At 31.3% G+C, this 1144138-nt stretch overlaps 56 protein-coding genes, 1 long non-coding RNA gene and 1 other non-coding gene across 81 annotated transcripts; 39 read left to right on the top strand and 19 right to left on the bottom strand.

Annotated features, from left to right (window-relative positions):
• The first annotated feature begins 113118 nt into the window (after nt 1-113118).
• On the top strand, nt 113119-153829 carry LOC129917246 (polycomb group protein Psc). Its single transcript, XM_055997666.1, has 5 exons — nt 113119-114277; nt 120917-121851; nt 131923-132013; nt 148094-148297; nt 149811-153829. The coding sequence occupies exons 1-5, from the start codon at nt 114255-114257 to the stop codon at nt 153652-153654; spliced, it is 5097 nt and encodes a 1698-aa protein (XP_055853641.1). The 5' UTR covers nt 113119-114254; the 3' UTR covers nt 153655-153829.
• Nucleotides 153830-272457: 118628 nt separating this feature from the next.
• On the bottom strand, nt 272458-275735 carry LOC129907033 (uncharacterized). Its single transcript, XM_055983072.1, has 2 exons — nt 275609-275735; nt 272458-273431 (listed from the first exon to the last, which is right to left on the bottom strand). Exons 1-2 carry the CDS (start codon nt 275610-275612, stop codon nt 272578-272580), a joined length of 858 nt encoding a protein of 285 aa, XP_055839047.1. The 5' UTR covers nt 275613-275735; the 3' UTR covers nt 272458-272577.
• A 3848-nt stretch (nt 275736-279583) lies between these two features.
• Nucleotides 279584-280570, bottom strand: LOC129912022 (uncharacterized). Its single transcript, XM_055990106.1, has 2 exons — nt 280567-280570; nt 279584-280452 (listed from the first exon to the last, which is right to left on the bottom strand). The coding sequence occupies exons 1-2, from the start codon at nt 280568-280570 to the stop codon at nt 279584-279586; spliced, it is 873 nt and encodes a 290-aa protein (XP_055846081.1).
• A 1412-nt stretch (nt 280571-281982) lies between these two features.
• On the bottom strand, nt 281983-283095 carry LOC129905756 (uncharacterized). The gene is made up of 2 exons (XM_055981316.1): nt 282985-283095; nt 281983-282917 (listed from the first exon to the last, which is right to left on the bottom strand). The coding sequence occupies exons 1-2, from the start codon at nt 282995-282997 to the stop codon at nt 282055-282057; spliced, it is 876 nt and encodes a 291-aa protein (XP_055837291.1). The 5' UTR covers nt 282998-283095; the 3' UTR covers nt 281983-282054.
• Nucleotides 283096-285951: 2856 nt separating this feature from the next.
• On the bottom strand, nt 285952-286951 carry LOC129905913 (uncharacterized). The gene is made up of 2 exons (XM_055981543.1): nt 286898-286951; nt 285952-286831 (listed from the first exon to the last, which is right to left on the bottom strand). Exons 1-2 carry the CDS (start codon nt 286908-286910, stop codon nt 285969-285971), a joined length of 876 nt encoding a protein of 291 aa, XP_055837518.1. The 5' UTR covers nt 286911-286951; the 3' UTR covers nt 285952-285968.
• A 3514-nt stretch (nt 286952-290465) lies between these two features.
• Nucleotides 290466-291394, top strand: LOC129912011 (uncharacterized). The gene is made up of 2 exons (XM_055990095.1): nt 290466-290469; nt 290529-291394. The coding sequence occupies exons 1-2, from the start codon at nt 290466-290468 to the stop codon at nt 291392-291394; spliced, it is 870 nt and encodes a 289-aa protein (XP_055846070.1).
• A 4470-nt stretch (nt 291395-295864) lies between these two features.
• Nucleotides 295865-297104, top strand: LOC129921410 (uncharacterized). Its single transcript, XM_056003219.1, has 2 exons — nt 295865-296017; nt 296085-297104. Exons 1-2 carry the CDS (start codon nt 296014-296016, stop codon nt 297023-297025), a joined length of 945 nt encoding a protein of 314 aa, XP_055859194.1. The 5' UTR covers nt 295865-296013; the 3' UTR covers nt 297026-297104.
• A 2301-nt stretch (nt 297105-299405) lies between these two features.
• On the top strand, nt 299406-301052 carry LOC129921412 (natterin-1-like). 2 transcript variants are annotated; one of them, XM_056003222.1, is made up of 2 exons: nt 299406-299556; nt 300426-301052. In XM_056003222.1, the coding sequence occupies exons 1-2, from the start codon at nt 299553-299555 to the stop codon at nt 300926-300928; spliced, it is 507 nt and encodes a 168-aa protein (XP_055859197.1). In that variant the 5' UTR covers nt 299406-299552; the 3' UTR covers nt 300929-301052. The 2 variants fall into 2 exon arrangements, with proteins under 2 accessions (XP_055859197.1, XP_055859196.1); XM_056003221.1 differs by lacking the exon at nt 299406-299556 and adding an exon at nt 299855-300217.
• A 2903-nt stretch (nt 301053-303955) lies between these two features.
• On the bottom strand, nt 303956-305350 carry LOC129921411 (uncharacterized). Its single transcript, XM_056003220.1, has 2 exons — nt 304694-305350; nt 303956-304617 (listed from the first exon to the last, which is right to left on the bottom strand). The coding sequence occupies exons 1-2, from the start codon at nt 305310-305312 to the stop codon at nt 304535-304537; spliced, it is 702 nt and encodes a 233-aa protein (XP_055859195.1). The 5' UTR covers nt 305313-305350; the 3' UTR covers nt 303956-304534.
• Nucleotides 305351-318864: 13514 nt separating this feature from the next.
• LOC129921409 (uncharacterized) lies at nt 318865-324187 on the top strand. Of its 2 annotated transcripts, XM_056003217.1 has the most exons (4): nt 318865-319086; nt 319494-319538; nt 322002-322541; nt 323020-324187. In XM_056003217.1, the coding sequence occupies exons 1-4, from the start codon at nt 319083-319085 to the stop codon at nt 324042-324044; spliced, it is 1614 nt and encodes a 537-aa protein (XP_055859192.1). In that variant the 5' UTR covers nt 318865-319082; the 3' UTR covers nt 324045-324187. The 2 variants fall into 2 exon arrangements, with proteins under 2 accessions (XP_055859192.1, XP_055859193.1); XM_056003218.1 differs by lacking the exon at nt 319494-319538 and having other exon boundaries at nt 318867-319086.
• A 4300-nt stretch (nt 324188-328487) lies between these two features.
• Nucleotides 328488-348962, top strand: LOC129921043 (multidrug resistance protein homolog 49-like). 4 transcript variants are annotated; one of them, XM_056002670.1, is made up of 11 exons: nt 328488-329236; nt 344302-344405; nt 344469-344529; nt 344612-344805; nt 344863-345007; nt 345319-345419; nt 345493-347107; nt 347155-347418; nt 347472-347917; nt 347974-348136; nt 348193-348962. In XM_056002670.1, the coding sequence occupies exons 2-11, from the start codon at nt 344302-344304 to the stop codon at nt 348934-348936; spliced, it is 3837 nt and encodes a 1278-aa protein (XP_055858645.1). In that variant the 5' UTR covers nt 328488-329236; the 3' UTR covers nt 348937-348962. The 4 variants fall into 4 exon arrangements, with proteins under 4 accessions (XP_055858645.1, XP_055858646.1, XP_055858644.1 ...); XM_056002671.1 differs by lacking the exon at nt 328488-329236 and adding an exon at nt 337860-338412; XM_056002669.1 differs by lacking the exon at nt 328488-329236 and adding an exon at nt 337860-339113.
• Nucleotides 331486-336702, top strand: LOC129912000 (uncharacterized). Its single transcript, XM_055990087.1, has one exon. The coding sequence runs from the start codon at nt 331486-331488 to the stop codon at nt 336700-336702; it is 5217 nt and encodes a 1738-aa protein (XP_055846062.1).
• Nucleotides 348963-384235: 35273 nt separating the features above from the next.
• LOC129918717 (multidrug resistance protein homolog 49) lies at nt 384236-409002 on the top strand. Its single transcript, XM_055999420.1, has 10 exons — nt 384236-384657; nt 401109-401510; nt 401569-401762; nt 401827-401971; nt 405077-405177; nt 405247-406903; nt 407141-407407; nt 407465-407910; nt 407971-408133; nt 408199-409002. Exons 2-10 carry the CDS (start codon nt 401340-401342, stop codon nt 408946-408948), a joined length of 3894 nt encoding a protein of 1297 aa, XP_055855395.1. The 5' UTR covers nt 384236-384657; nt 401109-401339; the 3' UTR covers nt 408949-409002.
• Nucleotides 409003-413548: 4546 nt separating this feature from the next.
• On the bottom strand, nt 413549-936363 carry LOC129921111 (pre-mRNA splicing regulator USH1G). Of its 4 annotated transcripts, XM_056002794.1 has the most exons (6): nt 567729-568501; nt 542866-542935; nt 415034-415177; nt 414747-414968; nt 413774-414685; nt 413549-413716 (listed from the first exon to the last, which is right to left on the bottom strand). In XM_056002794.1, the coding sequence occupies exons 3-6, from the start codon at nt 415099-415101 to the stop codon at nt 413551-413553; spliced, it is 1368 nt and encodes a 455-aa protein (XP_055858769.1). In that variant the 5' UTR covers nt 415102-415177; nt 542866-542935; nt 567729-568501; the 3' UTR covers nt 413549-413550. The 4 variants fall into 4 exon arrangements, with proteins under 4 accessions (XP_055858769.1, XP_055858768.1, XP_055858767.1 ...); XM_056002793.1 differs by lacking the exons at nt 542866-542935; nt 567729-568501 and adding an exon at nt 936071-936363; XM_056002792.1 differs by lacking the exon at nt 542866-542935.
• Nucleotides 418177-419466, top strand: LOC129921123 (uncharacterized). The gene is made up of 4 exons (XM_056002810.1): nt 418177-418463; nt 418541-418617; nt 419005-419170; nt 419254-419466. Exons 1-4 carry the CDS (start codon nt 418298-418300, stop codon nt 419424-419426), a joined length of 582 nt encoding a protein of 193 aa, XP_055858785.1. The 5' UTR covers nt 418177-418297; the 3' UTR covers nt 419427-419466.
• On the top strand, nt 421580-422617 carry LOC129921133 (uncharacterized). The gene is made up of 4 exons (XM_056002821.1): nt 421580-421821; nt 421900-421988; nt 422198-422357; nt 422419-422617. Exons 1-4 carry the CDS (start codon nt 421650-421652, stop codon nt 422511-422513), a joined length of 516 nt encoding a protein of 171 aa, XP_055858796.1. The 5' UTR covers nt 421580-421649; the 3' UTR covers nt 422514-422617.
• On the top strand, nt 425417-426565 carry LOC129921132 (uncharacterized). The gene is made up of 4 exons (XM_056002820.1): nt 425417-425664; nt 425733-425821; nt 426034-426193; nt 426258-426565. The coding sequence occupies exons 1-4, from the start codon at nt 425490-425492 to the stop codon at nt 426350-426352; spliced, it is 519 nt and encodes a 172-aa protein (XP_055858795.1). The 5' UTR covers nt 425417-425489; the 3' UTR covers nt 426353-426565.
• Nucleotides 429696-431608, top strand: LOC129921136 (uncharacterized). Its single transcript, XM_056002825.1, has 4 exons — nt 429696-430348; nt 430408-430467; nt 430688-430847; nt 430921-431608. Exons 1-4 carry the CDS (start codon nt 430211-430213, stop codon nt 431025-431027), a joined length of 465 nt encoding a protein of 154 aa, XP_055858800.1. The 5' UTR covers nt 429696-430210; the 3' UTR covers nt 431028-431608.
• Nucleotides 436892-438048, top strand: LOC129921137 (uncharacterized). Its single transcript, XM_056002826.1, has 4 exons — nt 436892-437072; nt 437131-437190; nt 437399-437558; nt 437616-438048. The coding sequence occupies exons 1-4, from the start codon at nt 436941-436943 to the stop codon at nt 437720-437722; spliced, it is 459 nt and encodes a 152-aa protein (XP_055858801.1). The 5' UTR covers nt 436892-436940; the 3' UTR covers nt 437723-438048.
• Nucleotides 455232-456655, bottom strand: LOC129921130 (uncharacterized). The gene is made up of 4 exons (XM_056002818.1): nt 456337-456655; nt 456185-456273; nt 455884-456034; nt 455232-455514 (listed from the first exon to the last, which is right to left on the bottom strand). Exons 1-4 carry the CDS (start codon nt 456542-456544, stop codon nt 455420-455422), a joined length of 543 nt encoding a protein of 180 aa, XP_055858793.1. The 5' UTR covers nt 456545-456655; the 3' UTR covers nt 455232-455419.
• On the top strand, nt 464483-465570 carry LOC129921120 (uncharacterized). The gene is made up of 4 exons (XM_056002807.1): nt 464483-464821; nt 464885-464970; nt 465068-465218; nt 465292-465570. The coding sequence occupies exons 1-4, from the start codon at nt 464626-464628 to the stop codon at nt 465468-465470; spliced, it is 612 nt and encodes a 203-aa protein (XP_055858782.1). The 5' UTR covers nt 464483-464625; the 3' UTR covers nt 465471-465570.
• LOC129921125 (uncharacterized) lies at nt 470344-471707 on the top strand. Its single transcript, XM_056002813.1, has 4 exons — nt 470344-470660; nt 470720-470805; nt 471205-471355; nt 471417-471707. Exons 1-4 carry the CDS (start codon nt 470480-470482, stop codon nt 471569-471571), a joined length of 573 nt encoding a protein of 190 aa, XP_055858788.1. The 5' UTR covers nt 470344-470479; the 3' UTR covers nt 471572-471707.
• Nucleotides 474203-476666, top strand: LOC129921117 (uncharacterized). Its single transcript, XM_056002802.1, has 4 exons — nt 474203-475075; nt 475146-475231; nt 475858-476008; nt 476070-476666. The coding sequence occupies exons 1-4, from the start codon at nt 474784-474786 to the stop codon at nt 476300-476302; spliced, it is 762 nt and encodes a 253-aa protein (XP_055858777.1). The 5' UTR covers nt 474203-474783; the 3' UTR covers nt 476303-476666.
• On the top strand, nt 480715-484510 carry LOC129921129 (uncharacterized). Its single transcript, XM_056002817.1, has 4 exons — nt 480715-481033; nt 481102-481187; nt 484081-484231; nt 484304-484510. The coding sequence occupies exons 1-4, from the start codon at nt 480862-480864 to the stop codon at nt 484444-484446; spliced, it is 552 nt and encodes a 183-aa protein (XP_055858792.1). The 5' UTR covers nt 480715-480861; the 3' UTR covers nt 484447-484510.
• Nucleotides 487507-492249, top strand: LOC129921119 (uncharacterized). 2 transcript variants are annotated; one of them, XM_056002806.1, is made up of 4 exons: nt 487507-487619; nt 491280-491538; nt 491641-491806; nt 491873-492249. In XM_056002806.1, the coding sequence occupies exons 2-4, from the start codon at nt 491293-491295 to the stop codon at nt 492082-492084; spliced, it is 624 nt and encodes a 207-aa protein (XP_055858781.1). In that variant the 5' UTR covers nt 487507-487619; nt 491280-491292; the 3' UTR covers nt 492085-492249. The 2 variants fall into 2 exon arrangements, with proteins under 2 accessions (XP_055858781.1, XP_055858780.1); XM_056002805.1 differs by lacking the exon at nt 487507-487619 and adding an exon at nt 487686-487808.
• LOC129921121 (uncharacterized) lies at nt 495061-497373 on the top strand. 2 transcript variants are annotated; one of them, XM_056002808.1, is made up of 5 exons: nt 495061-495271; nt 496197-496384; nt 496451-496545; nt 496607-496769; nt 496836-497373. In XM_056002808.1, the coding sequence occupies exons 2-5, from the start codon at nt 496225-496227 to the stop codon at nt 497027-497029; spliced, it is 612 nt and encodes a 203-aa protein (XP_055858783.1). In that variant the 5' UTR covers nt 495061-495271; nt 496197-496224; the 3' UTR covers nt 497030-497373. The 2 variants fall into 2 exon arrangements, with proteins under 2 accessions (XP_055858783.1, XP_055858784.1); XM_056002809.1 differs by lacking the exon at nt 495061-495271 and having other exon boundaries at nt 496166-496384.
• On the top strand, nt 500960-501561 carry LOC129921138 (uncharacterized). The gene is made up of 3 exons (XM_056002827.1): nt 500960-501048; nt 501112-501280; nt 501354-501561. Exons 1-3 carry the CDS (start codon nt 501031-501033, stop codon nt 501527-501529), a joined length of 363 nt encoding a protein of 120 aa, XP_055858802.1. The 5' UTR covers nt 500960-501030; the 3' UTR covers nt 501530-501561.
• Nucleotides 503264-504328, top strand: LOC129921131 (uncharacterized). Its single transcript, XM_056002819.1, has 4 exons — nt 503264-503452; nt 503596-503690; nt 503755-503914; nt 503983-504328. The coding sequence occupies exons 1-4, from the start codon at nt 503311-503313 to the stop codon at nt 504111-504113; spliced, it is 528 nt and encodes a 175-aa protein (XP_055858794.1). The 5' UTR covers nt 503264-503310; the 3' UTR covers nt 504114-504328.
• On the top strand, nt 505288-506682 carry LOC129921134 (uncharacterized). Of its 2 annotated transcripts, none has more exons than XM_056002822.1 (5): nt 505288-505474; nt 505807-505981; nt 506166-506260; nt 506332-506491; nt 506564-506682. In XM_056002822.1, the coding sequence occupies exons 2-5, from the start codon at nt 505840-505842 to the stop codon at nt 506659-506661; spliced, it is 495 nt and encodes a 164-aa protein (XP_055858797.1). In that variant the 5' UTR covers nt 505288-505474; nt 505807-505839; the 3' UTR covers nt 506662-506682. The 2 variants fall into 2 exon arrangements, with proteins under 2 accessions (XP_055858797.1, XP_055858798.1); XM_056002823.1 differs by having other exon boundaries at nt 505288-505749.
• On the top strand, nt 520656-532876 carry LOC129921127 (uncharacterized). 4 transcript variants are annotated; one of them, XR_008773458.1, is made up of 6 exons: nt 520656-520820; nt 520881-520975; nt 521040-521199; nt 523918-524238; nt 532355-532584; nt 532793-532876. XR_008773458.1 is itself a non-coding variant. In XM_056002815.1 (4 exons), exons 1-4 carry the CDS (start codon nt 520670-520672, stop codon nt 521422-521424), a joined length of 561 nt encoding a protein of 186 aa, XP_055858790.1. In that variant the 5' UTR covers nt 520656-520669; the 3' UTR covers nt 521425-521428. The 4 variants fall into 4 exon arrangements, 1 of the variants encoding a protein (XP_055858790.1); XR_008773460.1 differs by lacking the exons at nt 520656-520820; nt 520881-520975; nt 521040-521199 and adding exons at nt 523283-523475; nt 523534-523628; nt 523697-523856; XM_056002815.1 differs by lacking the exons at nt 523918-524238; nt 532355-532584; nt 532793-532876 and adding an exon at nt 521270-521428.
• LOC129921135 (uncharacterized) lies at nt 538295-541732 on the top strand. Of its 2 annotated transcripts, none has more exons than XR_008773461.1 (4): nt 538295-538385; nt 541012-541229; nt 541310-541460; nt 541525-541732. XR_008773461.1 is itself a non-coding variant. In XM_056002824.1 (4 exons), exons 1-4 carry the CDS (start codon nt 539094-539096, stop codon nt 541614-541616), a joined length of 468 nt encoding a protein of 155 aa, XP_055858799.1. In that variant the 5' UTR covers nt 538981-539093; the 3' UTR covers nt 541617-541732. The 2 variants fall into 2 exon arrangements, 1 of the variants encoding a protein (XP_055858799.1); XM_056002824.1 differs by lacking the exon at nt 538295-538385 and adding an exon at nt 538981-539100.
• Nucleotides 545240-550721, top strand: LOC129921118 (uncharacterized). 2 transcript variants are annotated; one of them, XM_056002803.1, is made up of 5 exons: nt 545240-545594; nt 545657-545890; nt 545957-546042; nt 550136-550307; nt 550379-550721. In XM_056002803.1, exons 2-5 carry the CDS (start codon nt 545698-545700, stop codon nt 550576-550578), a joined length of 651 nt encoding a protein of 216 aa, XP_055858778.1. In that variant the 5' UTR covers nt 545240-545594; nt 545657-545697; the 3' UTR covers nt 550579-550721. The 2 variants fall into 2 exon arrangements, with proteins under 2 accessions (XP_055858778.1, XP_055858779.1); XM_056002804.1 differs by having other exon boundaries at nt 545240-545890; nt 550379-550480; nt 550547-550721.
• LOC129921128 (uncharacterized) lies at nt 555788-561814 on the top strand. Its single transcript, XM_056002816.1, has 4 exons — nt 555788-556239; nt 556299-556372; nt 561321-561474; nt 561537-561814. Exons 1-4 carry the CDS (start codon nt 556050-556052, stop codon nt 561674-561676), a joined length of 558 nt encoding a protein of 185 aa, XP_055858791.1. The 5' UTR covers nt 555788-556049; the 3' UTR covers nt 561677-561814.
• Nucleotides 573557-575190, top strand: LOC129921139 (uncharacterized). The gene is made up of 3 exons (XM_056002828.1): nt 573557-573641; nt 574658-574820; nt 574896-575190. Exons 1-3 carry the CDS (start codon nt 573618-573620, stop codon nt 575036-575038), a joined length of 330 nt encoding a protein of 109 aa, XP_055858803.1. The 5' UTR covers nt 573557-573617; the 3' UTR covers nt 575039-575190.
• On the top strand, nt 581899-582958 carry LOC129921126 (uncharacterized). The gene is made up of 4 exons (XM_056002814.1): nt 581899-582363; nt 582428-582501; nt 582567-582729; nt 582797-582958. Exons 1-4 carry the CDS (start codon nt 582183-582185, stop codon nt 582937-582939), a joined length of 561 nt encoding a protein of 186 aa, XP_055858789.1. The 5' UTR covers nt 581899-582182; the 3' UTR covers nt 582940-582958.
• On the top strand, nt 586922-590738 carry LOC129921142 (uncharacterized). Its single transcript, XR_008773462.1, has 2 exons — nt 586922-587431; nt 590578-590738. It is a non-coding gene; the product is annotated as an uncharacterized LOC129921142 (long non-coding RNA).
• LOC129921115 (DCN1-like protein 3) lies at nt 590991-594255 on the top strand. The gene is made up of 4 exons (XM_056002799.1): nt 590991-591283; nt 591337-591465; nt 593206-593548; nt 593605-594255. Exons 1-4 carry the CDS (start codon nt 591130-591132, stop codon nt 593996-593998), a joined length of 1020 nt encoding a protein of 339 aa, XP_055858774.1. The 5' UTR covers nt 590991-591129; the 3' UTR covers nt 593999-594255.
• On the top strand, nt 601085-602729 carry LOC129921110 (uncharacterized). Its single transcript, XM_056002791.1, has 2 exons — nt 601085-602493; nt 602556-602729. Exons 1-2 carry the CDS (start codon nt 601128-601130, stop codon nt 602633-602635), a joined length of 1446 nt encoding a protein of 481 aa, XP_055858766.1. The 5' UTR covers nt 601085-601127; the 3' UTR covers nt 602636-602729.
• LOC129921124 (uncharacterized) lies at nt 604811-607398 on the top strand. The gene is made up of 5 exons (XM_056002811.1): nt 604811-604925; nt 605003-605228; nt 605336-605421; nt 606869-607025; nt 607095-607398. Exons 2-5 carry the CDS (start codon nt 605030-605032, stop codon nt 607226-607228), a joined length of 576 nt encoding a protein of 191 aa, XP_055858786.1. The 5' UTR covers nt 604811-604925; nt 605003-605029; the 3' UTR covers nt 607229-607398.
• Nucleotides 610757-644437, bottom strand: LOC129921107 (protein dopey-1 homolog). Of its 2 annotated transcripts, XM_056002785.1 has the most exons (14): nt 644005-644437; nt 629849-630118; nt 624746-624927; nt 623757-624684; nt 623385-623692; nt 623002-623329; nt 622048-622876; nt 621161-621269; nt 619111-621103; nt 616522-619054; nt 616268-616463; nt 616116-616154; nt 611120-611423; nt 610757-611052 (listed from the first exon to the last, which is right to left on the bottom strand). In XM_056002785.1, exons 2-14 carry the CDS (start codon nt 629999-630001, stop codon nt 610831-610833), a joined length of 8124 nt encoding a protein of 2707 aa, XP_055858760.1. In that variant the 5' UTR covers nt 630002-630118; nt 644005-644437; the 3' UTR covers nt 610757-610830. The 2 variants fall into 2 exon arrangements, with proteins under 2 accessions (XP_055858760.1, XP_055858761.1); XM_056002786.1 differs by lacking the exon at nt 616116-616154.
• On the top strand, nt 647055-655472 carry LOC129921106 (small subunit processome component 20 homolog). The gene is made up of 3 exons (XM_056002784.1): nt 647055-647185; nt 647251-654930; nt 654991-655472. The coding sequence occupies exons 1-3, from the start codon at nt 647144-647146 to the stop codon at nt 655411-655413; spliced, it is 8145 nt and encodes a 2714-aa protein (XP_055858759.1). The 5' UTR covers nt 647055-647143; the 3' UTR covers nt 655414-655472.
• On the bottom strand, nt 658030-668383 carry LOC129921108 (ubiquitin carboxyl-terminal hydrolase 38). The gene is made up of 5 exons (XM_056002787.1): nt 667497-668383; nt 662506-663215; nt 662287-662439; nt 659598-659776; nt 658030-659526 (listed from the first exon to the last, which is right to left on the bottom strand). The coding sequence occupies exons 1-5, from the start codon at nt 667597-667599 to the stop codon at nt 658302-658304; spliced, it is 2370 nt and encodes a 789-aa protein (XP_055858762.1). The 5' UTR covers nt 667600-668383; the 3' UTR covers nt 658030-658301.
• On the top strand, nt 677568-687589 carry LOC129921112 (uncharacterized). 2 transcript variants are annotated; one of them, XM_056002797.1, is made up of 4 exons: nt 677568-678257; nt 684002-684749; nt 684813-685077; nt 687260-687589. In XM_056002797.1, the coding sequence occupies exons 1-4, from the start codon at nt 678149-678151 to the stop codon at nt 687512-687514; spliced, it is 1377 nt and encodes a 458-aa protein (XP_055858772.1). In that variant the 5' UTR covers nt 677568-678148; the 3' UTR covers nt 687515-687589. The 2 variants fall into 2 exon arrangements, with proteins under 2 accessions (XP_055858772.1, XP_055858771.1); XM_056002796.1 differs by having other exon boundaries at nt 683984-684749.
• LOC129921109 (ras-specific guanine nucleotide-releasing factor RalGPS1) lies at nt 695583-749307 on the top strand. 3 transcript variants are annotated; one of them, XM_056002789.1, is made up of 8 exons: nt 695583-696143; nt 742171-742332; nt 742403-742743; nt 744340-744661; nt 744721-745172; nt 745229-745429; nt 745964-746071; nt 748246-749307. In XM_056002789.1, exons 2-8 carry the CDS (start codon nt 742273-742275, stop codon nt 748859-748861), a joined length of 2100 nt encoding a protein of 699 aa, XP_055858764.1. In that variant the 5' UTR covers nt 695583-696143; nt 742171-742272; the 3' UTR covers nt 748862-749307. The 3 variants fall into 3 exon arrangements, with proteins under 3 accessions (XP_055858764.1, XP_055858763.1, XP_055858765.1); XM_056002788.1 differs by having other exon boundaries at nt 695584-696143; nt 742400-742743; XM_056002790.1 differs by lacking the exon at nt 745964-746071 and having other exon boundaries at nt 695586-696143; nt 742400-742743.
• Nucleotides 757279-769529, bottom strand: LOC129921114 (uncharacterized). The gene is made up of 2 exons (XM_056002798.1): nt 769344-769529; nt 757279-759046 (listed from the first exon to the last, which is right to left on the bottom strand). The coding sequence occupies exons 1-2, from the start codon at nt 769365-769367 to the stop codon at nt 757751-757753; spliced, it is 1320 nt and encodes a 439-aa protein (XP_055858773.1). The 5' UTR covers nt 769368-769529; the 3' UTR covers nt 757279-757750.
• Nucleotides 803464-810617, bottom strand: LOC129921116 (uncharacterized). The gene is made up of 2 exons (XM_056002801.1): nt 810503-810617; nt 803464-804640 (listed from the first exon to the last, which is right to left on the bottom strand). The coding sequence occupies exons 1-2, from the start codon at nt 810521-810523 to the stop codon at nt 803807-803809; spliced, it is 855 nt and encodes a 284-aa protein (XP_055858776.1). The 5' UTR covers nt 810524-810617; the 3' UTR covers nt 803464-803806.
• Nucleotides 836871-841212, bottom strand: LOC129921141 (uncharacterized). Its single transcript, XM_056002829.1, has 3 exons — nt 841099-841212; nt 840833-840897; nt 836871-837150 (listed from the first exon to the last, which is right to left on the bottom strand). The coding sequence occupies exons 1-3, from the start codon at nt 841117-841119 to the stop codon at nt 836925-836927; spliced, it is 312 nt and encodes a 103-aa protein (XP_055858804.1). The 5' UTR covers nt 841120-841212; the 3' UTR covers nt 836871-836924.
• A 4213-nt stretch (nt 936364-940576) lies between the features above and the next one.
• LOC129921343 (uncharacterized) lies at nt 940577-941315 on the top strand. Its single transcript, XM_056003142.1, has one exon. It carries the CDS (start codon nt 940940-940942, stop codon nt 941249-941251), a length of 312 nt encoding a protein of 103 aa, XP_055859117.1. The 5' UTR covers nt 940577-940939; the 3' UTR covers nt 941252-941315.
• Nucleotides 941316-941674: 359 nt separating this feature from the next.
• On the bottom strand, nt 941675-942827 carry LOC129921342 (transmembrane protein 208). The gene is made up of 4 exons (XM_056003141.1): nt 942780-942827; nt 942525-942677; nt 942319-942455; nt 941675-942250 (listed from the first exon to the last, which is right to left on the bottom strand). Exons 1-4 carry the CDS (start codon nt 942783-942785, stop codon nt 942031-942033), a joined length of 516 nt encoding a protein of 171 aa, XP_055859116.1. The 5' UTR covers nt 942786-942827; the 3' UTR covers nt 941675-942030.
• Nucleotides 942828-951540: 8713 nt separating this feature from the next.
• On the bottom strand, nt 951541-952548 carry LOC129905152 (peroxisomal membrane protein 11B). Its single transcript, XM_055980554.1, has 3 exons — nt 952350-952548; nt 952177-952292; nt 951541-952117 (listed from the first exon to the last, which is right to left on the bottom strand). The coding sequence occupies exons 1-3, from the start codon at nt 952403-952405 to the stop codon at nt 951561-951563; spliced, it is 729 nt and encodes a 242-aa protein (XP_055836529.1). The 5' UTR covers nt 952406-952548; the 3' UTR covers nt 951541-951560.
• A 2670-nt stretch (nt 952549-955218) lies between these two features.
• Nucleotides 955219-959704, top strand: LOC129921311 (palmitoyltransferase ZDHHC3). Its single transcript, XM_056003099.1, has 5 exons — nt 955219-955479; nt 955553-955738; nt 955797-956018; nt 958951-959163; nt 959228-959704. The coding sequence occupies exons 1-5, from the start codon at nt 955390-955392 to the stop codon at nt 959384-959386; spliced, it is 870 nt and encodes a 289-aa protein (XP_055859074.1). The 5' UTR covers nt 955219-955389; the 3' UTR covers nt 959387-959704.
• Nucleotides 959705-966545: 6841 nt separating this feature from the next.
• LOC129911993 (titin-like) lies at nt 966546-1029318 on the top strand. The gene is made up of 15 exons (XM_055990082.1): nt 966546-967423; nt 979552-979756; nt 990954-991245; nt 991325-991809; nt 991875-991966; nt 995250-995462; nt 995523-1011293; nt 1017961-1018659; nt 1018721-1019503; nt 1019595-1020305; nt 1020365-1020537; nt 1020828-1020912; nt 1027719-1029024; nt 1029087-1029219; nt 1029301-1029318. Exons 1-15 carry the CDS (start codon nt 967399-967401, stop codon nt 1029316-1029318), a joined length of 20991 nt encoding a protein of 6996 aa, XP_055846057.1. The 5' UTR covers nt 966546-967398.
• A 3537-nt stretch (nt 1029319-1032855) lies between these two features.
• Nucleotides 1032856-1081937, top strand: LOC129907314 (myosin light chain kinase, smooth muscle-like). Of its 3 annotated transcripts, none has more exons than XM_055983436.1 (13): nt 1032856-1032945; nt 1043779-1043947; nt 1056687-1056732; nt 1056797-1058056; nt 1061380-1061704; nt 1069631-1069954; nt 1077218-1077492; nt 1077555-1077754; nt 1077819-1078098; nt 1078166-1078507; nt 1080140-1080419; nt 1080528-1081422; nt 1081484-1081937. In XM_055983436.1, the coding sequence occupies exons 1-13, from the start codon at nt 1032871-1032873 to the stop codon at nt 1081747-1081749; spliced, it is 4737 nt and encodes a 1578-aa protein (XP_055839411.1). In that variant the 5' UTR covers nt 1032856-1032870; the 3' UTR covers nt 1081750-1081937. The 3 variants fall into 3 exon arrangements, with proteins under 3 accessions (XP_055839411.1, XP_055839412.1, XP_055839413.1); XM_055983437.1 differs by lacking the exon at nt 1032856-1032945 and adding an exon at nt 1043635-1043718; XM_055983438.1 differs by lacking the exons at nt 1032856-1032945; nt 1043779-1043947; nt 1056687-1056732; nt 1056797-1058056; nt 1061380-1061704 and adding an exon at nt 1061925-1062069 and having other exon boundaries at nt 1081484-1081935.
• On the bottom strand, nt 1044198-1044735 carry LOC129907316 (uncharacterized). Its single transcript, XM_055983442.1, has 2 exons — nt 1044501-1044735; nt 1044198-1044429 (listed from the first exon to the last, which is right to left on the bottom strand). Exons 1-2 carry the CDS (start codon nt 1044654-1044656, stop codon nt 1044283-1044285), a joined length of 303 nt encoding a protein of 100 aa, XP_055839417.1. The 5' UTR covers nt 1044657-1044735; the 3' UTR covers nt 1044198-1044282.
• On the bottom strand, nt 1047421-1054406 carry LOC129907315 (uncharacterized). The gene is made up of 3 exons (XM_055983441.1): nt 1053931-1054406; nt 1053660-1053859; nt 1047421-1048502 (listed from the first exon to the last, which is right to left on the bottom strand). The coding sequence occupies exons 1-3, from the start codon at nt 1054056-1054058 to the stop codon at nt 1047478-1047480; spliced, it is 1353 nt and encodes a 450-aa protein (XP_055839416.1). The 5' UTR covers nt 1054059-1054406; the 3' UTR covers nt 1047421-1047477.
• A 4846-nt stretch (nt 1081938-1086783) lies between the features above and the next one.
• On the bottom strand, nt 1086784-1101693 carry LOC129906205 (probable cytochrome P450 4aa1). Its single transcript, XM_055981879.1, has 5 exons — nt 1101632-1101693; nt 1092554-1092725; nt 1092113-1092490; nt 1091976-1092045; nt 1086784-1087854 (listed from the first exon to the last, which is right to left on the bottom strand). The coding sequence occupies exons 1-5, from the start codon at nt 1101647-1101649 to the stop codon at nt 1086975-1086977; spliced, it is 1518 nt and encodes a 505-aa protein (XP_055837854.1). The 5' UTR covers nt 1101650-1101693; the 3' UTR covers nt 1086784-1086974.
• A 9630-nt stretch (nt 1101694-1111323) lies between these two features.
• Nucleotides 1111324-1143471, bottom strand: LOC129905927 (putative fatty acyl-CoA reductase CG5065). Of its 2 annotated transcripts, XM_055981555.1 has the most exons (10): nt 1143187-1143471; nt 1133544-1133751; nt 1133404-1133482; nt 1132915-1133340; nt 1128035-1128118; nt 1124301-1124412; nt 1123997-1124236; nt 1123805-1123936; nt 1123617-1123745; nt 1123394-1123554 (listed from the first exon to the last, which is right to left on the bottom strand). In XM_055981555.1, exons 2-10 carry the CDS (start codon nt 1133739-1133741, stop codon nt 1123455-1123457), a joined length of 1500 nt encoding a protein of 499 aa, XP_055837530.1. In that variant the 5' UTR covers nt 1133742-1133751; nt 1143187-1143471; the 3' UTR covers nt 1123394-1123454. The 2 variants fall into 2 exon arrangements, with proteins under 2 accessions (XP_055837529.1, XP_055837530.1); XM_055981554.1 differs by lacking the exons at nt 1123394-1123554; nt 1123617-1123745; nt 1123805-1123936; ... (1 more) ...; nt 1124301-1124412; nt 1128035-1128118 and adding exons at nt 1111324-1111556; nt 1112715-1112840; nt 1112907-1113038; nt 1113208-1113447; nt 1118689-1118887 and having other exon boundaries at nt 1143187-1143439.
• Nucleotides 1125980-1126061, bottom strand: Trnas-uga (transfer RNA serine (anticodon UGA)). The gene has a single exon. It is a non-coding gene; the product is annotated as a tRNA-Ser (tRNA).
• Nucleotides 1143472-1144138: the final 667 nt, after the last annotated feature.

Below are 1144138 nucleotides of genomic sequence, written 5' to 3'. Positions count from 1 at the left end.
GTACATAACAAATCACTTATATGACTTTTATGTACAAAAGCACAGTACAAAATCCCGGCCACACGCATTTACACATACATTCAAAGATGTTTCAATGTATTGTTCAAGTATTTCATTTAAAATAGAAACAACAAAACTATGTAGCTTGAAGTCTAGTATAAAGCTGAACTGAAAAACGATGCAACGAAAGAAAAAAAAAAAAACAAGAAATTAAATACTTCAAGGGAAACATGAACACATTTTTGTTCGTTTGTTTTTCATTTCCAAAAAGGGATGGCATTCCGACCGAGTCGAGTTGAATTCGGATTGAACGTAGTACCTACCAACAATTTTGGTGCGGTGGTAACCTTTTGGGTCTGGTTTGGCTTTGGCAAAATTGTATTTCGAATTTTGTATCTGGCTAAAGTGAACTCGAACTCTTTCTCTTCTATGGTCTCTACAGTTTCTACACTTTGCAACTTTGCTTTTGCTTTAGTTGGCATTTTTTTTGTATGTATTCCCTTTTCCCTTGTGGCATCTGGCAATGGGATTGGGGTTCGTTCAGTTCGTCGTCGGATGAACGACAAACATCCTATTTGCACCGCTGAGTTGCTGGTTGCTGCTGTTTTGCCTTGTTTCTGTGTTCTGCTTTGTGTTATGTTGCTGCTGCCGTTATCGTTCTTCTTTTTGTTGTTGTTGTTGCGTTGCCGTCAGTCATTATCATCATCGTCATCATCATCATCGCTATGTTTTCTGTTTCGTGTGTTTGGTATTCATTTCATGATATAACTATGTATCTGCAGTTCTCTTTTTGTACCTATGTTTGTTTGTATGTGGATTGTGTAGATACATTTTGTTCGTAGTTCCTCTTGCATCTGTACTTTCTGGTGTATTCTACGTTTGTACATAAAACCAAATGGGGTTGTTATTGCTTTTTGCTTGCCCACTCGTGTCGTCCGGGCTAGCTGAGTTGGTATGTATTCAATCCGTTGTGCCATGGTACTCTTGGATCTGTTTTATTATTAAATTTATGTACTCTATCATTGTCGCTGCTTCTTCCTTCTCCGTTTCCTTCCCGCTCGACCAAACAGAGATCTTTATATGGAACTTGATTATGGTTTCGTTTATATACTTTAGCTTGGCAGACGTTTTATGTTAATGTGTAGATTGTTTGGTTTGGTTTTGGTTCGTTTTTGTAGCTCTAACTCTACCTTACCTGCATGCTAACACATTTTGTGACGTAGACGAAGGCATCAAGATTTGCGCTTCAGAGGTTTGCCAATAGATGGAGTTTAATCCGCAATTATTATTTACAACTGGAATTAAGATAGAGAGAAATTGCCGGTTAACGAAAGATGTCGGAAGTCGCATAGGAAAATATAAAGGAGATAATGATGATGTTTTGTGGAGATTGACATTTTGAGGATGGAAACATGGATGTTTTAGTATCTACCTGCATTAAAGGGATTTAAAGTTTAAAACACCCAATTAAAACGTTGTATAGGATGGATTTATACAAATGGAAATTAATACCTACTTTTTGGAAGAAAAAAGGATTGTAATCAAAATTCCAATTAAATTGTGATAATTGTGGTTAAAGTAGGTAAGGCAGTTTGGATAGGTAGTAGGAAGGTATAATAAAGGAGAAAGTAGAACAACTGAAATAGGTACTTTCTATAATTGGACAAGAAATGGTATAGGATAGATATTGGAGGTCTGATTTAGCTTATAGTGTGGGTAGAAGATTTTTTAATCATGGCAACAAATTTTGCAATAGGTATTTGAAATAGGTAGGAATCGGTTTCTTCCTTGGTAGATTTTGTATGGGATAATGGAAAGGACCTAGTTCCATATTCAGGAAAGTACTTATAAGATTTTGACCAACTTCTAATTGGAGTGGTTTACCTTATCTACATACCTGTTATTTTGTTAGAAATTCAAATTACCTATAGAACTGGTTCTCTGAGGAAAAAACAATTGATCAACTTGTCATAGGTATGTACCTATCTATTTTATTTTAACTCCTACACTTAGGGCTTTATTTTCTGTCTTATAGCGCTCATAACTTAAAAGGCTCATAAGCAGGGATAGGATTTTGTGGAATTTGCCTTTTTTTCTTGCTTGATCGTACGACATTATAGATTAAAAACAAACACGTTTCACGTCGCCCTAGTGCCAAATATATGTATTTTATTTTGCCTTTTCTTTCGTTATTGCCTTTTTTTGCCTTTTCTCTTGTTATTGCCTTTTTTTGTCTTTTCCTATGTTTTTTATCTTTTTAGTGTCTTAAAGGTAATGCCTACACCAGGGATGGGACTTTGCTGCAATTGCAGTAGATCTACTGCATTTTCTACAAGAAACAAATCTACTGCCTTTAAATAAAATCTACTGCACATTTTGTTTTACAAAAAAAAAAAATTATCAGCCTATTGTGAATTTCATGTGAACAAGATTTCACCCGAAAAAATTGAATTTTACTTTTATCTATTATGAGTTCCGTGAAAAAAGTTGTCGACGTTCGGAAAACTCCCCGTATTTTTTACCGACTTCCAAAAAGGAGGAGGTATTCAATTCGTCTGTATTTTTTGTTTGTTTGTTATGCAGTGGCGTACGTTGAGTCGCCGGGGCCCCGGGGTAAGACCCTTTGATATTTGGGGGCCCATTAGTTACAAAAAAAAATTACGTATACGCCACACGTTTTTTTTTGAATGGCTTATTTATTTTTAGGTTTATTTTATGTCGTTTTCAATTGGTTTCACTCAAAAATTCACTTATTTGTGAAATTTGAAATGTCCAATATTGCTATTATTTTTTTTTTTTCAAACGAAAAAATTATAAAAATTATAAATCTGAAGACGACGGGAGAAGAAAATGGTATAAAAAATCATTCCACTGGTACCCATTAAGGTACCAGTGGAAGCATTACCATTAAGGTACCCATTTTAATCTTATTATTAATTTTAATTTTAATTTAATTTTAATTTTTGAATGACAACAAAAAAAGAATGATTGAGTATTTTTTTATGTTGACATTTCAGTGTTCATTTATTAGTGCTTCTGATTTTGAATCGAGAAGATTCAGTTTTGTCCATAATAAAACACTTTCAGAAGGCTTCTGAATGATTCCGGATATTCTGAAGTAATAAATACATATTTTATTTTCCATCATCAAACATAATTTTTTTTGATTTTGGGGCCCCTGAAAAATTATTTTTAGAGCCTCAAAATTAAGTGCTTAGAGGCCTTTAAAATATAATATAATTTTTTTGGAGCCAAGAATTAACAGGTATTGGGGCCAACGTAATGTTTTTATTTTGAGCCCTGATGTATTTATGTTGGGGCCCCTGAATTTATATTTAATTTTCCATTTGATTGTTTTGAACCACTTTTGAAGATCCTCAAATAATATTTTTTTGCTTTTTTGGGGCCCCTTATGTATTATTTGTGGTGGCAAAGATTTTTCAAGTAATATTTTTTGGGGCCCTAAGAAAAAATTATAATTTTTCTTTTAAAAAACCAGTTTATTTTTTTTTTGGGGACCCTGGGGTAACTTTTTTTTAAATCAATATACATATATTGCGTGGCTACCAATGCACTGAATGACATAATTTGTCTCCTGGTTACTTCGTAACTCAATTTATGCTAACAGTTTCCTTCTCTGCATTGTCTCCAGTGGGGGCCCTGGGGTCGGTCGGGGGCCCCGGGGAACCGCCCCGCTTGCCCCAAGGGAGTGTACGCCCCTGTTGTTATGTTTGTTACCTCATAACTATGGACTGAGTAAACTAATTTTGATGATTCTTTTTGTATTAGAAAGCTGGGGCCTGCAGTGTGCCCCATTTCAATTTTGTACAGTTCTGGCTATAAAAACTATGAGAAAAACCATAAAAGCCAGTTTTTAACCATGGAAGTCGGTTTTGTTTTTTTGATAAAAATGATTATTTCAGGTAATGTGCGAGGCAGTGTTGCCAGAGCCGGCTATTTATCGCCAAACAAGCTCCTTGAACATTTCACTAGCTACTTAAAATTTTGATTTCCGATTTATCGGAATTTGGCTCTTTTAATTTTGAACATGGCGACTTAAGGCTCCTTTGAAATCAAAGCATTTAACAACAAAAATCCATTAGAGATGTGAACAGAGATAAGCAATTTGCATACATTTTTCATTATTAACTATTACTAATTTATTTTCATGAGCATAAAAACCAGAATATACAAATATCAACAAAATGAAAAAAAAAATTGTACTTGAGGTCTGATATCCAAATTTTTTCTGAAAATTAAAAAAAAAAAAAACTGCTGGTATGCGTTTTTTAGGCCATATTTTAAAAAGGCTATTTTTGGCTCCAAGATTTTTCAAAATCGGCTTCTTGCTTCTTAAATATTCTGGCAACACTCTGCAAGGTAGTCGGCAGATCTCTTCTCACTTAAAGTTTTTTGGCGAACAAAGAACTTGTTTTGCCGTTTTTAAAATTCCATGCCAACAAAAATGTTTCGTGTGGAAAATTTAGACGTGAATCTGATGTAAAAATATTATCAGCATATCAGCCAAAACCACGAATCTGCAAAATTGTAGTTTTGAGAAAAACGGCTTCAAAGTTTTGGAAATTCATGCAATCTTATGGGAACTCGTGCTACGGAAATTGATATTTTAGGCTTTTAGGCAACAGATGGATTATTGGGGTCGAAGCAGTGGATAGAGGGACCGATAACAAGTTTAATGACTCATTAAAGTGAAAATGTCCAAAAATGCAGATTCGCGGTTTTGGCTTTTTGCCGACGATATTATTTATATTATTTGTTTGATCGTTATTCTGAATGCAGTCAATCTCATTCTAATACGTAACGTGTATTTTTACGTATAATTAATACAACAATGCATACATTTTTGTTTTGCTCCGTTTTTGTTATATTTTCTAAAAAGAAATGAATGTTTAGTTTTTGTTATTTTTTATGAAATTCTAAAAATATAAAAATCTACTGCGATAAAAATGAATCTACTGCGTTATTTGTTTAAATCTACTTCGACATTTTTTTCAAAAAGTCCCATCCCTGGCCTACACACAAAACACTCAAATATACAAACAAAAAGCTAACTTACTCAGTATATTACTTGCTCAATATATCTATTCTATATTAAAAATTCACTAATTACCCCACACAAACAAAATTCGAATGAATAGATCTAGCTAAGCAACTTGTTTGTCTGCTATTGCTACCATTTATTGTCTTCTACGTTCTATTGCGCGGCCGACAACCGACACGTATCAGAGTTCAAAAGCTAACTTACTCAATTTACAATACTCGATTTGAAGAAGTTCTCCAGATTTTGGACATAATCAAGAGAGATTTGGAAGCTGCGAAAGGGGCAGTCGCAAAAGATGTTTTTGAGAAATACAGATCAATGTCGAGTTCTTTAATTGGGGTCCAGTCGTCTCTACAGATTTTAGCTCCTTTAGAGCACTCTTAAGGGACAATCGCAGGCGCTTGTTAACTGAAAATTAAAAAAAAACTCATGATTGTTCAAAATTACTGCAATTAATTTTTATATTTCATTCTTTTCTCAATAAATGCCTTTTTATGCCTTTTTGGGAGTTTTATTTTGCCTTTTTTTAAGTTTTTAGGTCCACAAGATCCTATCCCTGCTCATAAGCTTATTCACCATACTATTCATACAACTTAAAAGTCATACAACTTAAAAGTGGTAGCAAATCTTATAATTATTATTTTAAATTTCATTAAAAACAGTTTAAAAAAACTTTAATTTTTAACATTTTTGTCATGAATGTAAAAATGAAGTAAGCATTTATAAACACATATGATTCCGTTAGAAAGGTTTCCAAAAGCATTCCCTGACATGTAAATAACTCTAAAAATGAAATTCAAATGGCTTAAAAACACATTAAAGTCAATTATTTTCAAGTAAATATTTCTTTTCTTAACACCACTTATACACAATATTCTTTATAAATTTGTACATCTCTTACAAAAAAAAAATAAATTCTATTATTATTTAAACATTAATAAAAGTTGTCTCAAGAAAAATGACGCATCGTACCAAAATTTCTTCAACTGTCAATATTTTAATCTAGCATACAAAGTGAGCTGCAAGCTGTTGATATTATACAGATTAATCATTCTACACCTATTTTTATGGATAAATAAATTAAATGTAGGTTTTTAGTTATTTTAAGTTTCATTTATGAGTAGAGTAGGTACATCAATTAACCGTCATTCAGGGAACGCTTGTTTTGGGGTATAGGTATTTATATTAAAATTTTATTGTATGATCAAAAATCGAGATCACTACAATACAATCTCAAAAATGTTACGTTTTACTTTGTGCCATAAATACCTAATACAAATAAATTAAGGTCAAAACGTAATTTCCGGGAACGTCATTTCTAGAAACGTCATTTTCGGGAACGCTTTTAGAATCTGAATAAATAAAGTGAACATTTTGGAGCATGAAATTTTTATCATAAAACAAAGTTGATTTTATTTAAATTCGGCCCTCGAAATTTCCCACCTCCATGATTTTGACCAATAAACTTTATATTTCTTTAGTTCATACTTCGCTATGTTTATATGAAATTATTAATCGAAAAATTTCGATAAATAATATTTATATTATTATCATTTGAGACAAAGGACTAACGAAATTGGTATCAAATGAAAGGTGACGATAAGCACATTACATGGGTAAAATATTTTCAAACTCGTTAGTGGGGTTTTGGAGATATTTGAGTTTGAAGTTTCGGGTTTCACAATCAAGATTTCAGCTATTTTTTGCGAACAATTAATCGTAGAATGCATAATAATGGATGTACACTAATAATATTGGTATCAAATGAAAGGTATTCCTCTTGTCTATAAATTTGTATTAAAAATCTTTTTCTATGTTAAAAAAAAATAATACATATTAGGTATTTACTTCTCAAAAGGTGATTTTTTTAAGCGATGCCTTTGGCACATCGAAATATCAAAATATTCAATCGTAACATGTACTTTTTTTGCAATTTTAAAATAGCTTAATGTGTTACCTTTAATTCTATATATAAAACAGTTCTATAAATCATACAAAAACCTTATAATAAGAAAAATACACAAAAATGCGCTGAAATATGCCTATTAAATAATAAAAATAGAAACTATAGTTCAGTCAATGGGGAAAAATCCGAAAAAAGTTATGACGTCAGCTAAGTTTGAATGCAGTATTGAAGAGGGGTTTATCCCAAATACAAATCTCAGTTTGCATATTGTTTGGTCTTGTTGGGCGTCGGCCATTTTGAAAAACCCATTAGTCTCAATATCTCGAGAACAACTGGTCGGACAGAAAACTTGCAGGGAATTTTTAGATTTAGTGCTTATCGTTACTTTTCATTTGACACCAATTTCGTTAGTGCACACACTGGGCCAAAGCTCCATAGAAAAATGCGTTCTAAATTTTAATGACAGTCAAAAATCCTATAACGTTGTTAATCCTTAGGTCCGGAGCACACTTATGCGTTTCTTGAACCCCTATATGAAAAAGGAATCACACACAAGTGCCATGACGCTGCGGGAATCTACTGTTACATGTAACTTCTCGTGCGTTGACGCAGCGGTTTTTAAAGGAACTTGCGAGGTTTTTTCCCTCAAGAATGACCTGAGATGCCACAACGTCACCGCACAAGCGTGCGCATACTCAATTTTAAATGTGATTAATATAAAATACCTAATAATAAATACATTTTTGAACTAAGGGTGGACTCACGAAAAAAGTGATGTAATTTGGTACTGAAAAAGAAATCACCTTACACTTAACATTTTATATTTGTTGTTACTTTTGAAAAAAAGTTTGGATAGATTATACTAAGCATGTAGCTTTTCTAGTTGCTCATATGGGAAACTAAAAAAAATAAATGGTTTTTGTACTTGAAAAAATATTTGTATTTTGTGGTTTTTCAGGTGAAATAAAACAAATAAACTAGAGTCAATCAAGTTAGAATTCCAAGTCAAATAAAAAATATGTGAGGCGCAGTCCCCAGGCCAGTGGATTTACTTTTTCTAAATTATAAATTAAAAAGGTCACTGTGGCGTATGTGTACTATTATTTATTTTATTTTTTCAGGTGAACAAAAAATAATGTTTCTATAATATTAAACTAAGAGTAGGATATCGAAAATAAAAGTTGGGCTATCTTGGGCTTACCTTGGGCAAACAAACCACGGTTTTAAACTAACGGTTTTTTTTTGGAATAAAGAAAAAAAGTTGGGCTATCCTGGGCTTACATTGGACAAACAAACCATGGTGCAAAACCAAGAATTCTTACTCTAAATAAAAAAATCCTATCCTAGGCTACCCTTGGGCAATCGAGCCAAGCAGGTTTGAAAAAAAAATTTGCATTTAGACTATCTATACCTATTGAAACAATAAAATTTTAAAGACTGAATTATAATATTATTATTTTTTTGATGAAACTAAAATTTTAAAATCTGAAAAACAAAAATTTAAATTACAAGTGCATGAAGTTTATTTTGACACTAGATGGCGCCCCAAGAGGCTTAAAGTTTTTTTCGCATTTGAAATAGGTACACATGTGCTGACTTATGAGACCATTTTTTTAGATATAGACTTACATAAATCAAAATTTTTTTATAAGGTTCTTGTCTACATTTAACAACGTTTTGAAAAAGGTATAAATCATTTTTCTAGAACCAGGGTTTTAGTCATGACATGCATGTTTTTTTTTAGGTAAGCACATGAAATAGCATGAAAAATAAAATGCAACCCAAAAGAACATGCATTTTGATTTAAGTCTATATCTAAAAAAAATGGCCTCATAAGTCAATACATACCTATTTCAAATGCGAAAAAACTTTAACCCTCTTGGGGCGCCATCTAGTGTCAAAATAAAAATCTGAAAAATTAGAGGAACGCCCTAAGGTACCTACCTTATTCCCGCTGTTCAAAATTTTATTATTTTGTGGTTGTATTTCTTCCCTTATTATTCAAATAAAAACGCCATTTTTATTTAAAATTTGCCAATATGTATATTTCGAGGTTCATACCTCATCTTCAGGGCTTAAAATATTTATTTAATAAGCGTTTTTAATATATAATTATAAACATATACAATAAAAAATAATTAACCTATTATAAAACTATATTTTTTGTTATAATATACAAATTATTTCTTCGGCTGAACTTGATTCAAAAATAACGAACGCCCTAAGGTACCTATTTTAGGCAGAAAACCTTATTTCCTAATTATTGAGTCTTTGGATAAATGTATTTGCATGGTACCAATAAAATCCAAGGCTCCTTTTTATTTTCAAGATTTTTCGCCATTTATTTGGGATTTAGGTATCTTTACTTAAACCTTCAATACTTTCTGTCATAATAATTCATGATGGTGGCAAGTGGCAAGAGGCAACTGGCAGTTAGATAATTTCACACTAATGCGCAATTATTATGTCAACGGAGAGTAATAAATTTCCCTTTTGTTTCAAAATTTATAGGTATGCAAAGTCTTTTTTTAAACTTACAGATTCCCCTGTAAGGTTACCCACTTTTCTCAATGGAAAAAAATGAAAAAAAAAAAAAACAATTCTCATAAATATTTATCTCTCGAATGTTATTACTTTTTTTCATAATTTTTTGCCAAACAATTTATGGCGGTTTTGAAATATACAATCTGACAAAGTGTTATGTTTATATGCTCTTTTCGTCTGTTCAAATAAATATTTATTCCTACAAAAGCTATAAACCAAACCAGAAAACGTTCACAGTTCAACATTGAATTTGCTTCTTTTTTTTTTGTTACATTATGTAGCTACAAGGGCAACACTTTGGTTCATCTGAAATCTCATAAAATCAATTTTATAGACTTGCGGTGTTTGGTGGGGAAAATGGCGCAGTAAAGAGAAGTGCGAAGAAGAAGTCTATTTTACAAAATCCCATTTAATGTGCAAAAAATGTTTTACGAAGGAATTTTCATCTATTTTTAATCGCAGACTTCGGTCGGTCGTTGTCGTCATCGCCTTTAAAATGGAAAATAAAATAAGCTTCTTGTACAATTACGTGTATAGATGTTTATAGAAGGTATAATTTTATTTAGACACGCAAGACCCAATCTATGTCAACACAAGGAATTAAATTCAACGTGGGGAACCACCCCTGCACCTTTTTGAAAGCCGCTTTTGCCTTTACACATATACAAAATTGCTTTCAACTGTAATTGGACAAAATTGTCCAATGTGTTTTCTCATGCTTGACATTATTTTTATTGTTTGTTGAATTTCTGTTGCTTGGATTTAATTGGTAGAACTGTTTTTTTTTATTCCGTCATTCTACTTCCCTTACTTTTACTTGAGTTTTATTTATTTTTTGTTTTGTTGTTTTTTTAAGTTTCATTAAAAAATACAACGGCAACGGCTGGCTGGTGCACGTTAAGTTTTGTTTTTGTTTCACATGGAATTGAGGTTCAATAAAATGGTTTTCTTATTGAATTACGTTTGAAAATAAAAATAAAAAAAATATTTCTCAGCGGGAGGTCTTTTGTGAAATGAAGCATAGAAACGCAAACCCAGAAAAAAGTTGTGTTGGTAACTCGAAAGCTTCCCACCAGCATAAATAAAATTAAAAAATAAAAAACAATTTTCTTACATAGCAATCACAGATCAAGCAAAGTTCACAATTAAATTTCTTTTCTTGTCTTAATTGGTCTGCACTGCATGCTTTTCGGAAATTCGGGGATATTTTCTTATTTTATATTTTTGTACAAGATATTATTAAACAGGTATCAGCTATAAGCAGTGGCATAACCAGCCATTTAGAGGAATGTACCGAACATATTCTGAAAGTGTCCCCAAATCTGCGATTCAATTCTGAGACTCGAATATGCGACTCAAGTCTGATTTGAGTTGCCGACTTGAGTCGCCAACTTTAGTCACCCACTTTAGTCGCCAATTTTAGTAACCGATTTTAGTCGCCGACTTTAGTAGAAGACTTAAGTCGCCGACAATAGTCAACGACTGATTTGAGTTGCCGACTTGATTGATTTGAGTTGCCGACTTGAGTCGCCAACTTTAGTCACCCACTTTAGTCGCCAATTTTAGTAACCGATTTTAGTCGCCGATTTTAGTCGCCGACTTTTGTCGTCGACTTAAGTCGCCGATTTTAGTCGTCGACCTTAGTCGTTGACTTTAGTCGAAGACTTTTGTGGAAGACTTTTGTCGTCGACTTTAGTCGAAGACTTTAGTCGTCGCCTTTAGACGTCGCCTTTAGTCGTCGCCTTTAGTCGCCGATTTTAGTCGCCGACTTTTGTCGTCGACTTAAGTCGCCGACTTTAGTCGCCGATTTTAGTCGTCGACTTTTGTCGTCGACTTTAGTCGTCGACTTTAGCCGTCGACTTTAGTCGTCGACTTAAGTCGTCGACTTTAGTCGTCGACTTTAGTCGTCGACTTTAGTCGAAGACTTTTGTCGTCGACTTTAGTCGTCGACTTTAGCCGTCGACTTTAGTCGTCGACTTTTGTCATCGACTTTTGTCGTCGACTTTTGTCGAAGACTTTAGTCGTCGACTTTAGTCGCCGATTTTAGTCGTCGACCTTAGTCGTTGACTTTAGTCGAAGACTTTTGTGGAAGACTTTTGTCGTCGACTTTAGTCGAAGACTTTTGTCGTCGACTTTAGTCGTCGACTTTAGTCGTCGACTTTTGTCGTCGACTTTAGTCGTCGACTTTTGTCGTCAACTTTTGTCGTCAACTTTTGTCGAAGACTTTTGTCGAAGAGTTTTGTCGAAGGTTTTAGTCGTCGACTTTAGTCGAAGACTTTAGTCGTTGCCTTTAGTCGTCGCCTTTAGTCGTCGCCTTTTGTCGTCGCCGTTAGTAGTCGCCTTTAGTCGTCGACTTTTGTCGTCGACTTTTGTCGTCGACTTTTGTCACCGATTTTTGTCACCGACTTTTGTCACCGACTTTTGTCACCGACTTTTGTCGTTGAATTTTGTCGTCGACTTTTGTCGAAGACTTTTATCGTCAACTTTTGTCGTCGACTTTAGTCGTTGACTTTTGTCGTCGACTTTTAGTCGAAGACTTTTGTCGTCAAATTTTGTCGTCGACTTTTGTCGTCGACTTTTGTCGAAGACTTTTGTCGAAGACTTTTGTCGTCGACTTTAGTCGTCGACTTTAGTCGTCGACTTTTTTCGAAGACTTTTGTCGTCGACTTTAGTCGTCGACTTTAGTCGTCGACTTTAGTCGTCGACTTTAGTCGTCGACTTTAGTCGTCGACTTTAGTCGTCGACTTTAGTCGTCGACTTTAGTCGTCGACTTTAGTCGTCGACTTTTGTCGTCGACTTTTGTCGTCGACTTTTGTCGTCGACTTTTGTCAAACACTTTTGTGGTCGACTTTTGTCGTCGACTTTTGTGGTCGACTTTTGTCGTCGACTTTTGTCGTCGACTTTTGTCGTCGACTTTTGTCGTCGACTTTTGTCGTCGACTTTTGTCGTCGACTTTTGTCGTCGACTTTTGTCGTCGACTTTTGTCGTCGACTTTTGTCGTCGACTTTTGTCGTCGACTTTTGTCACCGATTTTTGTCACCGACTTTTGTCACCGACTTTTGTCACCGACTTTTGTCACGACTTTTGTCACCGACTTTTGTCACCGACTTTTGTCGTCGACTTTTGTCGAAGACTTTTGTCGTCGACTTTTGTCGTCGACTTTTGTCGTCGACTTTAGTCGTTGGCTTTTGTCGTCGACTTTTGTCGTCGACTTTTGTCACCGATTTTTGTCACCGACTTTTGTCACCGACTTTTGTCGTCGACTTTTGTCGTCGACTTTTGTCGTCGACTTTTGTCGTCGACTTTTGTCGTCGACTTTTGTCGTCGACTTTTGTCGTCGACTTTTGTCGTCGACTTTTGTCACCGATTTTTGTCACCGACTTTTTTCACCGACTTTTGTCACCGACTTTTGTCACCGACTTTTGTCGTCGACTTTTGTCGTCGACTTTTGTCGTCGACTTTTGTCGTCGACTTTTGTCGTCGACTTTTGTCGTCTACTTTTGTCACCGACTTTTTTCACCGACTTTTGTCACCGACTTTTGTCACCGACTTTTGTCACCGACTTTTGTCGTCGACTTTTGTCGTCGACTTTTGTCGTCGACTTTTGTCGTCGACTTTTGTCGTCGACTTTTGTCACCGACTTTTGTCACCGATTTTTGTCACCGACTTTTTTCACCGACTTTTGTCGTCGACTTTTGTCGTCGACTTTTGTCGTCGACTTTTGTCACCGACTTTTGTCACCGATTTTTGTCACCGACTTTTTTCACCGACTTTTGTCACCGACTTTTGTCGTCGGCTTTTGTCGTCGACTTTTGTCGTCGACTTTAGTCGCCGATTTTAGTCGTCGACCTTAGTCGTTGACTTTAGTCGAAGACTTTTGTGGAAGACTTTTGTCGTCGACTTTAGTCGTCGACTTTAGTCGTCGACTTTTGTCGTCGACTTTAGTCGTCGACTTTTGTCGTCAACTTTTGTCGAAGACTTTTGTCGAAGAGTTTTGTCGAAGGTTTTAGTCGTCGACTTTAGTCGAAGACTTTAGTCGTTGCCTTTAGTCGTCGCCTTTAGTCGTCGCCTTTTGTCGTCGCCGTTAGTAGTCGCCTTTAGTCGTCGACTTTAGTCGTCGACTTTTGTCGTCGACTTTTGTCGTCGACTTTTGTCACCGATTTTTGTCACCGACTTTTGTCACCGACTTTTGTCACCGACTTTTGTCACCGACTTTTGTCACCGACTTTTGTCGTCGACTTTTGTCGTCGACTTTTGTCGTCGACTTTTGTCGTCGACTTTTGTCACCGACTTTTGTCACCGATTTTTGTCACCGACTTTTTTCACCGACTTTTGTCACCGACTTTTGTCGTCGACTTTTGTCGTCGACTTTTGTCGTCGACTTTTGTCACCGATTTTTGTCACCGACTTTTTTCACCGACTTTTGTCACCGACTTTTGTCACCGACTTTTGTCGTCGACTTTTGTCGTCGACTTTTGTCGTCTACTTTTGTCACCGACTTTTTTCACCGACTTTTGTCACCGACTTTTGTCACCGACTTTTGTCACCGACTTTTGTCGTCGACTTTTGTCGTCGACTTTTGTCGTCGACTTTTGTCGTCGACTTTTGTCGTCGACTTTTGCCGTCGACTTTTGTCACCGACTTTTGTCACCGATTTTTGTCACCGACTTTTTTCACCGACTTTTGTCACCGACTTTTGTCGTCGACTTTTGTCGTCGACTTTTGTCGTCGACTTTTGTCACCAACTTTTGTCACCGATTTTTGTCACCGACTTTTTTCACCGACTTTTGTCGTCGACTTTTGTCGTCGATTTTTGTCGTCGACTTTTGTCGTCGTCGACTTTTGTCACCGACTTTTGTCACCGATTTTTGTCACCGACTTTTTTCACCGACTTTTGTCACCGACTTTTGTCGTCGACTTTTGTCATCGACTTTTGTCGTCGACTTTTGTCACCGACTTTTGTCACCGATTTTTGTCACCGACTTTTTTCACCGACTTTTGTCACCGACTTTTGTCGTCGGCTTTTGTCGTCGACTTTTGTCGTCGACTTTTGTCGTAGACTTTTGTCGTCCACTTTTGTCGTCGACTTTTGTCATCGACTTTTGTCATCGAATTTTGTCGTCGACTTTTGTCGTCGACTTTTGTAGTCGACTTTTGTCGTCGACTTTTTCGTCGACTTTTGTCATCGACTTTTGTCATCGACTTTTGTCGTCGACTTTTGTCGTCGACTTTTGTCGTCGACTTTTGTCGTCGACTTTTGTCGTCGACTTTTGTCATCGACTTTTGTCGTCGACTTTAGTCGTCGACTTTAGTCGTCGACTTTAGTCGTCGACTTTAGTCGTCGACTTTTGTCGTCGACTTTAGTCGTCGACTTTAGTCGTCGACTTTAGTCGTCGACTTTTGTCGTCGACTTTTGTCGTCGACTTTTGTCGTCGACTTTTGTCGTCGACTTTTGTCGTCGACTTTAGTCGTCGACATTAGTCGTCGACTTTTGTCGTCGACATTAGTCGTCGACTTTTGTCGTCGACTTTAGTCGAAGACTTTTGACGTCGACTTTTGTCGTCTACTTTAGTCGTCGACTTTTGTCGTCGGCTTTAGTCGTCGACTTTTGTCGTCGACTTTTGTCGTCGACTTTTGTCGTCGACTTTAGTCGTCGACTTTTGTCGTCGACTTTTGTCATCGACTTTTGTCGTCGACTTTAGTCGTCGACTTTAGTCGTCGACTTTTGTCGTCGACTTTTGTCCTCGACTTTTGTCGTCGACTTTTGTCGTCGACTTTAGTCGTCGACTTTTGTCGTCGACTTTTGTCGAAGACTTTTGTCGTCGACTTTTGTCGTCGACTTTTGTCGTCGACTTTTGTCGTCGACTTTTGTCGTCGACTTTTGTCGTCGACTTTTGTCGTCGACTTTTGTCGTCGACTTTTGTCGTCGACTTTAGTCGTCGACTTTTGTCGTCGACTTTTGTCGTCGACTTTTGTCGTCGACTTTTGTCGTCGACTTTTGTCGTCGACTTTTGTCGTCGACTTTTGTCGTCGACTTTTGTCGTCGACTTTTGTCGTCGACTTTTGTCGTCGACTTTTCTCGTCGACTTTTCTCGTCGACTTTTGTCGTCGACTTTTGTCGTCGACTTTTGTCGTCGACTTTTGGCGTCGACTTTTGTCATCGACTTTTGTCGTCGACTTTTGTCGTCGACTTTTGTCTTCGACTTTTGTCGTCGACTTTTGTCGTCGACTTTTGTCGTCGACTTTTGTCGTCGACTTTTGTCGTCGATTTTGTCGTCGACTTTTGTCGTCGACTTTTGTCGTCGACTTTTGTCGTCGACTTTTGTCGTCGACTTTTGTCGTCGACTTTTGTCGTCGACTTTTGTCGTCGACTTTTGGCGTCGACTTTTGTCATTGACTTTTGTCGTCGACTTTTGTCGTCGACTTTTGTCGTCGACTTTTGTCGTCGACTTTTGTCGTCGACTTTTGTCGTCGACTTTTGTCGTCGACTTTTGTCGTCGACTTTTGTCGTCGACTTTTGTCGTCGACTTTTGTCGTCGACTTTAGTCGTCGACTTTTGTCGTCGACTTTTGTCGTCGACTTTAGTCGAAGACTTTTGACGTCGACTTTTGTCGTCTACTTTAGTCGTCGACTTTTGTCGTCGGCTTTAGTCGTCGACTTTAGTCGAAGACTTTAGTCGTCGACTTTTGTCGTCGACTTTTGTCGTCAACTTTTGTCGTCGACTTTTGTCGTCGACTTTGGTCGTCGACTTTTGTCGTCGACTTTTGTCGTCGACTTTTGTCGTCGTCGACTTTTGTCATCGACTTTAGTTGTCGACTTTAGTCGTCGACTTTAGTCGTCGACTTTTGTCGTCGACTTTTGTCGTCGACTTTTGTCGTCGACTTTTGTCGTCGACTTTTGTCATCGACTTTTGTCGTCGACTTTTGTCGTCGACTTTTGTCGTCGACTTTTGTCGTCGACTTTTGTCGTCGACTTTTGTCGTCGACTTTTGTCGTCGACTTTTGTCGTCGACTTTTGTCGTCGACTTTTGTCATCGACTTTTGTCGTCGACTTTAGTCGAAGACTTTAGTCGTCGACTTTAGTCGTCGACTTTAGTCGTCGACTTTAGTCGTCGACTTTAGTCGTCGACTTTAGTCGTCGACTTTTGTCGTCGACTTTTGTCGTCGACTTTTGTCGTCGACTTTTGTCGTCGACTTTAGTCGAAGACTTTTGACGTCGACTTTTGTCGTCTACTTTAGTCGTCGACTTTTGTCGTCGGCTTTAGTCGTCGACTTTTGTCGTCGACTTTTGTCGTCGACTTTAGTCGTCGACTTTTGTGACTTTAGTCGTCGACTTTAGTCGTCGACTTTTGTCGTCGACTTTAGTCGTCGACTTTAGTCGTCGACTTTTGTCGTCGACTTTTGTCGTCGACTTTTGTCGTCGACTTTTGTCGTCGACTTTTGTCGTCGACTTTTGTCGTCGACTTTAGTCGTCGACTTTTGTCGTCGACTTTTGTCGTCGACTTTAGTCGAAGACTTTTGACGTCGACTTTTGTCGTCTACTTTAGTCGTCGACTTTTGTCGTCGGCTTTAGTCGTTGACTTTAGTCGAAGACTTTAGTCGTCGACTTTTGTCGTCGACTTTTGTCGTCAACTTTTGTCGTCGACTTTTGTCGTCGACTTTTGTCGTCGACTTTTGTCGTCGACTTTTGTCGTCGTCTTTTGTCGTCGACTTTTGTCGTCGACTTTTGTCGTCGTCGACTTTTGTCGTCGACTTTTGTCATCGACTTTTGTCATCGACTTTAGTTGTCGACTTTAGTCGTCGACTTTAGTCGAAGACTTTAGTCGTCGACTTTTGTCGTCGACTTTTGTCGTCGACTTTTGTCGTCGACTTTTGTCATCGACTTTTGTCGTCGACTTTTGTCGTCGACTTTTGTCGTCGACTTTTGTCGTCGACTTTTGTCGTCGACTTTTGTCATCGACTTTTGTCGTCGACTTTAGTCGTCGACTTTTGTCGTCGACTTTTGTCGTCGACTTTTGTCGTCGACTTTTGTCATCGACTTTTGTCGTCGACTTTTGTCGTCGACTTTTGTCGTCGACTTTTGTCGTCGACTTTTGTCGTCGACTTTTGTCGTCGACTTTTGTCGTCGACTTTTGTCGTCGACTTTTGTCGTCGACTTTTGTCGTCGACTTTTGTCGTCGACTTTTGTCGTCGACTTTAGTCGTCGACTTTAGTCGTCGACTTTAGTCGTCGACTTAAGTCGTCGACTTTAGTCGTCGACTTTAGTCGTCGACTTTTGTCGTCGACTTTAGTCGTCGACTTTTGTCGTCGACTTTAGTCGTCGACTTTTGTCGTCGACTTTAGTCGTCGACTTTTGTCGTCGACTTTTGTCGTCGACTTTTGTCGTCGACTTTTGTCGTCGACTTTTGTCGTCGACTTTTGTCGTCGACTTTTGTCGTCGACTTTTGTCGTCGACTTTAGTCGAAGACTTTTGACGTCGACTTTTGTCGTCTACTTTAGTCGTCGACTTTTGTCGTCGGCTTTAGTCGTCGACTTTAGTCGAAGACTTTAGTCGTCGGCTTTAGTCGTCGACTTTAGTCGAAGACTTTAGTCGTCGACTTTTGTCGTCAACTTTTGTCGTCGACTTTAGTCGTCGACTTTTGTCGTCGACTTTTGTCGTCAACTTTTGTCGTCGACTTTTGTCGTCGACTTTTGTCGTCGACTTTTGTCGTCGACTTTAGTCGAAGACTTTAGTCGAAGAGTTTAGTCGAAGACTTTAGTCCAAGACTTTAGTCCAAGACTTTAGTCCAAGACTTTAGTCCAAGACTTTAGTCCAAGACTTTAGTCCAAGACTTTAGTCGAAGACCTTAGTCGAAAACTTTAGTCGAAGACTTTAGTCGAAGTCTTTATTCGTAGACTTTAGTCGAAGACTTTAGTTGCAGATTTGAATTGCAGATTTGACTCTCATAGTCGAAATTGAAATCACGTCTATTTCTTTAATTTGCTATCATGGTTTCTGAGCAATTTTTGCTTCTGAAATGTTTCATAAAAAAAAAATCACCTCAATAGCGGTTATGTATAATGTCATATAGTAAATATACAATCCTACGCATTTGTAAGGTTTCACGTCTCGATATAAAAATGGAACTAATTTGAATTTATTTGTTAGCCACAATGTCCATGTCGTCCTTCTATTGAATAAAAACCCTTTAACCCCATCACACATAGATACTCTTTTTTAACCCTTAAAAAATGTCCTTTTATTCACATATGGGTAATTAGATTTAAGCATTACATATGACTTCGTAATTATTTGGCATAATATTTTAATAAAATCATTTCATGACTGCTTGTTTACATTTAAACATCCCAAAATTCCGCATCCATGTAATCATAATCTTTTCATAACGATACCATCGTTAAACTTATTTTGTGCGACCGAGTCCTTTTTTTTTTTGTCAGCCTTTTGTTTTACAATGTGTACTTTTTAACACTCCACAGAGTCCAAGCAATTAAAACCGTCTACCAAATGGAGATCTCGCAGGTATGTGTGATAGGTTTTCTGTACTCATATGAAGCTGTACAATTACAATAACTCCATATATGACGGGTGACCTACCCCCAAGAGAGTTTCCAAAGTGATTGCTTTGGTTCTTTTTAAGTGGACATAAAGCGCTCACACACAAGGAACTGTCAATGATGGCCAACAAGGGAACAACGCTGCCAACAACAACAAAAAAAAAACAACAACAATACAAAAAAAAAAGAAAGATTGAAACGATTTTAATGAATCACGTGTCATCCGCACACTCACACAACAAATTGCCATGTGAGAGAATATAATAGGGTGCCAACTACTCTCTCTCTATACACCACACCAAACTACATTGAGTAGTGATTTAGGTTTTGAACACAAACCCCAATCGGAAGAACTGTCTATACATCAGAATGAGAGCAGTCTATATATATAGTTCACCCCCCTCTCGAATTGATTAACCTTTTTGCAGTCAAAAGAGCTGCCACAATCTTAACAGAACGACGACAGTCCAGTTGATGTAATATGAATGAGGGTGAATTTTACCAGTTCAATAAAAGTTCAAGTTTTAGGAATAAATCAATGAAATGGAAGTAAAGGGCTCTTCGAGTTCACGAAATATTGAACTTTTTCACCCTTTATCACTTTAAAAATTTGGAATAGAAAGTCGCGATACTGTGAAACAAGTTTAGCCCGGCTCTTTTCTGTGGAGTTTGATTCCAGTTGCTTGCAACCAAAGCCATTTAAGATAAATTGAGTGAAATTGTAAAAAAAATGCGTAATTTTTGTCGCTAAAAGGTCGCAAAAGACGAGTCTATTGTGAAACATGTGAATGGAAGCTTAGCCTAGCTCTTTTCTGTGAAGTTGCATTTCAGTTGCTTGCAACCAATTTTTTAGACAAAACCATTTGAGTGAAATTACAAAAAAAGCGTCTTTTTTGTCGCTAAAAAGTCGCTAAAGACGAGTCTATTGTGAAACATGGTTATGGGGACTAAGTCTATCTCTTTTCTTTGAAATTGCATTCCAGTTGCTTGCAACCAATTTTTTTGGCAAAGCCATTTGAGGTAGAGTGAGTGAAATTACAAAAAAGCGTAATTTTTGTCGCTAAAAGGTCGCTTAAGACGAGTTTATTAAGAAAAATGTTTATGGGAGTTTAGCCTTGCTCTTTTCTGTGGAGTTGCATTCCAGTTGCTTGCAACCAATTTTTTAGATAAAGCGATTTAAGGTAGATTGAGTGAAATTACAAAAAAAACGTTATTTTTGTCGCTAAAAGGTCGCTAAAGACGAGTTTTTTTTTTAACATGGTTACGGAGGCTAACCCTGGCTCTTTTCTATGAAATTGCATTCCAGTGGCCTTCTAACAGTTACTAAGGGAAAGCTATTTGAGGTAGATTGAGTGAAAGTACAAAAAAGCGTCATTTTTATCGCTAAAAGGTCGCTTTTTAGGTAAACTTTTATTCTATTGGTGAAATTCTCCCTTACAGAAGGGCGTTAACGTCTCTACAGATTTCCAGCTCCTATATATTCAGCCACACGGCCACAGAGAGTGCAAATGACTTGAGCTCTGTGGCATGATATCAGTTTCGACCATGGTTTCAGATTACCAGGGAAAGTTTGATTCAAAATTTTTGGGGGGTTCAGGGTTTTTATAGCTGTGGGCGGTTGATGGCTGAAGACAAATACTTCACTGCACAAAACATTTCTGAGCAACAGTAATGTGCATCAACTGAAAACAAAAACTCCTTGCCCGCCCTCACAACTTTGAGATTTGAGTGTTATTAAGTTTGAGAAAGATTTATTTCTAAAAGAATTCTCAAAGTTGTTAAGTTTTTACAAAAGCAAGAAAAAAAAAATAAAATTAAGTGGGTGGCAAAAGGAAATGAAGAAGAAAGCAATAAACTACTATTTATTCTTTAATTACTTGAAAGTTGAAACAAAAGTTAAGAAAAAAATAAAAACGAGAAAGAAAAACTATGAAAGGTTAAAAGTTATGTTAATTAAGGCGAACAAATGAACCACAAAAGACCACCATGAGACTTTTTGTGGTTGTACAATGATAAAATGAAGTCAACCGCAAGAGAAGAGTTTTTTTAAAAATTCAAATTTATTCATTTAAATTCGAGTGGAAGAGAATTTTATCATAAATGGAAATCACAATCACTTCCAGTCTTATTTGGTTTCATTAGATAAGACTAAATAGGGTAAGAGGAGATATCAGAAAATTGAAGAACAAAATTTTATTGGTTAATTTAACTCGACTTAATGAGGACATTGATTTATGGAGGACTTTGATGTTTATCGATAAAGTTTTTATAAAAGTTATTAAAGTTTCTGCGTAAAGACCGGTGATGTTCCGTGAGACTTAAGCTCAGTCGGAAAAATCACAGGGGAACGATAGAAAGAAAATGGAAATACATAACTCTTACACTTTTTCCTTCCAGAAAAAGAGTGGAAGTGATTGAATTCAAGTGATTTTGGAATTGTTTGAGTTTGATATTAGACACAAATTTTATTTTCTCCCACAATGGAAAATTAAAATTGGTCAAAACATAAAAGTCTGATTTCTAGCACCTTCAACCTTTGGCCGCCATTTTGGATTTTAGTTCTAGTAAAATATTTTGTTTCTATTGGTGGTCGAAAAAATGTTTTCAGACAATAAAAAAAAAAATGTTAGCTCTCATGATTTTTGAGTAATTGAATTTTCCGCCAAAATAAGTTAGCGGACAAAATTTGAATTGATTGAAAACAATAGGTTTGACTGACCTACAAAATTTGAAGCTTTTTAATTCCACAAACTTAGTTTTTTATAGTATCAGATTTTTTGTTATTCAAAATTTCGCTAAAATAAGACTAAAGTTAGCGGAGGAAAATAAGAAAATTATTATTTTTTTGACGTCCAAAATTATTGTAGCTAATTAAATGCTTATTAGTTGCGCAAGAATTAATTTTGAAGCTCCACCCTGTCATTTTTTATTTTAACTTAAAGTTTCAGAAGTACACTTTAGGTTTGATCATGCCAGATTAGTGGAAACTTTAATTTTTTTAAGTTTTTTCTTTTGCCATTAATTGTAGCTTTTAGGGCCATTTCAGCAAATAATTTATGATGTTCAGCATAAACTCTAATTCTCTATTTTTTCCTCTGCTTAAACTGTCACATAATGATTTAAGTTGAACTTAAGTGCTTATGTTTCGATTCAGCAAATGGCTCTTAAATACATAATTTTTGATACTAACCCCAATTTTGTAACTTAGACTATTTTTAAAATATTCAAGATTTTGTTTAAAAATATTCAAAAATTTAAAAATGGAATTTAAAACGCATTTAGGTACCTATAACAGATAGCTTACATCAACCTATAACAAATAACATAGAAAGTTTTATTGTTAACAGATCCTTAACCTGAGTTATTTTTTAAGGTCAGTATACTGAAAATTTAAATTGAATACAATATAAAATTTTTTAAGTATAAGACTTATCAAATTTAGCATCTGATGAATTATGTAAAAATACTATCTTTAATTTTATATATAAAAAGTGAAGATAGTCCCATCTGTTTGGGAGTTTTTTGAAAACAGTGAAAAAAAAACAGATTGTTTTTAGAAGTTTGAGTGAGTGTCGGCACTATTTAGCTTTATCTAGTCGAGCTGAAATTTGAACATTTTATGGGGTTTCCCCGAAAAGAATTCGACAAACAAAAATGTCTATGAGAATTGAGGTCACCCTAATCAGTATGTGTCATTGGTGAATAATTAAATAAAAATGTTTTTCTTTTCTAAGAAATTTGGTTTGAAATTAATAGTGGAGTAACTAAAGCTCAAAAATTGGCAATATTTGGGAACCCGGCCGAACAGCTTAGATTTTGATGATATTTTTTTCCAAACGTCGGTAATTAAAAATACTTTAAGGTCTATAGATTAAAAATTGCCGGTGTTGCCGTGTAGATTTTTTAAATTTAATTGAAGAATTTTGTGAAAAAAAAACATTTTTCTTTTCAAAAATGTTTCTTAAATTTCATAAATTAATTGATGCCAAAAGATTGTCTAGGAAATTCAAGGAAAAAAATATAGAGGAGTGATGGACAATCTTCTATCGTTCAAGAGATAGATGCAATTTTCTTATCAATTGACTTCAAACACAAAAAAAAATATTTGAACACAACGTCAACACCTACAATATTTAAATATACATTTTTAAAAAGCTAGAATCTTAGTCACATTTTTAAAATTAAAATTAAGTTAATTGAATGAAGGGCTTTTGAAAGAATGGTAATTGAACTAAGATTTTTGAAAAAAAAAAAAATTATTGACAAAATTTTAACATGTCGTTTTAAAACTTTTTCGTAATATAAAATGCATTTATTTTTCAAATTTTTTAGGCCACATTTATTATGATTTGAAATTATAAAAGGAAATGTCAATATGCGTTACAGTTAATGAAAAAAATTAAAAAGTATTTCATTTTCGAAGAACTTTTTTTAATAGAAGTTTTGAAAAAAAAATTAACTTATTTCTTTTTTAAAGTTCAACATTTAAATATAAAGTCATTTTTATCTATCCAATAGCCCTTATTGTTGAAAGTTAAATAGCAAAAGTTTAAAGTTCTTATTTGATAAAATCTTTGAGAAAATCAATGCAAAAATTCAGTTTTTATCAAAAAAACCCTTGAAATTGAAGTAATTTTTAATTTTTTTTTTTCAAAAGTGTGATATATATTACCTTTTTTGCTTCTAAATTCAACTAATAATATTTATGGCCAAAATTTTTTTAAAAATAAATTCATATTTTATTAGAAAAAGTTTGGAAAAGTCATTTAAAATTTTTTTTAATAACATTTTTTTTTAATTCTGAGTTTGAGGACCATTTTTTCAAAAACTCTTAATTAAATTTAGTGGATTTAAATTTAAGAGATACGAATGAGCTTCTGGCTTTTTAAAAATATATTTTAAAATATAGTAGGTGTTGCCGTTGTTTTCAAAATATTTTTTTTTGTGTTTGAAGTCAGATTGTGAGAAAATTGCATTTATCGCTTAAACGATGGAAAATTGTCCCTTACTCCTTTATATTTTTTTCCCTTAAATTACCTAGAGAATCTTTTGCTATAATTTGTTTTATGAAATTTAAGCAAAAAATATGGTTTTGTTAAAAAAAAAATTTTATTTTAATTTTAAAAAGCAATGCCACTCTTTATCAACAATAATATTATTGTTTCAAAAATAAACAAACATTTTCATTCGCTTCAATTTCAAATATTAAATTTCACAACCTCTCGATCATTTTCGATCACGTGTTTTTACCTCAAACTCCATTTCAAGAACATTCAAAATAAATATGTCGATTCTAGTTTAAGAGCTTTTGTGGAAGCTTTCGGATGTTTCGGAACTCATCGAAAGATGGCGCTGTTCTTATTAAGGGTTCGTTTGCATCTGTCGTATTTATTTGGTTTAGTAAAACATTAATTCTCAGTGTTCTTTTGTCCCAAAAACAAATCATTTCTTGACTTCCAACTCTTTTAATTAATTTAACGATATATTAACTTTGATCTTCATTTTCAAAATGCTTTAAAATCTTCTTAAAAAAAAAAAAACATATGCCGGTGTTTAAGCCATCAAAGCTAACCAAATATTCCCTTCCAATTATCCAAACTTCACTTCTTTATTATAAGTACGACCATTCAATATTCTGGCGCCCAATATCTCTTATTTATCTCACCACACAACAAAAACAACAACAACAACACAAACTGTCAACTTGAATGTTACGTTCACATATTTATCATGTGACATGCATTGAATTAAATAAATCACAATATCGTGTCAATTGGCTCAATAGTTGGACAGCATTTACGAAATTTATATTTCATACCTACATTATACTCGTACCTATCCATTGGATTGGATATACTTGTTTTATTTTTTTTTTCACTTCATGCGTTTGACTTGTCATCCCTGGTGCTGGTGCAGTACATCCTAATAAACATGGTCATAAATAACGTTGTTGTCCCAAGCATGCCATTGGGACACATATAAACAGCATATAACCAGTTTTTGGGGAAAATATTTACCTCTATAAAAAAAAATAACGATGACGATGGCAATGTCTGTTTTGGCGGCGATAGCGCGGACTTGATACGTGTACACTGTACACAGTACATGTTGGTATATATAATTATTATATTTGCTGTTATTCTGTTTCCAACTTCAAACAGATTATTCGAGATTCGAGAGCCTACAGCAATTTTATGTAATGAGAGAAAGAATTATGTGCGTGCTGTAAGCTGGTAATCCTATGCAGAAGTAACAGGCTTTAACACAACAAACTGTTGCCCTCTCCAAATCTAGTCTCCGCATCAGTATCACAAGACCGCAGCCAGATTGGATGCGAGTTTGATATTTCTATGGTAGGGGTAAAATAATTGTTGGTACACAGATATAACTTTTTTTATGTGTTTAACTTGCGATATTGAAACTTTAGAGTGGAACGTATGGGTTCGTTAAATAATGATTATTTGTATTTCTTATCCAAAAACCATGCAAGCGAAGTGAAATTTTGCATTAAAGTTTTATGGACTACAAGAGGAACGCTGTGTTAAAGCTATCTTAACGCTATGTTAAGTCTCAATTAAACCAAACATAACTCACAAGTATTTTCTTTAATACATTTTTTAATTACCGGACCTTGAATGTTTCAAGATTAACTCGAAATTTGAGTCTTCGGGCATATTTGCATTATATTTTTAACTCGGAGCTAACTCAGAGTTAAGTTAGCGTTAAGTCAAGAAATAAGGTGATTTAACTCTGAAATTTAACGGAGCAACACCTTTGACAGATGTGAGCTCAGAATTGATTGAAATGAAGTAAACTGCTACAAACCACTAGAAAACCGATTGTAAATAGACTCGGGAGAATCACCTAACTCCCCGATAAAACAGATTTAACACAGAGTTAACACTAGTGATGGGAACTATCGAATGATTTGAACTATCGATAGTTAGTAACTGAATGATTTGAACTATCGAATAGTTGATTCATTGAATTATTCATTTATTCATTCGAATAAAAACTATCGAATAAAACTATCGAATAAAAACTATCGAACAAACTATCGAATAAACTATCGAATAAACTATCGAATAAAAACTATCGTATAAAAAAACTATTCAAATAAAAAAAACTATCACTTAACAAAACTATTCAAATAAAAAAACTATCGCTTAAGAAAACTATTCAAATGAAAAAACTATCGAATGAAAATAGTAACTAATTGAATGAACGAATGAATGATTTAAAACTATCGAATGAATGAATATTATACAACTATCGATAGTTTGATAGTTTTTATTCGATAGTTCCCATCACTATAGTTAACACTTTCCTGCACCTTAAAAATGTATCATGATTAAACTTTCTTAAAATTTTAAGCAAGTCCATACAACCCACTTGTATCCCTATATTCTTAATTTTTTGTATGTAATTTTTGCTGTAACTGATTAATTTATTGTCGACCAAGAAAAGTTGTTAATTTCTATTGACATTCGATATGGAATGAGATACTTTTTGTTGCGATAAATTTTCGTGCCACACGAATTAATCAACAATGGTATTTTTTTTTTGCACAAAAGGGACACGTGAGTTATATTATTGTATGTGAGTGTTTGTGTGTGCGCGCGTGTATTTTGTTGAAGTTGAAGGAGATTTATTCTTGTTCTTGTTGTTGATCGATAAATTAATTGAAAAATTACTTGTTACATACGTACGGTACACTGTATACAAATGGGTAAGTAACTATACATTGGGGAATATTAAAAAAAAAGAAAAGGTTTTTAATTTATATTTATTGCGTGACAATTCGTCGAGTGACATAGTGTGAATAATGTTCATACATGATGTTTAATATTACAAGGTAATTTGGTTTAATTACATGCAAAAACTATAAGAAAAGGTGTAAATATTCAGCACAGAGCATGTACACTGAACTATTGCTCTTTATCTCTGATACGTTCTAAGATTGAAACTTCAAAAAGAAAATTAATGTTTGCCAAAGAATGGAAGCAATTTTTTTTCCAACAGATTTCAAAGTAGGATTGGAAAAAGTATTTTCCGGAAACTTTGCAAAAGTATTCAGCGTGATGATGGAGTAACATCTCCGAAACGCGTTGCAAATACGAACATTTAAAAAGTTGTAAGGTTAAAATTAACAATAAATACGTAAGTACTTATAATTACACGGTGTAACACTTAAAATATACGTGGGCGGAGACCTATCAGGTTTTGTAGAGCTAGTCGCACTGATTACGAAACGGTATTTTAAAATCCCCTAACACCCCCAAAATCTGGAGTTACGGGCAAAAAACGGTTTTTTTGACCTTCACCCATTGAAAAAATTCTAGCTTCGTCGATTTTTTTACAGTTTCTGATAGAAGATAAATATACCTTTTCAACAATGTATAAAACATGTAACTCGGTTAAGCCACTTAGAATTTATAAGCTGTCAAAGTTCAAAAATTACATTTTTTTCGTCATTTGCCCAAATTTGGCATCAATTTAAAGTATATGTTTTCAAAACAACATGCTATTTAAAAAATATATTCTAAAACAATATCTATTTCCCAATCAATCGAGGTATTTTTTTATGAAAGTCACTTCAAAATTGGCTTAGAAATATAACTTGGGCGTCAGGATTTGATAACGGGTTTTTGTAGAGGACCTCAATACAAAAATTTTTTTCTTTGGGAGGGGGTCTATCTCTCCCCGTTTAGGTTGGAGGGGCGTTTTTCTAAAAAAAAAATTATCAAAATAAAAAAAAATTATTAAAAAACAACGGCAAGACTTACAGTAATAAATTATACCATTTCCGAAAGGCAAAATTGTACATTTGATTCTAATTTTTAAATCAATATAATATACCTAACCAATAGTTTTTGAAATAATCGATTTCAAAGTTAAAAACAGGCGAAAAACATTTTTTAAAACTCATTTTATACTATTTTTGTCCAGACTGTGAATTTTAGTAAAAAAAAAAATTACTCACACAGAAAACTGCCTCAATTGATTCCTCAATAGAAGTTCGGGCTTACTTTACAACTTCTAGTAAGTTACTTAAATACTGCTAAAAAAAACTTAACCGATGATCTTTCTATAAGTAAAGGGAAGTTTGATGTTTTTACAGCTTCTATCATAGCTGAAAGACCGTAAAATCTTTCTTGGCAACGAAGCTTAAAAGAAATTATTAAGTTTTGTATTTGTTTTTTGGTTTTGACACTGAATAATCTAGCTCGGACATCCATGGTTCGTATGAGTATGTTATTAGAAGTCATAAAGTTTTCGATTTTATGAGTGAAGATCCTAGGATGACCTAGTGGGTAGAGTGGTGCACTGACAACAAGCAGATACGAAGTTCGATAAATAGGTATACTACGTATAAAATACTTTTAAAATTATTATTAATAGAAAAACAAATTAAAAGATAAAATACATGATATAAAAAAAAATAAAAAAAAAAATAAAATAATTGAAAAAGAAAATTTTATTTCTCTGTTGGTTCCATAATTTAGATAAGGCTTGTATTAAAGAGCATTACAAGCTTTTTCAAGGCTATCCCTTAAACCTCAAAGCTTCAGTTTAGCTTCGGTAAGGCTTTGTTCAAGCTTCTGATAGACATTATAAGGTCAAACTTACAAATGGTTACGTTCTCTTTTTTTCTTGCCCAACAACCTTACTAAAGTTAAACAGAAACCTAAATGTAGCTTCGGTAATTCCTTTATCGAAGCTGAAATGTTAGTTAGGCTCCTGATGCAATTAGGTAGTTTAACTTTCGAGTTTAATTTCTCATTTGATCTATACCTATATGCTAAGAATGGACGATTCTTAGTTTCGAGTTGAATGAATACCATTAAAATCGCCACCTACAAACAAATGCACATCTTAGAATGTTTTCGCCAATGCTTGGGAAGTAGGTTGTGGAAGTCACGGCTGATCATCTAACACCCAATTTGGATAGCATAATGTACTGACAATATACTTCATGCCTTTCCCTACATCAACGTTATCACCATTTTTAGGGACTGGACGATACCTTGGTCCATTCCTTAATAAAACATCTTGTCTTAACGTCTTCCATCTCAAAATGGCTAATGTTATTTTTTCCAACGTTCCAAATGGCGACTTTCAAGTTATGATTAATTTCATTCATTAATTTGCTATAGCCCTCGGAAACCTGTTAGCTTCAAATAACCAAAAAAAAAAGTAAAATTTAAAGTTTACTATCGGCCTCGTCTTGGAAATGTCATACTTTTTTTCAGGACCTAAAGACCTATGAAAATATTTCTATCAAGATGACCAAAGTTCTGACTATGACAAAGGCTTGTCCATTCAAATAAGTACTTTCATAAATTTAGACAAAGTTTTTTTTATAAAAAATTGTTTTTTACCTTCATTTACCCTGATTTCCCAACAGAGTAGGAAAGTATACCTTTGTCAAAAATCAACTTCATACCTTAACTTAATGCAATTTGCAACAAAGTGAGGTATCCTACTTCATTCATAAATTTACTGAAAATACAAAAAAAAACTCCGACATCGTTATTACTTACGAAGCCGGAAGGTAATCATGTACACGGCCATAACTCAATTAGACATTTCCAATTAGCGTGTGCGCTCTCAGTACAACTCTTCCTGCAATTTTACCGCTATATAAAAGCCAAAAGCCACAAAAGATTCACTCCACCATTCTACAACATCATCATGATGATGATGAGGATAATAATGATGATGATAATATTGCCTTCTCTAACAATTGGATCTAAATGGAAATTTTAATTACCTCAAGAGTTTTTAAGCTGACGATGACGATAGAAAACGCGGTGTGGTTATATATACTGACTGCATCAGCTGTGGTGCGGCGCGACGCGGTTGCGGTATATCGCAAAGTAAAACTTTCGCGTGACATTAAGAAATACCCTCACGAGACCTTGTCAAAAGGCACAATATCTGCTGTACCACCTCCTTCGCATCCTTTTCTGGAGAAAGTCCTAGGGCATTTTTTCAAACCGCAGACCAAAATAAATATTAATTTCCTGTGCGCCAAAGTGTCCTGTGCTTTCTTAAAGAGCAATAAATTAAGTGGAAAATTTAAATGACGCCAATTATGATTACAACGCGAAAAAATACAAGAAAGAAAAAAGCTTTTTTTTCTGTTGTTAGTCCACCCTTTTGCGGACGAAGCGAAGGTCCTGTGTAAAGAGAAATTGTTTTTTTTTTTTATAAAACGAAATCATGCAGCTTTAAAAAAAGGAATAAGGATAGCTTTAATGTTCGCACAAAAAAAATGAGAAAAAAAAAACAACAAATACCATCAAAATCCCTGGATATTTGGCCCCCAATTTCTTTTTTTTTTATTCTATTTTATATTTATTTCACAAAAATTCCCAACGGAGCACAAAATTGGAATAAAAATCCATTTGAAATGTGTGACAGACAAGGAAAGGGGGTAATCCGTGTTCCATATGTGATGTGTGCTCTGCAAATGGCAGGCATATTATAACATAGATATATCCCTGTCCTCCCATCTATCTATCTATCTGTGATGCTGGTTATTCGGAAATGTCTTCCGAGTCGTTTGACTTGAAGTACATACTCGCATTCGAGTGAAAGGCGACAATTTGAATCCTTTTTTTTTTTTCTTCTGTAATACGAGTTGAGTATAAGCTATTTGCATGCTTCTCTTCCGTCTGTCGATAAAACTCTAAAAAAAAAATAAGAAGAAAAATGTATAAAAACGTGGGCGATAAAATCCAATCCGATTTGGTGGACACGTTGCAGCAATAATACGAAAAACCAAATGGCCATGCTATTTCTCCAAAAACACAGTGTTGTTATACATTTTTTTTTTAATAAAGAAATAATCAAATCTTTGAAAAAAAATCATTAGGGAAAATATTGATAACTTGAAGTGGGAACTAAGTACTGTTGATTAACTGTTAATATTAACAAACTCTCTTTTTTTTTCTCTAAAATATGTAATATGTAGTTTTATTGCTTATCTTTTTAGATGGAATATTTTGTGAAAGGACATAAGTCGTAAGTCGTTCTAAAAAAAATGAAAGAAATAAAAAAATAGTTGATTCAATAACTCAAATCAACTATTTTTTTTACTTCTTTAATTTTTGTAATTGATTTAACAGGTTTTTTCGATTTCTAAAAAAACAGGTAAAAACGACCTACAAGGTTATGAAGTTTACCCGTCGATATTTTAATTTGAAATAATATATTTCAGCACTGTGTAGATGAAACTCGAAATTAGGTGTAATTTCGTTCAGTGTAATTTCACCTTCAAAAAAAAGTTGACATCCCAAATAAGAACATTTTTGATTTTTCTTAAACAAATAGTGCTGCAGCGGCATCAAAAACACATTCATTTACAATGTTATCATTTCGCCAAATTCCATTTAAATTTTAAAAGCACACAAAACAAAATTTATTTCGTTCTTGTAAAGTATTAGTTAGGGTATCTGCCAAGAATGAAGTGATTTCTTATTAAATTTATGTCAATTCTTACTAAAATTAAAAGATTAAGAAAAAATAAAAGAGTGTATACTTTAATTTAAAAAGATTCTTTTCTTTTCCCAACTAACAATTTTACTTCCACAAGGTTAGGATCTTTAATTTCTTGCAGCTAATATCTCTACAGGGCTTGTATTTAGTTTGTGAATCGAAAATTCAAACTTCCGAGGCTTAACTTTCGTTAACCGCTTCCTAGAAACCTAGTGCAAGTGGAATTTAAAAATTTCTACAAGCATTAATGAAAACATTTCGTTTAAATTTCAATATGGCCACATGAAATTCTATTGTAGAAGCTCAAGAAATAAAAGCCAATAACTGACTTCTTTTAAATGGCTTTGCAAAAGAAATTGTATTAGAACTGCTTACAAAATCTTTATGAATGCTATGTAATTTTTTGTATCCAATTCGAAAATTATTAGACTCAAGAATGACTTAGGTAGGTTTTTTAGTATGGTAGAAGTACCTACAACTTATACAATTGCCTTAAATGCATTTATTATTATAGTTCTATATTACCAAAATTATGTCAATAGTATATGAGTCGTGATATTCATTAAAAAAAAAATTACGTTGAATTTCAAATAAGCCGCAGGTAAACGGTTTTTTCCTTTTTAAACAAATATTCCACAAAATAAATGTGTTATAGTTACTCCATTCTAATATTTGAATTAAAAAGTTGTTGAATCATTGTTTTTGATTGAAAATTATGTTTAATATCACTTTCAAATATAACGACTTACATAATTGTATGTTTTGCATCTCTGTGTGAGAAAAAAAGAAGTTCAATTTCCGGCGCATGCGCGAAAAGCTTTTAGTTTTATATGTTTGCCTTAGCGAAGTTAAGGGATATTTATTTATATTTGTAGAAGTCCTTTAAGTACAAGGAAAGCATTGTAAAAAGCATTTAATTTTATAAGTTTGCCTAAGCGAAGTTAGGCTCCCTAATTGTATTTCTAGAAGCCCTGTGAAAGTGAGTACAAGCTAAATTTTTTAAACTGTCAGGCAAACTCATGAGAATAAGAAATATTTGGATAAGTGCCATTATGGTGACCATTTTTGGTTTTTTTATTCATTGTTATAAAAAAATAAATGAAAAAGTAAATCTTTTCATATCGGTAATTGGTTTAAAATAGTGATATTAAAAATGGTTTACTGACAAATTCGGAGTTCATATTCAAGTAAGTGGAGAAGAAAGGAAAACAAGATTTTAATCTTCTCCACTTATTGAAATATAAAATAGTGATGGACATTTTAGATTTCTTATCTAAGTTCAAAACAAGGTTAATTCTCTAATTTTTAAGAAAAAGCCAAAAGCCCAAAAAAATTAAAGATTTTTTTTCTTCTTCGAAAATGGGGTTTGACGGCATCCGGGTGAAACCTCTAAAGTCTAAAAAAACCGAATTTTTCAGATATTCCAGAAAAAATTGTTCTTGAGTAACAAGTTATTCTCTTTCATCTTCTCAATAATGACATGGTTTGACAATCAGTATATAATATTATTTAGTCTTTATTAAATAATTTTTTACAAGATAAAAAAAAAAACAGAAAATAACCAAAAATAATAATTTTGAAAAAAAAAACACAAATGGTCACCATATTCTTTAAGATAGTGCAACTCATCAGGAAGTTAAATCGAAGCCCTTAGGAAGCTCTGGTTTCAACTAGTCCAATTTTGAAACCTGAGTAGATCGATGGGTAAGGTACCGGACTATCAATCAGGATGTACGAGGTTCAAATCCAGCAAAATGCGTCAAGTAAGTAAGAAGTTTTTTTCTCAATATAATTGTGTTTGGAAATTTAATTTCAGAAGCAAAACTTGTCTGGATCGAAAACAAAGAAGAAAATGAAGAAATAAAATGTAATAGGTACTAAAAAAAAAAAAAATAAAATGAAAAAAAATATTTTTTTTCTTTATTCTATTTGGGATATACCTCGTTTAGACTTTCACAATCCTTCGACAAGTCTACTCAGAGCTTCTAAATAAAAATAAAAGAATGCAACAATAATACACATTTTCAAATTTCAAATGTTGGTTGTTTCTATAAGGCATTAAAGACATGTTATGAGTCTCTCCAATCAACTTGCATATGACTCTTCTAAGGCCTATCAAGCTTCTCGGGTGGGCCAGATGGGCTTCTCTATGGTCGTATACAAGCAATATTTCTAAAATCGAAACAGCTTCGTTAGACCCTTGTGGAAGTAAAATTGTTAGTTGGGTTGGCATACCTATATTTTTCACCGTAGATGCTTTTTTATGTCCAATAAATTACGAAGATTTTTCCGCTTATTTTAAGACGGCACTTTTCTTCGCAAAATACCATACAGAAACCCGCTTTTTATATCATACACATTTGTTTTCAGCATGTCTTTTTTCTCCGTGTAGAAAATAGAGTAGGAAATTAAATACTACTTGTACTCTCGACAAGCTTTACAGATGCAATTGTTGCTCGTAAAACATTATAGAAGCAAAATTGTTAGTAGGGCTAATGAGGTATGACTGAAACGTATCTTCTTCATCTCACTAAAAGAAGTGATTTGAATTGAAATAAAAGTGTGCAAAACCACAGCTTGGAAAAATTCTCTGCAGGTGGAATAGATTGTTTAGCATTGACATTGAAATGATTTTACTATATATCACTTTTTTGAACGTCGTTGGAACCGCAAAAAAAAAATAATTTTTATGTATAAATAGGTATACAAATTTTCCAAAAATTTTCAAAAAAAATTGGTATGTCATATTAAGAAATTGTTTATTTAAGCCAAAACCTCAAATTTCAAAAGTACATACATATATTTTATTTATCGAACAATTTTTGCGAAATCTTTTTTCTTCAAAAATATTTTCATTCAAATCGGTTAAGACGTCTACGAAAAAGTCCGAAATTAAGAAAATAGTTCTACGAATCACAGGTATTTTATCTCAAAATTAGTTAGTAAAAGATTTTTTTTTATCAAAATCATTAGAACCCTTCATTTTGATAATTTGAAATAAAATTTCAATTCCATCTCTAAGGAATCTTCAAAAGAATAATTCTTCAAAAGCTTATAACAACTAAATTTTAAGAAAATCGCTTCATTACTTTGTTTTTTTTTTTTTGAACAAATCAAAGATTGAAAACTCGGTTTAAAATTCGGAGATATTGACTAAATATCGATGTCATAATGGACATGGATAAAATACATAAATTGAAGGTCTATCTTCAACTAATTATAAGATAATATAAATATAATATAATTATATAACTAGACAAAAACCTAATTACCTACGTTAACGGCTAAAAATTGATAATCATAATAGCTTTTGAAGTTATACTTCTTATGGGAGGGTGGGTATGAAAATTTACTTTTTGACAAGAATGTCAAAGGGATTATGACGCGATCACCCTGGGTAGCAGGGCTGTCGTTTCAGCTTTAGAGTAGGCAGTACTTTAGTATTTAAAAATGCAGTACGCCGCGCCGCAGTACGGCAAACATAAAACACACAACACAGTTACATGTTTCATGTGGCAAGTTGCATGTGGCAAGTTGCATGTGGCAAGTTGCATGTGGCAAGTTGTATGTGGCAAGTTGCATGTTGTAATTTCCATGTGGCAAGTTGCCAGGGTTGCAAAAAGCTCACATTTTAGCTCAGCTCCCTAGGTACCATAGCTTAGCTCATTTGAGCTGAGCTGAAAGTGAGCTGAGCTGAAAGTGAGAGCCCCAACTTCCAACGCCTATATCTCGGAATTTTGAAGAAAATGAAAAAAAAAATGTTTAATGCCAAAAGGTAGCGGGGACTCTGACCTACATTTAAGTACAACTCTCATGCCTGTAGGTCCACGCGCGGGAGAACTTAAAAGTAAAAAAAAAAATAGGCACGATTCTGAAAAAATAGGCATGATGTGGCGGTTTACCATGGAAGGCGATTTTTTAAAAATCTGACAATGTGCAAAGCGTAGGCCCATGACACAAGCTATCATTTGGCATCACTCCCAAAAATTGCTCTCAAGCGGTTTGGCTTCCAGGAGCGTTCAAAGATTCGGGGATTTTTCGAAAAAAAAAATTTGCCCCAACTTTCAAACGCGATTTTCTCGGAATTTTGAAAAAGTCGAAAAACCGGATTGTACCGGAATTTTTTTATATGATAAAAAATGAAATATTTTACTAAAAAAATAGAAATATATTTACTATTAAAAAAACCAAGAGAAAAGATCACGAAAAATTATCTGTTTTATTTATAAAAATATCCATGTGTTAAAATAATTCCATTAATAACTAGAACCAAACATCTTAAGCTATGGTGTTTTATAAAAGTTTAAAATATCTTCATATTTCATTATACTTTCCAAATAAAAATCAATGTATCCTCTCACCCATCACAGCTCAGCTCAGCTCACTTTACCTTAGCTCACCCAACAGCTCAGCTCACCCCACCGACAGCTCAGCTCACCCAACAGCTCAGCTCAACCTTCAGCTCAGCTCACTTTCAGCTCAGCTCAAATGAGCTGAGCTATGGTACATAGCTCAAAATTTGAGCTGAGCTGTGAGCTGAGCTCAGCTCACTTTTGAGCTTTGTAGCAACCCTGCAAGTTCCATATTGCTACTACTAGTGCTGAAGCACACACAATTCTCATAAAATTACCATATCGCACATTTTATGCGCAATTCATTTACTTTCGTTAAGCATATACCGTACGTTCTGAACCGCACAACATGAGTAAATTTCACAGAATAAATTGAAAACTACATGGACTCAAGGAGGATGAAAGAATTAATTTATTGTTCACTTGATAAAAATGTAAAAAAAACGAAGTGTGGATTAATTAATTTAATAAAAGAAATTAAAAATATCAAATGAAATTCATTTACATATACTGAATGAGAAGTATAACTTCAGTCGCGTGTACATGTGTACACACACTCTTTTTTTTTTTTTAAATAAAAAAGCCCACGAATTTGCAAAATCGAAATTGAGAGTAAAAGGATTGTCAGCAGCTTTATATTAAAGCTGAAGTACAGCTAAAAAATCAACAAAAGAGTAGGTTAGGCATAGTGGTGCCATAGTCATCAAAAGTCTATACCTAAACTTCTTCCTATTTTTTTTTTCCATCATTATTAATAGCGATCCCGATTTTAAGCCTTCTATTAATAAAACTTTATATTTTTTTTTCTTATTTTTGAATATTTATAGTGGCTGCTGGCAACCCTTTTGTAGTCACGTACAATTCGTTTGCATTTTTTATAACCAAGAAAGCTATCATAATACCAATTTTGAGCCTTATACATAGTCAGTTTCTTCTAAGAAATCTTCCTGTCTAAAAGTCGGCCACTGTGGTGTATACGTAACATTTTTTTTTAAGAAAAACTAAATGTAAAATTCCTGATATTGAAAAATTCTCCTAACCAATTGACTGTTTTTTGATATTTATCAAGTGTACACATGTATGTAAAAATCACAGAGCCAGACAACTAGATTGAAAAAAAGTTTAAAAAACTGTAGGATATGCTAACTAAATTGCACAATTGCTCATGAAAACCATTCAAAATATAAAATTTTAATAAAGTTAATAATGTTAATGTCTTAGAATTTTCAAGAACTGCCTTGATACAGAAATATTCTATTATCTCATTGTTTTCTGTGTTTTCCAATATAACAACACTGCCATCTTCTGCTTTAAGATTGAATTTTAAGTTTTTCTGCACAGTGATTGGGACAACATGTCCTTGGTTTATGTTAAACATTGTATGCAGAAGGCAGTAGCAAACTGTACCAAAAAAAGAGAAAGACACCCTTTCGGAAGAGGCAATCCTGGGTTTATATGAAGATGAAGAACCGTCTGCGGTGTTAGTGGCAGATCTAATAATCCCACAGAAACTGCATCTCTCAACAGGTGTATCGTTGTGTGTATACACAGAAAAGGTGTGGGCACAATAATGCCGAAGGAAGAGGTAGAATCAAGACAGCATAGCGACAGCTACAAACCGGAGCAACCTCCTCTTTCCCTATCTTCCTATCCTCCTCTCTATGTATAAAGGTATGTGTAGTGTATCACAATGTTCTTTTTATACAATCTCATCTCGTTCCTCCCGACTCGAGTGTGGCATTGTTCTCCGATTTGTCGACGTCATGTTTGGTCCTATTGTGGCAGCGCGCTGGGTTGGCTCAGCGCTAACAAATCCTTTTTCATCATCATCATCGTGTCGTTTCGTCTTAGCGGTGGGGTTTTAGGGTGTCAACTCTCTCTGAAAACCAAAAGCATTCTATCTCTCCCTGAAAAAATAAAAATATAAAACAACCAAAAAGGTAAGGTACGAACACGAACTACACGAGAACGTAAACTTTTTTGGTATGGATTTAATGAAGTTTCCTCGGGCACTTTTGTGTGAGAGTTCATAAGATGAGACAGATGGAATTCACCAGGACTTACGTTTTACGGATTGTCGACGTTCGGTCGTTTACTGTTTTGTTTTCTCTGACGACAACCTAGAGAGAAATTGCGGAGTTCGAGTTACAATTTCATTCACTTTTGGTACATTGTCCTTGGTCCTTTCACCAGGTATATCCTATACCTTTCTAACTATAGAACACAACGATGGGTGATATATCCATGTCGTCGTCTATTTTTATTTCTTTTATATTTTTGTTGCTTATCCTTGGTAAAAATGTACTGAATTGAGCAATATACCTAGGAGACGTAATGGTCTCCGGCTTTTAAAAAATTCGTCCTGGAATGAGCTTAAAACATTTATTTATTATTTTCATTTGCCATCAGTTTCATTGCCAGACACATTTATGCTGTTGAATTCTACCGCCGTGGTTCATGGAATTCTTTAGCGAAGGATTGTTAATGGAGTCCTCGCGCGCATTCATAATCAAAATAAACCACTCTCTGAGTGCTATACTAAGAATTTTTTTTTTTTTTTAATATAAAAATAATTTCCAGCTTAAACATTAAAACGGCTCTAGGGTACATAGTTGGTGTATAAATGATTCCTTTGTGTTTTAATTATTTCGATGTTAAATAAAGTGCGGAGTGAATAAAGGTATACTGCTTCTAGTTGCGTTGGAGTGTAAGCAACGCAAATAAATTTTATTTGTACTATGAAATTGTACATAGGTACCAATACCACATAGAACCGCAGAACGAAGCACACTAATTGAAATCGTCGAAGAAAGGAGAAGGAGTTAGATCTATGTTCCTTTAAAATTCATTTATAATTCTGTCAACTGTGAAGGTGATTCATCTTAAATGTATAACACAAAGAGTGAAACGGGATTTAATTTGTCTTTCATTCAAGGTTTGCTTTAGGCAAATAGGACCGCTAAAAGCTACATAGTTTATCGTGATGAGGAATTCAACACTATGATTTTTGTAAGGTGACTTTAATTTTTATTAAACTATCACTTATTACAGTCAACATTTAACTTGTTTCCTTCTGTTCGTGAATATAAAAAGCCATTTTTAAATTTTTACAATGGGCAAAAAGTATAAAAATAATTTATTGAAAACAATCATGTTCATCAAAAAAAAAACAAGAATTTTTATCTTCTCAGGTCATTAATTCCATTTTTTTCCCTAACAACCTATACAAAATTTTATACCATCTGAAAGCTTATTGTCTTAGCTAAAAATAAATATATCGATCAGGTCTATGAGACATCTACAAAAAGAGCTAGAATTTTTTGAACTCGATCAAATTTCATTAAAAAAAGCAAAAAAAATCAATAAATTTTTTTGTTTGACAACCTATAAAAAATATATACCATGTGAAAGCTTATTATTTCACCTTTCATATGACGTATCAATCTCATCTCAGATGCCTACAAGAGAAGTTAGAATTTTTTAAAGTCAACCATGTCGAATTTCCAGACTGAGATTACGGTACTTCCCACTGTACGGGGGGCAACAGATCTCCACTGGTGTTTTGAGGTTTTTCGCAAGTTTCTTGATTTAACATTGTGTAGCTTGTAGTTAGTCTACCGTTATGTGTGATATACCAAATGGTAGGTAATTGGATCAGGATGCTTACAAACGTTTAATAAAACTTCTATCAGCTCTTGGTTAAAAGTTATAACCTGTTGAATTTTAAAATTTTATTTTACCTTTATCCCAAAATTGTTTTTACGAAAATGATTGAAACTTCGCACACATATAGTCGTAGTTATGGTCTATCATTACTCCATATACTTTATTCCTGTATTTATTAAAAAAAAAAGATAAAAATAAAAAACGATGAAAATCGGTTAAAAACGGTCAAAAACCGTGTTTTTTTTAAAACTTGTTTCTTCTGTTATTCATTCAAAACTCATCAAACGATTCAAAGTTTTTGCACATGTATGCCAAAACCTACATGTCCTATAAGTTTGAGATTTTTTGAACGATCCAAAAAAAAGCTAAAAATCAAAAATTACCCAAAAATACCCCTAAAAAACAAGGTGTTTTTTAAAAATTCATATTTCGAAACGCAGAGTGTTGGAAAAAAAATCCATATCAGACGCCTAATTTTTTTTTCTCTCATCTTACACCTGGCATCTTTAGAATTGTCAAAAAAAATTTCTTTACCCACAATCATCATTTTGTCATGGCCCCAACACGTGTACAACGTTCAAACAAAACGTTATAGCTTAGTTTTAAAATTTTTTTGAATTTTTTCTTAAATGCAGTTATTCTTAAATTAATCACATCTGTCTTTAGCAAAAAAAATCAATTCTCTACAATTTCGAGTTTAGATTTTAGCTCAAATTTCATTTCCGTTTTACCCCTGTTTACCCTATTAAATGACGGAATTTTTAAAAATCCTTCATTTGGATTAAACTTTAGGTTATTATCTTTCAAATAAGCTATAGAAGATTTTTGTATCTCTAATAGTTTATTTTTAATTTTGAATTGAAATTTTTTGCCGCACTGCAAAAGTGCGAGAGTTTAACGTTAGAAAATGGCGTCACTTTTTTGTGGTGGCTGCCATGGTTCATCGATTTATAAGACGTTATCATGTCAAAAAATTTGATAATAACAGCCTATCAAATTAACATTTTTCAGTGACAAAAGTCGTCCAACAATTAAAATATCCATTTTCATATTTGATCATATCATTTTGACATTTTTTAATTTTGACAATTAAAATATCAATGTTGACTAGATTTTAAGTTTTAGTTTATTATAATGAAACCTATTTCTTTCCTTTTCATTTTTTATTATTTTTATTATTTTAAGTATTTTCTTTATTATTTCAAAAAATTACTGAAAGTGAATATTCTTTACAAAATAGTTGTGATATTATTTTTTCTATTATATAGGTGATATAATTGTTTTGTTATTTTCTCCCAAACTGTGTGAAGTAAAATCTTATTGACGATCAAATATTCTTTACTTCGAAAAAACACAAAGCGCCTTTAAATTAGTACACATTAAGAATTTTTTATTTAATATTTTTCAATAATTTGGAATGAGAAATTGATATGAAAAAATGATACTAAAATATTAAAAAAAAAAATCCAAAATGTGACATTTAAATATCATCTTGATAATAAAAATATTGTTTTAACATTTTAAATATCATAAAACACATTTTATAGAGCATTTTTGGCTGATATTTAAAAAATGTTAAATTGATATTGGTTTTTTTTTCAGTGTATATTTTTTGTGTATGATATTAGGAATTGAATGTTTAACGCTTAGTAATCAAAAGGAAAAATGGTTGTTTCAACATAATTTTACTCCATTCACCAAAGAAAAACGTTATTTTAACTAAATGCAAAAGAAGTTATGACAAAAACAATGGGCGTCTGTAAAACCAATTTGCGGACGAAAATTTTACTAGAGGTATGGTAAAGAGCAATTTTTTAAGAGCAGTGATTGCAGTGAGAAGAATATAAAAAAAAAACAGCTATTAATAGCTGCTATAAAATCACTCTTGAAATAACAGTTAAAGCCTCAAATGAATCTTTAAATTACTTCCTGATTTGAAATATGATTGAAAATATGGAATACAATACCGCTATTCAAATCACTAGATATGAAGAACAAAATGCTAAGCAGTGATTTTAAAGAGATTAGATCATTTCCTGAAAAAAAAGCAATGAAGTTCGAAATAACAGAGAGCAGTTTTGCTTATAAAATGAGTGAAATCTTTGGGAGCATCTAAAGTTTTTACTATTCTCCCTGTTCACTTGATCGCTTCAAGTTTATCATTGTAAATATAGAAAAAACAGAACTCATCAAATAAGATTGGTTTGCATTTTTGTTAGGCTGAGCACTGAGCACTAAGCAGCTATGTTGAAGAGCAATCGCAACTATTCACTTTTCACTACTCAGTGGAGGAGCAGAGTAATTGATAGCTGCTATCGCAATAGCAGTTTCAGCTCTAAATTTTATATGACAACGCCAAAAGAAAACATTGATGGAAAATCTGGGAGTTTTTGAATGCAATCAGTTTTCATAAAAAACAGCAATCTTTCGATTGGCATAGCTTAAGTTTAAATTTTGGTTTTTATGTGTCGATAAAAAATTTGTTTAGAATTGCATAAAATTTATTTGTGTGAAATTTTGTTTAAAAATATTTTTATTAAGATACAAAAATTTATTTCAAAAAAAAAATAACGTTAGTTCAAATTTTTGAAAATCCAAAAGACGTTGTCTTAAAGAGCTAAACTTGCATTTTGTTATAAAAAAAAGTAGAAGTCGTTTTTGAGAAAGTGAAACTCTTGGTACCTATGTACCAACAAAAATAGACCCAAAACCCCTTCCGAAAAGTTGTTAATAAACGCTTTACATTATTATACAAACGATGTATTGAATGATATTTTGTTCAAACAGTTGTAAATTTCGTACTAAACATTTAAACTTTAAAGTGATAGATGGTCGCGGTGGCGTATGAGTAATATTTTTTTAACATATTTTTTTTTTTTGGCTAAGAAAATTGTTACTTTTGGTAAACAAATAATCAAATTAGCTGATGTTTGCTCCTGCAGAAACCATACACAATTTCGTTGACGATGCGTCAATTTACCACTCGTGTCATGACGCGGCGGCGCGCGCGGCGTTGCTAGGAGTCTGCGAATCAAACAAACGCATGTGTGCACCAGACCTAAGGGTTTTGCTGTTGCTATAAAAGCATCGGAGCGTTTTGTCGACTTTTTTCTCAATTTTAATTAATGATCTTCCCTGAAAAAGGTCTTTAAAAACCGAAGTATGACGACCCCTTCCCACTCTTTGATCGTTAGTCACAATAAGTTTGCAGTTTCAAATAATAATAAACATCCTGACTTCTCTCATTAAAATTCAACAAAAAGCTATACAAACGCCAGATTTCTGCGCATATTCCAAAAATCAATTGCAAAAAGCAAAGAAATAACTTCTGCTTCTCTGACCAACCCCCAGTAGCTATCAAACTCCATTGCATGCATTCCCACACAATTAGTTCGATTAAATTTTCAAAATAATCAATTTCGTCCTTGTGTCGAAAAGCCACCCGAACAATCGGAAACGCTAAGGGCATTTTGCGCGCCAGATCATTGATTCCTCTCCATCTCCACCATCGCAATCACCAGCACACAAAATAATCTCACAAAACTGCAATCGCTTCCTGTACCTTTTGTTTGCCAGAGAGCTCAAGCCGCGTCAATATCTATACGTGGAAATAAATCACAAATCAATGTGGGCCCGTTTGTTCTCACGTTTCTTACCAGAAACAGCAGCAGCAACCAGCAACAGACTTAAAAAAAATACAAAAGAAGAAAAACGCACACACTTTGCTCCAAACAAACCATCATCATCATCGGCAGCAACAGAGAATTGAGTATTGCCAATATACGAAGAACCTCTATATCCAGCACGAAATCACCAAAAACACCAACCATACCAGCCCATCCTATGGCCATATAACTGCAAAAGCCTTCGATCCACCATACATATACCGACGACTCTTGCGACCACATTGCACATTTGGGGGGAATCGAAGGAAACTCTCGACTAGAGTATCGGTCTCTTCGGCATCGCAGGCAGGCAGCAGAACACCACTTCGAGCATAATAATGTCCATAATCACCTGTTTTTGCTTAGTTCGATGTGGTAATGGTAATAAAAGCGCCCTGCACTGCGAAATCTTTTAGCGATTCAACAGTTGTTCTGTCTGACTCTTGCTGTGCTCTCTCACGTTTTTGTCCAAAGCGTAAGCGACCTTATGTACCTCTATCTGCAGTCTATACCTATTCTCTGATTCCCTGAAATCCGTTGACGTGAAGTTGCAGCCTTTTTTTTCCTGAGTTGCGTTTTTATTTTTTCGTTCAGTAAATTCACTGTATGTCGTTATGGAGGAGTATTGGAATCACGAAAGAAAGGGATCTTTCTCGAAAGTTTGTACTGAGAAGTTCCCTGGGGAAACTTCGTAAGAACTTAAAAGCTGCGAAAACTTTGTGGGGATGAAATTAATTACAAAAATGAGGTTAGAATTGTTTACAAGAGATGGCGCTGCCCAGCAAATATATAGAAATTGAATTTTTAAAGAAAAAAAAATATTTCTTACCCGCTGCACCACAGTCGTTTGGCGAGAAAATTTGACCGCACCATGCACCGCTATCGTTGAAGCAGAGCACAGTGAAATATCAATTTTTGAACATGGTGTGGCGGAATAGTATTTTTTGAACAAGTTCCGACAGTGGTTCGGCAGAATAGAAATTTGTCATCTCGTAGTGCGGCTATGGTGCGGCTGTAGTAAGGCGGTGCTAAGGTGGAATAGAAATTTTTGATCATGGTGCAGCTCTGGTGTGGCGGTGGTAAGGTGGAATAGAAAATTGGTGACCATGGTGTGGCTGTTCTACGGCAGAAGTGCGTCGGAATAATAATTTTTGAACATGGTGCAGCTGTGGTTCGACGGTGGTGCGGTGGAAAAGAAATGTTAATAGTAATTTTTGAACGTGGTGCGGCTGTGTTTTTTTGCGGTGGTGGTGCGGCGGAATAGAAATTTTTGATCACGGTAAGGCTGTGGTGCGGTGGTGGTGCGGCGGAATAGAATTGTTTGGTCATGACTACTGTGGTGCGGCTGTTGTTTGGCGGTGATGCGGCGGAATAGACATTTTTGAACATGGTGGGGCTATGGTGCAGCGGCGGTGGTTCGGCTCTCAAAAAGCCGTGCGGTGATGCTGCTGCGGTGGTTCGGTGGAGTTTCATTTTTAATCAGGCTGATTAAAAAGAAAGTTAAGGCTGATGGAATGAATATCACCCTCATGAGCAGATCCCTGCGACTTTATGATACATTAGACACTCTTGAGTTTTTTTTTTTTTATTTTTTGCAAATCCCTTTCTTCCTCTGCTCCTTGTATTGCTTTCGCTATCGCAAAATTCATTTTTATTCACACTGGATGGCGCTGCGCTGACGTGCCGAACTAGCACCAGTAAGAGCCGACATCGACATGAATATTGGGGCTTGGGATTGGAAAAGAAAAAAATAAATTTTAAAAAACAAAACAAAAAGCCGTGACTATTAAGTTCCTGGACGGGTCGGCCGGCATCGGCATGGTTTGGCTCGCCTTGCCAGTGTACAACAGTGTAGTCTGTGTTGTGGTGCACTTTGCAATTTTTCTTCATTTTTATGGGCTGCGGTCGCCCCTGCCATTCCGATTCAGCCGGCTTATAATGAAAGCCCGCGCGACGTCCGTCGTCGTTTACCAATTAAATTGCCGCAGTTAATGTGATGCCAGATTGGGCACTGTATTGCTGCCTGGTTCGTTTAATATTGTAAATGACTCGATGTGGTGGATGATGAACGCCAAACTGTGGGTTGCTGGCCATGGAATAGTGCTAAGAGGCAGTAGGGGCTGCACTTGGTTTGTGGCTTTTTATTGTTGAGCTAATTAAATCGCATGCGATGCACATGCACAAAGAGAGAGGGTGTTTGTTGCTGTTTTTTCGTTTTTTTTTTCCAACAACATTGGGCTAAACTCTTGGCCCGAGGGCTTACTTGGATTTGTTCCATCACGACCTGTTGCTCAGCGTTCAAACGGAAAGTGTAATTTGAGATGGTTTTGGCGGCATTAGTTTTGTCGATGTAGAGGGGTTTTGGCAAAGTCGTTTAAAAACTTTTGCAACTAAAAAACTTTATATCTGCAAAGAGCAGGGCTAGAGTCGAGGAAATATGGTGTCAACTTATTTGGCTACCAACATCAGCAGAGCGGCCCCCAGAGACAAAAGAGGAGAGATTAGGTATACATAGCATCTGGGGATACACAACATTACATCGCCTTTCTGAATGCAAATACTTCTGGCGGTGGCGAGAAGAATTTTTGAATTCCAAGCGTCTATATGAAAACGGTGGCAGACAATTAATGTAATCCATTGCCATTTCGCCGCCAGATGGGGTCGTCGTCTAAGTCAGAGAGTAGAGATAGCTATAGTAGATTATACCTCTAGTTCGAGTTTATGGAACATAAGTTGTATAGAAGAGTAGATAGAGGTTCTGGGAGTCTGGACGGACACAGCACCGCCACCGGACGGATGAGCAGCAACAAGGGATTAAAAGTCTAAGTTATGTCGGTTGTAGCCATCTCGGATTATGCCATTTTCGTGTTTTGGCCGACGGCGACGGCCACGTTGTTGTTCGCAACTAAATTTATGGCGACTGATGGCAACCAGAAATATCTATATGCTACTAAAATTTGTCTATGTATATTTGGTATTTGTTCTTCTCTGCAGCGACTGGGGGTAATTTATTTGAAATAGCTTTTTCTTTGTAATTGTAATTTATATCCGGATTGCAAGGATATATGGAATTAGTCCAGTGGATAACGGATTTTGTATTTCATTTGTAGCCAAGTGGGTTAGGAGATAGTCGTAATGGTTTTTTTTTTGTTTTGTTTTGTTTAGAAAATGGATTTTTCAAATTAGAATTATGGCCAATTCCGTCCAAGAGAGTATCGCTTAGGGAAATCTCATCGTCATTTTTGTTTTTTTTTTTTCTGACGAAGGTTGGAGTGGGTCAAAGAGACATATAAGGAAGCACATTACCAAACATTCAGTGATGAAACAGGGGTGAATTTTATGTTTATATTTACATTGTTTTTTAATATTTGATTCGACTTTGCCAATAATTTCGTATTGAGCAATTTAGTTCATTTGAGTGATCGATCATTTTAATTCAAATCATTCTACTATACTTGTTCCTTCAATATTAATCCAGTCAAATAAGGATTTCACCTCGGAATGAATGCTAATAGAAATATTTTTGCTCAATACCTTCGTTTTGGCATTCTATAACATACCTCAAAAGTCTAGAAAAATCTCATGTCCGCAAGTCGCGATTTTCAGAGTCAAAGCGCGAAATGTAGATTTTCAAAATTAGCAAAAATAGACGATGGTAATAGGTATATACACATATGATACATGATATCAAGTTATTTTTTAATTCTGATTCCAAAAAATCTAAAATTAAGGCAATCTGACGTCTCTGAAAAAAGTTATATCTGTTTTTTTATCTAAAAACCGATATTATTATAACAGTTGCAAACTTACTACCGAAAAACCCTTAAAAGTTATGGTAGAAGAATCAAATTTTGCTGAAGGTATTCATATCCATTATCATTAAGAATCAAAACAATGCAATGAAAAAACCATTCATATCTATGACAAAATAGTATTTTTTGAGAAAAGGGGAAATTTTGGGATATGCACTAAAAAACATCCTGGTACAATCTTGGAATTAGTGCTAATAGGCTAATTTTTTTGTTTCTATGTTTGTTTGGATATTCTATAACTTATGTCAAAAATCTAAAAAAATGTCATGTCCGCAAGTCCTAATTTTGCAGGTTAAACTAAGTTCGGTGTAGATTTAAAAAAATTAATAAGAAAAGTTTAAATTTGTATATGTATACCAAGAAATTGTAACGGAGTTACGCGCGACAGAGTTACGGCCGTCAAAGTTACGCGAAACCGAAGTTACGAAAAACTAGAGTTACGAATTCTAAAGTTATGTTAAGCTATGACATGTGATTTTTGGGTTGGCAACAATTGCGAGGAACGATATGGAATTATGGAAATACAAACAAGAGATTAACATTTTTCTCATTGGTAAGAACTAAATGAGATAAGCGAAAATGGGTGTTATTTAATCTTGTAAAATTTTGATTGGATAGGTATAGATATACATTATATGGTTTTGTTTTTGTGAGAAGATCGCAAAAACGTTGAAATAGAAAAAAAAACTTATGTAAGTTTGGGGGACATAATTCAAATTAACTTCTTATTTGTCCAACTAATATTGCACCTACGTATTTTTTTTTCTATTAATTTATATAATTAATCATATCGTATTTTGTAATACCCACTTTGTATTATCCATACCTATCCAATCAAAATTTTCCAAGATTAAATAACACCCATTTTCGCTTAACTCATTTAGTTCTGGGCAATGAGAAAAATGTTAATCTCTTCTTTATATTTCCATAATTCCATATCGTTCCTCGCAATTGTTGCCAACCCAAATTTCACATGTCATAGCTTAACATAACTTTAGAATTCGTAACTCTAGTTTTTCGTAACTTCGGTTTCGCGTAACTTTGATGCTCGTAACTCTGGTATTCGTAACTTCGTCGGTTTCCCGTATACCAACATAAGCGACATGATTTAAAGGTATTTTTTAACACTTATTCCAACAAAATTCACAAACAAGTCAACCTGACCATCCCTGAAAAGTAATGCACCTTATTCATGCTGATCTGACACAAATATCTGAATTGTTGTTTTTCAGTTTTTTAAAATCTGTACTTTATCTTCAAACCAGGAAAATTTTTTAGATTTTTTGGCATCAGCATTAAAAAATACCTCGAAGTCATGTATCATATGTGTACCTATACAATACCATTGTCTATTATTGCTAATTTTGAAAATCTCCATTTCGCGCTTTGACCTTGAAAATCGCAACTTGCGGACATGAGATTTTTCTAGACTTTTGAGGTATGTTATAGAATGCCAAAACGAAGGTATTGAGCAAAAAAAATTTCTATCAGCATTCATTCCGAGGTTTACCCCTTTTTTCACCTTATTTAACTGTATTATTAAAAAAAATAAACAAAATATTTTCCTGAAAATAGAAAAAAATCTTAACTTCTTAATTTTATTTTTTATATTTTCGAAATTTTGACGTCTCTTACTTTGGTTGACACTTTGTGGTGGAATCAAACAAAAATAATCTCAATAATTATAGTTTATTAAAAGAAAATTTACTGTGCAAACCAAAAATTTGTAGCTTGCATGGTTTTTGAGTAATTTAATTTTCCGCTAAAATATAAAATTATTAAAAACAATTGTTAAAATTATAATTTTTTTCATATTTAAAATTGTATCTAATAAAATGCGAAAAACTAAATTTTATAGCTCCCCAGTCGTATTTTATATCAATCTTAAGTTTATAAAGTGCAATTCAGTTTGCTCAAGGCAGTGTGGAGACATTTTGAAATGAATAACTTTTTCAATTTTTTTCTTTTGCCAGTAGGTAATTGTAGCTATTCAAAACAAATTTTTTGATAAAAACCACAATTTTGTAGCTCAAACATTGATTTAAATATTCACAGTCTATTTAAAAGAGTAAGGTCATAAATATGCTTTCAAAATAAAAAAAAAAGGGAAATTCAAACATTTTTTTTTTTTTTTGCAGATGAAACAAAGAAAATCTAGATTTTTTACACTGAGGGAAAAAAGCAAAGTAAAATGTAATATGTTCAACGTTGATTTAACTTTGAATTAAAACTAACATGAAGCATCTTTAAATTAAAATTGAAACAAAGTACCTACCTAAGAATTTTTTTTTATTTTTGTCGGACTTCAGCTTTTGTTGCATTTTATCACCCCAATTTTCAACAGTGAGATAGTAAGTTGATAAAGCATTCGCCTAGTGACAAAAAAATTCTAGGGTCAATCCCCAGTGGCCGCCAATTTTCATTTTTTTTTTGTGAATTGATAATTTTGTTTTTAAAGTTGAAACAACTTTGATTTAAAAATATTTTATAACGGCAAACCACTTTAAACTAACAATGTTCTACTTTGATTTTAAAATTTTCGTCTTCAACGCAAAATCATACCGAAAAATATTTGAATCAACGTGGTTTTTTTTTTATTTTAAGTTGTTTTTCCTTCAGTGTAGCTCGATTAGTTTTCTTGTTATTCAAGATTCCGCTAAAATAAAAGGAAAACTTCATATTAATGGTCAAAATTTTCAAAAAAGTTGCATTTTGTTTGTATCTTTTGCAAAACAAAATTTGATGCTCAAATCCAACAATAGGATGTATTAAAATTATATAGGTATATTAAATTTATTTCAATTACAATTAAATAATGGTTGTAACTTGTAAGCCATCTCAAAATTGAGTTAGGTACTCTTTAATTCATTAAGAAGTATCAAATAAATTCAAGAAATTAACATATTATTATATCAAAATCGTTCTAGCCGATTCTGATGGAAAACATGTTTTAAAATTGGGCTTTAGAAGTGCCCAGAATTTTAAAATTTGTTTGCTTATAAAAATAAAATCTTTAAAAATGCATGAAAAACGATATACAGTTGCGAAAGAAATATATATTAGAAATATATAGAGGATAGAAGGAGGATAGAATTGGGATTTTTTCAGAAATAGAATAACTAACTTTGCAGAAAAAAAATCGGCTAAGTCGTTCTCGAAAATACCAAGCCTTCACAAACAACTTTTTATTATTATATTCAGATTATATTGTTATCGTTTTGTGTTAAACATTAACGAGACTGATGTGTGATCACCAACCATTACACAAATGTAAACGGACCGTTTTGTAGAAAAATGTGAAAGTCTCTACGAAAACTTTTGGTCAAATTTGTTTCAAGATTTCAAGGAACGGTCCTTATTTAGAACATTTTATTTTGACGTGATAACGTCTTATAAATCGATGAACCATGGCAGCCACCACAAAAAAGTGACGCCATTTTCTAACGTTACACTCTCGCACTTTCGCAGTGCGGCAAAACATTTCAATTCAAAATTAAAAATAAACTATTAGAGATACAAAAATCTTCTATAGCTTATTTGAAAGATAATAACCTAAAGTTTAATCCAAATAAAGGATTTTTAAAAATTTCGTCATTTAATAGGGTAAACAGGGGTAAAACGGAAAGATGAAATTTGAGCTAAAATCTAAACTAAATCTAATCTAATAGATGAGATTAATTTAAGAATAACTGCATTTAAGGAAAAATTCTAAAAAAATTTTGAAACTAAGCTATAACGTTTTGTTTGAACATTGTACACGTGTTGGGGCTATGACAAAATGATGATTTTGGGTAAAGGAATTTTTTTTTTTTTGAAAATTCTAAAGATGCCAGGTGAAAGATGAGGGAAAATAATTAGGCGTCTGATACGGATTTTTATCCAACACTCTGCGTTTCAAAATATGAATTTTTAAAAAACACCTTGTTTTTTAGGGGTATTTTTGGGTAATTTTTGATTTTTAGCTTTTTTTTTTGGAGCGTTCAAAAAATCTCAAACTTATAGAACATGTAGGTTTCTTGGCCTTATGCATACGTGTGCAAAAACTTTAAATCGTTTAGTGGGTTTTGACTGAATAACGGAAGAAACAAGTTTTTAAAAAACACGTTTTTTGACCGTTTTTAACCGATTTTCATCATTTTGTATTTTTATCTTTTTTTCTTTAATAGATACAGGAATAAAGTATATGGAGTAATGATACACCATAACTACGACTATATGTGTGCGAAGTTTCAATCATTTTCGTAAACACAATTTTGAGATAAAGGTAAAACAAAATTTTAGAACTCAACAGGTTATAAGGTTTATTAAAGTTTTGTAAGCATCCTGATACAATTAGCTTTCATCTGGTATATCACACATAACGGTAGACTAACTACAAACTACACAATGTTAAATCAAGAAACTTGCGAAAAACCTTAAAACACCAGTGGAGATCTGTTGCCCCCCGAACAGTGGGAAGTACCGTAATGTCAGTCTGGAAATTCGACATGGTTGACTTTAAAAAATTCTAACTTCTCTTGTAGGCATCTTTGAAATAAGATTGATACGTCATATGAAAGGTGAAATAATAAGCTTTCACATGGTATATATTTTTTATAGGTTGTCAAACAAAAAAATTGATTACATAGCATTAGAACATAAAAATAAATGTTTTTTTTTTTTTTTGCTTTTTTAATGAAATTTGATCGAGTTCAAAAAATTCTAGCTCTTTTCTTGTAGATGTCTCATAGACCTGATCGATATATATATTTATATGAGCTAAGACAATAAGCTTTCAGATGGTATAAAATTTTTAATAGGTTGTTAGGGAAAAAATGGAATTAATGACGTGAGAAGATAAAAATTCATGTTTTCTTTGCTTTTATTTGATGAAAATGATTGTTTTCAATAAATTATTTTTATACTTTTTGCGAATTGAAAAAAATTTTAAAATGGTTTTGTTCTTAAGAAGAAATACTTGGCTTTTAAAATGCATAATTTTTTTTGTAAGCTTTTAAAATAAAAAAAATTAATATAATGAGAAAATAAAAAAGGTATTTTTTTTGTAGCTTTTCCTTGTAAATTATGATTGTTTGAAAAAAGTAAACGCTTCAATTGACTCATTTTTAACAAAAGCACACAACCTATTTTCTGACGACGTTATCACTTAAAATCATCGTCCGTAAACCGGCTTTACAGACAACCTCTTTTTAAACACGCTTTTATAGCGTCATTTATTAAATGTACTTGCCTCAAAAACTCAAAGCTAATTTAACCATGTAAAATTTAAGTTTATTTTTAAATGCATTGCTAATAAGGAAAGGTTTTATTTCAATAACTTTCAACCATTTAGCATTATCACAGTTTTCTATTGAAAAAAAAACTTTCCTCATTACTACTATTCTATAGCCTTAAAAAGCCCTCTTCATCATTTTATGCCGATTAAAAACATTGATAAATGATAAAGCTTAAACTTTTAAACATTTTCAAACACTTGCCAACAATTAAGTAATAACAATAGAGCTCGCTCCGCTATAAAACACATGAGATACTTGAACATTTATGAATAATAGTCCTCGATCAACCCCTAAAAAAAACACCCTATATTTCTGTTCTTTCGTTGCCTACCAATTTCTATTTTCAGCTTCAACACATAACTTACCAACATAACTTATTTCAAAACCCCCACAAAGCTTTATAATATATAAAAGCAGCATCAAGGATGAGTCTAATTGAAGTATCACTTCAAATTGTAATAATGTCCTTAATGCCAGTATACGTTTTTTAACCATTGCTGTTTGCTGATATGGGGATGGCAATTTCGGCCTCACACAAACTACAATGGTCTAGAGGCTAGGAAATTCGTTATTTTAAGTGAATGCCATAAATTCTATTGCAAAATTCCTTTTAGTTTAATGGAAAACAATGTTATTTACACACACACACTTGTAAAAAGTCTCCTTTTTCAATGCCAAAAAAAATAACTCCACAAACTGTTTGTGTGTGTGTGTTTTTTTTTTTACAAATAAAATTTTAAGGGATGTAATTTTAGAGATTAAATTTTAAACCTCTATCCTATTGAATTCGATTTTCAAGAGCTTTTCAAGAGCCTTCATTCGATAAAGCATATGGAAATACCCTTTTTTCCACTCGATATCTTCTAGCTCTCTTCTCCTTCTCCTTTTTCTTTCTGGCTTTCAACTCGACTGATTCTGATGATGATTGAATGAATGAATGAAGTGCGAAAATACCCAATGAAACGATTTTACGATTTTGAGGCTATATCAATTTGTATCCAATTCGCACCTCAATTGTTTATAAATAATTGAATAATATCATCGTATTCGAAATAGGGGAGGACGGGGTAATTTAGGAATTAAATTTGAGCTCCCCTCTTAACAGGCTACAAAATTCTACCGAACCATCAACTTTATACCCACAAATCTAATCAGGTTCAAAAGCAGCTCATTCGATTATGCGAAATTCCTCTCAAAAAACATTTCGGATGAACGGACGGACGTCGAATGGACCGAAGCACGGACAACCGGCGGCGATGATATTTTAGTTCAGGTGGGGTTCACCCACGTTCAGGTCGACAAGCTCACGTTCGTCGTCGTCTTCGTTATCGTCCCCCGCATTTATGTTTTTCAAAAACCAAATAAACAGCAAAAACATGAGGTTTGCATATTTATTATCGCGTTAGCATAAACAATGAGCTGCTTGCTGCTATCCGGAGAGGTATTATAGAGAGAATATTATAAAACCCATAGCCCTGGCACTGGCACAGAGCACAGCAGCGATGGTGGTCTTGAAAATTTCAAATTCGCTTGAATAATTCACAAAATATCTGAAATTTTTCGGCGCCAAAAGAACCGTTCATTTGTTGGTTTGGTGTTCGCTATATCGGTTTCGTTTCGGCCTCGGTCAGTTCTCAGTTCTATTCCAGTTCTGGGGTTGGGATACTTTTTTGTGTAGCTTTAATGTGAAGACCTTTTTTTAGTTCTAAAGTTGACCGTGCGCTTTCACAGCGTTGAGTGCATTTTAAAATTCAACATCGCAGTTGTAGGTAGCTTTTTTATATACAGATGTGTTGGGTATAACATTCGCAACATATTTTTCTGTCTTCTGGGCTTCGTACACATAGCTGCGATATCCACCAAGCTTTGTAGGAAAAGATAGATCTCTGTACGTGTACGTGGTCCCGCTTCTGGAGTTAACAAAAAAATATAAAAAATCGTTAGCACGTGACGTATATGAAGTATCAGTAGATAATACCAAGTATCTATTCCACCTAAATACTTATGTATTCACACAGAGTTTTGTGTGGATACACGTCGCACATCATAGCAGGTATTAACTCTCGAAATGAAGGCGGTGTGTAGTAGAGGAGTGGATATGGTAGGTAGGCATAAGGCAACCCCTTTGGTTTTGGTGTTGTTTATAGAGCTATAGGCATAGTTATTTAGTATTATAATGAAATAGCAATCTATTTTGTTGGTGAATTTCACCAGTTAGAAATAAAGGAAAAATTAATAAGTAATCAGTTAGTTACTGCTGTTTCAATAGAAAAATTGTAAAATAATGCATTAATTTTTGCTGTTTGATGCAATTCATGAAAAGAATTCGTGTCAGAAAATGTTCCGAACATGCCCAAAACATGTCACGAGCATTAACGCGACACAACGCGAAACGATGCGACACAACGCGACACAACGCGACCCAACTCGACACAATGCGACATGACGCTACTCAACGCATAAAACGTGATTCGCGTAAAAAGTGTAAGAACTTATCTATAAATGTTTAATTTATCATCAAAACCATAAATAAAATGAACCATTGGCTTTTTGGGACCAAATGCAGATTTTACTGTCTCTTCGAAAAAACACCCTTTCACCAAAAATTTTTTTATACAAACTCTTTATTCTTGCTTTCTATCCCAAAATCAATGTTTTTACCAAATTTCATTAGGGTGACCCATCATTTTTGTTTTCACTCAAAAAAACACCCTTTTAACCATGATATTTTTAAAGACACTCTAGATTCTTGTTTCTTATTTTAAAATTAACATAATTGCTAAATTTCAATAGGGTACCACTAATATTACCTACTCTAGTTATACCTACACTTTTTCAAATATATCCATATTTTCTTTACTTCTAACAAAACACCCTTTCACATAAAAAAAAAATTATAGACTTACATTATTCGTAATTTCCATTGGAAAGAGAACATATTTAATGAATTTCGTAAGGGTACCATTTATACCATTGATTTTATCGGACTTATCGCGGATTTTTCCCTAATTCCCAAAAAAAACACCCTTTAACCTAAAATATTTGTATAGACTTTTTGGGTTCTTGGTTTCTGTTATAAATGAAACATTTTTACCAAATTTGGTACTAATTCCGAATTTCATCATTTCTTTAAAAAAAAAAAAACACCCATTCAATCAAGATAATTGTGTACACTTTTTAGATTCTTAATTCTTATACCAACCAAAACATTTACACCAAGTTTTAAAAATTAATAAAATTTAAGTCAGCTGTTATGATACCTTCCTCACACACAACTTAACCCATCAAAAAAACACCCTTTCACCAAAAATAATTTTAAGAACTTTATGAATCCTTTGTCCCTGCTTTATCTAAAACCTTCATCCCTAATTTCATCAGTGTAGCATGTTTTTCCCATGGGTTTCGGTTATATTTTACCTGTTGAAGTCAAAAAACAAGCATTCTTGTTTTCAATCGGCTATACCTTTTTTTAGAGCAATCGTATTGACTTTATTTTTATGTCATGCGAATCAGCGTCAAAAAATATCTTGAAAACATGTGTCATATGATGATATTCGACAGACAATTATTTTCAGTATATTTTTGACCTCCCTCTTGTCCGCGAAAAAACATCCTTCCACCCAACTTTTTTTTATAGACTTTTTCTGTACTTGGTTCTTATCCCAAAAGCAAACTTTTTGCCAAGTTTCATGAGTGTAATAATTTTTTTTCTTTTAAATGCCTATTTTACCTGTACTATTAAGTAAAGAGTGTTCTTTAAATTCATGTATCGCATGTTTAAAAGCTTTTCTTAGCCCACATTTATATCGCATTCCATATAATTGAACCATATTAGAATTTCAAAAACGATCCTAAACTTCTGAGTTATTTAATTATTTTCGAAAAACTTCGTGTCGTTCTTATTGATGGTAAAATTCACCTCTCATCTCTTCTCCGGTTCTTGATGAGAATTCGATTGAAAAATGACCTCTAGACGGGTGTTCAAATTCTCATAAAGGGAAATACATAAATACATACATACATACATATAATGCATGTACAAATACCGAATGTCTGTGCATGGCTTAGCTAAACTGAAAAAGCTGTTTGTATTGGCTCTTGAAAGAGGATAACAATTTGAAGTGTTTTGAGAGGATATAGTATTTTATCGGACAAAGGACTTTAATTATGACAAGCTAATCAGCTGGACTCTTCGTTTTACGTCTGCCAACAAGATTAAAGTATTGTCAGTCGCTCGGAATGTTATTAGTTTAGTTATCTGGCGGGCAAAATAGACCGTTTCTGTTTTGATCTTTTCTCTAAATGGTAAATTGTATCACATCAAACGAAAAGAATAGAATATGTATGTGTTTCTTATACATACATATGGAAGAAAATACTGCAAAGAGTCCCAGAATGAAGAATGGACTTAGTTGTATTTATTTTGTATTGCACAAAAAACGTTTTTGTATGTTCCTTAGTCTGAACCGAAGACGTGTTTCGTTTGTTATTTTTAAAGTAATTATTTATTCAAAGCACATACTCGCCATTTACATTGCATTGCAAGAAAACTTTGCATACAGAGTTTTGCCTTCTTTTACACTCCTTAGGGTATTTTGTCGTATAAGAGTGTCTGGAGATTGCACATTTCTTGGATCTTAGTTTTTAGCTTTGGCTTTTTTACTTTTTCTTCATTTGTAATAAAATATTTAGACAAATGTGTGAAACAACGAATGAAACATGCAAAACTTTGTTGGTTAAACAGGTTTTAAATATTGTAGGAGATTAGATATAACATAGAAAGATACTTTTGTTAGATACCTATTCACTTGGAGAATGGGATTTTATAAGAAATTGTTAGGAAATAAAGTTTCTTTAGTTTTGACAAACTTTAAATTGGGTTTAAAGTTAGTTGTTATGTGAAGATATTCAAATGGTTGAAGCAAAAATGTTTTACTGTTCCGAGTTATAGAACAAGTGTTTTAAGAAACTTTTTTGGGAATTATTGTTTTCGGTATAACACTGTTCTAGTTTTTGAACGGTCAGAAATGCATTTAAATTTACCGGACTTATACAAATTTATTTTATAAATTAAAATTTACTGCTTGATAGGATGATTTTTGAAAGAGGAGTTATTTAAAATTAAGAACTAATTTAAAAAAATTGTCTGTATATTTTTTCGTGAGGTTGCTTTGCATCAAAACTTTTGACAGGAAATATTTTCTGCTACCTTAAGCTTTATTGAATGTTCTACCTTACACACTTCTTAAAAAAGCAGGGTAAGGTATCGCACATCATATTTTTAGTTTCAATTATTAAAACTAGATAATTAGTAAGGTTGACCATCTTTAACCAAAACATGAAAGTGAAAATATGAAAAAATCAAGCATTAATTTAAAAAACCATAATTGAAATAATTTGCTCAAAAAAATTTCGTGTTAGTTGCTAAATAGTGCTAAAAAAATTGAAATTTAAAGTTACTGATATTTTTTAATATATTTAAAAAAAATATTTTTTACTACAGTGTCATGCCCATTACAAAAATATGTCACACCCAATTTCACAACAATTTTGAATTGTTATAGAACCACATCTTTTTTATTAATTTCTCTGATATATACATATCCTTACCTAATTAAATCTCCTTTCACATTGAAAACGGTGTTCACGACTTTTTATTCAAAAATTGAAAATTGGGCCCTGTATAGTTATATAAAAATATTTTGTATTGTTTTAATTTTGTAAAATTTATTCTTTTAATTTTCTTAAATAAAAGATATTTTTTTAAATCATTGAAAAGATAACATGCGGAGCCGTAGTGTGAAGCAGTAGAGTGGGAGAGTTGTGATCCCATCCGAGATCATGATTATCGACGCTTCGATAATGGAGAAGAAGAAGATTGAAAAGATAAATAGTTATCGCAGCATTTAAAACATAAACAATTTAAAGATAAAAACAAAAAAATAAATATTTCATAAAAATTAATAATCCAGTCAAATAAAGGTTTCACCTCGGAATGAATGCTAATAGAAATTTTTTTTGCTCAATACCTTCGTTTCGGCATTCTATAACATACCTCAAAAGTCTAGAAAAATCTCATGTTCGCAAGTTGCGATTTTCAAGGTCAAAGCGTGAAATGGAGATTTTCAAAATTAACAATAATAGACAATGGTATTATATACACATATGATACATGACTTCGAGGTATTTTTTAATGCTGATAAAAAATCTAAAATTAAGACAATCTGACGTCTCTAAAAAAAGTTATACGGGTCAAAATCATGGAGGTGGAAAATTTGATGTCCAGGCATTTTCTTAAATCAAAATAACATTTATTTAAAGTTTTTTTCTCATTTACCAATTAAAATAGTAGGCACGCATCTACGAATATATTTGTTTCGGTTAGAAAAGTTTAAATTTCTTTTTTATGTCCATAACTAGAAAACTGATATTCAAATGACTTAAAAACACATTTAAGTCAATTATTTTTAAGTATTTCTTTTCTAAATACTACATATACACAATACTTTTTATAAATTGGTACATCTCTTACAAAAAAATTAAGTTTTGTTATTTTTTATACATTAATAAAAGTTGTCCCAAGAAAAATGACGCATAAAACCAACATTTCTTAATGTATCAATATTTTAATCATCTAACGTACAAAATGTGCTGCAAGCAGTTTTTAAATTTGATTTTATATAGATTTATCATTCCACTTTCCACGCTTATTTTTATAGATAAATACATAAAATGTATGTAAGAAGCTAGTTTTAGTTTAATTTTTAAGTAGCGTACATCAATTAACCGTCATTCCGGGAACGCTTGTTTTGGGGTATAGTTAGATTAAAGTTTTAATTTTTTGGTGATATTATGATCGAAAATCGAGGCCACTGCAATATAATCTCAAAAATATTTCGTTTAACTTTGTGACATAAAAAATAAAAATAAATTAAGTTCAAAACGTCATTTCCGGGAACGCTTTTAGAATCTGAATAAATAATGCAGTCTAACACTCATAATTTTGCATTTTTTGGGTATTTTTACTCAGCAATCTATCTAATTATGGCTGTAATATACACTTTTATCAAAAAAGTTACAAGAAAACAAAAGAAAAAATTACTTATGGCCTAAGTGTTTCGGAGGTGCATAAAAGCATTTTTTTTTTGTAGAAATCGGTCTCTGTCTTAAGAAATAAAGTTATATTTAATTAATTTAGGATCTACTACCTTAATATAATAGTGTATCATTCACATTGATACTATTTCTAGACCCCTAAAGTCGTTTTGAAGAGATTACCACCATTTCGAGGAACGTTTTTCTAGTACTAATTTTTGGGGTTTTGCGGTAAAGTGGAAAATATACATTTTTGTGCTCTGCCCGTTCATGAACCGACAAATTATGGCTAAAGCGAACATTTGAGCATGAAATTTTTATCTTAAAACAAAGTTGATTTTTTAAGAATTCGGTCATCGAAATTTCCCACCTCCATGATTTTGACAAATACCTGTTTTTCATCTGTCGACCCATATTATTATAACAGTTGCAAACTTTCTACCGAAAAACCCTTAAAATTTTGGTAGAGGAACCAAATTTTGTATGAAGGTTTTTATATCCATTATCATTAGGAATCAAAACAATGCAATGCAAAAAGCATTCATATCTATGAGAAAATGATATTTTTTGAGAAAAGGGGAAATTTTGTTATAAGCACTAAAAAAAACCTTCTACTTTATTTGACTGTATTATAAATAATAAACCAAATTTAAAAGGAGTTCTTTTTGAGATTAGCAAAATTATTGATCACATTCAAAATCGATGCCTTTAAGGATGTCAATTTCGATTGACATTAGCGACAAACTTGTCAATCCTGAATCATTTTAGTTCTGATTTCGTTTTTTTTATTCTTATTAACAGAAGAAACGTTTTCAAATTTCAACATTTGGAAATTCATCTTCAATTTTATTTGTTTTTAAAAATTATAAAGTTCAAGTTTTTTTTCATTTTCGTGTCAAGAATTCTTTTGAATTCAGACATTCAGCGTAGTTCATTTCCGTTCAAATCTTCAGTGTAAAATTTCGCAAAAGATTTGCACTTTTATTTTAAGTCTTCTGAATTCAGTTTTTTTTTTGGCTAATCTTCGTATGCAAACCAAGTCTCTGTTTCAAATAAAATATGGGAGGAAAGGTTTCAATTTAGAATCTGTCTTTTCCAGTCAGAATTACTGGGGGTCCAGAGCCATCAAAAAAAGCCTGTCTCGTCTTTTAAGAAGGTTTTTATATTAGGAATCGTTTTTTTTTTTTTGTCTCGCTGATGAATAAAAGTTATCAAAATTGTCGCTGAGACCAATAGTCCAGTAATTCTAGGTTTTATCTGCGGAAAAATTCTTACTGAGCTGAATTTTGGTATACACCTTCAGTACGGCGTTGTAATGAAGATGTGAAAAATCGATATCGATATCGCGCCGCCGGCGTTAGAAGTTATAGAGGGCAAAAGGTCACGAAAATCAGTTTTTCGCATATATCTCGCGACCTGTTGCTCGGAGGACAATAGGGGTCTATAGAAAAACTGTTTGTCATACAATTATCTATAAATATTGCCTTATGCATTTTTCTGTAAAAGTTGATCAACATGAGACATGATCGGGTGTATACCTACTATCAACGCTAATTGAAGAATATTTTGCCATTGTGACATCTTTTACAATAATCTCATAAAGGTCCTAACTACATTTTTCATACTTCTGAGTTATAGAGGGAAACACTAAATCCAATACTGCAATTAGCATATAAAAATGGGAAAATTAAAAAAAAATATTTGGATTTTTCTGACTTATTTAAAAAATAAATCAGAATAAATCAGAATTTTGCAAAAAATCAAAATCGAAAATTTTGTAGTTAGGACCTTTACGAGATTATGGGCAGAATAGTTCTCAAAACCTGTCTTCCCATGGCATGGAATAAACTCATTACAGATATTTGGGTGATTGCGGGGCCCTAGATACGGAGCCACTGGGCCCATGTGGTAAAGAGGGGTCTGCCTACTTAATAGCTTCTTAAAGGAGAATGAAACACTTTGAAGAAGCTAAATAAAGAAGAGCCTAATAAGTGATGTTCCTCAAAGTTACACCCTTATCTATGCCATAACTTAAAAATAAATTTGTTTCCTTATGCTTGATGACACAAAATTCAAACATGTAGGTAATGTCACTTATAAACTCATAATCATTATTTCTATTCAACTTAAGGAACCTTTGTCAACACCTGAAATTAATATTATGGAAGAAATCCATTAGAAATATTTGCCAATCTTTTCCATTATGATTAATTATTATCCTATACAATATCTATTGTTAAGAAAATGCAAATAAACATGTAGATCTTCAGTAAACAATCAATTATCAGTTAGGATGAAAAATTAACAACTCAATTTCCAAACAACTACTTTTCATTCAAACCTCGGGCATGTCTAAATTTGGACATTTGAATTAATCCATGTTGGAATTGCAGATTGGTACATCATGACCACCATATTGTATATGGTCACTCATTTGATTCATTCACACATTCAACTTTCCTTTTACACTCCTCATCATCACAATTCACTTCCAAAAACTACTGACTCAACTGAAATCATTAACACAAATCCATTAATCATATTGCTGTCAATTCGTGCCATTACCACGCCTACCTCCAGGGAATTGATTTATTTCTTCCTTTTTTATTTTTATTTGGTATTGGTATATTAAAAGTGGATTAAAGAAGGTGGATGGATTTTCAGTTTTTTTTTTTTTTGTATTTGGGTATTGGGTACTCACTGAAAATACCAAAAAAAAAAAGAGAAACCTTTTCAAAAATTCATTTATTGCCGGCGGCATTGTAGCAGAAGTAAATTCGTCGTCGGCGGCAGCCAGTATGTATTAATGAGTATCCAATTGCTATGTGGATCAGTGAACACTGTGCGAGCTTCATGGTCTACATAAAAAGGGGGAAACTTTGTCTCAACTCCAGTTAAAAGAATGAAAGGAGTGTACAATTTTTTTGTATTTCTTTTAACCCAGTTAATAGGGAGAAAAAAAGGGGAAATCATTTTTATCTGGACTTCTTTTTTGTTGAAATAAATTAGGGAGGACAACGAATTCAGTAAATTTGATGGGGAAGGTTGTAAAGTCATTTATTGCCTCAAAGTTATTGTAACTCTTTTGAAATGAGGTGTTACGCCGCTATTATTCAGCTTACTTTTAATCATTAAGTCGCTTAAGGTATATTCTTCTGTGATTTTGAAGAATAGCGAAAAATGACAAATCAGAGCACAGTTCATTGAATTCCTACTTCAGAAGCCATTAAAAAGTGCTCGTAGAATATTAATTAATTACCAGTTTATCATAAACGGAAGCCAGACAGCCTTGCCTAACTGTAACTTTCGAGTTCAAAATTTGCATAGCATAATCCTTGTAACAAAACTTGCGATATTTTATCGAATTGGTCGTTAACTTCTAGCAAATACATTTTCGAAACAAAACACCAAACCTCCACAAAAGTTTAATAGGTAAGTCAACAACATTAAATACACAAATAATGTGCTAAAAAACAACATCCGTAGGTATAATTTATCCTCGCTTTTAAATTATCAACCCCTCATTCCTCGATAGAAAAAAAAAAATAAATAAAGTTCCCTATAGACCAAGGACCCCAGAGCAAAAGTTTTTGATGGCAGACAAATGTCATTATTAATTTAATGCACTGGACTTATCCATAATGCATTCGATGAGTTTATGTGAACATTAAGTGTGTTTTATAATGCAGTTATACGTTGCGTATATATTCCAATATACGGCAATACCCAGATAATAACTAAGGGTTCGACGGCAGAGTTTCAGATTCCGCATTTTCATGAAACCCAAAATCGATTTCTATACGTATAGCTTGCAGCACTCATCCATATACCAATATCATCCATCCAAGATATATAAACGCTAATATAACCGAATTATGCGTTAATAGCATAAGTCATATAACCTGGCTGGGTTATATCGTTTTTATATACATTTTGGTTTATTGATTAAGTTCATTATGTCTGCTAACATAAAATGATGCCCTAATGCCTTGTCATAACTCATACAGCTCATATAGGGAAATTTGCAGAATGGTTATGTCAGAGGATTAATAGATGACAGTTACCTATCATAAAACAGGTATCTACTCGTAAGCGTATAATATTTTGTATGATTTAGAGATCATAATATGGAGGCAGAAAAGAAATAGAAAACTTTTAGGGCACTTTACTGGTCGACAGTTAAAAATGATAATATTATTTATTTTTATCTTTGAAATTGAATGAAATTTCATCAAAATGAACTCAATATTTTAAACTTAGAAATAAGGCAACATTCGCGTTTTTCAAAATTTGAGGCGTTAGGAACAATAACACGGTGTAACACTCAAAATACACGCGGGCGGAGACCTATCAGGTTTTGTAGAGCTAGTCGCACTGATTACGAAACGGTATTTGAAAATCCGCTAACACCCCCAAAATCTGGAGTTACGGGCAAAAAACGGTTTTTTGGACCTTCACCCATTGGAAAAATTCTAGCTTCGACAATTTTTTACCCCTTTTCGATGAAGTGTATTAAGTACTTACAATTAAGCACAAATTGTGGAATCAAAAGAATTAAATCTTAGAAATTACCTACAACTTATTAATAATATTGATTTTTAAGTTTATTTAAACCACTAAAGCAAACGGACAAAATCTGAAATGATTAAAAAAAATTAAGTTTGGCTAAATTCTGCTAAAATAAGACTAAGTTTAGCCGACGAAAAAATGAAAGTTCTATTTTGTATGTCCAAACTTGCAGCTCAAATATACTTTCCTAGAGGTTTTTGGGTTGTTGAGCTCGAATCCGCAATCAAAAAAAGTCTATTAGCCTTTGTTCTTGAAATATTACCGTTATAATATGCAAAAAAAGGTTTTTTTTTATAACGGTTATATTTCAATAACGGAGGCTAATAGAATCTTTCTGATTGCGGATTCGAGTTCAGCAACCCAAAAACCTCTAGAAAAGTATATTTTTGTTCTTGTGGCAAAAAAAAAGTTCAATTTTGTTGACCAGTGCTATCAATCAATTGTTGATAAATATTGAAATTTAATATTTATTTAAAACCTAATTGATCTCAAAATCAGTCAACTTTTCAATAATATTTATCAATTTTATTTCAATTGTGGATGGTAAGCATTAATAGAAATGATCAAAACATTACAAAATTGAGTTATAAGACATCGAATTTCAATATTTATCAATCATCATTTGATAGCTGACAGTCGCAACAAGAGAGACAGACAATTTTCAAGAAAGTCATTTTTAAACTGCTTTAAATTAAATAAATTAATTATTAAGTGGAATCACAATTGCACCGGTCGCCAGAGCCCATTCAAAAAATGAGTAACAAAAGGCTATGTGAAATGAAGATGACAAACCCCAAATGCTATTTTTTTTTTTTTCAAACCTGCCTAGTTTTTTGTTATAACTTTTGAACTAAGGGTGGGCTAACGAAAAAAAAGTGATGTAAATTGTTGGAATTAGCATGGGTAATTGAGAAAAAAGTGTAAAAAGGACAATTTTTACACTAAAAAAAAATTTTTAATTTTTAAGAGGTTGGTAATTTAAAGAAAATTTTTACTTGCGATATTGGTAATATATATTAACTATGCAATTCGTAAAAAAAAAAAAGTTGAGATAACATTTTTCCATGATATTACGATGGTAGAGAAGTGGGTCCCGGAAGTCCATCTGTCTGTCTGTATAAGGAGCTACAGCCTAAACGGATGGACCGATTAATGTCAAACTTGGTATGTAGCGTTATTTGGCGACTCTCCAGAGGGTTTTTTGTAATTAATTTTTTTGGACAAAAAATAACGGTACTTGTCATGTACCGATTTGCTCAAAAACGGCTCCAACGATTTTTTCAAATGTTAGTTTTAAGACAAGGTTTATCTTCTAATGAAAAATTTTTTTTTTTTTAAATCATTATTAACGGTACCTGCCATAGAACAGTTTTTTTTTTTCAAATCCGATTATCTCCGAAACTGCTTATTCGATATCAAAGAAACTTTTTGTGAAGAAGTATTTGTATAGTTTAAATATAATCAAAAACAAAATTTCGAAAAAAATTATTTTTGGATTTTAAAAAAAATTTTGAAAATTTTTGTTTGAAAAATCAAATTTTCGAAAACGGGACATTGAATTTTTTTGAAATTATGTTTTTATATGTTGATTAGTGATTTCTATAAAATGGCATACCAATTTTATATTAAAACTTTTTTTCCAAAAAATTATTTATAAAAAATTAGTTTTTTAAAAAACGGCTCTAACGATTTTTTTCTAAAAATGCATCTTAATACAGGGTGTCCCAAAAGTAATGGATCAAACGAAATATGCTGATAGGCCAACTTTAGGGCTCTCAGAATTTGGTAACTTGTTCATCCCAAATCCTTAAGGTTTTCAATTTAATGCAGTTTTTGTGAAATTTCGAAAAACCCCGACTTGGCAACAGTATTTTGCTTCCTCCGCTCATAATTGATTTTTGTTTTTTACAATTTCATACTTTTATTTCAGAATAACACCTTGAAAAAAATTTGTATGGTGTGACACTGGTATATTGCTTTAAAAACTTGCCGTGTTATTGCAGTTTTCAAAAATGTATAAAAGTTTTTAAAGTTGAAGTTAGAACTAAAGATATTACAATTTAAATGCAACAAAACAGAGCAAAATAACAAAGAAAAATAAACACATTTTCTCGGCTGTTTGTTTATTTCTTTTTGAATAAAAACCTCGTTTTTTTTTGTTATTTTGCTCTGAAAACGCCTGTTTTTTTTGCATTCAAATTGTAATAACTTCCAGTGTCACACCACACAAATTTTATTCGGGATGATGCTCTGAAATAAAACTACGAAGTTGAGTTTTTATAAAACATGGAACTGTTAATTAATTTGCAGCAAAATGGCATATGAAATAAAAAATATTTTGATAAATTAATTATTTCTTATTATTTGGCAATGTTTTAGTGAAAGAATTGTAAAAAACAAAAATCAATTATGAGCGGTGGAAACAAAATACTGTTGCCAAGTCGGGATTTTTCGAAATTTCACAAAAACTGCATTAAATCGAAAACCGTAAGGATTTGGGATGAACAAGTTATCAAATTCAGAGAGCCCTAAAGTTGGCCTATCAGCATATTTCGTTTGATCCATTACTTTTGGGACACCCTGCATATCAATCAAAACTGCATACTTGTTTTGGAGGGCAATTTGATTTCAGATTTTATTTTATTTTTTTAAAAAACAAATTTTATGTTTTTTCCAAATTTCTATGTAAAACGTCTTAAAAATGTTAGCAACTTTAACAATAAGAGCAAGTTCGTGCGACGCAGTCGTGCATTTTTTTTTTTTTTTTTTTGTGTCGTGTATAAAAACTAATTTTTCCATAATTTTTTAACTAAGCGTAGGATAGCGAAAATAAAAGTTGGGCTATCCTGGGCTTACCTTGGGCAAACAAATCACAGTAGAAACCCAACAAATTTGTACACTGAATTTTTAAGGTGAAAAAAAAATAATTCCGTTAGATATAATTTGTGAACTAACGGTGGGCTAGCGAAAAAAAAAATCTTGGTATATCCTGGACTAACCTTGGGCAATTAAACCAGGCAGTAACATTACTTCTGAAATACAATTCAACACTACTTTCTGATACTTGTAATTGCTCAAAAACTTCTTGTTTATGCTGATGATAATAGTTTGTTTCTTGCCCTGTGCTTTATAGACCGTCAATATCATACAAAAACTGCTAAATTAATATGATTTTCGGTCGAGTGGCCAAACGTTTAATTTTTCTTTAGTAGTATAAAGCTAAATCAAAACAAAAACTTGAGCTCTACCTATTACGAATTTCATTGCAAATTTTCATTTAAAAAGCTACCTAATTACCTACCTACATTATTGTCCTCTCCGCTCATTAAGAATTAAAATGAAAAACAATTAACATCTAAATTACAATTAATTCATCAACATTAAGACATCATCCCTCTGTTGGTATAAATTACTATCCAAAAAAAAAAAAGTAAAAAGGTTCTATCCTTCATCATTAATTAATAAATTTTCATACCTGTCTGCCACTTATGCCATAATTATCTCTTCGGCTTCAATAATCACTGTCATCATTTGTCAATCACGTCAAAGTGTTTGGTTCAGCGGCAGGCGGCGGCGGCATCTGCCATCACATCCACTCCAAGCGCGTCAAAATATTTACATGTTATTTTTGTATATTTTTTTTGTTTAAAAAAGAGCAAAAAAAGGAAGCCAATCAAACCTACACCGGGACAGGTAACACAGACAAAAAAAAAACTGGCCATCCGCCAGCAAGTTATCCCATTAAAGGCTGGCAGTGCTGAGATGTGTGTACATAAAAAAATGGGAATGAAAAAAAAAAAAAAAAGACAAAGATTACCACATCATCATCACTGATGACTTCACCTTTGGTCGAATGGACAAAAGTCGTCTTCGTCCTTTATTTTCCTCTCCCTCTGTCCCTTCTTTATATGGCAACACACAACACACACACACACTCTCTTCAACACTCAACAAGTGAGGCACGTTCCATTTGAATTCAAAGTCCAACGCCAAACCATCAACCATCAACTAGCAAAAAAGCAAAACAACAACAACAAAAAAAAAAATCCTACCTAACTGTTTACGTTTATACCTATCTTCTCTTCTCTCCTCTGGCTCTCCCTTTATCACACCCACTCACAATCACAATTATTTATATTAATCCACCTCTCTTTCGGTGTTGTGTTGTTTATCTCGATTTTGTTGGATGGATTTTTGTTTTGTCCTTGGCAATCCTTTTCGCATCTATTTACACAAAACATCCACAAAACAATGGGATCATCCCGTTTTGCTCTCCCACCGACCGTTTCGTTTCAACAAACAAACACAACAACTCACTCCCGATGAGAGGAGAGAGCTGTCGAGGACCTTTTGTGTTATGAACATGGTTTTTATTTTTTTCTTCTCTTGGTGTTGCAGAGCGAAAAACCCCACATTTCTCCCACTCTCACTCAAGACCCCCACTCACCCACATTCTCTCCAAACCCGAAACTCCCACACTCAGAGCAGAGAGTCACCGTGTTATAAATAGGTATTGCGAAGGATAACGTGCTCTTTAATATTAAAGTTGTATCCCCGCATTTTGGCGGGTATACTAGCTATACCGTGAGTCCTCGAGGCTAAAAGGGGGGAGTTATAATGGGGAGCTTATGTGCTTTGGTTTTTGTTCTCGAAAAAACAGAAAACCGTCGTCGTCCTCGCTGTTTCAGCACAAAAAACGACGAGAACGACACGGAGCATAGAGCAGAGGAGTAAACTTAAATAAAACATTTCGGCTGAAGTGAAGAGAATGTGTGGTATGAGTATGGGATGGAGTTGAAGTTGGAGTATGAAGATGGGGGAGCGAAATACAGCAGACAGCAAAAAAACGAATAAATCGCATGTTTAACAATGCTCCACCTACCTCTACACTCGATGCCAAGACCGACTCTGACGCATTTGTGTGCTGCATAAAAAGGGAGCCTGTTTGGAGCTAAAAGGTGCGAGCTTCCGCTGCAAGAACATTTTGAATGCCTTACTCGTTTCTCTCTTTTAAGCCCCCCAACAACAGTTTTTTTTTGTTTTTTTTTTTTTTTGAAACTTTACAAGAAGAATAAGGAAAAAAAAAGTGCATTAGCAGAAAAAGAAGAAGAAGAGAGTGTAATGTGATTGAATTTATACACATTCACCGAAAGGTACAAAGAACAAGAACAAACACTTGTTAGCGCATTAATGCGCGTTGTTTGCGGGGATTTAAAGGACTTGTAGATTATAAAAACGACAAGAGTAATAGATATAGAAAGAAAGAGAGAGAGAGAGTGAATTTTTATGAAGGCTCTTTTGCTTATTGCATTTTTAAGTTTTAACAAACTCCTTGGGAATTTTTGATTTTATTTTTCTTGTTTTCTTTCTAAATAGGCGCCAAGTTCCTTAAAAAGGCACAAAGGTAGAATAAAAATAAGGAAAAAAAAAAAGTGAAAAAGATTTATCTTTTTGAAGATTGTAAATCATCGATTTATGTGTCCTTTTTCATAAATCATGACAGATTGTGATGGCTGTGCGTAACTACATACGAAAATATAATGTGAATGGTAAACGGACAGGGCATTTAAAAGAGATGATGATTTATTGGACTACTGCTGGTTTTAAAGTGGCCACTGTCATGCATTTTTATAATTTTTGTTTTTTTTTTTCATTTTTACAAAATAAATGTCAAGGCGTGGAAAAGATTGGTTTTCAATTGAAATTGGGATGTTTGCATGTTGGCATTCGGTAAATGTAAATTGGTGAATTGTTTGCGTTTTTGTTTTTCTTTTGGGTTGCAATAGCAGAGATAGAAATTTATGCACATTTTGACAGTTTTAACGAATTTAAGAGGAAAATAAATCTCTTAGCCGAAATATAAGTGCTTTGCTTAGGCTCAACGTTAGTGCTCATAAGTTGGATGATTTTGTACCCATCTAAGACGCATAATAAACAGATCCAAAAAATTGCTTCTTATTGTTAGAAATGGCTGTCAGGAAAACGACTGGCAAACTTAAACCACTTATTGGTCCGTTGTGAATTGTGATACCATGATCTTGCAAGGAACTTCCTCTCTTAAATTGAAACAGTTGGAGCTTTTTAAAGCGATGAAGGTTGAAGATGTCAGTATTAATTCGGTCACTTGTAACTTGTATCTCCTAAAAAGTATTTTTCCAAATATTATTCACTTCTACAGGAAGGAGCAGGACAAGAGCAAAGAAGGTGTTTGATTGTTTCTTCTTGTTCTTCGTGAAAAAAAACTTCTGCAGAAGTCGTTTGAGACTACGCCTTGTCTTACGGCTTGTCTACCTATGAGACAGTGTCCAGTAAGGACCGGAAACCTATTCCTTGCAGGATAGGAAAAAGTTAAATTTAAAACCGTATTATCTTTTATGTTGCCTGGGTAGGTATACTGAATGCATGTCTTTGAAGACATTACCTATTAACTTTTAAAACTGCATTTTTATTGGTTATGTGAAGTTGGCACCCCCAAATGCAAATTTTTTTTTCAAACCTATATGGTTCGATTGCCCAAGGTTAGCCCAGGATAGCCCAAGATTTTTTTTCGTTAGCCCACCCTTAGTTTTAAAATTATAACGGAATTATTTTTTTTCACCTCAAAAATCACAAAAAAAAACTTTTTTTTATTCTGTGAAAAAATTGTTGGTTTTGCACTGTGGTTCGATTGCCCAACGTTAGCCCAGGATAGCCCAACTTTTTTTTTCTTGATTGCACTATTTTTTCAGAAGATACAACAAAAAACTTTTTTTCATATCAGAAACCGAAAAAATTTAAATTTCTTTTCCTGTGAAAAAATCCTTAGTTTAAAACCGTGGTTTGTTTGCCCAAGGTTAGCCCAGGATAGCCCAACTTTTATTTTTGCTATCGTAAGCTTAGTTTAAAAATTATAGAAGAATTAGTTTTTATTCACCACACCAAAAAAAAAAAGTACGTATACACCTCAGTGACCCTTTTTTAATTTATAATTAAGAACAATTAAATTCACTGGTGTTTGCATTGCGCCTCAAATGTTTTTAATTTGAATTAACATTTTTACTTGATTGAATGTAGTCCATATAACATTCGTGTTAAGAAGCTTAAGTTGACATTTAACATTAAAAGCCACAACAAACGAATAATTTTTCATGTCTCAAAATCAATTTTTTGTTTTGTTTGCCATATAAGTACCTAGAAAAGCTACATGCTTAGTAAAAAATAGTCAAACGTATTTCAAAAGTAACAACAAATATGAAATGGTGTAAAGTGATTGCTTTTTCAGAACACGAAAAAACACTTTTTTCAAAGTACCAACTTCTTAAAAATCAAAAATTTTATTTTTTCAGTGTAAAATGTATCCTTTTTTCATTTTTCCTCAATTAACCATTCTAATTCCAACTAAATACATCACTTTTTTTCGTTAGCCCACCCTCAGTTTAAAAGTTATAACAAAAAACTTTTTTCAAAGTACCAACTTCTTAAAAATCAAACATTTTTTTTTTTCAGTATAAAATTTATCCTTTTTTCATTTTTCCTCAATTAACCATTCTAATTCCAACTAATTACATCACTTTTTTTCGTTAGCCCACCCTCAGTTTAAAAGTTATAACAAAAAACTTTTTTCAAAGTACCAACTTCTTAAAAATCAAACATTTTTTTTTTCAGTATAAAATTTATTCTTTTTTCATTTTTCCTCAATTAACCATTCTAATTCCAACTAATTACATCACTTTTTTTCGTTAGCCCACCCTCAGTTTAAAAGTTATAACAAAAAACTTTTTTCAAAGTACCAACTTCTTAAAAATAAAACATTTTTTTTTTCAGTGTAAAATTTATCCTTTTTTCATTTTTCCTCAATTAACCATTCTAACTTCAACTAATTACATCACTTTTTTTCGTTAGCCCACCCTCAGTTTAAAAGTTATAACAAAAAACTTTTTTCAAAGTACCAACTTCTTAAAAATCAAACACTTTTTTTTTCAGTGTAAAATGTATCCTTTTTTCATTTTTCCTCAATTAACCATTCTAATTCAAACTAATTACATCACTTTTTTTCGTTAGCCCACCCTCAGTTTAAAAGTTATAACAAAAAACTTTTTTCAAAGTACCAACTTCTTAAAAATCAAACATTTTTTTTTTCAGTGTAAAATTTATCCTTTTTTCATTTTTCCTCAATTAACCATTCTAACTCCAACTAATTACATCACTTTTTTTCGTTAGCCCACCCTCAGTTTAAAAGTTATAACAAAAAACTTTTTTCAAAGTACCAACTTCTTAAAAATCAAACATTTTTTTTTTTCAGTGTAAAATTTATCCTTTTTTCATTTTTCCTCAATTAACCATTCTAATTCCAACTAATTACATCACATTTATTCGTTAGCCCACCCTCAGTTTAAAAGTTATAACAAAAAACTTTTTTCAAAGTACCAACTTCTTAAAAATCAAACACTTTTTTTTTCAGTGTAAAATTTATCCTTTTTTCATTTTTCCTCAATTAACCATTCTAATTTCAACTAATTACATCACTTTTTTTCGTTAGCCCACCCTCAGTTTAAAAGTTATAACAAAAAACTTTTTTCAAAGTACCAACTTCTTAAAAATCAAACATTTTTTTTTTCAGTGTAAAATGTATCCTTTTTTTATTTTTCCTCAATTAACCATTCTAATTCCAACTAATTACATCACTTTTTTTCGTTATCCCACCCTCAGTTTAAAAGTTATAACAAAAAACTTTTTTCAAAGTACCAACTTCTTAAAAAAAAAAAAAAAAAATTTTCAGTGTAGCTCGAGTTCCTGATAATCTTCCAAAATACCCTCCGTTTAAGAAATATTCAAAAATCAATTTTTTTACAGCAACGTTCATACAAAATATCAAACTGCAATAAGGTTTGTCCACCTCGAGAAATTAACAAAAAATATGTAGTCGTTTGCTGGCCCTACGTTTACGAAATCATGCACTGAACAACAAAAGTTACGCATACACCTCAGTGTATATATGTATATAAAATATGTATCATCAAACAAAATAATAAAATAATGTACTAAACAATTTTGTTTTTTGAAAAAAATTAATTTTTGGGGATCTTTTGAAATATTCAGTCCATACACTGTTCAGTGCATTATTTCGTAAACGTACATATTTTTTGTTAATTTCTCGAGGTGGACAAACCTTATTGCCGTTTGATATTTTGTATGAACGTGGCTGTAAAAAAATTGATTTTTGAATATTTCTTAAACGGAGGGTATTTTGGAAGATTATCAGGAACTCGAGCTACACTGAAAATTTTTTTTTTTTATTTTTAAGAAGTTGGTACTTTGAAAAAAGTTTTTTGTTATAACTTTTAAACTGAGGGTGGGCTAACGAAAAAAAGTGATGTAATTAGTTGGAATTAGAATGGTTAATTGAGGAAAAATGAAAAAAGGATACATTTTACACTGAAAAAAAAAAAAAATGTTTGATTTTTAAGAAGTTGGTACTTTGAAAAAAGTTTTTTGTTATAACTTTTAAACTGAGGGTGGGCTAACGAAAAAAAGTGATGAAATTAGTTGGAATTAGAATAGTTAATTGAGGAAAAATGAAAAAATTATAAATTTTACACTGAAAAAAAGTGTTTGATTTTTAAGAAGTTGGTACTTTGAAAAAAGTTTTTTGTTATAACTTTTAAACTGAGGGTGGGCTAACGAAAAAAAGTGATGTAATTAGTTGAAATTAGAATGGTTAATTGAGGAAAAATGAAAAAAGGATAAATTTTACACTGAAAAAAAAGTGTTTGATTTTTAAGAAGTTGGTACTTTGAAAAAAGTTTTTTGTTATAACTTTTAAACTGAGGGTGGGCTAACGAAAAAAAGTGATGTAATTAGTTGAAATTAGAATGGTTAATTGAGGAAAAATGAAAAAAGGATAAATTTTACACTGAAAAAAAAGTGTTTGATTTTTAAGAAGTTGGTACTTTGAAAAAAGTTTTTTGTTATAACTTTTAAACTGAGGGTGGGCTTACGAAAAAAAGTGATGTAATTAGTTGAAATTAGAATGGTTAATTGAGGAAAAATGAAAAAAGGATAAATTTTACACTGAAAAAAAAAATGTTTGATTTTTAAGAAGTTGGTACTTTGAAAAAAGTTTTTTGTTATAACTTTTAAACTGTGGGTGGGCTAACGAAAAAAAGTGATGTAATTAGTTGGAATTAGAATGGTTAATTGAGGAAAAATGAAAAAAGGATACATTTTACACTGAAAAAAAAAATGTTTGATTTTTAAGAAGTTGGTACTTTGAAAAAAGTTTTTTGTTATAACTTTTAAACTGAGGGTGGGCTAACGAAAAAAAGTGATGTAATTAGTTTGAATTAGAATGGTTAATTGAGGAAAAATGAAAAAAGGATACATTTTACACTGAAAAAAAAAATGTTTGATTTTTAAGAAGCTGGTACTTTGAAAAAAGTTTTTTGTTATAACTTTTAAACTGAGGGTGGGCTAACGAAAAAAAGTGATGTAATTAGTTTGAATTAGAATGGTTAATTGAGGAAAAATGAAAAAAGGATAAATTTTACACTGAAAAAAAAGTGTTTGATTTTTAAGAAGTTGGTACTTTGAAAAAAGTTTTTTGTTATAACTTTTAAACTGAGGGTGGGCTAACGAATAAATGTGATGTAATTAGTTGGAATTAGAATGGTTAATTGAGGAAAAATGAAAAAAGGATAAATTTTACACTGAAAAAAAAATGTTTGATTTTTAAGAAGTTGGTACTTTGAAAAAAGTTTTTTGTTATAACTTTTAAACTGAGGGTGGGCTAACGAAAAAAAGTGATGTAATTAGTTGGAGTTAGAATGGTTAATTGAGGAAAAATGAAAAAAGGATAAATTTTACACTGAAAAAAAAATGTTTTATTTTTAAGAAGTTGGTACTTTGAAAAAAGTTTTTTGTTATAACTCTTAAACTGAGGGTGGGCTAACGAAAAAAAGTGATGTAATTAGTTGGAATTAGAATGGTTAATTGAGGAAAAATGAAAAAAGGATAAATTTTATACTGAAAAAAAAAAATGTTTATTTTTAAGAAGTTGGTACTTTGAAAAAAGTTTTTTGTTATAACTTTTAAACTGAGGGTGGGCTAACGAAAAAAAGTGATGTATGTATTTAGTTGGAATTAGAATGGTTAATTGAGGAAAAATGAAAAAAGGATACATTTTACACTGAAAAAATAAAATTTTTGATTTTTAAGAAGTTGGTACTTTGAAAAAAGTGTTTTTTCGTGTTCTGAAAAAGCAATCACTTTACACCATTTCATATTTGTTGTTACTTTTGAAATACGTTTGGATATTTTTTACTAAGCATGTAGCTTTTCTAGGTACTTATATGGCAAACAAAACAAAAAATTGATTTTGAGACTTGAAAAATTATTCGTTTGTTGTGGCTTTTAATGTTAAATGTCAACTTAAGCTTCTTAACACGAATGTTATATGGACTACATTCAATCAAGTAAAAATGTTAATTCAAATTAAAAACATTTGAGGCGCAATGCAAACACCAGTGAATTTAATTGTTTTTAATTATAAATTAAAAAAGGGTCACTGAGGTGTATACGTACTTTTTTTTTTTTGTGTGGTGAATAAAAACTAATTCTTCTATAATTTTTAAACTAAGCTTACGATAGCAAAAATAAAAGTTGGGCTATCCTGGGCTAACCTTGGGCAAACAAACCACGGTTTTAAACTAAGGATTTTTTCACAGGAAAAAAAATTTAAATTTTTTCGGTTTCTGATATGAAAAAAAGTTTTTTGTTGTATCTTCTGAAAAAATAGTGCAATCAAGAAAAAAAAAGTTGGGCTATCCTGGGCTAACGTTGGGCAATCGAACCACAGTGCAAAACCAACAATTTTTTCACAGAATAAAAAAAAGTTTTTTTTTTGTGATTTTTGAGGTGAAAAAAAATAATTCCGTTATAATTTTAAAACTAAGGGTGGGCTAACGAAAAAAAATCTTGGGCTATCCTGGGCTAACCTTGGGCAATCGAACCATATAGGTTTGAAAAAAAAATTTGCATTTGGGGGTGCCAACTTCACATAGCCATTTTTATTGCACATCAACTTTGAGTGGCTCCTTTACAGTCTGCAAAAATTGCACCCTGACTATTTTCTTTCTTGTGGTAAGCGTCTCAAGATAGCGCAGCACTGCAATCCATTGTTGTCTCAACCAACAAGCTTCTCCAGTTGATTGAGATTGCTAAGTTGATTGAGGTCCCCTTTCACTTGCGTGTACCACATAAGACGAGGACTACTGCGCCGTCTTTCTGGGTTGGAGTAAACATTTTCCGGGCCGAAACAGAGCATTGTCACCCATGCTTCCACATACGAGAGAAACTCTGAAGCAGATGCTAGGTACAGCCTCATCCTGCAAATGAGGGATATTTTGGAAAGAGGTGGTATAGCTACCGTGCGTATTCGCACAGTGGGGCAGCCCCATATAGTGTTGTGATATAAAGGTTATTTTTTAAACTAAAGTTATGGGAAAAAAAGATCACGTGTTCTAAACTTAACAGTAAAATTGATAAGATAAGCATATTTGTTTTGTTCAAAGAATTTGATTTATCTTTAGTCATGCGGTTGAAGTTGAGAGTTTAAGAGCAAAAATTCAGTTTTTAATAAGTATAAAAAAAGGTGTTCTTTTGTTTTTTACTTGCGATATAGGTACTATATGAGTAATTCCATGTGAAAAGAATATACGAAAAATACCTATGTCATAAAATCTTTTTGTGTCATTTTTTACCGGTTCTTAGCTCAAAATATGAACTTCTGTATATAAATAATCCCCCAAAAAAATTAGCAAGTGAGTAGAATGAAATAATTCCCTAAGGCCCAATTTATTCACAGTCCATTAAATTTAAAGTCGCCATTTAAAATGGGAAATTTTAAAATTCGTATGTGATTTGACAGATTTTAAATTTTTAATGGCAACTTTAAATATAATGGAGAGTGAATAAATTGGACATAAGTCACTCAATTTTTGAGAGTAAAAAAAAACATGATCTTAAATTTTCTTTTTTGCATATTTCTTGCGACTTTATACATAATTGAATGAATGTGTTTTTGCATTTGTAGGGTGATATTTAGACCTTTCCAAAAAATGAAATTAGTCCATTCTAAGCTGATCTATTACAAGAAAGGTGAAAAACACATTTTATTTTTTTTCTAAAAACCCATTTTTTAATTTTTTTTTTCAAAACTGTTTTTGAAGTAAAAAATTATGATCTTTTCAATAAAAATAGTTTCGTGATGATTTTTTCACTTTTAAGCTGTTTTTTTGCAATTTTTTATTTTGATGATTCAAATTTTTACATAAAACGATAATGAGGCTCGGCACGAGTACGATAACTTAGGCGACAAGAATTGATAACGGTATTTTGTAGAGAAGTTCAATACAATTATTTTTTACTGTGGAAGAGGGGGGTCTATCTCCCCTCGTTTAGGCGGGAGGGGCGATTTTCTAAAATATGACGTAAAATACTAAAAAAATTATTAAAAATCAACGGCAATACTTACAGTTATAATTGATATCTTTCTGAAAAGCCAGAATTGTACACTTAATTCCAGTTTTTAAATCAAATTATTTCAATTAATTTTTCTCGAAATAATCAGCTTCAAAGTCAAATTTGGGGAAAAAAGTTAAAAAAAAAAACACATTAAATACTATTTTTGCCAAGACTGTCATTTTAAATATGAAATTAATCAATGAAATTAACTGCCTCAATCAATTTCTTATCAAATACTGAAAACCAGATGCTTCTATACCTTCTAGTTTTTGAGAAAATTGAAAATAAGAAAATTATCTTTTTATCAGGTTTGTATTTTTTAGCTGTTTTCGTGTTTACACAAACATAATGCATGCAAGCAGTATGCCCCCTTGCAATCCCCGGCTTGGACTCACTATTATAGGATTTTGGGTGGGTGCAAGTTATTGTATTTTTTTGAAAAATCAAATTTTCGAAAACGGGACATTGAATTTTTTTGAAATTTTGTTTTTAGATGTTGATTTGTGATTTCTACAAAATGACATACCAATTTTATTTTAAAACTTTTTTTTTTTAATTATTTATAAAAAATTATTTTTTTTAAAAACGGCTCTAACGATTTTGAAATTTTTTTTCTAAAAATGCACCTTAATATATCAAATAAAACTGCGTACTTGTTTTGTGGGGCGATTTGATTTCAGATATTGTTTTATTTTTTTGAAAAATGAATTTTATTTTTTTTTTTATTTGTTTTTTGTTTTTATATACCTACATTTCCCAAGTTTCTATATAAAAAGTCTTAAAAACTTAAGCAACTTGAACTCTAAGAGCAAGTTCCTGCGACCAATTAAATAAAAAATTCTCGCATAGAAAAAAGTACGTAAATTACTATTCTTCTTAATTTCTTATATTTAAAAATTGAATGAGAAAATAATGGATTTTTTGAAACGCAAGTTTTTTCTAAAAATCTTCTGTTTAGGCAAATATTTAGCAAGTCTTAAAATGGAGAAAGCATGACAAGTAATTGCTTTATAAGCCAATATAAACACCTTTGCTAAATATTTGTCAAAAAAAAATATTTTTAATGAGATTTTGAACTTAAAAAAACGATTTTTTTTAAAGAAAGTGCTTTTTTGTTTTTATTAAAATGAATTACAAAATCATTCTTTTTTGACAATCATGCACTGATTACGTATAAACAATTTTATTTTTTTTTTTAAGTGTTTTTTTTTTTTAATTTATTATAAGAAGTTTTGTGAAACAGGGTGATTTGTTATATAAAGTTAGAGTTATTAAAATATTTTTTAATTTAATTTATTATTAATTTTTTTCCAATTAAAATTAATTCGGCTATAAGGTTTTTTTCAAAAAAGTCCATCCTTACAAAGCAAATTTGAAAAAAAAAAAAAATAACTTGAACATCAAATTTAACAATTTTTTCAAAGTTTTGACTTTTAAATTTTATTTCACAAAAAGTATTCGCGAAAACTACTTAAATCGAAAAACATTTGAAAGTTTTTTTTTGAAAGCTATTGCACAGTATTCTAGATCTTTTTCTTGATTTTATGCATTTTTTTTTATTTAAGGCTAAGTTTTCAGAAAATTGCCCCTCCCACCGACCGGAACGAGGGGTTATACAGCCCCCTTCCCTTACAATTTTTTTCTAAGGTTAAACTGAAGAACTATTTCCTAAAATAAAGTTCACTTTAAAAAAAAAAAAAATAATTCAAAATTATAGGTTTTTTTCAAATATATTAATATTTTGTCCCCTTACGTAATTTCCTGGAGAAAAATAAAAATTTTAATGGAAAAAAGTTCATAAAATTTAAGAAGACTGTTAACTTTAGTTAAAAAACCAAATAAAGTGACAAAATATGTCTTATTATTAGTAGAAGTAATTAATATCACAAATCGACCTATTCTGCCCCACTGTGCGTCGGTTGCTGGCCAAAAGTACTAAAAAGCTAATTTTTGGTGAAAAAAATTAACTCCGCAACTTTTTGTTAGAAAAGTCATAAAGTCCAAAATAAGTAAAGTTTTGTTTTTCACTACTTCGCTCAATTTTTCAATAGAAATTCTGCAAATAGCTATACACTAAGGGAAAAATAAATTGAACTACTTTGACTTATGTGATTTTAAGATACGAAACCATAAAAAATTACCCTTTTTTCCTCGTTTATTTTAAAATGTTCATCTTCTACCCAAAATTTATAGTTAAATCAATGTAGTTATCATTGATTTTACGTTGTTTTATGGTGGCTTTTCCGTCAGTGGTGTACCTCCTTGCATCAACATTTCTTCACTTCATTTATCATTTCATTCAATTTTTTTTTGCAATGTTCAGCAACACTCTCAATGGTTTAGAAAAATATTTCAAAACAAAACATTTTACGCACGTCTTCAGACCAAAACCATAAAATGATAAATTGATGATAACACTTAGTTCAAACACAACATTATACTATTGGAAGATATTGTTTTTTTTTTTCATTCTGACAAAAGAAAGGCATCTGTTTTGTAGATAGTCTCAAAAAGTATAGACACAAAATGTTAATGAATCGTGAAAATATGTTGCCAACCCTTCTAAACAAAACTTTTCTTCAAAGATCGAAATCTTTTTTCTGTGGGTCTTTTCAAATTTGTATGGCACATGGCACAAATCAGCTCTATAAGATGCCGAGATATGTAACATATAGAGAGTCAAATAGATGCCTAGTAGATATATGTATTTTCGTATAGATTCAAAGAACTTGTGTGACTTGGCTTGTGTTTTATTCACATACGACTCCTAAATCCTAAATAAACAAAGAGCTCTCTACACAAAGCTGCATCAGCAGTAGAATAGGTTTGGTTTATCCAATATAATTATACGTGGTGCTATGATGTGGGAGAAACGAAACGAAACGAACGGAGCGGAGGTGTATAATTATTTGCGGTGAATGTTTGTTATGGCACATTTTCTACACACATAACTACACATACAACGATGACGACCGGACGTACACAATGGATGTAAAGGACAACTGATGGTTGTTGTATAGGGGGCGAGCGTTAAATTGAAATTAGTCAAATTACCACCAACATAACAACCAAAAACTGCCTTAATGTGTAATTTGTGAAACGATAAGAACGTTAAAGAAGTCAAAATATGTAAGTTGAGTATACCTACATAATTTCCTGGATAGAAAGTTAACGTGGGTATAGGTTAAAGTGAAATGTGGCATTCAGCCGCCCACTATTGGACACGAGAAAAGGAAAAACCTTTTGTCAATATGCTTTCTTTGTCCTTTATGAGCAACAATAAATTGATTTTATATTGTTTTATCATTGGAAGATCGAAGATAATAAAGAAAGAGAGTTCAGAACTGGAACAAATAAAGTAGGTATAAGGAGTTATCAGTTATATTAGGGATATATTCTTAATCAAAGCTTTTTGTTGATTTGCTTTGGCGTAAAGTTTTTTGTCAATTAAAAACACACTGAACGATTTGTTTTCGTGTCAATTTTGATCATTTAGTTAAGGAGAACTCAAAAATTACTATTCGTGTACTGATAAAGAAATCACTCACACACCATCTTATATTTTTTGTTACTTTTGAAAAAAGTTTGGATAAATTATACTAAGCATGTAGCTCTTCTAGGTGCTCATTAGGGCAACCCAAAAAATCAATAACTTTGACACTTCAAAAGATATTTGTATTTTGAGGTTTTTAAGGTGAAATAAATCAAATCAACTTAAGGTTGTTAAGAATTCTTAGTGAAATAAATAACATTTGAGGCGCAGTGCCCAGACCAGTGGATATACTTTTTCTAAATTATAAATTTTAAAAGGTCACTGCGGTGTATGCGTACTATTTTTTTTTTCAAAAAAATTAATGAAAAAAGGCCAACTGGCCTTTGTAACCATCTAAAGTTGGGATGACAATTGGGCAAACAAACCACAACCACGATTTAAAACTAACGATATTTTCACACGAAAAAAAAAATTTCTTTTTTCTGTTGCTAAAATGAAAAAAAAAAAAAAATTTATCTTTTGAAAAAATGGTGGAATTTAGTTAAAAAATGTTGTGAAAAGTCAACGATTCTTACACTGAAGAAAATAAAATAATTTTTTGTGTGGTTCTTGAGGTGAAAAAAATTAAATTCGTTATAATTTTAGATCTAAGCCTCGGACACGAACGGATTGACTAATACTAATGATGAGGGCCCATTTCACACATAGTTTGCGATTACTATATAAGTGATTTATAAGAAAAAAAAAGATGCAACTTGCAATAACAATCAAACATGGCATTGGAGAATGCGAAAAATGTGGGTGTTGCAATTCTGTCTGTCTGTCTGTACCTATGTATACGGCCCAGGCTACAGCCCAAAATAATGTACTGTATGGAAAATAATTTTGACTATTCATTTTTTGGGTGTCAAAAATTTTTGAAAAAAAAAATTTGTTCCAATTCAAATTCTGATCGGTTAATATCTTCTGCCTCCGGTTTGGCCTTGAAACTTGAAAAAAAAAAAGTTTTAAAAATTGTATTTTTAGAGAAAAAAAATTGACCACACTTATGCCTTATCTTTTTCTATAATAGCTTTAGACAACTGAGCTAAAAATTAAGTAGAAAAAAAATTTGTTCAAATTGGGTAAGGCTTCTGGTGTTTTGAAAATTGTCGAAATAATACAAAATTCCTATACCTATTTACGATGTTTTATGGACCATTTGGTAAATTATTATTTTTACCATAAATGAAGTTAACGATGTTTACACAATCAGTGAAAGTCATGAACTCGATTTCAAAATCTGTCGGTCAAGTTGGCTTTGACTATTTCGCGACCCTAGAACAACAAGATTCTAAGTACCTACACCTAAGTGTGTTTTGAGAAAAACGCTTCTGAATATTCAAACACCTTCATACCGTCACTGTGTATAAAAAGTTTAACTTTTTGTTTATAATTCGATGAGTTAAATATTTAAGGTTAAAACACTAATAAAAACACATTTTTAACCCTTAAATTTGACTTTAAAAAACCATATAGGACTTCGTCGCTCAACGATGAGACAGTTAAATTGAGAACAATAAGGTTCTATGTACACTGTACATTGTACAGTTTTTATTCTTGTGACCTTAGTTGTTCGATATTGAAGAGTTGGAATGCGTTGAAATAAAAAGATTGAGATAAGTTTTTTATGGGTTGGGGTCGAAATTCTGTATGGGCCAAAATTCGGATTCCAAAATTCTGTATTCCAAAATTCTGTATTTTAAAATTCTGTAAATTCAAAATTCTGTATTTTAAAATTCTGTAAATTCAAAATTCTGTATTCTAAAATTCTGTAAACACAAAATTCTGGATTTCAAAATTCTGTATTCCAAAATTCTGTACTCCAAAATTCTGTAAATGATAAAAGAAAAATTGTTTTGATAATGAAAAAAGTGCGCACTTTTTTTATTATCAAAACAATTTTTCTTTTATCATTTACAGAATTTTAGAGCACAGATTTTTGATATTTTATATGCAGAACATTGAAACAGTTTGCGTTCGACAGCTTAAGTTAAGTATTATGAGTTGATCGTGATATAAAATGAATTCAGAAAAATGGAAAATATTAAATTATTAAAACCTAATAAAGGAAAGGATAAATTGTGTGTCGATGGTTTTATGTTTAATAATGAAGAAAGAACAATTTACAAAAAAAAAGTGCATGACAACTCCATTCGAATTTTGTCGAAAAAAAATGAATTTTTTGAGAAAAATGAAATTCAAGCCAGCAGAACATGAAAATCTCGGAAAACTTATCGGAAAATGGAGCGCTTAATTCAAATAAGTCGACCATTCAATTATTTATGTACAATTTTTTCGAAAAAGTGGAATTTTTTGAAAAAAAAATCAAATTCAAGTTGGTAGAGCATGAATTTGTATGGAAAATGAAAATATTTTTTTTAATGTAAAATTTTTTCGAAAATTGGGTACTTAACTCAAAGCACTTAATTATTCAAGATAATTTAAAAAAAAAAAAAAAAATTTTCGACGATCTCAGAAAAAAAGCACTTGATATAATTTTGGGGTACTTGCTCTTCTTACTTGAGGGACATGTTTTAATGTAGAGATTTAGAATTACAGAATTTTTAAAAGCAGAATAATGAATTTGCAGAATTTTGAAAAACAGAATAATAGAAAAGCAGAATAATGGAATACAGAATTATGTTCATACAGAATTTTTTCTTCAGATACAGAATTTTGCTCAAACAGAATTTTGGAATACAGAATAACGACCCGTTCCCGTTTTTTATTTGTGTTTAAGAGCGGTGGATTACTGCAATTATTTATAGTTTTGATAATAAATTCTATTTCAAAATAATAAACACAGTCTTATTGCTCAGCATTGAATTTTTTCGTCTAAACATATGTAACAAAGTTCTAACTGCAACATTGTTTTGCAGTTGGAACCCTATTGCTCACAAACCAAATCGAAAAAGAGGCATATAGAACTCTGTATCTCTGGATATTTTGTGAAACAGAGTTCCAAGTGGAAGTTAGAAGTTATTGTTAAAATCTCAAATGAAAATTGTGTACATAGAACTCTGTAACCCAGGTTATCTTCGATAAGTTTCGAAGAGATATAACAAAATATATACCGGGATTCGAAAGAGCATCACGATTTTACCTAGATTTGATATATAACTCATTTTTTCAAAATTGTCAGTTAGAACCTTGTTGTTCTAAGGTCGCGATTTATCATTGTGTTTGCCACACATTGGTGCATTTGGTGCTTAAGGATGTCAAAAATCATTTGCACGGACATTTCTTGACGAAAAGTCGTGGACACTGAAGCATATTGATATGAGAATTATGAAAAATCTTGCAACTTTTATTTTTTCAAAAATGGTGATTCCAAAATAGCGGACAGAATAAGCGTTATTAGAATTTTCTTTTTTAAAACTGTACATAAGCTAGAAATTTAACTAAATTAGACCTTTTTTCTGCTTTTTCTTGGATTTTTTGTCTAAGTTTACAGGGTGCAGGTATTTCAATTTTTTTTTTGAAAAATTGTTGTTAAAATGTTAGAAATTTTTACATGTAGGTAAAAATTGTTTTTTTATATATAAGCTAAAACGGTTTTATATTGTAAAAACTACCTACTTTTCTCACAAAAATATAAATAGCGTACTTACCTACTTTTTACTAATAGTACATTTTTTCAAAAATAGTTTTGGAAATAGGTTTAAAAAAAATGTTGTTTTCCTCTTAAATTTTTGTTTTATCTTTTAATTTTTCAATTGTTAACAAATTCAAAGGTACTTTGAGGTACAAGAGGCAGCACATGCCATCCAGTCTTGCATTATATTTATTTTCCAAATATAGCTTGATGCAGCCTACAGGCTGATTGACTAAAGTCAAACACAGATTCGCACAATTAAATAATTGAAGTGGTAGGGACTACCACCCCAACAGAACTTGCGGAGTGTAACAAAAACAAGTTAACTAAAATTGATTAAACCATGAAGAAAATATATCCACCGTTTAAGATTGTATCTGTACCTTATACTTCAGTCAGCAGCAATCAGCAAACCATCTCTCAGACCGATAAACACAATACGTAATGAAAACCATGCCTCTTTAAAACTTTTCCATAATCATAATTTAAACTCTCCCCCAACAAAGTAAAACAAGTAAAACAGAACAAAATAATTAAGGAAGGTTTTTGCCGCTGGCTTTTTGTTATAGGCCTAAAATTAAATTAAATTAGATTTTTAAAGGAAATAGGATAAAACAAAGCTCCCTTTCATTCATGCAATCTGTGTTTAGCTTTTTTGACCTCGATTTGGCTCCTTTTGTTTTCCAGTTTAAAGTTTACATTGTCCTTGTCCCGGTTAAAATTAAGCGTTTTCTTGTAGGTACCTTTATACTCCTATTTTGTAAAGGCTCCTAAGTTTTTTTTGGTTTTCGGTTTTAATTTTATTTTGTTGGTTAAATTAATTAAATGAGGCTTGCTTTTTAATTTTTTGTTCAGAAACTAACAAAATGTACAAGTTACAAGTTAGAACCACATCCTTCAGAAAAGGCATAGAATTTAAATGGACTGCCGAACTTTTACCTTTACCTTCATTATTTATGTGCCCTCGCCTTCACCGGAAACATAACACATGAGTTATGAACTTTTAAACAATCCTGTGTCAGATGTTTATAAATTTATAACTCAAAAACAACAAGGTCATGCATAGATACATTTGACCAAGCAGACAATTATGTTCAACACAATAAATTATATAGAAAAAGATTTAAAGTCTAAAACTTTCCAAAATTTAATCTAGATGCCTTTCTCAATTGAATGCCAAAATCTACCTACCTACTCTGCTTTTGCCTACTAACTACTACGTCTGCTGGTCTTCCTTTCAACATTATTTCACTTCGTTGCTGTAGATATTTCCATTATTCAATCCAAGCGAGCTTAACTTAGCATAACAAAAGCCCTTGGGAATCTGCAGATGTAAATTTTGTAGAAGAGGAACAAATTAAAGAGAAATTCATGAATTAAAAACAGAAAAAAAAAATAGATTTCCTAAAAGCATTTGGGGCTTTTTTTTCGTATAAAGTTCATAGGTAGGTAGTATCTCTATCTCTGAAAATTCATTTTTGAATCGTGGTAGGTAAAGTATCTATCTACTCAGCTCTGAACTACAAAAAAAATGTGAGTTAACTTTCAACTTTTATGTATAAAAACTGCGCATAACCATTTTCTATAGATCTGCTCTGAGTAATATAATCTTTTTTTTTTTATTTTGTACCTATTCACTGGTAAACTGGTACACAAACTTTATATGCTCTCTCATCGAAAGAATCAGAGGAGAATGCCAGAAATGAGTGATAACTAGAGACTATTTATCTACTTCTTCTCTTTTTTTGAATTTGCATTCTACACTTTATATTCTGTGCAATCGAAATTTGAAACGAAACAAAAGCGACCCTTTTTTTCTCTGGCTCTGAATGTGTACCTATACAAAGTACGAACGTAGCTCTGAGCTAAAGCCTGAAACCTACCAACAACAAACTCAAAATAACAGGAGAATAAATAAATCCGAAGGTAAGTAAGCAGGGACTCGTTTGTGAAGAAGTACTTAAACCAACTTTCACATCAGTGCTGTTGATTTCTTATTGATACAATTGTAGTTTTCTCGAATCTTGTACTATTTTAAATCATTTTTAATCGAAAAAGGAAGAAAGTACTAGATTATTGGTAGTTACTAAATGCCTGAATTAGGTTTAAGAAATTTTAAAAGATTTGTTCTCAGTTTTTTAACAAATTTTTTGAAGAAACTTAGTAGTACTAAATCTACTACTATTTAAAGTACTTTTAAAAAAGACAGCACTGATTTATATCCATTTAAATGCTTGAATTTTATTTTTTTTTTTTCTTCTTTAAGTAGGTAAAGATACTTTATACATAAGGTACTTTAAGCAGAAATTTGTTGGAAACTGGAACATGTCGTTAGATATTTATATACATACATAAATGCATACATAGAAGCAGGTAATACACTACCATAGAGCTAGAGCTCTCATAGTTGTACTACCTTTTTTATCTATATCATCCCTCGGCTCGGCTCTAGCTTAGCTATATATGAAAGTATCTACTAATTGTGGGAACAAATTGGAGTGCGAGGTTTAGAAAAAAAATCGAGAGACCTAATTCCTGTTGCTTCCTAGGTAACTGCTGACGACGACTAGGACCGTCGACGATGATGATGACGTTGGACAATAGGAATATAGGTAGCTTAGATCCAGATTTTTTTTTTTAGAAGAGTGAGTAAGACCATCAGACGACTACGAACAACGGTTATGTATCTTTTATCTCGACGATGCTGCTGTGCTGTGTTGTGGGAATACCGAACCGATTTATGGCAGACAATGTGTGTGTGTTTTTTTTTTTCATTTTAACTTGTCATTTTAAAAAGCGGAATGTCATTTGGACGAGAACAACGACGTAGTTATATTCTGAGCTGGGGATTTGTGGGTTGATTTATGTTAGGTAGGTTTATATTGGATGGGAGGTTGATGGCATTTTATACTAAATGAAAAAAAAAGAGGAACGGAATGCATAATAGCTTTTTTTTTTGTTGTTGGTTACTTATTTCTTTTTTCTCAATAAAAGCTTTAAAATTCTTTCGTGTATAGGCATTTGAAAAAGGGTTTTATAGGTATACTGGAGTTTAGAGCATACATGTTGGTTATAGGTATAAGTCGACTTTTATATAAAACTTGTCTTTTGTCCTCAATTGCTACCTCTACCTATCCTGGTATGGTAACTATGACTGAAAATCTTTGAAGTGGATAGTACCTAACGTTCCATTCTTTACATTTACTATAACTCCTACGAGGTTATGTTTTGAAAACATGCTGCAAGTGAGCAGCATGGTTTTGCTCCCTTTGGAGTATGGATCATTTCCTGAGGGTAACTAGGTACATGTTGTGTTGGCACTATTATCTACAGGGATTAATTTGACTTTTCTTTGTCATTTTGTTTGGGAATGTACCTATTTAGAAGAATTTTTTTTTATATTGACTTTACAGTAGGTAGATACTTTTGTGCATAGAAATAGCTTTTTACTAAATTTGTCGCTTCTTTGAACCACAAAGTTCATCACATTGAATTTCTTTACTTAAAAAATCACAAGCAACGAATTCGGCTCCGCGAAATTAGGCCCCAGGAAATAAGGCCCCAATAAAAAAATGAAATAAAGCCCCAAAAAAATACACACAAAACAACAACAACGAAATTTCTTAAATTTTGGGGTATTATTTCATTTTTTGGGGCCTTGTTTCATTTTGTTTTTGAGGAATAATTTCAGTACGAAATAAAGCCCCCATGAAATTAGACCCCAACACTTGTTTTGGGGCTTACTTTCATTTTATTTTAAAAACAATTTGGGGCTTTATTTCATTTTTCATAATTTAAATAAAAATGCTATACTAAATTATCTTTAAAAAAAACTGTTGTAAAATTCCGCTTATGAAGGACCCACAATTGGCAAAGTACCGCATATTGTGGACTTGTGGACGATTTTTAAGCTATTCTGTTACTTACTAATGCTTTTCAATGTAAAGATATTGCTGCAAACCAACAGGGAGTAACAGAAAAGCTGCAAGAAATTGAAAGGCATTAGTTTGCAGCACGATCTTAACATTGAAAAGCATTATTAAATAACAAAATAGCTGAAAAAATCGCGCGATTTGCGCGATGCCTTACCATGTTAAGACCGTGTAGTAAACCATCAGGGAGTAACAGAATAGCTGCAAGAAATCGCTCGATTTCTGGTTTGCAGTACGATGTTTACATTGGAAAGCATGAGAAAGTAACAGAATAGCTGAAAAATCGCGCGATTTTTTCAGCTAATCTGTTACTTTCTAATGCCTTTCAATGTAAAGATCGTACAGTAAACCATCATGGATCATTGAAAAAAGCATTAATAAGTAACAGAATAACCGAAAAAAAAACACAACAACAGTTTGAAACATCCTTGAGGAACAATTTTAAAAGCTCCGTCCATAAAGATGGTTCTGTTGGTTTGGGGTGATATTTCATTACCAAAAATAAATTAATTATGAAAAAGAAAAATTGGGGTCTTATTTCATTTTTCTAAAAAAGTTCAAACCAAGTTGGGACTTTATTTCATTTATTTTTGGGGCATTTTTTCATTTCCATGGGGCCTTGTTTCATTGGGGCATATTTTCATTATGAAAAAATAACCCAAATTTGGGGCCTAATTTCATTTTTTCTTTTGGGGCCTTATTTCCTGGGGCCTAACTTCGCGGAGCCACGAATTCTTCCTGCATCTGAAGAGTGGATAACACAAAAAAAGGCTTAAGCTATAAGACACCAATTTTGTGGGTGCCTATTGTTTCGCCCTTTTTACTTCGATTTCTGTTATTTCGTTTTTGACACAATTGTTTTTAATTATTTCGCCATCCTTTATTTGGTTTTTCGTTTACTTCGTATTTTAATCACTTCGCCCAACTATAACTTCGCCTTGTGTCTTCTTGATTTTTATTTAGTTCGCATTTTCATTACAAGTCCAATGAGTTGTTTCGCCATTCGCCAAGGTTCATTTCGCTTTTAGTTTATTTTAGCATCTGGTTATTCCGTCTTCAGTTTCGTGGATTGTTTTGGGTTTTGAAGACTTTTGGATTAAAGCTAAGCAAATCGTTTTAATATAAGAGATCTGTTACCTTAAATTGTAACGAATTCGTTGTTTTTTTATTTTTCGGGCATTTTTAAAATTAACAGGCACTAAAAATGACGCGAATTATTCGCCACCATTTGTTTCGCCATTTTTTTGTGGATGTTAATAGCCTAAGGGCGTTAAAATTCGCGCGAATTTTAACGCCCTTTCCCTTAGGCTATTAACATCCACAAAAAAATGGGCGAAACAATTGGTGGCGAAATAATAAAAGTCCAAGTGAACTAAAGGCGACTTAATTCCAAAACGAAATAATGAAAAAACGAAGTAATCAATAACAAAATAAACTAAAAACGAAGTCATAAGAAAACGGAGTATAAGTTTGTCGAAATAAGGAAAAACGAAATAAATAAAAAACTAAACAACAAAAATACGAAACAATAAAATAGCGAATCGACTAAGACGAAACAACCAAAAACCGAAATAAGAAAAGCGAAACAAACTATACACCAATTTTGTACAAAAAAAAATTTTAACTTGGTAGGTAGGTACTTTCCTTAATTATAATCACTTCAACCAATTTTTCGGGGTCTCCCAAAAGATTTCTTTTTTTTTTTGCTGCCTTAACTGAAAAAAATCTAAAACGGCCTTCAATTGAATGATAAAAATCTTTAAAGATTTTCTAGGTACCTATCTAATGAAATTTACGTGAGCTATGATAGGTATACCGAGATAGCCATAGCTCAAAAAGGAAACCTACTTAATTGAGTGAATTTGATCATTTTCTCTTCTTTAGTTTGAAACAATCATATTATGGAGAAATTACTCCTCGTCCTAGGCCAATCCATTTTAACTTTTAGGGCATTTTGACGCTTGTTATTAAGTATAGTTACCTATCTTATGTTGAGGAAGCAATCTTTTGTTTTCTTGAAACTAAGTGGGTTGAGACCCATGCTCATGATAAAGTTGATGTTTCAGAAGTGTCACGAAAAACTAAATAAATGTAGCTTATTTGAGGCTATGAGAACAATAGTGGCTTACCCTCCCTTTTTTTTAAATAAGTTTTTCATAAAAAATAGGTCTTTTAATATATCTATTTTTATAAAAAAATAGATTAATGCAGCTAGCTACACTCAAAACTAGATGGAACTCAAAAACGTGTTGTTTTAAAAAAAACCCTGTGTCTTAAATCTCTCGTTGCTCAAAACTGAATTATACATAGACAAAGACGGTAACAGATAAGACGATAGTACGCGTCCTCTCCGTTACCGTCTCTATCTGGAAATATTTTGGCTACGTTTTATTAGTTTTCGTGAAACTTCTGGAAAACCAACTTTATCATGAGCCCTTGAGACATACCAAGTTTCCAAAAAAAAAGAAGGCTTCCTCAACGAGATATACTGGAAACAAGCGTCAATATGTCCTCTCCGTTACTTTGGAATGGCAAGTAAATACATTTTTTATCATTTCTTAGATCGATATAATTATTGTGATGTCACATCATTGACAAAACTTACCGTACCGGTCAAAATAAACAAACAAATGGACCAATGCACAATGCTCTTATTTTAAGCACACAACTTGTTTTTATATATAAACAAGTAAAACCAAAATTAAAAAAAACTTTAAAGTTCCTTTTCAAAAAATTTAATTTATGATTTACTCGTACATATATTAATTCTATAAGTCAAAAAAGACCGTTCTATATTTACTAATGATTTTCGAAAAAAAAAACTTTTTACCTCAAAAGACAGACCTACGGCGATTTTTGAAAAAAAAAAAAACCAAAATGTCCTGTTATTTATGGTTCTAAAAACTTAGTTCCAAAATCCCTTCTGAACAAACAAACAAACAAATTTAAAATGAACTTACCCATCCTTTTAGGTTCTAGGTTTTAGCTCCTTGTACAGAGAGACGGGCTGACTGACAGACAGATACATGTTTGATACATCGATGTTTTCTAGGCCGATATTTTTAGCGTCAATTTTTTTTAAATATTTTTTTTTTTTTGGAAGTCTGAAAAGTGAGATAAGAGCTTAAGCTCATTTTTATTGCATAAGACCCAATGTCTTTAAATATTAAGCCCTATTCTTAATGAAAACTTCTGGTGCGTTTGGAAGAAGGGTTCCTAATCAAAAAGTTTAGGAAAATGTTGCGCTTTTTTCGCTTTTTAATTACACTGGTTTGCAAAATTTAACTTTTTTTTTCTCCTTCAAATAATTTTTTGATGTTATGAAAGATTAGACTTTCCTGAATCTAAATATGGTTTCAGAAAAATTCTATCAGGTACCATTTTTGTAAAAATGATTTTTTAAAAATGTGGGTAGTTTCTAAAAAATCAACCATTTAGATTTATTTGAACTCGTGCAAAATTTAAACTATTTGTAGCATTGAGCTCAAATTTGGAGGACTTATTCCTTGTAATATGGCCTATCAATTGACACCAAATATGTCCTTTTACATTAATGTTTACTCATATTTTAAAATACTGATTTATAAAAAAAGCAGAAATATCGAAATCACTTTTTAGTAAATCCAACATGAACAAAAACACCTTAATTAAGGAAAATGTAAAATATCACCGCCCATTATATTTAAAAAGTCAAATATGTAAAGAAAACCATAATAAAATACATTAAACAAAATTTGTACGTGTTTTGTAATTTTATATACTATTTATCTATTTAGAAATATCTTATTTGTAATAAACCATTCGATAAACTGCCTTGTAAAGCTTCAGATTTGTTTTTCCTAGAAACAAAAGTATATTTTTCTTATAGTTTTTGATGTGCTGAGTTAGAATCCGAAGTCAAAAAATCACGTGAGGATTTTAAGATATTCGCATTAAAGTATCACAAAATCAAGTTTTTTCTTAGAAAATCTCAATAAAAACTACTATATCTCACAAACCAGAGCTGACCGAAATTTTTTGAGTTCGGATTCAAAATCAGCACACTAAAGTCTATTAGAAAAGTATATTTTTGTTCTAGGGAGAAAGATATATTAATTTTTAGAGATTAGTTTTTTTTTATGATAAGATATGCCAAGCCTACTAAACTTACTTAAATTAAGATATCTCGGAGAAGAAAAGAGATATTGAGAAGATTGAAACTGAATTTGAAAGAAAAAAATAAGTTCTTTTATAAACCGTAACAATTTTAATTGAAAAATATTACATTATGCCAAAATATTTCTTCGAAAACAGCAAAAAAATGGGTTTTTGAGATTTACTAACGGGAATATCTAAAAAAAACGTGACATGCTAGATCAATTCTGACTTCGGATTCGGAATCAGCATACAAAAATCCTTTAGAAAAGTATAGTTTTATTTAAAGGAGGATTTTCTTGCAGACCAGTGTTATTATAATTCTATTTGATACGGGAACAGAATTTAAAAAAAGATGAATGATATTTTTTGAATTTTCGGTTGGGAGCCCTTCTTCCGAACACATTGCCCTGGGATTTTTCATTCAGAAAAGCGCTTATTAAGTATGCCACTGTTCTGAAAAAAAAAAAAAAATGATTTTACCAAGAATATGAAATATGAATGGCTGAAACCCATTAAAAAAAAAAAAAAAACTCAAAATCCAACCAGGCTACCATGATGGCTCTAACGGCCTCTATTAAAATTAATTAATTTCCGTATTTTTAAGCATTTCTATTGTAATGGGCGAATCCAAACTAAGTTTATATTTCGTTGCTGGATATAACGTCAATTTAGATTTTGTTCCGATATTTTTTTGTTTTTTTTGTTAGTGTTTCGATAAGTTTATATCAACTTAGCGAAACGAATCAAATTGCAAAAATAATAGAGCAACAAAATCAACTCTACTTGTACCTAGGGTTGCCAACCGTACTCTAAAAAAGAGTATTGTACTCTATTTCACGTATGTGTACTCTATAATCTATAACTCTGATAGAGTACGTCAAAATACTCTTTTTTTTACTTAAGGCTGAGTGTACCACCACATAAACATAAGCATTTTAACGTTTACAAATTGGTGGATAACTTTCATATTTCTAAAGATAGAATTGAATGAAAAAAAGAACGAGGCTTAAAATATTCGACCTTATAATTTCTAAATTTGAACAATTGTAATTTAGAGAGTACAAAAAACTATAATTTTTGTCGTTGTTTTAGAACGACCTATTTGTTTTGTGTTTGTTTCTAAATTTTTTACTAAAATTTTAATTTTTTTTTATTCAAATTTTGTTCTCTATTTTACTTTGTTTTGTTAAGACATTAAAATATTCGATTTTTTCTTGTAAAATATCAAGGTATTTAAAATTGAGTTAACCTTCTTATATATTTTTATTTCGATGAATTATATTGATAACTGCAAAAATTGTAAGCCATATTCAATCTGTTCTTGCCACTTCAGCATTCACTGAGAGAGTATTTTCGGTCTTGAATATGAAGTGGCGAGAGGAGAGGAATAGGGTTTCGTTGAAATTGATCAAAAATGAGCTCTTAATGTATATGAATTTTGAATTTGAACGTTTAGTCATACACATATTTTAAAAACAACAAAAAATTGTTATGTACTGTAAGAAGCAAAAAAAAAAAATACATTTTCAAGACTTGAAATAAATGGTACTCTTCTTTTTTCAAATGTACTCTTTTTTTCGTCTCTGAAACCAAATATACTCTATTCCTTGTTAAAAAAAGTTGGCAACCCTACTTGTACCTAACTCCACACTTGTGGACTTGTAGGTACCTATATTATTAAGGTTGGCGTAAATCCATTATGACCTTATGTTCTGAAGTGCTATATGTTACGGTGTTGCATAAGTAAAAAAAAAATGGTTTTCGCAAATGTGCATATTTTTATTCATGTCTGTTGAAACATCAAGCTGGGGCCAATTACAATGGACGAATTTGGTTGAAAGTTCCTACTTTAGCATAACACTCGATGAGGGAAGGTCGACGAGTGAGACTTATATGATTTATTTTAAAAACTGTAGATATAAGGCGTGTTTTTTTGGCATCGCTATCTGCAGCCAAATTCGATTTCCCAAAAAAACGTATCCGCAGTTGCCCATCCGCAACTGTCTAGCTGTCAGATAATAATACAAAAACAAAAAACTCGAATTTTTTTCAAGATTACTTTTTGAGTAGTTTTTACGCATAAACTAAACTAAACTAAAAATGAATTTTCCTGATTTTCTATTTGTACATCCATCTGCATTTGTACAAAGTTTGATTTTTTATTTTGATTTTGCTTTCGGATAAGTTTTTGACATATTGGGGTATGTTCGTAGATTTGGGGCCAGTCGTCGTTCATGAAATTGAAGTTTTATAAGTGGCCCGTTTATATGCAGGGTCGAAAGATCGAAATTGAAATTCGTATGTGAAATGTGGAAGGCTTGTTTTAATTTTAACAATATTTGTATAAATAACTATTACTTAACTACAATGGCCATTTTTTGCAAAAAGTGGGAAATTTACAAAATACATTTTTTTTCTTTCTAAAAAAATTTGTTTGACCTCTAGAAATAAGTTTTCTGAATCATTGTTTTTAATTTAATGTATAAATATTTAACTTATGTCGTTTTTTAATTATTGCTTTTGAAATTTGTGTGAAAAATCTCAGATTTGTTTTGGTAAATAGTAGATGAAATCTAGTTTTGTATCTAATTGTTCGCGTAATGTGTTTATATAAACTTAACTTTTTAAAATAAAACAATAACAGATGTTCAGCAAATGTCAAACAGAGAAGTGTGTTTGAAGTGCTTGTACCTATGTGTGAATCTTGATAAAAATCGGTAAATATCAAATAAATGGCGCTAGAAAGAAAAAAAATTACTTTTATAAATCCCTCTTTTTGCAAAAAGTGGCAGTTGTAGTTATACCTTAAATCTCGCAAATAGAAAACGACATTACAGAAGAAAAATATTAAACACCGTAAAACAATTATGTGCGACTTGTTCCTTGATTTTATTTCACTAAAAAGCAGTTAAAGATTAGAGTAGGTTAAGTTTCCATCAACGGTAAATATGTATATAAATGAAATGTAGAAATAATTTTATGTTGGCGTTCCAATATTAATTCAAAATAAACTTAAATAAAAGAACGCACTTTAAGTGCGTTGCAGATTGCACTCTGCGAACATAGCTTCGAGACACTTGATTTATCCGATTATCCGAAATTTTCTCCGATCGAGTATCGATACTCGAAAAAAAATGTCACTTTCTTATCCGCAGCCAGATTTAAGTTTTAGTTTTATCCGCAGCTGGGTGTTGTATTTGTAATACATGGAAGCTCCCACTGCAGATACGGATAGTTGTGCCAAAAAAACACGCCAATAGAGTTATAAAAGCCTCGAATAGAGAGACCAAAAAGCTACTAGTACAGATCCAACTCCTTAGTTTGTTAAACTGTGTAGGTACTCTTGGTTCTTTGCTTGATATTATCTCTTTAGAAACTAGATATATTTATGTACATATGTTACGATCCTCCTACGACATTTCTAGGTTAACTAGATAGCCAAACCCATCAGGTTTATCAATCCAGTGGCCACAAAAAAAATCTAAAAATATGCGTATATGTATTTTGCATTTAAAAGACCAATTTGCCGACTCAAAAATAACGACGACGTAATTAATTTTCCACATAACCGTAACAGTTTCTTTTATCTCGATGAACGGTAACCGATTTAACAAATTCCAGGCAGGGATTTATTCTACCCAACAAGCCTCCAATATTATGCCTCTGACTACCAAAGGAGTGGCATGACACTTTTAATTCAACTAAAAGTGTTGCATGTGCTGTGCAGTGCACTGCATCGCGGCCTAACTTTTTTTTATCGTAAAACCTACCAAACAGCCAAAACCAAACCACCAGCAGTATACCAAAAAACCATTTATCAATGACATATAAATTTACATAAAACGATTTCAAGACGCAGATAAGCTCTATGCCAAGGATTAAAGTCTTGCTCTGGCACTCTCTTTTTTTTTTCTTACACGCGTTTAATCAGATTCAAAGACTAAAGCTGAATGCATGAAGCTGAAAATTCAAAAGAAGGACTGACTGCGTAGTATAGATAAAACAAGAACAACAGAACCACCCAGAAATACAACTATCTATAAGGTTGATATAAGAACCCTATAAGACTGTTTATGTAAATACATAAAACCAATCAGTTTTCTCTAATTTTAAAATCGAACTCATCGTATCGTATTGTCATTGAACAATATTCGATTGGAGAGATGTCATTGAAATTGAGAATTTCTCTCTCTCTCTCTCAAAAATGGCACAGCTGTTAAGGTTGTTTAGCTTGCAGAAGAGCTGCTATAACCAAAAACGAGGTTTCTCGCATAGTAGGTAATTTGATATCAACAAATTTATCACGCAAGGGAAATAACGGGAACACAGTGAATGTACGCACACACAATCAAGACAGGGTCGGGAGCATATATAATTACATAAAAATGAATTGATAAATGCAAAAAAAAAATACACAAAGAAGTGTTATACGAAGTATAGAAAGGTATTATAGGTAGAGGAAGAAATGGTATATAGAAGACCGAAGAACGACAGACGAAGTAGAGCGAAAAAATGATGAAGAAAAAAACTTCGAAATATTTGCCAGCTACCATACGATTAATCGCTGATTACATACGAACATTTTAAAATTACTCTCAACTCGCTCCGAGTTTATTGAGAGAATTCTCTCTGCGTGCATTGCGCAGTGCAGTAGCAGAAATATTCCAATACTTTATCTAAAGCATTAATTCCCCTTTTTCACTAAAAGAAACTGAAGGCAAACGGGCCTTTGTTTTGTTTTTTTTTTTTTTTTTTTTGGAATTCATTAATTTCCTTATCTTTTTTGGAACGTTCCATTCCAGCATATAGTTCGTCATAAAAGTTGTTCGATATTTTCGCATTTCGCACATTGAAACTAACAAAAAAAAGATCCAATTGCCTACTGCTTCTGCAAGCTACTATTAAAAACCTTGCTATTATAGCTGACTATAGCTGATATGTGAGGATTGACGATTTGAGCGCATGCTAGTAGCTGACGTCACGACAGATGTTACGGCGAGATAGTTTTTGTTATTGGATTTTTTTTTTTTTTTTAAATTTTTCTCTTTGCTTATTTCGTTCTTCGTCATTCGTTTCGTATGGTTCTTGCTTTGGTTCTTGTTACATCACATTTTTCGTGTGTGATTGTGATATGATGACGATGAGTTCCTGCTGTGTGAATTTAAATTGTTTAATGGTTTTTTTTTTTGGTTAGGTATGATATTTTTTTTTCTTTGTTTATTTGGTTTTTATTTATTGATGATGATTGTCGAAACGCGATGTCAGCATGAGAGCAATAACTACGCTGGTTGGTAGAAAAATAGTTGATAGCTCTGGAGTTAAATTATTAATAACTTTTTTCAACTTTGTTTCGTTTTCTTCGAAACCTATTACCTCGAAAAGAGGTTATTAACAGATACCTACCAAAATATCTAACTCCTTAGTTTCGCCTATACTAAACGAACAATGGATTTGCAAAAGTTTTTAGCCCCGGAAGCATAGATTTCATTAGAATCACCATAATGCTATTATTATACCATAACTTCACAGGTAAGGCAGGTAACCTATACCTTTATCCAACATTCTATTAGGTATAGTAAAGGAAAAACTTTTAGATAGCACTCGGCAAAGTTTTTAGATTCGTGTGTTTTGTTGCTGCAGTATAGAATTTGAGTAAATAAACTTTTTGTTATTTTTTCTATGATGAAAACAAAAGTTCGTCCTGTGATTTGTTTTGAAAGGATTTTATCCGACAACAGAAACAGACAACAATAATAAATTAAATTTTACATTAAAAGAGTTTATATGCTTTGTTTCCTACGGGTCATGCGGTAGTTGTAGTCACAATGAGCAAATAACTTTAAAAACCAAATTTAATAACACCTTGCAATTTTCTATGCCAATATTGTATCACGAAGAAACGAAAATGTAATTACATGAATATGTATAATACTAGTGCTTAAGCTGCTATTGCGATAGCTGCTTTCAATCACTCTGCTTTTCCACTGAGCAGAGAACAGCTGTGATTGCTCTTCAATATAGCTGCTCACTGCTCAGTTTTCAACATTAAAAAATCCAACCCAATCAAATATGCTGTGTTATTTCTTTTGTTTATATAAAATGAATATGAAGCGATCAAGTGAACAGAGAGAACAATAGAAATGTTCTATAGCATTAAGGATTTCATTGTTTTTTTTAAGCAAAACTGCTATCTGTTCTTTGTAACGTCACTGCTCTTCTCAGAAATTGTTCTTGGGTTATAAAAAACTCCACAGCTTTTTAGTGAGCACTTTGTTCTTCATATCTAATGATTTAATTAGCTATGAAAAAGGCAGAGATGCAGAGAGAAGTTTACCATGATGATGACGAAACAGAGAAGTTCAATTTGAAATACATTATATTTTTTATTATAAAAATTCAAAAATTGTCTATTTCTTTTTATGTTTTTTTTTTTTTTTGTATCTCACAGTTTCAATCATATTTAAAATCAGGAAGACATTTAAAGAATAATTTAATAATATTTAAAGAATGATTAAATAGCAGCTATTTAAACTGCTCTTTTTATACGCTGCTCACTGCTATCACTGCTCTTTAAAAATCGCTCTTTAGTACACCCCTTTATAATACCTTACTGTATATGTATATTAAGGCTTTTTTTTCGACAGATGCCTCAAGAAACAAAGTTAAGAAATTTCTTCAATATTCGTAGATCTGAAACACTGTATGGCTATACGGTTTCGATGAAAGCAATTTTCACTCGCGAATAAAGAGTTTGAAATTCCAACTTGTTTTTAAACTCAGCGATGAAAGCGATTTCAAGCGGTACTGAAAACGATATAAAAAACTTAATGCAATATCAAGCCCAACGTGGTTCCCAGAAACCACGTTAATCAAAAGAATTCACTTTAGCAATTACTCGCTTGAAATCGCTTTTTCGCGCTAGTATAAATCGCTTTCATCGCAACCCTAAGGATCAGTTTTTCCTGACTTAACTTAAAGTTAATTGTAAATCCTACAAATTTATTTGAACTAGTCATGCAAGCCCAACTAAGAAATTACTAATATATTTAAATTGAAAATAAACCAATTCAAATTTAAGTCATAAAATAGTAGGTATACCTAATCTTATTAAAAAAATTTAAAATTTAATCTGTTAGCTACCATAGAAAAACTGGGCATAAGTCAACAATGAAGCTCGAGTAAATTTAAATTCTGTAAAATCACTAAAGGAGGTTGACTTAAAAATCTTGAAATTTTGTGTTGGATTCTTTCTGCTATTTAAGCTTTTTTTTTATTGTGAAATGAACTGATTAATCGGGCTATGTGAAGTTGGCACCCCCAAATGGTAATTTTTTTTTAAACCTGCCTGGTTTGATTGCCCAAGGTAAACTCAGGATAGCCAAAGATTTGTTTGCTTTACATCATCCTTAGTTCGAAAATTGTAACGGAATTGTTTCACTTCAAAAATCACAAAAAAATATTTTATTTATTCAGTGTAAAAATTGTTGGTTTTGCACTGTGGTTCGTTAGCCCAGGATAGTTCAATTTTTTTTTCTTTATTCTACTATTTTATACAAAAGAAACAACAAGCCCGAGATAGCCCAACTTTTATTTTCGTTATACTACCCTTAAAAAAAAAAAAAAATAGTACGCATACACCTCAGTGACCTTTTTAATTCATTATTCAGAAAAAGTAAAATTTCTACACGCGTTTTGTTGATGTTTGCCCATTTTTTTTCAACTAGAATATTATCATCAAATTATTTATGAATTAGTAGAGTAACTAAAGCAAATTATTAGGGAACCCGGCCGAACAGCTCTGATTTTGACGATTTTTTTTTTTTTCAAACGTAGGTAATTAAAAATACTTTAAAGTCTATAGATTAAAAATTGCCGGTGTTGCCGTATTGTTTTTTAAAATTAAAATTAAATTTTTTTTTAACAAAACCATTTTTTTTTTGCTTAAATTTCATAAAACAAATGATAGCAAAAGATTCTCTAGGTAATTTAAGGAAAACATATAAAAGGCGGTAAGGGACAATCTTCCATCGTTTAAGCGATAAATGCAATTTTCTAACATTCTGACCTCAAACACAAAAAAAATATTTTGAAAACAACGGCAACACCTACAATATTTTAAAATACATTTTTAAAAAGCCAGAAGCTCATTCTTATCTCTTAAATTTAAATCCACTAAATTTAATCAAGACTTTTTGAAAGAATGGTCCTCAAACTCAGAATTAAACAAAAAAAAATGTTATTAGAAAAATTTTAAATGACTTTTTTCCAAACTTTTTCTAATAAAATATGAATTTATTTAAAACAAATTTTTGGCCATAAATAGCAAAAAAGGTAAAATATATCACACTTTTGAAAAAAAAAATGAAAAATTACTTCAATTTCAATGGTTTTTTTTATTAAAACTGAATTTTTGCATTGAAATAATTAATTTTCTCAAAGACTGTGGTAAATAGGAACTTTAAATTTTTGCTATTTAACTTTCAACAGTAAGGGTTATTAAATGAATAAAAAATAATTTTATGTTTAGATGTTGAACTTTAAAAAAAAAAAAAATAAGTTGCATTTTTTTTCAAAACTTTTATTAAAAAAAATTCTTCGAAAATGAAATACTTTTTACTTTTGTTCATAAAACGTAATACATATTGACGTTTCCTTTAATAATTTGAAATCATAATAAATGCGGCCAAAAAAATTTGAAAAAAAAATGCATTTTATATTGCGACCAAGTTTAAAAAACGACATTTTCAAATTTTTTTCAATAATTTTTTTTTTTTTCAAAAATCTGAGTTCAATTACCATTCTTTCAAAAGCCGTTCATTCAATTAACTTAATTTTAATTTTACATATATGACTAAGCTTCTAGCTTTGGAAAAATGTATATTTTCATATTGTAGGTGTTGCCGTTGTGTTCAAATATTTTTTTTTTGTGTTTGAAGTCAATTAATAAGAAAATTGCATCTATCGCTTGAACTATGGAAGATTGTCCCTCACTCCCACATATTTTTTTTCCTTGAATTTCCTAGACAATCTTTTGGCATCAATTAATTTATGAAATTTAAGAAAAATTTTTGAAAAAAAATTGTTTTTGTTCACAAAAATCTTCAATTAAATTTAAAAAATCAAAACGGCAACACCGGCAATTTTTAATCTATAAACTTTAAAGTATTTTTAATTACCGACGTTTGAAAAAAAAGATCATCAAAATCTAAGCTGTTCGGCCGGGTTCCCTAATATTGCCAATTTTTGAACTTTAGTTACTCCACTAAATGTTCTCTGGCATTTTGAATGTATAAGAGTGCTACGCGATGTTCATGGTTGTCAGTTAACAATTGATAAATTGATAAAAGTTAAAAATCAATATTTAATGAATTAATTCAAAGAAGTTTGGGTTCTTAAGAATGAGGATAATGCTGATAAAAATTAATATATGTATAATTGACATATGACCAGTTGCTGAAAAAGTTAAGATTTCAAACATCCTTGCATTCTTTAAATCAATCTTCTTCCATCTGATCATATTATTTCGTTTTAATAATATTTGAGGAGTGAGTGACTTTTCAAAAGAGTAGATATAAAAATAAAATTTTATTTAATTAATTGTATCCACAAAACTGATCATTTAAGCCCAAACATCAATAATGATCAATATGATCAAATAAATAAACTAATAAAAAAATACTTTTTGTTGTTTCGAAAATCGAAGGACTACAACCAAAATTGTTGGATAAATTTGATGTTTTTATGTAGATATATAACTTGAACTATTTTTATCAAGCGTTGGAATGTCGAGAGCAGAACCCTTTTTAAAAAGCCAATCCTCATTTAATGATAGGTATTTCAGCTAACGATTTTTTTTACCTATACTATACTGTATTTATTATTCCGATTGATTTTATTTGCTTAAATTTCCAACAGTTCTGGAATTTCTGTTAGCAAAAATGGATTCATTTGTTCACTATGTTCTATGGTATAGCAGGTACACTGCTACATTTAAAAATCGATTAGCTGTACGACCGTACCTCAAAAACAAAACAAAAATGAACAAAAAATACCAACAGCCTCTCCTTTTCATGTAAAAAAAAAAGCTTTTCAATTTTATATGTAGGTACATGCAAGTATCTACCTGTCTATTTATCTAACAGATTCAAACATAATACAAAAAAATGAAACACCAACATGTTGAATGTAGGAATCCTTTAGCAGGATGTATTTTGTAGATAGATAGGTATAAGCAATATTCTATTCCCAATTCCCATGAGTTCATAATAAAATAATTATTTAGGTCAGCAAAACCAATACACACAGAATCAAATCATTCGGAATTAAATGAATTTAGGTTAAAGGTACTTTCACATAACCGAAGGACATTGACCTGATTTGAAGTGGATTTGGATTAACATGGATACACACATAATAATATACTAATAACGAGAAACATATTAGGGAGATATGGAGAACTGAAAATCATCTTTTGTTTCGTTTCGTATACAAATAATACTTCATACGAGATTTCGTTATTTCATCTTTCATAGTTTTCGTTTCGAAAATTCTCAAAAAGAACTATATACGAGGCAAAAAATAAGAGAGTAACAAAAGTGGCAAGTGTAGGTAATATGGCTCACTACTATCAAATAAGTTCAAACCAAGATTATGCTATTTTTTTTTTTTCAAACCTGTCTGATTCGATTTTCCAAGATAAGCCCAGGATAGCCCAATATTTTTATTGTTAGCCCACCCTTAGTTCAAAAATTATGACCAAAAAACTTTTTTTTTCAAATTACCAACCTTTGGTTTTATTTTTTTAAGTGTAAAAATTGTTCCTTTTACACTTTTTCTCAATCAACCATGGTAACTCCAATAAATTGCATCACTGTTTTTAATAAGTTCACCCTTACTTCAAAAAAAAAACACTGAAAAAAAACTAATTTTTATTTTAAAGAGGTTGGTTATTGGAAAAACATTTTTTTATCATAATTTTTGAACTAAGGGTGGGCTAACTAAAAAAAGCGATGTTATTTGTTGGAATTACCATGGTTAGTTGAGAAAGGTTAAAAAAGTAGTATTCGTGTAAAAAAAGAAATCACCCCACACATCATTTTATATTATTTTTTTTTTGTGGTTTTTAAGGTGAAATAAAACAAGTCAACTTAAATTTCTTTACAAGAATGTTATATGAACTGCATTCAATAAGAATTCTAAGTAAAATAAATAAAGAACCGCAGTGCCCACACCAGTGGATTTATTTTTTTTCTAAATTCTAAATTGAAAAGGTCACTGTGGTGTATACGTACTGCTTTTTTTTTTAAGTTAAATAAAATATAAAGCTTCTATAATTTTTAAAGTAAGGGTAAGATAGCGAAAATAAAAGTTGGGCTACCCTGGGCTTACCTTGGGCAAACAAAAATGAAAGGTAATTGCATCAGGATGCTCATAAAAGTTTAATAAAATTTCTATCTGCTCTTGGTCAAAAGTTATAACCTGTTGAATTCTAAAATTTTATTTTACCGTTATCTCAAAATTGTGTTCACAAAAATAATTGAAACTTCGCACACATATAGTCGTAGTAATGGTCTATCATTACTCCATATACTTTATTCCTGTATCTATTAAAGAAAAAAAGATAAAAATAAAAAACGATGAAAATCGATTAAAAACGGTCAAAAAACGTGTTTTTTAGAAACTTGTTTCTTCCGTTATTCAGTCAAAACTCACTAAACGATTAAAAATTCTTGCACATAAAGCCAAAACCAGAGATACCCAAAGGAGATGGGAAACTTTCGTACGTTTTACCCCCCAAAACCCATTTGTTTATTTCGTGTTGTTGTAATCTCTTTTGTATTCGTGAATAAATGTGAAAAAACACACATAGTGTAGCCACGGTGTTTTTACGCACACCTAAGCAAAAATGTACAATTTTTCACGCATACTTAGCCAAAAATGTATATTTTTCACGCATACTTATCCAAAAATATCTACCGCAGCTTATAGGCAAACCCGTATGAAGTCAGAAGTTTCTCATCTCTTTTGGGTATCTCTGGCCAAAACCTACATGTCCTATAAGTTTGAGATTTTTTGAATGCTCAAAAAAAAAGCTAAAAATCAAGAACTACCCAAAAATACCCCTAAAAACAAGGTGTTTTTCAAAAATTCATATATTTTTTATTTTTAATTATTTTTATTTTAAGTGGAGTGACTGAATATAATTCAATATAAGTTCAAGTGACCTCAACTCCAAAAATGTATAAAGCGTTTCGCCCAGGTACGACAGTGGGCTCATCAGTTAGATCTGTCGTACCCTTACTAAGACGCCTTATTTTGGTCGATGTTTACCGACACTATATAAAACTCACAGCATGAATATACTGTGAATTATAATATTCTAAGTGAATTTGTTTAAATTCAGACACTTAGAAAATGTATGCCCCTGGTCAGGCTTATATAATAACGAAGAAAAAAAAAATAACAAAAATAATAAAAATTATTAAAATTATTTTTATTTTAAGTGGAGTGATTGAATGTATAGCTTAGTTTCAAAATTTTTTAGAATTTTTTCTTAAATGCAGTTATTCTTAAATTAATCTCACCTATCTATAGGAAAAAAAATTAATTCTCTACGACTTCGCGTTTAGATTTTAGCCCAAATTTCATCTTTCCGTTTTACCGTTTTTTTTTTTAAATCCTTCATTTGGATTAAGCTTAAGGTTATTATCTTTCAAATAAGCTATAGAAGATTTTTGTATCTCTAATTACACTGGTCAACAAAATTTAACTTTTTTTTTGCCACAAGAACCAAAATATACTTTTCTAGTAGTTTTTGAGGTGCTGAATCCGAATCTGAAGTCAGAAAAATTTGATTGGCCTTCGTTTTTGAAATATTACCGTTAGAAAATGTCAAAAAAACGTAATTTTGGCTGTTTTCGAGGTTTTGTTTTTATGTGGGGCAATTCATTAAAAACAAATTTGTAACGGTTATTATAAGAACATATATTCTTCTTTCAAAAACTGTTTAAATTTTCTCGATATCTCTTTTATTGCTCGAGATATCTTAAGTTTCATTTAATAAGTCAAAGAGAAACTAAACTTAATCTAAAGTTTAAGTCACTGGTCACAGAATTTTTGCCACAAGAACCAAAATATACTTTTCTGAAGGTTTTCGAGTTGCTGAACTCAAATCCGCAATCGGAAAAATTCTATTAGCCTCCGTTCTTGAAATATAACCGTTAAAAAAAAACCCTTTTTTGCATTTTATAACGGTAATATTTTAAGAACGAAGGCTAATAGAATTTTTCTGATTGTGGATTCGAGTTCAGCAACCCAAAAACCTTCAGAAAAGTATATTTTGATTCTTGTGGCAAAAAAAGTGTAATTTGGTTGGCCAGTGTTGTTCCTGATTCAAAGACCGCTACTTAAATTTTAAATATCTCGGGCTATAAAAGAGATATCGGAAAGATTAAAACATTTTTTGAAAGAATAAAACTAGCTCTTAAAAGCACTGTTACAAATTTATTCACAATTAATTACTCCACATAAAAACATAACCTCGAAAACAGCCAAAATTACGTTTTTTGACATTTTCTAACGGTTATATTTCAAAAATGAAGGCCAATCAAATTTTTCTGACTTCAGATTCGACTACAGCACCCCAAAAACTACTAGAAAAGTATATTTTTGTTCTTGTGGCAAAAACCTTGTTGACCAGTGTTATAGTTTATTTTTAATTTTGAATTGAAATTTTTTGCCGCACTGCGAAAGTGCGAGAGTGTAACGTTAGAAAATGGCGTCACTTTTTTGTGGTGGCTGCCATGGTTCATCGATTTATAAGACGTTATCACGTCAAAAAAAAAATTGTAAACATATCTATACACAATCAGTAATACCAAAATGCATGCGACGACGACGGTAGCCAAATAACTAACTTCAAAAACAAAAACGAAAGAAACAAAATAAACAAAGACACCACGATTATCACGATTATGTGGTATGCGACAATTGTCAACCTCATCCTACAAGAAAAGTAGAATTTAAGTTATCATACAATTTTTACTTTTAATTGCATTACAGTTCACAGTGTTACAGTGTTAAAGAATTACCCATAAATTTCAATTGTGACAAAATTGTCTACCTTGCGATAGGTTCTCCTGCCGTGTTCCGACCAGAATTGTCTCCTCATTGTGGGGCATAAAGATTTCCATTCGGACCCCAGAGAGTTTTCCTTCGAGTTTCCCGTCCAGGAAATTGGAGATTGGACGTAGGTTCTCCTAGTGAGTTCCTATAAGAATCCTCTCCAGGTTGTATGCTGGGAACATAGGATCCCATAGACTTCTCCCTCGAGTTTCTCGTTGGACATAGGTTTTCCTGCCGTGTTCCGATCAGAACGTTTTCCGCATTGTGGTTTGTGGGGACATTTGGATCCAACAGAATTTTACTTCGAGTTTTTTGTCCAAAATAATTGTCATAATTTAGAATTTTGGAACCTCAACACGTACGACAAAAAAAATTGTGGTCCGCAATAAAAATTTAACATCGATGAAAAACTCCGGTTCAGGCCATGCATTCAATTCAACCAAGGCTAAATAACACAAAAACTCTTTCATTTCATAGGCTCGAGAGTTGCAATTAATTTTATCAGTTTTAAGGTCGGCCACGCACCTAACAATTTGTTTTCATGGGTGCGTGTGCATTTTATTGAAAACATGCGAGAATTCTTGCATGAATGACGTTAGATGCAGCTGTCTGAAAATAGATACTAATGATAATGAACAATACTGAACCTATTTATCTTTGACTGAACTGCTTTTGTTTGATAATGTGGTTTAAATATTCGCCAAAATGTTTTTGTTTCAAATAATGTCAATAATTTGTAAATTTGTGTATTTAGATCTTCCCCAAGAATCTGAGATAAACAAACCTGGAGTAGATTATATTTACACTAAAACAGTTTTCTTATTCGTCAGCACGTGTCTCGTGTAATAAAAATATCGATTTCCTTGAGTGTTGCCTGTGTAAAGAAGACCAATGCAAACTTCAATTAATGAAAGTATCTACAAGAAATTTTACATTATTATTGACTAATTCAATTTGACACGTGCCCTTATAAAGGCCGGTTGAACTTCTTGGTCTTGGTCAATTTTCTATTTGAAAACTTATATTCACGCCACTGCTTCGGAGTCAAGCTCATGATATCCGTTAAAAATAATGATAATGTTTACAGTCCATTAAAAGAATTATTTTTTTTGAAAAATTAGATACATATACTTAGCACAGTTCTGCCTTAATGTGGAATTATAAAAAGTCAATTTTATGGGGGATGGCGAAGAAATTTACGGAACTAATCTAGACAAATGATGATGAAAGCTGTAAGCTTCAGATTATAATCATAAAAAAGTTATATACCTATATTTTTTAATAGAAAATCTAATCGCAAAGCTGACTTGATGACACTATATTTAGGAATTTTAATTGTTCGTTAAAGTCGTGGTACACCTCTTAAATAAGTTTATGTTAGCCAGGCTGATGAAGAAGTTTCATTGTTTTGATAGAAGATAAAATAAATAGATATTTATAATTTTGAAATTCAGTTGCTCATGGTATAGGGAACCTAACACTTTTTACAGATATGTCTAAGACATTACGAAACTGTACATACTCGAATTTTGATTCTTACAGTGGCTAGTGATAACATTTGACATAAATGTTTCATTTGTCAGGCAGTGGATAAAATTGGCATCAAAAGGTGATATCGTACCAATTTTTTTTTATATGTTCTTGAAAACTGAAATCTTTCAACACTGAGACATGGCTCGATCCACCATTTTGAATCAAAAACGAAACAAACAAGTTAATTGCATAAAATTACTCGGTACTAGCACATTTTACGAAACAAACAATTGTGTAAGGCTGTTCCTGTTAGAATATAAAATAAAGAAAATAAAAAGAATATCGTTGCTATGCAGCCAAAATGAACTAAGTCAAAAAACATAGTTTTGAGTAAATCGATTTTTAAGATTATTTCTCTTGTGAAAATTCAATGTTAACTGTTATTTGTCAGATAATCACTTTAAACACAAAGTCAACATTTTGACATTAGTTTCCAAAAACTTTTTTGGTGTTTGAATAACAAAAATGATAATTATGTGAACAAAAGTAGAAAAAGCCATGACTTAGTGCCTTTTACCTGTAATGATTTGCAATTATTTGTTCGTAATGAATACTTTTCTGGCATATAAAGTTAAAGGAAACAACATTATAGCACAAAAGTAAAGACAAAATCTCAATTATACCTAGTTAAATCAGAAATTTTACAACGTAGAAGAATTAAAAACAAGTAACTATTAAAAGAAGGCTTTAAAAATGGAAGCAATTTAAAATAATCTCTTTCGTCTAATAATCTAGTTCTGGAAGAAAATCTTTTGTCTAACATTGTGGTAATAATGAAAACCAAGAATGAAAAATTTCAGGAATAACACCTTTCTTACAAATAAGGCGTTCAGAATAATAAATTGTGAAGTCCACTTCTCTATACATAAGTCAGATTTTTAAAGGTCTTTAAAATTAAGGGTTCTATATAAAATAATATACAAGAAAGAAATCTGTGAAACCTTTATTTCAAAAGTTCCTTTAGTTCTTGAGAAAAGGCTTTTCAAAGTTCAAAACAATGCACAAATTTCAAATGGACTTAACCCATTATTACTCTGAATACCTCATATATCAATCAGGTCTTTCTCTTAGTTGTGCTTATTTAAGAGGTTCGGTGTACCCTGTACAGTCTTGGCCATTTTTTTACCGGCAGATAATTAGGAACAGGGTTTCTCCCTCTTCGAAAATTCTTAAAAACGTTCAAGTTTCGAAAATTGTGGTCAAATTCATATTAAGTTTGAAGTATTCCCGGTTTATTTTTTTCGTATCGAAAACATTTAATTTGAAGCCAGTTAAGAACGAGAATTCTAATTCATTTTTAAAAGGTTATTAAGATTCATATAGAAAATTCAAGTCGTCTTTACTCGCTGATAAACTTACAATTTGTATTAATCTATTTACATTTGACCGCTTTTTCTTACATTTACCTCACAAGATACTTTGTAAGTCATTTTTCAAATTTAAAAATGTTGTTTTGAAGACAGGAAAAATGCACTAAGTCTTATTAATGCTTTCTCTTGCTATAAACTGGTACTGATTTAATTTTTCTTGCGTTACAGGTAAAAAGCACTAAGTCAACTTAGTGCGTTGTGCCTGTATTAAAGTTATTTTTTCTGACTTCGTGCAAAAATATACCTACCTCAAATAATTCGCCAAATATTTCTTAGTGTGGTATTTTACTAGATCGATATCATCATTCTGAACCGTTTTGCATTTAAATCTAAAAATCCTTAAAATATGACTTAGTGCGTTTTGGCAGCATACCGACGATATGGCCGGCATCCTTTAGAGTCCCTGTTTCATTACATTACAAATTATACAAATTGAGTATTATCCAAGGTCATATTTTACCACTAGATAAGGTACATTTAGGTAGTTCTACTGCTGTTGAGACCTGAGAAATATTTACTTGAGAGAATGACCATGACATTTTTAACTGTTAAATACATGACTTTTTACCAGTTTTAAATTATTTTGGCAGCAATCTTGACACGCACCCCCTTTTGTTATATATCTATAAAAAGGTTAAGAATTATTCTATCTATAGCCAGATTTCTGGTGGTGGCAGCATTTTTAACTCTTGAATAATATGACATTTTACCAGTTTTAAATTATTTTGGCAAACATCATGACACGCAAGCCTTTAAGTTATACATCTATAAAAAGGTAAAGATTTACTCTATCTACTGCTATTTACCTAATTTATTAAAATCGAAAGTAGGGTTCAAAAACTATAGCTTAATAAAAACAAAAGTTTTACCACAAAAATTTCGTTTATTTCAGAAACGACATAAGTCCATAAACAAAAAATACCAAGACTGGAAACTCGGGGGTCAACCTGACGTTTGCCTACAAGCTGCGTGGTGTGGTGAATGTCGTGAACTTATCGTTGTGTTCGTGTCAAATGTGTGGTGAATGTCGTGAATCTATAAATGTGTGCGTGTTAACGTCATTTACCAACGTGGTGGCTTTCACATATATTCACAGACAGCACTGTACACAAAAGGGTTTCGGGGGGAAAGACGTACGAAATTTTCCAGTCTTGGTATTTTTTGTTTATGCATAAGTCCACCGACTTTAAAGGCTTAAAAACCCGCAAAGACTTAAAAAAAAGTTTATATTTTAAAGGTTTCTAAATGCATCTTAGGCTAGATTATAACTCGGCATACTCTAAATTTGAAGTGTTGTGGAATTTTGAGTAAAAAACAGTTTTTTGTTGCTCCTGAAAAGTTTATGCTCATGGACTTATGTCGTATCTGAAATAAACGATTCAAATGTGAAATTGTGCTGGGATGCTTTTCCAATCATTTCTTTCGGAACTGTGAGGTGGTTGCACGCAGAACGGCAGGCAAGAGCTCTGGTTGATCAGCAGGTTTTATTTGGGCCCTGGTTGGTGGATGGTGGCACATCTTGTTTTGTTCTGGTTTCTCATCGCTTGCTTATATTACTTTTTCGTATGACTGGATGTGAATTATAAAAGTCAGAAAAACTAAATGTATCATTTTACTTAATAGTTTTGTTTCTATTAGGTAAAAGGGAATATATATGTATATAGTAAAGCATGTTACGCTTCGTTACACCATCTCGATTAAACTTTTGTAAGCTGAATATAATTGTTGATCCATATTGGCCACGTGGTCCATATAATTACCTACCTATCACGCTTTTATTCTAAACTAGGGTAGGAAATATAGGAAGGGAGTTTTTTTTACATTACATTATAGGTATAAATATAGGCAGATAAGTATATACATAAATACTTTAAACTAGATTTAAAAAGTACTCTTTTAATGTACCTACATAAATTGGTACATAAGGATTTTAGTTTTTTAACCAATTGTGCTTGTGTATACCTGCTATACTACCTACCTAGGTACCATGGCTTTAAAAAAAATTCTTCTCCAAATAGCAAACCACCCTTTCCAACTTATGTTTAAAAAGCAAATGGCAAAAGCTCTAAAAAGCTTTTCCAATCTCTTCCCAAGGACATGCTTTTAATTGGAACATGCCAGATTCCGTTATAGGTATGTACTTAGGTACCAACTGGTTATAAAATTATGGAACTAATATACCTACCTACCTACCTAATACGCTATACCTACCTACTCTCGGCACTTCAATTAAAAATAACCCCTTGATTATGAACCTATTTTAATTAGGTAAGTTCCTACTCATTTGGTTCTCGTGCATCGTGCTCCAAGTAGGTAGGTAAGCACTTAAACTTACGCATATAAAATTACATACCTAAATCCTCGGATTGTTATGTACCTATACATAGGTAACGATGAGATCTCAAATGTCAGATCTCACTTCATCTCGTTTGTGTTTACTTTCACATAATTTGTCAAATCCTTAAAAAAAAAAAGTAAATAAGCTGCTTACATACATACATACACACTTATATACTTCTTTAGGAATAATAAAAGAAAAATAAATAGTGAGCATATTTTATAACGGAAGATGAGATAAGTAAAAAAAAAAACAACAAAAATTAAAGAAATACATATACAAATCTATCACATATCTAACACAAGCAATGTCATAAATTATTTACTTACCTTTCTGCTTTGCTTTTCCTATATTTTTTTCAACACAATTGCAGTTAAGATCGAGTTAAAGTAGGTAATTATTAATATAGGTACAAAGAGTAAAATCTAATTTCAATTTTTTCTCAATTTTTAACCACAAACATAAAAATATAGATACACTATGAACACATAAGAGAAAAGAAAAATAAAGAAGAAAAATACATAAGTGGCACTAATTCATTGGCAGCAGCAAGCAAATAAAAAGAAAAACACATACCTAAGAAAAAAAAAGTTAAAATAAAACAAACAACACAACCACCATCCACCACCCCCTCACATATTATCATACTTTCAAATATAAACGAAAAACAAGAACACAACACATGAGAGATGAAAAACAAAAAAAAAAATAAAAAAAAAAGTGTTGAATTGCAGCTTGTTGAGAATTGAGATTTGTGGACGGGAGATGCGACGAGATGACTTTCTCAAGAGCACTTTATTTCTCTCACTCAGTTTCAACATTTTTCATTTCGTTCCTATCTAAATATACAAACAACAGAAATACAAAAAATATGGTTCTCCAAATAATGTTTATATATAAGAAAAAAAAAATGTATATAATTTCTATATACTTTTTGTCTCTCCTATATATTTTCTTGCTCTCTTTTACATTAGTTTTCTTCTCTAGTCAGTCAATTTACCTTTTGGACTCATTCGTTGATTTAGTTCAGTTTTGACATTCGCAGCGATAAGTCGATAAAGTAGCGTTTTCAACACTATTTATCAACGAATTTCTGTTTTCTAATTTTTCATATTCTTATTTATTTTATCCATTTAACCGGAATTATTTATGAATTAAAACAAAAAAAAAAACAGTTAATTCAGTTTAAGAGAAAAAGTAAATAAATTAAGATTTTATTTTAATCGCTCTCTTTAAAATAAAAACTTAACCTAACTTCTGAACATCCGTGTTTTAATAAAAAACCGAAAAAAAAGCGGTGATATGTTAAAAATTAGAGTGGGATAGTGTTTCTCTTTTATATATTTTTTTGGTGTCATTCGTTTTGTGTGAGCGGGAGAGCGAATAGATAAACCCCCTCCCCTTCGAAGCGAAGTATAGTAGAAAAGATCAATGAACGATTATGAGAGAGAATTCATAAGAGTGAGAAAGAGAAGCAACATTACCGACAGCTGGTAAATAAGATTTTTGCCGCCGTAGTAGCTTCCATCGTGTTCTTATATACTTTTTCTTATGTACATAGTTTTTTTGATTCATATAATGAGCTTAACCAGACGACCGTTAATATTCGCTCTGACATTAAACGACCAACTGTCGTACGGTTAAGTTGGTATCGCTCTTGAATTTTCGATAAAAACGTCGCATGAATACAAAATAAAGAGAAGAGAGAGAGAATTCACTTTTTTAATTTAAAAAGAAGCCATCTAATCATTTTTGTGCCGGTTCTCTATATCTCTAACAACGTTGGTTTGTGTGTATGTTTATTATATTATTCTGTATGTGAAGAGGATTAAATTTTCATACATTTTGCCTTTGCGTTGTTATTCGCTGGATAAATTACCGTCGCGTTTAATTTTAAGGCCATCGCGCATATAAAAGATAAAAATAATTGAAAAAAATAATGAGTGATTAAGTTAAGAGAATTTTTAATTACTCAGTGAAAGTGAAAAAAAAAAGTTTTTTTGAAGTGAACAAAAAATTTTTTTTTAAGAAAATAATTAAAATTTTCTCTTTAAATAAAAAGTTGTTGCCCCTCGTTGATCGTTCCCCTTCTCTCAAATGTGGATTATTAGGTACCCCCCATCGAGATTTTTTCTACTCCGTATGGACCCCCAAATGCTTAGATAAATTCAGAGTGGATTAAATGATTTATCAAGCAGACCAAAGGTATTTTTTCTTTTATTCATCTTGGGTTGTTTTTTTTCTATCTTTTCCTTTTTGTTTTTCTTTTTCTCCCTTCCTAAAAAAAAAATAATTGCCTTGGTTTTAATTTTTTCCAAAAAATCCCTTTCTATTTATTTCCCTTTCACTGATTCAGGGTTTTTTTTGTTTGGTTGGCCTCACGGGTCGTACTGTGTCGGTCGTACAGATGTTTATTGTCACACACAGAAGTTTTTGTTGTTGTTTCTCTTTTTTTTTCTCAAATTGTACCTACTATGGTTTATTTTTCTTTCTTTCATATCTCTTCTACTTTGGGCTAATGCACATTATGTAGTTTTTTTTGTTGTGTTTACTACAAAATATAGCGCCCGAATCGTATTGAGTTTTTCATTTTATGTTTTTCTTTTTTTTCTTTTTGTTTAAAGTGATTAAGTTGGCATGCGTGCCATACTGTTTTGGGACACTGTATGACAATTCTAGTGTCATTTCTATGTACATTTCACAGACAGCCATGTTGGATTTATTGTCAATTGTGTGACAGGTGTGTTAAACAGGGTGATAAATTAAACTGGTTGATGTAATTATACTTTGAATAGTATATAGAATTTGCCGGTTTATTGTTTAGGAATGAAATAAAAGTACATTATCCGGCAATGGGACCCTTTTTTATGTTTCTTTATGTGAAAAAAGCAGGGATGAAGAGTGGTGGATTTATTGCAAAATTTTGTACATAAAATCGTATGAGTACCTAAACTTATATTGCAATTTGTGATTTATTGCGATATTTTATGCACATTCGCTGTATTCAATTACAATAACCCATGTGTGCAAAATGTGCTTTAATGATACTTTAAAAAGGCTTATTTGAATATTTGATTATACATATTATGTAGGTAGGCTAATGGTGTAGGATCGTTACCGGATATATTATCATACGACAAGCTGTCACTTAGCCGGCTTTTGTGTTCACTTTCAGTAAATTTATCAATAAAAAACTCTATCACTGAAGTGATAGAAGTGATAATCTTTTTAAGAACTTCATCAATGCGTTTTCATTATTGTGACAGAAATATGTTTAAAATATGGCATTGTTTTGTCCCCTCGATTTCCGAATAAAAAAATTACTTGCCGGACAGACTGTTATATTATTATTAAAATCGCGAATGTGTTTCCCCCCTAAAAGTGTTTACTTAATTGAACGTCATTGTTCAGTAAAAAATGTGACATTTCATAACTAGACGTGTTCAAATACATGTCTTTAAAAAAAAATGATAACTAGACGTGTTCAAATACATGTCTTAAAAAAACAAATGATTTTCCGTCGGCATAATAGTTTTCGTTAATGGTGTAGTTTATTTTTTAGATTTTTATCTCGTAATTCTATAAAACTTTTTCGAATTAATAAATTGACACATATAACTTTTCATATTTTTTTACAAATTTTGAATAACACTGCTAAAGAATAAACAATATTGTAAAAAAAAATAAGTTCTGCTACAGTGTCACTTTATGGATTTTAGAACCCGTTTAAAATATGTGAAATCTTTTTGCCAAATTTCCAATGCCAAATATAATGGGGGAATCCAAACATGTCCGCGGATTTCGATGGTTGGGAGGGTTAAGACAACACTGCACCAACATCAGGAGTGAACTTGAGATGATAATATGTAGTTCGTCAAAAATGATTTTGGTCTGATTTATGATTTTGTTTGCAAGCATGGTTAATGCCACGTTTCGTAAGCAGTTCGCGTCCCTGGAACTTAACATTCCCTCGTTCCCAATCCAAACACTATCTTTTTCAATTTCTTCTGCCCCTTCAACGTGTTTAAATAAATAGGTGGACTCCTTTGTAGTTCAATGTGAACCGTCAAAGTTGTCAAATGCACTTTTATTTCGATGGGCACGCTGTCAAAAAGTCACTCGTTTTGTTATTAATGCAATATAAAATTTTATTGGTAGCTAAAACAAACAATCACGAACAAGATTAATGTTTCTCACAAACCTTTAAAAAAAGCATTGTGACATTACTATTACCTGCATATTCATCATTTTATGCGAAGATGATTTGATCTCATGTATGTTTTGGTGATAAAAATTTACCTACTCATAAATAAAACTTGTTGATACTTTTTAATTTATGCAAAAAAGAACAAAGCAAATCACCTATGTATGTATTAGATACCTGCCTATTTACCCATAATGTGTGTTGATATTGAATTAAAAAACCGGTCTTCACTGAGTAAAGTATTGGAAAAAAAAGAACCACCCTAATATTTATTTGTATTTGAAAGCAAAAAGATAAAACAATATAGGTATGTATGTATTTTCCATCTCCTTTGAGTAATCAAAACAAAATAGGCAAACAAAAACTTAAGTGTTGAAGATTCCTATGACAACAGAAGAAATCGATAATTGTTTCTATTGACAGATTAGGTATGTCAATGTGATTTTATTTTGGTGTTCATTCCGACAGACGAGAGTTTGTAAGATAATTAGGTACTAAAAATGATAAAATTGGACATGTGCTGAATTTCTAAAAATAGCACGTAGGTATACAAATAAGTACCTAATATCTTGTAGGTAAGGCAGTGTTGCGAAACTTAGAAAAAAAAGAATGTACGCACAGAAAGTAGGTAATACTTTGTATTATTTGTTTATGTGAACATTTAAAATCCTTACTTAAAAAATTATCTTATTTTCAAAATAAGTTCATAATAATTTTCAATCTAACTGTAAGCTAGAAAAAAAGTCTAAAAGTGATAGTGAGTTCGCCGGATAACATGTGTACTTATAAACCACCCTATCGTTCTAATAAACATGGTGGTGATACTAGAAAATAAAAGTTTTTTTTTTAGTAGCGCCACCTTGTTTTGAATAGCAAATGGATATCTCACTTAATTTAAACAGTTTGAAAATTCCGATTGGAAGCTTATTAGAATTGGACTAATTGATTGAATTGAAAGATAAGCGAAAGGGTAAATCTACTTACTTCCAAACAAAAGCCTGCTATCCAACGAGGTAAACTTGATTTGGGAAGGTAGTAAAAAAGGCGTTGGATTTACTTTCCAGTGTCCAAAGGAACACACCTAACATTGTTCTGTATTTTAGTATTCAGGTGAATGAACTCGCCCAAACAAACTTGTTCTACATCGTCTAAAGTTGGTATTTTTTCTTCTCTTTCTTGAAAAGAAAAAAACAAGTACTTATGTATGTATTCGTTAAATCAGAACCCTTTTTTTTAACAAACTCCACATCGCAATGTCAGATCTGTTTGTGATGCAAATTAGTAGGTAATGCATGTTTAGGGGCACCATCATTACCAAGATTAAAGCTTAGGGATGCTAAGGTTCTTCTGAACACTACATAGGAGTTGCCATTCAAGTCCAATTTCATAGAAGATTAAGTGATATTTAAGTCTTCATCATTGAAACAAACACTTCCAACGTAAAAATCTGAACTACCTTATCAACTTACTTTAAGTGTTAACCACGAAACTGTCTTCTTAGATCGGACACTTAAGAGGCACTTAACCAATTGGCCCTTAGGAATGGTTTCACAGACAATACTTAAGTTGGTCTAGTCGTCAAGGTAGTTCACATTGTTACATATTAAGGTGTCACTTAAGTTATGCACACTGTCTTGCCATCACTAAACTTAAAGTTCGCTTTCAAACCGGCTCTTGTCCTAGTTTAAAGTTAAATGAAGATCATTAATAAGAATGTATGCTTTACAATTTGAAAACTGGTGTCGTACATTAATGTAACTATTATGTCAATTATTGAAAGACGATCAATTTTAACAAGCTTAAGAAGCAACATGATAATGGGTGTTCTGTCAAACTTTGTCTTTTATATTTTTAACCCCAAAAGATAAAAGAAAACCTTCCAAGACACAAATTGCAAATTTAATTAACCATAAAAGTCTGCTTGGTTAAATGACAACAAACTTTACAACAAGTCGATAAATGTTGAAACTTTCTCTAAACAAGTTGTAGACATATTCCTTCCACGTTCAAAGAATACAAAAACTATCAATTTAAACGTATCCGTACAGACATTGAACCTGCCCATAGAAAAACAATTAACTATTTACCATGCTTCGTCACTATATCCTAAAACTATTTTCCACCACCACCAACATTACCACTTTCTATACTCAAAACTAACTACATTCCAATATGTAAGTTGTAAGGTATATATACATAGAAGCAATTAATGACCACTTAACTGATTGGTTTTAGGACAAATTAGGTATGTATCCATTCTGTTAATTAGCTATTTGATGTGGGTAAATTGGGCCCACAACCCACAATAGTTTACGATGAGAATGCAATATTACTGTGTATTTGTTAAGGAAAAGAGAAAAGGAAATGCGTGCTTTTGAGAGAGAGGGGGTTGATAAATAATGACCAGTCATTGGCAGGTGGACATGGGAATTACTTTTTTTTTTTGTAGGTTTTATGAAGGTACAGTTTCAAAAATTAGCTCAATAAAGTTATGTATGTTAATAATAAAAGAGAACATTGCAAGCAATAAAAGTATTCTTGTTCCCACATACATAAATCACTGGCCAGTATTGGAAAGTAATGTGCCACTTGCCATTCTAATTAATGTATATTTTCTTACCGTCTAAGACAAAAGGGCTTATTTCACGTCGACACTTAAGTTATGGTAAGGTAGGTCTCATTCTGACACAAGTGTCAGTTTAACGGTCACTAATAAACTTAAGTGTGCATTATTGATAAAAAATAAAAAACTGCCTTATCGACCCAAAAATTGTTGTCTGTGAAAACGGCGTTTACTAAAAAAGACTGTGACACTGACTTTCGGCTAACTAATCTAATAAAAGCCACTTACTTGGCTGTAAAAAATATCCATTAAGATTCAGCTTCTTTGCCAAAATATGAAGGGATGAAAACCTTCCATACAAATCTGAACCGTTTCACTAGAAATTTTTGTTTAGTAAAATGAACACTACCTTACGATCAATTTACAAACATTTTGAGCCAAATAAGTCACACTAATGGCTAATATTAGCTGCGTTCCTTTGGAAATATTTATCTACTTTTTAGTACTTAAAGCTGCTTTGAACTACTTTTTCAGTATAGCAAAGTAGTTCAAAGTAGTTTTAAGTACTAAAAAGTAGATAAATATTTCCAAAGGAACGCAGCTATTAGTGAACATCACATATTAAAATAATATACTGCCTTACCGACACTAATTTTGATATTTGGATGTGAGACAAAATCTTATGGTCAAGACTTAAAGTAGGGGAGATAAGGCAGTGTGTATTTTGACATTGAACGTGACATATATAAGTTTCCAATATCCCGCACTTAAGTAACATTTACTCGAATGTGAAACATGCCCATAAATAACACGAAGATAAGGCAGCGTTTATTTTAAGCATTTTTGCAGTTCCGAAGTCGAATAAGTAACTCCATTATTGAGTAAACTAAACACTGCCTTACCATTCTTTACTTAAATGTTGAGAGTAGTGAGTGGCTCATACCAATACCATCCCAAAATTATGCAATGGCTGTAAAAATGTCAATACCATTACACAAGTACTATGAATTGGCTCTTATTCCTATCAAAAAATACCATATTTCACATTGGATGAAATAAATAGATTTCAATGACCGGACTATTTAAAACCCATATAAATGGGATCAAGTAGTATATAAGAAAGCCAATATTGAGGGATTAGTTCCTTTATTAGTTTCCTCATGAAAAATACCTAAAAACCAACAAACAAAGTTATTCCCATCCTGTAAAAATATACTTTTATGTGAAAAAAATCCTTGAGAATTCTACACTAAAGGCATCACCATGCACTTGAAGCACCTTTAAAGATGTTAAAAATAATAAACTCTCTCATATTTAATATTTTATTATTTCATTTGAGCTCAATTCTCAGATGAATTTCCCAGGTAGAAGGAAATACAAAAAAAAAAAAAAAAAATACAATTGTTAAGAATTGCGCTTATTGAAATTGTGTTGCACCCTAAACTAATTAAATAGCGGCGGCAAGCTACATACCTACTTTTTTTCCTCTATTAATTCTCACCATGAAATGTGCGTGCATGGCATTCCATCATTGGAAAACATAAAAATTGACAACAATAACTGTAGATTGGGATAGTGTCCTGTGTGTCAAATGATGCCATATAGTAGCATTCGTATAGGTAGTTCGCAAGGCTCAAGGATTAGAAGGGCATCAAACAGCCAACCCCTGGTGACATATCAAACTTAATGATAAAAAGAGAAAGAAACATAGGTGAGAGCTGAAAAGACATTAAGAAGGGTCGCGAAGACAACTGACATTGACACACACAAAACTTCCTTTTTTTTTTCGTTTTGTGTTCATCCTTGGTAATGTGTACGTACGATTTTACCAATTTCCTTTTCTTTTATTTCTTTTATTTTTTTTTTGCTATGCGACTGTTGTTCAGGGTTTTGTGTTCTTTTGTTTGTTGCATTGCGTTAAGCTAGACTATGTGCCTAGGATTTGACACGGTTGAATGCATCATTTAACTCTTATCTTGCCCCCCTCTATTGCATGTTTTTTCATTTGTTCATTGTAACATTTTTTTCCTTCTAGGAACATTATTAATTTCCTTTTTGTTGTTGTTTTTTTTTTTAGGTTGCATGAAGCGAAGATGTCGCCAATGCCATTGCCAGGAGGTACAACCATAATGGCGCCAACTGAAACTCCATCACATTCCATGCCAACAACAACAGTTGCGGCATCTGTCACTTATAATAAGCAAATAAACACAAATACAATGACGACAGACAAGAAGATGAAGACAACTCAAGAACATAAAGAACATAATAAAAAAGACAAAAAACAACAACAACAGTCACAGTCACACAAACGACAAAATCAACAACCTCAACCGGTTGTAGAGAAGAGTTGTAGTGACATCACCATGAGTAATAATAATAAAATAAACCAAGATGACTTTTTAACAATCAAAGACAATAAAGAACCATCTTCAACTGATTGGCCTCCACAATTATGTACATCATCATCTTCTTCGTCATCATCTTCATCATCATCATCGTCGTCTTCCTCGTCATCATCATCATCATCTTCATCATCGTCGTCATCATCTTCATCATCGTCATCTTCTTCATCGTCGGTATCTTCATCGGCAACAACAGCTAAATGTGATAGTAGTAATATAGTTGAAATCAAAACCGAATGTACTGAAGAAGTTGTAATTGACAGTTTAGATTCTTCTTCAAAACAAACAGAACCACAAATAACAAGTAGTGACACTACATTACCCATGACTGAAAAGACGATAACACCCGTGATAGTTGACAGCAGTATGAGTGGCAGTGATTCAGCTGCTGCTGCTAATTCTGTTGCTGCAGATGATGCAGTATCTGCCGCATCTAATAATAACCAAGAGGAGGAGACTGAAAAGAATGAAGATGATGATGAGGATTCGGAGAATTTTGGCAAACCCCGACGGCTATTGCTAACCGATCTCAATTCACATATCATATGCAATTTATGTCATGGATATTTGATAGATGCGACGACTATTGTCGAGTGTTTACATTCATGTGAGTATAAAAAAAATTCGAAAAAAATCGATCCCAAAAACCTAAAACAAATTCCTAAACAAACAAACCTTCCATTTCCAACCCAAAAGCAAATGTCATAGAATTAATGGCGGATATGTATTCGATGTTTCTTGCCTGCCATACGATACCCGCTATGTATTTGACAGCATCAATACGAAAAGGGATTTCCCCACCCATCGTGTCGTTAAAATTTATACGAACTCGAAATACAAATGAATACATTCAGAGCCCCAGAATAATCCAGAGTTCTTATTCACAGGCGAGCGAGGGTAAAAGATTAAAATGTAATAAAACTTTTAGCGACTTCTTCTTGGGTGTTATTGATTCGAATTACATCAGTTTTTCTTGAAGGAAAAACAATAAAATGAATATAAAAAAGACAACAGGGTACCATATAAGAAGTTGTAATGAGAAAAAGTGTATGTAGGTATTTCGAATGGAATGTGAATGATATCCTCTTAGAAATTCATATGAGTATTAATGTGTACTTATACTTTCATAATTTACATATTTTGTTAATAATTTATATCAAACTTTTGTATTAAGAGTTCTGTTTGATTTTTTATTATAATTCATATAAGAAATGTAACTTTGAAATGACAGATGAGGATATTTTTTGCTGTCATTTTGAAATCATTCTGAATTATGATAATTATTTAAATTATGTAAAAATGCCAATTGGATAAAATTACTTCACATAAAGTTTACTCTTTATATTTTAAATTTTATAGCAAATTATCAATTTTTTCAGTTAAGTAAACGAACAGAGCTGACAGATTTGAAGCTATCAAATAAACATGCTTCGATAGTGGTGTTAACAAACAGAACTACATAAACGCAAAACGATACATAAAACGACGGTGTTCACATTAGACTCAGTCATCCGACTTATTTTGACGTTTCTTTATTGCTTTCTCATGATGAGACAGAGACAGCGAAAAATGAGGTAGAAACGCATATAAAGTCTACAAAACTTGTTTTCAAGTTAAGTCCAATCTAGTCAATATAGTTGGTGATGTCGGTAACATTATTTGGTACTTCACTTTTCAAGTGAATGAACTCGTTTAGTTGGGGATTGGTTAATTTGAACTGCGCTACTGGTTTGAATTAAACGTCAAGTGGTGACAGATGACAGATCGATCCGCCATTTTATATTCGTTTTCGTAATCTGTTGGTCTGTTTGAGTACTGTCTACAAAAATATTTCTATTCACAGTTCACATATTGAAAAAGTTCCACAAAATTGGTGAAACGTTAAGAATGAGAACTGCCTTATCATAAAATTAATAAAATTTACTTACAAAAATCAAGAAATAATCTTTAATTACGTTTGATAAGAAGTATTGACTGTTGATAAATTTTATATCAGGATGACTTCATGTCTCGTCTATTCCCTTTTATAAAATTTCAGAGCTAACACTGATAATTATTTTAACGTAAGCAATAAAAAGTTCAATAAAACACGCCTTGTAATTATTTTTCTTCTCGATTAAGACATTGCTTATAATTAATTCTTAAGGTTAAGTGTGGCCTTTGCGAAATAGATTGGGATTTAATGTGGTGATAAAGAAGGTGAAAGCAAAATGGTCATTAGGAGTTAATCACACTGATTACCAAATCGGAAAATGTTCTCAGATTTTCTTTTATTCGTTTTGCGAAGAAGGGAAATATCGTCGATAATACAGTTTAGTGTTTTTAATTTATAATATATACAAAGTTTCAACATTACAAGCGCCATTGTTGTTGTTTGATACCGTGGAACTTAAGTGGCCGACATTTTAAACTTAAGTCATACTTTTCATTTAGAGCACTACATTACCTTTAATATACTTCAGTATGCAGCTGGTCCTAAATGTCATAGTGACAGCACTCGTGAATCAATTTCAGTAAATGGCAAGCTGGTTTCCTTTATCGATAATAGAATCGAAGGGAATGTCGATAGAGAAGCGGATTCGGTAAAAGGCAAGAATGATTGAATTTTAAAGACAGATAATGTAGGTAATAAAACAAACCAGTGATAAAAAGAAATCATTTAGTTTTATTAAATTCAGAACTACTTTGTATAACAAACGATGCATAGAACTGATGGTTTAAAGGTAAGGTAGTGCTCAGAACCATGGAAATAAGGCCACCTTATACTAGGTGTGATGATTCAATATTTCTTCAAAGCAATTACTGATTCCCTTTCTTTTTGTTTTTTCGTTGTATACAAAAATGTTAATACAATATAACTTTTAGTTTTTGTTTTCAAAATCTGCTAAAAAAGTTTTTCAAACATATCTGATTATAGTTCCTCTTACCAAAAGGTCCTTTAGCTCAATAACTTTGTCTAGGTTTCATGATAGTACAACACATTACCAAAAAAAAAAAACTGTAAAAAGGGAACCAAAACTTTCCACATAGAGAGAGAGTTACATAAAATCCAGAACAGAACCTCTTGACTTTTTGAAAAGCCATAAATTATACCCACATTTTAACACAATGCTCTCTCGGTTCATATTTGCATATCTCTTCAGAAAAACTCTGTTTGAATATTTCAACATTATAATATGTTTCGTTCCCTCTTAATACGACGATGACGGTGTGGCAGCAACGGTCTACACTTGGTCGAAAATTTTTGAAATTCAAATATGAGTATAAAAAAGAGAGTGAGAGAAACGAGCAAAAATGAGAGAGAAAGAGTGAAAACTTGAATATCTTTTCCAAAAGTTTTTTTTTTCTTCTTTTTTAAAGTTCCTGGTTTTCCTGAGTTGTCAGAGAAAAGAAGGATAGTCCCCGGATCTTACTCAGTCCTCACATGAAGGTTCCTCCTTGATTTATTATTCCAGCAGAAATCCCCCCCAAAAACATCATCTATAAAATGTATGTCTGTGCACTACCTCTATACCTACCTGATACCAGGTTCATATATATCAAATTAAGCCCAACACAGAGAAATAGGAAATTCATTGCCAATTCCATTTGCTTCGTTGCACTTGAATTGAAAATTTCCAAAATTGCAGTTGTGTATGGTTCACAAAATAATGAGTACACTATACACACACAAATACACACATAGAAATATACACATACAAACATAAAAGATAGGGATACAAAAACGAACTCAATTGCTCTCTAGCTGTGCGGGTATATTGTTTGTTATATTTTGTCCATTGTTCAAATCCGGACGTTTGTCAGACAGAACAGAAAATTCTTAAGGTAAGCCTACACTTTTTTGTATTTATTTATTTATTTTTTTTTTTTTTTTGTGTATATTTTTTTCTGCAATGTGGAACGAGTAAACTTTTGGGTTTTTTAAAAATTTTTTTTTTTTTTCATTCTTTACGTCAATCTACTTTAGCGTCCTTTTTAAAAGGATGATTATCTAAAAAATAAAACTTTCTAATGGATACCTCCATCTATTCACAACTCTCTGTGATGGAGGTACGAGTATTGCCCTTGAAAACCGTCCCGTTGCTAGAAAATAGGAAAGAAAAAAAAAATTATACATAAAACTTCAGCTTTATATTTTCTCCCTTTCTGCTGTGTGATGGTATAATATGAATTCTGTCGTAAATGACACAGCAGGCTTGAAACGGGAGAAAAGGCAAAAAAAAAAAAAAAATAGACGCCCCAATATCATCAGGCTAAGGCACGGCACGGCACAGCGACATCAGTAGCAACCAGGCCGGGCAAACAGCAGCGGCATGGCACCATCAGAATAAATATATAACATCCCTTTTCAAACTACTATACCTACACAATTCCAGTACCCAGGGGTGTTGGATAGCGTTCTCTGATGATGGTTGTTGGCATGGGGTTGTTGTTCTCTTTTCATCATCCCAACACTCCCCTCTCTCTCTCACGTCTCTCTCCTCACCATAACCATTCCATTATTCAGAAAACACCATCACCACCACCTCCTCCACTTTCCCTGTCCCTGCTCCTGTCATTCTGTTGCTGGCATTGACATTAAAGCAGAACTGCTACGATAAGGCCTAGTGGCTTTCCAATTTTAGGGGATGAACTCCATTAAAGTCGTGTCGGTTATTCATGGTGTTCTGTGTATCCTATGTGTTATTGCTGCACAGCCGTTTTGCTCCTCTCATAGAGCTTATCATCATCCGACGGGTTGTTGGCTGGCTGGTTCTGGTGATTGTGAATTTTCGGGCAACATTGTGAATTTGAACTTCATTGGGCCACTGGAGTTTTTTGATGTTTTCTTTTTTATTTCAGTTTTTTTTTCTATCCACATGCGGGGGCTTTATTACACAGGCATATCTGTTTTGTCTTCTTGAGGCTTCTTTTTTTTGTTTTTTTGCTTCTTTTCGTTAAAATTTCCTTTGTGGAACTTACTTACCAGTTGTTACAATGAAGCAAAAAATATAACCAACAAGTCTCAGTATCAAACAAAAAAAAGAGGCTAACAAAGGATTGCGGAAGTAAAAAAGGAAAACGACGGTTTAGCTTTATCGCGGTTTTTCCCTTTTAAGCCCTTTGTGGTTTTTGTCGGTTAAAATGTTCCCCCAACGCACATCATAATATACATAAAATATACAATTGTTTTTAATATTCCTTACGGCGGCAACCGCCCGCCACACACAAGAAAAGTCTGTTTCTGTTGCGCGTTTTCAACGAAATTTGTTTGATATAATTTAAATGCCAACCTTAACTACTTTACCATACCACTCTACCCATACCTCCAATTTACTTATATAAATCACGTAACAGGGTTTTTCTCGTCTTATAGGTACACTTTCACACAAATTTTAAAAGGACTAATTTTTTTTATTATTTGTTTTCCCCTTTTTGGCCCCAAGTGCTGTTACTGCTGCTGTTTTAAATTTTTGGAAAGTTATTTTTTTATGTGCGAATTTGTGCGCATTATTTATGTAGTATATTTACTCCTCATGCGATGCGAGACAAGAAGGAATTTTTGAATGCGTGTCTAGCTGGGAAGTTTTTTACCTACTCAAACCATCTTTTTCCTTGAGAAACACACTCTTTCGTTTAGAGGATGATATTTTTTGTTTGAATGGATAAAGTAGGAGAGAACACAACTTTACCGACAATGACACAAAAAACAAAAAGAAAACGACGACGACGACGACAACACGATGAACGACGCCAGATCGAAAGAAAAAAAACATAGTTTGAAGTTTGTTCTGAGTATATACGACCCCCCATAACGCCTAAACTTTGTGTGTGTTGTGTCAGATGGCGGGGGGTGTGCGTTTAACGATAGGAAAAGTAGAAAAGTGAAGCTGTAAAGTGCCAAAGCATCTAAAACTTTTCTACTACCACTTGTCTTCTTTTACAAATTTCACTCTCTCTTACTCTTTTGTCCCTAGAATTTTGTGTATTTTTTTTGTTTGGAGCGATTTTCCTATTCGGTGTCAGAATTGTCGTCAACACAAAAAAAAAAAAAAAAAAAAAAACATCCTCTAGAAGAACCCTCTTGTTGTGAACATTCCGATAGCATAAGTTTTTAGAAAAACCCCCTACTGAGAAAAGTCGATTTTTAGTGTGCCCAGTTTTTTGTCGAGTATATGCCTTTTATGTTTATCAAGTTGTTTGACATTTTCTAATTTGTCATTTTCAACACAAACATCTACAAAATTAGAAAAAGTAAAGAAACGACGAAAGTGACTTCAAAGAACTCAAAGGAATAAGTCTGTAATTGTTGCTCAACTGTCAAAAAACTTTTTTCCACTCACAAACACTTTTTTTTTGACATTTGGTTGATCAAGGACGAGAATTTTAGCTTTTTATGGCCAACTCAAATGCAGTTTTTTTCTTCATCAGTCAATTTGACGTTTAAACTGTTTATTTCCAAAATGGGTTTCAATACAAATTATAACAGAAACGTCAAATTAACATTTGACTTTTTGACAGAATTCCTAAGATCGCATGGCAAACAGATCTATTACAAAAATCTAGTGCATTGTAGGTAAAGTAGTGTTACGAGCCATACAAATCCTTGATTTACATACAATTTGTAAATATTTTGTACTTCAGTTGAAAAGGCCGAATTAGAGGTAAGGCAGTGTGATTTGTTCTGATGACAGCATAACAAACGCATCTATCATAAAATCTGATAATTTGTAGGTAAAGAAGTGTTGTGAGCTATACAAACCTTTATTTAACGTACATTTGTTAGTATTTTGTAGTTCACTCCTATTTTGAGCCACTAACATAAATGTAGGCAAGGTAGTGCGATAAGCATTTACAATTATCATTGATTTAATATTTGTTAGCTCGAATTCATGAATGCAGTGATGCTTTGCATCGAGTAGAAAACCCAAAATATCCGTGACACAGACTAAATTCTTTGTAGGTAAGGTAGTGTGTTCGGGTAAGACTGTTTTCAGTCAAAAAAGTGTAGTGCATTTATGAACTTGGGTTTTTTTAAAATTGAGCACTTATTTTGTATCACAGAGCTGATGCATTGTAGGTAAGGTAGTGTTTTGACATTTGCGCTATGACGTGCATATTTTTGACGTTTAAGAACTCTTCTTTGCACAGAATATCTAAGATGGTCACACTAATCATACTCATCAAGTGCAAAAAGCGATGAAAACTTCTTTCATGTCTATCGCCTGATTTCCCATACTCCCGTGTTATCTTCCTCCTTTTGCTCTTGCAGCTTTTTTTGGTACTGAAAACTTTTCGTTTGCATATTTACACAAAGAGAATTCATGACTGCATCGACCGACACGATGACGACGGACTATGATTACCGACAACGATGACGACGACGACGATGACTACAAAGTTGATGACGGCTACTTCAAAAACAAACCATAAACCATAAGGAAAAGCAGAGAAAACACTAAAAGAAAATACAGAGGAAAAACATGAACACAAAATCAAATTGAAACTTTGATGTAACCAATCACAAGACCAATAAACCTTTGCCTATATTCATTCCTTCCGTCCTCCTGTATATAAATATTTGCAGACATTGCATTTTGCAGTCTGGGATGTGAGTAACTAACTAATTCCAATGGTGACAACCACAAATGTCCAATGTTTTTGACCACCCTAAATTATACCAACATCTCGTGAGAGGGTGTATTTACATTTATATAGAATTTGAGAGAATTGAATTGGCAATTTTACTTTGGTCTCCATGTGCCGGAAGTTAATGAAATTCATGCAACGCGCAAGCAATGTAGGGTTAGGTTATATCTACTACTTGTTAGTCATTCATTAACTGAGTGTAGATGCAACGCAGGGTTCCCATCACACCATTGCACAATAATGACCCAAACGACTGACCGGGCCACCAGTAGTCGATAATGTCATCCAATTTTCAACTTCACCACAGTGTGTATGCTTTATAAAGCGTACACCATACTACTTCTATTCTATTGTAGTATTGGTGTGAGTAAACAACGGCTATTCAAGTGATGAATTAACTTGGAATATACCTATGCTCCCGGGGACTAAGGACAAAAACCACACGTAGCCATCCATATACACATATAGAGGCAAAAGTTCAAACTTCCATTTCCAAACAAACACCCACCACATTCAGAATACCTAACCTGAAAGCACACTCTCAGGCGGCAGCAGTATAGACACCTAACTATATAAACATTGGTATGTGTATATAGCATGGACCACCGGGACAATTAATCACTCGACAAGTAATCGGCTTAAATGGAAATTAGCTCCACAGGCAGTCCGCTGGTTGCTTTAAGCTAGCCTGGCTCTTGCTCTCTCTATAGAATAACACAGCTATACAACACCATTCAGCAATAACCATTATACCAACAGTTCTCTCTGGGCCCAGGGAACCAGAGAACATACATAGATTCGTTCGTCCTCTTTAATGAGACGACTGGTAAATGGTGGTATGAGAGAGCGGGGGCCTTGGAGACTCTCGAGTCCGTCAGAAGTTCAAGTTTGAGTGGTGTTTTTGTAATCAGAACCTGTTTAGGCAGCCCCATGACTGTCAATTGTATAATTGTGTGTATGTGTGTGTTTGTGCTTTCGTAACGTTCCGTTGCGTTGACGACACACTACCAGCAGCAGCAGAATTGCTCTGGTGAAAATGGTACAGCCGTTGTGTCGGTGGCGGCGGCGGTTGCAAAACTGCAGGGGTGGGTTAGGTGTGATATGTAAAATTTACAAAAAGCTGGGCGCGGCATCTCATTTACGATATTATAATACCTACTCTACTGATGCTCGTCCATATTGTTTGGAATTATAAAGCTCAGCTTGATTCTAGGAATTTTAATTTGTGTTGGTGTCACAAATGGAAAATATGCTGTTATATTATTATGCTTGGGCATGGAATGCGAATGTCAAATATACATATCTACTAGTTCAAAAATAAAAATAAAATATATAAACCCAAGACCAGTCTTAAAAGAGGGATGATGACAATGTGATTTAAATCGTTTTTAAATGGCAACCAGCTGTTTTTCGAATTAATTAATCGTGTGTTTTTTTTTGTGTTTTTGCCTTTTGTTTGTTTAGAGCATGTTCAGGAATTGTTGGAATTATATTGACCAACAACTCTGGTAAATTGATAATGGGTTTGGTAATTATAAAGTTTTTTTGGGGGTTAAATTGGTCTTTACATATCGATTGTTTACTAATTTGAGGTAATAGGTATGTACTACATCTTTAACATTAAAATGTTTGAGGATGACATTTAAGGGTCCGTTTCACATTGAAAACTTAAAACAAGGGATGGTAATGTAGTGCGCATTTTTACCAAAAAGTGTCACTTTCAAAGTTTCGCATTTCGATTAAGTTACATTTAACAGTCCATTATTGGAGGATTACATAAGTGACACTTTCTATTTGTAAACAGACCTTTAATGTGTCAAATTTTGTCACTACTTTATCACCTTATTTCTGAGTGCCAAACTTTTGTTTGGGCCACACTGTAATCTTACCATAACTTTACATCACTTACTTACTTGCATCAGATCTGTTTGTGGCGAAAAGAAGCGTGTGACAGTTGAAAGAAGCGTGTTCATATTTCTGAAACGTAGAATATTTTCCTTTTTTTTTTTTGAAAAGGTCTGCGTTACGTTGCGTTATATCAATGTAATGATACAAATACATAACTTACTTGCAAAAGATCGGTATGTGTCACAAATTAGTAGGTAGGTACTGCTTAATTCTATTAGACAGATAAAAAAGGCGTGTTCATGTTTCTGAAATGTAAAATATTTTATTTTTTTATTTTTGTGTTCCGTTACGTAATAAAAAAATGATGCATTGTTTTTTTAAGCTGAGACACAATCACACTTTACGTTGTTACGTTGAGAAACATTGAAATTAAAATCTTCTATCAAATAAAAAAAGTTATGTCTGACAACATGAAATATGTCAGATGGTGTCTTTAGCTGCGTTCCTTTGGAAATATTTATCTACTTTTTAATACTTAAAACTACTTTGATCTACTTTGTTATACTGAAAAAGTAGTTCAAAGCAGCTTTAAGTACTAAAAAGTAGATAAATATTTCCAAAGGAACGCAGCTTTTATTACGTTGCCTTACGTTTGACAGGACATAATATTAATGAACAAGTTTGCAACTCTAAATTTGACAGGAATATAAATAATAAAGTTTTCTGTTTTTTTTTGAAATAGTTTTATGATCTGTTTGTTAAAAAATTCAAAATTAGCTCAACCGATATAAAAACTACATTAACCACGTGTCAAACTAAACACGGTTAGTTTGACAGTTGACAGAATTTTTACATAGAAAAATAAACAAAGAGTAACATTGATACTGGACCTAATGGTATAAAGCATTTACCTAACATAAACAAAAAAAAATATATCCGTTGACAGCTGTCACTCACTGTCAAATCACTCTGACATTTATTCAAATTTTATGTAGGGGTGGCTATTTAAACAAATAACCCTGATTACTCATTTCGATGGCGTTGATGGTGAATTCCTAAATGCATTACTATATTATCATAACAAACTGACCTGTCATAAAATACTGATGCATTGTAGATAATGTTGTAAATTCAGTTTGACAGATAATATGTTTCAATGTTGCCAAATATGTTAAATTAAAATTTTCTTTATTTTTTTCAGTTTGCCATAGTTGCATTATGCAACATTTACGAACGGAACAATACTGCCCACGATGTGAAATGATGATTAACACTGCCAAACCAAATATAAAGTAAGTATTAAAATGATAAAAACCATCCCATTTTTTTTGTTTCTTTCTTTTTAACTAGAAAATGTCAAATAAATTCAAAAGCTTGAAAACCAGTAGGTACTTGTTAAAAAATAAGATCCTCTTGATAAAAAAAACGAAATTGCTATCTATCCCTTGGGACATAATAAATTCCACAAGTTTAACCCAACTGTCAACAACACCAGTGATTTACCTCAAACCATTTCATTTAATACTTAAAAAATCCTCCTCCTTATGTAGGTGTGTTTGTTTAATTTTTTTCCCCACATCTGGCAATGCTGTCAAGTGACATTTGTCCTCTCTTCTGAGGTTAATACCGCCATTTAAATATAAAATCGATTGATAGCTTAGGTAGAGGTAAGGTAGAGGTAGGTGCTTCACAAAAAAATTCCTCTATAATCTCAACACGTTTGTATATAGACGTCATAGGCACTTATATGCATATAAAAACCTCTGGAATGAATGAAAAAATAAAGAAAGAAAAAAAAAAATTCTAGAAGGGTTATAATGGGAATGAATAAAAAAATAAATATAAATGTAAATGGGTACATAATCCTACCTTCTCTCTACATCGAGAGTCTGTCCTCGATTTTTTTTTCTATTCTATCCTCATTATACGTAGCTTACATATTTTTATAAGGATTGTTTTTTTTTTTCTTATTTAGTCTACCCATGTTTTTTTCTTAAAGGTTGGAGTTGAGTCAGATAGAATCTTGAATACAAAAAAAAAATCTCGTTGGTTCCAAAAAATGGTCACCGAGATGAATTTAATGACTCCCCCGGGCGATATACACAAAAATAAGAACTCAAGACGATTTTCGAGAGGTCTTTCCATGTTCCTATAGTAACACACAACGTGTATAAGCCATCGAAGAGAGCAAAAAAAAAAAAAAAAATAACAGATATTTTCCACCCCATTTTGTTTCCGATTTCAGTCTTGGGGCTATAAAAACCGTTTATCAGCCCATGGACACAAACAACGGAAGTCCAATCCGAACAAGAAACTTAGAGTAGGTAGGTATAAGAAGAAGGTAGTTGGTCTTTCTTCTTATTCTCGTGTCTTGTTGTGATATCTCAGATTGGTAATCGAATTCCTTATGTGATGTGCGGTCAGGACGCAAGTAAATCTAATTTTTGGTCCTTTTGTGTGTATTACCTTATACAACATGCTCTTTGGTATAACCTAACTCAAGACAACATAACGAAGGAAAAAATAGCTTTTATTTTTTTAGACCAACTTGTTTAGGGCCAAAAGGACAAGTGGGTAAAAACAAGTCGTTAAAAGATCGAAATATACAATAAGAAAAAAGATGGGGAAGAGAGGAACATGTCTGGGACTGGCTTTAAATGCCATTATTTTGGTCTCGCGTATCCTTGCTCCTTAGAGATAACAACCCTGGTTATAGAAAAGAAGGTAGAAAAAAAGTTGTTTTGTGATAAATAAGAAACTAAAGACATGACGAGAATGGCAATTCATTCAAGAGGAACTAAATGTTAAGAAAAGAAATAAGATAAAACAACAAAAAAGAAACAGAGTCGAAAATCTCAATATATGTATTTATCATGGAAGGGTGCGTTCGGAAAGCATTTGTTGCTTGATTGAGAACCCCCAAGGCTGCTTCAAGGCATGCGTTTCAAACGACTCAAAGACTGGAGAATGAAAGATAGATAGAAAAAAAAAGAAACAAAATTAAACAGAAAGGGAAAAATTCATTCGATTTGATTTGTCGTGCACATTATTATTATCACCCCAGGTCTTCTGGAATATCAGAATCAGGAACAGGAACAACACAACAACACGATGCCAACATCAGGAAAATCTGCGGTACGTGGTTCAGAGATAAACGAGAGGGTGCAATATACGAACGATACTTATATAGGGTGCTATATAAACGCACCAACAATATGAGACTACGGCAGCGGCGGCGGTGATGTTTAATGGATGTGCGACAATTTCCGGGGTTTATTTTTTTGCTTTTACTCAGGATCAAGCAATTTCAGAAATAGATTGCAAAAATACACCTAACACACAGGAACACGCCCAAACTCCTCGTTATAAAGATTTTCTGCTTCGATAAGCGCGTTTATGTTTGGCAAGCAAAAAAAAAAACGCAAACAAAAAAAGGGGAGCCTAATGTATGTTTCAAGTGTGTGATATACTGGAATGAAGATGAAAAAATCATAAAAATAAAATAAAAAATATAAAAAAAAAATAGATTGTATAGAATAGAGTGAACGTTATAATAAAAAAAAGGGCACCGACAACAATTAGAATGGAGTGCGAACAATAAACACATAACCTAAAGTTATTCACACTTTCCTGGACTGACGCAGACCCAGACTCATTCTCGCAGACTCTTTTTCTTTTTATTATTTTGACCTGACTTCATATCATTTCGGATGTATGTAAAAGAGCTGCTATACAAAAGGAGGTATGTAGACTCGTTCGCATCTACAAGAGCAAACCGCTAAGTGCTAATTAAACCGTTTTCAAATGGAATAGCAAACAAATTAGAAGGCGAGTGTCTGTAGAGAGGTATAACCAGAGAACAAACCAACCGACCCAAATGTTGGTTCGCTTGTGCTTGTTCGCTCGCAGTTCTGGGAATTCATTTCTTTGCACCAGAGCGTGTTGTATAGTAGGTATACGATACGATATACGAAGATTTTCAAACATTATGTGTGTGTTTTGTTGTTGTATAAGTCTGTTAGTTTGATGGCTACACAAACAGCCAGTAATAAAATGCTCACGAAGCACAAAAAGGTAGACAACAAAAAAAAAAAAACGAATATTTTGAAACAGAGGAATATGGTAAAGTGTTGCCAATGAAGAAGAAGTTTAAAAATTTGAAGTTTCCTTTAGAGTCTGACAGTTCTTTTAATTAAAAATTTTTTGACAGTTCTTTAATTTTTCCGTTGTCATTTCTTCCCTTTCAGATTTCTTTTACTTTTGTAGGTATATTTCTTCCAAAGTTGTATGCTTAAACTAGAAATCAAACAGTTATTTTGTTTGACAGTTCTTGTATTTGACAGTTCATCTATTTGGCAGTTCTTCTAGCTGACAGTTTTTATATCTAAGAGTTCTTCTATCTAACAGTTCTTCTTTGTAAGATTTCTTCTATCAGTTTGACAGTTCTTCTATCTTAGACTTCTTCTATCAGTTCTGACACTTCTTCTGTGTGACAGTACTGCCATTTGACAGTTTTTCTATCTGAAAGTTGTTTTATCTTAGAGTTCTTCTATCTGACAGTTCTTCTATTAAAAAGTTCTTCTATCAGTTCTTCTTTCTGACAGTTGTTCCATTTACGGATCTGCCTGCAAATATGAACAAATTTTTGCGTACACATTGACACTTAGTTTACAATGATATGCTCTTCTGACCTACTTAATTAACTGATCGGTCGCAGAGCGGTGTTTTGAGTGGATATGATAACTATTTTTTTAACACTACCTTATCTGCAATGCATCAAACCTGAATCTGATTGTCATGCAAATTTACTGTATTAAGATTGTAACTGTTTGAAATTTAAATTAGTTGCAATCATATTTTTGAAACGTCAAATTGCATACGAAAACGTTGCATCGGAGTTTGCTGACTTTCTTAAAGAAGTAAAAAATCCAAAAACAAACAGATCTTTTGAAAACAGCAAAGTAGTGTTGCCATCTTTCGTTTATCATTGAAATTTGACAGTTGTGTTTACTATCTACAAACGTTAAACAGTTTTACTGACTAGAAATACTAAAAAACTAACGGCAACACTAAATATATTAAGATGATGACGCGACGAAGAGAAACATACATATATAAAGCAAACTTGTGAAATTTCCGAAAAAGAAAAAAAAAAAAAGAAAAAAAGTAGCTCCAAAATGGGAAGTACCCAGAGAGGAGTGAGGAGAAATAGAGAAGAAGAAGGGTCGAAATGTGTGAGAGATGGAGGAACGAAGGTTGATAAAATAAACTAAAAAAGCATACACAAAACCAAGCCATCAGTAGTGGCAAGCATCAGAAACATAGCCACACCGACAAACACGAACCTGAAACGGTGTGGTAGTGCCTTGTGTCATGTTGGTCGGTGTGTGCCGTGTCGCCGCCGAATGCCGATGTTTTGTGTATATGCTATTGGGAATTTAAAATGCGCGTCTGGTTCTCGTTTGTCTTGTTTGCTTGTCAGTCAAAGCCAGGGCTTAACCTATGGCCGCCGGAACCATATCAGGCTCTGAAGTCTGAACCGCCTGATGGCAAAAAGCAATCGAACAACGATGACTATGACGACGGTATAAAAGAGAACACAGCAAAAAGGTAGTGACGGCGGCGACGAATGGTCTTGGTTGGTTGGAGAATACATTATTCTGTGTTGTTCGCTTCATTGGGGAGTAGCACAACCAGCACCACCTGAGCACGTTTTTGATGGCGGTGGGTCGTCCGCTTTTCAGCTCCACCATTGATATTGGTTGAAGCATGATATTCGTTGTTTTTTTGTTGTGTTACACTCCGCCTGTTTCAGATTCTCGCTCTGTTCATTTCAAAAATTTCAATCTTCCGCCGCTGCTGTTGCCGCCAGTCGCGAAGAGACGATGTAAACATTAATGCCCGCGTTAGCGATGCTCTTTTATGTGTGCAGAGCTTTAATGATTCCAAGGGCGACAGGTCTGTCATTAAATTGAAATGAATCGAGAGATTTTGTTTTTTTTTTGCGGTGACGGAATGATGTGTTTGTGTGTGTGTGTTGTGGCGTGTACAAGAAAACGTCACTATGCGGTGTCATAATTCCCCGGTCTTATTAAGATGTCATTATATGCCGACGGCACGACCGACAACGACAAGACACTACCAGCACACCACCACACCATTATTTTTCTGGTGAAAGATGAGAGAATCATTTGTCATTTCTCAGTTCGTGTATACTCTGTGATGAGCTTAACCCACCTTTTTTGTGTTATCTGTGTTTTCTCATCTCGTTTTGTCTCGTTTTTTTGTTGTCGTCATCATCATCTTCATCCTAAGAATCGTAATGAAAATCCTTCCAGGACTTGATTTATGAATAACATTTCTTCTTTTTCTTTTGTTTGTTCTTTTTCCTTTTTTTCTTCTACATTTTTCTTTCATTTATTTCTTTATCCATTCAGGTATAGTCCTTGAATTTCCCGCTTTATTTTTACGTCAAAATAAAAGAGAGATCCATATGATTTCTATATTTACAAGAAAATTGTGTCCCAAAAGTGTCGTGTCCTTTTTCATCTTTTTTTGAAAATGTATACCTTCAGGAAGAAGATTCTTCTATTTCTAAGGATTAAATAATTCCTTTAGATTGTAGGAGGAATTCCCAACGAACCATAAAAGAAAGATTCGAGTATTTAATGGGAATACAAAAACTGAGAGAGATATCATAATAATCCAAAGTAAATGATGAATCCTTATAAATTTCTTCTATGTATTTTCTTTCGTTATTGTTGTTGGTAGATACATTTTCATATCGCACTGGGACTATCGTTGTTGGTTCAATGAATTCTCTCCTTAGAAAAAAAACCGAAATCATGATAACGAGTATTGATTTTGGGTATTCCCTTTTTTTTTTGTTGTGGAAGATAAAATTTATTCCACAAAAGGACTATATCCAACTGCTTTGTGCTAAGTTTTTCTTAATATAATTTTCCCAAATACAGAGGGATGATCATATAGAATACTGATGGTCGGCCTTTTTAGGTATTAAGTATACCTATCTACTTTTTTGGAGTGGATTGATTGGCAGGAAGTACATTATGTAGACAACAACAACCAACAGTGCGCCATCCAGTATGCTTTTTGCAATATTAATGACGTTTTATTGTCTGGCTGTGTCGTCATTGAGAATTTTGCTTGTCAAATTCAATTGACAGATTGTTAGGAATTTCCCAATAAATTTTTTGGGGCAAGTTTTGTTTTTTCTTCTTGTCTTTTTTTATTGAGAAGAAAAAATATGGACTTTGCTAGCTTTAATGGTATTTTTGTTGGAAAGTTTTTTTTTGTACATAATTAACTTAATGGAGGGATGGGAATTTCTTCAACTTGAAGGGGATTTAATGGTATAAAAAAAAGTTTCTTGGTTCGATTGGCCCTTGAAATTCTTCTCTTGTCTGAGGAGATTGTTTTTTGTTAGGTGGCGTTGCGAAAAAGAAAATACTTTGTGTTTAATTTCATTTTTATTTTTTTTTTTTTAGAAATCTGACCCTAAGCTGGTTGCATAGAAATAAGGGTGGTAAACTTTTTTTAATTAAATTAAAAAAAAAATGTGAAAGACAACAGAATTCCTTAACGTCAAATAATGGACATTATAGCTAGATGTTGCTTTTTTATGGATTGCTGAACTACCTTACCATAAGACACATTTAACGACATTTAGGGGACCAGCATTGAAAACTGCGCATTACATTTTCATTTCTAAATTTTAAAGTTGGCCCTGAAACTGACCCTTATTTAAGTACTTAACGTCAGAAAATGTGTTTATCTCGCGTCACTGCCTTACCTGCAATGTTTAATTATACTATCGAGTTGATTTTATATCATTCGTGACATCACACTCTGAATTTCTTTCATTATATCACAAATTATAACACTGAAACAAACATATCACAAAATAATATTTACTGTGATATATCATAAATTTCACTTGCACATGCAACTTGATACTCATATCACAACAAGTATCAGTCTAATCAGGCTATCAAGTTAATTTAATATCATTTGCTGTATAAAACACCGAGTTTCATTCACTATATCACAAATTATAACACTTTAATGAGCATATCACAAAATTACCGCCACTTTAGTTAATATTCGTTGTGATATATCATAAAACATATTTGGCTACAAAAAAAACTCCAAGAATATGATCAGAATTAGGAATAAGTACAAATAAGTTTAGAATAAACATTCTATAAAGGTATCACAGGCTTGAAATTGAAAATTCTGTTCTTAGAATCACACCGAGTTTTCCGTAGTTTCTCTTCAAAAGGTACTCTTAGTTAGTAGCGAAAAGATTTTCCAGTGTGTTTGGTCACCTTGTGTCAAAAAGTGCCACTGTAAACAATATCACAAAAATAAACTTTGGTATCACGATTAATATTCTAAACTGTGTGCTAGAAATTTTGAGAAAAAAGTTATTGTGTGATGTTTACAATATTGAAGGTGTTATCACATAGAATATCACAAAAAAAAACTGATCATAGACAAATTAACTGATAAATATCACAAGGAAGCTGTAATGATAATTTTAAACTAAGTTTGTGTGTGTGTGATATGTATGGTCAGCAAAGCAAATATTTGTTTCTATAATTAAGGATATCTGTGGACCCTCAGATGACCAGTATATGTATCACAAAAATTATCACACGAATTTCCGCTTCTATAACAACTAATTCGATTACAACACACATCGGAAATAGTGTTTTGCATTTCAAAAATGACCATTCAATATCAAACTGACCGGAAACGGATTTTGTTGAAATTGTAATAAATTTCGAAATAACGAAATAATATCCTGGGTAAACCTACCAATCATAACCTATTTCCTGTGTCCGAAAGTTTTCTTCAAAATCGAAGTTTATATAGTACATAAAACCAACAACACCTTCTTATTCTTAGAAGTTTCTTTGGAATATAAAGATCTTATTTGCTAAACATCCTTTTATGGAATTCAAAAACTTATATAAATCCTGCCTTCCTTATATATGTACCCTATTTGATGCATTTTCCTTGGCTAAAGCCAATACTTTTCTTGATTGGCTTTCGTTATATGAAATTTTCTTCAAGAAAGAAGTTCAAAACAGGAAAAGTGGTCAATTTCCTTCTAAGAAAAAGAAGAAGAAGAAAAAAAACTTTATCCATAAGTCTTCTTCACACAATTTGACCATAATTCGACCAATATGTCGAATGTGAAAAACTTGTCTAAGGCAACTTTCTTTAGAGGGAAGGTAAATTCTTATGAAAACTTTCGAAGGAAGTCGTTCGTCGTCGTTGTGTTGTGATGTATATGTTCACTCCCACTTAATATTAATTTTGTATTTTCCATCAAAAAACTTAACACACACAACTTTTGTATACACATAGTTAAAAGATTGTTATCGTTGGAAGAAAATCGTTTGTATAATGTAATTTAGTTCGTTCGAGATATATTTTATAAAGATTCTGGTATATTTATACCCTTAAGGCAAAATTTAATTTCTTCTAGAGAGGATGGCATGTCAAATTGATGTCCAATTACCTATAAGCAAAAGGCATACTTAAGTATAAACTTTTTGACAACAAAGTTATAAGGGTTATAAGAGATTATCAGCTCTATAGCAACCTGTGTGTGTTTAAGAAGATATCACACAAGAAACTCTACCTTCATACCCTATTCCCATATATGTACTGTGCATGGTTTGGGTAAATGTTTTTAATATAGTTTTTGTTTGAATTTCTATATATGTTTTAGAGAACTTTAAAGATTATGTGTTTATGTGGACATGCGTCATTATCGAATTTATAACTGACCGGAAGGTATAAACTTAATTTCATGCTATTCTTGTATAAGTAGTTTGGGGGGTTTCTCTAATTTTTGATAAAATATAGGGAGAGAAACATGAATAAGAAAGTGTAAAGATTCCTGTCAACGACAAGAAAAGGAATTTTTCGGAAAGTTATTTAGAGAAGAAGCTGTATATGTCCACACAACCAAACAACAAGGGTGTGATAGAAAGAAATAAGGGATTTCTACAAGGATATCTTGAAGAAAATTTTTAGTAAGGGTCAGTCAGTAAGAAGTATTTAAAGCCTGGAAGGATTTTAAATATAAAAAGAGAACATTAAAAAGAGGCTTTACATTCATTTTATTCTTATAAGATAGTAAATACCTAGGGTCTTTATATATATTTATTTTTAATTCCAAAGTACAGTCTGTGTCCGATGGGCATTGGATTGGATTTCCTTTTGTTCATTTAGCACATTTCTTAGCAATTAGAGGTATGTGTTTTGTGAATACCTACGTATAACTGTCCTTAAGAATAGAAATTTTATGAAAAGGTTTCTTCTCTTAATCATATCCTTTTCTTTCTTTGGTCTATTGAAATGGAAATGTTCGTGGCCTTACTGAATTCCAATTAGATAGTTTTCGAACTTGCCTTCTTCATTTTTGAATCACTATTTAATCGATGAAAAAATGTGAAGGATTTCTTAATTATCTTTTATTTCTTCCTTCAAGAAGAAGAGCTTTTTAAGTTCTTAAACTAAATTTCTCTTAATATCCAAATGAAAAGTTATCAGTTTCTAGAAATAACAAAACTGTATTACCTTTATTTTAACCTTCCAATAAATTTTTTACCACTTTTACGTCTACGGAAACCAAGATCTAAAATCAGAATACTTTATTGATCATATGTTTAACATGAATACACTTTTTCTAAATTTAAAGCTTATCATTTACCAGTTTAACAGTCAAAATAAGATAAATATATGATAAGGTAGTGCACATGTTTATCATAATTTTCACTTACTATTTACTCAAAAAAGTACGAAGTATTACAAGGAATAATTCTTAGAGGATTTTACATCTAATAAGCGTTTATTATTTCGCGTATGAAGAAAGTGTAGAATTTCGTAAACTTTCCAGCCAGGTAGAAGAGGAACCAAATTCAATTACGATCGTCATTTCCACTAGGAATCTGATTTCTTAAAAAAATGTGGACTATTTTCCTTTTTTCCACAAATTTCCATGAAACACTACTTTACCGACAAGACATTAGTTTATTCCACTTTAAGATTTGTAAATATTTATAGCTCAACACACTACTTTACCTGCAATTGCCTCGAATTTGTGCATAACATATGCTTTTAGTTTAATTTAATAATTCCACATTTCACAGCCAATAAAATGGTTGAAAATGGTACGGCAGTTCAATTTTTTTTCCAAAAAGGTGTCACTTAAATTTAAAAAAAGTCACTTAAGTGTCACTTACTTGTAAGTAAAACTAACCTTTAAGAAATTCTAATGCTGATGATACTTATAATTGTAAGAGGGTAAAGTAGTTCAAACATGTGAAGTCTTTCTTATGTCTTCCAATTTATCCACTAATTGATTCCTAGCTCCAATTTCACTGTCAAAACTTTAGTCGAAGACTGGCAACGCAGTTTGAACATTTAATTTGCACCTACCGGACTATAAAACTGCTCATATATGATACTTTCCACTTAAGTATCTATCTTTCTTGAAACTTTCAAAAGACGTTGGCATTCAGACTTACAAAGTTCTCATTTTAAAAACAATGCAAGCAATTTGAAAAATTCATCAGTCTTTCTATGAGACTTCAGGTTAAAACTGGAAAGTCTTAAATGTTTAATTTAATTAACTTAACATTCCTTTTTCGAGTAATCATTTATTTATCACATCATTTGCTCAAGAGGCGGAAGAAATCTGTTCCTTGTAACTTATTCTTCATGTATGCAAGTCAAAGAAATCTTCCACAAATGGTGTTTACTCTAAGTAGCTTTCCCTGTCTCTGTCGGTATATATTGTATGTAGGTAACTAGCTATAAACACCTTAGACGTAAAAAAGTCTAAAGACACCTTGATACATGTGATGAAAATGTCTTATTATCCCCCAACTCCTCAATCAACCTTTCCAACAAGACCAACATATGTGTGCATCCGACTTTCATCACCTCAAGGCAAATGTAAGACACAGAAGTCGTCGTTCGTCTCTAGAAAGTGGAAATGCTTGTGTCACCACATAATCGCTCTGTCTCTAACCTTTTGACATCACATTCAATTAAAAATTACATAACGCCATCAAGAGTTCATCCTTTATATCAAGTGGTTTACTCTGAATCTTACAAAAAACAAAAAGCAAAAAAAGAACTCCCCTTTTGTGCTAATTCATTTCTTCACGACAACGACGTAAATGTCGTCGTCTACGGCGATGTGTAGACTTCTTTTACAGTCATCTAGGAAGATATTTAACTGCCATACAAGATGTCATCCCACAAGTTACTTTATTTTTTTTATCATCCTTCTTCTTATTATGTCTTAATATAATGCAACACAGTCCTTGTCGTCGTGATTTTACTTTTTTTTTTTTAAGGCCTACACACATTTGCTGTCTTATTAGCCGCTGAATACAAAAATACTTACATATAATAAAACATAAAAAGAAGGATTTCTTTTTTGTTTTTTTTTTTTTAATAAATAAAACCTTCAGATTATCTCACATTTACTCTTCTTTTAAGGAATTTAAACGAACATTTCCATGAATATACAAAACAACGAGCTCATATCTACATACATTCCAAATTCCAACCCCTTTTTTTTTTCATTTATATAAAATTGTGGGTATAGAAGGTAGAGATAGACAACAACAAACATAAAAACGAAATAAAAGCAAAAAATCCTGTAAAAAATGTCAACAATTTCATTCAGCACGCTGAGATTTAATTTCACCAACAAAAAACGGTACAGAAAAGAGGAAAAAACGGCAAAAATTATTTCATCTTCACACAGGAAGTCTCTATACACCGAAAGAGAGAGAGAGAATGAATATGGTTGGAGGGACACACTGTACAAACTCCAAAGTGCTAGCTAACCATGATGATGTCGGTAACGACGATGGCGATGAAACGTAGGGGAATGGGGGGTTAAAGTGGGTTTTATGTATATTATATGTTTGGCTGTGTGATGTAGGCGGGTAATGTGTGTAGATACTAGATAGTCGTCACATGCTGCTTCAGAATTTCCTTTTTTTTTTTCTTCTTGTGTGTGCATTTTCCATTCATCGGCATCATCATCGTCATGACGTTTCTTTTGCTGCTAATGCTTACGTATTACAGTGAAAAACTGTACACAAGGAAAAAAGAAAAAAAAAAACCTTACAAAAACCCGCGCACCCCAGGGAATCGTTAAAGAACTTTTACTCAGAAGTCAGCAAAACTCAAATAGAATGAACAAAAACAGAACAGAACCCAACTGAACGCACCACCACCACTCTTCTGGAACTCTGAATCTTCATTCCTCCTTCTTCTTTAACAAACACTCCCTTCTTTGCCTACTTAACTTAGTTGCCTGTGCCCTCTATATTCTTCCTTATGTACCTCTACCTATTCCTTTTACTTTGGGTTTGATGGGTTTTTTGTTTGTCCCAATCCGGAATATACACAAAAATTATGGGAAAACTTCTTCTTCTTCAAAATGCTTATGGTGCTTCTCTATGGTTTTGCCTGCCTGTTTACTGCCGCTGCTAGCAGCTACCCATTTCTCTATTTAATTTAATTCCCGTATCTATTTTCGGGATCAGCAGTTTGCTTTCCATCCATCTTCTCTTGTTGCCTTGGTATTTTTGTTTTTTTTTTTTTGTTGTTGTTGGTTCTAAAAAATTCTAATATCTCTTCTTCCTTTCAGCTGTATCTTCACTTGACAGAATAAACAAACAATAATTCCGCCGCCCGTCGGCAAATTAAAGAAATAACGTAGAAGAAGAAGAAAGATGAAGAAATAAACAATATTTCTTCTTCATTTTCTTCTTGGTTGATTCTTCTTCCTTTTGGCATTCGTTCATTTTATCGTAACGTAACAATTTTACAACATCGCACAGCTGTTGTTTATAGATTGTTCTTCGTCTTCTTTTTCATCTTCTATATTACTTCCACACTACTGATTTCTTCTTTTTTGCTGAATTTTTGTTTTCATCATCTTTTTCTTCTTCTTCGTTTGCATGCGGTGTCTTCTTATAAACTTTTTTTTTTGTTGTTTCTTATGCTTTGTTGTTTAATTCGTCACGATACAGATTTTTAGATAAGAAGTTTTGAAAGAATAATAATAATATGATGACGTGCTGTGCTTACGAAAAAGAAGAAGAAGTAAAGGAAAAAGAGAGAAAGAGATGAAGAAATATCAAAAAGAGAAATCGTGATAAATGTGCTCTACTATTTTTATTTTTGAACAAAAATCCAAAAGGAATAAAAAGAAATAAAAGAAAAAGAAAAAAAAAAAACTCTCCTTCCATTCTGTTCGTTGGTAGGAACCACACGCATGCTTCGCTATTATGTACTTCACCTCCAGTTACCAAGTTCCATAGTATGAACTTTTTGTTGTACTTTGTACATATTCTTTTTTTCATTTTCTTTGGCGTTGGAGTGTACATAATTCATATTGGAGCAGGGTGTAGATTGAGTGCAACAACAGCAACAGCAGGGGTGGGTGTGTTCGTGAAGTATGAAAACACATAATTATCATTCTCAAAGAGAACGAAGAATTAACACACAACAACAAAACAGAGAAAAATTATTTTCCGTGTTTGGTTGTATTATGTACACCTCTCTAGTCTCTACCTTACCTACAGTGAGTTGAATATTATTATTTTTTTTTTTTTTTATATTCGTATTTTTAATACGAAATAGTTGAAAAGAGATTCCGTTTCGCCCTCATTTTCTTCCTGCTATAATAAAAAATGCAGCAACACAATGTTTTCTGGTTGCTGCTGCTGCTGCTTCGGTTTTAAGCTGCTGCTTCATGGTTTCACTTCTTTGTGTTGTGTTGTGCCATGTGAAGAAATATTATGCTGTAATTATAGAGTGTGTGGCGATGGTGTGGTGGAGGATTTTGTTTAAGGGTTAATGCATCTATTATTAATTTTTTATGTTCTTCTTTTTGGTTCAGGCGGGAGGATATAGGTTGTGTTAAAGTATAATTTTTTTTTTTGAAATTTAATTCCATATAAAGTATGTGCCTTCTTACGAACAAAAGGAATATGGCATCGGAGTATGGGCGCCATTTTTTTGTTTATACATAATTCCATGACATTTTTCATGCATCCGTTAGGTAGGTAGGTATGCAGTTGGTTTTTTTATACCTATTTTAAACATAAAACGATGAAAATGTGGAATATAATTTATTTTAAACACACACACAATTTAGGTAGGTACGTGGCTAATGTCAATGTCATGCATTTGTCAAAATATAAAAAATAATTAAAGAATGTCAAATTGATTGTTAGCTTGAAAAATGACAGCTCGATAAAATGAAAATTTACCTAAAATAGATAAGACAAAAACAAAATGAAAATTTAAGCGCCCGCCGGTAAAGGAATTATTTATATACCTAAAAGTTGAGGAATTTCATCGTTTTTATCTAGTTATTTGCTTATTTTGACGTTTACATAAAGTAGGTGCGGGTAATAAGGCCCGTCGGCTATTAAGGCCTTAGTTATAGAGATGTAACTAAGACTAATTTATTAATGGCAGTTGAAAAAATTGGTTGCTTCATTATGGCTCAATCGCTGCCATCAGCGGAACGTCGTTCATTGAGAGCCGGTTTGGAAAAAAAAGAAATCCTCCTAATAATCCATAGTTTGAATTGCATTAGGTACATATTTCCCGCTTTAACAACGTTTCTTGCATTAAAAATTTATTATTCCAATGATTTAAATTCTCCTTACGCATGATTTTTGCGTACAATAGGCAAACGAATTTCAAAATAAAAAGAGTTCAACTCCCAAAGACAAAAACTTTGACAAGTTTATTCAATGTTTAACAAAATTTTATACGAACACGAACCTAAGTAAAGAATTCATTTATTTGTTTTTAAATATTGCAAACAGACTACAGGATAACCAAAAATATATCACTTTTGTCCGCAAGAAACAAGTTAATTTCATGAATGTATGAATATTTAAAAACAACATTTCTATAAAAGTTTTCTGACTGAAAATGTATCACCCTATGAATAAATGCATGTATTTTGCAAATGGCTGCAACTGTCAGTTTTGTTTTGACATTGATGAAACAAACAGATGCAGAATGCATACAACCAACGCCTTGAAAGCCGAATTCGAATTGTCAAAACAAAATTGACAGTCGCGGCCATTTGCAAAAATCCTTTGACATTTTCAAAATCATCGAAAACTTACAGTCAAAATAAAATTGACAGTCGCGGCCATTTGTAAAATGCATTGACTTCTTCAAAATAATCCAAAATTGATAGTCAAAACAGAATTGACAGTGGCGGCCACTTGTAAAAGCCTTTGATAACTTCAAAATCATAGAAAGCTGAAATGTCAAAACTAAAATGAAAATGTCAAGCATTTGTTAACCAAATTAAAATATATCCGTGCAGTTAGAAAAATTATGATTCACATATAAAATCTTTTTGTTTACATAGACTGTCAAATAGTAGCTTTTCTTAAACTTTTCATTTTTAAAGACTCATTTTAGATGACAAAATACAAAAAATAAAAATTCAAACACAGAACTTCAATTGCGATGACATTTTACTTTACACATTGTGTCATCACTCATACAACTTACGGCAGAAGCCAATGAAGTGATGAAGAATTGAGCTATATTCATCTGTCAAAGACAGATACTTGGTCCGAACAATGTAAACAAATATATTGTTGGCCATTATTTAAAGAAATATGGTAAAAAGAATGACCCACTCGACCAAAATACAAACACTTTAATATTGAAGTGCCCATTCTGTTACTCCTTGTGTCTGCTGTAGGTTTGTTGTTATTATTTCTCTTCTTCGGCTTCTCTTTTATCATACATATACCCACCACTCAATTAAGGCAATCATCCATCATTTAATAACGAACATAAAAAAAAAAAAGATGAAGAAGAAAGATCCACAATGCATATAAAAAAAGAAATCCAAGATCGACTGCAAGAGAGAGGACCAATCTGTGGGTCTTCTTAAGTCCGTTCACATTTCACACACAACAAAAAAATACACATTTTTATGTATCGAACTCTCGAAACGAACGACCCACACTTGAGTTGATTTTCATGCGTGATGATGCTAGCTGTATTATATCCCTTCTTTATATATTTTTTTGTTCGTTTTAATTTTCAACTGCTGATGGAAATATCTTGTCGCCTTTGACAACCATAACACACAATGAAGATTAAATCACTTGGGGGTCACTAACTTTAAATCATCTTAAAACTGAAACATACTGCTGTTCGTTTAATGATTAAAATATAGGGTTTTCTTCTTTTTATACTGATTGTGTGTGTTCAATTTAATCTAACTTTATGTGTGATTTTCTATTTATTTCCAGACCTGATACGACGTTACAAGCGATTGTCTACAAATTGGTACCGGAATTATATGAAAAGGAACTCAAACGAAAACGTGCCTTCTATAAAAATCGGCCTGAAGATGCTGCAATAGCAACACCCGAACAGAGGGGTGAAGATACCGAACATTTGATATTCAGTCCAAAGGAGTATATGTCGTTGTCATTGGAATATGCTGACATAGAGTAAGTTTATATCACACATAAATTATATATGCTTCTATAAGACACCTATAATACATTTTCTATTGATTCCTTCTTCTCTTTCTACAAAGTGTATATATTTTGACAGACAGATCTTTGAACTGTCAGTATTATTATCTTTCAATGTTAACACACAAACTCAACTATATAAATACAAATGTTTTTGTACACATTTGTGGGTGGTTGTGTAAACTCTGTGGGATAATCCTGTGATATCCCACAGAAGATTAAAATGAAAAAGCAAAAGTCTCCTCTTTACTCGAAAAGAGGGAATCCGGAATAAATGCCGTCGTTCGTTGTACAAAATACAGTAATGTTTATTTGACGTAAAGCCTCTTTTCGTCGTTAGTTGTAGAAATAAACAAAGTTTTAAGTAAATAGTTTTCCATCAAATCTGTATGAGAGTGGTTTAATGAAAAGAGTTATGTACCTACTTTGATGGTTAAATCGGTAGAAATTCCTTTTTTGTGTGTGCTCCCTGTTTTGAAGGTGACATCTTTAATATATTTCTCAATTAAACTTGGGTTTTTGTATGTCAACTGTCAAACAAGTTATAACGGAAGCGAAAGTAATGAATCCATTATTTTTTGAAATATTTTTCGTTAGTGAAAATTTGTTCTCTATTAAACTTTTCTAAATGAAAATGTATCACCCTATGATTAAAAGCATGTGTTTTGCAAATGGCTGCAACTGTCTATTTTATTTTGACATTTGTTGAACAAACAGATGCAGAATAAATGACGGCAAAGACTCGAAAGCCGAATTGTCAAAATATATTGACAATAGGGGGGTTCACATTGACTAACTTACCGGACAGACCAGCCGCCGTTTGGTCTGATCTGATGCTGTTTTGATAGTGTGAACACCCATCCGACGACCTGTCCGGTTTGCCGGATGGTTTTCAAAAAATTTTGATTTTTTGGTGGTCGGACGGACATGTTAGTCAATTGAACGACATGTCTGTCCGGCAGACAGTGATAATCCATTCTCTTGAATTTGAGAGCAGAATAGGTGAAAGATACATTAAAAATAAGATGAAAAATGGGTTTTGATGAAAATTGTCTGATGAGTGTGAACGAAAAATATAATTCAGCCATCAGGCAAAATGACAATCGGTCTGTCCGGTAAGTTGGTCAATGTGAACCCCCCTAATCGCGGCCATTTGCAAAATTCTTTGACATCTTCCAAATCATCGGAAGCTCAAATGTCAAAACTTAATTGACAATGGCGGCCATTTACAAAATGCCGAAATGATCAAGAGTTGAAATGTCAAAACTAAATTGACATTCGCGGCCATTTGCAATATTTTCATATCTTCCGACAGGGTGATACATTTTTATTCAAAAATTTTTAAAAAACAAAATAATTTAAACATTTTATTTAAAAAATTAAAAATTATAGAAATTAGTTAATGTACGCAAAACCTCTCTTTTCTCACTTGCTTACCATTTTCAAGGTCTAATTTCGAATTTTCTTCTTCTTTTTTTCCTTCCAGTGAACACGTCAATATAAACGACGAAATGATGACATCACTTCTAAAGCCTAAATACCTTCAATGTCCTGCGATATTTACTGTAAATCATTTAAAGAAATTCGTCTATGGTAAATTTGACATCGATACAAGTCTATTCAGCATTGATATCATGTACAAAGTGAAGACAATAGTTCTTCTCGATCATTATACATTAATGGATGTTGCTTACATCTACACATGGAAGCGTGATGCTCCAATGAGATTTTACTTTAGAGTAAAACAAAGACTAAGAAGGATCAAACCGAAAGTGAAAGTCAATAACCAACCTGCAAAACAAATTATACCAGTAGAACCGAAGGTAGAATTACCAACACCTGTGGTTGAGAAATTGACTGTTAATTTGCCACCTGTTGGTATGACAGTAATTCACAATAAACCAAGTCCGAGTCCTACCCCAATGTCAGATCTATTGAAAATTGTATCTGAAATTAAGGAAGAAATTGACAAAAGTCCAATTAAAGAGACTCCATCGGCGGTTGTAGAAAAGCAAATGCAGCTCGTACCTTTTAAAGAACCACCAGCTCCTTTGAAAGAAATACAAATTCCTGTCAAAGATTCCACACCTGAGAGTGAACCTCAAAAGACTAATAAACTTAAAATAACTCTTGTGAGTAAGCCCAGTAAACAATCCAAATCACTTGCATCTCCAAGCAGTGAATCGTCAGGAAAGAGTTTGAGTAGTAAATCTCACAAACAGAAGGACATCTCACCCCCAGAGAAAGACGAACGAAAAGTCGAGAATATTAAACTAAAAATAGACTTGTCTAAGCAAAATAGTGTTACCATCATTAACATGTCTGATCCTAATCGAAAAGAAATTGTTAAGCCTGTGAAGCCAGAAAAAGAATGGAAAGTCAAGAATAAAAAGGACAAAAGTTTGAGTACTGCTGCCAAGGCTCTAAGGGATTTTAGAAAAGGCCGTGCTTCATCGCCTTTGACAGTTCCACCATTGACAATAAAAGCTGGAAGAGTCAGTCCAGCCAGTTCAAAGCCCACAAAATCTCCCAAGTCCCCCAAATCTCCAAAATCCCCTAAATCACCAAAATCCCCAAAATCATCGAAATCTCCCAGATACCCTAAATCTCCCACTCCACCTCCAGTCAACGAATTTGAAGATCCACAATCACAATTTTTAAAGTCATTCGCCCTAACACCGAAAAAAGATCTTCCACCATCTCCACCCAAAAAGGAAGTGAAAAAACTAGAACCCTTAACATTGACCTTTTCACCAGTTCCACCAAAGCCCGTTGTGCCTTTTCCACCTGTTACCACCCTAATGGGTCCTCCTTTAAATCTACCAACAAAACGAAAGAGCAAGGATGTAATTAAGAGCGCATCAAAGAAGCAAAAGTGCGTCTTCGAACCAACTCTTACTCCAGACAATTTCAAAATTAAGTTGCCTTTGCTACCGCCTGCTGAACCTCAAAAGAAGGATGAAAAGATCACAAAACCAAAAGATAAAGATGCTGCCCGCAAGAAGGAAAGCGAAAAAGCCGATGAGAAACTAATGCCACCACCAGTTAGTGTTGCGCCAATGTCAATAACTCTATCACCTCCAAAGTTAGTTGTCCCTAACAATCTTCCTCCACCGCCTGCACCAGCTGTTGCACCACCACCAAAGAATGGCATGAAACCACCAAGTGAACCAGTAAAAAAGCCTAATAAGCTTCCTGTCAAATTTGCACCTCCCGGTTCTCTAACACCACATCCAATGAATGGTCCACATAAAGCTTCTCCTGGAAGTCGAACGCCAGTTGCTAAGCGTTTCCAACCCATTCTACCCAAAGGAGGTAGACCAAATCCATTTGCAAACATTCCCAACGACATGAATAAGATTCTTAAAGATGCTGGCACTGAAATCAAATCAATTCCATCCAATGAAGGTTCAAAGAAAAAGATTTATGGCCCAAAAACAACGGTGATGGGATCACCACAGCCTGCGGGTAATAAGACCCCATCACCGGTGGTAGGTAATACAACTCCGAATGCTGGGAAAAATGGAAATATTTCAAACTACCTTAACTTTGCTCTATTCAATGCGAGTAAATCACGAGGAAATGAAGTTCCTCCAGGCTGTCGCACTCCAATGTATACTCCGAATTCGCCTATCTACTCCCCGAATTCGCCACAATATGTGCCCAACTACAATATTCCAACACAACCCACCTATAAATATACTCCAAAACCAAATTCGAGTTCGAATTACTTGCAAAGTGTCCTAGGCGGAAATAATAACCAAATGTCTAGTCTGTTCCCAGCGCCACCTACCAAAAAGCCTGAACTTGGTGGTAGTAATAGTTCTTCGCCGCCCGCCCAAAACACATCTCCACAAAAAATGGATGATAGCATATTAGAGAAGCACCTAAAACGAAACTATCCATTTTCGAAAAGTCCCAGTCCTGTCGAGGATCCCCCTGAGAAGCAGCTGAAAGTGAAATCTCTGCTTAATTCCTGCAATATCAGTATTCCATCTTCACTGTCAATCACAATAACCCGTGAAGATGGTGAAATGCCTGCCAATAGTTCATTCAATTCAAAGCTCAAAAGTCCTGTGAATAATTACATTGAAATCTTAAAGATTCCCGATACTCCAGTTGGACCAGAAAATGATATCAAACAACAACAACAACAAAGGCAACAACAACAACAACAATCTCAACCACAGCCAATTAAACAGCCTCCTCCTCCTCAGCAACCACAAAATATCAATCAATCGCTGACCATTCACAGTATTATGAATCCCAAGTCACCACAAGGTGTCAGAAGTACCATGTCATCGAAAACTACCACCACTCCAACAATGACAATGACAATAACATCCGCTCCAAAGCAACTTCCACCCTTGAATCCGATTGAAAAGAAGAATCAAAAAGTTGTTTCGAGTACGACATCACCTGGAGATGGTAAAAAGACTCCAAGTCCTGATAAACGTTCAAGTGGATCGGCTCCAAATTCGGCGGAAAAGAGATCTGGCTCCGAGTCTGGTTCGCCCAAAAGTTCAACGGAATATCCAACTTCAAAGAAATTCCGTCACATTTTACCGCGAACTACTCCAGACCAAAAGGCTACGGAAATGTTGAGTCAATTTCTACAAAATAACCCCCTGCCTGCACCGGTTAACCAAAAGAATTTGCCTAAAAAGCAGTCAACAATGAAGAAATCTCCTACCCCGCCGAATGTTAATATGTCCCCAATGAACGGTAACACTGCGAAGAAATCGCCTCCATTGAATCTTGGAGTTAAGGTTTCATCTCCAAATACTTCACCAGTAAACCTGCCCACTAACAACAGTGCTGCCAAGAGTAAGAGCTCTCCTAAGGTGCAACAACAACCCTTAGGTCCAGAGTTCCCTCTTTTGTCGGTGAAAAAGTTGCCACAACAAATTCCAAATATTGTCATGCCACCTTTAGGAGTCCCACAGCCCTCTCAAGCTGATCTAAACAAGTTCATCAATGAAACAATGCTCCGGGCGAAAGCTCAAACTGCAGCTCATCAGAACGGTTCGAATATCGGACACAATGTTGCTCCTTCAAATATATTCTTCCCCTATCAACAACCCCAATATGCTTCGATATACAGCTACCCACAGGCCTACATCATGGAGCACTTTTCACGAATGCGTCGGGCTGGAAATGAAGCCCTCGAACAATACATGCAAAAGCTAAAGAATATGGATTCTAAGAATGGCGAAATTTTTGTGACAATGGACGAACAAAAAAGTCCCTCATCCTCCTCGACCAAGTCCACCCCTGTTGTCTCAAATCCCAACACTGAGTCTAGAGCCTCATCCAAATATGAATGTTAATGGAATATAATTCCTTTATTTTCTCCCAGAGCCTCCCTACGATTCCAAAACTAAAAACGTTCCTTTCACCTTTAAAATTTTTTGTTGTAATGTAAAATAAATCCAGGGCCGTCCTGGGCCCGCCTTTGTAAATAATTAAAATTAAGAGTAAGAAGAAATAAGACCACATAAAAGAATGATAATTTTAAGCTTAATTAAAAAAAATAATAAAAAAAAAAACAGACAATGAATTATTAAAAACAAAACAAAAAAAATGCCATTTAAATAATTAGTTAATTTTTTATTTTCACTTGTTAAATTAGTTTTTAAACAAAATATAATTTTTATTTAAATATAAATGTTTTATTTGCCTGACAAATAAATAAAAACAAAAAAAAAATACTAACTTATGTTAAAATAAAAATAATAATAAATTATTATTAAGTTACAGCTTTTTAAAAGATTAAGTAAGATTAAAGTAGTATTTTAGTAGATACACTCGTCGTATATTATTATGCAGTATGCTTATAGTAGTTATTGTGTTCAAACACGGTTTTTCTATATTTTTTATGTCACAATATTGTGTGTTTAATTTTTTTTTTTATTGTTTTTTGTTATTTAAAAAAATATAAATATTACTAAATAAGTGTATATAAATTATAAGTTATTATTATAATATTAGCACTCTTTTTCTAAATTATTATTTATATTAATAAGTAAGCGAACAAAAAATAAAATAGTGTAAAAAAATTAATTTTTAAGATGTGTATAAGCTTTTGTGTATAAGTATCTCTCTTTACATAATAATTATATGTTTACAATGAAATAAACAAAAAATATTTTTTATCGAAAAAATTTATGAAATCAAAAATTCACTTGTATTTTTTTTTCTTGCTTCGTTGTTTTCCAAATGGGAAGTTGATTCATGGATATTTCTTTTCAGTTGAAAATAAAAATGGTAAGTAATGGATGTTCAATAAATGGAAGGAATTCAGTAATGTAATCGAAAAAAAAAAAAACTTTGAAATATGAGAGAGACGGGTTGTTTATGAAAATGTAAGTATCTTTTCGTAGTTATTTAGATGGGACAGGTGCCGACCGATCACGTAGCCCGAGTGTATCCCTTTTAGGGTGGGTCAAAATATTCGTATCCAAACCAATGCTCACTGGTTTCAATAGTTTTCTTATGACCCGTATGCATTGCGATTTGGATACGAATATCTTCTAAACGGTTAAAGCAATCAATTTGATGCCAAGGAATTTTTTGTAGAACGATTAAGCCCCTACAAGAATATATCTTGCTAAATTGAAAATAATGAATTTTCAGTGAACTGGAAGATTTTTAAAAATATAAAATGTTTTTATAATTTTTTTTAACTTTGACCTCGAATATCTTTAGAATGGTTAGATTAATGAAAAAAGTTAATAAGATCTTTTTTGTGGAGCAATCAATTTCCAACAAGAATATGTCTTGCGCGTTTGATTATTATAATTTTTCAATTTGTTACAAAATTAAGAACAAAAAACGAATTTTTAAAGATTTTCTCGATTTTTTGACCTCAAATATCTATTCAACGGTTAGATAAACGAAAAAAGTGTATAAGGCCTTTTTTTGTAGAGCGTTCAATTTCCTACAAGAATTTGAAAAGAAATTTGCTAAAAAGTCAAATTAATAAAAAAAAATATTTTTTTTTAATAGAAGCTTGATGTAAAAATGGAAAATTGCAAAGCGGAGGACCTTCCCATTATAAAGAGCTCATATTTTTAGTGTATATTCTAGAGGTGTCTAGCAATCGATTTTTCTAAGTACAAAATCAAAAAAAAAGAATTTCGATTTTTTTCACCCACCTTAATCCCCATCCCCATACAAATGTAATAAGATGTTACAACTTCTGCCGTTTTAACCAGTCAGAGAAAAATTTTACCGATTTTTACTATGAAAATAGTTAAAAATTACTATTTTTTTCTCTGTGAGATAGTGAATATAATGGATTTAGATTTATTTTTGACATTTCAATTTCTTTACATCCAGATGTATTTTTTAAACTAGTGAATAATATGGCCGTTATTAGGGGAGGTATGGATAATTGGATACCTCCTTATGGTTTGTAACGATTTCTTTAAAAGCAAAAAAAGTATCACTGACCTTGATACAAAATTAAAAATTCTGGAGTATTTTTTAATATTTTTTGGGTTACATATAGGTCTACAAAAGAAATGTATTAAAATTTAAAACATAACAAATATTAATTTTTTTTTCCTTAATACAAAATATCTAAATTAAAATTTAATATTTGTATTTGAAGAATATTTTTTAATACAATTGTATTACTTTTAAATAAAAATTTTATTAAAAAAATAAATTTTACATATGTATAACAATTTTATAACAAATGTACTGTATTTTAACTATTGCATATTAAAATTTAATTTTTTTATATTAAAATTCGCATAGGTAGTAGGTATTAATTTCTAATAATAATTCTATTAAAAGATAATACAAAACTATTTCAATTCAATTTCAAATGTATTGAAAGTTAATAAAATTGTATTCTTTTTCCAAAATTCATTACTCAAAATTATTTATTCATCATATCATAAATAATATAATAATGGTGATATTATTATTGTCACGTGAAATCTTCTTGCCGATCAAACTTCGTCTGCAATTAACGAATAAACACAAAGCGCCTTCAAATTAGTAAAAATTTACAATTTTTGTTTTTAAAAATGGTACTTTTTCAGGTGACGGTATTCCTCAAACCAGAGACCAGAAATAACAGTCAACCTTTATTTTCAATCGGTTTCTCTCTGAGAGTTACCACAGTACTTTAAATAGTTTCGGTTAAGGTTTGAGATTTATTTTAAAAAATCAAAAATAAAGGTTATCGGTTGAGATTTATTTTTTATTTTTTTAAATATCTCTCAATGGTTGAGATTTTTACAAAAAAATAAATGGAAAATGTCAACCCTTAACCGTTTTCGCTGAAAATAAATCAAAAATGGTCAATTCAAAGGAAAATGTCGAATATGTCAAGAATGTCTTTATATTGCAAAAATAAATATGAAAAGGATGTTTTTTCTAAGTTTATGTATTAAATAATGTATGAACTAAATAGACTCTCAAAGTTCTTTAGACCCAAGATTATATCTCTTTTCGTTTTCTCCCGCCCAACTTCAAACGGCTATATCTCGCAATTTTGAAAAAAAATGAAAAAAAAGGTAGCGGACTCTAACCTACATTTGGGTACAACTCCCATCCCTGTAGGTGCACGCGTTCTCAAACCGGGAGAACTTTTAGGTCAAACAAAAAAGTTAAGCCCGATTCGGAAAAAATAGGCATGATGTGGCGGTTTAACATGGAAGATGATTTTTTAAAAACCTGACAATGTGCAAAGAGTAGGCCCATGACACAAGCTATCATTTGGAATCACTCCCAAAAATTGCTCTCAAGCGGCTTAGCTTCCAGGAGCGTTCAAAGATTCGGGGATTTTTCGAAAAAAAATTTTACCCCAACTTTCAAACGCGATTTTCTCGGAATTTTGAAAAAAAATCGAGAAACCGGATTATACCACTATCGGGTAGCTGAGAATATAAGCTTTCATATGGCACCACTCCCATGTCTCTAGGAATTGATACATTTGCAGATGAGATTTATTTTTTTCTCTCAGCGATAAATCTCACTGGTTGACCGAAAAATAACAAAATACAAAATAAAGGTTTCTCTCTGACCTTGACCGAAATTTTTCTTTTTTAAAAATAAAGGTTATTTTATGACCTTTATTGAAAATGGTGACAAATAAGAGTTATTAAGGAACCTTTCAAAAGGTTGAGATTTATTTCTGATCTCTGCGCTTAAACCATGAATACATTTTTTTTCTTTTTTTTTTTTTTAAATGGCTACTAGTGTCGTTTACGTTTTTAATTCAATATGATTAAAATTTAAAATTCTTGTATTAAAAAAAAGAAGAATTTTAATCGTGCAATTATGGCCATATTACAATTTAATACTTTTTATATTAGTTTTAAATAAATTTGTATTATATTTTAATGCAATGATACTAAAATGTAATACAACAATATTAAAATATAATACAGCGGCATTAAAATTCAATACAAAATTGGAATTTAATACCTCCGGGTTAATTTTTAATATTTATGTATAATAAACTTAGGTAATACTTAAATATTTAAAAATTTTACAATATAGATTAAAAATAATTTTAATATTTCGAAAGTAAAGTAATTAATTCAGCCTAAATAGTCGACTCTGTAGAAAATATTTTAGTTTGGCAATAATTGTGAGGCAAAACAAACTTTTTTTCGATCCTTCAAACTTATTGATCGGTCGATACTTACTCATTGTAGTGAAGCACTTTCATACATTTTTAATACTGATTCTTTTTAGTTATATATCGTAATATCGTTCATTCTTTTTTTGAGCTCTAAACAACATCTTCATAAATTTCAGAATTGAAGATCCTTTCTTTTCGGAATTTTAACAAAATAAATTTCAAAATTGTTTCCGACCTTAGAAGCTTCTTTCAATATTCCAGTAACATTTACACTTCAATTCTGTTAATAATAATAAAATCTGTTAACTTATATCCATTGGAGGATTGCAGCGGAGTTTATTGAAACCGACCTCCACAAACTTTTGAATCAATATTTAATCCTAAGGTTGAATTTCAAAAATCATATTTAAGTGCTAGGAATAGGTACTGAATCCGTTACTATCCTTTCAACATCTGGAGTCAAAAACCCGCAAGAAATGAAGGAAGTTGACTCGGTAAATTTGTGCTTATTCCAACTATAAATCAAGTTGATTAATTTATTCAAGTTTACAAATTTCAAAAACTATAACGTAATCTCTTAAAAGCACGAATTTTATTCATTATGAACTAACAGATAACCACTTTCGACTCACTTTGTGATTTTGGAGTTATCTGCAATAAAGACCTTAGAAATTAAACCTGTCCTTACTGAAGAATGTTGAATTTTTGGTCAAAACAGAACCAAACGTCACTCTAAATCCTTGTTTGTTAGGATTCTAATTACTTGAATAAAAAGCAATAAATTGTCACCTATGAATGTAAGGCTTGAGCTTGAACTCATATAGGTAACATTGGATCAGTTCTACAGGCCCATGTCCACATCATGTCAACTCTAGAACTACAAAAAAAGAGTTTATTCAAATTTTTGAACTCAAATCACCATCAGTGAAGTCTAGTTTTAGTTGTTTATAAGTTGTTTAAAATTATAGGTACTTATACACAAAATATTTCTTCAATTTCACTTTTATAGAAGAAACCTTAAATAAATTTTCTAATTTTTTTCAACCCTACTACAAATAGGTACTCTTTTGATCTTAAATTGGTTGAGAACGGTGATAAATCAAAGACACAAAACAACTTATATCTGAGTTTTCTCTGCGGTGGTTTGCAGTTAACCCTTAAAAGTAATCATCTATTTCATTCTTATAATCATCACATTTATTTGCCTCGGAGATTCATCTCAACAAGATATACTCATATACAAAAATGTATCCTTCTTTAACCTTTATCAAATTACCATTACAATAAAAAACGTTCCATGAAAAAAAACCTGTGTATAAATTATAGGCATTTTTTTTTTGCATAGATTCTCACAGAAAGGGATCGCGCTTATTTAGCTCTCTCGCGAAATTCCATTGAATATACCGATTTTTTTTTGTACGTCGCATACCTTCATTACAACATTTTTCTTTGAACTTATCTATACAACAGTGGCGACTCGGCGGCGCAACGTATCAATTCCCCAAACAGGAACAAAAAAAAAAAATATCATTAATTATCAAGCGTAGTTAATTGGTTTAAATATTTCACCACGACGAACCTCAAATAGAGATAAACCCTTCCAAAACCGTTACACACAGCCATTGTAAAGCGATAAAAATTCAAGTGTTTTCTTAAGCTTTCTATTTTTTGCGTACAAATTGCTGTTCCCTTTTTCGGATGTATAAAAGCAAACTGGACAAAACCATTATAACAAAAATTCCGGTCTCGTATTTTATTTGTTTTTGCCTTTCACTATACCAAAACGAATGAAAAAAAAAATCGTTCGTCCTTTTTTAATTTTTTTTTTCATTTCAAAAACAATAAAAAAACATAAAAATTCATGAGAGGATTTCAACAAAATCCGCTAACAACCCTTCGGAGAGCAATTTCATTAAAAAAAAATAGCTCCCGTTTGACTTGAGGATACTATATAGAGGTTCTCTTTTATACACATTTTCACAACGTTCAACATGAACATAACAAATTCAAGAAAATAAAATAATAAAACACGTAAAAGCGAAAAACCCGTTGAAAGGTGTAGAAAATAGGTAAGCACTCACTAGGACGACGTGGGGTTGAACAAACCAAACCGCACACCGTTCACAAGAATTTCCCGCAATACAACCCCATAAGTCCGAATCCAAACCCGAACCCATTGCCAACAAAACAGAATTTCGATATATAGGATGTCGATTGCTCAACAACGATAACGAACGGACAGGAATAAGGACTTTTGAGGACGAGGACGCGAGTATACGACAAAACAAACACAACTTGAACACTCTCCACACTTGCCAAGTATTCGAAGAACCACTCTTTACATATCCATCACTTATGTGGAACAATAATCCACGCTATGGACAATTGCCCATGGCACCGTTTTCGTTTCGTTACGTTTCTGACAGCCCCGTCTCCTGTTTTAACCATGTACCTACCACCTACCTACGAGTATGTTTGCTTTAGACATATTGTTCAATATCCTCAAACTCCCTCACACCTCCACACAACTCATACTAAAGTGTCATGTGAGGGTGGAAATGAAAGGAAAAACCCTTTGAAAAAATAACATCATAATAAGGACATGACCGGCGACCGACGACGGATGGAGAAGAAAGGACGAATAAAAAGTAAACGAATATAATTTAACATAAATATGACAGGTAATCATTCAATTAAATTGCTCAGCTCAGAGCTCCGAGAGTTGATGGTGCTTGCTTACTGCTCATAATCTTGCTTTTGGTGTCGTCGTCGGTTCTTGTACCTACGGAATTGAAGCAGGTCAATCTGCTTCCAGTTTTTTTCTTCTTCTACTGCTTCTTATATAGTTCGTTTCGTTCTTTTTGTTTTGAAGAAATCCATCATCCCGGCCTACTCTCGGTCTCGGTTGTATCTGACGTTAAGCGCCCACGTTTGTCGAGTTCGGTTTACCACTTAAGGATTTCTCTTTTTCTCAATCTTCATCTCCATTTTCATCTTTTTCTTATAAATGTAGATGCTGGCTGTTCTCCATGCCGACTTGGATCCCTAACGCAATATTTGAGTAGGATTTATATGCCCACCATACTCACTCTTCGGCTTCTTTTGGGTTTGCCAGCTGAACCGGCTTAAGACGCAACTTTTGTGGATGGTCGTTCTGTATTATGGGTAGGTATCCTATTCCCATTCTCCATTCTTGAGGCCAAATGCCCAACATTTTGTGGCCAGAGAGATTTTCATTTTATTCGTTGTTGGTCGTTGTTGGACGATGTCGTTGTGTCGTCGTAATCATCATCGTTGTCGTCCAGATTACACCACAAGAAGTAAAACGTATAGCAACAACAACAAAAATTATCCCCCTCAAGACAAGAAGGCAAAACCGGAACAGAAGTTATTATGCATGCATAAAAGGAGAAGTCGGCATAAGGTGACAAGACCACTAGACAGGGCCGCACTTATACATTTTCGAAAGCTTAAAAATTATATGCAGGCAAAAGGTCTCAGTTCTTATGACTGCCCTTAAATGTTTCTTGCTTTATTGAACTAAGCTTGTTAACAGGTAAAAAAACGACTTTTTAGTATTCTATAACATTTTGGCAAATCTACAGCCATATTTCAAAAATTTTAACTGACCCCAAAAACTTTAAAAGTACCACTGTAACCCGGCCGTTTCGTATAATGTTTTGTGTGTTAACCAGCGGATGAAAAATACGCTTTCAGCAATACCTCATTTGTCAAAATATGATAAGTAGTGTAGAAGTTAGAAGAGAACAGATGAACATACAGAAAAGACGTCAACTAAAAAAAAATTAAAAATGTTCGTGAAAATCAAAATGAAATTTTCGAGACTATTACTGTACTGTGATTTTTGGCTATTTCGTTAAATACTTAACCATTTTTAACGAAATGAACTTAAAAAAATATTTAAAAAAAAACAAAAAGTTTTTCAATTTAAAAACTAAATTCAAATTTTTATTTAAAAATATCTTTTTAAAAAGGATGAATGAATTGTTTTGATACATGTTTTTATGTGATTGTAAATGTTTTCTTAATTCATTAATGGCATGCTATTTTTTTTGGAATATTTTTATATAAAAAGCCTATTAAAAAAAACGGCTCTAATGTTTAATTTTTTTTTTTTTTTTTAATACTTTGTTATATAAAAAATTATTTATTTTTATTTCTTAAAGCTTTAATTACATTCTAAAAGTAAATAAAAATATTCTTTAATGAATTTTTATAAAGAAATGTACAATATTCTAAGCAAACTGTACTTTACAGGAACGAAGTTATTGTACTTGTATCTTGAAAAATTAGAAAAAATTAGAAAAAATTAAAAAAAATAATAATAAAGAAGCAAATACAAACAAGTTTCAAAAATTATTATAAAAAACTTGCTTTGAAAAAGATAATTTTTCAAAAAAACAAAAAATGTTTTTTTTTTTTTGTTTTTAATTAAAAAATGTGTTTTTTGAAAATTGTACTTCCTTTTTACTGAACGCATAAAAAGAGCTTTTGTATAAGAGTTTTTTACGAGTAAGTCAAAAATGAAGAAAATGATTCTATGTTAGGTACCGTTAATAACGGTTCAAAAAATATTTGTTTTCTTTAAAGATTTTGATTTTAAAATCATCATCTTTTACGCGAAATCATTTAAAAAAAAATAACTAAAGTATAAAAAAAATAACAAGTGCTTTTAGTAGATTTTAAGTTATTTTTTACCTTCATGATGTGTTATTACGTGGTCTGTTTTAACGAGAGAAAGAGGTTTAGCGAAAGTTCTGAAGTGGTGCACAGTGGATCGAAAAGATAAAACAGTGGACATCGAGCTATAACTTTTTAATTAATGGATGAATTTGAATTATTTTTCACAAATTTTTTTTTTTTTTTTTTTGAATTTCAAGGATTTGAATAAATGAGAAATTGTTATTAATTTTACCTTATACAAATTGTACAGTCATTCAGTATAGATCTGGAAATTGGAGATTTACAGATCCCAACTCATTTTTTAATTGTACAATTGTATAAACAGATTTACTACATCGAAATTACTGAACAATAACAAATTGGATTATATCGAAATTAGAGCTTTTTTTTTTTAACTAATCAGTTAACCACAATCATCATCATCTTTGATTTTTAGTTATTTTTCTGATAAGTAATTTTTACTAATTAAGACCAAGAAACAAAGAGAAGACACGACTTTTGTGTGGTTATTTTTCATTTTTTTTCCCTCAGTTTTATTATAGTATAAGAAGAGGTAACTGTGGCGTATACGTAATATTTTTTTCTATAGAAAAACTTAAACAACGAATATTAATTTTTTTGACTGACGAATTGATTTTTTGTACTTACATAGGTACATTCTGAAATGCTTAAAGGTTAGTAACGGACAATTAGAATTTTAAAAGTAGGTGCTGGATGTGAATGTTTTTTTTTTTTCTAATATATTAAGTGGTTGGCTTTCGTGTGATTAATTTTTTGTGTTATTATAAACCGTGTTTTATTGGCAACTCAGTACTTAGCTCAGTTAAATTTTGCACGGGAAACAACAACAAAGGATTGCTAAGGATAAACAAAAGTTTTTAATTTGTTGGTTTACAGAGAAAATTTGTTTCTAAACTTATACATTGTTGGGATTATTAATAATAAACAAAAGTAGTCGTTTGTTGTTGCAGCATGAAATGTTTACTCAGTAAAATACTGAGTACCCATAAAACACTGCTATGGTACATACATATAAATAGTTTTGTTAAATCTTGAGATTAAAACGAATAAACATATCAAGTATACAATTTTTTAAACCCATATGAAATTTTTATAGTACAGGTAAAATATGCATTTCAACGTTTTTACCAAATTTCATTAGGGTGACCCATCATTTTTGTTTTCACTAAGAAAAACACCCTTTTAACCATGATATTCTTATAGATACCTTAGATACCTTGTTTTTAATCTCAAAAGTAACATAATTGCTGAATTTCAATATGGTACCACTAGTATTACTTTAGTATTACACACTTTTTCAAATATACCCATTTTTTCTCCACACCTTAAAAAAAAAAACACCCTTTCACATAAAAAAAAGTATGAACTTATTTTATTCGTAATTCCCATAGGATAAACAACATTTTTAATAAATTTCGTAAGGGTAACTTTTAAACCATTGATTTTATCGGACTTATCGCGGATTTTCCTTATTTCCCAAAAAAACACCCTTTCACCTAAAATATACTTGTATAGACTGCTTAGATTCTTGGTTTCTGTTATAAATGAAACATATATGTACCGATTTTCGTTGATGTAACATTGTTGTTCCAGTTTTTATGGTACTAATGCCAAATTTCATGATTTCTTAAAAAAAAGACACCCTTTCACTCAACATAATTTTGTAGACTCTTGTAAGAAACGAAACTTATTCATCAAGTTTAAAAAATTAATAAAATATATGTCAAATGTTACGATACCTTTCTCACACATAACTCAACCCATCAAAAAAACACCCTTTCATCAAAAATGTTTTTAGAAATTGTATGAATTCAAAAATTCAAAATTTGTCCGCGAAAAAAAAACACAATTGCACCCAATTTTTTCTTATACATTTTTTTTTTCTACTTGGTTCTTATCCGAAAAGCAAACTTTTTGCCAAGTTTCACAAGTGTAACAATTTTTTTTATTTGTTGTTTTAGCCCTGATTTTTCAATCGCCAGTTAGACTATCACAAGAATAAATGTCATTATAAAAAAATCTTTTATTCCTAGGAATAAGCTCTATCTGAGGTTTATCTGACTATTGAAAATTTAGCCCTTAATGTACTATTTTACCTGTACTATTATGAATCTTTGTTAGAACAAACATTAGATTTTCATAAAGTGATTGGAATCAATAACCAGCCTATCTAGGTCACGCCTATTAATTGCCATACCATCAAGTCCGGTCCAGATGACAAAAAAACTGCTCCAACACTGCAGCTTCAAGTTTCAATGAGACATCCACTTTGGATTTGAATGAAAAAGTAAGTTTTCCACTTTTGCCTATTTTGGAAATGAGAAGAAGATTCATCCGCTCTCAAGTGCGATGATGCTGCTGCTGCTGCTGCTGTTCGACTATATCCATTCATTCGACTAAAAATTCGCAGACAGAAAAGTTTTGCGTTTATCTGACTGGTCCACTGCAGCGCGTCACCACAACCGTATCGAGGCTTTGTAAATCTGTTTTTTTTTTCCTCGTTTTGTTTTAATGCATGACAGCGTTGTCTCTTCGGACAAGTGATGTGTTACGAGTTCCCTATAGCAGCTACTGAAAAACTGATGCGAAATCTCGGTTGCATTTCGTTGGATCTTGAACGACCACAATTCATACACTTTTCTGTTCAATGGTGCACATTCTAGGTTCTATAAAAGAGTCTCTTTTCTGGTTTTCCTCTGTGTGTATAGAATGGATGCAAGTATAAATTTGAAACTTAAAGACGAGGTGGGAGATCAAAGCTATTTTCCATTTATCATTAATCTTGGCTACCGGCTTTTGTATAGAGTATCCATATATTTAAGATAGACACCATAGATACTGCGTAAGGGTGGAAGCAGCAAAATTCAAAGTGAGGAGTAATTAAAACCATCATATTCTATATGGCAGATTGCGTGTTGGAATGGCGCCCGGGCAGACATTCATATACAATTAAACACAAATAATGTCGAAATACAGAAAGAGAGTAGAGAGTGTTTTAATGGAGAAAGTGTGCAAATACAGTGTGTGAAGTGAATTAAGAGGGCGTGATGTATCATCTTTTATAGATACAAAGATACAAAATCCTTATTAATAAATAGCAACTCCATATAACAATCCTTCTTCTATGTGCCTATCTCTCTAACTGTTTATTAGCACGCCAGGCTTAATTAAATTTTGTGTAATAATAAAGATAGATAGATAGTTGATAATATTAATAAATTGTTTTGTAAAGAAATTCTATTTCTTCAATACAAATACCGTCGTTAGCTGACGGGGGGTACTTTTTTAGGGTAGAAATGTTGGCAATGTCCTGGGGGAACTACCCCAAAACAACGACCATCACCGTAGAGTCCGTAGTTTCTCCATTTGTTCATATATCTATACCAACGAGTCTTGTCTTGAATATTTAATTCCTCATGTCGAAAAGAACATTTTCTCTATTAAAACCTTCTTGCGTTTATATATAAAAAGCAATTCGTAGACCAAAAACAAGTTCTTGATGATGTCGAAGCTCGAAAGAACGCCAAAGTGAGTGAATTCAGCAGTATTCTATGCGGCTTTGGGTTTTATCTTCAAAGTGTAACCGGGCATAGAGCTGTGTCCGCATGGGGTAAGTTATAAGAGGTCTTTTTGCAGAAAAACAGATATAAATTCAAACAAAACTGTGAAATAGAACACGACCGATGGATTTGCTGCTGCTGTTTTGTTTGTGTGCGTTGGTGAAATTATTATTTGCTCGAGTAGGTATTTATGTAGGTAGATGGTATAGAAATACATAACTTTTAGTTTGCTAGTTGTATTTATATACTTTATGTCAAAACAATTGTTTGTATCTTTTGGTTCGTGGTTAATTTATAAGCACATAAAACAACTTTATATATGCGAATGTGGTATGGGAAATTTTGAATTTGCAAAAGCTATGATATGATGAAACTTGTAGCTATGTATTTTAATGAAGGCAGCACCACGGTTACGACTTATAGGTTATGTCATGGTACATTTAAAGCTGGGTATAAAGATACATCTTTCTCTTCTTTTTTTATATGGAGATAAATTCAAGCTTTTAATTTAATGAATGCACACGAATGCGTATAATGTGAAGAATAGATGATGCTTCTCTTTATACAGATTCTATATAGAGTTACAGATGGGGACACAAACGCTGTTAACAGCAGGCTTTTAGCTTTATGAAAGTACGAATGTGTAATTAAATAGCTTTTTCAAAAGAAATAAATATCATGGCGTTAAGAATATCATATGTACTGTGTATATATGAACCTAGCTATTATAATGTGGGGTAGTAATGGAACAGCAGGGTTGATGTGATAGAAATTAAGTCGAGTGGGGGTCGTTTTTGAAATGGGAAAAAACATAATGTACCCAGAGTTTATGTATGTTGGTATATACTTTCCTGAGGACAAAGTGAAATATAATTTTCAAAGTTTTTTTTTTTTTTTTGTAAGAGAATAAAGAATTCATGTTTCTTTTTGGGGTTATTGCTTTCTGTATGCGTAGGTATATGTACCATAGTTTTTGGTAGACTTTGTAGAGATGGTGATTGGTAGCTTTTGAAGTTAATTTATTTGAAAGCATTTTATAAGTTGTTAGATAGTTGTTGGCAACAAATGTGAAAAGAGTAGGTACAATTACATTGTTTCACTTGAGTATGTTTTCTTTTATGTACAAAAAATAAAGAAGAGTTTAGCTTAGCTGCTCACATGAAACTTTAAGAACAAGAAATTCTACAATAATGAAATAATGATGAATGTTTTTTTTTCGCTAACACAAAGGCATTAACAATAGGTAAGACCGAAGATAGCAGACTCAAATTTTACTTATTATTTTTTTTTTAATTACCGAACGTTTAAAAAAAAAGATCATCAAAATCAGAGCTGTTTGGCCGGGTTCCCTAATATTGACATTTTTTGAGCTTTAGTTACTCTACTATTTAACTGAAAACAAAATAAGCTTGAGAATTGTTTTGCAAGATCAGAAAAATAGATTTTGCGTCCCAAAATAAAGTTCAGTGCTCAGCTCTTTTATTTGGAATCAAGCTGGGCGATGCAATTATTGGTGGTTTATCGATATATTTTTTAGTTTACAAAATAGATATTAAATGTAATAAGAGATAACATGCAAAATTATTAAGTTTCAGCCATTAAAAAAGTAAGTATTTATTTCGCCATTTTTCTTATACACTCGTCCCATTGTTGCAGTGCAACACACTATCTAAAGCCGTGTTATCCTAGCTTTAGTCTTAAGATACTGATTTATTTTAAAAGATACATACTATTTTTTTTTTAAGTTCAAGTTATTTTTTCTTCATCCAATCGCCCTTATTGTTGAAAGTAAAATATATATATTTCAATTCACAGTCTTGGTAAAAATAGTATTTAATGTGTTTTTTTTTAACTTTTTTCCCCAAATTTTGACTTTGAAGTTGATTATTTCGAGAAAAATTAATGAAATAATTTGATTTAAAAACTAGAATTAAGTGTACAATTCTGGCTTTTGAAAAAGGTATCATTCATAACGGTTAGTGTTGCCGTTGTTTTTTAATATTTTTTTTTGTATTCTACGTCATATTTTAGAAAATTGCCCCTCCCACCTAAACGGGGGAAGATAGACTCCCCCTCCCATAGTAAATAAAATGCACGACTGGGGTCGCACGTACTTGCTCTTGCAGTTCAAAGCACTTTTATGTTAGTCTACTTGTAGATTTTAAAGGCTGGATCTAAATTTAAAAAAAATTGATATTGGGGAAGAGCCGACATTTAGGGCAAAATTTTGTTAAATGAAAAAAAATTTTTTTTTGTTATTTGACTTTTTTGAGAAAAAATAAAAATGCAGTTTTATTGCCATTGCTTTGAATATTACGTATACAAAGTTTAATCAAAATCGTTAGAGCCGTTTTCGAGAAATTCGTAATATCGTATTTTTTTGTATGGGAGGTATACGTTCTAAACGAGATATAAAAAAAAAACAAAAAAAACCAACTTTCAGAATTACATAAAAATCATCTGTACCAAATTTGAAGAAAATCCATCCACCCGTTTAGGCTGTGGAAATGTGTACAGATGGACGCACAGACGCACGGACGGAATTGCGGGACCCACTTTTTTGGAATTCTCCATCATCGTAATGTTGGTTTTGATTAAAACCTCAATTTTTTTTTTCGACACGAAACCAATACTTGCCCTATAGAGCAAGTAAAAATGATTGTATTGAACTCCTCTACAAAATACCGTTACCAATTCTTGTCGCCTAAGTTATCGTACTCGTGCCTTGTCTTTTACTTCCATACATATTTTTTCCTTAAATTACCTAGAGAATCTTTTGGTATAATTTATTTTATGAAATTTAAGCAAACAAAATGGTCAATCACTATCGCTCTCTGATGTCCTATCGTTCAAGTCTACACTTACTGGTAAATTATTGAAAGTTAGATGTTAGTCAAAGTCTGGGTCCACCTCAGAAATACGGAAGCTTTTGGAATGTACAAATAAATGAATCTGAATTAGTCAATTAATACATCAATTTGTCAATCATTGAATTAGTGGTGGAGGACTTTCCACAGCGATTTAGCCTGTGCAGACGACAGATTTTATATGATAATCTTAAACATACTCGTACTTTAAGAAATTTTGTTAATTACCGTTTGAAGGTTGATTTCAGTAAGGTTCGAGTACGGCAGCAATTTAAGGCAATAGTTCAGCTTTATATGTTTTTATTTTATAGTAACTTGTAAAACAGTTCTTGTCTAATCCAAGTTTAATGACAGGCTTGACTGCATAATTAAAGTCATATCTAATTCTTGAGGAGAATATAAACAACAACTAATCATTTTGATTGCATACCTAAGTTCTTTTCCACTATTTTGCGAATATTTTAAATCATGTTTTTACTGATGAAATTCAGCCTTAAAAAATTAAATAATTCATTTTTTTAGAATTTAAACAAAAATCATAAAAATCGGCCTGACCGATTTCGTACAACTTAGCTTTAGACTTATAGACTTATTTCGCACATTTTTCACTTTTTTATAGTAGGTACATAGGGAAAATAACAAATCAATAATTTGTAATTCAAACAATTTTCTTTTCTTTTTTGTATTCATGAGTGAATTCATTTAAAAAAAAAGTTTTATGTAAACAACATTTTATCATAAGGTTGGGTTAAAAAGTATTAGAATGACCGTTTAACAACTGTAAGTTATTGCGACCTAACTTTTTTCTTTTATGAAATAATCTATGAGCCACTGTACAATTATTTGTGATCCATTAGATACAAAAATAAGTTTCTTTTTTTTGAACCACCCTGTCAATAAAAAAAATGTATCTATATTATACTTAAAATCCTTCATATAAGCACATGTCATTACAAATTACTAATACCTATACATTTGTGAAAACCTGTTTCATATAAGAACGTGCCAGACGATACTCTTTCAACTGACCGATGTTTCTAACCCTTTTGTATAGCCTTCTATAATACACATGGGCAGAAACAGTATTAAATTTCAATAATAAAAATAAATTCCGAAACCGGACCCTCAAACTTTAAAACCAGCAAAGACTTTACAATTGTTCTCTGCGTTGCGTGGGTCAAAGATCGCCTCAGCATCACATTCACATTATGCAACTAGATGGCACACTCTAAAAAGGGTCCATTCATCGCAGTTTCTTTTAAAATCATATCAACAAAATACATAGTTCTATGATGACCAGATGACCACCCCTTTTTTTCTAACCTTAATTATCTGGCTATGGGCCGATACCGAGATAAAGGTGTTCAATGTTCATATAAACCTATAGAATGGAAATAAAAATTCTTGTGTAACCAGTTTATCAAGTTTCGTTAATATTATAGGAGTGCAACATAATTTTGCATATAAATTTATTGAAGGAATTGTAAATCAAATTGCTTCATCAAATTTTGTGTTAAAAACTTTTTTTAGTTTACGCATCGATGCGAAAGGTAATCAGACGCAATGTGAACGGTGACACAAAACATTCACGACGGAATAAGTCAAATACAATGTGCGAAATCGTATTTCCTTTAAAGAAAAAAAAAATCAAAAGAAAAGAATTAAAAGAATAAAAGTGTAAAAAAGTCCAACTAACCATTTTTCAAAAATCAATCTACAACTTCTTGAAGAATCTTGCAATCTGCCTCCCCAATAAAGGTAATAGAAAAGCATGTTTTAAAAAAAAATTTAACTTATTTTCCTACATCGGACAAAGGCTTTTAAATGGTTCTCCAAGCAATAAAAAAGTTGAGACCAGATGGTGTTTTGTATTCAAAATCAATTGCAATCGATATTGAAAAGCATTTTTACAGTATCATACCCAAACCCCTTTTACTTTCACCCAAATAAAAGAGATACATATTTTTATCTCGTCTGGAGGTGTTATAAATTAAATCAAAATTTGTATGCAAATTGAATAAAAATGTGCATATTTTATTTAAATTGCGTGGAAGATGGGGTTTTTATTAAATTTATTTAATATTAAAACAAAACATTATTTTTTAGGAGAAATTAAAAGCTGTTTCACTAAATTGTAAAACGGGTATCTACTGGCTTTTGTGGTTCAAATAGTTTAAACAAAATTTGAGAAAGTTTATTATACATTTATAAAGATTTCTTTTAAAATACGTACTATAGGTACGGTGACCATATTTCTAGAAGCGAAACCCGGGACGAATAAAAAATTTGTTGGATCGTTTTGAAAATATTGATTTTTCAAAAAAAAAAAAAATCCAACAGAGTTTTTTGACTTTGGAGACTTAGAAACATTTTCGTTTTGCTTCAGCAGCGTACTAGGCTTAATGCTTTTATCCGATAATCATTTTTATCAAAAAAAAAAAAAAAAAAAAAACAAAACAAAACCGACTTGGTTCGAAACTGGGTTTTATGGTTTTGTCATAGATCCTTTAACTGAACTGGACGAAATTGAAATGGGACCACACTGCATGCACCTGCTTTCCAATACAAAATTTATCAAAATTGGTTCACTCAGTCCAAAGTTATAAGGTAACAAACATTTTCCACAATTTTCCGTACAAAGTATTTAAAATTTTGAATACAAAAATCAGAGAATTTGCAAATACGGGACAGTCACGGGACAGATAACAAAATACGGGACACTTATACGTCCCGGGTTTCCTAAATAAAAACCCGGGACAAGCTGCAGAAATACGGGACAGTCCCGGGACGGATGGTCACCGTAACTATAGGGCAAGTTTAGGATTCGTAAGAAAAGTAATTTTGGAAAATGCCAAAAAAGTGGGCTCCACAATTCTGTCACAATTCAAACAACAGCCCAAACCACCGAGACGATGTGCTTCAAAACGGTATTTTGCTTCAAACCTGGTAGTTAAGAGAGCTAGTTGAAATTTTTATTTTAGGACCAAAATTGAGGTTTTACTATTTTTGAATTATATTTTTTGACTATTTTTCTAACGATACCTGCCACCGTTTTCTCGATTTCTGACTTTCTCGTAAATGGTTTCACCGATAACGTTTTAATTTCCTAAATTTTAAATTAATTTAAAAAAAAAAAAAAAAATTTTTTTGGGATTAAAAATAAAGGAATACAAAATTTTTCAGAACAAATGCATGAATTTTCCTAAAATTAAGTTTTTATGTCCGAATTTATATTTTTTTCAGATCGTAAATTCCAAATTTTAAAATTATGGAAAATGTTTGAAAATTTTGTACAGTTTGTATAAATTGATTGTAGTGATAATATTATAAGTAATTAAAAAAAAAATATTTAAAAAATTGTTTTTAAAATTAAACAATTTTAAAAGGTGTTTTTTTTAATTTTAAAAACAATAGGTACATCGTTTGGAGATTAAAACAATTTTAAAAGGTGTTTTTTTAATCTCCAAACGATGTACCTATGTATGCTGTGTTTGATTTCTTGTATTAACAAAGAATTTTTTTTTGATTTTTTTGAAGCGTAGAAAAATAATATTTTATACAAAAATTACTTTTTTTAAAAAAAGTCTACGAAAATTAAAAAAAAATCAATAATTTCTTTTTATGCAAAAAATTATTTTTTTTTTAAAGCGCTTCCAAAAAATTAAAAAAAAAAATCAAAAATTCTTTGTTAATACAAAAAGTCACACAGCATACATCGTTTGAAGATAAAAACAATTTTAAAAGGTGTTTTTGTTATTTTAAAAACAATTCTTTATATATTTTTTTTACATTTATTGTAATACCTATTATTACTAAAATCAAATTAACCCTAAAATCAACTTCTACCATAAAAGCAAGTTCGTGCGACCAAGTCGAGCATTTTATTTTCTGTTCCTGCGTTTACATGAAAAAAGTGAAGAAAAAAATCCAGCTAAAATTCAACTAAAATTCGGCGCAATCTGAAAACTAGGCTTTAGGATAAAAATCAATTTTTTAACAGAAATACGTTTGAGATTTTGAAAACATTAAATTTGGAAAGTTTGGTAAATAACTGCATTTAGTTCCTAATATATTTTTTAATCAAGAAAAATCCATAGGTACGTGTTTAATGTTCAAAATCATGTTATAAAATTTTGTAATAAATTTCAAGTAAAAACATTCAAAACTGCTTGAATAGTTCTGCGCGACGCTTTGAACAAGGCACGTACTTAAAGTCTCTGCAGAGATGCCATTTCGCGATATTTTTTGTAACAAATTTTGAAATTACCCCATATTTAAAACAAATATTTAAAAAAGCAATTATATTTTTTTCAACTTGTAGGTACAGTGGCCTTGTAGTTTTAGAATTCATTCTTAATCTGTTAAAACGAAAATGGGCATTTTAACGTTCGGTGTGTGCCTTAGTAAAATTTGAAGTTAACCCCCAGTTAACTCTTCTATTTTCTTTAGTTAACTCTGGATCAATCGATCCCATTCTTTTATCAAATTTATTAGATTTAACATTCTTCGTAACCATCACCTAAGAAACTTTCCAGTTGTGAATTTAATCCCTTTTAATTTATTAAAATCAATGATATGAATATACATATTCCAAATCTCCTTTCATCGATGATGGAAAAAGATATTAACTAGAATTTTTTAAGTTTTCTTCGTAAACTGCAAGTGGTTTTTATTTCATATATCTATCTACAATAACCACATAATGATATGGTAGGTTGTTCGACGATTTATCTTATTTTTCCTCTTTTCGTATTTGTATTTGTATCTTCTTTACCAAAGTATCAATTATAACGAATGTAGCCAATAGAAATCGAAACCTATTATTATCTATCTATATCCAGCCAAGGTTCTTCCCTGCTCGAAACCCAAACAAATACATGTACATAAACTAAAACATTAATCTCTAGATTCTATATCATGTGGTAAATGTGTACAAATGTTGCATGTAGTGCACAAAACAAGCCTCCATGCCAATGCCTGGATTATATAGCTTCAGTACATCGTCTTGCGACCCCCAATGTAGTTATAGTTTTATTCTAGGAAAAAATTCCTACTTTTATACAATTTATTTTGTTTCTTCAAAGAGAAAAGAATTAATGTGTAACGCCTTGGACATGTACATAGATATCAACATGTCCTTCGGCACTTAATCTCTTTTTTTGAATCGTTTCCAATTTTTTTTTGTTTGTTCTTTTTATTTTGTTTTCTTTTTTTGTTTCTGTCTTGTTTCTTATAAAACGGAGATTCTTACAGACTAATGGTTCCTTATATTTATTGTCACTTTCAGCCCAGAGCATCAACCATGGCAACTGGCAAGGAAACCCATAGCAAGGCCTTTTAGTCATCATCATTGTTGCACAGCGGGTGATATCCCATATTAGGTTTCCAATTCCAGCATCCAGATTCAGTCCCTCGCTCACTCACACACCACACTGCATGCGTTTAACATTTGTTTATATCTTGTTGCCTTCTCAAATCCCAATATAAATTTTTTCGACTAAGCCGCACGAACTTGCTTTGTTGTCGAAAAGATCAATTGAGGATCAATTTGGAATTTAATCTCAAACAAAATTTATACAACAAAACTGTTAAGGAAGATCCAAATTTCGTTCTACAAAAACCGTTTGAATTACGACTGCCGTAAATAGTACCTTTTGCATTAAGATTAAGAAAAATAACATCAAACTAAAATAATGTAATAATAATACCGAAACCAGTTTTAGTTTTTTTTTTTTGAATAATTTAATTTGTAACATTTCCGTACATACAAGAGCGTTCGTTAAGAATGAAGTTCCTAAGTGGACAAAACTATATTTCAAAATAATTTTTATTTTAACGCTAGATGGCGCCACAAGAGGGTTAAAGTTTTTTCTCATTTGAAATAGGTAATAGGTATATGTTGACTTATTAATTATTTTTTAGATATAGCCATAAAGTAAAAATGTTTGCTGAGTTTCTTGTCCAAAAAATGGTAACCAAGTTTGAAGCAAATCGAGCAGCGAAAAAATGTCCATATTAGCACCTTTCTTCAAATCTTACCATTTTTGTGATCCCATGATAAAATTTTCGTCTTTATACTCCTTGTGACAGAGAATCGTTTGATAAATTACTAATTTTCAATAATGTGTATATGCGTGGGTAATTTCAATAATCGCTTTTACAGCAGAGGTACAAGTGAGAATTTGACGATTTTCAGGTGAACCTTTTTAAAGTGTTGAGAAACGTGGGATTTGAGTGAAAGATTCCAAATGCACTCTCAGTAAAATTGAAGATATGTGGGTTCCAAAATTCGAATAAAGTATATCGACTTTATAGATAAAATGCTAATTGCATTCTTTATTCTTGGTTCTGATAAATCGACAAAATATTTTAAGCGATATTTTAAAGAACGATAAACTCATGGAGGTGGAACATTTTGAGGACCGAATTATCAAAAATTCAAATTATTATCATATGATATAGATTGCAATTTCATCTTAAAGGCCCAGTCATATAATGCCAAGTCCAACTTAAGACACGTACACATGTAGGTATATAGAATGAGAAAAATCAGCTAAGGCTCTTAAATCATTGAACGGTTTGTCTTTTTGTACCAGAGGTCTGGGGTTCGAATGCCATGTTCCAATACTCTATTTCTATACCTGTACCTCTATACTCCAGAGCAAAAATAGAACAAATTTGTAAAAATTAGTTTGGAGTAGAATTTAACCCAAAATCAAAGAACATAAGTTAAAAAATTGAAAGTTCAAAACTTACCGATTACACTGGTCAACAAAATTTTACTTTTTTTTTGCCACAAGAACCAAAGTATACTTTTCTAGTAGTTTTTGGGGTGCTGAATCCGAATCTGAAGTCAGAAAAATTTGATTGGCCTCCGTTTTTGAAATATTACTGTTATAAAATGATACAAAAATTAATTTTGGCTGTTTTCGATGTTCTGTTTTTATGTGGGGTAATTCATTGAAAACAAATTTGTAACGGTGATTATAAGAACAGATATTCTTTTTTCAAAAACTGTTTAAATTTTCCCGATATATCTTTTATTGCTCGAGATATCTTAAATTTCAGTTAATAAGCCAAAGAGAAACTAAACTTAATCTAAAGTTTAAGTCACTGGTCACACAATTTTTGCCACAAGAGCCAAAATATACTTTTCGGAAGGTTTTTGGGTTGCTGAACTCGAATCCGCAGTCAAAAAAATTCTTTTAGCCTCCGTTCTTGAAATATAACCGTTTAAAAAAAAAACCTTTTTTCTGCATTTTATAACGGTAATGTTTCAAGAACGAAGGCTAATAGAATTTTTCTGACTGCGGATTCGAATTCAGCATCAAAAAAACCTTCAGAAAAGTATATTTTGGTTCTTGTGACAAAAAAAGTTTAGTTTGGTTGGCCAGTGGCTGTTTCTGAGTCAAAGACCGCAACTTAAATTTTAAATATCTCGGGCAGCAAAAGAGATATCGGAATTATTTAAACATTTTTTGAAAGAAGAAGAGTAAGTTATTATAGGCACCGTTACAAATTTTTTCATTAGGAATTACCCCACATAAAACCATAACCTAGAAAATAGCCTAAATGACGTTTTTTGGCATTTTCTAACGGTAATATTTCAAAAACGGAGGCCAATAAAAAATTTCTGACTTCAGATTCGAGTTCAACACATCCAAAACTACTAGAAAATTATATTTTGGTTCTTGTGGCAAAAACCTTGTTGACCAGTGTTATTAGCTTTTTATTTTTTTTTTAAATGTTACCAAAAATAAAGAAAAAGATCTGATTTTTGAAGTGAAAACTTCTTTAGTATCGTAGTGATTTGAAACAAGATGAAACGAAAAAGCGACACGAAATTCAATTGATCATAACTTTTTTGTTTTAATAGATAGATGAATGAAATTTATACCGTAGATATGTAATTAAATAAAGTATGATTGTGCAATTTCAATTAATTTCATATTCAAAATTCTGAGACAAACGGTGAAAAGATGTTCTTTTTCTAAACACGTTATATCTTTTGATCTAGAGCACATAACAAATTTATTTAACTTTAATACGCATTCTGATAATATTACCTTTCATTTAATATATCACACATAACGATACGTGCTCTAAAAGTTATATAATCTTAAATTGAAGAACTTGAAAAGTACCTCAAAACACCTGTGAAGATTTGTTGCCGATGACCAGCCAGCATTAGAGGAAGTACAGTAATCTCAGTTTGAAATTTCGACATGGTTGGCTTTAAAAAATTCTTACTTTTTTGTAGGCATGGTTAAAATATGATTGAAGCGTCATATAAAAGGTGAAATAATAATGATATGAAATTTATTATAGGTTGTCTTTTAAAAAATGGATTTAATGGCGTTAGAAGAGAAAAGAGATTGATTGGTTTGCTTTTTTTATGAAAACTAGGTAATTGGGTTAAAAAAAATTCTAGCTCTTTTTGTAGATGTTGTATAGACAAAGACATGGTCGATATAAATATTTTGAGCTGAAACAATAAGCTTTCAGATGGTATACAATTTATTGTAGGTTGTTATATAAAAAAAGTGATGGAATAAAAAAAAAGTTATATTTTTTTCGATTTTTTTTAAATGATTTTTAAGGTTTCACTTCAACTTTTTTTTTAAGTAGTAAATTGAAGTCATTTTTTAATAAAAAATAAAATGATTCATAATATGCAAGGATTTAATCTGCAATCGGCTTAGTAACCAAATAGGAAGTAATTTAGTAATAAATATTAAATCAATTTTTTAACTTTTTTTCTTTGATTTTAAGTTAGAATTTTAGTCCAAACTAATTTTTAAATTTTTAACCAACAAATTTTAATAGAATATCTTATTTTCTATTAAAAGTAAATCATTTTATAGTTGGGCTTGGTTTTCGAGTTCAATAACAAAAAAAAAAAAAATTGAAAACCAACCAGTGTTACCGTTTTCTCAGAAATGCACCAATGGAGCATTGGCTGAAGAATAGATATTTTTATGGCATTTCTATCTTTTTGATTTTTTTTTTTCTTTTTCCAAACAACATATATCTATTATTGAAGTCTTTTAGGTGAATTGAATTTTGAGAGAAGAAAATTAAAAAATTTAGGTGTTCTTTTCTGTGTTTTGAACAGTTCAAAAGTGTATTCAATTTCTTTCATACTTTGAAAATCAGCAAATAACTATCCATAAATTAAATTTTCACATTCTAAATTTTGTCGATGGCGAGTGCCGGACATCTGACCATTTTAATTTTAAACTATACACGAGATGGACAGCCGACAGGACTGAACCGTATCCATCTTGTAATTTTAAACTAAAAACTAAAAGGGTTGAAAAATATTTACCATGATAGCCTTTGAACTTGTTCAACCCTTATACAAAAACTAAAACTACGTCTTTTCTTTTATACAAAAACAGGAATACCTTATTCAGCATCCCAAAAGTGAGGTGTGTCGCATGGACCAATGAAATTTTAAGATAAGATCAAAACTGGCCGCACATTTTGTATAAAGGACAAATTTGTATAAGAGTATCTAACCCTTAAAGTTAAGGTCCTATAAGGTCACGAGTTACGAGCATCAGATAGAGAATAAAAGTTTCTTCTGAAACACCATCATTGCATGGACCATTCTTCTCTCCAATGCTGATGAAATCAAAATTGTACTTTTGGATGACTTTTTTACTTCTGAATTTGAAATAAAAGTTACTTTGTATGACCTATGCAGGACCTTAGTATAAAGGGTTTTTTTTTAGGTGAACCTTAAAATAAAAGTATCTATTTCAATCTTAACGGGGTAAATGTTCAAGATTTGAATGGCCTTTGTAGACTTTATTTTTTTTTAAGGTAAATTAATGATAAAACAAAAATGTGTCCATGTTGGCTCAATTGAAGTTTCTATTGTAGATAAAGGTGATTAAAAGAAAAAAATCGTCGATAACCAAGCCCATTTAGTTGATAGTAGACAATTAGTAGAAATGTCCTTTACTTCCCCAGAAAAAAAAAAAAACAACAGTATCGTGACGGAAATAATTTGTAACGTTTGATTAAAGTGGTGAATTTGCATTCATTAATTTTAAGACATACGTGGTATCTGCGTGGGTGGTTGTTTATTCATGACCGATTACAAGGCTTATACGTGCGTGTTAATTGTAAGAAACTTGAGAATGTCACAAAGATTTAAGAAATAAGGGTTAGCTGAATGGGGCTTTATGGTTATTTTGGTTTTCTTAAATTAAAAACTAATCAATTATCTTGATTAAGTCCTGATTATGTAAATATAAATCTCTCTGCTTAAAAAAATAGAGGGTTTTTCAAAAGAACTGCCCGTATGAATCTTTGAAATTTGGACCGACTTTATTTTTTTTTGCGTTCACTAAGAAGAAGTTACACAAACTAAGGCAGAGTTACCAGTTTTGCTTTTTACTGTACAGTGTTGGCCAAAAATATTGAGCATATCAAATAAAATGCTTTTTTGGATATATATATCTGCTTATTGGAAGCGTGGACTTGTTTCGGGTTCCGTTTTTTTTTTTTTCAAAATTAGTCGTTACTCGTTCAGCATGCACTCGCATGTCGCGATTAGTTTGAAGTAGAGCTGTAGCAAATCGTATGTATTCGTTACTAAAATGCGGGTATTCACTTCAGTAACGAGTAACAAAACGTTACTTTCTAAACAGTATCGTTACTCGTATGTTTCGTTACTGGGTACTGAAGTAACGAAAGATACGTAACGTACGAGATACCAAACATACGAGTAACGACGCGATTCCAGTTTCAATACTAAATCCGATGTAAGAGATACGAAATGAAGTGATACACTCAATTTTTCGCATTTCGCATCTCGTGTCGATATCGTAACTATAGTCAGAATGCTTACAGCAGATAATTATCGGAGTTTACTTTTGTCTCGATTAAAACAGTAGCGCCAAGGTTCAATAATCATTGTGTTATCGATAATTTATACAGAAATATCAAAAGACACGTTTTTGTATTTTCTCTATTTGGCCGAAATATGTATATCCACGAGGCAACCAATCTGTTTATGGCCTTGGTGTTAATGGTATTGATATTTAGCTTAAGAATGTACAAAAGTTTTTTGGTTTTTCAAAAAATTAATTTATTTTCCGTGCAAAATTTTCAACACAAAAAAAGCAGAGAAAACGAGGTTTGAAAATCACTCTCAAATGAAAAAATAAATGAAAAATTGTTCGACATGGTTGTATTGAAGTGTTAATATTTCGAGATCTGAGCGTTGCACTTTTGAAATAAAGGTCTCTAAAGAATTGTGATAAGATTACTGAAAGAATATAAACAAAAAATTACCAAAGTTTGGTCGAAAAATTTGGAAAAAAATCAAAAAAGTTTCCACGTTTGATTAACAAAAAAAACGAAAAAAATTCAATATAGCTACCTTTAAACTCTTATAACATGAGAATGCCGCAGCTAATTTTAATGTTTATGACCTTAATATGTAGCTTAGAATATAGAAATTGTTTTTGGTTTTTTTCAAAAAAAAAATTTATACATCCTTATACCAATGTACGAAACATACTTAAAATACCAAACATACGAAACGTATCAAATACATGAAATATACGAAATGTACGAAACACACGAAGCATGAGAAAGTAACGAAACATGCGAAACACACGAAACATACGAAATATGCAAAAAATGCGAAACATACGAAAGTAACGAGTAACGATATTATTGAAAGCTTTATCTATTTGTTCTTTTCTTAACCACAATAGCTCAGAAAAAGTTTTTAATTCATTTAAATCAATTTTTTATTTAAAAATTATTTTTTTTTTAATTCACTCAGTTTGTTTATTTTTTTTTTAATTACTTTCAGTAGCCTTTTTTATGACATAAAACTTATTTTTTTTTATGAAAATAAACTGGGCTTTAATAAAAAGGACAAAAAATTAATACTCATTAACGTGTTTTTTTGACTTAAATAATATGAAAGTGTAAAAAACAACTTAAAAAACGAAGAAAATTGTGTTTGATGCAAAATTGTGGAAAAACGGTTGTCCGCAGAAAAAAAAGTTTTGAGCCAAACTTAAACTGTAATAAATTCTTGATTGGTTGTAAAAAAAATCTTTCAAATCAAACTTAGTTTGGCAAAGATAAGGCCAGATAAAGGACAAGAGAGCAAAAATCATAAAAACCGTGGTAACTCGAAAACGGGACGAAAACTAGAAAATTACCTCTTAAGTTTTTCGACTTCAAATGACCTCAGGAATCCATGGTTTTCATTTGGGGGGTGACTGTGGGACACCCTGTATAAATAATTGAATGTATAAATACATAAATAAAATCAAATGATTAAATGACTATAATTAAATAATTAAATAGTTAAACAATTAAATAATAAAAAAAAAAAGACTTAAGGAATCTAAATTAATGATGTATGAATTTTTTTGGAAATAAAATTTTGTATCTATCTCTCTATCAATTAAATAATTAATAATTAAATAATAAGTTAAATAATTAAACAATAATTAATGAAAAAAACTTTTTATTAGAAGAGTAAATGTTGTTACCATAAAAGCATTTGTCAATGTAAACACGATGACGAATCAGTAAAATCGTAAGCCGTTAATGGATGCAAGAAAGCTGACAGCTGTCATTTAAGAAGTTCAGAAACTTAACTTATTAAAATATTAAAGGCCACAGATGACAGAAGTGTAATAGGGTTTCTTGAGTCATAAAACTATATTTTTTTTATTTAAAAAGCAGTATAAGTTAAGCGAGGTGGTTGCCAAAAGAAATTTAATTTTCAACCATTGCAAAAAAAAAAACTAAAAAATAGTTAGTACCCAAATAGATTTTATAATATAAGATGTTGTATTTGAAAGTTGTATAAATCCATTTTTTTTATGTTTCGAGATATTTAAGGGTTTTTGTTTTAATTTTTTTTTTAAGTTAAGATAAATGTAAGGGAATTCAGGTGATGCATTTCAGAATATTAACATATTAAATTCTTAAATGTTATTAAATGGACCACTTTCCTTAATAATAAAAATTATAACAAATAAATACTTTACTTAAATATAAGTCTATATTTTTTTTATAGAAGTTGTTTTACTAACTGAATTTTTAAGTGTTAGATGTAAAATTAAATCAAAAACAACTAAGTTATTTTAATAAATAATCAAGTTTATTAGGAACTGATTTATTTATTTAGTTAAAAAAAAAATTAAAATTAGACCTCTTTAAAAAAAAAAAACTCATTTTTTTTCCAAAAGGGGACTTACACCACTTAAAAAAAAAAAAAAAAAAAAAAAAAATGGCTCAAAACCTAAAAATGATAGGTTTTCATTAAAAAATCAAATTAAATAAACCCGTACCTAAACATACGATTTTGAAAATTGATTCTCGTGAAAATTTTACAGAACCGAAATGGAGTAAAGTAGGGTTGCCAAAAGTCTTTAAAAAACTTGTAGTAACCGTTGGTATCTTAGTTTATTACTTTGAAATTTTGACGGTAGGGGAGAGTGGGGCTAAATGTAACAGGGGTAAGAATTAACAGCTAAAAAAAGCGATGTTCCTTTCAATATTAAGAAACGCGTAAAGGAGAAAAATGCTCAATTTTTGCATATCTATCGGCACATTTTCTTCAGGTTAAGATTAGAGGACAGGGTAAGAATTTACACTAGTGGTGTCCAAAAAATGCATGTTTGTAACTTTTTTTTTTAATTTTATTTTTGGTCTACCTCTTTATCCGAAAAATATAGAGTGCTAAGTGTTTTTTTGTTATATGCAACTGTGTTTTGGCTCAAATTGCGTGTATATGTTATGTCTATATCAGTTTCGCCTTTTTTTTAAATTAATTTTGTTTGAAAAATTTCATGCTGGGGCTAGTTGTAACATTTTTCCGGGGCAAGTTGTACCATGTAAAAACCTACCTATACTGAAAAATTGTTTACCTAATATAATTAACAACCCTGGATATGAATGCTTGTAATTGAATTTGTATTTATTTTGAAATTGGAAACACTTTTTGAACCACCACTTGAATTCATAAAGCTTATAAAACAATTTATGAATTCAAATAACTTTAATTTAAGACTACTGTCAAATTTTCTCTGGAAATCTTGGATGTGCTCCACTTTTTTTTTTTAATTTGCACCAAAATTTCATGACTGAGGTTTGTTTTTATTGTTATTAATTAAAAATAAATAAATACAAACAAATAAAGGTATTTTTCTCTTATTTTTAGTTCTTGGTACAACCTACCCCGGTATGTGTTACACTTTGCCCCGTATGTGGGGTAAGTTGAAACAACACGATTTTTTTTTTGGAAGCTTTATTTTTCAACATTACCGTTATGTTTTGCTAAATTTTTATGATGTATCTTGGAGCTAAAACATGGGTCTTTAATTTAAAAAAGGTCTGGTTGACCCACTTTCAAATTTGTAGGAGAACCATCGATTTTAGAAAAAAGTGTTACATTTGGCCCCACTCTCCCCTATCATAGTTAGGCTCTAAATATATCTTTATATATATAGTATAAATATACTCATTATGTTTTATTTGTTTTTCCTAAAAATGAATCCTAATTTTCAATTTATTAATACAATTTATTCATTTGGATAAATAGTTTTTATTTTATTTCAAATCTCCCTTGGGTATGACCTTATTGCCCAGACCAACTTTATATTTTACTACCCTCTTCTTGCTGCTTGCTGCTTTTCAACTCAATTTAAAATATCTTATAAAATTTTGTTAATACTAAACAATCTGCATTGCCAATGTACATTTATCATCTGTTCCATTCCTTCATTTTCTATAGAAAATTTGAATTTTTAATTAAATTTTTTTCGCATGAAATCAGTTCGTGACTTTTTTATTAAAAATTATTTGGACTTCAAATACCTACCACATACAATTTAAAAATCAAAACCGCATCACATTTGTCCATAACGAAGTACCTACCTAACATTTCCTCCAAAGTTTTAACCTTAAATTCAACCATCAAAATCATACCTATTGAATTTAAAGTACGTGCGGTTTTCAGCTTTATTAAGACTGACAATAAACTTGCAACTCGGGGATAAATATAAGCAATCGATTTTTGTCTTGTTTAAAATTGCAATACTGTTGCCCAATGGCAAACTGAATATAGTTATGTAAAACAAACAAATCAATGCATCCATACAAAGCCTATATCCAGAGATTCCAAAAATGTTTACATTAAATAAACAACACATTCCAAATGCATATTGTATGGAGTCATAAATAGGGGAGAAAGGGTGAAATCAAATCCAACAACAATAACTTCAACATTTTCAATAATAATCACACTTTGCAACACAAAAAAAAATTATCAAAAAAAGACACACAGGTGAATTTAAGGACATCCATATGTGTACTTATGTATTGAAAATAATTATGAAACTAAATACCGTTGTCAATAAAAAAAAAAGCCTACAACAACAACAAAAGCAAGGACATACGATACACTCGTACGCATATCCATTTTAATGTCGAAAAATAAAAAATTAACCAACGAGGAAAAAATTCTCAATTAATTCAGTTCACTCTACCAGCACTGATAGAGCCCCAGGATAGCGGATAGCGAGCGAATATTTTCAACACGTATGGGGTCGGGTCGTCCGTGACGTTGCCGATCCCTTTCCGATTGCCCTTCCTTTTTATATTTATTCTACGCTCAGACACAGTGAGTGCCCTAGGGTTGATATTTCGCTTGTTGGTTTTTTTTTTTTTTGAATCTGTTTTGTTTGTATCAAAAATCTATTTCCATCATTCAGAGTTGAAAGGACAGAATGCGATAAGTTTTTTTTTGTCGAGTTTGGGTGGACCTTTTATCCTCTGGTTTATTTATATAATTTTTTTTTCTATATTTCGTCTTCAACATTACTTCTGAAGGATAAATATTGTATTCGACGAAAATTTTCCTGTAATCTTGAAAACTTCATCAATCTTAAATTTATGCGGAAATGAATGGATTTCTTTTTGGGAGGGATATATAGTGAAGAAGAAAGGGAATTTCTTTTATTCGGTGAAGAAATGTTGAATGGCCATTACTCGAACTTTTTGAAATTTCTATTGATGTAAACAAAATTTAAATAAGAGCGGCAAGGGTATACATTTCATTTTGTAGTTTTGGGTTTTGGTTGGTGTATATGGTATCCCAATCCCAGTTTTTTGTTTTCACTTTTTTAAAAATATTCAAAGAAATATAATTGAGTTCAGTGAACAATTTAAAATTCATTTCGTTTTCTTTTGTTTGTAAATTGAGAAAGTTATTGAAAGATTTTTGTGGGTCAAAGGATTCGCTCGTTAAGAAATTACGCCGTTAGGAATAAGACGCTTAATGAAGATACAAGCAATAAATCCCATTCTTTAATTTAAATGTTTCTTATTTCCATGAGAAACCAGCACAAATTCATTAACTTATGAGAAGATTAACCGAGTATTTCAAGAATCCAATCCAGTTAACTGAATTGATTTTTTACACAAAAGTTTAAATCAATAAAGTGTGGATTGTTCAAGGTCAGCAAAGAAAAACTAATATGTTTATATTAAATTTTGTATTATTTTGTTATTATTTTTAATTTTAAGCACGGATTTTTCAATCGTCAGTTAGACTATCAGAGGAATAAATGTCAATATAAAAAAAAAACTTTTATTCGTAGGAATAAACCTTAACTGGGGTTTATCTAGCTATTGAAAGAAATTGGCTCTTTAGAATAAATAGCTATATTTTGTTTTATATGATTGAAATCACTCAGGCAGCGAATTTTTACTTTTTTTTTCATTAAAAAAAATATGTTATCCGTTTTTGGTTTTTTTGGAATCTACCTTAAAAATGTATTTTCCTTCAGAACAATTCGCACGTATCTTACCCGAACAAGAAGTTGCCAAGGGAAACCAAATCATTTTAATACAAAAATACATACCTTACCTCTTATCACACCCGTGACAATAGAAAAAATCTTTTCTTTTTTTTTTTCTAATAAATAAGTTGGCATATTTTTCTTTGCACATTTTAAAGAATTACAAATGTTGAGAATTGAGGTGGAGAAATCTAAAAAAGGTTAATTTTTAATTTTAATTAATTTTTTTCGAAATCCATCATTGATACCACACAAAACCCCGTTTTTTAATGTTTTTAGCTTTATACTGACGTGAAACTCGATTTCAAAGAAATAGAAACAACATTTTCTAAAAAAAAAACTTGAATTTTTAAAATATTTTTCTTTTTTTTCTTTAAGATACCAACTTTTCAAAAAAAGTGTTTTGACAATTTAATTTAATTAAACCATTAATATTCAGTTGAAGTAAAAATAAAATAAAATAAAATAAAATAAAATAAAATAAAATAAAATAAAATAAAATAAAATAAAATAAAATAAAATAAAATAAAATAAAATAAAATAAAATAAAATAAAATAAAATAAAATAAAATAAAATAAAATAAAATAAAATAAAATAAAATAAAATAAAATAAAATAAAATAAAATAAAATAAAATAAAATAAAATAAAATAAAATAAAATAAAATAAAATAAAATAAAATAAAATAAAATAAAATAAAATAAAATAAAATAAAATAAAATAAAATAAACGACTGGGTCGCACAAACATGTTCTAAAAGTTCAAATTGCTAAAATTTTTAAACCTTTTTATATACCTACCAATTTGATTTATGTAAATAAAAAAAAATAAAAAAACGTGAAGATTTTTTTTTGTGAGATGCATTTTGAGAAAAAAAACTTCAAAATCGTTAGAGCCGTTTAAAAAAAAAAACTTTTTTTTTAAATAGTAATTTTTTGAAAAAACAAAATTACTTAAATTAAGTTGGTATGTCATTAAATAGGAACTAATACAACATCTAACACCAAAATTTCAGAAAATTTGATTTTTCAAAAAAAAAAAAAAAATTAAATTAAATTAAATCCAAAAATTATTTTACGAATTATCATACGAATATTTATTATTTTTTTTTATTCAAAAATTATTTAAAAAAAAATTATTTATTTGTTTTTAAATGAATCTTAATAAAAAAAATAATTTTTTTGAGGAGCAAATTTCATTTTTGTTTTTTGTATTATTTGATTTTTGTTATTTTTTTTGCTTAGACAAATTATAATTTGATTTAATTTTATTGATTGATTGATTTAACGTTATTCTTAATTTGTCAATAGGTATGTTTTAGAATATTAATTTTTTTAGGATGAAGCCAAGCATCAATCTTTCTTCTTTAAGTTCATTCCATGGTAACATTTTTCGAGGTTGCGGCTTCAGGAAGCTGCATCAAATTGTTTGATTAATTTAATTATTTCATAACGTTTTTTAAAATTTAATTTTTATTCAAGTTCAAAAAGTTGATTCAAAAGAAAATTAAAGTCAGTTTTTTTTTGGCTGGAAATTACTTTTTTTTCAGGAATAACGAGTTGGGATAAATTCTTTGAACGATTTGTTTATGGAACGTAAACTTTAAAATTGGTTGACTTACACATGAGTGTTTTCATAAAAAAAAATTTATTCTGCCAGTTCTCATGAAAGCACTGCAAAAGTTAATATTTTCTTGAAATAGGGCAGCTGAAAAATTTTGTTGAAAGAACACTCCATTTGTACCTATATAGGAATAATTATTCATTGATTATAATTTATAAGGAAAATTAGTTAAGGATAAAAACATCACGTTTTTAAACTTGGCAACCCTGACTCCCTAAGATTTATAGGACGGCAACCTTATCACGTTTTTGTTATAGTTATTAAGGTGGTTATTGATTTTATTATTACAAGGACTACAAATTTAGTGAATATAAACAGTAGAAACTTAAGAAAGGCTTTTCCATTCCCCGCACTAACACTAAGACTATGACTTCTGACTTTTGAGTAGAAAATATTCAAATTTACAAAACAACTGCGAACAAGCTGCAAAGTAAAATATCGTGAATGTATCTATGTCTATGCCTGATAATTTCAATAAAAACCCTTACCAACAGAACAAGAAGAAAGTTATACTAAAACCTACCAACATTTAAATTTCGGCCATTTTGCGAAAATTAGTTTGCAACATGAAAGCTATTATTATTAGTTAACTACCCTTGTTACATCAAAGATTTTCCTTCCATTTCGTGAGTCTTTCTAAATATTACCATCCATAGCCAAGTCAAATTTAATATGGACAGAATAAAGCCTTTTACAATGTACTAGGTATTTTCTTTGGATCTAAGTTTTCGCGCGCACTTAAGGGAGGGTTAAAATTTTGTACCCTTGTTATAATAATGAATAACAAGAGAACGAGAGATTTCATTACAAGATACTACTGTAGCAATGGACATTGATTTTGAAAAGCAAAGAGGTATAACGACCGTAATGGCATTAATATTTGAGTTGAGTAGGGTTTTTTAGGAAAATATACTTGAGAAGGAGTAGATGAAGTCGCCATTCATTTATTCTACAGGATGAAGAACAATAATTTCTAATTTCTGTTCCTTCTTGTCAGTATGTCCGAATAGGAAGATTTGAAGGCAGCCTACCCTTTATTCTTACTTCGGGCATTATTCAATAAAATTTTCTGCGTTTTGTACAAGATTTTAATATCCCGAATATATCAAAAAATTACTTTAATTTCCGTTAGTCAACGAAGAATATTCATTGGATACAGCGAATTCCAAATCCTTAGACCTTCAAAGCAGGGATTATTATCTACAACTCAAAGCAAAACAAATATCTACAAAAATAGGTATAATTTGATACCGATGTTCAGTTGACATATTTGACAATACAAAAAATAGATCAAAAAAATGAAAGAAATGCTTGACAGTTAATATGAAACTTATTTCTTCAATTCTTGTTCTGTTTAAAAATTAAGTGAAAGCATAAAAGTGCCCTCCAGTGACTGGTATAAACTGGTCTAAAATTAAAACGCTTTGATAATAGGACACAAACATTATTTTCAGGTGGTTATTTTTGTGTGTTTAAGTTTTTTTTTTTTAAATAGTACTTCATTGGTATAAACTGATTGGTATAAAACGGTCACAACAAAAAGCTTATAGACGTGTTAACATTCAGCAAAAGCGATTAGATTTTTTTTTGCTTACAAAGATTTTGTGATGTAAACCACAAATGTATATTATTTGTGAGCATATCTAGTAGATACACGAGTCCTTAACTGGTATAAATTAAAGTACGTCAAAAATTATTTATTTAAATCACAAGAAATGGATGACTTTTGTTCAAGCACTTAATATGAAAAATTAAGGCTATTCATTAAGCAAAATCGAATTAGGAATGTTTTTTCGCTGATTGGTATAAACTGGTCTAATAAAAAATATTATTTTTTAAACGCATGACATGAACACTCAGTAAGTAAGCTTGGAGTTTTTCAACGCTTTCATACTGTAGACTACCTTTTAACATATTTAGACCATTTATAAAAAAAAATTAAACTAGTCTAAAAGAAAGAGATTTTGCTATAAACTTATGATTTAATTTAAAATAAAACTTGTACAATTTATACCACTAACCATATAGCTAACTGGTATAAATGAATGATATTCGTTTAACACGAGTGTTAACTCAGCAAACTTTGAAAAAAAAAAAAATGTAATTATAAAATAAACTCGAGTTTTTTTTTAAATACTGATTGGTATAAAATGTTCTAACTGGACTTAACTAAAAAGAGGGAGCCTTATGTTTCAACTGGAGTTAAAAGAATATTACTTTTTCAGTAATTTGTAATCCTCGTTCGTCCTCAAAGGACACTTATCCATCATGTTCTTAATGAAAAATGTCCACCATTTAAAAACATGAGCTATTTCATATAACTCGTGGCCGTGGATTTATTTTTTTTTTTTGTTAACTTTTTTTATTGCTTAAACCAAAGCCAGACAAGAATATAAATGAAATACTTTTTCTTTGAAATGTCCGAAACCTTAAACAAAAAAAAAAAAAAATAACTCACAACACAACACTCGCAGATCGCCTGCTGACAAAAGGTATATCTTCACCAGCGACATCAACGTTAATTAGCCAACTCCGTGGATGAAACAAAGTCAAAGGACAACAAAGAGAAAATATCTTCTTCTTCTTCTTCAAAAGCACAAAAAAGGCTCTGTACAGGAAGGATTTTCTAATTTCCTTCGGAATGGGATTTACCTTTAAAATCCAATGTATACTTACAAAATTTTAATTAAAGAGAAGAATGAAACCTATAGATATCTTTACAACGTGCACGACGATTTAAAGTTAAAGTAAAGAAAAGACCGAAGAGCGTCTCAAATCGTGTCTCTAAATAACAATTTTCTCATCAAATGGGGTGAATCTATTCAATTTGCTATCCTGACGAATCACCCAATCAATTCTCCAAAATCGCTACATCGCACATCATCCTCCGTACCCTCAAGGCAAAGGACCGTCATCATAATCTCTCGAACAAGAAGAAAGCTAAAGTCAACTTTAAAGGATACCAAAAAGGGTCTCTTTAAAGAGACAAGACCCAAAGCTACACACGAGTTATACCCACTCACCGCCCCCGATTCCAATTCCAAACATCGAAGAACTTCTGCTTTTTCGAAAGGAATGTAGTATATAAATTAAAAGACCGGTATTCGAGCTCCTTAAAGGCTTCATTTCACGGCTCCTTTGGCATAGCAAAAAGAAAGTATTAAAAAAAAAAATCATCCTGAAACTACCATCCAGCCGAACCATCATACCCAACCCATCCGTCCAACAACGGAATGGAGCACAAAAACGACGAAACAATTTATGTGATTGATTCCCCCCACGTGTCATGTCCCTTTATCCCTATTCCCCGTGACAGGTCCTGGGTACATAATAAAAAAAAGGGTCCTTTTTTCTGCTATAACATTGAGTAGACAATCTGGTATACAGGTTGGCTGGTTGCCACAGTTCGTTCGCAGCGCCACCAAACGATTCATGTGGAAGTCTAGAAGTATCCCATAGAGAGCGTCATTCGGTCTTCGTTGAATCTGAACGGTGTGATGGGTCTGGGGCCCAGGGATTGCGAGATTGGCGTCGGGAGATGGGTAAAGCAGGGAGGAAAATGGGATAACTTTAGCTTCGGTAAGGATTCCAAAAAAGGACACAGAGCGGATCCAATGAAAACAAAAATATGGAGCAATAACTCAAGGTGAACTGTGTGACTGACGCTTCGCTTGTGTGGTGTTTGTTGGACGCGTTTGGTTGGTTTCGCCGCTGGTTGCTCTGACTACACTAATGCTGGCTGATGGGTGAGCAGCGGTGAGAGAATATCATATAGTGGAAGAAAACCATTCACTATAATGACAGCGTGAAAGCAAAAGACGACGAAGACAACGGAACAAGGATCTACCATCTACCTGCTGCTGGTTGGAAATCCTTTAAATGATGATAGTAGAAAACTGTTCCTGGAGTCCTGGGATGGTTCTGGGTATATTCTGGCTTCTACTCGGTTCGGTCTTCGTTCTGGGATGTGAAGTACTTTTTCATAGTACATTCTCTTTGATTGTTGATGCTTCAACTAACTGTGAATGCTGCAAGTGCGGCTGGTTTAACGTTTTAACGTGTTACGTGTTAGAGAGTGAGAATGAGAATGAGAACGGTAGCCATTTATTTATCGCTTAAGCTGCGTCCGTATCCGTGTGTGTATTATTTCCTGGTGCCTTCTTCTTGTTGATTGCTCTTTTTTCCGCAGGACTTTCGAGTGTCCTTATGCATTACACATATCACGTTCACGATTCACAACTCACGATTCACAAGTTTGAAAATCATTCTCTATGCCTGGCTTCACAATTCTCTCTCTCTCATTCTCATCACATGTGAAAATGTATAACGCTGTGTGATACGAGATGAACCAGTACAAAACGTTTATGTCTACATTTTTATAGAAATCACCGCAGGCGAAAGGGACAAACGTGATGTTTTTATTTTGATTTATTTCACATTTGAATTGATGTGAAATGCATTGCTTTGTCTTTTATATGACTTTGTTTGAGGGGGAGAGGAAAGGGCTTGTGTAGAATATAGGGAAGGCTGTGTTGAGTGGGTGGATATATTTTTTTCCCCCAAAGGTGGGGTTGGTGTTGGGATAATTGAAATCCTAGCATGAATAAGTTTATTGTGTAGGGAGATAGAGAGATAAATAAACACACAAAAAAAAGAGAGAACAATTTTCAAAATGGATTAGCAATGAGCTCTTGGGGCTAAATTTTCAATCCCATGGGTCTTTTTCCTTTTTTAATTCTTTTTTTTTTCAGTTTTTGTGGATGACAAATGTTTTGTTTGTTTAGGTTGCTTTTTGTTGATAGATAGGGAGGACGAGAGATGAGAATAATATTCTGAATTAAGTGTCTTGTAAAATGTTTGACTGGTGATTTGGTTTAGAGAGATACATATACTCGTATCACATTAGTCGGAAAAGCACTTTGTTAGATTTTGGCACTCAAATTACATGTTAAATGAAATGGAATTGGGGACTTTATATTTTTCAAACCCTTATACTCATGTAGAAGATGTCGCATTTTGTAGATTTAGGTACCGTCACAATGCCTTATTCTTTCGTGTGGAAAATATTTCAATGTTTTTTTTTTTTTTTCTGTTGCATGTAGAACAAATTTCTGTGCTTAGAAATTTCAATCATCAGATTTTCGAAAGGTCCAAAACATGTATCTAAGAATCAATGCTGGAAATATCGGAAAAGCATCCGAACTAGAGCTGAGGCTGCTATTGCGATAGCTCTTTTCAATCACTCTGCTCTTTCACAGAGCAGTGAACAGTAACAATGTCCACTGCTCTGTCCTCAGCAAAAATCGAAAACAATTTAATTTGCTGTGTTCTTTGTTGTCTTCTACTATTAACGATGAAAAATATAAACCAATCGAGTGAACAGAGAGAAAAGTAAAAATGTTCAATGCTCTTATAGAGATTTCACTGCTTTTAAAATCAAAGCTGCTCTCTGTTCTTTGTATAAATTCACTGCTCTTTTTCTCGGCTTCTTTAGATTGCATTTCGTTTTTGTGAGCATTCGGTTCCTCATATTCAATAATTTGACCAACGATAAAAAAACAAAGATGTTGAGAAAAGTTTGCTGTCCTGATGACAAAACAGAGAGGTTCAATTTGAAATACCATTGTTTCAGTGCAGTGCCTAATTTCTTATTAAAAATTGAGAATAAGGTAACTTCTTCTTTACTTATTTTTGATTCCATGTTTTCAATTATATTTCAAATTAGGGAGAAATTTAAAGATTTAATGTCCTGCTTTAACTACTATTAAAAGAATGATTAAATGGTAGCTTTTAATAGCTGCTTTGATTATGTGCTGCTCACTGCTATCACTAATCTATAAAATTCGCTCTTTATCACAGGTAATTTATATCCTGATACAGACAACAAACCTGGAGCATCAAGTTGGCCATTGATAAGTTGATGGAGAAAAACTTAATCATTTAAGCCTTTGATGAAATGTTTGGATTTGGAGTAGAATAATCCGATGATCAAACAAAGGAGAGCCTTAAGAGAGAAACGAATGAAATTATATTGTGTTGATTCAATACGATTCTCATGGATTTCGTAGAAGGCTGTGTCCAGTGTCCATACTTGTGAGGCGTTTTCGAGATAGAGATGAGGGTACGTAGCAATTTAATAAAGAGTTACTTAACCCTTTCGAACCCAAGCTATGAACATCAATATTAAAAAATGTTTTTTCAGTATTATCGTGTCAAAAACATCACAACTAAGATATATGTATTTCAAAAAGTTATGTTCCAAAATAATAAATAGCAAAACTAATGTGTTACTCTCATGTTACATGTAAGTAACATACACTGCCTATGACCACAAAAAAAAAAAAACGGACAACTGAGAAAATAACTTTTTATGCAACAATAATGTATACTACTTCTTCTAAGCCAAAAACCAAAACTTTCTGGATTAACATTTTTTATATCTTTTTTTCAAAATTATGACCGGTAATATAAAAAAAAATTTTTTTGCAAAAAAAAAATAAAGATTTCAGTCCCTTTCTCGATAAAAAAAAAATCATGTGTGCAATTAACACGTGGTACGAGTGAAACCTTAAAAATTATTTTTCTTGCAAAAAAATAAAATAGAAAAAATCTACCTATTTTTATTCTATCACCTTCAAATCCATGTTTTTTATATGATAACCTATATAAATTTTATATCATCTTAAAGCTTGTTGTCTTAGCTCAAAATATATATATCGATCAGTTCTATGACACATCTACAAAAAGAGCTAGAATTTTTTGAACTCGATCAATTTCCATAAAAAAAGCGAAAAAACACGTGTATTTATCTTCTCACGCTATTAAATGCATTTTTTACCTATATATATCGATCAAGTCTATGAGACATCTACAAAAAGAGCTAGAATTTTATAAACTCGATAAAATTTCATCCAAAAAGCAAAAAAAAACATTTATTTTTATGTTCTCATGCTATTAAATCATTTTTTTGTATGACAACCTATAAAAAGTTTTATACCATGTGAAAGCTTATTGTTTCACCTTGTATAATGATGCATAAATCTTATTTCAAAGATGTCTACAAGAGAAGTTAGAATTTTTGAAGTTATACTTCTTATGGGAGGGTGGGTATGAAAATTTACTTTTTGACAAGAATGTCAAAGGGATTATGACGCGATCACCCTGGGTAGCAGGGCTGTCGTTTCACCTTTAGAGTAGGCAGTACTTTAGTATTTAAAAATGCAGTACGCCGTAGTACGGCAAACATAAAACACACAACACGTTGCAAGTTACATGTTTCATGTGGCAAGTTGCATGTGGCAAGTCGTATGTGGCAAGTTGCATGTGGCAAGTTGTATGTGGCAAGTTGTGTGTGGCAAGTTGCATGTGGCAAGTTGCGTGTGGCAAGTTGGATGTGGTAATTTCCATGTGGCAAGTTGCCAGGGTTGCAAAAAGCTCACATTTCAGCTCAGCTCACAGCTCAAATTTGAGCTAGGTACCATAGCTAAGCTCATATGAGCTGAGCTGAAAGTGAGCTGAGCTGAAAGTGAGCGCCCCAACTTCCAACGCCTATATCTCGGAATTTTGAAAAAAATGAAAAAAAATTTTTTGATGCCAAAAGGTAGCGAGGACTCTAACCTACATTTGGGTACAACTCCCATCCCTGTAGGTGCACGCGTTCTCAAACCGGGTGAACTTAAAGGTAAAAAAAAAGTTAAGCCCCATTCTGAAAAAATAGGTATGATGTGGCGGTTTAACATGGAAGATGATTTTTTAAAAATCTGAGAATGTGCAAAGCGTAGGCCCATGACACAAGCTATCATTGGGTATCACTCCCAAAAATTGCTCTCAAGCGGTTTAGCTTCCAGGAGTATTCAAAGATTCGGGGATTTTTCGAAAAAAAATTTTACCCCAACTTTCAAACGCGATTTTCTCGGAATTTTGAAAAAAATCGAAAAACCGGATTATACCACTATCGGCTAGCTGAGAATATAAGCTTTCGTATGGCACCACTACCCTGTCTCTAGATCAAAGCGTTCCAACGCCTATATCGCGGAATTTTGAAGAAAATGAAAATACAATTTTTTGATGCCAAAAGGTAGAGGGGACTTTAACCTACATTTGGGTGCAATTCCCATCCCTGTAGGCCCACGCGCTCTCAAACCGGGAGAACTTAAAAGTAAAAAAAAAAATAGGCACGATTCTGAAAAAAATAGGCATGATGTGGCGGTTTAACATGGAAGGCGATTTTTTAAAAATCTGACAATGTGCAAAGCGTAGGCCCATGACACAAGCTATCATTTGGCATCACTCCCAAAAATTGCTCTCAAGCGGTTTAGCTTCCAGGAGCGTTCAAAGATTCGGGGATTTTTCGAAAAAAAATTTTACCCCAACTTTCAAACGCGATTTTCTCGGAATTTTGAAAAACCGGATTATACCACTATCGGCTAGCTGAGAATATAAGCTTTCATATGGCACCACTCCCCTGTCTCTAGATCAAAGCGTTCCAACGACTATATCGCGGAATTTTGAAGAAAATTAAAATAAAATTTTTGATGCCAAAAGATAGCGGGGACTCTAACCTACATTTGGGTACAACTCCCATTCCTGTAGGTCCACGCGTTCTCAAACCGGGAGAACTTAAAAGTAAAAAAAAAAATAGGCACGATTCTGAAAAAATAGGTATGATGTGGCGGTTTAACATGGAAGATGATTTTTTTAAAAATCTGAGAATGTGCAAAGCGTAGGCCCATGACACAAGCTATCATTGGACATCACTCCCAAAAATTGCTCTCAAGCGGTTTAGCTTCCAGGAGCGTTCAAAGATTCGGGGATTTTTCGAAAAAAAATTTTACCCCAACTTTCAAACGCGATTTTCTCGGAATTTTGAAAAAAATCGAAAAACCGGATTATACCACTATCGGCTAGCTGAGAATATAAGCTTTCATATGGCACCACTCCCCTGTCTCTAGATCAAAGCGTTCCAACGTCTATATCGCGGAATTTTGAAGAAAATTAAAATAAAATTTTTGATGCCAAAAGATAGCGGGGACTCTAACCTACATTTGGGTACAACTCCCATTCCTGTAGGTCCACGCGTTCTCAAACCGGGAGAACTTAAAAGTAAAAAAAAATAGGCGCGATTCTGAAAAAAAAGGCATGATGTGGTGGTTTAACATGGAAGGCGATTTTTTTTAAATCTGATAATGTGCAAAGCGTAGGCCCATGACACAAGCTATCATTTGGCATCACTCCCAAAAATTGCTCTAAAGCGGTTTAGCTTCCAGGAGCGTTTAAAGATTCGGGAATTTTTCGAAAAAAAAAATTTACCCCAACTTTCAACACCGATTTTCTCGGAATTTTGAAAAAAGTCGAAAAACCGGATTCTACCGGAATTTTTTTTTATGATAAAAAAAAAAATATTTTACTAAAAAAATAGAAATATATTTACTATCAAAAACACCAAGAGAAAAGATCACGAAAAATTATCTGTCTTATTTATAAAAATATCTATGTGTTAAAATAATTCCATTAATAACTAGAACCAAACATCTTAAGCTATGGTGTTATATAAAAGTTTAAAATATCTTCATATTTCATTATACTTTCCAAATAAAAATCAATGTATCCTCTCACCCATCACAGCTCAGCTCAGCTCACTTTACCTTAGCTCACCCAACAGCTCAGCTCAACCATCAGCTCAGCTCACTTTCAGCTCAGCTCAAATGAGTTAACCATAATAGTACGTTCTGAACCGCACAACATGAGTAAAGTTCACAGATTAAATTGAAAACTACATGGACGCAAGGAGGATGAAAGAATTAATTTATTGTTCACTTGATAAAAATGTAAAAAACGAAGTGTGGATTAATTAATTTAATAATAGAAATTAAAAATATCAAATGAAATTCATTTATATATGTATACTGAATGAGAAGTATAACTTCAGTCGAGTGTACATGTGTACACACACTCTTTTTTTAAAGTCAACCATGTCGAATTTCCAGACTGAGATTACGGTACTTCCTACACTGGTAGCTGGTCATGGTCATCGCCAACAGATCTCCACAGGTGTTTTGAGGTATTTTTAAATTTTTTTTCAATTTAAGATTGTGTAACTCGTAGAGCACGAAACGTTATGTGTGATATATCAAATAAAAGGTTATGTTATCAGCATGCGTATTATAGTTAAATCAAATTTCTATGTGCACTAGATCAAAAGATATAACGTGTGTTGGAAAAGAACATCTTTTTACCGTTATCTCCGAATTTTGAATATGAAATTAATTGAAATTTCTTACAATTATAATTTATTTAATTACCTATCTACAGTACAAATTTCATTCGTCTATCTATTAAAACAAAAAAGTTATAACAAGTTGAAGTCGTGTCGCGTTTTCGTTTCATCTTGTTTCAAATCACTACGATACTAAAGAAGTTTTCACTTCAAAAAAATTAAAAGTATGATATTTGACTAACTTTTTGTACTAATCCAGCAACAAGGCATTATTACCAAGCCATCGAAACCTAAAAAATTATTTAATGGAATATTTTTTACGAATTTTTAAAGATGTGTTACATGAGAGTAACGCTGGCTGGTACCGAAAGGGTTAAGGATCATAAAATTCCTTTAGATACCTATACTATTTAATAAAATAAAATTAACAATATGATTTATGTGTTCGGTGAATTCTAAATTGGATCAAAGATAAACATCAAAGTTCTGAATTTGAACACACGACGAAGTTTGTATTGCTAGATGCATTTTAGTCAAAAGTATTCGGATTTCGTTTCCTAGTTCCGGATATTGTCCGAAATTTTACTGGGTTAAGGCCATTTTAAAAGAAGATGGTTGTGGCTAGATTTTATTTTCTTTAAAATCGTTATATCATTAGCAAAAATAATAATATCACTTTGCCATCTAACGCAATGGGCAGGACAACGTCTACCGGGTCAGCTAGTGAAATATAAATGATATTTGTTTTACTTATGAAGAACAATTTTTGGTTTTGGAGAAGAAAAGGGTAATAACATTTCAATATATCTTGTAATAAAAAAAAAGATGTATGGCGTATACGTACTTTTTTCAAAATAAAAAAAAATTTTAATCAAAAATTGTTGGGTACAGCAGAAATATTAAAACTACAACTAAAAAGATTCAAATTAATGTAAAACATGCATTTAAAAGCATTAAAACTTAAAAAACAAAAAAAAAAACACATCAACAAAAAAATATTTCTAGTTGCTTTTATTTTTTGTTTTCTTTTTGTTTTGAATGGATACAAATTTGAATTAAATTAGAAAACAAGGGTATTGTGTAGAATACTGTCACAAGTTCCCCCAATCGTCATACATTATCGTGCCAAAACTAATTTGTTACATTGAATGAAACTGTTAAGGATTTGCATATAATTAGTTTTAAGTCATAAGTGGGTTGGATTGGTTTATAAATGGTTGATTAACCAGAATTATGCTTGCGTGTTAATTGTAAGCGAACCTAACCAAAGATTTAACATACCAGCTTACAAGGATAAGGGATTTGTCATTTTCTTTCCAAGAAAAGAAACAACATTGGGTCATTTAAAAGGACTGAGAAAATACATTGTTCATCATTAAGAAAAAATTCTCATGAATTCTGACTAAATTGAAGCTCATTAAGAGGATAAATTGGGGCTCTAAGTTGTGAAATGAAATGTCATTAAGTATCAAAATCATAACCCATGAAATGGAATAAATAAAAATAATGATTGTAATGAAAATAAAATTAAATAGAAAAAAAACATAAATTTGAATTCATCAAAGAGAGGAAATCCATCTTAAACACATAATTCCCTCGTTTGCAATTCTTCTACCTACGACTTGTCTACCATCATGTTCAATTTCCCCAAAATCCTTACTTCAACATCCGCTATTCTACACAAGGTAGGTATCATATTACGCCCTCTATCATCATCATCATCAATGAATGGTAGCTCTCGAATATAAAAGGTATCCTTGGAAACCGTTTGAAGCACGTTTTAAGTAGTTGCTCCAATTAAATTCATATAGCTTCCAACTAACGACGCTAATTTTATATTATTTAATCGCCATCCATCGCCACGATTCACCAGAAGTAACTTCTTCTCTCTATAAAAAACGAAGAACAAAAAGTAATCCAATGCAATTACAAGACACAAACAACAAAAAAGAAAACAAAAAAAAAACCCAAAGAACAAAAAAGGATCCGATCCAAAACACAAAGAAAGTTAAAAAAGTAAACGTAGTGTAGGTAACTTCCAAAGAAGATGAAAAATGCTTAGTGTTCCGTCCGGCAAAGAAAAATATTTGAAAAGGATATTAAGTTTGCTTGAATAACGGCCACTGAATTGAGGCACTAAAAAAAATGGGCAACAAAAAAAAAAACGAAACAAACAAAAAGAAAAACCAATAAAACTGAAAATAAACTGCAAGCTGGACGCGGGATGTTGGGATCAGCATCTTTTCTCGCTCCCCGCTTCGCTTGGTTGCCCGCGTTCAGCGTTCTGGTTCAGTGTTTAAGCCCCTTCCAGTTTCTCCAGCATCTGGATGTACATACAAATGAAGCACAGGTTCAAGTACGAAGTTGATTTATTAGATTCCCGAACACGAACGCGACTTTGCCGGTTTTTTGTTTTTTTGTTGGTTATTTCCATTTTTTTTCCTGATCCGCGTCCACTCCACCAAGGCTTTACAATCCACACTTGGAAAAGGACAGAGGACGGTAGACCGACTGCTTCTGTATTCACCTTTACGTTTACACTGATTATTATTCAGTTAGTTACCGGCGGAAGGTGTGGACGTAGGCGCGCGAGCCAGCGTTCACTTCATTTCGCGTTTAGCGATGAGAGTTGAGTTGGGTGGGTGTCGGGTGGCAATTTTAACCTCATTAGTGGTGGAAAAATTGATTCATAGAAAGCTCTGTGGGTGTTGAAGGCAGAGGTGGCGGTGAAGGCGGTTGTGGCGGCGACGACTTGGTCATCAAAAAAGTGGCTTCAGATGGCTATGACGGCGCGACCGACACATCGACGACTGTAAGGTTTCAATTTTCTCTCATAATGTTTGGTTAGGAAGAGTTTTTTTTTTTCGTTTCTGTTTTTTTTTTGTTATCTGCATCGCATTATGCGGTCACGAGTTGGTAAGTAGGTAATTGGAAAATTGAATTTTTATTAAAAACTTTTCAAAAGATAGATTTGTTAGGATTGTGTCTACGTTTTGTTTGAAAAGAATGAGTGGTTTTTCATTTCAACAAGGAAAGAGCTTTAATTTAAATAGGATTTTAATTAAGGAATTGTTTGAAGGAATTTTGTTTAAGAATCTTTTTATTTTGAATCCAATAAATGGAATAATAAATTTGAAAGAAATAGAATCGCGCATAAAAAAATTTTTTTTGGGGGGAGAAAACTTTTAAAAACAAATTGTTTAATATCCACCAAAATTACAATTACGTTTATTTTACAAAGTATTTTACATGAGATGGCGTCCGACTTTGTATAGTTATATAAATTTGTTTTGAAGTTTGACATCTAGTATTTTTTAGTTCAAAGGTACAGGGATTGTACCTTTGCCAGCTTACGCAGTGGCATTCTTTTGAACTAAATTTGCATGTGTGCGTGATTAATGGAATTTTCAAAGTAAAAAAAGCTAAAATAGACACTTTTTCAACAATTTATATTAAAAATACTGTGAGCAAAAATATATATTTTTTTTTTGAAACTGATTTGAAATATAATGAAAAAAAATAATAAAAATATATTGTGGATGCTTTGACTGCCCCTTCCTCAAAAACAGAATGCAAATATTGGTTTATTAAAATCAAATTTTTAGTGTGTAAATAAAAAATATATTTTTTTTTGGCAAACTGGTTGCATGAACAACTTTATTAACTTCTCATTAAAAAATACAAAAACATTTTAAAAAATAATCACGCTTTGCCCCACGACTAAAATGCTAAAAAAGTGCATTTTGACACCTTTCCTTCAAATTAACCGTTCAAACTAACTTCAAATTAAATTTTAAAAATTTTATTGGATTCTACTAATTTCACTTTATTATTTTCTTTTTGTTTCATCTAAAAACACTTATAAACGGTAAAGTTATTCTAAGAAGAGTGAGTAAAAAAACATGAAATTACAACAAATTAACGAAGCTTTTTTTCTAATAAAAAAAAAAAAAAAAAAAAATCTGTTACACGTATACTGCATGAAAACACATTTGATCATTATAAAAAATAAGATTATCTTATAAACTGCTAAAGTTAGACAACAATTAGTCAACCATCTTCCATTAAAATGCTATGGAAACCCCCCCTTAAGCTACATGCAGTTAGAAAGAAGGCAAAACTATTACAGACTAGTTTTCAACTAAAAGAGAAAGCAGGGGTGGAATCGGCTATTATAATTTGTGATCGGTGATAGTCACTAGAACCTGCGAAAATCATATTTCTCAAAGCAAATTGGTCTTATGTGATTACCACCGATCACAAATCACAATAGCCGATTCCACCCCAGGTTTTTTCGTTTAGGTGATGCTAGATTCAACGAAAACAATCGACCCAGGTATAACGTTGAAAACAGAGTTTTCCACTCCTGAAGAAATATACAGGACATCATTCATAATCAAAGTGCCAGAGTTACACAAGGAACGGAAAAGATAGGAATATTCTTCTCCAACATCCTCACATCAGTCCAAGACCACCACACTGATATTGCGAGAATCCAACTAAGATCCAGAATCTAAAAAGAAATACTAAAGCATATATTGCAAAACCACTTAAATCAACCTCAAATTATGGAATAGGTATAGTCAAAATCAAGGTAGGTCAAATTCCGGTTTATACAGCCGTTTCCATTGGAATATTGATGCGCAAAAGGAACATACTTAGCCAGAGGAATAATCTGTAACTTAGTATACCAATCAAAACTTAAAACTTCATAATTTGGCATTAAAAAACATACAGTTCACGAAAAAAGGGTTAGACGTTAGAACCAGAAGAATTTTCAGATGTGGGTGACTATCGCGAAAAATTGTTGATATTTTTTTAATAGATGAACGAAAAACACAAAAATTTAATAATAATTATGTTATTATAAAATTAATTGATTACTTAAAAGCTTTTTGAATTCCGCGCTCGTTTTGTTTTGAAGCCAATTGCCAATTATCAAATTGCAATTGAAATAAACCCAAGTACCCGTTTATGGTAAAATTATCAAAGATTTCGAGAATAAAGGTAAAATGTGGTTTTATTTAAAGTGCATCGAAGAATTTGATGTCATCACTTAAATTGAAGTCTGGAAATAGTTTACAAGTTGGTGTTCAGAAATTTTGATTAGCTTACATACATGATGCAAGTGGACAAAATATTGATTATGATTTTAAAGAAAAAATGAGGAAATTGAAAAATAAAAAAAAAAATTATTTGAAAAATGAAATATCTGATAAAATTATTCGATAAGTAATCAATTGAAGGAATTTTCTGCATGACTCAATTTTTTATTAAAATTCACAGTCTGGACAAAAATAGAACTTAATGAGTTTTTAAAAAAAAATTTTCGACTATTTTTAACTTTGAAATCGATTATTTCAAAAAGTATTAGTTAAAATATATTGATTTTAAAATAAGAATTAAATTTACAATTCTTCCCTTCGTAAATGGTATCACTTATAACTGTAAGTGTTGCCGTTGTTTTTTAATAAGTTTTTTTTTATTTTAATAATTTTTTTTTAGAAAATTGCTCCTCCTTCCTAAAGGGGGGGAGGCGGACATAGAAACCCTTCCCATTGTAAAAATGATTGTATTGAACTACTCTATAAAAAAAACGTTATCAAATCCTGGTGCCCAAGTTATCGTACTACGTGACAAAATAACAATTTTGTTCGGTGCCTAAACGTTCGAATTTCTGTATCTTGGTTGAAATCGTTAACATTATTTTTCTATAAGCCAATTTTGAACAGATTTTTATAAAAAATACCTCGTTTGATTTGGATATAAATATTATTTTAGAATGTATTTTTAAAACAGCAACAGTTGTTGTGAAAATGTATACTTTAATTTGATGTCGAAGTTGGGTAAATGACGAAAAAAAATGGAATTTTTGAACTTTGACAGCTTATAAATTCTAGGTGGTTTATTCGAGTCATACATGTTTTATACATTGTTGAAAAGGTATATTTATCTTCTATCAGAAACTGTAAAAAAAATTTGAAAATGGGTAAAAATTTAACGAAGCTAGATTTTTTTCAATGGGTGAAGGTCAAAAAAACAATTTTTTGTCCCTAACTCCAGATTTTGGAGGTGTTAGGGACTTTTTAAACACAGTTTGTAATCAGTGCGACTAGCTCTCCGCCCGCGTATATTTTGAAACCTCATTTTTTTAACACCGTGTAATAAGAGAAATTATATAAAAAAAATTTAAGACTAAACTTAAATATTTTCATATGTTTTTTTTTTTTTTTTGTATAGTAATAATTTTACTAATTGGATTTTTTTAAGTGTTAAAAGTAAAACTAAATTAAAAACAACTTATTTTAATAAATAGTCAAGTTTATCAGAAACTGATTTATTTATTTAGTTAAAAAAATTAAATTAAAATAAGACTTCTTTAAAAAAAAATAATAATGATGCTGTTTTTGGGGCTTGTGATTAATAAGAAACATCTTTCTACTTTGACCACTAACTCATTTTTTCCAAAATAAGACTTTATACCGCTTAAACAAAACGGCTTGCATATTTAATTTTATTCTCTTAATCTCTTCTTGTTAATGCATTTTAACATTAACTTTGGTCTAATTTAACTGCATTATTCAAATTGTTATTCTAAAAATGTTCCTTAATTTAAAATGTTATGCATCAATTTACTTATCGTTTAAAATTTAATTAGAAGGTATTCCCATGCACATTAAAAAGAAGACTTTTTAATCTCAGCTTAACTATTCTCAAACTTATTTCATAATTTCCACGCGTTCTCTAATAAATAACAAATATTAGCTCCCTTTCGTTTTCATTGTACGTATCTACATATTCCTACACTATACCTATCAAATGTAAATTAGTTTCAATTAAAGTAAATTTCTATTACACAGGCACGTAGCCAGGATTTCGTTTCGGGGGGGGCTTGGTTCAAAATCTTGTGAACAATTTTGTTATAATTTAAAGACTGCTTACATACTACATGCTAAATGTAATAAAAACAGTAGATAACACTGGTCAACAAAATTAAACTTTTTTTTTGTTACAGAAACCAAGGTATACTTTTCTATAGGATTTTGGTGTGCTGAGCTCAAATCCGAAGTCAAAAAAATTCTATCACATCATGTTTTTGAGATAATCCCGTTAAAAAATCGAAAATGCCGCTTTTTACCAGTTTTCGAGATTATTTCTTAGCTTTTGGTTATTTGTTTTAAATAAATTTGTAAAAGTTTCTAGTAGAACTAAATCTTGTCTTTCTAAATCCGTTTAAATCCTTTAAAAATCTCTTATCTTCTTTGAGAAATCTGAAATTGAAATCAACGTGTTTGGTATATCTCATGTTTATTTACTTTTAGTAGCGAATCTCGAAAAGTTCTTTGTCAATCGCTTTCAAATTTTGACACAACGTTCCATTTAGAATCTTGCAAGTTCCAAGTATAGAAAAGTATATCTTGGTGTCTGTAACAAAAACCTTGTTGACCAGTGTAATCAACATGATTTTTTTTGTTCATAAACCATCCCAGAAAGTTGCTATGACGATTCTTAATTTCAAATTATGAATAGTGTTTTTTCATGCAAAACTCATTTTCAGGAAATCCGATTGTCTTGGTTTTAGTTCCATGAGATTCATCATCGACAAATCGACATGCTGTTTTCTTGTTTTAATGCAAAATACACATGAGACATGATGGACTAAGATAAGAACCCACAGTCATTATGTGGATCTGTTGATAACATTAAAAATTTCCATTTGGATGGCTCTTAAATTCGGATGTATTAGATGTGAAATACTTGCAGAGTCTAGTCATCTTAGTCCAAAATAAAGTGCACTAACACTGCACTTCCTTAAATAAGGATGATTTCAGAAAAAAAAAACGATACCATATGATTGAATTTTCTTCCACAATACGAAAAGGTTAAGTTCAAAACGGTATAAATACTGCCTTCTGTACGTAAAATGCACTTGAAAACGCATACTTTAAGTGCATATTGTGGCAAGATGGATTCATAAAAAACATTCATAAACCAGAAATTTTGGTAAAAGTAATTTTCATATTATTATAGTTTTGCGTCTATTGAAGATAACTTTTTGTTTGAAACGGCATTTTAAAGCTTAAGAATAGTTATTTTTGAATAAATATTAAAAAATTACGTATTACCCTGAATCATAAACAATTTTCGAAATTGCTGCACAAGGAGTACCGCTTTCGAGTTGGTTTAAGATTTATTTTGTTGAAAAATATCTATATTTAATATTTGGTAAGTATAAGCCTCCTACATATCTATAATAGCCAAGGTTCTGGAGCCAGTCAATGAGTCAAAAGCCATGAAAAATAACCAAAATTACCAGTTTTTCAAAATTTCAAATTCAGGTAAAATTAGTAGGTACATGATTTTTTAATATTAATTAAAAAATTTATAATTTCAAGCTTTGGATTTGCTTCCTTACAGTCTTAGAGAACATCCCTACAAAGTTTGAGCAAAATCTAAAATGAGACGGCAATTCCGATTGACGCTTGCATACGGAATGACAGTTAACGGTCCATAAAAACTGTTCTAATCGAGAGCGGTGAAATTTTTTTTTTAACTTTCTTACTTGACCTTTTAGTAATGCAGCCCTATACTCGTTTTTCAGATGAATTTACTTTCCCTGTATTCCGAGATTTTACAAATTTTATGTTTAATTTGACTCGACTAAGGTACTAACTATGTTTTTAAAAATTGAAATTTGGCACGAGCCCCCGCCTACTTAATGTATTAATAATAGGTAAAAGTAGTAGTACCTACTTATATGTTTTAGACATAAGATGTATTCTTTATTACGACTGGGCTGAATTGGACAAAAAACGCAGTCGGGGCTAAGCAATTTACTTGTTAAATACAAGATTCCTCAACCTAGGGGCTAATTTGAGGCCAGCTTAGCCCCTCGGCTTAACTAAGGCCAAGGGGTTGAGTTTTTGTTGTATTTAAAATGTAAATTGCTTAGCCCCGACTGTGTTTTTTGTAAAATTTAACCCAGTCGTAGTAAAAAACACACCTATTAAAAGAAATTGCTTTTTAGTCCTTTTTATAAAAAAGGACGAAGAACATTATTAAAATTTGTATATTTTGAAAATTATTTCGTGGGGGGCTTCAGCCCCCCCCCCTGGCTACGTGCCTGCTATTACATATATCGGTTGAGCTGAGCATGTGCGATATCTTGATACAAATGTAGAAACAAATTTCAAAACAAGATAAAGTAAAAGACACAAAATATATACGTAACGTAGAACACGAAGAGGTATAAAGTTTACTCCCTTCAAAAATAAGTTTTTAAGTTATCGTTTGCATATTCTTACAACTTGCGAGTCTCTATATAGTTTTGTTGTAAGAGAGACTCTTTTTTTCCTTATAGAATTCAAGTTCCTTGGAAATATTTGAAGATATTCATTTAGATGGGGTGAAAATTATTTGTGAGTCATGCGGATTAGCATAATTGAAAGTTGAATGTCTAGTTTGTTGTACCACGAGGCTTTTCTTAAGAATCAACCCTCTTATTATTATTTTTGTTATGAAAGAAGAAAGAATTTATGTAATTTATTCTCATTATATGATAGAATTCTGTCAAATACACGGTGTAACTTCAAAAAATGTCACATTACTTGTTTTAACAAATCAAAAAAAGTAGGTTCAAGTTAGGATTTCTGAAATTTTTTTTTACTGTACCCAATCTATTCAAGTTCAGAGCAACAATCAAAAGTTGCGTCTAAAATAATAGGTATCCCATCCTCTCTGGACAGTTTTAAGATCAAATAATTGATGACCGAACCAAGATGCCAAGATCACCTTTTACCTCAACCCTTTAAGATTTTTTTTTTTCTCCCTGGGTCATTTGCTTGAAAATACCTTCGTTGAAATAGCATAAACGAGTTAAAAGACACGTGTTCAAGCAGCCTCTTTTAAAGGTATTCCTCTCTGAGGATGGACCATTAAAGATCGGATCAGATTTTTGACCTTGATAGGAGCATATCCCATCAAAGGGATACGGTATATTTTAATTGGTTACTCTGAAACTGGATATATTTAGCTATTTTAACAACTTTATTTTGAACCAGAGTTTAGATCAGATCTATAGATATTGGGGTGAAAGGGTTTTGTTCAAGATTTTTTTTATAGTCATTTAGGTCTCGGGACTAAGCGGAACTAGGTAAAAGGGAAAATTATTTCTTCCAGTTTGTGGACTATTTAACACAAATTCGAAAAATTAAAGCTTTAAATTCTCTGGAACTGTTTTTATGTTATCATTTTTATATCATACCTTGATGGTATTCAACAACTTCAATCACTTTTTTTTTTAAACAAAAACTCTTCAAGGTGAATGAATTTTGTATGTACCAGAAACTGAAAAGAAGACATTATTGATGTCACTGTAAATTTAAGTGCTGTATCATCAATAAAAACAAGAGTGAAACCATACGAAGAATTTTTGAATTGAAGTGAAAGTATATATCACTTGATGTTACAAAAGCAACACTTAGTAAAATTGATTTTTTCATTTCGATTATGTAAAAAGACTCCAAGTGCGAAAAATATTAATAATTTATAGCGATGCAACAAATATGTACTGTACAAGTATGTATATGAAGTGGGGATTGTTCTTCAATGATATACATTTTAATAATGCAGAGGTACGTTACGCTTTTGGCGGCTGCTGTAAGCTGAAAAAAAGTTGAAACAAGATTGAATATTTATCACTGAAACATCAACAGTTTGTGTTTAAGGTTTATTCTTTTTTAAATACCATAGGTTTTGTTATTGAAATAAAAACCAATATTTCCACCATTAGTCTAGTCACTTCTTGGGAAAAAAACGGCTTGGTAATAATGCAAATGAACCAAGAAAGCTACATTTTTGATATCTACGTAGGTGGTGCTTAGAAAACCTTAATTTGAAGTTTTCGACCAAGATTTCCTATGAGCGTCTTTCGCCATTTTTAAAAAAAGTATAAAATTTGATTTTTGACAATAATTCGATATTAGGCAAGTTATGAAAATTTTCTTTTTCTTTTTTCATGTTCTACAATATGTTTTTACATTTTTTCACGTATCATAGATCTTTATCGAGATATCGATCAAAATTTTTGTTAGAACGGCTCAGACCATTCCGTACTTCAAATTTAATTGAAATCGTTAGAGCAGTTTTCGAAAAAATATAAAAAAATAGTTTTTAAAAAATAAGCAAAAATCATCTCTACCAAGTTTCAAGCAAAACCCTCTAAACGTTTGGGCCTTAGCTCGATGAACAGATGGACGCACAGACCCACAACCACTTTTTTGATTTTCTTCATTATCGTAATGTTGGTTTGGATTAAACCCTCGAAATTCTTTATTGACACGAATCCAATACACTTTACCCTATTTTGTAATTTTTTTAGGAATTGTTCGATTTATACTTAAAGTAGGTAATAAGTAGGTAATTGTTCCATTTTTTTCTGAAATGCTAAAATTTTAACTTTTCACCCATTTTAAAGGCTTAGTTTATTATGGGTGTCTTATATTTGAGGGATATTACGTCATTAAGTTTCAATCTCCGGGAATGGCCAAAATCAATTGAAAAAAGAGTATGTACGTACTTTCACCAAAAATAACGGTACTTGTCATATACCGATTTTAGTAAAATTGAAATTACTCAAAAACGGCTACAACGATTTTGTTTAAAAAATTTAAATGTAAGTTCAAAGACAAGGTCTATCTTCTAATACAAATTTTTTCTTTGAAAATCATTATTAACGGTACCTGCCATAGAACGGTTTTTTCAAATCCGATTATCTCCGAAAGTGCTTATTCGATTTCAACAAAAAATTTTGTAAAGAAGCATTTATATGATTTTAGTGTGAGCCAAAAATAAAATTTTAAAAAAAATAATTTTTGGATTTTTAAAAAAAATTTGAAATTTTTTTTTTGAAAAACCAAATTTTCGAAAACGGGACATTGAATTTTTTTGAAATTTTGTTTTTAGATGTTGATTAGTGATTTCTACAAAATGGCGTACCAATTTTATTTTAAAACTTTTTTCCAAAAAATTATTTATAAAAAATTAGTTTTTTAAAAAACGGCTCTAAAAACGCATGTTAATATATCAATCAAAACTGCATACTTGTTTTGGAGGGCAATTTGATTTCAGATATTATTTTATTTAAAAAAAAAACGAATTTTATTTTATTTTATTTTTTTTTTTTTGTTGTACCCAAAAATTAAGCAACTTGAACTCTAAGAGCAAGTTCGTGCGACCCAGTCGTGCATTTTATTTATCTTACCATTTCCAATTAGTCAATTAAATTACTTTATAGTTTTTAGTGCGTGATAAAAGCGTATTTTTAGTTTTTTAAACTATTTGTTACTTTTTGGTCTTATCATATTATGCTTCGACACCCCAGTGCCCCTCCCCAGAGTCTGGACCACCAAAATATTGTGTTGCCATTCGAATTAAATATATGTAAAATTTTCAGTTCGATACGATAAGTGAAAGAATTTCAAAATTTAGTTCCAAGATTTTATTACATTGTTAGTTAGTTAGCTAATTAGTTAGTTAGTTACAAGCGAAGCTAATAAAAGCGTCTTAAAAACAAAATTATGTTATATTATAATAGCTCCAATTTGATTAAATATTAAATTATTCACAAAAATTATATCGAATATTTATTTTATTAGTCTTAATTTAACCATCCAAACACTTTTACTAAGCTTTCCAAAATAAACTTGCTAAAGAATGTAAAACCCTTAAATACCCAATTGTAACCTATTTAAAGGTAAATTAAATAGTCTATTACCATAAAAATAAAATCATAATAATTTCCCAACAAAGAAAACCTTAAATTACTATAAAATGAGTCCCAATTTGACCTAAAAATCAACAATAAGACTAATAAAAAAAAAAGTCAATTTCCTCATTGACTTTTCAAATGCTCCCAGCTCCCCTCTCCTAATACAAAGTCCCTCCAACAGAACAACGACATCCACAGCTATTGATTTGAATATTATTCGAAGGGAAGCCAATTGGATTTGAAATTGTAAGAGTTAATGAAGTTAGTACTTCACAAACACATAGTCTCGGGATGTATTTCACGACGTGTTATTTTGTACCTTTCAAAATTGACATTGTCGTTCCATCGATAGATAGAAATTTGTTTTCAGAAGAAGGAGAGGAAGGAGAAAAAGTTTATTTGAAGGGTGTCTTTGCAAGAATAAGATGATAATATCATAATATTTTTGCTAGAGGATGGAGAATATAAAGTTAGTCCCGCGCGATTTTCTTCATTTGTCGTCAATGTTATGTAGATTTGTCAATGAACATTGAACAGATTTCATTGAAACTTTACAGGTAGACCCTCCGGCAGAAAGCAATCAAAGCAAGTAGACACCTTGGATTTCGCATGATAATTTGATAATACTTTGAGATAATTTTATAGGTATCAAGGAGTGTTTTTGTAGAGCTTTAAATCTTTAACTTAAATCTTTAAATCGGGTTGGGGTCAAAATCCCGGAAACCCAAAATCCTGTAAGCCCAGAATCCCGAATGGAATTCCGAAATCCCGGAAAATTGTTATTTAATTTGCGTTTTATTTTTTATTTTTCTGTTTTATTTTCGGGGTTTTGGACTTTCTGGATTTTGGGTTTTCGTGATTTTGGTTTTTCGGCATTCTGGGTTTTCGAGATTTTGGATTTTCGAGATTTTGGGTTTTCGGGATTTTGGGTTTTCGGGATTCTGGGTTTTCGAGATTTTGGATTTTCGAGATTTTGGATTTTCGCGATTTTAGGTTTTCGGGATTCTGGGTTTTCGAGATTTTGGATTTTCGAGTTCTTTAAGTTTTCGGGATTCTGGGTTTTCGATATTTTGGTTTTTCGGGATTCTGGGTTTTCGAGATTTTGGATTTTCCAGATTCTGGGTTTTCGGGATTTTGGTTTTTCCTGATTCTGGGTTTTTGAGATTTTGGATTTGCGAGATTCTGGGTTTTCGGGATTCTGGATATTAAAAATTCTGAATTTTCGGGATTCTGATTGTATACGTCTCCTCTTGAAATCTTTAGCTGTTAACATTTTGTGTCTGAACGTATTTTTGTTTTTTTGTTAATTGCCATGTTGCAAGTCTTGAACACTCAAGCTTACTTTACTTCTTTAACCTTATCTAATAATAAACACATTTACCCACATGAATTTTTAAGTACCCAGACAAACTTATTCCAAAAAAAAGTGTCTGCCTTTAAATCTGTGTAAATAAATAATAAATGTACCCAACAACATGTGCCTTTAATCTGCTGGTCGATCTGATAAATCCAATGACGACAACATCTACAACTTTGGCCACCCTTGTCTAATTCTAATAAATTAAATGCATTCATTCGGCTCTTGCATTTATCGTATCTATATAAACAAATACTTCAAAAGTGCATTTTATTTATTACAACAAGGACCAAAGACACGTGCGAACCCCCTCGCAACCAAACACCTTCAATATTTGCTTAAAAAGATGGAAATCTCGCAGATGAAATAAAAATCCCAACACTTTAGCTACGTCGTCGTTTGGTCGGTCTTCTATCCCCTTTTATCAGATTGCAGAATGCTGGTACAAAAGATGGGCTAAGCTGCATAGAAAGTATACAAATACCAGAAAAAGGGGTTGAAACTTTTGAATTCATTAGTTCCGATGGCGTTGTTTCCTTCAGAATTTGTATGTATTTGGGTATTTCCTAATTTTCATTCAAAAAAAAAAAGTTGAAAGCGAACACACAAAACCGCAAAAACCACAGAAAGACAAATTTTCCGGTTGCCACATCGACGGAATGATAAATTGTCATTATTATGTCGCCGCCCGCAAAAAGGAAACGAAAAGCGTCAAAAATTTGATTATCGACTTGGCATTCAATAAACTCAAATATAACCAAAACCGAGAGAACCGAAGCCAAAAACCGATTGTTTGATAGATTGACTAACGAGTTGGTTGGCAGTTGTTGAGTTTTTGTTGTTCGGTCAGGATGACTTTCGCTTTCCTAAATTTTTTTTGTTTGGTTTGTTATTGAATTTGAAGGACACCAAGGAATTTCTTCATACACACGAGTAAATTCACTCGTATTCATGAAGCATATTCTTGTTTTTTGGATCCCACTTAGAGAGAGCTCTCGAAAAGCGACAAAATGCTCCCATAGTCTTTCTTTCTTTTCATGTGTGTGCCGCATAGCACTCTGTTGCCGTGACTTAACTTTTTTGCTTACTCAGCTACTCTCTGTTGTAAGCCCAAATATATTTTGTAAAGGAGGAACCTCTCCTTTTATGTGTGTATCTACGGTTCGGCTGACATGTTTACACAAATGACTTTGGAAAATCAGCTTGACTCCCCTAATTGCTGCGACAAGGCTAAGGGCATTACGTTGCAAGGAAAAACTTTTTTTTGACGGTCGTGTCGTATAGAAGTAGAGAACACATATACCTTAGGTGGGTACTCGAACTCCAAGCTATATTTGTGTATATGGTTGAATTTGTTTCAGGATACTGTGTGTTGTGTATAGGGTGTTGTCATGTTTTGATGGAGGACAACGATGTTGTAAACAAATATAAATGAGCTGTAGCTCTAGCTACCTTAAGTTTAAGTAGGTATGTGCCTTTCGTATACCAAAACCAATGATGATGATGGTTATATGGTGGTAGCGGCAGGAAACGTTGGTAGACAGTATAGGTACAAAATATGCGACCCTATACTACTGTACCGACCACTTATAGTCAAACCAACGTTGATTATATCCAATTATAGTCGTAAATCTATGCGACTACTTCATATCCTAGATGAGGGTGGTATTTTCAATATATGAAAGGCAATTTTACAAAGGTGAATTTTACCAGTAATGTATAGAGAAAGTTGAATAAATCCTTCAAAATTGATCTAGTAGATATTGGTTTAGTGTAAAAAAAATAGAGATTTTATTCTAAACCTACATTAAAATAGAAGGAATTAAAACAAGCGGTTTCAGCCATCCGTTCATGTGGGTCAACCGTCCAAAAGAGTGCAAATAATTTTTATGGAATTCTGAAAGTTGTTTTTTTCTACAATACATTTTATTCGAAAACGGCTTTAACAATTTTGATAAAAAAACAAATGTAAGTTTTTGGTAAGTTCTATCTTTTGATGAAAAAAGTGATTTTCGAAAACCGTAAAAAATGGCACCTCCCATAAAACCATTTTTTTTTTCTTTTTGAAGTGAAAACTTCTTTAGTATCGTAGTGATTTGAAACAAGATGAAACGAAAACGCGACACGACTTCAACTTGTTATAACTTTTTTGTTTTAATAGATAGATGAATGAAATTTGTACTGTAGATAGGTAATTAAATAAATTAAAATTGTACAAAATTTCAAATAATTTCATATTCAAAATTCGGAGATAACGCTAAAAAGATGTTCTTTTCCAACACACGTTATATCTTTTGATATAGTGCACATAAAAATTTGATTTAACTTTAATAGGCATGCTGATAACATAACCTTTTATTTGATATATCACACATAACAATACGTGCTCTACAAGTTACACAATCTTAAATTGAAAAAATTGAAACATACCTCAAAACACCTGTGGAGATCTGTTGGCGATGACCAGCTCCCAGTGTAGGAAGTACCGTAATCTCAGTCTGGAAATTCGACATGGTTGACTTTAAAAAATTCTAACTTCTCTTGTAGACATCTTTGAAATAAGATTTAAGTATCATTATACAAGGTGAAACAATAAGCTTTCACATGGTATAAAATTTTTTATAGGTTGTCAAACAAAAAAATTGAATTAATAGCATGAGAACATAAAAATAAATGTTTTTTTTTGCTTTTTTTGATGAAATTTCATCGAGTTTAAAAAATTCTACCTCTTTTTGTAGATGTCTCATAGACTTGATCGATATATATATTTTGAGCTAAGACAATAAGCTTTCAGATGGCGTAGGTTGTTAAAGGTTGTTAGGAAAGAAAATGGATTAAATAGCGTGAGAAGATAAAAATACGGGTTTTTTCGCTTTTTTTGATGGAAATTGATCGAGTTCAAAAAATTCTAGCTCTTTTTGTAGATGTCTGATAGACCTGATCGATATATATATTTTGAGTTTAGACAATAAGCTTTCAGATGATATAAAATTTATATAGGTTGTCACATAAAAAACATGGATTTGAAGGTGATAGAATAAAAATAGGTAGATTTTTTCTATTTTGTTTTTTTTTTTTTTGCGAGAAAAATGATTTTTTAAGGTTTCACTTCTACCACGTGTGAATTGCACACATGATTTTTTTTTTTTTAAATTCTGACCTTCTTCCAAACGACTTAATTGTTAAATTTTTACCTTTTTGTTTTAAACCTAATACAGTTTTTTTTCAATTTTTTAAATTCAGGTATTGGTATATAATTGCTACAAAATGGCAAGCCAACTTTATATTTTTTTCTATCAAAAATTGTAACGCGTTAAATAACACCGGCAAACAAAAAAGTGTCGTGTGTAACGAACCCCCGACTAACAAATTTGCTTCTATAAAGCTTTACAGGTGTTAATGTAGCTCCTGTAAAGCTGTATACAAGGGATATTGTTTGTTGGGCCTACTTATACATTTTAATACGCCGCACAGTGGGGCGATCCATATGGCAATGTTGGAAACAATTCAAAAAATAAAACAAAAGATATCGGTGTTTTTTGTTATTTTTCCGTTATATAACATTCCTATGCATCAAAACCACACTCATTTTATTTTGGTGCATGATTTCTCACTCTAAAACGAGCACTTGAAATTGCCACATTAGTTGTATTTTAATTGTGTTGTAAAAAAATTAACAAAAAGGTTTAATGTTCAACTAGCTGCCATTTTTGTTTAAATAACAGTATAATTCTGATTAAACATGGAATCGAAAGATTCGGTTGTATATTTTATCATTTAAATAAAAAAAATTTAAATCAATGAATTATTTTGCTCTATTTTGTATTAAATGTAGAGTGTTTAAAAATGTTAGTTTGGAAATTAAGTTATTTTCTAAAAACTTTAGCTTAAAGTTAGTTTCCACACACTTCCACATCGAGATTTTAGTATTTTCATATGCCTTGACTTATTATCTGTGGAATTCTAAAAAGAAAGGGTGCTCATATGTGCTCCATTTTTTGTTTTAGTTTTTTAAAGTACATCCTCAGTATATTTTAAAAGGCTTATTTTTTGATCCAGGTTTATTAGGAAGGTCCTTATTTTTGAGATATATAATTTTTTGCTCCCATAATCTCATATGGTTGAAAAAAAAATAAGAATTTACATTCCTCAATTAAAGTTCCTGACTTAATTCTTACCCGTTTTTTCAAGGAACTGAAGTTTCTTATGGGAACAGTATGGTATTTTAGTCCTTGCCCTGAATAGTAAACTTTAAAATCTAGCGTAATATTGCATACTTTACCATAGCACTACAAACAAATAGATTTGCTCACTTCCACATTAATTTCATCCAAAAAAAAAATTAAAATAAAAAACGTTGAAAAAATGGTCAACAACTTTGAAGCAAAATAAATATTTTTCCCCTTTATTCGGTGAAAATCATTTTAGAAATAGAAATTTTTGCACACTAACATAAATCAATCTCACCTGCAAGAACTATAAGTTTCAGATTTTTTGCAAGCTTTCAAGAAATCCTAAAAAAAAAATACCACTCAAAAATACTCCTACAAAATAGCTGTTTTTCAAAAATTCACGTTCTACGACAAACCGTTGTAAAAAAATAATTTGTTTTCTTACCATGTCATTTTACCCCTATTTACCCTATCTAATGATTGAATTTTTAGAAATCCTTTCTCAGTGTTCACTTTCAGGATATAAACTTTTAAATAAACTATATTAAATTTTGTCTTTTGGCGTCATATGAAATAAGATGAAACTCCAATCTATACCACATAGCTAACGGCAAGTGGAACGTGAGGAAGAGTCATCCTTTTTCGTATTTGCAGCACGGGTTCATCGATTTATAACATTTTACCACGTCACAAATATAATTCAGCCAACTAAATTTCGCAAATGAATTAATTAAAACTTTTGGGGTATCTTGCCCCATTGTGCACCGGCTGTAGGTAAAGGTTCAAGTTGAGTGAAATAAAATGCTAAACAAATATCATTTTTTACCGACTCCCAAAAAGGAGCAGGTATTCAATTTTGTATTTTTTTTTTTTTTTTTTTTTATGTCGACCACTTTGGACTGAGTGAACCAATTTTGATAATTCTTTTTGAATTGGAAAGCTTGTGCTGAAGCTTGATGCGTTTCAAATTTGCCGAGTTCTGGCTATAGAATCTATGAGAAAATCATAAAACCCAGTTTCGATCCATTTGATTAAAATGATTATTGGTGGTATTTTGAACCTTTATTTTTGATAAAGTATTTTTTGGTCACTATACACTGAGCTTAGTTTTCTTTTTCGGCAAGGCATTTCAAAGAATGTCCTCTTTTTACTATAGTATTAATTTATTTTCGGAAAATCGAAAATAAAAAAAATACTTTTCTTTAAGAACAACTTTTTTTAAGAATTTACATACGTGACTTGTAACTGGGCATTGAGGGCAGTTGATGAATTAAATTTCCACTTTCCATTGATTTGTAATAAATATAAAGTGTAATGGATTAAACATATTTTACGAAATTTGGCTAGGATAGGTACCATCTATAGATTTTTGTCAAGAATCTACATCAACTTGTTGTTTCACCCTCAAGAAAACACCCTTTTGTATAAGATATTCTTATGGACTTTTTATAAGTAAGTAAGTACATATGTAAAGAAATTCATTTATTTACCTACAATTTACAATATTTTTTACAAAAGATATAAGCTTTGACTTTTAATATTCATAGTTCATATTCTAAAAGTAACATTACTAAATTTCTGTAGAGTACCATTTTTGTAACTAATATCTTCCAATAATTCCATAGTTTTGCTTCATATAGAAAAAAAAAAAAAAAAACACCCATTCTCCAAAACCATTATTTAATTCGCGATTCTCATTAAAAATGCAACATTTTAAATAAGGTTACTAATGTATTGATTTTTAAAGAATGATCTCTGATTTCCCGAAAACCACTTTTTCAAAAAAATATTATAGTACAGAAGTCCATTCTTGGTTTCCGTGTTAAATGGAGCATTTTTACTAGTATTCATTGGGGTAAACATTTTTTCATTGCTACTAATTCTGAATTTCATTTTTTCTTTATGAATAAAGTGGTCTCTAACTTTTCTAAGGCTAAAGGTTCAGCATTGAATAGTTTATTCTCAATAAAAACCCACTTGTTTCTTATGGATGCCATTGTCCGAACTGGACCAAATTGAAATGGGATCACACTAGAAGTACCAGCTTTCAATTAAAAAAGAATCATCAGGCATACAAAAAAAATACAGTCAAATTGAGAACCTGCTCTTTTTTCAAGTTGGTTAAAAATAGTGTGTCATATTCATTATGTTTTGTTAATATTCACCTCCCCTCTCTAATTATACTTTTATAAACTCTTTTCTTCTTCTCTCCTATCGCAGATTTAAACTTTTTCCTAACTTAATGAGGTAAATTTGAAACAAATGCGTTTTTTAGGAATAAATAGTTTTTGTTGATTTAAATAATTTTAACAAATTTGAATTTGAAAGTTACAAATTAAAATAATGAAAAATGAAAGAAAGAATTTTTAAAATTTTAAAAAGATAACCCACAAGATTTTTTTTATTTTAAAGCATTTTTTCTAAAAGTCTTTCCTATTGTCTAAACGGGAGGGTATAGACCTTTTCTCCAATATAGTTTGTTCTTCTTTTGACCTAAAAAAATTGTATTTTTCTCTAACCATCATATAAATAGCTATGTATCTCCTTCAAAAAAGTTTTTTATTTTAATAAATATAAAAGATCCAAAATTAAAAGGAATAAAAAATTCGACATCGAAGCTTTTTCTGAAGGAAAATCCTTCATTAACTCGACTAATATTTTAAAGGCACAATTTATGAAAATTTCTTAATTTTACCATCTGACTCTATTCGAACTTAAGAACTTTCGAGAACTTCTATTGTTCAGTAACGTAAAATTTCTTTGGCAATCGGATACAAAATTGAAATTGTATTGAATTATACTTCTCAAGGAGAAACGAGTGTTTTTCGCAGCTAAAAGTATAATTTTACTTTTCTGCTTTACAGTACTGGAGAAATTCCCAAAAAAATTCGTTCAAGCCCTTATCGAAGCAGTACAAGCTCATGAATTAATAAATAGTGTTCATTATGAGGAAGTGTGTGGTGCACTCTTCACCATATCCATATAGGTATACATTTGTAGGTAGTAGGCACAGACTGCACTTTGTATATTGAAATCGAAAATGTGGTTCACAATTTCCGAATGCAATCTACATTCCACATCAAAATTACGGCCTTTGAGTAAAGATACAAAACCATCTTCCATCCTTGTAAGTATATGTATTTCATACAAATTACACATCCTTGCTTCGAAATAAATTTATCTTTACTCTATATATTGAATGGGAGAGAGGTTGGATAATTGATTTTATTGAGCATTGACACTGCCAGTTATGCTATGTAGAATCAATGTTTTTCCTGAAAAAAAAAAAAATGAAAACAGGCTTTAAGAAATGGATATAAAATAGTCTCCAGTAAGAAAAAATTATAAAAATTTAATTTCACACTTAATTATCCTGGAAACTATAGAACATTTTATTCCTTCCCTTTAAACAAACAAAAAAGTTAAAAGTTCATCCTAAACCGCAGGGAAAAACCTTCTGCCTAAATAGTTTCTTAGCAAATCATAACTTTTGCAAAAGAAAACTTTAATCTTCTCCAATCAAAAAAATGAAAATCTTCTCCAAAGCGGACTGTTCGTCGTCAGTGGGTTTTATACATAATTTGCACAAATTTATTTTGAAAAGTTTTCCAAGCTTTTTATTTTTATTTTTTTTAATAGAAACATTTTCAGTGTGATGTAAATAAAGCATGAAACAAAGTCCATTTGATCCGTTTAGAATCCAAACGTCAATATTGCTTCCTTTAGCCCTAACACGAACTTAAATGTAATTACTATGGTAAAGAACCTTATTAATATGGCATCCTTTTTATAGTAGTATACAACGAAGCTCCTTGTTGTCGTCCTTGTTTTTGCTTGTCTTTTTCTTTTTCAATCTCATTAAAATGAAAACAAAAAAAAAAAAAACAAGCAAAATAAAACTTGTTGGACGAATAAAATTTTACGGAAAGAGCAAAAATATTGCCAGAAAAAAAAAGATATCTACCTACATTTTGTTGTTCCATAAAATTCCATTAATTCCTTTTGCTAAAAGGCGAGATCTGAGATGGCTTATAATTAAAAAATATAATTTTCAAGTTTAAATTGAATATTAATCCATTTTTAACGCCAAAAAAAAGGATGTTGTTCCTGTCGATGATGTTGTGTTGAAGTAATGAATGGAAAATAATGTTTATAAGGACAAATATGTACATAACATATACATAGGTGTAGGTAGGTGCGATACTGAAAATAAAATATGCCATTGAACACATGAACAGGTAAACAAAATAAATATAATTATTCATAGATACAGAGCAGGTAGACAGAACAAACCACATAGAAATGTAGGTACATAAAATTTAAAGAGTGAATTTTATTGATTTTATACAATTCATATTTTTTTTTCTCTCTGCTTGATTTTGATTGAATTGAATTGAATAGCGATATACCACTTTAAAATGTACCCAAATAATTTTGATGAAAAATAAAATATGTAGACTAGTAACATTTTACATAAATATCAATATTTAAGGCTTTAAAAAAAATAACACAAAAAAGTTGTTTTAAATGTAAACTAGTGTTATTATTAAATTATTAAACATTAAACGATGCAATCCTTGTTTATGTGGTTATATTTTAAAAAACCATCAACAAAAAAAAACCTAATAATTCATTTTAAAGTTATGTATTTTTCGTTTATTTAAAAATTAAATATTGTTTAGAGAAGGTTTAAAGGAGCACTGGTGTATTAATTTTCTACCTTACAAATTAAATTATTCCCTGTTGTCACACAAATTTGAAAATTTGTATATATTTTGAAAACGAAATTCATACGTTAGTGGAGTAACTAAAGCTCAAAAGTTGGCAATATTAGGGAACCCAGCCGAACAGCTTAGATTTTGATGATCTTTTTTTTCAAACGTCGGTAATTAAAAAAAATTTAAAGTCTATAGATTTAAAATTGCCGGTTTTGCCGTTTTGATTTTTTAAATTTAATTGAAGATTTTTGTGAACAAAAACAAATTTTTTTCAAAAATTTTTCTTAAATTTCATAAATTAATTGATGCCAAAAGATTGTCTAGGAAATTCGAGGAAAAAAAATATATGGGAGAGAGGGATAATCTTGCATAGTTCAAGCGATAGATGCAATTTTCTTATTAATTAACTTCAAACACAAAAAAAATGTTTGAACACAACAGCAACACCTACAATATTCAAATATACATTTTTTAAAAGCTAGAAGCTTAGTCATATATGTAAAATTAAAATTAAGTTAATTGAATGAACGGCTTTTGAAAGAATGGTAATTTAACACAGATTTTTGAAAAAAAAAATTATTGAAAAAATTTTAACATGTCGTTTTTTAAACTTGGTCGTAATATAAAATGCATTTATTTTTAAATTTTTTTGGCCGCATTTATTATGATTTCAAATTATAAAATGAAATGTCAATATGTATTACGGTTTATGAAAAAATTAAAAAGTATTTCATTTTCGAAGAACTTTTTTTAATAAAAGTTTTGAAAAAATATGTAACTTATTTTTTTTTTAAAGTTAAACATCTAAACATAAAATTATTTTTTATTCATTTAATAACCCTTACTGTTGAAAGTTGAAAAGCAAAAATTTAAAGTTCCTATTTACCATAGTCTTTTAGAAAATTAATTATTTCAATGCAAAAATTTAGTTTTAATAAAAAAAAAAACCATTGAAATTGAAGTAATTTTTCATTTTTTTTTTTTCAAAAGTGTGATATATTTTACCTTTTTTGCTTCGAAATTCAACTGATAATATTTATGGCTAAACATTTTTTTTAAATAAATTCATATTTTATTAGAAAAAGTTTGGAAAAAAATCATTTTAAATTTTTCTAATAACATTTTTTTTTTAATTCTGAGTTTGAGGACCATTTTTTTCAAAAAGTATTGATTAAATTTAGTGGATTTAAATTTAAGAGATAAGAATGAGCTTCTGGCTTTTTAAAAATGTATTTTAAAATATTGTAGGTGTTGCCGTTGTTTTCAAAATATTTTTTTTGTGTTTGAGGTCAGAATGTTAGAAAATTGCATTTATCGCTTAAACGATGGAAGATTGTCCGTTACTGCCTTTTATATATTTTCCTTAAATTACCTAGAGAATCTTTTGCTATCATTTGTTTTATGAAATTTAAGCAAAAAAAATGGTTTTGTTAAAAAAAAAATTAATTTTAATTTTAAAAAACAATACGGCAACACCGGCAATTTTTAATCTATATATTTTTAATTACCTACGTTTGAAAAAAAAATCGTCAAATCATAATTTGCTTTAGTTACTCTACTACGTTTTGGGGGATTTATATTTTTTATCCTCTATATTGACTTGAAACATAAGCACGTTTTTTGAGAAATATACCTACCGATATTAATTGGTTGATTGAGGAGTAAGTTAAATTTTTATTTTACTGCTGTCATTTTTAATTGCTTAAATTGAGGCTAATTGATGAATAAAAGAAAGAAAAATAAAAAAAACCATCGTTAAGTTTGTTTTTTACCCTTAATTACAAATCTTAAAATTAGATTCAAAATAGTGGAATGAAATCAAATGGCAAAATTGAGCACTGACCGGAAAAATTTGTAAAGCTTGTTACACTGATACTGATTACAAAATAATATACATATATTTACAAATCCTGTAACATTTCAAAAGCAGCTTTCAAATAAAAACAAATCATCAAAAATGGTTGCCCCGATCGAAAGTTCTGAGGTTATAAACATATAAAAATAAAATTTGGGGCTGAGTCGCACGAACTTGTTTGTAAGTTAAAAGTTGCTTTTGGAATATTAAAGCTTTTTTAAAAAATCATAACAGATTTTTTTTATTAGAAGCAACTACAAAAAAATACCGTTAATAACGATCCAGTTAAAATAAAATAGCCGAAATGAGAATCTCTCCGTTTTCAAGAATGGGTGAAATTTTGACAAAGCTAGGTATTTTGCAAATAATGAAAATCCAAAAAAACGTTTTTGGCGATAAGTCTAGATTTTGAGGGTGCTACGGAGTTTTTTTTTTAATTTCTTTGCATTGAAATCGTCTTCGAAGCTCGTTATAAGGTTATTGTGCTAAATTGTACTTGATTGTATTACCTATGTTTTTATTTAACAAAAAGCAGGTAGGTAGCGTAGTAAAGCAAATAACAGTTCAAGGATATAAATGAAAAGGTTATATTATATTATTATTATTACATAGGTTAGGTATATGTATTATTTCGAACCCATTTCCGACGAACGTGTCCTTTTTTATAAATTTTATTTTTGTATACCTACATATAGGCAAGGTAAGGTATATTGTAAATTATATTGTAGCCCCTCATTAAAAAGAGATTATAAAAAATATATAAAATGCAAGTCATTCAAAGGATCAGACATCAGAGTAAAGTTACACAATTATGATTTGGTTGAATGAAATATTTTTTATGGACATGTGGAAAAACTTTTCGTTTTATTTTGTGTAGCATTGAAAGGATGTTGATATACATATCTGCATAGCTATGCATTGGTGTCATAAAATGAGTGGACCCTTAAATATTATTGGATTATTAATTTTTTTTTAAAATGGCTTAAGAAGAAAAGTAACAGACTTAAAATTAACAAAAACAATTTTAAGGGGTAAATATGTATTTAAGGGTTTAAGCAATACAGCTATTAAATAAATTGCACGACTGGGGTCGCACGTACTTGCTCTTATGGTAAAAGTTAGTCTAATGTTAAAGCTTTTCATTCATAAAAATAAAGGAAAATTTAAAATTTGATATTTTCACGGAATTTCATAAGTGGTGAAAAAAAAAATAAAATCTGATTTTATAAATAATTAAATACCGTTTTATATGATCTTTTACAAAAAAATAAGTATGCCATTTTATTTCTTGTATAAAAAAGAATTTTCAGAAAAAAATTTTCGAAAATCGTTAGAGCGGTTTTTTTTTTAAATAATTTTTTATATATACAAATTTTCTAGCATTTTTCAAAAAAAAACTTCGTATGCCATTTCGAAGAAATAATTAATTTACACCTAAAAACGGAATTTCAAAATTTTTCACCGAACCGTTTTCAAAAAATTGAATTTTCAAAAAAAAATTTTGAAATATTTTTTAAAAATCCAAAAATGTGTTTATGGAAAAATTAAAATTTTTTTTTTAAAATAATTGCTTAAACTTTTCTGTATAAAAATTTTGGTCGAAATCTGTTTTGTAGCTTACGAGAAATTCATAAATCAAAAACACGGTTCTATGGCAGGTACAGTTAATAACTGTAGAAAAAATATTTTTTTTATTTCCAAAGAAAGCTTCTATGTGCTTTACTACACACAAAAAATTTAATCAAAATCGTTAGAGCCGTTTTTGAAAAAAACTAACTTTTGTATTTTCGTTACATGACAGGTACCGTTAGTTTTGGTCCTAAAAAAAAAATTTCAACTTCTCCTCTAGGGAATCACCAAAAACTGTTAACTACCAAGTTTGAAGAAAATAGCTATAGTAGTTTAGGCTGTAGCTCGAGGTTCTTACAGACAGACAGACAGACAGAATTGCCGGACCCACTTTTTTGGCATTCTCCATCATCGTAATGTCATGTAAAATTGTTATCTCGAGTTCGATTTTTTTTACGAATCCTAAACTTGCCCTATAGTACCTATATCGCAACTAAAAATTATAGAATCATAGAATATAGAAAAAATTGTTAAAGTACAAACAAGTAGTTTCAAAAATAGCTTCCATTAAACTTACGAAATTCTGATCATGCGTTCTGATTTCGACAAAATTAAAGAATTGTATAGAAACTACTTTTAGACTTTATGTTTCCATTATTTGGTCTCATTGACCATTAATTTATTATTGTTACAAAGTTACAATCATTATCGGGCATCACATCAGCGCACAGCAAAGGTATTCGTATTGTCCGTCCATCGTTGTCCACTAATTTTTTGGTTCTATCCGAACGAATCTCAAGCAAAGGGAAAGTAATAATTATAACGTTGAATCTCTATAAGCCTCCCACTTTGCCATTATTTCTTTGATGATTTCTAACTAGAAAATTAACAAGGGTGGGAGGACAGAAACTAATCCCATTGCAAGGGGGTGATTTAGTTCGCTCATATATTCAATTGAAAATCTATTATTTAAGACTGGCCAAGTAATTTTTTTTTATTTCGTTTGAAAGGGTGCTTGAACGTGACCAAACAAAAATGGCTTCGTAGGAAGGTTGAAATATAAAAAAAAAATCATTATGGAAGTTTAACAACAAAAAAAAAAAAATGGAGTACCGTTTGCAAAAAGTTGTATCTATATTATGTATGTATTTCGTTTAATGAATAACACGCGCCAGATACTCATTCATGTGTATTGCATATTTTATCTAATGATAACACTTTCACTTTACCAATATTAAAGAAACCCTTTAAAACCCTTTAAAAAGATACAAAAAGATAAATTTTGACACGAAAGCCTTAGCATTTTTTAGTATTTTTTGAGCATTAAAACTTCAAAATAGATAAAAATGTAAACTTATTATTATCATTTTAATATTTTAATTTATTAATTATGAACGTTTTCGTTATCTTCAGATTACGATAACAATTCCCTAGATAAATAAATTAGTTGTATGAGTATAAGAAGTTTGAATTTTAATCTATTTTATTGAAACTCATACAGTTGGAGAACGTAGTTTTTATGTATAAATAATTTCTTAAACCTTTAGAAGTAATTTAGTAGTAATTTACTGTAGGCACCTAAACCTACATCAGGCTTAAAGATTACTTAGACCAAATTTCCATTTTTAAAATTTTATAAATCGATATCGACTTCTTTTGGGACAATTTGTTTGCCCCACTCTATCCTCCATTAAAAATGATTATTAAAACGAGAAAAGTGTTTATACATGAATTTTTCACAAAATGTTCTTCTTAGTGGGGCAGCTTAGCAACAAAATCGTGCACTTTTTGATAAAAGCATGATATTAACATCATTGGTAGTACTCAATATAAGAGTTATTTTGAGATATTGGGCCACCTTGTATTTCATCCGGAAGGGTAGATACAAGAGTTTTTCTGTGTTGCACTCGCTTAGTTGCATATCATAGTATAGGTAATGAAACATTAACATTATGATTTTGAGGTATTTTTTAACGCTCGATCGAATAAAATTAGTACCAAAATGTCTGGACCATCATGTAAAAAGTTATTGGACTCTTTATGAATAGTCTTTTACTTAAAGAGCAAGAATCAGAATATTACCAATCGCTCTTTGAAAAAGTGGTAGGCTGATAAGATTTTGTATGGACGTTTCATAAACCATAGAAAAAAACAATAAAATATGTGCATCAAAATATCTCGGGTTAAAAGGTGTCTTTTTTAGCGAGAAAGAACACTTTTAAAATGTTACCATTGCACCACATGGAAAATGTATACATTTTTTTGAACTGCATATAGATGTCATAAACTGGGTTTTATGGTTTTAGTTTCTATAGCCCGAACAGAACGAAATTGAAATGGGTCCACACTGCAGGCAATACAAAACAAAATTATCAAAATTGGTTCACCCAGTTAAAAGTTATGTGAAAACAAACATAAACAAAAAATACAAACGAATTGATTGCCTCCTTGTTTTTGGAAGTCGTTCAAAAACTGTTTTAGAAAATGGTAAGATCACTAGTTAATCCCTTTGACATTCTTGTCAAAAACAAAATTTTTCCTCTGTACAAATGCTGGAAAAGAAAACTTCAAAATGAAAATTATGAAAATACGAATCGTGACCCATTTCTGTTATTTTCTATCGTTTTTTTTTTTTTTTTTTAAACTCCCTTCGTTTACATTCTTCGGGCTTCAAGGTTTAAAGTACCTATGTAAAAGCGTACAAAACAAACTCAAAGCATTGTAACTTTTAACCTACATTCCTTGTTGTTTTTTTTATCTTTGATTTCCAGACAAAAAAATAACACAAAAGTTCAAAATTACGGTCCTTTATCGCATATCATTGACATGGTAGCGTAAAAAACTATGTTTTACGTACAAAAAAAAATTAAATCAAAGCATTTAATACGGTCTTTATGATACAGTGAAGCGTATCTTCGAAATGATAACCTATGCGTTTGAGTCAAACGAAAACGAGAGACCCACAAACGGGTTGTGTTTGTTACTTTGTCCTTTGCACTACTATACGAGTATAAAATCGTTTCACTATTTACGAGTTTTGTTTGTGTTCTATGAAACCTTTGTTGATACCAACCTTTTGGTTCAAAATTCAAAGAAAATCATATCCCTTTTTAGTCACACAGAATTCAGAAGGTATTATAACCTACCAACTCAAAATTTTACAAATAAAGGAGTTACCACATAGAGAAAAAGCTTCTGAAGCTCCAAGAATACTCCAATTATAGAAGAGAGAAAAAAAAATAATATAAAACATTGAAAAGAAAAATAACTGAACAGAAACGCACATAACAATAGAAAAAGGTAAGTGGAACGAAGCCTATTGTTCTGACAAGTTGTCGACAATACCTACAAAACTTTCGTTCTCTAGGAGGTATATTTTATGGGAAGGTATAAATAGTACCTAGATAATGTGCAACTTGGATAACATGTTATGCCATTTCAATTCTAGTTTCAGTTTCCATGACAATTTTCATTCTATACCTTAACCTCAGTTTCAGTGATAATGTTTTCGAGAATAATTATTCTCTTGTGCTTGCTTATGATGATGGGGTACGTGCTTGTCTAGCCTGGTTTTCGGTAGAGGCATTGTATCTTTAACTTAAGGGGATAAAGTGAATAGCCTTCACGTGCTCATGTTGAATATAACTTTACTCTCTTATTGAGTTGAGACCCTCTAACCCTTGAAATAGTCTCATCATAACCTAGGAATTGCTTCCATTTAATTTAGATGACAATAATGATTTGTGTATCTTTCGTCATAGTTTAGCACGTTTATCTAATTGGACATTCTTTTCCACTTGGATGGACCTGATAATTATTATTTTGTATCTTGGAAATAGTCTCATGTGTGTGCTGGATGTCAGAAATCTGTCTATAAATATTGATTCTGAGAAGCTGCTATAAGCAGGGTTCGGACGTTATTTGTATAGGGGAGAAGATCGGTTTAGTTTATTTTGTCGTTAAGTTTATGTTTCTTCATTTAAGTTTTTTAAAGTTTTTAAAATGACTCAAGTTTCACAAAATCTGATCTTTGATAATATTCCAACAGACCTCACAAAAAACATCGGGCTTATCACTTTTACAGACGCCTTTTTTATATCTCTTCAAGACCTGTTAGGTTTCCGAACCCTGTTGATAAACTCTTTACATAATAATTCGTCACCCCCAAAGACTCTTCGACTGGTGTAAGCTAAAGGCGATCGTTAAATTCATTGGCACTTCTCTTCTCTCAAAAAATTATGTTTATTCTTTAGCACTTGAAAACGCATTTCCAAATGCGGTCGTGTCGGAGTCCGACCATTTCGTTGCTTCCTATCGTCGTCGGCCAAGCCGTTACTTCAAGTGGATTTGGTATTTTTATATTTGTTTCGTTCGATAAGTGTTTTTTTTTTGTTTTCTTTCTTTTTTTTTTTATTTAACGACAAAAATTTATTAGTGCTCCGTTGAAATATGACTAAAGCCATAAACGTGACCCTAGCTCATGATGTACGAATGAACATATAAATGTATAGGTATATATGAGCAACGCACGGTGACGATGGTGATGTTTTGTGCGCCACAATTATTGGTTACGGATCGAATTCAATGAGATTCAATTTAGAGATACATTATTATGGTTTCCTCCCTGAGTGATTGGAATTGGAATTCTAACTTTGGATAAGAGGGAAGCATTCGAGTGCGATGATGATGATGATGACGTTGAAGATGATGATAATGATGATGATGGTAATAATAAAATGAGTGTATGGCAACCATCATCAGAAATTGAATATACAACAGAGATGGTTAGTAATTAATAGAATATTTTTTGACTCAAAGTGAGCCCACCATGAGTTTATAATTAAAAAAATTAAGAGTTTTGTTTATAAGCGGAATTGTTTATGTTTGAAATAGATTGTTAAATTCTAAATGTTCGATTGTTTATGTTTATATTTAACTTGGCGATACCATTGTTTTTTTTTTCTAATAATTAATGTTTGTCGAATTATATTTCCCTTAGTTAAAAAAACATAAAATATCTACTCCTCAAAAACTCAAGCTTAAATTGCTCAAACCATCAAGGCAACAGAGTCCGAATGGAGTTCCGCACAATGACAACAAATTACTTGTTCGCCAAACCACAGTCGCACTTCCTTCGAAAGTAACTTTTTCGCAGTATAGGTAAGTAATTTTTCGCCAATCGGAGGTGTTTCGGGAGTGATTTGACACTCACAAAAAGATTTTTCTTTAAAAATTCAATTTGCATTTTTACTCGGGATCATAGCCGAGCCGAGCGTTTTCAATATTCTTATCATAAATTTTATTCTTATAAGTTATAACAACTTTATTTCATCTAACACATTATTGCGGAAAGACTATTTTTGATTTCAAACTTTCTGATTACCTAAGTCATTTTGGAAATATTCTGTGCGTGTTTTCGGCGTTTCAGACAAAACGTTCGTTCTTGTTGATTCTCATGAATTTGAATACCTAAAATGACCTTAAGCCTACAGTAAAAAATCTATTTAGTATCAAAAAGGTCACATAAATAAGTTAAATGTCTCTTATACGAACGTAGGGGAGAAGGGGGTACATTTGACATTTAGCTTTTAAAGGTCTGTATTTTCGGAAATTGTTAATGTTTTCCAATGTTTTGTTTTGTACATGATTTATTGACTATTAAAGATTATACTAACAGTAAATTTTGTTTACTTTACAACATTTAAAAAAATAATATTTTCTAAAAAAAAAGAAAGGGGTACATTTGACAATAGTGGACGTGTGCATTATATTTTTTAAACTATCAGCGGATCTTGCTCGTCTATTGTTTAATTAGAAAAAAAAATTGGTCTTAAACAATCTACTAAACAATATAACGATAACAAATTAAATCAAAAAATTCATTTTCTAAAAAGAAGAAGAAAAACAAAAAACCATAAAATATTTCAAAAAATCCCTCCATTTAAATCTAAATCAAAATTAATCGATGTCGATTTATTTTTTAATAATTTATTTAATATACAATTCCCCAAAATCAACGTAAAACTGTGCCCACATTGCAAAAGTCAAAGGTGCCCCGAAGAAGCCTCATAACTGTTTTTCTTTTTATATTTCAATAGCTAATACTATTTTTTTACAAAACTGGTTTTAATTTACTTAACTTTAAGCAAAGAGCTATCAAAATATTGATTCACTATTAAAAAAAAAATTGCATTAGGTTCTGAAATCGCTTACATGTTACATACCGGTGGTCAAAAATTAGATCAGATATACAGAAAACACGAAAACACATGGTACTCCGCGAAGAGTTAATGAAAGACTGCGAAATTTCACAAAATTTCTTTAAATCGAATTAAGCTTCATTCTTCATCCAAACTTTTGTTTATTAAGGACACGATCATACCGAAAAACGCAAAGTCACACGTGGTAGAACTGAAACCTTAAAAAATCATTTTTCTTGCAAAAAAAATGAAAAAATCTACCTATTTTTATTCTTTCACCTTCAAATCCATGTTTTTTATATGACAACCTATATAAATTTTATATCATCTGAAAGCTTATTGTCTAAGCTCAAAATATATACATATATCGATCAGGTCTATGAGACATCTACAAAAAGAGCTAGAATTTTTTAAACTCGATGAAATTTCATCAAAAAAAGCAAAAAAACATTTATTTTTATATGTTCTCATGCTATTAATTCAATTTTTTGTTTGACATCCTATAAAAAATTTTATACCATGTGAAAGCTTATTGTTTCACCTTGTATAATGATGCATAAATCTTATTTCAAAGATGTCTACAAGAGAAGTTAGAATTTTTTAAAGTCAACCATGTCGAATTTCCAGACTGAGATTACGGTACTTCCTACACTGGTAGCTGGTCATCGCCAACAGATCTCCACAGGTGTTTTGAGTATTTTTCAATTTTTTCAATTTAAGATTGTGTAACTTGTAGAGCACGTACCGTTATGTGTGATATATCAAATAAAAGGTTATGTTATCAGCATGCGTATTAAAGTTAAATCAAATTTGTATGTGCACTAGATCAAAAGATATAACGTGTGTTGGAAAAGAACATCTTTTTTATGAAATTAATTGAAATTTTGTACAATTATTATTTATTTAATTACCTATCTACAGTACGATTTCATTCATCTATCTATTAAAACAAAAAAGTTATAACAAGTTGAAGTCGTGTCGCGTTTTCGTTTTATCTTGTTTCAAATCACTACGATACTAAAGAAGTTTTCACTTCAAAATGTCTCTAAGAGTACATTACCTATCTAAGAAGATTTATGTTTAAGTAGTATGTAAAAATTTGTCTTCTCAAGAACCGTTTTTGAATTGCTAAATCCGTACATTTATTTGCTAATAAGATAGCGTTGATTAAACATACAAATTATATTATACAAATTATTCCATTGGCTGTGTAACACGCAGATTGAATTAATCAAAAGACTCAACTAATGTCTATCTATCTACATATTTATTGATTTATGAACAGCTTATGCATTCCATCTCTCCTCTTATCAATCACTCACACTCCCATTCCCGCAGCCATCAAGTGTATTTTAACATTCAATTTGTCTGCGTTTTCTTTGTCTGTCTCTGTTATATCTGTCGTTCAGTTTAACTTTTCACAAAGTATCAGATCATTTGAAATAATCACAGTCATTTCCAACCGTTACCGATACCATCTCGCCGAAATAAATGATATATTTATAAACTGAGATTCCCTTAACTTGTCATTGCCATAAGATTTCCAACCAAGAAATACAAAATAGAAAAGAAAAGAAAAAACCTCACACATGTTGCCCGATATCGTTATAGTAACCGCTTGCTGCGCCCTCTTCCGTCTTAATGTTACCATTCCATCATCTATCTGTACTATCTGTCAACCCTTGAGATATCCACGCTATCTGAAGGTTTACATCTTCTATGTGAATTCTTGCGGAAAAATATCATTCAGTCAAGAAAATACATTTTTTGTGTGGAAATTGTTCGTTTTTTTTATTTCTTGTAAATTTCTTGAAAATTTCTTTTTTGTCTTTTGTGGTACATATTTCCATTTCCTAAGCGACACAAAATGCTGATTATATCGATTTTTATTTCGACAGTTTATCTATTTCTCGTTGTGTGTCTGTCGTCTTTGGGAATTTTAAATTTTAAAGCCAAAAAAAAAAAAGAAGAAGCCGAAACAGACAGAGAAGAGCTGGAAGCTTTCACTTTTTCTCGACGAGTTATTAAGTGACAGTCATTAGCTGGAGTTGGAGTGGCAACATTGATAGTAATCTGTTCAACGTACCACAACGAAACAAACTCGAGGCATACCTACATATCGAAAATTTATGTTCTGTGCTGCGGAGAGAGATAATAGCAGCAACTTGGTCTTGTGGTGGGCTGAAAGTTGATAATACTTAGGAATGAAGTGATGGGGCTGGGCAGGGTGATAGATGACAATAGATAACCCTTTATAACCCCGCTCACACAACCTTTGGCACCATATCATAATGTAGAAGGTATTGATGTGTACAAATGTAACATGTTGTGTATGGAAACAGTTATTATTATCTGCTGCTGTTACTGCTACTTTTCGAAACAGCTAAGCTAATAACTTTAGCGTTACACACTCATTAAATCATTTAACGAGTTTCAGAGTGTGTAGTTGAGTATACTCGTAGTAGGTTAGGTAGCTTTGTGGTTTGGTTTTGTCTTCGCACAAATTTAAATAGGTGGATAGATATGCCTTGAAAATGGTAGGTATTTTGCAAATTTTCAGTTATGTTTAACATTTTCAAGCTGTTGTTATGGGGTTTTCTTTGCTGATTATGGTTTTTAAAACTTACGCTAAGCTGGTGGTAAACCAGAGGATATGGTCAGGCATTTATAAGAGGTTTATTATTATGCTGGTAGAAGGTTAAGCGTAAACATAGTTGAAGCACATTGAGTAAAGTTTAAAATCTTATGAGGATTATTTCATTTCATGTTGTGGCATTCTGTTCAAAAGAGTACAGATATGGATAATGGAAAGGTCTGTTATCTGAAGTTAATGTAGGTACCTATGTACATAATTTTCTAGTTCAACTACTGGTTGGTTGACAAATTTAATCCTATTTAAAACTATAGTTGTTGACATAGCTATCTAACATATCTATAAGAGTTGTTATGAGAAAAAATTATAAGACAAATCAAATCAGGCATGCTTTAAGTCTACATTGAAAGTTTGTAGATTAATGTTCCTATATAGAGACTATTTTGGTCAATTTGATTTTAAATGCAAATTCTTATTTCCTTTTTTTTCAACGTTTCGTCGCTATTTACAACTTCTTCAGGTTTTTTAAGTGAAAACTTCTTTAGTATCGTAGTGATTTTAAACAAGATGAAACGAAAAAGTGACACGAAAAATCAATTCATTATAACTTTTTTGTTGTAATAGATAGATGAATGAAATTAATACTGTAGATAAGTAATACAATAAACTATAATTGGACAAAATTTCAATCAACTTCATATTCAAAATCCTGAGATAACGGTGAAAATATAATATTTTACTAAACACGTTATATCTTTTGATCAAGAGCACATACAAATTTGATTTAAAGTTAATACGCATGCCGATAATATTACCTTTCATTTGATATATCACACATAACGGTACGTGTTCTACAAGTTACACAATTGTAAATTGAAAAACTTGAGAAGTTCATCAAAACACTTGTTGAGATCTGTTGCCGATGACCAGTCACCAGTGTAGGAAGTACCTTAATCTCAGTTTGAAATTTCGACATGGTTAACTTTAAAAAATTCTTACTTTTTTTGTAGGCATCATAGAAATATGAATGAAGCCTCATTTAAAAGATCAAATAATAAAATTGATGATAATATAAAATTTATCATAAATTGCACGACTGGGGTCGCACGTACTTGCTCTTATGGTAAAAGTTACTCTAATGTTAAAGTTTTTTATTGAACAAAATTAGGGAAAATTTGACATTTTCACGGAATTTCGTTAGTGGTACAAAAAAAATAAAATCCGTTTTTATAAATAATAAAATACCGTTTTAAATGATCTTTTACAAAAACAAAGTATGCCATTTTATTTCTAGTATAAAAAGGAATTTTTAGAAAAAAATTTTCGAAAATCGTTAGAGCCGTTTTTAAAAAAAAATAATTTTTTATATATAAAAATTTTCTAACATTTTTCAAAAAAAAAGTTGATATGCAATTTTGAATAAATAATTAATTTACACATAAAAACAAAATTTCAAATTTTTTCACCAACTCGTTTCCAAAAAATTGATTTTTCAAAAAAAAATTTTGAAATATTTTTTAAAAATCCAAAAATGTGTTTTTTGAAAAATTTTAAATTTTTTTAAATAATGATTGATTTAACGTTTCTGTATTAAAAATTTTGTCGAAATCTGTTATGTCGTTTATGAGAAATTCATAAATCAAAAAAACCGTTCTATGGCAGGTACCGTTGATAACGGTACAAAAAATATTTTTTTTATTGTCAAAGAAGGCTCTTATCTGTAACAGTAAGCAGAAAAATTTTAATCAAAATCGTTAGAGCCGTTTTTGAAATAAATCAACTTTTCTGTTTCCGTTATATGACAGGTACCGTTAGTTTTGGTCCTAAAAAAAAAACTTCAATTTCTCCTCTAGGGAATCACTCAAAACTGTTAACTACCAAGTTTAAAGAAAATTCTTACAGACAGACGGACAGACAGACAGAATTGCCGGACCCACTTTTTTGGCATTCTCCATCATCGTAATGTCATGTAAAATTGTTATCTCGAGTTCGATTTTTTTTATGAATCCTAAACTTGCCCTATAGTACCTATATCGCAAGTAAAAATGGATTTAATGGTGTTAGAAGAGAAAAAAGAATGATTTTTTTGCTTTTTTGAGAAAACTGATCGGATTCAAAAAATTCTAGCTCTTTTTGTAGATGTTGTACCTATAGACATGGTCGATAAAAATATTTCGAGCTGAACAATAAGCTTTCGGATGATACAAAATTTATTGTAAGTTGTCATAAAAAATGAATTTAAAGGTGATAAAACAAAAAGAGTTAGATATTTTTGGTTTTTTTTTCAAGAAAAAATATTTTTTAAGGTTTCACTTCTACCGCATGTGAAATGCACACATGATTTTTTTTTCATTGAGCTTTAGCTTAACATTATGAAAGATTTTTCGTAAAAGTAGATCACTTATCAGAAAGTTAAATGTGAGTGTTGTAGATAGTTGAAAGATGGACGGCTTTTTCTGTAGGTAATTGAGAAGAAGAATGCCAAAAGATTTTTCTATATGAGGTCTAATTTAGCCAGAAATTTTAAAGAGCCAAAGAACCAAAGTCAAAAAAACTTACAATATTAATACTAAAATTTTTAACAAAATTTTGTTGGTATTTCTTGGTTCTTTGAACTGAAGTCCTAAACGTAACGTAATGTAAACGTTAGAGGGCGACAAAGTTTCCAAATTTCGATTTTTCAAGTTTAGACATTAAATAAATATGGTAAATCTTGAATGAAATGTTTTTATCACATGCACAGCACATCCAAATTTACAAGTTGTTTAATGCCACTCCCCAGAAAATATTTTTTTTCCTTTTTAACCCTTTTGGAAATTATTCGATTGCAATAGGTCGGATAGAAAAGTTGTACTGACAACAAATAATGTGCAGATTAAAAATTTGAATATTTCATGCATTAGGGTTGACTCCATAAGATTACTACACAAAAGGATGAAAAAATCATTTATTAGTAATTAAAGCAAATTCTTAGGGAACCCGGCCGTACAGCTCTGATTCAGATGTTAATTTTTTTTCAAACTTCAGTAGCTAAAAATACTATAATACGAGTTGTGCAAAGCTTCAGCTAATAACTCAAATTTTTGTTTTTCAGAGTTTAAAGAAATATGGACTAGGGGTTGGGGTACCACAAGGTAGTGTTGTAGATCCAATTTTGTATCTATTGTTTACACGCGGAATAATTCAAATAAATGACGTTTTGCGTGGTGTGGCGATTTCGGTGTGGTGACCGTTTGAAAATCGCAATATAATTCTTACTAGCAACTAGCTGCAATACGCAGCTTAACTTCGAGAAAGATTTATTGGCTGATAAGTTCAAAACTAAGTTACTAGATACATTTGGGGTAAGAGATGACTAAGTGCCTAAGAATTTTACACATGTGTAAGCACACGTTTTACGGCCGCCCGTTCTTGAAACCTTTGCAGATTTCAACAACTACTACAGTAGGTACTTAAAAAAAGAGTAAGGACTGAAGAAACCATAAGAGTAGCAAAGAATTTACGAATGACAATACGCAGAAGAGACCACCGATCCCATCCTACATTTTCAATCTGAAAAACTGATGATATTCGCCAGGTGAATTGTGTTCAAATGCGGAAGCTCATTTTAGAGCTGAATTTTACGTGAAATTTAAATCCCCAAAATCCATGAAACAAATCTCTATTTTTTTCGCAAGTGTAAAAGTAAACACAACCTCCCCCAAAAAAATGGCAAAATGTATTTCAGTTTTATGAGAAAAAATCATGTTATTATCGAAAAACCATTTATTTTCTTCAAAATCTTGAGTCTTTTCCCATAGGTAATTCCTATATATCACATACCTCATACCATGTATGTATTTGTTCTTATTTTCAAACAAGGGTTGACAGAGGAGGAACACTACGGAAAATGATATTTTCAAATAACTCCAAAATACCTTTAAAAAAGGTTACCCTTTTCTTCAGAAATTGGTTTAGCTATAGGTACTCTACATAAACTTATTACCTTATTGGATCTATTTAATTATTAATTTAAAATATCTTTGGGAATAGTTATCCAAAAAAAATAGGAATTTCCTAAGACAAGACTCTGAAAACCTGAAAACTGAATGATTTCAACTGAGAATTGAAAAAATAAAGTGGAATTACAATTTGAGATAAGTGCCTTTTAAGGCTAGACGGATACCTACCTTTTTTTTTTTTTTATTATATCGGGTCAATATTGTATACCTACTTACTTTAGCTCTTTAAAGAAAAGTAGTTAATAAGGGTTAAATTTAAGACGGTAAGTAATTTGTATAAAAACGCCTCTTCCGAAAAATTGAACTTAGGTTTTTTGTTCTCGTCCAAATTCCAAAATCAACATTTAGAAATATTTCTTTCTCAATGTTGGATTCAATTCACTTTATTAAATCAATAATGCAAATAATTTGAACAAAAATTAACTAGTTAAGTGGTTGAATGTCCTTCCCATTTAACATCTAGTAAAATTAGGGAAAGAGTAAGGTTGAAAACAACACTTGTTCGAACATTCCCACCAATACTCTTAACTCTTGTATTGTTCAAAAATGTTCATTGACTTTAACAATTTTAGGGGTCAAAACATACCTTCTGGTCACTGGCGTTTCACTCAAAGACAGGTACATAATTTTCTACTACAAATTTATCCTAAAAACACTTTGTCCGAACAACACGAAACTTTATGTTCTTCTCAAGTTACATTTCTTCTTCTTCCACTTCATAACTCAAACCATCAAAAAGCTTTAAAACTTCTTAGAATTTATACAAAACTTAAATTGCCTTGTCCTTCTTCTATACATACTTCTTAAGTTGTTATAAATATCCTTAAGATGTTGTTGACTTTTGATTTCCCATACTCTTTCAAGATTTTCAAATCGTCTAAACTTTCTTGTTTAAATAGGTTCACAAAGTTTCTTAAAACGTATGGGGGCCTTATTACCTACCTTTATATCTGCTGCTGCTGACCAAAAACTTTCTCAGTATGTCGTCTCTGACCTTTACCTAATAAATTGTTCCAAGTCCTTCCTTCGTTCTTGGGTAGCTGTTTGAGCCCAAACCCAATCTATTAATAATAATTGGCAAGAAAATATACCTCAAGCTGTTCGATATGCGTTCGATAAGAAATATTTTTGGTTCATTGCTTTTACAAATTAACCCCAAGTATTCGGTCCATTAAAGCTGTCGCAAGCAAACAACATAATAATTCTATTGCTTGTTACACAACGTGTCTTGGTGTCGGAGAGAGGTATTAATAATAATTACTCTATCAGGAAAAGCTCTTAATGAAACCAAAATGCTTCAAATCTCCTACTTTTCCTTCTACATTTTTTTGTGCAAAAAGGATTGAATGAACAACCCTAAAGATATGTCGTCTGTCGTCTTCTATTTAAATTTGAATTCCACAACCAAAATGCATCCAATCCCTTTCGCGGTAAAGCTTATATTCTTCGCAGCTATTCATTCACTCATTAAAAAATATGAAAATCAAATTACAAAATCATAAGAATTTGCATTATTTATCCAATTTCGAAGGAAAGGAAACCCTCTTTTTGCCAACTTCGAATTATTGCACACAGCACAGAGAGTGAACGATGATGACGGTCCTTTTTTATCTGAGGCTGAAACTGTCTCTACCTTCCTCACTCACTCACTCGCGTGTTCCTATCTTCGTCAAATGAAGCCATCTAGTTTCCAAGCAAATAATGTGGAATAACAAGGATGTTCTAACCTTGTAAGGCAACACGACGACGAATGATTACGATGACGGCGAGAATACCTACTCTACTGCAGGCAAGCACAAAAAACTTGAAAATGGGAAAAATGCAAAAGCAAAGTAAAGTAGAAAAAAAAAAAAAATTGAACCCTTCAGCGACCTTCTGCTTCCATCCGTTTCGGCTGGGACGTTTTTTGCAACGTGTTCGCAAATTAAACCTTTAAAAAAAGGACCCTCTTCCGATACATATTTCTCCGAACGAACGAGAACGACCATCGAGAAACGAGGGTATACTCTTTTTTTTTTTATCATCGTCTTCTTTGTAAACCCCAGTGAAAGATACCTATGAAAAAAAAAGTGAAAAGGGAGCATGCAACTGATGTATACACTTTCTGGGCTGCAACCAATCTCAATGACGGACGATGTTCAGTTCAGTTCATCTCTCATCCTCAATATCCACATCCATTTCCATTCATTGCATTGCATCGTATCGTGTTCAAGTGAAACTCCACTCAGTCGGGCGAACGAACAAAAAAGTAAAGCTGTTAAGAGGGAGCCCTGCGTTACTCCACTCCTCTTCTCTTCACTCATCTCTTCAACTAGCTGCTGCTTGCTCATCGGTCTCGGGTCTCGGCACCTTCGTATTTGTCCAGAAGAAACACAGAGAAATCCCACTCTGCTCTTTATGTAAGCAGCGTTGATTGATGCCGTGCCGGTTGCCAGTGCCGTGGTGCGTTTACACCATAAAGCCAACAGAGGGGGTTGGTATTTGGTATGTACTCGTACTCGTACTACCTACATGCCTCTGTCGAAAGTATGAAAGCTTCAACTTTTGAAGGAACAAAAAGCGAATGAAAAGTCGAAAACATACGACGAAACAACAAACTCGCTCGCAGGCAAACAGTTGGTGGTGCGTGTCGGTAAATACATGTTCTCGTCATAGTCGTATATGGCCCTGGCTTTTATGTACTTAATGCTCTCTGCTATTTATACATAAAAACATAACTCCCTTGCCCTGGTACGGGTACCTGGTATTTTGTATGTGTTATAATAGAGCTTCCTGATAGAACCGATGTTATGTGAGAGCGTCGCTAGTGTACTCTCAGAGCTCACTCACAATAAAATGATTGTACACTGCAAAAGAAGAGCAAAAGCGAATAGGAATAAAAAGCATTTACTAAAAACTGTGTGATATAGCGAATGGTGGTGGAAGAAAAAAGGCGACATGCAGAATGCGATACAAACAACGAACGAGAACGAGAAACGACATGGACAACATCGACAACGACAACGTCGTTCGTCGTCGTTGTCGTCCATATCATCCATCGCGGCGGATGGATTATTTCGACATTGTGTGTGGCTGTGGCGGTGTTTGCTCGTTTTTTCTTTTTGCTCTCTGCTTTTTTTGTATCAAGTATTTTCTTGTTGTTGTTGTATTTCTTTTTTAATATCGTTTTTTATGTATATACCGCGCAGTTGCTGCTGCTGCTTCTGCATTCCTCTCTTGGTATATATTTTCTATCTGTTTTCTGCTGATGCGGGATTTTGTAGTATAAGCTGTGTGATGTAGCTCTTGCTGTTTTGTTTGCCATGTTGTGTGCTGTGCTGTGTGCCGTGCCACACATAGTAATTGAACACGCTCGAAGGGTAGAAGAGTCGGTATACTTGGAAAGAATGAGTTCTTGTTTGTTTGTAGTTTGAGAGTTGTACGTGATGGTTGAACTTTATTTCTTTTTATTAATTTTTTATTATTTTTGTTATTTTTACTTCGTTATTTGGTTTCTTTGAAACAAAACAAATTTACTATACCTACATCAGAAGCTGAAAAAGTGGAAATATGTGTTTTTTTCAATCATTTTGAAGAAAATTTATGATTTTGATTTTATTTTTAAAAGAAATGACACAGTTAGAACTCGAAAAAGTCAAGCGGCAGTTGTAAGAATTCTAATTTTTTATTTAAAAAGTTATCAAATCGTGCTTTACTTCTCCTGACTATCGTTTTTAACAACAATTATTGCTGTAACAACAGCTAATTCCAAACATCAAAGAAAATGTCTAGAGTTGTTATTTTCTGAAAATAAAAAAAAAAACAAATTTTCATTCAAAAAAATGTTTGTATTTTGTGTGTTTTTAAGGTAAAATAAAACAAATCAGCTTAAGCTTCTTAACATTAATGATGTAGGGACTACGTTCAATCAAGTAAGAATTCAAAATCAAATAAAAAACCCACACCAGTGGATTTACCTTTTCTAAATTATGAAATAAAAATTGTCACTGTGGCGTATACGTACTATTTTTTTTTTGGTGAATAAAAAATAATATTTCTATAATTTTTAAACTAATGGTAGGATAGTGAAAATAAAAGTTGTGCTATCCTGGGGCTGACCTTGGGCACACAAACTACGGTTTTAAAAATAACGATTTTTTCACAATATAATACAAATCATAATTTTTTCGGTTTCTGATATGAAAAAAGTTTTTTATTGAATCTTTTGAAAAAATGGTGGAATAATGGAAAAAAAGTTGAGCTATCCTGGGCTTACGTTGGTCAAACGAACCACAGTGCAAAACCAACAATTTTTACACTGAATAAAAAAAAATTTTTTGTGATTTTTGGGATGAAAAAAATAACAATTCCGTTATAATTTTAGACCTAAGATTGGGCCCTATTTCAAAAACTACAAGTTACAAGCACAAAGATCACGACTTCAAATTTGTACAATGGAATTCTGTTTCACAAAGTACAAATAAGATATTCACAAATTTTTGATTATTAAAAACAAAATATAACTTATTTTTGAAAACAACAAGTTTTAGTAGGAGATCCCGCCATAGGACGACCTACCCTCATCGTTATACCAGTTGAGAGTTTTATTTTCTGAAAGCTAGTGTCTAAGGTAATAAATTGCACATGGGTTGCCTGGCGATATCCTGTCAAGGCATAGGGTTGCCAGGCCTTAAAGTTTATTTTTCATTATTTTTGAATACGCCACCCTGCTTATACCCAAAGCCAAAGAGTTGTAAAAAAAATATTATGTCACAGGAAATTTAATTTGAAAATTTTAATTTTCAGGATTTTTTAAAATTAAAAGTTTGAGTAGGGTAAACAAAGGCGAATTTAGAAAAAATGCAAAAATCTATTTTCTAAACAAAACGTGATAGAAATAAAATTGAAATTGGATTCGATAGATATTATAAAAATATAAAAGCCACACATACAACAAAAAAATGTAAAAAATCTACAACTCGAGATATAGTCTTTTTAATGTCATGATACTCCAATTCGATATTTGAGAAATAATTCACCAAAAATCTGCACGAAAGGTATTTGAAATAATGTTTATGTTATTAGAGAGCATGAATAAAATAACTTGACACGTATCTGCCAAATTTTTGATTTGACTTAGTTTTTGGTTCCTGTGTATTTTTGAAGAATTACAGATTTTTACAATTCAATTCACTGTTTCGGTGTTATTCTTCAAAAATACACAGGAACCAAAAACTAAGTCAAATCAAAAATTTGGCAGATACGTGTCAAGTTATTTTATTTATGCTCTCTAATAACATAAACATTATTTCAAATACCTTTCGTGCTGATTTTTGGTGAATTATTTCTCAAACATCAAATTTCACGGTTTTGACTTTTAAACGTCCATATCTCGAGTAGCAGATTTTTTACATTTTTGGTTTGTATGTGTGACTTATATAATTTAACAATATCTATCGATTCCAGTATCAATCTTTTTTCTACCACTCTTTGTTAAGGAAATAGCTTTTTGACCTTTCTTTAAATTTACCTCAGTTTCCCCTTCTTAAATGTCAAATTTCTAAAAATCCTGAATATTCAAATTTTTAAATTTAATTTTCTCTGACATAAATTTTTTTTACACCTCTAACACTTACCATATAAGCAGGGTGGCGTTGTCAAAAAAACTCAAAATATGAACTTTAAAGCGTGGCAACCCTATGCCTTGACAGGATGTCGCCAGGCAACCCATGTGCAAACTGTTTCTTTAGACACTACTTTTAGGAAAATATAGCTTTCAACTGGTATAATGAGGTGGACAGGTCGTCCCATGACGGGATTTTTTCCTTTAATATGTTGAAATATGAAAATAAGCACCTTTTCAAAAAATCCCCTCGCAAAAACGGTAAGTTAAATTAAAAATTTGACAGACACGTGTCAAGTTATTTTATTTTTCCTAACTTATCACATAAAAATTATTTAAAAAATCTTTCATTCTGATTTTTGGTGAATTATTTCTCAAATATCGAATTGGAGTATCATGACTCTAAAAAGACTATATCTCGCGTTGTAGATTTTTTACATTTTTTATTTGTATGTGTGGCTTTCATATATTTATAATATCTATCGATTCCAATTTCAATTTTATTTTTATCACGTTTTGTTTAGATAATAGATTTTTGCCCTTTTTCTAAATTTACCTTTGTTTACCCTACTCAAACTTCAAATTTTAAAAAATCCTGAAAATTAAAATTTTTAAATTAAATTTGCTATGACATTATATTTTTTTATAACTCTTAGGCTTGCCATTTAAGCAGGGTTGCATTTTCAAAAATTTGCAAAAATGAACTTTAAGGCCTGGCAACCCTATGCCTTGACAGGATATCGCTTGGCAACCCATGTGCAATTTATTTCCTAAGACACTAGCTTTCAGAAAATATAACTCTCAACTGGTATAACGATGAGGGTAGGTCGTCCTATGGCCGGATCTTAGACTATTTGTACAATTACCGTTTCACTAATTTTGTTTTTTTTTTGTTCTTGTTAACAACAAGTTTCTCTCACAAACTTGTAGATCTCGTTATAGTCTAAGCGGTGACCGTTGAGGTTAAACGACAGAGGTTAAAATTGGTTTTAAATGAAAAACAAGTTGATATTGAATATGATAAAATAGGATTGCCACTTTTAAAACTGGAGCTCTTATGAGGCAACGCTATTTTGAACGGAAAATTGTCAAATAAATAATACTGTCATATCTTTGTAGTTTGATCAAAAAAGAACATTTTTTAAATGCCAAACAAAATTCTAAATAGTGAGGGAAATTAATAAAATAATAAAATAATAAAAAAATATTTATTGCAATGAAAAAAATTTGCATTAAAAAACAAAAAATTATTGCAACTGAAAAATATTTTCCTTAAAAAATATTTGTTGGAGATAAAAAAAAATCATGTGTGCAATTAACACGTGATAGAAGTGAAACCTTAAAAATCATTTTTCTTGCAAAAAAAAATAAAATAGAAAAATCTACCTATTTTTATTCTATCACCTTCAAATCCATGTTTTTTATATGACAACCTATATAAATTTTATATCATCTGAAAGCTTGTTGTCTTAGCTCAAAATATATATATCGATCAGGTCTATGAGACAACTACAAAAAGAGCTAGAATTTTTTGAACTCGATGAAATTTCATCAAAAATAGCGAAAAAAGACGTATTTTTATCTTCTCACGCTATTAAATCCATTTTCTTCCCTTACAACCTATAACAACCTACACCATCTGAAAGCTTATTGTCTTAGCTCAAAATATATATATATATCAAGTCTATGAGACATCTACAAAAAGAGCTAGAATTTTTTAAACTCGATGAAATTTCATCAAAAATAGCAAAAAAAACATTTATTTTTATATTCTCATGCTATTAATTCAATTTTTTTGTTTGACAACCTATAAAAAATTTTATACCATGTGAAAGCTTATTGTTTCACCTTGAATAATGATGCATAAATCTTATTTCAAAGATGTCTACAAGAGAAGTTAGATTTTTTAAATACAACCATGTCGAATTTCCAGACTGAGATTACGGTACTTCCTACACTGGTAGCTGGTCATCGCCAACAGATCTCCACAGGTGTTTTGAAGTATGTTTCAATTTTTTCAATTTAAGATTGTGTAACTTGTAGAGCACGTACCGTTATGTGTGATATATCAAATAAAAGGTTATAGTATCAGCATGCGTATTAAAGTTAAATGAAATTTTTATGTGCACTAGATCAAAAGATATAACGTGTGTTGGAAAAGAACATCTATTTACCGTTATCTCCGAATTTTGAATATAAAATTAATTGAAATTTTGTACAATTACAATTTATTTAATTACCTATCTACAGTACAAATTTCATTCATCTATCTATTAAAACAAAAAAGTTATAACAATTTGAAGTCGTGTCGCGTTTTCGTTTCATCTTGTTTCAAATCACTACGATACTAAAGAAGTTTTCACTTCAAAAATTTTTCTTTAATGCAATTTTTTTTCAGTTCCAACACTTATTTTTTTTAGTGAATTTTTTTTTTTTATTTCAAATGCATTTTTTTTTAAATAAATGTTTTTAAAACCCTGAATAATAATAACATAGCTTTTCTAAAAATAATAATAATGGCTTTCGGCGTACCGCCATTTTTAACACTTTAATCACTCTAAATACGCTTTATACAAATTTGTACTAAAAATGACAATTTTCACAAAACTTGTTATTTTTTTTTTTTTGTTTGGTAAAACAGAAACCCACAAGAAACTTGAAAGCTCACTAATTTGTTACTTGTAAAATACAAGTTTCGGAGAAACATAAAACTAATTTTTTTTTTACAAATTAAAAATTGAAAATTACAAGTACAATTTTGTGATCACAAAAAAACTGGTGAAACAAAATTTATCGATTTTTTCACAAATATTATGAAAATTACTTATAATTAAAAATTTCTAAATTAATGAAAAAGGGCCCTATGCTAACCTTGGGCAATTGAACCAGCCAGATTTGAAAAAAGTTAGCATTTTGGGGTGCCAACTTCACATAGCAATCGTTCTTTTTCGACTGTTTTTCCAAAATCCTCCTTCAGCATCGGCTTGAGTGCTCTAAGAGCAGATTACACTATAAATCACAGTCTGAATCAGCAGGTGCCACTCTAACTTCTTAAAACCTCGGATTCCACTATCACCTCTGCATCCCTTATCCTTTAAAAATTTGGATAAATACTCCGTACACCAGATTACTACTTTGTTCTAACTCAAACACAACTCGATTTGTACTGGATTTTATATGGTATCTTATATGGATGTATTTCTGAAAGAACCAGATGTGAATTATAAGACAAAAAAATCCAGTTAAAATTTTGATTTTAACTCTCTGAATTATCTTGAACCTTAAATTCAATGTGGATTGTTCTTCAATATACAAAGATCAAATAATTTATTGATTTTCAATGTAAAACTCCCAAGTATACCTCCGATCATCATTCTTTCACTTCTTCCCCAAAATAACACCACATAAACCAATTTCCTTATAGAATCAGTTGTTGTTGGTTCTTTTTCTAGCCCAGGGGCGATATAAGTAAAGTATATGAATGTTAAAGAGAGCTCTGTGTGCCAAAGTGAAGCCCCTTTTTTGGAATCACATTAGCTAGTTGCTTTTGCTCTGTATGTTACCATTTACTTGTTGTTGTTGTTATCCTTCACAGAAAACCCTGCTGCTGCTATATCGTACGTAAAAACTTCAACTTCTCATCCTCGTCATCAACCATCCATCCTTTTGCCATTGCTACTAGATTAAAACCTTCTGACTGAGTCCTCTTTTTTCTGTCTTTCTTTCAACAAAAATTGAGAACTCATTTCATTAGTTTTTTTTTTTTGCTTCACGATTTTCTTCATTCCTTTTTTTTGCTGATATTTACTAACTATAGTAGATGAGTTTTTGAGGTTCTTTGTTGTTGGTTTCTGAGTTTGAAATTTCTCTTCACAAACAAAAATCCAAAATTTTCTAAAAATTCCTATTGTTTTCGGTTTCGGTTCGTTGGACTATTTTTGCGTGTATAGTCTTGCTTTTGCTCCTGGTGCGTGTGCAAACCCAATCTCTAAGGACACAAAAGGAACAAATGCGACACAACAACCAACCAAACAACAACAACTATCACTTTATTATTATTTTACCCCTGTTTTTTGCTCCAAATAAATAGAAAAACTGCAAAAAAGAAATAAAAATTTGGATAAGGGTTGCACACAACCACATACGAAGGACTCTAGAGACTCCTTTAGGACAAAAAAAAATAAAAATTCAAATTTTTTTTTTTTTTTGGAAATGGAATTTTTAATATAAAACCGAAAAAACCACCACCAGCAGGGGCTCAAGAGCAGTCTTTTTGGCATTTTTTTTTTATATCCTTCCTCATGTCCTGGTTGTTATATCAAAAGTACATAAAAGGTACGAGTATATAAAATTTTTTGAATTTTTCTAGAGGGTTGTTTTTCTCGAAAGGCCTTCGGCTTTTACCGGATATATGATATCATGTACTCCAGCCCGAAAGCCGTCGGTATATAGACGAGGTTTGCTATAATTGATTGGTATATATGACACGTTCGTTCTTTTTGAATTTTTTTTTTCGTTTCTGTTCCTTTTGAATGAATCTGAAGGCTTGAAGGATGAGGCTTGAGTGGAGAAGAATTGTACATGAGTTGCTTTTTTGTACATAAATCCTATGCCTCGAAGGACCCAAGAGTGGAAAAACTTCATTTCCATGGTTAAATATATTCGTTTTTGCATTTTCATTTTCATTCCACTTAGTAGGAAAGTAGATATACCTAAGGGTTGGGGAGGGGGGTTGTTGTAGAGTAGATGAGGGATTTTCTTTTTCATTCAACTCGACTTCCCTTTGCTAATGGGAAATTTCTGTTTACACGGACAATGTGTGTCCGGATAGACGAGAGACGAACGACGACCCGACGGTGATGACGAGAATGAGAATAAAGGACGAGAGGAGGAAAGAAGGATATCATACAGACTGGTAACCTAAGCTCCAAGGGTGGATTTTCAATTTTGGCCATAGAATAGATAGATAGAAAATATTCATTGTCCTGGGGATGATATAGATAGAAAAGGAAAAACTTCAATAAAGTAAACTGGGAACTGGACCTCTCGTCTGCAACGACGGCGACTCCGAAAAAATTTAAATTCTGACGAATGGATGTGGATTTGGTATGTAATTTAGAAAAGCAACGTTCGACGATGATTTGCTTGCTTGCTTGCAAAGGGCGATATGATGAAGAAACTTGCTACTGACAACGTTTGTCTGTGTCTGTTGCCTGCTATTGCTATGCCGTCGGCAACAGATGGTGTGTCATTTTGTGTTGCGTTGTTGTTGTTTTTAATGTTTTTAAATGTGTTTACTTTGCATATTGGTTCCGGAGAGAGAAGATACAGGACGATGTGTGTATGGATATCTGTTTTTTTTTTTTTGTCTTTCTTCTTTTTTTAATATATATTTTTTTGAAGGTGGATGATGCATACAAATAAGGACATTACCTAAGTTTTTTTTTTTTTTTTGTAAATATGCAATAGCATTATAGGTGGGTATTAATGGATTAGGACGGCCAGAGCCAGCGGCTCTGTCCAATATTAAATGTACATTAGAAAAAGGTGGTGGTAATTTTGTTTTTGTTTTTATTTTTTATGTGTGGATGTGTAAATTTGAACAGGCATAAGGATATAAAGATGTATAGATACGAAAGATGTGAGATTTGGTTGGCTTAATGAGATAAAAAAGTTAGGATAGGATAGAAACATTTTTTTGTTTTTAGGAAATAACTACCCATATTTATTTGTGTGTATGTTAAATAATTTGGTTTTCTTGTGGGAAGGGTTATAGAGGAAAAAGTTTATAGAAAATAATTTTAATTTCAATGGAGAGCTTTATGAAAGCTTCAACATTTTTTTTTATAGAAATTAGGTATTAAGTGTTCATAGAGAAGGTAATCTCAAGATAGTCCACCTTTTTTTCGCTAGCCCACCCTATGTTCTAAAATTATAACGAGTTTATTTTTTTTGTTTTCACCTCAAAAACCACAAAAAATATTTTTTTTTGTTCAGTGTAAAAATTGTTGATTTTTAATTTTGGTTCATTTGCCCCAAAGTTATCCCAGACTAAACCACCATTTTATTTCGTCAACCCAACTTTAGTTGATAACAAAGACCAACAAGTTTCATTAATTAAAAAAAATAGTACGCATACACCACAGTGACCCTTTTAGTTTATATTTTGGAAAAAGTAAATCCATGTTATGCACTGCAATAAATGTTATTTATTTGATTTAGAATTCTTACTTGATTGAATGTAGTCCATATATAACATTCCTGTTAAAAAGCTTGTTTTAATTTCACCTTTAAAACCACAAAATACAAATTTTTTTCAAGTGTAAAAATCATTGATATTTTTGTTTTGCCATATGAACACCTAGAAAAGCTACATGCTTAGTACCTATAATCTATCGAAACTTTTTTCAAAAGTAGGTATCATGACAAAAAACTTTTTTTAAATTACTTTTTAAAAATCAAAATTAGTTTTTTTCAGTGTATGAATTGTTATTTTTACACTTTTTCTCAATTGACCATGGTAATTCCAATTACATTTGAGACACCTGTGGATTGACTTTTTCCAAACTATAAATTTAGAAAAAAGGTCACTGTGGTGTATGCGTACTATTTTTTTTTTTTTTTTCTAAAAATTTAATGATACTATTTTTCTTTTGTAACCAACTAAACTATAGTTGGGATGATAAAAATAAATGGTAGTTTTAGCATGATATTACCTAGGAAAACGAACCAAAGTGATAAATCAACGATTTTTACACTGAACAAAAAAAAATTCTTTTCTTTTAAATTCGTCCCTTAGGTGGACTAACGAAAAAAAGTTGAGCTATCCTGGACTAACTGTGGTGTATGGTAAATCGAACCAGGTGAAAAGCGTCAGGCCATATTTTTATGATAATTGATTTCTTTTATTTTTCTTCCTTTCGAGTAGCTCAAAAACTTTTAAAATCACGAAAAAAATTAGTTAAGGAAATTGATTTTTTCATACAATTCTTAAATAATATCTCGAGAACGGATTAGAAGCATGAAAATCCGAGGAAGTCATGCCATTTTATGTTGATTCTGATTATTCCAGTAGATGGCGCTGTGTGCATTAATCTGGAATAGAAGCCACGTTACAGAGGGATTTTAAGCAATCCTTTCACACATTGGATGATTCATTGCTTGCTACAAAAATCAAAATAAATTGCGTGAACGAGCAATTCTTGCAGCAAAAAAACTACAAAATCAAAAGCTGGGCCTATTAAATTCCATCAATTTAATTAACTTTAAAAAAAATTATGACGAAGCAAACTGAAAATAAATACATACCTAATAGGTACATTGTGTAAAAAAAAATTGTGTTCCTTCTAACACCTTATTTCACGCGTGTTTTCATATTTTACATCCAACTTTACAACACCCACAATAGCATTTTAATTACCAAGGTACACAAGCACAAGCCCATACAGAATAGTTTAGATATCTACAAATCTAAAATCTTCAAATTTATCTACCTGCTCTTGTACAAATTCCATTTCGAAACAATAACAAAAACGTCATCACATCTACCAACCTATCTACTAACCTAACCCCTATGTGTCATATTTCTAAAGGATTGAAATTAAGAAGGATGACCGCTTGTCAGATCAATTTTCACCTCTTTCTGATTGATCCGCATCCTGAGGGAATATTTATTTATTTACATTTCTATATTTCATCCCAGTGCATCATATCCATCTACCATCCATCCATATCAATTCTCAGGATGGATAAAAAAAAATGGGCGAAAACATATAGACATCATTATCCCGTTTCAACAATTGACACTTTGTCCACCTACAAAACTGCATAGGTACATGTATGTAGGTTCCCATAGGAAATCAGCCATCAACAACTGTGCAGGTGGCCAATTTTAATCCTTTTATGCGAATTAGTTACTAGAAATCTGAATTTGTTATGGATGGCTGGATATAGATGTAAGTGTGCCTGTTGGCTATTATCAATTATAGTGAAACATATCAAGATGATGAAAACGTAAATGTGGACAGATTTACCTTTATTTCAATAGATAGATTTAACAGTATTATAAGTTTTAGTTAATACCTATTTGTTTTCAGAAAAAAAAACTTTTAAATAGAGATTTGAGCCCAACGAATTTAACAAAAAATAAAGTTCGTTCGCTAAAAAAAAAAAAACACTTCATTCCAATCTCGCTTGCTCTTGATAGATTTAATTTTTCCCGCTTTCGCACAGCTTAAGGCTAGGCGCACACATGCGATTTTAGTCGCGCGATTATTCAGTCGCAAAAATGGATCACAAGGAATTTAATGCCTGTGAACACACATGCTTCCCGCGATTAAAAATTTGAATATTGTGTCTAAAGTCATTGAAATTCTTCTCATCTAATTTGCGACTGAATAATCGCGCGATCGAAATCGCATGTGTGCGCCTAGCCTAAGAGATATATGTTTGTCGATTCCTCGGTAGAGGCAGTAGTTAACCCTGAACTCATGTTTATCGCTTCTAAACTAACAAGCCTTAGACTAAGATGTCACTTAAATGCCAGGCTTGCCCAGAAGGCTCTGAATTTTGAAAATAGACGATTCACTTTAATTTGGAACCAATTAGAGTCAGTTGGGGTAAGTGCGCGCACTTTTCACTTTAAGGCGAGATTGTGAAGATTCTGTAAGAGATATCAGCATAATTTTTTTTTAGATTTGATAAACCTATACTTTCGGAACAAGAAAACACAGAAAAAAACGTTTTTTAGTTTAAATATTTCATATGATTAAAAACAAAAACCAAATGAAGTCGAAGTGCGCACTCTTTCCCCAAAGTCAGGTTAAGATCGCGCAAAATCTTGGGTAAGAGCGCGCACATAATTTTAATAGGAATCTTGACAGTTTACGGCAACTAAATGTCTAAAAACTTAATGTTATACTTAGTTAAACAAAACTTTATTTCAAAACTTTCAAGTTTTCACTAAAATGAATGAAAATGTTAATGAAAAAACAAATTAAGTTCAAATACAAAAACTTAAACTTTATTTATAAAACAAAACAAACAAAAAAATATTTCGAATTAAATTAGAAGATTACGGCCTTTCTCATTGAATTAGAGTCATGTAAAAACTTTTAGTACTAAGTTGGGTAAAAAAGTAATATTTTCTTTAAAACTGATGCAGCTGAGTTAAAATTGTTGAATGCATTTGATAGCAAGGGTATTTAAGGTTCCGTAACAAAAGAAAAAAATGAGAAAAATTAAGATTTGTAGTCACGGCACATGAAAAACCGTCACAGGGTGACCATTTCGACCAGAGCGCGCACTGCTTATTTCTCGAGTTGTGTCCAAAAAAAATTAAAACGAAAAATGAGGAAATCAGCGCTTAGTAAGGCGTCAATAAGTGACAATCTTTGCGAGTGTGTTCCCAGCTTCATTTTATTTTAAAAGAGGGTTAAAAAAAACCCGGCTAAAAACAAAAAAAAAAGTTGTGCTGGAAAAGTGGGTGGCGTCGGTGTGGCAGCGTTAGATACCGAGAGTAGCATATATTTTTGAAAAGTGCATATTTATATTTGATTTTAGTCAAAAATTTGTTGAACTTAGTTTTATTTTATTATAAATTTGATAAATAAAAAAAAAGTACCTTTGTGGGTAAAATCGCGGAGCCCTTTTGTGGGTAAGAGCGCGCACTTTTCCCCATATTAAATTTTTCTTTTTTTAATCTGATTTACAGTACAGAGAATTTTGAAACTTGAATCTTGAGATACGAAGGCTGTTATTCATGAATTCCAAAAAAGGAAGGCTCTGATTTAATTAGAAACATTTTTTGTTTGTTTTGTTTTATAAATAAAGTTTAAGTTTTTGTATTTGAACTTAATTTGTTTTTTTCTTAAATATTTTCATTCATTTTAGTGAAAACTTGGAACTTGGAACATTTTATTTTTGTGTTTTCTTGTTCCCAAAATATAGGTTTATCAAATGTTAAAGTGAAAAGTGCGCGCACTTACCCCAACCGACTCTATCTACAAGGTCCTTTACTTTTATTATACCACGATACAATTAGGTACCTTATTACTGAGCGCCAATTCCTTGTTCATGTTATTCGCCTTTGGAAATCCCTGCCTATTGCTATGAGAAGTGTTAGAAGCACAAGAAGATTTAAATGCTTACTTTTTAACTACAATGGTCGGAGCTTGAAGAAGACAATTTGGCCATATTTATGGGAAGATAATACAGTATTTACTGTGCTTTTCGCTTCTGGAACAAACTTGATCAAATTTTTACGGAGCTTTAACAGTTCCTTATCGTTTTACGCTCGCGGATCATTGAAATAGAAATTTGTGGGAATGTTATCCATAAAACTTTGTTTTTGAATGAAAGAAGCATACCAATATGCTCCTTTGAGGATTCAATTTTTGTTTTATGAGGTAAATACTGTATTATCTTCCCATAAATATGGCCAAATTGTCTTCTTCGAGCTCAATGCGAAAGGCACTTTTGCTAACAAAGTTTTTGATATAAGAATGGCATTTCGAAATCCAGACTTTTTGGAGTCAATCCGCGATTTATAGTGAATTCCTCAAAATGCGTCTGTTTTTTTTTTTTTGTTTTAGTGCATTTTTTAATTTTTTTACCATTCATGGTAAATTTTGCGAAGTATAATTATGTTTTTGTGTTTTCATATTTGGTAATTTATAGTTTATCGGGATAAATTCAGTTCTCCACAGATTTTTTAATAGACACACCAATATTCTTACTTTCAACAGAAGATGCACCAATTTTAATGTTAAGTCCTGCCGTTTTGCCCACTTTTTTACAAATCGGAGCCTTAACAAGTCTGTCAGTTTTATACGTGCTTGAAACACGTAAAATGCATTACCTTACCTTACCATCATTGAAAAAGAACGTTTGTCAAAATACTTTTTTCCCTCAGAAATTAGCACTTTTTATACAAAAAATGCAGCCTCGAAGCATAATACCAACTATATGACTGACATTGACCATCATGAGATTCACCATAATATACTTATTAAATAACTGTCAACTTTCTTATTTTATTTGTAACCATTACAGATTTTTCTCATCAGTTAGAAAAATGTTCATTTTGCCAAAATACTTTTTCCTACCATTGTAGATAAAATCGCAACAAAAACATTACTGTTAAAAAAGAGCTAAGTTTTCCTGTATTTTGAAATTACGCTGGCACAAAAAGTATTGAGATGTAAAAGTGTACCAAGTTAAAGTTTGGTTTCGAATTTGTATCATTAAAATTTTGATAGTTTACTTGGCAGTTGTTCAAATACATAACTTAAAAAAAAATTTACTGTTACAAATTTGAAACCAAACTTTAACTTTTTGTGCCAGCATAATTTAAACTCAGGAGAAGTTAAATTGCATGACTTGGGTCGCACGTACTTGCTCTTATGGTAAACAAAATTACGGAAAATGCAAAATTTGATATTTTTATCGAATTTTAAATTGTTCTTTTTTTTATAATAGGTAATTGACTAAAGACCGTTTTAAATGATCGTATACACAAAACCAAGTATGCCGTTTGATTTAATGTATAAAAAAGAAAATCCTTAGAGCGGTTTTTTTTTTTAAGTTATTTCTTATAGGTAGGTACCTACAGGGGCGGATCCAGGATTTTTTTCTCGGGGGGCACAAGGGACGGATTGGCAAAAAAATCAGCAATAGCAATAAGAAAAAAAGTGAAGTATCATACGACTGACTGAAAAGCAGCGAATTTTAACGACACGCACAGTGCGGTATTTTGGTCTAAGACCTGCCCAATATTATTTGGGCACATTATCCACATCAAATAGGTACCAAATGAAAAAAAAGTTATTCGGAAGAAAAAAATTTTCATTTTTTACAGTAAAAGCCACTTAAGTGCCTACCCACTTACCTCCCGATTAGCCGGGAGAAAAAAAATATAAAAAATCATAAAATGCACGTACAATCTTGTGCGTAAGTAATCTATACTTTATTTTATTTTTTGACTCAAGTTGTTTCATTAAATAGTTTTTGAGTAATTAAGTTTTAAAGATGAAATTTAGAAAAAAATGTTTTCGTTTTTCAAATGATTTTGTATAAAATTTTGCAATATAATGGACATATTTTACCATTATTTAATGACATAGTAGTTTTTAGTCAAATACTAAAGACTTCATTCCAATAAATATTAAAGTTCCTAAGAATAACAAAAAAAAAAACTGAAGCAAATTTTTTTCCCGAGAAACCCAGTTTATTTTTTTTTTTAATTTTTGTATTTGCATTAAAATTTTTGTATATCTCAAGAATATTGTGTCCTACAATTTGAGTCTATTGGATCAATTGACAAGTTATTAGTATTTAAATACTTAACTTACGAACGTTTTAGTCCAGAGTACAAAACTTTAAATCGTTCTCCCTACAACTAATGTTTTCAAAGCCGGTGCTCATAACTTTAAAACTACTGCACCGATTCTTTTGAAATTTGGAACAATATTTCTTTACATATGTATTTTTAAAGGTATCAATATATATATTTTTAAAGGTATCAAGGGTCGCTTTTGAGGAGTTTTTTTCAAGGGGTCTTTATTTTCGGGGTGCAAACCTTGGCAAACTCTTGAAATGCAAGATTTGTTTACATATCCAGTAGTTCAATAATATATATGTAAGTTATGCAATATTGTGGAGTGTTGCGCTAATTTAAAAACACTAATGTTAAATAAAAAAAAAAAAAAACAACGAAAAAAGTGCAAATTTTTTAAGTGTACAACAACTCCTCCGTATGAAAAAATAGAGTTGCATACAATTACATTTTTTTGTAGAATACCATTCATACCTTGATTTTCAATGTCCATAACAAAATTTTTCACCAAAATCACTTTGAAGTTGAAAAAAAAAACACTTAGAAAATTCATTTTTTTTAAATCGAAAAAAAAAATTCGTGTTTACCCAACAAATAGTCGTTTATTTATTTGTGAGGTGGAGCTTTTCATGGGAAAGAGATGCAACAAACAATAAAATTCGCATTTTCAAACAGAAATAGACAAGAGTTTCACTCAAGTTCTCTCTTCTGTTATTATTCATATATTTTAACTACTCTTAAAATTTGATTTGCTTTAAGTATGAACCAGTTCTGAGTGGGGCCGTTGGGTACCTATATAAAATTTTTCTTACATTTTTCCAAAAAAAAGTTGGTATGCCATTTTGAAGAATTAATTATTAATTTACATATAAATAACGAAATTTCAAAATTTTTCACCAACCCGTTTTCAAAAAATTGATTTTTCAAAAAAAAAACTTTTTAATATTTTTTAAAAATCGAAAACTGTGTTTTTTGAATATTTTCTAAAATTTTAATATTACGTTTACATAAACGCGTTTTCATATAAATTTTCGTTGAAATCGAGTTGATATTGTACGAGATATTCAGAATTAAAAAAAAACTTTCTTTGGCAGGTACCGTTAAAAACGGTCAATGTATCGGTGTACCTACCTTACTCCACACCCCGAGAGTGGATTTGGACGTGTTTTCATTTGCTTCTGGGGGGTAATATGGAAGGCCAAATTACCCACGTGGGCCATATTTGCATCACTTACTCTTTTAAAAGTTATCTTTCACTTTCAAAATTAAAAATATTCTTTACCTCGATGTGTAAGAAGATTGCTACTGCTGTGGCCTCTTAGACTATAACGCTCGACATTCGTAACGAGTCGGTACGCGTTATGGATCATTTGAATATTGCATCGGGAAGGAACCTGAACCATAGTTGCATTCCCGACGGTAAATCAGCAAAATCAATACAGGTGAAACTCCTACTAAATTTCCTAACTAGAACGAAATTTTAATGAAATTTTTTAAAAGCATGTGGATAGGCAGATGAGTTGTGTAGATGTTGATGCATTTTGCTGATTCCTTTCCTATCATATTGATTTGATTATCAAAATGGTATCAACGTTCTGTTAAGTAAAATTTAAAAAAAAATGTCTATCTTTCGGTTATAAACTTCAATTTTTTGCTTTATTAAATCAAGGCGATATAATTTTTCATTATTTTCAAAAATTTCATCATTTACATGCGTTTTAGAATATTTGAATACTTTTTATGAGCAACGTTCTGTTAAGTAAACTAAAAAAAATGTCCTGCCAAATAATCATTTTGTTAAAAAAATCTAGGTTGAATTTTTCTTGAATTTTCTGTAAAACATCTTGATTGTCTTGGATTTGATTTTCAGTTTGCAGTTTATTTTTAGAAAGTTTAATCCTTCAATTTTACTAATTTAGTCTAACATAAAACTAGGTATTTAAAAAAGGGTTTTTCAAATTTCCATCTTAAAATCATTAAAAATTGAAAATTTAAATTTACTTCTTGGAATTCATAAAAAACCTTCAAAAGCGAAATATAAAAAATACAGGCTAGCGTACCTACCCACCTACCTTTCCATCACTATCCATAAGTATACAGTAACTACAAACACGGGTGGATTAAAAGCCTATCGAATATCAACTTGTTTTGTATATATACATACATACCCTACATTTTTAATTGAAAAAAAAAAAAAAAAATTAAAAGAACACAAAAAATACAACAAAAGAAATACCAAGTCCAGCCCCTTGAGAGCCAATTAATATTCAAGAGTTTCTTGACTCCACCTTTTTTTCGATTTCTTTTCAACTTTTTTTTTTTGTAGGTTTTTCATTTTTGTATATTCCCTTTTGTTCTTTGAAGAGTAAATGAAATGGAATGGAGTTTGTCGTATGTGTTTTGATTGTGTTTGTTGTACTCTTCAGTTAATCCAGGTGGCAGCACCCGTTTATCGATTTTATTTAATTTTACTCAACAGAACGTTGGAAGAATTTCATTTAATTAAAAAAATTTTAGAAAATATTAAGATTTGTATTGTGTTATATTAATTTTTAGTTAAATTTAAGACTAAGCTATAGGAAAATGTAATAATTTGTTTGAGAAATGTTTATTTTTTGACTTTTTAAAACAAAAATCGGAAAGTTAAAAAATAAATTTACTTAACAGAACTTTGACAATGCATCATTATTCCCGTCGCATTTCGGGTTTCTTCGGTAAAGAGAAGCTTCGATGTTCGATCAAGGTTCAAACACGAGAACTAGCTGAAAATCACTTTAGGTAGAATAAATACATAACCTCGTAAGTCGTAACATAGTTGTAACCAGAAAAAGTCGATTAGTAAGGTGGTAGGTAAGTGAAGTAGGTAAGACCCCTCTTTATCAATGAGCCCGGGCCCAGTGCCCCGACCTCACCAGGAGCCCCAAATTGCTGAAACATCACTTCGCCACTATTTGTCTATTTTCGATTGAAAAGTCTGAATTCAGAAGACTTACCTACCTGCAAGAAAACTGAAAATCTTTTGCTAAATTTTACACTGAAGATGTGAACGTAGATGAACTAGGTACATGCTGAATGCCTAAATTTTAAAGAATACTTGAAAATATGTCGACACGAAAATAAAAACAAATAAAATTGAAGGAAAAATAGTATCTACCAGAGTTATGCGCGACAAAGTTATGCTCGTCAAAGTTATGAAAAAAATTTCGAAAATCCAGAGCTATGAACACCAAAGCTATGAAACGTGGTTTTTGGGTTGGCAACCATTAAATACGGGATGAATGTACCAAAAAGCTAGAGCGTGTAGGTTGAGTCAAGACAAGAACAAATTTGTATGGAACGGGGGTCTTTTTCATAACATAACTTTGTCCAGAGTTATGTATTCATTACTCCGATACTATTTTGCCTTCAATTTTGTTTATTTAAAAAAAATTTTTAAAGTTCTCTAGAATGTTGTCAAATTTTTATTTTCGTGTTTTACATTCAAATTAACACGCACACATTCTACACTTCTCTTGAGTTGAATAAGCGCAAACATTTTTTAAGGTATGTTGTCCATAGGAGTTTATACCATTGGGGCAAGCGAAGCGGTGGCCCTGGGCTCCCGACCGACATGCCAGAGCCCCGAGTGGAGACAATGCAAAGAAGTCAACTATTATAAAAGTAACGAAGCAAAAATATAAGATATTTTACATGAATCACTTCGGACACAAGATAGACAAATTATATACTTCATTGTATTGGTAGCCAGCCAATACTACCTCAGGGCCCCAAAAAAAATCACTTTTTTGAAAGAAAAAATGTTACTTGAATAATCTTAGTGACCAACAAATGATACATCAGGGGCTCCCAAAAAAAATGTAGGGCGTAGCGTATCCGTTTACGTAGGGTGTCCATTTGGGACCTTACTAAAAAGAGAACATTTTACTCTCGAACCTTTAAAAAAAGAGGACTTAAGCGGCCCATAGATACCACACTTGTGTGCGCACTTGTGTCGGTGTGCGGAAATGTGTGATGTGTGTGGGCTGGATTGGACACCCATTTTCGGTGTGAGACAAGGAGCGAGTAAAATCAAAAGATTTTGATTTTTCTGTGTCGGTGTCTCAATCGGTGTGATGTCGCACACAATTACTATGTTGTTGCATATAAATTGTTGTTGAGTGCGAAGCGTTGGAGGTTTTTTTTCAATAAAATCGTGTTTGCAAATACTGCTGATTTTTCCTCTTTGAGATCTCTTGTGTGTACAATTTGGTGTGGCGTGTGTGGCGAAATGCAACACCGTTTTCAGTGCACCGGTGTGCACACAAGTGTGGTGTCTATGGGCCGCTTTAGAAGAAAAAAAAAGAGAACAAAAAAAAGAGCAATTGATAAGAAAAACCAAAAGCCAACGTAACATAAGCAGTACAAATTTAACACAAGATTATACTTATCAAACAGGAATTACGTTAAAAAATGATCAAAAATTTGTTTTTTTTTTTCCATATTCTTAGTTATTGTAAATCTTTTGAATGGATGTTTAACTTCTCTAGAGAAGTAAACTTTGGAATAACTTCACAAGTCTCTTTTTTGGAATATTTGGTTTTTAAAAAAACTTAACATAGACCTAAACCTCGCAACCACGCAATATCTATTCGTGAGTGGAGTCGAGGAGGGTACTAATTAGTATATTATATTTGCATAAATATATTCTAAGTTGTCTGAATCAACTTTTTAACGAGCCACAATTTATTTAAATTGTTGAAAATCACCTAGATAAATACTTTTTTATTTGTTCTTATTTTCAACATCAAAGGGGCCCCCAATATCAAAGGAGCCCAAAAATTTAGTCTTGCCACGGGGCCCAGGCAACTCAACGTATGTACGTCTCTAATGTTGTCCATTTTGTCCTAACATTGAGCTTTACTGTATCATTTGATGATGCTTACCGTTTGATTGTAATGTTGAGAAAACAAATTAGAAAGAATAATTAAAAAATTACCGCTATTTTTTTTTTTCTTTCTCTCTTGCTTAGTTATGGAAAAATACAGTTCCTTTCAGAGGCGTACGTTAACTTGCCGGGGCCCCGGGGTAAGACTAAATTTTGGGGCCCCTTTGATATAGAAAATAAGAACAAGTAAAGAAGTACGTAATGGCCCTACTTTTTTTTTGGGCTCCTGATGTATAATTTTTTGTTCACTAAGATTATTCAAGAAAAATTTTTTTGTGGCCCTTATAACATTTTTTTTTTAAATGAAAAATTATGTGGCTGACTACCAATTCATTATGCATTGCAATGAATATAATTTGTCTCTCTTGTGTCCGAAGTGATTCATGTCAAATATCTTATCTTTTTGCTTCGTTAGTTTTATAATAAGTTGCCTTCTCTGCATTGTCTCCAGTCGGGGCCCTAATATGTCGGGGGCCCCGGGGCACCGCCCCTCTTGCCCCAATGGTGTGTACGCCCTTGGTTCCTTTTGCGTCAACAGTCAACTGAATGGACACACGGTCGATTCGTTCAAGGTCATTATCTTCATTGGTTATGAAAGTTTTGTGGTGATTGATATACTAAATCAAAAGTTGAAGTGTTCTTAATGAAATTTGTTTGTTTAATTAAAATTAAAAAAAAAAAAAAAAAGTTAGAAGATGAAAAACTACAAATAGTGTCGAAAGAGTTAAAATTGATTTGTTAAAATAACAAGGACTGACTGGACATGCTTCAGCTCCCAAAATTGATCAGAGTTTAAGTGTTGTTTATTCGTATCTCAAAAATAAAAGTTCCTACGGGAAAAATATGAAAGGAGATAAAAAAACGGCAACGACAGTAGTTGATGGACGAGCAATTTTGAGATGTGCTTTCAATTCGTGTGACACTGCGGAAAAAATTAAGCAATAAGCTGGTGTTACTGCAAGTTTTTCAACAGTCTGCAGAGTAATAAACAGCGCGGATCATTTAAAACGATTAAAACTACAAAAGAAACCACCAGCCACCACTAAATGAGCAACGAAAAGGTATTCGTTTAGAATTTTCTAGACTCCATATGAGTTGGAAAAATGAGTGGCGCAACGTGGTTTTTTGTGATGAAGAAAAGTTCAATTTCGATGGCCCCGATGGCATTAATTTTATTACTTTCATGATGTGAAAAAGGAAGAACGATTTTAATCGCGAAATCATAGTCGAAAAGGTGGATTCATGGTATGGGGAGTAGTTACCTCCTATGGGACTGTTGATCTTGAGTTTAAAACGTCAAAAATGAATGCAATTTGTACGTACAAAGGAATTTTGGAAAGAAATTTTCCTAAATTTTTGGATATTTTTGGACCCATTGTAAAAGGTGGATACAGGATCAGAATGTGCAATTCCTTCAATGGTCGCCATACTTACTCGACCTGAACCTTATAGAAAATGTATGGGGATTATCGGTACGAAAAGTGTAAAAGTCTGGGTGTCGGATTGAGAACAGAGAATAACTTATTACAGCCATTAAATTTCGCTGGACTACTTAAAGAGCCTAGGTATATGGTTTCTATGATTTCATGCCAGACCGTATTTATGATGTAATAAAAAATAATGGTGGCAGTACGAGTACCCGCTACTAGAAAAAACCAATACAAAAATATTTAAAGAAAAACTTGTTTCATTTCATTCCATAAGGTTTTATTTCCAATTTTAGTTGTGTCAGTTGAAGGAAAAAAAACTGCATTTTTCCATATAAAACGCTTTGCAAGAGAACAAGCAATAAGTAGCTGTACTTTTTGCGTTATTCCTTTTTTTTCTTGATTTGTTGTCACAAGCTCACAAGCAAACGGTAAGCATCTTCAAATTTGTGTGCTTATTTAGTTGAAACGGAGTGTTTATGGAACTGTAGTTTTTTGTACTTTGTTTTGTTTTATGCTCGCCTTTTGGCTAGAAATTTTTAAGTCTGTTTGAATTTTTCGTTGCAGAAACAAGTTTTTTTTGAAGTGAAAACTTCTTTAGTATCGTAGTGATTTGAAACACCATGAAACGAAAAAGCGACAGGAACAATCAATTGATTATAACTTGTTTGTTTTAAAAGATAGATGAATGATATTTATACTGTAGTTAGGTAATAAAATAAACTATAATTGTACAAAATGTTAATTAATTTCATATTCAAAATCTTGAGATAACGGTGAAAAGATGATCTTTTTCTAAACACGTTATATCTTTTGATCTAGAGCACATACAAATTTGAATTAACTTTAATATGCATGATAATAATATCACGTTTCATTTGATATATCACACATAGCGATACGTGCTTTAGAAGACACACAATCTTAATTTGAAAAACTTCAAAATTACCACAAAACACCTGTGGAAATTTGTTGCCGATGACCAGCGACCAGTGTCAGTGTAGGAAGTACCGTAATCTCAGTTTGAAATTTCTACATGGTTGGCTTTGAAAAATTCTTACTTTTTTTGTAGGCATCGTAGAAATATGATTGAAGTATCATATAAAAGGTGTAATAATAAGCTTTCAGATCATATAAAATTTATTTTAAGTTGTCATAAAAAAATGGATTTAATGATGTTAGCAAAAAAAAAAATATTGTTTTTGTTGAAAATGGTTGTTTTGAATAAATTATTTTTATAGGTACTTTTTGCGCATTGCAAAAATTTAAGAAGGTGCATTTTTTTCAAGGAAAATGATTTTTTAAGGTTTCACTTCTACCACGTGTGAATTCCACACATGATTATTTTTAATATTCCTACCTACCAATTTTGTTAAGTTAGTAAGCGTTTTGAGGAATGATGGGTGTGATTTTTCATTTCCTATAAAACTGCTAAATTGTTAATTAATAAAAGAAAATCAATAAAAGAATCAAAAGTGGTCATTAAATTGATAAAACAACGGTGTTTTATTTGAAATATCAAGAGTCTACACCTAGATCTACGTTGTTTCGGTTGTGAATCCATTTAAACGTATTTCGCGTAGGTATGTCCAGCAAAAATACCTACTTCTACTAGATACCATTTAACAAGTCTGATATCAGAAATATCTATTTAGGCTTTTGCGCATTTAAAATACGTAACTATTTGTTATTCGATATCTTATCTTCTTTACCTATTCTTTTTTCTCAAATAGGGATTGGATTTTTCAAATATCTATTTAAAACTATCCAATTAACTTGAGGGGAATGAGGAATTCAAAAGAAACTTGAAAACATATAAAATAAAAAAAAAAATGCAACAACACGATAAACACACACACATTAGTATTATATACGTTGATATATACATCGGGTATCACTGCTATCTACCTGATATTATTTGTAAATACTGAGATTGGAGAAGTGTTTCATGAATCTTCTTTCATCTTCTCATTCTCTCATTATATATTGCATGTGTTGGTGTCTTATATTCTCAAAAATAAAATAAAATCAAATGAGAGAGTGCGTTTGTGTTTATGTGGTGGTTAAAAATTGTTGGAATGGTAATGTAGATGTATTGTGTATTGCGCGTAAGAAAAAAAAACACAGAATGAAATTGTATGGTATGGAAGAGCGTAGAGGAATCATGATAAAGAAACACTAAAAAGAATAAAAAAAAACTTTAAAATGAGTATCAGTGCCAGTATGGGTACATAAATACATACCAACATACATTTTTATAGTGTAACTACTGCGAATAAATCAGGGAGAAAACGGAAGTTTGGAAATATTCGATGCTCTTGGCAACTTAGGTAGGTACTGGAGGACATATGTTTTTCATAATTCAATTCGTTTTTGTGACCTTCCTTCTTCCTTTTCTATCTAGCTGTGGATATGACACTAGTAGTCATGAAACAGACCGGAAATACCCAATTTCAGAGGGTATCTCTGCCCAATTTGGGTATGTCTGAAACAGACAGTCGTCTTTGGTCTTCCATTCCAGCCATTTAGATTCCATCCTCTAAACTTACTTCCCTAGCCTCTGTTAAATAGGAAACAATAATAGCAGGTTATTAGATACAAAACTTGAATAACTTCCATTTTAACGAACCTATCTTAAAGCATTTATACTACTTTTTCGTTCGAATTATCAGGCATCCATCAGGGCCGACGGTCAAAACCAAAGGGTTTTGGGGGGTAAAACGTACGAAAGTTTCCGATCTCTTTCTGGGTATCTTTGATTCTGCCTTTCTTTTTTGGATTTTTAAGGCCTCTTTTACCTACCTACTTGCTCTCATTAAAAGACATCAACATTGGAAGGTAAATACTTTTAGTTCTTATAATGTAGGTTTTCAGTTTCCAAATTATTTATCTTCTAAATAAATAACAAAATTCCCGCCAACCTAATTCAAAACAATAGAGATAAAAAGGTGTACCTTCCTTTATTCTTTTCAGTATGGAACATTATGAAAAGAAACACTAGATCACAATATTTATTTCATTGGTTAACGGATATCCAATCAGTGAGTAACTAATGAAAGACCATGCAAAAGCCAGAAAGAAAAAGGGGAAAACTTACGGCAGGCATATGTATAACATAACAGCTGTGTACAAAGCATAGCAGAAGACTTTGTATATAACTGGCAAGATTTGTATGTGTTGTATATTGAGAGTTGTATTGTGAATTTCTTATCCATGTATTTTTTAAAATTTCTCACAGTTTTTTCTCCCCAGGAATATTTTTGAAGCGGAACAATGAGGCTATAAAATTTGATATGAAAAATTCTTGTTTGTTTGCTGCTTCATTGTTTTTCAATAATTTAATAAATTGTCGGTACCTATCAATAACTTAGGTGGCTTGTTACCATCATAGTTAGCAGTTATAGCACTAATATATTTTCAAGCTTTCAAGCTTTATTATAACAAAAACATTTCGTCAATTTTTGTTCTTCAATTTATTCATTTTATAGATATTTTATTTTTTCATTTTTTATCGGTCCGCTATATTTTAAGTTTCAATTCAGAATTGGTCCATTTTGCTTCTTGTGAAGGTTGCTACATAATTATAATGTATAAATGTGTTTTGTTCGCAGTAAATAGTTCAACTAATTTACGTTAGATGGCAGTGGTTGAAACTAGTGCTTTTTAAATAAAAACAAACGTTTTTTGATAAAAAAAAAATTGTGTATTTTCGTAGGTAGGTATTATTATTTAAGAAAATTGGCTAATCTAAAAAAAATAACCAAAAAAAAAATAAAAATAGGTAGATACCGTTAACTTCAGATTTATTTTAGAGGTTAAAGAATAGTTTTTTTTTAAGGAAATTTTTGACGAAAAAACTCTTACTCGAAGACCAATAGCTATGTGAAGTTGGCACCCCTAAATGCTAATTTTTATTTCAAACCTGCCTGTTTCAATTGTCCAAGGTTAGCAGAGGATAGCCCAAGATTTTTCATTACTTTTTTTTTTAGAAAAAACAAAAAAAAAATATAGTACGCATACACCACAGTGACCCTTTTAATTTATAATTTGGAAAAAGTACCTGAATCCGTTGGTCTGTTCACTGTATCTCAAATGTAGTTGAATTACCATGGTTAATTAAGAAAAAAGTGTAAAAAGGATATTTTTTTTAAACTGAAAAATAAACAAATTTTGATTTTTAAAAGGTTTATAATTGAATCGTTTATTTTCAAAACATGATAAGTCCACTTTTTTTCAAAATTCGTTTTTTTAACTGAATATGTTCTTGGGGGATAATCACACCTGCCTTCAAAATATGAAGCATATCTACTCAGTCTATATTCGATTTTACAGCTAAGCGAAACATATGTCGTTTTCGATTGGAATCACTCAAGGATTCACTCATTCTGAAATCCAAAAAAACAGTTTGAATCGTTTCCACTCAATTCTGAAATTTTATATCAGTATTGGTGAATAATCAAATAAAAACTTTTTGCTTTTCTACTAGAAAATTTGGTTTGACTTTTAATTATTTAAATATTTTGATTTTAGTGAATTCTGTTTTGAAATCAAGAAGAGAATTTTTGTTCTGAGAAGCGTTCTGCCTGTCAAACTCGGGCGAATAAAACACTTTCAGACGGCTTTTGAATGATTCCGGACGCTTCCGGAGAGCCAATCGAAAACGCCAATAATAAAAGTCCCGGACTTGTAATTTTTTGAAAATAAACAGCAACTTTTTTATGAGTAATCAAGGGGCACGGTAGTGCCCAGCCAAGTTCTCTAGCAACTTTGGCACTACACCCTTATTTACAGGAAACAACTCAGGCCATTTTCGACCCCCCTCTAACTTCCACACCAAAGATGCTAGAAATTTCAAACTCACTACATTTGTTGAGCTCGTAAAAACCAAACTCCTCACAAAATTTCAGCCTCCTACGATGAGTAGTTTCTGAGATATAGGGCTTCAAAAATCGCAAAAACCGTAACTGACTCACTGACTCACTGACAGATCATCAAAATTATGGAGAACTTCCCGATATCGTAGAAACTTGAAATTTTACACGGTGATAGGACTTGTGGTGTATACAAAGGAAAAAATCGAAAATTTGAGATTTTCAATTCAGGGGGCGTGGCATCCGCCCATTTCCGCTGAATTTTCATCATATATTATAGAGCACTTCTGATTATCGTAGAATCTTGAAATTTGGTAGAATATTAGAGCTGGTAGTTAATACAAAGGAAAAAAATTAAAACTTGAGAATTTCAGCCAGGGGGCGTGGCAACCGCCCATTTGCGCTGAATTTTCATAAATTATTATAGAGCACTTCTGATTGTCGTAGAATCTTGAAATTTGGTAGAATAGTAGAGCTAGTAGTTTATACAAAGGAAAAAATTTAAAACTTGAGAATTTCGGCCAGGGGGCGTGGCAACCGCCCATTTCCGCTGAATTTTCATAAATTATTATTGAGCACTTTTGATTGTCGTAGAATCTTGAAATTTGGTAGAATGGTAGAGCTGGTAGTTTATACAAAGGAAAAAATTTAAAATTTGAGAATTTCAGCCAGGGGGCGTGGCAACCGCCCATTTCCGCTGAATTTTCATAAATTATTATAGAGCACTTCTGATTGTCGTAGAATCTTGAAATTTGGTAGAATAGTAGAGCTGGTAGTTCATACAAAGGAAAAAATTTAAAACTTGAGAATTTCAGCCAGGGGGCGTGGCAACCGCCCATTTTCGCTGAGTTTTCATAAATTATTATAGAGCACTTCTGACTGTCGTAGAATCTTGAAATTTGGTAGAATGGTAGAGCTGGTAGTTTATACAAAGGGAAAAATTTAAAATTTGAGAATTTCAGCCAGGGGGCGTGGCAACCGCCCATTTCCGCTGAATTTTCATAAATTATTATAGAGCACTTCTGATTGTCGTAGAATCTTGAAATTTGGTAGAATAGTAGAGCTGGTAGTTCATACAAAGGAAAAAATTTAAAACTTGAGAATTTCAGCCAGGGGGCGTGGCAACCGCCCATTTTCGCTGAGTTTTCATAAATTATTATAGAGCACTTCTGACTGTCGTAGAATCTTGAAATTTGGTAGAATGGTAGAGCTGGTAGTTTATACAAAGGAAAAAAATTTAAATTTGAGTATTTCAGCCAGGGGGCGTGGCAACCGGCATTCCCGCTGAATTTTCATTAAATATTATAGAGCACTTCTGATTGTCGTAGAATCTTGAAATTTGGTAGAATGGTGGAGCTGGTAGTTTACACAAAGGAAAAAATTTAAAGTTTGAGAATTTCAGGCAGGGGGCGTGGCAACCACCCATTTTCACTGAATTTTCATCAAATATAGAGATTTTATATTCTACAGCCATACCTTGGAAAAAGTAGTGAAATCACAACAAAAACATTACTGTTAAAAAAAGAGCCAAGTTCTCCTGTGTTGAAATTATGCTGGCACAAAAAGTACTGAGATGTAAAAGTGTACCAAGTTCTAAAGTTTGGGTTCAAATTCGTATCAATAAAATTTTGATTGTTTACTTGGCAATTTTTGAAATAACTTTAAAAATCGATAATTAAGAAAAATTGTCAAGAGAACAATCAAAATTTTATTGATACGAATTTGAACCCAAACTTTAGAACTTGGTACACTTTTACATCTCAGTACTTTTTGTGCCAGCATAATTTCAACACAGGAGAACTTGGCTCTTTTTTTAACAGTAATGTTTTTGTTGTGATTTCAATATACAAAGTGCAGTCTGTGCCTACTACCTACAAATGTATACCTATATGGATATGGTGAAGAGTGCACCACATACTTCCTCATAATGAACACTATTTATTAATTCATGAGCTTGTGTTGCTTCGATAAGGGCTTAAAAGATTTTTTTGTGAATTTCTCCAGTAGGTACTGTAAAGCAGAAAAGTAAAATTATACTTTTTTTTAGCTGCGAAAAACACTCGTTTCTCCTTGAGAAGTATAATTCAATACAATTTCAATTTTGTATCCGATTGCCAAAGAAATTTTACGTTACTGAACAATAGCATCAACTCTCGGAAGTTTGAATAGAGATAGAGTCAGATGGTAAAATTAAGAAGTCGAGTTAATGAAGGATTTTCCTTCAAAGGCCTCAGAAAAAGCTTCGATGTCGAATTTTTTGTTCCTTTTAATTTTGGATCTTTTATATTTATTAAAATAAATAACTTTTTGGAGGGAGATACATAACTATTTATATGATGGTTAGAGAAAAATCAAATCACAACAAAAACATTACTGTTACAAAAGGACCCAAGTTCTCCTATGTTGAAATTATGCTGGCACAAAAAGTACTGAGATGTAAAAGTGTACCAAGTTCTAAAGTTTGGGTTCAAATTCGTATCAATAAAATTTTGATTGTTCTCTTGACAATTTTTCTTTTAATTACCGATTTTTAAAGTTATTTCAAAAATTGCCAAGTAAACAATCAAAATTTTATTGATACGAATTTGAACCCAAACTTTAGAACTTGGTACACTTTTACATCTCAGTACTTTTTGTGCCAGCATAATTTCAACATAGGAGAACTTGGGTCCTTTTTTAACAGTAATGTTTTTGTTGTGATTGACTACACATAAAGAAGCTGACTGGCTCAAAATCTTAAGTTGAAAGCGTCTTTCAAGTAACTACTCGAAACATTATATTCTATTCCAAAACGCAATTGTTTGATAGACTAAGGCTTTAAATCCAAAATCGTTTTTATTTTTTATCTTTTGAACTATATCGGTCCAAAAAGTAAATGGGTAGGTAGGTACTAAACGATATTCTGTAGCTAGGTAAAAGTTCTACAAAATATATTTTTTATACATTTTGCTACACTTAACCCTTTCGAACCCAAGCTGTGAAAATCAATATTAAAAAATGTTTTTTCGGTATTAACGGGTCAAAAACATCACAACTAAGAAATATGAATAGCAAAAAGTAGTTTTTCAAAATAATAAATAGCAAAACTAATGTGTTTTTCTCATGTTACATGTAAGTAACATGCACTCTGCCTATGACCACCAAAAAAAGTCGGAGAACTGAGAAAATAACTTTTTATGAAACTATAATGTATGCTACTTCTTCTAAGCAAAAAAACAAAACACTTTCTGCATTAACATTTTTTATATCTTTTTTTCAAAATTATGACCATAAATAAAAAAAATTTTTCTTGCAAAAAAAAAAAAATGTGAATTTCAGTTTGTCATAATTTTTGAACGAAAAAAAAGTGATGGGAATTTTTTGGAATTGTTTGTAGGGTGGTTAGTTGAGAAAGGTTTAAAAATACTATTCGTGTACCCATAGCCGTAGCTAGGATTTCATTTCGGGGGGGGTTAGCTCAGACCAAACAAAATTTTTTTTTAGAAATCACAATACTTTGTATCAACTAGGTATATGTAACTGCAGTCGATACTAAATCCCGCTAAATCAAATAGTCATTTGAACTGTGTAGAAGCGAAAAATTTGCCAATATCCTTTTTAAGTATTTTTTAGGAGAGGAATTCGCAGTTAAAAGTTTAAAAAAGCCCTGCTTACGGTAAACGAATTTAAAAATGGCCGAATATTCAGCGGCATCTCTAGTTTTGTAGGTACAAAGAGTGATAAGTTGGTTGATATAAATTGCGAGCGTTAGCGAGCGTTAGCGAGCAAGAAAATTTTTTTTAAGAAACAAATTTATAACCATTGGCTTTATAAAAAAAATTATTTCGTACAATTTAATATATAAAACATTGAAAAATTGACTTTTTCTTGCACTGAAATTTTGTAGCAGAAAATTGACAGGTACAAGTACATTCTATCTAATGAGTTCTAAATGAAATTAGCAATACTTAAAAACAAAAATTTTAAATAATCAAAGTTGTTTCACATGAGCTAATTACACTGGTCAACAAGGTTTTTGTTACAGAAACCAGGGTATACTTTTCTATAGGCTGAGCTCGAATCCGAAGTCAGAAAAATTCTATCTTATCACGTTTTGGAGATATTCCCGTTAGAAAATCAAAATGCCGATTTTTACCAGTTTTCAAAGTTATTTTTTAGCGTTTACTTATTTTTTTTTTAATTAAATTTGTAACAGTTTCTAAAAGAATTGTGTCAAAATTTGAAAGCGATTGGTACAGAACTTTTCGATATTTGCTATTAAAAGCAAATAAATGTGAGATGCCCCAAACACTTTGATTTCAAGTTATGATTTCTCGAGGAAGAAAATAGATATTTAAAAGATCTAAACGGATTTAGAGAGACAAAACCTAATTTTTTTAGAAACTGTTACAAATTCAATTTTAAAAAAAATAAGTAAACGCTAAAAAATAACCCTGAAAACTGGTAAAAAGCGGCATTTTCGATTTTCTAACGGAAATATATCAAAAACGTGATGTGATCGAATAAGTCCGTCTTTGGATTCGTGTTCGGCCACCGAAACCCTTTGAAAAAGCATAGTTTAGTCCCGGCACCAAAAACCCTGCATAAGTACTTGTGGTATTTAAAGGGTTCTTAAAAGAGCATTTTAAGGTGTTAACATAGTGCTTAAGGAAATGGTCAAAGAGATAAAAACTCTTTGTAATGGACTAAACAATTTTTGTTTTCCTTTATACAAACTTCATCGACAGCTTCTGCAACGATGCAAAATTGGTAGTGATTTTAAGGGAGATTTTCATATAGGTAATCAAATCACTAAAATACAAAAACAAATCATTTAGTGCTGCATATATTAGACTTGTATATGTTTATAATATAGGTATCCTTTGATTTTCTGAAAAAAAATTTCGGGGGGGGTTAAACACCCAAAACCCCCCCCTAAATACGGCTATGCGTGTACCTACTGAAAAAGAAATCACCTCACTTTAAGAAGTAATACAAAAATTTAAAATTATAATAATAATAAGTTGTATAAGTAATCCAGCAATACACGATACAATACAATACACAATAATGAAAAACACTATCCTAAACCATTTTATATTAGTTGTTACTTTTTGAAAAAAAAAAAATTGGATAGATTATACTAAGTATAAGTATAGCTTTATCTAGTTGATCATATCTATTGCAAACCACAAAAAAAAAAAAACTATAATTTTTACACAGCAAAAAAATTTTTTCATTTCGTAGTTTTTAGGGTGAAATAAAACAAATCAAATAAAGCTTCTTAACAGGAATGTTATATGGACTACATTTAATCAAGTAAGAATTCTAAGTCAAAATAACACTCGATTAACTTTTCTTTATTAAAAAGGTCACTGTGGCGTATGCGTACTTTTTTTTCTAATAAATGAAACAACTATAATTTTGATGATGAAAATGAATGGTGGTTAACAAGGCTAACCTTGGACAAACGAACCACAGTAATAAATAAATGATTTTTACACCGAACAAAAAAAAAAACATTTTTTGTGTTTTTTGAGGTGAATACAAAATAATGCTTCTATAATTTTTAAACTAAGGAAGGGACAGCGATAATAAAAGTTGGACTATCCTGGGCTAACCTTTTTTGACAGGAAAAAAAAAATCATAATTTCCTCGGTTTCTGATATGAAAAAAAAAAGTTTTTTACTGTATCTTTTGAAAAAAAATTAAAAAAATGGTGCAGTAAAAAAAAAGTTGCACTATTCTGTGCTAATCTTTCGAACCACTCAGATTTGAAAAAAAAAAAAAAAAATAGTCAGTGCTCATCGATTTTCATACATACCTGCCAAACTTTCTAAACGACTTAACCCTTTTATACCCAACGAAAAGATAATTCTGTCTCTGACAAATGACAAAGAATAATGTAAACACCATAAACTTTTCGCAAATCCTTAAATCTTTTTTTGAACAGCTTCTGCTCATTTTTTTAAATAAATTATCTTTTATACTTTTATAACCACGTGACTCAATACCAGTGTTTTTATGTCCATAAAAAGTATATCTAATCTTAAAAATTATATTTATCTTCTACTCCCTGTGCATGTTATAACTCATCAACTAGAAACCAGTCTAAAAAAAAACAAAAGCTTATATGAAAAAAGATAATTTTATTTATTCTATAATAAATTAAATACATAGTTCAAGAGTCAAATTTAATAAAAATTGTTATCTTCTGCACGAACTCAAGTTGACTTATAAATTAAAGTCACTTCAACTTGAGTCAAGTGTAGTTGAAAAAAATTATCAAAAGTATTGCAAATATTAAAAAAACACTATTTTATATAAAAAAAAACATTAATTTTATTAATTAAATAAACTGGTTTAAAAATTTACACATCTTTTTACTCCTTAATATCTCCACAACTCAACTTCATCTCTCCACTTTACATTATAATCTAATTTCTGACCAAAACTTCATAGTCATGAATTCGGACCTCCTGACCACCGAAAGGAATATACAAGCAATGGTGAGATGGTTGAATCTTTCCAGGTGTCAAACTTCCACAATGATGTCCACGTCCAATGTACAATGGCTCACCATCAGAAGTACGCCCACAAATAACAGCTCCAGGTGCAACACTTTCACCTGAACCATGCATCCATCCGTATCCATAACCAGTCAATAGCTCAAAGTCATATTTGACATGTTCTTGTCCACCCCATGCAACATAGGCACATCCCTTGCTAGGCACAACTTTGGCAGGTAACAAATCGCCCTCATGGTAAGCACGTCCAACATAGATGGCGTCACCATCGGCATCTTGACCAGCATGAACTGTTCCGGGAACAACATAGCTTCCCGAGGCGGAAACCCATGTTTCTGGTTGAACCAAAACTTCGTAGTGGTCTAATTTGTGCTCCCGTCCACCGTATGGAATGTACAGGCAACCGTGAGAAGGATGCACCTTACCGGGGGTAAGACTGCCTTCCCAATGACCACGGCCAATGTAGAGTGGTTCACCGCATGAGGTTGGTCCAACAGTGACGGCATGTGGAGGTACTGAACCACAGCTTGATGGCAACCAAACGTAATGGGTTCCTGTTAGGACCTCAACGTCGTGCTTGTTGATTTCTTCACCTCCCCAGGCAACATAGGCCTGACTTTTGTTTGGTACTACTTTGGCTGGCAAAAGATCACCATTGTGGTAGGCACGACCTACAAAGATCGCATCACCATCACTGTCATGACCGGCTTGGACGGCCATTGGAGGTACTCCAGAGTAAACATTTGTTGGGACCCAGTTGGCACCTGGAAATAAAAAAAAAGCAAAAATTAAAAAATTGTTATTTACTTTAACGTTAAGTTTGTCGTTAAATATAAATGTTTCGTTGAATTTCGTTGAAATTTCACCCTCCTCAAAACTCCCATATGTAAACAAACTGTCTCAAAATGTGTTTCCAACTTAAATCTTCCATTTTGTAAACAGATTCTAAGGGTGCAAACAGAATTCCTAATCTAGAGATGGGCAAACGACAAAAATCAATCGATAACAATCGATATATTCCAAAATGCATGCAACTGTTTTGAAACTTTTGAAATCAGTAAAATTCAAGTTGGAAAGTGGTTTAGGTTGTATTGTAAGTACTGCAATCAATATAGGAAATCATAAAAAAGTGGAGGGCTTGACATATTTAAGCTTTCTGAGTCATCATCAATCATAAACAATATTGAAAAATCGATAAACAAAAAATTGTTATTCAATTAAAATATCCGTATACCTGTCCTGATAAATTTTTGTTATCGCAAGTTCTAAGAAAACAAACTTATCGATATAGAAAATAACAAATTGGTCGACGTGATAATGATAATGTTTTTATTTTTTTTTTATTGTTTTATCAGTTTCTAATCAACGAAAATAAGTTAAATTACTTTGTTTGTATCAATTTATCTACTATTTTTTTGTTGCTATTAATAAACAAAATGGATTATTATTTATAAATTTATTTATTTAATCACGTTTAAATGCAATGGGCAATGCCGATATGACAGTATGACACCTGCTGTGCAACAATTATCTACTTTTTTTTTTTTTTGGATTATTACAGGTTTTCCTAGAACTTTATTCTACTTTTAGCTTTATGATTTAAAACAAACTTTGGATTTTGTTGATAAGATAAAATATAAAATACTATTTGCTAAAACAAACAAAACTACTTATTCACTTTTTTGATCGCAACGAGTTCATGGAAGAGATAACCTATAAAAATGTAAGTCAACCTATTTTTAGATTTTTTCAACCATCAAAGTGTGTCAGTTTTCATTTGAAAACAGTAATTTCACTGCATTTGCAAGTGAATAAGAAATTATATCTTCCAGTCTTGTTACCTGACTGTTCGATAAATCTAAAAAAATAAATATCGGTGAAAGCGTCTTGCTGGTCCGCTGGTTACAAGCCATTCAACATTACATTAAATTGATCTTGGTGCCCTTTAGAGGAAAGCGTCAGAAAATAAAAAATTTATGAAAAAAAAAAAATGTATTTCACATAAAATTGTTATGTGATGTTCATTCTAGATTCTACTGCTACATCATACATCACAAAACAATGTCATATTTTCTAGATTTTTAATAAAAATGACCCACCTAGGTACACTGGACCCCTTAATAGAAATCGTAGAATCAAACAGAATAAGAAGTTTTTGTAAATACTATTCTTAGTTTGTCTGGCAGCACCGACAAGCAACTTCAAGCCATTATTTGTAATTTGACAGGTCAAAAATTTGACATTTCATAAAGTAGACCCCATACTATTTTTTTTTTTAAATTTTTTGACAAAACACTAGGTATACAAAAATTAAAGAAAGCAGTTAATGTATGCAAGTTCAGTTTTTTCGGAATTAAAACTTAAATTATAAATAAACCCAAAACGGCATACATAGCACTCGGTTAAAATGGCATACCAAGTGTGACAAAAATTATAAAACTAATAAATTTGATATTTCGAAAATGAAGTATTCCGAAAAAGGTCGAAGAAGCACAAAAAAATTAAAGTTGGTAATTATCATAAAATTGCAAACAACTTATGACATTTTGATTGATTTGAAAATCAACACATGAACAATTTTTTAGTTTTATAATAAATTTTCCAAAAATGCATTAAAAGAACACAACAAATTAAAAAGAAACACTTTTTTTCGAAGAAAACATTTATAATTATTCTTAAGAATTACTTTTTATCTGAAACTACTTGGTATGTGTATGTATATGAACTTAGAGCTTATTTTTCAAGATTGAGATTCTTTGCTAAGGACTTTCAACCCTCAAATAATAAATTGTACACTGGTACAGGATCTTGTTTTCTGTTTCCTGCGCTTAATATCGAATGTGTCACTCAGTGTATTTTTTCGGTAAGGATTAGTTACTTTTTTTATAACAACTAATTTTTAACACTTTTTAAAAAATTATAGAACTTTCACTATACTTACTCATTTTAATTTGTTATAATTTATAGTTTTTTTAAGAACTAAATGAATAAATAAATATTCAACGAATATGAATCCGTTACTTAATGAGAAAAGACGAAGACTAAAATTATTGTCATAATACCTGTTGGTTTTATTTAACCAAAGAAGTGATAACTCTGATAACAATACAAATGTAAAAAGTGTTCGAGTATATTCTACACTGTGACAGGTTGTATACCTTACCTATTTTTGTTATTTTGTACCTTGTACATTATGTGAAGAGCAAAAATATAGCCGGTGACAAATAAAACTTTTTTATCTTATCAACAAAAAAAAAAAAAAACTCCTCAGTTATGTGATAAAGGTTGTTTTTTTTTTTTTTCTATTTTAATAATTTGCCATAGACATACACGTAAGTCATACCCTTACCAAGAAACTGTCATAATAGTTGTTATCGATAAATTTATTTAGACATAGTATAATTTTGTAAAAAAGTACGTAGGTTCTGTAATTTTATTACCTGATTTTATTCCGAGAATTGATAGTATGATTAAAAATATGGCCAATCAATTTTCTAAAAGGCTTAAAGGAAATTTTTTTATTTATTTAAATTTAGATTTCCATTTTGACATTGTAATCGATTTTATGAGAAATCGATAGATTACACAAAAATGACCGATGGTGGATCTTATTTACAAGTAGGTATGTAGGCACTTATGTATTTGTTTACTTATTTTTTCGTGGTAAAAGTTTAAAAGGGGATTTTTATAGTTAATCTCTAAAAGTTGATAAGTTTTGTTTTTATTTTTATTTTCGATTTATCAAAAGGAAACGTATTTTATTTTATTATCTTAACTCAAGGTCTACTTAAAATGTCTATTTCAAAGAATTTGAGTTGTTTGTTGAAATTAATGAATTGGCACGTAATAATATTTGTCTTTTCACGTGGAGTTTCAGACAGAAAATCTGTTGCGCCAATTATTCAGTTAGACGATCACTGCTCTGTTGTAAAGAACACTTATTATAATTACGCATTTTGGATTACCAGACCACACATTGCCATTTACTAAACCCGAAACGAAGAATTTACCTCTCTTGTAGTTGAGGAATAACCATTTAATGTGTTTTAGAAATAATTAATATTTAAAAAAATGTAATATAAACAATTTCTAAAATCATCTTCAGTTTTAAAAAAAGTGGATTGTTTTTTTTTTGGTTCCAAAACTATCAATCAGTTGGCTATAAAACGCTGATTATAGCTTCAATTTTTCTATTTGATGATTCACCAGCCCGACTGGGGATTTTTTTAGGAAATAACGCTACCACGCTTGGTTTAAGATAGTAATCTATATTGTGGATTATCTTCTTTCGTAATTTGACAATTTTTCGCATTGACTTAACCATGAAATATGAGACTCATCGTTGAACATAATTTTTTTCGTTTTTAATAAAACAGCCTGTTAAACCTTCTGAGCAAAATACCTAGCTATTATTTGCAGGTACTGGTATGATATGAAGCGTTGTATGAATTGTTTTCATGATATTAAATATTTACAGTTTAACCGAATTTTTAAGGAAAACAGTTCAAAACTATTTATAATTTATCGATATTTTGTAAGAAAATATTGAAAATTAAGTTGTGTCGGGTTAGTATTAAGATAGCGTCTTGAAACTTGGAGAATATTTTTTTGTATTTTTTTGAAACTTTTGAGCATGTAGTGAAAGGAGAATGGTAATTTTGGCCCTGAGACCAATAACGATGAGTCATATCTCATTGGAAAGGTATTTTTGCGTAGGTCAATTGTTTATATGGCGCCAAGACTCAATTCGCTGTGGGAAAAAAGTTATAGCCATATTTATGTAAAACACAGTAAAAATAGGTAATAGACGGAGAGGCGACCGCCGAATTACTTAGCTCATACGGATAGAGTGTAAAATTGGTGTCAAATGAGAGATAAGTTTATAAAGAAAATGAAAAAAATAGGGTTACCGCTTTTAAAATGGGAACTTCTATGTGGCAACCCTGAAATAATGGTATATTGCATATCTTTGTAGTATGATCAAATAAGACCATTTTTGAAATGCCAAACGAAAACTTAAATAGTGAAAAAATTAATAAAATAATATAAGAAATGTTGGCCTACAAATATGGCAACCCTATTAACGTTAAAAAAAAAAAACAAAAATCAAAAAAAAACAAAAAATATTTTTTGAACCACAGAGTACAATTTTGTTTCTACTAAAAAGGTAAAGTCTATACCAATCTTTAGCTGACAAATAGACGAGTTAGTACTCGGCAACCCTACACAAATATTAAGAAAAACAATTTTTTTTTACAAAAATGTATGGAATAGTTAAATTAAAAAGATAACATATGATGTCACACATTTTGACTGTTAAATAATATTTTTAGTATGTATTTCTTAGCATTTGAAGTTCCCATTTTAAAAGCGGTAACCCTATTATTTCATTTTCTTTATCAACTTATCTCTCATTTGACACCAATTTTACACTCTATCCGTATGAGCTAAGTAACTCGGCGGTCCCCTCTCCGTCTATTACCTATTTTTACTGTGTTTTACATATATGGCTATAACTTTTTTCCCACAGCGAATTGAGTCTTGGCGCCATATAAACAATTGATCTACGCCAAAATACCTTTCCAATGAGATATGACTCATCATTATTGGTCTCAGGGCCAGCTCCCATACAAAAATTACCATTGTCCTTTACAAACACATTTTAGAAATTTTGATTTTTTTTGTATTTTGAAAGCTAAATTTTGAGCCAACTTGCATTTACATTTTATATTTTGAATATTTCCAAAAGTGTTGAGATACAAAATTGGGTCCTACGCCAAAAAAAAACTACAATTGCTGTCAGAAAAAAAAATAAATAAAATAAAAACCGTATTTTTTCAAAATTAATCCACTCTCCGAGCAAACCGGAAACGCATTTTTTATTCAAAATTTCCCATAGGATCTACAAAATTGATTTTGCACTACAAATGAGCATTTAACTTGCTACAATTTCAGAGATCAGTTTTTCTTTGATTCCTCCATAAAGGATCCACCAAAGTAAGGGATGTAATAATTTAAACTTAGCAAGTTCTCTTGTAGGATAATTTTATGGGTTTTCGATTTAAAGCCACAGCTTATCTGGTTCTAAGGTTTCGAACATTCTACTCAGACTATGAACTCTTCGAAGTATCCAAGTGGTAATAGTAAAGCTGACCTTAAAGTACGATTGCGGATTTGAATTCTTACTTCTGTCAACTCATTAAAAAAGCACTTCGTTGTGTTCGTCCTTTTATTTTACAAATATGTCCCACTTTTATAATTTATTTATAATTTCAAATCCAATAAAATCGTAGGTCTCCAAAATGTTTACTACATTTTTACATTTGTTTCGTTAGCTAGATACACAGAAACAACAAACTTTTGAATTCGTTCTAAGAACGCATAAGGCTATTAAACTGCATACTCACTTTTTGGTTAAACCTACCTCCACTTCCAAAATTTGTGGGCCCTCGGTCTAATAGCATAAAAGTTGATGAAGACTCAAAAACTCTTTCATTGGCAGGAAAACAAGACGGAAGATTGCAAAAAATTGCTAAAAGTATGTGATTATTTTTATTGAATGAAAGAAAACTATAACTGTTAGAACCAATAAAAAGTATGCTACAGTGTTTTTTGTTTTTCCACTTAAAAAAGTATATTTACAGGAAAATGTATTCCATCTGTTACACAGACCAGTTTGAAAAACATTTACCTACAATTTGGAATTTTTAATGGGATGTTTTTCTTTTGTAGCATAAAACCATTAAAAATCATGAAAGAAACTATACAAACTTTTCGTAAAGCTGTACAACTTTGTTTACTAATTAAAATTAAACTTTCATCCCAAATATGCATCGAAAAAACGAATATTTTCTAAAATGTGAGATCTCAGTAATCAAATTTTTATTAATAATTTTTATTTGGTACTTATTGGTAATTAATTTCTCTTAACAAGCATTTCGTAGTCCTTTATCTTGACCTCCTTCCCACCATAAGCAATATATAGTCGATATTCTCCAGGGTGAACTTTCCCTGGAGTCAACGATCCATGATGATAACCACGTCCAACATACACCTTCTCACCATTTCGTGTGTGTCCAGTTGATACAGCTCCAATGGGAATATTATTTCCTGAATGTACACCACCAACCCAACTGTAACCATCACCAACCAATACCTCAAACTCATCTTTGAATATATCATGACCATCATGACTAACATAAACACTTCCCGCATCGGGAACAAACTTGGCTGGAAGGTTCTCACCTTCATGGTAAGCTCGACCAACATAGATTGTAGATTTATTGGTATCGTGCCCGGCAACAACTGCATTCGGCGGAACGTGATGTAAAGTTCCCGGCACCCAAACATGTGATGGTTCGCGAATCAACACCTCATAAGATTCCAAACGTTGTTCATCTCCACCAAAGGGAATATACAAGCAATGATGGGTGGGATGAATTTTACCGACCGTCTCACTTCCTTCCCACATGCCACGTCCAACATAGAGCGGCTCTCCATCGACAGTGTTACCTGCACGGACAGCATTTTGTGGAATGGTGTCGATAGGGCAACTTATAAATCTATAGTCCTCGCCAACTAGGATTTCATAGTGAGTCTTTGTGATTTCACGACCACCCCAGCTGACATAAGCACAACGTTTGTTGGGCACCACTTTGGCTGGCAAATTGTCACCTTCGTGAAAGGCACGACCAACATAGATTGATGAACCATCAGCATCGTATCCTCCGAGGACAGCAAATGGGGGAATTGGTGAGTCTGGTGTTGAGTGAATCCAATGGTGTTCTGTAATAGGAAACAAAAATAGAATGTGACTTCAGTTTCAGAACTTGTTTATCACTTAAAAGAATGTTGACCAATTGAAAATATTTGTGAGTGTTTTTGAAGTTTTTTACTTACCCATTTTTTGTTTGAGTTTTAAGGCTTTCTTATTTTTATCAGTCCTTGAAACCTTTTTATTGTATAACCTTAACGGTGTCTGGCGAATAACTATAAAATTCATTCAAAATGAAGCTAGATATAAAGCTAAAATTTTGAACATTATACAAGTGAAGAAATACGCTGATAAGCCCAGAGATAGCTGATTGTTTACCTATTTGAATGACAAATCAAAGAATGGATGAGCAAAAATGTGAACACGACTCATTAAGGTATGATTATTTACATTTGAAGGCAAAGTTATAGATAAAAACTTGAATAATTTTTTTTTGAGAATTGATATCGAAACTTTAAAATAACTCATCATAAGTCTTTAGACTTTGATGGAAAGCTATAAGATAAGACGAACCTAAATTTCCAAGAAGTCAGTCAAAAAACGCAATGAAAGAGTTTGTCAACTTGGCAACACCCAATTATCACAATTTTTTCTTTAAGTTGTGATTATTTAACTTTACAATAAATTGCTAGAAACCAATCTGAATCGCTATGTTGGCATATGAGTATGTCACTATGTCGCTAGATTATACTTTTCTAAAGGTTTTTCGTATGTTGAACTTGAATCCGAAGTCAGAAAAATTCTATCACATCACGTTCTTGAGATATTACCGTTAGAAAATTAAAAATATTATTTTTAACAGTTTTTGAGGTTATGTCCTTTTGCGTGATAATTTGTTATAATTAAATTTGTGGCGGTTGCTCAAAGAACTTAACTTCTTCTTTCAAAATCTGTTTAAATCTTTTTAATATCTCTTTTCCTCTCTGAGAAATCCTTAGTTGAATTCAACATGTTTGGTGCATATTCTCTATGCAAAAAAATCTTATGTTCGTTTGGGTTTCATGGCAAATCTCAAAAATTTCCTCACCTATAAACTTACCAAAAAACTTAAAGGAATGCAAATAGAATATTATGTCAAAATTTGAAAGTGATCATGAAAACCATTAGAAAAGTAAACTCTCACTTTTATAAAAAAAACTTTTTGATTAGTGAAATCGAATAGGGCAGAAAAAATGAACGGACTTAAATTTGAATATCTGAACATTTAAAAATGATATCAGTTTAATTGAAACGCAGTTAAAAAAAAAATATATTTCTTCTAAAAATATGAGGGAGAGTACGTAAAAGTACGTTTTTTTCATAACTAATTAAGCTCGCAAAAACGAATAGCTCGATAAAAGATTTTAAAAAAGCTTTTTTCTTACTAACCCCAAGGGTCTTACCCCAAGGAACATTCCTGCATCAAAAAATCTGGAGTGCAAGACACTTCGAGTAGTGTCGTGTTCAAACGACCCGTGTCTTTCCTATGGGCCCTTTTTCAAAAATTCGAACTATCGATGTCTTCATTTAAATTAAGTAAGTAAAACCAATTAACTTTTATTCTTTTTTATTTATTTATAAAATATAATTATTATCTATAGAAACTAAGGAAAGGAAATAAGTAAGGTTTTTATTTATCTCTTGGCAAGCACTTCGTATTCCTTCAGCTTGACTTCCTTTCCACCATATGGTATAAAGAGGCGGTATACTCCAGGATGAACTTTCCCCGGAGTTTGTGAACCATGGTGATAGCCACGTCCCACGTAAACCTTCTGACCGTCCAAAGTGTGTCCGGTTGCTACAGCTCCCATTGGAATATTTTCTCCCGAATGTACACCATACACCCAAGTATAACCTTCACCAACCAAATATTCAAACTCAGTTTTGTATATGTCTTTTCCATCCCGACTGACGTAAACACTTCCCGTATCAGGAATAATCTTAGCTGGAAGAGTCTCCCCTTCATGATGAGCACGACCCACATAGATTGTGTGACCTTTTTCTTCCCCAGCTACAACTGCATTTGGTGGAACTTGTTCAATAGTTCCAGGCACCCAAACGTGTGTTGGTTCACGAATAAGGACCTCATAAGTTTCTAATTTTTCTTCTTCTCCATCAAAAGGAATAAACAAGCAAGTATTGGGAGGATGAATTTTACCAACTGTCTCGTTTCCTTCCCAAATGCCACGTCCAATGTAGAGAGGTTCTCCATCAGCGCTGTTGCCAGTCCGGACAGAATTAAGAGGTATACTATTAAGAGAGGGTTTAATAAATCTGTAGTTCTCGCCAACTAGAATTTCATAGTCGGTCTTTCTTATTTCACGACCTCCCCAACTGATATAAGCACAGTTTTTACTGGGAACGACTTTGGCTGGAAAATTAGAACCTTCGTGGAAGGCACGACCAACATAGATTGGTGAACCGTCAAGATCTTTTCCACCGACAACAGCCAAAGGAGGAACTGCTGAGTCTGATGTCGAAGAAATCCATTTGTGCACTAAAAAAAATTATAACAAAGGTCTGATTAAAACCTTTTATCTTTGAAAGATTGCTGCTTTTCTTACCTATTTTGTTCATTTTGCTAAGTGTTTTTAGTTTCCCCTCACTTTCTTATTATCAATTCTGAAAGCCTCTTATTCTGTAACCTCTTCAACCGATGTCTAACGTATAACTATGAAATTAATCGAAAAACTCTTCGATATAAAGCTAAAAGTCTGTACATTTTTATCATTGAAATGAGCTGATAAGCTCAGCGATATGATTTTCTATTTTATTATTTATTTCTTTAGCTGATTTGAGGTGTTATTGATATTTGAAGGCCAATTTAGATGCCAAGCCAAAATTGGAATTATTTTCGTGAATTTATTATCGGAACCACAAAGTCATATTTTTGTTTAAGGGAACGACATTTCTGAGAAATGCTTTTTGCTTTAAACGATAACGAAAAAAAGAAATGGAGTTCTTTGAAATGACGTAACAAGTTTTTGCTTTTTTTTAAAGAAATTTGAGGTGTTTCCTGATCAGCCGCCTCTATTAACAATATGCGTAATAGTAGTTATTTTAATAGCCATTTGGTCTGTGTTCCGATCGAATTTCATGTATTGAAGCAGGGTTGTAAAAAAATCATTTTCTTAATGCGTTTTTTAATAAAAATTAAAAAAAATTGAAAAAAAATTATTACAACTGAAAAATATTTGCATTAAAAAAAAATATTTACTGCACATTAAAAAAATTTGATGAAAAAAAAATGTTATTGCAACTGAAAAATATTTGGATTGAATATAAAATTTTTATTGTAAATAATATTTTGCATTAAAAATTTTTTTTTTTAATTCAATGCAATATTTAGTATCGAACTTAATATAAGGCCAAATTCTAAGAAATTTGACGAATAGAAAAAAAAATATTCAATGCACACATTTTGCATTGACTTTTTTTTCAATGTAGAAAATTTTGTATATGCAATACATTTTTTTAATGCAAAATATTTTTATTTACAATACAAATTTTATTTTCAATGCAAATATTTTTCAGTTGCAAGAACATTTTTTTTTTTAATGCAATTTTTTTATATGCAAATATGAAACATTTTTTTAATACAAATATTTTTCAGTTGCAATACAATTTTTTATGTTGCAATATTTTTTTTAATGCAAAAATTCGAAGAAACACGTTTGTTCATTTCAAAAAAGTAATAGAATATGTATGTTTTCTGTATCAAAATGTTTATCAATTGAAAGATTGTAAATCGTCAATTGAACTTTATTCATGTTTTTTTAATTAATTTTGTTGAGTATTTATGTTTCCCTTCACTATGGCATGTGCGTTTTATCATTGAAATGAGCTGATAAGTATGGAGATATGATTTTTTTTGTTTGTTGTTAATTTGTTGGCTAATGAAATTTGGTTGGCAAACTTAATTGGAATCAATTTTGTGAATCACCTAAAAGAAGTTTTTGAGTTGACAAAACTAGATCAATTACATCCGTTTGGCCCGTTCACCCTCCAGTTTTATGTTTTATGTGTAAATAAATTTTATGTTGTAAATAATAATAATAATAATAATATTTATGCAAGTTGGGGTTCTTGCCATAAAGAGTGTCACGTTATTTCTCAAGGAAAACAATGAAATATTTTGGAGCTTCTCAAGAAAAAAAAAAATTAGCTTCTGAAAAAGCCAACTAAAGCTTTTAGAATCAGCCCAACTTATAACAACACATCTCATTATAGGACAACTCATCATGAGAAAAGTCATCACAAACACAGGGGTCGATTAGAACGAATTCATTTTTAGATTATTTAATTAAAATGTTCTTCTCTTAGGAAGGAACAATTTTTGGTGGTTCTTCTTGTAACATAAAAAATAATTTTTCTCGATGAAATGTTGCCTGTGTTGAATTATGATGATTTATCCTAAAATAAGTTTCGCAGTGTTTGCAAGAGTTCATTTGCTAAAGTTCTAATAGTTCACATGGATAAGGGAAAATTGTTGAACAGAATTCATTACAAGTGAAATGAAAGTTTTTCGGGTTCGAACTTAATTTCAGGACTGATTTATTCAATTAGAAAATAAGTTTTACACATCAAGAACGCGGAAAAAAAAAAACTACCAACTAAAAACAAGCGGATTCCACATTAAATTAAGCAGATTTCTGCATGTTTTTTTGTCAAGATGACTTCCGTCTTAAATTAAGTGGACATATCACCTTAATTTTTTGGATGCCTCAAGTTAATAGAAATCCACTTAATTTAAGCGGGAAATCTATAGTGTGGAAACAATTTAAATAAATAATATTCTATATTTAGTCAAAATACTTGAATTTGTATTTTTATTGCTTGAAAAAATTTTATTGTGCTCTCTTGTGTGCTTCGAAATAAGCAAAATTATAAAGAGCATAATACTTCTCTCTTATCTAATCATTGATTTCTAACAAAAATAAATACGAGGGGGTTCCTATTTTTAATTTTATTTATTAATCATGGTCACTAAAATTAAACTTTGTAAATAAGAATCGAAAATATTCTAATCTTCTTAATCTTAGTAGCCTAAAATATTTTCTTAGGTGAAACGGTGTTTTTTGTTTGTTTATGAAACAGGAAAAAATTCTAATCCTATAAATGGTACCTTCGTCTGTGAGTTTTAAGATATGTTTACCATACGAATTAAAAAAGTCTTTACATTTCTTAAAGTGAAAGGGTGTTTTTTTATTGGTGAAGAAATAATGCATTGCAAAGTTAAAGTTTGAAAAATTATACGCTATCAAAATCTAGCAATCAAGTTATACCTATTTGGAATTGGCACGAAGAATCTAAATTCCATAAGAATATCATGTGTGAAAGGATGTTTTTTTTTTTTGTTCTAGGTGATAGGGTGTTTTTCCGAGCACGGAATAAATTGTCTAGTGGATTGGATATCTTTCAATTGACCAAGTGATACTTGCCATTATATTAAGTAAAACTAAATAAGTTGGTTTTGTTGTTTTTATTTATTCATGTATTTAAATTTATTATTTATTTTTTAAAGCTACTTATAAGTTACAGTATTTATTTATCTCCTAGTAAGCACTTCAAAATCCTTCATTTTGACTTCCTTTCCACCATATGGTATAAAGAGCTTCGGATAACCAGGATGAACTTTTCCTGGAGTCAATGAGCCATGATAATGGCCTCGTCCCACATAAACTTTTTCACCATCCTGAGTGTGCCCAGTCCATACAGCTCCCGGTGGAATGTCAAAACCTTCCACGATACCATAAACCCAAGTATAACCCATTCCTACCAAATATTCGAATTCACTTTTGTACACATCATGGCCACCCCGACTAACGTAAACACTTCCTGTAGCAGGTATAATTTTAGCTGGAAGAGTCTCCCCTTCATGGTGTGCACGACCCACATAGATTATGTGATTTTGTTCCTCGCCACCAATAACTGCAAATGGTGGAACATGATCTAAAGTTCCAGGCACCCAAACGTGTTTTTCTTCACGAATTAAGACCTCAAAAGTTTCCAAAGTTTCTTCTTCTCCATTAAAGGGAATAAATAAGCACCGATTGGGTGGATGAATTTTACCAACTGTCTCATTTCCTTCCCAAATACCACGTCCAATATAGAGTGGGTCCCCTTCAACTGTGCTGCCAACTCGAACTGCATTTATGGGGATTGTGTTAATGACGGGTTTAATAAATACGTATTCCTCGCCAACTAGAACTTCATAGTCAGTCTTTTGTATTTCACGACCTCCCCAGCTGACATAAGCACAGTTTTTACTGGGAACGACTTTTGCTGGTAAATTAATACCTTCGTGGAAAGCACGACCAACATAGATTGGTGAACCATCAAGATCTTGTCCTCCGAGGACAGCAAAGGGAGGAATGGGTGAGTCGGATGAAGAAAAAATCCATTTGTCCACTAAAAAATAAGAAATTAATCAGTTAAAAGGGTCTTGGTTTGGTCATAAATTAATGTCTTCTTAACCTGTTTTGTGCATTTTATCGAGTTCTAAAGTTTCTGTTATCGGGTTACAGTGTCTAACGTGCAACTACGAAATGAATGCAAGAAACTGATCGATATAAAGCTAGAAATCAGTGTCTTACCAACTCATTGAAATGAGCTGATAAGTTCAGCGATAGTCGATAGATATTATTTAAGTTGATTGTTGTCTTATTTGTTATTCATTTTATCAGCTAAATGACTTTTATTGAAATTTGAATCTAAATTTGGTTTTCGTAAATCAATATCGGAACCGCAAAGCCACTTTCCAAGAAAAGCGATGGTTCTAACAAATAATAATTAAAGATAAGTGATTTTGGTGTGACTGAAACGAAAAAAAAATTTAAGGTACAATTTTATGTTAAATTAGCTCAGAGTTTGTACCTAGAACATTTTTCTTTGTCTTAAAACTTTTAACCCTATTTTTGTGAAGATATTTGTATTTAATATTAAAACTTGATTTTTTTCTTTAATGTTTATTGTTTTCAACTTTGAAAGGCTATCTTTTGTGCTTTGAAATAAAAAAATTATAATAAACATAATTCTAAAAATCTTATCAAATATTTTATCTCTAATTTATATAATAAAAATAACTTAAGGTTTGAGTTATCAAATTGAGGGGATTTTCAATTTTATTTGACTTATTAATCATGGTCACTAAAATTAAACTTTGTAAGACGGAACCGACAATATTCAAACTCCACTTAATATTTATAAAATTATAGGTTTATATTGATTGGATATTAATACTATGTAATAAACTCAAAAAGTCAGAGGCGCAGGTACTTTGAGGGCACTTTTTACAACTCTTTCTTTTTAAAATAATGTACTTTGTCTGTGGATATAGACATGACGGTGGTCGTTATTTAAAAAAAATTGGAATTTGCATGCTCCCAAGGGCTTATATGGTTGGAAATAAATTTAAAAAAAAATTCACCAAATTCAAAAATTAAACCGTGCCGAAAAGTGGTTGAAGTTTCTTATGGGAATAACATGGGGTTTCGGACCTCCTTCAATCAATTTTAAATTCCAGCCAAACTATTTGTTCCAAAAATTTGAAACTTTGCAGACTTAAACCTTATAGTTTTAGTTGTTGACAGGGCAGAAAAAATCGAATGCCCTGTTCGATTACACTAGTCAAAAATTTTTTTTAAATAAATCAGAGTATATTTTTCTTACGAATTTTTGTTCGAATCCGAAGAAAAATTCTATCACATCACGTTTTTGAGATATTACCATGCCAAAACATCAGAAAAATAGTGTTTTGGACGTTCAAAATTCAATATTTTAATATTTTTCGCCAATATTACTGTCATTTACGGAAAATTCGATCTTAAAAATCTTATAAATATTTTCTTAAACAAAAGTATAGTTTTTCCACACAATCTTAAATAAAAGGTTTTAATCCTGATAATTGCATTCCAAACTTTTCAAAAATTAAAAATTTTTCGGTAACTTTTTTGACTGAAAAATAGGCTATTATTTCAAATTAAATTCGTCAAAAATCCTAATATTAAAAGTTTTTGCTCAAAAAATCATTTAAATTAGATAGAAAACATAACAAAGTAATTTTTAACCAAGTTTTGTTAAAATCCAACCATTTTTGTAAAAGATAAAAATAAAAAAAAATCGTATTTTTGGATTTTTCTCAATAATGTTAGGTTATATGTATAAAAATATGATTTAATTAAAGGTTGTAGACATTTTTACTATTTAAAACTTTTGCATTTAACTTTTTTCGATATGAGGTCTACTTTTGACAGAAATCGTTAAAAACCACGATTTTTGACACACACCCCTCTTTCCCACCCACCTACCCCCTTTCCCCCAATTTTTTATTTAATTATTGGTACTGGTCTTTTACTGCATAGAATATTTTGTATGTTTCTTTGACTAAACAATATACAGTTCATCAAATGCATCAGGTAAATTAATGAAGTAGCCTTCTCTGATGATAGTTCTTTGAGCTTCTGACTTTTCATTGTAGCAAGCAACCAGAATTTTCATAGTTCGGAATCTTAAGCAAAAATAGTTAAATAAGATTTTGCCCAATTTGTGAAAATGTTTTAACCTGCTGATTTCTATCTTTATTTAAATTTTATTTTTAGTGCGAATCGGAAATATCAGGTGACGTTGAACCTTTAGGGGTTTTAATAATTCCAAGGTTATAAAATGGTGTAGGTTAATTGGAAGCTCTGTCCTAAAAAGATTTTTATATCAAAAGTCGATTGATTTTTTTCTTGTAAAGTCAGTGGTTTCTGTAGTAATTACGCCGGTATCGGAATCTTTTACAGTTTTTTACCGTATTACTGATTTTTCCACCTGTTCGCTTAAGGCATATTAATTGTAATTTTGATACTTCATTTGTTCAAGAAATCGAATAGTTTCCACGACATTTTGAATAGCTATTGTTAGGGATAGAAATGTGGAGTGTGTGAGTATGTATTTATATTGTAAGAACAGAAATGGTCCAAGATTTGAGCCCTGAGCAACTCCAATTCTGATACACTTTACCGTTAATTTGTAAATTTGTAAACTATTTAAGTAAAATCTAGTTTATAGAGTTATTCGGCAGGTCTTCAATTCAAACGTTGCTGATTTTTTTCTTGGCATTGAGGAATTATTCGAAGGTAACTTAAGAGCCGTCGAAGTTATTGTCGCTGCAATAGTTCTTGAGCTTTCAGCGTATCAACTCTTCTTGAAGTTTACTTAAGCTGTTAAAAAAGGAAATTAACCTGTTCTTGGAAATAACGTACCTTGCACTTTTTTTAGGCATAACGATTTTTCCTTTTTTTCGTGAAATATTTTTGTTGTTGAAGCAGTTATTAGTAATCCTTTATGTACTCCTCAGGTTCAACCTGTTACTGAATTTCTTGCAACATTGGAATATTTAGTGCTAAAGAAGCAATGTGTTTTGTACTAATCTAGTGTGACACCCTAATGACAATATTCCTCACTTATCTAGATAGTGCTCAAAATGCTGTCAATATAATTTAAACTAATGTACTAAAACTGATAAATTGTAATCTACAAGCATAACATGAAGCACGTTGTTAAACTCATGGTCACTTGATGTGCCTGCTTCAATATTGTAATCAGCTTGCACGAGTAGAACCTCTTCAAAACCAAAACAAAAACATATACATATAAAAACGTTTAAGTATCTAATAGAATTCTTTAAAAATTGCGTAACAATCAGACGACGCACGTTTTTTGAAAAAAAAAAGTTTTTGATTTGGAACTCCACAACGTTTACGTACAAAAATCAAAAATTTTTTTACAATTTTTTTTTAATCAAGATTTCTCTTGGATTTCCTAGAACTCCCAAAAATATATTTATCAGTAAGACTTAGCCAAAAATTATCGTTATCAGTTGTTTGTTCTATTGATTGCGGGGGTTTTATTTTTTATATCGCGTACAATTCTATATAAATTATTAGTCGTTCATCAAAGCTCTTCAAAGCAGCACCAAAAGTTATATCGTGATCGATAAAACGCTTAGGAGTTACGAAATAGTGAAAAAAATTATTACGTTTCAGAAAAAATCTAAGATATGAGTAAGAATAAAAGAGATGGTTCCTCAACAAGTTACTGATCCACTTCATTCTATTTTTAGAGCATCATTGGATTGCCCCCACTTCAAGCCGTCCAATTCCAGCGAACGCTGTTGTAGCAGGATACGAAGCTGACCGTTCGCCAATCTACGTTGGCCGTGCTTACCATGAAGACCAATATCTTCTAGCCAAAGTTATTCCCAGTAAAAACTGTGCTTACGTTAGCGTAGAAGGTTGTGAAATCGCCAAGACCGATTATGAAATTCTAGCTGGTGAAAACTATAGATGGTTCGAATGTTTTGTTGGTACAATGCCTCGAATTGCTATGCAATTTGGTTGCATGCCCGACGGCGAACCACTCTACATTGGACGTGGTCATTTGGATGGCAGTTTGGTAGTTGGTAAATTTGATTTTGCCAATCGACTTTTGTACATTCCCTTCAACGGTGAAGAACGATCAATAGAATGCTGTGAAATTTTAACCTGTTTCTCGCCACCTCGTTGGGTAGCTGAGTCTGTAAAAAATATTCCGAAAGATGCAGTTGTTGGTGGTCAAATATCGAGTAAATTAAATGTTTATGTTGGACGAGCTTTTAACGAGGGTGAACTTTTGCCAGCAAAAATATTACCTAAAGCTGGAGGGGCTTATGTGTGTGTAGCTGGTAAAGATGTTTTTACGATGAATTTTGAATTCTTAACGGGGGATGGTTATAGTTGGGTTGCAGCTAAACATTATTATGAATTGCCGCTGGGTGCTGTGTCAAGTGGAAGAACTAAGGATGGGGAATTGGTTTATATAGGACGTGGACATACTAATGGGGAACCATGTGTAGGGAAAATATATCCAACTGAATATGCATTATATGTTCCATATGGTGGAAAAGAAGTTAGAATTAGGGATTATGATGTGCTTGTTAGAAACAAATAGGTTTGGTAAATGAATTGAATAATTGTATTTAGAATTAAGGAAAAATAAGAAATTTAAGATAAAAATAAGTTATAAATAAAATATAAAGAAATTTAAAATATTATATTGTTTATTATTTTTTTTTAATTTTTCGACAAAAGGACAATATAAACTATTATTTTACGTTATTTTGAATTCAAATTGTGTTTTTTGAGTAGCTGTTAGTTGCAAAGCAATGTAAAGTACTGTTTTTAAATTCACACTTTTCATTTCATTTGAAATGTGGTGTTCCGATTCCAAATGGTTTCGGAACAATAAATTGCTGGAACATTTTTCAACAAAACAGACTCACCAAATCCAAAAACTAACTTTTAAATAATTTAAAAAATTACATAATCGAAATACGCTTATTTAAGTACAAAATGGAATTTATCAGAAAAACATAAGGAGAGGTTTTTCTTAAAGGACAAAGATTTGCTTGTTGGAGGTGAATGTTTTAAAGTAGAAAATAATGAATCAAATGGTGAAAATAATATTATTGAAACTTCAGAAAGACAAACTGTCTCAGGGAGACAATAAAAGGATTTTAATAGCTGTGGCGAAAAAAAAACTCTGTATGCTAGTTACTCTATGCACCCCATGACTGAGTGGTAATCATATTGGAGCAGAGGAAATTAAAGAGGTCACAACCCTTTTTGCAGAAGAAAATACACGACTGGGTTGCTCGTACTTGCTCTAATGTTAAAAGTTCCTTGGAGTATTGAAGCTTTTTAAGAAATAAAAAAAAAATATCATAAACATAAAATTTGGTTTAAAGCTATAAAAGCATCTCTATTAATAATTTTGTCCTTCACAAAAATCATGCCATTTAATTTATGTGTAACACAGAATTATTAGAAAAAAATGTTTAAAAATCGTTAGAGCCGTTTTTTTGAAGTGAAAACTTCTTTAGTATCGTAGTGATTTGAAACAAGATGAAACGAAAACGCGACACGACTTCAACTTGTTCTAACTTTTTTGTTTTAATAGATTGATGAATGAAATTTGTACTGTAGATAGGTAATTAAATAAATTATAATTGTACAAAATTTCAATTAATTTCATATTCAAAATTCGGAGATAACGGTAAAAAGATGTTCTTTTCCAACACACGTTATATCTTTTGACCTAGTGCACATACAAATTTGTTTTAACTTTAATACGCATGCTGATAACATAACCTTTTATTTGATATATCACACATAACGTTACGTGCTATACAAGTTACACAATCTTAAATTGAAAAAAATTTAAAAATACCTCAAAACACCTGTGGAGATCTGTTGGCGATGACCAGCTACCAGTGTAGGAAGTACCGTAATCTCAGTCTGGAAATTCGACATGGTTGACTTTAAAAAATTCTAACTTCTCTTGTAGACATCTTTAAAATAAGATTTATACATCATTATACAAGGTGAAACAATAAGCTTTCACATGGTATAAAATTTTGTATAGGGTGTTAAACAAAAAAATTGATTTAATAGCATGAGAACATAAAAAGAAATGTTTTTTTTTGCTTTTGGGATGAAATTTCATCGAGTTTAAAAGAATTCTAGCTCTTTTTGTAGATGTCTCATAGGTCTGATCGATATATATATTTTGAGCTAAGACAATAAGCTTTCAGATGGTATTAAATTTTGTATAGGTTGTTAGGGAAAAAATGCATTTAATAGCGTGAGAAGGTAAAAATCCGTGTTTTTTTCGCTTTTTTTTATGGAAATTGATCGAGTTCAAAAAATTCTAGCTCTTTTTGTAGATAGACCATAGACCTGATCGATATATATATTTTGAGCTAAGACAAAAAGCTTTCAGATGATATAAAATTTATATAGGTTGTCATATAAAAACATGGCTTTGAAGGTGATAGAATAAAAATAGGTACATTTTTTCTATTTTTTTTTTCAAGAAAAATGATTATTTAAGGTTTCACTTCTACCACGTGTAAATTGCACACATGATTTTTTTTTTTTTTTAATTTTTTTTTTGTATACAAATTTTCAAAAAAAGAAACGACATGAAATATTAATCGACAAAGTTTAATGTAATTCATTAATCTTTGTTCAAAAAATTGATTTTTAAAAAAAAACTTTTTTTTTTAAACTAAAAACAATTTTTTTAAAATTTGTTTCTTAATTTTAATATACAAGCTAATACTGTCAGGGACACGTCCGGCACATGTCCGAGAAATGTTCGAGACATGAGCGGGACATGTCCGGGCCACGTCCGGGACACGTGCGGGACATGTCCGGGACACGTCCGGGACATGTCCGGGACACGTCCGGGACATGTCCGGGACACGTCCGGGACATGTCCGGGACATGTCTGGGACATGTCCGGGACACGTCCTGGACATGTCCGGGACACGTCCGCGACACGTCCGGGAAATGTCCGGGACATGTCTGGGACACGTCCGGGACATGTCCGGGACATGTCCGGGACACGTCTGGGACACGTCCGGGACACGTCCGGGATATGTCCGGGACACGTCCGGGACATGTCAGGGACACGTCCGGGACATGTCCGGGACACGTCCGGGACACGTCCGGGACACGTCCGGGACATGTCCGGGACATGTGCTGGACATGTCCGGGACATGTCCTGGACATGTCCGGGACACGTCCGGGACACGTCCGGGACACGTCCGGGACATGTCCGGGACACAACCGGGACGTGTCCGGGACACAACCGGGACATGTCCGGGACACGTCCGGGACATGTCCGGGACACGTCCGGGACACGTCCGGGATATGTCCGGAACACGTCCGGGACATGTCCGGGACATGTCCGGGACACGTCCGGGACATGTCCGGGACACGTCCGGGACATGTCCGGGACACGTCCTGGACATGTCCGGGACACGTCCTGGACATGTCCGGGACACGTCCTGGACATGTCCGGGACACGTCCTGGACATGTCCGGGACACGTCCTGGACATGTCCGGGACACGTCCTGGACATGTCCGGGACACGTCCTGGACATGTCCGGGACACGTCCGGGACACGTCCGGGACATGTCCGGGACATGTCCGGGACATGTCCGGGACATGTCCGGGACATGTCCGGGACACGTCCGGGACATGTCCGGGACACGTCCGGGACATGTCCGGGACACGTCCGGGACACGTCCGGAACATGTCCGGGACATGTCCGGGACATGTCCGGGACATGTCCGGGACACGTCCGGGACATGTCCGGGACACGTCCGGGACATGTCCGGGACACGTCCGGGACACGTCCGGAACATGTCCGGGACATGTCCGGGAAACGTCGGGGTCATGTCCGAAACACGTCCGGGATATGTCTGGGACATGTCCGGGATATGTCCGAGACACCGGGACACGTCCATTACATGTCCGGGACATGTCTGGGACATGTCCGGGACATGTCCGGGACATGTCTGGGACACGTCCGGGACATGTCCGGGACATGTCTGGGACACGTCCGGGACATGTCCGGGACACGTCCGGGACATTTCCGGGACACGTCCGGGACATGTCCGGGACATGTCCGGGACATATCCGGGACATGTCCGGGACATGTCCGGGACATGTCCGGGACATGTCCGGGACATGTCTGGGACACGTCCGGGACATGTCCGGGACACGTCCGGGACATTTCCGGGACACGTCCGTAACACGTCCGGGACACGTCCGGGACATGTCCGGGACATGTTCGGGACACGTCCGGGAACATGTCCGGGACACTTCCGGGACATGTGCGGGACATGTCCGAAACATGTCCGAGTCAATGAGGTCTAAGTACGCACCAAAAAAACAGTGGGATTGAGTGTCCATTTTGGCTGTAAACCAGTGTAATCAATGATTCCTTCTATTTTTAGCTTATTCCTTTTTAATAATCCTTTTTTTTAAGTTTTCATTTCAATGGAAAATCTTATTTCCTGCAAAAATTGTCTTGGGTAAAATTTTAAAAACTTCTCGGTTTCTGAGTTATACAGAAAATATTAAAAATGTATGTGACTCATTACATGTTACGTCACTCGTAGTGCATGAATACAAAATTGAGAACTATGTGAAAAAATTCTGACGTATTTTTCCAATTTTAAGTTCATATCTCATAAAACCAATTACTCAACATATTTTTGTATAGTCAAAACTGTTATCAAAAACTAGAAAACACTTCATAAACACAAAATAATTTATCAACTTTAAAATTTTAAATTACAACTTCCAATCATATTTCAGTTTGATAAAAATAAAATATTTGCACATTGATATCGAATACATTATAAATTTCTTGTTATTTTACAAAGCCAATGCAACTTACTTAGATTGATTTGTTCTAGGTATTTTCTATAAATCACATTCTTATTTTTAACAAACAGTCGGTACTTTACCAGCGAAAAATAAAACCAAAACAAACTTGTTATCATTGATATCATCAATTATTTCCTCTTATCAGCTTTTTCGTATTGCGAATAATACCTGAGCTGAATTTTCCTTTTATAATCGATCACTCCTCAAATCAACTTTAGTCAGAAAGAACAGTTATTGCAGGAAACATAATCCTCAAACATTGAAGGCTGATTCAGTTGATTTAAAATAAAGCTCCAAGAAATCGAATAAAATAAATAAAAATTAAAAATGGGTAAGAAAAAGGATACATTTTGACCAAAAGTGAAAAAAAAACTAAAGCCATTATCCTTCAATTTTAGATCACAAATGGGTTCACTTAGCTGCCTACTCTCAAGTTCCACCTTTTGCTGTTGTCGGAGGACACGATTGTGATGGTACACCAATTTATGTTGGCCGTGCTTACCACGAAGGGGACAATCTACCAGCAAAAGTGGTTCCAAGTAAAAATAACGCCTACGTCTGCTGGGGTGGTCGCGAGATTACAAAGACTCACTATGAAGTCCTTACTGGCAACCACTATCGATGGATTCCATGTGCTGCCGGTTCAGTGCCACCAAATGCGGTTCTCGCCGGAAACACGGTCACTGGTGAGCCTCTCTACATTGGACGTGGCCATTGGCAAGGAAGTTTGACAGTTGGCAAGATTCATCCTTCCCACCATTGTCTGTACATTCCCTTTGGAGGAGCTGAACATCGTTTAGACTGTTACGAAGTTTTAACCTACGAAATGTCACATCACGGACATCATCCTCATCATCCATCAGCTCCAATAATTGCAGTTTGTCCACCGGCACTTTTTCCATCAGTTCACACTTGGTTACCAGCGTCGTTGACAAGTATGCCACCAGGAGCAGTTGTTGGTGGTCATGATACAGATGGCTCTACAATCTACGTTGGTCGAGCACACCATGATGGTGAACATCTGCCATGTAAAGTAGTTCCCGGCAAACAAAGTGCTTATGTTAGTTGGGGTGGCAAGGATATATTCAAGAGTAATTTTGAGGTCTTAACTGGTCATGGCTATCATTGGATAACTGGACATCATCATGGTGAAATTCCAGCTGCAGCTGTGTCAACTGGACGGACTCGCAATGGCGAGCCAGTTTATGTGGGACGTGGTCATCATCATGGATCGTTGACTCCTGGCAAGGTGCATCCTTATGAATATTGTGTTTATATTGCATATGGGGGCAAGGAAATCAAACTTAAAACTTATGAAATTCTTGTAAAGAGCTTTTAATAGTGTATAATAAGATGTTTAGTTAAATGTTAGGAAACCAAAATGAAATTATAGAATAAAAAGAATTTATATAAACAAATTTTGTGTTTAGTTTTACTCAAAGTTGTTATATATTTGTTTAGGTTACGTATTCTTTTTTAATTGTAATACTTGAGTTATCAGTTTGTACTTAACATTCTGAGGTAACAAATATGAATTATACTATTCACCAAGAATTTTTAAACCTTCCGAAGAAGGCTTGAAAAGCAATCTCACAATTTATATAATACCAATTGTTAACAGAAAGACGTTTCACGGGCCTCCTGTAATTTGAATACAAAACTGTCTCCAAAGGTTTCCAAAATTTCGCTTCTTGAAAACTATCCTCAATTTTGTCGAAATCAAATAACTTATTACAACTGTCCGAGGAAGTGGGAATTTTCGTCTTCAAATTCGTTCGAAATTTATTAATTTGTGTATTCAAAAGTGCCGAAAGTCATTTTTCAAAAATGACGCACATCATTTTCAAGAGTGAGGCGCGTCATTTTCAAAAAAGACGAGCTTAATTTTTTCAAATTGAAGCGCGTCCGAACAGAGGCGAATGATGAGCTGCCGGAGCCCCCCCGGTACAAAACTATATTTTTGGGCCCCTATCCAAAGTTGAAAATTCTATTAAAGTCCGAGATACGTATCGAAAACTTTCTCTTGATATGGATTTTGAAATTTTTGAACTTGCAGCTGTAAAAATGCAAGTCTTACTTTTAAAATTACAAAAAAAAAATTATCCTTGCTTTATTTTTTTACTTGCTATATACATAGGTACTATTGGGCAAGTTTAGGATACGTAAAAAAATCAAGCGCGAGATAACAATCAAGCATGACATTACCATGATAGAGACTGCGAAAAAAAGTGGGTCTCGCTATTCTCTGTGCCTGTCCGTCTTACTATATCTATCTTGATGAACAGCCGCCTAAGCTACTGGAGCGATTTTCTCCAAACTTTGTAGTTATGAGTTTTATAAGATTCCCTAGAGGCGAAATTGAAATTTTATTTTTAGGATATAAAAAATAACTGTACTTGACATTATGACGGAAATAGAAGAAGGTGTTTTTTTTTCAAAAATGGGTCTATCGATTTTGATTTAAACGAAAATTTTTGTGCGAAAACGTTTTAATAGCCTGAATTTCATTTGAAAAAGCCAATTTTGGGTTTTTAAAAAATATTTTTCTTTAAAAAATAATTTTTTTCAAAACGGATCAATGTACTTGAAATTTAGTTTGAATTTGTGGAAAAATTATTTCTTCCAAATTGCTTTCAAATATATTTTTATAAAAAATTTTAGAAAATTTTTATATACAAAAATGTATTTTTTTAAAAAAGTCCTAACAATTTTCAAAAATCCAAAAATTCTTTGTTATGTATGAAATGAATGTGCATACCTCATTTGGATATTAAAGCACCTTTTAAAATTGTTTTCGTAATTACGATGTTTATAAAAACGCTTTAACACTCTAAGCACTTTTAACCATAAGAGCAATTATGTGCGACTCAGTCGTGTATTTTTTTTTAATTTTAAGGATTTTCATGGAATTTTATCAGAGTTGCAAGATTTTATTTTTTTTTTTTTAATTTTAAAAATTTTTGTATATAAAAATTGAACAATTCTGAATTTAAGTTACTACTTTTTTGGGCCCCAGAGAGATAATATGACAGAATTTTGTATCCCAGAAATATAAAAATGGTGTTTGTCTTCAACAGTAAACACTTTACTTAGTTTTGGGGACCTTGTTTAGAAAATCCCTCAAAGCTGGCCTTGTCAATTTTGCAGAGGTTTCGAAATTAAAATGATGTTAATTTATATTTGTATCAATTTATTTTTCTGAGGACCCAATGATTGCACGGGGCAAACAGCAATTGCGCGTGTAACCAACCTAAAATAAGGAAGCTGACTGAACATTAGATATGTTTGCTTCACTATTTTATTAATACTAACAGGTTTCTGCACCACATAATCTTTCGTGGGGCCCTGGCATCTGTTAATCAATATTCGTTGCCTAGTAAACTTTTATCAATATTTAAACATTTTAAATTACACAAAATCATAGTTTTTAATAAAATTAAAGAAAAATATTTTACAATACACATCTACTGACACTGGAATAATAAAATATTACCTACATGAAGTAACTGAAAAGATTAAAGGTACTTATTTTCTAATCTAACTGTCTTTGAGGTAACATCTTGTGTATCTCAAACTGACTAAACCAATTGGTGTTTTTTGAAAATATACAATACAGTAATATTTTTTTACTCAAAAGTTGAATAATCAGAGAACAAATCAACACAATCAGATCCGAATTTTGTTATCAGCTGTTATTCATTTATTCACAGCTTTCTTAAGTGTTTTTTACTTATTTATCTTTTTCTGTTTAAACTAAATTTAGTCACTTACGGAAATTACTTGAAGAAACATAGTCAAGGTGCAGATATCAAAAACCTTAGAGAACGAAGACTGATTGGACAATTTTTAAATAAAAAAACACAAAAATGGGTAAGGATCATAAAAATATATTAATTTTGAAATTGAATTCGTCTGCAGTTGCGTACCAAAGGAATTGGTTCACTTTGTTATCAAATGGTGTGAACTCATCTGTGTAAGTGTGTTAATATGATAAATTCTGATAAGATACTCTCGTGAACGTCTTTATTTTATTGTCTTTTTGGGCTTCGTCTGCTGAAAAAGCTTTTAATAACTTGATTAAGTAATAAAAACTTTATTTTAATCTTCTTGCTGAAAAGATTTCTTTACGAAAGATGTGGAACGAAACAGAGAAGAGATGTTTTAACTGCAATCAAAAGTGTTCAAATTTTGTTTTCAAGGAACTTGTTAACTGTCAAGCACTTTGAGTGATTACCTTCGGTTTCTATAGAAATTTGGTGCGGAAATGTCCGGTTACAATTTTCTATTTCAAGTTCAAAAATGTTCAAGATATCGTTTATAAGTTTACAGATAAAAAGTTCTTTATCTTCATCATTTGTTTTATACTCTGACCGCTTATTAAAAAAAATTAAAATACCAATTCAGAACAATAAGGTGTATACTCGAAGCAGTAAATCACCATTAAAAGCTCTACTTTAGGATTGTCAGTCCAAAAGGTGCAACCTTCAATTCTGCCAAATATTGGTATCAAAATCAATGGAGATTTATTCTGGTAAACTGGTTCAATAACTTGAATATTTTAATAGTATGTCAATTTTTTATGAAATTTTGTCCTTCTGTATCAGCAGTTGGCTGAATAAACTGCCAAAAGACTTTATTCGGTTTCTTTCCCTAGATATTCTACACCATTTTGTCTATATATAAACATTTTCCTAATATCCTTGAATTTTTTTATTAACATAAATTAATTTAAATTTCAGCACATGTATGGGTACCATCAGCACCTGGCGCACCACTTCCAGCGTTAGCAGTTGTCGGAGGACACGATTGTGATGGAACACCCATTTTTGTTGGTCGTTCCTACCACGAAGGTGACAATTTGCCAGCAAAAGTTGTTCCTAGCAAATATACTGCTTACGTCTGCTGGGGTGGTCGTGAGATCACAAAGAATCATTATGAAGTCCTTGTTGGCAATAACTACTGTTGGATTCCCTGTGCTGCAGGTCAGGTGCCTCCAAATGCTGTTTTAGCTGGAAATACTGTCACTGGAGAGCCACTCTTCATTGGACGTGGTTATTGGGAAGGAAGTTTGACAGTTGGTAAAATTCATCCATCCCATCATTGTTTGTATATTCCGTTTGGTGGAGCTGAACATCGTTTGGATTGTTATGAAGTTTTGACTTATAATATGCCTATGCCAATGCCACCACCACATCAACATCCTCAAGATGATTCATGCTGTTGTTGTTGTTGCGTGCAATAATGTTCTAGTATTTTGGTTAAGTCTTATGTATAGATTTAAGAGCCATGAACTTGTAAACTAAGCATTTATTCACAAAACATCAGTGTTTGATTTATTTAAAATTTAAATACACACAAAGAAAACATGCTTATTTGCATGAAGTAAGTACCAATGTACAATTAATTGTTGCAAGTCTTTTAGACTTCAAAAACACGAAGCATGTAATAAAAAAAAATTCAATAATTGGTTTGTAGAATAACATAAAAGGATATATAATGAGCGTCTTTAATTTCTTTTTTAGCTATGTACATTAGGGTGTTCGTTATTTATCCTAAGTGGAAAAACTATTTTTAAAAAATAAAAAAAAATCCATAAATGTTTTCAGATTTTTATTTTGAAGCTAGATGACGCCCCAGAGTAAAAGTTTTTGAAATTATTTAAAATTCTGTTGATCATTATAGTGAAGGTGAGTAGGTTAGGTATCAGTTACAAATGTTCAGTTTAAATTTTTGAACATTATATGTCTTATTACTGTAAGTACGATTTCGAAAAAGTTCAAAAATTCGAAACATTTTTGAAAATTTTGTTAGTCTTTACCTTTTTTGTGTATCACTACAAGAAGTTCCCACCTTAATTCTAAGGGCTTAAATTGAAATCATCAAAAAGGGTAAAAAGGAGTTGTAGGGGTAATGGGAAGGAGCCCACAAGTTATTGACTTTTTTGACCTTTACAACATTGCATTAAAGGTTTGATGCTTTAACAACCTGCAAGTATGGAAACAAACGATAAAATTAGAAATATGTATTAATTGAAATTAATCTTGACAAGTCTCAGAAGTATACCCAAATGATTTTCCTCCTTGAATATGCAATGAATTGTTATAGTATTCAATAGAGTCTGGAGAAAATTCGAAAGAGGCGATTAACATTTGCATATTTGGAGGGGCGTTCTATTCATTGAAGTTGATAAGTTAAAAACCTACAATTGAGTGAAGAAAATCATGTGTTTCAGGTAGTTTATAGTATGCAGTGAACTAGCCTCTGAACTTGCTTAGTCTGGTTCAATACTTAAGTGTAACAGAAAAAGTTTTTCAACTGAATGAAAAATAACTAGGCTAAGCACAAGTTGTTGTTCAAAGATTACAATACATTAGAAGTGACGGAAAGCAGCTTAAAAAAGTGTTTAAATTTTGACAGAAGATGTTCAAAATTTGACGAAGCAAGAACTTTTGTAGTATATGTCTTCATCCAAGTATTTTTCGAGTATTGCACATTAAAATCAAAGAACAATGCAATTCGATCAGATCAATAAAAAAATCAATTTTTGGTTTGCCATAGTCAAAAAAGATGTGTTTTCAACAAACCAAATTTCATTCAAATGAGCTTATAATAATAAAAAATAAAATGCACGACTGGGTCGCACGAACTTGCTCTTAGAGTTAAAGTTGCTTAAATTTTTAAGACTTTTTATATAGAAATTTGGAAAAAAAAAAACAAAATTCGTTTTTTTTTTAAATAAAATAAAATCTGAAATTAAATTGCCCTCCAAAACAAGTATGCAGTTTTGATTGATATATTAACATGCATTTTTAGAAAAAAAAATTTCAAAATCGTTAGAGCCGTTTTTTAAAAAACTAATTTTTTATAAATATTTTTTTGGAAAAAAAGTTTTAAAATAAAATTGGTATGTCATTTGGTAGAAATCACTAATCAACATCTAAAAACAAAATTTCAAAAAAGTTCAATGTCCCGTTTTCGAAAATTTGATTTTTCAAAAAAAAATTTTCAAAATTTTTTTACAAATCCAAAAATTATTTTTTTCAAAATTTTATTTTTGGCTTATATTTAAATTATATAAATGCTTCTCCACAAAAAGTTTCGTTGAAATCGAATAAGCAGTTTTGGAGATAATCGGATTTGAAAAAAAACGGTTCTATGGCAGGTACCGTTAATAATGATTTTCAAAAAAAATTGTTTTCATTGAAAGATAGACCTTAGCTTAAAACTACTATTTGAATTTTTTAAACAAAATCGTTAGAGCCGTTTTCGAGATATTTCAATTTTACTAAAATCGGTATATGACAAGTACCGTTATTTTTGGTCCAAAAAAATTAATTCCAAAAACCCCTCTGGAGAGTCGCAGAATAACGCTACATACCAAGTTTGACATTAATCGGTCCATCCGTTTAGGCTGTAGCTCCTTATACAGACAGACAGACAGACTGACAGACTGACAGACTGACAGACTGACAGACTGACAGACTGACAGACTGACAGACTGACAGACTGACAGACTGACAGACTGACAGACAGACAGACAGACAGACGGACTTCCGGGACCCACTTTTTTGGCATTGTCTACCATCGTAATGCCATGGAAAAATATTATCTCAACTTTTTTTTTTGTACGAATGCATAACTTGATATATCTGTGCCAATAAGTTAAAAGAGCTTAAGTCAATTTTTATCATTTTTCAGTATGATCAAATGAAATTTTTGGACTAGATTTTTTTTACTTTTTTCTTGATTACTTTGAAACTATTGCCGCTAGACTAACAATTTTTTTTTCAGGGTACAGGCTTGTTATACCCTGAATTTGCATGTGTTTATTTTTTTTTGAAAACCTATACAAACCTTATAAAAAATGTTTTTGTAAACTTAAGCTTTTTCAAAAAAATGCATTATGATTTATAATACAGCTTATGTGACATAAGATGTTTTAAAAAAATGATATTATTATATTGTTCTTTCTTATTTTTACTTAAGCTTTTTTAAAATAATTAAAAAGGATAAAAGTCACAACATAAGCTTAAATTTGTGAACCTGTAAATGAATAAATAAATAAGGCAATAAACTAGAAGTAACGATTTTTTTTAATTTAATATTAAAGAATTTTAGTAGGTATAGAAAAAACATAAATTTTATTATTATTATTGTATTGTGTGTATTAGGAAATTCATTTTTTAGACTTTTACAACTTTAATTTTTTTCAGAATTGAACGATACTGGTTATAAAATTTAGTGAAAAATAAAAGCATAAATAAAAAAGATGTTTTTAAATTTAATTTTCTTCTTCACTTTCATCATCAGTCAAATCAGGGTGATTATCTTTAATGTCGTCGGATTTAAGATTTAAATAGAAGTCGTGGTATGATTTTTCAATTACAGGCAGTAGTTCTATCAAGTCTTTTTTCTTTTCCTTGCTGATTAAATTAGGCCCAGAGTAACAGACTGGAATTTCATCAAGGAAAACGACATTGACTCCACGTTTTTTAATATTTAGATGTTGAAATTCTTCGTTTTCATCGAGGCTTGTTTTATATTGTATTAATCCAAAATCAGTTGTAAAACGCAACCATTTAATATCTCGCCAAACAAATTTTGTCTTGGCTTCGGATGTCTTGCGCCAAGTGAATTTTTCCTTTGACATTTTCGCAAAGTCAAGGAAGTCTATGCGTGTCATTTCATGGACAATGAATGGTTTCTTTCCGATGGATCTAACTAATTGAAACCAATCCCTTGGATGATGGATGTTAACGGATGATACCTTTTTTTTTCCTCTCAATGGCAGCGTGGTCAACATCACACTCCATATGGGTATGGCCAGGCACCAAAAACTTGTGGTCAATTACGGAAATGCTTGAGTTCGTGCTAAATATTTGAAACATTGTTGCAACGTATCCATTTTTGTTTTGACCCGCACAGCAGTCACTATAGAAGATCAAGTGATTAACAGTACTTGGGATTTTTTTCAGGTGCTGGAACACACATGAGGCTATTTCATTACCTCCACGGTTTGCAACAGATTCGTCCCACATATAACAATATGCTTGGTTTGTTACACAGTCATGGAGTGTTAAATTGTATGTCCACAGTTGTCTTTTATAGAACGAGATATTTGTCCGAAGGAACGGAGTAGGAAGACACTGTTGTAGATCAAATGTGTAAACCTTGATTGAATTGTCATTCCTACCAGTATCCTTGTCCTTACTCTTGCTTTTATATGCTAAGTCTGCAAGTTTATGATGCTCCTCCTGCTCTTTTAGCAATTGACTTTTGGCATCTTCATCCTCTGCTCCAATTTCTAATTTCGTTTTTAAAATTTCACATCTGTGGCAGGTGTCAAGCTTGGGCTTTTTAAATTTTATATTCATGGTTTTGAATATTTTTGAATATGTCGAGATTGAAGCTACTGATTGATGTTTTTCACAGTACAATCTATACATTTTTGAAAGCGTCAAATCACTATGAAAATATTTGCACGAACTGTCTCTTCGCGTGTAGTGAGATTCATAAGCTGGGAAAGATTTTATATGTTCCCGGATCTCGTTTTCTATTTGTGGGTTTGTTGTGTTTGAAGCTCCACATCCACGCTGGTCTGGTTGAGTCGTTGTTCCTGGTGACATTATCTTCTTTCTAACAATTTGCTTTATAAATTGTTCCGTTTCACACAAAGTTGACCGGAAACACTTTTGGCAAACGAGTGTTCTTTTTCCATGGATCTCTAGAAAGTATTGGTTTGAATATTTTCGATTTCTCGGATTTATAGTGTTTTGCGTTTCTTCTTGTCTTAGTTTCAGAAACAACCAGTGCCGGATTAGCCTCAAGGCAAACTAGGCAGCTGCCTAGGGGCCCCACTTCAGCTAGGGGCCCCTCGCCCCGACTACGAACAAACAAAATTTCTTGGAGTTGTACCTTCAATAAAAAACAGCATTACATTTGTATTTGTAAAAATAAGAAAAAAGAAGAATAAAAAAACGTTTGCAAATCATTAAACATTGGCCCCGTTCCATTGGAGGTGGTAGTTTACTCATGAGTTGATCTAGTACTATAATTACCACATGATCTTCTACTTCTACCACTGATCTTCTATTTGTTTTTTTTTTTTTATAATGAGCGCGCACTAAAGGGGTTTTGGGTACCCTTAATATACATGTGTTTATAATGAATTATGACTCCCATCCCATCCTGAAGGGCCCAACCCAGCGATGCCAGATTGAGGGATTTTTTCCTGTTTTTTTTTCGGTATTTTTGATTAGGGAAAAATGGAAAATCAACCCAGAACAGTCAGCTCAAAATATATCACGTTTAAATACCAAGACAAATACTGGTCTATTCGAATATTATTCCAACGACATCGAACCAGAGTTTAGTAACGAGATGGTGCCATTAAAGCTCTTCATGTTGCAATCAGATAATATGTCAGAAAAATCTGAGATTGTGCATGCAGAGAAGTTAGAAGTTAATACATATAGGCACCGTTACAAATTTATTCATAATGAATTACCCCGAATAAAAACATAACTTCGAAAACAGCCAAAATGACGTTTTTTTGGCATTTTCTAACGGTAATATTTCAAAAACGGATGCCAATAAAAAAATTTTGACTTCAGATTCGAGTTCAACACATCCAACACTACTAGGAAAGTATATTTTGGTTCTTGTGGCAAAAACCTTGTTGACCAGTCCCTGCAAACCAAACCTCAGTAGTTTAGGGGAAATTACAACCACCAACAAAGTCTATACTTTGTAGGTGTATGTGTTTCCTTATTTACCAAAATCTCTCCCCTCAAAATATTGTAGTTTTGTTTCTCCTGAAAAAAATAAACTCTTTGGTAAATGGGAGGAAAAGAGAGCGATGTATGCAATGCACAAAGTTTTGTCTCTTTTGTAATGGCGGCGCGCCATTGATTTGACCTTTCCTGCATTTTATATTTTCTAGTGAAACCTTGATAGCCGCAGCAACATATTCGTTAAGAAAAAAAACATTTCTGTGCTCCATTTGATAGATAAATAGAACAATTTAACTTAAAAAATAAATAAAATCTTCTCAGTGTTCTTTGTGAAAACTATTTTCTAAAAAAAAAACAATCTACCGCACAAATTCTTCGGCACGCCACATAAATTCCACCACCATTTCCACCATCAAAATGCACAGCCTCAGCCTTGTGCATTTAGAAAAAAAATGACACAAAAACAACCACCAATTGATTTGGAAAATAAAGGTATGCTGATTATAAAATTGATAAATTATAAAGTTGTTGATTTTTATGTCTTTTAGTGGCGATCAATTCCAGACATCATTGACTGAGTTAACAGCAGCTTCAACATTGAGCATTTACAAAAAAAAAATCAAAACAAGATAAAAAAACTACCACCAAAGTGCAGACTGCAGAGTATTTTTTTCTTTTTCATTTTTCTTAACTGGCCAGGCTACAGTCGCGTACCCAAGGATCTCTTTTTTTTATTTATTTTTTAAACTATTTTGTGTTTTTCCAATAAAATATTAAAGAATAGTTGTTTAAAAAAATTGTTTGTTTGTTTTGAAGATTTTTTTATTTTCAGATGAAATTAAAATATAGATTTTAGCAGTACGGATATAAACCGATGAAAGTGCTCCAAATAAGTACTTTAAAAGTACAAGTTTCAGTGCTTTTTCTGTAGGTAAAAAAGTACTGCAAAATGTACATCAGAACCACTTCCAGAAGTGCTTCGCTGATGCACTTTTGAAGTACATTTGTCTGTACTATTAATGGAGGGGAAATTTATTTCATCTTGCATGCAAGAAAGAGATAGCTGCTTCACGTATTCTTATATACAGAAAGTATATAACTGAGTTTTTTCCCGGGCTCCTATCTTTTTTCAGTGGAAAAGAAGTACTTCTTTTACGTACATATTTCACCGGTTTTTTCTGTAGTTCTGCGTTTGCTGGGGTGTTATCAATTAAAAAAAAAAACTAAACCACCCACACGCGTTTTGAACGCGTTTTGGATGCGTTTTGGACGCGTTTCGGACGCGTTTCAGATGTGTTTTCCCAGCAAACGCAGAACTACAGAAAAAACCGGTGAAATATGTACGTAAAAGAAGTACTTCTTTTCCACTGAAAAAAGATAGGAGCTCGGGAAAAAACTCAGTTATATACTTTCTGTATATAAGAATACGTGAAGCAGCTATCTCTTTCTTGCATGCAAGATGAAATAAATTTCCCCTCCATTAATAATACAGACAAATGTACTTCAAAAGTGCATCATAGAAGCACTTCTGGAAGTGGTCCTGATCAGTGTTGCCATTAAAATGTTTTGAAAAATCTGCAGAAACGACGAAAAAAATCTGCAATGCAGATTTCTTAAAAATTTTGAGACTCGATTTCAAAAAAATTTGCGAACACGTGTCAAAAATTTGAAATTGTTAAATTTGTATCAATAGCTTTTTCCCTAGAAGTGTTCATTAATAACACTGGTCGGCAACGAAAATGGAGCTTGAACCAAACCATACTTTTCTAAAGAACTTTTGTGTGCTGATTCCGAATCTGAAGTCAAAATTTGACTGGCACGTCAAGTTTTCGAAATATTTAAAAATGAATAGGTCAAAAACGCGTTTTTGTGGTACTTTTGGCGTTGAATTTCATCACCGTTAAATTTTTTTTCGCAAAACTACATATGCAATATTCAAAAGCCATATTTTATCGTTTTAAATACGTATATTTTTATTTTCGAAGTTTTTTTTTCTAAAAGATATTTGGTATAGAAAGTATGATATCTCAAAATCTTGGTGGTTAAGGTAACTCATGGTTTTTGAAGCAGATTTGAAGTAAATTTCAGTTTTCGACTCCTGATTTGGTTGAAAAAATAGCAAATTATTACGGAAAAATAATATTTTTAGATCAAATATCAAAAAAAATTTCATTTAAAATAGGTTTTTGGGACTTTATAGCTAAAATTGTGATGAGGAGAGCTCAAAAACTAGACGTGATGGAAAAAATCTGTAAACTGTTTTGGATTCAGCACATTCAAGATTATTTAAATCACCTTACAGAGTTCTTGCTCCCGACTTTTTTTGTTTTTTTGCCGACCAGTGTAATTGTATTGTTAGGCTTTTTCCTCTATAAAATCAAAATCGAAATGAGTTTTGTTACAATTTGCATTTGAGAAAATGAAATCAAGAAGAAAAAATACAGAACGTTATGAACAAACTCCAGCTGATTTGAAAACTGAAGTTAAATAATTACCATTTTACTGGATTTCTTGAAATAAAGTCCATTTTCATTATTGAAACATTAAGTTTCAGTTGCAGATAAAATCTGCACTGCAGATTTATGGTTCTCAAAAGTCTGGGAATGTGTTGAAAATCTGCAAAATGCAGATAAATCTGCACTATTGGCAACACTGGTCCTGATGTACATTTTCCAGTACTTTTTTACCTACAGAAAAAGCACTGAAACTTGTACTTTTAAAGTACTTATTTGGAGCACTTTCATGGGTTTATATCCGTACTGCTAAAATCCATATTTTAATTTCATCTGAAAATAAAAAAATCTTCAAAACAAACAAACAATTCTTTTAAACTATTATTTAATATTTTATTGGAAAAACACAAAATAGTTTTTTTTTTTTGAAAACAAAATACATAAAAAAAGATCATTGGGCACGCGACTGTGGCCTGGCCAGTTGAAAAAAATGAAAAAGAAAAAAATACTCTGCGTCTACAGTCTGCACTTTGGTGGTAGTTTTTGTATCTTGTTTTGATTTTTTTTTTCTAAATGCTCAAGGCTGAAGCTGCTGTAAGCTCAGTCAATGATGTCTGGAATTGATCGCCACTAAAAGACAGAAAAATCAAAAACTTTATTATTTATCAATTTTATAATCAGCATACCTTTATTTTCCAAATCAATTGGTGGTTGTTTTTGTATCATTTTTGTATTACTTTTTTTTCTAAATGCACAAGGCTGAGGCTGTGCATTTTGATGGTGGAAATAAATTTTTGTGGCGTGCCGAAGAATTTGTGTGGTAGATATTGTTTAGAGAAAATAGTTTTCACAAATAACAAATAGCGTTTCGGACGCGTTTCGGACGCGTTTCGGACGCGTTTCAGATGTGTTTTGGAAGCGTTTCGGACGCGTTTTGGACGCGTTTCGGACGCGTTTCAGACGCGTTTTGGACGCGTTTCGGACCCGTTTCAGACGCGTTTTGGACGCGTTTCAGATGCGTTTTGGAAGCGTTTCAGACGCGTTTTGAACGCGTTTCAGACGCGTTTTGGACGCGTTTCAGATGCGTTTTGGACGCGTTTCAGACGCGTTTTGGACGCGTTTCGGACTCGTTTCAGACAAGTTTCAGACGCGTTTCGGACGCGTTTTGGACGCGTTTTGGACCCGTTTCAGACGCGTTTTGGACGCGTTTCAGGCGCGTTTTGGACGCGTTTCGGATGCGTTTCAGACGCGTTTTGGACGCGTTTTGGACGCGTTTTGGACGTGTTTCAGACGCGTTTTGGACGCGTTTCAGACGCGTTTTTGACGCGTTTCAGAAGCATTTTAGGCGCGTTTCGGACGCGATTCACACGCGTTTTGGACGCGTTTCAGGCGCGTTTTGGACGCGTTTCGGATGCGTTTCAGACGCGTTTTGGACGCGTTTTGGACGTGTTTCAGACGCGTTTTGGACGCGTTTCAGACGCGTTTTGGACGCGTTTCAGAAGCATTTTAGGCGCGTTTCGGACGCGATTCACACGCGTTTTGGACGCGTTTCAGATGCGTTTTGGACGCGTTTCAGATGCGTTTTGGGCGCGTTTCAGATGCGTTTTGGACGCTTTTCAAACGCGTTTTGGACGCGTTTCAGATGCGTTTCGGACGCGTTTTGGACGCGTTTTGGACCCGTTTAAAACGCGTTTTGGACGCGTTTCAGGCGCGTTTTGGACGCGTTTCGGATGCGTTTCAGACGCGTTTTGGACGCGTTTTGGACGTGTTTCAGACGCGTTTTGGACGCGTTTTAGACGCGTTTTGGACGCGTTTCAGAAGCGTTTTAGACGCGTTTCGGACGCGATTCACACGCGTTTTGGACGCGTTTCAGATGCGTTTTGGACGCATTTCAGATGCGTTTTGGGCGCGTTTCAGATGCGTTTTGGACGCTTTTCAAACGCGTTTTGGACGCGTTTCAGACGTGTTCCAGACTCGTTTCAGACGCGTTTTGGACGCGTTTCAGATGCGTTTTGGACGCGTTTTGGACGCGTTTCAGAAGCGTTTTGGACGCGTTTCAGATGCGTTTTGGACGCGTTTCAGATGCGTTTTGGACGCGTTTCAGACACGTTTTGGACGCGTTTGAGACGCGTTTTGGACACGTTTCAGACGCGTTTTAGACGCGTTTCAGACGCGTTTTGGACGCGTTTCAGACGCGTTTTGTACGCGTTTAAGACGCGTTTTGGGCGCGTTTCGGACGCGATTCACACGTTTTAGACTTGTTTCGGACGCGATTCGGATGCGTTTCAGACGCGTTTTGGACAAGTTTCAGTCGCGTTTTGGACGCGTTTCAGATGCGTTTCAGACTTGTTTCGACGCGTTTCGGATGCGTTTCGGACGCCTTTTGGACGCGTTTTAGACGCGTTTCAGGCGCGTTTTGGACGCGTTTCGGGCGCGTTTTGGACGCGTTTCGGACGCGTTTCAGACGCGTTTTGGACGCGTTTATGACGCGTTTTGGACGCGTTTCAGACGCGTTTCAGACGCGTTTCGGACGCGTTTCAGATGCGTTTCGGACGCGTTTCAGACGCGTTTTGAATGCGTTTCAGACGTGGTTTGGACGCGTTTATGACGCGTTTTGGACGCGTTTCAGACGCGTTTTGGACGCGTTTCGGACGCATTTCAGACGCGTTTCGGACGCGTTTCAGATGCGTTTCGGACGCGTTTCAGACGCGTTTTGGACGCGTTTTGAATGCGTTTCAGACGCGTTTTGGACGCGTTTATGACGCGTTTCAGACGCGTTTTGGACGCGTTTCAGACGCTTTTGGAAGCGTTTCAGATGCGTTATGGACGCGTTTCGGACGCGTTTTGGACGATTTTCAGACGCGTTGTGGACGCGTTTCAGACGAGTTTCGGACGAGTTTCAGACGCGTTTTGGACGCGTTTTAGACGCGTTTAAGACGCGTTTTGGACGCGTTTCAGACGCGTTTCGGACGCGTTTCAGATGCGTTTCGGACGCGTTTCAGACGCGTTTTGGACGCGTTTCAGATGCGTTTCGGACGCGTTTCAGACGCGTTTCAGACGCGTTTAAGACGCGTTTTGGACGCGTTTCAGACGCGTTTCAGACGCGTTTCGGACGCTTTTCGGACGCGTTTCAGATGCGTTTCGGACGCGTTTTAGACGCGTTTAAGACGCGTTTTAGACGCGTTTAAGACGCGTTTTGGACGCGTTTATGACGCGTTTTGGACGCGTTTCGGACGCGTTTCAGATGCGTTTCGGACGCGTTTCAGACGCGTTTTGGACGCGTTTTGAATGCGTTTTTTGGACGCGTTTATGACGCGTTTCAGACGCGTTTCAGACGCGTTTCGGACGCTTTTCGGACGCGTTTCAGATGCGTTTCGGACGCGTTTCAGACGCGTTTTGGACGCGTTTTGAATGCGCGTTTTGGACGCGTTTATGACGCGTTTAAGACGCGTTTCAGACGCGTTTCGGACGCGTTTCGGACGAGTTTCAGACGCGTTTCAGACGCGTTTAAGACGCGTTTTGGACGCGTTTCAGACGCGTTTCAGACGCGTTTCGGACGCTTTTCGGACGCGTTTCAGATGCGTTTCGGACGCGTTTCAGACGCGTTTCAGACGCGTTTAAGACGCGTTTTGGACGCGTTTCAGACGCGTTTCAGACGCGTTTCGGACGCTTTTCGGACGCGTTTCAGATGCGTTTCGGACGAGTTTCAGACGCGTTTTGGACGCGTTTTAGACGCGTTTAAGACGCGTTTTGGACGCGTTTATGACGCGTTTTGGACGCGTTTCGGACGCGTTTCAGATGCGTTTCGGACGCGTTTCAGACGCGTTTTGGACGCGTTTTGAATGCGTTTTTTGGACGCGTTTATGACGCGTTTCAGACGCGTTTCAGACGCGTTTCGGACGCTTTTCGGACGCGTTTCAGATGCGTTTCGGACGCGTTTCAGACGCGTTTCAGACGCGTTTAAGACGCGTTTTGGACGCGTTTCAGACGCGTTTCAGACGCGTTTCGGACGCTTTTCGGACGCGTTTCAGATGCGTTTCGGACGCGTTTCAGACGCGTTTCAGACGCGTTTAAGACGCGTTTTGGACGCGTTTCAGACGCGTTTCAGACGCGTTTCGGACGCGTTTCAGATGCGTTTTGGACGCGTTTTGAATGCGTTTCAGACGCGTTTTGGACGCGTTTCGGACGCGTTTCAGACGCGTTTAAGACGCGTTTCAGACGCGTTTCGGACGCGTTTCGGACGAGTTTCAGATGCGTTTCGGACGCGTTTCAGACGCGTTTTGGACGCGTTTTGAATGCGTTTCAGACGCGTTTTGGACGCGTTTATGACGCGTTTCAGACGCGTTTTGGACGCGTTTCAGACGCTTTTGGAAGCGTTTCAGATGCGTTATGGACGCGTTTCGGACGCGTTTTGGACGATTTTCAGACGCGTTGTGGACGCGTTTCAGACGAGTTTCGGACGAGTTTCAGACGCGTTTTGGACGCGTTTTAGACGCGTTTAAGACGCGTTTTGGACGCGTTTCAGACGCGTTTCGGACGCGTTTCAGATGCGTTTCGGACGCGTTTCAGACGCGTTTTGGACGCGTTTTGAATGCGCGTTTTGGACGCGTTTATGACGCGTTTCAGACGCGTTTCAGACGCGTTTCGGACGCTTTTCGGACGCGTTTCAGATGCGTTTCGGACGCGTTTCAGACGCGTTTCAGACGCGTTTAAGACGCGTTTCAGACGCGTTTCAGACGCGTTTCGGACGCTTTTCGGACGCGTTTCAGATGCGTTTCGGACGCGTTTCAGACGCGTTTCAGACGCGTTTAAGACGCGTTTCAGACGCGTTTTAGACGCGTTTCAGGCGCGTTTTGGACGCGTTTCGGGCGCGTTTATGACGCGTTTCGGACGCGTTTCAGACGCGTTTTAGACGCGTTTTGAATGCGTTTCAGACGCGTTTTGGACGCGTTTATGACGCGTTTTGGACGCGTTTCAGACGCGTTTAGGACGCGTTTCGGACGCGTTTCAAATGCGTTTTGGACGCGTTTTGAATGCGTTTCAGACGCGTTTTTAACGCGTTTTGGACGCGTTTCGGACGCGTTTCAGACGCGTTTAAGACGCGTTTCAGACGCGTTTAAGACGCGTTTCAGACGCGTTTAAGACGCGTTTCGGACGCGTTTCAGATGCGGTTTGGACGCGTTTCAGACGCGTTTTGGACGCGTTTCAGACGCGTTTTGAACGCGTTTTGAATGCGTTTCAGATGCGTTTTGGACGCGTTTCGGACGCGTTTCAGACGCGTTTCGGACGCGTTTCAGATGCGTTTTGGACGCGTTTCAGACGCGTTTTGGACGCGTTTCAGACGCGTTTTGAACGCGTTTTGAATGCGTTTCAGATGCGTTTTGGACGCGTTTCAGACGCGTTTTGGACGCGTTTCGGACGCGTTTCAGACGCGTTTTGGACGCGTTTATGACGCGTTTAAGACGCGTTTCGGACGCGTTTCGGACGCGTTTCAGATGCGTTTCGGACGCGTTTCAGACGCGTTTCAGACGCGTTTTGGACGCGTTTTGGAAGCGTTTCAGACGCGTTTTGGACGCGTTTCAGACGCGTTTTGAACGTGTTTCAGATGCGTTTTGGACGCGTTTTGGACGCGTTTCAGACGCTTTTGGAAGCGTTTCAGATGCGTTATGGACGCGTTTCGGACGCGTTTTGGACGATTTTCAGACGCGTTGTGGACGAGTTTCAGACGAGTTTCAGACGCGTTTTGGACGCGTTTTAGACGCGTTTAAGACGCGTTTTGGACGCGTTTATGACGCGTTTTGGACGCGTTTCGGACGCGTTTCAGATGCGTTTCGGACGCGTTTCAGACGCGTTTTGGACGCGTTTTGAATGCGTTTTTTGGACGCGTTTATGACGCGTTTCAGACGCGTTTCAAACGCGTTTCGGACGCTTTTCGGACGCGTTTCAGATGCGTTTCGGACGCGTTTCAGACGCGTTTCAGACGCGTTTTGGACGCGTTTCAGACGCGTTTCAGACGCGTTTCGGACGCGTTTCAGATGCGTTTTGGACGCGTTTTGAATGCGTTTCAGACGCGTTTTGGACGCGTTTCGGACGCGTTTCAGACGCGTTTAAGACGCGTTTCAGACGCGTTTCGGACGCGTTTCGGACGAGTTTCAGATGCGTTTCGGACGCGTTTCAGACGCGTTTTGGACGCGTTTCAGACGCGTTTTGGACGCGTTTTGAATGCGTTTCAGATGCGTTTTGAATGCGTTTCAGACGCTTTTGGAAGCGTTTCAGATGCGTTATGGACGCGTTTCGGACGCGTTTTGGACGATTTTCAGACGCGTTGTGGACGCGTTTCAGACGAGTTTCGGACGAGTTTCAGACGCGTTTTGGACGCGTTTTAGACGCGTTTAAGACGCGATTTGGACGCATTTTGAATGCGCGTTTTGGACGCGTTTATGACGCGTTTTGGACGCGTTTCAGACGCGTTTTGGACGCGTTTTGAATGCGTTTCAGATGCGTTTTGGACGCGTTTCAGACTCGTTTTGGACGCGTTTCTTACGCGTTTCAGACGTGTTTTGGACGCGTTTTAGACGCGTTTCAGGCGCGTTTTGGACGCGTTTCGGGCGCGTTTAGGACGCGTTTCGGACGCGTTTCAGACGCGTTTTGGACGCGTTTCGGACGCATTTCAGATGCGTTTCGGACGCGTTTCAGACGCGTTTTGGACGCGTTTAGAATGCGTTTCAGACGCGGTTTGGACGCGTTTATGACGCGTTTCAGACGCGTTTAGGACGCGTTTTGAATACGTTTCAGACGCGTTTTGGACGCGTTTCGGACGTGTTTCAGACGCGTTTAAGACGCGTTTCAGACGCGTTTAAGACGCGTTTCGGACGCGTTTTGGACGCGTTTTGAATGCGTTTCAGACGAGTTTTGAATGCGTTTCAGACGCGTTTTGGACGCGTTTCAGACGCGTTTTGAACGTGTTTCAAATGCGTTTCAGACGCGTTTTGGACGCGTTTCAGGCGCTTTTGGAAGCGTTTCAGATGCGTTTTGGACGCGTTTCAGACACGTTTTGGACGCGTTTCAGGTTCGTTGTGGACGCGTTTTTGGCGCGTTTCAGATGCGTTTTGGGCGCGTTTCAGACGCGTTTTGGACGCGTTTTGGGCTCATTTCAGATGCATTTTGGACGATTTTCAGACTCGTTGTGGACGCGTTTCAGACGAGTTTCGGGCGAGTTTCAGACGCGTTTTGGACGCGTTTCAGGCGCGTTTCAGACGCGTTTCGGACGCGTTTCAGATGCGTTTCGGACGCGTTTCAGATGCGTTTCGGACGCGTTTCAGACGCGTTTTGAATGCGCGTTTTGGACGCGTTTATGACGCGTTTCAGGCGCGTTTCGGACGTTTTTCGGACGCGTTTCAGATGCGTTTCGGACGCGTTTCAGACGCGTTTCAGACGCGTTTAAGACGCGTTTCAGACGCGTTTAAGACGCGTTTTGGACGCGTTTCAGACGCGTTTTGGACGCGTTTTGAATGCGTTTCAGATGCGTTTTGGACGCGTTTCAGACGCGTTTTGGACGCGTTTCTTACGCGTTTCAGACGCGTTTTAGACGCGTTTTAGACGCGTTTTGGACGCGTTTATGACGCGTTTCAGACGCGTTTCGGACGTGTTTCAGACGCGTTTAAGACGCGTTTCAGACGCGTTTTGGACGCGTTTCAGACGCGTTTTGGACGCGTTTATGACGCGTTTCAGACGCGTTTCGGACGCGTTTTGAATGCGTTTCAGACGCGTTTTGGACGCGTTTCAGACGTGTTTCAGACGCGTTTAAGACGCGTTTCGGACGCGTTTCAGACGCGTTTTGGACGCGTTTCAGACGCGTTTAAGACACGTTTATGACGCGTTTCAGATGCGTTTCGGACGCGTTTCAGATGCGTTTCGGACGCGTTTCAGACGCGTTTTGAATGCGCGTTTTGGACGCGTTTATGACGCGTTTCAGACGCGTTTCGGACGTTTTTCGGACGCGTTTCAGATGCGTTTCGGACGCATTTCTGACGCGTTTAAGACGCGTTTCGGACGCGTTTCAGAAGCGTTTTAGACGCGTTTTGGACGCGTTTTGAATGCGTTTCAGACGCGGTTTGGACGCGTTTATGACGCGTTTCAGACGCGTTTCGGACGCGTTTTGAATGCGTTTCAGACGCGTTTTGGACGCGTTTCGGACGTGTTTCAGACGCGTTTAAGACGCGTTTCAGACGCGTTTAAGACGCGTTTCGGACGCGTTTCAGACGCGTTTTGGACGCGTTTCAGACGCGTTTTGGACGCGTTTTGAATGCGTTTCAGACGCGTTTTGAATGCGTTTCAGACGCGTTTTGGACGCGTTTCAGACGCGTTTTGAACGTGTTTCAGATGCGTTTTGGACGCGTTTTGGACGCGTTTCAGACGCTTTTGGAAGCGTTTCAGATGCGTTTTGGACGCGTTTCAGACGCGTTTTGGACGCGTTTTGAATGCGTTTCAGACGCGTTTTGGACGCGTTTCGGACGTGTTTCAGACGCGTTTAAGACGCGTTTCAGACGCGTTTAAGACGCGTTTCGGACGCGTTTCGGACGCGTTTCAGATGCGTTTCGGACGCGTTTCAGACGCGTTTTGGACGCGTTTCAGACGCGTTTTGGACGCGTTTTGAATGCGTTTCAGACGCGTTTTGGACGCGTTTTGGACGCATTTCAGACGCGTTTTGAACGTGTTTCAGATGCGTTTTGGACGCGTTTCAGACGCTTTTGGAAGCGTTTCAGATGCGTTTTGGACGCGTTTCAGACGCGTTTTGGACGCGTTTTGAATGCGTTTCAGACGCGTTTTGGACGCGTTTCGGACGTGTTTCAGACGCGTTTAAGACGCGTTTCAGACGCGTTTAAGACGCGTTTCGGACGCGTTTCAGACGCGTTTTGGACGCGTTTCAGACGCGTTTTGGACGCGTTTTGAATGCATTTCAGACGCGTTTTGGACGCGTTTTGAATGCGTTTCAGACGCGTTTTGGACGCGTTTTGAATGCGTTTCAGACGCGTTTTGAACGTGTTTCAGATGCGTTTTGGACGCGTTTTGGACGCGTTTATGACGCGTTTTGGACGCGTTTCAGACGCGTTTTTTTTAATAAATATTGAAATAAACAAAAAAAAAATGATATTTTTATTTTGTGCTGAAAAAAGAACAAAAAGATGGAAACTCTATTTAAAATTCTGCATCGAACAAAGTTTTTCTAGATGGAGACTCCACAGCTCCTTATATTTCCCAATTTTAAAATTAAGGAAGACGAATTAATCACAGAGAGGAAACTTTACTTCTAGTATATTTAATTGTATTTCTGGTAAATTTAACTATTAACTGGCATATTTAACTACATTATATGATTAAATATACCAGAAGTTGAGTTTTCTGTGGCGTTATTTTTTCTCCGTGTAACTTTTCTATAGAAATGTCTAATAAAATTGCATAAATTCCAATCAGAGACGCCAAACTTGACTAAATAAGAAGTCCCTTACTATTTTTTTAAGATTTATAATGAAGAAGCTCAATTTTTGTAAATATGAGCGATCCTAGAAATTTCAGGAATTTTGGACAAGGTACCTCAAAAAAATTTCTCACTTTTACAGAGGAAGGACGTTTTTGGTCTTAATTCTTCAGTTTCTATAAAAGAAAGAAACTAAGTAAATAATAAATTAAACAAATTATATTCAATTGACTCGTTCACTTTTAGCTTTTGTGAACTTAAAACTCTGCTGAAGCGTTTTACCTATTTGAAGAGAATAAATTCCATATTATTAAGAGAAATGCATTTTTATCAAAAAGAGAAACATTGTAATTTTATTTTTGTTGTGAAATGGATGCATACCACCCAACGAACTGTTTTTACAATCTTTGAAATGAATCATTTTTATATTTTTATTCAGCCGGTGAATAATAATAATAATAATCATAGAACAAAAAACAGCTCAATCAAATCAATTATCGTTATCAGTTTTTTTCGCAACTTTGTGCGGGTAGGTAGCTTGGTTACTTTAACTTTTATATCGAGTTTCATTTGAACGAGCTTTAGTCATTAACCAAATTTACTGGAGGAAACATAATAAAAGACACTAAGCATTCGCTCAGATTGCAAGTCATATAGAAGGCGTTAACCTAACCTAAGAAATCATACAAATATTTAAAACTTGGAATATTAACAAATAAAAACACAGACAAAATGGGTAAGGATCTATCTCTATTATCTATTTAAATGTAAATATTTGCTTTTGTCGGGGCTTTTTGTACCATTTGGAATTGGTTCGGTTGTTCTTTGGTACCAAATACGTTATCTGTAAATTATTTTCCAGAAAATTGTAGATAATCATTCATTTTTTTTTTTTTTTCAACTTTTTATCAGAGGTATTGTGACTTCAATTGAATGACTAAAATTGATAACTTCTGATAAGATAAAGGGAATACTCCACCTGTATGGATACATTTTGTTTTCGTCTATTTTTTTTGCGTTTTGCAAAAATATTTTTAAAAAATTATGGAATTCAATGATTCATACGCTAAAAATGTTATAAGGGGCTTAAAAAAAATTTAAAAAAAAATATTTCCTTCGAATTCTAATTCGATTTTTTTACAGGAGCTGATATTTCATTACAAAGACCTGGATGTGTTCTGACACCGAGTAGGTTTTTTTATTTAACTACGAAATAGTAAGAATCTAGATCGAATAGTTTGAATAATAACAGTGAAAAAAATATTAGAAGTGAACTGATATATTTTGGTCTAGAAAAGTTGTACAGAAACGCAATTTTCAAACAGACAATTTTTGGGCTAATGTAGTTTTTTAACTTTTTAAATTAAAAGTTCAACAGTTTTTAACAGTTTATCGTATTTTAAATCAGGTAAAGTCTAACGCACTCTACGTGCCTAACAAAAATATGCTCATGATCTGATGACCTCGCGGAGTTGCATTATTGGTATCAAAATTGGCATGTCTGAAGTTACAGTTTTAGGTACCTACCAGATAATACCTACACAAAAGTGAAGTTATCTCTGATTACTCATATATTTTTATCATTCTTTCAGACACTTGTTTTGAAGTTTGAATCTTCGAAAAAAATAAGGAAATCGAAAAGCATGATAACAGCAATGTATTTACAAATTTTCTACCAATTCTGACTAACATTCACACAAACATTAAACCAAGTTGGTATTATATACATTATTATTATTAGCTCCTTAGGGCAGCATTTTTTCAATGCACGTCAAATTGGTTAAAGTTCGTTTTTCTTCCGTGTACCTTTACTATACCTGTGTAGCTATATTCTTCTACTGCTCCACTTCACAGTTTTGTACTATTCTATCCAGTGAAAATTTATGATCCTGGAAGAAAACCTTGGGTTGATCTTAAGAAAGGCAGGTCATTGCCTGGCAAAACTAAAACATTCCAATATGGCCAATATGGGATTTTGTGGTAACAATCGTGATGATATATTGCCTCGTCCTTCTGCTTGGAAAGTTCCTTGTAAGATACCGGCTTTCATGAGTTCTGTATAAAATACACGATTTGTTAGTCTTTGTTAAAATCTGTATGTAAGTTTTTAGAAGCTAGTTTTGAATATAATAATCATTTTTATCAAAAAACAAAACCGAATTCTATGGGTTTTATGGGTTTTCTAATAGTTCCTATGGCCAGAACTGAACGAAATTGAAATGGGACCACATTGCATCCACCAGCTTGTCAATACAAAAAGAATTATCAAAATTGGTTCACTCAGACCAAAGTTATAAGGCAAGAAAACAGACGAATTGAATACCTCCTTTTTGAAAGTCGGTAAAAAATAAAGCATCACGACCTTGAAGCTTATAAAATTTGCTATAATTGAAGCCAAAGACCATCTCTGAAAATCTAATGGTTTCCAAGATATTGTTTTCATACATCGTCAATTTCACTGAAAACGAATTATTTTGTCAATTCTGTTTTTGGGATGCTACTTGGAAATTGATTCTTAGGTATGGCAACTGCAATTTTTCAACATCGAAAGAAAGCTGAATCCACCACTAGAATCAAAAATGCATAAAAGTGTGTGCATTTTATGAAATAACTCGTCACCAGTAAATTTTAGGAAATAAAAAGCTGTGACAAGGCTTTAAATAAATCTTTTGAAATCCAAATCATACTGGCGCACAGTCGTACAATGGGAGAAATCGGGATAAACCCTCAAGCTTAATTTTACCGTCTAAAAGCTTTACAACAATTTCTAAAACCTACTGTTTTAACAAGACTCAATACCCAAATTAAAATGAACCTTAGAAGAGCGAAATCACACATTATGAGAACTTACCAGGGGTGTGCACACTTCGTTTCTTCGAAACCGTGAACGTTTATTTTTAATTAGAAGAAAAATTCGTCTCAGAGTTTTTAAGTCTTATAGTGTGCAGCCAAAACTATACCAAGTTATTTTGCTATTCAATCAAATCCAAAATCCCTAAGACCCAAAATACCGAAAATGCAATAGGTAATTTGAAAACTTGAAATCCGGAAAATCCAAAACACGAAAGCCCATCATGATCCCGAAAATCCAAAATCCGGAAAACCCGAAATCCTTAAAACCCGAATGGGATACCGGCTATTCTGGATTTCCGGATTTCGTTTTTTCAGGATTAAAGGCTTCAGCATGCTGGATTTTCGAGATTATGGGTTTGCTGGATTCAAGATTTTCAGGACTCTGGGTTTTCTGAAGTCTGAATTTTGAGATTGTGTCCATATCTCTTTCAAAATAGGTGGACTTGTTCATAGCAGACCAATGTGAACTAAGTCCCACCTACGAACAAAGTGGTCAAACAATTTTGTCAGCTTTTCTTCAAATCGGTTCTGGTTGTTGGACGACTTAACCTGATATTTTATATAGTTTGCTAACTCAATTTGTGTGTCTCATTTTACTTATTATAGAGCTAGTAAAAATACTATCGATCAACGATTTCCGTACCAAATTCACAAGATAAATTGTTTAGGAATTCACTGCACTTGTTTTTTTGTTGGGATATTTGTTCTATACAGGAAGCATTAGGGTGTTTTTACATTGTTTTTCCTGTGCTTTGCTTTTGATCAAAAACTAATTAATGTTTTTTTTTTTTTTTTTAGAACACAGATGGGTTCATTCAACACCACACGTCCCACTTCCACCATTCGCCGTTGTCGGTGGACACGATTGTGATGGTTCACCAATCTATGTTGGTCGTTCTTACCACGAAGGTGACAATTTGCCAGCAAAAGTTGTTCCTAGCAAACATACTGCCTACGTGTGCTGGGGTGGTCGCGAGATCACCAAGAGTCACTTTGAAATCCTTACTGGCAACCATTACCGATGGATTCCATGCGCTGCCGGTTCAGTTCCACCAAATGCTGTTCTAGCCGGAAATACTTGTACCGGTGAGCCACTTTATGTTGGCCGTGGTCATTGGGAAGGAAGTTTGACAGTTGGTAAAATTCATCCATCCCATCATTGTTTGTACATTCCATTTGGAGGTGAAGAACGTCGTTTGGATTGTTATGAAGTTTTAGTTTATGAGATGTCACACTCATGGCAACATGGTTCATCCAATTATATGCCACCAGGTGGAGTTGTTGCTGGTCATGATACTGATGGATCAACGATTTATGTGGGTCGAGCTCATAATGATGGTGAGGTTCTTCCAGCCAAAGTTATTCCGAACAAAGGTAGTGCATACGTTAGCTGGGGTGGTGTTGAGATATTTAGAAGTGAATTCGAGGTCTTGACTGGTCATGGGTACTCTTGGGTACCAGTTCACCATGGAATTATTCCAGCTGAAGCTGTCGCGACAGGTCGTACTCGAAATGGTGAGCTTGTTTATGTGGGACGAGCACACTACCATGGCTCACTGACTCCGGGAAAAGTGCATCCCTATGAAAAGTGTATTTACATTCCTTACGGGGGAAAAGAGCACATCGTTCATAACTATGAAGTACTGGTCAAGGCCTGGTAGAAGAGGTGACATATGTAAACTTTATCAGTCCTTGAATAAACTAGATATTTAACTTGAAAAAGGTTTTTAATTTCTGAGAAATCTATGCACTATCAATGTTTTGAATAAAAATGGCACAAATTTGAGTTTTTTGTTCTAACCTTCTTTGATTTCAGGACAAAGCTGGGTCTCAACTTCGGCACATGCACCCATGCCTCCACTCGCTGTTGTTGGTGGTCATGATGTTGATGGGTCAACCATTTACGTTGGTCGAACATTCCATGAAGGCGATATGCTGACTGCCAAAGTAATACCGTCAAAGAGAACAGCCTACGTCAGTTGGCAAGGTCAGGAAATTCCCAAGACACATTTCGAAGTTCTTTGTGGAAGTCATTATGTTTGGCGACCATGTTACGATCATATAATTCCACTTAATGCTGTGGAATGTGGTCGAACACGATCTGGTCAGAGGGTCATTGTTGGGCGGGGACATTTTGAAGGCAGCTTGACAGTGGGCAAGGTGATGACAGTTCACAGAGCTCTGTTCATACCGTTTGGAGGTTGTGAACGTCGTTTGGATAGTTATGAAATTTTGGTGAAAGAAACACCAATTCCTGGCCCAACTTGGGTTTCATCTACGGGATGTAATGTCCCAGCAAATGCTGTCTATGCTGGTCATGATACTGACAGTGCGACTATCTACGTCGGACGAGCTTTTCACAATGGTGACCTTTTACCAGCAAAAGTCATTCCAAATAAGTCTTGTGCTTATATATGTCATGGTGGTTGTGAGATTGTGAAAGATCACTTTGAAGTGCTCACTGGCTTTGGTTATCGATGGGTTCCTGCTGCAGATGGTTTTGTTCCACCTGGAGCTGTTGAAGGTGGACGAACGGTTCAAGGTGAACCATTGTTTATAGGAAGAGCTAACTATTGTGGAAGTTTGACGCCGGGAAAAATACAAAAATCCCATGGTTGTTTGTATATTCCATTTGCTGGTCAAGAGAGACGTGTAGTGAGCTATGAGGTGCTAGTTGGTAATGATGCCCCACCAATGCCAGGTGCTTATCCTGTTCTTCCACCGCCATATACAAAGCACGATGATGATGAACATCATCATCATCACCACCATCACCATCATCCGTCGCCATCGCCACCACCACCGTATAATCCTGGTTTTGGCTTTAAGATAAAATTTTAAAAGTACCTAACTAATTTGTGATTGCAAAGATCAAAGGGATAATGGGAATAATTTATTTTTAATGCTATAACAATTTAGAGTATCGAGTTAATTTTTTTTTTCACCAAAAGCTTTTTATAAAATAAATTAAATATAAAATTAAATCAATGGTTTTTTTTTTGCAATTTTTCGATCTTGGCTATCTCAACTTGTATGCTTTGAAACCAAAATTTTATTTAAAGTAAAAAAAAGCAACACTTTCAGAAATGTTCATATATGCTCTTTTGTTTTCTTGGTTCTATGGTTAAGACAATATATTTAAAAAAATTCATAGTTTTATTAAGTTTAGGTACAAAAATGGGAACGGGTCGTTATTCTGCATTCTAAAATTCCGTATGACCAAAATTCTGCATTTGAATAAAAAATTCTGTATGAACATAATTCTGTATTCCATTATTCTGCTTTTCTATTATTCTGTATTTCAAAATTTTGCAAATCCAAAATTCTGTTTTCAAAATTCTGCAAATCCATTATTCTGCTTTTTGGAATTCTGTATATTCCAAACTTATACATTTTTATCTTGCCTGTTGAACAATTTATATTCAATTAACAAATTAAGTATGACAGTGTATAAGAGCCGTTTGCTAAAACGAAACTTAAGGATTTATGTTCTACATAAAACCTAATGTGACAGTCTACGCAGAATAAAAATTACGAAATATGAGTTTATGTTCTACTTAAATATTTCAGTTTTGTGTCAGCAAATGGCAATAAAAGACCTTACAAAAAAAAAAGAGAAATAAACCCTTACCTTACAAAAACACAAATAGGTACAAAATAACAAAAAACAATTTGATGAAATATGTACAGTACATAATGAAGATTCTTGGCTAAATATTACTCGTATTTTGGTGTTAAGGGTATGTCATTGTGAGCACTTTTTTCATTATCAAAATAATTTTTCTTTTATCATTTACAGAATTTTGGAATACAGAATTTTGAAATCCAGAATTTTGTTTTTACAGAATTTTAGAATACAGAATTTTGAATTTACAGAATTTTAAAATACAGAATTTTGGAATACAGAATTTTGAAATCCGAATTTTGGTCCATACAGAATTTCGACCCCAACCCTACAAAAATTCATACATTTTATAAGTGGTGTAATGGAACTATTTCAGAACAGAAGTGTTCTTTCTTGCTAAAAAAAAAACACCCTTAGCCCAAAATATTTCGATGTACTTATGTATTTTATTATTTCCTTACATGGTATGTGAAACGTCTGTACAAAATTTTCATCCATTACCACTTTTTTTTTCATAGAGTAAATTTTCGTAAAGTAAATGATTGTTGATAATTTGTTAAGTCGCGTTAGTTACAGCATTTATATAAAAAGCGGGTTGGGGTCGAAATTCTCTATGTTGCAAAATTCTGTATTCAAAATACTGTATGCCAAAATACTGTATGTCAAAATTCTGTATGTGCAAAATGCTGTACGAACAAAATTTTGAAAGTCAAAATTCTGTATAGCAAAATTCTGGTTGGTCAAAATATTGTATTTCAAAATTCTGTACATCAAAATTCTGTGTATCAAAATTCTGTAAAAATGCTGTAAAAATATGGTTTTGATAATGTAAAAAAATGCGCGCGCACTTTTTTACATTATCAAAACGATATTTTTTACAGCATTTTTACAGAATTTTGATATACAGTATTTTGCCGTACAGAATTTTACAAAACAGAATTTTGCATGTCAGTATTTTGTTGATACGTACAGAATTTTGTATTTACAGTATAATGACGTACAGAATTATGGTATTACAGTATTTTGACCCCACAGAATTTTGTCGTACAGAATTTTGACAAGCAGAATTATGACCCGCTCCCATAGAATTTCGAATTCCGAATTTTGGCCCATACAGAATTTCGACCCCAACTTTACAAAGGGAACGGGTCGTTATTCTGCATTCCAAAATTCTGTATGACCAAAATTCTGTATTTGAATAAAAAAATTTATTATCAAAACAATTGTTCTTTTATCATTTACAGAATTTTGGAATATAGAATTTTGAAATCCAGAATTTTGTTTTTACAGAATTTTGAATTAACAGAATTTTAAAATATAGAATTTTGAATTTACAGAATTTTAAAATACAGAAATTTGGAATACAGAATTTTGAAATCCGAATTTTATTCCATACAGAATTTCGACCCCAACCTTACAAAAATTCATACATTTTGTAAGTGGTGTAATGGAAATATTTCAGAACAGAAGTGTTCTTTCTTACTTTAGCCCAAAATATTTCGATGAACTTATGTATTTTATTATTTCCTAACATGGTATGTGAAACGTCTGTACCACTTTTTTTCATTGATTCATTACAACTTTTCTTCATAGAGTAAATTTTCGTTAAGTAAATGATTGTTGATAAGTTGTTAAGTCGTGTTAGTTACAGCATTTTAACTGAAGAACAACTAGATCCATTTGTAAGATCTCTGATTTTTTAGATTCCTCGTCAACGTTGAAGAACTTAAGCATAAACGTTCAATTTGTCATCGAAACAAAAATTAAATGAATCATTAGCTTTTTGTGACCAATAAAAGTTTTTACTGTATCTTCGAAAGAAACGCCCTTTCCACTTAATTTTTTTTTCAAATTTATAGTTTTCACCAAATTTCATTAAGGTGGCCCATCATTTTTGTTTTCACTTTTAACCATGATATTCTTATAGACACTTAAGATTCTTGTTTCTAGTCTCAAAAGTAACATAATTGCTGAATTTCAATAGAATACCATTATTATTATGTACTTACTTTTTCCAATATACCCACATTTTCTTTACACATAAAATAAACACCCTTTCACATGAAAAAACATATAAACTTATTTCATTCGTAATTCCCATGGGAAAGACAACTTATTTAATAAATTTCGTAGAATACCTTTTATATCTACCATTGATTTTATCGGACTCAAAAAAACACCCTTTCACCTAAATTATTTTAATGCATTGCTAAGATTCTTGGTTTCTGTAAAAATGAAACATTTGTACCAATTTTTTATTGGTGAAACATTTTTTTCCCAGTTTTTGTGGAACTAATTCGGAATTTCATCATTTCTTAAAAAAGAGGTTGTCTGTAAAGCCGGTTTACGGACGATGATTTTACGTGATAACGTCGTCAGAAAACAGGTTGTGTGCTTTTATTTAAAATTAGTCAATTGAAGCGTTTACTTATTTCAAACAATCATAATAAAAAAAGTACCTTTTTTATTTTCTCATTATATTAATTTTTTAATTTTAAAAGCTTACAAAAAAAAAAAATTATGCAATTTAAAAGCCAAGTATTTCTTCTTAAGAATAAAACCATTTTTAAATTTTTACAATGCGCAAAAAGTATGAAAATAATTTATTGAAAACAATCATATTCATCAAAAAAAGCAAAAAAACATGTATTTTTATCTTCTCACGTCATTAATTCTATTTTTCTCCCTAACGGCCTATATTTTATACCATCTGAAAGCTTATGGTCTTAGCTCAATATATATATATAGATCAGGTCTATGAGACATCTACAAAAAGAGCTAGAATTTTTTGAACTCGATCAAATTTCATTAAAAAAAAGCAAAAAAAAACATTTATTTTTATGTTCTCAGGCTATGGAATCAATTTTTTTGTTTGACAACCTATAAAAAATATATACCATGTGAAAGCTTATTATTTCACCTTTCATATGACGTATCAATCTCATTTCAAAGATGCCTACAAGAGAAGTTAGAATTTTTTAAAGTCAACCATGTCGAATTTCCAGACTGAGATTACGGTACTTCTCACATAGTCGTGGTCATGGTCTATCAAAACGGTCAAAAAACGTGTTTTTTTTTAAACTTGTTTCTCCCGTTATTCAGTCAAAACTCACTAAACGATTCCAATTTTTTTCACATGTATGCATAAAGCCAAAACCTACATGTCCTTTATTTTTTGAACGCTCCAAAAAAGAGCTAAAAATCAAAAACTACCGAAAAATACCCCTAAAAAACAAGATGTTTTTAAAAAATTCATATTTCGAAACGCAGAGTGTTGGAAAAAAATCCGTAGTAAACGGCTAAGTTTTTTTTCCGTCATCTTTCACCAAAAAAAAATTCCTTTACCCAAAATCATCATTTTGTCATAGCCACAACACGTGCACAACGTTCAAACAAAACGTTATAGCTTAGTTTCAAATTTTTTTAGAATTTTTTCTTAAATGCAGTTATTCTTAAATTAATCTCATATATCTATAGCAAACAAAATCAATTCTCTACAATTTCGCGTTTAGATTTTAGCCCAAATTTCATCTTTCCGTTTTACCCCTGTTTACCCTATTAAATGACGGAATTTTTAAAAATCCTTCATTTATATTAAGCTTTAGGTTATTATCTTTCAAATAAGCTATAGAAGATTTTTGTATCTCTAATAGTGTTAACGTACCCTTAAATAAAATCATCGACGAAATAATGTTTGGCATCACCAAATATTTTTTCGTCGATGATTTTGTGGCGGGCAGTTGGCTGCCCTTCCTTTCTTTTTTTTCTATTTCAACCATTCAATCTTGAATGGCATTCTTTCTCGAACATTCGTCGGCACAAGTTCGCCCCATCTTTTTTTTGTTTGTAAAAAAAATTAAATTATTAAAAACCCAACAATTAAAATAAAACAGAAAGCATTAACAAAAAATTTAAATAAAAGTTGTTTTTATTAAACAAGAAACAAAAGGGATAAGAACAACACAACAAGAAGAGAAATAAAAGAAAAAAAAAACAACAAAAAATATAACATCCATCATCAAGTCGAAGTAGCAGTCGCAGCCGAAGCCGCAACCACCATAAGTAAGTCGTTCTCGCAACCCAGGTCTGATTCTGGTCAGAACATTGGTCCAAACGAGCCAGATAATTGTGCTCCAACGCTTAAGCTGCGACCACACGTGCACTCACAAAAGTGCTGGACACATATTTAATCGTCGCTTTTGATGACGACACGCCTATAATTAAAAGGCTCTTTTGAGGGCCACAAAAAGACGCCAGAGAAGCTGGAAAATTTTTGTATCGCCATTGCCTCGATTGGCGCAACGAGGGAGCACCATCATCATTCATAGAGAAAGAAGTCATCAAGAAAGAAGCATCAGTCAACAAAAAATCAACCTAAAAATTAAAGTTCAACAAAAAACTGTACAGGGTGAGTTGAAGTTTTTTCTATAATTTGAAAGGCTTTTTTTTTATTAAATATTACATTCATATGTATATGTATATACATACAATATTGGATTTTTGTAGTTTTTTTCAACGGTAAAAGTATAAATTAAAGTTGGCGTCGCATTCTATCTCTTTCGGTCTCATATCGCGGTATTGCTAATTTTTTTTAAGTCATTTGACTTGAAATCTTACAAAAAAAAAAAAAAAAAAACTCTCATTGCATTTTCAAAAAGTCATTTTCTTTTACATAGGTTCTTATGAGAACCAACTGTACTCGGTTTTTTGTGCTACTCGTGCTCCCAGCAACGGTGCATTTTGTTTGTCGTTGGCATTTATTGGCTGGCGTCATTTCATAAAACAGTTTTGCAACTGTGATTTTAGTTTACAGTAAACATCACGCGTTGGTTTTTTTTTCTATTCGATTTATATTTGAACGGTTCAAATTTTTTTCTCTTCAATCAAGTTTTGAGCTGGTCGTCAGGTTCCTTTGGGACATTTCTTTTGCTCTTTAAAAAATATAAATATATTTTTCTACGATTTTCAAATGCTCCTTTGTGAACTCTCGAATCATATCAGATAGTTTTTTTTAAATAGTTTTTCTTGAATTTTGCAACTCTTCGATAATTCTCTGGAATTTTTTTCTAACAAAATTGTAAATCAAATTTTGATAAATTATTTTAAGAATTTAAACTTATTTGAACTCTCTTTGAAAAGTTTTTTTTATTATTTTTGGAACTTGTGCATTTCTTTAAACTTTTCAAATATTTTTTCTGAAAATTAAGCTGAAATTTATTTACGTTTTCACCCAGTCGCTCTTTATTTCAAGGTTCTTTTGAGAACCCTTGTGTTTTCTCAATAAAATTTTGAAAAATTCTTTTGTTTGAATTGTTTTTTTGAAAGTTTTTTCAAATTAATTCTGAAAACGCAAAATTTATTAACGTTTTCACCCAGTCGCTCTTAATTTTCAAGGTTCTTTTGAGAACCCTTGTGTTTTCTCAATAAGATTTAAAAAAAATTCTTTTGTTTGAATTGTTTTTTGAAAGTTTTTTCAAATTAATTCTGAAAACGCAAAAATTTATTAACGTTTTCACCCAGTCGCTCTTTATTTTCAAGGTTCTTTTGAGAACATTTGTGTTTTCTCAGTAAGATTTTGAAAAATTCTTTTGTTTGAATTGTTTTTTGAAAGTTTTTTCAAATCAATTCTGAAAACGCAAAAATTTATTAACGTTTTCACCCAGTCGCTCTTTATTTTCAAGGTTCTTTTGAGAACCCTTGTGTTTTCTCAATAAGATTTTGAAAAATTCTTTTGTTTGAATTGTTTTTTGAAAGTTTTTTCAAATTAATTCTGAAAACTCAAAAATTTATTAACGTTTTCACCCAGTCGCTCTTTATTTTCAAGGTTCTTTTGAGAACCCTTGTGTTTTCTCAGTAAGATTTTGAAAAATTCTTTTGTTTGAATTGTTTTTTGAAAATTTTTTCAAATTAATTCTGAAAACGCAAAAAATTTATTAACGTTTTCACCCAGTCGCTCTTTACTTTCAAGGTTCTTTTGAGAACCCTTGTGTTTTCTCAGTAAGAGTTTGAAAAATTCTTTTGTTTGAATTGTTTTTTGAAAGTTTTTTCAAATCAATTCTGAAAACGCAAAAATTTATTAACGTTTTCACCCAGTCGCTCTTTACTTTCAAGGTTCTTTTGAGAACCCTTGTGTTTTCTTAATAAGATTTTGAAAAATTCTTTTGTTTGAATTGTTTTTTGAAAGTTTTTTCAAATTAATTCTGAAAACGCAAAAATTTATTAACGTTTTCACCCAGTCGCTCAATTTTCAAGGTTCTTTTGAGAACCCCTGTGTTTTCTCAATATAATTTTGAAAAATTCTTTTGCTTGAATTGATTTTTGAAAGTTTTTTCAAATTAATTCTGAAAACGCAAAAATTTATTAACGTTTTCACCCAGTCGCTCTTTACTTTCAAGGTTCTTTTGAGAACCCTTGTGTTTTCTCAATAAGATTTTTAAAATTCTTTTGTTTGAATTGTTTTTTGAAAGTTTTTTCAAATCAATTCTGAAAACGCAAAAATTTACTAACGTTTTCACCCAGTCGCTCTTTATTTTCAAGGTTCTTTTGAGAACCCTTGTGTTTTCTCAATAAAATTTTGAAAAATTCTTTTGTTTTGAACTATTTTTTGAAAGTTTTTTCAAATTAATTCTGAAATCGCAACGTCTCTTGTTCTCGATCATGTCAAAATTAGACGATTTTATTTTTGCGACAGATTTGCTTGTCAAATTTCATGCTTCGTCAAAGGAAGTGCCTGAAACCAGCCATTCAATTACGACATTAGAGGCACGAATATCTGAGCTCAAAGATTTATGGAAAAATGTTAAAGAGAATTATGCTCAATGCGCTCGTTATGTCCCTACTCTTGAGGAAGAACCATTCGATATTGATGCAATAGAATCAAAGTACCGAAACAGCAATAAAACTTATGTTAATTGCTTAGGATTGTTTCTTGAGTTCCAAAACAAACTCAAACCTGAACCTGTGGTAGTTAAAGAGTTTACAACTGTCACACAGAAATCCGGGTCTTCTCATTGTATTAAATTACCACCATGCGATACCGATGTGTTTCATGGTGATTATATCTCTTGGCCTGCATTTCGCGACATGTTCGATGCGGTTTATATTCAACACCCTAAGTTAGGTGAAGTGGAAAAACTATTCCATCTTCGTTGTAAGACAAGAGACGAGGCATTTAGGACTGTCAGTCAGTTTCCTTTAACAAATGCTAGTTTTGCACTTGCCTGGGCAGCTTTGCGTGCCACATATGAGAACACTCGTATTCTTGTTAACAACCAGGTCAAAAACATTTTTAACTTGCCTACAGTTCATGAAGAGAGCGCAAAATCTATTCGAACCCTCCAAAGTAAAATTAATGATTCTCTAGCCGCACTTAAAGCTCACCAAGTCGATACCACAAATTGGGACCCAATCCTTGTGTTCGCCTGTTGCAATAGGCTGCCTAAAACCACATTATCTCTTTGGGAACAATCTTTAGAAGATCCAACAAAAGTACCAACTTGGAACAAATTAGACAAATTCCTAAATTCACGATTCCAGACCTTAGAATCTATTTCAGATACCACTTCTTCAAAACCCATATCGCAAAATTTCCAAGTCACCAAGAAAAACAATTTTCAAAAGCCTAGCAAAGTCAATACTTTTCTTGCGAAGGCGGGAGGAACTAAGTGTAAAATTTGCTCGGCAGAGCATACAATTTATGAGTGTCCTAAATTCTCGGCATTGCCAATCCAATCCCGAATCGAAATAGTTCGAGAAAAGAAGATGTGCAATAATTGCTTAGGAACCAGTCATCAAAAGGCTACTTGTTCAAGCAAATATTCTTGCAGGTTTTGCAAGAAAAGACACCATACACTTCTGCATCTTGCCAACAATCCCACTCCAGTTAAAAATCAAAACTTAAATCTACAGTCCACTTCTCAACCGCAAGCGGTACAAAACTCTCAAATATCTGCTTCTTCGCAACCTTTCATTCCTCAAGCTACATATCAAAATTTCATGGTGACGTCTAGGAAAAGGATTCTTTTGGCTACTGCCTTAGTGAGTATAGTCGGACTGGAAACAGTCCATATTGTAAGGGCGCTCATTGATCCAGGTTCCGAAGTATCCTTCATTTCGGCAGCTGTTCAAAAACGTCTGAATTTACCATATATCGACAGAAATACAAATATTTCTGGAATCAGTGGAAATCTCTCTATCTCTTCAAAGAAACTTTGTTCTTTTTCAATCACTTCAGCTAATTCCCCTCAAGTAACTATTTCAGCAAAGGCCATTGTTCTTAAAACACTCACTAACAACCTCCCAAGTTCATCTTTCTCGGTAGTAGATCCTACCATTTTTGAAGGTCTTCCATTGGCCGATCCAACGTTTAATAAGTCCTCTCAGGTGGATCTTCTGATTGGTGCTGATCTGTACCCATCCATCATCCGTAATGGGATTAAACACATTTCTAACTCACTACTCGCCCAAAATACTATGTTCGGTTGGATATTGTCAGGGCCAATTCCAGAGTCGTTTCAATCATTCAACATAACAGTAACCAAGTCATGCAACTGTAATAATGAAGTACGCAGATTCTGGGAATTAGAAGAACTGCCCTTTACAATTATTCGTTCTAAAGAAGACTGTTTCTGTGAAGAACTGTATAAAACCACCACCTTCAGACGCGCTGATGGCAGGTTTGTTGTCCGACTTCCTTTTAAGCCGCAAACTTCAAAGACCGGTTTAGGTCACTCCAGGTTTATTACCCTTAAACAGTTTTCTAGGACTGAAAAATCTCTAGCCTCAAAAGAAAATTTGAAATCCCAATATTCAAAAGTCATTTCTGAGTACCTTTCTCTAAATCACATGCGAAAGGTTACTCCATTGGAGCGTATTGAAGAAGGTCAAGTAAAGTCATTTTATTTACCGCATCACGCGGTAATAAAACCAGAAAGTACTTCGACGAAAGTACGTGTCGTTTTCAATGCGTCCAATGCCTCGTCAAACGGTGTCAGTTTAAATGATTTATTGTATCCTGGCCCGATTTTACAACAAGACTTATCATCGTTAATCATTCGCTGGCGATTCTATAAATATGTGTTCAATGCGGACATAGAAAAAATGTACCGGCAAATTCTGGTCAACCCTCGGGACACTCCCTTTCAACGAATTCTTTTCCGCACTTCCCCGCACTTGGAAATTGAAGATTACGAACTCCTCACAGTGACATTTGGCGTAAATTGCGCCCCCTACTTGGCTATCCGTACCCTACTGGAATTGTCAAAAATTGGAAAAACCGATTTCCCTCTTGCGTCAAAAATTCTTCAGTCAGAGTTTTATGTCGATGACGTTTTGTCCGGCGGTCATAATATTCATTCTGCTAAAAAAGCTCAATCTGAACTTATCAGTCTTCTCGATTCAGCAGGATTTCCACTCCGAAAGTGGACTTCTAATACTCCCTGTTTACTCGAACATTTACCTCGAGAACATATTTTGAATGAAAATTTTTTGAAACTAGACACTGACAGTAATACGAAAACTTTAGGGATACGTTGGAATGCCAAGGGGGACAATTTCTACTTTTCCATTCAACCAATAGTTTTACCCGAAACTCCCACTAAACGAGAAGTTTTTTCTCAAATATGCCGTATTTTTGACCCTGCAGGTTGGTTAGCTCCCGTTGTCATAGTTGCAAAAATGCTCATGCAGCGAGTCTGGGCAGAGCATACTGACTGGGACGATCTTCTTGAATCCGACTCCTTTAAAATTTGGAAAAACTTTGCGGAATCTTTAAATGACATAAAACAAATTGAAATACCCCGTTGGGTAAACTATTCACCCTCGTCAGAAGTCCAATTTCATGGTTTCTGTGACTCCTCAGAAAAGGCATATGCTGCCACTTTATACATAAGCGTTCGTCAGTCTAACGGAACTTTCTCTTCTCACTTGCTCTGTGCAAAATCAAGGGTTTCACCCATTAAATCTGTGTCTTTGCCACGCCTTGAGTTGTGTGGGGCACTTCTACTTTCAAAAATGGTAAAAATTTACGTCTCAAGTTTTCCTGTTCACGCATACCAGACCTTTTTATGGACCGATTCGTCAATCGTATTAGCTTGGCTTAAGAAACCACCCTGTGTCTGGAAAACTTTTATTGCAAATCGTACTAGCGAAATTTTAGAAAATGTGGGAAACATCACTTGGAGACACGTGAAATCAGCCGAAAATCCAGCTGATTTAGCCACTCGTGGTTTAATGGCCTCAGATTTGATGCGTAACACTTTTTGGTGGAATGGCCCCTCTTGGCTCTGCCAACCTCTCTCCCTTTGGCCAGTAATCTCTCCTATCGAACCCCTTGCCGAAGACCTCGAGGAAAAACCAGTTGTTTCCTTGATAGTTCAAGAACGTTCAGAAGACATTCTTGATCGCTTTTCATCTTTACCTCGCGCTATGCGTGTCATTTGTTACATATTCCGTTTTTACTTTAAATTATCCAAAAGAAACACCAAAAAGTACACTTCAAAATGCATTACTCCTCAAGAAATGCAGTTTGTACAAAATCGTTTGATACTGCAAGCTCAAAGAAATTACTATTCAACGGAACACTCTCTCTTAATGGAAGGTAGACCCATTCTCCAAAAAAGTTCACTTATTTCGTTTAATCCATTCTTAGATTCAAATCATCTCATTAGGGTCAACGGTCGACTCTCCCAGTCAGATCTTTCCTATAACGAAAGACACCCACTAATTCTCCCTCATAGTTCCAGATATTCGTTTCTCCTCACTCAATTTATTCATGAAATTTCATTGCACGGTGGCAATTCCTTGATGTTGCGACTTATCCGACAAGCTTTTTGGATTCCAAAACTAAAAGACCTCATAAGATTCTGTATACGCAACTGTAAAATCTGTGTCATTCAAAAAAAGGTGTTGAGCCAGCAATTGATGGCTGCTTTACCACCTGAACGATGCACTTTTTCCCCGCCCTTTACTTTTACAGGGATAGATTTCGCCGGCCCTTTTGTAATTAAAACTTTCAATGCAAGAAATTGTCGCATGAGCAAAGGCTATGCTTGTGTCTTCGTTTGTTTTTCGACTAAGGCCATTCACCTTGAGGCCGTTAGTGATTTATCGTCTGAAGCATTCTTGGCTGCATTTGCACGATTTGTAGCAAGACGCGGTTTACCTAAAGAAATATATTCGGAACACGGTACCAATTTTGCTGGGGCTGATGTGATTTTACGCAAAGAGTTCAAAAAATTTATTAGTTCAATTCCACAAGAAACTCAATCCACTTATGGTGTGCAAGGCCTTAAATGGAATTTTATTCCTCCAGGTGCTCCACATATGGGGGGTCTCTGGGAGGCTGGTGTAAAAAGTTGCAAAAGTCACCTTCGGAAACTGGGGACCAGTTCAAAACTAACATTTGAAGAATTCTCAACAGTATTAGCTCGCATTGAAGCATGTTTAAACTCACGTCCGATTTCGTCAATGTCCAATGATTCCTCGGATCTATTGGCTTTAACTCCGGGTCACTTTTTACGCGGTAGTCCACTTTTAGCATTCCCTGAGTATAATCTGGCTGATGCCAATTTGTCCCTCATCAATCGATGGGAAAAAGTTAAATGCCTCCAACAACAATTCTGTCGTCGATGGAAAGACGAGTATCTTAAAGAACTTCATCAGAGACATAAGTGGCAATCGCCTCAAGAAGATATCAAGTTAAATGACCTAGTAGTTGTAAAAAACGAAAATCTTCCTTCCACTGAATGGCGCCTTGGGCGTGTTGTAAATGTACACCCCGGCCCTGACGGAAGAGTGAGAGTGGCGACGCTTCGCACGCAACTCGGCGAAATTAGCCGGCCAGTTGTAAAACTTTGTCTTTTGCCTATGAAATAAGTATATAAAATCTCTTTTTTTCCAAAAAATTATTTTTTTTATATACAGGGTGTCCCACAGTCACCGCCCCAAATGAAAACCATGGATTCCTGAGGTCATTTTAAGTCGAAAAACTTAAGAGTTAATTTTCTCGTTTTCGTCTCGTTTTCGAGTTACCACGGTTTTTATGATTTTTGCTCTCTTGACCTTTAACTAGCCTTATCTTTGCCAAACCACGTTTGATTTGAAATATTTTTTTTACAACCAATCAAGAATTTACTACAGTTTAAGTTTGTCCCAAAACTCTTTTTTCTGCGGACAACCGTTTCGCCACAATTTTGCATCAAACACAATTTTCTTCGTTTTTTAAGTTGTTTCTTACACTTTCATATCATTTTAGTCAAAAAAACACGTAAATGAGTATTAATTTTTTGGGCTTTTTATTAAAGCCCAGTTAATTTTCATAAAAAAATTAAGTTTTATTTCATAAAATAGGCTACTGAAAGTAATTTAAAAAAAAAAAAACAAACTGAGTGAATTAAAAAAAAAATAATTTTTAAATAAAAAAATAATTTAAATGAATTAAAACTTTTTCTGAGCTTTATCTATTTGTTCTTTTCTTAACCACAATAGCTCAGAAAAAGTCTTTAATTCATTTAAATTAATTTTTTATTTAAAAATTATTGTTTTTTTAATTCACTCAGTTTGTTTATTTTTTTTAAAATTACTTTCAGTAGCCTTTTTTATGAAATAAAACTTATTTTTTTTTATGAAAATAAACTGGGCTTTAATAAAAAGCACAAAAAATTAATACTCATTTACGTGTTTTTTTGACTAAAATGATATGAAAGTGTAAGAAACAACTTTAAAAACGAAGAAAATTGTGTTTGATGCAAAATTGTGGCGAAACGGTTGTCCGCAGAAAAAAAGTTTTGAGACAAACTTAAACTGTAGTAAATTCTTGATTGGTTGTAAAAAAAATATTGCAAATCAAACGTAGTTTGGCAAAGATAAGGCCAGTTAAAGATCAAGAGAGCAAAAATCATAAAAACCGTGGTAACTCGAAAACGTGACGAAAACGAGAAAACTACCTCTTAAGTTTTTCGACATAAAATGACCTCAGGAATCCATGGTTTTCATTTGGGGCGGTGACTGTGGGACACCCTGTATATGCCTTTCAATTTATAATTAGAACTTTATACTTACTCTTTTTTCCTAAATTTGCTTTGGGCGCTTCACGCCAAAAAAATAATTTTCATTTTTTCTTTCATCAATCTTAATTAAAATCTCTTTGGCGATTTACGCCAAGGGGGGGCAGTAATGTTAACGTACCCTTAAATAAAATCATCGACGAAATAATGTTTGGCATCACCAAATATTTTTTCGTCGATGATTTTGTGGCGGGCAGTTGGCTGCCCTTCCTTTCTTTTTTTTCTATTTCAACCATTCAATCTTGAATGGCATTCTTTCTCGAACATTCATCGGCACAAGTTCGCCCCATCTTTTTTTTGTTTGTAAAAAAAATTAAATTATTAAAAACCCAACAATTAAAATAAAACAGAAAGCATTAACAAAAAATTTAAATAAAAGTTGTTTTTATTAAACAAGAAACAAAAGGGATAAGAACAACACAACAAGAAGAGAAATAAAAGAAAAAAAAAAACAACAAAAAATATAACATCCATCATCAAGTCGAAGTAGCAGTCGCAGCCGAAGCCGCAACCACCATAAGTAAGTCGTTCTCGCAACCCAGGTCTGATTCTGGTCAGAACAAATAGTTTATTTTTAATTTTGAATTGAAATTTTTTGCCGGACTGCGAAAGTGCGAGAGTGTAACGTTAGAAAATGGCGTCACTTTTTTGTGGTGGCTGCCATGGTTCATCGATCTATAAGACGTTATCACGTCAAAAAAAAAAAAACACCCTTTCACTCAAGACAATTTTATAGTTTCTTTAGATTCTTAGTTCTTATAAACAAACCAAACTTTTTCATCAAGTTTGAAAAATTAACCAAATTTATGTCAGCTTTTATGATACCTTTCTCACACATAATTCAACTCATCAAAAAAAATGGGTGTATAAGAGGCTGTGGAACGTGTGATTCAGTGATGCACTTTATTATTAAAAATCAAAAGTTTTACTCAAAAATAGTTTTCCTTTAAATAAAAATAATTTCTTGCACCAGGTAATACAATTTAGACACTTTGGCATGTTTACAAAAAGAAAACGAAAAAAGTTTCTAAAAATACCTTTTTGGCATATTTGTTGCATCTATACAACATAAAAACATTGCTGCATTGTTTAACAACAATTGTGGGGATTTTTTCTTGTGGTAAAGTTCTATCACGATTCACGATTAATTCTAAGCGACGACGACGACACTACGCTGCATCGGATGAATTGGGATGTAAAATTAACATTCTTGACTTGATAGTGAGCAATATTAATTAAATTACAGTAATTATTTTATTAGTTATTCAATGGAGACGCTCTCATATCGGTCTATTGGAGCAGAAGCGGTAGTTTGATTGATATTATTTTTTACATTTTGAACTCGAGTGGTCGTCGGAAAGGTTACCGGACATTTTTTGTTTATCGCAGTGCGTTAAGTGTGGTTAGATCTTTTTTGCTTAAGCGTGTCTAAAAATGTCTTACTTTTTACTGCAGTTTGTGTATTAAAATTTAAAATATTGAATAATATTTTTTTAATTTTGTTGAATGTATCTTGTTTTAACGATATAACCAGTTTTGTTGTTAGTAAAATAAATCTATTCATAAAATTAAAAGTAAGTTGTCATTTTATGACTTCAATTGTAAAATTGATAGCTACTTGTGTTTCAGTTCCGGGTTTTATGATAGCACTGGTTAACAAAATTTAACTGTTTTTTTGTTGCTGAAATAAAAATATACTTTTCTGAAGGTTTTCGGTGTGCTGAACTCGAATCCGAAGTCGCAAAAAATTAATCAGCTCCCTTTTTTGAAACATTATCGTTAGAAAATGCTGTACTTCAGACCTTATTTTTTCCATTTTTTTTCCATAAGATTTTTTGTCTTTCAAGACTTGTTTAAATCTTTTCGAGATCTTTTTTACTACCCGAGAAATCCTCAGTTGTTTGGCATTTTATGTCTACCTTAGAAATTTTATAACGCCATTATCTCCTTTATTATATATGAAGCCAAACCCACTAACTTCATTTTAAGATATCTCGGGCAATAATAAAGATATTTTGAAAGATGAAAAACAGTTACTAAATATGATAAAACAATTTTCCTTACCTATATAAAAGAATAAGGTCCGAAGTACTCAAAAAAGATTTTCTAACGGTAAAATTTCTAAAACGGGATCTGACTTCGGATTCGAGCTCAGCACACCGAAAACCTTTAGAAAAGTATATATTTGTTCCGGCAACAAAACTCTTGTAATAACAGTGTAATTTAACCAAGTCTTTAAGGGGGGAAATCCCTCTGGAATTTTTTATTTTTGCATTATTTTTTTTTGCGTAGTAAATTTATTTATCAACCGAAGAAACTATTTTCAGTGGTCTTAGCCTTGAATGAAGCCTCAAAAATGCCTAGATAGTCCCGAAACCAATGCGCTCCGAACCTACCATTATACGAACACGAAAACTTTAAACGCATTTTTTTCGAAACTAGTTTTTTTCCGCGCCGCCGTGCAATGTAACTCAAAAACTAATGAAGCTATCGACTTGAAGTTTAAAGCAAATTACTCCTTAACTTATTGGCCACAACACATAAGTTGAATAAAATTTGTACAGTAAATATTTTTTTTAACTACTTCTTTGTAAAAAAAACATGGTTTTTTTCGTTTTTTTTGATTTCTAATTTTTATTTTTCATTAAAAAAAAAAAATAAATTAAATAAGTGCTTTCAGTTTTTCATAAAAAAATATTGAAAAAGGTGTAGTCCAGAGGGATTTCCCCCCTTAAGGTCTATAAATTATAATGAAAGTACACAATAAAATTTATCAAAACGTATACAAATTTTTAAATTTCTTCTTTTGAATGACTATTTTAAATGGAGCGTGGATACATTGGTGCTAAAAATGATGAAAATATTATATAATTTTGAACATTTTTTCAAAAATTAAAACATTTTAGAGCAGAAGTGTGTACGGGTCAAAATCATGGAGGTGGAAAATTTGATGTCCAGGCTTTTTTTTAAATCAAAATAACATTTATTTAAAGCTTTTTTTCTCATTTACCAATTAAAATAGTTGGCACGCATCTAAGAATATATTTTTTGTTTCGGTTAGAAAAGTTTCCATTTCTTTTTTATTGCATTTAATATACCCAAAAAAAGCGTTCCCGGACATGTCCATAACTCACAAACTGAAAATCAAATGGCTTAAAATCACATAAAAGTTATTTTTGAGTATTTATTTTCTTAACACTACATATACCCAATACTCTTTATTAATTGGTACATCTCTTACAAAAAAAAATTAAGTTTTGTTATTTTTTTTACATTGATAAAAGTTGTCCCAAAAAAAATGAGGCATAAAACCAACATTTATTAATGTATCAATATTTTAATCATCTAACGTACAAAAGGGTGCTGCAAGCAGTTTTTGAAGTAAATTTTATGTAGATTTATCACTCCACACCTTTTTTTTATGAATAAATATATAAAATGTATGTTAGAAACTAGTGTTTTAGTTTCATTTTTAAGTACCGTACATCAATTAACCGTCATTCCGGGAACGCTTGTTTTGCGGTATAGCTAGATTGAAATTTAAGTTTGTTAGTGATATTATGATAAAAAATCGAGGCCACTACAATATAATCTCAAACATATTTCGTTTTACTTTGTTACATAAAAAATAAAAAATAAAAATAAATTAAGGTCAAAACGTCATTTCCGGGAACGCTCTTAGAATGTGAATAAATAATGTAGTCTTACACTCATAATATTGCATTTTTTGGGTATTTTTACTCACTATACTATCTAAGTATGGCTGTAATAAAGAGTTTTATCAAAAAAGTTACAACAAAAACAAAAGAAAAAATTACTTATGGCCTAAGTGTTTCGGAGGTGCATAAAAGCATTTTTTTTAGAAATCGGTCTCTGCCCCATAAGAATTAAAGTTATATTTGATTTATTTAAGACCTACTATCTTAGTATAATAATATATCATTCACATTGATACTATTTCTAGACTCCTAAAGTCGTTTTAAAGAGATCACCACCATTTCGATTAAAGTTTTTCTAATACTAATTTTTGGGGTTTTTCGGTAAATTGAAAAATATACATTTTTGTGATCTGCCCGTTCATGAGCCGACAAATTATGGCTAAAGCGAACATTTGAGCATGAAATTTGTATCATAAAACAAAGTTGATTTTTTAAGAATTCGGTCATCGAAATTTCCCACCTCCATATTAAAATTTTAAATTTTACTGCATCGCGTCATCGATTTTAATACATCTTCTGCATTCATTTGTTTGTTCGACAAACAAGAATTAAACCAGAAATTTTGATGTTCAAATTAAGTTTTGAATGAATAAAAAATAATTTTATTCAAAAACATTTATCACCCTAACGTGTGTAATTAACCATAGAATAATTTTAGTAATAAAATCAATCAACATGTAAATGGAACCAAATAATTCGTGCATAAAATCACGAAAAACTAATAATCACTTTAATTTTGATACGATTTATTGGAAATCGCATCATTTGATCTTTAATTGCATATAATTAAATTAGTTTATTTTTTTAAAAATTTATTGATTCATTCGATTGATAAATTCGGAAGGACTTTCGGAGGCCAATGAAAGAGACAGAAATATTAGCTTTTATCTCAAGAAATAGATCAAATGACATAAAGACATGACACATGATGCGAAATTGATGTTCAATTAACACGATTTTGTTTCTACTTATAATTTTTTTAAACTTCATTTTATCATACGTATCTATGGAACTCCGTGTTGTTTAAATATATTGATTAAAAAATGGAACAGTATATATTTTTTTTAATAAGTAATTACGCAACCTTAATTCAAATTTTAAATTCCCATGCGAAATAATAAATATTAATACTTTGTATTGTTTAAAAAAAAAAAAAAATACTTCAGAATATAAGTAGGTACTTCAATTTTACGGTCAGTATGCCTCAGTTTTTATTATAAACCACCAGCAACCACCCGAGGTCTAGGTAAAGTTGTATTTATTTTTATATAAGTTATAGGATTGATACTTCTTTGTTAAAACATATTTCTATCATTCTTATTTTTAAATATTAATATTAATATTTAAGGCAAGTATTTTTTTTGGGTTAAATAAAATGCACGAGTTCATATTTCATTTTGATTATTGGGTTTTATGTTATCAAAATTTCTAAACCAAAAATTCTTAAAATTTTTGCCCACAAATTCTCAAAAACTGCTTAAATAATTTTTTTTTTTTTTTTTATTTTAAATTTTTGTTACTAAAAAAACAGAAAATATTTACAATGTTACTGATTTTTTCACATAAAAAAAAAAACGAGTACTTATTTTTATTTACCTCACCAATTTTCTTCGTGCAGCAGCCAGAATGCTGAAGTTATAGGTTTCACTTTTTATAGGAAGGAGTCTGACACAAACTTTTTCTAAAGAGTGAAATCAATTCTATAAAATTTTTACTTAAATGCTACCTCTCCAAAATTTGGGGATTTAAGTCCCATTTTTCAAAAAAAAAAAAAAAAAACAATTTTAACTTACTGAGCTTACAACTCACTCAAGTTGGTGAAAATAAAAATCATTCCCGTTTAATAATACATAGATTTTGGAATGTTTTTGAAATTTCAACTTTCCACTTTTGTTCGGAACAACAAAATATAAATCGTTTTTTGCGATATTTTTTCTGTCTTTATATCATCGATGGCCAAGGATTACAAAACTCTCCAACGTATCTGCTTCATACTAGTGATTCGCCTGAAGAATTCATCGTTATTAAGTTTGAGAAATATAAGTTACGGACAAAAAATACCCAATTTTGTTGATCAAATTAAATCGTTCACTGTGGTGTATGTGTAACTTTTTTTTTTAAACTGAAATAAACGGTTAAAATAGGTATACTATTTTACTTTTCTCAGGTTATACATATATACGTACAAAAATTGAACTTGTTCAAACTTTATCAAAGATAAATATGCAAATAAAGTCTCACCATTCTGATGGATCAATTCTTAACAAAACTATCCAGAGCGGGTTGAACATATTTTTTTGATTTTTTTTGTGGTAAAAACGTTATTTTTTTTAAACTTCTTGTAAGTTTAGGTGTTTAAAAACTTTCCAAATAAAAATAAGTCAATTTCCACTATAAAACTGGTAAAAATGCATTAAACTACGGCCGCCGTTTATAGTATAATCTCTATTGTGAGTCCTAGCATCTTCTTTACTCAATACTCATTTGGAGACTTTTATCTTTAAAAAATTCTTGCAAACTTTTTTTTTCCTTAAATTAAATTAAAGCTCCTTAAATGCTTCAGTAAAGACGCCTGTGTTTAAATAAAAACTTTTGATCTTAAAAGTTATCGTATTTTTAATAGAGGCTCCAAAAATTTTTTTTGTCTTATATATTTTTTTCATTTTTAATTCAATTTATCTCTAAACCAGATGCCAGTGAAGAAATATGATATTCAGCTATCAGAAAAGAGAAACCAAATCCCAACAAAAATTCCTACACATAGAAAACTCGAAGATGAACCTCCTACGAAATGGTAAGGCATTAGTCTATCAATATTATGCATCTAATTATGATATTTAGATTTATTATAACACAGTACTGAGAGCAACAAAATCACTGAAGATGACTGTGCAAAAAATCTCAAATATTTTCAATTGGTAAGTAGATAGATATTAATAAAAACTTTTATATCTCATTGCTGGGTCGAAAGTCTTAAAATTTTTTTTTTTTTGTCTCCAGTATCGATTTTCAACAATTACCGAGAAGCTTCTTATCGCACTTGGTTTAATACTATCGACACTTTCTTCCTTTGGAATTCCATATTCTCTGGTGAATGGTGGTGAATTTCATTTGCTACTAATCGAAAGGCACACTCGCACAGGAACATCATCCGAAACGTCGATTTTGAAGTTATTCGGAGGTGGAAGAATATTGTACGAAGTTATTATTTTTTTCTTCTTTTAATTTCATTAAAAACTTATTTTTTTCAGAACTAATGCAAGTAAAGAAGACAACATGTCAGCACTCAAAGAAGATGCTTTAGCATTTTTTATAGCAAGTCTTATAGGAGCTATTTTGGAATGGATTTTACTTGCTGCTTCTGTCGATATTTTTAATAGAATCGCTGTTAAACAGGTAATTTTTTTCTAGCTTTTGGAAAATGCAAACTTTTAAATGGGCAAACAAGTATGATCGAACTAGTATGATTGAACAAGTATGATCAAACATGTTCTATCGAATTTGGACGCTCGAACAAAAATATTCCATCAATTGTTTGCTACCAATACTTTTTCGAACATGTGTAGCTCAATACTTAAAAAAACGATCGAACATGTTTGAGTATTGCATGATGGTGCAGAAATTGTATATTTCTAAATACAAAAAGATTTCTTGATTGTGTCATTTAAGATTTGATTTTATTCTAATTCTTCTATTCCAATTTTCAGATCAATCGGATACGAAAACAATTCCTTGCCTCACTTCTTCGTCAAGACATATCCTGGTATGATACAACTTCGGACAGTAATTTTGCCAGCAAAATGACAGAGTACGGTGATTGTATTCATCTACATAAAATTTCTCTTTCTTATATCATTATTTTTCTTCATCATTAACATTAGAGACCTTTCAAAACTGAAAGAAGGAATTGGAGAAAAAGTTGCCATATTCACCAATCTCATTATGAGTTTCGTTATTACCATGATTTTGTCATTTTTCTTCAGTTGGAATCTAATTCTCATTATAATGATTTGTTGTCCCATTATCATCATTTCAACAATTTTTGTTGAAAAAATTCAAAGCACCCTCACAGAGAAAGAACTGAAAAGCTATTGTGAATCAAGTTCAATTGCTGAAGAAGTGATCGGTGCAATTCGAACAGTTTTTGCATTTAGTGGAGAAAAGAAAGAAATTGATCGCTATAACCAGCAATTAGTATCAGCTGTTAAAGCTGGCCATCGTAAAGGTCTCTATTGTGGAATATGTGCTGGGACCATGTGGATTGTAATTTACATTTGTTTCTCTATGGGTTTATTCTATGCAGCGAAGTTGGCAATTTCCAAAGGAAGTAATGAACCTCCAGCAGTTTTATTGGCTCTATTATTGGGCATTATTTTAGAAGCTCAAAGTGTTGGTTTCGCAATGCCACATTTGGAAGCATTTGGAGTAGCAAAAAGTGCTGCCAAATCGATATTTTCAATAATAGATCGAAAGACTGCTATTGATCCTTTCAGTGAAGAAGGTTTAAGGCCTGAGAAGTTCAAGGGAACAATTAAGTTTGATAAAGTTCATTTTAAGTATCCATCTCGAGCGAATGTAAACGTCTTGAGAGGTCTTACTGTATCAATTAAAGCTGGTCAAACAGTGGCTTTTGTTGGACCCTCCGGTTGTGGGAAGACCACCTGTCTTCAATTGCTTCAAAGATTCTACGACCCTGAAGAAGGGTCTGTGGAGTTGGATGGATTCGATGTTCGAAAATTAAATATAGGCTGGTTGAGGTCTCAAATAGGAGTTGTAGGCCAAGAACCTGTACTGTTTTCAGCTTCGATCGAAGAAAATGTTCGATACGGAAATCCTTTGGCTACTTTTGAAGATATCGAAGAAGCTTGCAAACAAGCTTATTGTCATGATTTCATAGTTAAACTTCCTAACGGGTATCAAACAATGGTTGGAGAAAAAGGTTCTACACTTTCCGGAGGTCAAAAACAGAGAATAGCTATAGCTAGGGCATTGGTTAAAAATCCAAAAATATTACTTCTTGATGAAGCCACTTCGGCACTCGATCCAAATAACGAAAAATTAGTACACAAAGCTCTAGAAGCTGCTCGAAAAGGTAGAACAACTCTTATGGTAGCTCATAGACTTGCGACAGTTAGAAATGCAGACTTGATTGTTTTTATTAAGGACGGGACTGTCATGGAGCAAGGAAGTCACGAAGAACTGATTAAACTAAAAGGCTTTTATTTTGGATTGATGAATGCCTCGGAAAGAAGCTACGAGACTTGGAAGCCCCAAGAAAAAGAGTCATCAACTACGCCAAAGAACCTTGATTCGGAAGTTTTAGAAAAAGTTAAGCTTCCAGAAAAGGAAACTCAAGCCGGAAGCAAGTACTTCTTCAAGAAATTTGTGAACCTCAATTCTCTAGAATGGAAATACCTCTTCGTTGGGTCTTTATCTGCCATATTACAGGGATCAACTGGAGTAGTTTGGGCAAATTACTTTGGGGAATATATTGGGGTAAGCTTTGGATCAGAACTTTAGGTTACTTACTAACAAACTTTCAGTTTCTGTCCAACATAGATAACGGTTTTGAGGAGAAATCCAACACCATCGTCATGGTTTCGATTGGAATTGGAATCCTTGCTGGTTTGGCTAGCTTTCTTCAGATTTATATGCTGAATATAGCTGGTACAAATCTTACGTCAAGACTCCGACAGATGGCGTTCAAATCGATTGTTTCACAGAATGTGGAATACTTTGATGATCAAAAAAATTCTGTTGGAGCTTTGTGTTCCCGTTTGAGTGGGGATTGTTCCAGTGTTCAAAGGGTAGGTCTTGAATTCTTTTTAACCCTATTTCATTGAAGTTTGTTTTGTTCTAGGCTACTGGATCACGACTTGGAATAGTGATTCAATCAGGTGCAACACTTATGATTGCCACAATTATGTCATTGGTACTTTCTTGGAACCTTACCTTAGTCACTCTTGTAATGATTCCTTTTGTAATTGGTTCGATTTTATTTGAATCAAATTACACAGAGAAAAGTTCTGAAGACGAAAGGTTAGCTATGGAAAAGGCTTCTCAAATTGCAGTCGAGTCAGTAGCAAGCATACGAACTATAAATAGTTTGGGCCAGGAAAAGTATGTTTTGGAACGATATACCAAGCTGATTGATTTAGCTGATGAAGCTTCAAGACAGAAAACCCGTTTCCGAGGTATTGTTTTTGGATTTGGAGATGCGGCACAATGTATCGTCTTTGGTATATCACTGTTCTATGGTGGTTTAATGGTTGCAGATGGTAAAATGGAGTTTAAAAATATAATCAAGTAAGATTAAAAAGCTATTGCAGTTCTTGAAAGCTTTGAAAAATTTGTTTTCTTAGAATTTCTGAGGCCCTGCAGTTAGGAACTTGGATGTTGGGACAGGCATTTGCCTATGCGCCGGATTTTAATGAAGCTAGTATATCAATGAAAAGGCTTCTGAAACTTTTTGACCTCACCTTAAATCGATTAAACTCGCCGGAGAAACGAAAGATTGAAAATTCTGTAAGTTTTTTAAAGCTTCTCAAAGTTTCTCGATTACATTTTTTGGTATTTTTCAGAACAAACAATTCGACATCAGTTACAAGAATATTGGTTTTCACTATCCAACTCGAAGAATGAATCCAATTTTGCAGGAATTCAACCTCAAGATATCGAAAAACTCTACCGTAGCTTTAGTTGGTCCATCAGGTTGTGGGAAATCAACTTGTATTCAATTATTACTTCGTTACTATGACCCCACTTCTGGATCTTTAACCTTTAACCGAGTGCCAACACATGACTATCAAATTGATACTCTTAGATCACAAATTGGTTTTGTATCTCAAGAACCAGTACTTTTCGATCGGACTATAGCCGAAAATATTGCATATGGTGATAACTTTCGTGAAACCATTCCAATAAGTGAAATAATTGAATCAGCTAAGAAGTCGAATATTCATGATTTTATTGTAAGCTTACCACAAGGCTATAGTACGTCACTTAGTAGCAAAGGATCTCAACTTTCATGTGGACAAAAACAACGAATAGCTATAGCTAGAGCTTTTATAAGGAATCCTAAAATATTGATATTGGATGAAGCAACATCTGCATTGGATATGCAAAGTGAAAAATTAGTTCAAGAGGCTTTGGAAGGGGCTAGTTGTGGAAGAACTTGTATAATGATTGCACAGAGATTGGCGACGATACGAAATGCAGATATGATTTGTGTAGTAGAAAATGGGCGGGTAATTGAACAAGGGACACATGAGGAACTTGTTCAATTGAAAGGCAGTTATGCAGAACTCTTGAGTTTGCAGCAATAAAAATCTTTTTTTAAGAATAAAAGCTTTTCTGCTATTACCTCTAATTTGTTTTATTTTATAAGCTTCTGTAATGCTGAAGGCTGGGGAGGGTTAGCAACAAAATCGTGCACTTTGTGATAAAAACATGAAATTTACATAATTTGTAGTACTCAATATAAGAGTTATTTTGAGATATTTGGCCTCCTTGTATTCCATCTGGAAGGGTAGATGCAAGAGTTTTTCTGTGTTGCACTTGCTTTATTGCATATCATAGTATAAGTAATAAAACATTTTTATTAATATGATACATGATTTCGAGGTATTTTTTAACGCCTGATCGAATAAAATTAATACCAACATTTCTAGACCACATCACATTAAAAATTCAATAAAAACAAAGTAAACACAAACGAAAAAACGATACAACATATCACTATTCAACAACTTCTTTTCAAACGAATGTGAAATCAAATTATTATTGTTTGCATACTTTAGGGCATACAAACAGTGAACATTCTGACTAGGGACTTTAACCTATGTTTATGAGCTCTATCTAACTGACAAGCGTTAAGTTAATAACCAACCGGATTATGGAGTATGGACAGTGTCTTAGCAGACTATTTCAAACATTTCTTTCATTTAAAATCTCTCCAATATTAAGGAACCTAACAGAGTATGTAAGTTTATTACAAAAAAAAAATAAACAAATTCAATCGTCTGAAGAGTGTAAAAATATACTTCACAACAAAATAAGTCATCTAGTCTATATGCCGGCAGCAGATTTTCGGCGCGAGAGGTAACCAATTTAAATTAATAATACAAGGAGGTCCATAAAAAATACAATAACAGATTTAATATTTTCGAAGTTTCGACATAAGTAGTGATAGCCCGGGGCAAGATTAAGGTATGTGCCCTTTTCCTCTAAATTTTATTTTTAAAGAAAATGTATGGAGTTTTCTTAATATTTGTTTATTTTTTTTTTTTTTTAATAGCAGGTTAAGATGAAATATATCAAACCTGGTTAAATTTTGGTAAAAATTAAAAAAATCGCTCTTTTAATTCCATACTTTTGAAAAATTCTACATAAATTTTTGTTGAGATTGTTTACATAAACACGTTAAATTTTGAGCTTTTGAAGCTCTACCCGACCATTTTTCTTAATAGCGAGATAAAAGTTTGTTAACTTGCTTTGACTCTCAAAAAAGTATTTATTTTAAAACAACACATCCTATTTATTTTCTTGGATTCCTGAAAAGAAAGCTGACAGAAAAATGTTTGGAAGCAAATTTGATATTGTAGAAATAAAGCTAGAATTAGTATTTTTTTTGAGAAAAGGTACTGAAAGTGAAAAAATGCAGTTTTCCTTGGGAACCATAAAAATAAAATATAGAATCTCGGTGCGTCCATCCATCCATACACTGAGCTAGGGCCCAATTTAATAAATGGATTTGCTTGATGCGTTTTTTCCGTATTTTCCAAGACTCTTTGTTTTTTTTGAAGTGAAAACTTCTTTAGTATCGTAATGATTTGAAACAAGATGAAACGAAAAAGCGACACGAAAAATCAAGTGATAATAACTTTTTTGTTTGAAAAGATAAGTGAATGAAATTTATACTGTAGACAGGTAATAGAATAAACTATGATTGCACTAAAAAGATGTTTTTTTTTTAAACACGTCATAGCTTTTGATCTAGAGCACATACAAATTCGATTTAACTTCAATTATACACATGCTGCTACCTTTCATTTAATATATCACACATAACGGTAAGTGCTCTACAAGTTGCACAATCTTAAATTGAAAAACCTGAAAAATACCTCAAAACACCTGTGGAGATCCCATGACCAGCCACCAGTGTAGGAAGTACCGCATTCTCAGTTTGAAATTTCGACATGGTTGGCTTTAAAAAATTTTTTACTTTTTTGTAGGCATCGTAGAAATATGCTAATATAAGCTTTCAGATAGTATAAAATTTACTATAGGTTGCCATTAAAAAAAATGGATTTAATATTGTTAGAAGAGAAAAAAGATTGATTTTTTTGCTTTTTTATGAAAACTGATTGGGTTCAAAAAATTCTAGCTCTTTTTGTAGATGTTGTATAGACATATGGTTGATATAAATATTTTGAGCTGAAACAATAAGCTTTCAGATGATATAAAACTTATTAAAAGTTGTCATAAAAAAACTGATTTAATGGTGTTACAAGAAAAAAAAAGAAGATGTTTTTGCCTTTTTCACGAAAATGATTGTTTGAATAAATTATTTTTAAACTTTGTACGCATTGTAAAAATTTAAGTATGGCTTTATTCTTGAGGAAAATTTGTATTTATCTACTTTTTAATGGTGTAATTTTTTTTTTTAAGAAAGATGATTTTCTAAGGTTTCACTTTTACCACGTGTGAATTGCACACATCACATATGATTTTTTTTAAATATAGAATTTATAACAGATATCTCACATAAACGTTTTCAAAGAATTGACATTTTCTAAAAACCGGCTCTTAAAATTATTTTATTAATTATTAGTTTATTTAGATCGAGCTACAAATTAAATTAATATATACTTTTACGATTTTTTGAAAAAAGTTCTAAAGTTTAAAATAAACTTATTTCAATATACATGTGTTAAACCACAAATCTGCGTTCTCAGAATCTGGTTATACCTGGTTATTAAAATCAAATGACTTTTCAAAAATAATAGAAGAAACAGAAAATTACAGTCAGTACTGCAATGACTGAAAAAGGTGTTATTTTGTTTAAACTCAAAATTATTTGGGAAAAAAATAAAATAAAAATTTCTTGCATAGACAAAAGTATGTAAATTACTATTCTTCTTAAATTTTTTTTTAAATTTCTTATATTTAAAAATTGAATTAGAAAATAATGAATTTTTTGAAACGCATCTTAAAGTTTTTTTCTCAAAATCTTCTGTTTAGGCAAATATTTAGCAAGTCTAAAAATGGAGAAAGCATGATAAGTAACTACGCTATAACCCCATATAAACACCTTTGCTAAATATTTGTCTAAAATATTTGTAATTAAATTTTGAACTTCAAAAAACGATTTTTTTAAAGAAAGTGCTTTTTTGTTTTTATTAAAATAAATTACAAAATCATTCTTTTTTGACAATCATGCACTGATTACATATAAACAATGTGTTTTTCTTCTTAAAAGTTGTTTTTTTTTTTTTTTTAATTTTATTATAAGAAGTTTCGTGAAACAGGGTGATTTGTTATATAGTTAGTGTTTTTTTTAACTTTTTTTTTACTCAAATATTTTTTTTTAATTTAATTTAATTTAATTTATTATTAATTTGTTTTCAGTTAAAATTGTTTTGACTTTGAAATTTTATGTCACAAAAAGTATTCTCGAAAACTACTTAAATCGAAAAACGTAAGAATGCAAAATAAGCTTTCAAAACAGCTATTGCACAGTATTCTAGGTCTTTTTCTTGATTTTATGTATTTTTTTTTTTTTATTTAAGGTTAAATTTTCAGAAAATTGCCCCTCCTACCGGAACAAGGGGTGATACAGCCCCCTTCACATAAAATTTTTTTCTAAGGTTAAACTGAAGAACTATTTCTTAAAATAAAGTTCACTTTTTAAACAAAAAAAAAAAATTAATTCAAATTATAGTTTTTTTTTCAAATGTATTAATATTTTGACCCATTACTTAATTTCCTGGAGAAAAATAAAAATTTTAATTTAAAAAAGTTCATAAAATTCAAGAAGACTATTAACTTTAGTTAGAAAACCAAATAAAGTGACAAAAAATGTCTTATTATTAGTAGAAGTAATTAATATCACAAATCGACCTATTCTGCCAATTTCACATTTATGTGAAGGACGATTATCGTCTTAATAAATTGAATTACGGAGTGATCCAGCAATTTTTAATAATAGTTCCTCCCAAAAAAATTTTTTTTTTTTTTTTCTGAAAATCTATGTATATTTTTCGACAAAAAAGTGAAATCAAAGTTGTTTTGATTTTAATTAGTTTTTTACTCCAGAGTAGAATTCTAAAAATTAACTCAAAAAGTCTTAAAAGTCACTGCAAGAAGAATTGTAATTGTGGTACGAAATCAGTTTGTTTCTTTTTTTTAATCATTATATCTTAATTGAACTATTAAATATTTCTCAGACCACAAATTCATGCTCAATTAGATTTCTTACTTTTTGTTTTACTTGCGATATAGGTACTATATATCAAGTTATGCATTCGTACAAAAAAAAAAGTTGAGATAACATTTATCCATGACATTACGATGGTAGACAATGCCAAAAAAGTGGGTCCCGGAAGTCCGTCTGTCTGTCTGTTTGTCTGTCAGTCTGTCAGTCTGTCAGTCTGTCAGTCTGTCAGTCTGTCAGTCTGTCAGTCTGTCAGTCTGTCAGTCTGTCAGTCTGTCAGTCTGTCAGTCTGTCAGTCTGTCAGTCTGTCAGTCTGTCAGTCTGTCAGTCTGTCAGTCTGTCAGTCTGTCAGTCTGTCAGTCTGTCAGTCTGTCAGTCTGTCAGTCTGTCAGTCTGTCAGTCTGTCAGTCTGTCAGTCTGTCAGTCTGTCAGTCTGTCAGTCTGTCAGTCTGTCTGTCAGTCTGTCTGTCTGTCTGTATAAGGAGCTACAGCCTAAACGGATGAACCGATTAATGTCAAACTTGGTATGTAGCGTTATTTGGCGACTCTCCAGAGGGGTTTTTGGAATTAATTTTCTTGGACCAAAAATAACGGTACTTGTCATATACCGATTTTAGTAAAATTGAAATATCTCAAAAACGGCTCTAACGATTTTGTTTAAAAAATTCAAATGTTAGTTTTAAGCTAAAGTCTATCTTTCAATAGAAAATTTTTTTTTTGAAAATCATTAATAACGGTACCTGCCATAGAACCGTTTTTTTTCAAATCCGATTATCTCCGAAACTTATTCGATTTCAACGAAACTTTTTGTGAAGAAGCATTTATATAATTTAAATATAAGCCAAAAATAAAATTTTGAAAAAAATAATTTTTGGATTTTTAAAAAAAATTTGAAAATTTTTTTTTGAAAAATCAAATTTTCGAAAACGGGACATTGAACTTTTTTGAAATTTTGTTTTTAGATGTTGATTAGTGATTTCTACCAAATGGCATACTAATTTTATTTTAAAACTTTTTTTCCAAAAAATTATTTATAAAAAATTAGTTTTTTAAAAAACGGCTCTAACGATTTTGAAAATTTTTTTTCTAAAAATGCATGTTAATATATCAATCAAAACTGCATACTTGTTTTGGAGGGCAATTTAATTTCAGATTTTATTTTATTTTTTTTTTCAAAAACGAATTTTGTTTTTTTTTTTCAAATTTCTATATAAAAAGTCTTAAAAATTTGAGCAACTTTAACTCTAAGAGCAAGTTCGTGCGACCCAGTCGTGCATTTTATTATATCTGTGACTAGAATTAATAATAACAAACAATTGATTTGTTGTTATGAACTTGTAGGTGGTTTACTTAAACTTAATTTTGTTGGTTGTTGTTTATTTGCTCACCTTATTATAGCTGATATTCTTAGAAAAAAAATAACATCTGTCATTTAATTTACTACCAAACCAAAATAGATTGCGAATGAAAAAAAAAAACTAATAATGTATGTTTTCTTTATTCACATTATTTCCGGGCTCTAAGAACTTTATATAACTAGCAAAAAGTTAATAGAGTCATTATATCTCACGACAATGTCAATAAATATATTTTTTCACAAACACATTCTCATAACTCAATATAACACCTTAAAGATTAGCTAATAGATAACAATTTTTGTGAAGTATTTCAAATCTTCTGAATAAATTTCATGAGCTATGGACGAAGATATAAATGGAGTAAGAAGGTGCTAAGTGGCATTTCTTCATATTAAGCATTTTTTCTCACAAATTTCTGTTTAATCAGTACTTTTCTCTATCACATCTAGATTGCTTTTGAGCACTGATTATGTGATAATTTATGTAAATCACAAACCAGAATTACTTGTGCTGCCCTTTTTTTACTGTTGCTGCGGCGCCGATTGACTTCCACTATGAGTGTCAATCTTTAATGGCTGTGGTGTATGTTTTTTGTATTGTTCCTTTTGTGATTCTTCTTTATGTCTCTATTATGTATTTTTTGTTATATTTTAATAAAACAAACTTTCATTTATTTAGTTTAATTATAATAAAAAACTTTTTTATTTTCTGGGTTTAGTTTTTAATTCACAAAAAAATTACATTGATTAAGAGAATGGCGAACTTGTGCCGATGAGTGAGGTTATGCGAATGACATTTTTTAATGATGAAAAGAAAAAATGGAGGGAAAAAAAGAGAAGGAAGGGCAGCCAACTGCCCGCCACCAAAAACATGACGAAACAATATTTGGTGATGCCAAATATTGTTTCGTCGATGATTTTCTTTAAAGGTGCGTGAACATTACTGCCCCCCTTGGCGTAATCGCCAAATAGATTTTAAATTGATGAAAAAATGAAAATTATTTTCTTGGCGTGAGGCGCCCAAAGCAAAATTTGAATTTTTTGAAAAGAGTTAGTATAAAGTTCTAATTATAAATTGAAAGGCATATATATGAAAAAAAAAAATATTTTTTGAGAAAAAAGAAACCTTAAATACTTATTTCAAGGGCAAAAGACAAAGTTTTACAACTAGACGGCTAGTTTCGCCGTGTTGCGTGAGAAGCGTCGCCACTCTCACTCTTCCGTCAGGCCCGGGGTGTACATTTATAACACGCGCAAGGCGCCATTCAGTGGAAGGAAGATTTTCGGTTTTTACAACAACTAGGTCATTTAACTTGATATCTTTTTGAGGGGATTGATACTAATGTCTCTGATGAAGTTCTTTAAGATACTCGTCCTTCCATCAACGAGAGAATTGTTGTTGGAGGCAATTACATTTTTTACCATCGATTGATGAGGGACAAATTGGCATTAGCCAGATTAGGCTTAGAAAATACGTAAAATGAACTACCGCGCAAAAAATGACCCGGAGTTAAAATCAATAGATCTGAGGAATCTTTGAACATTAATGAAATCGGACGGGATTTGAACATGCTTCAATGCGAGCTAATACTGTTTGAAAATTCTGGTTTGAACTAGTCCCCAGTTTCCGAAGGTGACTTTTGCAACTTTTTACACCAGCCTCCCATATGTGGAGCACCTGGAGGAATAAAATTCCATTTAAGACATTGAACACCATAAGTGGATTGAGTTCCTTGTTGAAATTGAACTGAGAAATTTTGAACTCTAATGAGATGATTTGAATTTGAGAATGGATTAAACGAAATAAGTGAAATTCTTTGGAGAGTGGGTTCACCTTTCAATAATAGAGAATATTTCGTTGGATATTAATTTCTTTGAGTAGTGTTAAACAATTTTGTACTTCGTGGTTTGTCTTTTGGATGTTTTAAAGATATTTTAAAACGGAAAGGTCTTATATGCGTGGACAGAGAAACTTTAAACGTAAATTTTTACCATTTTGGAAAGTAGAAGTGCTACACACAACTAAAGGCGTGGCAATGACACATATTTGATGGGTGAAACCCTGGATTTTGCACAGAGCAAGTGAGAAGAGAAAGTTCCGTTAGACTGACGAACGCTTATGTATAAAGTGGCGGGATATGCCTTTTCTGAGGAGTCACAGAAACAATGAAATTTGACTTATTAAACGTGGGATCAGCCAGTTGAAGGCCTTCAAAAATAGTAGGATCTTGGGAGGTTGTTAGTAAGTGTTTTAAGCACAATGGTTTAGCTGAAATAGTGATTTGAGGAGAATAAGCAGAAATGATTGAAAAAGAACAAAGTTTTTGAAGTGATGGAGAGATTTAAATTGATTCCAGAAATAGTGGTATTTTTGTCGTTATATGAAAAATTCAGACGTTTTTTGCACAGCTGCCGAAATAGAAGATATTTTGAAACCTGGATCAATGAGGGATTTTTCAAAGTATTTTTGAAAAACGCATGTGTTCTGAAGAGAACTTTAAAAAATGAGAGCGAATGAGTGAAAACGTGAATAGAGTTCTGTGTTTTCAGAATTAGTTTGAAAGAACTTCCAAAAACCAATTCAAACAAAATAATTTTTCAAAGTATTTTTGAAAAGCGCAAGGGATCTCAAGAGAACTTTGAAAAGTGAGAGCGAATGAGTGAAAACGTGAATAGATGTCTGTGTTTTCAGAATTAGTTTGAAAAAACTCTTTCAATATGGATTGCCAAAAATAAAAAACAAAGAATCTTTTTTTTTTTTTTTTATATATATGTCACCACGAAATTTAGATATGTAGCTTGAAGAATAAATGGTTGCGAAGAAGCAGAGAATTCATGATTTTATATAGCTTGTGATTGAGAAGTGGACTGTAGATTTAAATTTTGATTTTGAACTGGAGAGGGATTATTTGCAAGGTGCAAAAGTGTATGGTGAGTTTTCTTACAAAAAACTGCAAGAATATTTGCTAGAACAAGTAACCTTTTGATAATTGGTGCCTAAGCAATTTTTACGCATTTTTTTTTTTTTTTTCTCGAACTCTTTCGAATCTGGATTGGATAGGTAATGCCGAAAATTTAGGACACTCATAGATTGTATGCTCTGACGATCAAATTTTACCCTTAGATCCTCCCGCCTTCGCAAGAAAAGTATTGATATGTATCTTTTGAAAATTGTATTTCTTGGTGACTTGGAAATTTTGTGATAATGGTTTTGAGAATTGGTGTCTGAAATAGATTCTAAAGTCTGGAATCGTGAATTTAGGAACTTTTCAACTTTTTCCAAGTTGGTACTTTTGTTGGATCTTCTGAAGATTGTTCCCAAAGAAAAAGTGTGGTTTTATTTTAATGAATTTTAACATCAATACGAAAACAATATGTGGAGTGGGTTGAAGACTTGGATAAGTTTGTATTTTCAAAGAGACTTCAAAAAAACATGTTTGAAAAATTATTCTAAAGAAAGAAAAATTTCAAAAGAGAGTTGAGAGCGCGAACCTTGAAAAATTTAGAGCGAATGAGTGAAAACAAGAATAAATTTCTGCGTTTTCAGAATTAGTTTGAGAAAAAAATTCCAAAAACCAATTCAAACAAAATAATTTTTCAAAGTATTTTTGAAAAAATGCAAGGGATCTCAAGAGAACTTTGAAAAGTGAGAGCGAATGAGTGAAAACGTGAATAGATTTCTGCGTTTTCAGAATAAGTTTGAAAAAACTTCCAAAAACCAATTCAAACAAAATAATTTTTCAAAGTATTTTTGAAAAAACGCAAGGGATCTCAAGAGAACTTTGAACTGCGTTTTCAGAATTAGTTTGAAAAAACTTCCAAAAACCAATTCAAACCAAAATAATTTTTCAAAGTATTTTTGAAAAAAGCAAGGGTTCTCAAAAGAACCTTGAAAATTGAGGGCGACTGGGTGAAAACGTTAATAAGTTTTTGCGTTTTCAGAATTATTTTGAAAAAACTTTCAAAAAACAATTCAAACAAAAGAATTTTTCAAAATATTATTGAGAAAACACAAGGGTTCTCAAAAGAACCTTGAAAATTAAGAGTGACTGGGTGAAAACGTAAATAAGTTTTGCGTTTTCAGAATTAATTTGAAAAAACTTTCAAAAAACAATTCAAACGAAAGAATTTTTCAAAGTCTAATTGAGAAAACGAGGGGTTCTCAAAAGAACTTTGAAAAGAGAGAGAATGAGTGAAAACGTGAATAGATTTCTGCGTTTTCAGAATTATTTTGAAAAAAACTTCCAAAAATCAATTCAAACAAAAGAATTTTTCAAAGTCTAACTGAGAAAAGCGAGGGGTTCTCAAAAGAGCCTTGAAAATTGAGAGCGACTGGGTGAAAACGTTAATAAGTTTTTGCGTTTTCAGAATTATTTTGAAAAAACTTTCAAAAAACAATTCAAACAAAAGAATTTTTCAAAATATTATTGAGAAAACACAAGGGTTCTCAAAAGAACCTTGAAAATTAAGAGTGACTGGGTGAAAACGTAAATAAGTTTTGCGTTTTCAGAATTAATTTGAAAAAACTTTCAAAAAACAATTCAAACGAAAGAATTTTTCAAAGTCTAATTGAGAAAAAACGAGGGGTTCTCAAAAGAACCTTGAAAAGCGAGACAATGAGTGAAAACGTGAATAGATTTCTGCGTTTTCAGAATTAGTTTGAAAAAACTTCTAAAAAACCAATTCAAACAAAATAATTTTTCAAAGTGTAATTGAGAAAAAGCATACTTAAAAAGTGAGAACGGGTGAAAACGTGAATAGATTTCTGCGTTTTCAGAATTAGTTTGAAAAAACTTCCAAAAACCAATTCAAACAAAATAATTTTTGATAAACGCAAGGGTTCTCAAAAGAACTTTGAAAAAAGAGAGAATGAGTGAAAACGTGAATAGATTTCTGCGTTTTCAGAATTAGTTTGAAAAAAACTTCTAAAAACCAATTCAAACAAAATAATTTTTCAAAGTGTAATTGAGAAAAAGCATACTTAAAAAGTGAGAACGGGTGAAAACGTGAATAGATTTCTGCGTTTTCAGAATTAGTTTGAAAAAAGCAGGACTTCTCAAAACAACCTTGAATATTTGAGAGCGAATGAGTGAAAACGTAAATAAAATTCTTCGTTTTCAGAATTAATTTGAAAAAAACTTTCAAAAATCAATTGACAAAAAAAGAATTTTTCAAAAGATAATTGAGAAAGAGCAAGGGTTCTCAAAAGAACCTTGAAAATTGAGAGCGAATGCTGTGAAAACATGATGTCTGCGTTGTTTTGAAAAAAAAAAAAGATATTTGAAAAGTTTAAAGAAAAGGCACAAGTTCCAAAAATAAAAAAAACTTTTCAAAGAGAGTTCAAATAAGTTAAAATTATTATAAAATTTTATTCTAATTTTTACTTAAAAAATTTCCAGAAAAATTATCGAAAAACTATATAAGAAAACAATTTGAAATGATTCACGAGTTCACAAAGGAACCTTGAAAACAAATTTCAATTTTGATTAATTCGTAGCACGTGATAACCGAAGAAAAAAAATATTTATATTTCTTAAGAGCAAAAGAAATGTCCCAAAGGAACTTGGAGACGAGCTCAAAACTTGATTGAAGAAAAAAATTGAACCGTTAAAAATATAAGTCGAATAGAAAAAAAATAAAGCGTGATGTTTACTGTAAACTAAAATCACAGTTACAAAACTGTTTTATGAAATGACGCCATCCAATAAATGCCAACGACAAATAAAATTCACCGTTGCTGGGAGCACGAGTAGCACAAAAAACCGAGTACAGTTGGTTCTCATAAGAACCTATGTAAAAGAAAATGACTTTTTGAAAATGCAATGAGAGTTTTTTTTTGTAAGATTTCAAGCCAAATGACTTTAAAATTAGGAACAATACCACGATATGAAAAAGAAAGAGAGAGAATGTGACGCCAACTTTACCTTTTACTTTTACCGTTGAAAAAGAAACGCTACTAAAAAACACTATTTTGTGTGTACATATACATAAACATATGAAATGAAATTTGATAAAAAAAAGAAAAGCCTTTCAAAATATAAAAAAACTTTAACTCACCCTGTACATTTTTTGATTTAAATGAAAATTTAGGGTGCTTTTTGTTGAACGTTGATGATTTGATTTTGATGCTGCTTCTGATGGATATGGTGGCTATCTTCTTCCCACGTTGCGCCAATCGAAGCAATGGCGTTTTTACAAAATCTTCCTTGTATGGCCCTCAAAAGAGCCTTTTAAGTAGAGGCGTTTCGTCGGCAAAAGCGACGCACAATAGAGACAAATAAACGTGCGTGCGGTTGTTGGATCGCAGCACGTCGTCGCAGTAGCATAGAATGGACACAAAGTACAGGCGGTGGAGCACAATTATCTGGCTCGATTGGACCAAATGATTATGTGATAATTTATGTAAATCACAAACCAGAATTACTTGTGCTGCCCTTTTTTTACTGTTGCTGCGGCGCCGATTGACTTCCACTATGAGTGTCAATCTTTAATGGCTGTGGTGTATGTTTTTTGTATTGTTCCTTTTGTGATTCTTCTTTATGTCTCTATTATGTATTTTTTGTTATATTTTAATAAAACAAACTTTCATTTATTTAGTTTAATTATAATAAAAAACTTTTTTATTTTCTGGGTTTAGTTTTTAATTCACAAAAAAATTACATTGATTAAGAGAATGGCGAACTTGTGCCGATGAGTGAGGTTATGCGAATGACATTTTTTAATGATGAAAAGAAAAAATGGAGGGAAAAAAAGAGAAGGAAGGGCAGCCAACTGCCCGCCACCAAAAACATGACGAAACAATATTTGGTGATGCCAAATATTGTTTCGTCGATGATTTTCTTTAAAGGTGCGTGAACAAGCACTTTGAAAGAAGATAAAAAACAAACTATAGACTGTGATTACTCAATATCTTGAAAATGTTGCGAAATCTTACCAAGAAAGGTTTATTTTTTTTTAAAACAAGGTGACCAAGGCCCTATTGCACCAACCACTTTGCACTTTGCATTTTGCAACTTTGCACTTTAACTGTTAAAATCCTGTTGCAATAAACTCCAATTTGCAAAGAGGAAATTCTTTTTTTGAAAAGTAAAACAAAAATTCCTTCTTTGCAAATTTTGTTGCACCAATCGCAAATTTGCAAAGTACAAAGTACTTTTCTGAAAAGTGCAAAGTTTTGGCAATTTGGAAAGAATTCTGTGATTTCATTGCACCAAACAAAAAAATTTTGCATTTTCCATTTCAAATTCTGCAAAGTTTCATAACTTCGGACTGAGTGAACCAATTTCGATAATTCTTTTTGTATTGGAAAGCTGATGACTGCGATGTTGTCCCATTTTGTTTATTTTGGGCTATATTAACTATTAGAAAAGCCATAGAACCCATTTGATCCATGGAATTCGGTATTGTTTTTTGATAAAAAAGATTATTCGTGTAAAGTTCGAGTATATTAAATGATAATAATTTAAAATGAATCGCTCTGAAAGACTTTTTGAAGATGAAGAATATAGTAATATCAACGTGAGTGATGTAATATTAAGAATACATTTTTGAATAAGGAATAATTAGTTATTGGGAATATTTAACTTTGGTTGCTATGTGAAAATAAGTTGAAGTGGCATTGTTAGAATTTGTTGTGTTCTTTTTACAAATCATTTAGGAACGATTTATTATTAGATAATGTTAAACGACCATTTTTGTTAGAATAATGCCAATTCCATTATTATAACCGAAAATCAAGTTTTTTATTCAAAATTTTTTCGCATTATAATAATTTTATTAAAGACATTTTAATTTAAAAAAAAAAACAAAACGATTGCAATCTAAAGTTGAAATCGTGATATTATGTTGATATTAAAAACTATAATATTTACTTCTTTAATAAAATTACCTACAGCAAAGCAACATTTGAAGTAAATATGGCCAAAAAATAACAAATGATTTCGAAAGATATCTTTGTTAAAGTAAAAACACAAGTTCTCAACTATTTTAACAACGAAAAGAAGTTGAAACTATTTACTTTGCTTTACTTTGCAACTTTTCAAATAAAGCAAAGTTATATTTTTAGTTGGTGCAACGCCCGCACTTTTTAGTTTGCAAAAAAAAACATCAAAAATTGCAAAGTGCAAAGTGGGTAACTTTTAACTTTTACTTTGCAGAAAAGTATTGTTTTGCAAAGTTGCAAAATGCAAAGTGCAAAATGGTTGGTGCAATAGGGCCCAGTTTTGAATTGGAATTTGTGAAATTTCTTCTAGAAAATTGTAAGACAGTTTGAGAAATTCGATTTTGCTAAAACAAATATGAAAAATAGACAAATGGTCACTCTACGCTTTTTACGTGGGACAGCAAAGAAAACATAAATAAATAGTGGAATATTTAATTCTTGAAACTCAAATGTCAAAAGCAAGATATAGAATAATGAAAACAACTTTTTTAATCATGAGCAATTTTTTCACGATAAGTGTAAATATCACACATCGACGTCATTTCATAAATAAATAACTTTCATTCAATATAATATAAATTTGTAGAACCTTCATGGTATAGATGGGGGCAAATAAATTTATGCACCACGTGTTATGATTTTGAGTCATAATTGCTTTGTGTATAATGGGAAACCCGCGCATCGTGTTAAGCAAAAATGCAACCGAAATTACCTGTTAAATTGTATACGTTAAAGTGGTTAGACCTAAAAAAGAATGTAAAATTCACAATTTGTGCTCAGAATGAATGAGCATGAGCAATATAGTCATCTGAATGGGGAGTTCCCTGCTTCGAACATGACATGAATATATCCAGAGTTCATGGAAGTGGTATCTAGCTCATATAGTTTAATATAATATCAACCTTTATGGTACTACGGGGTGTATGCGTAATTTTTTGAAGTTATACTTCTTATGGGAGGGTGGGTATGAAAATTTACTTTTTGACAAGAATGTCAAAGGGATTATGACGCGATCACCCTGGGTAGCAGGGCTGTCGTTTCACCTTTAGAGTAGGCAGTACTTTAGTATTTAAAAATGCAGTACGCCGCAGTACGGCAAACATAAAACACACAACACGTTGCAAGTTACATGTTTCATGTGGCAAGTTGTATGTGGCAAGTTGCATGTGGCAAGTTGTATGTGGCATGCTGCATGTGGCAAGTTGTATGTGGCAAGTTGCATGTGGCAAGTTGCATGTGGCAAGTTGCGTGTGGCAAGTTGCATGTGGCAAGTTGCGTGTGGCAAGTTGCATGTGGCAAGTTACATGTGGCAAGTTGCATGTGATAATTTCCATGTGGCAAGTTGCCAGAGTTGCAAAAAGCTCACATTTCAGCTCAGCTCACAGCTCAGCTCAAATTTGAGCTAGGTACCATAGCTTAGCTCATTTGAGCTGAGCTGGAAGTGAGCTGAGCTGAAAGTGAGCGCCTCAACTTCCAACGCCTATATCTCGAAATTTTGAAGAAAATGAAAAAAAAAATGTATGATGCCAAAAGGTAGCAGGGACTCTAACCTACATTTGGGTACAACTCTCATCCCTGTAGGTCCACGCGTTCTCAAACCGGGAGAACTTAAAAGTAAAAAAAAATAGGCACGATTCTGAAAAAATAGGCATGATGTGGCGGTTTAATATGGAAGGCGATTTTTTAAAAATTTGACAATGTGCAAAGCGTAGACCCATGACACAAGCTATCATTTGGCATCACTCCCGAAAATTGCTCTCAAGCGGTTTAGCTTCCAGGAGCGTTCAAAGATTCGGGGATTTTTCGAAAAAAATTTTACCCCAACTTTCAAACGCGATTTTCTCGGAATTTTGAAAAAAATCGAAAAACCGGATTATACCACTATCGGGTAGCTGAGAATATAAGCTTTCACTCCCCTCCCCTGTCACTCCCACTCCCCTGTCTCTAGATCAAAGCGTTCCAACGCCTATATCGCGGAATTTTGAAGAAAATGAAAATACAATTTTTGATGCAAAAAGGTATCGGGGACTCTAACCTACATTTGGGTACAACTCTCATCCCTGTAGGTCCACGCGTTCTCAAACCGGGAGAACTTAAAAGTAAAAAAAAATAGGCACGATTCTGAAAAAATAGGCATGATGTGGCGGTTTAATATGGAAGGCGATTTTTTAAAAATTTGACAATGTGCAAAGCGTAGACCCATGACACAAGCTATCATTTGGCATCACTCCCGAAAATTGCTCTCAAGCGGTTTAGCTTCCAGGAGCGTTCAAAGATTCGGGGATTTTTCGAAAAAAATTTTACCCCAACTTTCAAACGCGATTTTCTCGGAATTTTGAAAAAAATCGAAAAACCGGATTATACCACTATCGGGTAGCTGAGAATATAAGCTTTCATATGGCACCACTCCCCTGTCTCTAGATCAAAGCGTTCCAACGCCTATATCGCGGAATTTTGAAGAAAATGAAAATACAATTTTTGATGCAAAAAGGTATCGGGGACTCTAACCTACATTTGGGTACAACTCTCATCCCTGTAGGTCCACGCGTTCTCAAACCGGGAGAACTTAAAAGTAAAAAAAAAATAGGCACGATTCTGAAAAAATAGGCATGATGTGGCGGTTTAACATGGAAGGCGATTTTTTAAAAATTTGACAATGTGCAAAGCGTAGGCCCATGACACAAGCTATCATTTGGCATCACTCCCGAAAATTGCTCTCATGCGGTTTAGCTTCCAGGAGCGTTCAAAGATTCGGGGATTTTTCGAAAAAAATTTTACCCCAACTTTCAAACGCGATTTTCTCGGAATTTTGAAAAAAATCGAAAAACCGGATTATACCACTATCGGGTAGCTGAGAATATAAGCTTTCATATGGCACCACTCCCCTGTCTCTAGATCAAAGCGTTCCAAAGCCTATATCGCGGAATTTTGAAGAAAATGAAAATAAAATTTTTGATGCCAAAAGGTAGCGGGGACTCTAACCTACATTTGGGTACAACTCCCATCCCTGTAGGTCCACGCGTTCCCAAACCGGGGGAACTTAAAAGTAAAAAAAAAATAGGCACGATTCTGAAAAAATAGGCATGATGTGGCGGTTTAACATGGAAGGCGATTTTTTAAAAATCTGACAATGTGCAAAGCGTAGGCCCATGACACAAGCTATTATTTGACATCACTCCCAAAAATTGCTCTCAAGCGGTTTAGCTACCAGGAGCGTTCAAAGATTCGGGAATTTTTCGAAATTAAAAATTACCCCAACTTTCAAACGCGATTTTCTCGGAATTTTGAAAAAAGTCGAAAAACCGGATTGTACCGGAATTTTTTTTTATGATAAAAAAAGAAATATATTTACTATTAAAAAAACCAAGAGAAAAGATTGTCTGTTTTATTTATAAAAATATCCATGTGTTAAAATAATTCCATTAATAACTAGAACCAAACATCTTAAGCGTTTTATAAAAGTTTAAAATATCTTCAAATTTCATTATACTTTCCAAATAAAAATCAATGTATCCTCTCACCCATCACAGGTCAGCTCAGCTCACTTTACCTTAGCTCACCCAACAGCTCAGCTCAACCATCAGCTCAGCTCACTTTCATTTACTTTCGTTAACCATATACCGTACGTTCTGAACCGCACAACATGAGTAAATTTCACAGAATAAATTGAAAACTACATGGACGCAAGGAGGATGAAAGAATTAATTTATTGTTCACTTGATAAAAATGTAAAAAACCGAAGTGTGGATTAATTAATTTAATAATAGAAATTAAAAATATCAAATGAAATTCATTTACATATACTGAATGAGAAGTATAACTTCAGTCGCGTGTTCATGTGTACACACACTCTTTTTTTTAAAGTTTTCCTTTTAGAATGTTTTACTTGGCTACATTGGTTTTGTGTCAAAAATGTGTTCAATATTTAAATCAAAATCATCATAAGGATGATATAAGTGTATGGATAAAACTTTTTGTGTGCATTCTTATAAATGATTTAAACAAAATTTCTGGTTTCCTTACAAAAAAAATCTATTACAAAAATATGAAATTTTCCTTTTTGCAAAAAAAAAAAACATCTCACCAGACTTAAACAGTGCAAAAAGTTTGCTTTTGGGATAAAAAGCGAGGAAAATAAAGTCTATAAAAAAAAGTTGGGTGGAAGGGTGTTTTTTCGCGGACAAGAGGGAGTGGGTGAAGGTCAAAAATATACTGAAAAAAATTGTTTGTTGAATATCATCATATGTTTTCATGTTTTCAAGGTATTTGTTGATGCTGAATCTAATGACATGAAAATAAAGTCAATACGATTGCTCATAGAAAAGTTATTGCCGATTAAAAACAAGGGTGCATGTTTTTTGACTTCAACAGGTAAAATATAACCGAAACCCATGTGAAAAACATTCTACACTGACAAAATTCGAGATGAAGGTTTAAGGTAAAGCAGGGACAAGGGATTCATAAAGTTTTTAAAAATATTTTTGGTGAAAGGGTGTTTTTTTGGGAAATAGGGAAAATCCGCGATAAGTCCGATAAAATCAATGGTATAAAAGTTACCCTAATGAAATTTATTAAAAATTTTGTCTTTTCCATTGGAATTACGAATAAAGTAAAACTATACATTTTGTTCATCTGAAAGGGTGTATTTTTTAGTTGTAGAAAAAATATGTGTATATTAGAAAAAGTGTGTAATACTAGAGTAATATTAGTGCTACCCTATTGAAATTCAGCAATTATGTTACTTTTAAGATAAGAAACAAGAATCTAAAGAATCTAAAGAATAAAAATAGGTATCTTGGTTAAAAGGGTGTTTTTTTGAGTGAAAACAAAAATGAAGGGTCACCCTAATGAAATTTTGTGAAGACATTGAATTTGGGATAGAAATCAAAAGTAAAGAGTTTTCATAAAAAAAAATTGGGCGAAAGGGTGTTTTTTTTTCGAAAAAATCTGTAATTGGTCCCAAAAAGCTAATAATTCATTTTATTTTTGGTTTTGATGACAAATTAAATAGTCCAAGATCCCAGGGCCGCCAGACATTACTTATTTTCTCAAGAAAAAAATGTATGGAATTACGTAGTGCTAGGACATACTATTAGTGAATGGATACTGGCTATCTTGTGCCGACGGCCATTTTACCACTGACAGGTGCTAAAGGTACGAAAAATACGTAGTTAGATTTCTTATTTTCTCAAGGCTGATTTTTATATATGATACTCAGGGAACTAATACATTAATTTTTGTAAGCTGCCAGACCCGTCGGATGGGCCTAACACCTTGCCAGACACGCATAATAGGAATCAGGAAAGTTAGATTTTATTATATGGGGGTCTGGGAAAAAATTTATAAAATATTTTGACTTCAGGACTCGAAAGAGTATCAAGACACGCGTCGAAAACCACATTTTGCACAATCGCATCGAGAGTCATTTGGCCGCCATTTTGTTTTTTTAATAAAAATTGCAATTTTTCACATAACTCACGTATTTTTGAATCTACAGAAAAAAATTGTATTGCAAACTTGAAGATAATTTAATTTACTACAATATATGTTAAATTACTTTTTTCGATTATACCTTCGGTTTAAGAGTTAGGGTGGTTTTTTTTTGAAACCATATTTTCGTCATATCTCATTTATTTGAGCTTTTTTGAAAATTAACTTGAAGTAAAAGTTGTAGATCTTTTTATTACCTTCAATTATTACATTAACGGTTTTTCGATTTGACAGTCCGTTTTTGATCTGCAGGAAAAAAACTTCAAAAAGGTTCCAATTTTTTAATATAGGAAAAATGTTCTAGTACAGGGTAATTTGCATTAGATATAACAACAACCTAGGCGTGTAGGTTGCACTCAGACAAGAGAAAATCGTATAACTAACACTGCCAGACCCATTCCGACAGCCATTTTTTTTGCCAGACACCTTAAAGCTTTAAAAAAAAATTTTTTTACTTTACTTATTTTCTCAAGCTTCATTTTTATACATGATACCCATGGAACTAATTCGTTATGAGTTTAAAGGTAGGTATATATTTTTAATAATGTAGTAATTATTGGTATTATTAAGCGTAAACATTTTACTTCAATACTACGGAAGACCCATTAGATTTTATTAATAACAAATCTAGCGAGCATTTGTGCGTGTCTGGTAAGGTGTCAGGCCTATCCGATGGTCCGGCAGCTAACAAAATAATTTTATTGAATTAGTTCCCTGAGTATCATGTATAAAAATGAAGCTTGAGAAAATAAGTAAAGTAAAAAATTTTTTTTTTAAAGCTTTAAGGTGTCTGGCAAAAAATATGGCTGTCGGAATGGGTCTGGCAGTGTTAGTTATACGATTTTCTCTTGTCTGAGTGCAACCTACACGCCTAGGTTGTTGTTATATCTAATGCAAATTACCCTGTACTAGAACATTTTTCCTATATTAAAAAATTGGAACCTTTTTGAAGTTTTTTTCCTGCAGATCAAAAACGGACTGTCAAATCGAAAAACCGTTAATGTAATAATTGAAGGTAATAAAAAGATCTACAACTTTTACTTCAAGTTAATTTTCAAAAAAGCTCAAATAAATGAGATATGACGAAAATATGGTTTCAAAAAAAAACCACCCTAACTCTTAAACCGAAGGTATAATCGAAAAAAGTAATTTAACATATATTGTAGTAAATTAAATTATCTTCAAGTTTGCAATACAATTTTTTTCTGTAGATTCAAAAATACGTGAGTTATGTGAAAAATTGCAATTTTTATTAAAAAAACAAAATGGCGGCCAAATGACTCTCGATGCGATTGTGCAAAATGTGGTTTTCGACGCGTGTCTTGATACTCTTTCGAGTCCTGAAGTCAAAATATTTTATAAATTTTTTCCCAGACCCCCATATAATAAAATCTAACTTTCCTGATTCCTATTATGCGTGTCTGGCAAGGTGTTAGGCCCATCCGACGGGTCTGGCAGCTTACAAAAATTAATGTATTAGTTCCCTGAGTATCATATATAAAAATCAGCCTTGAGAAAATAAGAAATCTAACTACGTATTTTTCGTACCTTTAGCACCTGTTAGTGGTAAAATGGCCGTCGGCACAAGATAGCCAGTATCCATTCACTAATAGTATGTCCTAGCACTACGTAATTCCATACATTTTTTTCTTGAGAAAATAAGTAATGTCTGGCGGCCCTGGGATCTTGCTCTAAAACGTTTATACCTTAGTTTTACTGTATTTTCCTAAAAAAAACACCCTAGATTCTTCGTTTCTGTTATAAATCAAATATTTATACCAATTTTCATGGGTATAACAATTTTTTCCCAGTTTTTGTGGTACTAATTCCGAATTTCATCATATCTTAAAAAAAAAAACACCCTTTAACTCAAGATAATTTTGTACCCTTTATAGATTTTTCATTCTTATACCAAACAAAACTTTTTCACCAAGTTTTAAAAATTATTAAAATATAAGTCAGCTGTTATGATACCTTTCTCACACACAACTCAACCCACCAAAAAAACACCTTTTCACCCAACTTTTTTTTCCCTGGTTCTTATCCCAAAAGCAAACTTTTTGCAAAGTTTCATGAGTGTAAACATTTTTTTTTATATATTGATTTTATGTACTATTTATTATTTATACGCTGATCATTTTAAACAATTAATTATAAGCAAATTGTAGCCTAGAAAGTGAAGCTTGTCAATATGTTAAATCTCGGTAGAAGTTAGAAGTAAAAATTTATATACAATACAATAATTCTATTATGTCTTAAATTCAGCGGCAGATACCATTTTGCTTTTCTTAAAACAAAAATTCAGACGCTTTGTTTGGTTAAAAGGTTCTAAGATCCAATTTATTCATACTCCAAATCACGTTGTTTTGCTAAGAGAACAAATTTAGAGCAATCAATTTGGAATCGATCAAAATAGCTATTGTACAAAACATCGATTTTTCAATAAGAATAGGATCAATATTCTTTTCATTTACTTTATATTAGTGCATATAATTCTACCTATCGTGACTATATTTCGTGTTTAATTGTTTGAATAATACTTTTAATGATTTTTAGTGGTTTTCCCCAACTGAATTTTTACCTTCTACATACCTACATTTTTTTTTTAAAACCAACTTTGTTACAATTATTCAATCGAACTGACTACTAGTAATAGCTTTTAAACGCACGATTTAATAAACTTATCAATCAGAACCATTATTATTTCACATGAACATTGACTTGAACGATTGAATTGATTTGAACGATTAATCTTTTCCATCAAACTATTGCGGCTTCTATAGCAACTATGAAAATTATCTGCACCACAAACAGTTTAGTCTTACACCATTTAAATAATTGTCTTATGACATAATCACAAAATTTTTAACACAGATGTTCAAATTTCAGCTTTTTCCAGACTTATTCTTGCATAAAATCCGATATAATTTTGCACAAGCGGCTCTCCAAAAATGCTAAAAATGTACCTAAAGATAAAAATTACCTATACCCTCTGATCAACGTAATCAATTCATTATCAATTCAGTCAATGACTAATTTGGTTTGTTGAATAATAAAAATTAAACACAAATGGCCTTGAAATATTGATTAAAAAAATGTGTCCACGAACTGCAAAATTAAATACCATGTTCTGTTTGAGCCACACGTGGACAAACATGGATATAACCAGTAGTTTCGTATTGAATTCCGCACCAATCTTGACAATTACTTCCTTAGATTTTATTTTTATTTTTGAAAGTACAAAATTTCCGATGAGATAAATTATCTTCGAGCCTTAATTGAATCGAGAAAAGAAAAAAATTATCTTCATTTACGTATCAAACCAATATCATTTCAGATCCATATCCAGAGCCACTATAACGCCTTTACTCCTTTTTAATCACCGATGCGTTAAGATAAGATATGTGACTTAAGTGGTTCTACATCTTAGCACGTTTTATTATCTCGAGCTAATATTAAGCTTTGTCGGGTGCATTGTTCGATGGTAAACTGTTGATCAGACAAAGATAATCTTAATCGGATTTGATCTGTCTGGCGATGATGGTGGTTGAGATGGTATCAGGGTGGCCAAATATGTATGTCCTCTCAAATTGCCATGAAAAATGACAATGACGGAGGAGATAAAATTGCCCTGATAAGAATCAAATCAATTTATCTGTCCATCACATTGACCACGTGTTTCTGTTTTAACCGGGTTTGTTGTTTTGATTAAGTTGATAATAATGAATTTGGTATTTTAGTCTCGATTGAATTATTGAGGTATTTTTGAAACAGTATCACTTAATTATAGGTTTTGTTTGCTGAAAATAGAATTTATTAGTTTATATATGCCATATTTAAACGAGTATGTACATTTTATTTTACACTAATTGATTGAGATAAAAATTAATTATTATAAAGGTGATTGTACGTTTTGTGTTTGTTTAACAAATTTGCTTACCATAAGAAAAACAACAATGATGAAATACCTTGCGCCTAAGCCTTTTATACTTGACATGTTAAAGGACAAATATTTCGCAATTTAAATTGTAGCTATGTTCTTGATACTTTGAAAATTAAATATATTGATAGAAAAGTTTGATAGATGGGACATTCTATTGTCACGGGTGGGACACTTGTAGAATGAATTTATTGTTTATACAATTTTGCTTATAATTTTACATTACTAACAATACTTTCAATAGTAATTCTCGTAACTCTGCAAAAAAAAATATTTCAATAGAATTATTTTTTTGAACAAGTAAAAGTCTATTATTTTTTATTGTCACGTGTGGGACACACAAAAGAAGTGATTTTGAGGCAGGGTATGTGTGTTCTTTGATTAACCCTGCGGATTTATGTCAAGCGTTTATTTAAATCAATACTTTTCTTTCGGAATTCGGGTCTGATATCCGTAGCATATAACTAAATGTAGCACTTAAAAAAAAATGTCTGGAAAGTTTTGGCATAAATTTTAGAAAAAAGTGCTATTAAAATAAAAATTTGCAGTTTATCATTTAGAAATATTTTTTAGTTCTGAAAATCATTAAAATTAAAAATTTTTCTATCCAACACTTTAAAAGTTATTTTTATAATCTTTTTTATAATCCTGCTTTTTATAATCCCGCACCTTTAGGGCCATTTTTTACTTGCGATATAGGTACTATATTCTATATATCAAGTTATGCATTCGTACATAAAAAAAAATTGAGATAACATTTTTCCATGACATTACGATGGTAGAGAATGCCAAAAAAAGTGGGTCCTGGAAGTCCGTCTGTCTGTCTGTATAAGGAGCTACAGCCTAAACGGATGGACCGATTGACTTCAAACTTGGTACGTAGCATTTTTTGGAGACTCTCCAGAGGGGTTTTTGGAATTAATTATTCCAAATCAAATTTTCGAAAACGGGACATTGTTTTTTTTTGAAATTTTGGTTTTAGATGTTGATTAGTGATTTCTACAAAATGGCATACCAATTTTATTTTAAAACTTTTTTTCCAAAAAATTATTTATAAAAAATTAGTTTTTTTAAAAAACGGCTCTAATGATTTTAAAATTTTTTTTTCTAAAAATGCATCTTAATATATCAATCAAAACTGCATACTTGTTTTGGAGGGCAATTTGATTCCAGATTTTATTTTATTTTTTTAAAAAACGAATTTTATTTTTTTTTTTGTTAGGTACCTACTACTATAGGTACATTTTCCAAATTTCTATATAAAAAGTCCTAAAAATTTAAGCAACTTTAACTCTAAGAGCAAGTTCGTGTGACCCAGTCGTGCAATTTATTTCACTCGGAGTTGAACATAACTTGAGAATTTTTAATAAAAAACTTGAGAATTTTTAATATAAAAATTCTCAAGTTATGTTCAACTCCGAGTGAAAAAATGGCCCTTATAGTACTGCTTTTTGCTATATCGTTTTTTACTATCCCGATTTGATAGCAAAATCAAAATCATAAAAAAAAAATTAAATTTAGATATTGTTAACATAAATAAATGTTTACAATAAAAATAAAATGCACGACTGGGGCCGCACGTACTTGCTCTTATGATAAAAGTAGCTTTTATGTCAAAGATTTAAAAAAAAAGTATTTTGAATCAGTTAAAATTTGATTTTTTTAAGGAATTTCATAGGAAATGCAAAAATACGAAATTATTTTTTTTTAGTTTTTCTTACGCCATATTTTTGTTACTCGTGTTTTTTTTGACAAAAAACAAAAAACGCAATTAGCTACATATATTAAAATCACTTAAAGCATTATGTATGTCAAAGAAAATTGTAATAACTCATTAACGGTGTACGGGAAGAGCCGACATCAAAGGTTAAAAAAAATGTAAAGTCATATTTCCATTATCCGTATTTTTTGAGAAAAACTAAAAATGCAGTTACGTTAGATTTACGTATAACATTACTTGTGTAAAATTTAATCGAAATCGTTAGAGTCATTTAACCCTCTACTGCATGAATTAATATTAGCGGACGAAAAAATTAAAAAATGCTTTACATGGGTTCATTGGGTTGTTTCAAAACGGTTTTCATTAAAAAAATTTGTTTAAATTAATTTGTTAAAAAAATTTGTTTATAAGCCAAATTTGGCTTCGTATGCATTAAGGGGTAAGAAATTTTACTAATTTAATTTATTCAGATTATGAAAAGAATACAATTTTTAATTATTAAAAATATCAAAATATAAATATTTATCATTTAAAAACAAAATAAAGTAAAATAAATACATTGCATTACAAAAGGTTAAGAATTAATTCAAATTTTGCTCATTTTAAGACAATGAACCGAGAAAAGCAATTTGTTTTTGTCCGTTATATATATTTTTTCTTGTTCAAATTTTTTCCACTGTCGAAGTAAGTCTTGCTCAAACATTTTCACCCACTCCCAGATCTTACAAAAACTAAAAAGTAATAAAATGATTGAAAAATATTATAGGTGAGCCCCCCTCCCCCCAAAATTTGTGTGGTTACGCCGCTGGAAATGGCGTTCACATGAGAAAAATGTCTCTAAAAGCGAAGGGGCTCCATTTCTGAAGTAAAACATAGCTTCCAAGCAAAATAACAATGTAAAGAAACAAAATTTTCCAACAAAAAAATTAAACAAATTGTGTAGATTTACAACCCCTTAATGCATACGAAGCCAAATATGGCTTCCGTACTTTTTACCCTCCCAAGAACAGGCCAATAATTTTTTTACAATAAAAATTGGTTCATAGCATACACAATTAGACTATCGATCAGAAATAAATTTTTAATTTCACTTTACTTTCCAAACAAACGCAGTAATTAACACTTAAAGTATGAATATATTCTACACTTTCGATTTCAATGTACACGACTGATCGACTCACCTGTGATCATAAAATACACCTTTATTTTGGGTCGGACACACGAAAAAACTATCTCTATGGGTTTTCAGAAACACAAAGAAGAGGATTGTATTTAATCTTTACCATTTTTTGTAACAGAAAAGAGAAAAGTGCGTACAAACAGACAAAACCATATTTGGCTTCGTATGCAGTAGAGGGTTAAGAGAAAATTGCAATAACTCCATTAAGATGTACGGGAAGAGCGGACATCCGCGATTTAAAAAAGAGTTAATGTCATATTTTCACTATCCGCATTTTTTGAGAAAAACTAAAAACGCAGTTATGTTAGAACTGCAAACACCATTACGTATGTTAAATTTAATCAAAATCGTTAGAGCCGTTTTTGAGAAAGTTGCAATAACTCCAAAACTTTGTATGGGAGGTATACGTTTAAAGCGAGATATTATAAAACAAAAAAAAAACCAACCTTGGAAATTACAAAAAAATCATCTGTACCAAATTTCAAGAAAATCCCTCAACCCGTTTAGGCTGCAGCTTCATGTACAGCTTTTTGTGACGATGCACAGACGCACAGACCGACGGACTTCACGACGAAAACCACTTTTTCGGACTTCTCCATCATCGTAATGTTAGTTTTGATTAAAACCTCGAATTTTTTTTTTTACACGAAACCAATACTTGCCCTATTGAGCAAGTAAAAATTTTAAATCATATGAACCCTCATTTTTGTATTTTAGGATTTTTCTCTCAAACGACTACCTTTATTTCAACGAAATTTTGCATACAAAATATTTTTATAATTTTAATATGGATCAATTTTAAAATTAAAAAAAAAAATACAACTAATACTTTTTTTTTAAGGCAGTTCATAATTTCTTTAGAATGTCATTCCTACCTTTTTTTTGACAATAGTTAAAAAATGTATATATAAAAAATATTAATTTTAAATAGACAGCTCTAAAAATTAAAAAAAAAAAAAAATTAATGGAAATTAAATGAAAGCTTCGTTTGGAGCTAAAAACCATTTCAAAAGATGTTTTCATACTTTTAAAACAATTCGATATACAAGAGGAAATACAAAGGTTATCATATGTATTCTGTTTAATCAGCTTTAAGGAAATCTAAGTAATTTTTACTACTTTGAATAAACTTATTGTTAAATTAAACAACAACTCCTCATTAACTTTAAAAATAAAACTATCATTTTAAATTAGAAATCCACAAATGTAATAATAATAATTGTTCTTACAATAGATAGACTGAGCGTAATACTAATTAATTAATAAATTAATAAGCCTCTATACCCAGTGTCTCTATTTTGTAAAGTCTATTTGCAAAAGATAAACAAAAGATCAAATAAGCAATAATGTCTTGTAAATTAAGATAAATATGTGAACTACAAATGTTTACTTAAAAAATGTTTATTTAACAAATCTATTGGGTACATGTCTATATGGATTAAATTATACAGTAAAATAATTCTATTTACGTATTTCGCAATTGTTGCAAAAGATTACATAGATTTGATGTTAAGCTTTGAATGAAAATTTTTATTAGAGCAGCAAAAAATTAATCAAAATGCAACTATCGTCTTGGCCGATTCTATCTCTTGATTATTTACGCAAACGTGGATAGAATTTCTGGGATGCAATGAATCTAACTATTTTCCAATTAAGTAGCAAAATTTACCAATTAATGTAAAAATGTCTATAAATCAAAATAAATAATACCACTATCTTGGAGCCGTCCAAAAATTAAAGTACCTAACTTATGCATAGTAAGCAAAACAAATTGATTAAATGTAAAACATCGATTCAATGGATATCTAAAAAGCGTGAATTTAGTAATTTATTGATTCATTCAAAATGCACAAATTTTAATTACTAGCGGCAGCGTTCTATCGAACCTATAAGAAAAGTAACAAACACCAGCTAATTTAAAAATAAAAAACAAACTCTAAACAACCGATCCCCTTTTTTTTTGTAAAATGATTCAATAAGTTTTAACTTGTTGCTCTTCAATTAGACGATATAATGAAGGTTTCATGCCATCTTAAGTCAATCAACTCAAAACTTCAGTCATAATTATAGTTTAAGCATGGTTCTCACTTTGGGATTCCCCTCTCATTAAAAATGATGAATTATATTTTTTTTTTAAAGTTAATGCACGATGATATTTCCTTGCAATGATGTAGTAAAAAGGACAGGTTTTTTTCTGAAGACTAGACATAAAAGAATCAGGGGTTTCCTGCTTAGATGAACTTGCTTGGAGATTTCCAATGCGACATATTCTATAAAAACAGCTGAAGAATATACATAAAATCTAAAAAGCTTTTTGCTAAGCCAGCATAAGCTTGTTCATTTATAAGTTTTGGGGTCATTCTGCTGGAAACTTCGACCGGTTTGCTAAAATGAACCAAAAGTCCATACTCAATAGAAAATACTTACAAACAGTCACCTCTCAAAATTGTAAATATATAGGGGCTTAATTTGTCATTTTTTCCCAGGAACAATTTAGATGAAGGTTCAATTGAAGTAGGTTGAAAACTTTATTATAATTAAAAGTCGAAGAGATTGGTAGTTTTGTATGTTTTGTGAACCACCCAATTAAAAATGTTACTTCCATAAAGCATCTATAAAACATTATAAAAAAATTTTTTAGTTGGCAGCGCATGGGTTAGGTTTTCCATCGTCATAATTGTCCTTTTTTTTGAAAAATAAATCTTCTTTTTATTAAAAAAAAAAATCATTTTCACGAAAAAATATTTTGTAAAATAAAAAAATAGACGTGTTGCATGGAAGTTACTAAAAAGACACTTTTGGGTGGCCCACTGTTATCCTTGCTATTCCGAAACAATTTCAGATATTTTGAACATTATAGTCTAAAAATGTTGCCATCAAAGAAAATTATTTGATATGATTTTTGTTAATGATTGTGTGACTCGTAAGTAAGAAAGAAATTGGCAACCAATTCGTCGTTCAATTATAAATAAACTTGAAATCCACAATCATATTATAAACCTACATATGCGTGGAAATTTGCATTTATAAGTTATCTAATTCCAGCTAGGTACATATTTTAAAGTTCTTATTTTATTTTACTCAAATGCAATAATATTATTTCCGTTTAATGTACATTTTAGTTTTCAAGTCGTTAAACAAAAGAAATAAAACAGATATAAATGATATTCCCTATTCAATTGTTAAAATGCGAACACTCCTCTCCTATTTAGAATAAGAAAAACATTTCAGCAGCTGTGAAAAGCTAACTGGAACCGCAATTGTATTGTATTGTATATACCTACACTACCTAGTTAATGTTGTGTATTTTGTTTATATTTTGTTTTTACCTACTCTATAGGAATAGTATAGGAACCGTGCAAAAAAAATTTAAACAAAAGTAACGTTAAGTTTATGGAGAAGTCCAAAAAAAAACATGTTTACGGTCATACGGCCTGTGAAACTGTGAATCATGGGTTTGGTGTGTTTGGTGCGTTTGTTGAATTTTTCCCATTTTGCTTCTGAACTTAACTTACTTATTTAGAATTTACTATCTCAAGTTTAGAATTGATGCAAAAGCTTGCATTTTAAATTGCATAAAATATTTTTGTCAACTCCAAGAGCAACTACGTGCGACCCTGTTGTGCAGTTTATTATTTTGTTTGTATTATTTTTCTATTTAGTGGTTTAATTTTAGATATATTAAAGTTTTAGTCATATTCTGCGAAATGTTGAAATCGGTTGTTTTTGTGCAGTGAACTTGAATTTTGTGAATTAAATCAGAAATTTTTTCTTTTTGGAATTATATATTTTTTTAAATTACTTGTGACGTTACAAGGATTCACACCATTGGTGTATCATTTAAAGTTCTTCCGTTTATTTTTAATTAGTTTAATATAAACCGTGTTTTGGTGGTACTCAGTATATATATGAAAAACTTAGGTTCTCAGTATATTGCTGCGTAAACTCATAGCAATCATCAAGGGGCACGGTAGTGCCCAGGCAAGTTCTATAGCAACTTTGGCACTACACCCTTATTTACAGGAAACAACTCAGGCCATTTTCGACCCCCCTCCAACTTCTATACCAAATATGTCAAAAATTTTAAACTCGCTCCATTTGTTGAACTAGTCGAAAACAAACTCCTTATGAAATTTCAGCTGCCTAGGATGAGTAGTTTCTGAGATATAGGGCTTCGAAAATCTCAAAAACCGTAACTGACTGACTGACTGATTCACTCACTGACAGATCATCAAAATTATGGAGAACTTCCCGTTATCGTAGAAACTTGTAATTTTGGCACAGTGATGGGGATTGAGGTGCATACAAAGAAAAAAAATCGAAAATTTAAGATTTTCAATTCAGGGGGCGTGGTAACCGCCCATTTTCGCTGATTTGTCATCAATTATTTTAGAGCACTTCTAACTATCGTAGAATCTTGAAACTTGGTAGAATGATAGAGCTGGTGGTTTATACAAAGGAAAAAATTTGAAATTTGAGAATTTTAGCCAGGGGGCGTGGTAACCGCCCATTTTCACTAAATTTTATCAAATTTTTTAGAGCACTTCTGATTTATCGTAGAATCTTGAAACTTGGTTGAATGGTAAAACTAGTAAGTTATAACAAGGAAAAAATTTAAAATTTGAGAATTTTGGATAGGGGGCGTGGCAACCGCCCATTTCTGCTGAATTTTCATCAAATATTATAGATCATTTCTAACTTACGTAGAACCTTAAAATTTGGAAGAATGGTAGACCTGGTAGTTTAAACAAAAGAAAAAATTAAAATTTGAGAATTTTAGACAAGGGGCGCGGTAACCGCCCATTTTCTCTGAGTGTTCATCAATTATAGAGATTTTAAGTTCTACAGCAATACCTTGCAAAAAGTAGTGAAATCACAACAAAAATATTACTGTTAAAAAAGGAGCCAAGTTCTCCTATTTTGAAGTTATGCTGGCACAAAAAGTACTGAAATGTAAAAGTGTACCAAGTTCTAAAGCTTGGCTTTAATTTTATATAAATAAAATGTAAACAGTATATACAAAAATCTTATGTTATAGCACATCATCTTAGGGTATTTTTCGATGTTGGATCTCATGGAAATAAAACCAAGACAAAACAGAAATCATCATAGCGTTCGCTACATTAAGTCTATGCCAACTGGGAAAAAAACAAATACCAGCAGTGTTTTTATCTGAATTAAATCATGAAATAGGTCATGTCAGAAACCAAAAAATATAGTTAATTTAATATTATGAATTGCAGTCAAGTCAACCAATATTTAAACTAATTTTCCTAACACAAAGCTTGTTAAAAAAATCAGCGTCAATTCTGGCAGCTTATCAAATTTGTTTCTAGTTACCTATGACCTAATCAACAGCCAAAGTTTTCGGTCTTGAGTGTCGAACGCATCATTGTCAAAAATGTAGAAAATTGCAAAAAAAAAAATACTCGAGTTCGTCAGTCTTTTTTGGTTTTATAGCTTTTAAAGAATATTGACAAAATATTGTGTCACTACCATAAAACATAGGTAATTATATTATAATATTGAACATCTGTAGCAGTGGCGTAGATAGGGGGGGGATCAGGGGGATATATCCCCCCCCATTGGGATCGATAATTGTGCAGTATAAACAGTCATGAATAAATAAGTTGAAGAAGCGCACTTTGAAAAAAACGCATTGATTTCGAGTTCTTGATTAGCTTAAAGGTTATAAATATGGTTTACCAACTTTCGTTGCCGTTAAGTCGGTGTTTCAAAGAGTGAATTTAGACTTGGTCCAAGCAATGGAGCTCGCTAAAGATTTAAGGGATTAACTAAAAATTAAACGGGCAGGAGATGACTCATTTTCGAAAGTTTTTTGTATATGGGAAAAATTAGCTGAAGCGACAAAAGAATCGTTCGAACCCTTCGGTTCTAAATACAGTAAAGAACATTTTCGTGTTACTGTTTTCAATCTTTTTCTCGATTTCTATGTAATGGGCCTTGGAGAAAAATGTGCAAACCACAAAATACACTAAAAGCAGCTAAAAAATTTAATGAAACTGTTGAGTTTTACCAAAAACTAGACCACATAAAATAGAACAAAAACAATAAGATTTCCTTATAGTTTTCATCCAAGAAGGAAATATTATTTAAACAATCGGGATTTCCTAATTGTTTTACCGACTTCCAAAAAGGAGGAGTTATTCAATTCTTCTGTACTTTTTTTTTGTGTTTGTCACCTCATAACTTTGGGCCGAGTGAACCAATTTTGATAATTCTTTTTGTAGGTATTGAAAAGCTGGTGCCTGTTCAGTACCATTAGAAAAACCATAAAACCCAGTTTTGATCCATGGAAGTCGGTTTTGTTTTTTTAATAAAAAAAAAATACGATCATGTAGGGGGAAGTGGTCACCCTTCGTACAGTTTTTACTTATTTATTTTTAGCTATTTATTTACTCACTCCAGCTTCGAGAAAATGGACTTTATTTGTAATATGTATATTATTACACTTTACAAAAAAATTTGACACTTCTAAGTCAAAGGCTTAAATAGTTATAGCCATTTTACTGGGATTAGATTTTTGTACGAATCCTCCCCACCCGTGGGGTACCTACGTACAGCACATGGGGTACATTCGTACAGAATATTTAAAACGTTAATTTGACTAACTTTTGTATTGTCAAATGCCAAATTTGAGTTTTAAAACATTTAATTACTTATTAATTTATTAATTAATTAAAATTGACTCAGAAAAAAACAAAAACAAATAAAAAACTCAATTTTTCACGATTTGACGATTCTGAAACAAATTATTATTTACATATATAAAAATACCAACCTTAATTTACTATAGAATGCGAAAAACTTATTATAGAGGTTTAAATTTCATTTCAATAAAACTGTAACTCCGTGTTTTGATTGTTATCTGCTCAAGAAAATTTACTGGCGGGCATACGTATGCGTACGAATGTGCCCCATGTTTGACTGTACGAATGCTCCCCAAGCTGTACATAATGCAGAAAAATCGATTTTTGAAAAAATGTACTGAGATTTTGCAATATTTATAATTAAAACACAAATTTAACACTTTAAACAACAATTCTTCATTACTGTTTAGCCAAAAACATACTTAACTTAAACACAACATGACATCAAATGTACATAAAAAAATTACTCAGAGCACTAAAAAACACTAAAAGTCTTGTGGCGACCGAATCCGTTGCACTTAGGATTCAAAATTTATCTAGCAGCTCGGCGCCTACTATGTCTATGCACACTAGTAAGCACGTGTTTGAATACCGTTTAGTTTTTGTTTTAAGCTCACTGTACGAAGGGTGACCGTGTACGAAGGGTGACCACTTCCCCCTACGGGATCACCTATTCCAACTTACTATAGAAAAATTGGTCACAATTTTTGCTCTAGTGCCAAGTTGGAAAAAATATGAAATTTTTACAAAAAATTTTGAAAGATTTTGTACATGAAAATAATAAGAAATCTCTCTCTATTAATATAAACAATTAATAAGGTTCCTTCATAAAACATTTCAATAAGGAAATCTGTTGGTATTTAGGTGGTCCTGGTCATATTTTTCTCTGTGTGAAGAATTAAAAACTCAGAAAAGATATTTGATCAGAAGGAAAAATACTTCCTCTATGAACTCATTGAAAGTGCTCGAAAGCTGCACCGAAAAAAGTTGTCCTGGTATTTATATTTTATTAAAGATATTAGCTACACTGCTGGTTTCTACGTCCACTACCGAAAGAACTTTCTCCAATTTAAAGAGAATAAAAACAATACAAAGAAGCATTATTAAAACTTAAAAAAAAAAAATTGCGAACTAGATCTATCCCCCCCCTTAGCAAAAAGCTATCTACGCCACTGATCTGTAGTCTATTATGATCATCTTAGTAGGTCCAATATATTGCTTTTCAAATATTATAACTTGACTGTCGCGACAACACCTTCTGACGTATATAAATTTAGTCTGCAAATAATACCTATTATTTATAAGTACAAAGGCTTAAAAATACAATTTGAACTAATTTTAGCATCCATAGGAAAGTTTTAATTAAAAACAAAAATAGCTACGTAAATGTTTTTTTGAGACCACACATAATATTAACTAAAACAATATTTTTGTCTAAAAAAAATATTTGTTATTAAACAATGTTTACTTAAGTGACAGATAAGTAAAATAAATAGATTATTTTTTTAATTGAATTTTGGAACGTAAAAAAACATAGGTATACCTATTTACAACTTTACCTATGTGAGTTTAGTGTTGTTGTTCTTTAGTTTTGTTCTTCCGAATAATAATGATTTTTGTAAAGTAAGTACCTAAATTAAGAAGCTGCTACAACACATTTAAGGAAAAATAAACTCTAGTAAGGTTCTTGACAATTTTAATATTTTCTCCCATACATACTCGTATTCCTTACTTATAATTATGAGTTTTACGAAATTTAAAAAAATTGTTTTTTTTTTAGTAACTTACAGTTCTATTTAAAACGGATCGAAGGAGGTTGAATGAACTGCATTAATAATATGTTTTATAATTTCCATTAAAAAAAATTTTTTTGTATCTTCTTTTTGCAAAATGTATTGAAAAATATTCTTAGGCAAATTAAGCATTACTTTTTTTAGCAGTGAAACACTTCATCCAATGCATTATTGCCACTAAAATGGGAGCTAAAATTTGGCTTGATTTGCATACTTTTTTTTATTTATGAGTTGAGTGAAGTCCAGTACAAATTGAATTGCTTTGGTCAATGCCATGTCAGACAACCTAGTTCTATGTTTATAAGTTTTTTTTTAATGGTATAACGTCATAAAATATATAATAATCTCATTGTTATCCCTTTTACAGACGAAATGAATAAATACAGTTCCGAAAACTTTTGAAAATATGTACGTTCAAACTACCCTTCAGATATTCCCCTATTAAGACTTGGTGTAGGTACATACACATATGTATGATAAACAAAAAAGCTGTTAAAAATTTGCATTTCATTTCATTCATTCATTCACTGATACTCAAAATACACAGAAAAAGTACAAAAACAAAAAAAAAAAAAACATATGACGTCATAATGGTCATAGTACCTTGCCATCTATTTGTTTATTTCCGCCGAACGTTTAGATGCAATTTCTTAAGCATTTTACTAGCAAACTTCTGTCTTGGGAACTGTTAATTATGTTGATTCATTATATTAAATGAAACGTGAATGGTCACTTCGGAATTTATTTTAAATCTTCCAAATGGCATTAAAAACCCAACATCACCCACCCTTTTCTATCGTTTCTTTACTTGCAAATGCGAATTAGAAATGAAAAGTATCTCAGTTCTCAATATCGAAAGCTTTTGTATTTTGTCTGATAACCCGACGAGAGAGAGAATTAATATAATGAATGAATTTTATGAATTTAACACCGATGAATATTTTTCTTTTCTCAAAATGAATTATTTTGAAATTTATCAACTGAGAGTTCAAAAATTCATTTCTTAAATGAATACTGAACTGAGATCTTTGAGAGTAAGGTAGAAAGAATGAAAAAAATTCATTTTGAGGATATAAATCCACCACACTTAACAAGAGTACATTTAAATTGATCGCGACCGTTGACGGTACAAGAAGTAGAGTGTAGTGTGATTTCCTTCGTCCTCTTTTCACATCGACATGGTTTGTGTTCTTATTTGTGGATCAAAAGAGACTAACAAAAATTTTCTTTTATACTAAAAAATTCTATAAAGTGAAGAAGAGAATTTTGTGAGAATTTAATTTTTTTAAATTGAAATTAAATTAATTACACAAAATAATTTAAATTATTGTTGTGTGAAGAAAGTTTTTTTTATTTATCTTTCTTGGTGATATTTAAAATCGTCTGAATATTTTGTGTCTGAATCTGTTAATAAAATAATTGTCTTGAAGACATTCCAGTGTTTATTTTTTTTTTGTAGAAAATCCAATCAAATAAAATATTGATACCTGAAATAAAAAAAAAAAAAACAAAGAAAAAGGTAAGAAAAAATCGTCTTTTTGGATTTATAATTATGGTGAAATTAAGGTCCTTATACGACATTGTGAAATACGAAAATTGTTAAAAAAAAAAAAAAACAATTGAACGAGCAATTGCACAAGGCATTTTTGCGGAACTATATTGTTTTTTGGTTGCATAATTTAAATAAATAACTGCTTTTTTAAATAGGCTATCAGAATAGTTCATAAACAAGTTATTTTATTTTATGCGAATATATAAAATATTCTTCGCGATTTTATAAGCCTTCAATTCGGATAAACCTATTAACAATATTTTTGTGCAGTTCATGGTAATATTTTATGGATCAATCTTAATTTACAAGATTTTGTAGTTTTTTTTTGGCAAAAAAGTTCCTCAAAATTTGTAGTTTTTTTAAAAGATTTTTAACTTTGAAAAAAATTGGTTGAAAATGATCTAAAATTCTGACTAGACTAGTTGTCTTTCAGCCTTTTCTATAAATTTGTATTAGTTTTCTAGTTTGAATTAATTAAATTAATTAAACCAGTTAGATAAAAAAAAAACCAAAAAATAAAAAGCAAACAAATTCTTTGTTTACACAAGTTCTCAGGCAGTTCAAAAAGTGCAAATTTAAATTAAATGCGGAACATTTTGGCTGAGCGGCTTTTACAATTTGAATAAATAAAGTTTAACTCCCTGCTGGTTTAATTGAAGCGTGCTACCGCTTGAATTTGAGGTTTAATTTATTTTATTTACTTTAAGTAAACAAGACATTTCAGACTTGTTCAGTAAAATGCAGGAGGACTCAATCAAAATGTTACCATCATTCTGCGTCTTTAAAAAATAGCTTTGAAGATGATTGAACATAACTCTTCAAAGAAATCAGATACCTGAAGAGTTTTTTTTTTTCTTCCTCAGATACTTCCTTAAGACCTCTGAATGGGTGAATAACTTCTATGAACAGAGTTAAACCAGATTATAAATAGAATCTATAACCAGTTTTTACCAATTGGTTGGTTTCTATGATTCTGGGAAGTAGCACATTTTCAATGGTATTTCGGAGACACCATGAGCTATATCGATGTGAGTGAAGGTGTTTTAGATGGCTATACCTACTATTCTATCTATCTTTATAATGAAGATGATTTTTAAGTGCATCTTTGGTATATACCTGTTTCATAGAAACTATGCCAAAGTGAAATCACTGTATTTTCCTACTTTTGACTTTTTGTCTAAACTGAGAAAATGAGCAGATGTACCTATCAATTTTGATACCCAAATGTTAAAGAATCTTATCCTCAGGTAGGTTTCTTAATTCCTTTCCAGTGTCTAAGAAGAGGTCCTCGTCCTTTACCTGCATAAGATTATGTAGGGTGAATAGGGGTAGTTTCAGTTTGAATATTCTCTTTTTCTAACAATACCGATTTTTTTTTTTTTTAAATTCTTCACTCCAAATATAGTGACTTAAGACTCATTTCAAACAGATTTTATATGTAGTCTGCTTTAAGACGAAATGTTTACCATTCACTTTTATATTTCTCTTGAAACTATTTATAAGAAAAGAAACACAATTTAATGGGTATTCCCGGGTACTTGTATTTGTGATGTACTGATGACGCACTAGGTACTTGGTCAGTTCTTGAAAAGAACTGCAGCCAATTAATGTAGATATCTTTCGCACTTTTTATTTTGAATTTCAAGTTAAATTCAAGCAGGTTATTCCTGGTGTGATTTTGATTTTTTGTTTTGTTTAGTATTTCCCCCTCATAGATGCATTTATTGATGATGCAAAAAGCTTTTTGGTTAAAGTTTTTTTTTTTTTTAACATGATTCTTGTGCATGATTGGCAATATTCCAAGTAAAGAACGATAATGATACATAATTTACAGGGAAGTGAATAACGTTGTAAGAGGAAATTCATTGATGATTTTATACGTTTTTTAGAATGATTATGATTAACACAAGGAATGTGATTAATGGATAGAGATCACCAGTGGCTACTTGTAATTGGAAAGAAATTTTAATTTGCATCAATTGTTATATTCAAATTCTGTTTATATTTGATGTTTTGTTTTTAAGACGCTTGTACATATGTTTGGTGCATTTAAAAACTTAAAAAAAAATTAAATATATCTGAGAAATTGAAGTCAATGTACCATTAACTAGTTTCTATTTGAAACAAAACTTGTTTGCAATTCATTTTTTTCTTTCCTTTATGTTTTCATGCCGATGCCGATGGCAGTTTTGAAGAATAGAAGAAAAAAAGTTTTTTTTATTTGAAATAAGAAAATAAGTTAGCTAATATTGAAAAAATATCGATTTTTAACAAAAGTATTTTTTTAATATATTTAAAGTTAAATTTATGACGAATTTAAAATTTTTTGCAAAAACTAAATAAATTTAAATATAATTTAAATTTAACTTACAAATTAAAAATTCTTAACTTTTTTACACACCTATGTACGTCCAAACGAACGAAAAAGTGTCTCAAAATTGAATTTTCTATGAATTTAAGGATTTTTTATATTTTATTCTACTTTTTGTAATAAAAAAATAGAAACGTTTTCCACATTTCGAACTCTCCCGTAAACCTATTTTAATGGAAATTTTTATGTACACCGAAAAAAAAAATTGGATAATAACAGCTATCAAATTAACATTTTTCAGTGACAAAAGTCGTCCAACAATTAAAATATCAATTTTGATATTTTATCATATCATTTTGATATTTCTTAATTTCAGGTGGGATAGTGAAAATTTCAATTTGACAATTAAAATATCATTTTGACATTTTTTTAAGTTTAAGTGGATAGTGAAAATTTTGCTTTGACAATTAAAATATCAATGTTGACTAGATTTTACGTTTTAGTTCATTATAATGAAACCTATTTCTTTTCTTTTCTTTTTCATTATTTTTATTATTTTCTTTCTTTTTTCAAAACATTACTGAAAGTGAATATTCTTTACAAAATAGTGGTGATATTATTTTTTCTATTATAGGTGATATAATTGTTTTGTTATTTTCTTCCAAACTATGTGAAGTAAAATCTTATTGCCGATCAAATTTTCTCAGTAAATCATACATTTTACTTCGAAAAAACACAAAGCGCCTTCAAATTAGTACACATTAAGAATTTTTAATTTAATTTTATATTTAATATTTTTCAATAATTTGGAATGAGAAATTGATATGAAAAAATGATAATAAAATATCAAAAAAAAATTTCCAAAATTTTATATTTTATAGAGCATTTTTGGCTGATATTTAAAAAATGTTAATTTAATATTTAAAAAATATTAAATTGATATTGCTTTTTTTTTCGGTGTAGAAACGTTTTTGTAAACATAATTAAATTTTCAAAAAAAGAAAATTAGTTTGTTTTTGAAAAATCAATATTTAAAAACCAATGATATTTTGTAATAAGACTTAATTTTTATTTTTCGATTAAAATTTTTTTGAAAACTGTTAAACAACGGCACCAATTTTTTTTTTTTTTTTCTTATAAAAACAAAATTAAACAAAAACGTATTTTTTCGATCAAAAAGATTGTTTTTTTTTTAATTTAAAAAAAAGGCAAAATACTGCTTATAGTACAGTACAGTCAAACCTCGGAATGAATGTTAATAGAATGTTTTTTGGCTCAATATCTCTTTTTGGCATTCTTTAACTTACCTCAAAAGTCCAGAAAAATCTCTTTTCTGCAAGTTGTGATTTTCAAGGTCAAACCGACCGTTTTCCACATTTCAGACTTTCCCGTAAACGACTTAAACCGATTTCTATGAAAATTTTTGTAGAGAAACGTTTTAATAATCATAGTTAGTGATTAATTTAGAAAAAAAGGAAAATTTAGTAATTTTTTTTTTTGGAAAATCAATATTTGAAAACTAATAATATTTTTTAAAACTTAATTCTTATTTTTTTGAATTGTTTTTTTTTTTTTTTTTTTTTTAAGCTGTTAAACAAAGGCAACGATTATTTTTTTTTATTTTTTTTTAGATCAAAATCATTGTTTTTTTCATTTCTATTTTTTTCTTTGAATTTAATAATAAAAAAAAATTCTGTTTAAATCTTTTGAGTCTCAAAATTGTTTTAAATCAAAATTATTTTTAATTTTCATTTAATATCCAATGGAATCTACATTGGTGAAGCTAAGAAAACTGTTGACTAACGACTTGTGGACATTCTTCTCGGACTATGAACTTAGCCCATCAACGAATTCATTTAGATTTATTACTCGAGGCAAATGCATTAATACGAAAGGAAAAATAGAAAAATAAATATCTATAACAATCAAGTTGACAGAACTTTCTTCAGTATAAAACTAAACTGATTGAATTCAAACAATGATCTTGTTCATTGCTTATTAATAAAAATAAATGCATTCAGCTTCATCTTCATTGCCTGTAATAATGAATTTGTTGTTAATGAATGTGCTCTAGTTTACAAGAACTATTAATTGTTTCTTGCCATTAGATTGATTTCATCACTGTGTGAATGTTTGAATGCTGGTTTTGTAAAGCTAGGCGGTAACGCATTACCAATAAAAAGACTGTCCTTTATTGTGTGAAGAAGATTTGAATTTAATAAATTTTCTTCTAAATTTTGATAAAATATATAACTTTACCGTGGTAGTGCTAACTTCGCAATTGATTGTATTTTTTGTAATTTGCTTAGAAAGATAATCTGTTTAAGCCTTTTGACAATTTAATTAATATAAAATGCTTTTAATGAAAAAATAAATATGCAATTTAGCTTCAAATATTTATCTAATTACATTTGCCCTTTGGGTCATTCAATATGTTTCATATTGCGCGTACATCTTTCAAAATAAATCATATCTTTAATAAATAATTTTTCTATTTCCAAGAACCTGATATTACGTAAAGAAGTTGAACTGGCTATCGTGTTAACAAACGTTTAAACAAGCTATTTAACTTTTTGAAAGGTTTCATCTGATGCAAAAATTATAAATATTTCATCAACATTAAATTCAACAAAAGCAATTATTTTCTACATTTTAAAAATTAGATCTAAAGCAAGAAAATCCATGTTTTTATGATTAAAAGTCTCCCGTCTTAACACCTGGAATTTAATTAAGAATGCATCGTCAACTTATGCTTCTTACTACGTTTCAATATGAAATAAAAAAGAAAAAACAAACTTATAAATAAAAAAACTATTAATCAAAAAAAAAATTATTGATAAACAAACAAATAATAATTATGTAAAACAATGCAATTCTATGCAAAGCTTCTACTTATATTAATTCTAATTATGCATATGTAAATGTATATCTATAAATATGTCTAGCCAAAATGTTTTATGAGTGAAAAAGTTTCATATCTACATTTAAGATCGATCAGATTAATTTTTTGTTTCTCTTCGGTAAAAATTTTAATCACACTTCCTTAAGCTGATAGAATTTTGAGTCATAGTTCGTAAAGTAATTGATTTAGATTAAACATATCACCACGCGTACCGGCTTACAATTTAATTTTGTTTATTACTATATTGCTGGTTTTTCCCCCAAACAAATTATGGAAAATGAATAGCTTCCTTCGGATCATATAAACATAAAAAGTTAATAAAAGAAGATTGAAATCTAAAAGTTTTATATTATTAATTTATCGTAAAGTAATACATTATACCTACTACTAAAAAAAAATAATCTTAGTAGAAAACTTAATTGTGTACTAAATTATTGAACTTCTTGAAAAAAAAATTGATTCAATTGATAAATTTTTTACGATTTTAATTGCCCAGACAGAAATTTGACGATTCATCTTTACGAAGCCTTCATTATTTTTTGTTTTTTTGTTATTCGCTTAGTCGTACCTACAAATATTTTATCAGCAAATAAATCCATGTTGAACCTTACACTTTAATAAATTTAATTATACATGAAATTGGCCAAAATTCTAACTCCCTAAAACTAAGCTGCCTGATAGTTGTTTTTAATACGATTTTTTTCCAATTCCAAACTTGCTTTTTAGTCCATACAAATTGTATTGAAAGTGGAGATTTTTGGTATAATTATTTTTGATTCCTTACTTTAAAAAGCTGAAAACTTTGACCAATAGAATTTCTCTTCCTATTCTATTTTTGACATGATAACGTCTTATAAATCGATGTATCATGGCAGCGTCCACGAAAAAGTGACGCCATTTTCTCACGTTGAAATTTTTAGCAGTGCGGCATAAATTTCAATTAGAAATTATGAAATAAACTGTTATAGGTAGATACAAAAATCTTCTATAGCTTATTTGAAAGATAAAAAGGTTAAGGTTGAACCTAACCCTAACCTAATCAATAGGGTAAATAGGGGTAAAACAAAATTGCAAAAAAGTGGCTATTTTCTAAACGCGATGTTGTATATAAAAGTTGATTGTTTTTTAATCGATAGATAAATTTATTGTTAGGCTAACAAAGGTATTGAACAAATTCTAGAATATTTCGAAACCAAGCTATAAATGGTTTTTTAAAACTTAAACATGTGATAGACCTTTGACAAAGTAGTGATTATAGGTAGGCGAAATTTTTTTGACAATTTGAAAAATGGTCTGATACGGATTTTTTTTAAGTCTTTGCGTTTGGAAATATGAATTTTCGAGAAACACCTACTTTTTTAGGGGTATTTTTTGGTGGTTTTTATTTTTGGCAATTTTTTAGAGCGTTCAAAAAATCTCAATCTTATACAAATTATGGTCATAGGCGGTCTTATGACGTTATTACGTAAAATTATTGTAGGTAAACAAACTTTGCATACCACAACTTTTTTGTAAGACTTATTGTCTCGGCTCAAAAGACAGTTTGAAAAACTAAAAAATTAGTATTTATGTTATAAAAATATCTGAAAAATGTATGTTTTTTTTGTTTTTCAAAAAGTTCTGATAGAAAACAATTTATGGAAACCAGAAGTCTTTCAAAAATAATATATTCAAATAGCATTACATAGAATGAAAAAATGCATTCAAAAACATTTAAGCAGCCTTAATATTGAAATTACAAACATTTTTGTAAAACATATTTTTGGATCAAAAAACAAATTAGAGATATTAAACTTGTCTGTCACTTTTTGTTTGCGTTCCACTAATTTTGAGCACAAGTATAATTTTCAATTCCACCAGCAAAATTATCTGGTCCTATGTAGCCGGATTAATACTAAAAATAAATACCTACTTCTTTTAAGAACAGTCTGGCCTTTTTTAAGTTTATTTATTTAAATGTATGCATACCTTCCTATTTATCTACTAATCTTACTTGAATCTCATAAATTTTAACTCTTAACAAACTATTGTTTTTAGAAATAAAGAAAAGTACACAAATGTAAATTAAAAAACAAAAACATAAACATACATTTTCCATAAAATAAAAAAAAAAAAAAATTGAATTATAAAACAATAAAAATACAACAGGACCAAATGTGTTTTTGATATCAAATTTATCTTGTTTACTCCAAAAGTCGGGGAAATTCCAAAATATGAGCAAATTTTTGTTAATAAACTCTTGTTTATTACTTACCCACCTTAGTTAGAAAACATTTGCACAAATAATTCTGCATAATGACAAACTAAACAAATATCTATGTGTTGTTCCTTATTGTATAGGAATTTTTCAAAATCATTCATAAATTTTTACTTTCTATTGATTGACAGTGTTAAAAAATCAAAAAAATAGTGATAAATCAAAGAATGTAAACAAAATAATTCTGTGTCATTACTCAATGAACAAAAATTTGAAATCAAGACAAAACAAAAACGTCATCGTCGTCAATTTTTTGATCAAAAATAATAATAACACAAATAAATAAAACTGTTTCCCAATTTTGATAAATAATAATAATCATTTAAACCTTAAAAAAAAGTTAAGGTATTTTATCAAAAATAAACAAAAAAAATAGTTAAAAAGTTGCTAAGCTAATCTGCCTTTAGAAGTTCTTATTACTTCCACAAGATTTATTTGCTATTGAATCAGCTTTTGTAGATAGTGCTATCAATTAATTTAATCTCAATTTCAATTGAGCAATCAACAAATTAATCAAACGACGTCATCTTAATTTTTGTTCTTCCTATAGTTTTTTTTTTTTTTTGTCAGTTAAAATGTTTGAATTATGTCACTTTTGCAATTTGGATAATTTAATGTTTTCAACTATTCATTAAAACGCATTATAGTAGATTTATTGAACAGTTCTTTACTTCTTCAAATACATAAATTAAAAGCAATTTAATATCTGTTAGTTGTAAATTTATCATACAATAAAAAAAATGTATTGTCATTTTATTGTTTTACAATGTCAAGGCAAAACATCATAAAACCGATTTGTTATCAGGCTTTTCATAAAAACAAAAAAAAAAAAGAAATTTCCAGCTGATAGTTAAATTACTCCTTTAGCCGCTTAAGTACTCAATTTCGAACAAAATGGAAATTTGTTTCAGCTATCAGTTTTATTTATTTATTTATCCTTTTTTTTTTCAATTGATTTCTAATTGAGTTGAATAAATGTAATTCATAATTTCACGCGATTTATTTTCAAAGACGTGTGAGAAGCTCTCAACAACCCTATAATTGAATTGCACCACTCAATTTAAGTTGTAGTGAGTTGTGACGTTTGTTTATTTGTCTGTTTATTATAATAGGAACAGTGCGTACTGCACGAGACTTGAAGTGATTCAATGTGATTTAACAAAAAAAAAAAGTTATCTTTTAATTGATCATTGACTTAACAAGTCTGGAAAAGTTTTTGATAAAATTTATCTCCACTTTAAAATACCATGTTTTGTTTATGAATTTTATTTGTTTCCATTTTCTTATCAAAAAAACAATTTTAAGGTCTTAAATAAAAAAACTTTTTCAGCATTTTCTTTTCCTTCAGTCCTTAAGAAGTAAGAAATGGGTGATTTCTAGAATTTTTCATACTTCCTATGGTGCTTTTATTGAAAGAATTATTCATATTGGAATTCTTCGTTTAATTAGTGAACCAATGCTGCAGTATGAAAGTTCGTTCTTGTTGATTCTCATGAATTAGTATGACCAAAGTGAATTCATAAATCATTTGTATGGCACATTTTATTATCTTTTTTCATTGTTCTTTTTTTTTTTGCTGGTTGCTTTTATTTAAAAATATTAAAAAAAAGAACTCAAAACTAGAAGGTTAAAAATTTTTTTCTTCTTTTAATTCCATTGTATTGCACAAAATCAAGAATGTTTCAGTAATGAATTATTTTTAATTGTTTTTTTTTTTTTGTTAAATTCTCCGAAATACTCAATAACATCGAAAGTATTGAGAATAGACTGTACATTTTTTTTTTGTTTACTGCTAAATTTAGTATACTTTGCCTTTTGATCTCATTAGCCAGACTATTATATACTTATCAGCAAATTTTGCTATCTGGCTAGACTCGTTTTAGCTATTTTATGAATCAAGAACCTCACACTAACACTTTGAAATGTTTATTTTGCATACATGAATGTATATTGAATATTTTAAATAAGAAACAACGTAATAATTCAAATACCAAATATTAAATGAATGGATTTATTAAAATGAAAAAAGTCTGTTAAACACAATTTTTGTGGTATTGTCGACATATTGACAGACTATAAAGAATTTTTCAAAATAACTAATGCAGAAGTGAAATATTCTTTAAAGAAAAACAAACAAAAAAAACATTTTGCTAGATTTGCTGCACGTTTTCATTATTTTAATTCATTTTGCGGTTTTTTCAAACACAAATTTATTTCTAAGTTTTTTTTTTTTCTTTTCTTAGTGAAATAATTTTTTTTGGCAATCTTTCAGATCAAACAGTTGGCATTGAACTTTTGTCGGCTTTTAGATTCTTTGAGCAATTTAAACAGTCAAATTCTATCTTTTGGGGTTTTTTCCATCCGTTTAGCCAGCGCACGTTTTATCAAAAGATAATATAAAGTTCGATAACCAAAAATGTATTATTTATGATCCTTTAACATTTTCAATTTAATGGGTAAATTTTTATTGACATTAATCTCTTCAACGAGGGTATGTTTTTTTTTTCTTCATTTACTGTAACTAAGTAATTTAAAGATTGAAATATATTAGAAAAAGTTTACTAAAAATAAATTATATCACACGTTATCATATAAATAGAATTTAATTTTTTAATTAAAATTCACCAACTACTGATTAAAAATTCAATTTCCGAAATGTTCTTACAACTCATTTTCATATTTTTTTTATTGTCGTGATGATGATCATGATTATTGATGTTTTTTTTCTTGTATTTCGTGTTTGTTTACTTGATTTTGAATCGAAAAAAGTCATGTTTAATTGTTTGACATCGTTTTTTATCTTTGCTTTGGAGAATATTTCTTATAAAATAAAAATTGAATTATAAATAAAAATAAAAAAAATATGACAACAACTGTTTAAATTGATATAATTTTACGCACATTTTTTTTTTTGCATGTCGTCAATAAATGTTTGGTTAGAAAGAGGAAAAATCCATTGTTTACACTTTTTTTCAATTTATTTTGCTTTGATGACGAAGAATTGATTTTTTCTAGGATATACAAATTTACACTCGAAGAAATTGAAATAGGTACAATCGATTTATTGAAACTTATAATATTTTTTTTTCTCAGAATCAAGTTTAACCTTTTCAAAATTTTTATATGAAACTATTTCAATATAGAAATCCTTATTTTGCTGCAACAGTCCCTTTTTTCAAAGATATTCTTGTAGGTATATCTTGTCATTGATTATCCCGACAAACAATTTTGGTTCTATAAAGCCTTACAGATGCAATTGTTGCTTCTGTAAAGCATTATAGAAGCAAAATTGTTAGTAGGGATGTGACAATTTTACAAAACGGTTCTTGGGATTGCCTCAAGTAATGTATATTTGAAAATACCTACAACATTGTGATGACTTTTCTCATGATGAGTTGTCCAATGATGATATGAGTCGTGATATGATGGGTTGATTATGGTTATGTTTTATAATTTGAAGTGGAAATACAGATAAATTAACATAAAATGGACCATTGTTTAAGTTAATTAAATATACCTATTGAATAAGTAGCATAGAAGTTATGAAGGAACAGATGAGCATACATTTATACATTCTTGTCAAACACATATCCCTCCTTTTTTCTCTACCGTAGTTATGTAAAAAAAACTTATGACACTGGACTTATATATTTGACCCGTAGTGTACACTACACAAACGATCTGGTTGATCAACCACAATGATCTCTATTAGTAATATCTTTCGATAAGTAACAAAGAATTTTGATCAAAATTGCTTCTGTCTGGCTTGTTTTTTTTTAGTTTTTGACTATTATTGACTTTAAATGAATCACTCGAACTAAATCGATTTTTTTTTGTGTAGAAGAGGAAATTATAGATTTTAATTTGAATAATTGATGCGCGAAACAAGTTTTTAAATATTAATTTACCATCACTTAATAAACTGATTTTCAATTATTTTAAATTTCGTCGGTTTGTTTGTTTTGTCACACCTCATTGGGTTATTTTTTTTTCTCATGATTTAAATGGTATTACTTAATTTTTTTTTTTTTCGTTCTTATGTATCCTGATTAGTCAAGGTCAAAATTATTAATGAATTATATAATTTATCTTATTTTACAATCATCGTTTATTTTAAAATATAAATTAAGACTAAAAATGTACTAAATTAACTATACAGCTCTTTTTATTTCAGATTATATAAAAAAGTATAAATGTATTTATTTTTTAACATGCGCTTGACTTGCATGTAAAAACAATTTTTGCCAAGTTAATTATTGTTATTATTTTGGCACACATATTTATAAATATGATTATTAAATTGTTCATTTCAAGCTTTTTATTCTTTATATTCTTTATTGAATTGTGTCTAAGACAAAAAATGAGAACAAATAATTCTATTTGTTTAAAATAGAAAAAAAAAGAATGTGTTTTCAGCTGTTCACGTGTACCTACACACAAAAATTCGCTTTAAAATAAAAAAAAAGTATAACTTCAAAAACTTTGAATGCTCTTAGAAAATTCTTAGAATTTCTAAAATATTCTTTTTTTTGTCTTAAATCGTATTTTTAAAGATAAGACTGATCGGATTTTGATAAACCTTGATTATTTGTATAAGAAGTTACAAGAAGCAACGAATATAAAGATTATTCAAACACTCCAGTTGGGTAAATTTGTGGATAATGTAGAGTGTATTTCTGTACAAATATTAAATTCAATAATATTGGAAATAAACGTTTCCAATATTACTGAATTTAAGAATTGTTCTATCTTCTATGCTTATTTCCTTATATTAACTAACTTAACTTAACTATCTTATTGATAAATAAATCTAGGTTTGTATCTTATGCAACAAAAAGTAGGTACACCTTTGAAATTGTTTATTGTTATATGCAAATGTTTGAGCTTAACAATCTTTTTTCATGTGATAGATTTGATATGAAAATGGTAGCGACAATTGATGTGAATGTGAAAAGTTATCTGTTTTGGATTATAAATAATGTACATTGTTCATTGAGTAAGCATTTGAATGCAAATACAAAATATTGAATTAATATCTTTGGAGCGTGTGGAACAAATCGATTAAAAAAAAATATTTTTAAATGAATTTGATAAATACAATAAAACAAAGCATGGTTTATAGCTTTAAAAAAAGGGTGTTTCAAATCAATGGATGTTTAAAATAATCCAATCAATTGATAACGTGAGTGTAATCCAGAATCACCACCATATTGTTTTTATTAGGTTTTTTTTTCTACTAAAATATAGCTTCCAAAATTGTCATTTTTATGGGAAAATCGTGTTGAACTTATGTTAAATTCTTAACAAAAAAAATTTCATAGACTTGAACAGATGTCAAAAGACACCGAGTAGATAAAAACCAGAATTATAATTATCTATATTAACCTTTTTGTTAAAAGTTGAAAAAACAACAGGTGCCAAAGTCTGTTAGAAACGGCCGTGTATTTTAATTTTTTCTTAATCAACTTTGATGACACCAAAGTGAACTGTATGTCAATCAAAAATATAAAACAAATCTTGAAATAATAAATTATTGCAATGAAACAATAACCTTTTATGTATTCAAATCACGAAAAATAATGATTTAAAAAATGTAAACTCTTAAATGAAATTGCGTCTTAAATATTGTAATTGCACCGAAGATATTTATAAATATTATATTTTTCAACAAAAAAAACATTTGATAATTGTCTTTTAAAGTCAGTTTCACAAATTATATAAAGTAGGTTTTACAAAAATTAAGTGTAATTTCGTTTGATAGTTCATTTTTGCTGTTTTTATATTTCTATGAAAAGATTTTTTTGTTGCATTTTTAAACATGTTTTTTTCGTTAAATTCTAAAAATTTACCTCTTTATAAGTGTTTTTTTTTTATTTTCTTCTGCAGTTCACACATGCAATATGGGTTGCAGGCAATATAAACTTGGCAATATATTTATTGCTAATTTATTAAAGCTCCCAAATGTTTATTCAAATAAAAACAGTCTTGGTAAATACATTCAACTTTGAACCTTTTGTACAGTTTGAATTTTTTAAAGTAGTAATTTTTGAATGTAGACAAAAATTATCAAAAAAATGGTCTTGTGAATAAATTTTTGATTAATTTAAATTACAAAAAAGGATGTTAGAAATGCCTTCTTTTGTTCTCAATTTTGTTTAAACCTTTTCCTACTTCGACCTTGAACATTGTTCTTCTTTTCACTTTTTTATTTATTTTGTTCCCAATGAATGCATTGTTGCGGCTTTAATACCATTTTTTTTTTTTTTTCAATTTTAAATAGACTCATTAACCAACACTCTTATTCCTATCTTCGTGACTTAAAGGTAGAAATAATAAAAACTTGAATTGACTTTATTTTATTCAATAAATCAACTGTCTACTTCAAGTATTTTAGCAAACTTTGGTGTCTTCTGTTTGTTTCGTGTGCAAAGAAAAGGAAGAAAACTCGACCTAAAACACTACCTTGTGGTACTCCAGCCAATATTGTTTTGAAATCTGAACACCTCATTTTGTAATAGAAAAATTTTGATATTCATTAAAATTTGTATTGACATGTCAAAAATTGGCTGTACAGTATACACTGAAAAAGACATTCTCTAAATAACAAGAACAAATCCAGGTTATGGTCATTTTAAAAATTAAAATAATTGATTTTTTCGCATTTTTACAGTACACAATACACATAGTCATTTTTTTTTACAGAGGGGTTATTGGAATCAATATTTTTGGACCAAAAATAACGGTATTTATCATATACCAATTTGTCATAACAATTTTCTCAAACACGGCTCCAACGATTTTGACAAAAAAAATTAAAGTATTAGTTCTTAGATAAGGTCTATTTTTTTATTAAAAAGGTTTTTTTTTTTCAAAAATCGTTATTAACGGTACCTCCCATAGAACCGTGTTTTTTTTAATCTCATTTTCTCCCAAACGATTTGCTTAACTTCAACGACATTTTTTAAACAAAAGCATTTTTATAATTTTTATATAAATCAAAAATTAAATTACGTACTTGCTCTTATGCTTAAAGTAACTCTAATGTTTCAAGAAAATTAGCAAAAATTTGATATTTTCAAGAAATTTCATAGGTAGTGTAAAAAAATAAAATCTGTTTTTATAATTAATTAAACACCGTTTTAAATGATGTTTAAAAAAAAAAAACCAAGTATGCCATTTTATTACTTGTATAAAAAGGTATTTTTAGAAAAAAAATTTCGAAAATCGTTAGAGCCGTTTTTAAAAAAAAAAATTTTTTATATATAAAAAATGTCTAACATTTTTCAAAAAAATAGTTGGTATGCCATTTTGAAGAAATAATTAATTTACACATAAAAACTAAATTTCAAAATTTTTCATTAATCCGTTTTCAAAAAATTGATTTTCAAAAAAAAAAAATTTTGAAATATTTTTTTAAAAATCCAAAAATGCGTTTTTTGAAAATTTTCTAAAATTTTAATATTACCTTTACTTAAACACTTTTGTATAAAAAATTTCATTAAAATCGGGTTAATGTTGTACGAGATATTCAGAAACGAAAAAAACCGTTCTATGACAGGTACCGTTAATAACGGTACAAAAAATATTTTTTTTTATTTTAAAAGTTGGCTCTTATGTGTAATACTACAAACAAAAATTTTAATCAAAATCGGTAGAGTAGTTTTTGAAAAAAATTAACTTTTGTATTTCCGTTATATGGCAGGTACCGTTAGTTTTGGTCATACAAAAAAAATATCAATTTCCAGTCTAGGGAATCACCAAAAACTGCTAACTACCAAGTTTGAAGAAAATCACTTCACTTGTTTAGGCTGCAGCTCCAGATAGAGACAGCCACACAGACAGACAGACAGACAGACAGACAGACAGACAGAATTGCCATACCCACTTTTTTGGCATTTTCCATCATCGTAATGTCATGTAAAATTGTTATCTCGAGTTCGATTTTTTTACGAATCCTAAACTTGCCCTATAGTACCTATATCGCAAGAAAAAATGTTTTAGATTTTTTTAAAAAACTTTTAGAATAATTTTTTAAAAAATCGAGTTTTCGAAAACGAAACATTAAATTTTTTTGAAATTTTGGTCTTAGGTGTTGATTAATAGTTTCTACTAAATGGCATACCAACTTAATTTTAAAACAATTTTTCCCTTTAAAAAACGGTTCTAACGATGTTGAATTTTTTTTTTCTAAAAATTCATCTTTATAAAAGAAATTAAGTTGCATACTTTTTTTTTTAACTCGATTTAATTTAAAGAGTTGTTTTTTTTATTTGAAGAACGAATTTTTTTTATATTCCTATAAATTTGCCAAATTTGAACAAATAAGTTTTAAAAATTTAAGCATTTTGAATTCCAAGAGCAAGTACGTGCGACCCAGTCGTGCATTTTATTTTATCTAAGTATGGTAAAATTCCATTGCATATATGTATTTTCAAAGTTTTAATCTTCAATTAATGCTCACTAATGCTAATTCTTTAAACAAATATCTCAGGGTTATAAGCCTAGATAATAATTTAAATCAAATCAACAAATAGACAAATCGTTTTTAATGATAACAACAAAATCCTTAAATTTTAAAATATTTTAACTCTTTTCTTTGTTTTCTTCATATTTAATTAATTTATTTATTTTAAGTATGGGTATTAAAAGAATATTAAATTAATCTAAATTCTTAGTAATTAATGAAAGTCTTAATTACCTTAGAAGACGATTACTCGTTATCATTTTAGAACAATTAGATACAAAATTGTATATCCAATCATCCGGCATAATTGTCATTATTTGCACAGATGTAGTAAAACACGTAAACAGAGAGAGTGCATATTGTTTAAGATAACAAATTGTATAATAAAAATATATTTTTTATCCTCTTTATTGTTTAAAGATTAAAATGATTTTATTATTTATAAATTTTCTACAACAAATTTCTTTATTTGTTCTCATTTCAGCAACTGATATTAATTCTACATAAAAAAAAGTATTTATCTACGTCTAAGGCTAAACTTTAAAAAAAAAATAAACCTCGCTTAATTAAACTAATCTACAAAATACAAAAACACTCATTAAATAGATTTAAATAAATAATATTTAATAAACACCTGACTGAACTTGATAGAAACAAGTAAATTTATTTTTAAGAATTAGAAAAGTAGAATTTTTAAAAAAATTAAGAATCAAAGATGACACGAGGAAGTATCGAAATTCAACAACCTCCATCGAGTAAAACAACAAATGGTCTTCCTGATCAAGGAGATTTCTACAGGAAATGCGATGATGATTCGCCAGAAGTTAGTTCAACTAACAAAGATGCCTCAAAAGAAAAAGCAGAAAGTGTTTCATATTTCTCATTGGTAAGTTAAATGATTTCAAAAAATGTCCTTCTAATAGCTTTTTTTTCCATTAATTTAGTATCGTTATTCAACAATTGGTGAAAGACTTTTAATGATGTTCGGTGTGGTATTGGCTGCATTAGGATCAATTGGAGTACCATATTCGGTAGTAATTTATGGTGAATTCACATCGCTATTAATTGACAGAACAACAGGATTTGGAACATCATCACCAACTTTTATATTGAATATATTTGGAGGTGGTAAAGTATTGTAAGTATGATAAATTTTAATATTTTCTTAAGAATTTGATTGATTTAATTTGTTTGTCTTTTAGAACAAATGCAAGTAAAGAAGAAAATATTCAAGCAATTAAAGATGATTCATTAGCTTTTGGTATTGGAAGTGTTGTTGGAGGTATGGCTGAGTGGATATTACTTGCCATTGCTTTAGATATTATGAATGGAGTTGCTCTAAATCAGGTACATTTTGTTTTTAAAAATAGTTTCATAGACGGAAGAAATGGTAGAAAATTATAATGCTACTTCCTGAACACTGTAATTTAATTGAGTTTTAATTGAAAAAATAATAACTATTATTAAGTAGCTTGTGAGATAACCATTTATTTGTATTTTTACTGTCAGGCAGACAATGTATGCAAAAATGTTTACAAATTAGCTTTGAATATTTATTTTTTTTAATTTTTCATAAAATCAATCTTGATAAATAGCCTTAAATATTACTCTATATATTGTATTCTAAATAGACCATTACTCCCTTCTTCAAAATGATAATTTAGTCTTAGAACTGAAAATTCCAATTTTTTGTTAAACATTTTAAGAGTTAGTCAGAATTAACACTGGATAAGTTGATCTTGGGAAACAAAATTTTGCCATAGGTAACTCGGTTCCTGTTTTTAGATTATCCTTGAGTTGTCAAAAAAGTATTGATCCTGATGTTATCTTTCATATTCTGTTTTCAAAGTTGATTTATAAAATTTGAAGTTTATGCTTCGGGATCATCATTTACTGAAAAACATTTTGTTGAGATAAATTCATAATTCTATCCGTCCGTCCAACGGACTATTTTTACAAATTTCAAAGAAATTTAAAATATCAGAACTTAGTTGTTGGCAATTTAAGACCTTAAAGAATTAGTTTTGATAAAAACTGTGTACAATGATAAAAGTCAACAAAACAACCAACAGTTTAAGCTCAAGTCTGTCCCTCGAGTAATGTCACTCACAGACTGATGAAAGACTTTTTACGAACTGGCACTAAAAATTACATCCCTTTGAGTTTTGAGCTATGGTTTGACCAATTTAACAATTAAATGCTCATAAAGCAATATTTAAGAAACTCTTGACCTAAGAAAGAAAGAGATTCTAAATGAACTTGTAAAATAGTAAACAAAATTGAGTTTTCTTATGGCCGATATTCAAACCCACCCTAAATTCTAGATTTTTCATAAACGAATAGTACAGGTAAAATATGAATTTAAAAAAGAAAAAATTGTTACACTCATGAAATTTGGCAAAAAGTTTGCTTTTGGGCTAAGAACCAACGATAAAAAGAGTCTATAAGAAAAAGTTGGGTGGAAGAGTGTTTTTTCGCGGACATGAGGGAGGGGGTGAAGGTCAAAAATATAGTGAACAAAATTGTTTGTCGAATATTATCATGTGACACATGTTTTTAAGGTATTTTTTGATGCTGAATCTAATGACATAAAAATAAAGTCAATACGATTGCTCTAAGAAAAGTTATTGCCGATTAAAAACAAGGGTGTTTGTTTTTTGACTTCAACAGGTAAAATATAACCTAAACCCATGTGAAAAACATGTTACACTGATGAAATTCGGGATGAAAGTTTTAGATAAAGCAGGGACAAAGGATTCATAAAGTTCTTAAAATTATTTTTCGTGAAAGGGTTTTTTTTTTGATAGGTTAAGTTGTGTGTGAGAAAGGTATTGTAACGAATTTCAGAAGTTCTTTTTAAGATAAATATCTGAACACACTACCTACTACACCAAAGGTAGAAATGTGAACTCACCTATAATAATTAAGAAACTACCTACCCTCTGAACACATCCCAAAATATCCCACTAGACTCTAAGTATGAAGCGCCCCCTAATGGAAAGGAAGTTTCGAGAAGCAAAGACGAGAACCTTCGAAGACATTCTCGAATCTCGAAGAAATGATTAAATTCAGAATTAGTACCACAAAAACTGGGAAAAAATTCTTACACCAATAAAAATTGGTAAAAATGTTTCATTTATAACAGAAACCAAGAACTCAAAAAGTATATACAAATATTTTAGGTTAAAGGGTGTTTTTTTTTTGGGAAAATAGGGAAAATCAGCGATAAGTAAAATAAAATCAATGGTATACCATGGTACCCTCACGAAATTCAATAATTCTCTTTCTCATGGGGATTACGAATAAAAGAAATCTATAAATTTTTTTCATGTGAAAGAGTTTTTTTTTTAGGTGTAGAGAATATATGGGTATATTAAGAAAAGTGTGCAATACTAGAGTAGTACTAGTGCTACTCTATTGAAAATTAGGAATTATGTTACTTTTGAGATAAGAAACAAGAATCTATAGTGTCTATAAAAATATCATGGTTAAAAGGGTGTTTTTTTGAGTGAAAACAAAAATGATGGATCACCCTAATGAAATTTGGTAAAAACATTGAATTTGGGATAGAAAGCAGTTAGTTTTCATAAAAAAAAATTTTGGTCAAAGGGTGTTTTTTTCGAAGAGACAGTAAAATCTGTAATTGGTCCCAAAACCCAAGATTCATTTTATTTTTGGTTTTGATGACCATTTAAACGTTTATACATAAGTTCTTAGACGTTCTACACGAATTATTGGCTTTTTGGGACCAATAACAGATTTTACTGTCTCTTCGAAAAAAAATACACCCTTTGACCCAGTCCAATCTCAATCTAAACCGGAGAAGAACTTTAACTATAAAAGTCTGACCAGTTTTTGATTGATTAAATAAACTCGTTGAATCTTTAAACGGGTTGACTTCCAGAGTAGTACTCGATGGTATAAATTTTTACTGATCTACTACTGCAATGTCTTTAGAAGTTTTACACCGACTGTTGTCCATTTAAACAGTCCCTGATTTATATAGTAGAACAGATCAGATTGCGCTTTCTCAGCCTTATACGACTCATGTAAAACTCCTGATAACCTTTTGACATTGTTCCAGTAGTTATTTTTTTTTTTTTTTAAGAAGAAGAAGAAGAAGAAGTAAATCTATTCAAAATTTGAACGTCCACCTTGGAAACAGCACGATATTGATATCAGTGGCGTGGAATTTAAAGCATTCAATTACTAGAGGAGTTATTCCTTAGAAATCAAGTTAGTCTGTACTATCAAAATTTGACCTAGGACCTCGTTTTCACATACAAAATTAATATTTCTACCGATTTCTTAGGAACCATTCTTCGATCATTCATCACAGATTTTTGCAAGGAAATAGTGGGAACTTCCTTTCGTTGTTCTGTCTTTCTTCTCAGCCTATAAGCCTCAAACGTAAGCCTTTTAATAAATGTACCTATCTTAATTTCTTTCCAGATCCGCCGCATAAGAACCCTTTTCTTACAATCAATCCTTCGACAAGATATGTCTTGGTATGATACAACATCTGGAAATAATTTTGCTAGCAAAATGACAGAGTGAGTAAACTTTTCAAACCCACCCATCCTTAAACTCTATAATCAATCTTTTTTCTTTAACTTTTACAGAGATCTCGAAAAACTAAAAGAAGGAATCGCTGAAAAAGTAGCCATATTCACCTTCCTCATTATGACTTTCATCACATCAATTGGAGCCTCATTTTTATACGGATGGGAATTGACTCTGGTAGTCATAACTTGCTGTCCATTTATCATTATTTCAACAGCTTTAGTTGCCAAAATTCAAAGTAGTCTCACAGTGAAAGAACTTAAAGCCTATTCAATTGCTGGAAATGTCGCTGAAGAAGTATTCAGTGGAATTCGTACGGTCTTAGCATTTAGCGGTGAACGAAAAGAATCAGCTCGTTATAATAAACTTCTTCATCCAGCTGAAAATATTGGAAAGAAAAAAGGTCTCTATTCGGGAATTGGAGGTGGCGTTATGTGGTTTATTATTTATTGCAGTTATGCTATTGCAATGTGGTATGGTGTCCAGTTGATTATTGAAGATCGTTATAAAGAAGTTCGTAATTATACACCAGCTGTATTGATTATTGTGCTGTTTGGTGTAATTATGGGAGCTCAGAATCTTGGCTTCTCTTCACCACATTTGGAAGCTTTCGCCATTGCCAAAGGTGCAGCTAGATCAATTTTTGCTGTGATTGATCGACAAACTGCTATTGATCCCATGGGTGAAGAAGGCTTGAGACCTGATTCGATCAGTGGTGATATCGAGTTTGAAAATCTTCACTTTAAATATCCATCAAGACCTGAAGTTCAAGTTTTGAAAGGGTTAAGTGTTTCGATAAAAACCGGTCAAACAGTAGCTTTTGTTGGACCATCAGGATGTGGCAAGTCTACAAGTCTTCAACTTCTTCAGAGAATGTACGATCCAGAAAGTGGAGTTGTTCGTTTAGATGGAAGAAATATCAAAGACTTGAATGTAGCTTGGCTAAGGTCTCAAATCGGAGTTGTTGGACAGGAACCAGTACTATTCGCGACCACCATTGAAGATAACATCCGATTTGGAAAGCCTACGGTAACGCAAGAAGAAATCGAACAAGCTTGCAAAATGGCCAATTGTCATAACTTTATCAGTCAACTTCCTGATGGCTACAAGACAATGGTTGGAGAAAAAGGTGCCCAAATGTCTGGTGGGCAGAAACAAAGAATTGCTATTGCTAGGGCTTTGGTTAGAAATCCAAGAATTTTGTTACTTGATGAAGCTACTTCAGCTTTAGATCCCACTTCTGAGAGACGAGTACAAGATGCTCTCGAAGTTGCTAGCAAAGGACGAACGACTCTTGTGGTTTCACATCGTTTATCAACCGTTACCAATGCTGATAAGATCGTTTTTGTTAAAGATGGCTTCGTTATGGAACAGGGAACTCACGAAGAACTTATGGCTAAGAAGGGACTTTACTTTGGTTTGGTTAATTCAACTAAACGCAAGGAAGAAGTTATTCAAGATCAAGAACCAAGGTTACGAAAAATGGCATCGTTTAAGAATAAATCCGATGGAAGTATTGTTGATGAAGATAGCGAAAGTGAAGATGAAGATTCCCCCGAGAAGAAAGAATTGAAAGAGAAATACAAAGTGGGTTTCTTCAAGTTGATGAAACTGAATGCGCCTGAGAAATTCTTCATCTTAGCTGGCTGCATTGCTGCAGCGTTACATGGTGGTACGTTTACCGTTTGGGCTGTTTATTTCGGTGACTTCTTTGGGGTAAGTCTTGAAAATAAGGTTCGGTGCAGACATGCATTTTTTTGCAATTTAATTCCATAGGAGTAATACAAAAGTGCGGTAACGCTGCGTTACTTAACTTATGCGATTCATTCTTCGTCTTCCGTAACGTCACTGGAAGAGCCACCGCACTAGTGTATGAAACCTTAGGAGTCAAATGTTTGCACCGGGCCTAAAGTTTAATTGGAATAAGGTTCTAACTTTTGTTGATTTTTTCAGATTATGTCAAATCCAGATGATGACTATGTTCAGTCCCAAGCAAATCAATTTGCTCTATTCTTCCTTGGCATCGGATTAGTTGCTGGCTTGGGAACACTTGTTCAAACTTACATGTTTACTGTAGCTGGGGCTAAACTTACAACTAGATTACGACAAAGGGCATTCAAGACCATTGTATCCCAAGAAATTGGATATTTTGATGATCAGAGGAATTCTGTTGGAGCTTTGTGTTCTCGTTTAGCTGGAGACTGTTCAAATGTTCAAGGCGTAGGTTACCATCAATTTTTACCTCTAAACATAGATTCTAATTTATAAAAACCCTAGGCTACTGGTTCTCGAGTTGGCATAATGGTCCAATCTGTTTCGACATTGCTTCTTGGAATTATTATGTCATTTGTATACTCTTGGAATTTGACACTGGTAACGCTGGTAACAGTGCCATTTGTTATTGGATCGATTATGATTGAAGGGCGTTACATGGAGGCAAGTTCAAACATTGAAAGACAAGCTGTTGAGAAAGCTTCACAAGTTGCTGTCGAAGCTATTGCCAATATTCGAACAATTAATAGTCTTGGACAGGAAAAAGAGGTCTTGAAAAGGTACGTTACACAGACTGATCAGGCTGATAAGGCTTCGAAGAAGAAGATTAGGTTCCGTGGAACGGTATTTGGCTTGGGACAAGCTTCACCATTTATTGCATATGGAATTTCTTTGTATTATGGAGGTATGCTGGTTGCAGCTGGAAGCATTGAATATGAAAATATCATCAAGTGAGTTCAAATATCTCCAATTTTCCAAAATATCAATTTTTATAAGAATCGTTATTTTAGAGTTTCCGAAGCGTTACTTTTTGGTTCTTGGATGTTGGGACAGGCTTTGGCCTATGCTCCGAATGTTGGTGCAGCAATGACTTCTGCCGGAAGATTGTTGAGACTTTTTGACAGAGTTCCAGCTATTCACAATCCTGCTGAACAGCCGTTCAATACTGTTGAGGTAAGCGTTACCAGCGTTACTTGTTTTAAAATATCATTTCTAACTGATATTTTCTGTTTTTTTAGAAAACTGATGGCGATATTTGTTATAAGAAAGTCGAATTCTACTATCCAACTCGTAAAGAAATTCCAGTGCTTCAAGGCCTTGACCTAACAATCAAAAAGGGTACAACAGTAGCCCTCGTAGGTCCCTCAGGATGTGGAAAATCAACCTGCATTCAATTACTTCTTCGTTATTATGATCCAATTTCTGGAACAGTCAATCTCAGTAACACACCTACCACCGAATTCCCCCTCGACACTCTTCGCTCGCAATTGGGTCTAGTGTCCCAAGAACCAGTACTCTTCGATCGGACGATAGCTGAAAATATTGCCTATGGTAATAATTTCCGTGAAGACATCCCAATGAGTGAAATCATTGAATCTGCCAAAAAGTCCAATATCCACGATTTTATTGTGGCCCTTCCGCAAGGCTATGAAACATCGTTGGGTAATAAGGGCGCTCAACTGTCCGGTGGACAGAAACAACGAATAGCTATTGCTAGAGCATTAGTTAGAGATCCAAAGATTTTAGTACTAGATGAGGCTACATCAGCCTTGGATATGCATAGTGAGAAGGTAGTTCAAGATGCATTGGATGCGGCAAGAAGTGGCAGAACGTGTATTACGATAGCTCATAGACTTACAACGATACGAGACGCAGATATGATTTGTGTTTTGCAGAAGGGTGTTGTTGTTGAGAAAGGTACACACGATGAACTGATGCGAGTGAATGGTATTTATGCTGAACTCTACAGAATGCAATTAGTTGCGTAAGAAAAATAGAAATAGTTATGTAAATAAAGTTTTAAGTTAAGAAAAAAATAAAATAGAAAAAATTTAAAAGTGTGTTTTTTTTATTTTTTAATAAAAAACTGGAGTAAAAATGGATTTGGCGTAAAAATCTCTTAGGAGGTGGGAATACCTTCCTGATTGTGAAATAATTTATGCGTTGATACTAAAGATGATGACTTTATTTTAAGTTCTTTTTGTTATCCACGATACTGTTTTTTAAGTTTATTTTGTAATAAAAAGGGTAATTATATACAATCGCAATCTTTAAAATTTGTAAAAAAACAAGTATTTTTATACCACTTAAGTTAAAAAATTTTAATTTTTAGGAACCTATTAAAATAATAAAAATAAAAAATAGAAATGCTTAATGAAAAGAATTTTTAACGACTGTTGTATGTAACGCATGAGATAACTTTACTTCTGGTTTATTCAACCATAATAAAGTCGAATATACCAGAAACATGGTTAAATATACCAGAAGTAAAATTACTCCTGTGGGTTTTTTCTTTGTGTAGCAAGAACTTTATTGTGTGAACTTAATTGTCTTTTGTGTTTTGAAATCATACTTGTGTAGGCACATTTTCATTCCATCACGTCTAGTTTTTGAGCTTTAAGGCTTGACCACACTGGAAAGGCATGCGGTATGGGTAATTGTATGAACAAATTTAACACTTGAATGTTGAAATTCCATTTTAGAATTTTTTTTAAATAACCCTTAACGCTACCGCATACCTTTCCGATGTGGCTAAGCCTTAGCCTACTCATCAATATTTTCACTATAAAGTCGCAAAAACTATTTGATTTATTTATTTTTTTAAATCCATATCATAAGCCATAAATAGGTGTTTCCTTCAAAAAACCATTACCAGTACAATTTTGGAATGTCATACATTTCTATTTCCATTATCTTTGAGAAAAAATTAATTTTGAAAAGAAATAATCATTATTAGACCATAAAATTTGGGTTTTTGAAATTGCATAAAAAGTACAAAAAAAAATATTAACGGTGATCGACGTTAAAAGTATCCAAAATCGGTATTTTTGACCACTAATATTCAAATTTTTAAAAAGTATGACAATTATGAATTCGGATTCAGGATCAGCACATTTAGTTTGGTTTAAAAGGCGTTTTCGTTTTACACCAGTGTTATTACTTTCTATTATGCTTAATACCTTGCTAACACTGTATCATGAAAAAGTTTGAAAAGGTCGGAAAACATATCTTAGTCCAGTAATTTTAGGTTTTATCTGCGGAAAAATTCCTACTGGGCTGAATTTTGGTATACAGCTTAATGACGGCTTTGTTATGAAGATGTGAAAAATCGACATTGATATCGTGTCCGCGTTAAGAGTTATAGGGGTCAAAAGGTCACAAAAACTGGTTTTTCACGATTTTCAGCAAAACGGTAAGTCTTATCAAAAAATTTTCAATGCAAGAATTGTAGACCAGATTATTATATATAAAAAGTGTCACGACACTTTTTTTCCTAAGACCCACCGTTTCTTAGGTATAACGATTCAAAAAGTTGAAGTTTAGTTGTAATCGTCATAATCCTATTCCTGAAAAAAAAACTCCTAACTGAAAAGTTCCTGAAATTTCATTTTTTTTTTGGCTTGAATTTCGTTCCTCAACTGTTAAGAATATGGGGAAACCAAAAAAAAATGGAAATTTTCGCCATTTTTCCGATTGGGGCCCTTCTCCCGAAACCATTTCCCTGGGAATTTTTGTTTGGAATATGTCTGAAAATATACAGGGTGTGCAATAGAGAATGGACAACCCTAAAACGGCTTATAGCTACACTTATGATTGTTCTAAAAACAGATAGAAAAAAGTTCTATCGCAACCAGTTCATAAAATATGGACTTTTTTTCGTTCAGTGTATTTTAAATTTTATCATCTTATGTTTTCGTTCACTACAACCACGAATGAATGAATTTTATTTATTTCTTTTTTTTATAATTTTCTACAATAATTGGATGAGTACATAAACACTTTAAAAATTTCATAGCTATTGCACATTTTCGTAAAAAAAATTTTGAAATCTGTTTTTTGATGCAAAATGTAAAAAAAGTATTTTATGAAAAATTTTAAACACCTGTGGTATAAAATAAATCTATAGAAACCTAGGTGGCCAACTTTCTTAAAAATATTCTGGTATAAGGGAAATATTTTTAAGAAAGTTGGCCACCTAGGTTTCTATAGATTTATTTTATACCACAGGTGTTTAAAATTTTTCATAAAATACTTTTTTTACATTTTGCATCAAAAAACAGATTTCAAAATTTTTTTTACGAAAATGTGCAATAGCTATGAAATTTTTAAAGTGTTTATGTACTCATCCAATTATTGTAGAAAATTATAAAAAAAAGAAATAAATAAAATTCATTCATTCGTGGTTGTAGTGAACGAAAACATAAGATGATAAAATTTAAAATACACTGAACGAAAAAAAGTCCATATTTTATGAACTGGTTGCGATAGAACTTTTTTCTATCTGTTTTTAGAACAATCATAAGTGTAGCTATAAGCCGTTTTAGGGTTGTCCATTCTCTATTGCACACCCTGTATATTTTCAGACATATTCCAAACAAAAATTCCCAGGGAAATGGTTTCGGGAGAAGGGCCCCAATCGGAAAAATGGCGAAAATTTCCATTTTTTTTTGGTTTCCCCATATTCTTAACAGTTGAGGAACGAAATTCAAGCCAAAAAAAAAAATGAAATTTCAGGAACTTTTCAGTTAGGAGTTTTTTTTTCAGGAATAGGATTATGACGATTACAACTAAACTTCAACTTTTTGAATCGTTATACCTAAGAAACGGTGGGTCTTAGGAAAAAAAGTGTCATGACACTTTTTATATATAATAATCTGGTCTACAATTCTTGCATTGAAAATTTTTTGATAAGACTTACCGTTTTGCTGAAAATCGTGAAAAACCAGTTTTTGTGACCTTTTGACCCCTATAACTCTTAACGCGGACACGATATCAATGTCGATTTTTCACATCTTCATAACAAAGCCGTCATTAAGCTGTATACCAAAATTCAGACCAGTAGGAATTTTTCCGCAGATTGGGCTTAAAAATGACTAAAATGACTGGGCTATCTAGGCTTATTGTTAGTAGGACATTCAATTGAAAGAAGATTCCTTTAGTATGATTAAAACTCAAAAGTCCTTCTGAACAGTCCATCGACCTTATACTTTCTCTGAAAAAATTATATGCAACTCTTTTTAAAATTTTGACCGTTTGTTACAATCTTATTTAAGCGGAGTCTTGAATAGCAAGAAAAGTGATCGACCTATTATATCAAGCTTTTATCGTGTTATTTGAGTCTAGGTTACTTCAAATTTCTGCATAAAATAGATTTGAATTTCACATTTTTTTTAAATTTTGAAAGCTTACTTTTGACCTAACTTTTTTAATTAAAACTTGAATATTTTTAAAAGTGTTGGAGCTACGAAATTCGGGTTTGCTTCAAAAACATTGTTTTTGAAACTTCAATTACTGGCAAAAAAAAAATTATTATTTAATTATTCTTTCAAAATGTCTCCACTGGCCTATGCAAACTAGAAATGCACTTCTGAAACTTTACGTTGAAAAAAAAAAAAATACTGAGATAAGCTACAAAATTGTACGCAACAAATTAGCATTTAAGTACCTACGATTTTGGACGTCCAAAAATATTAATTTTCCTAGTTTCGTTCGCTCTTAAGCTTTATTTTACCGGAATTTTGAACAGAAAAAAAAACTGTTGAGGCTATAGAAACTAAGTCCGTTGAATTAAAAAGCATTTAAAAACCTACACATTTCGATGCCTGCCAAACCTATTGTTTGTTATCATTTCAGATTTTGTCATTTTCAATAACTCAAAAACCATGTCAGATAAATTTTTTTTTCTATTCCGCCTCAAAGTGTCCTCCAAATTAAAAGACGTTATATATTTGAATACGTATAACCATAAAAATGTAAAAACACTTTTTTCTTTAAAAAAATGTTATTTAAAAATTATAATTTTTTTTAACAAATTCATTAGAAGTCGAAAAAGTGGGCTTTCGTTATTTGCTCATATATGTTATATTATCGAATATAAAATTACAAAAAATATTGCATATAAAAAGGCTAAAGAAATGACCTTTTTTTCGATACGAGTGGTCAGTTAAAGATCTCTGAATTAAAAACGTATTATTTTGGGGGGACTTTATTAAATTTTTTTGAAGATGTGGGTTTTATAATTTAAGAATTTTTTAAACTTACGAGTTATTTCACTGAAATGTTATTTTTTTGGATAGTGCGGAAAAATCATTTTCACATGGACTTTTGAATTTCTTACATTTTCGAACGAGCTTGAACCATAAAGTTTTTTTTTCAATATAATTTTTCGTTTTCATCCTTAACAATTATTCACCAATATCGATGAAATTTTTATACAATTTCCAGCTAAAAAAATATTAATTCTAAAAAATCTTCTGAATCAAAAAAAAAAAAATTAATTAAAATGTCTTCAAAAAGTTTTTTTTTTATTAATGGTAAAAATGTAAAATTAAGAGATGAACAAAATTTGTGTGTTTTTATTTTTTTAAATTTTATAATCGACTATCTTGAATGGGCCCTGGATTTGCCAAGGCATTACGTCTTTCTTGAATGGCAAAAGTAAGTTTTCTAAATGGTCCAAGTGGAAGTCCAAGTGATTTAAGATCTGCCTCCGTCAAAAGCATCAAGGTGTCCAAATCAATTTGTTGTTTATGAAATCTAGAAGCATAAAACAAATTTTAACTGAGGCTAATTTTCATGTAGTATTAAACTTACACAGCCAAATACTCATCCAATCCCCAAACAGCTAAAAATCTCTGAATAGGACTCCCCGAATCCTCTTGATCTTCATCGTCACTAAAACAAGCACCTTCTGAATCACTATCTGATATGTTTAAAAACGAACGCGATTTAACTGATCGTGACTTTCCCAGCTGTCCCAATTTCCTTGAAGTATTAGCAGAATTTGATGAATCAATTGATGAAGCTTCAGGATGTAATTGACTCAATGCAGCTGTAACTGATCGTCTAAATGCAATACTTCCCAACATTGGTCTATCAAACAGACCAGTTGGTCGCTGAAGAAGAATATCATTGCAAGCTTCATCATCATTCTGTGCAGCTAAGAAATCAGGTTGAGAAAACGATCTTGACAAAGTTCCATAGCCAATCCGTGGAACTTCCCTTTCTGTGTCACTATTTGCTTCCATATCAAAGACATCTGTAAGTTTTCCTCTCTTTCCGTTATCTTCATTCGAACTAAAAGTTCCAACATACAAAACTTCTGAATCACGCTGAAGACCAGTCAAAGAAGTTATGGTTCTCTTTCCATCGGATTCGATTTCTCCAATTTTAAAACCAGTATCATTTTCTCGATCACCACGTTCACGACTTGACTGATTTTTCAACTTCGAGACCATAACTTTCTTTTGTACAGCACCAACTCTACTCGATATTGATCCACCAACTAAATCACTGAATTTAGCACCATTCATTGGTTCTTTTGGAGGTTTGTTGAGATTACCTTGACTGGACCAAATTTTATGTTTCAAAGCTGCCAACATTGTCGAAGGTTTCGGTTTCATATTTTCATATTCTTGTTCGGTTTTCTGTTGACGTTTCATATATTCTTTGATACGTTTTTCACAATTCTTCTCGGCGATTTCTTTCATTGTTTTTGCTTTTTTTCTATAAGAATTTAAAAATATCAGTAAAAATTTTGAGAAAAATTTAAGAAGTCGAATAATACCTATCAGCTGCTTCCAAATTAGCTGTAGCTGCATCTAGAAATCTCAAAATATCATCTCTGTTATTGATAGCTGCAAGATCTTTAGCACTATGTTTATCAATATCTAAAGCATAAATGTTGACTCCGAATTTGAGAAGAAAATCAACACAATGCATATGACCTTTTGCTGATGCCAAATGCAAAGCAGTATTTCCAAATTGATCACATTTATCTGGATCACCACTAAATGAGAGAAAAATTACATTTTTGGAATAAAATTCTTCAAAACTTGGTTACAAATGACCTACCCTCTTCCAGCCAATAGTCGTAAGGCATCTAAACGGCCTTCAAAGGCTGCCCATAGCACCGGTGTCATTCCATCGTCATCTTTTGTGTTGGCATCTTTGCGGGTTGCGTCTTTCAGCAAGTCTAAAAGACCATCTTTTGCAGCTCTGAAAAAAGACCAAAGATAGGTTTTGTTTAGTCATTCTATCATTTAATACATTTGAGAGTCTTCTAGAGTTAAAAAGTATGATTTTGAAAATGTAAACGTATAAATAAAGCTTGACTTTTGCTTCACTTATTGATACGAGCTACAATGCTATTAAGTTAATTACTTTGGGAAAAAAATCAGTCTCCATTATATTTAAAACAGCCATTAAAAATTAAAAATCTTTCAATCTCATACAAATTGTACATTTCTCATTTTTAAAGGTGACTTTAAATTTAAAAAAAATGTAAATAAATTCGAGTTTGGGCAAAAAAATATGTAGATCATAGTTTTTTTTACTTTGGATTCGATTTTAGAATATTAATTAAAATCTATTAGAAAGGAATATTTGGTTTACGGAAAAAATAAATTCTCATTTTTTTCATTTTTCATTATGTGATGTTTTCTTATATTTACTTAAAAACATAGTTGGCAACCATGTAACCCCAAAATATTAAATTTTTTTTTTGAAACATAAATAGAAGAGATAATTGAAAAAAATATCCATGAAATAGCGCAATAAGAGGTCTAAAAGTGTGTTTTACAAATTTGGCACTTTTTGGAATTTGTTTTCAATTTTTTTTTTTTCAGAATCTTTGAATTCTATATCTAAGATCTAAAACCTTTTTGATCTGAACTAAGCCAAATTTCCAGCTTATATACTATTTTGAAAAAGAAAATTCTATTTAAAGGCTTATTCTGTCCTCCATTTTGGAGCCGATATTTTGAATAAAAAAAACTTGGAAGCTTTTTCGTATTTTCCATACAAATATCTTTGAGTGTACCAATTTTAATGACATTTCGTCAAGAAATGGGCGTGCAAATGAATTTGAACGCCAAAAAGCAGCAATGGCACCACTATGTGCCGGTAAGAAGCAACTGAATCGCCTGGTGCACACAGGCACACTAACAATGACAAAAGCGAAATATTTGTGGATTTCTGTAAAGCAAACAGTCTTGATGTTTGTGGAACTATCTTTGAACACAAAGTGTGTCATAAAACAAGCTGTTTGCTGACGAGATAGGCATAGCCCATTACTTCGCATTCGGACGTCATTTTAAAAGTACCTTCCAGGCTTTTCGAAACTAACTAGTTCTGACATGGTGCTTGATCGTTACCACCAATCAATGGTAGCTACCTTAAGATTGCGTTTAGGTGCAGTTAGGAGATAACTGAGGGATCACCTATTCTTACGAAATGAGAACAATTAGTAACTCAGAGTCCAACTTCATGGAAACCTACTGAACTGATCTGAAATTGTTTTTCTTATATAGGTAAGGTTCTGAAAGAATACGCCAGGAAGATGTATTGCTTTGGTTTACTTAACGAAAGAAAACAACCAAAAGCTCTGATAGTAGCAGAATAAGAAGAAGCATGAAGACGTTATCACGGCTGTGAAGTATGCCATCTGATTTCTTGTATAAAAACCGAATTTTTTGAAAAAGAATTTTGAAAATCATTAGAGCCGTTTTTTAAAAGAATAATTTTTGTATTTAAAACTTTTCCAATATTTTTCAAAAAAAAAAGTTGGTAGGTATAGTATGCCATTTTGAAGAAATAATTAAAAACACTTTAAAATTAAACTTCAAAATATTTCACTAAGCCGTTTTCAAAAAATTAATTTTTCAAATAAAAAATTGAAATATTTTTTATAAATCCAAAAATGTGTTTTTGAAAAATTTTAATACCTATTACGATTAAGTAAACGCTTTTTCATAAAAATTTTCGTGAAAATCGGGTTAGTCATATACGAGATATTCAGAAAACAAAAAAAAAACGCTTCTATGGCAGGTACCATTGAAAACGGTGCAATTTTTTTTTTTTTTATATCAAAAGTTGAGCCTTAAAAATTTTAAGCAAAATTTTTAGAGCTGTTCTTTGAAAAAAATTGCAGGAAACGTTTGTTTGATTTATCCATTTCGGTTGAAAAATAACGTCACTACAATGTGCATATCACATTGTGGCGAAATGAAGTTATAAACTGCTTAGTTCATGCGGGTGTAATTTTTTAATGTTTGTTTTTGTTTTTATGAGTAAATTGTGACTCCTTGTCACAGTGTTTAATTTTATTATTAATTTCTGTATACATATTTTTTTATATTTTTTTTGTTTGTATAAGTATTTATATACTTTTGAATATGCAAATGTATAGAAACCATAATTTTCTTTCTTTGCATAATGAAAAACTTTGCTAAAATCATTTTTTTCGCGCTTTAATTCAAATGTTTTCACTCTCATTATCATATCAACAATTCATTTATTTATCATTGATTTTAAAACTCTTACCTCTAAGAGCAAAGTCTCGAAGCCGCGCGCCGTTTACCTGCGTTACATTCATAAATGTAAACAAATTCAAATGAAACGTAATTTCCTACGAATCAAAGATAACTTCTTTATTAATTATAAAAAAAATGGAAATAACTGAACAAAATACTCAACTTTTATGAGTGTAGGAGGTTTTCCTAAGAAATCCCCATAAAGTTATCGAACTGGTTTGTCTTTATTATTTAGAATCCCCAACCGGCTAAGAAAAATCTTTAAATACGTCAAAATAGTATCTAATAATAGTTATTGAAATTATGCAGGGTTGCCATTAATCTGTTACAAAACTAATTTACAAAAAATACAAAAAAAAAATCCGACAAAAAATTTCGTTAGAATTTTATCAATCTCAAACTTTTCTCAAATCCAATAAAATTAAATTCAAATTTTCAGCTCAAAAAGCTATAACCAAAATGATACAAACTTTAATATTCTATTGAAGCTAACTTTAAATACAGTTTTAATAAAATACTTTTCACTATTTCATGGGTATTCAAATGTATGTATTTTAGATCTTTAACAAGATACGTAGTGTAGTAAGCCACTTTAAGTTTTTTTTTTTTACAAATTAATTTCGAGTGTGGGAACCCTGAATCATAAAACTTTCATCCAATGAAGCTATAAGTTCTCTCGGTGTTCTAAGCCACCTACTGCAGTTATTGTTGAGCTTTCATTCGGTCGGTGTGTTGACTTGAGTTGCCGGTCGGAAAACGAACCTTATTTAAAGTTGGTCATAAAAAAAGGAAATATTTGGATAACATGGTTTGGAAAGTTAGTGGATGTTGTTGCATGAACCTCCGTGTTGCTGGTTACGTACACGGTGTGGTATCCATTGCCCTCATAGTCCTAGGATTTATTTTGACAGTGTTACGATTGAACAACTCACAAATTCAAAAAATAGGCGAATATGAGCTTGATCCAAAAAGTTAGTTAAAACTAAAATAAATTTAAAATAACCATTTTTATTGTAATATTTATCATTATATTTTAATTTTTTATTAGAATTGGCGGCTTATTATTTTGTAAGCTATGCAACTGATGCTCTTGTTTCGGGTTCGATGATTATTGGAATAAGTACAGTAAGTATTTGCCTATAGTCAATATTTTTTGGTAAAAATGTTGATTAAAAAATAATCCTTTTTTGTGTGTAAACCCACCTTATTGGGTATTAAAAGTTAAAAAAAAAAGATAAATTATGGTGAAACAAGTTGTAAGTTGAACAACTTGCAGAGGTTATTGTTTTAGTGATAATTATAAGTAAATTTTAAACTGGAATTCATATTCACGAGATTTGTTTGCTTTAGGAGTTAACGGATAATTAATGAGCAAATGCAGTTTTTCCCACATTTCACGAAAAGTGAAGTCATTGTTTCTAATTTTAGACGAAGTTTATATTTTTTGCAATTTTATTAAAAAAAACTGATGAAATATTCAAAATATTTTTTTTTTCTTTTTTTAAATTTTAGAATAAACATTTAATGTTATTACCATGGTTGATATTAAGAGCTATTGGCCTTATCACAATGGCTCCAATTATTATGATACTTATGGTGGTTGGAATATTTCTATCGTTCCAAGATCCGGCGGGACTAATGGTAGTTGCAGTTGCATTGTTTATTGGATTAATTGTTGGTAAGTTATTATAATTTTTTTTTATAAATGTTCAATTTGAAACATTATTATTAATTTTTTTTTCTAAATTTATTTTATAATAGCATTATTTGTATGGTCTTGGATTGTTATTTATTCACTTTATCGTGAAATACGTGATAATAGAAATAAGCCTTTGCCAATCCAAATGCCATTGCCATATATTGAAAGGGGACCAATGAATAATGACCCAGCACCGCCATATCAAAAATTTGAAAATATTAAACAAAATATTTGATTTATGTAGGTAATGTAAGAAAATAGTTTTTAAATGTATATTTGTATGTGTTTTTAGTTTTAAGATTATTGTTAAATAAAATATAGATTAAATGAAAACTGATAGTTTTTTTAAATTTATTAGAGGAAAATGGACGAACGAAACAAAACAGATTTCACTACACAATACCTGTGGTTAGTCATCTAGAGAATTTCCAGTTCAAAAGTAAAAAAAAATTTCAAAATCGTTAGAGCCGTTTTAAAAAAAAACTATTTTTTTTAAATAGTTAAAAAAAAAAAGTTTTGAAATCAATTTGGTATGTCATATGTGGATATTATTATTCAACATCTAAAACCAAAATTAAAAAAAAAAAAAAAACAATGTCTCGTTTTCGAAAATTCCATTTTTATGCTAGATTTGATCGTCTTTTTAAGAGTGACTTTTATAATCAAGGGCACATTTAGTTTTGGTATTTTTCAATCTCAAATTCATAAAAGGGTATTTCAATTTTATAAGAATTTTAGTACAAAATAAATAAATTTTTGTATAGCAAAAAATTTTAAAGTCGTTAGAGCCATTCAAAAAAAAAAAAATAGAATTTATATAAAATACATAAAAATTAAAAAATAAATATCATTAGGTACATGAAAATTAAAATTTGAAATGTAACGGGTGTGACTTCCTAACGTCACACCTGTAACATCTTATTGGAAAATATTCTTAGAATAATTTTTATAATAAAAACAATTAAACAAATTAATATACTAAGTGTTAATGTATTAATATAGTTAATTTAGTGAATAAATAAGAGTGAAAAACTTACAAAAAATGCCTTTATGCTCTCAGGGAATTACCCTACTACAATACCATCTTTTTGCGTGTTACTTATCATTTAACATTCATCTTGATTTTTGTGTTGCATGTGTACCATTTCGATACATAGTACCTATTCATAACTTGTTATATTTGCAATATCTTTATATCTCTATTTTAAATCCAAAATAACAATCAGTGTACTTTTTATTTCTCGCTTTTATATTCACTATTATGTGGACGAGTTTGACATACAACTTACATCAATATCAATTCCACAATTTCCCCCAGTACTACTGTTTAATTTGTTCTAGTTAAAAACAACTTCAAAAAACTATTCGCTTAGATATTTAATTCAACGTAAAATAAATGTTAATATATTTTTTGAACATACTAATTATTCAATATAAATTCATTCAGTAAAGCTTATTTTCTTACCAAAAGCTCTGTAATAACTTTGAAATACTATTCAAATTATATTGTTCATTCAAAAAAAACACATCAACCCAACCCACCAAAAAGCATTTTTTTTACAAATGATACAAAAAAAGAAATTACAACAAATTTTTTATACAAATTAAATAAGAAATATAAAAACTAATTAAGTGAAAATTCCAATCAAATTCATCTGGACATGCATTTACTTTTAAGTTAGCTGCTCTCAGAGGCGCTGCTCCTTTTAAAAGTTAAAAAAAAATAGTACGTATACACCATAGTGACCACATGTTATGTTATATTTTTTTTACCAAAACATGGTTTCAAAAAATAAAACAAAATCATCTTATCTTCTTAATTTTTTTTTTAAATAAAAAATAATTTTTAAGTTCATGGAAACAAAGATAAGACTTTAGTACAATTTTTGAAATAAAATCATCAGAAAAATATGCTAATGCGTAGAAGTACTTCCGAAGAATAAAAAATTCTACATCATGGAACTGGTTTTGTTTTTTTGGCATCTGTGGGGAAGACCTATTAAAATAGAAATAAAAAGTCTGTTGGTAAATACATAAGAATGTACAGGGTTGCCATTTATAATTTAATTAAAAATACAAAAAAAAAAATATTTCTTCAACAAAAAATCAAAGGTGTACTAAATTTTTTTTTTAAAAGGTTCTGAAATAAACAATCAAACTTTACCTAAACGGAAAATTAATTTTCAAAAGTACACAAATTTGAAAAATATTATCTTTTTTTTTAATTGCTGTTCAGTTGCTTTCACACAATTAACTCATAAAAGGAATACTAAGCTTCAATGTAAAAAATTTCAAGAATTTTTTAACTCTTTATATCTACTTTGGTAACTCTGTTGCGTGTATTAAATTGGTGTGACCAAAAATAATACATATTCCTCTATTTCAGTTCTAACTTATCCTCAGTCTTTGTCGGTTGCTATAACACTAAATAAAAAACCACCAAATTAATTTGGACATAATGGATTTGAGAGTTAATAAATGTTGTTGTATGAATCTTCGTACTGCTGGCTTATTTATTACTTGGCTTAACCTGATAATAATAATTATTGGAAGTTTTGTAATAATAGATCGTATAATATTTTTAGACAATAATCCACCTCCTCCTAGGGACTATGTTTTTCGACCAATTGGTGTGTAATGAAAAGGATCATCTAAATTATTATTTAATTTCTCATAATGTTTTTTTTTTTTCAATTTACAATTTATAGTTAGTTCCCTTGCTCTTGAAATCTTCACTTTGGTAATGTACTTATTCAATGCTGTTGTGACGGCGCTATCACTTCATGGAATCTATAAAGTGAGTATTTATGTTGTCATGAAATATTTTTTACATACTATGACGTAGTAAAAGTATACAAAAAACTATGGCACGTGTATGCAAATTTGTTTGAAGTTTTTTTGTTTAGAAAATTTGGAAAGTTAAATTGCTAGGGTGAATAAACTTTAACATAAAAACATTATTTCAAGGTTGTTTATTTGTATTTTTTTTTTTTTTTTTTATTTTAGAACAAACATGTTATGATGTTGCCTTACATTATTCTAAGTGGACTTGGACTTATTGTTACGGTTCCATATCTTGCACTAATATTTATTGCCGCTCCATATTCGAATGGTCCACAAATTATTGGAACAATTATAGCAGCTTTGTTATGTGCAGTAATGTTGGGTAAGTCATAAGAATAATTTACAATTGTTTAAATAATAAAACAATTTTTTTATTTGTGTAGGTTTGATGGCATGGTGTTGGATCGTTATTTATTCACTCTACCATAAAATACGCGATTCAGTTAATAAGCCGATGTCATATCCATATGACATATGAACACCAAAAACTGGCTAAATTGTACACAAGCCAAATTATTTAAAACCTTTTATAAAAAAAAGTGTTAAATTCGAACAAAAGTTGTGAATGTGTTCAAAAGCATCAGAAAACTTCCAATTCGAATTTTTTCATATCTCCTCGTGAACAAATAGATACAAAATATAAAAAAAAAAAAATCAAATTTGTTTTTATACGTTTAGAATTTCTGACAATAATCAACTTTCCTCGTTTTGCAATAAACCTATGTTAAAAGTGGTGATTTTGAGAAAAATAAAACAATAAAAGTTCTATTAACTAAAAACTGGAAAAGAGATTTCTTATTGGATATATCTATCATATATTAATTAAAAAATGCAGTCATCATAAACTTGAATTTGGGTATACAAAGCCACATACACGTACGATAAGATTAATCGGATTATTGTTTTTGCATTTTTTACCTGAGAGGAAACCGATGTTTTCTGTTATATTTGATGATAACTCAAAAGGTTTTAAAAATGAATACATTTGTGGCACGACACTTCATGAAGGAGCAACTTGTGTGCGTGTAATCAGTTTGCAAGAATGGAAGGGTCCTACAATTTACCACCCATTCCAAACGGCTAAAGAAGAATGCACTTTTTTATGGAATCTGGTTTCTGGGATACGAACACAGACCTTTGGTGTCATAGTTTACTATACAAACAAATGGCTGTTGTTAGAAAAATAATTTTTTACTTTTGCAATTTTCCCACTTTTTGCAAAAAGATGTTGTTAACATCACAAAACATCAAAACTTCCTTTTTATTTTATTGAACATAAAGAACCACGAATAGTTAAAAACTACCTTAGTGCATGAAAAGAAAAAAATCAAACAAAACTAGGAAGCTATCAAACAACGTATTCAATGGGTCACTCTTTTTCGTCCCATTGTTCAACTTTAACGGATTGATTGAAGCAACGCACGCAACGGATTTTATGGGTTGGGCTCTTAAGAAATATTTAAAACTTATTCAGTAAAAATTCCAATCAAATTCACCTGGAAATTGTATTTAAGTGAGTTGCTGTTAAAGGCGCAGCTACTGTGACGGCTTTAGTACTTTGTGGAATCTAGAAAGTGAGTGTTTATGTTGCCATTCATTCTGTTTTTTAACATTAACGGTGACGTAGTAACAAAAACAAAAAAGTATACAAAAAAAACTATCTCACGTGTATGAAATTAATAAATGGATGAAAACTCAAAATATAGTACGTATACACCATAGTGACCTCATCTTATGAATTCATTTAAACTATTGATTTCTTTTCTTTTTAAAAATCTGAACGAAGTCATTTTATCTCCTTACTTCTGTGTTAAAATAAATTGTTAAATTCATGCAACTAAAGATAACATCTCAGTAAAATATTTCAAATAAAATCATCGGTAAAATAATGCTAATGCATACATTAGCAAAAAAAATTAAAGGAACAAAAAAACATTTGTGATTTTTTTAGTGATTCTGTAAAAAACATGATCGTATCATGTTTAAACAAAAAGCTTGGGAAAGCTCTATTTTTTAGTTTTGGGATTTTAGTACCAAATCTTTTATTTCATTCAAGTATTAAAATAGCTTAATTATTGGAACTGTTAAAAAACCAAAATTTAAAATATTTTTAGCTTGAATAAAAAAGGCTCATTTTAATCTTATCACCCATAATTTTTATAAGAAAGAGGTACATTTTCTAAAAAAAACGGTAAAAGAGCCCTATTCTTATAGTTTTCCATAATTGATCTTAAATATAAAAATTTTTTTTTTTTAAAGTAAACTTATTTCCTTTATAGAAAATTAAGTGAAATTTTTAAATGTATCCTTGAATTTTAATTTAAGAAATCCGTTGTTAAGGTATTGATAGTCAAAGTCAAGAATATGGTTTTTGATTTGATGACTGATGTCGTAGTCTAAAAAAAAAAACTGGTAAATAGCCTTTCTAAAAATAAAATCATTTTATCAGAAAAAATCTTCCCACTTTCCCAAATAAAAATAAAAAAAAATGAAAACATTTGGTTTTTAAACAGTTTTCCAATAATTTTGCTATTTTACCATTTGAAATGAAAGCTTTGGTACTCAAATCCTAAAACAAATAGAATGTATCTTTCATATGTTTTTTGTTTTGCCATAATACGATCATATTTTACTGAGATACAACATACAACCTACCGAATATCAATAAAACAATCACGATTTTTTGTTTTTATTTGGGTTAGTGTATATACCGACATCCGAAGAATAAAATATTCTACACCATGGAACTGGTTTTGTTTTCTTTTTTGGCATCTTTGGGAGAGACCGAAATTCAACAAGTCTGTTGATAAATAAATTAGAATGAACAGGGTTACCATTTATAATATAATTAAAAATAAAATATATATCAACAAGAAAAAATCAAACGGTACCTATACCGATTCTAGTAAAGTTTAATTCACTCGAATGCGGACAACGATTTTTTTAAATTAAATGTTAATTTTAAGATATTTTCGAAAATCATTATTATTGATGGCAATTGCCAACCGTTTTTTTGTATCCGATTTTCTCCGAAACTACTAATTTTAAGAAAATTTTTTGTACAAAAGCATTTTTGAGCCAAAAATAAAATTTTGAAAAAAAATTAATTTAGGATTAAAAAAAACATTTTGATTTTTTTTTTAATCAAATTTTCGAAAACGTGACATTAAAATTTTTTGTCAATTTGGTTTTAGGTGTTTCTAAATAATGGCTCCAAAATGGCATACAAATTTCATTTTAAAACTTTTTTTTTCAAAAAATTATTTAAAAAAAAATTAGTTTTTTTAAATATTTTTTCTCAAAATGCTTCTGGTAACCCTTTTGCGTATGTTATATCAGGGAGAGCAAAAATAATACATATTCTCCTAATTTCAATTCTAACTCATTCGCAGTCTTTGCCGGTTGCTGTCGGCTGCTATAGCACAAAACAAAAAACGAAATTTATTTGGTCATCATGGATTTGAAAGTAAATAAATGTTGTTGTATGAATCTTCGTACCGCAGGCTTGTTAATTGCTTGGCTGCACTTGCTTATAATTATCATTGTAAGTTGTACAGTAATAAATCGTATAATTTTTTTGGACAAAAATCCACCTCCTCCTCCTAAGTTCGCTGTTTTTCGACCAATTGGTATGTAAAGAACATCTTAATATTATTATTTAATTTCTTATAATGTTTTTTTTTTTTTCAATTTATAGTTAGTGCCATTACTCGTGAAATAATTAATTTGGTAATTTACTTATTCAATGCTACTTTGACGTCATTATTACTTTTTGGAATCTATAAAGTGAGTATTTATGTTGTCATGAAATATTTTTTTATCATACTATGACGTAGTAAAAGTATACACAAAACTATGGCACGTGCATGCAATTTTTTGTTATCTGTGAGTTTTTGTTTAGAAAATTTGAAGTAGAAAAAGGTTAGGGTAAATAAACTTTAAGATAAAAACATATTTTCAATTTTGTTTATTTATTTATTTAATTTTTCTATTTATAGAAAAAACATCTTATGATGTTGCCTTACATTATTCTAAATGGTCTAAGTGTTCTTTTAATGGTTCCATATCTTGGACAATTATTTATTACCGCTTTATATTCGGATAATTCAGATATTTTTGAAATAATAATGGGAGCTTTGTTATGTGCAGCACTATTTGGTAAGTCATTAGAATTATTTACAATTTTCTAAATAATAAAACAATTTTTTTTTCATTTGTGTAGGTTTGATGGCATACTGTTGGATTGTTATTTATTCACTTTACCATAAAATACGTGATTCAATTAATAAGCCGATGTCAAGGCAGTTTGAAATATGAAAACCAAAAACTGGCCAAATTGTACACAAACCAAATTAACTAAAACCTTTGATAAAAAAGTGTTAAATTTGAGCAAAAGTTGTGAATGTGTTCAAAAATAGTATCAGAAAACTTCCAACTCGAAATCTTATATTTTTTTGTACGTTTAGAATCTTTTATATTAAAATTTCTGATAATAATCAAGTGGTGATTTTTAATAAAAAAAAAAAAAATAACAAAAAAAATATGAGTGTCATTAACAAAATGAAAAAGAGATTTTTGACTGGATGTGTCATAATATACCTATTAATAAAAAAATGCAGTCATCTAAAACTTGAATTTGGGTATACAAATCCAAAAAAACTTTCGAAAGGAGAAATCGGAGGAAGACGGACATAATCCCGAAATTTTGAATCCAGAAAACCCAGAATCCCGAAAATCCAAAACTCCGAAAATAAAACTGAAAAAAAAGCTCTTCAAAATTGTCTGTTTACTGAAATTTTAAATGAAACATAAAATTAACACCAATTCAATTAATCAATGAATAAGAAGTTAGATAAATATACTGGGAAACAAGACAGAACCTTGAGGTACCCCATAATTTATTTTATGTATATTGAACGGTCTGAAATGTATCTAATATATATGCGAAACCTAACTTAGTGGTGTGGAATAACACCTCTTCAAAATATTGTCCGGCTATTCGGCCAACAGATTTGTACATGTATATCGAGCTCACTGCGTGAGTGCGAAAAAAAGAAAATAAATAGGAAAGATGTCAAAATTTTGATAGTAAAAAAATTCAAGAAATTTCATATCAATTAAGAGGTCTTAAAGTGGTCAGGTTCAGAAACGTTAGGGACTAAATATTTAGGTAATTTCTCGGTCTCTGATTGGTCAACTGTCAAAAAAAAATCTTTCCAATTTAGGTAATTTTATTGGAAAGCTGACTGGAAAGTTGGACAAGAAAATTTTCCCTAAAAATTTAGGAATGTTTTTTTTTGTCAACATGACAGCTGATTGTTTTTAAATACAGAATTATTTTAACAAGATTAAATCAATTTGTTTGAAAAACGAGTAAAAAGTGCATTATCGGTTATAATTAATATTATTTATTTAATAAAGTTGAGTGAAATTTGGTATCTGCCCCATGCGATCTGTAAAATTCTCAAATAATTTTTGAAATTTGACAATAATGAAAAATCCAAACTAATTTTAGTCCGGTCAATTTAGACATCCGAGGTTACATTAATTCCCAGCAAGCTGAAAATTGGTAGGATTGTTGGAAACACCATCATAAATGAAATTTAAAAAGTCCTCATCGATCCGAGGTGTGGAAAAAAACTTACGGGGGGTCAAAGGTCACAAAAACTGGTTTTTCACGATTTTCAGCAAAACGGTAAGTCTCATCAAAAAATTTTCAACGCAAGAATTGTAGACCAGATTATTATATATAAAAAGTTTCATAACACTTTTTTTCCTAAGACCCACCGTTTCTTAGGTATAACGATTCAAAAAGTTGAAGTTGAGCTGTAATCGTCATAATCAGGCCTATTTTGAAAAAAAACTCCTAACTGAAAAGTTCCTGAAATTTCATTATTTTTTAAGCTTGAATTTCGTTTTTCAATGGTTAAGAATATGGGAAAGCAAAAAAAAAAAAATGGAAATTTTCGCCATTTTTCCGATTGGGGCCCTTCTCCCGAAACCATTTCCCTGGGAATTTTTGTTTAGAATATGTCTGAATATATACAGGGTGTGCAACAGAGAATGGACAACCCTAAAACGGCTGATAGCTACACTTATGGATGTTCTAAAAACAGATAGAAAAAAGTTCTATCGCAACCAGTTCATAAAATATGGACTTTTTTTCGTTCAGTGTATTTTAAATTTTAACATCTTATGTTTTCGTTCACTACAACCACGAATGAATGAATTTTATTTATTTCTTTTTTTTTTATAATTTTCTACAATAATTGTATGAGTACATAAACTCTTTAAAAACTGCAAAGCTATTGCACATTTTCGTAAAAAAAATTTTGAAATCTGTTTTTTGATGCAAAATGTAAAAAAAGTATTTTATGAAAAATTTTAAACACCTGTGGTATAAAATAAATCTATAGAAACCTAAGTGGCCGACTTACTTAAAAATATTCTCGTCTAAGGGGAGTATTTTTAAGTAAGTCGGCCACTTAGGTTTCTATAGATTTATTTTATACCACAGGTGTTTAAAATTTTTCATAAAATACTTTTTTTACATTTTGCATCAAAAAACAGATTTCAAAATTTTTTTTACGAAAATGTGCAATAGCTTTGCAGTTTTTAAAGAGTTTATGTACTCATACAATTATTGTAGAAAATTATAAAAAAAAAAGAAATAAATAAAATTCATTCATTCGTGGTTGTAGTGAACGAAAACATAAGATGTTAAAATTTAAAATACACTGAACGAAAAAAAGTCCATATTTTATGAACTGGTTGCGATAGAACTTTTTTCTATCTGTTTTTAGAACATCCATAAGTGTAGCTATCAGCCGTTTTAGGGTTGTCCATTCTCTGTTGCACACCCTGTATATATTCAGACATATTCTAAACAAAAATTCCCAGGGAAATGGTTTCGGGAGAAGGGCCCCAATCGGAAAAATGGCGAAAATTTCCATTTTTTTTTTTTTGCTTTCCCATATTCTTAACCATTGAAAAACGAAATTCAAGCTTAAAAAATAATGAAATTTCAGGAACTTTTCAGTTAGGAGTTTTTTTTCAAAATAGGCCTGATTATGACGATTACAGCTCAACTTCAACTTTTTGAATCGTTATACCTAAGAAACGGTGGGTCTTAGGAAAAAAAGTGTTATGAAACTTTTTATATATAATAATCTGGTCTACAATTCTTGCGTTGAAAATTTTTTGATGAGACTTACCGTTTTGCTGAAAATCGTGAAAAACCAGTTTTTGTGACCTTTGACCCCCCGTAAGTTTTTTTCCACACCTCGGATCGATGAGGACTTTTTAAATTTCATTTATGATGGTGTTTCCAATAATCCTACCAATTTTCAGCTTGCTGGGAATTAATGTAACCTCACCCCCTTATTTTAGTCTAATTTGACCGGACTATTTAGGCAATTTACTCAAATTTCCGTTCAGAAAATGACGTTGCCTAAATATCTAGTCGCTAATATTTCCTGAACGTGTCCATTGAAAGTGAACTAAAATTATTAAGACTTAGCATTTTTTTGACATCAATTTGGCTGTTTTGGAAAAAAAACCCATTTAAACGCTTATTCTGTACTCCATTTTGAAGCCACCATTTTTAATGAAAAAAAGTTGGTAGCTTTTTCATATTTCCCATACTAAAAATCTAAATGTTCCAAATTTCATGATTTTTTATGACAAAAAGGATCAATGGAAACATTGTCACAGCGTGGCATAACATTCTTGCTTTTTGAATCATTTCGAGAAAATACTCAAATAAGTAGTAATTCATGCACCGCAAAAAATCTACATATAGCAAAATGTTTTGAACCAGATCCGGGCACTAATTTTATCTTCAGAAACACATTTTTTCATTCAGTTTTTTTGTTTTAATTTTTTTTTTCTTTTTTTGAAGTTGATTATTTCTTAAAGCAAACAACGCCCATTGAATTATTGAAAGTTTTTTTTTTCGGATAAATGCGCGCCAAAATGAATTCAAAATTCACAAAACACAACAAAAGTCATAAAAATGGTCAACCGGTGACGTAGAATTCGATGTAGAGATCAGAAATAATATATTTTCTTTTATAACAGTTCTAATTCTAAGTTATCCACAGTCTTTGTTGAGCTATTCATTTGATCGGTTGGTTAAACACAAAATTAAAAAAAAACCAAATATTTTTGGACATCATGGAGTTGAGAGTAAATAAATGTTGTTGTATGAATTTGCGTACCGCTGGTTGGGTTATTTCTTCTCTCAACATGTTTATCAGTTTTATCGTATTTTGTGCATCTCTTACAGATACGTTTAAAGTAACATCACGTTTGGTAAAGATTACCTAGCTTAATAATTTCGTTTCTTTTAATAACAATTGTTAATTTTTTAGGGAAATCCTTTTGTATACGATGTTATTTGCTCGGTCTTACTTCTTATTGGAATCTATAAAGTGAGTAATAATATGCTAAAAATAGAAAATATTTTTTTTTGTGAGATTTTTTTTTTTGAAAATGTAGAAATTTTGGCATTTCGAAGAGGAGAGAGAATAAAAAGTGCCCATTTGCCATTTCTTAAGAAATTATGAATAAATTTGTGAATGAAGCTTTTGACAAATTTTCAAGTTTTTTATTTTTGTTTAATTTATTCATTTATTTTTTTTTTTTTTGTAGAATATAAATAAACTAATAATGTGTTGGTTGGTAGTAAGAGGTATTGAAATTATTGTAGCAATTCCAATTCTGGCGCATGTATTATACAAGGAACCATTTTCGACTGTTTCACTACCGATTTTAACACTTTTACAAGTTATTATTGGTGCTATAGTTTGTGGTAAGTCATATTAGTTAGATTTACAATAGTTTATTTTTATTTTTAAAATTTACCGACTATATCTTCTGCATAGGTCTGATGGCATGGTGTTGGATTGTTATTTTTTCACTTTACCAAGAAATACGTGACACAATTAATAAGCCACCATCGCGAATCCAAAATATAGTTACAGGCGTATAAATATTGAAAACTTCCCAATTTTACAGGAGATTATTTCTGACTTAATTTTTTAATCTGTTCAATAAGAATTTTGTATGTAACTTTTTTAACAAAAAATAAAATATTTGTTCAATTATCGAAAACTCAGAGGGCCTTACCAATAATGAATCGCTAAACACACGTTTAAGTATCGTCGCGTTAAATTTTACCGTCGCGTTAAATTGGGTGTATACTAATAATCAAATTAAACACGCGTTTAACTAATTGCGCTTCTATTACCAGATCTATTACATTTGTTGTCAAAATGACATCAATAGAGTGACATTTTGTGCATGTAATGTAATAATGAACAAAAACATAACTACAAAATACCTACATACGTTCATATATTTTTATTTTGGTTGTAAAAGTAAAAAAATGGAGCCCAAGCAAGGAGGCCAAAAGTGCTTAAAAAAAGTTCATCTATCGTGAAGTACGACGATGAAAATTTACAAAACTATTTCTTTTTAACTTGCTGATACAATGGTGTAGCTGTGGCTGTAGCTTGTAGTACTGCCAAAATTTTACTGAGGGAAACAACAACGGCGGCAGCTGAGCAAAAAGTTAAGAATTCTTCAACTTGCGCTACAAGCTACAGCCACAGCTACACCATTGTATTCAGGGGATAAGTTTTCTTTTTCAACCTTTTCTGAAAGTAATGAATATTTATTAATAAAAAGATAAATATTTATAAACAAATACATTTTTCATTTTCTTATTTAATAAATTGCCGCCAATGTCATAAATTTTTCTCAACAACTTGTTGACTTGACAACCGTGCGTTTAAAAAAATTTCAAAATCGTTAGAGCCGTTTTTTAACAAACTGATTTTTTATCAACAATTTTTTGGAAAAAAGTTTTAAAATAAAACTGGTATGCCATTTTGGAGAAATCACTTATCAACACCTAAAAACAAAATTTGAAAAAAATTAAATGTCCCGTTTTGGAAAATTTGATTTTTCAAAAAAAAAAAAAAATTTCAAAATTTTTTTAAAAATCCAAAAATTATTTTTTTCGAAATTTTATTTTTGACTTATATTAAATTTATATAAATGCTTCTTCACAAAAAGTTTCGTTGAAATCGAAAGCAGTTTCGGAGAAAATCGGATTTAAAAAAACTGGTTCTATGGCAGGTACCGTTTATAATGATTTTCAAACAAAAAAAATTTCCATTAGAAGACAAACCTTGTTTTAAAACTTACATTTGAATTTTTTAAACAAAATCGTTGGAGCCGTTTTTGAGTAATTTTAACTTTACTAAAATCGGTATATGATAAGTACCGTTATTTTTGGTCCAAAAAATTTAATTCCAAAAACCCCTCTGAGGAGTCGACAAATAACGCTACATAACAAGTTTGACATTAATCGGTCCATCCGTTCAGGCTGTAGCTTCGTATACAGACAGACAGACGGACTTCCGGGACCCACTTTTTTGGCGTTCTCTATCATCGTAATGTCATGGAAAAATGTTATCTCAATTTTGTTTTTGTACGAATGCATAACTTGATATAATAATATCATATACAGGGTGTCCCAAAAGTAATGGATGAAACGAAATATGCTGATAGGCCAACTTAAGGGCTCTCAGAATTTGGTAACTTGTTCATCCCAAATCCTTACGGTTTTCGATTTAATGCAGTTTTTGTGAAATTTCGAAAAATTCCGACTTTGCATCAGTATTTTGCTTCCTCCGCTCATAATTGATTTTTGTTTTTTACAATTCTTCCACTAAAACATTGCCCAATAATAGGAAATAATAATTAATTAATCAAAATATTTTTTATTTCATACGCCATTTTGCTGCAAATTAAATAACAGTTTCATGTTTTATAAAAACTCAATTTCTTACTTTTATTTCAGAGCAGCATCCCGAAAAAATTTGCATGATGTGATACTGTGATAATAATTTAAAAACTTGCCGTGTGTTATTGCATTTTTCAAAAATGTATAAAAATTTCCAAAGTTGAAACTAGAACGAAAGATATTACAATTTAAATGCAACAAAACAGGGCTTTTCAGAGAAAAATAACAAAGGCACGTTCTTTGGGGTGCGTTTCGGTAAATGTAAAATTTTCTGTCGGCTTGGCGCCAGATTCAAGGTTACTATATTGGGCGCCAAGTTCAACTGATATATTCTCAAAATACAACAAAACGGTGACGTAAAATTTTAGAGAGAGTTAGAATAAGAGCATGCGCAATATCATACCATTTGTGATGAATCCTTTTTAACATTCTATCTTATTTCCAACTCGTCAACAGTCCTTATTTAGTTATTCATTTAGTTGGTCGTTTTTAACTAAGATAAAAAAAATCAAAAATATTTTCAAAATCATGGGCTTTAGAGTTAATAAATGTTGTTGGATGAATCTTCGTACCGCGGGTTTAATAATTGCTTTTCTGAACATATTAATCATGGCTTTTATTCTATTTTTTACTGTTCATAAAAAATCATTTCTTAGACCTGGTTGATGTGTATGGATTAACAAGCATAAGTTGTTTTTTGTAATACCAATTTATTCAATTTTTTAGGGAGATCCTTTATGGTTCGATGCTATTTTGTCGGTCTTCCTTCTTATTGCTATCTATAAAGTGAGTATAATTGTATGATGTCATTGAATTTGATAAAATATGTGATGAAAAGACTGAAGAGATACAAAGAGAATATGGCACGTGTATGATGATTTTGATAATGATGATTTGTTGTTTGTGAGAATTTGGAATCTTTCAGTTTTTTTTTTTCAAATAGACTACAAGTTATTGAAACACCTTTAGAAGCTTTAATTCGTGCAACATTTCTTGGTAAGTAGTTAACTAAATTTATAATTTGTTTAGTTTAAACAAAAAAAAAAATATTTAATTTGTGTATAGGTCTAGCGGTATGGTGTTGGATTGTTATTTATTCACTTTATTTTGAAATACGAGACAAGGTTAATAAGCCTTCACCAAGTCAAGTGATAGCTACGGAGACAGATGTATAAATATTGAAAACTGGTCAATTGTTGAGGAGTTACATTACCAAAAATGTTTTATGGATAAAAGTGTTCAACTTTCAATGTGTTCAATAAAAAAATATTGTTAATTGTTGAACATAAGTTAATTGTTAATAATAATGTTTATGTAAACAAAAGGTTAAACTTGCTTTACAACCATCAAGAGGTTTACAAGTAGGTATAGGATTGTTATTTGCAACTTTCCTAATTTTGTTAATAAAATGCAAACTAAAAAAAAAAAAATTAAAAATAAATTATTATAGAAACAACAAAATAATTTGATAAAACGTACTCTGGGTGCAAAAGCAAATATACTTGCTCATGCTGCAAATGTTGTTTAGATTGTTAAAGATTTTTGTCTACAAATTTTAATTTAATTTAAAAAGAAAATGTGAGCAAAAAATAAAAAAAAATGTTTAAAAATATGAAAATAGTTAAATATTAAAGATATAATTGATTTTTTTGTAAAAAAAATGTAAATCATCCAAGCCGTTATTTTTTAATAATTTTTATAAATTTAAATGTTCAGTCATTAAAAAAAAACATGGTGTATGCCATTCTTGAGACAATAAAAACCACGACTTGGTTGCACGTTCCTGCCTTATGAGAAATGCTAAGAAACTTTGTATATAAATTCATTGAAAATTATTCATTTAATTTAATAAGAAATTAATAATATATGAAAAATATTAAAAAAAAAAATTGTTTTTAAAATTGCAAAACCAACCAAGTGTGCAATTTAATTTTTTTTTTGAAAAAGTATTAAAAAAGTTATTGAAAACTATTGGGGCCGTTTTTTAATACATAATAGTTTTTTATACAAAAGCATTTTAAAAAACTTTCCATAACAAATTTGGTACAACATCGAAACAAAAAAATGCGGATTTAAAAATTTTAAGAAATTAAAATTAATTGGATCTTATTGGTAAGTTATACCTAAAAGATCTAATCAATTAAATTAAGAAAGGTCACAAAACAAGGAAGTATTTAAAAAAATAAAATTTAAAAAAATTAATTGAAATTATTTTAAAAAATCCAAAAATTAATTATTTTGAAAAATTTTCTTGAGTTTAACATTAAGGCCACTAAGAGGTTTTTGTACAAAGTGTTTAAATCTTTCCGATATCTCTTTTATTGTCCAATATATCTTAAACTTTAAAGATTAGTTTAAGTTAAAGCTAAGTTATTTTTTGACTTATTGACTTAAACTAAAGATTTTGTATTTGAGCTCAACACATCTTAAACTTTCAGAAAAGTATATTTTGGTTCCTGTGTCAAAAATTGTCGACCAATGTTAACGATCAAAAACAAAAAAATAGTTTCAAAAATATTATTCGACAAAATCAAAAAATTAAAAATTTTTTTTTACAAAATTTTAAAATGTGTGAGATTTTCCAATCTATTATATTATATTAAAGTTTGGTTTTGTGTACGTTCGCTAACCGGCCACACCGACTGACTAATTTTCTTAATTTTTTTTTAAATCAAAGAGGCATAAGAGGAGAAGGTTTAAGGCAAACAAAAATTTAAGATTTTATAGGGTAAATAGGGGTAACACGACATTGAAAAAAGAGGCTATTTTCTAAACGGTAAGTCGTAAAGAGTTGACTTTTTTTTTAAATGATAGACAAATTTATTCAACAGTTAAAAAAGGTATTGAAAAAATTCAAAAAAATTTCAAAACCAAGTTGTGAAGGTTTTTTTGCAGTCATAGACCTCCGGCAAAAGAATAATTAGAGGTACGCAAAATTTTGCACAGAAATTTGAGTTACACCATGAGAAAGATATTTAAAAAAAAATTAGGGGTCTAAAACGGATTTTTTTCATAGGCCCTGTATTTTGAAATAAAAATTTTTGAAAAACAACCTAATTTTTAGGGACATTTTTGAGTAGTCTTTTATTTTTTTTGAATTTTTAAAAGTCTGCAAAAAATCTCAAACTTATAGGAAATATAGGTTTTAATCATGCTAAAAGTTTAAAAGTTAACATTTATAAACTCATTTTATGAACTTTTCAAGTTTTGATCCTTTTTTTACTTTGAAAATTAACTAATTACAGAGTCGAAAGTTAGAAATAAATACAAGAAATGGCGGAACGAAGTCCGCGGGGTCAGCTAGTTTTAATATAACTTTTTGCAAAATGCTTCCTAACAAATTAGATGTCGTTTTAATTGGTTGATTTGTTTACGAGTACGTAAGTAAAAAATCAGGGAAAAGCTTCTATGATAATCTCTGCTGTTAATAAGGTGTGAGAAAACGGCTCTTAACTTGATTGAAAAGGTTTTTTAATTTTTTGAATTTGTTGCCATTAAAAAAAAAAACTTGATTTTCTTAACAGCTTTATCTTTGACAAATAGCATAATTTTGAGTGTTTGACCAAAAGTCGAAAAATAATTTTCAATTTTTGTTTTAATTTAAAAAAATTTGTTTTTTTTTTAAATGCGATAACTTTTTAAGTCTCATAACAATTTTTAAATAAACAGAGCTACCGAAAAAAATGTGGCAGGGAACTTCTTTAAGGAAATACTTTTGTCAATAATATCAGTCTTTAATTGATAAAGGTAAGAACATGGCTATGAATGAAACGAAAGCAAATGAATATCACTCATGGACCTTTTTGTTTTGCTTCCCGTTCTTTGGGGGTGCGTTTTTTTGAGGTGGTAGATTTTTCGTCGTGACGTCTAGCAGGCGCCAAACTTATTCAAATAAAATTCAGAATAATGTTCAAACGATGACGTCGAATTTAGGGAGGATAAGATAACAGCATGCGCAATATCATTCCAATACCAAATATCCTTTATACATTTTCTTCAATCAAAAATCTTACTCCTACAGCTTCCTTAGTCCTTGTTGAGTTATTCCTTTGGTCGGTTGCTTTAACAAAAAATTGAAAATCCTTAAACATCATGTGCTTGAGAGTTAATACATGTTGTTGTACGAATCTTCGTACCGGTGGATTGATTATTGCTTGGTCGAACTGGATACTAGTTGTTCTAATATTTGGTGCATGGTTTTTTAAGGACGAACTACCTTCTATTGTAGAGATTACCTAGTTAATTAAATTGTTTTTTGTAATATTATTTATCCAATTTACAGTTAAATCCTCTATGGTACGATTTTATTGCCTCGATATTACTTCCCTATGGAATCTATAAAGTGAGTATCTGTATGATGTCATTCAATTTGATAAAATTTGATGTACTAACAAAAAAAAATGGCACGTGTATGAAATATCTGTATGATTTTATTTTTAAAATGGAAACAGAGTTTTTGGAATCTGGAAACGGCCGTATTACTCATTTCTTTAGAATTAATGAATAAATTTAAAAAATAATTTTAAATTTTGTGCGTTTTTCTTTTTTAGAATATAAGACCACCGATGTTATGTTGGTTGATAACAAAAGCGGTTTTCCTTGTTGTATTAGTTATAGTTCTTGGTCAACAATTACTTGAAGCACCATTTTCGACTGCCGGAGAAGTTTTTGAAACAATTATTTCTGTTTTATTGGGTGGAGCTTTTTACGGTAAGTCATGAACCAAATTTACAGTTGTTTATTTATATTTATTTTATCTGTTAATAGGTCTGATGGTATATTGTTGGATTGTAATGTTTTCACTTTACCTTGAAATACGAGCCATAGCTAATAGACCACCAACTGCAAGCCAAATGATGGTTGAAGGAGTATAAATATCGAAAACTGGCCAAATGTACGGAAGTCACACTGCCAAAATTTGTTGATAAATTATTATAGTGTTTATTGTGACTTAAATTCAATTCGAGTGAATGTAAGTTATTTGTTAATATAATAATCATGTTTCTGTAAACATTAAAATGTTCAAACTTTTTTTTGCAACCACCCCCGAAAATTCTGAATCTTTAATGGTTGTAATTTGAAAATTTTCTAATTTTTTTTTATAAAATGCAAGTGACAATACTGAGAAAGTTAGTGGAGAAAAGACAATAAGAAAAAAAAATCAATAATTTATCATAAAATCAAGAAATAAAATTTTGTAACATGCCCGAATTTGTTGATGTTCTTGATTTAAGATTTAAGCTTTTTAAGTAAAATTTTATTAAAGAAAAATTTTTAAATTAACTTTAAAAGAAATAAATAAATATGTAATAAAAATTGTTTTTAAAATTAAAAAAAAAAAAACATCTTTTTTAATTGTTTATTGAACTATGTACCTACCTATGTATGCAATCAAATTTCTTGTTTTGAAAAATTTTGAAAAAAAAAATCGTTGAGTTGTTTTTTAAAGTTATTTTTATAAAATAAAAATCAGTTGTTTCTCAAAGAAAAAAAAAAGTGGCTGTCTTTGCAGGTTTACGGACGGTAATTTTACGTGATAACGTCGTAAGAAAAAAGGTTGTGTGCTTTTATTTAAAATGAGTCAGTTGAAGCCTTTATTTATTTCAAACAATCATAATTCAAAGCTAATAAAAAATTACCTTTTTTCTTTTCTCATTATATAATTTTTTTTTATTGCAAAGCTTACAACAAAAATTATGCCATTAAAAAGCCAAATATTTCTTCTAAAGGATCAAACCATTGTTAATTTTTACAATGCACAAAAAGTATTAAAATAATTTATTAAAAACAATCATTTCTTATGAAAAAAGTGAAAAAATCACTTCCATCATCCAAAAATCAATTTTTTGAAGTTATACTTCTTATGGGAGGGTGGGTATGAAAATTTACTTTTTGACAAGAATGTCAAAGGGATTATGACGCGATCACCCTGGGTAGCAGGGCTGTCGTTTCACCTTTAGAGTACGCAGTACTTTAGTATTTAAAAATGCAGTACGCCACAGTACGGCAAACATAAAACACACAACACGTAGCAAGTTACATGTTTCATGTGGCAAGTTGCATGTGGCAAGTTGCATGTGGCAAGTTGTATGTGGCAAGTTGCGTGTGTCAAGTTGCATGCGGCAAATTGCGTGTGGCAAGTTGCATGTGGCAAGTTACATGTGGCAAGTTGCCAGGGTTGCAAAAAGCTAACATTTCAGCTCAGCTCACAGCTCAGCTCAAATTTGAGCTAGGTACCATAGCTTAGCTCATTTGAGCTGAGCTGAAAGTGAGCGCCCCAACTTCCAACGCCTATATCTCGGAATTTTGAAAAATATGAAAAAAATTTTTTTGATGCCAAAAGGTAGCGGGGACTCTAACCTACATTTGGGTACAACTTCCATCCCTGTAGGTACACGCGTTCTCAAACCAGGAGAACTTAAAGGTAAAAAAAAAGTTAAGCCCGATTCTGAAAAAATAGGCATGATGTGGCGGTTTAACATGCAAAGCGATTTTTTAAAAATCTGACAATGTGCAAAGCGTAGGCCCATGACACAAGCTATCATTTGGCATCACTCCCAAAAATTGCTCTCAAGCGGCTTAGCTTCCAGGAGCGTTCAAAGATTCGGGGATTTTTCGAAAAAAAAAATTTACCCCAACTTTCAAACACGATTTTCTCGGAATTTTGAAAAAAATCGAAAAACCGGATTATACCACTTTCGGGTAGCTGAGAATATAATGTCGTTTTCGATTGGTTTCACTCAAGGATTCACTCATTTTGAAATCCAATAAAACAGTTTGAATCGCTTCCACTCAAGTCTGAAAGTTTGTTTCGGTGTTAGTGAATAATCAAATACAAAAAATTTAATTTTGTACGAGAAAATTTAGTTTGACATTTATTTTCTATGTATAAGTAATTTTGAGTCGATTCTGATTTGAAATCGAGAAGAGAATTTTTCTTCTAAGAAGCGTTCTAGCTGTCATATTTTTGTGAATAAAACACTTTCAGAAGAATTCTGAATGCTTCCGGACGCTTCCGGACGGCCAATCGAAAACGACATAAGCTTTCATATGGCACCACTCCCCTGTCTCTAGATCAAAGCCTTGCAACGCCTATATCTCGGAATTTTGAAAAAAATGAAAAAAAAATGTTTTGTTGCCAAAAGGTAGCGGGGACTCTAACCTACATTTGGGTACAACTTCCATCCCTGTAGGTACACGCGTTCTCAAACCAGGAGAACTTAAAGGTAAAAAAAAAGTTAAGTCCGATTCTGAAAAAAAAGGCATGATGTGGCGGTTTAACATGGAAGGCGATTTTTTAAAAATCTGATAATGTGCAAAGCGTAGGCCCATGACACAAGCTATCATTTGGCACCACTCCCAAAAATTGCTCTCAAGCGGTTTAGCTTCCAGGAGCGTTCAAAGATTCGGGGATTTTTCGAAAAAAAAATTTACCCCAACTTTCAAACGCGATTTTCTCGGAATTTTGAAAAAAGTCGTAAAACCGGATTGTACCTGATTTTTTTATGATTAAAAAAGAAATATTTTACTAAAAAAATAGAAATATATTTACTATTAACCCTAGAAAGATAATCTACGTCTGTAAGACGTATGGCGTGTAAAGAACTTTTTTTTTCTAATTCAATTCAAATTTCTGGGTTTTTGTTAAATTGATTTGATTTATTATATCACTTCTTTAAAATAATCTAAGTAATGAGTTAAATAAATATGACAAAAAGTGTTAACATAAGACCAAAAATCTTTTTTAGAATCATACGTCTCTGAGACGTATATTATGATTATCTTTCTAGGGTTAAAAAAACCAAGAGAAAGATCACGAAAAATTATCTGTTTTATTTATAAAAATATCCATGTGTTAAAATAATTCCATTAATAACTAGAACCAAACATCTTGAGCTATGGTGTTTTATAAAAGTTTAAAATATCTTCATATTTCATTATACCTACATACAAAATGTACATGTTAAAGTATAAATATGAATATAATAAATAACAAATTATACCTATACCTACCTAAATAATTAAAAAGTGATGCATAAATTTGCGAAATTAATGTTAAATTAAACAATATCATTTTAATAAAACAAAAAAGTTAGTAGGCAGTTAGTAAATCTACGTATTTCCTGTAACATAGGACAAAACTGCAACACAATAGTTAACATTAAAAAAATATTAGCTAGCTTAATGTTTAAATGATTGTAAATTTTGTATTATTGGTTTGAACAAGTGTGTTGGAGGAATTTCGAACATGTTCAAAACCGCCCCCGAGCATAGCAGTTTGAATCAGATATTTTAAGTATCTAAACTTGAATGTTCTTATAAAAAGGATAATGAAACTAGCATTTGTGGAAAAATTAAAGAAAATAAAATGGAAATGTAGGTATAACATTATTGAAGATTAAACAAAAAATGCCTGAATCCTTCAAGTTCTACTAGACTGATTTCGATGAGAACTCGATTACGTGGTATAAAAATTAAAGTCAAGCTGCCAGAGGCGTACGTTGAGTTGATATAGAAAAAGAACAAATTATAGCTCTGTTCACTGACGCTGTGCTGGACTGTTCTAGGCAGAAAAGTACAGCTTTTTGCTGTTCATTGAGGTTTTTTCTGTGCTGAACTGTTCTAATTACCTGTTCATTGACAAATCTAGAGCAGTTTAGAACAGGATTTTCTGTTCTTGCTTTTGAGTCAGATCAGGTTAGAACAGATTCGTGAGAAGTGTCAAAATCAAAGCTGTCATTTTTTGTTTTTGTTTTGATTTAATTGTGCGAATATTTCTCGGGTGCTCGTGGTTTTTATAACTAATAAATAATTTTTAATTATATTTTTCACAGTAAAATTACAAAAAAATAGAAAAAATAAACGAGAAACGATAAACAAAAAATTCAAATTTACAATTTGTTTTTTTTTTTTTTTTTTCATTTTGACAAGTGACGTTTAAATGACTGTTCTAACTTGTTCTGACGTTTCTCACGAAACTGTGCTGTCCTGTCCTGTTCTGATCTAGAAAAATCCTCGTTGAACATACTTTATATAGAAAATAAGAACAAATAAAAAAAAAGAGTGTGTGTACACATGTACACGCGACTGAAGTTATACTTCTCATTCAGTATATGTAAATGAATTTCATTTGATATTTTTAATTTCTATCATTAAATTAATTAATCCACACATCGTTTTTTTACATTTTTATCAAGTGAACAATAAATTAATTCTTTCATCCTCCTTGCGTCCATGTAGTTTTCAATTTATTCTGTGAAATTAACACATGTTGTGCGGTTCAGAACGTACGGTATACGCTTAACGAAACGAAAAAAAGCATAAAATGTGCGATATGGTTATTTTATGAGAATTGTGTGTGCTTCAGCACTAGTAGTAGCAATATGGAACTTGCAGGGTTGCTACAAAGCTCAAAAGTGAGCTGAGCTCAGCTCACAGCTCAGCTCACAGCTCAGCTCAAATGTACCATAGCTCAGCTCATTTGAGCTGAGCTGAAAGTCAGCTGAGCTGATGGTTGACCTGAGCTGTTGGGTGAGCTAAAGTAAAGTGAGCTGAGCTGAGCTGTGATGGGTGAGAGGATACATTGATTTTTATTTGGAAAGTATAATGAAATATGAAGATATTTTAAACTTTTATAAAACACCATAGCTCAAGATGTTTGGTTCTAGTTATTAATGGAATTATTTTAACACATGGATATTTTTATAAATAAAACAGATAATTTTTCGTGATCTTTCTCTTGGTTTTTTTAACCCTAGAAAGATAATCATAATATACGTCTCAGAGACGTATGATTCTAAAAAAGATTTTTGGTCTTATGTTAACACTTTTTGTCATATTTATTTAACTCATTACTTAGATTATTTTAAAGAAGTGATATAATAAATCAAATCAATTTAACAAAAACCCAGAAATTTGAATTGAATTAGAAAAAAAAAGTTCTTTACACGCCATACGTCTTACAGACGTAGATTATCTTTCTAGGGTTAATAGTAAATATATTTCTATTTTTTTAGTAAAATATTTCTTTTTTAATCATAAAAAAATCAGGTACAATCCGGTTTTACGACTTTTTTCAAAATTCCGAGAAAATCGCGTTTGAAAGTTGGGGTAAATTTTTTTTTCGAAAAATCCCCGAATCTTTGAACGCTCCTGGAAGCTAAACCGCTTGAGAGCAATTTTTGGGAGTGGTGCCAAATGATAGCTTGTGTCATGGGCCTACGCTTTGCACATTATCAGATTTTTAAAAAATCGCCTTCCATGTTAAACCGCCACATCATGCCTTTTTTTTCAGAATCGGACTTAACTTTTTTTTTACCTTTAAGTTCTCCTGGTTTGAGAACGCGTGTACCTACAGGGATGGAAGTTGTACCCAAATGTAGGTTAGAGTCCCCGCTACCTTTTGGCATCAAAAAAAATTTTTTCATTTTTTTTCAAAATTCCGAGATATAGGCGTTGGAAGTTGGGGCGCTCACTTTCAGCTCAGCTCACTTTCAGCTCAGCTCAAATGAGCTAAGCTATGGTACCTAGCTCAAATTTGAGCTGAGCTGTGAGCTGAGCTGAAATGTTAGCTTTTTGCAACCCTGGCAACTTGCCACATGAAACTTGCCACATGCAACTTGCCACATGCAACTTGCCACATACAACTTGCCACATGCAACTTGCCACATGAAACATGTAACTTGCTACGTGTTGTGTGTTTTATGTTTGCCGTACTGCGGCGTACTGCATTTTTAAATACTAAAGTACTGCGTACTCTAAAGGTGAAACGACAGCCCTGCTACCCAGGGTGATCGCGTCATAATCCCTTTGACATTCTTGTCAAAAAGTAAATTTTCATACCCACCCTCCCATAAGAAGTATAACTTCAAAAAGTACGTAGGTATACAGCCTACTTTTTTTTATGGGACCCCTGATGTATCATTTGTTGGTCGCTAAGATTATTTACGCAACACTTTTTGTGGCAAATAATATATAGGTAATTTTTTTTTCAAAAAACTGATTTATTTTTTTGCGATCCCTGAGGTATGTGACTGGCTACCAATATAATTTGTCTCTCTTGTATCCGAAGTAATTCATGTCAAATAACTTATCTTTAAGTTGCCAACTCTGCATTGTTTCCACTCGAGGCCCTGGCATGGCACCGCCCCGCTTGCCCCAAAGGTGTGTACGCCCCTGCAAGCTGCCTACACCAATTAACGCTCCTGGTATATAAAGAACATCCGCTTTGTTAACATTTGCATTTAATGTCTAGAAAAATAGGTTGATCACAAAATAAATCTATTTTACTCCTGGAAGCATAAAAGGTATGAATATGAATATCATTTTTCGAAGTTATGTTTTAAATTAATTTTTCTTGTTTTTCTTTTCAACTAATAAATGTGAAATAACTATATTTTAAATTTTAAGGTTATTTTTTTCTGAGTTTTTATTATTTTTTGGTTTCTTGAATATGATATAATAATCAATTTTGAGTATGTGTATGTTCTTAGTAAAAAATTAATAAAAAGCTATGTTTTATCTATTCATTACAACGAAAGTAATACTTCTGTGCAAAAGTGCACCTTCCATGTTCAAACCTGCCCCACTTTTGATTTTTGAACATAAGAGTTATATTGGTTAAACATCAAAATTTTACATATATCAATATTTCGTCTAACTATCCAAATGTTATTTGAAATCGAAGTTCAATGTTAATGTTTATTGTTAGTAAACTTTATAGATCAAGAAAACGAACATATGTATTTCGTTCAAGAAGTTGCGAAAGCAAAAATTCTTCAAATGTGTCCCACTCTCCCCTATAATTCTAAGTCGGCTAAAATTGATTTGGCAAGTTTTGACCCTCCAATGCCCCTCCCCAGGGTCCGGACAACTAAAATATTGTGTAGTCATTTGCGATACATATGTGCCCATGATTATGAAAGTGGACTAAGTCACTTTTTGCATTGTTTAAAGAAAAACTTAAAAAACAATTTTCTTATAACGATTTAATTATATTTCTTTTATGAAATCACTAGAGGAGAAATAAAGAAATTTATTAACTGCAATTTCGCTTTCAAATAAACTTTACCCCTTAAATTAGAATTATTTTAAGGCTAGATTTGAGGGCATTTTTAGGAGTGACTTAGTCCACTTTTAAATTAAGGGCACATATATGTACAAATTTTCATTTCGATACGATAATTGGAAGTAGGCTAAAATTGATTTGGGTCTTTCGACCCCTCAATGCACCTCCCCAGGGTCCGGACCAATAAAATATTGTGTAGTCATCTGCGATACATATAAGTACAAAGTTTCATTTCGATACTGTGACTAGAAGTAGGCTAAAATTGATTTGGGTCTTTCGACCCCTCAATGCACCTCCCCAGGGTCCTGACCATTAAAATATTGTGTAGTCATCTGCGATACATATATGTACAAATTTTCATTTCGATACGATAATTGGAAGTAGGCTAAAATTGATTTGGGTCTTTCGATCCCTCAATGCACCTCCCCAGGCTCCGGACCAATAAAATATTGTGTAGTCACCTGCGATACATATAAGTACAAATTTTCATTTCGATACGATAATTGGAAGTAGGCTAAAATTGATTTGGAGTCTTTCGACCCCTCAATGCACCTCCCCAGGGTCCGGACCAATAAAATATTGTGTAGTCATCTGCGATACATATATGTACAAATTTTCATTTCGATACGATAATTGAAAGTAGGCTAAAATTGATTTGGAGTCTTTCGACCCCTCAATGCACCTCCCCAGGGTCCGGACCAATAAAATATTGTGTAGTCATCTGCGATACATATATGTACAAATTTTCATTTCGATACGATAATTGGAAGTAGGCTAAAATTGATTTGGAGTCTTTCGACCCCTCAATGCACCTCCCCAGGGTCCGGACCAGTAAAATATTGTGTAGTCATCTGCGATACATATATGTACAAATTTTCATTTCGATACGATAATTGGAAGTAGGATAAAATTGATTTGGAATCTTTCGACCCCTCAATGCACCTCCCCAGGGTCCGGACCAATAAAATATTGTGTAGTCATCTGCGATACATATATGTACAAATTTTCATTTCGATACGATAATTGGAAGTAGGCTAAAATTGATTTGGAGTCTTTCAACCCCTCAATGCACCTCCCCAGGGTCCGGACCAATAAAATATTGTGTAGTCATCTGCGATACATATATGTACAAATTTTCATTTCGATACGATAATTGGAAGTAGGCTAAAATTGATTTGGAGTCTTTCGACCCCTCGATGCACCTCCCCAGGGTCCGGACCAATAAAATATTGTGTAGTCATCTGCGATACATATATGTACAAATTTTCATTTCGATACGATAATTGGAAGTAGGCTAAAATTGATTTGGGTCTTTCGACCCCTCAATGCACCTCCCCAGGGTCCGGACCAATAAAATATTGTGTAGTCATCTGCGATACATATATGTACAAATTTTCATTTCGATACGATAATTGAAAGTAGGCTAAAATTGATTTGGAGTCTTTCGACCCCTCAATGCACCTCCCCAGGGTCCGGACCAATAAAATATTGTGTAGTCATCTGCGATACATATATGTACAAATTTTCATTTCGATACGATAATTGGAAGTAGGCTAAAATTGATTTGGAGTCTTTCGACCCCTCAATGCACCTCCCCAGGGTCCGGACCAGTAAAATATTGTGTAGTCATCTGCGATACATATATGTACAAATTTTCATTTCGATACGATAATTGGAAGTAGGATAAAATTGATTTGGAATCTTTCGACCCCTCAATGCACCTCCCCAGGGTCCGGACCAATAAAATATTGTGTAGTCATCTGCGATACATATATGTACAAATTTTCATTTCGATACGATAATTGGAAGTAGGCTAAAATTGATTTGGAGTCTTTCAACCCCTCAATGCACCTCCCCAGGGTCCGGACCAATAAAATATTGTGTAGTCATCTGCGATACATATATGTACAAATTTTCATTTCGATACGATAATTGGAAGTAGGCTAAAATTGATTTGGAGTCTTTCGACCCCTCGATGCACCTCCCCAGGGTCCGGACCAATAAAATATTGTGTAGTCATCTGCGATACATATATGTACAAATTTTCATTTCGATACGATAATTGGAAGTAGGCTAAAATTGATTTGGGTCTTTCGACCCCTCAATGCACCTCCCCAGGGTCCTGACCATTAAAATATTGTGTAGTCATCTGCGATACATATATGTACAAATTTTCATTTCGATACGATAATTGGAAGTAGGCTAAAATTGATTTGGGTCTTTCGATCCCTCAATGCACCTCCCCAGGCTCCGGACCAATAAAATATTGTGTAGTCACCTGCGATACATATAAGTACAAAATTTCTTTTCGATACTGTAACTAGAAGTAGGCTAAAACTGATTTGGGTCTTTCGACCCCTCAATGCACCTCCCCAGGGTCCGGACCAATAAAATATTGTGTAGTCATCTGCGATACATATAAGTACAAAGTTTCATTTCGATACTGTAACTAGAAGTAGGCTAAAATTGATTTGGGTCTTTCGACCCCTCAATGCACCTCCCCTGGGTCCGGACCAATAAAATATTGTGTAGTCATCTGCGATACATAAGTACAAAGTTTCATTTCGATACTGTAACTAGAAGTAGGCTAAAATTGATTTGGCGTCTTTCGACCCTTCAATGCACCTCCCCAGGGTCCGGACAGCTAAAATATTGTGAAGTCATCTGAGCTACATATTTGAACAAATTTTCATTTCGATACGATAATTGGAAGAAGGCTAAGATTGATTTGGGGTGTTTTGACCCCTCTATGCACCTCCCCAGGGTCCGGAGCAATAAAATATGGTATAGTCATCTGAGCTGGATTTATGTACAAAGTTTCATTTCGATACGATAATTTTAAGTAGGCTAAAATTCATTTGCGATGTTTCGACGTCACTTTTGCAAAGAGTGACGCACATCGCTTTTCAAAAAACTGACGCGCGTCACTTTTTCAAGAACTGACGGGCGTCACTTTTTGAGAAATTGACGCGGGCGTCATTTTTTGAGAAAATGACGCAGGCGTCATTTTGTGATAAATTGACGCGGGCGTCATTTTATGAGAAAATGACGCGGGCGTCATTTTATAAGAAAATGACGCAGGCGTCATTTTTTGAGCAAATGACGCGGGCGTCATTTTATGAGAAAATGACGCAGGCGTCATTTTGTGATAAATTGACGCGGGCGTCATTTTATGAGAAAATGACGCAGGCGTCATTTTGTGATAAATTGACGCGGGCGTCATTTTATGAGAAAATGACGCGGGCGTCATTTTATGAGAAAATGACGCGGGCGTCATTTTATAAGAAAATGACGCAGGCGTCACTTTATGAGAAAATGACGCGGGCGTCATTTTTTTAGCAAATGACGCGGGCGTCATTTTATGAGAAAATGACGCGGGCGTCATTTTATGAGAAAATGACGCGGGCGTCATTTTATGAGAAAATGACGCAGGCGTCACTTTATGAGAAAATGACGCGGGCGTCATTTTTTTAGCAAATGACGCGGGCGTCATTTTATGAGAAAATGACGCGGGCGTCATTTTTTGAGCAAATGACGCGGGCGTTATTTTATAAGAAAATGACGCAGGCGTCACTTTATGAGAAAATGACGCGGGCGTCATTTTATGAGAAAATGACGCGGGCGTCATTTTATAAGAAAATGACGCAGGCGTCATTTTTTGAGCAAATGACGCGGACGTCATTTTATGAGAAAATGACGCAGGCGTCATTTTGTGATAAATTGACGCGGGCGTCATTTTATGAGAAAATGACGCGGGCGTCATTTTATGAGAAAATGACGCAGGCGTCACTTTATGAGAAAATGACGCGGGCGTCATTTTTTTAGCAAATGACGCGGGCGTCATTTTATGAGAAAATGACGCGGGCGTCATTTTATGAGAAAATGACGCAGGCGTCACTTTATGAGAAAATGACGCGGGCGTCATTTTTTTAGCAAATGACGCGGGCGTCATTTTATGAGAAAATGACGCGGGCGTCATTTTTTGATCAAATGACGCGGGCGTCATTTTATAAGAAAATGACGCAGGCGTCACTTTATGAGAAAATGACGCGGGCGTCATTTTTTTAGCAAATGACGCGGGCGTCATTTTATGAGAAAATGACGCGGGCGTCATTTTTTGAGCAAATGACGCGGGCGTTATTTTATAAGAAAATGACACAGGCGTCACTTTATGAGCAAATGACGCGGACGTCATTTTTTGAGCAAATGACGCGGACGTCATTTTATGAGAAAATGACGCAGGCGTCATTTTATGAGAAAATGACGCGGGCGTCATTTTTTGAGCAAATGACGCGGACGTCATTTTTTGAGCAAATGACGCGGACGTCATTTTATGAGAAAATGACGCAGGCGTCATTTTATGAGAAAATGACGCGGGCGTCATTTTATAAGAAAATGACGCAGGCGTCATTTTTTGAGCAAATGACGCGGGCGTGAGAAAATGACGCGGGCGTCATTTTATGAGAAAATGACGCAGGCGTCACTTTATGAGAAAATGACGCGGGCGTCATTTTTTTAGCAAATGACGCGGGCGTCATTTTATGAGAAAATGACGCGGGCGTCATTTTATAAGAAAATGACGCAGGCGTCACTTTATGAGAAAATGACGCGGGCGTCATTTTTTTAGCAAATGACGCGGGCGTCATTTTATGAGAAAATGACACGGGCGTCATTTTTTGAGCAAATGACGCGGGCGTCATTTTATGAGAAAATGACGCAGGCGTCATTTTGTGATAAATTGACGCGGGCGTCATTTTATGAGAAAATGACGCGGGCGTCATTTTATAAGAAAATGACGCAGGCGTCATTTTTTGAGCAAATGACGCTTGCGTCATTTTTTGAGCAAATGACGCTTGCGTCATTTTATGAGAAAATGACGCGAACGTCATTTTATGAGAAAATGACGCGGGCGTCAATTTATGAGAAAATGACGCGGGCGTCATTTTATAAGAAAATGACGCAGGCGTCATTTTTTGAGCAAATGACGCGGGCGTCATTTTATGAGAAAATGACGCGAACGTCATTTTATGAGAAAATGACGCGGGCGTCAATTTATGAGAAAATGACGCGGGCGTCATTTTATGAGAAAATGACGCAGGCGTCATTTTTTGAGCGTCATTTTCTTATAAAATGACGCCCGCGTCATTTTCTTATAAAATGACGCTCGCGTCATTTGCTCAAAAAATGACGCCTGCGTCATTTGCTCAAAAAATGACGCCTGCGTCATTTGCTCAAAAAATGACGCCCGCGTCATTTTCTTATAAAATGACGCCCGCGTCAATTTATCAAAAAATGACGCCTGCGTCATTTTCTCAAAAAATGACGCCTGCGTCATTTTCTCAAAAAATGACGCCTGCGTCATTTTCTTATAAAATGACGCCCGTGTCAAGTTATCACAAAATGACGCCTGCGTCATTTTCTCATAAAATGACGTCCGCGTCATTTGCTCAAAAAATGACGCCTGCGTCATTTTCTTATAAAATGACGCCCGCGTCATTTTCTTATAAAATGACGCCCGCGTCATTTTCTCATAAAATGACGCCCGCGTCATTTTCTCATAAAATGACGCCCGCGTCAATTTATCACAAAATGACGCCTGCGTCATTTTCTCTTAAAATGACGCCTGCGTCATTTTCTCATAAAATGACGCCCGCGTCAATTTATCACAAAATGACGCCTGCGTCATTTTCTCATAAAATGACGCCCGCGTCATTTGCTCAAAAAATGACGCCTGCGTCATTTTCTTATAAAATGACGCCCGCGTCATTTTCTCATAAAATGACGCCCGCGTCAATTTATCACAAAATGACGCCTGCGTCATTTTCTCAAAAAATGACGCCCGCGTCAATTTCTCAAAAAGTGACGCCCGTCAGTTCTTGAAAAAGTGACGCGCGTCAGTTTTTTGAAAAGCGATGTGCGTCACTCTTTGCAAAAGTGACGTCGAAACATCCCAAATGAATTTTAGCCTACTTAAAATTATCGTATCGAAATGAAACTTTGTACATAAATCCAGCTCAGATGACTATACCATATTTTATTGCTCCGGACCCTGGGGAGGTGCATAGAGGGGTCAAAACACCCCAAATCAATCTTAGCCTTCTTCCAATTATCGTATCGAAATGAAAATTTGTTCAAATATGTAGCTCAGATGACTTCACAATATTTTAGCTGTCCGGACCCTGGGGAGGTGCATTGAAGGGTCGAAAGACGCCAAATCAATTTTAGCCTACTTCTAGTTACAGTATCGAAATGAAACTTTGTACTTATGTATCGCAGATGACTACACAATATTTTATTGGTCCGGACCCAGGGGAGGTGCATTGAGGGGTCGAAAGACCCAAATCAATTTTAGCCTACTTCTAGTTACAGTATCGAAATGAAACTTTGTACTTATATGTATCGCAGATGACTACACAATATTTTATTGGTCCGGACCCTGGGGAGGTGCATTGAGGGGTCGAAAGACCCAAATCAATTTTAGCCTACTTCTAGTTACAGTATCGAAAAGAAATTTTGTACTTATATGTATCGCAGGTGACTACACAATATTTTATTGGTCCGGAGCCTGGGGAGGTGCATTGAGGGGTCGAAAGACTCCAAATCAATTTTAGCCTACTTCCAATTATCGTATCGAAATGAAAATTTGTACTTATATGTATCGCAGGTGACTACACAATATTTTATTGGTCCGGAGCCTGGGGAGGTGCATTGAGGGATCGAAAGACCCAAATCAATTTTAGCCTACTTCCAATTATCGTATCGAAATGAAAATTTGTACATATATGTATCGCAGATGACTACACAATATTTTAATGGTCAGGACCCTGGGGAGGTGCATTGAGGGGTCGAAAGACCCAAATCAATTTTAGCCTACTTCTAGTCACAGTATCGAAATGAAACTTTGTACTTATATGTATCGCAGATGACTACACAATATTTTATTGGTCCGGACCCTGGGGAGGTGCATTGAGGGGTCGAAAGACCCAAATCAATTTTAGCCTACTTCCAATTATCGTATCGTAATGAAAATTTGTACATATATGTGCCCTTAATTTAAAAGTGGACTAAGTCACTCCTAAAAATGCCCTCAAATCTAGCCTTAAAATAATTCTAATTTAAGGGGTAAAGTTTATTTGAAAGCGAAATTGCAGTTAATAAATTTCTTTATTTCTCCTCTAGTGATTTCATAAAAGAAATATAATTAAATCGTTATAAGAAAATTGTTTTTTAAGTTTTTCTTTAAACAATGCAAAAAGTGACTTAGTCCACTTTCATAATCATGGGCACATATGTATCGCAAATGACTACACAATATTTTAGTTGTCCGGACCCTGGGGAGGGGCATTGGAGGGTCAAAACTTGCCAAATCAATTTTAGCCGACTTAGAATTATAGGGGAGAGTGGGACACATTTGAAGAATTTTTGCTTTCGCAACTTCTTGAACGAAATACATATGTTCGTTTTCTTGATCTATAAAGTTTACTAACAATAAACATTAACATTGAACTTCGATTTCAAATAACATTTGGATAGTTAGACGAAATATTGATATATGTAAAATTTTGATGTTTAACCAATATAACTCTTATGTTCAAAAGTGGGGCAGGTTTGAACATGGAAGGTGCACTTTTGCACAGAAGTATTACTTTCGTTGTAATGAATAGATAAAACATAGCTTTTTATTAATTTTTTACTAAGAACATACACATACTCAAAATTGATTATTATATCATATTCAAGAAACCAAAAAATAATAAAAACTCAGAAAAAAATAACCTTAAAATTTAAAATATAGTTATTTCACATTTATTAGTTGAAAAGAAAAACAAGAAAAATTAATTTAAAACATAACTTCGAAAAATGATATTCATATTCATACCTTTTATGCTTCCAGGAGTAAAATAGATTTATTTTGTGATCAACCTATTTTTCTAGACATTAAATGCAAATGTTAACAAAGCGGATGTTCTTTATATACCAGGAGCGTTAATTGGTGTAGGCAGCTTGCAGGGGCGTACACACCTTTGGGGCAAGCGGGGCGGTGCCATGCCAGGGCCTCGACTGGAAACAATGCAGAGTTGGCAACTTAAAGATAAGTTATTTGACATGAATTACTTCGGATACAAGAGAGACAAATTATATTGGTAGCCAGTCACATACCTCAGGGATCGCAAAAAAATAAATCAGTTTTTTGAAAAAAAAATTACCTATATATTATTTGCCACAAAAAGTGTTGCGTAAATAATCTTAGCGACCAACAAATGATACATCAGGGGTCCCATAAAAAAAAGTAGGCTGTATACCTACGTACTTTTTTATTTGTTCTTATTTTCTATATAATTTGTTCTTTTTCTATATCAACTCAACGTACGCCTCTGGCAGCTTGACTTTAATTTTTATACCACGTAATCGAGTTCTCATCGAAATCAGTCTAGTAGAACTTGAAGGATTCAGGCATTTTTTGTTTAATCTTCAATAATGTTATACCTAGGTACTTTCCAAATAAAAATCAATGTATCCTCTCACCCATCACAGCTCAGCTCAGCTCACTTTACTTTAGCTCACCCAACAGCTCAGCTCAACCATCAGCTCAGCTGACTTTCAACTCAGCTCAAATGAGCTGAGCTATGGTACATAGCTCAAAAGTCAGCTAGCTCAAAATTTGAGCTGAGCTGTGAGCTGAGCTCAGCTCACTTTTGAGCTTTGTAGCAACTCTGCAAGTTCCATATTGCTACTACTAGTGCTGAAGCACACACAATTCTCATAAAATAACCATATCGCACATTTTATGCTCAATTCATTTAGTTTCGTTAAGCGTATACCGTACGTTCTGAACCGCACAACATGTGTAAATTTCACAGAATAAATTGAAAACTACATGGACGCAAGGAGGATGAAAGAATTAATTTATTGCTCACTTGATAAAAATGTAAAAAAACGATGTGTGGATTAATTAATTTAATAATAGAAATTAAAAATATCAAATGAAATTCATTTACATATACTGAATGAGAAGTATAACTTCAGTCGCGTGTACATGTGTACACACACTCTTTTTTTTTATAAAACAACCTATAATAAATTTTATACCATTTGAAAGCCAATTATTTCAGCTCAAAATATTTATATCGCTCATGAAATATTATGAAATATTATCTATACAGTATAAATTTCATCTATTAGACTGTTCAAGAAAAAAAGAAATGAATAAAAAACAGTTAAAAATGGTCAAAAACTTGGGACAAAAGAACTTGTTTTTTCCGTTATTCGGTCAAAAATGACGATTATAGACTGCATGTTTTATAAGTTTGAAATTTTTTAAAAAAATAAAAACTCACCGAAAAATACCCCAAAAAAAGTAGGTGTTTTTCAAAAATGCATATTTCGAAACGCAGAGACTTAAAAAGAATCCGTAATAGACCCTAACTTGTTTTTTATTATCTTTCGAATGACCTTTTTAAAATTCTCAAAAAAAAATTCCTCTGCCTATAATCACTACTTTGTCAAAGGTCTACCTCATGTTTTAGTTTTAAAAAACCATTTATAACTTGGTTTTGAAATTTTTTAGATTTTTTTCAATACTATTGTCAGTCTTACAATAAATTTATTTATCGATACAAAAAAAATTAACTTTCTACAACGTTGCGTTCTACCCTTTTAAATGACGGAATTTTTAAAAATCCTTCATTCGTATTTTAACTTTAGGTTAATGTCTTTCAAATAAGCTATAGAATATTTTTGTATTTTTAATTTTTAATTGAAATTTTTTCCGCACTGCTAAAAATTTCAAGTGGAACGAGAGAAAATGGCCTTTCCTTTTTTTGTGGTGGCTGCCATGGTTCAACGATTTATAAGACGTTATCACTCCAAAAAAATTGATCTTTGAAAAAAATTCAATTTAAATAAATATTGTGTTTACGAGTATTTACCGCTTTTATATTACTTGACTTTGTACAAAAAGCGATTGCCTTATTTTTCCTTAAAGCTTTTAAAAGTAAACGAATGTATGGAAATAAAATGTCATATAAACATTCTTTTAGGGAACTTTTACTTTTGTCTGAGTTTTTATTTTGTAGTAATTTTTATTGAAATTTAGTTGTCAAAAAAATTAATCTTATATAGTTTTCAAGGGGTTGAAAACGCGAATTTTCCAACAAAATCAGGACTACTGGGTTAAAAATTAAAAAAACCAATTCAGTTTATCAAAAATCCATTAAAATAAAAAATTACCCAAAATTCAATAATTTCACAAATAATATGGATTAAAGTAAACACAATTAATTTTTAAGAATATTTTTTTTATTATTTTTTTTTTTTTCAAATTATTCGAATTAAACACGAGTCAACTCGCAAAAGGTTATAAACATTAAATTTTTTCAAAAAAAAACTTAAATTTCGATTTTGATAAAAACAGCTTTTGAAAGTTATTTTACAAAATTGGTGTAAAACATTTGTTATCAAATATAATTGATAGTCCATCTCCTGAACAGCTGATAAATGTTTATTATGCTATTTGACTTGGAGGTGGCTTATACTTCTTCGTGTCCTTTATTTCATGGTAAAGTGAATAAATAACAATCCAAAACCATAACAGCAAACCTATACACATACAAAAAAAAAAAAACAAAAAAGTAAGAGAAATTAATTTAACATTAACCCTCTGTATAGGCACACCTCTTTTTGTGACGTGATAGGCACAAGGGTGCGAATTTGGTTTGTAATTTTTCACGTCGCTAGAACTTTTTTCAGTCTCAATATTTTATAGAGAATCATGCATGAAATTGATGTAGAATTTTCCGAGGAATTTGAATATTGTATTTACAATTCAAAAAAAAAAAAATACTTTCACCGTTATAAAGAGACTTTTTTGTGGTCACTTTTTTGAAAAATCCTTATTTTTTTATTTTTGTCTTGCCAAATTCGCACCCGTGTGCCAACAGAGGGTTAAATAAAGCTATAATGACTTACCAATAACCAATGTATAAGCCGAAGATATCAAAATTGATAATATTAAACCGTCAAAGAATGCCACTACCAATGAAAACAAAACAACTGGAGTTGCCACAATAAGTGTGAGACCTCTTAGGATCAACCAAGGTAATAACAAAATATGTTTATTCTAAAAACAAAAATGTAAACAAGAAAAGAAATTTAAAAACAAATAAGTTATTTTGGGAATTGAGTAGAACTAAAGTATATTAGCAAAAGTAAAATAGATATGAGATGGTGTTTGTAGTTCAACGACAACTACAATAAAAATAATACTCACTTTGGTTATTCCAAAAAGAAGTGAGACTAGCGTAATCCAATCAAATAAGAACAATACAAGATAAACTGTTTCGCTGGTGATGTTGGTTACTATGAAAATGAATAGAATATTACAAGATACAACTTATCAAACTTTGTGCGCTCTTTAAATACCATCTGTTTTATCATCATTGGAATGGATGGTGGCATTGTTGTAATCGGTGGTATTGGAGTAATTGGAAGGAAACACTCCTTGGAGAACATTTATATATTTTGATTGTTTAACAATTTCAGGGATAGTTAAAGCAAAACATAGACAACCAATTGCTAAACCAGCATTACGAAGGTTCGCGCGGCAACATCCATTTACTCTCAAACACATGACGTCACCAACCCCTAAAAATTATTTGTTTATTTATTTCTTTAAAAGCCTCAGAGCAACCGATCAAATGAAAATCTAAAAAAGTACTGCTGATAAGTTTGAATTTCGAGAGAAGAAATGGTAGATATTTTAATCGATGAAACAGGGTTGCCAGAGTCAGTTAAAAAAGTGAAAATTTATTTCAATACTCATGGAAGCTTTGCTGAAAAAAAAAAACAAAAACTCCCTAAAATTGATTTTTAACATTTTTTGTGTTTGTGTTTTTTTGAAAATTTTGTAAAATTTTTATATAACGACTATCTTAAAAATGTTCTCTAACAATTTTGATTGAAATCGGCTAGTTCATTCATGAGAAATTCATAAATATAAAAAAAGAGTTCTATGACATGTTTCGTTAATAACGGTATAAAACAATATTTTATTTTTTTTTTTTTTTAATTGTAATCAAAATTGTTAGAGATGTTTTAAAAAAAAAATTAACTTTTCTATTTCCGTTACATGACAGGTACCGTTAGTTTTGGTCCTAAAATAAAATTTCAATTTCTTCCTCTAGGGAATCACTCAAAACTGTTTACTACACCAAGTTTGAAGAAAATCGCTCCAGTAGATAGTTTAATCTCTCGAACACATGTTGTCTTCAACAACATGTCTATTAAAAACGTCTACTTGTCAACACTAAACAAAAGGGGATTGCGCATGTTCCAGTTCCAAAAAAAATTTAAAACATTTTTAGCCGAATTCGTTGAGCCAACATCGCTTATAATAATAAAACTACGCAATGAATATGAAATACAGGTATGTGTGAACTAAACATGTGTATTGTATAATGAGTCAGATACATCTGTACATTCTATACTTTGAAGGGCATGTTTAAAAACTTATTAATGAGTAAGAGTCTTATACACATTATGTATTTGTATGATATTTTTATGTTGTATGAGACTTAGAAGATAAGAGCATGAAAAAAATTTCGGAATTTTTTAATGATCATTATGAACTTCATTGAATGTTTTGGATACTAGCTGAAATAGGCAAAGTTTGTGGAGGGTGTTAGTACGGAATTTAAAAAAAAAATTATTTGACAATTATTTTGGACGAGACTACAATCGAAAGAGATTATAAAGTCTCGAATATTTAAAAATTGTATTTAATATTTTGTTTTAAAGAAGTCATCAGAGATTCCACCACTGTTTTTTGAATATCCGTCTGTAAACTACTGAAGCGATTTTCTGCAAACTTGGTAGTAATCAAAATTTTTACACAAAAACGTTAAAATAAATATTGTTTAAAATTTTTAAAAAAACACATTTTTGGATTATTAAAAAAATATTTAAAATTTTTTTTTTGAAAAATCGATTTTTTGAAAACGGTTTTATGAATTTTATTGAAATTTCGTTTTTATGTGTTGAATAATATTTTCTTAAAAATGGCGTACCAACTTTTTTTTGAAAATTTTATATGTAGGTATATAAAAAATTATTCTTTTTTAAAACGGTTCTAACGATTTTCGAATTTTTTTTTTCTAAAAATTAATTTTTTATGCAAAAAATCAAATTGCATACTTGATTTTGTGTTAAATTTCATTTGAATAGGTGTTTAATTAATTATAAAAACCGATTTTATTTTTTTTAAACATTACACTGAACCAAATCCTTACGTAAATACAACGAAAAAATTCGTTGAGCCAACGAAAATTTAATTAATTTTCAGCCGATTAAAAATTTAATTGGCTCAACGAAATGGGTTTCATACGTTAATGAAGAACTTCATCAATTAACGAAAACTTTCGTATTTTAATGAAATTTTTCATACAAATTTTTGATCGAGAATTAATGAATTTATACATCACTTTACGAAATTTTTTCATCAATTAACGTAAAATTTAAATAAAACTTTCGCAAGCCAACGAAGTTTTTCGTAAATTTTATGAATATTTTAATTAAATTACGAAAAAATATTCGTTAGCTAACGAAACTTTTCGTTGTCTAAATTATTTTTGTGGTAGATTATTCTTACATTCTTCTCGTAGAATTACGAATTTTTTCGTTAAGCTACGAATTTTTTCATTCATTTTCCTTTTTATATTTAATTGGACTTGTTAAATTATTTATTTAATTTAGTTCAAACAAAAAATTGGCGTTGACTTATCGTGAGTGTCTCACGACACCTTGTCAATACGCAAATATTGTTTATATTCGGCTCAACTTACATAGATTTTTAAACAAAAACCTAATGTGAACTATATCCAGTAAGATTAAGTTTTTTATCATTAAAACAGAAATGCACCCAAGTCCACGTTTTTTTTTTTTTTTTTTTTGTAAGCAACGATTTTTTTCGTTAACTGGTGTATTTTTTCATAAGCCGATGAAGAATTTTCATAGGACAATTATTTGTTTTCATAAACTTATGAAGATTTTCGTTAGTTAATGTTGAATTTCATAAGTCAATGAATTTTTTCGTTACTTAATTAAAACTTTGATAAAGTAAGGAAAAAATTCTTATTTTTATTCTTTAAAATGAGTATGAAATTTTTCGTTAAGTGATGAATCTTTTCATTAAATTGGATTTTTTGGCACTAAATAGGGAGAAAAAAGTGTATGAAACGTTTTCATTAATTGATGAAGGTTTTCATATTACGAAAAATTACATATTTTCGTTGAGCCAACGAAAGTTTCGTTGGGCCAACGAAAATGTAGTGTATGAAACGATTTTCGTAATTTTACGAAATTTATTATTTTCAGTGTACTTATGAAATTCCTTAAAAACATTTAAATTTTCTCTAATTTTTTTTCGGTAAAAAGCTTTAATAAGATTTCCTTTTACTATAAGAGCAAGTACGTGCGACCCCAGTCGTACATTTTATTTTATTCGAATTCGAATAGACTCGTACAAAATTCCGGATTATTTTTTTTTTTTTCTATTTGAACAATATTTTTATTAGGTACCTATATGCTGCTAAAAAATAAATTTTGTTGGTCTTAAAATACTGCCAATCTAAAGGAAGTTACAAAAATATTCATTTAAAAGGTTTTGTAGTAAAAAACCACAATTTTTTTTTTTGAAAACAAGCATTTTTAATTTAGGTTAGTTTAAAAAAAAATGCATTATACATGGTTGATTCATACAAAATACAGAGCAGTTTGTACCACCCCCAAAAAGTTTTTTGCTCATTTGATAGAGAATACCATAGCTCTGATTTTCACACTCGTGAAATTCACCCTTTGGCCGCCATTTTGGATTTTAGTTTTTATTAAATATCTCGACTTTTGTTCATTCTAGGTAAAAAAGTTGGTTATACAAAAAACGTTGACGATTAAATTTCGCGTCTTTAATATTAAAAACACTTTTACGATATTCTGAATGTTAAAACATTTTCAAGTTAAAAAAGTAAAAAAAATGAAGAAAAAAAAAGAAATTTTTTAAGTTGTGAAAAATTATTGATTTTCGATATTATCTCAGTTAAAAATGATCCTATGATATGAAAGGTATGTACATTCTTTTAGTTTTAGGAATTTAGTACCTACTAAATATTTTATTTAAAACAGTGAAATACATAAATCATTGGAATTATCCAAAAATCAAAATTAAAAAAAAAATTAAATTCGGGCAGTAAATTATAGGTAGGTACAATACTTGCAAATCAACTAAATGCTCACAAGAATGTTTGAGAACGATTTTTTGCCAGAAATCTTTAATTATGATTTTCCAAAACAAAAATAAAGATGAACATATTTAAAAAACTAATTTTTTATTTTTTTAACAACTTTTTCTTTTCTAAAATTGGTAAATTACTTCTATAAAATCTCCAAAAATACAAATACAATACCATGTTTGAATTTAATCGTCTCATTTGCTCTTCACAGCTTCTGTATTCTTATATAGACAGAATGATTTTTAGTGGCCACTTTTTTTCATATTCTCTTCATCGGCTTTTCTCTTCCCGGTTTTAATTGTACCTACCATTTCTGAGGTGAACTAAATTTTTTTTTATTTCGAACGGGTTCTAGATAACAATCGCATAGTAGTATCAAGTTGGATTGTTAGCTGGTATTTTACGAATACATACATAACATAACTCTTTGAAAATGTATTAGAAAAAATATCTTTCAAATGGACGAAAAATGTTTTAAGAGTGCAAAATGAAAAGTTGTTTTTGATAATGAAAATAAAATGAAAATTTTTGAAAATTAAAAAAATTTATTTATCAAACTATTTTCATAAACATTTTATTTATGCTGTTTGATTTTGGGATCGCTTATTCTTTTCTGTGTCCTTTATTTCATGGTAAAGGGAATAAATAACAATCCAGCACAAAATTAGCAAACCTGGACATAGATGAAAAAAAAAATTAATTCATTTTTCAATTTAACAATTATAAATCATGACTTACCAACAAGCAATGTATAAATAAAAGATATAAAAAATGATACAAAACCTTCTGGGATTGAGACTACCAAAAATAACAAAACAATTGGAGTTACTACAATAAGTGCGAGACCTCTTAACATCAACCAAGGCAATAACATATTATGTATATTCTAAAAAAAAAATGTAAACAAAAGAAAGAAATTTATTATAATTAGTTTGAGAATGGTTCTCTTTCTGATTCCAAAATATCCACTTTTTCAAAAAAAAAAAAAAAAAAAAAACAAAAATTAATAAATAACAAAAATGTTATTCTTGGACTTCAATTTAGTCAAAATATCTTCGCAAAAATTAAAACAAACGTGGTATAGTTTTTTTTTGTATCTTTTGTATTAGGTACTAAAATGACAACATATAAACACATTACCTATACTCACTTTGATAATTCCAAAAAGAAGTAAGCCAATCACGATACTATCAAATAAGTAAAATATCAAAAAAACTATTTCACTTGTTACGTTGGTGTTGGGTTCTATAAATTGACAGATATCGACAATATACAAATTATTAAACTTTGTGCGGTCTTTAAGTAAATACCTTTTGGTTGATAAATGGAATAGATGGTGGTATTGTAGTAAACGGATTTCTCGCAATAGGTAGTTCTTACTTCTTTGAGATCGTTTATAAATATTAATTTTTTAACAATCATAAGGATGAATAAAAAAAAACTTAGACAAACAATTGCTAAACCAGCAGTACGAAGATTCATGCAGCAACATCCATTTACTCTCAAACGCATGATGGCAAAAAAAATGTTTGTTATTTTTTTCATTAAATCCCTCAAAAGCAACCGGTCAAATGAAGATTTAAAAAACAACTGCGGATGATACTATAAGATCACTGAGATCCTTCTTCCTAAGAAAAAGGGTTGCCAGAGTCAGTATAAAACTATCTATTTTAACAAAGCTTTTTGCCGAGGAAAACTCCTCAAAATTAATCTTTTACATTTTTTTTTTCTAAAGATTGATTGACAACTTTCCAGACTATTTCTCAAATAAAGGTAAAAATGGATATGAATTATTCGCAGTTGACGAAAAAACCCTAGAATTTTTGCAAACACAGATGTCATTATTTGTTCAAAATTGTACTAAAAAAATCATCTTCGAAAATCTTCCTCTATAAAACGTCTACTTGCCAACACTAAAAATGAGAGAATCTTTGAGTCAAAAAAAAAAATTTAAATTCATTAATTTATAGGTGAATTCTTCGTTAAAAAAATTGAGCCAAAAATCGCTTTACTCCCAAAATTAAATTAAAAATTAAATTAAATTTATTACATCAAAGTTCTCAAAACAATAAAACTGTGCTATGAATATTAATTATATGGATAGTCTAGTCATAGTCGGTCAGATACATTTTATAATTTGGCGGGCTTTTTTCAACTCATATTTTTATGTTGTATGAGACTAAGGAGAATGATTTGAGAATTTTTTTTATGATCCCCATGAACTTTATTGGATGTTTGGATACTAGAAGTGAAGTATTAAAAAAGAATTAAAAAACAGGTACATGGCAAGTATTTTGAGCGTCGCATCGGACGACTTCAATAGCAATAGGTTGGAAGCTCTTTTTTTTTCGATCGCGTCCTTAAGAAGTCTCACGCTGCAAAAGTGGTAGGGCACAGTGTTGCGTTTTATGCTTTTTGGAAATTTCACTAAAGGATATTAGTATGAAGAATACTAAAAAGCTGCCAAATTTCTTTTTTTTTTCTCATTCAATTTTTCTTTTTACTTTGCCTTAAAACATAGTTAGTAAGTCACACAAAAAAAATCAATTTTTGTATGAAAATAAAAGTTGGCAAAACGTTCGCTTATTTAAAACAAAAATCGAATAAATAGCATAATAATGGTTTTCAAAAAAGGCGATTTTGTATTTTTCATCGTAGATTGACTTAGTTCTCAAATTTATTGAATTTGGCTTCCTCGATTATATACAAATTAAACACGAATCCATTATTGAACACATTTTTAACTCTTTTTACGAGAAAATTTAATTTAATCGGTTATTCTGGTCGCCAGCTACTTTTTCGAATTTGCCATGATAATATCCTTCAAAGTTCGAAATTTTATCACTTTTCGCCAAGAAAGTGATTTTTTACATGAAAAAGCATGAAAGGCACCACTGTGCTAAGAAGAAACCTTATAGCACTGGTCACCGTAAGAAAGTAAGTAAGCAGTGTGGTAAATATTTTTGGGGTGATTCATAAAGCTTTGATTCAAAAATCCGAATCCCCACGCTTTTTTCTCATTTTTCTTAAAATTTTGTAGTTAAAAAAATGTGACAAAGACGAATGTAAAAAGAAAACTCCTTTTCTATTCTTAATCTTTAAGACTTTTTCTTGCATATGAAAGAGTATAAAAATCCAGCCACACATCGACCTTCTTTCATTGAGTTTCACGTTGAAATGAAGCTTATTACTCAAAATATAAGCTTTTTAAAACAAATTTTGAAAGTTTTTTTATTGAATTTTTTCCTAGCTTTTAATCATTTGAAATTTTTCAAATAAATAATTTTCTTATGGTTCTAATGGTCAAATATTCAATGGACTTTTCAGTGAAAAGTTGGTACCTATGCCATTTTGAAGAAATAAATTAATTTACACAAAAAACGAAATTTCAAAATTTTTCACTAACCCGTTTTCAGAAATTGATTAAAAAAAAAAAATTGAAATATTTTTTAAAAATCCAAAAATGCGTTTTTTGAAAATTTTAAAAAATTTTAATATTACCTTTACATAAACGCTTTTGTAATAAAATTTACTTTGAAATGAGGTTATCTTGTACGACATATTCAGAAACCAAAAAAAAACGGTACAAAAAATATTTTTTTTATTTAAAAAATTGGTTCTTATGTGTAATACTACACGCACAAATTTTAATCAATAGCGTTATAGCCGTTTTTGAAAAAATTAACCTTTTTCTATTTTCGTTATATGGTCATAAACTATAGTACCTATATCGTAAGTAAAAAGGCAAAAAATGATATAAACTCAGTGTAACTGCAGCTCTGTAGGCCCAAAAGGTCTTGAAATACAGCACTTCAAAAGTTGGATTTTTTCTGCGCAAAGTAAATTAGGCAATATAATAGGGGAACTGGACAAAAGACGTATAACAATGATACTATAGGTCAACTCAAAGCAGAAGTCGATACGACACAAAAACTGTGAAGTTTTATGAAAATCGTGTGTGGAGATATTGAAATATAACCGTGTAAAGTTTAGAGTGTGAATGCTTACTTTGCCAATAACAATTACAAACATTTTTAAAAGTGTAATACCTACAATTACAATAAACGTGCAGTAGCACTTGTAAACAACCAGTTTGATGACGTATTGGGGGGTTTCTTAGAAATTTCCTACATACTCATATAGAAAATAATTATTTTCTAGATATTTTATGATCTTATTGAGAAGTAAGCTTTGGTTCCAGGAAAATTACGTTTTATTTTGATTTTTCTCATAAAGACAGATGCAATGAAATACTTGTTAAAAGCTTTACGCTTACCGGTCGATTGTTTATTAATATACCCCACAAGTTAGTCTTTCTTAGTTCGAGGTTTTAAAAAGTAGTTATAGTTAAGCTTTCGTTTGATCGGCGTGATTTTACGGTAGCGGATGTTTTAAATTAAAAAACTTAACTTATAAATTGTGTTTAAAAATGGGTTTAAGACTTAATGGATGTTATTGCGTTAGCATCCGTACCGCTGGTTTGGTACAAGGATGGCTGAGCATTTTGTTTACAATTGTAATAATCGGATTCACATTAATACGCATTATTTTTTATGACGATGACGGCGAAAGCATATTATCTCCTTCTTCTTCATTTGACATTTTTGTGTGGTTTGGACATCCAAGTAAGAGACTGTTTGTAAAGTTTTAGAAAGTTTTTTAAAATATTTTTTTAATTTTTCAATTAGCGACTTTGAATTTTGAAATAATTTGTTTGATGCTTTTCATATGTGATGGTTTTTTCACGGGAATGTTGCTTTCTGGTATTTTGTGTGTAAGTTAGCTGTTTATAATTTTAATAAAATTTTTAATTTCAAAACTTTAACATTTAAAAGATTTTTTTTAATTATTTATTAATTTTTTATTTGTAGAAAAAACCTAACAGATTATTACCTTCGTTGATATTCAGAGGTATTGCACTTTTAATACTGATTCAATATGCTTTTAAAGCTTTGCATTTTGCTGCTTACTCAATTGGAGGAGAAATTGTACTAAAAGCTTTGCTCCTTGCATTTTTTACAGGTGAATAATTAAATGTTAAATTTTCTTTAAAAGTATGTTTATTTTATTTTCTTATTTTTAATTTATTTCACAGGATTTTGTATATGGGTATGGATTGCTCTTTATTCACTTTACAAAGATATACGCAGAAAAGTGGATGCCAAATTATTGAAAAAAATGCAATTGCCAAGGCAAATGCCTGTTCAATACATTGAAAGTCGTGAACCAACACCATCATATTCGTCACCAAGTTATCGAGTGTATGATTACTAAAATCATTTAGTATTTTAAGAAAATTTGTGTTTCAACTAATTTTAAGTTTATTTAATTACAAAAAAGAAAAAAAGAAATTACTTTTTACAAAAAAAAAATTGCATTGAAATTTATTAATTTATGAAAATTCATTATCAGTTGTTCAAATAATTTTGAAATCTTGTTTTAAATTAAAAAAAAAAATATATATATTTCATACTACTGTTAATGTGTTGCCGTTGTCATTTAATATTTTTGTCTAAATCACGTATTCAATTCAACGTAAGTAAAATTAAAACACAATCAGCCCTATCGAGGTATCCGTTCGGAGAAAGTTCCGAAACGATAGCCCGTTCCGATCGGAACTTACATTTCTTTCGCAAGGTATCCACTTCTGAACAAAAAAAAAAAAAAATAAAGTATACAATCGCATTCATTTGACACATGTGTCAGCGTGAGTAGTATGTTTTGGTATGTTCTGGGACAGAGGGTGCACAGGGTGCCAACAGGGTGCTATCTTAATGCATAAGTGTAACTGAGAGGGAGCCATAGTCAAACACAGGGTTCGATTGTACTTGGTTGGTGTGAATGAGAGGGTGCTATGGCAAAGCAATAATTGTGCATTGAAATGTGTACGAGTAAAAGTCATAAAAATACACTGCTTCGTGATGTGCGTCCTGATTGCAGGTAGTTGATGCTTATGGATGATAATGCGAGATCAATGGAAAAGGATCTTTTTGTTTTTTAAAATGGTGCAAATGAATGAGAAAAAAAAAACAAAAACAAAAATCGTCGATCCTTTTCCACAATTATTGCTTTGCCATAGCACCCTCTCATTCACACCAACCACGTACAATCGAACCCTGTGTTTGACTATGGCATCCTCTCAGTTACACTTATGCATTAAGATAGCACCCTGTTGGCACCCTTTGCACCCTCTGTCCCAGAACATACCAAAACATACTACTAGCGTGATTTATTTAATAAATAAAAATCCTTGTGATGTTCAAGTCTTCTTAATTTCAACCAACCTCTCTTGCTGAGGCTTTGTTGCTATTTTTTAAAAATCTACACTACACATTTATGTACATTTTTATGTTTTTATTTCTGTGAAATTTAACTTTTCTGAAAATATTCCGCAACTATTTTGTCAACTGTCAACTGTCAAAAAGTCTTTGCTGAACACACTTCATCGCAATGCGTTGATGGGTGCCATGTTTCATCGGAAGATTCTCCGATATGTCAGTCGGAACGGATACCTCGATAGAAAATTCTTCGATTTCGAACAAATTGGGAAAAAAAATTCTCCAAACGGATACCTCGATAGGGCTGAAAAAAAATTTTTAATAAAAAATCCATTTAAAAATTTGTTGATGACATCATTTTTATTTGTCAAATTTCTTAAAATTTTGACATTTTGGTGATTTTTGAGTTTAAAATTGAGTTTTAAGACATCAACTTTGTAGATAGAGTGGAAGCTATTTTTTTTTCTTACAATAGACCCGAAAACCACCCCTTAAAATACATATCCTTACTTTATTAAGAGACACCCTATATAAACAGAACTCGAAAACGATTTTGAATATACTACAACCTCAAGTCCAAATAAAATCGGGTAAGAGTGATTTTCTAGTAAATTTAAAAAAATAAAGTGCTTCGAAAAATTGTTTTCATTTGAGCATTAATTTTTGTACACAGTGACATAGTGTAAATGAAGCTGTTTTGTTACGTGTGACCGAAGATACAAAAATAGCTAAAAAAAAGTAGGTATTTAACAAAAAAATAATAATCTATTATTTTCACTCCAAAATTTCACTTCAGCACGAACCTTTAATGTTTATTGTTACTGACTTATAAGTAAGTGACAGAAAAATAACATCATCAATGCCGTACATTTACATTTAATTGTTTTGGGCAGAGGTGCAGCACATCTTCTACCCACATTCATACTTAACTTCCACTAAAAATTCTAATGTTTTAATAGAAAAAAAAAAAATTTTGAAGTAAATTATGCATTAATATTATTATATTCACTTTTTTGTAAAGATTTAAAATCACTTACTTTTACTTGTTCTTGAATGAAATATTGGTTTATTCTATTTTTGGTTCATAATAAATCCTACATTAAATCACATTTTATAAATATGCACTATTGTTCAATGTCAATCGATTATGCGGGTACATTCTGTCTTTTCTTGTAATTGAATTGCATAGAAGTTAAACATACAATTTCAATGGAAAAATCAAAACAAAAAAGTATTTTCTTTCAGAACCAAAGCTAACTTCTCAATAAAATTGAAAAAAAAAAAAACATAAACAACAAACCAATTTATGAATGTGTGAGGGAATTCCAAAGCGCAAAACCCCCTATGTCATCGAACTGGTTCTTTACCATGTGCTGTGCAGTTAGCATAGTAATTAGCTGGGAAAATCATTAAAAATAACAAAAATAATGTAAGTGATCGACAGGATTACCAATCATCGTGAATTAACCATAATAAAAACAAAAAAATTGTTTATTGCAATTTAAAAAAAAATTGCATTAAAAATAATATTCATTTTAGCTAAAAAATATTTGAAAATAAAATTTTTATTGCAAATAAAATTATTTTGTAATAAAAAAAAAAATAATTGCAAATATTAAAGGACATGAATCATTTTTGGGCCCAGGGCGTACACTGACGAGACTAGTATCAAATTAAAGCTTATATTGAGCTCTATTAGCGAGTCAAATATTTTTAAAAATGCTTTTGGGGATTTCGAGATATTTGAGTCAAGTTGGGGACGGAAAAATCAAAAAATCGGAAATTTTCGAAACAACTCTTCATAGCATCCGAATTATAGAACCTAGAAAAACAATTTTGGTACCAAATGAAAGGTTAGGGTCATACCTTTCGACTGATACCAATATCTTTTTCCTAAAATCAGTATTTTTTTTATATATGGCTCTTAGACTTTTTTTTGAAAAAAAATTCCGTAACACTGATTTCAACGACTGATATCTCAAAAAAATAAGTTATGACATACACTTTTTTTTACACAAATGCAATCCTCAGTTTATAACCTTTTATTTTTTATATATAAAAGTAACATTAATTAAAAAAAAAACATATTATATAAAAAAAAACTTACAAAAAAAATTAATTTAAAAAAATTAATATAATTTTTTTCTATTTTATTCTATATATTTCGGATGCTATGAAGAGTTGTTTCGAAAATTTCCGATTTTTTTGATTTTTCCGTCCCCAACTCAAATATCTCGAAATCCCCAAAAGCATTTTTGAAAATATTTGACTCACTAATAGAGCTCAATGCTTTCATTTGATACTAGTCTCATCGGTGTACGCCCTGGGCCCAGGCTCCATAGAAAAATGGGTCATCTCCTTTCTGCATTGAAAACAAAAATTCAATGCAAAATGTGTAATACTCGTCGAATTTCATTTAATTTTTACTATTTAACCATATTGAGAGAGCTGATGTATGGTCAAATAGTCAAAATTGTAGGAAATTCAACGAATATTAAAAAAAAAAATATTTAATGCATACATTTTCTAATGATTTTTTTTCAATGCAGAAAATTTTTTATTTGCAATAAATATTTTTTTAATGCAAAATATTTTTATTTGCAATAAAAATTTTATTTTCTCTGCATACATTTTCCAGTTGCAATATTATTTTTTTAAAGCAAATTATTTCTATAAATGTAGGTAGGGTAACTTCGGGCATTATGGCGCACCGGGCATTATGGCGCACCTCTCAACTACCATACTTCCAATACTCGCATTTAAATAAAATCAATGCAGAAACTTTGGTCTTCGTCGAAAATCGCAGGTCAGTGCTATTATTTTTTTGTCAAACAAAAAAGAAAACAAAAAAAATATACCGGTTCTGGGTTCCAATATAATATCGCTTTGTTTTTGTTTGTGTGTATCTCGGTAACTATACAGTGCACGTGTTTGTTGTGAAGAGTGGAATGCAGAGTACAGTTTTGGTTTGGTTATATAACTTGTTATATTTTAAATGAATTAAAAATTGTGTTTGGTTTTTGGTGTTTTGTGAATATGTGTATATTTTGCAATATGGCGCAGATGCAATAAGGGCATTGTGGCGCTACATTATACCCGACTGCGCCATAATGCCCTTATGTAAAACTGATTTCAAAAGTAACTTATATAATTTTTTAATTTGAAAATAACCTCAATTTAACGTTAATTTTATGAAAGTTATTTACAATTATATTTCTGAAATGCCGAATAAACGTAAAAAAAGTAAAGGGCTCCGAAGTAAATGGGGTTAGCCATATTGCCCGTACATAGGGCAATATGGTTTTTTTTGGACTATTTTTAATTTAATTTATTTTTTGTTAAAAAGCTTGAATTTTTATTCTTAAATAATTAATTTACTATGTTACGTTTTTATGAAATTTAATAAAAAAAAATGATTGAAATAAAAATTGTTGTCCATAGTAAAGTTATTTGAGTTTGTGCTTAGGTATGCCATAATGCCCTAATTTACCCTATGTATAAATATTTTTTTTAATGCAAATATTTTTCGGCTGAAGTACAAATTTTTTTTAATGCTATTTTTTTTAGTTGCATTAAATATTTTTTTAATAATGCAAATTTGTTTGACTTGCAATAGGTAAATATTTTTTTAAATTTCAATGCATTTTTTTTAATTGATATTTTTACAACCCTGATTCAAAATGTGGCCTGATTATGTTAAACATATGTACCTATTCGATATTTTCCAAAAAATAGTTCAAGCTCCATATACAACTTTAAATACTTACAATGGCAACCCTGTTTTCTGAAACTTTCAATTACCGATCAAATAAAGCAAAGATACTTTTTCCAACTTGTCTAGTCTTACTACTTTTCTTGTTGTAAGTTATCTCCAGTAGTTATCTCAAAGCTTACATTCGATCAGTGTTCATTTAAGGTGTAAGGTGTTTTCGAAGACAAAGAAAAAGCCAGTTAAACTCTAAACTCAATAAGGATTTTTTTTTCACAAAACTTCATTTGGATAAGATGGGTCTTAAAGTCAGTGGATGTTGTTGCATGAATTTGCGTGGCGCTGGTTATGCACATGGTTGGTTGGGTCTATTAATATTGACTCTTTTAATTGGTAGTACAATTAAACGTATTTATTTGTTTGATCCTGAAAAAGTTCAGCTTTTCAAGAATGATGATTTTAGACCGGAAGTTACGAGTAAGTAAAAAAAAAACATATTTCCTTTAAGGACCTTGTGTAACTTATTTAATTTATAGGAAGTCTAAATGGTGAAATTATTTCTTTGGCAATGCTGTTATTCGATGCACTTGTTTCGATTTTACTTATTGGTGGATTATTACAAGTAAGTTTCTTGTGAGTTGTAACTGTGGAGACTTGAACTAGTAAAATGACTTAAGGACTGTTTTGATTATGCTACACTTTTAATATGCTGAAGTATGTCCTGAAGTTTCTGAAAGTGTTTTTGAAGCATTAAAATTCAAAAACATGCATTTTTTGGATTAGTTATTAAACACAAAAAAAAAAATTTAATTCAAGTTGAACACACGTTTTCGAGCGGTCTCTAATCAAACATCCTTGTTTTTTTTTTTTTATTTATGTAACCAATTCTCATTGACAGATACTTGAAGTTAAACTTGTAAACCAAAACCGGAATAAGTCTATGCGCATTTTCTACATTTACTTGATTTTTTTTTTAATTTAATTTTAATTGATTTTTATTTGTATTTTTCCTTAATTTCAGAATAAACACATAATGTTACTGCCTTGGTTGATATTAAGAGGTATTGGACTTATAATAACAATTCCATTAGTTCTATTGCTATTGCTTTTTGCGTCACTCTCATCTGACTCAGATGAGATAGTAGCAGCTTTGTTTGCTGTATTTATTACCTGTAAGTTGTAATTATTTTATGATAATAATGTTATTTAATTGATTTGTTTTCGGTTTCAAAGGTTTATTCGTGTGGTCTTGGATTGTTATTTATTCATTATTTCAAGAAATACGCAGCATAAAGGAAAAAACACTATTGCCAATTATGCCAGTACAACGAATTGAAAGCGGACCAATTAGTCAGCAGCCGCCACCTTACCAAATGTATAATAAATGAAATTAATTTAATTTTTTTTTGTCAGATTTATTTAAGTTTTAGTAAATTATTAGTAAAATATTGTGATAAATGTGAATGTTTGTATATTTTGGTAGTTTTAAGTTTGTTTTGTAAATAATATAAAATTAAGTTTTAGAAAAAAATTTGTATTGTAATTAATTTCAATTTTAATAATAAAATGGGTATGAACCACGAAACACGGAAAAAAAATTGTTAACAAATACAAATAATGATTTTTTTTTAATGGAATTTTGTTTTTACATAAAAACAAGTTAAATGTAGGACTTGGTAGGGCTCGGACGTAGTTGCTTTGAAAGGCATAATTTTATTCAAGTGAGAACATTTAAATGTTTGCTTAAGAAAAATATGCACGACTGGATTACTCTTTGAATTCAAGTTACCAACATCTTTAAAACTCTTTTAAAAAACATTTGGTAAATGTATAAGAGAAAAAAAAAATAAATGAGAAAAAATAAAATTCGTTTTTTAAAAATGTAAATAAAAACAACATCAGAAATAAATTTGAGCTCCAAAAAAAAGTACAAAATATGAATTTGATTGTTTTTGAGGTGATAACGTCTTATAAATCGATGAACCATGGCAGCCACCACAAAAAAGTGACGCCATTTTCTCCCGTTCCACTCTCGCGGCAAAAATTTCAATGAAAAATTAAAAATAAACTATTAGAGATACAAAAATCTTCTATAGCTTATTTGAAAGATAATAACCTAAAGCTTAATCCACATGAAGGATTTTTAAAAATTCCGCCATTTAATGGGGTAAACAGGGTAAAACGGAAAGATAAAATTTGAGGTAAAAACTAAACGCGAAGTTCTAGAGAGTTGATTTTTTTGCTATAGATAGATGAGACTTATTTAAGAATAACTGCATTTAAGAAAAAATTCTAAAAAAAATTTGAAACTAAGCTATAACGTTTTGTTTGAACGTTGTACACGTGTTGGGTCTATGACAAAATGATGATTTTGGGTAGGGAAATTTTTTTTTTGATAATTCTTAAGATGCCAGGTGAAAGATGAGAGAAAAAAATAGGCGTCTGATACGGATTTTTTTCCAACACTCCAACACGTTTCGAAATATGAATTTTTGAAAAACACCTTGTTTTTAGGGGTATTTTTCTGTAGTTTTTGATTTTTAGCTTTTTTTGGAGAGTTCAAAAAATCTCAAACTTATGAGACATGTATGTTTTGGCCTTATGCATACATAACGGAAGAAACAAGTTTTTAAAAAACACGTTTTTTGACCGTTTTTAACCGATTTTCATCGTTTTTTATTTTTATCTTTTTTTCTTTAATATATACAGGCATAAAGTATAGGGAGTAATGATAGACCATGAGCACGACTAAATGTGTGTGAAGTTTCAATCATTTTCGTAACCACAATTTTGAGATAACTGTAAAATAAAATTTTAGAATTCAACAGGTTATAACTTTTGACCAAGAGCAGATAGAAATTTTATTAAACTTTTATAAGCATCCTGATACAATTACCTTTCATTTAGTATATCACACATAACGGTAGACTAACTACAAGCTACACAATGTTAAAGCAAGAAACTTGCGAAAAACCTGAAAACACCATTGGAGATCTGTTGCCCCCCGAACAGCCACCAGTGTGGGAAGTACCGTAATCTCAGTCTAGAAATTCGACATGGTTGACTTTTACTTTTTTTAATGAAATTTGATCTAGTTCAAAAAATTCTAGCTCTTTTTGTAGAAGTCTCATAGACCTGATCGATATATATATGTATTTTGAGCGAAGACATAGGTTGTTAGGGAAAAAATGACATGAGAAGATAAAAATTCATGTTTTTTTTTTTTATGAAAATGATTGTTTTCAATAAATTATTGTATTGCGCATTGTAAAAATTTAAAAATGGTTTTATTCTTAAGAAGAAATACTTGGCTTTTAAATTGCATAATTTTTTTTTTGTAAGCTTTTAAAATAAAAAAAATAATATAATGAGAAAATAAAAAAGGTATTTTTTTTTTTAGCTTTTTCTTGTAAATTATGATTGTTTGAAAAAAGTAAACGCTTCAATTGACTCATTTTAAACAAAAGCACACATCCTGTTTTCTGACGACGTTATCACGTAAAATCATCGTCCCTAAACGGGCTTTACAGACAACCACTTTTTTTTTGATAGTTTTTTGCTGGGGGTGTTGTTATTTATTCACTTTACTGAGATACGTGATATAAGTAATAAAACATTACTCAACAAAATGCTATATTGACTTTTTTTCAAAACTGTACATTTTTTCTCAAACTTCTTCAATAAGGCAGTTTTTTTCAAAAAAAAATAATGTATGCTTCAAAATATAATTAAGTGCATTTTACAAAGCTTTATGAATATCGAACAATATTATTTTAAGCATTCTTTTTTTAATTTTTGAAGTTATTTAAGAAATTGATTCATATAACTGTTTTACTATTTAGAATTTTTACATAAAAAGATATATTTTCCCTGACCAACAAAATTCGTTACAAAAAATGTTACACATACGTCGCGGTGCATATTCTAGACAATTCAATAGAAAGGCTTCTAAGTAAATGTTAAGAATATTCACTTGACAAAAAAGGAACGCTGTTTGTAATGATTTTTCGGAAAAAAAAATAGCCAAAAAAATTGCGAAAAATAAAGAAAAAAACAAGGGCCAAAAATCACAAAAAAAAAATGTTGGAAGCAAAAACATGAAAATGACGAATTTCTTCGTTATGAATAAACAAAAGCTATTCAACAAATTAAAGGGTCCATTTTTTTTTCGCAGTCTCCATATCATCTTTCAGTCAAATTTTTCTTTAAAACATGGCTTAAAGATTATACACAAATGTTAACGTACCAACACGTGCATATGTATTACCAGGAAAAAGTAACAGAATATGTGAACATAATTTTCTTGGAAGAAAGAAAAAGAAAACAAACAAAAAAAGAATACGTAGGAAATTCCAAAAAATAAAAACATTCTACGTCATTAAATAATATTAAACCTCTTGAATTTTTTTTTTCAAATAAACTGAGTTACCATTCATCATGTTTTAAGACCAATTCAATAACGGTTTTTGGTTTATTCAAAACATAACTTCAACATAAATATTTATTATGGCAACCCTCTTTATTATGGTTAAAATCCCACCAGACAGACCGAAAACAAACTTAACAAGAAACCAGATACTTTTTCGGCTTTCGTTACTTTATGTTGTCCACAGTATTTGTTAAGCTTTCATTTGATCGGTTTGCGCTTTCTCGAAAGAAGAAAAAAAAGAAAGAAAAGAAAAATAATAATATTACATATTTGGCTAAAATGGTTCCTCTTAGAGTTAATAATTGTTGTTGTGTTAGCTTGCGTTATGGCGGTTTAGCAATTGGTTGGCTTGGATTAGTAGTTTTTGCAATTATAATTGTTATTACAGCAAAGTGGATAATATTATTTGATCCTCATGAAATACCTGATAATATAACTGATAGTGATACATATAGTCCATCAAGTAAATAAAAATAAAACAAAAATATAAATAACTTTCTACTTAAATAAAAAAATATTTATTTATTTTATAGAAACTTTAGATGGCGAAATTATAAGATTAATAATTTATATTTTTGATGCTTTTGTTTCGGGAATGCTTATTTTTGGTATAATAAAAGTAAGTAAAAATGTTGGAGTGTTTTTTTTTTTTTAATACAAATTAAGACAGTGTAAAGACTAAAAACAGTGGGTTATAGCACTCAATAAAATAGTTATTTAAATGCTTCCGCAATGCCGCGCCGACGAACCGTGGTTATGAAAAGACTTTTTGTTGACGCATCAAAATAAAATTACACAAACTTGCAACAACACGCGGCGCAGTGAGCCAAAACTATATGCGCAATCCATCAACTACCTACCAGCTCAAATTGAAAAAGTGAAATTGGTTTCAATAAGAAAAAAAATTGTTTTATTGCATAACTTGCCTTTGTTTTTGATTTTAAAATGTGTAAGATTTTTTTGCCTAGTGGTTTTGACACAACTCTAATGAAGTTCGCTTTAAGTAAAAGTGATGATTTTCAATAAGAATTAAAAAAAGAGATTTAAAACTGGACTGATAACTTTAAAAACTCAATTGAACCCATATATCTTAAAGTCCAATATTCATATTTCGTTCTAAAGTCAAGCTTTGTCTTTTTTTGTGGTAAAAGACTTTAATCTAGTACTTTTTTGTTAATCAAAACTAATTTTTTGTAATTTTTTTAACTGATTTTTGTGATTGTTTTTTTTTTTTTTTAATTTTAGGAAAAACCTTACATGTTAACTCCGTGGTTGTTATTAAGAGGTTGTGGACTATTACTATTAATTCCTGGTTCAATAATAGTATTTATTTTGGCTTTAATGACAGCTAAGCTTGATGCGATAATAGTTACATTCATAACTTTGCTTTTTACTGGTAAGTTATGATTTTTATGTTTATTATTGTGATTTATGAACGTTTTAAATTTTGTTTTTAGGTTTGTTTATTTGGTTATGGATTATTATTTATTCACTTTTTCAAGAAATACGTGACAAAGTGGAAAATAGACCTGTGCAAATAGTACAATTACCTACACCAATGCCAACACCAGTGCCATATTATGCTACAAATCCAGATCCAACGACATCAACAAGTGTAACAAGTGTAACAAGTGCAAGTACAAGTACAAGTGCGACTGTAACTTATCGACAATGTGATAAGTCAAACTAAAACCAATATTCATATGTATAAATTTTTTAAATTTAGTTAAAAATCTGTGAAGTATTTATTTGTAGTTTTAAGTGTTTTTTTTTGTAAATATAAAAGAAAGGAAAAGAAGTAACACGCTACTTTTTATTTCAGTTAAAATTAGACTTTGTAGGTACAGAAGCTGAGATTCTAAAATTTCAACAATATAACTTATATCAGCACTTGTAAAAAAAATTAAGTAGGAGGGACGATTTTTCCAAAAAATTTACTAAAACTTGAACAAATTATTTTAAACTACGACATAATATGTACGATACTTTTTTTAAATTTATTTGAGACAGTAAAATATAGTAAAATTTAATTTAATTAAGCCCTGATTTTTCAATCGTCAGTTAGACTATCAGAAGAATAAATAATAATATAAAAAAAATTTTATTCGTAGGAATAAGAATTTTAAACCCAACCCTTTCCTTTACAACTTTAAAAAAGTTATCTCTTTACTATTAAGTTTTATATTTTGGAATCAAAGTAAATAATGTTATTGTATTTTAACAAGCAACCAAAAGAAAATCGTGTTTTAAATTACATAACTTAATATAAAAAAAACACAAACAAACGATGTTTTTTTTAATTTTTTATGATGTTTTGGGGCCTCTTTCATATAATGTGCTATTGGTGGCAATTTCTTATGTGACAACTTAACAATTGCCTATGCAAAATTTAATTTTTTTGTAATTTGCAGCAGTTAACAAGTGTCACGACTCCTGACAATGAATTTTTAGAAGTTTTCTGAAAATTATCAAAAGTTTTCTTGTACGGGTTAGAAATAATATTTTCTTCTTCTTCTTTTTGAGTCTTGACTTACTACCTGCCATATAAAAATTTGTTTTTTATTTAAATGCAATTTCTTCTCCTTAACACATTAAAAAATATATTATTTCAAAACTTCAATGCTAAATGAGTGCATTTCTCCATTATCTTCGTCGACATTCATGCAAACATGGCTAGTTTCCCTTACATTTCTTTTAATGTGAAGTCAAATAATCAACTTTATAAAAAAAAGTCGAAGATTATGGAAAAAAAATGAACGAAATCCACAAAAGAATAATTTTTATTTAAGTTGAAAAGAAATGTTAACAGAAATGCAAAAAAATAATAAAACTTTTTAAAATTGCAAAAACATCTTGTTTAACAATTTCAACCTTTAAACAATGTACGTATGCCTGTTTATTTCTTTAATTTTTGTACAAACAAATAATTTGAAACCTTTGCCATTCAAGAAATTATTATTGAACACATAAAAAAAAATTTTTTCAAAATGATTTAAACAAAATTAAATATACATATATCTTTTTAAAACCAGTGAATTGGGTTAAGGTCAGAAGGTAATCAAGAATAATATTTTTTTTATTACATACTCGTATATGAAAACGTTTTTAGCAGACTCCAAGTCAATAAAAAGAGTCTGCTAAAATGTTTTCATATTATACTTATTGTATACTATTTGAAGAGATCACTAGTAAATTCCTATAATTATTCTTTAATACAAAAGTAGTCCTACCCACATATTTATTTTATATAATCAAAATAAACTTGCTTTAGAGCTTTTTACAATAATAAAGAAACAATTTCGGTTAAATTCTATCATAAGTTTTAAAAGAAATGTTAAAATGTGTTACAAGTTGTTTTTTTAAAGTACGAAAAACTTTTTAAATTATCTAAATTTCCATACAAAGTATGACATTAGATTTCTTGTATGACAAAGAATTTTTGAAAACTTTTTATTGAAAATATTGGGAATTTTTTGTATATAAAAATTTTTCAAAAAAAATTCATTGTAAGCAAATAATTGATCCACATATAAAAACAAAATTTCAATCAAATTCAATCAAATTTTAAAAATATTGATTAAAAAATTTTTTTAGTACCTATCTCTTAAAAAATCCAAAATTCATGTTTTTGAACATTTTTCTTAGTTTTTAAATTAAGATTAGTAAAACGCTTTCGTATTAAAATTTTCGTTGTTTTATATATTTTTTAAATAGAGCTGTTAAAGTGACATATAGGATTAACCCTGAATTTAAAGTAGTAAACCGCACTTTTGACCTTTTTTTTGTGCTATTTTTTGATTTTTTGTTTATAAAGCTCAATTTTTGATATCTTCCTTATTTATTTTCATAAAAAATTGACTATTTTGGCTTTATATAATTCCCAACTATGCTTAAAAGTAGATATTAAGAAATATAAAAAATGAAAAGATAAAAAAACTGTGCTAACTTCAAAAGAAAACAAAAAACAGCACAAAAAAAAGGTCAAAAGTGCGGTTTACTACTTTGACACTTTTTGAACTTTGTTTCAACAATGTTTGAATTTTTTTTCATTGAATATGAACAGTTGTACCTAATTCAAAAGTCGAACATCTGTTTTTCATCAATTAGCTAAATTTTTAGCTTATAAACAGTTTCGCAAAAGAAGATTCTATAAATGCTTATTCTGATCGCCATTTTGGGACCACCATTTTGAGTAAAAAAAAGTTGGTAGCTTTTTCGTATATCTTATACTTATATACTTCATTGTTCTAAATTTCATGACTTTTTATCAAGAAATGGCCGTGAAAATGATTTTTGAAGCCAAAAAAACACCAAAGGTACCACTGTGCGGCAAAGAGAATAATAAATAGCCAAAGCGTACTTGACCAAAAGATTTTTATATATTCAGCGACTTCACGGCTTTCACTGATTGTGTCAACTTCATTTTTTATTCTTATTTGGTAAAAATAATAATTTTAAAAATAGTTTATAAAAAGGAAAAAAAAATAGCGCAAAAATATGATTTTTGCCATTTTTGACAAATTTTGAAACACATGTGCCACCGAAGTCCTTAACCAATTTGAGCCAATTTTTTTTTCTGCTTAATATTTAGCTGACATGAAAGTTTTCTAAACCTATAATGTTCAAAAAATAATATGTTAGGGTGGTAATTTTTTTTTTGTAAAAATACCATTTTTTAAAAATTTTTTCATACTTCAGAGCCGATGCGCGACCGGAAGATATGAACTGATTTTGATTATTTTTTAAACCCTTATTAGTCATCACCATTCGCAACTTTTCCGCGCTATTGCGATTTGAAATTCGAAAAAAAGTGTTTTTCGGCCCACTCTAATGTACATAGCTAAAACAATAAAATTCAGTTGTCTCATTCTTTTTACACTTTAAATTTTTTTTTTCTTTTATATTTTTACTTAACTTAGTTCATGCAAAAGCAAGTATGTTCAACCCAGTTGAAAATCGTGAAAGTTGTTAATTTTACTTTTTGTATTATAAAATAAAAGCAATAGTAGGTATAACCTTATATGAACTTTAACCTTTTCCTTATTTTGGGAAACCCGAGATAAGCAAACACATAGAGAAAGTACTGCTGAAATCTCGTTTTTCATATCAGTTTGTACGTAAGTAACCTTTTTGTTTCAATGTTATTTCTTAAATGGTATTAAATTATTATATTGACGCAATGCGTCATACAAATTTAAAATGAATCTTATTTCTTATAAGAAACCCTTGAGTCATAAAACGTGTTTACTATCAATAACTTAAATAAGGGAATTCCGAAGAATTTGTTTCGTATTAATTTGAGAGGTCAAATACTGATAGAAGCTGTATTAAAAAAGTAGTATCTAGTAATGTTACTCGAAAAATCAACAAGAAAACACTACTTTTAAACAATTAAGTAATTCTCAAACGTAAATCATGGCAATACCCTTGAAAAAGAGATACATACACATAGCTTGAATAGATTGAGTTTCTGAATTTTCCGACAATTCATTAGGAGTCCAAAAATTTATTAGCAATATCGAAAAAAATATTTCTTTGTACTTTTATCGAAACTCTAATTCAACGGAGTCACTACTAAAGTAAAATAACTGACATCTCTGCTTAACATAACACAGTCACATTCAGAGATCACATTATCAGATCAGTGTTGCCGCTAGGAAACAAAAAAATTATATTTACATAAAAAAACATTAAAACTAATTTAAAAACATTAATAAATTGCAATAAAGTGATTTTTTATTCTTTAACGATAACAAACGAACAAATTGGAGAGAATCAGAGTAAACATTTTTTTTTCCATTTCAGAAGTTATCGAACTTCATTTTAGCTTTGTAAATAAATTAAAGTTAATAATTTAATTTTTGTGCAAAAAATTATTTATAGGTAAAGGAAACAAAACACCAAAACGCTATATAATTAAACTTTGCATGTCAGCAAGAAATTAAAATTAAAACAAAAAAAAAAAAAAAACAACAATTGAACCACTTTGGCAACGCGATATCAGATCGTTCAAGGTAATAATTATTTTGTAAACTTGTTTTTTCCGTCTTCCAAGTGTATTTCACATCCACATCTACAACTCTTGCATCCAAAGTACCAGTCCAGTTGAGATACATTAGTAGCTTGTGAACATCCGATCGAAGTGCAATCTTTTATCAATTTTGGTCTTTTTTTTGAAGGGAAAATAATAAAACAGTGCAATTTTATTGAATTTTTCTGGTGAAAAATCTTCTGAAATAATTAACCAAAATGGTTTTAAATGGATTATGTTGCATGAAACTCCGTACGGCGGGTTTAATTCTTGGTTGGTTGGGCTTGGCAATGTCAATTTTCACAATTAGTGGCACAATAAGTCGTCTTTTGAGATACGATCCAGATGCGGACTTATATGAGACACCATACGATCAATATCACAGGCATAGTAAGAAGACTTGAAATTACAAAAAAAGAAAGTTGACGAATGATTTTTTTTTTTTTGTACAAATTTAGGAACTCTACAGAGTGACGTCATTCTTTTGATACTTTCAATTGTCAATGTAATTGTTACGGGGATGCTTATAAATGGAATAACTGCGGTAAGTACAGAGTTATATGAAAATTGTGTGTTTTTTGTTGTTGTTGTATGAATCTTTGTTGTATACTTGTAATTTTTATAGGAGGTGGTTTAAATTGTGAAGTAAAGCTGAACGAGAGAAAGAGAGAGAGAGATCTTTCTCTCAATTTTATTATTTTTCTCTTTATTGTTTGTTTTGATTGTTTATTTTTTTGTATGGTTTTTTTTTGTAAAAAAAAACCTAACTTCATTTAAATCTACTTTATTATATGTGCATTATCAAGCGGTTTGTTTGTTTGTGTACATAACTACTGTGATTTCTGAAGCAGAAATATAATTTACAAAAAAAAAATAATAATAATTAGGAAAAATTGAGACTGTGAACGAATTTTATAATAACATTTGTTCAGCTTAAAACAATTCGTTATGAGAGTGAAATTAACGTAGGCCATACAATTTCTGCAGTAAACCAAAGATATGTTTCCTGAACATTTCATAATTCAACAAATGAATTTCAAGTGGCTTTAAAGCACATTTAAATCAATTATTTGTAAGGGTTTTTTTTTTCTTAATATACTTCTTATGTATACAATATATTTCGAGACATTTACATGTCTGACAAAAAAAAATGCAAGACTGTGTCGCACGTATTTATGTACTTGCTCTTACGTTAAGAGTCGCTTGTAATTACCGTGTTTTTGTGGTTACTCAGTACTTAGCTCAGTAAAATTTTGCACGGTAAACAATAAAAAATGATTGCTAAGGATAAATAAAAACACTCGTTTTTAGTGGTTTACGAAGAATTTTTTTTCTAAACTCATCAACATTTTTGACCCTCCAACAACAAAGGACTATAAGGATTATTAACCCTTTGTCGGCACACGGGTGCGAATTTGGCAGGACAAAAATAAAAAGTGGTCACAAAAAATTGTCTCTATAAGGGTGAAAATAATTTTTTTTTGGAATTTTGAATACAATATTCGAATTCCTCGGAAAATTCTACATCAATTTTATATGTGATTCTTTATAAAAAAGTGAGACCGAAAAAAGTTCTAGCGACATGAAAAAGTATAAACCAAATTCGCAAAAAATAGTTGTGCCTACAAAGGGTTAATAAAATAAACAAACGCAATCGTTTGTTCTTGTTTACAGTATTAAATGTTTACTCAGCTAAATACTGAATTACAAGAAAAGCACATCTAACATTCAAGCTCTTTAAAAAATTCATACAAGATATTTTTTTATTTAATTTTATAAAGAAATTAATAAAATCTCAAACAAAATTGTTTTATATTGTAAAAAAAAAGCATCTCTTTAAACAGTTTTTGACGTGCAATTAAAGTATTTATTTAATTTTTTGTTTAGAAAAAAAAAATTAATATTTTTAGGGTGGTTAAAAAAATAAAAAATATGATGTTAAAAGAAAATATTAATCGACAAAGTTTCAAAAAAAATCCACTTGTCCGTTTTCAAAAATTAATTTTTTGAATAATTCAAAACAAATTTTTTTTTAATTTTTCTCGAAAAAAAAAGATTTTTGAGAAATAATGCACCAAAAATCAGCATTAAAGATTTTTCAAATTGATTTTATGTTATTAGAAATATAATGAATATAAATATTAATATATATTCTGTATACTTGATTTTAAAATACTTTTCTCGGGGCCTATTATATTTTATAGGGCTAGTAGAGCATAGTAAAACTGAATACTTTGTTGTTTTTTTTCAATACCGCCCAAAATGTGGATTTACGGGCAAACACATTTTTTTGAACATCCCACATAGGAGTGATTGCAGTAAAAACCAGGTCAAAAGACGATTTTCTTAAAAATTAAGATAAAAAAGTTTGGCAAAACGGGTGCAAAATATACATGGCAAGAAAAATTTACCTTTGAGTTTTTGATGAAAAAATAACGAAAATTTGCTATATACATAAATGTATTGTATTTTGTTGTAGGAATATTCATTTAAATCGGAAATAATAACAAAAACCACGAAAAATTTATTTTGCCCAGATTTTTGAAAAAAATACTCCCCGTCCCTTACTTTGGCTCACACTTAGTGGCAGAATCAAAGAATTCTCAGTTATTGAAGCTAATTAAATGTTTTTTTGTTGATATAACCAAAAATTTGTAGGTCACAATTTTTTTGAGCTATTGATTTTTTTTTACTAAATAAGGCCTGAAGTTAGAGGACAAAATCTGAAATGATTAAAAACAAAAAGTTTGGCTGGCATCCAGATATTGTTTTTTATTTATTTATATATAATATTTTAGTTATGTTCGAAATTTTAGCTAGTTAAAAGCTAACTTGTTGCTCAAAAATCAATTTTGTATCAATCAATTTTATATTTCAATTTGTAGTTTAAAAATTGCACTACCGGTGCTTAGCCCAGTGACGAAATTTTGAAAAAAATAACTTTTTTACATTTTTTTTCAGTAATTTAAGAAACAAATTTCTACTCCAAATCCCAATTTTTGATCAAACACTTTTTAAAATATTCAAGGTTTTGTTTATAAAAGTGAGTCCAAAACAAAGCAAATTTTGAAGATAAGTTTTCTTATCAGGATTTCGCTAAAATTAGACAAAATCTCATTATATATAACGGTCAAAATTAACCCAAAAAAATGTTAAATTTTGAATTTATTTTATTTTCTAAAAACTGTATTTTTTCCAAACCAAATTTACTTATTTGTTTACCAATTACTGATATTCCATTTGACTTTTGACAAAAATTTTAGCCTCTCAGCAATGCCTAAGTTTGATCTTTGATTTTTGGTTTAACAAAATAGTTTTCAAAAATTTCTGTAATGATTTTAGGTAGTGACGATATAGTGTTTAAAAATAATATCAAACTCTTTACTTAACATTTTTGTGTAATGTATTTTTCTATTTTTCGTTGTTTCTACTTTCAGAACAAACATCGTTTTATCATGCCTTGGCTTATTGTTAAAGGATTAGGTCTAATACTTGTTATTCCAATTGGTTTTCTTGTTTTGGCTGCTGCATCAATGTCTGGTCAAACAGCCCATATTGTAGGCTCAATTGTTCTTTTATTAATTATTGGTAAGTTTTTTTTTAATAAAAATCCTATTTAAAAAAACTTTTATGATTTTTACATTTTATTATGTTTTATAGGTATATGTTGCTGGTTTTGGATGGCAATTTATTCACTTTACAAAGAAATTCAAGCTGCTACAGTTAAAAAACCATTGACATATTTTGAAAATGGCGCCAAAAATGGTGAAACCATTCCATATCAATTATTTGAAAAGTATTAAATATAAAAAATGTACTTCTGGATTCAACATCGAAGAATGCATTTATTAAATATTCGACAAGAAATTTTTATTTTTATATTTCAATTAAAATTAAAATAAAATATTATAATTATGAAAAAAGGCTCTATTTTTATGAGAGGGTAGAAATAATGATAATAAATGATCAACGAGAATGTCAGGAAGCAAATCGCATGGAAAATAGAACATTGCAGTAATTTTTTGTTTTTTTTTATGAAGCCGATTATACATAGATAATAAAATCACAAACAAAAAATAACCAATGTAAGAAAGGAGCCAAATTCTCCTATAATGAAAATATATTTAAAAAACGTACCTATTTCCAACAGCAGTTCCTTAAATTAAGTTTATAAGAAGGTGTAGTTATGGAGTAAAATGGATATGATACCTAATTCTTAAAAAAAATTATCTTCTTTCTGTAAATTTAAAAATGTACAATATGTACAAAAGTGAGCTCATTTTTACATTATCAAAACAATTTTTCAGCATTATAAATAACTGATTTTTTAAATAAAGATATGCAGTGTTTTGGTCATACAATATTTTGTACATATAAAGAAACTTGAAATAGATTATTGACTTACCTACTGTATTTTGAGTTACAGTATTTTAAATACAATTACTTATTTAAAACACCTTAGTGCCTAGGTAGTAAAAAATTACACTGAGCTAATATTTTCAAACGAAAAATCTCTTCTAACTGTATCGTGAAAAGACGTGAAAGGTTTTATCGAAAAATTTATTCATCACGCACCAACAAATTCTATAAATTCAGATACAAGGAAATTGTAAATGGAAATTTAAAACTTCGAAAGTCAGAATTAATTTCGAATTAAATTAATTTCACACTAATAGTCTTAAACTCCAAACCAGTGTTGCCACGACCGGCTATTTATAGCCAATCCGGCTCCTTCAAGTTTTCTCCGGCTCCTTCAAATTCTGATTTCCGATTTATCAAAATTTGGCTCCTTTTGGCTCCTTCAAAATTAAAAACTTTTATAATAAAAGAACTTGATTGTTATGATCACGCCTTAAAAGTCTTCGAAGTAGAACTAAACTTATGCGAAGTAGAATCTGACGTCTTGCTGAAAAGCGCAATTGTGAATGTACCTACTTCTATTTTCATTCATATTTTATGAGGCGTTCAGAATTATAATGGGTCAAGTGCACTTCTCTTTAGGTTGGATGTTTTAAGGTTTTAAAAATTAAGATTTTCATTTTATGTCAAATAAAATAAAAGAAATACATTTTGGAGCTATCGATCTGTGAAACATTTATTTCAAAAGTTCCTTTAGTTTCTGAGAAAAAGCTTCTCAAAGTTCAGAATAATGCACAATTTGAAATGGACTTGACCCATTATTAATCTGAACGCCTCATAAAATAAAAATTAAAGAATCGAACTTGACGTCTGATTAATTTAATACCGAGTATTATTTCTTTTTTATTTTTTGTTTATGTTATCATATGTATATCTAAGTTAATTTGAAGTTTGAAAAAAATTATGAGTTTTTATGAACAATTTTTGAAATTGGCGATTTTTGGCTACAAGACTTCTAAAATCGTCTCCTTGCCTCTAAAATACTCTGGCAACACTGCTCTAAGCTACAGTGTACATATTTGTTACATTACATAATTTCAACCATTTGCAAATCAAATTCACCCTATTCTTAGTCAGATTCTTAAACCTTAATTCTTAAAATTAAATTCTTGATCGATTAATTTATTTTAGTTCACATTTTCAATAAAAGAACTGATGCTCTGTCATTTCTCCTAAGCCTTAAAATCTCCAACTTACTTGTTTTTAATTATTACACTGCCCAACACACTAAATTTAGGGTGCTGATTCCGAAAACAACATTCGTTTTTTTCTAGCAGCTCTAGTTCTTAAATTACTCATACATGAAAAGGCATATTAAATTCATACAATTTTTTTTTTGTTAAATTTTTTTTATTTAAAAATTTTTTTTTTATATTTTTATTTTACTTACTGAACCGAAATACAATACATTCAAAATAAATTTTTGAGGCAAAACTTTAAAAACGCTAGTAATAATTAAATCTTAAAAAAAATAGTATGAAATCACCCCCAAAATGTGAAAAATGAAAATATCTAGAAAACTAGAGCTCTTAGAAAGCAACCAGTATGATTTTTAGGTTAAGTGAACCCAAATGCATTAGGTTCGACAAAAAATTTTCTGGAAAATGTTAACAAACAGTTAAAATAAGCATAACTTTAAAATTAGTACGAAATTACCCCAAAAATGTGGAAAACTTAAATATTTCAAAAAATAGAGCTGCTAGAAATAAATGAATGTGATTTTTAGGTTACCTGACCTTAAATACATTGAGTTAAATATAAATTTTTTCTGGAAAATTCTAATAAACGCTCAAAATAAGAAAAACTGAAAAATAAGAGTATGAATATTCCCAAAATATGAAAAATTAAATATTTCAAAAACTAGAGCTGCTAGAAAGAAAACAATATGATTTTTGAGCTTACTGAACCAAATCTATAAAATTAGATATAAATCTTTCTGGAAAATAAGTCGAAAATTGTTGGCCAGTGTTATTTTTTATTAAATTACAAAAGTGCACTGCCGACCTAATCTCCAGTAAATTTAACTTTGTTCAAAATTTACTTTCTTATTTTCAGTGAGTAGATATAGTGTGAATTTGGGACAACTTTTTGTTTTCAAAATGCTAAGGCATGGTTCTATTAAATATAAAATAAAAGAATTCGCCATCAGTTATCCACCTTCTTTTTCAATCAACTTTGTCACAAGGGTCAAATTGACCCAGAACGAATTTTTATCGTTCGCCATTTTGGTTCTTGATGGCCAATGGTCTTGAGAGAAATTACACTTGGTACTTTAAATGTTACCTAAAAGTTTGCCCCAGGAAAATTTTTTTTACAAAGTTAATATAATATAAAATCGAAATTTCAATAAAGAATTGAAATATGGGTTACAACGGAGGTTTAAAGCAATTATATATAAAAAAAAATAGCTTTTCTGCAACCAATACTGACCCTTTAATAAGAGTGTTCTGTCTACTTTTGCTCTTACATTTTCTCTCGATCTGCAAGTAAGCTCATGATCATTGAAAGTTTTGCTTTAGTTAAACCTGGATTGTAAGCAAGCAAAGGTTGTTGTAAGGTAGTATCGGTTTTCAAGTTTCTTGTTCTTGCAAGTTCAGGTTTATTTTGATTGCATTATAAATTGTACGGTTATTTAGAAATTTATTTTGTTTTCTCAGAAATAATTATATTTTAATTTATGTTTAAAATTGAAATCATAAAAATTTGATTTGATGATTCTGTGATTTTAATTAAGTGGAACGAAAAGGTCTATCAATATTCCTTACTATACATTTCTTGTTACATGCCGCGTCGGAGTTCTGAGAAAACCTTTGATAATAATTTCCCTCAATAATTATGCCGATTGTCAATTAATTAAATCGAAGTGCTACGTAGCGTTTTCGTTTGTAATGATAAATAATAACTTTTCTTCTCTCACTTATCAAGTAGTGTCGTCTCGTCAGCCTCAATTTTACATTTGAAACGATTGAAATTCCCCGATTTCTCGCTAACTCATCATCATAATCAAATAAATAATAAATGCTTTCTTGTTTTTTTAGTGATGTTTTGTTTTCATCGGAATGCAAATAAGTAGTCAGTAAAAAGCTAAATACCCATGGGCGGTCTGGTTTGGTTACGGTTCTGATTCACTCAGAATATTTTTGCTGAACAACTTGAACTATCTGCGATTTTAGAAGAGGATACATATATTTCCAAAAGTGAAAAGTGAAGTTTTTCTTTAGCTTTACCTACAGTGAAAAAAAAATGATGTTGACATTTAGTTTGTCATAATTCATTAATGTCAAATATGAAGAGAACTTATGTATGTAAAATACTTCAAACCAAACGAAAATTTAGATTCGGAACCTCGTAGGGCAGCGATTAAACTAGGATTTGTTTGACATTTTCCTTTTTCTAAGTGTTAAAAGACCATTTTGACAAAATTTATTCCTTAAACTGTTAAAAAAAGCTGAAAATGTGTGTATACATTAGGGTGGGTCAAAAAAAATCGAAATTTGTTTTTTCGATTTTGTATTCCGAAAAATCGATTGCTAGACACCTCTAGAATATACACACCAAATTATGAGCTCTTTATATTAATGGGAAGGTCCTCCGCTTCGTAATTTTCCATTTTTACATTAAGCTTCTACGAAAAAAAAAATCATTTTTTTATTAATTGACTTTTTAGCAAATTTTTTTACATATTCTTGTAGTAAATTGAACGCTCGCTTATAAAAACAATTTTTACTTTTAAAAATTTTCCAATTCACTGAAACTTCATTATTTTCAAATTAACAAGATGTATTCTTGTAAGGGCTTAAACGTTCTACAAAAAATCAAATTGATTGCTTTAACCGTTTAGAAGATATTCGTATCCAAACCAATACCCACTGATTGCAATAGTTTTCTTATGACCCGTATGCATTGCGATTTGGATACGAATATCTTCTAAACGGTTAAAGCAATCAATTTGATTTTTTGTAGAACGTTTAAGCCCTTACAAGAATACATCTTGTTAATTTGAAAATAATGAAGTTTCAGTGAATTGGAAAATTTTTAAAAGTAAAAATTGTTTTTATAAGCGAGCGTTCAATTTACTACAAGAATATGTAAAAAAATTTGCTAAAAAGTCAATTAATAAAAAAATGATTTTTTTTTTCGTAGAAGCTTAATGTAAAAATGGAAAATTACGAAGCGGAGGACCTTCCCATTAATATAAAGAGCTCATAATTTGGTGTGTATATTCTAGAGGTGTCTAGCAATCGATTTTTCGGAATACAAAATCGAAAAAACAAATTTCGATTTTTTTTGACCCACCCTAGTATACATAGTAGATTAGTATAAATAGCTGAACTTTCTGATCCAATTAAGGAGTCCAAATCCTTAGAGAAAAAAAATCTTTTAAGGTCAATTTTCCAAGATAAGGGCAAAGATAAAAATCGATAGCATATAGCAAGTATAAAATCAACAAGGTATTTTTAATTTAAAAGAAGAAAAAATGAAATAGATATGAGTGTAAAAAAAAACGGTAAAAACAGTTTTTGGGTTGTCAAGCCTTTTAAAGTCTTTTTCTTGCGGTTATAAGTTATTTTATATTAGCCTGGACAAACTTGAAAATGAAAAGTTAAAATTGTATTTGTTTAATTTTAATTTTGGGGTTTATATTCACCGATTTGCAGAGCCACTGAATATTTTTAATAAAAATAAAATTTTTTTTGTCACATTATGATAAGTTGTTTTGAATTTGTTATGGCATAGATAATGTTTTTTTTTTTTTTTAGTTAAGATCACCTAACAAATCTTAAAGAACTTGATACTTTGTTGTCATTTACCGATAATTACGAAAACCATGAGGTTGAAAAACTTCAAAAACGTAGAAAAACTATAAGTTAAAAAAATTGTCGCTTCATTCTCGAGTTAATATCAATTTTTATAATTTTCTCTGATAGACCTATTTAAGCTTAATGCTTGGCAAAATTTATCGGATTTTAAAAATTTAAGTAGTTTTCCAATAAAAATTAATAAAAATGTTTTTTTTTTATTACAATACATTATTGAGTAGCATTTTTTCTTCAAAGTACTTTTATTTCAATTTTTAAACAAAAAACAACAAATAAAGTAAAATTTTAAAAAAGTTAAATTTTGTCAATAATTTAATATCACTGGTCAACAAGGTTTTTGTTACAGACACCATGATATCATTTTCTATAGGTTTTTCGGGTGCTGAGCTTGAATATGAAGTCAGAATAATTCTATCACATCTCGTTTTTAAGATAATCCCGTTAGAAAATCGAAAATGCCGCTTTTTACCAGTTTTCGAGACTATTTCTTAGCGTTTGGTTATTTGTTTTAAATAAATTTGTAACGGTTTCTAAAATAATTTAATTTTGTCAAAAGACCTAAAACCTATAAAAAAGTATACCTTGGTTTTTGTAACAAAAAAAAAAGTTTAATTTTGTTGACCAGTGTATTTAAAAGATGTAAATGATTCAAAACATTTTATAACATTTTTGAGATTTCCAAAAATATAACAATAATAACAAGAACTTCTTTTTAATGCCTTACGTATTATGTTATTTTTGTTAAAAAATTGAAAATTTCTATTTCGGTTAAAAAAAAAATGCTAATTAATTTTTTGAGACTAAATTATTCTTTCAGAATTATAAGAAAAAATTCTATTCAGTAAAAATTAGAAAATTTTGCCATTTAATTTTTTTTGTTTTTTTTTCAAAAACGGCTGTTTTTTTTAGAAACGACTGTTTTTTAGATCCCAAATTTATTAAAGATGTTGTTTTTGTCCTTTAAAGAACGGACATTATGGTTTTTTTTTATTTTTTTGTATTCTTACAGCAAGTTTGTGCGACCCAGTTATGCATTATATTTTGTATTACTTTGTGCTTGCACAAACCATCTCTCTTCAAACTAAACAATTAACTTTTACGCGGAAACCATACCTAAGTTAGATATTTAATTGAAAGCTGTTTTTTCTTATAAGTGAATGGGTTTATTTATTTTTTTAACTACATACATATTTGCATTACATACTATTAAAATAAGTTTCAGGAGAAAACAGTTGTTTTTCAATGTGGTATTAACGAACCAAAGTTGATAAGTTAATTCTATCTAGTGAACAGACTTATTTTATTATTAAGACATGTGGATTCAAATTGATTTGGTTATTTCATCACTGAAATTCTGGATAAATGTTAATAATTTTGTACTTCCATTTTTCTTGCAGAATAATTCAAACCATGGCCATCATACCGACTATTAAACGCTTTAGCCCCTCAGGTTTACCACGTGTAACTATTTTTGTAGGATGTTTACTTCTTCTTCATGGTGTGTTTCGAATTCTATTTTCGGTATACGAGATGAAAACTCGCGATCAAGAGGATCCTGTTTTTGTTGATGCTCATTTTGTTGATGCCATGATATCAATTTCCATTTCAATAATTTTTGGATTTGTGGGTTTACTTTTAATAATTGGAACATATAAGGTTTGTATTCAAAATTTTATTTATTTATTAGAAATTTTTTAAAATTTTATATTTAGAAATTTTTAATGATAAAAATTTTGAATATCTATTTATTTTTTTAAGAAATCTCATTTGATGTTATTGCCATGGTTGATCTTAGAAGGACTTGGCTTAGTAATTTATTTTCTACAAACATCAATGAATATAATTTCTCTAATTGTTTCTGAAGATAATTATAATAATAAATTGCAAGAGTTTGCTATATCGATGGTATATTTGTCAATAATGGGTAAGATTTATGAGTTTATTTTTTTTTTTTAGTTATAAATTTAATATATACCCACTTTTTTTCAAGGTCTTTGTGTTTATATATGGTTGGCAGTTCTTCAATTCTATCAAATGCTTCGAGATGAAAAACAAAAACCAATTAAAGATGACGAAGAAAAATTAGTTTCAAAAATTATTATTAAAAATCCAGTTCGTCGAGATAAACCATATCTTCCTGCTTATGTTATTCCAATTTCTTACTCGAAACCACAACAACCTCCTTCTCAAATAAAATACTAATTGTGCTATCATCTAACATTATGTACATTATGTAGTTGTGTATTAGTACTTACGAAAAATACATGTCAAAAAATGTATATTATATTTATCTACATTAAATAAAAAAAACATTATTTTCACTTTTTTGTGGGTTCTTACATCGAAAAAAATAAAACATTGTTAAAATTGAGTTTTTCGTTTTTCGAAGATTTTCAATGGAATTTAAAAAAAATCCCAATTTGTTGTACTACCCATACTAAAGTCATGGATAGTACGAGTACCTATTACGATTTCTTTAAGAAAGAAAAATTACACACACATTTTATCAGAAATGGCTTAAATTTGAAAAATATCTTTTTTCGTGGCTAGTTTAAGTTGATTAATTTTAAAAAAAGTAAATTGGTACAGTAATTTTCTTTTGAAATAATATAATTTTTGAACAAAAAATTGGATTTCATGTTATAAAAAAAGTTAATTCGAACTTGGAAGAATGGAATTTCAACCTGAATGAAAAAATTTGTATTTGCCGAAAAATTAAAGGAAATGCATTAAAATAAATTTATTTGTAATCAGCCGTTTAACGAATTCTATTCGTAACAAAAATTTGCTACAAATTCCCCCCAAAAAAAAAGAGGTTGTCTGTAAAGCCGGTTTACGGACGATGATTTTACGTGATAACGTCGTACGAAAACAGGTTGTGTGCTTTTAAAATGAGTCAATTGAAGCGTTCATTTATTTCAAACAATCATAATTTACAAGAAAAAGCTAAACAGAATTACCTTTTTTTCTTTTCTCATTATATTAATTTTTTTTATTTGAAAAGCTTACAAAAAAAAATTATACCATTAAAAAGCTTAATATTTTTTTTAAAGAATAAAACAATTTTGAAATTTTTACAATGTTCGAAAAGTATTAAAATAATTTATTAAAAACAATCATTTCTTATGAAAAAAGTGAAAAAATCATTTCCATCAACCAAAAATTCATTTTTTTTGATAAAACAACCTATAACAAATTTTACACCACCTGAAAGCTTATTGCTTCAGCTCAAATAATATATATAGATCATGACTATTAGACATCTACAAAAAGAGCTAGAATTTTTTGAACTCGATCAATTTGCATCAAAAAAGGCAAAAAAACATATAATTTTATCTTCTCACGCTATTGAATCAATTTTTTTCAATGACAACCTATACAAAATTTTATATCATGTGATATATTGCATTTCATAAAGCCATACTTAAATTTTTATAATGCGCAAAAAGTATAAAAATAATTTATTTAAAACAATCATTTTCATCAAAAAAAAAGCAAAAAAACATGAATTTTTATCTTCTCAAGTCATTAATTCCATTTTTGTCCCTAACAACCTGTACAAAATTGTATACCATCTGAAAGCTAATTGTCTTACCTCAAAATATATATATCGATCAGGTCTATGAGACATCTACAAAAAGAGCTAGAATTTTTTGAACTCGATCAAATTTCATTAAAAAAAGCAAAAAAAACATTTATTTTTATGTTCTCACGCTATGGATCAATTTTTTGTTTGACAATCTATAAAAAATTTTATACCATATGAAAGCTTATTATTTCAACTTTCATATGACGTATCAATCTCATTTCAAAGATGCCTAAAAGAGAAGTTAGAATTTTTTAAAGTCAACCATGTCGAATTTCCAGACTGAGATTACGATACTTCCCACACTGGTGGCTGTTCGGGGGGCAACAGATCTCCACTGGTGTTTGAAGGTTTTTCGCAAGTTTCTTGATTTAACATTGTGTAGCTTGTAGTTAGTCTACTGTTATGTGTGATATACCAAATGAAAGGTAATTGTATCAGGATGCTAATAAAAGCTTAATAAAATTTCTATCTGCTCTTCGTCAAAAGTTATAACCTGTTGAATTTTAAAATTTTATTTTACCGTTATCTCAAAATTGTGTTTACGAAAATGATTGAAACTTCGCACATTCCATATACTTTATTCCTGTATCTATTAAAGAAAAAAAGATAAAAATAAAAAACGGTGTAAATCGCTTAAAAACGGTCAAAAAACGAGTTTTTTTAAAACTTGTTTCTTCCGTTATTCAGTCAAAACTCACTAAACAATTCCAATTTTTACATGTCCTATAAGTTTGAGATTTTGTGACCGCTCAAAAAAAAGCTAAAAATCAACAACTATCGAAAAATACCCCTAAAAAACAAGGTGTTTTTCAAAAATTCATATTTCGAAACGCAGAGTGTTGGAAAAAAACGCCTGATTTTTTTCCCTCATCTTTCACCTGGCACCTTTAGAATTGTCAAAAAAAATTTCCCCTACCCAAAATCATCATTTTGTCATAGCCCCAACACGTGTACAACGTTCAAACAAAACGTTATAGCTTAGTTTCAAAATTTTTTAGAATTTTTTCTTAAATGCAGTTATTATTAAATTAGTCTCATCTATCTATAGCAAAAAAATCAACTCTCTGCGACTTCGCGTTTAGATTTTAGCCTTAACATTCATCTTTCCGTTTTACCCCTGTTTACCCTATTAAATTACGGAATTTTTAAAAATCCTTCATATGGATTAAGCTTTAAGTTATTATCTTTCAAATAAGCTATAGAAGATTTTTGTATCTCTAATAGTTTTTTTTTTTTTAATTTTGAATTTAAATTTTTGCCGCACTGCAAAAGTGCGAGAGTGGAACGGGAGAAAATGGCGTCACTTACTCTATACACTCTATACAAAAAACTCTTGTTTAAGTATTAAATGTCACACGCATAATTTTTCCTGTCACACACGAAACATTGAAAATTAAATATCTTGTTAGTTAAATCTATGTTTCACATCTAAATTGGATAGTTAAAATAAATCAAGTATATTTTAAATTAATTTATACAAAAATAAAGAAAAAAATTTTTTGAAATGGAATATTTATTTTTGCATTTAAAGCAAAAAAACCAATACATGACCCTTACTTGATAAGAAACACTGCAATCAGGTTTTTTTAGAACACTCTGTTTTGTGTTCTTGTTCGAATAAAAATAATCATAATTCGGGAGTTGATTTCTTTTCGCAAGATTTGTCTCATCAGTTTAATTTTACTGCGTTTGTGGATACAAGTTCTGCAAGTTTGTTTTTGGTTCCAAATTGAAACTCAATTAATTTTTATCAATTTGATTGGTTTTATTATTACAAAAGATACATTCAACATTTAAAAGGTTTTTTTTTGAAATTTTGTGCATATTTTTTTTAACATTAATTTTTTTGTTAATTTAAATATATATATATTTTTTTTTCAAACAATCTGTTGACCTTTTGAAATAATTTATATGCGATGCATTAATAATTACATCTAAATTTGGTTTGTCGATTTTACCGGCCGGTTGCACATATAAACAAAAATATTTGAATCACAAAAAAAAAAAATATTTTTTTTAATATTCCTCTATTCATTTAAAAAAAAATTAAGTATAAGTACATTTTTGGATACAATACTTATTATCTCTTAACATTGATTTGATCAAAATAAATCCAAAACAAGAAATTTTAGTCACGAGATTAACTCTCTGTTTTGTTTATTGCATTCTATTTTAAATAAATATAATTAATTCATTCAAGAACTGCCGCGTTTTTGCAATAAAATAAAATTATTTATACATAAATTTTCGTCCAAATAGAAGACAACAAAAAAATATTAGATATTTCATAACATACAAAATAGAATCGATAACAAAAAAAAGAAGTAAAAGAAGAATCAGACAAACAGCTGATTTGTCAAAACACTAAAGAATTTGAATAATTTTTTTTTTTTTTTCAAAAATTAGAAAGGCAAACAAAAATTTAAAAAGAAAGATTAAACATTTGTTTTTTTTTTTTTTTTTGTTGGAAACAATGATTGTTCGATAGTTGAATCGTTTAAGAATTTCAGGATTTTGGTGCAGGGATTTAAGAAACTCTATAAACTTTATCTCATAAAAAGAAAATATCAACAACTTTTTCCGGAAATGGTTCCAATTAATAAATACGATATTGCCCATGATCAGATTTTTTTGTTTTTGAAAGTACCTAACAATATTATTTTTTGACGAAATATTGGCGATATAATATTTTCGAAAATTGTTTTAATGTAATTTGTATTTTCAGTGCTAGTATCCTGAAACTCTTCAGAATAATGCTTTTGAAAGTTAAGAATTTGTTTTGGATAAGCCTACCAACTTCTGGTATAGCTGTCGGTTTCATAACTTCTATCGCATGCTTCTTAAATATTGTGGATCTTATCGATTTTTGGATTAACTTTGATGAACGGAAACCTAGCTATCATATATTTGCATGTTAGTATAAATAAAATTAAATACAAAATAAAATAAAAAATTTAACTCATTTCATATATTTTTTAGTATCTGATGCTAGTGTTCAAGTAATAAAATGGGAGATTTTAGGTTATAGTCTGTTTTTAATTTCGGGACTTTTGCTTATAATTGGAACAATCAAGGTTTGTAATTAAATACCAGCAAATTAATATATTCTTATTTTAATTTATTTTTATTTTCCAGAAATCACATCGTCTTCTTTTGCCATGGCTAATACTGTCAGTCTATGTTATTCTATTTGGTATTGGTAGCATTGTAGCCTTTTCAGTATTAAGCTTTGGTAATATGGATAATCGATTTGGATATATCTTATTGTTTGTTGGTTTGGGTTTAATCTTTGTAACTGGTAAGATTTTGAAAAAAAAAACGTTTAGTTTAAAATTGATATAATTTCTTTTATTTTAAATTTAAGGCCTTTGTGTTTATATATGGATTGGAATTTTATCATTATATCGAAAAATTCGAGAAAAAAATCGAATACATGAAGAACTTGAAGCAGAAAAACTTGAAGCTGAAAAACTCTATCAGCATCCACAAGTTGCTAATATTGTAAAATCTACTTATCACTGTGAATGTCCTCCTGAACAGATTCCCATACAAATTTGAAAAAAAAAAAAAACAAAATTAATAAATTAATAATTTTAATTTCATAAAACAAATTAAAAAATGAAATTTTTTGTTTTGAGAATAAAAATTTACATGCAATAGCTAAGGAAACCCCAATGATGCAGTTCGTTTCAATGACGTGAAGAATACAGTCACTAAAACAGGAAAGAACTTCGATGTCGCAAATGTTCGCCAATTTTTTTTTCCACAAAAAAAAAAAAACAAATAATTCTCTGAAATTTCATGTTTGTAGTTTGTATGCAACTGGTAGGCGCCGGAAATGTGTAAAGAAATGTCTGGATGTGGATCATGTATCAGAGCGCATGAGTCAGATGATGCACATTAAACCAAATAAATTAAAGTGTCAACTAAGGGTCTACAAAATGGTTTTTTAAAATCTTAGTAAACCAATTTGCAGTTATTAAGGTAGAGTGTGTGTTCTTATTTAAAATTTCATTGAAAATGATTTATTCGTTAACGAAAAATTGAAAAAAAAACGGTTCTATGGAGGATGTTGTTTAAAGGGCTTTTGAAAAAGTCGTTTTGATAAAAATAAAAAACAGTTTTTTTAAATAATAGCATTCGTATGATCCGTTTTTGAGAAAAATAATTTCTTTCCAGTCAAAATTGTAAGAAATTCAACGAATACTAAAAAAAAATATTTAATGTACACATTTTGCATTGAATTTTTTTTTTTTATGCAGAAAATTTTTTATTTGTAATAAATTTTCATTTTTAATGCAAAATATTTTTATTTGCAATAAATATTTATTTAAAATTTTTTTACTGCATTTGTTTTCCAACAAAAAAAAAATGATTTTTTACAACCCTGATACAATAGTTTTACTGATCTTAAATGAAGTAACAGAGAATTTTACAAACTTTCTTTGCAGAAACTTTTGTTTTTGTATGAAATTTAAGTATATTTTTTTTTAAACCAATACAAGATCCTAATCTTAAAAGCGAGTTGGGTTCGATATCCCGCTTTTTATATTACCGTTTTTTTAAATCCCGCTTTTAAAATCCCGTTTTTCATTATCCCGCTTTTTATAATCCCGCTTTATAAAATCCCGATTTTTATAATCCCGTTTTTTATTATCCCGATTTTGCAAGCAAAACTAGTTGTTTTATTTTAAAAAATCGCGCGATTTTTTAAAATAAAACAACTAGTTTTGCTTGCAAAATCGGGATACTAAAACAAATTAAAAAATGAGAGATTGTTCTAAACGAATTTAATTAAAACCTTTAACAAAAACTATCATATATAAAAAAAAATAAGAAAAAGTAAGGAATGTGATACTAAAAAGAAATCAATTAACAAACTAATATTTACTTTAAAGTTTCAGAAGCACAATCAAATCGTGATAATCCCATAGATTGATAATAACATAAAATGATCACAACACCTTAAATTAAGTACACACTACATAATCAAAAGAAATTTCATTTAAATATATTTCAACTTATATTTGGATGCATTTCAACAATTTTGATATTTAATTAAATGAAATTTCTTTTACTTGTGAACTTAATTTAAGGTTTTAATTATTTTATGTTTTTATAAAAGAAATACCGTTTTCATAATATTCTGTGGGCTTTACAACGCAAAAAATCAGTTTTACTAATTTTTTGTCTATTTCTCATGATTTTTTTATTTGTGAATTAAGCATGTATTTTGTAAAAAAAATCGGGATTTTCGGGATTTGACGGGATTTTAAAATGCGGGATTTCAGAAAACGGGATTTAAAAAAGCGGTATTTTAGTAAACGGGATTTTGAAACTTTTTTTTCGGGATTTTCGAAAAACGGGATTTTAAAAAGCGGGATTCCGATACACTCCCCTTAAAAGCTTAGTTATTAAAAAAAACTCACTGTAGTTTTTGGTTGCACAAATATCTATTATTTTAAGAGATTAATTCTTTTGCTAAAAAAAAAAAAACATTCTAAACAGTTTAACAGCGCGTTTGTGAATACAAAGGTTGCACGTTTGGCTTTTGGTACCAATTTGTAGTTCAATAATAATTTTTTGTTTTTATTATTTTTGATTTTTTTGTTTCACCAAAAATACAATTAAAATAATATTTCTAAAAAAAATGTATTTGCGGCAAAAAATTTATTCTTATCCCCAGTCACTATTCTTATCCCAAATTACTAGTGAAAAGAGTTTTCGTTTGGAAAAAGAACTTGTAAACATTTATTACGTACTTTAGTCGATATATGATGGTATTTTTTACGTGTAATCTTCTCCGGGTTTTTTTGCTTTTTAAACCCGACTATGGTAATTTCAAAAAAGGGATTATATTTGTGTTCATATGCTCCCAAATCACTAATCCTAATTTGAAAAATTAGATATTGTTGGAAATGTCTCTTCCATCCACTAGTTTTAAATTAAAAAAGGCCGAATCTAGAATTAAATGAACACCACAAAAAAAATCAGATGAAAATATTTTCTTGATTTATTATTTTTATATCTTGATTTGGCTTTTAAGAACTTAATATTTCGTGATAACGATCTTGTGATGAATTGAGTTGGAATAGATTACATTATTCAATTGGACCTCATATAGCCCAAAACTAGTGAACAAGCATGACCTTTCCAAAAACACATCATTTGTAAAATTTTGATTAGTGGTTTTGGAGCTGTGGTGGAATATATGAACATTCATATCTGCCAAACACGTTACCCCTCTTAGTTATATTCAAGAAAATCCGAGGAAGCTTACACCCAAAAAATACCATCTTGAAAAAATTCAGTACGACCGACTATGCTGATACCTACTGTCATCTACCAAGAAGATGATCTGAGAATGAATAGAGCTTCGAAAAGCTTTCACCAAATCTCATGTGGATGGAATGGTGAATTCCATCTAAACACCTTACATCTGAACAAAGTTAAAATCTGACAAACAAATCATTCGAAGGAAATGTCTTTCTTTTTACTTGAGGCGCCAAATAGTCTGGAACTGAAAATTGCACTGATAACTAGTTAATTCTAAACTCAAATTGTTCATATACAGAATTTGAATTGTTTGTCATTTAATAAACTTTGAGTGCTTTAATTAAATGCGTATTTTTTAATTTTTTAATGTTGTACGTATTCCAGTAAATTTATTTAAAATATACTTATTGATTTTTTCACGGGCAAATATCTCTAAAAAGGCTTTCTAAATTATATCCCTCTTGTCTTGTCGATTCTGTAGAGGAAGGTATAGTTTTGATTTTCTGCTTAGTGGCTTAAAGTTATGAGCCATTGCACATCCTTATTTTCGGTTCTTGTTAAAAATGGAAAAAAAAAAAAAAAAATGTGTCCAACTTTTTCAGTCTTCGTTTTATTATTTTTTTATTTTATTAATTTTATTAAATATTAATAAGTCTTTTAAATTGTAATTAATTGAAGCCTAAAATCATTTCTATGTACCAATTTTTCAAATATTGTCAATTTTTTCGAAATTTAATAATATTTCAACTTTTTAACATATTGTTTGCAAAAATACAAGTTTTCAAAATCGAGGAAAAATTCCATTCATCATTTTGAATTCATCAAATAACTCAGTACGAGAACAAAAAAAAATTTAACAAGGATTTTGACTCTCAAGACCAAAAATTAGAAATACAAGGATTTGAAAGAGCCATCAAAGTTGCTGTGTTTATTGAAATGATTTTTATTTTCAGATCTACATACCTACTCTCCCAGAGTCTCCATATCAACATGGAAAAAGTGTTTTGGATAATAAAGCTACAAACTGCAGGTGTGGTTGTCGGTTTTCTAACTTTAATTGCAAGTCTTTTAAACATCGTGCATCTAATCGATCTTATGAAAAACATAGATCATCGTGGATCTGAATATCATTGGTTTGTACGTAAGTATGAAAGATTTTAATTTTAAATAATTAATTAATAATAATGAATATATTATTTTTCTCAGTTTCCAATGCAAATGTTGAAATAATAAAGTGGGAAATTTTTGGGTATACTTTGGTTTTATTTTCGGGTCTTTTGCTTATGATTGGAACCATAACGGTTTGCATACAAATATTTTTATTAATCTGTAAAATACATTATATTTTTTTTTTTTAATTATAGAAATATCGTCGATTGATCTTACCATGGTTGATTATAACAGTTTATGGAATTCTATTTTTAGCTGGTTACAGTATTTACATTATAATAGCTTGTTTTCATGAAATACGATTTGATAGCATATTTGGCAATTTTGTTTATTTCATTGGGATGGGTATTCTCTTTATAACTGGTATGAATTTTTGAAAAAGTCAATTTTGAATTAAAAAATTGAAACCATACATTTTTCTTTTAATTTAATTTAGGACTTTGTACTTACACATGGATTGGAATTCTGTCATTATATTTGAACTATCAAAAAGAAAATCAAACACCTGAAACTGAAGTTGAGGCTGTTACAGAAACACTTCATCTGCACCAGCAAACTAATACAGTTGATAAATCTTTGTATCAACAAAAATCTCCTGAAAGTTACTTGTGAAAAAAATAATGAGATAAAATAATGAATATATTTTTTCTAAATAAATTTTACTCTCATAAAATAAGCATTAAATAAAAAAAATGTTAAATTGTTAAAACTTTGGAAAAACTTGACAATAATATAAAAGTCCATAAAAATATCAGTGGTAGAAAGTTTTTTCTATTTTTGAGCGAGAAGTGGAAGGTTATTATATAAAAATGAACATAACAAAGTAATAACATCTGACATTAATTTTGTCTATACTTTGTCAAACTCAGCAATAAAGTGTTTTTAAGTTTGTGAAAGAGTCCATAAAATGATGATTTCAAAGCAAATTAAAAAAAACCTTGCATTAAAAAAATGTTATTCCAACTGAAAAATATTAGCATTGAAAATAAAAATTTTATTACAATAAAAAATATATTGCATTAAAAAAATTTTATTGCAAATCAAAAATTTTCTATATTCAAAAAAAAAAAAATCAACGCAAAATGTGTGCATTAAATTTTTTTTAACATTCGTCGAATTTCTTACAATTTTGACTATTTGGCCTTACATTGGGTTCAATGTTATAGTTGAAATAGCGAATGCATTATCAAACAGCCAAAATTGTTAGAAATTCGACGAATATAATAAAAAGTATTAAATGCCAAAATTTTGCATTCAATTGTTTTTCAATGCAGAAAGTTTTTCATTTGCAAAAAAATTTTTTTTTTCATGCAAAATATTTTTATTTGTACCTAATAAAAATTTTATTTTCAGTGCAAATATTTTTCAGTTGCAATAACATTTTTTTAATGCATTTTTTTTGCAATAAATATTTTCTTATACACAAATATTTTTCAGTTCCAATCAAATTTTTTTTTTAATGCAAATTTTTTTTCAGTAGCAACAAAAATTTTTTTTTAATGCAAAAATTTTAAAATCATTTTTTACAACACTGCAGTGTATCGTAAGTGATTTTAACTCAACTGCGTTTTTAATTTTTCTCTTAAAATTTAGATAGTGGAAACATGGGCCTTTTTTTGTCAAAATTTACTTTATTTTTGGTTTATCGCTTATACATAATGTATGTCCTTTATAGCAGAACTAATTTTATTCAAAGTCTACACATAGATAGTCAACAAAAAGGAATGAACCATCGATTGCGTCGCAGATAAAAAGTTTTTTTTTTTTTGTAAGAAATATATAATATCCCGCTTCGTCAGAAATTTTTTTTTCTAACTCAAATGGAACTAAATACATAGTTACCACGCGTAAATTTGTGAAATAGAGTAAATGCATATTGTATATAACATATGTTCATTGTTGGAAGTGCATATAAATAATGTCTGGATGCGGTTCATGTTTCAAAGCATGATTAAAAAGATGCGCGTTACAAACACAAAAATTATTAATGTGTCAAGTAGGTCCTATAAAATGGTTGCCTAAATTCCATAGATCATTGTTTCTATTCTCAATCCTTCACTAAAAAAATGTAATATAAATTAAAGACTTATAAGACAGAATCTTACAGCTTTAATGGAATTTTAGTAGTTTTTTAAGATGTTTCTATTAACTGAACTGTTAAGCAGAAACAAAATATTTTTTTTTTTTTGTAAAACAAAACATGGTCATTATATGAAAAATATTTCAATTAGGTACATTATTAAAAGATACATTTTGTTGGCAATATTTTTTTTTTTTAATTATTTTCAAGCTAAATTCTTTCGATGGATATTTTGTCGGAACAGTTTAATTTTTACTCGCGTTTGAGATTACAAGTTGCATGTTTAATTTTTGTTTAATAATTCCAACTTAATATGAACACTTTATTTTGGATAATAAAGCTACCAATTGTTGGTATAGCTGTGGGCTTTTTAACATTTATTATAAGTTTTCTAAACCTCGTTCAAATTATTGACCACTTCAATAAACAAAAACATAGACTTCCTGGGTTCATATGTGAGTATGAAATTGTCATGAAAAAAGTTCAAAGTAATAAAGTCTAAAACTAATTTGCACTTTGATTAAAATTTATCAAAGTTCGAATTTTTGTTTTAGACATTCATGGCACTGACTCTTAATACATTTTTTTTTTTTTTCAGTTTTTACTGCAAACGAAAACATATTGAAATGGGAAATTGCCATTTATTCCATGTTTTTGATTTCGGGTCTTTTCCTTATAGTTGGTACCATCAAGGTTTGCATACTTACAAATTAAAATAAATCTCAAAAATAGTATTTTAATATATTTTAATTTTTAGAAAGTACATCAAATATTCTTACCATGGCTGATTTTAACAGCCTTTGGAATTCTATATGGAGTTGTTTGTACTTTATTCCAATTATTCTTTGTCATGGGTAGCTTTTACTTTTTTGGCAATAACTTTTTGATTGGTGCTATTGGTCTTATCTTCTTAATAAGTAAGAATTCGAAAAAAAATTTTTTTTCATTGAATTAATTTAAAAGTAAAATCTACTTTTTAATTCAGGTTTCTGTATTTATGTATGGATTGGAATTGTGCAATTATATTCCAATATTTATGAGGAAAAAGAAAATGAAACTGAAGTAGATCCAGAGAAGCTACAGCCTGATGAGAAAATGGCTGTAAAAAACTTATGAGATGCTAAACATTAATATGTAATTCTACATATTCTAACATCGGGAACAAAAAATAGAAAGTGGGTTGTACAACGAACCAGAGTTGTAAAAATATCAATTTAAAAACTATGCATTTGAAATTTAAAAAAATTAACATAATAAAAATGTTATTGCAACTGAAAAATATTTGAATTGAAAATAAAATGTTTGTTTTAAATTAAAATATTTCTTACAATTTTGACTGTATTAAAAAAAATTGAACGCACACATTTTGCATTGATTTTTTTTCAATGCATAAAATTATTTATTTGCTATAAATTTTTTTTAATGCAAAATATTTTTATTTACAATAAAAAAAAAAATTTTAATACAATTTTTTTTTTTTCAGTTGCAATAGATATTTTTTTAAATGCAAAGATTTTATAGTTGCAAGAAATATTTTTTTTATTTTAATGAAAAAGAAATGCATTAAAAAAAAACTGTTTTTTAAAATCAGGCATAAAATAAAACACAAAACGGGGAAATGATTTTTTTCGAAATTTTATATTTAAGTGTTGATCAATATTTTCGTTTTAAACTTATACAAAAACTTATTTTTTTTTAAATCACCTCTAATGAATTTTTAGTATTTTTACAATTTTTAAAACAAATTCTGTAATAATTTTGGGTTTTTTTACTAAATTTCTTATAAAATTTAATAAAAATATTTTTTTTTTAATAAATTTTTACGTAGTAAAGCAACTTTTACCCAGTCGTGTATTTTATATAAATGTATTTTGATTTTTCTCCTAGTTCCTAGATGCGTCAACCGACTTTTTTTTAAGGTGCGTATAAAAAAAAATAATTAAATCAATTCTTCAAAACGGGTGCAGGTATTTTTTGTTTGTAGATTTAAATTTAAATTTTTATTTTCTAAAATCAGTCTTTATTGACGAAATAATATGACATTATGCTCTTTGAAAATTTAATCAACTTTGAAAACTAGTTTCAGGCGTTCAAAGACGAAATTTATGTTTTTTTAAATATTTTTTATTTTTATTTTTCGTTACATTTTCTTTTAAAATTAATTAAAAATAATGAAAATATATTTAAACAAAAATAAAATGAAATTTACTGCCAATTTTCAAATATAACCGCCAAACTTATTTACCACAATGTGTGATGTCACAGAGCTTTTTTTCCTTTGCATTTTTTTTTTAGTTGATTTGCAATGTTGCAACGAAACAAAATAGAGAGGCGTCAGTTTGTCTTGGTCATTTAAATTGTTAGCAAATTTGTACTGGGATAATTTTTTTTTTCGGAAAATTCTTTATTTTTGACATGGATATTAATTTTACACTTGTGACGGTGACATCTGGCCATCTTGCAGTATTGTGAATAAGGTGTGACTTTAAAATAAAAATAATTAAAAAGTGTAAACAAATACAGAATACTTTAAAATAGAAGAGATGAAAGTAACCCAAAAATTAGCAATGATATCTATTTAGTTGCAATATGCACATTGCATTGTCCTTGAAGTTGAAGGTTATCATCTAACTCGTTTGTCATTATCTATGAACATCATTTTCAAAGAAAGTGAATGACTTTTTTCGTGATGTAATTAAATGAAATTTCGTGGGACACTGTGGCGAATACGTACTATTATACTAGTTATACTGTAGAAAAAATAGATGAAGAGTTTCTTTCTTATCAAATAAATAAGTTATATTTTCAGATCCAGTCTAGTCCAAAAAAAAAACTCATCAAAATGAAAACTATGTTTTGGATAATAAAGCTACCAATTGTTGGTATAGCTATGGGCTTTATAACTTTTATTATAAGTTTTCTAAACCTCGTTGAAATTATTGACCACTTCAATAAACAAAAACATAGACTTCCTGGGTTCATATGTGAGTATGAAATTGTCATGAAAAAAGTTGAAAGTAATAAAGTCCAAAACAAATTTGCACTTTGATTACAATTTATCAAAGCTCGAATTTTTGTTTTAAACTTAAATTCATGGCACCTGTAAAAGTTATTGATATTTTCAGACCAATCAAAGAATGAAATGACTTATAACAATTTTTCTTTCAGTTTTTACTGCAAACGAAAACATATTGAAATGGGAAATTGCTATTTATTCTATGTTTTTAATTTCGGGTCTTTTTCTTATAATTGGTACCATCAAGGTTTGCATACTTACAAATTAAAATAAATCTCAAAAATAATAATTTAATATATTTATTATTTTAATTTTTAGAAAATACATCAAATATTCTTACCATGGCTGATTTTAACAGCCTTTGGAATTCTATATGGAGTTGTTTGTACTATATTCCAATTATTCCTTGCCATGGGTAGCGTTTACTTTTTTGGCAATAACTTGTGGATTGGTGCTATTGGTCTAATTTTCTTAATAAGTAAGATTTCAAAAAAAAAAAAACAATTTTTCATTGAATTTATTTAGAAGTAAATCCTACTTTTTAATTTAGGTTTCTGTATTTATGTATGGATTGGAATTGTGCAATTATATTCCAACATTTATGAGGAAAAAGAAAGTGAAACTGAAGTAGATCCAGAGAAGCTATAGCCTGCTGAGAAAATGCCTGTACGTCTTCAACTTGTAAAAATATCTATTTAACAACAATACATTTAAAATTAAAAAAAAAAAAATATTTATTGCAACTGAAAAAAATTTGCATTAGAAAAAATGTTATTGCAAATAAAAAAATTGCATTAAAAAAATTTTATTGAAACTGAAAAATATTATAAAATTTGTATTCCAAATAAAGAAATTTTGCAATAAAAAAACAATTACCTATTTTATTTATTTTATTACAAATAAAAAATGTTCCGCATTAAAAAAAAAATTCAATGCAAAATGTGCGCATTAAAAGATATTTTTTTAATATTCGGCGAATTGTTTATGTAAGGCCAAATAGTGAAAATTGTAAGAAATTGTACGAATATTATAAAATAACAAATATTTAATCCACACATTTTGCATTGATTTATTTCAATGCAGACAATTTTTTTAAATGCAAAATATTTTTATTTGCAATAAAATTTTTTTGAATGCAAATTTTTTTTCATATAGAGTATTTTTTTAATTCAAAATTTTTTTTAAATTAGTAACGGAAAAGAGGAAAAAATGCATTAAAAAATGATTTTATAAGACTACAAATAAAATATAACACAAAAGCGGGGTAGTAATTTTTTATGTTGATCAATATTTTCTGTTCAACAACTTTTTTTTTTTTTTTTTGATTTTTAATATTTTTGTAATTTTAAAAACAAATTTTGTAATAGTTTTTGTGTTTTTACTAACTTTCTTATAAAATTTAAATAAATTTTTGCATGTTAAAGTTTAATTTTCTGAGCAGTTTTTACCTAAGATCAAGTATGTGCGACCCAGTGGGGCATTTTATAAATTTTGATTTTTCTCCTAGTTCCTAGATGCCTCAACCGTCTTTTTTGTAACAGTGCGTATAACCAACATTTTGGAAAAAAATTTGGATTAAAAGAAATGAAAAGGTTTTTTTTAATGATTTCTTCGAAAACGGGTGAAGGTTTCAAAAAAAAAAAGAAATTTTTTTGTAGATTTGAATTGTGATTTTCATTTTGTAAAATCAGTCTTTTAAGACGAAATAATAAATGATATACATTTTTGGAAATTTAATCAATTTTAAAGACTAGTTTCAGGCGTCGAAAGAACGAAATATATATATATTTTTTTAAATATTTTTTTGTTTGCATTTTTGTTTTAGGTATTTTTCGTTACAATTTTGTTAAACATTTAAATAAACAATTTTTTCGTATGTTTCCATACTTTGCAGTGACTGCTTTTTGTTTCGTCAATTCCATTATAATCTTTGAACAACAACAACATCTTGAAGGTGCTACCACCAAGTGTTTTATGGCTAGAGTTACAGTACTGTTTCACGGATGCCAATCCGATCATCAGACTCCTTTTATTCCATTTTTGTGTGTGGTGCTTGGTCTAGTAATTTTTTCATTTGATTTGAAAAACTTTTTCCGTCACACTTGAGTATTGAACCTAGACCAAGCGAGTTCAGAAGCCAGTACACTACGCACTGCGCTACCTCACCCACGTGATTAGCCTCACCCAATTGCAGGTTTTCTTAGTTTATCAACATGCAAATGAATAGACTTAGCATTTTTACTAGCTCCTTCAAGTATGATTGTTGTTGTTCGGCTCTTTCATGTTTTTTTCCATAGTCTTAAGCATAGCAACAATTCGTTTGCATATACGAAAGTAGGAAAGTGATTAGAAAGATGTTAGGCGCGGGCCCTGATTATTTTTCATCATATTAAGTTTACAATTTTTTCGTATGTTTCCATACTTTGCAGTGACTGCTTTTTGTTCCGTCAATTCCATTATAATCTTTGAACAACAACAACATCTTGAAGTATGGAAACATACGAAAAAAAAAAATTGTAAACTTAATATGATGAAAAATAATCAGGGCCCGCGCCTAACATCTTTCTAATCACTTTCCTACTTTCGTATATGCAAACGAATTGTTGCTATGCTTAAGACTATGGAGAAAAACATGAAAGAGCCGAACAACAACAATCATACTTGAAGGAGCTAGTAAAAATGCTAAGTCTATTCATTTGCATGTTGATAAACTAAGAAAACCTGCAATTGGGTGAGGCTAATCACGTGGGTGAGGTAGCGCAGTGCGTAGTGTACTGGCTTCTGAACTCGCTTGGTCTAGGTTCAATACTCAAGTGTGACGGAAAAAGTTTTTCAAATCAAATGAAAAAATTACTAGACCAAGCACCACACACAAAAATGGAATAAAAGGAGTCTGATGATCGGATTGGCATCCGTGAAACAGTACTGTAACTCTAGCCATAAAACACTTGGTGGTAGCACCTTCAAGATGTTGTTGTTGTTCAAAGATTTAAATAAACAATTTAAGAATACCTACAAACAATTTTAATTATTACAGCAAGTCCATGCGACCCAGTCGTGCTTCTTATTATTTTGTTGACAACAAAACAACGACACACATAGGGGTATTCTCAAATATCCCCCCAAAAGCCAAACATTAAAAAGTTTCTCAAAAACAAGTTCCTCTCTTAAAATTTCTATTGAAATTAGTCGCAAATATTGCATCGTATTCAGCAGATGCGTCTCCTTTGGTACATCATAGCTAGTGTATGGCCAATAGAGTCAAAAAGGTAAGAATTTTGATTAATATTAAAAACAAATTATTTACTGCACACATTTTGCATTGAATTTTTTTTTTCAATGCAGAAAATTTATTATTTGCAATAACATTTTTTTAATGCAAAATATTTTTTGTTTTTCTATAAAATATTTTTCTTTTTTAATACCTAGAATAATTGCAAAAAAAAATAGTTTTTTTTTTCATTGCAAATGCATTTTTAATTGATGTTTTTATAATGCTCACTCACGAGCAGCAGCAGAACTAAAAAATGTCGTAACAAGTTGTTTTATTTGAAATAAGAGCTTTTAGAGATAAAAAGAGTGTGTGAAAAAGAGTCAATATATTTTGAATGAGTTTAAAATTTCCCGCCTTTTTTGGCTATCTCTTTCTAAACATAATGCGTAAGAGAGAAAGCAATAGAAAAACATTCTTAAAAACATCAAAATAAGTTGTGTCTTTTCACAATACAAACAATTTTGTTTTTGTTCTATTCCTTTTTATTCAAAAACAAATAAGCAAATCACAACAATATTTTTTAGGACATTTTCATGATGCGTTTTATCGATGATATCATCGTTGTTCGATGCTGTTTCGAATTGCGACATTAATTCACGAGTAAAAGCTTAAGATATTTATTGTTTCTATACAGATTTTTTCGTTCAGGTACAATTGGGAACGTATTTATTGAAACTTACACATTTAGCTGCCAATTTTCAAATATAACCGCCAAACATATTTACCACAATGTGTAATATCAAAGAGCTTTTTTTCCTTTCCTTTTTTTTTTAGTTGATTTACAATGTTGCAACAAGATGAAAAAGAAAGGCGTCATTTTGTCTTGGTCATTTAAATCGTTAGCAAATTTCTACTGGGATTATTTTTTTTTCGAAAAATTGTTTATTTTTGACATGGATATTAATTTCACACATGTGACGATCACATCTGATCATCTTGCAGTATTGTGAATAAGGAGTAGTTTTAAAATAAAAATAATTAAAAAGTGAAAGTAATATAGAATACTTTAAAATAAAAGAGATGAAAGTAACTCAAAAATTAGCAATGATACCTATTTAGTTGCTATATGCACATTGCATTGTCCTTGAAGGTGAAGGATATAGCTTGGAGGCGCATATAACTCGTTTGTTATTATCTATGAACTTCATTTTCAAAGAAAGTGAATGACTTTTTTCATGATGAAATTAAATGAAATTTCGTGGGACACTGTGGCGTATACGTACTATTATTCTAGTTTTATTGTTTTTATTATTTTTTATTGAGTATTTTAACTATTAACTAATTAACTTTCAGCGGTAGAAAGGATAGATGAGGAGTTTACTTATCAAATAAATATAGAACACTTTAAAAATTGTAATGATGCATCCTGCAATGCATTACATTTAACCTCTACAACAACAAACTACTCCCAAAACAAATCATCACCAGCCAACTAAGCAACTACCTACCTCCCAGCATCAGCATCACCAGCCGCCGACGCATGCGACATACATACCTTCATTACCAACCAGCAACAACAACAACCCCAAACGCATCACCGCTCCCATGTACCTAGCCAAGCATATCCATCCACATCACTGATAGCAAATTATGATAACACCCACGCAATCGTTCAATGTGCAGTGGTGAATTTAAAACACGAAGAAGACACAAAAAGAGAAACTACAAAAATCTAATGTTCTTCGTGTGGTAAACTGGTACATCACGCACTGATGGCAGAACGAATACCGCACAAAGAAGAAAAGGTAAAAATATGAAATTATCATGTGTGGTGAAAAACACAAAAGCACGATAAGCCTGTGGTCAAGAGTTTATACTAAAGCCAAATATGCGTAGCCCGCTACCCGTAACCCCGCCGTGTACCATAACACACGAAATACACATATTCTATGAGCACCTGATAAAATAGAAACATTATGTGCAATACAGGGTGCCCTATATATATATAAAACATGTTATAAATTTACATAACAGTTTATATTTTATATAAAGTTGGTACGGTAAATATTAACATATAAGACTATATCAAAATGGAATTCATATGATATTTTATCGTTTGTGTGCTTATAATTCACACCCACTTTGTGCCAGATATATTGATAAGAAGGCACCTAAGGGCCAGCAAAAAGCAGGTTGAGAGTGTTTAACTTAAAGCCTCAATACCATACGGATACCGAAGATTTCCCCCCACCAGCGGTAAGGGATCTAAAGTTTATGTATAGCCGGTACCATACCGTAGATAAACCGATTTACAGTCGTTGAAATCCAGAGGAAACTCTGTGAACAACCGGTTAAAAACCGTTGAAAAGCTAAGGGAAACCTTATAGCTAAACCGATTAACAGTCGTTGAAATCCAGAGGAAACTCTGTGAGCAACCGGTTCACAACCATTGAAAAGCTAAGGGAAACCTTAAAGCTAAACCGATTAAAAATCGTTGAAATCCAGAGGAAACTCTGTGAGCAACCGGTTTACAACCGTTGAAAAGCTAAGGGAAACCTTAAAGCTAAGCCGATTAAAAATCGTTGAAATCCAGATTAAACTCTGTGAGCAACCGGTTTACAACCGTTGAAAAGCTAAGGGAAACCTTACAGCTAAACCGATTAAGAGTCGTTGAAGAACCGGTTAGAAACCGTTGAACAACCAGAGGTCACTCTGTTGAAAACTGGTTAGAACCCAGCATTGCGTTACACGCGAAACCAGGGAAGAAGGACCGCCAAGAGCAGAGACCAGAGTTGCCGCATTCAGCAAAACACCAGAGTTACCGCCGTAAAAATAAAATAGTGTTTATTATTAAGTTTTATGAATAAATAAAGGATTAAAAATAATAAATGATCTTTTAATATGTCAAGGTTCAGTACCTCCCTTGGTTGACCCTGGACCCGACGAGCATACCTCAGCTATAAAATCCAAGGTACATCACAAATTGGCGCCCGAGCAGGGACCATAAGGTCTTTACCGGAAAATCCTAAGGAAAGTAAATGGACCAGTAACACCAGAACCGAAACCGAAAATTACCAGAACCCGATAAACCAGAAAGCCGATACACCTGAAATCCGATATACCAGAACCGAAATTACCTGAAGCCCGATACACCAGGAATCCGATAAACCAGAAAGCCGATACACCAGAAAGCCGATACACCAGAAATCCGATATACCAGAACCGAAATTACCTGAAAACCCGATACACCAGGAATCCTCTATACCAGAACCGGAACCGAGAATACCTGAACCCGAATCTATAATACTTGAAATCACTAACCGAAGCGTACTCACCGATACCGTAAAACAGAACAACATCGATACCAAAAAAAAAACTCAAAATGACTGAACCCGAAGTACAAGATAATTTACTTCCTAGTATAGGAGCTATTTACCTCTTATCAAAGAAGGAGCTCATCGAGCGAATGAGTAAATTAAACATCAATACTGAAGGGACAGTAAATGTACTCCGTAGTAAGTTTAGCACTTACATGAAAGAAGCCCGACTTCGTAAATCAGCCGAAAACTTGTTTGAAGATTTGGAAAGAGTCTTGGAAACGAAAGGTGATGAAGAAGAAAAACGAAGCAGTCCCGAGAGCGAAAATGATGGAAGCAAAGGCGTTGTAGCAAATCACCCACCGATTAACGAGTTCGACAGTCTTACCCGAGAACCAGGAGTTAGAGATTGGTACTACCCAGTTCCAAATTATGCTCCGCCGATGTTTTCTGCTAATGCTGCTACTTTCACCCAACCTCCTGCAGACGTTGAGAGGCTAAGGGGCGAAGCACCCCACATGTTTTTTCAAGACCCACAGTATGTCGTGAAGTCGATGTCATGAACACTGTACGTAAATGGGGATTAAGATATGATGGGTCAGGCAGCGCACGCGAATTTATTGAACGATTAATCGAACTTAACGAAAGCTATAAAATTCGTAATAACGAAATTTTGAAAGCCCTTTCCGAAATATTTAAGGGACCCGCCCTTGAATGGTTTCGAATAAATCGAACAGCTTTTGTCTCGTGGGATGAATTCCAAAAAGCTTTCCTAACCTATTTCCTTCCAACAAGGTTTATAAATAAACTGGAAGATGAAATAGCTAGGAAAAGTCAAGGCCCTAGAGAGAAAGCTAAAGATTTTATAAGATCGTATCAATATCTTGTGCATCAACATCCCAACATGCGTTTAAAAGACCATGTCCAATGCCGTCTTTACCATAAGGGCACACGGGGCACGTGCCCAGGGCCCCCATTCTCAAGGGGGCCCCGAAGGAACGAAAATTTCTCTCACTTATTTATTCTCAAAACATTTTTGTCGGGCAAATTATGTGGCGTTGTATGCGGACAAAATTTTAAATCCAAATGACCAAACCCAAATTCAATTTTCAAAAAAACAAGAAAAATATCTTTTTTTTTCCACTATAGGTAAGATTATTTATTATTTATTAATAAAAACAATGATTTCTCTTCCATTATCTTTATCCTTAAATAATAATTTCGTTTGAAGTTTGCAAAATTGTCAAATTTGTAGTGTGTGTTAAAATCAGTGTAAAAATATGTGTAGATTCGTATTAAAAGAGGAAAATAGAATCAATTCGTCGGCAAAAGAACATCAATACTTTTGACGTTGGAAAACGTTTAAGAAAAACTATTGCCGGCTCGTCGACGGTACATCAATGTTTTGGTTCAATGGAAAACGCCATGGTACAATGGTTGGCACCCCCACATTTTTTTTTAATTTGAATTGCGAATTGCTCTCGTATTTAAAGATTGAAACATAAAATTCATTAAAAAGTTAACTTTAAAAAAAAAATCATTTTTTTTTAAATCAAAAAATAATTTTTTTTTAAGTTATCTTAATTTTAATATCAGTTTAAACCTTTTTATGTAAAAATTTTCATTTAAATCGGTTGTGTCGTTTACGTTAAGAAACCGGTTCTATGGCAAGTAGGTAGGTACCGTCAAAAAAAAAAAAAAAAATTGTACTAATTTTACTTTCCCAAAGGCCCCCAAATTGTTGTGTGCCCAAGGGCCTCAGGATAGTTAAAGACGGCCCTGACCATGTCGACAAAATATATGATCGTTTACGTCCAGAATATCATTTGTATATTCGGCGTAAAGATTTTGAGACTCTTGAAGAACTTTCAGGTCTGGCGGAAGAATATGAGTATATTCGTAACGAAAACAAGGTCAGCAACCCTGCTAAAGCACCAGAAAAACCGATAGTCGCCTCGCGAAATTTTAGAGAGACAGCTTCGTCGCCTGACCAATATGACCGCAGAACTCATTGCTGGAACTGCAAGCAGCGAGGACACAGCAAAACTAATTGTCGACGACCATTCCGCATGTTTTGTTCTTATTGTGGAGAAGATGGCCGATTAACAAAAGATTGCTCTTGTCACCAGCAAAACCCTCAAGCCTCAATAATGGAAAAGAATCCGGTAAATATTGTATTGAATGACTCGAATAACAAAAACTCACAAGAAAATGTCCATAACAGGCCGATTGCCATGGAGCTTATTCCGATAGAGGTACAAACTAGTGTCGATCAGACACCCCACACCATAAATCAGAATCACAACAATTCCGAGTCCCGCCCATCAAAGGACATAGCCCAAAATAATGAAATGGAAAACCAAAGCAATCAGAAAATTGAAAATCCACCACATCCACTCGAATGTTTAAACGAAGAACCAGAAAACATCAATCCAACAACCAGCGCAAAATCAGTAACCCCATGGACTGACCCGCGATGTTTCGTAAAAATAAAAATAAATCAGCAAACTATTACCGCCTTAATAGACACAGGTGCCACACAAACCTTTATAGATACAAACACCAGACAGCTTCTCCGAAAACTTAAAACTCCGGTCAGATTCCGGAAAGGCGAAATACATTTAGCCAATGGCAAGCCAGTAGCTATTAAAGAACACTATGATGTTTCACTTAAATTAGCCGACCAGGAAATAAAAGTAGAAGTTACATATTTAAAGGAACTAACCCATGCTATCATAATAGGGATGGACGTTCTTCGGAAACTTAACTTCTCAATGAAAATAAATAATTGTGAACTCGCACTAGAATCTAATAATGTATCTGAGCAACTTCAACAGCTTTGTTCTGTTAGAGGAACCCCTCTTACTACCGAACAAGAGAGAAAATTAGCCGAACTATTAGATCGTGAAATTCCAAAATTTGAGGAACTACCTAAAATAACTAATGCTGCCACTCACCGTATTCGATTAAAAACCGACCAGCCTTTCAAACAGCGCTACTATCCCCGAAACCCAGCAATGCAAAAGATTATCGATGAAGAAATAGATAATCTTCTAAAAGATGATAAAATCGAACCTTCAAAAAGTCCATACAGTTCACCGATTGTACTAGTAAAAAAGAAAAACGGAACATGGAGAACCTGCGTTGACTATCGACAGTTGAAAGAAGTATCACTGATGGATGCTTACCCTTTACCCCAAATTTTAGCTATACTCGACAAACTCAGGCAAGCAAACTACATCTCCACGATTGACCTTAAACAAGGTTATTGGCAAATCCCACTAGAAATAGAATCCCGCCCAGCTACTGCTTTCACTGTACCAGGTCGTGGACTATATCAATGGAAAGTACTGCCATGTGGTTTAAGCTCAGCCCCAGCAACATTCCAAAGAATGTTAGATAACATTTTAGGACCAGATATGGATCCGCATGCTTTTGCGTATCTCGATGATATTATTATCATAAGCAAAACCTTCGACGAACATCTTGAGCATCTTCAAGAAGTTTTAAAAAGGCTTCAACAAGCGCACCTACGCATCAACCAAGAGAAGAGTGAATTTTGTAAAAAGGAACTCAGATACTTAGGACACGTCGTCAGTGATCAAGGCATCAAAACAGATCCAGAAAAAGTAAGTGCCGTTAAAAATTTAAATGCGCCAAGGAATGTGCGTGAACTACGTCGCGTACTTGGCATTGCCTCATGGTACCGAAGATTTATTAAAGATTTTTCAATAATAGCCACACCTCTAACGAAATTGTTAAAGAAAAATCAAAAATGGATATGGGAAACAGAACAAGAAAATTCTTTTTCCGAATTAAAAACCAAATTAACCGAAGCTCCAGTATTAATGTGTCCTGACTTTTCATTACCGTTCACTCTGCAGACAGACGCTAGTAACTACGGTCTGGGAGTCGTTCTTTCACAGAACACAGAGGGACGAGAAAGAGTAATCGCTTACGCCAGCCGCACACTTACCGATTTAGAAAAGAAATATGCTACAACCGAAAAAGAATGCCTAGCCATCTTATGGGGCATTAGGAAAATGAGGCCTTATTTAGAAGGTTACCATTTCACAGTAATCACCGACCACCATTCATTAAAATGGCTTCATTGTCTCGAAAATCCATCTGGAAGATTAGCTCGTTGGGCTTTAGAACTTCAGCAATACGATTTTGAAATACAGTACCGTAAAGGAGCTATGAATGTTGTCGCCGATACTTTATCCCGTGATCCATTACCGATACCATACGGAGAAATCCTAGCCATAATGGAAGACATAGGTGATTGGGTAGAAAAGAAGATCTATCAAGTAAAAGAAAATCCAGCAAAATACCCTGATTACCAGTTACGAGAAGGTTCTCTCTTCAGAAAATTTCCAGCGCATCCTTTAGCCGATAAAAGTTTTGAATGGAAATTATGCATTCCATTAAAAGATCGAACAAAAGTTTTATCTGAAAATCATGATGTAGTTACCGCCGGACACCTAGGAGTAGCCAAAACAGCTGCACGAATAATGGAAAAATACCATTGGCCCGGAATGTTTCGTGACATAGCAAAATATGTACAACAATGTAAACTTTGTAACGAATACAAGGTATCCCAGCAAAAACCAAGTGGGTTAATGTACTCCAATATTGCTGACATCCCATGGGATACAGTTTGTGCTGATTTTGTTGGTCCTTTACCAAGATCAATGAAAGGAAATACCATGATGTTAGTAATTGTAGATAAATTTACTAAATGGGTAACCGCCGTACCCTTAAGAGCTGCAAGTACAGCTTCACTGATTAAAACCCTCCGAGAAAAGATCCTCTTTCAGTTCGGAATACCAAGAGTATTTTTGTCAGATAATGGTGCACAATTCACCAGTAACCAATTTAAAAACTTCTTAGACGAGCTCGGTATTCAACAAATTTTTACAGCACCCTATACACCGCAAGAAAATCCAACCGAACGTGTAAATAGAGTTATAAAAACCATGATAGCACAATACGTGCAAGGGAATCATAGATTCTGGGATGAATATTTGCCCGAATTAACATTCGCCATTAACACCAGCAAGCATTCCTCGACCGGATTCACCCCCGCATACCTCAATTTTGGAAAAGAACTTAAAAGACCGAAAGAACCCATTACTACCCTACCACCCACACAAATAATAACAGAAGACATATCAATTAGAAATGAGAGAATGCAAGCACTATATCAACTAGTCGCAGACAACCTGAAAAGAGCAGCCGAGACGCAAGGGAAGTACTACAACCTACGAAGAAGAGCATGGCGTCCCTGTATTGGAGAATATGTGTACAAGCGAAAAAAAGTACTATCCTCTGCAGCAAACCAATTCACCGAAAAATTAGCTCCAAAATACGAAGGTCCATATGAGGTAATAAGGCTAGAATCGCCTGTTATCACCGTTTTGCGAAAAGTTGGAATAGACGGGAGAAGGGCACAATTGGTACGTGCTCACGTGAGGGACCTGAAAGGGTATAAAAGGAACGATGAGATTGACATATCAATCATTAATAGTTCAGAGGTTATCAGCATGGCAGCCCCCAACCCATTTGTGCGCAAACAGACAACTCCAAACAAACCAGGAACCAGCGGAGCCACCACCAGCCGAAGAATAATCCAGCTACCAGACGACCAGGCGCACATAAAGTTGCCAACCCGCCGAAACTTGAAAACCGCCGATAACGCCAGCCGAACTTCACCACTTAGGCCAATCAAGGCAAAGGTAACTTCGGTGGTGGTAATTCCGGCGTTACCACTAACCACAACAAAACAAAGACGGCGAGTAGCCGTCCAGCCTCCCGCACCTTCATCAACAGGGGTACAGGTAAAGGGTAGTCAACACCCAGTACCAAACAATACGCCGCCACCAAGGCAACAGCAGCAGCTGCTGGCAGTCGAAGCTGCCATGATGCAACAAAGAAAGAGAGAAAGTAGAAGAACAATGCCAGACGATCCATTTGCCGGGATAATAATAACGAGCCACCGTTTTTATAAGGCGTCCCATAAACGGCAACGTCTTGTTTTCCGGAGGAAGTGGGGCCAAGTCGTCGCACACGTTAGGAAGCCGGGAGTGGCAATCCTAACTTGCGCCGAAAAGCGTCGAATGGTGACGTACTGCCCTGTGCCACCACAGGATTAAAAAAAAAAAAAAAAAAAAAAAAAAAAAAAAATATGTAAATATGTAAATACAACCTGAATTTCTAATAAATAAAAAACATAAACCTGAATTTTAAATAAATAAAAAAAAATAATAAAATAAATAAAAAAAAAATGAAGTAAAGAAATTAAACAGCTTTTATTTAAAAGAATTTTTTTTATTTGGAAAAAAAAATATACATATATGAACAAGTACATAAGACCGCGTTGAACCTTTTCTCTTCTTCTCTACAAAATTACCAAAAAAAAAAAAAAAAAAAAAGACCTGTTTACCATAGTAGTCTCAAGACGAGAAGGTTCTCGTCTCCGAAGTGAGAGGGGGATGTAATGATGCATCCTGCAATGCATTACATTTAACCTCTACAACAACAAACTACTCCCAAAACAAATCATCACCAGCCAACTAAGCAACTACCTACCTCCCAGCATCAGCATCACCAGCCGCCGACGCATGCGACATACATACCTTCATTACCAACCAGCAACAACAACAACCCCAAACGCATCACCGCTCCCATGTACCTAGCCAAGCATATCCATCCACATCACTGATAGCAAATTATGATAACACCCACGCAATCGTTCAATGTGCAGTGGTGAATTTAAAACACGAAGAAGACACAAAAAGAGAAACTACAAAAATCTAATGTTCTTCGTGTGGTAAACTGGTACATCACGCACTGATGGCAGAACGAATACCGCACAAAGAAGAAAAGGTAAAAATATGAAATTATCATGTGTGGTGAAAAACACAAAAGCACGATAAGCCTGTGGTCAAGAGTTTATACTAAAGCCAAATATGCGTAGCCCGCTACCCGTAACCCCGCCGTGTACCATAACACACGAAATACACATATTCTATGAGCACCTGATAAAATAGAAACATTATGTGCAATACAGGGTGCCCTATATATATATAAAACATGTTATAAATTTACATAACAGTTTATATTTTATATAAAGTTGGTACGGTAAATATTAACATATAAGACTATATCAAAATGGAATTCATATGATATTTTATCGTTTGTGTGCTTATAATTCACACCCACTTTGTGCCAGATATATTGATAAGAAGGCACCTAAGGGCCAGCAAAAAGCAGGTTGAGAGTGTTTAACTTAAAGCCTCAATACCATACGGATACCGAAGATTTCCCCCCACCAGCGGTAAGGGATCTAAAGTTTATGTATAGCCGGTACCATACCGTAGATAAACCGATTTACAGTCGTTGAAATCCAGAGGAAACTCTGTGAACAACCGGTTAAAAACCGTTGAAAAGCTAAGGGAAACCTTATAGCTAAACCGATTAACAGTCGTTGAAATCCAGAGGAAACTCTGTGAGCAACCGGTTCACAACCGTTGAAAAGCTAAGGGAAACCTTAAAGCTAAACCGATTAAAAATCGTTGAAATCCAGAGGAAACTCTGTGAGCAACCGGTTTACAACCGTTGAAAAGCTAAGGGAAAACTTAAAGCTAAGCCGATTAAAAATCGTTGAAATCCAGATTAAACTCTGTGAGCAACCGGTTTACAACCGTTGAAAAGCTAAGGGAAACCTTACAGCTAAACCGATTAAGAGTCGTTGAAGAACCGGTTAGAAACCGTTGAACAACCAGAGGTCACTCTGTTGAAAACTGGTTAGAACCCAGCATTGCGTTACACGCGAAACCAGGGAAGAAGGACCGCCAAGAGCAGAGACCAGAGTTGCCGCATTCAGCAAAACACCAGAGTTACCGCCGTAAAAATAAAATAGTGTTTATTATTAAGTTTTATGAATAAATAAAGGATTAAAAATAATAAATGATCTTTTAATATGTCAAGGTTCAGTACCTCCCTTGGTTGACCCTGGACCCGACGAGCATACCTCAGCTATAAAATCCAAGGTACATCACAAAATGTCTTTATGTGCATTTTATTTTCAGATCAAGTGTGCCAAAAAAAAAAACTCTTCACAATGAAAACTATGTTTTGGATAATCAACCTACCAACAGCCGGTTTGGTTGTCGGTTTTATAACTGTTTTAATAAGTTGTTATAATCTCAGTGAACTTATTGATGAATTGATTAACTTCGATAAAGAACGATCAAAATTTATTTGGTTCATGTGTAAGTATTGACATCTTCAGAGTAGTGAAAAGCTAATAATACATTTTTTTTTTGTTTAAGTTTTTTCTGTAACTGAAGACAATATTAAGTGGGAAATTGCTATTTATTCTATGCTTTTAATTTCGGGCATTTTTCTTATTATTGGAACCATCAAGGTTGACAGACATATTCAATTTAATTTTAAAAAAGTAATAGAATTTATTTTCTTTCAATTTATAGAAATTACACCAACTACTTTTACCCTGGCTGATTATAATGGTCTTTTTAATTTTATATGCAGTCCTTTGTACTTTAGTTCTTTTCCTCCTAGCCTTTACATTTATCTCCTTTTTTCAGAATATTTTTCTATTTTCCGCTTTTGGCTATACTTTTTTAACAAGTAAGTTTTTTTCAAATGTCAACATTTTATATAAATTATTTGATTGTTAAATTAATGCATTTTAATATAGGTCTAAGTATTTATACGTGGATTGGAATTTTAACATTACATTGCAATATTCATAAAGAAAACCAAACACCTACTGAAGCTGATGTTCCTTTATACTCACATCCTAATAATAATACTGTTGTTAAATCTTCGAGTCAACAAAAATTCAATGTATAAAAAATCCAATGGCATAATTAATATCGATTTATTTTATAATAATTTAAATATCATTAAACAAATTTACAAAATAAAATATATTTTTGTGCAAAAATAACATAAAAGTGCCGAAATTCAAAAAAAAAAAAAATGAAAAGACCAAAGCTAACCACTGCGACTAAAAAGGAAAATGGATTCTTCTTTCAACAATTTTAAAATGTTAAAGTATGTAAATAAGAAGACAATAATAAACGAGTTCCTATTTTTTGTAGAAAAAAAAAATGCAATCGATGAATTTCGCGAAAATATATCAAGGAGATAGGATTCAGACAATAAAAAATACCTCAAAACACTTGTGGAGATCTGTTGCCGATGCATCGGCATCGCGATGACCAGCCACCATTGTAGAAAGTACCGTAATCTAAGTTTGAAATTTCGACATGGTTAACTTTAAAAATTCTTACTTTTTTTGCAGGCATCGCATCGTAGGAATACGATTGAAGCGTCTTATAAAAGGTGAAATAATAAGCTTTCAGATTTTTTATTGGTGTCATTTAAAAAAAATGGATTTAATGGTGTTAGAAGAGAAAAAAGATTGATTTTTTTGCTTTTTTGATGAAAACAGATTGGGTTCACAAAATTCTAGCTCCTTTTGTAGATGTTGTATGATGTTGTATAGACAAGCCATATAAATATTTTGAACTGAAACATAAGCTTTCAGATGATTTAAAATTCATTATAAGTTGTCATAACAAAAATGGATTTAAAGGTGATAAAAGACAAAAAAGTTATGATTTTTTAAGGTTTCACTTCTACCACGTGTGAATTGCACACATGATTTTTTTTATTTCCGAGCTCTGATTTTGACGTGACTTTACATTTGATTTTTTTTCGCGAAGTCACCACAAATTGTGTACGTTTCAGAATTAACAAAAATCAAACCAATTGTGTTTCAATTCAGCTGCTCCAGAAAATACCTTAATTCTTTTAATATATATTTTTAAAGTGAGAAAGAAAGATGTTAGGTACTAACTGCAAAATGGAATTACATTAAAGTTAAAACTGAGTTCAAAAATTATAATAAATATAATAAAATTTATATATAGGTCATCATTTATATTTTTCATTTTTTTACTTATGTAACTTCGATGGTTTTATGTAGAAAAGCAAAAGGTTAACATAAATATTGGACACTCGTTCCTGTCTTTTTTCGAAAATAATTACCTAACTTCGCAAGTTTTCTTTTTCTTATGTTAATTTAAAAAAACAAATATGAAAATCATTTGCATTTTGTACAATTATGAATAACGGGTAGAAGTGTAATTTCACGATTTGTTTCTTTTGGAAAATTGTTTATTTTTGACATCAAAAAGAAGAAAGTGTGTGGAAAGAACAAAGTTTTTTTTCTTGTTAAATATCGTCTGTTGTTTTATTTTTGTGACACACACGTCTCGCTGTCTTGCAATATTGTCAATCAGACATGATTTTAAAATAAAAATAAATAAAAAGTAAAAACAAATATAATACACAATTTAATACAAGAAATTAATTTAAAATAACAAAAATGAATGAATGAAAAAATAAACAATGATGTCCTCGAAGGTGCAGGTTATGGTTTGAAAGCGCAATGTGCATCATATAACTACTTCGTCCTTATCTATGAACATCATATTTAAGGAAAGTGAATGAATTTGTTCATGATGAAATGAAATGTTATGGGACACTGTGGCGTATACGTACTATTTTTTTAGTTTTATTGTTTTTATTATTTTAATTTTCTAAAAATTAACTATCTGGGTTAGGAAAAATAGACGACGAGTTTAAATTTTTAAACTTAACAAATAAATATAAAACACTTTTAAAAATGTGTTTATTTGCATTTTATTTTCAGATCTAGTGTGCCAAAAAAAAACTCGTCAAAATGAAAACTATGTTTTGGATAATCAGCCTACCAACAGCCGGTTTGGTTGTCGGTTTTATTACAGTTTTATTGAGTTGTTATAATCTCAGTGATCTAATATATAATTTGGAAAACTTCGAAAAACGACGAATTAAATTAACGTGGTTCATATGTACGTATTGACATCTTCAGAGTAGTTAAAAACTAATAATCAATTTTTTTTTTTTCAGTTTTCTCTTCAACTGAATACAATTTTAAATGGCAAATTGCTATTTATATAATACTTTTAGTTTCGGGTCTTTTTCTTATAATTGGAACCATCAAGGTTGACAAACAAATTTAATTTAATTTAAAAAAAAAAAGTAATAGAATTTATTTTCTTTCAATTTAAAGAAATATGACCTACTACTTTTACCATGGCTGATTATAATGGTCTTTTTCATTTTATATTCAGTCCTTTGTGCCATATTTCTTTTGTTCCTAGCCCTAGGGTTTATGTCCTTTTTTGATAATACTTTTCTATTTGCCGCTTTTGGCTTTATATTTTTAATAAGTAAGTTTTTGAAAATGTCAAAATTTTGTTTGATTGTTATAATTAAAAAATTTTAATATAGGTCTAAGTATTTATACGTGGATTGGAATTTTAACATTACATTGCAATATTCATAAGGAAAACGAAGCACCTACTGAAGCTGATGTTACACTATACCCACATCCTAATAATAATACTGTTGTTAAATCTTCGAGTCAACAAAGATTCCATGTATAAAAAAACCAATGTCGATTTATTTTATAATAATTTAAATATCATTAAACAAATTTCCAACATAAAATATATGTTTGTGCAAAAATAATATGAAAGTGCCGAAAGTTACCAAAGCTAATCACTGCGACTAAAAAGGAAAATGGATTCTTCTTTCAACGAAGTAGTACAGGTAAAATAGTACATAAAATCAAGAAATAAAAAAAAAAATGTTACACTCATGAAACTTGGCAAAAAGTTTGCTTTTGGGTTAAAGAACCAAGGACAAAAAAAGTCTAAAAAAACAAGTTGGGTGGAAGAAGAATAAGGAGATAGAAAGCAAGAATAAAAAGTTTTTATAAAAAAAAATTAGGTGAAAGGGTGGTTTTTTCGAAGATGCAGTCAAATCTGTAATTGGTCCAAAAAAGCCAATGATTCGTGTAAAATGTATAAGAACTTAAGTATAAACGTTTAATTTGTCATCAAAACCAAAAATAAAATGAATCATTGGCTTTTTGGACCAATTACAGATTTGACTGCATCTTCGAAAAAACCACCCTTTTAGGGTACCATTTATACCATTGATTTTATCGGACTTATCGCGGATATTTCCCTATTTCCCAAAAAAACACAATTTAACCTAAAATATTTGTATAGACTGTTCAGGTTCTTGGTTTCTGTTATAAATGAAACATTTTTACCAATTTGCATTGGTGTAACAATTTTTTCCTAGTTTTTGTGGTACTAATTTCGAATTTCATCATTTCTTAAAAAAAAAAACCACCCTTTTACTCAAGATAATTTTGTACACTTTTTAAATTCTTAATTCTTATACCAACCAAAACATTTACACCAAGTTTTAAAAATTAATAAAATTTAAGTCAGCTGTTATGATACCTTCCTGACACACAAATTAACCCATCAGAAAAACACCCTTTCACCAAAAATAATTTTAAGAATATTATGAATTCTTTGTCCCTGTTTTATCTAAAACCTTCATCCCGAATTTTATCAGTGTAGCATGTTTTTCACATGGGTTTCGGTTATATTTTACTTATTGAAGTCAAAAAACAATCACCCTTATTTTTAATCGGCAATAACATTTCTTAGAGCAATCGTATTGACTTTATTTTTATGCCATTAGATTCAGCATCAAAAAATAATTTGAAAACATGTGTCATATGATGATGTTCGACTAACAATTTTTTTCAGTATATTTTCTTTTCCGCGAAAAAACACCCTTCCACCCAACTTTTTTTTATAGACTTTTTTTGTCCTTGGTTCTCATCCTAAAAGCAAACTTTTTGCCAAGTTTCATGATTGTAACAATTTTTTTTTATTTTACTTGTACTAAAGTGAAACATTTGTTAAATGAAACTTATGCTCCTTTTCAATTTAAAATGTTAAAGTATGTAGGTACATATGTGAAATAGAAGACAATAAACGAGTTTCCATTTTTTTGTGGAAAAAGTAATGAAATTGATGAATTTGCGAAAATATATCAAGGAGATAGGATTCAGACAATAAAGAGCACGATCTGTTCCAAAAATGATTACAAATTACAACAACTATCTCGACTTGAAGAAAAATTGGTTAAATTTTGTTATTTGCCAAGAAAACTTTACAAAAATTTCATGGACCAAAATAAGGCTGCAGAAAGAAATTTCAAAACTTTATGAACTTCAAGAATACTAAAAGTCTTAAAAACTACGTGGGTGTGGCGTTTTTTTCCAACACAGAGGAGAATTGCAATTGGAATGCCAATATGAACATGGTTTATTTTTCTATGTACAAATAAGTAAAATGAAAAAAAAAACTATTCTGCTTACAAGTTAATGAAAATAGTTATGTTATAAATAAATAAAATTTTAATTACAATTAAATTATTATTATAATTAATAATTTAATTCCTCAAAAAAATTTTTTTTGTCGAATTATGTAAGGAAAATAATGTACACACAAATACATATGTAATATTTTAAGCTAAAATTGATAAAAAAAAAGTCATTATTTAGAGAACATTCCGAGACTTGACAAATTAGATTAAAATTTTGTGATTGAAGCAAAATAAAAGTATTTTATTTAAAGTTGGAAATTTTAGATCTAACCTTCATTTATATGAAAATTATACGAATCAGTAGATACGAAAGAAATCGCTTAGTAAAAATTTAGCATCGAAAAGGTTTAACTTAACGAGAGATCATTCTAATCTAAATCACTAAATCACTTTGATCTTTGAATGCTGAACTTTGAAGAGCCTCTTACACTGTAAAAATCATCGAATTTTTTATTTTTTTAAGCTTTTTTTTACTAAAGCTTAGTTTCTGCCAAAGGTGTCAGAAATGCCCCTAAAAAATATAGTTTGATTTTTCGAACTCTACCCTGCACTGTAAGACTTTAAGGATGGTCGGCAAAAAGAGGTCTTTTGGCTTTTATTCTAGAGCGATGAATGATGTCCACCTTTCTGTAAAACTTAAAATATTTTACAAAAAACTCATTTTTCAATTTATGCATGAGCCTTAGCCAATTTTTACTTGCGATATACCTACACCTACACATGTAAACTAGACAAGTTCGTGACTCTCATAAAAAATCCAATTCGAGATAATAAATGGTTCCAAAATTAGCCATGTCTGTTTGTTTTTATCTCAAAACACAGCCCAAACCGCTGATACGATTGTTTCAAATTTGGTTGTTGAGAGTTTTTTTTGAGAAAAATAATATACATATGTATAGTATGTACTTGCCATAATGGAAAAAGTTGATTTCTTCAAAAATGGCTCTAACCAAAAAATATGTCCTACCTACTATTGTTAAAAAAAAATATTTTAGGAACTGAGAACAGTGCTTGCCTATAAACGGTTTCCTTGATTTCTAATTTTTGAATTTAAAAAAAAAAATTTTTATTTTTGTCTATATAAGTTTTTGTTTTTAAAGGATACCTACAACATACTTCCATTTTTTTTTTTGGAAAAATTTTGAATATTTTTGAAAACGCTTCCAACAAAACAACATTTACTATAAGAACAAGTGTTTGCACACCAGTGCTACATTTTATTTAAAAATTAAAATCTTTAAGACTTCATTTTTTGCGAAACCATAGCCCGTACGAAGAAATATTAATTGTTTATTTCAGAAACAATATAAGTCCATTTTTCCCAAAAAAATTGTTTTTTTGTTAATTTCTCATTTATGTATAGTTATTCATCTTCCGGAAAAAAATTAAGTATGTCACATCCCCCAATATACGAAAACTGAAAGGAAAGGGTTCAAAGTGCATTTTTTGACTGTTAAATACATTACTTTTTACCAGTTTTAAATTATTTTGGCACCAATCTTGACACGCCCTATAAAAAGGTAAGGAATTACTCTATCTATATCTATTAAATTCTAACCGAACCTAACCATCATGAAGAGCAAGCTTAAAAATTTATCAATAAAAACGTAAAGATTTACTCTATCTACTGCTTTTTTACTCATTAAAATCAGAACCAGGGTTCGAAAGCTATATGTAGGTAAAAACAAAAGTCTTACCAACAAAAATTAATTTATTTCAGAAACGACATAAGTCCATGGACTTTAAAGGCTCAAAAACCAGCTAAGACTTTTATTTTAAAGGTTTTTAAATGTATCTTTAGCTAGATTATAACTCGGCATACTCTTAATTTGAAATGTTTTGGAATTTTAACATAAAATTTTTGTCTTTATAAGTTTTTGTTTCTATAAGTTGATACCTACAATATACTTCCATTTTTTTTTTTTTTTTTTTTGAAAACATTTGAATATTTTTGGAAACGCTTCCAACAAAGCAACATTTACCATAAGAACAAGTGTTTGCACACCAGTAGTACATTTTATTTAAAAACTTTAAGGCTTCATTTTTTTTTTTGCGAGACTATAGCCCGTACGAAGAAATAAACAAAACAAACAAAAAAAACACTTTTTTTAAGTTAAGTAGGTACAAACAAAATTTTTCATAAAGCCTTAAAAAAAAATAAAATCTTTTTTAAAGAAGGTTGTCGCCAAGTATTCATAACGCAAACATTAAAAAATAAAAAATGTCGTGGGATCCAGGCTAGGATATCATTTTTTTTTTTTTTCTTTTAAAATTAAACCCTACACCAGACATCAAACACAAAAATTTGTAAAAAAAAAAAAGGAGGACTTAGGCATACAAAATGCTTTACGAAAAATAAATAATGGCTTTAACATTCCTATAAATAGTACAAAAATAGCACCCAAAAGAACTGAATTTTTTGTTCTCTTTCATGTTGTCTAACCATATACATAATTAGCTGCGTTCCTTTGGAAATATTTATCTACTTTTTAGTACTTAAAACTACTTTGATCTACTTTGCTATACTGAAAAAGTAGTTCAAAGCAGCTTTAAGTACTAAAAAGTAGATAAATATTTCCAAAGGAACGCAGCTACTGAGACGTGACAGTTTAAACGTTGGAAGAATTATATTCTGTTGACATTTTTTAATTAATAAACAATTGAAATCTAAGCAAATATTTGTTTACCGAAATCAATAATTTCCGAAAATTCAATTGTCCTGTCCGAATATCTTAGTATGAACTTTCTTAAAGTTTGATAAAAATAATTTTTTTGGTTATTCGAAACTTTAAATAAAAATGACTAAGGTCCAATTTATTCACACTCCATTAAATTTAAAGTCGCCATTAAAAAAGGGAAATTTTAAAATTTGTATGCGATTTGACAGTTTTATAATTTTTAATGGAGCCTTTAAAAATAATGGAGAGTGAATAAATTGGGCCTAAAAGGATTTATAGAAAATGAGTAAAATTTGTTTGGAATTTTCACTAATCCTAATCTTTTTTTTTTGTAGCTTACCCTAACTTTATTTCTATCAGCTGAGCCAAAATAATTGACAGATAACTTATACATAATACAATCACGTTTATTGGAAGTGAAATAGCTATATTTTAAATGGTAGGTAACTAAAGTCGGTTTAAAATTCAAACATTAACTTTCTCAAAAAAAAAAAAAAATAAATCTAAGGAACTAGAATTTTTTACTTAAATGTTGCATTGCATTGTAAGAGAACATTTTTTTTTATGTTAGCCAATAAACAGAATCCATTTTCATTTTGATGTCCTTTAAACCAATACAAAGTCTTTTTAAAGGGTGTGTGCATCTAACAGTGGCCTATTTATATATGTTTTGTTATTGAATGCATTGAATTTTTTTTTCATCAAAAGAAAAGAACTTCAAAGTTTTGTTCACACCGAGTGAACTTCGTTGTACAGATAATTTTGGATTCAGTTCGACAAAGCTTTTCATTGAGTAAAGTGCCCCTATAGCACCGGTCGCTCGGATAATTCGTAATAGGAGCTAAAATAAAAAAGTCTTCAAAATCAAAATAAAGACAAATCTATCGGCGGCGACACGGTGACATCAGTACTTAATTGACGTATTGTTTTTTTACAACTTGTGAGTTCAAATCAATAGTATTTGTTTGTTTATATTTTGATTGCAATTGATAAAACATTTAGCCGGAAAAAAGTATTTTTGTTTTGACGTTGGGTTGTGGATGAGTAATTCCTTTTTATTATCCTTTAATGGTTGAAAGGAACTTTAAGAAAATTAACTAAAACTATCCAACATTAATTTATTTCGTATGCTTTACCTGCCACTTTTTTGGTTTAGTGTCTACATAAATAAATTAAAAATATCCTATCGTCTGCAAATATTTCCGATATTGTGTAATTTTTAAGTTGAATGTTGGGATATAAAACAAAAAATTCACAACTGGGTGTCGCACGTTCACGTACACTTGCTCTTATAATAAAAAGTAAAAAAACAAAAAATTTTAACGATTTGGTTAGAAATACGAAAAAAAAAATTATATAAAGAAATTATGAACAAAATTTTTTTTTTGAAAATTTGGATGCACACTGTCCTTTTAAATGATAAGAAATAATTATATGTGCGTATGGTTTGATAAAAATCGGTCCATTCTTTAACGAGATAGCCAAATGTCCGTTTTCTCAAAAAACGGCAACGCCATATTTATATTTCCACTATCCGAATTTTTAGAGCAAACCTAAAAACGCAATTTGAATAGAAATCATTGGATCCGTTTTCAATAAAATTGCAATAACTCAAAAAGTTTGTATGAGTGAAAACCTTCACTTTTTGTGAGATATTAGCCGTGTTTTAATGGTACTCAGTATATTACTGAGTAAACATTTTATGCTGTAAACAACAACAATTGGTTACTTTTATTTATTTATTAATAATCTTAATTGTTGAAGGATCAAAAATGTATAAGTTTAGAAAAAAAATGTCTCTATAAACCAACATATAAAAAACTTTTGTTTATCCTTAGCAATCTTTTGTTGTTGTTTCACGTGTAAAATTTTACTGCGCTAAGTACTGAGTTACTAATAAAACACGGCCATTAAAAAATAAAATGAATTACTGGATCGTACACCGAAAAAAAAATTTGATAATAACAGCTATCAAATTAACAGTTTTGAGTGACAAAAGTCGTCCAACAATTAAAATATCAATTTTGATATTTTATCATATCATTTTGACATTTTTTAATTTAAGTAGGATAGTGAAAATTTCACTTTGACAATTAAAATATCAATGTTGACTAGATTTTACCTATTTCTTTCTTTTTCTTTTTTATTATTTTAAGTATTTTCTTTCTTTTTTCAAAACATTACTGAAAGTAGATATTCTTTACAAAATTGTGGTGATATTATTTTTTCTATTATAGGTGATATAATTGTTTTGTTATTTTCTCCCAAACTATGTGAAGTAAAATCTTATTGCTGATCAAATTTTCTCATTAAATCATATATACATTTTACTTCGACAAAAAAAACAAAAAGCGCCTTTAAATTAGTACACATTAAGAATTTTTTTATTTAATATTTTTTAATATTTTTCAATAATTTGGAATGAGAAATTGATATGAAAAAATGAAAATAAAATATCAAAAAAAATTTCCAAAATGTGACATTTAAATATCATCCTGGTAATAAAAATATTGTTTTAACATTTTAAACATCATAAAACACATTTTATAGAGCATTTTTGCCTGGTATTTAAAAAATGTTAAATCGATATTGTTTTTTTTTTTCGGTGTACGTAAGTGCTCTTGGAATTCGAATTCCTAAAATTTTTAAGACTTTTTGAAAATAAAAAAAATTAAAAAAAAAACAGAATTCGTTCTTCAAGTGTTTTTTTTTTTTCAAATATTTAAATGAAATTGATTTAATTTATTTTATACAGATGCTTTTAAGAAAAAAAAAATTCAAAATAATTTATTAAACATACATAACTATTTTTTTGAAAAAAAAAAAAAGATTTAAAATAAAATTGATCAATGTCCAGTTATCGAAAAATCGATTTTTCAAAAAAAAAATTTCAATTTATATCCGAAAAATTTATTTTTTTCAAAATTTTATTTTTGATTTAGGTATATAAAAACTTTATAAGTGCTTTCGTTGAAATTAGGCAAATCGTTTGCGGGAAAATCAGATTTATAAAAAAACGTTAATAACGATTTTTGAAAAAAAAAACTTTTTTTCATAAACAGAAAGATCTTGTCTAAAAACTAATATTTTAATTTTTCGACCGTTATTTTTGGTCCAAAAAATTAATTCCGAAAACCACTTTTTTTGACCTCTCCATCTTCATAATCATTATGGTAGTTTTCATTAAAATCTCGAATTTTTTTTTAAACCAATACTTACTTGCCCTATACAGAAACTAAAAAAGGGTTGAAAGTTGTCGGCTTTACTTCTTAAAAAAGCTGATGACATACAGACACAGATTTACGTAGCCTTTCGATTGCAACAAGTGGCTAAATTAAGTAGGTATATGGGTATTCAGTCAATCAGTTTAATAACCTCTGTGTAATATATATGAAACAGCTTTTTAATTTGTGGACAATTTTGGGAGCAATATCCTAAAAGTCCAAACGAGTTTTTAAGGTTTGGCCATTTTCTGCAGCAATATATTTCATTTTTTTTTCAATTTGTTTACTAACAAAATAAAATCTCTATAATTCTGTTTCCGTAAGTGGTCTTGGTTTCTAGCCTCTTACTTAATTTTTTTTTACTATATAAAACAAGTAACAATGAATTTCTGTCTGATTTCGGGTTATCTTTAAATTAACCTCAAAAAATGATAAGGCCAAATTTTCTACGAATTTGGAAGATTTTATTAATTTTTCTTTTCACTTTTGTTTTTATTTTCATTGAACCTAGTCATATTATAATTATTCAACAGCGAGTAACAATTAAAACAAAACAAACTTTCATTACAGGCGACAATAAAAATTGGAGAAGTGAAAGAAACAAAAGGGTTTCAATCGCAATATGGCTATTATAAAACGGGTATGCTGCTTGGACCTTCCAACTGCTGGATATGTCATTGGCTATTTGGGAATTCTTGGTGGAATATATGAATCAATTGAGACACTCTTAGGAATTGCTTTTTTCGATGATTACTTTGACTCAATTGAGACCTACCATGCAATACAAGAAAGAAAGACCAGTAAGTAAATTTAGACCCACTTTATTCACCCTCCATTAAATTTAAAGTCCCCCTTTAAAATGGGAAATTTTGAAATTTTAATGCAATTTGACAAAATTCTAATTTTTAATAGAGACTTTAAATATAATGGAGAGAGAATAAATTGGGTCTTAAAACAAGAACATAATTTTTGTACATATATTCTAATTTTTTTTTATATCAATTAAAGCTGTCCATGTTATCCTCTGTGTAATGTTCGTTCTATGTGTAATTGATTTGATATCATCCATCTTATTGGTTCAAGGAATTAAAAAAGTTTGTATTTTTACTTTTTTTAAATACTACCAAATTTTGTATAATTATTTTATTTACAGAATTCACATAAAATGCTTATACCTTGGTTAAGTATTAGAGGAATTGCATTAGTAATTTTGATTCCTATTACATCATTGTGTATTCTACTTGGTCTGTACTTATTAATAAATGGTCAAGGAAGTTTAGTTATAATCAAATCAGTATTGCTCTTGTCTATAGTAGGTAAGTTTAAATTATTTTTAGTTTTTCTTACTTATTTTTAAAAATTTTTGACAAACGCTTTTTGTTTTTATTTACAGCTTTATGTTGCTATCTTTATGTGGTTATTTATTCACTTTATCAGTTTATTCAAGATGAATCAAAAAAACCTCGTCAATTTGATTCCGAAGGATTGTATTCTCATTTTGATGCTACCGCCGCTGTTTATTATAATAAAACTTAAGAAAGTTATATAAACTATATGTAAAATACATTATATTCTTATAAACATTTATTATATTCATATACATATTTAACTCAATACATGCGACGGTTAAACTTCATAACCTCGTAAGTCGTTTTTTTTAGAAATCGAAAGAAACCTCTTAAAACAATTTTTTTTAAATGAAAAAAATAAAAAATTAGTTGATTTGAGTTTAAAAAGAAAAACAATTTTTTATTTCTTTCATTTTTTTTAAATTGTTTTAAGAGGTTTTTTTCGATTTCCAAAAATAAGTCAAAAATGACTTAGGAGGGTATGAAGTTTAACCGTCGACATTTTCATTTATAAAATACATATATTTACTGAATGTACCTAAAGACAAAACTTTAAAAATCAAAACTTCCTGTCGTTATAACTGTCATATTGAAAAAAAAAATAAAACTTTATTCTATTAAATGAATTTGAGCAACAAAAATGTCATGCAATTTGATTTCTTTTGTTAAAGGTAAAGTATACAGTTCTGGGAGAGATTTTTTTTAGATTTTTCCGAAAAAAAAATATTTTTTAATTCACCACATCTGTCAACCAAAATCAATAAAAAATTTATAGGTACTCACGACGATTTTTTTTTCTCCCAAAACAATGTGCATCCCATTGTTTTTGCGGAAAAAAAAAAACTTAAAATTGTCATCTGTTCACCACAGACATTTCTTTTTTTGCAAGAAACAAAAATTTTGTTCATCACTTATTTTTTTTTTATCAAAAAGAACTTTTTTAAGTGTATACTATACTTTAGGTAAAAACAAAAAAAAATTCTAGGAACTCGTACGAAATCACCAAAAAAAAATATCGCCATGAGACGAAATCCCCAAAAAAATAATCCAATTTGCCAAAATCTCCAACAAAAAATCTCCATGGATAAAATCTCCAAAGAAACAATTTTTTTTGCCAAAATCTCCACGAAATCTCCAAATTTCCAATGTCCAGTTCGTCTTCTAATACTGTTACTCTTGTGACAGGGACATGCCATTCTTTTACCGTTATGGCGTAATAACGATTAGTTTTTTTTTTTTAAGAACAAATTATCCACTTGCAGTTTATCAAAAGTATTAATAAGTAGAAGTGTCTGTGGTTTTTCATAAAAATAGTTCCTATGGATGGGATTATTGTTCGAAGATCAAATTAAAGACGGAAAAAGCTAATTATAAAAAGATAAGGCAATCATTTCCATTCAAAAACAAAAAAGCAAATTATTATGTCCAAAACAAATATTTTCAAGTAGTAAATCATGCTATTAAATCGCGCGATTTAATCGCATGATTCACTACTTGAATATATTTTTTTTTTTTTGAGAGTTTAGCTTGGAGATTTTTGCTATGGGGAATTTCTCTTTGGAGATTTTGCTGCTGGGGATTTCAGTTTGGGGATTTTGGGTTTGAAGATTTTAGTTTGGGAATTATGTCTTGGGGAAAACGTTACCAACCCAAAATTCTATCCGTTTTTAAGAAAACAATTTTGTTTAAAATTTTTTACAAATACAATTTTGTGGATGTGGTTTTTTTTCAATGCAGTTGGTAATATAATTTGATATGCCATTTTGTAGTAATTTTTTTAGTCAACATCTAAAACCAAAAAATCAAAAAAAAAATTGAAAATTGAAAATTTGATATTTCCAAAAAAAAATATCTAAATTCTTCTAAAAACACAAAAAATTATTTTTTTCAAAATTTTATTTTTGTCTTATAAAAAAGCTATTTTTGCATATACATATGCTTTAGTTTTAAGAATGCTATTGAAATTAAACAAATCGGGTATTATTAAAAATGGTTCTACGGCGGGTTTTCAAATAATCTTTTTGCAAGTAGACCGTGAACCCACAGCAAATTTTAGGAGTGGAGGTATAACCAAAATGTGAGTATGCAGATTAATAACCTTATACGTTCTAATAACGAATTCAAGAGTCTGGGATCTTTAAGTAGCGACCTTATATTGTTTTCCAAAGTTTTCTGTGGGCTCTTAGAATAAAGGAAAGTAATATTTTATTGCATAGATTTTATTGCGGGCCTTGGTATGGGGACCAAATCAAAAAATTTCGTAACGAAAAAACCTGACGTCACCCACTTGGGTCGTTCGCTTTAATTAATGTATATTTGGTACGACTGTACGAAGTTTGCAATTTTTTCGTACAGATATGGTTGAAGAAAATTTTTAATGGTAAAATGATAAGCTTTTCAATGATATAAATTTTTTATAACTTGTCAAGTAAAAAAATGGACCAAATCGAGATGGAAGAAAAAAAAATATTGTTTATTTTTATTTTTTTGATGAAAATTGATTGCATTCAAAAAATGTCAGCTTTTTTTCTAGATGTCGTACAAACATGATTGAAGTAAATATTGAAAGCTAAAATAATAAGCTTTTAGATGATATAAAATTTATTACAGGTTGTCATGTAAAAATATTGACAGTATGATGTGTAAGGAAAAAAAAGTTAATTTTTTCACATTTTTTCATGAGAAATGTGTGATTTCAAGAAAACATTTTTAAAGGTTTTACAAAATATATAGGCTTTAGTTATGGCTTAATACTTTAGAAGAAATAAGGCCTTTTTGAAGGTAAAATTTTTTTGTATACTTTTGCATACACAAAAATTAACATAATGGCAAATGCTAATTTTTAATTTAATTAATTTTAATTAATATTTTTGCTTTTTTATAATATCGTCTGTTAAACGATTTTACAGACAACAATTTTTTTTTCTTTGACATTTTTTTTAACTTGAACTAATATCAAAGAAAATACTTTAATTAATATCAAAGGAAAAATAAAATACGGTATAAGTAAAAAATAAATAAATAATTATAATTATAATTGCAAAAGTTGATAAAAAATGCAATGCGGCTTAACCGCGGCAGTCCTCGAGTATCACAATTTTTTGTTTTTTAGTTTTTTACCTCATAACTTTCGACTGGGTGAACCGATTTTGATTTTTGATTGCATTTTTATCATTTTTATGAAACTTCTTTGGATCAAAACTTTTAGTATTACAGTTTTTTAATGGAATAACTGGTCAAGACGGGACCAAATTATTTTTTCCTACTGTTGTTCTATAATTCTATAGTTTCAATTTTATTTATAGTAATTTACGAGTATAAAAACATTTCTTAGCGCATCAATTGCTTAGAGAGGAGTTATTTATTTATAGTTTTTGAATTATGAATCAATCGTTCCCGAATGCAATCTGGCGCTTTAGAAAAATAAATTACTGTATGTTAAAGCTGTATTTTAATTCCCAAGAATATTTAAATTCTATAGAATTTAGTAATTAAATACAAAAGCTGAGTATACGAGTATATTCATTCATGTGTTATCTATCTAATTTTTGAAGAAGAAATTCATTTTTATAAACAAGTTTTCCCGCATGTTGTTAGTTATTCATCGCCCATTTATCGGCTGAATGGATTGTTTACCTACCCGACACCATTGAGAGATTTATTTAAACAGGGAAAGCATTCCACTACTAAATAATAACAACAACTACGTTTTAAAAAGTTTTAAAAATTGTCGTTTTTTTATGGTATATTGCATAAAAAGAAGTAAATAATGCTTTTTCTTGAAAAATCGTCAAGTATGAACTTTTTCTATCCACATTTTGAGCATATCAAAACTAGTTTATAGGTACTTAGGCTAGGCGCACACATGCGATTTCAGTCGCGAGATTATTTAGTCGCAAAAATGGATCACACGGATTTCAATGCCGGTGAACACACATGCTTCTAAAAAAAGGCCGCGATTTAAAAATTGAAAATTGTCCCATTTTTTTGGCGACGCGATTGTCGAAAATTAAAATGGAACAAATGGACCAGTATAGTTGTGCACACACTTGCGACTAAACCGAAAACGACTAAAAAGTAGCAGTCGCAAAGAGGCCAAATCATGCGCACACATGCGATTTTCAACCACTCGATTTTTTAGACGCAAGAAATGAAACACATTATTTTAAATGAGTGCGCACACACTTGCGATTTTAAAATCGCAAAGTTTAAAAAAATGGATCCGGTTCTATTTTTCGCGATTTTTTTTTGCTGTACATAAGGATATATTATACAGAATATAATGCACCTGCCCGCACGTGCGGCACTTGGAACAATTATTTTAAGTACAATAATATATAATATTACTAGAAAGTGTTGTATAGTGGCTCTTTTTTTATAAACGATAGGAAATTTAAAAGGACAATTCCATAAAATTCATAAAAATTTAAGAGAAGGCCCTCACAAATTTACCCAGTACTATAGAATGAGTATACAATGCTTTAGTGAAATAATGGTACTCGTGGGGCCTAAAATAAGATACAAACATACACATTGCAGAGAATTCATTTCTATTTCTAATCTGGTGAACAAGCTGTCAAACCCTTACCAAATTTTGAGACATTTATTACTTTACCACTTTTACCAGAGCTTACACCGTTTCATGAATTCACCTTATCATAAAATCCGATCGTAGATACCATTTGTATGAAATTTTCCAATACGAACGGATTTCGTGATTGTTTTCTTTGCGGTCATTTGACCATTAGATTTGAACAGTGAGTATCTCCTGGCTCTTTTGATCTTGAGATGATGCATTTTTTTTTTATCGAAAAACGGTCAACTTTTTTTCGACCAAACATAATGTTTTTTCTTGCAATAAAAAATAGTCGCGCGATTTTTTAGTCGCAAGTGTGTGCACGGTAATTTTATGTTGCGACTGCGATTTTTTAGTAGCAACGACTGAAAATCGCATGTGTGCGCCTAGCCTTATTATTTCTCTTGTACAAGTATTAACTATTTTTCAGATTTTATATACATTAACTTTTTAAGGCTTTGTGACTTAAACAATTTTTGTTAAAAAAAAAGTACCTAGTACTTTTTACTACTAATGTATTAAATAGACTGACTCAAAAAAAAAATTGAGAACCCTACCTTTGAATAAATAATTTTTCTCCAAAAGCTGTGTTTATTGCTTGAACTTGAATATTTCAAGATCTCTCTTTTAGTTTTCTTGTTCCCTACGTTTGTGGTGGAGTTTATAATTTTTGATTGTAAGGAAGTTCTTTTTTCTTGAATATCTTTCAATTTTTTTGATAACGGATTTAGAAGAATGTGTAATCATAAGAAGGAATATGTACTATGTTGATAGAAAATTACTCATTAAACTGACGTAACGGGAAGAAACTATATTTAATGCATTGACAATAATTCATGAAACACGAGTCAGTGACAAAAGTATTAAGGACACTTGTGAAATAATGTCGAGATGAAATTATAGTTTTTATTTATTTATTTTTTTTTTTTTCTATATAAAATTATATCGCAAAACGATCGAGTTAATTAAAATAAAACACGATTTACTATTACATGAACAAAATTCATTTGATTTGATTTCAAATAATGAAATTTGAGTAGACAATAATTTAATTATTGTGCATTATAGTTTTATGGTTTTTCAACGCCAACAAGGTGTTATTTCCCAAAAACAAAACTGATCAAAACGTGACTAACATTAAAAATGTTTCATAGAAAAAACTTATTTTATGTAAATTGTGTGCACGCATTGCTACAAAAGCAGCTGGTTGAAAATCATCGATTTAATCTGGCGTTGTGCATGATTAAATATTTTTTTTGCAAGCTTCCCAAGATTGTTTATGTTTTTTGTTTGTGTACTTTTTGTGTGTTATAAAAGTCAAATTGTCATTATTTGATCATGTCTCGAAGATGACTGTTACTTTTTGTTTTATTTTGATTATTGTATGTGTGGTGAGCGATTCTTTGTAATTTTGTATTAACCAAGGTTTCTTATCGTTTAACCTGATCACGATGACGTAGTTTTTTTTAAGCTAAGGAACAAGTTTTATTTCTCAAACAATTTTGTTTGGAAAATTTTTAGCCCGGTTTTAGTTTCTAATACGTAACCACTGTACAAACAAAGTCTTCAATTTATTTCTCCAAACTAAGCCTATTACACAGAAAGCGCTAAAGTTTAGTTTCTAGAAATTTTTTTTTGTAATTTTTTATTAATTAATTAATTTAATTAAATTATAATTAATTTTCCTAGGATTTCAAGTGATATTTATAGAAATAAAAAAGGGAGTTTAATGTAACAAGATTTAAACATACTAGACTAAATGTTCTAATTTTGTCCCAGAAAATAAGAGAAATTTCTCATAATATCTCGTATTCGTGGTTGTACTAGAACATTGATGCCAAAGTAATGAGTTTTTAACTTTATTCCAATCCCAGGAAATACTTATTTCACATAATATTTAAATAATTAAAAATATTGTACATGTTGCCCCAGGAAAGTGTTACCAGAGCCGACTATTTATAGCCAAACAGGCTCCTTGAAGATTCACTCGCTCCTTAAAATTCCGATTTCCTATTTATCGGAATTCGGCTCTCTTAATTTTGAACTTTTACAACAAAATTCCACCAGAAATGTGGACAGAGACAACGAATTTGCATACATTTTCATTTTTATGTATTAAAAAATTTAATTTCATGGCCGTCAATGAGCATGAAAACCAGAATATATCAACAAAATGAAAAACAAACAATTATTATACTCTAAGTCTGGTAACAAAAGTTATATGAAAATTAAAAATTAAAAATCTCATACCATTTGAAAATTGTTTGCGTTTTTTTGGCCTATTTTTGAAAGTAGCTCTTCTTGGCTCAAAGATTTTTCAAAATTGGCTCCTTGCCTCTAAAATATTCTGGCAACACTGCTCCTAGTTAGGTATGCAATTTTAGTTACTCGGCGTTACCATGGGAAAATATACTAAGTAACTGTAGTTTAATATTAATTTAGTTTAAAAATATACCTCATTTTCTTCAACTTGTCGTAATTTATTAAAGTTAGTAAAAGACAGGTGAGGTTTCACATTTGTGAGATTGGTAGGTATATACACAAAATTTGTATTAATGTTTTTCTTATACTGAGTTTTTATGCTAAGAGTTTTCACAGTGACAACATTTTTGATGTTTATTTTTCAATTAAGTTCATATTTGCGATATTATTAGATATTTACAACAGCGTTACTGCTCCACTGCGTTACCATAAAGTATAAATTGGAAACGTAGTTATTTTAGATATATTTTTAAATTATTATAATCCAACAAATTTTGTATAGGTAAGTTAATCAAATTCAACTTATTGTGGAGTGTGGAGTGTCAATATAAAAATTATTATTCTTTTACAATTACAATTTACAATTCTGTTATACATACTTACATATTTATTCCTTACCACAACATTTAGTATCAAATAATCAGATAGTTTTTACTGTCACACCCGTAACGTTATAAAATTGGTTATTGAAAGTAAGTGTATTTATATAATCAACTACAATAGTTTATACCCAAAATAGACACTGATGAATCCCTTGTTTTTGTGCGTAGTTAAACCTAATATATGGATAGGTATTCGAAATATGATTTTTTTTTTGCAGTTTTATTTAACTTTTTGTAAGTTTTAAGATAATGGCTGCTTAATCGCTTCTTTGCAGAAATCTCTTCTTCAATTGAAATCGGTTATTTTCTTGAAAATAATTACAATTTCTGTGAAAATTAATAGCATTCAAACGTTTGAAAAAATAAATAAATATAAATTCAATTTTGTTCAAAACTTATTAAGATCCAAGTATAATAGTTCTTTTTTCTATTTTAAAGGAACTTCCAAACAACCTGACAATACAAAAATGTATACAATTGACAAATTATGTTGTATGGACCTTCCAACTGGAGCCGCTGCCTATGGATGGTTTTCAATATTTTATTCAATAATCACAGCTATTTACAGCCTATTTGATGCCAATATAAAAGGAATAATATGGTATACTATTATTGGTGTTGGCGTTGCCGTTTTACTTATAATTGCAGTTAGACAGGTTAATTAAATTTATAATTTATACAACTCTTGACCTAAACTAAATAATTTTTTTTTTTATTTCCTTTTCAAACTTTATAGAGATCACATATTCTGCTTTTACCATGGTTAGGTGCGAATGCCTTTCAGATTGTTATTATTACACCAATTGCGTTAATTTTTATCATATGGGATAATATTAGCAAATTTTCTGTTCTATTTTTTTCTTTAATAACATTAATTCTTTTAACAGGTTAGTGAAAAAAAAATTTTATTTTTTATTTATAAAATCTTGACATTCTTTTTTTTTTAAATAGCTTTTCTCTGTTACGTATGGATTGGAATTTACTCACTTTATCTTATATTTCAAAGTGAAAAACAAACTGGAACAACGAGAGAACGAGTTTAAACTATTAAATATTATTAATATTATTACTTTTATTCCTACAATTTATACCTGGGTACCTATTAAATGTTGGAATAAAAATATGTAGTTTCAAATCATTTATATTTTGTAACACATCTTCAAAGAAAATTTATAAACTAATTTAGAAAACCATTACACCCGTTAAAAAAATAATTTTTTGTAAATAAATTTGTAATTTTATAATTATAAAAAAAAGTTGATATTTCATTTTTTAGAAAATATCATTCAACATTTAAAAACGAAAATTAAAAAAATTCATCAGTGCGTTTTCGAAAAAATTTAAACTTAAAAAAAATAATAAAAATAGTTAAGGGGTATGGTCATTCATAACAGTACTTACATCCCATATGACTAAAGTAGAAAAGATTGTTTTTCTCAAAAACTGCTTTTACGATGTTGGTTAAAAAAAATTATGTGTACTGCGGCAATTAAGGTCAAATTAAGGATGTTCCTCAAGCTAGCAGAGCAAGGTCAGCAGAACATAAGTTTTGTTATTGAATCTTTGATGTTAATTAATTAATTAAGTAGGTAAGATACTTTTGAAAAAAATTTAAAAAAAAACTTTAAATCAAATTTCGTTTCAAAACGAAATTAAAGTTAGCAGAACGGATTTGTATTGGAAATGAAAATATTTTTTTTAATAAAAAATCTCGAAAATTTCTTCCGAAAATGAGGTACTTAACTTGAACTAGTCAAGTACTAAATTATTCAAGATAATTTGAAAAAAAAAAAAAACAAATATTTTTTTTCGAAAATCAGAGAAAAAAGTTATTTTTTTTTTATTTGTTTTTGGAATAGTAGAGCACTTAATTAGCACCTATTCCTATATATTATACCAATACCAATTTTATTCAAGTAGTGGAGCACTTAATGTAATTTTGGGGTACTTAATTAGCACTAGAAGACCCAATTAGAAAACTTATGTTTTGCTGACCTTGCTCAGCTAACTTGAGGGACATCAATTTAGGACCGTTATTAACGGTATCTTCCGTAGAGCAGTTTTATTTATGTCTGATTTTCTGTTTCAACGTTTCTAATTTCAATAAAAAATTTATGAATAATATCATTTAAGTATAATTTTAACTTTAAATTGATACAAATTTTAAAGAAAAATTATTATTTTTGGTGTAAATAAAAATCAATTTTTTTAAAGATGTTTTTGTAATTTTTAAATAAAAATTTTATATTATTTTCAGTTTTAAATTGGATTTTACTGAACTTCTTTTCTTACCGTAGGGTCAAAATTTTATCAAAAAATTGAAATAAGTATTTTGTTTCTTGGTGTTATTTTTAGAACTCACCTGAAAAAAAATAAAAAAATGAAGCAAAAAATTATAGACCAGTGCCGATGCCTTCAAAAACATTAAAAAGTACAAAAAAATCATAGTAGGATGAAACCCATTGGAAAAGGAGGGGAATATGATAAGAATGAAAGGAAAAATAAATTACGGGCGAGCCGAGTTCGGGAAGTGGGTGGGTTGAGTTTTTAATGGTAAAAAATGGTATATCTCGATTTCCGCCAAAACTACAAATCCTATAGAAAAAAGTTGTATGGCAAAGTTGTAGGTAGTAAAAAGATCTACAACTTTTGTACAACAATTTTTTCACATAACCTCAAAATTTATGTGAAAAATTCAAAAAACCGTGTTTTTGGTTTTTTATTTTTATCTTTTTCAAAAACAAAAATTTTTCTACGAAATTTGGTGAAAACCTACCTTATTATATCCCAAATACACTATAATTTATTTGATTTAAAATATTAATTTGTTCACCTTATTTTGACTTAATACCAAAAAAACAACCTAATTTTCAATCGAAAATTCACGTGTCAAAATATCAGCTTTTTTCAAAAAGTCGGTGGGTATTTCGTTCGTTAAAATGTCTATTTTCTGATGGTGTAAAAAAATTTTACATTAGTATACTATAGAACATGTTCTAGTAAAATTCAAAAAATGAAAAAAGCTTGAATTCGAAAAAAATTTTGTATCATTGTTTACAATTTTGGCCTATTTATTCAAATTTACACTTTAATTACTCAAAAAACGTTAGATTTCATGTAACATTGATTAATCTTACGTTTTTTGAGTAATTAAAGTGTTAATTTGAATAAATAGGCCAAAATTGTAAACAATGATAAAATTTTTTTTTCGAATTCAAGCTTTTTTCATTTTTTGAATTTTACTAGAACATGTTCTATAGTATACTAATGTAAAATTTTTTTACACCATCAGAAAATAGACATTTTAACGAACGAAATACCCACCGACTTTTTGAAAAAAGCTGATATTTTGACACGTGAATTTTCGATTGAAAATTAGGTTGTTTTTTTGGTATTAAGTCAAAATAAGGTGAAGAAATTAATATTTTAAATCAAATAAATTATAGTGTATTTGGGATATAATAAGGTAGGTTTTCACCAAATTTCGTAGAAAAATTTTTGTTTTTGAAAAAGATAAAAATAAAAAACCAAAAACACGGTTTTTTGAATTTTTCACATAAATTTTGAGGTTATGTGAAAAAATTGTTGTACAAAAGTTGTAGATCTTTTTACTACCTACAACTTTGCCATACAACTTTTTTCTATAGGATTTGTAGTTTTGGCGGAAATCGAGATATACCATTTTTTACCATTAAAAACTCAACCCACCCACTTCCCGAACTCGGCTCGCCCGTAATTTATTTTTCCTTTAATTTTCATCATATTCACCTCCTTTTCCAATGGGTTTCATTCTACTATGATTTTTTTTGGTTTCAAAAATTATTGACCCTGGTCTATTATTGCAAAGAAGAAATATAAACAAAAAAAAAAATAATACAAAAATGGATTATACAAATACAATTTTTGTCTAAATTTGTTTACACTTAAAGTGGAATCCACTCTCAATTCGAAATTTTTCTTGATTAGAATATAGACTTAACATGAGAAATTGACAGAAGATTTAACTTGAAATCTTTAAAAAATAAATCTTAAAATCAGCTTATCCAAGACTCTTTTTAAAAGGTCATGTTACAACCCTAAATCTTGAGTCTGAAACATCACAGTGAATTCTTTTCAAAAGCGTACAAGAATGTAAGGTACCAATTTCGAGCTCAATCTTCAATCTATAAACATTTTCAAACAAAACCGTTGTTTTCAGATTTTCGATCTATTATTTCCACAAATAATTACCTCGATTATGCAAATAAAAGTACCTACATGTGTTTTAAATTCATACAAAATTATTATTAATGGTTTTCATAAAATTTGCTCTTGGCGTTGAAATAATTTCTTTCCTAGTCTAATTCGCATAATCCTATGCCTATCACCCATCTATCCAGTCGTTTTATATAAATAGATGTTCAGGCTCCTGAGTTGTCTTAAATTGTAACAATATTTTTCGAAAACCTATCTGAATCACAGTGTTTAGAGGAATATACATATTCCAGCATTTTTAATATATACAATTATTAATTTTATAGAAAATTTCGTTTTATTATAAGATTGTGATTAGAAACACTAGTCATTGTATTTCAAGTAGTTTTATTCAGCTGCAACTCTTCAACCATCCTTTTATAGGTATACACAAAAACTTTACTCTTGACCTTCAATTTAAAAAACCAAAATATTTGACTATGTACATAGTTGCAGTTTTGTATTGAATTCCAAAAAAAAGCTTTAAACATAAAAAGCTCCTCTGAAATAACTCTATCAAGTAAAATTTATGTCAAAAAGGCGTCACACTACGCAGAGTGTTTGTTGTTTATAAATAAAGAAAATAAAATAAACAAACAATAAATTGAGAAGTGTTTAATTGAAATTTAAAGTGATTTTAAAGCTGATTTTTTTCAAGTGTGGTGAAATGTTATTACAAAAGAGTAGAACAAAAGAGATTTAACAAAAACTTAACAACAACTAAGTGGTTTCTGGTTTCCAATGCCTGAGGAAAAGGATGTGATTCTCTATACCATCTTTGACCTTGAGTTCATTGACTGATAAGAGAAAAAAACAAAACATCAAAGGTTTCTATTTCCTATATTTCCAGCCAATTAAGTTGTCAAAAAGGATATTTATTTTGCTTCTCAAATGGTTTATAAAATACAAAAATTTTGCTGTCTAAGTCTGTCCACAGCTGGCTTAGTTTTTGGCTACATAAGTTTGATTTCTTGTATTGGTGAATTTATTGGTCTAGCTATGGTCATAATTTTGCTGGTGTGTTCGCCACAGGATGAAATCGATTATAATATTGATTATGACAAAACAAACCCTCCTAAGATAAGTTAGTTGATGAATTTTGTTCAAAAATTACTTTGAATTTAAAGATTTATTTTAATTTTCTTTAAAGGTTCTCCTGCAAAGATAACTTTTCGACTTCTATTGTGTATTTTTAGTTTGGTCTGTTCGATGTCGTTAATTATTGGAATTAAAAGGGTAAGTTTAGATAAATTGTTATAAAATAAATTTAAATTATTTTAATCAAATCTTTACAATAAGTTTTTGTGAACACATTGAACAATTGTCATGAAATTTATAATGCTTTTCAAGTTCTAAATCATAACTAACAAAATTAATTATATGAGTTGGCAATTTCGACTTAGTTTTTCCACTTTTGGATATCATTTTTGGGAGTGGAGTCATATTTGAACAAAAAAGTGTTAAATTTGTATATTAAGATATTAGAGTCCTGGAATAAAAATACAGGGTGTTTCAAAATCAATGGTATAATCAAAATATGATGATAAACTATCTTACGAGCTATTACAATTTGGTAAGAAAAATGTTGGCAACCCTAAAATTGACGAACATTTTAAGGTCTGTTGAGTATCGAAACATTTAAATTTGGTCAAGTTACAGACATTTTTTGACAGGATGGTTGAGCCACTGCGAGCTATATTTTTTTGACTATCATCGAGATCACGGAAACCATCAATTTCTTTTATTAGATTGACCATTACGGAGTATCATATAGCTTGAAGGGAAATGGTAACGGAGTTACGAATAACAGAGTTATGCGCGACAGAGTTACGGCCGTCAAAGTTACGCGAAACCGAAGTTACGAAAAACTAGATTTACGAATTCCAAAGTTTTGTTGAGCTATGACATGTGATTTTTGGGTTGGCAACAATTGCGAGGAACGTTATGGAATTATGGAAACATAAATAAGAGAATATCGATACGTAGGTGCAATATTAGTTGGACAAATAAGAAGTTAATTTCAATTATGTCCCCCAAACTTACATAAGTATAATTATGTTTTTTTTTTCTGTTTCAACGTTTTTGCGATCTTCTCACAAAAACAAAACCATATATGTATATCTATACCAATTCAATCAAAATTTTACAAGATTAAATAACACCCATTTTCGCTTAACTCATTTAGTTCAGACCTATGAGAAAAATGTTAATTTCTTGTTTGTATTTCCATAATTCCATATCGTTCCTCGCAATTGTTGCCAACCCAAAAATCACATGTCATAGCTTAACATAACTTTAGAATTCGTAACTCTAGTTTTTCGTAACTTCGGTTTCGCGTAACTTTGACGCTCGTAACTCTGTCGCCCGTAACTCTGGTATTCGTAACTTCGTCGGTTTCCCAGCTTGAAGGACCTCTGCTGCAGCCAAGATCACGCACCATATTTTCAAAAAATGTTATTCTTCAAACGTTTTTTGATATAATGATGTGATGATTTAAAAATAAAAATATTCTGGAACATAGTTACGAATTTATAAAGTAGAAAAAGTGCAGTTTTTGTTCTGCCAGGGTGGTCAAATCCCTTAACTGTTAAATTAAAAGGATCACCATGTGTTTATTTTAATAAAAAAAATGTTGTTAAGGGAGCACACTTTCAGTGCTTAAAAAAATAAAATATATCAAATTTATTCAATTTAATGGATTTTCAAAAACTTTGTGATAAAATATGAGTACGCATTTTGGTTCTATTTCAAACCAGGTATAGTCTTGGAAATCACGTCCCTTAATTTGGTGGACACTTTGTGACGAAATAAAATTAGTTATAATTAAATGGTAATTTGCTGTGCAAACCAAAAATATGTAGCTCTATTGGTTATTCTTATTGAGTTACTAAATTTCCACTAAAATAAGTATGAAGTTAACAGACAAAATCTGAAACGAAATAAATTTCGCTGGCATTAAAATTTTTTCGCTGTTTTAATTGCTTTTAAACTATAGTATAAGAACTTAATTTAATAGCTAAGACAGTTTTTTTTATTCAAAATTCCGATAATGGTAGCTTATTTTGTGGTTCTCATAAATCGGTCAGTTTTTGTTTTGAGTTAAAAAAGTGCACTTCCGGTGCTCGAGTCAATGGAGAATAAATTTGGAAAAATAAAAACTTTTTTTTTGAAATTTTTTCCTAACAATTACCTATTGTAATCAATTAACACGAAAACCCATACGAAACGATTCAAAAGATTAACATTTTTTATTTTTACTTGCGACATAGGTACTATATATCAAGTTATGCATTCGTACAAAAAAAAAAAGTTGAGATAGCATTTTTCCATGACATTACGATGGTAGACAATGCCAAAAAAGTGGGTCCCGGAAGTCCGTCTGTCTGTCTGTCTGTCTGTCTGTCTATCTGTCTGTCTGTCTGTCTGTCTGTCTGTCTGTCAGTCTGTCTGTCTGTCTGTCTGTCTGTATAAGGAGCTACAGCCTAAACGGATGGACCAATTAATGTCAAACTTGGTATGTAGCGTTATTTGGCGACTCTCCAGAGGGGTTTTTGGAATTAATTTTTTTGGACCAAAAATAACGGCACTTGTCATATACCGATTTTAGTAAAATTGAAATATCTCGAAAACGGCTCCAACGATTTTGTTTAAAAAATTCAAATGTTATTATTAAGTTAAGGTCTATCTTTCAATGAAAAAATTTTTTTTTGAAAATCATTATTTACGGTACCTGCCATAGAACCGTTTTTTTCAAATCCGATTATTTCGGAAACTGCTTATTCGATTTCAACGAAACTTTTTGTGAAGAAGCACTTATATAATTTAAATATAAGCCAAAAATTAAATTTTGAAAAAAATAATTTTTGGATTTTTAAAAAAAATTTGAAAATTTTTTTTTGAAAAATCAAATTTTCGAAAACGGGGCATTGAATTTTTTTGAAATTTTGTTTTTAGATGTTGATTAGTGATTTCTACAAAATGGCATACCAATTTTATTTTAAAGCTTTTTTTCCAAAAAATTATTTATAAAAAATTACTTTTTTAAAAAACGGCTCTAACGATTTTGAAAATTTTTTTTCTAAAAATGCATGTTAATATATCAATCAAAACTGCATACTTGTTTTGGAGGGCAATTTAATTTCAGATTTTATTTTATTTAAAAAAAAAAACGAATGTTATTTTTTTTTTCCAAATTTCTATACATATAAAAAGTCTTAAACATTTAAGCAACTTTAACTCTAAGAGCAAGTACGTGCGACCCCAGTCGTGCAATTTATTTTTTTTGCATTCGTACAACGAACCGAAAATAAACTTTTTAAACTTCAAACCGAAATATAAACTAACCGTGACCGATGCAATGGGAACTATAAAATTAATTTTTGCGCTACAATTTTTGTGTTGAAAAGCTTCAGTTTTTAGAAAAGAAATGTTTTTCAAATTCAACTGTTTTGAAAATTTTGGTCGTTACTTATATTAGTGGAATTTTCAATAAAAAAAAATAATCGAGCTTGGAAATCAGTTTTTGCACGTTCGATCTACATTATTCTTCATAGGTGGCCAAAAAAAAATGAAATTTTATAAAAAATTCAAAGATTCATTTTTTCAAAATTTATTAATTAAAAAATATATGGTTAATAGACCAGGGTCGATAATTTTTGAAACCAAAAAAAATCATAGTAGAATGAAATCCATTGGAAAAGGAGGTGAATATGATGAAAATTAAAGGAAAAATAAATTACGGGCGAGTCGAGTTCGATAAGTGGGTGGGTTGAGTTTTTAATGGTAAAAAATGGTATATCTCGATTTCCGGCAAAACTACAAATCCTATAGAAAAAAGTTGTATGGCAAAGTTGTAGGTAATAAAAAGATCTACAACTTTTGTATCAACAATTTTTCACATAACCTCAAAATTTATGTGAAAAATTAAAAAAACCGAGTTTTTGGTTTTTTATTTTTATCTTTTTCAAAAACAAAAATTTTTCTACGAAATTTGGTGAAAACTTACCTTATTATGTCCCAAATACACTGTAATTTATTTGATTTAAAATATTAATTTGTTCACCTTATTTTGACTTAATACCAAAAAAAACACCCTAATTTTCAATCGAAAATTCACGTGTCAAAATATCAGCTTTTTTCAAAAAGGTAATGAGGAGTGAATTAATCTTTTTTGGGGTAAAAGAGTGTTTTTTTTTTTATTTTAAATGGAATGAAAATGTAGAATTTCGTTGCTTTGATTGCAAGTAAATATTAGTACCTACAGCTTGAAAACTGTCTTTATTTTAAATTTAAACTATTTCTCATTTTATTTATTTTTCAATCTGTCTAGAAATCCCACAATATGATGGTCCCATGGCTAGCTAGCATGGCTGCGTGTTTGATAATTTTAACATCTCTTTCTATTATTTCGATTATCACAGGACTCAATTATATAATTATAAACCCTAAAGAAGGTTACATTGTTGATTTAATTGCTGGAATTTTACTTGCTTTATTTTCAGGTAATTATATACCTACTTATATAATTTTTTATTTTTTATTTATGAATAATGAAGATTTATTTTTTACACAGGTTTCTTATTCTACAGTTGGATTGCAGTTTATTCATTATTTGATAATTATCGTAAATATTTTCAAGAATCTTCAACTGACGGAGATGGTGAAAGGCTAAATTGTACATTTGATTCTCCTGACATAAGTATTATGTACAATAATTCAAGAGTAAATCGTCAAATTTTAGATATTCCCGATCTGGGTCATGATTTAGAATAACTTTTGAATGCTTTGAATGCAATGAGCCGAAAATATTTTTATTTATAAAAAATGTATTAGTTTTTGGCTTTTGAATTGGCTAGATTTCATAAAGTTCTTGGAAAAAATTTGTAAATGTTCCTCTCCTCAAAAACAAAAGCACTATCTATGTATACCTACAATTTTATTGTTTTTTAAGAAAATATGTCTATTTTATTAGTATTTAAGAATGTGTATGGATAATAAATGAAAATATCATTTTTTGGTTTCAAAAGTTCAATAAGTGAACAGTAAAAAATAATAAAATGGTCTGAAAGAAAGAAATTTACTACTAGCTTTGGTATAAATGTCAATTATATTTATTAAAAAAAAAATATTTTTTAAAGAGTTGGCAACCATAAAATAATACATCTTATTAAACAGCGCTATTGGGTACCTAAGACAACAATTATAATAATCTTAAAGATAAATAGGTGTATATGTATGTATTATATTAATAATAATAAATAAAACATTCATGGTTTAACATATTCCATCCAATACCTAAATAATTAAGTAGTTTTATGATGCATTCCAGTTTTGACTTTGATTTAGAAGAGTCGGTTACGATTCACCAGTTTCCACTTTTATATTTCCAATTTCCGCTACAATTTTCCAATTGAAATTACAACTGAAATTAGTAAGTTTACACTTTGTTTTTACTACGATTAACCCGTTTCGGCTGCGTTTTACGAGTTTCGGTTGCGATTTTCAAGTTTCGGCTACGATTAACCCTTTTTGACTGCAATTTTCCAGTTTGTCTTGAAATTTATCAGGAGTATCCCAGTTTCAGCTGAAATTTCTTATCTTTCAATGTGTTTTTTACTACGATTAACCCGTTTCGGCTGCGATTTACGAGTTTCGGTTGCGATTTTCAAGTTTCGGCTGCGATTAACCCTTTTTGATTCAAATTTTTTAGTTTCACCTGCAATTTATCAGAAATATCCCAGTTTTGGCTGAAATTTGTTAGTTTTTACTGTGTTTTTACTACGATTAACCCGTTTCGGCTGCGATTTACGAGTTTTTGGTTGCGATTTTCAAGTTTTGGCTGCGATTAACCCTTTTCGACTCAAATTTTTTAGTTTCACCTACAATTTATCAGAAATATCCCAGTTTTGACTAAAATTTGTTAGTTTTTACTGTGTTTTTACTACGCTTAACCCGTTTCGGCTGCGAGTTACTAGTTTCGGTTGCGATTTCCAAGTTTCGGCTGCGATTAACCCCTTTTGACTGAAATTTTTCAGTTTCACCTACAAATTCATCAGTGTCCACTGAAATTTAAACGTTAAAGCTGTGATTCACGAGTTTCGGTTGTGATTTTCAAGTTTTGCGTGCAATTTACCAACCTAGGCTGTAAAATATCTGTTTTGGATACGATTTACCAACAACAGTGATTAACTTGTTTCGCTTGCAATTTACAAATTTTATCTGCGATCTATCAGCTTCGGCCACGCTCTGTCAGTTTTGACTGCGATTAACCACCTTCTGTTGCGATTTATAAGCTTCGGCTGCGATTCGTGAGTTTCGGTTGCGATTAATCACTTTTGGCTGCGATTTGCTAATTTTTGCTGCAATTAACCAGTTTGGCATGCAATTTATCAGTGTCGACTGCGTTTTTATTACAATTTACTCGTTTCGGCTGGGAATTGCGATTTTCGGCTGCGATTTTCAAAATTCGGCTCCGATTTATCACTTTTAATAGCTGTGAATCCCAATTTCGGTGACGAAAAGTTGGGGTCACAGAACTATGGGACAATTTTATTGGCAAAAACTATTAAAAATCAAAAATTCACGATATAAAAGGTTACGTATCCAAAGGCTTTAACTTCCTTAAAATTAAAGAAGATACATTTTTTCAATAAATGTGGCTATTACTCATGGGAAGGTTCTCTCATTACTTCCTAAGTTTACACTCATTTTATTATTCAAATACCATACCCACCCATATTTTCTTTTTATGTATAAACTGTTTAATGTTTGCCTATATGTATGTAAAAAGAGACAAAAACAGAATGAAAAAAAAAACTTTGATGCCTAATGAAGGGTTGAAGACCTTGAACTTCATAAAAGATAAACAAAACAGCCTGTTGAATATAGAATTTTTTTATTTAATTAAGCCGGCGGCAGCGCCAAAACAAACATAAGATTGCCGAGACATTTTGTCACCATTCTCTTAAGTAGATTAATTTATAATATTATAATATTAAATATCTTTTATAAAGCTTTTGATGTGGCGTCAAAAAGTGAAGGTGAAAAGAGAATCAAAACAAAATTCAAACAAAAACATAATGAAACAAAATTTTATATATTTTTTTATGCATCACCGATTACCACCCTCTCTCAGTTCTCTCGCCAATCAACTGTTACCTGTTTTCTGTTTTTAATGTAATGTGTTTTTCATTCAAAAAAGCTTTTTTGTTAAGCATTCTTAGAATATTCATGGAAAGAATAGAAATATTTAATGACATGGTTGGTTAAAAACGCAGGCGCTTAAATAAGATATTAAGCTTTAAGAAAAAGCCCGAAAAGTTTAAGGAAATGTTTGAAATTTTAGCAGTTATAAGGATACAATGCACGTTACATCCCGTCGTCGTCTACGAGTCCTTGAAAATATTTGTACTTTAAGGATCCACTAAACTAGTTTTGATAATGAACCAATTCTGAAATTTGTCAAAAATATAGCTGTTAGATTCATGTTTACACTTAGCTACGTTTTAGGACTTAATTCCGTAAGGAGATGACCCATTTTTCTTTGGAGCCTGGGCGTACACCGACAAGACTAGTATTAAATGAAAGCTTATATTGAGCCCTATAAGTGAGTCAAATATTTTTAAAATTGGTGTTGGGGATTTAAAGATATTTGAGTCCGAACTTGGGGACGGAAAAATCAGAAAAGTCGGATGTTTTCGAAACAACTCTTCATAGCATCCGAAGCATAGAATCTCGATATCTCGAAATATAAGTATTGACATATACTTTTGACACTGATGAAATTTTCAATTGATAACTTTTTATTTCATATACAAAAAAAATTGCATTACTTTAAACAAAAACCATATTAAAAAAAGTATATGTCATGTCTATGAAGAGTTGTTTCGAAAACATCCGATTTTTCTGATTTTTCCGTCACCCACTTCAAACTCAAATATCTTAAAATCCCCAAAACCAATTTTGAAAATATTTGGCTCACTTATAGAACTCAATAAAAGCTTAAATGTGATACTAGTCTTGTCGGTGTACGCCCTGGGCCCAAAAATACGTCATGTCCTTTCTAAAGCATTAACAATGCATTATATATACAGCATGTTTCAAATGAAAAATCACACTGCGAAGTGAGTGTGTTAACAATGTAAAAAAAAGCAGAAAATGTCAAAAATAAGCAGTTCTAAAAATGTACTAAAAATGTATTAAACATGTACTAAAAATGTAAACTTGTTTCCATTTTTCAGCCATTGCTCATTTATTTCTAATATTTGTACATGTATTCAGACTTGAAGATCCGCAGAGCAAAACTATGCTTGTAGCTTACTTTTTTTCGATTGAATAACAAAGGCAAATTTTTATTCCCAATACGTCAAAATCATACCTAGAGATGGAAAATTTCGAAGTTTTAATTAAAGAAAACTTAACTTTGTTTTCACAGTTCGGTATAGCTTTAATTTATCGGTTCACTAACGAGTACAGCACAAAATAGTTCATTCTTCAATGTACAGTCAAGCAATCAGAAATAGTAGGGTTCTAGAAACAATATCAAATTGAATGATGCATATTTTTTAAAAAAGGCATTTAAAAAGAATTTACCCTCATGAAACATGGCAAAAAGTTTGCTTTTGGAATAACAATCAAGAAATCGAAACACATGTGAAAAGATAGGTACACTGATGAAATTCTGGATGAAGGAATAAGATGAAGCAGAAATAATAAGAAATAATATCTATTGGAAATTTAAGATTTTGTTTAGTGACGAGAAAAAAAAATTTAAAAAAAAAATCGAAAGTTAAAAAAATTAAATTAAAAATATTTTTTGTTTAATTTTTTTTTACATTTTACAAATGATGTCGTTAATTTTTGAATAATATTGACTTATACTTTGATGAAATATATGAACTTAAAAATATGTCAATTTTTGAAAAACGGCAACGCCATATTTCCGTTCTCCGAATTTTTTGAGAAAAACTAAAAACGCAGTTTTGTTAGAATCAATAAGAGTATTGCGTATACCAAAATTAATCGAAATCGTTAGAGTCGTTTTCGAGAAAATTGCAATACCTCAAAAACGTTATATGGGAGATATGCGTTAAAAAAGAGATATTAAAAAAATTAAAAAAAAAGGTCTAGAGAATTACGTAAAAATCATCTGAACCAAGTTTCAAGCAAATCCATTCATCCGTTTAGGCCCTAGCTGGATGTACAGATGGACGCACAGACCGACGGACGGTATGACGAAAACCAATTTTTTGATCTTTTCCATCATAGTAATGTTGGTTTTGATTAAAACCTCAATTTTTTTTCTACACGAAACTAATACTTGCCCTAGAGCAAGTAAAAAGGATCAAAAGAACTCCTAAAAATTTATTTTGATAAAAGGGTGTCTTTTGAAGGGCTGAATTATGTCTGAGAAAGGTTTCATAACAGCTGAACCTGACATACATTTTTTTTTTTAATTTTTAAACTTGGTGGACAAATTTCAATATAAATGGTACCCTTACCAACTTTATTAAAAATGTTGTCTTTGTCATGGGAATTGCGAATCAAATAAGTCTTCACATTTTTTTCATGTGAAAGGGTGTTTTATTAGGTGTTCGGAATATGCAAAAACTAAGTAGGTACCTAATAATAAAATGGTACACCCTCTTTAAATTAGGCAATGATGTTACATTTGAGATTGGTTTAAGGAAAAACAAAACTGATGAGCCAGAGCCACCCTAATAAAATTTGGTAGCAACGCCAACGTTACATTTGAGATAAAAACCAAGAATAAAGAGACTTCATAAAACAAAGGGTGTTTCTTCCGAGGAAGGAGTAAATTCTTCTTGTGTAAAATGCCGCATGGCTCCAACTTGGAATCCAAACTGTGAGCCTTATCACTAACCAATAAATTTAGATCCATCCCTGTTAAATTCCGGAATTCCTAGAAAGCTTTTGCAAAAAAAAAAGCTGTCAATAACAGCTTTAGCATCAGTATGTCAAACGTAAGAAAAAATCCTTAAAAAATATTTGCTGGTTGTAATTTATATTTTTTCTTTAATGCAGTTTTGCATTTTATTTCCAAAAAACATTTAGAAGCAATGTATCATCATCGGTTGTAATTTTTTGTATTGCTTAAAGTTAATATTAAAAATAAAATTAGTTCGATTCTTTAAACGCAATTTTTGCTTAAAGAGAAGAAGAATTAAGAAACACACACGAAACAACAACAACAACAACAAAAATCAAATAAATCTTCCTTCAGAATGGCCTTAACCATAAATAAGTGCTGCTGCTGCATCAGCCTCCCAACAGCTTGTATTATCGTAGGCGTTCTAGGTGGTGTATTTTCTCTGATAAAATCTATTGAATGTTTAACGGATCTATATGATTTGCATCAAATTGGACAAATCAATGGTCATGATGATGAAACTGCTCGTAGTAGTTCGAAATATGGTAAAAATGAAGATAGTACATTTTTTGTTATTGTGTAATTGTTGTAATTTTATTGCCAGATATATATTATGTTCTGGTTCCTAATATTGTTTATGTGATAACATCTGTTTTGCTCATCATTGGAATTAAAAAGGTAGGTATACAATTTCTTATTGTTTGTTGTTGTTTTTCAATTAATTTAAAATCATAATTTGACATGGGTGTCACTCTGACAGATTCATCTCAACTTTTATCCGGTATTGTTAGAAATTTGAAGCTTTGAATAATTACTATATTCACATGCAAAAACGTAGATTGAAAAAAAAAAAGTATTAAGAAAAAAAATATTTTCTGCGTATTTGACAATTATGCTTGTATAATGTCCTTAAAGTGGTAGTAAGAGGTTGAAACTTGAAAGTTCTAAATAATTCTGACAGGGAAATTATTATTTGTTTTTTTTTTTTTTTTTAATATTAAAAATATACAGGTTCACACATATATTTTTACCAAGTAAGACCATTGGTAGGCAAATGAATAAAGTTTGAATTGTTTTGATGAACCACCTTTGGTTTAAGTTAGACCACTTTAGAATTATTTGTTGTGAGCGTAAAAAAAAGAACGTAGGTAATTTTTACTTGCGATATAGGTACTATATATCAAGTTATGCATTCGTACAAAAAAAAAAAAGTTGAGATAACATTTTTCCATGACATTACGTAGAGAATGCCAAAAAAGTAAGTCCCGGAAGTCTGTATAAGGAGCTACAGCCTAAACGGATGGACCGATTAATGTCACACTTGGTATGTAGCGTTATTTGGCGACTCTCCAGAGGGATTTTTGGAATTAATTTTTTTGGACCAAAAATAACGGTACTTGTCATATACCGATTTTAGTAAAATTGAAATATCTCAAAAACGGCTGCAACGATTTTGTTGAAAAAATTCAAATGCTAGTTTTAAGACAAGGTCTATCTTCTTATGAAAAAGTTTTTTTTTGGAAAATCATTATTAACGGTAAATGCCATTGAACCGTTTTTTTTTCAAATCCGATTATCCCCGAAATTGCTTATTCGATTTCAACGAAACTTTTTGTGAAGAAGCATTTATACAATTTAAAAAACACATTTAGAAAAAAATAATTTTTGGACTTTTAAAAAAATTTTGAAAATTTTTGTTTGAAAAATCAAATTTTCGAAAACGGGACATTGAATTTTTTTGAAATTTTGTTTTTAGATGTTGATTAGTGATTTCTACAAAATGGCATACCAATTTTATTTTAAAACATTTTTTCTAAAAAATTATTTATAAAAAATTAGTTTTTTAAAAAACGGCTCTAACGACTTTGAAAATTTTTTTTCTAAAAATGCATCTTAACATATCAATCAAAACTGCATACTTGTTTTGGAGGGTGATTTGATTTCAGATTTTATTTTATTTTTTTAAAAACGAATTTATTTTTTTTTTTTTCAAATTTCTATATAGAAAGTCTTAAAAATTTAAGCAACTTTAACTCTAAGAGCAAGTTCGTGCGACCCAGTCCTGCATTTTATTTTTTTGCGAATAAGCTCGGTAACAGTTTTTCAATGCAAAACATCTTATAAAAATCAACATCACTCTAAAAAGAAGATTTTAATTAGGGCATCATCTTTTTTATTACAGTAAATTTCGAATTTTGATGGTCTCCTTGTAAATTACAATAAATTTCCCTCACAGATCTATAAATTTATTATATTCCCTCATTTAAAACCAAGACAATTTGATGAGGTTTAACTCTGAATCAAACCCTAAATCAAACTTTACTAAACAACATGTGTATGGGTTTAGCTCAAGGCTAAGCTCAGTATAATACCACACTGAAAAAAACTTAGCCGAAGAATTAAGAAGAATAAAAAAAAAAACCACAAATTTTTAATGATTTTTTACGGCTTCAAAATTAAGCATTAAATTTTTGAGCATTTAAAAAAAACGACAGCTAAGTCGTAGTGATTTATATAATTTTATTCAGAGATTTGACATTTTTGGAGATTTTTTTTAAATATGATATTTTTTTAGTTTTAAAATTAAAAATATCCTTATTTCTTAAAAAAAAATTCACTTTGTTGTGATTTTTAGAGAATAAATTAGTCCTTCATAGTCCACAGAAAAATTATTCTCAATAACGCATTTTTCTTAGTAAAATGATATAAAATGCTAAATTGTAAACAAAAAATGCTTAATGCTTAATTTTATAAGAAATTTAATTAAAATTTTAAAAAATAATATAAAATTCGATTTGACATAGTAAAAGAATGACATTAAATTACTTTAAATTAAAGCCCACGTAGGCTTAAGGTCAATTTTGTTCTTATTTAAGTTTTCTTCGACGTTTTATTTATAACAAAAAGGGCCATGAAGATAGAAATAATTTATAACATTTAATTTCTTTTAAAACAAAGAATTTTTAGAAATACAAAATTTTTAAAAACATTAGATATCTACGTTTTAAAACCAAATATAAATTTTCAAAAATCTTTCAAAAAAAATCATGTATTTTTTTTTTAAGAAAATATTAATCTACATATAAAAATATTAAGTTTCAAAAAAAAATTTTAATTCTTGCTGAAAAAAATTAAATATTTATAATTTGAAATAAAGACCTTAATAAATAGGTCAGATTTTGAATTAAGCTATCTCCACAGTGAGCCTGAACAAGTTTAAGGTTGACCTAAAATGACGACAAAAACTAAAGATGAGGCTTTGTTCCTGAAGGCCTCAGCAATAATAATCCGTTTTTACCAAAATCGGATTAGCTTCCTCTTTCGAGATACCCCCCTTAAATGTGTTTTTTTCGAGAAAAATTCATATCAACGCAAGGCTCGACTACGATAACTTAGGCGCCGAGAATTGAAAACGGTTTTTAGTTGAGGTATTCAATACAATCATTTTTGGTCTTGGGAGGGAGGGTCTATGCCCCCCCTTTAGGCGGGAGGGGCAGTTTTCTAAAAAATCAAACAAAAAATTATTAAAAAACAATGGCAACACTTACAGTTAGGAATGATACCTTTTTCAAAAGCTAGAATTGTACACTTAATTATAGTTTTTAAAACAAGTTATTTTAAACAGTTGTTTTCGAAATAATCGATTCCAAAGTCAACAATTGTGAAAAAGAAGTTTAAAAAAAAATACATTGAATACTATTTTGTCAAGACTTTGGGTTTCATTACGGGATAAATTGATAAAGTAAACTACCTCAATAAATTCTTTATCAAATACTGAAAACCATATGTTTCTATGCCTTCTAGTTTTTGAGAAAATTGAAAAATAGGAAAACTACTTTCTTTATCTTATTTTTATTTTCTTGGCTATTTTGCTTTGCCATTATCAAAAATTAAAAAGTACTGTGCTTAATCTACTTCGATTCCATGAATTTGTTTTATTTCCATTTAAAATTGGACCTTAAAAATAAAATTTCTTAGTACCAGTGTGGTACCAGAACGCTCATTAGTGAGCCTGATAAAGAAAGTAGTTTTCCTATTTTTCAATTTTCTCAAAAACTAGAAGGCATAGAAACATATGGTTTCCAGTATTTGATAAAGAATTTATTGAGGTAGTTTACTTTATCAATTTATCCCGTAATGAAACCCAAAGTCTTGACAAAATAGTATTCAATGTATTTTTTTTAAACTTCTTTTTCACAATTGTTGACTTTGGAATCGATTATTTCGAAAACAACTGTTTAAAATAACTTGTTTTAAAAACTATAATTAAGTGTACAATTCTAGTTTTTGAAAAAGGTATCATTCCTAACTGTAAGTGTTGCCATTGTTTTTTAATAATTTTTTGTTTGATTTTTTAGAAAACTGCCCCTCCCGCCTAAAGGGGGGGCATAGACCCTCCCTCCCAAGACCAAAAATGATTGTATTGAATACCTCAACTAAAAACCGTTTTCAATTCTCGGCGCCTAAGTTATCGTACTCGAGCCTTGCGTTGATATAAATTTTTCTCGAAAAAAACACGTTTAAGGGGGGTATCTCGAAAAAGGAAGCTAATCCGATTTTGGTAAAAACGGATTATTATTGCTGAGGCCTTCAGGAACAAAGCCTCATCTTTAGTTTTTGTCGTCATTTTAGGTCAACCTTAAACTTGTTCAGGCTCACTGTGTCTCCGAAAATCCTAGTAAAATAAGCGTGTTCAAACTTCCAATTTTGAAAAAAACAAAATTTTTTGAAAAAAAATTCTATATTTTCTATTTACATATGTATTATATAATGTATATTCGAATAATTAAAATAAACCAACTAGCACGTTAACACAAATTCTGTTTTTCCCATTCTGACGGACTTTACGGAGACGGATTTTAACAACTATATTGTAATAATTAAAAAGCACATGATATCTGCCACAACCAATAACCGCTTAGGTCGAAAAAGAAAACAAAAATTTAGTTCTATTATAATTAACTCGATCCAGATGGTTTTAATCTATCGTTTTTTTTATAATTAATTAAGAAGATATGGACTTAAAATTAGAAACAATCATAAGCCCAATCATATTTTTTTTTAACTCACTGAAGCCGTATTTTTGGCTTAATGGTCGAATTTCGACCGCAGGTCAATATAAGTAATAATAAATTTACTTAAAAATTAATACATTCTAGTTGGGTTTTTGTTTCAAAAAAAAAAAATTCTTCTCTTCTACACTCTAGTAAAAAACACTAATTTTTGGTAGACTTACTTTCGTAAGTCATTGAATATTTTTTTCGAAAAATTAAGTTCAGTTTTTTTTAACTTTAATTTTTCAAAATTCTGATTTTGAGAGTTATTTTTTGGAAAACCGGTTTTTTTTCATTCACAAAATTTAAAATTAAAAGTATCGACTTCCGACCAAAACAAAATTTAAATTATATTTATGTTGTTATTTGTGTTCAAATATTTTGTTAAGCTTTTTGAAGTAGACCTTTAATATCATTTAATAATAATAAAAAACAAATAATTAAAAAAATACGAAAAAAAAATAAACAAAAATTAACAAAAGTTAATTCAAATTTAAAACAAATATATTTTACATTAGTAAAATTTTTAAAATTATTTTAAATATATTGTTTTTTATTTTTCATCCTTATAGAACTCACATCTGATGTTACTACCTTGGATTATTATCAATGTAATTGTGCTGCTGTTATACGTTCCAATTATATTGTTTTTCTTTTATTACGCTGATCTTAAATTAACAACGAGGGATATTTTAAAAGCTAGTGGAATATTTGGTTTAGTTTTTGGTAAGTAAGATCTGTTTGATTATAATAATTTTAATCTATCGATTATTCTATTTTTATTTTAGTTATCAGTTTTTGGATATGGATATCAGTATACTCACTATTCAAAGAAATTCGAAGTAAACGAAACGAACAACTACCAGAAAATGAAAAAAACTTAATAAATTTATATCCTCGTTATGAAATTGTTCAATTGAATGTTTAAAGTTATAATATTTGTTTTTATTTATTTTTTTACTTCCAAAGTATTCATAAGCACTAAAAAAACCAATTTAATGACTCCATAAAAGACTTAAACGAATGAAATTATATCGAACAATGTTTTAAATTTAAACAATAAATAATATAATATACATGTTAATCATTTTTTTCTATACTCGTATATCTTTAAAAATAAATAAATAAATAATTATAGATTTTCTTGTTAAAGAAATTAAATTAAATAAAGAAAAAAAAAAAACTGAAACAGAAATAACTAAATATTACTTTTTTTATTTAAAAAGCCAATTTTATTATATTAGGTATGTACCTATTTACAGCTAGTATTTTTTCAATTTCGATTAGGGTTTGTTAGCATCCAGGCTAAAGTTATTACTGACAGCATTTGCACGTTGTCCACATTCACTGTGGCGTATACGTGCTTTTTTGTATTGGATTTTTTTATTCACCCAGTTAATAAAATACAGGACCTGTGAAATTCAGTGAAAGAGTTCCAGTTTATATTAGGTATAACTATCAAGAACCAAAAGAACTTTCCTTTTCTCTTTCAAGGTGAAAGTTTGTTTTTTCGACTGATATGAAAAGTTAGATTTTGTAGTTTTTGTTTTGTTTTGGAGTTATGGCATTATGTTATGCATGATTTAGGGTAATTTTTTAATGCTGAGATTTATAGAAACAGCTATTTTAATTTTTTGGATGCAGAATTTTTTAGATTCAGGTTGTAAAACACACTTAAATCATGTATTTTATGATGCTTCCTTGGCTTCGATATGAAATTTAAGTTATAAAATCCCATTTTTTGTTCTTCCCAAAAATACACCTTTTTAACTTGTATAGTTAAAATAAATTGGTAAGCGCCATTCTTTTGAAATTTTTATAAGAAAAATTCTAAAAAAAATTCAACGACAAATTTTATAATTTTTTTTTATCCAAAAATGGTTATTTTAAAAATTAAAAATTTTATATTATTACATATGGAAAGTCATGTAAGAGAAAGAGAGTGCAAAAAAACGGTTTTATGACAAGTACCGTTAATAACACTGTGTGACAGCAACCCAACTTTAGAAAAATATTTTCATTGAATCTAGTACGTTGTGTCGTTTTAAAAAATCATTTTTTTTTATGCATTTGCATTCTATTATAATATATTAATTTAAAAAAATTCACTGCAAATAAAAAAATTTGCATTAAAAATAATGGTTTATTGGAAAAAAAAATATTTTGCATTAAAGAGAAATTGTTTTTACAAATACAAAATTTTCACCATTGAAAAAAAAATTAAATGCAAAATTGTTCATTGAATATTTTTTTTTTTTTTTAATATTTGTGGAATTTCTTACTTTGACTATTTTCAACTATTTTCAACTTCATGTTGAAATGCTCAGAATGTCCAAAATACTGATTTTTTAACTGACCTCCATAAAGGAGGAGGTTATCAATTCGTCTGTATTTTTCTTGTTTTATGTTTGTTACCTCATTACTTTGGACTGAGGAACCAATTTTGATAATTGTATTTGAAATCTAATGCCTGCAGTGTAGTCCTATTTCAATTTCATTCAGTTTTGAATATAGGATCCATGAGAAAACCATAAATCTAAGTTTCGATCCATAGAAGTCGGTTTTGTTTTTTTTGATATAAAAGATTATTTCTAGTTTTTGTTTTGCCACTTTGACATCAATTTTGGACATGCGTGTAAATATTTTTAGAGTTAAATAGAGTAATGGTTGAAAAATTTTAACTTTCACTTATTTCAAAAGAGGGAGAAGTTAAAAAAAAAAGAAGTTTTTTCCATGGCAGGGTAGCGTTGAAAAAAAAATCAATTTTCCATCTAAGAAATCACAAAAAACACCCAAGTTCCAAGTTTTTTTATCGTGCTTATATTACACTGGTCAACAAGGTTTTTGCCACAAGAACCAAAATATACTTTTTTGGGATGCACAATTAATTCAAAAGCGGAGGCTAATAGAATATTTCTGATTTCGAATTCGAGTTTACCAACCCTCAAACCTTTAGAAAAATATATTTTGGTTCTTAAGGCAAAAATCTTGTTGACCAGTGACTTAATCTTATATATAAAAATGAGTTCGTTAAGTGTGTGTGGCCGATAAAATCGCGTTTGGCTGGTCCGATTTTGGTAATTTTTTGTTTGTTTGAAAGGTATTAATATGTAGATGGTTTGTATAAAAAAAAAATAATACCTTTTCTCCCACTTTCACATAGCTGTCAATTTGTACGAGTGAAAAAACACTCTTGCTTTTTAAAAAGTTTAACTAAGCTTTATTTGTAAAAAAATATATTTAGACAGGCTTTCAAAATAATTACACTGGCTTACAAGGGTTTTGTTGCCGAAACAAAAATATACTTTTCTGAAGGTTTTCGGTGTGCTGAGCTCGAATCCGAAGTCAAAAACAACCAATCAGCTCCCGTTTTTGAGATATTACCGTTAGAAAATGCAAAAAAACGTTTTTTTGAGTTCTCCGGATATTATTCTTTTGTATAAGGAAAATTGTTTGAGCATATATAGTAACGGTTTCTATAAGAACTGTTTTTCATCTTTCGATACATGTTTAAATCTTTTCAATATCTTTTGTATTGCCCGAGATATCTTAAACTGAAGTCAGTGGGTTTGGCTTCATATATCATAAAGAAGATAATGACGTTATAAAATTTATAAAAATACCAAACAACTGAGGATATCTCGGGCAGAAAAAAGATATGGGAAAGATTTAAACAGATTTAAAAAGGTGGTAAATAGTTCTTATAAAAACCGTTACTAAATATGCTTAAACAACTTTCCATATATAAAAGAATAAAGATCCGAAGTGCTGTATTTTCTAACGGTAATATTTCAAAAACGGAAGCTGATTTTTGACTTCGGATTCGAATTCAGCACACCGAAAACCTTCAGAAAAGTATATTTTTGTTTCGGCAACAAAAAAAAGTTTAATTTTGTTAACCAGTGTTATTATTGTTTATAGTCTGTCTGTGATGCTTGTCAACGTTTGAATTTGCTTGAATCAGACACTCATTGGGACTCAACGCTTCCTGGTGCATTTGTTTTGTCTTCGCCACATCATATTGTTCTCAGTAATATAATCACATCTAATCCTCCAAATCCACTCGAACTTTAGCATAATTTCCGTGATTAGGATTAGATACACCGAATGCGCCGTGTGACATTAAATCCACATTTGGATTACACAAAAAATGTATATGCGAATAAAGCATTGGCACAATTAGGATTGGTTGCTCCAAATCGTGAAGAGCAAGATGTTCTTGATCAAGAAATACTACGCGGAAGGCAATACAATTGCGTTGAATTAAGAATATTTGTGCAAACCAATTCCCGAAGTATGACACTATTATGCAAGGTGTCATCAATCAGAGTTGTGGTTTGTATTTCTTAGATGCACCCGACGATACGGGAAAACATTTTTGATATCATTACTTTTAGCATAAATACTATCTGAAAATAAAATAGCATTGGCTCTGGAAATTGCAGCCATGTTATTAGATGGTGGCCGTACAGCACACTCGGTTCTTAAATTGCCTTTGAATATGCAGGTTTATGAAACACCTACAGTACCTTTCCATATTATTAGGGCCAATCGAACAAAATACATTTTTTGGTTCATGTTGCTGAATTTTCAAAGTTTTTGTCGAAATATCTTGAATTTTATTTGTCCCATTTACTTGCACTTATCATGTAGATACGGATTGACTTAAAAAAAGTCAAAGAATTCATACTTTTTGATACAAAATAACGTACAATAGGGGATAAGCTCTAAAAGACGTTTCCTATGGAATTCACGCCCGGACCGGTCCAATACTTAATTTTTTTTGTACCGAGGAATGACGTGACATGCTTAACTTTAATGGCAAGGATCGCATTTTGCATAAACATAGAAGCTCTGATCGTCTGGATAGTACGTAATTTTCTAAGATTTGGAGTAGTTTTTTTTTTCGTATAAGACCAGGCAAGTACGTTAATCAAATAAAAAAACATCCTCTGATCATTATTGGCTGTGCTGCTATTTCAGGAAAAGGATGAGGTTCTTTTTATATTGTGGAAAACGCCAGACCAAAACAAAAGGAGCTTGGGAATGTTTTGATTCTACGATTTCAGAATAGGCTCGAGACTCGAAGCATCTATATCTATGCAAGACTGGGTCCTTACCATAAAGTTATGGCAAGGCTTTTTGATACATTATAGTCCTGGTATATCCAATGAATTCAAAAACTCCGTTTGGTAATTTGATACATTGCTTTCATTTGTGATAAGGTCAACCGATTTGTAGGCAAAACATTGTGCATTTATATAGTTTAAAATTGTTGCATTGATTTCAGAAACATTTTTATTTGTGCCGGGCTACACGGTGATTTTTCAATCGCCTAACCAGTCAGGTTGTAGGCAAGAGGGGTGAGGACTTTCCTCTTTTTGACGTTTGTTCCTAAAAAATGTGAATCGGAACGTGATTGGGCACAACACTGTGTAGCCAGGCCCTTTGTACCAGCCATTATTGAACGTTCACTCAGCCAAGTATGATTTTTGTAATTTGTCTTTATACTTGGAAATACATTTTGAATCAATTCATTTTTTGAATTTACTTTAAAAAAATTGTTTTGAAGTGTAATTCGGCCTTCCGAATCAAGTGCCGCTATTCCATCAACAATGTCCAATAACTGCATAAATTACAATAAATTGGTTAATGTTCATTACAATAAACCAGTTTTTTCGGTTTAAATGTATTTTCAAACAGGTTCTATTTTTTAAAAAAGTACACTCAGCGAAGCGGGTGGGGGTTTGCTAGTCATTTAATAAAGTTAAGTTTGTTTTTGGTTTATTAACTTAAACTTAAGACATCTCGGGCAATAAAAAAGTTATCGGAAAGATTTAAACAGTTTTTGAAAGAAGAAAATAATTTCTCATAAGAACCGTTGCAAATTCGTTTGTAATAAATTACCTCACATACAAATCACATACAATATTCCCTCGAAAACGTTTTTTGTCATTTTATAACGGTATTATCTTTAAAACGGAGGCCAATCAAATTTTTCTGACTTCAGATTCGAGTTCAACACTCCAAAAACCTTCAGAAAAGTATATTTTGGTTTTTGTGGCAAAAAAAAAAGTTCAATTTTGTTGACCAATTACAATTCTGCAATTTTACTAACGCAAAAAACAAAAATACCAATCTCCCCAATGGTTGAAAACAGTTTAAACGAGATATTTCGGATGTCCATCAACACAAACCGGATAAGTCGAATGTTATGTCATCTAGGGCTGGAATCTTTTTGGTGTATCTTCATATTAAGATGATATGTTATAAGGTACTTGTTTGAATTTATTAATACAATTTATTTTAATTTTCAATGAATATTATTTTCCAATCCCAATACACTTTCATTATTACCTACATGTCTTATTACCTACTGTGTGAGCTAGTGCGGATGCACTTCTTACTTTGTATTATCTATTCTGTATCATGCATAAACAATTTCATATCAATACGGTCAATTGGTTCAGATTTAATAGAATTTAGACAAATTAGCCAACGCATGTAATTTGACCTATTAACCAATATATTTGAAACATGCAAAAATTACAAAACTTTAAAAACTATGCACGTAAAAAAATTCTCTATGATAAAACGTGATTTGGAACGCACAAAATTAATTTTGTTGTTTAAAGAGAATTATAGCGTGAGTCAACCCTATTATAGGAACGATATCCGCAAAAAAAAAACATGATCGGCAAAAAGATAAATAAAACAAACAAACAAAAATTGATAGTAAAACAGGTATATAGAGAAAAAAAACTTGAGTACAATGGCTCAATTTTACAATTCCTTTCTCTAAGCAATTAACCATAATTTCAAATTAATCTTCTGACTTACTAACCTTAATAATTTTCATTTGGTACGTAAACCAGTAAAAGAAAAAATATAATTATTGTCAAACAATTAAAATTGTCACTTTGTTAGATTTACCCTATAAAATGTGTATACAAACAAACCGAAACCCAACTTTAACTCACTTGTGATATCTATCGGACGACATTGTGTCTGGCATGTGAAGTGAATAGGCACTTGTTGTTGACAGTTAAAGAAAAACAAACTTTTTTAGCCAAGAAAATGCTATTTAATAGAAGGTCATTCGTTTTTTGTGTTAACTTTGAACTTTCTTTTCTTTCACTGTCAGCAGCTGCTGTTTTTAGTGCACATTATAATTTGACACACAAAACACAGAAAATTTTCTCCTGTCCTCAAAACAGGATTTCACTGAAACCACCATATGTTGTGAACCTCTCGCCGGTTTTAGGTTTACTTTTATTTTATAACTCGTTTTATATTATAGCAACTTTCTGTACAAAATTGTACACAATTTGTTCACTCTTACATTTATGACAGTTTCTATGAATGAACTTGTCAATTGTTAAATTCACAAGCAAAAAAATACAATTAATTAAAATATCGCCATACAAAAGGTGCGAATCAAATAAAAATAACAAAACAAGGTACAAAAAAAACGTAAAATCATCAACAACTTCTGTCACGCCGACTTGATCGTTATGTAGTATAGAGGGTTAAGAGCATGACAAACAAAACGAACGCACGCTAGACAAGCAAAACAATAAAAAAAATGAGTCAGAAAATATACAAACAAACAAAAATAAAATGCAGGTATGAGTTCAATCAACCTGAAACTTTTTTATGAAACAAGACACGAACTTTAATTGAATAGAGTTTTAACGTTCGATGTCGGTCGTTTTAACCGGGTCCGTGTTTGTACCTTCTCTTAACGAAGTGATCAAGCAAACTGTTTTACTACAATTTTACCAAGTACGATGCCAGGCCTCCAACACCGGTCTTTGTCTTGTCTACCTTTATTTTTTAATTCTATAGAACCTAGCCATCATCATTATTTTTGGAGGGGGTATTAAGAGTGATATGGCGCGACGCAGCTGTGGCTTTGAATTGAGGCAGGCTAACGAATGACGAAAATTCATAAGCCTATGTCTAGTTTTTTTGTCGATTGTTTTATAGTAAGTTAAAGCTTCACTTGAACTGCAAAAATATGATAAAACATACAGAAAAACTATACACATTTCACATCAAAAGCATTACCATCACTTAAAAAAATTAGAGCAGTAGATTATATTAATATAAAAAAATTTTATTTCATCATTGGCAATGAACTTTTAAAATAAGTTAAATAAAATAAAGACAAGACAAAATTTTAAAATGCCAAATAAAAGCCTTAATATTTGAAAAAGTGGAGAAAAAGACAGATACAAAATGTCGGCTAAAATTTAGCTCAATCTGCGTACTAATCTTTATGTTATATATTTTGATTTAATTTTATAAGTCTAACTTTAAAAAACGTAAAATTTTCTTGTTAAAAGTACAAAAACAATTCTTAGAATGGTTTTTAACTCCAAATTTTCCAAATTATGGGTACGGTTTTTAAGTACCTACACAAATCTTAAAAATAAAAAAATTGGTATGCCATTTAAAAATAAATATTAATCGACATATAAAAACGAAATTTCATTGGTTCTTTATCCTTTGTTATTGAATTTAAAAAAAAAAATATTTTTTTTTTTGTAATTTTTCCGTAGCTACTAAAAATAAGTTGTATTCAATTTTTGCGATTCCAAAACTTGCTTATGTTAAGACAAGTAAAAAATCTTAATATTATAGAAAAGTGGAATTTGATTCATTTTACTGTTTTTCATTCTGGGGGTGACCCATGAACGCTACGCCACTGATTATGTATATCTACAAAATGTTGAGTGCTCTGTCTAAAATATGAAAAAGAAATTGGCAACCCTACTCAAATGATAAAAAACACTTATTTCAGCCAAAATGTATGAAATTTGATAGAGTTAAAATTCTAAGATCGATATAATTTTACTTGCGATATAGGTAGATACAAAAAAGGGCAAGTTTAGGATTCGAAAAAAAAATCGGACTCGAATAAACAATCAGACATGACATTACGATGACGGAGAATGCGAAAAAAGTGGGTCCGACAATTCTGTCTGTCTGTCTGACAAATTGATTTTTTTTTAAAGACAAATGGTACCTGTTATAAAACAGAAATATAAATTCATAACGATTTTGATTAAAATTTTTGTGTGTAATTTTACAAATAAGACCGAGCTTTTGAAATAAAAAAAATTTTTGAACCGTTATTAACGGTATCTGCCAGAGAACTGGTTTTTTGGTTTCTGAAGTTAAACGAAAGCACAAATTTAAGCACAAATTTTTGGATTTTTTAAAACTTTTTTGAAAATGGGCCAGTGTAATATTTCGAAATTTCATTCATGCCAACTTTTTTTTTGAAAAATGTTGAAAAGTTTTTATAGGTACACCTAAAAAAATATTTTTTTTTTAAATGGCTGAAACGATTTTCAAATTTTTTTTCTAAAAATTAAAACGAGAAATCAGATGGCAAACTTCGTTTTGTGATAAAAATTATTATAAAATGGTGTTTCATTTTGTATATTTTTTACTTTATCAGAAATATGCTTTAATAAAATTAAATTATAATTTTCCTTAATTTTTGTTAATAAAAACCTACTTTTACCAAACACGGAGAAAAAAGTGTCACCTTAAAATAAGATGATACGCACATTAAATAAGGTGATTTCCGGTTAAAATAAGATGATTACACTTAAACTCAGTTAAATTTAATGTGAACTTCATCTTATTTTAATGTGAATGTTCATTAAAAAAACCGACCAAAAAATGAAAATTTTTAAATTTTAAATTTTTGTAAACCTTCCGATGACATACCAGATACCTACCACCCCAGACTTGATTTTTTTTTTCTTTGTTTTTTTTGACAATTATTATTTTTTTTTATGAATTATCTATTTTCTGATTCTGTTAATCCCTATGAAGTGTTATGAATAAATAAATAATTTTTATTATACCTTAAATCACAGATAATAAACTATACAGATGTCTTATTCATATGGAGAGAAATGAGATATGAAACTGAAATTGACCAAATAGCCCAGTCGGGATGTACAAAAAATTAAGCTGAAATGGAAATAATTAGATCGTGCAATTTTTTTCATAGGATGATAGAGGGGATCACTGGGAGCTTAAAACCAGTTTTTCGGGAAAATCGACCTTGTGCTTAAGCCGCCATCTTGGATTAAAGGTAAAACACGTTTTAGTGAATAACTCGGCCATTTTTGATTTTTGACAAAAATTATATATGTAAAACTTGTAGAAAATTTTATTTTCTATAACTTTTGTCTTAATAAATTTTTCTATATGACCTATATTTTTCGAGTTAATTTGAAAAAACTATACCCCTTCTCAGCTTAAACTTTATACCCGCTTTGATTATAGATTTTAAGATCAACGCAATATGGGAGTGTTTTTATATGTTTTTGGGGATGATAAATCTAGCTGCAATGTTAGTTTTTGCAAATTCATGAAATTTTATAAACAAAAGGAACTATATCAAAATTGGAAAGTGTCGTTTTAAACAAGATTAGTAAATATTATAATTGATGTCTAGCAAGACAAGCAAGTTTTTGAATTTTTCAAATCGGTTCATTAATGCCTGAGATATGACCAATTGTTTATAATAAAAGCTTAAAAGAGAGAGTGAGCTTTAAAATATTCAGTAAATACACACAAAATCATCTCGTTAATTTTCTTTCTTTAAAAAAACCTCTTCTTTCCTATGAGAGCGAGTGAGAAAAAAATGTCCAATTGAAAAAGAGCTTTTTCAGCTTTATTTTTGAAAGCTCCTTGTCTGGTAAGGAAAAAAATGATTCATTTTTTTTATTTTATTTCGAGTTTAAAACCTGGCTTGAAAAAGCTAGTTCAGTCAGATTGCATTCGGCAACTACCATTAAATGAGATACAGTTAAAAAGTCTTAGGGAACAACTTTTGATACTAAAATAGGAGTCATGGGAACTTTCGCAATTTGTTTTTAGTCTGGAGTCAAAAGTGTGTACTAATTTTCAACCTAATGACAATTTTCTCCAGGTTTGGATTTTCTTTTTTTGTCATTGGAATTGGCTATACGTTCCTATTGAAGTTTTCCAAACAGTAAAGCGAGTATCACATTGATAAATTGACTAATTTACAGGACAGAATAAATGACAATTTGTCAGAAATAGAATTATTGTTTTGAAAACCATTCATTGGAAAATGTTCTAAATTAACTGCAATGGCATTTTCCTGCTGTTCAAGATTTGTACACCTTTTTTTTATAAATTAAATGAGCACTAAGTTATTCTTAAAAGAAAACTGAATATTCTATACCTTCTTATTAGATACTTTGTAAAATGTGTCCAATAGCCTGTAATTCAAACAATTTCAAGAGCGACGAAGTGACTCAAAGAAAATTTATCATGCTTAAATTGATTTTGCAGAAAGTGCGTAAGTCAGTAAAAAATCAAGTGTTAACGTAACTCAATTTATAGAAATTAAAAATATTTTAGTAGTTTATGATATGGATAACCTAAATAAAATTGCCTTAACTCGTTTGCTATTAGATATTAACAAACAATAGTGTCCAACTTCACGCAATTTTTGTCTGAATTGCATTTCAATACAAAAAGTTGCATACCTACAGAATTACATACAAATTTCATTTAAAATTGTTGATTTAAAAAAGTAATATGGTCACGATTGGACTCCACATTCAACTGTCACGTTCAAGTAATAAAATTTTTCAGTTATATGTATTGTATATATAGTTTCGAGAACGAACAATGAAGAGTCCTGTTAAGTCGGTGGTTGGAGCTGAGCTGTTTGTTGGTTATTTATAGATAGAACCAAATGCAAAATATTATAGTCATCATAATTTTTTCTTATCGCATTTCATAATGCTTATATCCTCTTCATCTTTGTTTACATTTTGGTATGGGTAGATATCGAGTTTGAAATAAAATTTAAGAAAAAAAAATAATAAACAAATTGAACTACATTATATACTTCCAAAACCATGATTACCATCATGTTTAAATGAGTTTGATTTTGTATCTACTTTAGTTAAGAGGTTTCTTATTGAGACTTATTATTTTTAACAAGTTCTCGTTTTTTATAATAAAATAAAAAGATTAGAATTTTAAATTTTATAAAAAGATTAAATTCGCAATCGATATACCGAAAATAATATATTTCACAAGCCACGATACTGACGGTACTGACATTTTCAGGATATTTTTATAAACTCTGTAAAATATAAGACGAATTCCCACAACAACTTGACAATCTTTATTTCTTATAATCTTTATTAAATTATATTTAAAATGTTAAGCATAAAAACAATTTTAGAACCATCTAACGGAAACCCTGAGAAGCTTCTTGAAACTGCAATTGTAGAAAAAAAAATTATTGTAAACAAAATAAAAAAAAGATCTTTCGAAGAAGCGGGAATTTTCTAAGTAGATACAACGTTTCAATGTTGGCTTTTCTTCAGTTTGCAGTGTTCCATCGGGAGATAAATATCGTGTCTTGAGTTCAATATTGTGTGATTTTTGTCTACATGAGCTTTTAAGATTACAATCGAAAGTATTCCAAAAATATTTCCCAAAAAAACAATTTTTTTTTCAATTTATTTTCAAAATATCGATTTTTTTTTTGCACCATGATCTGCTGTTTTACTGTGAAAAGTTTTTTAAACATGAGCCTGCCAACCGCTGGCATGGTCATTGGTTACGTATCGACAGTGATAAATCTTTTTGAAACTGGGATTTGCTTGAAACTTGATGAATTTAAGGAATTAAGTCATAAGCTCGGGCAATCGGTACCAGAAGTAGTTGATATTGGTTCGTGAGATACAAATTTTAAAATGTTTCCATCGAAGCCGATTTTAATTATAAATATGGTTTTCGCAGCTTTTCCCATTCTTCTTTTATTATGTCTACTGGACTTATTGGCATCTGTTATGTTGATCATTGGAGTCAATAAGGTATGTTTATTCTGTTTTATTTGGAATAAATTTTTTTGGACCAAAAATAACGGGACCTGTCTTATACTAATTTTGGAAAAGTTGGAATTTCTTTGGTTTTTGCCTTTCGAGGATAAGTTTTTCATTTTTTCTCATGAATTATTATATTCCTAACTTCGTGACCTTTTTGAAGAACAAATATTTATATTTTTTTTATATTGAATCCTGTACAGAGGAATTTTTAGAAATAATTTTGTTGGACCAAAAACAACGGTAGGTACCTGTCATAAACCAATTTGGGAAAAGTTTAATTTTCTCAAAAACGACTGCTACGATTTTTATCAAAAAATTCAAGTATTTGTTCTTATCTTCTCATAAAAAAAGTTTTTTTTTCAAAAATCGTTTTTAATGGTACCTCCCATAGAACCGTTTTTTTTAGTTTCAACGTAATTTTTAAACAAAAGCACTTTTAAAATTTTTATTAAAAAATTAAATTTTGAAAAAAAAATTTTTGAATCAAAAAATAAATTTTGAAATTTTTTTTTTGAAAAATCGAATTTTCGAAAACGAGACATTGATTTTTTTGAAATTTTGGTTTTATGTGTTGATTAATAATTTCTACTTAGGGCCAATTTTTCAATAGTCAAAACCTCAGATAGAGCTTATTCCTAGGAATAAAAGTTTTTTTTATAGGTATTGATATTTATTCTTCTGATAGTCTAACTGACGGACGATTGAAAAATCAGTGCTTAGTGGCAAAACCACTTTATTTTAAAACATTTTTTTAAAAAATTATTAAAAAAATTAGTTTTTAAAAAAACGGCCCAAGCGATTTTGAATTTTTTTTTTTCAAGAACGAATTTACGATATTTTTTTTTATTTATTTTTTTTTTTTTTTTTTCATATAAATTTCCAAAACTTGTACATATACCTAATTAATCTTAAAAATTTTAACATTTTGAATTTCAAGAGCGAATACGTGTGACCTTGTCGTGCATTTAATAATTATTTTTGATCACTTTTTCTTTTATTTAAAGAGAAACCATCTGTTGTTGCTGCCTTGGATGATCAATAACGGCATATTGTTGACTTTTAAATTCATTTTCGTTATTGTAGTTATCAAGTTTGCTGTATGGGACGTTACTAATGGTCATGGCTCTGAAGCCTTTTTCACAATCATATTCGTTCTCTCAATATTAGGTAAGTTTTTTAGTTAAGTTTTTTTTTCTTGTCTTATCTCTTTTTATTATTTTTTTTTATTTTTTTTTTTTTAAGTTTTCTTTTGCTTGGTATGGAATGCAATTTACTCACTTTTCCAAAGTATTCGCAAAGAAAATGAAGGAGTTACATTGGATACAGAAAGCCTTGTTGGAAATTCTAACCCCTCTGGCTATGAGCTTTTTAGGAACTCAGAATAATTTGTTTTTTTTTTCTCATCATAAATTTCAATCATATTTTAATTTAAATTTTGGATAAACATTTTTTTAAATTTGTTTATGGTTTTTCTTATAATAAAAAACTTTTTATTTTTGAATCACTTATAAATATAATGTACCTATTCGTAAAAGTATATCAATTTTAAAGGTTTTTATTTTTTAATTAACATAACAAGCTAATTCATTTAACAATGGCGTCATATTTGCAAAGATCGGATAAAAAATAATAATTGTTTTAATTCAATGCAATGTGTGCATCAAATATATTTTTTTAAATTTCGAATTTCTTTCAATTTTGGCTATTTGACCAAATCAAATCTCCAAAATTGTAAGAAGTTGTACCTACTAAAAACCTACTAAAACTTAATGAACACATTTTGCATGGATTTTTTTTTTTTTTTTTTTCCAATGCAGAAGATATTTTATTTGCAACAAATTTGTTTATATTTTTATTTGCAATAAAAATTTAATTTTCAAAACAAATATTTTTCAGTTGTAATAACATTTTCTTATTAATGCAAAACTTGTTTACTTGCACTAAAAAAAAAATTTTTGATGCAAATATTTTTTTTTTTTTTTTAAGCAAATTTTTTTTCAGCAGCAATAAATATTTTTTATTTGCACATTTTTTTTTTTTTTCTAATTTAAAAATCTTTTTTTTTCAATTGATATTTTTCAAACAAGGTTATCTTGACAAACCCAACAAAGTAGATATCATATGCATGACGTAATTATAAAATTCCCTTAACTCATTTACTATTATAAATAAATAATAGTGTTCAACTTTACGCAAATTTTGTCTGGATTGCATTTCAAAACAAAAACATGCTAACATACATTTATACATATGTACAAACATCATTTAAAATAATTGTTTATTTAAACAAAAATAAGTCATGTTTTCACTCAATATTAAAATGTCACGTTCGAGTAATAAAAATCACAACAAAAACATTACTGTTAAAAAAAGAGCCAAGTTCTAATATGTTGAAGTTATGCTAGCACAAAAAGTACTGAAATGTAAAAGTGTACCAAGTTCTAAAGCTTGGCTTTAAATTTGTATACAAAATGTTGATTGTTCTCTTGACAATTTTTCTTTAAATTACCGATTTTTAAAGCTATTTGAAAAATTGCCAAGTAAACAATCAACATTTTGTATACAAATTTAAAGCCAAGCTTTAGAACTTGGTACACTTTTACATTTCAGTACTTTTTGTGCTAGCATAACTTCAACATATTAGAACTTGGCTCTTTTTTTAACAGTAATGTTTTTGTTGTGATTTCACTACTTTTTGCAAGGTATTGCTCAGAAAAAATGGGCGGTTACCACGACCCTTGTCTAAAATTGTCAAATTTAAAATTTTTTTCTTTTGTATAAACTACCAGCTCTACCATTCTACCAAATTTCAAGATTCTACGATAATCAGAAGTGCTCTATAATATTTGATGAAAATTCAGCGGAAATAGGCGATTGCCACGCCCCCTGGCTTAAATTCTCAAATTTTAAATTTTTTAATTTGTATAAACAACCAGCTCTAACATTCTACCAAATTTCAAGATTCTACGATAATCAGAAGTACTCTATAATATTTGATGAAAATTCAGCGGAAATGGGCGATTGCCACGCCCCCTGGCTGAAATTCTCAAATTTTAAATTTTTTCCTTTGTATTAACTATCAGCTCTACCATTCTACCAAATTTCAAGGTTCTACGATAATCAGAAGTGCTCTATAATATTTTATGATAATTCAGCGGAAATGGGCGGATGCCACGCCCCCTGAATTGAAAATCTCAAGTTTTCGATTTTTTCCTTTGTATACACCACAAGTCCTATCACCGTGTAAAATTTCAAGTTTCTACGATATCAGGAAGTTCTCCATAATTTTGATGATCTGTCAGTGAGTCAGTGAGTCAGTGAGTCAGTGAGTCAGTGAGTCAGTGAATCAGTGAGTCAGTGAGTCAGTTACGGTTTTTGCGATTTTTAAAGCCCTATATCTCAGAAACTACTCATCGTAGGAGGCTGAAATTTTGTTAGACCGAGAGCCAGCGACCTAAAGTTTGCAGGTAATTGCTTAGTATTCACCCCTATGAAATATGTTTAAGGACATCTCCAGGCATGTTACTGCAAAAGAAAAAATCTCGTGACACGTGGCAAAAACAGTCTGCCAAGCACTTGAATGTGAAAAAAATTTTAAATTAAGAACTCGACCTTAAATCAAAAAAAAAATATTTAAAGAGAACGGCAACACTTACAAAACTAAACGATACCTTTTTTTAAAGGTAAAAAGGTATACTACTTTTTGGTTTTTATATAAATGTTTTTTGATGAATAGTTTTTGAAACAAAAAATTTCAAACTCAAAATTTTGAAAAAAAATTCAAAAAAAGTTCAAACAGTTTTTTTTTTTCATAAAATTTACCCAATCAAGTATTATTTTTTTTTTTGTTTTAATTTCTCTTATATATTTTGAGTCAAACACCGAAAACTAGAAGTCAAAATCTCTTTTACTTTTCGAGAAAACTGAAAATTACCAAACCTTCTATTTTTTCACCAACGCCAAAATTACGGCTATTAATTATGTCTTTCAGAAAGGAAGTAAGATGTTCACGGGTTTTATTGCAGGAATCGTTCAATGGGTTATAAAAAAGATAAAACCGCGGAGTGCTATTAAATGAGAGGGTGGGAACTGGAGATAGGGGTGCAAAAGCCCCCTTTTTGGTTTTTTCAATATATCTCGTAAACAAAGCATAATTTTGAGATATTGTTCTTAACAAATTTTGTAGAGAATTAAATTTCCTATAATAATAATGTTTTTTAAAAATTTATAAAAAAATTTCCTTACCAAAACAGTCAAAACAAACAAAAAAAAAATTTTTTTAAATTAATTTTTTTTAGTTTTTTTACTTTTTTGGTTGTGTATTAAGTCATATGAAATATGTTTAAGGACATCCCCAGGCATGTAACTGCAAAAAAAAAGTCTAGTCAGCCGTGGCAAAAACGGTCTGCCAAGCACTTGAATGTGAAAAAAATTTTAAATTAAGAACTCTACCTTAAATCAAAAAAAAAAATATTTAAAGAGAACGGCAACACTTTCAAAACTAAACGATACCTTTTTTTAAAGGAAAAAGGTATACCACTTTCTGGTTTTTATATAAATGTTTTTTGATGAATAGTTTTTGAAACAAAAAATTTCAAACACAAAATTTTGAAAAAAAATTCAAAAACAGTTCAAACAGTTTTTATTCCAAAAAATCTACCCAATTAAGTACTAACTTTTTTTCCAATTCTTATTTCACTTATATATTTTGAGTCAAACACCGAAAACTAGAAGTCAAAATCTCTTTTACTTTTTGAAAAAAAAAACTAAAAATATCGAAAACTGTGTTTTTTTGTTCGGGATCAGTATTCTCAGGGATTTTTTCTGAATTGTTTTTTGACTTTTGGCTTTTTTTAGCACAGGCCATTCCATTTAAAGGGAAAGAAAGTCTTAAGTACACTTGTCATTCCACAATGTAAATATTTTGTACCCTAATCCAGTTAAAGTCTTCATATTTATTATTGGCATGTATCAATAGCGTTACAAAACTTACCTTAATCAATATCTAATCCCTCTAACGTTATGGAAATGCCAAAATTTTTAACAAGCTCCTGGATATTCATATAAAAATTGCAATATATCGAGAACAAGGTACATAATCCCTGAGAATACTGATCCCGAACAAAAAAACACAGTTTTCGATATTTTTAGTTTTTTTTTTCAAAAAGTAAAAGAGATTTTGACTTCTAGTTTTCGGTGTTTGACTCAAAATATATAAGTGAAATAAGAATTGGAAAAAAAGTTAGTACTTAATTGGGTAGATTTTTTGGAATAAAAACTGTTTGAACTGTTTTTGAATTTTTTTTCAAAATTTTGTGTTTGAAATTTTTTGTTTCAAAAACTATTCATCAAAAAACATTTATATAAAAACCAGAAAGTGGTATACCTTTTTCCTTTAAAAAAAGGTATCGTTTAGTTTTGAAAGTGTTGCCGTTCTCTTTAAATATTTTTTTTTTTGATTTAAGGTAGAGTTCTTAATTTAAAATTTTTTTCACATTCAAGTGCTTGGCAGACCGTTTTTGCCACGGCTGACTAGACTTTTTTTTTGCAGTTACATGCCTGGGGATGTCCTTAAACATATTTCATATGACTTAATACACAACCAAAAAAGTAAAAAAACTAAAAAAAATTAATTTAAAAAAATTTTTTTTTTTGTTTGTTTTGACTGTTTTGGTAAGGAAATTTTTTTATAAATTTTTAAAAAACATTATTATTATAGGAAATTTAATTCTCTACAAAATTTGTTAAGAACAATATCTCAAAATTATGCTTTGTTTACGAGATATATTGAAAAAACCAAAAAGGGGGCTTTTGCACCCCTATCTCCAGTTCCCACCCTCTCATTTAATAGCACTCCGCGGTTTTATCTTTTTTATAACCCATTGAACGATTCCTGCAATAAAACCCGTGAACATCTTACTTCCTTTCTGAAAGACATAATTAATAGCCGTAATTTTGGCGTTGGTGAAAAAATAGAAGGTTTGGTAATTTTCAGTTTTCTCGAAAAGTAAAAGAGATTTTGACTTCTAGTTTTCGGTGTTTGACTCAAAATATATAAGAGAAATTAAAACAAAAAAAAAATAATACTTGATTGGGTAAATTTTATGAAAAAAAAAAACTGTTTGAACTTTTTTTGAATTTTTTTTCAAAATTTTGAGTTTGAAATTTTTTGTTTCAAAAACTATTCATCAAAAAACATTTATATAAAAACCAAAAAGTAGTATACCTTTTTACCTTTAAAAAAAGGTATCGTTTAGTTTTGTAAGTGTTGCCGTTCTCTTTAAATATTTTTTTTTTGATTTAAGGTCGAGTTCTTAATTTAAAATTTTTTTCACATTCAAGTGCTTGGCAGACTGTTTTTGCCACGTGTCACGAGATTTTTTCTTTTGCAGTAACATGCCTGGGGATGTCCTTAAACATATTTCATAGGGGTGAATACTAAGCAATTACCTGCAAACTTTAGGTCGCTGGCTCTTAGACTATGTGAGGTGTTTGGTTTTGACCATCTCAACAAATGTAGCGAGTTTGAAATTTCTAGCATCTTTGGTGTGGAAGTTAGAGGGGGGTCGAAAATGGCCTGAGTTGTTTCCTGTAAATAAGGGTGTAGTGCCGAAGTTGCTAGAGAACTTGGCTGGGCACTACCGTGCCCCTTGATATATTAGTTCCACAGTATCGAAAAAGAACCAACAATGAAGGGTCCTGTTAAGTCGCTGATGGAGCTGAGCTATGGTTTGGTTATAAATAGAACAAAAAATGCAAAGTATAGTCATCATATTTTTTTCTTATCGCATTTCATAATGTTTATATCCTCTTCATCTTTGTTTACATTTTTGTTTGGGTATCGAGTTTGAAATAAAATTTAAACATATGTACATTCCATGATACGCAGAATTCACATAATTTACTAAACCATGATTACCATCATGTTTAGATGAGTTTTGTAATTTAGTTTAAAGGCTTCTTATTGAAACGTGTAACTTGTATCAATTTTTTGTTCTTGTAATAACAGAAATAGGTTCGAATTTTAAAATTTATTTAATTACTTAAACAACATCTCAGATAGCACGGAGACAAAAAAGAATTAATAAAATGCACGAGTGGGTCGCACGGCCTTGCTCTTATGATAAAAGTTGCTTATTAAACTTATTAAAAAAATAATTTGAATTTCATTTTATCATTTGATTTTGTTTAGGTATTGATAAATTTTTGGAGCCGTTTTTTTTTTAAATAAATTTTTTTGAAGAACGAAAATAATTGTTTTATATAAATTTTTTTTAATTTTTGAAAAAAAATATGATTTTTTCACATATTTCAAACAAAATTTCAAATAATTCCATTGATCCGTTTTGAAAAGATAGATTTTTCAAAAAAATTACAAATATTTTTAAAATATCCAAAATTGACAACAATTTCATCAAATTATTCGTCTTTTAGAAAAGTTACTTTTTTTCGGAAACTGCTCTAACGATTTTGATTTAAAAAAAAAGTGCTCGAGTAAGTCTTACTTTTGAAATAAAAAAAAAGTATGTTTTGAACCATTGTTGACGGTACCTGCCATATAACTGTTTTCTTGATTTCTGACTTCCACATAAACCATTTAACATTCAACGCAAAATTTTTACACAGAAGCGTTTGAAAAGCCGTAATACAAAAATGTCGTAATATTTTCAAAAACCTCATTTTTTATTTAATTTCAATTTTGTTTGAAAAATCAGTTTATTTAAAAACGGGTTCATGATTGTTTTGAAATTTTGTTGTTGTGTTGGATAATGATTTCTCCACAATATAATACAAATTTTTTTTTTTTTGAAAAGTTTTTGAAATTTTTTATTTAAAAAAAAAAATTAAAAAAAAGGTTTCTTCAGTTTTCGAAAAAAAAAATTCAAAAATTCTTTCTTATTCAAGAAATTAAGTGGCAAACCTACTCAGTTTGAAGATGTAAACGATTTTAAAGGGTGTTTTCTCATTATTTTAAAAACATTTTTATGTAAAACTAAAATAAAATTGATAAATATAACAGTCGTGCATTTTATTTTAATTAGCACCTGAATTTTTTTCAATTGTTTGACCCGTTTTCGTGAAAATAATTTTTTTTTTTTTCAAAATTGTTATAGCAGGTACCGTTAGTTTTGTCCCAAACCCCTTTGTACCATCTCATGAAACTGCTTTAATATTAAATTTAATCCATTTAGGCTGTAGTACTATAATAGTTCATACTTTTGTTTAACTTATAATTAAAATTTTAAGAATTGGGACAATTTCAGAACCCTTGGAAACCCTACCATTTGAGAAGCTTCTTGCAACTGCATTTGTAGAAGAAGAAAAAAATTATTGTAAGCAAAAGAAAGGAAAGATCTTTAGAAGAAGCGGGACTTTTGCTAAGTGGGTACACTACACAGTTTCATTTTTAATTTTGTTCAGTTTGCAGTGGCCCTTCGTCTAATCAATATCGTGTCTTTTCTACTCAAATGAGCTTTTAAGATAACAATAAAAATAAAATACTTTCAAAATATCGATTTTTTTAGCACCATGATTTGCTGTTTTACTATGAAAAGTTTTTTAAACATGAGCCTGCCAACCGCTGGCATGGTCATTGGCTACATTTCCACAGTGATAAATCTCTTTCAAACTGGGATTTGCTTTAAAATTGATGAAATAAGAGAATATAGTCATAAATTTGGGCAATCTGTACCAGAAATTGTTGATATTGGTTCGTGAGATACAAATTTTGAAAAACCTAAAACCGATTTTAATTAAAAATATTGTTTTCGCAGCTACACCAATTCTTCTTTTAATATGTCTTTTAGATTTAATGGCATCTGTTATGTTGATCATTGGAGTCAATAAGGTTTTGATCATTTATTGTGCTTTTTTGAAGTTTTTATTTTATATTTGTTTCTCATTTATTTAAAGAGAAACCATTTGTTGTTGCTGCCATGGATGATAAATAACAGCTTATTTTTGTCCATAAAAATCTTCTTGGGAATTGGATTAATCACTCAAGTTTTTTCGGAAGCTAGAAGTGGTCATATTTTTGACACCATTTGCTCTATCATATTCATACTCTCAATAATAGGTAAGTTTTCTTACTTTGGTTCTTTTTTTTCTGTTTTTTAATTTATTTTTTTAATTTTTCTTTATAGTATTCTTTTGCTTGGTATGGAATGCAATTTACTCACTTTTCCAGAGTATTCGCAAAGAAAATGAAGGATTTACATTGGACACAGAAAGACTTGTTGAAAATTCTAATCCCTGCAGCTATGAGCTTTTTAGGAACTCAGATTAATTTCGTTTTTTTTTTTCAAATATTTGTTTGAAGTGTTGAATTAACATTAATTTTTTTCTTAACTTTTTTTTTATAAATTTTTTTATAATAAAAAAAAATCTTCCTATTTTTGAATACTTATAAACTTGTTAAATAAAACTAAGACAAATGAATTGGTCAGAATTTGGGTGTTAACTTGGAATTAACTTTAAGAAGGCATTAGCTGCGATCCTTTGGAAATATTTATCTACTTTTTAGTACTTAAAACTACTTTGAACCATGGTATAAAAAGAGAAGGTATGATCATTAGAAAAAACTCAGTATCGAGAACTGTCAAAACGTATGGCTACTTAAGGTTTTGACAGCCCAGCCCATTGAAATTGTTGTTGTAATCAAATTTGTCTTGGAAGTTGTTGTTGCTTTTGACTTTGCCAAATGCCAAACGTCAAAACCTTATTACCCCATTTTGTAAGATGGCGGCTCTAATGATCATACCTTGTCTTTTTATACCATGACTTTGAACTACTTTTGCTATACTGAAAAAGTAGTTCAAAGCAGCTTTAAGTACTAAAAAGTAGATAAATATTTCCAAAGGAACGCAGCTATTATTTTGACTCTCAATTAAGGCAGTCAAAATAACAATTTTATGTTATTTTCCAAAATTATAGAACGGTTTCAATATTTTTTTGATTAATTTTTAGTTTTGAATCTACCTAACCGAAAGAAAAAAAAAGAGAATGAACCATGGTTTTCGATTTGTTACATATTGTCAGGGGCGTACACTCCCTTGGGGCAAGCGGGGCGGCGCCCCGGGGCCCCCGACCGACCCCAGGGCCCCCACTGGAGACAATGCAGAGAAGGAAACTGTTAGCATAAATTGAGTTACGAAGTAAATTAAAATGTATTTGAATCATTTCGGATACAAGGGAGACACATTATGTCATTGATTATGTCATTGTTTTTAAATCAATATATATTGATTTAAAAAAAAAAGTTACCCCAGGGGCCCCAAAAAAATAAACTGCTTTTTTAAAAGAAAAATTATTATTTTATCTTAAGGCCCCCAAAAATATTTCTTGAAAAATCCTTGCAACCACAAATAATACAAAAAAGCAAAAAAAGTTTTGTTAATCTCATACCAAATATTACTTCAAGTCAATACTTCAAGTCAGCAAACAACTTCAGGCCAGGGCCCCCAAAAGCGTTTACTTCAGGGTGTCAAAAAAAAATTAAATTAAAAAAAAATGTTTTTTGAATTAAATTATATTTGTTGATGGACTACTAAATATTACTTAAGAGCCCCAAAAAATATGACTTCGGGGCCCTAAAAATATTATTTGAAGGGTCCCAAAAAATAATTTTTCAGGAACCCCGTTAGTTGAGAGGCAATCAAATATTAATTTGGGGGCCCCAAAATCTATTACTAAGGAGCCCAAAAATATTCATCAAAATTTCTGATGGCATGACAAATATTATTTGAGGATCCTCAAAAGCTATTACTTCAGTGGTTCAAAACAATCAGGGCCCAAAACAAAACATTACGTTATTGGTGGCATTCCGAATATTACTTCAGAACAGAGGCCCCAACACCTATTAATTCTTGGCTCCAAAAAAATTATATTACTTAATTTTGAGGCCCAAAAAATAATTTTTCAGGGGCCCCAAAAGAAATAAACTATGTTCGGTGATGGAAAATCAAAGGAGTACATTTTACTTCAGAACAGAGGCCCCAAGAACTATTAATTTTAAGCTAAAAAAAATTTATTTTAGGGACCTCTAAATATTTAATTTTTGGGGGCCCCAAAATTAATTTGAAGTAAGTATAGCAAAGTGCATATTAAAACATTAAAATAAACCTTAAAATAAATAATCCATACAAAAAAATTTATGGTGAATACGTACTTTTTTTTGTATCTTAGGGGCACCCGAATATCAAAGGGGCCCCAAAATGTAGTATTGCCCCGGGGCCACGGCGACTCAACGTACGCCACTGCATATTGTGGTGAAATTGTTTATGAAATGTTTATAAATTTAAATTCAAGAATTCACTCCACAAATTCGATGACGAAAAATTTTAAACGATTTAGTAAAATGCGAAAATCCATTCTAGTAATTTACTAAGTTAAAAATCAGTCTACTTTTAAACTTAGTAACTTACTTAGTAAATGCTTTAGCATTTTCCTAAGTCATTTGAAATTTTACCCCAAACGTTTTAAAATTCTAAAAAATGTTGCAGAGATTTATTGCAGTAAATATAATCAGCAATATTAAAATAAAATAGAATAAATAACCCGCTGGGCTGGTGAAGATTATGCACAAATTTCCTAGAGCTTTTATAGTTAGAGCTTTTTACTTACCGATAGCATGTGAAGATAAATTATTTGAAAGCTATATGCAATATATTGTTTTCAGCTTCGAATTTTGAATTTTGTAATACCTTAATATAGGGTTTCCAACAGCCATAAACAAGAAACTAGATTCCTGGGATAATTATTCTCAGACAAGGAACATAATTTGGAATTTTTCTTGTTTCTTGTTTCATTTTCGAGTTATTAAGTTTTTTAGTTTTGGGTTTCATTTTCTTTAAATAACTCTATCTTTGCCAAAATACAAAGAATTTTGAAGATTTAAGTTACATTAGGCCATATTCATAGGTAGTTCTCTCATCAACTTTCTTGCTTCTAAGAAAGAATGAGGTTTATCCTATTCATAAACAATTTACACCCACTTCTAAATCATTTTTCTATGAAAAAGAGCTGCTTCTAACATGGGTAATAACTTTAGAATCCAGAATACTTAGGTAATAAGAAGAAAATTGATTGATTTAAAAATAAAATTACAAACACCTGTTTAAATTCTATTTAACCTATAAATGAAGTTATCCATTTGATTTATTTTAAAACAAAGAGTATTATATTTTTTTCTTTTTTAAATGCATTTTTTAAACAAATAATTTTTTAGTTACAAACATTTTCAACCATTTTCCAAAAAAAAAATGGTATGCTGTTCTTAAGAAACTATCAATTTATGCATAAAGCCACAACTACAATGACGTAAAAAGTGAAAAAGTGTGAAATTTACAAAAGGAAAAATTTTGTATTTCTTTCTAGCGCTATTATATAAGCTTTCTGCATCATTATTTTTAATTTTGTGGTCGAAAAAAATGTCACAAAATGAGTTTGAAAATTTTCACTTTTTGACGTTTTGCAAAAAGTAGCCGTTGTAGTTATACTTTAAAAACGAAATTTGAAGAAAAATTCATTGATTGAAAATAAATTACTATTAAATATTAAAAATAGCTTATAAAGACGAAATCAATAAAATTGTAAGTACGCAGTACGCAGCTGAAGCGAAACAAAAAAATTTTAAATCTCAAAAGTCAACAACGAACATGTGAATGAAAAAATACCATCGGGTTTAATATTTCAAAGTCAAAATAATAAATATAAAAATCAAAAATTGAAGAAAAAACATATGAAAATAAGTCATCAAAAATCATTCATGATTTCGTTGTGCTATTTTTTGTTTTACAATTATGAGCACTAGATGGTGCTACTTTCAAATCCCTGTGACGTTTCTTTTCAAAAAGTAAATTTTCATACTCCAACGTTGTAAAAGAAGTATTACTTTTAAAATTCCAAACTGGAATGTCGACGTTCAGGTGTGGAGTTTGTTTCTCCATGGTGTGGGTCAGCCTTATCTCTCACATCGAGAAAAGTGGTCGATAAACATTTTAAATCGGAAAAAACGTTCATACAAAAAAAATGGACCTAGGTATTCTCAATTCACTTTCTTAAACACCTTTCCAAATGTGAGAGCTACTACAAAACGTAGGCACATTACTCAATACCCACTTCTAACCAAAGTGTATCCACACCATAATTTTGTTATACAAAATCAACTTGGCTTCACTTAGCCAACAGAAAAACAAAAAATCTCCACCATTACTGTACCCCCACCTACAGCAAAAAAAAAAAAACAACAAAAAAATTCTCAACGTCAAATAAGCAGTTGGCTAACCTGCTCTTTGCTTGCAATTTTCTTGTGTTTTCATTTTTTTTTACATTCGATTGTAAATTTTACTTAGGAAAAAAAATTCTATCTCCTCTCAGCCGTATGGCAGACTTAATAATTTAAATTCAATGAATTCCTCGAAAACTAAATAAATATGTATTTTATTTTAAATTAAACCCAACTCTTCAATGGAAAATCGTAGCTAATAAACAATTTATTATTAAAAGTGCGTTCGCTGAGGAACAGCAGCCAGAGCCATAATAGAGATTGTATTTGTGTGTGCGTGTGTGTGTGTTGATCAATTGCAGTCTCCAATCCAACAGCAGTTTTTCCCCCTCAACAAAATCCCCCGCAAAATACAACAACCATCAGCGACAACACAAGTGTTGAATTATGCCCCCAAAAAGGTGCTCCTTTCAATGAAAAAGAAAAAGACACCCCGCAGAGAATAGTTCACTTGGAAACATGGAAAATATTTTAAAATATTGATTATAACAATGTAAGTTGATGAAAAGTCTCCGAGTCGAGTTGACGAGGATGATGGAAGGTCCAAAGTTGTATTTTTTTTTATTGAGGAACCTTGAAAGTGGATTTCTTCTTTTTTTAATTGAATTATCCTTATTCCTTTGTTGGTGTTGGTGATAGTGGACTTGTCGACTTGTTCAAGTTTGAGGTCAATCATGAAAGTGAACCTGGGATTTATTTGGTTTCTTTTTTTTCTGTTCTTGGTCCATTTTTTTTTATGAATAATTCTTGTCGCGCACACATCTTTTCTTCTTGTTGGGAACTTTTGTGTGTTTCTCTTTTTTTTATTTTTACGACTTTAAACGTCGCCAATTAAACTCATTGTCACTCTTCTTTTTTTTTTGTCAGACAGTCATGTAAAGTGAACATATAAAAAGCACCGAATTGTGTGGAGACGAGACGAGTAGGAAGGTGAGTGACCTTATTTATTTGTTTTATTTTTCTTGTCGACACATTTGTAAAACTTGGAAAGATCATTCTTCTTTTTGATTTTATGCATATGATGCAAATGATTTGTGGTAAATTTGAAACTGAATAAGTGTCTGTTTTTGCTTATCCCCCACAACAGGTCATCGTCGTCATCAAGAAAAAAGTCAATCTGATTAGAAGTTCAATCTTTAAATCGAAAGTCCAAGTTCATGATTCACTTGAAATTTAAAGACAAACAATGGTCATCCAGATAGATAAACAATAAAGACTATTTGCATTACAAATTAATAACCATTAATTAGTCTCTAATCACCATCCATATGTTTTGCAGAACTTATTCCTTTTTATCACAATTTCAGAGATTGGAAAAGCTTGTCTCGGTTTGATTTGTTTGTGTACTGTGCTTCTCTTATACTCCTCAAAGAGTTTTTTTTTAACACTATCAGATCTTAGTTGAAAGGCGCTTATAGCAAGCACCGTTGATTGAGGCCCCAAGTCAACACTTCTGGTGTTTAAACTAGGAACTGTAAATTAATGGCGAATTCGTTAGTCGAACAGAACTCTGCCCATAATCTCGTAAAGGCCCTTACTCCAAAATTTTTTGATTTTTTTGCATATTTGGAGTTAAGATTAGGGTGAGGGGTGGGAATAATTCGCCTTATCACTGCGGCTTCTGATAGGCCTATTGTGACTTCCCCTTTTTTAGAGTAGCTTTGAAATAACTTCATTGCCCCTGAGAGTTAGGATTGCGGCCTTGCTATCAGAGAGAATATACATTTTTTTTGTTTATCACAGCTCTGTTGAAATAAGGAAATGAACTTGTCTATACTCTGGTGCAGATAGGTTTTGGTGTTCATTCCGAACACTCCAGCCATAACACCTTATTTTGTTTTGGAGCCATCTGTGTACCATACATGAGACTCACTATTGAAGGTGGGTCTGTTCTGTTTCCAGTCATGTCGTGAGGGGAATGTGACGTTATAGTTTTGGTTGAAGTTATATCTTGGGAGACAATTGTCTACTAGAGATATTTTAAATAGTTCTTCCCTATTTAATTCAGTGAGAATATCGGGGTGAATTGTCTTGGAATTAGAGTTATCTTCTGCGATGAGCCTGTATTTGGAGTTATGGCATTGACTCTGATTTATTCTCATTTATTTTTTTAGCCTAGGTTTTCAAATAAGTCAGAAAATTCCAAATACTTTCTTAATTTTTTTAATTTTTATGTATGCAAATTGCGGTATTGGATTTTGTGTTTTCTTCTATAAATCAGAAGTATGAAAAATGTAGTTAGGGCCCTTACGAGATTATGAGCAGAACTGGTCCTCTATAAGAATATAAATCGATTTTTTTTTTTAAATTTTGTCTTAACTATCAACATATATGAGGTTCCCAATTTTCACTGGTAAGCACAGTCTCCACATCAGATATTGGCTTTATTTATGCTACGATCATAAGAGCATATAGAATTCTTAAGACCATCATTCTTAGGTCGCTCACTTCCTTTGATTGTTCTTCTCTTCTGTTTTTTCGAGTTCCAAAAAACAACCTACTTGGCTCGAAGTTGATTTTAATGCTAAGCTAGGCAGAAAAAGCATCTTTGGAAGGCATAGCCTACACGACGCCACGTTCCGATAACGGATTCAGGCTCATCAAAAAATGCTGTAATAGCTAGTACGCGTTTTCCGAATCTGAATTGGAAATCTACTCATCAATCAGCAATCGATGTAAGACATTCCTCCAAGTTAATGGGGGTCCCAACGCTCCGATGAGCCAAGTCTGAGCATGAGTTAGTGTAGAACTGAGGATATCAAGACCACAATAAAGTACGAATACAATCGCAAGAAATTGTCATGTCTTTTGGCAGATCGTGTCTATTAACCGTTTTACAAGTTTGCTACCAGCAGCAATTATAGAAAACCAGGGCCCTTTTTCAGAGCTACTAAATCTACAATTACGACAACACTAACGACTTTAAGCATCAAAAACGGCCTATTGGATTTCTCGAACCACTTTTTAGATAATTTGCACTATTTAAATCCTAGAAAGTGTTTCTAAAGATTCAATGGAACTCAACTACTGAGATCGATGATCTAGTTGAGGATGGCTAAACTTGGAACTCTAGATGTGCATTGATTAGCCAGCATTATAGAAATCAAGAATCATTTATGAAGTACATATGTAAGTTTATTGGACTTGTACTTAATGAGTGTAAATGTTGATTTCTTTTAGGCAGGCCAACATTATTGCTCTGCTTAGGGGTCCGTTAAGTCGCTCAATTGAATTCTCTACCGTCTACCACATTTCTGAGCAGATCCACTGTATTTCTTTTTAACTACTTTTTATTAATTATTGATAGTATTAGGATTTCAAGGATGTATCAATATCTAGTATTGGTCACAGTCTATCTTGTTTATCAAGTGACGGCAAGCCCCAGGCTATTTTCACACAATTTTGGTTCTTTTGATTTGATTTAGAACATATTAAGTTTCAATAAGGATCAAACGGAATGAAACCAAATATACTTAATATGAAACGGGCTTAATTGCATGTTTTAGTTCCTTTTTTTCGTTGCTTAAATTAAAACCATGTCCATGACTTCGTACTTAGATCTTATCACTTCTGCTTCAAATTATTTTTCCAAATTGACACTTTTTACTATTAATATTTTTTTTGTATTATTTATTTCAGGTTCAATAGTTTCTTTGTGCATCATCGACAACAACACCAGTGCCAACTTTACATCGTTACTTAATTTTTAAACTCAATTGCTCCACTCTGATAAAATAGAATAAAGATATAATTTTGGGCCAATAAACCTGTTAACCTCAACACATCCGTCTTTCACACAAGTAATCTTAAATTGATCTCTTTCCGTTTGAGGATTAAAAACGCAATTTACATTCAAAAATTAAAATACTTCTGTGCAAAACGAAGGCAGCTCACAGAGTTTTTTTTTTTTAAATTCCTCGTTATGCGGATAAAGCGCAAAGTCATTCAATTTATAAAAACACAAACTAAAATTTGTATATGCTCCTTTTTCATGGAGTACAGCTTGGAATACTTTGAATTACTAAGTTAAATAAATTTAAAAAAAAGAAATAGGAAACAATCAAACGCACCAATTCTAGAAACCGAAGATTAAAGAAGAAAAAAAAAACTTAAAACAGAAAGTTAATTTCTGTTTTCTTTTTTTATAAATTAATTTCTTGACAAAAATTTTTGATTGGCTTTATATCTATTATGGGTAATTGCCTACAATGTTTCCAATCATCTGATCATACGGGCTCGGCGATAGTTACGCAGGCTGCACATTGCCAAACGACAAATATTGACAGTTGTGGTCGAGCCGCGGGAAGTGCAATCGATCGCAGTACATATAGTGATCGTCCAGGAGGTAAATTACATTTGTTATTACAAATATATTTAAACTAATTGTTTTTTATTTAGAAACAGATGAATTGCTGTCTCCTAGTCCTTTAATGGCCAACAACGGTGATACTAAGCGAAGTAGTTTTAAGAAATCGATAGTTTTATTAAACGGAAATGCCAACAACTTAGGTGATATTATAACAACTGGTAAGTTTTTTTAATCAAACGTTGACGATTATTATCTGTTTTATTACATAAAGACCTCCGAACTTTAAGATATCTCTCAATATTGAAATCTAACTCAAGCCCGCTAAGGAATTAGTTTATTTAAAAGAAGGTCAAGAAGATAAAATAATTTTTAAGATATCTGTGTGTTTGAGCCTTCAATAGCTGACACCCATCAGTTATCCAGAAATCCTCTGTTGGGGTCACTTTTAATCTCATCACGCTGTCAAATTACATAATTCTCATCCCTCCGTCAAATTTAAGAATTTTTTTTTCTTCATTTTTTCTTTGCCTTTATTTTTTACTTCCTAATTACTGAAGCCAGTTCAGTGACCAAAGAAGTTTTATCTTCCTGATTTCCTTTAATTTTTTCAGACACTCAAGAACTCCAAAACAGTTCTAAACTGCCAATCATCTCTAGCGCATATGACACAGCAGTTCAACATTCAGCTTTGCTAGGACCCGCAGGGCCATAACGACATCTAGGAAACTATTGAATCGATGGATGTGTATGAGCACTAGGGCGATCCTGGTTCCTAATTTGCTCGGAACCAGGATCAAAAGTTTCGTTTAGACCCAAAAATAGGTCCCTGAAAATTTGAGGCCTTGATGCTAATGTTAAGTACTTCCGCATCGAATTTTTTATTTTCCATAAGAATAACATAGGATTTTTTGTTTTACTTCTGATCTTTATAACTAATAAAGAATGAACTCCACTGCCTTGGAGATCAATGATTTTTGTAGAGAATTAAACGCTCTACAAAAAAGAAATTTATCTTAATTGAACCATTTTTTTCGTACAATACTCCAGAATTTTTTAATCTATGTATATGTACATGGTGTCCTATAATTTAAAAAAATTACCGTTCGTACACATGTAAGCTCTTTCAAATGCATTGATTCACTTTGACAATGTTAACCAATTAAGTATATGTAGGTAAATTAATAAATAAATTTTGGGTGGGCCCAATTTTGTTTCGAGTAGTTAAGTTTGTGTTGAGAAATTTTACATGGTAATCATGATTCTGGCAAATGATGTATAGAACCTAGGTTCATTAGTCGGAGTATCATTTTTCAAAAGAATTTGACATCAAGATTTCTTTCAAAAATGCGTGCTTTTGGAGTCACTGTGTCCCTTCGTTGGATTAAAAACTACTTTTCGAACCGTGCAATACAAGTCGTATTGGATGAATCAAGTCTGAAACCCATTTAAACCCACTTAAAAAATAAATGCTGGTGTGCCTCAGGGCTCCAACCAAGCAGCTTTCCGTTCTCGTTCAGTACCGGCAAAACCCCAGCGAAATGTTTGGGTTTCCTCCGAAAATGCAAATAAGTTTTCTCTATAAGCAAATTTGATCCAAAGCTTGAGTATAATTATCACATTCAGCTACGCACTACAAGAATGTGGAATGCGTACCGGCCTCTTTTTTGTTCATCTGATTTCAAAACTCAGAACTTCAAAACTAATATTTATCAGTATCTTCTTTCAATTTTCATAAAGCTCGTACTGTGTTCACTTTATTAAGGGTGGGTTAATCAAGAGTGCGCGCTATTTTATAAAGTTTCCAACAAATTTCGCATTGGATAATATTGACAATAACGATCTGAATATAAACTTCCAAGAATTCTTTAAGAAAATGTTACCTTTATTATGTTTTCACATGAAGCAATTTAAAGAATTCATTCCGTTCTATTTTAAATATATTCTTTTTCTCTGTCTAGTTCTTCCCCTTGCAGTAAAAGAATCGCATGAAGTCTCAGACAACACGCTTAATCTATTATTCGAAGAGTACAAAGACCCCTACGAAGATGCCATACTCTCGGATGGCATTGAACGTCTCTGCAGAGACCTCTGCTATCAACCAGATGAATTTCCAATTTTAGTTTTAGCCTGGTGTTTGGATGCATCGCAAATGTGTCGTTTTACAAAAATGGAATTCATCGAAGGATTACATAAAATGTCTGCCGACACAATCGATACAATTCGCTTAAGACTGGAACAAACAATTGAATTGATGAAAACCGATTCGGAGATGTTTAAACAATTATATCGTTTTACATTTCGGTATGTTGAAAATAGTAAAAAAAAAACCGTTGTTTATCGTTGTTTTTTGTTTCTAGTTTTGGTTTAGAACCGGATCATCGTATACTGTCCCTAGACATGGCAATCATATTATGGCGATTAGTCTTCACACTGCACAAGCCCGAACTGCTCGATCGCTGGTTGTATTTTTTGGAACAGCATCCCAACATCCGAGGCATCCCCAAAGATACATGGAATATGTTCCTTAATTTCTCCGAACAATGTGATATTAACAACTACGACGACACAGAGGCATGGCCAAGTTTGTTTGATGATTTCGTTGATTATGAAAAATCTCGACTGAGTGCGACTGCTGCCGCCAATGCCGCCGCCGCCGCTGATGACGACACAAGCAATAAACCAGAGGACGACGACAATGCCAATAACAATAATGACTGCAGCCATCGCAAAACATCCATCGATGTTTCATAGTATTGTAATTTAAATGCAAACGCAAATGATTCTCAGTGCCGCCATTTCTAACATAAGTTGCATCCCCATATTTTATTTTGTTAACCATTTTATAATAATTCTACAATCAAAAGTCGATAGATAGATAGAGTTGTTGGATATTTAAGATTTGTCAAAGTTTTCTCTTAGATATTCATTCGTTCGGTAGGTAGGTCTTCTTTTTTATTTTAGAATGGATCATACGTAATATACATATAATTTAATTTATATCATCATGATTGCAGACTGCTTTTAATTATTTATTTACATACATAACTACCAATGCGTTAACATTCCCAAGAGTTATTAACAGTGTTTTTATTTTGCATATTATTACAAATTTAGCCAAAAAGTTGGAATAAAAGAAAAAAAAAAAGAAAACAAAACAAAACACAAAAATGCCTTAAAATTGAAAAAAAAAGAAAACATACAAATTAGAACAACACAAAAAAAATATTCTACAACATCATGTATTTTCGAACATAATATTAACATAATAACTCCTTTTAAACAAAATAAAACGAATTAAATCTAAATTTGACATCTTAGAACAGGAAAGTTAGTCAAATAAAACACTTGTTTTGTGGGACCTAATATGTTATACATTTTTCACATCTTAGAACAGGAAAGTTAGTCAAATAAAACACTTGTTTTGTGAGACCTAATATGTTATACATTTTTCACATCTGTCGGAGGAATGCTTGAACAACTAAACTTTTGATTTCGAAAAGACTGATAAAGTATCTCATCTTAAATTCATATCTCAGAAACTTTTGGTTTCGGGGTAGATTTCGATTGTAAACTGTGGAAAATGAGATTTTCCTGTCTTCATTTGTTCTATGTACCCTAGCAAAACCCAAAAAAATACATATTTAGGGTTTTCCATTTTATTTTTATTCCCTTTTCGAGTATAATTTCTAGAAGCTTTTTGAGTGGAAGCCTTTTCACCCAGCACAAGGCCCCAACATCCGATAGAAAAGCTCAAAAAAGCCAAGTTTACTCAAAATTTTATTTGTACATAATGTATGTCTCGACTACAAGAATGAAGAAAATGAAAGACAGAACTTGGGATTGAAAAAGTTGCTGTTTCGATATGCAATTTATGTTTACCGATCTCATTCCAAAATGATGAATTTCGCCACACTCAAGACGTTCCTATAAACAGGGTTTTAGTTTTTTTCCGATAGGTTTCTTGAGTTGTGAAAAAGTAAATTTTCCTTTATTTCGTTCCACAAACACAAAATTGACTTTCCTGTGCTAAATAGTCAGTTCAGGTTTCTGAAATTTTAGAAAATTTAGTCCGACAATATTTTTTTCTCCACGCCAAAACTAGTTCTCACGATTCCTAGGTGAATCAGTCCTATCGTGAGTTTTAAGTGAACAAGATTTCACCCAGAAAAATTGAATTTCAATTTTTCCTTATTATGAGTTCCGGGATCACGTTCGGAAACCTTAGCTTACCACTTTTCACACAAGCCGAATTTATAAGCAAATATTTCTGTTATGACGGGAATCGTTGTACTTTTCTTTAGCATTCGTAGTACGAATTTGTTACGCCGGGGCTCGTGAGAATATGAGAGGTGTTTGCAACTCTTTCCACACTTTAATTTTTGGGTGTCGAACAAGAAACTAGTTCGGAAAATGTAAATTCACTTTGGGGGAAACTCACAATAGCTTTTGAAATTCCGAGCGAAAAAAAATATTTCGGGTGGAAAAATTCCCAAATGAAACTAAGGATTGGGGTGAACGTTTAAATTTCAGACAAATGGTCTTTGATTGAACGAAACTGGTTTTATAAGAGCCGCCGTAAGACGCTTTCTTTTTTGATTTCACGAATTAACAAGCTTTTCGTGAAATTAAAAGCGAACTCGATTCAGAGCATGTGAGAGTATGATACACAGATCGCGTTTAATTTTAGCTTACAACTCGGCTGAATTTGTTCAATAAGTTTTTGCTCGACTAAATTATGAAGAGAATTTATATGGGAGTTAAAATATAGCTCGATCTGCATACATACATACCTTAAAACTACACGCAAATGATATTGAGTACTAGGATGTAGGCAAACGGTTGGTTTTTTGTTGAAAATGCTGTTTTATTTTCTAAACTTGCTAAAGTATCAGAAACCTGGGGTCGAATTACGGCATACGTACGTTAACGTATTGCCGCTTTATGTCTATCATTTTCTTCTAATTAAATAGCGATAGCAATAGTCAAAACGTTAACGAACGTATTTGACTATATTCACAGACGACACACTTTAACATGACACAATTCTTGCGCAAACAAAATATTGATTTTATTTTTTATTGATTGTTGTGATACTGATTAAAAAAAAAAAAAAAAAAAAACAGAAAAAAAAAACGAAAGAATAACCTTAATATTTTATTAAAAATTAATTATATAATCCTATCTCGAAGAATTATATATAGAAAAAAAATTTCAAAAAAGAACTAAGAGCAAACCCAAAAAGCAGAGAAGAGCATAAATTCATTATATACACGAAATTACTCTGCCACACTCATGCTGAGCTCTTCAAACTCCTCATAAATTAAAAAGATATTTATATTTGTATTTATTAAAATAAATTAACAAATAAAAAATATATGTAAAAGGTTTTTATAATCACTTAATAGTTTGTTCATGTAATCGTTGCCAAGTTTTCTAGAATTCTCTTAAAATTTTAGGAAACCGGGCGAAACAAAAAATTCGAACAACCTATTGAGTGAAATGAAATGCTTTTGATATAAATAAGATTAATTAATAAAAAAAAATACATAAATTGAAAGACTTTTTTTCGGTAAATAAAAAACAAAAAAATTATATAAAATAATAAATTAAATTAAAATAAATTGCTTAGTGAATTTTTTGTTTAGTGTCTAAGCTTATACATACATTTAATAATAATTTCGTTGTTGTAATATTGGAAATAAATAAATTAGAGTTAACATTATGTGTAAATGGTAAACAAAACAAAAAAAAAACTACACAAGACTTGTATATGTACATAAATATATATAAAAAAAAAAAAACAAAACATTATTGACATTTTTTCGAAATTAATTTAAAGAAAGGAAAAAAAGTAGAAAAAACGTAAACAATTATTTTAACATAAAATTAACATGTTTTTTTTTTTTTTATTTCTTTCTGTTTTCGTTACGGTGCAGTTATAAAATTAAGTTGAATTTAAATTAAGTAAAACATGATGAAACTAGCAATGAACTTTTATTAGAATAAAATTATGATTATGTATGTAAATTATATTAAATAAAAAATATATTTAATTGTAAATATACAAGAAAATATATATATAAGAAAATTAGTTGAACGAAAAATTTAAAACAAAAACATAAAAAAAAAATAATTCGTAAATACATTTTTCAAACAAAAAAAAAATACAATTTTTAGATTTTTATATAGAAAATCATATATGGCAAACAATTGTTGGATTAAGGACCGGGGGCTAACTACATCAGCTACATTAATGACTTTAAACATTAATTGCGGCGGCCTATTGGACTTCCCGAAGCACTTTTTTGAACGTTTGCACTATTTAAACCATAACAAATAACTATTGGCTTTTGAGGTTGCTGATGTAGTAAATGTATCTGATGTAGTAAGCTCTGAAACAGGGCCCGGTGCCATAATCTTTAAAATAGTTTTAAATTCTCTGGATTTTTTAATAATCCCTGAATTGAAACGAATATTGTAAGACCTGTTGCGTGCGTATCAAAACACTCAAACAGTTCGTTCGATTTTGACATAAGCCCATGCGAGGTCAGGCCTACTCTTGAAGGCTCATTTAAGACGATTCTTAAATGTTACCTGAAATCTTTAAAAGCTATTGCTAGTTAAATTCTTTTATAATTAAATATCAAGCATTTTTCATTTTCCGTTATTTATTAAATGCCATTTATTTGATTTTTATACGCCTTTTTTTGTTTTCTTAAGTCACAAAAATCCTTTCCCTGGTTTTGGGAAATATTAAAATTTTTCTTGTTCGTTGTTAGCATCACGAATTTTGTTTATCGTCTGATAAAACTAATCTTTTGCAACATGATATACGACCTTGGCAAAAACTATTAGGCACCCCAAAAAAATGCTCTTTTGAATTTATCTGCTTACTGGTAGCGCTGCCAGTAAGCAGATAAATCCAAAAAAGCATTTTTTTGGGGTGCCTAATACTTTTGGCCAAGGCTGTGTATGTATTTCTCACCGAAAACTGATATATTTTATTAGTTTAATAAAGTTTGCCCTTAAAATTGGATATTTGGAATATCTTATTTGTTGGATTAGATATTGCATGATTTTATGTCAAGCATTATGTTACCCGTTGCATGCGATGTTTTCTAAATAAACAACTGCTAGTGAATTTTTAACCATTATCAACGTTCTCTAACACCTGAAAAAATTTTGAACTTTAAGAACATGAATACAAACACTGCATCATCGAACGACTTAAAATTATTTTATTTATTTTCAAAGTTAAGATTTTTAAATTAATAGTTTAATATCAAATTAATAAAATAACTAATTCTTCAAAATCCTTAATAAATTCTCAGATACCTCACAGTCTTTATCTGTGTATATGTCATAGAAAACGTTTTGTATCACTTGCCAAATAAGACGCTGCTTAGCAGGATAAGCCCATTGGAAGACTTGAAAGCATTTAAAACAAAAATCAACCGCACAAGCCAATGCATTTCCCATGGGTAATAAACTAGATCCTACAAGGACAAAACAACCTTCGTCGTTTTGAGTTGTTCCTGTTACAAGGATTACGGGTGTCTGCAGATTATGAATTTCACAATAGTCTCTTAAGAATTTATGGTGGGTTTGTCCATCTATTTTATCAACATGAATAATAAGATTTCCTGGATCGTCTTTCTTGAATGGTTTCAAATGACGTTCGTAATTCTGGATGAAATAACTCAACATCATAAAACTTGATAATTCTGGCATTTTTGCATATAAATCCACGATAAGTTGCACATCCTTCCAACCCAAAACGAGAACCTCATTTAAAATTCTATCGTAGAATGGACCCCAGTTTTTAAATAGAATAAACTTCTTTTCTGGATATAGTTTTTCAAAGTCTCCGTCTAATAAATCAATACTGTTATCATATAATACTGAGATAACTTTTTCAAAGTAACTCAGCGGATCGAGAATGCTGCGAAGATACACCATTCGAAGCTCAAAGGTATTTTTCCAGACTTCGCAATGAGTGTCCCAATCACACCAGTCCAAATCTTTCAATTCAGGAAAATCGGCTTCGAAAGTGACTTCTGGTTTGTTATAGTATCGGTCACTACTTTCCATTTTCATATATTGTACTTTCTTATTCTGAAAGTATTCATACAGTTTCCCGCCAGCAAGATATTTCACATAATTTGAATAAGCTACAAAGTAAGTGGATATAATCTCAGATGGAAACTTACGAACAATAGCCCAAGACAAGTCCTCGAGTCTTGTCCTGTCAATGGCAATCGGTGCATTCGATTCAAGGAGGCTTTCGAACTCAAAATTAATAATCAAGTTTATGAGAGCAAGTCTATTTTCCTCGCTTAATTGATTGGCAACTTCATAGTTGCTGATAATTGCTCGACCTTCGTCTGAAGATTTAAGAATATTCTCCAAATGTTGATCGAAGAAATTTAGTTTTTGTTTTTTAGTTAGCTGTGGAGGTGCTTTACCTGCATTTCTTTTGCAAGGTTTTTTGATTTCAATAGATTTTTGTTGTTGTGGAGGAGGAAGACGATTTTGTTGAACCACATTGATTTCTTCAACCTCGACTTTGACTTGATTTATTTCGTCAGTTTCAACCACAGTGATTTCTTCCACTTCGATTTTGACTTGATTTATTTCGTCAGTTTCAACAATTTCCACAACGAAATTAGTCAATGCTTTAGATTGTTCCAAGTATGGAATAAAGAGTTCTTCGGGTATTTCGAAATCAATTTTGGGATTGTAAAATTTGCATTTTTTATTTGCCAAGTTTTCAAAAGCCGAATAAATTGCTGTTTTAACATCAGATATTGTAATTTTGTCATATTGACTTTTTGAGGAGAAAACTGCAACAAGTTTTTTTGTGTCTTTAAATCGAAATGGAATAATTATTCCACTTTTTAAAAACATTTTGGTAAGTTGTTAAATCGTTTTTGTTTTTATCAAAATAACAACAAACACAAAGTAAACAAAATATTTTCCCGTTATTTTGTTTTTTGACAATGAGTTATGAGTGAAGTTGGAAACATTTTGGTTTATTTTGCCGCTTGCAATAGTTTTCGCCGCATCGATAACTCGTTGGAACTGTTTGGTAACTTTTTTATGGGACAAACAGTTTTGGCTAAAGCCTGGACCCTGTTCTGTAACTTTATCACTGGCGATAAATGTGTTTCAACCTCTCTAAAATCCATTTTCTGACATATAAGCCTGGTACGCTGCTCGCGCATACAAGTTATCGATAATTTGTATGGGATCCACTTTAGCTCAGATAAAATTTTTCGAGCTGTGTACCAGGCTATACTAGGCGAAAAAAGTTCAATATTTTCCATTAAATTTCTTTTTGTTTCAAGTACGCAGCCTAGCTGAATTTTAGCTCCCATGAAATGATCGATATGCTCTGATAAATTTTAGCTCAGCTATTTTGTTTTTGATAATTTGTATGGGAACTCTGCGTACCAGGCTTTAAGGCTTGTACGCAGATCACGCTAATTTTTAGCTCCCTTACAAATTATCGAAAAAATTTAGCTGAGCTAAAATTATTCCCCTACAAATTATTGATAACTTGTATGGGAATTTTAGCTGCGCTTAAATTTAGCTCAGATAAAATTTTTCGATAATTTGCATGGAAGCTAAAATTTAGCGCGAGCTGCGTACCAGGCTTTAACCAACACTGTTTGTTCCACAAAAAAGTAACCAAACAAATCCAACGAGTTATCGATGCGGCGAAAACTGTTGCACTTATTCAAGCGGCAAAATAAACCAAAATATTTCCAACTTCACTCATAACTCATTGTCAAAAAACAAAATAACGGGAAAATATTTTGTTTATTTTGTGTTTGTTGTTACTTTGATCAAATCAAAAACGATTTAACAACTTACCAAAATGTTTTTAAAAAGTGGAATAATTATTCCATTTCGATTTAAAGACACAAAAAAACTTGTTGCTGTTCCCTCCTCAAAAAGTGAATATGACAAAATTACAATTTCTGATGTTAAAACAGCCATTTATTCGGCTTTTGAAAACTTGGGAAATAAAAAATGCAAATTTTACAATCCCAAAATTGATTTCGAAATACCCGAAGAACTCTTTATTCCATATTTGGAACAATCTCAAAAATTGACTAATTTTGTTGTGGAAATTGTTGAAACTGACGAAATAAATCAAGTCAAAGTGGAAGTTGAAGAAATCAATGTGGTTCAACAAAATCCTCCTCCTCCACAACCACACAAATCTATTGAAATCAAAAAACCTTGCAAAAGAAATGCAGGTAAAGCACCTCCAAAGCTAACTAAAAAACAAAAACTAGATTTCTTCGATCAACATTTGGAGAATATTCTCAAATCTTCAGACGAAGGTCGAGCAATTGTGAGCAACTATGAAGTTGCCAATCAATTAAGCGAGGAAAATAGACTTGCTCTCATTAATTTGATTATTAATTTTGAGTTCGAAAGCCTCCTTGAATCGAATGCACCGATTGCCATTGACAGGACAAGACTCGAGGACTTGTCTTCTGCAATCGTTCGTAAGTTTCCTTCTGAGATTTCCTCCACTTACTTTGTAGGTTATTCGAATCATGTGAAATACCTTGCTGGCGGGAAATTGTATGAATACTTTCAGAATAAGAAAGTACAATATATGCAAATGGAAAGTAGTGACCGATACTATAACAAACCAGAAGGCACTATCGAAGCCGATTTCCCTGAATTGAATGATTTGATAGAAATCCGGGATGATTGGGGAACTCATTGCGAACTCTGGAGAAATACCTATGAGCTTCGTATGACGTATATTCGTAACATTCTCGACCCCTTGGCTTACTTTGAAAAACTCATCTCAATATTTGGCGACAACAGTATTGATATAATAGATGGAGATTTTGAAATACTTCATCCAGGGAAGAACTATAATCTATTTGATAACTGGGATCGATTGCATAGTAGAATTTTTACCGAAGCCCTTTATATGGATTGGAAGGATGTGCCACTTATTTTAGATTTGTATGGAAAATTGCCAACATTATCAGAATTAATGATCTTGAGCTATTTCGTGCAGAATTACGGACGCGACGTAAAACCCTTTCAGAAAGATGATCCAGAAAATCTTGTTATTCATTTTGATAGTATAGATGAATTAGACCCCGAAGATTTCTTAAAAGATTACTGTGAAATCCATGACTTACAGACACCCAAAGTATTTGCAGTAGGAACAACTCCAGATGACTTCAATTGTTATGTTCTTGTTGGATCTAGTTTGTTTGACCAAGGACCTGCGTTGATTAATGCAGTTGATTTTTGTTTTAAATGCTTTCAGGTATTGCAAATGAGTTATCCCACCAAGCAACGTCTTGTTTGGCAAGTGATACAAAATGTTATTTATGGCATATATACTGACAATGACTGTGAATCTGAGATTTTTTTGAAGATTTTTAAGAATTAAGAATTTTTTTTAAGAAATTGTATATTTAAGAAATATATTTAAAGAACTATTGTATATTAATTTGTTATTTGTATTACTTTCGTTTGTAAATTAGTTTTCTGATTTAATAAAAGTGAGTTTTGTATTTTTTCTTTTGATTCAAAGCAACATTATATTTGTTTTTAACTAAAAACTAAGGATTTTCAAAAGGTTTTTGGACTCAGACACCCGAACCACTAAAGAGCATAAAGCTAATTTAAAGAATAAAGAAAAAAAAAATACTAAATTTATGGCGAATACAAAGTTTTTAGTTGCAAAGCATCAATGCAAATTATTTTATATGGAAATATAAAAGTGAGATGTTATTGATGAGAGAAGGACTATGGGCAAAATTTTCACAAGGAGCAACGGAAGCAGAAGATGCTTGGAATGCAAGAGATTATCGGTCTCATCACGAATTCCATTCGTATCGGAAATTTCCTACCATTCCCGAAAAAACAATCGGATCGTAGAGACGATTTATATGTAATTTAATATTACACCAACGGATTTCTTAATTGTTTTTTTCGGGAATCGTAGCAAGTTCCGATACGAATGGAATTCGTGATAAGGCCAAATATGGCAAGAGTGACAATTTGCTTATAATTGGATGATGACCAATTTCATCATGTCCAAAGACGTAATGCAGCAAAGGAAATTTGGACATTTTTACAAACTTATGACAAAAGATGCACGCTTAGCAATAAAGCAGAGCATTTCTATCATTGTAAAGGACATCATAAACGAGTTAGTACAGCAGAAACAGATAAGGTGACGATTTTTTGTTTAGTTATTTCTGATGCTGATAGTAGAAGATGCGGAAAACAACATCTGAAATCAAATTGAAATCTAAAAATAAGTATGCAATTTGATTTATTTTGTTAAGATGCATTTTTAGAAAAAAAAAATCAATATCGTTACGAGTCATTTTTAAATAAACTAATTTTTTATAAATATTTAATTGAAAAATTATATTAAAATAAAATTGTTATGCAATTTTGTAGAAATTACTTATCAACACTTAAATCCAAAATTTCAAAAAAAACTGATTTAAAAAAAAATTAATCCGAAAATAATTTTTTTTCAAAAATTTATTTCTGATTTATGTATGTATATTAAAATTATATAAATACTAGGTTAAAAACAATTTCGTTGAAATTCAATCAGTTGTTTGGCAGAAAATCAGATTTGAGAAAAGAGAAAACGGTTCTGCCGTTCTTAACGGTTCTGGTACCGTTAATAATGATATTCAAAAAATGTTTTTTTTTTTTCATTAAGAGATAGACTTTTTTAAAACTAATATTTGAATTTTTTTAACAAAATCGTTGGAGCCGTTTTCGATAAAATTCAAATGTTCCAAAATTTATAGAATGACAGGTACCGGTTTTTGTCGAAATAAATTAATTTAAAAAAAAACGTCTAGAAAGTCTCCAAAAAATTCTATATACCAAGGTTTATGTTAATCGGTCCATGCATTTAGGCTGTAGAGGTTCTTATACAGACAGACTAATATACAGACAGAAGATGAACTTCCGGGATCTACTTTTCTTGCATTTTCTATCATCGTAATGTCATATCTGATTATTTTAAGTTTTTTTTTTTGTACAAATGTAGGTATAACTTGTTATATAATTATATGTATGTACATACAAAGTAGGTAACTATTTGCAAGTAAAAATGACCTAAAATTCTCTACAAAAAACAGTTACCAATTGTGTCGCCTAAGGTTATATAATCCTCTTCAGATCTCCATTGTACTCTTTAATGGACACAAATCTTAAAACCAGAGATGCCCAGAAGGAGATGGGAAACTTCTGACGTCATACTGGTTTGCCTAAAAACTTGGATTGACGCTTTTAGCTAAGTGTGCTGGAAAATATTAAAGCCAGAACTATAATTGGAGGAAGCAGTCTTTGACTTTTTGATAAGTTTTCGGCTCGACTTTCCTTTAAGGGAGCACGAATTTTAATACGCGAATGCTTTTATTTCAAAGAAAAACGTACGAGAGTTTCCGATCTCCTGGGTATCTCTGCTTCGAACGTTAAAACGTTTCGTCACTTTTAATTTCAAATCAAACAGAACTCTCAATTATCTGATTTTTTGTTTTCTTCTCTCTTTTGCCTTTTATTTTCATAAAAAAAAATCTTCCTCTTTGTTAATTTTTCATCTTCTCTTCTTCAGTCTTTTCTCTGTGTTCAACAAGTTTGGTTCGTTCTCTGTCACTTGGTAAATGAAAAATTTTCTTTGTCTCTCAAAAAAAAATTTTAAATTTATTTTACGCAATTTAATTTTTATCTTCCTAGAAACCGTATTTCACAAAAATAAATAATATGTTTACTGTCGAACGTTTATGTTGTTTGCGATTGAACACGGCCGGTGTTGTCGTCGGCTGGGTCTGTGGTATTTTGTCCTTGTTCTATATCGTCCTCTACGCATTGCTTATATCCAATTTAGATGAAATTATTAAATATATAGTCGAACAGGGTGGTTCGCCTGCCGAAAAACTTGACCCCAGCACCGTTAGAAGTGGTAAGTCATCATTGTCGTCGTAGGTTTTTGCAATCTCTTTTTCTTTTTCCTAAGACGCATTTTTTTATATTTGTTTTATTAAACATAAAATTAATATCAAATTACAGTTGTAATTGCAATTGTTGCAATTGCTTTGACTATTTGTGTGGTGAACCTAATATCATCGGTTCTCTTGGTAGCCGGTACCATCCAGGTACGTTTTACACACAAATAATAACTGTGTATCAAATCTTTATATGCATTTGTTTGTGTTGTTTTTGTTTAAACAACTCTAATGCACATTGGGGTGGTCGTTATTTTCAAAAAAGTTGGGATTTGTTTGCTCCAAAGGGCTTACATTATTGAAAATAAATTTTAAAAAATATTCCCCAAGTTTCAAATTTCTAACTTAATTTTAACCCGTGCCGCCAAGCAGTTGAAGTTACTTATGGGAATAACATGGGGTTTTGAATCTTGTCCGATCAATTTTAAATTTTCGCCAAACTATTTTTTCCAAAAATTTGAAACTTAACAGACTTAGGTCCATTTTCTTCACTCGGAGTTGAACAAAACTTGAGAATTTTTATATTAAAAATTTTGTTCAACTCCGAGTGAAGAAAATGGACCTTAAACCTTATAGTTGTAGCTATCGGGTTGGGGTCGAAACGAAATTCTGTATGTGGCAAAATTCGGATTCCAAAATTCTGTTTTCCAAAATTCTGTATTTTAAAATTCTGTAAATTCAAAATTCTGGATTTCAAAATTCTGTATTGCTTAATTCTGTAAATGATAAAAGAATAAATTTTTTTGATAATGAAAAAAAGTGCGCCTTTTTTCAGTATCAAAACAATTTTTCTTTTATCATTTATAGAATTTTGGAGTACAGATTTTTGGTATTTTCTTTGTAGAAAATGTTGAAGTAAAGTACCTCCCTAATTAATTTGCATGTGACTTACAGCTATTGGATTGTATTTTTTTGTAAGGTCTGAAACGAAACTTAAATATTTATGTATGTAGAACATAATCACTTATTCCCAAATTTTTACTCTGCGAAAACTGTCCTACATGAGGTTTTATGTAGAACATAAATCCTTAACTTGCGTTTTGCCAAACGGCTCTTATACACTGTTATACTTAATTTGTTAATTGAATACAAATTGTTTAAAAGGAAAGACAAAAAGGTATAGGCGTGGAATATACAGAATTTTGGATTTACAGAATAATAGAAAGCAGAATAATGGAATACAGAATTATGTTCATACAGATTTTTTTATTGAAATACAGAATTTTGGTCATACAGAATTTAGGAATACAGAATAACGACCCGTTCCCGTAGCTATGTATCATCTGGATTTTTTTCAGATGTTTAACTGTTATAATTTCGGAGGTTCAGCTTGGGAAAGAAAACCATTTTTTTTGTACTTTTTTTAAAAAGTCGATTTTTACACGTTATGTCAAAAATTAAAAATTAAACATTTTAATTCACAAACTTGGGTACATTTTTTTTTTTGTTTATTTCCAACCATATGAGCCTTTGAGAGCATACAAAATCCAACTTTTTTTTAAATAAAGACCACCCTTATGCACATACGATCTACATACAAAATCAGGGGGATTCACCTCTCGGATATACTTGATCAATCAATCTTTTCCGCCCACAGGAACGTCATATGATGCTCGTTCCATGGCTGATTAATAATGGATTTGCTCTCTCTTTGAGTGTTCTGAACTTGATCTATTTTATTGTAAGCTGCATCCATGTGGGAAAGAGTTTCGGAATGATCTTTGGAATGACATTGGGTCTATTGATTCCTATTGGTAAGAACTCGTAAGATTATATAGCTCTAACGATCACATCTCTCAATCGGTTATTAATTATTTTTATAGCTATACAATATTACATTTGGACCGCAATTTATTCACTATTCCGAGTTATTCGCTCATCCAGGGAGCGACAACAATTGATTCCACCAACAACTGGAGCAGCTGGAACAGCTTATCCATCCTACACAAGGATCTAAAGGACTAAATTTCTTTGTTTTTTTTTTTCTGTTTGACTAATAAATAGCATTTTGCTCCTCTCTCCCCTCTTATATAAATATAATATCTAGCTTAGTTGTATAGTATAACCCTTATAAATACATACGTTGTACTTATCATTGTACAAATAAAAAAAATTTCTTTTCGATAAGCTTGTAAGCTGTTTTTCTTTTCTCTTTTTGTTGTTGTTTGTATTCTTCTGGAACTGATTTTCCATTTTGAAAGACAACGACACTATTTGTTCGTTTGTTTTTTCTGTTTTTGCATTGAATAAACAGATGATTCATGGCATTGATCCAATGAATCTGTTTCGATTTCACAATTACCATGGGGGTTCACCGCAATCACATTTAGTGATTTTAAAATTCAATTTTTATTCTCTTTACGCATTTATTCTTGTTTATTTCCTTAAAAATTTACAAAAAAGAAAGATGATTTCAGTAATTTTCAAAAAATAATATAATACACAAGTGGAATTAAATTTTATGGGAATGCGAGATAGCGAAGAGGGGTTATCAACCATTACTTGACTGACCTCTAAAAATGTTTGCTTTTGAAACATATAATAATATATATTTGTTTTTAGTCGCTAGGCTATATAGACACTGTCGATATCGTCAGAAGTTCTTTAATTTGCACGTAACATTTATTTCATTAAAATCATAACAACTGATAATTTAAGAAGACAATTACTCATTTACTTTTTGGATGCGGGTTTATTTAAGATTCAATTCTAAACAAAAATAATTTTGATGGTTTTAGTAACCATAATCCATAAGACCTACTTTCCTAAATCCACATTAACAAATATAACAAACACTTGTTTTATTTATTTACAATGCAATCGCATTTTATTTAAATTTGAGATTTAAATCTATTAATAGTTCAAAGATAAGGAGTGACTAATTTGTTTGGTCTTGCGGAAGAACTTTTTTGGGGCAGTTCTATCTTTCTGTATTCCAAATAAACAAGCTTTAACTCATTTCTCTCCTTCCCCTTAATTCCAAGCGCTTCTATATTTTTGATGGTAACAGAAGAATTAGAATTCCATTCGACAGGAATTTACTGTGTTGATAGAGTAGGATCAATCGGATGGAAATATCAAACATCAAACTTTGTGTGCATTATTTTTTTAAGGCTCTCCAAAATGTTTTTGGATTTTTGCAATCAAAAATATGGAAGGATCAAAAATAACGGTAGATACTTTTCCATATACGAATTGTAAAAAGTTCAATTTTTTATTTTAAAATATTTCTCAAACAGTCAACTAAATTTTGTATACATAAGTTTCTTGCTAGTTTCTAAGTTCATTAGGCGTAATTCCTCATGCGAATTCAGAGGATTATCAGAAGTCTTGGGGATGATTATGGACATGTATAAAAGAGCAGTAACCTAAGTAAGATGCTGGAGTACTAATCTCTTTAAAAACCTGGTAGTGGATTCTCTTCGAAGAATAACTTTTTTTTTCTAATTAACATTTCGATTTTTTTTTTCTCTCTAATGTATTAACTCGACTCCAAAGTCACAAAAATTCAATCACCTCCCGTTTTTGAAATATTACCTTTAGAAATAAAAAAAAAACGGTTTTTGACTACTATTGAAGTTATGCTGCAATGTGAAGAAAATTGTTTAAACACAAATCGTTTTGGTTTCTATGTGAACTATAGAAGTGAATACCGCATATGCGCGAAGAAAAACAATACTTATTCTGCTTAGTTTCGGAAGTAGGGCTTCCAAGTGTGCAAGATTTAAATATCTATCTATGTTCAATAGCGATGACTATATCATTGCTAAAGCGGGAGAAATTTGTGCTATCTTCTGTAATCGAAAAATACTTTGTTTTTGATTCCCTCGACAGATATTAACAGAGCCAAATAAAGAAAGAAGTCTGGAATTAACTAATTTCATGGACACATGTTTTGTATGGGCCAGTCGCGCCACAGATTTACTCATCTAGTAGAAAAAACATTAGGATAATGGAGACAACAAAAGTGGTCTTTGTCAATATATCCTGAATTTCTTCGAATTTAGTATATGTACATATGTAGATGATTTTTTTCGAATTCGGAATGTTTGCTTTTTTTTTGCTCAAACCAAATACCAACTAAAACAATTAAAAAAAAAAATAAATTTTTGGGATAACCTAATTTGGCTTTGTTTTAAATCAATTGGATTTATTTTAGCTTAAATATTTGATATTGGCATTCGAAGGTCATAGAGGGCTTGTACACACACCATTTGTCGTTGAAACTAGTTTTACCTTGTGACGTCCGAATATCCTGCAACGATCGGTGTAACGATTGTATCGTCTTGCGTTTGGTTTGAATGGGAATATAAAACTCAAAATAAGTTCAAGTGACCTCAACTCCAAAATGTATAAAGCGTTTCGCCCAGGTACGACAGTGGGCTCATCAGTTAGATCTGTCGTACCCTTACTAAGACGCCTTATTTTGGTCGTAAGGGTACGACAGATCTAACTGATGAGCCCACTGTCGTACCTGGGCGAAACGCTTTATACATTTTGGAGTTGAGGTCACTTGAACTTATTTTGAATTATATTCAATCACTCCACTTAAAATAAAAATAATTTTAATAATTTTTTATTATTTTTGTTATTTTTTTCTTCGGGAATATAAAACGGCATAAACACATAAAAGTGATCTTTCTAACACATTTAAGTTATCAGGTCTCTACGGCGTATGCGTAACATTTTTTTTTCAATTAAAAAAAATTAAGGTGATAAAAATAATCACTGAGGAAATTCATACAACTGTATTTTTTTTATATTTAACTTTTTATTTAATTTTATAATTTATATATAATATACATACTGAGAAATTATCATTATTTTTATTTATATCTTTTATTTGTTTATTTGTTATTTTTTTTAACAAACCGCTTTTCTTATATATGGAGGGGAAGGAAATAAATTTCTATTCAATAATATTAATTAAAATATTTTATTTTTTCTTAAATCATTTTGTGTCTGTCTTCTTAGTTTTTTGCAGTATATGCAGTTTTTTTTTTTGTTTTTTTTTTTTTTTTTTTTGTAGCTATGTATGTATATAAATTTTTACCAAAATTTATTGCACACTAGCTCTTATTGTATAGAGTTAGTTTAGCCAGCTATTATTTATTTTGTTTTGATTTACATAATGAACAATTAATAAAAATACTAACGAATATCCTTGACAAAGTATTTACAAAAAAAAAATAATAAAGTTGAAAACTTACAAACACACACAAAATGTGTTGCGGCGAATTGACAAGAGACGAAATAAAAAAAAAAACAAATTGATTTTTTTTTAATTTCAACGGGTCAGTATAGCTTCTATTAATAGCGCCAGAAAAGCAGCAGCAAACTCAAGGGAAGCAGCAGAATACACCGATCTGATATCACAATATTTAAATAGAGAACAAAAAAATAAAAAAAAAAAAACTATCCTTAAACAATTACAGTTGGTTGGGATTTTTTAAATCTTCTTTTGGATTAAACATAGAACGGGAAGTTTGAATTTGTAGATTTATTGGCAATAACATCAGCATTTAGATTATGGGTTGTGTAGCTAGTGGCTGATGGCTTTCACCTTGGCGTCGTACTTGTGGGCATTTTCTCAAGGAAATCTTTTGCTAGTACTTCTTCAATTTCAGCTAAGCAGCTGGATACCTCTTTGCCGGTGTCGGCAAAGTTCCTTGGTGTGGGACATGTAACACTTAGAGTGGAGAAAAATCCATACAAATCTTGTAAAGAAACTATTTGCTGGCAAGTCAGTATAAGATGTGTTCCACGTTTACAATCTGCTTTCTAAAAATAGAAACAAAAACAAAAATTAAAGACTTTTATCAGTTAATAAGATAAATTTAAAACTTACTGGAGAATGAACTGAATATTTCTGATCCATTAGGCGGGCAATGCGACGTATGTGCGGCACATACTGCGAACTATTTGGAAGCATATCATCGAAATCACCATTTGAGATTGAGCTCTCGGATGCATTGAATTCGGTGCCGACAAACGCCCACCGATACATCTGGAAATGAGGTAAATTGGTCGCTGGCAGAACACATCCGAGTTCAAGTAGTTTTGCAGTTTCCAATTGAACAGCTCGCCAATGATAAAGATGATTTTGCGATGCTATTCCGTTGCTTGAATTTGCTGTCCATGACATCTGTTGGCTGTGAATGGATAATAATTAAGTTAAAAAAGATAAAAATAAAGATTTTGAAGAAAAAAAAAACCATGTATTTGTGTGAAGTTAGACCACCATTATTAAATAGTCCTGAATGTATTTTTGTTATGGTTTTATACAAAATTAATTTTCATATCGCAGAAAAATATTTATTTAAACGACGCATAATTCAATTTAATTTATTTTTTGTGAATTTGTGATTCACGTCATGAACGCAATCGAAATAAAATAACAAAAATTTAAATTATAAAAAAATATACAATGCATAGAATAAACATTATCTCGTATGTAGAGTTCTTATCAATAGGAACCAACAAAACATTAAAAAAATTTATTTCAAAATTCTCAAGCTAATGATTGAACCTTATTTTAATAACTTAACCTTATTAATTAATTGATATCAATTGTCAAATATAATTATTCCAGAATCAGAATTTCTGACTCATATTTTACTGATAGGTATTATTTACACCCATTTTGTTGTGGTTTGTTCATTTGAAATAGAATATTATGAATAATTTTAAGTATTTTGTCAATATTAAAGTGAAAGTGTATTCATCATTTAATATAACGTAAACAACCAACAAAATTAAAACCACAATTTAATTTTTAATGTAATGGTGTGCGTTCATGTGAAGCAATGGCTGAGTTCATTAACGTATCAAAAATTTGCTTCAAAAATATTTCTGGTGCAAACTTGATGCTTTGAAGGTAGTGTTTTCTTTCAATACAAAAAGTTATGATGCATTTGTGAACACAGCCAATATTCATGCGTGTTTCAAAAGAACTGCATTTTTAGTTGTTCCCAAAAATGCGAATAGGATTAGAAGTATAAGTCGCTGATGACTGTAATGTTATCATATCACAGTTAGATAAAAGAATGGTCCATTGTGATAAAACATGAATCTGTAGAATCGTCTTTCATGTCAAACGGTAAACCATTTAGAGCTTTTAATGAACCAGAATTGTCTGCCTATAAAAAATAGAAAAGAAATAGCAATAGAAACCGTCAGAGAATACGCTTAGCTGACGAGCGTACCTGCCGAAAAGCCAGTGTCTTTTTATGAATGCCAAATCGTATCGAAAAAAAAAAATCAATTTGAAATTTGAACTGACCTAATTTGCAAAATAATCTAATTTGGGCTGTAGTGAAAACAGGCTATAACTCTGTGCAAAAAAAAAAAAAACATTAGCGTTGATGTTTCCTCTTGACCAAGAATTCTTTTAAACTGTTGTCTTTGTTTTGTTAAATTGATTTTTTCTGAAAATATGGTAAAATGTGACTTGTACGACCACAACTTATTGAATTTAAACAGTCAGTGGGGCGTATGTGTAACATTTTTTTTCTCTATTTGTTTTTCCTATTTTTATACATTTTGAATCACTTACCAAAAAAACAAGAAATCAGTTAAGGCTATTTTATTTAAAATTAGCTATTTTTCACATGAAAGGTACCCTTCATTTCCAACTTGCCAACCTTTTTTGAGTATTGCCAAAATTTTTAATTTTAATTCTTCCCAGTGGAAATCACATTAAGTGGCAGAAATGTAGTGGTATTTGACAAAGTTTGATGGAGTGGAAGGCTGACAAAGTACGAAGACGTGGATGTGGAATTTGGAAGAATTGGAGAAGGATTCAATTATATTCGGTTCCAAATATTTTAGTTTCTCCCTCATTTTGTTTCCATAAGAAACAGTGTTTTTTTACTTTAAAACAAAAATAGTCACTGGGGCATATTCGCAACCATTTGTCTGTTTGTTTAGTTCCCTAAATAGAATATTCAGCCCTATCGTGAGTTTCACGTGAACAAAATTCCTACCAGAAAAATAGAATTTCACTTTCCCCTTTTTTGAGTTCCGGGCAAAAAGTTTTTCACGTTCGGAAAACCCCACGCATTTTGAACTTTTTTGTAGGTAATATGTAAGGTAGTCGATAGCTTTTTTCTCACTCAATTTTTGTGGCGAACAGGAAACATATTTGCATGAAAATACAAATTGCCTTCAAGTCAAAATTAAAGATGATATGCTATCTTATATATATAATTCTCCTGTGCGTTTGTTTGTGAGCCTACTCCTTCTAAACGACTGGACAGATTTTTCTGAAATTTGGTGGGTGTGATAAGGTCCATCAGAGACAGGTTTTGTTTCATAATTGGACCCGGTAGGTGGCGCTGTTGTCGAGTTGTAGGAAAATTGCATATTCTGAACGAACGACTGGACAGATTTTTGTGAAATTTTGTGTATGTGATAAAGTCCATCCGAGACAGGATTGTTTTATAATTGGACCCGGTAGGTGGTGCTGTTGTCGAGTTTTAGAATAATTTCATATTTTGAACGAACGAATGGACAGATTTTTGTGAAATTTTGTTTGTGTGATGAGGTACGTCCGAGACAAGTTTTTTTTTATAATTGGACCCGGTAGGTGGTGCTGTTGTCGAGTTTTAGAATAATTTCATATTTTGAACGAACGACCGAACAGATTTTTGTGAAATTTTGTTTATGTGATAAGGTCCGTCCGAGACAGTTTTTTTTTTATAATTGGACCCGGTAGGTGGCGCTGTTGTCGAATTTTAGGAAAATTGCATATTTTGAACGAAAGACTGGGCAGATTTTTATGAAATGTTGTGTATGTGATAAAGTCTATCCGAGACGGGTTTTGTTTCAAAATTGGACCCGGTAGGTGGCGCTGTTGTCGAGTTTTAGGATAATTTCATATTTTGAACGAACGACTGAACAGATTTTTGTGAAATTTTGTTTATGTGATAAGGTCCGTCCGAGACAGGTTTTTTTATAATTGGACCCGGTAGGTGGCGCTGTTGTCGAGTTAGGAAAATTTCATATTTTGACCAGACTGGGGGCCAATTTGGTTCTGTGAAAACGTGAATCGAAAAAAAAACTTTTTCATTTTAGCTTTCAAACACTCTTTTCACTTTTTCGATTCATTTGAAACGAAAAACGATTCTCATCCTATGATATCACAAATAATTTAGTGAAAAAAATATATATTTATATGAATATTTTTGATGTTTGTTTTCATTTTCATTTTTTCACAGAACGAGAATAAAATGAGTGAACAAGTGAAAAGCTTTTCGTTTCACTTATTCACAGAACCAGAATTGGCCCCCTGGAGAGATTTTTCTGAAATTTGGTGGATGTGATAAGGTCCATCCGAGACAGGTTTTGTTTCATAATTGGACCCGGTAGGTGGCGCTGATGTCGAGTTATAGAAAAATTTCATATTTTGAACGAACGACTGAACAGATTTTTTGTGAAATTTTGTTTATGTGATAAGGTCCGTCCGAGACAGTTTTTTTTTTATAATTGGACCCGGTAGGTGGCGCTGTTGTCGAGTTTTAGAAAAATTGCATATTTTGACCAGACTGGAGAGATTTTTGTGAAATTTTGTGTGTGTGGTATGGACCCAGTAGGTGTCGCTGTTGTCAAGTTATAGTTAAATTCCATATTTGAAGTCCGAATGACAGTAGATATAGATTTTTATGAAATTTTGTGTGTGTGTGTGTGTGTGTGATAAGGTTCGTTCGAGACAGGTTTTGTTTTATAGTTGGACCTGGTATGTTGTCAAGTTATAAGCAAATTCAATATTTGGGGTTCAAAATCGCTCATATTCAAGGGTAATAAAAACAAACATGAATTAACTCTTTAAAATGTTAGTCCCGCAAAGAAAATTGTTTACCATCAGTATATCTCAATTAAATTTATGACTGCATCTTAAAATTTGTTTAAGTTGTTTCAACTACCATTAATACAATTTCCGCATAAAAATCAAATGATTTATTTTTTTTAAAGAAATATTTCGACGTATGTATGAATAGAATTAAGACGAAATCTTTTCATTTTTAATCGTTTTTTTTTAAGATTTTATCCTATTGCTATTGTTTCGGTTACTGGCTCCAACATTACTCACACGGTAACGGTTTAGAAACGAACAAATACAAACTTCAATGAAACCAAAATATGTAAGAGAGAGAATACTATTTTTAAAGTGGATTAAAAATGAGCGTTGAAAGTGGATGCTACATTCCGCAAATAAAAATTTTGGAAGTTAAAACGAAAGTCAACAAAACAAAAACAATGGTTGTTTGTATAGTCGGTTTACGGACGATAATTTTACGTGATAAGGTCATAAGAAAACAGGTTGTTTAAACAAAAAAAAAGTAAAAAGATCGTTCTTGGTGTTGGAATTCCAGGCCTCTGGTGCAAAACACAAATCATTAACAGTTTCACAAAAGAAAGGGAGAATGAGTCATATTTTTCTATAATGGCAGGCGGGATTCATCGATTTAGGCACTTTTTGCAAAAAAAAAAGAAGTGAAACCAGAGCCAGTTTTTGTATATTTGTGAATTATATAACCTTTATTGGTTGAATAAATTCCGATAAAAATTTGTAATAGCTGTCAAACAAATGATTTGCTTTGTTTAATATTTTAAACAGTTTTACATATGTATGTACCTATGTGTAATGGGAAAAGGTTAACACATTACAAAATCAAAAATTGGAAATAAAACTTGGAAAAGGGGGAACGAAGTCCGCCGGGTCAGCTAGTTGTCTTATATTTTTGCCAAGTTGATATTTAAATAAGACGTTTTAACCATAAAATAACCTTTGATAGCATAACTTCACACAAATCAATAAATCAATGATTAAAAAAAACACAAACCTGTTACTGTTGTTGGAATTGTTGTTATTAGCATTATTTCTACAATTAGCATACAAAGGAAAGGAAGGGAGGAAACAAATACATACATGAAGCATTTTCTTTTTTTTTTTTGACAAAAACTAAATAAATAATCAAACATTCAAAAATCTTACCTCAAATCATCTGTAGTCGATTTAAGTTCCTGTTCAATGGCAAGAAATACTTGAACCATTTCAGCAATTATTGTTGGCCACAGTGATGTCACATGATCCGGTGACATTCTTAATAATAAAACACGGAAACATAGGAACACTGCTGATTGTACAGCTGGAATCACAGGCAGAAGTCGCAAACTATTTGCCAATTGTTCTAAAAATAAAAAAATGCATGAAAAAATGATTAAAAAAAGATAGAAAATTTAGCAAACCTTGAATCTCTGGCATATATTTATGATACTGATCAAGTTCACTGCAAAATATTACAAACGCCAAACGCTTCAAAAACATCGCTCTCTGCTCGTATTCCTGTTCCCGTGAAGCAAATATATACAAACTACCACCTTGAGCTGGTGACACACGACTCATCAACTCCCGGAAAGTAGTACTATCATAGGTCATTAGACTATCCATTATTTGTTTCCAAAATGGCAAACACGAAATATCCATTTGAAAGAAAGAATTATCCAAGAGCAAATCTAACATGTCCTTGCGCCAAGCTTTCCGTGTATATTGATATCCACTTAGGCTGGCAAGCAGGCTAGATGAGGCATAAAAAGAGGGTATGTTGCGCGCTGTGTGATTCTTCAGGTACGGCATTATTGTGTACATCAAGTTGGTTACTATCGTAACTACTTTGTCTTTCTCCTGAGAGCCGTAGGCAACGTCTAACAAATTGGCCAGCGTTGCAGCTAGAACGGAATGCGCTTGAATACAATACTGTTGTGTTCCTGTGAGATCTTTAAGAGTTCCATCAGGAGTGACAGGAGATGTATCTTCTTTAACTGCCAGATTCCGACGCAACCATGTTGTTGGTTCAAGACATGCACCAGCCACTGTTGTTAGAGCTTCTATTAGACGTGAAGTAATATCATGAACATCACGGATGTCTTTCTTATCTTGAAACGGCATTTGTGGACAACGCTGTACAAACTCACTTAACAACATGAGTAATGTAAACTGTGCTGGAGGACTAAGATTCAGTCCATCGCGCAGTAGAACTAGAAGTGAACTCCAAGAATCACCTAATTGTGGTGCTGGAGCTGACTTCATGTAGAAATAGAATAATTCTAATGCAGAAACTTCAATAGTTAAACCTGCCGGAGGACGATGAATTGGAGGTGGTGACTTCACCACTTGATGGAGGGTCTGTACAAATGAATCCATCGGCATTACTCGAATACTGGAAACCAATTTAACCAGACTAAGCTGCTCGGGGCAAGCTTGTGGAGTGGAATTCCGAAGGAATTGCTCAACAATGGAAAGTTTTGCTTCATTTCTTTCCGCAGCCATACGCTTCCTATGTGCTTCACCACGTTCTTGCCAAGTGACTGCAACTGCAGCCAAGAAATTCGCTCCATGATGCAACGATACTGGGCTAAGGAACTCCATCAGCTGTTGCTTAACTTGCCTCACTTGGCCTAGTTCACTATCCCAAATGGCCGCAACACTTGTCACAATCCGCGAAAGATGGCTAAGAACTGCATTCCTTGCTGCCATATGCTGAGCAGTTCGACTCTGGGCATCAGTAGAGTTTTGTGAAGATAAAAATGAATGTACAATATTGTTTAACAGCTGTCCGGTGTTGGAACTTTGAACAGCGGCGCTAGTTTGGGGATAAGCTTGATTGAAAAGATGCGACAAAGTCGTTTGCTGTGTGTTATCCAACAAGCAATAATGACAAAGAATCGTTATTGCTTCTAATTGCGAAACAACATAGTCAGGTGGGAAATTGCATTGTTGTTTGAGGGAAAACTTGGCAATTTTATCCAAATTATTACACAACTGATGAACAACACTGATCACAATGTTTGTCAATGAGCCAAAGGTAAAACAGTTCAACGATGAGGTTACTAAATCTGTCCAGTTTCTATGAACATGTCGCAAGTGGTCTGCCTGCAGAGCACTTAAAACAGCTGAAAGGAACATATGCTGCTGACTGATAAGACAGTTCGGCAAATACTTAACATTGGTAACTGGACCCTCAGCCGATAGACGAGTTGGCGAATTCGAACTGGTCGTATCACTACCTTTGCCAACGTCCACAGAACCAGTCTCATTTTGAAGCAGCGTCACTTCGTACTCGAGTTTTATCACAGCCATCAGCAAACGTAGCAATTGAATTTGGAATGATTCAGCATGAAGATGCTCATCGCCAGCATTGTTAAAATTTAAAATCTCTTCGGAGAGAGTGTGATCACGGATTTGATTAAACGAAATCACCGAGGAATTTATGCAATGTAATATGATCTTTTGTAGTTTACAGCGAGCCATCAAATCAGCAATGTAGCAAGCAAGTCCTTTACCCATTCCTTTGACAATGTCAATGAGTTCACTGCAAATCAGTGTGAGCAGTTCTACACTCTGCAACTGAACTTTGTAGTTGCCTATTATGTCCTCTTTTCTTGGAATATCATTGCCTTCGGTAGACTCTTTGTGGAAGAAACCCCGCGCATAGTACAAACATATTGTGACTAGAACTTCCAAATGCATACAACCGCGATAGCTTTGACTGAACTCAGTGTTTGTTATACTGCCAGCAAATCCTTTACCTAAAATCGTCTTGCGATGTCGAATGAGGAGCTGTTTCATTGAACCACTCGAAAAGGATGTGGTAATTGAAAGGCACAAGAATGTTCGCGTATCGCATGCGATGATGTTGCGAAGTGTTTGAAACGCATACAAAGTTTGTTTGGTGTCGTAAACTCCAAAATATAACAGCATATATGTGTGGAAGGGATGAATCTAAAAATACAAAATTTCAATAAATAAATTAAATTAATTATAAAAAAACGTGTTACCTTATCAAAATTTCTTTTGAAATCTTTCGAATTCTTCTTTTTGTGTCCGTGCTTTTTGCCCGCTTCTAGTGCAACATTCTGTCTCAGTATCTCAAGGTTCTGTTTGCTCTTTTCAAGCGTCTCCTTGGCTAGATCCCATTCGATTTTGTGTCCTGAACCTCCTGTTTCCAAACTCAAACTTCTTCTTTTATCTTCGACATTTATGGTGGCACTTGATGCTGTCGATTGTTTTTCACTCCGCGACGAGGGGTCCTCTTCAACAAACACATCCTCATCACTACCACCTTCTGAATCGGTGACAGTGCCTTTCTCTTCATTTGAACTACGACCACCCAATAGACTGTTATTACTATCAGTCGATGTCTTTGAAATACAACTCATTCGCTTCTTATCTTTACCCGAACCCACACTCACAGATTTCTTTATTGATTTCTGGTCCCTCATTGCATCTACTCGTTTCAATTTCTTTCGTGGTGAAGAAAGTGACTTAGGCTGATCACAACTTTTACTTACTGCATCCATTAAATCACCAACAAAGGTCTCTACAATATCTTGCGACGAGCCAAAATATTCATCAGCAACATGGACAGAATCTCCACCCTCGACTGCATGTCCATCAACAACAACCGATTGCATAGCGTTCTCGAGTTTCTCCATAACTTCACTGCCAGCTCGTGTTAGTTTGTATGTTTTACGATTTTTTGTACGATCGTGTTCGGTAAGTTTTTCACTTACTCTTTCACAATCGCCCACAAAACGTTTAATATTACCCAATGACCCAGTTCCAATTCCTCCAAGTGACAAATCTTTTTCAACACTCTCTCGGTTCTCCGATTCGGTTTCAAATGTACTACATTCTGAATCATCTGTTGAAGAAGAATCAAACATTCCAGGTCCTTCATCGTCCTCGTCTTCAACATCAACTATTTTATCCTCCTTGTCACTATTTCCACCGCTGCTTTTTCGTGATGATTCCATTTTATTTGGTGCGCTGCTGCTCAAAGAAGGTATCTCTTCGGAACCCACAGAATCAAGTTCGTTTTCTAGGGGATTTATTGTAAGCCCGATATTTGTGTCACTTTCTGTTATACTGTTTGTGGTCTTGTCGCTGACAAATATGGATGTCTTATTCTTGCTGCCCAGGGTAACACCGAAAATTTTCTTCTGGAATGAACGAATGGGACTGCGTTTTTTGGTCAACGATGAATCAATATGATACTTGACATTTCCATCTTCGGAGCTTATAGCAAATACTCCACGATCAGTGACACTGTCGCATTTGTCTTCGGATTCCTTGGCATCGGCAGCCATTACTTCCTCGCCGTCTTTTTTCATTAAATGAAAATGAACAATACCAATTCGACGGGTATTCGACGATAGAAGTATTTTGTGGAGAGGTTTCAAAAGACGCGAAAGATCACCACGTAATAAGGATTCTTGTAGCCATTTGGTTACAAAAGTTCTAATTGGCATATAATAGGGAAGACCCAGTGTATCCAGCACACGTAAGAGAGTCTTCTCAAATCCCTTCGATGGTTGTTTATCACGACCCAAATGCCAAAGTAGTTCAAATTTTTTGAAACTTTGCGATTCACTCTCTTTGAGATGATCGGTATGTTCAATTGGTTGAACTGGCGATACACACATCATTTTAATTTCAGATGCTCTATCATTTTTATAGTTTGATAAAGCCTTCATATCACCAGTGCGAAGTTTCAAAAGCTGAGCATCGTAATGACTTGACATTCTATTGCCTATTACTGTCTCAACAATGCCACTTTCGAGGCAATTGTGTAATTGGTAGAGAAGAGATGTTATTTGCATTGGATCAATGGCTGGTTCACCCAAATAATTCCACAGTACTGACGTAATGAGTTGGAAAATTCTCGTTTTATTTTCAATATAGCTTACATGACCGAACTTTAACAGAGGTAGCATAACAACAAATGTCACACCGGGGCTGGTTGTGTGTTCGATTTGGGATTTTAGAAGACTGCAAAGAAAGATAGAATTTAGCGGTTTATTTAAGGAATACAATTTAAATAGTGACCTTATTAAATCAAAGAGTGTGGTTATTGCTGCTAACTGCAATTCCTTGTCACTCTGGGTGTATGCTGCTACCAGTGTTAGAACTTTCAGCCAGCTGGGAAGCTCAGTTTCTGAAAAGAGAAGAAAAATGTAAAGGAATTTATTAACAGAATGTTGGAGAAGTTGACCAGAAATTGGTTCTATCGAGCGAGTACATAGACAGAAGAAAAGGACCAGGAGAAGTAGAAGAAAAATTTGGCAGAAAAGGAAAAGTATTCTATGGCTTGTTACATCCAAAACTTGAAAGGTGAAAGTTGAGATTTAAAAGTGAATTATAGATTTGGTGTATACTGAAATTTCATCAATTTCTTTACCAGCTTCCAGGTTTCTCAAATTGCGAAAAGTTCAAATATCTTGGATCTATGATAAATTGTGAAGTACCGCCCTGTAAAAATATAGTAGATGAAGTGGTGGAAAAACTTTAACTCTGCTATCTTCTGTGATCGACAAATGCAACCTTAACTGAAAAAATGTACCTGGTAGCAGGGTTAGTAAAGTTTAAATGAGTAAGATACAAGATGATCCAAAGTAGCCTACTCGTGAAAATTACCGTCTTGGCCATAAAACAGCAAGATTGATATTTTCTTGTATAATAAACGTGCTCTGAGAACCCAATTCAAAAGGGATAAGTATACAAACACAATCGATAGGGAAAAGAACCCTTTAGAATTCCATGGACAAATGAATGCAACGAAGATTGCAATTAGTTGTTTAAATACCAATAAATAATCAAATAAACCCCAAAATTGTACCCTTAAGGCCAATGCTCCAAAAAGCGTGAAAGGTGAAAAGATTCACTCACAAACATTTGCAGGTCCAGAAAAAAATAGAAAAAAAAACTCAACTTACCCGTTTTATCTAGAACAAGATTTTTATTACAATTGGGAAATGTTGACATCTCAACTAGCAAATTGGCAGCTAATCTAATTGCATTCCTAAGCGATTCGGAGAGTCGAAATTCCATCAATTTGTTAATATTTCTTTCAGTTTTCTCATCAAACATTTGCAACTTATCCAATTGTTCTCCACTCGAAAGGCAATCTTTAAATTCAGCATCACTCACATCACTAGCTGAATCTAAAGTGCTTATCAATGAGCGACTTAACAATTGATGTAACTGTTTCGAACGACACATCATATTCACTTGAAGTGTCTCGAAATACCGATCAATCTCTAGCATACGCTCAACACACACATCCTCGTAGACTTCTTCGTTTTTGAAAATATTCTCAACATTTGGTGGTGCATTGGATTCTGGATCTATTTCAACTTTAACAGTGACCGTGCATGCCGTCCGTTGCACATTAATTTGAAGGACTTTTCTTGCTAAATAAACTTCAAAGAAAACCTCATATTGTCGAATACATTTCTCCAATATGGAAAACTCATCTGAAGTACATTCTTGATTGTCCTGACACATAAATTGTGTCTCTTTTGTTGGTTTTTGTTGTTCTATCTTTTCTGTACTTTCAACTCTGTCCTTGTTTTCAAGAGCTGACAAAAGAACCGAATCTGAGCTATCACGATCAGAAACTGGTAAATCTTGTGGTCGATTTTTCTTGATTTTGAGTCGTAATTGTGGAGAAATCTTTTTATTTTTTAGCTTCTTTATGCTAAGTGGAGTATCCTGATCGGACGAGGATTGTGGTGTCATTAATTGTCCTGTATCTGGACAAATCTGCAAATTTAATAATCAAATAATAATAATCATTGAATGAAATGTAAATGAGAAGAAAAGAAAACCGAACAACAATTAACACAAAAAAATACAACATTGACATCATCTAGCTCTCTACTAAATACCTCTTTGTCCAGTTCGGATAGTTTCGAAAAGGATTTTGCTTTTTTAGTCTTTTTTGGGCTCGTATTGTGCCTTCGATCGATATTTTGATTTGAATTCGAACGACGTATTGGCTCATCAGTACTACTCAGACTGTCCTTGTTTGGGTCTACATCGAAAGCAGCTGCCGATTGATTAAGCTTTGAATCGGATTTACTTTTTTCTAGCGTGCTACCAGGCAATGCAGTGCTACTACCACTTACGGCATGTGCGCTTTGAACGCTTTCTCCTCCCATTGATTGGTCATCTTGTCCAGTTATTAGTAATTTTGTATGAAGTTTTACAGGGCTTCTACAAAAGAAAAATTATAATTCTATAATTACGATAAAAATATGATTAAATTTACGTTATCATAGGTTGAACTCTAGAAACGATCTTCATGCATAGCTTGAGTGAGGCAATGATATCCTCGTTGCTCAGATATTCCGAGTGTATTGTAAGCATTTGGGTGATCGCTAAGAACACCTTGGGCAAGTAAATACGCGTTGTCTCGTTGTACATCTCTAATGAAATAGTCTCGAGTAGGAATTCGGTCAGGTAGCAGATTTCCACTAAAGATGGTTCACCTGATCCCACTTGACACTGGAACTTTTCACCTTTGGATGCCGTGAATGATTGTCGAAGGTTTCTCGTTAAGTGTGACGATTCGTTCCGCTTAACGAAATAAATACAAAATATTTTTCAGTAAAATTACGATTCAATTAAATTATGGGCTTACCTTTTTACATGACTTCTCGTAAATGATTGTCATAAAACTCCAAATATAGGCCGGATCAAATGTGGCAAAGAGTAGATTAGCTGATTTAACAACTTCAACATTCCCACTGGAAAGTGACATTGTTCGAATAATATCACAGAGTACATAATCGAGTACGGCACTGCCGATTTCCGCCTTATCCAGCAGCGATACCATAATTCTGTAGGGTTTTAGATCAACAGGTGTACTTTCTAAGCTAAACTTTAGTGTGCATATTATTGATTGAATTAGAATATGTTTGGAATGTTTATCAAAGTTAGATTCTGTACTCTCGTCGTTGTCTTCGAGAGTTTGTTCTTGTTTTGCCGCCGATTTGGCGACTTCTGTTCCCAAAAGCCACGAGTAGAGACGACGATTGAGAGACATATCTCTCCGGAGAATAGTGTTCAAGCCATTGGTAACTAATTTAACTAGATCAGCTTCGCTAAGATAATGCGTATGCATTGGGAAACCAAGTAGAAGGAATTCCAGTGTATTCCTTTGAACTAGAATAAGAGAATCATTAAGGCAAGCACACAAGCCAGACATCATGACATCCCGATTGTGTCCCATTATAAACACTTGTTGCTGCATTCCCAGTCTTTTGTTGAAATGGTCCAAGAGGTAGGAAATGGCTGGCAATCGAATTGAAGCATTCGTTGCTACACATTCCCACATTACTGTGTAGAAATATTTGGGATTAACTGCAACACACACTTGTGTTAGCAGTGAATTGGTTCTTTCATAATGATCTAGGCCATTCTCGTAGCCAGGTAGGACACCACTTAGAAATCCACTCAGTGCTGGTCTGAGTTTGTCTCCCAAAGGCACAAAATATTTTTCATAAACACCCAATAGGGCCGGACGCACGTTCATGGCAGCATATCCGAGTAATGGAAATAGACCCGCGCTAAAAAAAATCCAAATATTAGATAGAGAAATATGAGTTAAATAACAAATAAAAGAATTACCTGTAGATAAAGAGTTCGGTGGCCAAGCGCTCAGGTCCGGTTTTGCTGAATATCACATCGTACGTCTCTAATGCTTTGAGATGTACACCTGATGGTAAGGCAGGATGCATACATTGAGCCAAACGCTTGGAAATCTTTATCCGCCTTGGGATAATTTGATACTGTGTGTTGCTAGATATAGCCTGCGAATTAGACAAAACAAAATGGATTTTTAAAACAGAAATTGTTTAGGGTCGAACGAAAGGTAACTTCCATAAAGTAAAATGTAGAAAAATGAATAATAAAAAATATCAGAATAGCTACGCCGAGTTATTTGCTGTGACCATACATAGTAGGTGTACATTTTACCAAGAGAAACAGCTTATTAAATCCATGAAACACTTCAAAACTAGTATGAAAGCCCTTAAGAAATAGGTTGAGAGGAAGTGAAGACTGTGATAGTTACTATGGAAGAGCTAACTCAATGGAAAGAATCAGATGTTTGGTGCAGAGGCATGGAATTATGCAAAGGAACGCTTTGAAAGAAAAATTTTCTGAAATCTTTCGTCTGATTTCAGCGCTGGTATTAATAGCGTATCAATAAGTATTTAGTTGTAGTGAACTTCATATTTCGATTAAATGTTAAATATTTTGTGAGCTTTACATCATGACTTAAAGAACACAAAACATCTAACATTTAATTGATAGCGCATCTTAAATATACGACATTTTTTACCGGAGTGGTAAAAATAGTGGACTGTCCTATTTTAGGGATTACCTAAGGCACAGAAAGTAAATACTAAGCAACTTCTGATTGAGATTATAAACATGTAACGTTTTGAAAAACAGGTAGAAAAGATCTAAAATAGAATGATCATTTTGGTCTAAAACAACTTTAAATGTAAAATTGCTGGAAGATTGATGAACAAAATACAGTCGGAAAAGGGCCTTGTTACCAAGTTATTGCGCAAGGACAGTTTTATTTTTGTATGCCAATTTGTAGATTCAAAGATTGAATTTATGAAGAAAAATAATAGAGATCATTGACACTAAATGTGGTCGATTTTTCTTTTTATTAAAAATAGGATTCTCAAAAAACTCTGGATGATTTTTGCGATTCCATTGTTACGTCAATAAACAAAAAAAAAAAACAGTTATCTTTTAGACTCATAAAGAGTCGTTAAAATATTCCTTATCTACATTTGAAGTTCAAATAAAATCTCTTTATTGCAACGATGTCGTCAGTAGAAGTAATTAAAAAATATATTAAAAATATATTTTCAATAAAAATTAATTGTACGCATCGCAATATTCAAGAACAAATTTGCTCAACCGCTCCTATCTTCCATCATAATCACTTTCAAACTAAAAAAAAAAAATAGATTGAATGTGAACTTAACTTAAGTATCTTCACTAACTATCGTAATTACTTTCAAACTAAAAATTAGCGAACTATGTAAACATACATACATTGTATGTAAGTACTTTTTGTTATTCTCATTAAATCCTCATAAATAGCTCCTTAGATTACTTCCGTGTGTATTTTTTATCTTTCCTGTCTGCGGAACAAAATGGATGGAATTTTTTGCTGCACAGGTTGCACTTAAAATCATGCATTGTTTTTTTTTGTTTAACATTGACCTATATTCTGTCTCTTTCAGAGATACTTTACAGTTACAACTTAATTACAATGCATAAATGTAATATCGTGAGGAGGGTTTACCTGTAAGAGGTTTGTGGATAATTCTTTTGATGTTTTGCATTTTTATTTTCCTCTCACTTTCCTGTGGGTGATGCTATAGGCACTTTAAGCGTCTACACGAATATTTTTATTTTGTTGAAGTTGTTTTTTTACTGTATTACGAAGCCTACTCAGAGTCACTGATGCGGGGTTGAAGAAGAAAAAATAAAAACTAATTAAAAATTCCATTAGAACACAAAGACCACAATATGATGTTAAGTATTTTTAGTATAGCGTAAGTGATGCCTAAGGTATGGTATTGGCTTAAAAATATAACATGATAAAGAAACAGGACCATAATTCACATAATAAGTTAACTAAATTTGTTATTATTTTGCCTTGATAAGAAATCGGGCCGTATTGCATATTCATAAATGAATTTCGGACTAAGAAATCCAAAATAATGTAAACGGTTAGTTTGGTACCAAACGGTTACTTTGGTACTATAGTTTAAAAAAGCTGATGACACATGCGTCTTGGTCCATAGGGAACTTTAGGTAGCCGGGTTTGTGGATTCAAGTACTTTCGGGATCAGTTTCGATCTGTTCACCTTGTTGATCCACTAGGGTATGTTCAGTTGTGCCTATTACAGCCTATTACAGCAGTTTTCTTGATCAAAAGTAGCGTAATCGAACTTTGTTCTTATTTCACAACAAAATATAGCATATATTGAAAAGCAAAGCCAAACTAATTAAATATTTATGAAGAATGTAAATGCAATTAGATAATATTACAAAAAAAAATACATTAACACGAACAAGTTTACAGAACATCAACTTTTTCTTCAGATTATTATTTAAATCAACTTCACACACAACTTAGCTAAAGCTTTCATCTTCTCCGCATGACATAAAAGTATACTATTTAAATTAATTCTAAAAATAGTTAAAATCTTTATCTGTATCCTTTGTGTGTTAAGGATAGAATATTGTTTTTAATAGGAGCAGGCATTAGCTGCTTTTGTGTTTACGATATATACACAGACAAGAGACGCCTTATCTCTTTGTTATTCAATAGAAAAACTGTCATAGTTGACCTTTAGTTATATTGCAACGAGGAAAGTTAGAGAACTTTACTGCCCGTATTGCTTGCTTGCATATCATGTTTTAAAATTTTAAAATTCAATTGACCATGACGTTATATTAAATATTATGGATTTCAACTCAAAGTATCTTATGATGAGTCATTATCTTAAATGTTAAAATAAATAGAAGATACTAAATTTAATTTTATTTTGTCTTGGCCTTGAAATTATTGAAGGTGCTAGATTGGGGCTCTTATATTCACTTTGACCGCAAATTGTTATATTTATGAAAAGAAAACAAACTAAGGGTGAGGACTTAGACAACGAATCATAAGTTTCAATTTCGTGGGCAGGTCCCTCACCATAATATGCGTCAAGCTAAAAATTTGCTTAAATTGCCCTTATATGGAAGTCATGCCCCAAAGAGGAAAATGACACATAGATACATAGGTATAGCCGTCACAGTCTCCGTCAATAGATCCAAGATAATCGACTTAAGGGCATAGTGAACCAATGTGATTCTGGTATACAATTCTAATATCTCAATATTTACATGTGCAGATTTAGCAGTGGGATACCTCTTTGTATCCCAGGACTTAATGAATCCTTGGTTTTAAACAATAGTAAATCAGATCCAGCTTAATAGAAACCATGCAAAGCACCGTTGCACCGTATAAGGGGACAAGCGCTAGAAGAAAAATGGAATAAAGGAATACAGGCTTTTCAGAATGAAATACTGACAAAATGGAAATCCGTTACAAAAGAAGAAGCGGAATGAGTTTCGAAAGTTTTATAAAAATAAAATAAATCAACAAAGAAAGATCGCACACGATTGGAATGATTGAGAAAACGGCGATATTAAACCGAAATCCACTATTAGAAGAATTAGGAATACTATCTTATACTATCAATCAACTTAGAGATTGGGTAAGCAATTTTAAACTATTATTTGGCCAATCACTTTTGATTCTGGATGGACTCAACATCGAGCAACATGAATCATTTGTGAATAATACTGTGAATCTCTACTGGGAACGATATTTGTTGTATTATCGTTCGATATTTTTATCGGTTTACAATTTTGCTATCGACTCAAATCAAGTTCATAATTTACAATAGTAAATATATTTGTCGAAAAAGATACACAGTACAGATAATGTATTTATCGATTCGTTCGACTTTTATCGCATCGAAAGTTGAAAGACACCCGCAATAAGAGCCATAGTCGTATAAATTCTTCCGGAGCAGAGTTACAATATTATGTCGATATCCAAGCACCAGATAAGATGCATCCGCTCCTGACGTTTCATGAAGACTCCACCTCAGCTATAAGCAACAAACCTTTATCTATAACCTTCACTTACTAAGATTTCATTTGGCACTAATTCAAATAATATATTTTTTTACAGGATCTTTTTTGTGCAAATTGAAACCTAAAAGTCAACAATAAGGTGCATCAGATCTGGTGTTGCTCAATGATCAAAATTCAATGATCTCTCTGTAGAGATGGAACTAGATTGTCAGCCAAAGGCAACGTGAAGTGTCTTAAAATCAACTTCAGCTCCTGAGATTCAAACCATTATATCGTTCGGAGTTTTAATTTTTACACCAATACGACATTGGCACGGCGCCTATACACCAACCTAACCAACCCAACACACTTAACCCTATAAGTGGACAGTGGACATCCGGAACATGCCGAGGATAACCTAGTCACCAGACTTGCAAATGTAAGTTTATCCATTGATTTTTCATCCCATAAACTACCAGCAACATGAGCTTCTTTTTGTAATGATCACTTTCAACTGTAGTGAAGAAGTTTGATGCATAAGGGCGCTTAGCAGTATCTATAAGTCGGATTCTAATCAACTCCTTAATCAATTACATTTGTAACCGATTATCAATTTACTGCCTAGTTAACCAAAACTGGTCGTGTATTAGCTAGGTATGTATATATTTTATTTTTGACATGAAATATCAAACAGTCAATAAGACTGGCACAAAAGCCTCACGTACCACGAAATCTGATCTTCTTAGTTAAGACACTGGACATAGACAACCTCTATTAGGGTTTTGAAAATATCCAATTAAAAAGTTAATCTTTAAATTCTTGAGTACTAAATTGTTAAACTCAAATAATCCAAATCTTAATGTTAGATTTTGATAAGAATTTAAGACTTAAAATAGATTTTGTATTGTCAGATTTATTCAACATGGATTTTTTAAAACTTTATCTACTCATTCCAACTTAATAATTGCAACAACCAACGCCAAGGTAAAATTTCTTAAGAAATCTATTCTGTAAGCAAAAAAAATAATAAATTTATTAATAACTATTAAACATTTTTTTTAAACTTACCTTATTTAATTTGCCCAGTGCAGATATAAGATCCGCCCATTCACTAGAATACTCAAAGTTGCGCAATGCTTTGTCAATGTTTGACATGTAGTTTCGATATTTAGCTTCATTTAGAAGCTTCTTCTCCTCTTCCAATGCATCGGCCGACTCCATGACGGCTTAGATTACTGCGGTTGTAGTTTTTTATGATTTTTTTTTTCTTCTCGTCTACAGAATTGTATTTCAATTCGAATGAATTTTATGTTGTACGAGTGTGTGTGTTGAGTTCAGCTGAAAACATACAAAACAAAAAGAATGTTTAAAGATAAAAAAAAAACCAAATGGAAAGAATAATAATTGCGATTTTGTTTGGGTTTTCTGTTGTAGTAATTTTACTTTGTATTCTATTTAGAGGGAAAAAATGAGCAGAGGTTTTATCAGATGTCTTTGTGAGAGGGGACAAGGGGAAGCAGGAAAAAGATAGCAAAGTTCAAAGAAATGCTGATTATGCTTTGAGGAAATTTTATCTACGTCATATTTATGAATCAATATTGAGTTGGAAACGAGGTTGGCATATGGTGGTTATTCCGACTTGTCTGAGGCATAAGAAAGTCTTAAAACATAAGAAATTGTAGGTAGTAGCTAGAATATCAAGGTCATCATTTTGAATCGAATTGTCACATTATGAGGTGAAAGAAAGCTTTTCAAGCTAATTGAAAATAATATGATAAGTAAAGGAATTGAATGGACTCAGGTTGAACAGCCAAATGAATTAGATAAGAGTTTGGGTCTTAATAAGTAAATAAGTTTAGCGAAGTGCAAAAAAGCTATTTCAGCTTTTCAAGTGTTAATTCACAGACTGCTCTAGCAGAACGTGACATAGAAAAATCTAAGTGATTTCAAAAGATCTGATGTGAAGTTATAAACAGTCAGCACTGGTTCATACTTGGTAGCTGTGTGTAAATTTTAGTCCGTGTTTTTCATATCATTTTATTTATATTTTCTAGTTTTAATAGCAAGTTTTTTGTCTATGTACACTGAAAAAGTGGACTATTTGAATTTGTCAAATTATTTTTCATTAAATTTGTGTTTTAATTGTTAATTTTCTTTTTTATTCTAGTCATAGAAAGTGTAATTCTTTAATTTTATTGCAAAGCTTTGAGTATTTTTTTTTGTTCTTTGTTTATTGTTTGCATGCATAGGTAAGTGTGTGTTTATCTTGTTATATAAAACAGCACTTCCCCTACCTTACAAACCTAAGCTTTTAACCTTTTATCATATTTTTATATGTTATCATTATTTATTTTTCATTTTAAACTTAATTATTTCTTTTTCATTTGCATCATATTAAATATTTTCATCCATTGATTTACAGCCTCCGTGGCCCAGTTAGTAAGCGCGCGGTTATAAGAGTTCAGATCTCAGTGCTCTGAGTTCAATTCCCACTTGGAACCAAAAAAATTTTTTTTTAATTAATATATATTTTTTTATTTTTTTTTTTTTAATTAAATAAGTAGTTTCGACACCTGCTGTCGAAAATAATAACTTTAATTTTTTTTATTATTAATTTTTTAAAAAAAAAAAAAAAAAAGTTTAATTTTGTTTGTTTTTTATTATATTTTTTTTTATTATTTTTTCTCTTAATTCCAAAATAATGGTCTGTTCAACAAAAAATTGTTTAGAAACTTCAAGCAACGCGCGTCTATTTGCGTGCTTTGGACCTTGTGGTAATCTCTACCACCCAAGGTGTATTGGCTCAACGAACGCTTTTATCGAAAAGATAGCTAATTCCGAGTTTGCCTATTGGTATTGCCCTGACTGCCGCGAATTAACAATATCAAAATTAGCTTTTAAAATGTCTTCTTTTAAAGCAGACATTTTAAAACTTTCAAAGGGATTTGAAGAGCTACTCAATGTTTTTAACATTGCTGTTTCAAATTTAAATTCTTTTTCTGTAGACAACAAAATGGTAGATAACTCCACTTCAACGACCGACTTAGTTCCTGAAAATCACCAAAATAATATTTCTTCTGTTAATGAAGACATCCTAGCCCAATCTGGGTCAGGTATACAGAGAAACCATGTTTCTAAAGTTAAGAAAAGAAGTAGAGATACTGACTCCTTATCACATACTAAAAATTCTGGTCCACCTCCAAAAAGAACTAATCTTAGATCCAACCCTCCCAACACTGCCAACACATTAGAACTTCCTGAGCCCGTTCCAACCACTTCCACAACAAATACCATTTCCAATCCTAAACTTATCAAGGCTGTTTCCAAACCTAAAACTATTTTCGTTTCACGTTTGGATCCTGACACAGCTCCTGATGATGTTATCTCCCACTTAGTCTCTTGTAATAGCATACCATCAAACACTTCTATAAAATGTACGAAAATCAGTAAACCCAATAGCTTTATCTCTTCTTTTAAAATAATTACAAATCCACTGCATTTTGATTCTATTTGCAATATTAACAACTGGCCTTCTGGAACACTAGTTAAGGAATTCTGCTCCACAAGAAAACGCAATGTGCCTAATGCTCTCCCATCAAAAAACTCAGTAGGATTACCCTCTTCTACCAAAACGTAAGAGGGCTTCGTAGCAAAACCGCTGACATTTTCGTCAATTCTCAAACATTCCCACATGATATTTTTGCTCTGACAGAAACCTGGTTAAACCCAAGTTTTTTGGACACGGAACTTTTTTCCCAAGAGTTCTTAGTTTATAGAAAGGATCGTCATGTTGGAAACTCAAGGGAATTGGGGGGAGGTGTCTTAATAGCTGTACATAATAAATTTGCTTCTTCTTCTGTTTCATTCCCTTTTAAACTATCAATTGATCTAATTTGTGTAAAACTTACTGTAGAAAATAATTTTGTTTATATTCTAAACGCCTACATTCCTCCAAAAAGTTCAGCATCCGTTTATGTCGAACTTTCCTTTGCTTTAGACTTCGTACTTGACCTGGTTTGCCCCAACAGCAATATATTACTTGTGGGAGATTTCAACTTACCACACATAGAATGGATTCCTTCCGAAGACGAGACTTACCAAGAAGCTTCGTTAACTTCTTCTCAAAATGAACTGGCTCTTCTTGATAAAATTAGTTATTCTGACTTACAGCAAATAAGCTGTATTAAAAACTTTAAAAATCGAATTCTCGATTTGGTATTTTCCTCTGACGCTATTAGTACTCTTGTTCTAGAGTCTAGAATTGGAATTACTAATATAGATAATTACCATCCACCTTTGGAAATCTTTTTTGACTGTAGCAGTCATGTTACTGAAAACAGTAATGACTTCGATTGCTCCTATTTTTTTGATTTCAGAAAAGCAAATTTTGAGTTGCTATCCGAAAACTTATATAGGTCTGGAATATCTGACGTATTGTCTATGTCTAATATTGATGAAGCTGTTAACAGTTTCTATAGTATTCTTAACAATTGTCTTATTAATACTCTTTCCATGAAAAAAATGAAAAACACGAATTTAAATCAATCTTGGTACACAAAAGAACTGAAATCGTTACGAAATAAACGAAATAAAGCATGGAAAACTTACTTAAAAACCTTATCTCTAACTGATTACGCCTCTTATAGCGCTCTGTTTGAAGAATTTAAATCTCTTTCAAAAACACTTTACACCAATTATTTGACAGAAAAAGGAAATAGCTTAAAAAAGGATCCTAAGTCTTTTTGGAAACTCGTTAACTCAAAGAAAAACTCAGATGGCTACCCTGCAAACTTTATTTATGAAAACGTCCCAATGCAAAAAACCTTTGATATTTGCAATGCTTTTGCGACAAATTTCCGTAAATCTTTTGTTGATGAAGCTTTTGACATTGACGAAACATTTTTTAGAAATCTACAAAGCTATTCCCAAACGTGTTGTAACAATATCCCTTTACTAGAAAGTACTGTTTTAGAAATTCTTTCATCGTTGAATGACGATTGTTCAGTTGGACCAGATGGTGTTCCTCCAATATTATTGAAAAACTGTAGAAACTCGTTATCTAAGCCCCTTACGTATTTGTTTGAACTTTCCATCAAATCTGGAAAATTTCCCATCATTTGGAAATCATCATTTCTAATTCCAATTTTCAAGAAGGGTGATAAGACAGATATAAAGAATTACAGACCTATTTCAAAACTATCGTGTATTCCGAAGATTTTTGAACAAGTTGTTTGTGAGAGTGTTGCATTTTTCAGCAAGAATCTAGTATGTGAACAACAGCATGGTTTTATGAGGAAAAAATCAACTGTAACTAATCTTCTTACCTTTTTACATAAATGTTCAAATGCTTTAGAAAAAGGAAGTGAAGTAGATTGCATATACACTGATTTTTCTAAAGCATTTGATCAATTAAATCATAAAATTATTTCTTTCAAGCTAAAAGCTTTTGGTTTTCCGCCTTTTTTTATAGCCTGGATAGAATCATACCTAGAGAAAAGATCCTATCAAGTTAAATTCAGGAACTGTCTTTCTGACCCCTTTATTGCTCGCTCAGGTGTACCCCAGGGAAGCCATCTGGGTCCATTTCTTTTTATACTTGCTATAAATGATGTAACTTCATGCATAAATTCAAGTGAAATTCTCATATTTGCCGATGATATGAAGATTTTTAAGACAATAAAAAACAACCATGACCGGATCCTTCTACAAGCTGACATTGACAGTTTTAGTGTTTGGTGTGGGAAAAACGGTCTCTCTCTCAACCCAGTCAAATGCCAAACAATTACTTTCTCTCGAAAACGAGTCCCGAATGCCTTCGATTATTGTATATCGCAACACAAGCTCTGTCGAGTATTTAGTTTTAAAGACTTGGGTGTCCAATTCAGTTCAAACTTAGAATTCACCGAACACATTAATCTCATAGTAAACAAAGCGAGCTCAATGCTTGGATTTGTAAAACGCTGGGCAAAGGAGTTTGACGATCCATTTGTCACACTTTCTCTATACAACTGCTACGTTCGACCCCACCTCGAGTACGCTTCCCAAGTATGGAGTCCATTTTATGAGGTTCATAAGAATCGTATAGAATCAATCCAACATAATTTCATACGCTTTGCTCTGAAGGGTCTACCTTGGACAGATCCTTACAACTTACCACCTTACGATCAGCGGATTCAACTTTTAAACATGCAAACTTTGCAACAAAGACGTGTTAATAACGATATTATATTCTTTCATCAATTAATTAATGGCCAAATTGACGCTCCTGACTTATTAGGTTGCCTTGGCTTTAACTATCCGGGAGGATCTCACCACCTACGAAGATTTGAACTCTTACATATTGACTTTCATAGAACAAACTATGGTATAAACGAGCCTCTTAACCGAATGAGCAAACTTTATAATTTAAACGATATTGACTTTAATATGAGCAAGATGAAATTAAAAACTTTATTTCGAACCAGTGCTCCACAGACGTGATTGTCAGTTAATGTTTTAGTTAGATTTTTAAATTGTATTTATGTTAGTATATCATTTTTTGCTAATATTAATTGTATATTGTGCATGTGGATAGTATTTGATTGTTTTTGTCCTACTAACTACTAACACATGCACTAATGATGAACCCTCTGATAGTAGTATACAGCTTGCTCTAAGCTGACTACATCAAAGAATCTGAAGTGAAAAAAAAACAGCTCTATTGATGCATTTAATTGCATTTCCCATAAACAGATTGTATTCATTCTTCTGCATGAGCTCCAAATAATGAATCATACAAATGAAATGTTTTCAAAAATATTTAATTTGAATATTTACCCAAATTCATATCTATTAAAACTATCATCATCAGTTTTATATTTAATAAAAAAAGAACAAAATTTAAATAAAAAACACGTGACTGAACACTCAACTAACTGACTGTTAAGACATCTTTATTGTTATTAAGTTATAATTGGATTTGATTGAAGACAATATATTTTGCATTTTAAACACTTGAACATCTATACACATTATTATATTTGAATAGTTTTGTGAACGTTGGAGGCGGTACAGTGGAGGTGGTACAGTGGGAAATGTACTCGGAATTAGTTTATTGAAAGGAAATATGTATATTTGATAGCAAACTAGCAGGAGACACATCAGCAATTATTGAGAATATCATTGGCAAGAAATTATCAGAGATACCACATTTGATGCTTTTGGTTTAACAAGACTACTCTAACGGATAAAAAACTGATAACATGGAAAGCGTATCACAAAGAAGTTGCGGAATGAATTACGCTGTTAAGCTGAACGTTAAATCTGATTGCAGACACACTTTTATGGATAATTTTGCTGACAGAACATAATATTTCAAACTTTTCAGCTGATAGATCGAGAGACCACACCAATTTTTGGATGTGAGTGATATCAAACATTTATACTGGTACTGCCAAAATGGGAGTTTCCATTTAAGACTTTCAATTTTGTTTTTAAATCTTGTTTGAAATAATTTCTATGTAATAAGCTAGATAATCATATTCACTTCTAAGCATGCGTCCAGTTTTCATGATTGAATAAGCAAACACAGTACACAGATGTTAAAGCTTCTTAAAGGATAAATTATAATAAGAATTTTCAAGTCGTATAAAACTAAATTTTAAACATCTTTCTAATGGGTTTTGACCACCAAACAAAGAATGCAATGTGGTTTGCTATATAACAAAATCGTTATAGCCGTTTCCTTAAAAAAAAATAATATACCAACTTTAAGATAATCATTTTTATCAAAAAAACAAAACCGACTTCCATGGATCAAAACTGGGTTTTATGGTTTTCTCATAGATTCTATAGCCAAAACTGGACAATTAAAATGGGACCACACTGCAGGCACCAGCTTTCCAATACAAAAAAAGAATTATGAAATTTGGTTCACTCAGTCCAAAGTTATGAGGTAACAAACATAAAAAAATACAGTGGAATTGAATAACTCCTCCTTTTTGGAAGTCGGTAAAAACAACTATTCAAAGTTCTAACAAAACAAGATTTAAAAAAAAATTCATCAAAACGTTTTAAGAAAATTGATTTTTCAAAAAAACTTTGAGATTTTTTTTTTAAATCCGAAAATGTGGTTCCGAAATTTTTTGTTTAAATAGGTTAAATCGTCTATGCGTAGGTCTGAAATGAATAAAACGGTTCTCTGACAGGCACTATTAATGACGGTAAAAAAAATATTTTTTTAAATTTATAAGTTCGATTTTTTTACGAGTTCTAATTTCCAATTTTAATCTCCACCTTTTTTGAAGTCGTTAAAAAAAAGGGAACCAGGAGCTTCAAAAGCCTTTTTATGATAAATTTTTTTATCTATTTACAGTCGCATTTATTAGATTTTTGTCTACTTATGCACTGTATAACTTTTTCAAATAGTGGGAAACATGCTTTATTTAATAAAAATAATAATCATATTATCCGCGGTTAAGACAATCTACTCTTGTGTATAAGTTTGACAGCTATAAGACAACAATAAACAAGGTTTTTTCCAAATCTAAACAGTTGTATAAAGTTATTCTACGTTTATAAATACGGGGTTAATGCTTAGAACTTCAAAACCAATGTGCATTGTTATCTCTTTTAATTTTTTTAATGCGGTTTAATGTATTTCAAGGGAAACTTTACATAACTAAATAAAAATGTATCTTTTTTCTTAAGTTCCAAATCCTAGTCTTAACTCTCTGGAAGAAAGAGAATGTTTTTGAATCTAAAATAATTTATTTATTTCCATGTTTATCATTTCATTTTGTATAGTGCAACAAAATCGAATTAGTTATCCTAGGTTAAATTTATTTTATTTTTTGGTAATCTATTTACATATTGTATGCTCTGGGGATTGTGACTTTCAGCTTACGTTTTATTTCATTTTACCCATAATTTACCATAAAATATTAAAATTGTTCCTATGTAGAACGCTCCTTAAATATTATTTTCCTGTCATGCTTTTTGATTGTTTTTGTCTACTTTTTGTATGCTTCTGAATAATGAACTGAACATTAAAATTCAATCTTCGAGGTTAATGGATTCAGCCCAGAAAATTTCATTTAGAACGAAAAACAAAGTATGTCTATAAAGGCTACAAAATTCAAACTACGTTAAATTTTGGACTGACTTTAAACACAATTTCATGTGGTTAGCTTTTTGTCAGCACAATATTGTTGTATGCAATCCAAACATATTCAAATATTGATATCCCTTAATGTTTTGGCAAAAAGAAATACTTACAATTTAAGCTTGAAAGCGAGGTCTATATAACTGGCGTAAAGCGTAAATAGCGTCTCAGCGTTCCCAGCTGGCCTATACAATATTTTCCGTTTATATCGTAACTAAAAAAACGTGTTAGAATAAAAAAAAATGAATTCATGCTTCAAGAGTTTTCATTTTCAATCAAATAAAGATGAAAAAATGCGACGAGAGACACGAATCAATGCTAACATTGTTTGAAGACGTGATAAGATCTAAAAAAAAAGTCTAGATGAAACTACATAAATGCTAAATTTCTGAAAAAAGTCTAAAAAAAACACAAAAACTGTTCAATATTCTCATACAAAAAAATTAAAACTGTTTATTTATTAACCACTTGCTATTCTACGTAAGCGAGAGTTTCGAATGAATGAACTAAAATAGAAAGTAAAAATATGTAAATGAGGTTGGGAGAGTGCTGCCTTCTCCATATTACATATTTTAAGTTTATTAATCGTTTCAAAAATGAATTATTACTCTAAACGATTTATATATTTCGTCATTTTATCAACCAATGAGTCTGCATATGAAAAAAACAAAACAAACAAAGTGTTTGCTCAAATGAACCCACCAAAAGATAACACACATTTTGTTTTTAATATCAAGCTTTCAATATTAATTTTTCAACAAATATATACCAAGCCCTCTGGGGTATAATAAAAAACAAACAATTAAAAGCTTTTTTTGCCAATAAAGCAGACCAACTTCTAGAGTTATCGGTTATAGTCTCTTTTTCTTTTTTATATTAGGTTTTTTGTTATCAATTATAGACATTTTTTTCGATTTGGACTTTTTGTTTTTTGTATTGGCAGGTGGTGTTCGTTGGTTAGTCATCAATTTCGGCACATAAATAGAATACTTAAACCCCCCAAATGAAAGATAAACTATAAGATAACATACAACTTGGATTCAAAAAGTTATTATACCTACACCGAAGATAAACAAACAAACAAAAAATAAAACAATTGAGAGCTTGATAACAAAATCGTTCCATTCATGACACAAAAATGTTTCAACTTTTAGTTTATATTCATAAATATAACAAATATGTATCTACATACATTCATATACAAAAGTTGTTGTATTTTTGTTTTGTCATCATTCTGAGTTTTTCTTTTTTCAAATTGTTTTTTTTTTTTTTTTCTTTTTTGCATACGCTACTTGAATATCTACTTTTTGTTTCTTTCTGTTTTCATAGTACAATGGATTTGTTGTATGTTTAATTTGGCCAAAATTGTCATGTGGTGCCAGAGGCTCTAAACAATAATCTAATTCATTTGTCTGTGCATATGTAATGTACATTGTATTTGATGAGGACATCATTCACCAGAAATAGAAGGTCTAACAGTAAATATTGCAGAAAATTTATAAAACTTGGTGTTATGATGTCTTAGTCTACACACACGGTAGATTTTTAATTAAAACAAGAACCTCTTAAAATAAGGTTATGCTTTAACCTCGTTGTACATAAGTGCCATACAGGTTGTCAATACATTTTTTCAGATATTTCGAAATGTCTTTGTATTAAAACAAACTCCTTCTGACTCATGTAAGAGAACCTGGATTTCAAAAATGTTGGTTCTTTTTCCGCGTCCGAAACGCGTACGAATAACGCCCGAAACACGTCCGAAACGCGTCAAAAACGCGCCCTAAACGCGTTTCAGACACGTCCAAAACGCGTCGTAAACGCGTCCGAAACGTGTCCACAACGCGTGCAAAATGCGTCCAAAACGCTCCCAAAACGCATCCAAAACGCGTCCAATAGGCATCCAAAACGCGTCCAAAACGAGTCACAACGCGTCCAAAACTCGTCCAAAACGCGCCCAAAACGCGTCCAAAACGCATTCGAAACGCGTCCAAAACGCGTCCGAAACGCGTCCAAAACGCGTCCAAAACGCGTCCGAAACGCGTCCGAAACGCGCCCAAAACGCGTCCGAAACGCGTCCAAAACGCGTCCAAAACGCGTCCGAAACGCGTTCTAAACGCGTCCGAAACGCGTCCAAAACAAGTCGACGCCTCCAAAACGCGCCCAAAACGCGTCCGAAGCAAAATGCTCCTTGTACCTACCCCATCTTCATATTGCTTTCATCAAAACCTATTAGGTGTTGTTTTGAGCTCTGGAAAGCTCTGGATAAAGTAGTGGATATACATATTACCCAAGTCCATTATAATGCATTCATCAAGTATTTTAAACTGTGCATCGATGTATATGTGTTTACGCTTATGGTGACAGTCACTATTCGAATCAGTGTTTCCATAACATTCGATACATATTATTGTTAACATTATTCTTCTTCGCAACTTACATTTCAGTTCGTTTGTTGATACAAACTACGGGGAACTCCACCCAAAATACTAGGACTCTCTTGCTTCATTTGAAATTCGACTAACCTCAACATTCAATACAAAATGATTCATAACAATAAGGTGACTTATCAGTTTTCTCTTCGTCAGTAAACTTTAATATCGAATACGCTTTTTACCGAAGCAGATATTCATTCAAAGTTATGCCCTTTTCGGAAAAATAAACAAAAAGCTTAAAGTCGTTATGTGGACATCAACTTTATGCCGCAAATTTAACACAAATACTCGACTGTGCCGCCACACAAATCATCTGCTTATATGGCCTAGTTAAAGTGCGTGGTGACCGTTTATCATTCATTGTGTCTGAAATGAATTTTTGATTTGTTTGCCAAGAAGTTTCACTTCTTAAGTCCACCGACCAGCCGAATAATTTCTCAAAATCAAAAATTCAAAACAAACAACAAAGCACCAACAACAACAACGACAACGGATCAAGCAGCCTTGAAAAAGTGCAACCAGCCTCTCCGCCTTCACCGTCACCATCACAACTCAAAGCAAAATAATAAAAAAGAAGGGAGTGGAGAGATGAATGAAGCCGTAAACCTAATCACCACCTGATATGACTGTTCTATATAACTGAACAGCGTAACAAATCTCAATTCACTTGAACTACTGACGATTTCTTTGAAGTCTCTCAAGAAAAGGGCAAGACCAAGACACCGTGAAATAAAAAATAAAATGCACGACTGGGGTCGCACGTACTTGCTCTTATAGTTAAATTAGCTCTTATCTTTAAGTTTTTTTGTGAAAAAAAGTAGACAAAATTATAGTTTGATTATATTAAAGCATTTTTGATAATGTAAAAATATACATAAAATCTGTTTTATAATGGATGAAAAAAAAATTTTTCAAAAAAAAAATAAGTTGGTATGCCATTTTGAAGATATAATTTAATAACACTTAAACATGAAATTTCGAAATATTTCACCAAGCGATTTTTCAAAAATTGGTTTTTCGGAAAAAAATTTTTGAAATATTTAAAAAAAATCCTAAATTTATTTTTTGAAAATTTTCCAAAATCTGAATATTAGGTTATTTAAACGCTTTTGCATAAAAACTCTTGTTGAAATGGGGTTAATTATGCACGAGTTATTCAGAAGCCAAAAAAAAAAAAAAACGGTTTTATGACAGGTACCGTTAATAACGGTCCAATATTTTTTTTTATCAAAATCGTTAGAGCTGTTCTTTACTTTTCTATTTGTTATATGGCAGGTACCGTTAGTTTTGATCCTAAAAATAAAATTTCAATTTCTCTTCTAAAGAATCACCCAAAACTGCTAACTACCAAGTTTAAAAAAAAATCGCTTTACTAGTTTAGGCTGTAGGTTACTTGTACATACAGACAGACAGAATTGCCGATCCCACTTGTTTAGCTCCGTGAAGCCAGAACTGCGACCTCAAAATTTTTTAACCAAACTTGTCTAATTCGTTTGTCCACCGTTTGTACATGTTCACCCTTCAAAAAAATTTTACATTAAATTCTTTTTTTTGTCTGAAAAATTTGTTTTTTGAATAACTCCTAAGCTTAGGATGGACAAACGATGATTTTTTGTATGTATCCATTTCTCGAAGTGGACCAATTGGCTGTTTGAATTTTAGAAAAAAAATATTTTTTGGGGATTTTAGAAAAAATGATATTTTGTATGAGAATTGCTTTAAAAAAAAAAACTCTTTTTGGAATATCTTTTAAATAAAGGGTTTACAAACAATGGTTTTTGGTATACATAAAGAACTCGAGGTGAACAAACGACAGCAAACGAAAAAAATTGATTTTTTTTGGAGTTTTAGGGAAATTTTTTAGTGCAAAATTTGTGTTTTGAAACGGAGGGTTGAAAAACCATAAAACCATAAATACGCATATATGTAGAACTCGAGGTGGACAAACGAGATTATATGGATAAATATACAGATTTTTTATTTTTTCTTCATAAAGTTTATCAATTTGTGTACTTAAGAATAAGGACATGGCAATACTGCCGTCTGTCTGAGATGACATTTCATAGCATGATTTAAAAATAAAAGAAATAATTAAAAGCAAAAATTTTAAAATATAAAAAAGTAAAATTTAAACAAAAGATATGAAGAAATATTTTTATATAAAACAATGGTATCAATTTAAATGTGATTTGAAACACAAAATAAAATAAAATTTGGTTATGATTAGCTGTTTATAAAAATTTTTATCAATTTTAACGTGATTTGAAACACAAAAGAAAAATTATCAAATTTTTGTATATCAACAACAAAACAATAAAGTTAAGTATAAAATTTGGTTTAAACTGCAATAAACGGGTAATCGACTAAGTTTAATATGTGAAACTGTTACGGTAAGAAAGAGTATGCTGAGCCAGCCCATTGCTCCATTTAAAATTCCAAAAAGTTTTTGCAAAGATATAAAACTTTCCTGAAAATGCAACCGACGAATTTCTTGTAGAATAGGACAAGGAGCAACGAAATGGTAAATATCTTCATTCACTCTTCCGTTACATAGATCACTTAGCTGGGGCAGATCTGATCGATGAGGTACAAGGTTTAAATTTAAAATTTTAACTTTTGCTCTAAAAATAATACTTATAACTGAGGCTGAAAATTCATTACTAAAGTAAGAGACTTCCGAGGGCAGTTTGTGGTTTAAATGACTATAAATAGCTCTTAAAGTAGATGAAGACGCTCTGGAAAGATTATCCAGAAACATTTTGTGATCAATCTTAGCAATCACATTAGTAAACTGAGCGTGCTAATCGGTCACATTAGTTTCCGTTAAGTTAAAACTTGTTTCGTAAGATAAAGCTATGTAGTTCGTTCCAGTCTTTAAACGGCGAAGCATTCACTCGAAGTAATTATCTTAAAATGATTTTGTGAAGACAAGTTTCACTTCTTTTCACCACTCTCGTAATGAAGTTCGCACTTGGCTTGAAATTTTGTATATACATATATAGGGACTATTCCTGACACCTACATATATATATGGCGAGTTTTTGTTGAGTTAGGGAAATGAAATATCTTCTTAAAAAAGTTCCTTTGTACAGTTTCAAAAGCTTCGAAGGGGGACAAACGATTGAGGTTGGTTTTATACGTCTATTTCAAAATTTGAGCGTTTTAGACGATTTTTCATTTTTCAGACTACCTATGAATAAATAAAAAGAATTTGCTCTAATTTTTTTTCGAAGAGCGGACAAACGAATTAGACAAGTTTGGTTCAAAAATTTTGAGGTGCCAGTTCTGGCTCACTTTTTTTTTAAATTATTCATCATCGTAATGTGTGATTTTTTTTACGAATCCTAAAATTGCCCTTTATCGCAATTAAAAAATCAAAGCGTAGGTTAGCTATAGAAACTATCGTAACAACTTTTAAGAGTAAAGTTGGTTGGTGGCATATTTCACAAAAGGGGTTTCCCCAACCAGACAGCAGCTTCTACTACGATGTGTTTCTACAAAATCACAAAGGTTTTCCCACCATCTCCATCCAGCTTCTCCTACAAAAATAGAACTGCTAACAAAATCAGGGCAAAGTAATTAATGTAAAAAAAAAAAAAAAAAAAAAACAACAACAAATTAGTTATATAGCAAATTGCTAATAAACTTACTTGGCGTGTGTGCATAAAAAATTGATTTTTTTAAACATTATTAGCGTGACGATTGAGAGAGGATATTTAATCGATAATTGAATACATCATCATGACGAATAAAAGTTGATTTTTTCGTCGTCGTCGTTCGTCGCTGCCGTCGTCTCGGTGTCTTGGTTTTGAAGTCTTCCACTTTTGTGCCCGTGTGAGAAAAAAAAATAAAACACTTGCGAAACACTTTTTTTCTTCACATCAAGGCGACACGTAAATTTAGTGGATTTTTTTTTTGTATTTTTCTTTTTTGTTTGGGAAAAATAAAAATTTTATTTTGATGAAATTTATGTTTTCTCTAACAATTTTATTGCAGAATTAACTTCTTTAAGGGATTTTTTTCGCCACACGCACAATTTTTTTTTTTTTTTTTTCAATTAATTTTTTTTTCACAAAGAACCTTCGTTTTTGAGGGGATTAGATTGGAATTTTTTATTTTATTTTTTTCGAAGAAAAACTACACTAATTGTAATTGTGAACTTTTTTATGTAAAAATTATATATAAATAAGTTTATTTTTGCGAATTTTTATGTTTAATTTGGGGTAATTTTTCGCGACGACACAAAATTTTTTCTTCACTTGATTTTTTTTTTTATGTGTGATATTTTTTTTCGCAGGAATGACAGAAGAAGAAAAAATAAGTGTGTGAAAGAAACGAAAAACTTTGATGGACTATTCTTCTGTTCTGGCTTGTGGTTCTGTTGTACCCGTGTAGAAAATGAAAAAAAAAATGTTGTTTGTATAGTTGTTTTGTTATGCAAAAATTTGTATGTAGTTGTGAAAAAAAGAAGAGAACAAAGAGGAATGAACGATAAATTGACAGCTGTAGTACTAAATTAAATTGATGTGAAGTTGGTTGTGGATGAGGATGTGTTTGTTTGGTTTTAGTACATACAAATGACAGCTTGGGTATTTCTAAGGTGCTGCACACACTAAGGAGTTGGATTTTTTGTTTTTATCAAATTGTAGTTATAATTCAGCCCAGCAAAATCTCTCAGGTATTACTTTTTATAGAGCTTGTATATAGATTGCTTTATAATTTAAATGCTTACAGAAGTTTAAAATTGTTTAAAAATTTCTATTTAGTTGTTTAAATACTATTAAATAAACTTACCCGAAAAAAGCTTGTTTTTCGGATAAATTAACTTATAGAAGCTTTACGGAAGTTACCAACTTTTGCATTTGGTTTTGAAATTGAATAATCTAGTTCGGACATTATTTTGTTTTGACATTGAATAATCTTGCTCACGATTTGTGATCCTGATGAAAAGCAATATCACGATTCTTGATCCTTATGAAAAGCAAGATCTCATGTAGTTGTTGTAATACGTATTAATTAATGATCTATATGGATCAAGTGGGATAATAAAAAACGGCTAATTTTAAAAATATTCAGCTTCGTTTAAATTTTAGTAAGGGTGTTGGGCAAGGAAAAAAGAGAACGTTATACAAGTTGGACTCTTTATAGCAATGCCCTTATAAGGTGTATAAAAAGCTTAAATGCAGCTTTACCGAAGCTGTGAGATTTGACAATTGACAAATAATAGCTTCGGAAGAGCTTGAATAGCTCTTTAAACTTTAATACAAGTCTTATCGAAATTATAAAAAACCAAAAATAGAAAATAATTTTCTTTTTAAATTGGTTTCGATTTTATAACATGCATTTTATCTTTTAATCTGAAAATATATAGATTTCATTAGGTTCTGGTTTTATGTATTAAAAATAATTTTGAAAGTATATTTTTTACCTCACCCAAGAATCGAACTTGGTATCTGCTTGCTGTCAATCCACCACTCTACCCACTTGGCTGTCCTAAGATCGTCATTAATAAAATCAAAGTTCGACTACTCCTATCAATAAGCAATTAAATTTTGAAACAAGCTCTATACAAGCACAGTACACATAAAAAGGTAATATCTTCCAAACTGACATATTGGTCGCCAAATTGTCACAACATGACAATTTGGTGACCAATGTCAGCTAACGTAATTCGTATTTCTTATATTTACCGACGAAAAACGCACAAAAACCGAAAAACCACGCACACCACTAATTATTTAACAATTATTCACCATTTTCCGCAAAGAAACACGAAGAGAATTTGTTATTTTTTAATTTACAATTTTTTCAAATGACATTTTATAAATAAAAACAAATTTCCTGTTTACTGCGATTGAAATATAAAAATTAAAGGCTGACCTGACAGATTGGTGCCACTTTGTGACAAACAAATTTTGACAACGTTCGGAATATATTACCTTATTATGTGGTACTGTGCTATACAAGCACTTTAAATGGTATCGCCTATGAGATTTCAATTTATAAAAGCTGTTCCCGACAAACAATTTTGGTTCTATAAAGCTTTACAGATGCAATTGTTGCTTCTGTAAAGCATTATAGAAGCAAAATTGTTAGTAGGGTTGTGCTATTTGGGCAGCGGAAGTGAACTCGTGTGAACGTAGGCCCCAGATAATTAAAGTTGCAACCCCATAGAAGAATCCCAGTCGACTTTAGTCGTGTGACATGTTGTGCGGCAAAAATCGACTAGTGAAAATTCGGCATAACTGGAAATACTTAACCTTTTTTCTTCAAGTAAAACTTATTTGAGATAAAAATGCTTTGAAACAATTTGAAACGATGAAAAAGATTGGTCGTAATATTTTAGCGAAAAGCTTATGCTTTGCTTTGAATTAATTCACGAAAACCAGTCTATTCATAAACGGTGCACTTTTCATTTCCACAATTCAAATAAAATCCTCGTGTAAACTAAAAATCAAAATATTGAAATAAAATTTCCAACCTGGCAGTGCTCCATCCATTATTGCTTTTTTTCTTTAAATTTGTGTCCTCAACAAAATAAAAAAGTTGTTTACGAATAACATCAAAAACAAAACGAAAAAATCAACACCAAATGTCAAAATAAAAAACGTCAAATTTTTTGACATTTTCATTCCTGCACGTGGATTGTATTTTATTTTGTGGTAATAGTAGTTTTGCGCTAGAGAAAAAGAAAATTTGTGCATCGTATTAATAATTATTTATTACAAAAGTAATATTGCATTTAAAAAAAATATATAATTTATATGAATTATTATATAAACCAACAGCATGGATGAAAAACGTAAAACAAAAGAAACCAATACTTTTCGGGTGAGAAACCATTCAAATTACTGGCTAGTTTTTTTTATGAAAGAAAATGTGTTTTTTTTTTGTAGTTCAAATCATTTGCCGATCGAGTTACCGAAATCGACATCCGTCGTTCGGCACTTTACTACATTGGCCATGCCAACGAAGAACTTCCCGAAGATGATGAAACTTATTTCCATCAAACCATAAAAAAATGGAGTGTTCTCAATTTAACCGACGAATACAATCAATTTAGTAAAAAATGTAATGGCATTGTCACTCTTCCACAGTTGCTCCACAAGAAAGATTTTGTTGTGGATCATTTGTTGGAGAAACTCTCCACAGCCACAAATTTATCTCTACAACCTTTGTTGGAGATTTTGGTTGTTCTAGGGAGAGATTTGCGTGAAGAATTCTACCCGTATTTTCAAAGAATTCTTGATAGACTTATTTGCCTTTTAAACACCAAAGATCCAGATCAATTAGAATGGACTTTAATCTGTCTGGCATATCTCTTCAAAACCATGAAACCCTTTCTCAAGCGTAACATCTCTGTTGTCTTTCATGCCATTCTACCTCTTCTCGATGAAAACCGTTACTCTGAAAATGTAACCAATTTCGCTGTAGAATGTTTTTCATTCATCGCCAGAGATTTAAAAGATTATGGCAAACTACTTGAGATAATCTTAAAAACTGTAGAAAAAGAACACATTCAAAGCATTCAAGGATGTGGTCGATTGTTCTTTGAAATTGTTCGTGGGGTCAAAGGAGTCTTCCACAGTATCGCCGATAAATTTCTTGAATTTCTCTTCGAGAGTCTCCTAAACATTGAAGAGAAACGGCAAGATCTTCTCTTTGAAGTCATCTCTACAACACTTGGAGAGATTCTGAAATTTGTTCATCCTCATAATATTGGACTTGTTTGGATTGTTCTTTGTCGAGTGATTGGCCAAGGATTGCAAGAAAAGAAAGTCAATTCCTTGAATTCTTTGATACTCCTAATGTCCAGAGCAGCACAATGGAGAGATGGACGATTCCTAGCCGAAATGGAGACTATCGTTCCAACAATTTTAAAAGTTGTCGATGCTTCTTCTGATGATGATACTATTCTCCTGGACAATATTTGCACTCTGGTCAGTGTAATTCTTCTCTCGAGTAATGCCAAAGTCTCCCAACTCGACACCAGTCGCATGATAAAAAAACTCATGCTAGTTAGTCATCGAGAGATATTTGAATCGTTTATAACACGAATCTCTACACATACACAATTTGAGATTTTAGTTCTACCCGATTTGTTAAAGTTCTTTGAACTTCATTTTGATCAACAAGGACTTGAATTGTTGGCTCAAGTGATTTTACAAAAGTCTCCACTCATTAAAAATGGACAGAAATTGAAGGAGTGGAAGAAATATCCTCTCCAAATGAAGAAACAAGATAGTCTTAAGAAATTTGAGATGATTTTTAAGGATTTTGATGGAGAAACTGAGAAAGACGAAGAATTTTACTTGAGTCTTGTTTTGGCTCCACATGTTGTTGGTCTAAATTCAAAGACCATCGAAAAGAAGTGCCAGGAACTCATTCGACAAATTATCAAGGATCTAGAAAAAGATGAAACAGACAAAGGAAGAGCTTTGTTCAAATTATCCCTCCTAATTGAAACTGGAATTCATCTGGAATTCTCCTGGAAGGATTCAGTTTTGGGACAAATCATCGACATTATTCTTCCCTTCTGTGGTAGCTCAAATACAGGATTAGAAATTCTTGATCAAATCTGTGCCATTAAGCCAAATGTTGTAAAATCCAATGATAAAGTCCCTGAAGTTTTGGCACGATTCCTAAGCTCCCGATCAATTGATATTCGTCTTCTTAGCTCACACTGTCTGCATTCCATATTTAACTCCAATCCATGTAGTCCATATAAAATATTCTACGACACCGAAAGCATTGAACCAACTGTTCATACATACAGAGAACAAATATTGCTTCTCCAGAAACTCGAGACAAGTGGAGAGTTTTTTAAATCAATCAAAGAAGATCGTTTTAAAGTCGACACCCTGAGATTCCTCATGGGAATGCTGTATCATAATTTCAAATTCCTCTGGGAACCTGTTTTGCAACTCATTCAAGATTATTCCAAAGAACTATCAACTGCAGATTTTTGGGATGTTTATAAACAAAAACTTGACGAAACTGCTGAAGAGATTACACAACTCGAGAAAGGACTTTCCACAAAGACAGATCAATTTTATTGGACAAGTTCGGCTTTAAGTTCATTGCAATCACATGGAATTAAGGAATCCTCCAAACAGGAATTGATCAATTATAGAAATCTTATTTGGAGTAAAATCTCCAGTTATGGACAAATTAGAGAGGTCAAAAATCGTGAATTGGTGACAATGTTTTTGCAATTTGTTCACGATGAATATAAAGCGAATCAACAAAAGAAACTCTACACTTGGGATATTTGTCAAGATGATGATAAACAGATTCCTGATGATGAGGATGATGATGACGAAGTGGAAGTGATCACACCAAAGAAGAAACAATCTTCCACATCAACTAAAACAATTGTATCCACATTGACTAGCAAAATGGGTATTTTCGTTAATCAACCAAATCCAAAGGCATTACACAGAGAACCAGAATTGTATAGCTTTTATATGGAACTCTTATCTGGAAATGATCCGGCTTTGCAGAAGCTTGCTTTGGACTGTGTTATGTCCTACAAAAATAAATCTATTATGCCTTACAAAGATCATCTGTATGCTTTAATCGATGAGAAAAAATATAGAGACGAATTGGTAAGCTTTAAGATCGATCGTGCAGCTGGAACCATTCAAGATGAGCATCGTAGTGATTTCATGAAGGTTCTTCTTAGAATTCTCTATGGAAAGATGACCACCAAGACGACTCAAAAGAATGTCAGTAGTCAGGCGAAAAAGGGGATTATATTGAGATTTCTTGGTGGATGTTCCACTCAGGAGATTCTGTGGTTCCTCAAAATGGCTTTTGGAATGTATGATCAGATTATTGATTCCGATTTAGAGGATATTCCCAATAAAGTCCAAGAACACTTCAATGTTAATGCTGTATGGTCACCAAAGAAGCTTCAAAGTACAATTAATCTTCTCGAATTAATTCGGAAACAATTTGGAGGTCTCATGGAGCAAGATTTCCTCATTTATATGTTAAAATTGATTGTTTTTGTTGGAAGTGTATGTAAAGAAGTCATAACTAAAGCATCTGATGAAGAAGCAAAGATTCATCCCAAAATGACGACAATATTTAAAAATGTCAAAAATACAGCTCTTTTGAGTTTGGTTAATTTCTTTGAACATTTCCAAAGTTTTGGATGGACCAGTACTCAAATGGCTACTTTAGCTGAGATTTTTGTTTGGGGAACTGTTGAAAAACTACCCCAAGATAGTATTCATTCACCCACACCGGTTCTTAAGCTTTTACTTCAATGGGGTGATGCTCCAAGATTATATGGATATCTTGGGACCAAGCGAAATGAAGCAACACCTTTCCAATATGTCGTTGAATTGCTGCTGAATGACAAATCAAAGCCACCAGTTCGGAAGCCTATTATGGGAATGATTGAGAAATTGCTTACTATCAATGGTGAAGATCAGGAAGTGGACGGTGTCGAAGTCATTAAACCACACATATTGCAAATCCTTAAACGTTTAAAGATGAATTTCAGTTCTGGAGGCAAGAATTCTCGTCGTCGTACCAATCTGGACAAGAGGGATCTTAATATTCTATCTCTCCTCACTCAGCATGTCGATGACACTGAGACTTGTGATAGTCTGCTACAGCTCCTGTTGCCAATTTTGATATCAAAATCCCAGACGAGTACTTCAGAGGAGGTTGTCTGCCAGGTTATTACAACCTTATCCAATCTCATCAAGAAACTAGATCAACCTGAATCGTATTTGAGAAAGATAGCTCCTCTATTTGAACAGGTTCAAGAGGTATCAGCTAGAAAAATGCTTTGTCAACTGCTAATTGACATTGGAAAGAGAAAGGATGCATCAACAAAGGAAACAGGTTATATAATTCGAGCTTTGAATGCCTGGGACAAACGATGGGTTGAACAACCAGACTATGACAAGCGTCTAGATGCCCTTAAAGCCATCACTGTAAAACTAGAAGACGAATCTATTGGTGTTGATTTGGATCTGGGAGTTCTTGTGATCTATAATTGCTTCCATTTTATAAAATATGACAAAGACATGGGATTGAGAGATAATGCAAGTGAACATCTTCGAGTTCTTGTTCCCAAACTTATAAAGAAATACGAATCAAGTCGAAAAGATATTGACTACCTGGTGGGAGATATTTTATTAAATTTAATTCGAAGAGCTATAAGAGATGCCAATGAAAATGTCCATAATGAAGGTATTCGATTGTTGGGTGAAATGGTTAGACAATGTTCAAGTGCCCATCAAGTTCTGGCTGATATGAAAGATTTAGCTGATGCACAAGATCCAGAAGTGGATTTCTTTGAAAATATGACACATCTTCAGAGTCATCGACATGGAAGGGCTTTATTGAAGTTCTGTACATTGGCTAAAACAATGACTGTGGCTCCCAATCAGAGGACTCTTACTCAGTTTATTATGCCATTGGCTTCGAGGTATTTGTTGAATGAAAAACACGCCGGAAAGCATACTCTGGTCGATGCAGCTATAGAAGCTTTGGGAACTGTATGTCAGCTTCTTCCATGGCAACATTATCAAGGTGTATTGAAGTTGTATTTGCAAAAGATGAGAACCACTCAGGAACACCAAAAACACTGTGTTCGAATTGTTGTTCGTATATTGGATGCTTTTCATTTTGATTTATCCGAAGCATCGGGTGATAAAAGTTCTATAGAAGCTTTGAAAATTAAACTTGAAGAGAAACCAAAAGAAGAACCTGTAAAAGACGACGAAGAATCTGATGAAGAATTAGATTCAGATTTGGAAGATATCGAAGATGATGAAGACGAAGAAGAACAAGTAAAACCAAGAAAGGCAGCAATTCTAGACAGTTTGACAGTGTTGCATAAAAATGCTGCTAAACGAGTAATGCAAACAATTGCCACCATATTGATACCAACTCTGAATCGCTCCATAACCGAAAAGAGTTCCTATGATGGTAAACACAAAATCAACCGAAAACGTTTTAGTTTCGAGCGCGAAGAAGAAGAGATTCAGCGAGTTCCAATTGGTTTAGCTTTGGTTAAACTTATGCAAAAGCTACCCAAAGATGTCCTCGATACAAGTCTCCCAGGGGTCTTTATGAAAGTCTGTACATTCCTCAAGTCTCCATTAAAATCTGTTCGCATGCTTACAAGGGATATTTTGAAGAAAATCATGTTGACTCTGGGAGCTAGTTACTTAGCAATGTTACTGGACCATTTGACGAGTTTACTGACTCGAGGTTTCCAAGTTCATGTTTTATCAGTGACGTTGCATGGTATTTTGGACACTTTAAGGGACATAATCAAGCCTGGAGACATTGAAGCTTGTTTAAGTAATATTTTAGAAGTCACACTGAATGATATATTCGGTGAATTGGCAGCTGAGAAAGAAGTTGAAAAAATAGCAGCTCATACTCCTGAAGCAAAGCCAAGTTCAAAGAGTTATCTTGTTTTGCATATTGTTGCAAGAAATATACAAGAATCTTGTCTATTAGACATCCTTGTGCCATTTAAAGATTATTTGGCCAAGAGTCAATCAAAGAAAATGACTTTAAAAATCCAAGATTGCTTCCAGAAAATAGTCACAGGATTAGTTGAGAATCCTCATATATCAAGAGAATCTTTACTAATTTTTGTCTATGGAACAATGTCAGAGAGTATTCCAGATTTACTACCCGGCATCGAAACAAAACCATTAACTGAAAATGAAAAAGAGAAAATGCGTCGAGCACGTCCAGATTGTTTCATAATCCAGCCAGAGCCTAAATTTCGTGCTGGTGCACTTCGTAAGAATGTTAAGAACAATGCCCAAGCTAATGCACATATTCTGATAGAATTTGGTTTAGAAATGCTTCATATTGTCTTGAAACGAAAGAAGCTCACTGAAATCGCCTATGAACCATTTTTGAATCCAGTTCTTCCACTTATTCGTGATTCCCTGAAGAGTACTCATATTCGTGTGACCACGTTTTCTCTCAAATGTATAACATCAATTTGGAATGAAGCTTATGAACTACCTGAATTCAAGAATTATCTTGATGATATCGTGAAGAGATTGTTTGAGATTTTACAAAATTTCTCCACTTTTGGAGCAACTAAACAAGAAGAGAATTTCCAACTGATGAAGAATGCATTCAAGTGTGTTGTGGCTTTGTTGAGGAAATGTACGGAATATAAATTGAATGATACTCAAATTGATCAGTTAATCTACTATATTGAACATGACCTTCATGAAGGTGGTAATCAAACGATGGCATTTTCACTCTTAAAAGCAATGGTGAATAGAAAAGTGGACACAAAGGAAATGCATGAAATCATGATGAAAATAAGAGAGATTACTATTGTCTCGCCATCTGACTTTGCAAGAGACGAGTCACGGGCCATCTTAATAACCTACATGATGGAATATACTCTCGAGAAGCGAGTTGAGTCTTATTTGAAGTTCTTTGCCAGGCAATTAAATTATTCAGTTCCAACTGGACGATTGTCAGTGATACAGTTTTTCAATACAATTATCAAAAAGTATCCACAATTTGTACTTGCTAAAAAGGCAGAGTTCTTATTTGTCTCGCTTGGAGCTCGATTGGTTAACGATGATACATCGGAATGTAGAAAAGCAGCAGCTGAATGCATAGAATTGCTGATAGGACGTTTGGAGAGTACAGAACGTCAGGCACTTTTCGATGTGACTTTACTCTTTTTCTCAGCTGATAAGCCTTCTGTTAGAGAAATGGCTGCTATGTTGTGTTCAAGGTTCCTTGCCACTGAAAAAGAGGCTTTTGAATCACGTGTGAAAGTTGTGTTGCCATTGTTAATTGGTCGTCTGATGTTGTGCAATCCAAATGCTCCAGGACGTTTTGTGAGAGCACCAGGTGGTGGAGAAAGTATTGGCGATATAGAAGAGCCAATATCGAAAATACAAAAAGGAAAGAATGGTAAAAACGGTAAAAATGGTAGAAAATTCAAACCTCCTCCTGCATTGACTGAAGAAGAAATCGAATTGATCGAAGCGAGAAAACAGCGGGAGATCGATCATGAACTCATTCAAATGCAGAATTGTATTTTGAAAATTCTGGAATACTGCCCAAATGTGCTGACGAAAGAAGAATTTAATTTATCGATTGATGAAATGGCTTATGAATCACAGAAGTTACTTGGATATGAACACGAATGGGCTCGTGTTAATTCAGCAAAGATTTCGGCAATTGTCTTATCGACTTATGATTTTCCTTTGGTTGGTCAAATTATAACAAAGACGGCCAAGAAAGCAGAAAATCAGAGAGACTATATTTATCTGAATCCAGAAAGTGATATCAAAAGTTTGGTACTCGATTTGTGTGCACAGGTGGTGCCGGGAGAGACGAATCCTCAAATGATGGAGGAGATTGTTAAGGTTTTCCTATTTGTGGCGAATATGTTGAGAGATGTTCCATTTGATGGAGTTAAAATTAAAAAGGAAGAACACGAAGATGATGATGCCGAAAATGATCGTAGTAAAATAAATCTTGCTTGGTTGGTGAAGAATATGAGATTTTTGGCAAACAAAGAGTTGGCTATGGCATCTCATAGTATCATTACTGTAAGTTAATATTATTTTCTTATTCATTTAAATCGAATTAAAACCTTCTTTTTTTTACAGAGATCAGCAATCTTTACACTTGTCGAGGGTCTGATAACTTTACTGGACACTGAAACGGTGAACAAACTTTCATATGGACTTTTATCGATGTTGGTTCGTGAAATGTCTGAAGAAGATTCAAATATCGATCCACAATTGAGACAACAAGCAATTAGAGTTGGAAGCAGATTACGGAAACGTATTGGTTCTGATGTCTATGACAAACTTAGATCGAGTATACAAATGAAACTTATGATGCGTAGGGCAGAGAGGAAAAAGCTGATAGCACAAGAGAAGGTCAATGATCCGGTTAGAGCTGCAAAGAGAAAAATTAGTATCCAAGAGAGGAAAAAGGCTTCAAAGAAACGAAGAGTTGATGTTATTCGAGGCAAAGCTGAGGGTAAGAAAAAGAGGAAACGAAAGGCCGAAGAGGATATCTTTTAGTAGATTTAATTGTAAGATTTTTGTTAGAATAAAATATAAATTTGTATATTTTAAAATAATTGCATATTCTTGTGTATTTTTTTAAATGTTTAACTGTATTATGTATAGCGTATGCAAATGGTTTTTTGACAAATTCAGCTGCTTATATCATAGTATCACATCTTGTAACCTTAAAGAAATCATTGGGAACAAAGTTCTTAGAACCATTTGAGATAAAATTTTCCTAAGTAAATGAATAAACGTACATTAACCGAACACAGGCTTTCAAACTACATGCCAAACGCTGTACGGACTCCTGCTGTTATTTATTATTATTTAGGATAAAGTTAAGTCACACGTGTGGCAGTAGTTTTTGTCGTTTGTTCCATAAACTCTAGAAATAAATTAGATATTTCTGGCAGTATTTTTTGTCGTTTGTTCCAACCACAAAAAATAAAACGCCGTTCTTGATTTTCCCAACAAAAATTTAAAATTTTATTAACTCAAAAATTTGATTGAAATAGTCTTTTACGAGAAAATTCAAAATAAAAAAAAGTGGATAATAAGAGTTTTTGAAGTAAGTTTCAGGATTCGTTTATTGAAAATGATAAGAACCGTTTTTAAGAGAAATAAAAATATTGCAGGTACCGTTGTCAAATAAAGGCCATGGCCTACATAACGAGACCAAAGGCAAAAAACGATATCCACGGAAAATGATAGTCGTGAATTTTCGCTGGTTCAAGTTTTACCCCCTCAAAAAAAAAAACTATTCATAAAATCATTTAAAAATTAATTTCCAACACCAAACAATTCCGAGAGAGAGAAGAATGCCCCCATCCACTTAATCAAATTTCAAAGACGGCAAATATTTTTTAAGCATTTTTGTGACTTGCGCATAATTATTTCGTCTGTCTGTCAAAATTGTATCTATGCAATTTTTAGAAGACTTATATCTCTGTTGTTAAGAACAACAAAAAGCTTCATCTTCGTTCCTGGGATGTTTGGCGGAATGGTCATAGATGTTGAAGAGAATTGCTCTCAATTTAGAAGCTTTCGGCATTCCACCGCAGATTGTTTTCCTTATAGATTCGTTTTTGTTTACCTTACATAAAAGAATCTATGGGCGAAAAAATTTGTCATAATTCTTACCAGGTTGTTTGGAAGCCCCAGCACTGATAGTTTAAATATAAGTCCTATTATCTAAACGGTATTAAAAGCCTTTTCAAGGTCCACGAGACATAGTATAGTTGTTTTCTTTTTGTTGAGTCCAATGATGATTTCTGTGTTGAGTCCAATCAGTGGATAAATTTTTGAGTGATTTCTTTGAAAGCCGTACTATTGCAGTTGTATGATAACATTTTTGGTGCAGAAATTGTTGATCTTCCTTAGGATAAATGCCTCCAGGATCTTGCTTACGCGTTACACAGCAGTGGTCCTTTTGCCGGGTTATCCTTAATGAATTATGGTGGTCTAGAAGGTCTGTCAGGGGGCGGTCCTTGAAATTTTCCTCAAAGTGGAATACTTCGAAAGTAAATGTTCACTGCTACTATGAATCCCTTTCGTTTGAGATTTTTTTTTTTCTCAAAAAGTATAACCGTTAAAAATTTTTTTAAATAAAGTTTTCAGAGAAGCAGTATCGTCTTCGGATTTCAATAATTTATTCTAACAAAGACCAAAAATTGTTATCAGCTCAAATTAAAAAGCACAAAAATTGCTTCCGTTCAGTTGTATTTTATTAATTTTTTTTTTCTTTTTTTTTTTAAATATTTTTTATATGTATTTATTTTTAGTTAAGAAACTTACTGGTGAAAACATAATTATAGTATAATTTATATACAAAGGTTTTATACTTATATTTGTTTTTTTTTTTAAGAACAGGTTGATCTATTTTTTTTTTGTTTAATTAATTTCTTGTTTGTTTTCTAAACATCTACTATATAATTATAGTATTGTGTATATTATAAATTCCATTTTTTGTTTTTTTTTTCTGTTAATATATTTGAATAAAAAAAAAAGAAACACAAAACAAAAAAAAATTTAAAAACAACTTAAATATGAAAGCAAAAAATTAAAAAAAAAACATCATAATCAATTAGGAGGGGGATTCTGCCCATCACAAATCACAGAAATATATATATTTTTTAAAACAAATTATAGGTATCTTCTGAATTATTTTTTTCATTTTTAATCTTATTTTTTCTGTTTGAAATTCTCTAATTAAAAAGTATATCGTTTACACATTATTATATTGTGAGTAGTAGAAAAGGGTTTTGTTTTTAATTATGTTTTATTTTATTTTATTTTTTGGCGGCAAATCCCATGTTTTTTTACATTAAGATGCTTGAATGTTTTATATCTCATGTTCATCACTAGTTGGTCACTGTTTAACAGTTTGTGATGTTTTATGGATTTTTTAGTTATTTTTTAAAAATTAATTTTAATTATTAAAAATACAATAATATTTATTTTTTTCTTAATCTGCTTTTCTGATTCGAATTCTTCGTTTGTGTTGCTTCGTCATTCGGTTGATTTAAATCCAATCCGTTTATTTTTGAAAAAATAAAAAATATTAAAACAAAAACTAGAGACAAATATGACTTTAAGAACTATAGAAGAAAAAAAAGTCGGGAAAAGAAGAAGAGTTAAAATTCCTGTATTTTCCCTTTTTTTGTGTGTGTGATTGATTCATCATCAACAAAGTTGTTACATTTTTTTTGTATCACCTGTCTTAGTCTTATTTATATACATTTCTTTGCCCGGGGCCGTAAAAAGTACATTAAATATTATAAAACAAAGTGGTGGGTCTAGAGAGATAGGGGAGGAAGATGGTGATGGTGGTGGTGGGTTTCTAGGAAGGATCACGGCAACACTAACATACGCGCACACAAGCAAACTGCTTTTGTCCACTTTTAAAAGACAAATCGATTTAAATTGCTATTGAGTGCATTATCGCCGCAACCGCTAGAAGGAGGAGGTTGTTCATCCTCATCATCTGGACCATCATCTCGCCTGTGAATTCTACTATTGCTAAACAACGCTGATGTCTGTGTCTGAGCCATTTTAGTGCGCCGGTTTTTGAGTTCTTTGCCAAACATGCAATTATCATGATCGACATAGTCACGCAGCTCGGGTGAGAGTTCTTCAAGTTTGAGCGATTGTGGAGCGTCTATTTTGATCATGGTACTCGGAGCAATGGGTGATTCGTGGCCACCCATTTGATAGAATAGAATGTAGGGTGTATTCGGAGGTGTTAGATTGTTAAGCTCGGCAATTTTGCATTGATTGACAACATCATCGTTGAATTTGTACCACTTATTGTTGCCATCTGATGCATAGGTGTAATAATGTCCCGAATCCATGCTGCATCCGGAATGAACAACTCCAGCATAGAGATCATAGTGAACCGAAGCAATTTCGGCTAAGGTTTCAGCTGAGCACACCTTGACAGATACATTCTCATTGTGGAAGACCTTGTGCATGAGTTTGGCCCGCATATGATTGCTTTGATCATATTTAAAGTGTTTAAGCGTCAATATTAGATTCTTTGGTGCGCTTATAACATTAATGAATCGTTCGGCATCGGAGAGTTTCTTGCAGCGTTCACAAAAGTACTGATTGTCACCGTGAAGTTTTTCCGACGAACAATAATAGTCGATCAGATCTTGGACGGTGTAATTCGATGCACAATCATTTTTGACTTCGGGAAATGATAATTGTAGGTCGCGGAAGCTGTCAATGTTTGTGCTTTGCCAGCTGCAGGTCAAGCATTTATAGGTTGTTGCCAATTTGCCCATGAATGTTTTCTCGATTGTGGTCGAGGATCGTTCAATTTGTTGTTGCTGCTGTTGTTGCGATGGTGTCTGTTGCAGTTGCTTCTGTGTGGTTGTTGATGATGACGATGATGATGATGGAGCATCATCAAGTTCTTGTTCGTGTAAAGTATCAAGCAAATAGCCAAGGAACTCTGAGCTATCTTGTTGCAGACCTGGAGTGAATCCTGGTGGACGCGTTGCATCCAATACTCGTGATGGAGTTAATTCAAATCGAGACGAATGTAACATTAATGCAATTAGCTTTTGAATCTTTATAAGCAGTGGGGATTTGCTGCCCGACAGCAATATTCCACGACTGAATCTGGAAAGTAAAATTAATCATTCATTAGAAAATGGCCTTCTTTTTTATGTAAATAATCGTTTTTAACTTACTCTTTGGTCATAGCTAGGGCTTGGAGAACACTGTTCATGTAACAAGTGTTACCAAGATTAACTAAACCGACTTTTGCATTGGAATTCATCATAGAACGATTGTTGTCGTAGAGTCGACTATTTGCTCTATGAGCATTTAGATAGTCGTAAGATGGGGTAAATTCCGCCAAAGCTTCCACCTAAGAGTTAAATATTTAAGTTTATTATTTCAGACATAAATAGTTCTGGAATTATTTTTTTGTTGTTGTTTTGGAGTTTTTTTTTCTTAATTTGAATCATTTAACTGCCTTACTTTTACTTATGTATCTTATGTAAAAGGATATTAATTATATTTACTTTCAAGGCCGAAGAGTATGCAACCACACCACTACATACAAACAAAAAAACACTATTGAAGACAAGATATATGTAATATCTTAAAATTTCTCCTCTATTGTTTCTCTTCATAGTGCGTTTTGTTACTTATGTTATATTGCTAACACAGTAAACATGTTAAACAGTAAACAACAACAAACGATTGCTTTTATTTATTATTAGTAATCGCTTTTTTTTAATAGTCACAAAGTATTAATTACAAAGAAATGTTTTCATTTAAACACAACAAACAAATATTTTTTGTTTTTCGTCAGCAATCATTTGTTGTTGTTTTCCTTCCATCTAAAATAATTGGATTGGGGAAACAGCTTGAAAATAAAAAAAAATTCGGTGAAGCAAACTGCTAGGTGCGTGGTATACAAGAGAGGAGCTTTATTAACCGATTTCTTTTGGTCTCCATCTTATTTTATTAAAAATACAGGATAAAATGAAAAATAAATACCATTTTTGCAGGATAAATTTTTTTCAGAACAAGATTTTTACAGGATGTTTCGCTTTTACCAATAATTTTTTTTTAAATTTTATTTTCTAAATAAAAAAAGTGAAATTATCAGGGTTATAGGCTAAGAGCAATTTTTAGGAGTAGAATAATAACCAAAATGTGAGTATGCAGTTTTATAGCCTTATGCGTTCTAATTACGAATTCAAAAGTCTTGCAGCTTTAAATTGCAGCCTTATATGGTTTTCGGAAGGTTAAAAATCGCGAACTTTTCAATTAATATGAGTCGGCTAAATTAACACAAATTCACATTCTGAATATAAACACTGATGCTCTGACATTTCCCCTAAGTCTGAAGATAAAAACCGTGACAATGCGATCAATAGAACTCAACATATAAGCTGTTTAAACGGCTTTGTTTTGGAGACTTTGTTTAATTTTTTGTTTGTTTTTTTTTTTTTTAAGTTGAGAACTCTCCAAAATATGGTTAGCTTAAAAAACTATCTCTGCGCGTCAAATAGTTTCTAATAAACTACTCAAAACAAAATAGGGCCCACCCAAGATTTATTTTAAAATGTTCCTAAAAATTACTTAATTGGTTAACATTGTCAAAGCGAAAAATTTGTTTTACAAAGGAAAAACTGACTAACTGTTATTGAAATTGTATGTATGTAGTTAGTTGGTTTTTCCTTTGGACCGATGAAATGTTTTTCTAATAATTCAATATCCCTTACTTACTGCGAAAGTTTATTTGAAAACAGACCTACCTAGTAGATTTATGAAGGCGTACATTTAGAGATAATTGATAGAAACTTTCCTTAGAAAACAGAATGCTTTCAAAATGTCAACAGAAAAAAATATTCATAAAATCACAAAACAATACAAAATTTACAGCAAAAAAAAAAAAAACAATAATCCATGTCTAGACAAAAAAAAACTCAAATGTCATTTTCCGCTCCCAATTAAAATGTCACTGGCAATTATTTCTCTTTGGAAAGTTATACAAATTTCTCCAAATTATATGATATACTCTCCAATGTCAACGGTAGAACAGCATAATTGAGAACGCACGATGTCTATGACAAATCTGACCACTTCTCACTCTAAATCTACACTATTTGAAAAAAAGGAAGATAACAACGAAAGTGGAATCAATAGGAATGTAATTTGTAGACTTTCTGTGACGTAAATCCTGAAATTCTGTAATTAGGTCTTTGGGTAACCTTGAAATTATGTTTCATTTTTTTTTTTCATGATTTTGTGTCTAGAGATTTTACCCTTTCGGTGATGAAGTTACAAGATATTTTCATATTGCAATTTTAAAAAGTATTAATCACAAAAAAAAATTAAAACTGAGGGTTCTAGGCATTTTTGAACTTTTGATGGTACACATGTTTACAGTACATCCCGAAAGAATTAAAATAAAACAACTATGTATCTCCTTTTTGAATGAAATCTATTTGTAAACTTGAATTTCCAATCAATGTTAATCAAGATTCCTTACCTTTTCGACTTTCTTTTCTTTCTTGGAATCATCTGGTATTATTTCTTCTTCTTCTTCTATGATGTCAAGTAATTTTTTATCAAATTTATGAACTTTTTGCAAGAATTCTTTACAAGCCTCTTCACATTCTATCACAACTGTCGAAACGGTTTCGTCTTTATTTTTATATTTAAGAAGCAATTTCATTTTAGACAAAAGATTAACCGTCCACACTACTCACTTAACAATCTACGATAAAATCTTCAAGTTATCATTCCCCAAAAATAATTTACGTCTATTCTCCAAAAACAACAACAATTGTTTTTTGCGCAAGAGCACATTTTTAAGATTTTGTGTAGAGATTCTATTACTTTTAATAACAATATACTTACCACAGGCTTATAAAGGTCATCGTATCCCGGGAAAGTAGCCATCAATGCTGTCGTCAAATCCACTAGCATTTGCAAACACTTTCTGGTATCATCAGAGTATTTTTCTGCTTGCTTCTTAAGCTGACTGACTACAGCGGGAATCCATGGAACTACCTAAAAAAAAAATTCAAGCAAACAAGCATTTTACTAAAAGAACTTAATTTTTTGATAATAACAAACCTTATGGAAAACATCTGGCTTATTTTTGGTTGGTTCCAAAATCGGAAACACAATTTGCATCATCATTGGCCTCAGAACTGGCATCATCAGAGTTCTGAAAAGTTTTTCAATATTCTCCAAAGCTATATCATTTAGCAAATCAAATTTTCCCTGATCTTTGAGACCACTCCAAATGGCCAAAATCCAGAAATTCAAATTCTGACAGAAATTCAACATCTTCCATTCACAAAGAAGCTTCATAGTCTTGCGGATAGTGGTATCGGACAGGTTATTCGTGAGCAGTCTTTGCACTGCCTCATGAACCATATCCTCAGTGAAAAGCTGAAAGACTATGGCAATCGCACACGATGGTGGCTCATCGGCTGTAATCAACTTATACACAATATACAAGTAATGATGCGTAACGGCTTGATGTTCGTCATTAAATTTGGCAAAGTACTCGCCAACCTTGACGATATCTTCCTTGAATCGTTTCAGATCTTCTTGGTTGGGATTTGGTACTTGGGCCAGAAATCGAATAAGTTCCCCATTGATGCGGGAAATATCATAATTGCAATTGCCCCTGCTCTGCTCTGCCGTGATGATGTTAATGATATCAAGGATGCTCGTAAGATCTGGGGTCTCATTGGAAATCTTTCCAGAGCCAGAGTTGGGGGAACTACTGCAACCGGTGGCAGTATTGCTGCCACTAGTACCGCCGGGATTCATACCTGTTAAAAATGTTTATTTAATGTGATTACTTTGCTGAAAATCAATGTACACTGTGTAATCATATTAGGTACTGTATTTAAAAATCAAAGAGAAAATATTTAATATTTTCTGCTTATATTTTCTTTCTTAATAAAACTTTTAGTGGAGTGCGGTAAAGCATTAAATTTGTAAAATCTAGGAATCCAGGGAAAGTCAATGAATCTGTGTAACGAGTGTTGGGCAGCATTACTAAAAGTTTTAAAAACAAAGTTAAAAAAAAATCACCGCACTCAATTACAACAATTTTTAACCACAATTTACTGAAAAAGTTGTACCGCTAAATTATTCCAATCGGAATTGCTGTGTCCTTTAAGATTTTGCTCAAACTTTGTGAGATTGCTTTCTAGGACTGTAAGGTCGCTTCCGCGCTTCCCGCATTCGAACTTTTGAAAAATGTTTTTTTTTATGTTATTATAATTTTGATTATGAAAACTTATCTATTTAAGATATTTGAAGCGACATTTTGAAATAGTTTTTGAAGTAATATTTAAAAATCATGTATCATTTATCTCTGACTTAAAAACAATTTTTGAATATCTGGTAATTTTACTGTATTTTTGTGGTTTTGAATGACTCCAGAATTTGGCCTATTATGTGTACGTGGCTGATACTTACCAAATATTAAATTTACATATTATTTAATAAAATAAACTTTAATTTAAAGCTATGGATTTACTCTTTATGCAAAAGTTGTAAATAAAAAAAACATTTGTATGCTACTAGCTGACCCGGCGGACTTCGTTCCGCATTTTTCTAGTATTTATTTCCAATTTTTGGCTTTGTAATGTGTTAACCTTTTCCAATATAAAAAAATCGGGCCACAACTTGATATATGGACCACAAACATTAAATCGTATAAAGTATTAAAAAAAGCAAACCATTGATTTGACAGCTATTATAATTTTAATTGGAATGTGTACGAAGTTTCATTAATATTATTATTAAGGTATAACAACATAAATTTTCAGCGGAAAGCAAAATGGTGCTATATGTCCTTAACAGATCCCATGGAGTTACAATAAATTTTGCTTTCCAGTCGATATGTATGTTGTATGCATGCCACTGTTTTTTTCTGTTATTGGCACGGGTTTTTTTGCGTCAAATAGTAAAAAAAATGTATTTCGAACTCCTTTCAATCACTTGCAATCGCTACAAAAATTTGAAAAAAATTCCGTCTTAATTCTATGCATACGTCTAAATATTAAAATATTTTCTTAAAAAGATTAAATCATTTTATATTAATGCGGAAATTGTATTAATAAATTGGTAGTTGAAACAGCTTAAACAAATTTTAAGTTTCAGTTTATCATACCAATTTTCAACTGTGAGATAGCTTAGAGGTAAACAATTTTAATTGAGGAAATAACATTTTAAAGAATGAAATTATGTTTGTTTTTATTAGCCTTGAATATGAGCTCTTTGAACCCCAAATATTAAATTTGCTCATAACTTGACAGCAGCACCACGTACCCGGTCCAACTATAAAACAAAACCTGTCTCGAATGAACCTTATAAAACGCAAAAAATTTCATAAAAGTCTATACAGCCGTTCGGACTCCAAATATGGAATTTAACTATAACTTGACAACAGCGTCAAGTCTTTCGAACTCCAAAAATAGAATATTTGCCTATAATTTGACAACTGCGCCACCTACCGCATACAATTATAATTTAGAAAACATGGATGGACCTTATCACACAAACGAACTTTCACAAAAATCTGTCAAGTCTTTCGAACTCCAAATATGAAATTTGTCTGTACATACTTCGGCAACAGTGCCACCTACCGGGTCCAATTTATGAAAAAAAACATGTTTCGAATGAATTTTATCAGACACAAAAAATTTCACAAAAATCTGTCCAGTCGTTCGTTCAAAATATGCAATTTTCCTAAATCTTGACAACAGTGCCAACTACTGGGTCCAATCATGAAACAAAACTTGTATCGAATGAACCTTGTCATAACACAAAATTTCACAAAAATCTGTCCAGTCATTCGACCCCACCTATGGAATTTGCCTATAACTTGAAAACAGCGCCACCTACCTTATCAAATTATAAAACAAAACCTGTATCACATAGACAAAATTTCACAAAAATCTGTCCAGTCATTAGACCCCAAATATGGAATTTGCCTATAACTTGACAGCAGCGCCACCTACCGGGTCCAACTCTAAAACAAAACCTGTTTCGGGTGGACCTTTTCACATACATTCCACACAAAATTTCTGAAAAATCTGTCGTTCAGGAGTAGGGTCACAAACAAACGCACAGAAGAAATATATACAATAGATACAAACCAAAACTCTAATTGATATCATACACATACTTTTGTTGATCGTTTATCTTCGTTTGCACAAATATTTTCAATTCATTCAACGTTGTATTGTATTGCCTTTCGCGTAGTATTTCTGATCAAGAACATCTTGGTCTGCACGATTTGGAACAACCAATCCTAACTGTGCCAATGCTTTGCTCGCAATAATCAAACACGTGTCCTCAATGAAGATCAGAGATTGAATATACATATTATTTGTGCAGTCCATATGTAGATTTAATGTCACAAGACGAATAATTATTTGTTTCACTCAAAAACAGGCTTTTTTAATTATTTTGAAAGCCTTACAAATTAAGCTTAGTTAAAATTTTTAAAAAGCGAGAGTGTTTTTTTACTCGTACAAATTGACAGCTATGTAAAGATGCGAGAAAAGAAATTATTTTTTTTTTTGATACAAACCATCTACATATTAATACCTTTCAAACAAAAAAAAAATTACCAAAATCGGACCAGCCAAACGCGAGTTTATCGGCCACACACACTAAACGAACTCATTTTTATATATAAGATTATTTCTCATGGTTTGACTAAAAATAGAAATATGAAATTTACAGTGTATTTAGTTCTAATCTTCAACTATTATTCCTGAGAGTAAAACTTGTATTATTAGCATATTTCTAAGCTTACCTTGTTAAATAAAAACACGAAAAAAGCTAACTATGTTTGACATAAGATAGTTCGTATTCTAAACTATAAATTCTGAATTTCTGAATTAGAATATTCTAACGATAATATTTCAAAAACGGGAGCTGATTGGATTTTTTGACTTCGACTTCAAGTTCAACACAACGAAAACCTTTTGAAAAGTATAGTTTAGCCTAGGCATAAAAAAGTATAATTTTAAAAACTAGTGTTATAGTTGAGTTCTGCCTTTAGGCCTACCTAAACAAGGGAAGGGTATAGCCCGACTCAAGACAACACGACTTTGTACACCCCGACTTAGGCAGCTTGACTCAATACATAGCACGACTCAAGATACCCCGACTCATCGCAACTTGACTAAGGTAGGTTGTATATTTCTAATTTAATTTTTCAAGTATTATGACGGATTTTGTTATTGGTTGGTGGTTGGAGTGTGTTTATTAGATTCTTGAGGAGAGTGAAGAGAGCGAATGTGAAGTAATCTTTGGTATTGGTTTTGCGCAAAACCTATACAGTCTAAGATCCCAGAGCAAATGGGATGGAGGTATAACGAAAATGCGAGTATGCAGTTTTATAGCCTTTATTAACCAATTCAAAAGTATGGTAGCTTTAAATTGTCCTTTTATATAGTGTATGGGGGTTGAGTTCTTTTTGTCGCATTGACAAGATTGAATTATTCGGCCTTTGGGGAAAAAGCATCATTCTAATTATTCAGAATGTGAATCTTGTTAATTTAGCCTGCGGTCTAATACCAAATAGACAAAATTTTATAAAAACCGTTTTATAAAAAAAAATTTTTGTTTGTTTGGAAAATAGGTTTTTTTCTGAATCTCAGACCAACTCGATGTGGACACAAAATTTTATAAAAATGAGTTCAGCCGTTTCGGAGGAGTTTGATAAGAAAAACCGCGACACGAGAATTTTATATATTAGATTAGCATTGGAAAAGGTTCACAAACTACAGTGTCAAATATTGGAAATAAATACAAGAAAAAGTGAAACGAAGTCCGCCGGGTCAGCTAGTTATACATGAAAATTATTAAAAATTAAGAGCGGACAAAAAATATTTTTAAACACTTTTCTATATACTATTAAAAACACATTTCTAAAGTTTATATAAAGATTCATTGACTTTCCTTTGATTCCGGTGTATAAATCTTACGGCACTCCACAATTGTTCATCCAAGTTTTCTAAATCAAGCTTAGTTTTAAATTCTAGAACCTATTTGTACTTCCAAATTAAATCTTTTAACAATAATACCTTTTTGTGTGGTTGTCGAGGATGATGATTGGGATGTTGATTTACTTGTTCCAGATGCTCCTGGCGTTCCATTACCATCAGTGTTGTTTTGCTTAACAGCCATCGTTTGCAAGGATGTTCCGTTTGATTGGGAGGAGGTTGCAATAACTTCTTCCGCAGGAGGAGGGACACAACAGGCACTTGAACGGCGGCGGCGAGCAGCTGTAGTTCGCTTTCGAGCACTGGCAGCGTCGTCGTCGTCGACGGCCGCACTAGGTTTTCTTTTGCGCGAAAGCTGGCCAATGATTACATACAACAGACAGAAGGTGAGTGTAATTTATTTTCGGAAGTAACGAAGCAACAAACACAAAGAAAATTTGTATTGTGAAGATTTGTTGTTTCGGGAGGAGGCCGACGACGAGAGTACCTTTGTCTTTTTTTTTGATATTTCCGAAATAAATGAAAATTGCGTTGCAATAACGACAACGAAGACGACGAAGCTAATTGGGAGAGTTTTCCATGAGAAATTTCAAGTATTTGGATTTTTTACTTTTTTGCTCAATTTTTTTTTTTCTCGAGGCAGACACAAGAGACTCACACTTCAATATGAGAAGAACGAAAGAAGAAGAAGCTTGTCTGCTGGCGAATTGGAATTTATTTTTTTTTTCTTTTATTTTGATTGATGATGTGTGTTTTCCAAGAGAATGGTGGAGTTTTTTATTTAGATAATTTTAGTCTTACCGGGAATATTACTATGTTTTTTTTCGACTGAAAAATAAAATTTCGAAGATTTTCTCAATTTTTTTTTGGGTATTTTGCAATTGCACACAGAGAAAAAAATTTTGGGAAAGCTGGATGTTTTTCGTGCTGCTTTTCTTCGAAGTTTTTTTTTTTTGAGTGAATTGAATTTTTTGACAGATGATTATATGCATACCTGAGTCGAAGGTTAGAGGGAGACAAATAGTGTTGATTGTAGAATATTTTTGAAGCGGCCATTTTTTTTTTGTATTTAAATGGCCTTGAGGAGTGTGTTCGTAGAGTAGATGATGAGTAATTATTTCGTGTTGGGAATGGAATGGAAATTGAAACGTTTTGACGAACTTGGGCGAAATTAACTTTCAAGATATTGCGATTTTGTAGTGGCGACAAAATTCAAAAATCAAATCAAAATTTGAAATTTTTTACTCCTTAAGCCTAGTACGCTGCTAAAGCGAAACGAAATTTTCCATACAAAATTTGGTTAACGAAATTAATTTTGTTTTATTTTCTGATGTTTTTTCTTGAATTTTTTTTATTTCTATTTTTATTATTTTTACTTTGCTTTAATACCCTATGGTATTTTTTCTTTTATATGTTCCCTATTGACTTTGGAGACTTCAAATTTTTTTCGTTTCGCTTCAGCAGCGTACAAGGCTTAAGCGTTTTACAATTTCAGGCTCTCCCAACCCAACTACAACCAAAGATCAACGCCGTCGTATAGGGGTGAAGTCACCCGTCGTCAGCGTTTTTCATACGAAAACACTGCCACGCGACTGAACTTATACTTCTCACTCACAGAAATTTACTTAAAAGATAGAAATGTTTTACAATTATGGGCACTAGATGGTGCTACTTGTTAATCCTAGTCTAAGAGCCGGCATCATATTTTGGCAGTTTTGATATAACCGAAATTCGAGTGTGCACATATCTAGATATGCACCACAGTATGTCAACGGAAAAAGTCTGGCAGTGATCTTTTTCAGCTTTCCCTTGCCAGATGCATCCAAAGTGCAGCAAAAAATCAACTTTTGGCGTTTTGGTATAACCGAATAAATGATACACCAAAAAATCATAAAAAATCCCCTGATTTCGAAACTGTGGGTACCGCAAGTTTCTTTTTCAGCTTTCCCCCCGCCAGACTCACGGAGAAAAAATAAGGTATGAACCACCTTATTTCTGGTATATTTAACTTTAATGTAAAGTTTAAATAGGGATGACTCCCCAATAAAATGGAATTTACCTTACTTTTCTAGTAAATTTATAGGTTATGATTAACTTTACAGTAAAGCCTTTTTTTGTATGAATTTCTAATAGAAATTACTAGAAAGTTAGGTACATATTTAACCTTACTATAAGGCTGAAAATACTGATTTTTAAAGTAAATTGAACTTCTCTATGGAAGGTATATAATTTAGTTACAGATTGGATCAAGTAAAGTCAATTTCATTTTTATTGATTACATTTTCTAAATAAAATTGTATGCATTTATCTTACAAAAACTAAAATAAAAAAGTTGATTTTTGTAATTATTGAAAAGCATAACTAGGTAACACGTACTTAATCCTCAAAGCTATTTAGAAGTAAGTAACGTATGACCCTGTTATGTTTTTCAATAATTACAAAAATCACCTTTTTTTATTTTAATTAATTTTTATAAGATAAATGCATACAATTTTATTTAGGCAAATATCATCAATAAAAATTAAATTGACTTTATTTGATCTAATTGTTTGCGAATTCTTCATGAATTAATGTAATTATCCCGCACTCGTCACCTAAAAGTTTTGACAAAAAATAAAAATCAAACACAAATGGAGAAAAAATGGCGCACTTTTCAATGACAGCTTTAAGAGTTTTTTCTATGTATCGAGGGTACTGATCTCTTTTGGGGAAATTTCCTAGAATTCAGTATTATTATTACTTTAGTGTAAGGTAAAATTTATTCATAGAATAGTTAAATTTGTAAAATATGTTTTACTAGAATCTTAAAGTGAAAAGATTCATACACTTTTTTGGTTGAAGGTATATTTGACTCTACGTAAAGAAAATATTGCTACTCGTAAGGTATATACTACTATAATTTGTTCACCATAACTTTCTTGTAAAAATTACTTTACGGATCCAAGAAATGTTCAATACCTAAGGTAAATTTTACTCAAAATCTAGGACTTTTTACTTTAATTACCTTACTAGTCATATGGAGTATAAAATACTAGATTCATTTTTCTCCGTATACTTTAAAGCATTTTTAAGTGCATTTTTCTAATAAAAAACCTAATTACTTATTTTCTGTTAGGTATAACCGTATGATGGTAACAAATTAATATTCTATGTCTATTCCAGGTCTAGAAAATATAATTTTTAGCCAGCTATTTTTCAGCCTTCCCTCTGCCAGACGCATCCAAAGTGCAGTCAAAAATCAACTTTTGGCGTTTTGCTAGGTATTAACCGAATAAATGATACACCAAAAAATCATAAAAAATCCCCTGATTTCAAAAATGTGGGTACCAGAAGTTTTTTTTTTCAGCTTTCGCCCCGCCAGACCGCTTTGAAGCATTTTGAAATGCATTTTTCTAATAAAAAACTTGATAGCTTATTTTCTGTTGGGTATAACCGTATGATAGTAACAAATTCAAATTCTATGTCTATTCTTGGTTTAGAAAATATAAGTTTAAGCCAGATATTTTTCAGCCTTCCCTCTGCCCGACGCCCTTAAAGGTTTCCCAAACAGGTTTTTCCATAAAAAAACACCTAGTTTCTGTTTTTTTCTTATAAAATTGAAATAGCTGGCTAAAAATTATATTTTCTAGACCTGGAATATACATAGAATATTAATTTGTTACCATCATACGTTTATACCTAACAGAAAATAAGTAGGTAATTAGGTTTTTTATTAGAAAAATGCACTTAAAAATGCTTTAAAGCGGTCTGGCGGGGGGAAAGCTGAAGGCTTGGCCACACCGGAGGGTATGCGGTATAGCGGTAACGATATTTGTACTAAAAAAATTCCACACCTGAACGTTGATGTGTCAGTTTGGAATTTTTTTCATACAAGTACCCTCACCGCTACCCGTACCGCTACCGCATACCCTCCAGTGTGGCCAAGCCTTGAAAAAGAAACTTGCGGTACCCACAGTTTCGAAATCAAGGGATTTTTTTTTATGATTTTTTGGTGTATCATTTATTCGGTTATACCAAAACTCCAAAAGTTTATTTTTTGCTGCACTTTGGATGCATCTGGCAAGGGAAAGCTGAAAAAGATCACTGCCAGACTTTTTCCTTTGACATACTGTGGTTATATCAAAACTGCCAAAATATGCTGCCGGCTCTCGGTCTATCCCTTTGACATTTCTTTTTCAAAAACTCCGACACCGCAAAAGAAGTATAACAATAGCCCTGTTCCTTTGGGAGGTGGCAAAGTACTACTAGTAGTTTACTAGCGATTTTCAATGGAAAGCACTTTCAACGAATTCAATACAAATCGTATCTACTCGGGAAGAAGAGCATGAGTAGATGATAGTACTAGATTAACCAACACATCTAGTAGTAGTAAACTACCACGCCTCAATAGAACAGGGCTAATAAATTCGAGGTAAAAAGAACGGGATGGGCAGAGTGTCTTATATTATCCGGTCTCCGGTGAGATGCTATTTAACTTAAATTTGACTTCTGAAGTTAACTTTATCGTAAGTATGGGATTTTTGAAACGCTTATAAATAAAAAAGAAATATAAAGACTTGACCACACAGGAAACGTAAGCGGTAACGTTACGGGTATAATTGTATGAAGAATATTCCAAACTGAAACGTCCCGCATATCTTTCCTGTGTGGTCAAGTAGATCCCAAAAATTTTGTACGTGTTTTCATTAATAAAACCCACAGAAATATTTTAATTTTAAGGCAATTTTGTACCACAGCTAATTTTTGATCGATCATTTAAACTTTTTGATCGACCGATATTCAATCGTTAGTGTGCGCATGATTTTCATACTGATTAAGCGGTCGACCAAGTTGTCTGCCGATTGGGTTGTATTGCGCGGGGCTCAAACAGGTTTTAGTTTTTGTAGAGATTTGGTTGCCAACAATTTTTGTTTGGAACAGAAAGTCTAGTTCCATTAGTTCAAAACTTATACTATACATAATATTAACCATTAAACCTATATATTTTAACCATTACAATTAGTATTTTTTTGGTGTTACTTAATAGATCGTTTTAGGAGACTTAAATTGTAGGCAATTTAGTTGCCTTTATAACGTTTTAATGCAATTGTAAGCACAAAAAAGCTTTTTACCATTAAAATGAACACATCCTTTTTTTGGGAAAACTTGAGATTTATGAATTAATATGAATTATTGATCATCTATCAGCTGCTTCCAGTTTCTCAAGCCAGTTTGATTGAGGTCTCTTGTACTTGCGTACACTACTTCACACGAGGTCTTACTATACTTTCTTTAAAGATGGGACCAAAAATCGCCAAAATAATTTTTCTTTCTAAATTAATCTAAAGCTAAACTACATCAATTAAGTACTTTTTTTTTCAAAAAGGACATAAAAACAAGTTTTAACTTGGAAACTAACCACTAGAAAATTAAAAAAATTTCAAAATTCGTATGCGAAAGATTTTGAATTTTTTATAACGATTTAAACATAATGAAGAGTGAATAAATAAGCCCCATGCAGGTCCCAACTTTGTCTTTTGTTTTTGTATATTTAATATTTGAAAAATGTTAAGAAAACGTAATTTCATTTGTAAACGTAGTACAATGCCAGCCAACTGCATCTCATATTCTTCAGCAGGAAATTGTTCTTAGAGATTAAGAGCATGAACGCAAAACTGTCAAGCTAATTAGCTAATTAAATTTGACTTATACGTCAACATGTTCTGCTTTTTTTTTTTTTTTTCATAAATAGAGTTAGTTTAAAAATAGCAATTGGACTACAAAAATTGTAGGTATATATATTCAAAAACTTTTAAGTGCTACAGTATTTCGTGGTTGAACGGAAAATTAGTTTTGTACCTACCCCGCGGTATAATGCTAAATGCAATAGACTATCATGCCAGAGGTCTGGGTTCGAGTCCCCAGGCTCACTATAAACTTTTTTTCAGCGGTGATATCTCTTGCAAGGAATTGACAAAGCCTCCAAAAGCATCGTTGTTATAAAAATTTATATCTCTGTTTAGTCCTTCCCTCTCTGTGGCGAATTGTAGGTCGCGTTCCATGTTTGCAAATTAATTAGACGCAAGAATAATAGAGAGTTGTTAGTAATTAGGTCTTGCTTCTTCATGGGGTGTCGTCCCACAAATTAATTATTTATTTATGATTAATCCTCTAAACTTAAGAGTGGTCGAAACTAGTGCATCGGAGAACAATTTGTGTGTACGATCTCCAGGATTCATGTATATCCCTATACTTTTCCAATTCAAGTAGCTTTTAACAGTTACGTAAAGAAAAATTTCCATGAAGTACGCAATCGGAGTAGGTAAACTAGAAAAAAAAAAAAACATATTTTAAACTCCCACTCACATTGCAAGTCTTACCCCTTTTTCATATTTCAAAAGAAAATCAAATCCTTAAGCTTGCATTTTTATTCAAAACCAATCACCCTTCAAGTTTTAATATGATAACAGCTTTGTTCGTAAATTTCATTCACAAAAATATATAAGAATTTATACAATGAACCATCATCTTATTAAAGTTTCGCCTCTTCTACTTATTTATCTATGCAAACAATGTAAGCTTCCGATGATGATGTGCACTTGACATGCTGGATGCTTTTATGTAGGTATTCACAAAACCTCCCACGTAAAACTGCCTCTCGTTTCTATATACTATATTGTCATTTACAGATCGAATACACCGCATATTCTATAAAACAATAACCTTTTTTTGCACTTCAAGAGCTTTGACCTTTTCTTATCATTTTATAAGAGGTTTGCCAAATATGAGCCCATCCACATCGCAAAACCCTTACCTAACCTAAAAAAAACACACCATATTTCGGCAATAAACTCTCATTACTGCCGCCCACGCAAGCCATTCATTAGTTTTGTTGGAGGATTTCATTCACAGTTTTTTTTGGTGTATCTTTTTTTTTATTTTTGGTGATAATTTTCTAGGAGGCATAATGGCAAGGGGAAGACGTAAGAATAGGACATACAGCTTAAGAAGACTTTGGTAACATTATAGCGGTATATATGATAGAAAAGTTTTTGATATTTCTCCAAAATGCGCATGCTTCATTATCATTCTGAGTAGAAGTTGAAATCCATCAATGAATTTTCTCTAGTGAAAGGGTAATATGCTTTTGAACGTTTAGGAAATTTTACTTGTAAGTTTTAAAATGAAGATAAACTTTATTGGAACTGTAAGGAAGATATTTGTCTTTTTTATATAATGATATACAGTAAGCGCTAGCTATAAATTGCAGGAGCATATGTTCAAGCTGCTTCTTATATTTTCGAAAAAAATGATTAATAACAAAAAATGAACATTTTTTGCATGCATAAAGGTATCGTTAATACGCAAAAGCATACTAGAGTAATTGTCCACTACTCCACAGACTTTTTTTTTAAGAAAGAACACCGCACCACGTCTGCACGGCTTTTTAACCGCCGCACCACGTCCGCACCATTGCCAGAAATTTGTATTGCACGGCACCACCACCGCACCACGTCCGCACCATGATCAAACATTTGTAAACATACGCACCACCGACGCACCACATCCGCACCATTTTAAAAATTTCGAAATTTCTTAACCGCCACACCACCGAAGCACTACGTCCGCACCATTCAACTTTGTATGAAAAAATTCGCTGCACCACCGCCGCACCACGTCCCCACCATGATAAAAAATTTATTCTCGTACTTTTACAAATGTTGAAGTCGCCTTCGAAGTAATTTTGACTCAAACAACAAACTGCCAATTCGTACAAACATGACTCCGAGGTCGAGTAGTTAAGGTGTTGGGTTGATATAATTGAAAGTGATCTACACACTCGGGTTCGAACCCTATTTTTTGTCGGTAGTTTTTTTTTTTTTTATTTTCAATCCAAAATCATCATGGTGCAGCAAAATTATCCATGTAAAATGAAAGGGTACGGACATGGTGCAGGGGTTGTGCAGTGAGTTTTTTCATACAAAATGATATGGTGCGGACGTGGTGCGGCGATGCTGTAGCGGTGATGCGGCTGTAATACGACGGTCAAGATTTTTTGTTGTTTTTTTATTCAATTTCTATTTTTACTGGGATAAAACAAAAGTAAGCAAAACAGTATTTGTATAAAAAGGAAAAATAGTCTTAAACCGTTTTAGCCTAATTTACATTCAATTATTTTCTTTTTTACAATTCTTGGCATTTTAGTATGAGTTTCTTGATTATGTCTCTTGTACAATATTAATCTCGCAGTTCAGTAATAGATTCCGTAGCGCAGATTCCGATCAAGAGCATTGATCACGGATTTTTCTATCCACCTACTCCAACAACAACTCAATTGGATTTATGTATATCCGGTGATTGCGATGTCCATATCATGACTCGAAGGATTTTTTTTTATCTTTTCTCTTTTTAAAGAAACCCTGGTATAACTTTAGAGATGTGTTAATAGCCGTTATCCTGTTGAAATACGAATTCTTCTCCATTTAATCATAGTCCACAGATCAAAATTTTATCCTCAAATATCGTGTTATACCCGACAAACAATTTTGGTGTTATAAAGCTTTACAGATGCAATTGTTGCTTCTGTAAAGCATTATAGAAGCAAAATTGTTAGTAGGGTACGCCTCTTTGTTCATACTTCCAATGACTCGAGTCAAATCTCAGACTCCACTTGAAGAACAAAAACCTGTGACCATTACAGAACCGCCTTCATGCTTGAAAGTGGAAACTATACAGGCAGGTATCGTTTTTTGTTCAACGCTGCGATAGACAAAAACTCTCCGTTTTGTACAAAATACCTCGAACTTGGATGTATCGATGTATAAGATAACTAAGTTTTCTTTCGTTTAGTCTATATGGCTTCTTGCCCACTCTAAGCGTTTCACCTTGTTTATTGGTGGAAAAAGTGGTTTCCGAACAGCAACTCGTCCAAATAGCTCATCATCTTTCAGTCTTTGTTTCACCGTTGTTAAGGCCACCGGCATATTCTGTGTTGTGTTTATTTGTTGTAGGCAAGAGGACTTAGGATTTTTCTCTTTTAGACGTTTGTTCCTAGAAAATGTAAATTTTAACTTGATTGGGCCCAACACTGTGTAGCCAGGCACATAAGTAGATCCTCATGTTAAGATATCGTCTTAAGACGTCTTGGTCGCAAACTGTTTTTGTTGCCAGGGTAAAATGTTTCATTGCCAGTGTAATAGTTTTGTTGCTGGCGTATCCGACTAAAAATTTTACTTCTATAAAGCTTTATAGATTGGTCTGTAATGCTTTATAGGAGCAAAATTCTTAGTTGAAGTAGTTTAATGCCAGCGTAAACCGTTAAATTCTTGCTGCAAGATGTTTGATTTGCTTGTGTAAACTTTGTTTGATTTGTAAATTGGCCTAGTACAGTTGTGCACACACAGGAGAGGACTCAAATTTAAACTTTTTGATTTATGGTGTCGGTATCCCTAATTTTTTTTTTTTTTTTTTTTTATAATTAACGCGCACATCAAGGGGTTATGAATACCCTTAAAATGTTATAAAAACACAGTGCGAGCTTTTAGGAAAAGAGGAGAGGATTAAGTAGGAGACACCGATGTACATTGACTTTAAACCTTTGTAGATTGTAATGCGGAGGAAAGACAGAGCCAGGTAAAGCATTCCACATACGAGTTGAACGGCTAAAAAATGAGTCTCTATACTTAACTGTACGGCCGAAGTTGGGTTCCCTAATGTAATGGTATCATGACACCTATGCGTGCACAAGTTTGGTGCCGTGATTGGTCATATTGCTAACGAATTGAAATTAGTTAATGTTTGAAAAATGTTCGAGGGTCTCCTGCCAAGTGAAACTCCCACTAGAAGACTACCTATAGAAGAGCAAATTCAGTAAAAAATAAATAAATTCCTTTTGTAATATTGATGGAAGTTTTACCCTCCGGAAGGAATATAACGAGAAGAAAAATTATTTATTTTTAATAAAGTTCAGTAGTCAAATAAAAACATCAACATAACCATCATTTCGCTATGGGCTTTAATTAAAGTCATGCGCTCCAAACCCACCATCAGTCCTTATGCTTATAATGCAAAGAGAGCTTCTTCGCCTTCTTTTTAACCAACCAACCAACAACTCAAGTATAAAGCTTCCATTTTTCTTTCAACCCAAAAACGATTGATACGGATTTTGCGTCACAAAAAGTTGATACAGTTTCAATTTGGACTTCGCGAGAGATGCAGTGAATATAAGAATAATCAGGCCAAAAGTTCAGTGAAAAATATAAGCAAAAACGACCCTTATAATAAGCTTTTCCATATTTTTTCCTTCTATCTAATAAAAAAAGAGAAATTTGTTTAAAAAAAAATATCTGAAATATTGGTTTCAAAGTCACTAAAATACAAAAAAAAAATCGAATATTTCAAACAATCCTACCGTTTTTAACTTCGAGCTTAAAAAAAAAAAACTTTAATAGAAAAAGCAGGAAAAAAAAGTAAAACCATTGAAAACTAGGTTTTGCTTACGTCTGCAGTAAGAAAATCGATTTTCCGAAGAAAAGACATATTTCGAAACAACAAAACGATACACGACACGGCACGAAGACAAAAACGGCTATAAAAGAAAAGTGAGACGACAAGAGAGCATAGAGGTTGCGATACATAAACGATATGGCCGGCCATATGGTTTATCATTTTTGTGATAAAAATTAATTTTGTTCAACGACCAAAAGGACACTTTTCTGCAATTTTCCAAAAAGCAATCGCAAAAGCTAGACAAGATGGCTCTGTGTGTGGTTTCGGCCATACCCATTTTTGGGCTAGGCCTCCAGCTGCTGCTGCTGCTGCTCGTCAACCACCTGGCGTATTGCGAAATGTCGGTGTACCCAGGTGAGTGATCCCGGTGTGTTCTTAAAATAGATATCCCCATTCCCAACCCACACTATATACCCCAAACTGCCACTGCCCGTTGAACCCTGCATTATCGTTAGTTAGTTTTTTTGTTGTTGTTGTTGGTATATATTTGACGTCAAAGGGGGTTTTATTTTTCGAAGTGAATTCTGAATTCAGGTTGCAATGACGTTTTTTGGGAAAGGAGATGGTTAGAGGTGTGTGATAGTTCACCCTCTCCAATGGGAAATGGGAAATGGAGTGGTGTTTTGGAAAGAAATTAATTGCTAAGCTATTTTTATAAGAGTCTGATGGTATTTATAAAAGCTAAGCTGCGAGAAATCGATAAGACTTTCCATTATTAATTCAAGTTAAAAAAAAAGTTCTAACCATTTTCAAGGAAAGTTAGTTCTTTTTTTTATCGTTCTTGTCCAACAGATGGGAAGGTTTTTTCTTGTACATAGCCTTCGGAATTAGATATACAAAGTTGTTCTACTTTTAGAAATGGTATCAGAACTATTTGTGAATTATGGTAATTTGAAAGACATGTTCTTATCGAAATGGTGCAATTATACCAACTCAATCACTTTGTGGGATTTTCTTTGGAGGTGAAGTTTCCACATGTATTTATAGAATAGAATGGATTAATGGGTTTGAAAAATTTTGTTACTTTTATATTTTAGTACCAATCTGGAGTTTAACAGTTTTGGTAATTACTTGAATTGTTTTTGTTTGAAGAATTTTTTTTGAAAGTGCGCAGTAAGTCGTAATTATTATGTGTATTTTACTTTAAACATATGTACCTACATACGGCAAGAGTACATAGTTTGATCATCAAAAAAAAAAAAATAATTATTTATATCAAATATGGGCAAAATATGTTAGATATTAGATTGTTAAACATTGACCTTTTATCTGAAGTAATATAATATTAATGTTGAGGTTATTTTTGAATCTGGTATAATTTATTAACTACATTGAAAATGACACTCTTTCAAAGCTTTCACTTTGTAACATTTGGAACATTAATCACTGGTTTGAGTATTTGCTCGTTAAATGTCATAAAGGTTAAGTTTTGGAAAATATACCCAAATATAGATTCTTGTAACATGTTTTCGATTACATTTTCTTAAGTTACATATATTTGAAAACATTCTCTTTTTAAGATTAATTAATAAATTGGTCTCGCTTTTTATTGAGAATGTGAATTCAAGAGTGATATCATTATGATATTCAAAATTCAATAAAACATTGGTTTGTATTGTGACCTTTTCTTTATTGTGCTTTCAGAAAATAGAATATATTTCTATGTAAGTTACGATGTAATATATCTTCTAAGTAATTTGCATACAAATTCAAATTTTTACTGCTTGAAAGTTAACCAGGAAGCAGTATTTAAAGCCATTAGAGATACTAACTGTACCTCGGGATGCAATGGTTAATACGATGGGCTATTACGCCAGAGTTCTGCGTTCGAATCCCAGCCTCCACTACCTACATTTTTTTTCCGAAAGGCCAATCGAAAACGACATTAGTGATTTTGAGTGAATTCTGTTTTGAAATCAAGAAGAGAATTTCTCTTCTGAGAAGCGTTCTCTCTGTCATATTCGTGCGAATAAAAAACTTTCAGAAGGCTTCTGAATGATTCCGGACACTTCCGGACTGCCAATCCAAAACGACATAAGGCGTTTTAGCAGTTTCCATTGAAGAAAACATGTGTAGTTTTGCCTTAAAAAGCCGATCTCATTAAATATAAAATGCACGACTGGGGTAGCACGTACTTGCTGCTTGCAGTTTAAAACACTTTTATGTTAGTTTACTTGTAGATTTTAAGAGCTGCCTCTATACATAATTATAAATTTAAAGAAATTTTGTTGATGTTGGGGAAGAGCCGACATTTAGGGCAAAATTTTGTTAAATGAAAAAAAAATTTTTTATTTGACTTTTTTTGAAAAAAATAAAAATGCAGATTTATTGCAATTGATTTGAATATTATGTTTGCAAAGGTTAATCAAAATCGTTAGAGCCGTTTTCGAGTTATTTGGTAAAATTTAAAAAATTTTTATGGTAGGTACACTTTTTTGACTTTTTTGAGAAAAAATAAAATTGCAGTTTTATTGCAATTGCTTCGAATATTACGTCTGCAAAGTTTAATCAAAATCGTTTGAGCCATTTTTTAGTTATTTAGTTTGAATTGAAAAATTTGTATATGAGGTACACTTTCCAAGCGAGACATAAAAAAACAAAAAAAAACAACTTTCAGAATTCCATAAAAATCATCTGTACCAAATTTGAAGAAAATCCGTCCACCCGTTTAGGCTGTGGAAATGTGTACAGATGGACGCACAACCGCACAGACGCACGGACGGACATGCGAGACCCACTTTTTCGGAGTTCTTTATCATCGTAATGTTGGTTTTGATTAAAACCTCAATTTTTTTTTTCGACACGAAACCAATACTTGCCCTATAGAGCAAGTAAAATGGAAACAAAATTAAAAGTGGAAATACGGCCTTTTCTTTAGGTATTCACTACTCAAATAATTTGTTAGCATGATGTACGTTGATAGCAAATTAATTAAACAATAAACTTGTCCCATAACCATTTATTGTTGAATCTTGTAGCCTTAAAATGTTTTCATCAAATTTTTCTTTATATTTCAAATCTAACTATAAATAAGCACAAAGTGGCATACACTGAGTGCAATACCTTAAAAGGTGCCACACTTTTCACACAATACAAATTCCTGAAAAGGAGTATAACTTCAATAACGGTTTGTTTTTTAGGGAGTACAGAAATCTACAGTAGATGAAAGCGATATTATTCTAGTACTAAAATCTACATAAATGATCTTCTGTGTGAGAAGATTGATTTTATATTTTAGCCGCGTTCCTTTGGAGGTAGTAGACAGCAGACTACTCATTAGTACACGGAGAAAAAGACCACATAAAATTAAGCGGATCCTACCTTAAATTATGCGGATTTATGCATGTTTTTTTTGCAAAGATGACTTCCACCTTAAATTAAGCGATTGCCTTACCATCGTGCTATCTCAGTGTTGGAAATGAATATGATGAACCGTCTATGATGGTTAGTAAATCTAGTACTAGTTACTAATTAGTAAATTTAGTACTACAATTAAAGTAGTTGGTAGCACTAAATTTCAACTCATGAGTTGTCTAACATTTCCAAAGGAAAGGCAGCATACAAAATATAAATAAAAAACGCTCATCTTAGGAAGGAGCAAAATACTCCTCAGTAGACAAAAACGATTATTATAGTGCTAGTATCTACACATGCTCCTCTGAGGTCTGAGCGGAGAGATTGGTTTTATTTTTAAGCCGCATTCCATTAATGGTGGGAAACTAAAACTACTCATGAGTAAATAATGCACTTTTATCCGAGTAGATGAGACAGAGAAGTTATCAGTAAAGTATAGTGGCGTATCCAGAAAAAAATTTTGGGGGGGCTGAAAAATTTTTCAAAAATTTTTGAAAGGGTAAATGTACTACAAATTTGTCTCTTTTTTTATACATCTTTGATCTGAAAGTCGTATAATAGCATTTTACTGCTCCCGACAACTTCGTACTACTGTCTCCTTTCACATTCAAAGTAACTATTTTTCCAAGTTCTTGTATCCCAAACATTTTACACAAACAACAAGGTGTTTAGTAATCTTTAAAAAGAAAAAAACACTTTTTCGTTCGAACTTTTTCATGTGCTGAATTCAAAACTGTTTACAGATTTATTCCTATCACGTCTAGTTTTTGAGCTATACTCTTCACTTTTTTCGGTATAAATGCCCATATTTCCGCAATTCAACCGAAAGTGAACTGGCATCACTTTTCAATTTCACGTGAAATTGATCTTCGATCGATTTCGAAAACTTCGAAAATGCTTCGAACTGTCAGAACTGAAGGATCATCCATTTTTATTTTGTTTCTAAAGTTAAATTACTGCTACTTTGAACATGGATGCAATTTTATTGGCAACTTTATTGGAAAAAAGCAGAATTTAAAAGAAAAAATAGAAGTCACATTTTGCGAGACATATGAAATATGTTAGTGAAATGCAGAACATGGGCGATATTATTGCAAATTTTCAAAGAAAAATGAATTAGATAAAGTGTAAAGCGAATGAGGTTGCAAACACAGAGGCATGTATTTTGTATTAAATTAACAACAAATAAACATTACAAAACAATAAAAATATAAGTTTTGATAATATTTTGTCCAAAAATTGGAGATTCATTGAAAAAGATACGATCAGAAAATCGAAATGAGCGAAAAAATGTAGAACACCTAATTTCACTATCGGCAACGCAAGTGAATGCTCAAAAAGTGAAATGCAGAACGTAAAAGTCTCAAAAACTAATTTTCAATGAAATTCTTTTGATGTTTAATCCGAAATATATATTTTTTAATAATATGTTCCTTTTTTAATACAAATCAGAAGCACAAACTGGAATTTGCTTAAATAAACCATTAGTTATGTTGACCACTAAGATATTGAGATATAAAAAATTTGTATTTCCAATATCTTTGAGAAAAATATTATTTTTGAAAAAAAGTAATATACTCAAGACAATAAAATACGACGTGATTGCATAAGATAAGAAGCTTTGCAAAATTTAACGGTGATGTAATTCGACGTAAAAACAACAAACCAATTATTTGAAGAATTCTGAATTGGACTTAAATCCTGAAAATCAAACCTCAACCAAACCTCAACGTCAACTAAGGCACTTACTCAAACAAACACAAACAACCATTTTAGAATTTGGAGGGGCCCGATCATTTGAGCTGCCTCTAAATCTCTACGATTTACGAAGAAGTTTCAGTTAATCATGTAGATTATGATGAAATCAGCTAAATAGTAACATGATTTTGGAGGCTTGGGGGGGGGGCTTGAGCCCCCTGAGCCCCCCCCCCCTCAATACGCCACTGGTAAAGTATTCATGGATTAGTTTATCCACCTTTAAAAGAACAAGCCTACGATCTCATCAAATTTTAAAAGATTCAACCACACTAGGAATTTTCGGGAATCGTTTTAGAACCATTGTGCATAGATTTTTCTTACTTCTGACTGAAATCAATTTTCAGAATTTGTGATCGTGATCGTCCACGAAAAACGCTTTCAACGCATTCACGGTTACCGTAAAAAAAAAATTTTCTTTGAGAGATAACTTTTTAGTCCTTAGCTTTTCCAAACCTGCCCATTGACATTAAAGATAATGTTCTTTGGTGACGAGAGAGGTTTAACGTGATGCGTGGATGTAGATTTTACAATTTCAGGATTAAAACTTTTTCAGACAATAAGTTATCTATTGTTCCTGGACTTTTGTGGGTAGTTATTATGTCAAATTAAGTGGGTTTTGTAATTTGTAAAAAAAAATTATTCAAACTGTAGCTTACTAAAATTGCATGTATGTTATTTATGTGTGATGTGCTCCAGAGGGCTATATTCATAGTAAAAATTTAGAATCAAGTCTAACTTTGACTGGAGACTACAGTTATTGAAAAAGGTTAGAAGCAGCTCTTTTCGATAGAGAATTGGTTTAGAAGTGGGTCTATGAATAATTTAACTATGAATATGGCCCATACTTTGTTAATGTGTTTAGATTTAAATTCATTATTAATGTTTAAGTAAAACAAAACTGTAAAATAAAATCATTTAAAACCATCGATGTTCAGTAGTAATCCCATAAAATAAAATGTAATTCTTAGCCTTCCGTATATTCTCAGGACTACGTCGAAAGCCCTCGGCTCAAGCCCTACAGCAGCAATTTGATATTTCACCAGATTTTTTAGCTCAACTTATGGAAGATAATGCCCGACGAAGGCTACAGCAACAATTCGAACAACAATTAGAACTTATCAATTTGCAAATGAATCACCATCGCCAACAACAATACGGAGGACCAAATCCCATGCAATATGACAATCAGAATGAAGGTGTTGATTTTACATATAAATTTTCACCAAATAACAATGATGGTACCCAAAATGAGGAACGAATTCCGTTTGCTGTTGATCCCTCGGATCCGAGATTTTATGAGGAGAGTCCTAAAATGTCTGAAGATGATATGTTTTATGAGGAAGCGGACGAAGAACAGCCACAGCAGCAGCAAGAGCAGCAACAAAAACAACAACCAGTGAAACAAGTTACACAAGTGGAAACGAAACCGAACAACGATGTTAACTATCATCGAGTAAAGCCTCCACTTGATTTGACCCCAATGAAGCCCGTACAGAATTCGGCTTCAAATGGGCGTGGCCGAGATGATATAAATGCTTTGATCGATAAGCTTCAGAAAGAAGGAAAAGCTGGTGCTATTGTGAATTCGCAGATTAAGGGACATGATGAGCATGTTGTTGTGCGGCAACATATGGGCATCGAAGGTGATATGGGAATGTATGTGGTGGCATTGATTGCCGGAGTTAGTGCGGCTGTGACTGTAGGACTGATTGCTTTGGGTATTGCATGGTACACGTAAGTTTGACAACTTATTATAGTTTAGCTAAGATAATTTAATAATTTTTATATAAATTATAGTTTGCAAAAGAAAACAAAAGCGGCAGCAGATGTTGAATATCCAGCTTATGGTGTAACCGGGCCAAATAAAGATATTTCACCATCTGGTGATCGGAGGCTTGCTCAGAGTGCTCAAATGTATCATTATCAACATCAAAAGCAGCAAATTATAGCGATGGAAAATCGTCAAGCTGCTGAAGGTCATGGTGGACTTTCGGATGTTGAGAGTGACGATGACAATGAGGAGGGTGATTATACTGTTTATGAGTGTCCTGGATTAGCACCGGTAAGTTAAATTATTTTTAAAAGACAAAAATAGAAAGCTTAAAAAAGGGGTATGAGTGAGAGAATATAAAGAGAGGGAAAAAAAGAGAAAGAGAAAATAGAGGGAGAGAAAGTTAAAGAGATCTAATCTTGAATTTTAAAGAGATTTCGAAAAATATTTGCATGCAAAATTAATTCTTCTGAATTATACTTTTACTTTTCGGTCGTAAAATTTTTACTTAGACCCTTGTATATATAAACTAGTTTATATATACATGACTAAAACGAAACTTTTTGGGCCACGTCGAGTTCCCTTTTTTCAAGAAATTGTTTTTGTACTATCCAAGATTATGGTTTTCGTTTTCGTGCGCAAAGCAAACAATTTTCTCGAAACACATTTATGTCAATCTTATTTTATAGAACTTTTTGTATGGAAGTTCCGTAGTTTTAGATTGAGCCAAAGCATTTTTCCCAATTCATTTTTAGTGGAAGAAAACAAAGGTTTTTGCTGTTGGACTTTTAGTTAAATGTTTACTGACAGGAATTAGCAAACACGGCTTTTGACAGTTCACGAATTCCCTTATTCGTATGTCATTTTCAATTAGTTTGACTCGGAGGATTCATTCATTCTTAAATCCAACGCTTTTCCATTCAAATTGCATTTCGCATCAAAACAATTCTAAAATGTGTACTGTGTTGGTAAATAGTGCATCAGGAGATTTGTTCTGACGTTGAGATTGTGCTGTTAGCAGTGTTGTATAAATTGAAGGGCCCAGGGGAAAATAGCAAAGTCCATCCCAACTCATCTCGAGATAAACGCATTTTAAAATTTTGTTCTCCATACAACTTAGGTAGTACTAAAAGCACAAATTGTATTTATTTTTCCAGCAAGGCTTAAATTTGTTTTAGTAAAGTAACGATGCCATAGTGCTCAGTAAATACTACAAGACCTCATCATTAGTTTATTTTTGACAAAAAGTGGTAATGTCCCGACAAACAATTTTGGTTCTATAAAGCTTTACAGATGCAATTGTTGCTTCTGTAAAGCATTATAGAAGCAAAATTGTTAGTAGGGGTGCCGTTTTTCCCCTGGACCCTTCAATTGTAATTTCATCTTAAAGGCCAAGTCATATGAAATAAAGTCAATCTTAAAGATAGCTATGCTTTTACAGAGTCATCAGTTAAGGGTGATAAACCGTTGAACGATTTGTCTTTTGCCCAAAACTCTATAGGGTTCGAATCACAAGACTGTCCAAAACTTCTTTACTTTGATTTAATTTTCAAATAATTTTTAAACTTTTTTTTATTTTAATCTAAAGCAGACAACCTGCTTTCTTATGACGTTATCACGTAAATTAATACTGACTTTTCACGAGTCGATTTAAGCTGCACAATATGCCGCACGGCTAAAGTCGACTGGGATTCTATTATCAGGGTTGTCACTTTAGCCACCAGGCTCGTGAAAAGTAGTTATTATCGTGAGTAAACTGACTTTATAGACCACCCTTTTTTTTAAACATTTTCCTAGGCATTCAAGTGAGATATCAATCAATTTTCAAGCCACTGTGGTGTATACGTAATATGTTTACTACACAAAAACTAAAAAAAAACAAGTAAAGTGTTTTTTGTTTACATTTTGTATCCAATAAACAAATGCAAGACATTTCTAATTCGTAGAGGAAGAATACACTTTGCGGAAGGGGGTCACAAAAAAGCTGATTTGGGTCTAATTTACTTGAGATTTCATGAAAATATACAAATTTTCTAGAAATAATGTACTTGTAAATTCAAGTTTAAAATTCATTGAACCAGATTACATTTTTGAAAATTAAGGTAGATGATTAGAATCAGTGGTTTAGTAATGGTACAATAGCAACAGCAATAATTTTACACGTACTTACTTCCAGGAAAATTTTTAATTTTATTGGCTTTATTTTTAGTTAATTTTAATTGAATAAGTCGACAAATTTAAAGTGTGCCATCTTCCCCAAAGGCAAAAACCAAAAAAAAAAAAAAAAAATACATGAAAATTATAAGAACAGTTAGTATGTGAAATATAAAGAGTTAATAGGTGACATCTTGAATTTAAGTGGCGTCTAATTAAATTAGAGTTACAAGGGAAAAGTTAAATTTAACTTTAAAAATATAAAACTAATTTCTAAAACTTATCTGAAATGTTTTTTTTTTTTTTCTATTTCCAACAGACTGGTGAAATGGAAGTCAAAAATCCTCTCTTCTTAGATGATACCCCAGTTACTCCAATAACTGCTGGTAATCAACAAACACAAAATCAACAACAACAACAAACCCAATCACCCCAAAAACAACCATCTTCACGTAAATCATCAAAAACATCCAATCAACATCAACAACAAGCAAATACAGGTGCTACTCCAACATCAAATTCATCAGAAAATCCAATAATTCCATCAGGCGATAAAAAGAATGACGGAAAGTAATTTATTGTTAGCAAAGAAACAAACAAACAAAAAGAAATAATAAATTTAAATTATTAACTTTTTAATTTAACTAGAAAAAAAAAATATAGTGTTTTTTTTTTTAATTTTATTTTAAAAATTTAATTTAATTTTTTTTTAAATCTTGAAACTAGATTTAAAAGAAAAAAAAAAAAAACAAAAATTATCAAATCAGATCTTCCTACTATTAAAGTGTCAAAACTCTAAATGTTATTTTTAAATTTATGTTTTTATTTTTTAATTATTTTTTTTTTAATTGCTTTTTTCCAGCCTCATGTGCTTAAGAAAATTTACTTCTACATATAATTATGGATTGTTAACATAATAAAAATACATACTAAGCTAATGTATGAGTATTTTGAATGTAGACATAAAATATTGTAAAATAACAAAAAAAAAACATAATCCAAGTCAATTTATAATTTTGCAATTAAAAAAAAAACGAAAGCATTTTAAACCAAAATAGCACTTTTCATTCTTGGTGTTTAATTTAAATAATTCAAAAAACACCAAACACAAACTCACTATACGTTAGTGTCAGTTTGACAGAAGAACATCTAATATCTCTCTACTTAATCACTGTCAAAATGTCACATTCAATGTCTATGGTGAGTTAAAAAAAAAAAACAAAAATTGAGGTGAGTTCCTATAAAATTCATATAATGAAAACCTGGAACACACCTCAAATCTACTTATGCAACTATATCCGAGCCTAGAGATATCTATAAAAGAACTTATATGATTTTTTCTTTTAATCTCTTTTTAAGTTTAAAACTATATAATTCTTAATACAGAAAATATTTTTATTTATATATTTTCAAACTCTTTAAATTTTAATTTTAAACGAACTGCTGGTTAACAAAAGAGAAAAAAAACTTGTTTAAAAAAAAATTAATATGGAATATACCACGACTAATATCGTTGGTTAAAGTATATACATTGCATATATATATACATATATTTTATTTGAAAAAAAAATCTATATTTAAAGTTAAAACTAAAAAATTATATAAATTATTAAAGAAAAACAAAAAAAAATAAAAATACATATATTATATATTTTCTTAATCGTATATTTATGTACCTATTAATTGTATAAAATCAGAAAAAAAGATATAACAAGATCTATATACTATGAACAAAATAAAAAAAAATTTATTAACTTAACAAAAAAAAAAAAAAAAAAAACTTTACTAATCTTTTTAATACTACCAACAGAAAAACAAAAAATTATAAAATTTAATAATATATCGGTGGGAAATACATTTTTGTGTTAATAAGCTATGTGGTTATTTGATGTAATTGGAATCTGAAAAACTTTGTAAAATATTTGCTAAATTTATTTATAAATTATAAAATATCTATCTTGAATTTTTGAAAAAAAAAAAACCATACTGTACTCTAATCACAACAAAATTAATAAAAGCTGGTTCGGTATTTTTGTTTGAGTCTCTTATGCAACGGATATGTGAAAAATTCATGGAAATTATACCAATTTATAAATTAGAAGAATCACAAATAAAAATTGAGAAAAAAAAGTTTTAAAAACAAAAAAAAAAAAAACTGAATTTATGAACACAATTTGACTGAAAAATATTTTACATTAAAATTAATTAAAACAAGAAACAAAAAAACAAAGAATTAAAACCTACTGTTTCAATTAACATTTTTTAAAAGCAAAATGCAAGCATATTCCATCAATCAATTATTTTCGAAAAAAAAAAAACAAAAATTAAAAAAGAAATAAAATCAAGTTAAAATTTTAAAAAAACTTTTCGCGAATTTGCATTAAAATGTTATCTACAACCAATCACAGTATATAAAATAAATAGAAATTAAATTTGATTAAATAAGAAAAACAAAAAAAAAAAATGAAAAAAAAATGCAAACACAATTTACAATCAATTTAATATATGAAATCTAGACAAAATATAAATAAAAAAAATATGAACTAAAAAATTCATTAAATTTGTTGCTCCTGCTGGTGAATTATGATGATTTTTTTTTTGTGTAAATCTGAATCAATTCAGATTTATACAAAAATTTACATTTTCACAAAACAGAAAGAAAAAAAAAAAACACTTTGTAAAATACAAAATATTTATAATGAACTTCCTTACACAAAAAAATAAAAATACAAAAAAACTTCATCTCAAATAGAAAAAAAAAAAAGAAAATAAGAAAGAAAAGAAAGATAACCTCTTTAGATTTATAAAAATATATAAAAAGAGGGGAATATTTTTTAGTTGAACAAATAAAATTTTTAATTTAAAATTTTTCACATTCAAAAAGTGAAGCCCTTTAGCAGCATACGAACTAAACAATGAACAATGTAATGTACACATATTAAAGTGCATTTGTATAATACAACAACAAAAAAAAAAAAAAAAAGAAATATATATATTATGTATAACATTAATTTAAATAAATAAATATATATATATATAAATAACTAATGTCAAAACTGTATAAAAAAAAATTTAAAACCAAACATTTGTTTTATTTACTTATGTTAAATTTTCCAGATGCTTGCTTCGGCAAACAAAATTATGGAGTAGCAAAGTTAGATTTTCAGAGATTTTTTTCTAATTTAACTTTTTCAAATTATAATATTCGATAGGCATCAAAGTGAAACTGTAACAATACATGAATATTTCAATTAGTATTCAATACAACCTTTTACTATTCATATTATTTTCACTTAATCTTTTCATTGTATAATTTAATTTTGTTTACTTTATCGCCTTCGACTATAATTTTAATTTTTATAATTATTTATTTTTATTTTCTAAATTGTTGAATTTCATCACTTTCGACTTGACCAGGAAAGAGCCAGGATGTTGCAGAGGTAACACTTATCGTTTTTTATCCTTGCTACTTTTCTGAGAATATTACTGAAGTAAACTCTCTCTCTTCTGTAATAACTGGGGACAACCAACCGTATAATAGCAAAGGGAAGGAACACCATAGAAATACTCTTTCAATAGAAGTAGTTCCATACTTTGTTTATTATTTAAATCTTCGTTTTGTTTAATAAAATTAATGTTCTTTTAAAATATCCTTGTGTGTCAGAGTTTTGCTTGGAAGATACCACGACACCTTAAATCGACTAAGCATCCTGCTACAGAACGACATTAATTTAAAGTGATTTTTTATACAAAAAACCTAGTTAAATCAATGTTTTTCACCAAAAAAAAAAAAACAAACTCATCAAAAGGACAAAAGACAAATTTGTTTATAATGAATTATCCCACATAAAAACAGAATCTCGAAAACAGCCAAAATGACGTTTTTTAGCATTTTATAACGGTAATTTTTAAAAAGCGGGATTTATTCTAAATCTACTTCGCTATATCACGGATTTGGGTTCACCTACCATAAATCCAAGATTTTCACCTACTTTCAATTCGAGATTTAGAATAAATCTCAAGATTTATTCTAAATCTACTCAAGATTTATTCTAAATCTACTTAGCTAAATCTCGGATTTAGGGTAGGTGGAAACATAGTATTACACACCGACACCAGACTGTGATTAACATGTTTCAACCTTAATTTAAAGAAATTTAGTGTATAGATGTAAAATCAAATCGTCCCGTTTCTGCCTGAACCACGTATCTACATAGAAAATTTTGTTCTGTTCTTAAAAGAAATATACATTTTTCTCAAAATTAAAAATACTAGGCCTGTTGCACCAGATCGTGAATACCCCTATTGGCTCAAAAAGTGAAAACGCGTTTTTGTATGGTTTTTTCGGGCTAGAAAATTAAAACAAAAAATGCGAAAAGCATATTTTTTTGTATAGGTAAAAATAATTTGTTAACTCTTTTTTACAAAAAAAAATTTTTAAACTCATTTTTTGACAGTTTTTCTTTCCTTAAAATCAAAAATAATGATGCAAAAGCTTATTTTTTGCTTTAATAAACAAAATCAAATAGCGCTAGATAGAAATAAAAAAAAATTAATTTTGTAAATTTCCCTTTTTTTCACTTTTTAGGTTATTGTAGATAAGGAACAAAAAAGACGTTTTTGTTAGTTTTCCCTGAACCTCATAAGAAAACGCTTTGTCATGCATCATTTAGTGTGCGATAAAATATTAGTGCCTTTTATGCAAAAATGTAAACGTCTAAAAGTGAAATCTTGGTAAAATGGTAAAGAAACTGTCAAATTCTTGTGTTCTTTCAAGAGAGAAAAGGACGAAGATAGATTTCATTGGTATCAAAAGTGTTTAAAAAAGATTGGACGATCGATTTTAACAAAAAAAAATTCATGGTAATAAAACAAACATCTTAATTCTAAACTTAGATAACTAAAAAAATGAAAGTTAACCATAGTTAACATGCGATCTTAAAACAACGCACCAATGTGAAACCACGTTAATGTTTTTTTATTTTCGCTGAATGCTTTCATTCATTCATTCAGTGAATGACATTTCATTCCAGTTGATTGGAAATTTTCCAACAGATATTCCAGTTGTTTTTTTTTTTTTTTTTTTGTATCGAGTTTTAATTTGTTTAATTATTTCATTATTTCGGGTTAAAAAAAATTAAAAATAAAATTGATTCTGCACTTATAGAAGTCATTCTCTATCGTTTAGTGTATAATTTATGCCCCTCCGGTTTTTGTGGGCCCGGTATTTTTTACCACAAAAACCATGTTCTCCGTTTTATTATATTATGATGATGAATTGAACAAAAGGAAATCAAGTTATGTTTAAGACATATTGATTGAGTTGTTTCTAAACTAAAACCTTTGTAGGTATCTATTCTTTTTTTAAGTTTCAGAGCAATTTTCAATAGAACAAAAAATCTTTAAAAAAGTGTACTTACGAGGTTCAATCAGAAACGGGACGAAATCGAATATTTTATTTTTTACGCTTCGTTTTTCCTCTAATTTTCATTTTATTTGTTGCATCTTTTCAAAAAAAAAAAAATCGGGAACTCTTCCATAAAAATGTATTTTACTATTTCGTTATTACTTCTGTATTTTGTTATCACATATATCTCATGCCAGAAACGCCTGCGGAAGAATATTCTTAGATTCAAATTATTAGTTTATGTTAATTATCATCATTTTTCTTTTTTAAATTCTTGACAAGGTTGAAGAGAAATGTCCAAAAAGACGAGCTAGTTGAACACAGATCATCTTCAGTATTTAACCGTATTTGGCAACAAATAAAATTGTTGCCAACAAATAAAATTATTCAGTAAACCTCAAGTGCTTCAAAGACACCAATAAATTACGGTGTGGTCTCATTTCAAATTCAATAAAAAAATATTGGAAATTGAGTAAACGTATCAAGATAGAAGTTATATTTCCCAATCCATTCTTTTTCTTTTATTTCTTTTATGCTACTTATTCTGAGATGCAGATGGCGTGGAAATCAATTTTCCTAATGTCACTTACAAATGTAAAGCCTTAACTACATTGGCTCAAAAAGTGAAAAAGTACAAAAGTGAAAATTTTCAAATGCAATTTTGTATAGTTTTTCCGGCTCGCAAATTAAAACAAATGATGTAGGAAGCTTATTTTTTGGTCTGAAAAACAATTTGCATACTCTTTTTTACAAACAAACTGCGCTAGCCAGTTTTTTCACTTTTGTACTTTTCCAAAAAGTGGCCAATGTAGTTAAGGCTTAAGTCAAGAAAAAACTTTGACATTTCTCGGAAAAGTTGTATAACTTCAAAAACAAAAAAGTTCTGACCGTTTCTGCAAACATAAAGGTATAACTACAACGGCCAATTCTTGCAAAATTAAAAATAATGATGCAGAAAGCTTATATTGGTCTAAAAAAACAATTTTTGTAGTTTTTTCCTAAAACATTAAAAATTAAAAATTTTTACTTATGTGAATTTCCCACTTTTTCACTTTTTAGGTCATTGTAGTTAAGGCTTAACAGCAGGAATACAAATAAAATAATTCAAGAAAAAACATCGAAAATATGTTTAAAATCAAAAACAAAACAAATTTAATTTCGTTCAAGATTTCGTTAACAAAATTTTGTATGGAAAATATTCACTTACCTTTAAATGCATTCATTTCGTTACACTTTGAAATTAAACCATTAAGGCAGAACCATAATTGGCGGATGGAGTCGGAAGGTACTGTCAATTGTTGTTGTTTTCTTTGTATTTTCGAGTTTGGAAGTAACCGTGGCCGAAGGCAGTCGCAGCTCTTGGAGCTAGTAAAAGTTTAACGTAAAGTTATATTATCCGGACGAGTTACGTGTGACTTATAAGTCAACACCAGCAATAGATAATTAGCCACAGCTAATTAATTCAAATAGTGATGGAGATCCGGACGAGTCACTTACGGGTCTGCGGGATGCCCCAACCCGTTCGTGTGTCCTGCAAAGAACGTGCGACTTTGAAGTCGACATAAATCATCAACAGCAACAGACAATTAGCCACAGCTAATAATAACACAAAAAGTGACTAGGATGGATAATTACATCGCCATAAAACAGGGAAACTAGTATGTACAAAAAGTTACCCAACAAACAATATTCCTTCTATAAAGCTTTACAGGAGCCATTTTAACACCTGTAAAGCTATATAGAAGCAAATTTGTTAGTCGGGTAAACTGTGCTAACAGTACAACATAACACACCACAACAGTAAATAGCGGCATTTCATCGCACGCTATATCCATACAAGTAAGCGGTACGAATCATAACCTCGCATCGAAACACCTGATGCTAAAACTGAAAGCAGTATAAACAACCAACGTGGTTGCAACGTAAAGAATCTTCCTCAAAGACAAGTGTCTTATCAGTGTAAATCATTTTGTTTTGCTTTAAAGAAAAATCAAAAATCATATTCATGCATTCAATGTAACTTCCATTTATTTTTTTTTTTCATTTGCCTACAATATATAAATATTATTTTGTCTAAATGATACATGAAAAAAAAAAATCTGTCTGTGTGTAATAATCGTAAATGTATACCTACCTAATACATGCAATTTATAAATCTTATAGAGCTTTCTCGCTCTAAAAGTCTATTAAATTTGTCTCGTCACATTTTACAAGAAAAAGTAATGTACAGAGCTCCCCGACAAACAATTTTGCTTCTATAAAGCTTTACAGATGCAATTGTTGCTTCTGTAAAGCATTATAGAGGCGAAATTGTTAGTAGGGTCTCGCTCTTATATTCTATAAATAGAATATTTATATATTTATATATAATTTTTAACCATAGGCATTGTAGTTTAGTTTTTTTTTTATTTAGTTTTAAGTTTTTGTATATATGTAAATTTATTACGTTACAACCATAAGCCAACAATGTAACAGATAACGACAAAACGTCACAGCAAAAGCATACACAACTCTCTGTCATGAGCAAGAGTAGGTAAAACATTTTACTGACAGCCATGAGGCAAACATTGTATTTTATTGCAAAGTAACAGAAAGAGCAGGCCATACATTACAGCCGCCAGTTTAACTAATAAAAGTTGAGAAAGAATTGTTATTTTAGACTAGGACAGCAAATGTAACCTAAAGACTCAATAAAGAAATTCAATTCAATTCTTGGTATTTTCGACAAGTTTTCTTCCGTCGAGTGCGGTTGCGAGCGCTGTTCCCCTCCGTTTTCATCCGACGATCCGACAGTTATAGTTTTGGCTTTAATTTCCAAAATATTCAATTTTGCAAAATGTTTTTTCATGTTTTGAAGTTGAAACACTGATATATATTTTAAGCAAAATCAGTTCAATATATAAAATCAGAATTTGATTGCCTCTATATTTTACTTCTTTCCACAAAAAGTTTTTAAAACAAAAACCATAGCTCTTATTCTTAATTTAAAGAACAAGGATATAGTAAAAACATAAAACATTATAAGCGACAGAATGAAAAAAATATCCATCCATCTCTGAACACATCCTCTCATGAAACATTATAAAATCAAAACACTCCCAACACTCCAAATCATTCCAATTTCAAATTTTCAAGTTCCATTTCAAGAATGTTTCATTTGTCAAAATAATAAAAACGAAACACAGCCTGCCAAACCAAAAAAACGTACAAAAAAAAACTCTACTAGCAAGGAAAAGCGAACACAGAAGAAAAATCAAAAATGAGTAAAATTCTAGCATCGAGCGGAGGTGGTTATTATTACTGCTATCTCGCGGGTTGGGTACTTTGCTTTGCAAATCCCAAAAAAAGATAGTTTATTAGTTTTTTTTTATTTTTTTGTTCCATCGTAATTTTATTATTTCTTTATTTTGTTCATTTTATTAATTTAAATTAATGTCACAACAAAATGAAGAAAGAAATAACAACAAAATTCAGCTGAGTTGCAATTTATATAAATACAAAATTGAAATAAAATAAAACTAAATTCGCCTCTCAGAGTGAAGTGAAAAAAAGTTTTTCATTTTCTTCAACAAAAAAAAAGCAAGAAAAATCGAATATGTTTTGATGTGAAAATTATACAAAAATTAAAATAAAATTGAAAGAAAAAGTGGGAAATAAATTAATTTATTTAAACTAACGGTAAATAAATAACAAAAGGAATATAACTCAAATAAAAATTCAACGGCAAAAAATAATTCCACACAAAATTACGAGAGAAAGAACAAAAAAAAGGAAAAAATAAAAAAACTACTACACGGTAAGTAATTTTGGAGGAATCATCATCATCATTTTAGGATGGGAAAAGAGGGAATAGCAGGGCAAAGAGGCCATCCAAAAAGGTGGAGCATTCTGCTCTCGTCCTCACAAAGATTGTGTATACCTATTTATAGAATTTATACTATTCCCCAAAAGAAACAAGCAATTTTCGGGGAGAAACAAACGAAAAAAGATGCTAAAAAGCTGGTTTGAGTTTGTTTGATATTTTTGTTTTCCATAAAACTGGAGATTGTTTTCGACCCGGCTTCCTTTGAATTACTTACTCTACCAACAAAACTTGTCTTTTTCTCTGTCGAATTTAATCAAGCGCCAATGCAGCTGCTGTTGTTTCTGCTGCTGCAAAAACCGGACCTTCCTCAGCAAAAGTCATAGTATACCTTGTTTATTCCTATTTTGGGCGAATCGTACTTCGTCGTCGTCGCACATAGGAGTATTTCGATCAAAAACCTGGATAAAATTATTTTTTGAAGTAAAACAATTGAGGAGCGTTTTTTCAAAACTCAACAAGTGCATTTTTCAAATTTTTCAGGAGAAGGTTTTTTCTTTCCCATTTGAATGCAAAAGTCAAATTTTCAAAAAGTAGAAATGAGGAGTTGTTCTTTCTTGAACAGCTAATCGACAGGCTTAATTGCTATTTCAATATTTGGGAAGATTCGTCCGTATTTTGAACACGAAAACACCGCGTTTTTTCAAAACGCAACAAATACAGGTTTTTGTTGAGTTTTGCAAAAACGTTTATTTTTTTTTTAATAAATAAATAGATAAATTAGTATTAAAAATCTTATTTATTAAAGAAATATATACATTGCAATCAACTTATATTAATATTAACTAAAATAAATATTGAATAAAAAAAAACATTATTTTTAATCGCCATAGTGTCTTTCCATATCCTCTGTGGACTCTTTAGCGTTTGCGAAGAGAACAGTTTCATAGAAGTCCTTGGCATCATCCGGAATAATAAAAAATTTCATTAGCTTCTGTACGTCAGCCATCATTTTTTCCGAAACTTTGCTTTCTGGGGCAACTTTTTTAAATTGTCAGTTTTTGGACACGCTGGCAACCGTTACAGGAGATCCGCTGAAGGTGTCACTGACAGATAATGCTACTTTATTTCCCGTCTTGTCGTAGTATATCACTCTAGCTGAACTTATTTTAAAAGGCAACTTTGACCTTATAAGTTTTTTTTTTTAATCCAGCTTGTAGTCGCACACGGTCCAGTCTTTTCCGATTTTTCTTACGGTTCCAATATTTTGAAGAACGTTGTAATATTCTTCAGGAGAAATGAAATATTCCTTTTCCACTCGTCCAAACACACGATCTGGTGGCATGTAGCTGTGACCTCTTATTGGAAAATAGTGGTTTATATTTTTGAACATTTTGCTTTTTTCCAGAAAAGAGCATAGTGCAATAATCAAAATCGTGTTTTTATTTTGAGATGCACAAGCGTCAGAAAAAAGACGTAGTTTTTTTGGCTTTTGCCCAGATTGAGTCTTCAGGCTTCCTTCAAGCTTTTTTAAGTATAGTCCACAACGATGGATGCTACTTCGTTTGCTCCTCTTGGGCCATCCGTCTCCAGCCAAGTATAAAACGTTACGTTTTTTTTTATCTTGGCTTTCCATGTGGTTGACGATTCCCATGTTGTAAAGCCACACTTGTCTTGAATAAAAGACTTCTCCAACAGAAAGCTTCGGTAAGGGTTGATTCTGTTGAAGGTTGAATACTATGTCCAGTGTTCCTTCGATTGGGTTGTTCATTATTTCATGAAACTTCTTCGCTCTAAGTTGATGAAGCTTTTTATTGTTCTTGTGTTCCTCCAGTTTTGTGATTCTTCTTTGCACGTTGATATCTGGACATCATACTCTTTGCATGCCGAACATGTGTCCGTGTGCAGATTAAATTCCGAGTAAAAAAAATCTTTTTATATTTGGATAGACTGCACTTTTGTTTTCCAGTTTTCTCTTGTTCCGATACAAAAATATTGAACATTTTTTTAAGAGTCAGCTCTGGTGGAAAATAGCTTCTTTTGGATTTTTTTCTGGAATAATGACTTTCGCGGCAGTAGAAAGATAAAATGTGAGTTCTAACAGCAGTTGTTATTTCAGAATCAACGGGTTTAGCCCTGTTTCCTCCTCGTCGCTCTCTTGGGATGCCCATTTCATGCCCATATAATTCTAATTGCTTTCCAACCACAGGCAAACTTTGTGGAGTTTTGCAAAAACGAGCCATTTTGTTGAGTTTTGGAAAAACCTCCAATAATTTTGTTGAGTTTTGCAAAAACCTCCAGTAATTGTGTTGAGTTTTGAAAAAAACGCTCGATTTTAAATATTTTTTTAAATTAAAACTGTTCACTTTTTTAACATTTTTATTTTGTCATCTTGTGCGCCTGGTCGTGCCAAAAATTTCGATACCAATAGCTCATTTTCGCAAAAAATGCGTTTGTTGAGTTTTGAAAAAACGCTCCTCAATTTATTTTCGTTAGCAATTATTATTAATGCAATAAGAGACGAATTTTATATGTTTTTATGTAAATAAGTTGAAAAAATAAATTAATTAATGGTTTTAATTGCTGTTTTTTGACTCTTTATCATCTTCGCCTTCAATGCCTATTTTAGAGTTAAGCACTTAAGTTTACAACAATTTTTTTTTGTTGATTTAGTTCAAATCACGCTACTGATCTAGTTTATTTTATAGTTCAATTTAGTTTTAATAAGTCCATTCTATCAAAAATTAAAAAAATAAATTACTTATTCAAACTGAATTACTAAATTACTTATTCAAAGAATTCGAAATAAAGTAAATACTATTACTGCTATAAATATTTATAATGTAATTATCAAACCACATTTTGAATACTGTTCTACTGTTTTGTATTTAATTAACCAAAGCTCTATGTGCAACTTACAAAAACTTCAAAATAAAGCAATGCGTGCAATACTTCGATGTAGTAAATATAATTCTATTGTAAATATGTTAAATACTTTGATGTGGATGTCTGTTAAACAGCGTATTTATTTCAATGTTATATTTTTTGTGTTTAAAATCAAAAATAATTTATTACCAACATACTTGTCAAAATATATTCGTTACGTCAGAGATGTTCAACCATATATGTTAAGAAATAGAGAGGATATAAGACTGCAAGCTTTTAGAAATGCAAGATCTCAAAACAGTCTGATTTATAAAGGGTTTAAACTTTTCAATGATCTTCCAAATAATGTTAAACAACTAAGTAATAAGTTTGAATTTAAAAAAGAAGTAATAAGTTTTGTTAAACAATATATTTAATTGCCAATGCCATTGTAAATAACATATTATATTTTTATATACCTATTATAATATTTATTGTAAATATTAATAGCAAATTTAGCTAAATAAATTGGGAGAATTCTCTCGTTAATTAACTGTACCCAAATTTAAGTAAAATTGAAGCATTCTACATATAAAATAAACATAAAAAGGCCTCTTCAGAGTCGTTTGAGACCCCAGTTTATCTTAGACTGGGGTGTATCCAATGTACCTAATTTGAATACGATAACCGCCAGTTTTTCTTTGAAGCTGCTTAGACAGTGTCTATGAATATGGCCCAAAGTTAATAAAAATATAAATATTCTATTTATTCTAACTAACGAAGAAGAAGAAAACGTAAACAATAATTTGTTTTTGTTTTGTGGACTTTATGAAATAAATTCAATTTGATATTTTGTTTTGACCTGTAGTCTGAATTTAATATAGGTAGTTTACAGTTAGTTTTCACTGTAAAATATATACCTAAGTGCTGGTAATCATCAACTACAAATTTTGGGTATCAGAAGGATACATCAGCATCTTACTGATGAGCCCAACTGTTGTGCGAAAACGCATTATTTTGGACTACAAGGTCAAAACAAAATATCAAATTGAATTTATTCTAATTTACTTTTTTGGAGTTCACATCACAGTTCATTAGTTATGTTGCTTTACATATTTAAAGAAAAGACATATTAACAGGAACTTGTTTGTGCTCAGAAATCAAAGTAGTGTTAAACTTGCAAAAGAAACGCTTCTTCTTGAGCAAGTGCCATTGGCAATGTTTCATTTAAATCTTGAGGTAGATCAGAAAAACCTATTTTTGTTCCGTAAAGACTTGGATGAAATTTCATATGCACTTTGATTTCCGAACCCTTTATTTTTAAAACTATTCGTATAAGAAATTTTTCTCCCAATCCAGTTGTGCAGGAACATCGAACTTTATGAGATGATAGGTATGTATGTAGTAGGAATTGGGAGCTATTTACCAAGTATCAATTATTGATGAAATTGCAATGTTTCGTTGTTTCGAGTATCTCAGTGAAAACAAATAAATAAGAAAATTTAAAAATTATTATGAACATTCCATCAAATATGAAGAAAATAAATATTTCAAAAACTAGAGGTGCTAGAAAGAATCCAATATGATTTTTGAAAAATCCAAAAAATTTGATATAAATCTTCATAATTTTTCAAAAGATTCGGACAACAGATGAGATATTGTGAATGTCCCTTCTAGCTATTGATTTCTAAGAAAATAACTATTCTGCAGTTGGATTCAACCCATTTTTGCTCGTTTAAATCGTTTGAAAGTTTAGAATATTATAAAGCGAAAACGGCCAAAATGTAAAAAGCTTTTAAGATAGTTTAGTTTTGCAGTTATATTTTCGCTGAATAAATAGTTTTTGGTCACAATTCTTGAACCTGATGATCCTTCTTGACTTATTGCACAAAAACAAAACACTGACGGTATATTAAACAGAAATGAAGAAACTGCTTTACAAATCACACAAAAACAATTCGCATAAAATAATCCAATAATATAAATGTTTAAAAAAAAAGACGGGCGTATGAGTGTTTTTACCAAAAGTGAAAACATTCGCAAATTATTTTGTTAATCGCAAAAATTTAGTCGGTCTCATAATCAATTTTACTAAACTATCGGCCGATAAAAAGTCTGTAGTGTCCGGGGGCTCTTAGACTTTAACAAAAAGCAATACAAATATCTATATATACATATGTGGCAGACTCTTTTCCCACTGTAATTTAATTAAACAAAAAAAATTAATAATAATACTAACTTCTTTAATTTATTATTCAATACAATATGCAATTCTATTTTCCATTTGAAAATTTTATGTTTAAAACAGGGTTGTAAAAATTCATTTTATTTTGAATGCAGTTGCTTTCCATTACAAATTAAAAAATATTTATTGCAACTGAAAAATATTTGCATTGAAAAAAAAAAACATTTATTGCAACTAAAAATAAGTTGCATTAAAAAAAATTTGATTGCAAATGAAAAAAATTTATTGCAAAATGTGTGCGTTTAATATTTTTTTTAATACTCTTCGAATTTCATACAAATTTGACTTCTTCTCTCCAATATTATAGTTGAAAAAGTTTATGTATGGTCATTTTCAATGCAAATTTTTTTCATTTGCAATACAAATTTCTTTTTTAATGCAAAACATTTTTAATTGCAATAAATATTTTTTTTTTATGCAAATATTTTTCAGTTGCAATATACAGTGGTGGCAAAATAATTAGAAACATCCTCCTTTGTTTACAAAATGTTATTTTTTTCTTACTATAAATACAAAATATTTAACAAATTTTTAGCAAACACAAGTGATGATATAATATCCTTGTAACATTTTAAAAAAATTTTCTAGAATTTATTCCACAAAAGAAAAATATTGCAAAAAATCTAAAATATAGTCCAATTTTGTGTGGAAATATAATTAGGAACACTGAGGAAAAATTACTAAGAAATATCCTGTTTTTGATTTTTAGCATTTACATTTGCCAAACTTGGTCAATTAATTAAACGTACAATTAATAAAAAGGACTATCACCAACTAATTTCTATTAGTTGGTTAATGTGGTTGCAGTCCTCGAAAAATGCCACATGTTCCAAAAAAATAATAAAACGTCCTTAACAATATTCCTGACACACCAACCCCTTATATTTTAGAAAAAGAAGGTGCAATAAAGAGGAGATCCTTAGTAAAACATCAAGCTCTTCAAATACCTCTGTTAAAAAATATTTCTAATATTTTGTATTCATATTAAGAACATACAAACATTTTGAAAAGAAAGAGCGTGTTTCTAATTATTTTTCCACCACTGTATACCTATATATTTTTTTTTCAATGCAATTTTTTTAATTTGCAATAAATGTATTTTTTTAAGTTTCAAATGAATTTTTTTAAATTGATATTTTTGCAACCAAATCACCACAAATTAAAAAAAAATACAGTAAATAAACAGCTGACTTTGAACTTGTTTTGTCACACTACACACCTTACCACAAAATATGAGTCCATGTATAATATTTACCATCCACTTATTCAATTCAAAATTTCGATTTTTAGAAAATCGACTTTTGTCCAAGTTTTCGATCAGAATACTCCTATGTGCGTCGTTTTGGTGTGTCTCTCCTTTATCGTCATCATGGTTAAAATTAAAATAACATTCGATTTTCATTTCCGCCGCAGAAATCGATTTTTGGTGGTGGCTCCGATGGCGGCGGTGGCAAATGGCATGGACTCGTTGGTCTGTCGTTCGGGTGGATTCAAATCATATGGCTGACAAACGATTGTTGGGCCTGGTGAACCATCACTCGATGAGACTCCGAATCCATCCACAGCGCGCACCCATATTCGCAGTGCTACGATGATTCACTATTCTTTCATTCTTCTTGTTTTTCTGTTTGTTGTTTTGCTAAGTTTTCTCCTTTTTCGTTTTTGTTTGTTGTTGTTTGTGGTCATAGGGTTGTTTTGTTTGGTTGGTGGTTGGTTGACTGCACCAAAAACAACACTACTCTACTACTACTACTGCTTCACAACATTGGTCATATAGCAAGGAAGCGCCGCTTTGCTTCGCTTCGCTCCGCGCCATCATCATCGTTTGCATTGTTATTAAGAGTGCAATGTTTAGTATTGTCTGTGGTGTAGCATTTATGCTTCAATAAATGGGGAACAAAATTGTACTATCCATATTTCCAGTTGAAGTCAGGACGCACCTGGTGTGGTATGGTGCAAAATTATTATTTACTTTTGTGTGTAGGTTGGTGTTGTTGTAGTCATATACTTACTTACCTACCTTCCTATCAATCTATCCATAAAAAACCGGATGGGCGACAGGTGTTGTATGATCCTTTTGGAAAATGGTTGAGTCATTTTGCAAAATTAAAAAAAAAGAAATGAAATTTAATGTTTTCCATAAATTGAAAATGGGTAAAAATGTAAATGAAAAAAAAAAAAAGAATGATATTCATTATCGGGTTTAAGGGTGTAGTCATTTAGTGGTGATTTTTTTTGTACATATTTTGGTTTTAATTAATTTTGCAGCTGCTTATAAGATTCCAATAAGATATCACAACTGAATAATAGAATCAGAAGTACAGGGTAGCTAATGAATAGTTTGCTTTTTCACTTCGCGTCACTTGAATAGAAACAACAATTTTTCTTTAGAAAATACCGATTGGCGCTTCGGTGAGGTAACTTAGTAGGATTTTGGTTTTGCATTTTCAAAGAGGAACTTTTAACAAACAATGTTGTAAAAACAAAAAACCCAAAACAGAAACCGTATGGCTACTAGTTGCGTTTTTTCGCATTACTTCACAAAAAACAGTGTTTTTTTTGCGTCACTTGAATAGAAACAAGCTCTTAAATTAGATAAAAATGATGAAAAATCATGGACAACACTAATTTTAGTAAAGCAGTCTTAAACTTTGACATTATTTGCACATTATAACCAATTATGGGCTACGAGCTACCATTAGGCATCACAGAAAATGCATAAATAGAATTAAACATTGAAAATGCACTTGTACTGTACACAATCGTGGACCTAATTGGAGGAAGTGACTATAGTGTTTAGTAACTTCTTACAAATTAAGAAAATGACATTTTTTACAATTTAAGGTTTGAATAAGTGAAATAAACTTTCGTTTTCATCCGGAATGCATCTGTTTTGTTTCTATTGCGTTGTTTTTTTCTGGAACTCTCCTTGTGCAATCTCTAAGAGGGTTGTTTTTCCACGTTCCTAAACTTCCCAAGAGCTTCTTCCATTATTTCTTTGTAAAAGTTTGCATCTTTTTTCGAAGCGTGAAGCTTCAATTTTCCTATTGCACATCATAAAAACAAAGCGTATTACTATAACACATTTTATTGTCCTTTATTGGCGATGCGATAAAAGTTATTCTTTCATAAACCAATGAAATAGGACTAATATTAACGTGGTCCATCTGAGTTGGTATGTTTTCCTTTAAAAAACCACTCTTTACCTCACTTCTTTTCAGTTCAAATGCAACTATAAAATAGTTAACTGTTTTGTAATCTTAGTAGAACTTAAAATGTTGTTATTTTGCATTTTGAGGCTTTTTAAATGTTGTGCACCTTTTATAACTTCCATGATGGAACAAACCAACACATTACCATCGCACTAACACCACGTTTTTGACCGATTTTAGCGGCAAAGTGAAGGAAATTGCTGCTAGTTTTTAAATTATTTTTTTCTCTGCTCTTGATTTGGGTCTCACCTGTCTTATTTTTTTTTATTCAATCACTAGTTTACGATATTTCAAAAATATTCTCATACAAATTTGGCAAATTTTCCAATATCTTTCGCGATTTTGCATAGTGCAAGTGCATTTCCAATGTTTAATTCTATTTATGCATTTTCTGTGATGCCTAATGGTAGCTCGTAGCCCATAATTGGTTATAATGTGCAAATAATGTCAAAGTTTAAGACTGCTTTACTAAAATTAGTGTTGTCCATGATTTTTCATCATTTTTATCTAATTTAAGAGCTTGTTTCTATTCAAGTGACGCAAAAAAAACACTGTTTTTTGTGAAGTAATGCGAAAAAACGCAACTAGTAGCCATACGGTTTCTGTTTTGGGTTTTTTGTTTTTACAACATTGTTTGTTAAAAGTTCCTCTTTGAAAATGCAAAACCAAAATCCTACTAAGTTACCTCACCGAAGCGCCAATCGGTATTTTCTAAAGAAAAATTGTTGTTTCTATTCAAGTGACGCGAAGTGTATAATTAAACCCTTATTTTAAAACAAATTTAAATTCTATTACAGAATTGTCCGTACTGACTGTCTGTGTCTGCTGATGATGCCAATTTGGGCAGATAAATTAGAGTTGCATGTTTGGAACCCCCTGCCCGGTAAAAAAGTTCAAACTCCAAACTATTTTAAGTCTCGAAAGCGTGTTTCCAAACGATCGACAGAACATCCGAGCTCCAAAAGCTAGAAAATTTAATTCAATTTACTGTAGGAAGGGTAGGTAGAAATTACAATCTCGAAAGCATCTGCGCTGATTTGTGCTGTTTTAATACCATATCCCTTGTGACCTTAATTGTTTGTGGAATAGTTAAATGTGGTTCTGGCCAAGAAAGACAAAAACTGTGGTCACTAATCGTTGTGGCCATGAGAGAAGCTTGGTCTGAGACTACTCTGATCAGATACCTACATGATTTTGGTAGTGTAATAGTGTGCTAAGTAGCAGAAACGATGCTGAATGTTTGCCCTTGCCCAGTACTACAGTCGTTCGAGTAAAGGCTTGTCACGCTGATGGCTGCTAAACTTGATTTAGATTCCAATTCAGCAACGCAGAGTCGAAAGCCAAGTTCGTCTTTCGGAGGACCTACTGAGCAAGCCTTTTTGCTCGAATTGAATGTGACTCAATTTTGGCGTTATTGCTTTATTAAAGTTATTGGATTTATTTCTGAAACAGCTTTTACATGGGAAGCCGCTGAATTGTATCCATTGCCCAAAAGCAGCAGTCGCTTAAGTGACAGGCTATCTACTGTCTTAGGATTCAGTATCCTTTCAGCGTCCCAGGATCTAAAGCGAGTAATTTTTATAACAGTCCGTATTTTCCCGATCCGGAATGCCAAACGAGCAATCTTGGGTACGGTTTTTTGATTCTGAATTTGTGTTTCTTTGCATTTGTAAATTCTCAAAGATCAAAGTTGTTTTTTTTTTTTGTTTGTTTATTTTTGCTTGATAATTATTACAACTGTTGTATGTATATAAAAATAGATAAGAAATGCATATATTCCTCAATAACTGAAAGAAAGTTCACCACTAAGGGACTTTTAGTTTAATTAAACTCGTTTAACGAAACATCCACAAGAACCATCACTAGTGTATTCTACGTCTTTAAAAAAATGCATCTCTGCTTTTGCATCACAAATTTTTACAAATGAGTCACCAGGAACATACTGAACAAACGTGACCGAGACCTAGAGTACCCTAAAAGAGAGTTAAAATCCAAACCTTAAAATTTTGCTCGTTTGTGCAATGCCAAACATAATTAATTTTTTTCCGGTTAAAGGCCGTTTTTGGAGTTTGAAATAAATGGCCAAACAGATATAACAAAAATTATTTAGTTAAGGAGTAGGTATGTGATGAATCTAAAAATATAATTTTTAACGAATACTGAAGTGTTAATGAAATTATCTTTTTTAAAGCCAATCCAAATGAATCGAAACTTTGATTTATGGTTTTCTCATGGAGGAAATTGAAATGGGACTACACTACAGGCACCAGAATACAAAAAGATAGTTCAAAATTGGTCCACCCGCCACCAGTTCAAAGCTACGACTGTAACAAACTAAAAAAACTGACGAATTGATAACGTCCTCCTCTTTGGAACTCTGTTAAAAAGTAGATTTTCCGTTAATGTCATCTGAACACGGAGTAGCTTAACGGACTTTTGAAAAATTATGATACTTGTGTTCACTTGTGAGTTTCGCATAACGGTTGTAAAGAGATTGCATGCTAACACATCGCCTTTGTTTTTTACGACTTTGCTGTAATAGGGAGAATTTCTAATAGTCATCCTGCACAAGCCAACGAATTTCGCAGGGATGCCGTGATGCGACAAGGCTTTATAAAGCTCGTCCTACTTACCATATCATAGGCGACCTTAAATAGTATCGTGACGCAAGGGTTAGTGCGATGGACAATGTCGCCAGTCTGGGTTCAAATCCCAGCATTCACCATCTAAAAAAGTTTTTTTATAAGGAGTACGACCTCTTTAATTACACGCACACAAGAATGGTTGAGAGTCGTTAGTCACAATTTATTTATGTATTTTGAATTTTTTGGGACACCAATAAATGAGTTTTTCAAATAAGTCTTGCAATAATGCACATATTGACGTTAAAAATTTGTTGAAGAAGCAAATGTGAGAAATTCTTGGTTCCTATATGAAGTTGTTGATTTAATTTTTTTTTTTGTTAGGTGAATATACCCAATAAAAACGACGCACACAGATTTTCCTAGTTAATACAGTAAAATAAGGAGAAAAAATGGGTAAATCTCGGAATGAATGTTAGTAGAAATTTTTTTTGCTCAATATCTTCCTTTTGCCGTTCTATAACATATCTCAAAAGTCTAGAAAAATCTCATGTCCGCTTGTCGCGATTTCAAGGTCAAATCGCGAAATGGAGATTTTCAAAATTAGCAAAAATAGGCTATGGTATTATATACACATATGATACATGATTTCAAGGTATTTTTTAATGCTGATTCCAAAAACTCTAAAATCAAGACAATCTGACGTCTCTGGAAAAAGTTATACCTGTTTTTCATCTGTCAACTCATATTATTATAACAGTTGCAAACTTACTGCCGAAAAACCCTTAAAAGTTATGGTAGATGAACCAAATTTTGTATGAAGATTTTAGAATAGGTACATCATTATTAAAATCAAAACAATCCATTACAAAAAATATATATACCTACGAAATAATGGTATTTTTTGATGGAGGGGCAAATTTTAGGATATGCACTAAAGAAGATTCTTGTTCATCTTAGGAATAAGTGGTAATAGGCTAATTTTTTCATTTTAATCTTTGTTTGGATATTCTTTAACTACCCTTAAAAAATCTAAAAAAATCTCATGTCCGCAAGTCCTAATTTTCTTGGTTTGAAGATAAGGTGCAGATTTGAAAAAATTGAAAAACTACTCTTCAGATATTTGTGTCAGATCAACATGAATAAGGTACATTACTTTTCAGGGATGGTCATATTGATTTGTTTGTGGGTTTTGTTGGAATCAGCGTTAAAAAATACCTTGAAATGATATGGGTTATGTTGGTATACATATAAGAATCTAAAGTTTTCTTATTATTTTTTTTAAATCTGCACCTAACTTAGTATAACCTGGAAAATTAGAACTTGCGGACATGAGATTTTTTTTAGATTTTTGACATAAGTTATAGAATATCCAAACAAACATAGAAACCAAAAAATTAGCCTATGAGCACTAATTCCAAGATTGTACCAGAATGTTTTTTAGTGCACATCCTAAAATTTCCCCTTTTCTCAAAAAATACCATTTTGTCATAGATATAAATGTTTTTTTGCATTGCATTGTTTTGATTCTTAATGATAATGGATATGAAAACCCTCATGCAAAATATGATTCCGTTACCATTACTTTTAAGGGTTTTTCGGTAGTAAGTTAGCAACTGTTATAATAATATGGGTTGAAAGATGAAAAACAGGTATAACTTTTTCCAGAGACGTCAGATTGTCTTGATTTTAGAGTTTTTGGAATCAGCATTAAAAAATACCTTGAAATCATGTATCATATGTGTATATAATACCATAGCCTATTTTTGCTAATTTTGAAAATCTCCATTTCGCGATTTGACCTTGAAATCGCGATAAGCGGACATGAGATTTTTCTAGACTTTTGAGATATGTTATAGAATGGCAAAAGAAAGATATTGAGCAAAAAAAATTTCTACTAACATTCATTCCGAGGTTAAACCCTTATTTGACTGGATTAAGTGTCACTAAAAGAAATGGCATACCTACGAGTACCTACTATAATAATTTAGAAAATATGAATTTGTTTATGATTTTTTTTTATTTCATTCTGGTTTTGTTTGAAAGTAAATATTTAAATTTTTTATTGATGTTATTGTTCTTTCCCACGATAAACCTTGACCATTAGATCTTTCTTTGTTTAAACAAATTTTAATGCATATAATTAAAATATAATTCCAAAAAATCATTAAAAATTTCGGTTGCATTTTTTGTTGATACCAAAACAATACCAAAAATAAACAAAATAATTTTGAGCAATCAAATTTATTAAAGCTTTACTCTCGTGATGTACCAAAATAAAAAAAAAAAATAATGTGTATACAAGAAACATAAACACCCATCATTGTTTATGATAAAAGGCGAGAAATTCTCAGGAAATTTATAAATGAAATTCCAATAAAAACGTACACAACACATACTTAAATAGCCTGTTTTAGCCACTTTAGTTATTTTTGTACTGACTCCTACTACAATGTCTGTTGCTTTTTCAGCTCCTCAGGGAACAAACAGATTTTCATATCAAGTAAAAGTTCATTTTCATACTTCAATACACACAACACATACAAACTCGTATAAGCATGCAGTATGTATAAATATTTTTTCATTCAATCTCAGTGGGGTCCATCTCCATTGAATTGGATCCTATATTTAATAAATCGTTTACTTGTATTTGTTGGATATAGAGAGAGACTTTTTATGATGGCTGTGTCTGATGATATTTCTGTTGCTTCCCACTCAACTTTAACTACGTCATATTTCCAAAAGGATATGAAAATAGAATTCCATTAACTAACTGTTTAGTGTTGTTGTCTTCGTCGTTTTCATCGCCGACAACGACGACAACGATGTGGTCGTGAACCAACACCATTACTACATCGACCGCAGCCGCCACCGGAAGTTTTTAAGCTTACCTACCTCCCCATTCCGATGATGATTTTGTGCGTATGCCAAGTTTGAAGGTCAAAAACGCGCAAGTTGTTTTCATCACCTCTATGCACTGAGAGAAAATAGTTTATGTCGCAAATTTTAATTGTATTTTGATTATGCAAGACGAAATGTAAAAAAACAAAGCATTTTCAATATCGAAAATACGTTTAAGGGCAAAACTGGTTTCGAGGCCCTAAAAAAATAATCTTCTCCGGTCCTTAAGGACAGTTTAAGCTTTATTTGAATAAGATTTAAGGTTTAATATTGACGTTCTTTTGATACATTTTCTAAAAAGAAAAATGCTGAGTGGATTAAATTTTTTCACAGTGTAGAGTTAGAAAATTTGTTTTCAAGAAATTATCATCATTGAATTATTTCAGCTTCGGTTTGAATGGCAGATTTGAATGCTGACGCAATAGTGAGAATTTATTATAAGGGGATAAGAGATGTGAATGGAATGATTATTATAAATGAAATTCCAAGAATTTCATCATTTATATAAACGAAGCCACACCAGGACGCTCTTTTATATTTAATTGATGTTTAATTTGATTCGATTATCGTAAATAATCAAATTGGGTATCAAGATTTTGATCTTTTCGACAGAAAATGGTTTTTGCAAAGGGGTATGGTTTGTGTAGAGTTAAATATGAATTAGCATAGATTTTTTTTAAATGTTAACGAAAATTTTGAGGATGGAATCTAAACTTATTTATCATTGCCGGTAGATGTGTCATATAAGCTTTGTTGCTAACTACCTGGGATACAATTTTTTAATGATTTCTTTTTTTTATCAACAAGGTTTTAACGATGAAGGAGGTATGGACTATTCTCTTAACCTTTAAGGTGTGTCATTTGACATGGACGATTTTTTTTTAATGCTCTTTAATTTTGGTAGTGAGTCAGCGCCTAAAATTCTGAGCGTAGCAATAGCGTCCCAAAACATTAAAAATAATATATCAAGACGGTTGTTATATGGGATGTTTCTTAAGTACTGTCACTATAGCACTTAATAAGTTCAATAGCTCTTCCTGACCAAAAATCGAACGATTACACAAATAATTAAGAAAAAATATTGCCTACTAGCCCTCATGGGGTTTTGAGAGGTAGGTACTCGTGAAGTCACCAAAAATATTCATTTTACTTAGATTTCGTGGGTATACTACAAAAGTTAGGGTCAAAAATGTTATTTTTCGGTCTTACGACTCTTATGCCTTCTTGAGTGAGCGGGTTTTACTGCATTGCTTAGCTTGCAACGAAGTTGTTGTCAAAAAAATTGCAAGACGAACTTTTCTCTCGAAACAATCTAAAGAGTTTTCATCTATCATCAATGCTTCTGCACCATTTGGCAGGATTGTAATGAAACGAGTTTTGTATAGGGACACTTATGTTACTCGAGCGACAGCTTTGCGGGCCAATTGCCTTTTCAAACCAAAATAGCAGCGGTTGCGTTGTTTTCTGAATCGTTTACTATTTTTTTTTACTCCAATGACCTTTAATGAGTTATGTACTATTACTTAAAGGATGGTGTTAAAGAACTCTCATAACAGCGCATTGGTTTGCCTATTTTGACATCAAAAGTGAGGTACAAACTCTGAGGGAGAAGAATGCATTCTCCATCGCTCTAACTTAAACACTTTTTGATCGCTTCTGGAAAAGTTTTCATGCAGGCTGTGTTTTTCAAAATAAAGCTGCGTACCTAGGGAAAAATTATAAAATAAAAATTTGTATTTGCATATTAGAAAGGAAGTCACCAAATCGCTGCTTCCTTTGTCAACGTAGTTTTTAGGGTTCTGTCTGTTCTAAAGTTTAAAGTAAATTAGTAGGGCTTGGTTGCCCGTTTAAATAGTATATTTCCGTAAAAAAAAATAAGCCGACCTCATTTTTTTAAAGTACGACGCACTCTTTGCATTACAAAAAAACCTACATTACTCCCCCTGTATGATTTCTTTGAAGCATATCATGTAACACGACCACTGGAGCCTCGAAATCGTAAATCGACCACGAAAAAACTCACACAGGTGGACTGTGTATAGAAAAAAAAACACTATAAATGCGTCTTACAAATTACAAATAAAAAAAAATCAAGCCTATTGGCTTTTTGTTTCACTTGCTACTCTTAAAAACATTAGTGCGCATGAGTGCACAGTTACAACCACTGCAGTGCAGCGTCCGTCCTCTATCGTGCCATCCATCACGACGACGAGTAGTAGCAACCTAAAGCAACAGTTGCTGCATATTCATATATCGAATTACATAAAATGGTAACGCTTACATAGCTCCAGGGAGCTCTAAGTCGTGCTTAATTGCTTGCTGCTATACTACACAAACGGGTGTAGTTTAGTTTCATATATGTTGCATGATTTTATTGATGCATCTTGTAGCTGCTGTACGTTAATGTGCGGGGGAACGTGCTTAATTGCGTGACAAAAAGTAATTTAGGTAGGTTTTTTTTTTCTTTTGGTGGACTTCTTAATATTTTTTTTTTGTTGGTCGATTATGTCTGATGGGAAGAAACATTAAATCTTAACTTGTTTTGCTTAATTTAACAAAGTTTTGCTAAAAATTATAATACAAAGTAAGGTCAACAATAATCAATAGGTTCAAGGGAGTGTAATGTGAGACTTACATCATATAGTTGAGCGTGTGTGAGGTAATCAAACACATGTTAATGTGAATCGATATTGTCTTGTTTCGCATAGAATAAAGTTAAATGTTCTTCTATTAGATAACATGGAAGCGTAAATCAAAGGCTTTAAATGTGTCAACCAATCCTTCAGATCGAACGATTTTCTCCTTTAAAGGAATATCTGGTGACTGAACAGACGTTTAAAGCTTATAGATGATAGTCATTATCGAAAACATTTGTTAAATTAAAACATCGAAAAACTAGGCCATATTCAATATCATATTTTACAACCGTGTCTAACTCAGAATGGAGTCTAAAGTTATTACACAGGTTAAAAGGATCTCTTTTTTTATAGAAAATTAACTTAGAAGTGAGAAGTGATTAACATAAACTTCAGTTTTTCTTAAAATCGACAAAGTCACAGCTTATGAAAGCACTATGAATATGGCCCAATATCTCTTGGCTCTTTTTATTCTGCCGCTAGTTTTCGATTTAAAGTCATGATGCCTTGGAAAACATGGTGAATTAGAAAGGAAATACTATTTCACATTAGTTTTGAAGTTCTGTATATCAAAGCGACATGGTAAAACAGATACCTGCGCCTCAATTTTGTCCATTTTTGAAGGTACATCCGAAGTTGAACTCAAGGAAACATTGATAAGCATTGGTAGAAGCGCTAGTGAATTTTTTATATACAAAGTTATAAAATAAACTATTAAGCTGTTTGAAAGGTTGTCCCTGATCTAACGGAGTTGGAGGATGTTCCAAATGATTATCAATTACTTTTGAAATATCAAGTGCAACAATGTTACTGCTTCCACAACTATTCTCTCAAACCAATCCTGCCAGTAAACTTCGGCAGTAAATTTATGTTTTTTTGATTTCACATAAATTTCAGTAGAAATGGTGAGTTGTTGGATAGTGATGCGATTTGAAACTAATCATAAAAAATATTTTCCGAATTATTCTAGATAGAACTGATCACCAGTAGAAGTACACCGATCGGTACGAATTTCGTTCTCCCGATATTTTGGACCAAGAAGATAAGCGGTTCCAAGAAAGACCAAATATCACACATTTGTGATGCATTCGGGACATTGTTATATTTTTGATTGCGAAATTGTATGTATGTAGGTACTATAGCTATAGGGCATTTTTAGGATTCGAATTCGAGATAACAGTCAGACATGACATACGATGATAGAGAATGCCAAAAAAAGTGGGTCACGCAATTCTGTCTGTCTGTCAGTATGTCTCTATCTTGAGCTGCAGCCCAAACTAGGTACTAAAGAGATTTTTTTTTTTCAAACTTGGTACTTAAGATTTTGAGTATTATTAATTTGGGCTTTTATGATCTATGAGTTTTCAGAGCTATTAAAAGACTAATCCATTAGTTTTCTCGAATTTAGAGTTTTTGACAGTTCCACAAATAGATTTTAAAAAAATACGTTTACTTTAGCAATCAAAGTCCTACTTTTTAAATAAAAAATGCAAAAAACTTTGTTATATAGAAAATTAAATGGCATACTCAGTTTGGAGATTAAAACCATTTTAAAGACAATTTTTTATACTTTTTTACATTTTTATCTTATTCTTATAACATTAATGTAAAAATTAAATTGAAAATAATAAGTAAATTCAATCAAACAAACTTATATGTGTGAATTACTTGATTATTGAATCGATCTGAATAAACATTTATAATTTATCGCATGGAAGTAGATATGGCCTGTGGCCACTGATGTGAGCAAGCGCGTCTATAACAAGGAAAGAATAAACCAACAAACTTTCCTAAGAATTTATAGATACTATCATTTTGTCTACGCATGCATACCTCAAATTATCAACACAACAAATCTTTCGATAAGCCAAATGAATTCGAGTGCCCTTGACCAAAGAATGTGCCATTGAAAGTCAAACAAATTGAATTTCAATGTCCAATCGAACTTTTATCTTATCATGCGTCCACCAATTGTTCTTGACACAAAGTAGAAAAAAAACTTATAATTTTACCTTCCTATCGGTTTTCTAATTAGTTAAGAAGGCCAACGGAAAATTCGTTTATTTTTTTAATTTTTTTTATAAAGAAGATCTAATCCGACAATTTTTTTTTTTTTCAACGAAAAGTGTCTTTTTTTTATCTCGATTAATTAAACTTCATTAAGATCAATAAAAATAAAAATTTTTGTATTCATTCCCTATAAATATGTACACACGATGATGATAATGATGACGATGATGTTTGGTGCTTCATTCATAAAGGGCGTCTCTATTGTGTACGCATTTTGTATTCACAAAAGCAAACGCCCCGCCATATTCGGTGCAGCGCGCAGCGGTCGGTGGTGGCGTAGAATTAAATATAAATAAGTCAGGCAGTGCCAGTGCCTGGCACTGAATATTTTCGACTTGAGACTTGCAAATTCTGCTGTTGGGGGCTTCTTTAATTAGACGTTTCTCTTATCACAGAACTTTAAATAATGGAAACTGAATAAATTTGTTTGCTTGGGAAATTTGTTATAAAGGAAGTTACCCAAACAGTCGCGTTATCTTTGGACTTTGGATTTGTTTGAAGACGTAAATTAAAATTGAAGTAATGCCAACAAATGCTCATGCTTATTTATATTTTAAAAATGTACATATTTGCAACAAAGTTTAATATAAAACTGAGGTTATCAACCGTACACAATAGCCTACCGAAACAACTTTGTACTTAAGGCTTCATTAATCGATAGTATTGTTGTCAAGGTGTCATTGGCATTCTATATAGTGACTCTGTAATACAAACATACCTCGAAGTTAGTACAAGAATAAACAACAAGTTCGATTTCGTAAATTCGCGTGGCTAACATGGCAAATACGAAATATGCAAAACAGAACAAATATTCAAATGAAAAATAATGCAAGTCATTTAAATAGTGTTGCCATTTTGCAGATACATATGTTAAATGTATCAAAGGTCTTAAATATCGATTATTCATAGATTGCAATCGTTTGAAAATTATTTAGTTTCTAAGCGATTGCAAATAAGTTCAAAGTGTTGATTGGTTTCAAATCGATCAAAAATTAGTTTAATCACTTGGAGACAAGTTTTATTTCAAATACGTACACTCAAGGAATTTTATCGTTAAATAAGAGACACCAATGCGCATTGATTGGCATTCTTTGATCAAGAGCACTCAAATTCACTTGACTTATCGAATGATTTGTTGTTGATGATGTGAGGTATCAGGTAGGTTAGCTACGGCTAGATAAAATGATAAAAACAAATTCATGGGAAAGTTTGTTGGTTTATTCTTTTCTTGTTACAAAAACGCTTAAGGCTTGGCCACACCGGAGGGTACATGCGGTAGCGGTACGGTTTCAGATGTGGAAATTTTTTAATACAAATATCGTTACCGCTACCCGTACCGCTACCGCATACCCTCCGGTGTGGCGAAGCCTTTACTCTCTTCTCTCATGCGATACAAATTTAAGATTATTATCCGACCACTGCCAAGTAAAAATAAGCGATATAATTTGCTGTATGTTATGACTGGCATGTATGTGTACCTGTGCAATGTTCATCTGTACTCTCATAACTAATCAATTTCTTATCATTATTTGACAAATGAGGTATCGTTGGAAGCGTTTTCATCGTCCGCTGGTTATAAAGTATGTGACGTCTTTTTAAATGGTAATATACATTAGGGTGTCCGTTATTTCCCAAAGTGATGTTTTCGGGGATGACACCCCCTAGATCTGTACTCTCATAACTCCTCACAATCTTATCACTATTTGACAAATGAGGTATCGTTGGAAGCGTTTTTATCGTCCGCATGTGTATGTGACGTCTTTTTAAATGGTAATATGCATATATCGTCCTCTAAAAGTGTAAGCCTAATTGATATTATTCCAACCAACACGAGGGAAAAGAAAGTGACTCCAAGTGACGTAGGGCCAAATGACATGAGGCTAAGTGACGCAAGGGCAAATATGTTAGGACCAAAAATCAAGTAACCTAGCACCAATTGCATAAGGGAAATTGACAATTGGCCGAGTGATGTACTGCACACTGTCCGTTCCACACTCAGTTGGCAACTGCCGAATTTAGTAATTTTTTGTTATTTTTGGTCAGAGTCTGTTCCCAACTTCAAAAATTGTGTAGAAGAGAGCGCTCACGAGAGAGTAAAAAATTTCCCCACCCTGACAAATTTAGCCCAGAGAATTTCTTCCGGCAGAAATATGAGTTCTGTCAAATGAAAAGTTGACGTATGTCAAACAAATAAATTGAGAAGAAAACAAATCAAATTGTAGTGATTTTTTAAAAATTGAATCGCGTTTACGTGTGTTTGCATTAAAAAAGTGTTAATGTTTATCGAATAAAGCATAAAATATGAAATTGTGTTGTATAATGGTGTTCAACTTCTTCCAGACTTTTTGGCAGTCTTTCGTAGTTTTATTTCCTTCTGAGAGAATTCTCTCCCAACTCTCATTAATTTGACAGACTGCCGAATTTAGTGCACAAAAAGTCTGGAACAAACCTGATATTTGCTAAGTGACTTAGGCCTAACTGACATAATTCAAATTAACATTAGTTAAAGTGATGTGACTTTAAGTGATGTGGGGCTAAGTGATATGAATCTAAGTGGCATATGCCAAGTGACATGATGCTAAGTGACATGAAGTTATAAACAATTGACATTACGTCAAGTAACAATCCCTCAAGTGGATATAAAACGAAATGATATTAGCTTCAAAGTGAAACTAATCTATAAGTAACTTTCACCTAAATAACATTATTCAAACCAACATGATGCGACCAAGCGATATGTGTCTGAAGTAACATGAGGCCATATGAAATAACGCTTATTTAATTTTTGCGAAGTGACATAATGCAAAGTAATATGAGATAAAGTGACATAATGTCATCCGAGGTTCATTTGACCCGTAAAGGTTCAGGTTTTAAATAAAAACATAAAACAAAATTACATTTTAGCAATTTTTGGTGGTACATTTTACAATAAACTCAAAAACAGGACCTGATGAGCAAAACTTACCTATGGATTTGATTTACAACCTGAATTCATTGCATACGCAAGATTTTTTTTTTTATTTTGTGTGTCGATGTACCTAATCATTAATATAAATCAATAAAGGAAGTGGCCCCAAGTGCCTTCCTTGTGGTACTCCAGAAGATACAAATATGCAATCTGCACGTTGAGAACACCTTTTTAGTTTAGTTTAAGATTCAAATGAATGCAATGTGCTCGAATAAAATCCCAAAGAATTAAGCAAATTAAAAGTAACGTCGATTACCCTATCAAAGGCCTTTTGAAGAATCAGTGTAAGTTACATCAATTTGAAACCCATTTTTAAAATTTTTGATAGTAAAGCAGCAGATAAATATTTGATCTTTTAGAAAACAAATTTTAAGCCTAGCTGAGAAAATAAATATGTAAGTGACGTGCCTTTAGTAGGTACTAACTTGTATAAAGAACAAAATTTTAAAATTCATTTTTCTCGAAATGAGTTGGAATGGACTAGTGCTGTTTTTCCCCTGGACCCTTCAATTGTTTCTTCAATTCCGAAATCTCTTTTTACTTTCTATAAAAAACAAAAGACTGAAAGAGCTGCTTCTCGTTTCAACCCTACAAATTATGATAATTTTTGTTTGCAAATTTCCCAACAACACTTCAAGAAAATGTGTATATTCCAAAAAAAAAAAAAAAAATTAGAGGTCACATTTATTGGACTTGCCAAACATTAAAGCCAATTGCGCAAATGAATGTCGTTAGTGTGCCGGAACGAAAATGACAAAATATTCCGGCGACAGTCTAATTAACCTCAAGCAATTAGTTTTAATTTCAAGAAGATACATAATAAAAAAAAAAAACATAAGTAAGTTAACATTGTTTGTAGCAAGACCAAGACGATAGATGGTTTAAGAGAAATGCCTTCTATACAAATAACTATACAAAACTAAGTGGATAAGAACTTTTTTTCTACTTCTGATATATTTTGTCTGTAGTAGTTTTTTTTTGGTTTAGATTTAAATTGGATGGTGTCATTTTATTCGTCGGATACCAATTGAAATGCTGGTTTTTCTGGTGTTAACCTTGAAAGATAAATTAGTTTGTTGAGTGGGAGTCAAATTGGTCATGAGAGATCAAAAACCTCGGAAGTTAGTTAGAATTTTATACAAAAAACTTTTAACGAATATTTTTTCCTTCTATCTTTAGTAGAGGAACACCAAGGACTCTCAACAAACTGGGCAGAGCTGTGATGAGGTGTTAAACCCCATAAAATAATTACACACTTCCTCTTCTTCAACAAATACATAATAAAATACCCCAAGGGACTCGGCCCTTATCAAGGACAGAAAAACGTGTAAATAGAATTTTCCAAGCGGAAATAATTTCCAACACCGACAACCTTCTAATTTCCTTATACAACATGAAATTGTGAACTTTCACGGTCACAACACGTACATATTTGTTTTGTTTTTGTTATTTGGCAAATGGTCAAATCTTCTATAAAACATGACTTTTAGTAATTTCCCTTTCCGATGACTCACATTCAATTCAGCAAAAAAAATTCCCAAAAACACATGTCACATATTTTTTTTTTCAAAACAAACTTTTTTTTAAGAAAACAAAAAAGTCATTTTGACATTCAAGCGATAAAATTAAATATTTGACCCTCATCATCCTTGTTTAAAAAAAAAAAATTAAAATACCCCACCCACTAAACATCTGGTCATTTCAATTTGTTTTTTTTTTTTTTTTTTCTTAATTCTTTAAAAAAATCCCAAATTTCATTATTTTTTGTTTCCTTCGAATATAGCAACAAAAAAGTTTAATGAAAAACACCAGCCGTGTCAGATCATCACGAAAGTGTGGCATCACAAGGCTAAACAAGCAATTCCATATTGTATGGAGATGGACTAACAACAAAAAACACAAAACTGTGTTTATAAATTAAAATTTGGTTTCCTCTTTTTCATCTCTCCACTCGAAATAAGGTTATAAAAGTTCATAGCATCACAATGTTGTAGTACATTGAGTACCTACACTGAGAATTATTTTTTTTTAAGGAAAACGAAACATGGTTGGAATTAATTTCGGAATAGAACCTTTAAGAGCTCGAAGAAAATGCTTAAAGGCTTACAACACAAATAATTCCTCGATGCACTCAACAAGGTTTATTTTATGGGGAATAGAAGGTAGTGAATATACACTACTTGGAACTACATGCCTAACCCTCAGATGTTTACCCTTTTAGTCATTGGACAGTACAAATTTATAGACATGCATAGTTAATTAAAATCAATAAATTATCCCTTTATTTTATTATATTGTGTCTTGTTAATTCATTTTTATATTAAATGCACTGTATTGCACATATAGCTTATACCTTCGTTTCCAGCCAAAGATTGCATCACATTTATGTATGATGAAAACATTTTTTAATATTTCTACAAAAAGAATTTATGTGACCATTTTTTTTGGCAGCCGTGTAAAAATGTAAATTGTAAAATATTTTTTAATGAAAATGTGTTAACATGCCGGCACAATTATTTCTTTGAGAAAATGTCAAATAAGGTTGTAAGGACAACGAATCAGATAAAAGCTCAAAAATTAAAATTTAAAAATAAAACCACTAAAAAATGAAATGGTAACGGAGTTATGAATACCAGAGTTATACGACAGAGTTACGCGCGTCAAAGTTACGCAAAACCGAAGTTACGAAAAACCGAAGTTATGAAAAACCGCGAAAAAAAATGACTTAATTTGGAAAAAAATTATTTAAAACCAACGGTTACACCAAAAATAACGTACTGTACGTTTTTGTAAAGCCAAAAACTATATCTTTCAATATGTTTTTAAATAAAGCTGTTTAATTGTTTAGTTTTTGAAAAAATAGTTTTCAAAATCAAAAGTTTGAAAAAAAAGTGAAAAAATACCTAAATTTCGAATTTATTTCTTTCAAAATTGTATGTATTTAAGTACGAATTAAAATTACATAATTTAATGTTCTTATTTGTTTTTCAACGAAAACTGAAAACTGGATCCAAAAAAGTCTTGTCGTTTTCGATAAATTAGAAAAAAAAACTACTCTTTTTCAAAAAAGCCATATATTTTTTTTTTTTGAAAATAATTTTTCAAAAACTGTTCCATTAAACAGGTTTATATATAAACAAGATACAAGAACAAGTCTTTGGCTTTACAAAAAAGTACAGTACAATATTATTGGTGTAACCGTTGATTTTTAATAATTTTTTTCAATAAGTCATTTTTACTTGCGACATAGGAACTATATATCAAGTTATGCATTCGTACAAAAAAAAAGTCGATATATAATTTTTCCATGACATTACGATGGTAGAGATTGACAAAAAAGTGGGTCCCGGAAGTCCGTCTGTCTGTCTGTCTGTCTGTATAATCAGCCACAGCCTAAACGGATGGACCGATTGACTTCAAACTTGGTATGTAGCATTTTTTGGAGACTCTGCAGAGGGGTTTTCGGAATTAATTTTTTTGGACCAAAAATACAGGGTGTCCCAAAAGTAATGGATCAAACGAAATATGCTGATAGGCCAACTTAAGGGCTCTCAGAATTAGGTAACTTGTTCATCCCAAATCCTTACGGGTTTCGATTAAATGCATTATTTGTGAAATTTCGAAAAATCCCTACTTTGCAACAGTATTTTGCTTCCTCCGCCCACAATTGATTTTTGTTTTTTATTATTCTTTCACCAAAACATTGTCCAATAATAAGAAACAAATAATTGATCAAAATATTTTTTATTTCGTACACCATGTTGCTGCAAACTAATTAACAGTTCCAAATTTTTTCAAAACTCAATTTTTTACGTTTATTTCAGAGCAACACACCGAACAAATTTTATAGGGTGTGACACTGGTTTATTATTTTAAAAACTTGTCCCGATATTGTAGTTTTCAAAAAGGTATAAAAGTTTCCAAAGTTGAAGTTAGATCGAAAAATATTTCAATTTTAATTCAACAAAACAGGGTTTTTCAGAGCAAAAATACAAACAAAAATAGAGGCTTTTGTTCAAAGAAAAATAAACAAACAACAGCTCGAGATAATGTGTTTATTTTTGTTTGATTTTTGCTCTGAAAAACCCTGTTTTGTTGAATTAAAATTGAAATATTTTTCGATCTAACTTCAACTTTGGAAACTTTTATACCTTTTTGAAAACTGCAATATCGGGACAAGTTTTTAAAATAATAAACCAGTGTCACACCCTATAAAATTTGTTCGGTGTGTTGCTCTGAAATAAACGTAAAAAATTGAGTTTTGAAAAAATTTGGAACTGTTAATTAGTTTGCAGCAAAATGGTGTACGAAATAAAAAATATTTTGATCAATTATTTGTTTCTTATTATTGGACAATGTTTTGGTGAAAGAATAATAAAAAACAAAAATCAATTGTGGGCGGAGGAAGCAAAATACTGTTGCAAAGTAGGGATTTTTCGAAATTTCACAAATAATGCATTTAATCGAAAACCGTAAGGATTTGGGATGAACAAGTTACCTAATTCTGAGAGCCCTTAAGTTGGCCTATCAGCATATTTCGTTTGATCCATTACTTTTGGGACACCCTGTATATACGGTACTTGTCATATACCGATTTTAGTAAAGTTGAAATTGCTCAAAAACGGCTCTAACTTGTTATTTATTTATATTTTTGTTTATTAACGGTACCTGCCATAAACCAAAAATAAAATTTCGAAAAAAATTATTTTTTGAAAAATCAAATTTTCGAAAACGGGACATTGAATTTTTTTGAAATTTTGGTTTTAGATGTTGATTAGTGATTTCTACAAAATGGCATTCCAATTTTATTTTAAAACTTTTTTTCCAAAGAATATTATTTATAAAAAATTAGTTTTTAAAAAAACGGCTCTAACGATTTTGAAAATTTTTTTTTCTAAAAATGCATCTTAATATATCAATCAAAACTGCATACTTGTTTTTGAGGGCAATTTGATTTCAGATTTTATTTTATTCTTTTTTAAAACGAATTTTATTTTTTTTTTTGTTTTGTACCTACATAATATATAATATAGTAGGTACCTTCATTTTCCAAATTTCTATATAAAAAGTCTTAAAAATTTTAGCAACTTTAACTCTAAGAGCAGGTTAGTGCGACCCAGTCTTGCATTATATTTTTAATCGGACAAACATATTAATATTTTCAAGTAGGTTCTACTGTTTAAGAAAATAAGAAAACATAAATGCTTACTTATCTTTGAATATTTCTCCAAGTGTACAAGAGTTTGTAAATTCAATTCCAACTGAAGAATATACAATTTTATTTGATTTCCAACAAGAATGCGGGCCAAAGATTTTTTTTCATTTCTCTTCTATAATTTATATGTTCTTTGCTTTGAATATGTAAGAAATTGAAAATTTTCCAATCAATTGAATGAAATGAAGCATGTTCTCACCTAATTGCCACTAAATCAATTAAGCAATTGAAAGTTCAACATACATAGAAAGTGAACATATTCTTTCATAAAAAAAAGTAATAAACGAATCGTGTTTAGATAAAAATAAAAAATGCATTCAACCCCATCTACAAATACAAACACCAACCACACCCACTTAATAGAACTTGAACTGATTTTTTTTTTGTCTTGTAATTTTTTTATGTTTCTTATTTTTGAAAATTAATATACTTTTTTTGTGTGTTTTTAATGCAATAGTGCATATCTAGAAGATGTTTATTGGATGGTAAAACACACTGACAGCATCACACTGAGTGCTTCTTATATATTCGATTTGGTTTTGACCCACAAAACTCGGACTGAAACTAGGCCACAACCACCATACACACAATATCGTTCCACTAGATAGGTAGAGCACTTCTCTATTTGAGGATGCAATTGTAGGCCAAATAGTTGCATGTGAGTTGTGAGGAGAGATGCAAAATTTGCATTTTCAGAATCAGGGTAGATAAATACACAAAGAACATGAGATTTTTTTGGGGGCAGAAATAAAAACAGAAAAAAAACATTCCTTAAAAATTGTTGGAAATATCATTTCACCGTGAAAAAAAAAGTATTTTGACATTCATCTTAAGTTTTGAAAAAGAATAAAAATCTTTGGGTAAAGAATGTTTGGAATGTTAAATTAATTTTTTGAAGAAGAAACTATGAACTAATTAATCGCATGTCCCAAATGATGTTTGTTGGAATGTACATGCGAAATATTTAACGTACCATACATGTAGCAGCTTTTTGCTGCATGTAAACATGAGAATTTAAGGACAAATTTTATTAAATTTTATTAAACATGTTTGGGAAGTCATCAATGTGACATAGAGGTGTGCTAAAGAGCTATTTTTAGAAGAGCAGTGATATCAGTGAGCAGCATATAAAAAGAGCAGATATTAATAGCTGCTATTTAATCATTCTTTAAATAGCAATCAACGCCGCAAATTACTCTTTAAATTTCCTCCCGATTTGATATGTAATTAAGGGGTAATAACACCTTGTAAACCATGAAATCGAGCGTCATTTTCATCAGCGTATAAAACAAAGAAGAAATATTATTTTCTTCTGGTGTTTGTTTAGTTTAATTAAGTATATTAATAAATAACAGAATAGGCTTATGTTAAATTTTTTAATGATGTGAAATTTTTTAAATGGCGGTGTAGTTCAGGATGATAGTAAAATCCTGTGCTCCCATCGGGCGACCAACTAACTCCTACAGTTTTTAACCGATTGGGCTGAAATTTTGTGTGGAGCTTAAAAATACTATTCTCTAGTGAAGTACGTAGGATTTTTTTGAAATATTAAAATTTAACGATTTTATGGTCTTTTTTCATCGAATTTTGTTTTTGGAATGAAATAATTTTTTCAAACTAATGCCATTTCTTTAAAAATTAATATTTCAAAAAAATCCTACGTACTTCACTAGAGAATAGTATTTTTAAGCTCCACACAAAATTTCAGCCCAATCGGTTAAAAACTGTAGGTGTTAGTTGGTCGCCCGATGGAAGCACAGGATTTTACTATCATCCTGAACTACACCGCCATTTAAAAAATTTCACATCATTAAAAAATTTAACATAAGCCTATTCTGTTATTTATTAATATACTTAATTAAACTAAACAAACACCAAAAGAAAATAATATTTCTTTTTTGTTTTATACGCTGATGAAAATGACGCTCGATTTCATGGTTTACAAGGTGTTATTACCCCTTAAAAATATGAAATACAAAATAAAATAAGGAATGTGACTATTTTCTTTTGTTTTTTAATAAGAAATAATTTCTTGAATGTCTGCACTGAAACAATGCTATTTCAAATTAAACTTATCTGTTTCGTCATCATCATGGTAAACTTTTCTTACAGCTTTGCTTTTTTTGTTCGTTAATACACCGAAAAAAAAATTGATAATAACAGCTATCAAATTAACATTTTTGAGTGACAAAAGTCGTCCAACAATTAAAATATCAATTTTGATATTTTATCATATCATTTTGACATTTTTTTAAGTTTAAGTGGATAGTGAAAATTTTACTTTGAAAATTAAAATATCATTTTGACATTTTTTTTAAGTTTAAGTGGATAGTTAAAATTTCACTTTGACAATTAAAATATCAATGTTGACTAGATTTTACGTTTTAAGCGGCCCATAGACACCACACTTGTGTCGGTGGGCGGAAATGTGTGCTGTGTGTGGGCTGGATTGAACACCAATTTTCGGTGTCAGACACGGAGCGAGTAAAATCAAAAGATTTTGATTTTTTTGTGTCAGTGTCTCAATCGGTGTGATGTCTAAATTGTTGTTGAGTGCGGAGTGTCGGAAGTTTTTTCAGTAAAATGTCAATTCGTGATTGCGAATACTGCTGATTTTTGAGATTGCTTGTGTGTACAATTTGGTGTGGCGTGTGTGGCGAAATGCAACACCGTTTTCAGTACACCGGTGTGCACACAAGTGTGGTGTCTATGGGCCGCTTTAGTTTATTATAATGAAACCTATTTCTTTCTTTTTCTTTTTTATTATTTTAATTATTTTAAGTATTTTCTTTCTTTTTCAAAACATTACTGAAAGTGAATATTCTTTACAAAATAGTGGTGATATTATTTTTTCTATTAGGGGATATATGTAATTGTTTTGTTATTTTCTCCCAAACTATGTGAAGTAAAATCTTAGTGCCGATCAAATTTTCTCAGTAAATCATACATTTTACTTCGAAAAAACACAAAGCGCCTTTAAATTAGTACACATTAAGAATTTTTTATTTAATATTTTTCAATAATTTGGAATGAGAAATTGATATGAAAAAATGATAATAAAATATCAAAAAAAAAAAAATTACAAAATGTGACATTTAAATATCATCCTGATAATAAAAATATTGTTTTAACATTTTAAATATCATAAAATACATTTTATAGAGCATTTTTGGCTGATATTTAAAAAATGTTATTTTGATATTTAAAAAATGTTAAATTGATATTGGTTTTTTTTTCGGTGTAAAAATTCTTAGATATGAAGAACAAATGATCACAAAAACCAGTGAAATTTTTAAGAGCCGTGAATATTTTCTGAAAGAGAGCAGTGAAGTTTCAAAGAACAGAAAGTTCAATTTAATTCAATTCAATAACAAAGAAAAAAATAAACACTGAAAATTCAATTGGATTGGATTTACTTAAGGCTGAGAATTGAGCAGTGAGCACCTATATTGTAGAGCAATCGCAACCGTTCTCTGCTCAGTGAAAGAGCAGGTTAATTGAAAGCAGGTATTGCAATAGCAGCCTCAGCTCTAATGCGAAGTATGTATTTCTAGCAAGCGACAAACATGCCATTACTTTTGATGACGTCAAACAAGCTGTATGTTATGAAATGTGACAAACCTATATAAATTGTTGAGATTTTTATGACTTTTCTGGATCTACTTAATTTTAATCAACTGAAAGATAAGAATTTTTCAGAAAGTCTATTCACCCTTAATAAAGGGCTTATCTTTCAAAATCCCCTTCCATTAGGCTTCATTTTTATTGCCTCACACTTAGCAACAAAAATACAAAACTCATTCTCGGGATTTCTTCTTAAATCTATTTAAATGATAAGAAAAGTCAACCCCAAGTTCATGTCGTCTACAAGCATATTTGCGCTAAAAACAATTTTACAAGATAACTCTGAAAAAATGGGGGGAATCACCAATTAACATTTTTGAGAACTAATTTTAAAGAAAAATACAAATTCTTGGAATGAAATTTCTAAAGATAACTTTGATTTTTACACAAAAATAAGAAATTTTGTTCTTAAAAACAAAACAAACAAAATTCCCTTCAATTTAAAGTATTTTTAGATTTCAACAAGAAAAAGTATTCACCCACCCTTTTTTTGTATCCACCATGGCAATGCAAATAAAAAATTCCAACACAAACCCTAGCAAAAGAAGACTGTCGCATCTCTGGAAATTCTTTGTTCCCTTTTTTTCTTGAAGTTGGTTTTACGCAAATTAATGGAGAAAACATGTTTAAATGAATGAATCTTTTGCGAAAGGTACTCAGGATTACCTACTCTCTAAAAGGAACATTCTGTGGGTGAGGGTGTGCAAAAGGAAAGTACTTGGGTTACGCAGGCTATATAATCCAAATATACAGTCAACCGCATAACTATATAACAACTCTCGACGATTTTGCCAACACAACACGGTCCCACTCGCATAGCGCATAGGGAAAAAAGAAAAACAAGAGTGCACCCTTATAAAAATTGTATAAAAATAAAACATTTGTTTTTAAATTGTTCAATATAATAAAGTTCTTGTGCACTTTTGTTTTAGATTCGTTTTTTTTTATTGAATTATTTCGAGCTGAAAGAGACGACAAAAAAAATTAAGAAACAAAAAGAAACTGTGTGTGCTTTTCCAGAGCGTGTGTTTGTGTTTAAAAAAGCTGAAACCGATTAAGGTCATCTTTTGTGTGTTTATTTGCGTGTCCTTTGTTTAATCAACTTAATTCAGAATTGAGTGCATTTGGAATTGTTTTGAGATTTAAAATAGATTCGAGAATGTTAAAGTAAATCAATGCAATATGTCATCCGTGTTTTCTGGGATACTATAATTTAACAAAAGATGTCAATAGATTTAAGGTTCCAATTCTAAATATACAACCAAAAATAAAAAAAAAAAACTAATTTTCCAAGGCAGATGTGGGATATTTCATCGTCCCGGGTTTTCCTTTGAATTTGTACTGTACAAAATATACACAGATTTTCATAAAAACAACAGTAGAATTTGTTAATTAACTAAACGGTACAAAGAAAAATGTGTCCACTTAATTTTTTTGAAAATATAGGATTTCTTTTCTACTGTCACGGGTGGGACAAATTATGCTGAGTGATTTTGAGGTAGAGTATACGAAAATATTTGAAATTTCTATTCAAATCTATTGGATTGCTTCAAACATTTGGACCACTGTGCGCAGGGATGTTTGAAAGTTTAAAATTCAGTACATAAAAAAATTTAATTTCGTACCTACATAAAGTTGGGTACTCTTCATCAAATTCCGAACTTTTACATAAAAGTCTTTACACCTATCTATTAACAATGTGAATTGAAGTCTATACAGTACTAGAAATAACTAAGTGTACAGTGCGACCCAGCATTTTGTACCACCCCCAATTTTTATTTTGCTTATTCGATAAAGAATTGGGTGAATATCATAAAACTAATTTTTTGAACTCGTGAAATTGACCTTTTGACCGCCATCTTGAATTTTAGTTTTTGTTATATGAGTTGTAGAAAATTTTAAGGTGAATCTTTTCTCGGAAAGTTTTTTTCATAATTTTGATAAAAAGTCCTCGAAGCTTAAAATTTTTCTTTTTTTTCGTTTGTTTTTCTTTTTGGCTTGTAACTTTTTTAATATTCAAAATATCGAAAAATTGTTCTTAACATAAAAGAAGCGAAATTTAATTGTCTACGTTTTTTGTATGACCAACTTTTACCTAGGATGAACAAAAGTCAAAATATTTAATAATTACTAAAATCCAAGATGGCGACCAAAAGGGGATTTTCACGAGTGCCAAAAATCAGTTTTATGATATTCACTATCGAAAATTTTCTATCGAATGAGAAAAAAATACAAAAATACAACTTTTCCCTCCTGAATTTGAAATCGACTGAAAAACTATTAAAAGTCCTTTTTATAAAAGAAAAAAAGCCTTCCAATTTCTATTGACATTCATCCAAGATCCAACTCTATTTGAATTAACAGTTTATTTTTTGCATCATTTTTTAAAGCAAATCAACAAACTGATATTGCCATAATACTTGAACTAGTATCACCTTTCCCGGTAGCATTAACTTGTACACGTTCACGGTAAAACATTTATTTTCACAATAAGATGCATCTTCCAATATAGTTTCCTCATTTATAGATAGACAGCCAAACAAAAAAAAAAAGCCAATAATCTTAAAGAGAATTTTCCGTACAAACAAATCATTCAAAATGGCCATAAATGGGATGCATTTCTTCCTGGTTTGGATTTCATATAAAAATAAATCTACACGCTACTGACATACCGCACCATTCGATTCACACTCCAAATCAGTTCCACTATTATATTTTACAAAACGGACTGTAATTGATCTGGTTGAGTGCTTCTAACATTTCTTCCACATCATCCATCAAACTATCTCATCTCATCGTACGATATACGTTTGATGGTGGCCGCCAGCAGCAACTCCAGCAACAGTATATGAAATAAATAAATCCAACTTGCTGTTGGCGAATCAATCAATTGTCCACATAATGTGATCTCTGTGATATTAAATCTTCAAATCTCAGGAAAATCTCTTTTCTATTTAAAAATTATATAAATCAGCCGTGAAATTTTAAGCTTTGAAAACAAAAACAAAAAAGTGATGCGGAAAACTCAAGAAAAACCCCGAAGTCTAAAATCCTCAATATTCATTGATGTTTTAGATTAGCACACTTGACAGAGCCGCCAAAAGTCTGATGTTTTTGATTTCAAACAATTTAACTGCCAGGCATAACTAATACCACTGCATAAGCTCCACAGATAGAAATCTTCTATTCATAGAAGCACAGGCAAACTCAATTAATTTTATTTTATCTCTGTGCCGGTTTAAGGATAAGTATTGGTTTTTTGGAAATTTTTCAAAAAGAAGATGTTTTTTAGATATATAAAAAAAAGGAGTTTGATTATCTTTTATTATTATGAACTTTTGCTTGATTGTTTTTTTTCAAAAAGAAGATTTCAGTTTCCGGTTTTATTAATCGGACCACTGTACACTTAATAAGAAGAGTTCTGAGTTTAGATATGTACCAAATTGGAAAAGTTTTTCATCTCTTGCAACATAAGAAAAATTCTGATAAAAGATATTCTCAGGATGCTTCTTTTGCATCCAGAGTCAACCTGTGCCAACTATATGCTGCAACACTCGTTCATTGGGGTCTTTAGGATTCCAGAAGGAAAATGCCAACTTTACGTTCCATCAATAATTGTAACCCTTACTAAGAAAATCTTGTAAAGGCCGAATAAACGGCCAGTGTTATAGGTTTTCGTTAAAAAAAAACTTAATCATTAAATATGTTCCACAATCAGTAAACATGTACCACAATCAGTTAATATGTAAATCATTGAATGCGTTCCACAATTTGAAAATGAATTGTGAAAAAGTTTTGGAACGCTCTCAATCAGTAAATATGTTCTACAATCAGTAAATACGTTCCACAACCAATAAATATGTTCCACAATCAATAAATACGTTCCACAATTAGTAAATTTGTACGTTTCAAAGACAGTGAATGCGTTCCACAATTTTAAAATTAGTTGTGAAAAGTTTTGGAACGCTCCACATTCAGTGAATAGGTACCTCAATTAATAAATACGTCCCACAATCAGTAAATATAAATACATTTGCCAATTTGTAAATAATATATGTATGTAATAGTTTTGGAACGATGTTACAATTTATTCAAACTTTTTTTTGTATTAAAGTCATAAAGTAAATGAATAGTTTTCACATTGTTTTAATGTCATGTAAAATCATGTTCTCAGGAATTTAATAAAACAATTTCCCAACAACACAAGAAAGCTGTAGAATTTAAATTTCCACCCTAAGTTTTTTGTATGAATATATTAAAGGTACAAAGCCATGTGCAAATTTTCATTAAAAAAAAAAAATGAAACAAAAAATCATTAAAGTAGGTAAGAACACACAACATCTACGAGCACCCCTTTTCATTTATTTATATTTCATCTCATAGAACAGAGCAGAAGCAGATTGAGTTTTATACCATAATTGGCAAAAGCCAATGGACACTAATGCAAATTAGGGCATAATCCGTGTATGGCTTGTTTACCTCTCCTTGGGCATTTGTTTATGCTTGATGCAACCAAACCGCCCAAGCTCCTTTCGTGTTTTTTTTTGACTTTGTTTTGTTTTTGTTTGTAGGTGAAAAAAAAAGAGGGAGGAGGCAAAAGGCTTCTGCTTGGCTTGTACGATAAAACGGGTGCATTGAGTGAGTGCTAACGTACGTTCATAAACACAATGAACATACTCACTCTGCGATATGTTTTGTATTTTGTTTTGTTTTGTGATTTGAATAATTAAATAGAACACAAGCAACAGCAGCAGCTAGTAGCAAGCAAGCAAGCAAGCTTAAAAGGGTCGTTCTTCGCTTAAATAAATATTGTTATCAGTGCTTTTGCCGCTACTGCTGCCGCACAATATAAATACAGTGGACCAAATTAGCTTTTAAACTAAAAAAAAAATCGTTAAATAAAAAAGAAGTGCCAATCTTTTCGATCGTCATTTTGGGCGAAATATCATGAAATCAATTAAAAATCATTTCCTTTTATAAAAACTTATTATTTTTCCACAAAAAAATTCATGAATAAATGTTCCCTTTTTGGCAAATTTGAACGTGAGTTAGTCATTCATTCATTCATAAAGCTTCTATAGATTCATAAGCCTAATACGCCGAAATCGATTGTTATCAGCGCTTTGTGAAAATTTGGAAGTCAAAAAAATTACGAAAAAATCATTTTTTTTTTTTTATTTTATCCGACTTTTCCATACTAATTCCCACTGTAGAACGTAAACGAGGTGACACAAGTTGCTTTAACGTCACAACCACGCATCGTCCTCATTTCTATACACATCACAAAGATAGACATCTCTCTACTGCAGCACATAAGGTAGGTGTTTTCTGTCTACATTTGCATGTGTATATGATAATTTTCTACTCAACATATATTTATACGATGCGGTGCGTTTTAAAAATAAATTTTTAAAGTTAAAACAAACAAAAAAATACTGTCTCCTTGTCCCTTATTTTTAGAGTCGAGTTTTTGTCGTGGGGCGCGTTGTCTCGCTTTTCAAATACTTATTTTTGCCTGCTTTGGAAGATTTATTTGCAAACCAAAAAAAAAAAACAAAAGTGCTTTTGATTATTTATGTTAAAATATTTTTTTTTTCGAAAATGAGAATGGACTATTACTTTTGTTCTTTTTGAAATGAAATAATTTCGTTTATAAAAATAAAATAAAAAAACTGTTTGAAGTTTAAAGAGATTAAATGTTCTTTAACAACAATTGTTTCCATGTTTTGCGGTATTTTTCTTTTATATTTTTCATTTATTTTTTTGCAATTAAATATTTTTTTAAGGTCAAAACATAAGATAAGACTATCAGAGAATTTAAAGTTGTTATAGTGTTTTTGTTTTCTTTTAAATAAACAAAAAACACACAAATTATGACTTAAACCACAAAGTATTTGGTGAAACTTCTGAGAATGAAATCCAACGGAAATACGTTTTCATTGTTTATTGAAATGAGGGTTGTTTATTGTTTTTTTTTTTTTTTTTGTGAATTGCATAAACATTATGGTTTGTTTCGATATTAGTTATCAAAGTTTTCAGAGTATCTCATATAGACGCCGCCTTTTTAATTTATGGAAGCATAACGCAATGTTTAATGTTTTAAACTAAAGTTAATTGCAAATTGCTCTTATTAATTTCATAGTTACTGCATATTTAATGGAGATTTAAATGAGTTTTGAAATAAATATTAAATAAACAAACTCTCCAAGTGGTTGCTGGGTGGACCACCACAGTTTATGCCATGTAGGATTTCGAAGCGGACTCAGCCAAGGTTTGGTTGAACAGCTGAGAAGTTCTTCCATCTAAATAGTACAATCCTCATAAATTCAACTTCACCATAGATCTGATTTCCTCATTTCAGTGGTGGGGTGAGCTTTTAAACCGTGCCAAAGAGTGCAGGACTGCGGAAAAAAAAAACAGTCGCTAACGAGCTTTTTCAAACGCATGACAAGGTCCGAAAAAGACCAGCCTTTCTTGCTGTTTCTTAAAAAAAAAAAAAATATAGCGGGAAGCAAGATTTACGCCATGGTGGAGATGTAGTTCTGAATGTGACTGAAACCTACACATCGGCCAAGCCTTCTAACGAGCGTCGCCGAGTAGAGCGGATCATCAAACTGCGGAGTTCGGCAATCTAAAGTAGGTACATTAAAATGGGAAAACAGTCATTTCTGTACTCGAATAAATAGCGTTCATCGCAAATGCTGAAAGAAATACTAATGCAAATACAACTGGTCATTTTTCAAAATCTTAAATTTACTTTATTTATGTATATATAGGGCTGATATTTTACAAGTTATAAATAAAGTTTATGCTTAAAATAAACTTCCCCATCCGTTGCAAATTAGTTTCGCAGCAACATTTTCTTCTGATTCAACGATCTGTGGTAGAGATTGCTTATTCTCAAATTCATCATTAGAATTCTCTAGAGTTAATAGCTTCATCTGTTGGCTATCAAAGTTTCCAAATGTTATCACATCAGGTTCTGCTTGTTCCTGGGTCTGCTGAAGATAATCAGAATGAATTTGACTTAGTTGCTGCTGATGATTGACTTCTGATGAAGGTCCTTGATGATGAAATTCAGGAAAAGTCCAATCATTTTGTTGTTGATGTAAAGGTGTTGAGTAATTGGGTTGAATTTGCATATCATGTCCACCATTATAGTGTACTTCTGGGGTAATTGGAACATCTCTTCCATTTGTACTCAAATTATCTTCAACAGCATGTGCTTGCATCCAATTATTCCAAGCCTGACAATCTTGATAATTTTGTACTGGTGAATAATACTGAACTTGTTGGACACTTGCATCAAATGATTGTTGATATGAAATTTGTTGAGTATTTGGACTTTGGTTTGGATCATAAATTGTCCAAATATTTTGTTGAGCTTCATCTTGGCCAGCATTGATTGGAGAACTTGTAATTGGAGATTGTTGATTAAATTCGCCTTCGCTTATTGTCTCACTTCGTTCTTCCGAGTTTCCTGAATCGTCATTCTCAATTAAAGCATCAATTTGTCGTTGGTAGGCTCCTTCAAACAAATCAAACATATGAGCTTTGTTAACCGAGTTAAGTTGTCGAATGATTCGATGAATTTCATAAATTCTTTCAATCGATTTTTCTGATCCTTTGATGGTAACCGACATTCCAATGTCCTTTTCCTTATGTGAAATTGTAATCCGGACACCAGCTTTTCTTCCAAGTTCCATAATATCTGTGGCAGTTTCATATTCATCGGAAATATCGAAAGTCAATTCGATTGGGAAGTTTCCAACCAACTCGTTTCTTGCCGCTAAGGTTTCATCAACAGTTCCGGTAATGGTGACTTGAGATCTTCGATTGCCTCTCATTGATAAATCCGGGAAGAATATTTTCGTGTTTGTGTGTTCCATTATTTGAGTTAGATTTTCGCAATTCTCTCCTTTGACTGCATCATGATGTTGAGGTGGAACCTGGACTTGAACGCTGACTATACTGTTGGTTGCCATTTTACCCAAAGCATAACTTAAAAGTGATCGGGTAGCTTGTTTAAGTTGATCCACTCGTCTTGTAGATCCTCTTATTAAAACCAACATTGTATTTGGTTTGGGACTTGATAAAAACATTACATGAACTTTGTAATTATTACCAACACTTTCTGGTGATGGTACTTGTCGGTTCGCTGGCAATTCGAAGGACATCAAGATTGGTGAAGATAAACGTAGAAGACTTCTTGCTTCTTCCAAGTCATCTAACATTCCGTGGACTGTAATTTGATTTCCTTTTTTGATCATATTTGGATCAGGAAATTGGATATGAGTTTGAGTATCATTCATGATTCGGTTGACAATGTTGTTATTTCTTCCCATGATAAAATGATGATCCACATTTGAAACGGCCATTTTTAGTCGGAAAATTGAATCATTGATTTCTAAACGTGATAGAATGAGTCCTTTAGCCCAAGTTATATCTTCCTTGCGTCTTCCAGAAACTCGAATAAATGGATGGTGCTTATTTTTGATAGCTTGGTCAAGTGGTTGTTTCCATTCAACTCTTGTCTGAGTTGATTCCATTATTTGTTCAAAATATAAATCGGCTTTAGTTTTTGCATCTATGAAAGTTACAGTTGATGACATTTTTTGCAATTTGGAGCGATCAACTTCGAAATATTCCTCGTGGAGTAATTCTTTTCCCAGAGTATTTGTTGGTGATTGTTTTTTATTTAATAATGCCATTTTTTTACTTTTTACTATAACACTTTATATTTATAATTAATATTTTTTAGTTTTTTTTGACTTAGTGTGGTTTGTTGATCTCAAAACGAGATTGACTGATTTCAAAATTCAATTTCACCCGGTTTATATGGTTTAAAAAAATCCTTCAGTGCAAATCCTTAATTACATATTTTTCACCTAAAAGTAATTAGCGCAGGATAAGTCAGGTAATATTTGGCAATAAATCCCATAGGTGCATTTAAGCTTTGGTCACAGGTAGAACTGTGATAATAAGATCAACCCTTGATGAACTGGATTAAATACTTTGTCACTACAACAATATCCGAGGGGATAGAAATATAATTATGAAAATGGTAAAACCCTTGTTTATTTGTTTTTATAACATAAACGAATGCACAAGTCATTTTTGCCTTCCTTATCTAATTATATAAAGGTAAGGTAAATTGCTAAATATTTCAGTAAGTCATAATTAAAAAATGATTTAAGGAAAATTTGAACTCTAGAAAAGTATAGCAAGAAAAATGCTTCGTTTTTTTTTGTAAAAAAAAAACAATTTCTCTATAGAATCCTAAAGTCTCAAACTCTTGCGTTTGAAAGATTTAAAATTCTTTTTTGAGGTCAAAATATACTTGAAATGTTTCATTACTCTGCTTAAAATATATTTAGAAACCAAGAAACACCTTCAAATTAGAAGTTAAATGTGGCATAAATCGTGGGTTCAGAGGACTTTAAGTCCATATTTAAAATTGCTTCTATCAAAGACTTTCATTGTCCCATTTGGGTATTTTTAATCGCCATTCCGAATATATCAAAAATTTCCTGAAATTATTAGGGCCAATTTTTCAATACTTAGTTAAACAGTCAGTTAGTACTTATTCCTAAGGATAGAGAAAAAATCAATTTTTCAACAAGCAGATATAGCTTATTCCTAAGAATAAAACTATCTGCTTCTTTCAGAGACGAATAAAAATTATTCTAAGGAATAATCTCAACAAAAATATTGTGTCAGTTGTCAAAGCTGTTTTGAAAGAATTTTGAAAAAAATACAGTAGAACACAAGAAAACAAAAACAATCATGAATAAAAATGACGTTTAATTTTAAATATTTTTGAATTTGACAATTTTTTTTTGTTATTCTGTAGAATAAATTATTCTTGATTGAAAAATTCAATATTTTTATCTGATTGTTTATGAGCCTAACAACTTTATTCGTCAAACAGTTAACTGACTGTTTATTAGAAGATTGAAAAATTGGCTCTAAAAATAAAAACAAAATAATTTATCACAACCTAAATTAACCCAGCCCAAATGCCTAATCGAGATTATTTAAAAAAAAAAAAACAACTTCAAAAACCCTTAAAAAATGGACAGGTTCAGAAACGTTAGGGACTTAATATTTAGGTAATTTCTCGTTCTCTGATTGGTCAACTGTCAAAAAAAAAATCCTTCCAATTTAGGTAATTTTATTGGAAAGCTGACTGGAAAGTTAGGCAAGAAAATTCTCCCTAATAATTTAGGAAAGTTTTTTTTGTCAACATGACAGCTGATTGTTTTTAATTATAGAATTATGTTAGCAAAATTAAATCTATTTATGTGAAAAACGAGTAAAAAGTGCATTATCGGTTATAATTAAAATTATTTATTTATTAAAGTTAAGTGAAATTTGGTTTCTGCCCCATGCGATCTGTAAAATTATTCAATAATTTTCGAAGTTTGACAATAACATCAGATCCAAACAAATTTAGTCAATTTACTCAAATCTCCGTTCAGAAAATGACGTTACCTAAATATCTAGTCCCTAATATTTCCTGAACGTGCCCAATGTAAATGGTACCTCCAAATTTCAAAATTTGGCACTGCTTTTGAGATAAGTAACGCTTTTTTTTGCAAGTGCATATAAAATCAAACTAACTAGAACATAACATTCTTGTTAGCGTTTCATTTGTATGAATAATTGCGACTTTTGTATTCCGTAATGATTCTAGTTTTGGAATCTGAAATCGAAAACAAATTTGGAGTTGTGTTAACTTGGCCCCAAAAGTATAATTTCTTTCTACTTTTTTTTTTCAAAAAGATGACCATTTTTTTTTGACCACCCACAGTACTTGAGAAAAAAATGGTTTTGAAAAATTGGGGAAACGTTTTTTTTTTGTCAGATTTCACTATTGTATTCGAAATACCATCACTGGTGTTAAATGTTTACAAATTCATCGATAGATACCATTCCACTACCTACGTGCAATGTTTTTTCCTTAATTTATTCGAGTATTTGCTACTTGCTTTGCATACGAAAATTTACACCAATCCCCCAATAAGAAATTCGTAATAAAAACGGTTCTCATTTAATGGGTTTTCTTGCTGTTTTAATGAATGAATTTCATCGAGAAAGAAAAGAAAAACAAACGCAAACAAAAATAACTCGAATAACTAATAAAACATCCAGTATACGAAGAACCATCCATCACATAATTTGCTGTGTACAATTTGTCCAGCTACAAATAAAAAATAATAATCCTACACTTTCCTTCATTTGCAAATAATATCAATCCATTACCATACTGACATACTGCAACACTAACAACCATCATTTAAGATTCATTATAACTTTTTTTTTTGTTTGTTTTTATTAAGATGTAAATTAATTTTGAATCAACTTGGACGTTGTGTTTGCCGGCATACCTACACTTGAGAGACGAGAGAATGGTATCGTTCCGCTAAGATCTAAGATCAGATAATTTGTTTATTTTTTTTTTTTCTTCTTCCACAAGTCTTTCAAATGTTCGTCCAACCCACGAGAACGTCCATTTTCATGTAGCTATATTTTTTTCTGCAAACCCCCTTCATTCTGACTTCATCTTCTTATTCTAACTATAAACAATAATAATAATCTGCAATTAGTTACTCATTTCGACCTAGTGCAAAATAATTCCTCTTTATGAAGATGGAACAGTGAAGTCTCGATTAGGTGGACAAGATATAAGACGATTAAATCGGCCCACACAAAAAAACAAATAAACTACAATAAACTAGACCGACCCACCTAAGGTTATGATTTCGATGCTCTGAATCCCAATCCGAAGTGCGTTTGGCCTCATCAGTTCCAGTAAAGAGCAAAATACCGCCAAAAAGGCTAAATTGCAATTTTTTGACCTGATAGAGCCCAACGGATCTCGGGTTCGGATTTGAGAGCGTTTAAATAATGGTAACCCAGTAAAAAAATGACGAGACAAAAGATTTTTGGAATTAAAAAAAAACACTATAATTTCTGTCCATTTAATAGATACTCCACTGTATGTTCAAATAAAATTAAGAAAATAACAAATAATTGCAGTAGGAATGTTATAATAACTGCCACCGTGCTGAAGATCTTTCGTTCAAGTATAGCATATGTATAAGTAGATATAGCGCGTCAGAATGACGACGCCAAATATCATTCAGATTGGCGAGGAAATTGAATTTTTATTTGCGTTTGATTGCGAAAGAGCGTATAAGGCATCATCGAATCATGATAAAAATAGAAATACTTAAAATTTTTTGTTTTAATGTGAGCTCATTTGTATTTTTTTTTTTCTTAAAATTAGACTTTTGAATTTCCGTAATCTTTAAAATAGTAATTTATCCAGCTGGACTATATTTTTGCGGCTTTATTTTTGTTGTTGTTATTAAAACCACAATGAGTTTCCTAATCTAAAATAAAAAACAAAAAAATTAATTCATATAATAATTTTTATCTAAAAATAATTGTTGGTTTGTGGGAAGATTTAATTTCACTTACTTACTGCGCAATTAGACTTATACTTATCTGATGATTCTATTATATTTGCATAATTACTGCAGAAGCTTTCTATATATATTTGCATTTTGCAAAAAAAAAAAACACTATGAATTGCGGTTTCTCTGATTTCACTTGATAACGTTTCGCAATGAAATTTATGAGTTTGACCTGAGATCAAAAGACGGTTCTTTAAAAGACGCATGTGTTGTGAAAATAGAAAGTGAAGTTCCTTTGGATGTCTACTCATAAGTAGAAATCTACTACTGCATACCAGACTAGATTCATAATAATCTACTCCTGAGTAGTCTACCATCTCCAAAAGAACTCGGGTATTCTTAGGCAATAGTAAAATATTTTTATTGAAAAACTATAAAAAAACTAATTGCAATCCAAACTTCTCTCTGGAGATAAGAACAAATGAGTTTGTTTAGAAAACCTGGCAAGACAACTTCAGTACCTTTGAAACCTTTAGTAGAAATGAGCAATAAGAAAGGACCAAGCTTAAACAACTTCTTTCGTTGTTTCACGAACCAAGACAAATTCTACAGTAAACAACTTCCTTCATCTTAAAAAAGAGAAAAATACTTGGAAAAGTATTAAATTCATTGCTTTTTCGTTTTGTTTGATAGTTTCGAGAACGTACTTATACGAAAACTGTTATCTTACTTTTTGGCCATTACACTGGCCAACAATTTTCAACTTTTTAAAATTTTCGATAAAAATTCACATCAAATTTTATAAATTTGTGTTCTATAAGCTCAAAAATCATATTGTTTTTTTTTTCTAGCAGCTCTATTTTTTGAAATTATTATTTTTCATAGTTGGGGAAGTATTCATTACTATTTTATTAAAATTTCAAGAAAAAATTATAAGTATTTGGAGTCAGTTAGCCTAAAATCAAATAATTCATTTATTTTTAGGAGCCCTATTTTTTGAAATATTTTAGTTTTCCACATTTTGGGGGTAATTTCGTACTTATTTTAAAGTTATGCTTATTTCAACTGTTTGTTAACATTTTCCAGAAAATTTTATATCGAACGTAATGAACGTAATGGTCCTTTACCCCAAGTCCCCTATTAGATAGTTCGGTATAACTTGTTGCCGAATGAATATTATGATGCAAGGTATTAAGCGACTAACAAAAGAGTACAATTTGCTTGAGATTCTAGCCAACTCTCTTCACCGGGTATTTTATATGTCAACGTAAAGCCTAGTACATACTTGTGAAGCAATACGTAAAGTGAATTCATACAATTTGTTTTTGTTTTCAATTTTCAAATAATTTTGTTGTAATAAATACGTAGATTCACGAGTGAAAGAGATTCCCGTACATTTTTCACGTGAACTATTTCACTTCGTGAAGCGAAAATCTCCACAAAAAAAAAGTAGAACCTAAATTCATAAATGTTAAGAGAAAATCTGACGGTTACTATGCAGATGTACATAATACGATTTCATGTTTGCTACCAAAACTCTTATTTGGTACTCAATACTCCAGAGTTTTTTTCCCAAAAAATTGTGGAAGTGTGGACTTCCACAATTTTATTATTTTTGCAATATGCCTCTACCCGAAGTTACCCTACACCATTTTTTTCCGACTTTTCTTGAGATTTAATTTCCTTACCATATTTAATTTGCTTATAATTGCACGTATGTAACGATTTCTTATCGGCTTTGTCTTGCGTTATTTCTCTTTCCTTTTCGACCAATACCCAGTTCAAGAGTTTAAGCGCAGCATCATCTCAATGAAAAACCGATTAAGATAATGCGGCTCTCCAACGCAAACTCAATTTTTAAACATTTTTATAATAACTCAAAGTCAATGAAAATCTAACATAGTCCATAAAGTTTCGATTTGTCTTTGATTTTACCTCAAGTACAGAAAAAAAATTCGAACTAAAGAAAAGTTGATGACTTTCGTTTTTTTTTTTTCTAACAAAAAACACGTGAACCTTATTTTGAGAGAGTGTAACATGTCATCTAAGTCGACAATGAAACCTCACAACAATATATCAACATTAATCTTCATTACAGGTGATTCTCTACCAACAATACAAATAGAGTACGGAGGATGTTACAACAAAAAATAAATACAAAAAAAAGGAAGAACTAAATAAATATAGACAAAAACCTGATGTACTTCAAGCATAAATATTTACCTTCTAGAAGGTAAACTCCACTACTATCTACTCCATATATGAAAGTACATTTACTATACATTTGTTGTTTTTTTTTTTTTTTGTTGGTCATCAAAAGAAACTTGATGTCTTGATGTTGATGTGGTGAAAACATTGAAAAAAACTCATCTGAGCGGGAAAACTTGTTTCAGAAAAAAAAACAACAAAACTAAATAATAGAGACCATACAAACTTCCAATCTTCTTTATATCTTGCCGCTAATGTTTTGGCGTACTTTCTATGTTTTTATATTTCTGTTTGCCTTGTTTTTGTGTTTTTATTTTTATTCCCTGACCCACACACAAAACTGGAAAGTTCGAGTTTATTATTTTGTGTTGTTCTTCAAATGGCTTTCTGGAGTTCTTCCAGGAAGTAAATACATATACGTACTCAGATAGATCAAAATAGCCCCCCTCTCTTAGGAGAAAGAAGATAAACCTAATTTATCTTACGGTAATTGCTACACACTCCAACCAATCTACCTAAACCACACACTGAATGTTCCGAACAAGAGTCGAGTCCAAATGAATTTATCAACCTACTCAATTCATCAGAGGAGCTAGCCAGCCTCAGCAAGCAGCACAAAGTTCCTTGTTTTTAGTGTCGAAGAGTCAAGAAGAGAAAATTACCCTCAAGATTGACGATGATTCCACATTCACATCAACTGCCTCCTCTTTTCTACTATCTGCCAGTAGTTTTTGTTGTACAATGTTTTTTTTTTATACGAGTGTGATGTTCATAGGCCAAGGTTGACTTTTAATCACATTCGCAGGCACTTAATTAACTCCATTACATGGCGATGTGGGTCGAGATTAAATTCTAATGGAGTATACTGCCTTTGAGAAAATTTTCAATTCTTTTAGTTAATGCAGGCGAATGTAGAAACTAGAAAGATTGTGATTTAGGTGAGAAATAATAGAAATTTTGACCTAAGGATACATGTAGCATAGAAATGGGTTTCCTCTTTAACATTTTTAATGCATTTTTGAGACTTTTTAATGAAAAATTCCTAATTTCGATGTTTTGTTTTATATTTTCAGACCCAAGACCATAATTTTTTCTAACCCAGTAAACAATCCTGCAGCAAACTGTTGTCCTTATATTCAAATCTACACCTAAATTCTGGAAATGCATTGAATGCCATGATGCGCTACTCGGAAATCTCACGAGATCTATCCTCGGATAGTCTTAAATTTGTCGAGGTAAGTTTTGTTAATTCGTTTTTGATAAAACAAAACAATAAATGTATTTTATTTTCCCATTTTTTAGCAGCCACATGGAGAAGAATACATTTACAAGAATTTACGTGATGAATCCCCACCGAGCGATATCTCAACTCACAGTGGTCCATTGTTGAGTAAATCATGCCATCATCAAAATCAAATTGGTGGCAGTTATATTGCCAATAATCGTTTGTCATATGGTTCATCGACAACACCACGACCTAGAAAAGACAAAAGCCTACCGCCACCAAGTTCTAAAGATAGAGAATTTGAACGTATTCCTTCGAAGACCATTAATTCAAAGGGTTCGAGGAGGAAAAGTTCAATTGGATCGGCATGTTTGAATGCAATGTCAACTTCTCCTAGCTCAGGGTGCTATTATTGTTATGGGTAAGTGCAAATGTTAATATGCTTTTACTCTTCCTACTTTTCAAATTCAAATTGGTATCTTCCTTAGTCCTAATCACAAATGAGTAATTTTCTAACATCGAGTTAAAATATTACGGTCTATGGATTTCTGACCCGTTATCCTATCCATCATTGACAAACATACAATTTTTAAGAAGTTTCTACAAGCTTCTTTGTGATAACCTGTGATAAAGGTTTTGTCCTTCCAAGTAATTAAACTATAATGAAGGATGCATTTTACATTGGAGCGAAACTGTCTTTCAGTTTTCAAGCTCAATGAGTTGATTGGAAGGTTTTCTAAAGCTAACCAAGTATCTCATGAAAGTTGGCCTGAGATATTCGGCTAGTGTTCCCTGGCTAAGTTCTAAAGCTCCGTTTGTTTGTGGATGGTTTGGAGTTGTCTATCTTTTTCAAAAGCTTGCATACCTTCTTAAAGAGGTTATTAACAAATTTGGTACTTGGATAAGTCAATACAGCATCAATCGGTCCAAAACGACACTTTTTACGTTGAGTCACAACTAAAAAAATCACGATTTTTCAGGAGACGTAAAATAAGAAAATCAGAAAACTAAATTTACCCAAAAACTGATGAATTTGATAACTACGGTTGAAGTTTCAGCGTTTGTAAGAGTCATATCTTCAGTGAACTTTGTTAAATCGTCCCGTCTTCGACTTTACTTGTAATTGGAAGTGGTCCAAAAATGTCTAAGCTACACTCTCGAAGGGACTTGTACTAGTTGTCGTGATTTTCAATGGAATTCGTAGATTTTACCTTAATTTGTTTCTTTGGCAAGATTCGCATTTTCGAAAATTCTTTTGTATCGACTTTAGTTGGGACATAAAAGCAGATAAGGGCAGCGTCATATTTTTAAATTTTACTGATTTGATTACTTACGGGAAATTTGAGAACTACATCTCATTGTACTTAACAATCGTCCAGTTGTTTACCAATATCGACGAATATTACTCCAAGCCAAGTCAACTTTCGATTTGTGAAAAGATGGAAAAAGTAATTCTGCAATCCCTACCTGACGCTCTTACTTTATATTTCTTTCTTTTTTCCTCTCATTGAATACCCCTTTCAAGATTTATCATTTAATCGATTGATGTTACCACTTATCGATACCCCATTTGATTAAATTACATATCGTGAGCACAAATACAAAACCACGAATCTGCAAAATTGTAGTTTTGAACCAAGAGTTTTGGAAACCCATGCAAACTTATGGAAATTGATTGTTTAGGCTCCTAGGCAACAGATGGAGGATTGAGTTCGACGAAGTGAATAGAGAGACCGATAACAAGAAAAGACGTATTAAAGTGAAAATGTCCAAAAATATTCGTGGTTTTGGCTTTATGCCGACAATATCTGGAGGAACTGAGTAACGTATCTGAAATTCTTTTCATTAATCGACTTATTTTAAATTCTTTTAACTGCGTATTCCATTATCTTCCAATCTAAGATATTCTCATTTTTTCCATCTCCCAGTCTACTATTTCAAATTCAACCTACATTCTACTCATTTTGCTGAATTGACTGAATGAACCAAAATTGATTTAATGTTTTTTTTTTTTTAGATCAACGCCACCTGGTAAGACCCAAAGTCTTCCTCTCAACTCATCAATTAAAAATTACGATTCCGTTATATTGAGCGCTCTCCGCGTCTCAGCCGAAGAATTGGCCAACCAAATCACACTCTTGGACTTCCCCGTATTCGCTGGCATACAACCAGACGAATTGACAAGCTGTGCATGGACAAAAAAGGACAAACACATTGTTACACCGAATATTGTTGCATTTACAAAGCGATTCAATCACACTAGCTTCTGGACTGTCCAGGAGATTTTAAGCGGTGATCTGCCTAAACAGAGAGCCGAAATTTTAACACATTTTATTAAGGTAAGTTAGCAAGCAAATATGTATACTTATCTCAACTAATAAATTTATTTCTCTTTAAGGTTGCCAAAAAGCTTTATGAACTCAATAACTTACACTCGCTATTCGCCATCATTTCGGCCATGCAAAGTGCCAGCATTTATCGCCTCAAAAAGACTTGGTCATGTCTCTCCAAAAAAGACAAACAAACATTCGATCGATTGGCTGATGTATTCAGTGAACAAAAGAACTGGGCGAATTTGCGCGAATATTTGGAGAGCCTCCGTTTGCCGTGTATCCCATATTTGGGACTCTTCCTAACCGACTTGATTTACATCGATCTGGCACACCCACATTCGGGTGGTCTGGAGCCAGAACAACGACGCAATAAGATGAATAATATCTTAAGAGTGATATCAAATTACCAACAATCGGATTACACAAATCTTGTGCCAATTGAATCCTCACGAAAGTACCTGCAATCGATTAGGTACATTGAAGAGTTGCAAAATATTTTTGAAGAGGATCAATATAAGTGAGTTTTTCTTCATTATTTGTTAAGACCTCTTGTAAATTTGTGATTTCTTTTAGAAAATCTCTCAACTTGGAGCCATCCTCTTCGGGGCCAAGTTCATCATCATGCAGCTCGAAAGAGTCATTCAATGTGGATGCAGCAGCACCAGCTCTTGCCTGTTTAAATCTCTCACCCGCCAAAACAATGGGATCCGTACGCATAGCGAACGGAGCTAAATTCATTCCAGGCCATAGGAAATGCCGAAGTTTAGGCTCAAAGTAAGTTAATTCAAAAGTAAACCAAAATTACTTTCTCTTCTAACACAAAACCAACAAAAAATAAGAAAAGTCAATTCAATTCAAAAAAATATATCAAAATTCTTTGTTTATTTCCATTCTCAACCTCAAAACACTCGCATCTTTGTCTGTCTCTCTTGCCTGACATCATATAATTATATAAAAATGCAACGATTCACCAAAAACACATTCAAATTTTATGATTTTGGTTTTCTTCTTTTATTTGTTTTGCCCTATTCACTACCACCACCCACAATGCTCGATTGTTAATTTCATTTTTATTTTTATTTTGTTTGTATACACTTTTTCACTTGGCCCTTTTCATTCCACATTCACGCCACCCACCAACCCCCCCCCACATACAAAACATCCACACATTACAATTTGGTTTTTTATGTTTTGTTTGGTATTTTAATTTTTTTGTTTACTATTCCAAACCTCTCCCTTTTAAAAATACAACAAAAAATAAAAAAAATAAAAACACCGAATTGATTGCATATAAAAAACAAAAAAAAGATTTCGCAGCACAAGTTTGCCGCGAAATTTTTATCAAAAGTGCAACTGCCCCATTATGATGATTGCGCCCGGGATTGGTACGATCTCAAATAAGCGATGCAAATGCCGGTGAGTGTGTACAAATATTAAGAATGTTACAAAAAAAAAAGAAAACAAGAAATTATTTTTTAACCCTTTTGAATTATTAAATTTTTTGTTTTTTTTTCCTTCTGATTATGATGTACCTACTTTGGATGGGTCCAATTTTTGTAAATAAATTAATTTTTTCCTCTCACCAAAACCCATAATGTGAAACCTTTAGTGGATGTTTAGATAAATTAGATGTGTGTAGATAAATTTATTTATTAAAAATTGGGATAGGGTTGAGTTTCATGCATGTTGGGAAAGGTATTTATAAAAGGGAAATATTTTTATTAAAAAAAAAAAAAAAAAAAAAAAATTCTTTTTCAGTTACCCAAGTTTTGTTTACCAATTTGAAAGTATTTTTGAGGTCTGAACCCATTATTACTTGCGATATAGGTACTCTAGTGCAAGTTTAGGAATCGTTAAAAAAAATCTTGAGAACTTGAGATAACAATCAGAAATGACATTACGATGATAGAGAATGCGAAAAAGAGGGTCCCGCAATTATGTCTGTCCGTATCTTTCTTGATGAACAGCCTAAGCTACTGGAAAGATTATTTTCAAACTTTTAAGTTATGAGTTTTATAAGATTCCGTAGAGGGACAATTGAAATGTTATTTTTCGGACCAAAAATGGAAAAAATTGTTTTTTTTTTTTTCAAAAACGGCTCTAATGATTTTGATTTTAAAAAAATACATGTACTGTGGTATAATAAGGTGCTACTTGCCATAGAATTGTTTTCTAGACTTCTGACTTTTGTAAACCACTGAACCGATGTCAACAAAATTTTGTTTGGGAAAATGTTTTAGTAACCTTAATTAAAAAATTAAGAAAAAGTCAATATTGGATTTTTAAAAATTTAAAAATTTTTAAATAATTTCTGCAAAATGGTATACCAAATTTTTTTTTCAAAAATTTTCGAAAATTTTTATACAAAAAATAAATTCTTTAAAAAGCGGTTCTAACAATTTCCAGAAAAAAAAATCGAAAAATTCTTTGTTATATAAGAAATTAAATGACAAATTTCATTTGGCGATTAAAACAATTTACATACAAAGTGTTTTTCGTAATTTCAAAGTCAACTTTTTTTTACTTTACTTATAAGATTAATGATAAAATAATAAAACTAATACAATTATAAAACTCTCGATTGAAAAGAACTAATAGCATCTTTCAAATCTTTTCGTTCCTAAACATATACAGATATATATTTTAACACTGTTTTTCTCTTGTTGACTTTATTTTTTTTTTTCATTACAAATATGTACTTTGGTCTTAAATAGATGAAATGATGATTGCCAACTTTTCACGATGGGAGAGTAATAGAACGCACTGATTTTTCTCAAGATTGTACATTATTCTTGCCAAAAATTTGATAATACTAAATACATGATTGGGTCACACGAAATTATGGGCAGGTGACCCATGATTTCATGTGACCCGTGAGTGTTACTAGTTTGCAAGATGGGAGGGGACCTAAGTTTTTCGACCTTGTTCCAACCGCTTAGGTGAGATGCAGTTTTTCATGACACTGATATGACAGTCAGCTGCTCGCCTGAGGCAGTCAACGTCTATAAGTTAAATTTAAACCTAAAAACCTATCGCCACAGCGCGAGTTATTTTTCAAAATCTTTATCCCAATTAATTATTAATTAATAAGTCTAAAATTTGAAGCTAGCGATTTAATTAGAAAGTACATAATGCAAATTTTCGAATTGTTAAAATATTTGTATAATTTTTCTTGCTTTTTATTTATTGCTCCAATCTAAATACACACTTAAAAATAATATAATATTCAAAAGGAGCCTCTTCTGTCGTCTGGCCTGACAATTAATATCGCCCACTGATAACTTAAACTCTCTAATTTACATATGCTGTCATTAAAACAACAACAAATCGTCTAATCAATTTTTTATTTTTACCTTAAAAGCTATTGCTAAACTTAATTCATTGGGCTTCTTTGGACCATCATGAAAAAAAAAACAAAACTAACATTAAAAGCTTTTGCTAGGAAAACAAATTATAATAAGCCTTTACAATACTTGTGCAATTTTCTTTCATTTCATTTTCATATAATTTTTAAGCACAATCTTAATTTTTCAAATAAAAATTCTGTAATTTTTTTATATATAATTTAACACCTCATATCTTTATTTCAGTATCTTCGGCAAAATCTCCAATGGTCATATTGATGGTACTACAAATCACCTTACACCCGATCCAAATGCAGATCACAGTGTACTAAGTCAACCACGACATCTACTCGATGATTCTGTGCTTGAAGATGGTAGTTTTGCTGTTGCTTCGGCTGCCGAAACAACATCAACTGAAAGCTCCGAAGGAGTCTGTCATCGTGATCCGGCTGATGTGAGTGAGCTATGTTCCGAATCACTAAGCTTCCAAGGTTGTGTTCGAAGGAAGACTGTTCTCAAAGAGGGTCGTAAGCCAGCTGTGGCGTCATGGCAACGTTATTGGCTACAAATCTGGGCCAGTTCGCTTGTTTACTTTCCACCAAAATCATTCAAAGGATGCGAACGATCTGATTTCAAAAGAGAGCCATGTAAAGTTTGTCCTTTAGATGGATGGTGTGCACAGGTGCTGGATAATCCCAAACATAAAAATTCATTTGAATTATTCAATCCAGCACATGGAACAGTCTACAGATTCCGTACGGATAGTCCACAAGCAACACATCAATGGACTAATTCGATATGTAAAGCAGCGCAACGCAATGCTGACAAACCTCTTCCAACAAATCTCATGTCATTTGAGTAAAAATGATAACAAACAATAGATGGCACGAGTGTCGTTCTCTAAAAAATGCTCTCTATCACTCTCTCTCACACACACATACACACGAACACTATATTTTTCGCATGATCATTGAATTAAAAATAAAAAAAAGAAAAAAAAAATATAAAAAATGAAGACTGACAAAATCAAACTCATTCACTTACATACATAAATAAACACTCCAAAAATACTACTACAACAACAACCACCACTAACAAAACACCTTATAACCACTCAATGCCGCTCTTAATTCACATCTTTATTCTTTGGCTAGAAGGATACTAAACGAAAAAATAGAACAACTAAAACTCGACAGTTTTCAACTCTTCCCAAGGGAAACCCTAAAATCCTAGTTTATAGACTAATACAAAAATAAAAAAAAATACATATTATAGAAATACAAATACATATATATATATTTAGCGCCCCACTATTATATACAAAAAAAAAAAAATCATATTAAACAAAAAATATTGTTCAAGGAACTGAATTCGCTTTTATTTTTTCAATTTTTCTACTCGCTTTATAATAAATTAAATAAAATCTCTAGTTGCAATAATTTTTTATTTTAAATATGTATTTATAAATTAATCAATTCACTGTAATTTCATTCTGGATGATATAAAATTAATAAAAAATAAAAAAATAATATTCAATTTGTATGTTAGAGTATATTATTATTATCAATGATATTGATCATTTTTAAATGATTCCTTTTAGTGTGTCTTGGCTTAATTTAGTTCTATGAAAAAAAGAAGAAAAAAAAATAAAAATTTTATATAAAAAATTTATATTAAATGTTGTTGCCATTGTCTATGCCTTGACTTCTAAGAAACAAAAGATAAAAAAATACAAAAGGATATTGAAAAAGGAATCCTTTTGGGATTCAATCATTATACTCTAGAAGAAAACTAAAAAAAAGATATTTTAAAGCAGAGTTATATTATGTATGTATATAAAAACAGAAAAAATACAGAAATCTATTATATGAAAGAAGTATTCAGTGGAAACTTAAAAAAAATCTAACAAAAAAAAAAGTTCTATTTGTATTGCTTTTAATATATTTCCTTATTTCCGCTGCTTGTTTCTTTTGTTTTATTATTATTTTTTTGTAATAAATTCTATTTTAGTGTAAGAAACGTATATGGAAAATCTTTTTGCAGAGAATATTAGTATATGTATGTTTAACAAAAAATAAAAAAAAGAATATTAAGTAATATGGAATGATGAAAGCTAAAAATAAATTTGTGTTTCATTTAAAATGTTCAAGGAAGTTGGATAGTTCTTTGAACATATTTTTATTTTAAGGACGGAATTCGGAGTCGTTACTCAAGTTGAGATTTTTCTAACTCAAGCCTTCGCTCAAGTGATGTCATCATACATTGCAAAAAAGGCGGTTTCTTGAGTAAAATAAAATCTTGAGATGAGAAAATTTTTTCCTCAATCAAGCTGACAATGAAATTTCACTGGTTTGAGTAAACTGTCATAAGAAAAAATGTCTCCTAACACGTTCATTTGAGAAAAATTTTGGCTTGACTGAGGTCTATGAATAAGGATTTACTTGTGGGAATGTTTAAGATATTTCTCATCTTGAGTGACGACTATGAATTCCGCCTAAATCATGTGCCCTTTCTACATGTTTGCATAACATTCGATTTACTCGTAGCTTACAGGTGTACCTCAAACATATTATTTTGCTCTCAAAATGTACAATTCAATCCAATTAGCATATTATCGCATATTTTGAATGTTATATTTACTGTTTAATTTAGTTTAACATTTTTACGAGGATCGATTTTAAGAAAATTGAACATTTCATCCTCCTTTAGAATTTGACTCCGGATGCCAAACTCTTTGTTTGTTAAATGACTGGTAACTCTTTGACCAATGGTTCAATTAAGCCGTTCTTAGTGTGGTTATTACATTATTTAAATTCACAACTCCAAGTTCACTCTGGTGTATGAGTATTTTTTTTTCTTGTCGATTAAATTTAAAGTGTTTTTTTTTATACACTCCTGTTCAGAATAAAAGCACAGCTCTGTACTTTTGAAAACTACTTTATATTAGGGGTATTCACGTAAACGCGGAAAACCCGTAGAAACTGTAGAATTTTCTATCGGTAGAAATGAGCTGTCAAAATTTGTATGGGAAAAATATTCCGCAAATCATAGAATTTTATCTCACAAATTTGAAGCAGAAACCGTAGAAAAAAAATCAGATAAACTTTGGGTGTGTTCAATCACATATCGGATAGGCTATCTGGGATCCCCGTATCTGGAATATCATTTTGAACGCGATTTATGTCTTATTATTCAGATAACCACAAATAAAATATGTTAATATTGAAAAGAGAATATTGTTTTATTTGAGCAAATTACATTTTTTTTTTATTGTTGCATAGTATTTGCAAAATTAGCTTGACTTATTTTTTTTAATTAAACAAGTTCAATTTGACGTTTAACAAACAGCTGTTTGTTTCCCTTGTTTACGAAATTATTTTCTGCTGGAGTGTTCATTTAAACCTTTTGCGGAATTTTCTATTTTTCTGCAAAGTAGAAAATTATGTCGTTACGTGAATACCCTTATTATTTAAAATCGATTTCTTCTGTGCATTTTTGTATGTTTCCTTATTTTGTACCTAGCCGAAAAAATACTAAACAGCAAAATGTATTATAAACAAAAAAACATAAACAACATCTACCAATTCATGCTGATATCAATATATATGTAATTTTTTTTTAATAAAAAAGAAAAAAACGAATTGATACTTCTTTTCAAAAACTAAGTTTATGTCAAAAAACTGTTAATGTCATTTACCGACAATAAGGGGGTCCTTAGGAACATGAACAACTTGGAATTAGCAATAGGGGAAAAGTGAAATGTAATTTTTTCGGTGGAGTCTTGGTGTAAATTCAAAAACGCATCACTGCAGAGATGATTTGCTATCATTCCTGTAGCACGTTCATAAACGCAAATAAAATTAGCAAATATTAAACAAAAAAGCATTAAGAATTTTCTTGATAAGTTGTTGATGCCGACGCGATTTGGAGTAAAAATGGCGGAAAAGGACAATGAAAAGTATTAAATCAAATTCTAAATTGTTTATAAATAAATGAATTTGATGAAATTTAGGGAATATTTTACCAGCGCACAAATTAAACTACTGATAGAAACCGGATTAAAATATAAAGGTGGATTTATTGCGCAGAATGTCGAAATCAGTATTTTTGGGGAAAGTTTTGGAGGAGATAAAATGTGTGGCTCCAGATTTTAATTACAAAGAAGATTTTTTATTAGTATCACATCCATCATTAAGCAAAAATTGTTTTTAAAGGTAAAACTTTTTGTCAATCAGCATCGCAAAAAAGCAGTGATGCCTAATCAATACCAAAAAATTTAACGTTTGTGAATTTACCTTTGTTTATGTGGAATCCACCACAAAGCTGATTAATTGAGTCAAAATGGAAAAGTTTATCTATTTAGTAGGTGTGTCGAACTGGAACTTATGTTCCACGAAACGTGGTTCGGTGATTAACAACTTTGGTCAAAAAAAACTAATCAAAAATGTTGGATGCTATAGCAAATATCCTTTAATAAGTGGGAACGAAATTTATGCGTACCTATAAGTTTCTTTCATTTCCCCACATTATCATAAATTGATTTAAAGCATCTTAGCACTTTGTGGAATGCGTTTGATTTTCATTTAACGAAAGGTGAGTACAAATAGAGTTAACAATCGGCCATCACGAATTCCATCCGTAACGGAAATTTTCCAAAATGCATAAAATGTCGCAAAAATACCCGAATTTTTAAAGTTGACTTTAACAACGACAAAATTATAGTAATACTTACTTTATTATATTCGAGGAAAGAATGTGAAACAAGTTGCATTGACTAAGTTCACTCTGGCGTATGAGTAATTTTGTTGTTATTTAAAAAATTCTAGCTCCAAATTTACGTGGTGACGTAATAAATGAATCACTTGGTATTTTCAAGAATGAAAATCTAGATCTGTATATGTGCAGTTGATGTCGATGTAAGTGTTTAAAAATTTAAATACAAAAAAAAAAAAAAAACAATTTGTGATAAAAACACTTACCTATTCAAACAACTACTTAACTCTGCTATCTTAAAAACGCACAATAAACGATCTTATATTATACGTGCCTCCATTAACCTACCGTTACATAAGTTTATAAAAAGTTAAATTGAATACAAAAGTTCAAAATCCCATTAAATCAGATTATATACTTTCTTCAATTTAAAAAACGTATTCATCTACCTAGACCTACACCTGCCAAAATGTATTGATTTCCTTATATAAACAAAAATCCAATCAAAGTCACACATTTTCCATAAAAGTGGTATCGTAAAAAAAGGTAAAAAACTAAAGAAATGAAAATAAAAAAAAAAAAATAAATAAAATCACATTTAAACAACAAGCAAAAAACTATTAAATTTAATCTCACGTACTTTGTGACGTGAATAAAATTGGCACGTTTGTTTTTATTTTTAGGTGCAGTCATTTAAAGTCGAAGACCGACCATTCAAAGAATTAGACATTTGGTCAGGCTTTCAATCCAAGTCTAACATTAAAATTGACAAAGCATGCAGAATAGTAAATACCTTTCTTGGAGTTGTAAACCGTCTAGGCAGGGAGGGTATTTCTACCACCCACAATGCGTACCGTACATCCGAATTTGGCAGCTGTATAAAATCATATCAAAATACGCGTGCAAATGGATAAGTAATTTATTTGAATTCCGTTACTCAATAAGCAAACAACTCTCTCGCGGAAAAGGAAACAGGAAGTGGACATTTTTAAAATTTACTTTATTTTTTTTTTTAAATCATTTTTTACCATGAAACTCAGTGTAAGCCTTTTGGATAAAGATTTTTTCTTGTTATCCCAGTGGATTTTATATGTATTTTTGTTTTTTGTTTTGGGGCAGATTGCAACGATTGCTGTGATTGCCTTGACAACGATATGTGGGCCGTCACAGGTGAAAGGATTACCGGGAAAAGTCACAACGAAGTAAGTAAAGTGTTTGTGTGTAAATTGCTTAATGAAGTGAATGGCAGACAAAGGGTTAAAATGTGTACAATAAAAAAAAAGAAAGAAATTATAAATGCTCTTTGTGATGGACAAGTTCAGTAAAAGCTTTTCATCATCAAAGAGTGGCAGTGAGAGGATGAAGTTAAATTAATGCAAAATAAAATTGGCTTTCATTTTGTTAAGTGAAGTTTACATAAAAGTATACATTTATGATGTCGGATATGAACACTTGTTTAAGTATTTTTATTTTGTGGACTTAAAATCCAGTGCATTACTAGGCAACCGTTACTGCGTGAATTTTACTGATTGAATATTTTTTTAATTTTTTGTTTTTAAATCAAAAGTAATAGCTTATGATGTTTCGAGTTATTTAATACCTTAACAAATATGCTAAAAAACAGCGAATTTTATAGAAATTGAATGTTTATTCTTAGTAGACTACTAATATTAAAAAATGCCAAAAGAATGCACCTTCATTACCGAAATTGCAAATGGATGCAGCGGCGACGGGCTGGCGTTCGACCCACTTTATGTAAAATGCAAAATATCTTTTTAAATGTTTAACGATTTAGCTCAGTCAAATAAGGATTCAACTTTTTTTCTTTGGAATAAAACATCGTTGTGACTTTGAACTGGTTCAATTTCTCACCAGCAAGGGCAGCTGTGCTATTGTATGGGATACCCTTAGTGTTTAGACAAGTCCTAACAATTGCATCACTCACTCGTATCGTATGCGCAATTTTTTACAAATTAAAATTTATTTATTGATAAATAAGACAAAAAATGATTAGGATAATTGCTAAAATGGGTACTTGGAATTAATCTCAAATATTTCTTTAAATTGAAGAAAATTTTCAGCTTATTTACATATATATTTTTAACTTATTCCTGAGCTTAGAGTTTAATAACTTGCTGATTTTCTAAAATGCGAAAGCATTCAATAGAACCAGAGAACCATCAGTTCAGGGTTATTGAGAGACAAGAAGATGGGAATATAGTTCACCAAAGAAGTAGATATGTAGTAAAAAATAAGAGGTAGGAATTTGCAGAAGGTATGGTAAAGGATTGGAATATTAAGCCCCAGGGACACAACACTAAGCTCGCCGGTGTGACGCCGATCTTAACCTCGAAACCTACTTCGCATGGAGCGTAGACATTAAACATAATGCCAGGTTAGATAATAAAAATTAGGGTTTATCCTGAGTAAAAAGATTTCTTGGTAATGTTTACCTTTTCAATATCGTACATTTTGGTTGTTCGATGTCTGCAGCACACCTTTATTGAAACGGACCTCAAATGACGAGGTCCTTCATGTTGATAAGCATTAGGGACAACCCTTTGTTGCATTTTCATTTGATATGAATTGATTGCTGAATTCAAAAGATTAAGTTTACTCAAAAAGTTATTTTCAATGAAATTCTATTTCATGTTTAACCCAAAATATATATTTTTCCGTAAATATGTTTTTTTTTTTTAGTCCTAATCAGAAGCCACAAGTTGGAATTTGCTTCAAAAAACCATTGGTAAAATCATAAACATATATTTCCAATATATTTAAAAAAAAAACTGTTTTAGAAAAAAATTCATTTAAGTCGATATGAGTAAAATATGGCTTTTTGATATTGCATATGAGTATGGTTTTTCAAAAAAAAAAAAAAAAATATATACATAAATTTGATATGATTCGGCGTCAAAAGTACCCAAAAACTGCGTTTTTGACCTGTTAATATTGAAGTTGTTTAAAACCTTTAAGTGCCAGTGCAATTTTGACTTCAAAATCAGCACACAAACTTTATTTTGCAGACCAGTGTAATTAAACATCTTAAAATTTATTTTAACTAAATTAGCTTTTGGCTCAAGAAGGGTTAAGTATGGTCTAGAAATCCACTATTTACAGTGAAAAATATCTGTTTCGGCAACTTGAAGAATCAATTGCTTATGTCTTCATCAAATGTCAACAACTTGATAAAAAAGCTTGATAGAAATTAATTACCAAAAAAAAAAATCACCTAAACCAAGGGGGGTTTTGTGATGAAGAAAATTTAAAATTGTTTCCACAAAGTAAGATCGGTTTTAAACTTCCTATCAATAATAATGAACTCAGACCTTCTAAAAATAGACTTTGATGCAACTGGCCAATAGAAATCATTTAGATCTTCTATACTATTTGCACTGTAAAGTGTAAATGGTATCGGGTAGTTGGTTGAGACTTGAGAGGTTTCGCTTTTTTCGCTTATGAGTTCAACTCCCACGAAAAGTTTATTTTTTACCTGATGGCTTTCGCAAAGGAAGCGTGAATAAGTAAACGAAATGAAGCTATATTCGGACATTTTTTTTTTATTTAAAAACTTGTTTTTATCAAATTAGATTTGTTCACTATTCTTTCAGTTTTGCTTGTAGCTTGCATGCTACTAGACCTTCAAAATTAAAAACTAACTTTTCTTATGCAAAGGTTGCAATTTGTTCTTCGAATACTTCTCTTCTGTTATTGAATTGAAACTCTTTAGTTATTGAATTTCAACTCTGGTTTCACAAGTCATAGAAAATCAGAAAACTTTCTTATTTCTTCAAATTATTTCACTATGTCTGAGGATGATTTCCAAGCTCGTAGGACAATTGCAAAGGCAATGACACATGTGCGTAAAATTTCAACATTTCGTCAGCTGACTTCTTAACTGTTCAATCGACCATTTTTTGTTATGTCTGAAGCTGAACAAATAGCAGTTGAATGAGATATATTTTTAACTGCTGTCGAATGGTTATGTTATACCGTATTTCAGCTGATAAGTTCTTGAGAAGCCAGTGGTAAGCGCTCACAATGATTTTATAATAATTTCCACCATATTGAATAATAACATGAGGTTATCTAGTTTAAATTTGACTTAAGATGCTATTCACTCACTTTAAATGCTCTTATAAAGCATTCTATATCTGATTTTGTCTTCTTTCTCTTTTACTAGTATCAAACACACAGAAGCTGAAAGTCTCAACGATAACGGTTTTTGGCAAGAAAACATATCCTGGAAGCCTCGCTGGGTGAAATATTGGCGCCAGAAAGCAGTCTATATTCCACTTTGGAAAAAAGTCTGGGGTCCAGTTGTGAAAAAAGAATGGGTTCCAATTCCAAAGCCACCACCAGATTGGTCACATGAAGAAGAAGATGAGGAAGAGGCTAAAGAAAAATGGTAGATTTCCGTCTCTCTTCCTTCTTGTATATATTAATTTAGTATTAATTTTTAATTTATTATTTATTTTTAGTAAAAATCAAATAAAACAAAACATTAATTTTAAGTTTTTCATGATTTTTTATTTTCTTCAAAAAATAAAGAAATATATATCGTTTAAGATCGTTTTTTTGTTCTTTTGTGGGGGCCCGGGAAAGCCCCCGCCTTGAAGAGTGTTTGTGTGTTGTGTATGTTGTGTGACCTTTTTTCCTACAAAATCAATATTCTTAAATTAAGCATTTATTCCATAAAACAAATTACTAGCTCAACAAACAAAATAATATAAAATTAAATCCTTATAAGGTACCTTACTAACTGAACTGAATTATTTACAAGGATGAACTTGGCAATGTGCATAGTATAGTATCAGTCTACACACATTTGCATTTTTGTTGTAAATTTTCGTTTTTTTTTTTTTTTAATTATGACAGTTAAAGAACAGAAGGAAGACAAAAAAATGTTTCTTTCCAAAATGGCGCATAAATAGTCTCTACGTGACTCTCGAATGGGGTTTTTGTTTAATTAATTTAAGAAGTCCTATACTCTAACCTATATTCTAAGACTTAGGGGACCATATTACAAGTCGACTGATCACTGTTGCGGCGCTGGTTGTGCCTTTGTAGCTGGTTCGACTGCTACCGTAGCTGGAGCACTGCCAGTTACTACAGCTGTACTACTGCTACTAGTTTCTTCGAGTGGTGGATTGGCTGCTGCTTCACCACTTCGTTTCCAGACTGTTTTGGGATCACTGTCTTTTCGATCCCAACCAGCGACATGGTCACCACCGCCATGATGAAGATCGTGATGATCTGGAGTTGGGAACCATTCAGAAATGACAACTGGTTTCCAGATTTTCTTCCATGCAGGTAGCCAAATTTCCTTCCAGGCTGGCACCCAGATTTGTTTCCACGCTTCCTTCCATTCGAGTTTCTTGTCTTCGACCCAGATTTGCTTTTTAGCTGGTTTCCAGATTTGTTGCCAATCTTCCTTCCATTCGAGTTTCTTGCTAGGCACCCAGATTTGTTTCTTAGCTGGTTTCCAGATTTGTTTCCAGGCTTCTTTCCAGGCGAGTTTCTTATCATCGACCCAAATTTGTTTCTTCGCAGGTTTCCAAATTTGTTTCCATTCTTCTTTCCATTCGAGTTTTTTGCTAGGCACCCAGATTTGTTTTTTCGCTGGTTTCCAGATTTTCTTCCAGTGAGATTTCCAGATCAATTTCTTCTTCCACAGATCGTGACTAGTGTATTCCCAACCTTCATGATCTTTGCCCAAGAATTTCTCACCAGGTATACCCACTTTAATCCATTCAGGTGTCCAATATTGCTTCCATTCGGGAACTTGAATTTCTTTCCAGGCTGGAACTTGAATTTCCTTCCATACTGGCACCCAAATTCTCTTCCAATCAGGTACTTGAATATCTTTCCATGCAGGTACTTTAGTTGGCACCCAAATTGGCTTCCATATTTTCTTCCAGTCTGGAACTTGGATTTCCTTCCAGGCGGGAACTTGAATTTCCTTCCATACTGGCTTCCAGATTTGTTTCCATGCTGGAACTTGAATATCTTTCCAGGCGGCTACTTTGGTGGGCACCCAAATTGGTTTCCAAATTTGCTTCCATGATGGTTTCCAGATTTGTTTCTTGCCAGGTTTCCAAATTTTCTTCCATCCTTCTTTCCAGATTACTTTTTTCTTCCAGTAGCCGGGATCGTGATGATGTTCATGGTGATCATAGTGATCATGAACGTGAACATCTTCGACTACATCGGCATGGCCGATTCGTTGTTGTGCTACACTTGTGCTGACAGCTTGGGAGGCTTCAGCTTGTTGATCGATTAATGCTTTGGCAGATGTAAGGGTGATAATGTAGGACACGCACAATGTGGCGATCTGAAAGTAAAAATAAATATAAAATTGAAAGTTGTACAGCTTATAATTACGATTTGTAGGTAATAAATAAATAAATTGTTCAATGCACGAAATATTATTTGTTAAAGTTGTTCAACAATTTATAACAAACTAATATTTTACAATGGTGTATCTGTGGCTGTAGTTTGTAGTACTGTCAAAATTTTACTTAGGGAAAACCCTACAAAAATTGGCGGCAGCTGAACAAAAAGTTGAGAATTCTTCAACTTGGGCTACAAGCTACAGCCCCAGCTTCACCATTGTATTCAGGGGGTTTAATGTTGTTAATACCTACAGTTTTAAAGCCTCTTCTTTTGATACCATCTCAAAATATTAAAAGAGTCGAGATTAAAACTTCACCGTAATTGATGAAGTTATTGGTGGCTCAGTCAGGAGAAAACTGATACAGTTTTTTCAGAATGTACAATATTTTCAAAAGTCTTTTACAATCAAACAAGCTCCTCAAAGGTCCTCCAAATAATTTCGACTTGTGTAATGACCTTCAAAATTTTAATTTTAAGCAAATTCTTTTGGAAACCTATAAAGGATCTCACTGTTATCTGCAGTAAATCTTTGAAAGTCATGTAGGATATAACTTTATCTTACTCGTATCCTGTTCTTGTGAACAAAAACCAGAAGTAATAGCAGTATTACTATCATTCTCAAACCTAAAGTTTCCATCAAAATAAATAATGAATTTTTTGAACCATTGAATAAGTTTGGACATTTTATTAATTGTTTTGGTATATCGTCAATATGAACTAAATATTTGCAGCTTTTGAAAAGAACTAATCTCGGCAGGAGAATTTAAGCCGTTAAAATTTTTTTATGGGACACAGTTTTACATTTGAAACTTGTCACAAGATTGTATGATTGTATGATTGGTATGATCATAGTCTTTTTCTGTGCATTTATTTTCAAAATCAATATTTTGGATTCAGAGTGAATAATTATTGTCATTTCAAAATAAGTAGCTATCAAGAAAGTTAAGCATTTTGGCGTTTTCGTATTGGGAAATAAAAAAAACTAAAAGAACTGGTATGCCATTTTGAAATTATGAAATTTATTTTTCAACACCAAAAAATAAATTTTAAACGTTTTTTAAAAATAAAAAAAATTATTTGAACAGTCTTTTGAGGATGTTATTTGTTCTGTATATTTGTTTAAAATGAGGTATGTATGTAAAATCGCCATTAAAAATGATTTTCAAAACTAAAAACAAAAAAGCTTTTATTCGGTCTCCTTTTAGGATTTTTTTGAAGTTTGCCATTATTAACTGATACTTAATTTAAAAGGACACTTAGTTGAAACGCCACATTCGACTTTTTGAGAAGCGTATTTAGAAAAAATGAGGGCTTTAAAGTGGACATCTATTTGACTCTCCGTTAACGTTAAAAAATGTCTTTTCAGTAATAAATAAAATGGACGACTGGGGTTGCACGTACTTGCTCTTATGGTAAAAGTAACTCTAATGTTAAAGCTTTTTTTGAACAAAGTTAGGGAAAATTTAAAATTTTATATTTTTAAGGAATTTCATAAGTACCTAGTGTTAAAAAAATAAATTCTGTTTTTAAAATTAATTAAACACCGTTTTAAATAAAAAGGAATTTTTTTGAAAAAAAAAAATCGAAAATAGTTAGAGCCGTTTTAAAAAAAAAAAATATTTTTTTCTATAGCTACATATAAAAATTTTCTAACATTTTTCAAAAAAAAGTTGGTAAACAATTTTTAAGAAAATATTATTCAACTCATAAAAACGAAATTTCGATAAAATTTATCGACCCATTTTCAAAAAGACTATTTTTCAAACAAAATTTGGAAATATTTTTAAAAAATCCAAAATGTGTTTTTTGAAAAATTTTAAAAATATTTATATAATGATTTTTTTTTAATTTCTGTATAAACATTTTGGTCGAAATCAACTTTGTCGTTTACCAGAAATTCATAAATCAAAAAAACCGATCGATGGCAGGTACCTTCAATAACGGTACTAAAACTTTTTTTTTTATTTCAAAATGAAGCTTTTATGTGTTACACTACACACAAAAATGTTATTCCAAATCGTTAGAGCAGTTTTCGAAATAAATAAGCTTTTCTATTTCCGTTATATAACAGGTACCGTTAATTTGGTCCTATAAAAAAATTTTAATTTGTCCTCCAGTGAATCAGTCAATACTGTTAACTACCAAGTTTGAAGAAATGGCTCCATTGAATTAGTCAGACAGACAGACAGAATTTCCAGACCCACTTTTTTGGCATTCTCCATCATCGTAATGTCATGTAAAATTGTTATCTCGAGTTCGATTTTTTTTTACGAATCCTAAACTTGCCCTCAAGTAAAAACAGTCAAATATGGAAAATAGTCTGCAATATTTGTTAAACTTGTGTGATGATAATGACGAAATGTAGAAAAGTATTGTGCTCAACAACAGTGAAGTGCTCAACAACGATGTTAACTTAAACGATAAAATTTAATATTTTATTGAAATTTAATACATGGCTCCCTAAAGATTTAAAAAATAATTTAAATTTATCTATAAAAAAAGTTCCAAGAAAATTTAAATTCTGTTTTGAATTAATTTAAAAAAAATTGTTTTTTTTTTTTGGAAACAATCCAAATTGATATTTTCAATTTTTTTCTTGGTTTCTTTAATTAAGATTACTAAAAAAATTTTGTAAACATTTTTTGTATGCTTTTCTGACCCAGTAGAATGAATTCAATTCATTTCCGCAAATTTTTCTTGAAAATGGTAAAAACAAAAATACTTATGAATACTTTTACAATCCCAAAAATGAACAGGCCAAACAGAAAAAGAGACTATAAATTGCGTGAGAAAAATGCTGATAATTGCCTACTTTTTTTTAAAGTGAAAATTGCCATTTCACACAGCTGACTGATTAATTAAAAACTATTAGGAAAACATTTTTTTTTTCAAACGAAATATAGACATGAGAAACTTTATGCCAGGTATTAAAAATGAAAAACTGTGTCAAAACTCAGAAAATACGATTTATTCCTAACATAACATCACTATAAGATTAGACCTATTTGTGATGCTGATTAGATTTTGTTGTACCATACCATTCAATCACACTAAAAAGTGGTTACATTATTTAAAGCTTCAAACGCAATCTCCGGAAAACCATACATTTGTTTTAACCCTACTCCTGTGCGGTTTTGTTAATAAAACATTCCTTGCCAAAACGTATTAACCTGCGCCAACCCGAAGGAAGCAAAAACGTGCCTTGAAAAACATAAACAACAAAAACATGATAAAAGAATTAACATTCAGGAAATCAAACAAAGTCCACTTTCACTTTCATTTAGCAGCGCCAACAAACAACGATCGATCCGATCTATCCATGTGATTCCGCTGCTGCTGTTGTGATAGTAGTTCAACTAGGTCTTTAAGCTTCATATTCGAACATAAAAACAAAACTTTTTTCGAACATCACTTTAAAAAAGCTCTGTTTGTTTTGTTTACTTCTTTTCTTCATCTCTTTAATTTTTTGGTTTCTTTTATTTCCTTTTGTTTTGTTTTTATAAATCTTCAACAATTCGTTGTGCTCTGTTTACACTCGCCTTGACTTTGGATCTTTTCGCTTTCGTTTTCGTTTCATTGAAATCGAAAGTGTTTTGTCTTGTTCGAAAGCTTTCATCATCGATCGACTTGATGACGAGACGATGGTGGTTTTTGTTTGATAATTTCTTCGGTACACAGATTTTGGTGATCTCAATTTTCTATCCGTGCGCAGCAGCGTCACGTCGAATCGTCTTTGTTGTATCGTATTGCATGATACTTGATCTTCAAATGGGGGGCTTGAACAACAGGCTTTAAAACCATATGTGGTAAAATTGTTGCCGATGGTGGTTCATTCGGGTACATTGCATAACCACACGACACCACCTGACTGCTTCCATGCACCGTGAGCACACAAAGATTTGTGGCCAAAATGTCTTTTAGGAGATGTTATTGTCTTATATTGAGATATCGTTTAAGTGATTTCAATGACTTCTTGTCCGTGATTTACCGCAGGCAAGGTTTCAGTTTTTTTATGTAATATTTTTGTTGAGAGGATTTGGAGAATTTCTTTTGCATAACTCACAACATTCTCCTCAGCAGCCTTTGGCCATCATTAATCAACTACAAGAGAGGTCTTTTTTGAGATTGCTTAAGGTCCAACAGCTTACAAGAAGGATGTTACAAAATCAAATATTATGACTCTGAACCATTAAAAGAGACGAGGGTGGATGAGATGTCAGACCAACCCAAAATAACCCAAATGGAAGCAGTCAGCTGCGCAAATTCGAAAGTAATTCCCTTCTCGAATTTCGAACTTTCAAGATTGTATAATATTTTGAACTCTGGTCAGAGAGATGCGTCATCATCGTCTCAAAACAAAATAAAATGTAAATCACGAGTTCATTAGACGAATTAAGTTGATAGTCAAACAAATTTATTCAATGTATTCAAAATTTTATGGGATTAAATTAGTGATTTGTTACCGTCTATTTAGACAAAATTAAATGGAAAAAAACCCACAGGGGCCAAAATCGTAATCTCTCACGAAACGAGGTCAAAAAGCAGACTCATTTAATGTCCGGCTTTTAAAGGTGTTGTCTGTTGCAGCAGACAACCGGCGGCGTCAGTTATGGTAATTTAAATTGAAGAGTTTCTTAATTAAAACAAACAAAAACGTAGATTTTGGTAATGATATGGATATGGTACTGAAATGGATTTGTATTACGATTTTTTTTTTCAGAAAACTGTGAAATGCGTAAAAGTAAGGCAATGTTGAAAATTCCATAAGCGGAAAGTTGATTATTTAATAATTCATATGCGAGAAGGTATATTATTGCATATTTAATTTCTTGCAAAAAACTTTACTTTTTAGGGAAATGTGCAAAAGTGCGTGGGAAATATAGGTCAATGCTAAAATATGAAATGTTACAAAACCTAAAAAATTATTAAAAAGTATCGGTTTTAATAGGAAATTCTTTGCATCACTTTTCTGAGATTACTTCTCATTTTTTTTGTTGGGTAACTGAAAACTCGGTTTTAATTACTTTTAATTTTGTTTGATATTTTGCATTTTAATACCATTACGAAAAAATTCCTTTTTTGACAAAATATTTTGAGCTTGGAAGAATTTGACAGTATTTTATTGATGTCATCTTAGGTTTCGGTAGCTTTATCAGCTATATAAAAAAAAAATAAAGGGCTTAAGAGATAGTGTGAAATTCAGCTTTGTATGGGTAAATCCCAGAAACGATTCAGCTTTGTCACTTTTCCATGACAAAGCCTGTATAGAATTCACCATTATGTTAGGACTCCTTAAGCCTTTAAGGGCATAATTTTTAGATGTCTGCACGAAATAAGGTGGAAGGTGCTTTTGAAATTTAAACAAACATTCTGAAACCCTTATAGAGGTACCATCAACAGAACTGTTTTTTTTTAATTCCTTATCTTCTCACAAGCGACTGAACGGATTTTTATAAAATTGTGTACACATTTTTTGAGTAGCTTTTAGTAAAGTAACTAAAGCAAATTATTAGGGAACCCGGCCGAACAGCTCTGATTTTGATGATTTTTTTTTTCAAACGTAGGTAATTAAAAATACTTAAAAGTCTATAGGTAGATTAGAAATTGCCGATGTTGCCATATTGTTTTTTAAAATTAAAATTAAATTTTTTTTGAACAAAACCATCTTTTTTGGTTAAATTTCATAAAACAAATGATAGCAAAGGATTCTCAAGGTAATTTAAGGAAAAAAAATATAAGGGAGTAAGGGACAATCTTCCATCGTTTAAGCTATAAATGCAATTTTCTCACAAACTGACTTCAAACACAAAAAAAAATATTTTGAACACAAATCCACTGAATTTAATCAAAAGTTTTTGAAGAATAGTCCTCAACTCAAAATTTTTGAAAAAAAACGTTATTAAAAAATTTTAAATGGCTTTTTTTTAACTTTTTCGTAGTAAAATATGAATTTATTTAGAAAAATTTTTTGGCCATAAATATTATCAGTTAAATTCCGAAGAGGAAAAGGTAATATATATTGCAGTTTTGAAATAAAATATAAAAATTACTTCAATTTCATCGGATTTTCTTGATAAAAACTGAATTTTTGCATTGAAATAATTGAATTTCTCAATGACTTTGGCAAATAAGAACTTAAAACTTTTGCTATCTAACTTTTAACAATAAAAGTATGGATAAAAAATAACTTAGTATTTAATTGTTGAACTTTAAAAAAAAATAAGTTAAATTTTTTTCAAAGCTTCTATTAACAAAAATTTCTTCGAAAATTAAATACCTACTTTTTAATTTTTTTCATAAACCGTAATACATTTTGACATTTCCTTTTATAATTTCAAATCATAATAAATGTGGCCAAAAAAATTTGAAAATAAATGCATTTTATAATACGAAAAAAATTTTAAAAACGACATGTTAAAATTTTGTCAATAATTTTTTTTCAAAAATCGGAGTTCAATTACCATTCTTTCAAAAGCCCTTCATTCAATCAACATAATTTTAATTTTACAAATATGGCTAAGCTTCTAGATTTTTAAAAATTTATATTTAAATATTTTAGGTGTTGCCGTTGTGTTCAAATATTTATAAAATTTAATTTTTAAAATTTAATTTTTTTTTCTAAAAAATCAATCCTTTGAAAAAATTGGGAACCTTTTTGTATCTTAAAATCACTTTTCATTAGTATTTATACATAGGTTGGCGGTTGGACAACATTTCCCTTTAATATTAAAATATTCTAATATTACCAAACAATAATACAATTGATATAAATAACGTACAATTGAAAAAGAAAAAAAATATTTCTAATTTTTAATTCTCTGTCGTTTGGTAAAAATATGATATCTCCTGCTGGATCTAGCAATGGGATTATCAGTTCTTAAGGCTCTCAAATGATATTAAAATATCGGAAAAACCATTTGTTCAACGTATTGAACTAAATGATTATACCTGACTCATAGCTAAAAATAGTAAAAATATAGGTAAATAGGCAAAAACCAATCATGAAAGAAGTCTTTTAATTTTTGTTTGATTGGAGCTGTCCTGTTTCTATCAAAACCACAGAAATTAATTTTTTTTAAAATAATTGATACTAATTTTATAGAAATTCCGCCAGTATTAATTTTTCATGCACATTAAACATGTCTCTGTGCTGTAAAAATTAGTTATCTATTAGGTAGAAAAACTATTTTCCTTATTTTATGCAGTATTTTATAATAATAGGGTTTTTTTTCATTTTGGACATATGAAATCTGTCAAAGTTAAAAGATTGAGGATGAAATTCTATCAGAGAAAGAAAAATCGTCCAAAAGTACCCAAACATTTTTAAGATACAAAATATGTAGCTACCATTATTATTGATATTTATCTATTAATTTTTCAAATGCTTGAATGTAAAAAGCGAGAAAAGGATTTAATTGATTAATTAATTGAACTTGAAAAAAATATAAAATTATGATAACTAAACACACAGTTTAACTAAAAATGATGAATACTTTCCTTCAAGCAACACCTTAACAACTGTTTGTAAGCAAATGGTTTTACTACTTTTTCTTTGGTTTTTGACAGAACAGATTTTTTCAATTATTCATACGCTAGCATTTACCTGCAAAATAATGCGAAAAATTGTTCGATGTCTTTAAAATATGAATCTCGTAAAATGCTTAGCCATAGGTAAATAATGCCTAAATTTTATAATTTTATAGTCTCTATGTGTAGATGTACTTAGTTTGTATCTTATCTGCTATAACCATAACATAATAAACATTACTAAAGCCACTCATAGGTGAATGAGAAAAAAAAAATATCTTGCGCAATATAATGACAGCAGCTGATCTTCTTGCAACAACCTTTTTATAAAAACCTTTTGACAAGCAACACTTAGTTAGTTGAGTGCTAATTACATGCGCACGAATATCATGTGCATGATGTATCTTTTAAATAATACTCGTAATACCTATTTCAGTGAAAGTAAAATGGCAACAATTCCATTAGTTATTTGTACTCAAATTAAGTTAAAATGTTTTTTTCATAATCTTAAGTTTTTTTGTTTCAATTTGTTTAAATGCATGAGTAATTATTATTATGATTGTTTACAATGTTTGTATTTGAGGAAAGGTTATGAGCACGCATTTTGTGTTAGTATAATTGATAATTGTTGGAAATCAATTTATCATGCGTTGTGGCATCATTATTTATGTAACCTGTTCAAAAAAAGGGGCACAATACAGACAAGAAATGTCTGTTCAGTGCTTTAATCACTGAATAATTTAAACACGTAAATAATTAAGGAACTTGAGGTAGTAGTTACATAAGAAACATATTCCCATAATTATAATCAAATAAAGGTTGTTCCTGGTAAAACTGCAAAAAAAAAAAAAAAATGATAAAGGGCAACAAAAAATCGTTCATTGTATCTTTTTAGGCAAACAAAATATTACAGTCAAATTTTGTTTAAAGTGGAAAGGTCTGGTGTTTCTTTTATTTTAATGGATGACTTTGGGGTGCTGTACATGAATCCAACAAAATTTATTTTTCATAAGAAATCCTGAAATGCACTTTTTTTATTTTTTTGTCGTATTTTTTTAAAAGAGAGATAACTGCGCGAGAACAATTTTTTGTTTAATGTAGAGACAATTACCAACAATGTATGTTTTATCCATTAGGCTCAAAAGAGCTCTGAAAAAAACGTAGGTACTTTTTGTATAATAAAAAAAATCTTTAAAATGTATTTTTTTTTTTCGAAAAGCTGTACCTATGGAATTTTTATCTCTCTTAAGAGGATACTAAATTGTAGACAACAATGAATAAGAAATCAATTCTTAGTAACCATCTCTTTTTAATAAACCTGTTTTTGTGAAAAGACCCCCATCCTTTTCTTCTAAAAATACACTAAAAACTCAAACAAAATGCATTTTTTGCACTTTAATGGTAATTTATTAAGTTGCCGTGAAAAGCTCTTTCATGGTAATTTCTTAAGTTGCCGTGAAAAACGTTGTTGGAAAAATTGTGTTACGCATCCCAAAAAACATAAATGTAGCCGGTAAAATTGTTTACACCAAAACTTTCCTTTTTTATAGGGGCCTTAATACAATTTGACTTGACAGTAACTTTAAAAATATTTTTTAAGTGTTAAGGGAAATGAAATATTTCTTTTTGAAAAAAAATTAAATGATATCAGCTCAAAATCACTTTATGTTCTAGTTCTGCCCTAAGAAGTGCAAGAGCAAGTTAAGAAAAAAGGAATTGAAAACTAATAAATTATTAGTATCGATACTAATCGATACGCGTTGGCGGGATTAAGAAAATGTTTATCTTTTAAAAATTCTGTTGAAATTTTCATAGAAAATATAAAAACCATTCAACCATTGTCCAAGCTGAGCTACTGCTCAGAATCTCACGGTTCTACATTTTTATGTATCTACAATAAAAAAAAATCACTTTATTCGTTACTTTGAAGTAGTTAAAAATTTACTTTTGAAGACGTATAAGAGCAGTACCTTGCCTTTTTGGAAACTCAATATTGTTTAGAAACATATCATATCTCAGATCCCCACACACACAGAAACTGCTTGTTTCAAAACTTTTGGTACAAAAATCCAAATCTGTTTTGCAATTCTTTAATCAAAATAAAATATTAAATTTCTGAAATTTTCTTATTTTACAATTCTTACAAAGCCTCAAAAAATGCAACCGCAAATTACTGACATTCAGCTTGCAAAGGGCTTGCTTAAAATTTTGAAAAGAAGCTTTATAAAGTGAAGAATAATTTCAAAGTAAGTACTTAAACTTTTAACAAAGGTACTCCTAAAAGTAATGAAATAACTTTATCAGTTTTATAAATACTAGACACAAAATCAAAAGCAATAAAAGTATCCTTTTGCTGACACTCGCTTTGGTTTTTTTTTATTTACAAATGAGACAACTTCTTTGTTTAACGAAGTGTTTTAGAATTTTTTTTATTGCTTTATCAACTATTACAACCAATTTAATATTAATTAAATTAGATATGTGCACACCAACTAACAAAACATTCACTTTCAAAATTTAAACCATTTGTTTTACTTTTTCATAGAAATGTTTTAATATCTTTAAAAATTATAGACATTTTAAAATGTTCATCCTTTGTTTACATGTCCATTTTTTAAACAATTTTTAAAATATTTAAAGTTCACAGTCAAAACAACTTTCACATTTAGATAATCACAATTTTTAAGAAAAAATAATTATTTTCATACCACAAAACTCCAACGGGTTTTCATGGTTCCCGGGGAACAGGATAAGTTTGTTTTTAAAAATTCACCAAAACAATTTAATTAGCTTGAATAATCCTTCAAAGGAAAAAAAAAAAATCACAACACCCTTCTTCAATAAAGCGCCTTTGTTAAGAAACGCACCACCGTATCTTTTGCACCCAACCCAATCGTCTTTGAGGGAAAAACTGTTTCAACAAATCTTTGACACTCGAGTTAAATACTGTTCAAATGCACAATCCCCCTGTTCAACCGTTATAACCGCGACACATAATTTTTTTTAACCTTTACTCAAATCTTATACGTGCAACCGTTGTTCGTCGTCGTTGTTGTCGTAGTCTTTTCTTCATGTCGATCTTCATGCAAAAAAGCTTTCTTTCTTTCCACAAAGCCCACACTCAAAAATATATATGAACAACAACAAAACTTAAAACCTTGATTCAATTTCGTCACGACATTGATATTGGGGTAGGGTTTGCTCTCCTGCACAAAATTGTTTCGGGGTTATCCTCGATATTGTCTGTGTCTTTGCAGACTCAACAAAAGCTCTGAAAAAAACCCACATCGGCTTAAGTTTAAGCACATTGCTCCACAAAAGCTACTAGTGTTTATGTTTTGTTTCTGTTGTGACTCTTGGAAGTGGAAGCCGCACGTTTTTTTTCCAATTTTGTTTATTTTTTCAATTCTCTTTTCCCGCCGCATTCGGTTTTGTTTGTTTGTTTTTTCTTCATCGAAGAGTGATATCATCTGATACCGAAAATGTAACTGTTATGTTGTTATTAAGTAATGCTATAAATATTATACCAAAATGTGCGTAGGAAAGAAGCGCGAGCTGTGTGTATTTTATTTATTATGCGGTAGATGGTGTCTGAATGGCGATATGTTGTCACAGCAAGGTCGTTGTTCGGGGTGGTCATAGCAATATTTGCAATGCCATGTGTTTATGACCAAAAGAGTCTTCTTTCAATAATAAAAAAAAAATATTTCAAATAATTCACTTAAGTACAAACAGCTTATGATATGTCAATGAAACCTCGCGAAACAAAAGAGCTGATGTACGAACTTGAATTTTCTTGTCTTTGGTTTTTTGTTGAGTCCAAATGAATTTTTGCAAATATTTTTAAGGAATTCCAATAAGTGATATCATGAAGTATTTTAATTTACCTCTGGTGGACAGCAGGTTCAATTATAACCTGCCAAAAAGGAGCCAAAAAAAAAAACTTAAAGAATTTTTGGGAGTATTTTCACAGTTGTTAAATTTTTATCAACAAAATCCAACGAGTCAGTTAATTTCTTCAACTGAATGTGTAATAATAACTGTTTGTTAGACCTCTTAGCAACAATGACGGAAGCAATTTTTTTTTTTTCATTTACACACATTTGCGGGTTTTAACATTTTTTTCCTCTTCGATGTTCATCTTGTTTGTAATATGGACTAACAGTTTTTTTTTTGCGAAAAATAAAAATTATATCAGCAGAGTTACGGAAATCTTAAATCAAAAATAAGTAAAAATAAAGAAACAAATAGAGAAAAAGGAAAAAAAAACAAATTGGTTGTAAATCCATTAGTGTTGGCGTTGACCGCACTGACACGATCCATTTCCACTTGCTTTGCATAACAGTTATAGTAATATAGTTGTTATAGTCGTTTTGAGAAAACGAAACGAAATGTAATATCAACGGATAAAGATGGAAGTATGAGAAGTTTACAGGGTGACCACAAAAAAATATGGTTTTTTTTTTGTATTTATCTTATTACTGCGGGCATTCTGTATTGTTGGAATTGCTGTGATATTAATGATGCGGTGTGAAATGGCGCTATAATTTCGCAAAATTAGTGGACCAATTTTATGGGATTTTTTTTGTTTGGATTTTTTTTGTGATAAAAAAAAAGTCATCTATGAAAGATATTTGTCATGGGATTTTTTTTTGTGTAGCCAAATAATTATGCAAATTATATTTTGATTATATTTTTTAGAGAGGTCAAAATATTTTGTAGGCCTACAAAGATAAATGTGATATATTTTCTTTTATTTTTTTATTGTTTTTGAAATTGACTGATAAGTTGTAATTAATAGATCTGGTTTATATTGTAAACAAAATTTGGAAAGACATTTCATTTTTTTTTCAAATAAATTTTCTTTGTAGTGAGGCGGCTTAGCATTAAAAAAGAGTTCAATCGTGCACTTTGTGATAAAAGCATGAAATTAACATCGTTGGTAGTACTCAATTTACGAGTTATTTTGAGATATTGGGCCACCTTGTATTCCATTCGGAAGGGTAGATACAAGACTTTTTCTGTGTTGCACTCGATTTGTTGCATATCGTAGTATAGGCAATGAAATATTGTATTAATATGATACATGATTTCGAGGTATTTTCTAACGCCCGATCAAATAAAATCAATACCAAAATGTCTCGACCATCATGTAAAAAGTTATTGGACTCTTTATGAATTGTCTTTTACTCAAAGAGCAAGAGTCAAAATATTATCAAGTAATCCTTGAAAAAAAGTGGTAGGTTGATAAAATTTCGTGTGGACGTTTCATATACCATAGAAAAAAATAATAAAATATGTTCATCAAAAAATTTCAGGTCAAAGGGTGTTTTTTTTAGCGAGAAAGAACACTTTTGAAATGGTACCATTGCAGCACATGGAAAATTTTTGCATTTTTTTGAACCGCATATATATTTTATACATCGTATGAGAATCAAAAATAATCAAAAAATGAATTATATTTACCATGGAATGTTGAATTTTCATGCAAAACTTAAATAACTTGCTTTTATTTTTTATTAAATTTTCATACAAATTAATGTTTTGAAGGAGTGAGGTGCAAAAGTAAAAGTATGAAAAATAATTGTGCAGTTTGTGATAAAAGGATCAAATTAATAGGATTGTTAGTACAATATGTAACCCTCATTTTAAGATATTGGGCCTTTTAATATTTCACCTATGAGGATGTATATGAGCCATCTAATATTCACAAATTTCACAAAACTTCATTTAAATTGCTTTCTGTGCATCGTTATAAACATCTTTAAAGGTAAAATATTAAGTGGCCCAATATCTTTAAATGAGGGTTATATATTGTACTAACAATACTATTAATTTGATCCCTTTGTCACAAACTGCACAATTATTTTTCATACTTTTACTTTTGCACCTCACTCCTTCAAAACATTAATTTGTATGAAAATTCAATAAAAAATAAAAGCAAGCAATTTAAGTTTTGCATGAAAATTCAACATTCCATGGTAAATATAATTCATTTTTTGATTATTTTTGATTCTCATACGATGTATAAAATATATATGCGGTTCAAAAAAATTCATAAAATTTCCATGTGTTGCAATGGTACCATTTCAAAAGTGTTCTTTCTCGCTAAAAAAAACACCCTTTGACCTGAAATTTTTTGATGGACATATTTTATTATTTTTTTCTATGGTATTAGAAAAGTCCACACTAAATTTTATCAACCTACCACTTTTTTTCAAGGAATACTTGGTAATATTCTGAATCTTGCTGTTTGAGTAAAAGACAATTTATAAAAAGTGCAATAACTTTTTACATGACGGTCCAGGCATATTGCTATTGGTTTTATTCGATCGGGCGTTAAAAATTACCTCGAAATCATGTATTATATTAATAAAAAGGTTTCATCAGCTATACTATGATATGCAACAATGCGGGTGCAACACAGAAAATCTCTTGTATCTACGCTCCTGGATGGAATACAAAGTGGCCCAATATCTCAAAATAACTCTAATATTGAGTAATACCCATGATATAAATTTCATGCTTTTATCACAAACTGCACGATTTAGATGCTAAGCCGCCTCACTATTGGGAAAACTTTTTAGTTGAAATTCTCAAATAAACTACTGAAACTTGGTAAAACAAAATTACTGCTGATGAAGTTTTCAGTTTTTTTTTTTTGGAAATGAAGTCAGAATTGATTTCATTTTTAGAGCGTCTGTTTGTTCTAAGAAATGCGATAATGTCGTTTGTAATGCTGATCTTTGATTTGTTGAAATTTTGTTGGAATAAAAACTAAACACGGATTAAAATGAGTTGGTTTTAATTCAATTTCATTTTTAAGGGGATTCCAAAAGTAATGTAAAAAATAATAAAATCTGTTTTATAATTAATAATTAAACACTGTTTTAAATGATCGTCTACACAAAACCAGGTATACCATTTTAATTATTGAATAAAAAGAAAATTCTTAGAAAAAAAAAATTGAAAATCGTTAGCGCCGTTTTTTATTTAAATAATTTTTTATATACATAATTAATGTATAATAATTTTTTTTAACATTAAAAAAAAAAAAAAATTGGTATGCCATTTTTAAGAAAATATAATTCAACACTTAAAACCGAAATTTCGATGAAATTCAATAACCCGTTTTCAAAAATTGATTTAAAAAAATTTAAATTCGTCATGTCTCGAATTCGAATCCTAAACTTGACCTATAGTACCTGTATTGCAAGTAAAAACATTTTATTTTTGACTGAAATGAAACATTTTCCAAAAATAAATATACGATGGTTACACAATTTTTGTATTATTTTGATGAATGACAAATTTTAAGATTTTTCTAAAGCACCAAGTTGATGAGTTCTGTGAGGTAATAACATAAAATTCTTTTTATTATTACGACTTCTGCTAGGACCAACTGATCGAATATCTTTTAAGGCCGATGTTTTTTTTAACATTATTTTCTAAAAAAAATAAAGCTTATAAAAAAAATTAATTTTTTTGGCAGAATAACACGAATGGCATATCCATCAATAAATTCTTTTGAAAGAAAATCGAAATTAATGTATTCATTATATAGTGTTCCGCTGTCAAATTAAAGCGGTTCTTATGTTTCACATGTTGCTTTATTTATTTACCTCAAATTTACCTGGAATTTTTAAAAATAAAACAAATCAATTTTAGGGTTTATAAGCGGTCTTAATTTTTTTATTTTTATTTTTGAGCTTCTTAAAAATAAAAACACCTCAGTATTGGTATTTTAATAATTTTTTTAATTTTACTTTTTTGGGTTTTACTTAATTATGAGGTAAAAGGTAAGCTTCAGTGTCTGTAACGTGACGCTTAGTTTGTAAAACGCAATATAGTTTCGAAACATGTCAGACTTGGATATTGATTTTTTTCGATTAAAAGTCAATGGATCCCAAGGGATAAAATGACCAACCAACATAAATTTAAAAAAAAAAAAAAAATGTTACACATACGCCACAGTGATCATTTCAATTTAAACATTGAATATGAAAATTATTAACCCAACTAAGTTGTTTATTCTGTGTTCGCTTTAATGATAAAATACTGACATTGTTGATTTGGGAAAACGTCAAACTAAATGACTGGATTTTTATTTTATAAAAACATACATGAAAAAGTTGGAGTAACGGAATTTACGTTAATATTGAACTAACCTTTTCAGAAAAAAAATTTAAATAAAAATTGTATTTAAAAAAAAATATGTTCTTTAACGTAAAAAGTTAAAAAGGAACTGCCAGAAGGAATTAAGTTGCTATACATTCAAAAAATTCGATAATGTATCTTTTATTTCTTAATAGTCAAAAATTAAAGTTTTTTTTCCCCAAAAAATATCCTTAAATTGAGCTCCCACTATCAACCATTCGTTCAAAAGGAATTTCAATCCACATTACATAACACATAAGTTACAACGAATGACAACATCAATGTTAACGTGTACATACAAAATTTGTATCTGGACTCACCAGCCAGACAAGTTAATTGCACTCCCAAGACCACAACTACCCTGTGCGTCCTGAATCAATATCATAACATGTAACACCAAAACCATGCCTTATATTATGGTCTTGGTGTGCGGCAATCATTCGCATAGCCACAACCATATAAGGAAGGAACTCATAACAACATAAGACATTGTTAAATAACCAGCTTCTTTTCCCCTCGGCACAAGAGTACAGTATATTGATGTAGAAGCCAATATACGCTAACGACAACCATCAGAGAAGAGCTTAACGATCCGAGACAAGCACAAAAGGAACTGAATAACATTTTAGGTCGGAGACTCGCTGGACCACTTTTACTTTCCTTTCAGCTCACAAAATTGTCCATATTTGGGACTTAAATATTTCTTTTAAAGCCACATCATTGAACTTAACTTTGGACATTTTTACCAAGTTAATGAATGCACTCAAACGATCCATACAAACACCAATAAAAAAACATTTATGTGATGATGGGGGCTCATCGTTATGTGGCTTTGTTGCAACTCTAACACCTTTTACTTCCGACGAAAACTCGACGAGATAACAACAACCACCGACAATCATGACGTGGATGCTTCACATAGATAGACCGAGGTACAATAAAGAAAACACAAAAAAAAAAGATGTTGACTTTCCTGTTCCTTTAAAGAAAAAAATCCTCAATTCAACATCTCCTGAGAAGGAAGGAAGGCCTTTGGCTAAAAATGCGAGGCACATCTTTTGGTGATTTTCGCAGTGAAATCGATCATTTGGCTTGTTTACTGGGGCTGGGGCAGGTTTGAGTCTTGTCTATTTTGTACAATTTCATTACTTCCTGTCTCGTCCGTTGTAAGGTCTTTGCTTTATAGTCGAATACCGATTCGAAAGACTGCGTGGAATGTCTTTAAGTTTTCTAACCTTACAAATAATCATGTGTGTATTTGTGGTATGTGATGTATTGATGGCGTAGTGAATAGTGGAGGCAATAAAAAGTGAAGTTATGATGTAGACGAGGCTAAGGATTATAAAATCACACATTTTGTAATGGTCGCTTGGGGGATTTTTGTCCATTAAATACACCTTTAGATGAAGGCTCATCATTAAATGAGGCTTGCGGTTTGATTGAAATTTAATTGGAAATAATTTTACATCGATAGATGGCGTTGCCGTTGTTGTTTTCAAAATAAAAAAACATAAACAATTTTGTTTCAATTTTCAAAAACCGCTTTCTGACCTTTTGACCCACGAAAAAGGAGTTCAGGGTTTTTAGAGCTTTCATTAATTAAGTGTAACAAATTCCAAAATTTGGTGTTAAAACTACCAACATTTCTCAAGTTATCATGTTATCAATCATTTTAGTTGGAACACTTAATTAATAGCTTGTTCATCTTATCTCAATTTCCCGACGATAACTCTTAATTTTTTAAAATTTATACCATACAAATATTTATAACATGTTCAACAAACTCATTTAACATATTTATCATGATCCAAAAATGATGAATTAATTTTATACATTATTTTATCAGCAAATATGAATCACAATTCGTTTCACACTGTATATAAAATGCATCAATTATAATGCCATAACATTTACAATTCAACAGCAATAAAATGCTGCTAAAAGGATAATTATTTTTGATCATTGTGTCAAATCGTAAGGAAGTGGTCGTATAGCTTGTGTAAATGTTTAAATTTATAACATGTTCCGTAAGACTTGTACAAGTGGTAATGAAGAAAGAAAAATTGAAATGAAAAACGAAAACGAAAAGTAAAAACATACAGACCTTCGCCTCCACATGTCAATTGAAAAGCAATTTGCAATTCCGGAAAAATAAAAAAATACAAATGAAAAGATATACAATTACCATGAGTGAAGGTGTTGGATTTATCTTAATACACATTTAGGATTGAGTCACAGTTTTCTTAAAGGATGCTATATACGAAAGGCAAAATGTTAGCATAATGTTTTTAACCAAATACAATAGCATTTACAAAGCATGATTATAATGAATATTTGTTTAAACATCTGTCTGTTTATGTAGAAAAAAATAGAACCTCACCAAAACTAAAATAAAATTGTTTTTCTTCTTTTGTGGTTTTATGTGACTTAGCCACTGAAGCGATTTCTTTTTATCTTCGTAGTTAAAGGTTTTTGTTGATTCCCTAATGAGGAAATCGAAATTTTATTTTTAAGACCTATCTTGCTCTAATAGATTTCTTATTTAAAATAAAGTGAAACTATATGCTATTGTAGGATTACTGGTTTGGTATTTAATAATATCATGATGTATTGTAATGATTCACAGTATATTGAGCCGTTTCCGCCAAATTATCATTAGCACAAAAAAAAAATTGTAAGTTAAGAACAACAGGCAACTTTATTTTTCTAATATTAAGAACGATCTAGATATAACTTTTTTATTTTCATCTTATCAAGAATCGCCCAAGAAAATGTTTACGTCAACATCTTTTCAAATATTTCAAATAAAACCAAAAATAAAAAGTAATAATAAAGATAATGGCGCTTACGATAAAGTTTTGGAAAGTTTTCCTTATTTAAGATTCATAGTATGTATATTAGACTGATTCGTGTCGAAAAAAAATTGCGGTTTTAATCAAAACCAACATTACGATGACGGAGAATTCCGAAAAAGTGGGTCCCGCAATTCCGTCTGTGCGTCTGTGCGTCTGTGCGTCTGTGCGTCCATCTGTACACATTTCCACAGCCTAAACGGGTTAATGGATTTTCTTTAAATTTGTTACAGATGATTTTTATGGAATTCTGAAAGTTGTTTTTTTTTTTTTGTTTTTTTATATCTCGTTTAGAACGTATACCTCCCATACGAAAAAATACGATATTACGAATTTCTCGAAAACGGCTCTAACGATTTTGATTAAACTTTGTATGCGTAATATTTAGAGCAGTGGCAATAAAACTGCATTTTTATTTTTTCACAAAAAAGTCAAATAACAAAAAAAAATTTTTTTTTCATTTAACAAAATTTTGCCCTACCTAAATGTCGGCTCTTCCCCAATATCAATTTTTTAACTTGCGATATAGGTACTATATATCAAGTTATGCATTCGTAAAAAAAAAAAGTTGTGATAACATTTTTCCATGACAATACGATGGTAGACAATGCCAAAAAAGTGGGTCCCGGAAGTCCGTCTGTCTGTCTGTCTGTCTGTCAGTCTGTCTGTTTGTATAAGGAGCTACAGCCTAAACGGATGGACCGATTAATGTCAAACTTGGTATGTAGCGTTATTTGGCGACTCTCCAGAGGGGTTTTTGGAATTAATTTTTTTGGACCAAAAATAACGGTACATGTCATATACCGATTTAAGTAAAATTGAAATATCTCAAAAACGGCTCCAACGATTTTGTTTAAAAAATTCAAATGTTAGTTTAAAGCTAAGGTTTATTTTCCAATGAAAAAAATTTTTTTTTGAAAATCATTATTAACGGTACCTGCCATAGAACGGTTTTTTTAAAATCCGATTATCTCCGAAACTGATTATTCGATTTCAACGAAACTTTTTGTGAAGAAGCATTTCTATAATTTAAGTATAAACCAAAAATAAAATTTCCAAAAAAAAAAAATTTTGGATTTTTAAAAAAAATTTGAAAATTTTTTTTTGAAAAATCAAATTTTCGAAAACGGGACATTGAATTTTTTTGAAATTTTGTTTTTAGATGTTGATTAGTGATTTCTACAAAATGGCATACCAATTTTATTTTAAAACTTTTTTTCCAAAAAATTATTTATAAAAAATTATTTTTTTTAAAAACGGCTCTAACGATTTTGAAAATTTTTTTTCTAAAAATGCATGTTAATATATTAATATATATATCAAAACTGCATACTTGTTTTGGAGGGCAATTCAATTTTAGATTTTATTTTATTTTTTTAAAAAACGAATTTTATTTTTTTTCCAAATTTCTATATAAAGTCTTAAAAATTTAAGCATTTTTAACTCTAAGAGCAAGTTCGTGCGACCCAGTCGTGCATTTTATTTAAATTTAGATCCAGCTTTTAAAATCTACAAGTAGACTAACATAAAAGTGCTTTGAACTGCAAGAGCAAGTACGTGCGACCCCAGTCGTGCATTTTATTTTTTTTTTGTTCAAAGCATTGTTGAAAATATTGTTGGAAATGATGAAAAAAAAATACTGTAAAAGTTTCAGCCTTTAATGTTAACATTTAGTACCGCCGCATAGCAAATTTCTATTTCCCATATGATTTGTATGGGAAAGATTGTGTATTTGTGTTTAGAATTTTGTATCTTTTCAATGGTTCATCCAAAAGGCTAGACAAAATTATTTTCTTTTATAAAATTGTTCGCTCTTCAAAAAAGCTCTTAATAATTTTTTTGATTTACTCCCGCGTTTCGAAGTTATTCAACTTTAAAATATAAAAAGTAATTTTTTCTCATTTTTTTACGATTTTTTGACGAAATTTTTAGGTTTTTTCAAAAAATTTGGCAACTTTTCGAAGATTTGTATTCTATGTTGTGTTTTAGTTTTACATATCCTTTTATATAACTCTCAAACCCCTAATACTATCATATTAGATTTCTTCAATAAATTCGAATTAATCATTTTTTCAACTAAAAATTATTTTAATTAATTTTTCGCGTCCGTTTTTTTTAAATTTTATAAATGCAATTTTGTAGAGCGTTCAATTTTATACAAGAAATTGATTAAATCTAGCCTTTTTGATGAACCATTAAAAAGATAAAAAATTCTAAACACAAATACACAATCTTTCCCATACAAATCGTATGGGAAATAGAAATTTACGATGCGGCGGTACTAAATGTTAACATTAAGGGCTGAAACTTTTACAGTATTTTTTTTTCGTCATTTCCAACAATATTTTCAACAATGCTTTGAACAAAAAAAAAATTTTTTTTTGAATCAGTCTACAACAGACAACTTTATTTTTCTAATATTAAGAACGAGCTAGATATAACTTTTTTATTTTCATCTTATCAAGAATCGCTCATGAAAATATTTACGTCAACATCTTTTCTAATATTTCAAATAAAACCAAAAATAAAAAGTAATAATAAAGATAATGGCGCTTACGATAAAATTGTGGAAAGTGTTCCTTATTTTAGATTTATGGTATGTATGTATTTTCAAGAAATTAATTTAACGTTTTTCTCTCCACCATGCTTATCTAACAGATAATTAAAAAAACATAATTTACATACATCGAAATGTAACTACATATATCTGCCTAAGGAAACCATATTTTTAATAGTTCGTCATAATTCTGTACCCATTTATAGAAGTCCATATACATTGTTATTATGTCTACATCATCATTAATTTCAAAGCTTACAACAGAAATTGTTATCAAATTATTTATTAATGTTTGAATACAATACGCTTTGAATGTTAAAAATCAAATTCTTAATAAACCCTAGAGTAATTAAAAAAACTATTACAATAAAATGCACAAATGGGTGCTACGTACATACTCATAGTAAAACAAATATTTAATTTCGTTCCTATTATAACTTTAACAACGTTTTACATAGTTTTGAGTATATGAGGTTGGTGTGCTATTTAACTACTTTTATTAAAATGTATTTTTGGAAGAAAAAGAATGAATATAATTTTAATAAAAAATGAAAATGCGTTTAATTTTTAAAAAATTATTAATCAAAACTAAAAAAAAAGTAGAAAAAATTTTCAAACAAAAATATTTTTTTTCTTGTTTTTCAATAAAATAAAAAATTTTCAGTGTATGGGATGCTTAAGAAAATCAGAGTTGCAACTACTGTTGATGACCGAAAGCAATGTCGTTTGCTGCGTTGGTGATTGGAGCTTACATTTTTTGGCCTTACAGTCCATAAACTTGTCGCTCCATCATTGTAATCTGCGAAATCATGAAATACCAACAACATAGATTATAAAAGACCGAACATACAAAACTCCTTAAAATAGCAACACTGGAAAAAGGTTTCAATTCAGCAATCAAATAAAAAGCTTCAAAGGTGGTCCCCGATATGGACAAAAAGGTAAAATTGATAGCCTGCTTAAATTTGGAATTATATACACAGAATGTGTGAGTTGTTGATGTGATACCGGTATAGGGGAATGGAATCCCACAGTTAATACATTTCTTTGCGAAAGGATTGGCTTTTGTTTTGCTTTCATATAGGACGGATTATGATTATATGTGCGTCGTCGTCGAACGAAATCATGTTTCCGTCATAAAAATGTTGTTTCAGTTTCCTACGCGCATTTCTTAGACTAAGAAGACTGGTTTTAAAGGCAAAACGCTTGAGGACTCATAAACACATGTTGCATACACACTTAAAGTGACTTTCATTATAATTATTATTATGACGGTAATACTCTTTGGTTTTTCTTAAAGACTTTTGTATATAATGCAGTCTTACAACTTACAACAGACCTTTTTCTTGTGTGAAGTTTGCTTTTTTTAAACTCTTGATTTCTTTATAGAGTACGGCGGCGACTTACATTTATGGTTTAAAGTTGCGAGAGCAGTTTTGCAGCTGCAGCAGGTTGATGAGGAAAAATAAAAGGAAAAAAAAAATGATATTAACTATAAGAAAAGGATTGCATCAGGTGCCGTTATGTGTGTGAGATAACTGTATTTGGGAAGTTGGTTTTATATTGAAATTCAAAACGACACGCTCATGCGTGTGTGTTGGGGCTGGCTATAACGACTTATTATATTATAATTTAAAATTCAGAAGCAAATTTCTTGGGCATAAAAATGTAATAAATCTCTTGATTGATCGAACACACAGAGATGCGACACATGCTGATAATATGCCCAAAAAACATACTGTCAGTATACAGAGAAATGCATGAAATTTATTGCAGTGATGCGTAATTTTTTTTTAAAAAGGAGACAGATTAATTTATTTGCACGTAAGTAATATCGATTCATAAGTGATGAGTTATGCATCGAGTTGAGATTTAATATTTTTTTTTTAAGATTGGCTAATTATTCTTCCTTTATTGACGGTGGCGGTGTGTTACTTAGAATATGTAACAAAATTATGTTTTAAGTCGTCGTCGATATATTAACCTTTCCATATTTATTTCTGAAAAGAAATCTACTTTTAGAATTAATTGGGTTTAATTAGTTCAAGACTTACGTTTTGAAAAAAAAATCACATTCAACCTAAATTCTTGGATCACTTTTACCAGTAATATGACAACAACTTTTGAAACTATCCGAGTAGTTTTAGAGCTTTTATCTTAAAAATACACTTTTAGGATTTCGTCAATGTGTTATGTTTAGAAGTAAACATTTTTCATACTAAACAATTTAAATAAAGTCGTAATATATATGTATTTGCTGGGTCTGTGTCATAATTCTGTAAGTGCTGAAATTAAAATTCTGTAAATCTATGATTCTGTTTTCCTAAATGCTGTAAGTCAAGTAAGTAAGTTCAAAACACTGGATTTCATAATTCTGAAAATGAAAATTCTGTAATAGTAGAGTAACTAAAGCAAATTATTAGGGAACCCGGCCGAACAGCTCTGATTTTGACGATTTTTTTTTTCAAACGTAGGTAATTAAAAATACTTTAAAGTCAATAGATAAAAAATTGCCGGTGTTGACGTATTGTTTTTTAAAATTAAAATTAATTTTTTTTTATCAAAACCATTTTTTTGCTTAAATTTCATAAAACAAACAATAGCAAAAGATTCTCTAGGTAATTTAAGAAAAATATATAAAAGGCAGTAAGGGACAATCTTCCATCGTTTAAGCGATAAATGCAATTTTCTAACATTCTGACCTCAAACACAAAAAAAATATTTTGAAAACAACGGCAACACCTCTAATATTTTAAAATACATTTTTAAAAAGCCAGAATCTCATTCTTATCTCTTAAATTTAAATCCACTAAATTTAATCAAGACTTTTTGAAAAAATGGTCCTCAAACTCAGAATTAAAAAAAAAATGTTATTAGAAAAATTTAAAATGACTTTTTTCCAAACTTTTTCTAATAAAATATGAATTTATTTAAAAAAAATGTTTGGCCATAAATATTATCAGTTGAATTTCGAAGCAAAAAAGGTAAAATATATCACACTTTTGAAAAAAAAAAAATGAAAAATTACTTCAATTTCAATGGTTTTTTTTTTATTAAAACTGAATTTTTGCATTGAAATAATTAATTTTCTCAAAGACTGTGGTAAATAGGAAGTTTAAATTTTTGCTATTTAACTTTCAACAATAAGGGTTATTAAATGAATACAAAATAATTTTATGTTTAGATGTTGAACTTTAAAAAAAAATAAGTTACATTTTTTTTTCAAAACTTTTATTAAAAAAAGTTCTTCGAAAATGAAATACTTTTGAATTTTTTTCATAAACCGTAATACATATTGACATTTCCTTTTATAAATTTGAAAATAAATGCATTTTATATTACGACCAAGTTTAAAAAACGACATGTTAAAATTTTTTCAATAATTTTTTTTTTCAAAAATCTGAGTTCAATTACCATTCTTTCAAAAGCCGTTCATTCAATTAACTTAATTTTAATTTTACATATATGACTAAGCTTCTAGCTTTTAAAAAATGTATATTTGAATATTGTAAGTGTTGCCGTTGTGTTCAAATATTTTTTTTTTGTGTTTGAAGTCAATTAATAAGAAAATTGCATCTATCGCTTGAACTATGGAAGATTGTCCCTCACTCCCATATATTTTTTTTCCTTGAATTTCCTAGACAATCTTTTGGCATCAATTAATTTAGGAAATTTAACAAACATTTTTGAAAAAAATTTGTTTTTGTTCACAAAAATCTTCAATTATATTTAAAAAATCAATACGGCAACACCGGCAATTTTTAATCTATAGACTTTAAAGTATTTTTAATTACCGACGTTTGAAAAAAAGATCATCAAAATCTAAGCTGTTCAGCCGGGTTCCCTAATATTGCCAATTTTTGAGCTTTAGTTACTCCACTATAAACGATAAAACCAATTTTTTTTAGTACAAAATTTTGGTGTAAAGAAAACGGGTTATAATTATTTTCATATGAGAAAGTAACCTTTTTGTGGTCGCATTTGATAATTTTTTTTAATGTTTTGTTCTAAATTGTACAAGAAACTTTAGGTACATACATAGCTCAAGCTATTTCCTATTTGAAAATGAGAAACCATCATGTGGTCGAGTGAACGACAATTTTACAAAATTGTAACTCTGTCAGAATATCTGTTCAAAAATGAAAAACTATTAGTTCGATACTTAACTGTTAATTTTATTACAATATGTAAAAACAGAAATTGAAATTTCAGTTATGGTTCTACATTATCGATTTGTATAGTTTGATACTAAATACGGTCACTGTGGCGTATGCGTAACATTTTATTTTTCGAAATAAATCTTGTTGATTGATATTTTTTTTCTTTTCGCCATCAAATAAAATGCACATCTCTACTGTACTTGCACGTTCTTGCTTTTATGATTAAGTTGCTTACAATATTTAAGCTAAAAATAAATAAAATATTAAAATTTTAATTAAATTTTGTTAGAAATCTTTTAAAAAAAATATGTAAAATCTGTGATTTAAATTATGAAAACAAGTTGTGAAATGGTTTTCTCCAAATAAAGTATACAATTAAATTTCTTGTACGGCAAGTTATATTTAGTAAAAAAAAAAAAAATTTGCAGAGATCGTCAGAGCCGCTAAAAAAAATTAAATTTTTACGCACATTCTTTATACAGTCATTAACCCAAATTTAGGCCTTATTTTCACAATTAATAGTAATTTTTACAAACAATTTTCATTGTACTATTATGAGGAAAATTGACTAAAATAATTACTTTGACTCGCAAAACCTGGTTGCATGTCAATGAAGAGGATTAAAAGAATTATCTCTCCAAATACTGAAAGAAAAGTTCAATTGAAATTGAAAGTGCTCAAACAAAATTTTGGAGTTTTGACCCAATCATCTTGTGACTTAGTTTTATTATAATTTCTTTAATAAAAATTTGTTTTTGATTTATTTTGCTTTTATAACAAGAGATAGAAGACTAGAGATTAAAGACTAAATCAATATTTTACACACATTTTATATATTCCTTGGTAATTTTTTTTTTTACACAAGGATTTGGATTAATAATTTGGTAAAAATCGTAATTGTTCTGGTTATAATTCTAAAAATATTTTCTAATAATGTTCTCACATTATATAATACAATCTTACAAAATGATATGAATTTCTTAAAATTAATGCATTTTGGTAAGTTGGCTTAAGTATTTTCGAGGACTTATGACCCAGTCTAAATTTAAACACCTAAAATAATCTTATGGCTTCTCCAAGCACTAAATATTTTAATAACAGCTATCAATCATTACTTTTGTTTTTTTTTTATTTTCTCTTTGTACCTGTATAAATAATGATGAAAAATACTTAATTTTAATCCCTAAAATACTTTAAATAAAAAGTCTCATTTTTAAAGCATGCTTCGCATTGTGCTCTTGAACAATGACATAATTTAAAAGCCATAACCATTTATTAAATTTCAGACACACAATAATGATGATGATGATCAAGTGAATGCTCTTGTATAGCAATCACAATGATATAATATCTGTTATCACTTTATTCAATATTATGTAAAAGAATACCCTACCTGTTCATCTCTTTCTCTTTTCCAATCTCATCATCGAAGACTACTTGACAAAATAATAAATTCGAATTCACTTTTATTTTTATTATTGTTCATTGTTCAATAATGAGGCAATAAGTTGACGTTAATAAGAATTAAACATACTACGCTAACCAACGCTAAAAACAGGAAAAGATACTCTCCATACTACCACCATCATCATGAGTTAGAAAAAAAAAAAAATAACCATATAACAATGTTTCCCCTTGTCATCGATTTAAAACCATACTGATGCCACAGAGTATAGACAACCAAAGAGGCGGTGATGGTAATACACTCTACAGTCTACACTGATGTATTGTAGCTGATACAACTTGCATTCAATTAGACTGATGCGAAAGCGAAAATTGTGCCAAATCTATTTACCACAAAACACTTTATACCCGAATCAAACATTTGAAAAAAAGATGAAAGACAGAAAAAAAAAAACATTTCCATTGTCCATGCAATGATTGATTGTTTTCCGGTTGTAAGATTGGAATAATGGAACAAAAAAAACGCAAAAAAAAAAAAAATAAAACGCTTTTCCAATTCATTGAAGATTGTATCGCGTGTGCGTTGCGTTGCTGCTGCATCAGCAGGTTGCAATTGCAGGAAGGCCAGCTGACACATGGGAATCTCGCGATTCACCATTCAAAGAAAATGACCTCCAGTCATAGTTGGGTTAAAATTTGAAATTCCATGTCAGTTTAAAGAGTTCTATGGTGACCATATTACAAAAAAGAAAAGAACCAATACTATCCTTTAAGTATTAAATTTCCTAGGTGGTCACTTGTCACGATTTTTATTCATCGAAAAAGTGAAATATCGACATGGTTGGCTATAAAAAAAATCTAACTTTTTGTTCAGGCATCGTAGAAATATGATTAAAGCATCATATAAAAGGTAAAATAATAAGCTTTCAGATAATATAAAATTTATTATAGGTTGTCTTATAAAAAAATAGATTTAATGCTGTTAGAAGATAAAAAAAATTGATTTTTTTGCAGATTTTTATCAAAATTGATTGGGTTAAAAAAATGTTAGCTCTTTTTGTAGATGTCATGCAGACATGGTTAATATGAATATTTTGAGCTGAAACAACAGGCTTTCAGATGGTAAAAAATAATTTTTAGATCATTTTTTTTTAACAAAAGCAAAAAACCAGTTTTCTTATGACGTTATCACCGTTATTACCGACTTTACAGACAACCCATATTTGCGAATTTATTTCATTATAATTTTTTTTCCGTTAAACTTTAAGACATTGAAACACTTTAAATAAAATTGAATTTGAAAAGAGAAAAATTTGTTTGAAGAAGAATGGTCACCACAATTATGCATGACCTTAGAATGGGCGTGTACCATACGTTCGAATGAATTGCAAACATAAGCACGTTTGTGTTTTTTTTTCTTTTTGTGGTTGAATCTTTTATAATTTTAATTAGGATGATGCATATCTCTATTGAAACCCCATTTATACTAACCGAAATGGTCAGTGAGCCGAATGGATTTAAAACGCATTTCATAAGGGATTGGCACAACTTCTATACCTAAACCAATCGCGCATAAATGCAAACGTGCTGACTCTTAAAAAAAATATTTGTTGTTAATTATTCTTATGCAATTTATTCAATTTGGTTTTGAATGTATAATTTTTATGCTGTTGTTATTTCTGTTGTCATATTGGATGGATAGAGATCAAAAACCTTTATTTAGACGAGTTCAATGTCGGTTAGCTAGCCATTTACGAATGCACTGCAAGTGTCATTATTTGAGTTGCAATAGGTTAGGTTAGGTTAGGTAATATGGGCTGACAGTTGATTTTGTTACCGTCACACTTAGATCAATGTAGATCCCTTGTGATACCCTGAAGTATTGTAACTTCATGAAAAAGTGTTAACCTATGAATGCTATGGTTGTTCAAGCCATTTGGAGGACTTGACAAAGTTCAGTAGGCTATTGCCTGAGAGTTCCGATAGTTCTTCTAATTCATTGAAGAAGTAGTTTCCTAAGAATTTTTTCCTAGTGCGACAGAGTGCTGGGCAGTGACAGAGGAAGTGAACAGTGTTTTCCTGTTCGTCCTCATTACCGCAGCCTCTGCATAGATCATCCGTACTAAGCCCCATTTTCTTTTTGTGGTATCCTAGTAGATTATGTCCCGTTAAGACGCCTATTAGGGATCTTAAGGAAGGTTTACTAAGTAGTAAGATCTTATTTGATTTTTTCTCGTCGAAGTTCGGCCATAGTTTCCTGGTGTGACCGCAGGTTTCTAGGAGGTTCCATCTTTCATTAGTTTTTTGTGAAATATTGTTGACGATATTTCGCTTTATTTCACATTGTGGGATTCTGATGCTATGGTCTATGAGAGAGGGATCAAGAACTGAGCCCTCCCTTGCAAGCTCATCCGCTTTTTCGTTGCCGAACACATCACTGTGGCCGGGAACCCAGCAGAGTCTTACATTATGCTGCGTACCAAGAACCCTAAGCTCTTCGCGACAGCAAGAAACAAGCTTTGACTTGATTAAGGTGGCAGAAATTGCTTTTATTGCCGCTTGGCTATCAATGAAAAAGGTGATGTCAGCAGGTGATATCGCCATCATGGATATTTGTTTAGCAGCATTTTTCACTGCCAATATCTCGGCTTGGAAGACACTGCTGTGATCGGGGAGCCTGAAAGAACTGGCAAGGTTGAGGTTTTCTGAGTAAAAACCTGCACCAACCCCAGTGTTCATTTTCGAACCATCAGTAAAGATGGCGATAGTCGACTCATTTGAGAAAGGTATACTGTTTTCCCAATCTTGTCTGTTAGGGCAACTGACATTAAAAGACTTGTTGAAGTCTAAGTAAGGGGTCATGTAATCTGTACTTACGTTGTTGCCAACGTAGTTCGAAAGGATCGTAGTATGGCCATTTTGACTAGTATTCCAAATGTTGGTTTGACTGAGTCGTAGGGCGCTGTTTGCCGCTAATTCTTTTACAAATAGATCTAAGGGAGTGAGATTAAGGATTGCTTCCAAGCCTGCGGTTGGAGTGGACCTCATCACCCCCGTAGTACTAATGCATGCTGTTCTTTGTACTTTGGTTAGGGTCTTCAAGTTCGTGGATTTCTCCAGAGCTTGCCACCAGACTAAGCTGCCATAGGTCAGAATGGGTCTGACAATGGCGGTATACATCCACATGATTATTTTGGGATTTGGTCCCCAGTTTCTGCCAAGAATTCTATTACATGAGTAAAGTGCAAACGTGGCTTTCTTGTATCTTTCTTGAATGTTTGGACCCCAGTTAAGTTTCTTATCCAAGATCACTCCAAGATATTTCGCTTTATCCGAAATCTTAAGTGGGGTGCCATCAATTTTTGGCACTGCAAAAGGAGGAATTTTCCTTCTGTTTGTGAAAAGTACCAGTTCTGTTTTTAGGGGGTTTACTTTAAGACCGCATCTCCTGGTCCAGTTACTGACCTTGGATAATGCGTTTTCTAATTGTTCGCTTACAGTGGTTAGGTATTTACCTGTCGCTAGAAGAGCTAGATCGTCTGCGTAGGCTATAACCTTAACACCGCTATAATTTAGTTTGATGAGAATCTCATTCATCACCAAAATCCAAAGAAGAGGTGATAGAATACCACCTTGTGGGGTTCCTCTAGATGCGTACATTTTTATATGTGACCCACCTAATTCACTATTGATTTGCCTGTTTTTCAACATGCATACGATCCATTTTATGATCGTGTCTTCTATTTTAAGGTCAGTGAGTGCTTTTTCAATGGCACTATTATGGACATTATTGAATGCTCCTTCGATATCTAGAAATGAAGCGAGGGTGTATTCTTTAACCGCAAGCGACTTTTCTATTGTTCTGACTGCACAGTGTAAAGCTGTCTCTACACTTCTACCTTTTGTGTATGCATGCTGAAAGGGTGATATAGTCTCCGGTATTAAATAACTGCGGATATGTATATCGATTAACCTTTCAAGTGTTTTGAGTGTAAAAGAAGTTAGACTGATAGGTCTGAAATCTTTGGGTTCTGTGTAACTGGATTTACCAGCTTTTGGTATAAAGACAACTTTGACTTCAATACTACACATTCTTCAATTATAAATAAACGCTGTGAATATTAATAACTTTTAATTGCAATGAATGAAAATTATTTATATTTTTAGTCGGAAAAAGAAGGGGTACTTATTCATTAATTAACTTGAACAATTAATTAAAATTGGTTACAAAACGTTTTCTGGCTAAAGTTTTTACCTCAACTCTTTTGTTTTAGAATTGCTTCAATTAATTGTAATTAAAAATCATTGCAATCAATTTAATTCAAAGACTTTACGGAAATAAAAATATTGTTATGGGTTGTATAAATAGTGTAAGGGCTAATAAGGTGAACTAAATACATTTCTAAGCTTGAAGTTAAGACGTTTCCTGAAAGTGCTTAGAAAAAACAAAAATTGATAATAATAAAGACAAATTCATGTTTATCATCATCATCTTCTTGCATCTCGTTTAAAGCCTTATTTTGTTGCAAACAAATAATCAATCTACAAAGTAATGAATTGAATCATTCATCCAACGTTTGTCACTCCATTAACCTACTACCATGTTTAAATTTATCACTTATCAAAATCTTTCTTTATTAATTCAATCCACTTAAAAATTCACTCCTTAAAATGTTTGGCAACACGATTCATTTTTTTTTAATTGTTTGGTTTGTTTTTTTTTTAAATGTTTGGCAACACGATTCATTTTTTTTAATGTTAATTATGACAAAGTGAATTAAATTGATTTTTAAATTTTTTGTCGGCTTATAATCTAAAATGCACTTAATGAAATTACAATTTGTCTGTTAAGATTGCACATTTCTCAATTTACATTTGTGTATATTATGATCCTCGGTTGTAAGCCAAGTACACAAAAGTCTTTTCATAGATAAACTGTGTGGCGTTGTTTGGTTCATGCAACAAGGCGGGTGACTTGGCCCACAAATAAATAAGGTTAACAACAATGAGTCTCTTCGCATGTCGTATAATTCAACTCAACATAGTATACGAGTAGTTGTTGATGGTACACAGGTAGAAAAAAAAACATCTGTGAAGCCAACTTTAAATGATGCAATTTCGCGTACTTCAGATTAATTTAAAACAATTTCCAAAGTAAGTAGCAATAGCAACAGCGCCATCAAACAGCGGCAAAAAAAGTGAGCACAATGATTACAAATTACGATGCTATTAGTGATAAACGATTGTCAGTTGTGTTTATGTTAATGTTTTTTGGCATGGTCTGTGATGTGGCGTTGGAAATGAGATGTTTTTAGTTCAAAACAGTTTTTATTGTTGTAGCTGGTGTAACTATTAAAAATACATAAAAAAAAATTGTTTGTTTGGAAAATAATACATATTTTATTTTGTGTGTAATATTTACGTATGTATAATTACATGCACCTTTCAAAAATACACAGCAAAGAAGTAATAAAATTTAAGTAGGTACTAGAATAACTTTATGTCAGAGTAAATTAAACTCATACAATCAAAATGTGGCCATACAGAAAAAAAAGTCCAAAAATATAGAACATCCGAATTTCAAGTCCGTTTTGCCCGGACACCGTCCATTTTTGAGAAAAATGAAAAAAAAAAAAAACTCCAAAAAAGTTATAAAAATTCAAACGAAATGGAGTCACAGCTCGAAACTGGAGGGTGACAGGGCCAAACGGACTTTAAATTCGGATTCAGCGTGCCCAAAAAACATATAGAAAGAAAGGTCTGGTTCCTGGTACATAACACTTTTTTTTTGTGTGCCGGTGAAATTGTTAGAAATGTACCAATGGAATTCAACGGAGAACCTACGTTTTTGGACGGAAATACAAGTCGTTTCTTCGTGAGATTTGAGAAATGTCTTAAGAATTCACTCAAGTTATGTCCTTTTTCGTTGTGATCAGAGACAAGAAATAACAGTCAACCTTTATTTTCAATCGGTTACTCTCTGAGAGTTACCACATTACTTTAAATAGTTTCGGTTAAGGTTTGAGATTTATTTTAAAAAATCTAAAATAAAGGTTATTGGTTGAGATTTATTTTTATTTTTTTAAATATCTCTTAATTGTTGAGATTTTTACAAAAAAAAAATAAATGGAAAAGGTTAACCCTTAACCGTTTTCGCTGAAAATAAATCAAAAATGGTTAATTCAAAGGAAAATTTCGAATATGTCAAAAATTTCTTTATTTTGCAGAAATAAATATGAAAAAGATGCTTTTTCTTAGTTTATGTATTAAGTTCAACTATTAAATTGACTCTCAAAGTTCTTTGACCCAATCTGTAAAGAAGAAAATGTCTTTTCCACTGTGATTTTAGTCGCTGGGACGACAAGCACAGTTAATACAATTTCGAATATTTCAGGAGACCGATGTTCTAATTGATACATTTGCAGATGAGATTTATTTTTTTCTCTCAGCTATAAAAATGTCACTGGGTGACCGAAACATACAAAAATACAAAATAAAGGTTTCTCTCAGACCTTGACCGAAATTTTTCTTTTTTTTTTAAAAAAAAGGTTATTTTATGACCTTTATTGAAAATGGCAACAAATAAGAGTTATTAAAGAACCCTTCAAACGGTTGAGATTTATTTCTGATCTCTGGTTGTAATCATTCAAGTCGAGGAGGCGTTTTCACTTGACTTGACTACTTTTGACATTTTCATCACACATATGAAATATAAATTAGAACACTTCAAATGCTTCATTTTTGTAAATATCTTTTAATCAATGTCAACAGAAGTTACCGGAATATAAATACTATACAAAAATTTTAAAATTAATATTGTTATCTAAAGTAAGAGATTTAATATTAAGTCAAGTCTCGAATCTCTGATTGGTAAGCTGTAAAAAAAAATTCTTCCATTGTTTGTATAGGTAATTTTATTGGAAAGGTTAGGCAAGAAAAATCTCTCTTACGAAAATGACCTAACGTTTCCTGAACATGCCAAATCAAATTTACATTAACAGTAAAATTAAAATTAATTAGAAAATTTCATCCGAAATGTCACTCAGTCAAAATAAAAATACTCAAAACCAAAATAAAACTAACAAAAGATATCAAATAATAATTTTTCAAATAAAATAATCAACTTACCCATTAGAAAAGTCAAAGACATGACAGTAAAATGTGAGTGCAAAATTTTTATTTTTTTTATTTTTAGTTTAAAATAGTTGTGCGATTACGCTATTTGAAAAAAATATTTGCTACTAAAATCGTAAAATAGGAAAAAAATAAACCTCACTAAAAAAAATAACGAATTTTCAAATTTTAAGAGCATAAACTCTTGTTTTTTTTTTAAATTTTGGATGCTGTTCTTATAATGGCAAGGAGAAGGTACAGTTCAATGAATTAAGCTTAGAACAATACAATAACAATTAATTTTTTTCTTCCACAACTGTTATTTCAACTCAATTAAAGGTAGAATCGATTGCTTTTTCTTTTTGCAAAAAGTAACAAAAAAAAAAAAAACACTCGCAGACTATAATGTATGTACATAATTTTCACACAACCTAAAAGTTAATTTTTCCTTTGGTTTCTTTTTACTTTGCAGTGAAAATGAAAGCTTTTTGAGGTAAGTGTAGTGAGTTTGAAAGTGCCAACGAAGAGTGTGAAGATGACTGTTATTACAAATCTTGAAAGTGAAAAGATATTTTTATAAGTTGCATAATTTTAGGCATTTAAATATATTATGATTGAAGATGATGGTTTGCAAAAGAAATGCTTTCTTTCTATTAGCCAACAATGGGGGCTTTTTATTTTGAATTTAAATATTTAGTTGTAATTATAATGAGGAATTTTTTTTTCAAGTTTTAGATGGCTTTGAGATAGAGATTTTTGATAAAATTGCTAATAATTATTCTAATATGCGTTCAAAGATGAAAAACAGGTATAACTTTTTTCAGAGACGTCAGATTGCCTTGATTTTAGCATTAAAAATTTTGTAATCAGCATTAAAAAATACCTCGAAATCATATATAATATGTGAAATATACATAATACCATTTTCTATTATTGCTAATATTGCAAATCTCCATTCCGCGATTTGACCTTGAAAATCGCGACTTGCGGACATGAGATTTTTCTAGACTTTTGAGGTATGTTATAGAATGGCAAAACGAAGGTATTGAGCAAAAAAAATTTCTTTTAGCACCCATTCCGAGGTTAAACTCTTATTTGACTGGATTATAATTTGTTTTTTTTTTTCCAATCAAACTTTTTTTGAAGTGAAAACTTCTTTAGTATCGTAGTGATTTGAAACAAGATGAAACGAAAACGCGACACGGCTTCAACTTGTTATAACTTTTTTGTCTAACAGATAGATGAATGAAATTTGTAGTGTAGATAGGTAATTAAATAAATTATAATTGTACAAAATTTCAATTAATTTCATATTCAAAATTCGGAGATAACGGTAAAAAGATGTTCTTTTCTAACACACGTTATATCTTTTGATCTAGTGCACATACAAATTTGATTTAACTTTAATACGCATGCTGATAACATAACCTTTTATTTGATATATCACACATAACGTTACGTTACAAGTTACACAATTTTAAATTGAAAAAAATTTAAAAATACCTCAAAACACCTGTGGAGATCTGTTGGCGATGACCAGCTACCAGTGTAGGAAGTACCGTAATCTCAACCTGGAAATTCGACATGGTTGATTTTAAAAAATTCTAACTTCTCTTGTAGACATCTTTGAAATAAGATTTATACATCATAATACAAGGTGAAACAATAAGCTTTCACATGGTATAAAATTTTTTATAGGTTGTCAAACAAAAAAATTGATTTAATAGCATGAGAACATAAAAATAAATGTTTTTTTTGCTTTTTGGATGAATTTTCATCGAGTTTAAAAAATTCTAGCTCTTTTTGTAGATGTCTCATACATCTGATCGATATATATATTTTTTTAGCTAAGACAATAAGATGGTGTAAGAATTTGTATAGGTTGTTAGGGAAAAAAATGGATTTAATAGCGTGAGAAGATAAAAATACGTGTTTTTTCGCTTTTTTTGATGGAAATTGATCGAGTTCAAAAAATTCTAGCTCTTTTTGTAGATGTCTCATAGACCTAATCGATATATATATTTTGAGCTTAGAAAATAAGCTTTCAGATGATATAAAATTTATATAGGTTGTCATATAAAAAACATGGATTTGAAGGTGATAGAATAAAAATAGGTAGATTTTTTCTATTTTTTTTTTTTTGCAAGAAAAATGATTTCTTAAGGTTTCACTTCTACCACGTGTGAATTGCACACATGATTTTTTTTTTTTTTGCTCCACCAATCTATTGAAAAAAGTGAATTATTATCTGCTCTAATTTTTTTTCCTTCCCTTCTAAATATTCACTGCACGTTATTCGTGTTTTGTTCACAAATTTAAAAAGTATAATATTTGCTTACGCTTGCACTTGAACATGAATAAGATAATAATTTATAATTTTTGTACGTGTTAGCCTTGCCAAAATTTTTAACCAAAGAAGTCAGCTACATTTGAATATGTCAAAAAAATCAAAGTAACTAATTCATTTATGTCAAAAGTTATGCATGTGAAGAGTAGCTGAATGGAAGCTTCAATTATTTAACTGTGAAGATCTCAAAGATATACAAGTAAACGTGCTGGTATGTAATTCATTTGTTTTTTGTCACACATTAATTTTTTTTATAATTTTTTTTTCTCTTCCGAGCATTCAACTTAAAAATTTCCTGGGAAATAATATCACTTGAGTGTGAGTTTTTGTTTAATTTTTTGCTATAAATTATTAAGATTTCTGATTTAATTGTGTTTTTTTTTTGTTCTTAAATAATTATTTTTTAATAAAATAATACAGTTAAATTATGAGTTACAAAATTGATAAAAAAGTTAAGAAAAATCACAAAATGAATCGCTTTAAATATTTAATTTTATTCAAAATCTTTACTCACTAATAAAATGCAACAAATTATTTTAAACAAATTCATATTGATTCTATGATTTATATTATGAAAAAAGACTCATATACCGACGATGAACCGTATTCCAACATTTTCGTTTTAAACTCACGGGCAACTCACCAAAAACTAAACCTTTTTCAAAATCCGATGTATTTCTTAAATAAATAAAAAAATGTTCTAAAAGTGTCATCTGCAAAAGAACCATGTCACATAAATTATTTAAAAACCTTCACCTCTTGATAAATATTTAATAAGAGGTCAAACAAAAACTGCCCAGTAAAGTTATGTAAAATTTACGAAAACCAAGAAGAAAAAAAAAAAAAACACAAATATTTTTTGAAAAAAATAATTATAGAGTACTCCAAGAATTTAAGTGTTATTATGGTCACGTCTAACTATGGCATCTTTATGCCTTGCTGCATCTAGTAATTAAGTCATAAAAGTTGGTGTTGCATTTTTTTTTTTATCTTCTTTTGTTTTAAGTGGTAAAACATACATGACTCTACACACAACACATAATTTCTAGGCCACATATATTCCATTATACATGATCATGTACTGGATGATACCTACTAACAATTAACTTTTCACAGAAAAAAAACTCACTCATTCGCAGTGAGATTTATTTAGCAAAAAAACAAAAATCGAGTTCGTTGCTCAACTCTTTTGTTTTGGTTTACCTCTTTTGTAGTTTTTTTTTGTTTTGTTTATATTTATTTTTTGTATTTTTTCTTTGTCATCCCGGCGAATAGTAATAAAATACCAAAAAATATTAACCAAAATAGAAAGACAAGATGGTAATAAAAGAAGTTTATTGTGACCTTGCAAGCTGAGTGGATTATACTTATGAGTCTGAGTTATAAGGATGGTCTTAAAATAAATATGAAGTGTTTGGGTTTTTTTTTCTGATGGAACACTTCCCACGTTATGTGTATTTGTGCTCTCAATAAAGCTTGTTGTAATAATAATTTTTAATCGCCTCTTTTTCTTGTGTTATATCACATTCACCGACATTACCATTACTTGTTTTGGAGGGCGCTCAAGACGGACAATTAAAAATGAAGAAAAGTAGAAAAAAAGAAAATAATTGAAAAAGACATTAAAAATATAACAACACCGACTTGGAATGCGCAATAATCTCTGCACATAGTATTTTTTTGTGTCCAATAAATCCTCCAAACATTAATCTAACGACGTAACTGCAATAAGATACTTATCTTTGCCAGTTTTATTTTGTGTTGCTTTGAGTTAAATAATCAATTTATTGCTTCTTCAAGAGATTTTGTCGCACATTCGGTAAGCAACACAAAAATAAACTGCATAACGGACCATTTGACGATAGGTACTTTGCCCCATTTCAAGTACCCTCTAATCATAAAAATTAAAATTGTGTAACATGCTTCATCTTTTGATGGGAATTGAAAGAAATGAACACAGATAAATTAAATGACATGCAATTTGTTTCAGCTGCTGCGCCCGTAATTAAATTTGAAGCAAAATGCAACTTAAATTTACTCTGAGGTCACTTCCGGTAACTGTTTTAAATTGAATGCGCTGTGAACTTTTCATTTCTTTTCTGTTCAAACTTGGATCTTAGATTTATTACAGCTCTGACACTCTTTTTGCAGAATATAGTTACTGGTGTACTCTATGATGTGGTATAGCTACAATGAAAGTGAATCTTCACTCATGAACAAGTTTGATGTGGTCGTCCGCGGCGGTTACAAACTGGCCTTGCAGCTAAACAATATGATGGTACAGGTACACGGAGGTTATAATTTTATTTCCTGCAGGTTCACATTGCGATGCTTTTGGGGACGTTAAAGTTGAATGGATTGTGTCTCTCCTTGAGACCAGTCTAAGTGTGCTGGTTTATGTGGTCTTTGGTCGTGAATGCGATTTTTTCTCATGGTAAATGGTAAACAGATGAGGAATGATATACAGTGGAACTTTTTGGGGGCAGAAGTGGAAAAAATTTAAACTCAAATTTGTTTCAATTAGGACCCCAATGGTTCAAAAACTTCAGATATTCCATTTTTGTTGCATTTTTTTAATGATGTAATTTTTGTACCCACTTTTAATTCCTGATTATTCCACTGTAAAACGTGATGTGAACTAACTTCCGTGAGATTATACCTACCGACAAATAAATATATAGGGGTGCCTGAAAAGGATGATGATTGCATCTTTTGCTGTTTTGGTTTGTTGCGTAATATATTTTTGTACGTTGTTGCGGTAAATGAAAAGGGAAAGGATGCGATCTTTCAAGGTGATTATGAATTTACTGTAGCGAAATGGTCTGCGAACAATGAAAAAAAGAGGATTATTGATTTTTTATATTTAATAGGATATGGGAAGGGTTTTTGGCAGGTTTCTTATCAACATTGATCTGATCAAAATAAAAATACAATAATGAATAAAATCTTGTTGTACTGCATTCGATTATAACAATGGTGAATATGCAGAGACATGGTGTAAAGTATGCTAAGAAGACAAGATGTTTACATGAAAAAAGTACGAAATTGAATTTTCGTGAAGGTAAACTCAGAGTTATAATTATTTCAAGTGGTTGAGTGCAATCTTCATATGGAGTAAATAATTTTTTTAATATTTCATATAACTTTGGCAGAAAAATAGATTATTTAATAGATTTAATTCAATGATGATATAATGAGATATAATGCAACGGAAGTGTCCCGGACATGTCCCGGACATGTCCCGGACGTGTCCCGGACGTGTCCCGGACGTGCCCCGGACATGTCCCGTACATGTCCCGGACGTGCCCCGGACATGTCCCGGACATGTCCCTTACGTGTACCGGACATGTCCCGGACGTGTCCCGGACGTGTCCCTTACGTGTCCCGGACATGTCCCGGACGTGTCCCGGACGTGTCCCGGACATGTCCCATACATGTCCCGGACGTGTCCCGGACATGTCCCGGACATGTCCCGGATGTGTCCCAAACATGTCCCTTACGTGTCCCGGACATGTCCCGGACGTGTCCCAGACGTGTCCCTTACGTGTCCCGGACATGTCCCGGACGTGTCCGGACGTGTCCGGACATGTCCCCGACATGTCCCCGACATGTCCCGGACGTGTCCCTTACGTGTCCCGGACATGTCCCGGACGTGTCCCGGACATGTCCCGGACATGTCCCTTACGTGTCCCGGACATGTCCCGGACATGTCCCGGACGTGTCCCGAACATGTCCCTTACGTGTCCCGGACATGTCCCGGACATGTCCCGAACATGTCCCTTACGTGTCCCAAACATGTCCCGGACATGTCCCGGACATGTCCCGGACATGTCCCGGACATGTCCCGGACATGTCCCGGACGTGTCCCGAACATGTCCCGGACGTGTCCCGGACATGTCCCGGACATGTCCCGGACGTGTCCCGAACATGTCCCTTACGTGTCCCGGACATGTCCCGGACATGTCCCGGACATGTCCCGGACATGTCCCGGACGTGTCCCGGACATGTCCCGGACATGTCCCGGACGTGTCCCGGACATGTCCCGGACATGTCCCTTACGTGTCCCAGACATGTCCCGGACATGTCCCTTACGGGTCCTGGACATGTCCCTTACGGGTTGGGACAAGTCCGGGACATTTCCGGGACATGTCCGGGACATGTCCGGGACACGTCCGGGACAAATCCGGGACATGTCCGGGACATGTCCGGGGCACGTACGGGACATGTCCGGGACATGTCCGGGACATGTCCGGGACACGTAAGGGACATGTCCGGGACATGTCCGGGACAAATCCGGGACATGTCCGGGACATGTCCGGGACATGTCCGGGACAAGTAAGGGACACGTCCGGGACATGTCCGGGACACGTAAGGGACATGGCCGGGACATGTCCGGGACACGTCCGATACAAATCCGGGACATGTCCGGGACATGTCCGGGACAAGTAAGGGACATGTCCGGGACATGTCCGGGACATGTTTGGGACACGTCCGGGACATTTCCGGGACATGTCCGGGACATGTCCGGGACACGTAAGGGACATGTCCGGGACACGTCCGGGACAAATCCGGGACATGTCCGGGACATGTCCGGGACATGTCCGGGACATGTCCGGGACACGTAAGGGACATGTCCGGGACATGTCCGGGACACGTCCGGGACAAATCCGGGACATGTCCGGGACATGTCCGGGACATGTCCGGGACAAGTAAGGGACACGTCCGGGACATTTCCGGGACATGTCCGGGACATGTCCGGGACACGTAAGGGACATGTCCGGGACACGTCCGGGACAAATCCGGGAAATGTCCCGGACATGTCCCGGACCTGTCCCTTACTTGTCCCGGACATGTCCCGGACCTGTCCCTTACTTGTCCCGGACATGTCCCGGACATTTCCCGGATTTGTCCCGGACGTGTCCCGGACATGTCCCCTACGTGTCCCGGACATGTCCCGGAAATGTCCCGGACGTGTCCCTTACTTGTCCCGGACATGTCCCGGACATGTCCCGGACATGTCCCGGACATGTCCCGGATTTGTCCCGGACGTGTCCCGGACATGTCCCGGACATGTCCCTTACGTGTCCCGGACATGTCCCGGACATGTCCCGGACATGTCCCGGACATGTCCCGGATTTGTCCCGGACGTGTCCCGGACATGTCCCTTACGTGTCCCGGACATGTCCCTTACGTGTCCCGGACATGTCCCGGACATATCCCAGCCATGTCCCGGACATGTCCCGGATTTGTCCCGGACGTGTCCCGGACATGTCCCGGACATGTCCCTTACGTGTCCCGGACATGTCCCTTACGTGTCCCGGACATGTCCCGGACATGTCCCGGAAATGTCCCGGACGTGTCCCAAACATGTCCCGGACATGTCCCGGACATGTCCCGGACGTGTCCCGGACATGTCCCGTACGTGTCCCGGACATGTCCCGGACATGTCCCGGATTTGTCCCGGACGTGTCCCGGACATGTCCCGGACATGTCCCTTACGTGTCCCGGACATCTCCCGGACATGTCCCTTACTTGTCCCTTACGTGTCCCGGACATGTCCCGGACATGTCCCGTACGTGTCCCGGACATGTCCCGGACATGTCCCTTACGTGTCCCGGACATGTCCCGGACATGTCCCGGACATGTCCCGGAAATGTCCCGGACTTGTCCCAAACATGTCCCGGACATGTCCCGGACGTGTCCCGGACATGTCCCGGACGTGTCCCGGACATGTCCCGGACATGTCCCTTACGTGTCCCAGACATGTCCCGGACATGTCCCTTACGTGTCCTGGACATGTCCCGGACATGTCCCGGACGTGTCCCTTACTTGTCCCGGACATGTCCCGGACATGTCCCGGATTTGTCCCGGACGTGTCCCGGACATGTCCCCCACATGTCCCTTACGTGTCCCGGGCATGTCCCGGACATGTCCCGGACGTGTCCTTTACTTGTCCCGGACATGTCCCGGACATGTCCCGGACTTGTCCCGGATTTGTCCCGGACGTGTCCCGGACATGTCCCGGACATGTCCCTTACGTGTCCCGGACATGTCCCGGACGTGTCCCTTACTTGTCCCGGACATGTCTCGGACATGTCCCGGACATGTCCCGGATTTGTCCCGGACGTGTCCCGGACATGTCCCGGACATGTCCCGGACATGTCCCGGACATGTCCCGTACATGTCCTGGACGTGCCCTGGACATGGGGGAATCCTACTGAAGATACTAAAGTATCATAGATTGCTCCGGTAAGCACCTATCATACATTGAAATTTGCTTACATTTTTGGGACTAGATATGGTTCAGTGCCATAGATTTGAAGTCTATCCATGTCCGGGATATCTGGAAAATTAATAGATCGTCCGCTGACTCAACATAAAGCCAGTTTGTTTTTTGGAATATTTAAATGCAGACTACATGAAATTGGTACAAGAAATACAATGAAATAAATAACTGCTATGTACCGTAAATGACATACTGCAGTAATTGGTTTCTCCAATATTATTTCTTCTGTTCTCCACAACTTGTGACTATTTTAATTTTTGAGGAGTACTTTTGAATATTTGTTTACGAATACAATGCGTCTTAATTTAGTGCTAAACTGAATAGAAATTGTATATAACATTGCAAAGCATGATCGTCATCGCGTCACCACTAATCTTTTACATTATTATTATTCTAATATCATGCTTTTAAAATCGATGTAGGTATTTCATCATTATTGATATTGTAGATTGTAAGATTTTATAAGTTTCAGTTGTTTTGTATTCATTCTATACTATTTTTGTGATACCAGATATAACTATATAGGTCCAATCTTTAAGATATTAGAAACTGATTCCAATATTTTCCCTTTGTTTTTTTTTGAAGATTTTCTCATTTGTCTCATAAGGTTTGGCACACATTTTTTGTTTTTGTTAAACAATTGCTACTGCTATTATTCATGAGTCACGACTAATCAAATCAAAATTATCAACAAAAGCAGAAAAAAAATGACTTTTTCGTCGATTCGTTTCCATTTAGTGACAAAGTCCTTATAAATATTATTGTGAAGCACCGATTTTAATTATATTTCCATTTCGGAAGATTAAATTTGCTACTGTTACCCTATCTTGAGCAGTGGCGTATCCAGAAAAAAATTTGGAGGGGGCTAGAAAATTTTTCAAACATTTTTTAGAGGGGTACGAATAATATATTCACCTTTGATCGAGAGTGAAGCTCTGTGCTGCGGTACTGAAAGTGGTATAGTAGCATTTAACTGCTCTCGACGTCGACAGCTGTATATATTTTTTCATAATATGTTGCTTTTTTAATCCGAATTCGAAGTCCAAAGTGGCATTTGTTGAAAGAAACCATTAGTTACATATGATGACCACTAAGATTTTGAGATATCAAATATTTCTATTTCCAATAGCTTTGAGAAGTATATAATTTTTGAAAAAAGTGTTTATTGAGATTGCATAAGAACTTTTGCAAAACTAAACAGTGATGTTATTCGACGTACGTATTATACTAAAAAGTGATCTGAAGAATTTCGAATTGGACTTAAACCCGAGAAAAAAACACCCAACCCCCAGCTACAGCTAAGGCTCTTACTCAAACAAACACAAATAGCCGTTTCAGAATTTGGAGGGGGCTCGAGCATCTGAGCTGCCTCTAAATCTATAAGATTTACGAACAAGTTTCAGTCAAGCATATATATTACAATGAAATTAGGTAAAAAATAACATGATCTGGAAGGCTTGGGGGGGCTTGAGCCCCCTGAGCCCCCCCCTCAATACGCCACTGATCTTGAGGAGTCAGTTTGTTGTTCACATTAAGATATTACCACCTGACTTCTACTGATTTCTGTTAATTTATTTAATATCAATTGTTAAACAATTTTTTTTTATATCACGCAACCTTATATCTTCCTCAAGTTCATAAAAGTAGTACTGCAGTAGTACCGGAAAATAATACCATATCAAATCATTCAATTACTGTCTTTTAAAAAATGTATCCGAATTTTCAGAACTATTGGTATTCTATTCGAAAAACGAGTACTAAATAAGCTAGAATTTATCAGTTGTATTTTGCAGTACTGCAGAAGTAGAAGAAGGTACTACTTTTATGAACTCATTTTAAGCTAAATTTTATTTAAAGGATTAAAAATAGGTATTGCGATCCCATTTCAATTCCAATTTTATCAGAAAAATAAAAAAAATATTTATTTTTTAAGTAAAAAGTTTCGTTTATTTACAGAAAAATTACTATCGTTTCGTTTAGACTTAAAAAACTACAACAAATTTAAACATTCTAACAGCGTTAACTCGAGATATCATTCAGTTTCTTAGATATTAAGGAAGTTTGTTTTTTGCCACTATCACATTATAGATGGCTCTGACTATATACAAAAAAAAAAAACACATGGTACACTTGAATATAGAAAAAAAAATTAAAATAGAACTAAGAAGAAGAGATAATACAGATGAAGAAAATGATAGCTGAAGATTATTTACAGCAAGCATGAAAACAGTCGTGGTACATGAAAAAATGCACTTAACTAAGAGATAACAATTCAAAGATCAACAATTTTTGATCTTAATCCCAACCATGATGATGTTCTTCATGATGAATTGGCACCCAAACTTTTTCCCATACTGGCTTCCAGACCTTCTTCCATGCTGGCACCTTAACTTCCTTCCACACTGGCACTTGAATGGCTTTCCATTCGTCTTTCCATGCTTCCTTCTTTTCTGTAGCCCAGGCTTGTTTCTTCTCTGTTCGCCAAATTTGTACTTTCTCTTCGACCCATGTTTCACGTTTCTCCTTGATCCAGATTTGTTTCTTTACTGGCTTCCACACTTGAATCCATTCTTCCTTCCATTCGAGTTTCTTCTCCGGTACCCATTCTTGTTTTTTCTCTGTTTTCCAGACTTTCTTCCATACTGGTTTCCAGATCAATTTTTTCCGCCACAGATCATGACTGGTGTATTCCCAACCTTCGTGATCTTTGCCAAGGAACTTCTCACCGGGTATTCCCATTTTTACCCATTCGGGGACAAACATTTGTTTCCATTCGGGTACTTGGATTTCTTTCCAGATAGGAACTTTGATTTCCTTCCAAATGGGTTTGTTGATTTTCTTCCATTCGGGGACTTTTTCTTCTTTCCATGCGGGCACTTCACGTTCTTCGATGTGGGGTTTTTTCACAATCTTCCAATCGGGTACTTGAACTTCTTTCCAGATGGGCACTTGGACTTCTTTCCAAATTGGTACTTGGATTTTCTTCCATTTGGTTTCCCAAGCTTCTTTCTTGACAGTCTTCCAAATTTGTACCCAGTCTTCTTTCCAAACCAGCTTCTTCTTCCAGACTCCTTCAGGTGGGTGGGCGAATGCTGTTGAAATGAGTAGACTGCAGCTGACTCCGAGCAACTGTAATAAATCAAGAAGAAAAAGAAAAGGTTTTTAATACTAGGTCGGTAGCTTGCAAAGTTTTTATTACTTAGAAATACAAAGGACTGTTAAACCCTTTTGCCTCTATTATCAAAATTAAGTGGCTATAAAACTACTGTTTAACGATTTTTAACTAAGCCTTTAGTAAGTTATCGATAACCTAAATGCTTTATGACCACTTAATCTTAACCTAAGCGGAAAGTTACAGCTCGTGACATATTAGATAAATTTTACTCAGCAATCTGAATTAATAGCCCAAGTTGCACTTTTACTTGGGCATATCATTAAATTGGTTTTAGATGGAAATTTTATTTAAATTAAAACATTTTTGTTTAAAGAACTTAACAGTGGTATACGTGACAAAAAACATCTATACAAAATATTTGACATTTCTTTCAACAAGTTTAAATTCATTTAATTCATTTATTTATTCAAAATAAAAGATCATTCATATTTTTTTGTAGCCATTATTTTAGTGATATGACATTTATTATCATTTGGTTGTTTGTAATCGTTTACAATTCTAAAAATTATGTGCAACATATACAATTCATATTAAGGGCTTATAATGACGAAGCAGAAACAAAGCGTTACAAAGAAGTGACAGTTGGTGAAATGAAACTTCACTTTTAAAATTTGTGGGTTTTGGCAGTGGATATTTAAATTCGAATTTTATTAAGTTATCATTTCCTTTGTTCCACAATCATAAATATTTGTTTATCGAAGGCGCTAAATGAGTTTATCTTTCCATCATGACAAATTTGGTAGTCGTTTTTGTTTACTTGATTTTATTTTAGTTTTTCCTTTTAACTCAATAGCCCAGTCATTTTAGTCATTTTTAAGCCCAATCTGCGGAAAAATTCCTACTGGGCTGAATTTTGGTATACAGCTTAATGACGGCTTTGTTATGAAAATGTGAAAAATCGACATTGATATCGTGTCCGCGTTAAGAGTTATAAGGGTCAAAAGGTCACAAAAACTGGTTTTTCACGATTTTCAGCAAAACGGTAAGTCTTATCAAAAAAATTTCAATGCAAGAGTTGTAGACCAGATTATTATATATAAAAAGTGTCATGACACTTTTTTTCCTTAGACCCACCGTTTCTTAGGTATAACGATTGAAAAAGTTGAAGTTTAGTTGTAATCGTCATAATCCTATTCCTGAAAAAAAACTCCTAACTGAAAAGTTCCTGAAATTTCATCATTTTTTTAGGTTGAATTTCGTTCCTCAACTGAATATGGGGAAACCAAAAAAAAAAAATGGAAATTTTCGCCATTTTTCCGATTGGGGCTCTTTTCCCGAAAACATTGCCCTGGGAATTTTTGTTTAGAATATGTCTGAAAATATACAGGGTGTGCAATAGAGAATGGACAACCCTAAAACGGCTTATAGCTACACTTATGATTGTTCTAAAAACAGATACAAAAAAGTTCTATCGCAACCAGTTCATAAAATATGGACTTTTTTTCGTTCAGTGTATTTTAAATTTTATCATCTTATGTTTTCGTTCACTACAACCACGAATGAATGAATTTTATTTATTTCTTTTTTTATAATTTTCTACAATAATTGGATGAGTACATAAACACTTTAAAAATTTCATAGCTATTCCACATTTTCGTAAAAAAAATTTTGAAATCTGTTTTTTTGATGCAAAATGTAAAAAAAGTATTTTATGAAAAATTTTAAACACCTGTGGTATAAAATAAATCTATAGAAACCTAGGTGGCCATCTTTCTTAAAAATATTCTCCTTATACCAGAATATTTTTAAGAAAGTTGGCCACCTAGGTTTCTATAGATTTATTTTATACCACAGGTGTTTAAAATTTTTCATAAAATACTTTTTTTACATTTTGCATCAAAAAACAGATTTCAAAATTTTTTTTACGAAAATGTGCAATAGCTATGAAATTTTTAAAGTGTTTATGTACTCATCCAATTATTGTAGAAAATTATAAAAAAAGAAATAAATAAAATTCATTCATTCGTGGTTGTAGTGAACGAAAACATAAGATGATAAAATTTAAAATACACTGAACGAAAAAAAGTCCATATTTTATGAACTGGTTGTGATAGAACTTTTTTCTATCTGTTTTTAGAACAATCATAAGTGTAGCTATAAGCCGTTTTAGGGTTGTCCATTCTCTATTGCACACCCTGTATATTTTCAGACATATTCTAAACAAAAATTCCCAGGGAAATGGTTTCGGGAAAAGGGCCCCAATCGGAAAAATGGCGAAAATTTCCATTTTTTTTTGGTTTCCCCATATTCCTAACAGTTGAGGAACGAAATTCAAGCTAAAAAAATAATGAAATTTCAGGAACTTTTCAGTTAGGAGTTTTTTTTTCAGGAATAGGATTATGACGATTGCAACTAAACTTCAACTTTTTGAATCGTTATACCTAAGAAACGGTGGGTCTTAGGAAAAAAGTGTCATGACACTTTTTATATATAATAATCTGGTCTACAATTCTTGCATTGAAAATTTTTTGATAAGACTTACCGTTTTGCTGAAAATCGTGAAAAACCAGTTTTTGTGACCTTTTGACCCCTATAACTCTTAACGCGGACACGATATCAATGTCGATTTTTCACATCTTCATAACAAAGCCGTCATTAAGCTGTATACCAAAATTCAGCCCAGTAGGAATTTTTCCGCAGATAAAACCTAAAACTACTGGACTACAATATTTGATTCTTTTTAATATCTTCTTTTGATTGATATTAAGGTGATTATTTGATACCTAGAAATTCAATTAATTAAGTTCCATTTTAACACACTTAAGTGCATTTTGGGAACGCTTTCATAATAAAAATACGAAAATTCCAGGGGTCAAAATAAAAGTTACTCTTTAGTTCTTGCTATTTAAAATACTTTGAAAATAATCATTAAATCTGTTAAAACTGAGATGCCATAAAGTTTTTGCTTTTAATTCGAATTAAAAATTTTCTAGTATGGGTAATTTTTTTAGTTTAATCTATATGATTAATAGAATTATATAAATGATTTCTAATAAAAAAAAATAGAAAAATAGTTTAAAAATTGAGTTATTAAAAAAATTAAAATATGAAAACATAAAAAAAATAAAGCTCAAAAACTCATATAAAAAAAACTAGGTCCACATCGTTGAAAACAAAAAAAACATATCTTTTTCTCGAATTATTGTACTATAAAAAAAAAACCGGCTAAAGAACAAATTAAATTGTTATATGTGGAAGGATGTCACAATATTGCTAAAAAGCTGAAAAAACGTCATTTTTTTTTGTCTGGTTTTCAACTTTAAAATTATCACTGTCTCAACCAAGGGTGACTAAGTTGATGCTATAATGCTACTTAAAATTTACTTTTGTTTAGACTTTAATCATCGAGGCTTTAAAAAACGACCACACTTGTCTAACAGTAATAGGTGTCCCGATTTATCAACCAGCTAGATTTATTTATCTGTTAGAATGGGTTTCAACTCAACTAATTACTGTCCAGCATTTTTGACCATCATTATTTATGTACCTACATTATGCATTGTACAAATTCAAGTTTGTGTGACAGCTCTTTTGTTTTGCCTTAGATTTATTAATAACGTCGCACCCAGACGTCATGGAAAACTAATTGCTATCTGACATTAAAAAGCATGTTTCCCAAAATAATAAGTTTTTTTCTAACTGAAGACATACCTCTAATATGTATAAGTAAGTATCGATGTTTGATGCAGAACGAAAAAAAAAAATGTTGGCGCTGTTTGAATATAACTCAAAATAAAGGAATACAGTCAATTAATTTGGCAAGCAGTATAAACATTCAAATACGGTCCGTATCATTACATTAATTTTTGAGAAAGGAAGAGTATGGATATCTTCCTTCAATGAATAAGTAGTTGTATTAAGTATGAATTTATGAGGCCGAAATATAATGAACCATTCTGAACACTTAATGTATTTACCAAAATAAACAACTTCCTTGAAAATCATTGATTTAAAGTTCGAAAAACAAAATAAAAATTGTTTGGGGTGAAACCCACTTATTGTTTTGACATTATACCTATAAAATGCTAAACATATTACTTACATTAATTTCCGTGTTAGTTTTTCAATCAATCGAAGAAATACATAATATAGAAAAAAAAACAAAAAAAAAAGTCATTATGAAATGGCTTTCGCAAGTTCACTGCCATTCAATGCCAACTTTTTTTTTGCAATGTCACTCTGCACAGTGAGATGATGAGTGTGAAAAAGTTTTTTTCTTTCCTATATATTTGAATAATAAAGTCATGATAAATGAGTAGGTAGTCATTGAATTTAATCAACATAAATTGATGTAATGTAATAACTGTAATTTAAGAAATTAATCAGTAGTCAATTGAATCTATTTACAACTTGAACGTCAAAAATTAATTCAAGACAGATTTTCGTCTTTGAAAATGAAATAAACTCTATTTGAATATATTTGCATGCTTACAGCATCTAATTTTTTATTTTTGACCCTTGTAACAACGTTTTTAGTTTTCTGTATAAATTATTATTTTTGCTGCATTTTAAATATTTTAACTAGGATTTTATATATAGTTTTTGTAGACCTACATTATGAAATATTTTTGCAATTCACAGTCGAAAATTATGTATAAAAAACTGATAACTGACTAAAAGGAGTCATTTTTAATTAAAAAAAAATCAACAATTGGAAACTAAAGATTTTACATAAATTAAATATAAAAGAAAATTTCATAAGGATTGACTTTAATGAAACTCAAATATAAATTTTAATAAGAATTTTGTTAATGAAAGAATATTTCTCTTCTGAACAATGGTACACACTTCGTTCTTGTTGATTCTCACCGAATTGAGTAAGTTTATATTTTTTTATTTATTTTTGAAATAAATATATTAACAAAATATTTTAATTTGAATCTAAATTGCTCTTTCATTAAAAAATATCCCACAAAATTTAGGTCATATCACTGTGAAAACTATTTTTTATTCATATTGGGAATGAAATAAAAGTTTAAATGAATTTGTATGTCGTTCTTGTCGGGACCATTTTAAATACGTTTCGTTTGATTACAAAAAGGTAGCCATATTGCTTAAAAAACTACTAAAGTTTCGTACAAAGTCTTAAACTATTTTTAACATTAAAATTAAAAGCATTTAAAAAAAAAAACTAAATTAAAAGCTAAAGCCCTAATTATGTTGTTTGTTTCAACTAAATTTTAATTAAATGTCTGTTAATTCTGTTAATCAATACTTTTTTATTTGAGATCTTACTTGTTTCTCTGAAATGAAAATTTAATTCTTTCAAATAATTTTAAAAATTGGGAGAACTAGATATAAATTTTGTTGCTTAAAAACTTCACTGTAAGAGTGTTTCATCAAAAAATAAATTAAAATAAAAAATTGTGAAAATAAACAAGGAACTTTAAATTTATGCAGTTAAAAAAAATAAAAGCTGAGAGTAAATAAGAGTTTAAGGAGTAAATTTTTAAATCCTAATTTTAAAAACACTATTAAAGATACATGATTTTTTTTTAAATATTTTTGAATAGTAATGGTCCTTAAAACATTTTCACTGGAAGTTTATTTTAAGGACTTTTTTTTTTTATTATTGTTTATTTTTTTAAATTCTGATTATTTAAGTCACATTATTCCTGATATTTTTCAACAAATATTTATATTCGAATGTTTTATTTTTTAACTGAAACACTTCAGAACACAATCATTTTCAATTAAATTTCATTTTAATGAAACAGTCTTTATATAAAAACATCAATTTTGTAAGAATATATTTTTTTTGTATTTCCACTGCACTTATTAAGAATTTTTACGAATTAAAAATCAATAACACCCACCAATAACGTAAGGGATCTCATCCTGGGTAAATCCCTTCGCGGTTAGTTAAAGTTTAAACGTTAAACACTTGTGAATGTTACTCCTCTCCTGATGAGGTCTTCTAATCACACTATCGTTCAGTGCCTCGCGAACATCTATTTATATTTTGAAAAAGATATAAAGAGACACATCAAGAGTTAAAACCAAATGCATGTTGTATAGCTTTGATATTTGCTTCTCTTACAAAAAGATAATAAAAAAAAAACACACGAAATATGCACACCCAGGGTTGTGTATATGCAATTTGAGAAAAACAAAAAAAAAAAGCATACAAAAATAAAGAAGAAAATGCAAAACAACAAAAAGTGAAAAAAAAAATTATCACAACAATTTGGATCCCCACATTACCACAACAACAACAAAAAACAGTAAAAACGAAGAAACCCCCAAAGATATATATTTCTATCTTACTTTAACATTTCCCCCAAAAAAATCATACTTTATCCCTTCTTAAAGTGGTAAAGTGTAGACGGACAAAAAAGTAAAGAAATACAAAAAATACAAAAAGAAGCTAAACCCTGAGTGGGTTCAAGTTGAGATTCGCATCTTCTCTCATCACACGGTGGTTTGGTTTTTGTGTGGTAGTATAGGTTTCTGCCAAGAGCGGAACCTTCACGTGAGTCGAATGGGACTCGATTATTGAGCCTATCACATATGGCAAGTGGTGGAGTAAAATGAAGTTATTCAATATACGAAATTCTCATGTTGTGCGAAGAGTAGTGAGTCGCACTTAACCGAACCGCACCGAACGTTGCGGCGGCAATTACTCTCCCTTTCAATGGATTTATCTGCGTGTAGCAGCAATAGATACGAGCGCCACCAGTTGAATTTATTTCCATTTAATTGGCAAAACAATGTGCACTTGAAACATGTGTATGGAATAATATTGTACGATGGAGTTTGACTTAACGTTGTTAATTTTGGCCAAATAAACCAGATTTCGTTTGATTAATTAAAAAACTGTTAACACATTATTTTCAAAGGCTTAAATTTTTTCTTAAAATAATTAAAAAACTATTGCTACATTAAGAATATCGTTTAAAATTTGCTTAATAAAATTTCAAACAACCCATAAAAGCTTTTCAGTTTATAACTTTGAGATTAATTAATTTATAGCTTCATAATTTTTCACAATAGTCACGAAAATAGAATGATTCAATTATCACAGCATTATAATAAACCATTTAAGAAATATAAAACATTTCGAAAAGAATTTAAAATTTGATATTTTCTTTGTTTAGGAAACCCTTCAACAAAAACTTCAAAGAGAACCAAAAATCTTATTGTTAAAAGTTAATGACCCGTATTCATAAATTGTTTTTAAATTCCGCATTACTGAATCAATAGTTAATACGTTTTTTCTAAGCAACAACTTAAATAGTGTCTAAGAATATGCCTTCAATTTTATTCTCATTGTAAGACTCAAATAAGATTCTAAAATTTTGTTTAAGTTGTTAACATTTTTGAGCAGACTGAATAAAATTAACATTTACATACCATTCAGATTAACTTACTTTTACTTTTTTTTTTACTCTATAGCCATAGTTCGGGCAAGTGTTTTATTTTTATATTATAGAGAATTAGTAATTATGTAGATAGATGATTTGGAATTGAATAAAAAAAAAAACATTGATTAAAAAACATTTTTAACGCTTTCAAACGTATGATTTTCATAAAAACATTTCAATTATGAGCGAACATTTCAGTATTTTTAAAAGGTTTGCCCCTTTGCATTTACGGAGGTAGATATAATTTTTTCCCAATATGAAGTCTATTTGACTTCTAACTATTGATATGTGGCGCCAAAGCTATAGTATTCGTTTTTAAATTAATTTGTTAATTCAAGCAAAGTTTTCTTAAACCATTAGTAAGATTATGTTCCGTGATATATAAAATATATGTCTTTCAGCTAAATCGAAAACGAATTTTTGCACATATTTGAGCTTTCAATTAATGGTAAAGTCTGGGATTTGAACCCAGACCTCAGGCGTGAAAGTCTATCGCACTAACTATTTCATCGAGGCAAACTACTCAAAAAATAGAAGAAGGGAAATAAAAATTTTACTGTTTGCTTTTCCAGATTAAAGTGTGATTAATTATATATTTAACTATTTAATAATATTTTACTACATTTGGAGCTGGATCTACCTTTATTTTTTATTATCTTCATAGCTGTATTTTTTTTAAATATGGAACATTTTATTTATACTTTTGTAACAAACTGACTTAATATTTTTATGCAAAGAATAAAAAGAATTTAAAAAAGTTTGCAACTCAGCTCTTTTGTTTATTTATTGCTTATTTAGCTTATTGAAATACATACTTTTATTTGCTTAAATATAAATGTAAAAATACAGAGGATACATATTAATTTTTAATATGAGAAATTGGAGCATAAAAAATATATTATGGTTCCAAAGAAAAAAAAAATACAACAACTAAATGAGAAAGAAATTAAATTTAAAAATAGTAAATTCATCAATATTAAAGCTGGAAAAAAATGTAGTGCAGGTAAAATTTAAAAACTTGTAAAACTAATAATAATATTAACGATTTTAAGAAAGGAAGTACACTGTCCCAAAATTAACTTATTATTCAAGCAGAAAAAACTCAATTTTCGTTCTTAAGAATTTGTTTTGCCCACCTTTGGTTATCTTTTAAAAATGGTTTTTGATGAAGTCCGAATTATATATTAACAACCTTATATCCATCAGTACCTACATTTAAGAAGCAGACAGTGACGTATTGAGTGGGGGGCTCAGAGGGCTCAAGCCCCTCCCCCCAATTACATCACCGTTAAATTATTGCAAAACTTCATATGCAATCTCAAAACGCCGTATTTGATCGTCTTAAGTATATTTACTTTTTTTAATAATATTTTTCTCAAAGATATTGGAAATTTTTGATATCTCAAAATCTAAATGGCCAACAGGTTTCTTTAAGAAAATTGCAGTTTGCGCTTCCGATTTTGATTAAAACAGCAACATATTACGAAAAAAACATATATATATTTCGGATTAAACATCAAAATGAATTTCATTCAAAATTAGTTTTTGAGACTTAACGTTCTGCATTTCACTTTTTGCGTATTCACTTGCCGAAAGTGAAATAGGTGTTCTGCATTTTTTCACTCATTTAGATTTTCGGATCGAATTCAATTCACTATGTTACTGTTCGTGAATTTGGGGGCCTTTTCAATGAATCTGCAATTGCAGTAATTACACTTTAGAAACAAAATAAAAATTGAAGATCCTTCAGTTTTGACAGTTAGAAGCAATTTCGAAGTTTTCGAAACCGATCGAAATGAAGAATATTGATATTTCATTTCACGTGAAATTGAAAAGTGATTTGAATTTACTTTCGATCGAATTGCGGAACATGGGCGTATATAACGAAAATATTGATGAGTACCTATAGCTCAAAAACTCTTGACGTGATAGGAATAAATAAACAGTTTCGGATTCAGCACAGAATCAGACAAAATGCTTAATATGTTGAGATATACCTTTCCATCGCAGCATTCTGAAAATTTCTGTAGCCATTAAGCCGTACCTTGGATCTTTTTTTGATGAATAAATAAAAACTTGGATACAAAATATATTTATCTCTTTCCCTCTGAAAATCACTCTTCAATATTTTTTATGTGAGCCTTTCTGATTCTTTTTGTATGGTAGTTGCAATATTTATAAGGATTGTCGTAAACTTACATACGAGTATTTTGTATTAGTAATAACTTCACATCTACCTTTCCATTTCAATAAACACATCTCAACATGAGTTAACTAAATAAACTTTAATTATTCATGATATTCATGTGAAAAATAAAATTTTATTGGTGCAACATCATTTTAAAAATGTTGTTTAATTTATTTTGCATATTTTACTGAAAACATTCATCATGATGGTCATACTGAATTATCTTTGGTCTCATTTGAACCAGCTTTGAAAAATACCATACATTCAAACACCATTTGAAGCAACATACATTATTTTCCTATTAGCATTCAAAGCCATTTATATCATGAAAGCCTAAATGATAAACAAAATGTTTCTATAAACGAGTTTGAACCTCAGCTCTTTTGTTTTGCAACCAAACAAAATTAAAGAAATTTTAAACTCAAAATCCAATTATTTTTGTTCATATAATTGCAAGCTAAGAAGTTGATAGAACAATAAACACCAAATAACCCCAAAGTGTAGTAATAAATAATTTATCTACCTACACATTTTCAAAATCAAAGTAACCACTCAGAAGTAACTGCTTTATTTTTATCTTCCTCTTTGCACACTTTTTTCACAGTTAATTATTTTACATGTGCTACAAAAAAAAAACACAAACTTCCCTCTTTTTCATGACCGTGTTCTGGTGTAGTGTGGTAACTTTCAATTTCAAAACATGCCGTTCAATCAAAGCAATACACACTCTGCTGATGTGTGTGCCCCAAGAAATAGGTTACTTTGCGTACATTGATCATGAACGTCAACAACAACGTCCACACACGAGAATCTCATCAATTCAGCCAGTCCGATTGAATTTCTGCTTTTATTGCATTTTAAATCGCCATTGCATGTGTGTTATTATTGAGTTACTCTCCTTCAAGGTAAAGTATATCCTTCATTCGATACAAAAAACCGCTACAGTGGTATTTCCCATACTCATTAAGCAGTCATTTATTTCCCCAAAAACAAAATTGTTTAAGGTCTTTCGACGATGGACGACGATGGACAAAAAGTGAAGAAGACATCTGCAGAAAACAAAAAATTAAAGAAACAAAACGTAATATATCCAATTGCAAGGTGGTCATAAAAATTCCTCACAAAGATAAAAAATGCCCATTTAAATTTCTTTGAAATGGTTTTTGAGGAATTGCCTGCCGCGCTCTACCACATCTCATCGTCATCGGAGCGGTATCAAAGTGCACCACAGAGAAACCAATAAAAAATAAAATTGAACGGATCCAAGAATTACATAATAATTTCAATCGAAGACCAGATTTACAAGAAATTGATCGGATTGTGTCCAGTTTTTAGTGCAATGGAGCTTCTCATTGTCGCTGTCATCTTCGTCGGTGGTTGTGGTGCTTGCCGGCAGCGATAAGCTGACAATTTCATATCGTTGCGTTACCTAATGTCTTGAATGGCAGGTTACAACCAGTACTTACCTCTTTTTTTCCTAAAAACTAAGTGAAAAATAATTCTCTTGCCGAATGGAGGTGCTGTTAATTTCGCTGTCGCTTGTCAATGGGGTGGACAAACCAGGTTGTAAACGACGATTTTTTGGCGGGAAAAAGACATTTTGTCTCCGAATGAAAGTAGACTAATTACAATAATTCGAGGTGATTTACTTTTATTAGGGTTTCCCAATCGATATGGTAGTTGTTTTTGGCAGAAACTTGCTACGAATTATGCGAAATGAAAATAAATTTAAATTGTTGAAGATGATGTATTATTTGGATTCCTTGTGAAAGAACCAGGCCCTGTTTTTAGGTTACAACACGAATAAAGCCCTTTTTAACTTATGTAACAATTTTTATTATAATTTATGCGGTGATTATCCCAATGGGAGGCTTTCACTAGGTTACTAAGTAAGGTGTAGTAAGTCTTTTCTTGTTTGTTTGTTGACTGTCCTTAGGTCTTACACTCTTTTGATTATAATTATTATTATTATAAACGGTGAAACATGAAATTTTGTGTGTGTTTATGATGAATTGGTGCTATTTTTCATCCAATTAACGGGCGTCTGTTTAGTGGGTCTTTAAATCTTTTTCGTTAGGTATTAAGATATTATCGCATTATGATAGATGACTTTGTTGTGTAAAAGGGTAACTCTGCGATGCGATGACTTTGTATATTTCGATGATGACGATTTTAAAGAAGATTATATAGTTTAGTTATATCTGATGATTGAAACGACCTTCAGTAAAAGTATTTTTTTTTTTCGGATTAAGTTTATTTTATACGGTGAAGGTCGTGTTTTGTGATGAGAGAATGTATGCAAAATTAGTTGATTTGCTGAAAGTAAGATGATAGATCAATTAAAATTTAATTACTAGATTTCTGCACAACACTTAGGTACCTCGATCGATTGATGAGTGATTTGAACGATTTCTATAATATTGTGTTGATGGATCAAAATTTAATTCAGCCAAAGGCATATTGTTTTTGTTAGAAGGTGAGCTTAGGCTTAAACTTAAGCTGATTGCGGTCAGATGAAACCATTGAAACATCGCAAAATATTCATTAAGTTTTCTTTTTTAGGAAAGGGGGCTGTAAGCCTTCCATCCCAAGCAATTATTTATAAGAACAAAAATAGTTAATGTAAAAATAAAATAGTTCACTAAAATAGTAGAAAGTAAAATTTACAAATTTGTAAGTGGTATCAATCCGTTGTATAAAAAAAAAAACATTTTAATCAGAGAAACAAGATTTTTCTACAAAAAAATGCAGGGTAATGTATTCGTTTCGTACTCAGACTATTAGCAAGGTACGTGGAAATTTTAAATGGAAAATGACAGTTAAAAATTGTTACACTTGATTTCGGAGCCAATAGTTCATGTCAATACTTTTTGACAATATTTTTGCTGATGTTAAACAAATAGCTTAGCCTCCCAAAGCGCAGAATAAGAAAATAAATTCATATATATTGGTAAGTAAGGGATTACCGATCGGAATCACGAGGAACGTCAAATAACAGACATAAGTATCTTACTTCAAATATTGAGGCTAAACAAAAGAGTTGATCAGCGAACTTTAAAAAATCATAATAAACGATCTAGGATATGAAGCGAAAGGCTTAAAGTTGAACGCGGTCAAACCTTGGACCTTGGAGTTTGAAGAAACTACATATATACATATACAGTATATTATAGCTAATCATTAAAAATGTAAGCTTTATTTAAATTATCACAAAAAATAAATTGATGGTATAAATATATTTTTTGATTTTTTACCAAAACACTTTTTGCTTTTGAAAATTTAAAGACTACTAATGAAAAATATCCGTCCGAAAGTTTGAATAAGATCTGCTCACACGGTAACACTTCTATTTCAATTTTCAAAAAAAAACGAAAAAATATCATATAAAGTCTTAGTTTTTCGACAAGATCTGATTTTTTATGAAAAAATTTTTTTGTGAAATTATTTATTTTCGGTTACTTAAAAAAAAAATAAAGTGTTTCAACATTATTTTCCAAAAACTTGTTCTGAAATTGTGGTTTATGATTTGATTATTTATAACTACAAATGCACAACCAAATTTATTGATTCATTTTTTTAAGGGTATTTAAGAAATTCTCTAACGATTTTGACTTTTTTTTTCTAAAAATTTATCTAAATAAAGGTCAATCTAATTACCTTTTTAGTGCATTTCTTTTACTTAAATTTGTCAAAATTTATATAAGAAGTTTTAAAATTTTTTATTCTATTTTGAACGAGTAAATGGTTTATTTTTTCCAATTGGTAGGAGTCATTTTGGAAAAAAATAGTTTTAGTTTTTCAAAGAAAACTGATTTATATTATATATTTTATTCTTTACTTAATATTGAATAAAAAAAAAAAACTCAGATACAAAGTTAGAAGTGATTTGACAAAAAAATTAGATTGTGGCTTCTTACAAACAGGAAGTTATAACAAAACAAAGTTGTAGGACTCACTTTTTTTTTATAATCTAATTACAAAAATGCACTTAACTGTACTCTCATTTAAATATATTATTTTCTTTAAATTAAATAACTCCAATAATATTAACTCTATGAATTTCTTTACTGAATTTTAATGATTAAATACGCAATAAATTAAAACATTTATCCATTAAATTTTTTTAATCAAAAACAGTAGCAGTAACTAATAAAACTACATAATAAAATTTCCATGTGGATCCACTAAAACTGTTCCAAACATAATTATACTCGCATTCAATAAAATGATAACATCAACACTTTAAGTGAACTAATTTTTGTAATAAATGGTATCACCTAAATAACTACCAATAAGACAAATTAAATGACTTTTATTACTTTTTTTAACAATTTAACTGACACAAAAATCAAACTTTTCCAGTATCTAAATGTTAAATCTCAAATCTTCGAAAAACTTGTATGTATTTCCATATTTCACATTAATGAATATGTTCAAAGTATAAATTATATGTTAATGTTAACCCACTGCCATTATTGTTGCATGCATTTTAAAATGTTGTAAGTTTAAAATTTTCCGCTGCATCTAAAGTTTTTTTTTTTTTCATTTCAACCTGATCCATTCGGAAACATTTATCAAAATTTATTTACATTAAAAACATCAAATACAAATATAATTACTATTCATTATAAACTTTATTATATCTTTTTCTTATGTCTTTTATTATTTATTTATACAAATCTAGATTTTCATAAATAAATCTGTGTTAAAAGTTAATGAACTTTTTATTAAATTCACTTTCGTCTGCTTTTTGTTATAATTTATTAAAAAAATTTGAATTTTAAATTTTTTGAACTTCAAATGGAAGCTGTTTTAAGATCTTTTGTTGATGTTTGAATGCGCTTTTAAACACACACACGACACGGATTTACTGTCATTATTACGTCAGTAAATATTTTTGACTGTAACGGCAGCGGCATCAGGTCAACAGTTGGAGTATAAATCACCAAAACCAAAAAGTTGTAATTATTATCCGTAAAAGGGAATAAAAAGGTCTGTCTGATACCTTTCTAAGCTCAAAGCTATTAGATAACTCTCGATTTCGATAAAGATACCATCAAACATTTTATGTATCATAAATCAATCTGAGTTTTCTTAAACAGATATTTAAATATGTTGTAATTTAAGAAGTTAATGTTGAAATAGGTTGTTAACCTAAAATACTTATTCAAGCACTCCCACATCTACATAACTTTTGAGTTATTGAATGTAATTCAATATAATCTACCACTCCTCCGCATCAGTGCCAATCAATGTCTTGATGATGCGAAAACAAAACTTTTTTTAGCTTCCTTAAGCAAGGTCAAGACCAATATTGTTGTATATGAGCAAAAATTTAAATGAAAAAAAAAAAATGATAATAACTTAACATTAATGACATTGGAATAAATGATTAAGCGTTTAGTGGACGACACTCTTGAAGATTGTTCAACGGTATTAATGTGTTTTTGATTTATGTCCAACAGACGCAAAAATGAGTCGGTGAATTTTTTGTATTAATTAATTAATCATTTATAGAAAATACGTATTTTTGGGAATTTTTGACAGCCCGGTAGACATTAGACACTTTACCAGACAGAAATTATTGGTAAACTTGTTGAAATATGTTTTTTAAGAAAAATCTTTTCCCTAGGCTACCTAAACTACCTTTAATTATGTAATTTTCTTCAAAATTAATACTAAATGGATTTACCATAAAATTGACCAGAGGAAAATAAAACGAAAAAAAAAAATAAATTGAGTGGGTAAAGGTGTTAAAGGCTACCAGTCACATTGTTTGCCCTAATTACAGCAACCTTGTCACTCACGCAATGTGTTTGGAATGAAAAAAAAATAATAAGGCAATGCTCTATTAAGATTATTGTTGTTTTTGTTATTGTTTTAAACAAATTAGAGCTTAGAGGTAAAATAAAATTGAAAGGTCATTGAATTATCTAGTTCGATTACAAAATCAGAAAAACCAAAAGTATATCAGCGGAAGTCAAAATCAATTAACTTTAAAGAAATTGAGTGGTGAAAATTTAACTATCTTATTTGACTTTGTTATACTTTATTAATCAGGAAGATAATATGCCAAAAAATTTAATTGAATCCCTAATTTACAGTTTGAAAATTGTAAATAAACCTGTACTATTTGCTGTGGCATTGCAAACTCAGTTCAAGTTGTCACTATATCATGCACGCAATCGGATTAGGAAGAATTCCGGCGAGTTGCTCCTGTTAAATTAGGTATGCGACTTAATGTTAAAGCGTATCCATTTGCACTCTAGTTTATTTGACTTTATAGACACACTTAATTTATTTTGTATTTGTCGTAAAAAGGATTAACCAAATGTAGAAATTGAGAAAAGTGCACTTTAACAATTTTTACATTCAATTTTACGATTTTGGTTGCCATTTAAACAGGAACTTCTTTGAGGGTTAACAAAACAGTAACAAAAATCTTTAATTTATTTTAGACTTATCAACGAATTTACTGCCTCTTTGAAAAAAAAAAAAAAAAAAATACCCTTTCATCCAAATATTATTTTATGAAGTCTCTTTATTTTTGATATCTGTCAAATCTTATTTCTAAATTACCAAATTAGAGTACCTATCCCTTATATTTTTTTTTTTTTTCAATAAAAAAACACTTTTATAACTATGATATTTTTATACACTTTAGATTTTTTACTCTAATCTCAAATCTAATATAATTGCTAGATTTCGATAGGGTACCATATTATTACATATTTTTTGCAATAAGCCTACATTTTTTCTAAATCTAAAAAAACACCCTGACCTCAAAACGAAGCATTCGATTTGTTTTCTTGTATAGAAAGAAATAAAAAAAAATAAAAAAATCCTTAGAGCCGTTTAAAAAAATGAATTTTTTAGGTAGATATACATATAAAAATTGAATTATATTTTTCAAAAAGCACTACTTCGAAACAAAAATTAAAAAATTCTTCAATCCGTTTCAATTCAGATTAAAAAAAAAAATTAAAAACAAAATGGTAATCTATTTTTTTCTTAATTTTTTTTTTATTATATAACACTAGTTTACGAAAAAAATACAAATATTTTAAATATTTTGGACACCCTCGAAAATCATATCTAAACAAAAAATAAAATGAATACGTTTTCGAGATGTGGTTTGGTCGTTGTTTGTAAAATCATACTTAGTATTCGGGCTATATCTCGAGAAGGGGAGACCGAGAATAATAGTCTCAAATTTGACTTATCTTAAAAATAAAAAAAAACTAAAAACATAAATTAAGGTCCGTCAAGATAGCACCCACACCCCCAAATTTCCAAAATCTGAATATGCAATAATTTGTTGCTAATTAGTTGCTCTAATCCCGAATTTGTTGCTCCAAGATTTGACCTTGAAATGCACTTCAACAGTTTTCTCAAAAAAGCTAAATTCCCTAAAAATGAACGCACAGCAAAAAAAAGGTGTCAAATTAAAGGGCTTCTCAACACCTTTTCAAAAAGGTCTCATTCAACTTTTAAATCCATCTCCTTCATGTCCAAAATGCATTGTGGAACTTGTGGAACATATCAAAACGTCAAGATAGCACCCACACCAAGAAAAACTTACAAATTTAAAAAAATAAGTATGCAATAATTTGTTGCTAATTTGTTGCTAATTAGTTGCTCTAATCTTGAATTTGTTGCTCCATGATTTGACCATCAAATCGACTGCAACAGATGCAATTTTTGTGGAGACTTTTTATCTATAATTTTTTTTCAAAAAACTAAAAATGCCAAATTAAAAACATGATTTCATGCACTGCAAAAAGTAACTTTAAAATTTTCCATTTCATTCCAGCCTTAAAGTCCAAAAACTAGTCAACTCTCACCCCTAAAAGCGGTGTGGGTTCTATCTTGACGTCAAGATAGCACCCACACCCTTTCTATCAATTTTAAGGGGGAAGGGGTGGAGCAACAAACTCGAGATAAGAGCAACTAATTAGCAACAAATTAGCAACAAATTATTGCATACTTATTTTTTTTAATTTGTAAGTTTTTCTTGGTGTGGGTGCTATCTTGACGTTTTGATATGTTCCACAAGTTCCACAATGCATTTTGGACATGAAGGAGATGGATTTAAAAGTTAATTTGACACCTTTTTTGTTGCTGTGCGTTCATTTTTAGGGAATTTAGCTTTTTTGAGAAAACTATTGAAGTGCATTTCAAGGTCAAATCTTGGAGCAACAAATTCGGGATTAGAGCAACTAATTAGCAACAAATTATTGCATATTCAGATTTTGGAAATTTGGGGGTGTGGGTGCTATCTTGACGGACCTCATAAATTAAAGACATTTGTACAAAACATTTTTTTTGCTTTATTAAAAATATGTCTTCTAAAATTAGTTTATACTAAAACCTTTTTTACTAATTTCACAAAACAATCTCATGTGTGTCATAAAACTTCAGAACCGGGATAAGTTAGCTAGAGCTATGGGGTCACTTGGCTTTATTTTTATTTCCAGCTTTTTTATACTTAAACTATAAGCAAAAGGAATTAAAAGTTAATTTAATTTCAAGGAGTTAGAGGGATGCTTCAATGTCTTCTGTACACATTTATGCCAGAAATCCTTGCACCCTTACTAAAAAAGAAAAAGAAAATAAAACAAAAAAATTACTTACTTAGGCAAAAACTTTAGAACAACGTCCGACTCAAAGAAATTGATTTGTTTTGATGTTACTGACGGTTAGTCTACTTGCCCCTGGAGCCAGCTATCCCCGGTTACCCTTGATTGTATAAGCAGCATTTCAATGACCATTCCATCTTTCCATGGGTAGAAAACTTATCAGGAGTTAAAATGTAACTTATTATATACATATCGTCGCCGTAAAGCAAAATTGTTCTAGGTCACAAAAAGCTAATTTTACAGGGGACGATTTTTAAGTTTTAAATTGGTTTAAAGTGACAATTTTCTGCTCGTTTGCTATTCAAGTTATATTTTTTTTATAAAGTTTGTTCTTTTCTCTTGATTAAAATAAACAAGTTTACCTCATTAGTAGGTGCATACTATTTTTAAATATTTTTAAAAACTAAGAACCCAAAATTGGACATAGAACAATTCCTATACAAGAACGTTTTTTTCCTTAAATAAAAAGTGGACTTAGAACAACATATGATGGGACTTAGAACAATCAAGAATACTCGGGCTCATTTTCAAAAGGCTACTTCCTTGTTTTTATTGTTCTATGTCCCATTAACTTATATTATCTGCGGAAAGAAATTTTTTTTGACAAAAACGGTTTTTAAATTCAGAAAGACCACCCTCAAATAAGTAAAACTGCATCATTAACTCATTTTCGGTAAAAAGTGGATTTAGAACAATTTTGCTTTACGCCGACGATATGTAGTTACCAATGTAATCTGATTTTTTTTTGCATCTTATGTAATTAAAAGAAACATACAAAAATATAATTTTAAAAATTAATTCTCTAATTATACTTTTTTCAGGTCTGATTTTATTTTCTTGATAGGTAATATTCTTGAGATGATGATACAAATGATATAAATTAAAATAAGCACATAACTGGGTCACAACTCACAACTATTTCATGAAATTTCAATTATCCATTACACGAACATTAAAAATATTTTTATTAAAAATCTTATAAGTTGGCCTACTTCTATAATAATTTTCAAGATTAATTAAGTTTGTGAGATTATCATTTTGTTTTTCATTATTGCACATAAATAACCTTAAAATTATCAGTTTTCATTTTCTTCCATAATTGCAATCTTTACACTCACATTTTTAAGAGCAAAGTTAATGTTCCGTAAACTTATCGCCTTTATAAGTCACATAAGCAAAACACAAAACACAAGATTGTTTATCTTGTATAAAGATGTAGGTAATGTCCTCGCATGAAGATTCAAAGTTGAAGACCCAAATTCCACATACTATAATACATTGATCTAGTTTTTTGTAAAATTAAGTGATAAAAGAAGCGAAGCATGGTAAGTAAGATGGTATAAGCTAAGCATACTAAACTTTGACAATATTTGCAACTGCAAAAAAAAAAATAAACACAAGAAAAAGATTGAATCCAAATTGATTTTTAAGTAGGTAATTATTTTATTGCTGTTGCAGAAGCGCACTAAATATCCAATCAATTTGAACGACACAATTGAATGATACTTTTTAACCTGGAATGTTAAATATCAAAAAAATGTTAAATACCTTACATAACTTAAAAATGTATGTGCAAGATTTGGACACGGAATTTTTGTCGTGAGAAGAAACTGGAACGAATCCATTTCATTATCCCATGAATAACGAATTTGTCACGTAAGAGATAAACTTTACTTTCAATTGCAGTTTTTTTTATGGAGAAATTGGGTGGGTGTATAGGATGTTATTGTTAGGATTTGGAAATTTTTTTATTGTTTATTGAAAACGTAAAAATTAAAAAAAAATGCGATACATAATTAAGAAGGACACAGAAATTAATTAGGGTGTCCATTTTCCTCAAAAAAATTAAACTTTTTCAGTCAAAAACATGGAAGGACCTTTTTTTAAATGAAAACAATTTTTGCCGACAAAAAAAGTTGTCCAAGACCGACAAAAAAAGATCGTAAGTTCAAGATCTAAATATTTCTTTCAGTGTATTCCACCTAAATTCGCATTAAAGCTTCCTATCAAACCAACATCAAAGCCCAAATTATTTCGTAGTCAGTAATCATCCAAAATTGATATGGTCATGTTTTTTTGCGGCCTACTCAAATCGCACAATAAGGTTTTCCACTTAGCAACTTCTTGTGCGCTGTAGCTGTCCATTGGCTCACCTTCAGAGCCTTGGTCTGTTATCCTTCCGCAAAATAAACTACCACAACGACTTACTTACAAAAAAACGCAAGAGTTAGTTTTTCCAGTTAAATTAGAGGAAGAGATGATGTGACTTGGTCTTGCGTAACATGCATTATACTTGATCTGGCAAAACGAAACGAATTAAATGGCGGTGGCAAGAAATAAAGAAGTGAGCGAGGGAGACCTAACCTAACCACGTCTGATCCAAGTCTTCAAAAAATTTACAATTTACAAAGTATAATGTAGCATCTTCACAGATAGTTGCTGGCAACTTCGACACCATATCTTGTGATTCAGGTTCTTTTATTTTCATTTCCTTATTCGCGCTAGGAGCTTGTTTGTTTGCAAATCTTTTTTTTTGGCCACACCATAGATAGTAGACATTGCGTCTTTTGTTGACGTCGTCTCAGTCTTTCACGACTTTACCAAAGTGGGAAGTGACTTTTTCGCAAATGCCCTATTGACATTCCAGTGCTGCGCTCAGCGATGCGGAGGAGATGGCTTATCGTGCAACTTTCATCATTAATTTAAGTCCGCCGCCGCTCGCTAGTCTGCATTTCCTCAATGGTTAAAGGGATTTTTTCCCGCCGCTACCGATTTATTAAAGTCAGCCCAAATATGTGAAGTTTTCAAAAATCCATGAACTAGAGTATGAATATGGTTGAGTTGCACAATAATTGCCTGCCCCCTCAAAGTCAGGGGGCGCTTAATATTGAAGTCAAGATTGTTGTTGTTGTTGGCTGGTTCACAATCAACATATTTGCAACGAGGTGCTGTTGCAGTTAATTATCTTTTGATTGAGTTTTCATGCACACGAAATTAGATTCCAGTACAAAAAACTTGCTACATGTTGCAAGGAGTGTGATCTTCTTAAGTTCGAGGCTTCACATTGCCCCGACCGACTGATATCATTAGATACAGCAAACTCGTGTGTTGAAGTAGCTTGCAAACTTAAATTGGATTACATTTGACAATGATGGTGTGATTTTGTTTGTAAGTTGTAAGTTTTTTTTTTAGTTTTTCTATCATTTTCATTCGAATGCCGGTAGTGCAATTATTATATAAGGGAAATTCACTGTTTGCCTTGTTGTTTGGTTAAATGTGTTTGATGTGACTATATGTTGAATGTTTTGTTGGTGGTTGTATCAAAAAAAAAAAAAAACGACAACATTTTATATGGGCAAATTAATGACCCATGCGGCACATTGTGGCAGGAAGCCGTTTTTCTCACACCAATTAAATGAAACGCACTGATGGATATTGAACATATAGCTTTTAACCGGTTTGATGGTTATATCATTGGCATGCGAGTGTGTATTTGAAATAGATACGACGACATTTTGATAGTTATAGGACAATGGAATTTCTTGAGATGTGTATAACATAGATTTTCGATTGAATATTGATAAGTTTAGTATCAAGTGTGAGATTGCAAGCAATGAGATAGAAGAAAAGCACATCATAAAAGATATTACAGAGGTTTCAAGATGTTTTGTAAAGCCTTTCTTAGAAACAAGTTCCTGTTAAAGTAGAAGTAAACAAATGAAAACTGCTTGTAATTTTGGAATTTTCAAATATAAAGGTTATTGGGTCTTAAAATTATTTAAGATGACTAAAAACGGTAAACATCTAATACCGATATGCTTGAAAAATGATCAAAATGTCGTTCAAGTACTGCAAAAAAGTCAAAGTTTTTTCCAAGTTTTCTAAATTCGGGGGCAAATTTTTATAATTTTAGCTATATTTCTGTCCTTCGGTTGTTTACCCTGCAATAAAGAATCAAGGACAAAAGGTAAATATTCATTTGGAAATGGCCCAAGTGGGTCATTTCCAAATGCCCCACGTGGGTCATTTCCAAATGCCCCACGTTTGTCATTTCCAGATGCCCCACGTGGGGCATTCCAAATGCCCCACGTGGGTCATTTCCAAATGCCCCACGTGGGTCATTTCCAAATGCCCCACGTGGGTCATTTCCAAATGCCCCACGTGGGTCATTTCCAAATGCCCCACGTGGGTCATTTCCAAATGCCCCACGTGGGTCATTTCCAAATGCCCCACGTGGGTCATTTCCAAATGCCCCACGTGGGTCATTTCCAAATGCCCCACGTGGGGCATTTCCAGATGCCCCACGTGGGGCATTTCCAGATGCCCCACGTGGGTCATTTCCAAATGCCCCACTTAGGCCATTTCCAAATGCCCCACTTGGGCCATTTCCAAATGCCCCACGTGGGTCATTTCCAGATGCCCCACGTGGGGCATTCCAAATGCCCCACGTGGGTCATTTCCAAATGCCCCACGTGGGTCATTTCCAAATGCCCCACGTGGGTCATTTCCAGATGCCCCACGTGGGTCATTTCCAAATGCCCCACGTGGGGCATTTCCAGATGCCTAATGTGGGGCATTTCAAATTGACATTTTTTTCTCCGTGTTGAGACACCAATTCATAAAAGAGGTAGATTGGTTATAAAAGTCCTACTTTATTTCTTCTTGAGCGACGCCTGCGGACGTCATACCACTTACCACATTTATGAAAACAATAGAGCCCTTAATGGCTCAAGTCAAAAAAAAAAAAAAAACAAATTGAAATAATTGTTTTGATACAATTACACTAAATTACCATCGTAAACCCGGTAACCTATATTTGTAGATTACCTTTAATAAACCATTTTTAATTAAATTCATTTTTTCATTTTTTACTTCCTTTTTAATGGTATTTAGATTGTTATTGCGTAATTCAGCGCACCAAAGACTGTGACAGCACTGATATACAAATGCAAGGAAGACATAAAGCTGACATGCAACCGCTCGCTTAGTGCAACATAATTAATACTTTTTTTAAACTGTCAAATTACGACCGCACGTTTTACACGAAAAAAGAAAGATACCATCAAAAAGAGCCCATCATTCATATTGAACGCTTTGAAGACATTTTATTTTTGACACAAGCAGCTAAAGTATGTGAGTGGTATAAAAGTGACAGATGCATTCTCTTTCATCTGAAATACAGGAGGTTCAAGGTTGTCATATTTTTCTTCGGAAAACCATTTATCTCCTGAATGCTTGCTTACACACATATGGTTACCGCATCGCATCAATCTGAAGTACCAGATCAGCACCAATCAACGAGAAGACGGTGAACCTTAACAATCTCTGAAGTTCAATGAATACCGTTTTTTGTCTGCTGTAATCTCAGCAAGTACTTTCTCATTCCTCGCCTCAGCTTGTGTAATAATAATATCTTTTGTAAACAGTGCTGCTGTGTAGATACCGCCTTGCGGATATTATGTTAAGTTGTAGGTAAAAGTACGACCTCTGGGCACCTTAAACGTCAAACTTACAAAGCTACTGCGTCATAGATTGCGTGGAGAGGTCTATTACAATAGATTAACTGACATATAAAAGTTGTAAATGTCAGGTTTTGGTCATTAGAGAGAGAGAGGGGCTTGCCCCATAGACAATTTCTGTCACATCAATTATCCCTTCATCGCAGATAACATACTTAGATTGATTGAATTGATTTTTGTCCAAATGAAAGAGTTACAAATTTGACAGAAAATTTTGTAATATCTGCGTAAGGGAATATAAAAATGTTTATTTGTTTTTATTTTGAATTAACAAAACGCACGTTTTTTGGTAAAAAACAAATTAACCATTTATCGAGGAGACTCCCACTCTCAGGCAAGGGCGAGATTAAAAGCCTTGTATGGGGCTATGACAGACACATGACATAGCTCGCATTGCCCAAATTAAGGTCAAGATGGGTTTAGCCTACCGTCAATAGATCGAATGAATTTAATCAAATTTAACGGTTATTTTTATGATCAGTTAATAATATATGCGTGACTGGAAAATGCAATTTTTGGGAGCCACATCACACAAACTCAGAAAGGTTATTATCATTAGACATGGCGGGCTGTTGAACGTGGCGGGAGTAAACTAAAGCACACGCATTTTGAAGTGTGCTTCAAAAGGGTGTTTTTTTGTCTTCGTTAATTAAGTGAAGGCTGCATGTGGCGGTGTCAATGGTATGTAGCGTATCTGACTTGCAAACAAAAGACATATATCTTATGCTGGGAGGGAGGGCAGAGGTGTTGTTGATAGGTATGTTTATGGCATAACAAATATTTGGTATTTTTTCTTGTTCGCAGTTCATCATGTGTACTGAATGGTAAATTTATGGTTTGTGACATGTGAAGATTTTTTGTTTGATTTTATTTGTTTTATGTGTGCAACTTGCAATTGTTTTGTTTGTTTTATCTTTGTTGTTGAAATTCTGAATCTGTGCTAATAGGCTGTGCAAAGTGCAATACTTTATTTTTTATACAAATTTTAGTGTGTTGAAAATTATGGTTTTATTAACCAGAGTTTAGTTTTGACCTACACTTTAGGCAATGGTGCAGTGGTGGACTGCTAACCTAAAGATCCTTAAACCATTATTAAACTTGTCCTTAGTTTTTAGCAAATTTACTTCTAAACTGACCAAAAATCATGAATATTCAATTGAAACAAAAGAGTTGATGCACGAACTTGATTTTTTAAAAGTTAATAATTTTTATTGATTAGTTGTATGTTTTGGTTGTGTTGAGTTGTGAGTGACAGAGTTATTTTATATGAAAGATATGGTTGACAACAATAAAGAGGAAAGATATACTTGGAGTTTTCGGTTACTCAAGTCCAGCAATATTCTAAAAAATTGACTTAATTTGAAAAAAAAAAAAATGATTAATAGTGAGGCGGCTTAGCATCTAAATCGTGCACTTTGTGATAAAAGCATGAAATTTATGTCATTGGTAGTACTCAATATAAGAGTTATTTTGAGATATTGGGCCACCTTGTATTCCATCCGGAAGGGTAGATACAAGACTTTTTCTGTGTTCCACTTGATTTGTTGCATATCACAGTATACACAGAGAAAAAAAGACCACATAAAATAGAACAAAAACAATAAGATTTCTCTATGGGTTTCATCCAAGAAGGAAACCTTATTAAAACAATCAGGTTTTCCTTATTGTTTTAAAATCTGCAAAAAAATTTAAAAAAAACGATGACCAGGCTGGGAATCGAACTGGAGACTTCAAATCATTAGTCGCCCACCTTACCACCTGAACCAACCTGCCATGAAAATATTGATCGTGATTTTTGTTCTAGTGCTAAGTTGCAAAAAAATCAACTTTTCAGTCAAATTTTAATAAGATTTTCTCTATAAAAATAATAAGAAATCTCCTTAAAAAAACCTTGTTAATCGTTGATTTTAATAAGATTTCCTTATGAAATGTATGGACGGTAAAACAATATGGCAATCTGTTAGTTTTTAGCGGGTCATATTTTTCTCTGTGTAGGAAATGAAGCATTTGTATTAATATGATACATGATTTCGAGGTATTTTCTAACGCCCGTTCGAATAAAATTATGCCAAAATGTCTCGACCATCATGTAAAAAGTTATAGGACTCTTTATGAATTGTCTTTTACTCAAAGAGCAAGATCAGAATATTACCAAGTACTCCCTGAAAAAAAGTGGTAAGTTGATAAAATTTCGTGTGGACGTTTCATATACCCTAGAAAAAAATAATAAAATATGTAAATAAAAAAATTTGAGGTGAAAGGGTGGTTTTTTAGCGAGAAAGAACACTTTTGAAATGGTACCATTGCAGCACATGGAAAATGTTTGCATTTTTTTTGAACTGCATTAATATTTTATACATCGTATGAGAATCAAAAATAATAATCAAATATGAATTATATTTAACATGGAATATTGAATTTTCATGCAAAACTTAAATTGCTTGCTTTTATTTTTTATTAAATTTTCATACAAATTAATATTTTGAAGGAGTGCACAGAGAAAAATATGACCCGCTAAGAACTAACAGATTGCCATATTGTTTTACCTTCCATACATTTCATAAGGAAATCTTATTAAAATCAACGATTAATAAGGTTTTTTTAAGGAGATTTCTTATTATTTTTATAGAGAAAATCTTATTAAAATTTGACTGAAAAGTTGTTTTTTTTTTTGCAACTTAGCACTAGAACAAAAATCGCGATCAATATTTTCATGGCAGGTTGGTCCAGGTGGTAAGGTGGGCGACTAATGATTTGAAGTCTCCAGTTCGATTCCCAGCCTGGTCATCGTTTTTTTTATTTTTTTGCAGATTTTAAAACAATAAGGAAAACCCGATTGTTTTAATAAGGTTTCCTTCTTGGATGAAAACCATAGAGAAATCTTATTGTTTTTGTTCTATTTTATGTGGTCTATTTTTCTCTGTGTGAGGTGCAAAAGTAAAAGTATGAAAAATAATTGTGCAGTTTGTGATAAAAGGATCAAATAAATAGGATTGTTAGTACAATATGTAACCCTCATTTTAAGATATTGGGCCACTTAATATTTCACCTATGAGGATGTACAATGTACATACATGAGCCATCTAATAATCACAAATTTCACAAAACTTCATTTAAATTGCTTTCTGTGCATCGTTATAAACATCCTCAATGCAAACATTTTGCATTTAGTACATTATTTTAAATTAATTCCAAAATTTAGAAATATTTGGTTTTTTTAAATTTTTTGTGAGGAGTGTAAGAGAAGAGTTAGCTGCAAAAAATAAACTAAAATATCCCACGGCTACTAAACATATTTGGTAATATGCAAAAAAATCTAAGCATCACTAGGTCTGGTTCAAGTGCTCGTCTTTAATGACACCACTTTTGTTATATATGGTGAGAAAACTAAACTGACGGGAGGCAGTTTCCTACTAACTCTGTACTGCTTGATTGTCTTCTGCTTGATTATATGTCTTCATAGTACGAATCTCCTTTTACATTTACATACACAACTTATACCTTGGTCATGATAGTTTCCCTTCCATTGCTCTAAAGATATGGTCTAGTCTTGCAAAACTACTTTATAAGCTTTTCCATGTGCCCTTTTCTACTCTTCTCTTTCCGAGTGGATTCCTCCAGTCAGTTCCCGAAACAGTCAGCTCTTCAACTGCAAACACTCAAGCTCATTAAATAAAATATCATGGAAATGTTGATGAAGTTTCATACAAAAATATCTCAAAGAACAAGAGCTTCTTTAACCGGAATAACATTATTTTTGAATGATTAAAATCAATTACAAATATAATTTTCTTGATGCAACCTGTAGTGATGATTTGTTAAAAAAAAAATCTATAACTCAGAAGTAAGAAAAATGTAGTTAGGGCCTTTACGAGACTTTGGGCAGTATATATTTCAATACTTTAGGAATCAAAATGGTTAGATACTACTCCAGACAGTCAATTGTATATTTTTTTCTTAATTGATGATCATCATGATTAAATCAAAAGTATTATTTGTTAAATTTGACCAATTTTTTAATGTAATTATTCCACTGTTGTTAGGCTGTTTTGGTCCACATAAAGAAAATGCGAATAAAAACAAATTTATCCCATTATTTTCCCAACGTTTCGTAAGTGCTTCCTTACTTCATCAGGGGTATTTATTCAATTTAACTATTCTAAAACATAATGTATAATTTGCTTCCCTTCTGCTCCTATTGCAAAAATCCCGGAGACGGCAAAATTCAAATATGACACTTATATCACAGCTGGGTATCAGGTGTCTTCTAAAAAAAAAGTATTCAATTAAAACAAAAGAGCTGATCTACGAACTTGTTTTTTCTTTATCCTACTTCAACTATCCCTCCCCCAAAAAATTAGGTCAGCACAATCATTTAAAACGGTTAAAGTAGTTGTCTCTTACATTCTTAAATTAAAGCTTGAATCTTAATATTAGTAACATGTTGAAACTATGTTTGTAAAAAAAAATTATGGTAAATACACTTTATGCAATCTATTTTGCCATTTTTTTAAAATTATATTTGTGCAAACTTCCCACGCTTATATTTACATATATAAGGTACACATTTTTGTACGCATTTTCAGTCAAAGAATATGTCACTCAACTCTTGTCTTCGTCTATTTAATATTTGCCATAACAATTAAGCTCAATGCGACAACTTTGACCGACTCTAAAAAACTTAAATACTCTTCGGTATTCAGACAAGCGCATCCGCAATTCACCACTTAAACAATCTCTATTACAAAATATGCATCAAGAGTATTGACCACAAATATTTGCCAAAACAATTTTTATGCTATAAAATTGATGGCAACAAGTAAATATTAAATAAAAATTGTTGCGGATGCTAAATAACCATAATTAGGTTTGTAAATAACATGACAGTTTGATTATACAGACATCAAACTAGCAACTGTAGTTACACACTATTACTACTATTTTTTCCCAAAAATAAATGTACAAACGGAGAACATAAAGATTCAATGAGTCGTAGAAGTGGGAAAAAACGACGATAAGAAAGCGTCATTTAAATGGTATTTTATGACAATTCCCATACAATAAAATTTATTTTAATGTGGGGTTACACGAAAGGTGTTTGTTTTGTAATTTTCAAAGTGCAAAGCGCATTAAAATATGCTTAAAAAGTCATTCATTTTAATTTTGTATTTTATTGGAATCTTTTTGAAAACCTGAAAGTATGCTGTAAGTTTTAATACGAATTGAACAGTGAACATACTTGAAGGCTAATGTTATGATTCACAATAGTTATGCTGTGAAAATATAGTTAAAGGAATTGCCAGCTATTCATATATTTCTTGTTTGAAAAAGATTAGTATCTTTTAAAAACTTAATATTTAGCTTAACTCCTCGTAACAGTAAGATTGTTTTATTTTGAAACAAATGTAAAATTTTATTTGTTTTTATTAGTAAATAATTACAAATCAACGATATTTTTTCAATTATTCTTTTTAATTAGTCTAAAGACTTTCATTATGTGTTAAATTCTTTAGTAATAGTACATTTCTTTTAAGTTAAGTTAGTCATAACTAGGGATAGGATTTTCATAGTTTAAAAACGAAAAATATGCGCTTTAAACATTCTCTTAAAAATAGAGAATATGCACTTAAAATTATAAAATCATTTTACGTAACTTTAAATTTATTTACGAAATCATTTCCGAGTTAAAAGATGTAACTTTTTGGAATTATTGAAGTTTGCTTCAAAAAAAAAAAAAAAAATAAATAAATAAATAAATAAAATTTCCCAAAAACTTACTATTAAATAATCCAATTTATTATTTGATGGTGTTGGATTTAATATTTTTATGAGTTTGGATAACGTAGGTTTGCCAGTTTCGTACAGTATTTGCTTACGTTTTTGACTTTTTTACCAATTGACGGAAGCCACTTTTGGTCAAAAATTTCGTTATTTTTGCAAATTTTTGGGAAAATATGCACAAAAAATATGCGTTGCCATGCTTCCAAGGTGTTCCTAATAAAATATTCATTTGCATAGAAATCCGATTCCTGGTCATGAAAGCAATAATTCCGAGGTTTTGTTTTTCAATTGTTAGTATTATTATTCAATTAAAACGAAATAATTGATGCTCGAACATTTTTTTGGAAATTGATGGTAAAATGTCTACCTACACATATTTTTTTTTTATTAGATAATTTAGTTGACAACTATAAACACTAGTTTATGAACTTATATAAGTGTTATAACTAGACCTAGAAGAAGTCCCGCCATCATCCTACTCACAAAAGTGCTTTATTATAAATGCAAACAAATCGATATCTTATAAAAATGTAATAATATGTAATTGCAAAAATTTCTATTTAAGATGTGTTAAGCATTTAACATTTCCAATCTATCGATTTGGTTATTTAACTGAAAAAAATTTACTATTTCTAAAACGCCAACTTTTACAACTTACTTATATATTCACCTTAAAATTTAAATCGCTCAGGTGTAGGAGGCTTTATATCCAACAGCTGACATTAGCTGACCTATGTTCGAACATAGACTATATGAATTAGAATGTTTCAGACTCCAAATGTATACCCTCGTTTATTCAACTTATGTAAATAAAATTTTAATTATTTACATGACAGATTTGTTCATTATTTTTAAACTTAAAAAAATCTCTTCTCTTGGAGAAAAATTTGCACGTTTCCCTTTCGTGGAAAAAAGCTGTCGGACCCGTAACATCAATAACTCACAAGTCTTAGTCACTATTTTAGTACGTAGATTCGCTTTTTGTAATGCAAGTCGCGAATATTTTGTGTTGAAACCAAAAGATTTAAATTAAAGTTTCAAATTATTTCGCGGACTTTCTGTTAGAACATACTATGTCTCGTGATAGATATATCGCCTTTTTTCAAAAATATTTAAGCTGTCATATTCCTCTTTGGATAGTTTATTGAATTTACAAATTCTTCTTTGGTATTATGGAGATCTATGTAAATTTTGTCTAGATATGAGTAGTTATTGAAAAGGAAACTGTGAATACCAATGGTTGAGAAAAAAGCGTATATCAATTTCCATTATACTATTTCAATTAATATTATCGTAAACGTATCCTGCCTACCTATACCAAACTTGCAGCAAAAATCATAAGAACGTATAAAAATGATACCAATAAAATGTAACATTGTTGTATTTTAGGCAAGAAATGCATATCAAATAATTCAGTGATTACCTGTTATGATAAGATGGCAATGATGAAAAGTATAAAGTTGAAACAAAAGAGTTGATGTTCGAACTCGATTTTGAAAATCGATGGCAAACGTAAGATAAATGTTAGTTGTTGGTAGATATTTAGTGTTAAAACAATAGACGCTAGACAAAGCGAAGTAATAAAAACCAGGAATTAGAAAAAAAAGCAGAGTAAAGTATATCGAGACTTTCGTAGTTCATACAATTTTACATTTACATCTACTCACAATATAAATCTTACGATCTTACGCTCTAGAAACACTGGAGGACTTTCTTTTTATTCCTTTTTCTAAAAAAATTATACTGGACAGTTAATGTTTTCTGGCCTGATTTTCAATTTACTTGAAGTTATTTTTTTTTTCTAACATTATTTCCCAAAAATTTGTAGGTAGTGTATTTTCTAAATTCAATTCATAATCTTTTGGGCAAACATTTTCTACCGTTTTTTTCTCAAAATAAATGCGGGCGTAATTTCATTTGTAAGAGTTTCAGCACTCTAAGCGCTAAATGTTGTTCTTCGTACATGCGTTAGGACATTCATCATTGTTATTTTGAACTTTTACTTTAAAGTAGGTACCTTATTATTAAATAATATCTGTGGATATGTGTTATTATTACTCACACTGAGTCAGTTCTAGACTTCTTTTTGTTATCAGAAGGCCGTTGCACTTAATACTTTCCCAATACTTGAAGATTTCTTTAAAGAAAATATCTATGTAGAGGTAGTGATATCAATCATTGTATATCGTTGGATCGAATATTTCGGCATTGTTGTATTTTCAAATGTTTGGCTATAACTAGGAGAAACTAGTCTTCGATTGGCTAAATTGACAAAAATGGACTATTTTACTCAGGAAATTTTATCAAACTCGACACTTACAAGGCCATTTAAGAGAAAATTTTCCAATTAAAAAAACCCGAACCTGATGAAATGAATATGGGTTTCAAATCTTATTCATAAAACAAAACACAATTTTTAATTATTTTTCAATTTCTTTTTCTTTTTATTATAAAAATACTAAAATGAAGTCATTTTATGTTGTTTTATTTATGAGAAATCGCAGATGGTAAAAAAAATCTTATAAAACTAAATATTTACATACAAGTATGTACACATACAAAATAAAAAACAAAAATTATAAACATTCAACTAACTTAGCGTATAAAGCTTTTTTAAATAAAAAAAAAAACAAAAACAAAATTAAACAAAAAAAAAAAAATAAAACAAATTAAAAAAAAAAAAGAATCTTTTGTACAATTTGTGTTCTAAATAAATTCGTTAGTTAGTTCTTCTATGTCGTTTTTATTTAATACCAGCCAGATGATGATGGTGCCCAAGATTCTTTATGATGTTCCTCAACATGAACCGGAACATGGACTTCCTTGTAAATTGGAACATGAACTTCTTTGTAAATTGGCACATGTTTAATAACAGGAACTTCCTTTATGATCTCCTTGATAACTGGAACCTTTTGCACGTGGTGATGATGGACAGTGTGTACTTTGTATGGCACATGAACGATATGGTGTTCACTGGAAATACAAAATAACAAAAAAAAAAAAAAACCAATCAGACAAGAATTGAATTAAAAATGAGACATAATTTATTTCTTTTTTGTTAAATTCAATCAAATGAAAGTGAAATTGCATTTTATTTAATTCAACCAACTGGGGGAAAAAATAGTAATAAAAAAAAAGGAAAAATATATATAAAAAGAGAAGATGTGTATGGCTTAGGTAATTAGGTTTGTAATCGGTCTCATCACCACAAGACATGGTGGCACTTCTTCTTTTTTCGTCTTCAATTGATATGCTGTGGGTGGATGATGATGATGGCGATGGTAATGGTTGGTATTTCTTTTTAAATTTACATAGTTTTATGCGAGTGTGTGATAAGTTCAAGAGACCGAAACCGATCGAGTCAACGAAAAGACGTGTCACGCAATTTTGGCGCTGCATCAACAAATTATTTTGATTATACAAATCGCTAGATACGCTTAGTTGGACATTCATGAAGCGTGGCTTATGTTTTTTTTTTGTGTTTTTTTGGCGGTAAAGAAATTCAATTGGATTTGAGACAATTTTTGTTAATTCAATTTGTTAGCTGATTCTTCACGTTCGTTTGTCAAATTAAAGACAAAAACAGAAACTAATGTGATATTAATTGTTGTTAAGAAATGAGAAGAAAATGTTGGAAATAATGAGGAAACTTGAATTTATACAAACTACATTATTATTTAATGTTAAGTAGGAAAAATTTTACCATTCACCGTTAATTATAGAAATATGAGATTAACGAAAGAGGATATATCATGAATACAAAAAAATATTCCAAAATGAATTCGTTAAATAGTTTAATGAAATTAACCATGCAACTAACCCTTGCAAAGGGACGAAAAATATAATAGATTGGAAGGAATTTTATTGATGATAAAAATTTTTAAATAGAATGTAAAACAACCCCAAAAAATGCTTTGTTTTCGAAATTCGGTTAAAGTTAAAGTGTATAAAAATTTATTTTTCAAAATACTTTCCTTTTTTCCGCTTTTGAGTATGTTTAAATAATATCTTTTGTATATAAAAATCCATTTAATGCCATGTTTAAGAAAATTTGAATTTAGATAGAATTTATTTTTATAAAACTTTAGATATCTTTGTTTAAAAAACATGAATATAAACTAAGGCCCAATTTATTGACAATCCATTTAATTTAAAGTTCCCATTAAAATAGGGAAATTTTAAATTTTGTACGTGATTTGACAGATTTTTAATTTTAATGGGGACTTTAAATATAATGAAGAGTGAATAAATTGTGTCTAATACAATTATTTTAAAAATTGCAACAAAATTGAAAAATGATAGGCAAATTTGTATGGAGCTATCAAAGAATCTAAGAGGGTTTTTAGAGTGGACCTTACTCCCAATAAAATTGCTAAAACCGTCCTGGTTGCAAATAATCATGTAGTGCATTTTTTTTCATATTAAATGCGCTCTATGTATTTGTTGTATAGTGACTTTTGATGTTCTCCCTATTATTTGAGAAATATTTTATTCCTGTTTTGCTGCCAAAATGCTTATAATGGAACTTAAGTTCCAAAAAAGAAACTACGACATTTTATTAATCTTATAAATGTAAATACAAAAATGAATTCTGCGAACAAAAATTACAAAAAAAAACCCTATTGTTTCAAACAATTATTTTTTAATTTGACTTAGTTTTTTGTGTGAAAAAATAAGGTATTTTTTTTTTAATGTTATATGAGGATAAAAATGGGTCTCTTATTATATCTATTTTTATACAAAAAAATAGATTTATGCAGCTAGCTACAATCAAAACTAGATAACACTCAAAAAAGTGTTGTTTCATAAATTTCTCGTAGATCAAAACTGAATTTTATGGGTTACGCCACTATTGTTGTCATAGCCTCATATGTTTCCACGAAGTTCGGATATAATGTCGTTTTTGAAAAAAATGTTTGATAAATGATCCAAAAACTTTAAATTCCATTTTTAACCCTTTTTAACGATAAAAAACAGAATTTAAAAAATAATATTTATGTTTTCGAAAAACTTATTTTTCAAAAAAAACTGTACTTAATTTACATAAATTAAGGTGTTAAAAACAAAAGCAAATATAAATTGTTTGAAATATCAAGAAAAGCTAAAGAAAGGTAAGTGACACATTTATATTTTGTATCAAACAAAAATTCTTAAAATACTGTAGATATCCCGAGTAAAAATTGCAACTTGAATTTGTATGGAATAAGTTTAAAAAAAAGTAATTTTTGAAAACCATGCAGCGGTGGCGGACGGTGTTTTCCAATGTGATTTAAAAATTAACGTAAGAGTATTAAAGGATTAGAATGAGTGGAAGTAACCATTTAATCGTTCAATTTGCACTTTGAATAATCTTAGCTATAAATGATCAGCTTAATTTAGTTAAGCAAATGTTTTGGAAAACTGCGTTTTTTTTTAGAAAAGAAAAAAATCTTAGTAAACTTTACAAGCCCAGTCCCTTAAAATTGAAAAAAAAAAACAAAAATATCTAACTCCAACACCAAATTATGAATAAATAAAGTTTTAATTTCTTAAATGTTAAGAAGCTAAACTTTTGATAAATAAAATTTTTTTTTGCATTGCGATTAAACGATTAAAAGTTATGTTAGTTTAGAATTTCTTCCTGTAAGATTCAATTTTCCCAATACAATAATTTGAAAAAAAAAATGAAAAATAAAACAAAAAATTAATTCTTTAAGAAAAAAAAAAACATCTTAAGTGAATTGGAGTTCCAAAACAAGTATGAAAAAAATAAATTCAAAATCATTAGAGCCGTTTTAAAAAACAATTTTTCGAAATTTTTTTTTAAATGAATGGTATGCCATATTGTATTATTCAATTTCAAAAACAATTAATCTAACGTTTTTTTTTTTCAATAATCCAAAAATTTATTTGTTAAAAAAAATTAATTTGTTAAAAATTTAATTTAAAAAATTAAAAATTTAATTTAATTATTATTGTAAACACATAAAAATATTTAAAATTTTGTTTAAACTATAATTATATTTAACATTTACGTAGCATTAACACTAAAATTAAATAGCTTGAATCAACTTTATCAACTACAAGTCTTAAGTGTGACCTAGTCCAGCATTGTATTAGAATTAAAAAAAAAAATTAGTTTAGTAAAAAATTAACTTTCCCTTAGTAATTATTTTTTTAAAAGAACTAACAAAAATGTTTTAAAGCCAGAAATGGAGACATGTTTAATTATTTAATAAACAAATATTTGTCTAATGTTTGAAAGCGCTTGCATAATTTTATTTTGTAATAATAGAAATATGATTCTCACTATTACTCTACAAATCTTTGATCACGGTTGGAAATAAATGTTTAAATATAATTTTAGGGTAAAATATTCATGGGTTAAAAATCATTAATATCTATGATTATTTCATTACTATATTCATGAATTCGTATTAATTGTTTCAAAACTCTGAACAAAAAAATATTTAAAAAAAAATTTAGCAAAGTATATAAACTTTATTATTTTGAATAGTACTACCAGAAAAATAAACACTATAATTATTTTCTAAATATTATCCAAAAAAATAGCTATACCCGCAAAATTTTTGTTTTTTGTTGAAATATAAAAATTTTGAATTATTTTACAGTTTGAAATGAGTTCACTTTTAGTTATATACACAAAATTACTCACTGTTTTCCCAGAAATCCTGGTTGTGGTGCACTGTAGGCCATAGCACAAAGGGTAGCAAGGAGAACCTACGAATTATACACAAAAACATTTTAGATTTTTTTTAAATAAAAAATCACAATATAAATGCACTTAGAACACAAATAGTTTTTTTTTGTAAAGAAATATTTTTTTTTTTAATATCCATTTTAGAATGTCCTTTGATATAACATTTTAACACTTTTTCACTGATTTTTTTATTTAAAATTTTTAAGGGATATTCCACTTACAAAGATCTTTAGGGCAACCATGTTTATAATCCAGAGGTTTTAAAAAAACGTTAAATGTCGAGACAAATACAACCGAATAGCTTCGAGAAAACCGTTACAAGTCACAACCAAAAGTTGACTGATAATCAAACAAACTAGGTGATCTGTATTTATATACGAAAAATATACAAATGACACACAACCATAATAAAACCTAGTAGGAACTATGAGACGCGTGCCTCCGCGCTTCGTCAGTGGTATTCAGCAAAGCCAGCTGTTTTTTTGTTTGCTGCTACTACTACCGCGCGCCGGTGTAGTACCACAAAAAAAAAAAACATAATAAAATAAACCAAATTCAATTCATTGAAAGTAATCACAACAAAACAGCTGGCTAACTAAAAAAGTTTAGCAACCAACATCAACATGAATAAAAAAAAAAATTGTATCTTGTACCTACTACAGAAGTAGTTACTTCGACTTCAACCAAAAAGTGCAGGCAAGCATGCAAAAAAAAAACTTAAAACAAAGAAAACGAAAAAATCCCTCGTTGTCTCTCGATGATGAATATCAAAGATTCAGAGTGACAATTGTTGCATACGGATAAGGAATGATAGCCCTGAAAATGTTATCATCATAATGACCATTGGATGTCAAAAAATTGACCTCCAAGTGATATTTTATCGCTCTTAAAGATCTGTCCTTGTTGACGACAAAATAGGACAGATTTTATGATCCATACCATTTTGGAATGCACAATTATATTGAAAGGTGCGCTTTGAAAATAATTTGGACATTCTTTGAAAATGTGTTTGCAAATATCTGACGTTCACCCAAATTATCCACCAGAGATACGACTCTTCTTGTGAAATTATGCAACAAACTTGCATTTTATTGGTAAGTAAGTAAGTAAGTATTATGGGTACCCATTTCACTGCGTGGAATTATAATGTTAATACTGACGCGACGTGATTATAAAATTTTTGCAATTATATCATAGGCTGAGCGAATTATAATCATAATCAGTATTTAACTAAAAAAAAAAAATGATTTTTTAAGGAAATTATTTGCGTGACTACCGAAAATTATATTTCGATCACACCGTTGCATGCCACATTTGGTCTCTATACCCATCCGCACCGTCAACTTTTTTTTCACACATAAGTTTTATTTATTTTTCTTTTTGGTTTTTAATCTGTAACACTTTCTTATTCCCAAGCAATGATAGTCAGGGAAAATGTGTTATGTTTCAGTTTTTCATTATGACATGAGCTACATTATCAGGAACGGAAACAAATAAACTGTTCCTATTCATAAAGTATGTGGCTTCTGTTCGATTAAATCATCACTTCATTTTTTCGTATTTAATTTTTTATTTTTTCAACTTTCTACTTTACCTTTACCTTTACCTTTACCTTTACCTTTACCTTTACCTTTACCTTTACCTTTACCTTTACCTTTACCTTTACCTTTACCTTTACCTTTACCTTTACCTTTACCTTTACCTTTACCTTTACCTTTACCTTTACCTTTACCTTTACCTTTACCTTTACCTTTACCTTTACCTTTACCTTTACCTTTACCTTTACCTTTACCTTTACCTTTACCTTTACCTTTACCTTTACCTTTACCTTTACCTTTACCTTTACCTTTACCTTTACCTTTACCTTTACCTTTACCTTTACCTTTACCTTTACCTTTACCTTTACCTTTACCTTTACCTTTACCTTTGCCTTTACCTTTGCCTTTACCTTTACCTTTACCTTTGCCTTTACCTTTACCTTTACCTTTACCTTTACCTTTACCTTTACCTTTACCTTTACCTTTACCTTTACCTTTACCTTTACCTTTACCTTTACCTTTACCTTTACCTTTACCTTTACCTTTACCTTTACCTTTACCTTTACCTTTACCTTTACCTTTACCTTTACCTTTACCTTTACCTTTACCTTTACCTTTACCTTTACCTTTACCTTTACCTTTACCTTTACCTTTACCATTACCTTTACCTTTACCTTTGCCTTTACCTTTACCTTTACCTTTACCTTTACCTTTACCTTTACCTTTACCTTTAACTTTACCTTTACCTTTACCTTTACCTTTACCTTTACCTTTACCTTTACCTTTACCTTTACCTTTACCTTTACCTTTACCTTTACCTTTACCTTTACCTTTACCTTTACCTTTTACATTTACCAGTACATTTATCTTATTTTAGTGAAACAAGCCAAAATCCAAGTTCTTATAAAAAAAAAAAAAATGTTACTCATACACCCCGGTGGCCGATCAATTTTTATTTATTTTTTATTATGCTAACAATTTCTTACACAACATTACTTTTGGGACTATAATCATATATGGGGCAGCCGCAAGGAATATAAATAATATTGCTCACATAACATGACGGAAGGTTAACTTGCAACGGCAATCCTATTATACAGAGAGTGAAAGATCTATTTGAAAGTTGAACCACATGATGAGGATTTAGCAGAAAACAACAACTGTTAAAACAATATTTTGCAACAAATTAACTACAGGGCTTACCCATTTCCTATTTTGTTTTTTGGGGAAGTGATTGGTGTAGGATAACTTAAATCACATAAAACAAGCAAAAATGATGTTTACATCATTTTTAGTCGATATTGACACTTCTTGTCGTTGATATAAATTTATTACTTTTTATCGTGTTTGTGGTTAAAAAAAAAATACATAAAGCTACTGGTTTTTACCTCGGCGCTATAGGTAATATAATCATTTGTTGTTCAATTTATTGTTTAAGAGAATTAGTAGCTCATAATTTGTATTGTTATTGAAATTTAAAGACTTTGAAGATTGTATTCTATAAAAGGGCATGGTAATTTGTTTGTTTGGGTGTAATTTGAATCTTGTTGAGTTATTCAAAAGTTCATGGACCCAATCATGTTGAATTGTATTTAATTGTTCTTCATTTAAGCAAGGTCTTTTGAGCAAGAGCACTGATTGGAAATAAAAAGATGAAATAATTTCTGGAAAAAAAATGATAATAGATTTGTGTTAATTAGCTCTACTTCCATTATATTGATAAAAATCAGTTTGAATCGTTTAAGGGATAAAGTTAATTGATAAAGTTCTTTTTCATAAAAAAAGTAAGAAAAAAATTGGAAATATATTCCATTGATTTCTGATAAGTAGTTCATGGGGTTGGGATCAAAATTCTGCCGGGGTCAAAATTCTTTTGTCAAAATTCTGATTTACAAAATTCTGCTTTCAAAATTTTGTTTTTCAAAATTCTGTTTTTCAAAATTCTGATTTTTAAAAATTCTAAAATAATTAAAAAAGGGTTTGGAAAATGTGAAAAAGCGCGCGCTTTTTTTAAATTTTTTGCAAAATTCTGAAAAATCATCTTCTTGAAAAAATATCTGCTTATTTTATTAGTTACCTACATAATTTGTCATTCTTTGAATGCATATTAATTTTTGTTTTATAAATGAATAAATTTGAAAATATTAAGAAAAGATTTTTAATACTAAACATTTCCGAAAATAATTCAAAATTTTTGTATTTGTTAAACAAAGATGAATATTCAAAAATTTGAATAAGAAAAGGAACATCTTGTATCAAACAACATCGGTTAAAATCAGTTATAGATTTTATTTGAAAAAAAAGTCAGTCTATGAATTTTAAAAACTATTTGCGACACTTATGTGCATATGCTATAAAAAAAAAAAACAGAATTGGCAGAACTTTTTGGTTCAAGTATAATGTTGGCAGAATTTTGAAAAGCAGAATAGAAAAAAAGCAGAATTTTGAAAAACAAAATTTTGACCCGATCCCTGGTTCATCTTAAAAAATTACTTTAAAATTTACATGATAAATACCAAAAATAAAAAAAAAAATAAGTCTATTTAATTTGTTGCACCATTTTGACATAAATGAATACATATTAATTAAGGCGATGGAATGAATAGTGAAGTGTTTTTTTTTAACACTTCAGGTAATAAGACATAATACTACATAGTATATAATCGTAATTAATCACTTTGTAGTCTTCTGTAAGTGAATGCTCACAAATCATACAAAACACTAAAACAAAGAGAAGATATAAAAATTCAATTTGACCTTCCACTATATTATTTTTAATTTGTTTTACAACAAATTATACACATACAGTAATGTGCACAGTTTTTTTTTAAAGTTTTTCTGAGGTTGAAAAATAGGTACAATGTTTTTTTTCTGAATTTGTGAACTAATAAATGCATTGTATAGTTATTATTCAATGATAAAAGTAAGATTTTTTTCGTTTTTTTTTTTTTTTGATCATTTTTAAATTAAGTTAGTAGAGCTTTTTTTTTTGATCATTAGTTTTAATTTAATAGATAAAAAACTTGCCTCTAAAATTAATAAAACATATTTTGAAATGCTCTTGAACTCTAAGCAAGTATGTCATTTAATTTTTAACAGGTAGTAAAAGAGGAGGCTCTCAATTGTGTAACTTCAGAACTTTGAACTGGGTGAACCGATTTTAATGATTCTTTCTGTATTTTAAAGCTGGTGCTTCGAGTGTTTTTCCAATTTTTTCCCCGTTCTGAATATAGCATACGTGAGAAAACCATAATCTAACTTTCGATTTAGAGAAGTCACTTTTGTTTTTAATAAAAAAGATTATTTTAAACAGTTTTTTTTTTGTAAATACAGTTTTTAAAACATACAAAAAAAAAATAGAATGTCTTTCTAAAAACATTTATAATTTGGCGTACCAACTTAATCAAAATATGGCAAACGTTGTTAAACTTTGGTTTTTAAATATTCGTGGTTGACATAATTTAAATATGATTTAAAGTTTTTTTTTTAATTCAATTGTTTTTTTGACACAGTGTTGACAAAAAAAGAAGTCATGTTTACTGTTGTCTTTTATTGCTATTGCTAACAATAATTAAAAATCTGAAGATTTGCAAGCAAAAATTCTTAAACCCAAATTTAATAAAACAGTCACAGTTGTTCAGAATATTAAGACTTTTGATGTGAGCATTCATAAAACAATCATTTTAACTTAATTGTTTAAATACAATTTAGAACAAAAAAACTCTATTTGATTTCTTTTATAAGAAAGATTTTCTTTTTTTTTTTTTAAATCGTTAATGTGGAGCCGTTAAAAAAAAATATATATAAATAAAAGTTAAAAAAAAAAAATAAAAGAAAAAATTGGAATGCCAAACTAACAATTTTACTTCCACAAGGTTCTAAGGAAGCTGTTTCGATTTTTAGAAATATTGCTTGTATACGACCATAGAGAAGCCCATTTGGCCCACCCGAGAAGCTTGATAAGTTTTAGAAGAGTCATATGCAAGTTAATTGGAGAGACTCAAAACATGTGTTTAATGCCTTATAGAAACAAGCAACATTCAAAATTTGAAAATGTGTATTACTGCTACAGGCTTTTAATTTTATTTAGAAGCTCTGAGCAGACTTGTTGAAGGCTTGTGAAAGTCTAAACGAGGTAGGTATATTCTAACTAGAATAAAGAAAAAAATATTTTTTTTTTTTTTTCATTTTAATTTTTTATATTTTAATTTCAATTTTTTTCATTTTCTTGTTTGTTTTCCCATCCAGTCAAAGTTTTCTTCTGAAATTAAATGTCCATACACAATTATTTTGAGAAAAAAAACTTCTTTACTCACTTGACGCATTTTGTGGGATTTGAACCTCGAACGTCCTGATTGATAGTCCGGTACCGTACTCATCAAGCTACCTAGGTATATACTAAAGGAGTTTCAAATTTGAACTACTTGAAACCAGAGCTTCCTAAGGGCTTCGATTTAATTTCCTGATGAGTTGCAGTATCTTAAAGAATATGGTGACCATTTGTGGTTTTTTTTTCAAAGGTATTACTTTTGGTTATTTTTTTTTTTAATGTCTTGTAAAAAAATATTAAGTAAAACTTAATAATATTATACTGATTGCCATTACCCGGATGCCGTCAAACCGCATTTTTTCTTAAAAATTGGAGAATTAGCTTTGTTTTGACCTTAGATTAAAAATCTAAAATGTCCATTTTATATTCGAATAAGTAGAGAAGATCAAAATCTTGTTTTCCTTTCTTCTCCACTTATATACTCCAAATTGGTAAATAAATCATCTTTAATATCACTATTTTAAACCAATTACCAGTATAAAAAGATTCACTTTTTCATTTATTTATTTATAACAATGAATAAGAAAACCAAAAATGGTCACCATAATCGCGCTTATCCAAATATTACTTATTCTCATGTGTTTGTCTGACAGTTTACAAAATTTAGCTTGTACTCACTTTCACAGGGCTTCTACAAATAAAATTAGCGAACCTAACTTCGCTTAGGCAAACTCATAAAACTAAATGCTTTTTTTCAATGTTTTGCTTGTGATTAAAGGGCTTCTACAAATATAAATAGATAACCCTTAACTTCTCTAAGGCAAACATATACAACTAAAAGCTTTTCGCGCATGCGCCTGAAATTGAATTTCTTTTCTCTTATACAGAGATACAAAATATAAGTCATTATATTTGAAAGTGATATAAATCATATTTTGTATTATTTTCAATCAAAGACAACATTTCAACAATTTATTTCGATCAAATATTAAAATGTTGTAACTATAACACATCTATTTTGTGGAGTATTTGTTTAAAAAGGCAAAACTGTTTAACTGCGGTTTATTTGAAATTTAACGCAATGTTTTTTTTTTTATAAATATGTTTAACGGCTCATATATTATTGAGATAGTTTCGGTTGTATACAATTATAAAAAAAATGCATTTAAGGCAATTGTATAATTTGTAGTTCAACCATACCTAAATACCTACCTAAGTCATTTTGAATCTGATAATTTTCGGACTGGATTAAAAAAAAAATACATAGCATTCATAAGGATTTTGTAAGCAGCTCTAATACAATTTCATTGGCAAAGCCATTTAAAGGAAGTCATTTAATGGCTTTCAAATATTTACATTATTGCTTGTACAAATTTTTAAATTCCACTTGCACTAGGTTTCTAGGAAGCGATTAACGAAAGTTAAGCCTCGGAAGTTTGAATTTTCGATTCACAAACTATATACAAGACCTGTAGGGATAATAACTGCGAGAAATTAAAGATCCTAACCTTATGGAAGAAAAATTGTAAGTTGGGTGCCATTCAAACGAAATTATTAATAGACATATGAAAGCTCCAAAAAATTTCATGAGCTCGTTTTCTTAAATTTTGATCTTTCCTTTAATTCAATTAAGTTTTTTTTAAAAGACAACAAAATAAAATTACTCTTTTTGTATACTGTTTATATTTGTATTTTTAACTTTATTCTTCAAAAATCAATTTTTTAAGTCTTGTTTGCCTTCACAAGCTTAAGATAAGACCGCAAAATCTTATGCCCGTTTCTCCGTTAGCCGATGCAGATACATATATTTTACATCACGATTGAGTAAAACTCAATTTTTTTTACGAATACGAAATTGTTGAAATATTTTTTCACAGCATTGTATATATTTGTTCAGTGTTAACCATATGAGCTAATCAACTGACCCTTCTAACATATATGAACATTTATTTTTGTTTTGGTTTATTGATTAAAAATCTATCTCACGTTAGTTTTCTTGCACAAATTTTATAGTTGGTCAACACTTCAATTTTTGTTTTGTTTCAAACCATGGTAATGATCTCTCATAAAAGTTAAACACTGTTTAATGTGTGTTTTTTTTTAACGTTTTAGGTAATTTATGCAAGTTACTCAAATATTATCGCTTGTTCAACATGAGTAGATTTGTTAATTAATGAAAATATATGTATTTATAAAATAAAATCAGAGCAGTAATTGAAAATCATTCTTTCTTACACTAATCCCAAAAACCTCAACGAGTAATAATAATAATGCAATCAAAAAAATAATTATAATTTATTATTTTCCACATAAGAACACATTAATTTATATTTCTTTATTTGATAGGTGGAATTATTCAATCGCAATGTGAACAAAAATGAAGAAATTTTAATTTATAACATCATCAAAATGTGGCATATTAAAATAATTGCAGCAGCAGCAACTGAGCTTCCATTTCATACTCTTGCACACGTATGAACTGAACACGCTAATAGGGTAAGATTAAAATTGGAGCTAGAATGGTATCTCTACAAAAAAAATCACAAGACAAATTGTCTTGAGAAATGAGGAAACCCCTTTTCCTGAGAAAATTGAAGAATGATATTAGGTTACAAAACGATGTTGTAGAAATTTGCTCATGGAACTTGTTCAAAATTCCAATGGTAAAGTTTAAGAAAAAGTGGTTGTTTTTAAAGTCGGTTTACGGACGATAATTTTAAGTAATAACGTCACAAGAAAACATACTGTGTGCTTTTGTTAAAAAAAATTATATAAAAATGATTTATTTGTCAACTTTCTTGTAAAAAAAAAGTTATAAGATAATAAATCTTATAGTAAAGTACTTAGACTAAAGATTAAGATCTTACATATGTATTTGTATCTGTATGCTTTGTAGAAAAACGGGATAACTTTTTGAATCCAATCATAATTTACAAGAAAAAGCTTTAAAAAATAACTTTTTTTTTTTAAAGGTTTAATATTTCTTCTAAAGAAAAAAGCTATCCTTAAATTTTTACAATACTTAAAAGGTATAAAAATAAATTTATTGAAAACAATCATTTTTCATGAAAAAAGTGAAAAAATCATTTTTTTTTTCTTCTAACACCATTAAATCCATTTTTTTAGATGACAACCAATAATAAATTTTATACTATCTGGAAGTATATTATTACACCTTTTATATGACGCTTCAATTATAGTTCTACGATGCCTACAAGATAAGTTAGAATTTTTTAAAGCCAACCATGTCAAAATTTCAAACTGAGATTACATTACTTCCCACACTGGTGGCTGGTCATGGGCAACAGATTTAAATTTTCTAAAATGTTTGCAATACCTTTGTCAGCCTTAAAATAAAATGTATCTATCGATTAAAAAAAAAATTCAATTTTCTACAACGCACGTCGCGTTTAAAAATAGCCACTTTTTGCAATTTTGTTTTACCCCTATTTACCCTATCAAATAATATAAAGCAGGTTTTTGTATCTTCAATAGTTTATTTTTTAATTTTTAATTGCAATTTATGCCACATTTTCGTGGATTCTAACATGGTTCATCGATTTATAAGACGTTATCACGTCAAAAAAAATTTTGAGCTAAACACAATTTTTAATAGACTCAGTTTTGGAATTTTTTACAAATCCATTACTTGCCTTTGTAACTGTATGGCATGTCTTAAATGAATGTACATATGTAGCTTTCGCGTGATGACAATCCAAGTGGGATAGTAGAAAAATATTGGTGACTAAATAACTACCTAAGAGTATGCCACACTTAAGCTTTGCCCGCAATGATAATGACAAGGAACTATTTTAACTTGCCATATCTTAAATGACATTTAAGTAACTTACTCAGTCAGTATAATAACTTTGTAATTAACCAAATAAATAGAGTAATTGAAAGTAATATGCGTTTTTTCTCACATTTTTCCTCTTCTTTCATTTTCTGGCGCTAATAATTTGCATAACCCGAATAGTAACTATCAAAACAAATAGAAAGAAATGAGGAATTAAATTAATTTATGAGCCCATAAAAACCTGGTATTATTATAAAACAGATAAGATTACATTAAATGTGACATTACTGTTACATTTTTTTAATCTCATTTTTAAGCAAATAAATTGGATTTTTTATTGGTATTAATGAATGAGTAGTAGCTTTGGACACTGATGATCAGGGTGATGATTAAGTCACCTCAACAAGATTCCTATTGATAATTTATTTCCATTTGGAGATAATATCAGACTTAGAGTTATTTTTTTACGCAGGTGGTCTTTATGAATTTACCGCATTCCATTTACCATTTTTAGCTTCAGAGATGTGCTTGTGACGTGTGGCTATTTGCAGGTCTTTCTTTTTTTTTGTTTTTTGTTTCTTACAATGACTGGCTCTATTACCAGTATTCATTTTGCAAGACTTTTAATTTATTTGATAATTGCATTAAATTGTCACTCTTAAGTGACATATTTGTTTTTAATTTTTTATTTAGCTAAATCGCTGTTCCATTAAAGGAGTCGATGGTAAGATGTCTTCTGAAGATAATATGATGGCTTAAATTTTGCAAGGAGTCTGATGCTATTACCTGTTAATGTAATGAAAACAAAAAACAGCTAATTATTTTGTTTGATAAATAATTCAGAAGAAAGTCTTATGTAATGTTTGTAATGTAATTTTTCAAACAACTTTTATTTGTGGGGCATAGCATTATTTTGATGTTCTCCGCGGTGTTATGGCATGGGAATCGTATTGGGTTGTCATACCAATGGTTCCGGGTTTATATCCATGCAATAGAATCTTGACCTTTTCTCAGGAATATTGACAAAGTCTTTAAGGGTAATTTTTCAGTCCTGGTTTAACTTGTAGTTAGTTGATCATGGAAAAAGGTTTTACGGCAGAATGAATACACGAAAGGCCATAAAACTCATGCAATTAAATTTAAAACAATGTATTTCAGTTAATCCACAGCTAAGTCATCAAAAAGATTAAGATAACTTGGGTTAAATCTTAACCCCGCAAGAAAAACTAGAATAAAGAACATTATTGTCATGAAGAAGTACATTCTCACCATAGCAATTCTTCAAAAAAATTTTCATCCTGTAAAAAGTAATACCATGCAAATAGGTGTGGTTGGGATTTGTAAGTTAAGTCATTCATTTTACGAACATTTTCGTAAAAAAAAACTAATTTGGAGCAGGCCAAAAATATCTCTGCAGTGAATTCCGATTATCGAAACGTTATATCGTAATATGTACGTAATCGCATTTGAACAACCACGAATTAGTTTCAACGATATTTTTTTTTTTATAAAATAAGGCCCCAGACGGAATATTACCGATGGAATTTCACTAACAGCTTTTTTTTTAATAAGAAAACTTCGATATTACCCTAAACTTGAAGGAATTTCATATGTCACAATGGGCCTTACTAATAAAATAAAATTTAATGAAAACCTAAAGATTTTAGAAAATCCGCATACCAATAATGAATTTAATCTCCAGTTTAGTCGTTAGCAAAACATCAAAATTTAATACACGAAAATTCATGTTTAAAGTCGAGCACTAAATAAAAAGTGACTTTGTTTTTGGTTTGCACATTCATTTATGGACAGGAAATTAGATTACATGAACAAAAAACGAAAAGTTGTAAATTTTCAGTCCAAAATGTTCTATAACAAAAAAAAAAAAAGCCGAGAAAAAGAGGTTTTAAAACCACTCTCAATTAAAAAACTATACATGAAAAATTGTTCGAGATGGTTGCATTAAAATGTTAATATTTTGAAATTTACGCAATGCATATTTCAGATAATGGTCTTAAATAAATTCTGATTAGATTATTGAACGAATATAAATATAAAATAACCAAAGCTTTGTCGAAAAATAAGGACAAAAATACAAAAAAGTTTTCTAGTTTGATTTGAAAAAAAAAAATCGAAAAAAATTCTCGTTCTGTGATATTTTGCAATGAAAAAAAAAAAAAATTTCTACACTAAATTCGATTCCAGATTTTTGAAAAAATTAAAACAAATATCTAAATATTTTCACATGATAAATTTGTCTATCACAACCGAATATTCTTTTGAAAAATAATAAACAAAAAAAAAAAAACACAATGAAAAAAAATAAAATCTCAACTACAACCGCAATTGTTTACTGGAAGCATTTTGTTAAAGCATCTGGTTAACTTATATTCGACATTAGCGTTTGATTATTAGTAAGGCCCAATAATTAAAAAATTAAGTGTGGCAGTCAAATATCCAAAAAGAAAAAGATACAATTTTATCAGCCGTATCCAAATACCAGCAGAAAAGTGAAAAAAAGTAATCTTCTCGAAATCATCAAGGAGAGAGTTGCTCCAGAGAACTGAGCTATTAACCATTCGGTTAGCTGAAGTTGCATGAAACCCATGAGTAAGAATTATAAAGAAAATATCCTGGTAACACAATTCAGTAATAGCGATTTGGTAGCACTCATTTCGCAATCTTTATAATAGTTAGCCAGACTGCATTACCCAATTGTCTATGGAATGTGTACAATTTTAGTTCAACTAGATATTAATCTTTTAAAAAGTATGTTGCACAAATTGTATTCATTTTGTTTATTAAAAATTTGATTGGCAGACTTCATTGACATTGCACAAAAGTTGGTATTAACACAATATGCAAATGCATTTTACGTGTTGTAGGTGTAGATTTTGTCTCAATTACTGAATTGATAACGATTTTCATTGAGTCATTTCAAACAGTATGCGCTTATTCAAACTAAACTGCCTACTTGACATTAATTTCCAACTAATCAACACCGTCTTACAACCTATTTAGTTAAGTGTTCAAAGTAAATTATGACATAAGGTAAGGTGTCAGAAATATCTATATTGTCTCTCCCTCCTCCTTTCGTTTGATTTTCTTCAATGTTAATGTTTTCATTTTAATGTTAAACTTATCATTTACTTATTTTTAAATTGTTTAAAAAAGTTTAGGGTGCGCAAAATTGGCAATATCAAAGGTCACGTACGACTTATAAGTCACTGGGTGTTATTTGATTCCGACATTTTTGTTCAATTTCCAATGTTTCGTCTTCCAGATTGGCATGAAATAATACTCTTTTGCTCTTTTTGAGTTTAAAGTATTAAATTAAGTATTCCGATCTTGAGTCCATGTACCTGCAAAATAAAAAAATAAAAACAAGAAAAAACTGATAAGGCACCTTTAAACTTACGAATGCAGTGGCTATATCCCACTACACTCACTCAATGTCTTTGGCTAATGGAATTTTGTTTATGTGTATTTTGTTCGAAATTTCATTCAAATTCAGTTGCGACTGATAAGATCATAAATTGAAAATAACCCAGACGGAGATGAGTTTTTTTTTGTTTGACTCCTGCACAATATCATTGAATAATAAAATATTTTTACTTGTCAGATTCTTCACTACAAAGTGTTTTAAATTATAGCAATTACTATAAAAAATTTATGACTGCCCAAAACCCTTCACCAAAACTGAATTTATTCCTCAAAACTGTTTTCGTATTCAAATAATGAAATAGCCATTTTACGAAATTACAAGTTATTATTACCTCGAAATAAAACAACAAAAAAAAATTAAATTACATAATAATTTTCAAAAGTATATCGCACGAAAAATAAATTAACATTAAAATGATATAAAAAATCCATCCTCGATTCATCTACAAGTACACGAGTATGTGCTCAAAATTCGATCAAAAACTTACACCCAACCCAGACCAAAGGCGATAGTTGAAAGAACGTGACAGCTACTGTCTAAAACGTGATAGCTAGATAATCAAAAAATGTATTAAATATCAAAAACTTTGCAAAACTTTGTGAACTGTTTGCATGAAGACAAATGTACAATACATATTTTCGGATGTTTATTTTTTTTTTTTTTTCATTTTGTTGCTCCCAAAAGGGAAAACTCGTGGTTAAACATTTCTTGCATTTAAATTAGTTTATAAAAATAATGTTATAATGTACTGAATTTATATATTTTTTGTGGCTTATGCGCGATTTGATGTTCCAAAGTGTGATTGTCATGTTATTTTTGCTTTCATGAATAACGAATTACAAAGTTCAGATGTTAGGTACAGCTATTTTTGCTTAGACTGAAACAAGATAAAAAATATATAGGATACAAATAATTGCAAAAAAAAAAAAATGTGTAGTTTTCTAAATATTTCCATAAAAATATATTTCATTCAGCGAAATTTTTTGCCAAACCTGAGACGAATGCACCTTTCTTGTTTTTGATTGTATAAGAGAAATGTCTGAGTTTGTGTATAAGATTTATTGCTTGGACCTATTCCCAGGTGGTCAACTGTAATAGCTTAGTAAAATCTCTCATTGAAACCATTTGATTTTTTTTTGTTTGTTTCAAAAGTAGCTTATACAATATTTTAACTATTTTTTTATCTTTTTTTGTTAAATTTGATGTAGTTTTCGTGTAAGAAACATAAAATATGTTTTTTTTTTCAGACATCTTCATAACTACAATTAAATTATAGTTTTCTGTAAAAAAAAAGGTTCGGACGTAAGCTCTTTTGTTTGCAATTTTTTAACTAGACCCATTCTAAATGTGTCTCTGATAGAGAATGCAATCCTCTTGCTTTTATTTTAAACTTCCTATATTGAGGACTATACTTATTTCTATAGAAATGATGTATACTGAGGGAAAAGCCACCATAAAACAACGTAAAATCAATGAAAACCACATTGATTTAACTATTATTCGGAATGATTTTGCGAAATCAGGATTTTTTTTTTCGTTTAGGTCAAAAGTTTAGTAAGACCAATAAAAATATTTGGTAATACCAATGAAAACTTAAAGTTTTTAAGTGTACGTTTGAACCAGGAAGCCTCTTATATTGCCCTCGAGGAAAAACTCTATTGCATCGGCAGCAACCTGAGGCCCGAAATATGGCAATACCTAAAAAAACATCAGATTCTAAAAAAGGGGAGATTTAACGTGACCATCAAATAAAAAAAGTTAGACGATAATTTATATCAAAAATACATAGATCTAAAAATTTCGTTTTTTTGTTTGTTTTTATTTTCTAAATGTACCCAATGTTTTCTGCAATAAAAGTTATTTCTTCTAAACAGTATTTAATAAAAGATTTTAATCTTAAACACGGCATACCTAACTTTTCAAGAATCAAACATTTTTTTCGGAAACTTTTTTGATTGAAACAAAAGGCTAATTCAAGTTAAATTCTTCAAAAATTTAAACAAAAACAATATTTTGCTGAATAAATTAAAAATATGTTAGGTTAGGTTAGGTAGAAATGGCTGTCAGGAAAACAACTGACACACTTAGACCATTTATTGGTCCGTTGTGATACCATGATTTTGTGAGGAAATTCCTCACTAATTAAACCAGTGAAGCGGTGAAGGTTGAAGATGTCAGTATTGATTAGCTCACTGGTATCTTCTAAGAAATATTTTTCCAGGTATTTTTTACGTCTACTGGAAAGGGCAGGACATGAGCAGAGAAGATGTTGGATTGTTTCTTCTTCTTCCTCATCAAGGCAACTTCTACAGAAGTCGTTAGAGATTACGCCAAGTCTTATGGCGTGTCTACCTATGAGACAGTGTCCTGTTAAGACACCTATTACAGAGCTGATATGCAATCTGCTTAGAGACAATAAAAAAAAAAAAAAAAAATATGTTAAAAACAAAAAAAAAATATGACTTATAACCAAGTTTTGTTTAAATGCAACTATATTTTTGTATTTATAAAAATAAAAAACAAAAAATCGTATTGTTGCATTTTTCTCATTATTTTTGAGATTATATAAGAAATTATTTGAGTAAAAGTTGTAGATCGATGTGATATTAACAACTTTTGTATTTAAATTTTTTCGGAAGAAATTTTAAAAACCACGATTTTTCTACCACCTACACCCTTTCACACAATTTTTTTTTTTTGGGGAATTTATTTTTTTCCTTTCATACACCATTTATCCAAAATTTTCGCACCACTCATAATTTTGTCAACTTTTGCCCTCTACTTCTAAATATTAATATGAACAAATTTTAATTCATCCAGATATTGAAAAAGGGCAAAATCTTGGTAATCCCAAAAAAGATCGCTTAATATCGCTTAATATCTCTCCTCAACACAACATAAAAAAATTCGGTATTGTACGAATAGAAATTTGTATTATTTATATATAAGAAAAAACCCTTTAAAAGGAACTATTTTTTACAACAGTAAAAACATACTCATAAAACATGGAAGCAGGTATGTGTACATTAGACTGGGCCAAAAAAAAAATATTTTTTTTTTGAAAGTTACTTCGAAAATCTTGTTCAGGATGATGAAAAAAAAATTTGTTGAAAATTTGAGCCGTAAAAAAAAAATTTTAAGAGGTCTATCATCGGTGTTTTTTATTTTTATACATGATATGATGTTTAACAACAGAACTGCTAGACGATCAAATTAAGAAAAAATTCTGTTCATTTTTTCTTATATAAAATTAAATTTCCTACAAAAAAGACGAGCCGTATTCGAGTAATTAAGCTTTTTAAATCGAAGTGTTTTTTCAATTTGACTGTTTCACTTTGGAATTTTGTGATGAGCAAATAAGTGAATAGAAAAATAAAACCACGACAGATTCTTATAGGAAATTTAATTCTCTACAAAAAAGGTCCCCTAGTAATTTTCCCTAAATTGAGTTCTAAAGAAGTTATTCACGATTTAAATCGAGAAAAAAATTAAAAAATCAATTTTCAATTTCAAAATTTTCTAATTCACTGAAAATCCAATATTTTCAAATTAGCAAGATGTTTTCTTGTAGGGACTTAAACGTTCTATAAAAAGTTCCCTGACAGCAAATTAATTGCTTTAACCGTTAAGAAGATATTCGTATCAAAACCAATGCCCACTGATTTCAATAGTTTTCTTATGACAAGTATGCATTGCGATTTGAATACGATTATCTTCTAAACGGTTAAAGCATTTAATTTGCTGCCAAGGAACTTTTTATAGAACGTTTAAGTCCCTACAAGAAAACATCTTGCTAATCTGACGAAAATTTTCAATTAGATCTTTTTTGTAGATTTAATTTTATATAAGAAAAAATGAACAGAATTTTTTTTACTTTGATCGTCTAGTAGTTCTGTTGTAAAACATCATATCATGTATAAAAATAAAAAAACACCGATGATAGACCTCTTAAAATTTTTTTTAACGGCTCAAATTTTCACCAAATTTTTTTTTCATCATCCTGAACAAGATTTTCGAAGTAACTTTCAAAAAAAAATTTTTTTTTTTTTGGCCCAGTCTAGCTGCACATCCTCAACTTATTACGAAGATCTTCAATAAAAATATTTAGTTAGTCCAAAAAAACATGCTCATCAAGCAATCATAACACCACAAAATGACTAAAATGTATCTAGTGTTTCGTATGTATAATAAATAAAACAACACTAGGTCAGTTATATAATTACATTTTTAACCTTCACGATGTAGCTCCAATTTATTCACTCTCTTTGAAATAATTAAAAAACAAAAGTTCAACTACCTTTTTATGACCTCTTCACAACACAACAATCATGTACGTCTATTTTATGAGTAATTTAATAATTCGAAGCAAGCATATTTTCATCTTATTACAATCGCATTGAGTAAGTTGCGATTTAATGCTTGAAAAAATGAACAATTTCAACTAGCTAGTAAGCTTATAGCAACTTTTCAAACTCTGTCTGGCAGCAGTTGCAAATTGGAAGACAGCTGTGTGATTATAGTTTCATTTAATAAGAAATCATTGAATAAACTTAGTCTTGCAAAATAGTAAGGCTTTTGGAAAATGCTCTAACGAGGATGTCAACGTCGTTGAGTCGTCTTGAAGATGTTGCAAGCTTCCAATCACACTTCACTCACTTTCATTTGATGCAATTTCGTAGTTTGGGAAAAACAAAAAGTTACTTACTTGTTGTCACGGTCTCACGGATGGATGCAATCAGTTCATCTACTGAATTCGATTTTCAGATAGAAATGCCAATTGACGAGAGAGAGAAGAGAAATATGCACAAATTGCATTTTAACTGCCAAGACCTTGGAACTCATTCCGGTGTACGATCTCTGACTGTTTCGCGCTGTTGCATCATACCAAAATAACTGGGGCAAAAATTCATTTGTCGCGGGTCAACACTATAAGTACGTGCGGGGCAATTTTCATAACGCCAGGCAAAATATGCTATGGACATGGACGGACAACCTCTATCGTGATCACAACGAACATTATTGCTTCATTTTGAGTTTATCTTGTTTTTATAAAACAGTTGATAAGTTTTTACTTCATTCTGCTATGCAATAACGATTTCAAGTTCAGTTGAAAGGGAATTTTTCTGTTAATTGAAAGAAGATGAAATAAACCATAATAGAAATTCATGGAGGAAAATGAAAAAGGGAGGGTTAAAAAGGAAAATAACTGACGAATCTATTAAAAAAACTCAAATGAAATTGAGATTATATCAGCATTTTTAAAGATTGGTGGAAAAGTGAAGAAATCCATTTTTGTAAATTGTTCATTTTTGCTATAACTTATTCCACCACTGGCTGGTTTAACCGTTTCTTATAGACTCTTATACAATTAATTTATTTTCCATATTTTTCTTAGATATCTCTTCAGGTTTCCATTAATTTAGTTTTATTAAAATGTTACTACAGACAATATTCACCTTAGATTAAGGGTAGTCGTGTGCATAACTCAAAACTTAAACGCATAATACTCCTGCACAGCAAGTGTTATGTCAAAACAAAATCTGCGAACCTGCTGCCCCCACTTTGACAAATAGATAGATACATTGTACGATTATTGCAACAGACCAGTAAAAGCCATCCAATGTCTCACTAACCGGCCGTAGCTATAAGCCTTTTACTTGGTCGTGTTGCCAATATTATCCAATGAAATTTATTATAAGAGCCATAGTCTGAGTCTGAGGAAAGTCTATACACAAGTATTTCCTGTATCTCTAACAAAAATCCTTTCTTTGCTTTGCTAACCTAAAAACAATATTACCCGCAGGTTGTTCGAATCAAATTAATCGGAACACTAGACTACTAGAGTAAGTATCGGTTTATAAAAGTTCCATGTTGCATGGAAAATTGAACTCTGCAGCGGCAAAATGCGGAAATGCGTCTGAGTTTGTTGCAAATGCAAATGACTGGATTTTAGTGTTGCATAATCGAGCTGCAGTTTAACACTGTTTATTTTTCTTTTGCCGACTTATTGGAAAAAGCAATTTCCTTTCGATTGATAAGCAATTTAAGACGACCGACGAAACGATCGATGTCGAACAGGCTTAAAATACACACAGGACCACCGCCTGTGATTTTAGAAAGTTTGACAAGTACCCCAGGTACAAGTCTAGTGTGTATGTTGGCTTCATGACATTTTAACAAAATTGTAGACAATCTTTTGAAGTCAAAAATAAATGAAAAAAGGTGGGTTTGGTTAATAATTTTCTTTTCAAATGCAGATCGATATTTAATACGGCAATTGCAAAATTAGTTTTTTGTGTTTAAAAATTGTTCCACAAGAGTGCATTCCAAGACTTGAGTGCATTTTACAACTTTCTTGATGTTTTTTTGTTGGAAGTGTTAATTTAAACTGATTTTTTATTCACGCAAAGTTACTCGTACCTACTCCTATTGAATGTTACATAATCATGACATTTGATTGGTGGTCTGGAAATCTTGTTAATTGATGGTTATGATTGTGGTGCAAGCATTCCAGCTACTACTTTTCGTTTAGAGGCGAATGTTAAAATGTTATGGCCTTCAATAGCAAGTTTTTTTTACAACAGAAAGGAGGATTCTTTTTATTTTTTTTAATCACTTTTTATACTACGAATAATTTCATAAACAATAATTATTTCTGGTATCCAGTACTTTTAAAAATGCTAAGTCGGCACACATGCTTCCAAATTTTTCGTGACTAGTTTGTCTACGAATTTTTTGAGCACAGGAACAAATTTTGAACTGAAATTTAATAAACTATTTGAAAGAACACATTAATGTGTTGATAAACTGAGATAAAATAACAATACAAATATGGGTTTCGGAAACTTGAAATGTTTAACCTCAAAAGTAGGAGCAGAAAAAATTGATGTGCTGATCAATTTTACGGACCGCAAAATGACACATTGTGGAACAGCCTAGAGCAAGGATTTTCTTCATTAAACACACAAACATCAAAATTTAAAACTCATGAAAATGTTGACCTTGAGCGGCTGCAGCCTTTCAGTGTTGTTCTATTTTTGACGTGATAACGTCTTATTAATCGAAGAAGTCAGGCTAATAAAATGCACGACTGGGTCGCGCATTTATAATTCTCCTCATAAGGAGAATTACAATTTGAATACAAATTACATAAAATCCGTTTTTATATGTAATTGATGAAACACCGTTCTTAATGATTTTGATTACAAAACAATATATACCATCTTATTTCTTGTTTGAAAACGAATTTTTAGAAAATACACTTTTGAAAATCGTCGAAGCAGTTTAAAAATAAAATTTTTATATAGAAAAATTTTATAACATTTTTCAATTTGCATTAATTTTTCAAAGAAAAAAAAATTTTTTGGAATTTTTTTCATCTAAAAATATGTTTTTTGAAAATTTTCTAAAATTTTACTATAACGGCTATTTAAACGCTTTTGTATAAAAATGTTCTTTATAATCGGGTTAGTTGTATAAAAGATATTCAGAAACCAAAAAACTGTTCTATGGCAGGTACCGTTAATAACGGTTCAAAACTTTTTTTATATTTTAGAGTTGGTTCTTATTTTTAACATTACACATAAAAAATTTAATCGAAATCGTTAGATCCGTTTTTGAAAAAAAAAAAATACTTTTCTATTTTCGTTATACGGCAGGCACTGTTAGTTTTGGTTTAAAAAAAAAACTTCAATTAGGTACTCCTCAAGAGAATTATCCAAAACTGTGAAATTACAAGTTTGAAGAAAATTGTTTTACTAGTTTAGGCTGTACTTCGAGGTATATACAGAAAGACAGATTGCCAGACAGACAGAACTGCGAGACCCACTTTTTTGGCATTCTCTACCTATATCGCAAGTAAAATATAGGGTAAGGTGGTATAAGAGTGCGCATTTTAGACAAAACACCAAATAAAACAATAACTAAAAGAATTTAACTACTTTTTTATAAAAAGTTTTTAGTTTATAATCAAAGCAACGACAAAAACTTAAAACTGGTAACAAAAATGTATTAATTCAATAGTTATAAACAAAATACCACATTAGGTCATTTGCGCACTCTTATACACACTATTGTGTAAGAGTGCGCGGCTTAGTTTGTAAGAGTGCGCAGCTGCGTACAGGTGTAAGTTCGTACAAAAGTCGCAAATAAAACTGCCTATCTTTAAATAAACAGAGTATTTTTCAACCCATCACTCTTTGCATGAGTAACAATCAGTTTAGTCTTCGAATAATGGTTCCGAGAAAATTTTAATATTTCCTAGTTACTTTCATTCGCTTGTTTTTTGTAAAACTTGTATTTGGTTTCTTTTTGGTTGGAATTGCTTTTTCTAGCTGCTGTTTGCTGGTATATGGACAATACCAGTTATTTTGAAGCCTTGGATAGCATTTACTGCTCTTATAACCCGCGCACTCTTATACATCATCATGGTGCGCACTCTTACACGTTCAGACATGTAATCGAAGAATATATATGTATTTCACAATGCACTTTATGACCAATCTTCCGTGTTCCGCAAATGTTTTCTTTTTGTCGACTTTTCAATCTCCCATACTTTGTTTATTGTAATTTTTTGTTGTTTAGCGGAAAATTTAATTTGTTTGGCAAGAAAAATTGGAAAAGTGCTAAAAAACTTAAACTTAACTAGCACCTCTGTTTACAAACACATTTGCATGAAATTTTGAGAGCAGATCAAACTCATTTAGATCTTTCCAAAATAAGTCTTATAATCAATTTCAAACCGTAGAAAATCGCTTTGCGCACTCTTATCAACCGCGCACTCTTATACCATCCTACTCTAAGCAAGACTCTCAAGTTCCACCTCAGCCTATGTGGTATAGATTGCAACTTCAGTGTGTAATAGATTTCAATTTCATTTTAAAGGCCAAGTCATATGACAGCAAGTTTAACTTAAGAAAAAATCTACTTTAATTTATTGGAAATGTTATTTTCTTAACATGAGAGGATTTTTAAAAATTCGACCATTAAAAATAGTATTTATATCTTTATTAAAAGAATGGTAAAAGTAGTACCTAAACGAATTTTGAAAAATTTCAGTACTAAAAAATTTCCACAAAGATGGTTTGCCAGTAATCTCAGTTTTAAATTTCGGCATGGACGTCTTTAAAAAATTTTATACTTTTTTCTAGGCATATAAAGCTAAAATAAAATAAATAATGGAAGAAAAAAGTTTGTTTGTTTTTCTGAAAACTTTTTTTTTTGATTTCGTACAGATATTATTGTTGTGAATATTACTACCTAAAGGAAATAAGTTTTCATATGGTAACAAATTTATATTAGTTTATCATAAAAAAAAAAATTGACACAAATTTGTGCAAAGAAAAAAAAGTTAAGTTTTGTTCGCTTTTATTCATGAAAATTTAGTTATTTCAAAAATATAAGATGTTACCTAGGTATATTTTTTTTTTGAAAACTTCATATAATAAAGATTTTTTTTGCATTTTTTTTTTAAACCGTTGAACGATTTGTCTAATGCACCCACAAAACATATTCACAATATGAACACGATAAAAATGCGTAACATTTTGCCTCACTTTTCGCTTCCGATCCCTTACCAGCTCACATTTTTGCTGCACTAAAAATATATCCCAGTATCTATATATTTATTTCTTCAACAAAAAGCATTAACCCTCTACTGCATGAATTATGAACGAAGTGATATAAAAATTTTTTTTACAATTTTTTAGCTTTATTAGGGGTTGAAAAAAGGTATTACATAAAATTTTTTATTTTTTTACATTTATATACATTTTTAGAAACATAAACCATATCTGGGTTAGTATGCAGTAAGGCGATTTCCTGCAGAAAATTAATAACCCATATATGGTTTAGTATGCATTCAAGGTATGTTTTGTAAAGTATGTTTTTATTACAATTTACTTTTCTTATTCATGGAATTTATTCAAACTCTTTCTTTTATCATTGTAGCAGAAGAACACATTCCATTTTCTACACATTGTGTACGTCTTCACCCCGCAAATTTTACATATTAACGTTTTTTTTGCCATTCAAGGATATGGTCGATTTTCCCAGTTCGCACTGAATTCAACGACTTTTGCCCTTTGTTGGATATTGTGAGTGAATTGAAGTATCAGAATAACGTGGGGATGAACTTCCGTGACTTGTATAACTCCCTCACCTTTGTTTTGTTCCATATCTGCTTTGATCACCTGCCAAAGTTAAAGGTCTTCCTCTTTTTCGTGACATTGTAGGTTTTAAAGATTTGCATATAAGTGCTCGGAGATTGCTTGTTTGATGTAAAAAAGATCCAGAATCTGAAGCTAGATCTTCATCACTTCGAAAGCCATCACCAGTTATAGCATTTACACACTTATTTTTTCTATAGAAAGTCTTCGAATTCATTTTACAAAAAAAAAAATAAAAATCCCACAAATTCAGTAATGTAAGTCACCAACGCATGATAACCCATATATGGTGTTTTGGAAAAAACGTCAAAAAAAGACAAGAATTATTATAAAAACAAAAAACAAACTTCGTAAACATATAAAAATATAATAAATACATACGAAACATATTCTGAATTGGATGCAACTAACTTCTTTATTACAAAAAAAACACTTAAAAAGTACACACTTTTATTCACTGATTTGCACTTTACACATGCTCTTGAAACAATGAGTTTATTTCAAAATCAGGACTCTCTTACTGATAATAAAAACCGGTTTATTATAAAAAAATAGACATAGTTTTATTAAAGTTTTTTCTTTTTGACATTTGGTGGAATATAACGGAAATAAATCGATATGAAATCGATAAACCATATATGGGTTAGTATGCGGTAGAGGGTTAAAAAAAGTATGATGACGTTTTAATAAATAAATCAAACAACCGTTCTATGGCGAATGTGTGTTTTTTCACATGACATTGAGAAACTAAAACTTTCATAAAATTTCGTTTAACGTCTAGTAACGGCAAAATCATTTTTTATTACAAGAACAAATATTCAATTTTACATCACAGAATAACACGGTATAATATATTAACATCATTAGGTAAAATTTAAAAAATTCAAAGAAATACATTTTTGTTACTTTTAATTATTTTTTATCTAAAGCACACAACCTGTTTTCTAATGAGAACTAATGTTATTTTTGAAAATAAAAAATTTTTCCACAAAAAATAAAGTTTTAATTTAAATTCTTTATGAAAACGGGCATTACGTCTAAAACCTTTTTTCCTCTTCCGCTTTGAATTCAAAATTCATAATAAAATTGTACTAGATCAAACAAAATTCAAAGCAAACTCTTAGGTTTTGTTACTTATCTAACATTAAGTGCATACTTATGGGAAAAAATGAAAATGTTCATTAACATCACGCACAAAACAACACTTTTTGTAACATTTGTATTGTAAAATAAACATGATTTATATTTTCCAATAAGGAAGAAAAAAAGATTTCCGTGGATTTTTCAGTTTAGCATGAAAAAATTGTAGTAATAAAGCATTTTATGGAATTTGTATTCAAATAGTTGTTATTATATTATTGCTATAGACATTGAGATCAACATTTTGCATGGTATACAGACATGACAGGGTGTCGATTACAACCATTATTAAAAACTGGTTGGGAAAAGAAAAAAAACTGTGCCATCATCTCCGAGTTTCATACCCAGTGGAATTGGATGTTAAATCTGATTTTATTGAAATTGCATGGAAAATTAGCTTTACATGCAGATGTACGTTTAGATGATTTTTCTGGAAATTACCAACACAGACACTTTTGCAGTTTCTTCTATTAGCAGAAAAAGAAAAAAACTAGAAAACAAGCAATTTATTGTATTGTCGGCGACGATGATTGTGTAATCTCGAGAAAAATGTGCAAAAAAAGAAGAAAACAAAATAAACAACTTTTTGCCCACGATGTTTTGCCGGCTGCATTTCCCCAAACTTCCGGAATAATCAGTTTGGAAGGAAATATTTATTTGTTTTTTTTTTTTTTTCAACTTTTTTTTTATTTCATCAGTTGATTGAAGAGTTATTAATGCTCTTTCATAGTTTGATAGTGGTGATTGATGGTCAACAGGAGGCATTACACGAGGAATGTTTAAGATTGATATGGACAGGAATTTATGTTGGTTTCACAATAAAAAAATTCAGAAAGCAATTAACCAGATTTGGTAACACTTGTTGAAGGGGTTGTTCAGTGTTACCAAATCGTATTTTAAATTGAATATGGGAATTTTTGATCGAAAACGAATAACATAGTTGCGCCGGTTAAAAATGATGACAATTCTTTTATCTCATAGAGGGCTTTGACCGACCGACGATTGAATTAAAAGAACTTGTTTTTTTTTCCGCTATTGATATTTTATTTTACTCTCATTTTTGTATATTTAGGTATGTGAAATGTTGCAAATTGTTGACAAATTTTACAACTAGTTTCTGGATGTCCAACCAAAAGTATTCTAACTCATCTCTCAGCTTAGGAGCTTTGTCAAATTTGTAGAGGAAAACTGTGCTAAAAAAGCGGCAGTTCTGATTTTGGGCAGACTTTTTTTTATAATTATGGCCCAGTAAACATAAGGTACAAATTAGTTAATTCCAGTGGGTAGTATTGCTCTTCTATTTATTTTCTGGAAAAAAAATTTATTTTCATCGTTTTTCAAAAACTAGGCTTAAATCACTAGAGAGTAGAATCTGGGTTTAACTATTTTTGTGTTCTTGGATGGAACTCGAGGGTGAAAACTAAAGATGTTTCAAAAATTATTATCAAAGAAACAGATATGAAAACGAGAAACCACAAAAACAAAATGAAAAATGAATCTACATGTTAGTGTTTTTAGTTGCACAATCAGACCTATGAGAATGGGATTAATTTAACTTTTGTTTAAGTCGAAATCTACCCGGTCTTTAATTTATATAAAGCTGTTGTATAAAAGAATGTTTATAATGGTTATTTTTTTTTTTTGCTCTAAAGCAGTCACAATATGGAAAGGAATAGAATCATAGATTGCACTTCAATAATATTCTTTGTAAATTGGTTGTTTTATACCTTTACTTTTTTAAGATCCGTTCGTTAGGTATTTTTAACCTTTGATTACACTGGTCAACAAAATTTAACTTTTTTTGCCACAAGAACCCAAATATACTTTTCTAGTAGTTTTTGGGGTGCTGAATCCGAATCTGAAGTCAGAAAAAATTGATTGGCCTTCGTTTTTGAAATATTACCGTTAGAAAATGTCAAAAAACGTAATTTTGGCTGTTTTCGAGGGTCCGTTTTTATGTGGGGTAATTCATTATAAACAAATTTGTAATGGTTATTATAAGAACAGATATTCTTCTTTCAAAAACTGTTTAAATTTTCCCGATATCTCTTTTATTGCTTCGAGATATCTTTAGAAACTAAACTCAATCTAAAGTTTAAGTCACTGGCCACAGAATTTTTGCCACAAGAACCAAAATATACTTTTCTGAAGGTTTTTGAGTTGCTGAACTCAAATCCGGAATCGGAAAAATTCTATTAGCCTCCGTTCTTGAAATATAACCGTTATAAAAAAACCCTTTTTTGCATTTTATAACGGTAATATTTTAAGAACGAAGGCTAATAGAATTTTTCTGACTGTGGATTCGAGTTCAGCAACCCAAAAACCTTCAGAAAAGTATATTTTGATTCTTGAGGCAAAAAAAAGTGTAATTTGGTTGGCCAGTGTTGTTTCTGATTCAAAGACCGCTACTTAAATTTTAAATATCTCGGGCAATAAAAGAGATATCGGAAAGATTTAAACATTTTTTGAAAGAATAAAACTAGCTCTTATTGGCACCGTTACAAATTTATTCACAATTAATTACTCCACATAAAAACATAACCTCGAAAACAGCCAAAATTACGTTTTTTGACATTTTCTAACGGTAATATTTCAAAAACTTAAGGCCAATCAAATTTTCCTGACTTCAGATTCGGATTCAGCACCCCAAAAACTACTAGAAAAGTATATTTTGGTTCTTGTGGCAAAAACCTTGTTGACCAGTGTTATAAAAAGTTTACTCAAATTGTTTTTAAATTCAATAATTTTAATAGTAGTTTACCCTACTGCACTAATTATTCCCATCTTATGCCCCGATATGAACACCACCATCCAAATCGCTTTAACTTCTCTTTTTTTTAAGCTTGGTTTTTAATATAGTTTTTGTTTCCCATAAAACAACATTAATTTGAGCCTCACGGCCCGGTCTTAATACAACAAACACAAAACAAGAACCAACAAAAATTAAAAAAAAAAGTTAATTTAGTCTAGGCTAGTTTAAGTTAGTATAAATTAGTTTATAATTATATCTTGTACCAAGCTTAAATAAATAAATACTGAAAATTTTCTTGAATTAACACAAGAATAACACTTTTCATTAAAGAAGGAGCTATTGGTTCCAGGTCTATTTATCTCAATACTTACAAAACTTGAAGAAAATAAATTTTAAGGACAACTGCACCTTTGCTAACACTGTGATATTTGTTTTTTAAGAGCCAAGTTGGCAGTTCAGCGTAAAAAAAAAATAGTTACTCATACGTCATAGTGTACCCTATCAATAAACTGTTTCATTTCAAATTAAAAATACCAATGAAGCAACTCAGACTCGATAATTTTTAAGTAAGCTCAAGTCATTTGAGATTAATGCCTACACTTAAATTATGCACAACACAATTCCTCCAATACTTGGAAAATATTAAAAAAAAAAATTACAAAAAAAAACTGTTTTTGTTCTTCGTGGTCATACCCACTGCATAATTTCCAAAAATTTCACTGGTATTATATTCTATTCACAGGGTGTTTGAAAAAGACAAAATAGACCACAGTATCAAATTTTACTTGCGTAACATTATGTTAAAGAGCCTTTCGCTTATATTTTACTTGGTTTGTTGAAAAAAGTTTCATATTTTCATGAAAAGAATCATATTTTTTAAGGATGATAGTATTGAAATATCTTTTGTATCATTCGATTCAGCACTCAAAAAACCTTAATTCCATCAACATAAAGTTTCAGCTTGATCATTCATCACCTACTCCGTAACTTTTGTACTTAAAATGTTGTTTAAAAAAAAGCAAGTAGGGTACTTTTTTGAAACTTTGAACAGTGCTATTGCGGGAGATATTCTTAGTCGATACCAACCCTAAAAATGCATAAATTAATTTTTCTGGTTCCCGGAAAATACGCCTGATGAAATTAAGCCAGTTTGATTTTAAAACTATCCAGAATTTCTGCCTCTTTTTATAGAATTTTTTTATTTAGGTATGGTTTTGAAAAAGAGTCAGAAAACTTTTTTTTATTTAAGTGTAAAAATTAAGTGTATTTTTGTATTTATTGTATATTTTATATAAAGACCATAATGAAGCAACAAATTAAGGCTTAATTTCTTCTGGCGTAATTTCCAGAAGCCATTTTTCTGACGTTCTATAAAACTAACGAAACATTTCTAATGCAATCTTACTATTTGGTACCTGATTTAAGATTATGTTTCAATTTTATAGGTTTTTATGTTTTTGTTATTCTCTTGATTCTTATGAAGAAGATTCAACTATTTTTAACAAAAATCTCATATTTTTATACAAAGCTGCTTGCTATAAATTCAACATTTTCACACCAAAACATTTTTAAGATCTATTTAAGTGTTGCATGGAATCTATGTTCCGGTGCGGTGCGGTGGCTCATAGATTTGGTACACAACTACCGGACATATTTTTGCTATGTCACTATAATTTTTTTTTTACTTTTATGTAGGTATATCAAGTTAAAATTATGGACAACCTCCAGCATTATGGCAACCACTTCCATTTTAACAGAAAATACATTTTTTTTTATATATAAAATAAAACTTAACACAAATATGTACCTCCAGTCCTCCACAAATGTCAACCATCTACCCATCAATCATCTACTCACTATAATGACATCTTTTAACGTCTCAATTAGCTAGGTCGTTCGCTTTCAAATGAATGGTTACATTGTAAAATAAAAACGAGTCACCTTGGCATTCATTGTACCTTACCACCATCGTTACACACAAGTCTCAAGCTCAAGTCAAAACCAAAACACACCTGGTTTTTTCTAAGTTCAACAATATTCAACTGTCAATTATAAATACCACTTTGAGGTTTATTGTACCAAGCCAAGGTAGTCCAACCAACGACCACACACTTATAAAAACTAGGAAAACCAAATGGGAAAACTTGTCTACCGTCATAGTACCGTTACATCAGTGAAGTTGCCCGAATAGAGTTTCCTTCTTTGCCTTACTTCTTTAATCGACATTAAACAAAAACAACAACAACGATATAACCACAACTATGCTCATAATGCGAGACAATAAAACAATCAAAGCAATCATCTTTGGCAGTAGCTCTGAGCTCAAGCTCAAACTCCATCAGCCTCCCAAGTCCAACCAACAAGACTCAATGGCAATCTCGATATCAACCATTACCGGCAGTGATCGCAAACAGAAGGAGCAGAGAGCAACTATTTACGTCACGTAATAATGGTTATACGCTCGGTTAGATTGGGTTTGAAAACAAAAATGTGTCTGTTTTTCTTTCTTTCACAAGCAATTTTCGTTTGTATCGTAGGTATCCCCAAGCAGTTTTCCCTCCCTCACTGTTTGGCGGGAAATTTTTTATTTTTTTTCAAAAACTTTTCCAGCTTCCATATTTAAACAGGCATCCGCAACGACTATAATGGTAATACGCTGTGTAACGGTGACGCTGTAACAACCAACAATCGTGAATCCTCCGAATCAACCGGAAGTGAATAAAATAAAACAAACAGTTTTTTTGTGGAAATTTATAAAAAGTGTTTTCTTTTAGAAAAAATATTATGACAATGAAGAGAAGTGTAAGTGATATTTAAAGAAAGCCTTTAGGGTCTTTATAGTGTTATCGTGTTATTTTTTTTATAATTTCCAGATGTGTATCTTTTTCGTGTTAGCCCTGAGCATGATTGCTTTATCAAATGGTTATCCTAGCAAAGAGAAAGCAAAGTAAGTTTCAACGACAATTGAAGTTAGTGTAACATTAAGTCAAAATTTGTAACGTTTTTGTTCTAGAATTCGAATTCATGTTCCAGTTAAGCATCACACTCATGTTCATACAAAAACTATAATCAAAAAAGTAACTGTTCCAGTTCCAATTCCTGTTAAAGAACATGTTCCAGTTAAAGAGGTCAAATATGAAGTGGAAGAAGAAGATGAAGATGATGGGTTTGAAGGTTACCATTATCCAAAATCAAATTTATTAAAGAAGAAGAGAAAGATACATCATCCATTTATTTAAATTTAGATAAAGTTAGAGATGGTCCATCTCTTTTCCACGGTTATACCAAAATTGTAAAATATGTAGGAATGTCATTAATTCCGCATTGCATTCATTGATTACTCATTAGTTTTTAATTTCCCAGTGAACATTGTTCGCATATAGAAAGTAACGTAAATAAATTATTTAATTTTTAAGTTGATAGATAAACAAATATGTATGTACATAAGTATAGCAACGTAGTTTCTTAAATTTCTTTTGAAAAAGTTATAAAAATTCAACTGCAAACAATGCAGGAACAAAATAAAAAAATGTGGTTTCAATTTTGACTCCTAAAAGTATGTGTTAAAATTTTGTAAACAAAATATTGGTTAATACTGTACTCGTGGTTTAAAAATCAGTTTGAAAATGTACATTTTTAACGATGGTTACATTAATTTTTAAACCAATTCGAAAAAAATAATTCCTAAGATAACCTTTCTATGTTAAAAGCACTGTAAATAGCAGATCTATCAAAAATGACACGTATTTTAGAAATCGAATGTCGAATTAGTTTGGAGCCATATAGCTACTTATAAAATGGACCATGGAAGCGAATAAAAAAACACGATTTTGATTTAAGAGAAGAAAAAAGTGGGTATTAGTCCATATTTTAACCCTGCAGGGGTTTTAACAAACAAATTAACTGCATCTATTAAGAAAATAATGTACGTACTTAATTACTAGGTGGTATAACTATAGGCTTATTCAAAAACATCTTCGCTGGCGGTAATGTGGAGAAAATAAATCTTCGAAAAAGATAACATTTAATTGGAACATCTATGTTACCTATTATTACACATTACTCGTGATTTAAAATGCTCAACACCACTAACGAATTTACTTGAGATAAAGCCACGTTAGAGCGGTTCTTATTTTTAAAATTTTGGAATTTTATTTGCTCTTGGAGTCTCATAACTTTATTCTAACTCATGCCTCTACTGGATAGTGCAAATTGCAAGACTTGGTGTTCAAAAAAGTAATTTACCTATGCATGAAAATTTCTATACTTATTTAGAAATATGAACTAAAATTGATAAATTTATTGAACATGATAGCTCAAATTCGGTTGATCTTGATTTCAATTTTTTAGATTTTTGACATTAAATGGTATTCTTAAACCTTTATTTCAAGTAAAATCACATCATACTAGGTTGTGGAGAATACAATGAACGTCAAATTTATATTTTTAGCGGATAATTAAAATTTTACTAGTAAAATTTTTTTTTTTAATGAAGATATTAAAAAAAAAAAAAATAGGAGGCTGGATCGCACGAACTTTCACTTCGAATTTTTATAATTGAATGTATATATCGTCGCCGTAAAGCAAAATCGTTCTAAGTCACAAAAACCAAATTTTACAGGGTGCGATTTTTGAGTTTTAAATTGGTTTAAAGCTACAATTTTCTGCTCGTTTTCCATTCAAGTTATGTTTTTAATAAAGTTTGTTCTTTTTTCTTCAATAAAATAAAAATTATACAAGTTTACCTCATTAGTAGGTGCATAATATTTTTAAATATTTTTTAAAACTAAAAACCCAAAATTGGACATATAGAACAATTCCTATACAAGTACGTTTTTCTCTTAAATAAAAAGTGAACTTAGAACAAAATTTGATGGGACTTAGAACAATCAAGAATACTCCGGCTCATTTTCAAAAGGCTACTTCCCTGATCGGATTGACCGATTAACATCAAACTTGGTATGTAACGTTTTTTGGAGACTCTCCTAAAGGTTTTTTAGAATTAATTTTTTTGGACCAAAAATAAAGGTACCTGCCATATACATACAATACCAATTTCGGAAAAGTTTAATTTTCTTAAAAATGGCTCCAACGACTTTGTTTAAAAAATTCAATGTTAGTTTTTAGGAAAGATCTATCTTTTCATGGAAAATTTTTTTTTCGAAAATCATTTTAGACCGTTTTTTTTTTTTTCAAATCTGATTTTCCGCCAAACTACTAACTCACTTTCAACGAATTTTCTTATACAAATCTTTTTTACAATTTTAATATAAATCAGAAATATAATTTTGAAAAAATAAATAATTTTTGGAGTTAAAAAAAAGATTTGAAATTTTTTTTTTTTTTTTTTGACAAACCAAATTTTCGAAAACGGGACATTGATTTTTTGTGGAATTTTAGTTTTAAATTTTCATTATTGATTTCTACAAAATGACATACCTACCAATTTCTTCTTTTTTTAATGATTAAAAAAAAACAGTTTTTTTTAAACATCTCTAACTATTTTGAATTTTTTTTTATAAAAATGCATCTTAATAAAAGAAATCAAATTGCATACTTTTTTTGAAGCTCAATTTGTTTTCGGATATTTTTTTTTTTGCCTTTGAAAATAATTTCTATATAGAAACTCTTTAACATTTTAACAACTTTATCCCTTAGAGCTGATTGATAACTCGAAAACCAAGCCTAACTTTAAAATGGTTCACCGATACTTATCATAGAAAATTAAATTTGTCCATCAAACTAAAGAGGTTAAAAAAATGTTAAAATTATTTTTGACTTAAATTCTAACCTAAAATTAATGAAAAAAAAGTTAAATACAACTGAGGTTTTTATTTATTTTTAATAAATCAAGTGGAATTTGGTGTATGAACCCGCCTGTACGTTCAATCTTTCTACTAATGAATTAAGCAAAGGTAAAATCCTTTGATACTATGCATCATTTAATTATTTTTTTTGTTGAGAAACGAAAGAAATGTCGTTTCTCAACCTACCTTTTCAAAAATTATGAATTTAAAAATGTTGGTATAAGAAATATTTATGATTTTTTTTTAATTTTTTTTTTTTTTTTGTTCGTAAGAAATCATTATAAAAATTCATTCTGCCAAATCAATCTTTTAAATTATTTTTAATTAATTTTACGGTTATCGGTTTTTGTTTATTTTGCCCACCTTTTTCGATGTACACCACTTTCCCCTATTTAATCATTAAAAAAAATTGAATCACACAAAAAACAAGTATCATAAGCAAATTAAAAAAAAATCCAAAACAATCCTCTTACCACCTCACTCATCAAAAAAAATTCGCAACTCATCGAAAGTGAAGATAATAATTATTATATCATATCTTGGTGTGTTGCAAATGATTATCCTCATCTTCATTTTGCTTTTTTTATTTCTTACAAAAAATTATGTCACTTTCTTCCAACGACCTTCTTCTTACACACAGCAAATTGTTTTGTTGTGTGTATCTCAATCTCATTTCTTCAATCAACTTATATAGTAGTTGTATAACAATTTTAATTATTGCAATCAATGAATTAAAATATTCAACATAAAAAACTTGTTTTTTTTCATGAAGCCGCAACACTAACAAGCAACAATTACGAAATATGGTCCACTTATTCAAAAAACCCATAGAAAGCATATTTAAAAATATATGCTTTGGTATAACAATCTTTCTTATTAAACATACAAAAAGATACAACTACTGACCCCATAAGATACACATAGCTTATGAAGAGAGAATGTTTTTGTTTTCGCGTGGTACATTGTTGGGTTGAAAGTAAAACTGTTTGTCTTGAGAGTAAAGTTAGTACCTCTTAGGCATGATAATGATGGTTTGTAGTAGCTTGTGAATGACCCCTTCGGCGAAGGTGCAATTTTTTTCTCTGCACCACCTCAAGGGAACTAAAAAAAAATACCTTAATAACGGGACACATCAATTAAGTAAAACAAAACAAAAAAAAACGATTAAAGTGAAAGTTCCATTCATAACGCTTCCAGCTGTTTAACAAAAAAATAACGCATCTCATGTAATTTTTTTACATTGTTTTTAATTCTTTTAATTTTTATTTTTTATTACACTCAAACGTATATAAATTTTATATCTACAACAATGACATATATAAATAACATTAATTATAACAAAAAAATATCTAAGTGATGTTAATCGTGAGGTGCAATATAATTATTATGAGAAGTTCACTGAACTTCTTTTCGTTTGCGCATATTTTTCTTTTTTTTTTTATGAAATGCATTGGACTCTTCTAGCTTTGATATTATCTTAAATCTAAAAAAATGGACGACATTCTTGTGGATAAATAATAAAATTAAATGTGTTGGCACACGAGGGTGCTTGGTGCAATGAGACTAGACGAGGTGTGAGCGAGGGGCTTTTTAGGCCACCGCTCTATCCTGGTGCTTTAGTGACTTGGTACTGGATAGCTGTAGCCACTGCTGCCAACGCCTGAGACATGGCCGGCGCTGTAACTGTCAATACCCGAGTAGCTATCGCCGCCACCGGAACTGTACGATGAACCACCACCTCCACTAGCCTGCCAGCCCCCGCTGTTATAACTGCTTCCGCCACCAGATGTAGCTGCAATGGCAGCGATACCTGCATCATGGCCGGATCCTGAACTTCCAGAGTAGCCACCGCCAGAGCTGTAATCAGAACTGTATGAGCTGCCCCCTCCGCTGTATCCACCACCGCCTCCACTATATCCACCACTGTGTCCGCTGCCAGCGGCAGCAGCAATGGCAATTGTGTCATGAGCGCCTCCTGACGAATATCCACCACCACCGGAACTATAACTGCTTCCATGACCTCCACTGCTATAACCTCCGCTACTTCCGCCTGAAGTTGCAGCAATAGCAGCTAATTTTTCTTCTTGACTGATACTTCCCGAATATCCACCAGAACTGTAGCTATTTCCATGACCTCCGCTATATCCACCACCACCAGAGCTGTATCCACCACCTCCGCCAGAGCTATAACCACCACCGCCATGTCCACCACCGGAAGAAGCTGCAATGGCAATTGTTTCGTGACTCAAGGCTCCACTACTTCCACCAGATGAGTATCCACCACCAGAGTATCCACCATGACCTCCACTATAACCACCACTTCCTCCAGAAGTAGCGGCAATAGCTGCAATATGAGCATCATTGGAACCTCCACTACTGTAACCACCGCCTCCTCCACCTCCTGAAGCATAACCAGATCCATGACTACTTCCAGCTGTAGCTGCAATAGCTGTAGTCAAATCAACATGTCCGGCACTGGAACTTCCTCCACCATAACCTCCAGAACTGTATCCTCCACCGCCACCGTGTCCTCCTGAAGTTGCAGCAATTGCAGCAATCTTAGCAGCGTCATAACTGTGACTACCACTGGCATAACCTCCGGTATTGTATCCGCTGCTTAGTTGCCATCCATTACTCAAGCTCGATCCACCACTGCTGTAGCCGCCATGACCGCCACCTCCATGTCCTCCACCAATACCTCCTTGTCCAGCTGATTCATGAATAATAGCGTAAGTTTGAACTTGCTTACCTCCGCCGCCACCGCCGCCTCCGTGACCATGACCACCACCGCCATGGCCGCCACCATGACCGCCACCACCACCTCCTTCGTGCTTGATTATAACAGTTTCGGTTTTCTGACCACCACCGCCGCCGCCGCCATGACCATGTCCTCCGCTATATCCTCCATGACCACCGCCGGAACTTCCATGACCGCTATCAGCAATGACAATAGTTTCTGCGTGCTTTGCACCATGACCGCCACCACCGCCGTAACCTCCACCATGACCGCCACCACCGTATCCACCGCCGCCACCATGACCATGTCCTCCAGATAAAGCAAGCGATTCGACAAGACCTCCGGTAAGTCCAGATAGATGACCTCCACCATGACCACCACCATGACCACCGCCATGACCGCCGCCATAACCACCGCCACCTCCTCCATGACCACCACCGCCGCCGTGTCCTCCGCTTCCAATTATTCCAGCAATAACAGCACTGTCATCAGATCCTCCTCCATGACCACCGCCGTATCCGCCACCGCCACCATGACCGCCACCATAACCGCCGCCGCCACCACCTCCGTGACCTCCGCTTCCAATTATTCCAGCAATAACAGCACTGTCATCAGATCCTCCTCCATGACCACCGCCGTATCCGCCGCCGCCACCATGACCGCCACCATGACCGCCACCATAACCGCCGCCGCCGCCTCCTCCGGATAAGAGACTTCCGACTATGGGTCCAATGTCATCACCGCCACCACCTCCGTGACCTCCGCCATAACCTCCACCATGACCTCCAGCACCATAACCGCCACCACCGCCATAACCTCCACCACCGCCATCACCTCCGCCAACAATTGATCCGATAATGGGTCCGATTACGTCATCAAGGCCGCCGCCATCACCTCCATGGCCACCACCTCCATGACCACCGCCTCCGAAATCTGGCCCACCACCGCCAAAACCTCCACCGTGACCGCCGTCATCATGTCCACCGCCACCGCCATGGCCTCCTCCAAAATCAGGTCCACCGCCATGTCCGCCGCCACCACCGCCATGTCCACCACCGCCATGTCCTCCGCCGCCGCTATCACCGCCATAATCAGGCAGATAAATCCTTATATGCACATGCTCCCGCCCAAAAGTCGGCTTCCCGTAAGCTGTACTGCCCAAAAGCAGTAATAGAAACTACAAATAACACAAAAATAATCCAAAATTAATCCAAAATGTCGACGGGATAATCCTTTTTTTGATGATCAAAAATACTTACAGCTAGCCTTGAAGCCATGCTCTTGGTTAAAAAATAATCCACAATATTGCGAGAGGCTTTCCTTATAAATAAATATATTTTCGGATCTGCTAGTATCCTCTTGAAAGGTTGAACCTCGTTTGGTGTGCCATCTGCAATGTGGCTGCATTTTATATAGCGTCGCCAAAAAAACACAAACCACAAAGTAGTGTGGTGGTCCAAAAGACACCGAAACCGAAAAACCATACTCATGACCTCTCACTCTCGCGAAGTTACTACAGAGTCCCAAAAAAAAAAAGAAACTAATAAAATTATGTACCACAACATAATCTCAAAGCCAAGCCAAAGATTCAAAAGAGAGTGAAAAATGACGAAAGTAATAGTCCAGAGCTCTGCAGAGGTAGTAGCAGAAAAGTTGTCTTCATTCGCCAGAGATTCCAATTCATCATCATAGTTTAAAAATGGTTGGGAGTAGTGGGAAAGACGTGTCTCATAGAGTACGTTTCGTCGAAAGGTAGATAGCCACCATATAAAGTTGACTTTGCCAAAAAGAGTGGAAGCACTAAGAAAAGCTCCATCGAGGGGCTACAAATAATTTCTTCTCTCTCACCCAGGTGCGGTTTTTTGTGTGAGTGTGGATTTTTTTTTGGAGGTCCGTCATCTAGAGTGGTTGTGTGTTTGGAGCGTCATCGTTAGCTCAAAGAAAGCAAGAGTAGTTAATAGAGAGTCTTTCATTTCATCTAAACGACCTTCTTTGCCTCTCTTTCGGTTTGATGATGATGATGGTTCATATTTGGAAGAAAAAAAACTCCATGGGCGAGGTCATGGTCGGGTTTTTGTTTATATTTTGTTTTTATTTTTTGATACTTAGTGACAACGGAAGCTACTCAGAAGTTAAAAATTTGTTACGAACTAACGATTCACGAGAGAGAAAAAAGTGGAATACCACAGCAGACTGCCAGCAGCCTGTTTGTTTTGAATTTTTCAAGAGTTGACATAACTTCCAGAGATTAATAGAGAAGACACGTAACAAGATTAAGAAGATTGATTTGTGAGATGAAAGGGCTTGAGCAAGTCTCTTGGATAGGTATTTATTATGTGATTTGGGAAAAATTAGAAAAAGATAAAAAATATTTTATTGAGGAGTTTGGCAACCTTTGAAGAAGAAATGATTATGTGATATCTCATTGAGGTTATTATAGTTAATAGGATTTGTTATTGGGATCATATTAAAATAATGAACCTAAAACAAGAAGAAGTTATCAATGGAAAAAGTTGTTGTTTTGAAAACTTTAGTCAGAGTAATTCGGCAAGTGGAAATGTAAAGTAAAGAGTAGTAAAGTGTTGTCAAAGATTTTAATAAAATTTTACAAAATCTTGTTCAAGCTTTTAAATGGATTTTTTTATGGAATTAAAACTGTGGGTTGTTTGTGGATAATAATTTAAATTTAGTCTTCTACTTTGCTTTTTAGTCAAATCGATGAATCACTCAAAAAGTTGCCCCAAGTAAATGAAAAGGATCAAACAGTTAAAATCGATCTAGTATATCAAAAATATCTCTAGGTTCAAGAGTTCCTGTAAAAGTGATGGATTTTTACAATCAAATTGACTAATTGGTTTCAGTGAAATAAATGGGCTGACCTGTTTACCTTAACATTAATTGTGCCGTCAAAGTTGCTTAAAAAAAATGAGTCATGAGTTACAGAAAAGTAGATTAATTTTTATTGGTATCTAAAAATTAACGAGACGGGCTTTCTAATAGTTAGGGAAACCCTTAAATAGTTCTATTCGATTTGAAAGCGTTAGTTTGTTATAAGTTGAATAAAACCGTGTAGCTGTTTTTAACTTCCAATAATAGCTACGATCAATCAGACATGATTTGTATAGCATGGATTACAAGATCCAAAAATAGTGGGTCCGGCAATTATGTCTATCTGTTTCCAAATCATGTACCTACAGTTTTTGACTTGGACAATAATGGTTTTGCATGATTTTTTTTTACCAAAATTCAATGGAACCTTCCATATAACAAAATAGGAAAATTCGCTTTTATCATGAAAAAAGGTCTTAAAATGGTAATTCAAATTTTCGTGTGTACTGTCGAAAATGAAATACGAAAACAATTTTTTACCTACTATTATTGACGATTCCATCATAGAACCGATTTCTTGATTTTTCAAATTCTCGTTAACGACTTAATCGATTTCATCATGTTTGTTTTGTGCAGAAGACTAAATTTTCAAAAAGCATATTTTTGATTGTTGAGAAATATTTAATTTTTATTTTTTGAAAAAAAAAAAAACAATTTTTCTTCAGAATGTCGTACAAATTTTCTTTTTTTGAAAAAAATAACGCTTTTATTTGAAAAAAAAAAAAACAAGTCAGTAGTCACACACTGGTAAAGTAACTACGTATGTAAACCTATGTAAAATCTAAGCTTCGAAATATTTCATACTATTTACTAGAACTAGGTACTCTTTCTCCAAAATTTGTAAAAACTTTTTTTTTTATAAATACATATATTAATCAACGCATAAATAAAAGCGATCTGGTTTTGTGTTTAAATTTTTTCCATAGAAAAAGCCAGAGATCTGGTTCTGAATCATAACAGCCAATGCCTTGGAAAAATTGAAAAACGATTTAGGAAAAAGAATGTTAATAAATTAATTATCTCTAATATGTCTTCAAAACGATATTTTTAAGAAAAAAAAAAAATCTTAAATAAATTTTACTTATCTTGGGCTATAGGTCTTTTCTTGATTATATTTACTAGTTCTTATTAGATGAGTTAAATTTATTTGAATTAAATATATTAATATTTTTGGTTTCAAAAAGGATGTGTAGAGAAAGGATGTGTATTATAGGTACACTATATTTTACAATTTTAGTACGAAGTAAACAATAACGGAGCATGCGATGCAAGAATGTAATTGTTTGTGTTTATAAAAGTATGTGTGTTCCCAAAAACTAAGGCAAATCCCCGAAATTCTGTTAAATGTGGGCAAACATGATCCATATCAATAATACAAAACAAAAGAGTTGACGTCCGAACTTGAAATTGGAACTTGAAAAATAATGTCTTACTTGGGGAAACAATATCAAAGTACCTTTACAAGCATATTTCTACGACAAAAAATGCACCGACTGAGGAGGATGTCTGAGGGGATATGGTACGAGAGTAAAAAAGAAACTTCAATGCGCCAGTACAAAAATTGAAAATTGAATAAAAACAAACTTTTTTATTAACTTCACTAGTGACCAATAAAAACTACAAGCCAAGCCATCACTGAATGCATTCTGTATCAGTAGTAAATATGTTTAAGACAAACAACAAACAAAATATGCTTCACACACTAACAAATTATGAAATAATTAAATTGACTTGTGTATCATTTACAATACCCTTACAAATATTCAAAATATTTTAACATAATTGTTGAGAAAACGCAAACATAAACATGATGGGTGATAAATTCTTAGCGTAGCTACCAGCAAGTTCATCACTCCTTGTATCAAGTGGTTAATTCAATCTATGTGGAGCGCTTTGTTTAAACCAATTAAAAAGAAACACACAATGGAAACACAGTGAACTCTTTTTAATAAACCATTGGAAGAAGTGACATACTCTAATAACTACCTTTGATATTATTTTACCACTTGTCATGTCTCATGTATTGTTTTCTCTACAGTTAATTTCAAATATTTGCAAGGTTGTTCAACCAATATTATTTAACCTTATAATATAATATAAAAATATAGAAAAATTAAAGAACTGAAAAATGCTCTTTTGTTCTGTAGAATTTCAATTTTTTTAACTTTTGCAAATAGTCTAAAAACCCGCCATACAAAAATTATTCCTCATCGAAAGCCACGCAAAGTTTTTTTTATCGTCTAGCAATTTTTAATTAGTTAATAATAATTAATTTTTTCTAAATTTGGTGTGTTGAAAATTTATTTTTCAAAAAATTGAAGGTTCTTTAATTACTATTTAAAATAAAATGCACGACTGGGGTCGCACGTACTTGCTCTTGCAGTTTAAAACACTATTATGTTAGTTAACTTGTAGATTTTAAGAGCTGCCTCTACATAAATTTAAAGAAATTTTGTTGATGTTGGGGAAGAGCCGACATTTAGGGCAAAATTTTGAAAAATTTGTATGGGAGAGGTACACTTTTTTGACTTTTTAGAGAAAAACTAAAAATGCAGTTTTATTGCAATTGCTTGAAATATTACGTCTGCAAAGTTTAATCAAAATCGTTAGAGCCGTTTTTGAGTTATTTAATTTGAATTGAAAAATTTGTATGGGAGGTACACTTTCTGAGCGAGATAAAAAAAAAACAAAAAAAAAATAACTTTCAGAATTCCATAAAAACCATCTGTACCAAATTTGAAGAAAATCCGTCCACCCGTTTAGGCTGTGGAAATGTGTACAGATGGACGTACAGACGCACAGACGCACGGACGGAATTGCGAGACCCACTTTTTTGGAATTCTCCATCATCGTAATGTTGGTTTTGATTAAAACCCCAAATTTTTTTTTCGACACGAAACCAATACTTGCCCTATTGAGCAAGTAAAAAAAGAGTAATTTCTAAGCTTTCTTAATACAACATGTTGTTGTAGGCAATGCCGTTGTTTTTTTAAATAATTTTCTATAAAGGCACTTTTTAGAAAATCACCGCGGCGAAGGAGGCCTGAACAGAGGCAAAAAGACAATCTCCCAAGCACACTTTTTTTTCTCTGCTGCACAACGATATACGATTTCAGTTTTTTTTTATATTTTATGTTCATGAACATGAAGAAAAAAATATTTTAAAGTCACGGAAACCCTATGAAGTGCTTAATATTGTTAAGAAAATCCTGTGTTAAATTCATGAAATAACATTACCTAGAACTGCAAGTTTTTAAATTAATACTCAACACATATGTCAACCCTGTCTCCTGCTGGGATTTGTGTATAGAAATATAAAAACTTTTTAAAATATTGAATATGTCAAGTGATTATACTCGTAGTTTTTTAAGCCTACCTTGAAAATCACTAATTCCATAAATCTCATAAACATTTTCTGAAAATCCTCCAAATTAAAAATTATATCAATACTTGTCATATTTTTTTTTTGTTTATATTCTCTTCATGACCTTGACTTCCAGAACAGAAAAATGATCTTCTTAAATTACCAAAACAAAAATAAACAATAGAATATAATCCATACCTAATAGAATTAAATACCCTCAAGTCATATATCTTCAACCATTTACAAGATCATCAAACTATCCAATCTTAAACATAAACTTCATCGTAGACATAATGTCGGACATTCGGACAACACAACAAAAAAAATGTAACAAAAACCAGTAAAACGATATAAAATATGATATAACAAGCTAAAGAAAAAAATATCCAGGTCAGTCTCTACTCAGTGTAGAGTTGTGTTGTCTATTTTTCTCACGACCAAACCAACGAAAAAGAAGCTCTAATCCATCATTCATTCTTCATTTGAAATTTTCCCCAGCCGAAGACACAATTTTCGGCAACTGACCTCTCTTGAATAAGAAACAAAAAAAAATTGAAAAAAAAACGAAAATGCCGCGGGAAATTAATTGAAATGCGTTGCCTTCTTATGACATTTAAACTCTCCTTACATCACACACATGCTACGTGCTTTTAGGTTCTTACATCATGGAAAGATATGGAATTCCACATCAAAAGATGCCCCCATCATCAACCAGATGCACGAAAAAAAAGTGCAAAATGCATTTCACCTGCACCATCACCGCAACCCTTTATATTGCTTCACTCTTCGAGCTCCAAAACGAATAACCATCGAGACGAAAAGACTTTACCATCAAAGACCAACTTTGTAGTACTCACAACCATCTCTAAATGCCCAGAGCCAAACTTTCACTTTTTAGCCCAGCGAGTATATTCTTCAGCAGCGTTCAGCAGCCACACCGCGAAGCCGGCCATTGAGAACAGGTTCTCTTTTAAAGACTTCGAACAATGATGCAAGCAAATTCCATGCTTCGGGACACCATCGAAGTTATAATTCGGGAACATTGCATAAGTCTGTACCTTTAATACAAGATTAGTATACTTTATACCTAGTTATTGTGGTTCCTTCAGCTAGTGCCGAATGGGAGAGAAAAAAAAATCGTGCCGTTGTCATAATGCCAAAGTCAAAATACGGAAGGAAGTGAAAAGTCAGTAGTAATCTGCAACATTATTATCACGACGAACAAAGCTGTGAACCCTCTTAGATTGGCGATGACTTGGGGTATTATTAGAGCTCGCTGTGAATGTATATGGCATGTATTGGCCACCATAGTCGCATGAGTTACCTACCTACCAAATGCGCCTCTGTGGTTTTTTCTTGGTAAATCTGATGGCTTTAAAAGAAATTGAAAGTAAGTCGCATGCACGTGGGTCCAAGCTCATCATCATCATCATCATCATCATCATCTTCTTCCTCCATCCAAAAAAATACCAGAATATCAACAAATCACCATCGTGGAAATGCTAGTTTCGTTATGAAACCGTGCAAATTCATATAAAAGCAAACACAAAAAACTGGTAGAGAGAGATTAGACATACAAAATCTACGAGGAAGTTCATTAAAATCAACTGACTTCACATTAAAAAGGAGAATTTTTTTTTCAAAGTTACCATTGCCATCATCATCCATGGTAAGTTCCAAGTTTATGAACTTGATAGTGAAGATGGTGATGATGAGATATACTGTTGAAAGTCGTGGAAAAGTTCACATGCACCAGGAGCATTTATAACATTATAGTCGGGTATGTAATGCTGGATTTTTAATCGATGGACTTATTGATTTTTATATAAGTACATAGATACCTTACTTAGCTCCAAATATCAAAAGTAATTCTTCTTCGTTTGTCGCACAGGAATTTTGCGTTTTGAATATTAAAAGTTTCGAAATGGACACAATAATTTGGTAAAAATTGGTTGGTACGAATAAAATGATCCTTGAAGTGGGTTCAAGAAATATGCTGTGTTCTTAAAATCAAAATTACATATTGAGCCTTGCTAAATAAATAAACAGTATCCTTTTAGTACTTAAATTCAAAATCTTTGAAATATTCGAAGTTTAATATTGTAAAGTTTTAGTTTGATTCCTGGTAAAGATAACAAGATACTTTTTTTTAAATCTATAAATATGTTTTAAAGATATGACCATTTCTGAAACGATACAAAATTTTGACACATTTCGTTACTTTTCCAGTTTGAAGCCGAATTAAAAAATTCTACATAATCAACTTCTTGTAGAAATTTAATTAAATTTTTTTTAAATTAACAAAAAAAAAAAAACAAATATATTTTTAAAAAATTAAGAAAAAATATTCGAAAAAAGAGAAAAACAAGAGATATTTTTAATGTTTTCACTAACTAACATATTTTTTGCTTTAACATTAATAGATATTGAGCGTATGAAGGAGAAAAGAAGTTACCATATCTTTTAACATGATGGGCAAGAAAATTGATATGCGCCTAAAATTGGTAAAAATATGAATATGAAGCAATGTGTACAGTTTTTTGGTCTTTTTGAACAACTTTTTTTTACTGGACTTAAAAATTACGTATTTTTTAGAATTGTTGCCGATTCAGTGAAACTAACATGTTCGAAACTAATTAAATAATTTTTAGTGGCTTATATCAAAACACCCTTAACATAACATTGAAATTGATACAGCTCATTCCAAGATACTGATATATTAGATAAATGAAGACGTGGCAGTTGGCTGATTGCTCTAAAACTTCTAGAAAAACAACTTTTCAACTTTATCAAAATCGTTATCTTACTGCAGCAGCCGTTTCAAAAAAAAAAATAGAAAATAAGTTTTCCAAAAGGGTATGCGGCACGTATTTCCTCTTATAGGAAAAATTGCTTAAAATGTTAAAGCTTTGAACTTATGTAAAAGTACATAAAACAAATTTGAAAAAAAAATAAATTTAAAAAAACATGCTAATATGTAATTCTGTTTTAAAAATTGCAAGAACATCTTTTTGATCTGTTTAAACCTCCAAAGAGATTTTTTGCAAATATTTTTTTAAAGTTTTTTTTTTTATAAATAAAATTCAACTTAAAACATTTTTTTTAAAAACATACGAAATTTCATTTTAAAGGAATAATTATTATTTGACAAAATGTTCAAAAAAATGATTTTTCTAAAAAAACAAAATGGAAATATATATTTTCAAAAAATCCAGAATTATTTTTTTTTTTAATTTTTGAACATTTAGGACCATTTCACACACAGCCGGGAACCGGTAGCGGGTTGCTTGATACACGTTCTTTTAAGTACCTTTACACGAATAAATTGAAAAAATATGAAGAAATGGGCCTTGTATGAAATGGGCCTTAAGCCTTGGTTTTTCAATCATCAGTAAGACTATCAGAAGAATAAATGTCTATATAAAAAAAACGTGTATTCCTTGGAATAAGGCCTAACTGAAGTTTATCTGACTATTGGAAAATTGGCCCTTTTTATTACATATACTTCTGTATAAAAATTTTCGTTGAGTGATCTCAACTAACTGACTAACATTTAGGAAGAAATCAAGAAAACGGTTCATTAACCGAAACTATTTTTTTTTTATTTTAAAAATATTATCTTATTTGTCAAAGCCAACAAATATTTTTAAATCAAAATGAGGAAAACTAAGTTTGATATTTTTCTCGAATGACAGAGACCGTTGAATTTTTCATTAACTACCATGTTTGAACCCAATCGCTTCACTGAAAGAATTTGGAATGAATACTTTTAATAAAAACACGTTTCAGTCATGAAATCCTGAAATTAAGATTATCTTTCTATAATAAAATAACTCTTAAAAAGCTTAAAAAAAAGTTAAAGCTATTCTTCAAGTTCAGAGGTCTGACTTAAAACTATTTCAACTTTTATTTCCAAACTATTATAAAAGTGCATCAGGCTCAAACCACTTATCATTTATTTGTTAAAATGAGCTATGAGAAAGGAAGGTTAATTGATATGCTTGTCAAGATTGCACATGAATTGAAAAAAAAAACTTATATGGGATGGTCTAGGTTTAGTAGTCGAGACGAGCGAGACATAATTTAGATTCATTTCGTTTAGTTCTCACAGGCTAATTGTTGCGAAAAATTTAAATTGAAATAGAGGAATTGTAATCGAAATTGCATTTCAAATGCAACAATTGATGATTTTGATTTTGAGATCCAACCATAGTTTCATTGTTTGACAATGAAGCCTTTCAATTTCTGCTGAAATTATTGATTGAAATCTGAATTAATTATGTATTTAGTACACTCATATTTATTTGGCTTAAAATACCCTGAAATTGTAGGTAGGTACTGTTTTTTTTTCAAAAATATACTATCTACGAGTATGTATTATGTACCTATTACTGGAAATTTGGCATTTGAGGTAAGGTTATCTGTGTTGTGAAAAGAAATATTCACTGAACGAAGCACTAGCAAAACCAAAAGAATTTATTTTAAAATCAGCAATATTTGATAACATCCAAGACAAAAAAGAGTAAACCTAGCTTGACCACTTTAGAAAAAAAAATTAAAACTAAATAAAAAATATCCACAGAAAGCATCCGTAATAAAGTTGATTTTAATCAACTTTATTATATAAATATACAACAACGTTGTAAAACTTCCATTCCACAATGAAGAGAGGAGCACACGGATGATCATAATTTCTATCAAAAAAATTTAGTTGTTGTCACTGATGGCAATAGAGCCAGCGGTAATTTCAATTCCACAAAACCTCACATGTCAACGATATTCTGCCTCTATCTAACGATTTGTAAAATTAATTTTAATTTAGTATGCGCTCATATGTTATGTCAGTATAAGCAACATATAAAAAATAAACACACATCCCAAATGATTTAAAGAAAAATGTAAACTAACAACGAATAGATGAAATTTTCTCTCTATATTTTTCCTGATTCACACATAATTTTGGACACACACAAAAAATTGTTGTATAAAAAATATAAACAAATAAAAAAAACTGGTTATATTGAATGAATTTTTAATGCCTAACGCATTAAATGCAAATAGGTAACCGAAAATTAATGAAAAAAAAAACACTAAGTCAAAATATGTAGATCGGCAAAATGATGCATTTAATTAATTAGATAAGTCTCCATGGAATAAAATTCTTTGTGGTCTAGTTTACTCATGTTTGTTTTGAATAAGTATGAATTTTTAATACGAATTTTTAATAGGATTAAATTTGAGTAATTTAGGGCAATTTACGGTTTTCTTCAAAAAAAAAAAATAAATAAATAAAATGCACGACTGGGTTGCATGTACTTGCTGTTATGGTAAAAGTAGCTTTTATTTTAAAACTTTTTATGCAAACAAAAATTAGGGAAAATTATAATTTGATTATATTATAACGCATTTTTTAGAATGTAAGGAAAAACCAAAAATCTGTTTATATAATTGGTGAAACACCGTTCGCAAAACGAAGTATACCATTAAAAAAAAATTGAAAATCCTTAAAACCCTTTTTTTTAACTATTTTTTTGTAAATACAAATTTCTAACATTTTTCAAAAAAAAAAGTTGTTATTCCATTTTGAACAAATAATTGAAAAACACTTAAAAACGAAATTTCGAAAAATATCATCAAGCCGTTTTCCAAAAATTGATTAAAAAAAAAATTTTTTTTTAATAGTTTTTAAAAATCCAAAAATGTGTTTTTTGAAAAATTTCTAAAATTTTAATATTACTGTTACTTAAAAGCTTTTCAAATTTTTTTTTTGTAGAAATCGGGTTAGTCGTGTACGAGATATTCAGAATCCAAAAAAAAGTGTTCTTGATGTTCAAAAAATATTTTTTTTTTTTTAATTTAAAAATTTTGTTCTTTTTGTAACATTAAACACACAAATTTCAATCAAAATCATTCGAGCTGTTTTTGAAAAAAAAAAATTAATTTTAAGAACAGAAGTTACCACTAGTTTTGGTTCTAAAAAAAAAAAAATTTCAAACCTCAAAACTCTCCTATAAAAGTTGCCAGTTCTGTAATGCAAGTCTTTTAGACACATCGGAGCATTTATTTTTTTTAGTTGGTACGTAAATCATGGTACTCGAAGTGTTTTTGTATAACATTGTACATAATTGTAATCCCATTTCATCAAATTAAAAGAAGCGAAGAGTTCATTACGCACAAAAGATACGGTATCTCTTAGACAAGTTTCATTTATCTTAATTATACCGGCACCAACACCGGCCAGTTGTGGTTGAGAAGATTAAGTTTTTTTTTCTTTTGGTTTTCTTTAACACAAAATTGCCGAAGCATAAACATCATAGTTGACCGTCTCATAACACTTTACTGTCTAAGTTAGCTGCATTTTTGTATTTGTGTTTTTTTTTCTTTTTGCAGAAAAATGATTGTAATTCTTCGCTTTAAAGTCATTTTGCGTCCAAAGCGACAGGCGCTAACTTTCTGGCCAACTACACTTAAACTTGCATAATGCTCAATTCGCCGATCATAAGGAGTATTACCATTCCAAGATCTGACAGATAACCTATACCAACTGCATACCAATTCACAACAGTATGTATCTGTATCAACTATTAGCTATTTTGCCATTATCAAAGAAGAAAGACTTACTTTAGGCTATTTTGACCAACGTGCGCTCATTTCACCATCCACTTTCAGTTTCAGTGCGGCAAAGAGATATGGTCTCTTTAATTATTTAACTTTCATTGCGCTTGCGCGCAGCAGAGTATAGGTAATGTCGGTTAGTTGGTTTTGATGGACGTTACGGTTTTTTTTTTGAAATTCCTGACATTAACTGTTTGAAGTGAATAAAATGAAAATTGAATTTGAAATTGGGTGTTTAAGTAAAAAATATGGTGTAGGTATTATAAAATTAATGTAATATCAGATTGAGTTTGTAATAGATTTAAGTACTTTTTTTTTATTATGAATATAATAAGATTACATCATTTTAACTCATAAGTTACCATCATTAACTGGAAATGTTTCAATTGGTTTTGATTTAAAAAATCTTTTAACAAAAGGAAAAAATACTTCAACTTGGACTTGCTCCCAAATAAAGTTGCAGGTAGTTTTAAATTAGTAGATCGATCATTAGAGATAAGATTTCAAATACAAAATTTAAGAGTTACGAGTAAGTCGTCGGTAATAAAGGTTGCGACCGGATGTTACTTGCTTTTTCGTTGTATGTTTATTATGCAGTAGATATCTGATAACTTTATTTAAGATGCATGCATGTAAGTACCTAGTATACTTCAATGAGTATCTAATTCTTTTTGGTACATTTTAGGCAAAAGAGTACTGACTTCGCTTTTATTTTTTTTTTTTTTTAATCACCTAGCGTCGGTATGCTGCCAAAACGCACTAAGTCATATTTTAAGGGTTTTTAGATTTAAATGCAAAACGGTTCAGAATGATGATATCGATCTAGTAAAATACCACACTAAGAAATATTTGGCGTACTTTATGAATTATTTGAGGTATATTTTTGCACGAAGTCAGAAAAAAACAACTTTAATACAGGCACAACGCACTAAGTTGACTGCTTTTTACCTGTAACGCAAGAAAAATTAAATCAGTACTAGTTAATAGCAAGAGAAAGCATTAATGAGACTTAGTGCATTTTTCCTGTCTTCAAAACAAACAACATTTTTAAATTTGAAAAATGACTTACAAAGTATCTTGTGAGGTAAATGTAAGAAAAAAGCGGTCAAATGTAAACAGATTAATACAAATTGTAAGTTTATCAGCGAGTAAAGACGACTTGAATTTTTTATATGTATGAATCTTAATAACCTTTTAAAAAGGAATTAGAATTCTCGTAACTGGCTTCAAATTAAATGTTTTCGATACGAAAAATATAAACCGGAAATACTTTAAACTTAATATGAATTTGACCACAATTTTCGAAGCTTGAACGTTTTTAAGAGCTTTCGAAGAGGGAGAAACCCTGTTCCTAATTATCTGCCGGTAAAAAAATGGCCAAGCCTGTACAGTAGAGTGGGCCGAAAAACACTTTTTTTCGAATTTCAAATCGCAATAGCGCGGAAAAGTTGCGAATGGTGATGACTAATAAGGGTTTAAAAAATAATCAAAATCAGTTCATATCTTCCGGTCGCGCATCGGCTCTGAAGTATGAAAAATTTTTAAAAAAATGGTATTTCTACAAAAAAAAATTTACCACCCTAACATATTATTTTTTGAACATTATAGCTTTAGAAAACTTTCATGTGAGCTAAATATTAAGCAGAAAAAAAAATTGGCTCAAATTGGTTAAGGACTTCGGTGGCACATGTGTTTCAAAATTTGTCAAAAATGGCAAAAATCATATTTTTGCGATATTTTTTTTCCTTTTTATAAACTATTTTTAAAATTATTATTTTTACCAAATAAGAATTAAAAATGAAGCTGACACAATCAGTGAAAGTCGTGAAGTCGCTGAATATATAAAAATCTTTCGGTCAAGTACGCTTTGGCTATTTATTATTCTCTTTGCCACACAGTGGTGCCTTTGGTACTTTTTCGGCTTCAAAAATTATTTCACGGCCATTTCTTGATGAAAAGTCATGAAGTATATAATTATAAGATATACGAAAAAGCTACCAACTTTTTTTTTTACTCAAAACGGTGGTCCCAAAATGGCGATCAGAATAAGCAATTATAGAATCTTTTTTTGCGAAACTGTTTATAAGCTAAACATTTAGCTAATTGATGAAAAACAGATGTTCGACTTTTGAATTAGGTACAACTGTTCATATTCAATGAAAAAAATTCAAATATTGTTGAAACAAAGTTCAAAAAGAGTCAAAATAGTAAACCGCACTTTCGACCTTTTTTTTGTGCTATTTTTTGATTTTTTGTTTATAAAGCTCAATGTTTGATATCTTCCTTATTTATTTTCATAAAAAATTGACTATTTTGGCTTTATATAATTCCCAACTATGTTTAAAAGTAGATATTAAGAAAGAAAAAAAATGAAAAGATAAAAAAACTTTGCTAACTTCAAAAGAAAACAAAAAACAGCACAAAAAAAAGGTTTTTTTGGCAAATTTTGAAACACATGTGCCACCGAAGTCCTTAACCAATTTGAGCCAATTTTTTTTTTCTGCTTAATATTTAGCTCACATGAAAGTTTTCTAAAGCTATAATGTTCAAAAAATAATATGTTAGGGTGGTAAATTTTTTTTTGTAGAAATACCATTTTTTTAAAAATTTTTCATACTTCAGAGCCGATGCGCGACCGGAAGATATGAACTGATTTTGATTATTTTTTAAACCCTTATTAGTCATCACCATTCGCAACTTTTCCGCGCTATTGCGATTTGAAATTCGAAAAAAAGTGTTTTTCGGCCCACTCTACTGTACAGGGTACACCGAACCTCTTAAATAAGCACAACTAAGAAGAAAGACCTGATTGATGTATGAGGTGTTCAGAGTCCATTTGAAATTTGTGCATTATTTTGAACTTTGAAAAGCCTTTTGTCAAGAACTAAAGGAAATTTTGAAATAAAGGTTTCACAGATTTCTTTCTTGAATATTATTTTATATATTATATATTTACATCACAATGTTAGACAAAAGATTTCCTTCCAGAACTGGATGTATTACGTGAAAGAGATCATTTTAAATTGCTTCCATTTTTAAAGCCTTCTTTTATTAGTTACTTGTTTTTGATTCTTCTGCGTTGTAAAATTTCTGATTTAACTAGGTATAATTGAGATTTTGTCTTTACTTATGTGCTATAATGTTGTTTCCTTTAACTTCATATGCCAGAAAAGTATTCATTACGAACAAATAATTGCAAATCATTACAGGTAAAAGCATAGCCGTAGCTAGGATTTCATTTCGGGGGGGGTTACCTCAGACCGAACAAAATTTTTTTTTTAAGATTCACAAAACTTTTTTATCAACTATAGGCGTGTTTTTTCTATTACTCAGTTGCTACTCATTTTTGATTTTATTCGCAAAACAATAATAAAAATTACACAAGTAAGTATTTGTTTTTATTGTTTTTCGAATAAAATAAAAAAATGAGCAGCTACTGAGTTGTAGAAAAAACACGCCTTATATGTAACTGCAGTCGATTCTTAATTCCGCTAAAGCAAATGGTCATTAGAACTGTGTCAGAGCGAAAAACTTGTCAATATCCTTTAAGTATTTTTTAGGAGAGAATTTCATAGTTAAAAGTTTAAAATAGCTCTGCTTACCGTAGAAGAATTTAAGAATGTACCGAATATAAAATGGGCGAATATTCGGCGGCATCTCTAGTTTAAATTGGTACAAGGAGTGATAAGTTGTTTGATATAAATTGCGAGCGTTAGCGAGCAAGAAAATTGAACCATTATTAGGCTTTATACAAAAAATTATTTCGCACAATTTTATATATAAAAACATTGAAAAATGAAATTTTTCTCCCACTAAAATTTTGTAGCAAAAAATTGAAATATTCTAATATATCAATTTAGTTCTAAATTAAATCGGGAATACTTAAAATTAAAAATTTTAAATAATCCAAGTTGTTTGGCATGAGCTAATTTTCTAATTTGAAACAATTTGATAAATAGAAAGCTAAAAATATAACGAAAAATTTTCCATAGGTACTCTCTGAAATAAAAGGATAAGATGTCGGAAAGACTTAAATAGATTGAACGGTAATATTTCAAAAACGAGATGTGATCGAATATTTTTATCTTCGGATTCGAGTTCAGCAACCCTTTGAAAAAGTATAGTTTAGCCTCGACACCAAAAACCTTGTAGATAAATACTTGTGTTATTTAAAGGGTTCTTAAAAAAACATTTTAAGGTGTTTACATAGTGCTTTAGGAAATGATCAAAGAGGTAAAAACTAGTTTTTTGAAAATCCCTTACCAAACGTTGTAATGGACCACAAAATTATATTTTTTTCTTATAAAAACTTCATCGACAGCTTCATAAACGATACGAAATTGGTAGAGACTTTTAGGGAGATTTTCGGGATCGGGTCAAAATTCTGGCTTCAAAATTTTGCTTTTACAGAAGTCTGCAAAAAATTAAAGAACGGTTTGGAAAATGTTAAAAAGCGCGCGCTTTTTAACATTTTCCAAACCCTTTTTTAATTTTTTGCAGAATTTTGAAAAACAGAATTATGAAAAGCAGAATTGAAAAACAGAATTTTGAAAAACAGAATTTTGAAAAGCAGAATTTTGAAAGCAGAATTTTGTAAAGCAGAATTTTGAAAACAGAATTTTGACTCCGGCAGAATTTTGACCCCAACCCGAGATTTTCAGATAGGTAATTAAATTACTAAAATACAAAAACAAACCATTTAGTACTGCAAATATTAGACTTATAGGTATTTTTTTATACTATATCTTTTGATTTTCTGAAAAAAAAAATTTCGGGGGGGGTTAAACCCCCAAAACCCCCCCCCTAAATACGGCTATGGGTAAAAGGCACTAAGTCATGGCTTTTTCTACTTTCGTTCACATAATTATCATTTTGGTTTTTCAAAAACCAAAAAAGTTTTTGGAAACTAATGTCAAAATGTTGAGTTTGTGTTTAAAGTGATTATCTGACAGATAACAGTTAACATTGAATTTTCACAAGAGAAATAATCTTAAAAATCGATTTACTCAAAACTATGTTTTTTGACTTAGTGCATTTTGGCAGCATAGCAACGCTAGGTACAATTTCTTGTGACACTATATACGAGTAGGTACCTACCTACCTATTCTTGAAACCTTTGGTTCTTTGGAATAAATGGAGTACCCTAAAAATTCTGTTTTAGACAGCACCTTTTTTGTAAACTTTTGTTAGGTATTGTTTACGACAGTTTTTTATTATTTTGTCTCGTTCAATTTGCATGAACCGAAGGGTTCTACAATTTTCTGTCCAAAAAAGAAATGCACTTTTTCATGATAATGACGCTCTTGGAGGCTTTGCAATTTCCTTGTTAATGCTGGGATACGAACTTAGACCTCTGGCGCCATAGTCCATCGCCGGTACCATTGCTCCACGGGGTACAACAGCTTTCAACCTTACTGTGTATAATAAGACTGCCAGTTTACGCTGCACAGTGGGCCAGATTTTCATTTTTCGTTGCAAAATTTATAACTTTGAAACGGGTTGAAATTATTTTAATAATTTTATTTTTAATAAACGTAAAACATTAATCTATGAATTTGACTAGTTTCAATAGAATTTGTTGACATTTTTAATGTTTTGCTTGTTATTTGCAATAAAAGCAATTAAGGAATTTTTGTTCCACTTTTCATGAGATGAAAAATTGTTATTAAAAAAGATAGAAAATACTAATTTATAGATTTTTATATAACTATAATTTAAAAGTTGTAATACTTTTTTTATCAATATTTCCTATGCCTTTTAAGACAGTTGTACGATTGTTTCAAGTACCTCAAAAAGTTTCATATACTTTATACATCAAAGGGAAAGGACCACACTCTCTGAGTAGAAAATATATATTTTAAAAATGTTTTCGTTGTTAAGATTCCAGCAATAAACTTCAAGGTTCTACGATATTCAGAAGTGTTTTATTTATATTATATATATATATATATATATATAATATATATATTATTTGATAATAATTCAGCGAAAATGGTGTATACCTTACCCACCAACTGGGGAGACAATCTTAAGTTTTAAAATTTGTTCCCTGTACACTGAGGGAAAAAACAACTTAAAATCAACGAAACCACGTTGATTCAACTATTTTTTCGGAATGATTTTGCGTTGAAGACGAAAATTTTAAAATCAAAGCAGAACATCGTTAGTTTAAAGTGCTTTGCCGTTATAAAACTTTTTTAATCAAAGTTGTTTCAGCTTGAAAAAAAGCATCAATTTATTAAAAAAAAAAAAAAAAGGAAAAATTGGCAGTCGCTGGGGATCAAACCTACAACTCTGGGGTCACTAGGCGAATGCTTTACCACTGTGCTATCTCACTGTTAGAAATAAGGGTGATAAAATGCGGCAAAAGCTGAAGTCCGACAAAAATAAAAAAATTTCTTAACTTGTTTCAATTTTAATTTAAAGATATATCATGTTAGTTTTTTCAATATTAAATCAACGTTGAACATATTACATTTTACTTTGCGGTTTTTCTCTCAGTGTAGACTTATGTTTGGTTACGTTTGACTTTCCAAACGTAACCAAACATACCTAAGTCTTTAAAGTTCAATAACCTTTCAATAAAAATGCCCGCAGAAGTTAATCGTTTTGAAGAATAAAAATAGTTTTTTTATGAATTTAAACTTGTTGTGAAAATAAATTACTTTTTTACCTAATTAAACTCGCTAAAACTTGTATCAAACTGCTACCCAGCACAGTCATCTTCTGAATTAAAAAAAAGTGTACAAAACAAATAAGAAAAACATTATTTATTGGAAAACCCATAAACATTAATGATATTTTTTTGTGTATCCTCATTTAATTACCATCTCAATGCAAATATAAAAGATTATTTTCAATTGTTGCTGTATTCACGTAAAAACAACAAAGTATGAATTCATCTGCAATAAGTTATAGCCAGTCAACCATGGAACTAGTAATTAACAGGAACACAAATATATTCGATATCTTTGACTCTATCGTTTCTTGTCTATTTCGAATGCCATGATCAATGGCAGCAACATTATTTTTAATACACCAACGAAGCCACAATCTGAAGTTAAAAGTGATATCAGTAGGTAAGTTGTATATAGCCGAGATTATAAATGTACGTCTTGAGTCACGATTATCGATATATCGATTCCACTTCAGTGATCTTCAATTATTTTACTGCACCAACTTTGGAAACGAATTACTTCCTGTATGTTGATAAAGTGCAAGGTTATTATTGGTAACAAATTATATCAGAAGTGTGAAAACATTGTAACATATGATGGTATACTTAAAGAGATACCTGTGTTGTTAAGAAAATTATTTGAAAACAACTTCATGTTATAAAAAAAAGCTTAAACATTGCACAGAGCTTTTATGTTTTCTTACTCCTGTCCCATGTGTCCTGAAAGTTTGTGAGGTTATGCAGTTGAGTTTTTTTTAATTTTATTCAAATAATTCATTCAATAAGTTAGCACGCGGTTTGCCAAACCATCCAAATGAAAGAATATGATAGGCCTTAAAGTGCCAAACTTCTGCTTTCTGGACTATTGTTCATTTTTTTTTTGAACGAAGGTATGTAACAACAATGTTTAGTACATAAAAAAAATGTCAGAAGAAAATCTATAGATACGTCCACGTCCATTGTGCTGTGAAGTAATTTTGCGTTCAAAATTCATGCAGGCATATTCTCAAAATTAATCAATTTTATTGAAATTAGGGTTACGCCTCAATTAATCATTTTTTAAACCTTCATTAAAAATTTCTTTTTTAAATCTATTTAATACACAAACCTAATCGGGTTATACTAACGCTAAGGGTTTAAATAGCGGCTGTTTTGCCTACTTCTATTTATAGTTATCCGATTGCTGTTCAGACGAGGATGCAAAAACTTGCCATTTTTACTTGCTCAATAGGGCAAGTATTGGTTTCGTGTCGAAAAAAAATTGAGGTTTTAATCAAAACCAACATTACGATGATGGAGAACTCCGAAAAAGTAGGTCTCGCAATTCCGTCCGTGCGTCTGTACGTCTGTGCGGTTGTGCGTCCATCTGTACACATTTCCACAGCCTAAACGGGTGGTCGATTTTTCTTCAAATTTGGTACAGATGATTTTTATGGAATTTTGAAAGATATTTTTTTCTGTTTTTTTTTTATATCTCGCTTAGAAAGTGTACCTACCTAACATACAAATTATTAAATTTAAACCAAATATCTCGAAAACGGCTCTAACGATTTTGATTAAATTTTGCAGACGTAATATTCAAAGCTATTGCAATAAAACTGCATTTTTATTTTTTCCAAAAAAAGTCAAATACATTTTTTTTTTTTCATTTAACAAAATTTTGCCCAATATCAATTCTTTTTAATTTATATAGAGCCAGCTCTTAAAATCTACAAGTAAACTAACATAAAAGTGCTTTGGAGATTTTTTTTTCTTGAACAAAGTTTTCTAGACCGCATCCAAACAAAATTCACTCTTGGTGATTTATGGAGTGCAAAAAAACTTTCATCGGTGCATTAAACCTTGATCCAGAAAAAATTTGGCTTACCAACGTGTTTTTTTGAGAATTTCATAGTTTTCAACATGCTTTAAAGAGGTTAACTAGTGCTTTTCCTGCTGAATAAGTCCCAAAATTGTGTTTCCTAAGTCTCCTGGGAATCTTTGCTTTCTGAGAAGGAATTCTTCCCTAGGGATTTCATTTCCAGCTCCATGATATAAGGGTTCAATCTGGGATTCAAAGAGAACTACGCAAACAAAAAATTGTCTTTTTTTGTGTAATTTTTTGTTTTATACAGATTCATGGCTGATTCTACTCAGTACTCGTACTCTTGTGTTTCTTTATTAGCTAAGACATAATTTGACGCAAACAAATCAGTTCTCCATTGATTTGTTTGACAGGTAGCCCTAATTTTAATATTTATTTGCGAAATGTTACCAATTTTTTTTTATGAATCTGAGCCTTAACATGTTCAACAGTTTGATACATGCTTAAAATAAGCAAAAGGTATTACTTTACCTTACCAAAATTGAAAAAGAATACTGGTCAAAATACTTGTGCCGCTCAAAAAATAGCACTTCTAATACCAAAAAAGCTGGCTGAAAGCCAAATTTCACTCATATGACTTACTTTGACCACCATAAGATTCACCATAACATACTTAATAAATAACCAATATCTTTACCTATATAAAGTTTAACCGTTAGAAATTATTCTTATTAGATCGAGAATTGTAAATTAGTCAAAATAATTATGCCGACGACTGTACCTACCTATGAATTTTTTTCGTTTCTCACATCACAAACTGGAATGTTAAAAGTGTAAGTCACTAGGCCCTGGTTTTTCAAGAATTCTTACACCAAAAATTAAAGACTTTTAAGACAACTTGTATGGCTCTTTATCAAGAAGACACTTTTCAGAAATGTCACAAAAACAACTCTTAATATCCTGTTTCAAAAATATTTCAAACTTTTTTAGTGTTTTGAATAAAATCTAAACCAATTTAATAGCGAGAAAAGCCTCAGTCTTTGAAGATAAACTTTTTCAATAAGTCAAAAGACTTAATACAAATCCCCGAAAAAAAAGCAGTTGACAAACAAAAAAAGTGAAAACGATAAACACAGAGACAGCCATTTCTACAGTCATGTTAAATCATCTTTACCTAAAATAACTGCAGTAATGAATAACCATTTTGGTGATTATTTTAAGTAACAAGCTTAAGCTATTAGCTTTATCTATGTATACAATTCAACATTTACCCAACAAATTGAAACCTTCACTCCCGGACACGCCTAAAGCATCTATCATGATGCAATTGCAACAAACACACACACTTCCGGCACAAACAACTGTGCGCCAGAGTTCATGTGCGGAAATCGATTTTAAGAAAAAGTTCGACTACATCAAAACCTAGAAACAACATTGCACCGAACGTAAACTTTTTAAATGGCCAAACATCAACAAAAGTTCGAATTCAATCAGATTTTAAATGGTGAACCATTAAAGACCTCCAAGATATAAAACATCAATACCGACGATACCGAATCAATTCCAAGACGAGAGTAAAAGTTACTTGCTGGAACCGGTATCGATCTTTTATTTTTTTTTCAAAGCCATTGCAGACACCAGGATTCATCTTCACCTACTACAAGATGATGGCATTCTTCTTTGCGTACATAAATTCAAACAGGAAGAGTATCTCTTAGTCAAGATGTCTATGTCGACTTACAGGAATTCACCTTGGTCTTTGCATACTCTCCTCTCGTCGAAATCAAGAGTGCACCTCAGGGGTGGTCATGAACACTAGTTTGTTTGTGTGGAGAAATTTTAGCAGCACACAATCGTGCTTCCATTGCCACCATCAGTCTTGGCGCTGCTGGCTGTGACCAAGCTTCACTACGTGCGTCTTTGTTTATGTTTGCTATTTGCAATGTGCTCACTTTTGAAAAAGTTCAGCATCATAAAAAGACTGGTTAGCAATTTGCATTGGAATCATTGTCTCTTATGGAGCATTGGGGCAGCTGCTTTGTAGTCAAAGAGGTTTTTTTGCATGCAAGCTTTGTAAATGTGTGAGCTATTGTTTGATGTTGGAACAAAGTTGCTTCCGGAGTAATTGAAAAAAGGTATTTTTATTTTTTGGTTTGCGGAGAGAAAACAAGTTGACTAATTGATTTGTGTCTTTTGAATGATATAAGACAAATGTGCGTGATCATGATTCCTTAAGTAATGGTTGAGGATGGTTTGGAAAAAGAGTGATTAGATAACTTATACGGAAAGTCCATCAACTATTTATGAAAGGCAATAAAATGATAAACGCAGTAGACACATTTGAATGCGGTTTTTAATTTGTTTTGAGACACGTTTACTTGTGTGACAAAGTTGCAAAGTTGTAAGATTAAGTGCTATGAGTTGACAGCTAGTGCCAAAATAAACATAATATCAATCTGAGTAGCTAATACAGGTTTCTGAAATATTAGAGAATTTCCTCCTTGAGCAACTGTTTCCACCGTAAAAGGTAAAAGTGACCAATATAAAGGCGTCATATGAAGAAAATTACCCGGGGAAGTTATCATAGCACCTGGCATACTTAGAGACTAGCTTCTAACTTTGTTTAATGCCTTGTTTCTTCTTTCTGAACTATTTTTGATGAGTTTCCAGGGTTTCCAGGCTTTAGCAATCAATTCCTCGCTTTGAACCTGCTCTTCCTAATACAAGGGACGTTTGGTGGGCTACCACAGTTAATCATAAGAAAGCTGTTCTTGAAGTGTTCATGCCTACAGAACAGGCCTTTCCCCTAAAGTTTTATGCTTGAGTATTATGAGAGTTTTAATTCGGGAAGTAATACATGTTTACGCCGTCAATAGAGTAGGGCACTTGCTGTTGATTCATTTGATTTTTTAATTTTTTTTTTTCAATTTTTGGAGTGGGAAGAATTGATAGAATTCCCAGTTACAGTTTCTCTGCTTTTTAAAGCATACGCTTAGACATTTCAGACTTGAACAATTTCCATGTAAGTTGTATATTTTTTTCTTGTGTCCTTTCATCTAGACCAGGCTTCGTCTTGGCACATCGTCCGAACCACGATCTTCCTCTATGCTTCCGTCTTTCTGGAGCAGGAGAACTCTGCTAATTGCTGTTTCTTTGGACTAAGAAAGCAGTTGAACCATACAGGAATTAGGCACTGCGGAAATTCACCATCAGTCCCATTCTGTTCTGCACATGCATAGACTCTTCACAAGGGGGTCAAAGCTCTCTTGGCACACTGTACGTGTAGTTCTATAATCTGCAACTGGTAAAAAATAAGGAGTTAATCTTTTACACTGACTGGGACACGTACGGAAAGTAAACATAAACTACTTAGCCCATAAAGTCTTCAATGTGAAGTCGAAAGGTACAAGAAACACTAGGAGACTTAATCCCCTATAAGGCTATTGGATTGAAGTCGATCTCCAAGGATTTAATGTGTGTAGTTAAAGACTAGTATTTTTGTTAATTGGACGAGAAATTTCTCTAAAACAATGCTGAGTTTAATTGTAATATCCTTTACCTACTTGGTTCAAAAAAGAGAGAAAAGTTGTTTATTTAAGATGAAATAATGTTTAAGGGCAGGCGTCATTTTAGGGTTTATTATATTAAGATTAATTCGCTTTCTTAAATTTAATCTCTACCAAGTAAAACCATCAGATAAGAGGCGGTTTTTTCTCTAAAGCTCCACAAGTTGGCGCTACCTGCAATCCAATACTGTGTTATTAATGTATGTATTTGGAGCCATTTGGTTTCATTTCTCTTTCTCAGTTGTACTTTCGTCCGTAAACTGGCTGTACACACAACCAATGTTTCTTAATGATTCTTTTCGAGCAAGGGAAATGAGGTTTTGAACGGAAAATTTATTCGGTGTTAACTTTGTTTCCTTCACTAAAAAAAAAAAAAAAATTACACCAAGAAGCTCATTTTATTTTTTGTTATCATTACATGAGGCGTTCAGAGTAATAATGGGTCAAGTCCACTTCTCGATAAGTTAGATGTTTTAAGGTCTTAAAAACTAGGTTTTTCGTTATATCTGAAATATAATAAAAGAAACAAAAATTCTGGAGGTATAGAGCTATTTAGTCCAGACAAAATAAACATCAAAAAGAGCAAACCTAGAAATAATTCGCATAGGGCTGAAAATTGACGCACGTTTGACATTTGACACGTTTTAAAACCACGATATCTTCTAAACGATAGCTCGCAGAAAAAAAAGTGTCACAGCATTTTTTTTTAGGGAATTACAAAACCTACAAGTCATCCATATATTATTTTTTGATAGCTTCTCCCGTTTCAATGTTATATATGAAAAACCTAAAATTTTTGACATTAAAACTTGAATAACTTTTTATGCACACGTGGGAATTTTGGGAACTTTTGACATTTTACATTAATCGAAATTTAAATGCACTGTACCAATTTTCAGCTCTATGCGAATTATTTCTGGGTTTAATTTTTAATTTGTCTGGACCATATTGTTGATGTATAAAAGTAACGTTGTTACCAAATTTCTTTAGGAGGGATATCAATTTTTTTTTCAACCGAAAAGACACCCTTTTGACCATTATATTCTAATTGACACTTTAATCTCAAATAAAATATAAATTCTAAATTTCAATAGGGTACCATAATCATTACTTAACTTTTGCAATAAACAAAAAAAAATCCTTTTCAAAAAAAATATAGGTACTTTTCTCTTTTGCTTTGACCTTATACTGTTCTTTTTCAACTTTTGTATACGTAAATACCTTGAGATTAGACTTCCAACACATTACATTTGAACAAGTCAACGAGTAACTGAAATGCACTCAACATATTTCTGATGGAGATCAAAATGTTCAAACTCAATTCCATAACAGAAATTTTATTACAAAATACTAATTCGTTAATCTTTCAATCACGAAGAAAATCCTATTTCACAATCCTTAATTGCATTCTATTTGAAGTCTCCACCTCGTCGTCGTAGTCACTTTCGAGTACATATCTACAACTTGTTGCGTATGGTTTCAAACCTAAGGTCATTTCTCATCTTAAACGTTATTGTTTGTGATTGGAGTCAATACACTTCATGCAATAAACAATAATAATCATTAATATTTATTGTTACTGTTGAACAAAAAAACAAAAATAAAAAAACACATTTATGACACCACCATTTACACCAACTCCAAGCTATTACACTGTCGTAAATCACTTGACAGTCGAAGAAGAAAAAAAATATAACCAACCTCTTCAGTGAAACTGTTTAACAAAACAATTAAATTGCCAGTCATGCAAAGTGTTTGCCTCAGGTCTTTTGTTTTTATATTTATTTTTTTATATTTTTCTGTTAATGTGTTATTTGTATTCTCTATGTCTCTTTCTTATTTTTGTTTTCTTTTCATTTTTTCTCGAAGACAATTTAATAGTTTCCATTCAAAAAACCGTCAGCGGCGAATTAATGCGCCATGACACGATCGATTCGATTCAATTTCCATCGGAATTGGATTAGGTTCACTTCACACACAACTCAACTATACATAAACACGATTTTTGTTGAAATGTTTTTTTTTTTGTTACCATTAATCAATGTGTATCAACAACAACGAAACCGTTATTGTATTGAAACCAATATAAAATATGGTAATTAGGAAGTATGCCATTTAGACTGTAAAAAAAATGGATTTTTGGGGAAGCCCGCCAAATGAATGCGAATTTTTTGTTTTTATTGGTCAGATACAGATCAGTTTATTATGTCATGACATGGTTTGAATTTGAGTTAGTTTTGTACCTGTTGTTGATCATTGTGCAAACATTTAAAATAACTGTTATCAACTCGGAATTGGTTTTATTGTTTAACTTATGAGAGTAAAAGTTTAAGCAATGTGTTAAAAGAGATTGCGATGACTTAAACACATTTTAAACTGTTTTTGCAAAGTATGCGCACACTATGATTATGATTAACCGTTAAATGTCTGAACACATTGCGACCATTGCGAGCGTATGGGAAATATGGATTAGTGTAAATTTGGCCATCATTACGTTGAAGGGAAAGAATGGTTATTTATAAAGGTAAATTTTACAATGCAAAGAACACGGACAAAAAAGGGCACCTTAAAATTAGATGATGCCTACCTTAAATCCCAAAACTACATATCAAACAATTTGATGTCCTTTTAAAATAACCTAACTCTGTTCATTTCCTTTTAATGTGAATTTTCATCCAAAGAATGTGTCCCGAACGTGTTATAAACGAGTCCCAAACGTGTCCCGAATGTGTCCCGAATGTCTAAAGAATCTAAAGTGTCTATATAAAAATTATGGTTAAAAGGGTGTTTTTTTGAGTGAAAAAAAAGATGGGTCACCCTAATGAAATTTGGTGAAAACATTGAATTTGGGATAGAAAGCAAGAATAAAGAGATTTCATAAAAAGATTTAGGTGAAAGGGTGTTTTTTTCGAAGAGACAGTAAAATCTGTAATTGGTCCCAATAAGCTAATAATTCATTTTATTTTTGGTTTCTTAGACGTTTTACACGAATTATTTTGGGGCCAATCAAAGCTCTTTATTCTTGCTTTCTATCCCAAATTCAATGTTTTCACCAAATTTCATTAGGGTGACCCATCTTTTTTGTTTTCACTCAAAAAAACACCCTTTTATCCATGATATTTTTATAGACACTTTAGATTCTTATTTCTTATCTTAAAAGTAACATAATTGCCGAATTTCACCACTAATATTACTCTAGTATTACATACTTTTGCAAATATACACATATTTTCTCTACACCTAAAAAAAAACACCTTTTCACACTGAAAAAATTTATAAATTTCTTTTATTCGTAATTCCCATGGGAAAGGTAACATATTTAATGAATTTCGTAAGGGTACCATTTATACCATTGATTTTATCGGACTTATCGCGGATTTTTCCTATTTCCCAAAAAAAACACCCTTTAACCTAAAATATTTTTATAGACTGTTTGTGTTCTTAGTTTCTGTTATAAATGAAACATTTTTACCAATTTTCATTATAGTAACAATTTGTTCCCAGTTTTTGTGGTTATAGTTCCGTATTTCATCATTTCTTAAAAAAAACACCCTTTCACTCAAGATAATTTTTTACACTTTATAGGTTCTTAATTCTTATACCAACCAACATTTTTCACCAAGTTTTAAAAATTAATAAAATGTAAGTCAGCTGTTATGATACTTTTCTCACACATAACTCAACCCATCAAAAAAAAATCCCTTTCACCAAAAATATTTTAAAGAACAAAAACAAGCACCTTTGTTTTTAATCGGCAATAACTTTTCTTAGAGCAATCGTATTGATTTTATTTTAATGTCATTAGACTCAGCATCATAAAATACCTTAGAAACATGTGTCATATGATGATATTTCACAAACAAATTTTTTCACTATATTTTTGAGATTCACCCCCTCCCTCTTGTCCGCGAAAAAACACCCTTTCACCCAACTTCTTTTTATAGACATTTTTTTTATTCTTCTTTATTATCCCAAAAGCTTCATGAGTGTAACAATTCTTTTTTATTTGTTGATTTTATGTACTATTTTACCTGTATACTAATTAAATCGTCTTTGTTTCCTTACTTCACTTAAGGCCAGGCGCACACATACGATTTTGATCGCGCGATTATTCAGTCGCAAATTAGATGACAACAATTTCAATGACTGTAGACACAATTTTCAAATTTTTAACCGCGGGAAGCATGTGTGTTCACAGGCATTGAAATCCTTGTGATCCATTTTTGCGACTGAATAATCGCGCGACTAAAATCGCATGCGTGCGCCTAGCCTAAATGTATTCAATTTTATATTTTATTGCAAAGCAAACAATCAACAAATTTAACAACAATTTTTATTTACAATAGATTAACATTACAACATTTCGAGGCTAACTTGTTTTCGTTTTTTCCCCAAACTTAACCGACCCCCGATTTTTATTTACATCTTTATAAAGATTCTCATTTTGAGTGACATTTTTTATCTTAAGCTTACTTCTTCCTTCCGAATTCATACGCGTAGTTCTCACTTTTTCCGGAGGAGCTTTTTTCGGTTCTTTGGTAGTAGTAGTTGTTGTAGTTGTAGTTGTTGTTCTTATTGTTGTTGAGGGTTCACGAGTTGTCCTTATTGACTCTCTAGTTGTTTTCAAAGGTTCTAATAGATCCAATGAAATTTTATAACTATGTTCCGTTGTAGTTGCAGTCTGTTTTGTTGAAGAAACTGTCGGAGATGTTGTTCGATGGAAGAATAATTTACTTGGTTTTGGTCGATGAAGGTTATAGCGTTTAAAAGGATGCTCTGTGGTACTCTTTGGCGGTAATCTACGAGACGAAGGTGTTATAATCGTTGTTGTAGGGATATCAGTTGTTGTTACTGAAACACGCTTTGACTGAAAATCATCTTCATTTTTCGAAATACTTTTCAAAAAATACTCCGGATAATTCGGACCTTCTGTTGTTGAAGCCAAAAAGTCAAAATTATAAGTCGATGGCTTGAAAGTTTGTTCTTTGTTATCTGAGGCTTCTGCACTATGTTCCGTTACTTCATATGAAAATTTATTTTTAAAAGGCTCCGAATGAACAAGAGGCAATGCCGTTGGTGCAGGTACAATTTCAATACCATCGACTTTTGTATGAAGTCGACTCAATGCAAAAGATTTCGGAGTTGAAAATGGACCCTTCATCGGTAACCAGTCTTCACCGAATTCATTAATTCTTCCACTAACAATATCATCATCCAAATGAGTTTGGTGTGAATGCTCATGAATTCCTCCACCATTAGAACTTTCACTCTCATTTTCCACACGTTTTTCTTGTTCTTTTTCGATTTTTCGAAGATCGTCTTCTGTCATAAATGGCATCATTATACTTGGCTTTGGGGGAGATGTCATTATCAGCGGAGGCTCAGTAATTGGTACATGATTGTACAAAGGAATTTGCTGCTTGGGAGATCGATATTTCATCACTTTCAATCGTTTAAATGGAGGCGGTTGAGGTCCTAATGGCTTCTTGAGGACATATTTCACTTTTTTCGAAGGCTGTATATCGAATTCGAATGGTTTTCGATAACGAATCATTGAGGGAGAAAATACTTGCGTCATTGGTCGAACTCCGTTGGCATTGCTACCCATTAATCCATCGACTGTGTCATCCATTTCTTTCCACATAAAACGACGTTGCATAGTTCGAGGCATTTGTAGAAATGGAACGTATTTCCATGGATGTTGCATGTATTTTCCCATAGATGGCGCTGTATATCCAATTGATCTTCTGTATGAAAATAAATATATTTTGAATAAATACGTTAAATTGATCTTGACAAAAACTCACGGAAATTTCATTGCACTGGAACATTGGAAAGTTGATAAGAGAATTGAGGACACAATAAACTGTCGAATGATCTTGAGATAAAAAAAAAAGACATTAGGGAAGTTTTAAGAATAGATCATTTAGGAAACTCACAAAACTATTTTGGGCCATAATTTGACATTTATATCTAACACTGATCACAAGTTGTAAAGTAAAAACCGATTAAGAAAACTTAATTAACTTTTTGGTAAGTGCTCTCACGTTAGACTATTTCGTTAGATTATTTCAACAGCTGATGTAGTCTTCAGCTTATATACTCCTCATGGTTTGATGGTTTTCTTCATTTATAACTCTAGGCGCGATATCCCCAAAAAGTGCAAGTGTTTAGAAGACTTAAAAAGCATTCAAGAGTAAGTTGGTGCACAGTTTATTTTGCTATGCACGCTAAATCAAATTGCAGCAGTGAGTTATTTTTTGTTGTACGATAACAAATAATAATGCTCAATGTTAAGGTTAATGTATCACGTGCGTTCCATTTCAGTAAGTGTGAGGCGTTTGAAAAGAAAGAAAATATAAGAATTACAGCTTTGCAATTGTGAATGGCGTTTGTTACGGTAGCTTTGGTAATGAAATAATGGAGCTAGCTCAGTTCATTTGGTAGAGGTAATTAATATTAATTTAATAAGATTAAGTAGAGAGATGGACGATGAAGTCGAACTTGGTATTTAATAATATAGATCTTTTGTAGTTGAATGAACTTTGGAATTTTGTTTTTTTTTTTTTTTCTTTAATTTTTTTTTTATTTTAGTCGTTATTATCCCTTCTTTTGTTGTATCGTGTATTTAATAAAATGGTAAGCAAGTTAAACATATCTTATCACAAATCAAGCAATCTTCCATTTAACTGGTTTTGTAATCGTTCCGCAAAAATTGGATTGATATGACTAAGCAATATGATAAAGGATTGTTTAGACTTTGATTAAGATATAGCAATTTTCAAATTGTTGCTGAACTCTAGAATTAATACTTTCTATTGAAACAGATTTTAATATTAAGAATTTTTCTTCCCTATTGGCTTACGTTTGACATTATTTTGGGCAAAGTTTGTAGGTAGGTATATATTTTGTAAATTTTTTAAGTATCATCTCCTGGATATTAATTGTGGTAACAACTTGATCAGTCGCTTGAACAGAAAAAAATGACACAAAACCGTTTTTAAAATCTTTAGAGCCGTTTTATTACAATAAGCCTATTCATAAAATCATGCGTAAAATCCTTTTGATTTTTGAGACAGTTATTTATAATTAATGCACAATGGTAAAGTATCAACACAACATTTCCAAAAATGTAAAAATTGTGATTTTAACGATATTTCTAACAACCTTGAAGCTAGAAGTATCCTATAATTTGAGTCTAAATCCTTTTAAAATGCTTAATGGTTTTCAAAATCTTGTCAAAAAAGCTAATAATACTGTACATCTTTAAATAAAACTAATAGTCAAACAATGCACCTTTCTTTTTTCGTCCTTTCCAGTTTAGACAAGTCCTCTTTATTTTAAATTTAAATTTTGCAAATTCTTTCTGGGTCAAAGATTTTACAGACCATAATAAAACTACAAAAATGTACTTATGAATCGACATAATGGGGTTTAATTCATTTTTTAATAAATTTAACGACTTTTTGTCTCATGTGATCTCCCTAAACTTCACACTTAATACTTTATTCTTAATGTATATTAAAATACATCGAATCAAAGTTAATTATAATTATTTCGGTGACTTATATAAAAACCGTTTATGTCACTATTAAAATGCATACAAATTAAATTTAAATAAATAAATAAAAAATAGGACGTATACGCCATAGTGAACATTTCAAAACGTATAGGAGAAGAATTTAGTACATGGAATACTTGAACGACTCAAATATTTTACTTAAAATTCAATTAAAATACCCCAATATATACGTACGAAAATAATTTTTAGTCGTTCTTTCCCTGACTTCTGGAAAGAATCTCAATAAGAAATAAAAAAAAAATTTTGATTTTTAAATAAAATTTTTTTTCTGCTCAGTAAGTATTTAAACTAATTTTTATCTTTTTATCTCAATATTTAATTTAATACAAAGCTGCGTTTAATCTCACAAACACTTATTCTACTAACGGTATAAGAATTATTTTCTTTAAAAAAATGAGAGCGGTAGACATAAACAACGACAACCTGAGGAGAGGATTGAGCAGTGAATAAATTCCTAATTTTGTACAGTAGGGCAGGTTTCCAGCTGAAATCTCAAATTGAATAAAGTTACAAAAATATATATTTTTGAAGTTGCGGTAGGTAGGTTCGAGTATACACAAAAATATGAATGAAAAATAAACAATTTGGAGAAATATAATATTTGTTTAAACACTATTTTAAAAATATGGATAAGCTTCTAGCTTTTTAAAAATGTATATTTATATATTGTAGGTGTTGCCGTTGTGTTCAAATATTTTTTTTTTGTGTTTGAATTCAATTTGTGAGAAAATTGCATTTATCTCCTAAACGATGGAAGATTGTCCTTCACTCCCATATAGTTCTTTTCCTTTAATTGCCTCCCTAGACAATCTTTTAGCATTAGTAAAATGTTTGAAAAAAAAATTCAAAAATCTTCATTTAAATTTTTTTAAATAAAAACGACAAAATGGGCCATTTTTAATCTATAGACTTTAAAGTATTTTTAATTACCGACGTTTGAAAAAAAAGATCATCAAAATCAGAGCTGTTGGGCCGTTCTCCCTAATATTGCCATTTTTTTAGCTTTAGTTACTCCACTACCAGTAAGTGTACGAAACTTTTAAACACTATAAATCCTTTTGTTGCTTTTATATAGTCCAGTCTATCTAAAAAAAATGTGTTGCTATAAAAATTTCACAATTAAAAAATACAAAAAAAAATTTAATAAAAATACAAAAAAGTACGCATACGCCATAGTGAACATTCTTAACGTGGACTTATTAAATTCATATTTTAACTACTTAGGACTTTCAAAAGATATATTTGTATGTATTGCGTGGATTGCGTGATACTAAATTCAGATTGTTTTATTTTTATACAATTTTCGAATTTTCTCCGGATAACGTCTAAAAATGGTGTTGAATAGGTCAAAATAAATTTCTTCGTCAAAATAAATTAGATAAAACAGCATGTTTGGAAAATGATTCCACGCCGAAAATATTTGTTTTACCCTGAGTTTCCCGAAAGAAAATTCAAAAATAAGTTGATTTTTGTTCCTTCTTAAGCTTTTACCAATTTAATCCCTAAAGAACTTTTTTTTGATTATAGCTTTGTGTCTACCTCTAAAGGTTATTGAAATGTCTACAATTCAAGGCTAAACACATCCTGAGAGGAGTCAATAGTTTTGATAATAGATATTTTGAAAAGTCTTCCAACTTTATGAGGTCGAAGTTTTAGCAATGTGTTTTTAATCGATTATGATAGAGAAAATTTTTCTGAAAAGCTGAAACTTTTTTGGGGTCAGTGAAATAGTTTTTTTTAAGCCTTATTTCTTCTGTTAGACGGTAAGTGCTGGCATGGTTCTCCTAGTATTTTTAATCAATGTTTAAAATTGGCAAAATTAAAGAATTTTGTGTTTTTAGACTTTTTAAAATAACGCATTTGGTGGATTGAGGTACAAATTAGGAATTTTCATCCGAGCAATATTTGAAGCAACTTCACTTTTAAATAACTAAATTTGCGGTGTATGATATATTTAAAAAAAAAGTTCCCATTTATCCTTGTTACTTCATTATAGTATCGTTTTACACAATTCATTCTTTATTAAGAACTTCTATCTAAAAATAATTTACTACACAGAGAAAAATAGACCACATAAAATAGAACAAAAACAATAAGATTTCTCTATGGTTTTCATCCAAGACGGAAACCTTATTAAAACAATCGGGTTTTCCTTATTGTTTTAAAATCTGCAAAAAAAATAAAAAAAAAAACGATGACCAGGCTGGGAATCGAACTGGAGACTTCAAATCATTAGTCGCCCACCTTACCACCTGAACCAACCTGCCATGAAAATATTGATCGCGATTATTGTTCTAGTGCTAAGTTGCAAAAAAAATCAACTTTTCAGTCAAATTTTAATAAGATTTTCTTTATAAAAATAATAAGAAATCTCCTTAAAAAAACCTTATTAATCGTTGATTTTAATAAGATTTCCTTATGAAATGTATGTAAGGTAAAACAATATGCCAATCTGTTAGTTTTTAGCGGGTCATATTTTTCTCTGTGTATAATAAACAAACCTCTACAAACACACTTTTCTATACAAACAAAAGTCAACTGCACTTTGATGAAAGTGTGAGTGAAAATTGCTTACTGTTTTGCTGTCGATTTTCCAATAAATTGCATGTTGACTCGAGCCATAGTACTTTGCTTCGCTAGACTGCAAAAAAAACTTATAGTAAGGCTATAAACTCCTAATCATAAATGTTGTTAACTAATTACATACACATAATACAAGAAGTGTAACGAACCCGTTAAAGTTTTGTGAAGGGTAACACTCATAGTGGGGATGAAAAAACAGCATACATTTAGATTTCCGGTTGGTAAGATGTGCTTTCCTTGTGGCAGCCGTTAAAGCAGTCTAAGGCACTGCCTTGACATTGCACTCTAGACCGCAGCAGCTGATTCGTATTGGCCATTGTAATTCGAGAAGATTCATTGTATTGGGTTTCCTTGTTGAACAGTGTTTTCCAGACATTAGAAGGGGCAGCAACTCTTTGCAAGTTGGCTCCAAATTACATCTTCTGGTAACGATTCCATTGAGATTGTCTAACAACACGACTCATGCAAATTTTTACTTAAAAAGAGTGTGGCGCAAAAACATAGCAAAACAAATCGGTGGCATGATGCTCACTCATGAGAAGCCAAGTATATAAAGTTAGGGTGCATTTGAATTTGAATAACAGATAGGTTTTGACGCCCTGACGAAGAATTTGCATACCTTCAAGAAAAGCTTAGTTCAATTAAATTTTCAAATAAAATGGCAGAACAAGTTATAGTAAGATTTGAATCCTTAAGGATATTCAATTAGTTATTCAATTCCGTTTTAGAAACAGCTTGCTATTGGACTTATTGTGACTCTGATGACTGTGACAATGAATCATGCTGGCGTAGCAGGAACCATCACCCACAAAAGATTCGTCATTCATGTTCCAATGAAAATGAAAAGTCATCATCACACGCATACAATCTACACACACATTCATCATGGCGGAGGAAAAGTTGAATACAAAGTCCTTGGATATACTCAACAAGGAGTCGATGGGCATGGGGAAGCCTCGGAACATGGATATCCAGTTCATGGAGGTGGTGGTATGGTTTTCAATCATTACGCGCGAAATGGTGAAAATCATTTGCAAGATGAATATTCGAGTGATTTTGAGGATTGGGATACATAAATTTGTGCGAGAACAGTGTGTTTGGAAAGTGTGGGACCAATAGTGCATTTTGTTTTTACGAGCAAAAGGGATTGTGTTGGAAGTTGTTAAGTAGTGTCATTTTAGAATTTAATTAGAAAGTTGTTTTTATGTTTGTTCACAAAAAAGTGTTAAGTTATGAAAACAATAAATAATTTATTGACTTAATTAGACTAAGATTTCAGTTGGAGGTTCAATTTACACTCACTTATAAAAATATGCATTGAGTTTATCTTACTTCGGAATCAAATGTTTCACAGCCGAATTGCTGCCTTTTTGACTAGAATATACATTCCAAAAGAAATATTTAAAATGTTAATTGCAGACAGAAAGGAAGCATTAAAACTATCAATTCAAGTTTTTCGTAAAGCATAAAGATCTATCTTGTGGCAACAATTTTTATCTTGGTGGGTATCATCTTTATTAAAAAAAAAAAAAACAACATTATTAGTGCACCAATCCAAAGACCTATTCAAAGATACCATTTATTTTGCACTACCATGCATAATTTTGCTTCGGCTTACGAACAAAAAATGACGAAAAAAATCAAACAGGGTTGTTTTAACAAATTCAAACTAATGGTACATGATTTTAGGCTTTTTTCGATGCTTGATCTTATGAAACTAAAACCCAAACAATAAAAATCGTCAAAGCATAAAAGAATTGATATTTGAAGAGTAATTTTTCAAAAGGATTTAAAAACACTTTTTGTCTTTTCTCAGAAAATCGACAAAACTAAAAGCAAAATTGTGATTTTTCATACGATTTTCAGTTTTGTCATCGGTATTTTAGAGCCTGGAAATATGCTGTTTTCATTTTACTTGGGCTTGTTAAATTAAGTGTTGGAATTTGGAGAACATAACTGCATATTTGTATCCCCTTTTGTAAAGTCTGTTGATTTTTTATCCACGATTTTGTTGCCCTTACGACATGTCGATAATGTTTTACTTTTGGGTATTCTCCTTTGGAAAGCCAACGATAATCCTAAAAATATGCTTAATTTTTTTAAACTTCCATTTACCTACAAAAATGAAAAAAGTTCATTATCATGTTTAATCGGAAATTTTGGGTAAGTGTGGTAAAGATAGTTCGCTTTGTTATCTGTGTTATGATAAACAGTGGTTCACGATATTTGTTTTGGATGTCTATTGCTTGGAGGTATTCGAGATAATTATTTTAAAATATAACAACTGTTCTGAAGTAGATGCTATAAATAGTAAAATTAACATGATTAATTTAATTTAAAATTATTAATTAATTATTAATTATAATTTAAATTAAAAACTAATAGTGAAATTCTATCATTCATCGATATTGTCTTTATAAATTACCAAAAAATTGCAGCCCGATATCACATATGAATTTTAAAAATACATATCTAAAAAATATTATGTATTTTTTGCCTCCTGTAATATGCAAAATATTGGTGGTTTAAAAAATTTTAATGAAGAAGAACATAAAAGTGTTGAATTCATAATTGCATACTTTTAGCTTTAGATAACTCTAAATACTAAATGTTTTTTTATAAACAACGGAATCATTCAGCTTAGATGATTCAGTGCTAACTTTTCTAACATCTGAAATAACAAATTCTGATGAGCAGGTTCTCTAAATTGGTTTTAATAATTCAGAAAAGCGATTTTTTTCTTTGTAAAATTAATATTTTGGCTTACGGGCACATTCTTTGACTACATATTATTATGATTCAAATATTTTGACAGTGGGGTCGAAATAAGAGATAAATCTACCAATAAATATTTAAAGAAAACTCTTGAAATTTTTTAAGTTTAAACATTATAGGTTGTAATTACAACCGAAACGTCGAAGAAAAATTAGCATAATGAACAAAATTGACCTCAAGCCCACGCAGGAGTAAAAATTATAATATAAAAAAGGTCACGAATAATAGAAATAATGTATTGCATTTAATGTTTTCTCTGTTTGAATGCTCACCTAATAAGAGGGACACAGACATAATTATTTTGGTATAAGAAAAGGTCATCTTGTAATTTTAAACAAATGTGCGAAATAGGGTTTAATGAAACGAATATCAAAAATATTTTCCCATATATTTTTGTATATATGATAAATCTAAAATCAACTTTTAAAAAATAGGAACCATATATATACGAATAATTTAAAATCTGAATGTTTTGATGTTTTGCCTCATTTTCGAGAAAAGTTAGTACCCAAAAAAAAATCGGGTTTTAAATACAAAACCTCTATAAATAATTCAAATTTGTTAAACGAGTGCCAAAACACAGTCTATTTACAGCAAAACCCTTATACAGGGTGTCCCAAAAGTAATGGATCAAACGAAGTATGCTGATAGGGGATCTTAAGGGCTCTCAGAATTTGATAACTTGTTCATCCCAAATCCTCACGGTTTTCGATTTAATGCAATTCTTGTGAATTTTCGAAAAATCCCTACTTTGCAACAGTATTTTGCTTCCTGCGCCCATTATTGATTTTTGTTTTTTAAAATTCTTTTACAAAAACATTGCCAAATAATTATTAACAATTAATTATTCAAAATATTTTTTATTCCATACGCCATTTCGCTGCAAATTAACTAACAGTTTTAAGTTTTATAAAAAATCAATTTTTAACTTTTATTTGAGAGCAACACCGCAAAAAAAATTTCTACGGTGTGAGAATGGTTTATTATTTTAAAAAGTTGCCCTGTTATTGTAGTTTTCAAAAATGTATAAATGTTTCCAAAGTTGCAGTTAGATCGCAAAATATTACAATTTGAATTCAACAAAACAGGGTTTTTCAAAGCAAAAATACAAACAAAAATAGAGGCTTTTGTTCAAAGAAAAATAAACAAATAACAGTTCGAGAAAATGTGTTTATTTTTGGTTGTTTTTTGTTCTGAAAAACCCTGTTTTGTTGAATTCAAATTGTAATATTTTGCGATCTAACTGCAACTTTGGAAACATTTATACATTTTTGAAAACTACAATAACAGGGCAACTTTTTAAAATAATAAACCATTCTCACACAGTAGAAATTTTTTTTGCGGTGTTGCTCTCAAATAAAAGTTAAAAATTGATTTTTTATAAAACTTGAAACTGTTAGTTAATTTGCAGCGAAATGGCGTATGGACTAAAAAATATTTTGATTAATTAATTGTTCCTAATTATTTGTCAATGTTTTAGTAAAAGAATTGTAAAAAACAAAAATCAATAATGGGAGCAGGAAGCAAAATACTGTTGCAAAGTAGGGATTTTTCGAAAACTCAAAAGAATTGCATTAAATCGAAAACAGTAAGGATTTGGGATAAACAAGTTACCAAATTCTGAGAGCCCTTAAGATCCCCTATCAGCATACTTCGTTTGATCCATTACTTTTGGGACACCCTGTATACCTAAAGTCCCAACGAATCGCATTTGGGGTTTGTATTGGATTTTAAGGGTGATAGTTATTAATTGCCTGGGACTCGATTAAAGACCTCAACAACTTATTCATACTATTTCACTTCAAGTCACTTTTTGATGAATTATTTCTCAAGCATTTTTACTTGCGATATAGGTACTATATATCAAGTTATGCATTCGTACAAAAAAAAAAGTTGAGATAACATTTTTCCATGACATTACGATGGTAGACAATACCAAAAAAGTGGGTCCCGGAAGTCCGTCTGTCTGTCTGTCTGTCTGTCTGTCTGTCTGTCAGTCTGTCTGTCTGTATAAGGAGCTACAGCCTAAACGGATGGACCGATTAATGTCAAACTTGGTATGTAGCGTTATTTGGCGACTCTCCAGAGGGGTTTTTGGAATTAATTTTTTTGGACCAAAAATAACGGTACTTGTCATATACCGATTTAGGTAAAATTGAAATATCTCGAAAACGGCTCCAACGATTTTGTTTAAAAAATTCAAATGTTAGTTTTAAACAAAGGTCTATATTTCAATGAAAAAATTTTTTTTTGAAAATAATTATTAACGGTACCTGCCATAGAACGGTTTTTTTCAAATCCGATTATCTAAAATAAAATTTCAAAAAAAATTATTTTTGGATTTTAAAAAAAAATTTGAAAATTTTTGTTTGAAAAATCAAATTTTCGAAAACGGGACATTGAATTTTTTTGAAATTTTGTTTTTTGATGTTGATTAGTGATTTCTACAAAATGGCATACCAATTTTATTTTAAAACTTTTTTTCCAAAAAATTATTTATAAAAAATTAGTTTTTTTTAAAAAACGGCTCTAACGATTTTGAAATTTTTTTTTCTAAAAATGCATGTTAATGTATCAATCAAAACTGCATACTTGTTTTGGAGGGCAATTTAATTTTAGATTTTATTTTATTTTTTTAAAAAACGAATTTTATTTTTTTTCCAAATTTCTATACAAAGCCTTAAAAATTTAAGCAACTTTAACTCTAAGAGCAAGTTCGTGCGACCCAGTCGTGCATTTTATTTTTGACGTTTTTGATTTTTACTTCCGATATAGGTACTATAGGGCAAGTTTAGGATTCGTAAAAAAATCAAACTCGAGATAACAATTTTACATGACATTACGAGCTACCGCCTAAACTAATAAAGCGATTTCCTTCAAACTTATTATTTAACAGTTTTGGGTAATTCCCTAGGAGACAAATTGAAATTTTTTTTTTAGGACCAAAACTAACGGTACCTGTCATATAACGGAAATAGAAAAGTTAATTTTGTTCAAAAACGGCTCTAACGATTTTGGTAAAAATTTTTGTGTGTAGTGCAGCACATAAAAGCTTCATTTGGAAATAAAAAAAATATTTTTTTAACCGTTATTAACGGTACCTGGCATAGAACGATTTTTTTTATTTATGAATTTCTCGTAAACGAGAAAACATATTTCGACCAAAATTTTTGTACAGAAACATTTAAACTATCGTTATTTAAAAATAAATTTAATTTTTCAAAAAATACATTTTTGAATTTTTAAAAAATATTTCAAAGTTTTTTTTTGAAAATCAATTTTTTGGAAATTTTGAAATTCCGTTTTTATGTTCAAATTAATTATTTTTTCAAAATGGCATACCAACTTTTTTTTTGAAAAATGTTAGAAATTTTTTATATATAGAAAATTATTTTTTTTTTTAAACGGCTCTAACGATTTTCGAAAAAAAATGTCTAAAAATTCCTTTTTATACAAGAAATAAAATGGCATACTTAGTTTTTTGTAAAAGATAATTTAAAACGGTATTTAATTATTTATAAAAAAAGATTTTATTTTTTTTTTGTACCACTTATTTCGTGAAAATATCAAATTTTCCCTTATTTAGTTCAATGAAAAGCTTTAACATTAGAGTAACTTTTACCATAAGAGCAAGTACGTGCGACCCCAGTCGTGCAATTTATTTAATGACCATTTCTCGTGTTACATATATTTTTTTTTTTTTTTGAAATAGGTAGGTAGATATTTGATTTCAAATTTGCAGGCAAATTTATTATGCCCAAAGTTTTCTAACTAAACTTTATAAACTTTTTCAAAATAGAATCCTCATTTCAAAACTTTAATTCATTCTTTTGCACATCAAATTCAAACATGCTTAATTCGTTGATTGTTTATTGAAACCACAAACTACCCCAAAATTTAGTTCATTAGACCAAGAAAAATTGACAGAACATCATCAGTTCTTATATTTATATTGTGAGCCAAATTACATTCGAATTTGATTTCCGAAAGGGTGAATTTGAGTTTGCAAAGAAATGAGTCAAAGTTGCAAAAAAGATAATAATATTATCTATATTATAACTATATTAAAGTTTGCAAAATTACTCGATAGATCCTCCAAAAAATATGCATATTTGGTAGATACATTAAGAAAAATGGCAGATCTCTTGAAAAGAATTGCAAGGAAATATTAAAGAAATAGCACAAAAGAAGTTGACCTTTTTTAAATTTATTTTATTTAAGAATCCTATGACTTAACGTAAAAACACTATCAATACAACTTATCTAATAGTTTATCCTAAAGCCCGGTGAATGCGTTCTTTTCCTCTTCTCTGTTTTGGATTTTTTCTTCTTTGGCATAACCCAAGCTTCACTATAAGAATTCGTTTCATATTTCGGTCTAGATCCCGAAAGCGGTCTCGCTTTCGAAATATACATAGTCGTTGAAGAACTGGGAAATCTTTCATATGTCGTTAAGTCATCTTCAGTTGTTGATGTCAACCAACTTGGCCATTTGACGTAAGGTTTAGCAGCCGGTTCATAAACATCAGAATATGTTGCCGCTTGCCATTTTGGTTTAAATGACGTTTCCATTGCCATTGAACTTGGATATATACTTCCAGCTACCCGTTGATCCATTATCATTGACTCTGTCGAATGAGCATCATATTCATCAGCATAGCTTTCTTCGTCGTTCAAATCCTCTGAGGCTGATGATGTAAATCTTTGCATTTCTGCTACTGGTCGAGCTCCCAAAAACTCGCTGGACTTCTTCATTCCATGGAATTTCGAGAACATATCCTCACTCATCATATGAGACATGCTGTTGATTTTAGGCTTTTTTATTATCGACGCTTCCAAGGTGTTATCGACTCCATAATTGGGAATATCCGGAAGATTTCCAATACCCAGAGGAAAGGTTTGAAGTGGCATAGTTTGAGCCGTCATGCCATAGGGCATCATATTCAAAGGTTTATGAACTGTATCCAATTCAGTTTCCAGATATTCCGGAGCTTTGATGACCTTCTTCGGATGAAAAACGTGTTTTTGAATTTTTCGAAAATGTGTATGCTTCCGACGAACCTCCGGAATGTGAACCTTGATGTGAACACTAAAGAACGTTTTATTAATGAAAATATTTTGAAGGACACTTGAACTCACTGTTCGCCATCAGCACCGCCACTTAAAACACCACTCGAATTGCACGCAATCTGAACGAGTATGACGATAATCCATTGGTTAAGTCCTGACATCCTCTTTTTGTTATATGGTCTTTTGGATTGAGGTCCAACGCACCCTAATCACTCGCAAGAAATGACACATTTCCATCACAATCGCTCCATCTTATATAGAGTTTCTTTGATGGGCGTCTGTGTGCTGTTTGCAGCATTCTCCGATCATCTTTGCCACAATCTAATCAGAGATTGAATTTCTGATGCTGCATCTTGGTAGGTTTTTGCGTACCTATATGAAGCGGGACAATCATTAGGAGTTCTCCAGCCTTCTTCGTCATGGTCTGGCTGTTGGGAAGTGGCAAAGGCACGTAGAGTTGCTTGCATACATGAGTGTTAACGTTAGGATGCAGAATATGATGGTAAACCTAAAGATAGATTAACGCATGGATGCATTACGAAAACGCACCTCTAAGGTGAACACATGGTAGGCAAATGAGGGTCATTGTCTGATCTTTGTTTCATCTTTTCCAACTCTCTGTTATGTGGAAGAGATCTAAATTACTTCTTCGACATTGAAAAAGAAATTGCATTTTTACTTTCTTTGCAATTGAAGCGAGTTAAAGTTAAACAACAACAAAAAAAAATAATAGTAAAAAGAAAATTCCAAATAGACAACGAAAGTGTAATTGCAGAAGACGCATAATACAAGAAAAATAAAAATATTGTGGTAGGTATTTTTTGTTTTTCTTTGCAATAAACTAGAGCTTAAAAAATCAGAAGGAGGGGGAATGTAAAAAAAGAAAACATTTATAAACAAATAAATATGCATTCAATATTTTTACTTTTTACTCGGAAAACAGAGCTAAAAGTGATCTTTTAAATTTCATAATAGACAAATAACTGGCGGTAATGTAGGACTGACTTTAATTTTAGACTGCCGACGAAATATACATAAGGAATGTTCAAATGTTGATGTGTTTTGCTTTTTATAACCGGATAAGATTGAACACTAGATTCGGCAAGGCAAAACCTTCAAATTGCATATTTTATAAATTAGAGAAGTAAGGCAGACAAAAGAACAATAATTTTTAAAGCTGTTGGAAAAGTAGTTGGGCTCGCGAGATTATTAATCCCACTTGTAAAATTTTACTTCTCTATTCCGTGAACACAAGAAAAAGAACAGATGTAAGTAAAACCTAGGAATGCTACTTATACCAGAAAAACACTTGAGTACCTATTGAACTCAAGCGGTATAGAAGAAGAAGGAAGTAGCAAACTTTCAACATCGTTTTCACTGGACAAGACGTCGATAATATCATGCAGCTTAGTTCTTGTAGCTGGAGATCTGAGCAAAATATGAATTACATTTATTTTATTTTGAAGGTAAACTATGACTGGAATGAAACTACAAAAATTTCATACATTCACTCCAAAAAAATTCAATTCAACTTAAGGGCAATTCCATGGTAACTCACGTTACATTCACAAAAATTTCCAATATATAAACAGATCTTTTTTGTCAATTTTAACATAAATTTATACGAAAAAACTATCCATGAATATAGCATAACTATTATTTTGACAATTAAGTAAAACATTTTTCTTTATTTATAGCATTAGCTTGGTAAAAATAAATGTCTGTTTGTAACTCACGTTACAATAATCGGACACGAGTTTTAAAAGTCCGACAGTATGAAGTTTTTCTGTAAAATTAAGAATGTTAATTTGTTTTTATTGAAGCTTCCATACATAAAAAATTACAAGCTTTTAAAATTATTTAGTCACAAAACCGAACACTTGTTCAATATTTTGAGGAAAAATTTAAAAATATTGAGGTAACTCACGTTAAATTAATTTGGTAACTCTTGTTACCTTCTTTTTGTGGTTACAAAAGTAAAGAATAGATGTATTTTCACTAAAATAATTTTCAAATCGAATTTAATTTCTAGCCATAAGGGAATACAACAAAGAATATTTTCTTGCAACTTGCATAAAGAGTAGCCGTTTTTAAATATTAATTTGTGATTGGAAAGGGTAAAAAAGACTACATAATTTGTTCAAAATTCTTGTCCACTTTTTCATGGAATTAACCTAAAGCAAAACTCGTTTACAATAGGTAATGGTAAAATAATGCCTTCAAAAATCAGTTTTTCATAAAACGTCCTTTTAAAAAGACGTTCGCAATTACTTTTAAGGTTATTTAGACTAAGATTTGTTGGGCGAGATCAAACGCTTCCATTGGATTTTTTTTTGTGTGTTATTGTGTTATTGTAAAATAATTGTAAATTGTTAATTTGGTTTCATTTTATTTGGTTTGGTTTTAAATAAGTAGACAAATTGCGAAATTGTATAAAATTTTTACTGTTGTTTATATAACAAAGCTTACCAATTACTCCCACAAGATTTGTTCATGCAAAACTAGAACATGCCTCAAATGGTTCATACGAGAAGTTCTTTATTAGAACTTAAAACACATTTAACAGTGTTTTTTAGGTTGCTAATAACGTTTGCTTATGGCGCAGACAAATATTTTGATGTTAATATCAGATGATATTGACATTGACGGTGTTCTCATTTTGATCTTTGAATAAATACATATGTGCCTAAAATTTCCCGAATAAAAACCATGAATTGTTTTTTAATTGTTTTACTTGAGACTGCTCATAGGTTTATATCAAATTTCATAAGAAAACACGGAAATTCATCTTTATTCTTGAAAACTTAAAGATCCACAATTATGTTCTACAATTTTTAAGTCTAAAGAAAGAAAACATCTTAAGAACGAGACATGATAGTCCAGGCCAAAAAAATATCAAGATCTTTAAGACCTCTTGCAAATGTGTAATTCTTTCTAAAAATCATTGATGCTATAAGCTTTTAAGCGTAGTCCTTTCCAGTTAAACTGAGGGAAGAAACAGCTTAAAATCAACGAAAACCACGTTGATTCAACTATTTTTCGGAATGATATTGCGTTGAAGACGAAAACTTTAAAATCAAAGTAGAACATCTTTAATTTAAAATGGTTTGCTGTTATATAACATCTTTAAATCAAAGTTGTTTCAACTTTGAAAAAAAGCGTCAATTTATTAAAAAAAACGAAAAAATTGGCAGCCACTGGGGATCGAACCTATAACCCTTGGATCTCTAGTCGAATGCTTTACCAACGTGCTATCTCACTGTTGGAAATAAGAGTAATAAAATGCAACAAAAGCTGAAGTCTGAAAAAAATAAAAAAATTTTTAACGTTGTTTCAATTTTAATTTAAAGATGTTTCATGTTAGTTTTTTCAACATTGAACATATTACATTTTACGTTGCGTTTTTTCCCTCAGTGAAAAAATTAAGCCCATTGCATACAAAAGTCGAAACAAATGCGAGCTTTTTTCCCCATTTATTTATTCCCAAAAACATGAAACTCTATTACCATCTCTGTCTGGCCATCCACGAAGGAAAAATCAATACGAAAGAAAAATAAAGTTCTTAGGTCAGCTCTTTCGTTTAAAAAATTACTTTCTACTCAGACTCAAATTACGCAACTTTAATTACATATATTCAGAATAAAAGCTATTTTTATAAAAAAAATAGGTAGCTTCGAATGAGAAAAATTGGTAAAAATTAAAGATACATTTCAAGAATAACCCAAAAGTCATAAAAGTTCAAAATGAAAAAAAAAAAACAAAAATACTAGCATTTTATACTAACACAAAATTTTAAATTTCCTTAAATTTGGTTCAAGTTACTTCAATTCATTAGGAAATCTTCTATTCATGTGTTTTCCATTTAATAATACTGTTTGTGTTTTTTTCATGACATGTTAAATACAAAATATTATCAAATTTATTAAATTAAGAGCACCAAACTCAATCAAATTAAATTAGGAACCATTTTTTATTCTAGTTAAAAATAATTTAATTGCACTTAAAAACCTAATTTAAATCCCAAGCAAAATCACCCAGAAGCATAGATGTACATATATCTAATTTTCTTACTTCACCTAGGGATAATGTCCCTCTTCCATTTCTTCATGTTCGTGTTCATAGTGATGTGGAATATGAACTTCTTCCTTGTGCTCCTCCACAACTGGATGTTCGTATTGATGATGGTGTTGCAGGTGCTCGTGACTGACATGTTTCTCCACAATAACAGGTTTGACTTCGTGTTTGATAACTTTTTCCTCCTTGATGACAATAGGCTTGTGATGATGATGGATGTGTTTGACTATGGTGTGAACATGTTTTTCCTGTTTCTTGTGAACTGGAACATGAATGACAATTTTTTTATGATGACCATGTCCTCTGAAATATGAATACAAAAAAAAATAATAATCCTCAAAATCCAATAATGTTTATATTATATTCCAAACCCAGCTTCAGTGTCATTTATGATAATCAATACCACGAGTGAAGTAAATGTAATCTGCAAAAAATATCAATAAATCAAATTAAATGTCACTTTCGATTATAAATATCATACAAGGACATTATACTTTACCAAAAGTCTTAAATTCATTATTTTAATATCCTCCTTCAGCTTAACAATTACAAACCTAAACGAAGCACTCCAAAGCTAATTGTAACACCGAATGTGGGATTAGTAATGCACAGCAGTCTTTTATAATGCAACAATTGTTTCGGTATTGTTGATGAGTAGTACTTCCTTGGTGGTACCCACAGCCGCATTCATATGGAAAGGCAAAAGTTTGTTTGAATAAACGTCGATTGCGTGTTGTAAGACGCAAGCAGCAAACCAAAAATTCTACAAATTTTACTTGATTATAAAGTAGTATCATTTTGACGATATGATCATCAACTCCTCCTACTACCATATAGTTATTTTTTTTTTCTTGCAACTAATTCACAAGGAACAGACCTAATTACCATGCTTTGTGATGTACACATGATTTTTAGTGTTGTCTTTTCCGGAATGTTGTAAATTTTGTACTTAATAAGTTATGATTCCATTGTGTGAAGTAGTTGAAGAATATATTTTAATTATATTTCACTACTCTGTTTTAATGGGAGTATAGTTTACTTAAGTGTTTACAGAACTTCTTTGATGGGGTTTCTCTGTAATTTGTACTTATTTGTAAAAGTTGTTTAGTCAAAATAAATAAAAGAAAAAAAAACGAGAAAGGATAAAAAGGCAGTGCAAAATGATTTAAAACGATTTTAAAGACTAAACGCAGTAAATAAAAAATACTGCAGTGAGATAGCTTTATGTGAATCTATAGTTGATTTGACATTTTCAAATATATATTTTTTATGGTTGGTGAATGGCAAAAAATAAAGCAATGTTAAGTACCTATATCTAACCAAATCTTTAATCCAAACCAATTTTTTTAACGACCAATTCTTTTGACCGAGTGCATTTTCCTCTATAACTTTAATTCTTAAATCAACTCATACACAATAAAAGGAAGATAATTGTACACTGAGAAAAATAAGGCATTCAAATATGAGATGATGCGCATATTAAATTCCATCAGCTTAAAATAACCAGAAATCTCATTAGAATAAATGGAATCCGTTAAAATTCTGTTATAAGTTTAAAATGAACTTCTTTTCATTTTAATATGAATTTCCTTAAAAAAAAAAAAAATAAGAATGTGCGTACACTTGTACACGCGATAAACGTTATACTTCTCAAATAAGACTATAAATAAAATAATGATGTCTAATTAATTTTATGTGCACACTAATTGATTTTAATAGATTTTCCTAAAAAAATAGTAAAAATCAAATTAATGTTTGCAAGTTATATTTTTTGTTTCCCAGATGGAAAGTTAAGTTGATTGCAACAGCAAACGGTGGTCAATAATGCGGAACGTTTTTGAAACTATCACTTTCCAAAATGTATTGATTTCTTGCTCAGTGCTTTTATTTTATTTTAAATTTAATCTTAGAAACATAAAGTCTTACTGTAGCCCAGGCAAATTAGTCAAAATATGGTCATGAAATCGCATTTTTTGCGGGACAACATTTTTTTCATGGAATGTGTTCAGGTGTATGTCCTCATCATAAAAGTCAATTTGTTGGGATGATAGGTCGTTGCGTCGGGAGTAGCCGCCATTTTGGAAAAGAGGTTGGTTGCGTTTTTATTTAATAGCTCCATATTTTTAATTATTTTAACCAAAATTATTCACAATAAAATTATCTAAGAAATGGTAGGTATACGAATGAATTCCGTGAGTTAATTAATTTAAATTTTATAGTCGGTCAAAGTCCGGGTTTGTCTCGCAAGGATGGGGAAAAATGACATTTTTACAAATATCTGACGAAATTTTGATTTGTTTGGGTAATTCTTTAAGAATGAACTGTATCACTTTTAATCATCTACAAAATGAGCCCATTTTACTTTCAGAAGTCTGAAAAGGAAACGATTTCCATGAAAAATTTATCTTAAAACGTGTAATATTAAAGTTTTGAACATTTTATTTTTATAGGATGCCACCTCAAAACAAAAGCCATTTAAGTAAACTCAATCAGAAAACGTATTGAATTTAAGTACCTGATACTTTATTTTAAATGGAAGCTACCTTTAAATTAAAATTTCTTCACATCAATTTACCTGTTTTGAAGTCTTAAAATAAAGAGTTTTTTTTTTTTTTCTTAACTAACACTCTAGTCAAAACGTCAGTAAAAAGGGCCTAATCTTGCGCGGAGAGGCACTGTCTATTTTTATTACATGGATCGATAGGGGTCTATCTTAAAAGCTCAAAAACAAATTCTCACCATCTGAACATTCTTTTTAGCAGAAGAATGCACCACAAAAATGTATACCTTAGTATGTCGTAGAGTAAAAAATAAAAATGCAAAATTTTACTTGTAATATTTTCTATAGTTTTGGTGCAACTGCATTGTATTTAAATATATAATTACAAAACGGCAGTCAGTTAAAATCAAGTTTTAATTCTTAAAAAAACAATTTTTAATGTGTTAAAAAACTTTTGTAGTCCTTTTAATTTTCTACAATAAAATTTGATTTTTTTGTTTAAATACAGATCCTATTTGTTTCTAGCATGTCTGTGCTGCCTAAATGGCGCTTAATGGACCTAATTGCTTTTTTCTTTCAAAACAAGTATTCTTCAACCCATCTCGATCCAACAAAAAATTTTTTCTTGATTTTGGGCTCTTATCTTGAATTTCATATTCAATGTAATAGGTTATGATCAACTTATTCAAATGTTTTTTTACTTGATTTTATCGTAAAAATAAAAAAGGGAATTCTCGCCTATAAAACAATATCAAAAATATTGTACTACAAGGGATAATACCAACCCATTAAATTTCTATAAGCAATCTTTTGACAAGCACTTCCATAATAAACTGCCGTTTAATATTCTTTAAGAACTATACGAATCCCCAAAAAATTTCATATCAAAGTTTATTTATCAAGAAAAACAAAAGACCAACTTATCAATAAGAAAATTATAGGAAAAGATGAAACCAAAATTATGTTACATCAATCAGTGCATTGAACCAAAACAAAAAAAAAAAGAATTTGTGTTAATCCCCCGGCACGATCGCCAACACCGAAACCATTAGCAACTACAACTGCAGTGGCTCACTATACAAAGTGATGGATCTGGGAACCAAAAACTTGTTCGTCCCACAAAAAAAAAAAAAAACACAAAAACCTCAAAACATGTACACAAAACATTAAAGAAAATGGACATTTAATCATTGTGGAACACGAACGCCCATCATTGCTTGCCCATTGCCCAATTCATTCAATGTAAAGTGAATAGCACTGGTAACCGACTTCCTGAAGAAGCATACACACATCACGGAGCCACTACTTTGTATACAACGCCTCCTCCTGGTTTTGCTTGTGCGCATCATTAGCCATATATGTAGATGATGGTGTATCTTATGGCATAGATAAGTAGTATAAAGAGTGCCCCTCTAGCCCTGGATGTATGTATATTATGTAATTGAATTTAATGATGTCTAATCGAGATTCTGATTGATTGGTCAATTTTTTTGACATAAATCTTTAAAAATTTGAATTTTTTCAAGCGCCATTAGGTCATTCACCTTTTTTGGATCGGGAAGAATGAGTTCATTTTGGACTCAAAAAGTAGGTATTCACCAAATACCCATAAAGCTCCATTAATTGCCACCTTTGACACTTTAATAAAAGAAAGCAAAACTTTCTTGTGGAACTTGTTACTTTTGTTTTTGTCATAACCTTGATTTGGTTTGTCCCAGTGATCTAGTCTTGGTGGACAATATAAAAACAAAATTTAAACCATAGTTACCGGAATGACAGGAAATACAAACTGAAATTTGTGGTGATGAATGTTTTATGACCTAAAAGAAGTTTGGGGAACCTTAAAGAAGTTTGGCTGTGTGACAAGTTCTAACTTAATTTGCAGCTATAAATGCCAGTGAAGCCTCAGAATAGGTTTCCATTCGGTTAAAAAGAATTACACTGCAACACAGCAATGTTAAGAGTTCTTCAATTAGTCCTGCTTTGGATAGTTCTAACGAATTTCCAAACAGCATTCGGTATCGTCAATCGGAAGCGAAACAGTTCTACAACTATTCGACCACAGTTCGTACCGCGTCGTGAATCATATAAACGGAAGTCTTATTTGCAGGCAAATCGACCTTTATGGGTACTTGAGGATAAAATCAATCATCATCCTGGAGAAGTGAATGCGCCAACTGAAAAACCAATTCGAAGAATCATGAACAACAGGAGGTTTATTTCTCCAGTCACATCTTCATTTATACTTCCAAACCATTATACTAATTTGAATCCAGGAACAGTGATGAAAACAGTTCCAAGAGCTAGAAGAAGAAATCGAAAACATTCAAAAAATAAAAGAGGATTTCCGGTATTTGATGATTATGGAATGGAGTCGGAACCAATATTGATTTATCGAGGACCCAAGGCTAAAATGATTTTTAACACCATGATGTCTAATAAGAAATATCCAATGCAAGAGCCAGTTCCAGGACAAGTGTTGTATCCACCATATTCGCCCAAGTTCAAACCTACACCTGTTGTGGAAAGAGTTCAATCGGAAAGCTTTGGAGGAAGTGTGTTCCATAATGTGACTTTGATTCCGTTTTATACTCATGAAGCTGTGGTAGATCCAAGAATAGGTCTTACAGATCCATATGAGTACCAAGAAGAAGTCACAAACACAAATGTAATTGCAGAAACACAATCGCCACCACTAGATAAAGCAGATTGTAATAACTGTTACCATTCGTATTACTCTAAGGATGACGTACAAACAAAATATTGGTCCTTACCTTTCATCACACCTAGTCCTGAAACTACAACACCAATGAACTTACGAAAACAAATAGAAGTTCCAAATGGGATCTACACTAATCACCGAACTGAAGATACTACTACTTCACTTCCAATTATCGGCTCATTTCAAACGACTTATGAAAATGGTGAAGCAAAATATTCGTCTTCTAAAAAACGATACAGATCGGTTTTATCAGCAAAGTATGGTGGATTTAAAACTGTTTATCCTATTTACACCTTAAATAAACTTCTTAGGTATAAACCGTTTAAGAATAATGATGTGAAAGATGCGACAGAAGAAGATGTAAAAACACCAACATCAGCACCAGAGGAAACATGGTTAATTTGGAATTCTAGGTAAGAGAGAATTAATATTGTCGATTTTAAAACCATTTTAAAAATGTTTACTTTTTAGAAATAGAAAAGCTCATAAATCCAATTATATGAACTCTGTGTTGAACGAGGATTTACCAAAGAATCACAAGATGTCACGAATGCTTGACCACAAACTTATGATTAAGTAAAAATGACATAAACAAATAAATTATTTTTAATAATATACTTTAAAATTGACTGCGTTTCATTCAAAATTGTGACTGGAAACGTTAGGACGTTTCGCGGGAGGAATGGAATTTTGATTATTCGTTTAAATTTTTTTTTCTTGGTAAGTCAAAATGACTTCAGAAAACATTGGATTTCGCAACAGTTGACTAATATCAGGACTAAAGATATTTTTAACAGTATTTCCCAAAGAGTGTTTTTGAAGTGAAAACTTCTTTGGTATCGTAGTGATTTGAAACAAGATGAAACGAAAACGCGACACGACTTCAACTTGTTATAACTTTTTTGTTTTAATAGATAGATTAATGAAATTTGTACCGTAGATAAGTAAGTAAATAAATTATAATTGTACAAAGTTTCAATTAATTTCATATTCAAAATTCTGAGATAACGGTTAAAAGATGTTCTTTTCCCATTAAATACAAATTTGATTTAACTTTAATACACATGCTGATAACATAACCTTTTATTTGATATATCACACATAACGGTACGTGCTCTACAAGTTACACAATCTTAAATTGAAAAATACCTCAAAACACCTGTGGAGATCTGTTGCCGATGACCAGCCACCAGTGTAGGAGGTACCGTAATCTCAGTTTTAAATTTCGAGATGGTTGACTTTAAAAAATTCTTACTTTTTTGTAGGCATGGTAGAAACATGATTGAAAAGTCAAATAAAAGGTGAAATAATAAGCTTTCAGATGATTTGAAATTTATTATTTTTTAATTTATAAGGTTGTCATATATAAGATATGGAATAAAAAAAGGTAAATTTTTTCGATTTTTATTTTATGCAAGAAAAATAATTTTTAAGGTTTCACTTCTACCACGTGTGAATTGCACACATGATTTTTTTTTCTTGGTAAGTCAATATATCGACGGTTAAACTTCATAACCTCGTAAGTCGTTTTTGCAAGTTTTTCAGAAATCAAAAAACAAAATGTTGTGTTTCTTGTTTTTGTATGGGATCTATCAATACGAGTGTTTGAATTTTGTCATTCCTGAAAAATGTCCAGAACAACATTGTTAAGCTGAATATACCAAAAGATAGCTCTGAATTTTCTGAATTGTTTGCATTAATAATATTTTTTCGAATTTTTAGACTTACGAGGTTATGAAGTTTAACCGTCGATATCTTCTGAAAACATAGGATTTCACAACAATTAAGGAATATCAGGACTAAAGATATTTTTAATAGTATTTCCCAAAGAGTCGTTTTTTTTATTTCTGACTTTCTCGTAAACAACTGAACAGATTTTAAAAAAACTTCTGTTATTGAGTTTTTAAATATATAGTGGAGTAAATAAAGCTCAAAAATTGGCAATATTAGGGAACCCGGCCGAACAGCTTAGATTTTGATGATCTTTTTTTCAAACGTCGGTAATTAAAAATACTTTAAAGTCTATAGATTAAAAATTTCCGGTGTTACCGTTTTAATTTTTTAAATTTTATTGAAGATTTTTGTGAACAAAAAATTTTTTTTCAAAAATTTTTCTTAAATTTCATAAATTAATTGATGCCAAAAGATTGTCTAGGAAATTCAAGGAAAAAAAATATATGGGAGTGAGGATCTTTCATCGTTCAAGCGATAGATGCAATTTTCTTATGAATTGACTTCAAACACAAAAAAAAATATTTGAACACAACGGCAACACCTACAATATTTAAATGTACATTTTTAAAAAGTTAGAGGCTTAGTCATATTTGTAAAATTAAAATTAAGTTAATTGAATTAAGGGCTTCTGAAAGAATGGTAACTCAACTCAGATTTTTGAAAAAAAAAATTATTGAAAAAATTTTAACATGTGGTTTTTAAAACTTTTTTGTAATATAAAATGCATTTTATTTTTCAATTTTTTTTGGCCACATTTATTATGATTTGAAATTATAAAAGGAAATGTCAATATGTATTACGGTTTATGAAGTAAATTAAAAAGTATTTCATTTTCGAAGAACTTTTTTGAATAGAAGTTTTGGAAAAAAATTTAACTTATTTTTTTTTTTTTTTAAGTTCAACTTCTAAATATAAAATAATTTTTTATTAATTTAATAACCCTTACTGTTGAAAGTTAAATAGCAAAAATTTAAAGTTCTTATTTACCAAAGTCTTTAAGAAAATCAATTATTTCAATGCAAAAATTTAGTTTTTATCAAAAAAACCCATTGAAATTGAAGTAATTTTTAATTTTTTTTTTTAAACTGTAATATATATTACCTTTTCCTCTTCGGAATTCAACTGATAATATTTATGGCCAAAAACTTTTTTAAAATAAATTCATATTTTATTAGAAAAAGTTTGGAAAAAAGTGATTTAAAATTTTTTTTTTAAACATTTTTTTTAAATTCTGAGTTTGAGGACCATTTTTTCAAAAACTCTTCATTAAATTTAGTGGATTTAAATTTAAGAGATAAGAATGAGCTTCTGGCTTTTTAAAAATGTATTTTAAAATATTGTAGGTGTTGCCGTTGTTTTCAAAATATTTTTTTTTGTGTTTGAAGTCAGATTGTGAGAAAATTGCATTTATCGCTTAAACGATGGAAGATTGTCCCTTACTCCTTTATACTTTTTTTCCTTAAGTTACATAGAGAATGTTTTGCTATCTTTTGTTTTATGAAATTTAAGCAAAAAAAATGGTTTTGTTCAAAAAAAATTTAATTTTAATTTTAAAAAACAATACGGCAACATCGGCAATTTTTAATCTATAGACTTTAAAGTATTTTTAATTACCTACGTTTGAAAAAAAAAACGTCAAAATCAGAGCTGGCCGGTTCCCTAATAATTTGCTTTAGTTACTGTACTAATATTATCATAAAAAAAAGACAAGTAGTTTAAAAGTAACAAGTGTTGAAAAACCTTAAGAATTTGAAAAGTTTTTAAATATAAGTCCTGAAGAAGGGTATATACCTATTCATACCTGAAACGTTGACTTGTAGAAATTAGTGAATACAAAAAAGACATGTAGCCCACAAAATAGTTAAATTCATTTTACTCAAAAGGGTCTTGAAAGAAGGAATATATTATCATAAAAGAATCTTTTTAATTTAATTTTATAAAAAATTAATGAAAACTCAAAAATAGTAGCTATAAATTGTTTTAAAGTACCTACTAAAAAATATGCAAAAAAGATCTCCTTTTGAGTTTTAAATTGTTTAAAATGATATATCCTTTATCATTTTCAAAATTACGGAATGACCCCCCTTATTTATTTTGATATACATTAACACTAGCCCAGTTATTCAGCACCTACTTTGTACTTGCATATGTTATTTTATTTGCAAAATGAAAAGAATACAGATATTTACTAGTGTAATTAATTTTTGTTTTCCGTTAAAAATAAACAATAAGTACATTGCACAAAAAATACAGCTATTTTTGAGCAATTAAAAATTCAAAAATAGTCCTTTTTGTATAAAATCGATGCTCGCAACCTATAAACAGTAGGTATAATTTTAAAAATCTAAAAAAAAATCTTATATGTATGTATATTTTCCTACTTTTCATTTTTCGAAAACAAAAAACAATAACAACATACAACTTGACCAAAAATACAGGAAACAGACCTGCTTTAAAAAGCAGTGCTTTCATATACCAAAAAAAAAACTCTAACTTGTGTCTGCAGCTATCAGACTAATACCCAAATGTCAAAAATTTATTACACCCATCTTTCTTTTTTTGGTACCCTATCTGTGGAATGTAAAGAATTTGTCACTTCTTGTTTTTATTTTTCTATACCTATATCTCATACTAACTGCATGCATTTACAGTTACTAAGATGCATGTCATCCTGACAGGAAATCAAAACACCAATCACTCAAAAACACACACACTGCAATGTATCTATACGTTAATTTGTATAACCATGGCCTAAAGTCTGAAGAATCCCCTTAATTTGATTTCTTTTTGATCAAACCGATTGAACAACGGTAAAACAATAAGCTGGTGCGTTGTTTATATTCCTTAAGGCGTGTTGTTTTGTTTTATTTTATCATTTGTGTGTTCTAACATCAAATTGAAGATCACATTCCATAAAAATCATCTAACTTTGTTCCTCCTATAGATTAGGTATGATAAATGCATCTCAAAAGAAAGAAATGATAAAGAAAAAAATCAGTATGCGTGTGTGAATGAATAGGACACAAAGAATATAGAATCGGTTTTAAATAAACAAATGATTCTATCTAATTTTATTTTGGATGTAGATTTTTTTTTTGTTGTTTCTTTAAGTGGGGATGAATCTTTAAAAGAGATGGTTCTTTGGATGCACAGGTTCATACTGTTAGTGACCGTGAAGGAGATTGAAGTTTATATTTAAAATTTCTGGATTTTAAATAAATATTTTCTTCTTATAGCTTTTTGGATAATTTTATTTGAATAAACTGACCAAAATGGATTTGAAAAATATTTGGATTTTCTTGGTACGAAATTTAGATTTGAAAAATCTTTTTATTTAAAAGTGTTAAGTGTTGAATATAAAAATATATAAAAAGGACATGCTAGGCATTGTGCATATTTTTTTCAAATCTTATTTTTTTGAGTGCATACTATTTTTAAAGATTTTAGTGAAACTTGCTTGTTTAATGAATTGAAAAACATTTTTACCATTATTAATTGTTGAAACAAAAGTCAATGTCAGGTATTTAAACTATGAAATGCTGATCTAATAATACACGAAAGTTTAATGAATGTAAATGGTCATTCGAAAATAGCTTACTTAAATATTTCTTTTAAAAATTTTTTTATTTTTATTGACGCAAAGTGTGCTTTCTTTATACATTCGCTCCCCTTATCCAAAAGCACATTTTAATAAGATACAAGCGTATCCTCGAAGGAAAGTTCGAAAAATACCTAAATTAAAATATTTCTTTGTTTGTTTCTTTTACAGATGATCTCAGCCTGTAGCACAATTTGTAAAGCATATTGGTGGAGTCCTCCATCAACAACGTAAGTTTACTATCCACTAAAAACTTCACCTAAACTCAAAACATTCTTATCTTCTTCCAGGGAAGCTCCAGTAAAACATATTCCCTTGGGATATTTTCGAACATACACTTACCAACCAGTTGGAGCTGCTTCACCACTATCATTTTCAATTCTTGGAAGTGCAATAAATCCATTCAATTGGCCACCAAGAATACCAACTGCACCTTTACTTTCTGGATCTCGTTATGAATTGATGTCTCAATCAACAAGTACTGAAAAAATTAAACCACCACCACCAACAACAACGTCAACTACAACAACAACATCAACGACAACTACAAGTACTGAACCACCCTCACCACCTCCACCACCACTGCCAGCACAACCCACACAAGATCGTGTACCAATTCCACTCATAAATTCACCCAATTCAATTAACAGCGGATCACGTTATTTCGATCAATTAGGTGGTGTTCCACAATATTTCGGTGGTGGAATGTACAACAGACGCAGTTTGCCGTATTTCCAACAACCTCCAAACTTCTTTAGGCCATATCCTTACCCCGACTATCAACCACCAAATCAAAATCAGAAAAATGTTCAATTTGTACCATGCATGTGTCCAATAAATTTGGCTCAATTTTCCAATGATTTGGCAGAAACAAGAACAATACCCGAAGATGATGAAGATATGAATATTGCTAAAGCGACAGATAATCCAAATGAGAATGAAAATAGTATTGATGACAGTATAGCTACTGACAAAGAAGAGGAGATAGATAAGAAAACTTTATGATAAAAAAAATTAGATATATTTTTGATAGATAATAAATAAAATAAATACAAAATAAAAAAATAGCGAAAATTGAATTTTTAGTTTTGGTAACATTGTTTTTGTAGAGATTCCATTTTTTAGGTGTGGTTAGAAAAAGAACTATTGAAATTGGAGCCTGAGGAGCAACTGAACAATTGCTTTATACACAGCTATGGAATTCCAGGTTGCTGAGTAATTTTGAGAAAGAAGTTAGTATCTATGGTACACCAGTACCCGCATAATGAATACGTCATGTTTTAAAATAATAAAATATAAGACCTGAAGAATTATTTCGTACCATTTTTTGAGATAGAGGAATTCTATGAACTTCAAGTTCAAATTCTCTTACCATCTTCGTATTTGTCAGTTAATTAAAACACTATTAACTTTAAAATATGAGGATACAACATAATGCTAAGTTTTAATGGTTCTTAATTTATATGTAAATTGCCTAAAACTGATTTTTCGGCTAGTTTATATAAAAAATTAACATTTTCTTAATCTCAGGATTTTTCTCAGGTTTCTTCAACAACATCTTAATCAAACGTTATTAGTTTTTTAGGTCGTATACCTACTGGGCAATTCCATGGTAACTCACGTTACATTCACAAAAATTTCCAACACATAAATAATTTTTTTTTTTTCAATTTTAATGTACCTAAATTGATACGAAATTACTATCCATGAATGGAGCATAACTATTACTTTCATAATTAACTAAAAAAATGTCTTTATTTTTAACATTTGCTTGGGAAAAATAAAAGTTTGATGGTAACTCACGTTACAAAAATCGGACACGAATTTTAAGAGTTCGACAGTATGAAGTTTTTATGTGAAATTAAGAATCTCAATTTGTTTTCAATGAAGATTCCATACATACAAAATTACAAGCTTTTAATATGAGTGACAAAACCAAACATTTTTTCAATATTTCGAGGAAAAATTTTAAAATATTTAGGTAACTCACGTTACATTATTTTGGTAACTCATGTTACCTGCGATTTGTGGTTCCAAAAGTAAAGAAAAGATGCATTTTCACTCAAGTTTTTTTTAACCGAATAGTGTGTAACGAAGCTTGGTTAAATGTTAACTTATTTTAGCACTCACGAGGGGATATTGTCATCGTCACTATTAGACTCATCATATTTTCAGTTTGCTTGTTTTTCCGTCATTTTCATGTGAAATTCTTCTGTTGTTGGCAAGCTCATGCTATAAAAATGCTTTAAGATTATTAAACTCCCTGAATCTTATGTCTATCCATAAGAGAATACAAAGAATCTTTTCTTGCAACTTGCATAAAGAGTTGCCGTTTGTAAATAGTAATTTGCTAATAAAAAAAGTAAAAAAGACTGCATAATTTGTTCAAAATTCGTGTCCACTTTTTCATGGAATTACCCTACTATAGATAAATTTTACCGAAATATTTCCAAATCATCAATATCGATTTTGGAAACCGCTGTTATAGATGTTGTATGACGCTGTTCATCGCTGTTCAAAATACATATATGAAAAATCACATAGCAACTGCAATGAAATTAAATAATTTTAAAATCAAGTTCGCTGATCAGCTCTTTTGTTTGTTCATATTTATTTTGCATTTGTGTAAGGTAAACAGAGCAAAGTACAGCTATTACGTGTAAATGCCTAACCAAAGTCTCACTCAAACGCATTCAAGTAAAACTTAATATATTGTTGTCACCACCACATTAATATTCTCTTTAACTCTTTGATTTTGCATCCACCAGTGCAGAGCATAATCCCAATAAAAGTTATTGAGTTATTTAGAAATACTAAAATTGGTTACATTCTAGAGAAAAAACACAAACAACCTATAACACTGAGTGACAAATGCTAGTAATTTCGAAATTTTGGAACAAAATTAATTTTGATTTAAACACCAAAGTTATTTGTCAAACACCTCTGAGTAAGGCGTTCTATTCTATATGAGATTGTCTTACAGGTGCGATATCAATGTAAACAAAAGACAAGACTTTTCTTGCCAGGTACAAACGAACCGAACCTCTCTATGAAATATCTTAACAATTTGTCTGACTTATTCGGTGTGTTGTTTGTATGGATTTGTGTTTATAGTTTGTCACGGCAACAGCAATAATACAAGAATAAAAAAAATAACAAATTGAAAGAGTGATGTTAATCAATGTGATATTGTTTATCTTGGAATGGTGTGGCTTATATGTTTGTTAACAGTGTGGTTATTGATGCATGGTCATTTGGTGGTTCAAAGAAAATTCTTCTGTGATATTTAAAACAGAATTGAGACAGCAATTTTGACAAAGTAGACATTTTTTTTAGAATTTAGAAATAAATTCTATTAACTTATAGCTAAGTACATCAAATAAAATTGTAAGCTTGCGACATGTTAAAATCGTTTTACAGTCTTATAATAAGAGACAAAGATATTGTTTTAAAAAAGGATTAACTGACTTTCATTTTTTAAAAATCGTGTAGGTACAAACTAAAAGACGTTTTTGTGTGTTTTTAAAAGGCTTTTTTATTTTTTTAACATTTTTTATAAAGTTATACATTTGCAAACGCAGAGCAAAAATTAATACACACAATTTTATATGGACTTTAAAATGTTCAGCACAATGATATAAAAATGAGTGATACACAGTCTCATCGAAGATCATTTGTTTTAAATCATAATATTCAATAGAAGAAAAAAAGTAATGCTGATAGGCAAGGTTAATTTTTTTTACATTTCACTGGGCACACGAATATATAATACAGTTCAAATCAAATGATTGTAGCCTGAATATTTTTTTAAGTTTCTTTCTGTAGTATAATTCATTTTACTAAAAAGGTCACGTAAGAAGGAATATTTTTTCTTTCTTAATATAAGCCACGGTATGGTTGGTTGCCAACAAAATTTTAAATACATAATAGCTAGTTGTTTGTCACATCAGCTTAAGCTCAGAAGCAAGTATTCTATACACTTGCTCTGAACCAGAACAGAGAAGAGTAAAGATTTCAAAATTGCGATTTTTCTTTGTTTACAATTAACAATATGTACTTATTAAAATTTACGATTCTGCTAAAAGGAGTTTATAAGACATCCATTTACTGTTAATTCATATAATTCTCATTAAAATGTTCAATATTCTAAATTATTACTTTATGTTTAATCACTTTAAAATAATTTATGTTTGTAATCATATATTTCATTGATTTAAAATTATTTCAAAAATCATATAAAAGGCAGAGCTTGATTCAAAACAAATCACTCTTGTTTGATATTTCATTGAGCAAAGGTTGCCTAGCGCTAACGTTCTCAAAAAAGTATCACACCAGGGGGAGTGGCTTTGATTGTAAGCCAACCTTGAATCGTTTAATTATTTTTTTATTATTTACGACGTTTTCTTCAAAGCGCCTAGATAATTTTATAAAAATAGTTCAACGAAGTTTATGGTTGCCAACTCATTTCATTTAACGTAATTTAAATTTCTCAATTATTTTATTAATAAAATTGTTTGTGCATATATTTGAAAATACAACAAAATGTCTTTTCATTCATAATTGTTGTTGACTCAATTTTAATACCTTTGTTCGTTTATCTGTTCAACGTTTACTGCGGTCTTCGGACAGTATAAGCGCCTCAGAATAAATAAACAAAGCTGCGATTTCTAGATTTGTGACAGATAATTTGAGAACTGATACTACACAATAGTGTGTAGTCACACCCACAAACATCAAGGACGAAAACCTGGTCCTACAAGTTTTCAATTATTTGCTTCACAGAAAATTATTTAAATCGAGCAATTAAAAACAGACAAAATTTGTATGTACTCTATAAACATTTTCATGCATTTTAAATACAAAATCAACGAATGGGTCACACGTGTCGTGTATTTGTTCTTACGTTGTTTTTGTGTCAAAATTCATAAATATATAAATCGATACTATTTGTATGTCCTCTAGTGACTAAAAATGATGTCAACGCAGCATTCAGTACAGCGAATAGGTATTCAGAATTTGCACAATTTTTATTACCTCCCGACTAACAATTTTGCTTCTGTAAAGCTTTATACATTCTTCTTTTGCTTCTATAAAGCTTGATAGAAGCAAAATTGTTAGTTGGGCTACTTAATGTGTACGATATGGTTAAAAATAAAGAGAGTTTTGCTTCACGAGCGATGAAGTAGTTCACGAGCAAAATGTACGGGAACTAATTAAAATTTTGAATTTTAGCATGAGTTTCTATGCCTCTTTTATATTTTTTCGAACAAATGCATTTAAAAATTGAAGAAAAAAAGGAATGTATGTATTTTGTTGGTTGTGTCCGTATTCATAAGATGAATAAATTTGAAGTGTGGACCAGCGATGAATGTCAAATGTTCACAAGATGCGATGTGTTCACGTTCACTTCACCGGAAGTATATACTATGCTTAAAGCGACACAAAATGAGTTTGAGCGAATCGCTTTCTTATCGTTTTGTAGAGCAGTGGGAGTGCCCTATATTAAGGCTTTGTGTGAATTGGGATAAATATTTTAGGTGGCTAAGAAGGTTTTTTAAGTTGCAAAGCAAAAGAATTAATGCTGTTAAACTTTATAATTTTCATATCGTCTCGTCGCTGTTTTGGAAAACTTTATGCCAGTTTTCAAAAATCTTAATTCTTCAGAAAAGCTTTTAAATTTCCAGATTTGTCAATTTGTCAAAAAGATTCAGCTGTGTGATAGGATGCAAATCCTTTAAATTTATACTTAGTTTACAAAAATTAAGAATGTATTGTTTCCAGTATATTGACATTATTAACTCAAAACACAGGATTTTTGAATTATGCCGGTTTGCTTAAACAGCGACGATATATATGTACTTCATACACGCGACCTGTCCTGTTTTGAACATGCATTAAAAAAACGCTTAATTTCTTACTAAACTATTCGGAAAATGTGAAATTCTTTCGAACTGTTTTTTTTTATGAATCATTTTGTATTTATTCTGTGAAGTAAAATTTCTACATATTTACTCAGTGTGTTAATAATGTAAATGCATATTGCAAATTTGAAAAACGTATACAACACACACGTATACAACACATTGCCCATTGTACTCCAAAAATACTTTTATCAAAATATTGACGTTTTTCAGTTTTATGTTTTTATTTATGATTTTTCTTCTAAATTAACAACTTTACAAACATAAGTATTGCAAAATTTGACGAAACGGAAATAAAATTAATTGATTTTAGACAGAAAATGTAAACGTGTGAAATACAGAATACCATATTTCATTCTAGACACGAGAATCCGAAAAGGATGTAATGCAGAATATATGGGTGATAGCTCATTGAATGAAGATCGACTCAGCTGATTTCTCGATTCCTCAATAAAAGTAAACAGTTAAGCCATCAGAAACTACGTCCAATTTTAAAAGATTTTTCATTTTAAAATAAGTTTTTTTTTCCAACGAAAATCTGTTAAAATATTACATCACAATTAAATGATTCAGAGTGTATCCATGCCAGACTACTACCGCAGTAAAATTGTGAACTAAACCTCAAATATTTACCTTCCCGTCGGCTATCGAATGTCTCTCATTTCCACCGATCTACAATTCCACTCAGCCCTCACTCACATCGCACCAATAACCAATGGCATATCGTGCAAAACTACAAAACTCTCAATTGTCGCCATCCAAAGCCAGTTAACCGTGCACTTTACCCCAGAGTAGTGGTATACTACACCACTCTGTTGCCACTTTTTTCTATATTTAACTCCGGAGAAAGTTAGTTTTTATTTTATTTGTTTTGTTATTTCCTCTGCCTTCTTTTTTTGCAAAAAAAAAAACAATAAAAGAAGAAAAAACAAAAAGACATGGTCAAATGGAATGGTAGCTTTTGGCTACCACTGGCATTGACTTCTTCCCTTCTCATTCTTCTCCTCCTTCCATCGTCAACTCACAGCTACGATCCAAATGACATGAAAATCGCAGCCGTCCTCCCACCCGAAGGCATGTTCGAAGCTTTCTATCCACGTGAAATGGACGGAGTACCGAATGGCTCATCGAGGCCAGCTCATGGCCATGGTAGTTTCTTCAAACATCGCAATCCAGCTTTGGTAGATACGAAAAATGCAGCAGCTTATGGCTATCGTTTCGATGGCAAAAGAAGGTTTAATTTTGATTGATAACGATCAAGAGATTAGGAAAAAAAGAAGTGAAAAATCTTTGAAAAAGAATAAAGTTTGGTTTTTCAAAAAAGCGTTTAAAGGAAGTTTTTTTTTAAATTTTTTTACTTTATCCTAAATCCTCAAAAAATAGATACTTAATGGTTTATAACTTGGACACAAGTGGAATAAAAAATTAAATTCAAACAGAAAACAAAACAATAGCTAAATATTATCTGGGATAATGACTTGAGGCGAAGGTTTCACTTCCAACGGCTCTTTAAAACCTTCGCTTCTCAAGAGGCTTCCATTTGTTCTTGGAAACAGCTTACGGCTATCGTTTCAATGGCAAAAGAATGTTTAATTTCGATTGACCATGATTAAAAAAAAGATTAAAACTTGTAAAGAAGAATAAAGTTTGAATTTTTTTTTTTCTAAAAAGCGTTTAAAGGAAGTTTGTTTTTTTATTTATTTTACTTTATCCTAAATCTCCAAAAAATAGATACTCAATGGCTTATAACTTGGACAAAGGAAAGAGAAAACAATAAATAAGTTATAATCTGGGATGATGACTTGAAGCGAAGAAGGTTCCATTTCCAACAGCTCTCTAAAACTATACAAAGCTATGAAACCTTCGCTTTTCAAGTGGCTTCCATTGGTTCCTGGAAACAAGTTTTTTAACTAAGTCTAATTTGGGTTTTCTATCTTTTTTTTAATTTACAATTTTTTTGTTTTGATCTTTAATTCTATGACTTAGTGGAGGATCGCATTGAAGCGCGTTGGACTGGAAGAAGTTATTTTCATCTCATGCGTCGCATTTTCCTTTCCATCTTTCGTTGTTTCTTCTCATCGGGTTCGGGTTCGGCCTCGTTGCGTTGTGCCAACCATGGTTGAATGATTGTTCCCCAGAGCATCCAAACAGCTCGAATGGGTACAAGCAAAAGCAAGAACCAGAAATAGTTTGAAAGAAGGGTCAATAAAAGTGTTCCCGAACTAAGAATTATCAAATCTTTTGCGTTCCTGTGAGGAATATGGGAAAAAGGACATTAAAATATTGTTGTCATTTCATAAAAAAAGGTGTAACCTACTCAGCAATACCACCTTCCATATTAAGATCATTGCCAGAATCAAGAATTGCTCCGGTGTCGGAGAGTTTGGCTCTAGACATGAATGCCATGAATTGATAAGCAGCCACAAGGGTTGCAATTGTTATCACAGACATAATCTAAAAAAGTGACAACACACAAGTGTGTTGTTATATTATTGGAATTTCAAGGTTCTACTTTCTACTTACCACAGCCAATTTGCCAAAATCAAAAAAGATAACATTTAGAAGCAAAGAAGCAGCCGTACTTCCCAAAGCCATATTTCTGTAAAAACTTAATGTTGCTGTATTTTCTTCGACAATTTGTTTAGCACCTTTTGTGCCTTGTTTTCCTTTTTGTGGCTATTATTTTGTATGTGAAAGGAAAAAAAAAAGAAAATAAATGAAAAGGATTTTGAGAGAAAAGTGAAAGGTGTTTTTTTTTTTCTTTTGATAAGTACTTACAGCCATTTTGGGAAGAATTTTTGGTTGGTGGAAGGAATTTGTTTTACTTATCAATTTTATTGTTGTTATTTTTTTATTAATTAGTTGTTTTATTTTATATTTTTATTTAAAAACTTTTGAAAAATGCAAAATCACGAATAAAGATATCGCGAATTAGCACTTTTTGAGTTTTGTGGTGAGACCAAAATTTTGATGACACGCGTCAACACGTCGTTTGACGTTTCTTGTGAAGGATGACAGCGTGAGAAAAAACAGGAATGTTACAGAGGGTGAAAAAAATGTGGTTTTTTCTTAGGTCGACATCACATCTTAAAAACACTAGGGTTACGGAGAACGATTACGCAGATCGAGCTAAATTTTAGGCCGTGTGTGAATTGCGTTAAATATTTAACACCGTGTAAAATTTTTGACACTATTGAGGTGAACAAAAAATCAGCTGTTATGGCTTAAGCCTGGTACGCTGCTCGCGCTAAATTTTAGCTCCCATACAAATTATCGAAAAATTTAACTTGTATGGGAATTTTATCTTGGCTAAAATTTAGCGCGAACAGCGTACCAGGCTTTATTGTTGAATATTTTTCTCTGCCTCTTTTCTACCATAAAACTCCTTTTTAATAAAAAAAAAAAAAAAACAAAACCATCTGCAAAAAAAATTTAACGATGCCCCAGAGCCCAATAAATTTTTAACAGCTGAAATTTTTTTTCACCTCAGTGTCAAAAATTTCACAAGGTGTTAACTATTTAACGCAATTCACTCAAGGCCTTAGCCGAGATAAAATTCCCATAGAAGTTATGGATAATTTGTATGAAATTGGGATTTGAAGCCAAACGTCATTGTCGAAGAAAAAAAAAAAACAGAAAAAAAACTTTTGACATTTCAATTCTGAGGAAAAGAGTGGCATATGTTTTCCTCAGTATGCGTTTTTTTTCCTCAGAATTGATTTGATTGGTTGGTTTTTTCTCGTACTTCTTTAATAAACAGTTATGATAGAAAGGAAAAAGACAAAGGCAAATTGCTTAAAAGCCCAATCCATTTTAGCTCAAGCCTGGTACGCTGCTCGCGCTAAATTTTAGCCGAGATAAAATTCCCATACAACCCAAGTAACAATTTTATTTGCATAAGGTCCATTTTCTTCGATTCGGCAAGCTATAGTTTGTATAAGTTTAGTTTAAGGCTTACATACGCAAATCATCCATTTTGGAAACAAAGGAGGTCTCCTTAAGGCTATCTGGAAGTGTTTAGAAGAAGCCTTGTAAATATAAGTTAAAGAAGACCTTCATAAGACCTGTTTGAACCGTTTTAAAGAAGCCTTCTATTTTCAAGTGACAGAAGGCTTTCATAAGACCTGTTCCAAGAGGTTCTTGTAATTATGCAATGTTTTCATCTCTCAAGTATGCAATGTTTTTCACCAATAAGTATGCAAAGCTTTTATCCTGCAGATATGCAATATTTGTAACACTTTAGAAAAAAATATTGCATTTTTATGTGAGGTTTCAATTAGCTCCCTTTTTGCCACTCATCTTTAATATTTGAGTATGGTCTACTGGTAAGTTGCTGGCTTAGTATGCAGAGGTACGTGAGATCGATTCCTGGCGGGGCCATTTGTGAAATAAAAAAAAATTTGTTCTTTTTCAATTAAAATAAAATTCTTCCCATTTCAGAACGACAGGAAAAGCATTGACATGGCCAAAAAAGAAGAAAAAACAAAATAGAAAAAAATTAAAAGAAAAAAAAAATCAATAAAATCTCTTTTTTTTATTCATAAATTCAACATCTTATAACAACCTCCATAAGGCCTTATTATAACATCCAATGCAAATGATAGTTTCCTTAGCGAAGCTATAGTTTCCCTAAAATGTTTCATTGTTTTATAAAAAGGCCTGCATAAGGTCGTTTTACGCTGTTCGTCACAAGCTATTAGCTTGTGGATTGCCTGTGGAAGAAGGTCTTGGGGAAATTCGGTAATGTGCGCCAAAATGATTTGCATAAGACCTGTCCTTCTTTTTAAACAAGTAAAAAAATAGCTTGCATTGACCCTTATGAAAGCTAAATTGTTACTTGGGAAGTTATCGATAATTTGTATGGGATCCATTTTAGCTCAGCTAAATTTTTCGATAATTTGTATGGGAGCTAAAATTTAGCGCGAGCAGCGTACCAGGCTTCAGCTAAAATTTTTCGATAATTTGCTAAAAATGTATCTCGAACTGCGTAACCCCGCTTTAAACTTCAATATGTCCGTCCCAACTAACCTAGTGAAGTCATAAAAATTTATCATTTCAGTTTTCAAAGGGCCAGTTGTACAAACGTGGTTCAGCCTCGGATCAGGAATTTAACCCACCGATTTCGGCGGATTAGCTGCGGATCAACTTCGGTTCAAACATGGATGTGGCTATTTTTACATATGTGAACCTTGCACTAGTGCTAAACTGGAACCTTAACACCGATTTCATAAGATAAAAGTTGTTGAACCACGGATTAAATATTTGTACAACTGGGCCAAAGAGAATTTTCATTTTATCGAACCGTCAAAACGTGTACTAAAAAGTACTAAATGATAAGATCTGTCATTACGTCACTTTTTTTTTTTCTGAAATAAATATTCAGGGTTGGAATCGGTTAAGGTGATTTATGATCGTTGACAGTCACAAAAAGCAAAATTCGTCTGCGTAAGATGATTGTCACATGTGACTATCATATTCAGCCCTATTCTGCTATCCATCGGGGGGAATAATTTCTAATTTTCACCAATATGCCTTTCTGCTTTTCATCGGGGGGATATCCAAACTCAAGTCGGTAACATCGGTAATGTTGTTCAGTGTTCCACTATTCACGTGAATGAACTTGCTCAATACATTTGCAATCCGCATAAAAAATGTTGCTTATCTTCCACTTTTGGTTGTAAAAATGAATTCACCATCGTTAAAATTAAGCAATGCCCCTTTTCATAAAATTTTAACTATTTCTTAACATGTAATCGGTCGTTTTTATTTTTTCTATGCAAATAAACACAAATAAATTTTTTTCCTTTCAATTTACTTCGTCCCCATTTTTTGTTTATGTTAACGTTCACGTGGACGTCAAATAGAGGGATGATATGCAGTTTACCCGATGGATAGCAGAATGGCAAGGTAGAGTTCAAGTGAATCGGATCTGATTCACGTGAACAGCAGAATAGGGCTGCTAGAATTTGTGTCTACAGCTGCGCTGCGTACTGAAAAACGAAAAGCATAACGAAATTGTTCGTTCAAGATTTCGTTTTGCTATTTTTCTATGGAAAATATAGTTTCACTTTAGCAGCTATTTCGACTATGGCAAAGGAAATAATTACCCATACAAATTTCAACATATAAGCTGGGATATAAAATAAATATTTTCAAATCCACCCAATAGGTACCATATTGGGCACTCGAAATTTAACTTTGTAGGTATAAGGCGTTTTTTCAACGCATACGAATTAAATTGTTAGTATAGTCAAATAATGCGGAAAAAATGCTTAAACCTCAGAATGAATACTAATGGACTTATGTCGTTTTCTATTGACTTTTGAGATTTTTGTGTAAAATTCTCAGATTTTCCACTGCAAATAGAATATGAAATCTAGTTTTGTAATTGTGTGCGAAATCTGTGCGTATAAAAAAAATAAAACAACAACAAATGTTCAGACAAATGTCAAACAGAGGAGTGTGTGTGAAAGTGCGTGTGTTTGTATGCGTGAATCTTGATAAAAATCCAGAATCAGATTCTTGAATCTCAGATTCATTTTTTTGTCATTTTTTTGAATCTCAGGACGCAAATAGATCATGAAATCTGAGATTTGTCCACTATTTCCCCTCTTCACCCCCCCTTTCAGCTGTCAAATTCACAAATCTCATTCTGAGATTCGTCAATAGAAAACGACATTAAAGTTTCATAATATTTTTCGTAATCCACGTCAATCGGTTTGAGGACAATACATGCGATATATAATTTAATGCATTTTTGAATTAATATTATAATGATGTTTAATCAAGATGATTAAACATCAAACACAAAGAAGTTTATGATAAAAAGTTATGAAATGATGTACCTATTGAATAAAACTGCAATCAGACAACATCTTTCTGGCTGTAATTTTTCATATTATAAAAATGCATTAAATTATCGATTTTATATGCAAAATAAATCCTTTCTGTAAAAATGTAAAAAAAAGTAATATTTTCAAAAAAATACATTTTCGAATTTTATAAAAAACTAGCTAACCCCCACCCGCTTCGCTGAGTGCACATTTAAAAAAAAAAAATAGAACCTGTTGGAAAATAAATTAAAACCGAAAAAAACTGGTTTATTGTAATGAACATTAACAAATTTATTGTAATTTAAGCAGTTATTGGACATTGTTAATGGAATAATGGCACTTGATTCTGAAGGCCGAATTACACTTCAAAACAATTTATGAGTGTATTTCCAAGTATTAAAACAAATTACAAAAATCATGCTTGGCTGAGTGAACGTGCAATAATGGCTGGTACAAATAAAAATGTTTCTGAAATCAATGCACAATTTTTTGCCTACAAATCGTTTGACCCTATCACAAAAATGAATGTAATGTATCAAATTAGCAAACGGAGTTTTTGAATTTATTGGGTATACCAGTACTGCCCCAACATCATTTAGCGCGGAAAGAAGTAGCGCCCATTATTATGCTTCGGAACATACAGCCACCTAAACTTTGCAATGTACAAGACTTGTCTTGAAGAAGTTAACGGCAAATCTAATTGAAGCTACCTTTTTTGTGAAAAACTCAAAGGCGAAGATGTGTTGATTCGTCAAGGTCTAATGATTCTGTCAGATTTCCCATTTGAATTCAAGCGTCTTCAATTTTCTGTAACATTGGCATTTACTATAACCATAAATAAGGCACAAGGTCTATCTTTAAAAATATGTGGTATTAATTTAGAGAATCCTGTTTTTTCTCATGGTCAACCTTATGTTGACTGTTTGCGGGTAAGAAAACCATCTGCTCTATTTACATATATAAAAGATGGAAAAACAAAAAGTGGTGTGTATCAAAAAGCCTTGCCATATCATTAGGCCCAAGCGAAATAAAATGCACGACTGGGTCGCACGAACTTGAAATGTACCTAGGTACCTACATTAGGTATATAAAAAAAAATTTAAAAAAAACATAAAATTCGTTTTTTAAAAGAAAAAACAAAATCTGAAATCAAATTACCCTCCAAAATAAGTATGCAATTTTATTTGATATATTAAGGTGTATTTTTAGAAAAAAATTTTTCAAAATAGCGGTTTTTTAAAAAAAACTAATCTTTTAAAAAAAATTGGTATGCCATTTTGTAGAAATCATTCATCAACATCTAAAACCAAAATTTCAAAAAAATCCAATGTCCCGTTTACCAAAATTTGATTATTCAAAAAAAAAATTTTTAATTTTTTTTTTAAATCCAAAAATAATTTTTTTTTTGAAAATTTTATTTTTGGCTTACCTATATTAAAATTATATAAAAAATGATTTTTTAGAAAAAGTTTCGTCTAAATCGAATAAGTAGTTTCGGAATTCGGAGTAAATTGGATTAAAAAAAAAACGGTTCTATGGCAGGTACCGTTAATAATGATTTTCAAAATAAATTTTTTTTTACTGAAAGATAGACCTTTTTGTAAAACTTTTATTTGAATTTTTTTGACAGCCGTTTTCGAGATATTTCAATTTTACTAAAATCGGTATATGACAAGAACCGTTTTTTTGGTCCAAAAAAATTAATTCCCAAAACCCCTCTGGAGAGTCGCCAAATAACGCTACATACCAAGTTTGACATAAATCGGTTCATCCGTTTAGGCTGTAGCTTCGTTTACAGACAGACAGACAGACGGACTTCCGGGAACCACTTTTTTGGCATTCTCTATCATCGTAATGTCAGGGGGAAAAATGTTATCTCAACTTTTTTTTGTACGAATGCAAAACTTGATATACATATAGTACCAGTGCTGCCATTTCGAAATTTAAAAAAACATGATACAAAACATGATTTCAGTTCAAAAAACATGATTTATAAAAAAAAAAACAAAATTTGAAAGAAAATGAACAACTCAGGCTTATTAGCCTGACCACTAGGGTGTCCGTTATTTCCCAAAGTGATGTTTTCGGGGGAGACACCCCCTAGATCAAAAGCTTAGGGCCTAAATAAGGGGAATTTAGCAAAAAAAAATTTTTGGAGGTCATTAACCCGTGCCTCTAGGGTCATACTTTCCCCATACAAATTTGTATGGAAAATTTTTAACTCATACATAAAATTTTTTTTCTCTCGAGTTAAATCATATTTTTTTTTAATGTTTGATAATTCTGGTTGGAAAACAGTTACTTTAAAAGATCACATTCAAAATTTCCCGTTAAAAATTTTTTTTATATTTTATTTCGGTTTTTGAAATTATTAGCTGTTTTCGTAGTTTTTGCTTTCACCTATCACACAATTTTAAATGCAGTTTTATTGGTTTTTAATTCTTTTCAAATATTGCATTCAAAAATTTCAATTTTTTGAATTTTTTTTTTTGAAATTTTTGCCGTTATGATGGAGAATTCTAAGCTCTTGGCTTCAAAACGTTTATAGTTTTTTTCGGGAAAAATTGCCCTTTGAAGGAAAAAATAATTATTTGCTTTTGTAATTTACCCCTGGAAAATTGATTGCCGATACCAATAAATTCCGAGGGAAACTTTTTATGATCATTTTCGATCATTTTCTCTTGGATTAAAAAAAAAACATGATTTTGGGCACGAAAACATTAAAACATGATTTTAGTTCAAAAAACATGAAAATTATGCTAAATCATGATTTCTGGCAGCCCTGGAGAAAAGGTATTATTTTTTTTTGTATACAAACCATCTTCATATTAATACCTTTCAAACAAAACAAAAATTACCAAAATCGGACCAGCCAAACGCGAGTTTATCGGCCACACACACTTAACGAACTCTCTTTTATATATAAGATAAAAAAAAACTTTTTGTGAAAAATATTTTTTTTTAAAACAATTTAATGAATTTTTTGCAAACTTTATCCTAAAGCCTAGTACGCTGCTGATGCGAAACGAAAAAATTTCAAGTCTCCAAAGTCAAAAGCGGGCATGTTAACGAAAAAATACTATCAGGTATTATAGCAAAGTAAAAATAATAGGAATATAAATCAAAAAGTTCAAGAAAAAACATCAAAAAATAAGTTTTAAAGCAAAAACAAAACAAATTGAATTTCGTTCAAGATTTCGTTAATGAAATTTTGTATGGAAAATTTCTTTTCGTTTCAGCAGCGTAGGGTAGAGTTGCCTAATTCCGGCCCTCTCCAGTAACCGGCCACCATTCAGAAAAATCCTTACAACTAGTGATTTCGTAGGATTTATTCCAAATTTTTGCTACTATTCTGTTCTGTTAAATGTCTCTCCTAAAATTACAATATTCTTATTATTCTTGTTATTCAGTTTTCTTAGAAAAAAATAAGTTTTTGTGAAGTCATCCAATCGGGTATATTTTTTTTTAAATTTTACTGCCGGAACCTACTATCGTAATTAGTGTTTTGTGGAAACAATTTCATTGATAAAAGTTTAAAAAAATGGGGAAAAATAAATAAATTTTTAAAATCAAAATTGTTTCTAAATTCTTAAAACACAAAAATTTAAATAAAAACATTCAATTTATTTAAGCTTGACCTTATAAAGTCAGTGGCCGGAAATGGGACACTAGATGGCCGAAAATAGGAAACAAAGGCCGGATTTAGGAGAATCGGACTTTTTTATACAAAAACTTAAATAAAATATTTTTGGGAACTATTATTACTAACTATTTTTTTTACCATACCGAAAAATTATTAAATAAAGTACATTTTATTTCAAGAATTATTCGAAAATGTTGATATTCGACGTTTCTGTGCTTTATTTTATGAGACAGAATCCTTAAGGGGCCGGCTACTAGCAACTCTACCCTACTAGGCTTTAGTAAGAAATGGGCTGGAAAATTTTTGTGTGTTGGGCGGTGTAATAGAAATCGACAATTTTTCTCCAGTTGAATCCCACTGCTTCTTGTTTGTTAGCCTTGTTGTGCGCATGTACCTACATTTATCTTGAATTGAATGGTGATATAATTTAAAATTAATGTAAGACCAAAAAAAAAAAGTAGTCATAAAAACGATTTAAAGCTAAAGCAGTTGGAGCTAAATTTTACCTCTCATACAAAATTCTTTCTAAAACTTAACTGAGCTAAAATTTTGTATTGAAATTTGTATGAGCTGAAAACTATTGAAATGCAAACTTAAATGAAAATAAATTTGTATATCAGTTCCATAGTAATATTACCGCTCAAGATTTTGTGCTTTCAGTCCAAACCACCGATAGCATTGTGTTCGTTCAAATTTAGCTTTTAAAGACTGAAAAAGATAATGGTTCAAAGAGAGAAAATTGATATACAAAAAAAAAAAGTGAATTCTACTCCATAGAAGGCTAGACGTTCGACTTAAGTTCACATCCTTTTGTACTCAATTTAATGTGATCCACTGTACTAGCCAATTTATTTAAGAACGAACGAAGCAAACCAACTCCATTATAAACTAAAAGATAAGAAAAAAATTAGGAATTCCAATCTGTCCAGTGTGTAATTGTGCCTCTTCACCTGATGACTTAAGTTTATTTACATAGTTAACTTTCACATTTAGGAAAAAAATAAAAATAATAAAATAAAAGCTACATATTTGTTCAAATGCAAATAAAATATTAAATAAAATATCAAATAAACATAATGTTCCTTAAGAAGGAACTAACTGTGTCGACGGTTCAGCGATAGCAATTATCCCAGCCATCGATGAAATTGTTCCCAAAATACCAATTGTCCTTGGCGACAAGTTAGCATATCCCAAAGCTGCAAAAGGAATGAAGAAATCACAAACATTCTTCACTGTGTCTACAACAACATCTCTGTGTCCATAAAGAACTCCATACGATTGCAAAGCAAGTCTTTGCAAATCCCTGGGAGATCTGACGCACACAGAAAGTCGTGTATCGGCAACTCCTGACTTTTGTGCAGCTCGATGCAAGTCAACGAGCCTAAGAATTTCATAAACATCTCGACAAAGGTTCATTGTGATTGACAAGAGCCAATATTTGTTGGCTGTTTGACTCCATTTTTGGACATTTATGTTTTTAAAGAGTCCAGTTCGAGAAAGCCACATTAAATGATCGGCAATCAAATATAAGGCTGATGAGAGTTTGCTCAATGTTAGGGTGACTCTGATGGCTGCATCGGGATAATGGAAAGTTCTCAAAGAGGCATAGAACATGTCGAGACATTTTCCAAATCGTAGAACTAAATTAAAGAATCTTTTTGTCAAACTACTTTGGAAAAAGGCGATTTAAAGTTCTTACGCTTCCTAAAAGAACTGAGAATATATTCTAATGTTTTGAATTGATCAGCCAGAGATGGATTGGAATCATTTCTTTCTAAAATATCCCAAATTGCTCGAGAAATATATTGAATGAGACTGAAAAAGGAGAAGAAGTTTATTGATGACATCACGAAAAGGTGTGTGTTTTGTTACCGTGCAATTTTGTCCTTCCAGCCAGTTTGGCTATTAAGTGCTACCCATTTGTCCATTGTTTGTTCTTTTGTTTGTTTTTTATCGGAATTATCTTGTTTTTATTTAAAAATATTTTGGGTACAAGGTGCAAATGCCGAAAAATAAAAACAAGGACAAGCGACCGACGGACAGTGCAGGTGAAAAAGTAAAAATAAACAAATCAAATTTTGACATTTCGTCATAGTGATGGGTGACAAATTAGGTAAATTTTCGATAACGTAGGACTTTCGATAACATAAGGCGTGTTCCATGACATGATAGAACGGAACATGAAAAATTAGAGTTGTTTTTAATAAGCAGTAGGTACCACACCAACGACGACCGATGGCAAAAAACATTGTCTTAATATATATGGACTGCTAGAAGCATATTCAGGTTGGTTCCACTTGTTTCTTCGCGATACTAGCGCCCTAAAAAAGAGCGGAGAATAAGTGCAACATTTTTGACGAAGTGCGAAAGGAACAAATATAGAAAAACAGAGAAAGCACTACCTTTTAACGACAGATGTCATTCACTAAAAGTTTCCTCTTTTCGCCGTCTAAGGTTATACCGCTAGTAGAGCTAGAAAGATGTGGAATCATTTTTTTTTCAATTTTTGTATGGAAAAGTCAAACGACTAGCAGTCCATATATAGTAGGTCAATGGCAAAAAACGCTGCCGACATTTTGTATTAACGTTCACGTTGTGGTGTGCAATTTTTGTACTGAGTAGGTGCGTCCCACCGAAAAAAAATCTCTGAGGGCTCAATGTCATTTTGACAGAGAGGAAAATAATTTTGTGGGACAAGTTTTTCACATGAATCCAATTTTTTTTTAATCCAACACTTCAACTGCCACTTTAAGCCTAGTACGCAGCTGAAGCGAAACGAAATTTTCCATTACAAAATTTCGTTAACGAAATCTTGAACGACAAATAATTTCGTTTTGCTTTTCGTTTTCACTAAATTATCGTTAACTAAGTTATCGATAACTTGTATGGGAATTTTATCTTGGCTAAAGCCTGGTACGCTGCTCGCGCTAAATTTTAGCCGAGATAAAATTCCCATACAAGTTATCGATAATTTGTATGGGACTCATTTTAGCTCGGCTAAAAATTTTCGATAATTTGTATGGGAGCTAAAATTTAGCGCGAGCAGCGTACCAGGCTTAAAATTTAGCGCGAGCAGCGTACCAGGCTTCAGCTAAAATTTAGCGCGAGCAGCGTACCAGGCTTTACTTTTTGTTGTCCTGTGCATTTCTCTTGACTCCAAGAGCAGTGTTGACGGTTTATTCACTTTTAATTCATTTACATCTTGCTTTAAAAATTATTTTCTGTTGATTTTTCTTAATTTAAATTAAATTTGAATTTTTTTATTTTGACTTTAAAGCCGATGGTACGCTGCTCGCGCTAAATTTTAGCCAAGATAAAATTTCCATACAAGTTATCGATAACTTGTATGGGATCCATTTTATCTCGGCTAAAAATTTTCGATAATTTGTATGGGAGCTAAAATTTAGCGCGAGCAGCGTACCAGGCTTTTGACAGAATACTCGATGATATTTTTTCGTTAAAGCCTGGTACGCTGCTCGCGCTAAATTTTAGCTGAAATAAAATTCCCATACAAGTTATCGATAACTTGTATGGGATCCATTTTATCTCGGCTAAAAATTTTCGATAATTTGTATGGGAGCTAAAATTTAGCGCGAGCAGCGTACCAGGCTTAAGCCTGGTACGCTGCTCGCGCTAAATTTTAGCTGAGATAAAATTCCCATACAAGTTATCGATAATTTGTATGGGATCCATTTTAGCTCAGATAAAATTTTTCGATAATTTGTATGGGAGCTAAAATTTAGCGCGAGCAGCGTACCAGGCTTTACGAAAAAATAGCATAGATTCCGCAGTTTTGGTCAAATTCAATAAAAAAAATACGCCAATTTTTGTGCCTAAAGCCTGGTACGCTGCTCGCGCTAAATTTTAGCCGAGATAAAGTTCCCATACAAGTTATCGATAATTTGTATGGGATCCATTTTATCTCGGCTAAAAATTTTCGATAATTTGTATGGGAGCTAAAATTTAGCGCGAGCAGCGTACCAGGCTTAAATGTATATTCTTTCAGAATATAACCTTACTTTAGTTTTTTGTTTGTTTTATTTTGCAAAAAAAAGTGGGTAAAGTTGAAAAAATTGGGAAAAAAATCACTTTTTCAAGATTTGTGGGATAAAAACCTACACTTAATTTGTTTAAACAATAGACTTCTATACATCATTCAAAAGGTCTAGAAATCCTCTTTCCAAAAACATATAACATATTGAGAGTTGTTAGAAAAATGACTGACATATTGATAGATTACATCGTAAGGTCTGTAAAAATGGTTTTTTGTAAATAAAAAAAAAATGGAGGGTTCCAAAAATATAACAAAAAATTTTTTATGCATTATTCGACCATACAAACAGCCTACACTATGTCATTTCTCGGGTGTATTTTTTTTTTTTTTATTTTGTAGCACAGTGTTATCGATAACTTGTATGGAAATTTTATCTTGGCTAAAATTTAGCGCGAGCAGCGTACCAGGCTTTATATCATTTGGGCTCTAGTGGAAACAGGATACTATTGAAACTGAAATGTTAGTTGGGTATTGTTGGTTTTGTTGGACTTTTTTTTTTATCTTTTGTCGCTTTTCTTAATTGTATTGCTCTTGTCGCTTATCGCTTTTATCGTTCTTGTAACTTTTTTTCGCTCTAGTCTCTTTTGTATTTTTATATATTTTGGCATCACTTTTCGATAACAACTTTCCTCATTTCTTCTGACAACTAAACTGTCAGCTGTCACTTTCACTCTGATGATTTGTTTTTCTCCGCAGACAGGCACAATTTCATATTTTTATTTTTGGTCGAATGGTTTGTGTTTGATAAGAGAATTCCACATTTTTTTTTTTTAATTCTTCCAAGAAAAAAAAAATTTCATATGACTCGCTTTTCATAGTGATTATTTTTATATTGACAAATCGACTGATTACCAGTTGATGGATTATCAATACGCACCATTGCCGACAATGATGTCCAGTGGGGACATGCACAATCGCTGTTGGGGCGGCCGGGCTTGGTGTGTTAAAGTATGATTTTTTCTGATTCCTAAGTTCCAAATAGAAAGTAAATCACCTGTCTATCGTTTTGTATCTTATCTAGGACATCTGTGGCATTGTGTGTGCCATTCTAACCTGGATGTTAATTCTCTTTGCCGAATTCGTTGTGATGCGTGTAATCCTTTTGCCTAGCCCGAATGTGATATTTAGAACAATTAATATAATTATATTCCAATCGTTTGCATTCCTAGCTTTTGCATCACATGTTCGGACAATGTTGTCAGATCCTGTAAGTTTAAGGAATTCTTAAATCAAGATGACACTCTTGAATTTTGTTTTTATTTTAGGGTGCAGTTCCTCGTGGAAATGCCACCAAAGAAATGATCCTCCAAATGGGTTATAGAGAAGGTCAAATGCTCTTTAAGTGTCCAAAGTGCTGCAGTATAAAACCAGACCGAGCACATCACTGTTCTGTGTGTCAGCGTTGCATACGAAAGATGGACCACCATTGCCCGTGGGTGAACAATTGTGTTGGAGAGAACAATCAAAAGTATTTTGTTTTGTTTACTGTGAGTATGAATCAGTTTTTCAATGATCAATCCTTAACTTAAATGTTTTAAATATTATTCTAATTTTGCAATGTAATAGTGGTCAAAAAATGTATTAGGGTCTGAGGTTTAATAACACTGGTCAACAAAATTAAACTTTTTGTATTGTTACAGAAACCAAAACATACTTTTCTATAGGTTTTTTGTGTGCTGAGCTCCGAAGTCAGAAAAATTCTATCACATCACGTTTTTGAGATATTCCCGTCAGAAAATCAAAAATGTCGCTTTTTACCTGTTTTCGAGGTTATTTTTTAGCGCTTTTAGATACACCAAACACATTAATTTCAGCTTGAGATTTCTCGACGAAGAAAAGAGAAAGTAAAAAGATTTAAACGGATTTAGAAAGACAAAATTTAGTTCTTTTAGAAACCGTTACAAATTTAATTGAAATAAAAAATTAATCGCGAAAACTAACGGAAGAATATTTCTGTCTTCGGAATCGAGCTCAGCACACAAAAAACATATAAAAAAGTATATTTTGGTTTTTGTAACAAAAACCTTGTTGACCAGTGGAATATGTAAAATAATTTATATTATCGTTTGTCTTTGGCTCGCTCAAATCGGTTGAAGTTGAATAAAAAACTAAATTTCCTGATAAAAGGTCATTTTTTTTGTATCGATATCTCTGAATTTAGAATGTGAAAATGTATGAAACTTTTGTAAAATCATAGTAATGCCTTTTATCTATATACTGTATAAATTTCAAAATAAAAAAAAGACATTAATAAAAAACTTTTGAAAACGGTCAAAAAATCAAAACTTTTTCCCGTTTTTTGCTCAAATACCATTTTAAAAGTCCAGCTTTTTGCACATGTTTGCACATTTTAAATACCTATTAGTCTAGTAAGCTTGAGATTTTTTAAATACTTTGAAAAATTCTTAAAAATAAAAAAAAACACCCGAACAATCACTAAAAAATAGATGTTTTTCAGAAAATCATAGTTCGAAATTGAGCGACTTAGGCAAGGCGCACATGCGATTTTCAGTCTTTGCTACTAAAAAATCGCAATCGCAACATAAAATTACCGTGCACACACTTGCGACTAAAAAATCAAGCGATTATTTTTTATTGCAAGAAAAAACATTATGTTTGGTCGAAAAAAAGTTGACCGTTTTTCGATAAAAAAAATGCATCATCTCAAGATCAAAAGAGCCATGAGATACTCACTGTTCAAATCTAATGGTCAAATGACCGCAAAGAAAACAATCACGAAATCCGTTCGTAATGGAAAATTTCATACAAATGGTATCTACGATCGGATTTTATGATAAGGTGAATTCATGAAACGGTGTAAGCTCTGGTAAAAGTGGTACAGTAATAAATGTCTCAAAATTTGGTAAGGGTTTGACAGCTTGTTTACCAGATTAGAAATAGAAATAAATTCTCTGCAATGTGTATGTTTGTATCTTATTTTAGGCCCCACGAGTACCATTATTTCACCAAAGCATTGTATACTCATTCTATAGTACTGGGTAAATTTCTGAGGGTGTCGCACGTGCGGACAGGTGCATTATATTCTGTATAATATATCCTTATGTGCAGCAAAAAAAAATCGCGAAAAATAGAACCGGATCCATTTGTTTAAACTTTGCGATTTTAAAATCCCAAGTCTGTGTGCTATCATTTAAAATAATGTGTTTCATTTTTTGCGTCTAAAAAATCGAATGGTTGAAAATCGCATGTGTGCGCATGATTTGGCCTCTTTGCGACTGCTACTTTTTAGTCGTTTTCGGTTTAGTCGCAATTGTGTGCACAACTATACTGGTCCATTTGTTCCATTTTAATTTGCGACAATCGCGTCGCCAAAAAAATGGGACAATTTTCAATTTTTAAATCGCGGCTATTTTTTAGTCGACTAAATAATCGCTCGACTAAAATCGCATGTTTGCGCCTAGCCTTAGAAAAAAATCCGTATGAAATACCTTACTTTCTTCTTTTTATTATAACTTATCATTGGTATAAGTAAAAAAAAATGTCTCCTACTCATAATACTACTTTGTCGAAGGTCTTTTTCATTTTATTGTTTTAAAAAACCGTTCGTAACTTGGCTTTGAAATTAAAAAAAACATTTTTCATTGCATATTTTACTCTTGTATGAAATTAGTTAATCGATTTAAAAAAAATCAACCCTCCACAATTTACGGTTTAGAAAATAGCTTTTCTCATTTTCAATTTACCCCTATTTACCTTAAAGGCTTGGCCACACCGGAGGGTACATGCGGTAGCGGTACGGGTACTTGTATGAAAAAAATTCCAAACTGACACATCAACGTTCAGATGTGGAATTTTTTTCCTACATTTCCTACATACACCGGAGGGTATGCGGTAGCGGTATGGGTAGAGGTAACGGTACTTGTATGAAAAAAATTTCAAACTGACATATCAACGTTCAGATGTGGAATTTTTTTCATACAAATATCGTTACCGCTACCCGTACCGCTACCGCATACCCTCCAGTGTGGCCAAGCCTTTATTAAATCAAAAATTATGTTTTTTTTTTTTTATTTTGAGTTTGAAAATTAATTTTTCCAAAACTAGTTCGTGAAATAACTTGATCTAAAACATAAAATATAGCAGAAGTTTTTGGCTTTACAAAAAGATAAATCATTTTTAAAAGCTATTTCATTTGAAAATTCCATAGTTAATTCAATTGATTTCATTTAAATCAATTGATTTCAGTCTTCAATAAATATTACTTTTTAATCTCATCTATAAATGACAATGTCAAAAGTGAAAAATTATTAAAGAAAACTTTTTTAGCATATCATAGTTATATTTATTTTATAGGTAAAATTTCATTCTTCAAATTATATGTAAATAGTTTAAGTTCTAACGTTAGACTATTAACGGATTGATAAATAAATAAATGAAAAATAAATCTTTCTCTTTCAGCTTTACATCGCTTTAATTTCAGTTCATTCCATGATCTTGGTTGTTAATCAGTTTGCCGAGTGTGTCAAAAGTGAATGGCGCCTATGTTCGCCGTATTCCCCTCCAGCTACAGTGTTTCTTTTGCTGTTCCTTACGTTCGAAGCACTGCTTTTTGCAGTGTTTACTGTCATAATGCTGGTAACACAGTTGTCGGCAATCTTTAATGATCAAACTGTAAGTTTACCTTTCACACAATTTAATTGAAATCTATTAACTTTTGTCCATTTTTTTTTTCTAGGGAATTGAACAACTTAAAAAAGAAGAAGCCCGATGGGCGAAAAAGTCTCGATTGAAAAGTATCCAGTCGGTGTTTGGACGTTTTTCGTTGGCTTGGTTTTCTCCATTTACTCAGCCATCGTGCAAGGCAAAATTTGATTCGCATTTTTATTCAGTTTGAATTTTTTTTAAACGAGTTAGTTGAAACAAAATCTAAATTCCGAGTTGTAGGGAATTTAGAACAAAAATTTAACAGGTTGATGTTGAGATTTAAATTTTTTTGCTGACTCTCAAGTTATATATAATGTTGTTGTAATATATATTTTGTATTAATTTTAAAAAAGTTTTAATTCTTAGCTTACAAAAAAAAAAATAAAAATAAACAAAACCTCCGTACAAAGTGCAGCGCACTATTCGATCAAAAGGGATTGAACAAAAAAAATTATATTATTAAATGAAGAACAAAACTTAATAAATAAGTGAATTTTATTGATGTAAATTATTTTATTGTCATTTTTTAATTTGCCATGTTGTGTGGATTTCCTCAGACCTGCTTATTTCTAAGCAAAACCAACTTCCATGGATCGAAACTTGGATTTATAGTTTTCTCATGGATTCTATGGTCAGAACTAAACGAAATTGAAATGGAACCAAACTGCAGGCACCAGCTTTCGAATAGAATTATAAAATTTGGTTCAGCCAGTCCAAAGTTATGAGATAACAAACATTAAAAAACAGACATTTTTGGAAGTTGGTTAAAAATATGTTACTCATACACCACCGTACACCCCCTATGAGTTGACCTTGTCGTGGTGGGGGTGCTTATCGTGGGATCCTCCAGCAATCCAGTTGCAGGATCTCACCACAAACATAACTCAAAAATAACCTCAATGTTAGAAAACTTGAAAAACAAAAACATGGAAAAAGCTAACGAAGATATAAAAAATCGAACGGGGATATACGTTCAAGTGTCGGCAGGTGTCGCGACTGCCGGCGAGGGCTTGGCCTCGAAAGAGGCTAAGTCGCCAGTGACAAAAGTTAGCTCGGCGGAAATAAAGAAAAACGCTGACAAAAAGAAAAGTAAAGGTGAGTCGACCTCAGCCTCCAGAAAGACTGCAAAGTGCAAAACTGGAAGCCGGCGAACAACCACCAATACAAACCCTGCTACCTTGGTAGCTCCCACTAGTGGAAGTACGGCTGTCTCTTACAGTACTACTGACACCCCAAGCACTAATGTAGATAATTCTACGGGCCCTGAAGGGGATGCTATGACTGAAAAACGGACCGTCTCTTACGAATCCACCCTCAGTCAAAGCAAACCCCTTCAGAACACGTTGGTTACTCCACTCCCTGACGGAAGTAAGGCTGTCTCTTACAGTCATGCTTCCGCCGAGGAACACAGTAACAGAATTGCTACTCCAAACTCAGGAATAGTTAACTCTGTGGGTCCGGAAGGGGATGTCTTGACCAGTAAAACGTCTGTCTCTTACAGTCTCACCTCTAGTCAAGGCAGACCTCTTCCTGACCCTAAAAGTGCTCAAATCCCCAGCGGCAGTGTAGCTGTCTCTCATAGTTCCACCTCCGCTGGAGAGGAAAGCAAAAGAGCGTCCCGTAATGACATAAGGAACGCAAAGGGGATCTATAGAGCACTAAGGTTGATACCAATAGCCGAACGGTCCCCAGAGCAATCCAGCAAGTTAGAATGGGCAAAAGCTATTCTCAGCAAAAGATTGACCAGCAGCGACTTAACGTCAAAGCGACAAAGGTCTGTTGAGGATTCCGTCTCGGAATCTAAAAGACAAAAAGTGCATAATTCCAGCACTCACACTAGGAAAGACCTGTCCTTTAGTGACGTTCTTAAGGACAAGTCTATCCTTGCAGTTATCGATAGAAGTAATGTCGATGGCATGATCTCTTTTGACCGTTGGACGATGGTCTCAAACAAACTGCAGATCTCCTACTGGACTCTCATGATGGAGAACCCGGGTGAGCCTGCAGTTGTTGAGGACGCGGGATGGCACCAAGGCCGCGTCAAGCTCGTCGCATTCGGTGACAAGAGATCATGCGATCTATATAAGCTTGCTATCAGCAGACTAGAGGGGCTATGGCCTGATGCCAAGCTAGAGGTTGTGGCAAAGGAAGACATTCCTTGCAGACCTAGAGCTCGCATCAGTATCCCAGCTGAGCTAGCCTGCAAAGATACTGTGCTCAAAATGATCCAGTTTGGAAATCCATCCCTACCCACTCACGACTGGAAAGTCGCAAAGCTGGAGGAGCCAACGGGCCCTTATAGATCGGCAATAATTGTCATCAATAAGGAGTCGTTGACTCCCCTAGCCGCGAACCAAAGTCAGATAAGGTTTGGATGGACTTCTACAACCTTAAAGATCTATAAAAAAGATGAGGAGAGTGCAAAAGCTGCACCTCCATCACTTCCGGCACCTGAGGTTCCCTCCTTAGAAGAAGACATTGCCTTAAATATCAATCCTCCATCTCCATCAATGGAGGTTGATACGCCGGTAATCTCCCCAACTGAGGAGGTCCCCTCGGGCTCTAAAACGCCAGCCATAATGGCTCCAATACCAGATAACTCCGATGTTGAGATGGAAACAGAGGAATATCTCAACAAGATTCTACTCAGTGAAGATGAACTCCTACGTTCATCTTCTGAGTCAGAATCCGAAGACCTCGACCTTACGGTGGTGGGGGCTGATCTGACTAACAGTAGCATTCATGCTCCAGTTAGTTCAGATTAACCTTCACCACTCCAAGCAGGCTTCGGCCTCCCTTCTTCTCCGAATCCACAAGAATGGGGAAGACGTGGTGCTGGTCCAGGAACCATGGATCTGCAAGTCCATGGTTCAGGGACTCAGGACTCCTGGGTACAACTTGCTATATGCATCGGACAAAGGTGACCCCAGATCATGCATATTAGCAAGAAGTAATACTAATGTATATTTACTCCCTAATTACAGCGATCGAGATGTAACCGCGGTCAGACTGCAAACTGACCAAGGAACACTCTGGATTGCGTCGGCATATCTCGGCCATGACCAACTCGGCCCTCTCCCTGGCGAAAAACTACGGAGACTTGTAGCCGATGCTGAAAGGCAAAAGATCTGCCTCATAATTGGTTGCGATGCAAACGCCCATCACACGGTCTGGGGAAGTACCGACATAAATGATAGAGGTGAGTCACTTTTTGATTTTATTTTGAGTACTAACCTGATAGTAAGTAATACTGGCAATGAACCAACATTCGTTACCAGAAACCGACAAGAAGTACTAGACATTACTCTTGTCTCCGATTCGATTCATCAAAGGATCTTAAATTGGAAAGTATCTGAAGAACACTCGTTCTCTGATCATAGATACATCCAATTTAGTCTTAACGATGTGACTACTAAACAGTTAGCATTCCGAAACTATCGCAAAACTAACTGGCAAAAATACAGGGAAACTCTGACAAGCTTACTTAAACCTGAACTTCTAAGTTATCCCTCAAATACAATCGATCTCGACAACAAAGTCAATGATCTCACTTCTGCCCTTAACCTATCAATGAATAACTCCTGCCCACTCATACAAGTAAGAGGAAAGCAGAAGCCACACTGGTGGAACTCAGGGCTAGAACCGCACAGAAAAGCTTGTAGAAAACTCTTCAATCTCGCCAAATCCACTAGAGATGTTTCAGACTGGGACCTATACAAAGAATCCCTGAAAGTCTACAAAAAACAGCTAAGAAAATGTAAAACATCTTCTTGGAGAAATTTCTGTGAAAAAATAGAAGACTCTTCAGAAGCCTCTAGATTAAGAAAAATTCTCTCAACAAACCCTTTAATGCCCAGTGCCTTGAAAACAAATAACGGGGCCTGGACCAACTCCTGTGAAGAATCACTCAATTTGCTACTAGATACTCATTTTCCAAGTAGCTCAAACATTATAAACAGAGTCGACCCATCAGGGCCAGACACAAATTCAAAAAACAATCTTGGTCTGATTACAAGAGAGAAGCTAAAGTGGGCCATCAACGCCTTCAAACCATACAAATCCGCTGGACCGGATGGTATAATACCAGCCGAACTTCAAATGGCATCAGATATTCTAATTCCCATCTTAGAGATAATTCTGAATGGATGTGTAAAATTGAAACACATCCCTGCCCTATGGAGAGAAGTTAAAGTTGTATTCATACCCAAAGCAGGCAAATTCTCTCATGTCAATCCGAAAGACCTCCGACCTATCAGCCTATCATCATTCCTTCTTAAAACCTTAGAACGAATGATTGATATCCACTTGCGTAATGTCATAGATCCCAATCTTATATCTACAGCACAACACGCTTATTGTAAAGGGAAATCGGTTGAAACAGCACTACATACTGTAGTGCGCACTATTGAATATTCCCTCCATCATAAAGAGTTCACCTTAGTTGCATTTCTTGATATTGAAGGCGCGTTCAACAACGTCAGCAACATAGCAATCACAAATGCACTGAAGAACCTTAAAGTAGATAGCTCACTGAGCGAGCTAATAGACCTTATGCTGAAAAGCAGAATTATTAACTCAACTCTAGGAGATTTCTCAGCAAGAAGATCTGTTAGTAGAGGTACACCACAAGGAGGGGTACTCTCCCCACTCCTGTGGAACTTAGTGGTTAATGAACTACTAGTCGGTCTAGAAGTAGATGGATTCAAAGTGATTGCATACGCTGACGACGTCGCCATTGCCATATCAGGAAAACATCTCCATACTATAATAGAACTAATGCAAACTGCTCTAAATAAGCTACTAAAATGGGCAACAAACTGTGGATTAGGGGTAAATCCTCAAAAAACAGAACTTGTCCTCTTTACAAAGAAATATAAAATTCCACAACTAGACCCCCCCTCTATTAATGGTGTTCCACTTAATTTTGCCAGCGAAGCCAAATACCTGGGTCTTATTTTGGATAGCAAATTAAACTGGAAAACCAACATACAAGAAAGAATAAGAAAAGCCACAGTGGCACTCTTTTCTTGCAAAAAAGCTATAGGGAATAAATGGGGACTATCTCCTAAAATAACTCATTGGCTATACACTGCAGTCATCAGACCTATTCTCACTTACGGGGTAGCAGTTTGGTGGACTGCTCTGGAAAAAGTAACATATCGAGACAAGTTAAGCAAAGTCCAACGTTCAGCCTGCATGTGCATCAGCGGAGCTCTCCGTTCGACACCTTCCGCCGCTCTTGATATATTACTCAATCTTCCACCCATAGATATATTCAGCAAGCAGGTGGCCGCGAGCACTGCTATTCGACTCCAAGCCATCTCTCAATGGACCAATAACTCTATTGGCCACACAAATATTCTGAATTCATTCGGATCAATCCACAGTCACTCCGACTACACCACCCCACAATTGGTTTTCGGCAATAATTATGAAGTCACCATCCCAAATAGATCAGAATGGGACAATGCCGAGTTTCTAAGAGATGATTCAATTCATTTCTATACAGATGGTTCTAAAACCAATGACGGAGTGGGTGGCGGGGTTTACTCCGATAGACTTAATGTTAGTCTCTCCTTCCGTCTCCCTAATCACTGCAGCGTGTTCCAAGCGGAAATAATGGCGATTAAAGAAGTACTGACTTGGCTCAAAGAAAACGTGATATCTACATCGGATATCCGCATCTTCTCTGATAGCCAGGCCGCCCTTAAATCGTTAGCTTCGGTTTCCACAAACTCCGTTACTGCCCGCGACTGTCGATCATCTCTCATGGAGATGTCAGAACAGTTTAACATTCACCTTTTCTGGGTGCCGGGTCACAGAGATATTCTGGGAAACTGTGAAGCAGACGAACTCGCCAGAAATGGAACTCTAATACCAATTTTACCCAATAAGGCAAATATTGGTATACCAATCGCAACGTGCAAACTCATGCTGAAGCAAGAAGCTATAGAGGCAACAAACATACGATGGTCAAACATTATAACTTGCCAAACGACCAAGCAGATCTGGCCTAGGCTAGATCCAAAACGTTCAAAAAATTTGTTGTCTCTAAGCAGATTGCATATCAGCTCTGTAATAGGTGTCTTAACAGGACACTGTCTCATAGGTAGACACGCCATAAGACTTGGCGTAATCTCTAACGACTTCTGTAGAAGTTGCCTTGATGAGGAAGAAGAAGAAACAATCCAACATCTTCTCTGCTCATGTCCTGCCCTTTCCAGTAGACGTAAAAAATACCTGGAAAAATATTTCTTAGAAGATACCAGTGAGCTAATCAATACTGACATCTTCAACCTTCACCGCTTTATTAAAAGCTCCAACTGGTTTAATTAGTGAGGAATTTCCTCACAAAATCATGGTATCACAACGGACCAATAAATGGTCTAAGTGTGTCAGTTGTTTTCCTGACAGCCATTTCTACCTAACCTAACCTAACCTACACCACCGTATCCCTGAGAAAATTTTGTGTGAAAACGATTACAACATAATTGAGTTTTATGAGAAAAGTGAAAGACAAATTGAATTATATTTTTCTTGACCTCAATCTTGAATATCCGACCTATAAAACTCAAAATCTATACAACAAATTCGATTCATGTCTCATGGGACATGTCTCATGGGACATTTGAATACTTTTCGACACCTTAGGACCAGATAAACTGTTTCATTTTTCAAATGATGTAATAAAATAAGGATCAACAAAAATGGTAGAAAAGTAGTTTCTTCAAGGAACTAGTTGCTTTAAAAACGAGCAAAATCGAAAATCCACAAAATTATTCCATTAAAGAACTTGCTAAATTATTACGTCGCATCGGCACCTTTTTAGTGGTATAGAGGTCTCTATTGAAACAGAAAGCCATTATCCCAGTAAAATTCGTCGATATTTTGGAAAATGGACTTAATTGACAAATAAACCTACATACGGTATATAACCTACCTGTTTAATAAAGATATTCTTACTTCAAAACTCTTTAATAAAAAATATAAATAACTTATCTACTTAAAGATAAAATAATAAATTATATTATGAGGTTAATCGTTCCAATTTTTTATAATTTATTAAAAAATCCAGAAAACAGGTGTATCTGAGAGATCATTGTAAACACGATAAAACCAAGTTCCCACAAGTTAATTGTGGAAGAGAAATCAAAACAAATTAATAAAAAATGATTTATTTTTTCATCACACAAAAAATCCCACAATTTAAAATATTTTTTTTTTGTTTGGTCTACGTCTAGCCTGCTTTTAAAATGTTTTTATTTTGTTTTAGTTATTTTTTTTATTTTAATATTCAAAACTGCAACTCATAAAACCACCACACACCGGTATGATCTCAAAAAAAAAAAAAAAATTATATATTTTTGAAATTCTTCGTTTACGTCGCTTCGTGACTGTAGCGTGAAAAACTCATCGCATTTTCCATCATAATCATACACATAAATCCGAAGAGAGAGGGCATCATCCCAAAAAAAGATACACCAAAAACAAGAGAGTTTTCCTGCGATCATTAAAATTGCGAGGAGGAAATTTTTCGAAAGCTACAAATTTTCCGACACCACAGTTTTCGGTCTTCAGTCTGAGGAAAACTATCGGGGCTCCAGGTAGACGCTGGACGTGTATGCTTAAAAACGAAAATAATTTTATTCTAAAAAAAAAGTTGTGTCTGTATCTATAGGAGGCATGAGTGTTCTTTTTTTATGTGCCCATAAAATTTAAGTCTTGATTTTTCAAAGATATTGAAAAATAATTGTGGAAATATTTTTCTCAATTGTCCTTCGCGGCGGTTAATTTTTTAAAATAGTTTTTTGATTTTTGTTTTGAAATTAAAAAAAAAATCACATTTCTGTCTTTTAATGCAAAAAATAAATAAAAATACCACAGAAATGTGAGAAAATATAGTGAAAAAGTTATATTTTTGTCTGTGAGCTAATTATAGTTTTTTTTTTCTGCTTCTAAAAATTAATTTCAAAGAAAAGCCAAGAAAATATAAATAAATTTCAAAATTAAATTAAAAGAAAGAAGAATAAAAAAAAAAGAAATCATACAAAAGGTAAAGTGAGTGAGAAAATTGTGAAAAAGTTCTTCTGGTTTTTTTGTTTGTGAGAGTGTTTTTGTACGAAATAATTGGATTTCCTGTGAAATCCAATGGATTAACTTCTCTCCATACAGGATACGGATACGACACGGAAAAAAAATAAAATGGATAAAGCAGCGCACGCATCAGGTAATATAAATTGATGAGATGATGCCTATCTTTGCCACACACTGCTGTCGCTGTGGCAGCTAAAGATATAAAAATGTATTTGTGTGTTACGCAACAAATTATATTCCAAAGGAAAAATTATTTATCCAATGGATTTGTGTATTTAGGCCCGGCAAAATATAGGGTAAATTTGTGATGTTTTTTTTTTTTTTTCTTAAAGCAATGTTGTGAAATTAATGAGGTTTTTAACAGTTGTGGTGATCTTAAAAATAAATAACTAATTAATTAAATATATATGTAATTAAATTAAATAATTAATTGAATAATGTTTTCTTTGATATTGTTAATTATTTTATTTAACGATATCCGTTTTAAACAAAATCATGTAAAAGTTGAATAATTTATTGTATGTTTACTATTGTGCCTTCTTACAAATCATTTGCAATTTTTTTCTGAATATTTAAAAACAAAACAATTCGAATGTCAAAATTCTCTTTAAACCAACAAATGAAAAACTTTTGTTTATCCTTAGTAATCATTTGTTGTTGTTTACCAAATAAAATTTTACTGAGCTAAGTACTGAGTTACCAATAAAAGACGGCTAATGTGTTTGGAATGGCAACCTAATTTAAATGGAAAAATAATACCTGTATTAATAAATAATTTATCTCATTGCTTTTATTTGCCTTACAAGTTTGCACGTTTTGCCCTCCTGTGAAAAACACTGTCGTACACGTGAAATCAACATGAGTAGGTAATAATAAATTTTTATTTAAATTAATTTTTTTTTATTATTTATAGAAGAACGTTTTAAATAAGAAGCTAAAATTAAACATTAATTAAAATTTAACATTAATTAAAAATCGCATACCCATACAATTTGACAATAAAACAATAAAACCGTGAGGATTCTAAAGGTACTCCTTACTCATAGCTTATTAAGAAAAATAAAATATAAGAATTGGTCGTGCACACTTGCTCTTGTAGGTATCTTTCAGATATGTGCTATCCGTCCACACGGTTAGGCGGTGGAAAATATTTATATATTTCTAAGTCGCCAGCTAAACTTGAAAAAGAACACAGGGTTCTTAATGACAAAGAAAAAATCATGTATGCAATTCACACGTGGTTGAAGTGAAACCTTAAAAATCATTTAAAAAAAAAACGAAAAAATATAACTTTTTTTTATTCCATCACTTTTTTTATATGACAACCTACAATAAATTTTATACCATCTGAAAGCTTATTGTTTCAGCTCAAAATATTTATATCGACCATGTCTATACAACATCTACAAAAAGAGCTAGAATTTTTTTAACACAATTAGTTTTCATATATTTTTTTATATCATTATTATTTCACTTTTTATATGACGCTTCAATCATATTTCTACCATGCCTACAAAAAAAGTAAGAATTTTTTAAAGCCAACCATGTCGAAATTTCAAACTGAGATTACGGTACTTCCTCTACTGCTGGCTGATCATCAGCAACAAATCTTGACATGTGTTTTGAGGTATTTTTCAAGTTTTTCAATTAAAGATTATATAACTTGTAGAGCACGTACCGTTATGTGTGATATATTAAATGAAAGGTAATATTATCAGCATGCGTATTGAAGTTAAATAAATTTGTTATGTGCTCTAGATCAAAAGATATAACGTTTTTAGAAAAAGAACATCTTTTTACCGTTATCTCAGAATTTTTAATATGAAATTAATTGAAATTTTGCACAATCATAATTTATTTAATTAACAATCTACTGTATAAAATTCATTCATCTATCTATTAAAACAAAAAAGTTATGATCAATTGATTTTTTGTGTCGCTTTTTCGTTTCATCTTGTTTCAAATCACTACGATACTAAAGAAGTTTTCACTTCAAAAAAAAAAAAATAATTAAGATATTACGTACCTACATACCATGTTTTCAGATCAAAATGTTAAACTAGGGCAAATAAAATAAACGTTCTTGTTTTAATGACAAAAGTTGTTTTTTAAATCATTTTTTATAAAAATTCATAAAAGAAAATTTTAGTTGATTTTCAAAATTATTATTCATGAATTTTTTTCATTTAGAGCCAATTTTTCAATCTTCTAATAAACAGTCAGTTAACTGTTCGACGAACAAAGTTATTAGGCTCATAAACAATCAGATAAAAACATTGAATTTTTCAATCAAGAATAATTTATTCTACAGAATAACAAAAAAAATTGTCAAATTGAAAAATATTTAAAATTAAACGTCATTTTTATTCATGATTGTTTTTGTTTTCTTGTGTTCCACTGTACTTTTTCAAAAATTTTTCAAAACAGCTTTGACAACTGACACAATATTTTTGTTTGGATTATTCCTTAGAATAATTTTTATTCGTCTCTGAAAGAAGCAGATAGTTTTATTCTTAGGAATAAGCTATATCTGCTTGTTGAAAAATTGATTTTTTCTCTATCCTTAGGAATAAGTACTAACTGACTGTTTAACTGACTATTGAAAAATTGGCCCTTAATCAAATTATATTTTATTTTAAAAATTTTCTTGCATTTTTCAAAATTAATTGTCCATTATTCTTATGAAATTGGCTATTCATAAAATTTAATCGAACCGTTTTTAAAAAAATGGGTGCTCCCAAAACAATTTTGTTTTTCAAAAATAAAAAATATCCGAAAAAGTATTTTTTTTAAATTTTTAATTTGGGCTGGGGTCAAAATTATGTATATGTCAAAATTCGGATTCCAAAATTCTGTATTTTAAAATTCTGTAAATTCAAAATTCTGTATTTTAAAATTCTGTAAGTTCAAAATTCTGTATCCTAAAACTCTGTAAATACAAAATACTGGATTTCAAAATTCTGTAAATGATAAATGAAAAATTGTTTTGATAATGAAATAAAGTGCACACTTTTTTTCATTATCAAAACAATTTTCATTTATCATTTACAGAATTTTGGAATACAGATTTTTGGTATTTTCTTTGCAGAAAATGCTTTGAAGTAAAATACCTCCCCAATGTATTTGCATATGCCTTACAGCTTTTAGTTTGAATTTGAATAACATACCTTGAATTCCAAAATACTAGTTATGTACATATATTAAGCCAAGAATCTTTATATCATTTTGTTTTTCGTTATTTTTTATTTGTTTTTGTCTTTTTTGTAACGTCTTTTAGGGCCATTTGCTGAAGAGAAACTTAAATATTTATGTATGTAGAACTCTTATTCCCTAGTTTTTCCTCAGCGTAAACTGTCAAATATGTTTTATGTAGAACATAAATCCTTAATTTGTTATTTGAATACAAATTGTTCAACAGGCAATATAAAAATGTTTGCAATATACAGAATTCCAAAAAGCAGAATAATGGATTTTCAGAATTTTAAAAACAGAATTTTGGATTTACAGAATTTTGAAATACAAAATAATAGAAAAGCAGAATAATGGAATACAGATTAGGTATGTTCATACAGAATTATTTATTCAGATAGAGAATTTTGGTCATACAGAATTTTGGTATACAGAATAACGACCCGTTCCATAACTTTACATAAAAATGTTCTTCAAAATTGATTCAGCCAATTTCGAGTAAATCCGATACAAAAGAAAACAATTATGAAAATATGCACACAAATTTTAGTCAAAATTGTTACAGGTATTTATAAGAAAAGAAGGATTTTCCATGTTGGTAGACAGGTATCGTTCACTTTTGTCTTAAAAAAAGTTTGAGTATCCCCTTTGGGGAATTAACGTAAATTCTTATTACCACGTTTGAAGCAAATCGCTTCGATATACAAATTTGGTGAATGTATATGAAAATATAAGAAAATTAAAAAAAAAAAACTATTCTTTAAAGAAATTGAGCTTTTTATATAGATGCATTTTAAGAAAATAATTTTTTAAAATCCTTATTCATAGACCCCTTAAAAAAACTAATCATCTTTAAATTAAAAAAAAATTAAATAAAGTTGTTATGCCATTTTGTAGAAATTGTTAACCAACACCTTAAAGCAAAATTATAAACTTTATGGCCCGATTTGTGAGAATCCTAAGAACGATCAAAATTGTAAACAGAACTTGTGAGTTTCGATTCTTCACAAGAAAGAAAATTGAGCTATTATTGGTTAGATTTTATGGTTATTAATGGTTAGATTTTATCACAATAATTACATATTTGATTTTTATTTATTTGCTACTAACATTAGTTAAATTCAAGGGGCACGGTAGTACCCAGCCAAGTTCTATAGAAACTTTGGCATTACACCTTTATTTATAGGAAACAACTACTCATTGATTTAATATAGCTTATAAAACCAATCTTCTTCTTTGGAAGCAGCTCAGGTCATTTTTAACCAACCCTTTTTGTTGAGCTGATCGAAAACAAACTGCTCACAAGATTTCAGCTACCTCCTTAGGATAAGTAGTTTCGGAGATATAGGCCTTGCAATATTGCAAAATCGTACCTCATAATTATGGAGCACTTTCAGTTATCATAGCAACTTGAAATTTTGCACAGCGAATGGTCTTGTGGTGCAAACTAAGGAAAAAATCAGTTAAATTTTGATTGTTGACTTGGCAATTTTTCAAATAACTTTAAAAATCGATAATTAAGAGAAAAATTTACAAGAGAACAATCAAAATTTAACTGATACAAATTTAAAATCAAACTTTTGAACTTGGTGCACTTTTATATCTCAGTACTTTTTGTATCAGTATAATTTAAACATAGGAGAACTTGGCGCTTTTTTAACAGTTATGCTTTTGTTGTAATCATTTTTTAACCTACCAAAAAATGAAATTAAATTATTTTCGAGAAATAATATAATGTAGCTTTCCTGTATGTGATCGAAAACGCTTCTACTTCCATCCATCTGAATCTGAAAATAATTTACCGGCACTGCCGGCTTGGCGGCGACATGCAGAAAAAAAATAATCTCTTCCCTGCACCAGAATTTCGAAAATACAAAAAAAAAATGGGAAAAGCTTAATATAGAAATAGATACTAGGTGCCTCTACCAGCAGCTCCAATATTGTGACAGTCTCCAAACCTTGCTGCCGGGACTATAAAACGGGACGTTCAGACACATTTTTACATATACTGACTAAAAAAAAAAAAAGGAATAAACAAAATGTAACAACAAGAATAACAGACCACGTTATTATATATTTTTGTTTTACTTAAATTTACATACGAGTACACGCAGATACTAAAAAGAATACTAATTTTTGCTCAAATTTTATTTATAAATTTTCACACAACCGCAGACTACTAAGGAACATTATTTTTGCAATTGGTAGAAGATTCTGATGAATATTGTGTTGTGACACGCGATTAAAAGCACGATTTTTAATTTTATTTTTAATTGTTTATTTTTACGTAAATTTTTGCTTATAGAGTTTTTGTGGTTAAGATTTGTTGATGAAAAAAAGAATTTCCCGAATACACATCACCTAATGATTTCTAATTTTGCTTCGAAAAAATAATAATTATCAACACTTTGTGGTCATTTAACTCAATCTCACCTTTGATCCATTCAATTCGATTTTATTGATAGACCAATGAGTTTATATTAATTTTGTAACATTAGAAATTTATTGGGATCATAATTTGAATGTCAACATTGGCAAAATCCACCTGTTTGTATGTTAGAAACGCTATTTTCGAAAGAGCTAAGATACTAATATGTGTCATACTCATAGTGGCAATGACTAATGTCGAATAGTATTTTTAAAAATTATGTGTTGATTGTATAGTTTTTGAGATTGGCAATTGATGTGAGCAACAAATTTTCAAAACAAATGATGTGAGAACTTTTTGGCACAAAGTAAAAAAAAAAAATATAAAATAAAATTTAGATTAAAATTAAATTTTTATTAGATACAAAGATCGAGAAGCGATATAATATTTGTATACAGAGAAATTAGGAATTAATGTTTACGTCTTGTTACGCAAACAAAATAATCTACACGTAGATACTCGTATATGGTAGAGGTACCTGTCTGTTGTGGAACTTGTTGTATTGGGAGGATATTTTGAAGAAGAACTGAAAAAAAATATACCAAAATAAAAATTTTCTTGCATCTGTTCTGTGTTGTTTGGTTGTTGTCTCTCTGAGATATTCACGGATAAATTTTTACTATTTTTAGATCATTCGAATATATGCAGTCGGATGCATTTTGTGGATAAGACAAATGGGCTAGTTTATGCTATGAGAAGAATTTTAGGAAAAAAAAGAACGGAGAAGAATATGAAATGTTTTTTGGTTACGAAATTTGAATTTTTTCTGAAATTGAAAAATTATGTTGGATTAAAGTTAATATTAATAATGACCGATTTTTGGCTTTCACATGCATTGGGAGAAAAAAAATTGTCAATTAAATAGAAAAATATTGATGGTTAGCCGAAGGCAAATAGAAAAATATTTATTTGCTTAAACGTTTTTTATTTTTGAATGAAGAAAACTAAGAATTCAATTTAATAATTTAAACTATAATTTTTGTCATTACAAACTATAAAAAAAATAAATAATATTTAAGAAAATAAAGTATTTTTCAAATAGAATATTCTTTTAAAAAAAATATTTTTTAAATTTATATGGAAGTTGAGTAAATGACTAAAAAAATTGATTTTTTTCGGCTTGTACAATGTACACATTCTAGTTAAACCATCAATGTACCATGTATCCATATGATACATTGTTATGTCATGTTTCTAAAATAGTTATGTATGTTTACTAAGCTTGATTTTTTGCAATGGATGAAGGTCCAAATAACCGTTATTTTGCCCTAAATCTATACTGTGATGCTGATGGGGTTACGGAATTTTAAAATACCGTTTTATAATCATCAGTGCATCAAAGTTTGTAGACAGACAACAAATGCTCAGCTTGAAGTTTTTAAAATTTAAGTTTTTTGTCTCAATCCTTTTTAATATACATATTATATTTACAATTTACCTATGTAAGAATAACTGACCAAAAACGAACGAGAAAATCAGCCGATTTGAGGGTTAATAACTGTCCTGATAAATTTACCAAGATAAGCTTATTCCAAGTTCTGTATAGTATTTGGGGTCTCTCTTTATTTTGATGCGTAAGGACCCAATAAGTGCACCTAAAATTACGGACCAATTAAGGACCTACAATTTTTTTTCAGAAGATGTTTTTGGTATTTGTTGCATAAAATTATTTGACTTCAATAAAAATAGGTAGGTAATCTGTCACAGGATCAGAGAATTTTTTTTCATTTATTTATTTTAATAAGCGTAATTTTGATAAGCTTTAAAAATGGAAAATTTCGTCTTGAATTGGTTTGAAAATGTAAGAAAAAAGAGAGATTCGTAAACACAAATTGAACTCGAGATAACATGAAAGACATGTAATATCTTTCTCTTCTACAGTCTCTATTGAGTTATAGCCCAAACCACAAAGTTCATTTGCTTCAAGCTTGGTAGATACATACGATTTTTGGGCGGAAAATTGAGATTTTTGTAGAATTTAATTTACCGGAAATAATGTCGAAACGGTAATTTTTCAAATCAAAATTAAAACACACTTTTGGTTTTTTTATTTTGAAAATAGATAAAATTCTTTTCATATAATAATTATTTTTCGTTTTTATGTGTCGATTAATAAAATTTAATTTTAAATTACATCAATTTTTTTTAATTTTGGAATTTATTTTTATAAACTGGGGTCGAATCACACCATAGGATTACGATCATACGTTAACGTTTTGACTATATGCTGTCTCTACTTAAACAGTAGAAAAAGATAGGGACACATAGCAACCATACGTTATCGAACGTATGCCGTAATTCGACCACTGTTTTTGAACGGATTTGAAGATTTGTGAAATATTTCAAAAGCATTTTAAAAGTTATTTTTTTTTGTAATACATATTTTATATTTTATGAAAAGATGTTACCTCAAGAGCCAGACAGTTTTGATGGTTGCAACACCTTGCCAGACACAATTTTCTAAAAAATGACTCAAAATAAAAAAAAAAATATTAAAAAAAATATTAAAAAAAAAATATTAAAAGACTGTGGATGTAAATAAAAAAAATTTCTAAAAAAATAAACTGCCTAAATTAATTCCTTATCAAACGCTGAAATCCATATGTTCCTGTGCCACCTAGTTTTCGAGATATTTGAAAAATAGGAAAACTACTTTTTTATAAGATTTTAATTATAGTAGGAGATCCCACCATTGGACGACCTATTCACGTCGTTATACCAGTTGAAAGCTATATTTTCTGAAAGGTTGTGTCTAAGGAAATAAATTGCACATGGGTTGCCTAGCGATATCCTTTCAAGGCATAGGGTTGCCAAGCCTTAAATTTATTTTTCCGTATTTTTGAATAAGCGTCCCTGCTTATATGGCAAGCCTAAGAGTTCTAAAAAAAAAATATGTCATAGGAAATTTATTTTGATAATTTTTATTTTTAGGATTTTTTAAAAATTTAAGTTTGAGTAGGGTAAACAAAGGTAATAGGTAAATTTAGAAAAGGGCAAAAATCTATTTTCTAAGAAAAACGTAATAAAATTAAAATTGAAATTGGAATCGATAGATATTATAAATATATGAAAACCACACATACAAATAAAAAGTGTAAAAACCTTCAACTTGAGATATAGTCGTTTTAAAGTCATGACACTCAAATTCGATATTTGAAAAATAATTCATTAAAAATCAGAATGAAAGCTTTTTTAAATAATTTTGATTTGATAAAATGAGTTGAAAAAAGAACAAAAATGAGCTCAATGGCATACTTATTCACAAAATTAAATTTTTTTATCAGTTTACAGTATATATTAACATTTGTAACACATTGTTACTCTATCATTTATTTTAAACTTAAAAAATTGTTCCATATCGCTTGAAATAATGATCTTAATAAAAAAATGTGTTTATTTTTTCTCGGACTTGTTCTACTTTAAAGAAAAATGGCTTATATATTATTCATAAAATTTTCCATAGTTTAAGGAAGGACTTATGTAGATATAAAGAAATAAAAACCTCTCAGAAAAAAATTATACCCATTGAATAACTTTCATAATGTTAAACTTGAATGGTCACTATGGCGTATGTGTAATATTTTCGTATACTCACAAGAAGTAAAGATTAACTTTTTTTACTTTGCGATGAATTACTTCACACAAAGTTCTTACATTTGTTTTAAAAAGCTTCAGCAAGTGAAAAGTGGGTGACGCTCTATTATAGCAGTTAGATACTCGCGTCAAAATAATCCTATGGAAAAGCACACAAATTTCAACGCCGCGGTGGAGTTAAAAACGCTTTTTTATGACGAAATTTTAAATGATTCACAACCTAAAAGCATTAACGACTGTTTCCAAGTCTACGATTGGAAATTAAAAAAAAAATAAACAAAAATAAAAAACATACCTAATTATAAAAAGAATCTTTTCACATGGTATAGTGAAAATGAAAGCATTCAAAAAATTACCTCTAAAATCAATGTTTTTAAATAGCTTTTTTTCTTCTTGACATTCACGTCAAGCTCAAAGTATAAACAAATTTCAATTTTCAAAAATAAAAAAGAAAAAAACAAAAATTGTATTTTACCACCATCCACTCAATCATAAAATTAATTGAACGTAGACGAATTTATTTAGTGAGTGCAATTCATTTGTCGCACCGTCCGATGTCTTTAAATACATTTTTCAAAAAATACAAAAAAAAAGACACACAAAAATAAAACCAATTGGTTCTTTTGAAAATAATGAACCGAAATTATTTCTTTTCTAAACAATTATTTATGTAATTCAACCATATGTTAAATAATATATACAAACATATTATGAATTATTCGGGCAATGTGTTATTAGTCACTTTTGATCGTTGACTTGTCTGTTGCAAAATCAAACGACAAACTGGGGGTATCCGGTCCTGGTGCAATGTCAACACACATAATAGGGTATGTTATGAAGAATTTCTACATGATTTCACTTGTTTAAAATTTTAAGTTTTAGTTAATTTTTTTTTTTAATTAGAATCTACAAGTTCACTGCTTACATCTTACTTCGATTTATTAAGATAAAAATTAATAGATTTTAAAAGTAAAATTCTATAAGAAATAAAAAAAGGTTGAAATTTGTTTTTAAAAATCAACCAGTTTGGACTCTATTAAAGAAATATACCAAGTTTTTTAAAGATAGCAAACATTTTGTAATCATTATTTTAGGTCATCAAATGCAACTACACGTCAATTAGTTGGATAAATATTTATCAGCGAATGCATTTTTTTTATAATCTTTGAAGTTTTTGAATGAAAAAAAAATGTTACACATACACCCCAGTGACCCACATAGATAAATCGGTTGGATGTTTTCAAATAATGTTTTTTTTTTTTGAAAAATAAAATGGAAAGACAACGGTGTAAGATATGTATGACTGAATATATAAACTGTTGTCAAAGTAGGTCCTTATTGTTTGCGTTATAAATTTAATCAATTGAATGGGTTGATTTATTAACTAATCTTTAAAATTATGTTTGACACATTTCAAATTTTGTGCATTTTATACCTAGAAATCAAAACTGTGTGAATTGCAGTTTACGTACAAAAGTGGTTAGTCTTTGCCTTTTTTAGGCGCTTGGGCTGCTTCACTTTAAGAAATAAACCAATTGATGGTTCAGACGCGATTAGAGTTTCATAGAATTGGCTCAGAAAAAAATATGGCCTCGTTTTTTTTTGTGTCAATCATCAGCATTATTGTTTTATAGCTGAAGAAAACCAAAGAGGGGCCTTTGACCACTTTACATACCGCAAGCAGAACAACAAGAACTGCATGAGCTGGAATGGAATTCCAAAAAGAAAGTTATCATTTTCATGACCATTTTTTGCCGAGAAGTGCAATGAAATTTTTTTAGTGGGGAGAAAACAAACAGCCTGAAAATTTTTTATTCAAAATGGAAGCTTGAGAATGGCATCCAAAAAGGTTGAGTTTGAATTAAAACTAAAAAAAACTCTATGATGTCACTTTTTTGAAGTTATTTTATCTCAAAAACGTCATAAACTTGTTTGGATTCAAATTTAGCGTACCAAAGTTTTATTTGGTATAGGACCAAAAATCAAATATTCAGTTTTGTTGAACATAGTTGGCGGCCATATAACGCAAAAAACATAAATTTTGCTAAATGAAAATTGACACGAAAGTTGTCAAAACTGTTGAAAATCAAAAAATATATCAATGCGTGTTTTAAACAAATTCAAAAATTTGTACACCTTTTTGTTATGAATTCATGGCTAAATTTTTTAATCAAAAAAATAATTCTATTTAAATGCTCAGCTCATTCTGAACGATATTGTTTTTTTTTCGTATTTTTCATTCTAATATTCTTCAGTGTCAAAAAGGCTTAACTTATTCAAGGATTTTTTTAATGCATTTTGTAAATAAATGATTCAAGGATTTTTTTAAGGCATCGAAATTTCCCAACTCCATGATTTTGACCCCTATGTAAAACAATGTTTACCGGGTTTTTGCTACTAGTTATTAATTGATCGGCGAATTCTTCTTTAAGTCCTCATCTCTATTTTAGTATAATGTTAAGTAAGAATTGAAGGTACAAAATTATTCTAAAATTTAATGAAGTCATCTTAGAATCATAGGTTTTTCCTGATTGATGGCTAGGTATTGAGAATTTGAAGTTTTTGCCTCTATTTGTACAAAATTTAAGGGGTTCAAAACGCTATGGGTATGTTTTTGTTAATAAGAATGTAAAGTTAAAGATTCCAGGAAACGTTAGTTTGAGAATATTTACAAATACAAATATGAATCTAAGTTGATATCGGTAAACAAAAATTGTCAAAAAAAAAAAACAAAAATACATCAGTAAGTACGTATTGCCAACAAAAAAAAAAAAAATTATCTCTAAAATTCCTTCGTCATTCCATTAATTATTATCATAAGATCATTTATCTTTTTTATACAAAAACAATACAAATATCCACTAAAAAATTATTTTCGTGTAAATAGATAAAGTAGACCGGATACAATTATTTGCTGTTGAACTAAATACTTATGTTCCCTTCTTTAAATTTTTTTTTGCTGAATAAATTATGGATACAATCCAACTCTTCCGCATACTTTTTCTAATACGAGCCTCTTCATATTTTTTATTTTTTTTTTCTATTTGTAGAATCTCAAAAGGCATCAACTACTGGAAGCACTGCATCATCAGCTTTATTACCAGCAACATCAATATCAACCTCTTCACTACCACAATTAACATTCAGTGAAAACTCCAGCTCCCTGGTCAGATGCATTCCCAACGAACGGGCTACATTTTTTGTAAAAATCGATTGCCCCGATGATCCGGAGATTCTTCCGCTAAAATTCGAATGGTAAGCAAAGTAAAACAAAAAATATTAAAGAGATCGAAATTTAAAAATGATATCTCTCTTAAAGAGAGTAAAAAAGCACATGTTTTTGAGCTATGAAAGAGAATGTATTTGTTTTACTCTTCCAATGCAAATCCTAAAATTCTCTGATAAAAGAGAAATTTAAGAGAATTAAAGATTTTGTAAATTCGGAAGGAACTTATGATTTTGAGAGTAAAACTTTTTCGAAAATTTCCCCCTGGATGGGTATTTTCTAAATTTTCAAAAAATCCACCCGCCGAAATAGTCCAACTTTGACAATCGGCGCGAGCGTTAGAAAATTTTCAAAAATTCAGTGTTGCGTGTTCCAAGACCCCCCGAATAGTCCTTTGTTCTTAAAATATAGTTTTTGTCATAAATGTGTTGTTGTAAGTTTTAGAAAATCAAGCAAAATAAAGCAAAAAAAAAATAATAAATTTGCGTGGAAGGTCTAAAAAATCAATCATATTTTGACGTGAGACAAAACCCGTATTCGCAATTGTCCGGCGGCGTGAGTATATTTGCAGGGTTTTATACGTTTGCGCTACATCTAAATTTAGAAATTTCTATTTTTTGTTATGTTTAGAAAATCTTAAGAAATCATCAGAAAATAAAGAAATAATTTTTTGATTGTGAAATATATTTTTTTTTTTGTTTTTGCAATGAAAAGTGCAAGTCCAATGATTGGTCTAAAAATGTCGCCTTCATAAGAATTTCTTACATAATTGAATGTGGCGTCTTTTTTTGGAATTTTTTTTTTTTGATTTTTGAAAGTGAGAATGAAATTCGTTAAAAATTAGTGCGAAATGTTTAAAAATAGAATTCGCAAATATAAATGTTAATTTCGTTTGATCAAAAAGTGGGATGTAGGTTACAATGTACAAAATAAATGTTTACAAATCCGCGTACACGATGTCGGTCGTTACCATTCGATTAAATTTTTGAAATCTCTATTTATTTATTTTATTGAAAAATGCAGAAGCGTTTCCGTCATCTAATAAATTATAATTTCAAATTCCCATTTTTCAAAAAATTTAGGATGTACGAGGAAGTTACATTAATGTGAAAAAATCAATTAGTTTATTAGCTCAAAAAATATGGTCTAATGAAATGAGTGTTGAAAAGAAGAAGTTTTGAAAAAAGTTACATAAAATTGTGTGTTGAAAAAAAGAAGAAAAAAAAAATATGGGAAATGGTTGTTCAAAATGTTGCAAATGCAACGAACACAAACAAATCAACGGAACGTTGTCTTCGACGGGATCAGTTTATCGAAAAAGGTATAAAATAAATTTTATCTTTGTTCTTTTGTGTGTGTTTGTTTATTTATTCGAGTGTTTACAAATTAAATATTTTTCAGTCAGCTTGAGTTAGTTGGGTGTAGAAATGAATTTATCAACAAATATTATTATGTCGAGAAAATAATAATAATGATTTAGGAACTCAGAATTTTGTTTGAAAATTCTAAAATTAATTTATTTTAAATTTTTTCTTTCCACGGTTTTTCAAAATGAAATGATGTCATTTTTTTTCAAGGGGGAGCTATAGGTTAGGTATGTATGTTTTTTTTAGTTGACGAATCTAGTCCAAGGGTAGCATCCCGAAAATTAGTGAGACAGATGTTTACAGCAAAAATGCTTTGTTTGCTTGTCATGTGTGGAAAAACTAATTTAAATTTGTTTATTTTTTTTTTTTCAAACTTTCGAAATATTTCTTTAGGTACATATGTGGAAAGTTGAAAATGTTCGAAGACTTATAATACAAAATAAAATATTGAATATAGGGAAATGCACTTAATCTTAAGTGTAAGTGTCAATCATTTCGTCCGGCCTCGGATAATGCAATGTATTAGGATGCAAGATGAAATTTTTCAAAAAAAGTATGGTAATAATTACCGTGCCTATTAATGCCAATATAGGCATTGAAAGATTGAGTAAACTCAAATAATTTCAGTTACTTCTCACTAGGAGAAAAGCCAATATATTGAAATAAAATTGACTTAAGTCTCATAACTTTTTATACATGTTATGTGCATTAGGTACTAAGTAACAGTGGTAGTAATGACACATGGACCCCTTCCCGCCAAATAATCATAATCTCAAAATAAAATTTTTTAATTATGGACATCATTTAATTGTATTTATTTAAGTATTAATACAAAAAAACACTAACTTTTTTTTGTGTTAATGTAATCAACCATTGTTCAAGAATACATTCAGATCAAAATTGTCTCCAATAAGTTTAAAAAGAAAAGAATATAAAGATTTTTCTGTAAACAAAAACATCGTAAGCGCCATGTCGCTTATGATAATTTGGCGGGAAGAGCTCGACATGGGCATTATAAGCATTCGGATAGATGAACAATGAGAATGTTAAGAACCAACTGTATTGGACGGAAGCAAACGGATGCTAGTTTGAAAAATAAACGAAGCGTTTCTATCCCTTTTGTCAAATGGGTAGATGATTTAGAGATCAAGTCAGAAAAATTGAACAATCCAATATTATGGAAATGATCTGCTTGTATTGTTAATTTTCATATGACACGCCGCCGCCGCCGTGACATAATTTTCCTTTGGAGTCGTTATATAAGATGAATTTTCTAAAAAATATTGATACATGTTAGAAGCACTGTGATTCATAGCCAAGTACCTAATCAGAATTGATCGTTTTATTAAACAAGTTTTCCTCATTCTTTCTTCTCTCTTCACCCCCTTCCCATAAAACTCAACTCAGCTTAGCTTAAACACGCCTGGGAAAGCCTCGTGTAGCCTCGTAGTAAATCACAAAAGCAAGAAAACTCTTAAGGAGATACTTAATATATTGAACAAAAGGAGTTTTTTTTTATCACGCTGAGGTTAATACCAGTCATCCCCAAATGTAATTTTTTTTCTAACCTGCCTGGTTCGATTGCCCAAGGTTAGCCCTTAGTTCTAAAATTATAACGGAATTATTTTTTTTTTCACCTCAAAAATCACAAAAAAAAAATATTTTCTTATTCAGTGTAAAAATAGTTAGTTATGCACTTTGGTTCGTTTGCCCAACAACAGCCAAGGATAGCTCAACTTTTTTTTCTTTATTTCAGCATTTTTCAAAAGATACAATAAATAACTTTTTTTTCATATCAGAAACCGAAAAAATTATGTTTTTTTTTTTCTGTGAAAAAATCGCTAGTTTAAAACCGTGGTCTGTTTGCCCAGGTTATCCTAGATAACCCACCTTTAATTTTCGCTATCCTACTTTTGGTTTAAAAATCTTAGAAAATATATTTTGTATTTAAAAAATAGTTATTAAAAAAGAAAATAGTACGGATACACCACAGTGACCTTAAACATTTATAATTTGGATAAAGTAAATCCACTGCTGTGGGCACTGTCCCTCAAATGTTATTTTTTTGACTTTGAATTCTTACTTGATTGAATGTAGTCCATTTAACATTCCTTAAGTTGAGTTGTTTTATTTCACCTTAAAAATCACAAAATTGAAATATTTTTTCCATACTAAATGTCATTGGTTTTTTACTTGCGATATAGGTACATACTATATATCAAGTTATGCATTCGTACAAAAAAAAAAAGTTGAGATAACATTTTTCCATGACATTACGATGGTAGACAATGCCAAAAAAGTGGGTCCCGGAAGTCCGTCTGTCTGTCTGTCTGTCTGTCTGTCTGTCAGTCTGTCTGTCAGTCTGTCTGTCTGTCTGTATAAGGAGCTACAGCCTAAACGGATGGACCGATTAATGTCAAACTTGGTATGTAGCGTTATTTGGCGACTCTCCAGAGGGGTTTTTGGAATTAATTTTTTTGGACCAAAAATAACGGTACTTGTCATATACCGATTTTAGTAAAATTGAAATATCTCAAAAACGGCTCTAACGATTTTGTTTAAAAAATTCAAATGTTAGTTTTGAGCTAAAGTCTATCTTTCAATAGAAAAATTTTTTTTTGAAAATCATTATTAACGGTACCTGCCATAGAACGGTTTTTTTCAAATCCGATTATCTCCGAAACTGCTTATTCGATTTCAACGAAACTTTTTGTGAAGAAGCATTTATATAATTTAAATATAAGCCAAAAATAAAATTTTGAAAAAAATAATTTTTGGATTTAAAAAAAAAATTTGAAAATTTTTTTTTGAAAAATCAAATTTTCGAAAACGGGACATTGAACTTTTTTGAAATTTTGTTTTTAGATGTTGATTAGTGATTTCTACCAAATGGCATACTAATTTTATTTTAAAACTTTTTTTCCAAAAAAATATTTATAAAAAATTAGTTTTTTAAAAAACGGCTCTAACGATTTTGAAAATTTTTTTTCTAAAAATGCATGTTAATATATCAATCAAAAGTGCATACTTGTTTTGGAGGGCAATTTAATTTCAGATTTTATTTAATTTTTTTTCAAAAACGAATTTTGTTTTTTTTTTCCAAATTTCTATATAAAAAGTCTTAAAAATTTAAGCAACTTTAACTCTAAGAGCAAGTTCGTGCGACCCAGTCGTGCATTTTATTTTGGTTTGCCATACAAAAACTACATGCTTTGTATAATCTATCCAAACTTTTTTAAAAAAAAAGGTGATTTGTTTTTCACTACACATAGGGTAATTGCGGGAGAGATGCCGCGTCGGGAGAGTTGCCGCAGTCAACTGAAATCATATATCTAGTCGTCCAGGCAAAAAATTTTTTTTTGTAATTTGTTCGTTTAACATTCAAATTAAAACGTAGCAAAAAAAATCTGCACATATTGTATATGTAACGGAAGTTTTTGTCGTTTGTTTTGTTTTTTGCTCGCCTTTTGACTATGGAAATTTTTCAGCCTGTGGGAATTTTTCGTTTCTGAGACAAGTTATTGCGTTTTTTTCTAAATGTAATGATTTTGTTTAGTTAATATGTGTTTCAAGAAGTGATGGGTGTGATTTTTTTTTTGTTCTTATTTTTTGTTGTTGTGTGGTGTCGTGCGGCATCTCTCCCTCACAAAAGGGAGAGATGCCGCATTTTTGTTGGGAGAAGATGCCGCATTCTGATTTTAGTGTCTTTTTTCATTTAAAAGAAAATATTAAGCTTTATTAGGTCACGAAAATGTATCTGTAAGAGTTAAAGAGGAAGTTAGACCAAAGATGTCTTAGAAAAAGCTTTAAAATGCATCGAGAAAGGGATAACCCCGCAACATCTCAGCTTTCAGAAACATCTCTTCTTCCTACAACAATTTCAGAACTGACATTCCCACGTAAGCAATCACGTTCACTCTTGCAATCATTTTGAAAAGGGAATTCACACATCATCTTGTTTCAAAAGCGCTGCGCCAATAAAATTATTTTAAAAAATTCACCACTTCCTGAAAAACCGATGCCCAATTTTTAAAAACTTAAGGTATTTTCAGACGTTTTACCCACTACCTAACTAAAAAAAAAAGAAAAACAGGTTAAAAGAAGACAACTACTGAAAAGTGAATGTTGCTTTGGCTGAGCCCGCTGAGAACCGAAAAAATTGTGACCAATGTTGAAAAAACTATTTCTCAACAAAAAAAAACAAGAATGTATCCAATGCAAAAAATTTAGCAAACGGGTACTAAAAAATCGTACCCTGTACAAAAAAAAAACGAATTCATCAATCGTACAGATTGTAGGCGTGATGATTAAAAAATACAACACGTTCCTCATTAATTAACAAATACAAATTCAATGCATTTACTATGAGGCATCTCTCCCACACATGAAGGGAGAGATGGCCCACTTAATACTTTTTTCTTTATTGTTAATTTCATAAAAAAAATAATTTTTTTTTAGGTTAAGTATTTTTTTAGGATAGTAAACAAACCCATTGTTTAGTTTTTTTAAAAAAATTTAAAATTTTTCACCATTATATAATTTAAAAATTAATTTTTCAAAAACCGCGGCATCTATCCCGCAATTACCCTAAAGGTATAGTACTTTTTAAACCTTTCTCAACAAATTTCATCATTTTTTTGTTAGCCCACACTTACTTAAAAAATTATGACAAAAACTTTTTTCAAATTACCAACCTCTTAAAAATCAAAATTTGTTTTTTTTTTGTTTCAGTGTAAAAATTGTTCTTTTTACACTTTTTCTCAATTAATTATGGTTATCGCATAAAATTTTATCAATGTTTTGGTTTTTTTTCTTAGTTTAAAAATTATATCGCAAAAATTGAGGTAACTAGTGCACATTATTTCGTGGAAAATGATAAATATTATTCCAATATCGGGCTCTTAAATTATCTACTTGACTAAAATATTTAATCATGTAAAACATGCTAGGGTTTTCGTTCCATATGCATGCCGGGGGGATGGAATATACTGTAATGTTTTATTCAGGTTCGCAATAAAACTTATTTCACTTATTTAATTTTCACCTTTATTTTCCTTTCAAATAAACACACACTTTCCCTTCAAGCAAGAAAACCGAGTTCAGAAAAGACACTCCGACCTCAAAACGCGAAAAACGAGGTTGCACTCACACACTTGCAACTTTTTGTGTATGAACACAAAATCGAAGGAGAAATCGTGGTGAAAATACCAATCCATATGCAATCGGCTCCGCGGTGATTATAATTTCCATACTAATTTGAGCCGCCGTGGGACCCGTTTCGTAGTCGAGGTCGGACTCACGTCGGATTCGGCCGTCTGCCGATTCTGACCGAGATTGGACTCGTTTGCTTGTTATTTCAATTCAATTTACTTTTATTACTCGCTTCTCGAAACTTTCTTTTCAGGATAATATTCGATAGGTACTTCCAATGGGATATTTTGGATGTTTAGGGGTGCGTTCAGAAATTTTAAAGGCATGTTTACACTTGTTACTAAAGGCGTGTTCAGATGTTTATCTTAAAAGAAGTTCAGTAATTCGTTACAATACATACCACTTAGTTTCTGATATACCTACCCGGCTTGTCTATCTCTTTCGAAATGAATTTTCTGTAGAATCTACAAAAACAAAAACAAAAACATTTAATTGACTGATTTATAATTTTTGTAAGAGTTATCTCACAACAAAAATCTCAAGAATTCTGTCAAATCTTACACAATTTGTACTAGGTCATCTCAATTCTCAACCCCTATTGTATCTTTTGCCAAGTTGAATTCCATTTCATTCAAAATAAAAAAAAATTCAAAATACAATAATTCTAGTCTCTATATCTGTTTGGTACGAGCCAAGGGTATATTATTTATAAATCACTCTTAACCTATCCTAACAGAAACCCTGACAAGATTTGATACTATACTTCATACCTATCAGACGTTAATTTACGACTATATGAAAATTATTACAAAGTTCTAGTTTAAAGTTGTCATTTGTGCCAAATCAGTTTTCAATGTGAATGAAAAATTTATGTTTCCACGCCCAACTAGAATATCTGTAGCGAGAGCGACCGACACGAACTACCTGACTTTTAATTTATATCTTTAAGTTTTTTTTCAAAAATAGATTATAAATTGTGGTGGCTGGCAGTGGCAAAGCGAGATATGTATGTCAATTCTACATTTAATGTTTATAGGAGTGCAACCACTTTGCTAAAAAATCAATCGTTCGATCGATTTACTTATGCTAACGATTGCCAAGTGTATCAAAAACAGACACACAGAATCAGAATTTGCTACGAGAAGAATTTCATGTTAAGAAACAATGTAGATTTTAGAGCTTGTTTTACTTTGATTGTTGACGGAAATAAAATACAAATAGTATGTGGGACAGACTTGTGTTATGTTGTAAAGAAATTATTGGGGTTTTGAAAATTGTCGGAGTGGGTGTAGTTGGTTAGAAGAATTTGTTGAGGGTATTTTGATCAGGAGAACAAATCTTGATGAAAAATTGGAAAGAATTCAAAATGAGTGAAACAAAATCCAAATGGGTTTGAAGTTTTGATGAATGCGAAGGTGTATCTAGACGAAATGAAAAGTTCACTTCTGGATAGAATTTTCTAACTGGAAAATAGTTTATTGAATTTTATCAAAAATATACATATTACATTTTATAGGTAGCAGGATGTTTTTCTTAGTAAACTTTACTGAGAGTAATAATGTTCCTTCGTTCTCATTGAGGTATTGGTTTAGTCTGCTTTAAGTGATCCAAGGAACGAAGACAAAGTGCTTTTGATAAATAGTTACGCAAAAAACAATGTTCATCAAAAAATAATTACTTACGTATTAGTGTGGAATAAATTCTAATCTTCGAAATGAATAAATATGACGCACAACTCACATAAGTTTGTTTTTAAAAGTTTTTGATTGATTTTAAAAAAAAATTATTTGAAATGACAAATGTTTGGCGTCATAATATTTTTTATTTTCTTATTAACTTTGCCCAGAAATTTAAAGGCGCCAACGTCACCAAAACATAAAAAAACTATTTTTTATTAAAAACAAACCAACAATAATTTTGGCACAAGATTCTACTAGGAATTTGAAAAATGGGCGGCGGCTACATCGACGTCAGGCGCCATTTTTTACGCAATAAATACCTTTCAGTTTAAAGAGAAAGCAAATAGGAGACAATTGACAAAATATCTATGTAATTCGGCCTTAAGACTTTTTTCAATTTATCTGTCTGGCTATGCGGGTGGTTGAAAAATGTCATTTTTTTGAAGAGTTATTAATTAAAAAATAAAGAACATTTGTAAACTTTGTAAAATAATTATGATATCATGCTTTTAGTTTCTGATTAAGACTGGAATAAGCTACCTGAATACATACATAGTCTGAAATAATAAAAAAAAGGCAAATAAAAATCCATAAAAATGCAAAAATGCAAAATGCAGCTTGATATTTAGGTACCTAATTACAAAAGTATTGAACTACCAACAGCTTTTCAACAGTAACAGCTTCCTATGATTATCTCTAAAAATGGCTTAAATGAGCTGAAACACCTCTCTGCTCAAGCATTAATGACCCAATTTAAAACAGTCCACGTTGCTCACTTAAATGTTTTCGAGAAGTCGCCATTTAATTACAGAATTTATTATAGTTTACCTATTTTTGGTCCCTGATTTAGGTTTAAAACACTAGTGAACTTTTTTAATAGTTAATTTTCATTGATATTCTTTAAAATGGGGAATATTCGCACAATCGGTATCCTTTGAAAAAAAATGATTCCCTCAAAACTACCTAATTTTTGCAAACCTTCGAAAATTAGGATTTAACGCTCAAATAAAAATCTAAAATTTATTTAAATGTACATAGGTAGGTATGGGAAAAAGGAGAAAAAATTAGAAATTCCATTCAAAAAAGAAAAGAACCTACTCTATCTTCCCACTATTTTTTTTAATGTGTTTAAAGTGCAACCAAACCTGTTTTCTTAAAAATGTGTTGAATTGAACGAAATTTTATGGTGTTATGGTTTAATTTAAGATTTGTTTCGTTTTATAGCGTTAATAAAACAACAATTTTAATTTAATTTAATTTTATAAGAAAAAAATGCAAAAAGGATTAAAAATTGTTTCAAGATAACGAATACAATTTTTTAAATTGTCTTAATGTCCAAACTAAGTATGCAATTTAATTTCTTGTAGCTGCGTTCCTTTGAAAATATTTATCTACTTTTTAGTACTTAAAACTAATTTGAATTATTTTTGCTATATTGAAAAAGTAGTTCAAAGCAGCTTTAAGTACTAAAAATTAGATAAATATTTCCAAAGGAACGCAGCTTGTATAACAAAGACTTTTTAGATATTTTTATTATTTGATGGAACCGTTTTTTAGTGAAAAAATGTTTTGTTTTTAATATAAATTTTGGTATGTTTTTCTTAAGAAATTTGTATTAAACATATTAAAACAAAATTTGAAATAAATAATCAACCTTTAAAAAAAAAAATTATTTCTAAAACAAAATTTTATTTTAACCAAAAATAAAGAAAAAGGTTTTGGAAACATTAATAACGGTCCAAAAAATATTTGTTTTTATCAAAAGTAGAATCTTCGAGCCGTTTTTAGAAGGACAATTTTTCCCATTTTGGTTGTATGTACGAAGTTTGAACTAAATCGCCAATACCAACTGAGTCGATTTTGTTCTATATCTTGGGGTATGGTATTTGTGTCATGTAAATAATTTTTCTCGGATCTTCGTAATAATAAGTCAACCAAGCTTTTCTACTTCTACTTTCAAACGAAGCATTTTCAACTTAGCTATACCTTAAATTTATTCTCGGACTTGCTCTAACTTGTCCAATATTGTTAAATGTGAGTGCTGCCTTCCTTTCAGCTTAGGAGACATTTTTCCGATAAGACAACAGAGTTTTTTCCCTATTATTGAAATCGTCAGAAAAACACTTGCTTTTGTTATCTTTACTATATCTATCATGAATCCCAGAAATTTAAATTTTTCAAACCTGGGGAAGCACTATTCCATTCCACTAAATCCCAGGAATAGACCTAATACATCAGAAAATGGCAGCCTAACAAATTTCGAAAACTGAAATAAAACAAAAAAAGATTTGTTTCATGTCAACTGAGATACTTTCAACGAACTCCACGAAATTATACATGTTTAGCTTAGATCATCTCTGTGACCCTAAGTTTTAAAACGGAAGTTGGGATACAATGTGAATGTAAATTATTTAAAATTATGATGTTTTGAAAATTAGTTTACATAGAAGAACACAACATCCTATTTTTTGTCAAAAAAAAAAACGCACACTATACATCATACATTAATCATTTCATCACGTAGATAACATAACTTATTTTCGACATCTTGTTCAAACTCATTTTTTCTTCAAACCATTTTCTAAAAACAACAAATGTTTAATAGCTACAAGATGTCAATTTAATATTTCAAACACATTCTAGCAAAGTTTCTCTAATCTTAAATTTATTTCCGTATACACTGTGGTTCTGCTTCTGATTTCACCATCAGTTGTGCCATCATCAATAAAACTTCAACAACACTTGAACACATAAAATATTGTTAACATAAGTGTGGACGTTGAAAGCCTTTCAGAGTTTTTAAAATAAGCAGACTTCTTCTGAATTTTTTTGGTGTGGGGTAAAGATAAACATTTCAAATTATTTACGGAACCAAAAAACCTCCGACCGCACCGAATCGAGTTGTGTCAATGCAAACAAAAGATTTTCCCCCAAAATAATGTCTAAGTGGCGAAATAAATTTCCCTTTTTTTTCGAAAAAAATCCCAACATCGAAAAGCTTCAAATGTTTTCTCTTTTTCTAATTTCAGGAGCCGTGGTGAATTACCAATTGAGAACTCTGATCGTTTCCGTATAACACAAACCAGCAATGCTGTTCAGTTAGCCGTTGAACATGTACAACGCGAAGACGCCGGTCACTACACGCTCTACGCTCGCACTAAAGCGGGCAACGTCATACGAAAAGACGTTGAGCTGCTTGTCGAAGACAGATCGACAGGCGATGATCCGCCAATATTTTTGCGTCGCCTGGGCGATCTGTCTGTCAAAGTCGGAACCCGAACAAGGCTGCTCGTTGAGATTCGCAGCTCAACTGATGTCAAGGTAAGTGCGAGAAGATTTTTTCCAATCCCTTTTCCCTTTTAGGTTAAGTTTTGCATTTTTTTCGAAAATAATATTCCAGATAACTTGGTATCGAAATGATCGTCGAATCTGTGAAAACGATCGAATAAAGCAAATAAACGAGGGATCGTTCTATTGCATCGAAATTACTCCGGTAATTCTGGAGGACGGAGGACAGTGGATGGTTATGGCAGAGAATTTGGGGGGTCGAAACTCTTGCATAGCTCATCTAAATGTCCTCGTTCCGAAGGCTTACAAGTCACCAGAATTTATCGAGGAACTACGAGCAGTGCTCACCGATCAGGGAACAGTATCATTGGAGTGTAAGGTTGTCGGGGTGCCAACTCCGGTATTGAGGTGGTTTAAAGACTCGAAAGAAATTAAGGCTGGCGATGTTTTCGCTCTCACTGCCAATCCTGATGATCCCACCTCACTGGGAACGTATACCTGTGAGGCGGTAAATTGTATGGGTAAAACGTATTCTAGTTCAAAGGTTCATGTCGTTGGTAGGGGCAGTCGTGAGGGATCACTGAAGCCTGCTGATAGGTAAGCTTTTATAAAGTAGCAGTGTGCCAATGAGTGAAAACTATTCTATTTTTATATTTTTGCAGCGTTCAAAACAACGCACCACCTCCGATATTTACAAATGAATTGCGTGGAACATCGGTACGCATCGGTGACACAATAATTCTCGGCTGTCAAGGTGAGTAAAAAAAAAGCAACAGCAAATTTTTTGACCAGTTGCCAAAGTATTTTAATCACTTCGAGAATTTTTTTTTCGTGAGAAATCTTGAACTTCAGATTCGAAAGTGTTGACGTGCATATTGGATAGGTCATGCTTCATGCATGGTGAAGAGGCAAGATTGGTATACTCTTAATTAAAAGCTCCTTAATGTTGAGGTGAATAGTTGATGATGAGAGTCTCTTAAGAAGAGATAGTTTTCATATTCGAAATTAATGCTAAAGAGCGGACATGCTCATTAGAGAGGGAAATTTGAAAAAAAAACTCAGGGGGTTTTCTTGTTTGCATGTTTTTTTCAGGATTAGTTGTATGTTTTCAAAAGCATACTAATGTGTCTAGAAATGCACTCGGTGGCTAGATATTGATTGACGCGCAAGCAAATGACATTTTTTTAAGCTTTTATTGTGACTCACTTTAATATTTAATAATATGAACGAAATAAAAATTTCCCAAGGAAATAAGTCTAACGCCGCGACATCAAAGGAAATTTTATTTTTTGAATTTCATGGGTGTTTTATGTCTCATGTCTGCGTACTTTTACTACCAAGATCATATTTTTGTTAACATTTAAAACATATAGCTTCTAGGATCAAGTTTTACATTTTTAAGATTTTAACTAATAACCTCGTGAGGTATTCATAAAGCTTGGGTCTTTCATCATTTTTCTTCAAATGATTCTCCAGAAGTACACTTGCACACTGCAAATTAACGATTAAAATTGCTCAAAAACAACATGTTAAACTGTATTGAACTCCAAAATTAGTATGCAGTTAAATTTGTTATTAAGATGCATTTTTAGAAAAAAATATTTTCAAAATCATTAGAGCCGTCTTTTCTTAAACTAATTGTTTATAAATAATTTAAAATAAATTGCACGACTGGGGTCGCACGTACTTGCTCTTATGCTTAAAGTAACTATAATGTTAAAGCTTTTTATTCAAGAAATTTAAAATTCGATATTTTGAAGAAATTTCATAAGTAGTATAAAAAAATTAAATCTGTTTTTATAATTAATAAAACTCCGTTTTAAAATATCTTAAAAAAAAAAACAAATATGCCATTTTATTTCTCGTATAAAAAGGTATTTTTAGAAAAAAAATTTTGAAAATTGTAGGAGCCGTTTTTTAAAAAAATAATTTTTTATATATAAAATTTTTTTAAAATTTTTCAAAAAAAAAGTTGGTATGCCATTTTGAAGAAATAATTAATTTACACATAGAAACTAAATTTCAAAATTTTTCATTGATCCGTTTTCAAAAAATTGATTTTTCAAAAAAAAATTTTGAAATATTTTTTAAAAAACCAAAAATGCGTTTTTTGAAAATTTTCTAAAATTTTAATATTATCTTTACTTACACACTTTTGTATAAAAATTTTCATTTAAATCGGGTTAATTTTGTACGAGATATTCAGAAACGAAAAAAACCGTTCTATGACAGGTACCGTTAATAACGGTACAAAAAATATTTTTTTTATTTAAAAAGTTGGCCCTTATGTGTTGTATTACACACAAAAATTTTAATCAAAATCGTTAGAGCCGTTTTTGAAAAAAATTAACTTTTCTATTTCCGTTATATGGCAGGTACCGTTAGTTTTGGTCATAAAAAAAAAATTTCAATTTCCCCTCTAGGGAATCACCAAAAACTGCTAACTACCAAGTTTGAAGAAAATCACTTCACTCGTTTAGGCTGCAGCTCCAGATAGAGACAGACGGACAGACAGACAGACAGACAGACAGACAGACAGACAGACAGAATTGCCGGACCCACTTTTTTGGCATTCTCCATCATCGTAATGTCATGTAAAATTGTTATCTCGAGTTCGATTTTTTTTACGAATCCTAAACTTGCCCTATAGTACCTATATCGCAAGTAAAAAAAAGTTTTGAAATAAAATTGGTATGCCATTTCGTAGCTATTATTGATCAACAACTAAAATCAGACTTTAAAAAATTTCAATGTCACGTTTTCGAAAATTTGATTTTTTTAAATAAAATATCAATTCAAAATTTTATGTTTGGCTCATATTAAAATTATATGAATGTTCTTGTTTAAAATCAAATTAGCAGTTTCGGAGAAAATCCTATTAAAAAAAAAACGGTTCTAATTATGATTTTCCAAAAAAAATTCAGTTAAAGATAATTCATCTGGTCTAAAAACTTACATTTGAATTTTTTAAACTGAATCGTTTGAGCCGTTTTTGAGTAAATTAAACTTTTCTAAGATCGGTATATGGCAGGTACGGTTATTTTGGAATTAGAAGTTCTGAAGTCTTGTTAAAATACAGGCAGAACAAAATACGGTTCACCTATCATCCAAGAAATTCAAGGTTCGCTGAACAGTTTGGAAAAATCTCGGGTTGCTTTTTTTTAAATCACGGTTAAATCGGCTAAAATCACTACCACCCTTTACTATGATCGTAAAAGTGTTGTAATTTTGTAAGGCTTATTTTCATCCTGATAAGGTCTAAAAAAATTAATAATAAATAGATTCTTTGCCGTTTTTGATAACTGTTACCAATTTAACTTTAGGTACATTCTTTAGAACCAAACTGTGGGATCTTAAATTTTTTTCTTGAGTGTTGTTAATCTTCACAAAAAATTTCAGACCGATCGGTTAAATGGAAAACAGGAGTTTGCGATCATCCTGGACTACGCCTCCATTTTATTATTAAACATTTTCAGATAAGCCTATTCTGTTACCTATTGATATAAATACTTAATAAAACTAAACAAACTAAAAAAAAATTTTTTCTCCTTTGTATTATACGCTGATGAAAATGGTGAAACGATTTCGTGCCTACGAAGTGTTATTACCCCTTAAGCTTTATAGAACACCACTAAGATCCAACGGATCTCTTTTGTTAGTCCTCGAAACAAGCTTCCTATAAAATCGCACAGTTTAGCTGAGTGATAAAGTATCAAAACGGCATACCATACTTTTATTTGGGTGACCGAGCTAGTTTCGTTGCAATCACTATGTTCCTTCTTTTTAGTTCTACTTTGCCACCAACAAATTTTGAGATTCTTCTAGGTCTTTAGTTTTTCAATTTAATAGTTTAAAGACTTCAAAATGCGATTAACCAAAGCCAGACTTGCTCCTACTTTATCGCAACTGATTGTTAGGTCACATATTATACATATTATACAGTAGATAGTTTCCTGAAATATTGAAATGAATAATCAAAAAGCATAATATACTCGTATCTTCTTTTCAATATAATATTAATATTTCTTCTTTTTTAGTTGTTGTTCCTCCATGGCCAAAAACTGTTGCCTGGTACAATAAAGAGGGACGTGTTGAAGCCAACGATAAATACAAATTGATCGAAGATGGTCTTGGTGTTTATATGATTGAAATCAAGCCATCCGAAAGTTGTGATGAAGGTGAATGGAAATGTGTAGTAACTAGTCAAGAAGGATGTGTTGGAATATCATCATGTTCTGTTGCAATGGATAGTAAGTTCAATCTTATTTCAATATCATTTATTCTTGCTAAGTGATCCCTCTACTTTTCAGTTCCTAAAAACTATCGAAAACCCCGTTTCATGGAAAGTCTCAAAGCCGTACTAACCGAAGAAGGTCTAGTATCATTCGAATGCAAAGTTGTTGGATTCCCAACACCAACTTTAAAATGGTTCAAAGATGGTCAAGAACTTAAACCGGGTGATGTCTACCAATTGACCGGAACAAATTCTTTAGGAACCTATTGTTGCATTGCAAAGAACTGCATGGGCGAAAATAGTAGTGTAGCTGTTCTAACAATTGAAGATATCGAAAATCAATTAAACGATGAAGAACGAATTATGTTTACCAAACAAAATCAACCGCCGAAATTTGTTTCCGGTTTGAAGACACAAGATGCTAAAATTAACGAACCTTTCCGATTCACTGTGACGGTTAAGGCTTTGCCAGACCCAGTTTTATCATGGTTTCGGGATGAATTGCCAATTGAATCGAACGAACGCTATCATCATTATGCCGGAGAACCAGAAACTTATCACTTGGACGTAAAATGTGTAGAATTTGTTGATCAAGCCGAATGGAAGTGTGTAGCTGTAAATGACTTTGGAACCAGTGTTACATCATGCTTTTTGAAACTTCAAATTCCGAGACATTTCAAGAAACCAAGGTTTTTAGAGTGTCTTCGAGCTGTTCTAACTGAAGAAGGAGCTGTTAACTTGGAATGTAAGGTTATTGGAGTTCCTCAACCAGTCTTGAAATGGTACAAAGATGGAATCGAACTAAAGCCAGGAGATATACATCGAATAATTTCGGGGCAAGATGGAACTTGCTGCTTGGGAACCTACACTTGTGAGGCACGAAATTGCATGGGAGTCGTTGCAAGTTCAGCTTCTCTTCTTGGCTTTGAAGATGCCTACAAGAATCAAAAAGCTGAACCACCTGTCAATGAACTTCAGAGAAACTTCTCGCTTTCCACCATTCAAGAAGAACGAACTTCCCAAATGTATGAAAGTGCCGTTGGAGATATCACCATTGACGAAAAAGGCGATATTTCCTTTTCTTTCGATGGGAAGGAGGTTTCTGTATCACTTTATGAAACACCAGATTTGACCGAAGAAGAAGCTTTGAAGATTGTCGAAATGTATGCCGATCAAATCTCAGAACATGTCACAGAACAAAATATTGTTGAACTTCCACCTCTAAGATTCATTAAGGAAACTTCCCAATCTGGAAATCTTCTTATGGAAGCTGTTGTCATTGATATCGCTCCAGATTACTTCGTCCATGAAGAAGATATGCGTACTGAAGCTGGTATGGATGATATATCAATTTGTGAAGTTACTATTCATGGTTCTTCCGGAGATAAAGATGAAGCACAACTTGATAAAGAAACTGAAGAATTTGCTAAGAAAAATATTGAAAAAATGGAAGAAGAGCTAGCTTTAACTGCTCCAGCAAGAAAACGCAAAAAGTCTCGTGGTACAGAAGTTGAAGAATATTTCAGTTTGTCATTTTCAAAGGCTTCGGAGAGTCAAGGTGATGAAGATACTTCGGAATTACAGACTTTTGCAAGTGCTAGTAATCAAATGACTTCATCGAAAATTGAATCTTTAGAAATGGAAGAGAATCGGGTGGAAGAAGATGTTCAGCCGCCGAAGAGAAAGAAGGATAAGAAAAGTCCTGAAACTGATTCAGCTAAGACTACTGAAGCAGAAGCTTTGTTAATGGATGTTTCAGGAGCAGCTGGAGATGGTCTTCAGTTACTAAAACCATCAAAAGTAGTAACTGACGAAGGTGAAATTGAGAAGAATATTAAATCTCTTCTTCCATTGGCAAAACTGTTGAAGACTATCGAAACACATTTGGTTGCTGTTGAGAGTGAGGTGACTTCCCAGTCTGCTATGATGATGTCTCCAACTTCTGCCGAACAGAGTATTGGAATCATTCGAAATGTTCTCGAACCTATTAAGCAAATTCAAGGAAAAATGAAGGTCTACTCTGGGGAGATTCCTATTGAGGTTCTCTTCCAATCAATGGAAGGCGATATCAAGGCCTTACACACTGGCTTACAGGTGATTGAGAAATGCGTGACAATGGACGAGACCGGAGTGACTCTAATTCAAAGAACCAGCGTTTGTATAATTGATAGCGTGGGTGAACAATTTGTGAAGACCTTTGAAGAAGTGAAGAACATTGCAAACAGCTTTGAGTCAGAACATATCAAGATGCAGACTGATATAACAGCTGAAGATATTCAACAAGGAATTCAGATAACCCAAGACACGATTAAATCTCAAACACTGTTACAAGAAGCTCAAGACATTGAGACTGCTCAACATGTATCGGATTCAGTAGCTAAGCTTCAAACAATACCCCAAACGGTTCCATTTGATGCTGTTACCGATGCAAAGCTTCCATCAGAAGCTGATTCACTGAAGCTTATCTGTCGTCCAGTGATAAAGATCCAACAGGCTTTGGAAAACATTGAGAATGAATTGTCGATGGAAGAAAATGAAGAAGAGTTATATTCTCGTGTTCATGAAACCGCTCTTCTGAATCTTCAAGGCCCAATTGATGAGCTTCAGTTGGAAGTTGATAAAATCGAACAGAAAGTGGTCGCTGCAGCTGGGAGTGAAACTATTGAGCAAAAAATCAACATGACTATCTTGGATATTGTAAGCCCACCTCTCTTCGAACTGAAGAAAGGCTTGGAAATAATATCGAAGCAGTCTGCTGGAAATATTCACTCTGGAATGATGACTGTAAGTGCTATTGAGTCGATGGTGCCACCTTTACAGGAGATTCAGAACGGTCTAGCTCAATTGGGTCAAGATATTGAATTCGGTCAGGTTAAAGAAGACTTTGTTCCTGATTCAGCTGATACCCAGAAGCTTCTTCAGTCAATAGCTCAAGGTGTTTTACATTTTGAAACAAATATTGAACGATTATCCCCGAGATTGTCTCCAAATCTTCAAGCAGGCTTGGTGGGCTTGAAAGATGAACTTTCCCGTTTGATTGGAAATATTCTAGATTGCAGTCTTAATAAATATCGACTCACGGTTCTTGAGAATTTGAAGACACCTATTGACGAATTGAATTATTGCCTACGTCAAACTGAACAAAAGTCGATATCAGGTTCATTGAGCGACTTGATAGATCCGATTCGAAGCCTTCGGGAGAAAGTTCAACTTGGAGTCGATATTTTATCGATATCCGATCTTCAACAGAACGACTTGAACATTCGAAGTTTGATGCAGATTAAGGAAATCATAAAAACAATCGAGATCGACATTGAAGAACATGAGTTCAAATTGCTTCAGAAAGAGATTGAGTTGGATGAAAAACAAGCTACTGAGGGCGATCAATCTTTTGTGTCAATGAGAGAAGCTTTGTCATTGCAGATAGCTATGGAAGAAGGACAAAAAACTGTTGCAAAGATTGAAGAAATCCATGAATGCTTGGCTACTCTAGAAAATGCAACAGTTCTGGAAGACGCCAAGACCTTGACAACCGAAAATATTTCCGTCTTAAAGAAAATGGCTAAGCCTGTAAAAGAGATGTTAGAATGTGTGGCTTTGATTAAAAGCGGTGCTGCATTTGATACTGTTGAAGACTTCAGCACCGATGTGAATGTTAAAGTTCTTCAAGAAATAGCAGAACCTATAAATGATCTAGCCGAAGCTCTAAAAGTTATTACAACACCCAAGGTTCTTGAAGCTGAAAAGTCGTTATCAACCCAAGATGATATTTCAGCTTTGAAGACCTTAGCTCAACCAATTCAAGAGCTGAGAAATTGTATTGCAAAGCTTGGTCAGGAAGCTGCTTTTGATGAACAAGTTCAAAGCTTTGAAGAACAACAAGCTATTTTGAAGATTGCCAAGCCATTGAATGAGCTTCAAGATTGTTGTGACGGATTTATTCGACAAGCTATGGTAGAGACAATGGAAGATGTATCAACTTTGGAAGATATCTCAGCACTCAAAACTGGCGAAATAGCTGCAGAAGTATCCTCTCAACGGACTTTGTTGAGTCAGGAAGATCAACCGATGGAAGAAATTCAAAATCTTGAACTTGACAATGTGAAACAACTCAAAGCAGAAGCTCTTCTAACTGATCTTAAGCAAAGTCTTACATCAGTGGTAGCTTTTTGTTCACAACACGATGTGTCTTCATTGAAGGGAGAAACTTTAAATAAGTTGCATGCAACTGTAACAAAGCTTAAAGACCTAGAAAAATGTGTTGCTGAAGTTTGTGAAGTCAGCGTTCGTGAACAAATGCCTTCTGTTTCTGAAAGAACTGATCCAAGAACTCTAGCTGAAGCAATTATGAGTCTTGAATCTTGTGTTGTACAAGTTCAAGATTGCTTACCAGAGGAAGGTCTAAGAAGTCTAGCAACAGAAGGTCTACCAATCTCACAACTTAAAGTATCAGCTTTATCTGCTCCTCTTCAGGAACTTAGAGAATGTCTTCAAGTCTTTCATACTCAAGAATTTGAAAATATTGATACTTTCAGTGTTCCCAAAGTTTCTTTGGTTTCTCGAGAACAAGTTGACGAAATCATACCATTTGTTGTAGCTGTACAAGAAAACCAAGCTCTCGAGACCTTACAAAGTTTAATTGATGTGGAGAACTTGGAAATGTGTAAACAAATTATTGCACCAATTCAACAACTTCAACAAGCTGTTCTTGTTCAAGATCAGCAACATGTATCTCAAGTTGATAATGTCTCAAGTCAAACTACTTTGGCAACATTTGCAAAGCCTTTAATGAGTCTTCAAGAGGCTATTGTCAATATTCAAGAACAATATCCATATTCAACTTTCGAGACATGCCCAGAATTTAAGATCTTGAAAGAGAAATCGAATGCAATTTATCAACTGTTAAAATATGTAGAACACGTAAATTGTGAAGCTCTAGATAATGTTGCTGAAATGTCAACACAAGCTGATGTCTCAGCTTTAGAAACATATGCTGCTTCATTAGAAGGTAGTGAAATAATGCAAGCATCAATTCAAACAGAACCTAAAATCATGGAACCAGCTGATATGAAAGCTTGTGTTGAAGACGGAATCAAACAGATCGATAGTTGTCTTGACAAGGCAACCTTCAAAAAGTCCAAAGACTTGAAAGAAGTTGAAGCCGTTATGAAAGAACTTAAAAGCAGCTTCCAACAAATGCAAGTTGAGCTTAGCAAAGAGTCTGAAGGTGAGTCTTCGATTTTAGCTAAATCTAACATCGCTAGAACTCTCTTCAAGCTCAAAGAGTGTCTTGTTCATACCTATGAAGGTGGTTATGAAGAGTCTCTTGATGATATCGAGAAGACGTTTGAAGATATTCTGCAAGCTTTACCAGAGTTGGAAGTTTTGTTGGCTGAGCAAATGAGTACAAAGGTTTTGAGTAAAATCAGTGAAACAGTTAACATTTCCGAGAGGTGTGCAGAAGTACATGATGCTCATGTAGAATTTATGAAACGGTTGGTGGTACCTTTCAATGAGCTAGCAGCTGATATTGAACGACTTGGAAAAAGTACCGAAACCGAAGTTTCGAAATCTTCTGCACAAATGATTGGTTTGCAATCTCGCCTTATGAATGCTTTTAGAGCTCTTAACGAGGTTAGTGAAAGTGTTCCAAATGAGCTTTTGGATCATGTTTTGACTGGGCAAAGTGTTTTGGTATCGGTCTTTGATTTTATTGAAGCTACTGAGTCTTTGCGGGTGATTGAAGTTATTCAGGAAATTGACAATCTTCTTGGACCTTTGAGTGGAATAAATGAAATTCTAAGTCAAACATTGCAAAAGGCTGATGGACAACAGTTGGATGAATTGTTAGAGCCTGTGAAGGTAGCTCAAGAACTTCTCACGACAGTACAGGAACAATTGGCAAGTGGCAGTGAGTTGGCAACTAAATTGGCAACATCGAATGAAACTGTCATTCAAGAGCTTCAGGAGAAGATTGAAAAGATCGAGACCGAAATTTTGGTCAAGGAAAATCTTTCACAGCTTTCAGCAGAAGAAGTTAGAGGTATTCAGTCCATTGGGAAACCATTGGAAAAGCTTCAAGAATCTTTGGTTGAGTTAGCAAATCAGCAACAAATGGAAATGAGTATTGAAACGACTCACAAACGTAAGGCAGAAATTGAAGAGACAATTGCTGTGGAAAAAGAAGAAGAGCAGAAACAGGTTCCTGAAAAGAAATCAAGGCTATCAGAGAGCAGTCCTGAGAAATCCATCGAAGAAAAACCTTCGAAAAAAGAAGAAGAAGTGAAAGAAGCAGTTGTCGATTCATTTATAGCACCAGAAATTCAAACAACTCCGACTGAAAATAAATCTGAAGAAATAGTAGCTGAAGAACCATCTACACCTAAACCATTACAAGAAGAACAAATACCTGTTTCATCAAAGCCTGAGTTAAAGAAAGACGAAAAATTTGAGACCCTTGATTTACCAGCAATCAAGTCTCAAATCGGTTCTGAAATGTTTAAAAGCTTCGAGTCATTACGAATTCTTAAACAGCAAATTGTTACAGCTAAAGATAAAAAAGCTCAAAAAGCCTCACAAGAACTTCTTAGCACCCTTGAAATAACTGTTTGTGATATAGAAAAAGTTCTACTAAGCAGTTCTGCTGAAACCGTTGAAGATACTCTCTTCTTGCCTCTCTTCAAAATGCGGGATCTATTAGCATTTATTAAACAAAATCCCGAAACCAATTTAGAGAATGAAGAAATTTTAGCAATGACAAACAAAGTTTTCGTTTCAATTTTAAACAACAATGCAGGCTTGAGAAGAGCTTTTCTACAAGATCTAATTCAAACACCAAAAGATGGTCTTTCGAATATAATTCCTCTTTTAGAAGAATCACAAGGTCTAGAAACATGTAGGAGTCTTCTTACAGTTGTTCAAAAGCTTGATTCAACATTGAATGTAATTGTTACTAAAAATGAAGGTTCTCTTGGAAGATCTTCAGAAGCATTTATTAATCTTCGAGAGAATCTTAAGGAACTAAGAAGTCAAGCAGAAGAGCTGGGTAAAAGATTGCCAAGTGCTTTTAAGCAGACATGTGTTGAGCCAATTGTGAAAATATGTGAAGCTATTGAAGATAGTAAAACTGAAGATGCTATCGAAGTTCTTCAGGAGATGGAAGCTCTTAAGGGGCCTTTGAAAGTTTTGAAGGAAACTATTGCTAAAAATATAAAGAATTTCAAAGAATCTCAAGAACTTGCAGAAAGTTTGAAAGCAAAGGAAGAAAAGGTTGAACAAGTTTCCATGAAGGACACTAAGAAATCGAAGGAAGAACCTGATTCTATCAAAGAGGAAAAAGCTACCGAAGTCGAACCGAAAACCGCTGAAGATCAGAAACCACAAGAAGAAGAGATTGTAGAAAAAGAAGTTGAAAAACCAGAGAAAACCGAGCCAAAAAAGAAGAAAGCTAAAGCTAAGAAAGAAACAGCAGAGATTGAAGAAATAAATGAAGCCAAAATGAAAGCTGAAGCATTGGAAATTGAGAAATTAGAAGCCCAGAGAGCTCAGTTATTGGAACAAGAAAAGATAGAGCAAAAGAAAATGGAAGATTCTAAAAAGGAAATCCAAATATCAGAAATTGAAGCAGAAGCGAAGAAAGCGGACACATTGACAAAAGAGATAGCTGAGGTTGAAGAAATCAGTGAAACGAAGAAAAAATCTGAAACTAAAGATATTGAAAAGCCACAAGTTGAAGAAGCAAAATTACTTGAAGCTGATAAAATAGAACAACAAAAATTGGAAGAATCTGCCAAGCAAATACAAATTTCAGCAGTTGAAGCAGAGTCTAAAAAAGCTGAAACATTGATGAAAGAGACAGCTGAGATTGAAGAAGTGAGTGAAACCATTAAGAAAGCTGAAGCTAAAGAGATTGAAAAGCTACAAGCTGAAGAAGCGAAATTACTTGAAGCTCAGAAGATAAAAGAACAACAATTAGAAGAATCTAAAAAGGAAATCACAATTTCAGCAGTTGAAGAAGAGTCTAAGAAAGCTGAAACTTTGATGAAAGAGACAGCTGAGATCAAAGAAGTAGGTGAAACAACAAAGAAAGCTGAAGCTAAAGAAATTGAAAAACAACAAGCTGAAGAAGCAACACTACTTGAAGCTGAGAAAATACAACAACAGCAAGTGGAAGAATCGAAAAAGGAATTAGAAATCAAAAAAATTGAAGCAGAATCTAAGAAGGCTGAACTGTTGAAGAAAGAGACTGCTGAGACTAAAGAAGTAAGTGAAACAGCAAAAGAAGCTAAAGTTGAAGACGTTGTAAAGCCACAAGCTGAAGAAGGAAAACTACTTGAAGCTGAGAGGATTGAACAACAGCAAGTGGAAGAGTCTAAAAAGGAAATAAAGATTTCAGAAGTTGAAGCAGAGTCTAAGAAAGCTGAAACTTTGATGGAAGAGACAGCTGAGATCAAAGAAACAAGTGAAGAGACAAGGAAAGCTGAAGCTATAGAAATTGAAAAACCACAAGCTGAAGAAGCAAAATTACTTGAAGCTGAGAAAATAGTAAAACAGAAATTAGAAGAATCTAAAAAGGAAATGAAGATATCTGCAGTTGAAGAAGAAGCTAAGAAAGCTGAAGTTTTAACAAAAGAGACAGCTGAGATTGAAGAAGTGAGTGAAACAGCAAAGACAGCTGAAGTTAAACAGGTTGAAAAGCCACAAAGTGAAGAAGCAAAATTACTTGAAGCAGAGAAAATAGAACAACAGAAGTTGGAAGAATCTAAAAAGGAGTTAGAAATCAAGAAAATTGAAGCAGAATCTAAAAAGGCTGAATTGTTGCAAAAAGAAACTGCTGAGTTAGAAAAAGTTGTCAAAGATGCTCAGAAAATTGAAACAAAAGAAATTGAAAAGTCAAATATTCTGGAAGCACAATTGCTCACAGGGGAAAAGGTGGAAGAACAACAGGTTGAAGACTCAAGCAAGAAAATAGAAATTGCAGAAATTGAAGCATCAGCATTGGCAGCTGAAAAGTCTGTCACAGAACCAGAAAAAGTTGAAAAGGGAAAAGTTTCGTTACCTGCTCAAAAAATTGAAGAACAAGAAGTTGAAGGTGTTAAGCCACTTAAAGCAGATGTTACCGAAGCACACTCAGAAGATGCTACAAAACTTGAAGCAAGTGAAGAAAAGATAGAAGCGACTAGTGTTCCTCAAGAACCAATGGAAATCACTGAAACAGTTTCAGAAGTTGACACAATTTCAATTGCTAAAACATTGGAAGTGATTACTAATTTGTCTGAAGACTCAGAAGCCGCAGTAGCTATTGCAATGAGTGAACTGAATGATTTGAATGATGAGCTAGCAGCTGGTGCAAATGATGACGAAAAACTCCTCCAGTCAGTGAGAAAAGCTTACTTCAAACTAAGAGAATGCATTGTTCATACCTACGACGGAAGTAAGGCTTCCGATGATGAAGAAGAAGCTAATCTTCAGGTTATTGATGAAGCCTTTAAGAACATTCTGGATTCTAATCCGTTTGTTAGGAATCAAATTTCCAATGAGCTTATGAATAATGCAGCTGAATCAATCGAAAAGCTAAAGAAATCTTTGTCTGAACGTTCCAGTGAGAAATTACCTAAAGAATTAGGACCTTTATTACAACATTTGGGTGTTTTAAAAGAATCAATTGAAATGCTTATGAAATCTGACGATGACTCATTCGAAAAGGCTTCAAATAAAATGATTTCTTTGCAAACCTGTTTAATGGAAACCTTCTTTAAACTTGATGATCTTGCATCGAATCAGGATAACAAAGATGTTAAGGCAGCTTTGGTAAATGCTCAAGAAATTGTTTTGAAAATTCATGATCATTTCGATGTTCCGCAACAAATTATACCGAAGATAAAGATTTCAGAAGACTTAAGCCGATTGTCAGGGCCTATGGAGAGAATTTTAAAACTCTTAGGGCTTGTAATGGCAAAAGAAGAAGAAATGATAGTGGAATCAAAAGAAGAGGAGAGCAAACTAGAAGCTTTGGAAGAATCTGAGAAGGTGCCAGAAGTTGAGAAACAAAAAGAAGAAGTCAAAGAGAAGATCGAGATAGATGAATCACAAAAACTTGAGAATGATCAACAAGTGGTGGAAAAGATCTCAGAAGTTGATAAAACAAAGGAAAGTGAAGACACAAAACCAAAACAAGAAACTGCATCGCTGGAAAAAATGGAGGTTGAAGTTAAAGAGGTTTTGGAAACGGAGCCGCAGGTAGACAAAAAGAAGAAGGGTAAAATAGCTGAAGTACCAACTGAAGTTGCTGAAGAGAAGAAGGTTGAAGACGCAAAGAAAGATCTTCAAGTGGAAGAAATAACTGTGAAAAAATCAACTGCAGAAATTTCTAAAACAGAAGCTGAAAAAATTGAAAAACGTAAAATTGAAGACTCCACCCGTAAGTCTTCAATTGTCGATATCAAGACCGATGAACCACATGTTGCGAAAATTGCAGAGATTGTAGAAGCTGAATCTGCAATAGTTCCCGATGCGAAGAAGTCATTAGAAATTGTAGATGTTACACTTGAAGGAAAAGTAGCAGAAAAGTCTGTAACAGAACCTGAAGTTATAATTGAGAAAAAAATCGATTCAACAACTCAGAAGCTTAAAGAGGAAGAAATTGCTTTAACAAAGCAAAAAGCTGAAAAGTCAGTGACTGAAGCTGAAAAAATTGTTGAAGAAAAACTTAGCGAAGATCTACAAAAGGTGGAGGTCAGTGAAGATGTTCCTTTGACTAAAACTGCAGAAAAATCGGAAATCAAGGCAGAAAAAATAGAAGAAAAGACATTAGAGGCCAAAAAGATTGAAGCTGAAATTACTGAAGCTTTGCCAGAAGCACAATCAGCAGAAAAGTCTGTAACGGAACCTTTATCAGCTGAACTTGAAGAAATGAAAGTTACTGATCTTAAACCAGAAGTAAAAGAAATAAAAACTGCTGATTCCCAAAAGGCTGAGGTTTCTGAAATCAAGCTTGAAAAGATAGAAAAAGATGAGGTGATTGATAATAAGAGTGCCACCGAAATCATCGATGTCAGTCCTAAGTCATTGGTTGCTAGAAAGTCTATAACAGAACCAGAAGAAGTGAAGATTGAGACTTTGAGTGATTCAGCCAAACAGAAAAAAGAGGAAGAAATTAAGTCTCCTGAAGTTCAAGTAGCTGAATCTTCCGAGGTTAAATTAGAAGAAATCGAAAAGAAGACAATTGAAGAAAACAAAATGAAAATTAGTTCCGAAGAAGTTAAACCTGAGAAGTTAGTTGCTGAGAAATCGAAAACAAAAGCTGATAGGGTTCAAGTTGAGACTATTAGTGATTCATTGGAGAAGGTAAAAGTAGAAGATGTTAAAGCACCTGAAGATCAAGAAGCAGAAATTTCCGAAGTAAAGCTTGAAAAGATTGAAAAATTATCAGTTGAGGACAACAAGGTAGCCGTAAGTACCCAAGAAGTTACACCAGAAAAACAAGCAGCAAAGAAATCTATCACAAAACCGGAAACAGTAAAAGTTGAAGAACAGTCTGAAGATACACAAAAGGCTATAATTGAAGATGTCCCTAAGACTAAAGGTCAAACCTCTAAAGTTGATGAAATTAAACCTGAAGTTATCGAAAAGAAGACAGTTGAAGATAGCTTGAAAAAACTAACTGTATCAGAGGTAACTTTGGAAGCTCAAGAGGCACAAAAGTCTACAACAAAAGCTGAAACACTGGAAGTCGTAAAATTATCAGAAGAAACTCAAAAGCTAGAGGTTGCTTCGGTGAGCGAAATTGAAACTAAAAAAGCAGAGATTTCTGGAGATGTAATTGATGAAGAAGCTAAGGCTGTTGAACTTTCAACAAAAGAACAAGAAGCACTGGAAATGGAAGAAGCTAAAAAGTTGAAAGAAAAAGCAACCAAAAAAGAAGTTGAAGAAACCAAAGAAGATAAGAAAGAAGAAGATGCTCTAGTCAAAGAAACTGATGACAAAAAAGTTGAGGAAAAGAAAGAAACAAAAAGAAGAAAATCAAAATCCAGTCCCGAAAAGAAGAAACTTGAAACTGCAATTTCCAAAGATGAATTGAAGACTGAGCAGATAGAACAAAGTACTGAAGAGAAAACTAAGAAAGAAGAAGCTACTTTCGCTGACAAGCCTGAGACACCAAAACCAGAAACTCAAAAGAAACTTGATGAACAAAAAATTGAAGAAGTAACTCCAGCACCATCTGAAACCAAAAAAGATGAAGAGAAAAAAGAAGTTGAAGACAAGAAGCTAAAGAGGAGAAAATCAAAGGCAAGCCCAGAAAAGAAGAAAGAAGTGGAAGAAGTTACTAAGCTTCAATCGGAGAAAGAAGATATAAAGGTAACTGAACAACAAAAGGAACACACAGAAGTTAAGAAAGAAGAAGCCGAGGAACAGGCAGCAAAACCAGAAGTAAGTGCTGAAAAAGTCAAAGAAGTAAAAGAAATAGAAGCTTCAGTACCATCTGAGAAAGTAAAAGAAATAAAAGAAGCACCATCTGAGGCACAAAAAGAAGCAGAGATAAAAGAAGATGAACCCAAGAAGATCAAAAGAAGAAAGTCAAAGGCAAGTCCAGAAAAGAAGAAAGAAGAAGAAAAACCGGCTGAAATTGTAAAAGACGATGTAAAATCAACCGCAGAAGAAGATGTTAAGACAAAGAAGGAAATTAAGCAGACAGAAGAAGAAAAACTTGTTGAAGAAATTACAGAAAAGGTTCCTGAAAAAGATAAACCAGAACAAAAACCATCTGTTTTAGAGGCAGCAACTTTGAAGAAAAGTGAAGAACCAAAAGAAAAAGAAGCTACCCAAAAAGAAGAAGAAGACAAAGATACAGAAGAAAAAAAGATAAAAAGAAGGAAATCAAAAGCCAGTCCAGAAAAGAAGAAAGAAGAAGAGTCGGTTTCTCAACCCATTAAAGATGATCAGAAGACAGAGAAAAAAGATACAAAGACAACAGAGGAAACCGAAAAGAAAGAAGTGGAAAAAGTCAAAGAAATTTCACAGGTGTCTAAAAAAGAAGAAGACAAATCAGAACCAACAGTGGCAGAGAAATCTCTACCTCAGACCGAACTTAAGAAAGAAGAAGTTAAGACCTTCAAATTTAACGTTCTTAAAAAAATTGTCGAAACTGTTCAAGATAGTTCGTCCATTACAAAGGAAATCAAATCTACTTTTGCCAATCTTACTAAGCTTAATGAACAAGTTCAAGCTCAACCAAGTGATGAGAATCTTCTCCGGACTATGTCTGAATCCTATTTGAAACTTCGAGAACAGATTGTCAAAAAAGATGACTCGAGTTCGACAAAAGTTACAGACAAGAAGTTGGTCGAACTGAAAACTTCTCTCATTGAGTCTCTTGAACCAAACCATGTTCTCAAAAAGTACATTTCAAATAATATCATGAAGGCTTCACTTTCTGAGATGGAAACATTAAAAAATAATCTCATGGAAAACTCGTCCAAAAAATCAACAAAAGTTCTTGTTCCATTTATTGAACCTTTATCTAATCTTCAAACTGCTGTTGAAAGCCTTACAAAGAGTGAAGAAGATGGATACGATAAATCATCCGGACGAATGGTTAATCTTCAATCATGCCTAATGGATATGTATTTCTCTTGTGACGACATTAAGCCACATGTAGATGAGAAACTTTCAAAAACCATTCAAAATATTATGAAAGTAATGCTTCAAGTACATGATAAAGTTGAAAATGCTTCGGAATCAGTTGATAGAGTTGTTATGAGTGAAAGTATTGATGATATTTCAATTCAAATTCAGCAATTTGCTGCAATTTTAAAATCAACTCAAGAAGAAGAAGTAATAGAAGAAGAAAAGACACTTAAGAAACTTGAAACAAAGAAAAAAGAGGAAGAATTGGAAGAAAAGAAGATAACAAAACAAAAAGAAGAACCAAAGGAAGAAGAACTCCTTACAACAGTTGAAGAAAAGAAAAAGGAAGAAGTACTGGAAGAAAAGAAGATCATCAAAGAAAAAGAAGAACCAATGGAAGAAAAACCTGTTACAACTGAGAGTGTTAAGAAAGTTGAAGAAAAACTACTTCCTGAAGCTGAAATAGATCAATTAGTTCAAAAGAAACCAGAAGAAGAACCAAAAACTAAACCTGATACTGAAGATGCTTCAAAAACAAAAACTGAAAAAGTCATTAAAAAGAAGTCTCCTTCTCCAAAAACAAGCCCGAAGAAAAAGAAAACAGAAGATGAGCCAAAACCAGTTAAAGAAGTTACAAAAGATGAAGACAAATCTCCAGAAGCTAAACCAGAGAAAGTTGAAGAGTCTAAAAAAACGCCTGAAGAAGTCAACAAACCAAAAGAAGAACCCGTACCAGAAGCTAAGCCTGAGAAGACAAAAGAAAAATCAGACAAGTTGGAACCATCTGTTGAAGCAAAGAAAACAGAAAAAGCTATTGAAGATATCGAAGATAATTCTTCGAAACTTAAAAAGGACAAGAAAGAAGAAACAAAAGCTAAGCCAAAAGCAGCTGTTTTAGATGTGGATCAACAAAAGACTGCAAAGGCTGATCTTTCAGATGTCAAAACTGAGAGTATTGAAGATAAAAAGACTAAAGAACCAGAGAAGGCTACTGAAAAATCAGACGTTGAAACAAAACTAATTGAAACTGCTAAAGCTAAGATACCTCAAACAGAAACTGCAGATAAAGAACTGGAAGTAGCAAAGAAAAAAGAAGAAGAAGAAACCAAGAAGACTGCTGCTAAGAAACCAAGTCCTAAAAAGAAGGTCACTAAGAAAGAAACTGTTGAAACTAAAGAAGAAGTAGTTGAACCTCCGAAATCTGAAGAAGAACCAAAGAAGGTAGAAGAAGAGATCAAACCGAGCGTAGACAAATCTGAGCCACAAATTGTTGAAAAGGCTGAAAAAGAAGCAGTTGAAATTCCAGAAGAAAAAACAGAAAATACAAAGAAGAAAGAAATTGAAGAAGCAAAACCAGCTGAAACCAAGAAACCAAGTCCCAAAAAGAAGGTTCAGAAGAAAGAAGAAGAACCAACAAAACAGGAATCCGAAGAAAAGGTCGAAGAAAAGACTGTCATCGATAAAGCAGCTGTTCAAAAGTCTTCTGAAGATATTGAGTACAAAAAACCTGAAGAAGTTACAGCTAAAAAGTCTGAAGAACAACCGGAAATCCTGGAGAAACCAAGAGAAAGAAGATTAAAGACTGAAGTAGCTGAAGAAACCAAAGAAGAACTAGAAGACAAACCAAGACAAAGAACCAGAACACGTCCAACTGAAGAAATCGAAGACACCAGAACTAGAACACGTCCAACAGAAGAAATCGAAGACACCAGAACTACAACATACAAAACTGAAGAAATTGAAGACACCAAAACTAGGACCTCAGAGAAAACAGAAATCATCGAAGATTCTGTTGAAATTAGACCAACCAGGCTATCCAGACCCACCGAACCAGTAAAGACTATCGAACCATCATCCCACGAGATCAGAGAACGCAAAAAAGAATCCAAACGTGCACCAAACTTCGATCTAAAGTTAACCAATCGAAACTCTCCACTTGGCAGCGATATCAAACTCACCTGTTGTATATCTGGCAGTGACGTGTCAGTCCAATGGTTCAAGGACAAAACACCCATCAATCAGGACAGCAAACATTCACTCAGCTACGTGGACGGCCTTTCATCACTTGAAATACGTTCCGTTGAGAAAACTGACTCAGGAATTTACCGTTGCATCGCCACAAATCGAAATGGTGACATCGAAACAAGTTGCCTTGTTTCTGTTTACGAAGTTCCAACCGCCCAATCGGGCACACCGCCAATATTCACTCGCAACATTCGAGGTATGTATTTTTATACATATATATTTCTATGTTATGCTTATCAAGTTCACAATCAAAACAAAGTATACTTACCCACAAAAATTTACCACCAACTCAATCTCACATAGCTTGTGGTGCATCAGCCGCGCCGCGCTACTGTCACCAAACATACTAGTACTGTTTGTGTTTGTTCCATGCCATTGAGTCACGAGAGACATTATTCTAATTTTAATTGAACTTGTGACAGTTGTGCAGGACTAAAATTAGAAATTATCTATTAAACCAAGCCATGTGATTGAGGTGGCCAAATAATTTTTGCACTGCTTTTTTTCTCGATTCTGATTGATCTTAACGCAAAGGGAGTTTCAAAAATAGCTGCAATTCCTAGCGCATTTGGCTTTTCAAACTTCCTGCTTTTCTAAACTCACTTTGTTATTGTAAACCTGCGCTGCTTTATGCCAACCTATTTTTTCAAAAAAAAAAAAAAAACTATAGCCCCCCTTTTTCTAAAAGTATAGGTATTTCTAAAAAACTATTTCACATGACACCTTGCATGTTTATTGTGTAAGTAATACAGGTAACTGTCACACTGCGAAGATATTTAACGGTAAGTACTATACACACACTCTCTTCACTTACTCATTGATTTGCTAAAAAAGAAGACAACAAAAATAGAATACAAGAAAAACAAAATTCTTCAGGGATATGATAACGCTTAAGTGCAACAAAGAAGATCAAAATGAAGATCGACTATCTGTTCAAAAAGTTATATAACGAATGAAGTGTTTTTGAAAGTAAATATAGCTTTTGGCTGCTGAAAAACAATGATCTTTGTGCGCGGTGGTCAGAAGACGGCACTAGCTTCTGTCCCGTCTGTCAATTATCTTCAATTGTCTCTAGATCCCGCCGCGAATCGAATCGATCAGTCGTAGTTGTAATTTCTAATCGAACGGTCGATACACGATAAATTCTCAAACGGAATCAGACAGAGAACATATATCACGAACACTGTGTGTGTGTGTCTTTAAAAATAGAATCTTCATTTCTATTTTTTAATATATTTTTACGAAAAAAAAACTTCGGTCTTGAAACGGTTTTTTTCAAGCTTACGAAACGTTGTTATTAAAATAATTTTACAGAAGATAATCGAATAAATATGGGTGAAACGGACGGAGATGTTGCAGCACCGGAGGAGCGTGCGTCACAGGATCCCGATGAGAGACCATCTCCAGGACCGGATACGTTGCAAGTGCCAACAATAAAGCGACGCAAGAAGTCCCCAACCCCATTGGGGCTACGTGGCCGAAGTGCAACTCCAATTCGAGGCCGTTCTCAAACGCCGTTTACCTTGTACCTTACTCGTAGAAGTGCGACTCCATCAACATGGAGGAGTATAACTCCGTTTTTGAAGCGTGAGGATAAAGAGAAAACACCTTTCGAACTTGGGCGGGATATTAAAACACAATTAATATGCAACAAAGCGGTTTTCGACAAAGCTCTAGTTATGGATATTACAGAGCCAGAGGTACCACCAGTGCGTTACATAACATCTGATATGTCTGTAATCGATCGTGCGGCCGTCATGGACGTATCGAATGTCGAGGTTATATATGTCGTTGAAGAGTACGATGATTACACAGAAGAAGAGGAAGAAGAAGAAATCATCATCGAAGAAGTTAAACCAAAGAAAAAAGAGAAGAAACCCAGGAAGGGAAAAACTCCAAGAAAATCAACTGAAAGAGATTCAGTTAGTCCGGGACGAACTGAGACCAGTGTTGACAGAGAAACTTCTGAAGATCCAGATCGTGAGCGCTCAGAGAGTGCTGAACCAGAGCAAGCTGAAAAGAAGAAAAAGAAGGCGGCACCAAAGAAGAAATTGGAGAAAAAAGAAAGCAAGATGAGCCTGAAATTAGAAATGGGACCTGGTGCCAAGGCAAGTAAGAAAATGTTTGATCAAGCTCCACCCCAACCACCACCAAGGCCACCGCCGAAAAAGAGCAAGATTGCTCTCCAAATGGAAGAGCAAGCCAAGGCAGCTAAATTGAAAGCTGAAGAAGATGCCAAACGAAATGCTGAAAAACAAAAGAACGAAACCTTTGAGGAACGCCAAAAACGTCTTAAGGCAGAAGCTGAAGAGCAAGCACGTATTGAAGCATTAGAAGCAGAAGCTCGCGCCCAACAAGAGGCTGAAGAAGCAGCAGCAGCAGCTGAAGCAGCAGCAGAAGCAGCCGAATTAGAAGCTATGGAACATGAAGAAGACCAAGATCATGATCATGAAGATGAAACTGGTGATGAAGAAGGTGATCATACTGGTGATGAGTCGTATGCTGAAGATAATGATGAACATGAGTATGATGAAGATGAAGAAGCTGAAGCTGGTGATGAGTTTGATGAAAATATCAAAGACAAACGTCGGGCTAGCAAAGTTTCTGTTGACAGCTTCACCAGGCCTAATCCTGAAGAAGAAGAAAAATGGAAGAAGATCGCCGAAGAAGAAGGTGAAGAGTTTATGTTGCAACTTCGTAAATACAGTATGGCGAAGCAACTTTCTGAACGTGAACGTGATGCTGATTGGCAGAAACGTCGTGAACAAGCTCGTTTGCCACATTTCATCAATTTCTTGACCGATCGTGCTGTCGAAGTTGGTCATAATGTTCGTTTGGCATGCGCCGTTGATGGTCCTGATCTATCTGTTAAATGGTTTAAAGATGGCAAACAACTTGAACGTGATGGCACACATAGAATTGCCAATAATAATAATATTTTGACGCTGGAAGTTGTGAAGACCGTTCAAACTGATTCTGGAGAGTATTCCTGTGTAATTGCAAATGTAAACGACGAAGTAACATCAACGTGTATCGTAACAGTTTATGAAGTTTACAAAGACGAACCAAGTCCCCCGACATTTAGTTTAATTCGAGGTAAGCCTTCTGCTGAAATTAAAAAAAAAATTGCTTCTATAAAGCTTTATATGAGCTAAAATTGTCTTCTGTAAAGCTTTATACAAGTCAAATTGTTTCTCGGGTAATGGTTTATCGATATTTTTTGATAACTTTGCATTTTTTCGATAGATTTTTATCATTTACACGACGACGAACTAACGATCGAATGTCATGTGCATGGTATTCCCCGACCAAAGGTAACATGGTTATTTGGCGCCTTCGAAATTAAGCCAAGTTTCAAATTTACCCTGTTAGAGGAGGCTCACGGAGTTTACAAACTCTTAATCTATCGCCCCTCAAACAAAGATTCTGGCAAATATACCTGCAAGGCATCGAATGACAGTGGTGAAGCCCAAATAGTCCATACCATTGAAGTCGCCAAAAATAAGAACTTCCATGTTCATGGCATCTTCCGGGCGCGTGATCGTCTATCACGCGAAAAAGAAGCGACCGCCAGAGCGGCCATGGATGAGGCTATGGCCTCGAAAAAAGAATCCGATAGAAAACGAGCTGGAACTGTTGAACCTAGAGCTAGTGGGGGTGGCCGATCATCAGTTAATGAGCCTTTGGTATCGCCTAAAAATAAGCTCCAAATTGCTACCCAACTTCGTGATCGTATGGCTCTAGAGGGCGCTACAATCAAGCTATTTTGTAATGTAACTGGACCAAGTCCAGCATGTCGTTGGATGAAAGATGACAAATGGATTGTTGTTGGTCCAAATATTCGAAATCTATCGGAAGAGGGTAAAGCAGTTCTAGAATTGGTTAAAGTAACAACCGAAGCATCAGGTCAATACAAATTAGTTGCAAAGAACGAATACAGCGAAGTCGATACATCTTGCTTCTTGCGAGTCTATGGTGCTCAAGCGGAGGGTGATGAACAGGAGCCAATATTTGCTTTGCCAATTCGAGGTAAGCCAAGGACAAAAGACAAATTGATCGATTCGATGAAAAAGATAAAAGCTCTGCAAAACAACTCTCAGTGACATATCGAGGTCGCCAAATCCGTAAATAGATATCGCGAACTCGATTTTCTTTCATTTCGAACATTTTATCTTCGTGCGATCAATTGTTTTATTGTTGCGAGCGCCCATCATCGATGTATGTGTGTGTTTGTCTATCTCACTCTATCTCTTTGTCTTTATTTATTTTCTCAGATGTATATCATTCGTCGGAGAACGATTTGATAATCGACACCAAGGTACGTGGAAACCCACGACCAACAATTTCTTGGTTCAAAGACTCGCAGACAGTCGTCTTGGATGATCGCATCCAACAAATTGAACATTTAGACGGAGTTTGTCAATTGATTATCAATAAACCAACACCACAGGACGGTGGAGTGTATGCTTGTGAAGCTATCAACAAACTAGGACATTGTAAGCAACAGCATTCAGTTGTAGTTGAGCAAATAGCTCAATCAAGACGTTCTAGTGGTCAAGCTCAAATGGGTGAAGAAGGTGAAGCTGGAAAGGCTGGTGGTCGCCAAAAGGCCAAGAAGAAGGAAGAAACTGGTGATGGAACTTATGAGCGTAGGAGTCGCTTGCCTGATCCATCACCAAAGATGTCACTTTACTTTATTGGTTACATGTCCAATCGTTATCTAGCTGAAGGCAACCGAGTTAAGTTACAAGCTGTTATCGGTGGTCCAGATCCAACCATTAAATGGTTGAAGGATGGCCAAAATGTTGTGTTTGGACCGAAAATTCGGAACTTATCCAGGGATGGTTTGGCAGTTCTGGAATTTGTTAAACCAGTTGTTGAAGATTCAGGAACCTACACTTTGATAGCTCGTAATGAAGCTTGTGAAATATCGACAACTGCATTGTTGCACATTTATAAACCAGAAGCTGACACAGATGTCGCACCGGTCTTTACTCGATCAATCAAAGGTAAGTAGTGTTCCGAAAATAGATCTTCGTTGTGTTGATCTCAATTTTAATCGATTCGAATCGAGCGATGAAAGGTTTCTTGCATAACACAAAATTGTTTTGTATTTTATTTTCAGAAACCTATCATCTAAATACAAACGAGCTAATTTTAGAAACTGGTGCTCGCGGTCAACCAAGACCCACTATTCAATGGTTTAAGGATAGTGTTGAAGTGAAAAACGATGAACGTATTAAGATTATCGCTCATGCTGATGGAACTTCCGAAATGATTATCGATTCACCAATTGATAAGGATTCTGGAAAGTATGTTGTAAAGGCAGAGAATAGTGCTGGAAAGGCTGAATTGATGCATCATGTTCTCTTCCGTGGCAAGGAAACTCATATTGCTGATAATATTCATGGAGTTTTCCATGCCGATAAGAGTTTGTTGAGGAAGAAAGAGGAAGAAAAACCACAAGCTGCTGCAGCTGAAGGTGGTGAGAAGGCTGGCAAGAAGGGCAAAAAGGGTAAAGATGAAGAGGAGGAAGTTATTGTTATTCCGGATGTTCCGGTTAAGGAAGAGAAACGTGAGAAACGTATTGCTGTCCATTTCAAGGCTAAGGCTACCGATCGTTGTGTTGCTGAAGGCTCTCGTGTGAAGCTCACTGCATATTGTGAATGTACCGAGACGCCTGCTGTTAAATGGACTCACGACGATCAACAAGTCGTGTACAGCCAAAAGGTTAGACAGAGTTATCGTGAAGGTTTGTGTGTTTTGGAATTGGTAAGTGCCACTGAAAGCGATAGTGGAGAGTACAAATGTACTGCAAAGGACAGCTCTAATGAGGCATCAACTACTTGCAAGCTTGAAGTCTACAAACGCCCTGACAATGCTGATGTTCCACCAACATTTACCCGATCGATCAAGGATAGCTATCATGAGAAGGCAAATGAAGTTGTACTGAATGTACACGTTAGAGGTCTGCCAACACCGACCATCACTTGGGTTAAGGATGGTGTGAAAATCGAACCAAGTGATAAGTACCAAACGGTCTATCATGCTGATGGTACTTGTGAACTTTACATTAGCACTCCAGTACCTGGAGATAGTGGCAAATATGTGTGCCAAGCTGAGAATAGCAAGGACAAGGCCGAAATCACTCATTTGGTACACATTGAAGTAAGAAAGAAGCGTGCTTCATCACCGGGCAGAACACTACCAGCAATCAGTAAGAAACTTGAAGAAACCGCCGAAGAAAAAGAGAAGAAAAAAGAAAAGAAAAAGAAGGAAGATGAAGAAGTTACTTCAAGTCGTCGTGAAGTACCACCACCACCCGATCTACGTAAGAGGCTTTATTTGAGGAATTTCTTGTCGAATCGTACTGTACCAGTTGGCAGTTCAGTACGTTGGGTTGTTAATATCGATGGTCCGGATCCAACTGCACGTTGGTATAATAATGATCAATTGATTGCGTTCGGTTCAAAGAGTAAATTGGCCTGTCAAGATGGTATATGCTGGCTTAATTTGATTGATGTTCAGGAAGAACAATCTGGTGAAATTAAGTTGACAGTTAAGGGTCCGGAAAATGAAGTACAGAGTACCTGCAATTTGTTTGTGTACAAGGTACAGAAAGAAGAAGAAGAAGTTGCACCGGTATTTACGGTGGGAATTAAAGGTAGGCTTGTGGTTTTTTATATTTAATGTCAGTCCCGTGTCCAATGGAGATCATTTATTTATGTTCGTCAGTCTTTTTAAGGTATGTTAAAATACAGTTCCCTATTTTGTACTCATTTGCAACTAACTTAATGCTTATTCCCTTGTGAAGTCTTTCGCTGTCCAAAAATTACTGTTATCTTATTTGTTTTTCATATTAGACACATATCAATCTCAGAGAAATCAGATCATTCTTGAATGCAAGGTATCTGGAAATCCAAAACCGAATATATTTTGGCAGAAAGATAATGTACTTTTGGAGTTCCCGAGTGAGAAATATCAATTAGTTGAGCTTTTGGAAGGTATCAAACAGTTGATCATAGCTAATCCTAATGGAGACGACTCTGGACTTTATACCTGTTATGCTGAAAGTATTGGAGGACAAATGAAATTGAGCAAGTTCCTAGATGTCACTGATCATATTAAGGTCCGTAAGGAGGAGAAGAATCAAGAAAAATCATCATCATCAGAAGTCGAAAAGGTTGTAGTGGAAGATGGTAAAGAAAGAGCTGTGAAGACTAGAGAAGCAAAGAGAAAGCTTAAGGTTGAAGCTTCGTTAAAGAATATGGTTATCGGAAGTGGGAATAAGGCTCAACTTCTTTGCAATGTCTCTGGTCCAATTGATGAAGTTCAATGGTATAAAGATGGAGAACGAATCTTTAAGGACAATAGACATAAGATATACAATATCAATGGAACGCTAAGTCTTGAGATCTATGATGCTACAACTGAAGATTCCGGTGACTACAGTTGTATTGCTCGAAATGGTCAACATCAAGCTGAGAATAAATGCAGTTTGAGCATTTATGACTCCAAACAAGGTTATAATCCTCCACAAAGCTTTGATAGTGCAATTAGAGGTTTGATTTACAGAGCTTGTTTAGATAGTTTAGGAGTCATACTTTCATTTTATTTTTTTAGAATCATTTGACGCACATCGCAATGAGATCATTTTGGAGTGTAATGTCCATGGCAGGCCAAGAATCACCTGGCTTAAAGACGATCATATTATATCGAATAATCGTTATCGACAATTTGAAGAAGCTGGAGGTCTTCGAAGACTGGTTATTCGTAATCCGATTTCCTCTGATTTTGGATCGTTTTCTTGCTATGCCGAAACTGATGATCAAATAGAAGCTATTGCGGTAACTTTGAGAGCTGCAGATCTTAAGAAAATGCAAGCCTATACAAATGGACATGTTATCGATAACAGCAGTACTACCGATGATTCGTATAAGCAATATCGATCTTCCGATAGAGATTATGAAGATGAATATTCTCATCAAAGTAGATCAGCTATGAAAGCTTCAAGCTGTGGGGCGGAAGTTCGACGAAAACCAGTCTTTAGTATGCTTTTGAATGATCGAACCGTTTTAGAGGGTTCCCATGTGAAGCTATCTTGTAATGTCGTTGGTGGTTGTGAGATTAGTTGGTTGAAGAACCATGATCAACTTCCATCGAGTTCAAGGTATCAGAAACTCTTCCACAATGGTCAAGCTACTTTGGAGATATTCTCAGCTGAAGCAGAAGATAGTGGAAATTATGCTTGTCGAGCTTTCAACGAGTATGGTGAAGTTTTTTCGTATGCTCAGGTTAAAGTATTTCAGAGTTATGACGAGACTCCTCAACCACCAACGTTTGTTCGATACATGAAAGGTAAAAAGGTTCTACTTTTTAGGGAGTCATCATGCATATTTTTGTTATGTGTAAACGTGACTCTGTCAAAATTTCTGTTATTTTTGTTGGTCTTAACATTTTTTAGCTTTTTCTAACATATTTTTTTGGATTCATTTAGATACCTATTCACTTAACGAGGATGAACTCGTCTTGGACTGCCGTGTTAGGGGTCATCCTAGACCTGAAATTCAATGGATGAAGGAAAGCGATATGATTAGTGCTGATTCGAAATACCGTCCGATTTCTTTGAGCGATGGTTACTGCAAGCTTATTATCAACAATCCAACTGAAAAAGATGCTGGAGTCTACTCTTGTGTAGCTAGAAATAGTGTTAAAGAAGAAAAGATCACTCATCAAGTAGACTTTAAGGGTAAAGATAGGGCTGCATTGGAGAAGACACATGGTTTCTTCCATCGTGATCCTAACAAGCCCCATCTACAGAATCCTCTGGGTAATCATACCGTTACTCCCGGTGGTACAATTGCCATTATGGCTGAGTTCTTACCAACCAGTAGCCCAATTGATGTGCAATGGTTCCGTTCAAGAGAACCATTAGCTGGGCAGCCAAATGTTAAAACCTTCTTTGATCATGGAGTTTATACTTTGGCCATTTCGAATGCTGCTTCAGAATGGGAAGGTGCTTACACGTGTAGAGCTACAAACGCTTATGGCAGGCTTGAAACAAATGCCTATGTGGATATAGCTGATAAAGGTGGCAAGGCTTCTGGACCGCCATTGTTCTTGTCAAGGCCAGATAGTGAGATGAAGATTGCTGTTGGTGATCCGTTCTCAATATCTTTCAGACTGCAAGGTGAACCTAAACCAAAGTGTAAGTTGACCCTTAAAAGTTTTCTATGGGAAACGTGACTCATTTGATCTCTCTCTTAGTGACATTATTGAAGGGTACTAAGGACATCACCAAAACAGACCGGGTTAGCAAGGAAGCCTCAGACGATTACATCCGATTCACTGTACAGAAATCTACGCCATCAGATTCTGGTACCTATTTCGTGGTAGCACGCAACGAGTTCGGAACTGACAGAGTATTCGTCACAATTACGGTAAAAACTCAATCAATTGGCATTGGTTGATAATAAATTAGCTTTTGCTTATAGATTTTTTAAACTTAACAATTCTAACCCTTTTTTAATGCTTACTTCTTTTTATAGGTCGCATCTGACAAAAAGAAATAGATTATAACGCAAAGTTGTTACTTTTAACCTTAATTGCTTATACACTATTATAGTTTTTAACCTCTCTCTATCTGAAAAAATAATGTTATATATAATTTGAATACAAAACATAAAATTAATAAAGAATTTCAATATGATTTTGGTTCGACAAAAAATAGGTACTTCAACGGGCAAGATCAGCAACACCAACGTCACGTTGGGGTCAACCTTTAGAAAGCTTCCCAGACACTTCATACTTTAGAGGTAAGTTGAAATGTCAAATTATGACATTTGACAGTTCAAATGTCAAAACTTCTGTGATGGGTTACGTTCTCCGAAATGTTTGTAAGGTCTTTATAGGTTCGTCTTGTTTCGTCAAAAATCATTTATTGTACGTCTTTTATCCTTTTATCAAACCCCATTTCGCTTTTTCTGTATTTTGTTTCCACCTTAAGTGTCAAATCGTTAAACGTCATTGTCTACAAAAAAGTGTTCCCACTTTATGTATGTTCTAAAAAAATCTTTTTTATGAGTTCTCTTCTTCTTATTTTCAGATTTTATATTAAATTCATCCGTTGAACTTCCCAAGCCTATTTTTTTTTTTTTCAATATTTTATCAGCGTAGTTTATATTGTTTTTTGATTTTTTTTAGTTTTTAGATTAAACTTTAAAGAAAAAATTATTATTATATTTAAACGAAATTATAAAGGAACTTAAATGGATTATAGAAATGAACAGAAATGATAGAAAAAAAAGTTATGGAATTTTGGTTGCTATTGTGTTATCTCCTGCAACTTGCATACAAGAGTGTGGGATGGAGACTTTATAATTCCTTCAAAAATAAACCTCATCACAAAAATAAAAATAATATAGAGACTTCCTTCGAAAAAGAGATTCTTTTAAAGTGTATTTAAATTTTTGTTGTTATAGTATTTTTTTTTTTTAATTATTTAATTAATTGTTATTATTTTTTTCTTTGATAAGTTACAAATTTTAACACACAAAACACACACATTAATAATATTATACAAGAAATAAAAATAAAAAAATAAAATAAAATGTTTCTCCGGGGAATGAAAAAAAAAAAAATGTTTTGGGTGTTTCTTTTAATTTTGTGTGCTGATTTTGTTCTAATTGATGTTGGGAGCAGAAAATGACAAAACTTAAATATGATGAAGAACAAGGCATTTATGGAATGATTTTGAAATCCAAACAGACTCTTTTATTTGACTTCTTTTTTTCATACCGAAAGAAAATGGCTTTATTTATAAAATCAGTAATAGTTTATATCTGACCGTGCATCAAAGGTGGTATTTAAAAGTGCTTAACATTTTATTATTTGCCAACATGACTTAAACCTTGAAGTATTTATTTTATGCTCAATGTCTAAAAATTGTAGTTTTCATTATTTAGTTTTTAAAGGCAAAAATTACCTGCAGTATGGAGTACTTGTGCTAGTAACAGCATTGAAATAGTTATTCGATCTAAACAAATTTGACGAGATGGGTTTAGACTAAAATTATATTGGACATTTTTTAAGCTTCAAAGCCGTGTAGTATCGTTTTTGTCAAAATTAGACCCAAAATTAACAAAAGCATTTGACATTTTTGCATTTTTGACAATGTTGCGTTAAACACTCAAAACCGAATCTAACAATGTTCAATGGGCCATTACTATAAACAACTACACCAAAAATCAGAACTTTCAAATTTGACCAACGGAAAAAAGGAATTTAATTTACAAATAGTTTAAATATATTTTTGCTTAAAGGACGAAATTATTTATATTTTAAAAGTCTTGGCAGTGGCTGGTAGTTCATATTATTCAATGAAAGAAAAAAATGAACGCCTCGAATACATATGTAGTTACTTTTCTTCCTTCTATATGATTAATCATTTTGTAAAAAAATAAAATGAACGACTTGCTCTTTTTTTTAAGACTTTTTATATAGAAATATCTTAAATGTATATAAAAAAAAATTATAAAAAAACAAGAAAAGAAATTCTTTTTTCAAATAAAAAAAACATCTTAAATCCAATTGAGGTCCAAAACAATTATGCAATTTAATTCCTTTTATTAATAGGCATTTTTAAGAATAATATTTTCAAAGTCATTAAAGCGGTTTAAAAAAACATTTTTCTATAAATAATTTTTTGAATGAAATTGCAATTTTTTAGCAATTTTGAATCAACACCCAAAAATAAAATTTCAAAAAAAATTCAATGTAGGTACCTTAGGGTGGGTCAAAAAAATCGAAATTCTTTTTTTTGAATTGGTACTCCGAAAAATTGATTGCTAGACCCCTCTAGAATATACACACCAAATATGAGCTCTTTATATTAATGGGAAGGTCCTCCGCTTTGCAATTTTCCATTTTTACATCAAGCTTCTACTAAAAAAAAAATAATTTTTTTATGAATTGACTTTTTAGCAAATTTCTTTTCATATTCTTGTAGGAAATTAAACGCTCTACAAAAAAGACCTTGTACACTTTTTTCGTTTATCTAACCGTTGAATAGATATTTGAGGTCAAAAAATCGAGAAAATCTTTAAAAATTTGTTTTTTGTTCTTAATTTTGTAACAAATTGAAAAATTATAATGATCAAACGCGCAAGACATATTCTTGTTAAAAATTTATTGCTCCACAAAAAAGGTCTTATTAACTTTTTTCATTAATCTAACCATTCTAAAGATATTCGAGGTCAAAGTTAAAAAAAAATATAAAAACATTTTATATTTTTAAAAAATTTCTAATTCACTGAAACTTCATTATTTTCAAATTAGCAAGATATATTCTTGTAGGGGGTTAAACGTTCTACAAAAAATTGCTTGGAATGAAATTGATTGCTTTAACCGTTTAGAAGATATTCGTATCCAAACCAATGCTCACTGATTTCAATAGTTTTCTTATGACCCGTATGCATTGCGATTTGGATACGAATATCTTCTAAACGGTCAAAGCAATCAATTTCATTCCACGGAATTTTTTGTAGAACGTTTAAGCCCCTACAAGAATATATCTTGCTAATTTGAAAATAATGAAGTTTCAGTAAATTAGAAATTTTTTAAAAATATAAAATGTTTTTATATTTTTTTTTAACTTTGACCTCGAATATCTTTAGAATGGTTAGATTAATGAAAAAAGTTAATAAGACCTTTTTTGTGGAGCAATAAATTTTCAACAAGAATATGTCTTGCGCGTTTGATCATTATAATTTTTCAATTTGTTACAAAATTAAGAACAAAAAACGAATTTTTAAAGATTTTCTCGATTTTTGGACCTCAAATATCTATTCAACGGTTAGATAAACGAAAAAAGTGTTTAAGGCCTTTTTTGTAGAGCGTTCAATTTCCTACAAGAATATGAAAAAAAATTTGCTAAAAAGTCAATTAATAAAAAAATTATTTTTTTTTAGTAGAAGCTTGATGTAAAAATGGAAAATTGCAAAGCGGAGGACCTTCCCATTAATATAAAGAGCTCATATTTGATGTGTATATTCTAGAGGGGTTTAGCAATCGATTTTTCGGAGTACCAAATCAAAAAAAAAAATTTCTATTTTTTTGACCCACCCTAAGGTACCTACCGTTTTCGAAAATTTGTTATTCAAAAAAAAAATTCAAAATTTTTTTTAAAATCCAAAAAATTTTGTGCAGGTACCGTTAATAATGATTTTCAAAAAGAAAATTTGTTCTGAACTATGATGCAATTAAAACTTTTCCATTAACTCTTTAAATTTTAGATTACCGGTACTAATTCGCACATAACAATGATTAAGTAGGTATCGACCGATCAACAAGATTGAACCATGGAAAAATAAAATGCACGACTGGGTCGCACGAATTTGCTCTTAGAGTTAAAGTTGCTTTAATTTTTAAGACTTTTTATATAGAAATTTGGAAAAAAAAAATAAAATACGTTTTTTAAAAAAATAAAATAAAATCTGAAATCAAATTGCCCTCCAAAACAAGTATGCAGTTTTGATTGATATGTTAAGATGCATTTTTAGAAAAAAAAATTTTCAAAATCGTTAGAGCCGTTTTTTAAAAAAACTAGTTTTTTATAAATAATTTTTTGGAATAAATGTTTTAAAATAAAATTGGTATGCCATTTTGTAAAAATTTTGAAATCACTAATCAACATCTAAAAACAAAATTTCAAAAAAATTCAATGTCCCGTTTTCGAAAATTTGATTTTTATTGGAAGATAGACCTTAGCTTAAAACTAATACTTGAATTTTTTAAACAAAATCGTTGGAGCCTTACCGTAGCCGTATAGCAAGTAAAAATTTGTTATGATGCACATTAGGGTGTCCGTTATTTCCCAAAGTGATGTTTTCGGGGGTGACACCCCCCAGATCGAAAGTTTAGGGCCTAAATACGGGGAATTTAGCAAAAACAAATTTTTTGGGGGTCATTAACCCGTGCCTCTAAGGTCATACTTTCCCCATACAAATTTGTATGGGAAATTTTTAACTCATACATAAAATTTTTTTTCTCTCGAGTTAAATCATCTATTTTTAAAATGTTTGTTGATTCTGGTTGGAAAATAGTTCCTTTAAAAGATTACATTCAAAATTTCCCGTTAAAAATTTTTTTTATATTTTATTTCGGTTTTTGAAATTATTAGCTGTTTTCGTAGTTTTTGCTTTCACCTATCACATAATTTTAAATGCAGTTTTATTGGTTTTTAATTGTTTTCAAATATTGCATTCAAAAATTTGTGTATAAATCAAAAATTTTAATTTTTTTTTATTTTTTTTGAAATTTTTGCCGTTTTTATACGTTTAAATTTATTTTTCTCGAACTACAAAAGATATGTATGTTTACAATATTTTTATTGAATTTTGTTTAAAAATTATTCACCTAAAAAATTACATCAAAAAAGTTGCAAACAAGAAAGGGTAAAGTATTTAATAATATTTTTTTATTATAAAAACGGCAAAAATTTCCAAAAAAATTTTCAAAAAATTGAAATTTTTGATTTATTTACAAATTTTTTAATGCAATATTTGAAAAGAATTAAAAACCAATAAAACTGCATTTAAAATTGTGTGATAGGTGAAAGCAAAAACTACGAAAACAGCTAATAATTTCAAAAACCGAAATAAAATATAAAAAAAAATTTTAACGGGAAATTTTGAATGTAATCTTTTAAAGGAACTATTTTCCAACCAGAATCAAAAAACATTTTAAAAATAGATGATTTAACTCGAGAGAAAAAAAATTTTATGTATGAGTTAAAAATTTCCCATACAAATTTGTATGGGGAAAGTATGACCTTAGAGGCACGGGTTAATGACCCCCAAAAAATTTGTTTTTGCTAAATTCCCCGTATTTAGGGCTTAAACTTTCGATCTGGGGGGTGTCACCCCCGAAAACGTCACTTTGGGAAATAACGGACACCCTAATGCACATGCACACACAATTGCCTTCAAACGCAAGAATTTCCTACTGATCCGATTATCAAGGGGCACTGTAGTGCTCAGCCAAGTTCTATAGCAACTTTGGTACTACATCCTTATTTACACTAAAGATGTCAGAAATTTTAAACTCGCTATATTTGTTGAGCTGGTCAAAATCATTATTCCTCACAAAATTTCAGCTTCTTACTATGAGCAGTTTCTGAGATATAGGGCTTCAAAAATTGCGAAAACCGTATATGACTCACTGACAGATCATCAAAATTATGGAGAACTTCCCTCTATATAGTAGAAATTTAAAATTTTACACGGTGATAGAACTTGTGGTGTGTACAAAGGAAGAAAACGAAAATTTGAGATTTTCAATTCAGGGGGCGTCCCAACCGCCCATTTCCGCTAAATTTTCATCAAATATTATAGAGAGCACATCTGATTATCGTATAATCTTGAAATTTGGTAGAATGGTGAGGCTGGTAGTCGTAGTTTATACATAGGAAAACTTTAGAACTTGGTACACTTTTACATCTCAGTACTTTTTGTGCCAGTATAATTTCAACAAAGGAGAACTTGGCTCTTTTTTTAACGGTAATGTTTTTGTTGTGATAGTTATTACCGATTTGACGCAAGGGTGCTTGTTTTTTTGATTACGAAAAAAGAACTTAAGAAGTAGAAAAAATTATTTTAGGTGAAAGGGTGTACCCTTACGAATTTTACTAAATGTGTTGTCTTTGTGAAATAAAATATTCTAAATTTTTTCATTTGGGAGGACGTTTTTTAGATATACCTAGACAAAATGGCGATTTATTGCAAAAACTAAGTAATATTAATAGTAGGTACTCCTACCTTATTGGAATCCAGCAATTATGTAACATTTGAGATTGAACCAAGAGTCAAAGTGTTTATACGTATATCACCATTAAAAGGGTTTTTTTATTGAAACAAAGTTGATGGAATTTATAAAATTTGGTTTGCAATAGAAACCAAGTATAGAGAGACTTTATAAAAAATCACTGATTCGTAACGAAATTTTGTGTATTATAAGCGTTCTATATGTAAAGGAAACAAAAATAAAATGAGTATTTTGTTGAAAGCGTGTATTTTTTTTAGCTAAGGAAAACAATCATATCTACCTCTGAAAATTCCGGTCAAAATCTCTGCGTTTCCCTTGCTACATATTTCTTTTGATTATTTTGATTGATTTTATTGATAACTGCAGAAGTTACACCTGTTCAAACATTGGAAGGTCTAGAAAAACAGCATCAGTTGCGATTAATAAACAAAGTTTTAGTTAGTTTCAAAATAGCTTTGATTCAATCTTATTCCAAAATAGAACAAACATAAAACAAACAGGATGTACTAAAACAACGTCCAAAATTGTCGTGTTTTGTACTACTAAAGTATCAACAGCTCCAAAAAGTCCTAAAGAAGATCAAATAGAGCTTTCAGTAAAATTAAGTCGTTTTTGTTTTAAAATAGATTTTAGATTCAAAGAATTTATATTGAAGGGCGATTTTAGGGCGATTAGATGTTGTTTTTTTATTATAAGGTGACCATTGTACCCCGAGTTTATTTTTGCATAAATACCCATCACAGAAGTCAATACATTGTCCATGTCCCAAAAATGTATCAAACATTTATTTTCAATTCAGACCCACCCGGACCAATATCAACCGAACCAACTGTCATCGATGCTGGTAAGAGTCACATAAGTTTGTCATGGGGCAAACCTCAAAGTGAAAACTCTGCACCAGTAATTGCATATCGTGTTGATGCCTGGATTGTGGGTAAAGAAGGAGGTGCCATGTGGAAGGAAATAGGAATGACCCCAATCAACTCGTTTGACGCCTTCAATCTACTGCCCAACTGTGAGTATCATTTCCGAGTGACGCCGAAAAATCGCTACGGATGGGGACCATCAGTGCAGACAAGGAGCCCGGTTCAAGTTGGAGGAGCTGAATGTCTACCGGAGTTCGTTAAAATTCTACCTGGCCAAACAAAGGCTCTTCTAGAGAAACAATGCAGTTTGGAATGTGTTGTACAAGGAGCACCAAGGCCTAGAATTGTCTGGTACAAAGATGGCTTACAGATAGAGTCTTCTGATAGAGTTAGAATCAAGCAATATGGATCTGTTTGTACTTTGCTTATAAGTCAGGTGTTTGATATTGATTCGGGACGATATACTTGTGAAGCAACCAATTCCAAAGGAAGAGTTTCTACATTCGCACGGTTGCAAGTGGTTTCCGATGAAAAACTCTATGCCGCTGATCACAAGTTGAAGGAACTTATTACCAGTGACAATGTTGCCGCTTTGGGAGAAACCATTCCGATCTTTACTATGAGACTTCGTGATCGCCGAGTGCAAGTCACGTATCCAGTGCGTTTAACTTGTCAAGTTATGGGCTATCCGAGACCAGAGATAACTTGGTACAAAGGTGACGATGTTGTAGAAGAATCCAGAAGAACTGTCATCACAGATGATGGACAGTTTATTACTCTCGAAATTACCTCAACCAAACTTGACGATAGTGGAACCTACACTTGCACAGCTCGAAATGAGCTTGGATCTGTATCATGTCACTGCTCATTGTTTGTTGACAAAGGTATCCGAGCTTACATATCGCCTGACTTCTACATGCCTCTAGAACCGTTGTATGTCTTCAAAGAAGGAGAAGAAATTCGACTGACTGCAAAGGTAGAAGCATATCCTTCTGTTGGGGTTTCATGGCATAGAAATGGTGCCAAGTTACGTCCAAGTCGTAGAATCTTAACCACTCTCGATTCAAATGGCTTCGTAGAGTTGATCATTGCCGAAGCAACTCAAAAGGATGCTGGTATTTACGTTTGCGCAGCATCAAATGCAGTTGGCAAAGTAGAAACAAGTACTCGTGTAACTGTTGAGGAAGTCAGTGAAGAGGAACGCAAAAAAATGCCAACAATTCGAGCTAGTAATTTGCCGTAAGTTTTTGGCATTTTGCACTGGTATTTTGAGATTTGAATTTTTGTTTGTTTTCTTATAGATACTCAAAGGAACCACTGTTTGTGGTCAAACCACGATCTAGTGAGGCCTATGAAGGTGATACTGTGATTATATTCTGCGAAGTTATTGGTGATCCAAAGCCAGATGTCGTTTGGCTAAGGGATTTCTTAAAGGTAAGTTTGACAATTTTTAATTAGAGGATTTTTTTTGGATTCGTCTGGATTTGGTTATTCTATTTTTTTTTTTATATTAAGCACGCACAAAAGGGGTAAGAGGGGTGAGAGGTGAACACAGAGGCGGGTAATATGTTCCACATACTTGTAGTGCGGCAGAAGAAGAACCTCTGTATTTAAAGGTACGTCCGAAATCGGACTCGAGAAGTTGTTCTTCCTTGTTTTGTATGACAGATATACAAGTTAGGGATTCACTAAACATACATAAGTTGTGGGTGGCAATAATTATTTATACCGAAAAACTTCTGGTAAAATGTTCGACACATTTTCCGAATATCATTTTTAATTCCATACATGGGATTAAACAGTGAATTCTAAATGGGGAAAACATATCCATTGCTTTCCATCTTTTTTAAAATGTTTTTTTTTTTTTCATGAAAAAATGGACTAACTAAAACGAAATTTCAGGGAGAATTTGAATAAAGTCCAAAAGTGGTTTTCTTGCACCTTACTCAAAATCTGAAAGAATGACGATATCCGGACTTCGGATTTGTACTCAGCCCATCGAAACACATAACCCAAGGTGGGTGTGGCTCGTTGTACAATTAACTTTTTGTTGTATGCCGGATTGATTAATTGATAAACTGCGTGCTATACCTGCAGGAATTGTATACATCTCATATCATTATAATAATTAAATAATGAAAAATATTCAAATATGGGAAATTCTCGTAGGTAGATCCTTCACAGAGAAAAATATGACCCCCTAAAACTAACAGATTGCTACTGTCCATACATTTTATAAGGAAATCTTATTAAAATCGACGATTAATAAGGTTTTTTTTTAAGGAGATTTCTTATTATTTTTATAGAGAAAATCTTCTTAAAATTTGAGTGAAAATTTCATTTTTGTTTTCCTCTTTGGCACATGAACAAAAATCGCGATCAATATTTTCGTGGTAGGTTGGTTCAGGTGGTAGGGTGTGCAACTCAGGATTTAAAGGCCCCAGTTCGATCCCCGGCCTGGTCGTCTTTTTTTTTCCTCTCAAAACTCTACAAGTGCAGATTTTTAAACAATAAGGAAAACCCGATTGTTTTAATAAGGTTTCCTTCTTGGATGAAAACCAAAGAGAAATCTTATTGTTTTTGTTCTTTTTTATGTGGTCTATTTTTCTCTGTGTTCAATTGACAAATCGAAAGATGTATGGGTCACTGTGGCGTATGTGTAATATTTTGTTCTATAGAAAACATTTTAAAGGTGGCATCGCCGGATGCAATGTTTTTTTTGCAAATCTATGTGGTTTGCTTACCGAAGGTTAGCCCATCATATATTCTCTTTTCTTTTTATTTCGTTTAAAAAATATTGGAGTTTTTGGGTAAAAATTGAGAAAATATTAACACTTAAAAAGCCCTCAAAACAACAATTATTTTAAAGACTCTAGATTTGCCGTAGGATTTTTGTCCAAAATCGCAATTAAATGAAAAAAAATCTCGAGTCGGTCAGATTTTGAACCTAATTATAAATTTTTAGTGTAAATTGTAATTAAGTATTTAAAATTTGAAGTTATTGTTTTTTTTTTTTTAATTTAAGTACATTGTATATTTTTACCGACTTCCAAAAAGGAGGAGGTATTCAATTCGTGTGTATTTTTTTTTTTTTTGTATGTTTGTTACTTCATTACTTTGGACTGGGCGAACCAATTTTGATAAATTTTTTTTTTGTATTGGAGAACTGGTGCCTGCAGTTTGGTCCCATTTTAATTTCGTTCAGTTCTGGCTACAGGAACTATGACAAAAACCATCATGAATGGGAGTCAGTTTTGTTTTTTTGATAAAAATTATTATTGCATACAATGTCACACTCATTACAAAAATAAATTTCACACCAACGTCTTACCCGTTACACCTAATCTTAAAGTCGGGATTTTTCGAAATTTCACAAAAACTGCATTAAATCGAAAACCGTAAGGATTTGGGATGAACAAGTTACCAAATTCTGAGAGCCCTAAAGTTGGCTTATCAGCATATTTCGTTTGATCCATTACTTTTGGGACACCCTGTATAAATAATAATAAATCTTATTGATTTAAGAATATTGTATTTAAAGTGAAGTGTTAAGTGTCCTATTTTTCTCCGTGTGTAACGTCACAATCTTTTAAGATTAGCCATACGTAACATTTTGTATGGACAAAGTTAAACTGAAACATTTTTTTTTGTGTGATCATTCTCCAATTTTTTCATGATTTTTATAACTCATCGTTCAAAATTTAAGGTGTTAAAATCACCACCCAAGATTTAATTTTGTTAATATTCTTTCAGTCAGTGCTAAGCGGCTTAAATTTATCAGCTTCGTGTCATACTTATTCACATTCCCTTAGTGTTTTTAATTTGTAAAAACTTAATGGCCCACCTTGTATTAAATTACTATACCCCTTATAAGCCACAATTTTTGGTTTAAACCAATTCAATCTTTTTTTTTATAATGTGTTTCCAAAATTATTCCAACATAATTTATGAAATGAATCAATTAAGTCACGCAGTATTTACTATTTAATTGACTAAGGAAAGACCAGGTTTGCAAATAACAAAAAAACTTCACTTTTTTTTCTCCTGCCTATAGAACTGCAACTGAGAGATTGACAGATAGGCGCAATAAACTCTCTAAGATTTTTATATGAATCAATAATGTACCTACTTCAAATTATCATTTTATTTTTGATCAACAAAAAAAAAGTTAAGATACAGAAAAAAAAAACACGTTAAACTCGGTTCAAACCTCAATTTACCTTATACAGACCTGGCTGAATCATAATTGAAAAAGATACTTCATTTCTAGCCTCACAGAGTCTTCATCTCTGCTTCACTGCTCTGACGGGCTGGGGGAGAAGCTTAGAAAGAGTAATTCACCACTATCTACGTTCTACTATCTAATGTAGGTATCTGAAATAAAAACTTATCTGAAAATGAGCTACGAACGATTTCATGAGATTTGGATTTTCTCGTCCCGAGTCCAGTTTAAATCGTCACTCTAACAAGTGTGGGTCGTAAAACGCGTAAGTTCTAACTTTTAAAAGCTTTGTATCCGTTTCCGTCGTCGGTCGTTATTTCGGTCGGTTGGGTAGTATAGATTCGGATCGATAGTATTTATGTATTTTAATCGATTCAAATAAACGAGGTGTGAGATAAAAGTTTTTTTAATTCTTTTTTTTATATCTCTGCAATAACTCGAGATATATACAAAAAGATACAATAAATTGTGGTTAAAGATTGATTGACCATATTCGAATGAATGTCACATGCAAGTGACAGCAGACTCGGGCGCACTCTGGCGATGATTGTGGGATGATACTTGTGTCCAGATTTAGTGTTTCAGGTAGTTGGTTCTGTTGTTTCCAATTCCAATTGACTTTTTGATGTGATTAAGAATGTATTGTAATTTTAATTTATGAGACAAAATGCAAATATAAATTGTTTACAATGGCGTCAATAGACGCAGACAGTTATAACCGCCCTTGGGCGCCTTGAAATGCCACAAAGTTTGCGCACTTCTTTACTTAGCCACAGTTGAATTAGATCAGTTGCGTTGAGTAGTTGACAACGACGGTATTTTATTCTTAATTTTGCTGTCATAGTGTAACAGTTGTTCAATTAATGAGTGAACAAAGTGTTTTACAACAACAAAAACTACGAAATAAAAAACGACTTATATTAAGTTTTCAATTTAAGGTAGTTTACAAAAACTTGTATGACAAAAATGTGACGAATTGATTTTTTTTATAAATAACTCAAAGACAATGCAATAAATTGCTTTCGGTTTTTTGTGGTTAACAAAAAAAGAGTTATTGTATAAATAAATGCACGACATGGGCAGCTTAACTCTTATTAGTAATTTATGCGAGACACGATTTGTACATTACTCCAAAGTTGACTAAAGCCGTGTCAAATAACATAAAAGTAATTTATTTCTTCGAGTTTGTTTTTCCAAGTGCACCAATTGTAGTTAATGTTCCCAACAACAAAAAAATGGTCTAATAAATCAAGAGTTTAAAAATAAAAATGCGTTCAATGTAAGCCAGATTATGCTTTAATTTGACAGTTTTGTAGCTTTTATTGAAATTTTCAAGATCAATTTGTTGGTTGGCTTGAAATTAACCTTTTTAAAGGAACACCCCTAAAATTATAGCTGCTAAAGGTTTTTTAAATACAGGGCCCGTCTTCCGCATGTATTTTGTTTACTTCGTTAATTGATAATTGTAGAAAAATAACAGATGTAATAAGACGGGCGGGGATAAATATTAATTTTAGTGTAAATAACAACATATTTTAAGGTACAAGTCAAATTGAATTTTGTTACCAAGTTTGTTAACAAACCTTCCTCACCATACTCGACTCAATAAATACTAGGTTTTGTCCTACTAATTAAGAAAAGGTGTTTATAAATTTCATTACAACCCCAACAAAAATTTAGAAGCAGAATTTTTTTTAATATTCTAGCATCGTTCATTTTTACCAATTTTTATGTTGAAACAAATCAAATTATGAATAACCTTAAATAAGAATAAGTTAAATACTTTGAAAAGTATAGTTTAGCCAGACTCAGAAACAAAAATACAGAAATTTAATGAAAGACTAACTACCATTGAGGGTTGAACGAAACTAATGTCTTTGTTTTCGATTTTCTGCCTGGCTTGCAATCGTAAATTTTTTTTACGCACCCAATGCAAATTCTTAACCGATTTTCATAAACAAATATTATTAAAAAATATTAAATAAAAACAAACGACAGGATCTTATTCAATTATATGCTTAGAATCAAAGTCAGTGTTATGTGTAAGGTACATTAAAATCGGTTGATAAATAATTGACAACGCTACAATTTTGAAAAGATAAAATAAAAAAAAGTTTTCTGCATCGAATCGAAGAAAGTATTTTTGAAAAGTACCTATGGTATTTTTGTCATGCAGTGTTGAATGCATAGATACGGAAATTGCAAGGAAATAAAGAGTTATAGACCCGGCACTTAAATTCATATACATCCGCTTTCAGTTTTCATTGGAAAACATCGATTTAAAACTCACTATTTCATCCTTTGGTTGAAATCTATTTTTGTTGATATTTTTTTTTTAATTTAACATGCACAAAAGTTAATTACAAGTGCAAGAATTACTCTTTATTACATTAGGGAAAATGAATCAAAAAATTCTCACCGATTCAATACGTTACATAAAGCATATTCTACCCTAGAGCAATAATGATTTGCATATATGAAAAATTTTTAATCAGACCCCAGGACCTGGTGACCAGCCTGCTTTAAAGTTTTTCATATACATACTATTTGAAGAGGTCACTAATACAAAATTCCTGTAATAATAATGATTTACGTTTTCCTGCCTGTTGTAATTTATACTTACTAGAGCTGTAGCAAATCGTATGTATTCGTTACTAAAATGCGGGTATTCACTTCAGTAACGAGTAACGAAACGTTACTTTCTAAACAGTATCGTTACTCGTATGTTTCGTTACTGGGTACTGAAGTAACGAAAAATACGAAACGTACGAGGTACGAAACATACGAGTAACGACGCGATTCCAGTTTCAATACTAAATCCGATATAAGAGATACGAAATGAAGTGATACACTCAATTTGTCGCATTTTGCATCTCGTGTCGGTATCGTCATCATAGTCAGAATGCTAACTGCAGATAATAAACTGGAGTTTACTTTTGTCTCGATTAAAACAGTAGTGCCAAGGTTCAATAATCATTGTGTTGTCGATAATTTATACAGAAATATCAAAAGAGAAGCTTTTTAATTTTCTCTATTTGGCCGAAATATGTATATCCACGACGCAACCAATCTGTTTATGGCCTTGGTGTTAATGGTATTAATATTTAGCTTAAGAATGTACAAAAGTTTTTTTGTTTTTCAAAAAATTAGTTTATTTTCGGTGCAAAATTTTCAAAACAAAAAAAAGCAGAGAAAACGAGGTTTGAAAATCACTCTCAATAGAAAAAATAAATGAAAAATTGTTCGACATGGTTGTATTGAAGTGTTAATATTTCGAGATCTGTGCGTTGTACTTTTAAAATAAAGGTCTCTAAAGAATTGTGATAAGATTACTGAACGAATATAAACAAAAAATTACCAAAGTTTTGTCGAAAAATTTGGAAAAAAATCAAAAAAGTTTCCACGTTTGATTAAAAAAAAAGAAAAAAATTCAATATAGCTACCTTTAAACTCTTATAACATGAGAATGCCGCAACTAATTTTAATGTTTATGACCTTAAAATGTAGCTAAGATTATAGAAATTGTTTTTGTTTTTTTTTTTCAACAAAAAAATTTTTACACCCTTATACCAATGTACGAAACATACTTAAAATACCAAACATACGAAACGTATCAAATACATGAAATATACGAAATGTACGAAACACACGAAGCATGCGAAAGTAACGAAAGTAACGAAACATGCGAAACACCCGAAACATACGAAATATGCGAAAAATGCGAAACATACGAAAGTAACGAGTAACGACATTATTGATGCGGGTACTAGTAGCAAAAGTAACGTATACATGCGGGTACTCATTTTGTCGTTACTTTTACAGCCCTAATACTTACTCTAGTCACATCTATAAAAATAACCTTATTCCTAGTCATCGAATGTCTATATCATATTAATACTCGTCTGCTTGTTTATTTTGACTCTCGAAGACGTTAGCAGACTATTTCCATAAAAAATTTCAGCCCCTTCTTGAAAGAACTATTTGTGTCTCTTTTCCAAGATTCTTCCAGAACTTAAATTTTTTGTACCCGACTTTATGAAATAATTAACCACGACAATATAACTACAAAATAATTTTAACTTAAACTTGACAACTCCAATATAGGTATGTAACATAAGTTATAAAAGACCGAAGTTATGAAAGACCGAAGTTATGAAAGACCGAAGTTACGAGAAACCGAAGTTACGAAAAACCAGAGTTATGAACACCAAAGCTATGAAACGATGTTTTTGGGTTGGCAACCATTGAGATGAACGATATACGGGAGGAACGTACCAAAAAGCTAGAGCGTATAGGTTGAGCCAAGGCAAGAAACAAATTGTATGGGACGGGGGTGTCTAATCCCCTCCGTTTAGCTGGGAGGGGGATTTTCTAAAAAAAAATGACCTAATTTGGAAAAAAATTATTTCAAATCAACGGTTACAACAAAAAGTAACGTACTGTACGTTTTTGTAAAGCCAAAAACTATATCTTTAAATTTGTTTTTATATATACATAGCTGTTTAATTGACTAGTTTTTTAAAAAATTGGTTTTCAAAATCAAAATTTTGAAAATAGAACTTATTTCTTTCAAAGTTTTATGTAATTAAGTGCTAATTTAAATTACATAATTTAATTTTTAAGCCATATATTTTTTTGAAAATTAATTTTTCAAAAACTGTTCCATTAAACAGATTTATTTAAAAACAATATACAAGAACAAGTCTTTGGCTTTACAAAAAAGTACAGTACGATATTAATGGTGTAACCGTTGATGTTTAATACATTTTTTTTTTCAAATTAAGTCATTTTTTTTAAAGATCCCCCCTCCCGGCTAAACGGAGGGGAATAGACACCCCCGTTCCATACAATTTTTTTCTTGCCTTGACTCAACCTATACGCTCTACACAGAGAAAAATAGACCACATAAAATAGAACAAAAACAATAAGATTTCTCTATGGTTTTCATCCAAGAAGGAAACCTTATTAAAACAATCGGGTTTTCCTTATTGTTTTAAAATCTGCAAAAAATAAAAAAAAACGATGACCAGGCTGGGAATCGAACTGGAGGCTTCAAATCATTAGTCGCCCACCTTACCACCTGAACCAACCTGCCATGAAAATATTGATCGCGATTTTTGTTCTAGTGCTAAGTTGCAAAAAAAATCAACTTGTCAGTCAAATTTTAATAAGATTTTCTCTATAAAAATAATAAGAAATCTCCTTAAAAAAACCTTATTAATCGTTGATTTTAATAGGATTTCCTTATGAAATGTATGGAAGGTAAAACAATATGGCAATCTGTTAGTTTTTAGCGGGTCATATTTTTCTCTGTGTAGCTTTCTGGTACGTTCCTCAATGGTTGCCAACCCAAAAACCACGTTTCAAAGCTTTGGTGTTCATAACTCTGGTTTTTCATAACTTCGGTTTTTTGTAACTTCGGTCTCTCATAACTTCAGTCTATCAAAACTATGGTTTTTCATCACTTCGGATTTGCGTTACTTTGACGCGCGTAACTTTGTCTCGCATAACTCTGGTATTCATAACTCCGTTACCATTTCCAAATGCGTTGATTCTTAAAAAAAAAAAAATAGTTAAAATAAGCTTTCAACTTATTTCATCAATATTTTGCTCAAAATAAAAGTTTAAATATTCAAAATAGCTAAACAAAATTTTTACTGATGGATTTTACTGAAAGCTATAACAGAGCCCTTTATGGCTATAACTTTTTTACCACAGCGAATTGAGTCTTGGCGCCATATAAACAATTGATCTACGTAGAAATACCCTTCCAATGACATATGACTTATCGTTATTGGTATCAGGGCTAAAATTACCTTTAAACGGTCACTGTGGTGTATGATTAACATTTTCATTTAACAAAAAAAATATGAATACGGTTTAATTTCCAGCCCTTTTCATTCATACAGACAGATATTCATAAAGGCAGATATGCTTACATGCTGACATACAGACTTTTGTTTCTATTGCTTCTTAGAAATGCTTCCATCAGTAACCCACTCTCCTAACGAAAGTCCTAAAATTAGATCGACGATTTCAAAACAGCTCTTTTCAGAATTGCGTACAAATTTGAAAATAGAAATACCCAACCTTTCAAGACTTACATTCTAATACCTGCTATGGGAATCTCTTCGTCGTGTTCGACTAAATTAACAGCTTTTCGGTGAAGAAGAAATTCCGTTTTTCTTATATCTCAAGGTCACTTCTCAATCTTATAGTTTTAAGCTATAGTCTGCCATAATTCTCATACCTAAATACCAACCAACTCAAATATTGGCATCCATATAAATAAGTTCTTATTAGATCACCTAACTAAGAATAACTGCCTTTTGCTAATTATTGTATTTATTTACTATTTTTTTTTATTTTTTACCAAGGCACATTCCACCAATGTGCCAATTGGTAATTTTTTTCTCACCACCTAAATTTGTGTCTAATTTCTGCAGTGTAAAAGGAATTCATTTACCCTATGAGTTTAACTTAATGACAAACACATGCACTGCAAACCAAAATTTTAAGAAAATCATTCAGAAATTAAAAAACAAAAAAAAAATTAAAAAAAAAAAAAAACTTACTAAAAGTCCAACCAAGTTAAGGCCGAGTGAATCACTAAGTTTCCATATAAGTACAAGTCCACAATCGGCTGAAAAACGACGCGACGACGTCGACCGGCAACATTATAAAACTTCTCAACTCCCAACTACCAGGCCGGACTTGACGTCGACGACGAAACAACGTTATACTCACTTATTGCTACTACTTGTGAAATGTTTATGTTTTTCTATTTTGTATAATTTTTGTTGCATGGCCAACTCGCAAATTCACCACATCAATTCCAATCTACTAAAGCTATTCACTTTGGTGGTAACAAATCGCTTATAGCAATGGCCTTGAATTTGATATGAAACATCATCACGTTGGACATCAACATGAATTTGAATAAGGCTCGGTTATAACAGGCAGCACGATACTCAAAAAAAAGTTATAATTACTTTGGAGCTTGCGCAACCCAAGATTTAGCATCCACCCAACCATGTTATGGTAGTGTTACGGTATGACAACGTCGAACGCTTATAGACGACAACGTTTAGTGACATCCGAGCGTCATTGTTGTGACTGCGAACAATAATCGGGTGACGTTTTCATGGCTATCACATTTCTCGCAAAGTAGTAAATTGCTTCCCAGATGTGAACTATGCGAGATATTTGAATACAAGGATCCATAAATTGGCTAATTAAATTGACTTCGTCGTCGGTCGGTCGACGTGGCGCAGGCAGGCAGTTGGAGAAAAACAGAGCTTAAAACAACTTTAACGTGCTTAATGCAATGCGCAGTCGTCTCATACACACAATATAATAGTAATCGTAACATCATATTAAGTGAACTGCTTCGCACAGAGTTTAGCACAAAATCCAAAAAAGGCAAGGACGTTTTAAAGTTGTTCGTCGTATAGATGGATGGAGCGCGGAGCTCCCGAATCGATAAGAAATTTTGCAACGTTGTCATGTAATTATGTTGAGGTGCAATAACTGACGGAATCAAAAATTTGAAAGATTTGATGATTGGATTACAGTGAGGCAATATTTGGGTATATGTCTAGGTTATAAGTTTATGTTTATTACTGATGGGAACACTCTTTAAAGTAAGTGCTTACTTAATTAAAATTGACAAAATTTACTAAAATTATTTAATAAAAAAGCTGGCCTTATATCAAACTAATTTTGTCAAAAGTTACACTGTTAAAGTAAGCACATCAATATCTTAACTTGTTTATTGTTTACAAATAAGTTACCAATTAAGGACTTTATGATGTGTAAACAAAATCAGTAAAATTTACTTAGCATGTCTATGATTATTCATTATTTTTTATCTCCGGATATGAGAGTCTACTTCATGATTAGTTTCGTTAAATTCTGTTTATAGAAAAAAGTTACACATACACCACAGTGACCGATGAACGTAAACAATTTATAACTCTGTATCTCTTGCATAGTGCGGTTTCAGCTGAAGTGTTTTAATAGGTATAGGGCAACAAATAGAATCTTTCTTGTGAAACATCAATCGGATGCGAGGGCGTCATTATTCTTTAATAAAAAAAAAACGCAAAATACATTATGATATTCACAAATATTATGTTCCGCTAAGTTAAAATAATTTCAACTTAAAAACACTTCTTTAATTTTGAATTCTGAATTTCGACCAAAGTGTCACACTAGAAACAAGACCGTTTTGAGTATAGCATTAAACCAGATAAAGTGTGAAAATGAATTTATTAGTTCTGTTTGGTTTAAGATTGGTAACGAATCCTTAAATGCAATTTTATCCACTCAAAAAATTAAGTTTTCAAACTTTTTATCAAACCCAGTCGTGACTATGAAAAGGTAATTGCAAGCCATCTATGTTCGTATTTTAAAAATGTATGCTCCATGTGACTCATGTGGTAAGAAATTAATAAAAAAAATATCCCCCAAGGAGCTGAAGTTTCTTATGGGATTGTCATGAGGTTTTGCTCATTGCACAATAAATTTTAAATTGCATACATGAAATTGATTGAGGCAGTTTATTTCATTGATTTATTTCATATTTAAATTTATAGTCTTGGTTAAAATAGTATTTAATGTGTTTTTTGTTTACTTTTTTTTCCCAAATTTTGACTTTGAAGTTGATTATTTCGAGAACAATTAATTGCAATAATTTGATTTAAAAATAAGAATCAAGTGTACAATTCTGGCTTTTGAAAAATAATCGCTTTATAACTGTAAGTGTTGCCGTTGTTTTTTAATAATTTTTTTTTTGTATTTAACGTGATATTTTAGAAAATTGCCCCTCCCGACTAAACGGGGGGAGATGGACACCCCTCCCATAGTAAAAAATTATTGTATTTAACTCCTCTACAAAATACCGTTATCAATTCCTGTCCCCTAAGAACTTTTGATTTTTATTCCAAATTGTCCCGATTAGAAATACAAAAATATGAATAACTTTTGAAAAGGAGCAGCTACGATTTCAATTCCAACGGATTTTGCACGTATAATCATCATCAAATACAACCCAACTTGCAGTTTTTGTCGACATTTTTGTGCAATCTATCGATGCTTCCTGCCCACCGTGTACATTAAGAAGCTTGAAACTTGCCACACTTTAACTCTTTAGTACCTATAGCTCTATGGCAAGGATTTGGTTGTTTATTTTAAGCATCTCGCGTCGTGAGTAATACTTCTTTTTAAAAATTTGTAATTTTAAACATTTCCAAATAAAAGTTGCTTTTCAATAGATTATTATTGCCCACAATTTTTGTAATAGTTTCAATTCCGATCTAATTCAAAATAATTAAAAAAAAACAAAAATGAAAATTAAGGCATTGTTGAAGCTATTATATGTATACATTAGACTGATTCAAAAAAAATTATTTTTTTTTTGTTCAAAGCATTGTTGAAAATATTGTTGGAAATGACGAAAAAAAAATACTGTAAAAGTTTCAGCCCTTAAGGCTTGGCCACACCGGAGGGTACGCGGTAGAGGTACAGGTAACGGTACGGGTATTTGTATGGAAAAAATTCCAAACTGACACATCAACGTTCGGGTGTGGAATTTTTTTAATACAAATATCGTTGCCGCTACCCGTACCGCTACCGCGTACCCTCCGGTGTGGCCAAGCCTTTAATGTTAACATTTAGTACCGCCGCATCGCAAATTTCTATTTCCCATACGATTTGTATGGGAAAGATTGTGTATTTGTGTTTAGAATTTTTTATCTTTTTAATGGTTCATCCAAAAGGCTTGACAAAATCATTTTCTTTTATAAAATTGTTCGCTCTACAAAAAAGCTCTTAATAATTTTTTTGATTTACCCACGCGTTTCGAAGTTATTCAACTTTAAAATATAAAAAGTAATTTTTTCTCATTTTTTTCCGATTTTTTGACGAAATTATTAGTTTTTTTTCAAAAAAATTGGCAAAATTTTCGAATATTTGTATTCTATGTTGTGTTTTGGTTTCACAGATCCTTTAATATAACTCTCAAACCCCTATACTATCATATTAGATTTCTTCAATAAATTCGAATTATTCATTTTTTCAACTAAAAATTATTTTAATTAATTTTTCGCGTCTGTTTTTTTTTTTAATTTTATAAATGCAATTTTGCAGAGCGTTCAATTTTATACAAGAAAATTATTAAATCTAGCCTTTTTGATGAACCAGTAAAAAGATAAAAAATTCTAAACACAAATACACAATCTTTCCCATACAAATCGTATGGGAAATAGAAATTTGCGATGCGGCGGTACTAAATGTTAACATTAAGGGCTGAAACTTTTACAGTATTTTTTTTTCCTCATTTCCAACAATATTTTCAACAATGCTTTGAACAAAAGAAAAAAAAATTTTTTTTGAATCAGTCTAGTATACATATATTAACAAATATTTGTCGACCCGTTTTCGAAAAATTGATTTAAAAAAAATAAAATCATTTTGTTCAAAATTTAACTGTGCAATCTTCAATTAACTGCTTTAAACCTTTTATGTAAACAAAAAGTCAAAATCCGTTCAGTCCTCTGATATCATTAGATTTGGTATGAAAAAACACTTTAAATAATTTCTTAAAAGCTAATATTGAACTAACATTTTTTTTTGTTAACCTCTCCACAAAAAAAAAAAAACACCTTTCTACAAAAAAAAAAAAAAATGTATGGACCACTTTATATCTTTCATGCTTATTGCAATTTTGTATGCAAATGCCCATTTTATTATGTACCTAGCCATTTCTAAGAGGCTTTCAGAAAATGATTAATGAAAAGGCATTAAATTTGAGAAATTGCATCTTAAACACTAGTTAATTTAAAATTTTGTTTGCATCAAATGCAAAGTCTACATTCTTCAGCTTACGATATATTCAATGTGCATTTAGAATTGAAACTAACAAAAGACAAACATATATTTTTTCAAATATTTCAGATAAGAAATACGAACAACTACTTTCGTTAGTTTTTTTTTTTTTAAGAAAAAAAAAAATATTAATAATCTCAGTTACACACTTACCCTTATCTTTGCTTCTTAACTCCAGAGCATTGAAAATTTGTCATTTTTTTCATTAATTCATCTTGTGTAGCCAGTTTCTTTTTGACGAATCATTTTGTGTATCACCAATTTTTTTTAATTACATATGTACCTTCTAGATTTTTTCAATTTCTTACAAATTAAGTAGCTTCAAACTCAGCGCTACACAGCTCTTTTTTCTTAAAATTTCCATTGATTAATAAGGGGTACAAATCTACAAATATCGGTTAAAAATTTTTTCTGTTATCTAGAAAAAAATTTAAATGGGATTAGTGCATATACCTACACCAAAAAAAAAAACAAATATTTTAGTAAATTTATTGGAATGTATTTTGTTTTCATCTTAAAACTTCAATCTCCTACTTCAAACATTAATTCCAAGTCTATTTCTGGGTTTGGAGTTTCAAAAAGTAAACCTTTTCCTACTTGGATTTTTCTGAGGGTTTTTAAAGTTTACTTTAAAAATCGAAACTAGCCTAGCCTTATGAAATTCTTTAAGTAAAACTAAAGTACTGAACTAAAATATAGGATGGTTAATCTCTTTAAAAATATTTGTAAAATAAGATAAGATAAGAAGATTGACCAACAATTTTTTTTTCTTTTGTATTTCGACAAGAATGAGAATCGAATAAATGAATGAAGATCATGTTTATGTAAATAAAATAACATTCCTCTGCTAAAAAAAAGTATTACTTTTTTCATTTCTTTTATAGCCTGAATATTACAAGGACGCCCCACATTTCCGTCGTGTTGGAGACGGTCCTGAATATCGTTTGGAAATACCTAGTGCAAAATTAGACTTTACCGGAACCTATTCAGTTATAGCGAGCAATTGTTATGGCCAAACGCAGGCCATAATTTCATTACAAATCTACGCCAAAGGTAAGTCTTAAGAGAAAACTACTAGAGCTTTAATAGAGATTTAATTTTTTAGTCAAGAGTTATTGGAAAAGTTTGTCAAATTAATGTCAAACATTTATCATCGTAGTCTTTGTTTCTGAAACGGAAACCAAAAATCCAGTTTTTGAAAAATTCGTTAAAACAATTTTGCATTTTTTCAACTTTTTCGGTCACAAATATGTAGAAACTTTTTAAATTGGACAAATACGTAGATAAATTGAAACAAAAAAAGTTTAAAAAAGATAACATTTATACATATAATTTTATTCAAAAATAATTTTTCACAACGAATTTCTCTCTCCAAAAAGAATTCAAATTTAACGTCGTCTACCCCTGGACGATCGTCTTCCGCCACGACGAGAACGACTCCTTGTACTACGCGCACTTCGTGCACGACTTCTTCCACCTCGAGCGCGTCGTCGTCTCGGCGCATCATGAGGTTCTAGGGCTAGGGCATCAGTTTGCTGTTCAAAAGAAATAAATGATAGGATTAATGGTTACGTAATAAGAAAGCAAAAAATGATTGAAAACTTACTTCGATTTTGGCTTTGCTTTTTTTTGTGACCGTTTTTCGAACAGGAGAAGAATCATCAGACTCTCCATAAGAGCTTTCCTCGTATTCATCTTCCGATTCCTCTCTTTGGGTCCTCTTTTTAATTGTTGCTTCTTGTTTCTTATCCATCTCAGCCATTTTCAATTTGAAATATTTTAAAATTTTAAAACTTCTAGACTTCTTTCCTTTTGAGTAGTCAAAATTATACTAAAATATTTCATTTGTTTTTTATTTTTTATTGATTTTACAAAACTAACTAGTTTTTTTTTTTTTTTTTTTTTTGTTAAGTGTTTAAAAATAAAGTGATTTATTTAAATATATCCATCACGGTTATGGTTTTGAACGGTTTGTTTATAAAAGTCATCGGATGTGCATTTTCAAATTCTTCGGAATTTAAGCAGATGTTCCTACGATTTGAATTTTATCTTCCAAACATCTATTTTGTTATACACTTACCCACATCGTGCCTAAAATTTTCGCAAGATGAATTACACTGGAACGTTCCTATCTTTTACTAGCCACATTCCTCTAAAAGCTCTACAAAAATTTTTAAGAAAGAAATTTTCTACGCCTTCAAATCAACTTTAAGATATCCAACTGAAAATTCCCCATTTTGCCTTTTCGTGATTATTTAGGAGAATTTCGCTTGTGAGATCGTGAATATCCCTCGGAATTTATTTCTTGTGAAGAAAAAATAGTATGAAATTTTCACAGCTTCATTAGCTTCGAAACAGCTTCTTCAACTTGAATATTTTCTTTTAATGCTTATCCTCACACAATTTAAGCATTCAATTACACATGACAATGACAAGGTTAAGTCCAAAATTAGATGTTAAAATCTCATATTCAAATAACGCCGATAAAACCGACACATAAAAAAAGTGTCATACAACAAACAAGACCTAGGTTTTTTATTTCAATAAGCTGAGCCGAATCTGTGGTCCGTTTAGCTTCGTCAGGTCCTGGATATGAGTTAAATGCAAAATACTCTAAGCAAAATTGCACTTCACTCAAAGGCATCTTACGGATCCTCACCTCAAACGGACCACGGATAGGATATCAACGCATCGAGTCTAGTTTGTTTTTTAGAAAATATATAAAATGTGATCTTTAACATCGAAATACTCCTTACTAAGACCACCTCACATATTAGAATGGTGGAACATTCCTACATCTCTATATTATAGCGACAAACCAACGACCTGCCTGTCTGTGAATAAGTGGAGAATTCCGTTTTACTCCTTCCACACCGCGCGCCGGACACAACGTTTCATCTGTAGGCCATCGACTTATTAAACTAACAAACGACCGATAATATATGTATTTCAAAAACGGGAGCTGTTTGAATTTTTCCGACTTCCGGTTCAAGTGCTTCAAGACTATCCAATATCCACCTTGTCGCATTAAAGAATCAGATCAAGTGTTTGATCTTTGATTCTGAGATTTGTCTATGTTATTGAAAAATTAACTCCCCAGAGAATGTGCTCTCCTATCCAGGGCAGGATATTGTCATAGAAAGAGGACGATCGTGTTTTTTTCCTGATGGTCTAAACAACTAAGCTTTGCCGCATGTTCTACAGGCCAATGTCCTCTGGACACCGCACCATTCCTACTACATATGTCTTTTTTTGGCTCTGTGGAGCAAATCATTTGTTCTGGACTCATTTAAAGTGGATTAGATATTCATAAATGCAGTCAGTCAAGCTGTACCAACTTTTATTTGATTTTCTTTATTAGTTTCAGAAAATATTGCCCCTTAAATGACTCTTATGGGAATGTTTATTCTTTCCGTCAGTGACTCATGAAGGGTCGATCCTTGCCTGTCCTTTTCATGCCCCTATTAGTTGGCTTCAAACACACTGACCTGGAATCTAAATAAGGGGGATCCTAAGCCTTCCGCTCAACATTAAGAAATTTAACTTTAAAATATTTACCAAGGCTGAAGGAAGAGTTTTAATTTATATGAAGGTTAGTCGTCCAACGGTTCTATTCCTTCAGTCTTAAGCTGGGGTGCACGTAACTTTGAAAAATCGAGTTAATTCGACACAATCGAACAGTGGTAGGTGGTAGCACCTTTTTTGTATCAATCCATTAAAAATTTAGACCAAATAGTCTACGAGCCCACAGCAAATTTTGGGAGTGGAGTGATAATGTGAGTATGCATGTGAGTACTCAGGTCATTGTCATGTGCTGTAGACGCGAGTAGTCGCTTATTTTCACACATTTTCCTTGCCTATTTTTTTTTTAAGAAATGCGAGTATCTTTTTTCGCCAGTGTCGTTTTTTTATCGATCATTGATGCTGGAAAACTCAACAGCCTAAGTCTGGGGTGCCATTCTGTATCGCATAAGCGAACAAACGCAACCTATCTGATGAATTAGAAAAAAAACCGTTCTGAATTAGTTACCAAAATTGATGAAATTATCTGTAGCATCGTCAAGATTGATGTCTTCAGGCTTAGGGGAAATGACAAAGCATCAGCCCTTATATTCAGAATATGAATTTGTGTCAATTTAGTTGACTCACATTAATTGGAAAACTCGCGATATTTATTTAAACCGAAAATATATAAGGCTGCGATTTAAAGCTGCCAGACTTTTGAATTCGTTATTAAAACGCATAAGGCTATAAAACTGCATACTCAAAATTTGCTATGGGCTCTCCGTCTTAAATTAGATTCTAATACTCGATTGTATCAAGTTGCGGGTAGGGCCCCTGGATATGGCAATGCCAAACAAATTCATCTGAAAGACTTGGACGCACACTACAAGAATTTCCTAAAACTCATTTCCCGGAAGTGACCAGATGTTTGCCTCAAAACATCTTCCTTAGAAAAACCCAGAATTCAACCCCGAATCCTTAAACAGAACAACTAATTCCCATTTTGGAAAACAAAAAAAAAAAAAATATGTGTTTTTGGGGTGGTTGAAAAAAAGGAAAAGAAAATAAATTTTATTACTTCAATTACAATCAATATAAATCTTAATTAATCGCGGAAAAACAACTTCTTTGAAATAATCCTCCGCAGCACTCAGCAAACTTGCAACAAATTCCATATCAGCTTGCACCCAAACATAATGTAAAGCTCCATTTGTATCAAAAGTCGGACTCAGCACACAATACAAAGCCTTTGTTACATTTGCCATATACATTTGAATCTGAATCTGTGCCATGTACTTTGGTGCAATTGTCTCTTTACATTCCAAATACTTTTCAAATTCTTCATCCGTCTTAGGCGCTTTGATTTCAACAATATGATCATCTGTAATGCCATCTGGAGCAGCACAAATATACGGATAGCTCTCATTCAAAAGTAGTCCACACTCTCGATAAGTCTTATTCTCTAACTTTTCAGTCTGCTTCAATATGAATCTTTTGTGTTGCTTCAGCTGGCGTCGCTCTTCAACATTATATTCTCGTTCTTTACAAAAGACAGCTTCCAAGATTTCCTGATCTTCTTTGGAATCTTTTCGAGTTGCCACTCGATGAATTAAAGAACAACGAATTCGACAGAATTGAGTTTCTGCCCACAAAGGCGTTTTATAACTGTAAATCGATATATCCGAGAGCTTATCAAAGAGTCCCTGTTTGGCCACTTCGTCCATGTGAACCATGAAACTCTTGAAATCTTTGATATAATTCTTGGCAGTGTCCAACATCGTGTGATGAATGTAAACTGGCTCGAATTCGTCAATTACTGGACGACAATGTTTGTAAAGCCCTGAGTCGGTTAGACCACCCTTTTCCATCTCATCGAGAATGTTATTGAGAAAGATTTGACCTTCCTCTTCGTTGACATCGTCAGCAGCCTCTTCGGCTTCCATTCGGAGATCATCGGCAGCAAAGATATCATGAACTCGCAGGGCAATTGGATGTTCGGGGACTGTTTCGAATTCGGAGCCCCAAAATGTCTTGTGGCCATGGGAATCGGATTCAGTGTGACGATGTAGCCAGAATATGAAAGCAATGACATGTTGGCAGACATCTAGATAAAGAGATGTCTTGAGAAATAGACTAAACAAAAATGGTAGTGGAGTGCCGTTAAGCATAAAATTTGTAAAATCAAGGAAAAGTCAATGAATCTTTATAACGAGTGTTGGGTTGCATTATTAAGGCCGTGTGTGAATTGCGTTAAATAGTTAACACCCTGTAAAACTATTGACACTATTTAAAATTTTAAAATTTTCACTGCCATGATAGGTACTCCTTTTTAATAAAAAAAAAAACAAAACCATCTGCAAAAAAAATTTAACTCAAATTTAACCAGGTCCCAGAGCCCAATAAATTTATAACAGTTGATAATTTTTTATTCACCTCAATAGTGTCAAAAATTTTACACGGTGTTACCTATTTAACGCAATTCACACAAGGCTTTTAGGCCTCAAAGAAGAAAGTTAAAAAAAAAAATGTTTTTACCGCTCTCGATTACAACAATTTTTAATAACCGTTTATTGAAAAATAACTATGTAGTATGTAGTTCTTGATGAATTCTTGGATATTAATCCAATTCTTATTAAAAACCTGTTTCAAAGAACTTGAAAGAAGGAAAAATAGTTATTTTAGAAATCGAAACGATTTGTGTTTGAACAATCTTCTTCTTGACCTCAAAAGTAACCAAATTTTTTTTTTACTTTTCTCACGGTAATATTTTGGATTCGAGTTCAAGATACTGAAAACATTTTGAAGAGTATAGTTTACGTCGAATTCCTTTCAACCACTCTTGCAGTCGTTACCAATATCACTACTAAAGTCGATACTTTTTGGCTGGTTAGCAAATTAAAAAAGATAGCGATCTCTTTTTGTGAATGTATTTGTGTTCAAGTGACCAATGAAAAACAAAAGAATGTACACAACTTCATAGTAAGAACAAAAAAAGTAAAATTTGTCTATTTTGTTTCCTAAAAATGATTTATATTTCACAAGTAAACAAAAATTGGCTCTGGTTCTTCATTTCTTTACAAAATTTTAGTTTGGTTTGATGTTTTGCATTCCGTCTCAAAAAAGAGATTTAAAAAGGATCGATTCTTCGGGAAAAAGTAGTGACTTTTTTTCATTGGAATTCTTTTAAGGAAAAAGTATTCGTGTCCGTAGACCTACCTTTAAAAAAAAACAGCAAATTTTTCGTTGGCGGGTCGTTTTCGATCCTCATATATTTTGTATGAAAATATATACGAAAATTAAGATTTCTTGAGAAAAACTTGTATTTAATGGTAAAATACATCAATCCAAATAATAAAAAATGAAATTTTTTTATACTTTTTACATAGTTTTGAAAACATTTTATACGCGCATTTAGGTTGTGCATTTTCTAGCAAAAAAATTTTTTCGCACAAGAATCAGATGACATTTTATTTTAAATAAATAATATTTTCTTATACTCATTTATATGAGTATAAGAAAATATTCTTTATATATTATTTATTTAGAAAACTCATAATAATAGTTTCCAAGAAAGTAATTTATTACTTATTCAAACATTTTATTTTATTTGGATTTTGCGAAATTTTAGATTTTCAAGTAAATCCAGAACCAACTTTTCACCATCGCCTGATTTAAACGGGATTTTGAATTGCTTTTCCGAAAAGTCTATGGATATTCCAAAAGCAAGAAATCTTAGAACAGACACTTCCAAACCTGAATGTTCGAGCAAATTTATCCGCATTACAAACTGATTTTGCTTAGGACTTAGGCTTCAAAACGTAGAACATTGGTAATAAATTGAAAGTTTCTTTAGCTATAACTGCTCGATATGTATTAATGGACTAAAAAAAAGTCAAACTGAATTTCTAATTCGCTTGATTTTTTCTTTGAAAAACCAATTATACTGGCATAAGAATAAAAATTGCTTTGAAATAACTCTCTACGTTAAAAAATAAACCCACAAGAATCAATGCACCATTTTAAGAGCATCGTACTTTTGTAAATTTTTCGCGGAGACTAGAGTTTTATCGAATATTATTTTTATCAATTTTGAAATGAAAAAAGTGTTAGAAATATGTACATCAACTAAAAATTGTAAGCCAACAATTGCGAGTGAAATAACAAACTTGGCCCATAATAGCCCTGTTCAGAGATGGCAAAAATGCGATTTTTTTTTATTATTTTATTCGTCTGCACCCTGTCACAAATTTAATGCTTGTAGCCGAAGAAAAGCTTTCATCATTTCATTTTTATTGCGCGTTTTTTTTTCAAAATAACCTTGAATCCTTGTCTGACATATAGAAAATAATTACATATTTTCTTTTAGCATGAAAAAACATATCATAAAAAAAAACAAGAAAAAACCACGGGTCGAAAATCACCCATGCTAGCCAAAAAGTCCCAAAACCAAATAAAAGTGTTCCCATTTTAACAAAAACAGACAAATTTGGATATCGGTAGACTGTAATTATGTTACATATGTATTTTTACAAGTGTTTTATTGACCTTTAAACCACAATGGATAGGGAAGAGCCGACGTCGAGCAAACGATTTTGGGAGTCGCTTCTTAAACTGTCTATACCACGAAAACGAAGCAAGATATCGAAAAATTTTATTTAATCTTTTCGTCTTATTTTGTCACAAAAAAGTCTTTCGACTTGTAAAAATGTGATGTACGCTTTTTCTAAACATCAAAAAATTGGTTTTTGCCCTATGAACCTTAACAAATAACAAAAAATTGTATGGGGTTGCAAATCAGAAGCAAGTGATGAGCCGGATAACACAGTTTTGTGTTGGCAAATGGTCGCAAGACGGTGCTTGCTATAAGCGCTCTTCGGCTATGAACTGATAGTGTAAAAAAAAAAAAAAAAAAAGTAAACGAATTCTAACATATATTTTTATAACGTTTCAAAAATAAAAAAAAACAATGGAATAATGGAATGTCTTAAAACAAAACGAAGTTCTCTTCAGTGCCGGTTTAAGAACTACCGGCGCCCCTGGGCAAGATTGCAAGTGGCGCCTCTAAAAAAAAAAATCATTTTAAAACAATTTTTTTTAAATAACGAAAAAAAGCAATAGCAGATTATGTCTTACTTCTCATATACTTGTTGATGCATTTATGTAACAATGTGCAGTTTATTAAAATACATAAGCTTAAATATTCATGTTATTTAGGCTCAATTGACAAGTTTAAATTTATCTCTGACTTTTTTGTTTAAACACATTTAAAGAGTAGGTACAGTTGGTTTTATTTGAACAATCATGCCTATTATCGAAGACGTAGAAGCACAACGCAACGGCGAGAATGAGAGTCACTTTCGTCAGATTTCCTATTACTGAACTCGTCGGTGCCGAAGTAATAGAATGACATTTGACATATTTGGTTTCGTGGATCGGTAATACAGTTTCTTCCCGGGGAGTTTACGGATTGAAATTTGATTCGGTTGCGGATCGAGTAGGTAGATTCCCGGGGAGTGAATCACTGCGTCTTGGGTAAGAGGCATGAATAATTTTTTCAAAAACTTTTTCAAATAGATACATTCATGTCGTTTTCGATTGGAATCACTCAATGATTCACTCATTCTGAAATCCAATAAAAAAAGTTTGAATCGCTTGCAGCCAATTCTGAAATTTAATATCTGTATTGGTGAAAAATCAAATAAATTTTTTTTTTTGTTTTTTTACTAGCAGAATGAAAAACTTGCAGCAGGCTTCTGAATGATTCGGGACGCTTCCGAACGGCCAATCGAAAACGACATACCATTATAAGTATTAGGTTTTTTCGTTGTGAGCTCTAGGGCACTCTGGGTCGCTCCGAATTCTTTGTCAAGCGTTTTTTGTAGCTCCTTTTTCAACCAGAGTTATTTCCTTTGTTTTCGATGTTCGCTCTGTACGCACCCTGAACAACTCTGGTTATTTTGTCAGAGCGGAGGAATTTAGAGTTATTAAAATGAAATCAGCTGTTTAAGCTGTTTGGTGTGCGAAAAGTGATTTGTCGTTTGTGGATACAAAATTTGTGTGGTAAATATGAGATTTTTCACGAAATTCATGAAATAAGAAACTAAATAAAGTAAAAAATGTCAAAACAGAAATCAGCTGATGAAACTAAAGCTCTGAAATGTTCGATGTAAAATGAAAACCCGAGAAACTCTGATTTTTTGACAGTTAATTGACATGACTCAAGGTGCCCTGGAGGGGGGGAACAACAAACAGACCAATTTTTTTATTTTCACACAAAAACGTAGTTTTTATGAGAAATGGAGAAGCTGTCAATTTTTGGCCTTTCTGGATTTTTATTTTCGGGATTTTTGTTTTTCGGGATTTTTAGTTTCGGTTTTAGGGATTTTGTGATTTAGGGTTTTCTGGATTTTGGATTACGGGATTCTGTCCGTCTCCCTTCTCTTTCTTTATTCATTATTACAGTCTAGATATTCTCCACAAACTATTTTGTTTCGTCGGTCTATTCTTTTCCATATCCGGAAAAAATTAAGAAATACACTCCATCTCCGCATTACCAGCTATGATTTAGTGATTTATATATAGGGACGCCTTTGCAAAAATTAAATTGGTTGGAGGAATATTAGAATTGCTTTAGTCTTTCAAAAGATATTGGGGCGCCTTGTTCTTCAATGATGAACGAAGATTTTGGACACCATTGTCCTTCCGGAAGCCAAACAAATTAACCCAAAATTGGGGGGCGTCTTCATTCTTCAAAAAGTTTAGGACAAAAAATACGAGCGCCGTTGAAAAAATAAAATAGGAAAAAAGGGCGCCTTTGAGAAAGTAAAAAAAAATAAAACATCGATTGGAAAGACTTCGTTTTTTATATAACTTTTGTAAAAGTTCGAAGCGCCTGCGGCGCCCCTCAATTCTTGCGCCCCTGGGCGACGGCCCAGGCTGCCCCCCCTCCCCCCTTAAAACCGGCCCTGGTTCTCTTATATTTTATAAGTACACAACACATTTTTTTTATGCTTGCACCAAAAAAATAATACAAAAATAAAATAGCTAACTTTTATAGACAACGAAATAAGCAAGTATGCAAAATTTCAGAGAGTAGGTCGTCGGAAGCGGTGAAAAATTGTTTTTTTTTGTAACATTATTTTATAAACTATTAAAGACAATTCCAAAGTTTATATTCATTGAATTTCCCTTGATTCCGAAATATAAATCTTACCGACACTCCGACTCTACTATGGCGGGAATTCTTCTTATTCGCACTTACCTGTTGACTTTGTAGCAGAGCATTGAATACAACCAGCTTCTTTGATTTCCTCGTTATCTTGTACTTTTACCGAAACATTGAATTTCTCGCCACTTAAAGCGGCTTCTGGACTGGCGAAAGCGACGGCATACGACTCCACGAAGTCGGGTGCCTTTTTTACTTGCACGAAATCAATTTTGTATTCGGCATTGTTTTTGCCTCTATTTTGAAAAGAATTTCAAGTTTATTAATAGAAATTATTTAAACAAATATGTGCTGGGAATCTTTTTACCTAGCTGAATCAACTCGTCGGCCAGATTTGCTTGATTCTGTAATAAAATTGAAAATCATTTGGCTTGTGACTGAGGGCAGATTGTTGGTGGCGCCTTTCTTAAATCCATGTTCTAATTCGATATTCATTTTGCAAGTTATTTTATTTTAATTCATAAAATATGAATAAATGTGTATAGTTATTGTTGGAACAATAAAAAGCAAAACAAAAATAGTATTTTTTTAGATTTGCTTTTGATTTTCTTATTCAACACAACACAAAACGGCACTACGGCATACAAAGATGAATGGTTTAATTTTAGAATTTTTTGTGATGTTTGGATGTTGTGTTTTTATTTTCTGTAGGTTGGTAATGGGTGTCACGCTGACGTAAGCAATGTTGCCATGTGAGAAAAAAAAATTGTGGTTGAAAATAGTTTTGATGGGCGCTTGGGGGTATGCAATGAATTTTTTTTTTAAACCGGAAATACTCTGCAATTGTGAGTCGTTATTTTTGAATATTTTTTATATTTTGAATAAACTGAAAGGTTTACCTATGAAAAATATGAAAATTAAAGACACTTTAAATTAGCATTACGTTTGAAGGTTATAAGTTATAACTACAATTATGCAAAAAATAAAATTTTTAAATTAGTTTTTGTAATGGGTTATCCAACTGCAAAACCTGAAAAAAATGTGGTTCGTGTAATAAATGCAGTTTGTTAGGAACACAAATGATTTATGGGCGTGTTCAGTAGTTTGATATCGATAACTTTGGCCGCGTTCCTTCTAAGGTACCTACTCATGGGTCACGAATAAAAAAGTAATGCCGAGTAAGCAACATTTTTTTGTAACCAGAAATGCAGATTTGTCTTCTTTTTTTTATATAAAAACCAAATAATTGTTTTTATATTTCAATGCTTTTACTAGTATCTGCGTATACTAGGCTTAAGACAGCGAAACGAACAATTTTGAAGCCTCCAAAGTCAACAGCGGACATGGTAACGAAAAAATACCATCGGGTACTATAGCAAAGTAAATATAATAAAAATACATATCAAAAAATTCAAGAAAAAACATCAGAAAATAAGTTTTGTTAATGAAACAAAATTAATTTCGTTCAAGATTTCGTTAACGAAATTTTGTACATTTAGTTTTTTTGTAAATGAACACTTGACACACAAAAAAGCTTTTAGGTTAGTTCCAATAAGGGTTTTAAAATATAATTTTTTTTAAATGCAGTTGTTTTCCATTGCAAATTAAACACATTTATTGCGAATAAAAAAAAAATTGCATTAAAAAAAATATTTATTGCAACTAAAAATATACTGCAAAACTAAATTCAATGCAAAAAGTGTGCATTATTTTGTTTTTAATATTCGTTAAATTTCTTACAATTTTGAATTTTTGGCCTTAAATTAGGTTCAATATTAAAATTGAAATAACTAATGTATGTGATATACATTGTTTATTTCAACTATAATAAAGCCAAAATTGTAATTGTAATTCTACGAATATTAAAAAAAATTAATGCACACATTTTGCATTGAATTTTTTTGTTCAGTGCCGACATTTTTTTTAATGCAAAATTTTTATATTTCCAAGAAAAATTTAATTTTCAATGCACACACATTTTTCAGTTAAAATACAAAATTTTTTTTTTTTTTTGATGCAAAATATTTATAGCCGCAATAAATAATTTTTTTCAGTTGCAATTAAATTTGTTTTTTTTTTTCATTTTTCTTCGATTTTAGTTTTCGTGGTAGAAAAAAAAAATGTGTAATACAATAAATAAATTAAATTAAATGTTTTATACTTTATTTTATTTATTTGTTGACCTATTAACTGACGAAATTAAATCTGCAAAATTTGCTGTGTGTGAACCTTTTTTTTTTATCAAAAATAGAAACCGTGAAGTGAAAAAAACTAAAGTCAAAGATGGCGCCCAAAAGCTGAATTTAGGAAGTACGGGGAAATGTCAAGGTTTTGGTTTTAGACCTAACCTAACGATAAGAAAACAAAATTTGATCAGATGGTGGTGTGAATGAGGGTGAAAAGGGTAAAAAAAATTTGTTTTTAAAGATTTCGGGCAAAAGTAGACTGCATACCGAAAAAAAATTAGAGAAAAGAAGTTCTTGGTTATAAAAGACCTACAAAGTTTACCTAAGTTTTTTTTTTAATGTAAAAAATTTGTATACCTATAAAAAACTATAAAAAAAAAACAGATGCAACGATTTTCAAATGTTTGTTCTAAAAATTCCTTGTAATTCATGAAATTTAATAGCATACTTCGTTTCTAGGTCAAAGCATACTCAACTTAAAATTTTTGCTTCTTTGAAGCTTTACGGAAGAGTAGCATTTATTTAGCTTATAGAAGAAAATCGGTCCTTTTCCTATCCAAACAAGATTTTTTGTTCTTCGATATAACGAAAAAACAAAAAATATTATAGGCAAGACGTCATTCTTGAAAAACCGGGGAAGCTCTGGATTTCTTGAATGCTCTCTGGAAATAATTCTATTTAGTATTGATCTTAAGACCCGATCACACTTATTTGCCAGCCGGGTATTCGCTCCAGCTTTTGGTCTTAAAATGCAAACAGAAATAGAGTCAGGTACTTATTGACATAATTCATCATCAAATGGCATCAGAATCCCTTTTTTGTTTGGTTTGAGCTTTAAACATTCCTTAAGGCTTAACTTATCTTTCAATTAAATTTCATCAAAATCTTTTCACTATTTTTATAAGTCGGTACTTAAAAACTTTTCTTTTTCTTGCAGACATAAACAAAATAAAATCAATGGAAAAGGGTTCAATACGTCATGGGTAAGAAAAACCAACCGTTTTAAATAAAATAATTGTCGTAAACACTTTTTAAAACCTTTCCCAGAAATGTCGAGACTCTTCCATTATTCATTCGACCTCTAAAAGACTTACGATGCTGCGATGGTGATGCAATCACTCTAGAATGTCACGTCGAAGCCGTTCCAGAACCAGTCATTATTTGGGAAAAAGATGGCCACGTTCTGCATAGCGGCAAAGATGTCGACATGGTTTATGATGGAACCAAAGCCATTCTCTCTGTTCGAAGAGTGTATCCAGAAGACGAGGGAGAATACACCTGTGTTGCAAAGAACAATGTTGGTCGAGCTTTTTCATCCGCCTGCATCATTGTTGATGTTCCTGAAGAAAAAGAAAATCTTCTAAGTCGACAATTGGCTCGTCCATCGGGCTTATTGTCAGCAAGTTCAACGCCTCGCTCAACCCCGCGAACAACACCAAATCGTAGTGTTTCCCCTCTAAGACTGTCCTTCCGCCATACTAGCATTGATCTAACTACAAATCGAAGAATTGTAGCTGCTCCGAAATTCTATGCCATTCCTCATAACAAAGTTGTCGAGGAAGGTGATAGTGTTCGATTCCAATGTGCAATCACCGGACATCCAACACCATGGTCGACATGGGACAAGGACGGAATGATTGTCACACCAACTACCAGAATTTCAATTAAAGAAATCGAAGACTTAAGAATTCTAGAAATCGATGAGGTAACTTTCGATGATGCTGGACTTTATCGCATTACACTAGAAAACGATTATGGACGTATTGAGGCTACAGCAAGACTTGATGTCATAGGAAGTAGCAAACATTCAAAATCACCAATGGGACGAGCTGTCCGATCAACATCTTCCCGAAGGAACTTTTTCATATCCCGCAGAATAATGGGACCATCGACAAGAATTGGTGGACGAATGGCATTGTCGACAAGTATGCGAGGATCATCAGTGCCAGCGAGAAAGTTCTATCATAATGGTGATGAGGTTATGGAATCGGAACGAGTTCAAATTGTATTGACAGATAGTGAAGCTCGTCTGATTGTTGATAATGTCACAGAGGCTGATGAGGGTATTTACACATGCATAGCACAAGATGAAAATGGCGCCCAAGCGACTTCTACTGCAGTTGCATTTTATAATGACGACACAGATATACCGTGTGATCCACCAAAAATATTAAGACACTTATCAAAGACATTAGAAGTGTGCGAAGGTGCGACGACAGATCTTGCATTTGAGCTTGAATGCTACGAGCCTTATGAATATGTTTGGACAAGAAATGGAGAAGTTTTACCAGATTCATCTGAATTTAAGTGAGTATTCAAAAATTTGTATTTTAAAATGGGCGTGTTCAGAAATGTTAGCGACTATTTATTAAAATTGAGAACAAAAATAATCAAATATGAGAAGTCCCAGACCGAGTGTGAAACAGGCCTAATACACTCAAAGTCTTTACTTTCATAAAAGTCTCAATTATTTCTATGGAAGCAATTATGAAAACTTTATAAGTTGTTTTTTTTTGTCTAATAAAACGAATCAATTAAAAAATCGGCAACTGTTTAGTTAAAATGATTACAGCAAAATTAATATAATATATACATATCTGTCTATCTCATCAATGTTCATGCTGTCACTTTTGACTTTTGACACATTCGGAGATTTCCCTAGTATCTGGCCGATGATGATGGCCCGAGGGGATAAATAATCGTATTCCAACATGTAAATTGTCAAGTTCTGACAGCATTGCCTACAAGCTAAGCCGCAGTACATGAATCTAATAAGCGCGTACCACAAAGAGAGATCTCTGAGGACGATGAGATTTTTTAAGTGGCGCAAAAAATCTCAATTTCATGTATAGTATACATTGTATACTTGCGGATATCTCTGAGACAAAAAAATGTTTAGATTCATTTCTTCTCAGTCAGATTTTTTGATGGGGAATTCACATATTGTACCTATGTATTTTCAGATATTTTATGAATATTGGAGGAAAGATATGGCGTCGCTAGTCGTTAAAGTTGGCACTAAAAGTAAAGAAGTGATCTTAAAAATTGTAAACAATTTTTTCTTGTTTTTTTGGTTTATATTTCGTATGCAAAAAAAATAGCGCCCACACAGAGATGGAAATTGATATGAGATTGACAAACCTTTAACTTCAAATTTACCAACGGTAGCGTATTTTAACTTTACCAATGCCCAATTCAAAAGTACCAGAAAATGCTTAAAAATGGTTTTTAAATTAAAAAATAAAATGATAACTGCAATAAAATTTCTAGTTTATAAGTTAAGTTATGAGAAAAGCGAATTTAAATGGAATATACATTACTGGGTCACATGTTTTTGCTCTTTTTGTTCAAAAGTTATTTATATTAGCGAAGTATTTAAAAAAAGTAAATTTATCTTTCCGAAGTTTTGAATAAAATCAGTTCAACTTTCAACGAGATATATTGAAAGTATTGCCTTTCACACGGCATGTTAGCAAATCAGTTATAAAGTTGGTTCAACTCTTAAGATTTTTCTATCAGTAAATTTGTTTAAAATGTTGCTCATTGTATGTTTGTTTGTAGCTTTCGTATTTGGTGAGCATATGTAGACTTCATGCGATATCAGATAGAAATATATCAAAGTTTCTCATATCATTAGGCACATGTTAAATCTAACCAGAGTTAAAATGTTTACTTCCATTGTTGCGCGTACATGCGGCACGTTTCAAATATGCTATGCATGTTTCGCTATTCAATACATTTGTAACTTATTCTTTTATCCAACAGTTCAGCCCGAGATTGTATTATGTTGAAAAGCAATAGTTTATTCCGGTTCATTACAAGTTTTGTGCAGTTGTTGAAGCTATTTTAGTAAGCCATTTTTATCAGTATGCTTTTTAACTTATCTAGTAATTTACTAAAATGGTTTTCAAATTTGACTGAATTGTTTTAAAATTTTAGGTTAGAACCTGGTTCGACTTGAAAAAATTACCATTTTCTTGGGTTTTTAGTTCAGTCATTTTTATGAACATTTACACCAAGTTTAAGCAAAAAAGAGTGTCAAAACTTATTTGAAAAAAAAAAATTCCAGTTTGTATATTTTCAAGACCTATGCTTGAGAAACTTTTGACGGTATTTAAAAATGGTTAAATGCTAAAATTGTACTCGTAAAAGAATTCTTTGATTTGAGAAAATATGAGAATATTTATTATCAAAACTAGCTGATTCAGCAGACATTGTTCTGACCTATACCCGCTAGAGGGCAAAATCTTATTGCATTTTAAAACTTGTCACTACGTCAAAGTATGAAATGAAAGATGTTTGATTTGTCTTCATTTGTTAAACAGTCAATAAATTAAAGAAATCTTTAGGACCCATCCTTTGATTTTGGGCTTAGAAGTTTTTTTTATCGCAAGTACAAGAACACTCTTGTTGAATAGTACGTCCTGGTTACTTTGTTTTTTTTTTAGAAGCAATACAAATCCAGCAAAACAGTGATAATACAAATCGGTCCTGCCGATCACATACTAATTTTTCAAAACTCTGAAAAATGGAAAAAAATATAACGGCAAAATATTCATCTGGTTCTTTTTTCGACTTACATAAGTTTTGAAGACAGTTTTTTAAACCTCTGTTTTTATGGAACTTTAAATATAAGTCTCATAAGGAATAAAAATGATATATAAATACAAATCGCAACTCAACCCTAGTGCAAAAATCGTTTTTAATGATTAAAGAGTATTTTACGAGAGGTTCACCTAGGCGTATGTGTACTTTTTGTAAAAATCTTTTATTTTTTTTTTTATTTTAATGGAAACTTATTAAAGGAATTATTTGAAATCTAGTAAGAATAAGTTATGGAAAGTTCCAAATAAAAGATAGTGCTTAAAAGATCCTCAAATGCCCTTTAATTCTTCTGCTGACAAAGAAAAAAAAAAAACTCCAGCAGGATTGATTATTCTAGTCCACATGAATTTTTCAACGAAAAATTTAGATAGATGGAGTCCGAGTAATAGCATAAAAATAGCATAGATAAATATTTTGTACAACAATCTTTTCAAAGAACACTTGAAATAGTTACGAAACAGCTCTTCAACACGATGACATTTTTGAAGTGATTAAAAAAGTACTTTACATAGAACTGCGTATTTAGACCTTATAAGTAGATTATAGTATTATAGTAGCTTGCAGTATTATAAGAAATTCTGTTTTCTACAAAGTGAATTCGTTAGAAAAAAAAAAAAAAAACAGAATTTCTGCAAAGGGTTTCAGAAGTTCACTAACTGCAACTATTCAAAAACAAAGCAATTTGTCATTTACAAAGTGACTTCCTGGATTATAACCAAAACAACAATTCCGAATCAATATCATCTGTAAGGTTCAAAGTTTAACATCTTGTTGTTCTATTAATTAAAGATAAGACATCGCACATATAATAAAATGCATTTTACGTAGGCGTTTTGTTCTGTTCATGTTATGTTTACCTATCAAAAGAATACATTCTAATAAAATGCATATAAAATCAAACAACAACCATTGATTATGTCTTCGACAGTTCCAACATAAAAACTCTAAATAACCACACCCATATCTTATATCTTTAAAAATAACAAACCTTATCTGATTTATTTTATTTAAATACTTTTTTACAGATACATTGATCACGGCAACGGTATCATCTGCCTTCGCATCCAAGATACTTTCGACCTTGACACTGGTTTATACAAATGCACTGTGACGTCCACCTATGGAACCTGTTCGACAAGATGCGAGCTACAAGTCGATGACCGACATCCCGCCGCAGTTAGCCACGATGACGTTGATAGATCTGGTCTAGCGATACTCAAAAATCCACTTCCAGTACTCGGAATGGAAGGCATGATCACTTCGTTTTGTGCCAAAGTTTATCCACCTAATTCACAAACAAGTTGGACAATTTGTGGACGCGATGTCACAATTGACTCACGAAATTTTTCGGTAAGTCATCGTGTAGCAATTTCGTAATCAAGCCGTTAATTTTATTATATACAAGTCTACAAGATACAAATGAGTTTCTCTTTTTTTTTTTTGATGAGGAATCTCGATCAGAATATGGAAAAGAGAGGGGCAAGGGTATAATATGTAGTATGCTTTTGCTGACCCTTACCGCATCGCGCACAGCTCTAAATGGGTAGGGTAACGTATGCGCTTCCAGTCGCGTTTCTACATCGCGTCGTATCGGTTACAATTAGTTCAGATCAGAGCTTCTTCACGCGTCGAAATTATATTTGTAAACATTTTGAAATACAAACAAAACAAAAAAAAACGGGCAATATTGTATCTTAAAGATGAGTAAATTGAAAGTAAGATAAATTTATTGGTTTGTTGTGATCTTTTTTTCTTTTTTTTGGTGCGGGAGGGAAAAAGTACTCTATGGGTCTTAAAAGACCTAACATCTCAATATTCATTAGACCGAGTAATTGATTGAAAAATGTGGGAGTGCGAAGAAGCTTGTTTAGAGAGTTCTTGAGAAATTAATTGAGGTCAAAAGTGTTTGTAGAATGCAAAATATCACGCATTTAAGTTCATTATGAAATAATTTAAATTTTATTTTTATTTTTTTGAAAATATCTCCGAAATTCATCGACAAACAAAAATGAAAGCGGATCTTGTAAAGAAGTACAAAAAAAAAAAAATAAATAAATAACATATCAATATTGTTATTGTAGTAGTTAGGTGCGCCACCCAGTCGCGAGTATAGTAGGTAATAATGTCATCTTGTCTATTAAGACGGAAGCGGAGCCATGTTTTATTCAATTCTAAAATTTGTATTTGTTTATTTATTACAAATGTACTCGTACACTACACATACAATATATTCGTATAGTCGGCATTTTTATTTGAATCTTTTTTATAAGTAAGAAATTTTTGATAGACAGCCATTGCTCATTTGTTCACATTTAGGGGATCAGATTCAATGCACGTATAATTCGCATTTTCAATTGATTTATCCGCATTTGAGTTATTAAAATATTTGTTATAGTTTGATCTATTGGCGGTATCTTCATAATGGCGCATCTTTTTCACTTATAACCTATCACTTTGGAGTGATTTAATTATGAAACATGATGGAATGGATTATGATCATGATAATGCTATCGATCAGTAGACTGCGAGATGTCTAATGTAAATCCTTTTTACAACAAGTTATGGGTTATGCAATTGAAATAACAAATTTATCGAACCTAATAAGGCTTAAGTAGGAAGAATGTAATCGGTCTTAGATCATTTAAGCCGTCGCGACATTTCAGTTTGTTTTCGTTAACTTTTTTTAAGAACATTTGTACACGTCGGAATTTATTGACGTGAAGCTTTCCTCGGGTTTTTCTTATTTTTGTATTCTGTCGAGTTTTATTGACTTCTGTTATTGTGTAAATAATCTGCATCTCATCCAGTTAAATCTCATCCTTTTTGTACCGGTATTTTAATGCTGGACGATTAATTGCAGTGTAGAGAGTTCCTCTCAGTTAAAAGGGGCAATTTTGGATTACAGATAAAGCTGTACTAATTTTCTTAAACGTATTTTCTATTAGTGTTTCATCAACTTCAAAGAACACAAGTACTAAGTACTCCTGTTATTATCATGTGGTTTTGAACTTACAAAAAATATTAATAAAATTTTCCTTGCATGAATTCTGCTCTCTAAGGTATACAAAATTTCCAACACCAAAGATGCTTTTAGGATTCAAAAATATACAAAATTAATTGGGTTACATACTCTTTTGGTGTCAAATAGTTTTCAAGATTCAAGATTTTCAAGATCAATATTTTCAAGATGAATTTCTTCATTTAGACCAGGGTCGATAATTTTTGAAACCAAAAAAAATCATAGTAAATGAAACCCATTGGAAAAGGAGGTGAATATGATGAAAATTAAAGGAAAAATAAATTACGGGCGAGCCGAGTTCGGGAAGTGGGTGGGTTGAGTTTTTAATGGTCCTATAGAAAAAAGTTGTATGACAAAGTTGTAGGTAACAAAAAGATCTACAACTTTTGTATGAACAATTTTTTCACATAACCTCAAAATTTATGTGAAAAATTAAAAAAACCGAGTTTTTGGCTTTTTATTTTTATCTTTTTAAAAAACAAAAATTTTTCTACGAAATTTGGTGAAAACTTACCTTATTATATTCCAAATACACTGTAATTTATTTGGTTTAAAGTATTAATTTTTTAACCTTTTTTTTGACTTAATACCAAAAAAAACACACTAATTTTCAATCGAAAATTCACGTGTCAAAATATCAGCTTTTTTTCAAAAAATCGGTGGGTATTTTGTTCGTTAAAATCTCTACTTTCCATTAGTGTAAACAAAAATTTACATTAGTTTACCATAGAACATGTTCTCAGTAAAAGCAAAAAGCTTGAATTCGAAATTTTTTTTTTATCATTATTTAAAATTTTAGACTATTTATTAAAATTTACACTTAAATTACTCGAAAACCATAACATTAATCAATATAACATGAAATCCTACGTTTTTTGAGTAATTAAAGTGTAAATTTGAATAAATAGGCCAAAATTGTAAACAATGATAAAAAAAATTTTTCGAATTCCAGCTTTTTTCATTGTTTGCATTTTACTAGAACATGTTCTATAGTATACTAATGTAAATTTTATTTTTACACCATCAGAAAAAAGACATTTTAACGAACGAAATGCCCATCGACTTTTTGAAAAAAGCTGATATTTTGACACGTGAATTTTCGATTGAGAATTAAAGTGTTTTTTTGGTATTAAGTCAAAATAAGGTGAACAAATTAATATTTTAAATAAAATAAATTAAAGTGTATTTGGGACATAATAAGATAAGTTTTCACCAAATTTCGTAGAAAAACTTTGTTTTTGAAAAAAACCAAAAGCTCGGTTTTTTTGAATTTTTCACATAAATTTTGAGGTTATGTGAAAAAATAGCTGATACAAAAGTTGTAGATCTTTTTATTACCTACAACTTTGTCATACAACTTTCTTCTATAGGACTTGTAGTTTTGCCGGAAAATGAGATATACCATTTTTTACCATTAAAAACTCAACCCACCCACTTCCTGAACTCGGCTCGCCCGTAATTTATTTTTCCTTTAATTTTCATCATATTCACCTCCTTTTGCAATGGGTTTCATCCTACTATGATTTTTTTGTACTTTTTAATGTTTTTGAAGGCATCGGCACTGGTCTAATTCATCAGGACCGCTTCGAGAATATAACTTTACAAGAGTTTTGTCATCCTGAGCAATCATTTTCAATGAATTTGATGTTGGTCGTCTTCATGAAAGAGACGGATACTATTCTGAAATCTAAAATCCCAAAAACTTTAAATCTTGATAACCCATAATCCTGAATATCCGAAATCACGAAAATACAAATTTTTACATTCCAACTTCCCGAAAAGGAAAACCCAAAATCCTAAACGTAGTAATGATCATAAAAAATTCATTAAAAGGAATCTGGAAAAATTATACAAAATGAAAAATTTGCACAAATGTTTTCATTTTATATAATTTTTCAATTTCCTTTTCGGCATTTAAAATTTTGAGTTTTTGGCTTTTTAAATACTTTAGCATTTATGAATTTTAGTTTTTCGAAACTTTCGGGATTTTGGGTTTTCAGTAGGTACATATATTGGGTTTCAGAATTCTTCCTCCAACCCTTTCATTAAAATGTCCACTCTATTAATTTTAATATTAAAATTTTTAATAGATGTTGGTAAGCATCGACCAAAATTTTGGGTCTTAGAAAGGGTACAACAGTATTTAACTGATGAGCCCAATAGTTCAATAAACATAGGTAAGCAAATTATGAATTAATGTAATTTTTTTGTTTTCTTGTTTTGTATAACTGCATAAGATACATTTTTAAAAGAGCGCAAAAACATTTCAAACTTATCTTACAATAGTTTTCCGACCAACATGTGCATTTTTAAAGGAATTTTAGATTTTTCACGAACAATTTGTGTACTCTGTTCCGTCAGAAAACGGTTACACTAGCAAAAATTGTGTGTAGTTTTGTACTTTTAACACTTTTTGGGAAAATAACTTATGTAATTATATATAAATATGTGCCCGTGATTATGAAAGTGGACTAAGTCAATTATAACGATTAAAGTGGATATTTATTTCTTGAAAAAATTGAAAGGTTAATAAAAAAGTCTACTTTGTTACAATAAAAATAAATATAGTTTTAAACTCAAGAATAAGAAATCATCTGAAACAATAAGACAAATTCGTATATACCTCAGAAATGCTCTTTTTGTTTCATCCATTTACAACCATTTAGCCAAATTAAAGTAAATTTAAATAAATATTACAACTGATGAAATTCATAAGGTAGACAGACTTAGATGACAACAAATTTATAGTTTTTAAATACCGCAAACACAATTGCATAAATCAATGATAGACGAAATCTAATAAATCACTTAAAAGAGGAGTATAACAACAGAGACATCGAAATCGAAACAAGGTCAATTAAGTTAACACTTTCCATTGAATGATTTAGACAAAATCAAAAATAGGTATTGTTTATAATAAACAACCCGTATTTTTCGTCATGCTGAAAATAAGCTTAAAAAATACTTATCAGTAAAATAGTAGCTGAATTAACTTAATTATTATTATTAAAACCTCTGATCTGAGAAAATCTTCTATACGGGTACCTACATCATAATTAGTAACAACTCAATACAAAATTAAAAATTAATCTATATGTGAACCATCTGCTATAATTGCAATATTATCTAATATTTCAATGTATAAGGGCAGGTATTGGTGTCATGTAAAAATATAAATCAAGTCTTATTTTTACAGTTTCATGTAAAATAGATTTATGTTATTTACAAAACAAAACGTAATGTTCCTAAACTAAAGACCAGCTCTAAGAAAGTATTCCAAATTTGTATCAACTTGTATGCAAAAAAAAATAATTTCAAAAAACACGATTTCTGAAATTTTTTTGAAATAACTGCTTAACTATTTGCAACAACAATATCAAGCGCGTGTGATCTAATACTACATGTTGCTTTATATTTGATATCTTAAGAACAGTTCTTTTTTGTTTTCTTGATAATTTCTATACCAGATATCACAGACTACTTGTAGGAAGTTTACTTTTTTAATTATTCCAATATCACAAAAAAGATTTAACACCTTTGCAAATAGAATTGTATTTTTCTGTTCTGTTTAACATTACATATGGCAAATATTTGATTGACATGTTGTATTCTATTGTTGACATGGTAATAAAAGTGTTAAAGGGACAATTGATATTTACAGTAGAACAACTAGCAGACACCAGATAATCAGATACCTACACTAACTATATTATATTTGCAATGATGAAATTCTTGTATGCACCTTATTGAATAACAGTTGAAAGAAATGTGAATGATCAAATTAAATACCTCGAAAAAACAAAGAGTGTTTTCTTTGTTTTATTGAGTTTAAATTAAAAAAACAAAATATAAATCTTTTAATTGAAGTATCCAGATCAAGAACCGAATTACTCCATTAAAAACAAAATTGCAAAATCATTCTCTCACTTTACTTAAGCAAGAATTGCAAAGTTTTTTTTTCTCTGCGATAAATTAATAAATTTAAAAATATTAAGAAAAAGTTTTTAATGTTTAGTATCTTCTAAAAATAAAATAATTAAAAAATTATTAATTTATCAAATGAAAATGAATATTCAAAACATTGAATAAGAAAAGGAATATTTCCTTTCACACAATATCGTTTCAAATTAGTCAAATATATACAGATGTGCCATGTGCGTTGTTAGAAAGTCAGTCTATATTTTGAAAAATAACAAATTATATGCTTAGCGCATATGCATAAATACAGACATATTTAAGAAAAGGGATTTTTAAAGACAATAGAAAAAGCAGAATATAGAAAAAACAATAGAAAAAATCAGTATTTTATCTATAATGCCGAAATTTGAAGTACAAATTTGTACCTATTCCCGAGATCGATTCCGTTGGCTTAGCCAAATCCTATTGCCAAAAATTTTCTCAAAAAGCATACTTCTGTAATCTGTACTAAAGTAGGTCTATTCTCATTTTTATTAACCCTCTGTCGGCACACGGGTGCGAATTTGGCAGGACAAAAATAAAAAGTGCTCACAAAAAAGTGTCTTTATAAGGGTGAAAATACATTTGTTTGGAATTGTGAATACAATATTCAAATTACTCAGAAAATTCTACATCAATTTCATGTATGATTCTCTATAAAATAGTAAGACCTAAAAAAGTTCTAGCGACATGAAAAAGTATACACCAAATTTGCAAAAAAGAGGTGTGCCTACAGAGGGTTAACAATGACTCGGTGAACCTATACTTACCTACTAAACATCGCAAAAAACCCACCAAAATTTTGAACTTCGCATTGAAAGGCGTCGAATCAAAATTCTGCGTTCTCAAATGTCGATTTTGCCAACTTTTAAAACAAAAATCTGCCATCGGATCGGAGCTTAATAATAAAAAGCAACCCCACTTTTCTACATTTCTTTTGAAAAAATCGTATCTCTTCCCGTTCCTGACCTTTTCCCAAAATAGGCAGTAAATTCTCTTTCATTTTCAAACAAACATCAATTAAATACCATTTCCAGCTGTACAATCAGCATCTATCACAAGACCTTGAAATAAATATTTCCCTAATAAGCACCTAATAAAGAAAGATATGTTAAAGCTCCATATAAAAAAAAACTGTATTCCATACGATTAGACATACATTTCTCCATTACTTCTAGTCACGTAGAAGTATCTCTACTCTAATTCCATTCCATCTAGATCCAGTTTCACTTCCAGAGTCAGACAAAACAAAAATTGTTATTATTACTTTAACATAGTCTTAACTTTGCTAAGAAATTATATATCAACTCGCAATTTACCAATACCAATGTTATAATTATATTATCAAGCTAATTATAAAGAAGCATTCGTCTAGGGAAACAATCGCGTAATTAAAAAAAAAAGTAGGTAAAGAAAAACAAAAAACTCCAAAAACAGTGTGTGACATAGGTAAAACTACGTCCGTCGCTTGTTCGATCGAATAAGTAAAAGCGAGCAATACGAAGCGTGTGTGACTCAAGTCTTTTCTATTTTGCATTCTGACAACGGACGTTTTTGTGCGAATAACATTTAAAAAGACAAAACACTACAATAAATTAGGGTGACCAGACTTGTCAATTACAGACTTGAACTGGGTTAACAAGGTTAACGGGGTTAAGCTTAGTTCTGACTTCTAAGCTGCAAAATTTAATACTAAAAGCAGCTCTATCAAACTTAGAGGTTATTTTGAGAGTTTAAAAATGTCAAACTGACAGTTGACAAAATTCTTTAGCCTGCGAGTGAAATTGACAACCTTTCGAACCAAGCTTTTTTGAGGATTCGAGTCTTTAAAACTTTCATAACCCTTGGAAATAGTCCTAATAACTGTTTTAATTTTGAAAAAAAACCTACCTTGGTCACCCTGGTTCTAATGTTTATATAGAGCGCGCAATTTCCACTGCGCCGACGTAAGCAACTCACTCAATTTCCACCTGTTGCAAGGTTGGATCTAGAGCACAGGTAGAACTTATCTGTAAGCTGCCATTAGTCTTCTTGATCGATTGTAGCCGGCAGCACGAGCTGTGAGAACCTTCTTCGCCGTTAAGTTATCGTCGGTAATAGCTTCTGAAAGACCTTTTATGATTTGACATTCATTAAGGCCGTGCAAAAAGGTATCGCGGGAAACACATCATAGTGTCAATACAAGTGTTTTTTTGGGGGTTGTCGCGAGTTTTCGTTTTTTTTGTCATTTTTGTTATTAATTATTTTTTTTGCCAATTTTTTTGACAATTGACACTCAGCCTATTGTGAACCTTTTGCAGCTTGAAGAATCACATTCGGATGGCGTAAGAATCTTACACGTCCTCGGTTTGGATTACAGTCATAGCGGAGAAGTGCAATTTACAGTGCAAAGCGCCATACGTCCAAAAACCGATCGCATTACAACTTGTACAAGTTTGGTTGTTTTGCCAGGCTTGCCAAAGGCTCATTTCCAACTGGACACTTTAGCCACTGAGGAAGCATCGGCTGTTCCGGCATACATTAATCAAGGTCCGACGGATTGTACAGCTTTAGTTGGTGAAACAGTGAGATTGAACGTCACATTTGGTGGATATCCAGTGCCTTCTGTTAAATGGTTCAAAGCGGTAAGTCTATAAAATTTTTTTCTAATTTAATTTTCATTTTGTTTGCGTATTTCTAATATTTTGTTGCCTTAACTTGTGTAATAACAATCTTAGGCGCAAGAGGAGTTGATTTACATTTTTTATTTTTTTTTTCTGTCAGAATATGGTGAGGTTACCATTTGTGGTAATTTTTTGCGACGACGACTAACGTAAAGCGGGCGCTATAAATTTTCCCATCGGCTGCACAAGCACATTGGATGGAATAGTTTTGGTCGAGAAATTTGCGTCAGCAAGAAGAATAGCAAAAAATAAAAAAAAAATTGTAATATCTACTTTGAGCAAAATTGAAATAGTAACCGTGCATTAATTTCTGTTTTGTTTCTGGCCAACAAACATATACGATGTTGGAAATTGTATGCAAGTTGAATATAAGATGCCACTTGACCTAGATTTATTTATATATACCTACTCATAGAAGTTTATACGATACTATGTTTCCCTACATCGTCTATTGTTTTCTAGGTGCTATATTGACTTTTGAGGATCGTCTTTCTTATCAAAGCCAAATGTGAAATTGGCTTCATTTTGTGTTAAAAAGAAATTGGCATCATTTTAACAGATCTCAATTTAAAGTTCGCAGTTTTGGTCTGATGATTTGAATAAAGAATGTAGTTAGCCATAGCACGGGTTAAGAATATTTTAAATACTCCGGAAATGGTACAATTGGGTACATTTAACTTTCAGTTATTGATTCTTGATTCTTATAAAAAATTGGAAACAAGCTTTAAAGATCAACTTAACAAAAATGTTCAAAGCCGTCGGAAAAATGTCAGTGCAGAAAATATTTTTTTAAGTTTTGATTGCTTTAAAATAGAGTTGGAAATAGATGATGTAACAATCCAAGCCGATTTCTTAAAAAATAAATTATTAAATTTTTTGTATGGAAAGGGATAATTTTTTAACATGAATCTTAACATACAGTAGAGTGTTTTATTGCTCTACACCGACTCTAATCTTTGTGATTAAAATATTAATTTGTTGTGAATTTAAAACAGTAAATCATTTCTTGCGTTATAAAAATACGATGTTTTTTTGGAGACTGATTGCCCAGCTATCATCAAAAGTTAAATGACTTTTTAGTTTTTATGAAACCCTACAAACCATAAACTCAAAGATTTTAAGACGTCAAATTTCTTGCATGGATTTTCTTTCGGTTCATTTTAATCAACCATAGATAGTGAATCGAATATATGGTTTTCAAATTTGCTGGAAAGGTTTTCTTTCACTTTTTTTACCAAAGCGATTCCCAGCCAGTAAATTTGTGTGGACCTTACCATCTACTATATTTTTAGCATCTTCCCTCACGCTACAGCTTGGTTATTTTTTTGCTTGTTGAGGTCATAGTTCTGGGATTACCAAAATTCGGTTTCTTAAATTCCGTATTCCTACCCAACTAACAATTTTACTTCCACAAGGGTCTAACGAAGCTGTTTCGATTTTAGAAATATTGCTTGTATACGACCATAGAGAAGCCCATTTGGCCCACCCGAGAAGCTTGATAGGTTTTAGAAGAGTCATATGCTAGTTGATTGGAGACACTCAAAACATGTGTTTTATGCCTTATAGAAACAAGCAACATTCAAAATTGTGTATTATTGTTGCAGGCTTTTAATTTTATTTAGAAGCTCTTAGCAGACTTGTCGAAGGCTTGTGAAAGTCTAAACGAGGTATATTATATTCCAAATAGAATAAAGAAAAAAATATTTTTTTTTTCATTTTAATTTTTTATATTTTAATTTTATTTTTTTCCTTTTCTTGTTTGTTTTTCCTCCCATCATGCAGTCAAAGTTTTCTTCTGAAATAAAATGTCCAAACACAATTATATTAAGAAAAAAACTTACTTACTTTTACTTGACGCATTTTGCGGGATTTGAACCTCGTACGTCCTGATTGATAGTCCGGTACCGTACCCATCGAGCTACCTAGGTATATACTAAATTGGTTTCAAATTTGAACTAGTTGAAACCAAAGCTTTCTAAGGGCTTCGATTTAATTTCCTGATGAGTTGCACTATCTTAAAGAATATGGTGACCATTTGTGGTTTTTTTTTTCAAAGGTATTAGGTACTCTTGGTTATTTTCTGTTTTTTTTTTTTTTAATGTCTTGTAAAAAATTATATAGTAAAATTTAATAATATTATACTGATTTTTATCACACGTATGCCGTCAAACCGTATTTTTCTTAAAAATTAGAGAATTAGCTTTGTTTTGACCTTAGATTAAAAATCTAAAATGTCCATTTTATATTCGAATAAGTAGAGAAGATTAAAATCTTGTTTACCTTTCTTCTCCACTTACATATATACTCCAAATTGGTAAATAAATCATCTTTAATATCACTATTTAAAACCAATTACCGATATAAAAAGATTCACTTTTTCATTTATTTATTTATAACAATGAATAAGAAAACCAAAAATGGTCACCATAATCGCGCTTATCCAAATATTTCTTATTCTCATGTGTTTGTCTGACAGTTTACAAAATTTAGCTTGTACTCACTTTCACAAGGCTTCTACAAATAAAATTAGCGAACCAAACTTCGCTTAGGCAAACTCATAAAACTAAATGCTTTTTTCAATGTTTTGCTTGTGATAAAAGGGCTTCTATACAAATATAAGGCAAACATATAAAACTAAAAGCTTTTCGCGCATGCGCCTGAAACTGAATTTCTTTTTTTCTTATACAGAGATACAAAATATAAGTCGTTATATTTGAAAGTGATATAAATCATATTTTGTCAAAGACAACATTTCAACAATTTATTTCGATCAAATATTAAAATGTTGTAATTATAACTAACACATCTATTTTGTGGAATATTTGTTTAAAAAGACAAAACTGTTGAACTGCGGTTTATTTGAAATTTAACGTAATATTTTTTTTTATAAATATGTTTAATGGCTCACATATTATATAGATAGTTTCGGTTATATACAATTATAAAAATAAATGCATTTAAGGCAGTTGTATAATTTGTAGTTCAACCATACTTAAATACCTACCTGAGTCATTTTGAATCTGATAATTTTCGGACTGGATTAAAAAAAAAAAACATACATAGCATTCATAAGGATTTTGTAAGCAGTTCTAATACAATTTAATTGGCAAAGCCATTTAAAGGAAGCCATTTAATGGCTTTTATTTCTTATGCTTCTACAATGGAATTTCATGTGGCCTTATTGAAATTTAAACGAAATGTTTACATTAATGCTTGTACAAATTTTTAACTTCCACTTGCACTAGGTTTCTAGGAAGCGTTTAACGAAAGTTTAGCCTCGAAAGTTTTAATTTTCGATTCACAAACTAAATACAAGCCCTGTAGAGATAATACCTGCGAGAAATTAAAGATCCTAACCTTATGGAAGAAAAATTGTTAGTTGAGTAAACTCTGTAAATCCAAAATTCTGTAGGTTTTTTTCTTTCTTTTGAATTTTGAAATGCAGAATTTTCAGTTTGAAAAAAATGTAATTGTAAAAAGACTTTCACAGATTTTTTTTTAAATCAAAATTATATGTATGAACTGTTACAAAATTTTGAAATGAAGAATTTTAGATTCACAGAATATTTGAATTACGAGTAACAGAAAACAAAAAAAATTAAATCCAAAACTATGCTCATACCGTCTTTTTGTCATTTAATATTTTTGAATATAGAATAACGACCCGTTCCCATTTTTACTAAATTTATTTCATGCATTAGTTTTTTTTTCATTTTTAGTATTTCGGTCTTATTTTTTTTCATAGTTACTTAAGTTAAAACTTTTTCGGTTTGGCTACTGAACTTTGCATGATTTCTGTTTTTTGATCGCGATTGCAAAGTATTTTTCAACATGTGTGTGTGAAGAAAAAATTAAATTGTATAAATGTGTTTTCTTGGTTAAGCCTAGTACGCTGCTGAAGCGAAAAGAAAAATTTTTAAGTCTCCAAAGTCAACAGCGAACATGTTAAATAATAAAAGTACAAATCAAAAAATTCAAAAAAAAAACATCAGAAAATAAGTTTTAGAGCAAAAACAAAACAAATTTTATTTCGTTCAAGATTTCGTTAACAAAATTTTGTATGGAAAATTTCGTTTCGCTTCAGCAGCGTACTAGGCTTAAGGAGGACGATTTTCAAAATACGAACACTCAAAGAAGTTGTATCTCCATCCACAAAGAAAACCAGAAAAAAAAATTCTTTGTCAAAATTCTATCCGGAGTTGAATTATTAAGCTCCCAAAAAATTTTAACTGCTACTGCGATACGAATATTTAGGCAAAAAAAAGAACGTATATTTGCATTTTAAATATGTAGTATAAGAAATTTTTTTCAATCTAGTAGATTCAACCAAAAGAACTCAAAATATAATCTTTAAAACGCACCAAATCAAAACTTTTACACTGTCTATTTTAACATACAAAGCCATTTCATAGAAAAGACATTTTAGAAATTCTTATCTATTCTAGAGCCTTATCCGTCGTTGTCGAAAGGTTTTGTGAATTTCTTAGCATTAAAGTTTCAGTCATCGAAATCGATAAACCCAAAAGGCTGAAACAACTCAGGATAAAGTTTATATTTGATTCATTTTCTTAGACTCTTCAAATAAGGCTAAATGTATATTTATTTATTTATTTATTTAGTACAGCTAAATACTAGCTTCAATTTACATTAATTTACCAATTTTAACAAAACATTATAACATTATATTAGGTATAAATTACAAAATCGAGTAAAAATTTGATTGAAATTTAGGAGATAAATTAAGTAATGCCAAATTCTTAATTAAGTATTACTTCGTTTTTTTTTTTAAGTGAAAGAAGACCAATTCATAGATGTTTTTAGTTTGCCATTACATATTACTATTTAAATTTTGCACAGAAGTTACGAAAAAAAAAAAACGTATCAAAACAAATAGTAAACTGATCGTTCTCTTTCCTTAATTGTGATTAGATTATAATGCTAAAATACTGATGTTCTTATCTCATATTAATCCAGTATAAAATTAATTTAAAACGGTAGTTTTTTTCTAAACTGGATCTACTTAAAATATATTTGTTTTAAATACCTGACCTTAAATTTTGAAATATTGAAAGTGTTGCAATCTTTTTTTTTTAAATAATTTTCTTTTCTTTTCCAATATTGAAGCCTGAAAAATTGTTTGAAAACTTGGAAACTTTTTTGTACTTTTTTCACTTACGACTATATTATTCACTAGTTTAAAAAATACATCTGGATGTAATGAAATATCAAAAATAAATCCAAATCCATAATATTCACTATCTCACAGAGAAAATAATAGTAATTTTTAACTATTTTTTAACTATTTTCATAGTTAAAATCGAGATAACTATTTTGGAATTGGATTTATTTTTGACATTTGACAATTTTACACCCAGATGTATTTTTTAAACTAGTGAATAATATGGGCGTTAATGTTTCGATGAAATTCAGGCTTAAGTCAATTTCATTTCGACTGACAAATTTTCATAATTCTGTGTATATTTTATATCCATTTCGAAACTTAAAATCTATTTACAAAAATTTAACGAAACAAAAAAATATTCACATGAAACTAAAAATCTTATAAAACGCCTCCGCCTATACAGGATACTGCACCTTGAAAATTGAATTGCGTTCTTTTCGTATTAATGAATTATGATATGTGGTATAACATCTTACATAATTATTTTTAAATGTTATATTTCTTAGAGTTACAAAGTATTTTTTCTATATAAAATGTATTTTTTTAGAATTATAAAAAAAATTATCTTGAAAATTCACATTGAATATTTTATTAACTCCTCCCTAAAAAATATTTATGAATGAAAAACATCTAGCTACGAGTACTTGTTTGTAAATAAACTTTATTGATGGTGATGCACCAGTCGTACTATTTTTTTTTTTTTTAATTAAATGTATATCATTAAATAAATGTGCACATTCAACTATATACATATGGGTAATATTTTCACCAATACCAATCAGTTAATTTAAGTAGAACACTTAAGTCATTTACGTTAACCAAAGTATATGATAGAATTAAAGTTTTAGGCATTTTTTTAATTGAATACATAAACTGGTGTTCATGTAAGAATATTCTAAACCGATTGAATATAGTTCACACGAATTTTTAAGCATTTTCCACCCTTTATCGTGGTCGTTGTTGTAGTTTATTTTATTGAATCTCCGATAAAAAACTTTTCATTCTTGTATTTTATCTTAATATATATATTTTTAAATTAAAAAAAAAAATTCCCCATTTTGGATTGAAGTATTTATTATTTGCTATTAAATTTTGATTATGCAAATAATTTTTGAATTTCATGCACCTTTACGTTGCTCTTCTTTTACATGCTGAAGACTTGAAAAGTTTTTAAAAACTTTTATATCGCATTCTATTAATGCGGCCTAGAAGTTTGAGATCTTCCAACTGAAGAAAAATAACAAAGCATAGTTTCCTCTTTTAAATTTAACTTAATTTAAAGACTTTTAGCCACCAGAGTCATACAGGAGCACAAAGGGTATTTAAACAAAAAAATAAAAAAAAAACAACAACTGAGGGTCACTCGGGTGTATGCGTAACTTTTTTTAGTATTGAAAAATCTTTCTATTTTCTATTTTTGATCAATTATTATTTACTAGACATTTAAAGGGTGTACACGTATGTACATGAATATACATATATTTCCTTTTCTTTTTATCTTAAAAGAATTTTAATCATTTTTTAATAAAAGACAAAAATACCCTACCTTGAGCTGTTTCGTTATTATATTTTTAAAATTCAATGCTCATTATGACTTCATTTCATTTTAAAACCACAATTACACCGTAGTTTTTGTGGTTAAATACTTGCACTATATATTTTCTATAAACATCTAAAACCTCCATTTAAACGTCCTATTCATCTATGTCATTTAAGAAAGAATGAAACAGACAGATAAACTCTTGACGTCGTCGTCGTCGTTGCTTTCAAAAGATTTTAAAATTTATCTCAGATTCTATTTCATTTTGTGGTTTCACTTCAAAAAGATGTTTGAGGTTCAACAATAATAAGAGTAATAATTGCAGGTAGTAGCTTTTGATTTAGATTAAATTAAGAACACACCAGGTAAATTTAAGACTTATTTGTAAGAATCTTTATACAAAAGCCAAGGTGATAATATATTTTTAATTGCTGCTGTTGAAATAGAAAGTTGAGAAATGAGTTTTATAATAATTTTGTTTGTTTATTTATCTTAATTGCAGGGCCGTCCAATAATCGAAGGTTCCAATATCAAAGTACACACAACTGTCGGACAATCGGTACTTGAACTTTTATCAATTACTGCCGATGATAGTGGCAAATACACAGTGGAAGTCATGAACGATCACAGTAGTTATTATTCGGCAGCTTCGGTGGCGGTTGAAGGACCACCAGAGCCACCTAGCGGCAAACCAAGTATATCACAGGGGCCAGATCGTATTGCGGTGGCATGGTGTGGACCACCATACGATGGTGGATGCATGTTAACAGGATTTATGTAATTTAATTATTTTTATAAAATTGAAGAAATGGAATAAAATGGTTTATCGTTTGGAACAGAATTGAAATGCAAGAAGAAAATAACGGTGAATGGAAGGAAATTGCAACAGTTGTGGATTCCTTAGCTTATACAGTAAAGAATCTTACACCCGAATCGGCTTATAGATTTCGTGTTCGAGCTGAGAATATCCATGGAAGAAGTGAACCAAGTTTGGCAAGTGATAGAGTTGAAATTGCTGGCCAAGAAGTTGCCAATGAAGGTAAAAAATTTTATTAAAGCTTTCAACTTCATTTTTCTTAATTATCCAATTTTTTTCTTTCAAGACTTCCAAAAAACAATCTCTATCAAATCAGGAGGAGATTTCAAACACCGTTTCGAAATTATCGAAGAACTCGGAAAAGGTCGTTTCGGAGTTGTCTATAAGGTTCAAGAAAAGGACACATCTCAAATTTTGGCAGCCAAGGTTATTAAATGTATAAAATCTATCGATCGACAAAAAGTCAAAGAAGAAATATCCATCATGCAATCGTTGCAACATCCAAAACTTTTACAATTGGCAGCATCATTTGAAAGTCCTCGAGAAATTGTTATGGTTATGGAATAGTAAGTTTTGTTTGAAACTACCCCGAATTCTATCAGTACTAATTTTTTGTACACTTTCTTTTTTCAGTATTACTGGTGGAGAATTATTTGAACGTGTTGTTGCTGATGATTTCACATTGACTGAACGAGATTGTATTTTGTTTTTGCGCCAAGTTTGCGAAGGTGTCGACTACATGCACAGTCAGTCAATAGTGCATTTGGATCTCAAGCCAGAAAATATTATGTGCCATACTAGGACTAGTCATCAAATCAAAATAATTGACTTTGGACTGGCACAACGACTGAATACAGACTCGCCAGTTAGAGTATTGTTTGGTACACCAGAATTTATTCCGCCAGAGATCATTAGTTATGAACCGATAAGCTTCCAATCGGATATGTGGAGTGTGGGAGTTGTATGCTATGTATTGTAAGTATTTTGAACACAAATGAATCTTCAAACGTAAACTCTTTTCTGTACTGTACTGTAGATTACTTCTCATTTACTGCATACTGTACTCTACACAGACTCTCTTTACTGTTCTATACAGAATTGTACTGTATTGAGGTGTAATTTATTTCTGTATTAAGGTGTTATTTGTTTCAGTACTGTACAGTATTCACAGACTGTGTACAGTACTAAACTATAGACATGCAGTAAACTGTACTGACTGTATTGTACTGATTGATTTGTACTTAACTGGAATTATTGTCCTCTACTTTTTTACTGTACTACACTGTACTTTACAACACTAGACTGTACTTTGCTGTACTGTACTGTATGCTTATTTTAACTTCTAAACTGTTCTATAATTTATTCTGCACTCTGCACTTTGCTGGAGAGAAACCGTATACTCTTATGTACTCTATAAAAATGAAATTTGTATACATTTCGAAATTTACGTAGCATTTTGTTGAATTTGCTCAAAAATTCGCCAAAAACTCTGCTTTGGATCTCTTCGCAAGTGTTCGCAAAACCATTGAGTGATGAGATTCGTATAAATTTGCGAGTTTGACTTCAATTTTTCGTTAACATTTTTGGATTTTGATCAAAAATTTTGTAAAAACCTTTCATTCCATTCCATCGCAAATGTTCGCAAGCCATTTGTGAATGATTTGCAAGGTCCAGTTATGAATTTCGTAAAAATCTACGAGTTTGATGTAATTTTTCATCACAATTCTTGAAATTTGCTCAAAAACTTTCTTTGGTACTGTTCGCAAATTCTTGCAAGCCGTTTGTGGATGATTTGCAGAACGCAGTTATGAATTTTGAATAAATTTTGCGAGTTTGACATCATTTTTACATCACAGTTTGTATAATTTGTTCAAAACTTATCTAAAAACCTTTCTTTGGTACCGTTCGCAAATTCTCGCAAACCATTTGTGAATGATTTGCATGACCCAGTACAAATTTGCGAGTTTAAAGTAATTTTTACTCACAATTTGTGAAATTTGCTCAAAAATTTTTACAAGCCTTTCTTTGGATCCATTCGCAAATGCTTGAAAGCAATTTTCAGAGGATTTTCAAGACACAGTTATGAAATTCGTATAAATATGGAAGTTTGACGTCATTTTTACGTCACAGTTTGTATAATTTGATCAAAAATTATATGAAAATTTTATTTGGAACCGTTTGCGAATCGAAACGATTTATGTATGGTTTGCAAAAGCCTGATCATAACAAGTTTCCGTTCGAAACTAAAAATGTATAAAAAGACCAATTTCATGGTCAAAAGTGCAAGGTTTCAAATAAAAGTTATTTGCGAAGGATACTGCAAATTTGGACAAAAAAGTTTGCGAAAATTTGCGATCGCATTGAGATCGCAAGCACATTTGCAAATTCTGAAAAAAATATTGCAATTTGTTTTTAGCTTGCATTTACAAATTTGCGAACATGTCAAAAATTACGAAAACTTGACGTGAACTCTGAAGCAAACATTGCAATTTTTTTGTAGGCATTTGCGAACAAGTCAAAGCGTACAAAATTGCGAAAATTTGTAGCAATATTAGTTTCCCCAAATTTTACATTTCTCAAAAAAATTTTCTTCAAATTCTTCCACAGACTTTCTGGCCTTTCACCATTTATGGGCGACACTGATTCGGATACATTTTCGAATATTACCCGAGCTGATTATGATTTCGAAGATGATGCCTTCGATACAGTATCACAGGAAGCAAAAGACTTTATTTCCAATCTATTAATACATCGCAAGGAAGATAGACTGACGGCAAAGGAATGTTTAGAATCCAAATGGCTAACACAGCATCATGATGAGAATCTAAATAATAATAAAATCTGCACAGATAAACTTAAGAAATTCATTATTCGAAGAAAGTGGCAAGTAAGTTCGAAAAAGTAGTTTTTTTTTTTTTTTGTTTTGATTTTTTAACTTTTTTTGCATGGTTTTTTGTGTGTTTTTTTGTTTGTTATTTTTTGTTTATTGCTTAAGAAAACTGGAAATGCAATCAGAGCTTTAGGTAGAATGGCTAACTTATCAGCTTCACGAAGAAATTCAGCTGTTTCGACAGCTGGATCGGTACCAAGTAGTCCGAGACCATCTTTATCAGGCACATCGATATTTAGTGCGAATGCTACGGGACATATGACTTCGTTGAATGAAGAAGAAGATGATTTCAATCCAGAGTTGCCAAGTGTTGAGCTTAAACTGAATGTAAGAAATTCACTTAAAGTTCGTGATAAAACACAATGCAGTGAACGAAGTGATTCGGGCTTCAGTGAATGTTCGAATTGTAGTGGAGGTGTAAATAGCTCATGTCACTGTCCGAATACGGTCGTTGACAGGTCTAATACGACAACGACCACAAAAGATTCCGAAGAAGATCAAAGTCCACTTTCTGTCGCTGTCCCACATGACATTCTCAAGACCAAGTTAGAAGAAATAGCCAAAACTCAACTTGTTGAACACGATGGTTCACAGACTGCAACCCATGAATCAAAGGTCTTGTGGGAAAATAAGCCTGTCCACAAAGAAAAAGACTTGGAAGAGTCACCATATTCGGAATCAAAGTCTCCCGATCTTCAATTTAACTTGGATCATAAAAGTCCAAATGTCGCAACAGACCCAATAATGCGATCAGACTTTACCAACACCATCAAAATGCGTAAGAAATCTCTCGAAAATAATCTTCTCAAGGAAAAAGCAAAGCCTCCCAAAGTGATTCTCGAAACTTCGGGTAAGGTTTCGATGCTTAAGAATAAATTTAGTCAAGGTCCAGCAGTAAAATCCGTGAGTAATAATTTTGAGTGCAAAACTAATCCTAAGCCTAGCAATGATGTCAATAGGCCTAAAAATGTGTTTGACAGATTGACGTCCAGTAACAAATGTATGCCTTACCCTTTTCTATTTTTTGGTGTTCTTTTTAACATTTTTTTCAATTTTTTTAGCAAATGGGCCATCGAAAACCTGTGCCTCAATATCCTTGCCAGGCTCTCCCTTACCAACACGTTCAGCGACGACAATGCGGTTAAGTGGGCGTGTCAAGGAAGCAACCGAACGCCTATCGCAGCCTAAGACTCCACAAGCTACAAGAAAATTCACCAATAATACCACAATCACCACAAACAATAATAATAACGAAATAAATCTAAAGAAGTCTACTTCAGATCATCACCATGCAAAGAATCTCAAGGCCTTTAGAGGTCTTTCATAAAAAAAATAAAATATGAAACGACAAAAAAAAACGTTGAAATTTGTCTTTCAAAAACGAGACGAATTTCAAAGTAATAACGTTGACTTAAAAAAACAACGAGACCCCCCAAAATAATTCGAATAAATAATTTATGTAGTTTTTGTGTAATATTTATAGTACCTATTTTTATTTTTATTTGTTTTTTTTTTTTGTCTTATTATCTATAATAATTATTATTGCTTTATATTAAATTTTATTTGATTGTTTTTTTTTTGTAATAATCTTATTTATAAACAAATATTTAATTATTAAAAAAACCACAATGTTTAATTTTTTTTGTTTCGTATACGTACAATTTACATAAATATAAAAAAAAATTTAATTATATTAAAATATTCTGTAATTTTAGAATGTGCATACTTTTTTATTTGATAAAATAGTTTATGTGCGACAATTTACTTAAAACACATACACACACACACACCCCAGTGTTGATCTGGTAGGTGGTGGTAGCCATCTTTGATATGGAATTTATTAGAATAAAGTTCTTTAAAAAAATTAATGTTGTTTAAGTTTTATTTTAAAAGTAACAAAAAAAAAATTGTTACAATTACTTTTGTTTAACTGGAGCAAACATATGATAAGCAATTGAAAAGTACAATTTTTAAATTGATTCAAATGCATTTTTCTAGTATAGAATTAATGTCATCTTTGAATAATCAAAAAGCACCGACAAAATAAAAATGACAATGTGAACTTAACTATGAGTTAATTTCGGACCAAAGTAATTTGAAATTAGAAAAAAACCCAAAACTTGAATTTGTAATTCTGTTTTAAAATTCAAAACAGGGTCAAGCTATAAATATGGAGGAACTCATGATCTATGAAATTAATTCTTTTTAATATTAGTACAGGTAAAATAGGCATTTACAAAAAAGAAAATGTTACACTCATGAAACTTGGCAAAAAGTTTGCTTTTGGGATAAGAACCAAGTACTTAAAAGTCTATACAAAAAAGTTGGGTGAAAGGGTGTTTTTTCGCGGTCAAGAGGGAGGGGGTGAAGGTCAAAAATATAGTGAAAAAAATTGTTTGTCGAATATCATCATGTGACACATGTTTTCAAGGTATTTTTTTGATGCTGAATCTAATGACATAAAAAAAAGTCAATACGATTGCTCTAAGAAAAGTTATTGCCGATTAAAAACAAAGGTGCTTGTTTTTTGACTTCAACCCATGTGAAAAACATACTACACTGAGGAAAGTCGGGATGAATTTTTTAAATAAAGCAGGGACAAAGGATTCAAAAAGTTCTTTAAAATATTTTAATGAAAGGGTGTTTTGTATGGGTTAATTAATTTTTAAAACTTGGTGAATAAGTTTTGGTTGGTATAAGAACTAAGAATCTATAAAGTGTACCAAATTATCTATAGTGAAAGGGTGTTTTTTTTATGGAATTAATGGAAATTACGAATAAAGTAAATCTATACATTTTTTCCATGTGAAAGGGTGTAGAGAAAATATTGGTATATTTGAAAAAGTGTGTAATACTAAAGTAATATTTGTAGTACCCTATTGGAATTCAGCAATTATGTTACTTTCAAGATTAGAAACAAGAATCTCTAAAGTGTCTATAAAAATATTATGGTTAAAAGAGTGTTTTTTTGAGTGAAAACATAAATGATGGGTCACCCTGATGAAATTTGGTAAAAACGTTGTGTTTTGATAGAAAGCAAGAATAAAGAGTTCTTATTAAAAAAATTTAGGTGAAAGGGTTTTTTTAGTAAAATCTGTAACTGGTCCCAAAAAGCCAATAATAACTTTCATGCAAATGAATTTCATACCATCTAACCATTTAAGAGTTTTCATTAGGAAATTAATACATAAAACTTCCAATATCATTAAATTACACATAAAACAGCTCTTTTCAGCTTACCCATTTTTGACTAAAGTAAAAAAAAACATTTTTTAAAGATTTTACCTAATGCAGGTTTTCCTAAATATCATAAAATCTCTGAGTTTTCTTACAAACTTTTGAAAAACTTTTTTGTTCATTATTGTTTTCTTCATAAGTATAAATTTATTAAACACTATGTTTATTACACATAAGAGTAGAAAATCGGGTCCATAGTCAAAAATTATCATGGGTAAGAAAAAATAAAATGCCTTTTAAAAATTAATATCTAAGCAATAAAATAAGATATTAAGATTAACAGTTATTAATATTCAGATATTCAGTTACAAAGAAGAGCATTACTACTAAAAATTAAGACATTAATGAAGTTTCTTTCATAAGTACTAACGGAGATATTAACATTAACATGAGTAAAGGCCTACCAAAGTAAGCGTTTACTTAAATCATCGCTAAAGGGTATCAATTTTGCAGATAGACAGATATTGTACAACAATTTTACTCTTAGAATATACCTAAGAATCATCTCCCAAAATAATTTTATCTCATTTCGGGACACCCTTAATGTATAATGTACCCTGAAAATATGCAAAAAAAAAACAAATTTTTCAAAACTGCAACTAGATGATATAACCCCTCAACTCTAGCTACCCCATTGAAAATCATTCATACAAAACTTGTCTTAATTTGTGTTAATCAAAGCACGTGGCACATCCAAAAAGAATAACGAACAAATCCAATATTTGCTTATTTTTCTTCAAAAACTTCCTTAAATCACAAATAGGTACTGTTTGGCGTAAGCATAGTTTGAGAATTTGCTCTATACGAATACGATACGGTGAGTATTAGTTTTGTGTCAATAAAATGTCGAGGTTATAATTAAAACTAACATTACAAAACATTACCGTACACATTTCTACTACCTTAAAAGATAGACGGATTTTCTTGAAATTCGGTACACATACAATGATTTTGACTTACATAACCTTACACAAAAAGTACTTTCAAATCGACACAGATGCGCATTTTAACTGTAAAGAATTTGAATTACAATTTTCGAGCTTCATAAACTTCAATGATGTTCGAACAAAACAACGAACTAAATTTTTTTTTGATACAGGTAACAACGTTGATAGTGTTTGTATTTCCTTGCCGATAGCGGGTACTATTTTTTATCTTTGGGGTCTAAAAAATGTTTTTTTTTTTTATATATTTTTTTTAATACGCAAATGCCTACATGTAACAATTTTCCCATAATACTATAAAAACCAACGGGTTTAAGTCCCTTGCTTATAATTGAGATTTGAGACAATATAAAAAAAAAACTAGTAGAATTCAATATAAAATAAATTGCACGACTGGGGTCGCACGTACTTGCTCTTATGGTAAAAGTTAGTCTAATGTTAAAGCTTTTCATTAATAAAAATAAAGGAAAATTTAAAATTTGATATTTTCACGGAATTTTATAAGTGGTGAAAAAAAAAAATAAAATCTGATTTTATAAATAATTAAATACCGTTTTATATGATCTTTTACAAAAAAATAAGTATGCCATTTTATTTCTTGTATAAAAAGGAATTTTCAGAAAAAATTTTTCGAAAATCGTTAGAGCGGTTTTTTTTTTAAATAATTTTTTAAATATAAAAATTTTCTAACATTTTTCAAAAAAAAACTTGGTATGCCATTTCGAAGAAATAATTAATTTACACCTAAAAACGGAATTTCAAAATTTTTCACCGACCCGTTTTCAAAAAATTGAATTTTCAAAAAAAAATTTTGAAATATTTTTTAAAAATCCAAAAATGTGTTTTTTGAAAAATTAAAAAATTTTTTAAAAAATAATTGCTTAAACTTTTCTTTATAAAAATTTTGGTCGAAATCTGTTTTGTAGTTTACGAGAAATTCATAAATCAAAAAAACGGTTCTATGGCAGGTACAGTTAATAACTGTAGAAAAAATATTTTTTTTATTTCCAAAGAAAGCTTCTATGTGCTTTACTACACACAAAAAATTTAATCAAAATCGTTAGAGCCGTTTTTGAAAAAAACTAACTTTTGTATTTCCGTTACATGACAGGTACCGTTAGTTTTGGTCCTAAAAAAAAAATTTCAATTTCTCCTCTAGGGAATCACCAAAAACTGTTAACTACCAAGTTTGAAGAAAATAGCTCCAGTAGTTTAGGCTGTAGCTCGAGGTTCTTACAGACAGACAGACAGACAGACAGAATTGCCGGACCCACTTTTTTGGCATTCTCCATCATCGTAATGTCATGTAAAATTGTTATCTCGAGTTCGATTTTTTTTACGAATCCTAAACTTGCCCTATAGTACCTATATCGCAAGTAAAAAGCTAAAAAATTAACTTTGAAATCGTAGAATTTTTTAAAATGACGTTTTTCTTAAATTGGTTCTTTTTGTTCATTGTTTAAAATAAGTTTGGTAACAAATTTGAAGTAAATCGACTTATTCGCAAAGCATCCTTCTAGATACGGACATGTACCTGACAAAATTAAAAGAACAACTTTTTTTTTGTTCTCTATCATCAAAATATCATATAGTTTTTGATTCATAGTTTAAATCGGACCACGGAATAAAACCTACAATGGTTCCAACTTAAAAATTGTTAAATTTCTTAAAACTACTGCTTATCGAAGGTTATCTATCTTAAACTGCGATAAGAATTAATAATTCCGAAACGCACAGATGAGTGGAAAATTAAGGAATTAAAAACTAAACTTTTAAAATGAGGAATGTTATAAAAAAAACTGTCATGATTGGCATATACTCACTGTGTCAGCATTGTTTACTAACAATAAAATGTAATCTGTGTGTAGGCTAATACGCATACGTTTTCCGTAGTCAGAGCACGTTTTATTTGCCTACATCAAAATTATAGTGTTTTGTTTGGCGCCCACATATTCTTCCATATAATTTTTTTTTTGTTTCAATTTTTATTTACTTCTGTGAATTTATTCTATTTTGAGTTTATATTATTATTCATTTAAACCTTTGTTTAAAGAGATAAGATAAATTAAATAAAAAATTTGGAAACTATATCACAAACCTGGTACCTTATCAAAAATTGAGAACTTGTCGACAATTCATTTAAAATAGAAAAAAAGACGTGTGATAATAAAACACCAAGCTAGGTTAATATACATATTAAAGCTTCATTTTTATTTTTAATATTGAACCTCCTTCTACTACAATTTTGGAGTTAAAAGGTCTCCTATATAAATTAAGTGCAAACCGTAATCCTAAATCTTAATCTAAGGCAATTGACACTTGGGCAAATATAAACAAAATTCTATCATTAAACTTTTTCTAATGTTTCTGGTTAATTTGACACTCGAAGCTCCGCCATTTCTCGTCTCTGTTTCAGTCGGATCCATAAACCACCAGAAGCTCTTAAAGTTATTCGGAATCGAGCTTCGATTTGTGTCTTTCCCGGCACCGGAAGTAATTCATAGCTTCTTAAAAGTCGTGATATAACAGTCTTCATTTCCATGAGTGCAAATCGATTGCCAATACAATATCGAGGTCCTGCACTGAAGGGAATATATGCGTAGGGATGTCTTTTCTCACAATTTTCCGGCGTAAAACGTTCCGGATCGAATTTCTCTGGATCTGGATAGATGTGTTTTATCCTATGCGTAGCATATGGACAGATGAAAACATTGCTACCTGCAGGCAATTTATGCTTGCTAAGTTGAACTTCTTCACCAATTTTTCGGGCAATCAATGGCACACTAGGATACAGACGTAAGGATTCTTTAATGCACATTTCCAAGTATCGCATTTCTCTCAAATCTGTCATTGAAGGAGGTCTGTTATCATCCCCAAAGATGGCATCAATTTCATCGGTACACTTCTTTTGTGCATTTGGATTTTGAGCTAGAAGAAAAAGACTGAAAGCTGTTGCTGCACCAACTGAGTCTTGACCGGCTAACATAAAGGTACAAGCTTCATTTACAATATCCTCTTCGGTAAAGTCTTTGTTGTTATCTGAGATTTCAATTAGGAAATCCAACAGACATTTCCGATCACTTGGTGGTCCATTTTCCATAATATGTCTGCGAGTTTTAATCATTTTTCGAGTAAAATCGTTAAGACGATTTTTTTGGTCCATCTCTTCGGAAGCTAGTTTGGTCATGTGGTAAATACTATCAAGTAGTAACCATGGCTGAATAAAGCGTTGTGGGACGCAAATTTTGCCTCTGAAATAAAAAAAAAGAAAGAAAACATCATTAATAAATTATCTAGAAATACTTGAAAAAAAAATTAAATAAAAAAAAGTACGTATAGTCAACTAACAACTTTAATCTTTCAATTCCATTACAAACCCTACAATTTTGTAGTATGGATGGATATATTATTTTATGTTATAAATAATTGTTAATTTAAAAGACAATCTTTCAACTGTTTCCGACGATATTATCTTAAAGTGATTACTTTCAACTTATCAATAAAAAACGATTTTTTTTTAAATAATTTTATTTTTTCAAAATGGATTAGTAGTACAGGTAAAATAGTACATAAAATCAGGATTAAAAAAAAAAATTGTTACACTCATGAAACTTGGCAAAAAGTTTGCTTTTGGGATAAGAATCAAGTACAAAAAAAAAAAGTCTATACAAAAAAGTTGGGTGGAAGCGTGTTTTTTCGCTGACAAGAGGGAGGGGGTGAAGGTCAAAAATATACTGAACAAAATTGTTTGTCGAATATCATCATATGACACATTTTTTCAAGGTATTTTTTGATGCTGATTCTAATGACATAAAAATAAAGTCAATACGATTGCTCTAAATTATAGCCGATTGAAAACAAGGGTGCTTGTTTTTTGACTTCTACAGGTAAAATATAACCGAAACCCATTTGAAAAACATGCTACACTGATGAAAATTGGGATGAAGGTTTTAGATAAAGCAGGGACAAAGGATTCATAAAGTTCTTAAAATTATTTTTGGTGAAAGGGTGTTTTTTTGATGGGTTAAGTTGTGGTGTGAGGAAGGTATAATAACAGCTGACTCAAATTTTATTAATTTTTAAAACTTGGTGTAAATATTTTGGTTGGTATAAGAATTAAGAATCTAAAAAGTGTACAAAATTATCTTGAGTAAAAGGGTGTTTTTTTTTTTTAAGAAATGATGAAATTCGGAATTAGTACCACAAAAACTAGGAAAAAATTATTATACCAATGAAAATTGGTAAAAATGTTTCATTTATAACAGAAACCAAGAACCCAAAGAGTCTTTACAAATATTATAGGTTAAAGGGTGTTTTTTTGGGAAATAGGGAAAAATCCGCGATAAGTCCGATAAAATCAATGCTATAAATACCCTTACGAAATTCATTAAATATGTTCTCTTTCCATTGGGAATTACGAATAATGTAAGTCTATGAATTTTTTTATGTGAAAGGGTGTTTTTTTTTAGAAGTAAAGAAAATATGGGTATATTTGAAAAAAATGTGTATTACTAGAGTAATATTAGTGGTACCCTATTGAAATTTAGCAATTATGTTACTTTTAAGATAAGAAACAAGAATATAAAGTGTCTATAAAAATATCATGGTTATTAGGGTGTTTTTTGAGTGAAAACAAAGATGATGGGTCACCCTAATGAAATTTGGTAAAAACATTGATTTTGAGATAGAAAGCAAGAATAAAGAGTTTTTATCAAAAAAAATTTGTTGAAAGGGTGTTTTTTCGAAGAGACAGTAAAATCTGCATTTGGTCCCAAAAAGCCAATGGTTCGCGTAAAACGTGTAAGAACTTATCTATAAATGTTTTAACTATTAAAATAGTTATTTTTTTTTCTCTGTGTAGCCACTCATATTAAATGTGTTGTTATCGGCAGGTTAAAGGGTGTTTTCGTAATTTTTAAAACTTATAAAACTTTTTTAAAATTCTTTTGATGCTAATGTTAAAATTTAAATAAAATTATTCTTTTATTCCATAAAAAGCCTTAACATTTTAAACAGCTTTTACCATATGATTAAGTAAGCGCTACCCAATCGTGCATTTTTCACTTTTTAACAAACACACAATTACCTATTTACTTTTTGAGTAAAAATAATTGTTATTGTCTGGCATTATTAAATTTTAAAGTAAAAATTTAATGGAAGAAATGCAACATTCATTTATTATAATCAATTTCATTAATACGTTGACCTTGCTTGTTTTGACGTTGATAAAATTGTTTTCTTACAAAGATTGTTAAACATTAGCAAAAATGTACCGCATCAAAACAAGCAAACACATGATATCCTGTAAACATTTAATTCAGGATGGAAATACAACTTCTTATAAAAATAAAAATCATGTTTCATTTATCAATTTCCACATTAAAAATTATTATTTTTCTTGGGTTCATTGTTTTACCTTGTCCACCTACTTTCTTACAAGTTATTTATATTTATTTTTGAGGAAGTGATTTAAACAAATATAAATTTATTCTTAACATACCATATTTGAACTTCGATTTTGGCTAATGATTTATGATTTTTTTTTTTTTTTTTTCAGAAATTCTCATGAATTTTTGGTACCTATTCAAATAGTTTCTATTTAACTTATTTGGAATATAACAAATTAATGGTAATTTATTTTGTTTACCAAAAACTGTTGACTTTTAATTTTGTTTATTAAATTTAGAAGTTTGTAATGATTAAATTTTTTGAAAAACAAATGATTTGATTTGTTAAAATAAAATGGGCAAAACAAAACTCTTTACCCCTGGGACATTGACCTAAACAAAACAATTCATTAAGTTGATCGAAGGAATCTGGCTCTCAAAATCGGATTGGTTAGAAAACTGATAAACCTATTAAGTCAAATTTCCAAAGATATATGTTTGTCTAAATCCATTATAGATTCAAAAGCTCTAATAAATATAGTTACTTTTTGTCCCTTTTAAAATTGACTGGAATTAACTATGTAAGTCTTGCATTAATATACCTATAACAACCATAAAAAGATTTATTAAGGGAACAATTTAAACCGATAGATTTCGTGTCAATTATTTTTTATTTTTTTGTAAAAGTTAGAAATTTGTAAAAACAAAACTCAACTCAAAATCATGGAGGTGAAAAATTTCAGTTTAAGGGGTAATAACACCTTGTGAACCACGAAATCGAGCGTCATTTTCATCAGCGTATAAAACAAAGAAGAAATATTATTTTCTATTGGTGTTTGTTTAGTTTAATTAAGTATATTAATAGGTAACAGAATAGGCTAATGTTAAATTTTTTAATGATGTGAAATTTTTTAAATGGCGGTGTATTTCAGGATGATAGTAAAATCCTCTGCTCCCATCGGGCGACCAATTAACTCCTACAGTTTTTAACCGATCGGGCTGAAATTTTGTGTGAAGATTGAAAATACTATTCTCTAGTGAAGTACGTAGGATTTTTTTGAAATATGAATTTTTAAAGAAATGGCATTAGTTTGAAAAAATTATTTCATTCCAAAAACAAAATTCGTTGAAAAAAAGACCATAAAATCGTTAAATTTTAATATTTCAACGTACTACGTACTTCACTAAAGAATAGTATTTTTAAGCTCCACACAAAATTTCAGCCCAATCGGTTAAGAACTGTAGGAGTTAGTTGGTCGCCCGATGGGAGCACAGGATTTTACTATCATCCTGAAATACACCGCCATTTAAAAAATTTCACATCATTAAAAAATTTAACATTAGCCTATTCTGTTACCTATTAATATACTTAATTAAACTAAACAAACACCAAAAGAAAATAATATTTCTTCTTTGTTTTATACGCTGATGAAAATGACGCTCGATTTCGTGGTTTACAAGGTGTTATTACCCCTTAATGCATTTTTATTTTTTTTTTTAAATTAAAATAAAATTAATTTAAAGATTTTTTTCATTAAAAAAATAGGCATGTACTTAAAATACATTTGTTTTGATCAGAAATTTTTTTATTTCTATATTTATTCCAAAAACTTTCATAACTCAAAAATTGAAATTCAAATGGCTTCGTTCTACATTGTGAGATAAAAATCTAAAAAAAAAATTATGGTCAAACTGTCATTTCCGGGAACATTTTATTACTCTAAAATAAATAAAATAGTTTTACCGACATAATTCTGCCTGTTTTTGGTATTTTTAATAAAAATCCTATCAAAGTATGTAATCTTGAAATAGACCAGGTATCTTTTGAAAACCCATTATTTCATGTAGGTATAGGAAATTTAGAAATACTTTTATCACAATACTTATGAATTTTTGCTGGATGGATGTGTTTTATTGTTTTTTGGCATTCTAAATTTTCTTATGTAATGTATTAATGTATTTCTTAATGTATTAAAATTACTCACTGTCTAAATGGTGACTCTTCCATGTTGACACTATCTTTGTCTTTCTTAACTGGAACACCAAGAACAGCCTCTGAAAATATAAAACATTAATAGACTTACATACAAACAAAAATATTCTAAAAGTTCTGAATGCTTACCATTTAAAATATCAACAACACAATTATTAACAAATTTAGCAATATTAATCTCTTTCTCCAATGGATCCAAGTTATCAAACAAAGCTTGCGATGCATCTGCAAATGTCCCAATAAATTTCTCCAAAATTGTCAAATGAAAAGTCGGCTGAATAAGTCTCCGATGTGTACTCCATTTTTCTCCACTGCTTGTAATAAGACCATTTCCCAAAAAATTATGCATCAAACGATATAAAAACACCTTGTTTGTGTGTTTTTTCGATGAGAGTATAGTTTGAAGATCATCTGGTTGAAGTACGACAAAAAATGGAAACAATAATATCCATATTCGGACGAGTGATCCATATAAATCGTATGCTTTTGAAGCTCTGTTTGAGAGTACTACGAAAGAAATATGACAAAAGGATGATATTTTTATGATATTTGTTTAAAGTAAAAATTTACAATCTCTCTCTTTGATCAGCAGGCAATTGCCCAAAAATGGCACTGTCGGTGGCCCTGATAATTTCAATGATAGCAGCACCGACTTCAAATAACCCCAAAATGTGTAAACTGTTATTCCAAGGAGTAAAATACTAGCAAAACTCCATAATTCCGAAGTTGATGCTCTGTCGATCTATAGTTAAACAAAAACAAAATGACGTAAATTAGTTTTAATAGAAGTTCAATGTCAAAGTACTTCAATACAAATAATGACTATTAATTAGTACTTTCTGCATGAAACCCCAAAAAAACAAAGCACGTAGGCAAGAGTACCAAATGTTTTGCTGCGTGAAAGTAACACCTACATGTTTGTTTTTACATTTTAATAATGAGGTTTCAAAGAAAGGTTACATGTTTGTTTCATTAATCAAAAAACAAGGGTTAGGGTGGCACGTATTTTCCCCTTGTCAAATCACAAGTCAAGTATTAATGACAATGAAACGAAGGATTCATCAATCAAAAAAAAGTTATTTGTCAAAAAATGTCCAAATGTCTCCAAAAAATATTTGATCTTATTTGATACTTATAGCCTGTGACATTGATTTGACAATGGAACATCTTTAAAGTAAAGCTATTAGTGCAATTGTGACAAAACATAATCTTTGTTTGGTCTTCGAGTCGCACTTAACCACGTTTCAAGGTTACTAAAGATATACTTTGTGTACACTTCTATTTTTTTGATAAATTACCGCAGATTAACAACAAAACAACCTTATTTGCTTACAAGCTGCTAATTAAAGGTTGTTTTTTTGATATTCGAAATAGGAAACAAAAAAACTTTATAGTGGGAAGTTATGGACAAAAGCAATGAGATACTAATTACTGGAAGATACAAATTTTAATTGAATTCCATGATTTTTTGAATTGGCACTATCTAGTATCTCCCAAAATTTAGATATTTTGGAAAAAAAGTTTCCAGGTTATTGAATTTTTCAGAAGAGATGACAACCTTAAACGGTTCAACCTCGAATTGTCTTTGATCACGTATGGTCTAAAGTTGAGGAGTATCTTTTTTTTCTTTAACTCAATATGAGTTAGATATATTAACACTAGAGTGTCAAAAAAATCTTTTTGTTTACTTTTAGTTTCGGTTTTTTTTTCTTATTATTTTCTTTGAATATGATAGAAGCTTGTTTCTCGCTGCCGCTAAGTGTTTGTTTTGATTTTGATAATTCACCACCTCTCAAAAAATTATTGAGAAAAATAATACAATAATAATTTCAAGTGCAATATGAAATCAAATAATATAATGGAACGTGCTTGTTGTAGTTAAATAGTGATGGCTAACTAAAATTTCTCAATAGGTGTCTTATTGAAGCAATAATTCATTTCTTGTCATAATACTCGTTAAAACGTAGAAGCTATAAAAAGTTCGCGTGAATATGTTTTTTGATCATAAAAATAATATTTTGGAAATCGCAAGTCTGTGATGTTTTTTTTTTTTTTTTTTTCTTGTGGAAATTTGGAATGGGGTTGTTGTGATGGGTTATGGGTGAATATATGAGTAATACGCAACAATTCGTGGTAGGTAATTAATAAACATTGGTCATGGGAAAATTTGCATTAGACAATGAAATTACTCTAATTGATTGAGTTTTAGCGCCTTTCGTATTCAGATAATTACTGTTAATCGTATGATGACAGTGACGAATGAAGATTTTGAGTTTTCCAGATAATTCTTTTTCTTAGAAATGTGAAATGACTTTATTCAAAGAATATTTTTTTCAATTCGAAGCTGAATATTGGCTTTTATATTATTATTTAATCAGTAATCTTTGAACTCATTCTTTTTATACTTCTCACAAAAATTAAAGGAACGAAAGAAACCGAAATTCTTGGTCGATTTTCATTTCAACAGGTTGTTTCTTGAAGAAAAACATGCAAATTTATTTAAAATATTTTTCCAAGTTTCTAGTTTATTCCTCTAAACGTTAAACATTTTTTGAGTAACTTTTCGAAAACAAGCGAATCAAAAATTTAACATTTAAACATTTTTGATTCGCTAGTTTGTTTTTCGTTTTTGGTCAACTTTGGACTTTTGATCTCCATATTGACCGGATGAAAAAAAAAAATGTTTTGCATCATTGAAAAATTTAAAAAAATAAAGTTTAATGAAAATTGTTAAAAGAAAAACTTTTTGTTTCATTTTGATAAAATTTGTGAGTTTTTTTAAGAGCAAAAATCTTGTTTCTATAATAAATAAAAAATTTAAAATTTTAAATAGTACGGAAAACAAGAAAACAGTGGTTAGAAACTAAAAGTTTTTCTAATTTTTCCAATAAAAGCATTAGTTTTAAAAAAAATTTTGTCAATTGAATAATGAAAAACATATGAAAGAGAAAAGAACCCACTTAAATTTCAAAACCTCTAAGGATATATATTAAATAAGGTGAATTAAATATTAAAAGATTTGAAAATCATTTAAAATAAAATTAAAAAAAAAAAAAACAGTTCTCACAATTTTAATTAAAAAAATATTTTTTTAATAGTTATTAACAGTAAATATTTTAAAAGCGTTTTCTTGATTTCTGACTTGTCTGACTTAAATGATTTCAACGAAAATGTTCAAAATTATAGGAAAAATTATGAAAACTCATTTATTGGATTTTTTTCTTTTTAACTTTTTGTTTGTCCCGGGTTCGCTCCTAGAAATATGGTCACCGTAATTATCGTTTATAATTTACAATTTTATTTCCCAATTATTAATCAAAAAAAGTAAATTTCGAAATTTCACACTAATGACATATTCAAACTAATTTAACCATTAACTCAATTTTCCGTTCATAAATTGAGGTTGCCTAAATATCTAGTTCATAAAATAATATTTCCCGAACGTGCCTATTAAATATTTAAAAAATACTTTTTGGATGGCAAGTTTAAGTCTTCAAAGTAGGTAAGAAGAATTTTACAATGGATTCAATGCTTTAGTTGAAAAACGAAATGTTCACTATGATTAATGTTTAGTGTATCTACAGTTAATAACTAATTCTGTAGTAACTACCAGCTATAGTGATTGGCTGAGGTTCTAAGGAAAAGAACCCCCTGGGATGATGTTTCATAGAATATTGCATTGCAATGCTAATGTAAAAATAGTGAATAGTACACCAAAAATAAGGAAGACAAAAAAAAAGGTGTAAAATTAAAATCATTCTGCAACACCTTCATTAAATTCAAAACTACATAAATGAAAAATACATTGTGTGAAGCTTTTTATATCGATGACTGATGAACATGAGATATTTAAAAAAAAACCCATACAGATATACCTATCAGATGTCATTAGGAAACTCACCGGGAAATGTGCAACTATGAAAGGAAGGCAAGACATGTACCTACTGTCATGTGACTTTGTCAATGTTGTTCTGGAGAAATTAGTACGCAGAACAGGTGATAAAGCTGAAGGCACTACATGCAACCAGACACTAGGATAAAGAGATTGTAATTAGGATCTTACAAAGTAATTATGCATATCATTCCTAAGTTTTTGAAGACTACAACCTTTCATATAGGTCTACCAATGACCGTTAGAATTCTTCACAGATCCTGGCTGCAAATCGCATGATCTGAAGTTTAAAATGAACAAAATCTATACTCACGGAAACAGACGTCAAACAAAGAGTCAATAATATAATTATTTAGAAGGTTCTCGGAAGTTAAATAGTTATGCATATATTATGTTAAAAAATATACAAACTCTGATAAATAAACAATAAATCTGAGCAAATAAAATTAACTTTTGCAACCCTTTGCGACAATAACCACGTAAAAATGCAAATTTAATAAACAAAAGTGCAAACTAATTGAAACTTATTAGCTTAATCTTATGTCAATAAAATTCATTAAGTTACTAGGGTAAATACAGACAAAAAACAAAACACCATAAGTTGATTTTTGTTTAAGATTCCGGTCATATAATTTCAACCTACAGGCTGCTGTCTGTAATGATTTTTCATCCCCTTCGCAACAATTGCGGGGTAATGTTTCATTCGATGTAATGAGATAGAATGTTTATTTAAAAAACAAAATACATTAAGATTGAATCAGCATTAGACTAAAGGTGTGTGTTCAATATAGAAAATGACCCAATGTTGCACATTCCATTCCACACGGGCGGAAATCTTTAATAGAAAAAAAAAAATACAAACTAAACAAACTATCTACTAAATATTTATTGGACAATCAAAATATTATAGACCAGGGTCGATAATTTTTGAAACCAAAAAAAATCATAGTAGAATGAAACCCATTGGAAAAGGAGGTGAATATGATGAAAATTAAAGGAAAAATAAATTACGGGCGAGCCGAGTTCGGGAAGTGGGTGGGTTTGGTTTTTAATGGTAAAAAATGGTATATCTCGATTTCCGGCAAAACTACAAATCCTATAGAAAAAAGTTGTATAGCAAAGTTGTAGGTAATAAAAAGATCTACAACTTTTGTATCAACAATTTTTTCACATAACCTCAAAATTTATGTGAAAAATTAAAAAAACCGAGTATTTGGTTTTTTATTTTTATCTTTTTCAAAAACAAAAATTTTTCTTCGAAATTTGTTGAAAATTTACCTTATTATGTCCCAAATACACTGTAATTTATTTGACTTAAAATATTAATTTGTTCACCTTATTTTGACCAAATACCAAAAAAACACCCTAATTTTCAATCGAAAATTCACGTGTCAAAATATCAGCTTTTTTCAAAAAGTCGGTGGGCATTTTGTTTGTAAAATGTCTATTTTTTGATGGTGTAAAAAAAATTTAACATTAGTATATTATAGAACATGTTCTAGTAAAATTCCAAAAATGAAAAAAGCTTGAATTCGAAAAAAAATTTTTATCATTGTTTACAATTTTGGCATATTTATTAAAATTTATTAAAATTTAAACTTTAATTACTCAAAAAAAATAAGACTAATCATTGTACATGAAATCTTACGTTTTTTGAGTAATTAAGGTGTAAATTTGAATAAATAGGCCAAAATTGTAAACAATGATAAAATTTTTTTCGAATTCAAGCTTTTTTCATTTTTGGAATTTTACTAGAACATGTTCTATAATATACTAATGTAAAATTTTTTTTACACCATCAGAAAATAGACATTTTAAAGAACGAAATGCCCACCGACTTTTTGAAAAAAGGTGATATTTTGACACGTGAATTTTCGATTGAAAATAAAGGTGTTTTTTTGGTATTAAGTCAAAATAAGGTGAACAAATTAATATTTTAAATCAAATAAATTACAGTGTATTTGGGACATAATAAGGTAATTTTTCACCAAATTTCGAAGAAAAAATTTTTGTTTTTGAAAAAGATAAAAATAAAAAACCAAAAACTCGGTTTTTTTAATTTTTCACATAAATTTTGAGGTTATGTGGAAAAATTATTGATACAAAAGTTGTAGATCTTTTTATTACCTACAACTTTGCTGTACAACTTTTTTCTATAGGATTTGTAGTTTTGCCGGAAATCGAGATATACCATTTTTTACCATTAAAAACCAAACCCACCCACTTCCCGAACTCGGCTCGCCCGTAATTTATTTTTCCTTTCATTCTTATCCTATTCCCCTCCTTTTCCAATGGGTTTCATCCTACTATGATTTTTTTGTACTTTTTAATGTTTTTGAAGGCATCGGCACTGGTCTATTAAACAAATATTAGTTTTCACTTAGGTATAATTGTATTTTCTATTTGATACTTTATTGGAGTGATCATTGGGATTTAATGAGTTGATAGATTTGTTGTTTTTTTTTTATCAGAAAAAAAAAAGAAAAAACAAAAATATTTAAATTTCTTGATTGATTGCTTGGTGACATTCTCAAGTTGAAGGGTGCTTAACTCTTGAGAAAATATACACACGTCTGGTCAAAGGGTATTTTTCACACCTATTTCTGTCAATGATTACACGTTCTGTCTTTGATTTGCATTTTAAAATTTTTATAAGAGTGATTCAGTCGAATAGGCTTTTCAATACATTGATGCATTGGGAGTAATTTCGTTCGATTTTCTTTGATTTTCGGGTATTCTGCACTTAAAAAATACGACTATTATAGCTTATTTTGAAAAGAATCATCTAATGGAGAGTGTGGCATCCAATTAAGGATTAAACACCCAAACCACTTGTGTTTTTCAAATCGCTATTCTTAGTCTAGGCCGCTTTATGGGAACAACTTATTTATTTCAAGGAAAACACATTAAAAAAGAAAAAGACTAGACATACATAATTAAGATTAAACGCTCACCATAAATGATTGTTTATAATTTGAGAATCATTTTTTCTTAAATAGATATTCTTGCACCCACAAACTACAAAAATATATTCGATTCTTTTTTAGAATTTATAGATAAATCAAAGTCGTTCTATAATTTTTGGTTTGAATATTTAACTTGTACACATATGTATTTCCTTATAAGGAAAATACTTATCAAAAATAATTTTATTGTATAACTTTCTTAAGAATTCTGTCAAAACGCACAAAATTATACTTTCGATTATGAAATTTATCGAGTTTGGACATCAGCTCTTTTGTTTCCTTATTGTTTATATGTTTTGTTTTTGTGTATTTTGTTAATATGATTTGTGATGAAGTAATTTTTATAGAATTTTGTTTAAAACCTTTTTTGAAAAATACTAAAAATGGTAACTTGATTGTATAATTATAATTATAGCAAATGGATTATTAATTTGATTTAGAAGAATTAGTTAAATGGTATTTAACTGCGTATTCTAAACATATTTTTTTTTTTTAATATTGGAGTGGGTTGTCAATAGAAAAATGATACGAATACTTTTCTTTAAATTTTAATATTGACCTTACTATAACCTTATAAAATTTGAAGGTACCAATGAAATGTCATCGACATGAGATGATGAACAAACTAGTTTTTTTTTTTTTGTGATATTTATAGGGATGAATGTCATTTTATTGGCAACGATTTGTTTTTGTTACCAGCAATACGATGCATGATTATATTCAAATTTGTACACAGGATTTGAGGGTTTTTTTTTTAAATTGAGAACTTTTAATAATAAATTTATTAATTAACTGGTTGTAATTCGCAAATATGGGGATATGTGTAAAAGTACCATAAGTATAATAAATTAATGTACACATCTTTTTTCTTATTGGTGAAGATTTCATTACATTAAATTTTACTTTTAAATTATTATTTACTTAAATTATTACTATTAAAAATAAAATAAGAAAATTTACTGACCCGTTTTAACAATACATAAAGTTTTTAAGATAAATAAGATTTTTGGAATTCCTTTTTAATTTTACTTATGACAGGTTTCGTTAGTTACAGTTCAAAAAATATTATGTCAAACATAGGATCCTACGTTCTTATGTAGGACGACAGAGTATATATATTTGCAAATAAGTGAAAGTTGTTTTTTGAGAAAATACGCATATTCGTCAAGTAAAATGCAATTTCTAAAACTTAGAAATTGCAGTTGGTCAAAATGTAAAGTTTTTGATTTTCCTTTTTAGCTTTTAATAATTTCACGTTTTGTTCCGTTTTTCTTATTGTATAAATCACTAAGTCATCCGATTACAAACTCAGCTCTTGGTAAATTGAAAAATTTTAAATTTTCCAAGATACTTCAATTGTTAAACATTTTTTAAGAGGACTTATTTATTTGTATACAGTTAAAAGTTTTGTAAAAAAACACTCCCCATAGAAATAAATTAAATTTAAATGCTTTGGCTCAAAACGGCTATTGGCCGAAAAAAAACGAACAACTTTCGGCCATTAGTCATTGTAAACGACCAGGACCCCAAAATTGGGAATTTTAAAACGAGCAGACTGTAGTTAGGCATTTCACAAATGACCAAAAATAACAATTCACATTGATGCCGGTGACTGAACATAGCCTGTGGAAGAACGAATTTGCGTGACCCAAAATATGATTTGAAATTACTAGAATTTAAGAAAGTTGTGCCAAGTTGTTCTGGATTTGCCTCAGATTTTTTTTTTACTGAATAGCTATATTCGAAAATGGGGGGTTTAAAAGAAAATATCACTTTTTATCTTCCCCCCTTTTTTTTGAATATTGAAATTTTGAAAATATTGTAGGTTGTTGTTGCTCCTAACAATATTGTGTCTCAGAGTGTTGAAAATGTTTAAGATTAATTAAGATAAACAATTTATTGTTAAAGTTAAATTATTCCAAAGTGTGATAAAAAATAAAAGAATAAGAATTTTTAACATTAATCATGGTCAATTTAAAACTTCTTCCAGGATTCTTAAAAGGTTCTCGACATTCGCTTTGTCATATTAATTTTTAGTATGAAAAATTTAAAATTTTGAAAAATTTGAAAAGTTATTCCAAGTCAAAATAAGAGTACAAAATATGTCATAAATAAGTGTGAATTTTTGAAAACTATAAGAAAAAATTCAAAAGTCCTAAAAATTTTGAATTTCCTTTCTGGTTGTGTTAATTAAGGGTATTTAATTCCTCAAATCAAATCAAAATCAAAATAATGTCGGTATCGTTATTTCTGTAAGCAAAAAAAGTGATACAATTGCAGGGGATTTTACTAAATTGCACAGTAAGGTACTAGAAAGTATTTTCACATTTTTTTTTTTAAATCGGATAAAATTATCTTGCTGAAATGCTGCGTTTTATTCAATTTTTATGCGTCGTTTTCTAAAAGTTAGCACGCTCCTTGTGATAGAGATAATGTTAGAAAACATATTTTTTGGCAGCATATCCGTTTCTTCTTATTTTGAAACACATTTTACAATCCGATTTCCTAAAATAATGCTATTAAGTTAATAATAATTTTTATTCCTTTCATTAACTTCAAACAGTTAGTAAATAAGTGTGCAACCAATTAACATCAATTCACTAAACAGCAGAAAAACAATTATCCAAGAATATTTTGAAGGTTTTTAATAATCCATCACACATAATTTCAATAGTTTAAAAAAACATTTTTGTAAGAAAAAATAATGCCAGTACCCAGACAAATTGTCAATTATAAATAAAACTAAAATCCATTCTTCTATTTTTCATTACCACTACAACCATCACTCACCACTTTTTCAATAATCATAATTCTTTCGATTTTATTTATTAATTATCACAAAATCACTTCTTTTCTAAGTTTTATTTTTGTCTTTATTTTTTCAAATCAAAATTCAAATCACAAAGTCGCGTAAAATAACGTCTGCCGTAGATCACACACGAATTAACAGTAATATCAAGTTCGTTTTGTAGTCCGAATATCTTATGAAACTTTTTCGCAGTCGAGTTAAGCTTTAAATGGCAGCATCACTCTTGAGCATCTTCTATTTATAACCAACCCCCAAGTTTAAAGTTAAAGCTTACAGCTGTCAATAATGCTTATAAAGACCGATTGAGAGTGCGTGATGTTTTTTCATTTTGTCAACAATACATCATCGCACTTTTTTATCGTTGCTGACGCTAATTCAGAAAGAGAGTTAGAAAAATGTTTACTTTTAAGCTGAATTGCTGACTTATGACGAAATAAAGACAGGATTTACTTGTATTCTCTGAGAATATCCTCGAAACTTCCGTAAATTGAATACAAACAGAATGAAAAAATAATCACAGCGGAACTTTGACCAAAACAACAACAACAAAAAACTTTATTTGTATACAAACTTGACATCCGTTTATAAGAATATTATACAATTTGTTTGTAATACCGCTATAGAGAGATTTAATTGCTTATAACAGCTAGACAATTATTTACTTGCATTAGGCAAGGGTCGATTGATGGAATAGTGAAAGATTTTTTAAGCTGCGCGTGGTTCGTATTCCTTGCGAGTTGAACGAAGACAGCAAAAATGTCAGTTGCACATTTTCGACTGACTGCGAGTATTGTATTGTTTACTTTGTGCTAGAATATTGAAAAATGTTTCACTGCTCGACAAATAACATTAAATAAAAAAAAAAAAAAATTAACAATAGCGCAATATTGTTTGGAACACTGTATGCATTTAAAGTGATCATTTATGTGCGCGAGTACAATACGATTACGATTGCGAGTGCCTATACACTATTTTTTATGGCGATTTAAGTCATTGGCTGGGGGTAATGGTGAGGGTGTATAATAGTACTTGTAGAATACCTGCGGTAGGTAATGAATTTGAACAAAATTTGTTTACCAAAGTAAACATAAAATAAATAATTATGCGAAAAAAAAACGAAACTAAAAGAGCAGGAAAAACATAAACAAATAATTTATTTTGTATTTTGAATTTGGTATTCTGACCCAGTGGTGTTATGGTTTGCCGGTGAAATGGCGTGTTGACTGGTTTTTTTTAATCGACCAGTTTAAAAGCAAAGAGGGTGCTATTGACTTTTGTCTTTCATGAAAGTACAGTAATGGATAAAAGTTGGATGTGAGATCAAATCGGTGTTTTTTTTTTTCATTGTGGGATTTTAGGCGCCTTTGAAAGATTTCTTAAAAGTGGAGAGTTTATTATTTTTAGTGTGATATTAGGATTTATTAATTTGAATTTTGTTTGTTGGTCAACTTTCGTTTACATCTGATTGAAATGTTCAAATTTGAATACCAACTCGAAATTTTCCCGCCATTTTACCGACAACAGAGTTACCAGTAAATCCTTATTACTTTTTGTTTTAAACCTTATTGAAGACGATGTTTTTTTGTATGTGTGTTCTTGAGAAATTGTTGATAAAATTAAGTATGTTTCGAACATACATTGCTAACAACGCATTATAGTCGAATATTAAAAAAAAAAACTAGATTTCTGGCAGATATTGTTTTTCTTATCTGAAGTTATTTTTTCACAAGCTCAAAAGTGGCCCTTAGAAATCTATATTTAAAACTATTTAAAAGGTCACAAAATAATCAACTGACATCAACTCGTTTTAATAATCACTCAAAAATATAGAACAAGTTGCACTAAGATTTTTCGATTAAAAAAAAAAGTTACGTATACACCACAGTGACCCGCAAAATGATAATTTATTTAGTTGTGAAACAAATTCACTCTTGTAAAAAAAAACCCTGAATGTTTAAAATATAGTTGTAGTGTGAATTTTTTTAATTTTGGTTTAAAATGCCCAAAAATCCCATCAGTGCATAAATAGTTATTCAAGGTTAAATTTCGAAAATAAAAAACAAAACACACGATCTTTTCGTATAGTCCTTTTTTTAAAACCTAATACCTTCCAAGCAATGGTAGCTACGTAATAGCACATCTCAATCCTATTTATTGGAAAACATCATGGGCTATATAAAATAAAATAAATAAATTTAAAATTTAAAAAAAAAACTGCGTTTCAAAAGAGTTAATAGTATGATAAACAGTTATTTTAGATTTTTGCCCAGATTAAAAATTGCAGCTCTGAGCAATAAAAACTGAATTAAATTATGTAAAAGAGCACATAATCTACACAATGATATGAAAATTTGTTTAGATAACATTGACTATTTGACGAAAACAGACGAAAAAACCATATTTTCAATATATACCTACCACTCTTTGAGCGCACTACCTTTAAAGCGATAAGTGTTACTAAAGCATATCTTAAGATATATTTTATTTAACGTTATAGTCTACAAAGTGAGTTAAAAATATATGTCAAAAAAATCATATTTTAGAATTTAGGTACAAAAATTCGCGAATTTCGAGTTTTGACCAAGAAAAAAAATTTTTCGGAACGACTCACAATCTGACTAGACAAAATAGAAACAAAAAGTTTAGCCACATTATTTTTAATCATGAGTTGAGCTCCATACAATGGGTAACTGTAATTCATGTTTGTTTTTTTTGTTTTCATCTCGGATTAGCGTAAGCTAAGCTTGAAAGTTGGTTCTTGTCAACAGTTGAATGGAGATAATACAAAGTATTCTATTTTTCGCTTGAGTTTGGTTGACGATTAAAAACGCTGTGGTAGTTTTTTTGTTGTAATTGTTTTTTTAATTGTTAATCTACATTTGGAGGTAAAGTATTATAATTTTTATTTATTAATTACCATTGCAACTATTTAAAAAAAAAATAAATTCTGTAAGAAGGCTAGGAAGTGCAAAAAAAAATATTTTTCTTTTTCAATTAGAGGTAAAGTTAATTTTTCCGCATTTTTCCGGTCTGAAATTAATTAATTAATGTATTGTGGAGTGTTGGCATTAAGATTAGCTATTTACATGTCTCGCGTTTTCTCGACCGCCATACAACTTTTTTCACTTTTCAAAATGAAGTCAAGATTTTCAAAAAAAAAACAAATTTTCGAAAAAAGTGTCAAAACTGCCAAATAAGATCGAAAAGACAGTTTTTTTGATCTTTTAATGAGCAGGTATAATCTTTGGAACATTTTTGACAATAAATAAAAATTAAAACATATATAAAAGGTTTGTGCTTCAAGTTAAGCGAAAAAAAGACAAAAAAGGTGGAAGACACTTTGGACCGCTCTTTAAACATGAATTTCATTTTGCTTGACCAATATTAGGTATGTGATTGATAACTAAATAAACGAAAGCAGTAGATAGTGAAATAAAAGTAGAATAGAATTTTTAAAAACTAAAAAAAACGGGAAAAATATAACAAATGGAAGGTTAAAAGTCTCCTAAGTGCACCTATCCATTAGAAAATAGTTAAAATCAGTAGAATCGCTCTCCGCAAAATTGAAAAAGCATATTCCAATAAAACCGTAAAGGATTTATCGAAATTTTCTTTGAGTGAAGGATCAAAATGTATAAAAGATTAAGTTTTGATCCTCTGGAACCACTAAACCACTGGAATTTTCAACTTATGAGGCATTATCATTGATGAATGATGCTTTTCTGTCGGTACATTTTAAAGAAGTTCAATGCAAAAAGCAAGCAAGTGTAAAAGGCCAGAAATAGGGTCACGAAGAAATTAAGAGAATTATTAGCTTGAAAAACATCGAAGGTAATATAAACATAGCTGTTTTTAATAGGCCCTTATGTTTCAAGCTTGCATCGCACAAAAAGGAGTTACTTTTTTAAATTATCTGCAGATATTTTTAAAGGTAATGCCATTTTTTATAATTTTGAAACATATTTAATTAAAATCATTGCTAAAATTTTAATTTAGATCATGATATTGAGAAAATAAACCATGTATGTCACCTGTCAAAAACGTGTGTAAAAGTTCTTTTTCTTAATAAAAGCTAATTATTCTGCCTCTCTTTATTCTTGAATAGCAATAGAGTTTTTATTTATTGAGATTTTTCAAGCGTTTTTTCAAATAATTAAGTATATCCAATCATAGAATATGTTTACGGAAACATAAATTCAAAAATGCATTTTCTTCATCACTATTTTGACCCACCTTTTGCAGAAATTTAGATTTCTTTTTAAAAAATCTTTCTTTTTTATAGAATTTTATCTATTTACATTCATTTGTTTAAAACTGTTTAGAAAAAAAGTCGATTTAACGCGAGTTATTAATTTTGTCCAGCTAGATTCGTGATTGGCCACACTGTGCGACTACTTAAAAAAAAAAAAAAAAACAAACAAAAAATGTTTTTATATAGAGGATCACAATATCTACCAGTTTTTCAAGATAACTTTGCGATAGGACTAATCGTTTAAGAGAAATAGGCAAAAAATCATTATTTTCGACATTTGACACATTAATTTTAACATCATGATATCTTCTAAACGATAGAAAAAAAAGTGTCATGACTTTTTTTTTAGGGAATTACAAAACCTACAAGTCTACTTTTTTTATAGCTTCTCCCGTTACAACGTTATATATGAAAATTTTCGACATGTAAACTTGAATAACTTTTCATGCACACATGGGACTTTTGGCATTTTACTTTAATCAACATTTATTTCAATGCTCTGTACCAATTTTCAGCTCTATATGCGAATTATTTCTGGGTTGAATGTCTATTTTGACCGAACTGTTAAACTTGTTAAAACTTAAATTAAAATTTAAAATATCACAATTTCAAAATTATCTTATATATAAAAATGAGTTCATTTAGTGTGTGTGGCCGATAAACTCGCGTTTGGCTGGTCCGATTTTGGTAATTTTTTTTTTGTTTGAAAGGTATTAATGTGTAGATGGTTTGTATACAAAAAAAATAATACCTTTTCTCGCATCTTTACATAGCTGTCAATTTGTACGAGTAAAAAAACACTCTCACTTAAAAAAAAAAAAAAACTAAGCTTAATTTGTAAACAAATTTATTAGACAGGCTTTCAAAATAATTATTATCGTTTAAGGCCTGATTTTGACAACATTTGCGTATATGTTAATAGTTCGCAAACATGAATTTAATCAGATTTTGTTGTGTCATGCTGTGGATATGTATTTAGGTATGTATGCACAAAAAGAACGATTAAATTCTATTTTTTTTTTGATCAAAAGAAGTTCAATTCTGAGGAGTACCTACTTTCAACTTCGTGATGCCATTAATGATGGTAATGTTAATGATATTGGTCAGTTCACTATTTTGCTAACTTCATACACTGGTGCACACTGGGGCCTACTGTATGGGTGGCTGATGTGATATTCTTATATATAGTAAATTAAAGTTTGGTTTTGTGTACGTTCGCTAACCGGCCAAACCGGTTGTCTGATTTTCTTTAATTTTTTTTTTAATAAAAGAGGAATAAGAGTAGAAAGTTTATTACAAAAAAAATTGATGATTTTATAGGGTAAATAGGGGTAACAGTACATTGAAAAAAGAGGCTATTTTCTAAACGGTAAGTTTTAGAGATCTGATTTTTTTAAATTGATAGATACATTTATTGTTAGTTTGGAAAAGGTAATGAAAATATTCTAAAAAATTTCAAAATTAAGTTGTTAAGGGTTTTTTGCAGTCAAAACATGTGATATACCTTCGACAAAAGATTAATTACAGATAGGCAAAATTTTGTACAGAAATTTGAATTACACCATTAGAAAGATACTAAAAAAAAATAGGCGTCTCATACGGATTTTTTTCATAGACCCTGTACTTTTAAATATGAATTTTTGAAAAAAACAAGGAATTTTTAAAAAACTGTGAAAAATTTTAAATTAATAGGACATATGGGTTTTAATTATGCGCATGCATGTGCAAATAATTGAATTTTTAAAATGATTTTTGACCGAATAACGGGAAAAACAAGTTTTTTTGTTCCAATTTTTTTGGCCGTTTTTAACTGTTTTTTATTTTTATCTCTTTTTCTTCAACATATAAATGAATGAAATTTTCTGTGTAGATAGATAATAAGCAAGACTATAATTGTATATTTGTATCAAAATGTAAACACAATCTTGAATAACGGTAAAATAAAGTTCTATTTTTCAACACGTCACATCTTTTGATTGAGAGCACATAATAATTGTATTTAACTTTATTGAGCATCTTGATGATATTACCTTTCATTTGATCGCACATATCGCACATAGCCGTACATCAACTACAACCTACATAATGTTAAATTAAAAACTTGAGAAATACCTAAAAACACCTGTGGAGATCGGTTGATCATGACCAGCCACCATTGGTGGTGACCAGTGTGGGAAGTACCGTAATCTCAGTTTGAACTTTTGATATGGTTGGCTTTAAAAAATTCTTACTTTTTTTGTAGGCATCGTAGAAATATCATTAAAACGTCATGTGAAAGGTGAAATAATAGGCTTTCACATGATCTAAAATTTATTATAGGTTGTCATCGAAAAAATTGATTTATAGCATGAGAAAATAAAGTATATGTTTTTTTTGTTTTTATTAAGAGACAATTAAATTGATTCTCTCCATTGCATCCATGTTGCTTACAATCAATTTTGAGAAATTCACATAACGCCATGCTTTTCATAGCGTAGGAATAGCTTGCCGAGCGAACCAGTTGAGCGAACCACGCTCATGCACATTATGGGTTAGCATATTTCCGCTGACTCGCACATGCTTTACGAAAAAATTTAACTATATGTAGGTACCAAAAAGAGAGATCAAAATATTTTCTAAAGTCGAGTAAAAATGGGCGTAAGAAAGGGCAGGCTAAATAGCATACACATTATTCAAATTTATAAAGAGCCGTTAAAGTGCGATATTGATAATAGGGTGTATTTGCAAAACGCTGATTTTTTAAAGTGCCGTAACAAGCCGTATTGAAATATTTATGGAAAAAACGTTTGAAAGAGTTAATAACTTTGCATTGTGAAATTTTGTGTGGTGCAGCATTGTAGTGCATGTAGTGAGCATTTTACTTAGGCTACTTTTTGCTAAAAGTTTAAAAGTGAATATTTTTAGACTCATCTTACAAACTTTTAAAGTTTTAATCCCCTTTTTTTTGTTCATTACAAAGTCGAAAATTGGAAATAAATACAAGAAATGGCGGAACGAAGTCCGCCGGGTCAGCTAGTTTAAAATAAAATGAAAATGTTACAAATTACAAAAATATTTTTTTAACATTTGAAGTTTTTTTTGTTTTTTTTTATAAATGTTGATTAATAATTTCTTCATAAGAGCAATTTCATGGCAAATCAAGTTACATTCAGAAAAGTTCCCAAAAGGTACATAAATAGATAATTTTTTTTCTGTCAATTTTTTTGATACGAAAAATATGTACTCCATTAATGTAGCATACCGCAATCACTTTCATAGTTAAGTAATAAAATTTTTTTCATTTCCTTAGAAAAATAATAAAATTCTGTTGGTAACTCACGTTAAATTAATCAGACATTAATCAGAGTAGTTTTTCTGTAAAACTGATTATCTTAATTTATTTTTAATGAAGATTCCATACATACAAAATAACAAATTAGTGACAAAACCAACACTTGTTTAATATTTCGGGGAAACATTTGAAAATATTTAGTTAACTCATGTTACCTGCAATTTATTGTTACAATAATAAAAAAAAAATTGATGCATTTTCACTGAAGTTATTTTAAAATAGAATATTGTATAGTGGACGTTTGTTTAAATTAACTTTAGCAATCATAAGAGAATATTATCGTCGTTGATTTAAGATTCATCATGATTGTTTACTGTGGGCTTGCTTTCCTATCACGTTCATGTTGAATTCTTCTTATGCAGTAAAAATTATATTCTGACTTTTGAACTGATTTCAAAAAAATTCACTACAAAAAAGATTTTAAGTAACTTTTATTTAAATAAAAAAAATAAAAAAAAAACAACTCCTTTTAAGAGGGTTAACTTAAATATAAAGTAGCTTTGAAACGCAAGCCCAAAGTGCTACTGGCAAAAAGTTTCGACTTATTTAAAAAACAAAAACCATATTTTATCAGTTACGAAAAAAAAAAATTTTTGCTCTTGCATCACTTATTCTTTTGTGATATCTTGACGAAAATTCAGTTTAAATTTTGTTTGCCATTTTTTTTTTAAGTAATTTATATTTGATCTTTTATAACTTGCTCTATAAGTAAAGTATTGGTTTCGTGTCAAAAAAAAATTCGAGGTTTCAATCAAAACTAACATTACGATAATCGAGAAGTTCAAAAAAGTGGGTTTCTTTATGACGTCCATCGGTCTCTGCGTCCGTGTGTCCATCTGTATACAAGCAGCTGCAGCCTAAACGGCTCGGCACATTTTCATGAAATTTGGCACAGATAGTTTTTTCGTAATTTCCAAGGTTTGTTTTTTTTTTTTTTTAATATCTCGAATTGAACGTATACATCCCATACTAACTTTTCGAGGTATTGCAATTTTCTCGAAAATGGCTTTAACAATTTTGATTAAATTTGACACAAGTAATGCTGCACGTATATCTAATTTAACTACGTTTTTAGTTTTTCTCAAAAAATACGGATTGTGGAAATATGACAGTTTCTTTTTTTTATCGCTAATGTCGGCTCTTCCCGTGTATAGTTAATGAGTTATTGCAATTTTCTCGGAAACGACTCTAACGATTTCGATTAAATTTGGTGTTCGTTATAGTCTGAATGATTCTAACAAAACTGCGTTTTTAGTTTTTCACAAAAATTTCGGAGATCGGTATGGCGTTGCCGTTTTCTGTAAAATTGATGTATTTTTTAGTTAATGTCGTATATTTCATCAAAGGCTAAGCCAATTTTATTCAAAATTTGCAGACAGATATTTCTTGTCAAAAATCAAAAAAGTTTTTGAAAAAAAAAAATTTTAATGGAATTTTGTTACTTTAATTTTTTTTTCTAATGTTTTAGTGAAAGAATTGTAAAAAACAAAAATCAATTATGAGCGGAGGAAGCAAAATACTGTTGCAAAGTCGGGATTTATCGAAATTTCACAAAAACTGCATTAAATCGAAAACCGTAAGGATTTGGGATGAACAAGTTACCAAATTCTGAGAGCCCTTAAGTTGGCCTATCAGCATATTTCATTTGATCCATTACTTTTGGGACACCCTGTATATTCCCGCTTTCTTGAACCTCATTTTCGTACCTATCCCTGTCAGTTTTCCTGCATGCAATTTCTTAGCTAATAAGTTAAGGATTATGTTTTTTTTTTTTTAATTTGTGTCGTCTACCTTAAAAGTTATGTTTTTTTAAGATAATATATATAGAATAGTTTACAACATTACCTTTAAACTAATGCATCCAAATAAAATCATTACCTTATATTTTTGTATTTATTTATAAAATTATAAAAAAAATAATTTGAAACAATCAGTCGAAAATCCAATAAAATATAAAAAAAAAATACAAAAAACTGGATAATTTGTTTAAATCTTAACTTAATTACAATGAAAAACAAACAATATTATTTTCTAAATGGATATGAACATAATGATATTATTTATAACGAATATTGTTTAAAAAAAAAAAAAACAAATATGAGAAAAAAAAATTACGAGTAATATGATTTGCACATCCCGATTAAATAAATCACAACTAATTTAAATAAAACGTTATAACTTCTGATTTTAAGGCTTAATATTCTGCATAGTAACTGCATCTGACAAAGGAGTGTTCATTGTGTTCAGTCCCAATTTTAAGTATACCCAATAGAGTAGAGTTCCCAAAATGATGATCTTACATGCTCGATCCAAGACATATAAACTGAGAATTGATAAAAAATTGAGGAAATTTTCCGTTATACAGGGTGTCCCACAGTCACCGCCCCAAATGAAAACCATGGATTCCTGAGGTCATTTTAAGTCAAAAAACTTAAGAGGTAATTTTCTCGTTTTCGTCTCGTTTTCGAGTTACCACGGTTTTTATGATTTTTTCTCTTTTGTCCTTTAACTGGCCTTATCTTTGCCAAACTACGTTTGATTTGAAAGATTTTTTTTGCAACCAATCAAGAATTTATTGCAGTTTAAGTTTGTCTCAAAACTTTTTTTTCTGCGGACAACCGTTTCTCCACAATTTTGCATCAAACACAACTTTCTTCGTTTTTTAAGTTGTTTTTTACACTTTCATATTATTTAAGTCAAAAAAACACGTTAATGAGTATTAATTTTTTGTGCTTTTTATTAAACCCCAGTTTATTTTCATAAAAAAAATAGGTTTTATTTCATAAAAAAGGCTACTGAAAGTAATTAAAAAAAAATAAACAAACTGAGTGAATTAAAAAAAAATAATTTTTCAATACAAAATTAATTTAAATGAATTAAAACTTTTTCTGAGCTTTATCTATTTGTTGTTTTCTTATCCACAATTGCTCAGAAAAAGTTTTTAATTCATTTAAATTAATTTTTTATTTAAAAATTATTTTTTTTTTTCATTCACTCAGTTTGTTTATTTTTTTTAATTACTTTCAGTAGCCTTTTTTATGAAATAAAACTTATTTTTTTTATGAAAATAAACTGGGCTTTAATAAAATGCACAAAAAATTTATACTCATTAACGTGTTTTTTTGACTTAAATGATATGAAAGTGTAAAAAACAACTTAAAAAAACGAAAAAAGTTGTGTTTGATGCAAAATTGTGGAGAAACGGTTGAACGCAGAAAAAAAAGTTTTGAGACAAACTTAAACTGCAATAAATTCTTGATTGGTTGCAAAAAAAATCTTTCAAATCAAACGTAGTTTGGCAAAGATAAGGCGAGTTAAAGGACAAAAGAGAAAAAATCATAAAAACCGTGGTAATTTGAAAACGGGACGAAAACGAGAAAATTACCTCTTAAGTTTTTCGACTTAAAATGACCTCAGGAATCCATGGTTTTCATTTGGGGCGGTGACTGTGGGACACCCTGTATAAGTATGATTTATTTACAATTTCAGCTGTGATCTAGATCTGGGAAGAGATGATGGAGGCTCTTTCATCACATACTGTCTGCCTCCAAGGAAGCTATGTTTCATGTATTCCAATTCGTCCAAGTCATCGGTATTCATCTTGAAACTGTTACCAAAATAAATAAACAAAAACAATTAGTCTTATTTTAATATTTAATTTAAAGAATTTTACATCTCGCGATCTTTTTCATTAAGTCCATAAAATGCTCTCATAAAATTATCAGACTTAAAGTCCCAAGCTCGTGTTGTGAAGAACTGCAAAAGTTCCAATCCAGTAGCGATTTTTGTTTGAACACGTACCATGCTGTCGAAAAAATGATAAAAATTTGTACTAAATCTTTTGACCAGCCTTTAAACATAGTCGAGGAAGCAATGTTTTAGTTGAATTTTTAAAAATTCAACATTCACTCCCAAACTATATTCCAAGACCAATCGAAAGTAAAAATGAAGAAAAAAAAAACAAAATCTTATACAATCTCTTTTGTCGGAATATAAACAGCAAAAAGTCAATCACATAAGCCGGCAGCCACATGAAGAATATCACACAAAACCAGTGGTAAAGTTTGTTTGTTGTCATATTACCATCAGGATACCAAAGGCCAATCTCAAATGGATAATCAAAGGCAAACTGTTTGCCCACGTCCATGATCCACTTCCATGTTTTCTTCTTATTGTCGGAGCAAGTTATATTAAAAACTGGCACTCGATCTGGTCTGGTGATCATTCAAAAGGACGTGCAATGAAAAGAAAACAAACAACTCAAGTTAAAAAGAGTTTTTTTTATTGAGTTAGTACAAAGAAGATACAATAGGTAGTACTAATATTTGCAGATGTACGACATCGCTTTATTGAAAAAAAAGGAAAAAATGCTAAATATCTATGAAAATTCCTATCTTCCCATTATACAGGGTGTTCCAAAAGTTAACGTCGAAACGAAAACGGTAGATAGGGTAGGTGGTGACAGTTATCAGAAAAATAATACAAAAAATCGCAGCCATATAGCGTAAGCGATACAGTTATTGACACCCATAAGGAATTTTTCAGTTCACACAGCTGGCAAACATAATTGGTATGGATATGTGAAACTCTAAGTACACTTTTAAATACCTTACTCAATTGTTTTTCATTATATTTGTATTAAAATCGGTTAAGAGATTCGTGATATTGTTAAATTTTGATTTTTCTAACACTCTACCAAAATATATAATTATTGACACTCTTGTACAGCTATTGACATCACATATTTATACAATTATTGACATTCTTGTACAACTATTGACACCACATATTTATACAATTATTGACATATCTTCAAACAGACAGTTGGAAATACAAATTACGATTTTTTTGTTGAGGCTGATTTAAGTCATTTTCTTAAACCTTTACGTGGCACCCTTTGCAGGTTGTCGGCTCAAAAATGCCTTAAACTAGCCGTTCGCCTGTTTTGTGGCCCAAATGGATTTTCCTTTTTGTCTTCTTCAAGAAAACCCTTGACGGCATGAAGTACATCCTCTCCCAATTAACATTTCAGCTTCGATAAAGGTATTACCGAAGATACATTTCAGCATTCAACATTTAGTTAGGTTGTTGGGCATGGAAAAGGGCAACGTTATACAAGTTAGACCCTTTATAACAATGTACTTATAAGGTCTAAAAGAATCTTAAACGAAGCTTTACCGAAGCTCTATCGAAGCTTTTAGATTTGACAGATAGTTTATAAATTGACTAACCAAGCTTATCCGAAAAACAAGCTTTCTTCGGTTAAGTTTCTTTAGGAGTATTCAAACAACTTACTACAAGTTGTTAAACAAGTTCGAACTTCTATAAGCAATTAAATTCTTAAGCAAGCTCAATACAAGCTGTATCAAAAGTGGTACCTGCGAGATTTCAATTGTAAGAAGCTGTTGTGTTAGTTGAGTATTTCGAGGAATATGAAAAAATTTGGCTGCAGCCTTTTTGGACATCTTTTGTATCCTCACAGCTTCAAGAGCGTTTTTCGAGGTCCGTTTTGGTGTATTTCCTAGTACATTTAGGCATTTTTCCAGCTTAGTATTCATTTAAAAGAGTGATCTAATTATTGACACTCTTTATAAGTACAACTATAGACAGTGTCAACGTTTGTACTCCAATACAAGACAGTTATTGACACAGGGGTGTCAATTATAGAAAATGTTAAAATCTTAAGACAGTAGTTGACACTCCATTTTATTAAATATATAATAAGAGAAAAACAATAAAAATACATTAAATCCTTCTCCAGGACATTGAATTTCATATATTATAAACTTTTATGATCATACTTTTACTAAGTACAACATAATTATCGACTATATGTTAAGACTCCTTAACGAAATAGACACTTTTTTACCAAAAAAACACACTCTCGTAACAGTGATGTTTACGTTTCAAAATTTAAAACAAAATTGAGTAGCTACCTCCCAACTAAAAACAAAGAGTGAGAGAATAAGAAAGAGCGAAGAAATTAAAAAAACGGATTATATAAATCGTTGCGATTTTTTCCTATAAAACCGAGCGGTGGTCTAGATTGCGGAAAATTTTGAAAGTTAGAGGTTTTAGAAGTAAAAATTAAAAATTGTAAAAAGTAAAAGAAATTAAAAATTAAAGATGTCTGATCTTATGAAATAGTTTATTTAACCGAATACAATATCATTTATCTTGGAACAAAACCATGCAGAAATCTGTTTTATTTAATAAAGATTCTATTTGTTCTTAGCAAGTCTTTTTCCTCCGTGTATAGACGGGAGGGGTCATTCTGTAAAAATGTCTCAGGTATCAAAAATCAACACTAATCTTAGCAAGTTGGCAGGCATCAAGCTTCCTGAGAACAGATTTTTTATAAATGAATATTATCTTCTGCATTGGCTATACTATAGGCGAAGAAGATAACATTAATTTAATAAAGAAAGGTCGCGTAATAAGGAAAAATTGATTTTTTTTTATAAAGCCCTTCAAATCTCAGGGAGTTTCATAACAACTTGATTCCAACTTGCAGCATTTTTATTCTCAAATCCACATGCATTTTTGAGTATATCAAAGATGCGGCTTATGTTTTTATTTTTAGTTTTATTAAACTCTTTTATTGCTATTTTATGATTTTTAAAATAAATTTCGGCTGAAATTTTGTGAATGTCAAAATTTTGTGTGTTATAGCTTTCGTATGACTTCCATGAACCTTTCCTCAGTACCTACCAGTTTTCTTTATAGTTGTGAAGAGTAGATTAAAGGTCTTAACGAAACTCTGTAAGACTTTTGGTGAGTAAGATTAACAGCGACTTCTTTAAAAGTTTCCTACCAGCTTAATAGAGAAACAAAATTGTTAACATCTTCCGCACTATTTCAGAAGGCTTTACAAAACAAGAAACATAAAATGCATCTTTACATAATTCTACTGCCTAAACCTTGTGGTTGTTTTCTTTTTTTTTTCTTTTTACTTGCGATATAATGTACATACATATAGGTACTGGGCAAAAAGTGTAGGATTGGTAAAATCGAACTGGAGATAGCAGTACGATGGTAGATGGAGAAGCCGAAAAAACTGGGTCTATCTATTTTGTCTGTCATTTTTTCTATACTTATTTATTTTATTTATTTATCTTCAGCTGTATTCTAGACTCCTGAAGGGATTTCCCTCAAAGCTGATAGAGCCAACAAATGAACGTTATTTATCTATTAACCAAAATACAAAAGCAATGTTACAAATCAGTTTAGTAACTTGAATGTTCAATTTAAAAAAATGTTTTCAATCAAAAAAAAAAAAAAATAAATAACTTTTAAAACTTTGTTTTTATGTGCCAATTAACATTTTATTGTTTCACCTTTCAAATGACGTATCAATCTCATTTCAAAGATGCCTACAAGAGAAGTTAGAATTTTTTAAAGTCAACCATGTCGAATTTCCAGACTGAGATTACGGTACTTCCCACACTGGTGGCTGTTCGGGGGGCAACAGATCTCCACTGGTGTTTTGAGGTTTTTCGCAAGTTTCTTGATTTAACATTGTATAGCTTGTAGTTACTCTACCGTTATGTGTGATATAAGAAATGAAAGGTAATTGTATCATAATGTTAATAAAAGTTTAATAAAATTTCTATCTGCTCTTGGTCAAAAGTTTTAACCTGTTGAATTCTAAAATTTTATTTTACCATTATTTCAAAATTGTGTTTACGAAAATGATTGAAACGCACACATATAGTCGTGGTCATGGTCTATCATTACTCCATATACTTTTTTCCTGTATCTATTAAAGAAAAAAAGATGAAAATAAAAAACGATGAAAATCGGTTAAAAACGGTCAAAAAACGTGTTTTTTTTTTAAACTTGTTTCTTCCGTTATTCAGTCAAAACTCACTAAACGATTCCAATTTTTTGCACATGTATGCATAAGGCCAAAACATACATGTCCTAAAAGTTTGAGATTTTTTGAACGCTCCAAAAAAAGCTAAAAATCAAAAATTACCCAAAAATACCCCTAAAAAAAACAAGGTGTTTTTCAAAAATTCATATTTGGAAAAAATGTTGGAAAAAAATCCGTATCAGACACCTAATTGTTTTTTCCTCATCTTTCACCTAGCATCTTTAGAATTGTCGAAAAAAATTTACCCAAAATCATCATTTTGTCAAAGCCCCAGCACGTGTACAACGTTCAAGAAAAACGTTATAGCTTAGTTTCAAATTTTTTTTAGAATTTTTTCCTAAATGCAGTTATTCTTAAATTAATCTCATCTATCTATAGCAAAAAAAATCAATTCTCTACGACATCGCGTTTAGATTTTACCCCAAATTTCATCTTTCCGTTTTACCCCTGTTTACCCTATCAAATGACGGAATTTTTAAAAATCCTTCATGTAGATTAAGCTTTAGGTTATTATCTTTCAAATAAGCTATAGAAGATTTTTGTATCTCTAATAGTTTATTTTTAATTGAAATTTTTTGCCGCACTGCGAAAGTGCGAGAGTGTAACGTTAGAAAATGGCGTCACTTTTTTGTGGTGGCTGCCATGGTTCATAAATTTATAAGACTTTATCACATCAAAAACATTTTATTCTCTTCTTGTATTATTTTTCTTTTTAAAAAGCCTTAATAGGTACTTAAAGCATCCTTTACCATGAAAGCAAGTACGTGAAAACCAGTAGTGCTTTTTATTAAATTATTATTGTATGATGGTAGAAAACTTTATCTGTGATTCCTAATATTCTTCCAAAACATTTTTCGTTTGAGTAGAATATGACACCAAGTTTAAACCAGTGCCCTTTCATTGTAACTGGAGGAGAATCAAAATTACAATTATTGTCTGCAAAGAGCTTTCTTGTTAAACCTAAAAAAATAGTTGTCAAAAACTCATTAAAATGATGACAATCGTAGGGTATATGGACACATTGTTGTAGGCTCAAATGAGTTATGTCTATTATTTCTTAAACCTTACTTTGTCCAAGCCTGTGGACATAATTGCGTATTTAAAAAAATACACACATCCATAACTCTTTCCCAAAGACTTTGATTCATGACATTACACTGTTAAGCAATCCCTCCACTTATGTTAGACATTAATCATGTTTTAAACTTAGTTGCGTTCATGTGATGAGTTGTGTCAACTTTCATTATGAGAGGAATTTTGTCATAATTTATGAATAACATGTCACAAATTAATTTCCATTAAGTGGGAAAAATGTAATTTTAACAGAGAAATGTTTTTTTCCTGAATTATTCCATATTTTTTAACCACAGGTTTTGTATACCTGTCAGCTCAATAAAAAAAACCACCTGGCTTTTTTATTGCATACAAATTGACAAGTATGACAACACTTATCACTCTTAACAACTTTTCACTCAACAAATTTGTCATCAAAAGAAATTTAAAATTTAATTTATCGCAAATATTTTAACCACCTGTCATCATCTCTAAAATACAAAAAATATAAAAACTCACTACTTACTTTTTAGCCAATTGTGAATTGTGATATGGCAAGACAATCAATCCATTTACTGCTATATCAACCGGTATTATCTCAGATTTGAGCTCTCCATTGCATATCATTGATCGTATAACACCTTTGCCGGCTCCAATCATTACTCCGGTTGGTCCATTAAGATTGTCTACCCATCCGGGGAGGGGTTCCATGTGGGCTGGGGTTACTATAAAAATAAATTTCATTCAAATAGTAACAACACGTTGTTCATTTTTTAACTAAAAGTTGATGTTTATTTTTTGATGAAATCTGGTAAAACACGTTTATTTTTTTTTTTTTTTTTTTTCATCTTTGACGGAATCAAAATTTTGATGTACCACACTGTTCGCACATTACACACATATTTTTAAAGTTATTTTTTTGTATACGAATTTAAAGAAGAGTAAGTAAATACATTATAAAGTAAGTCAAGGCCGCCGAGGAAATAAAACTTTGGTATAGGTAACTCATAAGCTGGGTTAATATAGTTAGTATACCCGCGGCAATTAAGTGTAATATTTTTTTTTTATTGTTTGCAAAGTTAGTTTGTTAATTTTTTTAGCAAATCACGATCAAGGGGAATTGGTTATTAACGATGGTTAAAATTGATTTAAATTTTTTTTTATACATTTGCGTTATATGAGAAATAAAAATATATTTGAAAAACAAATAAAGGTATCTACGGTTGTTTTTTTTTTGTTTCTTTTTATTTTTGTCATCTTTATGTTTATTTTTCACAATGTTTGAAACAAAGCATTCAAGCAAAACGCACATCCGGTGTTAGATCTATATACCATTGCCATTTTTCGCTCTGCCAATATAAAGTAGTTTCTGGTTCACAAGAGACTTAACGTTTCCTCCGATAGAGGTAAAACTGTCAGAATAAACAAAATAAAAATGTAACAAGAATCTTAATATTAAAAATAGTTTTACTTACCAAAAAGTATGTCACACACACGTAAGAAAAAACCACGAGCAAAGTATCAAACAAAAACCCAAAAAAATTTATTAAAATGTCATAACTTAGGTATCAACCCCGGAAATTAATAAAAAGTTCAGAAAAAAAGTGATGTATTAAGCAGAATAAGTTCAACCTCTGGTTTTCATATCTCCAATAATTTTTCGATGTTTTTTTTTTTACATAAAAATCTATCTTTTAGTTTGGGCTGAGTTTTTCCTATTTTGCCTAAAATCTAGAACTTTCGTTTGCAAAATTACTGAGTTCATGTTTTATCCTCCAGAAGAAATAGTAGGAAATTATTTATAACTCTATTTTTTTTTTTTACCTAACTACGGCCCCACACTTTAAAAAAAAGTATGAAATATTTTCATATGAAATTATTTTTTGTTGTTTATTTGATAGCTGATGTCAACAACAAGAAATGCAATTCATAGTTTCTAACTATAAAAATTAAATTGCTTCCAAATGAAAATAAAAACAATATTTACGATTTCTGTCTTTTTTAACTTTGTACCTACGAACATTTTTAGTTATGATTAATACGTTGCGAATAAGCTTTTCAGTTTAAGAAAGGGTAGACGAAGAACCAAATTTATTAAACACAGAAAACTCTCAAGTTTCCTCTTTTTATGCTTTTATGTCTTTTTTTTTGTGTGACTAAGCCAATCAAACTTTCCACCAATTTTAAACAAACTCTAAGATTTGGTTGTTTTTAATGTTGGGCAAGTGAAGCCTCATTTTTAGCAACTATATTATTTGTAAATTGACACAAATAAAAGTAATGATTTCAATTTATCTCTAAATTTTTTAAATTGATCTAAAAAATATAACGGCACTTTAAATTTATTACAAATATTAAAACCAGGAACTTTACAATCAATGGAATGTCCTTGAATACTTAAAAAATTGAATCTTTAAAAAAATAATTAAACTTTTTAAATTTCAATTTGAAAAATCAATTTTTAGAAAATGGCTAAAATGAGTTTTTGAGTGTGACACTGTGACACCTTTGTTGCCCTGGACTTTAGGGCCAAAAAACGGTTTTTAGCCCCTTCATCCATTGCAAGAAATCTTTCTTGGTCAAATTTTAAAATTGGAACTTTTGGTACATAACTAACAGAGTAGTTTTACATAAAATTTCAGCATTTCTGCATTCAGCTTGTTGTTTTTGAAAAATATGCGTTTAAATTGATTTCAAATTCGGAATGGAATTTTTGAAACTGTTCTTATTTTTATTTTTAGTAGGTTTACAAAACCACATGTTTTAAACATTTTAAAAGAATACTAAATATCGTCTCCCAAAAAAATATTAAAATTAGATTTTTTTTGTAATGGTTGAAGGTTCAGAAAACCGTTTTTTTAACATTGAAAGTAGAAAAGACTGAACAGACTTATTCATTTTTACAACTTATGAGTCATTTTGTATAGTGCGTCAATTAAAAAAAATGAAAAAAGATTTAAACAAGGTACATATTTCAATTTTAAAATTGCTTTAAGAAAATAATTAAGAATATTAAAACTAACACTGTCTGCCTCCCTGGTAGCATATTTATCTTATGAGTATTATTAAGACCGATTGAAACCTTATGGGCAATTCCATGGTAACTCACGTTACATTCACAAAAAATTCCAACACATAAATAATTTTTTTTTTTTTTCAATTTTAATGTTAATTGATACGAAATTACTATCCATGAATGGAGTATACACAGAGAAAAATAGACCACATAAAATAGAACAAAAACAATAAGATTTCTCTATGGTTTTCATCCAAGAAGGAAACCTTATTAAAACAATCGGGTTTTCCTTATTGTTTTAAAATCTGCAAAAAAATAAAAAAAACGATGACCAGGCTGGGAATCGAACTGGAGACTTCAAATCATTAGTCGCCCACCTTACCACCTGAACCAACCTGCCATGAAAATATTGATCGCGACTTTTGTTCAAGTGCTAAGTTGTAAAAAAAATCAACTTTTCAGTCAAATTTTAATAAGATTTTCTCTATAAAAATAATAAGAAATCTCCTTAAAAAAACCTTATTAATCGTTGATTTTAATAAGATTTCCTTATGAAATGTATGGACGGTTAAACAATATGGCAATCTGTTAGTTTTTAGCGGGTCATATTTTTCTCTGTGTAACTATTACTTTCATAATTAACTAAAAAAATTGTCTTTATTTTTAACATTTGCTTGGGAAAAATAAAAGTTTGATGGTAACTCACGTTACAAAAATCGGACACGAATTTTAAGAGTCCGACAGTATGAAGATTTTATGTGAAATTAAGAATCTTAATTTGTTTTCAATGGAGATTGCATACAAACAAAATTACAAGCTTTTAATATGAGTGACAAAACCAAACATTTTTTCAATATTTCGAGGAAAAATTTTAAAATATTTGGTAACTCACGTTACATTATTTTGGTAACTCATGTTACCTGCGATTTGTGGTTCCAAAATTAAAGAAAAGATGCATTTTCACTCAAGTTTTTTTTTAATCGAATAGTGTGTAACGAAGCTTGCTTAAATGTTAACTTATTTAAGCACTCACGGGGGGATATTGTCATCGTCACTATTAGACTCATCATATTTTCAGTTTGCTTGTTTTTCCGTCATTTTCATGTGAAATTCTTCTGTTGTTTGGCAAGCTTATGCTATAAAAATGCTTTAAGATTATTAAACTCCCTGAATTTTATGTCTATCCATAAGGGAATACAACAAAGAATCTTTTTTTGCAACTTGCATAAAGAGTTGCCGTTTGTAAATAGTAATTTGCTAATAAAAAAAGTAAAAAAGACTGCATAATTTGTTCAAAATTCGTGTCCACTTTTTCATGGAATTACCCTTATACTAAATTTGTTTTTCTTTAAACTGGCGCATTTTATATTTTTTGAGCTATTACAGTAGGTGGCCACATGATTATGACCGATGAAAATTTTCTACTGTCACTAATTCTTTAACAAGAACGCTAAAAACTAATTTTATTTGGTTTTTTCTGTACAGTACAGTATTATTACGGTTGTATAAAACATTATGCCACTACAAATTTTTTTTTTTAAAGAGGCAAAGTCAAAAAAAATGATGATGATTTTTTCAATATTTCGTGTATTTTCGTTTTGTTGCAAAATGCCTTTATTCTTCAGGGAACTCTGTTTTTACCTGAATGAGTTGTTGTCCCATGCTTGTAATGATTCAGCCACTCACCACTAAGCTTTTCCAACAGTTGGTATGAGGTTTTCTGCAGCTTTCGCTAAGAATCCCCAAAGTGCGTTATTTGTGGAATTCATTCCCGGAAAATTACCAAGCTTGTTTATTCTTTAATTTTTCTCAGGTACTTAGAAAGGACGTGACACTCATAGCGTTGTAGTAGAAAGCCGTAATAATTAATAACTGCACAGAAAAATTTAAATAAAATTAGTTTTGAGCGTCACAAATATGTGAAAATTTTCATCGGTCATAATCATACTGTATTTTTGTCAAATCCTTAGCAAAAATCCTATAAGACTCCACAAAAACTTTCCTGGAATAAACTAGCTAAAAATTCTTTTTCAATTTAACATGAAGAACCTTTTAAATAAAAAAAATTCTTCCAGATTTAAAAGATAATTTGATAATTTTAAACTTAACCAGAATTCAATAGGTACCCAAATTTTTTTCGATGAAATTAAATGTTATTAAATAAAAGAAAAACACTCTTTTTCTATTTTATATTAAAAAAATGTAAAAATGTATAAAAAGAACACTAACATTATAGCCTTTACTTAAAAAATAAACATTACATTTGCTAACACAATCTACCCAAATATAACTCCCCAAATTCCTGTTGCACTAAGCAACCAATAGATAAGTCCACCAACGATTAGAGTCTTGCAAAGACGATCCACAACATACGCTCTAAAACAAAAGAAAAAATCATCAGTTAAATCATTAAAAAATATTTAACCTTTTAAACTTACATCTTAAGGTGCAACCTAGCTTTAGGCAGATCTTCATTTTTCTCTTTGAGCAAAAATTGACGACCTCCCATAGCACATCGAATCATGTATTCCTCTTCACTGACTTCAGAATCCATATCCATATTAAATCTGAAATCAAAAATGCCAAGTTATTGACGTGAATTTATTAAATCCTAATGAAAACTTACATTTCTTTGTCTTTTTTCCCTAAATCTTTCCACAGCGCTGCATAATTTTCAGACTTAAATGTCCATTTTTTCAATGTAAAGAATTGTAGAACTTCCAAACCAGTAGCAATTTTTTTGTGTACTCTTATCATGCTAAAAACAATATTAAAAAATGTTAAAATTTTAATTCTATACTCCGAAAAAATTACTTACAATCTCTTTTGTCCGAATATCAACAACAAAAAGTCAATAAATATCGCTGGCAGCCAATGGAAGAGTATAGTATTGATTTTGTGGTATAATTGATTTGTTGTGATGCAAGGATCAGGATACCAAAGGCCCATGTTAAGAGGATATTGATAACCAATATTTTGACTAGTCTCAATAACATGGCCCCATGGTACCTTGCGGTGATCGGCGTTTGTCATGTTGTAAATTGGAATTGAGTCGGGCCTTTTTTCGAAAAATTGAAATTAAAACAAGCTCTTTGAAAACTCAAACTTAATAATGTACTTACTTCTTATCCTTATTGAAGAAATAAGGAATAACAACCAAACCATTGATGGCATAATCCACAGGAATAACTTCTGACAAGTTTGTTTTGTCAACTAAAATCGAACGAATGACTCCTTTTCCAGCTCCAACCATTAATCCTGTTGGTCCATTTAAATTGTCTACCCATCCGTGAACTGGCTCATTAACCGCTGGCGAGACTGTTTTTTTTTTTGCAACGAATATGTCATATTTTAATCACTGTTAACAAAAATAAATTTATTCACCACGACCACGGAAGCCTTTATGAGTTTGTGTTTATGTTTATGATGTTTATATGTTTTTGTAATGTATTTGTATGAGTGTTAGTGTAAATATGTAAAAGCATGTGTTATTTTGTTAAAATGAGTTTTTATGTTTGTTTTGTAATGTTTTAACGAAGGCTGTTTTGTAGCTTTTTTTTATTGTTTCGTTTACGATAAGGATTTTTCTTTTTAAAGAACGTTTTTCCTTTTTGTAAATAGTGAATTCTCGTCCTTCTTTAATCACTATTTAACTTAAATTCTTGACACTTTTTTTAAGGCAGTTGTTGACGTGCAATTTTATTATATCTCAAAACACTACACTCACTAGATAAAAATGTGTTCTTGAAAGCAATTTTTGCAATGGTGATGATAGAAAAGATTTTATGTAGAAAACGTGAATTGAAGATTCTATTCTCATTCCTTTTACAATACAGTGTTAAACTATTCTCGTTGTAACTTATCATTAAAATTATCAGTTTTGGATTATACCATTGTTGTTTTCATGGAAAATACTCCAGTGAAAATATTGGTTCTTATTGTTTCTTTCCCACAATTCAATAAAAATGACTATATTGTTTCTTAAAGAATATTTAAAAAAGGCTTAATGAGTTTTTTTTTCCATAATTTTTCATGAATAACATTTTTCAACACAAAACAAATTTTGGGTACATTCTCCCGCTTAAGCCATCAATGTGCAAACAAATTTTTTTCCTTCCTTTATTTGTAACTAATTGCCCATCTCTCTTGTTTAATAAATTAAAAATTTGCCAAAAGTTTATCAGTTCTTATAGACTCTTTTGATTGCTTATTAATTTATCATTGAAAATCAATTTCATTATTACGGAATACTACAGAGGTAACCTTTTTTCACAGATGTTTTTTAGTTCCGCATTTTTGCTTCGCTTTCAAAAAATACTCTTAACATTCTATGTTCTCTTGATAAATAAAAGAAATATTTTAAATTTAAAATGAGATAATTTTGAACTCATTTGAAAGAATGAAGTCATTGAGGTTATGTGACATGTTGACAATAAAGTGCGTTCGTTAATATTTACTTCATATCCAAGCTCATTTTGTGCAAATGATGTGGAAATCATCGCATTTCAAATTTGAAATAAGTATGGATAATTATCTCATTTGCCAAAGTCGAAACAGTGTTTTAACGCTCTGCGAGAAAAAAAAGTAACAAAGTTTACAAATTTACCGAATGGGTTAACAGAATTTATTTAATGTTGGGAGGTAAATAAAAAACGAAAGGTCAATATGTCCAATGAAAATTGAAGCAGTTTCAAAATGACCGCTCAAATGTAAACTTTACTTATGTTCATATAACGCAACAAAAAAAGTAAGTATAACTTAAAAAAATTAAATAAATAATGACTTGAACAAAAAAGAATATCGTTGCGGACAGGATTCGAACCTATGCGGGTAGAACCCAATGGATTTCAAGTCCATCTCCTTAACCACTCGGACACCGCAGCGTCTGTTGAAGATCAATAAAATCAGTACAAAATCATTCGGTAAATATGTGTGTGGTAGAAAAATTGTGATTCATTTTTTCTTACTTTTGCGATAATTTCACATGGTTTAATGGATAAATTTAAGTTTTTGTTGGACAAGTTCAGAATCGTGTTTAGCACCCTGCTGAAATATGAATTTTGTCCTCAATTTAAATTTCCAAAAATCATAGGAGTCATTATTGAGGAATCAGCGGTAGAAATTGTTTATAAGTTTTTAATGTTTATGTTTTTTTGCTAACTCAATCTTAAATATTTTAAGCTTTCTGTTAGATAAAATGCAAGTGAGTCCAGAAAAATGTAGTTCCTGAGAATAAACTTAAATCACTAAATATCGAAAGTTCTTCAAAATTAATCAATTTTGTTCTAATTTGTTTCTTGCTCTGTTCACTTTCATAGATTTCGTTGTTTATTAAAATGCTGCCAAAGATTTCGATTTTCTAACAATTTGAATTTGTTTTTTTTTTTTTTTTTTTAATTTTATTATTTAGCTTCTTTTGGCTTATATTTTGCGTTTGAATTTCTCTTTCTTAACCTTCATTGATGGCAAATGTTTTTGTTTTTTGAATTTTTTTTATAAAAATAAAAAAATATTTTATTTAATTTATTCTCCAAATATAATAAGTACATTAATTTACTATTTTATAAGAAACCTTTTAAATAACCTTTATACTCTTTAATTTAAATCCCTATTATAGTATCCCTAACAAAAACCTAATAGTTGAGCTAAATAATAAAGAATAAATCCAGTTATGAAAACCTTGCAAGTTCGATCTAAAATGTACATCCTGAAAGTTAAAAAAAAACAATTATTTTAAATTATTAATCCAAGTCAATTAACACATTGTTTTACATTTTCAATTGCCTTCTTGCCCTTGGTAATGAATCAAGTGATTCTTTTAACAAATATTGTCGGCCACCTTTTATGCATGATATCATATATTCTTCAGCATCCTCGACTGCGTTCATATCCTGATTGAATCTATAAATTACATTCAATTTTCATTTGATTTCTATTTATTGTAAAATAATACAAAATTCTGTCTTTTTCAATTTGGTTTTCAAGAAGAGAAATAAGTTGCCAATTTCAAATAAAATCGAAGACAGAATTTTCATAAATGTTGTCTTACATCAACTTGTCATCTGCTGAAAGTTTCATCCAAACGTTCTCATACTGTGATGATTTAAAATTCCATTCTCTAAGAGTAAAAAACTGTAGCACTTCAAGTCCAACAGATATTCGATTTTGTATTCGTATCATGCTGCAAATCAAGATTTGTTATATTCAAATGCCAATAACCTCTTCACACACACGAAGTTAGTCAGTTAAACTTATTGCATTTGCAAAAAGTCTTAATTTTGAACAAATGGCCAAATAGTTTCGCAATGGTTATATAGTCTTGCAGATAAGTTATGCAAGACTCTAAATAAAACGTTTTGAAATCCCCAAAAAATGACAACTAACTTCGTGTACAATAATAAAATAATAGCTCCATCGACTCTCTATTCGACCAACTATTACTTACAATCTCTTCTGTCCCAATAGCAACATTAAAAAATCAATTAAATACGCTGGTAACCAATGAAATAGCAGAACATTAATATTGTGCAAATACTTGTTTGTTGTGACGCAACCATCTGGATACCAAAGTCCTGCTTCAACCGGATATTGATAGCCAATCTTTTTGCTTAACTCAATAACCTCGCCCCAGCAAACTTTTCTATGTTCGGCACAAGTTATATTGTACACTGGTATAGTTGGTGGCCTACAAAAAGATTTAACTTTAACTTTGAAGCCCTCAAGACCAACACTTTTAATTACTTTGTTTCGGCAACACTAAATTCATATGCAATTGTTATTAATCCATTGATGGCGTAATCCACCGGGATGACTTCCGACTTGAAACGGCCATCTATTAGCATCGATCGGATGACACCTTTTCCGGCACCAACCATGAGTCCGGTAGGGCCGTTTAGGTTGTCCACCCATCCGGGGAGGGGCTCATAGGCCGATGGAGACACTGTGACGCACAAAATGCGATTAACCATTTGAGACTATATTTATACAGGGTGTACCTATAGTGTGTAGTAATACCACGTGCATCACAAACCAATAAGTTCGTTGGCCAAGAGTATCTCGCCAGAGCCTCATTCTTAGACTCTTGGTAAATACAACTTGGAGTGTAGGCGTGTCGGAGGAGTTAATTTTATTGTTTACATCCTCACTAGTTTATTTTTACTTTTTTTTACAAACATGCTTTAATGTAATTTTCGTGCATATCGGGTGGGGGTTGCCATCAAGTGTTTTTATTTTTTTCTGTTTTTTTTTTTTTTTTGGTTACACTCACGTATAAAGTATTTCATGCGAAACTTTTTCAAGCACTTATAAGTGTTTAATGTGTGTTTATTATTTTTCTTTTTTTTCTTTCTTTGAGTTGTGTCACTTTTTTCACTACTAGCACTACTTTTCATGCGAGGATAGGTACATAAGAGTAAAGATACATAAATTATATTTATAAGATACTTTTCTGATATTTTTTTTTTTTTGTTTATTTTTGTTTTAGCAAGCACATTAGCCTATTTTTATGTATTGTATATAGATTTAAAAATACAAAAACTTTGAAGTGTCAAATATTGTTTTATTTTTTTTTTTTTTATTTTCTTTGTTCACTGTGTAAACTTACCATTTATGTTGTGCATTGTTATGTTGTTTATTTTTCTCACTTTGTTTTTTTTTTTTTTTTTTCTTAACTTAAAAGTTAATTAGGGTTTTTAAGAGATCAAAGAAACTCGTAGAAGAATAAGTCTTTTTTTTATAAACAATAAACATGCTGAATATATTAATAATAGTTTATAAATTAATATAGCGTATGTGTGCGAAAAGCGAATTACAATTTTATACAATATTTTTTATTGTGATTAAAGTTTTTTTTTTGCATTAAGCTTTTTTGGCCAATTAGTAATTTTTTGTAAAAAAAAAAAATAAATCGAATGTTTTTTTTAATGATTTCTACAAACAAAATGATTTTTAGAATTTGCTTAGAAATTTGTGTCAAGGTTTATGGAGTTTTGGCATGTATTTGTGGATTTTTGGACATTGTTGTTGCAGTAGAATAATAATGATAATTGTACTTTATTTTCAATTTGATGTTGCATTAAATGTGTACATATTTAAAAGGGCCAGAAAAAATTTAAAGGTAAAGCGTACATTAATTTCTTACATTAAAGTTTCCAAAAAAATTTCAAAATGATAAATTTAATGTAAAAAACCTGTATAGTGGAATTATTGAAAAGAGTATGGCAATTTTTAAAAGAATAAATCAAATCGCATTTTCGTTTAGAGAAGATCAAGAAACTTCGCTTTATTTGCAATAACTTTTAACATTACTAAATTTATTTTTTAACTTAAATCATTTTTGTGAGAAGATTCAGTTCAAAAAGGAAAATTGAAAAAAAAAAAAACACCAATCTTAAAAAGTTACAGAAGAAAAACCACCTTAACTAAACATCACGATAATCGGTTCACTGTCTTGGGCTTTGACTCAGTCTATAGACGATAGAAATACCTAAGGTTTCTGTCCGTATATAAAGAATAGAGCAAGATGTCATCAAACTCCCTAAGAGTTGGGTAACTTTGTAAAAAAAAAATCAGCACTTAGGGAGCTGGAGGACAGATCTCCGACGGGAACAATTAAATCATATATGTATATTAAATTTGTTCTTAGAGAGATTACACTTGTTTACAAGAGTTTTGCTGTCGAAAAAAATATACTTTTCTTGTTTTGAACTTGAATCCGAAGTCAGGAAAAATTAATCAGCTAAAGTTTTTGAAATATTACCGTTAAAAAATATAAAAAAAAAAAACGTTTTTTACGACTTCGGACTAGTAGAGTAACTAAAGCAAATTATTAGGGAACCCGGCCGAACCTATCTGATTTGGACGATTTTTTTTTCAAACGTAGGTAATTAAAAATACTATAAAGTCTATAGATTAAAAATTTCCGATGTTGCCGTACTGTTTTTAAAAATTAAAATTAAATTTTTTTGAACAAAACCATTTTTTTTTTTTTGCTTAAATTTCATAAAACAAATGAAAGCTAAAGATTCTCTAGGTAATTTAAGGAAACAAATATAAGGGAGTAAAGGACAATCTTCCATTGTTTAAGCGATAATTGCAATTTTGTCACAAACTGACTTCATACACAAAAAAAAATATTTTGAAAACAACGGCAACACCAACAATATCTTAAAATACATTTTTAAAAAGCCAGAAGTTCATTCTTATCTCTTAAATTTAAATCCACTTAATTTAATTAAATTATTAAATTTAATTATTTTGAAAAAATGGTCCTCAAACTCAGAATTAAAAAATAATATTATTAAAAAAAATTTAAAATTACTTTTTTCCAAACTTTTCTAATAAAATATGAATTTATTTTTAAAAAATTTTTGGCCATAAATATTATCAGTTGAATTCAAAAGCAGAAAAGGTTTTTGAAATAATAATTGATTTTTTTCAAAGATTTTTGCTATTTAACTTTCAACAATAAGGGCTATTGAATAAATTAAAGATAACTTTATATTTAAAAGTTGAACTTTAAAAAAAAAAAATAAGTTAATTTTTTTTTCAAAACTTCTATTAAAAATAGTTCTTCGAAAATGAAATGCTTTTTAATTTTTTTCATAAACTGTAATACATATTGACATTTCCTTTTATTATTTCAAATAGTTATAAATGTGGCCTAAAAAATTTGAAAAATAAATGCATTTTATATTACGAAAAAGTTTTAAAAACGACATTTTAAAATTTTGTCAATAATTTTTTTTTTTTTCAAAATCTGAGTTCAATAATTAACATTCTTTCAAAAGTCCTTCATTCAATTTACTTAATTTTAATTTTACAAATGCGACTAAGCTTCTAGCTTTTTAAAAATGTATATTTAAATATTGGTGGTGTTGCCGTTGTGTTCAAATATTTTTGTGTTTGAAGTCAATTAATAAGAAAATTGCATCTATCGCTTGAATGAGCTTGAACGATGGAAGATTGTCCCTCACTCCCATATATTTGTTTTCCTTGAATTTTATAGACAATCTATCGGTATCAATTAATTTATGAAATTTAAGAAAAATTTTTGAAAAAAAATTTTGTTTGTTCACAAAAATCTTCAATTTTTTTAATCTATAGACTTTAAAGTATTTTTAATTACCGACGTTTGAAAAAAAAAGATCATCAAAATCTAAGCTGTTCGGCCGGGTTCCCTAATATTACCAATTTTTGAGCTTTTTTTATGCTAGGAAAATTGTTTACCTAAACAAAAATTGTAGGTAAACGGTTTCTAAAAGATCAGTTTTTGTTCTTTTTAGAAATGTTCAAATATTTTCGATATCTTATTTATTGCTTTTTTATAAAATGCTTACTCAGTAAAATACTGAGTAATACAAAAACATGGCTTTTAATTACATAAACAATTCAATTTTCCAATGCACTTTCAAAACACTTGAGAGCTCGGATTTCGTTCAGCCAAAACTACTACGTTCAGCGAAACTACTCCAAATAAGAAGCTAGAAAAAATAAAGAATAGAAAAATCTCATTGCCTTCTTAAATTTTTGAAAATGAAAATTATATTTCAAAGAACAAGGCTGTATAAACTGGTTCTGTTGTTTGCAACAAAACAATGAATCAAACCAAGGTCTATCTCTGACATAATCAGGTTAGAAATTATTCAGTTTAGGGATTTATCCTATATTTATCCTGTCTTACTTCAATTTAAAAAAGCATACAATTTAAAAACAAGGAGACAAATAACCCCTTGTTCCAAATTGTTCCACAAAATTGATAAGAAATTTCTAATTATGACAAAGTGTTTAATTGCAACTCATATAAACTACTAAACACCATTAAAAAAAAAATGATATAATATGTCGCAATTACACAATAATTAATTTCTAATGAATAGCCAATAACTCCATATCACTTTATTAAGCAATAACATGACAACTTTCCACAATAAGAGTAGGTAATTATTACATACATTGTGTTTGGTTATTTCAAAAACCAACCAACTTGCACCACATTATTCCAGGATTGCGAATGTGATTGAAAAATTTTACTCATTATTCAATTGCACAATAATTAACACTAATGCCTACTTATTTTTTTACATTCCATAATGAGTTGAATTACACACATTCGAAATCAAATCAAGTATGTCTCCACTTTCCAGCTTTCAACAATTCCACATACACACAACCCGCTCAAACAGGAAGGCTAATGAAGAAAAATAAAAAAAAAGTTGTGGGTATTTACAAAGGAAAAAAGACTACACGAAATATTGCATAGATACATTTTTTCCTTGTTTTGGGTAGAAAAAAAGGAGAAAATCCAGTTTTTTTACTAACTCTGAAGAAAATAATACAAACAAAAAAAGAAAAAGTCAAAGAAAAATTATATCCACCTGAGAGACAATTTTGAAACTTGATCCAATCTTACCACTTGCGATGTTGCATTTGTATTTTTTATTTAGTAAAAATAGCAACGCCAACATCAAGCGTATTACGTAACGTAACGAAAAAATACCAATCTCTTTATCAATGGATGAATGAATGCGTTCGTATTTTTCATTTCTGCACGAAAACCAAACCAACATACAAACTCGCTTTGATCGAAAGCAAATTATTACCAACTATTACAACTTTTTTTTTTTGTATGTCCACCACAAATGCATGATCTTCTGACACAAATTTTTAAGCAAGTTTTGTATAGCTTTGCAGCCTTTTTTTTGCATATAGGATATAAACAGGCTTTTTTCGACTTACCAATACTGGGTCTAGCTATAATCACTGGCAAAGTTGGATAATGATCACGAACCAAAATTTCTGCCAATCTCTTTGAGTAGGTGTAGGTATTTGGATGGGGTTTCAATAGTTCGGGTGTAATGTTGTCCAACATTTTTACATCCATCCATTCGGCCAAACGGATTAGATCTTCTGGTTTATGGGGAAACTCGTAGACCTTTTCGTACATGACCTCTTGATCGCAGTTACAGAAGGCCGTTGAGACGTGAATCAAAGCCTCCAAGTTGGGCATGTTTTTGGCAATGTCTAGAACACGTTTGGTTCCAGTGGTATTCATGTCGATGGCATCCTTAAGGTTTCCCTCAAGCTTCAAAGTGGCAGCCATGTGAAAAACTATGTTGGTGTTGTTGGTAATCAATTTCAAATTGTCTCCATTGAGGCCAAGAGCTGTTAAATAAAGTCTGTTTTAGTAAATTGTAGCCAGTCAAAGCCGTTCAAGTCTATACTTACTGTCAAAAGTAACATCTCCTTGAACTAATGTCACCTTCTTTAAGACCTCAGGTTTTTCCTCCTTGATCCTTTGGAAGATCTGTTCATAAACACCAAATTTAACATTTTTTGTATTTTTAATAAAAGCTTTTTTAACTTACTGGAATTTTGAACATCTCATCAAGTCTTGACTCAGGGACCTTACCCCTTTTAGGGCGCATCATAATAATGACCTCTTTCAGTTCCGAGCATGAATACAAAAGCTTCTCCAATAGAACTTTGCCCATAAATCCAGACGCTCCAGTAATGAAGACAGTCTTTCCTTTATAGTACTCTTGTACTGGGGTCAATTGTGCCATGATTGCAGTTCTAAATGTAAATAAAAATATAAACAAATGACGTAAGTTTATTAATCTTTATATAAATAAACAAACAAAAGTTGATTTTAATAACCTTAACTTAATCTTTGAAAATTAAAAAAAAAAAAAAAAAAAACAAAGATTTTCCAAAACAAAACAAACTATTTATAAAAAGGTTGGCACGATTATTGTATAGACTTTGTTCCGCTGATTTGTATCTCAGTTAATTTTTTTATCAACAACAGACAAGGAGGTGGAACAAAAAAAATTATTTTTTTTTTATTACAAACTTTTTGATACAACTTGTTAAACAAGGTAGAGATAGATACTCGTGTGTATGTGAAATTGAAAAATAGTCTCGTTTGGTTATTATATCGCTTCAAGGTATTTTTGAGTGGAAGTTATGTAATTCTATAGCAACTCTCAACTTATGGTTAGTGGAAAAATGTTTATTAATAAATTATATACCTACCTGTAGGTTATTGGCTTCTTATAATAAGGTGTGGAATAAAATTAAAATAATATATTTTTGAATTGTAAGATATTTAGGAAAAATTCGATTATTAAAAATGCAGATGAGCAAGAGCTTCGATTGAATTGATACAATAAGTATTATGAAATAATAAAAGAAATCTCAATTTTGTCGGATATATGTAATTAATCAAAACTTCAGATTGTTACAATTTAAAGCTTATTTTCAAGCTTAGAATTATTTGAATAAATATTTAGCAGGTTGAAAAAGTGAAGCGAGGGTGAAGGTCATGTTTTACAACATGAAATTTAGAAAACATATATTCTTTTTATTAGAAATACATATTCTAAGCTAAGTATATTTAATATTTTTGAAATAAGTAGTAAGTAACTGTCAGAACAGAAACTGAAAGCATTTTTTTAAATCAACCATATTATTTGTCATAGGAATAGTTTTAAGTTTATTCATAATTTTGTCAACACTAGTTTTGATTGTCTTGAAAGCGGGTCAACAAAAAAATTTCTCGATGAATAGTTACTATTATACATAAAATTATTACATTTGATTTTTCAAGGAAATCAAGAATTTAAAAATATGATTTTTTAGTCAAAAAGCATAAAACATAAGATAAAAGAACCCGTAAATGTTTTGATCACAAAACGAAGTTTGACATTTGATTTTTTTTATGAGAAGAGGAATTGAGAACAAAAATTGAAAATTTATATATATGTAGGTTCAAGGTACATTCTACACTGAGGGAAAAAATAAATTGAAGTTGAAACGTCGTTGTTTCAAAGATGAACTACTTTGATTTATGTGACTTTAAGATACGAAACCATCAAAAATTAACCTTTTTTCCACGTTGATTTTAAAATGTTCATCTTCAACGCAAAATCATTCCGAATATTGGTTAAATCAATGTGGTTTTCATTGATTTCAGTTCTTTTATGGTGGCTTTTCCCTCAGTGTATATAAAATTTTTTAGAATTTTCAAAAAAATAAATGTTGATATGCGATTAAAAAAAAACTAACCAACACTTAAAATCGATTTTTTTTTTTAGTACTTCTTCCTATGGTTTGAGTAAATAAAAAAAAAAATAAATCTTTTTAAAAATTCACAAAAGAAATTTTTTTAACTTAATTAAACAAGAAATTTTCTAAAAACTAGATATAAAATTAGTTTTTACAAAAATTTCTTTGAGTGGTTTTGCCATCCAAATGAAGTTGCCATAAAATTACTTGTATAACAAACAGTTTTAAAATTAATTTTCAAATCGTTAGAGCTGTTTAAAAACAGATTGCTTTTTTTTTAAGTTTAAAACATTTTTTTTTAAATATTTGGTATGCTAGTAAATAGGAAATATTAATTAACACATAAAAAAACTCTTCCAAAAAATAAACTTATTTTACTAGAAAAATATTTTGATTTTTTTTTAAATCCAAGACATCAAGAAAACTATAATTTTGAATGAGTAAGAATTTAACTTTTTTTTAAGTACCAACACTTTAATCCAATACGGAAAGAGATTCCGATGATATTCGCTGAATTTGACTTCATTTTTAGGAAATGTCATTTAATTTAATAAACATGAAAATTTTTATTACCTAAGTAATTGCGATAAAAAGAACTCAATATTCATAAATAAGAAATATCATACACGAAAAAAAATTGTCCATTAAAAAAAAATAATAAATTATTACGTTAATTTACCGAATAACATTTACCGAATTTGCTTACGTTACGTACTGTATAATTTCATACGTAAAGTTTACTAAAATTTTATGTTTCTTGATATATAGGTATATAATATACTATATACTCTGCTTGTTTTGATCAGTGGAAAACTTTATGCACTTAATGAATCACATTCATTCAACAAGGTTGTAGCTTAGAATGCTTGCAAAATGCACTTAAATATTTGCTAAGTATACCTTTATTTACTCTATAAACATTACACAAAAAAATAGAACTTTTTTGTGTATTTTAAATTTCTGAACATCTTTTCCATCCTAATATAATAAACAAAGTCACACTTCTTCTTGCAACACATCAAAAGAGTTTGAGGTACACAGTACACACCTCAAGCTTTGCTTTTAATAGTTCTCTCGTGCATTATTTGTATAGTCCAAACATATGCAAAAACTTATCTTCAATCACTCAATACCAAGTTTATGTTCATCAATGTGTGCTTATTTGTAGAACAAAACAAATTTAATTCATAAACTATTACAAAACACTTAATCATGTTGAGAAATTTTTTAATTAGACGTTTGGAATAACATAGAACCATTATTTATTGTTAAGTGCCTATTTTTAATTGCAACTCCACTACACATGTTCATGTTCACACACTTTTCAGTTCAATGACTTTTGAGCTCTGTGTGTTTAACCCTAAAGCAAACTTAGAAGTGTTTTATTGTATTGTATTCAGTGTTTAATGGAAAGTATAATATGTTAAAATTAATTTTTTATATAGCGGCTTACACCTGTATTGGAAAGTCAATTCGGAAAATAAAGGACTTCAAATAAATACATTGCGATTAACAATGATGAACATAGCTATTGCAAACCTTAATAAAGCTTATCCTTCCACAAAGTTTGGTACAAGTTTTGGAAATAAAGTATTTTGAAAACATCATCAAGGCTTTTAGACCTTTTTGTAATCGAATGCAATTTTTTCTTCAGTTTTTACTAATTTGTTTTATAATAAAAAATGCATGAAAAATAATCATAGTTTAATCAACAGAAGATGAATAAATAATTAACTGAAAAACGAGTTTTAACATCAGCTCTTTTATTTAGCAGAACTCAAATGTACATGAATTTACTTTTCATTAAATTCTCATAGCTAAATATGAAAAAATTTATTTATTGAGAGTAAAATTATCAGTGTACTATTAAATCACTTATTTCTTAAGAACAGAGCGCCACCAATTGGTGTAGAAGCATTCAAAGCCTTTGTTTGATTTTATTAATATATTTTTTTTCTAAATTAAATAAAAATGAAACAAAATCCATTCCCTAAAACTCCCTTTAAAAATGCTTATCATAGCTTTTATACGCAATATTTCAGTTTAGTATCATTTAGTTGAAGTAAATTATATATCATTTAGGTCCAATTTATTTACACTCCATTAAATTTAAAGTTGCCATTAAAAAAGGGAAATTTTAAAATTTGTATGCGATTTGACAGTTTTATAATTTTTAATGGAGCCTTTAAAAATAATGGAGAGTGAATAAATTGGGCCTTAGTATTTTCAGTTTAGTATCACCAAGTACAATGTATTTCTTTAAACACATTAATAAAAACTAAGGGTCATCTAAATAGATCAAGCTTTGAACTCTTCAAAGTTCAATATTTTTCAAATCACTTACAATTTTGCATTGCAATAATTCATGTAAATCATCAGAGAGAGAGGTCATAATGCAACAATATATTTTATGAGGAACTTGCTCAATAAGATTGGTCCAATCGACTCGACGATTCTGACCCAGATTATTGCTTAGTTTATAATTGATTTTCAATTTTGTAAAAAAAATGCTTAAAGAAAAAAAAATTATACCTTCCGACTCATAATTTTTCATTTCCTTCGGATTGCTACAAAAAAATTGCATCACAAAATTCAACACAAACATAGTCTCAGTCTGCCTGTCTGTCTGAATGTCTGTTTAACCAAACAGAACAAGTAGAAGCTCTCTCACTCTCTTTGCTTGTCTAGTTTAATCCTAACTGCACGTACATATCACTAATTTGATGATGGCGCACAGGTAAGACGCAATCAACCAGTAACAAGCACATAATGATATAGTGTATCTTGGTTGTTGCTTAGTTTTTGTTTTTATTTTTTTTTTTGCAATTTTCCGGGACATTCGCTATTTAATTTTTATAATGAAAAGCCCATTTGTTGGATAATACACATCAACAACAATCAAGATAGATTTACATTGTTCACTTAATTGTGAATAACGAGACACAAAAAAACCATAGGGAAAACATAGTTTAAGTTAAAAGGCTGGATAATTGAAAATAATAATCGATATTGCACATAATGAACATACACGTGTTGAGAAATTTAAATAACTAATTTTTAACTCAGTAATTTGTGGCAAAATTATAAATGCATCTGCTTAGGTATGTGCGACAAAGCGTTAGGTGTCATACCTTGCAGCATGATTTGTATGATAAATTGGCAGCTATTAGTTGCTTGATTACATACATAACTGTTAATAAATTATATTTAATTTGAAAAGATTTTTAAATCATCTCCGCGAGACCTTAGTTGAACTGGGAATAGTGATTGCTTTAAAGGGTCTTAAATTTAGGAATACATTAATCATGTCGAATGCAATCAAAGACTTTCGAAATAAAATGACATTTATGAGAAAATATATTTGTTTTTGCTTCATCCATTCTAGTTTAACTGATCAAACATAACAAAATAGAATTAGAGAAAATTGCATTGGCAAACAGCAAAACCTCATATTAATAATTAATTAATTTTGCAAAAATTTAATTTATCCAACCGCTTGATTGTATTCTAATCAAAGCTTTCTTTATATTTTTGATTTTTTTTTTTTCAGTTTCAAAAGTATTTACCACAAAAACCTTGCGGTTGATATTTTTGATATTTTTTTACGATCTACATAAAGTTTTGTGTACCTCTTCACAAGATTATGCTAATTAAGGAGAAATAATCGTTTAACTTTTAATTACGCAACTAAAAAAAAGTTTGATTTTCGAAAGTCAGCTGTATCATTCCGAAAAGTTGAATCAAGGTATCAGATTATCTTAAAAAATCTCCATTTAGTGGTTTTATTTTTAATAATTTATTAATTTTTAATTCAAGATCAAGGATTTTACAGAGGAAAAAAACTGTATTGAAGAGTTGGAAACATTTTTAATTTCTCCATTAAATTATGTAGTTTACACTTCAAAATGAACTCACTAGTTTGATTAATTTTGAGCAGATGGAAAAGAAAAAATTAGTTTATGATTTCAATCACACAGGAAGACAAACGTCTGATGTCTCTAAAGGAAATTTACTCATTTACCTATTTTTTTTTTCTCCAAATATGTACATATATAAGATATCCAAGGTATCGAAAAGTAAAATGATAACTGGAATAAACAGTGATCTCAGCTGCTTATATATGAATAAGGTGTTTTTTTCATAGGCATAGAACTTTCTTAAAAACTAAAACACAACAAATTCGTTGCTCTATAACCAAAATGTTTATGTTATTACCTCATATGGCCTCTGCCTGATGACGCCTAGTACCAAACATTCACTTTTCTAGATGTATTGGATTCTCAAGAGCCCATGAAAATTTCCAAAATCACAATTCTGCTTTTAAACATAACAAATAACATGGCAAAAAGAGCGCAAATTTTAGAAATAAATCTTTGCAAGATAATTTGCCAAAGTATACTTAAATACTAACAGTTATTTTCACACCTATCCCATTACGAAAAACAAATACCCTTTATGTTGAATGACCAATTAAATAATCTAGAGGAATTAATCTTAGTTTGTTTGATAACCAATCTTAAAGCAGTTTAAGTGTTTATTGAAAGGTTGCGCATACGCCATAGTGACCCACAGTCATAAGCTCTATCTTTTAAAATAATTATGTTTGTTTTTTGAGAATACATCAACTAGTATTTAAAAATACCCAAAACTGTTTATATTGAAAAATGAACTGATGGATCTATTGGACCAGGCGTTCTTAGATCTATCTGGTGCTGTGAATACTTAGAAAATGGACAATAATTGTATTACTACAACTTCGTTCGCTTTTGATTTTAAGGAATTTTCAATTCATGATTTGTTAATTTTTAAGAACTCACCAAAACCTGTGGTTGCAAAGATAGAGCAAAAATTCCCACAATAAAAATAGAAACAATTCCATGTCAACTGGAAATGAATTAAAGATCAACATTTCACCACAAAATGACTTCAATCAATAGATGATAAAACAAATTTTCAATCATTATGTTATGACAAAAGATATTGTGTGTATTTGAAATATGAGTGAAGCTTTAATAAAAATATTCAACTTTACATCAAAAATTGTATTTCCCCTTATAACCGCTGAATTTAAAGGATATTTTTTTTTCATTAAAAATTCAAATTTGATTTATAAAAAAAGATTTTGAAATTCCAAAATCTGAATAAAAAAAAATTACATTTCCCGGGAATAAAGGTTTGGCTTTTACTTTCATTTTTAGCTCTTAAATTTTCAAACAAAAAGTGCGTTTTCTCATGTAAAAGAGGTCTCAATTTTTCTCATGAAATGGAAATATTTTTGAATAACTTTTAACCCTCTGTCGGCACACGGGTGCGAATTTGGCAGGACAAAAATGAAAAGTGGTTACAGAAAAGTGTCTTTATAAGGGTGAAAATAGATTTTTTTGGAATTGTAAATACATGTATTCGAGTTCCTCGGAAAATTCTACATCAATTTCATATATGGCTCTCCATAAAATAGTGAGACCGAAAAAAGTTTTAGCGCCATGAAAAAGTATAAACCAAATTCGCAAAAACAATTTGTGCCTACAGAGGGTTAATAATGTGTTAGGGTTTTAAAATGAGAAATGTCACTTCCTTGGTCAACTTTTGTTTTATTATTCTTATGTGGTAAGAAAGCATTTCCGATATATTTGTTCCAATTTAATTGAATAGAACACATAAATCTCAATTCTTTTTAAAGTGTTTACATCTTGAATAAGAAGACTTTCTTAGTTTAATTTATAATTAAGAAAATAAAACTTTCCTGCTTTACCTACAAAATATTACATAAATACAAGCATTTATGCTGCCCTAAAATCCAAATTTAATCAACAGTGTCCTAGATACAGACATCTTCTTATCACTTATAAAACCTTTTACTATATTAAAGATCTTTAAGAAAAAAAGAAAAGTATCTTTTGCTAAATGTTACACTGCCAATTGATAGCTAATCAAATAAATTGCACGACTGGGTCGCACGAATTTGCTCTTAGAGTTCAAGTTGCTTAAGTTTTTAAGATTTTTTATATATTTTTCAAAAAAATAAAACAATATCTGAAATCAAATCCCCCCCCAAACCAAGTACGCAGTTTTTTTTATATATTAAGGTGCATTTTTAGAAAAAAAATTTTCAAAATCGTTAGAGCAGTTTTTTTAAAAAACTAATTTTGTATAAATAATTTTTTGAAAAAAAAGTTTTAAAATAAAATTGGTATGCCATTTTGTAGAAATCACTAATCAACATCTAAAAACAAAATTTCAAAAAAATTCAATGACCCGTTCTCGAAAATTTGATTTTTCAAAAAAAAAATTTCAAAATTTTTTTAAAAATCCAAAAATTATTTTTTTCAAAATTTTATTTTTGGCTTATATTTAAAGTATATAAATGCTTTTGTATAAAAAATTTCGTTGAAATACAATTAACAGTTTTGCAGAAAAGCCGATTTGAAAAAAAGTGGTCCTATGGCAGGTACCGTTAATAATGATTTTCAAAAAATAAATTTTTTCTTCAAAAGATAGACCTCGTTTAAAAACTAACATTTGAATTTTTTTAACAAAATCTTTTGAGCCGTTTTCGTGAAATTAAACTTTTTCGAAATTTTTGTATGACAGGTACCGTTATTTTTGGACCAAAAAAATTAATTCCAAAAACTCCTCTGGAGAGCCTCAAAAAAATGCTACATACGAAGTTTGAAGTCAATCTGTCCATCCGTTCAGGCTGTAGCTCCTTATACGAAAGACAGACAGACAGAAAGACGGACTTCCGGGACCCACTTTTTTGGCTTCTCTACCATCGTAATGTCATGGAAAAATGTTATCTCAACTTTTTTTTTTGTACGAATGCATAACTTGATATATAGTACTATATCGCAAGTAAAAATAGCAAAATCTAGGAGACAAACTTCAAATAACGACAAATTTAAGAATTAACAAAATTCCAAAAAATTCCACTATTAAGATACCAATTCTTCTCTTTACCTACCTAGATTCGTAAGTCTTTAACAACAAACACAAAATTCAATCTGATAAAATATTAATTAACATAATCGGAGATGCTTTATCCCAACCATGCCAAAACCTTGGCATTCATTTCATTGAAAAACCCCCCAAAAAAAAAAAGTTAATAACCCTTCTGAACTTGTATTAGTTTTTTTTTTTTTTTTTTTTGTATGTAAATACATATTTAATTTATTATTATTTTAATGTTGGCAAGTTTTTTTTTATAAATAAAACATACGGATGTAAAAAATATCTAAATAAAACCAGTTAGATGTTGAGCAGTCATCATGTCAGGAAACTCAAGAAATTTCTTCACGCATATAGAAATTACAAAATAAGTACCTAGTTAAGTTTTCTTTAAAATTTCAATTGAAGTTTCAAAAAAAAAAAAATAACTACCCAAGGTTCAAAATTCAAAACCTTCAATCATTTGACCATATCAAAATGGCAACTTAAATAGATAGTAGGTATATTCATTTGCAAAAAACTTGCAAAATTAATTTCATTCAAGGCCCTGATTTTGTATAAAATCAGCCAAGTGATTGAAATAGAATTTGCATATCTTGTAATGTAACAATGATTAGGTAAAAATTATAATCCGTCATCAAAAATTCATATCTATGATCTATCTTTGATACTCTGGACCACATATTAACCGATAACGAAAAAAATCAACTTATCATATTGTTATCGAAAACTCATGGTCACTTAAATATTATAAAACGGAAACAAGATGGAATAATAATACGCAACAGTATAAGTTCTTGAATTAAAGTCAAGGCATAAAGCTGATCCGATCAGTAGAGTAAATCATTATAATGTTTTGTATTCGAGGCCAAAGTTCATAAGTTTTCAAATTTTTTCAAATAACTACTATTTCTCACATCGATTTAATAATCCTTAGTTTATTATCCACTAATTTTATTTTTTTTAAAAGTGTAAGTTTCGCAAATGAGTTTTTACCTTTTTTTATCTTCTTCTTTAGAGAAATATAAAATTTTGTTAAAACACTGTCACTTTATTATTTCCGATAAACGAGCACACTTTTTTTATGCGATACACCTCTTTAATTGCGCACAAAAAGTTAAATCCAGCTTAAAGTATCTTTGAAGCTTCTGGAGGCTTATTCACCGCTAAACCGAGTTGCGAATTGAGCGACGTCCGATTGAAGACTGAATCTTGCGACCACTTGAACGTGGTGTTATGAGGTAGTTCTCCTACCTCAGAGAAGATGAATCTATAAGCAAGTAGCCATAAAGCCTAAGCCAAGTCTAGTTTTAGCAAGAAGCTCTTCGTATATCGGTTAGTCTAGCTCCAGATGCAAAAATGTGCTGCTCAACGACGTATATACGAATACGACACGATGATAGACGACCTTTGAGTGTGGCGGCACAGTGTAAACCTACTTATGAATTGAGATAATTTTCTTTACTGAGTAAAGTTTGATATTCCTATTTAGAGATTTGTAGGAAAGAAACAAGGCACGCGAGGGTATTAACACTTCTTTTCGCTTTCGTTAGAGGCCATATACAAGATGTGTTTAGCCTGAAAACGATGGTGAAGACGATGCGACGACGTTCATTTTGTCGTAGGTTTTTTTTTTTCTTATTTTTTCTTTTCATCAATAAAGCCAGGTGTGACGTTATGCAGTTGTGCACAATAAATTAATTTTTTCGCACTTTGCACAGAGTCAAGATGCGTGAGATCGGTTTATAGGTTAAATAGAAATTAAAAAAATCTGATTGAAGTTTTTTTTTTTTATTGTTTGTTTTTGTTTGAAAAATTATAACTTTCGTTTACCATCAAATTGTTAATTATTTATAGTGTGTAGAGTTTTTTTTTAATAATGTTGTTAATTCAACTTGTAATTTATAATTATATTTGTGTATCTATTTTGTTTGAGCCCTATTTAATT

This window comes from Episyrphus balteatus, chromosome 1, assembly GCF_945859705.1.
Source record: "Episyrphus balteatus chromosome 1, idEpiBalt1.1, whole genome shotgun sequence".
NCBI classification, from domain to species: domain Eukaryota; kingdom Metazoa; phylum Arthropoda; class Insecta; order Diptera; family Syrphidae; genus Episyrphus; species Episyrphus balteatus.
The sequence above is the reverse complement of the archived record's forward strand: the minus strand, read 5'-3'. Positions and strand labels throughout refer to the sequence as shown.

What these genes read in the sequence shown, in the direction of transcription:
- LOC129921134 (XM_056002822.1), top strand. Translation starts at nt 505,840, where the DNA reads ATGAAAACTATGTTTTGGATAATAAAGCTACCAATTGTTGGTATAGCT. An exon ending in TAGACTTCCTGGGTTCATAT is followed by an intron (nt 505,982 to 506,165) that starts GTGAGTATGAAA and finishes TTTTTCTTTCAG; the next exon opens with TTTTTACTGCAAACGAAAAC. An exon ending in TGGTCTAATTTTCTTAATAA is followed by an intron (nt 506,492 to 506,563) that starts GTAAGATTTCAA and finishes TTTTTAATTTAG; the next exon opens with GTTTCTGTATTTATGTATGG.
- LOC129921110 (XM_056002791.1), top strand. Translation starts at nt 601,128, where the DNA reads ATGTTTTTAAAAAGTGGAATAATTATTCCATTTCGATTTAAAGACACA. An exon ending in TTATGTTCTTGTTGGATCTA is followed by an intron (nt 602,494 to 602,555) that starts GTTTGTTTGACC and finishes AAATGCTTTCAG; the next exon opens with GTATTGCAAATGAGTTATCC.
- LOC129906205 (XM_055981879.1), bottom strand. An exon ending in GCTGATCAAAGAGAGAGATT is followed by an intron (nt 1,092,491 to 1,092,553) that starts GTAAATTTTTAC and finishes TTTCTTTCGTAG; the next exon opens with TACTCTCAAACAGAGCTTCA. An exon ending in TGTTGTTGATATTTTAAATG is followed by an intron (nt 1,092,046 to 1,092,112) that starts GTAAGCATTCAG and finishes TTATATTTTCAG; the next exon opens with AGGCTGTTCTTGGTGTTCCA.
- LOC129921138 (XM_056002827.1), top strand. An exon ending in GGGTATTCTCTTTATAACTG is followed by an intron (nt 501,281 to 501,353) that starts GTATGAATTTTT and finishes AATTTAATTTAG; the next exon opens with GACTTTGTACTTACACATGG.
- LOC129905152 (XM_055980554.1), bottom strand. Translation starts at nt 952,405, where the DNA reads ATGGACAAATGGGTAGCACTTAATAGCCAAACTGGCTGGAAGGACAAA. An exon ending in TGGAAGGACAAAATTGCACG is followed by an intron (nt 952,293 to 952,349) that starts GTAACAAAACAC and finishes CTCCTTTTTCAG; the next exon opens with TCTCATTCAATATATTTCTC. An exon ending in TCTCAGTTCTTTTAGGAAGC is followed by an intron (nt 952,118 to 952,176) that starts GTAAGAACTTTA and finishes TCTTTAATTTAG; the next exon opens with TTCTACGATTTGGAAAATGT.
- LOC129921136 (XM_056002825.1), top strand. Translation starts at nt 430,211, where the DNA reads ATGGAGTTGAGAGTAAATAAATGTTGTTGTATGAATTTGCGTACCGCT. An exon ending in TTAAAGTAACATCACGTTTG is followed by an intron (nt 430,349 to 430,407) that starts GTAAAGATTACC and finishes TTAATTTTTTAG; the next exon opens with GGAAATCCTTTTGTATACGA. An exon ending in TATTGGTGCTATAGTTTGTG is followed by an intron (nt 430,848 to 430,920) that starts GTAAGTCATATT and finishes TCTTCTGCATAG; the next exon opens with GTCTGATGGCATGGTGTTGG.
- LOC129921139 (XM_056002828.1), top strand. Translation starts at nt 573,618, where the DNA reads ATGTTGATCATTGGAGTCAATAAG. An exon ending in TGATCATTGGAGTCAATAAG is followed by an intron (nt 573,642 to 574,657) that starts GTATGTTTATTC and finishes TTTTATTTAAAG; the next exon opens with AGAAACCATCTGTTGTTGCT. An exon ending in ATTCGTTCTCTCAATATTAG is followed by an intron (nt 574,821 to 574,895) that starts GTAAGTTTTTTA and finishes TTTTTTTTTAAG; the next exon opens with TTTTCTTTTGCTTGGTATGG.
- LOC129921409 (XM_056003217.1), top strand. An exon ending in TGGATGTGTTCTGACACCGA is followed by an intron (nt 319,539 to 322,001) that starts GTAGGTTTTTTT and finishes TTTTTTTTTTAG; the next exon opens with AACACAGATGGGTTCATTCA. An exon ending in GGGTCGAGCTCATAATGATG is followed by an intron (nt 322,542 to 323,019) that starts GTGAGGTTCTTC and finishes CTTTGATTTCAG; the next exon opens with GACAAAGCTGGGTCTCAACT.
- LOC129921130 (XM_056002818.1), bottom strand. Translation starts at nt 456,544, where the DNA reads ATGTGTTTGAGAGTAAATGGATGTTGCCGCGCGAACCTTCGTAATGCT. An exon ending in CAATGATGATAAAACAGATG is followed by an intron (nt 456,274 to 456,336) that starts GTATTTAAAGAG and finishes TCATTTTCATAG; the next exon opens with TAACCAACATCACCAGCGAA. An exon ending in TTCTTTTTGGAATAACCAAA is followed by an intron (nt 456,035 to 456,184) that starts GTGAGTATTATT and finishes TTTTGTTTTTAG; the next exon opens with AATAAACATATTTTGTTATT.
- LOC129921123 (XM_056002810.1), top strand. Translation starts at nt 418,298, where the DNA reads ATGGTTTGGAAAGTTAGTGGATGTTGTTGCATGAACCTCCGTGTTGCT. An exon ending in ATATGAGCTTGATCCAAAAA is followed by an intron (nt 418,464 to 418,540) that starts GTTAGTTAAAAC and finishes ATTTTTTATTAG; the next exon opens with AATTGGCGGCTTATTATTTT. An exon ending in GTTTATTGGATTAATTGTTG is followed by an intron (nt 419,171 to 419,253) that starts GTAAGTTATTAT and finishes ATTTTATAATAG; the next exon opens with CATTATTTGTATGGTCTTGG.
- LOC129917246 (XM_055997666.1), top strand. Translation starts at nt 114,255, where the DNA reads ATGATTTATCAAGCAGACCAAAG. An exon ending in TGTCGAGTGTTTACATTCAT is followed by an intron (nt 121,852 to 131,922) that starts GTGAGTATAAAA and finishes TATTTTTTTCAG; the next exon opens with TTTGCCATAGTTGCATTATG. An exon ending in ACTGCCAAACCAAATATAAA is followed by an intron (nt 132,014 to 148,093) that starts GTAAGTATTAAA and finishes ATTTATTTCCAG; the next exon opens with ACCTGATACGACGTTACAAG.
- LOC129921129 (XM_056002817.1), top strand. Translation starts at nt 480,862, where the DNA reads ATGGTTTTAAATGGATTATGTTGCATGAAACTCCGTACGGCGGGTTTA. An exon ending in TTATAAATGGAATAACTGCG is followed by an intron (nt 481,188 to 484,080) that starts GTAAGTACAGAG and finishes TTCTACTTTCAG; the next exon opens with AACAAACATCGTTTTATCAT. An exon ending in TGTTCTTTTATTAATTATTG is followed by an intron (nt 484,232 to 484,303) that starts GTAAGTTTTTTT and finishes TATGTTTTATAG; the next exon opens with GTATATGTTGCTGGTTTTGG.
- LOC129921117 (XM_056002802.1), top strand. Translation starts at nt 474,784, where the DNA reads ATGTTGTCCACAGTATTTGTTAAGCTTTCATTTGATCGGTTTGCGCTT. An exon ending in TGATACATATAGTCCATCAA is followed by an intron (nt 475,076 to 475,145) that starts GTAAATAAAAAT and finishes TTTATTTTATAG; the next exon opens with AAACTTTAGATGGCGAAATT. An exon ending in TTATTTTTGGTATAATAAAA is followed by an intron (nt 475,232 to 475,857) that starts GTAAGTAAAAAT and finishes TTTTAATTTTAG; the next exon opens with GAAAAACCTTACATGTTAAC.
- LOC129921108 (XM_056002787.1), bottom strand. Translation starts at nt 667,599, where the DNA reads ATGGCTGTTAAGCAAAACAACACTGATGGTAATGGAACGCCAGGAGCA. An exon ending in AGCCAGATGTTTTCCATAAG is followed by an intron (nt 662,440 to 662,505) that starts GTTTGTTATTAT and finishes TTTTTTTTTTAG; the next exon opens with GTAGTTCCATGGATTCCCGC. An exon ending in ATGACCTTTATAAGCCTGTG is followed by an intron (nt 659,777 to 662,286) that starts GTAAGTATATTG and finishes TTTAACTCTTAG; the next exon opens with GTGGAAGCTTTGGCGGAATT.
- LOC129921109 (XM_056002788.1), top strand. Translation starts at nt 742,273, where the DNA reads ATGATGCGCTACTCGGAAATCTCACGAGATCTATCCTCGGATAGTCTT. An exon ending in GGGTGCTATTATTGTTATGG is followed by an intron (nt 742,744 to 744,339) that starts GTAAGTGCAAAT and finishes TTTTTTTTTTAG; the next exon opens with ATCAACGCCACCTGGTAAGA. An exon ending in TTTGAAGAGGATCAATATAA is followed by an intron (nt 745,173 to 745,228) that starts GTGAGTTTTTCT and finishes GATTTCTTTTAG; the next exon opens with AAAATCTCTCAACTTGGAGC.
- LOC129921125 (XM_056002813.1), top strand. Translation starts at nt 470,480, where the DNA reads ATGGGTCTTAAAGTCAGTGGATGTTGTTGCATGAATTTGCGTGGCGCT. An exon ending in TTATTGGTGGATTATTACAA is followed by an intron (nt 470,806 to 471,204) that starts GTAAGTTTCTTG and finishes CCTTAATTTCAG; the next exon opens with AATAAACACATAATGTTACT. An exon ending in GTTTGCTGTATTTATTACCT is followed by an intron (nt 471,356 to 471,416) that starts GTAAGTTGTAAT and finishes TCGGTTTCAAAG; the next exon opens with GTTTATTCGTGTGGTCTTGG.
- LOC129921111 (XM_056002792.1), bottom strand. Translation starts at nt 567,763, where the DNA reads ATGCCAGACACAATGTCGTCCGATAGATATCACAA. An exon ending in CGACTATTGGCTGGAAGAGG is followed by an intron (nt 414,969 to 415,033) that starts GTAGGTCATTTG and finishes TCTCTCATTTAG; the next exon opens with TGGTGATCCAGATAAATGTG. An exon ending in AATTTGGAAGCAGCTGATAG is followed by an intron (nt 414,686 to 414,746) that starts GTATTATTCGAC and finishes AAATTCTTATAG; the next exon opens with AAAAAAAGCAAAAACAATGA.
- LOC129921135 (XM_056002824.1), top strand. An exon ending in TTATAATTGCAGTTAGACAG is followed by an intron (nt 541,230 to 541,309) that starts GTTAATTAAATT and finishes CAAACTTTATAG; the next exon opens with AGATCACATATTCTGCTTTT. An exon ending in AACATTAATTCTTTTAACAG is followed by an intron (nt 541,461 to 541,524) that starts GTTAGTGAAAAA and finishes TTTTTTAAATAG; the next exon opens with CTTTTCTCTGTTACGTATGG.
- LOC129921126 (XM_056002814.1), top strand. Translation starts at nt 582,183, where the DNA reads ATGATTTGCTGTTTTACTATGAAAAGTTTTTTAAACATGAGCCTGCCA. An exon ending in ACCAGAAATTGTTGATATTG is followed by an intron (nt 582,364 to 582,427) that starts GTTCGTGAGATA and finishes TTGTTTTCGCAG; the next exon opens with CTACACCAATTCTTCTTTTA. An exon ending in TGATCATTGGAGTCAATAAG is followed by an intron (nt 582,502 to 582,566) that starts GTTTTGATCATT and finishes ATTTATTTAAAG; the next exon opens with AGAAACCATTTGTTGTTGCT.
- LOC129921120 (XM_056002807.1), top strand. Translation starts at nt 464,626, where the DNA reads ATGGGTTTAAGACTTAATGGATGTTATTGCGTTAGCATCCGTACCGCT. An exon ending in TGTGTGGTTTGGACATCCAA is followed by an intron (nt 464,822 to 464,884) that starts GTAAGAGACTGT and finishes TTTTTCAATTAG; the next exon opens with CGACTTTGAATTTTGAAATA. An exon ending in TGCTTTCTGGTATTTTGTGT is followed by an intron (nt 464,971 to 465,067) that starts GTAAGTTAGCTG and finishes TTTTATTTGTAG; the next exon opens with AAAAAACCTAACAGATTATT.
- LOC129921342 (XM_056003141.1), bottom strand. An exon ending in ATTTTGGCAAATTGGCTGTG is followed by an intron (nt 942,456 to 942,524) that starts GTAAGTAGAAAG and finishes TCACTTTTTTAG; the next exon opens with ATTATGTCTGTGATAACAAT. An exon ending in ATGGAAGGTGGTATTGCTGA is followed by an intron (nt 942,251 to 942,318) that starts GTAGGTTACACC and finishes TATTCCTCACAG; the next exon opens with GAACGCAAAAGATTTGATAA.
- LOC129921119 (XM_056002806.1), top strand. Translation starts at nt 491,293, where the DNA reads ATGGCCATCATACCGACTATTAAACGCTTTAGCCCCTCAGGTTTACCA. An exon ending in TAATAATTGGAACATATAAG is followed by an intron (nt 491,539 to 491,640) that starts GTTTGTATTCAA and finishes TATTTTTTTAAG; the next exon opens with AAATCTCATTTGATGTTATT. An exon ending in GGTATATTTGTCAATAATGG is followed by an intron (nt 491,807 to 491,872) that starts GTAAGATTTATG and finishes CTTTTTTTCAAG; the next exon opens with GTCTTTGTGTTTATATATGG.
- LOC129921118 (XM_056002803.1), top strand. Translation starts at nt 545,698, where the DNA reads ATGGTTTATAAAATACAAAAATTTTGCTGTCTAAGTCTGTCCACAGCT. An exon ending in TAATTATTGGAATTAAAAGG is followed by an intron (nt 546,043 to 550,135) that starts GTAAGTTTAGAT and finishes CAATCTGTCTAG; the next exon opens with AAATCCCACAATATGATGGT. An exon ending in TTTACTTGCTTTATTTTCAG is followed by an intron (nt 550,308 to 550,378) that starts GTAATTATATAC and finishes TTTTTTACACAG; the next exon opens with GTTTCTTATTCTACAGTTGG.
- LOC129907316 (XM_055983442.1), bottom strand. Translation starts at nt 1,044,656, where the DNA reads ATGGCTGAGATGGATAAGAAACAAGAAGCAACAATTAAAAAGAGGACC. An exon ending in AAAGCAAAGCCAAAATCGAA is followed by an intron (nt 1,044,430 to 1,044,500) that starts GTAAGTTTTCAA and finishes TCTTTTGAACAG; the next exon opens with CAAACTGATGCCCTAGCCCT.
- LOC129921141 (XM_056002829.1), bottom strand. Translation starts at nt 841,119, where the DNA reads ATGGTTGCCCTAAAGATCTTT. An exon ending in TGGTTGCCCTAAAGATCTTT is followed by an intron (nt 840,898 to 841,098) that starts GTAAGTGGAATA and finishes TATAATTCGTAG; the next exon opens with GTTCTCCTTGCTACCCTTTG. An exon ending in CCAGGATTTCTGGGAAAACA is followed by an intron (nt 837,151 to 840,832) that starts GTGAGTAATTTT and finishes TTGTATTTCCAG; the next exon opens with TGAACACCATATCGTTCATG.
- LOC129921115 (XM_056002799.1), top strand. Translation starts at nt 591,130, where the DNA reads ATGGGTAATTGCCTACAATGTTTCCAATCATCTGATCATACGGGCTCG. An exon ending in AGGTGATATTATAACAACTG is followed by an intron (nt 591,466 to 593,205) that starts GTAAGTTTTTTT and finishes TTCTCTGTCTAG; the next exon opens with TTCTTCCCCTTGCAGTAAAA. An exon ending in TTATATCGTTTTACATTTCG is followed by an intron (nt 593,549 to 593,604) that starts GTATGTTGAAAA and finishes TTTTGTTTCTAG; the next exon opens with TTTTGGTTTAGAACCGGATC.
- LOC129921131 (XM_056002819.1), top strand. Translation starts at nt 503,311, where the DNA reads ATGAACACTTTATTTTGGATAATAAAGCTACCAATTGTTGGTATAGCT. An exon ending in TAGACTTCCTGGGTTCATAT is followed by an intron (nt 503,453 to 503,595) that starts GTGAGTATGAAA and finishes TTTTTTTTTCAG; the next exon opens with TTTTTACTGCAAACGAAAAC. An exon ending in TTATAGTTGGTACCATCAAG is followed by an intron (nt 503,691 to 503,754) that starts GTTTGCATACTT and finishes TTTAATTTTTAG; the next exon opens with AAAGTACATCAAATATTCTT.
- LOC129911993 (XM_055990082.1), top strand. Translation starts at nt 967,399, where the DNA reads ATGGATAAAGCAGCGCACGCATCAG. An exon ending in GCAGCTCAACTGATGTCAAG is followed by an intron (nt 991,246 to 991,324) that starts GTAAGTGCGAGA and finishes ATAATATTCCAG; the next exon opens with ATAACTTGGTATCGAAATGA. An exon ending in ATGTTCTGTTGCAATGGATA is followed by an intron (nt 995,463 to 995,522) that starts GTAAGTTCAATC and finishes TCTACTTTTCAG; the next exon opens with TTCCTAAAAACTATCGAAAA.
- LOC129921107 (XM_056002785.1), bottom strand. Translation starts at nt 630,001, where the DNA reads ATGGAGTCGGCCGATGCATTGGAAGAGGAGAAGAAGCTTCTAAATGAA. An exon ending in TCAAAAGAAATTTTGATAAG is followed by an intron (nt 619,055 to 619,110) that starts GTAACACGTTTT and finishes TTGTATTTTTAG; the next exon opens with ATTCATCCCTTCCACACATA. An exon ending in AATATTCAGTTCATTCTCCA is followed by an intron (nt 611,053 to 611,119) that starts GTAAGTTTTAAA and finishes TTCTATTTTTAG; the next exon opens with AAAGCAGATTGTAAACGTGG.
- LOC129918717 (XM_055999420.1), top strand. Translation starts at nt 401,340, where the DNA reads ATGACACGAGGAAGTATCGAAATTCAACAACCTCCATCGAGTAAAACA. An exon ending in ATTTCGGTGACTTCTTTGGG is followed by an intron (nt 406,904 to 407,140) that starts GTAAGTCTTGAA and finishes TGATTTTTTCAG; the next exon opens with ATTATGTCAAATCCAGATGA. An exon ending in ACTGTTCAAATGTTCAAGGC is followed by an intron (nt 407,408 to 407,464) that starts GTAGGTTACCAT and finishes TAAAAACCCTAG; the next exon opens with GCTACTGGTTCTCGAGTTGG.
- LOC129921114 (XM_056002798.1), bottom strand. Translation starts at nt 769,367, where the DNA reads ATGAAAACCCGTTGGAGTTTTGTG. An exon ending in AAACCCGTTGGAGTTTTGTG is followed by an intron (nt 759,047 to 769,343) that starts GTATGAAAATAA and finishes TTTTACTTTCAG; the next exon opens with ATCGCCACATTGTGCGTGTC.
- LOC129921128 (XM_056002816.1), top strand. Translation starts at nt 556,050, where the DNA reads ATGGCCTTAACCATAAATAAGTGCTGCTGCTGCATCAGCCTCCCAACA. An exon ending in TCATCATTGGAATTAAAAAG is followed by an intron (nt 556,373 to 561,320) that starts GTAGGTATACAA and finishes TCATCCTTATAG; the next exon opens with AACTCACATCTGATGTTACT. An exon ending in AATATTTGGTTTAGTTTTTG is followed by an intron (nt 561,475 to 561,536) that starts GTAAGTAAGATC and finishes TTTTTATTTTAG; the next exon opens with TTATCAGTTTTTGGATATGG.
- LOC129921137 (XM_056002826.1), top strand. Translation starts at nt 436,941, where the DNA reads ATGTGCTTGAGAGTTAATACATGTTGTTGTACGAATCTTCGTACCGGT. An exon ending in AGGACGAACTACCTTCTATT is followed by an intron (nt 437,073 to 437,130) that starts GTAGAGATTACC and finishes TCCAATTTACAG; the next exon opens with TTAAATCCTCTATGGTACGA. An exon ending in ATTGGGTGGAGCTTTTTACG is followed by an intron (nt 437,559 to 437,615) that starts GTAAGTCATGAA and finishes ATCTGTTAATAG; the next exon opens with GTCTGATGGTATATTGTTGG.
- LOC129921121 (XM_056002808.1), top strand. Translation starts at nt 496,225, where the DNA reads ATGCTTTTGAAAGTTAAGAATTTGTTTTGGATAAGCCTACCAACTTCT. An exon ending in TAGCTATCATATATTTGCAT is followed by an intron (nt 496,385 to 496,450) that starts GTTAGTATAAAT and finishes TATATTTTTTAG; the next exon opens with TATCTGATGCTAGTGTTCAA. An exon ending in GGGTTTAATCTTTGTAACTG is followed by an intron (nt 496,770 to 496,835) that starts GTAAGATTTTGA and finishes TTTAAATTTAAG; the next exon opens with GCCTTTGTGTTTATATATGG.
- LOC129921124 (XM_056002811.1), top strand. Translation starts at nt 605,030, where the DNA reads ATGTTTACTGTCGAACGTTTATGTTGTTTGCGATTGAACACGGCCGGT. An exon ending in CCCCAGCACCGTTAGAAGTG is followed by an intron (nt 605,229 to 605,335) that starts GTAAGTCATCAT and finishes ATCAAATTACAG; the next exon opens with TTGTAATTGCAATTGTTGCA. An exon ending in TGGTAGCCGGTACCATCCAG is followed by an intron (nt 605,422 to 606,868) that starts GTACGTTTTACA and finishes TTCCGCCCACAG; the next exon opens with GAACGTCATATGATGCTCGT.
- LOC129921112 (XM_056002796.1), top strand. Translation starts at nt 678,149, where the DNA reads ATGGCTCTGTGTGTGGTTTCGGCCATACCCATTTTTGGGCTAGGCCTC. An exon ending in TTGGGTATTGCATGGTACAC is followed by an intron (nt 684,750 to 684,812) that starts GTAAGTTTGACA and finishes TATAAATTATAG; the next exon opens with TTTGCAAAAGAAAACAAAAG. An exon ending in AGTGTCCTGGATTAGCACCG is followed by an intron (nt 685,078 to 687,259) that starts GTAAGTTAAATT and finishes TATTTCCAACAG; the next exon opens with ACTGGTGAAATGGAAGTCAA.
- LOC129921127 (XM_056002815.1), top strand. Translation starts at nt 520,670, where the DNA reads ATGAAAACTATGTTTTGGATAATCAACCTACCAACAGCCGGTTTGGTT. An exon ending in AAAATTTATTTGGTTCATGT is followed by an intron (nt 520,821 to 520,880) that starts GTAAGTATTGAC and finishes TTTTTGTTTAAG; the next exon opens with TTTTTTCTGTAACTGAAGAC. An exon ending in TGGCTATACTTTTTTAACAA is followed by an intron (nt 521,200 to 521,269) that starts GTAAGTTTTTTT and finishes ATTTTAATATAG; the next exon opens with GTCTAAGTATTTATACGTGG.
- LOC129921133 (XM_056002821.1), top strand. Translation starts at nt 421,650, where the DNA reads ATGGATTTGAGAGTTAATAAATGTTGTTGTATGAATCTTCGTACTGCT. An exon ending in CTATGTTTTTCGACCAATTG is followed by an intron (nt 421,822 to 421,899) that starts GTGTGTAATGAA and finishes TACAATTTATAG; the next exon opens with TTAGTTCCCTTGCTCTTGAA. An exon ending in CACTTCATGGAATCTATAAA is followed by an intron (nt 421,989 to 422,197) that starts GTGAGTATTTAT and finishes TTTTTATTTTAG; the next exon opens with AACAAACATGTTATGATGTT.
- LOC129921106 (XM_056002784.1), top strand. Translation starts at nt 647,144, where the DNA reads ATGGATGAAAAACGTAAAACAAAAGAAACCAATACTTTTCGG. An exon ending in AAGAAACCAATACTTTTCGG is followed by an intron (nt 647,186 to 647,250) that starts GTGAGAAACCAT and finishes TTTTTTTTGTAG; the next exon opens with TTCAAATCATTTGCCGATCG. An exon ending in CATCTCATAGTATCATTACT is followed by an intron (nt 654,931 to 654,990) that starts GTAAGTTAATAT and finishes TTTTTTTTACAG; the next exon opens with AGATCAGCAATCTTTACACT.
- LOC129907315 (XM_055983441.1), bottom strand. Translation starts at nt 1,054,058, where the DNA reads ATGAATATCGAATTAGAACATGGATTTAAGAAAGGCGCCACCAACAAT. An exon ending in CGACGAGTTGATTCAGCTAG is followed by an intron (nt 1,053,860 to 1,053,930) that starts GTAAAAAGATTC and finishes TTTTCAAAATAG; the next exon opens with AGGCAAAAACAATGCCGAAT. An exon ending in CTCTGCTACAAAGTCAACAG is followed by an intron (nt 1,048,503 to 1,053,659) that starts GTAAGTGCGAAT and finishes CTCTTTATCTAG; the next exon opens with ATGTCTGCCAACATGTCATT.
- LOC129921116 (XM_056002801.1), bottom strand. Translation starts at nt 810,523, where the DNA reads ATGAGATCCCTTACGTTATTG. An exon ending in TGAGATCCCTTACGTTATTG is followed by an intron (nt 804,641 to 810,502) that starts GTGGGTGTTATT and finishes GATTTATTACAG; the next exon opens with TTGCTCGGAGTCAGCTGCAG.
- LOC129921343 (XM_056003142.1), top strand. Translation starts at nt 940,940, where the DNA reads ATGGTCAAATGGAATGGTAGCTTTTGGCTACCACTGGCATTGACTTCT.
- LOC129921043 (XM_056002670.1), top strand. Translation starts at nt 344,302, where the DNA reads ATGCCAGTGAAGAAATATGATATTCAGCTATCAGAAAAGAGAAACCAA. An exon ending in ATCTCAAATATTTTCAATTG is followed by an intron (nt 344,530 to 344,611) that starts GTAAGTAGATAG and finishes TTTTGTCTCCAG; the next exon opens with TATCGATTTTCAACAATTAC. An exon ending in ATAGAATCGCTGTTAAACAG is followed by an intron (nt 345,008 to 345,318) that starts GTAATTTTTTTC and finishes TCCAATTTTCAG; the next exon opens with ATCAATCGGATACGAAAACA.
- LOC129905927 (XM_055981554.1), bottom strand. Translation starts at nt 1,133,741, where the DNA reads ATGGCACAATTGACCCCAGTACAAGAGTACTATAAAGGAAAGACTGTC. An exon ending in ATGAGATGTTCAAAATTCCA is followed by an intron (nt 1,133,483 to 1,133,543) that starts GTAAGTTAAAAA and finishes GTTTATGAACAG; the next exon opens with ATCTTCCAAAGGATCAAGGA. An exon ending in AGGAGATGTTACTTTTGACA is followed by an intron (nt 1,133,341 to 1,133,403) that starts GTAAGTATAGAC and finishes TTTATTTAACAG; the next exon opens with CTCTTGGCCTCAATGGAGAC.
- LOC129912000 (XM_055990087.1), top strand. Translation starts at nt 331,486, where the DNA reads ATGTCAAAATTAGACGATTTTATTTTTGCGACAGATTTGCTTGTCAAA.
- LOC129921132 (XM_056002820.1), top strand. Translation starts at nt 425,490, where the DNA reads ATGGATTTGAAAGTAAATAAATGTTGTTGTATGAATCTTCGTACCGCA. An exon ending in CGCTGTTTTTCGACCAATTG is followed by an intron (nt 425,665 to 425,732) that starts GTATGTAAAGAA and finishes TTCAATTTATAG; the next exon opens with TTAGTGCCATTACTCGTGAA. An exon ending in TACTTTTTGGAATCTATAAA is followed by an intron (nt 425,822 to 426,033) that starts GTGAGTATTTAT and finishes TTCTATTTATAG; the next exon opens with AAAAAACATCTTATGATGTT.
- LOC129907314 (XM_055983436.1), top strand. Translation starts at nt 1,032,871, where the DNA reads ATGAGTGAACAAAGTGTTTTACAACAACAAAAACTACGAAATAAAAAA. An exon ending in CTGTTAAATGGTTCAAAGCG is followed by an intron (nt 1,069,955 to 1,077,217) that starts GTAAGTCTATAA and finishes TCTTAATTGCAG; the next exon opens with GGCCGTCCAATAATCGAAGG. An exon ending in ATTGACGTCCAGTAACAAAT is followed by an intron (nt 1,081,423 to 1,081,483) that starts GTATGCCTTACC and finishes CAATTTTTTTAG; the next exon opens with CAAATGGGCCATCGAAAACC.
- LOC129921411 (XM_056003220.1), bottom strand. Translation starts at nt 305,312, where the DNA reads ATGTCACCAGGAACAACGACTCAACCAGACCAGCGTGGATGTGGAGCT. An exon ending in ATCTGTTGCAAACCGTGGAG is followed by an intron (nt 304,618 to 304,693) that starts GTAATGAAATAG and finishes GATCTTCTATAG; the next exon opens with TGACTGCTGTGCGGGTCAAA.
- LOC129921311 (XM_056003099.1), top strand. Translation starts at nt 955,390, where the DNA reads ATGGATTATCAATACGCACCATTGCCGACAATGATGTCCAGTGGGGAC. An exon ending in GCCGGGCTTGGTGTGTTAAA is followed by an intron (nt 955,480 to 955,552) that starts GTATGATTTTTT and finishes TATCTTATCTAG; the next exon opens with GACATCTGTGGCATTGTGTG. An exon ending in GGACAATGTTGTCAGATCCT is followed by an intron (nt 955,739 to 955,796) that starts GTAAGTTTAAGG and finishes TTTTTATTTTAG; the next exon opens with GGTGCAGTTCCTCGTGGAAA.